A 1,114,861-nucleotide genomic window follows, 5' to 3' on the forward strand; every position below is an offset into this window, starting at 1 on the left:
TAAATGGTACAAAAAAACAAGCAGACAAAGCTCTTCAGGATAACTGGGTCTTGTTCTTCAATAAATTAATGCCACAGAAAAAAAAGGATGGGGTTGGAAGGCTGTTCTATATGAAAGGTTATGTAAGCAGCCTAACAATCAAATGCAATGCATGGTCCTTGACTTAATTCTGGTTTAAACAAAACCACTATAAAGGAAATTATGGGGACAGTTAGGCAAATATGATTATCAACTGGGGATTAGAATTGCTAGTTTGGGTAGGTATGATAATACATATAGTGATTATCTGGGAAAATGTTTTGTTTTTTCAAGAGATGTACACTGAAGTATTTTGGGATAAAAGGTCATGATATCTATACTTTAAAATACTTCAACAAATAAAGTATATATGAAGTAAATATAGCATAATGTTAATATTTGTTGATTCTAGGTAATGGGTATATAGAATTATTGTATTATTCCTTTTACTGTATATTTAAAAAATTTTATAAGTCAAGAAAAGTATGTTATTGATGGGTACTCTTCTTTAAAAAACCTGCAGCAGCTTCCTATCCCACTCAGAGCAAAATTCAATCTTTTTACTATGATCCGACCTTCTCTAACTTTCTGATCCCACCTTCTTACCACTCTCCCCCCTCACTTACTCTGTTACAAGAACAATTGTACTCTGCCAAATACAGTCCTACCTCCTGGCCTTTGCATTTGCTTTTCTAGTTGCCTGGATCACTCTTCTCTCAGATGTCCACATGGCTCACAGTTGCTCTTTATTTAGGTTCCTGTTTTCCTTAATAGTGAAACTTTTCTAGACCATACTTTACAAAATACCCCTTCATTCAGTTCTCCTTGTGCCCTTACCTGGCTTTATTTTTCTTCTTGACACTTAGCACCTGATGTAATATGTTTGTCTGTTTATTATCTGCCTCTCCCCAGCCCACTCCAACACACACCAGAATGTAAGCTGGTATGAGCAAGAGTTTACCTGTTATGTTTCTGTTGCAGTAGTTAGTGAATGGACAGGGATGGAATTGGTATTTGTTGAGTGAAATTATGAGTAGGAAAAGCTGGTCTGGTGGAAAGACTAAGTTGAGTTCAGGACACATTGACTTTCAGAACTTGTGGCATATATAAGTGGAAATGTCTTATTCTGTATTTAGATTGGATAAGTTGTGGTTTCAGATTTTGCAAGGGGAGGGAGGGAAAATAAATAATTTTGCATCTGCTAGATTCTGTTTTTTTCATTAAAGAAAGAGGTAGTGTCATCAACTGAAAATAGCACGCAGATGAACATTAAAATTATGGAAGTTGACGGCCTCTCATTTTATGTACTTTCTTAAGTGAGGAGAAGTAAAGGAAAGAGAATCAAGGTTTAAGTGTTTGAGAAAAGTAATATTAAGGGCCAGACAGGCCAAGAAGAGACGAGGAAAAAAAGACCTCGTCTGTTCAGCGATATGAACACAGATAAGGGAAACAACCAGGAGAATCTGGTGTCAGGTAAACTAAGGGATATATAGGAGTTTGAAAAAGAGATAAAAACCAAATGACCTAGCATTGGCCAGGCAAAGTGAAGATAGATGGTAGCCATTGTAGAGAATTGCCGAATCAATATTTTGTACAACTGAAACTAATATAGCATAGTATGTCAATTAAGCTTGAATAATAAAAAAGGATGGGTAGTATCTATATGAGGACACTGTGAAGGCAAATGGAGAAAGCTTAAGTGGAATGTTGGAGGCTTAATTTCAGGAAAGGAGGAGAGATGGATAAATATCCAAAGTAGGCGTCTCTTACAGAAGATTTGCTGAGAAGGGAGAAAGTAACTTGGGCAGTGAGGCTGGACACAGCACCAACTGAGTGACTTTTCTTTGGGATTAGCAGGCATTTCAACATACTTGTACGCTGAAGGTAAGAAGGTAGTAGAAAGAAATAGAAAATCGAGTACTGAGAGAAAACATACAGAGGAGCCAGATTCAGGAAGAACCAGCAGGTGACATAGATGAAGAGGGAGAGAGACAGCCCTGCTCATACAACACGGAAGATGAATGCATGATACTGAGAGAACATTGCAAGTGGAATCCTGGGAAGATGAAGGATTTCACTCCAGTGGAACCAATATTGATGATACAAGAATCTGGGAGGGAGGGAGTTAGGAATTGGGTAGAAAACTTGAGAGACAACGAATTGGAGAAACAGGGATAAACCCATGATAAGTAAAAGGATTGATATGCGCTATGAAGGACTCCAATAAGGTAAGACATCAGGGGTTTGGAGAGGCATTCATCTGTATCATTTTATGAGGTTTTCTTCACCAACCTTCTGGTTCTAAAAATGGGGAAGGCAGGTTGTGTGCTAAGAATGTGTAGGGCAGATACAGCAGCAGGGGGCAGTATTGTTGTGGTTAAGAGTAAAGGTCTTGGTCACAAGCATGGCTTGGAGTCCTGGCTCAGCTGCTTACCAAAGTGTGTTAGCTTGGACAATCTGTTTATCCTCTCAGAAACTTCAGTTCCTCATCTTTACAATAGGGCAATAATAGTAACTACTTCATTGTGGGTAAAATTGGATGGAAGAATCGATGTAAATTGCTGGACACTTAACCTTCAATAAATCTTAGCTAAACACAAAAGAAAACTAAAATGGGCAGGAGGTTGTTGGGAGGACTGATGAACCAGAAGTTCATGCCATTGACCATGGGCTCCCGGCAGCACCGGAAAGAAAGTGAGACTCTGAGGCCCTGCTAAACTAGAAGCTGATGAAGGAGTCAAGAGAACGAAGTCTTTTAGTGATGGGGAAGAGCAGTAGTAAAGGGAGTAAGAGAGCTGTATAAAAGGTAACTCTGAGACTGGTATTCACATCTGAGATTTAAGAGATGGAATGTTTCTTGGAAAATACAGAGTCCAGGTTGTGGTCTTATACAGTCGATGTTGATGATAATAGGAGTCTTTGAGAGTGAGAGATTTGGGAATTGGAAACTGGGTGGACATTAAGGGATGCTACACCTTTCATGTAGGTCACCAGGGTCTAACGTTTCACTTTGGAGCACTTTTTCCTGGAATGGGAAATGATCATCTTGAAGGAATGCTCTAGCTCATGTTACCTAAAGTTCTCATTAGACTTATTGATAAATCACACAAAATTGATTCATTTAGAATGATAAATAAAAGTTACAAGGAATCTGAAATATCCCTGTTGGCCAAATAAACCCAGTCTCCTTCTGGAAGGGAGATCACATGATCTAAAGGTGGCTTGGTGAGGATGACGTCCTAGTTGAAACAGGATGCCGAAAGGTCATAAACAGTGATGATGAATGAGCGCTCCCTCCACCCCAAGGGCTTCCAAATCAGATGTTAAGCAGTCAAGGTACTATCTCCCTGGACATAGCTAGACACTGACAAGGGCCCGCTCCAGTTACCCTTTTTTAAGATTCTGACATAATTGCTCTCCAAATGGTACTTGTCATTACATCATCCTTCCCATTTTAATAGATTTGTAGAACCTGTTACAACTTCCAAGTTGATAACTTATTTTACACTGATTGCATTTAAGGTTGGCTGCTTCCTAGGAAGACACTTTAATCTTATTAGTAATATGTCATCCTGCTGGATGGGTAACTTTGGGGAAAGTTTCCAATAGCCAGCTGCTTCCACTTGCTGGCAAGTTTCCAGGAGGAAAGGTTCCTTTTCTCATTTTTTCCTGTTCTGTCCTTTTTACTCTTGTCCACTTTGGTTCCACATCTAAGCTATTTTCAGCCTCCTGGAGACTGTTCACAAGCCAATGAAATGTATATAAATGGAACAGATGTTCATGATATGTAGTGCCAATGAAATGTATATAAATGGAACAGATGTTCATGATATGTAGTTTTCCATGAAAGTCATTGTTTGCCTATTCCTTTCATATGCCAAAACAGGAAACATCCAAGTTGTAAAATGTAAAAGAGTTTAAATGTTTAGCTGAATCTTTACCAGTTTTCACTGAGAAAGCCTTTTTTGTGGCTAATATATCAGTTAACACCCAATCATCAAATCATTAGAGATGGCCTCATACAATTTCTACATTCTTTATTAGTGAAACAAATCCATGAAAGTTAGACTCCTTTCCTGAGGTCATACAGCCCGGTCAGCTGCAGTTCAGGACAGACAATAGGGTGCCAATGGCTATTAAATTTATATGTGGGGGAACTTGTAACTTTCATCCTTCCTTCCCTTCAACTCAGGGCCATCTAAGTTCTTCTGGAAAATCATGCCTCAATCAATGTTTTCTACTGAACATCCAGTTATTAGAAAAAAAAAATCAAGCCATCAGTCATGTTGAATATAGTAATTATCAGCACCCTCAACCCATGTCCAAAGGAGCCTAAAGGGAAAGCAGCTGAAAGAGGTAGACATATTAACATGTACGTCACATACCTTTGTGTTGCTTTAAAAACACATGTGTATACAGCTCATCATGTCCAATCCAGACATCAAGAGAATCCTGCACAGATCCAGTATTTAGGAAGAAAGAGTAAAGGTAATCACATTGCTCCAGATGAATAGAGAAAAGCTTCGTTAACATGGATTTTGATTAAGTCAGTCATTCAGGCTGTGCCTGCTACATGCCACAGCTGCTGATCTCACTAAAATGTATGAATCAAGACACATTTAGTTTTCTTTAACTGAAAGGGAGAAAATGTTGCCCTTTTAATCTGGTTATTTTCATCCTGCACACTCTGGCTTCCAGTATTGACTCCAAAAGGAACCAACTGAGCAGCCTTCTCAGTGCCAGCAGAGGGAGCTCAAAGCCAAGTCGCGAAGCGGCAGCAATGCGCAGGAGATTGAGGGCTTTTGGAGGTGGGTGGGAGGGTGCTCAAGAATGTGCATCATTCCGAAGAAAGACAGCAGCAAAAATAATTGCCAAAAAAAGTGCAGAGATGACATAAATGAAGCCAAGTTTGGGAATCTATTAAAAGGGTCATTTTTCAACACCCACATTTACCCCTCCCACTTCCTTCCATCTGCTGATCAAAATGAATTCAACAAGGTAATATTAACATCCTTTTCCAGACAAACAGAAGGAGTAGCTAAGCAATTTGGGGAACTTTCTCCTTGATTCCTTTAACTATTGCTCCAAAACAGATATTAAAATGTTGCTCTACAAGATCCAATTAATTAATTATAGATTAACTTGAGGTTGGTTTTACCGCACAGTGAGTCTCCATCCATCTTTCGATGCTCCTGCACGTATGTTTTAAGAGGCTTTTCTTTTCCTGACCACACATTTGCTCATCAGCTTGACCGAAATAAACTAGGGCTATGTGTATATGGAGTCCTGACCGGAACCATCATTTTGTAAACACCTTGACGTCCCACCTAAATTCGTGTATTAATTTATCCAGCATATATTTATGGAGGACGTATGGTGTGCCAGATACAGTGCTAGGACCGACCCACCAGGAATCTGACAGAGAAAGTTACAATCTATGGGGATTAACAGGCAATAACCAATCAAACAAATGAGAATTTCCGAGAAGTGCCGTGAAGAAACTGAGAGGCTAAAATGAACAGGTAACTGGAGAGGGAGAGAGGGCCTGTCTCTGAGCCGGTGGCGCTTGCACACAGACCCAGATAAGGAGACAGCTGTTGGGTTTGGCAACCTTTTTCTCAAAGAGCTTGTGGGTCACGTGGTGTCGGCTGCAACCAATCAACCCCACCGTTGTATCATAGAAGCAGCCATAGTCGATAGTGAATGAATGGGCATTGCTATGTTACAATAAAACTTCATTTACAAAAACAGACCTATGAAAGGGGAAGACTCTTCTAGGCAAAGGGAACAGCAAAATCCGAAGTCCTAAATTAGGGATGAGTTTGGTGTTTTATAGGAACAAAATGTCCAGTATGAGTATCGTATAAGGAGCAAAAAAGAGGGATACCAGCTTCAGAGAGAAGTAAAGAGTGGTCAGATCACACAGGGCCTAGTGGAGCATGCAAAGGAGGTTAAATTTAGTTCTAAATATGGCTGATACTATTGGAGGATTTTAAGCAGGTGAGTAACATCATCTGATGTGGATCTTAAAAAAATAAAGTCTGCTGCCATGTGAAGGGTGGATTGTAGGGAGGAAGAGTAGAAATAAAAGATTAGCTAGGGGGCGCCTGGGTGGCTCAGTGGGTTAAGCCACTGCCTTCGGCTCAGGTCATGGTCTCAGAGTTCTGGGATCGAGTCCCACATCGGGCTCTCTGCTCTCTGCTCAGCAGGGAGCCTGCTTCCCTCTCTCTTTCTCTCTGCCTGCCTCTCTGCCTACTTGTGATCTCTCTCTCTCACTGTCAAATAAATAAATAAAATCTTAAAAAAAAAATAGCTAGGGGCGCCTGGATGGCTCGGTGGGTTAAAGCCTCTGCCTTCGGCTCAGGCCATGATCCCAGGGTCCTAAGATCGAGCCCCGCATCAGGCTCTCTGCTCAGCTGGGAGGCTGCTTCCTCCTCTCTCTCTCTGCCTGCCTCTCTGCCTACTTGTGATCTCTGTCTCTCAAATAAATAAATAAAATCTTAAAAAAAAAGATTAGCTAGTCCAGAAGAGAGATGACGGCAGCATTGTTACAGTAACAACGGTGGAGATGGACAGCAGTGGATGGATTCAGCATCTGTTATGGAGGTAGAATCAATAGCAATAACAGATAAGAAAGGGAAAGAGAGGAATCCAAAGTTTTTAGCTTGAGCCACTGGGCAGGTGGTGATACTATTCACTGAGTTGGGAGGGATTAGAGAAGTAGAATTTGGGGCAGGATAAAAATCACAAGCTTTGTTAGGGACATAAGAATATTTGTGCTGTCTAGAATGAAATCTTGCCATTTGCAACAACATGGATGGGCCTAGAAGGTATAAACCTAAGTGAAGTAAATGAGAGAAAGACAAATACCATATGATTTTACTCATCTGTGAAACTGAAGAAACAAAATAAATGAGGAAACAAAAAAGAGAAAAACAAAACAAACCCCCCAGACTCTGATACAGAAAACAAACTGGTGATGGCCAGAAGGTGGGGGGCGGGGAGGAGGATGGGAAGAATACACGAAGGGGGTGAAGGGTACACTTCTCTTGCCGAGCCCTGAGAAATGTATAGAATTGGTGACTCACTATATGGTGATACACCTGAAACCAATATAACACTGTATGTTAATTATACTTAAAGTTTGGGCTGTCTAGTCGACATGCAAAGAGGCCATCAGATGTACAAGACTGGAACGTGGAGCAAAGATCAAATCTACAGACATAATCTGTGGAAGTCATTAGTCAACAGACAGTATCAAAGCCATATAATTGGATGAACACACCTAGGGAGGAGGTGTCAGAGAAGACCAGGAGGACTAGTGCCAAACCCTGAGGCCCTCAGTATTTAGAGGTTGAACGGAGGAGGAGATGCAGAAAAGGCCACTTCCTGGAAGTCAAATGAAAAAGTGTTGCAAGGCGAGAGAGTTGCAATAATCGTCAGTGAGTCCTGGTAACCGGTCAAGCATGCAGCAAGCAGGGAGGCTGAAAGCAGAGACAAGCCCTGTTGTGCCTCTGAGGTAGGAAAGATGCATAGGGTTTCTTGAGTACCAAATCCCCGCTCTTTAAGACAAAAAATGAACCAATTTTAACACTATAGAGACTGTGTTGCACATGCAGTCTAATTGTCCTCGCATTTGTCCCCCAGTGACAAGGTGGTGTTCTTAATTAGAGAATGCCCAGTGCTATTTATTTCCCGAAAATCGGCTCCGTCTTAGCCAACTTTCTTCTCAGTTTTCTGTCACCATCTCTAACCTGGAATGAAAGAACACAAAGCTTTATTTCAAAATCTAAGTGCTAGTAGATTTGCTGTTGCGATCGCTTGAATAAATGAGAAGAGGGGATAGGAGACCACAGCAGGCGTCAGGGAAATGCCTGGCAAGAAAGCAGCATTATTCTGGGTGCATGAAGAGACACAAGAACTAAGACAGACCTGTTTTGCTTTGTGTTTTTTCCTGGCATCAGGAGAGATGCTCCTGGCAGAGGTCAAGAGCTGTGGCTGTCTCAGAGAATTCCAGTCTCGGTGTCTCTACTGTTACTGTGACACTCCATAAATTGACATTTGCCTTTGCCTCCATATCAAACGGAGTCACTGTGTCTGAGAAATCAAGCTGTCTGGTGCCCCAAGGAAATAAGAAACTAGAGAAAATAGGCAGACAGATGTTTGTGAAAGTTATGTGCCTAAGCGGGAAGAAATCTAACAGCAATTTTTAGTCTTTTGGACTTTTCCACTGGGAAGTTCTTCAAGGAATCCTGCCTCGAGAGAGAGACTTTGGGCTCATACCTTTTCAAGTAGTACACAGGGTTCTTCATGAGCAAGCACCCCCAAGCCCTAGCTCTCGCCACTTATTCACATGCACCCTTCACCTTGAAACCCTTGAAGTTCCACAAATGTATTATTCTTTATCTCTTGCACTCTTGAGCTTTTGAGCATACACTGTTCTGTTTTGCTGTAATGCTGCCCCTGTCATCTTCCCCCAACCACTATGTGACCACCTTAATTTAGCTAAATCCTCATTTTTTTAAAACCCAATTCATATTATATATCCCCAGAAAGCTTCTGCTGACTGTCAGTAGGCCAGGTGCTGCTTCTCTGAGCTCCCATGTTGCCCATGTGTGATTCTCATAGCACTTATCATGTGATATAGAGAGAGCCTGTTTTCTTGTCTGTTTCTAAACAGTCATGCCCTTGAAAACAGAGACCATATTTTGTCCCTGTCCATAATCCCAGACTCTAAAATAGGCTTGGAACACAAGATGTACTAGATAAGTTTATTTTGAACAGATTGATGAAATCTATTGTTTTGAGTCAGTGCCTTACTTAAATCCCATGACACTTTCTAGCTCATATTGTCCTGGGCTCCTTATTGAATATAATTTGTCTGGGACAAGTTCTCTTTTGTTAAAATCTTAGTTTGTCCTTATGGCCAGGTCCTCTTCTGTGTACTGTGTGTTCGTTTGTTTGTTTTTAACTGTATTATTGAGAGAATATTCACATACTATAATGTTCATCTTTAAAGTGTACAACTCAGTGGTTTTTAGTAAATTATGAATTTGTATATTCACTAGTATGTTCCTTCATTTCAGAATATTTCATCACCCCGAAAAGAAGCCCAGTAACATAGAAGTCATTTTCTATTCCCTTTTTGCCCCATCCCTTGACAACTGCTTTCTGTGTCTATGGGTTTGTCGATTCTGGACATTTCATACACATGGAATCATACAATATGTATGGCTTCTTGCACTTAACATTTTCAAGGTTTTTCCATGCTGTAGCATGTATCAGAACATTCCAGTGCATAGCTATTCCACTGTATGGATATAGCCATTTTGTTTATCCATTCATCAGTTCATAAACATTTTGGTTGTTTCCACTTGGGGGCTATTAAGAATAAGATTGTTGTGACCATTCAGTGTTCAAGTTCTTGTGTGAACCCGTATGTGCAGTTCTCTTGGATATAATACTAGGAGTGAAATTGCTGAGTCATGTGGCAACTCTTGAACTTTTTGCCAATCTGGAAACTGTTTTGCATAGTGGCTCCACCATTTAACATTCCTCCCAGTAATGCATGAGGACTCCAGTTTTTCCACATCCTCGCCAACACTTGTTCTTTTCCATCTTAAAAAAATCCATATTTTTATAGCCATCCTAGTGGTTGTGAAATGGTATCTTCTTGTGGTTTTGTTCACCTTTACCTGATGACTGCTGCACCGATGAAGAACTGAGCACCTCTTCGTGTGCTTACTGGCCATTGCATATTGTCTTCGGAAAAATGCCTAGACTAATCTTTTGCACACCTTTAATGGGGTTGCTTGTCTTTTTACTATTGAGTCCAAAGAATTCTTTATCTATTCTGGATATTAGACCTTTGCCAGATATATTGCAAATATTTTCTCCCATTCCATGGGTTAAATTTTTATTTTCCTGATAGTGTCCTTTGAAGTACTTTTTCATTTTGAATATGGTATAAGGTAGGCATCCAAATACATTCTTTTGCTTAAGGATACCAGTAGTCCCAGCATCATTTGCTGAAATACTATTTTTCTACCATTAAATAGTCTCGGTACCCTTGTCAAAAATGAATTGACCATAGATGAATGAGTTTATTTCTGGATTTGAAGTTCTGTTCCATTGATCTATAGGTCTATCCTTATGCTAGTACCAGATTGCTTTTGAGGGGGGCAGAAGACCAGGGATAGAGAGAATCTTAAGCAGGCTCCATGCCCAGCACATAGCCCAACATAGGGCTCAATCTCATGACCCTGAGATCATGACTGGAGCTGAAATCTAGAGTCAGTCACTTAACCCACTGGGCCACCCAGGCGCCCCTGCCAGTAGCAGATTGTTTTGAGGGTTGTAGCTCTGTAGTAATTTTGAAATCAGAAGTGTGAATCCTCCAACTTTATTCTTTTTCAAGATTATTTTGGTTGTTCAGGATCCGTTGTGTTTCCATAGGAATTTTAAGATCAGCTCATCCATATTTACAAAAAAAACCAAAGAGATGGTTGGAATTTTGACAGATATTGCCTTGAATCTATAGACCAATTTGAGGAATATTGTAATTTTAGCAATACTAAATCTCCCAATCCATCAACAAGAGATAGGCTTACATTTATTTAGGCCTTCTTTAATCTCTTTCAACAGTATTTTGTAGTTTTCAGAATATGCATTTTACACTTTGGTAAAACTTACTCCTAAGTATTTTATTCTCTTTGAAATTTGACAAAAGTTTAGGCTTAATATGGTAAGCACATTATTGTAGGCTCAAATTGGAATATAATGAAAAATGGCATTTCTGGCAGTAGGAAGGTATGCTGCCTGCATCTCCCTTCAAGAATTTGTCATTCAAGTGTGGAGACTCCTGAAGAAATTAAGAATAGAGCTTCCCTATGACCCTGCAATTGCACTGCTGGGTATTTACCCGAAAGATACAGATGTAGTGAAAAGAAGAGCCATCTGTACCCCAATGTTTATTGCAGCAATGGCTACGGTCGCCAAACTGTGGAAAGAACCAAGATGCCCTTCAACGGATGAATGGATAAGGAAGATGTGGTCCATATACACAATGGAGTATTATGCCTCCATCAGAAAGGATGAATACCCAACTTTTGTAGCAACATGGATGGGACTGGAAGGGATTATGCTGAGCGAAATAAGTCAAGCAGAGAGAGTCAAGTATCATATGGTCTCACTTATTTGTGGAGCATAACAAATAACATGGAGGACATGGGGAGATGGAGAGGAGAGGGAGTTGAGGGAAACTGGAAGGCGAGATGAACCATGAGAGACTATGGACTCTGAAAAACAACCAGAGGGTTTTGAAGGGGCGGGCGGGGGGGGGGGGTGGTGGGTGGGAAGTTGAGGAACCAGGTGGTGGGTAATAGGGAGGGCACGTACTGCATGGAGCACTGGGTGTGATGCCAAAACAATGAACACTGTTATGCTGTAAATAAACAAATAAATGAATAAAAAAAAAAGAATTTGTCGTTCAGCTGGAAGGAATGTGTTTATCTGACGGGCTCTGCCTTCAGATTCTGCCATGTTCTTTATGGTCATGCTCCAGTGACTGAGCACGTGTACAGGTATTAGGGCCTGGCCGTGCCTCTCCATCATGAGACTCTTTCAATACAAGTTTTTGTTCGAGAGCTCTGTGTTATGTTGCATGAGGTTTTATGAGATCTGAGCCTCAGTCTGACTCTCTCTTATCTAATCCAACTTCGCATCCCTTTTCCTTTCACAGTAACATCATAGTCTACAGGCTTTCTCTACCCACTACTGCTTACTTCTCCTTTTACCCTTCAGAGGCATTACTTCCAATAAACTTTTGCACTCCTCTGTTTCATCATCTGCTTCCCAGAGAGAGCCTAACTGACATACAGCTTAAGCCACATTTCCATGTTGGCTGAAAAAAAGGAAATAATAAAAAGATTTTTAGAGAAAAGCAACCTCTTTTAAAATTTATTTCTTTAGGGTCTAATAGAGTTTCAGTCAGGACGACACTGTTTATGGATAGTAAAAGTCAATTTAGTTATTCTGTAGTTTGAAGGGTGACAGAATATGAGTATAAACAGGCACTTATCAGTGCCAACTTGCTGCCAGATATGAAATGTAGACCAGATTCCAGTATAAATAAATGGTACAAGTTGTTCTAGGAAATGTATGCAGTCAACCTGTAAACATGGGTTTGAACTATATATCCACTTACATGTGGATTTTTTCCCTGATAAATACTGTACAGTGCTATAAATGTATTTTCTCCTGTGACTTTCTTAATAACCTTATCTTTTCTCTAACTACTTTATTGTAAGAATATAGTATATAATACATATATAAAACATGGGTTAATCAACTATTCATGTTACTGGTAAGGCTTCTGGTCAACAGTAGTCTATATGTAGTTTAAGATTGGGGAAGTAAAAAGTTGTATACAGATTTTCAACTGTGCAAGAGGTCAGCACCCCAATCCCTACATTGTTTATGGATCAACTGTATTCTTTAAGCAAAAAGTTAGCCCTTCATTCAACTGACATTAGCCAGTGTGACTTAGATCCACAAATTCAACATCTTCCTGGCACTCAAACACTCAGATGGTAAGTGAAAAGGTGACATCATAGAGATATTTGGTGTAAAGGAGCCAAACACAAAGTTAATTGCAGAATTGAGAGGACCATCCATTAATTTGAGCCCTGAATGCTATCACCTGAGACATTTAACTGACTTACTGGGCTTCATGAGGTAGAAAGAACCTAGAGATCATCAGTGAGAGTGTCTACTCTCTCTCACTGTACAGAAGCAGAAACTGAGGCCCAATGGGAGCAAAAGACTTGACCAAGGTCACACAGGAAGCTAGTAGTTAAGATTGGAACCAAAATCCTCTTTATTTGATAGAGCTCCCTTCCTCTCATTTTTGTGGTCATCATATTTGAAACCTCACTGATTCTAGCATATTCCTATCATGAGGGAGCTAAATTTAATAAAGTACATACATTCAGTTTTTACCCTTCCCACTGAGCTCACATGCAACCCAAAAGACAATCTTCTCTTTTTATCTGTAGGGATGATCTTTGATACTTGACAGAGTAGAAATCCACTAGAGGTTACACAATTTAGGTTATTTGGCAACAAAGCAAGAGAAGGCCTTAAGCAGCACCATCTGATTATGCAATTTTGCTGTTGCGGAGAATTAATCAAATTCATCCTAGAGGCTCATCTGCTGCGTGACACATTCATTCCTTGATACAGAAACTCCCTAACAAATTTAAACATGAAAAATGCTGTTGACTTCTTTTCCTAATAATTTCTGATTTTATTAGAACCCTAAACTCCAGAAAATGGAAATGTGTTGGTTACTTACCTTCCATTTTCTGAAGTATTTCACAGTCAGGCTTTCTGTCTGTAAGATGTCAATTCTCTGGCAAGGTAGGTCAGCTCCTGGAAGAACAAAAAATTTATTAAGTTATTTTTATAGAAAAAAAAAGATGGCAGGCGCAAAAGAATTGGGTGCAATTGGATCTATTTCTCCCAAAGCACCAAATTTGCTGATAATTATATCTTTTGGTGATTCAGAAGTTTGGCACATTCTCTTAGTCATTATGTAACTTATATCCCAGAAAGATATCGGGGAATACAAGGCTCTATTAAGTACCAAGCTATTGACCAATCCTGGCTACAGAAAATCTTATGACAAATGAAAGGATTTAGCTTGACTCCTCTTTCCTCTCCTTGTCACTCCCTTTTGATTGTTGTCTCTGAGGATGGTCCTGTGGTTTGATATTGGCAATGCCTTGAAATGGAGAAACTCAGGCACCTTGGCTGGATGTGATACGTAGAGGTTGGTAATGGCTACAGCTATTCCGGGCTATAGGAGTCTGTGAAGACCCGAGAGATTTTATTTTTATATCTACTTTGGATGAGTAAATGTTCTACCTGGAGAAGTATATAGTATATGCTCCTCTGTCAGAGTTTCCCATTGCAGAATAAGATTTAAATGAATTTCAAGGGCAATTCCCAAGAGGCAACTGTATGTGTATGTTTGTGTTGTCAACATATTACAGAAACAACATTTGCTTGTGTTTTTTTTTGTGTGTTCTTTCTTTTTTCTTTTTTTTTTTCACTTTTTAAAAATTTCTTTTCAGCGTAACAGTATTCATTGTTTTTGCACCACACCCAGTGCTCCATGCAATACGTGCCCTCCCTATTACCCACCACCTGGTTCCCCAACCTCCCACCCCCCGCCCCTTCAAAACCCTCAGGTTGTTTTTCAGAGTCCATAGTCTCTCATGGTTCATCTCCCCTTCCAATTTCCCTCAACTCCCTTCTCCTCTCCATCTCCCCATGTCCTCCATGTTATTTGCTATGCTCCACAAGTAAGTGAAACCATATGATACTTGACTCTCTCTGCTTGACTTATTTCACTCAGCATAATCTCTTCCAGTCCCGTCCATGTTGCTACAAAAGTTGGGTATTCATCTTTTCTGATGGAGGCATAATACTCCATCGTGTATATGGACCACATCTTCCTTATCCATTCGTCCGTTGAAGGGCATCTTGGTTCTTTCCACAGTTTGGCGACCGTGGCCATTGCTGCTATAAACATTGGGGTACAGATGGCTCTTCTTTTCACTACATCTGTATCTTTCGGGTAAATACCCAGCAGTACAATTGCAGGGTCATAGGGAAGCTCTATTTTTAATTTCTTGAGGAATCTCCACACTGTTCTCCAAAGTGGCTGCACCAACTTGCATTCCCACCAATAGTGTAAGAGGGTTCCCCTTTCTCCACATCCTCTCCAACACATGTTGTTTCCTGTCTTGCTAATTTTGGCCTCTAACTGGTGTCAGGTGATATCTCAATGTGGTTTTAATTTGAATCTCCCTGATGGCTAGTGATGATGAGCATTTTTTCATGTGTCTGATAGCCATTTGTATGTCTTCATTGGAGAAGTGTCTGTTCATATCTTCTGCCCATTTTTTGATATGATTATCTATTTTGTGTGTGTTGAGTTTGAGGAGTTCTTTATAGATCCTGGATATCAACCTTTTGTCTGTACTGTCATTTGCAAATATCTTCTCCCATTCCGTGTGTTGCCTCTTTGTTTTGTTGACTGTTTCCTTTGCTGTGCAGAAGCTTTTGACCTTGATGATGTCTCAAAAGTTCATTTTCGCTTTTGTTTCCTTTGCCTTTGGAGACATATCTTGAAAGAAGTTGCTGTGGCTGATATCGAAGAGGTTACTGCCTATGTTCTCCTCTAGGATTCTGATGGATTCCTATCTCACGTTGAGGTCTTTTATCCATTTCAAGTTTATCTTTGTGTACGGTGTAAGAGAATGGTCGAGTTTCATGATTTTTTTTTAAATTTTCAAATGCTAATTTAATCAGGACTGTAGGGTACCATCATTTCCCCTTCGATTTTGACATTAACTTCTTAACATTCCTCCCTGCTCCCATGCTTTCCCTCCTATGGTTTGAAGCAACCAGAGTGAGTTTTAAAATCTGTCAGATCATATCTCAAAATTCTTTTTTTTCCATTTTATTTATTTTTTTAAGCGTAACAGTATTCATTGTTTTTGCACAACACCCAGTGCTCCATGCCCACCACCTGTTCTCCCAACCTCCCACCCCTGACCCTTCAAAACCCTCAGGTTGTTTTTCAGAGTCCATAGTCTCTTATGGTTCGCCTCATGATTTTTTTTTTTAAGCAATTGATGTGTATCAGATCCTGGGCCAGACAATGGGATTTTAATACTAAATAAGACCGAAAAGGTCTCTGACCCCAGAGAACTTATCACTAATGGGAAATAGAAACAGATAAAGAGGCTATTGTAATCCACTGTACAGTGATGGATCCTATAGTTGTGCCTAGAAAGGGGATCCAATCTAGACTTGGGGAACAATGAGACTTCTTAGAGGAAGTGATGTCTAATTTAAGGCCTAAGGAAGGTGAGAAGTGAGGGACAGTACTATGTACTCAGTAGGGGGATGCCATTCCCCCTATATGCAAAGCAGATTAGGATAGTGTGAAACCATGGAAAAAAGGCTTGCTAGATGAAGGGACTGAAAGAAGTGATGTTCAGATAGAGCATAACATGTGGTGTAAGAATGATAAGGATCTGAGGACTGGTTAATATTCTGAAGAAGATAGTTAGGACCTTAGTATCGTAATGTGCATAGATATGTTTCAAGGACACTTTCTGTGAGTATTTGCCATATTTGGAACTCTGCACTGGGCACTCTGGGAGCTAGAACTTTTAATAGTTATTACAGCAAACATTTATTAAGCACCTAACTCTATGCAATAGGTGCTATAGTTATCCCCATTTTGCAGATAAGAAAAATTTTGAATAACTGAGAGAGAAATACAGACAGTAAGTACCATGGACATTTACAAGAAGAAAATGTCCAGGCACCTGGGTGGCTCAGTTGGTTAAGCAGCCAACTCTTGGTTTCTGCTTAGGTCATGATCTCAGGGTCCTGGGAGGAGCCCCGCATTGGGCTTTTCACTCAGCGGGGAGTCTGCTTCTCTCCTTCTCCTACCCACTGCTCCTCCTGTTCTCTCTCTCTCTTTCTCTCCCCCTCATTCTATCTCAAATAAATGAGTAAGTAAGTAAATAAATAAATCTATTTTAATTAAAAAAAAAAGAAAATGTCATAGGACTTCAGTGCTCAAAAAAGACTAAGACCTGGAGATGAAGATACAGGACTGGATTGTAGGGAGGGAGAGGTCAGCTGGATTTGGGACCATGGTCTCACCTCTCCCAAAGGAGTGAGTGTGGCTAGAAAAAAACAGGGGCTGATGACTGACTCTTCGAAGATGCTCATGGTTTACCAGAGAGTAAAAAAGAGAAACTATCAAATGAGATCAAGAAGGTAATCAGAGAGAAATTAACCTACATTGTCCTGGAGCTTAAAAGTAGGAGGAGTTCCAAGGAATGTGAGAATGGGTGTGTCAGCTAAAACCAAAGAAGGAAGTATGACCTCCAACACAGTTTTACTTTTTCTTCTCATTCCTCCTTCAAATGTACTATGTAATGAAGCAAATGTTGATAGTTTTCTTGCAATATATGAAAACTGAGATGCAGAAACATGATGTGTTGACAGGTATTAAGACAACTCTTTGATGTAGTCAAATTTTAGAGATGTGTCAACATTGCCACAGCCAGAGATTTTTGGGCGCATCACCAGATCATTTCTTTGCAAAAGTATTTGACGTTTCGAAAATTACATTATCGATTTATTTCACAAGAGGAAAGAAGAGTCTGCTCTAACAATCTCTTCTTCCCCTCCAACAACAGCCAGTTGTCCATAATAGAGAAATTCTGGCTCAACAGCATAAGGTTGGGATTCACAAAATACTTTAGTTAAAGCCAAATATGTAACTGCTAGTTATCTTCTGCTGGGATTAGAACCTAGAGATGTGAAATTCTAAATTGTGTACTTTTTCCCCTGGTAGGCCTCTTACTACAAACCAAATTAAGATGAAATTAACCCTAAAATGACAGCTCTTTTGCCTTCATTTTTTTTCTCCAAATGGTTAACATACTATTTGGATTTTTGAGAGGCGATGAAGTTTTAGTGAACACTTCCTGACTTATCATGAAGCATGACTGCTTGGACCAGTGATATTTGATGCCATATACTAAAACAGAGAAAGCAAGATAGAGAATATTACAAATTAAGTTTGCGGCTTGCTTAGTAAGCTATAATCTGTAGCTTGAGAGGCCATACATTAGGGAAAGACACTTCCAAAGTGTGGTATGTCAAAATTTCCCCCATAACTTTAATGGCTGCGCCCCTACACACACACGTATTTAAATCCAGCCAGTACTTGCAAGGGTAAAGGGAATATATATGATTTTCAACTAAACTAATAGAATTTTTGTTTTCATTTCTTTTTTTTTTTAAAGATTTTATCTATTTATTTGACAGAGAGAGAGATCACAACTAGGCAGAGAGGCAGGCAGAGAGAGAGGGGGAAGCAGGCTCCCCGCTGAGCAGACAGCCCGATGTGGGGCTTGATCCCAGGACCCCGAGACCATGACCCGAGCCGAAGGCAGCGGCTTAAACCACTGAGCCAGCCAGGTGCCCCGAATTTTTGTTTTCAGATACTTACTTTGGCTTCATATAGACATGGTCTGATAAACAGAATTTTGGTGCAGAAAAAAGTTAAAAGATGCAGAATAGATGGGAACAAAAGAAGGCTAAAAGAATAAAAAGAAACTTAAAGAAGGTTGAAACATTTTCTTAGTCTGTCTGACTTTCTACTTAGGTACACTGGAAAAGGTCAATTCTCTTTCTCTAGACAAAAATGAATCTGACTTAAATGGTGATATTGGATTTTTCAGATCATTGCAGAATGGCAATCATGCTATTCAAATGATTCATTTCTTTTGTTGACTCCACTTTGTCTTCTAATCTTTATATAACTGAATAGCAAAAGAAAGCTCCTTAAATAATGAAAAGAACTTCAAACACACACAGGGACTATTTGTTTTTCTCTGTCCATCAGCTATAAACTTCACATTAACCCTAGCTGGCCAGCTCTCAAAAATGCTATACCAGCTATAAGGAAGATTTGTGGAGAAAGGAAAGAAGTCTAAGTTTACTTTCTCGGTTCCTCTTTCTAGGGGAATAATGCAGAGGGAACATTGTCTACAGAGGGGGGAGGTGTACACAGGAGGGTTAAGGGCAAGAAGGGGTAATACGTGTTTGGTGTATTCTCAGATTCCCACATCAGGAATGAGGCGCTCATAATCTTAACTAGAGTGTTAGCTACTGAAAGCTTCAAGCTGAGTTTCTCTCTGAGAATCACTGCCATCTAAAGGGAATTTCTGCACCCAAGGGACAGCCCACATTCAGAACCTGGCAACATGGGTCTAGAAAGCCAGGACCCCTTATGTTTATTGAGAAGAACTCAAAGGGTCCTCTCTAGAACTCTAGATGAGCTGGGGCCTCTGTTGCAACTGCATCTCAGCAGAACCTCCCTCCACTAAATCCTGCTTCCTCCACTCCTTTACAGTCCTGTTCAGACAGCACTGCCCAAGAAAACACCTGCACACAGATTTTCATCTCGAAGTCTACTTCCTGGGAAATGTGGCCTAAGCCAGAAGGACAAAGAAGAGATGGTGCCTGCTAGAAACAAGGAAGGTTTTTAAGGAGCTGGGTGTTCCTCATTTCTGCTGGGTTAGTGTTAAAATACCATATTCCTGACCTACTATTTTCAGCCTACGAGTTGCTGAGATTTTACTAGGCAGAGGGGGTTTCTATCTATTTATACTTCACTGAATCTAGTGTGACTCTGTTGGGATGAATGAAATACCTTGTGACATTTTAACTGCATTGATTAGTCAATTCAGTTAAAATGGTGAACCCACTCAACTATGCAGATAAGACTCAAGAATAGTGAATTAAATTGGACTGGGGAATTTAAGAATAACGACTAAAAACTGACATTACTCATAAATTTGAAACTTCTTTCCTCAGTAGAGTGAGTGATTACATCAAGGGCTGATGGACAGAGAAAAGGAATGTATTAGGGGAGGTGCTGAGACAGGCATTATTAATATATAAGCTATTACCCTGGCACTTATAAATGATCCGGGATAACCAATAAGGGACAGTAGTGGTTTGTGCCTCAGTTTGGTTGTTTTTAAAACAAGGGCTTTTGATAAGTTCAGTGAGTTACAACCTTCTTACAACCAAAGATAAAAAAAAAAAATCCCTATTCTCACCCTTGATAATACCATGGACTCCATGATTTGAAATACTAAACCCACTATACAAACTGCTTTTTAGTAAGTAGTAATTGATTTTCTCACATTTAAGTGATTAATTACATAAGGATCTGTCAATAAGAGCTTCTGATGAGTGTAAGGTGACTAGTTAAACCATACTAAGCTCATAAAACTCCAGCCCAAAGCAAAGACACTTGATACTCTAGTTAGCCTGTGTAACTTTATTTTTGAGAAGCTAGGGTTTCCAATCTCAAATAGCTCCATATATCCTGTTACTGGCTTAGAAGGCATACAGGAACCCCATGATAATCAGCTTGGAAACCACTAGACTGGTTTTACCTTGAAAGGCCCTCTCAATTCTAATATTCTATGTTTTATGAAATTTCCAAGAGATGTTTCATTTTAGCAATTCATTTTTACCCATTTTCCAATTATGAAAAGTCACACCTGATTCTGAGCCTCCATAATTCCAAGAAGCAATTTCCTTGTCAATTGATAATTGTCTAATTACAGGTGAGAATCGGAAGTTTGTTATGACAACCTACATGACAACTGGTATCAAGCAAGTCACAATGACCTTCATCTCTCATTCTCTCCCTCTCTCTCTTCCCTTCCTTCTTCCTTTCTTTCTTTTCCTAAGTAGGCTCCATGCCCAATTGTGAGGCTGGAACTCATGGCCCTGAGATCAAGAGTTACATGCCCAACCAACTGAGCCATCCAGGTGCTCTCTTCCACCTCTTATTTTAACTCAGCATGGTAAATCACAGGCACAGAAATCTGGGATCCATTATTCCAGCAATATAACAAATACCTTCCAATGTATGAATCCTGCCCCCCCAAAACAATTATTTGCATATAAAATTAGATCTGTCATCTGAATTCTACCTGTAATTCCACTGGATTTCATGGATTTCTGTGTTTGTAAATGGAAAAGGAATGTCATCATCCATCAGAGACACATACATTTTGTACAGACATGGAAAACATTTGGCCCTGGGCTCACAGGAAAGTGACGGCATAGATTATTTGTGCTTATTGGCAGGGCTGGTGCAATTTACTGGCATGCCTGAGGAGTTTCTAACCAATATGCAAAGTGTCTCCATTTATGGACAAGATGGCTTTATCGTGTAGTAGCAGGGAGGCCTGGCTAGGAGGAATGCCAAAGCCTCCCTTCAAGCTGCCTAGCTCCACACTACAAATCTCAGCCAGAGTATGGAAATTAGAATCTTACTTTATTCTAAATAGCATTCCATTTTGGTGTGGGGAAGGTGGGAATGAACACTTCAACATGTTGAATAATGATGACATATTAATTACTCTCTTTTGAAAAAAATGACTGAAGTTACAGAGGGACTGTAGAAGAACTTTTTGGGTTACCTTATTTTTTTAAGATTTTTTTTTTATTTGAGAGACAGAGCAGTGGGGGAGGGGCAGAGGGAGGGGGAGTGGATCCCAAGCAGGGTTGACAACTAGCACCGAGCCTGATACAGGGCTTGATCCCATGATCCTGAGGTCATAACCTGAGCCAAAACCAAGAGTCAGACACTTAACCAACTGCACCATTGAGGCAACCCTTGGGCTATTTTAAATGCACTTCTACTGTGATAAAACATACTGAAATAGAATGCTTTGGGCTTCCTCTGAGTCTTGTTTGCCTGAATTCACCAAATGCTATAGGCAAGGTCTATTCAGTTTAAAAGGCATTCAAAGTCTATTCAAAGACCAATGCAGTCAGATCACCTATGCAAAGCTCTGCCATTTTGGAGGACACTCAATATTAATGCCTTGATTAATGGTTTTGATACTATGTAGAGGTGGTACAGAATGCTTTCTGTGACTTTATAAGCAGTGCTTCTGTTAAATTGCTTACTGTCTAGACATGTTGGCTTTCTAGGAGACTGTCACTATCATTTAGATTCTATGAATTTAGTAATATGGATTTAGGATGACTTACAATTAATAGAACTGTGATTATATATATATATATATATATATATATATATATATATATATACATATACATATATATATAATGCAATGCAATGCCATGCCTGTACTCATATATAGTTGTATATATTGAATTTCCATGCAATTTTTTCTTTGTAGTCTAGATTCTGCTATTGAAAGACAGTTGAAAGACAATTGAGTATAATAATCTCGAAGATCCTATCTGTCTCCAACATGCCATAAAATATCCAGTCACTGTAAGAAAATACAAAAAAGTAGGCATCTGCTGGGCCCTCTCACTAGGGAGCCTCAATTTCTCACATGAGTTTGAAATAGTCCATGGTGTTCTTTTGCTCTTACTGTAGAGACATACATTCCTGAACTTCTCATGGCGCACAGTATTTTGACTTCCACATAGAAAGCCAGGTTGATTTGGACAGGGTCAGGGTGAAATGCAAATGTGAGTGGCTAGGTAGTCTTACGCCTTTAGACTCAGTTGTCCTAGGCAAAGCAAAGCAAAAGTTCAGGGTGAAATTGGGACTGCCTCCGTTCTCTAAGTCACTTGAGGCAGAGGTGAGCTATTAGGTTTGCCCCACTTAGATGAGGCCTGGATTATCTCCAATTCCCCAGCTAATTAGGCAGCCCCTACTGCCCTGTGGAAGTTTCCAGTACTGCATACTGTCATAAATATGAGTAAAACACCCCATCTTGGCCGTGAAATCACTCCAAGTTACAGTTCAGTTTTATTTTAGCAATCTTTACCATCCATCTCTGTCCAAATTTATTGCTAAGGACAATGTAAAAAGAAAATTGCATGAAAGAATGAGATTTAAAGCCACGCAATCAGCTCTAAAATGTTTTTCTGATCAATAAGGCTTTAAAAAAAAGAATTAGGCAAACAAAACTACCTAACATTATAAGTCAGTTGGTACCAAAGCTAGGAACGTGACCTGGAGCTCTATTAGTGTATTATTTCCCCCAGACAGGCAGTGGATTCTGCCATCAGGAGCATCATTGTCTTTGTGACCCCCAAACCCATCATGGTTCAGGGTTCCCTTGCCTGCTCTCCTTCACACGGCCCTACATGCTGGGTATAGGGGTGAGGATTAAGTCTCCTCATTGGGCTTTAGCAATAATCCTTTGGTATTGGTGTTTTGTAGTCTCTAGGGCAGTAAGATGTGTTTCTTATTTCTCCAACCAGTATCTCTTGAGGAGGAAATCTTCGGAAGCAGTAGATAGCTTCACTGTGTCTTGGTTGTGAATATAGTTTGCAGATATATACATATCAAAACTTGTCAGATTGTAGAATTGAACTATGGGCAGTTTATTGTACATTGATTATACCTCAATAAATCTGTTTAAATGTTTTTTGATGCTTCTCCTGTACCAGACACTGTACTTGATGCCAGGAGTACATTGATAAAGAAGACCTCACAGTTTGCATCCTGTTTGAACCATCAGAAATTGCTGCTTGTGTCTGTGAGATATGAACAAATACTGGCAATGGTCTAACCTAAGTTAATAATTATATGTACTCTACCGTCACCATAAGATAGGTGGGTGGTGTGGGTATTAATCCCATTTTATAGAGGAGAAAATTGGGGCTCACACAGGTAGGAATGCTTGCCAGAGGATATTTCTAGAATTCCCATATCTTTGGCATCCCTTATCCAGGCCGTCTGGCCTATGTATACTGAGAAAGTCAACTCATCCAGGCCTGAACACAGATACCACTGATCGGAGGTATAGAGAGTTAACTCTGGGTAAGAGATTACTATGGCTTCTGTGTTCCAAGTGGTCCTTGGAGGTGCTACTCATGAAGCAGCTGTGGGGAGCCACTGGGCCCCAAGGACCAGTCCTGTTCTCCATGCTGACAGAGGGCTCTTTGCTGAGTTGGTCTCCCGGGCTTGGGATTTGTCTGTGGATCTGAGGTGCTTGCCTCCATTTGTTGCAACCTTGCCTATCTCTTGGTGCTTTGGTTTCTACTCATCACCTGCTTTTCCCCTCTACTTCCAAATGAAATTCCTTGGCCTCTGACTGTCATGTTTCAATGGCTTATAGTTTTCCTGCCCAATAGTGAATCTTATCTTCTAATTAGATACAGTGCCTTCAAGATCAGGGACTAGAAGACCCTGAGGATATCATGGTGTGATCATTTTTTGTTAAATATTTTTTGAGTTCATGAAATGATTCTTGCCGTTGATGGCTATTTATTTATTATCTGTTATTGTTGAGTTACTTTCTATGAAATGGAAATGACGATAGCCCCCTAATTTATGGAGCTGTTATAATCATTAAATGAAATAATCCACGAAGACAACTTAGAACAGTGCCTGTATGTAGTTAGCAGTCAAAAATGTTAGCTATTGTTACTACACACACCACATTACATTAAATGGTCAGTGCATGGGTGGGGGGTGAGGCAGGATTAAGGATAAAGCAGAGCTCGGTAACACAAAGCTACCGCCTACAGAAATCTTGCTATTACCTAATTTTAGTATAAGGGATAATACGATTATTAAAAAATTTTTAAAGGCAAAATATGCTAGAGGAAAGGTGAAATGCTTAGTTTGGGATGGGAGGGGGTTGAGAAAAACTTCACGTGGAGTGTGGCATTTGAAGTGGCCTCTGAAAGACAACTCAGCTTTTGACATGAGACATGGGCAGGAACGGAGTGGAGATAAAGTGCAAAAGGGACCATATGGGCAAAGGCACAGAGATGGGGAAGTGTTCCTGGGCATGTGGAGGAAAGGCAAGTTGGTGTGGTATATACCTATAAGGCCATAGGTATCATAGGAGGTAAAGTTATAAAGGTGGGCAAAGACCACACTTGAGTAGATTTTAGTGTGGAGGCACCGCAAGTACCTGTCAAGGTCACTTTATGCATCCTGAGCCCAGTGTCAAGTGCAGCTGGGTGTTTGTCCCAACTCATGATGAAACTGATTCAGGAGCTCACTCTGACAGTTAACCCTAAAATCTGTTTCTTCTGGAACTCCCTGATAGGACTCAATGAGAAGAACACAGCATCACTCACGTGGTATTGCTACCATAGGTGCACAACCTGAATCTAATAATGAAGAAACATCAGACAGACTCAGATAGAAGGGCATTCTGTAAAGTAGCTAGCTGGAAATACTCAAGTGTCAAGATCTAGAATGTCAAAGAGAGGCTGAGGGACTGTATAGGAAGGAGACTAGAAAGACATATCAACTAAATATAACACATAGTTCTGAACCGGATCCTTTTACTATAAAGGACATGATTGGGACAACATGATTGGTGAAGCTGGGGTGGGATCTAAGGATTAGATTATAGTCATGTGTCAACATTAATCCCCTGATCACATTGCAGTTATGTAGGAGAATGCCCTTACTTACCAGAAATACTGAAGTATAGTAGTGCAATGGGACATTAGGATAGCAACTTGCTCTCAAATGATTCAGGGGGAAAAAAAAGCTCTGTGGACTTTATTGGCCATATTTGAATGTTTTGTGTAAGTTTGGAATTGTTTCAAAAATATGTATAAAATTACTAAAATAGGTTTTCCAGGGGGAAAAGTAAGATTAAAATAAAATTAGCAAGTTATCTTTAAACAAATGCTGTTGACTGGCTGCCATGGTTTCCTGGAGAGGCCCCTTAGATTGCCAGCCATCTGGATGCAGGATATAGTCCAGAGGCCAGCATGGCAGAAGGTGGCAGTGCCTTTTGAGGGACCACACAAAGAGAAGCAGTATCTGGGAATGTTCTTTTGCTTCAGGCCCTTTCATCCTATATTGTGAGCTTTGGTTCCCTCTCCTCGCTGTAAGAAGCAGAGGGCAGAGAGAAATAAAACTGTGGCCCAATAACCTTATGCTAATTCTCACATGGGCTGCTCTTCCTTTGCTTGTAAGAAATATTAACAGGTGTACTTATGCCCTACCTTATACATTTGGATAAGCCCTATGGGAACCTAGAAAATAAATTATCGTGCCTCTTCTCTTTCCCCCAGCTTAATCAGAAACAAGCTCTGTCTCAATCATTGAAACGCATGGAGACCACCAACTTACAGTGAGGCTCTCAGCAGGTTCATCTGTCTTTCAGCATGGTTAGGGACTGTCCATGTTGGCAAAACCTGTCACAGAGGAAATCAAGTTGAAAACATTCAGTCCCCGTCCCACACCCCAGTTACTGCCACAGTCTCAGTCACAACTACAGCCTGCCACCCAAATAGTGACAGCACCTTTCCAGAAAGCCCAAGAGGTATACTACCTTGCCCAGTTGGCTGAACTATCTCCTGATATCCAACCTGTGTAGTTCCAAGGGCCAATGATTAAATCACTCAACCAGCTGCATGTTAAGCACTTCGGATAACTCATGTTAACATTTATTTGTCCTTATCGTATGTCAGGCACCATACCACATGCTTTATATTAGTTGATTTGATTGTCATAAAATCCTATTAGCTGGGTGCTATTTTTAGTCTTAATTTTATGGATGAGGATGCCGAGAGTTGGACAAGGAAAGTTACTTATTCAAGGTCACACATCTCTGAAGTTGCAGACCTTGATCCCAGAACTAACCCTCGACCACTTTGCTATACTGTCTTTCAGGCCATTTGGTCTTATCAACTGTACCATGAGGAATCCTGGATCTTCTGAAACAGTATGCAGATGATGCTGTTCGATCAGTTGGTTTTCCCAGTAGGCAGAGATTACTTTTTGCTCTCAAGATAGGCCTAATAAACTTAGGAGTTCTGCTGTAGTCACCATCTCCAGTAAAAATAGAACTTTGTTTTTCTCTGCAAATCATTTAATGTACCAGTATTATGGAGAAACTACTACCTGTTTCAGCACCGTACTAAGAGTGAGACCATTACAAAAGAAGTGCGAGAGAGGAACCCTGCCTCCAAGGAGCCCAATAGAAAGGACTGGTCTGGGACAAGTAATCAGGAATGCTGGGGAGGACATAATTGAGCACTCAGTGGTAAGGTACTGATTTGAAGAGACTTAAGAGTTCAGCAGACAGAGAAGAGGTGAATTGGAATCAATATTCACATCTAAGCCAATTGATGAGGACAAATGTCACCTAGTCAGTTCCCTGTGCTTCTCAGCAATCTCCTATTCCCTCTCAGGACTGTTTCCTAGCCAGCCACTTTCATTACTTATCCCCCCGCCCTATGTTTTTTTTCTTCATAGCCTTTATCACTATCTGATTTGATCATATGGATTTCCTTGTTTTGTATCTTGTCCATCTCTCCCATTGGATTGTCAGCTCCTTAAAAGCGGGAACTTCGTTTTCTACAGTGCTGAATCCTCAGGCCCTAGAGGAGTACCCAGCTCAATGCATATTCTTTTGGACAAAAGAATGAACCCTTGCTAGATCTGCTCTCTTCAGCTTTCTCCTTTTTTTCTGAGGCCAAGCCTGTCCCCAGTGCCAAAGTTGCTGCAGATAATTATAATAGTTACTGTTTATTGAGCCTTACTATTATGGGTCAGGCTATATAATGGGGCCCACACCAATCATCCCATGAAGCTAAGAATGTTATTCTTCCCAGCCTCCCAGTGCAGCAACTGAGGCCTTAAGACATTAGGTAACTTGTCCAGGTTCCCATATCTAAAAAGTAACTGAGTTCCAATGAGGGATGATGATATACCTCATGCTCTCTGGCTATAGTCTTCTGACAAGCTCTGGGGGTATTGGGGGCACACCCAGAATTGGAGGCAGAGAAGTAGAACCCTGAAGAGGTGGAATGGAGGAAGGGTGGATGAGGGTTGGTGTGTAGGTGTCTGGGGGTGAATTGTGCCACCCATTCATTTGCTGAAGTCCTAGCCCCCGTACTTCAGAATGTGACCTTATGTGTAAATAGAGTCTCTGCAGCTATAATTACTATGATGAGGTCAAACTACAGGAAGCTGGACCGAAATCCAATATGACTGGTATCATTATGAAAGGGGGGACATTTGGAATTAGACACAAGGGGGGAATGTCATGGGATGATGAAGGCAGATTGGAGTGACTGCCACAACCTGCCCCAAACTAGGAGAGAAGCATGGACTAGAGCTGTCCCTCACAGGCCTCAGAAGGTACCAACCTGGCCCATATGTGAATAAATTTCCATAGGTTAAGCCACCCAGTTTGTGGTGTTTTGTTACAGCAGCCCTAGCAAATGAATACAGTAGGAGTAGGCAATGAGAAGGCCAAGGTAGAGCAAAGAACCTTCCAGCTCCTGGTCCGTATCCTGGCTGACACTTCATCCTAGCCTCTCCTGCCTTCAACCACAACCCAATCTAGCATTCTGAAGATGTACATGGAACTTCCTTTTGGCAAGACCCTGTGAAGGCTTTTAGAAAGGAAGCAGTGAATTCCTCGAATGGGAAAGTGAGCTTCCTGATTCTCCTTGTTAACTCAGATGTCCAGGTCCATTAAATGGATCTTCGTGCATGGGAACTGTCACTTAGGGACCCTGACAAAAAAAGTCTGCAGAGACTTCACAGACTGTGGCCTCTTTGAGCCAGATCTTTGTACGCGCATGAACTTCAGAAGATCCCGGAAGCTAGATCCCTCATGCATCATCTCTTGGTGGCCCTGATTGAAAGAACAAGTTGAAAACAGGGCACTCAAGGGGAAGACACATCCCTAATCTCTGCAGTGTCTGGGGAAGGCTATTGATTTCATTGTCCTTTAACCCTCTGGCACTGGGTTGACATTATATTACTGGTAACAAAGAGAATCCTGCCAGGGATTGTTCCGCAGTTGGAAGTCCCTAGAATAGATCTTTCCACAGTAAAATGAGGGCTCAAGACTGATTTCATAAAGAATGGCAAGAAAAAAGACGTTTATGCCCATCACAGGCCCCTATACCCATTCCCACAAATCTGCTCAGGTGTTTTCAGCAATGTGGAGTCTCTTCCAAGCTCCCAGCAATTTCTGTCCTGGACAACTTCCTGATCCTGACAAAAGGAACCTTTCCTCATGAGTAGGGTTAGTGTTTGATATCAAGCATTTTTGTAAAGGGCCAGAGGGTGAATAGTTTAGGCTTCAACAGCCAACTTAGTCGTGCTGTTGTTGTGTGAAAGTGGCCCTTAAAACATCCAGAAATGAATGGCTGTGGCTGGGTGCCAATTAAAGTTACTTAAAAAAAAACAGCTAGTGGCCAGACTTGGCCTTTAGGCCATAGTTTGCCAACCCCTTGTATGTAGCATAAAATGACTAGAATTTTGCTGCCTATGGAATCATGGTCCTGTTTCCAAACTTTTACTATCCAGATCTTTCCTGGGAAGTGTCATCCTAGGGCCCACATTTTTTTGGCATCACTATCATGAACCAGAAGAGAAAAATGAATTAATCTACCTCATTATTCCATTTAGGGCACCGTGCTGCCAACACTGAACTAAAGTGATGCTGACCTGTGACCCTTTAATGGCTTCCCATGGAATATATCAGCTCATAAATTTTGTGAAAAAGAGCAAGGAAAAAACATTACCTCACATAGTGTCTCCATCAGTAGTGAAATGGCATTCATAGAGGAGGACTAGACTGTGTGTCCGAAGTTCCGGCTTTCTGTCCTTATCTCTGCCCCCTGACAAGCCCAGTGACCCCTCACAATCATTTCATCTCTTTGGCATGGCAAGTCCTTCCCTACCTACTCTGCAGGACTGTCAGGGGAATAAACTAAAAAGACCAAAATAAGGATGTGAAAGATTTTTTTTAAAAGCTCCATCATCACATATCTAGTTCTCCAAGGAAGCCAGGATGGTGAGAGGGAGGTTCTTCTGCATAGATGGAAATGTTACACCTGAAATAGAACCCTGAACCCTTGTATTCCATTGTGTATATATACCACATCTTCTTGATCCATTCATCTGTTGATGGACATCTAGGTTCTTTCCATAGTTGGCCATCAAAAGAAATGAAATCTTGCCATTTGCGACGACGTGGATGGAACTAGAGCGTATCATGCTTAGTGAAATAAGTCAATCGGAGAAAGACAACTATCATATGATCTCCCTGATATGAGGACATGGAGAAGCAACATGGGGGGGTAGGGGGATAGGAGAAGAATAAATGAAACAAGATGGGATTGGGAGGGAGACAAACCATAAATGACTCTTAATCTCACAAAACAAACTGGGGGTTGCTGGGGGGAGGTGGGATTGGGAGAGGGGGAGCGGGCTATGGACATTGGGGAGGGGAGGCGAACCATAAGAGACTATGGACTCTGAAAAACAACCTGAGGGTTTTGAAGGGTCAGGGGTGGGAGGTTGGGGGAACAGGTGGTGGGTGATGGGGAGGGCACGTTTTGCATGGAGCACTGGGTGTTGTGCAAAAAGAATGAATACTGTTACGCTGAAAAAATTAATAAAAAGGGAAAAAAATAAAAAAAAAAAAATAAAAAAAAAAAAGAACCCTGAACCCTTGTGATGTAGAGACCAGGACAGGAGAGGACAAAGGGCTGCAGGTGAACCTGGAGTGGCCTCAGTCTTCCTGGAAGATAGGCAGTTATCATGCCACTTATATCTAAATGAATTCCTTTCACTTTTGACTGTTTCCCGGCAAGTTTATTGCAAAGAGTGGGTGCTCGTTATTGAATTTCCTTGCTTATTTTTCTGCAGATCTATTAAATCAGCACCAAACAGAAAAAATTTGCTGACACTTAGAACAAGTGACTAAATTGTCTGTAGTTAACCTAGTGCATCTGGCTTTGATAGGCTTCATTTCTATGTGTTAAAAATACAGAGCCTTTTAAAAGTTGATTTTATTTTGAAAAGAAAAAAAATTAGCTGTATAGGGGAAAGTGGATGGCAATGAAGGGGAGCAGCTCTCTGACAAGTTTAATGTCAATGCTTTTCAAAAAAATGCATCAAAAGAGGGACACCAGGGTGGCTCAGTCAGTTGAGAAACGGACTCTTGATTTCAGCTCAGGCCATGATCTTATGGGTCCTGAGATCCAGCCCTGAGTTGGGTTCTGTGCTCAGCAGGGAATCTTCTTTCATGGGGGATTCTCTCCCCATGTCTCTCCCCACCATGAGCTTACACACTCTCTCTCTCAAATAAATAAATAAATCTTTTTAAAAATGCATCAAAACCTACACAATCTTAACACGGACCAAGAACCTGACTTTCATAAATCTTTATAGCGAACTCTTATTTGGATTGAAGCCTGAGGTGGGAGATTCGATACTGGGGAAAGAACAGTGAGACTCAACGGTGATTTGAGTCCAGGCTTTGCCACTAACTTGCTGTGTGATTTCTACTAAGTTATTCAGTCATTTTTGATCTGTGTCTTCTCACTTATAAAATGAAGAGATTTAATTTGTTGTACTCTAAGACTTTTCCCCACCCACTTCCTATGAATGAAGAAGTCGGTTGCCAAGATGCATAAACCCATAGGGCCTACCATGATTCTCATCCTTTGTTCAAGAAACATTTATTGAGATGCCACTATGCACTAGGCACTGGGAGTACAGTGATAGACAAAGACAGCCTTGGCTCCTTCACCCCTTGGAGCCCATGAAGTAGACATCATCCCTTCTCTCCCTTGAATCAGAAAAGTAGAAGCACTGTGATATGATCATTGCTCAAATACTATTTTAGGCAATGCTTTTCAATAGTACAGATTTTGACCAAGTCTTAATATTTACCTGCCCTGGAAACAGTCTTTGTGGTGGTAGGGAACATACAGTTTGTGCAAGTGGAAGATGTTTTTTGACTTAAAGATTATTGGAGGCTGGAGTTTCCAGTTTGGGCAAGAGTTGCTGAGCTTTTAGACCTTGTCTGTTTAGACCTCGTCTGGTCAACCCTGCAACCTGACCAGAGGCCTTGAGCCCAACTGGCCATACCTGTAGCCTGGGCCACTGGGGACAAGATTGGTAGCAATTTGCCTGGAGAGAAGAGAGCAGCTGGAGAAGGCTCTCCAGAGAAAGAGCCACAGCTCCAGTTCAGAGCATAGGACATGAAGGAATTGGGTATGAGAGCACAAAAATGTCTCAAAGTGCTGTAATGACTAGGAGAAACAGGTCAGAAATGGGCAAGAGGAAAGCTTGGGCAGAGCTATGCTATGGCTACTACACAGTGGTAAAAGTTGAATATTCACCCATGGACATTTACATGCTTAATGCCTAATATGCACCAAGGACCTTGCCAGAGTCTAGATATACAGTGGCAAGTTAGACTTGGTTGATGCTCTCCACAAGCTCATGGCCCATTGAAGGAGGCAAATGAATAAATGGCCAATTAGAATACATGCCTGAACTCGTTGAGGACAATGTTCTAGTCTGCTTCGCTGACTGCCATTTCCCCCAGTTGAGTATGTGACATGGTACAGAAGTTGTTGTAGACCAGATGCTGGTCTACAGAGAAAGAGGGAAGTGGAAAAGTCAGAGATATTAAGGAGAGAGATGACACCACATTTTGTGATGGGCTGGAGGTAAGGGCAGAGGGCAGAATCAAGAACGACCTTCAGCCCTCTGACTCGGGCAGCTATGGGGATGTTGACATCAGTCACTTATAGGGGACTGAGGAGTCTGAGCCAAGTGCAGAGACTGCTGAATCAGGGTTGAGAGCCTGGTAAGGCATGGAGCTGGCCAAAGGAGCTGACTGTGGTACTGATCTTTCTGTTTCTAGCTCTGTTTCTGTCCCTCTCTTGAGAAAGAATCTGGGTCTTTTTGAAGAGGAAGTCGAACCTGAGAGTGGTCTGCAGTCTGACACACAGACAGTGAGGCCAAGTATGTGTACAGTAAGTAGTGTCTGTCTCTGTCTTCAGGAATTCCAATGCTTGAGTAATGTCCTGAGGTTTCTAAGGGGATAAAAGAGAAAATCTACTTGGGGATATTTCACCTAATATCAGTTCGGTAGTTCTGCTCACAGATGTGGGTAGAGGGTTTGCCTTTCATCGACAAAGCCCTACCTCATTTGTGCCTCCTTGAAATGTTGAGATTGTCACTCTCTTAAAGGTTCCTTTTTAGAACCATTATGGCAATTAGGTTCAGGCAGAATGGAGCCACATCCCCAGACATTAGATAAGGTAGCAAGATGAAAAACGAGCACATTACCAGAGAAAAGTGCTTCTGTCTGGAATTTCTTCTTGGTGGCTTCCTTAGGGACATACATTTGGGATTTTGTTAGCTAAAATTGTTTGGTCATAGCACAATATTTGGTATGTATCTGCATATATGTGGGGCAGGGGAGCTTTGCTGGCATGTTTTGGTCTAGAAATTTTAGTAACAGAATTTAAATTGGGAATTTTGTACAAAGGCAACCTTCATGAGGGAGTCAAGTATGGAAAGAACACTGGACTGGGAGTCAGAAGACCTCTGTTCTAGTTTTATCTCTACTGTTAACTAGCTGTATGACCTTAAGCAAGACCCCTCCCTTCAATAGATTTTTCAGTTTCCCCAGCTATACATTAAGAAAATCAGACTTGCTGTCTGTCCCTTTCAACACTGCTGTCCTGGGAAAATGAATGAAAAATAAAGCCACTATGATATAGGTAGTGTGAACTACTATGAAGCAAGCTGAGAGTAAATAACTGCCCTGGTCAACAGCTTTGCTGCGGAGTTCTTGGAGGAGGCGGTAACTGGTAGACGAAAAGATAATTAAACCAGCTTATTATTTTCATTAATCATGTTTCTATCCTAGAAATTAATCTGATGCCTTTCTCCCGAAGGAGCCAAACTCCAGTTCTGAGAGGTAAAAAGCTCTATGTTCTTTTGAAAGAACACCAGTCAGCCTTAGTTTCACCCAAGAGTGCTGGCTTGGAGGCCTCTGCTAATGCAAAAGAGGTTCCCATACTGAAAGCCAGGGGAGAGCTATGGAGCACCCCCCACCACACACACACAGTATCCCTGAGTGTTATCGTCTCTCCCCCTAAATAAAACAGAGTGCCCCCACAATGCACCAGGGATCCGGGGCTGCTTCTCAAAACAGCCAGCACAGCCTTTCCAGTTTCATGAAGAAGCTGAAGCAGCTAACACCTCTGCAGTTTGTCTAGGGCTTACAGGAACTAATCACCTTTAACTCAATCCACTTGAATGGTGATGGGGGTCCACCTCACCTCCGGACACTGAGGCTCTCATTGTCAACCCAGAGCTGACAGGATGAACACAACCAAGTCATGCTCTCTTAAAGGCAAAGAGTCACTGGTCTTCTTTGGAAATGGATTCATTTCCTGGTAGCACTATTCATGGCCTGTGCTGACTACAGCCATGCAGAAGGAAGAACGTGAGTGTTCGTGCCCTGTCCGTGTACCCCACCAGCACCTAAGATTTACAAAGTCAGCTGTGAGGGTCCCAAGAGAGCTTTCTGGCTCCCCAACCCCTCGCTGCCATCGTGTAGTTGAAGAAACAGGGGGACAGAGCCTCAGTGGTTGGACCAGGGAGATCCCTCAGGTAACAGGAAATTCGTGGCAAAACTAAAACTCAAAACCAGAATTCCTTTGATGCATAATCAACTACACCTCCTTGCCCCACCGGTCATCCTCCGCTGGAGGCAGCACTCTCTCCCTGCTACCACCAAGGGACACCTGGAAATGTGCGCAGATATTTGGGGTTGTCAGAATGACTCAGGGTAGGGGAGCTGCTGGCATTCATACTCAGGGGCCTGTGGTGCATTAGACCCCCGCGCTTTACAGCATGCCAACATATCCCTCTGGGAATCACTGCAGGCCTGCCCCAGGCTGTGTCCACTTTGAAGAAGATGGAAGAACACAGAGCCATAGCTTCACCTTGTCTCCTTCTCCTCGGGACAAAGTGTGCAGGGGGTGGTATTGAGACCCTGCTCCTAGTTCTAGTTCCAGTATTACATCATTGTGTGACCTCAGACAAGCCTTCCTCTCTGGACCTCCATTAGCTCCTCTGTAAACTAGCAGTTTTGCTCAGGTGGTCATCAAGAACTTTTCCCAACATTCTGGGCATTCTCCTTTCAGAGGACGGTCCAGGAACCAGCTGGGCAGCAGCCTGTTAAGAACCTGGATTCCCGGACACAGAACCACCTCGCCTCCACAGACCTGCTAAATCAATATTTAGTGGGGGGAGGGGGGTTGTGGGACACCGGGATCTGTGTTCTCCTCTCCGTCACCGTGATGCTGAAGTGAAGAAAGTCTGAGGAGCAGGGTTCTAGTACCAGAAGTGGAGAGATTGTGCTGCCTCAGCTGGCACTTCCAGTGTGAAGAGATCTTTCCCACCTCCACTCAGAGCTACAGCACCACTTAAGTGATTGCGGGCCTGTCCCCAAAGAAGCCCCAAGACTGAGCTCAAGGCCTTTTGCAGGCTCCCTGCCGGATGGTTGAGGCAAATGAGCAGGGGGGATAGTCAGCTCCAGGGGTCGGCACTGCTAGAGGCAAAGGACCTCAGAGCAAGCAGCCTGCCTTTTTAAGACTGTAGGCTTGACAACTCAGACAACCGAGAGGAGACAGCCTGTGCCTGTTACCACTGCCCTGACAGGGCTGCACACTTGGGCCCCATGTTCCGATGGTGGCTAACCACGTAACTGCTTTTCTTAGCCTAGGCCTGTCTCTGCAGCCTGCCTCCTCCCTCAGCTCCAGGGCCGTCTCCTCCATTCCAGCACCATGCAGGGCGCTTGCAACAAACACACTGTGTACAGCACACCCAGAGAAAAATGATGGCTTCTCCCTGTTGGCTTACAGAGTGCTTTTCTCTTCCATCCAACAACCCAAGGTTGAAGGCCTCCGTCAGTGTTCAAAGCCAAAAGGCTAAGATGTAGAATTCACCTTTGACTAATTTGGGAAAAGAGGGGTGGGAAAATGAGCTTGGAAACAGTGTCAAAAAGACTGCTTTTATTCATCGTGAGAAAGAGGCAAGAGGAAGCTCTGAAGAGTTATTACTTGGCATTCTAGATGACCTTCAGGCCGACAGGCCATTGGTAATCACCCTACTAAATAACGCAAAACCCATTGGCCACAGCTTCTTCAGCGAGTCTCAGGGATATCAAGTCCTCTCAAGAAAATGGAAGACAAGAAGTTACTTGCCAAACATAACCTAGTGTCCCAACTTAGGATATACCCCTTCTCCTGTGGAGAGCCATCTTTCTGAGTTTATTTTATCCAAAGTCATGAAATCTAAGTTGGGGGGTTATAAATAAAATTTAAAATATCAAATTTCCAGCATACCTCCTCCTCCTGTGATATTTCATGGAAACTAACAGTTGTTTCCCTTCTGCCCTCCCACCAAGAGAGAGAGAAAAAAAAACAGCATTAAAATAGTGTTTACAGATCCTGAGCCGAGGGCACCCATTTCTGTGCAGAGAAAATGCCAAAGAATGCATGTGTCCATCATTCAGTGGTGGATGTGAAGATTTAATTACAAATAATTTATTGAGAGTAAAAAAATAAGTCAAAACAAAAGCCAAAAGACAATGCATTGTCAGTGAGGTAGGGTCCATTTTACACCTGTTGGAAAGCTTGGTAGTTATTAATCTGCCCTGACAGGAAGAAAGCATTTTTGTACCTGACAGAGTTGATAAATGTGGCAAGCACCGGCCCTACAATTTAAAATCAATATGGAATGTTTTTCAGAGCAAAGCTGGATCAAGCCAGCATACCAAACACAAATGGCTAACAACCAGCATGGAGACTAATTGTTTCAATGAGTTCCAGGGGACAAATAAAAATCACAAGAGGGAAAGATAGAAGGAGACAAGGCTGATAAAAGGAAAATGGGTTCAGCTCAGTTCAAGGAAACTTTTCTCTAATAAAACAGATCTTTGGAATGTGACAGGGACTTGTTATGGCAGAGAGCAGTGAAATGCAGGCAAGTAACGAGCAGGCATTCGGCGAGGGATCGTTACAGCTCGTGTGCATTTGGGGCTAGAGGTATGAACCATGGATCAGAGTCACACGCAACTCCAGGGCAGAAACGCTAACACGACCACAGACTCCCCTGGGTGGGAAAGAGACAGCCACAGCTTATAATTTGCCTGGGTCCACGTGTCTATTCATCATGCGTTTACAGAGAATTTCAGAGAGTCGCTGGTGAGCTGAAGAGCATCCCTGCCCTCAAGGGCTTCACAGTAGAGTAAGTCAGAGATACAGATGGAAACTTTAAGTAGCACGCAGCAAGTGCGGTGCTTGCGAGGGGCCCTGGGGGCTTGTGGGGGCACAGAGCAGGGGAACTGAGTCTGACTCGACAGCAGGAGAATCCGGGAAAACCTTCCTATAGGAGGATCATGTGGTCGGACCAGCCCGAGTTCGCACCCAGGTTCCACCACTTGCTACTTGTGTATGATTTAGAGCAAGTCACTAATTTCTATGGGCCCCTCATATAAAAATGCAAAAGAAGAAGGATCCTCTGCAAAGCAGGAACCTACCTCACCGGGGCGTGGCGGGTTAAATAACAACCCATGGAAAGGGCCTAGCACAGTTTCTGTCACCCAAGAAGTGTTTGGAAAAGAAAAGAGTATTTATTCATTTCCTTCTTTTCAAAGCAGTGGGTACGATAGTAAGAGATATTCTTCTAGTGCAGACGTTCTCTGGTTTCTGCCATCCTATTCCCAATAAGGAGATAAAAAGGGAAGGATCTTTCCAGAAGTCTTTCTTGTACTGAATTTGTTCTACCAGCTCTGGAAAACCAATCCCACAACTACTACTGACATCTGCTGCTCTGTTTCATTAAGGCCAGCAACTCCTCCTGAACCTTAGAGAAAGCTGGGGCTTCAGCTCGTGCCTCATGCACACAACACAGCTGCCCACATCTGCCATGCCCGTGTTGTTTGTTCACACGTTTCCTCTCATTCAGTCCTCACACCGACTCAGAGACAATTGCTGCTCTTGCCCGTTTACTGAGGAAGAATAGGAGTCACTCTTACTACAAAGCCCATGTTTGGGACTGCTGCGCTAGCAGGAGACTGCATTCCCCTTGGAAGCTACGTGTCCCCAGCCACAAATCCCGTAGAGCATTTCTGTATGAAGTACCCAGGGGACACTTGCTGTCCAGGCCTTTCCCTTCTCTGACAGGGTAAGGAGGCACTTGTGCCTGCTTCTGATCCGCCCCGCCCCCCACTTCTCTCTAGGGCTAATGCGCTTTTTAGACACAAGACAAAGTCAGATTTCTTTCAGTTCTAGGTATTAGAAGTCCTCCTGGTGCATGAAAATCTTAATCGTTTGCACATCAAAAACAGGAACACTGGAATCATATGTGTATGCATATATTCCACTTGAAATTTCATTCAAATTGAGCAAAATGGCATTTGGAGCTTAAGTTAGCCATAATTTGCCAAAAATATGTTCTCATTACATAGATAAGCCTTTTGGTTGCTTTTAATCAATGTGCACTATATCATTACCATTAAAAAGCAAAGAAAATATAACTCTTTTGTTGAGCATCTACTATATGCGTGGCTCTCCATGATGATTAGTTTTATATTTCAACTTTTTAAAAATTCAAATAGCCAACATATTGTATATCATTAGTTTCAGATGTAGAGCTCAGTAATTCATCAGTTGCATATCACACCCAATGCTCTTCACATCACGTGCCCTCCTTGATGCCCATCATACAGTTACTCCATCCCCCTACCCACCTCCCCTTCCATAACCCTCTGTTTCCTAGAGTTAAGGTAATTTTATATTTCAACTTGACTGGGCCACAGGGTGCCCAGATATTTGGTCAAATATTCTGGGTGTTTTTGTGAGTGTGTTTTGGATGAAATTTACCTCTAAATTGGTGGACTCTGAGTAAAGCAGGTTTCCCTCCCTAATAGGGGTGGGCCCCGTCCACTTGGCTGAAGTCCCCAATAGAACAAAAAGACCAACGACCCTCCAGTAGGAGAGAATTCTCTAGCTGACAACCTTTGGACTTCATCTGCAGCACTGACATTCCTGGGTCTCCAGCCAGCCAGCCCACACTGCAGATTTGGTCTTGCCAGCCTCCATAATGACACGAGCCAGTTCCTTATGAAAAATCTGTTTCTTCATATATCTCACCCTATTGGTTCTTTTTCTCTGGAGAACTCTGACTAATACAGTCACATATTTTATTTTATTCTTTAAAAAAATTCTTTGAGAGTTAAATATGATTGTGCACGTTAAACAGACAAAATAGGCACAGAGTTAACCCATGCATTTCCCCTTCCCCAGGCTGATTCAAGATCCCTGTGTAAATTCCCCACTTGCACAGAGCAAAATGTGACCAGTGCTTTAGAAATGTTACCAGAGACAAGATTGTTACTAGTGGTTCCAGGTTGTAGTCACATCCAGCCCAAGCCTGAACACCCTTTGAAGGACATGGCACAGCACAGACACACAAATCAGGCTCTCAGATGCAAATAGAACCATCAGGTTGGGACTTCAGTGTTCACAAAAGCTACTTCCTTATCCAATATGCATTTTTCCAATCTGAAATCCTGCTCTGCATAGCAAAGATGGACCTCCGGCAATTTTAATTTTCCTCCAATGATGAAAAGCTCCTTGTTGGGAAAACTCTCATTTCTTGCAAAGGTGCTGGATACCCTCAGTTAAGTTTAGCCCCTTAGGAAACTGCTAAAGAAAAAGGGCGTTTCAGGATGCTGGACAGCAAAGTGGAGTCCAAAAGAACAGGGAGAGAGCAAGTGGTAAACAGGGATAGATTTAATGGAGGAGTGGGCTGGCCTTAGCTTTTCTGGTAAAAGGCTTTTCATCCAACAAATAAGACACTGTCTCTGCCTTCAAGGAGCTCATAATCTAGTATATCTCACAAGATGACAGGAAATTCTTTCATCTGTAGAATAAACACTTATCAATGCCAACCATGTGCCAGGCCCATATGCTAAGTGCTGGGCATAGAATTGTGAGTAAATCCATGTATTACATCTAGAATCCCAGCCCTAATGAGGCTCACAGTCTACTGGGCCATCAAACCTTCCCTCAAAATCAGGAGAGGGAAGAGAACCCTGTAGCCCTCCCAAATTTCCTTGAGTTGTTCTCTTTCACATCACTGTTCTATGTCTCTCTTTGTAGATTCTGAATTCAATCCCTCTCTCAGGAACATAACCCTGTGACTGAGGAAAGATTACTGTATTTTATATTATACAAAGCCTAATGCTTTGGGGAAAAAATAAGACAGACAGACACTATTTTCAGACATGCAATCTCCTCAGCCAGGAAGCAAGGCAGCCAGAGGGAGCAGTGAAGGCCATCCGTCTTCCCTAGCCCAGCCCAAGAACAAACAATCTTCTCTGAATATTAAAGGCCCAGGAACAATTTAGAGAGAAAGTCTGCACTTGCTTTCTCTCCCCTACCATATTCAATGAAATGCAATTCTTATGTTCAGAGAGGCTCCGACTAAGTAGATAATACAGCACATTTTTCAAAGGGCCTGCCATGGCTTTTTATCCTCCATAGCATCTAATACCTGTCAAACATTTTAGATTAGAATGAGTATGAAAAACACAGCCTCACTCAGCATTTCCTTTACTCTGCAGACCAGAGACCGGAATGAAAATCAGCCTTGGGGTTTCAAGCCTATAGCGGGATACCCACCCACACCTGTGTATTAACCATCTGCTATGTTCAGGAATAGTATATTAGAAATAGCATTGGCTTTGGAGATGGGCATGCCACTGACTCGCTTTTGACCTTGGGAAATCACTTTAGCTTTATGACTCTCAGAATCCTCATTTTGAGACCTGGAATAATAAAAGTCTTATCCCCCTCCCCACAAGATTAGGAGAATCAAATGAGATCTCATATGTAAGGAATCTGACACGTGGTATGCACTCAACGATAGTTTTCCATCTCCTTCATGTCCCTTGTCTTGCCAGAAGGACAGCCTGAGAGCATATTTATTCTCAGGGCTTATACCTGTTTTGCCTGGGCTTGCTTTCTGCTTCTTTATTCCCATCATGTAACTAGGAAATTCCAGAATTCCTCCTGACCTTCCTTCAGGTTTTCACTGTTTCATTCTGGTCTCTGTTTTGCTGCCAATTAGGAGGTAAGGTATCTATGCGGTATTTGTACAACCCAATCAAATGAATGTGTTCCATCATCACTGAGAATCTGTATAATTTAACTGATGCAAATCCTCAGATAATGAGAAAGTTTCATGTTCCATATGAAAACAAATCTGCAGTAATTAGCATCTTCTTGTCATCAGTGTGTTCTAGCAGGTTGGCTGAGTGGCCTGGGCCAGGGATTGGCAGTTCTCCAAAGCCTAGGTCTGCTGGGATTTCAGGCCTCTTGATAGGCTGAACAGAGTTCTCTTAGGAAAGAGGGAAAACTCTCAGCACTTCTTGTTTCCTACCATTGGCGTGGCCTAACACTCAGCACCCTCTATGCAGAAAGCCCAGAAACATTTCCTGTCAGTATCTCTCCCCCATTTAACTGTCTTTGGTTCATTTATTAAGTTGGCATGTCTATTACAAATTCAGTATATGACCTGGGAAATTCTCCTTCCTTCTCTTTGTTTCAATCTTCTCTGTTAATTGAGTAATCTAGAGGAGAACCAGGAGGAACTCTGGAATCCACTGGATTGGTATTCTTTTACTGTCTTCATCCCTACCCCCAGCACTACCACCAATAACAAAATCTCTCAATAATTAAAAGGTGTTCTACAACCAATTCCAGTGTAGGGAAGGGGGTTCCCCATATCAGCAAGCAATTTTTGGACACTAGCTGGGTTTCCTACAATTCAACTCAATTCTGACACTATCTACCCAGGGATAGCATCAGATTCCACAGATTAAAGGTTCAGTCCTATAAGACTGCCCCCAACTTCAGGCATCAGTCACAAGCCTAGGTTATCACCATTCTTCTGACTGACTGGCTATCGATCAGAAGTTCCCATGACCCCCACCTTAGGTTGGATTAATGTGCTAGAGTGGCTCACAAAACTCTAAGAAACATGTTACTAGGTCACCAGTTGTTTATAAAAGGATATAACTCAGGAGCAGCCTAATGGAAGAGATGCATAGCTCAAGGTCTGGGGAAAGGGGTCATATGCCCTCTTCTAGAATCTCCACTCTCCCAGCCACCTTCACATGCTCCCCAACTCAGAAGCTCTCTGAACCCATCCTTTAGAGTTTTTATGGAGGTTCCATTACATAGGAATGATTGATTAAGTCACTGGCCATTGGTAATTGATTCAGTCTCCAGGTGGAGATATTTCAGGGGGTGGGACTGAAAGTTCCAATCCTCCATTCGTGGTTGGCTCCCTAACAACCAGCCCCATCCTTAGGTGCTTTCCAAAAGTCACCTCACTAATATAAATCCAGTTTATGGAGCATTATGAATAATAAGACACCTATTTCACCATCATGCCTTTGAAGGGATTTCAGGAACTCAGGGCAAGAGACCAAATATTATGACAAAAGATGCTCCTATTGTTCTTATCGCTCAGGAAAATCCAAGGGTTTGGAGAGCTATGAGTCAGGAACCATGGACAAAGACCAAATACATTTGAGAAATATATTTTGTTCATCTGAGCAAATATATATTTGTTATAAGTCACAGTATCATGGTAACTTTAAGAACAGCAATAAAGGGCTTTATTGGCAGGATATTAGGAAGCTTGCAGGTGCAATGGGAGGTTGGAGACAAGGCTAGTAAAGTGGAAAGAACCAGAGCAGAAACAATTCGAGTTTAGAGTGCTGCTGTTTGCATGGATGAACCCTAGTCATGTACATTCTGTCTTTGCATCACTCTGCTTCACATTGAAAGTGCTTGGGTTTAGAGCCCAGTTGTTTCCATTTAGGTCATGTTCTAGCCTCCTGGATTTGGAACAAGGGTAGGCAGAAGGAATCTCCAGGGACCCTTTCCACTTCCACAATGGAAAGGCAAGCTTCGCTGATCACCTCAGCAACTTCAGATAGTATGATTAACCTATTCCTTTTGTTGATCCATTGGCAGTGAACAAAATCCCTTGGCTTCTTAATTGGTACCCTTCGTCTTATATTTCCCTCACCTTCTTCCTCCAGCTTGTATCAACTTGTTCTTTAATTTTTCCGTTGTCGAGGTTGATAAGGTGTTTGTTTAAGCATGTTTAAGTTTTCCATGCTTTTTCTATAGATTATTTGATTTTTAAAAAATTTTTACAATAAACTTTAGCATTTATTAATTACTTTTATTTATTCTTTTGTTTACACACCAGTCCAGCTGATGTCTCTCTAGTTATCTTGGTTATCCAAAGTTCATTTTCTGGTATATGCTTCAGGAAGGACTCATGGGAGTAACATCTCCTGATTTCTTACATGTTGTAACAACCTGTGGCCCTTCATACTTAGAAGTCATTTTGGGTGATACAGAGTTCTTGGCTCCTACTTTTCTTTCCTAGATGTCTTAAATATATTATTCCATTTTTCTTCTGGCAGAAAGTCTGATGATAATCTAATTTTCTTTCATTTATAAATAAAATGCTCTGTTTTTCTAGATGTCCAAATGATTTTTTCTTTTTCTTTAAAGTCCATTAGTTTTATTAGAATGTGCCTTAGTGTTGTTGGTTTAGGGTCAATATACTAAGATATGCAGTATACACTTTTAATATGTAGTTTCAAAAAATGTTTTTATTCAGGAAGATTTTTTTCAATTGTGGTTTTCACTATTCAGTTCCTTTGACCTTCTTCAGGAGTTCTTATAATTTCTATGTTCTGTATCCTTTGTCTATAATCAACGTTTTCTCTCTCAAACCCATTTTATCTTCATTTCTTTCTGTTACTACAAAGCACCCTTTTATTTTTTATTTTAAAGGGCGCTTCTGTGTTTTTTTCACTCCTTTATTCCTTCTAGTGACCCTTTTTCAAATGATTCTTTTTTATTTATAATTATTTACTAAGTTCTGTCACCTCCTTCTGAGTGTTTTAAATTCTGATAGATGTTGTTCTTTCATTTACTGTATCATTTTCTTAATACATTGTAGTGCATTTGGTTACCTGTTTTGTGGGTAGGTCTTTCTGACATGCTTCCATTGTCTGTGGAATGTTACGACTTTTATTTTCTTTTTTCTTATAATGACTTTGTATGTAATTTGGCCTTAATAAACTTTGGTTGTCCTTTTTTAAAAAACGATATATTTATTTATTTTAGAGAGAGTGTGTGTGCATAGGCCGCGGGTGGGGGGTGTTGGCGGGAGGGAAGGGCAGAGGGAGAGAAAGAACCTTAAGCAGACTGAACAATGAGCTTAGAGCCCAACACGGGGCTTGATCCCATGCCCATGAGATCATGACCTGAGCCCAAATCAAGAGTTGGATGCTTAACTGACTGAGCCACCCAGACACTACTTCCTTGTCCATTTTTTTAAAATTTTTTATTTCTTATTTTTTATAAACATATAATGTATTTTTATCCCCAGGGGTACAGGTCTGTGAATCGCCAGGTTTACACACTTCACAGCATTCCTTATCCATTTTTAAGGGAAATTCAATTTATATTGTTGACTGTATTCTTCACAGACATGGTGGCTGGCTTTCCGAGATTCCTTGACCTTCTCCTCTCCCATACTTTATTCTGGACTTTCTCTTTGCCTTCTCTCTGGTCCTGCTCAATTTTCATTCTGTTGCCACTAACTTATCCTCAGTGTGGGACTCAAAAGAAACCAAAACCAGTCAATCTTGAGAGTCCATAGTGGCTGGACTGCTTAGGAGCTTAGGAGTCCTTTTGAACCTTCAGTCATATGATTTCATCTACGGAGACTTTGTGTGTGTGTGTGTGTGTGTGTGTGTGTGTGTGTGTGTTGGGGGGGTATTCTAGCCACCCACTAACTCAAACTTCAAACTGATCATGTTTCAGACCTATGGTGATATCCTAGTAATTTCTTCTTCTATGATACTCTTCCAGAGTGGATCTAAAATCTTCTTCTATGATTTAGTCTCCTATTTTGCTTGGTTACACCTGAAGGAAGTGCCTTTAAAAAGGGAGTTAGAAGATGAAGTTTCTGGTCCTTTCATGTCTGAGTTTTGATGAATTGTTTCAGTGAGATAAAATTCTAAGTTTTCCTTATAGCTTTGTATATATTTCTTTATTAAATTCTAGTTTCCAATGTTGTTTATGGGAAGTTTGATGGCAGTCTGATTTGTATTCCTTTATAGGTGACCGATTCTGTATCTCTGGGAGTCTTTAGGATTTTCTTCTTATTCTTGCTGTTCTCAAATTTTTCAGAAATGTACGTATGTGCAAGAGAGAAAGCAACTCATTTGTCACTATTTTTTTTTTGAGCACTAGAGAGACCCTTTCCATGTGAAATCTTATGTGCTTCTACTCTGGGAACCTGTCATCTACTTTTGTTCAGGGACAACTTCCTTCCATTTTATCTGCTCTCTTATTCTGGAATTCTTATCAGCCAGCTGTGGGACCTCCTGGTGTGAGTTTTAAAAACCAACTTTATTGCAGTACTGTTCAGTTACAATAATATGCACTTATTTTAAGTGCATATATACCCATGTAATTGTAGGGGCTGAGGGCAGGAGGCCCCAAGATGGGCCACTTTGGCATGAAGATTATTCTAAGCTGAAGGCAATCAAGATCCTATGGGCTCAAGAGAAACTTTTGCCCCTCCTTAAGCAAAGACCCAGTTTTGCGTACCTAGAATTCTGACCTTCGGAACTGTGAGGTAAAATATGAGTTCTGTTGAATTTGTGACAGCAGCAATAGAAGGCTAGCATAGAGCCAGACTGTCTGGATTCAAATCCTAGTCATACCACTTTGTAGCCATGTGACCTGGGGCCTCGCCACATTTCCTTCGCCTCATCTGTAGAATTGGGTGCTGGTAGTGAATATTGTTATGACCCTCTTTGTTGTTTTGCATTCAGCTTTCTTGGAAATTATATCAACTTTATCTTCTAATCCTTCTGTTAAACACAATATTTTTTTAGTAGTTTAATATTTTTTTCAGTGTTCCAAGATTCATTGTTTATGTACTATACCCAGTGCTCCATGCAATATGTGCCCTCCTTAATACCCAATATTTTAACAATCATTTTCTTTTGTGGAGTGCTTTCTCTTTGACCATTTCTTTTCAATACAACACCATAATATTTTGTTTCCTGAATGATCTGTTTACTGGTCTTGTTGTTTTTGATCTACTTATCTTGTTTTTTTCTCATTCATATTGTGTACCAGTGATCTTTGGTTTTCCATTCATAGGAAAGCTGACTGGAAACTCTAGGCATTTGGGATTCATGGCTTATCACCTGGCTGGTTGGCTTTGCCTTTGGGAAGTGAACAGAGAATTGTTATGAGGCAGGGGTCCCCTGGTGTCTTCCAGTTCAGAGCCTTACTGTGGACCCAGCAGGAAGTTCAGTTTCCTCCTAAGCTGCTACTGCCTCTGAACAAATTCCTAGCTGTATTTACCTCTGTCCCACACCTCTTTTCTATCTGTTGTCTATCCTCCAGATATTTGCTGCTATTTTTCATTCAGTGATGGTCCCTCTGCTAGTCCTCTTATTGTTGGACATTCATACCTATTGAATTATCAATAGCTTTATTATAATTTTCAGGGGATTTCCAGATCCCAGACTACCATATTGAACCAAAAACCCCATCCCTGCCTCAGTATGTCTTAACATGTGGCATTGCCTTTTCCTTTAAGCAAATAAAGCCTTTCTGAGACACGATACTCTCACCTTCCTACCCTTACTCTTATATATTTGTATCTGCACCTCTACTCACGTCTTCTCAGAAGATGTTTCTTATTTGTCCAATGGTAGTTCTCTATCTCCATGTCCTTGTTCCTCTGGTTATGAGAAAATTGGGGTACCTGATGACTCTTTTCTTTAGCATATCTTCTCAAAAAACAGGCAAAAGTAAGCTGTAGAAGGGAATGGTACACTCACTAAATAACACAAACTTCTAAGGATCAGTGTAAACATTTCTGAGGGCACCTTTTCTTCCCTCAGAGATTATTCATGTTTCTTGCCTGTGATTTCAAGTCTTTATGCCTGCCAAGTTGAAAGACAGAAGAAGAGAGGGAAAGAAGTCCTTTATAATTTGTTAGAGGTAAAAAAAAAAAAAAGGAAAGAGTTGATTATGTCCATGAATGTCGTGTCCACATATTGCTAAGGTCAGTCAGGCACAAAGCTCACTGCCATATTTCCCAAGGCTACTATTGTAAATATATTAAAAATAAAGATCTTTCTTCTATCCCCATTTAGATCTGCAATTTCTTTAGATGGTTATGTCTCCTCATTACCACTTCGCTTTCTCACTCAACATCTGCACATTCTTTTAGGTAGTCTTGGGAAGAACAGAAGAAATCAAGATACAAAGAAACAGGGGTTTAACGAAGAGCAGGTGATCAATAGCACCAAACTATCCAGAGCTTAAGGAAGAAGGAACTGAGGAAAATGATACTGAATTTGGTGATGTGAGAACATTGAGGATTTCAGTGATTTTGTTTCTAGAAGTTGCTTAGGTCAGAAGTCCATAATGAAGAGGAATGAGGAGTATGTGACACATGGAGAGGCTGAGGAAAGGTACCTAGGTGAAAGGGAAAGGACGTGGAAGGAGGGGTCCAAAACATTGTTACCTCAGAAATGGAGATGCTTGGGGCATGTTTGAGAACAGAGGGTAAAAAGGAGAGCAGAGAGAGGGATAGGGTGTGTGTGGAAGAACTGAAGATCCAGCAGAAGTAAAATAGTCTCTCTGCCCTTAAATTTGATAGTTCCCCACTCATCTGTCTTCAGTCCTCTTGTTTGTACCTACACCCTCTCTCTCAAATATTTTAGTTATTACCACGGTTTTAGTCACCACTTCTCTATTAACAAACTTTACTTCTTCAGCTCCAGGTCAGACCTCACTCATGACCTTCAGCGCAGCACTTTGGATTACTGGCGTATGGGTGTCCTGCCAGCCCTCAAACTCAGTCTCAGAGTCCATTTGCCAGCCCTCTACTCATGCTGTTTGTCTAACATGAAATGCAATTCTTTCACTTATTCTTATCATTTACTAATATTCTTTCCATCTATTGGGGCCCAGTTTGGCTCTCCTTGTTCCATCCACCCTTCTTCCCAGGAATGATTCTGGGAATCCAGTACTGAAGAAGGCTTTTCCATTCATCGCCACTAAAAATGATCTCATCTTATAGAATACTGTAATGTTGACACTGAAAATTCCCTCAAATCTTCTCTGGCCCAACCTTCTCACTGTTTGGGAATGTGAGACCCAGTGAGGAGAAGCATCCTGCAGTGGTGACACAGTGAGTCGATGACTCAAAGGTCAGTCTGGAATCCAGATCTCGGATATCTCAAGGCAACTACCCCAGCTGGTTACCTTACTATGTACCCCGTGTTTCTTATACAATGTGTCTTAGAATATAGATAAGCAGTTGCTTCCCACATCCTTGAGTAATACTAAGTTCCAGGAGGGCAGGTGATATTTCTCCTACTTCTCTGAATTCCTTACAGCATGTAATCCATTGTTTTGGACAGAACAGGCATTAAGCAAATATGTATTGATTGAACAAGAAATGATACATCACAATCTGACATAAACCATCAATTTTCATTGTCACATTAGCATAGTCTATCAATTAAAATTAGTAGTGGCCCTGCGTCCCTGAACAGTTATAGTGACAAAGCATGATATTCCAATATAGTCAGGTAAACTCCAGGCCTTAATGTATATTTCATAAAGTCTATGAAAGGCAAAACTGAAAAGGTCATTTAACATAACAATACCCTTTCCTTCCCCCATTTTATTGATGGGAAAATTGAGATTCACAGAGGAACAAACAGGGCTTGCTGAATGTACACATTAAGTGAATGGCACTATCAGGACCAGAAACTAAGTCTCCAAATGCCTGAGCCGAAGTTTTCCATAACCCAAGAGTGCAGGTTGTACAATATGATGAACAGTTAAGGACATGGGGTTTAGGGTCTGGCTGACCTGGCTCTGCCTCCTGAACAAGTCAGTCAGTCCCAGTGAGCCTCAGTTTCTTCATGTGCAATAATAAGCCTGCTTCAGGGAGTTGTGAGTCCAGCCACGGAGATAGTACTCTTCATAGTCTATGGTGCCTCCCACATTGGAGGAAAAGATCCAACTGTCAGCTTAGGTCCAAGGCTATGCAGGCCCCCAAAGATGCAAAGGGGAGGCCATGACCCAACACACCCACAGATGTGCCCTAGATTTTGCCCATAGGCTTGAGATCAAGCCAAGTTATCCTGTGCCTACCTGGCATAGCCAAAAGCATAAGGACCATTTGGAAGACTAATTACTGTGAGGTGCCAGGGAGTCAGCATTGAAGTAATAGGACAGCACCCTCAGGTGCTTCTCCATGACAAGCCCGTTAAGAAATTGTCAACAATGGCAGCTGAAAGTCCCTGGAGTGGAGGACATCTGGTCCCCAAGGCATTCAGTTGGAGTTGCCTAATGGTGGAACAGCCAAAGGGACTCTGAGGACTCACCAAAGATTTCCAACCAAGAAATGTGGAGAAGAGTCTTTCAAGGATAAGTAGCACCAGCCCCTTTAATAGGTGTAGCTACAGGGACAGAGAAGCAGGGAGAATGCTACGACTTCCAGGTAGAGTTTAGACAGGGCAGGGTTGGGTATGTGGACACCACGAACACTTAACAAAAGTCATTTTGAGATGAGAATTATGGGAGCCAAGAAAAAGAAATCCATGACACAGAATATAGAAGTAATAAGTGTCAAGCATTCAGATATCCGTAAGTGGTAGAAGGAAATGATCATTTATTAAGCACCTATGATGTATAATAGAGTACTACAAACTTAGTTGCTTAAAAACAATACCCTCTTGTTATCTCTCAGTTCTATGGGTTGAATCTCTGTGTTGCATCTCAACCTACAGTCGGTGTCACCAGGGCTGTAGTCTTATCTGAGGCTTGAAGTCCTCTTCCAAGCCTATATGTGGTTGTTGGCAGAATTCATCTCCTTGCAGCTTGCTTGTTTTCAAGGCCAGCAGGAGAGAGACTTCTGTCTCTGATCTCTATACTCTCCTTTAAGAGGCTCCCCTGATTATATCATATCTACCTAGAATAATCTCCTTTTGATTAACTCAAAGTCAAATTGATTAGAGATCCTAATGATATCTGCAAAGCCCCTTCATCTTTACCACACAACATAATGTAATCACAGATGTGAGATGTATCATAGTCACAGATTCTCCCACATGCAGGAGAAGGGATTGTACCAAGGGGATGGGAACATTGGAGGCCATTTTAGAATTTTGCTGACCATAGCCTGCCCTCTGCCCTCCAATGACTCACAACCCTTCTAAGTGTGAAATACATTCACAGTGTTCTCCAGAGTCTCATCCCATTATAGCAATAGCTCAGAGTCCAAAGTCACACCATCTAAATCTAAATCTGATCATCTCATCAGCTCAAATCCAAAAATCTCATTTAAATCTCATCAGCTAAAAGATCCAAATCTCATCATCTAAATTGTCTACATCAGGTACAGGAGAGTACAGGTACTCTCCATCTGTTAAACTGTCTACATGCATTATTATATTTGATTCTGAAGACAACCCTTTGAATAAATTTTCATCATCCCCATTTTATGGATAAGGAAACTGAGGCATTCAGAAGTCAGCTAAACTTGCCTAAGGTCATTTAGAGATTAAGTTCCCCAGTTAAAACTTGAACCCAGGTATGTAGAATTTTGTTATCTACACTAATTTTCTCTAGAGAAGCATGGTCTGAAGCCCTCCAGGCAAGCAGGAGGTTTTATTTTTTTTTAAGATTTTATTTATTTATTTGACAGGCAGAGATCACAAGTAAGCAGAGAAGCAGGCAGAGAGAGAGGAGGAAGCAGGCTCCCTGCCGAGCAGAAAGCCTGACGCGGGGCTCGATCCCAGAACCCTGGGATCATGACCTGAGCCGAAGGCAGAGGCTTAACCCACTGAGCCACCCAGGCGCCCCAAGCAGGAGGTTTTAAATGATCATTCACATCCCCAAGTAGCCACACTCTGGGGGCTATTAGTATTCTCAGACTGGAAAGTTAAATGTCAGATTAACATCACCTATATTTTAGGGATGATATTCCCTGCATATGTCCCCATGGTAGAGGTGAGAATTCGGTTGAGAGAAGTAGGAATTCTTCTACTGAATGAGAGGAATGAAACAAATGTTAGTAACTCCAATTACATGATACAAGAACCAAAAAGTAAATAAATAAAGGGGAGGGGGATATGTGGGTACTAGCTGCAGTCCTACTGTAACTTGATACATGACTGGGCAAATGGTCTTTTACTTCTTTGAGCCTCAGTTTCTTTCTTTGTAAAATGAAGAAGGTATGTTTGAAAGCTACATGATCTCTAGGCCATTTTCAAAGTCCTTCAATTCTAACAAGAGGAGCAAACAACAAATGCAGACAAATGTCATGATTGGGCATTTGGTAGAGAAAAGAGACCTGGTTATTTGAATTTCATGACATTGTTTGTTCTTAAACAGAAAATGCTTAAGCATATGGACATAGCCTTGACCTCAGAACATGTGCTAGAGCCTTACAAAATACTACCAGGGAAAAGCCCAGGACCTTTGGGAAACAAAGATAATATTTAAACCACTGATGACCATTATTCAGGCCACTATATTTCTTTTTTTGTTTAAGATTTTTTATTTGTTTGACAGAGAGAGATCATAAGTAGATAGAGAGGCAGGCAGAGAGAGAGAGAAGCAGGCTCTGCTCAGCAGAGAGCCCGATGCGGGACTCGATCCCAGGACCCCGAGATCATGACCTGAGCCGAAGGCAGCGGCTTAACCCACTGAGCCACTCAGGCGCCCCCAGGCCACTATATTTCTAAAAGCAGGATCCTGAGGAGTGTCAAAGTGAATGAAGCCCCATGAGAAGGGGATACATCTTGGAATGCCCTAGTTGGGGAGGACTGCAGACTCTGAATGCCTGGGCAGAGGAGATGGAGTTGTGTTCACAGGAACACATCTCATCACTTTACCTACCCAGAGTAACCGTTCATGTCCTGCAAATCTCTTCTCCCCACGCATAAAGCCCTGCACTTGTTTTCATTCCTTCCCCAAATACTGACTTTGCCACTACTATGTGCCAGACACTATGAGGGAGCTATAACAATGATATAATGATACAGTCTAGAGCCATTCTACCCCTTCTTTCTTCATAGTATCTCTCCCTTTCTTCTACATGCCTCCTCCATGAAATTTTCTCTGGTGAGTGTTGCTCACTGCCTTTATTCTTCTCATCTCATTTCTTCTTTTCTTATCTCTTCCCTCCCCTCTTCTCCCCTTCCTTTCCCTTCCCTTCCCTTCTCAGTTTGTTCTGTGTTTTCCTCATATCTCATATTGGCCAATATCTATCTTATATTCCAGATACAAGTGTGCAAGTGGGATCCCCCTGGTAGTCTGTGAGGAGCCTAAGAACAGAGTGTGCTTTGTTTATCATACAGTTGGGGCTCAGTGCTGCAAAGTCTTCCTGAGGCTGCCCTTTGTGGCATGATCCAGGATTGTAATTGCTATTATTACTATTCTAGGTACTGTACTGAACACCTAACATTCATCACCTAATTAAATCCTTACAACAGTTCTACAGAGTAAACTGGCTATTAAAATAGTACCGTTCCAAACTTGCAGTTGTGAGATAAGTAAGTACAAGGGATATAGTGTACATCATGATGACTGTAGTTACCACTGCTGTATGAGAGGGAACTCGCTAGGAAAGGAGATCCTGAGTTCTCATCATAAGGAGGCATTTTTTTGTTTTATTTTATCTATAGGAGGTGATAGATGTTAACTGAACCTATTGTGGTCATCATTTCACAACAGATGGAAATCAAATCATCATGATGTACACCTTAAATTTATACAGTGATGTATATCAACTATTTCTCAGTAAAACTGGAAAAAAAATAGTACCGTTCCTAAGAGAACATAGATTTGTCTGATTCTCAACCTGTTAAAACGCCATGTTAATCCACGTCCCAGAGAAGCCAGGAATGCTCTGTCATCTCCCTGTGGCTCCTATACATATCATTTTAGTTAGAAGCTAGCTCTTTTCCGCGTTGTTTACATCAGGTCAATACTGAAGTGAATTTGCATCTGCTAAGCACACATCAGCTGCTGGTTTGGGTATGGAAGACGGGGAGTGATGGAAAATAGGAAGAAAGCAGCCATGAAGCTTACCACGCTAGGGGAAAGGATCCTCTAGGTAATCTCCAATGTCTCTGGGGTATGATGAAAAAGAATCTTCCAGTATGAGACAGAAAGAAAACAGCCAGAGACAAAATTATTACACTTGGCCTGGCCACAGGTTCAGGCTTGCCAAGTGCTTGCTGCGAGATTGTTTTCTGGGAAGAGCAGAAGAGGGATAAGCCCTTAACCAATAAATTCAATTTCTTTGAATTCCAAAGGGAACGTGCGAGGTACCCGGTTCCGAACCCACCCCCACACATCTCTGTTACTTGCAGCCGGAGCCAGCCGAGGCCGGCACTGGCTCCTCAGGTGTCACCTCCGATGACTGCCCTCTGCAGTGGCAGACTGCGCATGATCCTCGAAGGCTTTTATCAGGCCCGTGCCACGTAGATGAATGTTTGACTGAAAATATTAGAAAATGAACCATTACTTGTGAACAAAAAGCACAAAGCAGCTTTTTTTTTTTTTTTAGAATTCCAGTAAATGTACAGTGTAATACTAGTTTCAGGTGTACAATACAGCGATTCGACACTTCCATACATCCTCTGGTGCCCATCACAAGTGTGCTCCTTAGTCCCCATCACCTACTTCACCCAGCCCCCACCCACCTCCCCTCTGGTAATCCTCTGTTTGTTCTCTGTGGTTAATAGTCTGTTTCTTGGTTTATCTCTCTTTTTTCTTTCTTTCTTTGTTTTGTGTCTTAAATTCCACATATGAATGAAATCATATGGTATTTGTCTTTCTCTGACTGACTGACTTCACTTAGCAATATACTCCAGAGATCCATCCATGTTGTTGCAAATGGTAAGATTTCATCTTTTTATGGCTGAATAGTATTCCATTGTGTGTGTGTACACACACACACACACACACACACACACACACACACACACACCCCGCATCTTCTTTATCCATTCATCCATCTGTGGACACTTAGGCTGCTTCCATAATTTGGCTATTGTAAATAATGCTGCAGTAAACACAGAGGTACATATGTCTTTACAAATTAGTGTTTTCATGGGATGCCTGAGTGGCTCAGTCGGTTAAGCATCTGCCTTTGGCTCAGGTCATAATCCCAGGGTCCTGGAATTGAGTCCTGCATTGGGCTCCTTGCCCAGTGGAGAGCTGTTTCTGCCTCCCTCGCCCCCTGCTTGTGCGCTTGCTATCTCTTTCTCTCTGATAAGTAAATAAATAAAATCTTTAAAGAAAAATAGAGATTAACATCATGTCTTCACACTAGTAAAACAAAAAAAAATTAGTATTTTCATATACTTTGGGTAAATGCCCAGTAGTGGAATTACAGGATCATATGGTAATTCTATTTTGAATTTTTTGAGGAACATTCATACTGTTTTCCACAGTGTCTGCACCAGTTTGCATTCTCACCAGCAGTGCAAGAGGGTTCCTTTTTCTCCACATCCTCACCAACATTTGTTGTTTCTTGTGTCTTTGATTTCAGCCATTGTGACAGGGATGAGGTGACATCTCACTGTGGTTTTTGACTTGCATTTCCCTGACGATGGGTGCTATTGAGCATTTTCATGTGTTCATTAGGCATATGTACAACTTCCTTGGAGAAATGTCTGTTCATGTCTTCTGCCCATTTTTTAAATTGAATTATTTGGGTTTTTTGGTGTTGAGTTGTAGGAGCTCTTTATATATTGAATACTAACTCTTTATCAGATAGGTCATTTGCAAATATCTTCTCCCATTACATAGGTTGCCTTTTAGTTTTGTTGTTTGTTTCCTGCGTTGTGCAGAAGCTTTTTATTTGGATGTATTTGCAGATGCCATGATATTATATATAGAAAACCCTAAAGACTCCACCAAAAAAACTACTAGAACAAATAAATGAATCCAGTGAGGTCACAGGATGCAAAATCAATGTTACCGAAATCCACTGCATTTCTATACACTAATAGTGAAGCAGTATAAAGAGAAATTAAAACAATCCCACTTATAATTGCACCAAAAATAAGAAAATATCTAAGAATAAACTTAACCAAAGAAGTAAAAGACCTGTACTCTGAAAATAAAGCAGCTTTTTGAGCAAACATCATGATGACCCTTCAATCTGAGCACTCTTTTCTTTCTTTCTTTCTCTCTCTCTTTTTTTGGCACAAGAAGTTGAATTATTTCTCTGTGTAGTTAAAGCTGCAGTAAACTCCAGGCTTTACAAAATTCATTACATTTTAATGCTGCATATCAGACACAAATAAAGTCCTCTCCCAGTTCTTCTTAATAGTTTATATTCCAATCACTTTTCTTTGCTCATATTTTATATTAACAATTTTTAATTTGTCTCCAGGGCAGTTTTTAATAAATCATTTGGTGGCGCTCAGCTTGCATACTCCAACATTCTCTATTGTCATACACTCAACTAGTTCTGGAGCCACCCAAGGTCATTGTTCCACCCTAGGCACCTGGAAGATGTTAAGGACCTACCTCTTCAAATGCATTTCATCAGCTACAAACAGATATAACCCACCATATAATGCATCGTGCATTGTTAATATGAAGACATGCATGTTCAAAGACTTGTACAAGAATATACATTATACATATATGCATACATGTATATAGAGAAGGGTATACATTATATATACATATGTGCATGTATATATACACATTTGTATATATACATATATATACACACATATTTATATATACATATACACACATTTATATAAATACATATATACATATATTTATATATACATATATGTACACACATATATATATATACACACACATACATACACACACGCATACATACATACACACAAACTCTGGGAGGAAAAGAGTAAGCCTTCGGTTTAAAGCATTGCTTCCATTTGTCAGAGATGTTGAAATATTTCAGGTGCTGACAGAGTTTTGGCTTTACCAAGGCTTTTAGAAGTTGACATTCTCCAGGGTGCAAATTAGAACACCAGTAAGAGGAAGAGGCACCATCCCTTCTGAAAGCGTTCTTTGGCTTCCCAGAGTAAGAGCAAACTGAACTCCCCAGAGGGGCAACAGGAGATGTCATTACAAGGAATGAAGAGATCCAGCTGATACACACACAAACTTCAGTGTTCCGGAAGAAGGCAAACTTCCTGGAGCTGTAGAGAGAGTTACCCTGACCTTGAAGGACAACCTCGAAACCAGATATAGCCACTTCTCTGAAGCTGGAGCAGTAAAGTCTGAATGCATCAAACAAGCTTGAAGTTCAGGGCAGCGGAAGCAAAGGAAAAGTTCCCCTGTGGAGGGACAGACGGGGGTAGAGATCTAGGGAGTAAGGTCAAGGTGTTTGTCAACAGGTTTCAGGTCTGGTGTAAAAGCTGGGTTCTAGAATGGCAGCTGCTTGTGTGATAGAAGCATACAGTCTTCGGAGTCATACAGACCTATAGGGTTAAATACTGGCCTTCACACTTACAGTGTAGCTTTGAGCAAGTTACTTAGCTCTCTGGTTCCCAGTTATATTATCTGCAGAACAGGTGTAATTACAGCATTCACTTTCTAGGTGTGTGGTGAGGATTGAATTTTTTTTAAATTTATTTATTTTTTCAGCGTAACAGTATTCATTGTTTTTGCACCACACCCAGTGCTCCATGCAAAACGTGCCCTCCCTATTACCCACCACCTGTTCCCCCAACCTCCCACCCCTGACCCTTCAAAACCCTCAGGTTGTTTTTCAGAGTCCATAGTCTCTTATGGTTCGCCTCCCCCTCCAATTTTTTTTTTATAAACATATAATGTATTTTTATCCCCAGGGGTACAGGTCTGTGAATCGCCAGGTTTACACACTTCACAGCACTCACCATAGCACATACCCTCCCCAATGTCCATAACCCCCTCCCCCTCTCCCAACCCCACCTCCCCCCAGCAACCCCCAGTTTGTTTGGTGAGATTAAGAGTCATTTATGGTTTGTCTCCCTCCCAATTCCATCTTGTTTCATTTATTCTTCTCCTATCCCCCTAACCCCCCATGTTGCTTCTCCATGTCCTCATATCAGGGAGATCATATGATAGGAGGATTGAATTTTTAATCTAAGGTACTTAGAACAGTGCATAGCCCTGAGTGAGTGCTCAATAAATAGTATCCATTATTAAAATTAGACTTTGGAAGAAGGTCGGGCAAGGATGGACTTGGAGCTGAAGAAACTGGGTAATCAGATAACAGGCAGACCAAGTGTTTGATCACAGAATCTGGATTGGGAAGCAAAGCCATAAGAAAGCTGTTTCTACAATGTATTAGACAATGATTTTATGCTGAGGTCCCTGAAATGTTTAACCATTTAACTAAGACTCCCAAAGTCCCACATACTGTGTAGAAATGATTCTTGGAGTCTTCGTGGGGGTGGAGTCAGTTGGTGTAGCTATAGAGAAAGAAAGGCTGAAGGGACAGAGAGCAGCCAAGATGTTGGCAGGGATGCTCAGAGCCACTCATGATCCTCTGTTCTCAAATCACCCCAACCCAAGCCATCATCAGCTTTTGCCTGGATTATTGTAATAGCTTCCTAACTGGTGTTCCTGCTTCTATCCTTGCTCCCTCTGCCCAAAATCTGTTCTCAAAATGAAGACAAAGTGATCCTGCTAAGCAATGATTCTCAACCACAACGCACATTAGAATCATTTGAGGAACTTTTAAAAATACCCTATTCCAGAAAGTTAAATTTGAACCTCTGATGTAACATTCTATTCCATTGCTCAAACCCTTTAGTGTCCTCTTCTCTCACCTTGAGTAAAGGACAACTTTTTACCATAGTCTATATGATTAGGTGGCTGCCTGTTCTCTAACTTGAGCTCCTGCCACTTTCCTCCTTGTTCACTATGTTCCAAACACATTGTCTTCTTGCTCTTTGTTGAATGTGCCAGGCAAGCTTCTCCTTCAGATACTTTTCACTTACTGTTCCCCTTGCCTGGAGCTCTCTCCCCCAGACACATGCATCGGTCATTCTCTGACTTCCTTCAGGCCCATTTAAATATCATTTAATCAGAAAAACTTTCCATGCCTAGTCTATCTGGAGTACCACTCCAGTCACACTCTATCCCTCTGTCCTGCTTTATCTTTCCTTATTCACCATCACTGTCTGACATATTTTAGAACAATTTGTTTCTATTTCCCCCACTAGAATGTAAGACCTATGAAGACAGGGAATTTTGTCTATCTTGTTCGTATCTGTATCTCCACTCCTAGAGGTGTGTCTGACACATAATAGATACTCCGTAAATGTTTGTTGTTGGTTGACTGATTGAATTAATAAGTGAGTGAATCTCTGTTTGCTCCTTGCTAGGCTCTGAGTATATGACAGCCAGAGGAAGTTCCCAGGCTATGATAGTGCATAATTAGCATATGGCTGGGTAGAAATTGTGCACAAAGTCTAAGCCCGAGATTACATTAATTAATGAAACATCTATTAATAATCATTTTGTCCAGATGTTTTTTGATTCATTTCTCATAGGATGGATTTCTGGCCATCCTCGAAGCCTGTAGGTGGCCCATAACCTGATAGGTATTGCAAGGCCTTATCTAGAGTCTTGGAGTGGAAAGATTTCCGAGCTTAGCTCTGAAAATGTAGCAGATGGCTATGCAAATGTGGTAACTGATAGTAATACCACATTTGCATAAGTACTGTATTTTCAAAGCAATTTATTACTTTACAAAAAGCTGGACTAGAAATGGTACATTATGTGTTTCTCAATAGCCCTTGAATATCGCCCCAGTTCAGTTAATAGGCTGGGTGGCTCTGCATTGCTCAAATTTGCCCAGTAAAGCTTTGTGGAGCCACCATGTGGATCCGGGTAGATCTTAAAGTGGCATAAAGCTTCCCAAAGCTGTCCATGCCCCAATTTTCATCACTGAGGAGTGACAAAATTGGCCCTCATTATTGCTGTTTTGCCTTATTTCTACTCTACACAGCCCAGCCCAGCTGGATTATTCACTGTCACAGGAACAGTCCTGCCTTGAGCATTGCCATTTCTACAGCTGTGCCTCTGGAATTTTCCCTGCCTAGAAAACCCTGTACTATCTTCTCTGCCTGTTTGAATTCTAGCTACCCTCCAGGGCCAGATCAAGTACCTCCTGCCTAGAAAGGTCTTTGACCAGCCCAGCTCACGCTGATGGCCCCTCTGATCTCCAGTAGAAATCACTGTGAGTGTCATCAACTGAGCCCTTCAGTAGCATTATTTCTGGCCATCATATTAGTTGGGAGCACAGGCTCTAGTCAAGGCACACCTAAGCTTTAGCCTTGGCTCAGCATGCCCTTAGGCAAGTGAATTCACCTCCAAAACGATCACACCTTAGTGGCAGAATTAAAATATTCCCAGAATCAAAACTATTCTAAACTCCACTTAACAAAGTTTTTTTTTAAAGCTATAAAATGATCAGGCTGATCTATGAGCAAAATCATTGCCTGTCAAAACAAGTTCCTCACTAAAGGAAGATCATGAAATGTGGACACTCAACAAGGTAACTTTTATAATATCCATCAACCAAAAAAAAAAATTATAGGCCTTCAAAGAATCAGGAAAATGTGGTATATAGCCAGGGGAAAAGTCCAAAAAACTAGACTCAGAAATAGGAGATGCAATGAGCATACGAAGAGTTTAAGATGAGTATTATAAATATGTTAAAGAATGTAAAGGAAAACATACAACGAGAAGAGATCAAATCTCTATAACGGAACTAAATGGAATTTTGAGAGTTGAAAAATATAATAGCTGTAATGAAATATTCACTAGATAATTTTAGGAGCACATGAAGCACTGCAGAAGAAAATCTCAGTGAACTTGAAGAAGTAGCAGTGGAAAATATATAAACTGAAGCATAGAGAAAAATGATTGAAAAGATCAGAACTTGAGTGATCTATGGGATAATATCAAGAGATAAAGAAAATATACAAATGCATTTCCAGAAGGGGAAGGAGAGTACAGAAAAGCATTGAAGAAATGAAGGCCAAATATTTTCCAAACTTGATGAAGAATATACATGTACAGATATAGGAAGTTCTACCTAGCACAGGCAGAAAAAAAAAATGAAGTAAACCACACCAAGACACATCACAACTAGCAATAAAAAGAAAATGTTGAAAACAGTTTAAAAAGTAAACATTACATGTGAAAAATGAAGATAAAAATAAACATTAATTCTCCATCAGAAACAATGTTGAAAGGAAAAAAAAAAAACACCTGTCAATGTAGACTGTTTTTTCCCCCCCAGGCAAACAACAAACTGAGAGAATTGACTACAAGAAGCATTCTTCGGGCTGAACCAACACAACACCTGTGCGAACTCAGATCTACATAAAGAAAGAGAATGTGGGAAATTGTGAAACTTCTCATTATTAAAAAAATACATTAGTGTTTAAAAAAATTAAATAGCAATGTATTGTGATTTAGGTAACTTGTGTAGAAGTAAAATGTATGAAAACAATGGCATAAAGTTAGGGAAGAATCTTGCAAGGTTCCTACATTATACATGAAGTGATATATTAATATTCAAAGTAGACGGTAGCAAGTTAAAGATGCATATTGCAAGCTCCAGAGCAACAATTAAAAAGAGAAAGAAGAAATAAAACTAATAAGCCAACACGGGAGAAAAAACAAGGGAGAAAAAAAAAAACCCTATCCTAAAACAAAACAAAAAAACAGACAAAAACAAAAACAAAACCAAAAAAAAAACCACCCCACAAAATACAAAAACAAAAATTTCAATTCAAAAGAAAGCAGGAAAAGAGGGAAAGAGAGGGCATGAACAGGTAAGGTAAATATTGATATGGTAAATTTAAACCCAACCATACAGATAATTACATCAAATTTAAATAGTCTAAACATAACAATTAAAAAGCAAACTTTGTCAAACTAATAAAAAAAGGCAGACTCAATCATATGTTCTCTATAAGAGACACAGAATGATACATCAACACAGATTAAAAGTAAAAAATAAATGGAAAAAGATATGCCATATAAATATTAATCACTTAAGAAAGCTCAAGTAGCTATTTATCATCCAAAAAAGGAGACTTCAGAACAAGGAACTCTGCCAGTGATAAACAGGAGCATTTTGTAATGATAAAAGGATCAAGTTTTCAGGAAGATGTAACAATCATAAATGTTCATGCATCTAATTACATAGCAAACGTCACAGAACTGAAATGAGAATTAGACAAGAACATAATCTTAGTTGGAGATTTTAACATTGCTCTCTCAATAACTGGCTAAAACAAGTAGAAAGAAATCAATGAGAATATAGAAAACATCAACACCATCAAACAACTTGACCTTACAGAAAGGTGTAGGCTATTATATCCATTAGCAGCAGCATACACATTCCTTCCAAGGCACATGGGACATTCATCAGTAGAACATACTGTAGGTCACGAAAAAGTATAAATAACTTTTAAAATTTGAGGGTGCCTAGGTGGCTCAGTCGTTAAGCATCTGCCTTTGGTTCAGGTCATGATTGAGCTGCATCACACTCCCTGTTGTGTGGGAAGCCTGCCCCCCCCCACTTCCCTGCTTGTATTCCCTCTCTCACTGTCTTCTCTGTCAAATAAATAAATAAATAACTTACTTACTTTTAAAATTTGAAAGAATATAGGGTATGGTTTCTGCCCATAACAATATTAAATTAGAAATCAATAAAAACTTACTGAAGATAACTAATATTCAAATATTTGGAAACAACACACTTCTAAACAACCACGAGTCAAAGAAATCACAAGGGAAATTAAAAAGTGTTTGAATTGAATGAAAATAAAGACACAATATGTCATTATTTGTGGGAACCAATTAAAGCAGTGCCCAGAAGAAACTTACAGCATTGAATGCATACATTAAAAAAACAATAAAGTTTCAAAATCAGTGATCAGCTTCCATCTTAAGAAACTAAAAAAGAAGTTACCAAAGTAAGTAGTAGGAAGGAAATAATAAAGACAAGGGAGAAGGCAATGAAATAGACAAATAATGGAGAAAATTAATGAAACTAGTATGGTAACTAACACAACATAATAAAAAAAGAAAATTAATGAAACCAAAAGTTGTTTCTTTGAAGAGATCAATAAAAGTGACAAGCCTCTAGTCAGACTGATTTATTTTTTAATTCATTTTTTTTAGTCAGACTAATTTAGAAAAAAAGGAGAGGGACCACAAATTCCCATTATCAGGAATGAGCGTAGAGACTCACTAGAAACCCTACACATAATAAAAGGAAAACAAAAGTGTAATAGGGATGAATATACACCAATAATTTAAACTCAAATGAAAAAGATACACATTACAAAATCTGACACAAGAAGGAACAGAAAATCTGAATATCATTATATCCATTAAAGAAATGGAAGTTTTCATTTAAAACCTTCCAACAAAGGAACCATAGCCCACTTGTTTTCATTTATGAATTACATCAAATATCTAAGGAAGATATAATACCAATTGCACAAATTCTTTCAGAAAATATAGGAGAGAACACTTCCCAACTCATTTTATGAGGCCAGAATTACCCTGATAACAAAACCAGATAAAGACATTATAAGAAAAGGAAACTACAGATCAGTATCTCCTTTATGTAGACGGTACCAGCCTTTCTCTTAAGAAGCTTCAATACAGGGGTAGGAGTTAAAAAACGTACCCAAGTGAACATATCATAAGGCAGAGTCTGATTAACAGTGTAGAGCACTCCCTGAGCAAGGTCAAGTTATTTGATCATGTTCAAGTTTTCTATATCCTCACTAACATCAAACAGGCATGGAGAAGGGAGCTAGGAGATCTTCTCAAGGTCTGGATAATTGGGCAGTTATCCCAGAGGAAGGAAAGAAAATGTCTCATTCATCTGTCTACCCAGTGTCCATCATAAGGCTGACACACAGTAGGTACCCTAAATAAATTAATACTTCAAAGTAGGAATCAGTAAACTTTTTCTGTAAAAGGACCAGCTAGTAATTATTTTAGGTAATTAAGTAATTAGTTTAGGTTCTTGCTGACCATATGGCTTCTGTTGTAATTACTCAACTTTGCCACTGCAGAGCAAGAAGCCATAGATGATGCATAAATGAATGAGCCTAGGTGTGCTCCAATAAAATTTTATTTCAGGTCATGATCTCAGGGTCATGAGATTGAGGCCTGTATCAGACCCTGCACTGGAAATGGAGCCTGCTTAAGATGCTCCCTCTCCCTCTCCTGCCCCTCCACCCCCCACCCAATTCACTCTCTCTCTCTCTAAAAAACAAAACTTTGTTTACAAAAACAACTGGGGGGCCAGACTGGGCCTGCAAGCCAAGTTTGCCAACCATTTTACAGAATATGCCCAAGACTGATCGTATGTGGTGAAGCTGGTAGCACAAGTCAGAATAATATCACCCAATTATTGATGTTACTGGTGTTCATCCTATTACAATAGCAAAATATTGACAAAAGCCCATATATACAACAATAGAGAAATAATTGACTAAATTTTCTCATAGACATACAGTAGAAAGCTGTGCCCTCATTAAAGATGGTAAAGATTTGCAGTGTTTGACATGAAAAGGTATTCTATACACATTGGGTAGAAAAGCAGAATATTAAAATCTTGCCTGTATTATTGCTATACAGTACTAACAGGTCTCCTTATTCTAAACCACCATACCTCAACCAGCAGCTAGAGTGATAGTTTAAAAGTGAAAATCCAATTATGTCACCCTCCCTCAAACCCTTACATGGCTTTCTGTCATATTTGCTTACAAAGCTTTATATGATCTGCCCTTCACCTCCCTCTTTGATCTCGTCTCTTACGGCTCTTTCTACTAGCCGCCTATTCTCTAGCTAGCTCCATCAACTTCATTTATGTTACTTGATACCTTTTTCCATCTCAAGAGTTTTGCATTTGCAATTTTTTCTGCCTAGAATATCCTCATTCTCATTCTTCAGATCTCAGTTGAAATGGCACCTTCTTTTTTTTTTTTAAAGATTTTATTTATTTATTTGACAGAGAGAGATCACAAGTAGATAGAGAGGCAGGCAGAGAGAGAGAGAGAGAGAGGGAAGCAGGCTCCCTGGTGAGCAGAGAGCCCGATGTGGGACTTGATCCCAGGACCCCGAGATCATGACCCGAGGAAATGGCACCTTCTTATAGGCATCTTGCCCACCCATTCTTTCCCAAGTTAACATCCCCCAATTACTTGTTCATTTCCTTTTGAGTTTTTTCTAAACTTCTTTATTTTGTTTATTTATTTGTTTATTATCTATCTTCCTAACTAGGATGTAATGTAAACTCCGAGAGAACAGAGGCTGTATCTTAGCATAGTACAGACATATTGTAGCCACTGAGTACATACTTGTTGGATGACTCAAGGAATGAAATACATTCATAGTAGAGAGTAAAGAGGAAAAAGCAGATTTGAGAAGTGTTAGAACATGAAAATACCTCCAGACGTTCTCCCCTTCCTCTCTCCCTTCTTTCCTCTTCCCCTCCCCCATAGTCACATTCACACACACATGTATGTGCACAGTATGTTGTCAGATTACATGTTGGTTAAAGTCTCAGTAAACTTGCACTTAATTTTTCAGTGCTTAAAATTTCTTTATTTCTTAAAGACTTTATTATTTTTTTTTAGTTTTTTTTCCCATTTTATTTATTTTTTCAGCGTAACAGTATTCATTCTTTTTGCACAACACCCAGTGCTCCATGCAAAACGTGCCCTCCCCATTACCCACCACCTGTTCCCCCAACCTCCCACCCTTGACCCTTCAAAACCCTCAGGTTGCCCCAACCTCCCACCCCTGACCCTTCAAAACCCTCAGGTTGTTTTTCAGAGTCCATAGTCTCTTATGGTTCGCCTCCCCTCCCCAATGTCCATAGCCCGCTCCCCCTCTCCCAATCCCACCTCCCCCCAGGAACCCCCAGTTGGAGGGAGACAAACCATAAATGATTCTTAATCTCACAAGACTTTATTTTTAAGTAATCTCTACACCCAATGTAGGGCTGGAACTTACAACCCTGAGATCACTCCAGCCAGATGCCCCTTAATATTTCTTTTTTTTTTTAAAGATTTATTTATTTGACAGATAGAGATTACAAGTAGGCAGAGAGGCAGGCAGAGAGAGAGAGAGGAGGAAGCAGGCTCCCAGCCAAGCAGAGAGCCCGATGCGGGGCTCGATCCCAGGACCCTGGGATCATGACCTGAGCTGAAGGCAGAGGCTTTAACCCGCTGAGCCACCCAGGCGCCCCCCCTTAATATTTCTTTAAATGTTTTATTTAAATGTACTGATTGCACTCAAAAGATACTCAGAATTCCTTAAGAAAGTAGAGAGTGAGCCATCTATTTTCCCCTCCTTTTTATGAAAGTAACCAGTTATTTCCTACTGGGAAACAAGCTTTTCATTAAATTTTCAAAGTTTTTTTTTTTCTTACCCCTGATGAGAACCTCTTTACTGGAAGTATAGCTTGTGGTATTTTGGTTTTGCAATCCGTGTGTGTGTGTGTGTCTGTGTGTGTGTGTGTGTGTGTAAACATATCTCCTTCATGTAGTTAGAAACAGCTCTTAAACCCGAAGGCTTCCTGAAGGCTTCTTTAAAACATATACCTGTATGCCCAAAATTCTGCATGTATTTATTTACCCAATTAAAAAAATTGACTAGATATCTGTCATCAACAGGAAAAAAGTGGTCTCTAAAACATGGTGACATTTTGTCATAAAACACACAAGCTACTCATTAAAAAAATAAAGTGATGAGACAGAGGACTTTATCCATGGCCAGGAAATCTGCTTAGATATAAGAAGTTAAGGCATAGTTAAATAGAGACTACTTTTTATGCAGAGATTTTTCTCATTGTCCTTTTTCACATGGCCAGCTTTTACCTACCCTTAATTTCCCATCACTTTTTTTTTTCATTTTATTTATTTTTTCAGTGTAACAGTATTCATTCTTTTTGCACAACACCCAGTGCTCCATGCAAAACAATTTCCCATCACTTTTTAGGGAAGTCTTCCCTGATATTGCTGGGTTCTCCCCTTATTAAGTCAAACCATATGAAATAGGTCAAGCATTGGCAACATATGTCCAACCTAATACCTCCCCCATCATACCACTTACCATATTGGATTACAAACGACCTGTTTGCTTGTGAATTTCCTGTCTTTGAATATCATCTCTGTGACTTGTCATTGTATATCTAGCTAGTGATCTTTCCTAGGTATTTGTTGAATGAATAAACAAAAGTAGAGTCTCTTTGAGTAAACTCTGGTACAAGTATTTTTATTAAAATATTAATTTGGAGATAAGAGTACCCAGAAAAATGTCTAAGTTTGAAATGATATCAAATCATCTTGGGTAATAAAACTCGAAGTCAAAAGGAAGCACCAGCAGGAAACTCATTTGAGGTTCTTGAATGGGCAATGTTGACTTTAACTGGGTGATAGAGAAGCAAAGAATGTGGATAGAAATCAGTCAGGCTTAGCAAAGGATACCTATAGGATATGTTTACTCTTCAGAAAGGGGGTCTGATAATGATAGTAGTCTGTTTTCTATAAAGTACAGAGGCCATCAAAATACTAGATGTTATCAGTATGAGTTAGGTCCCTATATAGACATTTCCTGGGCTGGACCAGAGCAGGAATTCTTAATTTTTTTAAAGATTTTATTTATTTATTTATTTGACAGACAGAGATCACAAGTAGGCAGAGAGGAAGGCAGAGAGAGAGGGGGAAGCAGCCTCCCTGCTGATCAGAGAGCCTGGTACAGGGCTGAATCCCAGGACCTTGAGATCATGACCTGAGCCAAAGGCAGAGGCTTAACCCACTGAGCCACCCAGGCACCCTAATTTGTTTTCTTTTATTTGCACTTAAGTCTAGATAATTGCTTCTCAAATGTTAATGTGTATATTATCACTATAATCACTTGTGAAAATGTTCATGTTAAAATACAGATTCTGATTTAGTATATCTGTTAAAATTATGTGTACTTAACAAGGTCTCAGACGATCCCCATGGGGCTGGTCCCTGGACCACACTTTGAGTAGCAAAAAGGTAGAGAATACACATTTGGAAGCAGAAGAAGAGTGCTCCTTTGCTCCTATTTCTTAATATCTAAGTTGTTTAGATTCAGGTTTAATAAACTTTCTTGGGCACCTATTAAGGATAGGGCACTGTGCTAAGAACTTTCATTTCCGTATTATACGTAACCAGCACATGTCTGGAATGCTTATTAGTATCATGTTTTCCCTTTGAAAGTGCTATTGTCTAAGTTTCGTATTGTTAAACTTTCCTTTCACTCATTTGCTTGATACATTAATAGTCTTAATATGTTATATGTACTACATCCAACCCTGATTTGAAATTAAATACAGACCCATGGGTTGGTGATGGGTAGACACGGAAACCATGGATGATTTGTAAATATGGATACTGAGCTTGGGCTTTGTAATTTCTCGGTTCATCAAAATTGGGATAGATGGAGTATGCGGTAGGTGGAGTTGGTCAAAATGCCCAGCTACACAAGGAACAAAGTGCAGACTGAGCACAGGGGCATAGCGTGTTGGGAATCAATGGAACTTACATCAGAATTACTTGGTTACATACGTAATGACATACAAAATTGTTGTTGTGCTGAGCGGTAATTAGGCCTTACTGATAAAGCCATTTGCCCTAATGACAACAATGGTCCTCGCTGGGGTCAGTCTAGTTAATGAGTGGTCTGAAGAACACATCTGGTATCCTTTGCCACAAGCAGTGAGCTGATTTCATAGCAATTATTTGGCAAAACCCTTGGCTAATTCTATTTAGCCATTAAAAACCATTCCAGTGAAAAATTTGACACGTGAAAGTTTTCAAAATTAAAAAAACAATGATAATAATAAAACATTTTTGAAGGACATATACCAAAACATTAATAGGGGCTTTCTATGGAAAAAAAATGATTAACTAATTTATTTCTCTCTTCTTTCTGCTTTTCAGTATTTTCTTTTTTAAAAAAATTAATTCTATTTTTTCAGTGTTCCAAGATTCCTTGTTTATGTACCACACCCAGTGCTCCATATTTTCTTGTATTAACAACAGGACTTTGAAATTAGAAATTAGAGGGAAAATGGTCACTAGAAGGGGAGAATATGTGTATCAATATTATTACTGATTCTACTTGGAAGGAAAGGTCTTTAGAACTTCATTATTTCAATCATCATTTGTGAAAATGATTGAAACGTTTTGTGAACCATTCTGAAGTAAAATACGTTTTTAGAATTGAGGTATAATTTCCATAAAATGCAAAGATATTAAGTACACAGTTTCATGAATTTTACAACTGTATACATCCAAGTAACTACTAGCCAATCAAGATATACAACATTCCCTTGCACTCCTTCCAAGACAGTTCTCACCATTCAGAGGTAACCAGCTTTTGATATCCGTCACAGCAGATTAAGTTTATTTTTAAGAGATTCCATAGACATAGAAATCTAAAGTAGTCACTGTTTTGTGTTTGACTTCTTCCACTTTTCATAATGGCTTTCAAATTTGTCCGTGTTGTTGCATATATTAGCAGTTCACCTCTTGTTATTGCTGAGTAGTATTTTATTGGATTCATATAACACAAATTGTTTCCCATCCTCCTGCTGATGGATTTGTCATTCTTTGTATTATTATGAATAAGACTGCTATGAAGGCTCTTGTCCAAGTCTTTGTAGACATGTTTTTTATCTCTTGAGTAAACACCAAAGAGTGGAATTGCTGGCTCAAAGGGAAGATCTATGTCTCACTTCACAAGAAATTGCCAGTTTTTTGGAAGTGGTTCTAAGTCCTTACACCTCTACCATCAGTGTCTGAGCATTCCAGTTATTCTCCGTCCTTCCCAGCATTTGCTGTCTCTCTCACATGAGAGATGGTATCTCACTATGGTTGCCTCTTGATTATTGGCACTGAGCACATTTTCAAGTTCTTATTGGCCATTCATGTATCTTCTTTTGTCAAGACTCTATTCAGGTCTTCCGCCCATTTTTATTGGGTTGTTTCCTTATTACTGTGTTGTAGGAGTTCGTTACACATTCTTCACACATGTCCTTTATCAGATGTACTTACCACAAATATGTTCTCCAACCCCGAGGCTCGTCATTTTCTTCATGGTATCTTTTGGTGGGCAAAAAAGTTTTTGATTTTGAGGAAGTCCATACCATCAACTTTAAAAACTATGTCCAGGTTTTGCATTCAACACTGATATACAGTAGTATCCTCCCCCAACATAGGTGGTTCCCTCAATCAACTAGCAGCCCAACTAGCTTATTCCTAAGAAGGTAGACTGACCCTTGCTACCAGCAGATCATGGAAATATGTTAAAAATGCATAATTTCAAGCTCCACCCCAAACTAACTGGATCAAAATCTACATTTTAATAAGATCCCCTTTGACTGGTAAGCGCATTACAGTTTGAAAAGTACTAATCTATGCAAAAGTCCAGCATCTCACAATCAGCCTCTAATTCCATCATGAGTTTCTTTCCCATTGATGCCATAAAGAGATTCAACCTAATACACAGTATTCAAGTAACTTTTTAACCTCTAACATTTTTAACATTAGAGCAAATGAACTTGTAAGCATGTGGCTGGTAGATTTTCAGATTCGGTATTTAGTTCAACTCCAGATACTCTACTGCAGCCGGAGAGCCTAAATGGAACAGCTGGGTTAGCTTATATATTTCAGAAAACCTGTTTCCTTACCTCTCCTGAGAGACCACTGAGTCAAGCAATGCCTTTTCCCCCACCATCTGGTTAGCTCCTGTACAAATTCATTTTGTCCCTGCTCTGAAAAAGCTCCATTTAAAACTCATAATCTGGTTGGGCAATTGCTTCCCCCACTCTGTGTTCTTGGTTATCTCAAAGAAACTTACCGACAAATGTACACTTTCTTGCCCATTAATTTGCCCAGCTGTCTTAAAGCCACATCAGTGTAGGTGAATAACTAATTTATGCCACAGCATAGTCTGCCTAGAAGAGTATTCTAATGGCACTGTATTAAACTACACCGACATCTGCAATTGAAGACATCAAAAGGATATAGTGCTGTGTGAGGCAACTATTTTACTAGAGTGTTTGTTGATCACTGCATGAGACCTGCACTTGGCATTCATTTGTTCCACAATGAGAGTTGGTAGAGCCTTGAGAAACTCTCCAGATCTTGAACGGGGTTGCCGTATTTTCGGTAGGCAGTGAAATCAATTTCCCTCATATATGAAATGGTGATAAATAAAATGTGAGGATCAAATCTAGTAATGTTAGAGAAACATTTTGACAGTTTGTCTGGCCCATGGTATGTGTTCAAGAAATGCAATGTTCTAGTCATTTCTTTCACAGAGCACAATTAGCCAGGTCTGATGCTCAGAATTCATCTTTTCCAAGCATGGAAGTGAAGGCTGCCTTTCCTATGGCGTGTCTGTATATATGTATGCATGCATGCATGTATTTGTAATCTGGGCCACCAGGGAGAGACTTGAAAAGCCAAAGGTGACCGGTGAGGATTAGAAGAGACAAACAGATGCTCCTTAGTTATTGCACATTCATTATTTTGTTTTCAGTATCTGTGCAGAGACTGCGGGTAGACATGCTCAGGGAAAGCAAAGTCGATTCAAATGCCCCTGCTCTTTAGACCAGCCAAACGACCAAGGATGGATTCAGGACTTGCCATCTCTGCCTCCTAAAAGAAAATGTTACATTTTTTGTTTCTGTTTGGTTTTCTTGAAGTATGGTTGACATGCAATATTACGTTAGCTTCTGGTGTACACCACAGTGATTGCACATTCACAGACATTATGAAATGCGCACCACCTTAAGTCTAGTTACCATATGCCAGGAAACAAAGTCAGTATTACCAACTCTATTCCCTATGCTGTACTTTTCATCCTCCTGAATTACTTATTTTGTAACTGGGAGTTTGTGTCTGTTAATCTCTTTGGGCTATTTCACCCATCCCCCTACCCCCTCACATCATTTTCTGAATGTGCTGTATCAGAAATCCTGGGAGGTCTCTGGACAGGGGCCAGAAAGGTGATAATTAAGCATGTGAAGAATTTTCTCCTTGCTAGGAAAAGATTTTTAAAAAATGAGAGTAGCTGTTGGGTCAGATAATATTCCACATGTAGAACTGATCGGTAAAAACACAGAAAGGGTTTTCATTTTCTGATCCCAGCAATCTGAGCAGGGCTGATTGGTAAGGTTCTTTAAATTTGGCTGGTTCCTAGTGGGGACCGAAAGGTCTGTTGCAGACCGCTTCATATGGAATAATGGGCAAGCACATAAATGCAGAAACACGGAAAAGCAACAGACATTTTGCTGCTGCTTACTGGGACAGTGGAAAGTCAGAGACTGAAGACCTTTGTGGTGTGCTTCCTGAGTTAAGTGGCCGCAGACCCTCCCTACCTATACCTCCCCACCCCCAATTCCCTTGGCACTAGGTTTAGGGTAGGTTGCATGATGTACCTGCCTGTTGGGATTTTATGGGTGCGTAAATTAGTGAGCTTCTATTGCAAAGGTAACAGCTTGATAGGCAATCAGCTTAATAGCTAAAGGTTACTCTTAAATATTACATTGCACATTTATTTTTATGTCCACCTTGCAAAAGTGCTTACCAAGGAGGTGTATGCCAGAAAGCACTATTGATTCATGAGCCCGTTGCTGCATTGTGGCATGCACTCTCGTTAGGCCAGCATCTGCGATGCGACGGGCTCTCTTCCTGCAGCAGGAACTGTGTGAAAATGGCCAGGAAGACAGTCTGCTAATGACATCACACCCTTGCTTCTGCTCTTCCAGTATTGAGTGCAAATTCTCTTGGCCTTCACCTGTGTTGTTCCTGGGAATTTGAAGGCCACCAGGGAGTGAGGGGATGTTTATCAGCCTGACCTCTCCTCACTCTGCTGCCTTCTTTATTCCACCTCTCTCCTACTGCCCACGCTTGTCTCTTGCTCTCCCGGTGGGCACTATAGGACTCTGGATGGAGGTATGTATGCTTCAGCACTTTTAGCTCCCTTTTCTTAAAGGCAGCTGATACAGTGAAAAGAACTATAAAGTGAAACAGACTTGGGTTTCCCTCCTGGACTTGGCAGCTCACTAGCTGTGTGCCCTTGGGCTAGTGACTTCCTGTCTCTGAGCCTCATTTTTCTGATCTACAAAATCAAGCTAATAAGAGCTCACTCATAGTTAACAGGAGAGTCCACTGAAAGAGTATGTCTAATGTTTGGCACAGTGCCTGGTACCTAGTAGTCACTTTGCAAATATTAGTCTTTGCCTGTCATTTCTCTAAGTGGGAAGCAGTCCCCGCCCCCCTCCCCAGGATCCCTCAGATGCCCCAGTCCTCCCTGCTCCCCTGACCCACACGAGGACTGTCGTGTGTACCTGCCATCTGTCTGCTTTCCCTGAGGACTGTCGTGTGTACCTGCCATCTGTCTGCTTTCCCTAACTCCATTTGGGAACTTGCTGCTGAGATTTCCCCTCTCAGTCATGACCCTCTTACTCCTTCTCTATCAGGAACCAGGATTTACAGAAAATAAAAGCTCCTGTTCTCACAGTTGTTGAGGACTCTTGGCCTATAGCATCTAGAGATTAATCTCTTCTTTTACCTGGAGTCCTCTTTAATGGGACTGATACCTTTGGTATCTTGGCAACTGGTTTAGCCCTGGCTTTTTCTGGCACCAGCAGACCCGGGATTCTGGTTGAGTTGGTAAGGGAGGGGGAGGCATATCAGAACTGGTTTCCACCAAATCTCTAACCAAATGCCACAAGGACTGGCCATGGCCAAGACCCAGCTTCAAGGAAGCAGAGAGGCATTGGGCTTTGTTTCGCTTACTCCACAGCTTTATGGGCTTTAACTTGGCTAAGCCATGTCTAGGGTCAATGTTAGCCTCATGGGGCCTCATGGTGGGGAGGACAGCAGAGCTCCTAGGAGCAGCTAGCTGCCAGCTTTCTGATGCCTAAGCTCCTGGGGCCCTATGCTTAGACTGCAGTCTGGGCCCCTTGTGCCTGAACACCCTGAAGGCCTCCAAGCTTCACAGAGCTTCACAGAACTAGGAGTGGGTAATAGCATTCATTTAACTGGACTGAATTCCCTGGCGGTGTCTACATCAACCTAAATCTAGTAATAGAAAGAAAACTCAATCCAGTCAAACGGGCTCTTTGGAAGTCAGTCCAGATGGATTAGATATGGATAGATACGGACTTCCTTAGAGGAGGCCTTGTCAAAGCAACAGGCCAAAATATCACATGGTCTTACAAAGCGAAGCTGTGCTTTGGAAGACACGTGGGTGTGGAACTAACCACCAGATCCTTTGACATGGTGATGAACTGACAAATCCCAAGTCATGTTCTTCTCTTATTTGGGGTACCTGCAGAACCCTTTCCTGGACAGATCTGATTTCTTTTGCCTTTCTCCCTATAGTCTATGTTATCACTTTCAGGAGATGAGGGAAGAAGCTGCTTTACCCTTCTTCTCCCCAGTGGCATACTTGTGGTATCATCTCAGCAGAGAATGGGGCCAACAAGAAAATGTGCTAGCTCTGTGCCCTCCAGCCGGTCCCTTCACCTCCCAGGCTCAGTGTCCTCATCCAACAAGGCATGTTAGCTGAATGGATGGATCCACGAGTGCAAAGGGGTAATAATAACAATGCTCAGTTTACAGCAGTCTCGTGGGGAGCAAATGAGAAGATCCATGCGTTGAGCACTGCTCCTGGCACGCAGAACAGCAAGAGTTTCGGTAAATGTTAGCCCCCCGCCCCCGCTCCCCGGCACACACGGAGCCCTGCTGCCTTCCAGGCAGCCCTGTTCAGACTGCTGCAGCAAACATTTCATTCCGGGCTGTCTTCCCTCAGCACCTCTAGAGACTGCCTCCCACACAGCTGGTGTGCGCATTCAGACATCAGGTGACTCAGGGACAGTGTCAACAGAGTGATGGAAACTGCATCCAGACAAGAGGGTAGTCTGGAGGCAGAAATAACTCTGTGAGCCCAAGTGCCCATTGGATCATTGCTCTCAGCCAGCTGAAAAGGTGCACATGGGGGGGATTGGAGGTCTTACAGACACTGAATTTGTTTGAATAGCTCAAGATTCCAACTCAGTTAGACACTTTGCCAAATCAGAGACATCCCAACAGAAGCAACCCTGATCATTTGTGCACAGTACCAGAGATCACGAGCTAGGTTTCAGATTTTCTTGAGAGCTGATATGTGCTCAGTGATGTACTAGGAAGATGGGGGCTGTGGGACTAGCTGCTGCCACTGCAAACCCTCAAGGCCCACCCTGTGTCCATGATCTTATGCTACTTGTCTTAGTGGCTTCTTCATGACATGCTTCTTTCCAACGCTTTTCTTGCCTTTCTGACCACCCCCCTGCCTCGTAGCTGATACTTCTGTCCTCTTCCTCCCTTTCCCCTTCGTGAACTCACTTCTTTCAGGGTTTTTGATTTTGCCAAACACAGTGCTTATTCTCCCGTGTCCAACGGAACCTCCAATTCGATCTGCCAGATTACTCCAGTCATCTCATCCAATGTCCAAGGTCTGCAGCCAGAAAGGATGTCATTTGAGAAAACAAGACTGCCCAACAATTAAAGCTGTATGAAAAGCAAATGGGCTTCCTCAACAGGGTGTGAGATGCCGCTCACAGAAAGTATATAAGCGGCAGCTCAGCGGCCCACTGATGCAGATGTCGGAGGAAAGGTTTTAATGTCTCCTGGGGTCTCTTAAGGATTCTGAGAGTCTGTAAACTTAAGCAACACCAACCCTCTCGTTTGTCAAATGACAAACTTAAGGCTAGAATTTTACAGAGATGCAGGTCAGTCCATGAACAGGGACAAGAGCCTGGGTATCTTGACTTCTAGTCAGAAATTTTTCTGATCATAGCACACTCGTGCCCTAATCCCACCATCAGTCTCACTCCTTCTGGAAAGCTCTTTGATTAAATGCGTTTTAGCCTAAGTTGTATTCTACCGCAAGTGTAACACCCTCTCTTCCAAAAAATTCCACCACTGCCGTGACTGATCCCTACTCACATGCCCATAAGGGGGTGGCATTAACTTTTGACCAAGAAATGTCTTTGTGCCAAGCTTCTGGATATACCATTGCCAGTGAAAATAATCAAACTTGGAGGGAGGTACCCAGGGAGTTTGGCTAATACTTCTAACCTTTCAGGTACTATCCATGCCTCTCTTCTTGATGACTTATGGTTTCTCAGGCAAAAAGCTTTAACTGAATCTCTGGGCTGGCCCTGCCAAGTCCAAAAACCAAAGAAAGCAGTCAGTTTTGCTTTTGGGGGAGCTGAGGTACTGGTTGGAAAGGTAGCATGGCTGTGAGAAAATGACGTGAGAACAAACTACAGGTAACACAGCAGCAAGTACACAGATGTACGCTGTAAACGGACACTAGGGGTAACAGCTGGGGGTGCACTAAGTGAAAAGGTTAGGGCTACTTTTCCATCAGCTTTTTCCCCCAATAATCACTCCACCATCATCATCATCCACAAACTTTGATGTGCGCCTGTCCTGCTGGATGGAGAAAAGAGGAAGCATCCATGTCAGGACAGAGACCAAGGCCACGCATCAGGCAGCAAGCGCTTAGGGCCAAGAATGTTCAGGTGCATGGGTGTGCAGAGGACGTAGCAAAAGCAGAGATTCCCAAGGGCCTGAGGAGAACGAGGTGGCTTTCCTGCAGAATGCTGGTCCCAGTCTTTTCCTTGCATAACTGGGAGGCTGAGAATTAGAAGGTATGTCAGGTGGGGGAAACAAGAGAGAAAGGAGGTTTGCTTTACTATGACACTGTAGGGGTTAACAGTAGAAAGCCCAACTATGAGAGACTATGGATGACACATCAAATAAGGAGTTTGTGCTTTATCCTGTAGCCACTTGGGTACCACTGAAGGTTTTTGTGGGGTTTTGCTTTGCTTTGCTTTGTTTTCTTTTTTTTTTTAATTATTATGTTCAGTTAGCCAGCATATAGTACATCATCAGTTTTTGATGTAGCATTCAGTGATTCATTAGTTGCATATAACTCCCAGTGCTCATCACAACACATGCCCTCCTTAATCAACATCACCCGGTTATCACATCCCCCCACCCCCTCCCTTCTGTAACCCTCAGTTGGATTCCTGGAGTCCAGAGTCTCTCATGGTTTGTCCCCCTCTCTGATTTCTTCCCGTTCAGTTTTCTCTCCCTTCCCCTATGGTCCTCTGCCCTATTCTTTCTGTTCCAAGTATGAGTGAAACCCTATGATAATTGTCTTTCTCCTACTGACTTATTTCACTTAGCATAATCCCCTCCAGTTCCATCCATGCCATTGTAAATGGTAAGTATTCATACCACTGAGGATTTTTGAAAGAAAAAAAGAGATGGATAAACTCTGCAAAAAGTTTTTGGAAGTATTCATTTGGCTTCCAGGTTTGTTAGTGGTAGGTGGTGGGGGAACTGATGATATAAATATACATATGGGGCCAAATCCTGGAGATGTGGATCTCAAGGAGAAGTGGGTAAAATTGGAGCCCTTGTTTCAGCCTGGATATTTATGGGAAACAACACACTACATTTTAAAGACAAAGATCAAAGACTGTTGTTTACTTAAAATCAATAGGCAATTCTTCAGTGATTTGGGCATAGTTGACCTCTTCTTCTAGTGTCATGTTTTAAAGGAAATATAAGAACAAGAAGAATATTGATTTCTTCTTTTAATTATGCATGAGTGAAAGTGTCTTATATTTCTGTGACTATCTTGCCTTCTTTAAGCCTAAATACAACTAAAACACTGTTTCCTTTTTTTTAAAGAACTATAATCCAGTTGATACAGAGATTTACTATAGGTGTATAAGCTAACAGTTCTTTTTTTTAATTTTATTTATTTATTTGACAGAGAGAGAGATCACAAGTAGGCAGAGAGGCAGCAGAGAGAGAGGGGGTAGCAGGCTCCCCACTGAGCAGAGAGCCCGATGTGGGGCTTGATCCCAGGACCCTGAGCCCAAGGTGAGCCCATGACGTGAGCCTAAGGCAGAGACTTAACCCACTGAGCCACCCAGGCGCCCCTAAAACACTATTTCTTGCTAAATTATCAATTCTACAACATTCAAGTGAATTTTTAAAAAGATTTTATTTATTTACTTGACAGAGAGAGACACAGTGAGAGAGGGAACACAAGCAGGGGGAGTGGGAGAAGGAGAAGCAGGCTACCCACGGAACAGGAAGCCTGATGTGTGGCTCGATCCCAGGACTCTGGGATCATGACCTCAGCCGAAGGCAGACACTTAACAACTGAGCCACGCAGGTGCCCTCAAGTGAATTTTTAATTTTTATTTATTTTGTAGGGGGGTGGTTGGTGCCTGGGTGGCACAGTCAGTTAAGCGTCTGACTCTTGGTTTCAGCTCACGTCATGATCTCAGGGTCACAGAATTGAGCCCCATGTGGGGCTCCACGCTCAGTGGGGAGTGTGCTTGGGAGTCTCTCTCTCCCTCGCCCTCTGCCCCTCCTCCCCCGTGCTTGCTCATGGTCTCTCTCTCCCTCTCAAATAAATAGATAAATTTCAAAAGATAAAGTGAATTTTAAAAAATAAGCTCTTGTCCCTGACAGTAAAACCTTTATTTTCCATCTTCTCCTCAACTTAATCCCTATATATAATTTATTTTACATGATTGTCATTGCCGTTATTTATATAATAACATCATTTCAACCTACATACTAAATAAATGCATTTTCATTGAACTCACACAAATAAACAACAATGTGCAAAATAGCATTTAAAATAAAATGCTATATTGACACAGTTTTGTAATAGTCCCCAGACTCTCTCTAAACTACCCCCAAAGTCACGCAAGCTGTTAGAAGATCCACTCAACATTTCACAAGCCTGAAACTTGACGTGCAAAGAACATACAGCATTGATATTTTTTAGGATCATTACACTCCTCATGAGATAAAATGGGCTTTAAGGGAGGCAGGTGGGGGGCGGGATGAAATGGGGGAGGGGGATGAAGGAGCACACTTGTGATGGGCACAGGCTGATGGGCGGAAGTGTTGAATTCCTGTATTGTACACCTGAAACTACTATTAGTTATGCATGTTAACTCGCTGGAATTTAAATAAAAACTTGGAAAAGTGGGCTTTAAGTTCCCGCCCCGACAGCAGCAACACTCAGTTAAGCCTCCCAAGAATAAGAGCACTTGTGGCTTCCGTACGCTCGCCAAATGCCAAGCACCGTGCTAAGCAATTTGCCTACATTAATGATCTCATGAGTTTCTTACAACATCCTAATGGGATAGGAATTATCCCCCTTTTAGACAGAAGGAAACCAGTGCTAGAAAGAGTAGTGACTTAGCCAAGACCACGAAGTTCTTAAGTAGCAGAGGGGGATTTCAAGTTTAGGTTGGCCTCATTCCTGTGTCTGAACTCTTAACTGACTCTCAAGATACTATTTTCAACTTTAACAGGAAAGGAGCTATTTTTGTTCCTATTTAGTGTCTCGCTCCCAGCTCCCATGTAACTTTGCCTTTCAGTAGCAGCAACCCTACAGAATCCTTGATCAGAGCCTGTCAGTGGCGTGACCAACCCTGTGGCTGACTTCAAATGCATAAATCCCAGGGGCGGCGGCACGGTGAGAACCTGCCCCAGCCAAGCCTTTTGGAGGATGCTACCTAGTAGAAAATTGCTTCTTCCTCCAATGATGCTGACCCCAGGTTCTAAGCTGCCGAGATCACGTACTCGCATAATCCATGTCTCCTCATATTTCCATATTGCAGAAGCTGCTGGGCTGAGGAGGTGAGGGTAGGGACGTGACAAAGCACAGCTTCTATCCTGTTAGTCCTCTGATCAACACTCCTTGAGTACCTCGTCTGTGTCTCGTGTCATATTCGGTTAGCCCTTGTCTCTGTCATTTGTGTCTTCTCACAGATGTCTTGTTTCTTTCATTGGACCTTCAGTTTTTATATTTTTTACATCTTGTTGCTTGCTTCCATCTACTGTATATTTGGAAAAACAGAAACTTCCAGAGCAGTTTCTCTTGGGCACTCGGGGCCAGCCACGTCAGGCACGGTCTGGTCACTTTCCTGATGGGCTAGCGTCGGAGAAGAAGTCTTTTAGACTCACGCTCAGTGCTCTGGGTGGGGACAGGGCCAGCTTCCTGGACAAGCAAAAGCTGTATTGTCCTACGGGGTTGTGCTTCAGAGGGCCCCAGACTTGGTTAAATTCTCTGCTGTTGCGGTCTTGAAATTCTTAATGACTTTTGAATAAGGAGCCTTGCAATTTGCATTTTACATTTGGCCTCATGAATCAGAGATGGCCCCAGATGGGGCCATGGGCCACTGCAGCCAGGGGGAGCTGTGCTCACACAGACTGTCCTTCACAGCCTCACCTCAAGTCCCTCATAGAGGATTGAAAGCCACTGAGAAGATGTATGGCCAATTCACTTCACTCAGTGGAAGTCTGCTCTCCCTCCAGTATCCAGTGATAAACACCTTTGAGTTATCTCATATTTTGCAATTTGATCTGCAGTCAGACACCTTCCGGGTACAGAGCAGTCTAGTCAGAAGGTATGGCTTACATTTTAGCTGTACCCCCTGCTCACAAGATAATCTGAGTAAGTCACTGTATGTCTTGGGGCCACAGTGTTCTATCTGGAAAGTGGAACTAACAGTGTCTGCTCTGCATACCGAAGGGATGTGCGTGAGACTCAAATGAGATTGCATATTTAAATACCACTGAATGCCATTTAAGCTTTTGGGACCAGGATAATTGTTTTTTCCTTCTATGTTTATTCCTTTATGTACAATAGCTTACAAGTCATCCTATTTAATAGAAGAAGCAGTAATGATTATTAAAGAAAACTTTAAGAGTTAGGAAATTCACAAAGAAAAAGATCAAAAGAAATAGGAAAACTTGCAGAGAATGCCTGATGTTTCTTGTGTTTGAAGCTATCAAAGTGACTAACAGTCATGATATTTTCAGGTTCCTGTTTCAGTTCTCATTTTTAAATAACAATTAAGATCTCAGGAGCATCATTTCTCAGCTGTTAAGTCTATTGTGTTTCTGCACATTAGCCTAACACTTCAGAAAGTAGGAATGGAAATATTTGGGAGGAATTTGTGCCTACTTGTCTAATTTCCACATGGCGTGTACTCCCCTTTCTCCTGTCCTTCTGTTTGTTGACAGCTGATATTAAATCCTTGTTGTTGTTGTCTTTAGAGAAAGAAAGAAGTACTTAAAATAGTATTTCTCCTGTATGTCAGAAGCCACTGTCAATCTCCCACATGCCTCCCCTCTGTTTCCAGCCAGGGATGGACAGTTACCTGGTATCACTTTTACTGAAAGTTAAAAAAAAAAAAAAGGCACAGAGGAGCCTGTACCCACCCGAGCTGCCACTCTTCTGTCCTCTTAGCTGGTATGAGGTGAGAAGCCTCACCATTTCTGAAGGTTGTACTCTTAAATAAGCTTCCTTTCATCTTCCATGGCTGTTCTGACAGTTTTCTGGAAAGTTGGCTCATCCCTTGATTTATATAGTGAGTGCATTTTTGGGCTCATTTGCCACATTTCCAGAGTAAAATGCATAATGTGCATTCGTGATTTACATGCTGGGCTTTGTATCTATTTCTTCTAAGTCTAGAATTTGCTTCTTGGTTAAAAACATCATATTTCCAAGTTAGTAGACAACGAGAAGGGCCATATGCTGCTCCAAAAACGTAGGGAGGGGATAGCTCGCCATCACTGCTACGGCTGCTTTATCCCCAGGCAGCTCATTTTGGATGTGGCAGCCTTGCCTAACCTGTGCATAAATCATTCTAGCATCCGAGCAGTCCATACGGTTTGACCATTAAGATGGTCAGAAACACTGATCAACCATTTGTGGTTCTGTTTGGCTTATCCTATACACATGGCTACACAGTGTAAAATTCAAAGTTAAAAAGCAATTTTACAGTGCCTTATACTTCATTTCATTTTGTCATATCACCAAGGGCCATTCATAGACGAATTCTTCATATTCCTATAGCTTAGCCTCCTGTCTTATCACAGATCCTGCCTTAGCACTTTGGCTATTTTTTTTAAAGGCAACAACCCTCCTGGATTAGTGTCCTCTGACGTGTTTCACTAGGTTTGTCAAACTTGCTTTCCCCCTAATACTCCAAGGCTGATATATTATGGTATTTTGAAAGGTGCCTGTGTGTGCAGCTTTAAGCCAAATAGACTCCCATTCTCAACGTTAATGACGTAAGAGAAAAAAAAATGGAATGATTCCATTTGCCTTCAGACTGGCAAAGAGACTAAGTTCCTGACCACCTGTACTCAAGGGCCTGAAGGAAAGGCGGCTCCTGGTAGCTGGGCCAGATCGTGTGTGGTATGTACAGAGTAGATGCCTCTCCCCCAAGAGACTGGCCGCCCGACATCAAGGGAGGAGCAGAGCGCGTGTGAACGACGGGCTCTACCAACGATCACTTGGGCCCAAGGCCAGCTGCCTCTGCTTTCCTTCCATCTTCTCATCTGTAATAGGAGTGGGTTGGGGTGGTCAGAAGAGTGGGCTCTGACAAGGCAGTGATGGATAAGAGACTGTAGAGAAGAGTGGCCAGGAGCAGAGCCTATGTAGTCGGGTTGCCTGCTTTCAAATTCTGGCTCCACCATCTACTGGTTGGGTAGCCATGGCGAACTTACTTCAACGCTCTGGGTTTCTGTTTCCTCGTCCACAGAAACTGGACAGTAATAGTGCCTATGTCCCAGCATTGTAATCAGAATAAAATCAACTCATACCAGAGATTATGCTGAGCGAAATAAGTCAAGCAGAGAGAGTCAAGTATCATATGGTTTCACTTATTTGTGGAGCATAACAAAGAACATGGAGGACATGGGGAGATGGAGAGGAGAAGGGAGAGAAATTGGAAGGGAAGATGAACCATGAGAGACTACGGACTCTGAAAAACAACCTGAGGGTTTTGAAGGGACGGGGGGTGGGAGGTTGGGGAAGCAGGTGGTGGGTAATAGAAAGGGCATGTATTGCATGGAGCACTGGGTGTGGGGCAAAAACAATGAATACTGTTATGCTGAAAATAAACAAATAAAAAAAATTTAAAAAATATTTAAAAATTAAAAAAAAAATCAACTCATACCTGGACAGAGTTTAGCACAGTACCCGGTACGGGGCAAACCCTTGGTAAACTCTACCTATTATTGTTATCGGTGGTCTGCAAGCTAAGAAAGTTCCAGAATTTCTGGACTGGGACTCCAGAGCGCCAGAAACCCCAAATATCAGGTGCCTCAGGGCCCCTCAGCCATCCCACTGCTGGACATGAAGTCACCATCCTTGTCACCTAGCTAAGCCACTGGTAAGTGGAATGCTCCCTTCCCTGCTCCCTTCACCAAACACTCCGCACACACCCTGTAATTCCTACCTCTTCACGGTGCTTCCCCCAAACCACAAAGGACATCCAGAGACACACAATGCACGCAGGCCCACAACCTCACACTTCCACACATCATTCAGAGCACACTCTCGCACATACCTCCCACACCACTCACACATACACTCAGTCTCTTTCTCTTGCCAGTTCCGGGACCATTAATTGCAATAATGACATTTACGACAGGTAGGTTGCTAATAGTGCCCCAGACCCACGTTGTCCCCCAAGAGGCCGCCTCCTCCACAACATTATGTGCCCATCCTCTCTTAATGGAAGCAATGTGCCCTGGCTGGCCTTGCACAGCCCCCGTCCAGCTGGCTGCTGAGCCGAGAAGGCCTCACACATTAACTGAGTGAGTGAGACCTTCATTACCTGAAGTTCAAAGCTCTTCTCTTCCCAACTCTGTATGGGCGCCAAAGAACAGGAGGAGTCCCTCCCTGCATCAAATCGCCGTCATAATTGCTGCCTCAGAGGTCAATGCAAAATTACAGCAGGAAACAGGAGCGATCTGGATTCCCTTTCCTGAGCCTCTCTGTTGCTTCTCTGGCCTGTGAGTTGTTCTAACAAATATACCACATTCTTCCATAGCTCAGGGGTCGGGTACTAGTTACTGGGCCAGAAGAACATAGTGTAGTTGGGGTGCTAACTTATTTGAGTATCTTGAATTCTGCACAATCCTGATTCAGGTCTCAGGCTGGTTAGTGAGAACAGCGGGAAACAGACAAAGCTACTATTTGATGGAAATTCTGTTTAAGAAAATGAGTACTCCCTCTTCCAGCTGTCACCTTATATAATGACTATCCCTTTGGGGTTACTGAGCCTGTACAGGGCAACCTCTAGACTCAAATTTTCTTTCCCTCTTTAAAAACTCTTTCTCCCCACTGCCCTGTCTGTTGATGAACAACGATATTGGTAGCAACTTGGTGCAGGAAATGTACTAGCCTCCAAAGGACCACAGTCCTGCTGTGAAACCTCTCTGGGCCACAGTTTCTCCGCTGACTAGGTTAAAGGGTATAGACCATGTTCCCCAACTTCCTCTTTGGTGAATTGCTCGAGGTTGTACCCACTCTGTAATCACTCTGGAAGAGATTATGTCCTAAATCTGAAAAGTAAAACTGACCTAGAAGCTGACCCTGTACCTAAATAATCATTTCCTGAAACCATCAGGTTCACTGATCAGGGTATCGGGTGAGAGGGTATGGCCTAACAGCCTTTACCATTGCTAGCTGGAAGGCTCCGCTGAAGGAATCAGATCTCAGCTTCGACAAGTGAAGCTACCTGAAGGCCGCAGCCAGAAGTGGACCCCAGGGACAGCATGATGGAGCGGAAGGGGGCTGGCCTGGCAGTTGGAGGACTGGGCTTGTGGTCCCGCTCTGCCACCCATCTGCTGGGGGACCCGTTCATGTCTACTCTGAGGACTCTTGTTTTTCCATTTTTAGAAACAGAGTTAGATGAGATGTTCTCGAGGGTCTCTTCCAGTTTTGATATTTGGGTTTTCTCCCTAAAGCTTTTACACAGAATATAATATAACCCATTCTAGAGTCACACACTCGTCCTCCGTCCTGGGTCTGTGTTTGGTTGCCAGGGGAAACAGGCAAACAGAAGTGTATGACAATCCTTACTGCCCTCCCCCGTTGCCAAGTATATATCTATCCTGCTGTTGGTGTCGGGGGGGTTCACCTTTGTGTCTGGACAACAGCATATTCGTATTACTGCTTGACTTGAATAAGAGCGCCATTGACTACCCGACAGACAAAAAGGCAGCGGCGGGTCTTTCATGATGGCTTGGGTGTTCCCACGGTCAAGGAAACGGACTATCTGATCATGTGAGCTGAGAGATGTGGGGAGGGGGGTTCTGGGTAAAATATAAAGTATGGTAGAAACGAGAGCTGTTATTAAAAGAGTAAAACATTTACCCAGATGGCAGTATGAATGTAGCGCTGCGGTTAGGCCTTGCCATGTTTGCTGAAATAGGGGGCTGATCTTAGCATCCACTGAACCCCAGGAAGATAACCCCACATGCTGTCTTCATAAGCTCTTCCTTACCTGAGTGAGAGAAAAAAAAATTAGTTATCTAGCCTTTATGTTCCTGGGGCGCTTTCAGGCAAGGTTTTAGACCTTCCTTAATAAGAAAATGCCAGCTTTCCTAGCCTGTAATCTGGTTATCTAATACCTTGCTAAAGTGATTAAAATTGATTAACCGAGGAGGGAATGCTCTTTTGAAAAAAGAAAGAAAAAAGAAAATGATTGCATTTCTATGCTTTAGGTTATACTCAGGCACAGATTAAATTAACTTGATCTTGATCGAATAAAGGACACTCTAAACTTATTCCAAGTCTGAACATTGTTTCCTGGAATGCTTCAGCACAAAATGTCACTGTCACTTGCGTTTCATAAGCACAGATATCTTTTAATGCATAGATAATGTACTTTATATTACAGAGGCCCTGAAAGCAACCCCACACACATAGATGTTTATTCACAACTATTTTTGCTAAACCAAAAGAGAAGAGGCTTGGTTGACTTTTAAGCACTGGCATTTTCCAATTTGCACACAGAGAATTATGACTGCAGAACACCTCATTTACATAACCAAGAGGTGGCAGTGTTACATCCGTGATGGATTCACCGCGCCATGTATCATTTGACAATAAAATGTGTAAATAAAGATATGTAACAAATATTTCTGTCCTTCCTAAATGGCCACATCAGTGATAGCCACTAAAAAGCATTCATTAAAGTGTGATGTTTCCTTGTAAACAATAATCACCCCCCACTACCCCCTCCCACCAAAAAACATCAAAGCTGGGAACCACAATTTATTACCACCCGTGAGTTTACTGCAGCTCTGCGAATCCATACAGATCCCCTTCGGTAATCATCTGTTTTCTGGTAAAGCATTCCCCTCCTTCATACATATAGATAAAAGTCAATTAAAAAAACATCATGCGATTCACCAAAGTAAGCACCTCCATTTCTACATAAAAAGCAATTTAGAACAACAACAAAAAAAAAGACAAAGAGTTGACTAGAGGTTAACAGAGCTCCTACAACCTGATTATGAACTACTAAAAGACTATCTGAAATCAAACCCTTTTGGTTACCTTCCAAGATTGTTTTGAGCATCTGCTAAGTTATGACTTGTGACTTGGGTTATGGTCCAATTAAATTCTGACCTAAGCTACCTGAACCCACCCTGTCTTATCTTTGGTTTTCTATTTCTAACCAGTTGCGGAGATCAAAAACCAATAACAGCAGAAGCAAAAACCACTTAAAAACTTGAGTCTTTTGGGTCACCGTTTTCCTATAAAACTACTCTTGGTAAAAATCAATACCATAAATACATTTGAGCACTCAGGAATAGGAATAAGTTCTTAGAAAAATATTTTAAATAGGAATTGAGTACTTTACATTTGACTTTACAGAAAGGTAGATCAAATTTTCTATCACTCATAGGAAAATATGTTATTTTAAACCATGAACTACATCATACAAGATTTCTAAAGGCACGCCAGTCCTAGAACTCAGCCATTTGGACATTTGGAAATATTTTTTAAATTATTTTTTAAAGATTATTTATTTATTTATTTGAGAGAGAGAGAGAGAGATAATGAGAGAGAGAGAGAGAGCGCGCATGAGAGGGGACAGGTCAGAGGGAGAAGCAGACTCCCCGCTGAGCAGGAAGCCTGATGTGGGACTTGATCTCCGGGACTCCAGGATCATGACCTGAGCGGAAGGCAGTTGCTTAACCAACTGAGCCACCCAGGCACTCAGAAATTTTTTGTGATTTGGGTATTTATGCTACTGATCAGAATGAGCACACAGTCTGTCTAGAATGTTTGTTGTACAGCTTCTGTTTTTACTGTTATTGTTGTACAGGTTCTAAAAGTCATCTAAACACAATTAAAGGGCATTTAGAGCATTAGTAAATGACACATACCAAGATGTTATCTGGCTTCCACTTTCTAAGAGTATTCAGTTGATTAGACTTGACTATTTTAGGTCTATCCTTTATATTTCTTCTGTATTTCATTTTAAGTCAGAAATTACAGTTGTGGTCAAGGGTACTGAATTTTTTTTCATATATGGCACAAACAGCAAACACTTTCTCAATGTGTCTAGACTGTTTGGGAAAATTAATCTATGGACAGGATTCAAAGAGTACATGTGAAGACTGTGTAGTAGGATGACAGGGTTGTGCCAGTGGGCACATAAGTAGATCAAATACTCCCAGTAACTTCAAAGCAGACAAGAATTTCAATTCCCAAAAAGGGATGGGGGAGTTAATTTAATTATTGTAACAAGTCTTCCAGTTTTATCACTTTGTGGAATAATTTCTAGTCTTGATTTCATTCTTAATCAAATTTGATGCCTTATCTTGTCATTTCCTACAATGTGAAAATAAAACTGTATTTTAGTGTTTAAATTGAATTTCTATTCTCTTTCTATGTATGAATTATGTGGTTGTGTCATGATATTTGATGCTTCATCAATCCCTCATCTTCCTCTGTATACAGACACCACACACTCAGGTTCTCTTCCCTCGTATCCCTCTATTTTCCCTAATAAGAGATTTCTTATTTCAGAGAAAAGATGCAGGTTTGTCAAGAAGAGCAACAAGGGGGCGCCTGGGTGGCTCAGTCGGTTAGGCATCTGCCTTTGGCTCAGGTCATGATCCCAGGATCCTGGGATCAGGTCCCGCATCAGGATCTTTGCTCGTCAGGGAGTCTGCTTCTCCCTCTCCTTCTGCCACTGTCCCTGCTTGTACTCTCTCCCCCAGCCCCGCCAACAAATAAATACAATATTTTTTTTAAAAAAGAAGAGCAACAAGAATAATATCAACATATATCTGTCTGTTTACAACATACCAGATACTTTGCTAAGAGCTTTCTGTGGATTATTCTATATAACCCTCACAACGACCATTTCAGGTAGGTGCTGTTATTATCCCTATTTGAACAGTGAGGAAATGGAGACCCAGAGATGTGAACTGACCTGCCTGAAGTTCCATAACTGGTAAGTGCCAAAGATACAGCCCAACACCACTTAAGGGAGGCTCCACCACCACCCCCAATAGCTACCATTTACTGAGTTGCATTATGTGTCAGTACTACCCTAAGCATTTCACAAGCATCAGTTCATTTAATCCTCAAAAACCCTATGAGGCAGGAGCTAATATTATCTCCATTTTATAGGTAAGCTAATGGAGACACAAAAATTGCGTAACCTGTCTCCAGGCAAATAGCCAGTAACCTGGGATTTAAACTCAGTTCTCTCTTGACTCCAAAACTCTTAATAGCCCTGTTGCAAAACAGAAGACAAAACTCAAGGTGTGTTCCAAGGATGACTCAGTTTGTGAAAACCTATTCTAATAATCTTATTGTTGACCAAAGATCTAAAATCTGACTTTATGCCTCTGGTTGGTAGCTTCCCTTCCAAAGTCAAGCTCAAGACTCTCTCTACACACAAACTTACATGTTTCCCCTTCTCTCAATATAATGTTTGGCTCTCTCCTGTAAATAGGAGTCAATCCAGGAGGAAACATGCTAATGTCAACCTTCTAACTCCAAAAAATTCTTGACAAGCAAATTTCATCAAATTTCGTCAAATTACATATACCACTTACAGATACAAATGATTCCTTGCCAACACTCATACCATCAAAGCACCATGGATAAAGTAATCCCTTTGGATTTCACAGACCCTTTAAAGCATGATGCTGGTTGAGAAGGGAGGGGACTCTGGCCCTGGATATTTACATTCAAAGGGACAAATAAATGAAGACTGATACCTAAGAGATCCAAAAATGAATCATATGTAAGAGAATTTTATACACATTGAAAGACATTTTATGGACTATGGTGCAGACCTAGGACTGCAGAGCATTCTTTTTCTTAGGTCAAAAAAAAGGTTTTTGGCACTAATGCACCATGAAGCAGAGCTATCTACAAAAAACTGCAATTAAGGAAAACTTTCTTTTACTTTGTACCAAAGGAATGATTTCTATCCTAGTCCCCAAAGATTAAAAAAGCTCATGTGCAAAGATAGAGACATCTATGCATTTAATTATTAAAGTTGTCAGTCCCTATTTTTAAAAAGTCAAATTAATGTGTAGTCCTGGAGGTCTGAGCCTCACTTCCATTTATGGGAGACAGCAGCAAGGATGCTGGCTTTGTCTTTGTCTCTCAGTTTCTTTAATGCACAATCCAAAAAGATGGGTTATTTGTAATTAACCCATCCATTAAAAACAGGACATATCTAAGGAGAAATCCAATCATCATCAGTTGAAGTTTGGGTTCAGTGACAGCTTGTCTTTGGAAAGCTAACTTAAATCTCATCTATTGGTGTGTGCATTAGAAATTTATTGCTAGCTCTTCTGCTGGGCTTTGCTTTGTGCTATGCAGTACACTGCTGGTATTTATAATGAAAGATCTTAGTGCATAGGTAATTTCAAACAGGGTAAATACCATGGAGATATGACTTCAAGATAAAACTCTGTCTCCGTGACCTCAAACAAGATTACTTAACCTCTCATGCCTTAGTGTTCTCTTGTGTGAAATAGGATGTTGGATTTATTCATCCCACAGGTGTTTCTGAGTACCTATTACGTACTTAGCATCAAGGTTGTCATGGTGAACAAGACAAAGCCTGTGGCTTCATGTTGCTTATAGTCTAAGCGGAGAGATAGCCAAAAAATATATAAACAAATAATATAATGTAGTATTTCAGAGGATAGTCTGTTCTATGAAAAAAAATAAAGCAGAATAAGGGAATAGAGAGAGATGGATGGAACAGATGGACTGTCTTTTTGATAGAATGTTCTGTGAAGCCTTCTTTGAGGCAGATACTTCTGAGCAGAGACCTGAACAAAATAAGGAATCCAGCCATGCAAAGATTTGGGGGAAGAGCATTCCATATAGAAACAGACAGCACAAAGACTCTAAGATGAGTATGTCTAATATGTTGGAGGTAATAGGCTGGAACACAGTAAGGAAAACTGAAATCAGTAAGAGACAGTGCAAGGTCATAGATGGCCTTCTAGGCCATGATTTGGGGTTTTATTCTAAGTGTGATGGGAAGCTATTGGGAGTTTAAGCAGGAAGTTATTTGATCTGACTTACAGTTTTAAAAGGATTACTCTGCTTGACTTATTTCACTCAGCATAATCTCCTCCAGTCCCATCCATGTTGATGCAAAAGTTGGGTATTCATCCTTTCTGATGGCTGAGTAATATTCCATTGTGTATATGGACCACATCTTCTTTATCCATTCATCTGTTGAAGGGCATCTTGGCTCTTTCCACACTTTAGCGATTGTGGCCATTGCTGCTGGGAACATTGGGGTGCATGTGGCCCTTCTTTTCACTACATCTGTACCTTTGGGTTAAAAGCAGAGAGAGTCAGTTACCAAATGGTTTCACTTACTTGTGGAACATAAGGAATAGCATGGAAGACATTAGGAGAAGGAAAGGAGAAGTGAATTGGGAAAAATCAGAGGGGGAGATGAACCATGAGAGACTATGGACTCTGAGAAACAAACTGAGGGTTTTAGAGGGGAGGGGCTGGAGTGATGGCTGAGCCTGGTGATGGGTATTAAGGAGGGCACGTATTGCATCGAGCACTGGGTGTTGTACATAAACAATGAATCTTGGAACACTGCATCAAAAACTAATGATGTATTTTATAGTGACTAACGTAATATAATAAAAAAGGAAAAAAAAACAAAAGGATTACTCTGTTATGCAAAGAATGGGTTGTAAGTGGGACAAGAGTGCAAACAGAGAGCAGTTAGGAAGCTACTACAATAATCCAGACAAGAAATGATGTTGGCTTAGATCCTGCTTGTTTTCAGTAGAGAGAGTGAGAATCAGTCAGATTTGGGGCATATTTTGGAGGCAGAGCCAACAAAGGCTCTTTATAGATTAGATATGGTGTGTGAGGGAAAGAGAGGTACCAGGGATGATTCTGAGGTTTTAGGCCTGATTAAGTGAAAGGTTCAGATTGATGTCAACTGATAGGGAAGACTGAGAAGACACAGTTTGGGGGGAAGAATCATAAGTTCCTGTGAACATGTTAAGTTTGACATTCTTATTGGATATTTAAATGAAAATGTCAAGTTATCAGTTCAATATATGTGTCTGGAACTTAGAGCTTAGATATGGAGAGACAGACATTTGCAAATTTCCAGTGTAGTGGTGGTTTGGGAAGCCACGGAAATGGAAAATCACCTCCTAAAAGAGAAAGTGTAGATGAAGAAGGAAAGAGGTTCCCGGATTGAACCTGGGCTATTGCTACATTAGGAAATTAAGCAGATCAGGTGGAACCAACAAAGGAAACTGAGAAGGAAAACCTAGTGCGGTAGGAGAAGTAAGAGACAGTGGTGCTTCAGAAGGAAGCATTTCAAGGCAGGAGGGAAGTGGAAAACCATGTCAAATTTTGCTGAAAGATTAAGCAAAATGAGAACTGAGATTTGAGGTTACTGAGAAATATAATAAAGGGTGGTTGTTGAGGAATCCTTGGTGAAAGCCTGTTGAAGTCAACTGAGGAGACAATAGAAGGTGAAGAAGTGACAATGAGTACAGAGAACTATTTCTAAGAATTTTATTACGAATAGGAGGAGAGAAATGATGTGATGACAATGCTGATCTTACTCGATTATAATGAAGGTGCTTCCAAAACTGTCAAGTTTATACACAAATAATTAGGCTATGATTAGGCAATCACTTCCTAATATCCATAACTAGCAAATTCACTTTACACATTTCTATGCTTTCACACTTTATGAAGGTTTATTTTAATCATTAATATTTTTTGTTGACTACCTTCATCTGTATTTTAAGCACATGACAGTCTTGACTCAGAGTACCCCGATGTGAAATCCAAACCTTTGCCACATGCTTATTGGTATTGTAGATGCCTTTGTTCACTAATAGCCAGAATCTAAGAGGATGTCTATAAATTTTCCCATCAGCCTATATATATCCCTTGATACATATACTACCTAGGGAGATTACACTTTCTCTTTAGTCTTCAATAGATGCACAATATCTGGGAGGAAAATAAAACAGAATGAGTCAAAGTGCTGGAGGGTGGCTTGAGGTCAGTGTCATAGTTATGGAAAGAGGAGCATCAGATTGGAGAGTAAAACATATACTAATGCCTTTTAAAAAAAAAAAAATGAGACATACCAGGATATAAAATCAATGCACAGAAATCAGTTGCATTTCTGTACACCAACAACAAGACAGAAGAAAGAGAAATTAAGGAGTCAATCCCATTTACAATTGTACCCAAAACTGTAAGATACCTAGGAATAAACCTAACCAAGGAGGCTAAGAATCTATCCGCAGAAAATTATAAAGTACTCATGAAAGAAATTGAGGAAGACACAAAGAAATGGAAAAATGTTCCATGCTCCTGGATTGGAAGAATAAATATTGTGAAAATGTCTATGCTACCTAAAGCAATCTACACATTTAATGCAATCCCTATCAAAATACCATTCATTTTTTTCAAAGAAATGGAACAAATAATCCTAAAATTTATATGGAACCAGAAAAGACCTCGAATAGCCAAAGGAATATTGAAAAAGAAAGCCAAAGTTGGTGGCATCACAATTCCGGACTTCAAGCTCTATTACAAAGCTGTCATCATCAAGACAGCATGGTACTAGCACAAAAACAGACACAGAGATCAATGGAACAGAATAGAGAGCCCAGAAATAGACCCTCAACTCTATGGTCAACTAATCTTCAACAAAGCAGGAAAGAATGTCCAATGGAAAAAAGACAGCCTCTTCAATAAATGGTGCTGGGAAAATTGGACAGCCACATGCAGAAAAATGAAATTGGACCACTTCCTTACACCACACACGAAAATAGACTCAAAATGGATGAAGGACCTCAATGTGAGAAAGGAATCCATCAAAATCCTTGAGGAGAACGCAGGCAGCAACCTCTTCGACCTCAGCCGCAGCAACATCTTCCTAGGAACAACAGCAAAGGCAAGGGAAGCAAGGGCAAAAATGAACTATTGGGATTTCATCAAGATCAAAAGCTTTTGCACAGCAAAGGAAACAGTTAACAAAACCAAAAGACAACTGAAAGAATGGTAGAAGATATTTGCAAACGACATATCAGATAAAGGGCTAGTATCCAAAATCTATAAGGAACTTAGCAAACTCAACACCCAAAGAACAAACAGTCCAATCAAGAAATGGGCAGAGGACATGAACAGACATTTCTGCAAAGAAGACATCCAGATGGCCAACAGACATATGAAAAAGTGCTCCACATCACTCGGCATCAGGGAAATACAAATCAAAACCACAATGAGATATCACCTCACACCAGTCAGAATGGCTAAAATTAACAAGTCAGGAAATGACAGATGCTGGCGAGGATGCAGAGAAAGGGGAACCCTCCTACACTGTTGGTGGGAATGCAAGCTGGTGCAACCACTCTGGAAAACATCATGGAGGTTCCTCAAAATGTTGAAAATAGAACTACCCTATGACCCAGCAATTGCACTACTGGGTATTTACCCTAAAGATACAAACATAGTGATCCGAAGGGGCACGTGTACCCGAATGCTTATAGCAGCAATGTCTACAATAGCCAAACTATGGAAAGAACCTAGATGTCCATCAACAGATGAATGGATAAAGAAGATGTGGTATATATACACAATGGAATACTATGCAGCCATCAAAAGAAATGAAATCTTGCCATTTGCGACGACATGGATGGAACTAGAGGGTATCATGCTTAGTGAAATAAGTCAATCGGAGAAAGACAACTATCATATGATCTCCCTGATATGAGGACATGGAGAAGCAACATGGGGGGTTAGGGGGATAGGAGAAGAATAAATGAAACAAGATGGAATTGGGAGGGAGACAAACCATAAATGACTCTTAATCTCACCAAACAAACTGGGGGTTGCTGGGGGGAGGTGGGGTTGGGAGAGGGGGAGGGGGTTATGGACATTGGGGAGGGTATGTGCTATGGTGAGTGCTGTGAAGTGTGTAAACCTGGCAATTCACAGACCTGTACCCCTGGGGATAAAAATACATTATATGTTTATAAAAAAAAATTGGGGAGGCGAACCATAAGAGACTATGGACTCTGAAAAACAACCTGAGGGTTTTGAAGGGTCAGGGGTGGGAGGTTGGGGGAACAGGTGGTGGGTAATAGGGAGGGCACGTTTTGCATGGAGCACTGGGTGTTGTGCAAAAACAATGAATACTGTTACGCTGAAAAAATAAATAAAAAAACAAACAAAAAAAACATAAAAAAATAAAAATGAGACATACATGGAAAGGAAAGGGAAATCAAATTTGTATTGAAATGAAACTCTGAAAAAGTTCTTGAGGGATAGACACATGATTGTCATTTTTTTTCATTCCATGGTATCCAAGGAGTTGTTTAGAACCTGATCCCATTCATTTACAAAATGGAGACAGAGGAGGAGTTTATGTCAGTATGAGGTTGACAGTATGAATTAGTTCTGGAGGTCCTGGCCATCAACAATATTCTCTGTATTCTAAAATGTTACTTAGAGTAAAAAGAGAAACAGAATTTGATCTCAGGCAAAGTCAATATTCACTGCCATCTCAAGGACTTATCTGGCAGGCTTGGTACAAGCTAAGCACCCCCAGTGTGCCAAGGAGAGAAAGGGATCCTGTCTCCAGGTGCAGAGTCCATATCATCACACACAGCCATTTAGGTTAGAAAAGGGAGCTCCCAGCTTGGAAAACAGCCTACCCCCCCCCCCGCACCCCCCTCCCCCCCCCCGCACAACGCAACTTTTGTGCCACCCAATAGTTAAAGACCAACTATGGATAATGTTCTTCATGAGGAGAGCAGTCAGCAGACACATAAACTCTGTTGTTGACATATTTATTCTCAAAGCTGATTGTGTTAATTTCCCAAAACTCTTGCCTTGATGAGAGCTAGTGGGGAGGAAAAAGAAACAAACTCTATGGCATTGTATAATTATACCCACATTTAAAATTTTCTTTTTGTTTCTCATCAAGATGCAAGGCTTACCATATATCACTGTGCACTGACAGCTCTAATAGAAGAAAAAAAGGCAAACAATTAGCCTTGGGGAAAAGATATAAACTAATGCACAATTCATGAATTTGCTACTCATTCATACCTGCTGTGATTCTAACAGAGTTGATGAAATACAACAATAAGTGATTTTGAACAATTTTGATTTAATCTTCTTAAAAAAACACTTGCTGTTGAGATTATTTAAAATATGACTTCTTCTTATGGATTCTATGCAAAATAGTCTCTCTCTGACAGAAACTAAGTTTAATGATGTAATTTGGTTCCACCTTCCTAAACACCCCTGGGACAATGATCAAGGCAGCTTCATTATTGCCACAAAAGCACCCCTTGATGGGACACAGTTTCACAGATGCAGGTTCCATCTGCAGTAGTCAGAACTCTCAGTAGATTCCAACTCAAGCCAGTTTATGCAAAAATGAGAATTTATCGGTTAAGGTTACCAAGTATAAAAGAAGAAGGAGTGCAGCTGGTTGTCAGCAATGACTGGAACCAGGACTTCATCACCCCCGAAATATGCTCTTTTTCTCCGTTGCCAGTCAGTTTCTGCATCAGTTTTATTCTCTCAGATTAGCTTTTTTAAAATATTCGGGAAGAGATCGTATTGCTCCAGCTTGTGTGTGGTTCCCACTCGTATACCACTGAATGATCTTTTGACTGCTACGTCTGGGAAATATAAGATCATCTGTGCCCCCATGAAGCTTACAGAAACCTTAGAAAAGTGGTTCCTGGGTGTATGCCAGTCACAAAGCATTACCTGGACTAAGTCCAGGAGAAGTCATTACTACCTGCCCGGAGTTTGGAGCTATTCATATCTCAAACAAGATTAATGGAAAACCAAATGAAAGAAAGGGAAATAATTTACAACCATATTTATCTCCCCAATAAATCAAATGGGTTTCATTTTGCAAGATTCCCTTCTAGGCCCACAGGCACCTGTATTGGGGTTGGGGGAGCTCATTACTCAGGCATCCCCCCCCCCTTCTTTCTAAAAGCAGTTGGGAAATAAACATAGGGACCACATGAAAATTATGTATTTGTCTATAGTTGGTAAAGGTAGACTGCAAGAAGTAGTCTGGACTGGTTGCCAAAGTGGAGGTTCCATATCACTTCCTCTCGAGTCTCTACCATGGGACTTACATGAGAGTTGGGTGTGTAGACCAAGCATTACCATTACCGAGTTAGCCACATGGAAGGTCATGCATGGCCTGACATATACCCTAGATGAGCAGGAGTCAAAAGACAACCAGAAGGGAGACTTCCAGTCTTGTCTGGAGAAGCTAGTTTCTGAGCCCTGAGCCAGCCATCCTTACCGCACATGGAAGCAGTGTTAGAGGGAAGAACAAGTGTCCCCAAAGAGAGCAAGCAAGAAACATATCTATGCATGTATGCAGTGATCCTCCCCCTAGCTTGTTAATCATATACAGTTTCTCCTTCCTAGAAGAGAAAAAAAGAGCTGAAGAGAATGCCTTAAAATGTCTCTCTGATGCTACTTCCTCCTGGGGAGCAGAGCAAAAGCTCTCTCATGGCAACATGAAGACAGGGGAATAGGGTCCACACCAACAAAACACTTTTCCTAACCATGACTGTATTATAGTTACATTCTTACTTACGCTTTTTTCACTTCTTATGTCATAAACATTTTCTGTGTCATTTATATTATCTTCCAAATCATGTAATTATATAATTATAATCATATAATTATAACTGCATAAATGTCTCATCATTTAGATAATTACTGCTTTACCAGATAATCTACCTTTATTAAATATTTAGGTGATTTCTTATTTTTCTACCCTAGATAATACTTACGTGGACATTTTTATGACTATAGTCTCTTCTCCTTTTGGATTATTTCATGAATTTGAATTCTCAGGAGGATTACTATGCCAAAGGCTATACATATCCAAACCCAAAATGTTTATTCCAATCTACACTGCCGCCCATGCTATAGGCATATGCCAGCTTTATCACATTACAAACATCATGGGTAGTCAATAACATTTTGGTTTTGAATAATTTAATGGCTATAAAAGCACCTCATTAATGTTTTTTTTACTTCTTTGCTAGAAGGTTTCAATATTTTCCAGTAGGTTTGCTTACTAATAGCACTTCCTTTTATAAATTGCTCACCTCCATTGTCCACCTACCTACTGAGTATTTTACTGTTTTTCTTGTTTGAACTTTTTTTTATGATGTCAATTTCTATTTATTTTTTGAAGATTTTTCCAAGTTTTTCCCCTAGTATATTTTCTTTTTTTCATATATATATTTTTTAATTTATTTTTTCAGCGTAACAATATTTATTGTTTTTGCACAACACCCAGTGCTCCATGCAATATGTGCCCTCCCTATTACCCACCACCTGGTTCCCCCAACCTCCCACCCTGAACTTCTTACATTATATAGGTGTTAATCCTTTGTCATATTTACTGATAGCTTTTTATCTGTTATTTGCCTTATTATTTTAACCATTGTTAAGTGTATGTAGAGGTATACTTTTTATGGTATGCACACCATCCATTTCTCCCTTGTAACTTTTTCAGTAGACTCCAAGCTAATAATGTTATTAATCTCCTGTCCTGATATCTTTGGAGGGGATATATAACTCTACCCCCCCCAAAGATATCAGGGCAAGAGATTAAATAAATATAGGGGTGTGTGTGTGTGTGTGTGTGTGTATAATTTTTTTTAAAAAAAGAACAGACATGTCACACTTCCAAAAAGGTTTCATGAGGATCAAAGCAACCTAAAACTCAATCACAGTTTGTAAAAGAATTAGTTAAGCTTCAAGTTGATTTTTCCTTATTCATGCTGAAAAAGACTTTTTCTCTTTAAGCAACCAAATATGGATCACAGCGGGAAGTATTAACTTCTAACACTTTCCGAAGAGCACAAACCTTCTGTTATTCCATTCACATAAAATATCAGTTGACAGATGGTATTTGCCAGAAAATAGGGTAGAAAAGCATTTGAACAGAGACTTAGAAATTGAAAATTCTTTCAAGAAAAGTACCTGTTTGGTTGGTTATTTAAGAGATAACAAGTCTACGGCCAGTGTAGGAAAATGGAAAAGAAGAGGTAAAGGAATTTTGATCCTGAGCCTGGTTCAATTTTTTTAAAAATCTTATTTATTTATTTAACAGAGAGAGAGATTACAAGTAGGCAGAGAGGCAGGCAGAGAGAGAGAGAGAGGAGGAGGAAGCAGGATCCCTGCTGAGCAGAGAGCCCGATGTGGGGCTCGATCCCAGGACCCTGAGTTCACGACCTGAGCCGAAGGCAGAGGCTTTAACCCACTGAGCCACCCAGGAGCCCCAACCTGGTTCGATTTTTAACTAGCTCTGTGACTTTCATTAGCTACCTACCCTCTGGGGGCCTGAGTTTTCTCACAGATTTAATAAGGAAATTCGACCAGATAATTTATTAAATCCCATTCCATGCTAGCATTCTATGATTCTTCATTCATTCATGCATTCAGTACACATTTCTTGAACCCAAAATATGTGCCAAGCATTCTATTTGCTGTAATTAAATATTAAATAAGAAACAACCCTTATCTTCACCAATCTTTAGTGGGGAAGAGAGACATAAATAGAACATTGACATTCCACGCGGTCAGTACTCTCACGGTGGTAGAGAGGTAGAGCTATGCACTGTGGGCTAAGGTAACACAGTGGAGGAACATACCATCTTCATGCCTGCCTTAGCACAAGCTGAGTTGTCAAGGGGAAGATTTCTGGCAGAGGTGACACCAAACTGAACCATAAAGATGAATAGGATTTAGTAAAAGGAGAGAAGAGGTGTGGGCCTATGAGGCAGTCTATGCAGAGGAATTAGTAGGAGCAAAGGCTGAGAAGCATATGATAGTAGGAAGCATGTGGAGAACTACAAATTTTGAATGGAAGCTTGGAATGTGAGGCACAGAAACAAATCTGCAGGATTAGGGCTCAGCTCTTGGAGGACCCTTTGTGTTCAGCCAAAGAATCAGGAATTTATTCTCTGATGGGCCATCATGGGATTTCAGGCAGAAGAATACCATGGTCAGATTTATATTCTGGCAGAAGTGTGTATGGCAAGTTGAGGGGGAGTATAAGCAGAGGCAGGATCAGGTAGTATACTGAAAAGCTATTGTCATAATCTAGGTGTGATCCCATGGGTTTAAATGAGGACAGTAAGGGTGGCCGAATATAGTTGTTCAGGTTGTTTACTGCATAAGGGTGCCTGGCTAAGGGGGCAAATGGGAGCTGAAATCTAGTCTATGCTCTAGTCACCAAATCTGTGCCTTGGTAAGAGGCTTTGCCCCTCTGGAGAAAGAGGCCCTGTGCTCTAATTCATGCAAAGGAGTCATAATAGCTAGCACTGACCCTAAGAGTAGTGGCCATAGACATGGAAATAGATTATACTTAGGATGGATATAGAGAGGACTTTCAAGAAAAGATACAAACGTAGTGATCCGAAGGGGCACGTGCACCCGAATGTTTATAGCAGCAATGTCTACAATAGCCAAACTATGGAAAGAACCTAGATGTCCATCAACAGATGAATGGATAAAGAAGATGTAGTATATATACACAATGGAATACTATGCAGCCATCAAAAGAAATGAACTTTCTTTTTCTTTTTCTTTTTTTTTCTTTTTCTTTTTCTTGCCATTTGCGACGACGTGGATGGAACTAGAGGGTATCATGCTTAGTGAAATAAGTCAATCGGAGAAAGACAACTATCATGTGTTCTCCCTGATATGAGGAAGTGGAGATGCAACATGGGGGATTAGGGGGATAGGAGTAGAATAAATGAAACAAGATGGGATTGGGAGCGAGACAAACCAGAAGTGACTCTTAATCGCACAAAACAAACTGGGAGTTGCTGGGGGGAGGTGGGGTTGGGAGAGGGGGAGTGGGGTTATGGACATTGGGGAGGGTATGTGCTATGGTGAGTGCTGTGAAGTGTGTAAACCTGGCAATTCACAGACCTGTACCCCTGGGGATAAGAATACATTTTATGTTTATAAAAAAATAAAAAAATGTATCATATTAAAAAATAAAATATATTAGGTGGCACTTATCTCTCCCCTCATTAAATCCGTATAAATTCTGAAGTAAATAAAAATAACTTATTTAAGAAAAATTACAGACAGTGCTTCATGGTCTTTTGGTATATTCGCTTTCTTTATTGCTTTTGATTTTCACACAAACCTTCTAAGGAAGGCAGAGATAATGGCCTTATTCCCTTTTTGTAACTGAATAAACCTAGGATCAAAAACGCTAGGAAACTTGGCTGTGGTCATGCATATAGGCTCAGATACAAGAGAGCCCAGATTCCCAGGGTCCAAGGCCAGTGCTAGTCATTCATATCAACTGGCCTCCATGACTACCCTGCCTATTGTAATTTCACTGCTAAATTAGTTTGAGAGATACTAAAGCTGAAAATTCCTATATTAACTTTCAGTAATCATCATGCAGAAATCATATTGTTATGTAATCATTAGTTAAGACAGTTTCTTCAGGAAAAAAACACTTAAGTGTCAGTCCCATTAGATTAATGAAGCTGACTGAATTGGAGGAGGCACCATTTCTCTGGCATTCATTCCAGCATCTGGGCCTTTGGCTCCTGTATTAATTGTTTAGTGTTGCATAAGCAAATTATGCCAAACCTTAGTGACTTGAAACAACAAATGATCATTTAAAATTTATCTCTCATGGTTTCTGTGGGTCAAGAATTTGGACAGGGTACAATGAGAATAACTTATCTCTGCTCCACAATGCCCGGGGCCTCCGCTGGAAGACTGGTGACTAGAATTATCTGAGGCCTTGCTTGCTCACCAGAAGGCTGGTGGTTGATGCTGACTGTAAGTTGATGGCCAAGCTGGCAAGCTCAACCAGGAACACAACCAGGTAGCCTGGGTTTCCTCATAACATGACGGCTGAACTCCAGAGAGATAGCCAGCCAGCCAGCCAGCCAGAGGTAGTGAGATATATATAGGCAGAGGGAGGGATAACAGAGAGAGAAAGAGTAAAAAATTATATTGTTTTTATAATCTCACCCAAGAAGTAACATATCATCACTTCTGCCATAGTCTGTTGGTTGTGGCAGTAACAAATCCCCACCGATATTCAGAAGGAAACCCTCTTAGTGGGAAGAGTGTCAGTCACACTGTAAGAAGATCACGTGGAATGGGGTAAATATCTTGATGCTGGAATATCTTGGAAAATACAATCTGCCACCATCCTTTATGCCATTTTTCCTCCCATCTTTCCTTTCTGTGTACCAAGGATCAAGTAGTAAACATACTAGAGACAGTCTTTAGTGGTCTATCAGCTGGCGTCCTGGGACTATGTCAAGAGATGATTTGGGTCACTGATGTTCAAAAGCTCAGCCCTTGACTCCCAGAATTTGCTGCAACAGTGTCAGTTCTACTAGTAAAGCAGGCTGTGCAAATGCATATGCCTCTTTCAATTTTCCAAAAATCCCAAAGACCATCTCAAAGCCTATGCCATACCAAAGCATTATATGCAAGTTTCATTTTGCTCTGTCCTGAAACAATATGTGAGAATGGCCTTGAGGCCTAAGCAGACTGTATTTATGACTGCATCGGTTGACTTTTACCTGCTTCGTGACCCAGACTGCTTAGCCCTGCCTGGATACCTTAAGCATGGTGAACGATAAGAGGGTCTAAGAAGAGTGGATGATAACTAACATGGTATAACCCTTCCATACCACTCAAAAAACAGCTCTTGTCTTGCTGTCTTAATGTAAGTACACTCCTCCTCATAAAAGCAAGACAAAATTTAACAAGTGCATACAGCTGGATGGCCAAAAGGTTGTAACAGTCTGTGTCACCTTCTAAGTTGAGAGCTCTTTGACACAAGGGTTATAACTCATCCAGATGATGATGGTATTAATACACATGGTCTAATTCATCTTAATCTCCATAGGATCTGGCACAAGCCATGGCATTTAGTAGGTGTATTAGCTAGGACTCTCTAGATAAGTAGAAACAGTGCGAAATTTTATGCATTTTATTATGTATGTATGTATGTATGTATGTATATATAAATACATATGAGATTTATTGTAAATACATATCTATATCTATATCTATCTATATATACATATGTGTATATAAAGAGATTTATTATAAGAAATTGGCTTACACAATTATGGAGGCTGACAAGCCCTAAGATGTGCCGTCAGCAAGATGGAGTCCCAGGAGGGCTGATGATACAGTTCCCATCCAAGACTGAAAGTCCAAGAACCAGGAGGGTTGATGGTGTAAGTTCCAATCCAAAAACCCATGGCTCAATACCCAAGAATAATTAATGTTTCAGTTCAAGTCCAAAGGCAGAAAAAGACTGATGTCCCAGCTCTGCACTCAGGCAAGAGGAGTTCCTTTTTACTCATGAGAGGGTCAGGGATTTTTTTTAAAATATTTTATTTATTTATTTGACAGAGAGAGAGGTCACAAGTAGGCAGAGAGGCAGGCAGAGAGAGGGAGAAACAGGCTCCCCACTGAGCAGAGAGCCCGAAGCAGGGCTCGATCCCAGGACCCTGAGATCATGACCTGAGCCCGAAGGCAGCGGCTTAATCCACTGAGCCACCCAGGGGCCCCGGGTCAGGGATTTTTTGTTCTAATCAGGCTTTCAACTAGTTAAATAAGACCCACCCACATAATGGAGGCCAATCTGCCTTACTCAGTTGACTCATTCAGATGCTAATCTCATCCATAAATACTCTTACAGACACACCCAGAACAATGTTTGACCAAATATCTGGGCATCCCATGCCCCACTCATGGTATCACAATAGGTATACCACAAATAATTACGAAATAGATGAATGGATTCAACAAATAGTCCTCAATATTTACTATGTGCCAAGCTCTATACTAGCTGCTGGGGTACTGTAAGACACAGTTGCTGCCCTTATGGGTCTCACAATTTAGTGGGAAAGCCTATTAGAAAATGGACTACAGTGAGAGTTTTGGTAGGGGTAAGCCCAGAGTGCTCTGGAAGTACAAAGAGTGTGAGCTCCTATCTCAAAATCTGTGGTGAGGGGAGAATAAAGAAGGTTGTCACAGAGGAGGTAACCTATCATAATCCTATAGTAAGCCAATGGGAACAAGGGTAGGGGGTGGAAACAGCATTCCTAGTACTCAGAAAAGGAAGTGCCAAGTAATAAAGTATGTTTGGGTTGCTGTATTAGTGAGGATTGTGAAGATTCTGAGAAAAACAGAATTAATAGTGTGTGTGTGTGTGTGTGTGTGTGTGTGTGTGTGTGTGTGTATACTGGGGCACAGAGAGGGAGAGAGAGAAAGAGATGTTTAGGAACTGGCTCATGCAATTGTAGAGTCTGGGAGGTTCACGTCTTCACCGCACGCCCTCAGGCTGAAGACCCAGGCAAGAGTTGGTGTCACAGTTCAAGTCTGGAGGCAGTCTGCTAGCGCAAAGCTATTAGAAGTGGGTATGAGGTCTAGGCAGGGCCAGGCCACCTCTGTCGCAAAGAAGGCTGACTTCATCCTTCCTCTACTGGTTAACCCTATTCACATCCCACCAGACTGCTGTATCCCAGGAGACCTTTTGTTAAACAATATTTGTTTCTGCTCAGTAACACTCCTTTCAGAGAATGACTGAATCTGCCTGCTTGTCTTCTTTTTCTAGCTCACTGTTCTTCCTTAGCATTGGCTTCTCCTGTTGGAATGGCATGTCTCCAGTTCTGCGTCTAGCTCTGGGTTCTCTGTACTGATTATGTACCTTCAGAAGAAAGGAGACCTGAACTAGTTAGATGAGTAAAAAGTGGTGTCGTAGAGGTAGTCAGGACCATGGAACCTCCAGTTCCTCTTTATTCTCCCTGAGGCCTTGAGCCTTATCTCTTTCCTCCGTACTGCAACAATCATATTTTTGTCCATTTGTACTTCTTCAAACAGAGTAGGATATAAGCTATCCTTCAGGAGCGGTGCCTAAAATCTCCCTGGAATGATGAATGGTTGTCCTGCCTCAGAAGCCACTTGAGGGTTGTAACAGGAGAGGGTACCATCTCTGATTTAGCTCTGTCGCTCAGCATCTCAGGAAGCTATGTCTTATTTTCCCTCTGGAAATAAGTATTCGACTGTCTCGACTTCTAGAGAATATGGTTCTGTTCTTTAGCTGACATTTATGTTCCCTGCCAACAACTCATTAGATATGCTAGGGAAAGAAAAACAGGGGGTGGGGCGGGAGGTAGAGGGCCAAGGGAGTAGGCCACAAAGATGGGATATCCTGGAACATTTCATTTGCTTTAGGCTCTATTCTCATCATGTATCTTTCCCCACTGTATCCCCAACCCCAATATGATCCTTGCAACATCAGTCTAAAAAACACACCATTCTAATTGAGGAGCTTTTTACAATTGTTTGAAGCTATTAGGAGCTGGCTTAACAACTTGGCTATTACATTCAACAGACCCTATTCAAATTATAAATAATGCTTCATTGCTAGCTCTTTCCATTTTAACTTCTCACACATGTACAGTATCTCTGCTTGCCAGAATGACAGCTCGCTATCAGTGAGCAAACACAGGTAGAGGAAGAAAATACCCAGAAGAGAAATTGAAACTAGCCAAGAAGTTCAACATGCATGCCTCCATGCAGTCTCATCTTGGAAGAGAGAACACTTTTAGTTAGAATTGGAAATCTAGGACAATGTGTCTCTAAGAAATGCAAATTCCAATTCCTACAGCTAGTTTGTTTCTCCAAACTAGTTAGCTTATTTATACCTCTACAGATTTCCCAAAGGACTCATTGTACCTAGAGTGTCCTTTCTGGAGTAGCCTTCCTTTTTTCGTCTACCTAGCAAACATCTACTATTCTTTCAAGATTCAAGTCCTACCTCCTCTTGAAAACCTTCCAGTAATACTTAAAGCCTGGTCTTATTTTCACACACCTGTGACATATTAAAGCTTTTTATTTTTTTTAAAGATTTTATTTATTTATTTGACAGAGAGAAAGATCATAAACAGGCAGAGAGACAGAGAGAGAGGGGAAGCAGGCTCCCCGTTGAGCAGAGAGACTGATGCGGGGCTCAATCCCAGGACCTTTAGATCATGACCTGAGCTGAAGGCAGAGGCTTAACCACTGAGCCACCCAGGCACCCCTAAAGCTTTTTATTTTGAAATGCTTTTATATTTACAACAGAGGTGCAAAGATAGTAGTTCCCATAATCCCTTCAGTCAGCTTCCTCTAATGTTAACATCTTATAAAGTCACTGTACATTCACCCAAACTAAGAAATTTATGTTATTACAATACTACAAACTCAACCACAGAGAAATTCAGATTTCACCAGTTTATCCACCCATACCCGTTTTCTGTTCCAAGAACCAGTCTGAGATCCCACATTACATTTAGCTGTCATGTTTGCTTAGCTTCCTCCAATCTATGACACTTCCGTGTTTGTTTGTTTTTTATAACCTTGACACTTGTGAAGAGTACTGGTCAGATATTTTTCAAGATGTCATGTTTCTCCACTGTAAAGTTATTATCTTTCCCTTTCCATATCCTATTCATAAGCAGTGAGTCACTAAGTCCAGTCCACACTCAGGAAGGGAGAAATGAAGTTACTCTTCCTGGAGGTAGGAGCATCAAATAATTTGTGGACATTTGTTAAAAAGGGGGATACTTTGACACTATGCAGATAACCCATTTTACTTATTAACTTTAGCATCCATCATATCTTGCCTGCAGCATGGATCGCTAGAGTGTTCTAATAGCAATCTTCTATCTCTCCCATTCCTCTTACATTTTTTTCCTTTTACATTTTTAATTGGAATTCTTCTGTAAGGAAGATTTGTGATTTCTCCCCATTTATTTATTCAAACATTTATTGTATCCCCGTGGTCTGATGGGTATTTGTTTTGTACTTTGGGTTATAATCCAATACTATTGCAATTTATTTTGTTGCTCAAATGTTCATATGTTAGACATAGGAGCTATTTTAGTTTGGTTGTTGCATTATTTTAACATCATCTGTAACATCTTTATTACATTTGCCTGGGTATGTGTTCATCTCATCCAATTACACCATAAGTCCTTGAAGACAGAAATATTGTCTTATTTATCTTTGTGTCCCTAGTGCTGGATACAGTGTCAGACACTGTAGGTCCTTGATAAAAAGCCTGTTGAGTGCCTTAGAAGAGCAGTGAAATGGGAATGGAAGATATTCTAAGTAATGAAAGAACCTATCATTTCAATCCCACACAAGTCCACATGAAGCCACAGGGAGCTTGGATCCACAATTGTTTGTAGAATTCCTCGTGTTTAACTGGATATCATCTAACACAATCGCTGACCAATTTGTCAATAGAATTGCTGCAAATAACAGATGCGGTTTTGTTGAATGGGTGAGCAGAGATAGAATGTCTGAAATAATAAAAGTGCTCTCACAACCATGGCCTTTCAGGTTTGATATGTGCTTGATGCATCGCACTTGGGAGCAGTCTGTGTAGCTTCCATGAACACAGGGCTCTTGCAAAGCTCCATCTGACTGGACAGTTGTCATTGGCACTCCAGACAGAACCAGGAGAGTGGTATAGATTTTATTTTATTTTTTTTTTTTATTTTTTTTTATTTTTTTTTCCATTTTATTTATTTTTTCAGCGTAACAGTATTCATTCGTTTTGCACAACACCCAGTGCTCCATGCAAAACGTGCCCTCCCCATTACCCACCACCTGTTCCCCCAACCTCCCACCCCTGACCCTTCAAAACCCTCAGGTTGTTTTTCAGAGTCCATAGTCTCTTATGGTTCGGTATAGATTTTAAAGTAAGGCTATTCAGCCAGTCAGAATGTTTGGCCAAGCAACTTAACACTTTGAGGTAATATCCCTTATATCTCAGCATTTCTGACATTTATTTTCATTTTCAGTTTACATTATTCTGGGGGGAAAAGCCATCAGGTCGTAGAATTTTAGAAAACCTCTCATTCTCGTCCATTTTTGTCTTTGGTGAGGACCATTGATCCACGATTTCTGACAGAAAGCTTAAAGCTCTTGAAGGCAAAGCTGTATGAAACTGGGTTGTGGTGTTCTTGATCTCTACCCAGATATTAAAGAGCTAGAAGCTGTACTTGGGCCAACCCACAGCTACTCTAGCCTTTCAGGGTCCAGAAGAGGAAGATAACCAACGATCTTTGGTGCAGTGTGAAAACCTTTCTATAACAGTAGCAGAGTAGATGAGTCAGTCAGAGTGGAGTTGGAATCTTATTAACCCTTTGCTTGCTGGATATAATCTTGAACAAATCACCCAGCTCCCCAAGCCACAGTATCTTCATTTGTAGAATGGTGATGACAGTAATGCCCGTCTGAGCAGTGCTTATAACGAGATCATGGATATAAAGCTCCTAATGGAGTGTTTGACTCATAGTAGGTGCTCAAGGATGACAACTCACATGAATGTGTCCCAGAGGCTCTGCATACATTCCCCAAGTGCTTTCTACTGTGATTTCATATTCTTATCTAGTCCGCAATAAATACCTTGTGCAGCTCTACTCCATCCCAAATGTAGAAATAATTAGCAAACCTTCCTTAACATATTCCTCAAGCTCCCTGGCCTGCAACTTTTCTTTCTAGTCTCTGATCATGCTTATAGCTCTCCTCAAAATGACTCCAAAAAATTTCCAAATTGTTACCGGCAGCCAAAAGCCTCTAAAATCAACCTCCTGCTTGCTTTTATTACCCTCTCTCCAGACCATCCTGTGGCTCTTTTGACAATACACCACATTGTACTAGCTTGTTCTAGTACAATGGAATGAAGTCTCTTGTGTTTAATCCTTAGGTAGCCATGTTGCTTCCTAATCAATTGTTACAAGATCCTTTTTTTTAGTAAAAGAAGAGATGGGGGAAAATGCAGTCCTCATCAGCCAGAATCCCAAGAAGAAAAATCCCCCCCAAAGGAATTTAGCATCACCTGGAAGCCCTGATTCAATGATGAATCTGGATTGTTGCTTGACTTCTGAGTAGTATGCACATAAAATCACAGGGCTCTACATCCAGTTCTCTGCCCAGTCAGGCTGATGGAGAAGAATCTTTGGGAATAAGTCTTTAGTTCAGACTATGGCTAGCACAGCACTGAAGATCCCATAAGCTGACAATAAATAATAAAAACATGTCATAAGCACCTATAAAAGTTATATGGCCTGACCTCAATGCAATGCAAGATATGAGTCCTATAATCAGGACCTAACTGGCCATTTTTAGGACACAAGCTCCCTGCCATCAATCCTGCCTCCACTACTGCGGTTTGATCTGTGCAGCTGAGAAGAAAGTTGGTAAATGACAGGATATTTGTATCTAAATATTGGAGAAGAAACCATAAAAGGAAGAGCTGGAAATTATTCAGTGTGGCCAGTGGGGCAAGAAAGAGATTACAGAGCTTAAATTGTGTTTTTCCAAGCATCAGGCTTGCTGCATCATTAATGAAAACAGCATGTAACAAAAGGTGAAACAGAGGGCATCCTCGAGACTCATCATTAAAATAATTTTACTACCTTGTGTTTGGAAGGCAAGTTAGCCAGGGACAGAACGCTACAAGATGCCTTATAAGATGAGTTCCCAGAATTGGGGGACAAGGTCAGGCAGTGTCACTCTGACTGGGATAATAAGAATTGAAAACGGAATAGATGGGGTTAGCCATCTGTGGAAATCTTTTCAGAAGCAACCAACCCTAAGAGATGACTTGAAAATCTGTTGCTAATGAAATGAAAGCAAGTCCCTAAAATTTCCTCGGGAAGATGCCAATCAAAATGTCACACATTTAGGATCTGCCATGATCTCAGAATTGTTAATGAGACCGGGAGTCAATCTGCACTGGAATCCTACACTTACTGGCTGAGTGACCTTGGGCAAGTTCTGTGACCTCTCTGAGACTCAGTTTTTTTCAACTGCATTATAGTAAAGGCCAATACCTACCTGATAGAACTGAGGCATTATATGAAAACTATCATTTGAAAATGCTTTGTAAATTACAAGTGCCCTAAAATATTAGTTTGATGATGATGATGATCATCATCATCATCATGAAGGAAGTGACAAAATGGTGAATAGGCATGGGCTACAGGCAAAGGAGAACCACAGTATACATTCCTTTTCACCAGTTGTAATTGGGCCTCCCTCCCTGGTTCAGGAATATCTCCGGACACCTCTACCCCCTGACTATCTCCTTTAAACCCTCGCAGCCACAATTACCAGTGACTTATTGTCTAAAGTCCCACTCATTCCAGAGTCATTCTTTCCCCGTAGGAACAAATATCTTCCTTGACTTTGCCAAGGCCTCCCCTCTTCTACTTTTTTTCTCCTCTTTCCTCCTTTTTTTTTGTTCCTACAGTTTTCCTTTTGCTTATTACTACCCTAAAATACATATGAATGCAAAATAAGTCAAGTCAAAAATATGTGCCTTTGATTAGGTCAAGAACTTTATAGCCTTTGCTCTAAAGTCTCCTCATCCCCCAGTGGGGTAGGAATCATGCCAGTTCATTTATTTTGTTCGGGATTTATGGTGCTACAGTCCCAAGAGATTACCAAGTCTCTATATAATGTGATACTTTATCATGTGATTCTGCAATTGATTTCAATTGTAGACATATCTTCTACTCATGCTTATACCCCAACCAGTTCTTTTGTAAGTCCTGCTCTAGAACTGTTGACATGTCAAGACTGTGTTCTCCATTGGCTATGCACTGTCAGTAAACAGAATTCCCTTTGATTGTTTTTGGAAAACTCTTGACATAGAGTCAAAAGAGCATTACACCAAGAAATCAGGGGAACTAGGTTTAAGTTATCAGGATACCATTAACCACCTCTGTGACCTTGGACAGATCCCATTATTTGTTGAACCTGTTTTCTCATCTGTAAAATTGGGATGATCACCGCTTCCCTGCTTGTCTTACAGAACTATTACAAGGATTTTACAGCATCTTTCACTTGTGCCTCTCATGGCATTTGTTGCATTTGTTACAGTGTGCTTCAGTTTCTTTTACTTATCTATGTCCTCCACTGGCATAGCAGTTTCCTGAGGGCAGGACCCACTCACCATATCCCCAGAACATGGCAGAAAGCCATGCATATGGTAGGTTCTCAGTGATATCTGTTGAGAAAATGAGCACATGAATGAATGAGGTAATGACTGTGAAAGTGCTCTGTGAATATAAAAACACATTTGATATTATTTCAAACTATTCTAGTGAGGCAAGTATTACAGACATTTGCATACCCATTTTGCAGATGGAGAGGTATACTCAGAGGGAAAAATCCAAGGTGATACAGTGAGTTCATCAAGGAGAAAGGAAGAACCCCCATCTCTTGACACCTTGTCCAACTCATTTGCCACTGTAGTGCACTGTCTTTAATGTTGCTCTCGGTATTGTTATTCTTATTGGTTGAAGTTTTCAGGTATCTTACTCTGCGTCATGTGGGATGAGGCTGTAGTAGTGCCCAATTTGGCTTGGGCCTTTCAGAGACACTATCAAGTATAAAGAGTAGTTGGTTGTAGGTAAGTCCCATTCTGTAGCTTTCTAAAAAATCAGTTTGATCATAAAGGAATCCATTAGGCCAGGAAAGGTAGTACAAGAGAACACAACTTTTTTTTTTTTAATATTTTATTTATTTGACAGAGAGAAATCACAACTAGGCAGAAAGGCAGACAGAGAGAGAGGAGGGAGCAGGCTCCCTGCAGAGCAGAGAGCCCGATGTGGGGCTCGATCCCAGGACCCTGGGATCATGACCTGAGCCGAAGGCAGAGACTTTACCCCACTGAGCCATCCAGGTGCCCCAAGAGAACACAACTTTTTAGCAGAGTCCAGCTCAGTAAGAACCTGATACCAAATAACTCATGTTAAAAATATTTGCAGGAGTGACTATTTGAAGATAATAAGACAATTGACAGGAAGTCAGGCTCTTCCAAAGCTCCTTAGGAAACCAAGTAACTTGCCTTTTATTAAGAAACTGTTACCCTAGGATTTTTTTTTTTTTTTTTTTTTTGCTCACAGCCAAAATGGATGCTAAAGGAGCAGCAATCACCTTTATGAAACAAGTGTAGGACAGCTTTCAGAAGCCCTGTAATTGCAATGTGGTGTTTCAATCAATTTCATTGAAATAGCAGCAGCTGCAGAGGCGTTGTTACCATAGAAACACAATAAGCATAGCTTATGGAAGTGGACAACAGGACCTAAGCACCCCACGCACTTCTATGTGAAGATGGTTCAGAGCATAATTATGCCAGCTCATGCCACACACAAATACCCATTTTAATACACACAGCACAATCCCTGAAACCACCTGTAAAGTTCCCTTAAGGGACTATGTAATAGCAAATATACTGAGTAACCAAACCTACATGTGCTCCATGAAGACCCTGTGTTGGATTCAGTTCCATAGTTGAACAGGTCAGCTTTTCTGCTACACTTTTGCCCTGAGGAGGCCCTCATCTTTTCTCATCCAGACTCTCACAATAACCCCTTAGGTGGTCCCTCTGATCTATTTTTGAATCACCTAGAACTCTTCCTTTCCACTGATCTTTCTAAATTTCCAGTATTTGACCATGTTACTATCCTAGGAGTACTCTCCAGTGGCTCCCCATAACCTCAGCTGTGGTTCCAAAAATGTGTTCTGGGACTCAAATGCTTCTGGGCATTTGCCATGCATTCTCTTCTATTGAGAGCTCTGAGAAGAGTACTATAGGAAATCTGATTTGTTTAAGCCCAGTGTTTCCATACTTGTTCAACCACAGAACCTTTCTTCATATGACCTTAAGCAACATGTCTGGAGCACTGACAGACCAGTTTATCAGTCTCTTTGGCATCAAAGCCACGTACCACTTTCTAAAAAGTGGCTGGGTTAAGATGTCAGTAACTGATTCCTTTCTTAGACCCATGTTCTTTTTCAATTACAAGTTTCCTAGAAAACCTAAAGTTCTTAAATTTTTTAGCTTGTGTACTTGAATTTTTATTAATTAACTTTATTTTATGGGGAACTTTTAGATTCGCAGCAAAATTAAGTGGTAAAGACAGATAGTTCCCATATACCCTTGCCCCCACGTATGCACAACCTCCCTCCTACATCTCGCTCCAGTGTGGTACAGTACATTTGTTGTAACTGATGAACCTGCATTGACACATCATTATCACCAGAGTCTGTGGCTTACATTAGAGCTCACTCTTGAGTATACCTTAAATTTTCACTATGAATTAAAGTTCCTTGTCAGTTTCCAACCTCTCTTGGGATTCTTCTTTTATTTTAAGAAACAGGTTTTCAAGATTCAATAAAGGTCTTTTATGAAGAATTTTACAGTACCAGGAACTTATCCATACATCATTGTCTTAAGGGATCAGTTGTTTTCATTAGTAACACTTCCCACAGAGCTGAAGACTAATCCTTTCCTACCATCAAGAGCGTGAAACCAAGGTAAAGTACACAAAAAGAAGAGATGCATGCTGAATTTTGAAGAAGGGTGTTAGAAGTTTGCCAATTGAGAAGTGGAGGAATGGCATTTGCTATGAACTGAATTAGGTTCCCCCCAAATTCATATGTTGAAGTGCTAACCCTTCATGGGACTATATTGGAAATAGGGTCTTTAAGGAGGTGATGAAGTTTAAATAAGGTCATAAGGATGGAGCCCTGATCCAGTGGAACTGGTACCCTAATAAGAAGAGGAAGAGTCACCAGCACACTCTCCCACAAGAAGAGATTCCTCACCAGAACCCAACCATGCTGGCACCATGATCTCAAACTTATGGCTTCCAGAAACTGTGGGAAATACATTTCTGTTGTTCAAGCCACCCAGTCTATGATTTTTTATGAGGCCCAAGCACACTATTACAGCATTCAAGCAGAGGGAAGAGCCATTGCAAAGGTAAAGCATCATAAGCGTTTGCAAAGAGGTGGTGAGGCCAGACTATGAGCCCTTTATATCATGCTAAGGGTTTTCAAAAACACTAGGCCTATAGGATTCAGTCTAGTGTGTGTTCTTTTCAGCAGTAGTTATGGAGTTTCAGGAAAAATTTATAAGAAAAAACAGTCAGGAAGTGGGGTTGGAGCCAGTAAAAGTTCCAGGAACTGATTCTCTTTTATTAAGTTTCTTTTTAAAATTCCAGTTAGTTAACATACACTGTTATATAAGTTTTAGGAGTACCATATAGTGACTGAACCCTTCCCTACATCACAAGTGCCCTCCCTAATCCCCATCACCTATTTCCCCCATCCCCCTCCCCGCTCTGGTAATCCTCAGTTGGTTCTCTAGAGTTAAAAGACTATTTCTTGATTTCTTTCTCTATCCCTGTCATTCTCTCTCTCCCCTTTGCTCATTTGTTTTGTTTCCACATATGAATGAAATCATATGGTATTTGTCTTTCTCTGACTCACTTATTTCACTTAGCCTATACCCTCTAGATCCATCCATGTTGTTACAAATGGCAAGATTTCATTCTTTTTTATGGCTGAATACTATTTCATTGTGTATATGTACCACATCCTCCTTATCCATTCATCAATTGGTGGGCACTTGGGCTGCTTCCATATCTTGGCTATTGTAAATAAGGCCATTATAAACATAGAAGTGCATATATCCCTTTGAATGAGTGTTTTTGTATCCTTTGGGTAAACACCCAGGAGTGCAATTGCTAGACCATAGGGTAGTTCTATTTTTATCTTTTTGAGGAAACTCCCTGCTGTTTTCCATGGTGGCTGCACCAGTTTGCTTTCCTACCAACAGTGCACCAGTGCTCCTTTTTCTCCATATCCTCAATAACACTTGTTGTTCAGGAACTGATTCTTTTAAAAAATGCAGGATTGGTAATGAATGACCTGCTTTTTAAGAGTGGAATCACATCATCTCTGAACTGAATTATCAAAAAACTTCTTAACTGTTTTCCCCATATTCAGTCTTGTCCCCTCCCACATCTGACAACCCATTTTGTTCTCTTGCAGCTAGTGGTGTAAATCAATGGTTCTCAAAATTGAGTATGCATCAGAATTGCCTAGAGGGCTTGTTAAAACATTGATTACTGGGCCCACGCCCACAGGCTCCATATCAGCAGGTCTCAGGTTGGGAGAACCTGGGAACCTGCACTTCTAAAAGCTCCCAGGTGATGCTTTTGCTGTCAGACTTTGGATCATACTTTGAAGACCACTGATGGACAGAGCTCATCAGTCACCTGCTAAAAACCCCTCAAAATCTCGTTAGTGCCTTAAATAAAGTCCTTCATCTGGCTACTGAGGTTCTAGATTATCCATCCCTAACTCTTTTCTTCTGCTTCATATCTCATCCCTTCCCTTGATGAACTGCTTGATGGTCTCTATTCTTGCTTTTTGTTTAATGCTTCTATGAGTTCTGTCTGGAATTCTCAATAGAAGCCTTTCTTCATCCAATTACTCCCTGTTTATTTTTTTAAGATTTTATTTATTTATTTATTTGACACAGAGATCACAAGTAGGCAGCGAGGCAGGCAGAGAGAGAGGAGGAAGCAGGCTCCCCACCCAGCAGAGAGCCCGATGCGGGGCTCGATCCCAGGACCCCGAGATCATGACCTGAGCCGAAGGCAGAGGCTTAACCCACTGAGCCACCCAGGTGCACCACTCCCTGTTTATTTTTTAAAAACTTAACGTACCTATAGCCTTCATGAATCCTCCTCTCAACAGCTCATCTGCAAGAGATGCCTTTTATCTATACTGCTAGAGCATTCCATACTAGCACCTGTTGTACTTACCATGCGGTAGTTAGCATATCTATTTGCACGTCTGTTTTCTTCTTTAGAACATGAGCACATTGGGGCACCTGGGTGGCTCAGTCATTAAGAGTCTGCCTTCGGCTCGGGTCATGATCCCAGGGTCTTGGGATCGAGCCCCACATCGGGCTCCCTGCTCTGCGGGAACCCTGCTTCTCCTCCCATTCCCCCTGCTTGTGTTCCCTCTCTCGCTGTGTCTCTCTCTGTCTGTCAAGTAAATAAATAAAATCTTAAAAAAAAAAAAAGAACATGAGCATGTTGAAGGACACGATCTTGTATTTCATTAATTTATCTGTTTCCCTCATGCCTAGCATGGTGCCTCCACATAGGGGGAATTCAGTTAGAGCAGGATAAGCAAGAAAATAAATAAGTACATAGGCTCTGGCTTGGGTAAAGACCACAAGCCACTGCACTGATTTATCTCCTCAACGACCAGTGAGGTAGGTACTAGTAGAATTCCCATTGTACAGATGAGGAAACTGAGTCTCAGAAGTTAAGTAGTCTGCCCAAAGTCACACAGTTAGTGAATGATGAGCCATGACTGGAATCCACATACGTCCGACTCCGAAGTTTGCTCTTTTAACCACTATCCTATACGTAATGTCCAAATGACTACGTAAGAACACAAACATCCTGTGAGCTGCACGTAAATAGGAAGTAGAACATGCTATTCCAGACACACATATGAGATGGCACTACTGCTGTGTGGCCCTTGCAAGGGGTCTGAGAAACGCTCCTTTCTAGTATCCTTTCATGTGATGTTTGGGGAATGTGTGCCCATCCATGAGACACCATAGCAAATAAGGGGGAAGAGACTCTCAGCTTACCTTCTAGGACATCAAAATCCAATAAACACACACACACACACACACACAGTAAAAATCTCTCTCATAGTTTCTCTTGGTCAGAATTAAAGCCTTAACGAGGATTATAGGTAGTTTTTCCCCAGAGGTTTGTATGCTGCATTCAGAGAAACCCAGTTTGTGGATGCCCTGCTGCTTATATTTGTAAACACCAAATATATAAATGTGGGTATGAATTTAATCAATCAATTAATTAGCTAGGCTTGGGGTGGGAAATAAGTTAGATCTCTGGCTCATTGATGCAGTTAAAATATTTCAGCTGTAGCTTTTTATAGCCCCTGGATATGTGCATGTATTTTCAGCAATGCTGAAACAAAACTATTTTATAGGAAATAAATTTTATGGATAGCATTAAGGACTAGCAACACAAACCTAAGACCCCATACCTGAGGAATCCACGAAGTTCTTTTTTCCTTTTGAGCCATTTAATGAGGAGTAGGGAAGTACCTTATCAATTTGCCTCTTATCACCCTCCCACTGCCAGCCAATCAAGTTATGAAGCCAAGTCAGCAATGGAGGTGAAGGTAAGGTGACCAGGGAGACCAAACTCTTGGTCTGCCCACATTGTGTTTTTCAGTATTGCCCCTCACAAGTAAATAGGAACAGCAATTCCAAAACATGCGAGGTAGGAAGCAGGTGGCACTAAAACCCTCATCATAGCAAGTACTGCATCAGTGCGGTTCCAGTTTCCACTCCCTCACCTGGCTCTGGTCTGTGAGAAGGTATTCATCTGGGCAGCAGAAAGAGGTGAGATCTGTACATACATGCACACACATGCACACACACAACCCTTAGGACAGCTCTCCAGAAGCCTACTTTGGGACAGAATTCGTGATGTGTTTTAGGCTTAGCACTCTAGGAAGGAAAGGGGAGGAAGAGGGATTGTGCAGAGGGAAGAGTTGAACAGAAGGTCCAGCAAAGCCTCAGCCAACCCTAGAGGTGGAGCCCTGGAGTGAATGCTGCCTGACAGGGGTACCTCCAGTTGGCCTACAATGGCCAGGCTCTCATACGCTCACTCTGTTCAGTCATCAGGTGTGGGCCCCCAGAGAAAAGCATCATCATGGGTGAGGTGGCTCAGATGAAGCAGGCCCAGGAGGGGCTGGCAGCTGGGGCCTGTCTGTCTACTGCACTCCCAGCAGCTGGGAAGTAAGTCCTTCCTTGAAGGAGGACTTAGGCTGATCATCTCTGTGTCCACTGGAGTTTACCCTTCTGCCACTGGGACCCACTTCACATGAGTGAGGAGGCACTCCCCCAACCATCCGGGGCTTTTTTCTTGAGGAGAAACTTGAAAAAGGAAGTCAGTGGAGCCAACCACAGCACTTGCCACTGCACTTAAGCTCAGAATTGCAACTGATACGCATTTTGTTTTCTCCATTATCCAACCTAGATTCCTCTCATTGCCAGCTACCACACATATTAGTCTTTGTGGTTTCTCTGATGGTGTAAACTTGACCCACATCCTTGAGTGATCTGAGCCCTGCCTTTCTCAAGCTGGGACTGCTGCACTTGTACACTGAGAGCTACGATGGGTATGCGGGGTATCAAGAGATGATCAGGTTGATCACCTGTATTCCATAAGGATTCATCCTGTTGCCACTGTGTAACAATCCTACCTCTTCCTACTGATTGAGTAGGGTCTATGACTTATGCGAAGGTGGTGAATCCTTTTGGCTCTCATGGCCCAAGAACACAAGGAGCCCCATATTCTCTACTGCTAGTTGTAGCTTGTAATTCAGTGTTACCTCTAATGTATCCCCTGGTAAAAGTGTGCTTCCTTTGGTGACAAGGACCTCTACTCTAACTCTGATGAGCCCACAGTTCCCAGGGACAAGAAGCAGGGAGTACCAGTTAGTGGGGACACTCCTACTTTTGTATCTATTATTTCCCAGACCACATTTTCATCCTGTTGGGTCACAGAACCATATACAAGTCTTTGATTTTATTCATATGCCACATCCTAGAAACAGGGGACTCCAAGCTTTCAGAGTATTGTGTTCAAGGTGGCCCTCCATCTGTGTCTTCAGTAGGCCTACCAGCATTCTGTCAGGTTGGTGATTTGTGGGTCATGCAATACGGGAAGCAACGAGTGGAACTCATGGTTTGGGCCCTACTCCCATACTCCTTTCCTAAGTATGCTTTCGGGGTACCATTTTCTGATGATATTTGGGATCCCATTTTAAAGGATCCTTTTATGAGCCTCCAGATAATGGTGTTGGCTGAGGTCCTACAGACCAAAAAAAAAAAAAAAAAAAAAAGCCAAATTTTTACCTATCTAGTTCTGAGAATGAACCACTGGACCTTCCAGGATGAAAGGGGGCCAGTTTGCCATAGCCATGGCCAAATGATATCCTCAAGGAATGGTTCCATGTTGGAAGCTCAGTGTTGGCCTCTATTGCTGGCCAGGTGGACGTTTGACACCAGCAGAACCTAGATAAGTCTTAATGAATGGAAGCCCATGCTGTTAGGTCCATGTATAGCCTCATTTTCTGCTTCTCTGTGTCCACATGCCAGTTTTGGGATGGCTGACATCAAAAGCTAGCTGACCAAAAGCAACTGATAAATTCATTTTATCACTTTGATTGTTCAGTGTCTCTTTCATAATAGATACTTCCTGGTGTATGTTAAAATATGAAACCAAGACCTTCACACATTGTGCCCACTCAAATATGTCTATTCACATGGCTCTGCTCCAGTGTTCTTCTCCCAGACCTTTCCATCTTTTTTGTTTTGGGGTCCCTACCAGCCAGACAAGCCATTTGCCACTGAGTCTATAATATATTGAGTCTATAATATATCATGAGTCTATAATATATTCTAATGTCTGACCACTTCTCCTTCCACAAAAGAGGGACAGTGAGGTGTACTGCTTGAAATTCCACCCATTGGGAGAATTTCCCCTCACTATTGTCTTTCCTGGTCACTCCTGAGATTATAATGCAGCTGCCTTCCATTTTTTGGTTTACACTCGTCTACCAAGCTGACCCATCTTTAAACGAAGCAAGATATTTTTCAAAATTCGAGCACCAGTTGTTCATATGGGCTCCTAATATGGCTATAGGCATGGCTGAGGGAGAAGTGACGGTACAAATGTGGTAGGTGACACTGGGATCTGGGCTACCATCATGCTGCTTGCTGGTACTCTGCTTCTCCTTGCACTTGATCTCAGAAGCAGTGCTTCCCTTTTATGAGAGGTTGTTTCTGGTCTCAGCAGATATTGTGACCAATAGATCTGACAGAAACCAACTCATAATGGAAAATTCCAGATATACGGTCACTTGGTCTCCTACGGTCACATAATCTGTCTTTGTCAGTGTTTTTGCCAGAGTTGTTTTTCAAGAGGTGTTTAACTCTCCATGTATAGCCAGAACTCCACAGGCTCATGTTGTAATTCCCCCCCACTAAGCTTTCCACAAACTCCACATAACATCCCTCCCTCCCAACTGATATCTATAAAACCATGTGATTTGCATAACTTTAAGACTCAAGCATCAGGGCTGCTTGCGCCTTGACCTGCTGCAGAGAAATTTCCTGCTTGTGCCCCATTCAAACCTGATAGCTTTGCTTTTCAGCTGGTATATGGGCTGGAGCAGTATTGCAATATGTGAAATATACTGCCTGAGGAACCCAAGATGGTCTACCAAACACAGGGCTTCCTTCTTCATGATAGACAGAACAAATGCAAAATTGTGTCTTTTCCCTTGAAGACAAGGTCCCAGCATACTCCTGATAGCTGGACCCTTGAAAATTATACCAATCCAGCAGACTCCTGAATAAACGTTTTAGTATTTATCCCATATCCCTTAGAGTGGCCTGCATGTGTCTTGTCAAGGTCTCCATCATGCTAACCATCTCATGCTGCTATGGCCTAATTAGCATGAAGTCATTGATTTAAGGATCAATATGATATTCTGCAGGATGTACAGACTGTCCAGATCTCTTTAGTCTACCTTATATCAAAGAGTCAGAGATGTTACATGACATAAGGGCAAAACTGTAAATGTATGCTGATTTTCACCCTTGAGAATGTGAACTGCTTTTGATCCTCTTTGACTGGGATAGAAAAGAATTTGCCAAAAGTGTGGCCATGTATCATGTACCTGAGACCATATTAATCCATTCTTTTTTTTCATATTAATTCATTCTAACAAGCATATCTGGCACTGTGGTTGTGATTTCACCTACCACTTGCTTCAGTGTATGGCCATCTATGGTCATCATCCAGGATTGATTCTTTCTCCACAAGGATCAGACTGGTGAATTAAATGGGGATGTAATGGTAACTACAACCTCTGCATCCTTCACATCCTTATTGGTGGTACAAATTTCTTCCAGGATATAATAACTGGTTTGAATTTAATCTCTTCATCTGGGGTGGGGGTATGGACAGCTTTTACCCTCTGCATGCCACAGACCTAGTGTGTGGATTGTTTTGGCTTCCAATCCAATTATACATGCCAATCCAATTATACATTTGGGACCAGGGAAAGGACCATTGGGTGGGTTTATGGATCCAGTAGACGCACACAGTAAGCAAATTCTAGCCAGAGCTCTGTCTATTATCTAGTCTCTAAGAAGACTCATGACTTTTAGATTATATTTTGTTTCCCAGAACTGAGTAACATAGCCACTTCTGAATGTAAGAGGCTAAATTGTCAATGCAAACAAAATCTGAGTTCTGTAAGGAAGACGTGGAGAATGGATTTTGAGTACATAACTGAAGAGCTGTGTCTGTGAAAGCAATGCCTATTGCACCTAAGACATATCTTACTTGAGGCTTACAGAGCCAGTCTAGAAGAATGACAACAGTGTTCAGTATTATTCCATTTACGGTACTGTTCACAAAATACTGAGGTCTCAAAAATATAGTGGGTTCATGAAATATGTTAAGGCCATACTGTCAGAATAAGTGCCCACATGACTTTGAACAATATCTGTTTCCACCTTTCCAACTTTCCCGAATTACATTTTTCTCAAATTAATATGAATTGTTAAAAACATTTTGTGCTCTGTGCTATCTAGTCTTGGATTACATCCTTCCTGCTTTTTTGGTAATCAGATTACCTCTTTTGTGATGTGAACCTATAATAGCTGGGCATTAGAGCACAATTAATTTGCTTAATATCCTCATTTGAAAAAATCAGTTTGTCAGATAGATGTAGGATCAGAATTTAACCCTTAAGAGTAAAAAATGGAGAATGATGCAGTCCTTAACCAAAGCGTCTGATTGTCAGATGAGTCCAAAAGAAAATTAAAATGTTCTCTACTTTGACCTTATCTATATATTTTAAATCATTTGTACCTTGTCCACAGAATAAAGACTGTCTTCTCTATATCATTCAACTCATCCCAAGTTTCCTAATGAATGTGAGGTCTTCGCTTTACTCTTTCAGCTTATTAACCATCTGGCCAACCCTTTTCCACCGGAGAGAAACCTCCTCCACCACTCTGTCTCATTTCTCTCATATGTATCTACTTAGACCCACTGATTTTTCCTCTTGCCCTATGAAAAGGGTTGTCAAGCATTCTGATCCTCTGACACTTGACAGATTGCTTGTTATATTAGAAAAAAAAGCTTTACATTATAAGGGATAAAAAGGGGAGGTGTGAAGAAGCTGTTATCTTCTTGCGTGGAGTATCTACAAAACAATCAGATATTTAATATGCCCAAGATCAAACTACTCTTAGCACTTTCACTCTGTACTTGCTTAGCTAAAAGAATTTCTAGTTCTTTCTTAGCATGGAGTTTTAGAACCAGAGAACAACTTTATTCTGGCCTAGATATGCCTTGTGCACCAGTAAGGAAAGCAGGAACAGAGGGGAAAAAAATGCATCCCATCACACTGACATCACACCCTGCCCTGAATTGATTTTTGAAGTTTGATAGGTATAATGAACTCCAGATGTATGATAGTTAAATTATAGTAGACTTGTACCATGTAGTTATAATCATCTCCTACATCTAAGTGCCACTTTAAAGTTATAGAAGTCCTGCTGTTATCCATTACCTCATTTAATTTTCCTTGAACTCCAGTGACGATACCTGAACATGGTAGTCATCGGCACTGGTCGCAAATGGTGAAGCACTCTCTCCTTAGCATGTGGAAAGACTGCAATGCCCTTACCTCTTGAAGTTAGGTGTAGTCATAGAGCTTGTTTGGGCCAATGAGATGCGAGCAGATGTATCATTTACAGGTAGACGTTTTTACAGCCTGTCTGTGCTTTGACACACTCTTTTCCCTCTTTCAGAGCAACCACGCCCTATCTCTGTCTCTGTCTCTAGCTCTCTCAGTCATTCTCTCACTCTTTCTTAGTCACTCACAGACACATGTCACATGTTTCTTTCTACACCTCTCCTTCATTCTTTTCTGCTTACTTAACCATTTCCATATGGGCCAGCATGCCTGCCTCCAGCAAATGGCAGCTTGGGCCCCAAGACTACATGATCAAATTTCCAGAGAAAAGAAACTGATTGTCCAAGCTTGAGACAGGTTTTCATTCCTGGACCATTCAGCTGTGGCCAGGGCACAGGCTCATATGGGAAGTAGGCTGCTTACTTTATGCTATCAGTAAGGCAGATTCTCTAAGAGAAGGGAACAGGCATAGTCCAAACCAAAGATAGTAGGCTTTCAAAACAGGAAATAACTCAGGGGTTCTGACTTATTGTTCAGGTTTTTGTCCACCATGTTACCTGCTGTAGCTTCTAACTTTTGTCTTTGAAAGGAACGACTGGGCCTTAACTCTATTTGAACTCATGCAATAATCATACTTTTTATAACAGGATGCTACTATACTTTGTAAAAATAGGTATATACAGCAACACAAAAACAAACTGGTATATGACAGAATATATTCATTCTTCCTTGGATAACAAATCACAACCTTCTTAGATTTACAGCTGTAGAATATTCATTTTAAGTGCTCCTTTCTCTTGTCTCTTCCCAATGTTTCTGTATTAGAAGATCTGTTTCTGTCCTAAATCCACCTAAAAAAAACTTGCCTTTGATTTCTTCTTCAACTTTCATAGTTTATATGTATTTTCTACCCAGATGGTTTTAGCTCAATTTATATTTTCCTTAAGTTAACATTAACTCTTTAGCAGTTAGTAGTCCCTAAAGTATTTGTAATAGCATTAAGATGAACTTAGTAACTTATTTCCCCCAAATTAATAAATATATTATTTTTACGACTCCTCTGCTATTATTGTTACTACATGTGTAGTGTTTACAAGCTCGATGTGCAAAACTCCATTTCCTCTGAAGGATTTTTATGTAATTTGGGTAAGCTGCTATATACCAAATGAGCAGTGGCAACTTAGTCATGGTTTTGTGAATCGAACTTCCCCTCTTAGGATTAGTTCACCCAAGGGACAGGAGATGATTCTTCTATTCTCTGTAAAGAAGTAAGAGATCCAGCTTCTTCATTCACTCTTTCCCGCCTTACCTATCATATGTATTTCTGTACCTGACTATGGTGTTAAGTATTTTTATCGCATATTCTCCTTAGCAGCCAATAATTGGGCTTTGTTTCCTAAGTCCAGAGCTTAAAGTTATCCAGACATTAAGTTATCCAGATATTAATATCCAGATACTAAGCTGTTGACCTAGAGTTTCTTTTTGAGGCAGCTTGATGTGGTAGAAAGAGCTTACTACAGGAATAAGAAACCTGGATTCTAGTCCAAGCTTTGTTCCTTTATTGATAGTGACCAACCTTCTACAAGCCATTCAGACTCAGAGCTTTTATTTCTTCATTTGGAAAGGATGTGTAATAATGCTATAATAATGGGACAGGCCCACTGAAAGTTCAAAGGAGATGCATGTGGGAATTGTTTTTTGGAAAGTGAGACACAATATACAAATATACCTTTATTATTTTCCATAGGAGTATATCTCTTAAAAAAACCTTCAGAATCAACATTCAAAGAGTAAACTTAAGAATACTCTTAAATAAAAAGATAAGCGATCCCTGACTTAGCAGCCCCTGAGTCATAAATGATTCATATATGCAGTTTACCACTGTTACCCCAACTCTTGTTGTCAATTAAAAACAACTGGAACTTTTAGACAAGCTGTAGGTTTGCAAATGGAAGGGAAGATGCTGTTTAATAAAGCAATCACTCTAAGAAGAGACCCAATGAGAGATTCATAGTCACACCCTGCAGCTGATGACTAGATCCTAAGTTTCACATACCCTCTCGAATCTTTCACTGCAAGAAGTCCTACCAGTTATAGGCTCCATTGCACTAATATGCTTCTTTGATAATGTGAAAACTTCCTCTTAACCCCTGCTTTGTAAGGCTGGAGATTTTGGGTTGAGATGAGGAAGAAGGTAGTTTTGTGTCCTGCAGTACTTTGTGGGAGTATTACCCTGGGTGACTTTCCCTAGCGGAGGACTGGGGCAGCATTGGGCTATATTAGACTCCAAGCACAAGGAACAGGAGGCAACAAATCAAAACCACAATGAGATGCCACCTCACACCTGTCGGAATGGCTAAAATTAACAACGCAAGAAAAACAGGTGTTGGCGAGGAGGCGGAGAATAGGGAACACTTCTGCACTGTTGGTGGGAAAGCAAACTGAAGTGAAGCCACTCTGGAAAACAGCACGGAGGTTCCTCAGAAAGTTAAAAATAGAGTTACCCTACAACCCAGCAATTGCACTACCAAGTATTTACCCAAAGACACAAAAGTGCAGATTCAAAGGGATACATGCACCCTGATGTCTATAGCAGCATTATCAACAATAGCCAAATTATGCAGAGAGCCCAAATGCCCATTGACTGATCAATGGATAAAGACAATGTGGCACGTGCGTGTGCATGCACGTGCACACACACAGAGAGGAATATTACTCAGCCATCAAAAAGAATGAAATCTTGCTAATTGCAATGATGTGGATAGGGCTAGAGAGTATTATGCTAAGTGAAATAAGTCAGTCAGAGAATGACAAATACCATAGGATTTCACTCATATATGGAATTTAAGAAACAAAACAGATGAATATAGGGGAAGAGAAAAAAGAGAGAGGGAAGCAAACCATAACAGACTCTTAACTACAGAGAAGAAACAGGGTTGGTAGAGAGAGGTGGGTGGGCATTAAGGAGCGCACTTTTTATGATGAGCACTAGGTATTATATGTAAGGGACAAAAAACTAAATGTTACTCCTGAAACCAATATTATACTATACGTTAACTAACTAAAACGCAAGTGAAAATTTAAAACAAGCAAAAAAGAACAGGAAGCAAGAGGTGAGAGGATCATAAATATAACTTTCATTTATCAAAGCAAAACACCTAATGATAGCTCTGTCACCCAAAATGGAGGAAACAGTCCTCTCCACTGTCTGCTTTGCTGCTTTTTCTTCCTGATCTTCTTCTTCTTCCTCTTTTTCCTCTTCTTTTTTCCCTTCCCCTTCCCCTTCTCCTTCTTTCAACACACAAGCCCTGTGTTAGGGCTACAGGGAGTACATGGTTCCTAATATCTAGGAGCTTCCTTGCCCCAGCCCTACATTTCAGGAACACAGCTCTCAGAATCCAGAGATCAGACCAGTGGCGTTAGATCTAGAGTTCTGGGGAGATAAAGGTAGACAAAATAGGGGAGGAATATACTGGAGACCTCTAAGGTATTGATGATTCTCGTAGTAGTCTTTAAACTGTACCTATCATTATACAGGCTCTTTGTGTAGATGATAGAGTCCGTCATTATTTAGCAAAAATTTAGTAAATGCCACCCACATGCTAGATGCTGGGAATATGGTAGTGAACAAAAACATAAAAATCCCTGTTCTTTTTGGTGCATGCTTTCTAGTGAAGGAAAATGAATAATACATAAGAATAATCAATACAGTTTTTTTGTATTTTAGAGAGTGATAAGTGCTAAGGATAAAACATAAATCAGGAAAGGAGTTAAGAAATAATGGAGGATGGGTGGCAGGGAAACCCTCACCCAAGGAGGGCGTGGGATCTGAGAAATGATGGTGATTATAGCAAGGCCTCTGGACTTTAAATGGGAGGGGAAGGCATTCTTTGGAGGGTGTTGAGCACAAGAGTGGATATGATCTGGCTTATATTTTAGCAGGATCACTGTTAATTCCACATCATTTGCATAAAAATACAATGGGTGTCATAATTTTCTCCTGCAGTTTAACCATGACGATTAGAAATAAAGTATTAAATACAACAAGGCCAAGGCCTTGCTACAAAGTAACCGGAATTACTTTTGAAAGGTTTTGAGCATAATGGTAACAGAAGAGAAACCCAGTATTTAAGAAGGACATGCTGGTGTGGGGGCTAAAATCAAAGGTACTAGTTTGGCCGCTATGACAACAGTCCATAGGTAAGGTGGTACTGACCCCGTGATCAGTGTCACAAGTAAGGCTTCAGGGCATTCGCCGTTCAAGCCCGTCTTCATGTATGCAACAGGTCTTGCTGTCACCCTGTCTTGTAAAGCTTTCCTTTCACCTCAAAATAATTCCTAAAAGGAATGACTGTCAGGAATCCAGGTAGGAGCTACATACTGTCATGTAGAGATCACAGTTTCTAAAGTGACATTATCTGACAAACCACACAGCCATTCATTACTCAGAGCCTGAGAATTCTTTCTATAGCTGAAATGCTAAAAAAAGAACATACCTGAAATATATGAACCAAACAAAGATGTCCTTACAGAGAAGTTTGAAAAATAAGTGCAAAAATAATGGTAGGGTTGTCTGCCTGTATTTCAGTCAAGGTGCCTTATCGCTCTTGCGGGCCCGTCAAGGAAGTGAGTCCATGAACAGATACTAATGAGATTTATATGGTGAACTATTCAGTTCCATTTTAGAAGATACCAACATCTGTAATTTTGTATGTGAGAAATTTGGGAAAAACAATACATGAAAATATTAAGGCATGAGTTCACACAATATAATAATTCATAGAACAAATGCTTTGCTATGCATAATAGCTGTACGAGTTGACCCTATTTACTTTCCTTAAGGAAGTCTTATAAATTATATCATTAGACATAGACAACACAGTGATTTAGCATTTTCAAAGCCAAGTCTGATTCAGATAAATGCTAAGATGCAATGAAACAATGCATGGGAAATATCAACTATATAGAGGGAAATTTAAGAGTATTTTTCATTGATTTGTTTTCTACAGACCTAAAATCAGTACTGGACTCAGAAAGCATGGGAAAGATACTGATATTAATTTGACACGGAGATGTTAGGGCAAAGTAAATATAAAGGAGATCTCTATTCATGTCACAGGAAATTGCTCCTTATGTAAAAGGACCTTTTGTCTCTGGCCATTGGTTAAAATCAAGCTGGTGGGGAGCCTGGGTGGCTCAGTAGGTTAACGTCTCTGCCTTCGGCTCAGGTCATGATCCCAGGGTCCTGGGATCAAGCCCCGCATCAGGCTCTCTGCTCAGCAGGGAGCCTGCTTCCTCCTCTTTCTCCCTGTCTGCCTCTCTGACTAGTTGCAATCTCTGTCTGTCAAATAAATAAATAAAATCTTTTAAAAAAAAATCAAGCTGCTGCTGGTCAGTGCTATATAGGGTTTGCTAGGACACTGGCCATATGATTTTCTTGTACAAGAATTTGAATGCACCTAATATTCCTTAGAAAACAGGGGCTCCTGGGTGGCTCAGTCAGTTGAGTGTCTGACTCTTGGTTTCAGCTCAGGTCATGATCTCAGAGTGGTGAGGTCGGCCTCTCATTGGGCTCTGCACTCAGTATGGAGTCTGCTGGAGACTATTTTCTTCTCCCTTCCCTTCCCCCTGCTTGTGTGCACATGCACCTGCTTTTTCTAAAATAAATAAATAAAGTCTTTAAAAAGATATATGTCCCTGGAGCTTCGGGGCTCTTGATTTTGGCTCAGATCATGACCTTGGGGTCATGGAATCAAGCCCCACAATGGGCCCAATGTTTGGCACAGAGTCTGCTTGAGTTTCTCTCCCTCTGCCCCTCCCCCTGCTCAAGGAGACATATGCATACTCTCTCTCGCTCACTCACTCTCTAAACTAAAGAGATAAAATCTTCTTTTAAAAAAATGTTCCTTAGAATACATTAGCCAGAATTTATGCTTTGTAGTCTTTGTTACATGGAGGTTTCTATTAGGTATGGGGCGGGGTGTCGAGGGTGATAAAAAATAAAAACTGAGTGTTCTGTTTTTTTCCTTGTGGGTGTTGAACCTGTTTCAGTGTGTCCAACTAGACTGATTTTTTAAAAAAAGAATAATTCACTCAGAAGTGAGTCAGTCAGAAGCACTTTGCGACAGGCCGCCCTTCTGTATATAAAAGTAGCAAAAGAGCCAGGGAAAATGGACTAGTATTGGGTCTGTACAAGGACCAGTCCTTCTCTTTATGGAAGACTGCCGCCAGAGACCTGAAACCATGGCTCTCCTGATGATAGGAAAGTGTCAGGGATGGGAAATTCAGCAAAAGGAGGCTTTTCATAAATGAATGAGCAATGAAATAAAGTAGGCCCGACACAGAACCCTTCTGAGACTTAGAAAGCTTAGATTGACCAAGAATTGGCTGAGGGAGAAGGTCAAGGCCATCTTTTGTCAAGTAAGTTAGAAAAGAAATTACTGTTCTTTTCTCATATTTATTTTGGTTCCTGAGTTGGCTACTTTATAACTTTAAAGACACAGTATAATGCTGAGCATGTTGTTTGTTCATGCCACAAATACTTCTCAAGCAACTATTATGTGGCACATACTGTACTTGGTGCAGGTACAAAGCGATGAGCAAAATAGATATGGTCCCTGTACTCATAGAGTTAACAGGATCACACAGGATAAGCACATGTGAAGCAAATTAGTCTAGAGTGTATGAATGAATACATACATACGCATTGAGATAGGTGCTCTAAAGGGAAGTAGTTGTGTGCACTACGGGAAAATAACAGGGCGGCTTACGGTTGATTGTATGTTGGGAAAGGCTTCTCAGAGGAAGTGACTCATTTCATTTAAAACTCAAAATAACTAAGACACCCTGTTCTCTCATTTTAGATTATTTATTTATTTATTTATTTTGGCTGGAGCATTTTAGGGTTGACATCTTATTATTTCACTGTAAACACTTTGTTGTACATCCCTAAGAAATAAAGATTTAAAAGAAAAAAAAACTCAAAATAACTATAAGTGAAAAGTGTTATTATTCCCATTTTACAAACAGGAAAAAGGGAGTTCTTTTAGAGAGTAGAGAAAGTGTCAGCCACTAACTCAGCTAGTAATTGGAAGACAAAGGATCAAACCAGGTGTGCCGGGTACTGTACCCCATGCTTCGAACTCCTAGCCTGCACTGAGCATGAGGCTGACGAACAGGTGCCTGTGGGTTTCCTTGAGCTGCTTCTTCAGATTTATGCGTGTTCTCAGCAACAGGGCTGTCCATGCCACCTAACCACTGGCACTGATTTACCTTCGGACAGCGAGCAGGAGATATGGTGTGGTCCCCCAAAATAAGAGATGACAAGACCGAACCATAAAGCAGTGGTCACAGATACAGTAGGAAGCACTGTAACAGCATCGGTGGGTGTGAAAGTCACTCCCTATTTTCCATTAAACTTTTTTTTTCTATATAAATCTGTTTTCAAACTGAATTTCAGCTATAGCTACGTAGCTGTGGAAATCTTCCCACCTGTTCCAGAAAATCAGTTCAGGGGGCACCTGGGTGGCTCAGTCGTTAAGCAGCTTCCTTAGGTTCAGGTCATGATCCCAGGGTCATGGGATTGAGCCTCCCATCAGGCTCCCTGCTCATGGGAGGCCTGCTTCTCTCTCTCTAGCTTCCTCTGCTTGTGTTCCCTCTCCCACTGTCTCTCCCTCTCTGTGTCAAATAAACAAATCTTTAAAAAAAGGAAATCAGCTCAATAGTGTCAGGCTAGGCAACTTATAGGACTAGTCTTGTTAATAAGGCACCTAACTGTCCATAGATCAAGTATTTAATACTTGATAATACAAACAACAAGGAGAACAACAGTATAAAACCAAACTGTAGAGAAAAATGAATAGGACAAGAGCAAAAATGATTAAAATAACACACAAATCATGAAGAATATTAACACAAGCAAAAGCTGATTCTTTGAAGGGCGAAAAAAAGAGACAGTTAGCAAGACCTAATGTCAAGTCCTGGAAACATTTCAGGTTTTTTAAGATTTTATTTATTTCTTTGAGAGAGAGAGCGCAAGTGGAGGGGCAGAGGGAGAAGGAGAAAATCTCCAGCAGACTCCCCACTGAGTGCCAAAGCTTAACCTGCTGAGCCACCCAGACACCCTGGAAACATTTCTTTATATTCTTCTTTGTCAAACGTGTGGTTTTAGGCTAATCTTTGTGCGGTCTTGGGCTAATTTCATTTTTCCCACCAGAAGCAAAAGGTAGCAACACTTTTGCTTTTCTGTTTGTATTGAAACAATATATATTTTCTTACCTTTGCAGTTTCTAATATAATTTAGGCAGTCCCAGTTACATCATTGCTCTGGACCCTAACCCTGTGGCTGAGGCTCCATTGTTTCATCTGAATCCACTTACATAACACAATTTCAAGGATAAAATTATTAAGAATTTCAAGACTGCAACCATAGAGCTTCAATCCCCAAGTGTGGGGCCCTTCTGAGCACAGGACCCTGTATGGCTGCACTGATAATATGCTCATGAAGCCAGCCCTGGTGGATCAAATGATTGCTCATTACATTGGGACTTCTGCCAATTACACTTTTATAGCTTTAATAGGCAAACACACTGAGCTAATTCCACTGGATGGTACATTCTTGAGAATATACCAGTAGAATAAGTCTTCCAGCTACAGGCTACTTGTTTCACTTTTAAAAATGGGGGGCGCCTGGGTGGCTCAGTGGGTTAAGCCACTGCCTTCGGCTCAGGTCATGATCCCAGGGTCCTGGGATCGAGTCCCGCATCGGGCTCTCTGCTCGGCAGGGAGCCTGCTTCCCTCTCACACTCTCTGCCTGCCTCTCTGCCTACTTGTGATCTCTGTCTGTCAAATAAATAAATAAAATCTTTAAAAAAAAAAAAAAAAAAAAAAAAAAAATGGGGCCATGGGGACGCCTGGGTGGCTCAGTTGGTTAAGCGGCTGCCTTCGGCTCAGGTCATGATCCCAGCGTCCTGGGATCGAGTCCCACATCGGGCTCCATGCTTGGCAGGGAGCCTGCTTCTCTCTCTGTCTCTGCCTGCCACTCTGTCTGCCTGTGCTCGCTCTTTCTCTCTCTCTCTCTCTCTCTGACAAATAAATAAATAAAAATCTTTTTAAAAAATGGGGCCATGGCACAATCAAATCAATCAACAAATATGGGAGCTACCACTGTGCTTTGGAGGAAATCAATGAAGGTAGAGATAAACAAGCTCCTAGTCCTCCAAGAGCTCACAGTGGAGTTGGAAAGGTAGTAACAAAGGATGATCAATAGATGTGTATCTAACTTACTTTTCTTAATAGCTGCATAATTTCTCATAATGTGCCACTATTTATTCTAGTATTCCCCTATTGACAAGCAATCATATTGTTACCAGTTTTATCAGTTAGCTTTCAAAAATACATATCAGCTAGCTTTTGCTGTGTTACTAACCATTCCCAAATTTAGTAGCTTAAACAGCAGCATTTATTAATTCTTATGATTCTATGGGTTAGCTGGAAAGTTTTTCTCATTTGGGTCAACTCAGCTCATCTCTGCTGGTTTCCCTCTTGTTTCAATGATCTACTGGCAAATTAACAGAAAGCAGGATGTCCAGGATGGCCTCAATCATATCACTGACAGTTGGCAAGCTCTTGGCCATACTGAGAATTGGACATAGCGACAGGACTGACCAGTACATGTCTCTCATCATCTAGCATTCTGGCTAGGTTCATTTACATAGTGGTCTTAAGCTTTCAGAAAAACAAACAATCAAGTTCTAGTGCACAGGCACTTTTGACGCCTTTGGCTCATATTAGCTCATGTCCTATTGGCCAAACAAGTCACATGGTCAACCCAAATCAAAGTGATAGAGAAAAGAGAATGTACTTCTTACTGGAAGGAGAAGAATTTTATCACTTTTACAATGTATCACACCAGCTGGTTTTTTTGACACCAAAGAATATGCTATAATAAATGTATTTATATAAATATGGTGATTTTACTTCTATAAGATAGATTTCCTAAAGGAATAAACAAGCTAAAGGGTATGTGAATTTTTTATTTTAGTAGGTATTACAAACGTATTTCCAGAAAGACTAGTAATTTATATTTGAACAGCAGTTTATCAGAGTGTTCATTTTCCTGCATCCTCACCAGGAAAAGATGTCATCATTATAGTCTTTTGACAATCGAATGGGTGAAAATATCTCATTGTTGCTTTAATTTGTATTGTCTTGACTACTAGTGTATGGTACATTTCAGAATACAGCCATATGATATACTCATTGAGAGATGATGTATTAAGGTGACTGGGGACAAGTGAGGAAGAATACTCAAGTGACTGAGACACAGAACCTACAGATTGTTTAGTTGTTAAGATAAGGCATATATGTAAGTACAACATTTGGACTTGCTGTGAAATACCATAACAGAAGTCCTGATAGAGTACATGTAACAGAAGGACTGAGGGAGTTTTGTCTGACTGTGGAGATCAGGAAGGGTTCCTGAATGAGGTGATACATTGAAGTGTCATTTCTTGAGTCATGGGCTTATTTGATCACATGTTTTACATATCAATCTTACCTTCATATCTCTCTTTTGCTTAGGTTATTGCAACTAGGAATATAATAATATAATATATGCAGGGGGGGCATGGTTGAACAAAGCTATACATAATGAAAATCTCACCAGGAAAAAAGTGCACATAGATGAGAGAGATGACTAGATGGTTCAGTATATAGGAATCAGTCTTTTGGGATTGGTCCTAGAAAAAACAGTTCTGCCATTTCTTATTTTTATACCAAGTACTGAGAGCTTTCTGGTGAAGATGGGGGGGGGGTGATTACTTGTTTATGAGTTTCTTCTCAACCTTATGGTTGAGTTGTTCGTGCTAAGTTCTGTTATAGTCACAGAGCACCAAATTGTCCAAGGACTAGCTCTGTTAAATTCATAATTCTAGATAGTTAATGAAATACTAGAAAGGCCAGAAGCTAAAAATAAAAAAAAATACACTGAAGACAGCCATGTCTGAGTATTAGCATAGATGTTTTCAAAGCTTAAAACTGAGCCACTGACATTTGGAATTTCTTCCTATATATCTTATAAGGGATTAAATTCTTTGGCTACCCAAAATTTTTTCATGATTCACTGATACACCAAAATAAACAAAGAAAGCACACACACACAAACAAACACAAAAAAACTCCACCCACTTCTTAGTTTACACTTTTTCATGTTTAAAAAATATAATAAACCTCTTTATTATAGAATCAACTAAAAATCACTCAGTCTCTGCAGAGATAATTTTCATATGATAAAGGAAATGAAAATGCCAATAGCCTTATCTCCATTCCTTCAGGAAAGGAAACTTAATATAATATTTTAATCTTAAAAAAAGGCACATTGATTAAAAGCTTATAAAGAAGGCAATGATCACTTTGGAATAGTGGTAATTTTAGTGGTAATTTGTTGCCCAAACCAACCAAGAGAACATTCACCAGAATTTGGTCTTCCTCCATTTCTACTAATTGATTTGGCCATAAAATCTTAAGATCACCAGAGTCCTCTGAGTTCTGCGAAACAAGAAGGCTGCTGTTCAATGTTGGAAATGTATAGCTAAAAAAATTAAACAAACCAGTCCACAAATATATCCTGAGCACTTACATTATTGACAGTGAAGGGAGTACAAAGATACATAGCTGTTTTCCCTCATGTTACTCACAATCTAGTTTGGGAGACAAGATATATACGTAGAAGGGGAATCATAATTGACAATATCACATGGCAAATAAGTGGCGAATGTGTAAAATGGACAATATATAATGAAGTGGAAAAAGCTAGAGCCCTAGGTTCTAATCCTTTAATACCCCAAATAGCTCTTTGACATTGAATAAATTACTTCAACTCTCCGGTTGTCAATGTACTAATCTCTAAAAGAAGTTGGATGTCCTCTCTGGTTAAATATCAGAATCATCTGGGAGATATTTTAAAAATCCCAGTGCCTCTGTCTCAGAGATTCTGTTTGATTGTACAGAAGTAGGTCCTGGCTACTGATATTTTGAAATATTACTATTTTGAAATTCTCTCCGAATTTTTCTAATGTATGGCTGATGTTGAGAACCACATAGACCAGATGATCTTTGAGGTCCTTTCTGCTCAAACAGTCCGAACACAGAATTTCTATGAATGTCCAGAAGATGGAGAGGTAATTTCCATCCAAGGGTAATGAGAAAGCCTTAATTTGTGTAACTGTGGTGGGTGATTAGAGTCCTAATAGCTAAAATTGAGACGAAAATGGGGCTGAGTAGCCACGAGGGAAGCAAAGCATAACATGGGTTCACATAATATTGTGTAGATCCTTTTTTTCTTGAATAGTGTAATAATATTTGTAAAAATGAGTTTAAGTTCAATCTAAGGATTTTTCACCTTATCCTGTAGACAATGAGGAGCTGTAGGAAGTGCTTCACCAGGGGAGAGGCATGATCCATTTATTTTTGTTTCTCAAAGGGCTGTATAGCCAGCAGAGCCAGCTACGTAATTTCTGGGCCTCTTGCTCAAAACGAAAGAAAACATGCCGTTAATGGCACATATAAAGATAGCTTCCTTTTTTCTGCAGCCTCTCCACTTGTCATGGTGTTTTCTATTTGCTATTGAGTGTCATTATAAGTAAGGAAAAGTGACTTAACATTTTAAGTCACTGGCATGAATTTGACCGTTCATCTGTATATTGTGCAATGCCAGTATGCATGCAAATACCAGAGCATTTAACGTGTCTGCAAAATGGCTAACACCACACATTAGTACTTTGTGGCTCATCCCTGGAGGGTTCCTAGAGGTGGCCAGAAGAGAAAACCATAAGTCAGACTTGGCAAGGCTGGACGGAGAAAGAGAGAACACCCTGAGGTCTGGAGCTGGCTGAAGGAGCACTCGTGTGCACTGGGATACTAGCAAGTTGAACACATACCCTCACAGGCGCGCAGCGGCCTTGTCTCACAGCATGAAGCACACTCATACTTTCACTCAGGCCTGCATGCTGCCAGACTGCCTCCCCTGCCAGCCACTAGACCTAAGCACTGTAACCTGGATAGGGGAGTAGTCTGGGGAAGTCCACTTAGGCATCTGCCATGCGACCCATGGCAGACAAGTGATTCTCAAAGATCTTTAGACCCCTGCACTGAGCTGTACTTTGTACTTGGACTGGATGTGGATGGGCAAAGGCTTGCCCTCACCGAGATGCAGGCTCAGGCTCACCATCCAGCAGCCATGCCATGGCACTGCTAACCTGGGATAGGGACTGCTGCACTATGCCCCACGCGGAGATGCCAGAGGTAATGCACTCCCCTTTTTGTCACACCCGCGTGCAGGTGCTCTCTTGCTCAGAGAAGAGAGCAGCAGAGCCTAGGGAAAGAGGAGACTAGGCAGGGTCCAGGGTGCCAGAGGGTAAGGGAGCAAACAGCCAGGAACCTTTTCTGAGAGGCTGCAAAAGGTGAAACCTCATGTGAGCCAAGACCCCAAGCCTCTGATCTGTGCTCCGCTGTCCCATTGGACTTAACTTACAAAAACAATTTTACAGACAAAATCATTTTTAAGATTGAAGACAGCAACTGCAGAGCATTTATGAACACAGAGCCCTCTGCAACTGCGCTAATCACGTGGGTGTGAGACTGGTCCTTGTGGCAGGGATGCGGAGAGTAGATGCAAAGGATGGGTGGAGTTACAGCTGTGAGGCTGTTGTAACAGCTGGGGGGAGCTGACCCTTCATGTTCCTACTTCACACTTGTCGCTTAACACCTGCCGCTTCAATCTTCACACTCACAAAGATAATGATCTCACAACAGTTTCATCCCATTTACTCACTTCTTACAATTGCACTATTGGTGGCATATTTATTACTTCTACACACGTTAGAAACTTCATTATATGGTGTATTACTTTTACTCTAATCAATCAGTTGTCTTTCAATTACACATGAGAAGAAAGGTAAAGCCTAGTATTCTATATTTACCTATTTATTTGTAATTCTTGATCTTTTTTATTTTTTTAAAGACTTTATTATTTACTTGAGAGAGTGTGTGTGCATGAGTGGAGGGAGGGGCAGAGGGAGAGGAAGAAGCAGACTCCCTGCTGACCAGGGAGTCCAACATGCCCAATCCCAGGACACTGAAATCAGGACCTGAGCCAAAGGCAGATGCTTAACCGACTCAGCCACCCAGATGCCCTTCTTCTTTCTTTTTTTAGATGCTGTTTTCTATTTGGTATCATTTCCCTTTAGTTTGGTGAGAATCCTTTAGCATTTCTTGTATTACAAGTCAGATGAAAATTGTATCAGTTTCATTTATCTGAAAATGCCTTTTTTACCCTCATTCTTGAAAAATATTTTTGTTGTATAGAGACAGGCTTTATTTTTATCTCCTTAAGTACTTTAAAGATGCTGCTTCACAGTCTTCTGGTCTATAGTTTCTGATGAGAAGCCAGTAGCCACTCATACCATTGTCCCCCATATGTAATGAGAGACCAGTCTGTAGCTACCTTCAAGATGTTTTCTAATTTTTGGCTCAGTAATTTGATTATGATGTGGCCAATTTTGATTTTTTTTATGGCTTTGCTTGTTTTTTTAAAAACTATTTGGATCTGTAAGTCAATATTTTCTTATTTGGGAAATTTTTTTTCTTTTCTTTTTTTTTTAAATTTATTTATTTATTTTCAGCGTAACAGTACTCATTGTTTTTGCACCACACCCAGTGCTCCATGCAATACGTGCCCTCTCTATTACCCTCCACCTTTAATTTTTTTCTGTTCTATTACTGCTCTCTTCTACTTCTGGTATTCCAAATACAAGTAAGGTATATCTTTCAGCATGTATCCTTCAGTCCGTGAGGCTCTTCTCATTTCGTTAATCGTTTCCCTCTATCCTTCAGGTTGGTTAACATCTGTTGTTTTGTCTTCAAGGTCATTCTGCTCTCTCTACTCTGAAATCTGGTATTATTCCTTTCGGTGAGTTATTCCATTCAGTTATGGTGCTTTTCACATCTAGAAATTCTACTTTTATGCTTTCACTTTATCAGCTAAAATTCTTTATCTCTTCATCATTAAGGTCATGCTTTCCTTTAATTCTTTAAACACATCTTCTTTTAGTTCTTTGGACATTTTTCTAATAACTGCTTTAAAGGCTATCTGTTGAATGCAAGTCTGGACCATTAGTGGGCCAGTTTCTATAGATACTTTTTCCTTGACTGAGTCACACTTTCCTGTTTTTTGTGTTTTTGTTTTTTTTTTTTTTTTTTTGCATGTCTACTGATTTTTTTTTTTAAATTCTGTTCTGGATATTGTTGATAACATTCTTTTATTTTCATCTGGAAAGTGTTGATTTCTTTTTAATTACTGACCCATCATCTTAAACTTGTGTTAGTTTAGGCTTACACTTTGGCCAGCAAGATCTATGGAAATTCCACTTTGTTTCCCAAGCTCCTCTTATTTGGTAAAACTCAACTCCCAAACTTTGTATCCCCTGCAAATTTTGTCAGGGTCTGGTTTATAGTCTTTGTTAAAGTAGATCTTGAGTCAACTGTAATGTAGTCTTAATCTTAAGGCATAGCCTTTCTGGTGTTTCAGCTCAGGATGTTACTGAAGTGTTAATTCAAAACTTTATACTCTGGTGAGGTCAGAATTCCAATTTTTCCCAGCACCAACCGACCTCTAGTATCTCTCTCTGTTCTCTCTTTTTTAAAGATTTTATATATTTATTTATTTATTTATTTATTTGAGCAGAGGGGCGGGGGGGTGGAGAGAATCCTAAGCAAGCTCCCTGCTGAGCGCAAAGCCCAATGCAGGGCTTGAGCTCATGATCCTAAGATCATGACCTGAGCTGAAACCAAGCCTTGGATGCTTAACCGACTGTGCCACCCAGGTGCCCCCTCCCTCTCTGTTCTCTTCTCAGTCTCATAGCAGTTGCTCTCTAGTAAGCATCATGTAGTCTCACCAAGCATTTGTGCAGGTCAGTCAAGAACTGATGGAAGTACTCATGACTCAGATTCCTGGGCAAGCTCCTTCTGTATAGCTCCTTTCTCTCCAGTGCCCTGCCCTTGCCTTTTCAGATCCCAACCTTTTCAGCTTCCTTCAACTCCCATTTCTTTCCTTCTCAGTTCAATGGGACTACTATGCTCAGCTTGAATTTCAATCCTCTGCACCATGTTTGAGAAACTGTCCTTGGGCAGAGAGCCATCTGTTGTCTGAAGTCTGAAAAATGTTGCTTTATATATTTTATCCAGTTTTGAGTTTGCTTATGGTAGGAAGGCTAATCCAGTACCAGTTACTCCATCATGGTTGGAAATCAATTATTTTTCATTCAGTGCCTTTCCTACTGGCCAGAGACATGAGGTATAATTCTGGATCTTGAAGTGATCTACTTTCAATATACTTACCATCACTTTATAAAATTACATTTACAAGGCCCGAATTAGCAAGTTGATGGTAAGGAAACAGTGTTAGTTATACGAAATACAGTGCCATGAAGGGTCCATCATCTGTGCTGCTGCTTAATACTTCATCAATTTGCAGGTATTTTTAAGACTGGTTACTTGTTATTCATTATGCCTCCTATTTCCCTTCACATTAATGAGCTTTCTACTTTTTCAAACAACTCATATTTATTGAAACTTTACTATGTAATACACACACACACACACACACACACTACAGTTGACTCTTGAACAACACAGATTTGAACTGGGTGTCCACATACATGTGTTTTTTTTTTCAATTAATACAGTACTGTAGATGTACTTTCTCTGCCTTATGATTTTCATAATAAAGTTTTCTTTTCTCTAGCTTACTTTATTATAAGAATACAGTATATAATACATGTAACATACAAAATATATGTTAGTCAATTGTTTATATTATTGGTAAGGCTTCTGGTCAATGGTAGGCTCTTAGTAGTTATGTTTTCAAAACTTACATGGATTCAAAACTTATATGTAAATTTTGTACTGTGCAGGGGCTCAGTGCCCCTTACCCCTACATTATTCATAGGCCAATTTGTACTGTGTACCGTGAAGACAGAGATTAAATGCAGTCCTTCAAGAAAACTACTATCTAGTGAGGGAGGCAAACAAGCAAGTAGATTATTAACATAATGACCAAGTTGTGGGCATTAGTATAATGCCTGGAAAATGACAAATAGAAGTGCTGTGACCTTTCTCAGTCTGTTATAAATGATCAATTAATTTGATTATTCCTTGACATCTTAGTTTTCCATCAGCTCATGATCAAATTTGTGTGTCATTCAAAAATCCTCCTGGGCATTTATCTGACATCTACAAAGTTAGTTCCCTTAATTCCTGCTGCACTGGGTAACACAATATAATCCTTTTCAGATTTTCATATATAACATTTAGACACAAATATAACTTAAGTTTTAAATAGGTATTTTGATCAAACCTTATATATGTGCAATCACATTAGTAGGAATAATGAAATACAATTTATTGCTCCTTTCCCAGAAAAATAATAAAGCCATTCATTTAATACACAGTACTTTTGATGATTAATCCACAACTGAAGATATTATAGTTGACTTCTCCAAATGTATGGTGAGACAGAAGGCATTGGGAGGAAGCACATAAAACACCTAGTCCCTCTTTACTGAAAGGCTAAGGGTTGGAATAGTTCTATTTGATGGGTTAAGTACTGACCTATAAAAGTGGAGAAAATAGGGCAGGGAAGAAGGGGTAAGCCTGGTGGAAAGAAGTTGAAGTGTGGTTGCTGTATAGTTATAAAACTCCCAGACCTGATCAAAGACAGGAAAGCTAAAGGGGTTCTTTCATGTGCTGGAATAGGAAGTTTCAGAACATTCTTATGAAAAATAAGCAATGATCTTGCTTAACTGCTAACTGGGCTTCCTGGAGACTTTTTCTGTCCTTTTATTCCAACATCAGCAGTTTAATCAGGTTTATGAAGAGAGAGAAGAGCTTGTTAAAAGTCCTGCTTCAACTTTTCTTTTTTCCCTCTTTCCTGTTACTTTCAGATCAACCAACAAATGAAAAATCTCTCAGGTTTTTCTGATGTCTCAGCTCATTAATGTAAAAGGAAATGGGAGGCATATTGAATAACAAGTAACCAATCTTAAAAATAACTGCTAATGATGAAGTGCAAATGATGGGCCTTTCATGGTACTATATTTAGTACAATTCAGATTCATCCATAAAAACTTCATTTTAGAGGAAATGGGAAAATTGAGTTTTAGAGAGCAAAAAGCAGGTTTTCGAAAATGAAGAGGAAATAAATGCAGAATATCCAAACACTTAGGAAGATGATAGGACTACATTCTCAGTGATAACCTATTTGTTTCTATTGTTTCTGTGATTTTTATCTTAGAGCATCCTGGTTCTCAATACTTTCACTGAACATAAAAATAGTATTAGCTCAGTAGCAAATATTTAGTATCAGTGAGAAAAAAAATGACTGATTGTTTTTTGGTCTTTGTGCCATGGGATAATACAAGAAGAAAGAAAATGAATGTCTTTTCTATTCTGATTGCTAAATTTCAATACAAACAATAAGGCTAGTATGTTATGTTTGTAGACAGAAATGCAAATGTTTTTAGAAATACCATGAGTGATTGATTGCTTCATCCAAAGATGAAAATAGACTTTTTAGATACAGGTTTCTGTGTGGTCTTTTAAGACTGATTCTTTGTGGAAGATTTGTGATCTGTGACGCCAAACTACTTGGGTTCATATCACATCTCTCCCATGTATTAATTTAATGTCTCTGTGCCTCAGTTTATGTTTCTTAATGGGTAGTGAATAATACCTTTCTTTTAGTGTTGTTAGGACTTAATGAAGTTATGTGTAAAAAGTGCTTCTGATGAATTCTGGCATACATTAATGTAAGTTATGTCATTCACTAAAATGGAAACTCTTGAGGGTATAAATTGCACATTATTTGTAATTGTACCCCCAGCAGTTTTGTAAGTGCCAGGCACATAATAAACACAATCAATGTTAAATGAATGAATGAAATCCAATCCCTCTTGCATAAAATCATATGGAAACTGGTCACATCAAGGACTGTGTTGGCTCTTGCTAGTGAATTCTCAATGAAAGCAACCAGCGTAGCCAACAGAGTGTGATGAAGGAAAAGGTTGCTGTGGCTCAGCCTGGGCTTGAACTACAATACCCGACCACTAGAGGGCAGAGAGCTGGTGAATGGCTCTCAGACAACATACCAGGTGGAATAAATTGAAAGGCTTGTGGCTTTGGTTTTGACCTTTGGGTATTTCTCTTTCAGTTATTTCATCTTATCAATGATGCATAATAATGTCTCCAAAAGGTAGTACGTTTCTGAAAATGTTCTTCCTGGAGACCATTATTTAATCTATGTTGTTTAAGACTACTGGATACAGCAGAAATATTCACCAAAGGCATTTAATTTTTTCTTTTTCTTTCAGGGAAGTGTTAGTATGTCCATTTGATCCTCATTGATTTGACTAAAAAGTACCCATAAATATGTTGATGCTGCTACTGTCTCTTTCATTTTAAATTTCTTTCTTTGTTGAAACAATTCCTCCTGAAAAATATTAATGTAAGTGAACAATTCAAAATTTATCAGTAGTCAAAGAAACAACAAAACGAAGGGAGAAAGGGCCAGCATATGCTGGTAGTAAATTGTAATTGTGTGAAACTGCAGCAAAAATCTCATAGGAATGAGAGCAGAAATAATCAGCAACCTTCCAACATGTACACATTATACAGGCAAGTGAACTCTGGTCTATAGAATTAAGAGAGTCAGCCTGGTCTCAGCCTTTGAAGATTACCGTGGTGATAACATTTAGATATTATCTGAAATTTATGGCATCCTTACCAGAGTTGTGAAAGGGTTTCCTTTTTCAGTATGCTTTCTAACCCAGTGACACAATAAATATTTTATTCTTTCCATTATATATGGGATAATACCACTTATTAATAAAAATCTGTGGTTAACATTCTGATTATGAAATTAGCTTCACTTAATTGGGAGGCTATATTCTGTAGCAAATAAAAAAGATGGGTGTTGGAGTCAGGAAGATCCAGAATCAAAATCTGTATCTGTTATATGTGACCTTCCTTCAACAAATCCCTTTGTTTTTCTGTACCTCAGTTGGTTCATCAGTAAAATGGGAAGGAATAATACTGAGATAATATAAGTTTAAAGTGATATTTTAACTGTTAGTTCCTCTTTTTTATCCATTCTAAACCCTTATGTAAAATAAGAGTCAGAGAGAAGTGAAGGTTACGGATAATTTTGAGTTTTATATATGTGAATTTTTGGATTCTTTAGCTGGTTGCTTAGTCAGTGTAATTAATTACATTTCACTAATACGTGGCACTTTTCCAAATTAATAGGGAAAGTACTGGACATTATCATTGCATTTCCAGAGAAAAGCAACATACTTACTATAAAAAGTATTTGCCAAAATGATGAAATGTTCTTTTTGAAATATTGCAATATAAGTAATATACTCAAGTAGCTTTCAGTGAGTAAAAAATCTAGCTGTGTCACTTGGTTTAAAGAATTGTAGCTATCTTATTTTAGATTAGAAATGTGGTGGCTAGGACTTTATCCTGTCTTTCCAAACTATGCCATCTATGTGTAAGGGAAATGGGGATGACTAAGCTCATTTAGATAGGCACACAGATGCCTGTCACTCAATGACCCAAGTCATCCCTCAGAACTAGTGCAATTGGAGAAACTGACCTGTTTCATTTTGGGCTGCATCAAGAACCAGAAGCAAACATGAAACTATTAAATGTACAAATAATTTTGGGCCAAAATGATGGGGGCAAAAACTGACAGTTAAAAAAAAAGAACAGACTAGAAAATTACTATTCCCCTTGGAAGCAAAACTAATGCAAATAATTTTTAACAGTTTTATTGAAGCATAATTCACAAATGTAATTAGAGAATTCCTGTATTATATTCACAGTGTTGAACAACTATCATTATTGTTCAATCCTGGAACTTTTTCATCACCCCAAAGAGAAACACTGTACTCATTAAGCTGTCAATCCCCATACTTCCCTCCCTCTCCAAGCCCTAGGAAACCACTAATCTACTTTCTGTCTCTATAATTTTGTCTATTGTGGACATTTCATAAAATGGGATCATACAATATGTGGCCTTTTATGTATCTGGCTTCTTTCATTTAGCATAATGTTTTTAATGTTTATGCTGAAGCGTATATCAGTACATATTCCATTTCACTAATAACATTTAATCATACAGATGTACCGAGTTTTATTTATCATTCATCATGTGATGAGCATTTGGGTTGTTTCTACTTTTAGACTTTTATGAATAATATTGCTATGTACACTCAAGGAAAATTTTGTGTGACCATACGTTTTCATTTCACTTGGCTGTATATACCTAGGAGTAGAATTCCTGGATCACATTATAACCATATGTTTAACCTTTTGAAGAACTATCAGATTGTTTTCCAAAGCAGCTGTACCATTTTCATTCCCGTGAGCAGTGTGCAAGCTTTCCAATTTCTCCACATCCTTGCCAACATTTGCTATTACATCTCTTTTCAATGATAAGTATCCTAATGGGTGTGAAATGGCATCTCATTGTAGTTTTATTTGCATTTCCCTGATGAATAATGATATTGAGCATCTTTTCATGTGTTTATTGGCCATTTGTGTCTCTTCTTTGGAGAAATAGTTATTAAGATGCTTTAACCAATTTTATTTGGGTTATTTGTCATTATATTGTTATCAGAATTCTTTATATATTCTAAAAATAAGTCTCTTATCAGATGTATGATTTACAAATATTTTATCACATTCTATGAGCTATTTTTCATTTTCTTGATGATCTCTTGACACACAACTTAAAAAAATTTTTCTTGGGGGCGCCTGGGTGGCTCAGTGGATTAGGCCGCTGCCTTCGGCTCAGGTCATGATCTCAGGGTCCTGGGATCGAGTCCCGCATCGGGCTCTCTGCTCCGCAGGGAGCCTGCTTCCTCCTCTCTCTCTGCCTGCCTCTCTGCCTACTTGTGATCTCTCTCTCTGTCAAATAAATAAATAAAATCTTTAAAAAAAAAAAAAAAAAAAAATTTTTCTTCCAATTTATCTATTTTTTTTTTTTTGCTTCCTGTGCTTTGGGTGTCATATCGAAGACTACTGCCTGATCCAAGGTCATATGACTTATTCCTATGTTTTCTTAAGAATTGTATAGTTTTAGCTGTTAAGTTTAGATTGCTAGTCCATTTTGAGTTCATTTTTGTAAATGGTGTAAGGTAATTTAGGTGTCCAACCACTTTCTCTTGCATGTAGGTATCCAGTTGTCCCCAGATCATTTGTTGAAGAGACTACTATTTTCCTGTTGAATGATCTTGGCACCATTGTCAAAAATCAATTTCTCATAGATGTATGGGTTAATTTCTAGATTCTCAATTCTATCTCATTGATCTATATGTCTTCCTTTAGGTTAGCACTACACTATCTTGATTACTCTAGCTTTGTGGTAAGATTTCCAGACTGTTTTGACTATACTCTAGCTTTGTGGTAAGTTTTTCCAGACTGTTTTGACTATTCTGGGTTCCTTATGAACCCAGGTCAACTTATTAATCTCTACCAAAAAAGCAGCTGGGATTTTGACAGGGATTATACTGAATCTGTAGATCAATTTGGGTTCTTAACCACATTAAGTCTTCCAATCCATGAATAAAAGGTGTCTTTCTAATTGATTAGCTCCTCTTTCATTTTTTTCAACTTAATAATCTTAAAGAACTTAATTTTGTAGAAGGAAAATTTTTGGAAGGGATAGTCTTTGGCAGTCATCTAGCTCCTATCACACTTCCGATACCTCTTTCTGGCATCCACATCATTCCATGCTTTGGTCTTTTCTCAGAAGATATAATAGACTTCATATTCAAGTGGACCTAGTTTAATACCACTTCTGTCACTTAAGAACTGCAGGATCATGGGACAATTAAGTCATTTTCTATGCCCCAATACCCTCCTCTTGAAAATGGAGAAAATGCCTGCTTTGGAGTACCGTAAAGAATCAATAAGTATTAGGGGCACTTGGGTGGCTCGGGGTCCTGGGATCGAGCCCCGCACTGGGCTGCCTTGATGGGGAGCCTGCTTCCCCGTCTCCCACTCCCCCTGCTTGTATTCCCTCTCTCACGGTCTCTCTCTGTGTCTCTCTGTCTGTCAAATAAATAAATAAAATCATTTTAAAAAAGGAATCAATAAATACTGGAAAGTGTCTGCATGGCTCTGGCACATGGTGTTCCTTAAATCAATGCTACTCTTCCTTTTACCCTTTGCTCACATGGGAATAAATCTTTCCTTAAGGTGAGTGCCAATGACTAATGGGGAAACCAATCACTGATACTGTGCTCCCTTGTAGGTAGCTGATAAAACTTTCTTAAAATGATAGCTATCTCAATAATTATTTGGGTGAGATTTTAGGACATGTGCCTCAAATCACACATTACAGACTACTCCCCCACAACTGTCTTGTTTACTACACACATAATTTTATTAGGAATTACAGATGTGTGTAAAGTACAAATAACTCTTTGCCTAAAGATACTGACATTTGAGGTGGGAAGATAAAGAATACAAAGTAAGTAATTTATAGCTGTTAGTTACTTGCCAATACCTTCTCAAAAGAATTATTCAAAATAAGTGGTGGTATGAGACTTCAGAGGAAACAGAAAAGATCAAATATGGATTGAATTACTCTGTTAAGGCTTTATGTAAATAAAAGTAAACTTAGCCTTCGATAGGAAGAGAAATAAGGAAAGAAAGACATGAGTGAAAAAACCTCTGTGTGATTTTTCAGGCCCAACTCTAGGCAATTACAACAGCTTTACTGGTCCTTGTGGGGAAAAGCTGCCCTCCTGGTAGCAGACTCCGTGTGGTCAGAGTACTGCAGTCTCTGAGGGGAGTTGCACTCAAGGACCCAGATCCCTCTGGCCAGTCCCCACTTCACATATTTGCATTCTTAACCCCTTTGCCTTTATTCCTAGGTCTCTTTATGTGAGGCTTTGGGCAGAGATCACCTTCAAAGGTCTTTGCTGAGGCCCCCTTAACAGGAGAGGAAGGGGAAACCTTACAGACACTTCCCCACTCTAAGTTCCCAGTACTCTTCCACTCCAAGCCCTTCTCTATTGTCCCTCTCCCCTGAACCTCAAGGTCCCTAAAATGTTGGAGCCTTTTGTTCTAGACTTCCTCAACAGCAAACTAACCTTCACATTGGCGCTGATCATCTGACCCCCAACTGATATGAGGTTGTTCAGAGGGAAATGAAACAGGGGAGTCAGCACTTGCTCTAGCTCTAGGCTCTCGCTTATACATTCACAGAGTGATTGAAGGCTTAAATTCTTTCATTTTTGGCTTGTGGCTCTATTTTTTTAAGATTTTATTTATTTATTTATTTGACACAGAGAAAGAGAGATCACAAGTAGGCAGAGAGCCAGGCAGAGAGAGAGAGAGAGAGGAGGAGGAAGCAGGCTCCCTACTGAGCAGAGAGCCTGATGCAGGGCCGGATCCCAGGACCCTGGGATCATGACCTGAGCTGAAGGCAGAGGCCTTAACCCACTGACCCACCCAGGCATCTCTGGCTTGTGGCTTTAATCAGTTACTCCAACACCTGGAAGCTTGACAATCTTTCCAAGCTCAGCTGAGCTCCTGAGAGTAGGTAAGAGCAACTTGTTCTGGCTAAATATACAAAAGGGAACATTTCTGAGAATATGAGATAGCTGAGAAAATCAAAGAAAAGCCAAGGAACCAAACTTCAGTTCTCTATCTCACAGCCACAGGGAGCCATCAGAGATATTTATTAGTGCAGCAACATGATAAAAGTAATCATTTAGTAATATTGCCCCGGTAACATGAGAATGAATAGGGGAAGGAAAAGGGGACACACTAGGGGGTTACTGTAAGAGTATAGGCATGAAGTATTAGCTGTCTGAAGGAGGATAAATAGAAATAAATTGCCAGCTCTTGCAAAGGTAGATTTTGGTAACCGACTGGTTGGATGAAAGTTGGAAGCATAAAAAATGAAGCCTGGCCAAAAGACACATTGGGAAGTGAGGAGGAACACATCATTTTAGGAGAAAAGAGGACCTCAGTTTCTCTGCATGTAAAAGAAAGAGGTTGGACTAGCTGTTGAAGGGGACTTCTAGCTCTCAATGTTTCTCACTCTATGAGTTTTGTTTTAGACACATCTGTATGTATACTAGGCTTGTACATGCACTATTTAAACAAACAGGCCTGTTCTTGGGGGTTAGGGCTAGAGCTGCTATTAAATGTTATCCATTTTATTTTGTATCCCTAGATTATTCTGGGGCAGGAGATGGTTGTGCCGGTTTCGACTATACCACAGAAATAGAGACATAGTTCTTTATATTTGCCTATTCCTCTACAGATAGAATACTCTTCACATCCATAATGTATTACGATTTCACTCTATGAGGTAAACAGTACAGTAATAAATCCAGTTTATTGATGACAAAACTGAGGCTTGATAAGATGAAGTGAGGTGCCCAAAGCCACACAGCTAAGAGGCAGAGTTAGGGTTGGATTCATCTGTTCTGATTTTTAGTCCAGGTCTCTTGTACTATACAGCTATGAAAATGTCACAGCCTTTGAAGAAATTAAGATTGCCTATAAAGAACTTAGCTTAGAGGGTGCTATAGCAGATGAATATATTATAGGGATTTGGGTTCTTGAAAATCAGATCTGCTAGCTTTCTTTCCAAAAGTCAGAATGTGAATTAAACAGAAGGAGATAAGTGTGTTATAGAATGATTTCTGTGAGTTAGTTTCAATAATTTACCTTCTATTTTACTTCTTCCTAACATCACATGATTCAATAAAATTGAGCACCCCTCAACATTGTGCATTGAAAAAGAAGTTTATTAAAAAAAAGAAAAAGAAGTTTATTTGTTGAAAGGACTAATAAAAATGAGAACACAGAAACAAGACCAATCACTTAGTATTACCATCTCTCACTGGCTGCAGTATGGAATACTTCTATGGTTTGGGCATGTTCCACCTTAGGGATGAATGTTGCTTATGGTGGACAATGTGAATGGCTCCTACTGGCCCACTCCCACCCCTCAACTTTACCCCATCTCCAGGAGCACTTGTGGATACCAGAGTTGGTTCTGGTGGCATGGATGTTTGTAAGGCCTTTTACAATTCCTGTTTATCTGAGAACAACCAAATTCCCACTGGTCCTTGTCCCCTAAGCCTGGAACATTAGAAGTGGGGAGAAGCATTTATGACTCATTGATTTATTGCTTCCTAAAATATAGACAAAAGAGAGGAAGGTCCAGCAATATTAGTTTGGCTATATTATCTTCATTAAGGGGAATACTTTTAAAACTCAAAACATTCCTCTGAATGGCTTCCCTATGACCCTGCAATTGCACTGCTGGGTATTTACCCCAAAGATACAGATGTAGTGAAAAGAAGAGCCATCTGTACCCCAATGTTTACTGTAGCAATGACCACGGTCGCCAAACTGTGGAAAGAACCAAGATGCCCTTCAACGGACGAATGGATAAGGAAGATGTGGTACACATACACAATGGAGTATTATGCCTCCATCAGAAAGGATGAATACCCAACTTTTGTAGCAACATGGATGGGACTGGAAGAGATTATGCTGAGCGAAATAAGTCAAGCAGAGAGAGTCAAGTATCATATGGTTTCACTTATTTGTGGAGCATAACAAAGAACGTGGAGGACATGGGGAGATGGAGAGGAGAAGGGAGTTGAGGGAAACTGGAAGGGGAGATGAACCATGAGAGACTATGGACTCTGATAAACAACCAGAGGGTTTTGAAGGGGCGGGAGGTGGGAGGTTGGGGAACCAGGTGGTGGGTAATAGGGAGGGCACGTACTTCATGGAGCACTGGGTGTGGTGCAAAAACAATGAATACTGTTACACTGAAAATTTAAAAAAAATTCCTCTGAATGGGTCACATTGACCAGTACGAAGTCATCTTTTGAAACTTGAGGTATTTTGAGAGCACATTTAAAAAAATACTGGTTCTATACAAATTTTAGGATTGTTTGTTCCAGCACTTTGAAAAATGCCGATCAAAATACCATCGGCATTTTTCGAAGTGCTGGAACAAACAATCCTAAAATTTGTATGGAACAAAAAAAACCCTTGAATCACCAAGGAAATGTTGAAAAAGAAAGACAAAGCTGAGGGCATCACGTTGTCTGATTTCAACTTTTATTACAAAGCTGTGATCACCAAGACAGCAAGACAGTACAGACACATAAACCAGTGGAACAGATTAGAGACCCCAGATATGGACCCTCAACTCTATGGTCAAATGATCTTCAACAAAGCAGGAAAAAATATCCAATGGAAAAAAGACAGTCTCTTCAATAAATAATGCTGGGAAAATTGGACAGCTATATATAGAAGAATGAAACTCAACCATTCTCTTATACCATACAAAGATAAACTCAAAATGGATGAAAGACCTCAATGTGAGGCAGGAATCCATCAAAATCCTAGAAGAGAACATAGGCAATAACCTCTTTGACACTGGCCATAGCAACTTCTTTCAAGACATGTTTCCAAAGGTAAAGGAAACAAAAGCAAAAATGAACTTTTGGGATTTCATCAAGATAAAAAAGCTCCTGCACAGCAAAGGAAATAGTCGTCAAAACAAAGAGGCAATCCACGGAATAGGAGAAGATATTTGGAAATGACAATACATCTAAAGGGCTGATATCCAAGATCTATTAAAAACTTCTCAAACTTGGGACACCTGGGTGGCTCAGTGGGTTAAAGCCTCTGCTTTTGGCTCAGGTCATGATCCCAAGGTCCTGGGATTGAGCCCCGCATCAGGCTCTCTGCTCAGCAGGGAGCCTGTTTCCTCCTCTCTCTGCCTGCCTCTCTGTCTACTTGTGATCTCTGTCTTTCAGATAAATAATTTTTAAAAATCTTAAAAAAAAAACTTCTCAAACTCAACACCCAGAAAACAAAGAATCAAGTCAAAAATGGCAGAAGACATGAACAGATACTTCTCCAATGAAGACATACAAATGGCTAAAAGACACATGAAAAAGTGTTCATTATTAGCCATCAGGGAAATTCAAATCAAAACCACATTGAGATACCACCTTACACCAGTTAGAATGGCAAAAATTAACAAGGCAAGAAACAACAAATGTTGGAGAGGATGTGGTGAAAGGGGAACCCTCTTACACTGTTGGTGGGACTGCAAGTTGGTGCAGCCACTTTTGAAAACAGTGTGGAGGTTCCTCAAAAAATTAAAAATAGAGCTACCCTATGACCCGGCAATTGCAACTCCTGGGTATTTACCCCAAAGATACAGATGTAGTGAAAGGAAGGGCCATATGTACCCTAATGTTCATAGCAGCAATGTCCACAATCGCTAAGAGCTGAGACGCCCTTCATCAGACGAATGGATAAAGATGTGGTCCGTATATACAGTGGAATATTATTCAGCCATCAGAAGGGATGAATACCCAACTTTTGTATCAACATGGATGGGAGTGGAGGAGATTATGCTGAGTGAAATAATTCAAGCAGAGAAAGTCAATTATTATATGGTTTCACTTACTAGAACATAAGGAATAGCATGGAGGACATTAGGAGAAGGAAGAAAAAATGAAGGAGGAGAACTCGGAGTGGGGATGAACCATGAGACACTGTGGACTCTGAGAAACAACCTGAGGGTTTCAGAGGGGAGGGGAGAGGGGATGGGTGAGCCCAGTGGTGGATATTAAGGAGGGCACAGATTGCATGGAACACTAGGTGTTATACGTAAACAATGAATCTTGGAATACTACATCAAAAACTGATGATGTACTGTATGTTGACTAACATAACATAATAAAAAAATAATAGTTAAAATCTAAATATGAGTTTGCCTTTTATTTGGCTTTGTTGCAAAATGGGAAGACTCATGTGCGAAGTCTAAAATCTTCTTCACCATTCTTTAGCCCAACACCTAAGATCAAATAATCGCAAACAGAGCTTCCAGAAATGTTCTCTACTGCCTCCAGTCCACCTATCTCATTGAGACAGAGGTGTAGCAATCAGCTTTTGGAGCCACTGCTTTTACCTTCAAACCTCACAAGTTCAGGCTAAGTAAAAGGCCAATAGAACAAACTAGGTTTCACAGAACACTGATTATACTTGTGTTTATCACTGAGATGTGTGTCTTTGTATGTGTAAGGGGGTGGAATGAAGTCAACAGACAGAATTTTTCCCAGTTTAATTATTTCTTCCCATAAACTTTTTTTTTCCCTTGAACCTCTGGCACTTGCTACAACATGTATGCTACTGAGTACTCATAGATAACAAAAACTAATTAGAAAATGGAAAATAGGTACTGACAGAAAAATGCTAACAAAAATCTTATCCACCCCTCCCTCTCCATCAAGTTAAGGTAGCTTTAAAGTATCGGGTAAAATTTCTCAAGCTCGTTTTTCAAGCAAGTTTTTCTTCAACACTGCATTTATGATAACTCTCAGCTTAGAACCCTTTTGAGGACTTTCATCTAAGTCAGGGTTTTATCTTCTGCAGAAGCTCTACCCTGAAAGAAAGAGTGAGCATCTTTTTTTTTTTAATTTATTTTTATTTGTTTATTTACAGCATAACAGTGTTCATTGTTTTGGCATCACACCCAGTGCTCCATGCAGTACGTGCCCTCCCTATTACCCACCACCTGGTTCCTCAACCTCCCACCCCGCCCCCACCCCCCCCCCCTGCCGCCCCTTCATAACCCTCTGGTTGTTTTTCAGAGTCCATAGTATCTCATGGTGTTCCAAAAAATTGAAGCAGAAGGAAAACTTCCAGACTCTTTTTATGAAGCCAGCATTACCCTGATCCCTAAACCAGGCAAAGACCCTACCAAAAAGGAGAATTTCAGACCAATATCACTGATGAATATGGATGCAAAGATTCTCAACAAGAGCCTAGCAAACAGGATCCAGCAGCACATTAAAAAGATTATCCACCATGACCAGGTGGGATTCATCCCTGGGTTGCAAGGTTGGTTCAACATTCGCAAATCAATCAGTGTGATAGAACAAATCAATAAGAGAAGAGAGAAGAACCACATGGTCCTCTCAATTGATGCAGAAAAAGCATTTGACAAAATCCAGCATCCGTTCCTGATGAAAATGCTTCAAAGTATAGGGATAGAGGGAACATTCCTGAATTTCATAAAATCTATCTATGAAAGACCCACAGCAAATATCATCTTCAATGGGAAAAAGCTCCCAGCCTTCCCGTTGAGATCAGGAACACGACAAGGATGCCCACTCTCACCACTCTTGTTCAACATAGTATTAGAAGTTCTAGCAACGGCAATCAGACAACAAAGAGAAATAAAAGGTATCCAAATTGGCAAGGAAGAAGTCAAACTCTCTCTCTTCGCAGATGACATGATTCTTTATATGGAAAACCCCAAAGACTCCACCCCCAAACTACTAGAACTCATACAGCAATTCAGTAACGTGGCAGGATACAAAGTCAATGTACAGAAATCAGTGGCTTTCTTATACACTAACAATGAAAATACAGAAAGGGAAATTAGAGAATCGATTCCATTTACTATAGCACCAAGAACCATAAGATACCTGGGCATAAACCTAACCAAAGAAGTAAAGGACCTGTACTCGAGGAACTACAGAACACTCATGAAAGAAATTGAAGAAGACACAAAAAGATGGAAGACTGTTCCATGCTCTTGGATTGGAAGAATAAACATTGTTAAAATGTCTATACTGCAATCTATACTTTTAATGCCATTCCGATCAAAATCCCACCGATATTTTTCAAAGAGTGAGCATCTTATCCCAAATATTAGCAATCTGAATCTGATGAACTAATCTGAGTAGGAGAAAGGATATTTCCGTTAAACCAGGCTTCCCCATTTCTTTTTTGTACGTCTACACCTATTCCCCAGAGCTTTAATTCCAGTTAACTGAGCCCACACAAAGGGCCAGTGCTAGTTGATGGAGATAGAAACTCAGATGGGACAACGCCTTTAGTCAAGCCTCTCGGGGACTACTTGGAAATACAAAAATAGAAGCAAATCATTCTCATTCGATACAGAGTGCTACCTGCAATAATAGAGATGTGTTCCAAGCACGAAATGTACCCGAGGAGGAACAAGTCATCTTAGGTGGGAAGAAGGAGGGGCTTTCCCAAGGAGGGGATATTTACTTCAGGTGCTGAAATGTGATTAGGAGCTCTTTGGACAGAGCAAAATGGGTAGGGGCAATGTGAAAGTAAAAACTGATATAAAGTTGAGATGACTGGTACAGCCAAATATATGGGGCAAAATAAAAAATTCAAAGAATCCCATTGGCTTTTCCTATTGATTTACAGCTTAATCATATGAGCACAATGAATATTTAGAGACTGTATGATATAAAAAGAACAATCAGAATAAGCTATTATGTCTTCCTGAATCTCATTTAAAACCTAATTAGATCTGGTAGGAAGCTGGCTGAGTCCCGTCTGGGTGAAAGGAGATAGATTTGTCACTATATAAAAATATATATATATATATATATCGAAAAGTCAGCTTATTTCTCTACGAGCCCAGCATTTATCTTTCACACCACTTTGCAATGCTGGAAGACTGGATACTTGTGTTGGAAGAGACATTGTGGCTTATAAAGTGTCTTTTAGATATGTTTTCATCTGATCTATACCACCACCCTTTGAGGTCTGAAAACATAAATGTATTATTACCCATTTTACTTATATTTCAACTAAGGTCAGAGAAGTAAAGTTACTTGCCCAAAGTCACAGAGCATGTCAGTTTGCAGAGCCAGGACCAAAATCTAGATCTTCTGATACTAAGAAATTCTTTGTTCTCTGCTCTTCCGTACACTCCACTTACCAAAATCTGCAACACATTTACAGAGCAAATTATGCCATGAGACTGTAATTGTACTTAAATGTTCTATAGTAATCTTCAATTATACCAATTAAAATTAAATTGATTTAATTCACTTCTTCACAATAAACCTATTTATAATCATACCCACCTTGAGAGACATGTAGACAATGAGGTAATTTTTCTCCAAAAATGCTTGCAGGGGAAAACTGTGCATTCTTCTACACTTTGCTAATTGCCCTGGGAGGTTGACTTCTGTCCTTATACCAACAAGCTCCCTTGCCTTCAGCATTCTGTTGGGGTTGGCCAGTTGGAAGGCACCAGCAGGTGAGAGAAAAAGGTCAAAGTGTGACCTGGGGTATGTATTCCTCTGCCTCCCTCCAGCTGGCAGTGTCCCTCTTCTAACAGCTACAGCTCCTGTCATGTGAACCTCTCCATAGAACAATCCTAAGTTCCAATTATCAGTGCCTCCTTTGTTGCTTCAAGCCCAGGGTTGGTAAACCCATGTTGTCCATGGGGTATTTAACAATTACCTGTCCTAAAGCCTACCCACACTTTTGTAAATAATCCCTGTATTAATTTCTTCTCAAGTGATAGAAGAAGAGTGTGCCATTGGTGAAGCCCGTAGCTTTTCTTTTGGTTTCCTTTTATCCATTCTACAATCTTCTCATACAAGCTCCTGGTTTTTGAATAATCATCAGATATTCACCACGGTATTCTCAAGCTGCTGTCCCCCAAATCATGTCTCAGAGCTAGCTCTTAACCATTCACATGAATATCTCTGTTGGATGTGTTTAGCGGTTAAGGATATAACTAACCCTTTATTTTTTAAGATTTTATTTATTTATTTGACAGAGAGAGAGAGAGAGAGATCACAAGCATGGGGTGGGCAGAGGGAGAGGGAGAAGCAGGCTCCCGGCTGAGAGGGGAGCCTGATTCGGGGCTCAACTTCAGGACCCTGGGATCATGACCTGAGCCGATGGCAGATGCTTAACCAACTGAGCCACCCTGGCACTCCATAACTAACCCTTTAGTCCTTGAAGAGCTATGGAGTCGGTGCTTAAAATGTAATTGCACTAGTTCAATGGCAAGACTCATGACACACTTCACAAACATGGGATATACATATATCAGCTGGGTCTAGGTTTAAAATCATCAACTGTAAGCAGTTGATGGTGCACTAGAAAAATCCACTGTACTTCTAAATTTTGATAACCGTGAATCCAAAAAAACCTGTTTTTATCATTTGGACACTACCTTTCTCTACACTATTATATTGAAAGAAAGAAAGAAAACTGACACTGAATTCTTATGCAAAGAATATTTGTTCATGGGAAGAGAGCTATTATTTCAAGTACTAATGTTGCCATGTACTCTCAACCTAAATTCGCTTCTTCTTGACTACATTTTCTTCCCCTACATTTAAAAGGGGAGTCTTTTGTAAATGGGTTACTGTGTTATAGGTTGGCACCTACAACTCAGGCAAAAGGACCTCTATAAAAATCAAGAGAGCTACTGGGAGCAATTATCCACATGTCAGAGCAAAGTCTATATATGTACATACCCATCAAATAGCTCAAATGAGCATGGACATTTGAAGAGCAAGAGTTGTGTTGACACTGAGTAGAATTTCTAAAGTTCTCCCTCCGAATACTGTAAGACAGAGAAAGCGTGAGCGCATATGTCAACAAACATGCTTGTTTGGTGTTAGAAAACGGCATCAGTTCTTTTTGATGGATTTACTGATTGGTGCCCTGAAACAAACTCTCAGCTGGTTCAAATAACTCATGTATTTTGCTGTTATTGTCCACGAAATTGACACATCCAACCAAATTATTAGTTGCTGCGGTTTCTGTAGCTGGGGATACATTTCTGACAAACTCTAGTGGATGGATGAAAGCAATGTAGGTAACTTTGTAAGGCACATCCACAAATGATCCCCAGAAACGAAGCATATAGTATGGGATGGCGAAGGTTCATAAACCATCATCACAACCCCATTCATTAAAAATAGCACAACAATGCAACAATTTGGCGATAAACTTCTAAAATTGTACTTCAACTAGGGCAACTTCCATGCACAGAAATAGAGAAAAATTGTTGCCAGGATGCTTCTAGTGTCTGTGGGTTTTAAAAATAAGTTCCAGTTTTACTCCCGATCTGGAACATCTCATTATCATCATCAAAAGGAATATCTGGTTCTGATGTCTTACATATTTACTATCTTTAAAATATAGCCAGGGGATTGCAGTCCTTGACGTTTACATTTATCTAATTTATTGTCCACAGGCTTTGCATTGCTTATTTAATTTAAATTAATGAGCCGTGTTCAAATCAAAGACAGCTAAACTAATTAAGGCAGAATAGTCTAATCTGGCACTTTAAACTCTAAGATTTATTGCAGACATTCAAGATTTGCATTTGATTGCATTTATTGAATCAAGCCAGGAAGCTATTTGCCTCTAATGGTTGGGCTAGGTTAATCTGTAATAAAGTCCAATCTAAGATTAGAGGTGGAATTTCAATTCAGTTCAATATTTGAGCACCGTATGCCATATGGGTGCTGGGTACTGAAGTTGGATGGCTAGGCCTCATACCCTCCCTTCAAGGAGCCTACAGTCCACTGGTAAGAATCAAAGTGGAGAGAGAATATCACAAGGAATGAACCTTCCTATCTCCTTCCAGTTGGAAGTCCATCCTCCAGAAGAGGATAGAATTTCCAAAGATACATTCAGTTCAAAAATCTCTTCCTGGGTACCCACTACTATGTTTCAGAAACCAGTGGTAGTGACTGGGACTACGTAGATGAAGTTTTTGTTTCTGTAAATGAGATGAGATGTACCTAGAGAAGACAGAAAAGAAAGAAATGTTTGCAATAGAGTAGGACTAGGGAGAGAGCAGCACTGTGAAGAGAAGTACAACTTGTTCCAAAGAGTTAAGGACGTAAGATGTTGCTGACTAGTACATTCAACAAACATTTAATCAGTGCGCACTCTGTGCCAGCCCATGGGGGTAGAAAGAGGAATAAGACGTGGTTCCTTCTGTGGAGGAACTCATGATTCAGTGAAGGCAAGCACTGCAAAGTGCTAAAAATATTTGCATCAGATGGGTTCTTATAACAAAAAATTAAAAATATTTGGAATTCTCAACCTTCCGAAAGGCATATCACCTGTTTAAGTTAAAAAAAAGAAAACAGAAAATTCTGCAGACACAATAACAAACAATGTATATTTTAAAGACTCAGAAATGTCAGTTAGATGAAGGTTAGCAAACAATTTTACTGAGTTGTACGATGTATAAAAATAATTTATGAACTGAAGTTCAAAAATGATTCACAATAAAATTATGATTTCTATAAATTAACTTATGCTAAATTGCTTCAAATATTTTCCTTGGATTAAATTCCAATTTTATGTCATTAGACTGTATACACAATGTCAGAAACCACTGGTTGAAAGGGTAAGATTTAGTCAACTAGTTTTCACCTACTTCATGCTGATTTTATTATAACAATATTTTTAATAAATATAGCAATGTTCAAATTCCAATTCACAGACTTGTGGCCCCCATACATTTCTGTGCAACTTGGAGTAGCTGAATCGGTTCGGTATAGAACTTACAGTTACATTGCACAGCTTGTTTTCATTTACACAGGGCATTTTCTTTTCAAGTTCCAAACTTCACAAGGAATAAAAACTGCAAATCATTTCCCCCTAAAACTTCTTAACTTCGATTAAGAATCATTAATTTTTGGATGTTTTTACATACCATAGGTTGGCTTTCTACTGGGGCCCACTTTTCCCCCACATAAATTTTAATCACTTAGAATTACGTGAGGCCTACTAGAGAACCAGCATACCACTGGCAGACAGTGTTTGGCAGCCTATTGGCTTTCCCTGCCACCTAAGTGCACTGCAACATGCTAGCGGTGTGGGGGAAAGACAGATCATCACACCATCACCTGAAGGGTCACTTGAAGTTATTTTAAGCTTTCAATGTAAAAGCGAAGAGTGCTGTACTATAGTATATGTTTAAAAAACTGATATCCTTATATTTTTAACATGCATACCTGGAAATTTCTTTCTTTCAGAACAATACAAGTATCTTTTTTTAAGATTTATTTGGGAGAGTGAGCGAACATGGGCAGCGGGGGGGGGCAAAGGGAAAGGAAGCGAGAGACTCTCCAGCAGACTCCCCACTGAGCAAGGAGCCTGACATGGGGCTCAATTCCAGGACCCCAAGATCATGACCTGAACTGAAAATCAAGAGTCAGACACTTAACTGAGCCACCCTAGCACCCCCATACAAGGATCTTATAAATAACTCCAGTCATCCGTCGCACCTTCCACGTTGTTTTCTAGTATAGTCCCAGCTTTTTTATCACATTACCTCCATATTATTAATATGATTAGTCATTAACATGAAGTTAGTGAACTAGTTTTGTAAAGATGAGATAATAAATATTTTTTGCTTTTGTAGACCCTAACACAATCACTTAATTCTGCTGATGCAGCATGCAAGTGGCCACAGACAATAGGCAAATGAATGCAAATGGCTGTATTCCAATCAAAGTATATGTAGAAAAATAGGCAGCGGCCGGTATCTGGTCCACCAACAACGGGTTGCGGAATCCTGGTTTATAGACTCAGAGTTTGTTCCTCTTCCACTTCAGTCTTCCCCACCCTCCTTCCTGCTTTTTTAACTTTTGCATCCCACTCCTTGTAGGATCCATTTCCTTCTTTCTGAAATGCATCCTCTTATAGGTCTCTCAGAGCATCTCTAAAGCAAAAACACTCTTTGAAGCAAGGAATTCCCGAAGGCCTTTTATCTAGTGTGCCTAACCTCATTTGATGGGTAAGGATCTCAGCTCCATGTAAAAAAACATTCCAAGTTCTGGTTATTTTCTTCAAAAGATCTTACCTTAATACATAACCATATCTACCCTAAAGTTAAAACTCTCTAATCATTATATAAATATGGACAAGAACTGAAAATGAATATAAAATAGTTGATTTGTTAGAATGGTAGGATTGTAGGTGACTTTTTTTCAAGTAAAATTTGCTCAATAAATAAATTTTTTAAAGTTCTTGTTTCAAATGATTCAACTTTCTTTTCCTGAGAGGAAAAATATGCCTAGCTTTCACGTAAACTGGTACAATACCAGTATTTAAGTAGAATGGCATTGGTTCCCCTTTGTAAATTCTCAAAGAATACCTTAGGGAAAGCTCTTGACAACTCTGTGCAGTTATGCTGTCTGGATGACATAAATGCTTTGAACGGTGATTCCCAAAAGTGTACATGGGTCCTTCCCAAGAGGCCTGTGTGCCCACCCCATGTGCCGACAACTGGCCTCCTCTGGTGTAAGAACTGCACTGCAGTCACAGCCACAGCTTCCATCACTGTCATCCGCATCGCTGACTTAATTTCAGATGTATGTTGATCTTAATGCCCTTGGCAATGGGTGTTTGCGGGGGGAAAACGGTTATTACACTACAACTAGAATCACCTTAATCTCAACTCTTGGCCTTTGATGATTACTATCTTCATGTGATATTCTGTATCAGTTATCTATCACTACATAAGAAACTTGCCTCAAAACTTAATGGCTTTACTGAGCAACTATTTCTTATCTCTCAAGATTCCGTGATACTTTTCTGATCTGGGCTGGTTTGATTTAGCTTTTCTGGGCTCACTGATGTGTCTATCATCAGTTGGTGGGTTGAGTGGCACCTGGATGATCTAGGATGGCCTCACTCACATGTCTGGCACTTGGCAGGCTTAACTAGAACATCTAGGTTCACCTCTGTAGTGAGTACTACAGCATGCAACCCAGATCCCCCTCTTCAGGGCCAAGACATTTTCCCCATAGTGTCTAGAAGTGTTGCCTGCTAACAAGTTACTGCTGAGTCTCCACCCCAATCATTGCCAAAAGGAGCTTCCTAACCCAAGATCATAGTCCTTCCTCAAGGGCAGCCGTCATCCAATGACTGTTAAAACACCTGGCCCCTTGGCCTCGACTTTCAAGGGCCATCTCTGCTCTAGAGCTCCCCCAAGGGATCAGTTGAGACCTCTGTCTCAATTGTGTTGTAGCCTAACTGCCCCTATGGCCAATCCCACATTTGTTACTGCCTTACAGTTGTTGCCAACAGCACTCCCCAATAAACTTCCTATTTGAAAGTCTCAATCCCAGAATCTGTCTTCTGATATGATCTAAGACATCCTCCACATGGCCTCTCACCTTCTAGCAGGGTTTCTTGGGCTCACTCACCTGAAAGTGTAGGTTCCCAAGAGCATAAAAATAAACCACTAAGTCTTTTAAGGTCTAGATTCAGAACTTCTACCATTTCTCTTCTGTCACAATATTCTGGTCAAAGTTATCAGTTAGTAAAATAATTCTGAATGGGCTAAATAATCTTAATAACAATGATGATGAGGAAGAGGAGGAGAAGGAGGAGGAGGATGTCCTTTCCATGGTTAATTAGGCACTGTTCTAAGCACTGTATTTTTTATTCCTGTTTTTATTTAAATTCTACTTAGTTAACATGCAGTGCAATATTGGTTTCTGGAGTAAGTGCTATATTTATAATAACCTATTTAATACCACATTCTTATGAGGTAGGTACTCATGTTATCCTTTTTTACAGCTGAAGAAACAGGCTCCTCAAATACTTCCCCAAATGAGCTAAATCTAGCACATGAAATCAATGAAATGCCTCTAATCCTAAAGTGGAAATGGGTGACGCAGCTCTGTGATGTAGAGCAGTCATTCCAATTGGGCTGATTTCACTCTGTGGCTTTAAAATTGTTCAACAATGCTAATGCTAGTGAGAGGCTTCATTGATTTCAGAATATTTATTTATTTATTTGAAAGAGAGAGAGAGAGAGTGCAAGCAAGAGAGAGAACACAGAGAGGGGTAGAGAGAGAGGAAGAAGCAGACTCCCCGCTGAGCAGGGATCCCGACATGGGACTCAATCCCCGGACTCCAGGATCATGACCTGAGCCGAAGGCGGATGCTTAACAAACTGGGATACCGGAGCCCCTGACTTCAGAATCTTATCAAATGACTGAGACTTGGGTGAAGCAGGGATAGTGGGAGTCTTCACTCATTCTGGACTTTTTTGGACTACCAATTTGTGGCCTTCAGTGCTGTGCTCATGGACCTTTACCATATTTTATTCACTAAGGGATTCCTCTGCAGAAGGAATTTCATTGGAAGGATTAGTCTGGTGCAGTCAAATGCCTTGCTGTGCATCAGAGCAGACATCTCAAACATCAAGTCAGCTCATATTTGAATAGAGGTGGATTTAGTTATGATCCCATGTATTTATACTGTCTGCCTTTTGATGACTGCTTTTTTCCACCCCCCCCCGATAATCAGAAACTATTTATTTATAGCTACCCAAATACTACAGAGGCAGCATGGATTTAGCAGAGAGCTTTATACAGCCACGAACTAACTAACCATCTCCTTATCCCTCTAAAACATTTGTAAGGGAATGTGAGAGGTTTGTTGTTGCACCATTGACACCCCACTGATTGGCAGGATGGATGTTTGGTCTGCCTGGCTGGGTGAGTATTCCCTTTCTCCCTCACTTTTTGGCACATTCTTGACAAAGAGGCTGAGTTGGTCATGGGAATGCAAGTTTCTGTCCTCTCATACTACAATTTCCAAACAAGCTTCTAGAGAACAAAAAGGACAGTTTAAATACCTTACAATTACAGCACATGCATTTTTCACTGTTGTGAGATTGTAAGTGGTGTAAGATTCTCCACCGGAAGCTCTCGTTCCCATTACTTGTACCATAGCTACAGATATGATTCATCACTACAGATATGATTCATCATATAAACACATTCAACTTTCCCCCTTAATAAAATAAAATAAAAATTTATCTTGCAAAGTGGGGCACTGTTCAGTTGTATTCTTTATTTCTTTATTTATTTATTTTTTAAGATTTTATTTATTTATCTGACAGACAGAGATCACAAGTAGGCGGGCAGAGAGAGAGAGGAGGAAGCAGGCTCCCTGCTGAGCAGAGAGCCCGATGCGAGGCTCGATCCCAGGACCCTGAGATCATGACCCGAGCCGAAGGCAGAGGCTTAAACCACTGAGCCACCCAGGCGCCCCAGTTGTATTCTTTAAAAACTGGTCTACAGTGTATTATCAGAAAATTTGGGCTGAGAAGGGAAGGTGTGATCTAACTACTTCCTTCAAAATTTAATCATTGACTTAAAACATTTTAACTGTGCTCCTGGGACAGTAAGTAAAATCATTAATGAAAGGTGACTGAGTACCAATTAACTCTGAGAAGTTCCCCAATGAATGGCAGCTAGCCAAATCAGAATGTTAATTTTGATTTTATCGTATTTATCACTTGTTGAGCATATTAAACTAACAGAGCTCAATGTTAGGTTTCTTGAACTCGGTATTACTGTTGATATTACATGCAGAGTAAGATTTTCACCCAGGGAAATTATTTTGATGAATTTCTCAGTGGACTAAGCAAGATTCTCTGTCATTTCTGACTCATAAAGTTGCTATTTCATTCACTTCAGTTGGCAATGAAGAAGATAATTCTCTGAAATTGCCGGGCCACTCATACCCTCCTTTACATTATATTTGGGTTTGTCTACTTCTATAAGTAGGACAAGGCCATCACCTGATGACAGAGTTCTGGGAGTCCCTGCCTACTCCTCTCCAGAGGCTGGGTGTTGTGTGCAGCTGAATCAGGGAAAGCCCCACCTCACTAAATAAGGTCTCAAACTGAGAGAACACCTGTGTTTTTATTCATGGAGGCATGTGCTAAAATGCTTTTAGCAAATGATTTGTTATAACTGAATTAAAAATGTGTAGAAGTCTCTCGTTTTTTAGCTGGATCTCTATTTGTTTTTACCTTATGTGACTGAGATGTCAAAAAAGAGGTAGAGAAATGAGCTTTTTAAAAACTGCCCCAAATAAGAATAAAGGCTTTAAGGCAGTTTGTTTTCTTAAATCTTCCCAAGTCCACTGATAATATCATGTTCCAAGAGAATTAAAATCAAATCATCAGTTAATTGTATCTATATGCACAGATATTTTCTTCAGTGTTCAAATCCCTTTGAAACTGTCTTCCCTTTAGCTGTTAATTTCTTATTAAGTATGTTTTTGGTACAAGCCTGAAATATCATTAAACTGCCACAGATGGTTCTGCCTTGATCACATTTTTTTTTCCTCAGTCAGTTTTCCCCTTGATGTAGCTAGGAGCTAGCTTTCAGCTTTGATTTGCTTCAGATTTTGAAAACAAGAAATGCAAATGTCATTCTACACCATAAACTGGACTAAATTTCTTTTCCTCCTCAGAATTCCTTGCAGGATCTTTGTTTATGTTGATTTAAGTTGTGTGGCTATTTCTAGCCTTGTCACATGAAGATTGTTTCCCTGAAATCTGCTTGAACTGATTTAGTCTCTGTGATCAACTGAAGGCATTTATCAAAATCTTAAAATAAACCCACTTTTCATTCATTTATCTGTCTAGATGTTCTAGACATATGTGTTTTAGGATCAATATTTCAAGCCACTTTCCCCATCTGTCCACTTTTCTATGCCACTGTAAACCCGAATACCAGTAGTCCTAGTGATAGCCATATGTACAATAAAAAGATTTGCAGGTGCTAATGCTGGTATTTTAAAGCAGTTTTTCCAAGTTCATGTACAAAAGTGTGTTTTATGTGCTGAATAGAATCCCTTCCAAATATCTGAAGACAAAGAGCCACCTCTTGATTCAAACTGTGGGTTTTTTAAGGATGGAAACCTAATTAACCTTGATTATGGACCTTCAAGAGCCAGTGTGGTGCTGTGGGCTCAGTAGATTCTTAGTGAATTACAGACTGATTACCTGAAAATCACAGGCTGTGAAGAGACTGTTAATTAGAAATTAAACTGTAGAACTGATTAAGTAATATTTAATACATTCCATGAAATTAAATTTAATCTAAAAGATATACTAGAGACCTTTAAAAATATTCAACACTATAGAAACCATAATTGGAGGTAAACATGAATGCAAATAGTCCAGAAAAAAAAGGAGGCAGCATCAGATTGTGACCAATTAAAAGATTGGACACCCCCCACCACCTAACAAGTGGCCCTACTTCTTTCTCCTTTCCTATTATCTGGAGAAGAGTTAAAGAAAGGAAATCATATGGGAGGTGATGCTGTGCATATCTTTCTTGTTCATTTAATGTGCTTATTATTCTCCTTCACTCCTGGTTTACCTTGTTCTTTCTAAGTTTCTGTATTTATATATATGGGAAGTAGACTGTAGTAAAAACATGTAATTCAGTTGTAGCTTACAACAACATAACTAATCAGTTTTTTCTATTACTGTGACCCTAAACAACTGCAGAAAATAGGTGAGTCTAGTTCAGGTCCAAGTTGATTCTCCCCCTGAATACCCAAGTATTGACAATATTAAAATAACAGAGGTGGCTTACAGAAGTTCACTTTAACTACTTCCATCTCTTTAGCAACCCACATGAAGCAAGAAGTGGTGTTCAACGACAAAGCAGTGTTTTTGTTCCATCCCTCCCTACAAGTCACCTCCAGGTTAGGACTGGCAAAAATTGCCTTTGGTGACTTCCCATTGTCTGGCTCTCCAAACACACATGATCCTTTGCACCCTTCTGCTAAAACCCTGGCAAAATATTTCTTTGATTTTGTAAAAAGATTATACAACATATTCACACTAGACTTCTTCATTCTACAAATGCAGAAACCAGGACCCAGGGAAGTAAAATGACCTCCCTGATATTACAGAGCTAACTGGTTACATTCAATATGATTATGAAATGCACTTAATATGCATACATTCAAATACAATTATGCCATAATCCAGAACCTGGAAAAATATTACTTTGAAATGCAGTTATATTCCTCCACAGGAACTGTGTGAAATGGAGACATTGGTGAAATAAGAATTTTGTTAAGATGAAGAATGGAAGTAAACTCTATGTGGAGTTTATAACGTTCTTCATTTGGTCATGTATATCATAGTCCTGCGTGGAATGACACAGTAAATGTCATGAATACAAAAGGTGCTTAGGTTATAACTTCAGCACTGGGAGACAACAGTAATTATACCACCAATAATTAAACAGTTGACCCTTGAACAACATGGGAGTTAGGGGCACTGACCCCCCCCCACAGTCAGTGACTTACCCATAACTTTTAAATGTCCCCAAAACTTAACTACTAATAGCCTATTGTTGATAGGAAGCCTCACTGACAATATAAACAGTTGATTAACACATTTTTTTTTTAAAGATTTTATTTATTTGACAGACATAGATCACAAGCAGGCAGAGAGGCAGGCAGAGAGAGAGGGGGAAGCAGGCTCCCTGCTGAGCAGAGAGCCCAATGCGGGGCTCGATCCCAGGACCCTGGGATCATGACCTGAGCCGAAGGCAGAGGCTTTAACCCACTGAGCCACCCAGGTGCCCCGATTAACACATATTTTTGTTGATACGCTGTATTCTTACAATTAAGTGAGCTCGAGAAAAGAGAACATTATTAAGAAAATAATAAAGAACAGGGGTGCCTGGGTGGCTCAGTGGGTTAAAGTCTCTGCCTTCGGCTCAGGTCATGATCCCAGGGTCCTGGGATCAAGCCCTGTATCAGGCTCTCTGCTTGGTAGGGAACCTGCTTCCTCCCCCCACCACCTGTCTCTCTGCCTACTTGTGATCTCTGTCTGTCAAATAAATAAATAAAATCTGTAACCAACAAAAGAAAATAATAAAGAACAGAAAATGCATTTACAGTCCTATATGGTAAAAAAAAATCCACATATAACTGGACCTGTGCAATTCAAGCCTTTTTGTTCAAGGGTCAACTGTAATTCCTCTTATTTACTTTTTTGTCCTATTTTGTTGTTATAACCCTTACATACAGTGAATGTACATATTTTAAGTGTAGTATTGGATTAGTTTTGACAGTTACATATACCTGTGTAAATACAACCTAATCAAAAATATAGAATATTTCCATCACCTCAGAAAGTACATCTATTCACCTTCTGAGTCAGTTCCAACCCAAGCCCAATGCAACCATGCTTGGATTTTCATTACCATGGATTTATTTTGCCTGGTTTTGTATGTCATATAAATGGAATCATGAAGTGTTTAGTTTTTATTGTTCTGACTTCTTTACATCAACATATTATGAGATTCATTCAAATTACTGCATATATCAGTGTTTGTTTTTTTTAAAATCCTAGTGTAGTATTTCATTTTATGACTATAATACAATTTGTTTATCCATTCTTTCTTTGATGGACTGTTATGTTGCTTCCAGTTTTAGACTTTTATGGGTAAAGTTCCTATAAGCATCCATTTACAACTCTTAGTATGAAAATGTTTTCATTTCTCTTGAGTAAATACCTAGTAATGGAATCTCTGGGTCAGAGTGTAGGTGTATACTGAACTTTATAAGAAACTACCAGACAGTATTCCAAAATAGTGCATCATTTTACACCTCTACCTGCAAAATTGAGCATTTCAGTTGCTCCATATCCTGACCAACATTTGATGTCAGATATTTCAATTTTATCTATTTGGGTGGGTGTGTAGTGATATCTCACTGTGGTTTTGATTTGCATTCCCCTGCTGCCTAATGATATGGAGCGTGTGTTCATGCAGTTAATGGTTGTATGTAGATCTCTGTTGGTGAAATTTCTGTGTTTTGCACATTTTTATTAGGTTGTATTTTTCGTTTTGATTTCAGGAGTTCATTGTATATTCTGTTTAAGTCCTCTGTCAGTCTCTGGCTTGCCCTTTCTTCCTTCCTTCTTCTTTTCTTTGTTCCCTCCCTCCTTTCTTCTTTCCCTCCCTCCTTTCCTTCCTTTTTTCCTCCCTTTCTTCTCCTCTTCCTTCCCTCCTTCCTTCCTTCTCTCCCTCCCTCCTTATTGCTCACCCCTTTCTTTCTCTCTTTCTTTCTTTCATAGAGTTTTATTTTTAGTACATATTTAGGTTCTGTATTTAGGTTTACAGAAAAATTGAGGGAAAGGTATAGAGATTTCCCATATGACCTGTGCTCCCACACATGCATAGCCTCTCCCATTATCAACATCCCCCCTACCAGACTGGTACATTTGCTACAACTGATGAACCTGCACTGACAGACCATTATTATCCAAAGTCCAGAGTTTACATTAGAGTCACGCCTCATATTGCACATTCTGAGTTTGGACAATGTATAAGGCCATGAATCTACCAGTTTAGTATCATACAGAGTAGTTTCACTGCCTTAAAAATCCTCTGAGCTCTGCGTATTCATCCCCCCTTCCCCCTAACCCTTGGTAACCACTGATCTTTTTAATATTTCCTTAGTTTTGCTTTTTCTAGAATTTCATATAGTTGGAATCAAACAGTATGTAGTCTTTCTGGATTGGCATCTTTTATTTAGTAATATGCATCTAAGGTTCCTCTATGTCTTTTTGTGGCATAATACCTCATTTCTTTTTAGTGCTGAATAATGTTCCATTGTCTGGATGTGTCTGGATGTACCACAGTTTATTCACCCATTCTTTTTTTTTTTTTTAATCATCTCTTTAAAAAGCAGAATATTTAAATTTTAATGCAGGACATTTTTTTTCATTGTCTGGTTAGTGCTTTTTATGTCTGGTTTAATAAATGTTCACCTACTCCTAAGTCTACAAATATGCTTTGCTATGCATTCTTCTAGAAGATGTATAATTTTTAGCCTTTATGTTTTGATCTATGATCAACAATAAATCACTTTTGTAAAATGTGCAGTAGAGAATCAAGTTTCAGTTTTTCTTTGTATGGTTATCTAATTATTCTAGAACTGTATGTTGGGAAATATGTTATTTTCCCATTCAATTCCTTGTGTTTTCCAAAGATTTCTTGTATATGTTTAAGCTAATCACTGTACTCTTTATTGTTTTCCATTGATCTATATGTCTATCCTTACATCAACACCTTCCACTGATCTATATTTCTGTCCTTACATCAATATCACACTGTCTTGACTACCATAGCTCTATAGTAAATACTGAAATGAGATACTGTGAGTTTTCCAACTTTGTTCTTTTTTAACATTGTTTTGTCTGTTATATATATTTTGCATTTCTATACTAATCACATAATCAGTTTATAAATTCTACAAATAAGTTTCTTAAAACAGGATTTTAATTGGGATTGTACTGAATCTCTAGATGAACTGGAGACATTTGATATCTTAACTATAGGGTGTTCCAATTCATTTACTTAGGCCTTCTTTAATTCAGCAATATTTTATAGTTTCCAGTATAGAAGTCTCATATTTTCTCTGTTAAATTCAGTCCTAAGTATTATTGATGCTATTGTAAATGGTAATACTTAAAATTTTAATTTTTTCAGGCGCCTGGGTGGCTCAGTTAGTTAAGCAACTGCCTTCAGCTCAGGTCATGATCTTGGAGTCTGAGATCCAGTCCTGCATCAGGCTCCCTTCTCAGCTGGGAGCCTGCTTCTCCTTCTTTCACTCTCTCTCCCTGCTTGTACACACACACACTCCCCCCCCCACACCGCCTCTGTCAAATAATTAAATAAAATCTTTTAAAAAATAAAAATTTTATTTTTCCATATGTTTTCACTAGTATATAGTGAATGCAATTGATTTTTATATATTGAATCTTGTATTCTCTAATGTTATTGAATTTACTTATGCTTCAGTAGTTTTTTGTAGATTCCTTAGGATTTTTACACGAACAATCATGTTCACAAATGTGTGAACAAAGTAATTTTACTTATTATTTTTCTATTACATCTTTATTATTTTCTATTACATCTTTATTCATTTTTCTTACCTTACGTTATGGGCTAGGTCCTCTTGATCACTGTCAAATAGAACTAGTTAAAGTTTATATTCTTGCTTTGTTCTTGATCTTAGGGAGAAAACATTCTAGACTTCACTGTTATGTGTAATGTTATCTATTACCATTTAATAAACTAACAAAAATTTAGCGGCTAAAAACCACATGGATTTATTACTTCTCACAGATCTGTGGATTGTCTAGGAGCTTACTCTGCTAGTTTCTCCTAGGCTAACCCACGCGGATGCATTCAGCATCACGTATAGCATAATGTACTTTGCTCAACTGGGGTCCTAGGGAGACTAAGGCCTTTCTCCATGAAATTGCAGAACCTTTCTCTCCATATGGTCTCTCATCTCTCAACAGTTTGATGAGGCTTCCTTACATGGCTATAAGAACATTTCAAGCAGGTAACAATAGAAGCTGTAAGGCCTCTAAATCTTAGGCCCAAATGTCAGACAGGATGCTTTGGCCACATTTATTGGTCAGCAGTCCCAGTCTAAATTCAAGGAGAGAGGAAATAGGCCCCACTGTTTTTTGGGAGAAGTGATATGTGTTTGATTGTTGGTGGCTATAGTTGCAGAAAATCTACCACATTAACTGTAGGTTTCTGGTAATTGCCGTATGTTATGGAAACTGCCTTGGATTCATAGTTTGCTGAGAATTTTTTTTTTTATCACAACAGAGTATTGAGTTTTATCAAATGATTTTACTATATCTATTTAAATGATCATATAGTGTCTCTCCTTTGTTCTGTTAATGTTCAAAAAATTGTATTCATTGATTTTCAGATGTTAAAGCAACCTTAATAGCTGCCATTTATTAAGGACCTACTATATGCTAAGAACTTTATATGCATTATTGAGTCTTATTTTTCCTTAAAAGTATGCATTATTTTCCCATCCCATAGATAAGAAAATTATGTTTCAGTTTTGAAGTTATTTGCCCAGGGTCCCTCAGCTAGTAAGTGGCAAATCCCATATTCAAATATAGCTCAGCTGACTCTTAAATCAACATTTTTCTTCTACATCCTGGTAGTGGAATACTTAAAAAGGAGGTGGAAAACCTCCAGCAACAAATTCTTCCAGTTTCATCATTTTTTTTCCAGTTTCATCATTTTGATACTTATTTATATGTAGGTCTAACCTCCGAACTTCTTGAAAGTTCTTTCTTACATATGGATCTGATGTTGCCCGCTTTCACGCTTGATAGTTTACAATTTTTTAAATCAAATACTGAAACTCAAAATACTAAGAAAAATTAGAACTGACTAAGGCTGATAGATTTTAACATCCCTCTCAGATTCAAGTCACATCACAGTGGCTGAGTAAGTACAGAAATGTGTAAACAAAAATTACATTATAGAACATTTGACCTCAAATCCTATTGCTACTGACTTCCAAATATGACTGGATAGGATAAAAACACATGGAACAATGTCTTATATGTCCATCAAACATAACAAATGATCTTAGCTATGACAAAAATGTCAAATTCTGGTGAACCTGTGACTCAAAAATTGCAGCTCTTCCTACGCTACTACTCTACTTAAAAATATATTAGTGAAAATTGTCCTTTGTCATAGAGCACTAGGGAGAATAAGATTCTCTTTTTAGTCATATTAAGTGATTTTAGTCATATTGAGAAGTTAGCTGTAGTTAATCAGAATTTCTCCACTGCAAAAGATATAATACATTTTTGTAAGTCACAATACAATAATCCTTTTTGGTATAATACTTATAAAGCTTTGTCTCTATCATCATGTTACTCTGTATCTGTAAATAACCCCTTATATAAACATAAGTTTTTACCATGAATCATACTTAAAAACAATGCTCGGATACCTAAAACTGAGGTTTATGTCCAGTGGTTTTTCACTGAGCAAAAGTTATCTCTTAGTTAAAATATTTCCATATATGGCATCTCTATAATTTTCCAGATCTATAGCTCCAAAGAAAGAAAGTGGGCCAATATCAAGAAGTGGGCTTCTGTAATACAGACATCATTGGTGGTATCATGTAAGAAAACCTAAGTATGTTCTTCTGCCCAAAATTATTTATGCCCTACCCCTCTCACTGCTTACAATTCACCCATTTTGACTGGCAATCTCTTTTAAAATGTAAACGATCTAAGGGTAAACCCAATGATAAAGCCAAGTAACAGTCTCTAAAACATGCATAGTGTTTTGTATTTTGTAAAGGATAATTATACTTTGGGAATTATACATGCTGGGAATTATTTCTATATCCTTTAACTTATTTGATCTTCATCAGAACCATATGACGTAGGCGGTTATGATAGTAGTAGTGTTGGTAGTAGCCATAGCAGCAGTACTAACTAATGACAGTAATAACAAAACCCTTTCATAAGGGTTTATGTGCCAGACACTATCTTAAGTACTTTACATATATTAATTCGTTTGATCATCATATCAACCTTACACGGTAGCTTCTATTTATATTACCATTTTTTAAAAAATATTTTATTTATTAATTTGACAGGCAGAGATCACAGGTAGGCAGAGAGACAGGCAAACGGAGAGGAAGAGAAGCAGGCTCCCTGCTGAGCAGAGAGCCCGATGCGGGGCTCGATCCCAGGACCCTGGGATCATGACCTGAGCCGAAGGCAGAGGCTTTAACCCACTGAGCCGCCCAGGCACCCCTGTATTACCATTTTTAAAGATGATAAAGCCAAGTCACAGAAAAGTTAAGTGCCTTGCCCAAGGATACAGGACTGGTAACCAATGAGTCAGGATTCAAATCCTGGCAGTTTGGCTTTAAGGGCCTAAGCTCTTAACCACTTCTCCAAGATCATTTATTTATTCATTTATTCAGAAATTATTTTCTGAGTGCATACTATAGATGCTCTTCAAGGCCTGGGAGATACAGCAGTAAACAAACAGATTTGGTCTCTCCTCACAAGGAGCTTTTATTCTAGCAGAAAATAGAAAGGGAAATTTCACTTAGTAATAAGTTATATAAAAACAAAAAGGCTGTGTGAACAACAGTAATGGGGGCAAAGCTGCTTTTGTTTGGGACTTATAAAGGCCATTCTGAGGAGAAGACATTGGAGCTGAGATACGAATAAGAGGAAAGAAGCAGCCATGTATAAAATTTTAGGACAGAGTTCATCAGGAAATAAGAGTAGCAGCAGGGGCGCATGGGTAGCTCAGTGGGTTAAGCCCCTGCCTTCGGCTCAGGCCATGGTCTCAGGGTCCTGGGATTGAGCCCCACGACAGGCTTTCTGCTCACTGGGGAGCCTGCTTCCACCTCTCTCTCTCTCTGCCTGCCTCTCTGCCTACTTGTGATCTCTCTCTCCATTAAATAAATAAAATCTTTTAAAAAAAGTAGCAGTAACTCTAAGGTGGTAACGAATTTGAAAAGAAAGAAATCAGGTGGGGCTAGAATGTAGAGAGTGGGGGATATCAAAACATAAGATGAGAGACATCAAAAGGGCCTTGATTACATAGAAGAATTTGGGATTTTGTTCTGACTAAAATGGAAAGTCATGGAAAGCTTTAAGTAGGGGAGTGCCATGATCTGATTTAAATTTAAAATGGCTATTTCTGGCTGCTTCGTGGAGAAAGAACTTTATAGGGTTAAAAGTGGAAGTAGAAAGACCAGTTAGGAGAATACTGTGGTAGTTCACATGAGAAATGATGAAGCTATTGTGTAGATTGGGGGCAGGGGAGATGGTAAGTGGAGCTGAGGTGTTCAAATTTTGTATTCAAATTTTGTATTTTGTACTCAAAGCTACTAGGGAGGGAACCTGGATGAAAATTCAGGTTGCTTTCACTAAATGTACGCAATTAATGTCTGCCCTTAAGAAGCGAGTTTCAATTCTAGCAGTGAGAAAATGAAGATTTATAGTTATGGAAGAGGAGAGAAATGAGAAAGGAAGGGGAAGGAGGGAGAGAGGGAAGAAGGAAGACTGAGAGATTTGGGGAGCATGGAGCACTGAGAAGTATCCTCCAAGTGGGTTGCCATAGTTAGGGGCTTTAGACAGTAGAAGGTCTCTTGATTTGGGGGACCAGATATTTACTATTCCATAATAGGAGACCAATTTAGTCTAGAAACTCTGCTCATCATAAAGCCAGACAGGGGCACCTGGGTGGCTTAGTGGGTTAAGCCTCTGCCTTCGGCTCAGGTCATGCTCTCAGGGTCCTGGGATCGAGCCCCACATCAGGTTCTCGGCTCCTCAGGGAGCCTGCTTTTCCCTCTCCCTCTCCCTCTGCCTGCCTCTCTGCCTACTTGTGATCTCTCTCTCTCTCTGTCAAATAAATAAATAAAATATTTAAAAAAATAAAGCCAGACAGACATTATGTGGTCTCTAGTTTGAGAGATATTATTAGTGTTTCTGATCATAAACCTGGCCTTCCCCTCTCTCCTCCCAACTGACATACCCCCCCTCAAAATGACAAGCACTGTAGAATTCAGTTAAATGAACTTAATTTTTCTTTTGCTTTTTTAACAGAGAGTGACTTAGCAGAGTACTGCCATTTTCCTTTCAAATAGGGCTGTGTATAAGCAAAGCATATGTCTCCCATGCATCCTAGCCAGTCTAGTATTCTGTGAAAGCCTGATAAATGTTCAATCACTCTAATGACCTAAGACTTCTTCCTGGATATCCTTAGGCTTTTCTCTGGGGTGTAAAGACTACATTATTCTGGGAAGCAGTAACAGTAATGGTTTGCTCAATTAGTGTGAGTATTAGCTGTGACTAGGTCCAAATGATGAAATTGTAGTTTTAAGCATTTTAGATGTAAGGCACAATATATCTAAAACCTCTTCTGTAGATTAAATCAAGTTATAGCCAATAATTAATCAAACTCCATTTAACAAAGCTTGCCAAGACTTGGAGGATCACTCTTTCTCAACCTTGTTTCTCCTTCACTTCCTCTCTTTTCAAACCCTATTCTGAGGAAAAGATTTGAAAGTCACTTACAAAAGTAGAAATGTCTAATAAGGCTTCAGGTATTCGCTCCTCCAGAACAGTCTTATTTTAACAGTAAAACAAGAAATTGTGAGCCACAAGAACACAATCTCAGTTATAAGAATTTGTCCATCAAGGAAATGGGCAGAGCAAATAAATCAAATGGCCGCTTATTAGTCAGGGTTCTCCAGAGAAACAGAACCAATAAGGGGAGTGTGTGTGTGTGTGTGTGTGTGTGCGCATGTGCATCGAGATTTATTTTCAAGAATTTGCTTGCAAGATTACTGAGGCTGGCAAGTCTAAATCTGCAGTGTGGGCCAGTAGTCTGGAGACCCAGGAAAGTCAATGCTGCAGTTCCAGTTTAGAGGCAGTCTGCTGAAGAATCCCCTCTTGCTCAGGCAGGCTGGTCTTTCTGTAGTATTTAAGACCTTCCGATGATTAGCTCATGCCCACATACATTATGGAGGGCAATGTGCTTTTACTCAGAGTTCATGGATTTAAATGTTAATCTCATCCAAAAACATCCTCCCACTTGACACATAAAATTAACCATCACACTTTTGATGAGAACTGTTAAGAATATGGTTCTATTTGTTTACTTCTTATATGGTTCATGTCCTCATTATATTTGATCTTTTGTTTGCAGTTCTGTTCAAACTAAAGATAGTCACATATATGTCATCTACATGTTTGAAATGTTATCTTATCTTCTGTTTGTATAGGACATGATAAAAAACCTATAGGGAAATGTTGATCATGTCCAATTTGACAAATGTATATATTGAGCCCTTATTATAATGGTAGGGATTGCAGGAGAAAATAAAAAATAAGACATGGTCATATTATTGTTACATGACAGATTGTTAATACTCTTATAAAAGAAGTATGAGCACAATGAAGGGAAATTCAGAAAAGGGAGACATCATATCCCATTGAGAGAATATGTCCATTCCTGTCTTCTTTCCTTCTACAAATATTTACGAAGTTCTACTATAGGTCAATTGCTATTTTAGGTTCTGTAAATACAATAATAAAAAAAGAAAAAATAAACACCTTGTCCTCATGGAACTTAGTATTTTATTTTTATGTATTTATTGAGCATGAGTGGGGGGGAGGGGCAAAGGGACAGAGAGAATCTCAAGCAGACTCCCCACTGAGCATGGAGCCTGATGTGTGGCTGGAGCTCAGGATTCTGAGATTATAACCTGAGCAGAAATGAAGAGTCAGATGCTTAACCGACTGAGCTACCCAGGTGCCCTGCCCTCATGGAATTGTTTCACATCAAATATGAAAACAAGTAAGTAGTGTGGTTTTAGGGCCTGATGGTCTTCAGGGAGTGGTAAGTTAAATTCAAAAATAAAATGGAGGCACCCCAGAAATACGCAACTTTCTATGGAGAGTGTTAGTTATATATTAACATGGTTTTATATGTCAGTCAGTCAGTCAGATGAGTTAAAATATATTGTAATATTTTATGTCTTAAGTCTATTTCCTTTCCTTTTTGCACAAGCAATGAGCAAGTAAATACATTATGAAGTATATGTCTGTCAGCCTTCCCTGTCTGAAACCTTGAAAAAGAGCGGTGAGGTGTTCAGGGGGGACTATCCAGAGTACAAAGTACTGGAAAGTCCTCTTTCTTCAAAGACCTTTGCTTTATAATTTCACAATAGGACTAATAGAAAAATAAAAAGCTCTTTTATATGCCTCAGTAGAAAGTTAAGTTTATCTGTCATTCACATCAAAGGAAGAATAATTTTGATCAAGTAATTGGATACTTTCTACGTATGTCAATACAACCTCAAGTGATCAGAAAGAGACTTAAAATTTGTCTCATCTAAGCACCTCCTTGTGCTTTTGTCTCCAAGTGACCGCCCACCTTATAATGGAGCATAACTAACGATCTTCCTGAGGCACTGTGTCCCATCATTGATCAGCTTTAATGAAATCATTATCCCTGTAACACCTATCCATTGGTCTGAGACATATACCTGTATCAGTCCAAGTTTTTAGTTACATTTAACAGATTCCGTTCTAGCTAGCTTAAGCAGAAAGGGAATTTTTACAGGTTGCTAGATAACTTACAGACTGTCCGGGAGTGTGCACGTCCTTTCTTTGGGTATTGCACAGCCAGTAACAGCACAGCTAAGTGGAATGCCCAGCCACACCAGGGGCACTAAACAACACCGCTAACACAGCTTTCACTCAGCACCTATGATTTTGGACAACAAACAGTAGAACCTTTTGCCATAGTTTCCTAGAAGATTCTCTTTATTCACAGCCACCACCTCCCTCTCAAATTTAACAGACAAGTACACTTGATTGGTGAAGCCTAGATCGCCTGCAGGTGCTTCGATGTAAGCAAATCTGGGAAATGCAATTTTGTGATTGCAGGACACTTAGCAGAGGGAAATATGGAAGAAGAGGGTGGAAAGGAGTATTGAGTGAGCCAGTTTGCAATATTTTTCATATTTCCTCTCTGGGCGTTCTTGAGATTAAACATCTCTAGTTCCTTGAAATGTTGGAAGACACTGAGGTTTTGAGTCTGTTCATCATCCTGGTACTTCTCTGGGCACATCCCAGTATAAATACTTCAAAATGTCAACCCAAAAATTGAGTACATTTTTCAGTTATCTTAACCTGTGCAAAATGGAGCAGGCCTATCACCTATTCTAGAAACTGAACATCTATTAATATAGCCACATAACACTGTTGACTCATGGAACCTTCACAGTAAGACAGGAAGTCTTTTTCACATGTCCCTCACTTTTATAAGGCAAGTCACCTAAAAACTGTATTACTGTACTTACAAAGTTTGTTTTATAAACAAAAGCAAAACATCAAAATGTGTCACTATTAAGTTTCACCTTGCTAAAGTCAGAATCCAAAACCTGTATCAACAGGCTCTAGAGATGGGCAAAGTCCATTTTCCAGTGTAAGTCATTATCCCTTCTGATTTTATATCTACTAATGGTTGGATAAGCATGTCAACTATATTCTCACTCAATTCATTAATATAAATAATTAGTATGGCAAGGCATAAGATAGAAATTCATTAGAGATGTGTTAATGTTGATCTATTACTTAGGACAAAGATAATTTAACCCAATATATATCAACACAATCATCTGGTCCCTATTTATCCATCTTACACATAGGATTCTAGGATAGGCTTTGTAAAATGCCACACAGAAATCCAGTTACACTACTTTCACAGAGCACCCTTTATGCATCAGACTGACAAAATTCAACATAGTCCATCTCATCACCTTACCTCCATAAGGATCTGCCTCTTGGTTTCCCTGTTCCTGACCAAGAGGCCCCTTTGCCCTCAGGCTACCCAGGACTGAAAATTAAACCATCTGTGATAATTTTAACTCTTTCTTCCCATTTTTAATTAATCACTAAGCCAACTGTTTGTTTATCATTATAATGTTCTAGAACTCATGTCTCCATTTTCCATTTTCACCACCCTGGATTAGGCCCTTATCACTTCAGACATGGACCACTTCAAAAGCTCAACTGATTTCCCTCATTCTTTTATGTAGTGACAGTGTGAAGAATGGCTTCCTTTTGTTCTTGTGACTCCCATCTAAAATGCACTCACCCCTTTCTCTGTATACATTTATCAGACATTTGGGGGGGGGACTGTTTCTTGTCTCTTCCAGTCCCTTTGTAAGCAACTTGAAGGCAAAGATGATAGTATGAACCCCCATCATAGTTCACACAAAAATTTGTTTAATAGCTGTACAGTACACAAACTCAGTAAATCTGTTAACTAGAATCAAATACCTACTGAATCAATTCACTTTTTAAGGGTAAGTATGAAATTTTTTGTTGAGGTATTTTTGTAGTACCAAATACTTTTCTAGTTATGTGAAGATGAGTATATGTAACTTTTGAGAACCATATTGAATTCATCTGAGTGGTCTTGTGGTAAAGTATTAGTAATTTGTCAACTGAAAATCTTCCAAATGCATAGGATGCTACTCCAAGCAAAAATCTCTTGGCAGACAAAACACCCTGAGTCCAGTGCTTCACTTGTAGTGTGAGGCTGAATCGTATTTGGCAGCAAAATCCATCCAGAGACCTCCAGAGACTCATTAAAACCAGATAACGCTGAAGCATAGCAAAATGGTTTCCATTTGGGCCATGGTGCCATCTTGATAGATGTATGAAAAATAAAATGATTAAGTAGTTTCTTGTAAGGACATTCATCTGACTAGGCAGTTCCTAAAAACAGTCAATATGTGGACACTTATGAGGTCAATGTAGTTGACCTAATTTCTTTGAATCATATGACCTAAACACAAGTAACAGGAGAGATGGCCTGCTACCACACCATGTATGTGCTAGAATAGCACAAATAAATTAATTAACTTTAGAGTTGAAGTATTAGTACATAAATATGCCTCATTTATATGACATAAAAAATAAGAATAGTCACTCTAGGGTATGCAAGCTGGTGTGGGCACTCTGGAAAACAGTATGGAGGTTCCTCAGAAAGTTGAAAATAGAGCTATCCTACAACTGAGCAATTGCATACTGGGTATTTACCCTAAAGATACAAATGTAGTGATCCGAAGGAGTATGTGTGCCCCAATGTTTATAGCAGCAATGACCACAATAGCCAAACGGTGGAAAGAGCCTAGATGTCCATCAACAGAAGAATGGATAAAGAATATGTGGTGTATAGATATAATAGATATACAATGAAATACAATGCAGCCATCAAAAATCTGAAATCTGGCCATTTGCAACGACGTGGATGGAACTAGAGGTTATTATGCTAAGTGAAATAAGTCAATTCAGAGAAGAAAATTATATGATCTCACTGATATGAGGAATTTGAGAAACAAGACAGAGGATCATAGGTGAAAGGAGGGAAAAATGAAACAAGACAAAACCAGAGAGGGAGACAAACCATAAGAGACTCTCAATCTCAGGAAATAAACTGAGGGCTGCTGGAGGGGAGAGGGGGGTAGAAGTGATGGGGTGACTGGGTGATGGACATTGGAGAGGGTATGTGTTATGGTGAGTGCTGTGAATTGTGTAAGACTGATGATTCACAGACTTGTACCCCTGAATCAAATAATACATTATATGTTAATTTAAAAAAAAAGGGAATAGTTACTCTGGGAGAACCATTCTATGAGGCACATAGCTCAATAGTTCCCAATCCTGTATATATGTTTATCTTGTCTCAAAGCAATTAAAACTGTTTTTTCTAGGCACTAGAGTGATTCACTGTCTTTGTAAAGAATCTGGAAAATATATAAACACAAAGGAGGGGCACCTGGGTGGCTCATTTGGGTAAGCATTGGCCTTTGGCCTAGGTCATGATCTCAGGGTCCTAGGATCGAGCCCCATATCAGGCTCTCTACTCAGTGGGGATCCTGCTTCTCCCTCTCCCTCTGTCTGCCTCTCTGCCCACTTGGATTCTCTCACTCTCTGTCAAATAAATAAATAAAATCTTTAAAAAAAACACAAAGGAAAATGAAATTTTCCAACTGGAATCCTACTACTCAGATATTATTCCTACTACCACTTGGTAAAACCATGTAATTTTTTTTTAATTTATTTTTATTTGTTTATTTACAGCATAACAGTGTTCATTGTTTTGGCATCACACCCAGTGCTCCATGCAGTACGTGAAAACCATGTAATTTTAATATATTTTATATAAATAGGGATCTTATTGTGCATATTGTCACAAGAAATATTTTCTTTTTTAAAAAGATTTTATTTATTTATTTATTTATTGAGGGAGGATGAGTGGGGGAGGGGCAGAGGGAGAGGGAGAATTCCAAGCAGACTCCATGCTGAGCAAGGAGCCCAATGTGGGGTTCGGTCCCATGACCCCATGATCACAACCCAAACTGAAATCAAGAGTTGGACACCCAACCAACAGAGCCACCCAGGCATCCAGAAATATTTTCTGCAATAAAAAAACTGTTCTTCATTTTCTTATGTCATTGACACTGCCTGATTAACACCCATACATCTATTCTTACCAACTTTAATCTTTGTGGTGATTTTTATTAGTGCTCTAGCAGGCAAAGTCAAGAGTATATGCAGTGTCAAGTTAACTGTGTTATTTTAGCAATTTTGCCAGCTATTGTGAAGCTCCTTTTTAAAAGGCCTCACTGCAGATATGGTAATCTCCAACAAAATATGAAGCACTTTGGTAGTGGTCAGCAAGTTTCAAGTAGGCCCGCTGCAGGGAAGACTGAGTGTTTTATTTCCTGGAACCCCCATGGTGGGGAATATTGGACAGTGGGAAGACTGGTTATCTAGGAATCAGGAGACCTGAGCTCTGATTTTGGCTCTGCCACTAAATCACTGCAGAGGTCATTTTCTTATCTAGGTATGGAATTAGGAAGGTGTTAGGAGAGGGAGAATATTTGAAATGATTGAAAAACTCATCACAAAGCCTATTCTGATCTAGACAGAAGGTACAGGTGATCAGTGTATTACATATTGAATGCTGAATGACTGAACAGCACATACAGTTCAAAAAGGTTATATCACTAAGCAGTTATAGCTACAGCTTTAAATTTTCTGGAGATGGTGGGAAAGGGAAAAATTGTATTAGCCCTTCTAAAAATTCTTTCCAATGAAAAATACAAATACAGGTTTCCTTTTCAACTACAGATATTTGTAACTCATTATTAGATAACGCTAGGCCATGGATTCACCGAGGCTGGAGTCTTGACTCCCTTTGGGCTCTTCTGATCACAACATTCCTTTCTTCTTAGTCATTCAAATCCCACAGCAATGGATCGACATAGCCCATGATAAATATGGAGAGAAGTCTCAAGCTGGGTAGTTCCTTACATTAAGGTTTTGAATTATAATATCATGTGCCCTACTCACATTCTTATTAAAGTAGTTATAGTTAATGTTTCATGAACAACATCTGCTGTTAATTCCTTATATTTTTTTAAAGATCCCATTTATTTATTTGACAGAGAGAGATGATGAGTAGATAGAGAGGCAGACAGAGAGAGGGGAAAGCAGGCTCTCCACTGAGAAGAGAGCCTGATGCGGGGCTCAATCCCAGGACCCTGAGATCATGACCTGAGCCGAAGAGGCCTAACCCACTGAGCCACCCAGGCGCCCCTGTTAATTCCTTTTAAAATGGACTAGGAGAACAACTATATATGTGTATTAATAAGGTTTACTAATGAGGCATCCTGTTTTTTGTTTTGGGGGCCTCAGTATTAGTGACTCAAGGTTGGAGAATGACATGATATGGCTCTTCAAGACCTCACAGCTAACAGAGTATATTATGAATGATACAAAGGAGCTGAGCTCTGACAATGTCTCACTGGGGCCAGACACAGGCAAAAACCTAAGTAAATCAAATCTCTGTCACAGAAATCTGTTTTCAACACTAATCACAACCACACTTCCAGAATAAGAGAAAGAAGCCCTACTCTCCTAGCCACCTGCTCTTTTTCCCTACACTGCTCCTGTGTTTGCCTTCCTTAAACCTGGCTTCTCTGTCCTTCATTCAAATTGCTCCTTGGTTTGCTTTGACCAATCAGAGCACAAAGTCAACAAGACGTCTTTGAGGGGTAGAGAGAGAGGAGAGAATTCTGGGGGCATCAGAGATGTTGCCTGTGAAGTACACTACCCTGCTATTCCCTGTTATTGGCTACAGGAAGCCAAGAAAAAGAGACTGAGTGTCAGATGAAGGGAGGAGTGAAGGACAGGAAACATCAAGTATATATATATTTTCTTCTCGAGGATCTTTGGGGGCCTTTCTCTAAGTGATGCAGGGAACTATGAGGGGAAGTGACAAAGCACTGTCACATGTAATTTGAACTTTGCAGCAGGAGGACAGACTGAATGACACATAAACCATTCTCACTGACCTTGGATAAACATGCCACAAGTCCCCAACAGCACTTTATTGGGAAAAAAAAACAGGGGACCAAGGACTTTGCATGGGATTAGTGGCCACTTCACAGCATCTCAAGAGAATAAGGGAGTGATAAAGGAGAAAGGCATTTAGAGAAGCAGCCCAAAGCTCCAACTTCTTGTTAAGTGCTCTGCTCATACCCATGAAAGTTTCTCCAAGACAGTTCTTGGCAGAGCCTTGAGCCAAATGAAAATTTAAGTTTCTTCCTAATAATGCAAAGCAAAGGGTTAACTAGATGACTGCTAATGCATGTCTCCCATCTTTCTTGGTCCTACATCCCCATCAGTAAAATAATAAACCCTAACAGGCTAACATTCAGCTAGGACATTCTTATACAGCCCTACCTCTGTCTTTATCTGTTCTAATTGCCCAGTGCCCAATAAGTAGTTTCCTCTCATGATTTTGCTTGAGATATACCACTCATGGATAGGAAGGCCTCTTCCAGACAGTCGCTGGAGAGAGGTCTGTGGTGTTCACATGAGGCAAACTCCTCTATTTGACATTTGACAGCTCAGTGCTGCCAGCTATTTAAGGGCTGACAAAGTTAATAAGCTTGACTTGAGGGAAGACTTGAGGAAGAAGTACATGTAAGTTAAACACCAGATGGTTTAGGAGTCCCCAGCAGGAGCCTGTGGAGCCTCTACTCACCACCTCTGTCTTCCTGCATTGCTGGCTGAAGGGAGTTCTCATGGCTGCTCATCTCCACCAAAGCCAGTGGACCCCAGGAGTTCTACCTACTACTTCAAAACCCATACAGATAAAAGTCTAGAAAACTTCAAGTAACAGCAGGGATGTGCTGGGTGGGTTACCAAGAGCAGATGAAGCAGCTGAGGCAACAGTAGTGCAAAATAGTTAGCAGGGTAAGACCCACATCCTACATGGTTCCTTGAGACATGGAAGCATTTAGTGTCTCTGGTCACATGGCTATAGCCAGTTTCCTGCTGCCTTTTCGGTCCAGCTTGTGGTTATTGGACAAGGAGAAGCACAAAGAACAATGCCAACACCAGCCACTCACCTGTGCAATCTGTGGGCTGAGTGTGAGAGAGGCTGGGAATATGAGAAAAGTAGCATCCAATGCAGACATTCTGATTCTGAAATAGAAGATTAAATTCATTCCTATAAGCCAGTATAGGAGGATCTCAGAAGTTCATGACTCCTGCATGTCATCTCATAGTGTAGGTACAGTCTTTTTTTTTTTTTAAGATTTTATTTATTTATTTGACAGGCAGAGATCACAAGTAGGCAGAGAGGCAGGCAGAGAGAGAGGAAGGGAAGCAGGCTCCCTGCTGAGCAGAGAGTCCGGTGCGGGGCTCGATCCCAGGACCCTGGGATCATGACCCGAGCTGAAGGCATAGGCTTTAACCTAGGCGCCCCATGTAAGTACAGTCTTAACAAAGAGGCACAGAGATGGGCTGTAATTCCCAACTACCTTTTTTAGTTTTATATAATTCTGTCAGAGACATTGTCCAGTCATAAAGACCTGGCTCAAAATGTAAAGGAAACTCAGAGAGACAGGTGTCGTACAAAGTGGGCAGTTATCAATGGTATGATGAAAACTGCGCTGATTTTGAAGCTAAACAAACCAGGGTTTAGATTCCAGATCTGCCACTGAATGTATACTCTATGACTTCAATCAACATGGTCTCAGTTCTCTCATTGGTACTAATGAGAGCCGCTATTTATGAAGGTTTAATTAAGATTAACTCAAATAGGGGTGCCTGGGTGGCTCAGTGGGTTGAGCCTCTGCCTTTGGCTCAGGTCATGGTCTCAGGGTCCTCGGATTGAGCCCCACATTGGGCTCTCTGCTCTGTGGGGAGCCTGCTTCCCCCTCTCTCTCTGCCTGCTGCTCTACTTGTGATCTCTCTCTCTCTGTGTGTGTCAAATAAATAAATAAAATATTTTAAAAAAGATTAAGTCAAATACTGTATATAAAGCCCCTACCACAAAGATCTGGCACATAATGGGTGCTCAGTAAATGGTTATTCACTTCTCCTACACTTTGCCTTCATTTTTTTCTTGGCTTCTGGAATATAAGTGCTTAAGTCACAGACACAGACATGGACCCAGGAAGGCAAAAAAAGTGAAGGGCGACTGATCACAACATTTCTTTTCTCTAAACTAGGGCTAAAGATAAACCATTGCTGCCTTGTGGCTCTCCTTTAACAATCTGGGGTGTATAGAAGGGAAGTTAAACAATTCATTAAATCATAACATTTAATATGCTACTACAAGATGCAGGAGGGAAATTTTAATGACTTCTTAAGGCTCCTTGATCTGCTCTGTGCACCTTTACTCTGAAGACTTGAACCAGATGAGCTTGATAGCATATGGGCTTGTCAGGGTAGGGTATGCAGTGAGAAACTCAGCAGCCCTTCAGCTTTGCCCTACATGCTTTTTAAAGATCCCCACTCATGAAGAACTCATACTGACTGATCAGAGAAGTCTAGGCATTGAAGAGATGAGCTAAAAATCTTCATGCGTAGCCTTTTTTGAGGGGAGAAGAGAAAGACCAAGATAGAAGGATGCAAGCAGCAGTGTTGCCAAGCAGGCTGCCCTATTTACCTTGTCTCGGATCAGCCACAAAGTCTTCCCTCCGACAAGCCAAATGGAGTAGTGGCCCAAAGCTCAGACTTTACATAGAACTTAGTTCAGAAAATAGCTGAAAGTTACAAATGCTTATTAAAGTCAATTTGTTCCCCTAAATAGGCTCTGCAGGTGCTTTAAGAAATGCTGGGGAAAAGCAAACATGTTACAAATGTGGCACAGCTTATATGTAAAATTGGAATTTCCAATGTTGAATTTACTTGAAGATAAATTAGAAACTATTTCTTTACAAAAAGATTCACACCAGGATTTTATTTCAGTAGTACATTTTAGAAAGGCTTTTCTCCATATGCAACTCCTAATGAATGTACCTATTGAGCAAAGGCAGAAAGTTCTGTACAAAAATGGAAAGAAGTGGGGTGCCTGGGTGGCTCAGTCAGTTAAGCATCTGACTCTTGATTTCAGCTCACATCACGATCTCAGGATGGAGAGATCGAGCCTCATGTTGAGCTTCATTCTGGGAGCGGAGCCTGCTTAAGATTCTCTCTCTCCCTCTGCCCTTCTGCGCTTGCTCGCTCTCTTGCTCTCTCTCCAAAAAAAAAAAAAAAAGGAAAGAAATGATGATTTATGAAGAGTCAAGGAAAGCAAGCATGAACCAGACACAACTCTTTTCATTTAACTGCCTTCTCATTGGTCAGCTTGCATTAATAGCCAATCATTGGGAACAACTGAAAAAGTTACCCAAGGGGCTGAACTTTAAAGTGTGGTTCCTGAATTGTGTGTTTGGAATTAAACACTCCACCAAGTTGCTACGTATATCAGGATTTCTTGTAATAAGTCTTATTCTGTAGCTATACATTACTGTTAAACCTATTAAATACTGATTCTAGGGGCCCAGGAAGTCTACATGTGTCAACTATAGCTCTTTTGGTGATAGAGGAGAAAATATAATTTAGAAAGGCGAGAGGGATATAAAATTAGTTTCTATTAAAATTAAAGGAAAGCATTAGCTGACTTCATTAAGACGAGTCAGAGCCATTAGGAAATCAAATTACATGTCTAAAATCATAAAGCCCACAGATGGAGCAATAAGTATGGAGTCTATCTATTTCCCTTCTAAATTTATCCAGTATTACCTCAAAACCCTGCCAGAAACATAATTCATTTTCTCATGCCCCCTTCCTAGATTTAGAGAACTTTACATAAGAGACTGTAATTATCCTATATTGTAAGACACATAAAAGGTTGTTATTCTGTGTTTATTCCTGGAACTGGATCCTAGCCAAAAACAGCCTATGCAATCAAGAGTAATTTCAAAATAAGCCAAGTTTTCATTTGTTTTTTTTTAAATTTCTTTTCAGCGTAACAGAATTCATTGTTTTTGCAGCACACCCGGTGCTCCATGCAATGCGTGCCCTCCATAATACCCACCACCTGGCTCCCCCAACTTCCCACCCCCACCCCTTCAGAACCCTCAGGTTGTTTTTCAGAGTCCACAGTCTCTCATCTGGAAGGGGTTCATCTCCCCTTCCAATTTCCCTCAACTCCCTTCTCCTCTCCATCTCCCCATGTCCTCCATGTTATTTGCTATGCTCCGCAAATAAGCAAAACCATATGATACTTGACTCTCTCTGCTTGACTTATTTCACTCAGCATAATCTCTTCCAGTCCCGTTCATGTTGATACAAAAGTTGCATATTCATCCTTTCTGATGGAGACATAATACTCCATAGTGTATATGGACCACATCTTCCTTATCCATTCATCTGTTGAAGGGCATCTTGATTCTTTCCACAGTTTGGCGACCGTGGCCATTGCTGCTATGAACATTGGGGTACAGATGGCCCTTCTTTTCACTACATCTGTATCTTTGGGGTAAATACCCAGTAGTGCAATTGTGGGGTCATAGGGAAGTTCTATTTTTAATTTCTTAAGGAATCTCCACACGGTTCTCCAAAGTGGCTGCACCAACTTGCATGCCCACCAACAGTGTAAGAGGGTTCCCCTTTCTCCACATCTTCTCCAACACATGTTGTTTTCTGTCTTGCTAATTTTGGCCATTCTAACTGGTGTAAGGTCCTAGAGGAGAACATAGGCAGTAACCTCTTCGATATCAGCCACAGCAACTTCTTTCAAGATATCTTTCCAAAGGCAAAGGAAACAAAAGCGAAAATGAAATTTCGGGACTTCATCAAGATCAAAAGCTTCTGCACAGCAAAGGAAACAGTCAACAAAACAAAGAGGCAACCCATGGAATGGGAGAAGATATTTGCAAATGACAGTACAGACAAAAGGTTGATATCCAGGATCTATAATGAACTTCTCAAACTCAACACACACAAAACAGATAATCATATCAAAAAATGGACAGAAGATATGAACAGACACTTCTCCAATGAAGACATACAAATGGCTATCAGACACAGGAAAAAATGTTCATCATCACTAGCCATCAGGGAGATTCACATCAAAACCAAGTTTTCATTTGTATTTTTTAAACATTGCTGTATCAGTCAGAGTCCCAGCAGGATAATGATGGCACATTCAAAGGGTGTAAGTGAGGAAGGTTTAATATAGAAGTCATTTTTACAAAGGGGTAGGCAGGTTAAGAGAAACCAACAAAGAGGATAAAGTGCCTGGAGACTAAGAACAGAGGGAAGCTGCTAGCATGCTTAGGACTGAGGAGCCAGGGGGTGGGGCGGTGGGGGTGACAGGAAGTGGTATTACTAGAACTCAGTAAGAGCTGTAGCCATGAAAGAATGGGGAAGGAAAACTCTACACCAATTCTCTCTCTCTTCCCATCCATTGATCTTAAGCTAGTCCCTCCCATTAACTGAATCCAATGGAAGCCCCGGCTAGAGAACCAGGAGATACAAAACCTAGAGCCTCCAGGGGTACAAAGCAAAGCAGAGAAGGGTGGAGAATGACTCTGCAAGAACAAGTGGAGAATAACCAGCGTAACTGTGAATCAGGATTCATAAGCTATATCAATGTGTCCTTAAAATGTCCCATTTCTCTTTCATCCATTTCTTCATAAGTCACAACTCTTCTCTTCATAATCACTAAAAGACCTCTCCAGTTCTCTACTCTGTATCTCTTATTAATGTCTTATGTTCCTGTTCTTCCCCTTTACTTTATTTTTAAAGTAAGCTCTGTTCGCAACACGGGGCTTGAATTCAAGACCCCAAGATCAAGAGTTACACGTTCTACTGACCAAGCCAGCAAGGTGCCCCTCCCCACCTTTACTCAATTTATTCTATGCCACAAAACTCCAAGAGTGGATCTGGTAAGACAGAGCTGTCTTTCCAGGGTGCAGGAAAAAAAAAAGAGACTGACAAATACAAAGCTAGAATTCCCTTTAGCAAGTGGGAAGAGGGAAACACCAGAAGACTTGGTTTATTAATCATTTTTATCCCTTTAAAATGAGATTTTCTAAAATTCTAACCTCACTACCCATTCCTTACCATCAGCATCACCACAACTATTATCACCACTCAACTGTCACTTTGTTAAAGCCACACCTGCTAACCCCCAAGGTTTTAAGTCTTGTGTCTTGACTCCTCTGAGAGCCAGTGCCACCATGGTTTCCGCAACCTCTTTCTGCTACCCCCCACCAGGAGTTAAGAGTATTCTGTATGTAAGTCGAGTGGAATTTTTTTTTAATTTTAAAAAATTAAAGCAGCATAGTAATAAGCCTAAAGTTAATGGAGCTTATCATCATCTGTATGTAGTCAGGGAAAGAGATCATTGAAGAGAGCCCTACTAAAACCACTGTCATCCCAGGGTGACTCTGAGCATGTCTGGGCTGTACCTTCTAGGGAACAACATCAGAGGCCTCACCTTGCAGGGGTAAATAGACCTCACTGAGGTAATCCAGCCAGTCACCAAACAAATAAATAGAAAACAACAATAATAAGCCCAAAGGGTGTGAGTGGGGCCAGCCCCCAGACTTGCTATATTATCTACATGCCCAGCTTCCATAAAATTTATGGAACAGGAAGGACTGACACATATAAAAGGGGAAGATCAGACAACAGAAAACAATCTGTAAGATGGAACAGGTGTCCTATTTAACAAAGGCTTCAAGTAGTCATTAAAAGTGTGTTCAAAGAAGTAAAGGGAACCACACTTAATAAAGGTAGTCATGATGAAAATGTCTAGTCAAATAGAGAATACCTATAAAGAAGTAGAAATGATAAAAGAACACCAAATGAAAATTCTGGTACTGAAAAGTACAATACCTGAAGCAAAAATTTCACTTGAGGAGATGTGAACTGACAGAAAAAATAATTTGTGAATTTGTAGATCAATTTAGGTTTTGTCATCTGAAGAACAGAGGGAAGAAAAAAGAAAAAATGAAGAGAGTCTCATAGAAATGTGGGATACCACTATGAGGGCACCAATGTAAGCATAATGGGAGTAACAGAGGAGAAGACAGAAAAGAGAAGAAAAGATGTTTAAAGAAATAATGGTGCAGAGTGCCAGCCTGGGTGGATCAGTTGGTTAAGCAGCCAACTCTTAATTTCGGCTCAGGTCATGATCTCAGAGTCTTGAGATCAAGCCCCATGTCGGGCTCCATGCTCAGTGGGGAGTCTGCTTGAGATTCTCTCTTTCCCTCTTCCTTGACCTCTTCCCCCACTCATGCATGCGTGTGCGCACGCGCGCTCTCTCTCTCTCAAATAAATAAATCTCTAAAAAGAAATAATGGCTCAAAACTTGCTAAATTTCTTGAAAAATATCAACATATCCAAGAATCTCAAGAAACTCCAAATAGTATAAAAGCAGAAACCTCCAAACATACACATAATAGTAAAAGGGCTGAAAGACAAAGAAAAGGAGAAAATCTTGAAAGCAGCAAGAGAAAAATGGCTCATCAGTTAGAAGGGAGCCCCCATGAGATAAATAGCTGACTTCTCATCAGAAACACTGGAGGCCAGAAAGCAGTATGAGAACATATTCAAAATGCTCAAAAAAGAAACACCACCTGTCAACCAAGAATCCTATATCCAGCAAAACTCTATTTAAAAAATGAAGAGGAAATAAAGACATTCCACATTAAAAAAAAAAAAACAACTGAGAGAATTCACTCTAGCAGAACTGCTATACAAGAAATATTAAAGTAAGTTTTTCAGGCTGAAAGTAAGTAATCCCAGACAATAATTTAAGAGCACACACATACACAGGCACACACACATATACCAGTTAAGGTAATTATGTAATTATAAAAGATAGTACAGATGAGTGACATCAGCTAAATGATGGAATAGACACCTCTAAGCTTACATCCACCCCTGCCCCCAAAGAAACATCAAAAAACAAACAGAAACTGTCAGAACCAACTTTGTCAGAATTCTAGAAAACAGTCAAATGTTTAAAGCAACCAAGCAAACACTGAATCAAGAAAAAGGCAATGTAAAAAAGATAGGCAAGTTTCATGGCATTTTACTTGCCCTTGCCCCACCCCACCCCCCACTCTCTGGTAGTGGCCTTGCTCTCTAAGCAGACACCCTGCATTCCCAATGTGGGACTACTGTCCCTGGTTCTGGAGGGAACAGAACAGACTGTGTATGTCTGCTTTAACCTCTTCGAGGCTACCTCAAAGACTGACATAAGGAACTCAACTCTGTTCTGCCTAACTCCAGACTCAGGCTAGAAAAGTGGTACGACTTTGCTCAAAAACATGTTAAGCTGGACTAACAACCCTCAGATACAGGGGGCAAAAATTATAGCTGAAGCATACAATAGACCACCTAAAGCATGGGAACAAAACCTGAAGAGAGTTTCTTTGTGAAACCAAGATATTCAAAAGCAGCTGTGCATCCCTGGCAATTTAGAAAGCCACGTGCAGGGCGCCTGGGTGGCTCAGTGGGTTAAGCTGCTGCCTTCGGCTCAGGTCATGATCTCAGGGTCCTGGGATCGAGCCCCGCATCGGGCTCTCTGCTTGGCAGGGAGCCTGCTTCCCTCTCTCTCTCTCTCTCTCTCTCTCTCTCTCTGCCTGCCTCTCTATCTACTTGTGATCTCTCCCTATCAAATAAATAAATAAAATCTTAAAAAAAAAAAAGAAAAAGAAAGCCACGTGCATGCCCAGGGCAAGAATTACGTTTAGAAAAGACCCAAGAATATGCTCAGATTTCATCTTGGGCTGGTTCCTAGAATCAGCATAAACCTAAATGTTGATGGTATGCCCTACAGAGCTAATCTGTAATGACTGAGAGAGGTATCATTTGTTTATTTGTTTTAGCTCCAGGAAGCCAAGGCAATCTCTGTCAAAATACTAGCTGAACACAAGCTAAAGAACAGAGACTTCGGTGAAGTGAAAAAGAATACATGTCTTTGCAAATTAGTTTGGGTTAGTCATTAAATAGACTACTATAGTCTTCAACAATCACAAAACAGCAAACCCTGGGGGAGAGGGAGAATTTCAGAGAAGCTAATATTGGAGGTGGGTCTGAAGGAATGGGTCTTAAGGAATGCCTTTAACAGTGAGATAGAGAGGAGAGAGAAGAGAGCTTTTTCATAATTTTTAAAATATTTTCTTTATTTGAGAGAGAGAATGAGAGAGAGTGCATGGAGAGGGGCAGAGGGGGAGGGAGAAGGAAAGGGAGAGAATCTTTAGCAGACTCTGCACTGAGCAAGGAGCCCAATGTGAAGGCCCCATCTCATGACCCAGAGATCATGACCTGAGCTGAAAGCAAGAGTCAGACACTTAACCAACTGAGCCACCCAGGTGCTCCAAGAGGAACGTTTTTCACCATGGAGGAAAACAAGGATGTCAGTATGGAAAATAACAATAATATCTAATCTTGGACCTCTGAGATACAAGACTGTGATTGTCCTTTGGGGAAGAAGAGTAAGGAAAAAATTATACCACTCATTATTTCCTGATAATATTTCCTGAAGCTCCAGGAAAATGAGAGTTACTTCCTCCAACTGGAAGGTTATTCTTTCTACTAGTTTGGCAAGGGCCAAAACTATTTCAGTAGCTCTTCTTGAAGTGGACTAATACAAATGTTGGGAGATAAGAAGTTGTTACTACCTGATGGTAAAAATAAGACCTTGGCCCATACTCTAGTTTATAGATGGGGGAAAAAAGGCCAAGGGAGAGAATGTGACTTTATCACCAAATAATTAAGAATCTAGAATTTGAGCTAGGTTTTAAGGAAAGGTTTATGTTTTAGCTTTTCTTTTTTCTTCTTTATACCTTAGCATCTTCATAGACAGAGAGGAAAACAAGTTATATGATACTGAAAATACCACATCAATATGCCCTTTTAGATACCCTCACACACTAAGGATAAAAGATACAGATATCATTATTCGATCTTTTTTGTACATGGATCTATAAATATTAGTACCCTCTTGAAACACAGTATGATTTTTAAAGATTTGCTTGTTTATTTCAGAGAAGGAGAGAGAGAATTCTAGAGTGCACACGTGCATGACGTATTCAAGTGGGGCAGGGTCAAAGGGAGAGAGAGAATCCTGAAGCAGATTCCTTGTTAAGCAGGGAGCCCAGCATGGGGCTCCATCCCAGGACCCTGAGATCATGACCTGAGCCAAAGTCAAGAGTCGGTCACTTAACCAACTGAGCCACCTAGACGTCCTGAGATACAGCATTGTTAATGAAGTAAATAAAGACCAACTTCGATGTAGTGCTTTAGAATTGACAAAGCAGGGGCGCCAGGGTGGCTCAGTGGGTTAAGCCTCTGCCTTCGGCTCAGGTCATGATCTCAGGGTCCTGGGATCGAGCCCCGCATTGGGCTCTCTGATCATCAGGGAGCCTGCTTCCCCTCTCTCTCTGCCTGCCTCTCTGCCTACTTGTGATCTCTCTCTGTCAAATATATAAATAAAATCTTTAAAAAAAAAAAGAATTGACAAAGCATTGTTAGGTATTTGATTTAATCCATACAACAACCTTATGCAGCAGGTATTAATATTCTCAATTTTGTGAATGGTGCATTCAAATAAATCCCCAAATGGCCCAAATCACACAACAAAGAAGCTACTAAAATTCAAATCTAAATTTCCTGCCTTCAAATTAACTCTATCATTTATCCCTGACTGCATCTTCCTGTACCTATCAAATCCTACATATTTTGCCTCCTAAGCAGGCTGCAAATCTGCCCCCTCTTATCCATGCTACTGTCACTGGCCTACCTAATCTCAGCTCTTGTTATGTCTTGCCTGAACTGTTGCAATGATATCATAACTCTTCTCCATCCCCACTCTCACCTCCCTAAAATGTGGTCTTCATGCAATAGCCAAGGTGTTACCTATGCAGATCTGAACACATTTAATATCCAGCAAGTGAAAATGGAAGAACGAGTCAAAACTTGGCACTATTTGAGTTTAAGTGCATTGACACATTGTTATGGGGACTTCAACCATGTAGTGCCATGCAGTGCTTCTTTCTCTGTGGGTCTAGGCATTCAGTGGTTTTACAACCTTTCTGGGAAGACAGAATTAACATTCTCAACACCAAAGAAAGGGAGCCTATAATAAAGTGCTGAACTGCATAGAATTAAAAACCAGAATGTATGACAAAGTATCACAGGCTTTGTTCTCTTAGTTTGAGGAGCTACTTTGAAAAAGAATCATTTTTTAAAGTTAAATAACTAGCATATCTTCCAAGTGGTCATATTCTTTGGTTTTTCTTTTCATCCTTAAAACACACTCATACACCCAAATACACACAATGCTGTACAATTCCATTAAGATCTCAAGCTCATTAATGAGAATAGTACCTCTGATGGAAACTGTGATTGCTTTCCTCTAACACTTTCACACTGAGTGCTACCATCTCTATCCTCAGCCCAAATGGCTTTTCAAGTTGCTGAAGGGAGTTTTTCCTCATCATCGAAGTGAAATGCCAGGCTTATAATAACCACTGCCTGGAGACAGGAGCTAACAATCTATTACACCAAACCCTGAGAATCAATTAAACTACTTTATTGAATCAATGAGTCAAACTTTCATCGAGTATCCACTCTAAAACCCTAAAGCACAGCCATCCTTTCCTTGGATATCATTTATCTTAGGGTTTTTCCCTCCTTCTAAATTCCTCATTTTCTGTTTTGGCAAAAAAATGCTTGGTGTATTTATTTGGTAGGCCAAGAACATGGCTGTTAGCGTAAGACCACTAAATACGATTTTTAGTGAAGAAGAGAACCATATGACAAGGGTGGCAGGAGAAAGAAATAAAATATCTATATCTAAGGACTTGATTATTCTAAATTTATCAAGAAATATTTAAAATACACCAAAATATCACAAAGCTCTTTAAGGAAACAAAATTGTACAAGAATAAATTAAGTCTTATGCCATGTTACTGAATGTGAAGTTTTGATATTACACAAATGTTCATTTTTCCAATTTATTCTATACATTGAACACAATTTTAAGAACAGTAGAATTTGGGGCACCTGGGTGGCTCAGTGGGTTAAGCCTCTGTCTTAGCCTCAGGTCATGATCCCAGGGTCCTGGGATTGAGACCCGCATCGGGCTCTCTGCTCAGTGGGGTGCCTCCTTCCCCCTCTCTCTCGGCCTGCCTCTCTGCCTACTTGTGATCTCTCTGTCTGTCAAGTAGATGAATAAAATCTTAAAAAAAAGAACAGTGGAATTTACTCTAAAACTTAAAATTAATCTTGTGCTCATCAGAAAGAATAAATGCAGAACCCAAATTGCACTGCTAGCAATTTACCCCAAAGATACAAATGTAGTAATCTGAAGGGGCACGTGCATCACAATGTTTATAGCAGCAATGTCCACAGCAGCCAAACTGTAGAAAGAGCTGAGATGTCCATCGACAGATGAATGGATAAAGAAGATGTGGTACATATATACAATGAAATATTACTTAGTCATCAGAAAGGATGAATACTTACCATTTACATGGACATGGATGGAACTGGAGAGGATTATACTGAGCGAAATAAGACAATCAGAGAAAGACAATTACATGGTTTCACTCATATGTGGAACATAAGAAATAGGGCAGAGGACCATAGGGGAAGGGAGGGAAAACTGAATGGGAAGAAATCAAAGAGGGAGACAAACCATGAGAGACTCTGAACTCTGGGAACCAAACTGAAGGTTACAGAAGGGAAGGGGTGGGGTAACCAGATGATGGGTATTGAAGAGGGTACGTGTTGTGACGAGCACTGGTTGTTATATGCAAGTGACGAATTACTGAACTCTACACCTGAAACTAATATGTTGGCTAATTGAATTTTAATAAAAAAAGAATAAATGTGATCCATCAGGAAACTGTGTGAAAGAAAAACATTAAAGGGTACTTGTATTACAAAATAATTTTCAAAACATAATACTACCACAGAAAGAGGTCAATGAAACACAATAGAAACTCTTGACAGATACTGAATATATCTAATATAAATATATGATTAAAATGTCATGTCAATTTAACATGAAAATGAAAGTTGTCATATATGATGTAATAAAAACCAGCAAACCAACAAAACCTTATGTAAGGAAAAATATTATGAAGAATATTGAAGTCAAATGACAAAGCAGGGGGGCAGAACCTACTATGTAAACCACCATTACAAATCAAAACCTTTTCCTCAAATTGGTAACTATATGAATTCAAAAAAGAAAAACAGAAGGCAAACAAACACGAAGACAAGTTAAAACATGAAAAAGTTCAATCTCCCAAATAATAAAGTGATATAAATAGAGACAATTTTCACCTATTAAACTGGCAGAACCATATGAAATTATAACTAGTGGAGGGAATGGAATGAGGAATGGGGACACTGATACGCTGAAACTGGGAAAGTAATCTGGCGAATCTCTGGAGGCATTTTGGTACGTAGAGATTTAGCTACTAGAATGATCATTTCAGTGTTGTGTGTGATACCAAAAATTATTTTGTCTTCTTTTTTATTTCCTTTACCCTAAATTTCTACAATAAAAAGTGACTTTTGTTACAGGAGAAAAATAATGGTGTGCTCATGAACACAGTTAAATAAATAAGAGGGGGGGGCCATTGTGATTTAAAGGAAAGAGCACTGGGCTAGGCACCAGAGATTAGAGATCCCAAAACTAGATGCACCTTAGAATCACCTGAATAACTCTTTTTTTTTTTAAATTATTTTTATTGGAGAATGTGTCAGTTCTGGCTTCTAGTCTCTATTACTCAATTACCCATCATCCTCATGGCTATTAACAAGCCAAACTCTGGGATCACCTCTTCTACCCTGTCATCATTCCTGACACGCAGAAGAGAGCTACCATTTAATTTCTTACTGATGCTAGTGCCCCTCACACTAACTAGCACATTCCTGAGGACCTTGGTGAATGATGAGTCCTTTGGGTTCCCCTGCAGAACATAACTCTCTGGTGGGTTTTGTGGCCTTATGTAATATATCTCACTTTCCTGAGCCTTTTCATTCCTTCCTCTACCCCTTACTAGAGAAACGCTGGGATCCAGTTGCCACAGCATGAGCTCTTTTTCCAGATTTCTAAGAGACACACTAAGTGAATTTGTACCAGGCACAGGGGTCCTTGCTAGGATGTTAAATCTCTTGCCCTAAGAAAATGCCTTGAGTCCATTCATTCTCAATAATCCAATCTTGCATTCCAGGTCCCTTGTAGAAGCACCCTTAAAATCCAATCCCAGGGAATAGTATGGCTTCTACAGGACAAGCTAGCAAATTCTTTCCATCTCCTTCAGTGTGTAATCCTTTCTTCCTTATCAGACCCATCACATCCTGAGTTAGGTTATGCTGGGATTTAACTCTAGTTGTTGGTCTGGCAAACAGGAGAGGAGATGAGGCATCTCTGAGGAGTGAGGGGTACCTGTTGCCTTGCATTGGAGAAGACTTCAGTTTCTTCCCTCATGGGAGACGTGCTAGCTTTTACTCGAGAATGGTGGACCATTTCTGCAAACTCAGAGGGGTTTAGGGGGAATCTACAGAGCCAAAATCTTCAAGAGCATCCTCTCAGATGTCCACATCTCATGTTTCAGGGACCCTTCCAACAATGGATCTGACTTTGGCTGACAATTCGAACATCTCTGGAGCTGCAGGATCTTAACTAGCAGATCCTGAATTTATTCCTCAACTGTGCCTGTTTTCCCACTGCAGGAGGTATAGTCCTCTTTGCAAACTACCAAGGAGACTTGCTGGCTCTCACACATGGCCTTTAGCTATTTGTTTAACCACCCTTAGTTTCTTCTTATCTCTCTGCAGGGTATTAGTGCAGCTGTGTAACAACCAGCAACTCCTACTGGACCCCACCAAAATTTAAAACGTCAGCTCTTCAGAAGGTATTGTTAAGAAAAGTGTACAAGTGACATTCACAAAGACAAAACATATTCTGGGCTAGAAAACAAAGCCCAACAAACTTAAAATGGGTCAAACTATATAAACCATATTCTCTAACTGTAACAGAATTAAACTAGACATCAGAAAAAAGAAGTATTCTAGACTATGCAGCCATCAAAAGAAAGGAAATCTTGCCATTTGTGACGACATGGATGGAACCGGAGGGTATTATGCTTAGCGAAATAAGTCAATCAGAGAATGACAATTATCATATGATCTCCCTGATCATATGATCAGGAAGTGGAGATGCAACGTGGGGGGTTTGGGGGGTAGGAAAAGAATAAATGAAACAAGATGGGATCGGGAGGGAGACAAACCGTGAGAGACTCTTAATCTCGCAGATTAAACTGAGGGTTGCTGGGGGGAGGGGGGTCAGGAGAGGGTGGTGGGGTTATGGACATTGTGGGGGGTGTGCTGTGGTGAGTGCTGTGAAGTGTGTAAATCTGGTGATTCACAGACCTGTACTCCTGGGGCTAAAAATACATTATATGTTTATTAAAAAATTAAAAAATTAATTTAAAAAAAAAGAAAAAGAAAAAGAAGTATTCTAGAAACTCCCCATAGGTCAAAGTGGAAATCACAAAGGAAATGAGAAAATATTCTGAGTTTTAGTATAACAAAAACACAACATAACCAGAATTTGTGGGACATAACTAAAGCAGTACTGAGGGAAAATTTTTAATATTTGAGGCTTATACCATAAAAGAAAGATTTCATATCAATGACCTAAGATTTCACAAAAGAGACTAACTAAAGAAGAGCAAACTTAAGAAAAAGCAAGGAGAAGGAAAAATATAAGATGAGAGCAGTAAAATTGAGAAACAAAAACAGGTGAATCGGTGAAACTAAAAGAAGTTTCTTTTTTTTTTTTAGATTTTATTTTATTTATTTGACAGAGAGAGAGATCACAAGTAGGCAGAGAGACAGGCAGAGAGAGAGAGGAAGCAGGCTCCCTGCGGAGCAAAGAGCCCGACGCGGGGCTCGATCCCAGGACCCTGAGATCATGACCTGAGCCGAAGGCAGCGGCTTAATCCACTGAGCCACCCAGGCGCCCCAGAAGGTTCTTTTAAGAAGTCAGTATAGGGGCACCTGGGTGGCCCAGTCAGTTAGGTGTCTGACTCTTGATTTCAGCTCAGGTTATGATCTCAGAGTCGAGAGATTCAGCCCAGCATTGGGTTCTGCACTGGGTATGGAGCCTGCTTAAGATTCTCTCCCTCTCCCTCTGCCACCCCTGCCCCTGGCTCACACTTGTGCATGCTTTCTCTCTCTCTCAAAAAAAGTTATATTCTAAAAAATCATAATAAATATAGTCAGTATAATTGATAAACTAGCTGACTGTCCAAGAGCAAAAGAAGACATCAAGTACAAATACAAGGAATGAAAGAGGGAAAATCACCATAGACAATATAGATATTAAGGGGACATAAGGAATATTATAGGGGAACCTGGATGCCTCCATTGGTGGAGCATGCAACTCTTGACCTCAGGGTTGGGAGTTTGAGCCCCATTTTGGGTGTAGAGATTACTTTAAAATAAGATCTTTTAAAAAAATAAGGAATACTACAAATAACACTATGGCAATACATTTTACAACTTAGATGAAATGGATAAATTCCTCAAAAGATGTGAACTTCCAGGGTTCACTGAAGGAAACACAGATAACTTGAACAGTGTTATGTTATTCAAAGAAATTGAATGTGTAGTTTAAAAACTTCCAACAAAGAAGAATTCTGGTCCAGATGGCTTCTCTGGCAAATGTTATCACACGTTTAAGAATAATAACAATTCCACACAAATTCCTCCAGAATATATAAAGGAAGGAAACCCTTTCTAACTCAATTTATGAGACCAGCATTACACTGTTAAGGAAGCCAGACAAAAACATTACAATGAAAGAAAATTATACAATATCCCCATAAACATAAATGTAAAAATCCTCAATAGAACATAAAATAGACATGGAGCATAAAAATAGAATCCAACAATACATAAAAAGGATAATGTATCACGACCAAGTGGGGTTTACCTCAGAAATACAAGACAATTTCAACATTCAAATACCAACCAGAAGAATTCACCATACCAACTGACAAAACAAGAAAATCCTATGGTCCTCTCAATAGATGAAAAAAAAGCCTTTAACAAAATTTTACATCCATTCATGCTTAAAAAAAGGAAAAAAAACTAGAAAACTAGTAGTAGAAAAGAACTTCCTCAACCTGATAGACTATCTCCAAAAATTTACATTTCTCCACAGATGATCTATTTTTACTATTTTAGCCACAGAGAAAGTTTATTTTTCAATTTATACTGAACAGTGACTTTAACTCACATCCTAAAAATTCACCCATAAGCTTTTGAAATCTTGGATTAATGAGGAATATTCTAAGCCTATCAGTGATTAAACACCACATGAGGCAGTCTAGAACCTCTTCAGCATGTATAATTTTTCCAGAAAATAAACCTATGTCACTTCATCTATGGAGATGGACATGTGGCCTCATGAGCTGGTACTGGAGACCAGGAAGTCTAACAGCATTTTATTTAGACTTCATCCAGTCCTTATGCTTTCATATCACCTCAAGTTCACCCATGCTTTCTTTTTTTTTTTTTATTTTTTATTTTTTTTATTTTACCCTTTTTATTTATTTATTTTTTTTTTCAGCGTAACAGTATTCATTCTTTTTGCACAACACCCAGTGCTCCATGCAAAACGTGCCCTCCCCATCACCCACCACCTGTTCCCCCAACCTCCCACCCCTGACCCTTCAAAACCCTCAGGTTGTTTTTCAGAGTCCATAGTCTCTTATGGTTCGCCTCCCCTCCCCAATGTCCATAGCCCGCTCCCCCTCTCCCAATCCCACCTCCCCCCAGCAACCCCCAGTTTGTTTTGTGAGATTAAGAGTCATTTATGGTTTGTCACCCATGCTTTCTAAAGTACTTGAGGTCTCCAATCAAAGCTTTGCTTTGACAAAGAAACATTAATTCACTTCTTGTTGTTATTGCCCTCTGCAGCTACTTAGGCTTAAGTACTTAAAATTCTGTTGAGTCATTTTCCAATCTTCCATCCACTGTATATTTTTCAAGTATCTCTTTCTTCTGTGGTTATGGTTTATATGTGTCTTATTTCTTCATTGTTGTTTTAATGGATTTGGGGTGGCAGCATAAATATGGACATGTTTTCATGTGCCACTTCTATAGTTTTATTGTGGTATAATTTCTATAGCATATAATTTACCCTTTCTAAATATGGATGATTTTTAGTTAATTTACAGAGTTGTTCAACTTTTCCTACAGTCTAGTTTAAGAACATTTCCATCACTCCAGCGTTTCCTCATATCCATGCATAATCAATTCCCATTCCCAGAGCCAGTCCCAGGTAGCCAGCTGTTTTCTATTCATCTCTTCTGAAAATTACATATAAATAGAGTCACATAATACATAATATTTTGCATTTGGATTTCTTTCACTGAGCATTGTTTTTGAGGTTCATTCATGTTGCAGGATGTATAAATAGACTGTTTCTTTTTACTAATGAATAGTTTTGCATTGTATGGATAATCCACATTTTAATTTATCCTTTTACCAGTTGATAGATATTTGGACTGATTACAATTTTTAGATGTTATGAAAAAAGTTTCTATAAAACATTCCCTCATAAGTCTTTGTGGGAACATGCTTTCATATCTCATGGTTAGATATCTAGGACTAGAATTGTTGTGTTGTGTGGTTTGTTTAGGATTAACTATCCAGGAAACTGTCAAACTGTTTGTAAAATTGGCTGCAATATTTTACATTCCCACCAGCAATGTATGTCCATTCTAGTGGTTATCATTGTGGTTTTAATTTGCATGTTCATATTGAGTAATGGCATTGAGAATTTTTCATGTATTTATTTACCATCCATATATCATTTTGCTGAAATGTCTATTTGAATATTTGGCCCATTTCTTAATTGGCTGTCTTCTTATTATTGAGTTGCAAGAGTTCTTTAATTTTTCTTGATACTAGCTCTTTAGCAGATATACGACTTGCAAATATTTTTCTCCCAGTTTGTGGGCTGTCTTTTCATTTTCTTTTTTTTTTTCTTTTCTTTTTTTTTTTCTTTTCATTTTCTTAATGTTGTCTATTGAAGCATAAAAACTTTTTACTTATATAAAGTCCAGTTTATCCATATTTTCTTTTATGGATCATGCATTTAGAGTCATATTTAAGAATTTGCTTTGGGGGGCCTAGGTGGCTCAGTGGGTTAAGCCTCTGCCTTCAGCTCCAGTCATGAACTCAGGATTCTGGGATCGAGCCCCACATTGGGCTCTCTGCTAAGCGGGAAGCCAGCTTCCCCCTCTCTCTCTGCCTGCCTCTCTGCCTACTTGTGATCTCTCTTTGTCAAATAAATCAACAAACTCTTTAAAAAAAGAAAAAGAATTTGCCTAGGGGAGCTTGGCTGGTTCAGTCAGCAGAGCAAGCCCCACATTGGGTGTGGAAATTGCTTAAAAATAAAATCTTTAAGAAAAAAAAAGAATTTGCCTAATCTGAGATCACAAAGATTTTCTTCTAAATAGATTATAGCTTTGCAACTTACATTTTGGTATGCTAGAGTTTGAATTGCTTTGTGTGTATTGTGTATTGTGTGAGGTAAATGGTATAAATTCTTTTTTTTTTTTTTTTTTTTGCATGTAGTATCCAATTGCTCCAGGACCATTTGTTGAAAAGACTCCCTTCTCTATCAAACTGACTTTGCAACTTTGTCAAACATAAATTGATCACAAATGTAAGGGTATTTCAAGAATTTCAGTTCTGTTCCATTAATTTATATGCCTATCTCTATACCACTACAACACTGTCTTTATTATAGTAGCTTTATTTTTAAGTTGGGAAGTATGAGCCCTCAAAATTTGTTCTTTCTATCATTTTAGTTATTCTGGATTCCTTGCATTTCTATATGGATTTTGGGAATAGTTAGTCATTTTCTGCCAAAAAGCCAGCTGAGAATTTGACTGCAATGTATCTATAGATCAATCTACCACCTTAACCACATTAAGACTTAGAATGCATGAACTTGAAATGTCTTTCCATTTATTTAAATCTTCTTTAATTTCTTACAATAATGCTTTCAGTTTTCAGTGTATAAGACTTGCACTTATTTTGTCAAATTTTTTCCTAAGCATTTGTTTTCTTTTTGATGTTATTGTGAATGAAGCATTTTTAAGATTTTATTTTCAGATTATTCATTGCCTTATATGAACTAACCTATAATGGTCATTCCCAGCCCTTTCATGTCAAATGCTAGCTGCCTGTAAATATGTGGAAATGTGCACAGATATGGCTTCTAGGACTATGTGCAATAACTCCATGCACTCTCTTCCTCTGAAATCCAAGGCCCAATGCTTAAGAATTATTTTCATATAAATATAAACAACTGGATACATAAAAGTGTGATTTAAAACTAGAGCTTTCTGATTTTAGATTCAGATTTTTCAGAAATCTAGATTGTCTTAGTTGGTTTAATTCCTGACAATCAACTTTTATTAGAGAATATAGTTAGGTTTTAGAGTTATGATAAGTAGACAGGCTGAGAGATGGAAATAAAATCATTCAGGCTGGATAGATCTGTGTAATATTCTATGAAACTGGCCTTCACTCATGATAATAAAGTTCTTGTTATGACATAATATTACAAAACTCTTTACATGTTTGTACACAACTTATCAGTGAGCTATGGCCACAGTAACATTATGTGGCAAACAACCACAAAATCTCAGGTGCATAAATAGTAAGCATTTTTTTAGATGACAGCACTGTGAGTAACTAGTCTAGGCTGGATGCCGTAGGACGGATCCACTAATCACAATTTTGCTGGTGCATTCATCTTAGGATTGGTTTATTACATTGGGCTCAGCTGGGTATCTCTCATCTCAAATGTGCTTGCTTACACATCCAAGGATTGGTTGATCTAATCTGGGATAGACTGGGCAGCTCTGCCAATCTCAGATTTGCTTGCTCACATAGCTGGGAGTTGTCTGATCTAGGCTGAGCTTTGCTATGGTAGCAGCTCTGATCCACTTCTCCTTCATCCTCCTTTGGAGCCCAGTGGGCTGTCCTGAGCTCACTATGTTCTTCTGCAACAGCAGATGTCCAGGAGCAAGCAGAAACATGCAAACCTCTTGAGGCCTAGGTCTGGAACTGGCGCACTTACTTCCATTTTATTCTGTTGTCCAGGGCAAATCACAAATTTGGGCTTGGGAGTACACTGCTGCAACATACACATATGGAAGGATGAGGTTTGAAGCAAATAACACAATCCTCAATAAAACTTTAAAGACTTTTGAGAGTCCCTCAAAATCACTTTCAAGAATGCCAACTCAGTGTCAGAGTCACAGACTACTGAAAATGTCTTTGTTCTACTTTACACAATTTAAGTAAATACATATATTTCTAATACATGGTTATATTGGTGTGCTGATCCACACAGTATGCCTTGAACCGGAGACATTTATTTAAATAATTTGATAAGAAAAACAAATGGCTCTGTGCTTTTGAAACTGTGCTCTAAGCATTTATTATCTATTTGCACATTGTTCCCTCTGATTGTTATCCAGATCTAATGGATGTATGTTTCCACACTCCCTAAGCCTCTTGTGTTGAAGAGACTCTGAAAGGGATGTTCAGCAGTTGGTATATGATTCCTAGTTGGCAAGATTCCAGTAATCACTAAATGGTAGAAAAATATCTCAGTCCATCACAAAAAGAAAAAAAAAAATCTGACATGTTATTAGACTATACTTATTTAGCAAATTACATTGGGAGCAGAGGGAAATTGTGTTTTGAACAAATATATCAAGAAGCTAGTGTTTTACTCTAATTTGTAGCTTGACTATGGTTTTCCAGTCAACTGTGACTAGGAAATTATTTCACTCAGTGAACTCTAAATATAGAAAAAAATGAAAAACAAGAACCAATTATGTAAATTTGAAATTTCCTACAAATCTTTTTCTGTTAGTCAAAAGCCTAACAATATCTCATAATCTGAAACACTTTAAGAAGTCACATGATACCTAGATAATATGTCTACAGAATGCTATGGAACCTAGGAGAACTGTGAGTTTTGGTTATAGTTAGATACATGTTTGGAAAGAAGAGTTGGCTCAGTACAAGTTCTAATGCATTCACAAATCTCTTGATCCACTAGGGAACTGGTCTCATAACTCCTTTTAAATCATTTTAACTGCTTATTGGATCCTCATGATTTATAAAGCCCGTGACAAGTGCTATGGACATCCAGACAGTTTTGGAAGACCCACGCCTAAAAAGGGAGAGAGAAACCTAGAGAAATACTAATGAAACAACTTATAGTTACTGAGTATTTGTTCAATACATATTGAGTGCATTAATATGTGCCAGGAACTGGGTGAAGCATGTTACCAGTATGTCATTTAATACTCAGCACAACCCTATGATGAAGGTATTATAATTATTTCGATTTTACAGATGAGGAAACATAGGTTTAATCTGGTTAATTAACCAGTGCATGCTTTCATAGCTATTAAAAAAAGAGCTTTAATTTGAACACAGTTTTGTTAGACTCCTACTAACCACCATTGTCCAATAGGATTAAGTATTCCCACTAGAAATAAAGTCCAGTAGGCTCAAAAAGAAGTTATATATTAAATACCAAGTAAGGGAACCATAAAGGGGTGGGGTGCAGTGAGCAAGGGAATTTTAGGCAGAGGGATATAGGAGCAAAGCTACTCTACAGAGTAGCTCTACAGAACATATTCAGGCAATGACAAGGAAAAGTCTATTATGGTTCATGCATTCACGGGTGTAACTTATGCATTTACAGTCAATTTATACTCAGAAAGGGTGTCAAAACACATAATGGGTAAACAATTGTCTCTTCAACAAATGGTGCTGGGAAAAAAACTGGATATCTACATGTAAAAGACTGAAACTGAGCCCCTGTCTCACACAGTACATAACAATCAACTCAAATGGATTACGGACTTAAATAGAAAGCTTGAAATCATAAAACTACTGGAAGAAAACAAGGGAAAACCTTCCCTGACATTTGTCTTGGCATTGATTTTTTTTCTATAACTCCAAAAGCACAAGCAACAAAAGTAAAAATAAACAAGTGGGATTATATCAAACTAAAAAGGTTCTGCACAGCAAAGGAAACAGTCAACACCACAAAAAGGCAACCTATAGAATGGAAAAAAAATATTTGCAAACCATATATTTGATAAGGAATTGATATCCAAAAGATATAAGGGACCCATACAACTCAATGCCAAAAATACAAATAACACAATTTAAAAATAGGCAAAGGACCTAAACTGATACTTCTTTAAAAAGAAATTCAGGAGAGGAGCAAGATGGTGGAGGAGTAAGAGACCTAAATACCATCAGGTCCCAGGAGTTCAGCTAAATAGTTATGAAACGATTCTGAACAGCAACAGATTCAACAGAAGATAGAAGAGAAGAGCAGCAATTCTAGGAACAGAACATTGACCACTTTCTGGAAGGTAGGACATGCGGAGACGTGAATCCAAGGCAACATTCAGGAAGATAGACCATGGGGGGAGGGGCTGGCTCCCAGCAAGTGAGAGAGCAGCACAGCACAAAACTGGAACTTTGAGAAGTGTGCTCCACTGAGGGACATCGCTCCAGAGGCTAAGCGGGGGTGGGGCCCTTGTGGGGACAGTGTGGTCTCAGGACCTGCGGGGTCACAGAAAGACCGGGGGTGCCTGAGTATGGCAGAGCTCCCAAGTATGGGAGCAGGGAAGCCAGCTGTAGAGACGGAACCGAGGAGGGGGCTCTCAGATCAGGGTTACCTTAAACTGTGATCCAAGGCACAGTCGGACCACTGCTCTTTGAGCAGGGACGCCACAAGTGGCAGAACCAGTGAGACTCAACTTCCTTCTGTGGAAGGAGCAACGTGGCAGGAATCTGCTGGGTTTGGGACTCCAAATGGGGCCAAACACCAGTGATAGAAACACTCGGTCACAGACCAGGTGGAGTGAGGTCGGAGACCAGGGAGACAGAATGAATTGACTGCTTTTCTCTGAGGGTGCACTGAGGAGTGGGGCCCTGAGCTCTCAGCTTCTCCAGGCTGAATATTGGGAGACCACCATCTTCATTCCCTTCCTCCAAAGCTCTACAGAAAGCATTCAGGGAACAAAAGTTCCTGAGAGTGAACTGGAGATTACTTAGCCTGGTCCCTGGCAAGGGCAGGGCAATTCTACCTTGCACAAAGACATATGAGAATCACAGCAACAGACTTCTCCTGCAGAATATCAGCAATACCATCCAGCCAAGACCAAGCTCACCGATCAAGGAGAACTGTGGCACTTGAGAGCTAGGGGAAAGCCACACAGAATTCATGGCTTTTTCCCCATGATCCTTTAGTCTTCCAAAGTTAATTTATTTTATATTTTTTCTATACTATTTTTTAAAATTTTTCCTCTTTCCTATTTCAACATTTTTAAACTATTTTATCTTATCAACACCTTTTTATTTTCTTACTTCAGATTTTCTTTTATTTTTTTAACATCTTATTTTTTTCAGTGCTCTAAGATTCACTGTTTATGCACCACACCCGGTGCTCCAGGCAATACATGCCCTCTTTAACACCCACCACTAGGCTCACCCATCTCTTCACCCTTCTCCTTTCTAAAACCCTCAGTTTGTTTCTCAGAGTACAGAGTCTCTTATGGTTCATTTCCTCCTTCAATTTCCCCCAATTCACTTTTCCTTTCCTTCTCCTAATGTCCTCCATGTTATTCCTTATGCCCCACAAGAAAGTGAAAACATATAATTGACTTTCTCTGCTTGACTTATCAATACCTTTTTAAAAATCTTTTTAAATTTTCATTGTTATAGTCATATTTTATCCCTTCATTGTATTGAACCTTATTTTTTTGTATACATATAGGCTTTTTTTCCCTTTAAAATCAGGGGATACAATTTCTTCTAATAGATCAAAATATACCGTGAATCTAGTGCATGGTTTTGTTCTAGTCTCCAGCCTGATCACATTCTTTCCTCTTTTTTTTTTTCAACCAGCTTCTCATCAATTCCTTTTTTAGAATCATTTTTAATTTTCATATTTACAGTCATATTCCATCCCTTCATCGTGTTTACCCTCATTTTTGTATATATATAAGTTTTTCTTTCTTTAAAATTTTGGGAGGTAGTTTCTTCTAAGAGACCAAAATACACCCAAAATCAAGTGTGTGGTTCTGATCTAGTTACCAGTCCAATATATCCCCCCCTTTCTTTTCCCCTCATTTTGGGTCTCTTCTGATTGGTTAGTGAATATTTTTCTGGGGTCATTGCTACCCTTTTAGTATTTTGTTCTCTCATTCATATATTCTTATCTGGATAAAAAGATGAGGTGGAAAAAATGACCACAGAAAAATAAACAAGAGACAGTACCAACGGCTAGGGACCTAATCAATATGGACATTAGTAATGTGTCAGAACTAGAGTTCAAAATGACGATTATCAGGGTGCTAGCTGGGCTCAAGAAAAGCATGGAAGATATTAGAGAATCCTTTTCTGGAGGAATAAAATCCCTTTCTGGAGAATAAAGTAACTAAAATATAACCAAGTTGGAATTTTAGAAAAGCTATTAATGAGGTGCGATAAAAAATGGAGGCTCTTACTGCTAGGATAAATGAGGCAGAAGAGAGAATTAGTGATATAGAAGATCAAATGATGGAGAATAAAGAAGCTGAGCAAAAGAGAGACAAACAACTACTAGACCATGAGTGGAGAGTTTGAGAGATAAGTGATATCATAAGATGAAACAATATTAGAATAATTGGGATCCCAGAAGAAGAAGAAAAAGAGACGGGGGCAGAAGGTATATTGGAGCAAATTATAACAGAGAATTTCCCGAATCTGGCAAAGGGAACAAGAAAGAAATTGAGGAAGACACAAAGAAATGGAAAAATATTCCATGCTGAAGGACTGGAAGGAAGAACAAATATTGTGAAAATGTCTATGCTACCTAAAGCAATCTACACATTTAATGCAATCCCTATCAAAATACCATCCATTTTTCTCAAAGAAATGAAACAAATAGTCCTAAAATTTATATGGAACCAGAAAAGACCCTGAATAGCCAGAGGAATGTTGAAAAAGAAAACCAAAGTTGGTGGCATCACAATTCCAGACTTCAAGCTCTATTACAAAGCTGTTATCATCAAGACAGTATGGTACTGGCACAAAAACAGACACATAGATCAATGGAACAGAATAGAGAGCCCAGAAATAGACCCTCAACTCTATGGTCAACTCATCTTCGACAAAGCGGGAAAGAATGTCCAGTGGAAAAAAAGACAGTCTCTTCAACAAATGGTGTTGGGAAAACTGGACAGCCACATGCAGAATAATGAAACTGGACCATTCCCTTACACCACACATGAAAATAGACTCAAAATGGATGAGGGACCTCAATGTGAGAAAGGAATACATCAAAATCCTTGAGGAGAACACATGCAACAACCTCTTCAACCTTAGCCGCAGCAACTTCTTCCTAGAAATATCGCCAAATTCAAGGGAAACAAGGGCAAAAATGAACTACTGGCACTTCATCAAGATCCTTTCCCTTTTGCAAAGCAAAGGAAACTGTCCACAAAACCAAAAGACAACCAACAGAATGGGAGAAGATATTTGCAAATGATATATCAGATAAAGGGCTAGTATCCAAAATCTATAAAGAACTTACCAAACTCAACACCCAAAGAACAAATAATCCAATCAAGAAATGGGCAGAAGACACAAACAGACACTTCTGCAGAGAAGATATCCAAATGGCCAACAGACACATGAAAAAGTGCTCCACATCCTTCAGCATCAGGGAAATAGAAATCAAAACAACAGTGAGATACCACCTCACACCAGTCAGAATGGCTAAAATTAACAAGTCAGGAAATGACAGATATTGGTGAGGATGTGGAGAAAGGGGACCCTCCTCCACTGTTGGTGGGAATACAAGCTGGTGCAGCTACTCTGGAAAACAGGATGGAGGTTCCTCAAAAAGTTGGAAACAGAGCTACCCTATGATTCAGCAATCACACTACTGAGTATTTACCCTGAAGATAGAAACATAGGGATCCGAAGGGGCATGTGCACCTGAATGTTTATAGCAGAAATGTCCACAATAGCTAGACTATGGAAAGAACCTAGCTGTCCATCAACAGATGAATAGACAAAGAAGATGTGGGGTATATATATACAATGTAATACCATGCTGCCATCAAAAAACCCAAAATCTTGCCATTTGCAATGATGTGGATGGAACTAGAGGGTATCATGCCAAGCAAAATATGTCAGTCAGAGTAAGGGAATTATTCTATGATCTCTGATATGAGGAAGTTGAGAGGCAGGATGAGGGGTTGTGGGAGGTAGGTAGGAAGGGAAAAAATGAAACAGGATGGGATCGGAGGGAGACAAACCATAGGAGACTCTTAATATCACAAAACAACCTGAGGGTTGCTTGGGGGTGGAGGGGTAAGGATAGGGTGGCTGGGTTATGGACATGGGGGAGGGTATGTGCTATGGTGAGTCTTATGAATTGTGTAAGCCTGATTATTCTTAGACCTGTACCCCTGGGGCAAATAATACATTACATGTTAATAAAATAAAATAAATTCAAATTCAAATTCAAATTCAGGTATGTGAAAAGGTACTCAACATCTCTAATCATCAGGGAAATGCAAATCAAAACCACAATGAGATATCACCTCTCTCAGAATGACTATAAACACACACACACACACACACACACACACACATATATATATATATATATATATATATATATATATATATATATATATATATATTAGGTTGTCTACTGTAAAAGAGACAGAAGATAGCAAGCACTGATTAGGCTATGGAGAAAAGGGAACCCATTGTTGGCTAGAATGTAAATTTGTATAGTCATTATGGGAAACAGTATGAAAATTCCTCAAAAAATTAAAAATAGATCCAACATCCAACTTCTAGGTATATATCCAATGGAACTGAAAACAGCATTATGAAGAGATATCTGCACCCCCATGTTCTCTGCAGCATTATTCACAATAGCCAAGTAATTGAAACAACCTAAATGTCCTTTGACAGATGAATGAAAAAGGAAATGTGCTGTATACACAATGGGATATTATTCAGCCTTTAAAAAGAAGTAAATCCTGCCATTTGCAACAACATAGGTGAACCTGGAGAACATTATGCTAAGTAAGCCCGATGCAGAAAGACAAGTACAATGTGATCTTCTATGCTGAATCTAAAACAGTCAAACGCATAGAAGCAGAGAGTAGTAGGATAGTGGTTGCCAGGGCTGGGGCAGGGGCAGGGGCAGGGGAAATGGATGATGGTGGTCAAAGCATACTAACTTTCAGTTACACAAGATGGACAAGTTCTGGAGATATAACATACAGCATGGATGACTGTAGTGAATAATACTGTACTGTATACTTGAAATTTGCTAAGAGGTATGTCTTAAATCTTCAACACACACACACACACACAATGGTAACCATGTAAAAGTGATGGATATGTTAACTAGCTGAATCTTGATGATGATGATTTCACAATGTAAGTTTATCAGAACTTCAGGTTGTATACCTTAAATATACAAAATTTTTATATGTCAGTGATAATAAAGCTGTTTAAAATGTTTGCTGAAAGGATGAATGCATAAGTAACTACATGGTTAATACCTCTGGAGAAGCAATTTGCTTGAGAGCCAGCATTTTAATCTTAAGTGCCATAAAATGGGGTAAGATATCTATTTCTTTCTTTTTAATGAATGTTTACTTTTATGTAATGCCTATGTATTTACAAAGGAGAATAAATGTTGAAGTTAAAAATTGGATGAAACTGAAATACTGGAACAGCCCTTACTCTGAGAATGAAATAAAGACATTCAGAGGATACACTAGAAATTACCAACTCCAAACAATGTGAAGTATTATAGTCCCTCATCACATCAAACCCAAGGCAACGGGGTGCCTGGGTGGCTCAGTGGGTTAAGCTGCTGCCTTCGGCTCAGGTCATGATCTCGGGGTCCTGGGATCGAGTCCCGCATCGGGCTCTCTGTTCAGTGGGGAGCCTTCTTCCCTCTCACTCTCTCTGCCTGCCTCTTTGCCTACTTGTGATCTCTCTCCATCAAATAAATAAATAAAATCTTAAAAAAAAAAAACCCAAGGCAAGGTAGACAGCAATTCTGGGCTTTCTGCATTTGTTCTTTAGTTCTTATTTCCTTTACTATTAAATTTTGTTCCCTGCGTTTGGACCAACACATAGGGTTCATTTGTTGCTTTAAGCATCTTGAAAGAAACTTCTGATATGTGTTTGAATTACTGGCTTCATATTCACATCAAAAACACTGTAGGAATATTATGAAGAGCCTCTTGTAAGTACCAGTTGGCACCCAGCTCTTTCTCTGGTTTGATCAATTCTAGCTGCTGAATTTCAGTATTATGAAATTCAAAACAAATCTCATTTTTCTCCATCTCAACTTTATTCTCCTTTCATAGTGTTCATAAAAATAAAAGTAACTTCAATTTATTTTCCTCAACTCTATAAACATATCTAGTAACTGCTGTCCTATTGGCATATGGGCCTACTGTATTACACAAACCATACATGCAATCTAGAACTCTTGAATATGGCATACATTTCTCTTCTGTAACATGCCTTCCTTACATGAAATTTCAGAGTTTTTATTTCTCTTGGAGGAATTTCGGGCTCAAAATTCCTCTTGTTACAGGAGTGAAGCTGTTATCCATAATGATGAGTTTAGGTCATGGTTGAAATATGCAGGTCCTATAGACCAATGCTATGCTGTTAGTCATGCCATGAGCATGCTTAGGCTACCAGCTAAGCCAAGACCATCTTAAAGCCTAGCACCCTGCAGTGTAGAAGCTCTGGGCTAGACCCAGTATGATTCTTTCCTCTACAAACTAGTAATGACTATACATAGTAGCAGCTTAATAAATATTTGTTAAATTAGGAAGTTTATCTGCCTGACCATTATTAAAAGTTCATTTGGTTCTTGCATGCCTAGTGATATCCATTATAAAGTGATTAATTTGATTACTCCTTCTTAAATTGCATTTTCCAAATGTATCATACCTTCATAATTTCATTTCTTTACTTGGAAGCCAGAATTTAGATGTCCAGTCACAGTACATTGAAATCATTGACTCTTATCAGGTCAGCTTTCAATCAACACAGCCCAGAAATTTCATTCAAGCGCATAATTTTAAAGTGTGTACCTACATATTTATCTCCATCCATAACTCCGATTTCATCTATACCTTCCTTAGGGAATAATATTCTAACTAGAATAGCTATCTACAGGCATGCTCAGTGCTATTAGACCTATGCCTTCAGAACTGTGATAAAATCCAAGATGGAACTTTCCAACCTGAACCTCTCACCACAAGACAGCAGAACCAATTTCTGTGTGACAGCCAGATATATATATATATCTTGTTATATACAACAACATGATGAATAAAGAAATTAAAAGTCCTGGGGCACCTGTGTGGCTCAGTCAGTTAGGAGTCCAACTCTTGATTTCAGCTCAGGTCATGATCTCAGGGCCATGAGATCAAGCCCCATGTCCGGCTCTGTGCTGGATGTGGAGCCTGCTTAAGATTCTCTCTCTCCCTCTTCTTCTGTCCCTCCACCCCGGCTCACTTTCTCTCTCTCCCTCTCTCTCAAAGAAAGAAAGAACAAAAGAAATTAAAGGTCCTTTCCCACAGCGAACCATAAGAGAATATGGACTCTGAAAAACAACCTGAGGGTTTTGAAGGGGCGGGGGTGGGAGATTGGGGGAACCAGGTTGTGGGTAGTAGGGAGGGCACGTATTGCATGGAGCACTGGGTGTTGTGCAAAAACAATGAATACTGTTTTGCTGAAAAAATAAATTAATTAATTAAAAAAAAGGTCCTGGGGCGCCTGGGTGGCTCAGTGGATTAAGCCGCTGCCTTCGGCTCAGGTCATGATCTCAGGGTCCTGGGATCGAGCCCCGCATCGGGCTCTCTGCTCTGCAGGGAGACTGCTTCCTCCTCTCTCTCTGCCTGCCTCTCTGCCTACTTGTGATCTCTCTCTCTGTCAAATAAATAAATAAAATCTTTAAAAAAAAAATAAAATAAAAAAATAAAAAAAAAGGTCCTTTCCCACTAACAAAAACACTAAGAAACAAAAGACTACATTTTCGTATGGTATACTGAGTTGATTTACTCTATGTAATATTTTTAAAGTTTCTTGCATTACATAGCCCTTAAGGAAGACATTATCAACAGAGCTTCCGTTCATACTTCATTCTCTTAAAATCTAAGCATTTCTTTTTAAGACATCCTCAAGGATGAACATGGTTTAATTATAAAGAGAGAAGCCAACAGAAATAGTTTTGGCAGAGAAAGTTTGCACTCTGCCAGAGTATAATTTATTCCTGGATTCACATACCTAAGAGTATATTCTCCTTTTGGAGCACATTGTTTACTACAACCCCATAAAGATGAAAGGAGGAAAGGTTAAATAACACATAAGGCCCATGATTTTCACATTCAGCCACAGAAATAGGATGAGCATTCATTCATTTAACTAGCTTTTTGACTACCTACTAAATGCCACAATTGTGGGTTGCCTTCTCTAGGAAGACAGTTCTAGGATGGACTTCAATGTGCAGGATGTTTGCTAAGGATTGCCCTTGAGATAAACATCTATGGAAGGGAGAGGAAGGAGGTAGGATTGGGCAGTGGGAAAAGTTATGGTGCAGTCCAATGATAGCCTTGTCTAACCCAACAATGCTCTCTGAAGCTCTAGCTGCCCTTCAGAACTGCCCTCTCCATGGGTGGATATTACCAGCCCTACATATGTCTAAATCAACTACTCACTGTGTCTGAGCCACCTTGGGAAGGGATGTGACCTTGAGCAAGACAGTTCTGTATAGCTGAGGTGATCCCTGAAGGGGCTAACTGAAAACTGTCTGCTGACAGTTCTCCCAACAGCTGGGGCAGCAAATCTTTCACTAAAGAGGGATCTGGGGGCACTTGGGTGGCTCAGTCATTAAGGGTCTGCCTTCGGCTTGGGTCATGATCCCAGTGTCCTGGGATTGAGAAGCAGAGCAGGGAGCCTGCTTCTCCCTCTCCCACTCCCCGTACTTTTGTTTCTTCTCTCGCTATGTATCTCCCTGTTAAGTAAATTAATAAAATCTTAAAAAAAAAGAGGGATCTGGATGGCACATTATTTTGTACACTATAGCTATGCACCACGCTAGAGCCTGGAAGCAAATATAGGCATAATTCTTACCCTTGTAAAGGTCAAAGTCTGGTAGGGTACATTACCTTGGAAAAACACAAACAAAAATAATAGTGTTATTTGTTTTGTGCCTATGGTATTTAAGGCACTGTTACATACATTATCTCTTTGAATATCCACCAGAAACCAATAGGGTGGTACTATTATTATTTCATTCAAAAGAAAAGGAAAAATAATCAGTGGGAACTGACCTGTCCAACATCCAACGGTAAGTGGCTGATGGATCCAGGAATCAAACCCTTTCAATCTGACTCAAATGTGTTAAGTGATAAAATAGTAAGTACTGTAGAAACCCACAAAAAAAGCATGATCAACTTTGTTTGCAGAATTCTGTCTCAAAGAATAGGATTTTTTCTGAAACACAATGCAGACCATGTAATTTTCTCTTTTAAAGCCTTCAGTGACAACTCATTGCTTTTAGGACAAGGTCAAACTCATCAGCATGGGGTTTTCCAAAGCACTTTATGAGCTAGCCATTCTAATTGTATATGGCTTCTCTCATCCCTCATTCCCTCATTCACCCACATGGTCAGGTTGGAAAACTTGAAGTTTCATTATCCATATAACGTTATATTGCTTTATAGTTTTAAGTCTTGGCTTTGCACACATAGCTCCCTCATCCAGGAATGATTTTATAGGAACTCCTATATGTTTTTGAAGACTTGCCTCAAAGGGTACTCCCTCTCTGGAGCCTTCCTCAAATTTCCCAGGTAGAGTAAATCCCTTCCTCCTCTTCATTCCCCACCAGTAACTTGTACATAATTTTACTTTAGACCTATCATGCTGCCTTATAATTATTCATATGCATGTCTATTTCTTTTACCAGGAAGACAGGGATCGCATCTTACTTATCTTTGGATTTCCAGGTTCTAGCAGTTTCTGGCACAAATTAGGAGATCGATATATTCGGGGAATGAATGGATAAATAAGTCTTTCTAATCTCATACCTCCACTTCATCCCCCACACCCAACCAGTCACCAAGGCTTGCAGCATCTGTCTCTTTAAAAAGATTCTAAATATCCTCTTCATTCCCATAAGCACTGACTAGTTTAATCCTCATCATTTCATCCCTAGACTATGTCAGCAGCCTCCTAAGTGGTTTTTTGGCCTTTAATTGTACTCTGTCCTCTCCCTGCTCAGGCTACCTTCTGCATGACTAGCAGAGTGATTTGTCTGAAATGTAAATGGGATTACACCAATCCCTTAGCTTAATCCTCTCCATGAATCCCAATAACACATAAGATAAATTTCATATTTATGTTGCTTATATGGCCTGCTAGTTATCCGTCCCCTGCTGATCTCTGCAGCCTCATATCTCATTGCTCACCTATATTCAGAGCCAGAATGATAAAAGACAGCACTCTTACGATGGCTAATAACTTGTCACCCAATCAAATCAATATTCTTTTTTAAATAGATTTTATTTATTCATTTGACAGACAGAGATCACAAGTAGGCAGAGAGGCAGGCAGAGAGAAAGATGGGGGGAGCAGGCTCCTGCTGAGCAGAGAAACTGATGCAGGACTTGATCCCAGGACCCCGAGATCATGACCCGAGCTGAAGGCAGAGGCTTAACCCATTGAGCCACCCAGGTGCCCCCAAATCAATATTCTTTAAATACTTCTTCAGCCATTTTTAAAAAGAAGGATGGGAGGAAATGAATTTCCTAATAATAAAATTTTATTCTTCTTTATGTTTAAGGTAAAGGATTTATGGCATTAATTTATTCCATACAATTTCCAAATCCTGACATCTTCTTGGGAGGCACAGTGAATCACGTAAAATGTAGCTACTAGATGAAATTTCTTACTCCAAAAAAAAAAGAAATTTCTTACTCCAAATAAATAGTCCTATACTTTGCTGCTGAATTTAGGTGACTGTCCTATAACTGGTCTTGGGTTTATTTGTGTCACCTATAGTTGGAACCTGCAGCTTGCATGAGTCTGCTGCAAAATCCATTCAACAATGAGAAGTCAGCACCACTAGGAACATTTTTATTTTGACTCGAGGTGCTGTATATTTCAGTTAGAGGGGGTCTGATTTCTATATAATGAATTGTGGACCAAAACTTGAATTAACTGGTGTCATTTACTATTTAACACTTTAATGGTTTAGTGCATGTAATAGACTGACACCATGTGCAGCTGCCTGCCTTCCTCCTGAGTCTGATTCTGTCCCACCTTACCTAGCCATTCCATATATCTGCAAGTCTTCAACATGCCATAGTTTCCTCAATGCATGTATTTTGGGTACACTGTTCTATCTTCTTTCAACACCCTTCACTTTCTTTTTTACCTATTAGGTTTCTTCTCACGGTCATGTCCGTTGCAAAGCTTTCCCTGATGCCTACCCTCAAGACACCAAAGGCAGAGTTAGGGTACTCCCTCTTCTTTGCTTCTGTAGGGTTCTAAATGTAACCCATAGTCTTCAGTCATTGGGCAAGAAGTGAACATACCAGAAGAAGTTATGCAGATGTTTGGGAGAAAAAGAATTCAATTTTGAACATGTTTAATTTGAAGTTTCTTTTAGGATACCCAAGTAGAGATATCCAGCATTCAGTTGAATGTGTATCAGTCTACAGTTCAGATGACAAGTGCTGGGAGAGAGTTTGCTATGGTTTCTCACATTTCTTCATGTCTTGAGAGCAAAGTATTCTTATGTAGAAGTTCTGGATATAGGGGGATTTATATACCATGGAATAAAGATTCCTAAAGTAGGAACAGACCAAGAAAGAAGTCAGTAGTTGAAGAATGATTTAATGCTGAGCACTAAGAGGTGAGAGCAACTATACCCTTGACTTAAAAATAACCTGCCCTTGAGGTGTCTGGGTGGCTCAGTCAGTTGAGCATCCAACTCTTGATGTTGGCTCAGGTCATGATCTCAGGGTGATAAGATTGAATCACACATCGGGCTCCATACTTGGCACAGAGTCTGCTTGAGATTCTCTCCCTTCCTCTCCCTCTGCCCTCCCCTGACCCAGGTGTGCTCTTCCCATCTCAGATAAATAAATAAATAAATAAATAAAATCTTTAAAAAAAATAACCTGCACTTAAGGAAACTCGTCTGCCTAGAAAACTCCTATGCATCTTTTAATTCTCAACCTAAGGGACACCACCTCTATGAAGCCTTCCCAAATTCCCCAGAAGACTTAGGTTTCCCTTTTCTACTACATATATATTTGTATCATTATCTGCTTTAGTCTACCACTAACAATACAGTTTCGTTACTGCTGGTTTACATGTTTGTCATTTCTGCGAAGACCAAAAATATCATAATAAAATATAAAGAACACACTCATTTTTCTTAAGGTGTATTCATTACATGTGGGTTTGATGAAAAAGAAGAAAAGGGATATTTGAAATTGGATATTGGACAGCTATAAGTATTCATTTTAAAAAAGAATCTTAGGGGTGCCTGGGTGGCTCAGTGGGTTAAGCCTCTGCCTTTAGCTCAGGTCATGAGCTCAGGGTCCTGGGATCGAGGCCCGCATTGGGCTCTCTGCTCACCAGGGATCCTGTTTTCCCCTCTCTCTCTGCCTGCCTCTCTCCCTACTTGCGATCTCTCTGTCAAATAAATAAATAAAATCTTAAAAAAATAATCTTATACAGGGCATAAATATGATCAGGCTGTTGGATAGGGTAAAGAGGCTAAAATAATTTAATTATGGAATTCCTTTTTCCACAAACCACACATTGCCATCTCTCGTGATACTAGCAGCAGATTAATTTGAGAAGTGCTATACACTTCTATATAAAAATGTCACCTATATAAAAGTCTCATTTGTGTTTACACAGAAGGTCAATCAAAACAAAACCTGTTGGACTTTCACCCACCCATTATTACACATAAGTTATAAATAAAAAGATCATATAAATACGTGGCTTAGAGCTCCTATAAACTAACCAGATTTTGTATGTAGAAGTCCTGGTTATAAACTCTTTAGGGAAAAATACACTATTCACTATTTTTTTTAATTAACATATAATGTATTAGCCCCAGGGGTACAGGTCTGTGAATCGCCAGGTTTACACACTTCACAGCACTCACCATAGCACATACCCTCCCCAATGTCCATAGCCCAACCACCCTCTCCCTCCCCCCCCATCAACCCTCAGTTTGTTTTGTGAGATTAAGAGTCTCTTATGGCTTGTCTCCCTCCTGATCCCATCTTGTTTCATTTATTCTTTTCCTACCCCCCAAATCCCCCATGTTGCTTCTCGACTTCCTCATATCAGGGAGATCATATGATAGTTGTCTTTCTCTGATTGACTTATTTCGCTAAGCATAATACCCTCTAGTTCCATCCACGTCATCACAATGGCAAGATTTCATTTTTTTGATGGCTGCATAGTATTCCATTGTATATCTATACCACATCTTCTTTATCCATTCATCTGTTGATGGACATCTAGGTTCTTTCCATAGTTTGGCTATTGTGGACATTGCTGCTATAAACATTCAGGTGCACGTGCCCCTTCAGATCACTACATTTGTATCTTTAGGGTAAATACCGAGTTACACTATTCACTCTTACATACACCTAAGCAACCTACTCACTATGCTTTGATCATTGTTCTACTTTAGATGGCCATTTGGTATTTAATTACTCACCTTATTGGAGAATCCCACTCACAAGGTCTGCATGTGAGCATATAGTCAAAGGAAGATAAAGACATTAACTTGCAAAAGGACTCTTTTTATATTTTCATATACATATGACTTAAGATGGTTTCACATTTTCCCACAACTTCAAGATAAACTTAATCTATACTAACTTGTTTTAAACGAGGCAAGTGATATTACAGTTCCATCTACTACTTAAAGTAAATGCACTAGAAGGGGCGACTGGCTGGCTCAGTTGGGAAAGCATGCAACTCTTGATAGTGTTGTAAGTTGGAGCCCCAAGTTGGGTTTAGAGATTACTAAGGAATGAAATCCTTTTTTTAAAAAGTAAATGCATTAGAATACGATTTTAATCCTGCTTGGCAGAGTAGTTAAAAGGATGGACTTTAGAACCACACCATGTGGACGCTGTCCCTTACTAGTCATGTGGCATGGAACAAATAACATATTCTCCAGTCGCCTTCAATTCATCAGCTACAGAATAAAGATAACATTTGTCCCCGCCTCACAGTATTTTAGGTGGATTTATTGCACTAACATATCGAAAGCATGCAGAATAGCACCTGACAAATAGTAATGCTATATAACTGATAGCAAACTGATTCACTGAGCGGCTTCACGATACCTTTAATATGGTTATGGTCATTGTGAATCTACAAGAGTCTCGCTATTAAAAAATGGACTACAATCACATCTATTCAGCACTAAGAGAATTCCTAGCACTGTAAGACAAGAAAAAGAAACAAAAGGTATTGGGTTTGGACTGATATTAATCACAGATAAGTTTATCTACATAGAAAACCAAGAGAACAAACAGAGAAATTTTTTGGAACTAAGGAGTGGGTTCATTTACCTTGTTGAAAGTGATATCAACATACAAAAATCAGTTTAATTTCTGCATACTAGTAATAAAGAGTTAGAAATTACTATTGAAAATTTTTACTATTTTAATATCAGGGTACCCGACTGGCTCAGTCAGCGGAGCATGAAACTCTTAATCTCAGGGTTGTGAATTCGAGCGTGTAGAGATTACTTCAAAATATTGCATGTAGAGATTACTTCAAAAATAAGATCTTTAAAAAAATCTTATTATTATTTATATCAGTCACAAAAATACTAGGTACCTAGAAATAAGTCCAATGAAAGATATGTAAGAACATCACACACAAAATTATAAAATTTTTATTGAAAGTTATTTTTAAAATCTAAGTAAGTGGAGAGCAATGGTCAGGGGAAGTTTCGATAGAGTCAATGTATCAATTCTTGCCTAATTAATGTACAAATTCAACATAATTCCAATTAGGATGGTAAGCTATGGATACAAACTCAAGGGTTCAAATTTCAATGCAATTACTTACTATATGACTTTGGGTAAGTTACTTCACCCTCCTATATTTCAGTTTTGTTGTCAGGTAGAGCTAATGTATTCTTTTCCCTTTTGGGTTTTTGTGGAGAATAAGTAAAATAATAAATATAAAGTATTTCACATATTTCTGGCATGCAGTTAGGTGCTCTAACAATTTTACCTATCATTGTTGGTGTTACATTAACTACAGATCCATAAAGAAAAGAAACAGACAACCCTAATAGAAAACAAGCAAGCAAACAAAAAGGAATGCACAGAATAAGAAATAAAAACTGTCCAATGCATTTAAAACCATCTCTACTAATAATTGTAAAAGGCATATTAAAACTCTCAGATATCATTTCTCCAATCATTGGCAAAGATTAAAATGTGTTGGCAAGAATGTAAGAGAAACAAGTGTTTTTGAACATTGTGAGAGTATCAATTGGCACAACTTTGTGGGAAAATGTGACAGTAACTAACAAATTACAAAATGTGCATACATTTTTGATCAAGCAATACCATTTATGGGAATTTATCCTACAAAAACTGTCACATAAATACACTAAGATAGAAGAATATTTATTGCCATATTATTTGTAATATAAGAAACTGGAAAATTCCTAAAAGTCATATTACTCAGCCATGAAAATAAAGAGATAGACAAATATGTATTAACATGGAAAAATGTCCAAGATCCAATGTTAAGTGTAAGAGCAAGATGCAGAACAGTAAGTCCAAGAAGAATTCTATCATAATTTAAAATTCTTCATATAAATGTTAGTATACATATAAAACTCCTCTGGAAGAATATATAGAAATCATTCACAATGGTAAATTCTGGGGGTGTAAATGGAAAATAAATGCATGTGGCTTTTATTATATACTTTAAACATGTTTCAACTGTCTAAAAATATTATAAGGTGAGTGCATTATTTTTATGATAAAAGAGATATACTTCTGCTAAGCTTTATTTACAATGGTTCCCACTGTTAAGCATATTTCTTAGCTTTATAGATACATATATATGCTAAACTATTTGTCTTAAATTATTTGAAGAAATACTAAAGATTTCCCAAATTCAATAAGATAGGATGTTTAGTTTTTAAACACGAAAGCTGTGGAATGATGATTCGTTATCATTTTAGTTCTACCTTGTCAGGTGCATGCTAAAACCGATTATGTATTTTACCAGAGCCACATGACAAAGGTTTTAGTTCTCTGAATGTCTAAATAATTTTTGTCATTTCCCTATATATATCCCTTCCCAGGACAGTGAAGAACCATACCCTCAGGCTTTGTTTGGTCACCAAGTAATTTCGCTGGCAAGAGTAACTCTTGGGCAGCTTGGACATTGAAAAGCACCACTCCTGATACCTTGGGGAGTTGGGGGTGCAGTGTAAGAGGATCCTGAAAGACAAAATTCTCTAATTGGAGAAAGAGGGCATTTTTAAACAACTCTAAAGAGCCTTCCCCAGATGACCTTCCACCTTTCCTCATCTGATGTTCAATTCTGACTGCCCATATGGCAGAGAGAGGATGTTTCCTCCAAGCCTTTCACCACAGCCATCCCATTCAGTGGTTCATGCTGGCTCTCTCCCACCTTTCAGCAAGCATAACCTACTATTTTGGATGTCTTACCTAAGATGCCTCCAGGGCAATGTGACATTTAATATTTAAGTCTCGGTAAATATGTGAATCATCTCACTTCTTTCCTACAAATTTCCCTTGTGTGCCTTGAAGACCACTCACTTCTTGGCTACTTGTAGGTGACTTTTCCAACGCTCCTCATTTTTTCGATGTTCATGTAGCACTTCTCAGATTCCTATTTCCAGCCTGAAAGCAGTGCCTTCAAGGCTTCAAGGCAATCATTTCTGTCAAGACTTTAGTGAATTAAACTTGCTCTACTATATGTTGGCTAATTGAACATAATGAAACAAATAAATTAAAACACGTAAAATCAAAGTTTAAAGAATTTTTAAAAAATGAACAAACTTGCCCTACTGAGTAGCCTAGTATTGTTTTAAACCCGAGGGTTTTATGTTCGTCTCAGAAAGTGTATTACCCAGACTTAGGTGTTCTTCAGCACAGATGGAGAGGATGCAGATATTCGCATGCTGAACGTTATTCCGAGTACTTGCATTCAAGAAACTACAATCTAATGGCATTGGACAGCAACATGCAGAAGAACGAAACGGACCACTTTCTTACACCATACACAAATATAAATTCAAAATGGATGAAAGACCTAATTGTGAGAGAGGAAACCATCAAAATTCTAGAGGAGAACACAGGCAGCAACCTCTCTGATCTCGGCCATACCTACTTCTTACTAACATGTCACCAGAAGCAAGGGAAAGCAAAGTAAAAATGAACTATTGGGACTTCATTATGAGAAAAGGCTTCTGCACAGGGAAGGAAACAATCAACAAAACTAAAAGGCGGCCTACAGAATGGGAGAAGATATTTGCAAACAACATATCTGATAAAGGGTTAGTATCCAAAGTCTATAAAGAACATATCAAACTCAACATCCAAAAGACAAATAATCCAGTTAGGAAATAGAAGATGTGAATAAACATTTTTCCAAAGAAGATATACAGATGGCTAACAGGCACATGAAAAGATGATCAACCTCACTCATCATCAGGGAAATACAAATCAAAACCCCAATGAGATACTAGCTCACACCTGTGAGAATGGCTAAAATTAACAACACAGGAAACAACAGATGTTGATGAGAATGGGGAAAAAAGGGAACCCTCATACACTGTTGGTGGAAATGCAAACTGTTGCAGCCACAGTATGGAGGTCTCCCAAAAAGTTAAAAATAGAAGTACCCTAAGATTCAGCAATTGCACCACTGGGTATCTACACAAAGGACACAAAAATACAGATTTGAAGGTATACGTGAACCCTGATGCGTATAGTAGCATTATCAACAATAGCCAAATCATGGAGAGAGCCCAAATGTCCATCGACTAATGAACAGATAAGAAGAGGTGGTGTGGGGGCGCCTGGGTGGCTCAGTGGGTTAAGCCGCTGCCTTCGGCTCAGGTCATGATCTCAGGGTCCTGGGATCGAGTCCCGCATCGGGCTCTCTGCTCAGCAGCGAGCCTGCTTCCCTCTCTCTCTCTCTGCCTGCCTCTCTGTCTACTTGTGATCTCTCTCTGTCAAATAAATAAATAAAATCTTTAAAAAAAAGAAGAGGTGGTGTGTATATATACAATGGAATTTTACTCAGCCTTCAAAAAAAATGAAATCTTGGGGCTCCTGGGTGGTTAAGCATCCAACTCTTGGTTTCAGCTCAGGTCATGATCTCCAGGTTGGGAGATCGAGCCTGGCATCAGGCTCCACACTCAGTGGGAAATCTGCTTCTCCCTCTCCCTCTCCCTCTGCCCCCCACCCCCAGCTCATGTGCACATGGGCACTCTTTTTCTCCCTCTCAAATAAATAAATAAATAAATAAACAAATCTTAAAAAGAAAAGTTATTTCCAAATGTAATTAATTAAAGAATACCAAGATCAGATCATCCTGGGTTATCTGGAAAGGCCCTAAATCAAATGACAAATGTCCTTAGAAGAATAGGAAAAGATACAGAATACACAAAGGAGGGACATGGGGAGAAGGTCATAAGAAGATGGGGGCAGATATTTGAATTATGCAGCCCCAAGTCAAGGAATGCCTAGAGCCACCAGAAGATGTAAAAAGCAAGGAGGAATTTTTCCCTAGAGTCTTGGGAAGAAGTGCAGTCCTGTCAACACCTTGATTTTGGACTTCAGGCCTCTAGAACTGTGAAAGAATATATTTCTGCAGGCATCTGGATGGCACAGTTGGTTAAGCATCTGACCCTTGGTTTGAGCAGAGGTTGTGATCTCAGGACTGTGAGACTGAGCCCCGCACTGGGCTCCACACTCAGTGCAGAGTTTGCTTAAGATTCTCTCTCCCTGGGGCGCCTGGGTGGCTCAGTGGGTTAAAGCCTCTGCCTTCGGCTCAGGTCATGATTCCAGGGTCCTGGGATCAAGCCCCGCATCAGGCTCTCTGTTCCACGGGGAGTCTGCTTCCTCCTCTCTCTCTGCCTGCCTCTCTGCCTACTTGTGATTTCTCTCTGTCAAATAAATAAAATATTTAAAAAAAAAGATTCTCTCTCCCTTTCCCTCTGCCCCTCCCCCATAAAATACATAAGTAAATTTATTTATTTTATTATTTTTTTAAATATTTTATTTATTTGACAGAAATCACAACTAGGCAGAGAGGCAGGCAGAAAGAGAGGAGGAAGCAGGCTCCCCGCGGAGCAGAGAGCCCGATGTGGGGCTCGGACTCTGCAACCATGACCTGAGCCAAAGGCAGAGGCTTTAACCCACTGAGCCACCCAGGCACCCCTACATAAATAAATTTAAAACAGAGAATACAAGGATGCCTGGGGGGCTCCATTAGTTAAGTGTCTGCCTTTGGCTCAGATCATGATCCTGGGGTCCTGGATCAGGTCCCGCATCAGGCTCCTTGCTTAGCAGGGAGCCTGCTTCTTCCTCTGCCTGTCACTCCCACTGCTTGTGCTCTCACTCTCCCTTACTGACAAATAAATAAATAAATAAAGTCTCTAATAAATAGACAAATAAATAAAATATATAAATAGATAAAATATTAATATTAATATAAATTAAATAAATAAATAATAAAAAATACTATATTTCTTTTTTTAAGATACCCAGTCTGTGGTAATTTGTTATGGTAACCCTACGAAACTAATACATAGATGTAAGAATTACAATGGACAGTAAAGTTACAGAAAATATGCAGAAAAAAGGTATAGAGTGAAACATTTAAAGTATTGAAAGAAAAAATAATCCACTAACCTAGAATTCCATATCCAGCAAAATTGTTCTTCAAAAATGAAAGGAAAAATAAAGAATTCCTCAGACATAAACTGAGGGTATTCATTGCCTATACATGCACCTTGAAAGAAATGTTAAAAACAAGTTCTTAAGGCAGAAGGCAAAAAACATAGGTCCAAACCTTCAATCTACATAAAGAAAGGTAGAGCATTAGAGAAGGAATAAATGAAGAAGTAAAATGATCTGTTTTTCTTATTCTTAATGATCTAACTGATAACTGCCTAGTAATAATGTATTAGATGATTATAGGATATGCATAAGAAAAATGAATAATAGGAAGGAATTAGGAACACTCTTTAATAAAATACATATAGTTCATGTGAAGCAGTTAAGTGTTATTTCAAGGTAGACTTTTATGAATTATAAATGTAATGGTAAACTAGAGAAATTGCTAAAAAACTTTTAAAAACATGTATTTTGGTGAAATATACCATTGCTTCCTATCAAGATCTCTTTTGTGCAAATGATTTTTTAAAAAATCAGTGGCATATTTCACCAAAATAATAAATGTCAATTGAATTTTTAAAATCACATTTTTCATATATCAGGAGAGCTCACTAAATAAGGAAAATAAAAAATACTTCTAATTAAAGAAATAAAGACATATATTTAATAAGTCAGACAGAGAAAGACAAATACTGTAAGATCTCACTTACATGTAGAATCCAAAAAACCAAACTCACAGAAACAGAGAATAGATTGGTGGTTTCCTGGGTGGAGGTGGGGGGTTGGTGGAAATGAGTGAAGGTAGACAAAGGGTACACACTTCCAGTTATAAGACGAATAAGTTCTAGGAATATAATATATAGCATGATAATTAAAGTTTATACACACACAAAAAATTGTAACTATATGAGTATTGGACATTTTAAACTAATCTTATTGGGGTAATCATTTTGCAATACATGTGTATATCAAATTACTATGTTGCATACCTTAAACTTACACAATGTTATATGTCATTTATATCTCAGTAAGGCTGTAAAAAGTTATCTTTGATATATTAAGTGATAAGAGAGAAGATAAAATGGAATCATATTAAGTACTCGAAATCAAAGAATGTAGGGAAAAAAGGAGAAAAAAGGAAATGTAAAATAAGTGAAACAAATAGAAAAAGTTACAAACATGATAAATATTAATCCAACATATCAACACTTTAAATGTGAATGACCTATATATACTAGTTAAAAGACACGGATAGCCAAAGTGATAGAAAAAAGTATCTAATCATAGTTTGTCTATAAGAAATTGATATTAAATACAAAGATTCAGATAGGCTAAAAGTAAAGGGATGGAAAAAATTATACCATACTAACAATAATTAAAGGAAAGCTACTGTAGCCATATTAATTTCATAGAAGCAGATTTTAGAGCAAGGAGATCATCAAGGATACAGAAGGGCATTACATACTGAAAAAGGAGTCAATTCTCCAAGAAGATATTAAATGCATATGTGACTAAAAACAAAGTGTCAGAACATGTGAAACAAAATCTGATAGAGATGAGAAGAGAAATAGACAAATCCACTACTCTATTTCGAGACTTCAATACTACTCTGTCAGAAGTTGATAGATCAAACAGGCAGAAAATCAGTAGGGATATGGGTGACCTGAACAGTATTATCAATCAACTTGATCTACTTGACACTTACAAAATACTCCATCCAACAACGACAGAGTGCATATTCTCAAGTGACATAAAATATTTATCAAGATAGAAAAAATTCAGAGCCATTAAACACACCTTAACAAATTCAGAAGAACAGAAATCATACAAAGTATGTTCATAAGCTGCAGTGCAATTAAACCAGAAAGCAATAGCAAGAAGCTCAAGTATCCCCCAAATATCTGGAAATTAAATAACACACTTCTAAATAATTCATGGGTCAAAGAAAACAACTCAGATAGATAGATATATATATATATATATATATATATATATATATATATATACCTAAGTGACCATAAAAGTACAACTTAAAGTTTAGAGAAGGCAGAGAAAAAATAGAGCAAAAATCAATGAAATTGAAAACAGGAAAACATTAAAGAAAATCAAAGAAACCCAAGGCTGGTTTTTTGGAAAGATCAATAAAATCGATAAAGTTCTAGTCAGGCTTACCAAGAAAAAAGAAGACAGAATTACCAATATCAGAAATGAAATAGGAATTATCACTACTCATCCCATAGACATTGAAAGGATAATAATGAAATACATGAAGATAAATACTATACTTGGCAAAGCTATCCTTCAGAAATGAAACAATGAAGACTTTCTCAAACAGAAGATGAGAGAGTTCAGCACCACTAGACTAGCCTTAGAAGAAATGCTAAATGGATCATATCATGATCATATAAATAGAAAATTCTCAACAATGGCAAAAAACTATTAGTAATAATAAAGAAATTCAAGAAAGTTTCAGGATACAAAAACTAACACAAAAATCAGTGGTGTTTCTATGCATAAACAATGAACAATTGAAAATGGAAATTAAGAAATCAATCCAATTCACAATAGCAACAAAAAGATTAAAGTATTTAAGAATAATGTAACCAAAGAAGGAAAAGACTTATACACTGAAAATTATAAAACATCAGTGAAGGAAATTAAAGAACACAGAGATAAATGGAAAGACTTCTATGTTCATGGATTGTACGAATTGATATTGGTAAAAAAAAACAAATCCACCTGAAGTGGTCTACAGAGTCAAAACAATCCCTATGAAAATTCCACAGGCATTCTTTACAGAAATAGAAAAAAAAAGCCTTAAAATTTTATATGGAACCACAAGGACCCTGAATAGCCAAAAGCAAACATAACCAAAAAGAACAAAGCTTGCTTTCAAAATACATTAGAAATCTACAGCAATCAAACAGTATGGTGAAAAATATACAGACCAATGAAACAGAATGAAGAGATCAGACATAAGTCCACATATCTATAGTCAAGTGATCTTGGACAAGAGTTCCCAGAGTACACAATGGGGAAAGGATAATCTCTTCAACAAATGATTAAGAAAACAAGATATACACATACAGAAGACTGAAATTGGAACTCTATCTCACACAGCACACAAAAATCAACTCCAAATGGATTAAAGACTTAGATGTAAACCTGAAACTTTAAAACTACTAGGAAAAAAATGGACATTGGTCTTAGCAATGATTTTTTGGTTATGACACCCAAAGCACAGACAGCAAAAGCAAAAATAGAAAAGTGGGATTGCATCAAACTGAAGAGCTTCTGTATAAGCAAAGGAAACAATCAACAGTGTGAAAAGGAAGCCTACTGAACGGAAGAAAATACTTGCAAGTCATCTATCTAATTAGGGTTAATACCCAAAATATGTAAGTAACATGAACAACTCAATAGCAAAAAACAAACTGAATTTAAAATTATGGGCTAAGGACCAGAATAGACATTTCTCCTAAGAAGACATACAAATGGCCCACAGGTATATGAAAAGGTGCTCAGCATCACTAATCATCAGGGAAATCCAAATCAAAACCACAATGAGATACCACCTTTTACCTGTGAGGATGGCTATTTTCAAAAAAGCTAAGAGATAACAAACTTTGGCAAGGATGTGGAGAAAAGGGTATTCTTGTACACTCTCTCAATGGGAATGTAAATTGGTACAACCATGATGGAAGACAGCATGAAGGTTTTTCAACAAATTAAAAATAGGACTCCCATATAATCTAGCAATCCCACTTCTGGGTATGTATCCAAGGGAAAATGAAATCAGTACCTGAAAGGGCTATCTGAGTTCCATGTTCATTGCTGCATTACTTGCAGGAATCCAGATAAGGAAATAACCTAGTGTCAGTTAATTAACAGATGGATAAAAAAATGTGAGATACATACAAAAATGTGATATATATATATATATATACATGGAAATATGATATATATTAATATATTATTATAGATCATTAATTAATCAACATTCTATTCATTGTGTCATTGCAATATTATTAAGCTTTTTTTAAAAAATGGAAATCTTGCTCTTTGTGACAATATTGAAGAACCTGGAGGCCATTAATCTAAGTGTAATAAGTCAGACAGAAAGGGACAAACACTGCATGATCTCAAATATATGCGGAATTTAACAAAGTCGAATTCGTAAAAGCAGAGTGGGATGGTGGTGCGGGAAACGGAGAGATTGCAGTAAAAGGGTGTAAAGATTCAGTTATATGGGACGAATACGTTCCGGAGCTCTAATATACAGCATGGTGACTACAGTTGACCATATTCTACTATACACTTAAAATTTGCTAAGAGAGTTGACCTTAAGTGTTCTCACCACACACACACACACACACATACACACACACACAATGGTAACTATGTGAGGTGATGGATATGTTAATTAGCTCAACTGTCATAATCATTTCACAATATATATCTAAACATTACACCATATACCATATACTTAAATGCATACAATTTTTATTTGTCAAGTACAGTTCAATAAAACTGGAAAAATTAAATTTGATAAAAAACACTACGCTTTCTCTCATTGACACTGCAACCTTTAATTGATTTGTCTCTAGGAAAATGCAAAAAGGTAGGGTAATAAATGCATTATGAATTTTTTTAAAATATCCCATTCACCACAGCATGAAAATCCAAAGATTACCTAAGAAAAAGCTTCACAAAAATGTTCATGACCTTTATGGAGACAACTATAAAATGTTTCTGATCGATTCAGAATACTAGAAATTTGTTAATTGTCCTTAAATTATTTACAGATTTATTGCCTTACCTAAATGTGACAAGATGACAAACTTGGGCTGCTGTGCTCCACTCTTGGTTTAAAGTGGATGGGCTCAGGGTGCCTGGGTGGCTCAGATAGAGTCTTCCTTCAGCTCAGGTCATGATCTCAGGGTCCTAAGATAGAGTTCCACGTCAGGCTCTCAGCTTCGCCCTCTGCCTCCCCCCCACCCCGCCTTCCTGCTCTCTCTCTCCCCCTCTGTCTCTCTCTTTAATTAGTAAATAAAATCTTAAAAAAATTAATGAAGTGGGAGGGCTCAAGTCCATATAGGGAGAAGGCCAACTGCATGCCAGAAGTCAAGGTGATGATCCTTACGGAAAACTAAGAACTGCCACCACAGAAGAGATTGGCCCCCACGCCCATCCTAGCCTCTTAGCCTTGGGAGGCCTTGGAACATAATGACCAGATGAGGCAGACCCTGACTTCCACTGGAGAGGGGGTACATTTTCAGGGAGTTATGGGCTTTGATCTGAGGGGCAGGGCTCAGTTCAGCAGAGGGAGGAATCCTAGGCCCTGCCAGGCATCAAGATGAGGACCCTTATGGAGGGCTGAATTAGCCACCCACCCCAAACGCACACCTGCTTTCAGCCCTGGGAGGTCCCAGGAACAGGTATCAACTGCCACCCAACTATCACCTGCATTTGTGTGGTGGGCATCTCAGGGAGATGGGAACCTTGTGAAGGCAGAGGGTACAGGCCGTATCAGGAAGAAGCCTAAGTACTTACGGAGGACTGAGTGTAAACCCCCAACTCACAATATATGGGGCCACTAAGAAACCTATCCTGACCTTACTGTCAGCTCCTACAGACCCCACACAAGCCGGTCATGCTAAGACCCAGCCTCACTAGTACCTTGGGGAGATAAGGGCCTTATCGTGACGGGTGAGGTCTCAGCTCAACAGAGAGAGGGTGCTCAGCCAGTGCAAGGAGTCAAGGTAAGCACTCAGTTTTCCCATCCTGGGCGATGGGAAGCCACCCCACTCTGCTATCAGTCCTGGGAAACACCAGGCTGAGTACAGGAATGTGTCGTGTCCTGACTTCGGGAATTTGAGGGAGGTGAGGTTTACTCTTAGGGGGCTGGATTCTCGTCAGCAGAGGGAGGAGTCTTAGGCCCCACCAGGCCTCAAAGTAAAGAACTAGGAGGAACAAGGAGACCTCTCACCAGAGAGACGGGGGCCCTCAGTCCCGCCCTGCCTCCCAAGTCATCCCTGGACGGCCTCAGGCAGTTCCCGGAAGTGACATATACTAACTTCCGCCTCAGGAGTCTGAGGGACGTGAGGCTTCACAGTTGGGGTGCAGACTCAGACCTTCGGAGGGACGTGTCTCGGGCGTTAAGGTGAGGACTCAGAGAAAGGACGGAAGGGAACTCTCACCTCGCGGGAGGGTTTGCTCCTCCCCTTCCTCCGCCCCCAGCATCCGGCCCTCACTGCCCAGCATTCTGCCCCGCCCCGCCCCGCCCCTAGCGTCTTCCCAGAATGCTCTGCTCAGGGCCCCGTGCGTGCTTTATCCGGACGCTGATCTTGGGGGTCTGAGGGACGCGAGGCTTTTCCTGAAGGAAGCTGATTCAGGTTGCCGGAGGAAGGAGTCCCAGGCTCTGGCTGGCACTAAGGTGAGGGTTCCGAGAAAGGACTGAGGGGAGCCCCCACCCACCCCTTGCTGTCTGCTCCAAAGGCCCCTCGTAGGGCCCCAGATGCATTTTATCAGGACGTCCATCTTACGAGTCAGGGCCATGAGGCTTTCTCTGCGGGGTACTCGGGGCGTCCCAGGGACCTGGCTCAGGCTCTGGGAGGCAATTAAGGCGAGAAGACGCTGAATAAGGACTGAGGGGTGCAATCATGGCTCATTCCTACCTTGCACATTGTCTGCCTAAAAAGCCGCACGCAGAGCCCCGGATGTGGCGTCTCCGGACCTCCATCTTGGAGAGTCTGAGGAATGAGGCTTTTTTTTTTTTTTAAGATTTTATTTATTTATTTGACAGAGAGGGAGGCAGAGAGAGAGGGGGAAGCAGGCTCCCCGCCAAGCAGAGAGCCCGACGTGGGGCTCGATCCCAGGACCCCGGGATCATGACCCGAGCCGAAGGCAGAGGCTTAATCCCCTGAGCCACCCAAGCGCCCCTGAATGAGGCTTTTTTTTGAGGGGTGTGAACTCAAGCCGTCAGAGGGAGGAGGCCTAGGCTCAGCTGCTCCGTGAGATGAAGACCCTTGTGGAGGGCTTAGGGGGTCTCCCTCCAGACAGAAGGCAGCACACAGATAGCCTTCCTGTTGTCCGCCTTGGGAGGCCCCGGGCAGGACAGTGAGGCAGAGGTGTCTCCCCCAACTGTCTGTGCTGCTTTGGTTTCTGGGAGACGGGTGCCTTGACCTGAGGGTCTCATTCCCCTGTGTGCAGAAGGGAGACAGGGTGCGGGCCTCGTCAGGAATAAACACCAAATCCTTGGGAAGGGTTGTGAGTACGCCCCCCTCCCCGCCCCAAACCTCCACAGAAATGTATCCTGATCCCTTCTGTCAGCCCTGGGGACCCCGAGAGATACAGTCAGGCTGACCTTCCTTCAATTTCCAAATCGGGGGTCTCGGAGAGTGAGGGCCTGGGTCTGAAGGTTCCTGGGTCTGAAGGTCCCGGTATCCAGTGATCATAGGAGTTGCGGGGCCTGGCAGGTGTAAAGGTGAGGACCTGAAGGTAAGGCTGAGAGGATGGAGAGGGCCCGACAGAAACTTGTCCTTTCTCAGTGGTGAGAGGTCCCAGGCAGGGCTGTCAGATACAGATGTCCCCTCTACCCTGCTCACTTCCTTACCTGGTGTGTTTGGGAGATGAAGGCCTTTTTTGTCGTTGCTGACAAAGTTGAGTTTCTTGCATTATTCCTCTCTCCCTCAGGCCTGTTGGTTGCCATCCCCTGCCTGCTGCCCCCAGCACAACTCGTCATGCCTCGCAGTAGGAAGAGACATGGCCGCAAGTCTGGAGCAGGTCTTAAGGCCCAGAAGGGAGCTCAGGGCGCGGTGGGTGCACCGGTTCCTGTAACTGGGAAGGAAGCCACCGCCGCCGCTGCCGCTGCCGCCGCCTCTCTCTCTCCTTCGATCCAGGGCACCCCAGAGGCGGTGCCTGCCGCTGGAAAACCAAGTTTTCGCAAAAGTTCTCAGAAAGCCTGCTCCTCCACCAGGGTCAAAGCCATTCCATCGAGCAAACCAGAGGAGGGCTCCAGCAGCCCAAAACAGGGTCCAAGCACCTCCCAGGCTCCACCGGATCCTGAGTCCTTGCTCGGTGATGTGCTCAACCAGAAGATGGCTGAATTGGTGCAGTTCCTGAGTGCCAAGTATGTAACAAAGCAGCCTATCACAGAGGCAGAAATGCTGGAGAGTGTCATCAAAGAGCACAAGGGCCACTTCCCTGTGATCTTCAAGAAAGCCTGTGAGTGCATGGAGATCGTCTTTGGCCTCGAAGTGAAGGAAGCAGACCCCATCAACCATTCCTATGCGCTTGTCAAAACCCTAGATCTCACCTACGATGGGATGCCGAGTGATGACCTGGGCATGCCCAAGACCGGCCTCCTGATCCTTATCCTGGGTGTGATCTTTGTGGAGGGCAACCGTGCCCCCGAGAAGAGGATCTGGGAGGTGCTGAAGAAGATCGGAGTGCGAGCTGGGAGGAAGGATTTCATCTATGGGGAGCCCAGGAAGCTGATCACCAAAGATTTCGTGCAGGAAAAGTACCTAGAGTACCGCCAGGTGCCCAGCAGCAATCCTCCACGCTACGAGTTCCTGTGGGGTCCCAGGGCCCACAGTGAAACCAGCAAGATGAAAGTCCTGCAGTTTTTTGCCAAGGTCAGTGGCACTGACCCCACTTCCTTCCCATCCTGGTATGAGGAGGCTTTGAGAGATGAAAGAGAGCGAGCCGAGGCCAGAGTTGCAGCCACCGATGATAGCGGGGGCAAGGCCAGTGGAAGTTCCAGTGTGCCACCTGGCAGCTGCTCCTGCCCTGAGTGAAGTCTGAAGAAGATCCTCCGCTCTGTGTTTGAAGAGGGCAGTCAAGGCTCTAAGTAGTGGAGGACTGAATTGCAGATTTTACCTTTTTTCCTTTTCAGTAGTTTTCAAATATTCTGCTTTCTAAAAGGTTTTTTAGCTTCAGAGTCTAAATGATACCAGTCACATGTTTATTGCTGTTTATTAGATTTAAGAATAAGAATTTTGCTTTTCTGGAAAACCTACTGGGAAACTTTGATCTTATTTTCTGATCTGGAAGAAGATAGTATAGCATTGATAGAGGAATTTCCTTAGAAATATGGAAGAGCCCAGCTGTAAAATAGATGAGATCAAGAAATAGAGGGGGAAATGTTAAAGATGGTTCTCTGAGGATTCCTGTATCCCATTTAATCTGTTAGGTAGTAAAATTAAAGGTCTGTACTTGGATTTGTTTGGCTAAAGAATGCATGAGAAATTAAATCTTAATAAATGAAAGCCCTGGCTCACTGGCTCATTTATTCTTATGAGCGTTTCACAGGTAAGAGAAAGTCTAGAATGGAAAACTGCTCTTAGCAGTTCCTTTGGGATCTTGGGTAAACCAGAGAGATATCTCTGTCTGTGGCAGGTATGGAAGGTGCCACCGAGCTCCCTGAGTAACCATGTGTTCTATATGCGTTCTCACAGGATTTCCAGAGAACAGGGGGATATTTCTTTGAGGTGGTACCCAGGGGCTGGCACTTCATCACTGGCCTGGGAAAACCCAGAGCCCACTCCTTTGAAAAGGCATTTTAATTATCTTGAGTGTGATTTGGCTCACTCTAAGCAAGGACTAGACTTTTGGTGGGGGTGAAAGGAGTGAAAACAGTGGTTTGGATGGAAGAGCAGCTGGGAGGGAGGAACAGAATTAATCCTTGACTCAAATTCTAGGAGCTTTCAGTTACATTTAGCCAGGGAAGACTTCCCCATTTCCAAATTAATATATCCACGAACAGGGACATTTTGTAGAGTATCTTTACAAAGCAGCATCTTTGGCTCACTTCATGGTTTGTGTCCTGGATTGCTGCATATTCTCTGAGATGCCATGGAAAACACACACACACACACACACACACACACGAGAGTCCGTCAAGTCTGGTGTCAAAATCATATTAGCAATTACTGCTATTTATTAAAGAGCCAATAAATGCCAGGCACTGTGCCAGGCATTTTACTTTCATTACATATATTCTAGCAGTTCTACGAGACAGGGCTTATCAAACCCACTTCACAGCTGAAGAACCTAAGGCTCATAGCACTTGGCATTTTGCCCAAGATCACATGTCCAGTATGTGGCAGGGCTGGGACTAGATCCCTGGTCGGAATTTGTCTAAGCCCAGGCTGGTTCTCACTCCTCCCAGCCTAAGGCTGACCTTCTGTCTCTTGGCTCATTTCTCTTCTCCATGCTCTGTAAGGTTTTTCGTGCAACAAAAAGATGGGTCCTATGGCCAAAGTAGGCCCAAAGAAGGAAGGGGTCAATGACAAACAGGACTTGGGGACCATCTGGGCTTTATTTCCCTAGGGTCTGCCTGCCTGAGCCCCAGAGCTCCTGGAGAGCTGACTCCTGGAGTGCTGCCGTGTGTGTGTCCAGTCCCAGCACGTTCCTGCATGACCACACCCTTCCCCTGGTCTTCCTCTGTCTGCCTTCCTGTCCAACTCTAGACTCTGGCCTGCTGACCAGCTTATCACTTCCTCTTCCTCTGAAGACCTGCGCTCCCAGTGCAACAGCCCCAGTCGCCTATCTTCCCCTGTCCTGGAGCAACCCCACTTTTTACAGAAGGTTGTCCCCCTGGCAGTCCCTCCCTCCTCCTGGAACCGTTAGCAACAGCCTTCTAGCAGTAAAAGTACACTTTAGAGGATGGTTAGACACCGGAACACCCCCTCCTGGCATTCTGAACACACTCTCAAATTGTTCTTTTTTTTTAAAGATTTTATTTATTTGACAGAGATCACAAGTAGGCAGAGAGGCAGGCAGAGAGAGAGAGAGAGAGAAAGAGAGGGAAGCAGGCTCCCCACTGAGCAGAGAGCCGACGCGGGACTCGATCCCAGGGCCCTGAGATCATGACCTGAGCCGAAAGCAGCGGCTTAACCCACTGAGCCACCCAGGCGCCCTCAAATTGTTTTTCAAATGAGCTGGCAAGTACAGACTGACTTGCACATAACCTACTGGTTCTCAGGATGTAACCTGGATGTTAGAGTGGGTTTTTGAAACCACACTAATATTTTCAGTAAGAGTCTAATAAGATTATTAAGAGTGTATAAGGGAGTAATAAGATGTATTATTTGAAACGGGCCACTGATAACATTAGCAGATGAGCAAGCTCCCCTAGATGCTCAGAAACCAAAACATCTCTCCCAAGTGGTAGATGAGGAAACAGCACAGAAACCACCAGGTAAGCAGATGGCTACAGGGGCTGAATGTAAAACCCTGGAGTCCTAGGAGGTGACCAATGATTCTTTGGTGGACATGTTTCTCTGGTTAAGAAAAAAAAGTTAGCCATCCTTCCACTGCTTCTTACACATCTATCTTGCCCACAGGAACATCCTAGTTTGCAGTCTGCCTAATGGCACCTGTGCAGCTATTTGGGAACGTTCAGTCACCTGGAGAGGAGCAGAGACTCACAAGCTAAGGTTTTGATTATGCTTCGTAAGGATGGAGAACATTCCCGGGCTACTGAGATCATAGAGGTTACTGGAAAGGGCAAGGCAAAACTCCCTGCCGACACTGACAGGGTCATGAAAACTAGATGTGATCCTGTATTGGAGAACACCTGTCACATAGTAGGCACTTGAAAAAGCTGGTGAATTTCAAGGCAAATTTGGTTTTCTTAGGAACTCCTCTAGGAAATGAAAGGAGTTATCATACCAAATTCTTGTCATTGCTTTTTATTGAGTACCTACTAGATGATGGCTTCTGGGGGAGACCACAAGTGCTCATCCACATCTGTCTCTCTCTCCTTCCCGGGTGGCTCAGTTATAGTCAGGCAGGAGCCAGTATCCCATTTCCATGCTTCCTCAGCTGGTCACAGCAAACATGGGGACCCTGTGTTGAGATGGAGAGCTACAACATGGGAACAGCCCCAGATCCCTGAATTACCTGAGAGCAGAAAGTCCCTGCCAACCCACGTCAGAACTGATGTGCATAAGAAATAAACCTTCATTGTATAAAACCGTTCAAATTTCAGGACTTCTCTGTTGCATAAGCTAACACTTATTTTAACTATTTAATGCACAGCACTTATTTCTGTACTTAAGCTTATTTAAATATTTTAATTACAAAGGTGATTGTGCCTTCTTAGAAACGATTTACTCTTGGCATCCAACTCTGAGCTCACACCCGCCGGTACCCAGAAACTTCGGTCCTCTGACTTAGTGTATCTGTTTGAAGCAGCTGGAAACTCTGCAGTGACTAGTTTCTCATCACAAACAGAACAAGGGGCTGGAGGTCCCTGGTAACAGGAGGTGGAGAGTCCCTAATGCATCTTATACCTCAGTGGTGGACAGTGATTGTCAAAATTTAAGACGTGGGACATCACACTCCAAGTGAAGCCTTCAAAAGAAATCCAATCTGTAAACCCGAGGAAGGCAGAGCATTCTCACTGAAGTGAGGACTATAATCCCAGAGTCCTGCCCACTCACTACCCTTCTCTCTTCCTTGGGGACAGTGGCCCTGTCACCCAACCACAGAACTCTAGGTTTCCTCTGAGCACTGCAAGGAAAGCCCTGTGCTAGAAGCCCCTTCCTGGGCCGTGGACTGTCACAACCCCTCACAGTCACGAGTGGACCCCATTTGGCCCAATGCACTGAATCCCAGCTTTGCTGCCTGGCTCTCCAGCATCGTCAACAACTTGTGAGCTCCAATTTCTGTATCTCCAGCCTACCTTAGCACCCCATTTCTTGTTGCTAACTCCTCACTGCACCACCCCTGATGTAGACACACGCTGGCACACGCTGACCTACCCACTCATCCAGTCTCAGTTTTCAGCATGGGACCAGCTGCCTTTCCTGCAACCCACTATCCCTCCTAGGATTCCGTTAGGGTTTTTCACAGGCTCTTCTTTCCTACTGATGCCAGTCCTTGTCTCTTCCTTCTTTCCTAGCCTTGCTTCGAACTCTCTTCTGCAAAGACGCCACAGCTGGTGTCTTTCCCTGGTAGTTTCCCAGCACCAAGTAACATGGAGGGCCTTCCCTGACTTGGCAGCCATGTTTCACCACAAAGGCGAAAAAGAACCCTTCCAAGTACTCTAATGCCGCACAAATGATTAGGATTTCCGCTCTAATGGGAGCAGGAATTATTCCCAGCCCCATGTGAGTTCCAGAGTTCTCTTTCTGTGCAGGAATCTCCTCTTAGTATTCTGTCCTGCAAATTTTAGCCGCCTTGACCTTCCTGGACTCTCAGCTTCACCTCAACTCAAGAGGACTGTGCAGGCTTCTCCCTCTGTGCACTGTGGCATGCATTACCTCCCCAGGCAAAGAAACCAAGGTATCATAGAACTGACTCATTTGTTTTCCATTTCTTAGAGACCGCTATCCTTCGTGACCTGATATCCAATAAATTGAAAATTGTTTTATATGTTTCATCTGCATTTTTAGGTATATCATGCAGGAGTTCAGTTCCTGTTACTTCATTTGGTTAAAAGTCCTATAATCCAAATTTAAAATCTAAATTGTCTAGGCATGATAAATGTCCCAAAATTTTAATCTTATTCGAATTAAAATCAGAACTGGAAGGCTGTGGACACACTTATGTTAATACAGACGGACTAATTTACAACCAGGAAGATAGACAGCAGAGTACCTACAGGGTTTTCCTCTGCTGGTAGAATTATAAAGTAATCCTTCATTTTCTTATGTATGGTTTTAGAAATTTCCGACATTTATGAAACACATGAATTACCTTTATAATTACAAAACGTAAGCAGTTCAAAGTGTGATTTTGACTACAAAAAATGAATACACGTTCTTTAGGTGGTTTGTTTACAATATTGGTCAACCTCTTGCCAGATTCTATCCACCTCGGGCATGCCTACAGCTTGTTTGACTAGAGAGAAAAGAAATGGAATCCATTTAGTTAGCAATGTGTCGTTATGCAACTTTCCTCACACTTTCAAAGACTACGCTTCGCAGGTAAGAATCTATCTTCTTTTTGAAGCCCTCTCTCGGCAGTGCCTGGATGGCTCAGTCAGTTAATCCTGGAGTCCCAGATTCAAGTCCCACATCAGGCTCCTTGCTCAGCAGGGAGTCTGCTTCTCCCTCTCGCACTCTCCCTGCTCTTGTGCTCTCTGTCTCTCTCTCAAATAAATAAATGAAATCTTAAAAATAAATAAATAAAGACCTCTCTCCAGAAAAAGTGTTCATATATTTTAAAAGGGGAAATCATATTTACATCTAAATCATATTCTCCATGATTTGATTGGATCCAATATTTATAGGAAGCATAGTATACAAGCAATTTTAGAAGAAGGAATTCGAATTATTACATTCATTACTGGGAGTGTTGTTTATGTCTCTTGTCAAAACTCACAATAAATGAATCATACTATTTTAAAAATATGTTCTTCAGTCATTACTGCATTAATTCCAAATTGTGCCTGAAATGCACTTTGATTTTCCTGATTGATGCAACATTTTAATAAGAATGTTTATTCTTGGGGTACCTGGGTGGCTCAGTGGGTTAAAGCCTCTGCCTTTGGCTCAGGTCATGATCTCAGGGTCCTGGGATCGAGCCCCGCATCAGGCTCTGCTCAGCGGGAAGCCTACTTCCCGCCTCTCTCTCTGCGTGCCTCTCTGCCTACTTGGGATCTCTGTCTGTCAAATAAATAAATAAAATATTTTTAAAAAAAGAATGTTTATTCTTCTTCCAGAGACTAGCACACAACTATCAACACAGTTTCTTTTTTTTTAAGATTTTATTTATTTATTTGACAGACAGAGATCCCAAGTAGGCAGAGAGGCAGGCAGAGAGAGAGAGGAGGAAGCAGGCTCCCGCTGAGCAGAGAGCCCGATGGGGGGCTCGATCCCAGGACCCCGGGATCATGACCTGAGCCAAAGGCAGAGGATTTAACCCACTGAGCCACCCAGGTGCCCCTCAACACAGTTTCTTAACACATAATTGTATTTCACAATGTAAATACCATGTAAAAAGTGCTGATTCATAATTTGGATAATACTTCTCTACTATATATGTTATATGCTTTGTTTTTAGCTATATCTCACAAGCTCCCATTCTGCATTCAACAATTCCACCATTTTAATGATTTCATTCACACACTGCCCAACCAAAGCCATTAATGGTCATTGATGTCATTCCATATTATTTGGGTCCTAATCCTAAGTGCCTTCAGATCTTCTCATGACTATATTACCTATTCTTTTATTTTAGAACAACTACACAGCCTCTTTCCTCATGTAAGCCTTTTCCTTTATTTTTTCAACCATGGCACTATTCTGAAAACCATGGCACTATAAACTGAAGATCCCATAATTTTACCAAATGACTGGGATCCAAAGGTGTTTCTGTAGGTTTTAAGTCATAAAATATATACACATTAATTCTATGCAAAGGAATAATTTTGTAATACTTCTATTTTTTCTGTTTTAGAATGTATGTTCACCTTCTCCAAAGAAAGATGCAAATGAATTAATAAGCATCAGTATCTGCCAATACCATTTTTTTTACCAACACCATGTAATATTGATCTAGCCTTTTCTCCCTGCAAAATTAAAACTGTTCCTTATCTTCCCACATTACCTTGTTGCCTTTATATGCATTTGCTGAGATCTAAATAATCTGATGACTACAGCCAAAAGTTACAAATTACTACTACATCATTTATGATTGTAGGTGTCCTGTCATTTTTGCCCTTTCTGCAAACTTCTGTAAATCTTTTCCTCTATATGAACAGTTTCATATACTTTAAGCTTTGTCTACAATAGGCTCAGTATTTGTGTCTTCCCCAAATTCATGTATTTGGAGGTGGGGCCTATGGGACATACTTAGTTCATAAAGGTGGAACCCTCATGAATGGGACTGTATCACAAGAGGCCTGAGAACTAGCTAGTTTTCTTCCTGCCATGTTAGATACTGAGAAGTTGGCAATCTAGAATCTGGAAGAGGGCTCTCCCCAGAGCATGACAATGTGGGCACTATGATCTCACAATGCTAGCCTTCAGAACCGTGAGAAATAAAATTCTGTTGTTGGTAAGACCCCTGGTTTATGGGATTCTGTTCCAGGGGCCTAACCTGTCTAAGCTAAGACAATATCCAAAGTTATTGCTTGTAAGTCTTTTTGAAAAAAAAATTCTTGGGGCATTTTGGTTTCTTTTATCTTTTCAAAGAAATGGGTTTTGTTCCATTGATATTATTTACCATTTCTCTAATTCCAATTTCATTGATGTCTGCTCTTATGTATATTGTTACAAGCCTTCTGTTTGCATTGCATTTAATTAACTTCTTCTTTCTATAGTTTAAGGTGGAAGCTGATATTATTGAATAGAGTCCTTTTTCCTAATACAAGCATTTAATGACATAAATTTCCTACTTGGCACTGTTGTAATGAAGTGCCATAAATTCTGATATGTATTTAGATTTTCATTCAGTTCAAACTCTCTTCTAATTTCCTTCAGTTTTTCTTTTAAAGCATGGGTTAGAAATGTATGATTTAATGTCCAAATGTCTAGGGGTCCTGATGACATAAAAAACTAAATAAATGATGAGGCCTAAAATGTTAGACTGAGGAGGTTGCACCTCATGTGTTGAGCAATGGGGAGCCATTGGTGATTTTTGGAAAATATACTGACATGATCAGAGCTATGTTTGATTTAAAAGAAAAAACAATTTTGAAGGATACAATGGATTAGAGGAAGGAATTAGACAGGTGGCTGGGAGTCAGCCACTCCTTCTACCCAACTACGCCATATTGTGCATGTACAACTCTTAAATTTCTGTTTCTGAAAAACCATGTCTCTAAGTAGTCAGGTCACTTTGAACTTAAATCCCAATTTCAATGTACTAGCAAATTCACTAGTTAGTGTCATCTGCAAACCTAATTAGCACACACTTGAACTTTCTACAGGAGTAACTGGTTTAAGCATTAGGACAGCTAAGCCAGTTAAATTGTTCAAATTGGGCTAAAATCATAGTTAGAGGAACAGACATTTACATTTAATATATGAGTTTCAAACTATAAGTAATTGCTACTTAGGTACTTAGAACCTAAAATGTAATTGTCACGAGACAGATTTAGTATGAAATCAGAATCTTATAAATCTCTGGCGAATTATTCTGAATCGTATACCTAGAAGTCTAGTTGCTATATATTTTCACAAGTTTTTATGCTGTTTTAAATCAAAATATTTGTTACAACAAATTTCGTGGAACTTACGAATACTGCAGAAGTAGAACAATCATCAGCCAAAATGTGTGACTTAAAAAGTAAGCAAAACTAAGTTGGGCTGGGTTCATAAAATAACATTACATTCTATTCAGCAAAGATTCTGCAGTTTTAAAGGTTTTTGCTATTTTTTTCAATACAGCAAAGTATGACAACGTCCATAATACATAGGCAGGAAGTTGGAATGGTCTCTTTAATATCTATATAAGGAAATAGGAATAATTACTTGCCATGAATGGGAGACAGGCAGAGCATTTGAAGCCATGCCCTGCACTTAAAAGAATCTGGTAGGGATTTGACTTTCCCTTACTTGGCTCTTCACAGGAAGTAAGCATAAGAGAGACTCTTACTCTTTTTTTTTAAGATTTTATTTATTTATTTGACAGAGAGAGAGAGATCACAAGCAGACAGAGAGGCAGAGCAGAGAGAGAGGGGAAGCAGGCCCCCTGCTGAGCAGAGAGCCCGATGCGGGGCTCGATCCCAGGATCCCGGGATCATGACCTGAGCCGAAGGCAGAGGCTTAACCCACTGAGCCACCCAGGTACCCCGAGACTCTTATTCTTGAGTCATGAATTGATATACAACAGTCATCCTGAAGTCACAAAGCAGCTTTCAAAAAACACTCCAAAACTTTGTCAAGGACACCCTTTTCGCCATTCCCATTAATGTTGTTTTCATTTAAAAGGGGGCTTTCAGTGTTTCAGGGTTATGGAGCCCTTTCAGAATCTGACGAAAGCACGGAAAGTGGAAAATTTTGCCAAGAGAATTCTCTCATCTGTGCACAAAATTCATAATTTTTCTAGAATTTCAAAGTTGATAGATTCCTCCTTGTTATGGGTTGAACTATGTTCCCCAAGAGACATGTCAAAATCTTAACCCCAAGTACCTGTGAATGTGACCTTATTTGGAAATAGAGTTTTTCTAGATCAATCAAGACATGAGGGGTAGGCCATAACCCGATAGGATTGGAGTCCTTACAGAAAGAGGGGGGGGGGGGCGCCTGGGTGGCTCAGTCAGTTAAGCAGCTGCTTCAGCTCAGGTCATGGTCCCAGGGTCCTGCAATTGAACCCCGCATCGGGCTCCCTGCTCAGTGGAAAGCCTGCTTCTCCCTCTCCTTCTGCCTGCCACTCTGCCTACCTGTGCTCTCTCTATCTCTGTCAAATAAATAAATAAAATCTTTAAAAAAATAAAAAAAGAAAGAGGGGAAACAATGTGAAGGGACAGACACACAGGGAGAATGCCATATGAAGACGAAGACAGATTGGTATGATGCTCCCATAGCCCATGGAACACCAAAGTTCAAAGATGTCACCAGAAGCTAAAATATAAGCATGGAACACATTCCCCCTCAGAACACTGCGAAGGAACCAACATCTTGATTTCAGACTTCTGACCCCCAGAACCATGAAACAATAAATTTCTGTCATTCTGTGCTATGCAGTTTGATTTGGCAGCCCTAGCAAACTAATACCCTAACTCTCAAGTTCCATCACTATTATAAATATTTTTAGCAACCTATGAAACCCAGGATCCTTCCATTCTGAGGTATTTGTTCTCAGCCAGATCCAAGATACTTTGAGGAAAGTATAAAGCAAAATTTTCTGCAATTTCTATGACTAAGACTATAAAATATTATACCTTTTAAGAATCACTGCATGGGGGGCGCCTGGGAGGCTCAGTGGGTTAAGCCTCTGCCCTGGGCTTAGGTCATGATCCCAGGGTTCTGGGATCGACCCCCACATCCAGCTTTCAGCTATGCAGGGAGCCTGTTTCCCCCTCTCTCTGCTTGCTTCTCTGCCTACTTGTGATGTCTCCCTCTCTCTCTGGCAAATAAATAAATACAATCTTTTTAAAAAAAAAATCACTGCATGGCTTAATGAATCACTAAAGAGTGTGCTTTGAAAACAGGAGAGGCTGGTAGAAGAAATTTCATCGCAGTGTTCAGACTCTCCTATATGACTAACCTTTGCTTACTCATTGATTAATGTGTTTACCTGTCTTCTCCATGAGCATAGAGTTGAATATCAAATTTGCAGCTGACTCACTTTTTAATGGATATTCAAACACACTCTTTTTCCAGTGCTAAGTAAAAAACTTATTTTTAGTGAAATAAAAGGTAGGTGATAGGCAAATAAACTTGTACCTACCAAACTGTTACTGCGAGTTCCTTCCAGGTTGTTTGCTGGGATTTCTATCAATTTCCCATGCCCACAGGTCTTTGAAGTATGGAAAATATAGAGTTTAAAGATGTGTGGGTGCAGAAATGAAAAATCAAATCATATAAGCTAGTACTTACTGTTTTGAGGTCAAGAAGGTGTTAAAAATTCATGAAACAGAATCAGTCTCATAATGTTCAAAAATAGAGAAAAAACTTGTTGCCACTAAATTTATTTCAATTTTTTAATCTCTAGGGGAAAATACGCTGTCCTATCAGCTTTGAGTTTGGGGCTCTGTCTTAAGAAAGGTTTTCTTCTAATTTTCTTTTGTGTAGTGGTAAATATATTCTTCATGTTGGGTATAAAAAATATAAATATTAATGTCAGGAGAATTATTTATTCATCAAATATTTGCAAAGTGTCTACTACATATATGGCACCCTGCTGGACAATGGCAATACACAGACAAATGGTCTCTGCCCTCAAGGAATCTCACTGATAGGAAAAGACATAAAACCCAACAGTTATAGTAAGTGATGACAGCAATCATTTAATTCATTCAGGATTGGTGGGAAGGACTGTGGAGGATGGGGGCCCTATAAGAGATAGTAATTCAGTTGAATCGTAAAATTGGCAAGTGCATTCCAGGGAGATGTGATAGGAGGAACTAATGCAAAGGTAAGACATAACATGTTACATGAGATATACTAAAACATATATATATTCGTTGTTTATTTGAAATTCAAATTTAACTGGGTATCCTACATTTGTATTTTCTATGTCTGGCAACTCTTTATATAGAGAACCAAACATATTTCAGGGTTGTTGGAATGTCAAGTGCACTTCAGGAATTACGAGAGACAGGGCTGGAAAGGTAGGCAGATGTCAGATCATGAAAAACTATGTTCGCCGAGTCAGGTGTCTTGCACTTCGTTGTGAGGACAAAGGTGAGCCATTGCAAAGTTTTTATTTTATTTTATTTCGTTAAGGTTTTTTATTTATTCATTTGAGAGAGAGAGCATGCATCAGAGCATGAGCAAGAGTGGGAGGATTAGAGGAAGCAGGAGAAGCAGACTCCCCGATGAGCAGGGAACCCAACATGGGGCTCAATCCCAGGACCCGGGGATCATGACCTGAGATGAAGGCAAATGCTTAGCCCAACTGAGCCACCCAGGCACTCTGAAAAGAGGTTTTAACACAAGAGTAATACAATCAGACTTCTCTTTCAGATGGGTTATTCTGAAAACACATGGAGCATGCACTCAAGTCTGCAAGAGTAGATATGGGGGAAATCACTAGGCTAAGGTTAATCCAGGAGAGATGATGTTAGTTGGGAGAGATGGAGATAAGGCCATAGAAGAAACTTGTAGGAGTACAATCCAGAAGTCTGAGTAGTTGACTACATGGGGTGACAAGAGAGAGTGAGCCTGGGCTGACTCCAAATGTCTTATCCTAGTGACTAAACAAATGACACGGGAAATGTAGGAGAGGGGATAAGATTTTTAGGGAAGATGACACATTGTATCTTGGGCATATTTAGCTGGTAGTGCTAATGGACCAGCCAAATGGAAATGACCAGAAGGTATCAGGGGAGACTTTTTTTTTTTTTTAAAGATTTTTTATTTATTTATTTGACAGAGAGAGATCACAAGTAGGCAGAGAGGCAGGCAGAGAGAGAGGGGGAAGCAGGCTCCCTGCTGAGCAGAGAGCCCGATGCGGGACTCGATCCCAGGACCCTGAGATCATATAAGCTAGTACTTATGACCTGAGCCGAAGGCAGCGGCTTAAACCACTGAGTCACCCAGGCGCTCAGGGGAGACTTCTATGTTGACAGCAGAGATTTGGGAATCATCAGGATAGAATTAAAACTAAAAGCCAGGGGCACCTGGATGGCTCAGTCAGTTAAGAGTCTGCCTTCAGCTCAGGTCATGATCCCAGCGTCCTGGGATTGAGCCCCATATCAGGCTCCCTGCTCAGAGGGGAGCCTGCTTCTCCTTCTCCCCCTCCCCCTGCACTCTCTCTCTATCAAATAAATAAATAAAATCCTAAATTAAAAAAAAAACTATAAAAGCCAGAAAACCAATTAAGAGCACTCATTCTTATGGTTGATAGAATTAAAAATCCTCTTGAAGGAAAACTGCCACTCAATGTAGTTTTAAACTTACCTCATCGATATACCAAAAAAAAAAAAAAAAAAAAGACCCAATACAGTGAATACAGTGAATATACAATTATGGCAGGACCCCGTACTTATTGCAAACCATGTGGTGGAGTTGCTATTTATCTTATTTGTGGTATTATCTCATATTTAATTTACCCAAATCTTAGTGAGAGATTACCTCTAGGAAAAGGCCAACTTGTAGAAAAAGCCAATATTTTTGTAGACTACATATATGATTCTTATCACAAGGTATAACCAAACATAAATAAAATGACTTATCCAGGCCAATATGGGCATTTATAAATTGAATTTCTGGTCTTTAATACAGTGTAAATTTTCTACACTGCAACATTGGTTATTACCACAGGTAGCAAAGGAGCTCATTCAATCAAGTGCCAATGTATAGATTAATGTGGGTAAAATGTGGGTGTGTGTGAGTTTCATATGAAAAGCAGTTTAACCTAGAGAAAGAATATTTGTATGTTAAATAAAATGGAGTCTTTCACCACCTATCAAGGCTCTAACATATGTACATCAATTAAAAGTGTGTAGGTGAATTACTGAGAGCCTGATACGCCATGCACAGAACTGAACAACTGACATGCTATCTCATATAATTTCCATAAAATCCTATGAGCTAAGTATATGGTCACTCTCATTTTATCATTCAGGAAATTGAAACTCAAAGAAATTGCTTAACATTTACAGAGACACAATCATTTCTAAAGTCTACACTTGAGGGTTTCATATATATATGAACATATATATTATATATATCTATAAACACATACACATATACGAAAATATATAGCCTAGTTATTTTTTAATCACAGTCAGACTAACCATTTCTAATTTCACTGGTTGATTCACAATTCACATCATAGAGTTCTTCAAAGGGAATAGTATATAACATGGATTCCTCCCTCTCTGAATAGCTATGAAATTAAATACCCAACATGTTGCTTTGCCATATGTCTATTCACCTTCCGAGATTTGAGCCATAGAATCTCAGTGTTGAAAGCTATTTTAAAGTTTATCAAGTCCAACTTCCCTTTCTGTATAGGATTCCCTCTTTGACATCCTTGACACAGAGTTTTTTAGTCAAATATTCACAGTGACTAGGACAAAAAGTCACAAATCGCATTGTTGGGCAGCTGCGGTGGGTCGTAAATCTGTCTTCTAAGATTTACAGGTCCTTCTGTGTTGTTTTAAATGACAGAGTTTATTCTTTTCTATGGTTAAGTAATATTCCAGTGTGTGTGTCTGTGTGTCTGTGTGCGTGTGTGCGCGCACACCATAATTTTTCATCCAGTGGACACTTAAGTCATGTCTGTTTTCCACAGTGACTGCACAAATCTATATTATCACCAACAGTGTACAAGGGTCCCCTTTACGCCACATCCTCACCAACACTTTTATCTTCTTGATTCTAGCCACTCTAACAGGAGTGAGGTGATATCTCTTTGGGTTTGGGTTTGCATTTCCCCCACAATTAGTGATGTTAAGCATCTTTTCATGTACTTGTTAGTCACCTGTATGTCTTCTTTGGGAAAATGTCTACTCAGATCATTTTTTTAAAATATTTTGTCTTCTGACTCCTTCATAGTACTTGATAACTTTTGTTTGACTCCACTTTGTGCTTCACATTTATTTTAGGGAATTAAGAGTATTTTATTTCTTAAGACCTTAAGACTTCAGAGAGTACCATAAGGATAAAAAACCACTTTCCTTAATAATGTTTGTTTTTTACTAATGCCTCAAGAAGAATGCTTTATTGTTAATAGTGGAGATGGAGGGCAAAGACACATTATAAAGATCTGTGCTGGTTTCAATCCTAATATAGTTTATCTTTTAAATTAATCTGAGTATGAGGCAGACCTAACTTTCACATAGGAAAATCACAAGAGGGGAAAAAAAAAAAACCTCAAAGATCTGAAGGCAAAAGTAAATCAACCCATCTTTGTAGACAGTATCTTTTACATGGAAAATCCTAAAGAATACACAGACACACGCATGCACACACACACACACACACACACAATATTAATGCTATTGAAAGAAATTCAGCAAAAGTGCAGGGTATGAGATCAACACACAAAATTCAGTTGTAATTCTATATAACAGCAATGCCCAATCTGAAAAGTAAATTGAGAAAATTCCGTTTATGATAGCATCCAAAAGAATAAAATACCTATATATAAATTTAAACCAAAGGTTAAAGGTGGAAGTTTTATACACTGAAACTTATAAAGTATTGCTGAAACAAATGAAAGAGGACTTAAATAAATGGAAATAAATGCCATGTTTATGGATTGGAAGATATAATATTGCTAAGATAATATTCAGGGGCACCTGGGTGGCTCAGTCAGTTGGACATCTGGCTCTTGATATTGGCTCCAGTCGTGATCTCAGGGTCCTGGGACTGGGCGCTGAGTCTTGCTCCATGCTCAGCCCAGAGTCTGCTTGGGATTCTCCCTCTCCCTCTGTCCTTCCCTCTGCTCTCACCCCTCTCTTTCTCTAGGGTGAATAAACAAAATCTTTTTTTTTAAAAGGTGATATTCAAACACTACCACAATCAATCTATAGATTGTGATCCTATCGAAATTCAATATCTTTTTTTGCAGGTATGAAAAAGCTGACACTGAAATTGGCATACAATTGCCAGGGACCACAAATGGCCAATACAATTTTGGAAAAAAGAACAAAGTTGAACTTACACTTTCCAGTTTCAAACTTACAACAGATCTACCATGATCAAAACAGTGTGGTGCTATGTAAGGATAGATACATGGGCCAGTGGACTAGAATTAGGAGTACAGAAGTAAATTCAAACATCCATAGCCAACTGATTTTCAACAGGGGTGCCAAGACCAATCAATGAGGTTCAAAATCATCTCTTCAACTGAGAGTGTTCAGACAACTCTATATCCCAATGCAAAAACATAAATTTGGACCCCTGTCTCATACCATACAAAAATCAACACAAAATGGATCAGTACCCTAAATGAAAGAGCTAAAAGTATAACTCTTAGAAGAAAACATAGGTATAAATCTTTATGACCCTGGATTTGGTAATGGATTCATCAAAAACACAAGCAACAAAAGAAAAAAATATGTAAACTGGGCTTCATCAAAATTTAAAAACTTGTGTACAAAGGATATTACCACGACAGGGAAAAGACAACCCACAGGATAAGAGAAATTATATGTAAATGACATAACTGACTAGGATCTCCTGTCCAGAACATAGAAAAACCTTTACAACTCAACAGCAATAATAAAAAGTCCCAAACAACCCAATTAAAAACAACGGATAAAGGACTTGAATAGCCGGTTATCCTAAAGATATCCAAATGACAAGCACTTGAAAATATGCGCAACATCATTAGTCATTAGGGAAATGCAAATCAAGCCCACAATGACATATCACTTCACACCCACCAGGATGTCTATATAATAATAAAAAATACCAAATAACAGGTGTTGGCAAGGATGGTGAAAAATTGTTGGTGGGAAGGTAAAATGGTACAGCTACTGTGGAAAACATTTTGGTGGTTCCTCAATTAAACACAGAATTACCACATGACACAGAAATTCTACTTCTGGGAATGACTATACCCAAGAGATTTGAAAACATTCAAACAAAAACTTATACACAAATGTTCTTAGCAGCCCTACTCATAATAACCAGAATGTGGAAACAACAGAAATGTCCATCACTGGGTGAATGAAGAAAAAAATGTACTATGTCCATACAATAGGATATTATTAAGCCATAAAAAGGAATGAAGTATTGATACATGCTACAATTTGGATAAACCTTGAAAATATCCTGAGTGAAAGAAGCCAGACACAAAAGGTTGTATGTTCCATGATTCCATTTATATGAAATATGCAGACTTGGTAAATCTATTGAGACAAAAAGCAAATAGGTTTTGCCAGGGGCTGGGAGGAGGATTGAATGGGGAGTGACCACCTAATGGGTACAGAGTTTCCATGTGAGGTGATGAAAATGATTTGTGGTGGCTGTACAACATTATCGATGCCCGAAATGCCACTGAAATGTACACTTCAAAATGGTTAATCTTATGTTATGTGAATTTCACCTCAACAAAAAAATGAAAGCTATCTAAATGCAATCATACAGCACGTAACCTTTTGAGATGAGTTGTTTTCATTCAGCACAATTCCCTTGAGATCCATCCAAGCCATCTGCCTTCTGTGTCTTCAGAGAAACCGATAAAAGGGCCAAAGCCAAGCACAAAGCCAGCTAGCATGTCAGCGGCATTCTCTACCCATGTTAACATTGCTCCATTCATACTAAGTAGATTTCCACCAGGTGTGATGCCACTTACCTACCTACCTACCTATCCTATCATCTAGGCCATATTTCTCCCTCTTGTTCCTAAGGCTACAGTGACATTCGTCGCTGAATTTAATGAGCATCTGTATTAGTTAAGCTACTATTGCTGCTATAGTGAACTGTTAAAAACTTAGTGGCTCAAAACAATACAAATTTATTTTGTTACAATTCTGAAGGCCAGAAGTCTAAAGTGGACTTGACTTGGTTAGAATCAGAGTATTGGCAGGGCTGCATTCAATTCCTTGGGAGACTCGAGGGGAGAATACACCTCCTTGTCCTTTCTAGGTTTCAAAGAATGCCATCACTCCTTGCCACCCCAGCCCCTTCAACCATCTCCAAAGCATCATTCCAACCTCTGCTTCTGTTATCACAGTCCCCCTCTTTCTGGCCCCAGTTCTGCTTCCTGTTATAAGACTGATTACACTGGGCCACCTGAGTATTTCATGTTATCTCCCCATCTCAGGTCCCTAATTTAATCACACCTGCAACATCCTTTTTGCTGTGTAAATTAACAGACTCACAGACACTAAGGTTCTGAATGTGAACGTATCTGATGGGCCATTATTCAGCCTATTATAGCATTTCTTGCCGAATTCTAGGTATCTTGGTTCAACAGCATTCCCCTGATTTACCAGCCTGGTTAGCCTTTCAAGGATCACCAGCAGAACCCATTAATTTAACTGCAGTGCACTGAATGAACTGAGTGGACAGTACCACAATAAACCAGGCATGCCAGTTATCCAGCACCAAAGTCTGGACAGAAACGAAATGGCTTCCCTAGAGTTATAACTTTATTAAAGTCCAAGCCTTGCTTACTGCCATTCACACTCTGCCTGTCTGGGAGCAATGCCTGGAATATTATGCAGACTCAATATGCTTTGGTTCATGATTCTTTCTGCATCTTTTCGGCAAGATGTTATTTTGACGGCATGTATTATAGACTTACATTTTCCCACAGTAAAGTCACAAATGGAGTGCCTGGGTGGTTCAGTCGGTTAAGCGTCTGACTCTTGATTTTGCCTCAGGTCATGATCTCAGGGTTGTGAGATCGAGCCCCACACTGGGCTCCCCACTGGTCATGGTGCTTGACTAAGATTCTCTCTTTCCCCTACCCCTCCATCCCCTCCCTCCCTTTCAAAATAAAATAAAATAAAATAAAGTCACAATTAGGGGTGCCTGGGTGGGTCAGATGGTTAAGCATCGAGCCCCGTATTGGGCTCCCTGCCCAGTGGGGAGTCTGCTTCTCCCTCTTCCCCTGCCTGTCCCACTGCTTGTGCTCTCTCTGTCTGCCTCTCTCTCAAATGAGTAAATAAATAAATAAATAAAACCTTTTTAAAAACTCACAAATAATTTGTATTGGTAAATAGAACAAACTGATGTTTAAATATTCATTTGTGCTATGCTGTGACCAGTACTTTCAGAGGCACAAGATAACAGACAATATAATCTCACAAAAGCTAAATAATTCTTCTAAATATACATAAAATACAAAGATTATATATCTAATTTTTATATGCCATTTATGTATTCCTACATATAGAACTCTCGACATTAAGGGGCACCTGAGTGGCTCAGTGGGTTAAGCCTCTGCCTTCAGCTCAGGTCAATATCTCAGGATCCTGGGATCGAGCCCCACATCAGACTCTCTGCTTAGCAGGGAGCCTGCTTCCCCCTCTCTCTGCCTGCTTCTCTGCCTACTTGTTAACTCTCTCTCTGTCAAAGAAATAAATAAATAAATAAAAAAGAACTCTCGACATTAAAATGTGAAGGCATGTCCACTCGGCAGCACTTTTCCCCTAATCTCGACCATAGCACACTAGGTCTTCAAAAGGAAGTTTCTCACTATCAAACAAAAGTTGGTCCTCAGTATGTAAGAGTAAATCACTTTTTCCTGAGTTCAGATTCGAAGTTCCATTATTCCCCGTGACTATTAGTAGTTGTAAATGTAAAAAATATAGAAGATCCTACCAGATCTTCTGGGCCAGTGGACAGGGATGAGAGTGCTGGGACATTTACTCCCTCGGTTTGAAATTCCAAGCATACCTCTGTGTAGTCACTGAATATGCTGACTTAATAGGGCCACAGAGACTAAAACAGGAAGTCCTCTTTAGAACATACTTAGAAGATAGGACTTCGAGGGGTCCCTGGGTGGCTCAGTCATTGAGCGTCTGCCTTCGGCTCAGGTCATGAACCCAGGGTACTGGGATCAAACCCCTCATCGGGCTCCCTGCTCAGTGGGGAGCCTGCTTCTCCCTCTCCCGCTCCCCCTGCTTGTGCTCCCTCTCTCGCTGTGTCTCTCTGTCAAGTGAATAAATAAAATTAAAAAAAAGAAGAAGATAGGCCTTCGAACTTTCTTTGGACACTTCCTAAGACCCCCGTGGGGTTTTCTAAGATACCTCTACCTGCCCTCTTTTTTCCCCACGCTAGCTTACTTTTCTGCTCCAGTTCTAAGCTTGTGCTTACCTATGCATCTGGTTAGACTGTTTTGATAAGAGGGAATTACTCAGAATCTCTCGTTAGGCTTTGGTTTTATTCTGTGTCACTAAGTCCAAGGGACAGAAATGTCTTTTTAGTGACCGTGGCCTCCGTTGTGTTTCCACAGTACCTTTCCTGCAGTCCGTAGCAACTGGTGATTTGCATGACCTTAACCATTTCCCCATACATCAAGACACATAGTGACTTTTTAATGAAATGGTATATATTGCTATTTCATTGTTTCTGTGTTTTTCTTTGTTTCCACTTGTCTTTCTAAGCTGTGAGCGGAGAGTTTGAGAGCCAGACTTTGAAATGACTCAGCTGTGTAGAGCCCAGACACTGAAAGAGGTTTCCGTGGCAACAGGAGATGTGTGGGAAAGCCTTATGCACACTGTGGCTTAGGAAGCAGGATTTACTGGCTGAGGAGCAAAGCTTCCCCTCCATCCTAGGGTTATTTTCTTAGTACGGGGATATTTGGTTTGTGCTATTTTAGCTAACATTCAAACGCGGTAAAATTTCTTCTCAAGGTAAACTTGGCATTTTGTGGAAATAAATTAAATGCTGATCTGGAATACCTACTGTTTCAAAAATAACCATAGAATCAAGAAAGCACTATTAAGTAAAAGAGCCAAGCTTTAGTCAAAGGTAAAGAGAAAAAGTCTCTTATCGCTCACATCACGAACACAATTCACGGCGACAAGGAATTCATTCTGCCAAATGTCTTGCCTGCATCTGTGTCTATAGAGTGGTCCCTCGATATTTAGACAATGTCTGACACCCAGCAGGTTTTGTGGAAGAGATTTCATCTTTCAGACAACCAACCCTTATGTGATCCATGGCTGGCTGACTTGATGGGTTAAAAATTGTACTAAGCAAGTCGAATCTTCTGGTCAGCTTCAACATTCCACTCAACCCTGGGCGGTTGCACTGTGATGCGGCCACTGGGCAGAAATGAGAGAACCAGTGCATTTCCACATCCGCTACTGCAGGAGTACCCCCCAAGGGCACTCTGAGAACGTCGTCTTTCTCTCATACAGAGGCCGCATATTGCGTGGAGTTTTGAAAACCGGTAACGAAAGGACTTGTGATCTAGGAAATATTGCAGTTGGATCACAAGGATAGTGCAAACAAATTATGTGATATGGAGAGTTTTCCACAAGACTGCCATCTCAGCCTAGGGTTAAATAAATATGGTCATTTGCGAGGCTGGGGTTCTCCTCCCAGAATCTTTGGGGCTATGGTGAGAACCTGGTTTATGAAAACCCATTCTTCCTTCTTTATTTCTGTTCATGCCCTCTACACCCTCTGTCCTCTATTCTTGTCACCATTCTGCTGAAAGTAAGCTTTCTGTCCCCTTACGGAATCATCGTGTTGATTTCTAAAATGACCTCATTTCTGGCTTAAAAGTGCCTCAGATTTGTGGCCATAATTAAAATATTGAATGGTCCTTTCAAAGTGGCTATCGTTAGAAGCTATGTGGGAGTGCTTACAAACTAGCAGCAATGTTTTGTAGCTTCAAGATATCCCACGATTCTAGGCTTGGCTCCCTATTTATAGAAAGCCAGAGCAAATACTCCGCCCTCCTATTCTTCTGGGTGGTAAAGGCTTTATTACCCTCCTGTCAATAGAGGAGCTTTGGAGATGATTTAATTTGAAACAGGTTTCTCAGTTCTCTGCTAATATATATTTTAATGTCAAATCACATTTAGCTAACGTGCCTATTTTTCTTCAAAAGATCTTGTGTATCTGTAAGGTGTTTAATGGAACTTGAAATAAAACAATCTGCTACATCTACGTTCTGTAACTTTCATTATGCAACTAAAATGGTCTTCCCTCTCTGTTGATGAAAGAGGAAAATGCTGAAAATGTCTAATATCACCCAGATGACTAGGTAATGTTCACAATCACAAAGTGTATAAGTGACATGCTGACTCTTATTTCTCCGTTAATATAACGATATTAAAGTCATAGCTATAGTCTTAACAGGCTACTTCATTGTATCCGCTACTTTTATTAAGTAGGCTCTGAATAGAATGTCTGTAAAACAACTTCTCAGATATGGGTACCGATTTTACTACCATGCCTGCCTTCCATCTTGGTAGTGCTGAGATAATAAAATTGACCCAAATCACGATGACCAGTTTGCTGAGTAATTAATATCTTTGAGTACATACATGACACATAATTTATGCTTAGTAAATGTTTGTTGAATGAATGAATGAATGAACATCCCCAGTTGTTTTTTACCAGTTTCTCTCACGGATTTCTCATCCTCTATCCCATCTTCCCAAGTGAGGAGTATTAACCAATGCATCACACTATGACTTCACATATCATTTACATTTCCAGTTTTTTCTTTTCATTTGTGTCCCACTGCTAATAGCTCTGCATGGATAGTAGTCATTTTCTTGAATTGTGACCTCTTTCCACCCAAACAAATTATAGCCATAAGTGAACCTCCCTTTCCATCGCTACCTCCTCCAATCAAATTCTGTTCCATTTCAAATAACTTTGTCCCTGATAATAACATTTTTATTCTCTTAACCTAGTCAGGCTTAAAACTTTGAATCATCCTTGGCAATTTCCACTGACATAGCTCTCATTCCAATTAGTCACAGACCCTATCTATCCATTTTCTTTCAAAATGACCATCATTTACATCCATATTATCTCCCTCCTCCATGCCCATTTCCAAATATTTATCTCCTCACCCTTGGCTAACTGCCACAGTCTCCTAGTCAAGCCCCCCCCCCCAGCTTCCAAGTTCTCCCTCACCCCAAATTACCTTCCACAGAAAATCTCAAGCAATTGTGCCTTATGCTTGCAACACTATGTTAACCAGAAGAGATTTTGATATGTTTTAGTAACATATAGCCCCCAAATCACGGAGACTTAAGACACAAAAATTTCTCAGTTATGCAAAGTGAACTGGGGGTCATGAGGGAGGTGGGGTTTCCTTTCCTCCATTTTATGACTCAGAGACTGATGCTCCTTCTATTTTACAATGCCCCCATCTCAACATAGCGTATCCATGGTTACTAAAGAAGAGGAACAGAGAGCTTGGAGATGGCACACGAACTCTTAATGCTTTGACTTAGCAGTGACACGTGTCACACCTACTCACAGCTCATTAGCCAGAGTATTCACATGGTCCTAACATAACTCAGAAGATCCTGAGATCTGTAGGGGAGCATATGGAAAATGTAAGAGCGCAAGTGTCTTCCACAAACACCTCTATGTTACCCAAGCAATTTTATATCAAGTTTTCACTTGATTCCCGCAACTCTCCTGTGATGTCTCTGGGCCAGATAGCAGCTCCCTTGTAAAGATGTAGCAACCAAGACTCAGAGGGCAAAAGTGACTCTTCTAAGATTACAGATTTAATGAGCAACGGAGGTGGAATTGAAACAAGGATGCCTCTTTTCACTCTGGAGTTCTTTGTGCTTTAAAACAGTTGTACTGAAATGAAAAAAACTCAAAGGCCAAGAGCAAGCCCAGATGAACTCCATACTGTCCATATGGTCAACTCCATACTCGGCCACTTTTAGTCCCTTACTGATATTGTGATGATACCTAATCTCTGACTCTGAATGAGCTCGAGACCCATCACTCACTGTCTACAGGACCTCAAAGTGAACTGGGGGTCATGAGGGAGGTGGGGTTTCCCACCTGAAGTGGGACACTTCAGTGGTCCTGAAGCATGACACAATTCCAGTTGACCCAATTTTCTTCTTCACCATCCCCAAACTCCTACTGTTCCTATGTTCCTAGCTTTTTGAATGGCACCATTATCTAACCAGTGAATGAAGCCAGACATTTGGGAGTGATTTCTCTTCCTCCCTACCCACTATCCACCATGATCAATCAATCACCAAATCCTGAACTCTCTGTTTCCTTAAATCTCTCTCAAACCCATAAAATTTCTCTCCATCTCCACTTCCACTATATATCAAAAAACTATCACCTCCCAGAATTCCAGTACTGGAATATGCCAACCTTTCCTCTTCTACCCCATTTTTCATGTGTCAAAGAGAATGATCTTGCTAAAATACCAGAATGATCTTATCACTACCATACAGAGAAGTAATCAATTATCTGTTACAACTAGGGGTTCTCAGTATATACAAAGATGAAAAAATATGTGATTCTTATCTTTTTTAAAGATTTTATTTATTTGAGAGAGTGAGCATGAGTAGGAGGAGTGGCAGAGGCAGAGGGAGAAGCAGACTCCCTGCTGACCTGGGAGCCCAATATGGGGCTCGATCCCAGGACCTGGAGATCATGACCTGAGCTGAAGACAGTGACAACCATGAACTGACTGAGCCACCCAGGCGTCCCAGTGATTCTTATTTTTAAAGAGTTTCAAATCTAGATGAGGGTGGTGTTATGGACTGAATGTTTATGTTCCCTCAAAATAAACGCTAATCCCAGTGTGATGGCATTAGAAGGTGGGGCCTTTCAGAGGTCATAAGGTCATGAGCATGGAGCCCTCATGAATAGGATTACCGCCCTTAAAAGGAGGCCAGAGAGCTAGCTAGCTCTTTCCACTATGGGACAGTAGGGCAAGAAGTCAGCCATCTACAACCTGGAGGAGAGTTCTTATCAGAAATCAAATATGCTGCCATCCTCATGTCAAACTTCCAGGCTCCAGAACCATGAGAAATACATTTCCGTTGTGTATACAGGCCACCCAGTCTACGATCTTGGTTACAGAAGCCTGAATAGACCAAGTCATCCAAAGATGGAAAGACAAAATAGTCGAGGATCAGTTAAGATTTGGGGATACAAATAATAGAAACAAACCCTGGCTAACGGAAGGGAAACGTTCGTTGCTTGAAAGTACACTGGTTGGTTCACAGAACCAGCAGGAAGTCTGGCAAGTAGGTTCAGAAATAGTCAAGAACCAAAGGTTACTGGGAAGCAAGAAATACAGGCAGTGTCACTCCACAACAATAGTTGGTGTTGGCACCCCTGCCACTGGCCATCTGACTCTCCCGCCACGATTAATCTCTGGCTTTTCCTGTTTCCTTGCATCAGTCCCTCAGAATTCAAAGCCCCAGGAGGGAGCATAACCTAGGCTTTGGTGGAAGCTGAGGTTATGTCCCCATGACTAGGCACCCGAGAGGAAGAGGTCGAAGCACCTGGCCACATCACAATCCACGACGACGATGGAACACCAATCCCCATCACCACCCCAGACTTACGCAGCGGCCAGTTCTCCCAGAACGGAATGACTATTGAGATGTTAGACAGCCAAAAAAAAAAAAAAAGAAAAGAAAAGAAAAAAGAAAAAAACAAAGAAAGAAAATTGTGCATAAATATAATCAAGTTTACGATCCCTATCTAAAGACCTTAGAAACAGATTATTTCATGATTCATAAATTTTCAGTCTTGGAACAGTAATAAGATCCATATACTGCATATTAAATAACACACCAAGTGGCATCTGGGGCTGTAGCCCGTGATCAAACACATTTATATTTCTGAACTGAAACATACAACTTTTTTTTGAAGATTTTATTCACTTATTTGAGAGAGTGAGAGAGAACACCAGCAACAGCATGAGCAAGGGGAGGGGCAGAGGGAGAGGGAGAAGCAGGCTCCCCGCTGAGCAGGGAGCCCGATGTAGGGCTTGATCCCAGGACCCCGGAATCATGACCTGACTCGAAGGCAGATGCTTAATTAACTAGGCCACCCGGGTGCTCTGAAATACATGACTATTAACAGGAAAGTAAGATAAATAAAGACTAAAGAGAGCCTCACATTACTTCAAGTACAATTTTACTACCAAATAAGTTCAGGTCCGTTCTGACTCTCCAACGAACTATGATACATTTTCTATTTTCATAGCTTTGGGGATTTGAGAATTGCAGGAGATGGTTGGCCTGTGTCAGCACCAGAAAAACTCTTCCAAGTTTCTGCAGAAAGGAGAATGTGATTACTCTGAAGGGATCAACCACAACTTAATGAAAAAGGTAACATTTGAACTGAGTTCAACATAAAGGATGGATTGGCTAGGAATGGACCTGAATGTTAAAAAAAAAAAAAAGTCATATACCTTATTTACTTATTTATTTACTTACTACTTATTTATTTGACAGAGAGACACAGCAGGAGAAGGAACACAAGTAGAGGGAGTGGGAGAGGGAGAAGCAGGTTTCCCACTGAGCAGGGAGCCCGATGTGGGACTCGATCCCAAGAACCCCAGGACCCTGGGATCATGACCTGAGCCGAAGGCAGACGTTAAATGACTGAGCCACCCAGGTGCTCCCAGGTCATATACTTTAGAAGGCACAGCGTAAGGAAAAACAAGGGAACATGCAAAGAACAGCTTAGGTCAAGTTTTAGGGTCTGTGAAGCGGAAGAGCTGGATATAACCTTGAAAGGCAGAAGCATCACAGAGCCAGATTAAGGGATTAATTTTATTCCCCAGCCAAGGGGGAGCCATTAAAGCTTTCTGCATAGGGAATTATTAGATCAGAGCTATGCTTTGAAAGTTTAATCTGGCTGCATCATGTCAGTTTCAAATAATCTTTATAGGTAAGTTTTATCTGATGTCACAGGAGGTGTTTAATTTATACAATTGAAATCCATTTTCTCTTGTCCTTGTCTCAGGAAAGATAAACAGCTGCTCAGCACCACCAGGTCAATATTCCTACACTTGCAGAACATTCCTACTCAACTGCCTACTAAGAAGTATTGGAGAATTGTCAGGCTTGGGAGGAACTAGGTTACTGGTGTAAGATAAACCACACACACACACACACAATGTGATGCCAAATACTGGGCTCGAGTGTGACTATGTAAATGCTTCTTCGATTGTTGTTTCACTTAATGATCTGATATCAGTATGCCAGATACTGATCGGAATCACGAGTCACTTGTAATTATTCCTTGTGAGAGAAACAGTTAAAGAGATCAGCTGCAACAAACATGTGTGAAGCATTCGGTGGGAGCCAGACGTTCTCCTAGACAATTTCTGTAGATGATCCTCCTGTCGGGAGGGAACTACTTCTTGGCCACGCCATCGGGAAACCAATCTGTCTCCCTTCGCCCCTTCACCCCACCTGCCACCCTCCTTTCATGCATATGAACCAAAACGTCCAACTTTGGCACCACTTTGGCCTTAGGAATGGAAGCTGGTCGTTTCCTTCGTTTCAAAATATCTCCAGTCACGGCTCCTACGTAGGACAGAGTGACTGTGTAGCAAAGACCATAGGCTGCCCCAGCTGATCAGCAGCCAGGAGCACAAAAGAAATGCATTCTCGCGGCGCCTTGGTGGCTCAGGTCATGGTCCCAGAGTCCTGGGATCGAGCCCCGCATCGGGCTCTCTGCTCAGCAGGGAGCATGCTTCCTCCCCTCTCTCTCGGCCTGCTTCTCTGCCTGCTTGTGATCTCTGTCAGATAAATGAATAAAATCTTTAAAAAAAAGAAAAGAAATGCATTCTCAGCATTTCTTATGATACTAGCCATTACTTCCCACTAAAGTGTGAACTATACAAGCCACTTCACTGCCTCCGCCCTCACTCCTGCTGTTGGCTCCGTAGCACTGTCCTCCCAACAAGCTGTTACCTGCGGGACTCTGCCATGACATAGCCTGGCCCAGTTATGGTTCAGATGAAACTGCAGAATACTGATGTTCTGTGGGCTAGAACATTCCCAGGAATGAAGGGACTCGGTTACTTAAAAACAGTTTCCTTTTCAAGCATTTCACCAATGTCATTTAAAATACTATATAGCCCATCCCTTTAAATCCCATAGTCCCTCCCACCACCAACTCATTCGCCAAAATTACTCCTTTTTAGCTTGCAAAAACAGTTTCGTCTTAGTAGTCTTAAATTTTCCTGGCTGTAGTTAAAAAGAAATCTTTTTTAAAGACTTCGTATTTATCTGGCTACTGTAAATGGAAAGACAGCATGACTCAAGGCAACAATTCTCAACTTGATTTTCCCATGGTGCATGGAACTGAAAGCGTGAATATGCTTACCCCACTCCTCTGAGAAAGCCCCAGGGCACCAGTCATACTTGCATCCCTGTTCTTTTCATTCAATAAAGCAATTCAGAATGTAAGACACTGAGAGTGACCACATATTCTCCTGGTTTACCTCCCATCCCACTCGGTGTCCTTGGGTTGGCCCTTGCTCCACAACCTGACTTGAAAATGATGGAGCACTTAGGTATTCAGTCATAGGGGGATCTCTTCTCATTCTTTATTTTTTTTTCCTAAGAGACTTCCCTCGGAAGGCATCCAAAGATCCATTTCATATCTATATGCTGATGACTCCAAAAATTTCAACTTCTGAGCCAGACCTCTCCTCCGACCCACAGAAACACATCTCTTCCTTTGTCTACTTGATATTCAATTTTTTCAAAGGCATTTTAAATGCAATTTTCCCTTATAATCTTCCTCCACCAGCCAGGTCCTCTTTTAAGATGACATGACTCAGTGAGTAGTTCCACTTTCCACTGAGTTTGGTAAGTCAGAAACCTAAGAGTCAGCTATAACGTCTCCTCCCTCAACGTCGGCTGGCTTATCCATCCTTGAGTCCTGGCGATATGCCAAGCTAAGTATTTCTGCCTTTGCACAGCTTTTCCTTTGGTCTAATCCATGACCCTATTGCACCTGGACTACTGTAATTTACTTTCCACAAAGTACACATCGAGTATGATGCTAACACGGCCCACAGGAGTTGCTATAATCAGCAATGGTCAAGCCACTGGAGAGGAGTAAAATCAGGTGATCAGGAGTAAAATCAGTCAGTTCCCGGAATCGGAGAGAAGATGCTCATCTTTAAGCAAATTATTGTGAAAGACACACTGCCCTCTGCAGAACAGTCTAAGGTCACAGTTGGTAGGGAAATATTAAGAGAGACCCTAGGAGGGTGGATTTAGGAGCTGAGAGGCCTGGATTCCTTTCCTGGAGAAAAGTTAGCTTGCGCCCATGACTCATGACCATCGTGAACCTGCCTTTGAGGAGACAAGTTGGCCATCTTTTTCTTTTCAATTAATTAATTATTTATTTGAGAGACAGAGATCGCAAGTAGGCAGAGAGACAGGCAGAAAGAGAGGGGGAATCAGGCTCCCCATGGAGCAGAGAGCCCGATGTAGGGCTCGATCCTGAGACCCCAGGATCATGACCTGAGCTGAAGGCAGAGGCTTTAACCCACTGAGCCACCCAGGTGCCTCTCGGCCATCTTAAAAATAGTACTCAGGTGCGCCTGGGTGGCTCAGTGGTTTGAGCCGCTGCTTCGGCTCAGGTCATGATCGCGGGGTCCTGGGATCGAGTCCCGCATCGGGCTCTCTGCTCGGCGGGGAGCCTGCTTCCCTCTCACTCTCTCTGCCTGCCTCTCTGCCTACTTGTATCTCTCTCTGTCAAATAAATAAATAAAATCTTTAAAAAAAAATAGTACTCAGAACTGGCATTTGTCCTCCACAACTGTCTACTCTAGCTCCTGGATTTATTCGACTACATCTGCTAAATTCAGCTCGCTCACAGACGGAAAAGGATAAACAGAGATGTGGACAAAGACAGGATAAAGGGAACAGAGGTTCAATACTGGCAGAGGGACACATAAGATGATCTGAAACCATGAGAACATGGTTCACCCATAGCTACATCTTCCTCTTGCAAAATCACAAAATCAGTCCCATGACACATTTCTAATGAGACACGAACCTACGGTAATGAAAGTTTCCCTCATCTCCTACCACTCCCCCCTCCCTTGTGTCCCTCCAGCCATACTGTCTCTCTGCTGTTCCTGGAATATACTGGGCTTGCCCCAGGCTTACAGAGACACCTGCTGTTGCCTCTGCCCGGACCCAACTTCTCCTTTACTTCCCTCACGTCTCTGCTCACATGGTATTTTATCCGAGATTTCTCTGCCCATCCTCACCCCCACTTCCCACCCCACCCCCCATCGATACACCCAGTGAGACAGTTAGCCTCGGCACAGGAAGCTCTTCTTTCAATCTTTCTCTCTCTCACCCACCCCCATGCTATCTACAGCATTTCTGAAAACTGAGGTGTAACTGCCACATAACATTAGCTTCAGGTGTAAGACATAATGATTTTTGTATCTGTATGCCTTGTGAAATAATCACAGGAAGTCCAGTGAACGTGCATCACCAAAAATACAGAATTTTTTCTCGCCATGAGAACTTTTAAGATCTACCCTCTTAGCAGCTCGCAAACACACAATACAGCTAGAGTCCCCAGCCAGTACTTATCTTACAGCTGGAAGTCTGTACTTCTTAACTCCCTTCACCCATTTTTGCCACATCCCTACCCCCTACCCCTAGCAACGAGCAATCTCTTCTCTGTACCCTAAGCGTTTGGTTTTTTTGTTTTTTGGGTTTTTTTTTTTTAAGATTCCATACGTAAGTGAGATCATGCAGTATTTGTCTTTCTCATGACAGCATTTTAGAACACTGCTAGACTTTTAGTAGGCACTCAATAAATATCTGCTATATGAAAAAAATGAATAAATAATCCCATGCCACCAAATAATGAAATGAATGCCCCAGTGAAAATCCTTCCTATTAATTACTAACACACGCTGACAAAGAAAGTCTTGCATACTTAAGCAGCATCAATCCGGTTGGATAAAGTCCAAGAACTATGACAATCTCTGCCAACACCCACTCAGAACCCCCTTTACCCTATCCATCTGCTAAATGTTTCTATTCATGTATTTGCCTTGTGGCTTTGTTTTTAGTCCCACCTAAACTTTTTCTTGTCCAAAGCAAGAAGCATAATCTCTGTGTCTGGTACATATTTAGCCTTTTCCTGTCCAAGACTTGCTGTTATTTCTTATCCTGGGCACTCGGAACCCCAGCCTCCTCTCCTCAGGGGCACTCACGCATCCGGGCCACCGGCCCTGCTCACTGCCAGGCTGACGTGACCCCAGTTCAGATCTCATACGGACTGTGTTAAGTACCTTGCCTCACACTGGGGCTGTAGGGACGGGCTGAGCTGTGTGTGGACAGCACGACTGTGGGAGGTAGTCCTCCAGCTGCTTTCAGGAGCTGTTTGAGTAGCCATGCTTAGGACAGTAAGGAGCAAAAGACGGTATTCATGCCCATTAAACTCCAGAAAAGAAGTACTAAGAACTGAGCTTTTCAGAATTTAAAAATAGAAATGTATACATATTTATACCGAACCAAAATAAAGCACTAATTATTCTACTGAGATTATATTGAGCCTGTGTGTGTGTGTGTGTGTGTGTGTGTGTGTGTGTGTGTGAAGGTTTTTGGCATGGAGAATTTTCCAAACGTAGCTAAGGCAGCCCAGCAGAGAATTATAGCAAATGCAGCTCTCGTGCTGTGAAAGGTCCACAAAGGGTAGACTTAAATCCTGCTCAGAGCCCCCACGTCTTAACCTCTTCAGGGTGATTTTTCCAACACATGGTATTAATTTAGGACACGAGAAATAAAAATATCTCCTAGTTTTACATTTTGGTTATAGTTGAAGTATTTTCATGACCAATCTCACAGCACAATACAGTTAAGAGAGTTAAAATAGGAGCTAGGGTTTAGTCACAGTTCTGTGAAAAAAAAAAATTGGTGTTCAATTCTAAGCGAGTGACCTACCCTCTCTGAATCTCAGTTTCTCCACCTGGACAATGTGATTTCGTAACAATGATTCTTAACTGAGGGCCGTTCAATACCCCCAATTGGAACTGGGGAAATCTGTGGTGGCATTTTTGACATTTAGGAGGCAGGTGCCAGCGATATGGAAAGTCCGACCGTGTGCGTGACAGTTCTGCACAATCAAGAATCATCTCCCTCAGGGGCGCCTGGGTGGCTCAGTGGGTTAAAGCCTCTGCCTTTGGCTCAGGTCATGGTCTCAGGGTCCTGGGATTGAGTCCCGCATCGGGCTCTCTGCTCAGCGGGGAGCCTGCTTCCCCCTCTCTCTCTGCCTGCCTCCCTGCCTACTTGTGATCTCTGTCTGTCAAATAAATAAACAAAATCTAAAAAAAAAAAAAGAAAAAGAATCATCTCCCTCAAAGTGCCGGTAGTGTCCCTCTGGGGAAACACCGGACTGGGTGATTTTTAAGATCTTTCCCAGGTCTGACATTCTGTGATCCTGTGACCCTGCCTCTGTTAGAGTCGCTACGTTAATATGTAAACTACAAACACCTGGAATCAATAAAATCACCACCCTGCCGTCAGGACCTGAGTGGAAATCAAGAGTCTGACACTTAACCCACTGAGCCACCCAGGTGCCCCTAGGCAGACTGTTGAAAAGTCAAGGAAGTATAGTGTAATCTTTTGAGTGAATACTAAAATAAAAATAAGAAAGAGATACAGCTACAAAGCCAAAAGATAAAATAAAATGGATTTCTAAAAAAATATATTCAATTAATCCAATGGGGGTAGGAAAGGAGGATTAGTAGAATAAACAAGAAAGAAGACATCACAAAATAAATAGTAAAATGGTAAGCCTAAATTCGATTGTATCAAATTGTACAGTAAATGTTGATGATAAACAAACACTGCAATCACAATGCCGAAGTTGTCAGAATGGATAAAAACCAAGACCCAAGTATGTGCTATCAGCGGAAGATACACTTTAAAGGTACAGAAAGAAATTGATTTTAAAAATACTGAGGGGCGGGGCGCCTGGGTGGCTCAGTGGATTAAGCCGCTGCCTTCGGCTCAGGTCATGATCTCAGGATCCTGGGATCGAGCCCCGCATCGGGCTCTCTGCTCCGCAGGGAGCCTGCTTCCTCCTCTTTTTCTGCCTGCCTCTCTGCTCACTTGTGATCTCTCTCTCTGTCAAATAAATAAATAAAATCTTTAAAAAAAAAAAAAAATACTGAGGGGCAGCTGGGTGGCTCAGTCGGTTAAGCGTCTGCCTTTGGCTCAGGTCATGATTCCAGGCTTTAGGGATCAAGCCCTGCATTGGGCTCCCTGCTCAGGGGGGAGTCTGCTTCTCCCTCTCCCTCTGCCCCTCCTCCTGTTCATGCTCACACACTCTCTCTCTCCTTCAAATAAATAAATAAGATCTTTAAAAAGTATATTGATGGGAAAAGAAGATATAGGATATTAAAGTATGCCTAGGACGTCATGGGTTACTATGCTAATATCAGATAAGAAAGACTTCAATAAAAGAGTATTACCAGAGATAAAGGAGGGTATTTCATAATTAAAAACGGGGGGGGGGGGTCAATTCATCAGGAAGATTTAACAATAATAAATGTTTATGTACCTTATAACAGAGCTTCAAAATAATGAACAAATTTGACAGAGTACAAAGGAAAGCCTGACACTTCCACACTCATAGCTGGAGATTTTAACAACCCTCTTTCAGTAACTATAGAAGACGGCAAAAACTAGTAAAGAGATAGAAGACGTGAACAACCTTTATCAAGCACTTTGAGTTGGTTTGTCCTTACTGTGGAATACACATTCCCATCTGAGTATAGAGAGACCACTGTTTGGGCCAAAAGATAAAGTTCATTGTATTTAATCAGACTGAAATCATACAAAATAGGTTTTCTGATCACAGGGAATTAATTTATAAACCCATAACAATAACATGTATCTAGAAAAGGAAATAAAGGGCGCCTGGGTGGCTCAGTGTGTTAAAGCCTCTGCCTTTGGCTCAGGTCATGATCCCAGGGTCCTGGGATCGAGCCCCGCATCGGGCTCTCTGCTCAGCAGCGAGCCTGCTCCCCCCCCATCTCTGCCTGCCTCTCTGCCTACTTGTGATCTCTGTCTGTCAAATAAATAAATAAAATCTTTTAAAAAAAGAAAAAAGAAAAGGAAATAAATATCTGGGAACTAAAACAACTTGCTACTAAATGATCAGGAGACAAAATAATAAATCACAAGGGGCATTAGAAAATATTTTGAACTGAATAATAATAACAATAGTAATAAAATGTATAAATATAAATAAATAAAAATATGACATATATAAATTGTGGAATGTAGTACGTAAAGCAGTGCTTGGGAAAACTCTGTAGTTATAAGTACTTACAAGAGAAAAAGTTCCATTCCTAAAAGCTAGAAAAAGAAACGCAAAGATAACTTTTAATTCTAAATTAAGCAGAAGAAAATAAATAATGAAGAGCAGAAACCCACGCAACAGAAAACAGAACAATCCTCAGAGGACACAAACAAAGCCAAAATTGGATTCTCTGAAAAGTCCGACAGAAGTGATTAGTCCTTTATTTAGACTGCTTAAGGACAAAAGAGGAAGAACACAAATTAGCAAGATAAGTGATGAAAGAGTAGTTATCCTACAAATCTTACAGATATTAAAGTATAATAAAGAAATATGGATCATTTCAGAACAAAAGAGACAACTGGGGGCGTCTGGGTGGCTCAGTGGGTTAAGCCTCTGCCTTCGGCTCAGGTCATGATCTCAGGGTCCTGGGATCGAGCCCCACATCGGGCTCTCTGCTCGGCAGGGAGCCTGCTTTCTCCTCTCTCTCTCTGCCTGCCTCTCTGCCTACTTGTGGTCTCTGTCTGTCAAATAAATAAATAAAATCTTAAAAAAAATACATTTATTTATTTATTTATTTATTTGTGAGTGAGTAGGATAGCCTTCGGCTTAGGTCATGATCACAGGGTCGTGGGATCGAACCCCATATCAGGCTCTCTGCTCTGCAGGGAGCCTGCTTTCCCCTCCCTCTGCCTGCCTCTCTGCCTACTTGTGATCTCTGTTTGTCAAATAAATAAATTAATTAATTTAAAAAAACAGACAACTGTGCAAATTTATTGAAATATACAACTTCCCAAAACTGACCAAAAAACGAAACAGAAAATCTAAATTACACAATAAATCTTCAAGAAATTGATTTTGTTATTTTTTTAACTGTCCAAAAAGAAAACTTCTGGCTCTTATGGTTTCACTGGTGAATTGTATCAAATATTTAAGAAGAAAATAACATGAATCTTAAATTCTTTTAGATAACAGAGGAAGAAGGATCAATTCACAACTTACTTTATGAGACAAAGCATAAACATAATCTGAAAATGTGAGGAACTCATTAACAAAAGAAAATGCAAAAAAGAGGGGTACCTGGCTTGATCTCAGGGCTGTGAGTTCGAGCCCCATGTTGGATATAGAGATGACTTAAAAATAAATAAATCAAAGTTAAAAAAAAACACTAAGAGACCAGTACCCCTCATGAGTACAGGCACAAAACACTTCACACAATTTAAGCAAATAAAACTCAAAAATACAGAAGGATGTATGCTAACCATGCAACGTTTATCACAGGAACATAGGATTGGTAAAATTGAAAAAATTAAACAACATATTTGCCATATTTATTGAATAAAGGAAAAACCACATATGGCAGAATTCAACACCCACTCATAAGAACCATCAGCAAACTAGGTATAGAAGGAAACTTCTCTATTTAGATAAAAGGCATTTACCAAGAAATCCTAGAGTCAACACCACGTTTAACAGTGAAACATTGAAGGTTTGTCCCCTCAGAACAAGAGAAGGACCACTTCCACCTTATCCATTCAGCACCTTACTGGAAGCAATTAACATGGAAATAAATGAAGACACTGCTACGTTCACGAATTGGAGGACTTAACATTTTTTTTAAAGATTTTATTTATTTATTTGACAGACAGAGATCACAAGTAGGCAGGGAGGCAGGCAGAGAGATAGGGGGAAGCAGGCTCCCTGCTGAGCAGCCTGATGCAGGACTCAATCCCAGGACCCTGAGATCATGACCTGAGCCAAAGGCAGAGGCTTAACCCACTGAGCCACCCAGGCGCCCCAAGGACTTAACATTTCTAAGACGGCAGTTCTCAATCCCCAAACTGATCTATAGATTCAATGCAATCTCAAACATAATCCCTCCATGATTTTTGGAGAAAATGACAACCCACTTCCCTAAATGTTTACAGCATTAAAAGGATCTACAACAGTAAAAGCAGTTAGAAAAAGAACAAATTTGGAGAAGCCCACTACCCTTTTTCAAGGATCCCTCTCAAGCTACGTTACTAAGACAGTATAGTACTGGCATAAATAAATAATGCGACAGAGTCCAGAAAAAGACCCACACTTACAACAGTTATGTAAGTGTTTGAAAAAGTCACTAAAGCAATCCAATGTTGAAAGGAATATCTTTTCAACGAATGGCAGTGGAAAGACTGGCTATCCATATGGAAGGGTAATAAAGTTCAACCTCTGCCTCCCACCATAAACAAAAATTAACTTGAGATGGATCATTGATATAAATGTAAAATACGTATTGCATATTTATACAATGGAATAGTTTCGTAATAAAAAGGAACAAATTATTGATACAACAATATGAACGAATCTCAAATGTATTATATCAAATAAAAGCTTTACTACACAAGAGCGTAAACACTGTCTGATTCCACTTACAGGAAGTTCTACAACAGAAAAAACTAATGTGAAAAAAATCAGAACATGGCCTCTGGTGAGGGTGGAGGTAGGGTGTGACAGGGAATGAGGCATCAGGGACATTTCTGGAGTGACGGTAATGTTCTACACAGTTTGAGTTTGGGGCTACACGGTATAGTCCTTTATTGACACTCACTGAATGTTACATGTACGATTTCTACATTTCATTTTGTGGAAATTTTACCTTAAGAACTGGACACAAACATTTAACTCTGGTTGCCGATAGGCGTTCTGTGGTGTTTCCTGCTGAAGTGAAGTGACGCCTGCCCTTTATTTTGAAATGCATTGCCGAAAATAAGATGAATTGATCGGTGGAGAGAGAGGTGATAAAACAGATATGGTAGACTGCTAATTCGAAAATCTACATAATGTGTATATTCGTACGAACTGTCTCATTCTTTTAATTATTTGTGTGCGCTTCAAAGATTTCATTGTTAAGATGCTGGTAAATTCAAACCGACAGGAGTAGATGTATTGGTTTATAGTGAAAAATAATTATCTCTAGGGCCACCTGGGTGCCTGCCCTCAGCTCAGGTCATGATCCCAGGGTCCTCGGATTGAGGCCCACATCGGGCTCCCTGCTCTGCTTCTCCCTCTTCCTCTGTCCCTCCCCACCACTTGTGCTCTCTCAATCTTGCTCTCAAATACATAAATAAAAATCTTTTTTTAAAAATAATTGTCTCTACGTGGATGGAACTAGAGGGTATTATGCTGAGCAAAATAAGTCAATCGGAGAAAGACAACGATCATATGATCTCCCTGATATGAGGATATGGAGATGCAACGTGGGGGGTTAGGGGGATAGGAGAAGAATAAATGGAACAAGATGGGATTGGGAGGGAGACAAACCATAAGTGACTCTTAGTCTCACAAAACAAACTGGGGGTTGCTGGGGGGAGGTGGGTTTGGGAGAGGGTGATGGGGTTATGGACACTGGGGAGGGTAGGTGCTATGGTGAGTGCTGTGAAGTGTGTAAACCTGGTGATTCACAGACCTGTACCCCTGGGGATAAAAATACATTATACATTAATAAAAAAAAATAAAGTAATTGTCTCTAAAATATATCATTAAGTGAAAAAAGTGAAGGCACAGATGCTTCCATTTTGTGTAATATATATGTATATATATATGTATATATATTTTATATTATAGGTATGTTTGTGTGTGTGTGCATATCGTTTCTTATGTTTTATGCATAAAATATTTTGGAAGGACAGACAAGAGACCATCAATGGTGGTTGCATTGTGCCTGCCTCAGGTACATCTCACTGTATACCCTCCTAAACTGTATGGAATTTATTACGATAATGTATTACTTTCTCAAAAAAGGCCTCTGTAAAACCTAAAAAGAAAGAATATAAAAATGAATCCACATATCTCCTCCTCATCTGTATTTAATGAACTAGCAATGGGAAAAGCTTATTAGGAAAGACTAGAACTTGGGAAGCCAATGAGGTCTTGTATCTCGGCAGCCAAGTAAACCATTTCTGGAAGATCGCTTTACATATAGTCTTACACCAGGGTGGACTTTAGGTGAATCACTTAAATTTTCTGAGCCTTTGTTGCTAAGATAATGATAAAAGGCTGAGACTTTCAATTAAATGGCATGGGTGGTGCAAGGTCTACTAAAGGTATTAGCCCCCCGATAATAAACCCCCCAAACAGAGCGGTAAACCGTGGACTGGAGATCATTTGAGCTACTGGATTCAATAAAACAAGGTACGTTTCTTCAAAAGAGCCACCATAGGAGCCCAAATACTCGGGAAAGCATTGATGAACTGCCAAAATCAATTTATTAACTTGAGGGATTGCTGCATTCTACACAGGATGATAATGGGGCTTCAGCTCCTCCTTAATGAACCCCTGATATCTGAATGCCTGGAAATCTTTGCTCAGCTGATCCCAAGTCATATGACAAGTTCCCAGCCCTTTAATACATTTAAAAGGCCAGGACGCCTGGGTGGCTCAGTTGGTTAAACGGTTAAGCGTTGGACTCTAGATTTAGGCTCAGGTCTTGATCTCAGGGTCATGAGATCGAGCCCTGAATTGGGCTCTGCCCCCAGCACTGAGTCAGCTTGAGTTTCTCTCCCTCTGCACCTTCCCCTGCTTGCTCACGCTCTCTCTCTCCCTCTTTCAAATAAATAAGAAACATCTTTTAAAAAAATTAGCTTCATTAAGGCCAAGAAGTGCTCTTTTAGTGTTCTGAGAATCAATTTCCAATGTGTGTGTTGGGGAAGGGGTTCCCAACTTGATTTTAACACGATCTACCAGGAGACAGGTCAGACTCCAGAGTCCATCTCACAAGACGGCCCCCCACGCCGACTTCGGACATCCATACCAAGCCTCGACCGTTACCTGTACTTCAGACCAACTGGCTCTAAAGCAGAGGTTGCCATGACGCCCTCCTCAGGCTCATTATTATTTTAAAAGGATGTAACTCAGGAACAGGCATAAGGAACAGATGCACAGGGCGAGGTCTGGAGAAAGGACGCACAGCCTCCCTGCCCTCTCCAGGCTGCCATGCTCTCCAAACCTCTACATGTTTACCAACCTAGAAGCTCTTAGAAACTGGCCTCTTTTTTGGGTTTTTACGTAGGCTTCACCACAGAGGCGTGACCGATTAAATAATCGGCCACTAATGATTGAACTCAATTTCCAGCCCCTCTCCCCTTCCCCTAAGGTTGGGGGGGTGGGGTGTTGACTTCTAGTTTCAACCCTCTAATCACAAGGTTGGCTGCAGAAGCAACCAGCCCCCCATACTGAAGTGCTTGCCAAAAGTAACTCAAATTAACATAACAAAAGACACCTTTAAGCACTCATCTTGTAGGAAACCCCCCCAGGTGTTGAGAGCTTTGAGGTAGGAACCATGGACAAAGACCAAATACAAATGAGGAATATATTTTGGTCATTCAGATATATTTTTTTAATAAATCATAGTACTGCAAGTACATAAAACAGGATAGAAAGAATCTCATGAAACCGAAGGGTTACTCTTCATCTATCCAGAAAAAAATAGTTTATCCAAACAACTACTTCTCCAAAGGTTTTCGAGGGTTTTTTCAACTAAAGTAGAGCTGATACACAAAGACCCAAAATGGTGGGGCGCCTGGGTGGCTCAGAAGGTTCAGCCTCTGCCTTTGGCTCAGGTCATGATCTCAGGGTTCTGGGATCTACCCCGCATTGGGCTCTCTGCTCAGCAGGGAGCCTGCTTCTCCCTCCCTCTGCTTACTTGTGATTTCTGTCAAATAAATAAATAAAATCTTTAAAAAAACACAAAGTGACAGATTCAGAATGCTTATACCTATCTGGTTCAGATTGTGAAAAAACAAAACTCAGCTGAGTACAATAAAAAGACCTTATTGTTCCTGGGAAGCTGGGTGTTTCTGTTAGATCAGTGTTTGCTTAATTCAGCAAATATTTATTGAGAACCTACCTATTACATGCCAGACATGCTCGTAGGCACAGCGAAGGCAGCTATGAAAGAAAGATCAGGTCTCACTTTTGCGGAGTTTGCATTCTCATTGGGGAAGATAGACAATGTGTGAATAAATATATGCACGATAAGATCACCGACCATGATGTGAACTAGGGCGAAGAAAATGAAAGACGGTGATGTGACCGTGACTTGGAGTGGGGGGCAGAGCACCATGTCTAGAGAGGCCCTGGAAAGCCTTCAGGAGGGGGTGACATAGGATCTGACCCCAGAAGGATGAGAAAAAGCGGTATGTGGACTTGGCGCAAGGCACTTCCCGTGGTAGAAACAACAACAACAACAAGCAACAAGGACTGGTTCTTAGATATTCATGTATGTTCAAATCTCCCGAAGTACTGATTTAAATGACAATTTCTGGGCTCCAGCTCCACTATTCTGGTTCAGTAAATCTGATTTTAAAGGTTTTTTGTTTTTTTTTTTAAATCTTCTTTTTTTTTTTATTTATTTATTTGACAGAGAGAGAGAGATCACAAGTAGGCAGAGAGGCAGGCAGAGAGAGAGGAGGAAACAGGCTCCCTGTGGAGCAGAGAGCCCGATGCGGGGCTCGATCCCAGGACCCTGAGATCATGACCTGAGCCGAAGGCAGCGGCTTAATCCACTGAGCCACCCAGGCGCCCCAGTAAATCTGATTTTAGCAAGCTTCCTGCCCACCCCAAGGCATTCCTGACTCTGGTGGTCAATCATATTTTGAGAAACAACAGATCTAGGGCCTGGATCTTGGTGTGTGGGATGGATCTGCATACTGAAACCCAAAATGGGCTGGGAAATCCAGAACTTTCAGCCTAGAGAAAGGACCCACGGAATCTCCTAAACCTGAAGGCAGGGGTGACAATGGAATGGGCGGGCCAAGTGGAACTGCGGAGGTTTGTGAATCGAGGTTGGAGGTGGGGATGAAGGTAGGGTGGTGTAGACTGGAGGTGGGGATGAAGGTAGGGTGGTGTAGACTACAGGTCTACTCAGACACTGTTTCAAACAGCAGAAATCAGGAAATCAGTGAGATCTGCAAGAGCTGAAGCCTGTTCCTACCACAGGCTGCTGGCCACCTACCTCTATGCCCCCTGCTGTGTTGGGGTGGCCTTGAACCTGAAGGTGTTGATTGGAAGGCAAGGATTTCAGAAGCTTCCAGGTATATTGTCTTTAAGGGAGAAAAGGTTGAAATGCTACATTTTACTTCCTGAACTGCTTTCTCTCACCGGTAGAAATACCTAAATGTTCTTGACTGAGAGAAACTTGAATAGAGAGGAGATGCAATCCACTTTTTATTTCCAACCCAGATGACGATAATGAGCTTCACCACATTCTAATTACTGATTTCTGCCTGGAGGAACATCTTGGCTTTTCCAATTAACAATAATTTAATATGTTATTGCTTATCCTTTGTTCTTTTTCTTTGAGCTCATCCAATTACTGCACACTGCTTTTGTTTTCTTAGTCCTAAACACTAGTTTTATTATTTTTTCTTACGAGATTTTTCTTAGATCTTGTCCTAATTATAAAGTATTTCCAGTTGTATTTAAAATCATGGTTAAATGCCTCGCATTTTGGCATGTATTAAAAGAGTGGATAAAATATCATCTCTTTGTTACTTGGGGTATTATGAGAGTTACAGAATATTGTTTGGATTTCTTTTTTTAACAAACCATTTTTCTCTCTTTAAACATTACCACTCCAAGGTAGATGCAATTTAAACACAATTGCAACTTTTTTTGCAAATCAATGGCTTCAGAAGCCCTTTGTTGATTGCATAATCAGTCCAAGAGCCCTTTTGTCCTTTCTGGCCTTTCACAGTGTGGGGCTCAAACCATCTGAGAAACATGGTGGTTTCACCATATTTCTCAAATGTTTTACGAAGAAGCCAACCACTGGCATAAAATTTCTCAAGATGCCACCCCTCCTATTTTTATTGAGTAACAACTATCTCCCAGGCATTGTAATTAGTTTCTTCCCAACACTTTTGCAGCGGATATCTCAAAAGTTACTGTGTTGCAATGTTTTACGGTTCCCAAATGTAACTGTAAACTTCCTGAAGGAAGAGAACCTACATCATGCCTTTGTTTGCTCCCATAAGATCAAGTGAAACATTAGGGTCAGAATGGGTCTTCAAATGTGAAGTGATCAATATGTTTCAGCACCATTTCTCCTTCAACGCCCTGGCTACTGGCCTTGGAGAGCCATATAGGCTCTGGGTCTAACAGGAAAGTTTATCTTTTTAACCCAACTGGCCACCTACAACTGCACTGAGATCATGGGTTGCCCCCTCTGTGGGCTCACAGACAGGCTTACCAATCTGCCAAAGGACAATTTTCATAGCCACTCTATTAAAAAACCTCCTCAGCTTTATTTCTTTAATTTCATTTATAGAATTTCAGTCTAATAGAAGAAATGTAACCTCTGAACCACTTATTACTGGAAGACTACACTTTTAATCAGGCTGCGTACTTTTTAAAAGGTTATTCATATTAGAATATCCCAATTACTTCCAACCCACCCTTCCCAAGGGATTGGGCAATTCACTCCACTGCAATAAATCATTGCCTTGTACAAATACATTATCAGCAATGTGTCTGTGAGCACTCTCTTTCTATTCAAATTTGCTGAAAGGCTTTTCAGTTGATTCATGTTTATGTATGTTCAACTGCTGGTCTAACTTCAGCTGTGAAAATGTGGAATAATATGCAGATGTTTGCAGAATAAATTTTGAACTTGCACCTGGAAGAACTGGTTCTAGACCTGACCCCATCACTTATTAGTCAGGTCACCTTGGGCAAGTCATCATATCTTTCTAAGTCTCTGACTTGTTATCTGTAAAATGGGGGTTAATGCTGCCTGTCCTCTTACCTCTCGGGTCTATGAGTAGGCAAGAGAGCACAATACACATTGAAGGGATAGCCATATCATAACCAAACAAATTCCCCTACCTTGAGCTTTTCTTCATGGACTGAGCATAAATTTGGCCCAGGGAAATTCTAGTTTCTCAGTGACTAAAACTTAGAGACTTACGGGCTAAACTTGTCTCTTGCATGGAAACATGTTCTCTCTAGAAACATGCCTGTCCCCTCTCTCTGAGTTAGCTACTTACTTACAACTACTGCTCTCTCCATGTAATTTTTCCCCATTCTTTTGGGCCCATGTAAAGTCTAGCTCCTCAATGACGTAGCCACACCACGTTGATTTCTTCCCGCACTGATGTCCCAGAGATTTTATGACGGTCTAGACCATTTGATGAATGCTAGCTCTTCTAGCAATCATTCCCTGACCACCCTGACCAAGTCTAGTTTAGGGGCCCCTCTTCTGTGCTCTCAGAGGCCCCTGGGCATATCTCCTTTCTAGAACCTGTCACACTTCCTGTTTGAAAGAGTATTATAAAATATATCTAATGTAAAATTGAATAAAATAATATCTGATCACTTATTTACCCATCACCAAGTTAAAAAGGGATGAATCATCAGTATATTGAAGCCTCCGAGGCAGCCCTTCCATAACTCTCAGAGGTGGCGACTATTCTGAACTGATGTCCATCATTCCATGTAATTCTATATCATTTAGCTACACACAGATGTAGAACTATACACCATATAGTATGATTTGGCATGTTCTTAGAAGAGATTATGCTGAGTGAAATAAGTCGAGCAGAGAGAGTCAATTTTATATGGTTTCGCTTATTTGTGGAGCATAAGAAATAACACGGAGGACATGGGGAGATGGAGAGGAGAAGGGAGTTGAGGGAAATTGGAAGGGGAGACGAACCATGAGAGACTATGGACTCTGAGAAACAATCTGAGGGTTTTGGAGGGGTGGGGGGTGGGAGGTCGGGGGAACCAGGTGGTGGGTATTATGGAGGGCACGGATTGCATGGAGCACTGGGTGTGGTGCATAAACAATGAATTCTGGAACACTGGAAAGAAATCTAAGAAATAAATAAACCATTTTTAAAAACCCTTATATGGACTTATACTGAACGTATTCTTATATGACGTGCACTTTTACTCGATGCTCCGTGTGAGACTCTCCTGTGTGGTCTCCCTGATTATACAACATATTCAGGATTGAGTCTACTATAAGGCAGTCATGAATTCTTCTAATCGATGAATTGTTTTTCAAAACATGTTTTAAGATAATTATGCCATGAACTTTCTCATATGTCTCTTTACTGTACTAGTGTATATCTTTCTGTAGAACATATAGATAGAAGTACAATTGTTGGATCATTAAGTATGTATGAGAGGCACCTGGGTGGCTCAGTTGGTTGGGCATCTGCCTTCAGCTCAGGTCATGATCTCAGGGTCCTGGGATTGAGTCCTAAGTCAGGCTCTGACCTCAGTGTGGCATCTGCTTGTCCCTCTCCCTCAGCCCCTCCCCATACTCAGTGCACATGCTCTCTGTCTTTCTCTTATAAAGGAGTAAAATCTTTAAAAAGAATGAAGTATGTATGAGCTAAGCTTTAGCAAATATTGCCAAATTGCTCTCCAAAGGTGTTGCAGGAATTTACACTCCGATCATAATTGTATGGGATTTGCCCTTGGTCTCTAAACTCTCCAACACTTAGAATGGTTAGACTTAAAATCTGATGGGTCTTGTGCCACTTCTATTTGGTTTCCTGTGGGGAGCATTGAAGGAAATGGAATGGAAGACAGCATTTTCATTCCTTCAGTCCCTTCTCTATGGAGCCACCACAGCATGAGCTAGATTCATACCTTCATTGTCATTGGAGTGACTTTTCCTTACTGATTTGTGGGAGTTCCTTAGATATTCTGGATGCTAATTTCTTTTTTTTTTTTCTTTTGGCTATGTGCATGGCAAATATTTTCTCCCAAAGTACAGTGCGTTTATCACTGAAAAACCTATTATTTTGTATTCAAATGTTTAAAAATCATAGTGGTTCTATTTATCAGGTTGTTCCTTTTACAGTGTATGTTTTCTTTGTCTTCTTAAGGAACTATTTTTCTACTCTAAATCCTTAAGGATATTTCCCTGTATTTTCTTCTAGAAGATTGATAAGTTTTGCTTTTCACATTAGACTTTCAGGCCACCCAGAACTGAGTTTTGCATGTAGTGTGGAGTAGAAATCCACATGTACTTAATTTTCATATGGGTAGCCTATTTTTCTAGAACCAATTATTAAACTGTTCTCCTCTTCCTACTAGGAAACACTTTGGGGTTCTGCTTCAGGCCACTCTTCTCTTTATGACTCCGGGTTTAGTATATGCAGTGATAAAGTAGGCACCCGCACTTCACTTTATTATCTGGTTATGTCTCTCCCTGTAATCATTTTCTATTGTAGCTGTAATATATTGCCACAAACTGAAAGGCTGAGAACAACACAGATGTGTTCTCTGAACTCTAAGTTCTAAAGGCCAGAGGTCGACAATTAGTCTCAGTGAGCTGAAACGAAGGTGTTGGGAGGGCCAAGCTCGGCCACATACCAGCTGACAACGCTGGGCAAGTTCTTAATTTCTAGGGGCTTCTATTCCTCATGCATAAAATAGGATAACATCTTTCTTGCCAACTTCTTAGGGCTGTTGTGAGAATGAAACAAGATCACGGAAGCGAAAATGCTTTTCAAGCAAAGGAAATCTATCCTTATTGGAACAGTAAGGACAAATAAGTAACCTTTTGAAAGGAATGAAGCCTTTGACACTTTACAAAGTGGCTGGGAAAATAATAATCTAAAATATAAAGGTAGTGCACCAAATCCCAGTTTCCTGTGGCTCCTGGGGCCTCCCAGCAAAGTTAATTATTCATGCTAACTGGCTGTTGCCATATTTTACTTACAATCTCTCCCATTACACCATCACTCTGATTTTTTACATACCGAAATGGCTGCCTTTATATTTCATGTCAGTATCGAGACTAATACAGCACAGTGACATGAATAATAGCCAATCTACCACAGCATATGCCTCATAACATGATTCATCGACACAGTTTTGGGAGAGCAATGTTCCTTGATTTGAAGTTCTGGAGGTCTACGATTTCCCTTTATATTAACTTTGAACATGCCCTGTCAGTATTCTAAAGCATAGTGGCTTTGGCCTGAACAGATGCTCTATTTTGAGGGTCAAGGACTCTAACACTTAATATAGAACTCCAGTTTGTAGACTAATTCAATCCTCCTTTAGGTTTCACGCCCTTGTTCACCTAAGAAATAACTGTCCCAGCACAATTTACATAATTAGTGGTTCCGCAAAGTATTCCGTTTCTTTTCCTAATTTTCCTCTTTAAAGAGCAAGGCTGAGTCAGAAGAGCTACCACCAAAAGACTTTTCATTGAATGAGCAGCAGATAAAGTAATCAATGGTCATGCTGAGGGCAATCGCTCCTCTGCTTTCTTGTAGCTTTAAACCCCCCCCCCACTCCACCCCCGCCGCACTTTCTGGGAGATTCTTTCTTCAAGTCTGTGAGATATTCTCTTTGTTCTAGGACATCAACCATTTTCATATCCCTACACCTCTAAAGTCATGGATCTAACAGAAAAGCCACTTCTCTATTTTTAGCTGGTGCTAATGGCCGATTTTCACACAATGGAGCAACTTGGCCGGCTGCGACCTGAAACAGCATGTTAAGACAGGTGACATGCAGACTCACCGTTAAAATCCCCAATCCTGGCAGTTAAAAGCTCTGTGTGGTTAACGGTTAAATCCGGGGCCGGGTAAACACGGTACCCCGGCACAACTTCGGGAGGGCTATTTCCAGCTCAGGTTCAGATAGATGCTGAATTCGTGTTCAGTGTGAGCCCTTTAATGGGCTGAGGCTGACATTTCCACTGACTGATAGTTATTTCTTGAGCCCTCGCCATGTGTCCATGGCTGTCAAAGTGACCGAATTGTTTGACTGAGTTAGAAGGCGAAAGGGGAGTTTGGAAGCATGGATCAAATCTGTGAAGTGAAAAGCTAAAATGAAAATGCCTGGGCGAACAAGGCAGAGATACCTTAAAAGTTCCTCCAAAAGAAAAAAAAAAAAAAAGTTCCTCCAAAAGGTGTGTCCACTGAGCAGGCACTGGGAAAAGCCAGAAGCAAGGGCCAGCAAGAGCCATGGTGCACATGGTCTTAGAAAGGAATGGGGAGGGGAGGGTGGAGGGCCGGGCATCTGTGTACACCCTCCTCTGAGTACTCTAAGAGGGAGGTCCAAAGAGATGTGCCACACGGACTCCCGACTCCAGACTCTAGTTGCTTGTAGTCTAGTTAGGGAGTGAAGATATCTATGCATGATAGTCCTGCCCTAAAAGCTTGTGCCATGGGCCGAATGAGAGGTACGGCTTGTAAAGGTTAGGTCGGTCCATGATTCTCCATCTGTTTGGACCAATTTCTACCTTCTTCCCCCGACCCCACAAGCTAGGGCAAGCTACTTCAGTGCAGGCTCTCCTAAAAAACCTCCGCTTTCCTTGCTAGTCCTTTTTTGGAGTCCTTAACTCGCCGTGATTGTTTTCTTTGCAGTCATCTTCACTGTAGAACCTGTCATCAACGTGAAAAAGACCAAAGGCATTTTTCTGCTGGCCACTGTATCCCCAGCATCTAGGAGAATACATTGTTTCCCTTTTGCATACTCCAGTTAGTATACTTTCTAATATTTCTTTTTAATTAACTTTAGATAGGATTTACATAAAATAAACTGAATTCATTGAAAATGTACAAGTTTTGGGGCACCTGGGTGACTCTGTCGGTTAAGCCTCTGCCTTTGGCTCAGGTCATGATCCCAGGGTCCTGAAATCGAGCCCTGCATTGGGCTCCCCAGTCAGCAAGGAGCCTGCTTCTCCATCTTCTTCTGCCTGCTGCTCCCCATACTTGTGCTCTCTGTCAAATAAATAAGTAAAATCTCAAAAAAATAAATAAGAAATAAAAAACATATTGAAAGGAATAAAAGGTACCAAGTCCTCTTCCTGTCTTCAACTTTCAACCCAACTTCTTAGCCCAAGACTGCCTCCAGTTTCGTGTGCATCCTTCCAGATTGTTTCTGTGTATCCAACATTTTTGTGTATTCCTATGCTTGTCTATTTGCATAAGTGTGATTAACTGTTCTCGCTGTTCTGAACATTGCTTTTTCACTTAACAACATACCTTACACATCTTTGCACACACACATGTATATGGAGAATGACCCAATTCCTTTCCAGTGCTGAGCATTCGATTACCCGGATAGGCCTTAATTTTTAACCAGTCCTCTTTTTTTCTATTATGATCCTTATTAGAAGTACTGTAGTGGGAGCACCTGGGTGGCTCAGTCATTAAGTGTCTGCCTTCAGCTCAGGTTGCGATCCCAGAGTCATGGGATCGAGCCCCATGTGGGGCTCTCTGCTCAGCGGGGAGCCTGCTTCCCCCTCTCTCTCTGCCTGCCTCTCTGCCTACTTGTGATCTCTCTCTGTCAATTAAATAAATAAAATCTTCAAAAAAAGTTTAAAAAAAGAAGTACGGTAGTGGTCATATGTGTACATCTGTCTTGCATAGGGTTATTTTTAGGAGCCAAATTTGCTAGATAAAAGCCCATACCAGTTTGTACTTTTGCATAACAAATTGCTCTATAAAACAACAGCCATTTATTTTTTATGATTTTGTGGGTTGGCAATCTGGGCAGGGCTCAGGTGGCACGGCTCATCCCTGCTCCACATTCTGCCAGGGGCAGAGATGCATTTTCAGTCTGGTGGTGGGTTGGCTGGGGAACTGGTTGTTCCTTGATGTCCTCTCTAGCCCATCAGGGCTCCAGCTCTAAGCGTTGCTACAGCTGGGAAGGCTGGACCTCTAATGATGTCTCTCTGGTGCCTCATCCTCAAGGAGGTTATAGCCCAGACTTGTTTATAAGTTCATAGTGATCACATACTTTCCAGAATGTTCATCCTCTCTACGGATAGCAGCATTTAGATATGCTCCCATTTGTCAGTCTCTCGCAAAATACAGTGTCCAGAACAGAACACAGAAACACAAGGATGGTCCGACCAGTATATGGCAAAGCAGAACCATTACCTGTTTTCCTTGGACATTCCATTTTGGTTAATAGAACCAAGGCTACACTAGCTTTTTTGGAAGATGCATTTTATACTCTATGTATATCTACTTTCAGCAAATGAAAAACCTATGTGATTTATTCTTTTTCCCAGTATGCTCTTGTAGTACTGTGCCAGGACACATGAAAAATCCTGTTCTTCCAAGCCAGGAGGATACGGTCAATTTCCATGTGACCATCCTTTATTTTTATTTTTTAAAAGATTTTATTTATTCATTTGAGAGAGAGCACAAGCGAGAGAAAGAGCACAAGCTGGGGAGGTAGTGGAGAGAGGGAGAAGAAGACTCCTCACTAAGCAGGAAGCCCGAAGTGGGGCTCGATCCCAGGACCCTGGGATCATGACCTGAGCTAAAGGCAGACCCTCAACAGACTGAGGGACCCAGGTGCTCTGTGACAATTCTTTATTTACAAAAAAGGAAATGGGCTTAATATACTCTCATTCGGATTCCTAGAGAGTGGTATTACCAGCACTTGGCCATCCTATTTGCAAAGGATAATTTAGGCATCACATGCGTTACCAAGGAAGGGAACAAAACATGCGATGCTTTGCAAAAATGTTCGATCTTCTTTTCTGTCCTGAGACAATATGTAAGTCGGTTACTTTGTAATTTAAGTACAGAGGAAGCCCACTCTCGCATCCCCAGTGAAGAAGGAAAACTGGTAATCAGAGAAGACTACCATTTTCCTTATAGGGGTCAGGTGTACTCCCCCCAAAATGCAATAAACAAGGTTCAAGGAGCTTGGTCTCCCGACAAGGTGGAGAGGGGTGGGGTTTACACCTTCCAGACTCTTTTGAAAAAGAAAAAAAAAAGGTTATCAGCCTCGGGTTGAAAAACCATTACATGTCAAATGGAATTGTTCTTTAATACTAATAAAAAATAAGTCAATAAATAAATATTATCTTTATTAACCTTTGCTGAAAAACTTTGAACTTTCTTTTTGAGTCCAAAAGCTTTTACTTGCCACCTTATGAAAATGATCAATCCATTAATTGAGGGCCTGGAAAGAAGTGTCTTCAGATCTTTCACTAAGAACTCCCCTGAAATAAGAACCGGGCTCTTTGTTCAGCATAAATATCAAACTTTATGTTTACATCAACCAAGTTTCATCTTCTAGATTCAGATGAAGAGTCTGACCTAGAGAGATCTTTCAGGTGCATGATGATGTCCTAACAGTCCATTCAGTGTCCCTACCAAATTCTTGCGATAAGCAGATTTTATATATATGTTATGAATGTCCTCCTCCAAGTCATTAAAAAATTGTTGAACAAGACAAGCCCAAATTTCCAGCTCTGCAGTATGACACTAGAAAGTTCCCTCCAGGATTGCAGTGAGCTATGATCAGCACCTTTTGGCTACAGTAAATTGACCAGGGCTGAATCCACCAAGCTCTACTGGGCATCTAGCCCATGCTTCTGCAGCTCATCCAAAAGGACATCGTAAAAAACACTAGTATCTGCTTTCCAGATGCCCTCTTTTTTCTTCCTCTCTGAATTCCTACTTTTAACCTCAGCCAATCTAAAGTTGTCCGGCAGACTGGTGTTTATTTAACCTTTGTAAGGAAACAGATTTCTAATGCAGAGATATTTTTTTTAAGTGTCCGTAAAGTTCTTTAATTAAAAAACACCAAATTCATCTATACACCAAATAAATTGAAATAGCCCAATGCACGCTATTCTTAGCTCAATCTGCCAGAGCACATTTGCATAATATCACAATGTACTGATTTCAGCTGTTTGTAATATCAGGACCAGACGGAGCAAGGCCAGGAAACAGAGTGGAAGTAGAAACGAACACTACAGTACTGCTTTTCATTAATGAGAAGCTTAAAGAATGGCCTCTAAAAAAATAACACTTGTCAGGGTCTTAAATGGGTACTGTCTAAGGAGTATTGATTGATCTCGACTAGCCAGGAAATTAGAAAGAGGAGAGTCATAGTGGAACAATTCATCTTTGTCAATAAAAGAAATCTGTTTCTATTGGAAACCATCTCTCTCCTGGTTCAGAGGATGTAGTCTTCCAGAACTGTATGTTCGGTAGCAATTCTCATATGTTATCTTGGAAAGTCCTCCGGTTGCAAGAATTCAGTTATGTGTCACTTCAAAGCACCTTCACCTACCCACGCAAAGTGCCACAAGAGTGAAATGGTGACCCGACGCACCCAGGCGTTGCTTAGTATGGCAACGTTTAAAATGGGGGATGGTTGTCATGACGTCAGCAAAAACTAAAAATTATATTGTTCTGCTGTCTACATGGTAATTTTTTCCTCGGAGTGTAAGCGCCATGGAAAGAGGGATATTACTTTGCTCAATGCCATGTCTCTAGCACCTACGGGAGTGCCTGGCATGTAGCACATACCCAGTAATACTCGTGGGATGAACACATGTGTCGATGGAAAACGACTTCAACACAGACCTACCGAATTTCTACTGTGGGCAAGGCTCCGGGTAACCTGCTGTTGGGAAGAGTCTTTCATTTATTCAACAAATACTGAGTGCCTACTATGTCTGAGACACTGGGCTAGGTCCAAAGGGTCTAACTACGGAGGATTTAGTGTGCCCTCTTAGAGCTTATGGCTAGCTCAATCACAAGTAGCCGGAAGTAAAAGATAGATTCCCTCCTTTTGGGAGCTAGTTATTTTAAAATCAAGTTGAGCAGGCAAGACACAAATGCAAGAGAGTTAAATAACTCTCACATATATCATACAAAGGCGGGCATCCCCTTTTTAGGTAGAGCTCTAAAGCTTACCGATTCTGCCTGCAGTTAAGTTCATGTCCAGTTCGATGCTCTTCCCTCAAACACTTAAGCCTACCCTTTCCTTTCTCCTTCACTCTATGTTATTTTCACTTATCATTCTGACTCTCCTGCATCCTTGTAAACCCCCGGTGAAACAGGAAACAAAATAAAGTGTGATGCATCTTTACTTTGAAACGCCCCAACCTTTCGGCCTACACCACCGAAAGCACTCAAACTTCAGTTGGTTGGCTGTATCATCTCAACACTTTTAATTTAGATGTAGTTACATTTGCATAACAGTTTAGCTGTGAATTTGGCAGGAAATTTCTGAAGAGTTATTTTGGTTCTACAGAGAGCGTGCCCAATGTCTAATAAGCAGATCTCTTGTGTGGTACTGCATTTTTATCTATACAAAAAAAAGGACCCCTGGAGACTCATACCTTGGCAAAAGTATTTTTTTGCTAACAAATAATATGATCGGCAGCATTGCTTTTAGTAAGAGTGATAATGTGGTGAAGCCTGTTGAATTTTTGAAACCATAGTAACAATATAGGAGAAACCCAATGAGAAATGATATTTTAAATATGGTTTACTTTTCTGATTAGAAAAGAAATGTATATTCATAATCATTCATTTGGAAGATGCAGCAAAATATAGATGGGGTAGAAAACCCTCATAATCCTATCACCTGAAGCTAAGTACTTTAATATACCAGAGTAAGTTGTTCTCGTTATTTTTTGTTCTGTGTGCGCGCACACGCGCGCGCATGTGTGTGTGTGTGTGTGTTGAATGAAGTCAGGAGTGTACGCTTCAGGCCAAGATGGAAAATAAGTGTTCTCTCACGTGCTCTTCTAGTTATTAGAGACGACGGACTAAAGAGGATTCTTAGACAAGGATAGTATGATGGATTACTAACGTCTGCCTATATCTTTCATTTTTTCATCCTTTGTTTCTTTTTCATATCTTTCTATTATAAAAAAGTCAAACATAAAAGCAGCAAAATGATATGATGAAACACCATGTACTCATCGCCTAGCTTCAACAAGTACCAACATTCTGCCACTCCTGCTTCGTCTGTATCTGCCCCCACCACTTCCCTGCTGGGTTCTTACACTCATACACTTCTCTATCTTTAAAGATTTTATTTATTCATTTGAGAGCGAGAGAGCAGGGGAGTGGGGGCCGAGGGAGAGGGAGCAGGGAGCCTGACACAGGGCTCAATCCCAACACTCTGAGATCATGACCTGAGCCGAAAGCAGACCCTTAAACCGAATGAGCCACCTGGGCACCCCCATACACTTCTTTTGTGAGTAAAAATGGCATATGTCAAAATGTATACATTTCAATGCACAATCTTGAAAAATGGATCTATCCATGCAATGCACACCTATATCCACAAAGTTCCCTTCATACCAGCCCTGCCCCTCCTCCACCTTGGAGGCAACCAGAATTCTGACTCTTCTAGAACTCCATAGACACATACATATGCAACATACATGCTTGCGTCTGGCTCCTTTACTCAGCACAGTACCTGGGAGACACACCCTTGCTACCGTGTACATCAGCAGTTCCTTTGTTTACTGTCAAATGTATGAATAGACCATGGTTTTTCTTTTTTCGATTGATAAACACCCGAGCTATTTCCAGTGTTGGCTATTCTGAACATTCTGGTGCGTAGTGTGTCTGGGGCGGGGGGGCAAGATTTTTACATTTCTTGAAGACCCAGGAGAAAATAGCTACATCACACAGTACATGCGTTTAGTTTTATAAGAAACTGCCATACTTTTTCCAGTGGTGGCGGTAACCTTCCCCCACACTGCTAACCACGTATGAGAGAGTTCTAGTTGTTCTGCCTCAGCCATGTAAGGTGTCACCAGCCATGCCGGTGGGTATATTGGTGTCACGTTCTGGTCTAGTCATTAGGATGACCCCCGAGGGCCCAGCACACACATTTCTAGGCTAAGGCCTGATCAGGGCCCAGTGGATGCCAATGACACAGCAACGTCTATGACGTCACAAAGGCGGCTCCCTGACCAATGAGGGGCTGCAGCGCAGGGACACAGTGGGCGTGAGTGAGCACTGGTGACTGGTGTGTTGAGAGGCTCAGGCCAGCTGGGCAGTCAAGATAGGCCGATCAGAGCACAACACCATGTCTGGGAAAAGAAGCGGTCAGACCTCCTACAGGCTGGGGAAGCAGACATCGTCCTGCTCCACAAAAACCAAGCTGCAGGTCCCCGTGAGCCATGTAGAGCCCGTCCTGCAGGAGCACCAGCCTGTCCAGAACCTGAGCTTCTCCAGCCAGGTCTGCCTGTCGGCCATCCTCAAGTACGTGGCCACCAACATTCTGGAGCTGGTGGGCAACGAGGCCCAGCACAACTGCAGGGTTCGGAGGGCCGTGAACAACAACATGCAGAACGGCCACCTCTTTGAGGATGACACCACTTCTCAGGTCTCTGAAATGTTCTAACCCAGCAAGAACCACTGGTGCCCGGATCCCAGGGCCTAGAAGGAGTCCACACCACCTCACCCAGTGCCGAAACCTCTCACAGAAGGAGCCCTGTGCTACTAACACCTGCACACGCCAATAAAGAAGCAAATTCCGTTGGCTTGTTTCTGGCTCCTCTCAATTATAGTCATACTGGGTGGAAGTCGTGCGGGAGTTACCCAGGAGAAGAAGTTCAGTGGAGAGTGGGAGGGACAGAGGATGTGGTCAGTGGGGGCCACTTCAATCAGTGGTTTCGGAGGGGCGGTTTCCACTGGTACCAGTGTGGGGGTGGCCCTGGCAGGAGTGCCTGGCGGAGGTAGTGGGGGTAAGAAGGCTTCCCCACCGGCTCTGAGGAAGTAAGACCGTGGCGAGGCCAGAAATTTGGGGGGGACAGGGTGTGGGAGGGGGCCTCCTAGCCTTGTTGAATTCCCAGAACAGTGGTGGTAATTGGGGTGGAGAGGAGATGAGGAGGTTCACGCTAGGGAATGGCAGCTGGTCAGAAGGTGACAGCAGCGGGGATGCTGGGGGGAGGGTAACGTAACAACTGGCATGAACTTAACGGCACGGCAGCTTTAACATGAAGACGGAGGAGTGATGAAGGAAATGGTAAACAAGAGTACAGAGAAATAATGGGCATGTTGGTTTCATGTATTAATTATTTATAACCTGTCTCGTTCCAGAACAGGACTTGAAGCAGGGATTATTAGATAGTACTGTGATTCTTCCGGTAGAAAAGATCCTTCCAACCTCTCTTGTGGACAAGTAAATAGGCATATTACCTATAAGCTACTCTCTGGTCTAAGACATGCCAAATAAGCAGTTCTCAATGGTTATTAGATATTAATGAATGGATTTGTTTATGGATTCCGTTGTAAATACAATTATCAATCTCATTCTCCTATGAAACACCAATGATGATCACACACGGGATAGAACATCAGAGTTAAATGTGGTTGAATAAGTGCTTTAAAAGATGTACATATAGGGGCGCCTGGGTGGCTCAGTGGGTTAAGCCGCTGCCTTCAGCTCAGGTCATGGTCTCGGGGTCCTGGGATCGAGTCCCACATCGGGCTCTCTGCTCAGCGGAGAGCCTGCTTCCCTTCCTCTCTCTCTGCCTGCCTCTCTTGTGATTTCTCTCTGTCAAATAAATAAATCTTTAAAAAAAAAAAGATGTACATATATTCTATGTAAATTCTGTCTCAAGTGAGAAAAGAAAATATAATTCTTAAACAATGAATTTTGGAACACTGAAAAAAAATTAAATTTTAAGAAAACCACTTTAATGCATTGTATGAAACTAAAAAACAGATACCACATTACATGTAAAACTCAGAGATTCATTTTTATGTACCATAACCATTCACCCTCCACCATGCCGTTACTTGTTCATTGGACACACGAAGGCCGCTCTCTGGGGCCCCTTTGGCCTTTTCACAGAGGGCTGGTAAGAGGCTGGCCAGAAAACCTGAGCCGCAGAGCTAGACGGACTGGGTTCAAAACAGCAGCTCACCACTTCCTGGCCATGTGATCTTGGGAATTCACTTATTCCCTCTGAACGTCACCTTCCTCATCTGTAAAATGGGAAAAACAAGTTCTTCCATCTTTGGGTTTACACAAGAATTAAGCAAATTTATGCCTGCAAACCACAGTTCGGCACAGAGTATCCTTAATGATCAGCTACATCTACGTTCTTCCACATATGGTAAGATGTTTAGGCCTGGTTCTTTTTTTTTTTTTTAAAGATTTTACTTACTTATTTGAGAGAGAGACAGAGAAATAGCACAAGCGTGGGGAGCAGCAGGCAGCGGAAGGAGAAGCAGGCTCCCCACTGAGCAGGGAGCCCAACGCCTGGGTTGATCCCAGGACCGAGGGATCATGACCGGGGAGGAAAGCAGACGCTTAACCGACGGAGCCACCCAGGTGCCCCTAGGCCTGATTCTCATGTGATTGCTGGATGTTAGGGCCACTGGCTCTGAAAGCCACCAAGACCTTGTGGAGAGACAAAAGGGTGCTCTGAGCATAAGAGGTCAGAGCTCAAACAGAGAACTAGATGGTCTACACACTGGGTTCCTCTCGGCTCCCTACTGCCTGGCGACCTATCCCATCTCAGCTTTCCACCATCTGTCAAGGCCAAAGGACCGACCGGGCATGGCTGCTGCCCGCTACACAGGAGCGCTCTGAGGGTGAAAGTAATAGAACTGGTTGGGGGCCTGTGGCTCTCTGGAACACACGATTCTGTAAGTAAGTCCAAGAGATCCTTCTTGCTACATAATGCTCATTAAATATATTTACGGGGCGCCTGGGTGGCTCAGTGGGTTAAAGCCTCAGCCTTCAGCTCGGGTTGCGATCTCAGGGTCCTGGGATCGAGCCACGCATTGGGCTCCCCACTCAGCAGGGAGCCTGATTCCCTTCCTCTCTCTCTGCCTGCCTCTCTGCCTACTTGTGATCTCTGTGTGTCAAATAAATAAATAAAATCTTTAAAAATATATATATATATACATTTTTTTTACAGATAACTCACTGTCTAATGTTCACCCTCAATAATTGTGATTTGTGAGAGAGCCAAAAAGCCCTCTTAGCCTTAGCCCAGTCCAGACCTTACTCTTCTATTTGCTGGAATGGACAAGCAGGCCTCCCCACACAATGAACTATTTGTATTATTTTTAATTTTTATGAAATATAATTCTTCAACGTTTACTCTTATTTTCTGTCAAAATGGTGGCTTATGTATTTTAATTTATTACATCGCTAGGATAACTCCATCCAGCCCTATGTATTTTCTTATCTTTTTTTTTTAAGATTTTCTTTATTTACTTGAGAGAAAGAGAGAGAGTACATGTGTGCGCACACGAGCAGGGGGAAGGGGAGGCGGAGAAGCAGGCTCCCCACTGAGCAGGAAGTCTGATACGGGACTTGATCCCAGGACCCTGGGATCATGACCTGAACCCAAAGGAGATGCCTAACTGACTGAGCCAGCCGGGCACCCCTAATATAATTTCACTTTAATCAAGAACATGTCCGTAAGATTTCAAACTTTGAAATTTATTGAAATTTGACTCATGTCCCTGAATATGGTCTATCTTGGTATACATTCCACATACATTTAAAGAGAACATATATTTAGCAGTTTTTGTGTTTAATTCTATAAATGCCAATTAGGTTAAGGTGTTAACAGTGTTCTTCAGATCTTTTATATACTTATTTTCTATCTAGTTGTATCAGTTATTCAGAAAAGAGGTTTTAAAATCTCTGATTATGTTTGTGGGTTTATCTTTTTCTCTCTTTAACACAGTCAAATTTGTTTCATTTCTCCTTTTTTGGCTGTGTTTTAGGCACACGCAGAATTGGCATTTTCCATTCTCCGGAGGGTTGTTTATTATCATTAAGACATGCCTTTCCTTCCCTCTAATAAAATAAAACTACTGGCCTTGAACTATGCTTTCTATAGTCACTCCAGATTTCTTACAGTATTGTTTATATGTTATTCTCCATCTTTTAGCTTTCAACTTATTTGTGAATGTTCATTTACAATATGTTCATCCTTTGTAGAGAGCAATATAGGTATCTTGTCTTACCTGTTTTTTACATTTTCCCTCAGCTTTATTGAGATATTGACATATAACATATGTAAGTTTAAGGTTTAAGATATTAAAAAAAACACGATTCAATACATGTATGTATTACAAAATGATCATCACAATAAGATAACACCTCCACCCCCTCACGCAATTCCCATTTTTTTGTGGTGACAACATTTAAGATCTACTCTCTTAACTTTAAGTATATAATACAGTATTGTTAATCATAGTCACCGTGCTGCATGTCAGACCCCCAGAACTTATTCATATTTTAGCTGGGAGTCTGTACCCTTTGACTAGTATCCCCTCATTTCTCCAAAGGCCCAGCCTCTAGGAACTAGCATTCTACTCTCTATTTCTATGACTTCAGCTTAAGTCATAGATAAATATATAAATGAGAGCATATATAAATATATATATATATATAAATATATATATTTATATATAATATAAATATATTTATATATATTTGTATCATATAATATATAAATATAATATTTATATTAAATATATATTTAATATTTAAATATAATATATAATAAATATTATATATTTAATATTTAATATTTAAATATTTATTTTTATATATGCTCTTTAATATATATTAAATATATATACTTATATATATGCTCTCATTTAGATATATATAAATTTTATATATATCATTTATATATATGAGAGCATATATTTTATATATATATAAATGAGAGCATATATAAATGAGAGCATACAGTATTTGTCTCTTTTTTAAAGATTTTATTTTTAAGTAATCTCTACACCCAATGTGGTGCTCGAACTCATGACTCTGAGATCAGAACTCATGACCCTGAGGTCAAGAATCACATACTCTATGGACTGAGCCAGATGCCCCCAGTATTTGTCTTTCTTTGTCTGACTTACGTCACTTAGCATACTGCCCTCAAGCTAGATCTGCCCAAATTACTGCAAAAGGCAGGATTTCCTGCTCTTTGTTGGCTAAATAATATTTCATTGTGAGATACCTGTATATTTAGAGACATATATATATATATATATATATGGTATATGTGTGTGTGTGTATATTGTGTATAGATAGATGATAGATAATGGATATATGTATCTCACATTCTCTTTATCCATTCATCCAGCTATGGGCACTTAGGTTGTTTCGATGTCTCGGCTACTGTGAATAATGCTGCAATGAACATGGGGGGTGTTTTTATCCCCTTTGGATATATACACAGAAGTGGGATTGCTGGACCTGATGATAGTTCTATTTTTAATTTTTTAAGGAACCTCCATACTGTTTTCCATAGTGTCTACACCACCTTACATGCCCACCAACAGTGCATAAGGGTTCCCTTTTCTCCACAACCTTGCCAAAACTTGTTTTATCTTTATTGATGATCGCCATTCTAACATGTATGAGGTGAGATCTCACTGTGATTTTGACATGCATTTTCCTAATAATTAGTGATGGAGAGCATATTCTCATGTCCCTGTTGGCCCTCTATCTTCTTTTGAAAAATATCTATTCAAGTCCTTTGCCTATTTTTTAAATCTGATAACATTTTTGTTATTGAGTTGTATGAGTTCCTTACCTATTTTAGATATTAACCTCTTCTCAGACAGATGGTTTGCAAATATTTCCCCTCATCCCATAGGTTGCCTTTTCACTTTGTTGATTATGTCTTTTGTTGTACAGAAGCTTTTTAGTTTGATGTAGTCCCACTTGCTTATTTTTTGTCTCTGTTGCCTGCACTTTCGTTGTTGTGTCCAAAAAATCTTTGCTAAGACCAACGCTTTGGGGCTTTTGAGCCTTCTTGCAGTATTCTTTACTCAAAATCTAATATATCTCCTCTACCATGGGGCTATCCTTCTGACTACTCTAACCTAAGCACAGCGTGTTATGACGTTTTTCCACTCTGGCTGGTGGGAACACAAAATATTCTCAGCCCTATGGGACCTGCGGAAATTGTTCAGCCTGGTGCTTTACAGTGATTCTATTTCCCGTGTCTGGCAGTTTCCTCTCATGCATGCACGGGAGTAATAAGCCAAAGACTCACGGGAACACCTCTGCAGATCTCTGGAGTTTTCTGCCCGCAGTTTTCTCCTCTGTAGTGCTCTGCTCACATGATCACCAGTGGCACTGGCCTCCCTACATTTTGATCTTTGACTTTTCAGTCCGGTTCCCCCTCCCTCTGCACAGTAGCTTGGAAGAACCTCCCGGCAATAGGTTGAGGGAATCAGAGGGGTCACGTCATTTTTTTCTCTCCTCTTCGGGGTAATAGTCCTGTGCTGCTGCTGTCCAGTCTGAAAGCAATTGATTCATGTATTTTATCAAGTTTTCTAGTTGTGTAACTCAGGGAAGTAAATCCAATCCTTCATATTCTACCACAGACGACTGTAGAAATCTGATAAATTTCATGGGTTCTTGTTTCCCGCTGATCTTTTAAAGCTTTTCTTTCATTTCTTTAAGCACCTGTAAACACATCTGTTTTATAGTTGATGGCAGATAGTTCCCATTACTCAGGTGTTTGTCGATGATTATTTTTCTATTATTACATAACAGATCACTACAAACTTAGTCACTTAAATCAACAACCAATTATTAGCGCACAGTCTGTCAGAAATTCAGGCACGATTCTATATTTGGGGTTTCCAGGCTAAAATCAAGGTTTGGGTTCAGGCTGCATTCTCATCTGCAGCCCAAAGTCTTCTTCCAAGTTGTCATTATCGTGGCAGAATTTTTAAAAAATTGTTTGCAGTTGTGGCTTTGAGTCCATGGTTTCATTGTCAACTGCCAGCGGGCAGGTGCTCTCAGTCCCAATGTAGTCTGCACTCCTTCCCACCGGGGGTCTTGCCTAGACCACCCAAGACCATCGGTGGTCTGCTTTACCCTGAGGATATAACTGGTACCCAGTTTAGAGTGGGTGGTAATCTGGGCAATCTTCCCGCCCTGGGAAGACGCTGTGATTTCACCATTTAACCCAATCTTTAGCTCTTCTTCTCTTCTTGCGGGCCGACTAAGCTGCTCTGTCTCATGAGGGAGAGCATCGATGGGGTACTGAGAATTTTTTTTTCAGTGCTCAATCGGTCTGGTAATAAATAGAAATTCTTTCTAGAATCTGAAGTCCTTTTAAAACTGAATGTACAAGAAAAATTATTTCTGTGAAACTACAATTTTGCTGTCATATGTATGATGGTATCTTACATAAGCACGTTTTCTTTCATAAGAGGACTTCAGAGACCAGTAATTCCTCCCACTTCCTGGTCACTCTAGGAAACTGGGCAAAGATTCCTGACCTTTTGGGGAAAATGTTTTTTTTTTTTTTTAATTTCTCCTGGATCTTTTAAACAGGACACGGAAGCTACCCCCAGCTGCAGAAGGAAGGAATGTGACAGGCAGGGACTGGGTACTGGGCGCAGCAAGCTCTATCATATCGGAAAGCAGAAGTTACTTTGGCCCTGGTTTTCCAGATTGTGACTCTGAGGTCTTTTTTGGAAAGGGACTGTTACTAAGAGCTCAAAGAGATGGTCCTGGAATCATTTCTACTCTCTCAGTCTGCAGGAATTTCAGACACCTTGTAGATGTTAATGCGCTTGGGTAAAATCACCCTGAAAGTTTGATTACACCTGTACAGATATTTAGGTCAGTGCAAGAAAAAACAACTATACAGAGATGCCATTTCTAACATCTCATGTGTTGGTAAAACCAGTCGTTAAATTTTTCTGCTAAAGTGGTATTAAAATGGATGGACTGAGGGGCACCTGGCTGGCTCAGTGGATAAGCCTCTGTCTTCGGCTTAGGTTATGATCTCAGGGTCCTGACATCGAGCCCTGCATCAGGCTCTCTGCTCAGCAGGGAGCCTGCTTCCCCCCCCCCCCCCCCCCCCCGCCTGCCTCTCTGCCTATTTGTGATCTCTGTCAAATAAATAAATAAAATCTTTAAAAAAATGGATGGACTGATACATCTAGTTACATGTAGCTTTTCTAGTTTAGGAAGTGAGGCTCTTTTAGAAGTTCACTGCAATTTTCTTTTTATATTTATTTATTTATTTTTAAAATTTTTACTTTTTTTTTTTCAGCGTAACAGTATTCGTTGTTTTTGCACCACACCCAGCGCTCCATGCAATACGTGCCCTCCCTATTACCCACCACCTGGTTCCCCCAACCTCCCACCCCCCCCGCCCCTTCAAAACCCTCAGGTTGTTTTTCAGAGTCCATAGTCTCTTATGGTTCGCCTCCCCTTCCAGTTTCCCTCAACTTCCTTCTCCTCTCCATCTCCCAATATAATTTGCTTTGACACCTCAAAACTTCTTTTGAATTGCATATTTGCTTTTAATTTTGGTACCTTATATTTGTTACCCTGCATACGTATCATTAAGTTATAGTTTTAAAAATGGAACAAATTTGAAAATGTGAAAATTACCTTTCAAAAATAATCATGTACTTCTAGAGATAGGTTGTGATTCAGTTTTGTGTGTCTCTGAATTATTCTCACCCAATTAACAAACCTGAATCAGATTTTTTTTTTAGCTTGAAACTAGCTTGGCGATCATCTATACCTAAATTTCTTTATTTTAAGATTTTTTTTAATTTTTATTTTTAAGTAATCTCTATACCCAACATGGGACTCGAACACACAAACCCAAGATCAAGAGTTGCATGCTCTACCAAGCAAGCCAGCCAAGTGCCTCACTAATTTCTTATTTTATGGAATACAGAGATTCAATAAAATTATATATGAAACCCGGGATCATACAGCAGAGCCTTACAGTCACTCTTTCTAGCGCTTTTGTGAGATAATGAAATGTACCATACACAGCCTGCAGAGGACACCATTGTGGCTGACCTATGATAACAAAATCCTGTACTCATTTGTGGGGCAAATATTTTCTTTCCGTGAAGCGAGAGGAAATCAGAGCAGTGACTACTTTTGCTACCCCTTAGCTATAAATTTAGCTCAGGCCTTTTTTTTTTCTTTTTGCAAAAGTCATTTGGTAATTGCACAAAATCACAACCATTAGGGATGAGTCACTCTACACCCAGGCAAATTTGTATTGAGATTAATGTATGTTAATCAAGGATAATGGGCTGACCATGAGCAATGACAACAGCTAATGTAAATACATGATCAAGTTATATGAGTGGTGGTACTTTTCCTAATAAGCCAGTGTGTAATGAGACAGACTCCCTCAACCCCTGTGTTACCATCATAGATCTGTCAATCCTTCAAACTCCCTAAGGCGTATGCTTCCTAGGCTTTGACAGTATCTAGCAGAAACTAAAAATGATCTCGTAATTCTTTCACAAAAATCTTCTGGCATTTAGTGTCGTTAGGCACCTAAGCAGCAGATAAATCTCGGCTTCAGAAAACCTGACTGGCTCTGCTTCTAATGGAGATGAAACCAAAGAAAAAGACCACTGATTTCTGACACCATCATGATTTCCTGCAAAATCTTGTGAATATATTATTGTCATTCTGATGTAGACCCCTCCACCTTTTTCTTTGTGGACTTTTGGAGAATAGTGACTGATAGACTTCCCTGGGAATGCAATGGTTGTCTAATGATGACTCATTTGTCCATACAATTTCTGCTTTCCAGAATGTGTTTATTGCTCCCAATTCTACAAGCACTGCCACCCCCCATTTCCTCCCTTATCTCTCAACTTCAAAGTGCAACATGGACTTCAAACCAACATTCAGTTCATTTGACTTCATCTTGAATACATGTGGCTCTTTTCAATCTACCTTCCGGGACATTTTATGCACATACAACAAGTATCCCCAGTGACGTATAATTTTGGTGTTACATTTATACAAATGATATCGGGCTATACGTCTTACTCTTTTCAGTTCTTTTTCTTTCCACTCAACATTATGTTGTTGAAATATACACGAATCAATTTCAGTTTTTACTACCATATCATATTCCACCCTTTGCACATACCTTACTTTATGCATTTCTCTACTTGAAAACATTTAGATGGCATCTAATGCTTCTCTGTTACTAACACTGCTGTGATGCACGTACTCCTACATGTGTGTGTTTGTCTGTAGAGTGATTTCTCCAGGCTCAATACTCAGGAGTGGAAGTCCTGGATCCTGAGAAATTCACATTTCTGTTTTCACTAGGAACTTCTAAATGTCTTTTCATAATAGCTGCATCAGTTTGTACTTCTAATAAGCATAGCTGAGGATTCCTGATTATGTATAGCCTTTCTAGCACTGTGTGGTATCCATTTTTAAAAGTTTGGGCTGTGAGCGTAAAGTAATATAATGTTGCTGTCTCATCTTGTGTATTTCTAATTACTAATGAAATTGATCATCCCTTCATACATTTATTACTCATTCATGCTCCCTTTCTGTGAACTACCTTTCCATGATCTTTACCTAGTTTTCTGTTCTGCAGAGTCTATTTGTCTTGCTGACCTGCATGAGTTTCTTATATATCTTGACCAACTATTCTCAATGGAGACAGCATTCCTCCCAAGTGGACATTTTGGAAATTTGTGGGGGCAAGTTTAGTTGTCCCAATAGTCAGAGGGTATTACTGGGCTTTAGTGAATGAGGGCCAGGAATGTTAGACATCCTACACACACACACCATTCTTTTTTTTTTTTTAAAGATTTATTTTTTTGACAGATAGAGATTACAAGTAGGCAGAGAGGCAGGCAGAGAGAGAAAGAGGAGGAAGCAGGCTCCCAGCCAAGCAGAGAGCCCGATGTGGGGCTCGATCCCAGGACCCTGGGATCATGACCTGAGCCGAATGCAGAGGCTTTAACCCGCTGAGCCACCCAGGCGCCCCTCACACACCATTCTTTTATCCCTCCTAACTTTCAAACGTATTGTCAGATACTCGAGGAGATGACAAAGCTCTTTGTGTATGAAACATATTGGGTTCTGAATTCAGATCATTTAAAGCACAAAGTAGTCCTGAATTTTGTTCAGGAATGCTACTCCCTTTTGTTCATATGATTACCTATGCTTGCTTATCATTTTGGAAAGGCAGGTAACCAATGGCAACAATGCTCAAGAATTTGTGACTACAATAAAACATACCTAGCGTACACTTATAGCTGTCCCATTCCTAGTGATTCTGTGTCGATAAGCAACATCTCTCTACTTCCTGTGTCTTCTAATGTATTTGGCCCTTTCACTTACATTTTGAAACACATAACTATTATCCTTTTATTTCTTCTGAGATGACAATGAGGACATTGTAATAATTATTTTTAATTATGTGTGTTGGTAGATAATATTATCTACTAGTTTGATTTCAGGGTAATATAAGGTGGTTACAAAACAATTTTTTAAGAGAACATTAGATCTGATAGGACTGAGATCCACTGTTCCAGATATTAATCTGCTTGTGTTTGTGACATTGCAAAAGATTCTCCCCTAATATGTCCCTCATCATTCTTTGTCTGTAGTGTCTTCTAATGAGTTGAGCCTTGACTTTTGATGGGGTTAAATGGAACTCCTCCCATTACATTTTGTGTTTGCTGCAAGTTTCTTAAGGAATCCTCTTGAAACCCAATGATAAATGGATCTGCTATATTTTCTTCTAATGAAGTTACAACTTCGCCTTCCATTGGGGCTTTTGTACATGGTGACAGGTACAGGTTTCATTTCATTTTCTCAGTATGGTAAGTGAGTTTTTCCAATACCACTTATTAAATAATTTGTCCTTGGTTTGGTACAACTTTGTAATGTGTTTTAAAATTTGGTAAGGCAAGACCCTTCTTTGGTCTTCTTCTTTAGAATTATCTTGGCTATTTGTGGACATTTACTTTTTCCTGTACATGTTAGAGTCTGTATGCCCAATTACTCTCAGAATACAGCTGGACTTTTATTATAACTGCATCAAAGCTGTAGATCATTTTGGGTAGAAATCAGACAAAAAGATATTATATATTTGTTCAGGTAGACTTCAAGGTCCTTTGTAAACATTTAGATTTTCCTCATTAGATTTTGTGCTTTTGTAATTAGATTTAGTTTCAGGCACTTTATAGTGGTGCCTACTATTATAAATTATATCTTATTTTTATTGTATTTTCTAATTGTTTATTATTGATCTAGAGAAATGTTATGGATTTTTGTGTCAACTTGTGTTAAGCAACCTTTTTGAACTCTTCGGTTAGTTCTAGTGGCTTGGGTACTCTCTTCTACTTTCAGTGTAAATTAGAGGCTAGACTGGGAAGTGTCAGCCACCTCCTATCATTTCTGGAAGGAGAATCAGAAATATTTTGGTGAATAGCTATAATGACTACCATACTTGGTGATGAATATGACATAACATATGTATCTTCAAGGTGCTCTATGTTCATTACTTACGTCCACAGATAACTACAAAATGGGCAGAACATAATAAATGCCAAAGAGATGAGATAAAGTACTATGGGACTTGAATGGAGGAAGAGATCTCTTTGGCCATGGTGCTCTAAGAGCATACCATTTCTTTCTATAAAGGCACTCCCTTTACTTCCAATTTGTGGGACCAAACTAATCTTTATGGGGATCATGCCCATTATCTAGATAGGAACTTCAGATACCTTATACTATAGATAAGCACAAAGATCTCCAGTTATACTGCGTAGACGAGGTAAAGATAAATGTGAGATGAGGTTAGAAGATTCATCAGCCATTGGACTCAGTCTATGACTTAGCTTAGAAGAGGGAATACATTTTTTGGTTCATAGAGTCAAGTCAGTTCAACTGCTATTACTGTGATTATTCTGGCGTCTCCATCTATTTCAAATTGGCTTCCAAATATGTGGACTCATATCTGAAATGTTTCCCACCAACACTGGCAAAGTGAAAGTGACTCTCACTGTAAACTTTTCAGGGACAGTAGTTAGACCTTAGACATCAGAACTGATTACACTTTGAAGCTTTCTATTTGCAGTACGGGTTCACCGAATTACTGCTCAGTTCCTATTAATCATGCTCTGAGAACTTCTCAGTGGATTGGAATTATGGCATGTTTTATTTATCCATTTGCCAATGATAGGACTATTAGGATGTCAATTCCAAGCCTCATTATATGTGGAGCTTCTTAGCTGGTTTTGCTTTTGTATTTGTGGATTTCTAATTCTTTCATTAGTTTGTAACCCTTGATAATCCTTAGCCGAGCTCCCAGCCAACTTCTCTCCAGTTCTGACTGAGACCAGTTTACTTAGTCCAAATCACCCTGACCAGACTCGAGTGTACCTAGATTTCAGAGCTCACGGATTTCCAATCCTAGTCCCAGCGTTTGCCTCAATTATGTGAGGTCTAAGTGCCCAAGTCCACTTTTGATACCCTCAAATGCATACTCTTCTCAGTACTACTTGTGCATATGGTCCTCATAGAGAGATGCTCCAAAGAAGGCTTCCCAGGAATTTCTACAGCCATTGTATTTAGCTGTGGGAAAGCTTCTATTTATTAGATCTTTATGTAATTTAGGGAAAGGGATGGGAGATTTAAAAGCTTAAAGGAGCATTCTGAGGACAGCTGAGAGAAATCATAGTTACTTTGTGCACGAACAGCTTTGTTGTTCTCAAATCCTATGAACTGTCTTTATACCATAGGTTAATCTTTACAAAAAAGTACTTATCACTAGTTTAGTTTCATTTTCTCTGCTCATTCTTAGGTGGTGACCTCCCTTCTTTTATTGAGAAAATCGAAGTAGTCAGAAGAGAATTTCCACATCCTTCTACCATCAAATCTACTAACCCAATTACATTGTACACACACTGCCTCGTCCTTTTTTCCTATCTAACAGCAACCTTTCCACCCTGGTCCTGGATCCCTGAGCAAGGATTACAATTAGCATTCCTCTCTACTATGTCAACTATATGCAGACGAGAGTGATCTGTGACAGGCAGAAAAAACAGACATGCTATAAAATCTCCCCATTAAAAAAGAAACCCTGCTTAGACCATACAACCACCCTCCACACTCCTCCACCCCTGTGTTAGTGATCTGTGGCTGTGTAACAAATTCCCCAAAACTTAACAGCTGGAAGTGTCATAGATCATCTCACAGTTCACCTGGATCGGGAAGTTGGGAACAACTTCGTGGGTGGCTTAGCCCAGGCTCTCTCATGAGGCTGGGATCGAGCTGCCAGCCAGGGCTGCAGTCCCATCACCAACGGAGCTGAAGGATTCATTTCCAAGTTCACTCACCAAGTTGTTGCTAGGCCTTGGTTTCTCGTGGGCTATTGGACCTCAGTCCTTAGTTCCTCGCCACACCACTTGATCCTTTCCAGAGCTGGAATGGCAGCTTGCTTCTCCCAGCACCATGCTCAGAGAGACAGAGACAGAGAAAGAGAAAAGCCAAGAAAGAAGCTACAGTCTTTATGTAAATTAATCTTCCAGAAGTGACACCCTATCACTTCTGCCGCATTCTATTCTTAGGAGTGAGTCACTACATCCAGCCGGAACTCAAGGGGAGAGGCTTACACCGGGGTGTGAACACCGGGAGTCAGGCAATCAGGGGAGAGTACTTCAGACACTGACTGCCACACTCCCCTCAAAGGTGTAGTGTAGACTTACTATCTTCATTTTCTCACTTCCCACACCTAGAAGGTTTTTGCCTCCTCCGCTCTGTTGGAACAACTTTCACCTTGCCAAATCTAACGATCGGTTCTCAGTCCTTCCATTAAGGATATATCAACATTTGACAGTTAATCACAGCCTCCTTCCTGAAACCCTTTCTTCACGTGGCCTTTAGGACTCCACAGTTCTTGGTTCTCCTGATACCCCACTGGCTTTTTCCTTTTCAGTCTCCTTTGTTGGCTTTTAACCTACTCTTTTTATCTAATCTCTAAATAGTGGAGCCTATGGGGGATTTACTCTGAGGCTTTCTTATCAAGGTTCTACCATCCAGACTCACATCTAATAAACACCTAAATCTTAAAAGGTCGCAAACAAAATCCTGGATTTCTACCCACCAGATTGATTTCCCCAGTGTTCCCCATCTTCTTGAACAGCACCACCATAAGCCATATTACTTAGGTAAAGATCCTCAGTGTCTTCATGTTTTAGCTCCTGCTTCATATCCAGATTCAGTGTTTCAGCAAATTTACTGTACTCCACCTTTAAATATATCCCAAACTCCACCCCTACTCACCAATCGCACCGCTGGCATCTTGGTGCAACAGAACAAAACTTACAAAACTAAAGCAGTGCTTAGAATGAAATTTAGAGCTGTAAATACCTAATTTCTCTTTACTGATATTCGCTATTTGGTGATACATGGGCCTCCTGGTTTCCTTTTGTTGTTTGTCCACACTTCTTTTAGATCTTGAGTATATAAAAGACAGGTGATTTGAAGTCTACTGAAGTACAAATCTGTGCTTCTTTAGGGACAGTTTCCATGGACGACTTTCTGCCTGCTTGCGGGCCATATTCTCTTGTTTCTTTTGCATATCTCACAACTTTTTGTTGAAATCTGGGCATTTTATATAAAATAATGTGTCAACTCCAGAAGTCGGATTCTTCCTCCTCCCTGGGGTTTGTGATTTTTCCTGTCTATTGTTTGCTTGTTCAGTTATTCTCCCAAACTAATTCTCTGAAGTTGTGTGTGTGGTATAAGCAAATTGTTTGTTGTGTGTGGCCACTGAAGTCTCTGCTTAGTTAGATTACTGGTCAACTAATGACTACACAGGTATTTCCTAAATGCTGGAACTAAAAGTCTCCCAGTGTTAGCCTGGGGTCTCCGCCCTCATGTTCATGAGTTCGAGAGTGTTCTCACCACTCCTTTAGTCTTTACTTCCTGCTTGTGAAGAGCCTTGAATTCGATATAAGGTGACAGCTTAGGATGCTCTTGGGTGCATTCTGAGCACTCACAAAATCATAGGAATGGACCCTTCACATAGAAGGCTATGTGTATATCCTTCTAGATTTTCCAGAATATGTTAACTCTTCAAAGCCCCCTCTGGACATCTTATTCCCAAGTTTTCCTTCCTTCTGTCCTTCCTTCCTCCCTTATTTATTTATTTACTTATTTATGTATTTATGTATTCATTCATTCATTCATTTATGAGATACAGAGAGAGAGACAGGACATGAAAGGGGTGGGGTAGAGGAAGAGGGAAAAACAGACTCTCCACTGAGCAGGGAGCCCAGCATGGAGCCCAATCCCAAGACCCCAAGATCATGACTTGAGCCGAAGGCAGGCACTTAACTGACTGACCCACCCAGGTGCCCCTCAACTTTAATTTTTTTTTATTAATTTTATTTATTTATTTATTTTTATTTGTTTATTTACAGCATAACAGTGTTCATTGTTTTGGCATCCCACCCAGTGCTCCATGCAGTACGTGCCCTCCCTATTACCCACCACCAGGTTCCTCAACCTCCCACCCCACCCCACCCGCCGCCCCTTCATAACCCTCTGGTTGTTTTTCAGAGTCCATAGTCTCTCATGGTTCATCTCCCCTTCCAGTTTCCCTCAACTCCCTCTCCTCTCCATCTCCCCATGTCCTTCATGTTATTTGTTATGCTCCACAAATAAGTGAGACCATATGATACTTGACTCTCTCTGCTTGACTTATTTCGCTCAGCATAATCTCTTCCAGTCCCGTCCATGTTGCTACAAAAGTTGGGTATTCGTCCTTTCTGATGGAGGCATAATACTCCATTGTGTATATGGACCACATCTTCCTTATCCATTCATCCGTTGAAGGGCATCTTGGTTCTTTCCACAGTTTGGCGACCGTAGCCATTGCTGCAATAAACATTGGGGTAAAAATGGCCCTTCTTTTCACTACATCTGTATCTTTGGGGTAAATACCCAGCAGTGCAATTGCAGGGTCATAGGGAAGCTCTATTCTTAATTTCTTCAGGAATCTCCACACTGTTCTCCAAAGTCGCTGCACTAACTTGCATTCCCACCAACAGTGTAAGAGGGTTCCCCTTTCTCCACATCCTCTCCAACACACGTTGTTTCCTGTCTTGCTAATTTTGGCCATTCTAACTGGTGTTAGGTGGTATCTCAATGTTGTTTTAATTTGAATCTCCCTGATGGCTAGTGATGATGAACATTTTTTCATGTGTCTGATAGCCATTTGTATGTCTTCATTGGAGAAGTGTCTGTTCATATCTTCTGCCCATTTTTTGATATGATTATCTGTTTTGTGTGTGTTGAGTTTGAGAAGTTCTTTATAGATCCTGGATATCAACCTTTTGTCTGTACTGTCATTTGCAAATATCTTCTCCCATTCCGTGGGTTGCCTCTTTGTTTTGTTGACTGTTTCCTTTGCTGTGCAGAAGCTTTTGATCTTAATGAAGTCCCAAAAGTTCATTTTTGCTTTTGTTTCCTTGGCCTTTGGAGACATATCTTGAAAGAAGTTGCTGTGGCTGATATCGAAGAGGTTACTGCCTATGTTCTCCTCTAAGATTCTGATAGATTCCTGTCTCACATTGAGGTCTTTTATCCATTTCAAGTTTATCTTTGTGTACGGTGTAAGAGAATGGTCGAGTTTCATTCTTCTACATATCGCTGTCCAGTTTTCCCAGCACCATTTATTGAAGAGACTGTCTTTTTTCCATTGAATATTTTTTTCCTGTTTTGTCGAATATTATTTGACCATAGAGTTGAGGGTCCATATCTGGGCTCTCCACTCTGTTCCACTGGTCTATGTGTCTGTTTTTATGCCAGTACCACGCTGTCTTGGTGATCACAGCTTTGTAGTAAAGCTTGAAATCGGGGTAACGTGATGCCGCCAGTTTTGTTTTTGTTTTTCAACATTTCCTTAGCAATTCGGGGTCTCTTCTGACTCCATACAAATTTTAGGATTATTTGCTCCAGCTCTTTGAAAAATACCGGTGGAATTTTGATCGGAATGGCATTAAAAGTATAGATTGCTCTAGGCAGTATAGACATTTTAACAATGTTTATTCTTCCAATCCAAGAGCATGGAACAGTCTTCCATCTTTTTGTGTCTTCTTCAATTTCTTTCATGAGTGTTCTGTAGTTCCTCGAGTACAGGTCCTTTACTTCTTTGGTTAGGTTTATGCCCAGGTATCTTATGGCTCTTGGTGCTATAGTAAATGGAATCGATTCTCTAATTTCCCTTTCTGTATTTTCATTGTTAGTGTATAAGAAAGCCACTGATTTCTGTACATTGACTTTGTATCCTGCCACGTTACTGAATTGCTGTATGAGTTCTAGTAGTTTGGGGGTGGAGTCTTTGGGGTTTTCCATATAAAGAATCATGTCATCTGCGAAGAGAGAGAGTTTGACTTCTTCCTTGCCAATTTGGATGCCTTTTATTTCTCTTTGTTGTCTGATTGCCATTGCTAGAACTTCTAATACTATGTTGAACAAGAGTGGTGAGAGTGGGCATCCTTGTCGTGTTCCTGATCTCAACGGGAAGGCTGCAAGCTTTTTCCCATTGAGGATGATATTTGCTGTGGGTCTTTCATAGATAGATTTTATGAAGTTCAGGAATGTTCCCTCTATCCCTATACTTTGAAGCGTTTTCATCAGGAACGGATGCTGGATTTTGTCAAATGCTTTTTCTGCATCAATTGAGAGGACCATGTGGTTCTTCTCTCTTCTCTTATTGATGTGTTCTATCACATTGATTGATTTGCGAATGTTGAACCAACCTTGCAACCCAGGGATGAATCCCACCTGGTCATGGTGGATAATCTTTTGAATGTGCTGCTGGATCCTGTTTGCTAGGATCTTGTTGAGAATCTTTGCATCCATATTCATCAGTGATATTGGTCTGAAATTCTCCTTTTTGGTAGGGTCTTTGCCTGGTTTGGGGATCAGGGTAATGCTGGCTTCATAAAAAGAGTCTGGAAGTTTTCCTTCTGCTTCAATTTTTTGGAACAGCTTCAGGAGAATTGGTGTTATTTCTTCTTTGAAAGTTTGGTAGAATTCCCCAGGGAATCCGTCAGGTCCTGGGCTCTTGTTTTTTGGGAGGTTTTTGATCACTGCTTCAATCTCATTACTAGATATCGGTCTATTCAGGTTGTCCATTTCTTCCTGGTTCAATTTCCCTCAACTTTAATTTTAAGCTTTTGGCTGGCCTATTGTTTGCCCTCAAACAGCTATAATTTTAAACAACTGTTCAATTGTTTTCAACAAATACCTTTAAGATAGCATTGGGTGAGTTTTGGGTTAGGTTAAATAAAGAAAAGCCTCAGGAATGGAGTCTTCTGGGTGTTTTATGCTGGTATCAGCCTATCATTAGTAATGCTATGGGCTAGAAGTCCCTGGAAGCCCTTCCATAGACACCTCTTCCCCAACCAGTGTTAGGACTGACCCTCGAGGTTCTTATTATTGAAAGATTCCCTTCAGCAACAACCCTCAGAGAGCAGAGAGAAAGAGAGTGAGCAAGCAAATGGGATGGGGTTCTTTTATTGGGGTCAAAGGTGGAGCATACATAGGGTTTCATGGGCTCATTCCTATTGGTGAACTTAAAACATAAGGCCAGGAATTTAAAGAGTGGGGTTAAAGAAAAGTGGCCTAAATGCTCAGTTACTTAAATCAATCACGATCCCTAAAACAAAGGAGCCTTAATGCAGGGAGGTCGCCTGGCTCTTTGTCTAGTCACATGGCTGACAACGTGTTAAATCCAGACAGCCCAATAGCCATCTTTGAAGTGGATCCTTGGCAATCAAAGTTTAAGTCAGGCCCTTGCCTTAACAAAACAGAAAAAAAAAAAAAAAAACACCACAGCTGTCAGGGCTTATAGTATCCGGAGAACCCCCGATTAAACACTGATGGGAATGGGACTGTCCTCTCCGGTGGCTGCTGGACTAGGGCCCTTCACGTTGGCTGCAGTTTGTTGGCTCTTTAGGCTGTGGAGCAGGGAAGAGGGGCTGAGAAATATGGCAGATTGAAATGCCACACAGCTCCCCATCCTTACCAAGATTCAGCTATTTTTCTTGAATAAATGTTCCCAGATTGCCCAAAACCTTTGGTTAATTTCCAGAGTTCTGAAACATTGATTCTGACAATTTTTGCTAGTGTTTTTATTGCTTTTGGGGAGGAAAGGGGTTTCAAAGTTCCTTACTCCTCTATTCCCACTGATGTCACCTAACTGCTGTTGTTTTGACTAGAATGTTCCTTCTGTGAATCTTCAAATAGTTGGCTACCTCACTTCAGTAAGATCTTTGCTGACATCGTAACTCCTCAGAGTGACCTTTCTCATCTACTCCTTCTAAAATACCCCCATCACCCTACCTTGCTCTATTGTCCTCATAGCCCCTGGCATTGTGCTACATACTTAATCACTGTCTTTCCCTCTAGAGTAGAGTCATTCAGTAAGGATAAGGACTTTGTAAATTTTGCTTACAGTTTTCACTTCATATAACATTCTTTGGTACATAGTATAAGCTCAATAATTATTTGTGGAATGAATAAATAACTTATACTATTTAATTTATTCTCCAAAATAAAGTATCTGGCTCCACCAAATCATTTTTCATAAAATAATATTCATCATTTTGTATGAATATTAATGTAGTAAATACTAATTAAAATATGGAAACTCTAAAAACATAGAAATAGAGAAAGAAAATAATAATTACCAACAGATATTCTTGTGAACATTTTATTATATATATCAAGTTGTTTTACAGAATAAGATTGTTTTAGTACCTGAATACATCTCTATGGTGAGTGAAACATAATTTCTTTAACCATTTCCTTATTGATGGACATTTTAAGTTGCCTCTAATTTTCTTTAAGCTGTGATGAACATCTTTGTAGAAAATTTGTTTTTCATTTTTATGGCTATTTCCTAAGATTAAATATTACAATTAAATGTTCAGGTCATGGAGGGGCACCTGGCTGGCTCCGTTAGTACAGCATGCAACTCCTGATCTCAGGGTCATGAGTTTGAGCCCCACATTGAGCGTAAAGCTTACTTTACTTACTTACTTAATTTTATGGTCATAGAACATACAAAATGTCAAATTATTTTTATAAACATTACTAAATTTCCCTCAAGAGATGATTTTATTAATTTATACCCTGATCAACAGTGTTGGCTGGACCTTTCCCATTACCTCAATGCATTCTTTTTTTTTAAAGATTTTTTTTATTTGATTATCCTCCGTGTCCAACATGGGGCTCAAACTTATACCCCAAGATCAAGAGTTGCATATTCTACCAACTGAGCCAGCCAGGTGCCCCTCCCTCAAAGTTTTCTAGCTTTGAATACTTTCATATTTCAAAGCAATGTTTTATCTTAATGTCCATTTCTTTAAATACTAATAAAGCTGTGCAGTCTTTGTATGTTTGCTGAAAATGTTCATTTTGATTTTATGATTATTCACCCCTTGATGTTTAAAATTTTATGGTTTAAAATTTTATTTTTTTGTCAATTTTCCCTTATTGATAAGGGAGTACTCTATTAAGAAGATAACCCTTTATTGAACATGTAAGCTCTTTCTTGGTTCCTCCTTTCTATTTTAGGTTTTATTTCTATGCTGCCAAATGTCACAATTTTACTTATATAAACATTAAACATTACTTGTGCTTAGTTATCAATATATCTTTCACTACTGTGAATAGGATTTTTGTACCTTATATATTTTTTTAAGATTTTATTTATTTGACAGAGAGAGATCACAGGTAGGCAGAGAGGCAGCCAGAGCGAGAGGAAGGGAAGCAGGCTCCCCGCTGAGCAGAGAGCCAGAGGTGGGGCTCGATCCCAGGACCCTCATGACCTGAGCCGAAAGCAGAGGCTTTAACCCACTGAGCCACCCAGGTGCCCCTGTACTTTATATTTTTGAAATAGTAATAATATTGGTATATAAAAAGGCTTTGATATTTAATTTTAGTTAAGCCTACTTCTTTATTCTATATAGCATTATTTCTGTTGTCTAGGAAAAGCTAAGAAAATATAAAAATACTTATTCATATCAAAAAGTAAGCAGCAGAACCTATCCCACTATTTATGGATCTATTTCCTAGGCAGATCCTCAAACTAATACTCAGGATCAAAATGAGCATGTGGTTAAATGAAATACAGAGAGTATCTGCCCAACTGCCCATGTGATTTTCTGAAGACTGCAAGTTCTGGCTTCAAAATTTAATAGAACCGCCTGCAATGGCCCTGGATTGAAAATACTCCCCCTCCTCAAAATCTGTATCTAGCCCATCCCTGGCCAAGAAAAAAAAAGAAGCTCACATTCTTTTTTTTTTTAATATTTTATTTATTTATTTGACAGAGAGAGAGATCACAAGTAGGCAGAGAGGAAGGCAGAGGGCGGGGGGGGGGTGGGGGGGAAGCAGGCTCCCTGCCAAGCAGAGACCCCGATGTGGGGCTCGATCCCAGGACCCTGAGATCATGACCTGAGCCGAAGGCAGAGGCTTTAACCCACTGAGCCACCCAGGCGCCCCTCACATTCTTATCTTACAAAAATACAATCACTATATATGCTCACTAATGATTTGCCCAATGTAGTTCCTTTCCTTTCTAATATTCTATCACAATCACTGTTCTATTTTCTGCCTCGCTCCTCTTCATTTTTCCATTAACTGTCACTCATTTCAAGTTCTCCCTCACTTTTGCTCCGTCACTCTTGTAATAAATCCACTTTTATTTTTCTTCACTATTTATTAGTTTATTCTCTTTTATTTCCGTATTGATTACAATGCCACTTGACTATAACAATTCATTTATTCCTTCATTCGACACACATTTCAGTACCTAATCTATTCCAGACATTGTCCCTCCCACTGGGGATATGTCCCCAGCCACAGAACGAGACAGACGATAACTCTACCCTCACAGCAGAAAAGAGATAATGATCCAACAAAAACCTTCTACAATATATCAGGTGGTGATAAGTGTTATGAAGAAAAATCAAGCAGGGAGAAAGGATATTGAGTGATGATGGCAGAGGGAGGTTGCAATTTTAAGTAGGGTGGAAGGATGCTCTGACAAAGCAGCCCTTAAGAGACTTGAAGGAAGTTCGGGGCTAAAAGCCATGACAAGATCTTCATCTGGGTAAACAATGTTCCAGATGGTGAGAACAGCAAATGAAAAGTGCTGCCTTACCTCAGAAATGAGTGACATTTTAAAGGAAAAAGGAAGAAGGCCGGTGTACCTGGTGTGGAGGGAGCAAGAGGGAGAATTAGGAGGGGAGGTCATAGAAGTAGTGAGGGTTGAAGAATGTGTATGGTCTTGTAAATTTTTCACTTTTACTTTGGGCCAGATGGCAAACCACGAAATAATCTTAATGAAAGAGGTGACATGATCCAACTTAAATTTTATAGTGATTACTCTGGCTACTACGTAAAGAACAGGCTGATAGGGCAGGATGGAGACCTGGAAAGTAGTAGAGAAAAGGCTATAGTCCAGACAAGACAGGATGGTGTTGGCTATGAGTAGGGTGGTTTTGGCAGAAGTGTCCAGGCTGGGGGTACATTCTGACGATAGAACTGATCATAATTACTCAGGGGCAGGATTTAAATTATGAGAGAAAGGGGATCAAGAGGAGGGTGAAGTACTTCTCTGGTTTTGGCCTGAACAACTGGGTTAATGCCTTATCTATTAAACAGATGAGGAAGTCTGGGTAAAGACAGGATTGGGGTAGAAGAAGAATGGAGAGTCCTGCCCTGTACACAGTGAGTTTGAGTTGCCAAGTAAACATCCAAGTGGAGACACATGTAGCCAGTTAAAAATACAAAGAATAAGTTCAGGGGCATGACGGGGCTGCAGACGAAGTTGGGGATTCATCTATTTGTAGAGATGGAACTTAAAGCCATTGGATTGAATGAGATCTCCATAGAATTTTGCATATAAAGACAGGATCTCAAAGGCTGAGTCCTGGGGCACTCCAAGGTTCTATCAGGAAAACAAGGAGACCCAGGAATGGACACAGAAAGGAAGGGGCCATGAGGTAGACGACAACCAAGTGGTGTCACAGGAGCCCCCCCAAAAAAAGAGAATTTCAAGGAGGGATTGGTTTCTATGTTCTAAAATTTCTCTCTCATTTATTTATTATTACACTGTCTAGAAATTCCAATAGTGATAATATTAACGGTTAAAATCCATTAAGTACTTAGTATGAATTAGACATGTTTTAAGCACTTTATAGGCATCATCCAATTGAGTTCTCATATTAATCTTAGGAGTAAGCAAAAATTATCATCCTCATTTTCAGATGCAAATCTGAGGGCCAGATAAATTATACTGCCTCCTTAAAATTTCACAGTTTGTAAGCCTTGGATTTGTATGCAAACCCAGGAAGTCAGAAGTCAAAATCTGTGTTCTTAAACATTATGCCATTTTACCAAAGTAGTATTAATTATTAGTGATGTTCATAGTAGTCATTAGTGGCTTCGAAATACCTTTTACATGAGTATGATGCTGGCTGTTGGCACCTATACAAGATGATAGAGAGACAGACGGATAGACATAATCATGCTATGAAAATATAAAAAAAATTACCTACTTCTAATTTACTACGAATTTTTATTAGGAATAAATGCTGAAAAGGTTTTAAAAACCAATTTGGGGCAAGATCATTTTAAAATGTATATGGAAATCCAGGGGCGCCTGGGTGGCTCAGTTGTTAAGTGTCTGCCTTTGGCTTAGATCTTGATCCCAGGGTCCTGGGATTGAACCCTGCATCAGGCTCCCTGCTCCATGGGAAGCCTGCTTCTCCCTCTCCTACTCCCCTGCTTGTGTTCCCTCTCTCGCTGTGTCTCTCTCTGTCAAATAAATAAAATCTTTTTTAAAAGTTTAAAAAAAGGTATATGGAAATCCAAAGGATCTAGAATAACTAAAACAAATTTCAAAAAGAATGAAGTTAAGAGAGTTTACTTCGTCTGATTTCAAGACTTAAGATAAAGTGACAGTAATCAAGACATTGTGGAACTGGCATAAGGATACAGACATGTAGACCAATGGAAGGAAGCAGAGTCCAGAAATGGACCTATGCATGTACGACCAGCTGATTTTTGACAAAGGTGCAAAGACAATTCAGAGAAAGGATAGTCTATTAAACAAATTGTCTAGAAACAGTTGGATGCAAGACAACCTGGTCCTTTTCTTGGACCATACATAAAAATTAAGTTGAACTGCACCATAGACCTAAATCTAAGTTCTAAACCTATAAAACTTACAGAATAAAGAAAAAATCATTCTGACTTGAAGTTAAGCAAAGGTTTTTTAAAAAATATATTTTGTTTATTTGAGAGAGAGACACAGAAGGAGAGCATGAGCAGAGTAAGGGGCAGAGGGGGAGGGAAAAGGAGACTCCCCACTGAGCAGGGAGTCTGCCAGGGAGCTCCATCCCAGGATCCTGAGATCATGACCTGAGCTAAAAGCAGCCGCTTAACCAACTGTGCCATCCAGGTGCCCCAAGGCAAAGATTTCTTAAAGGGGACACAAAGTGCACAAAAAGAAAACTTGGAAAATCGGACTTCAAAATTAAAAAAATACTGCTGCTCCTCAAAATACATGGTTAATGAAATGAGCATGCAGGTCTCAGATTTGGGGAAATAGTTTTGTAAAGCATGCTGATAAAAATGTTACATAATCTACATAATCTACAAAGAACTCTACAACTTACAGCTCTATAAGACAGCTTGGGGTGTGGCTGGGTGATGGACATTGGGGAGGGTATGTATGTGCTATGAATGCTATGAGTGCTATGAATTGTGTAAGACTGATGAATCACAGACCTCTACCCCTGAAACAAATAATACATTATATGTTAATAATAAAAAAAAAAAGACAGCTCTACAGTAAGGTACACAACCAAATGAAAATTAGTAAAAGATGTGATCAGACACTTCGTAAAAGGAGGTATATGAATGGTCATTAAGTACAGGAAAAGAACCTCAGCATCATTATTCATCAAGAAAATGCCAATTATGGGTGCATGGATGGCTCAGTGGGTTAAAGCCTCTGCCTTCGGCTCGGGTCATGATCCCGGAGTCCTGGGCTCTTTGCTCTCCCGCACTGGGCTCTTTGCTCGGTGGGGAGCCTGCTTCCTCCTCTCTCTCTGCCTGCCTCTCTGCCTACTTGCGATCTCTGTCTGTCAGATAAATAAATAAAATCTTTAAAAAAAAAAGAAAATGCCAGTTAAAACCACAAGGAGATACTACTGCATACCATTACACTGGCTAAAATTTACAAAAGGATGGTAAATGACAACTGGAACAGTCACACATTTTTGGTGTGAATATAAAATAGCATAATCACTTTGGAAAACAATTTAGAAATTTCTTATTATGTTAAACATACACTTATCATGTCTCAGCAATCCCACACCTACATTTTTATGCAAGGGAAATAAAACCATATGTCTGCACATAGACTTGTACATGAATGTTTGTAGCAGCTTTGTTGGTAACAGCTAAAAACTATATAAGCAATCCAAATATTCATCAACTCATCAATGCAATGGAATACTATTAACAACAAAAAAGGAGTATGAGCTACTGATACAGGATACATCGACGCAGCTCAAAAAAATTAGGCTGAGCAAAAGAAGCCAGACACAGAGAGTACATAGTGCATTATTCCATTTATATCAAACTAGAGAAAAGACAGCATAATCTATGGTGACAGAAAACAGATCAGAAGTTACCTGGAGCTAGTGCTAGATGTGTGGGTTAGGGGAGGACTGACAGTGATGGGGTCATAATGGGCCTTTGATGGCACAAAAGACCTTTTGGGATAATAGAAAAGTTCTATATCTCAATTATGGTAGTGCTTGTAGGAGTATATCAATTTGTCAAATCTCAATAAATTGCACACTTAAAGTTGTATTTTATTGTAGCTGAATAACACTCTGACAGACTTAAAAAAAAGACAATGTGCTTTGCCATCCATGGCGGTAAACTTATGGTTTTTCTTCTCAATTATTAATGCAAGAAATATATTAGTAAGTTACCCAATATTTAATTCCTTGCATTTATGAAGTAAAGCACATTTTTATTGATATAGTATTCATTTACTATCTGCTAGATTTTAGTTTTAAGGTAGCATTCAAGGTATTTGCATCTATTTTCATAAAGTTGGTCCGTGATTTTGGTTTCCTATCATATTTATTGGATTTAAGGTCATGGTCATGATAACATTGTAAATAAATTTGGAAGCATTTTTAAAACAGCTGAATACCAGGGATATGCATTTACTGGTTTACATAACTGTAAAGTGCAGTGATTGTAGTTTGGGGCAATACTGTAGTCAGAGACACAAATGATGTCATCAATTTTCTGCTGCTCTTATTTTTTAAGATTTTATTTATTTGAGAAAGAGAGAGCACAAGCGAGGGGGGCAAGGCAGGGAGAGAGGGACAAGCAGGGAGCCCAACATAGGGCTCAATCCCAGGACCCTCAGGGATCATGACCTGAGCCAAAGGCAGACACTTAACTGACTGAGCCACCCAGGCGCCCCTCTGTTGCTCTTAGCTCTACCTCTCTTTTGGTTGGTTTCACTTCAGGCTGATTCATTTGGTAACAAAGATGGCCCCCAGAACTTTTAGACACACATCTTCATGGCTACTGATCCCAGAGAATAAGAGCGCCTATTGCCATATCACTTCAGGAAAAGTCCCTTGGAAGACTGTGATCGCCTTAGCCCATGCCATGTGTGCATCGCTGAACCAATTATAATGGACCAGAAAATGGTACGCCATGTCCAGGCCTGAGCCATATGCTCACTCACGTAGTGGTCCGAGGAAAGCTCAATCCGGAAAGAAGCACAAAAATAGGCTCCTCAAAGGAACAAGTGGTTCCGTTACCGGAAAAGCAGGAGATGGATAATGTGCTAACAACTCAAACACCGTATACATTACATTCCTACAAGTTCCCTTGCACTTCTCCCCTCTCTTTCCCTTCTACTCCCTAAGTTTTTTTTATAGTCCGGTATCTGAGATCAAGTTGGTTACTATTGAGTTAGATGTTTTTCTTGTGCATCTTTTCCGAGAATCATTTATGACATTTAAATTATATTTTATAAATTTACTGAACCTGTTCATTGAATGACCTGGCCTCAGTAGGAACTGGAGGAAGCTCTTTGACAGTTCCTCAGCACCTCCTGTTAGACTTGTTCTATCAATGTATTGCTCCCTGTCCTTAGAGAAAATCCTGGGTATGTTCTGTACCTCTTCTGGCCATCCTCAGGCAACAGAGAAATCGTCCAGTGGCATTCAGGTAATGAAGAGTCCGGTTCAGTGTAATATCAATGTCACATACCAAGTTCTCCAAATGGTTCTCTTGAAGTGGTCCTGACTGGGCTTCACGTGGGAAGAAAGTTTCCTCTCCACCCTCGTGAGTCCCCATGAGGGACCAGATATGTCACGCCAAAAGTCTAAATGTGTCACACTCTTCAACTTCTCAAAGAATTCTTGGCCTCTGTTTACATTACTTAGAGATGAATGATGGACACATGGTGGTAGACCTCAGTTTGGGCACAAGGCTTTGCAAGTCCTAATACGTGACTTAGCTCCTCACTTTAGGATGGAGAGGTTTCAGGACGCCTATGTATCTCAGCCTTTGGAGTGCAGGGAAGGTCTCATTAAACAATTAGCTGCATGAGACTCAAGATATTTAACTGTATTTAACTGGTCTCAGAAGGCACACTTTCCATTTTTGGGTTATTCATTTTCATATATATGACTTTTTGCTGATGAATATCATTGAAGATAGATAGATAACAGAAAGGATATTTTAGTCATTCTCTCAGTTATGCAAAGGCTCAGAACATATATCTATAATACTTCACCTGAGCAGATAATATTTAGCTTAAAACATTTCCCTCAAAACTATTTCCCAAAACACAGTTTGTGAATGTAGAATGCCAATTATTATTACATGAAAAGAGGGGGTTGGGGCGCGTGGGTGGCTCAGTGGGTTAAAGCCTCTGCCTTGGGCTCAGGTCATGATCCCGGGGTCCTGGGATCGAGCCCCACATTGGGCTCTCTGCTCAGCAGAGAGCCTGCTTCCTCCTCTCTCTCTGCCTACTTATGATCTTTGTCAAATAAATAAATAAAATATTTTTTAAAAGTGGGGGTTATGGTCAAATTAAATTTTTCTCTCACACACAAATGTGCATGGCTTTTCCTTTTATACATTTACAATCTATCAGTTTGCTATTCAAGAGAATGGGTAGATACATACATTCAGTGTAACGGTTAGTGATGGCACACAGCATGGAGAGGAGGCTGGTGCTTTGGGAAGTTCCAGAAAGATTTTCATCTCTCTCTGATCACTTCCTTCTGTTTGGAAAAGCCACTGCGCTGTGGGATAGCTTCTTGTATTTAGATGTCTTTTAGCTTTGCCTCCATTCCAGCTCTTTGATGGTTCTGTCTGGCCTTGTTCCCGGGGCTGTTGTCAGAAGTGAGGCCATCTGTAGAGCTGGCTTTCTGCTTCTGGTAGCTCTGTGCATCCTGGAGCCTTCCAGGATAGCTGCTTGTGGATACTGTGGCTCATTATTGGCAAAGGGGCTGGAGGAGGCTTGTTTCACATCTGCCCCAAGGCTCAGCCTTGCTTTCCAAATGAGGTGGTAATGGTTAGCTTTTCCCACCATGGCCTCTACATGTCGCCAAATTCTGTTATGGCTTTTCAGAAGAGAGAGACTGGGATTTGGACCTTTCTTCAGTCTGCTGACATGTTCATAATATTTAGAAGAAATTTCTTGAAATTTCTAGTGTGTGAATAGCATTCGTACCTGCCTTCCAGAGATGAAACAGGTCCCCTGCCATCCTTTTAATTTCTGTGCTTATTCCACAGGTAGATATTTGGGAAGAGGTAGACACTTCTGTTCATGTGCCACCTTATGTAGAGTTCCTGAAGTTCACTTTTTATTTATTTATTTATTATTTTAGAGAGAGAGAAGAGACCACGGGGGGAGGGGCAGAGCAAGAGAGAAACTTCAGCAGACTCTGCTCTAAGTGCAGAGCCTGATGCAGGGCTTGATCTCACAATCCTGACATCACAACACTGAGGTCACGACCTGAGCCCAAACCAAGAGTTGCTTAACGATGCTTACGTGATGCTTAACCAACCAAGCCACCTGGGCACCCCTTCTGAAGTTCACTTTAAACATGAAGACACATAAACATTCAGAAGCAAATTAAATATCTCAAATCCAAATGTAAACGTCCTGCTAAATGGCACTGGACATTGAATCAAATGCATCTCAGTCCAATCAATGAGGTAATGCCCTGGTCTGGGACCTAGAAAGATGCTCAGTTATGAAGTTTGGGACCAAGGACAAGGGAATTAAAATTTCAATTTCTCCATTTCCTGGTCTGTAAAAATAGATGTTTAGAGGAGAATATAGTTCTCAACCAAAACTATACTGAAGAAGAGTAAACTATCCAATATTTGTACCATGAACTTCAGGAATAAATGAACAGAAGAAAAGGACAGAAGAGGGCATGTTTTCAAAGCATGAAATAAGAGACAATAAACCAAGATTCTTTCCAGCTTTGATATTCTACCACATTGCCTGTTTCAGTGTGTGACAAAACGTTTCTTGAAATTACTACTCTCATAAAAAATGGGCTTCCACATTCCCAAGAAATATATACATACAACTTACATACAACTTTACATATATATGTGTGTGTATGTATATGTATATATGTGCACACACATACATAATGGCTATTTTTAATTTGGTAATTTTTATATTTGAAATATATTTTATATTCTACATATTTCAAAATTTTCTACAGAGCCACTCTTTTGGGGTTGCCAGGGCCAATCCAACGTGGGGGGATTTCCACCGCACCTCAGCTCTGACACCCAGAGCTAGTCCACATGTTAAGGGTTCCGTCCCACAACCCCTAGCCTCCCCCAGACGAAGCCTCAGGCTCTTACCTGTGCTTCAGACCAACAAGCTACCGGGCGGAAGTTCCAACAACCTTCTCCTCAGGTTCTTCGAGTTTGCTAGAGCGGCTCACAGAACTCAGGGAAACTCTTAAGAGTTGCCAGTCAAGGACAGGATAATGGATACCAATCCACAGCCAGATGAAGAGGGCATAGGGTGAGGGACTGGGGAAAGGCGCCGGGACTCCAGGCTCCTCCAGGTGCATCGCTGACGCCAACCCTATGCATTCAACAACTAGGAAGCTCTCTGCTTGGCTGCCTTCTGGATTTTTATGGAGCCTTCATTGCATATTCATGAGGAAGTCATTAGCCATTGGCTGATTCAACTTCCCGCCCCTTACCCCGCCCAGAAGTTGGGCGTGGAGATGGAGTAGGTCCTCCTAGCAACCAGCCCCGCCCCTGGGTGGGGTCCAAAAGTCACTCTATTAACATAACAAAAGACACCTTTATCACCCTTATCTTAGGAAATTCCCCTTGTTTTAGGAGCTGTGAGTCAGGAACATGGACAAAAACACGGGCAGTTTCCTATTTCCTATAAATCACAGCCAACATATTACATATGTAATAATAAAAAAGAAAAATGATCATTTTTTCTCCATAATGACTACTCATTTGGATAGGGGGTAGGCTAAGAAAGACCAATGGGTTACACAACATGCCCCTGTTAGTTTCCAAAAGGGATAATGCAGCAGCGGCAGCAGCAGCAATAAAGATAGAAAACACTAAGCTCTTATTTGAGCCCTGTTTTGTTTTATACCTGTATTTTTGTGTTATATAATAGAGCAAACATTTCTTATTGGCCAGGTGCCAGTGCCAGTTCTAAGCTCTTGGCTTTAATATCCGTAAGAAAACTCTAAGAAAGGTACAATGATTATCCCTACTGAATGTCTTTAAAAAAACAAAACAAAACAAAACAAAACAGACCCTGGGGCTGTGGAGTTCTATATCATCAGAATGACACACCAGCCTATGAAATAGCAGAGGGGGACCTTATCAGCCCAAAGAACACCAGTTCTCAGGTGACAGAGCTTTAGGAAACACTTTTCTCTTTCTTCCCCAGAGCTGGGCGTCTCAGTTGTGTTAACGGGATATGGAAGTTGTGAAAGATGGCAGACATGGTTAGTTACCAATGCCAGTTCAAAGACCAAAGTAAGCGAATTGTGTACTTTTTATAAAGTTTTGCAATTTTTGAAGTATACATTGCACAGGTTTATTTATTTATTTATTTGAGGATCGTGGACAGGCCATGTTACATTAGCTTTAGGTGTGCAACTTAGTGATTTGGCAAGTTTATACATTACGCTATGCTCACAAGTGTAGCTTCCCTCTGTCTGTCCTACTGCATCCCTATTACAGTACCATTGACTGCATACCTTATGCGGTGCCTTTTATTCCCATGACTTACTTGTTCCATAACTGGAAGCCTGTATCTCCCATTCCCCTTCACCTGTTTCACCCGTCCCTTCCCCTCTGGCAACCATTAGTTTGTTTCCTTTTTCATTATATTTGCAACACTGTACAAACAACAGTAATTCAAGAACATTTTATCATTCCAAAAGGAAATATCCATAAAAAGTCACTCCCCCAGGGGCACCTGGGTGGCTCAATGGTTAAGCACCTGCCTTCGGCTCTGGTCATGATCCCAGGGTCCTGGGATTGAGTCCCACAACGGGTTCCTTGCTCAGTGGAGAGCCGGCTTCACCTGCTGCTTGTGTGTGTGTGTGTGTGTGTGTGTGTGTATGCATATTCTCTCTGACAAATAAACAAGTAAAATCTTCTAAAAAATAAAAAATAAATAAAAATCACTCCCCAGGGGCGCCTGGGTGGCTCAGTGGGTTAAAGCCTCTGCCTTCAGCTCAGGTCATGATCCCAGGATCCTGGGATCGAGCCCCACGTTGGGCTCTCTGCTCCGCGGGGAGCCTGCTTCCTCCTTTCTCTCTGCCTGCCTCTCTGCCTAGTTGTGATTTCTCTCTGTCAAATAAAATATTTAAAAAAAAATCACTCCCCAACCTCACCTTTCTCCACCCATGGCAACTATTAATCTACTTTCTGTCTCTCTGTTTTGGACATTTCATATAAGAATCACATATCACGTGGCCTTTTGTATCTGGCTTCTCTCAGCATGCTTTCACGGTTCGTGCACATACTAGCTATACTGGTACCTCACATGCATATTTTCCAGTCTATAGACATACCACATTTTGTTTATCAGTTCATCAGTTGGTAGACCTTTGGGTTGTTTGTACTTTTTAGTTACTGTGACTAATGCTGCTGTGAACATTCCTGTACAAGGTTTTTTAAGGACAGATATTTTCATTTCCTTTTAGCCTATACCTAGGAATGGCATGGTTGTGTCATATGCTAACTTCATCTCAGTCTTTCAGGAATGGCCTGACTTTTTTTTGTTGTTGTTCCAAAGTGGCTGTACCGCTTTACATTCCCACCGTCAGTTGTGTGAGGGATCCAACTTCTTCACATCCTCACCAATATGTTATCTTTTGTTGGTTTGTTTTAGCCTTAGGCGGCTGTATTTATTATAACTTCATCGTGGTTGTGACTTGCATTATCCAAATGACTGACAATATTGAGCATTTTTTCATGTACTTATTGGCAATTTTTATGGAGTCTTTAGAGAAATGTCTATTGAAATCGTGTGACCATTTTTACATGGGTTATTGTCTTTTTACTGTTAAGTTGTAAGAATTATATATGCATTCTAGTTAGTTTCCAGAGTTCTTAAAAAGTTGCTTCAGAATTTCTGCCAGTGTTCTCATTGCTTTTATGGAGGAGAATATTTTCATGAGTCCTTACCCCACCATCCTCAAGGGTCTCCCCTAAGTACATACTTTGAGTAATCAATCACTGGAAGTAAACTCACAAACCATACATCTGCCAAAGGATTCATACCTAGAATATAAAACAACCTTTTAAAACTCCATGGCAATTTTTTAAAAAACCCTATAGAAAATAGACAAAAGCCATGAGCATATATTTCACAAAATAGGATGTATTGATGGAAAATGAAAACAGGAAAAATGTGGAGCATCATTTGGACTAGGGAAATGCAATTAAAACCACAATCATATATCACATGGACCTATCAGAATGGTTAAAACAAAAAATAGTGACAACACCAAAAGCTGGTGAGGATGCAGAGAAATTGGATTACTATGCCTTGATGGTGGAACTTAAAGTAATGGCAGCCATGTGGAAAAAGTTTGTCCATCTCTTACAAAACTAAATGTGATTATTACATGCTTGGCAATTGCATTGTTGTGCATTTATCCCAGAGAAATGAAAATGAATGCCCACATAAATCTTGTACATGAACGTTCATAGCAACTTTATGGGTAGGCAAAACCTAGAAATGACGTAAGTGTTCAGCAGGTAGGCAATTAAACAAACTGTGACACATCTATGCCAGGGAGTACTATGCACCAATAAAAAGGAATGCACTTGAAACACACAAAAACTTGGATGGATTATTCATTGATTTCCATGATTATTGATCGATTTCAGTGACTATTATTATTATTATTATTAATACATGCCACAACTTGGATGGATCTCAAGGGAATTTGGCTGACTGAGAAAAGCCAGTGTCAAAGTGTGGCATACCCTATGATGTCATTTATATAACATTCTTGAAATAACAAAATCACAGAGATGGAGAACAGATGAGTGGTTTTTATGGATGGGGCAGGTGAGAGAGAAAAAAGTGTGGCTATAAAGGAACAGTACAAGGTATCTTAGTGGTAACAAAACAGTTCCATAGCATGATCATTTTGGTAGTTGCACGAACCTACACAGGTTATAAAATCACATGAAACCACACAGACCCATGAACACATTGTACAATGGATGAAATCAGAATATGGTTGGTGGATTCTACCCATGTCATTTTCCTTGTTTTAATATTGTGCTCTAGTTATGTCAATGTTTTCATATTGTACTATAATTATGTAATTTGTTACCATTGAGGGAACTAGGTAAAGAGCACAAACGACTCTTTGCATCGTCTCTGAATCTATAATTATTTCTAGATAAACATACAAAGTGATCAGGGTAGACTTGTGTTTACTCTTACAGTCATAGTGTTGACACAACTGCATTCCTATAGCTTTCTTCAGAGAGAAGAGGTGGGAAGGGGTCAGGGTTAGTCATCAGGAAACTGAAAAGAACCACAATACATCCATTGGAGTGACTATCATGGCAGAAAGAAAGGTTCTGAAGCACCATCTTTTGGTACCACTGTCTTTTAGTAAAGAAAAAGGATAATGTAATAATAGAATTGAAAGAGTATAGGTTTGCTTATTCGTGTGTGTTTGTTATTAAAATTTTACCCTGTAAATGTCTAATAGTGATTTCAAAATGACAGTCTTTCAACCTCACTAAGGGTAGTTTTAGATCTAGGACATTCTCCCACTATGTTTCTATTTTATTCTGCGTGAACAATTCTGGTTCCGAGAAAATGTAAAATCTTTGATGTGTTCTTGTGCTAGCAAGGACAGGAAAGTAGGGGCAGATGAGTTTTCCCGAAAAAGCCCTACAGGCCAAGGGACTGAGCTGACTCAGTTTCCGTAATTGGTGGCAGAAACCCTACTGTTTGCTATGATGTTGCTGACTTATCAGAGTGTGGTCCTGTAACACACTGTAAATATTATATTACATTCTAGTCAGTACGGTAATTTATTTGTAGACATCCTGTCTTTCTCATTAGACTGTATTATTTTCCGGGCCGAAGACCATATTAATTTCATCCCTATATTCTGAGTGTCTAGATGAGACCTGGACCTTAGCAAGAACCCAGTAAATGATAAACGAGTGACTGAGTGTGGCAGATGAACTCATCAGTCTTGGAAGACGATTATTCTTTGGTCCCCAGTCTTGATGATATGAGTAACATATTTCATCCCTTTTAGCATTTTAAGTTTCGTTTTCAAAATGTGAGGTCCAAATATGGTCCAGTAGTGGAAGAGTTCTAGATTTCGGGCCACTTAATGTATAAATAGACTGGGAATTGCCCAAGTGTGGTGTTTTGAGGGAAGGACTTCATTCAAACACCTTTCTCCTAACAGATACCTAAAAGGCCTTTGTCTTAATCCATTTGGGCTGTTGTAACAAAATACTATAGATTGAATAGCTCATAAACAACACATTTATTTCTCACAGCTCTAGAGGCCAAAAGCCTGAGATCAGGATACCAGCACTATACAGTGAGGGCCCTCCTCTGGGGTGCAGACTTCCCAGTTTTGTCCTCATGTGGAGGAAGAAACGATGGGTCTCTGTAGGGTCTCTTTTATAAACACTGATCGGATTCATGAAAGCTACATCCTCATGACCTAAGCCTGTCCCAAAAGCCCCGTCTTCTAACACCATCACATTGGCAGTTATGATTCCAACTATGAATCGGTGGGGAGGGGACAGACACACACATTCCAACCATAGAAGCCCTCAGTATAATTCTAGACTTGGATAACCGGTGCGTCCTTAAACACCATTGATTCAAAATCTCTTATTTTACAAATGAAACAACTGAGAGAGGAGAAGGGTCTTATTCTAGGCCATCAAGCGAATGAGTGAGAGGGGTGCATATATTCCAAATTCTAATAAAATTAAAATCACACTAAGCTTCTTTCTACAAGGATAAGAATTTCTTCATGAAACAAAGAGCCTGGATGAAGGGATGCAGTCAGAAATTTGTCATGTATAAAATACAAAAAGGAAACGTGTCAGTTTACTGATGCCTATTTCGATAATAACTTTCTTGTTGGAGTCACAGTAACAGAACAAAAGAACACCTAAAATCTGCTGCCCACAGAAGTGTCAAGGAATAATACCAAGAGAAAATTCTTATCAGCATCATTGTTCAGGTCGTGGAGGAACCAAAGGTCTGACAAACTACTTGCTCAATGCTGAAGAGTCACAGAATAACAAAGGGAATCAAAGTGGATCTGGGAGCTTGACCAATCAACAGACCCAAGAATACTTTTGAAAAGATTGAACCTATCGGTTAAATCATCATAATGTGAGCCGAGATGGTTATTGAAGGATGAGAAATTTTAATGTATGTAGCTATTAAGTAATAGGAATGGGTTTTACTTATGATCTGAGGAAACTCTTTATAGTTATGCCTTGTAGTATCTGGAAAAGCTGATTTTTTTGTGATCAAAATGACATTGTTGAAAGGCTCAAATAGCTACCACATCACACATTTATTTATAAAGATGCCTAGGAGGTGAAGTGGGAAAGTTGGAGAAAGATGATACATAGACAGGCCTCCAAGACCAAATCCAGAGGCTGATCATATATTATTCATCATATATTATTAAATAAGGGAATAAGACAGCTTAGAGGATTGTTGGAAAGATTTTCTAGCCAGGATATGAAAGGAAGATAGTGTGAGATGATACCATTAATCTAGGTGGAATAATAGATGATACCATTAATCTAGGTAGAATCTAGGTAGAATAATCTAGGTAGAAGGTAGCAGTAAGAATGGCCAAAAAAATGTGGAAAAGAGAGAGCAAATAAATACTTGGCAACTCTCAATGATTGGCTGAGTATGGGAGACAAAGAGGCAATTGGAAGACTTTGTTGTCTGAACTTGAAGCTGGTAAGGATGACCTTATTCCTGATTTGGACCAGCTTGGAAGAAAGCCTAACGAGTTCAATCCTTTATTGATATGGAGAAATGTCCAAGTTTTAGGGAATGTATACTAGGGTTTGGGCCTGAATTGGACTTCGCAGGAGATTGAAATTTGGAGATTCATTAATCAGCAATGACTAGTGTATATATGCGATGATGTGAGCAACTTTGAGGGCATGGAAAAGTAGAAGGGAAGAAGACTAAAGAGTGAGGGACAACTTCAGTTACCAGCAAAGGACCTAGAATTTTCCAAAGCTACTTGGGAAAGAAGAACAAACTAAGCTGAGGGAATTATTACCCAACTTCGAGACCTACTTCAAAGTTATGATAATTTAGATGGGATAGTACTGGCGTAAGGATCAACAAATACACCAATAAGACAGAACAGAAGAGTCTAGAAATAGATTCACACATACTTGGTTGCTTGATTTCTGACAAAGACCCCAAAGCAACCTAATGTGAAGAGAGAATTGTTTTCCACCGGTGGGGCTGGGGATACTGGATATCCATGTATAAAAAAAAACCATAACCTTAACTAGTACCTTACATCACACACAAAAATTAATTTGAGCTGGATCATAGATGTAAACATAAAAGCTAAGGACAAGACAGAAAAATCAAGTCATAAAACAAAAGAATTTATAAATTAGACTTTATTAAAATGAAAATTTCTGCTCACTAGGAGTCACCATTAAGAAAATTGATACAAACCAATAAACTGGGAGAAAATATTCACAAATCATATATCTGACAAAGAAATGGTATCTAGACTATATAAAGAAATCCCTAGAATCAATAATAGAAAATGACATATAAATGCGCAAATCAGGGGAGCAGACACCTCACAAGACAGATACATGACTGGCCAATAAGCACATGAAAATGCCCTCGCCATTATTAATTATCAGGGAAATGGATATTAAAGCCAAGTGTGACACCATGACACGTATACCAGAGTAACTAAAATTAAAAGGACTGGATACACCAAATGTTGACAAGGATTTGGAACAACTGGAACTTTCATACACGCTAGTGGGAGTGTAAAAATAGTATTACTACTTTGGGAGAAGTTTTAACACTAGCTTATTATTTTTTTTTTTAAGAGAGAGAGAGAGCATGTGCGTGTAGGAGGTGGGGAGGGGCAAAGGGAGAGGAAGAGAGAATCTTTTTTTTTAAGATTTTATTTATTTGACACAGAGAGAAAGATCACAAGTAGTCAGAGAGGCAGGCAGAGGGGGAGGGGGAAGCAGGCTCCCCACTGAGCAGAGAGCCTGATGAGGGGCTCAATCCCAGGACCCTGAGGTCATGACCTGAGCTGAAGGCAGAGGCTCAACCCACTGAGCCACCCAGGCGCCCCAGGAAGAGAGAATCTTAAGCAGGCGCCACCCCCAGTGCAAAGTCTGAGACACAGGGCTTGATCTCAAGACCCTGAAATCATGACCTGAGCTGAAATCAAGAGTCAGACACTCAACCAACTGAGCCATCCAGGTGCTCCAACATTGGTTTTAAATGAACCAAACACCTACCCTAGGACACAGAAAATCTACTCCTCAGTATTTACCTCAGATAAATGTGAATACATGTCTACAAAACCCTTGTGTAAGACTGTTTCTAGCCGCTCTATTCAAAACAGCTCAATTCTGGAAACACCGCGGGTGTTGTCAACTAGAAAATGGATAAACGAGCCATGTGATAATCCCTGTTGAGGAACACTGCTCAGCACCACAAAGGGACGGAATTCATGACAACAGGGATGGATTTCGAAAACATTTTCCTGAGTCAAAGAAGACTTACACAAAGAGCACACAAGGTATGATAATACTTGGAGTACGTTGTAAAACAGAAACATGTAATCTAAGGTGAAAAAAATTAGACCGCTGGATGCCTGCGGGTGAGCGTTGATGGGGAAAGGGCATAAAGAAATTTTCTGTGGTGATGGGGAAATATTTCGTATGGTGGCGGGGGGTTGAGTTCCATTGTGTATGCATTTGTCCAAACAAATTAATTGATTCACTTAAAAGGATTTTACATGGCATTATTTGAAAATTGTAGCCCCCCTGACAAGAGGTATACAAACACCGTGTGTGCGTATTTGCATATATAAGCATGTGTGTGTGTGACAGAGACAGAGGGAGGGAGGGAGAGAGAGCGTGAGAAAGAGCGAGAGAGGCTATTTTAAACCATTTTGGAATCTGAACGTTCCAAATAAACTTTATTCAATGGAATAAAAATCATTAAACTGTACATGTGGGATAGAAAGAATTTGAGGGAAGTTGGCCTTTCATCATCTTGCTGCCTTTTTTCCCCCTCTTTTTCCATATGATTGTAGTGGCCAAATGATCCATATTGCTTGGCAAATTCTTTTCAGAGCAGATAGAGAACACACCACTATTAGTCCACTCCAGTCTAATAAGCCAGGCTGTGAATCATAGACTATTTCTTTCGGTTTCTGTCTACCAAAGAGACTAATTTACTCATTGGGCTTCTGCATAATAGGGAGCAACTGTTCCGGAGACATTCCAAGAATCCAGACCTAGGTGGCTCACAGTCTCCTTCAGGCGATGAGACAGCAACAGGATGAATCATTGTGGGGTGTCCATTCTTTTCCCAAGCATCCCTTGCATACCGGGGGCCATACTTCCCATTGTCCAGTTACCCTATGGGCTAATTAATGTTTTCTGGACACCTGGTGCTATTTCATGACTCTGTGCCTTTCCCTGGAATGGTCTTTGGCTTAGAGTTGTCTCCACTATCTTTCTAGCTGTTGAATTCCCACTCTACTTTTAAGACTCAACTAGAAAATTAACTCCTCTTGGAAACTTTTAGTTTCCCTAATCAGCTTTTCCCTCTCCATTGTGTTCTCCTGGGAACTGGATCGTATTTTATAGCATTTAGCAAGAGCTGATAACATTTGGTATCTATCCAGTATGCTAGACTGAGAGTTGATAGGAAGTAGAACCCGTGTATTTGGTTTCTAGCACAGTTTTATCACATGATATTATACTTAATGCATGTGACTCTAAGGAATTTTGAAGATCTCTTTACTGAAAACTCCCTGAAAGTAGGTAGCAAGACTAGTGTCCTGCCCCACAACACACACACATGCAGACATACACACATGCACATGCACACACATACACACTATAAGGCCATGCTTTGTGTGTATCTGGCATTCAGTGTGTTGGTTAATGTAATGATGATGTAATCTGAAATGTCCCTAAAGCCCATGAAACTCATTGTTCCAACTGTTTTGTTCAGCTGTTTTACATTAAGGGCAAACTAGTTTAGCCAGCCTTTGAGAATGAATTCTTTCTGGTTTTGCAATTTTTAAAGAAGAAGAAAAAAACACTTGGGGAGTAATCGCCCAGTGTGTACAAGGGTATTAGTGACAGAGAGGTTTACATATGTAGGGAATGTAGAAATGAACAGTTATTTCCAACTGGAGTTCCACTTTATTAATTCTAATAAGGAAATAAAATTCCCCTGTTGCTAAACCCCAGAATATCTCTTTTCCTGCAAGACTGACTCGGTCTCAATCCATTTGTCCTTGCATGAATGCTTTATCCGGGCCTCAGTCACTTGCTGTGCAGTATTGACAGCTTAGAAGGTAATAAAGATCCGCTGAGCCATCAGGCTGAGCAATTGACTTAAAGGAGCTAAGCTTTTACTCATTCGTCACCCTTATAAATTTCACTTACTCTAATTGTTAACTTTACAGAATGGCAAACGATTTATTGCAAGAGCACGCATGAATATTCCAGGTACAAAATGCAGACACGTGTGAGCTTGTCTAGGGACAACCCTGGGCAATCCTCCCAGTGTACGTGTCAGGACAGCTTCTGAAGCCAGGGAGCCCTGGCTTTTTAACTTGGCTGTCTCAGGCTCCCTCCTGAATAGACCCATGTTCGTCCTCCCAAAGGACAGAGCATCTCTGAGACCTTTGACTGTGACAATGTGTGTGTGCGTGTGTGTGTGTGTGTGTGTATGAGAGAGAGAGAAGCAGAGTATTTGAAACACAAATTAATAGAAAAGGAGAAATTAGGTTGATATTTGGTTAGTTTCGAATCCAATACTGAAAACCATATATGCTGAGTGTTCTAGAAAGACTTCCCGCACAATGACAGAGTTACAGCTGTTACAAATCTCTTTAAGAATGCCCACATAGAAATTGGAACATCTCCAAAATGATGTCATGTACTTTTCTCTATTTTTTATTAGAGTAAATGTGATGAAGAAAATATCAGACCCTTGTACTCATGTGATATTAACAAAAAGCCTGTTTAATTTGGCAAAGATTATTGTTCTCTGTGCAAAAAATTCAAACGAACATTTATTTTTTAAATTTTTTTAGAAGAATTATTTAGTTATTTATTTGACAGACAGAGGTCACAAGTCGGCAGAGAAGCAGGCAGAGAGAGATGGGGAAGCAGGCTCCCCACCAAGCAGAGAGCCCGACACGGGGCTCAATCCCAGGACCCCGAGACCACGACCCGAACTGAAGGCAGAGGCTTTACCCACTGAGCCACCCAGGCGCCCCAAACTAACATTGAAAAAGCAACATAACACTTAGGAGATTAAAAAGGTCCAGGATAGGGCTGCCTGACTGGCCCAGTCAGAAGAGCAGCAGACTCTTGATCGCGGGGTCATGAGTTCAAGCCCCATGTTGGGTGTAGAGATTACTTAAATTAAATTAATAAAACTTAAAAAAAAAAAAAGGTCCAGAACGGTCTATGAAAGAATAATACACAAATACTGTTTCTCTAAGTTTGGATTTTGCTCTTTTCTTTCTCATTTAGCGTGACAAAGCAGCCCTGCGTTAGAGACATCCTGTTGTGCGTACTACAGCTCAATAGCGTCCCTGGCACAACCCAAGACAACAGAATGAGCTCTCGTGGCAACCTGGTGCTTTCATTCCAGGGTAACTAATTGCATCAAGCCAAACCATGGGACCCCCTGTTTGCATACAGAGCGATGAAAAAGTATGAAATGTCATCATTGTAAATGCGGTTCATAATTTGGGGTGCTAGCTACAGTGCCCCACTGTTTGTTTTTTTAAGTAGGCTCCACCCCCAAGGTGGGGCTTGAACTCACCACCCTGCGATCAGAAGTTGCATGCTCTACTGACTGAGCCAGCCCAGGGCCCTCCCACTGGTTTTTGTGATTGGAAAAGGCCATCCACCATACCACTGCCAGATCCCAGGACAGGTTTGGGGACTGGCAAGTGGCTGCCGCTGTAATCACTACCTAAAATGTGGGCGTGGCTCTGGGCAGGGGTTGGAAGAATTTTGAGGAGCATGAGAGGAAAAACCGGGACTGCCATATTTCGTTGGTAGAAATAATGGACGTGCGCTAGTGTCCGCTGATTCATGGCTAACTTAGCATAATAAAAACCAAAATTACAATTAATGAGAAAGAAGAAATATGGACGTGCTGGTGAGGGCGCATTTCAGTTTAAGCTGGGGATGGCACGCTTCGGCTAGAGGAGGCTTCTAAAGCGCATTCGAGTGACACTGATTCAAATTGGCTTTCAGCTCCGCTTTTTGCCACCCCTTAGCTGCAGACCGGTTCCAATCAGCTGGTTTGGATGGAGAGGTCATCCCACTACATACTCGCTCCCCCCATGTGTTCACTTGGACGACGGATGCTTGGAACATTTGGAAACAAGTCGCTGGGGGTCTGTAACAAATTCTTCTGTGAACTTGACCTGCTTACGACCGAAATCCAGGGCATTCCACAGAGCAGTGGTCCTCAGACTGGGGCGGGCAGCAGGCTCGGCGGATTCCCAGGCTTAGCCGAAAACCATGGCAGCAGACCAAGAGCACAGGTGACTCAGGAGGCCTGTGACAGGCGTGGGGACCCCCACTCTGCCACGGAGTCGGTATGTGCCCTGTGATCCTGCAGCTGCATGGCCAGATACGTTTCTTTATCCCAGTATTTTTCGACGTCAAGCTGGCTTCCAGAACACGGGGCTTTTTAGAACTCAGGGTGCTAACACGCAGTCTGAATCTCAAAGAAGGGAAGGGTGCATGTCAGTGGTTCCTGGGGAGTGGGTTCCCTGGAACCGGCAACCTCAGCACTACCTGTGAATTTGTTAGCAATCTGAAGTCTGGAGCCCACCCCAGACCCACTCAGTCGGAGACTCTGGAGGTGGGTCAGCATTCTAAGTCTTACAGGCCCACTAGGTGTTTCCGGTGTGTACCAAGGCCTGAGAGCACGGGCTTGTCAGTGTTTTCCAAAACCTTTCTTTCATCAAGCATGTAGCAGGGCTAATATTTTCTACCATCAAAGTGTGTGTGTGTGTGTGTGTGTGTGTGTGTGTGTGTGTGTGTAGATGTATGAAAGTCTCACCACTTGGTGGGAGGTTGTTTTGCTGGCTCCTGAATTATTGATGTATTTAGGCACTGCTTTCTGTTAAAAATGACTTGAAATGGCTCAAAGAGAATGCTGGGCATAACAGGCTCTTGTGGGGTATTGGGACCCCTTTTCACTTCTGCCAGGCTTCCTTGCGACTCCGGGGTTCTTGAGTTGTTTATTGTCAGTAGACCTGAGCTATTTCTGAAGGATGAGAAAGCAAAAGCAGCGACCCAAATAGTCAATAACCAAACCTTGAAGTCCTTGAGCAAGAGGGAGACAGTGTATCACTTTTCTCTACCAACCGAAAACTCGTGGGACTTAGTAAGGGGGGACGGTTGAGGGATTCCGCTCAGGGTCCACAAGTATTTAATCCTATGCCTTCCCTCCTCCGAGAGAAGTGAGCGCCGGAGAGGGGAACGGACCGTGTGAATGGCAGAGAGGATACCAGAACATGCGTGTCATCTGTACAATTCCATCACTGAATGGGAATGAGAATTCTCTGTTCCAGTCGGAGGTCCGAGTCCAAGATCTAGCACAACAGACACATTTTCAAGAACGTTCATGTGACTACGAATCCCTACACTGTAGACCGAGGGCAGTGACCTTACATACGTAATTCAGTGTTTAGGTCCAGTTCCTATGACAGTTAATGGCACGGGACAAACAATAAATACACGCTGAAGGATTTTTCTTTGAATGAATATAAAGAGTTTATTCGGTGCGTATTTGGGTATACAACAACAAATATTAAACAACTTTTTTTTTAAATTTTTTTTTGTGCACAGGACAGAAAACTGCCTGTACATGCTATGTCCACTTTTGGAACACAGATTTTAACAATTATTAATGCACGAAATCTTACGTGTCATGCAACTCTATGCCAAGATTCCAACTTTCTTCCATGCAACAGATATGAAGATCTAAATGGAAACCTAGCTAAGTCTTAAACACTTTTCCAGAAGCAAGTATAAGTATATGTTGTTTAGGCGTAACCAGTCTTAACATTTCCTTGTACACGATATTCACATGCCAAATACAACGACGGGAGGACTCGTACATATACAGATAAGACGTTTCTTATTTTAACAACACAAAAGATGATGTCACAGCTCCACAGTTTCTGTCTTTATACAAGAAGCCACAACAATAGTTGAACAAGATAACACAAATGGAATTAAGAGAAATCTACACTTGAGGATAATCTTTTTTCTTGTAAGTAATCTTTACTGACTGGGGTTGACAATACACCTCAATTTCTATGCACGGAATACAGCACAAGAACTTGACCAGAATACACTACAGTTCTTAAAAAAAAAAAAAAAAGGTAGAATCACAAGAACACTGTTACCTTGAGCCTGAGATGCCAATTCTGATTCAACCCTGAATTTGGTTGATTTGGATTAAGTGACTCAGAGTCAACAGAACCACTGAATTTCAGAAATCACGAAGTTGCACTATTACCAAAGTAAAGAATCAAGCGTAGATAGAAAACATTAAGCCAAGAAAACAACACAGGTCACATAATTTTGTTTGCCCCTACCAAACATTTAGGCAGTTAGTTTTGTTTGGTTTTGATTTGATTTTTTTTCTTTGTTTTTGTTTTTGAAGAGCAATTGTGGTCTTTTAACTTTTCTTGGTTGGAGAGCAAATTTTGATCAGCATTAGTGCTGTGAAATGTTTTTGGCTTGTCATCCCCAAAGCACAGGTGAGATCATGGGAAAATTGGGCAGTCCTTCTCCAGGATTTAGTTCACTGACAAAGCTTGGCATTCTTTTGCACAAGCTCAATAGAAATTATGGGGCGTTAGTATGGATAAGAAGGTGTCACGGCAGAGAGACTAGTGAACGCTGCCTGTCTGTTTGGTGAGCGTCATTGACGATTGTGAACTTTGGGGGGAAGGACTGCTAGAATTCAACAGCACCCGGAGGTAAGGTTCTGTTACAGAGCCCTTGTTTTGCCCTCACTGGCTACGTTGATTCGTTGTGGCTCATGGACTTGCCTCCGTTCAGAACGCCGGAGACACTTCTACTCTTGGTTGGGGTCCCGCTTCCAGACCGGGAGAACTCCGTGAGGTCGTGCAGTGACGGCTCCTTGTACATGGCCACTGGAAAGCAGAGAAACACTGGGTCAGAGGCCTTTGAGCGTGCACCCTGCATGGGCCCTCAGCTTGTCTTCTGGCCACTCGGCTTCCCTGCTCTAGGCTGAACACGGAGAATGCTGCTTCCGAGGACTCTGCCGAGAAGCGATGGGCTCGGCTTTAGCGAAACCTAGTCTTTGGTGCAGTAGCGTGCAAAGAATTCTAATGCCTCGTTCCCACCACTTATGGTTCTATACATGAGGGTATTAATGAAAAATGCATTTTAGTAACGCTCTTGGAAGTTTAAATATAATCTACAGCATTCTGTGCAAGCCAAATATTCAAATGTAAAACATTTGAAAACACTAGTTTCTATCGTGCTCGAAAGGCTACTCTCCAAGAGCATAAATATTTAGCACAAGTCGTAATGCAATACGTGGTCCGTGGTCATGTTGTGCTGCGAGTGACACCACGAGCTGACACGGCACCCACAACAAGCTCGACACTGTGCTCAGTGCTTCAGGCGCATTACCTCGTTTAATCCCCCAAGAATCCTATGACTTGGGTGCTCTAACCATATTTTACAGGTGAGCAACACAGGTCAGTAATCCAGCCACGCCCACCCAGTGAGGACAGAGGGGAGTTGGGATTCGAATCCGGGTAGTCTGGCCGCAGAACACTGGCCTCTGAGCTGTGCCATGTGGATTCGATTGGACCAATGTTGCTACTCTCGCCTCGGTTCTGACTCCAAGCCAATGACCTCTTGGAGGTCTTGCTCTGCTTTGGCCACATCCTCGAGCCCATCTCTACCACGTCTCAGCTACTTGTAACACCCTTATCTTCTGCACCCCACTGCTCTCCCCTACCCTTGCCAACTGGCTACTGATCTGCCAATAATGACCGTAGGCCAAACTGGGAAAACGTTGGGACAATATCGCTGGGTCCTTCCAGAGGGCCCAAGGAGCTTTGTGGTTAAGTGTTAAGCGTGCATACATTTGAGCATCTGTGCTTCTGTCCAGGAACCGTTTTGGCAAGATTTGAGGTTCTTGGTTGTCCTGGGTTAGCATTCAAGCTGCCCCCACAAGGGCGAGGTGTTACTATTATACATGTACTACGGGAAAATCAAAATCAGAAGATTGGATGCTATTGTCAATACTTCACGTTTTAAGTGTTATAAAACGTTACTAAATTTCCATATAATTGCCTTTATTGGGGAAGAATTACACTTCCCTTAAGCAAAGCAAGATGGTAAGGATTGCATTAAGTAAGGGTACTCGTCCAATCCGCAGTTGCTAGCGCATGAAGTTTACCTTTGAGTGGTTTGGGCAGAAAGTGAGCTGCAGGCTTGTTCTTCTTCACGTGGTTTCCTTTCATGATCTCCCCTTCTTTGTTCAGACCCAGATACCACCCTCGGCCGGACTGCTGCTGGCGGTATATCATCGAGGAATATGTCACGTAATAATTTTCAAATACCGATTCTTTGAATTTGCACTCAGGTGTAAAATGTTCCTGGCAAGACAAGTAAATAAACCAAAGCTCAGTATTTATAGCTCTGAACTTCATGGAGAACCGTGTGCTACTGAACTTTAGGAGCTCAGGACAGACTTTGTTCAAGCCCGTATGATCAGTGCTCTATTTTAATGGCATAAACTATTACCAGTGGAAACCAAGCCTATATATAACTATATATAATTCACGTGATGCCTTGGAAAAAGCCCCAAGTGCAACTGCCCCCGATCAATGATTAGCTCCCTTTGTAATAAGAGAATGGAAAAATTACAACGAGCTTCATAACTGTAATATATTGGATAAATGCAAGAGCTAAAGATGGGAAAGATCAGTATAAAGCTGTCACATGGCACTTTGTTCCCTTCGGAATTAAATATGAGAAAATAAACATTTGGTCCTTCTAATTAATGTTCATAGGTTCTCCAGTTACCATGAGCTATAACTGTCAACTGCCTGAGGCTGAAATCTGTGTTTCCCTGTGACGTTAGTGGCTGCCTCCATTTCTAGAGGGATGCTACAAAGAAAAGCGACCTTTGGCTTTTAGGTAAACCAAATCGATTTGTTTTTTAATCACTGGACCTTGACTTAAAAAAGAAAAAAAAATTCTCCCCTCATCTCATCCTTGTCTTACAGTAATGTTTACAAGCAAATCGATAGAGAAGCAAGGAATTTACAGTAATTCCACAAGCAGACATGAGAGAGCAGCCCAGGGGACCCTGAACCCTGGAATGGGATTTCTGCCATGTGCTTGGCCATGTTTTCTCTGGATCTGCCCATAAAACGAAGGGGTCCTGATCCAACAGACTATTACAGAAAAAAACAAAATAAAACAACAAAAAAACCCAAAGCCTTCTTTCAAGTGTTGTGGATTTGTGTGTATGAAATAAAGAGCCATTAAAAGTGGCCATTTGTAAGGCAAATGAAATGAGCAGCAGATTCTCATCTCTAAGGAGCCCATGGAACAGGGGAGGGTCCATCCGCAGTGGGAGACGAGGAGAAAAATGCCGCCACGTGACAGCGGCACCAAGGGAGCCATTTTAGATATTTGCTAATTTGCTGAGATGCTCCTCAGGAAGAATCGCTCATAAAACCCTAGAAAGAAAACCACCTTGTAAAATACCATCCGCTTTCTGGACACCAGCCCTTTCTGAACCTTGCCTTCGTGGTCCTACCGTCCTCTGTTTTTACATCAGATGTCAGTCTAAGTGATGCACACTATCCGCACAAGAGACTCTGAAGCTCTCTCACAATCTCGAGTCACTTCAGCAAAGACAGACTGGTTCCTCATATGGGGCAGCCTTTCTCTGAAAGTTAAGCCACATTTTCTTTTCTTTTGGGAATCCACAAAACCTGTTTCGCTCCATAAGCTCACCAAGTCTCCCCATCTGGCCTCCGCGGCACTGACTGGAGTCATCTCTGGGGGTTATTTCAGCCTAGGGGCATACTCGGTAAGTCCTTCAAAGAGTCACACAAGTTCGACCTGCGTGAGAAGAAATGTGTTTCCAAGGCAACGATCCCATGTAGGAAGCGGTGTTCCATTTACAGGCTGCGAAGACTCCCTTGTGTGGGATTCTCAACAGGAAAATCCAGTGTATGCCTATAAAAAAATGTGACTAGAAGTCTCCACATTTCTTCTAGCGATGAGCACAGTTGGTAGAACGTTGCTGAAATTCTTTGGGAGTAAAATCACCATTTGTGGGGGGGCGCCTGGGTGGTTCAGTTAGTTCAAGCGTCTGCCTTCAGCACAGGTCTCAGGGTCGAGATCCAGCCCCACAAGGGGCCCCACGCTCAGTGGGGAGTCTGCTTCTCCCACTCCCCCTGCTTGCACTTTCTCAAATAAATAAACAAATAAATAAATAAAATCTTAAAAAAAAAACCAGAAATCACCATTTGGGGGGAAAAATCTCATCCTTAGGGGGTGAGTTTTACTTTTATAAAGAGTCAGAAAACATTCAAAAATAAATATGGTGGGGGCACCTGGGTGGCTCAGTCATTAAGCATCTGCCTTCGGCTCAGGTCATGATTCTGGGGTCCTGGGATCGAGCCCCACATCAGGCTCCCTGCTCAGTGGGGAGCCTGCTTCTCCCTCTCGTGCTCCCCCTGCTTGTGTTCCTTCTCACTGTGTGTCTCTCTGTCAAATAAATGAAATCTTTATAAATAAATAAATGAATACGGTGAACAGCATGTGTGCTGGGGGTGAGTGATTCTGTGTAGGTGCATAAATACTGTATGGCGGACTCCCAGAGGGTGGGGTGGGATGGCTGCTGAGGCAGGTCCCCAAAAAGGGCTGCAGTTAATGTCTCGTGTGATGGCAGCCTTCACGGATTCATTTATAACACGGGGTTTCCACCGATCCTCCGCACTGTGTGCTAAAAGCTTCCGAAACCTTCGCAGGTACTCGCAGCAGTCGGCCACATACCCAGATGATTTGGACACGAGGTGTGCTGCCACTAAGGGGACGCAAAGGAGGTGTTTCATGAGAACGGAGGAAGCCGGGTTTCACTCTGACTGGGGCACTGCGGAGGGGCGGGCTTCACGGAGAGGGTGTTATTTTAGGTGAGCTTAGAAGGGTGGGTAGGAATTCAAAACAGAAAGAGGGGAAGGATACTATTTGAAGGAGCCACAGTCGCTCGAACCCCCACTTCCGTGTCTCCCCTGTCTCAGTCATTATCGCCCACCATCCTACCCTGGTAGCTGCTCCCGCTTCAAACGTCCGGGGACCGTGAAATTCACCATCCACAAACCCCTCCAGCCCGTGATCTGTACCTTCCGTTTCCACTGCTACTGTTCCAGCTGGTGCCCTCCGCCCTCTCTGCTGGCCAGCTCGGCTGTAATTGACCTCCTCTCCCGTCTCTCCCTTTCTGCTAGCACCTTTCCCTGCTAAAGCAACATCCCCTTCAGGAACTTCCGATGGTTTTGCCTGGTTTTACGGTTAAAAAACTCCTTGATGCGGCATCTAAAATTCTCTATGATTCAGTCACTACCCTGACGGGTCATGTGCACCTTTGTGCCTTTCCAGAGGCCACCCGTTTCCTTTGCTTGTTAGAATGTCAGTCTTCTGCCTGCCTGCCTGCCTGCTGGCTTTCCTCGTGTCCCTCAGGGGCCAAGCTCGGATGGAGGATCTCCCTCCGTGGGGACCGATTCTATGCGGATTTATGCTCCCTTAAGCCCCAAAGACACCTCTAGCTCGCCCCGGGGCTCAGGCCTTGCAGGGGCGGCTCCAGATGGCAGGGAACTTGTCTTGTTTTCTGAACCCGCCTTCTCCTCTGGCAAAGGACTGGTCATGCTGCCTAGCGCGCGGCGGACCACTCCGCTCTTGTTTACAGGGTTTGGATTTCAGAGATCCAGATTTAAGCCTGAGAGACTCCGGGATTCAAAGTACCAACCAGTAAAAAGTCTGCAGGGAACTTCCTTAATACCATATGGAGTCGGCTGTCTGCAGAAGGAGGCTGTCGGTGCACGGACAGAGCCTGTATGAGCGATCGTGTATCTGTTAAGAATAACAGACACTACGCAGATACTGGCACCTACAACATTAGGAGGAAAAACTTGGCGATTGTTACAACTATTGAAAAATGGCAAGGAAGGGACTCAATGAACTGAATGCTCTGTCACATCCTGGCAATTTCTTAGTCATCAACACTAAATTTGGACTCAGAAACTCAGTAGAGAGGAAAACGAGGCCAAAAAAAGAATGTTGAAGCAACCAGAGGAGTGTTCTGTTCTGTGTGTGACACTGTCATTTTATCCTGTGTTGGAATGAGTAGGCAGAAGAGGCTTCATTTTTATCCAGTGTGGAAGAATGTGAACATCCCACCCAACACAGGAAGGACTAGCGAAGGGAAGAGGGGTACGGGTGCGACTCTGTGCCTCAGCAGTGAGTCACACAAAATAACAGGTACTGACTGGGTTGACCCTCCTGGGGAAGCCCTATCCAGAGGATGCCGGGCAGACGTGTGGTGAGGAATCGGCCTCCTCTGACGGACGCGAAGATGAGCGGGAGCGCTCTTGAGAAAGGTACCATCGTGGCCTTGACACGCGGCAGACGCGAAACAGAAGCGGCATCACCCTTCTGGATCTCACATGCAGTAGATAAAAATCTGCTATCATGAGAAATGAACGAGAGGTTTCAAAAGATGCCAAGCATTCCCTGCGTGGCTTCTAAGAAGTTCCCTGGCATGAGAACCAAAGCGAAGGGGCTTTGCATCTTATAACTTTTTATGCATTGATTTCTCCTAAAAGTTGTTTCTCGCACATCTCGGTATTTTTTTTTTTTCCAGAGGAATGACATCTTTTTAGTTCATGAAATAATCAATCTGTCTTTAAATCTCCTCTGTATCATCATCTCTGTTCTCCTTGAAGTTCAAGGTTAGTTCTTTTCTCAGTGGATATTGAACCCTTTTATCTAAGGAATCCATACTGGTTAGTTATCATGATTGTATCTTGGGGAAGGAAGAAGGACCTATGCTGAATAAGCAGATCCAGGAGCAAAATCTAACACTTCTTTTTACCAATGTACTCACTTTATTAAGGGCAAAATTGTTTTTTGGAGGTTGAATTATCGTTGATGAGAAGAAAACATGTGAAACCCTCCCCATCACACTCACAGAACGTATAGGAGATTACTTGCAGCCACAAATGGTCACGGTTCGCCACCGCTAACTGGGGCTTATGACCTCTAGGCAGACTCCAAGAGGCAATGGCGAAGGGATCCACGCCACCCCGCGGTAACGGGGGCTATACACCAATAATGCCCAGATCCAACGGTGGGCTGCAAGGCAGCTTTGCCCCAGGAACAAATGGCTTTGGGCTTGTGTAAATTGCCCTTTTCTCTTAGGGTCAGAAGGAGCAACTGCGCCCTGGGCTGCCCGACACTGAGAGCCAAGGACGGAGAGGGTGCCGCAGGCTAGGCAGCAGCGGGGGCTGGGACGGCGGTCTGGCCGAGGGGGGCCACGCGGGGGACGTGTCCCTCAGTGGGTGCTGAGGCTCTGAGGATCGCCATGTATCCTGAAAGTGCTTCCTTTTAACGCATTTCTCTTGGGAGGAGTATTTTTTAAGTGGGCCGCATGAGTTCCCTTGGATCTAAGGAGAGTAATGGTCTGCTGAGGTCACCCATACCTCAGATGGCAACACGAAGCCCTTGGACTTGAACACAGCTGGTGACAGCAGCGTCGCACATGCAGGGTAGCCTTTCACATATGGACGGGCTAAGTGCACGTGTCCTGCTCTAGAGGAGAATTTCCCAATACATTCTGTCTTATTCACACATACCGCTTTGTAAATCAGGCGCCAGAGAACACGGAAACCAACACAGTTTATAGATACATGAGTGGGCTCTTCAAGACACTTAAAAAAATGAATGTAGTAAAACGACTTCTTCCTTTCAGCGGGTTCTATAAACATATTGTAACTACTCATCTCTCCCTTTAGTCCTCTCGCTTGGTCCTGTCTTCCGGCCACATTTTCAGTAGCCTGACAATCCAATTAATTTAACAATTACCGCCACGAGCATGGGCCACTCTTTGAATTCTGAGCCATGTTCGGACGACAATTAATTTCCTAGATTTAAAGTTAGCAGTTACTTCGGCACGTCTGACTCATGCCCGTCAATTATTCTCCAGACTGATGAAAATAATATGCAAATTAAAATTAGATTTTTGACTCTGTTAAAAGATTTAAAAAAATAGATTCTTAAAATACAAGTCGGACCCATGGGGGTGATGCTGTAACTACCTATATTCTCTCTATAGGTCTCCCCCCGATCAGTGATTTCAAAATCCAGGATTAATTATTATATTCAGGACTATGATGTTCTCTCCCACGGTACATTCGATGTGAATGAACTTCATTATTATTAAGATCGAAGAACGGGAAGGGAGAGTTTCGGGGAGAGGGAATTGATACTCACCTGGTGCACTGTAGCTAAGTAAAATTATTAATTCATGAAAAACAGACAGGGGTTTGTTCATTCAAACAAGCTCTGGACTGTGAGATCCTTGAGGGCAGCTCCTAGCATAAGGCCTGGCTTACGGTCCATGATCAATACACGTAGGATGAGATAAATAAATGAAAGATCAGAATAACATATGAAGGGAGCTTGGAAGCTCCTGAGTATGGATCCCGAAAAGGGCAAAGTGGGGCACGCTCAGCATAGAGGACTGGTTTAGAGTAGACGCTGACAAGTCAGAGCCTGCCTGCGAGGCCAGGGAGAGCAGGTGCTAAAGGGAGGAAGGGCACCTACAGATACATTCACCTTGAAAAACTGGAGAGGGAGGAGAGGAAGAGAGAGGAGGGGGGGTGGGAGGAAAGGAAGGAAGAGGGAGGGAGGGAGGGAGGGAAAGGAAAGACAAGTGGGAATAATGAAGACATAACAGTGCTTAAGCAGCAAGGTAAGAGGTTTCCTGCTAATAACCAAGATAGGGGCCTTGAACTTCTACTCTTGCCCTCTGGGTCTGCAAATAGCCAAACATTTCCAGTAAGTTCTATCAGCTTGAGTTTTGTTAACATTTGTTCGGGGGAGGGACTACCAGTCCTGCTGACCTGCCTGGATCGTTGCACGAGGACCCAGCGAGATGAGGTGTGTAAAAACAGCTCTCTAAACGTGAAATGTGGGATGATTTCTCAAAATACATGGCCAGAAAACCAGGGCTAAATAAATACATTCTCGGTTCTTTCCAAGGTTTTTTTTTTCTTCACTCTGGAATCCATTTATAAAGGGTCTGCTTATATGTGTTTTATTAACATGGGAGAAAATAAATTCTGCCCCCAAATTAGGACTGCCCATGAATTACACTGTGTGTTTAGTGCTTTCCTCCGAGCCTGCTTCCCAGAAAACTGTTTCGCCTCCTTTCATTTTTCATCTCTGTCTGCGGCAGGCTGCAAAGGCTGCGGAGCTTCCAGCCACGGCGCGGAAGAAACGAAGTGCTTACAAATGGGCCTCGTGAAATACCATGCAACCAAATGACTTCCAAGTACGCATGCCATTTAGCAACCCTTTGTAAAGAAATGCAAATCATAATTAAGAAAATGGATATGGGATGATTTTCCCTTATATGGCTACAGTGGAATTTCTTGGTAGCACTTTCATACTCCAAGATAGTTCATAGACACACACACACACACACACACACATGGCCTTGTCAATCAAGGTCCTCTTTAAAACAGAATCGGGACACAGATCTCACCATATTTTAGGCCTGGAGTTCATTTAGTCCAATACAATTGGCCTCTTCTGGATTTCCATACATTTCTGTAAAGCAGTCTCACACCAGGGACTACCCAGACTGCCAAATTTTACAAAGCGATTTGTGTTATTTATTTATTGAAGATTGTATTTATTTATTTGAGAAAGGTAGAGAGATTGAGAGAATGAGTGGGAGGAGGGCTAGAGGGAGAAGTAGACTCCCCACAGAGCAGAAAGCCCCTTGTGGGACTCGTTCCCAGGACCCCAGGATCATGACTTGAGCCAAAGGCAGACGCTTCACCGACTGAGCCACCCGGGCACTTGTGATTTGTTTTATTTTTATAAACACTGAAATAAGCTAGAAAAAAGCAGGAGACAAAACAAAAACAATGCATCCCTTACAGAGCCCAAGAGGGGCTGTTGTTTTTGTCAAGATACTAAAAAATGATGTGATCCAAAGGCCTCATTCAGTTCCAAACATGGTCAGCAAACAGGTTTTGCAATGGAAGTAACTTGCTACGATTTGTAAGTAAGATGGATGGGCCACATGTCTCCAAGGCTGCGTAACTGGTTTAAGACAGTGTTAGTGTGGCCCACCCCCTTGCAGAAAAATACAGATTTTTTAGGCCTTGTGATCAGGGAACGGAAGACATCCTTCATTTTCTGTAAGACAAACTGTAGAGAGACTGTGTGACCAGCATATTAATTTTCAAATCTTACTGTTTCACAAAAGTCTGTGGTAAAGTAACCTTTTCCCCCCCAGGGGAAGGACACTTCTCTTAGCTGAATAACTCCCTAACAGTCTTTTCTTGTCTATGATGTGCATTAACTCTGGATGTGGGTTTTTCCTATAGAATGGCTGACCTATGTGTTTTGAGAGGGGAATCAGATATCAGATATGCTTTCTAAAAATAAACTTGCAGGTCTTCCGGCTGCTTTCTAGAATTAATTTGTGCCCACTGGGCAAATATTCTCTGTTACTATGGCACTTTCTCATTTGTGGCCGTGCTCTTCCGTGTAATAACTTCGGAGCGGGATCTAAATCCATCTCCAAGAGGACGACCTGGGAGCTATCTGTAGTCAGCAGGAGCAGAAGCTTAGTAGGTTGTTATCTTTTTAAAGGGCTGTTGCAAGCTCCTGTCTGAAAATTCAAAGACTGGGGACGCTGGAAACTTTCCCCAGAGATCCAGTGACTTGTCATGCAAAGGAGAAAGGCTCTTCCCTCATAGATCAAATAAAAAACTGTGGCAAGGGAAGGGGCCTATTAAAGATGAAATCACACCAAGACGGGTGCAGAAGATGTTCTAGCACTTCCGGCACTTTGGAGGCTCATCGTTTTGATTTGTGTTGGAGAGCGGTTGTGTTCAATGTGATCGGGTCTGCCTGTGTAGAAGAGGGTCCCGTGCAATACCCAGGAGTTTGCTTCTTCAAAGACTTTCAGAGAAGGCTTCTTTTTTTTTTTAATATTTTATTTATTTATCAGACAGAGATCACAAGCAGGCAGAGAGGCAGGCAGAGAGAGAGGAAGCAGGCTTCCTGCTGAGCAGAGAGCCCGATGCGGGGCTCGATCCCAGGACCCTGGGATCATGACCTGAGCCGAAGGCAGAGACTTTAACCCACTGAGCCACCCAGGCGCCCCCAGAGAAGGTTTCTTATCGTTTCTCTTGCACAGGTCGGAAAGCGACGCTGGATGACACTCACTGCTCAAATGCAGGTCACTCACGCGTGCTTGCCGCCGCACACCAGAAAACCTGGAACTGCGGGGCAAGGTGCAGAGGCCTCATCTATGAACCGAGGATGAGAAAGGTGGCACGGAGGGGTAGTGGGCCACCACATCACACCGCGCCCGCGAATTACTTCCGGGGATAGGAAGTTACCAGGAGAGTCATCTTTCTATGAAGAATTCTTCCTCCTCCTCGTGGGCCCTGCCTCTGGGATCCCTGAAGAGCTCTGTTCAATCCTGCCTCTCCCGCTTCCTAGATTCCCAGCTTTGGGCCATCTACCTGCGCTCCGCACCTGCACCCACGAGAGGCGCCCGGCATCCCGGGCCGCACAGCAGGCGGTGGGGGGGGGGGGGCGGGGGGCGGGGAAGGTGGCGAGCACAGGTGCACGTGCTCACGGCTATGGGGGCCCTTCCCTCGCCTTCACGTGCAGTTTGTGTGATAGAGAAGAGATGTGGCATCCTCGCCACCCCAACTTGAAGCTGGCATGAAAACTAGCGGTTGTGGGGTGCTTGGCTGGCTCAGTCGGTTGGGTGTCCGACTCTTGATTTTGACTCAGGTCGTGATCTCAGGGTCCTCGGGTTGAGCCCTGTGTTGGGCCCTGTGCTTGCAGTGGAGTCGGCTTGAGATTCTTTCTCTCTCCCGCTGCCCCTCCCCCCTGCTCGCACACACACACTCTCTCTAAAATAAGTAAAATTTTAAAAAGAAAAAAGAAAACTAGCAGCTGTCGGTGAAAACAAATGAGCGGAGAAGCACCTTTGCACTTCTGGGAGGGGCTCACATTACACACTAAGCGTACGTGTGAGAATTCCTTTCCGTAGGGGTTCCTTTTCAAGGCTAACAATACATGAGCTTTGAAATTGGGGCTTAAAATATCCTAAGATTCTAAAATTTGCATTTCTCTAACGTGTATCAGTGGAACCCACATGATATTTAAGAGAATAATCCGGTATTAATGGGCCAAATGACATTTGCATGTCTCATTTTAATTACTATGCCACGGAAAGTACAACATTATTATCTCGCTTCTTTTGTTCTAAACTATTGTTTTGCCGGTTCTACTTTCACAGTGTAGGTTACTAATAACAACAATAATGAAAAATCTAACAGTACCTTATGTTTAAGCAGTGTCTACTTTTTAAAGTTTTTGACAACTGCTTCAGCAGTTATGGCATTCAAGTGACAGATAAGGGACAGTTGAATAATGATGATGATAACAAAGGTAATGATTATAATAGATTTTGGTCGACGTTTTTCTTCTCTCTCACGAACTCTTTTTACGGTTGAGGAAATGGAACCAGAGATGCTAACACACTGGTTTTCCCACGTTCTTCTGGAGAGCTCCAGAGCAGGGAAGCAGTTCCTTCTAGAGGAAACTGGAATGTGTTTCCGGTTGCTGGTGTTGACTTGGGAGCAGTCCTTATCTTCAGGCAACCTGAGCTCTCAGGATGCTTCCCGGGCTGCAAAGAGCCTTAGGAATGGCAGCCCTAACTGGTCCTGGGAAGGAAGAGCCTTACCACCCAGCTCAGGCTAAGCCTGTCAGCCTATCTCAGCCCACTGCTTTCTCCAGCTCACCAGATAGCTTTCCACTAATGTGTCAATTTAAATTCTCCCAGATTATGCCATGGAAAGTTCATTCTACTGTAAAATGTTCATGACTGAATTTCAGCACACTTGCTTTTTGTTTTGTTTTGTTTTCTTTCCAGTGACCTCTCTACCCTAGGAGGTTGTCGGGGATGACCCCAGAGCACGTTTGCTGAAACTAGGCTTTTGCCTCTTCAGGTGCGGATGTGGGTGATGGGAAGGAGACACAGAGATCGATCTCATAAGGCGTGTGTATGTGTGCGCACGCGTGCGTGCACGCCTGTGTGTGTTGGAGAGACAGAGAGAAAGAGAAAGAGAGAGAGAGAGAGATAGCAGACGTGCTGGGAAGAGAGAGACACAGAGAGAGAAAGCTGGGATGGGGGACAGAGAAAGACAATAAAAAGTGAAAGTCACTGCGATGATTTGTTTTTCCTAATTTTATAATCCTGTGACCTTCGAGAAATGTCTACCATCCCTGCACTCCCCACCAAGGTTTAATGGGGAAGGTGGAAAATTGAATTATCTTTCCTCTTTGGGGAAAAAAAATCTATTTCCTGTCCAAACTCCCAGTTGTGCTCAGAGCTCAGGGTAAAATCTGAAAGGCCACCCAGGGCCAGGTCTGTTCTCCTGTGAAGTGAGCATCTATACTGAGGAGCCAGACAGAAGAGTAAACCTATTTCTTCCTGGGGATTTTCCTACGTGTAATACACATACCTCTGAAAAAGACAATGACAACAAAGAGATCCAGGTCTCTTGAGAAACTGAGGATTACTGCGGAGAAGTCCTGGGCAAGTTCATTAAAATAAGACACTTTGAATGAATGCCGCCATCATAAAGCGGATTATATTTTCATTAAGAGCAATGTAACGCTCAGCTGTGTATCGATGTGGCAGTCAACACGACAACGGTTCCCGTCTTGGGACCAAAGTGCCGTCGCCAGTGATGCCAGGCACTCTCACCGTCATGTGAGAAACCACCGCAGTGAAGCCTGGATTCTAAAAATGTGCTTTTCAGGAGTGCTGACACCACGTACTCAGCCGTGATTCAAAAATAAGCTTTGGGTAGCTTAGCTTAAATTCAATTTGGTTTGTTCTGTCCTGAGATACAGTAACATTTTTATATTACATTTTTAAAAAGGCTTTTGATGACATTAAATTATGAAAAGAGGCAAATTATGGTTCCTTATCACAATACGTAATTTAAATTTTCAAATATTTGTTCCCTAAGTGTTACTGTAGTTGAAAAACACAATGCAGGAATATAATCTAAACTATGAGAATCTATAAAAATGATTAATACTTCATAAGCTTTGCACAACCATGACCTACTCGGAATAATTTTTGGCTTTCATTTTGCGCAGTGTAGACTGTTAAAGCATTTGCATGAGAATGCAAAATGCATAAATTATCCCTGCAGGGAACACTTAAAACTTCAGGTAATTATATAGCATAGAAGTGGTTTCAAAGAACTCAAACAAAATAACAAATAATTCTACAGTCACCCTTTAAGATGATGATTATTCTGTGCTTCCTGTGATCTTGATCATGAAAATCCCTCTCTTTACAATTACATTCCCGTTATCAATTCTTACTTTGTTCTTTTACCTTCACGCTCTTACAGCTGGCCCTGAAAATTTGCATGCTGTAAAAGCTGAACTAGACAGCTAGTAGAGATGAATTCTCCGGTTATATTCATGCTGTGAACAGAACCATAACACTCCCTTAATATATCTTATCATTGCACTTTTATACTAAACATGCATCCAAATCAAGTCCTATTTTTTACATTCCTCCTGTTCAAAATCTTTTAATGGCTCCCTGCTGCCTACAGGATAAACTCCAAACTCCCTGGTCTGGTGTTCAAGGTCTTCCACAATCTCGCACGTGTTCCCCTACAATTCTAGCAGTAACATTCCTCCACTTAAGCCAGACTAGAGAAATGAGGCCAGGACCGAAAGTAGCAGGGATCTGTCTTATGAATGGGCAAGTGTCTCCTCCAACCCGATGGCTGTGCTTTGGAGTCTGGGATGGTCACCGCAGTGAGAGAGAACCGCTGGGTCACAGGGGATATGTAACTGATCCCCACCCCGTCCAAGTTTCTTATGTTCTGCACCATTATGATTCTTTTCATTCAAAAAAAAAAAAAAAAAAGCTGAACTTTTCGAGACTCCAATCTGCCTCACATCATGGTTCCGTGTACCATGCATGCAATTCTTTTGGGGGCCACTTGCTAATAATCCGCCCCTCTTTTTCCCCCATAGCACACAGAAGAAAAAGAGCCAAACGTCAGTGTTGTCAGAAACCTCCAGGCTCGGTGCTGGCTGGAACGCAAAAGCACTTTATAACTGACTATTTCGGAAGAGTTTCCCCAGCATCAAGAAAGGGGGTAATGAGATTATATCTGAACAGAAGAAGGCTCAGTTAGTTCTCTCGTGCTAATTTTTACCAGGTGGCTGGGGATGAAAAATCAACAATGGGCAAATGAGTGGTACAAATGACTTAAAAAGTAATCGAGGGGGCTAAAACCACAAACGTTCATGATGTGTTTGTACCTAGTCTTACGGTTCATAATGGCTCCATATGAAGGTGCTGTTCAATGCACGTGACTGATGTGTGAGAAACCGTATCACCAAGGCATCGCGTCTCCAGGACTCACAGCAGCAGTGGGACGGCATCTCCTTTTATTTTTTTTAATGTTTTTTTATTTAATTACTCAACAGAGCGAGATCACAAGCAGGCAGAGAGGCAGGCAGAGAGAGAGAGAGAGAGGAGGAAGCAGGCTTCCTGCCAAGCAGAGAGCCCGACGTGGGACTCGATCCCAGGACCTTGAGATCATGATCTGAGCTGAAGGCAGAGGCTTAACCCACTGAGCCACCCAGGGGCCCCTCCTCTTTTTAACATCTCCAATTAAACTGGGGATGATGCCACAGGACCATGCCTCCTCCGTTCCTCAGCACTAGGAGGGTGCAAACGACAGACACGTCTTCCGCAAGAGAAAGAGAAGGCTGTGGCCCTTTGGGGAGATCACAGTCCTCAGAATGAAACTGCCACACTTAGCTCCAGACACAACTGGCGAGATGCAGAAGTCCATCTAAAATATAGTTGACGGCAAGGTGACAGCTGTCAGGGAGACAGGGCGGACCAGAGGCACAGAACTCTACCTGAGTTATTTCTCTGGGGAAGCGGAGCAGGTGGTGGGGTGCGACATCCAATTCTCCCCTCTCCCTCTCCGCCACAGGTCCATATTCTCTGCGCTCTGGAACCCACCGCTGGAGAAAGGAGATGCCGCCCAGTTCTGTACTTGACGCTCAAGTCCCAACGGTTCAGGGGAGGAGAGAAGACAGTCAGTCCCCAGTGCTGGTTCGCAGCAAACAAAGCGTTTTTGGAGGAGCCTCGCTACTCTGCCCTGTTCTCCCAGTAAAGCAGGTAAAAGCTCGGGCCCCAGAAAAGAGTTGATTTGTGTACAGAATCCCCGTGCGGGATTTGCCTGGTGAGTCACAGCTTCTCCGGACAACGTCTTTATATAACGGCTATTGTTTTGCCAGATGTGCGGTATCATCTCTGGCTGACTGACGAAGACTGAGTATCTGAGATACTACTTTATGGGGACGATACTCATTAAAGTCAACAAGGATTTCTTGAGGGTCTGTCAAGTACTTTGTCCTTCCTTTGGGAATAGTAGTCACCTTCCCCAGTCCGTTGTCTAGAGAGAACTCCCCGAGCTGCCTCCAGAAGTCAGGCAAAGCCCCAAGCTGTGTCCTCATAGTCAAAGACAACAGACCCAAACTGACTCCTGTGGTCTACACTGGCCCAGCAAGATGGAGACCTACTGTAACAGCTTCCTATGAGGATAACACAACAGGGCATTTCTTCCCATCGAAAATGACGCATTTGTTAATTTCATCGGTTCTAGTTACGTGTTCTGGTGTCATCAACAGCGGCAGCTAAGCATCTGTCACTTGGAAAAAGTGTGGCTCTCCTGGGTCGAGAGAGATTAGAATAGCAAGAGCTAATGTCGGAACCTAAAAACAGATCCTTCGGGATCACACAAGAGTGATCGAAGTTGCCAGGATGACAGTGTCTGAAAGAACATGGAAGTCGCCTATCCTCTGACCAGCCGGACTCGCGCCAGTGTAATCGCAGGAACCACGAGTGATTGCGGGCAGGCTATGAGCATAGATGAGAATAAGGCCCCATTTGGAAATCACCGTCCTGCACGGTGAGATTACTAGAGTGCCAGTCACCAGAAACGACACGCTTTAAACACTGTGATGCCCCTGAAGTTGCGATCTAGTGAGAGAATGTTCGCAGAAGCTGAGTATTTGCTGAAACTCATAGGGGGCAAGAATGAACAGGGAGGCCAGAAGCTAAGTGACCCGAATGAAGGGCAATACAAATATTCTGAGTAAACACTAAGAGAGTTTCCGACCTCCTAGCTCTGGGGGTGGCTGTGGCAGCAAGGCCCAGCTGTCAGGGACTTCGCTGATTTTCCAGCGTTAGAAAGGAACAGGAAGGCCAACCAGGTGCGAAGCCATTAGAACGGCAGTCTTTAATCTTGCACAAACACATCAGATGACATGTGCAAATAGGAGAGCGAAGGGATGGGTGTGCAAACAGCAACCGCCGGAGGGCGGACACGCACACGAAGCCGGCGTGAGAGTGGCTGCGGATGACAGATGTGTCTTCTTGGCAGCATGAACTCGCTGTCCTTCTAAATAGGCTCACTGTTCATCCACAGTTGCTTACCGTATTTTGAGGAAGCAATAATAGGTTCAATTTTCCCTGAGCCTGAGTCACAGTGTAGTAAATTAGGTGCTCGGGAAGGTGTGTTATTTCCTTGAGGCTACTAAGCCGTCATTTAAGACGTAATATGCTTGCTTTGGTTTATGAAGATGCTACTGACTCACTTCAGCGGGAGTTGTTTTTCCTGCATTGCTGATGGCTGAGTTAAAGGAATGCACTCGTTTTTTTCCTCCTTGCAGTGGGGATGGGATGGCCTGAACTAATTAAACGTTCTTGCCAATTCCACGGTGACCCACGGAGCGAATGCTCCTCCACGCGCCACCTTCCAGTGGCTTCCCGTCTCACGTAGAGTCGGAGCCAAAGTCCTCACCTTGGGCGGTAAGACCACACACGCTATCCCATCCGGACTGCTTCCTGGTTCTCCTCTGTCACTTGCTCTCTTTTGCGTTTTATGTCGGTCACACTGGCTTCCTAGCTTGTCCCTTGAACATGCCACGCATGTTCTACCCTCAGGGCCTTTGAATTTGATGATTCCACCTGTCGGGAATGTTCTGAAGCCCTCCCTCTTGTCTATCAAACGCCCGCCACCTTCGCAAAGAGCCTTCCCCTGACCACCCTAAGCAGAAGTTGTCTCTACCTCTCAGCATGCCCTCTCCCCATAATCCTGCTTGTTTATTCACCAAAGCAAATTACGCATTACTTTATTTATCCACCATCTGTCCACCAACTCTAGAACATCAGCTCTACAAGGGCAGGGACTATGTTTCGCACACGGCTGTATTCCAGTATGTGGAACAGTGCCTTATGCTTTGTAGCTGTGCCATAAAAATCCACACAATGAATAGATGGGTGACTCCTGGTGGCCTGATAGATTAAACGGACAAGTTAGTCCAGATTATTAAGGCCTTTGCGTAAGTATTAAAGAATTAGAGCCATCCCCAAATTATATTCAGGCTCCCCTTGTTACTGGGGCTTTCGTTTTCACTGTGGTTATGATCTGCGTTATAATTATAAACTAGCATCTCTGCCCAAAGAAACAAAATAAACCTTTACTCAAACTCTCTGGAGCTATACATGAAAGGTTACTCACAAAAAAGGGTGGGTTAAGATGAAAGGAAATAGCTAAAAAGGATACCTTTGAGGTAATTAATCACTGAAAGTGGCAAATCCTGATGGCTAGTAAATTTCAAGGGCTTATCTCGGTAATATATGAAAGTGCAATCTTCTTCTCAACATATGAGAAATGTCAGTTCATTGTACTGAACAAAAGGAAGAAATGAAGAATACGTATTCCCAAAGAGAATTCTATTGTTTTTGACGATTTCGTTAAAATCCATTAAAGAAAGATTAAAACACAAAAAAATCAAGAGAAGGTTAGCCAGGGACCTCATGTTTAACTCCAGTGCGTTTTTCGTGGGGGCTCAGAACCCGATATGGTCTGTGCAGAACTAGGCTGTCTCCAGCTACACACGTCCCTCTATCTGGAATGGTTTTTCAGAGTGTAAAATAAGTCATAATCACATTTCTTTGCCGTGGACCCCATTTTGTCTTCAACTCACCAAAACGAAGATGGAGATTTTTAAAGAAGAAATAAATGCCACAACTTGCTAATTAAGTACAGTGGGCTAGAAGACTCACTTCAGTGCTCCACTTCAGATAGTCTTTAGAGAAAAGAATAATTTGAAAGGAAGCACAGTGGAGGAGACAGAGAAGAGAATGGTTTAAATTGTGAATCGCATTTGATATAAATAAACTTACTGGATTCTAGCAATAGCAATAAATGTGACACGTACCCCTATTCCACTCACCGGTGACAGGGCCACCGGAGGCATGTGGATAGGTACTCCAGCACTCCACGGCTATGCTCACGGGTACACCCGTAAGTAACGAACCAAATGCCTGGGGTGGGTTAGCCCATAGCAGAAGGTCAGGAAGAGGTTTGCAAGACAGTCTCTTTGGGATCTAAGCTACTGAACTCGATCGTGGACCTTCGTGAGACAGTGAGGCAACAAGCATATCAGGCCATAGTTGTTCTTTTCGTGGAAACTGATTTTTCAGATCTGTTCACTTCAGTCAAACGTCTTGGTTTGTTGATTTCCGTACAGTGGTGAAAGGAAAAGTGGATAAATGATCCTAACTAAGGCTAGTAGCAAAAGGCTGCCCATTAAGGTGACTTGTATACTGGCTGAGAGAACAGCCTTTCAAGCCAGAAAGCGGCAGAGTCATGATTAGAACTCAGGTCTCCGCGGGTAACGTTGGGCGCAGACCGGAACTTCCATGCTTAGTTTTCTCATCTTTAAAATGAGAAAAAGAGTACTTTCTTCATCGGGTTGCTGGGAGGGACCGATAAAGAGGTGAAGATTTGTAAAGGGCTGCCTTGCTCATCATCAGAGAAATTTTAAGCAGGTGTTTCAAACTCAGGACCAAATGGCAGTAATGTAGGGCATTTGCAGTGCTATAAAGCACAACTAAGGCATGCCTGGGTGCAATCCCAGCACGGAGCCCGCCGCCAACAGCCCCACGTCCCTTCCATGTAGAACCAGGCAGGACCGACAATCCATTTGCGCCTGCGATCGGTAGCAGCTCTGCTTCTCCGTGGCTGATCTAGGCATCTGGTTCGTAAATGGGGTGGTGGCAGGTGAATTCGTTTTTGGAGTCAGTTCTGTTTGTCTCTGTCCTGAATCAGTCACCCTTGGAGCACAGGTCAGGAGCCTCCACCTTCTGGAATTTTTTTTAAACAATAGTTTGTAAACATCTGGCCACGAAATCCCTGGGGGATTTCTCTGGGGCTGCTCTTCCCCTCCTCTGCTCTTTCTCAGCTTTTGAGGAGTGAAGCCGCCTTCCTGTTGCCAGGCAATGAATTGCAAGAGCTTCACTTTGGATAGTGACTACTAAAAATGTGTCTCATTCTAGCACACCTCCTTCTTGTCTGCGCCCTCATTCCGAGGCCTTTCGTGTGGTTTCGTTCATCCCCACGGCTACGAACACCGTGACGACGCCACTCTGCCACCGTCATCTGGCTGCAGAGGGGATCCTGGGTAGACGCTCGGTTGTAATCAGCAGTTCAAAGTCTGTTTCCTCCACTCGATTACAAGCTCAGAGAAGGCAGGAGCTGTGCTGGCCAAGTATCGGGCAATCAGCAGATTACTGCTTGGATGGATGTGCGGAAACACACTCACTCACACACACACACACATATTTATTCAGGATCTTACTAACTAGTAAACCCAGGGAAGCTGAGATTAGGTGTGTAATTTGGTAAGAGCAGGGAAAGGGCCCATGCCTCTTAGGGGCTGCTGCCCCAAGCAGCTTTTAGCCAGGCAGTCGGGATAATGCATAACGATCGTGAAAGGATAATTATTTACTGTCCAATCGAAAGGGTTTGCAATTAATAGCTAAGTGTGATTATTATGGGACTCTGTTTTTTTTTTTAAGATTTTATTTATTTATTTGATAGAGAGAGATCACAAGTAGGCAGAGAGGCAGGCAGAGAAAGAGAGAGGAGGAAGCAGGCTCCCTGCCAAGCAGAGAGCCCGATGCGGGACTCGATCCCAGGACCCTGAGATCATGACCTGAGCCGAAGGCAGAGGCTTAAACCACTGAGCCACCCAGGCGCCCCTAAGTGTGATTATTATGTGGCATCCAACCCCAGGCTAACATGTGGAACATGACTGGGAATATTAATGCTTGCATGTATTCATTCGTAGCACCTACACTGATTGTGCTAACCCTATGTTTTGAGCATGGAACTAGAGAACACACACCTTCTTTGGGGAGCACTCGCTCTGTGGGAGTCATTCAGTCCCTGTGATGCTTCATTCGTCCATTCAGCAAACACTTACTGAACACCTACTATATGCATGAAAATTTCAGCTGCGATGCTAAGCACTAGGGATAGAGCAGCGAACGGCATGTAGCAATTTTCTTCATCATCGTTCACAGCCTGGTTAAAGGAACATGACATGGTGCCAGGATAATGCTGTTTGGCAAGGTGAGTGCTGGAGGTGAAAAATGAAAAAAAAAATGGTGGTGGTGGTGGTGGGGGAAACACAACCAACCTCTTTTTCCATCCTCTGTGCAGGTACTACTAAACCGTAAGATGAAAGATGGACAGACACTCTTCTGAAGGTTGCAAAATCGGCACGACGTCTAGGCAAACAGAGACGGCTGGGCAGTCTTGGCTGTCACAGAAACATCCCTGCACGCTCAGAGCTCGATCCCCAATTATCGGTAAAATGACTTCTTTATATTGTCCTTCTTGAACAAAGCCTCGTACTTTAGAAATTATAGGAAATCAATCTTAGCATAAACAAAGCTAATTAATTGGCATATGCTAATTGGCCACCTACGGGCAGGGTACTACTGTACTAGATTTTTAGGAACAAAGGAAAGATGTAGTTGAATCTTTAGTTTTAATTTTGCTACCCGAGGGTCTCGTTTATCACGAATAAATATGACCCATTAAAGCCACTAACTTATGGATTAAGTGTCTACGTGACTGCGTCTACTATCAAAATAACATTAATCCCTCCACGTTCTTCAATGATCTTACTAGAACCAGACACAGATAGATCTCTAGCAATCACTGACTTAATCCCAGCACGATCATTTAAAGATGGACACTCGCTTTTCCCCCTAAAAAGCCAATATTAGAAGCTTTTCCCTCAAATCGCAGGTACACATAATCTATTGGAAAATATTATTTTAAAATGCTGACTCAGTGTTATATAACCATACTGCATGAGATGCTGGGAACTCCACTAATTTTTTTAAAAAAGATTTATTTACTTATTTGAGAGACACACAGAGAGCAAGTGAGCATGGGGGAGGCAGGGAGAGGCAGAGGAAAAGGGAGATAGAGTCTTAAGCAGACCCCTTGCTGAGTGTGGAGCCCAACGTGGGGCTTGATCCCACGAATCTGAGATCATGGCCTGAGCTGCAACTAAGAATCTAACAACCTAACCCACTGTGCCAGTCAGGTACCCCTGCCTACTTTTTATTATCTCAATTTTGAATTTTACAGCTGTGGCTAGATGCTCAAAGAAACCCAGTCTTTTACTGATAGCTGGGTTTTAGGAAGGCTTATTCTAGTAATCCACAAGGGAAATTGTTTATTTCTCAGCACTTTGCCTGCTGGAAGAAACAACCAACCCCACTGTGGTTACTGCTCTGATGCCATGAATCACAGCCTGAGATATTTAATTAATACAGGTCTTCGATGATTCTGTTTCTTTTGCAATTACTATATAAGACAGCAGAAGATTCTAATGAAGACCTTGACTTACTGACTTGTTTTGGATTTTTAAAGTGACCATGTACAAGTCGGCAGTAAAATATTTATCAGGCCTAACAGGTTATTTTTTTCTTGAGGATGAGTCATGAAAACGGAAACTGTGAAATAAGCCCCCATTTCTGAAACCCCACGAGACAAAGCCAACTAGTGAAGTCAAGCACTTAGATTTTACCAGGACTAAAATATTAGTGCTCAGGAGGGAGGGATTTTTTTTTCTTCTAAGAGAGAAGGAAAAATAAATTTCTGCACTCAAGAAATGTTCCCAAGTAATTTTCAGAATGAGCAGAAAAAATGTGAGCTTGTCAAAACAGACAAGTTACCTTTGAAAGAAAGGTACAAGCAAATACAAGCAACAGTTACTAACGGAAATTGCCCTCACTACAATTGCTATCAGTTAGGCTGCGCAGCCCATGCAAGAAACCAATCCTTAAAACCTTGTTTCCTTTTGTACGGATGATTAAATGAAAGCAGCCAGCTAATACAATTATTCCAATTGTACTTTTTAAGTTACATTTTTTGATTAATTTTGGCTAGGGAGATAATTCAAAAGTTACGATGATGACAAATTTGAATTCAATGTACTGATACAGAGGAAGAATCATTCTTATGAAGCACTACGGGAAATAACTTTTCAGTTTATCTGAAAAATGTCTGCACATTCCAGTGTCTGGAGAAGTTCTGTAAGTCCAGTTAATTCTGTTTGATCAAGGAATTGTAGTGGGGAAGGACCTTTGGTTCTGTCACCAGACTTTAGGGGACATGAAATTTACCTCGATTTCCAATTTGATCTATAAAAGGAAACCACTCTCAGAGCCCACTCCTTTCAACATGAAATGCTGTAGCCTTCCTTGAAAATCTTCTGGGCTGTGAATGAGTAACAGAAGCCTTATCTTTCTTTAACCTGCCTGTATATTTTGTTTAAGTGATTTACACTACCCAATGATTTGGAGTGCCCCTCCTAGAAGTACACTAGGACATACATTTTATTTGAATGTTGCTCTGTGTAAGAGATTTTCACTGTTAGAACCAAGTGATTCGAAATTTATCCTATCTGGCGGAGTTACGCAGGGAACACACATTCCCTTTAGTATCCGCTAAAGAAAACTTAAACAGGAAGAATTTCTGCCTCGAAAACCATCTTCTATAGTTCAAAGTTCCAATAAAAATACATCTGAGGAATTCTGCTCCTTTAGATAATATACACTGTGTTATTTTTCTAGAAGTCTACTCCTGCTACTCATTTGCTAGAAGAATTAGGACCTATACGTGCGTGGTGATACTTAGCTAGTGAATGCCCATGTCACTTTCCCTCCTTGTCCCAATCTTTATCATGGCCGTCTTACTCAGCCTTCTCCTTTGGCTGGTCACTGAATAAATTAGAGTTTATTAGAAGCAGTATGACCCTCCAATCTCACCTTCTCAGATGCTTGGTGCTCTTCTACGATTTGCATTTGTGGACACGGAATAATGATGAGTTTCGTGCTTCTTACATAAATCCGAACCGTGATCTCTTTCTTTACCAAGGGACCTCCAACTTAGGAAGGCAGCAGTTTTCCAAGCTCTGACACTGAGTCTACTTGGTGCTTTGGAGCTCCAGTGGGGATGAGTGAAAATACTTAACCGTGAACTCTGATGACGTTACTGCTGTTGCATTACTTGACTGTATTAGATACTTCCCACACTAGGGAGTCCGGGAGGCACCACAATTCTGTTTGGAGGCTTTCCGTGCTTCTCGCAGAGTCTCCAGATGCCACCAAGAGTATAAGACAGTAATTTAATTTATCTGCCTTGGAATACTTTGGTAAAAAAGTGAGAGAGGGAAAGGATTGCTGATAAGGTATAGGAGTAGCTGAATTGTTCACTGTCACAGGTAGCTCGCCACTGCCGTGTGTTTCATTCTATAGGAAGGGTTTGACTTGATTCAGTCCCTAATGGGGTATCATGAGAAACGCAATCAAGCTGTGAAAATGTTCATGACAAAATCTCACTCACTGAGTACTATTTCGTTAAATGTGATGCAGATTTCATCAGGTGTTTCTAACCTTTATCACCTTAGTTGTTGGGAAAAATAAAGCACAGTCCTAGTAGAAATTCTAACTTGCATATTAATCAAGTTTTGCTTCTCTTTGGAGGAGGAAGAATAACCAAGAGTGAACAAAGCCTCAGTATAAGAAATGAGGGGGTTTTTATTTACACAGAGCATCACCCTAGTCTATATAAGAAATATAAGGAATTCTACATCATTAAAATTGAAATTCGTAAGGTCCTAATGATGTTCCCCTAACTTCCATTGGTTTGGCACTTGAACGATTCTCTTCCTGAGCATTGACAAAATCAGATCCACTGTTTCTTTAATTTTGTTGTTTTTCCCTATGAAACAGTTCCTTTTTACACAAGAGTACAGTGATAGGTAATGACAAGTACAATAAAATCGAAAATGTTCTCGGTTTAAACAATGGAGGATTAAATGGCTAGGTAGCCCTCAATACGGCTCCATATTCTTGCTATGCGAGTTAAAGGACGCCTTTGGAATATGCTTTAACCATCATTTTAATACGCATGTTGTTCAGCATGGGAAAATTAGCTCATTAAATAATGTTTTCAAAAAGCATCTGAAAATAAATGCAGCAGTCGGCAATACATATACTGAATCCACGTCTGGAAAATTCCCATTTTCAGGTGGTGGAAAGCATGTATCCATGGCAGAGGAATAAAATGTAATTCAGATAAAATGGCACATCTCACTCTGAAAAGAGCATCTTGCCTCCATTCAAAAGTTGCTTCTAAACACTAAAAGCAGCAAGGGCCTCTTCAGTTTTCCATTTGCTAATTGTTTCTAATCTATTCTGCAATTAAAAAAAAAAACATGCCGTACTAATGGATAATCATTAAGAAGGAGGGAATGGCTTTCGGCTGGCTCCCATTCTCTCGAGGTCCAGGGAGTACATCGACTGGGGGTCACAGGCTCTGCTGCCCTATTGAGTAGCTGCTGGGGGCTGTCACCAGCCAGCTGACAGATGGGGTAGCTGGAGTGTCCCTCTGCTCCAGAAGCTCTCAGCGGACACGTTTCCTTTCCTCCTATCTGGTCTGAAGCTTTACTCAGGGTTTCTAGACTACCTGTGCTCTGTAAGGAGCTCCAGCTTGGACAAGACGAGCCCCTTCCTCGCTCCTAAGAGCTAGATCCTGGACTAATGGAAAGAAAACAGAATCAGTTATCCGAGAGAACAGATGACCTGAAACGTGTTTCTCTTAGAGTTCTCTATTGTGCAATGTAGGATTCAGGGCAGAAGTTTTTTTTTTTTTTTTTTTTCCAATCTTCCTAATTATATTTTGCTTAGGTGGATATTAAAATGGTTGTGTGTCTTCTGAGCCTTCTTAGATAAGGGGGAAGAATTGGGAAGTGAACTAAGGCTGAAATGGCCTGTATTTAACAATCTGTACAAAGTCAAATCATCATTTCCACATCCTAATCATCTCTCATCAATTCTGAGCCTTGGTTATTTGCATACGGAGAGCTGAAAGTTGACTAACAAGTCTTAAAAAACGAAGTCTACCAAGCTCTGATGCCTTTCATGAAAAAGTACACGTTAAATCCACCCCAGAACCCAGGATGGCCATTTCTCAACTGGGACCTCGTGTACAGACATCTATTAAAGTCCTGTGAATGACAATGTTTGCGCTCTATGTGCGCGCTGTGTCCAGTCTTAAATAAGCCATCCCTTATTTGTCAACGCTAAAGCATCCAGTACGTGAATGGACATACGGTCGTGGGTAACCTTAGCCACCGACATTCAGGCACAAGTTTCATTTATTAGAGAGCAAACTGACCGACTATCTGAAGTTCAATTTTATATCAGAAATCAGAAGGCTGCTCTGTGTGTGTGTGTGTGTACACACACAAGGGAAGAGAGAGAAAGACACTCTGGTTTATATTTTCAGTGCTTTATACTTCACTCGGCATCATTCTAGCTGAAACTTTAGTTATTGCCAGTCATGTCCAGGAAGCACTCCAGAAAGTCCCACAGCACCATCTTCTGTGATTCACCTGTCTCTTTGGTATCCTTTGTCATCTGATCGGCTACTACCCTCATTTAGGACTCCGTTAGCTCACCCCCATGGCTGCTCTTACAAACAGGCAACTGTCACAAGAACGACTTCTGAAACGGCTCCATAAATGAGGAAGTAAAGGGAATGGCTACTCCAGTGGCCTGTTTTGGCTCCATGGTACAAACCCCCAGCTGGCAAATTCCCCAGGAAGTAACCACTAGAAGAACAATCTGTTTGATTGATGCAGTGAAGGCTGAAAATTAGGACGGCATGAAGCTCCCTATCCACATTGGGAGCAGACTTTGACTAACATCATCTGTTCGGGATAATAATGTGAAAGCCTATCTTACTTTCTTGGGGGGGGGGGGCGCCTGAGTGCCAAATTATTCCAAAATTTTGAATCTGTTCTGAGATGTTATATTCAATACCTGCACAGGCTCTGAAAGACAGATCAAGCCTCTGTTTCAGTGAAATTACCTCATTTAAGATATTTTAGGAGAAAATACTCAGAAAAGTAAGCAATAAAGTTCAGCTGAGAAAAAGGAACTTGTTAGGAGAGAGATCAGTTGCTCATTAATCCTCGAACACTAATCTGAGGCTGTGTGTGTGTTAGAGAAAAGGAAAATAAATTAATACAAAATGAAATTAAAGAAAAAAAAAAACTCCTTCCACAGATGTGGAAGGTTATAGAACACTTGGCAGTTAGAAAATACCAAGAGGGTTTCCCACGTAGGGCCAAGAAAAATTATTTTACCTCTGTTTAAAAGAAGCACTGGTGGAAAGACCAAGAAATGGGGAAAGAAACAAAGAAGTGATAAAACAGAAGCAAATATCCAACAGTAGTCTGGTTCCGAGAAGTCAGGCAACACAGAGTAACTGGTTCGGCACTGAGAAGTCCAAAGAGTCCACATACCCTCCTCACCACCGCTCCACTCACTTTTATCCCCATGCTGTTTTAAACTTGGTTGTGCATCAACCTCAGCACTCAAGGATACGCTGAACGTGATGAGCTCCCCGAAAGTGAGGGAAGACAGCCAAGGTCTCTATAGGAGAGGGCTGCTCGGTGATTTGGGGTCCTCTCCTTTAGTTCTTTCACAGGCCTCTAGCCCTGGCGAGGATTCTTTAGCTCAGTTTCCAGAGATCATCTCAAGGCAAGATCCAGGCCCTACTTAAGCCTCAAATGCCTTCATTCATAATGAATTTGAAGGGACAGAGCCAGGCCACCTGCCCTTCTTTGGTCAGGTGAGGCCTGGCAACCCGTCAAGTCAATTCCCCTTCAAATTTCATGTTGATTCTGGGGTATGGTTCAAGCTGAGATTCTTATGGTTCCAAATTATTTTTTTTAAGATTTTATTTATTTATTTGACGGAGAGAAATCACAAGAGAGGCAGGCAGAGAGAGAGGAAGGGAAGCAGGCTCCCTGCTGAGCAGAGAGCCCGATGTGGGGCTCGATCCCAGGACCCTGAGATGACCTGAGCCGAAGGCAGCAGCTTAACCCACTGAGCCACCCAGGCGCCCCCCAAATTATTTTTTTAAGAGAGAGAGACAGGGAGTGGGGAGAGGCAAAGGGAGAGGGAGAGAGAGAATCTTAAGCGGACTCCATGCTCGGCACGGAGCCTGTTGCAGGGCTCGATCCCACAACCCTGAGATGATGGCTTGAGCCAAAATCAGAAATCGGATGCTTAACTGACGGAGCCACCCAGGTGCCCCATGTTCTTGATCTGACTGTGTAATCAGACTGTTCCATCCCTGTGTACTGAACAGCCTTGGTACTTCCTGCAATTGCTCCTGGTTGGTTTGAGGGGATGGCTGGTGAGCCGCGACTTGTGACTTTCAGGGAAAACTATTTTGAAAGATTTCATAAGCCCTTAGGATCCGTGGATCTCCAAGGTGCCTTTCTGGCTGGGCCTTTGGAAATGAAACATCGGCACCTAACGAACTGTACCTAATGGCCCAAACGTTAATTCGGAGCAAAGGGATACTATTAAAAGCACTTCATTCCTGCTTACAAAGAACATGCAGACTGTCTCGCAGCAGACAGTTTCAGCATCCTGTAAGTGCTCATCAGATACAGGCAATTTGGCGGAGATGTAATGGCTTCCTTCTTGAAAGAAGAGCAAAGGTCTTTACCCTCACACAGAACAGGTGGCAAAAGTGTGTGCCTGACCACTCTTGAAACATGCACCAGGATGAAATAGGGCATCAAAAGGTGTTACTTTTTAACTTAAAAGAATAGCAGGGGGATTTGGGTGGCATGGTTGGTTGACCGGCAACTTTTTTTTTTTTTTCACACTGTCAAATACTTTTTTAAAATTTAAATTCAATGAATTAACATATAATGTATTGTTTCAGAGACTGTAAACTCTTGATTTCAGCTCAGGTCATGATCTCGGGGTCATGGGATCAGCTCCCGCGTAGGGCTCCGCACTCGGCACGGAGTCAGTCTTCCTCTGCCCCTCCCCCTGCTCTAAGATAAATAAAATCTTTAAAAATTATTAAAAAGACCAATCTGCTGTGAAAAGAAAAAAAAGGGCAGGGGCAATAATGCCATCCACTAAATGCAGGCTCATACAGGACTGGGAGGGATATGGTCATCAGTTTCCCAGGAAATCAGGGGAGGAGGGACCCTACTCTGGGCATAGGCACATGTAGTCTCTCTCATTCTCTCTCTCTCTCTCTCACACACACACACAGACAGACACACATACAGACACACACACACACGTGCACCCACACCCGCCCCCACACACTTCTCACTCCTGCTCCACAAGGGTCCGGGAATGTAACTGAGAAGAACGCTAGATGATCTACAACAGCTTAAAGGCTGGCTATGGGGCTAGCCAGTGTCTTTTTATTTGACTCTGTAGCATCTCTCTAAGAAGTTTTGATAAGGAGTTTTTGCCCTGTGCTTTCATGTCCTGGCATCTCTGCTAGATTTCTTAACCTGACTGTCCACAGTTTGAAATCAGGATGCTCAAACTCCGAACGACCACTGTCCCCTCCTGTCTCCCTAAGCTATCAGAAAAAATAATGGCTTTTCGTCTTCCTGAGAAAAGCCTGAGTTGCTAGATAAGGTACCTCAGAAACACCAGCAGTAAGAATCCTGCATCGAAGAGCTCTTTGTAGGTATAAGACACAGCCTATCTGCATTTCGGAAAGGACGAATGTGTTTGTATTGTTAGAATGTACCCATATTCCGTTTCCTGCAAATGAAGAAAATGGTGACAGAGCTCTCATTCTTCTGAGTTATGACCAAAAACTGTGTAAGAGAAACAGGTGACCAAGAGTTGTCAGTAAGAAGCACTTCAGTAGGGGCACTGGGACGGGGGAAACGTACGATAGAGAGGACTGGTTTCGAGTCCGAAGACCCGAGTGCAGATGCCAGTTCTGCCACATACTCATTCAGCCCGTGGCCTTCGGCAAGTTACTTCATCTCCCTGAACATCAGCTTCCTCATCTACAAAGACACAGTGAGAACCCTTGCCCTGTCGATCTCACAAGGTGGCTGCAGGGATCAAACAAAGAAACGAATGTGAAAACATGATACGTTTTGCAGTGTTATTTGCCCGTGTGTCAATTTCTATTGCTATGGACGAGCAGGATACAGAACACTATCGAATCTGGAAGGAAGAGATCATGATTTTTTTAAGTTTTTTTTTTTTTTAAGATTTTATTTATTTGTCAGAGAGAGGAGCGAGAGTGAGCACAAGCAGACAGAGTGGCAGGCAGAGGCAGAGGGAGAAGCAGGCTCCCCGCCGAGCAAGGAGCCTGATGTGGGACTCGATCCCAGGACGCTGGGATCATGACCTGAGCCGAAGGCAGCTGCTTAACCAACTGAGCCACCCAGGTGTCCCGGAAGAGATCATGATTAACTCTTCGACTTCCTCACATTTTTCCAAGGATTCAAGTGCCCTGATCTAGACATGGCGGTTTCACACATTTCAAAGTTTCGCAAAAACAAAACCAAAGAATCACAGAACAACTCATATCGACTATTACTATTCAGCCATTAAAAATGATGATGTGGAGCAATATTTTTATGTATGAGGGAATATTCATGATAATGACAAAACATTTCAAACATGTGTGTGTATATATATACATGACCCCTCAATATATATGTTGTGATATATGTGTGTATACACACACAAATATATACAGAGAGAGAGAGAAAGAGAGACCTATATATGTAGCTGACCCTCAAACACAGGTTTGAACTGCGTGGGCCCACTTATATGTGGACTTTTAAAAATAAATACAGTACTGTACATGTATTTTGTCTTCTTTATGATTTCCCTAGTAGCATTTTCTTTTCTCTAGCTTACTTTGAAAATATAGTATAAAATACATGTAAACATACAAAATATGTGGTCATTGACTGTGTATGTGATCAGTAAGGCTTCTGCTCAACAGGAAGTTATAAGTAGTTACATTTCTGGAGAATTGAAAGTTATACCCAAATTTTCAACTACGTGGGGGTTGTTGCCCCATACCCCCATGTTGTTCAAGGGTCAACGGGATGTGTGTGTGTGCGTGCGTGCGTGCATGCGTGTGTGTGTGTGTGTATAGAGAGAGCGAGCACCACTGCAAGGATCTATAATGAATGTTAATACTGTTTCTGGTTGGGGGATTTTTTTATGCATACATTTTTGTATTTTCAATTTTTTCTATAAAGAACATACATTACATTGATAAACATAAAAGAAACATGTACAAAATCAGTGTTCCCATAGAGATAGGAGGCGAAGGGGGGTAGGATTCCATTAGAAAGTTAGAATTCTTGTTCAATCGAAGACTGGAAGAGAGTTACAAGGACATTTCGTGACTACTGAGGAGACTTCTCACGGTTGAAGTTTCTTCTTAGGAGCAGAGCAGCTGGATTTTCATGCAGCACTGGACTGGTGGGGTCGATCCCAGCAGAAATGCCGGTGGAAGCCTGTGCCCCCTGTATGGGAAACCCTGCCCTGCGCTCCCTTCAGTAAGCATACAGATAGAGTGCAGACCAGGGTCTCCCAACAGCAGCGGATTCAATGTTGCGCTTCTGATTCTTCCTCTTCAGTTCTGACTGTATGTAAGAAATGGATGGCTCGGTGAGTCCCCTTTTCCTTTTGAATGATCCCATTGCCGCGATGAGGACTGCCGGATGAAGGCGGACTGTGTGTCCTTGTGGATCAATTTTGGTTCCCTGTGAATGACTGCACTTTCGGACTTTATGGAAATCTTATTAATTCAGTCTTAGAAAGAAAAAACAAACTAGGACAAGTGAATAGATAAGCTCTTCATAGTCTTCCAAGAATTACAGGCTGCTACTATTGGCCCGAAGTCAGCATGTCACTACCTGGACTGTAACAGCAGATAAGATCAACGCTTATTAACTCTCTGTGCTTGACACGTAAAATGCTGTGCATTTAATCCTCTTCAGGACCCTATGGGGTCTATTCTATTGCCCCCCCACTTATAAATGACAGAAGGATTACCTCCTTTACACAAAATTGCGAACCTTCGAAAGGAGCAGTTGAGATGGCTTCATAGCCATGCAGCCTCGCAGAGCCCTCTCTCTCAACCACTGCAAGCATCTAAAAGGAAATACTAAATACCTTGTATTAATGATCCAGGGGCTGCTTGAACCTAGGACATCCCAGAGTAAGAAGCAGGGTATTCTGTTCTACTCTGGGGATCTGGGGACAGAGGCAATGACCCACTGTTGGCTACTGTGAAGCACCATCAGTGACAGACAAGTGGAGAGGTGCCACAGCCGGCTGGGATGCACACGTCTGTCTGCCTCTCAAGAGGGCAGCTGTTGGCACGTGGATGGTGACTGGAGCCAGAGAAGTTGTTTAGTCAGCTGGGGAAGAGAAGACAACCACTGAGGCTGGAACCTGGGGGCAGGGAAGACATCGACGTTAAGAAGAGGTGAAAGAAAGGGAGGAGTCAAAAGAAAAAGAGCGGAAACCTGAAGAGAAGGGTTAGTTTCAAGGAGGAGGAAGTGACAACACGGCCCTATGGTGCAGAAAGGAGAAATGAGGTGAGGACGGAAGGAACAATGGATTTTATTTGGCAGTCACGGGTGGCCCCTGCAACAGGAATTCAAGGATGAGGATGAGAGCAGAGATAGAATGGAAAGGGCTGAGGTAATGCAGGTAAGAAAAAAAAAAGAAAGCAAAGACAAATTGAGCGGGCCCCTGGCTATCAAGGGAAATAGGCAAACACAGTTTGAGGGAGAAAGAGAGTCTCAGGAGGGCGGTCCTGGAACAATCTGTGTGCCAACGGGAAAAAGCCAGTGGTCAAGGAGGTAGTGAAAGCATGGGGAAAAAGATAATGGATGGATCTAGATCTAGTGGTTTGGGGAAAGGATATGATCAAGGGAAAGATTAGAGGGCTCAATCCTGAAAAGGAAGAGGAAGCCGTCTTTTGGGAGAAGGAGGTTGAACTGAATGACCTGTAAGACCTTTCGTTACTATTCTTTGATGAAGGATGAAAAAATCTTTTTTTAAGGATTTTATTATTTATTTGAGAGAGAGAGAGAGAGAGAGAGCATGAGAGGAGAGAGGTCAGTGGGAGAAGCAGACTCCCTGATGAGCAGGGAGCCTGATGTGGGACTCGATCCCAGGACTCCAGGATCATGACCTGAGCTGAAGGTAGTCGCTTAACCGACTGAGCCACCAGGTGCCCCCAAGGATGAAAAAATCTTAATAGCTACTGTAGTGAATTTTGGATAGCGAGGAAGGAAATGTGCTCCTACGGACTTGGGCTGGCTCTATCCAGCACAGAACAAGGTAAGGTTATAAGGATCCAGTCTACTTCAGCCAAAAAAATACCAATAAACCCCTTCCCCAGACCCTACACCTAGACTGTTTCCAACAAAGGTCTCTCTCTTTCCTGTCTTACCCATTTTCTTCTAGAAGCCAAGAATGAAGTGCAATACCTTTGCTTTAAAGTGACACGCAATCTCCATTGAACTTGACAAGAATATGTCGGAAATAAGTCACTTCAATAATGTGGATTGGGGTTCCCTCCCTCACTTCTGGCTCCAAGCAGGCCTTCTTGCTACCCCTCAAAATACCTTTAAGACCTCTCCTGTGTGCATAACAAATAACTACACTTCAGCCCTTCTTCAAAGAGGTCTCCAGGTGCCAGATAGAAGCAGTGGGAGATCTTGTGTTTTTTCCTTTAGATCTAAATAGTCTGAGTCTCAGTATTGCTCATGGGAACTGTTTCAAAGGCTGAAGCGTCAGAATCAGAAAGGAAAGAAATGTGTGGGTGGGAAGTTGCTACATGCAAACCTGTCATATTCTCCTTTCATTTTCAGACCTGAATATGCATGGATGCAGAAATTATAGCTTATTCCCAAGTTTTTATTGTCAGCATCAAACATAACACAAAATGTCAAGAAGATAAGATTGGTATATTTAAGTGAAAATGTTCAACAGACTTGATCTTTAACTCAAACAGCGCTATCCGTTAATGAGCCCTTTCATTCCCTTTGAATACACATTAATAGAGGGCTTTGGGACAAAGTACAGAGTAAAATCTCATTTATTCAAATTTCACTACTTTCAGACTCACAGTAATTAAAGAAGAGCATAGGGGAGAAACTTACTTTTGTTTAACAATCCATTTATAGAGCATACAAAATAACGACACTGAAGAAGAAACTTGAAAAATACTTGTAAATCAAATTGACAACATGCATGCCTAAGGATGTTCACCACAAGTTGTTTTCTAACAACAATAAAAAAGGAAGCGATCTAAACATTCATCAACAGAGGATTGGGTAGGCAAATTCTGGTACATACATAATAGGATATTATCTACTTTTTTAAAATGTCCATGTGTACTTCCTCACATAGATATATGTGTACGAGATGTATGTGAAGTGATAAAAGTTACAGAACAGCATATAGAAAATTACCACATTTATGTACCATCAAGTACATATATGCGTCTATATACATAAAGAGGCACGTCAATGACAGACACAAGAATCTCTGAGTGCTGACTTTGGCATAATGTTTCACTTCTTTGCACTTCCATGTCACGTAAAAATCAGAAGTAAAAAGGTATCCGTAAGCAAACTTTTCTGGAGTCCTCAAATAACCTAAATTCACATGTCAATAACGGAGGCATTCACTATACATCGTTGCATTAAAACAGGTCATCTCAGGACCCTTACTAAATAAAAGAATTAGATAGTTTGGTTAATCTAGGGAATAGGTATGATTGCATGTCTTTAAAAATACTTTGTAAGACTGACCCACTTTGTAATTCTTTTTTAGTAGTGAGTGGGTTGTGTGTGTGTGTGTGAATTGGAATGCAAGCCTCAAAGTTGTTCTTTGGTTGTGGCGTGCATGCACGCACACACACGTGCACGCACACGCACACACACACACACACACCCCCACCATCATCGTTCCCATTATTTCTCATTATAATCTACACCAGCATAAAGAATATTAAAAAGATATTAAAACGGATTACATAATTCTTAGTGGAAATAAGCATATACCGAAAATACTCACAGTGCTTTCTAGCAACAAATCTAAACAAGTGAGGAAAAAAAACAATGGTTGGACTATAGAGGTTCAGTATAAATTCCGCTGAATGATATCTCTGCATCATAGGGTGAAACACTCTTGGCAAGAAAAAACTTTGCTTTTTAAATTTATATTTAGCAATTTTTAAAAATAAGTCAGCATTTCCATATCATGGAGCCAGATAAAATTATGAATCTTAAAACGACAGTCAACAGTTATCATTACATTTTCTTCATACAGCCCCTGGATGTTTACCCGCCACACTGATTTCATTGATTTCAGTTTGCCCATTACTCTTGGAAGTTGTTGAAACAAGCTGAATCAATTTGAAAGCCTAAACAAATTAGCCAGTTAGTTGACTATTTCAATACACATGTAACTAAGCCAGGCACTGTTCCAGGCACCGGGGCTAGAATACTGAACAAAATAGAGACCCTGCCCTCAAGGAGCTGACATTCTAGTAGAGCGAGACAATAAACATGTGCATATTCATTCATTCAACAGAAACAGTGAACACGAAATTCCCCTCCGCAAGTAACTTACATTCTAGGACATCAATAACGAACCATACAAATAAAATATACAAATCAACATTTTAGTCAACCGATATACATTCGACATATTTGTCATGACTTGACCTATTCATAAGTGCTACAGAAATAATAGATGACAGGAGACAGAGAACGAGGGGGGCTACGTGCTATTTTTAGTTAGTCAGGGAAGCCTCTTTGATAAAGTGGTATTCTAAAAGAGACCTGAAGGTACTGAGAGCGAGCAATGGGACTATGTGTAGAAGAGGAATCCAGAGAGAGGCAATGGCCAGTTACGAAGGCTCTAGAGCAGGGGAGGGCTGGTCGTGATGGGATGAAGGAAGAGCATGAAAGCCAACAGGACTTTGAGCATAGTGAGTGGTGAGCGAGAAGCTAGGTAGCGTTGAGAGGGTGCAGTCAGACAGAAAGCTGGGGGACCGTGTCACAGAGCAGTTATTCTATGATCTGACTTACATGTGAAAAGGATGACTTTATGGAGGACAGAGTGGGGAGGCACAGAACATAAGAGCGGATACTAAGAGGCTGTTGCCATAATCCAGGTATGAGAGGGTGGACCTAAGAGGTAGAAACGAAGGGGATGAAAAGTGGCTTGTTTTTCAAGTACACATACTGTGAAGGAAAAGCCACTTGCTGCCGCCCCGGGTGTGTAAGGTTAGAGAAAGAAAAGAAGCAGGGCCATTCCAAATATGTTGACCTAAGCAACTGGAAGGCTGGTTCTGCCACTGGTTGAAACGGAGAAAACCGCAGGAAGAGCAAATCTGGGGAAGGGATATGAAGACTCCTGTTTGCGACAATTTTTTTTTTTTTAAAGATTTTATTTACTTATTTGACAGAGAGAGATCACAAGTAGGCAGAGAGGCAGGCAGAGAGAGAGGAGGAAGCAGGCTTCCCGCAGAGCAGAGAGCCCGATGCGGGACTCGATCCCAGGACCCTGAGATCATGACCTGAGCCGAAAGCAGCGGCTTAAACCACTGAGCCACCCAGGCGCCCCTGTTTGCGACAATTTAACTGACAGATGCCAATTAGGCACCCAAATGCAGAGGTCAAGGAAATAGTTGCAGATAGGATTCTGGATTTTAGATAAGAGTGTCAGGCTGGAGAATTTGGAGAGCCACCCATATACCGACCGTGTTTTAAAGTCATGAGAATGGCACATCAAGAGAGAGACTATAGATAAAGAACAGGTCCAAGATCTCCCTGGGACCTACCCAAGGTAGGACCTACCCAAAGACTTTAGATGGAAGTCTAAAGGTGAGGAAGAGGAGAAAAGAACTGGCAAGGAGACTCAAGGATGGGCCAGTAAGGTTGGGGGGCTGGGAGCCAAGAGAGTGGAGTGTCCTGGAAGCCAAGTGAAGAAAGTGTTTTCAGGAGGAAGGAGTGGTAAATGACATCAAATCCTACTGTTAGGTCAAATAAGAGGAAGATTGAGCACTGGGGACGAGATTTGGAAGTACAGAGGTTTTTGGTGACTTTGTAAAGAGTAACTGGGTGGGGGTGCCTGGGTGGCTCAGTGGGTTAAGCCGCTGCCTTCAGCTCGGGTCATGATCTCAGGGTCCTGGGATCGAGTCCCGCATCGGGCTCTCTGCTCAGCGGAGAGCCTGCTTCCCTTCCTCTCTCTCTGCCTGCCTCTCTTGTGATTTCTCTCTGTCAAATAAATAAAATAAAATCTTTAAAAAAAAAAAAAGAAAGTTCCCATCAGAATCAAGAATAAATTAAGAAAATTCTAAAAAAAAAAAAAAAAAAAAAAAAAAAGAGTAACTGGGTGGAATAATGGGGTTGGGGGTGGTAAAAGACCGGCTGGAAGAGGCTTAAGAGGGAAGGCGAGCAGATGAGGTGAAGACAGGTCTACACTTCTTTGAGGGGTTTTGTTCTAATAGAAAACTAATAAATGGAATGGGAGCTGGTGAGGGATATAAAATAAAGGGAGATTTTTCTTATTTAAATGGGAAAAGTAAGAGTATGGTTATGTGCTGATGGGGATTATACACAAGAGAGGGAAATCTGATATACACAGGACGGGGGGGGGGCAATTTTTGGAGGGATGATCTCGAATAAGAGTACGGGGTTGAATCCAGGGCAAAATTGTAAGGGTTGGCCCTATGTGGGAGCAAGGAGAAGGGATCCATAATAACAGGGAGAAAAAGCAGACTATGTGGGTACACATATCAGTGGGTAAGTAGATACGGAGGTGGAAGGACAAGGCAATTTTATTCTTTCTATTTTCTCTGTGACACAAGAATCCTAGCCAGAGGAGGGGGGTGAGACACTTGGGATTTCAGGAGAAAGGAGTTATGAAATAATCAACTAGGTCGGTATAAAAGTAATTCAACTAGAGAAATTCAAATAACACTAATACTAATAAGGAGAAGGAGGTAAAGAAAGAGGAGAGGGGGGTAAGAGGAGGAGAAAGAAGCACTTAGTATGTCCCAGGCACTGTTCTAGGGGCTTTAGGGATGAGACCACATTTAAATCTCTCAATTCTAGGACACAGTTTTCCATGACTATCCCCACATTACAGATGATAAAACAAAAGTCAGCGACTGATCTGTGTAGGAGGCTTACTGGGCAGCACGGATGGCCCATCAGTGGTCATCAATATAAAAAGCAGAATGAGTCAGCAGAATCGCTTTCCTCCAGGAGCTCTAGTGAGACCAATGAACTTATACAGATGTAAATTTAACTGGGGTTGGGGAGCTGCCAGTCACTTAAAATGGGGGGAGAGAAAGAAAGTTGCATTAAATTGGTGATGTACGAAAGGGCAATTATCATGACGGACTGTGTCGCGTAAGCTGAGGAAGGAGATGAGTGAGGGGCAGGGGGTGTTGAGAAATTGTGAGAACGTTTTTGAGTAAACACACAGCTCTCCTGCTGGGAATAAGAAACTGTTAGAGCTGGGACTCGAAGGGGGGGAGTGTAAAGGTAGAAAGGGACAATCAAGGGTGGGATGGTTGAAATGGAGGTGGGGGTGGGTTAGAGGTTACTTTCAAGTTTTCCGTAAGAGTGATGGCTGAGATAAGATGGACAAGATCACTACAGAAAAAACTCAAGGAACTGAGAAGTTAGAGCACTTGAGAATAATCTACATGAATAATGAAATCATCAAGATTTATACCAAGAGTAAGGTTGTAGGGTGTGGCAATGATCTAGGAGCTACAACTGTCGAAGGGCTGTGGCGGGGTGGGGGGGGGGGGGGCTGGGTGGCTCAGTCGGTTAAGTGTCAAGACTTCAGCTCAAGTCATGATCTCATGGTTCCTGAGACCAGCCGAAGGGCTCTACGCTTAGTGGGGAATCTGCTTAAGGTTCTCTCCGTCTGCCCCGCGCCCCCGCCCCCGCCCCTGCCACTCACACGCATGCGCACACACTCTCTAATAGAAACAAATGAAGGAATGAATCTTTAAAAAAGTTGTCCCCTTCAGAGGAGGTGCGAGCAGGAAGATCAAGGAGTGGTACGCAGCATGGTTATGATTCTGAAGAGCACCCGAGACTCTGGCCACTTTCCCAAGTAATCAGATCACCATTCCCATCAATTTGCTACTTGCAAACTTCTGCTGCTCAGAGCTTGTTAATTCTATGAATACTCTTTCATGCCCTTTTTTTTATTCCAATGAAGCAAGCTAGGCTCTGTAGGATGTGAAAGCCTAGCTCAAGTGTGAAGAGCTCCCAACAGAAATGTTGGTTGGATATACATACTTTTTTAAAAAGTCCTCGTCACCCAGCCCAAGAAATAGGACTTCCTGAATAAGTGCCAAGGCAAAGGAGAAATGAAATTTAAATACTCCTTAAACTTTGAACTATTTGGGTGATTTTGCTAAGAAAAGCCTAAGAAATCATAATGGTCATCTGCTATGTTTTGAACTCTATGTAACAGTAATTCCACAAAAGGAAAATTCTCGTGACTTTTATGTCTATTTTAGTATTTATTTTTTGCCCTTTTTTCATACTAAGGCAATTCTGATCATCTACTACACATCTTAGTGACAATGTTGCATATTAAATCAACACTACAAACAAAGGGGAGTGGAAAATTGAGGGAAATTAGACATAGTCTAAAGAGCCCACTGTTTGGCTTTTTTTTTTTAAATCTTTTATAAAGGTAATACAATAAAACTAATTTTAGAAACTCCGATAAAGGCATAAAATTCTTAATATGATTCTCCCATGTGGTAACCATTTTGAATGTTTTGAGTTATGTGCCTCCTGTATATGGAGTGAGAGCCGAGAGATGGGGCCCAAGGCCTCTAAGAGGCATTTCTGTTGTACCTTCTCAATCTCTGCATTTTATAGTAATTCGAGCTTGTTACATTACGGGGAACATACATGCTAGTTGCTAAGGCATCATTACTAATCACAAAAGCTTTTGTCATAGACGAGAAATGTTTGCTTTAAAGGAATAGAAACACCTTCTGTGTATTATCGAATGGTTTGGTACAGACATACGGGGGTGACCGAAGCCGAAAAATGCACCCTCCGGTGAACCTGCAGCTTCCAGGTCCCGGACAATGTCTACCAGTCCAGGAGCTTGAGGGAACAGGGTGAGCTGGAACTAGGTACAGGATAAGTTCGTGGGGCCATTCTGGGTTCAAAGGTATGTTTAAACATGGATGGGATTAACGTGCCCGGAAAACCCAGCTCCATGTCTAGTAATGGCTTATTTCCATGAATACATGTTTTCTTCCCCACTATGTATCACTGGATTCAGAGAGCCTTAACTGGATCCTCAGTCTCCCGATCTGTAAAACAGGTGGGCTACGAATGGAAAATGGTCTATTATTGGAATTCCAGTGGATTCTCTTTATGGAGGCTGTCACGATTGCCTTGCAAGGCATTCACCACACTATGAACTCCTAACCCATAAATCAGCCAATAAGGAATTTCAAAGCTTGGGAACATGATTAACATCTCAAACCAGCTCTTCCTTCCGATTTGGTTGGTCCTCTCCCAGAGAGCTTTTCATTTTAGGTTCTGCCCGTTACAGTCATGCACTGCTAGGACACCTCTGCAAAACACAATGGCGGGGACGGGGATGGACTATGGGATGGATGCTATCTTGGGGAATAAAGTAGTGTTCCAAATAAATTATCCCTTGCAATGAATAACTAAAGCTGTTAGATTTGGTCATGTCATTTTATTTTTTTAGTAGCTTTTCTGTGATCTCTGCTCCTTTCTAATACAGGGCATATACGATTCAAACCGAACTTGGGTCCACAACAAAGCTAGAAAGAAGAAAGCGATCCATGACTGTGAGCTGTCACAACCCATCTGCGCACACTTAGGAGGGGACCTTATGTTTTCATGACAGAGAGGTGAGCCAGGGAAATTCTTGGCTCTGAAATGATCCCAGACTTATGTAACCGAAACTCTCAGGAGTGTCGTGTTTTTTTTTTTTTCTTTTCTCACCGATATTCCTTAGTTCGTTGAACTTAGAAGAGCTGCTAGCCTATAACAAACAAAATCCACTCAACCGAGAGAACCAGGGTAACAAAGCAGCCACCAGAGATGTCTTTTACAAACATGTTTCACCAAAAAAAAAAAAAAAAACTCTAAAAAATGGATTGCCTTTTCCATAAGCTACACTTCTTAGCTAAAATTAAATCTTAGACTCTACAATTGCATGAACCTCAAGGAATGTTTCCGAAACTTCTGTTACACAGAAGCCTGCCTTCGTTCAATGTTCATTCACCCAATGGGACAGGAGTGCAAACATTTACTGAGCCACCCGTATGCCAGACAATTCACGTAAGTAATCTCACTGAACCCCAGGAATATGTAATACCTGATTTCTAAGATGAGGAGCCTGAAAATCAGAAACGTAAGATAACCTGCTCAAGGCTACGTGGCCGGCAAGCCATAGTCCAGGATGTATATGTCTGTGATGCCCATGTTGGGTTTCAGAGGTGTTCCCCTATTTTCTGGGACCTTCTGAACATGGAAAATAAGGCCATCCATGGTTACCACTGTAATTCCTTCTGCTACATCTCCATAAATATGAGAGAAAATTTTTTGCATTAGCCATGCCTAAGGACCATTTATACCATCCCTAAAGTGGTGCCGCTGAGGTGGGCTGTCTCCCTAAGACAGAAAAATAACTCATCAACACTGGAAAGCTACCCCACGAATCCTCAGCATTATCCTACCGGTTAAATGTACTCAGAGTCCTCACAGTTCCTGACAGAGTCATACGCAACTCCATCTTCAAACATATTTTCAGAGGAGGAACCTGGGAACGTGTATCTCACTATGTTTCTCTAAAACGAAATAATTTGTGCACAGACAGGAATTTTATGACAGATTTGATGTCCTCTAAAAGTTGTCTTTAATTTCACTGCCATTTGGAGATCGATGAGAGGAAACGATACTGTGAAACAGCTTTTCCTGGCTCATTTATAAGGGAATTATAAGGACAGGACTCCTTGGGTTTAATTTTTGGAAATCTCAAATATCAGCATTTTTGATTCTCAGTGAAATTAAATATAAAGGAAGAGATCAGCAAAAGTAAGTCAAATCAGGTACATTAGCCCTTCCTCTCTTTTCAGACCACCAAAACTTGGATAGTTTATCTGCTAACAATTCCTCCAAAGAAATTTCAAGCATGTTTTCCTGCCAGCAAAAGCAATATAATTTCTGGGGAATCATGACTTGATAAATTCATAGAAGACAGAAGATTGCCATGAATATTTTGGAAGCTTGCTAATATTTTGTAGTAACACTAGTAAAACCTGTTAACATGGTATATAACTAGGTTAACTCTGGGGGCAAATTTGTTTTAATTTAATTTAAATGTGACCTGTGAGTATATATTTGTTAAATCTTACACACTGAGTTACACTCAGAGATCCCTTCCAATTAACATCTACTTTTCTAACACTGTTTTGCTGGGTTTGGAATGAAACTACATAATGGATAATTACCATCCAAGAGAGTAAAGTGTCTAACTACCACAATTATCCACATTAATTCAAATTGCATGAAAAAAGAAATAACAAATGTTTGGAAGACTGTGCTATGGGGGAAAACTAAACAAGCCAGCACAAAGGAAAACCTGATATTAACAGAGGAAGGGAAATCATGTATTTTCTCCCATTGTGTGGGGTAATGACCATGGAGCTTTAAGTTCACTTAATTCACTTCCTCGGCCATTACCAGTGGGGCACAGATACAGAGTAAGCAAATGAGCCCTCATTAGGGGATGTGATAACTAAGGATACGCCAAAAGCGTATTTTTAAGTCCCAGGGAGATATTTTTCAGTTTCAAAATATCTAGCTATGTACCTTACCATTTTCAAAAGCTGTCTACCTCACTGCACATACAGCAAATTGCTGTATTTTGACTCCGTTCACACATTCATTTATTATCTGAGTCATAGACCATGGAAATGTGACATTTTCCGCAGTTCAATGGGATGAAGAGGAGGACTATTAAGTGGAGGCAATTAGAAGACACGAACTGTCATCCTTTATTGGTCAAGCCTGGTTACGTTCCCAGTAGAATCCCAACGTTACTTTCATAGAAGTAAGCCAGACAATCGAAGGCGGCGAAAAAGAAAATAACATTACCGGGAAAGATTCATTAGAAGGCCATGTCTGCTATTTTGATCATGAGCACAAAAATAACTGTCCCCTTCCCCAGGTAGAACCCCTCGATTTCAAAGATGAGCCCCTGGCCCAGCAGTAGTAAGGAGTACTCATGGGGTCTGTGCTCTCCTCAAGCCCATCACTGTGGACTTTCTTAAAAATGTAATGATGGATGCAAAGCTGAGGTTATTTATGACTTGCAAGAGGGATTCTACAGACCATGGGAATCAAATTCAAAACCCTCACTTAATATGTGAGATGACAAAGCGAGGGTCTGAGATGCCTGCTTGGGCTCTTATGAGGCTGTAACATTACCAGGGAAACAGTCTGATACAATCAGATACTTCTGAAATCTCTCTGTTTACGATTAACTCAATGAAGCCCAAACAGAGTATGGCCTTAAAGGATGTGTAATCTAGCCTCTATCGAGGGGCTTGAGTTAAATAAAAATGTAGAGGCAGTGAGACCTTCCAGGAGCGATTCGGGAGAGAGAAAAATGACCGCACACAAAACAAACAATAACCGCACAAAAAATTCCTCTCATTTGAAATCAGAATGTCACAACGGAAGGGAAAAATGAACTATTACTACTATTTTCTTATAAAAGAAAATTTCAGTTAAAAGCAGGACTTGAAACTCAGTTGGTCAGAAAGCTTCTTTTAGCACCCATGAGGAAATACAACAAAATAGTCTAGAGCAACAATTTTCCCTTGACTAACATGGGATGACCACTTATGATACATAATTGCCTTGGGAAGGACTGTTGCCATCCCAGCAAGAAAATCTCTGAAAACTCTAGGAGTCTGCCACAAGATTATATCAGAGGCAGGGGTTCTGGAATTCTGTGGAAGACTGAGACTCACGAAACAGTTAAAGAAAAGTTCATGTATCTTGTAGGAAAGCCACTTAATGTTTCCTGGCCAGCAATACCTAATATATAAAGATTACATACACACTGAGAACTTCTAGAAGGACAAAGAACGCTATTAGTGTAACCTGGGCCACAGTGATAAAAGGAAAAAAATTAAATAGACAGAATGATGAATTTCAGGCTACTGGGCTTTTTGTTTGTTTATTTGTTGTTAAAAAAAATACCTATTTTTGACTTTGCATTTCATTCAGCAGTACAAAACAGTAATCCAAATTCGACAGTTTTTCTTGACCACTTGTCAAGTACACATACTGTGATGTAAGGTGATAAGTCAGCAGGGCTCCGAATGAATGCATCACCATACTTAACATTATTATTTTAATATTATGATTATGCTGGGCTGCCTCAGCAAAATTCATAAGAGTCCTAGAATGGAAATTCTTTTTAGAGCAAAATTTCTCTGGCATGATACTAAACCCTTTCAAATGGGACCTTCCTATACAGAGAGAGTATATTTATATCCCAGGTCCCCCTTGGACTGTGGACCCCTCATGGATTGTGGCATAACAGCTCTGTATGTATTTTCCTGAAAGATCAATGTTCTCAATATATTGAATAAAACACTGGTTCGTGATGAAATGGCAATAGGTTGGGTGGCAAAAGTAAGAGCAAACAGAGGTTTAATAAAACTGAATAAAAAAGAAATTTTTTCTATTACTGTAATACTTAAACTCTCCATGAAAAAGAATATATATGTATTTTTTAACGTCTTGCTGCTAACTTTTAAGAACAAAGCTGAGGGGCACCTGGGTGGCTCAGTGGATTAAAGCCTCTGCCTTCAGCTCAGGTCATGATCCCAGGGTCCTGGGATCGAGCCCCACATCGGGCTCTCTGCTCAGCAGGGAGCCTGCTTCCTCCTCTCTCTCTGCCTGCCTCTCTGCCTACTTGTGATCTCTGTCTCTCAAATAAATAAGTAAAAATCTTAAAAAAAAAAACAGAACAAAGCTTAATCTGTACAAGTATTACGAGCTGACTTAGACTTTTCCCTATGTTCCAAAGAAAGTTTGAAAATGTAGTGTAGCCACTGGGTTGGGTGAATCCATATGCTAATTTATAACCTATGAAAGAGTCACCGATTCATTAAGAAATTAAATGTAGGGAACATTTAGGAAGTGTTAATGTGCTTATAAAAGAGAAATGGGAACGCGATGAACAATTTGTGAAGTAATTAACTAATGTGCCAGAAATGAGCAACTTGCTGAAGGTTATTTGCCAGGTTTTTTTCACAGTGGGCCCTATTTTCATTTCCCCTGACTCGAACACACCATGGGCGGTTTGAGATCTCTCGCGCTGAGGTGTGCAGAACCATAAAAAGGTGGGATTTATCTACTAATAAATGCTATTGATTCAGGGTATCAGTGGGGGTTAGTATCTCATACTCTGACGACACACTTTACGTAGATCTTATTATGACATTGATGTCTTGGTAGAATTTCTTGGGTTATTGAATTTTGGACTTGATGAAGTCTACGTAATGTCAGCCAAGAAAATTATGCCATTAAAGGAGGGATTCCAACAAATTGTGTAAATGACACCTATACTTAAGGATTAGTTAGACATGGAAAGAGGCTGGATTGTATGTTTGTAAGGCCTCTCAAAGGTTGACTTAGGTCACCATTCAGGGATGTGTAACCATAATGTATAATAATAATAAAAAATTAGAAAAACACCTAATTAAGTGTTGGTGGTTAAAGCAAAGTAAAAGCCCAAACCAGCTAATTGCCCATCTTCTTTCAGCATGCTTTTTTTAAAGATTTTTATTTATTTGACAGAGACAGAGATCACAAGTAGGCAGAGAGGCAGGCAGAGAGTGAGGGGGAAGCAGGCTCCCTGCTGAGCAGAGAGCCCGATGTGGGGCTCGAACCCAGGACCCTGAGATCATGACCTGAGCCGAAGGCAGAGGCTTAACCCACTGAGCCACCCAGGCTCCCATCAGCATGCTTTTTTTTTATGTGAGCTGTAACCAACACAAGAACCTGCCATTGCACCAACCAAATCTCACTATGGTTCCATTTTTAAATGAAGGCAGTTCACAGTTATTCTGACAAAAATGGCAAATCCTTCCCTCTCCCAAGTGGGAGACTGACCACCTACAAAGGCTATTGTACACATGCTTCCATATTTACCATAAAAAACCCTTTGTCAAATATTCGGACAGAAAATGCTAAATAAAACAATAGGAAAGCCTGACCTTGAAAGGAGGTAATCAAACCATTTAAAACCTGTTTGCATAGCTCCTTGTTGGAATATTAGCACAAATGAGGGGAAAAGGGCAATGATGGTAAACCTTTCTGAAACCATGTGCCATCCGATAATCTTGTCTGCTGATTCACTGAATGTCTGCAATCTGACGTGCCTGGGTCACTTGCTCCCACACTGTTGAACCTTGAGGGTAGAACCTAGCACTTAGAGGCTAGTCGGAACCTCAGAGAAGAAAATGCATTTCATTTTCATTTTGGCTCCCTAACACTGCCAAGGCAGAGGTGTCCCAACCGCCAAAAAAAAAAAAAAAAAAAAAAAAAAAGTCTGACTCAAATCTAATCAGGATTGTTTCAAACACACATGGAATCCTTCCATTTCTTTACTATTAGGACTCCTCACCTGTCCAATTCTTCTTTTGCATGTTTTGATGGACCACAACACCAAAGCAACACTAGCACCCAGCGGCTTATAAAATGATGGTCTCTGTGTGTCCACACCCGGGGTGAGCCCCCAGAGACGGAGGCGCCCTCACCCCTCCAAAAGCAAGAACCATGCAAATTGATGAACATCACCAGAATGTGTTAGAGATATTGGAAAACAAACAAACAAAAACCACCCTTGAGGTCGAAACTCTGCTAGTCTCGCTAAGCTTTTGGAGGTTCAAGACAGATCCTGTCAGTGACGGGTGGTGAGTAAAATGATGAGCTGAGGCGGGGAAAAGAGATTCCACAGCACAGAAACTAAAATGCTGCTCCGCAAGGCCTCTGTGTGAACGGAAATCACAGCAAGGTCCGGGGCGAAGAAACGTACTGAGCAAAATCACTCATCATGGTTCTGTTGAGCTCTGCCCTCAAGGCTAATTATCAGTTGAAATAAAGTCTCACGCCTAGATCAGAGACACTAGCTGTTCCAGTGTTTCCTGAACCTCTTCCGTGAAATTTAAGAATTGCCAGATTCAAATATCCTTGTGGCATACAAATGCTTTGATTTATTGACAGGGCTACTGGGAGCGGAACTGTGTTCGAGCAAACACTTTTATTTGGGAATAGAGGAGTACAAAGAAACAATGTGTTGGCTGGGTGGCGTCTCTTGTTGGAGGGATATGAGGAACGCAAATGTAATAAACAGCTTTCCTAAATGGGTTTTTGATCCACCTAATGTATCTAGCGCTAACCACCCATGTAACCGTCCATCTGATCAGAGAGAAGTTACACGAGTAACAGGGATCTCAGAGCAAAAGGAGATGGTAGCGTCAAAACCTGACTCCGTTTCTTCAGCAATCACGAAAGTCGCTGGTAGGAAATGATCATTCCCTTCTGGAGAAATACGTACTTTTTATTCCTCAAAATAGCAGGTGTGACTAGAGCCTGCATATTATAGCTCCAAGAAGTTGTATCTGGGTCTACGGGTCGGCATCATTTCTCATAGTTCCGCCTACTACTCCAGGATGAAACTGTAGAAAACCGGAGGGAAAGATTCCCCAGTGGTATTGCCCAAACATGGGAGGGGGGCTCGGGCATACCTCGAGGCTTTCGCTGGATGAACCCCCTGTAACCCACTCGTGTTATGCAAGTGGAGGCACACGCTTACAAGACTTTTAAAGCACTCCAACTTGCAGCATTTCTTGTTATGAACGACAACGATTTTCCCATCGTATTCAACGTTACTGTCCCATGACATAGAAACACAGTCTTAATGTGATCTGCTAAAGACTGTGGTGCCAAATATCCAATATACATTATTTAATACAACTGGTAAATTTCCATCAGGAGGCACCCTCAACCCACCCCCATCCCCAAGGACATTCAAATTATTTCCTTAGATGGCATTTTCTTACAGTGAGATCGGGACTAAAAATAGCATTGCCAAGCTGCAGAAGTTGGGGAGGAAGAGTTTATGCCAATCCTTCCGGCAGTAGATCAACTACTAACAATCAGGACTCTGAATGTAGGACAAATGACTGTAAACTCCAGCCACTGTACGGAGCAATGTGATCACTGTTTGTGGCCAGATTCTAGCCTCGTACCTTACGGAGGTTCCCCGGATAGCTGGTAATTGATTGGCTGACAAATCTCCTAGACCATCTCATGCCTCCGGTTCTCTGGGAGTTGAGACGTGCGAAGGGGCTTTCTGAGACCAGAGGTGTCTTTTGGGGGGGGGGGGCGCAGCTTTCAGATCTCTACCTTAAACACTGTGATACAGTAAAGAATCTCTCAGCTCCCAGGTCTCCTGGAGGCTCGACTTCAATGTTCTTTGGGGCAAACAGCCTGCAGAGAGGCTCTTGCGTGAGCACTCATATTACAGGGAATCATCACATCATGGACAGGAACCAGGGAATACTTTACACAACATTTTGGAGAATTCTTTAGCCAAACAACCAAAACACTGCTGTTGTTGTAGCCTTGCTGATTTTGTGGCCGGATGAGAACAATGGATTTGTTATGCACAGGCTTTTTTGTTACAGTGTTTGCTATATATAATGGAGTTTTACCAGTTGGAATCCCTTTTCTGAAAGCTATCACTGTCACTTTTTGGTGTCTCATCGTCAATTATGAAAGTATTGTGGGACGATTCATACCCTCCCCTTGTTAAGCTTTTTCCAGCCTATGTCTTATTGTTGTCTAAGTTGTTAATGCCTTAGGGTTATTTACATTTGACATTTCCAAATATCTATAAGAATTTTGTTCTTGGGTAAAAATGGACATGACCTCTAATTCTGGCTACACCTGCTCTACACTGAGCCAGAATTTCTATCCACATCTGGGGCCCTGATGGAAAGGGGTGTTTTATATTACGGCTACTGGCTATATGCAAAATCTACCCAAGAAATCAATTGAGGCTTTCCCAGCAGTTCAACTTCCAGACTGTCAAAAGCAGTTAGCATCAGAGTATCTGATGAATAACTTAATCAGAATTTTAGCACAGATGTGTTATCTACTCACACATTCAGCCCAGGCAAAACATATTAAATGTATTAGTCAGGGGCCTGCCAGTTATTAACCTTGCTTAAAGCTATTATAATGATCAGAGAAATGCTTTCATTTAAAGTTTCCCTGTTCGGAAGTCACAATTCCCTTTAAGTGGGGTAACCACTGAAACCAGTACTGCTGCCTTCAAGTTTTTTTGGGTACCGGTAACACACTTTTTTTTTTTTTTTTAAGTAGGCTCCACACCCAGCACAGAACCCAAAACAGATCTTGAACTCACGATCCTGAGATCACGACCTGAGTTGAGATCACGAGTTGGACGCTTAACTGACCGAGCCACCTAGGGGCCCCTGAGTAATTCACTTCCTTAGGGAATCTGAAAACGTTAACAATCAAGAGGACACATAAAGGTTGTAATTGGGACCTTTCACTTATTTCACACATTCAAAAGGCCTGACACAAATAGTATGATTTGTTTTTATTTTTTTTTACATACGTCTTTATTAATTAGTTGAATATTTACTAAAAAGGTAATTTTTGCTACACATTGTTGTATGACTAAGGGGGTGGTGAAGAAAAATCAGTTACTACTTACGGAGTATAAGATTAGTAGGTAAACTATTTGAAGACACAACTTTCATGGAAAGGATGATAAGAAAAAAGGGGCTGACAGACCGTTTGTTTCTGCCACATTAAGGACTAAAATTATACAAATAAGAAGGGAGGGACTAAAAGCACTGTCAGCTCCAAGACATGAGACTCACTGGATAATTACACGAAATGTCGCTTTATAAAAGGTCTTATTTGCTCGGTTCTATAAAGCTAGTAAGCATTACCAAATATGTTGCTAGAGCAATCTCCAAAGGTATTATATGTTCAGCGTAGGATATATATTAAAAAACAGATTTATTTTGGGAATTCCAAAATAACTAGTCCCATAATAGCAACAGAGCAATGAACATAAGACTGGCTTCTTCCATTTGCCTTTGTGTATGTGTGTTGTGTGTGTGCGTAAGTACGTGCGCATGCATGCGCACGCTTGAATTACCCCCCTACATCTGGCTTTACTTGCTAAAATTCTTCTTCCTCATTCCTGCCAATTACTTTATTCTTTAGCTCCAAGAGACTGGCTTTTTTCCTACAAATATGAATTTAGCTTCTGAGTTAAAGCCGAGAGATCCTCTTTTAAATACGTGCCCCATGACCTCTCATTTGGATTATTTTTTCAACTTGGCCTCAAAAACAGAATATGGAGCCAATCTCGCTCTATTTAGCTACAACTATTATTGTCTCCTTGATTTCTGAGAAAGCACCATCCTCAGTTATTTTTCTACCTAAAAAACTATACCTTCATCCTGAATAATTTACCAATCTGGGCTATGTTTTTACGGAGACCATAAAGAGAAGGCACTTGACTGTGAAGGTACAAACAATCAGATTTATCTAATTTCATACTCAAATCCTGCCAAGCCAGATTTTCTTCCACATTTGAATGAAACTTCCATGAAATGGAGAGAGAACTGAACATGTGAAATAATCTGTGACTTGGGAAATGTATTTTGGGTTTGAAAATTATGCTGGTTCACTGGTATTCTGAAGAAATATCGAAGATGAATACAGCTATATACAGTCTATTTTTCAGTACAGAAAATATAATAACCTCGACCTCAACAGCACCAACACAATAACTGAAAGCCTCTTTAAAACGATGGGTATTAAGGAGGGCACTGGGTGTTATATGTAACTAATGAATCACTGAACACTACATCAAATCCTAATGATGTACTATACAGTGGCTAAGTGAACATAATAAATAAATAAATAAAATGTAAAATTTAGCTCCTTGAGCTAGCACAGCCGTTCATTAACAAATAAAATGTGTTAATTTTCTCTCCTTTTCCTTCTGTAAAACAATTTCATTTTCTTTATATTCCATTTTTAGTGATACCGCTCCAAAGTATGTGTGTGTGCATTTAATTACCCTTACCATTCCCTTAACGTGAAACGAAAATGCCCATCAAAAATGTTTACTTTCGGGGTACCTGGGTGGCTCAGTGGGTTAAGCCTCTGCCTTCGGCTCCGGTCATGATTTCAGGGTCCTGGGATCGAGCCCCGCATCAGGCTCTCTGCTCAGCGGGGAGTCTACTCATACAGCCCCCCTCCACCGCCTCTCTACTTGTGATCTCTGTCTGTCAAATAAATAAATAAAATCTTTTTTTTTAAAATGTTTAATTCCATGGCCACTGAAAACAAAAAAGCCGTTAGATATGGGAACCAAAATTGGGAATCTAAGTTTGTGCAGTCAACCCTTTTCTAACTTTATATAAATAAAACAAATCAAATTCAATACTTTGTGAATTAACTGAAGTACACAAAGAAGCTAAAGTTTTAATTAGATGTTAGAATTCATGTCTACTAGTTTTGTAGGGGTGTTATGTATGATGGCTACTGGTTATATGCAAAATCCATCCAAGAAATCAATTTTGATTTAATAATCATCACGTTCTTCCATACTGGATATTAATAGTGTTTGTGGTTATTTTAAACCTATTTCCTTTTATAATGGGGTCCATCCCCCTTCCCTAAACAGTTTTAATGTTTAAAACCAGGGCCCTCCTTTTGATTCTAATTAACTTTATAAGCCTCTATGACAATAACCCTAGAAGTTAAATTATATGAACTTTCTGATCTATAGATTTGACAGAACTCGAACATTGTCCACATTATAAATGTTGGCTAGGAGGATATTCGTCACACTGAGTTGATCGAGGAGTTCATCTAAACTTTAACATCCTTCCTATATTAGAACATGGGCTAGAGCTGTGAAGTCGTGTCACTGAAAATTAGACCTAAAATCGTCACATGCTAAAATCTGAGAAAGAGAACAAACGTGTACAAGAGTACACTTGCACCTGACTGCTAAGTGTCGGGAGCTTCTGAGGCCTTTCAACATAAACCAATCCCCCACCCACAGTCTGAAGTTAAAACATTTATCAGAACTGACTTTAATTCACTCAAACGATGTAAACTAACCTTCCATTAAACCACGGTCTATTTAAGCCCGGTGCCTAGAATGCTAAACCCAGAAAATCCTCTGCTGCCAAAAGATCCTACTTTTTACGATGCTTCCTTGCTTTGCGAAAAACATGTTCATTTTTCTCAACCTCAGTTTAACTGTTGGTAAACGTTATATGGCTTACCTAAAAATCATTAGTCAGTTCTCAAATTTTTGACTAATTGTCTTATTTTTCTAAAGAGGTTTTGTGACTAACATACATAATTAAAAAAAATTAAAATAATGAGGTTTGGGATTCCTAAAAATATAACATTAAAAACTGGGCTTTTAGGAGCACGGTATTTACTCAAAGCATTTCCTGGTGGATTGTTTACTAGTTGCAAAAGAAAAAAAAAGAGCAAGAACTATATGGTGGAAAATCAGACAACATCTTGATTGGATCATCAAGATTAACATGTGTTATAGGAGAAGAAACTTGGTAACTTTGAGGTATGTGTAAATAATCCAATAGAGAAGTCAAAATCAGCCCCTGCTTTTCAGATTTCAAGACAGACTGGGCCCCTGGGATCAGTAAGACACGCTGCCTTATTCCCATGGCATCAAGCTGACTCTCAGAGAGACCTGCTTTCTGATCATGCATCTAATTTGCTATGGTCGTCCCAAGACCATAAAACAAGGCAGTAAAATCACTCCTGTAAGTCCTCTCTAGAAGCAGGTGACTGGAAAAGCTTTATTTGTCAAAGGATTTCTACTTGTCTTCATGTTAATGCCCCCAACCCAGACACAACTCAAGCAACACCATGCACTCTGGAAACAGAAAAGTAGTGTTGATGAAAGGTGAAGTAATTAGGCAGGTAAAAAGACTGCCACTGAGTTCTGGAACATTCCAAAATCAAAGCAAAATGCTTTTGGTTTAGCTTTGAGTTTATTCTGTTTCTAGTATCTGCTATTACTCCTTTATTAAAACAGGTACTAGGATGTTATTAATATTTTCACATTTAAGAGCCTTGATTTTCTGCAGTTAATGTTTATTTATTTCAACCGGTTCTGAAATATGTATTAGGAACAGCTTTATGCTATTAAATATTTATACTAAGAAGTTTTGAGGAACTCTCAAAAGCTTATGTGTAACTCATTATTGGTAAAGAAAAGCCCAAGGTATGAACAAAGTTCTCGATGCATAATGAATAATAATTTCCTTACAGTTCCAGAAAGCCTTAGTTCTATCATCGACAAAAGTAAATATGTTATGAAATAATGGCTAATTATGATTCTCTGTGCCACAGATGGTTTCTCACTGCCACTTGAGCCTACATCAAGTCTGTCCCCCGTGGCAACAAGAAAAAAAGGGGGGGGGAGGGTGCAGTGCAGGAATTCAGAGATTAATTATGGAAAATAAATTACTATCTCTACGGCAATCACGACGTGGAGGTAATATTTCGTTATGCAATGAAGAGGGGGAAGAAATGGTAAAAAATGAAAAACTGAATTTCAAAGAAATGGAAGGATGTACAGGCAGAAATTCCAAAGTATACAAAGAAATACAAGGAAATAAAATAAGAGAGCTTCCCCGAGAGTCAGCATTTTCCTTCCTCACAAGAAACAGTCCTTCAGAAATATAAAGTCAATTTGTTTGCAAGAGCAGAATAAGATGATCAGCATCAGATATTTCAGATAAAGGACAAAGTGCATATGAGTTCATGGTTTCTGACTTCATGGTAGGGGCGGAGGTGGTTCTCAGTGCTATTCAGCAATCATTTTTCTTGGCCCTAGATCAGTGGTTTTCAACCCGAGCTACCCATTAGCATCAGCTGCAGAGTTTTAGAAAATATTCATGCACAGACCCCCCCCCCTTTAGATATTTTGATATAATTGGTTTGAGTGTAGCACAGAGACTGGAATTTTTTTAAAGGTCCCCAGGTGATTCTAACAGGTGGCCAAGTTGAGACTGGCTATCTGACTAGCAGTCAGCCAACTTTTTTTGGTAAAGGGTTAAGATAGTAAATAGTTTTGCCTTTGTGGGCCCTCAGGGGTCTGTTTCAACTATTCTGCTCTGCTGTTGTAGCATAAAAGCAGTCCGAGACCATAAGTAAATGAATGCGTGTGACCGTGTTCCAATAAAACTTTATTTACAAAGACAGGTTATAGCCTGGATTGGGCTCATGTGCTGTGGTTTACACAGCGCTGGTCATTAGACCGTTTCCACGCCCCCTTTCCCAAAACAGCTGTTTCAAATCTTCACCCATGCCACCCGGGGGCCTCTGTTTTTCAGCCGGTGACCTCTCAGTCCGCTTCAATAGGAATACAAAGGGCATTTGGCTGGAAATCCCTCAACTTTCTTCTCCATCACCAGCCGGCTTCGTACATCTATGTCTCTCTGCATCTGTCCTCATCTCTTTGGCTCCTATTGTAGAAGTGGGCTCCCTCTTACCAAAGTCAATCTAATCCTTTCACTTACACTCAATTCCGTCAGTCTCTTCCACTCCTTCTGGACCCCATTTCCCATGTTTTTAATTCCTTCCTCTCGACTGGCTCTTTTCCTTCCCCTAACAAGTAGATTCAAGAGTCTTAACCAAATCACCCCCAAAGCGTTCAGCCCTCAATCCTGTGTCCTTCTCTAAATACTCACGTTGTCTCCTGTTAGAAATGCCATACCTGCCGCCTCTACTTCCCCTTCCCATTCACCCTCCTCAAGTCACCCACCACAGTCTGGGTTCTGTCTCCATGACTCCACTGCAAGTGCTCTTGTCCAGATCACAGAAGACCTTCCTATGATAGAGTCCTAGTTCTTGTTTGACTTATTTTCTCTGAAGTATCTGACATTGCGGGCTCTTCTGAAAACTCTGTCTCGTGCTATCTGCCTCCTTTAGTTCTGCTGCTGCTGCCGGCACTTCCACGATGGTATTCCCTAATATTATTTGACAAACACTCGTCTCTTCCTGTGCGACATATCCTCTCGACTATTTCCACGCCAGCAACCGCCACCTACATGCAGGAGCTCCCACACTGTATCCCTAGCTCACATCTTTCTCCAACTCCACGTTCATATTTTCAAAGATCTCTAGCAAGCTCCACTTGGGTACCTTCCTTCTCGGGTCTGCTTTCTCCTTTACTCTCCGTCATGGTCAACAGCTTCACCATCAGACCAGTTGCCAGAGGTAAGGTTCTCCCCCTCCCCTCCAAGCCCCCACATAACCCGCCATTGTGCACATTTTAAAAAGCGTCTGTACTGCAGCTCCTTCGCTGCCGTCTGTGTGTAGTGAGTGGTGAGCCTACATGTTGGACCACCCACGGGGGGACTGCGTTCTCTCCAAATCCAATCCGCCACCAAATCCTGATGACCCTACCTCTGAAAGAGCTCACGAGTCCCTTTGGCCAATGCCACTGCCGATGCCCTAAGGCAGCCCTTAGTTCACTTCCTTATTTTTGCTTCCTCCTTAGGTCACCGACCAAACCCCTTTTCTCTTTGCTACGTGGCACTTAACTGAACTGCCTACAATGTTTCAGCGGTAGAAGTGCCATGGTTTCACGTAAGAGCAGTGCAATCCTCACTCTTTCGATGAGGCATAATATTTCCTGTCACTTTTTGGTCACAACGACACAAGATGCGGACGTTACTAAGACAGATTCTATCCTGATGCCATCTGGGTACCACACTTGAAATGATAACGAAATGGGTGACCAGCATGGTGAAGGGACTCCAAACCATGACCCAGGAGGAGCAATGAGAAGTGGAAAATTTATCCTGGAGAAAATTCAGATTCTTTGCTGGATCTTTTTCCCTATGTGAACTCCAGGGTTCAATGAGGTCAATCAGACATTTTTCCTCCTTAATGAAAACACCGTTTCTTTTCCTTAATAGGAAATGCTCACTTAAGGTTCCTTTTCCTTTAATGGGAAATGCTCACTTAAGGTTCCTTTACCTTAATGGGAAAAGCATACAAAGTGTCCCAAGTTTCGCTCTCAGCTTGCCCGTCATAGAGAGAAAGAAAGCCCATCGATCTACAATGCTGATTCCTCCTGGGAAGTCTTCTTTAGAAATGAGCTCATGTTGGCATTTACCTACTTGCTAAAATGATGGTCAGTTCGAACGGTAGGCTATGAATTTTTGACATCGGTTCCTTAAATGTAATACCAATTGCCCTCATTTTCTTGAGTGGCGACACCTGACGTATTACTTAACATGACTTTTTCCTCACTCTAACTTAAAGGTTATTGCCAAAATTAAAATTATTGTTGCAAGATTTTTAAAAAAATTCAACCTTCTGGAATCTTGACCAGTAATTATTTCCTAGTGATAAGCTTCTGTCCCGTCTGGTATTCACCTTCCCAAAAGTATGCTTCGTATATTCCATTCCCTCCCATGCCTGCACAGTGGTTTCAGAAAACAAGCATTTCTTTCATTAAATACCTACCTTTGTATCTGGCCCTGTTGAGGCAGTCTGTGGATCTAAATGAGGTTAATTAAAATCCTACATTATTACATTCTCTTACCTTAACTCACAGATCTGAAAAACAAATCCTCTTTCCTATCCTTTATAATAATAGCAATGTATTAATGAGTGACAGATTTCACGAATATAGTGATAAATCCAAATTTTGCCCTTGTAAAAATCATAAAGCCCCCGTATTTATTCAACAAGACCACTGCCATGGCCTGATAAGAATCGGACAGTGACCAGGGTTGGAGGGTTCTGCTAGTGACTGATCGTCTATGGTAACGTGAAACGGACTACCCGGTTTGCCAAATGAATGGGCCCTTTGTGGTCTTCGTCTTCTCCCACCTCTTTCCCAGTCTGGCCTCTGGAAACCGGGGCTATGACACGTCTGTCAACAGTCTCTCTACACACCTGGCTTTGTAATAAATTCAGGGAACAGGCGAGAGCACAAGTATTTATAGATTAACCACTCAGGCCGACTGGGGACCAGGTTTCTCCAGCCTTGGTAATAGCCTCCTTGAAGGCTATCCAGTAGGAAGTCTGACAAGCGGTTCTCTCCATTTTAAACATCCTAGCCTCTTCTGAAAATACGTGCAACTCGAAATGAAGATTACAAAGTATTGCTAGATTAAGTGGTCTCCTGTCATCTGTAACTAGGTCTACTGGTAAGAATGAAATCCTCACTCTGAGAACTGTACTGTTTCTGCCTGTATTTAAATGTGAAACATATTTTTAAAAAGCTTTCTAGTTTGGCCTTGCGTTCCTAACTGAATTGTTGCCTACACTGTTTACATATTTCCTGGGAAAAGCAGGAATTTGCACACAGGGAGAGGTTGAAATGTGCCTGAAGGAAAAAGGGTAGAGATAGCAAATGTAACCTAGTGGAACAGAAGATAAGGAACAGAGATAGTTCCAGAACTGTCTTTCATGTCCTAGAGTTCATTTGAGGAAGAGGTCTCCTTCATTTCTTTAGGAGGAAACATGGATACATATATATTGAATTGCCAAGCAGGACAACAAGACAGAGCATTCTATGATATGCCATGTAAACTAATAACCCAAATGTCATCATATGCGCAAAAAAAAAGTTTAGCGGATCTTTGATTTTATACCAAAAATGTTAGCCTCAAGTGATTAACTAGCAATAGACAGAACTTTCCCTGGAAGTTGATTTGTCCTTTCAAATGAGATCTTTCCATCAAAAACATTCTTCCTCATCACAGAAATCTGCATTAACACATACGCAACATGTTTTATTTCACATCGGATGAAACCCGATGCTCAAAGCATGAGCACCGTGAAAGGCTTACCGAGGTGTACAGGTATCCCTCGCTGTTCATTGCCAAATACAGCTTGGTTTGAACTCCTTGGATAGCCACCACTCGAAGACCCACAGGGATGAGGTTAAACAGAGCTGAAATCAAAAAGAACGAGAAAGCGATGTTATCATTCTGAATTCCATAGCTTTACAATGTTACCAGCAGGTGTGGCCCTCCAAAAGTAATGTGTGCTGGGTAAAACGATGTCTGTGTATTTACACATAGATAGATAGGGACTCTTCTCCCTTTTAGTGTGCTCGGTGTCTGGCTACAGTCACATGAGTGGGGAAATGGGAGACAAGCCCGTGGTTTGTGTAGTGTCGGAAGTAGGGAATCCCGATGCTTTTGGAGAGCTACAGTTTCAGGAACTGGTCTATATATTAAATGGCTTTATCCTCAACGAACTATTTTAAACCGCTCCCCTAGATGACAGCTAAAATTCACAGACATGGTTATGATCTACCAGTTGGGGAGAGATTCCTAGAATCTTAGAAAAGATACTAGTCTAACTCCCTCATCTAAATTATCTGTATTATTTCCAATGCAACAACCCAAAAATAAATCCGGGCCTTGAAAAAAAAAAAAGTCATTTTGTAGTCTTATGTTCCCAGAGTAGTATTTCAGTATTTCTTAAAGAACCAACATTTTCTAAGATAGGGTTGGGGGGATGGGCAGTGCCTAGGTTTTCGCATCTAGTGGCAAAGGTAAAAAGAATACCAATAATGAACTTAAGAGGTTTGTTTGTTTATTTAGCAAAATAGTTGTAAGTAGGCAGCCAGCTGGTACCAAAGAGGCCTTCATTTCTCCATTTGAAGGTTTGATTGCGTGAAACTTACACCCAGCCTCTCCTCACAATCACACACCACTCACTGGAGAAAACCAGTGGGCGTCCTCCCCCTACCAGCTGTCTACTCCCTCCTACACTGTGAATAAAAATAAAACAGTACATTTTTAAAACGTAGTGCTTGCCACACACATCTTTTGAAGCTAGCCTGTGCACCTTTCAAGAGTCATAGACCAATGTTGATGATTGTTGCCTTGGTGCGTAAGTTTACTGAAGAGGATACATTGGTCTGCTATCATTTCTGTGAACAAGAATGTAAAAGAGTCACCAAGTGGGTAAGAACAGCTTTTCTGAGATCTCTTACCTTGATGCATATCTATCCCGCTGCAGTACGTGGGGCAACATGGGTGAAAAATATTAGTGAGGAACTGAATACTTCTTGGAGGAGGCTACAATGTATATTTCCCTTAAAACCAGGGTGTTACCAGAGAGGAGCGAGGACATATTGTACAGTTCAAAATACAAGTGTTCCCACCACATGCCACTGATGGCACCTCGTTCAATGCTCATCGTATTAAAAGCTGTGCCCTTCTGTTATGTGAGGTAAAGGAAAGTGATCGCACAGATTGCAAGCCAGGATCGCATGCTATATTTGACAATGCAATGCACAGGAAAGGAGTCTGTCTCTTTGCTTATGTATATATCTCTTTCTGTTGATGATGCCTTGCTCGCAGAGGTGCTCAACACACATCTGCGGACTGACAGCAATCGGAATGGTGACAACATGACAATAGGATACTTTGGGAATGCGACAGTTCACAATCCCATTACATAAAAGTTCTTGTTTAAAAAAAAAATCTGAGATCTAAAAAACCAACCAAAACTTCCATATGGGTTTGGTGTAAAAGCCATTACCACAGTGTGCCACCAGACAACTAGAAAACCAGCCTGTGTCTGAATCCTAGTTTAGTTATAGTCATAGAGGACAGGGAGTGATAAATAAAATTCAGAACTGTGTCTAGAACCTCGTTTATCACAACACTCAGAGCCTCCTTAGTTCTCTCAATGCAGCTTGTAACAAGCCAAAAAAAAAAAAAAAAGGTAAGAGAGAGAAAAAGATTTGATCATCACCACGTGCCTCAACATCTCTGGTGTGGGTTTTAATGAGCAAAAAATGCTTGAATTTCAAACATCAGAAAGCAGGAGGTAGAAGAGAAGCAAAATCCATCAGTAATTCATGCCCAGGATTATCTATTCCTGATTAATGGTGTTAACTATAGAGGAGAACATGAATTTTTCACTATGCACCACAAATTTCTGTGACACCCCATTCAAAAGCAAAAATCAGCACTCGAAAACAAAACAAAACAAAAACTAAAGAAGGCAGCAAAAGTAGACAGCAGCTAGTCATCCTAGTTTAGTCTTTTCTTTAGATATTCAAGATAGATCATAAACTGGGTTGGTTGAAAGTGTAAAGGGTCAGACTTTCCAGATAAAAACGCGAAGAAATTACATCAGGGGTAAACTTGGGCAGAATCGATATTTTCCTATGTGCCTGTGTCTCTCTAAATCTGGAGTACTTCCTCCTGGACACAAGATATCATTTCAATTAGGATGAAACTATTCTACATATGAGAAGAAAACAGTTGATTTCATTTGTGTATCTAAAACACGTTCATTAAATACCAAAAATCTCTTCTTCCCTCTCTGTCAAAGTTTCGCATCAGCTTTTAATAAACAAAAGGGCTTTTGTTTCTTGTTTATTCTACCGTGTCTACATAAAACCAATTTAACTCCATCTACTACCTTAAAGGGACCATTTTCTCAGAGACATGCATAAGTTGACACTTAAGGTTTACTGGATACACATTGGATACACACTGGATACACACATCCTTCTTCATTAGCTGGGCTAAGGTCAATTTTTCAAAGGGAGCAATTAGTATTGTAAGAAGTATAGTATACTAGTATAGTAAGAAGTGTATCTTACTGCAGACTGGGGAGACCCGACACACTGAACTAGTAACACTGTCGGAGATTTGCAGGGAAAGTTGCCTATTCTTTTAAAATAGCCCTCATTGCACCCAAGGCAGATAATAATAAAACTGCTGCCACGAAATGTCTATCATCTTTTCCTTTTTAGGGGGAAATACATAATTTACAATGGCTGGTTTGCTCATGATGGGATTTTATTGAACTGACATCTACCCTTGTAATAAATTTATCAAAGGTCAGCTTAAATGCATAATATCAAACATATGTTTTTAGGAATAAACCTAGTTGGCAAATGTGAACGAATGTGTCTCATCGTGATTATGCTTATCACCACAGAATGAAAACATCATCAAACCATTTTGAACTAAATGAGAAAAAAAATGACAAAAGGTACTAAAAAGTATTAAAAACAAAACAAAACAAAATAAACACAGTATCAGGAATATGTGTTAAGGAAACACTATATAAACAGAGTTACCGTTGAAGAAAAAACAACTTGTATTCTTGTTCTACTCATTTAAAATAATTAATGAATGTCAAGGAAATTGCCCGGCTTTCGAGAAAAAAAAGAATCAATTTACATGGCTTGACCTCCATTGTAATGATGATCATGTGAATAATCATTTTTATCATGAAACAAGACTGTTTCCTGATGACTTATGCCCTACAATATCCTCACTGGGGAAGATTAGCTAGTCCCCTGGCCTCTGGTGGCGTTAGGCTTCTGGGGAAGGGTCAAGTCCCACAGACCTGCTATTTCTTTTGAGGTACTTTTCACTTGAATGCTTCATGTTCTGGTAATACCACCGTCGCTTTCCCCCTTATTATTTCATTCTGCCTAAAAACACTGATTCTGATAATCAGGCGAACACTCGTTCAAGGTCTTAGAGTATCTTTAGTACACAGAAATGCCACTCATATCAGTCAGAGGTATAAGGCAAGCAAAGGCAGAAGCTATGAATGCACAGGAACTGAAGAGTAAAACCTACTACGTGATTTAAAGCTCCACTGTAGGGAACAGAGCGTTGATTTACGTACATATATGTGTGTGTCCCTGTGTGTGTATATATGTGTAAGTGTGTGTTTATCCTAAAAGGACTGCCTAGCGTGTGATCTTGATATATTTGGCACACTGCTGTTCACAAAACACAACCAATGCACTGATTTTAAATTTTTCCTTTTAAAGAAACGCATGTGAACACTAGAACCAAGATATTTTTTTCTCTGATTTTAATGTAGGGAAAATGTTACAAATAGATGGAGGGGGGAACTTGACTGGGTGGGGGGGAGCTCATGGGCAGCTAATCAGTAATGCCCAATGGACCCATTTTGCTGAAGCACTTATGAAAACAGACCGGCTCACAACCCCCCTCCCCCCAATTCCTTCCCTAGATACTGATCTGTACCTAAAATTTATCGGAATGTTTTCTAGCTGATCATTATGTACTAATGTCTGTTACACGATTACAGTAAAACCCTCTATTCACATTTGACTAATTTTTTAAACAGAAGAGTATGCACAAAACAACATCTAAGATACTCACTGCAGAACTTCAACATCGCAAGAGTAACACAGCATTTTGCAAATACAGTGAAGAACCATTCTATGGATGTTTCTCATCTGTGGTACCACTAGGGCTTTCTTCAAGGGTAATTAAAGGTGACTTCCTCTTGGGGTCATAGCTTGGCCATCAGTCCAGGAAGCATTATTAAAAGGTGAGAAACTCTTTTGACACCTAACACTGGGACCCCCGTCTTTGGCTTTGCTGTCTGCAGCCGACCATCTCTCAAAATGCTGCAGAGGACTCCTTAGCCTTCTCACTGGCTTTCCTTGGCTGTCTTCTTAGCCGATAGAGGGGATGTTTCTAGGAAATTATCAAAGTCTGAAGGAAGTGCAATATAAATTAGGGAAAACAGAGAATGAATTGTGAGAACCAGGTGTTTCGGCCTCATGGAACAGTTAATGGGTCTGCAGAAATCTTCCAATGGCAAGAAAACACCAATTATTAGGGAAGAGAGAGCTTCACTGTTTGTGAGTTTGTTTTTATGACTTCCGATAAATAAAAGCATATGTGATAAAAAAGTTATGTAACATCTTACAATTGCATTATTTCAATAATTAGAAATAAAACTGACTTTATTTTTGATGTGTTTCCTTTATTAGGTTCACCATGATGGTCGCAACTTGGTCTTTACTCAAACCACGGTTTAAAAAAAAATTAATAAAGCACTAAGAGAAATCCCTTCACCCACCAGTGGACGTATCTCAATTGTTAAAATCCCAATTAGTCTCAGAGTTATCAGTGTGTGTGGAGGGGCAGGGGGAGCAGAAGTGAAAGCTTGTAATGATGGATTCTCATGACACGAAACCACTCCTCCCTCTTGGGATGAGACCGGTTCTTAAGAGTAGAGATAACGTGCTATTTCAGGATCGGTGTGTGGGTGAGTAAATTTTCTGTGGGAAAAAAGTAATAAAATCCAAAGGACAGCCATAAATCTATCCAGATTACCATGGAGATGACATTTGGATGGTTCTTCAGATGGTGTCAGCATTATTTGCTATAGTTCACTATTTTACATATTTTCACATTCAACTTCCCTTAGGTTAACCTGCACCAACAAGTGTGGAAGTGTTGACTGTATTTTTGCCTTCGGGTGAGAAATTCACAAGGGCTGTCAATTTCAAAATAGTAATAATCACAAAGAAAACACACAATGTCAACAGCACGCTCGGAGATCCTATTTATTTCGCGGTCACTTACTGTAAGTGCTGTCCTCGTCTTTTGTGCCATCGATGGTTCCATCCGCCTGCAGCTGCAAGTGGTAACCTTGGCGGCTGTAGAGTTTGGTAACTATGCCCTTAAGCTGAGGCTCTGCGAAGAGAAGGAGGATTTGGATCAGTCGGAAAGTTGTGCTTATGTAGTTGAAAAGACGCAGAAGTCAAAATTCTGATTTCATTTACAAACTTTAGCGGAAAAGGTCACACCACAACTTTAAAGAGTCCTCTGAAAGGAAACAGGCAAACAAACTCCCAAGTTTCGGAGGGAATCTCCAAGCTGAAGAAAGCTTTGATTTCTACCTCATCACCTTGGTAAAGCCCTAAAGCTTCTGAGGGCAGCTTGTTTCTGAGAGAGTGTCCCCTGGCTTACAGAGTGGGACTCTAGCTCACTGAGCGTTCGGAACAGGTTGGCAAATGGCATATTCTGCCTTTTAACGATGTGCCACTTCTCATGAGGAAGGAGAAGGAGAAATACAAAGACAATTTCCAGTTTGACAACGAGGGACCAAAAACACACTCACAAAGACTTCTCTCGGCATTATCACTCTGCTCTTCGAATAACTAGTCCCCTCCATTCTGAGAGCTTTGAAAATGCATAAATAATCTGAAAGCCCGTCAGAAAGGACTTACATTTGGAAATTGGAGCTGTGATACAAAGAAAAGGGGAGAGGAGGGGAAAAAAATCCATTATCATACCCTGTCCTGTTAATTATCCTTAGGGAAAAGAGGGGGCAAAAAGAGCAGGGTGTTTGTTGGTGGGGAGGAAAAGGAAATTAGTTTATACAGCAATATGAGTATCTAAATATGGGTTCTCAGTTACAATGATTTTCAATTATGAATCACCACAGATTTAATAAAGTACCTAATTTACCAGTAAGAACCATGTTATCCAAAATTTGCTTTTAACTGAATGCAGATACCTGCACCAAAATCATATGTATGTGATCATTCACGCCACATAATCATGCTCTGCAACTGCTTCAGCCTTTTTAAAACAAGCCCAATTAACAGCGAATGCCTTGCAAACTTCGTGCAAACAGAAAATGGATGTCTGCCTTTCCAGTCCATAGTGTGTAGAACACATACAGAGAGAACAAATTGATGAGTACGTCTGAAATTCAGTATTATTTAGCTCGGTAAAAGTAAGAAAACGGCGTAAAGGATGCATTTGGGGAAGAAGGGCTAAATAAGCTGTATGTTCGCCTTGAAGCTCTACCTTGACGCAACCTAACACCTAGAGCTGTGTGAAATTTCCCCTGGCACGGGGATACCGCGCTACTCTTCTCACGGAATAGGTTCCAAAGGACCTACAATCTGGCTGTGAGTTTGAATTCTCTCTTCAATCCAGCATTTTAGTAGCAAGTAACCAGTTTCACGAGTCTAACCAGATCACTAAGCTCTTGGCCACAAGGTTCTAGGAATCCACTCCCCCCTCTCCAGCAAATGTTTCAACGGTGCACTACAAGTCAAGTCTGTCCCGATAAGCTCAGAAGTGATCGAAGAAACAGAATGCCTAGAGAGCCGAAGCCCATGGCGGTTTTTTTTTTGGGGGGGGGGGGGGGAAGCTGGATCAAGGGAAGGGTCAGAGCTGCAGGGGTAAAGGCAAAGGAGGGTTTCCCCCGGGTTCGCTAGGGCGGGCAGTGGTGTCTGCCCAGCTCGGCGCCTGCAGTTTCCACGCCACACACACAGACATACACGGCGGACACGTCTGGGTCACGCGTGCCAGAGCCCCCGGGCGTGCACACATGGGGCACGTCTGAAGCTGAGGGCGTGCCCCCCCCCCCCCCCGTCGGCTCTGGCCCCGGGCTCTGCGCCTGTCCCACGGCAGTTGCAATGCAGCAAGCCCGTTACGGCTACGAACGCGGCGAGAAAGCCATCGCTTCCCACGCACGCACACCGGCTAGGTGGCCGCATCCGCACCAGATGGGCCCCCGACAAACTCACCTACGCTTACATACACGCCCTCCAGCCCCCTCCACACTCGTAAAGTATTGGGGGGGACCCCAACCCACCCCAGCCCAAGCCGGCCAAGCGCCCCTTCCAACCTGGTCTCCTTCTGCGCCTCTTCTTGGAGCCGAAGAGTTTGACCCGGGAAAAGACGTTTAACTTGTTTTTGTCGCAGCTGGTCTTGCCTTTGCTGGGGCTGCTGACACACTTGCAGGCGTTGGATTTCTCGCGCTCGCGGGCTTGTCTCTTCTGACGGATCAGCGAGCTGGCGATAGCCGCCGCCATGGCCACGACGCCCACCACCACCACTTCTTTGGCGGCCCCTCTCCGGCTTCGCCTTCGCCTCCGCCTCCCGCTCCTCCGCGGCGCGTCCGCTCGGTCTCGCGCCGCGGCCGCCCTCGTCTCCCCGGCCGGCGCTCGCCCGGGCTTCTCGGCGCTCGGCCCGTCAGCCGAGGAGGGGGCTCAGCATGCCGTCCGGGCTCCTGCGGCGGGGGTCCGGCTCCCGCGCGGGCGGGCGGACGGCCTGGGTCCGAGCCGACGCCACAGCCCCGGGCCGGGATCGCGGCGAGACTGGCGGCGGAGGCAGCGCGGCGCGGCTGCGTGCGCTCGGCCCCTGCGCCCCGAGGACACTGTGCGAGTCCAAGTGGCTCGGGTCGGAGTTTGGCGGCACCCCCCCGCCCTGTGCCGCGCGGAGGGGGCCGGAGCGGGGAGGCGGGCGGAGGGAGCGGCGCGGGCGGGAGAGAGGCCGCGAGCGCGGGCGGCGGGAGGGAGGGGGGAGGAGGAGGCAGCGCGCGGGGGAGCGCGCCCTCGCCCTGGCCCCTCCGAGCCTCCGACTAGTCCTTGCAACTTCGGGGCCTGACGATCGGGAAAAGTTGGCCCGCGCCGGCTGGCCGACGGGGATCAAACAGGTAACGGCCTCGCATCTCGGCGGCGGCGGCGGCGGTGGTGGCGGCGGCGGCGGCGGCGGCTGCTGCTCTGGGCGCGGCACAGGCTCTGCATAGCAATCCGGTCGCCGCAGGCACCCTCCGGAAGCGCGCCGCGGCCTCCCCGAGGCCCCCCTCCCCCGGCGGCCCCTCCCTCCCGGAGCCCAGCCCGCGGGCTCCCCGCCGCCCCGCCCCCCAAGGCCCCGGCGGGCCGAGCCGCCGAACACCTGTAGGGGCTCCGGCGCTGCCCCACCGCCCGCGGGTTCCTGCCCTCCTCCTCCAGAGCGGAGCTGCTGGGGGAGGCCGGGATGCAGGGGGCCCCGGGAGGAGGTCGTGGGGCCGGGAAAGCCGGGGGTTGCCTGGAGGTGGGGGGCGGTAGGGGGGGCGGCTGTTTCGTTAGTGTTGGACTCTTAGGGGGCCACACTGCCCTGAGCTGGCGCCCCTGGGAAGTTCGCCAGACCCCCGCGCCCCCGCCCTGGTCTGCGACTCACAACAGCCACCTCCCCCGAACACACACACACCCGCCGAGGCATTACGCGCGGCGACACTTGCAGCCCTCCGGGAGAGAGGCCAGGGCTCGAAGACGGGTTCAGCCCTCGCGGCGGCGGCGGCGGGCACTGCAGAGCTGCGCCCGCACACCACGCTGCCACCCAGCGGTTTTCGCTCACTTTCCATTACAGGCCAAGATGTGCGGTCCGAACCCCGCTTTTCCTCCCACCCCAAATCATTGCTTTGAAAGCTTGGGTGGTGTACAGAAAGCGGTGTTGGGGAAACGCGGCGCCGAACCTCGTTATTGAAGTCCTGGCCCCATCTCCAATCTCCTAACTTCTTTCTTTCTTTTTTCCCTGCTCCTCCAGATCTAGCAGCCTCTCTCCCTCCAATTCAGGAATCAAGTCTGGCTTTTTGCTTGCCTCTCTCTATTCACAGGTTCTGTCCTTTCCCTGTTCTATATTTTAACCTGGAGAAGAAAGAGGAGTTTCGAGGTCAAAAATGCAACAAAGAGAAGGATCCATCCACAACCCCATCTTCAAAGGGGCACTACTCTTTTACTCTTTTACTTGATTTCTAACACCAGAAAGGAAGCTGCCAAGAGTAGGGCTGCTCTGTCTGGGGGCTGCCACTACACTCCTTTCTGGACCTCTCCCTCCCCCCTCTTCCCAGATCTTTTCCAAATTGATACAGACGCAAACAGAACCAAATGCCCAGACCCCCGTCCTTCTTTTCTCGCCTGAGCTCCCAACTAGGAGACCCGTTCAGCCTTCTTAGCCCATCAGAGCTGTATCACCTGACCCTTCTGGAGATTTCCCTGCTCCAGAGGGGAAACTGCTGCCACCTCCCCCTCCCACTTGTCCCCAGTCTTGAAATGTCTGCAGCCCTATGGGAAGCTCTGATAGCGGTCTGCAAAGACTGGCTGGAGTGAAGGTTGCAGGACCGAGGTGGAGGGTTGCAGGAGAGTCGTCATTCTAAAGGTCTGCAATTGTCTGCAGGTTAGTCGACTCCTCTGTGTTTTGGGCTTTCCCAAAGGCTCACGGAGGACGGGGTGCAAGAGCGTTTCAGCACCTCAAGCCAATTCAAGCAGCCACTTGAGACACTGATTCATAAGGGAAAAACCCTGGTTGGCTCCCATTGCACTTCGAACGCCTTGAGAATCTGAACTGGGTCTTGGTCAGCACTACATTCCCATCTGCTGGCACAGCTCCTGTCATATAGTTTATGTTCAATAAACAGTTTGTTGAAAATAATTGACAAGTGACTGATTTACATTGCTTCTTAAGAGGAGCAGGATGTTTCCTGGCTCGGAATGAATGGGATTCAAATTCCAGTTACCATGAAGGGAAATAATCTCACCAAAAGAGGCCTCAGAAGACGATGTGACCAGGGCCAAATATTTGGGGTGTGGAATGGACCTTAAGAGGTTTCTACTCCCTCTCAGCATGCTGTTACCTTCCACTGAGCCCCTGGGCCTCTAACGCTCTGGGACTTGTCTGCCCATAGACCGCAAGAATTTTCCTGTCTCCTCGCTTAAGAGAACTCACAGAGGCCTGTGGCTGGAGGGGGATTCATCCCGGGGGAAGGCGAAGGAAAACCATTTGACTTCGGGTCCATACTATGCAATTATCCTATCCAATCGGCTTAGCCATTAGTTACGCAGAGATTTCTCATCCTTTCCTAACTCCCATATGTATTTCACAGGTGCCTCTCAACTCAGAGAAGAATGAATGTAAGTCTCAAATTCTCCAAGGAGAACTGTGCCCAAACCCCATTCACCTTAGGAAGGCAGAATGAAAGAAAGAACCACAGGCCACCCTAGAGAAGGATATTTTGCCTTTCCTTTCTGTCTTACTGCCACTTCACCAGCAGGATGGCATCTGAGCGGGAGAGTGAAGACCTTTCTTTCCACACTTATTTCCACAGTGTCTTTTTCTCCTGTCTTGCTTTGTTCCTACCAGTTCACACTGTATCCTGCTGAATCCCAGGGCACCCATTTGCTCCGCGCTGGTGGGTCCACTCCCCTTTGCTCCTCCCGGACCTCCACTTCCCACTGCACTGCCCACCAAGCTCTCTCCTTAATCATGTTCAGGAAGAAAGCACCCTTAGCTGCTTTCTTCGGCCCCATTCACAGAGAGTTCTAGCCTGGGTGACAGGAGGCATGCGTTTTTAATCCTGTCTCTGCTAATCGGCTATGTGACCTTGGGTGTGTCGTTTCTTCTGCTGGGGCTACAGTTTTCCCATCCTTAACATCATCCTTCAGACAAGCTTAATGGCTTTCAAATTGTATTCTGCAGAGCCCTGAGAGTGGGTGGAGAGGCTGTACGTTCCCTCACCTGTGTTTCAACGAGAGCACCTCTGCTTTCCTCTATTTTATATACCTGGGCTCACTGTATGATTTCTTTCTTTTTTTTTCAAGACCTATTCATTTATTTGAGAGAGTGCATAAGCTGGGGGGGCAGGGCAGAGGGAGAGGAAAAGAATCTCAAGCAGACTCCCCACTAGGCGCGGATGGAACCCAAGGACTCGGGGCTCCATCCCAGGACCCTGAGATCGTGACCTGAGCCGAAACCAAGAGTCGGATGCCCAACCCACAGAGCCACCCAGGCACCCTTTTATGATTTCTCATTTAGAAAAACAGCAAGAATGATTCCACTGCTAAAACAAAAACGTTTGAAAATCTCTGGATGAGATCTTCCTTAAAGTTTTTCTGCCTCTGAAGCCAATGATTTCTTGGTATACGCCCCTGTCCCTGCTCCCTCTTATTTTTCCCCTCCTCATCCTCCCCACCCCTCCCCTTCCCCCTCTCACCCCACCAGAACATAAACCCTAAATTGGACTCCGGAGAGAACTACCACAAGTCTTTTTGGCTCCATTCCTCACGGGTTCACTGGAGAACCAGGTTTTCACATTCTTTTCAGGGGGAGTTATTTGAGTTATCAGATGATAGAATGCTGATCGTTCTCTGCCAATCTCTTTTGGCAAGCCTCTGTAAAGAAGCTGGGAGGATCTGCTCTCAAGAGGCATCTCCAGGAGAGAGACAGAAACCCAAACAGATGTGACTGCGATGAGTAAAAATGAGAGAACTCAGACAGCCTAATCAGGAGCAGCCTTAGTACCTTCTGAGCAGGAAGGAGTTGGCTGTCTTTCTGAAACTCTGCAAATGAGAGATTTCAAACAACCATCGTTCGTGAAGATAAACATAATTGGAGCCACTTGCCAGTTAGCTCTCCGTCTTCACTTCAGCGGTCCCGCAGAACCCCTCAGTGACCAGTTACCAGGGCAAGGACTGATGATGAGCTCAAAGGGAGGAAAGGGAGACAGGTTCTAGTGCACCAAGGTCGAGCAACACGGGGATCTCACCATTCACCAGGTAGGGCAGCAGAGGCGGCATTTAAGAGACTGGGCAGCAAGTGCCAAACCTTCGTGTCCACCTAATTACGTACAAAAGCCCAGAGAAACGACTGGATAGAAATACAAATGAGGAGATTAGAGAAAAGCCATTAGCCAAGGCTCTTGCCACTTAACTCCAAACAGGAAGAAAAACACAATTTAAAGAAATCCTGTCAATGTCCCACTGGAATTCCAGGGACAGAAAGAGTGACTACTGTACCTGACACATTAATCAGCTGGCAAAGAGTCTCTCCTAGTCAGATCATTTGGGGGAATTATGCCTCAGAAATAAAGGTCTCCAGAACCAATTTTCTAGAAATGGATCAGCTCTCCTGATTTGCATTGCACCAGGATGGTGGCTTGGTCCCCACTGTGTCCTCTGTCTGGGATCATTCTCTAAATACTTCAGTTACAGAGTTTCCTGAAGCCACCTCTGCTATATACTTAAAAGCAAATAAACAGGGCACCTGGGTGGCTCAGCTGTTTGAGCGTCTGCCTTCAGCCCTGGTCGTGATCCTAGGGTCCTGGGATCGAGTCCCCTCTTGGATTCCCTGCTCAGAGGGGAGTCTGCTTCTCCCTCTGCCTCTACTCACGTGCTTGTCCTCTCGCTCCCTCTGTCTCTCAAATAAATAAAATCTTAAAAAAAATAAAAGCAAATAAACAAATAAAATCAATGGGGGACACACTCATTAATTCTGATCCTTAAGAAAAATCCTATAACCCATATGAAAATTTTATTGTTCAGTCATAATTTATGAACATTAAAACCATAGAGCACCCTGATGGTGTTAATCATATCTATGAATTCAGCTGTTTGCCATTTAATTAGCCATAGCAGCTGCAGCATCAAGCGTTCAAGGCCTCTGATTACCTGCTTGGTCATTTAATCAAGAAAACCTGGAGAGAGGTCTAGGATTGCTGAGGTGGAGGTTTCTCCCTTGATCATAAAAAGAGAACACAAGGAAATGAGCTTAAGCTTCGGTATGTGGGGATTTAAGTTTTGTACAGGTAAAACATCTTTTCAGTAAGGGCTACTGAAAACCATAATTGAGGGAACCCTGGGTGGCTCAGTCGGTTGAACGTCTGGCTCTTGGTTTCCGCTCCGGTTGTGATCTCAAGGTCCTGGGGTTGAGGCTGGAATAGGGCTCCGTGCTCAGCGTGGAGTCTGCTTCTCTCTCCCCCCACTCTGCTCCCCTACTCCAGCTCGAGTATGCATTCTATCTCTCTATCTCTCTCTCTCAAATAAATAAATAGATACAAACTTTAAAAAAACATTATTGAGTGCTGATTCTCCTGTGGAAGTTTTATCAGTACAACAGAAATGTTCTCTGTCTCGGTGAGTATGTGAGTTGATTCCCGTCTCGGCTCTCATTCTGTCATTCGGACTGCACGACGATTAATACACCCATGGGCTACAACCAAGAAGTGGTCCCTGGAAAGGGGGCACCAACAACGATTACTGAGAAAGTTCAAGGTGCTGAACTCAAGGGCATGAGATAGTACCTTTGTCTTTGGAAGATCATACTGAGTGAACTTGGATCGTGTGAGTCCAGGCAGTCACAATCATTTCGTAAAGTTTGTCATCCAAGGGGTAGGAAATACTTTGCAGATAATGGTAAATTTATTCTTAACCAAACGAGTTGCGTTACTGCTAACAGAGCCTCCAGAGCCAACAAAAGCCCCAGCTTCTCTGAGTTCTATTCATTTTTCTTCACTAATATTCAAAGATTTTGAAGGAACGATTGCTATTTTGCAAACTGACTGGTGGCTAACAGACATAAATGAAGTGTTTCTATGATGAAACATTTATGGCAGACTAGAAATGTGCAAGACTCAGAGGCAAAATATCTATAACACTGGGTTCATTTCTTGCCCAGTGAACCAAATAATCTAAATGAAAAGCTAGGGGGGGAAAATGACGCGAGGATTTGAGGCAAAAGCAGGCAATCGGTAATTTTTCTGGATCTAAGCTATTTCAGGAAATAGGATTTCTGGAGGAAGGTGACCTAAACTCAAGATCTGAAGAAGGGAATGCAGTGTTTGCAAATGATCTAATGTTCAGTATTACGTAGCATACGGGGGCGGGATTCGCGACCAGCATAAGGAACTCTGGACTGATTTCCTATTTGCCAATGGCGCTTTTTCCAACAGTTTCCTACCGAGATTTGCCATTTTTTAAAGAAGCAGAGAGGTAATGGGAAACTATTTCAGGGCTCTCTCAGGATTAGCAGGCCTACCACACTTCTTTTCAGACACTGGCCAGGATATGGGCTGGGGACCGGCTGAATTTGGAAGGAAAGGTATCCTCTAGATTCGAAGGAGGGGATGAAGGACAGGTCCACAATTCATCTGAGAACTCTGCAGAAGTCCTAGGTGGTCTCAAACTCCACACTCTGCTTTCTTTTTTCTTTTCTTCTTCTTTCTTTCAGGGGGAGGGGGGCGCGGCAAAACTGGGGTTTCAAATGGAGAGAACAGTCAACAAATGCTGTGGTTGTAATTGCACAAGGCATTTCAGTGCTGTTTTCTTTCATCCTTCTAACAACCTATAAGGTGGGCATTGCCATTTTACAGATGAGGAAAGTGAAGTCTAGAGAAACAAAGAGATAGATCCATCAATGATGATCTCCTGCCATGTCCGTCGGAGGCAGTGCCAGGATAACTAAAGATCCTCCGTCAACACAGTCTATGCATACAAGTCAAGCCCTTTACATATGACTTTTTCTTCCTTGGCACTGGGTCTGGAATTTGGCTTCCTGATCAGTGACGCCTGGATATGGCTATCTCTTGGCTTGGGCACTGGGAGAAGATGGAATCTAGCATGACTTTCAACTCAGTTATGTGTTTTCCATTTTAAAAAACAAAAGTGAATTTTGAAGCAAACAACAGATATGATCTCTACATAGCTTGGTCTGTGCGCTTTGAACAATAACTTCTTAGAGTGACATTTTAAGAAAACATTGCCCCCTTTCTCACTAAAATTAAATGACTATAAATCACTGCTTTATATCTTTCTGGGTTTCTCAGCCCAGGGAGTCCTTTAACACCAGGACCCGGTCCAAGTCATATAATCTGGGGTGACCCCAAGCACACTTGGGACTTTATCTTCATCACTCCTTAGCAGAAGCAGGAAGTTTAAGCACTCCAGTTTGCTTGGTTCTTTTCATACCCGGAAAACTGGCTCTCCACACCATAAGATTTTTCATGCCATCTGCTTTCAGCTATGGGAAGCCTGAGTTCAGCCAAAGAGTGAAAAATATTGCACACAGTGTATTCAGTTCCATGGTCTGAAGCCCAGGACTATGGTTTTGAGCTCGAGGATTTCTCTGGTATCCATTCAGACTGATTTGCTCTGGCTTGTCCTTTCTGACAAGCAGCTGTAAGTATAATCAACAGATTGAAATTGTTTAATAACTTCTCCTGCCACCACCGAAGACCTCGAGCAATTTGAGAACCTGATTTCATAACAGGGACCTTGATGCTCAATTAACAATCTCATTTTAGCAAAGAGACGTGAGGCAAGAGAAGTAAATGAGTTTTTCTAAGGCTACGCTGTTCATTCGTTCATTAAAATTTACTGAGAACTCTCTGCCGTGCACTGAGTTAAAACCTAAAGGATGCAAAGGTACATATGAGCTATAATTTATTTATTGAGCGCTACCTCTGTCCCCAGCAGTAAGTACTTTATCCTGCTTTACTCACTTAATACTTACAACTTATCCCCATTTTACAGATGAAGAATCTGAGGCAAAAGAGAGGTTAATGAGTTCATGCAAGTAGTAAGACATAGAGCTAAGGGGACTCAAATCCATGCATTCTGACTTCATATCCCATGTTGCTGAAACTGCTCTCCTGCCCCCCTCCTTCACTGCCCCTGAGTGCAAGTGGAGGATAAAGAGAAGGAAATAAAATAACTAAACCACAAGTGTGATTGAGCAGTGTAAGATGGCGCCAAACGTCCAAAGTGGGCGGGCACTAAAAAAAAAAAAAAAAGGCACAGCTAACTCTGTGGGTAGAGGGGACAGGAACTGGGAACCACTTCAGAAAGAACCACCACCACCACCACCGCCACCAAATCGTCTCACCGAACATGAATTTTGGAGGACGAGAAAGAGCTAGAAAGTTGGAGAACAAAATTGGGTAAAGCCAGACTTCCAACCTGGCTAAAAATTACTCTTGATGCTAAATTCTTAGCAGGCCTTATGACTTTCCCTCAGCTGAGAACTTATAAAACCTTGCATTTTTATGCCCCTCCACTTTAAATCACTTGGCAACAAGTGGATCTCTTATCTCAACCGTTCTCCAGGAAACTATTTTTCTGGGAAATATTGATTACTGGTGTGGCCCTGAAGCATTTTGGGGATTGGGAGAGATAAGATGTACTATGTGGATATTCTGATGGACATTCATGAGTTGTTTATTTCACGCTTGTAAACCAATTGTCTTTCCTTTCCCACTGATTGTGTTCAGTATGTATTGTGACTGGTGATGTTCAATGTACAGTAGTTTACTGATTTACAACCACCATGGGCAAAGGATTTAGTAGAAGTAATCCCTTTGGAAAGACGCCAAACAAAATGAAAATTCAATTGGCATGTATGCCACAGGGAGGCAAGCTATCTCCTGCAATGACTGGGGTGAACTTAGGGACCAGATATTTGCATGTGGGCAGTTATTAAATAATTTCATTATGATGGTGATAAAATTTGAACCTAACAAATGAATTAAAGATGATAGAAAAATGACTGTCCAAGCCAGAAAATCCTAGTAGTTCCGATTGGAGAGGGACAACTAGGATTTGGTTGGTATTTGAATATACTAAAATCATATTTGAAGAATCTTCCTACTTAACTACATTCCTCTTCCGGCCACTAAAAAACCCACACCTGCTTGCTCTGTCCGAATCTTAGTATCCTTTGGTCTGAAAAAATATATACTTTAAAGAATTGTTTAGGGAAACAACAGTGCCTTATTTCACTGTAAGAAGAACCAAGCCAAAACAAATAATCCAATTAAAAGGTGGGCAGAAGACCTGAATAGACATTTTCCCAAAGAAGATATACAGATGGCCAACAGATAAGCGAAAAGATGCTCAGCATCACTCATCATCAGGGAAATGCAAATCCAAACCACATTGAGATATCATTACCTCACTCCTGTCACAATGGCCAGTATCAAAAAGATAAGAAATAACAAGCGTTGGCAAGGATGTGGAGAAAAGGGAAAACTTGTGCACTATTGGTGGGAATGTAGGCTGGCGCAGAAGAAAACAGTATGGATGTTCCCCAAAAAGTTTTAAACAGAAATACCATACAATAAAGAAATTCCACTTCTGGGTATTTACCAATGAAAATAGGAACACTAATTTGAAAGGATATATTTGCCACTATGTTCACTGCAGCACCACATTCAATGGCCAAGACATGGAAGCAACCCAAGTATCCATCAATGGATGAATGGGTAAAGAAGATGGTACACACACACACACACACACACACACACACTGGATTATTACTAAGCCATAAAAAGAATGAAATAGCGCCATTTGAGACAACATGGATGGACCTAGATGGTATTATCCTGAGTGAAATGAGTCAGAGGAGACAAGTACCAAATGATTTCACTCATACGTGAAATCTAAAACAAACAAACAAACAAACAGAAACAGACTCATAAATACAGAGAACAAATTGGTAGTTGCCAGAGGGGAGGGGGTTGGGGAATGGGTGTAAAAGGAAAAGGGAATTAAGAGATACAAACTTGCAATTATAAAATAAATAGGTCACAGGGATGAAAAGTACAGAATAGGAAATCTAGTCAATTATACTATAATAACTTTATGTGGTGACTGATGCTAATTACCCTTATCATGGTGAGCATTTTATAATGTAAGTAACTGTTGAATCACTATGTCATTTACCTGAAACTAATATAATATTTATATCACCTACATTTAAAAAAAATAACCAAACTAACACACTGTGTGCACACTTGTGTGTGTGTGTGTGTGTGTGTGTGTGTGTGTGTACACACACACTCCGGGCAGGCCCCTGGCAATGCTGTAAAGCCAGTGCCTCAGCCCAGATGCCCACCGTCCTAATTCTTCTTCATTAAAATTGTCCTTTCCTATATCCCATTCCTGGGTCACTGCTTTCCAAGATGACAGACAGTTGATCGGATACTCTCATCAGAGCTGGGATAAGTTCCAGTATCTCTGCACGACCCCTCCCCTTTACCCCCAATGGGTTCATTCTGATGGGGATTTTATGGAGGCACAATTATACTAACCAAAGGGTGCCTCTAAGGGTGACATTTTAAATGGCAGAAAAGGCTGTGGGAGTAGCTTTGAGGAAGGAAGAGCTTTGGAGAACACCTCAGTTTAAAATATGGACTCCGAGAGACACACCGAGGGTTTCAGAGGGGATGGGATGGCCCAGTGATGGGTATTAAGGAGGGCGGGGATCGCACAGAGCACTGGGTGTTATACACAAACAATGAATCATGGAGCACGACATCAAAAACTAATGATGTACTGTATGGTTACGAATGTAATGTAATAAAAAATAAATAAATAAAAATAAAAGTTCCCTGCCGTTTCATAGCACTGGTTCTATGAACGTGTGTGCCTATGAGTGTCACACGACAGAAATTAACAAGTCAGACACGCTCATTTAGCTCCGGTTCAATTTTTCCTTCTCTTCACACTCAAGATTCTTGAAAGTCTTTACCAACAACCCATTTCCTTACTTCCATTTGCCACTCACTCTGATTTTATCATAATTATATGTATGTGTGTGTATGTATATATATATTCTTAGTAATTCCTCTACATAGACTTCAATATCCCTTTTAGAGATGGACAGCTAGTATTTGCTTGGTATTTAAATATACTTAAAACATGAAAAATATTCCTACTCATCATATGCCTCTTCAGTTGTGCGCCTTCCATTGTTCAATTACTTTTCTTCCATTCTAGAAGTTTACCGCCAATGCTTCATCTACTGCCTGTCCTTAAAGGTCTCTCTATTCTTCTTCTGAAACTTCTGTTAGATAGATGTGAGACTTCATTCTCTCCTCATGGATCCTTCCTTCTCTTCCCCAGTTCCTTCTCGTCATCTCTCTGTGTAGAATCTGGGTGCTTCGCTTATCCCCACTCTGAGCTTAGTCTATTGTTTGATTTTGTTTGATTTCATTGACAGAAACACATATGCAATATGACTAATTATATTGAAGCAGTCATCAAAATCTCCCAACAAACAAGACCCAGGGCCAGACGGCTTCCCAGGGGAAATCTACCAAACATTTAAAGAAGAATTAATAACTATTCTCCCGAAACTGTTCCAAAAAATAGAAATGGAAGGAAAACTTCCAAACTCCTTTTATGAGGCCAACATTACCTTGATCCTAAAACCAGACAAAGACCCCATTAAGGAGAATTACAGACCAATATCCTTGAAGAACACAGATGCAGAAATTCTCACCAAGATACTAGCCAATAGGATCCAACAGTACATTAAAAGGATTATTCACCACGACCAAGTGGCATTGATTCCTGGGCTGCAAGGTTCATTCAACATCCACAAATCAATCAATGTGACATAATACATTAATATATTACTGATTATATGATAATATATATGACATGTTAGAAATTATATACATACATGCAACCATGTGCATATATATACATACTTAATTTTTACAATGGCTTTTTTATCTTTTCTCATATGTCTGCTATTCTTTTCATGACATGTTGTTCATACCTTATGGATTCTAGACCTTCCTTTATTTTACTGAACATTTTGAAGGTACTTAAGCTAAAGTCTCTTTTACACTGCCTTATTATACAACTTTTCTGGAACCTGGATTACTCTGCTTATTGTTGCTGCTGACCCTCCCGGCAGTGGTTGATTTCTCTTCTTGCTCTGTCCACTTGACTGTGGCCTCACCTTTAGCATGAGAGCTGTTTTCTGTAGAAGTCCTACGTGAGCCCTGGATAGCAGAGTTATCTACTTCTACCGGTCCGTGTTCTTTCTCTGCCAGCACGCTATGGATTCCACTGGATGAAGGTGAGTTTTTAATTTCCCAGCTTTTTAATACCAATTAAGATGTGGGATTCCAATTTCTTGTCCTCTAGCCCCAGAATGAACACTCTGCTTATATCCTGTGACCCTAGGCTTTGAGTCCTAATGTATCACCAACTGGACAGGATGTCCTGGCTCCTCGCTTTATAGAGGAAGCTAAGGGCTCAGTGTCAGGGCTGTAACTTCACCTTAAGCCCCAGGGCTTACATCCATTTCTGATATTCTTGATGGCCATTCAGTTCCAGCTGTGACACTTTGCTTTGGCTTTAAACTGCCACCTTGTCTCTATGACCAGGAAAATTTCCCTTTTTTGTTTTTTATTTTTTGTGTGTGTATTGTCAGACTTAAGATAGTATTTTATCCACTATTTCTCTGTCTTTATGGAAGGTTAGGGGTTCCTGCCATACCTTAATTCAATGCATTGACTAGATGTCCCTATTCGACCTACGTCCACCATGACACTAAAATTGCTTTTACTAAGATGATCAAAAGCCTTATTGTCACAACTGATGATGGCTTCTCAATCATTGCCTCCCACAACCTTTCAGCCATATTGCATACCATTGGCCATTACGTTTTGGACACTTTTCCATAGACTTCTCCCAGACTACATTCTCCTGATTTTCCTCCTGCCTGTCTTTGTACCTTCTCGGTTTTCTTTTCCTCTTACTGACAATTTGAGTTCCTTAGGATTCTGGCCTATGTCCTCTAATTTTCTTCCTTATTCTTCTCTTTCTAAGTATTTATTCTTCATTCATCCATTCAACAAATGTTCTTTGAACATTTGTTCTGTGCCAGGCTGAGTTACAGGCATTTAGCAGTGAACAAGGAAGGTCTCTAGAAGGGGATGATATTTGTTGACTTTTGAAATATGATAATGACTTAGCCTCACGAATAGTGCAGGAAATCATTACTTTTTCTACAATAACAACTCTAAAAATCTCCAGTGCTCGTGACAGGGTTCAGACCATGCTACCCCAAAATATGGCACTTTGGCATATTGAATATTTAAGGCTAAAGGAGTTTGAGAAAACAGCAGAAGCAGAAAGGTCACTGTGATCTTCCCTCCTCCCTTCTCCCCTGATACAGGCCATAAACCCCTCATGTGAAAAGTGACCTCTTTGTACCTGCAGGAGAAAAGCGTCATATCTCCAAAGACAAGCGACGTCAAGAAGAATGCCAACAGGCTTTGCTAAGTTTCCCCTGGTTTACTACATTTACTTCATACTCTTTGGCATATCGTAGTTCTACCTGACTGCCCAGTCTTCATCAAACCTAGTATAAAAATACTCAGGTCTAATTGTTCAGGTCTTCATTTCCTTTTGAAGACTCCTATGTCATGTGAAACTTGTATGAGATTATTTTGTTTTTCTCTTGTTAGTTTGTCTAATTTTCAGATTCAGGCAAGGACTCTAAGAGGGCATAGGAAACTTTTTCCTCCCCTACTCTTTCATTGGCTCACACAGCTCCTCTGAAGTCTATATATGGATGCTTCTCCCCAAATGGCACTCAAGACCTCGAACTCAACAAATCTAAAGTTGAACTCAGCTCCCCAAATTGATTCCTCTTATCTTATTTCGTATGGCTACTAAGTTTTTTTCTTCTATCATGCTCCTTTCTGGATTCATTCACCATCTCACCCAAGATAGAGATTTGAACATTATCCTGAAGTCTTCCTTCCACAACGTCACATCCAAGGAATAACTGAGTAGTGCATGTTCTACTTTCTTAATATTGTTTCTAAATTCCTATTGTTAAAATTTGCACCTATGCCTATTTCATTTCTTGCCTGAATTTCACCATAGCCTCCTCTGTGGCCTGTGATCAGACTACTTTGCTCACTGCTACAATTCTAATTGGCAAATCTGATCATGTTGTTAAGTCTCAGTGGCTCTCCACGTACAAGCCCTCCACAATCTGGCCCCAGACTTCCTGCCTCAGACATACTGTATTTCAGACATAGCAAAGTCTTACCTTCCCCAAAACAAAGCAACCCCCTCCAGCCCACTAGCCACTCCAACTGCTGTATCTTTGAAACCTCCACTCCCTCCTCTTCGGCAAACCCTTCAGGATTTATCTCTGGCATCATCTCCTCTGGGAAACCTTCCCTAACAATCCCCATGTAAAGAGAGTTTCTTCTTCTCTGCTCTGTAGGATCCTATGCACATAGTTATTATGGCATTTATACTATTTATTTCTGTCGACTTGTCTGTCACGCCCACCAAACAGAGAACTCCCTGAGACAGGGACTGGGACTTCATCTCTGGATCCCCACATCTAGACTCCATAAATGATAGTTTCAAGGCTAAATGAATTTGCTAACTCTTCCTTCTCCATTTAGAATGCAGAGAGTAGGCACCTAGAGCAATGAAATGAAATACAGGTCTATTTTGAAAAAGTAGGTTCTTGCGCAACTCATGGTGGAGGGTGGCCGTGTTTTAATTATAAATAGAACTATGTCATTCAGTCATTGAACTAGGAACAGGGAGCTACTGGATCCTTGTGAAAGGGAAAGTTAAACAGGTTAGTAATGAGATTGGGCCCTATTTGGGTCAATAAAATAATTCTTTAGAAGTCTACAACAATTTAAGGCTTGACAGAGTACTTTTACAACAGCCATTGTCTTATTTGATCTGCATGGGAACCTGTGAGGTAGCCAGAATGGGTTTCAACTAGACACATTTTACAGACAAGAAAATCATTTCTCACTGAGAGGTCATGGTTTGCCTTACATCACAAAACTAATTTATTTATTGATCAGTTTAGCCCCTACCTCATTCCAAAGAGGGATTGCGGTTGCCTACAAAAAGATGTACAGGAAAATAAGACCGGGAAGCGAAGAAAAGGTTATGAGCATGAAGAAAGACGAGTCAGACGCTAGAGACAGCCAGCAGGGTTTCAAACCCAAGGTCCCATTAGGCTGTCTCCAGAAGCTTTTGAACCACTGGGTGGTGATCCACAGGAGTTTTGTGTGCATTTAAAAAACAAAAAAACCAAGCAGCTACGATTTTGACATCACAAAGCAAGTAGCCTGGTATCTATTAGAATATTCTCCCATCAAATGTAAACACTAAAAATTAAAGCCAAACTTGAGTCACTGCAATTATCCTGCTTGGACTAGAAAGCTATTTAAGCAACAGACAGAGACAAGGTGAAATGAGCTGAGACCACAAAGAAAATTGGTCCATGATAGGGCAGGGGCTGGGGCTCGTTCTGCAGAGCTACATAAATATTAAAAAATCAACTAGATCAAGAGGTGACTCGGTTTGGGAGGTAAACCTATTCAGTTTTGATCACATCGTGTTTTATAGACATCCAGCTGCTCCCAGATTTTGATGAGAGTTTAAATAATCCTGTGGCTTTACTTGCCTCCTATGCCTCAACCAGACTCACCGTTACCATTTTCCTCAGTGTTTTACTGAAATTGAGAATGATAATACCTATAAAGCCTCTCCCCAGCTGACATTTCCAAGTCTCTTCCCCAGCACAAACAAAATTAGAAAATGGAAAATATAACCTTTCTTGTCCTGTAGTTTCTTTACAGGATATAAAATGGAAAGATAGTCTCTATTCAAGAATCATGACCAACTAGCAGGAATAATAATCATGATAATCACAGCAGCCAACACTGAGCATTTACTCTGGGCCAGGCACTGTTTTAAACAGTTTACATACATTTACTTATTTAATTTTCACCACAATCTCACGAGGTAGGAACTATTATTATTTCCAAGTTATAGATGAGGACAATGAAGTATACTGAGGTTAAAAGTTTGCCTAAGGTCATACAGCTAGTGAGTGGCGCCCCTGGGCTACCAAGCCAGATAAACCCGCCACATGCAGACATGCAAATATTCCTAATTCGTAGTTGTTCAGTCAAATAGATGGATTATATATTTTGCTTTCTGTTGTTTACATCATTGCCAATTAACATTCCAGTAGTGCAAGCTCAGGGAAAGTAAAGACAGTACTAAACTTCTAGAAAGTTCCTTCCATGAATTTCATCAAAAAGTGGGAACACTTCTCAGTCTTTTTCCCCTCAATGCTCATTGCAGTGATTTCTATCATGCTCTATAGCATTCAAATCACTTCTTCACATGTATATAGCTAACCCTGGTGTTGCCATGGAGATTTAAATCAATGCCACGAGCTGGGGCCTAATTTGCATATTCTGCTGATTAGCAGGGGCACTTGGTAATCCCTCCCATCTGCTTGCATGACTAATCGCACGTGTTGGCAATGTATGGGATTCAAGAATGTTAGGAACTGATCCTCTCAGGTTATTTAACACTTCAGTTCTGTTCAGTAACAGCTTAATTAAACCTTGAGGGGGGAAAAAAAGGTCAACAGACAAATAAAATTAAATCTTTTAGGAAATTAGCTAATGAGAAGGGGAAGTTAGAATTCACTGCTGCAAGGAAGAGCAAAGAATATTATAATATAAAACAACAAAAATGGAACGTTTCATCCTGGGTATTCAGGAGTTGAACATCCCAACCAACCATCATTTACGAAGTCTTCTCCATGCCTGGCAGTGTGTTATGTGCTTTCACAGGTGTCGTTTTATTTTGTTTTCACAGTAATCCTACAAGGCCAGGAGAAGAGAGGTCGAGTCATATGTTCAGATTCAGAAACATCGAGAAATACTATCTGAACAAAACTGGACCACCCAAATGTGTCTGACTCCTTCCACACCACTGGAGTGGGACTTGGAGATGGAGTTCACTTTCTATCCAATATCTCAATTCTCTAGAGGACAGAAACAGGGCCAAGGAAGACAAGCTCCAGGGAAACAGATTAGGGCTCACTCTGACAAAGCCGTATCTAATAATGGGGATTGTCCCAAAATGGATAGAATACATTATTTTGGGAGGTGATCAGGGCCCTGTCATTGGAAGTGTCCACATAGAGAACTGGGGTTCACAAAGCCCTGGTAAAGACCTAATCAGATGTTACAGAAGAGATTCTTGCATTAAGTGAATGATCTGAATCATTATGGACCCTCTGTCAAAACCCCAACACAAAGACCACTGGAGAAATCTGTTGGTCAGAAAAAGCTGACCATGTGAACCATGCTAAGTAAGAGAAAGTACCCCCCGATGGAGTCTCAATAGCAACTCAAAAGTTGGCCAAGAGTACTTACAGGGTTTTAGGGGCCGGGGTTGGTCCTAATGTGTTAAGGCAGAACTTTTAAGTATGGTCCTTACAAATTCAGACCAGAATTTATAAACTAGATGAGTTGCTAGAATAGTTAATGGTCTTCTCTTTAGGACACATGAGTTATGTGGAATTACTGTCAAAACAGTCTGAGCTAAAACACAAAACAGCAAGAGACTGTCCCAGAGCAGAGGAGAATACGATGTGACAATCACACATGTTATGAGACCCTGGATGGGACCCTGCAAGGGAACAAGAACATTAGTGGAAAAATTAGTGAAATTCAAATTAAGTCTGGGCTTGGACAATAATATGCCGATGTCGGTTTCATAGTTTTGACAAGTGTACCTTTGTGATTTAAGATGTTGACGCTGGGCACAGCCAGATGAAGCGTATATGGGAACTTTCTGTACTATCTTTGCAACTTTTCTGTAAATCTAAATTATTTCCCCAATTTTAAAATTTGATCAAAAAACAGCTTGAGTTTCATTCATCTTACACATCATGGCTGGCTTTGGTTTATCTATCTTGTGAGTAATAGTTCAATATGTTTTGCAACTTGAGGTTTGGTTTGTTTCTCGCTTTGATTTAGAAAACATCTCAGAGGTCCCTGAGTCAGAAAAGAGTTTCTATTTAACCCAAACTATGGGGAAATAAGGAACAGAATTTGATGGGTTTAGAAAAGATGTGTCAAAAATGAGACCTCTTTTCATGCATTTTTTTTCTGATTTTATAATTTCCTGAGCTAAGGGGACCCTCTTGAACCCACAAATGTTGCTGTACCAACAGGGCAGTGAAAAGATTACTGCTGAGTCTGGAGGGGGAGGCACACACACCCTCTGTCACCGCTATCAGCAAAGCAACAAATAATGACTAGCAAAGCCTGTGATATGGTTATTCACCAGGAGATAGAGCTCCTGGAATCCAACTACCGGAGCACAAGAGGTTAACACAGGTCAGGGATAGCTCCTTGAGGTCTTACTGAATCAGAAACTGTACCTTAGACACTCTGGAAAACAGTATGGCGGCCCCTCAAAAAATTGAAAATAGAGCGACCCTATGACCCAACAATTGCATTAGTGGATATTTACCCTAAGGATACAAATGCAGTGATGCTAAGGGGCACTTGCACCCCAATGTTTACAGCAGCAATGTCCACAATAGCCAAACTATGGAAACAGCCTAGATGTCCATCAACAGATGAATGGATAAAGAAGATGTGGTATATATACACAATGGAATACTATGCAGCCATCAAAAGAAAAGAAATCTTGTCATTTGCAATGACGTGGATGGAACTAGAGGGTATTATGCTGAGTGAAATAAGTCAATCAGAGAAAGACAATTATCATACGATCTCCCCGATATGAGGAATTTGAGAGGCAAAGTGGGGGCGTCATGGGGAGAAGAGAGGGAAAAAAATGAAACAAGATGGAACCGGGGAGGGAGACAAAGCATAAGAGACTCTTAATCTCAGGAAACAAACTGAGAGTTGCTGGGGGTTGGCGGGGAGGGAGAAGGTGACTGGGTGGTGGACATTGGGGAGGGTATGTGCTATGGTGAGTGCTGTGAATTGTGTAAGACTGATGATTCACAGACCTGTACCCCTGAAATAAATAATACATTATATATTAATAAAAAATGAAATAAATGCTTGGATAAAGAATCACCTGGGCAGAAAAGAAAGAAAGAAAGAAAGAGACTGCACTCTTGTTCTTCCTAAGCTGTACCGTGAAATTTCTTAGCGTGAAGACTGCCAGCTCCAGGCATCATGAATTTCAAGTCTCTACCTCTTTAGAGGAGGTGGTGCAGATGGTGTTTGCGATTGCAGCAAAGGAGATGCCATTTAGGGCAGAGAATATTGATGCTATAATGGCTTCTTCCCTAACTAAGGGTATTTTGGCACACATTTCCACTGAGACTTGTTTGACGTGCCCAGGAAGCTTGAGGCTCCTTTTCTCCTCCCTGCAAAAATACCGATATTATTAGCAATGGACAAAGCCTGACTTTGCATTTGCAGAAGTAAGGACTCGGCACTGTGGTAAGGTAACTTTTGTTATGGATTCCCACATGGTAACTAGAAATGGTATTTAGTTGTGTCCAAGGTAATCTATCATTTCCACTTTTCAAACCATAGTTTTGAGGGGTGCCTGGCTGCCTCAGTCGGTGGAGCACACCACTCTTGGTCTTGGAGTCATGATTTTGAGTTCCATGTTGGGAATAGAGTTTACTTAAAACAAACACACACACACACACACACCCCAGAATGATGGAAACAAGAATCCTGGGTTCGAGTCTCAGTTCTCCTACTAATCAACTTTGGGACTTTAGGAAAACTCTGTCTATACTTCAGGCTTCTATTCCCTCATCTATAAAATAAGAGACCTGTGCATAAAAAACCTCTATGAATTTCATTAATCCACAAGTAACCCGAAAACAAAGGTTGCAGGAATTTATCACACAGCCACAGAATTTTTGCCTACCATATTCAGTTGTTCTGTCAAATTGCAAAAGTCAGGAAGAAAAGGGCAGGCCCTCCACTTAATGCAGAAGACAGTGGGCCGAGTGGCCGAATGGCGAGCGGCATGGGCTCTGCAACCAGAAATTGATTGATTCCATAGCACATAAGATGTGTGACCTTAGAAAGCCAAGCACCTCTCTGTTCCACAGCTTCCTCAACTGAAAGATGAAAATAACTATGGTACCTAGCTCCTAGGGTAATGGTGAGAACGAAACGAGTTCATTTTATAAAGAGCTCAGCATGAACTTGGCATACGGTACACGCACAGTAAGTGGCTGTTGCAATTTCCCGTCTTCATCTTGTGGCTGTATGTTATTAAAGCCAGCTTTATCTGCACACCTATCTTGGCAAAATCAGCCAGAACCTCCCACATCTGCGGTAGACCAACAGAAGTGACTGCTAGTAGTTGACACCTCCCACGGTTTCCCATCTCCTGAGCCCGCCCTGGTCTGGGCTGTCAGGAATGGAAGAGAATCATAGCAAATATGTACATTGCACTTACTGTATGAACCGAACACTGGCCCTTTAGCACGTATTAATTAATTTAATCCTACTGATGAGGTGGGTGCTATAATTATCTCTCATTTTTGGATGATAAAATTGAGGGCTAGAGAGGTTGAGCAACCTGCCTAAGTGGTGACTAGTACATATCAGAGGCAGGATTTGGACTTGACCAGTCTGGTTCCAGAATCCCTATTTTTAACACTATACCTTGTTGCCCTAATAATAACTCGAGCTTGCTAAGTGCCTACTAAGTGCCATATGATTACAAACCTTATCTCTAATTCTCATGATAACCGTGCAAGGAAGGCATTATGCTTACCTCCATTTTTACAAAGGTAGAAAGGGATACTCAGAAAGTCTAAGTACTTTGTCCAACATCATAGAGCCAAGGAGCGCTAACGTCTGTTTCTGTAATCTGTGTTTGGTCCACTCCTCTGTGTTCTGTCCACTCCTCTTAGCAAGAATGAGATTCATGCTTTGTTTTGTTTTGTTTTTTAACTCAGAGGCTTTCCAGTGGGAGATGAAGGCAAGTTTTACTCAGTGTCAAATTTCTGGAAGAAGGGGATAACTGCAACACCAACGTTCTCTCTGGGAAATATGCAGAGCGCTCTCATTAATGAGGCCCAGGAAGCAGTAGCCTTCAGTGGGGCCCTCTGGTGCTGTTCCAGGTCCCACGGCTGCCGGGGAGATCTGGAGATTTCTCCAACAAGAAGATTTTCTCTTACATAAAGGGAAAGAGTTACTGAAGCACATAAAGAAAGCTTTCATATGAAATTCAAATTTGTTCAATCTTCCCGAGAATGAATCTTAAGTGAACAAAATAACATTCTGACTAAAGCCCATAATCACATCACTTTTTACATGATGAAATACAATGAGATGCATGGAAGAAATAACTGTGGAACAAATTCACCCTCTTAAATTCTATGGGAGAACAATTCCCCCTTGATTACCCTAAAAATGCATAGGATATCAGTGAAACCAATACATTTTTTGGTGATGTACTAAGAAAATGTACCTAGGAAAATGTGTAATGAAGCTAATGATGACTATTTCCTTCTCTTTAGATGTTTGGAAGCATAGCCCACAAAGAATGCTCCAGAAGGCGTCATAGTGAACAACAAGGAATTGGAAAAATATGTAAGTTCTGTGGTGTTTATGCTATTGTCATTGGATGTTACTCGCATATAACTTCTTATTTTCATTTTGTGTAAAAAGGAAAGTCTCTCAGCTTCAACAAGGTCATAAGACTAAGTAGGAAGAGAATACAGATGGGAAAACTTACATTTTAACCATGACTGTAACTTTTACTCACCCACTATTTTAATATTCTATTATCCTTTCCAAAGCTGCAGTTAGTAAAAACTGAAGAAAAATGTGTGAATTCATTCTCCATTGAGGAACTTTATATTTAATGAAATATGGACACATGCATATGAAATAGAAGCCTTTTATGAATAATAACCCATCATGCAATGGCTTATTGCTTAACACTCCACTCTAAGATGATATAATTTTTGTAGTGTTCCTGTTTTGGCACTCCGAGTTATAATTCCAGGTTCTCCAAAATTTCAGAGAGGAGTCAATCTCTCATTTAGTATTTAAGTGTGGGTAGACACAGACCATGTTTTCCCCTTCACGTATTCCCAAATACTCTGTCTCTTGAGCCGTGGTCCCGTGACTCTTCAAAGACCTTTCACTGAAAATTTACCACAAAAAAACTCTGACCTCCGAAGTGGAGAGTGCTGAAGTAGGCTGTATGTGTCGTTATTGCTTTAGTCCAGCGTGCACAGAATTCTAGAGTGTTGTGTGGATGTTGGATATTTTACTAACATTATATTGAGCTCTATTACTTCGACAATAATGGCACTCAAGCACGAATCTAGGACAGGACGGTCAACAAAGCTTAGAAAGTATGAATTCGAGCGCCTTTCACACTCCAGGCTTCACAATGAGTAGGAGTGGTCATCTGCCATTGGAGGAGGGGCAGGAAAGGCCTCAAGCTGAGGTGCGTAGGGCAGCGAGGGCAGAGAAACCACTGAGAGAAACCCCACAGGTGTTGAGTCCATGGAGAACACCAAGTACCACCCAGTGTCTTCTACTGCTGTGGTGGGCAGGAGACTAAAAAGAGAACACCCCTTCCTGCAGGGGTCCAGGGTACAGAACCTGTCAAAGTATGGGGTTAAGGAAGGAGAACAGACACCAACTATCCCTAGGTACTCAAAGTGAAAGCCCTCCTGAGGAGAAGGTTCTGTTCCTGTTCTTTTTTTTTTTTTTAAAGATTTTATTTATTTATTTGACAGAGAGAGATCACAAGTAGACAGGCAGGCAGAGAGAGAGAGAGAGAGGGAAGCAGGCTCGCTGCTGAGCAGAGAGCCCGATGCGGGACTCGATCCCAGGACCCTGAGATCATGACCTGAGCCGAAGGCAGCGGCTTAACCCACTGAGCCACCCAGGCGCCCCATCTGTTCCTGTTCTTAAATAAAGTGAAGCTCGCCATGGGTTAAATAGAGCTAAAATGACAATGAAGCACAGATCCAGATCTAATGGTAGATTAATCTCAAACCAAGTGCTCATGGCCTCCTGGAAGAAAAGGTGTTCCCATTTTGGACACTTAGAATTTACCTCAGTTTCTGTTCTTTAATGCACAGTGGCTTGCATTCCAACAGAAATTATATGAACAAAAGACTTAAAAAAAGGAAGAAAGTAGAAAACACTCTTAAGAGATAAAGAGTCAATAGAATCAATTCCAGCGATGGCTCGGATGAAGGAATTATCTGTCAAACAAGGACTTCAAAAGAACTTCAAAATCGTCCAAAATATTTTAAAAGATCTAGTGGAAAAAGTAAATAACATGCACGAATGGACGCAGAACTTCAGCATTGAGATGGAAGTTCTAAATAGAGAAAAAAAACGGAAGAGCCAGGAATGAAATGGTGATGAATTTGTTTGCATGGCGTATCAGGTGACTGGATATAACAGAGAACAGAATTTGTGACTTGGATACATTTGGATATAAAGTATCTAAAAGAGGGGCATCTAGGTGGCTCAGTCCATTAAGTGCCCAACTCTTGGTTTTGGTTATGATCTCAGGGTCCTGGGATAGAATCCCATGTCAGGGGCCTTGCATTTGGCAAGGCATCTGCTTGAGATTCTCTGCCTCTCCTGTGCCCCACTTGTATGCTCTCTCTCTAAAATAAATAAGTAAGTAAAACCTTAAAAAGAAGAGAAAGGATCTAAAAAGAAACAGAATGAAATAAAGCAACAACAACAACAAAAAACTAGAACAGAGTGAGATCTATGGGACAACAGCAAACCATCTGATGTGAGTAATTAGGGTCCCTAGAGAAGAAGAACAAGAGAAATGAGCAGAAGAAATGCGTGAGATAATAATGGCCAACAGGTTTTCAAAATTTATGAAAGTCAATCTTAAATATCTAAGAAGCTCAGAGAATACCAAGCAAGATTGATAAAAAAAAAACAAAACGCAGCTAGGCATCATAGTCAAACTATAAAAAAACAGAGATGAAGAGACAATCTTGAAAGCATCCAGAGAAAACAGAAATACTACATACAATGGAACAACGGTAAGAACCATATATAACTTCTCATCAGAAACAATGAGGGACAGAAGACAATAGACTATCATCTCATCTGCTGAAAGCAAATAGACTCTGTCAAAGCTGAATTACATACCCAGCCAAAAAATACTCTTCAAGGAGGAAGATGAAATAAAGAAATTTTTAGGGGAAAAAAAGCTGAAAGAATTTTTATCCAGCAGATATGCACTGCAAGAAATGGTAAAAAAAAAAAAAAAAAAAAAAAAAAGCTATTACTGAAGTAAAATTATACCGCACAGAAATCTAATTCTGCAGGAAGAAATTAAAAAAAAAACAAAAAAAAAAAAAACAGCAGAAGGAGTAAATATATTGGTAAGTATAAAGGATCATTATTTTAAAAAATAGCATTGTGTGTTTATGTGTGCATGCATATAGAAATCACATCATAGACAATTTACTGTTCATAATAAAATGAAAAATAAGGTAACACGAGGGACAACACACACAGAATAAAATATACGAGAAAATGACGATAAAGGTTGTGAATGGGATAATTGGAAGAACAATGCTGGGGAATTTCTGACCTTGCTTGTGAATAGAATATATATTCAATGTAGCAAAGGTCAAGATGCACAATGTAATCTTGTGAAACAGCTAAAAACAATACAAAGAATGTAATATGAAAAAAATATTTGGGGCGCCTGGGTGGCTCAGTGGGTTAAAGCCGCTGCCTTCGGCTCAGGTCATGATCTCAGGGTCCTGGGATCGAGCCCCGCATCGGGCTCTCTGCTCGGCAGGGAGCCAGCTTCCTCCTCTCTCTCTGGCTGCCTCTCTGCCCACTTGTGATCTCTGCCTGTCAAATAAATAAATAAAATCTTAAAAAAATATATTTGATTCACCCCAAACATGCTGGAAAAGAGGAATAGAGGTCACAGAGAATACTGGACACATCGAAACCAAGGACTAAGATGAAAGACTTAAATTTAAACACATCAGTAATTATGATTTAAACATGAATGGTGTGAAAACCTTAAATGAAAGGCAGAATTTGGGGACTGGAAGGAAAGACTCAATTATATAGACACTAGAAACACACTTTAAACAGACACAAAGAGGAAGAATGTCAAAAGACGGAAATATACATATTGCAAACACTAAGCCTAACAAAGCCGGTGTGGCTCTGCTAATATCAGATAAGGTAGACTTAGAGATGGTGAATACCGCCGGAGGTAAAGAAGAATACTTCACAATTATAATAGTCAACTTCTCAAAAATATAAATTCCTGTATGTTTGCACTTACTAACAAATGGACTACATACTCGAAGCAAAAAATTGATACTAATAAAAGAAGATTGAGATAAATGCATGATCATGGTTGGCGATTTCAATACTTATCTCTAAGGCATTGACAGAATATGGAGACAAAAATGTCAGAATATAGACTTGAACAACACTATCAATCCATTTGACCTGCTATAAATATGCAGAACACTGCACTAACCAACAGCAGAAAACACATTCTCCTCCAGGGTATCTAGACAATTCACCACGCAGACTATAAGCTCAGCCATAACCTAAGTTTAAATCAATTTCTGAGGATCAAAATCAAACTGAATATGTTATCAGGCTGCAAAAATACCAAGTTTGAAATCAACATCAAGAATATAAATAGAACATCTCCCAAAATTTGGAAATCAAATAGCACACATTTAAATAAGTCATGGGTAAAAGATAATATCCACAAAAGAAGTTAGAAAATATTTTGAATTGAATGATAATTAAAGTATGGTATATAAAAAAATTGAAATGAATCTAAAGACATCTTATAGGGAATTATATAGCCTTTAATGCCTTTATTTAAAAATAAGAACATCACAAAATAAATGACATATTTCCACCTTAAAAAACTAGAAAGGGGAGAAGTAACTAAATCTTGAATAAGTAGGAGGAAGGATGTAATAAAAATGAAAAAGAGAATCAATGATGGACAACAGGTAGAGATAATCACCAAAGCCAAAAGTTGATTCTTTGGGAAAAAAAATAAAATTTTCGAAACCACTAGCAATTCAGATCAAGAAAAAGGGAGAAAAATATAAACTATTGATATAATAACTGGAAATGAGGACATCACTAGAGATGCTACAGATATTAAAAGGACAATGAGACACTACTGTGACCAACTCAGTAAGACAAAGAACTCAGTGGAAATAGGCAAAATGCTTGAACAGATACTTCAATAAAGATCTACAAACAGCCACATGAAAAAGGACTGAAGATCATTAGTCATCAGGCAGATGTAAATTAAAACCAAAATTAATATCACTGTATAACACGACAAGAATGGGTAGAAATAAAAACGACTGACAATCCCAAATGTTGGTGATTATGTGGAACATTCAGGATTCTCAGTGGTGGGAGTGCAAAATGATGGGGACTGGTTTAGCAGTGGCTTAAAAAATTAAACTTACATCAGACTTAGGACCCAACAATTTCACAAGTAGGGGTTTCTCCAAAAGAAATTACGGGGCACCTGTGTAGCTCAGTCGGTTAAGCGTCTGACTCTTGATTTCGGTTCAGGTCATGATCTCAGGGTCATGAGATCAAGCCCCACCTCAGGCTCCACACCGGCAGGAAGTCTGCTTGAGATTCTCTCTCCTCCCTCTGCCTCTCCCCGATCGTGTTCTCTATGTTTCTAAAACAAATAAATCTTTTCAAAAAAAGAAATGAAAACATATGTCTGCGGAAATATTTGTAAAAATTCTTTACAGAAAATTTACACAGTGTAGCTAAAATCTGGAAACAGTCCAGATGTCAATCAATGAGAAAACAGGTAAACAAACTGGCATATTCATGCAATGGAATGCTACTCAGCGGTGCAGTGTAATGACTTACTGATACAGACGCATGGGTGAATTTCAAAACATTATTCTGGGTGAAAGAAGCCAGATACACACAAGCAAAACATATACTATAATTATCCATTTATATGAAGTTCTAAAATAGGGAAAATGAACCTATGATGATAGAAATAAGGTCAATGGTTGCTTCTGGCAGCAGAGGGGTGCTGACTAGGAAGGGGTTTAAGGGAACTTTCTGGGGTAATGGAAATGTTCTATATTTTAAATGTAGATTACACGAGTGTGTGTATTTCCCCAATCTGATCAAACAGTCTACTTAAGATCTGAGCATTTAACTGTATGCAAATTATACCTAAATGGCAGAAAGCTTTGAAAGTGATACACACTCAACCTGTTGCATGTGGTTGAGGGAGGCTGCTAAGGGAAGTCAACAATGAAGATTGGGAAGACAGTAATCAGTGGAGAAGAATACTTCTAGGAGGATTTCTGATGTGATATATGAGTGGTTTTCCTGTTCCAGAATCTCACGGAGTACTTGTTAAAATGTAGACTCTTGGGTTCCAACCAAATTAGCTAGGAATCTCCAATTTGAACCAGTTTCACAGAGAAAGCTGATAGCACACACTAAAGTTTGGGAACAGCTGGGTTACAGAATTTTCAGTCCAGAATACAGAATTTTACCATATAGAAATAGTGCAGTTAGACAACACTGAAGCTAATGCTTGAAATGTGATTTTGGATATTTTCACGAGTTATGAGTGTTATGAGTCAGCCTTCATATGTCTACAAAATCTGATTATTTTATTTTATTGGGAAGAGTTGACATCATAATTTTTACTTGGATGCTTGAAACTTTAAGCATCTGACAGAAACCATAACTTTACCTGAGATTCTAAATTTCCCTGTTAGTTGGATGAATTATCAATATGGAGTCACATAAAAATGTTTAAGGCAAGTGAGTTACATTGTCTCAAAACAATAATTCTGCTTCTATTAAGCATAAAACATTGGTAGATTTGCTATCAGGACATAAAGATACCTGCTTGGGATCGAGAGTGACCTAAGACTACTGACTTCTTCTATTGGAATTTTTTTAAGATTTATTTATTTATTTGACAGAGATCACAAGTAAGCAGAGAGGCAGGCAGAGAGAGAGAGGGAAGCAGGCTCCCCGCTGAGCACAGAGCCCGATGCGGGGCTCGATCCCAGGACCCGGAGATCATGATCTGAGCCGAAGGCAGAGGCTTAACCCACTGAACCACCCAGGTGCCCCTGGAATTTTAAATATATAAAGATACTGCGATCAGAGCAGTAACAATCAACTAATCGGCAAACCAATATTTGCTCAAAATCTATCATATCTGGGATAGTATGGCATTATATGGGCCCATTTTAAAGATTGGCTCCAATGTTCATTAACTGGGGAACTGTCTCATTGTTGAACCTCTCTGAGCCTCAGCTCTCAGCTCCCTCAGTAGTAAAATGAGGGACTATTCCCCTACCTTGCAGGGTTGTTGTTAGGAATTAGAGTTACACCGGTACTGTATTTAAGCTGGGGACCAGCCCATAGCTGATGTTTCACAAACAGCAGTCGTTTTTACTTAGTCACACAGTCTTAACAGTTTGGGTAATTATTTAAGCTTCTTTTTCTTAATGAGGAGGAACAAAAAAACTGTCGACCAAGAACAAGGATCTTATATTTAGAGACTAAATATAGTCTCTAACATATATATTAGATATATAATATATTTAGAGACTAAAATATTATGGAGAGGAAATTTTATGAAAGAAATACTATGGGTTCACCTTTCCTTGTTTGGGGAGCGTTAAGATCTCCAGGATAGGGTATGATGCGATGTAGGGGAAAGGGACCAGAAAGGCTGCTTGAGTTGCTTCTAGACTGCCTACCTTGCTTTATTTGGCACTGTACATCTAGAAGCCTGCACAGTGCATGCAATATAGGAGGTTCTCGGGACATATTTGTTGACTGAATGAAAAGGGGGCAAAAAAGAATCTTCACAATCTGTACCCACTCCCGTCGAGCTCAGCAATAGTGAACTTGACTAGTTTTGCTCCCGATCGTGGCATGCTACTGTGTAGCAGTGCTTACCCAAGAGGTCAAGGAAGTCCCAGGAGCCAACCAAAAGAATCTTTTTCCCACATGAATAACATTGTTTAGTTACTTCTGTTATTAGCCCTGTGCTCTTGATTAGGGATACAAAAAGAAGTGTTGAATACAAGCCTTGCCTCTTAGGAATTGATCATGTAGTGGGGGAAATGAGCATAAAGTTTAATGTAGTATGAAGGAGTTGAGAATGAGGGTCATGGCTGGTGTAGCCAGAATACTATGAGGGTTCTAGGGGTGAAGAGATCTTCTTTGGCTGGGGGAATGGGATAAGAAAAACATCTCAGAGGATATGAACCAAAGTCTCACACACATTTATGTCTCTAGATAAATTACACCTCCACAATGAGGCTGTCCCAGATCCTGCCAGGAGAAGGCATCTCCCTAGTCCTCATCCCCTGTGGCTTTTTGTATTTCTATTAGAGCCCTCATCACAGTGTTTGTGATATTAGCTAGCTGGGCAACTGGACTGTCCTTCCTGGAAGGCAGAGTCTATGGCTTTTTCATCTTGACACCTTCCTCGGTGCGTAACACGTCGTAGAGAGGGCACTAAACGGGGCACACACTAACGAATTGGACAAATTTCTCTAGGTGTAATGGAGGCAATTGGAGTGACTGAGCAGTTCTTTTAGGGAAGGAAGGGGATAGGACTGGAAAGGTATGTTGAGTCGGACTGCTGTGAAATTGGCTTACAGAATAAAGCCAGTCACCTCCTGCACCCAGCTGGTTGACATTCACAATGAAGCCAGTACTGGCTTTTAGATAGGGAAGGAACAGGATGAATGTGGCATTTGGAGACTTCATCATGTCCTATTATAATAGCTGGAAAAATACCTTTTTCTTACTCAACTATGCAGTTAGGCCTAAGAAGAACGATGAATGTTACAAAGAACGTAGGCATACTGGGTGGTCTGGAGCCTTCGTATATGCCTAAATAACAGCCATCTTGTCTAAGAAAGGCTCCCGGCTCATAATTCTTCATCCTCTAAAAACAGAATCAAGGATGGAATCCGCCGCGCAGGAGTCAATATTCGGACATCACAGCTCCATGTTGAACTAGACAGAGGGAATTGGCATGGGCAATGAGTTAAGAGTTTCGGGTCCAGGAGGCATGTGGACACCCTCTTTAAGTATGTAAATGATCATGCCTGTTACTTACAACTCCCTTTGAGTAAGGTTCTTTAAAAAGTTCTGTTTTATAAGGCAACACTATCGTGTCATAGCCAATAATAGGCGCTAACTTGTAAGAAACACTAATGAGTTATTTAGAAACTTACAATGGAAGTAGACTTAATTGTGACCATTTTCACGTTCTTTTTTTTCCATTTTCATATTCTTTTTTTTTATTTGACAGAGAGAGAGAGATCACAAGTAGGCAGAGGGTCAGGTGGAATTGAGGGGAAACAGGCTCCCTGCTGAGCAGAGAGCCCAACGCGGGGCTTGATCCCAGGACCCTGAGATCATGACCTGAGCCAAAGGCAGACACTTAACCCACTGAGCCACCCAGAGGCCCCCCATTTTCACATTCTTACAAATGAAGCATTGTTATAGTAAAGCATACTTTAGCAAGCCCTAGTCAAAGAATGCCTTCTGCAGAACGTAGATATCATGTTTTCATTCCGGTATAAATAAATTCAGGCTTTCAAATGGATAGGTTAAAGAGTAATCTTTTAAATCTATCTCTTATAAGAGAAGTCTTCACTCTACAAAAACATTCACCAAAATGTTCCTTTCCGTATAACATACTCCATGCAGAATTCAAATGGGGCCTGATTTATATATAATTTTCTGGAAACAATTTAATTGTATCAGGCAGGATATACTTGTCCTGTTGACTGAGATAGGCTTAAAGCCCAGCGGCACTGCTCGACTGCAAATGTAAGTTATGGCATATTCCTCTTTCTCCCACGGAACTGGTATCCCAAGGAGGAACGGACAGAATGTAGATATCATGTTTTCATTCCGGTATAAATAAATTCACTTCCTGTGGATACTCTCCTCTATTCACAAGAGCTTAGCTGCCGGGATGAACTGTCCTACCATCCGAGACCTCTTCCCTTATAGTAGTATTCACGACTCCGGAGCCTCCAAGTTTCTGAAGCAAATGGCGCAAGGCAAATACAGATTTCCACCATCCACTCTATAAGACACAATTTGAAGATAGTCTTTCTGGTCAGTTTCATAAGATCGGCTTAGGTTGTGTAATCATTTGTCCAAAGCAAATGTACTGAAATATTTCTGAGTGTTCCATGCAACCACTGTGGCTATATTCATCCCTCAACAAAAGCTCAATACCTACTAAGCACTGGGCCTGGGGCCAGGCAGTCAGAGCTGCATGATATGGGAAGGCAAGTTGACGAACCACCCAGGGGGTCAGGACCGCAGTGCTCCGAAAGAACAGTCTGTGAAACAGTCGAAGTGCACACCTGTATCCCCTGATAAATGGACTAAGCAATTACCTATAAGAAAACAATTAATCAATAGATCATTTCCTAAGTGCCTATCAATAAGAAAACAATTAACAATATATTGTTTCCCCCAGTTCCCAAAGAGAGGGACAACTGTCTTCATGTGTTCTAAATTTTGGAAGCTCTGAGTCAGTATGAGCTGTGGACTATTGGGCAGGTGTAGGCATGGGCACAGAACAGAAGGCCCATAACCCGCCGGAAGCAAGAAAGAACATGAAGGGACCTTGAACAGCTGGAGAAGTAGTCATGGACGAGCAGGAGGCAGCAGAGCAAGGGCATGAATGCTTAGAGAAAGAAATGGCTGAGCTAAAGCAGGGTTTAGACACAAGACTAAAAGCATAGGCTAAAGAAATTCAGATTCCTTAACCGCAATGAGCATGATCACGAGGGCTCCTTGCTGTAAAGGGTTACACAGAGCACAGCGACTGCCTGTTCGTTAACTTCCCTGGGGACCAAATGAGGTGCACCAGACTTAACCAGAGAATGGAGGAGTTAGGGTGAAGGTTCTTGCCTTGAGAGCTGCTGAGACAAGTCCTTCGGAGGGCTGGTGGGTGCTGTGGCTGGGATGGTCTCTTCTGTATACAAGGGGCAAAGTGTTTCCTATCAAAAGGCAAAGGGACAAACTATCCGACCTTTCTTGGGACTCGCCATTCTTTGGGAGCACAACCCTCTCTTTCGGCCTCATTTGCACGGTGCCACACTGGGCTCGGCGCTGCCCCTCCAACACCCCAGATATGTTTCACATTCCTTTCAAAGAGAGGATTCTCTTTGAATCCAAAGAGCATTCCCAGTCACTGACAATCTGTCCCCCGTCACTGGCTTTTGTTTCTGCAAGGGGGCTCAGTGTGCCAGGAACATACAACTATTTAAAACAGACGCGTCTATTTATAACATTTCATCGATCAATCTAGAAGTCTTTCGTAAGCATAAAGTTGGTTTGTGCTCAAATCTAACCAAACAGGTTAGACGGCCGTCTGGTTGTTTGCAGTGAATACGTGCATCGATCAGGCAACAACTGGTAACTATTACCTGTGTCAGAGACCTTACTTAGCGAAGAATTAACGTGTGCATGCCACCCCAATACCTTATGGAAGTAGAGCGAGGAGCTTCAGTGTTTCTGCCATAGGTACCATATCCTGCGCTAAGGGACATAGAGTCTGTAGTCCCATCCTTAAAGTATGGTTATAAGCTGTCTCCCATCAGACAAGAGGAAACTTTGGTAGGTTAATAGAGGCATGGGTTGTGAAAATAATAATTTAAAAAATGAACTTCTGGACCCAGCTCACAAATTCTATGATTTTCATCACCAATATTGCCCTTGATGCCTCAACCGTTCAAATGAGCTTCCCCGCGCCCCCACCGCTTCCATGAGGAAATCAATGGAAACTAACCAAACAAACAACGCCCATGCAGTTTGACAGATTAACCTGAACCTTCATCTGGGGGTGCTCCGAGACCACCCCACGTAGTTTAGAAGATCCTGCAAAGCACTCAGAAGGGAAAGCCTATGGATCCCAGTTAATTCCACAAACAAACTCCAGCTACTCGGCAGTTTCAGCAAAGGTAGAGGGATTTTGAAGAGACAAAAATCAGAAAGAGTCAGTCATCACTCATCTGGATGAAATGTGCTAGTGAAATAAAGCGTTTAGAGGGGTTAGCATTCTCTGGGGTCCTCTGGAGTTCAGTGATCAAGAAAGTACAAGGGTTTCAACGGAAGCATTGGCTTGATGAAGCTACTTCATTCAGATAATACAAAAACCGGCAGAAAGTTTTCCAAGAAAAGATGCCATTTTCCATTTAGTTCCACGCTAAAATTGCCCATCAGAAAGTAGCCAGTGGAGGGATTCCAACCATCCAAAAGAATCCCTGTCTTGCTATTTTCAGAGGCTTGAAGCTGGCCACTCCTGCAACCTTCTCTCATCTTGTTTTTCTCCGTGAGCCAGAGGCTCCTGGGCGTTGGTCCCATTAGCTATCTGCCGCATCTCCCTTGCCGCCATGGAGGGACAGATACTCTGCTGGTTTCGCTTAGACATTACGAAGTGCCCATCTTCTGTGATTTCCCTGAAGATACACCTAATATGATTCTCAGAATTAAAGTGCTTGTGTCTTCCTTTCCTTAGCTCTATGTTGCCTTCTCCTTCTTTCCTTTCCTAAGCTAAAAGCAAAATATATTTAAAGCTGATGACAATTCTTTATTCTTCTTTCTTCATTTAGAAATTCAAATTAATGTCCTGTGCTGTCTGCAGAGTTAATGCAAATCCGGAGGTAGGAAACCCCTCTGGGATCAGCTGGTGTCACACTTCTCTAAATACCAATAGCACTTTACCTAGAAAAATACATTCACTCTTCTCTAACAATTAATATCTACAATTTCTCTGAGAAAAGAAAAACAAAGGAAGCATTTTTCAAAGACTCGAAACATCATGGAGTACAGGGAAACTCAAGAGCCCGTGTCCCATCCGGAAAGAAAAGATCTCAACAGAAAGATCCCCGGCATAATTTTGTTAATTTCTATAAAGGTGTTAATGTCCAGGATAAGCTTTCAAGTCTCTGTCCTTCAAAAACATTGCTTAAATAAATCTTACCTGAATACGACTTCCTTAACAAAGCCATGCTTCTTTATAAGCTGGTCCTACCCAGACAATTGCTGTCTACATTTGGAGCAGACACAGAGAAAGGAGATCAGAGAAAGTTTAAGGCATATCTAAAGTATTCTCCAAGGTACTGGCCAGAAACATCAAGCCCATACTCGCGGTATAGAGAGATCATTAATGGGACAGACCATTATGACTCTCACAGATCATTAATGATTCATCATGTTGCCGTATTGTTCTGGCAAAATCAGACCATTGCTTGGACTCAGATATAAGCTTCGCCTGTACTGTTTGCTTAAACTTATTAGTTCCAAGCATAAAATTTTATTTTGCCTTCTAGAATTACGAAAAATGGTCTGTAACAGGATCTCTCTGCACATCAGAGGGGTTTTTGGAGCTGGCTGCCTTCTTTGGTCGGCGCTTCTCCCCACTCTCAGGAATCTTGTCGTCTGAAAGGCTCCCCAATAGCTTTGGGGATGTAGAAAATGTGTCTTTTATTCTGAGACTGAATAATTAATGAAGAGAAAATGCTACAAGCAAGATAGACATTTATAAGAATTACACTTGCTCAGTCCTCCGTAACAATGACTTGTAAAATGATGAAATTCTACCTGACTTTTGAGTTCCGTGCCAAAAAATACATTTTCATATTGGAGTCCTTTGTTAAAAATTCAGAGACTCTACTAGCAGCCTATGACGAGACTTTCGGCTAATTACAACAAAAAGCAAGAAACACAGACTATTTTAAATTATACCATACATGCTACAGAAGCACTCAACGGTGTTAATATAGGAATCAAAATTTTAAGGAAACGTGAAGCCCCACACCAAATTGCCATTCTTTTTAGTTTTGCCTTATGGAAGATCCACTATTTTGGTTGAAAATTGAAATGAAAATGGAAATTTAGTTATTCCGGGAGCAAATGAGTCTTTCCTATCGAACAGATTGGATTCTCCTTCTGTGTGGCTCTGGGAAAACTTCCCTTGAGTCAGAGAGAAAGGAAATCTGTTTCAAGGTCTGAATATCGTCACTATCAATGAATATTGAAGAATTACCGACACCCACCAAGAGCTATATTTGAGCCCCATCACCCATACTCAGCGCTGTATGGAAAGGAAGATTATGTAGGTCCCAAAGCATTCCATAAACTTACATAATTTTTTCCCCCTTAAGCTTCTTTGCATAATCAGAATTGCCTTGTGTTCTCTGCCTCCACTAAGAGTGTAACAGACAACAGCGGCAAACGTAAGCCCCTCCCACAGGGATCCAGCCTCCAGCAAAACGGGCTTGGCTGTAAGGACAGGATTTCAGCCGTAGGCAGAGGATGGAGAAAATCTGTTCTGCCCTGAAACCAACCCCCCTCCCCAGCCCCCATCAGACGCCCACAGCGCTGGGGCCTGAACATCAGGAGGCCTGAGAACCCAAATGGGCCAAGGAGTTCTCAGCAGGCTTCCTAGAAGTGTGTTCTGGGCGATCGCACAGGACCTGGCTCTGAGAAAGACCCATTTCATGCTTTCCTGTCACCGGTTTTGAACTGTCAACGGGTTTTCAATAAAGGGCGACATTTTTGAACATCCTCCTCTTGTACTGGACTCCACAAACTACGTAGCCAGTCCTGTCCCGTAAGCAACCATTTGTTCAGCTGTCGGTCAGACTCGGGCAGACCAGCAGCTTTAGAGCGTGGCCGTGGGAGCTTCCCCACTGCCCTTGGACGAGGCCACCGGGCACACGGTCGCTGACGGGCTGATCCCTCTTTGCAAACCAAAATGACTAATGGAAGAATTTAGGCTTTGGTAAACTCCTTATACAGGAGAAATGCCAACTTCCTCCGAACAAAAATAGAAAGCCCTAATATAGGGGCGGTGTCTCTTGGCCAATATAAGAGCTTGTTAAAAAAAGTCTTTCCCAAGGGACAGAATTAAGTCATCTCCATAGGTGTGGTCTTATCAAGGTCTAAACAAGAGACTCAGTCTTCTCGCTGGCCCAGAGCTTCTTACGGCCCTGCAGGGGCCGCACCGGGCAGGGCAACGGGGAAGAGGGGGTCCCCTGGGATGATAGCAACTCAATCTTTGGATGTCTAGACTGCACAGAAATAAACAAAGCGAGGGCTGACCGAGAGCCAAATTGCCAGGCAGGTGAAATTGATTTCTGCCGTCCTTTCTGTCACATGAACGCTCAGCCGCTCAGGGCCTTCGTGCTGCTTTCTCAGGCCCGCATCTGCACCACAGGGGTACCCCCCCCCCCGCTAGGCTTGGCAGGGGGTCCCCTCAGTACCCTCGCTTCTACTTTTTCTCGCGTTCCACAGCTACCACCTAGTCCTCAGCGTGTCTGATCTTGGCCAGGTGTCCTGGAGGAAAGCCATCTGATTCAACTCCTATGCATGGATCTGGGAACGGATGATAGAAAGGCATCGGGGGTCGTGGGGCTCGCGTGTTCTACTTAGCCTCACTTGGTGATATACTTCAGTGACTCTGTCACTTCTTTTTGGATATCAGTTTCTAAACCTTAGGGCTACGGTCCTCCCACCCCTTCAAAGGTAGCAGGAGGGGGAGGGGTATAGGTTTGGGCTGATGTGGCCATTTGGCACAGGGCATCCCTCCCAACCTCACACACCAGACAAATTGAGTTGTCTGGACCGTGCTTTTTTGCATCTTTGCAGGTCTGTTCCAGATCTTTCCCCACCTCGGGGTGTCCTTCTCCTTTCCTCTACCTACTTATCTTTCAAGCAGGATATCTACTAGGAAGGCTCTTGAGTCGACCATGGTCTCCTTGGTCCCTTGACTGTATCCAAGACAAACTTCTATCACTTGACTATCAGACTTGACGGTACTCAGCTATTGACATGATCTACACCCCCTCCCCCATTTACTGGACATAAGTGGCTAGAGGGCAAGGGCCCAGGTGATCTGACAAGCACCTGTGAATAAAGGGCATCGCTGGACAGTGGTGTATCCTTAGGTGTGGGGGCGGAGGGCGCAGGTCTGCATGAGTTGACTTAGGCAGGGGCTGCACGGGTGGCCTTCGATTCCTTCACAACGGGTTTCATCCAGATGGAAATCAATACTGGGGTCAGCGCTCAGCGCCGGGTCACACACCCTCTTCTAATAGATGCCATCAGCAACTAACTCTCTCTGCCCGTCCACCAGGCGTGCCCCTCCGAAGGCATGATCTGTCCTCTGGCCCTACAGGCAGAAGGCATCTCAACAGAACCTGACAAACTGAGTTAACTCTTCCGTGAGTGACCTTTAATCCCAGCCCATGAACGTACAGGTCTCCAAGCTGTCACTGCGATGTGCTCAAGGGACCCAAGCGAGCTTCTGCTTTCCTGGGGGCCCCGATCAATACCTCGCCCTCCTCATCGGGCCCAGACACATCAAAAGCAATCATGCCTGATATTTAATCATTTCCCATTAAAATGCAAAGCTCTGTCTCCAGGTCCCCTTGACAGTTTAATTGTTTTAAAATGTCTGGAGAAGCCGATATAAACAGATTTGTAGTACATTGTTTATTTGCTGTGCCAGCACAGCCTCTGGGCTAATTAATAAGAGCAATTTGCTGCGTCTTGGCTGCCCTGATCCCTCACGTTGGGAAGAAGTTATGTGGGTAAGAATTTGTGTGGGTAAGGAAAGATAGTTTTTTATTAAGAAGTACCTATAAGTCGAAATTTTGTCCACACAAAAACCAGCACTCAGATGTTAATAGCAGCTTTATTCATGATTGCCAAAACTTGGAAGCAACCAAGATGTCCTTCAGGAGGTCAGGGGATAAGTAAACTGTGGCACATTTAGTCATTGGATTATTATTCAATGATAAGAAGAAGTGAGTGATCGGGTCACGGGAAGACATGGAGGAACCTTCAATGTTTGTTCCAGGCGAAAGAAGCCACTCTGAGAAGCTGTATACTGTGTGAGTCCAACTGTATGACATTCCGGGAAGGATAAACAGTCGAGACAATGAAGTGGTTGCTGGGGTTTGGGGGGTCAGAGGGAGGAGCTGGTGGAATGCAAGAGTTATAAGGCAGTGAAAGCACTCGGTAGGATACCATCACAATGGATATAGGTCCTTATACGTAACTGTCCAGGCCGACTGAATGTCCAACACCAAAGGTGTACCCTGACATAAACTAGACTTTGGGTGCCGATGGAGGTACAGGCAGAAGGCAACGCGACAGAAATTGACAAACCGAGTTAACTCTCTGGTGAGTGACCAGGCGCCCATATCAAATGTACTACTCTGGAGGGGCACATTGATCCTAGGCGAGGCTGTGTGTGCGAGACGGGGGGCGGCGGGAACAGGGGCAGATGGGGCATCTCCATTCCTTCCTGCCAATTTTGCTATAAATCTAAAACTGCTCTAAAAATAAAAAGAAGAAGAGGCACCTGGATGGCTCGGTCGTTAAGCGTGTGCCTTCAGCTCAGGTTATGATCCTGGGGTTCTGGGATCAAGTCCCGCATCGGGTTCCCTGCTCAGTGGGGAGCCTGCTTCTCCCTTTCCCACTCCCCTGCTTGTGCTCCCTCTCTCGCTATCTCTCTCTCTGTCAAATAAATAAAATCTTAAAAAAAATTAAAAATACAAAAAAAGAAATATTGGGTACTTAATACGTTCCAAGAGTACATTTTTTTTCTCATCAAATTCTCATGACAACCTTGTATGGTTCTCTTTGTTACTTGGTGATTAAAGAGGACACCCTTCACGGTTTTTCCCAAAACAGAGTTGTCTGGAATGTCCCTCCTACATAAAGCCGAATAGGCAACAAGGGAGACCCATGCAGCCCCCTACTCAAAGGAACACAGGAGTCAGTTTCAGCAACAGCCCACTGACTCTTCTGCCCACAGCCCAAACCCAATCAGTGCCCCCTCGGTTCTTAGGTACGAAAGGCTTGGGGGGAAACCTTGGCCACTCCTAGGAATGCTGCCTAGTTGAGGATTTTAGTGTATAGCCACAATTGCTTGAGAAGATAGGTGGTTGGAGTCAGCTGAGAATCATTTCTTCACTGGGCTAGTACAGGAAAGAACAGAGAAATTCACATAAAGTGCTCAGGGCGGTGCCCGGCACAGTGTCAGCCGTCAATGGGAATTCATCCTCTTCTCTTCCCCCAAGTCCCTTCTGGGCCATTTGCTTGTATCCCCTGTAATCTCATTGTTATCGTTCCTGATGTTTTTGGCAGCATTTTTATGGAAACTGATCAATAAACAAGCAATCTATGAACACTGAGTCCTTATAGCCTACCTTGTATTATGTACCTTTCCCATATGCAGAAGCCACAGACACACACATACAGAGCTCAGAGTCTAAAAGGAAGGTAAACTTGAAGGGATATGCTGAAGGCGGTAACTGGAGCTATGACATTGAAAACAAGATTTGATTTGCCTAAGTCACTGGTTATACAAACTACAAATTCCCCAATACTGACCGTGTTGTGTGTGTTCTGCCACTACGGCCTCCAAAAAATCAAAACTGAACTAGCATACACCAGCTGGGGCTGCTGTGTCCGTGCACTCTTAGTAAGGAGAGCTGACTGATAGCCAGTTTCTGACACTTGGATGGGTCTTCTCTACCAGTCTGTTCATTGTCAGGGTTAAAAGCAGCACGGCACATTTTATCCTGCTTGATTCTGCATCTGACAGCATAGTAAATAACACCTTCATCTGCCAATAAACACATTTCAGATATATAATGAATCACACATCTTCAAACTTGATGCCTGGATCTTTCAAAGGAGCTAGGGGCGCACACGCTCGCACGCGTGTGTAGACATAGACATGTGTTTCTTATTAGCAGGAAGCTTTGTTCCAGGCACCCGTGATTTTCAAGCATGATGGGAGAGTCATTCATTTCTTGCAAAACTGTACGCAATGCAGGGAAAATAAAAAAGTTATTTGGTTTCTGCAGCTTCTCTGGGAGGGAAGAACAAATGAATGGAGAATGGTTTCTCTTTGTGTTCATAGCACCCCCTGGTGGAAAACTAGCATATTTCAGTTGCTTGCTAATCCTCCCATCCGGTGATTTTTATTTTCCTCTCAAAAGCTTTATGGAGGGAGAAATGAAATATTTCGATTTTTTTCCAGATTCATATCTCATGACCATAGGAACAAAGAATCCAATTACAGCCACTTTGGTTCACTTATTCTGAAGATTCTCTTGGCTGATTAAAAAATGAATGTCAAATACTTGACTCTTTTAGGGAAACATCTCTGTCATTCTTTCATTCAGCAAACATTTCCTGGGTGCCTATTATATGCTAGGTCTTTTCTGGGTGCTTGAGACACAGGAATAAATAAGCCTTGTCCAAGGCTGAGAGGTAACCCTGAAAAGCCATCTTCAAAAGGGCAAGTCCGAGAGGCTGTACCGGGCCTAGTAAGTTCAAAGGAGAGTGGAAACCAGCCAGGTTGCATAGAGCCGCTGAAGCGTGGACCTAAGCATTAAAAGCTGAACTCGGGTTCCCAAGGCAGATGAGGCTGGGGAGGGAGAGAAATTATTCCAGGTGGAAAAAGCTTGGGCTTTACACCAGAAAGGGTAAGACTGTTCTCAGACAGAAGACTTGGGCTGCCGCCTGGAGGCTGGAAAGGGAAGGAGTCAGCCTGGAGTCCCGGAGCTCCGTTAAGGGATACAGCTGAGAGATGATGATCTAAACCGTACTTTCCTGAGAGGGTGGAAAGGGTAGTTCCAGGTTCCCTCTGAAGCCCCCACCGAAGCCTGGATCATTGTCTATAAAGAACCAAGTTCGGGGAGCCTGGATGGCGCAGTCTGATTTCGGCTCCTGATTTCGGCTCAGGTCACGATCTCACGGTGGGGACAGGGAGCCCTGGGCCCCATGCCAGGCTCTGTGCTGATAGCGGGAGTCTGCTCCGGATTCTCTCTCCCTCTCCCTTCCCCTCTGCCTTCCCCCCCTGCTCACACGCCTGCGAGCTCTCGCTCTCTCTCAAATAAACAAAACTTTTTAAAAACTTAGTTTTTACTGACTATAAACAACCTGACTTTGGGGTTGGGAAAAGGGGCAGGCAGTGATGACCTCCTCCTCTGTCAAATGGATATAATAATTGTATCTATCTTTTCCGGGGGTTGTAGGAACTCAGGTAATGTATGCCCTGCAGGGCCCAGCGCACAGGAAACGGTGAGAAGGGCTAGTTTATTTCATCTTTCTCTTCCTTGTTCAGTCGGACCAGGCGAATTGGTCTTTTATAAGATGGTGGGTCTCTAAGTCCCACAGGCTTCTAGCTTGGGCTGTAAGGAAAGCTTCTTCTTCTTCTTTTTTTTTTTTTTTTAAAGATTTTGTTTATTTATTTGACAGACAGATCACAAGTAGGCAGAGAGGCAGGCGTGGGGGGGGGGGGGAAGCAGGCTCCCCGCCGAGCAGAGAGCCCCATGCGGGGCTTGATCCCAGGACCCTGAGATCATGACCTGAGCTGAAGACAGAGGTTTTAACCCACTGAGCCACCCAGGCACCCCTGTAAGGAAAGCTTCTATCTGGAAGGCGATTCTGGCAGTTTGTTTCCCTCCTAACCCGAACAGAGTGTAAAGCCCACAGAGGGAGCTGAGAACCAGCCAGGCTCTCATGGCCCAGAGGGCCTGCTCTGCACGGCTGCCAATTCTCACCGGAAAGCACGGAGCCGGGAAACAAGGCCGGCGGCCGAATCCTGTGGGGTTTCTAAGTTCACTGAGACAGAGACAGGTGAGACAGAGACAGAGGCCCAGCCATGATGGGAGGCCAAGTGGACTTGGCACCCGTGAGAACAGCTGGGTAGCTGGTGCTGGGAGGGGAGACGGGAGGGCCAGGTCCGGAGGACTCCTTGAGTCAAGGTGCACCTCACGCAATGGCTTTTTACGTGGTTCTCCCGGAGTTAGCATTTGTAAAAGTGGGTCCTGAGAACACTGGTCCAACTGAGATTCTCAGACTGAAAAGATCCTGTGATCGGTCAGTTTGGGAAAGGCTCTTCAGCCCGTTCTCTCATGGAGGTTTGAATTATACACTGGGCTTGCTGAAGGTTCTAATAAAGCCTACAGTAAAGAGACCCATTAACTGTGAGAAACTTTGGGTTAAACATACTGATTTGGCCCCAGAAAACTTTAGTCCTTATAAAAACTACTACTATTCCCTCCTACTAATCGTTCGTGAAGAAGAGTCTGGGTGCTTTCCAGGCTCGTGTCTCCTGGGCACCAGCGACTTTCTCCAGGGCTGATGGAAGAATCACGGCGAGAGGCCCCTGTCAGTGGCCCCCCAAGGGCCCAAATCCCAGGCTGGTGTTGTATTCTCAACCCATGTAATGAGACGGTGATAGGGATGGGGTCAGAAAGTTGTCCCTCCGTTGCTTTTTGTATTTCTTGTTTCCAAGCTAGGGCTCCCTTAGGGAGGTTTCCAATCCCTGGTACCTAGAAAATGGTAAAACCAAAGCCCTCGAAGAAGGCTGCCCACTTGACCTAGACGGAACAGAGCTGCTGGGTGTGCCACGGCAATTCTAGGCTTTGGAGATAATGCAGGATGGAAAGGGAAAGAATTCAAATATCATTTCTCCAGCCCAAGGGTTCCCTGGGGTTTCCCCTCATCCCCGCACTGCTGCGGCAGCATCCGCTCCCTCCTCCGACACGTGAGGTGATGGGAACCCAGGAAAAGCTCAGGGAGGGCACAGTGGGAGGGTAGCCAGGAAGAGGCTTTACCAGGAGCCACACCTTGATCTTAGACTTCTAGCATCTAGAATTGGAGGAAAGAAATTTCTGTGGTATAAGCAACCCAGTTTCTGGTATTTTGTTATGGCAGCCCTAGCTGACGAATGCAGCACTATTTCTTCTTCTCCTTTTTTTTTTTTAAGATTTTATTTATTTATTTATGTGACAGACAGAGATCACAAGTAGGCAGAGAGGCAGGCAGAGAGAGAGGAGAAGCAGGCTCCCTGCCGAGCAGAGAGCCCGATGCGGGGCTCGATCCCAGGACCCCGAGATCATGATCTGAGCCAAAGACAGAGGCTTTAACCCATTGAGCCAACCAGGCGCCCCTCTCCTTCTTTTTTAAAAGAAGATTTATTTATTTATTTTAGAGAGAGACAGTGTAGTAAGGGGCAGAGGAAGACGGAGAGGGAGAGAATCTCTGGCACATTCCCCACTGAGCAGAGACTCCGCTGCTGAGCTTAATGCGGGGCTGGATCTCAGGACTCTGAAATCACCACCTGAACAGAAACCAAGAATCGGATTCAGCTTAACCAACTGAGCCACCCAGGTGCTCCCAGTACTATTTGTTGTAAAGCACACAGAACTTTGCCATTTCTTTTCCAAACAACCCCACCTAGAGGACAAAATAGCAGTTCAAACTTGTAAAAGTGTATCACGCTTGGAGAAGCTGATACAACCTGGAGTGGTCTGAAAACAGAAATGCAATCTAAATGAAGCAGAAATGAGGCAAAATTGCAACCTCCGAATGATAAATGAAACCAGCAAATATCTAATGAGTGTCCGATTTATAGCTGGCTCGGTGCTTGGCCACAGGGGGCTGGGCTGGAGTTCCATGAAATCTAGGTCCTTCCTTCAAGGAATTCAGTGTTTAGCGGCTGAGAGAGACAAATAAGCAAGCACCGAGAAAGCAAAGGAGAAGGTCTGTGTTACAGAAGGACACTGGGGTTTGGGAGGTGGGGGGTCAGGGAAGGCATCCCAGGGGAGGTGAAATGAAGCCAAGACTTGAAGGAAAACAGGACACGACAGGGTGAAGGAAGTAATTGCTCTGGAAACGGGCAGACCCCAGAGGAATAGGAAGAGCCCTAAATGAGCCCCTAGCTTTCAGGAGAGAGACCGACGCACACATAATCACCTTAGGAGGGGCTAAATGTAATGACAGAGACCGGGCACAAGCCATTATGAACGCGTGGAAACGGGGACACACCTCGGGGGTGGTCAGGGGAGCCTTCCTCAGAGCAGGTGGCGGCAGCTGGGTTCTGGAGGCCCGTGGTCATTGGTCAAGTCAGTTGGGAATGGGTAAGACCATGCGAAGGGCAAAGGGAATGCCAGGGACGGACCTGATGCGATCAGCATTTTAGAGACATCTCAGTGGCTGTGGTGTGGAGACTAGTGTCGTGGCTCTGATACAAGACAAAAGCCAGGGAGACCTTGGAAGAGGATGGCGATGGTCCAGTGAGCCATGTTGCTAGTCTAAATTAAGGCAGCCACACCGTGAAGAGGGAAAAAGGCAAGAGACTTCAGAGCCCCTGTGGCTGCAGAACTGATAGAAGCTGGTTACAGACGGGAGATGGATGGGAAGGTGTCACAGAGTACTCTAGGGTTTCTGACTTGGGCAACTGGGTAGTTGGGGTGTTGGCATTCACCAAGATCAGGCGTCTTGGAGTTCATTTCCTCAATTTTCCGTTTTTACAAGTGAGGAAACTAAACTTAACCAACATCATACAAAAAGTGAGTGACCGTTGGCACTACAAGCTGATGTCTTTGGATTCTTTGCCAATTAATTGTTTTGTGCGCACAGGCACAGATTTGGTTTTGGCTGTGCCTGTAGGGCACAGCTGTAGAGACAATCTAGAATGAGTAGGACTGGAAGAGGGAGCTAGACTAGGGCTAACAACCGTGCAGCAAAGAGCAAAGCCATGGTAGTTGCGGTCACGGGAGGTAGGGCAGATGACATGCCCGAGGAGGGACAAGCAGAGCGAGATGAGATGGAAGATACTAACAGACAAGACCTCACTAGCCCTGACAGAAGTCCCACATAGATCTGTCTGTCCCCTGAGCCCATGCTCTTAGGCCTCTCTATTTCTTACCACTCGGACTCACATAAATCCTTTGTATTGTTTGGCCCAAAGCGCAGACCATGGCTTTAATTTAAAATACAGTTTTGTGAACAATTTGTTTTCGAGACGTTTATCTTCTGAGGCTATTTCTCATCGTCAGAAAAAAATCAGAGGCATCTATGTTTGAATAGGCACCTTCCACTACTCATTTTTTTAAAAGATTTTATTTATTTATTTGATAGACAGAGATTGCAACTAGTCAGAGAGGCAGGCAGGGAGAGAGGAGGAAGCAGGCTCCCTGCTGAGCAGAGAGCCCGATGTGGGGTTTGATCCCAGGACCCTGGGATCATGACCTGAGCTGAAGGCAGAGGCTTTAACCCACTGAGCCACCGAGGCGCCCCCACTACTCATTTTTATTGATGATTTTTTGTTACAGTTGAAACATGAAAAGAATTTTAAAATTTGAAATGTGCACCCAGAGAACCAACCATATTCCAGGCTAGCTTTAACTGTCACACATTCCCTAAGAACTCTTTTACCTTTATGCATTTAATCTACCCATTCATTCGCTCACCCATTCATCACATACTTAATTGAAGGCATTTGGGGTTCCAGGCACTGTTCTAGGCCCTAAGGAATTCAAGCAGTCACTCGACTCCTATGTCAGCGTATCTCAGATGTTTGTCTCTTCCAGATCTATGCGGTGGGGAAAGATTTACTTATCTGGAGTCTTGTTTTGCCCTTGCCCTGAGTTTCTTGGCCACCTACAGCAAAAAGGGAGGCTCTGTCAGCTGTCCACTTTAAATCATTAGCTAAGACTATAGGAAATAATGCAGACATTTATTTTATTGGTCGAAATGAAGCCACAGCTCCAGAAATGGTTTGTTTCTCTTTTCATGGTTATGAGCTACACTTGGAATTTAAGAGCGCAACGACCAGGCTGTGTCTGAATTACCAAGCGTCTATCCTATCAGTATGTTACAATTTCAAGAGAGCCTAATTCAGCTGAAAATAAACAATGCCAAACTAGAAGATTCCTGGAAACTTTGAGAGGTGTATAGGAATCCTATAACCATCCTGATCTTTCTCATTGTGTGACCAAATCTGGGCAATATTTGAGTCTAAGACTTAACTCGTGGAAGTAAATTTCTCTTTCGTGAAATGTCTCAAGTTAAGGGCCACGATCAGTAATAGAATACGGAAAGAGGACTGAGATGTGTCCTAGCTGATTATACTGATACTTAATGAGAATGGTTTAGCCGGCTAAGTGATGGTATTCTTGATGACTCCATCAAAATTGATCAGATACTAGATCAATTGTCTTCTTGTTTGAATAAAGCTGATTCTGGACTACTATCTTACCGCTCACTTGCTATCACCGCTGCTACTACCGCATAACAAAAACCTCCTGCCAATGTAGAAATGGATTCAGATGATGAGACCTGCAACCGAAATAATGCCAAAGTGTCTGATCACGGCAGCGGCAAAAGGCTTCCACGTAAACTGTCAGCATCGGTATGTACCTGCCAGAGGTTATAACACGTACGCTGAGCTGGAGTTTTGGATAGAAGGTGAAATCTTGTGTTTCCTCTAATTAGGGAACATGACACAAATACATTTAAATGTTGATGTTCTGCTGAAAACTGGAGAGAACTACTAGTAAAACAGATGTAGTATAATTCTGCATATGTGTATAAAATGCACTAAAATGGAGGCTCTGTGAGGACGGGGGCATTTATCTGGTTCCCTGGCATGTCCTCAGTGCCCCACATAATATTTGGCACATGACAGACCATCAATAAACATTTTTTGCATAGACGAGTACATACAAGTGTCACGAAGACTGTCTACTTGATTAACCTGATTCCCTCTCCTCTCTCCTCAGGCAGATCAAATTTCTGTTTCGTGAACAAGCCAAGCTCCTCTTCCCACTGGGGTTTTGCGTCTTTTCTTGCTGCTATCTGGAATGCTCACTTCCAGAAAATTGGGCCCTTGACTCACCATACATTATCCCACTAAGTTAACCACCCTGACACTGTTGTTCTTAGAAAGGCCTGCTTACACACGGCTCGGGTCGTCATCTGGAATTGTGATAGGTCCCAGCCAGATGGTGCCCACTTGATCAGCCCTCCATAGACTCTGTGCACTGGGCCTCCAATGAGCTTCCCTGGTAGACATTTCACACGTGTAGGCAACGCCTCTTGCTGGGGGAAAGAACGCTGTCTTATGTGACTCCAATGAGAAAGGGCTCTTGGGAGCTTACACCTGGTTTCCTCCAGATTTCTCCCCCTGCACCTTACCCCTGCTGACTTTGCCCCATATTCTTTTGTTATAATGAACCTTAGCCATGAGCATGACTACCTTCTGAATCCCGTAAGTCCTTCTAGTGAATCGCCAAATCTGGGGAAGGGCTCGGCAACTCCTGACATATCTTCCATCGTGCACTCATCACATTTCACGAAATAATCCACCCGGCCTCAGGTCCACGCTAGCTGTGAGCTCTGCGAGGCTTCACTCACCGCGGCACCCTCGGCGCCTAGCACCGTGCCTGGCAAACCAGGGATATTTCAACTATGCAGAATGTACAAACGAATGAAAGAACAGAGAACTAAGCATGAGGAATGAAAACTAAGATGATGTTTACAAACTCATTGTTAAAGGTAAAAGAATGGTTGAACTTAATACTGGTTCTGGGGATGGGTGGGTGGCTCCATCGGTTAAACGTCCAGCTCTTAGTTTGGGCTCAGATCATGAACTCAGGGTCACGAGACTGAGCCCTGTGACAGGCTCCGCCACTCAGCAGGGAGTCCTCTAGTCCCTCGCCCTCTGCTCTCCCCCCTTTCTCACGCATGTTCTCTCTCTATCAAATAAATCAATAAATCTTTAAAACAATATTGGTTGATTTTTACACCTCAGGGTTCAACGATTTCTGATGGAATACATGTCTCTAAGCATAATACGAGCTAATTGGAAAAGATGATCTAATTACATTCAGCTTTTTTCCTCTTGCACTTAGTACCTGGCATATAGAAGGCACTAAAATAAGGTTATTTAATAAACAAATTAATGAAGATATACATCAAGTTCAAACTCTATAATGAAATTGCTACATTAGTTTGTTCTCGGAATAAGAAATCAGTCTGGACTGTGAAAATCCATTTGTTAGCAAGTCATCACAGATTTGCAATTCTTTTCTGAAAAACTTGTATGTATTTCATAGAAGCACTGATTTTTTTTTTTTTGGACAAGATTTCTACAATTCTAGCTCTAATCCATTTATTGTAATAATGAGGAAATAAAGGTCCACAGAGGGAAGGAGCTTATCCAAAGTCCCAAGGAATCGGGGTACACTCTTCAATGTATGAAGGGTATTAGGGACTAAGTTGTGTCTCCCCCAAATTCATATGTTGAAGTCCCACCCCGCTCCCCACACTTCAGAACATGACTGTATTTGGTGACAGGGCCTTTAAAGGTGTCCAGATAAGAAGAGGAAATTTGGGGGTGCCCGAGTGGCTCAGTCAGTTAGGTATCTGCCTTCAGCTCAGGTCACCGTCCCAGGATCCTGAGATCGAGCCCTGCATGGGGCTCCCTGCTCAGTGGGTAGCCTGCTTCTCTGTCTCCCTATGCCCCTTACCCCCTCCTCGTGTTTTTTCTCTCTCTCTAAAATAAATAAAATCTTAAAAGAAAAGAAGAGGAAATCTGGATACACAAAGAGAAGCAGGGATGTCGCACACAAGAGGAGAGTCCGTGTGAGGACACAGAGAAAGGGTGGCCATGCGCAAGCCAAGAAGTAAGACCTCCAAAGACATCGAACCTGTTGACACCTTGATCTTGGACTTCTAGGCGCTAGAACTGTGAGAAAATCGGTGTCTGTTGCTTGAGTCACCTGGTCTGTGGCATTCTGTTACAGCAGCCCCAGCAACCTAATACAAGGGGTTTCTTCTCCAGGTGGCCACCTTCGCGATGCATCCTCAATGGATCCGAGAGAAGAGGAGGCGGCTGGCAGGCCACGATTCTAGAAGCCCTGGGCAGCTCATGCCTCCCTCCAGCTGCCCTGCCAAATTTCAGGCTAGAGAGGCCAAGCTAGCCAGCGGGGGCTGCAGTGGGGGCTGGGGAGGAGCCTGCCTGGGCAGATAGCGCGCAGCCTGCTGTGCGCTTGTTATTAGCAGGCCGGTTCCTGGAGATGGCAGCATTAGCTAATGATTACTCCTCCAGGCAGTCTAGCTGCCTCTTTGCTTTTTTCCTAACACTCTGCAGCAAGGGGAAGATAAGTAATGAGCCCAAAGAAAGCAAGGACCCTTGCTAGAACCATATGTTTCTACCCGGGCTGGGGAGCCCTAGTAGAGCTTATAGAAAGAATCTCTTTCTCTTGGCTAACTTCTATCCCCACTACCCCGTACCGGGCCCTTCAGCAGAGCACAGCATCCAAGAAAGCCAGGCTGCCTGGGGGACAATGATGCCACTGTATCACTCAGTGTAGGTTGCAAACCCTCCGTTGCAGTGATCCTGGTGAACTCGCAGGCCTGCCCTCCCCTCCCCACCCCTCCCTACCCCCGCACCCCATGGCAACAGACTGTGCGTGGTTCTGGCTCTGGGATTGCATTCCCACCGTTGCCACCGTACACTCCATCTGCAAGGCCCACCTTCTATCGTCTAATTCCCATCCCTCAGCTACTTCCAGGCTGAACTAAGTCCCTGCCCTCCCATGTGTTTTATGTATGTTAATAACGCTCCTGGCGTGCCTGGGTGGCTCAGTTGGTTGAGCGACTGCCAGGAACCTGGGATCATGCCCTGCATTGGGCTCCCTGCTTCTCCCTCTGCCTGCCTGCCTGCCGCTCCCCCTGCTTGTGTCCTCCCCTGCTCTCTCTCTGTCAAATGAAAAAAATCTTAAAAAAAAAATTCTGGCTCCGTCAAGGCTCCCCCCACCAACACGACCCCTCTCCTCACGCTCCCACCATTGTTTGTGCTTCGCCTCTGGCGTGGGTCCCTGGGTATAGTCCCAAGTCACCTGCACTTCTCTGAACTTAGCAGGTGTCGAACAGACATGGAGAAGTGAATTTAAAGCCAGCATGGCATCTCAGTGAGTTTCTGAGAAAACCTAAAAATAACCACCTTGTGATTATTTTCCGTCACCATTGAAATGCCAGTCGAGGGCCCGAAGGACGAGCTAGCTGCTTTCTGTGAACCGTTCTGTGACAGCGAGGCGTGGAGGCCCGCGGGGAGTTGGCAGTGGGCCAGCAGGTGGCCAAGGAGCAGGGGCTGGCGGACAGCCGGACGTGGCCCCACAGGGTCCCTGCCCTGCAAATGCAGGGAGCACTGGAGGAAGACAGCATGCCTGGTGCTGCCAGGAGGGCTGGGCAGGGGGAGGCGGACGCAGTGAGAAGGCAGCCCGGGCCTGGAGGGCAAGGCGTGTCGACCGAGCCCCCAGGGGTTCCCTGTCGGTGGCTTTGCAAGGGTCACCTGCTCCAATCCCTTCCAGGGCCCTGCGCAGTGGGTACCGCTACCACACCCATTTCTAAACAAAAAGACAAGACCCATTTCTAGACAAAAAGCAAGGCCGACTGACTTGCCCGAAACCCCATGCCAGAAAAAGCAGTCAGGGCGGGATTCGAACCTGAGACTGCGAGACACCAACGGGCCACACTGCTCCCCTTTGTGTGGAAGCGGCATTTAAGGTATGGAACAGCAAGCTCACCCGATGCTTCGGCTCTGATTTCCTGCGGCGTCTGCCGCTGAGTGAGGGGAGAGCTGACGAGCCAATGTAGGAGAAGCCAAAGCGGTCCCCAAGTGTCATGATCACAGTCCTTCCTCCTCCCACTAGAGCTGCGGGGGGGGGGGGGGGCGGGGGGCTGTGACCCAGTCCTCCCCACTCGAGGTAGAAATTGCAGGAATGCACCCTCGGGCGGGGAAGGTGGCGGCTTGGGGCTCCCACAGCCTTCTCTAAGCAAGAGCTGGACCTTTCTAGGCCCAGTAACTGGGCTACTGAACAGGTCCACGGAGACACAGAAGTCTCCTGGGTCCCAATGGCCAGCAGCCAAGTCCTCAACTCCTTCCTGTTCAGGCTCTCAGACCCTCTCTTCCCTCCGGCCACCCAGAAAACCCGAGCCCTTCTTGGAGCGGCCCCTCCCGCTGCCCCCCCTGAAGCATTCTGGGCCCGCGGTTCCTTCTGCTTTGCAGCAAGTTTTGATTACAAAACCTCTCAGAAGTAAAATCATTTATCCTTGTTAAAGGACGCAGCCAAAATCGATATATGCATTCTATCTTATATAACAGTCATTTCATTCCTGCTAATTAAATAATAGACCCACGATCAATTATTTGGCTATTTACTAATGGAAAATAATGAAAGTGGCTCGTGTGCATAAATTCACACCCTCCCCCCCTACCTTTTTTAATCATCTCGGGATGGCCTGCACAGACTTTAATACAAATGTATTCACACTTCAGGGCTGCGCGCATGGCGTTAACTCTTTCAGGCCCACTGGCAGCACAGAGCAGATCGCAGACCCTGCGCAAAGGGCGTGAAGATGCCCGCCCTCCGGTTCCAAAGCAGGTGAGTCCAAGTCACCGTTGGCCTTTGGTTCATGATAAACTCACTTTGGGTTAATTGTAGATTCCCCAGACCAAGGGCTTGGGATAACCTCTTGAATCTGATAAGACCACTTTTGCTTCGAGATCACTACTCCTAACCTCCTGCAACAGACTAGGAAGGCCGCATGGGCCAAGCGAAGCCCCGTGTTCTGACATCTCCTTAGGGCTCATTTCAGACTGGTCACTTCTCTATAAAATGCCATTGATGGCACCTGGCAGAACAGGAGCTATTTACGGTAAGGAAAGCGGGACACTGCTCCTGTCCATACCTCAAGCAGGCTTCCTCATCATCTGTCTCTCTGGACAAGCGAACGAGCAAACAATGAAGTCCTAACACAGCTGAGGAAAAAGAAAATGTGTGCAGCAGCCACGAAGGCCGGGTTGGCTGATCCCAGGCCGTGGGGCACAAGAGGAATGGGATGAACTTGAACCCTGCTCAGTGCAGTCCTGCCTGCCTCACTGTGTGGCTTAATCCTGGGTTCTTCATCACGTCCTCTGTCCTCCTTCTTGAGCGTGATGTGTAGGAGTGGGAAGGGTAGGGACTCCAGAGCCAGAGACCCGGGTCGATGGTGCCACTTGGGAGCTGGGTGACTCTGGGCACTTACGTCACCTCCCTGAACTTCAGTTCCTCATCTGTAAACTGGGGGCTCTGCAGGTTGGTCGTGAGGCTCCGAGGAGATGATTCAAGAAAAGCGGCTGACGCATGATAGGCAACAGATGGCACTTGATTGGCACACTTACTTCGTGAGTCAAAGTAGCCTCTGCTAAGTCCTTGCTCTCTGCCAGGGACAGTGCTGGACACTATGTGTGCCTTATTGGGCCACACGAGGGTGCATACGGGTTAAGTGGGCGGAGGAGGGACTACGGTATTATCATTAAAGGAACAAGCTGACTCTTGAATTTCTGCCGACCTCAGGGCCGTTAGGAATCTCGGAAATATTCGTGTCAGAGTCCCGAAGCAAGGCACAGTGAATCCAGATGCAAGTTATCTACACGGTAGTTCACCTAACACCTAATCTGTCCTCCTTCAGAAGTCCTCGTGCTCACCCTCGGCAGAACAGGCAGAAAGGCACTGCTGTGTGCTTTGGGTGAGTGTGTGTGCGTGCACACTCATGCAGAAGGGAAAGGCGAGGAGGAAGAAAGCCCTTTGCAAGCGTCTGCAACGTGGTGGGCTCCCATTACTGTAAAGAAATGAAAAGCTCCTTCCTTTGGGTTCCAGAATTGATTCCTGGGAATCAAGGACCAGGCAGCCCCCTTAAAGAACTGAGATTCCAGAACCCCCCAGTGTGGGGGAGGTAGAGTGCTGGGGGATGTGGCCCAAACAAAAGAAGAAGCAAGCGGCACATTCACTGCGGATTGGAAGACTGAGGGCTGGTGGGCTTGCCTTTGCCCACACCATCCCACCTCCTCCTGGATTCCACTTGAACCCAAAGCCAAGGCTTCCAGTTCTACGCCTGTACACAATACACCACGGGGACGTTATCAACAGGTCCCCGAGTCAACGGCTATAAGCAAAAGAAAACCTGGAACAATAGAACACGGACAGGTCAAAGCAAAAGCTAAACTTTCTTCCAGCCTCTAGGAACGTGTGTCTGGTCACACACGGAGTTGTCGCAGGCCCTGGATCAGAATCTTGGACAGGCAGATTTATGTTCCTCTCGGGCTCTGATCTCAGCAGAATCACCATGCTAAGTGTGCCCCAAAGAACCCCACAGGGTTAATTTAAGTCAACGAGGGGGCCCTTACCAACGCTTTTTATGGCTCTCGAGACTTAACATCCTCCCTGATGCTGCCTGTTCCTCCCTCCCTCGCCATTCCGTTCTTATTAATGCAGACTTGTGAGTTTGACGAAGGTCGCAGAGACAGCTTTTTCACTCTCATTACCCAACTCAGTCTTCACCTTTGAATCGCCCGGGGGCCCTGGGACTGCTGTGAAAATGTGCAGGGTCAGAGGCTTTGAAAAGGCAACCGAGGCCGCAGGCTAATCAGGAGCTGTGCTGCCCTCCACACTGTTGAAGCCAGTGGTAACTCAGACCCTCGAAAAGCAAATCAACAGCACACTTCTGTGTGATGTCTGCCCCAGGGCAGCTGCTGGGCCTGGGGCCCTCCACTGTCCAGCACGATGTCTGTCGTGAAAGCGTTCTCACCGGGGCACCTGGGGGGCTCGCTCAGTTGATCGTCTGACTCTTGATATTGGCAGTTGGTCATGATCTCAGGGTCCTGGGATTGAACCCTGCCCTGGGCTCCACGTTCAGTGGGGAGTCTGCTCCAGATTCTCTCTCTCCCTCGCTCTCCATCCCTCCCTCTACATTCTCTCTCTCTCTCTCTCTCTCTCTCTCAAAGAAATAAGTAAATCTTGGGGGGGAAGAGGGGGAAAAAAAGCAGTTCCATCATCAATTCCCACCAAGGTGGCACCAAATATTTTCTTATTGATCAAATCCAGAGGAGATTTCTTTCTTTAAAGATTTTATTTATTCATTTGAGAGAGAGGAAACGAGAGAGAGAGAGAGAGAGGGGGAGAGGGAATAGGCTTGATTCCCAACACCCTGGGATCATGACCTGAGCCAAAGGCAGACGCTTAACCGACTGAGACACCCAGGCGCCCCCTGAGAAGACTTCTCAACTTTTAACTTCCAAAGACCTGTTGTGAGCCGGCATTTGACAATGAGAACCAGGCCTTGCTCTTCGATATTCCCACTCTCGGCTTTCCTGAGGTCACACCCTCCTCTCCACGTCTTCCCAACTTCTCTACCTCCTCCTCTGTCTTCTTCGCTGCCCCATTTTCTACTTCCTAACTCTTAATTGTAGGGGGTAGCCAAGGTTCTGTCAACATCGCTCTTCAGCTCTTCTTCCTTTCTTTCTCTCAAGATCAGTGCTGTCTGGGGCACCTGGGTAGCTCAGTGGGTTAAAGCCTCTGCCTTCGGCTCAGGTCATGATCCCAGGGGCCTGGGATCGAGCCCCGCATCGGGCTCTCTGCTCAGCGGGGAGCCTGCTTCCCTTCCTCTCTCTCTCTGCCTGCCTCTCTGCCTGCTTGTGATCTCTGCCTGTCAAATAAAAGGTCAGTGCTCTCTAACAGAACTTTCCGCCATGATGGAACTACACCTCCGCTTCTGTACCTTTGCTGTCCAATATGGTAGCCACAAGTTACATGCAGCGACCGAGCAATTAAGTGTGATTAGTGCTACCGATTTTTAAGTTTCATTTAATTGACCATTGATTGAAACTTAATTAGCCACATGTGGCTGCTGCCTCTCTTGCTGGATCGTGCAGCTCCAGACTCTCACATGTGGCAGCCTGACCCCTTCGCATGGCTTTGGGACTTCCATGTGTATGACTCCTCAGTGTCCTTTGACTTGATAACCAACTGTAATGATAACCAACTGTTAAGTGCAAGAATTGCACGGATCCTACCTCCAGTAAAATCTCTGCTGATAGGCCCAGCACATACAATACATACTTGTTAAATGACAGGATGCCTAAAGACAGTGAGCAAATTTTAATTTCATCCACTCTTATGAGAGCTAGATCTTCGGACTGAGAGCAAGATTGTTCAGACAAAGAGCAAATCAAAATCAGTTCGTTGGCCATAAAAGACAGAACCTATGCTCTTCTCCAGATTTACAGCATTCCATCGCTACGTGCAGGACATGAAGGCCTTCGATTCTGTCCTTTGGTGGGGGAAGACCCTGACACATGCAGTCGGAACGTCTGGGTTCGAATCCTGGCTCTCCCACTTAGGCGATGTAAACATGGGTGAGTTTCTTGATTGTAAAATGGGGAAAATAATTGTCCTTACTGCATAGACCAATTGTGAGGATTAGGTGAGTTCACGAGTCAGATTGTACCTGGTGCAGCGTCTGGCATATGGTAAGGGTGAGAGTAAGAGCTAACACACACCTGGAGCACAAGCCTCCTGAGTTCACTAAATCTGCCTTAGACAGGTCATCCATTAGCCCGTGGGACTTCAAGATATTCTGGATTTATAAAAAGATAATTCCCCAAATGGCTGAGCTACCCCATCATACTTCATTGTAAGAGACACTTGGAGCCCCTTGCTTAGCTCACAACAAGCTTGGGAAAAATATGTATATGTTCACATAATATATAAATATGTATTTTATTGCATATGTATTTTATATAAACATGTACATATATATGTATATATATATATATACCTATATATATACCTACTCTTTTGCAAGCTTGCTATGAGCCAAGCAGAGGGCTCCATTATCTCAAAGTCTATCTATCTATCTAGACATGTAAGTCTACATTATACGTATTATATGAGATATATTATATGAGACACATATCCTAAACAATGGAGGAGTTTTCCCAATTTGAGTGATTCGTTAATACCTACACCTCTAGTTGGGAAACCTGGGTGTCTTTCTTGGTTTGGGGACAGACACATGGCTCACTCCACAAGCATTTTCCGTCCCTCTATGTCACACCTACTCTATATGCCTGTGCACAAAATTGTGGCTGTTGTGCCCACAGACACTGTGTGTCTTGTACAGCAAGTAAGATAATTGGATGCTAAGACCTTAAAGTCAACATTCATTCTTGGCTTGAATGTTCGGGTACCGGTTAATTAGCATCTTCATGCATCGTATTATCCTCTCTCCTCCATCAGGATGCATAACTTGGGGGCTGCTTCAGCGGGTACTAGAAAGTTGGCACCCCTCCCCTGATGCACCACGTCCTCCCTGCAGTCAAGTCACCAGCTATAAAACTGGGCCTTCCATTCTTTTCCCACTTGGTGAGTTGCAGTTACGTGCTACACCCAGTGCTAAGAATACATCCTCAGCAACGGACAGCATTGTCACTCTCGGATTTACTGGATGGAGAGAACACAGAGCTGAGGAAGTGGCTGAATCAGGAGAGCATAAGTACAATAAGTGCTCACACTGTCAACTGCTTGCTCTTTAGAAAGAAGCAAGTGGTTATCAGCCAGATACCTTGCTTCCCACCCCATGCCTAAGGTCCAGTAGGAAGGAAGACACAGTCAAGTCTATGGATCCAGTCTTTCCAAGCCAGCCTCCTTCCACCCCTGCATGAGTAGCATTTTTGGCTCATATCCTGAGCTGAGAGGCCCTTTCCTTTGCCCAGGAGGCCTCAGATCTGGAGCCCCATGAGAACAGTCCAGCAGCACAGAAACAAACTATGATCAGGCATAGTGTCAACCCTGAACCTGGGCCAATGGAGTCTTGGCAGCTTTTCCAGATGAAAGCATGTGGAATTAACCCTTATTGTTCTGCCTGAAATAAAATCTAGGTATAGAGCAAACCTCTCACTCCTGCCGATGCAAACACCCAACCTTTTACAGACAGTCCAACAGTTACTAGGCATGTACCCTTAGGTACGCTGCCCAACCTCTTAGTGCGGAGGTTGGCAAGCTACGGCTCAAAAGGTCAAAACCAGCATGCTGCCGTCTGTTTTTGCACGGCCACAAGGTAAAAATGGTTTTTATATTTTTTAATGGTTGAAAAAAATCAAAAGGAGAGTACTAGTTCATGATAGACAAAAATTATAGGAAATATAAACTTCATGGTCCAGAAGCAAAGTTTTATTGGAACAGAGCAAAACCCATTTGTTTCGGTATTGCCTGTGGTTGCTTTCAAACAGTTGCTGGAGCAGAGATGGCAAAGCCGAAAATATCTACTGTCTGGCCCTCTATGGAAAAAGTCTGCCAACCCCTTTTTAGTGTTCCAATAGCCTTTCACGATAATGGCAATGATCTATTCAACGCAATAAACACGTACTAAACCTCCCAACGGCAAAGGAAAATGGAGAAGTCAAGAGTTGGAGGGATCTTACTTTGGATATCAGCTCTAGCACATGCTTAATAGGTCACTCAGAGAAGACCTGTGACTTTGAGGATCCTTTTTCCTGATCTGTGACTGTAACGTGGGTTAATAATATGTCACTCCATTTAGCGTTCATGGCAGTCCAGAGCCTTACTTAGCTATGTCAAAGTGCTTCTTAAATGCGAAAGTCAAATCCCTTCCATGCCAGTGGTATTATTATTCTATGTGCTGCCTCTCCCTTACTCGCTTGCTTAGTAACCCCTTCGAAACTGCCAGATCTCTGAGGCAAGGCTTCCCCTTATGGAAAGTAATTATACGTGCTCCCGTTCTTCACACAGGATTCTGTGGTAGCATTCCCCCCAGTATACACTCCACCAGCTTGTTGGACGTGGAAAGCCAGACTCCTTCATCTCACTGGTACCCTCCCAGGCACTGGTACACCTGCCCCGGTCCCTGTGCGTCACATAGCAGAAAGCACCGAAGACATATTTAAAACAAATCAAAGCATAGACTCTGAATTAGAGATGGCCGGGAGATTTCTGAAAAAAATGTAGCCAGGGGCGCCTGGGTGGCTCAGTGGATTAAGCCGCTGCCTTCGGCTCAGGTCATGATCCCAGGGTCCTGGGTTCGAGCCCCGCATCAGGCTCTCTGCTCCGCAGGGAGCCTGCTTCCTCCTCTCTCTCTGCCTGCCTCTCTGCCTACTTGTGATCTCTCTCTGTCAAACAAATAAATAAAATCTTTAAAAAAAAAATGTAGCCACGTGAAAATGGACCAGTGCTATGGTGTCATGGCAAAGAGCGCTGACTGAGCAGTCAGATGGGCTTGGGTTCGAAGCTCCACTCTGCCCCTTACAGCTGAGAGGCCTGGAACCAGTCCTAATCTCTTTGAGCCCCTTAAGGATGCTCTAAGGTCTCCCCCTTGTCCCAGAAATAACATCATCATCCTTTCCATGACGGTCAAGGCCCTGCAGGATCGGGCCATCTGCAACTCTTCCTCTCTCTCTTCTCTTCAGCCTTACTGGACTTGGGAAGCAAGGACAAGATGGTAAGTAAGGACCTGGGCAGGTCCTTGAATGCTCCATGCTCTTTCCCACGAAAGGCTCTCTGCAGCTGCTCCTTCCTCTACTGGGAACGAAACCCCCCACTCCCAAACTACTCTTGCCCCCTTCACCTCCTTAGCAGCTTGGTAACACCCATTCTCATTTCAGACCTCCTTAGTGTGAATGTCATTCCTCCTAGTAAGTTCTCCCATGTCCACACAACTAGTTTGATTCCTCCTCGTGAACCCCTCACTGCACCCTGTGCCTCTGGGTACTAGCATTTGACATCAAGATCGCCGTATTTAAAAGAGCACATTGGATATGATTTGTTGCATGTCTGTTTCAGCTGAGAGAGGAAAGGCTGGGTCTGTTCACTGTTTTCTCTCTGACCGTAGGTTTGTGCTTGCTACCTGTGTAGGTGATCGATAAATACTTATCGGATACGTGAATGAATGACTCTGTGACGTGCTTTCTCTTAAGAGGCCATTAACTTTACCATCTCAGAGAGACAGAAGATCCAGAAAGCTAACGTCTGCCGAGTGGTTAGCTCACTGATGGCAAAAGGACTTGGAGAACAGGAAGCAGTTCCAACCTCCCTGTGGACATCATTTCAGTGCAAACCTATTTCTCTTCACTGTTGCTAGTCAAAATGCTGTTAGAGCTGTATAATGCAGCCCATATTGGTGGAGCTCAAGTATCTTTTTGACATTGCACGGGATTTATACAAAGGTACAGCCAAGATGGCTGATGTTGCCCACACTGCATCAAATGAAGGGGTCTGCTTTCCCCAGCAGGTACGTGAGTACTGTAAATCCATTAGTGTTAATGGCGGCACATGCCTACAAAGAGAATGAAGTGAATGAGGGAGGTTGTTCCTATTATCATCTGTTCACAACTTCCCATTGCCTCAGCGAGAGGGAGGCAGTTTCTTTTTCTGCTTCTTGAAATGAGGCGATCAATCATGTCCCTCCTCTCTTCCATGTCTCTTACCAAAGACAGACAGAAGCTCCGCCTAAGTCCATTCTCAGCAGGGTACACTGAACTTCGTTCTCTGGTATTCAACTTGGCTTTTTAAACTTTAATGTGCCTACGAATCCCCTGGCAATCTTGTTAAAATGCAACCCCCCACTCAGGAGGTCCCAGGTGGGCCTGAGAGCCGACATTTCCACGGGCCACGCTGGGAGAAGTGTGGTCCTATGGATACTTCAGTCCTTCTCTGGCATCACCGGCAGTGACTGATGGGATCCGTGACCATCAGGAGAGCCATGCAAATTCCTGCTTTTCTTTTTTTTTTTATTTGAGAGAGCAAGTGAGAAAAAGAGAAAGAGAGAGTGCCCAAGTGAGTGGGGAGGGGTGTGGAAAGGGGCAGAAGGAGAGACTCTCCAGCAGGTTCTATGCCCGGTGCAGAGGCTGACTGGGGCTCGATCCCACAACCCCAAGATCTGACCTGAGCCAAAACCAAGAGCTGGATGCTTAAACTACCGGAGCCACCCAGGCACCCGTGCAAATTCCTTCTGAACCATCCCCTGAAGAACGGAAATTCGGGACACCAGTCTGAAATTCTGGAGGTCATGGTCAGGCATTCTCTAATAGAGCAGCTCTCTGGGAAGTAAGAGTTATTTCCGGCTTGGTGTATGAAGACGACAGGCAGAGGTGACCATCAAAACAGACATGGGCATGTTGGCCCAGCCATTCCCTAGCTGTGTGGCCCCGGCCAGGGCATGTAACCTTTCTGAACCTCAGTTTTCTCATCTGTGAGAAGGGAGAACAATGGCAGGTGGGAGCTTAGAGGATCTGAGACCTGTGATTGTGTCAGCCCAGCTAAGGGTCATCTTGGTCCCGGAAAACCTGGCTGCATTTAAGACCCACACTAGCTGGCCGGCGAAGCTTCCTGATTGGCACTTTCCTCTGGGGATACCGGCTCAGAGACGAGCCCTCTAAAGGTAATTCAAAGCTTCTACGGTTTAGGACTTGCTCTTAGTCACTGCCGTCGGCCCTGCCAGGGATGGCATCATCCCAGACTCCCCTCTCTGCTGTCATGCTCACTCTTGTGGGCCTGGCTATTTAAGCACCTTTCCTTTTGCCTTGAGACACCATCAGATGCTGTTAAAAAATCTAGAAACATTCTTCTATGGGATTCAGAAAGTTCTTTAGTTTTAAGCACACATTATCTTAATTATTGTCACACCTCTTTTTTTTTTAAGATTTTATTTGACAGAGACAGAGAGAGAAGTAGTGAGAGAGAATATGATCAGGGGCAGGGGAAAGGGAGAAGGAGTCTCCGTGATGAGCAGGGAGCCCGCCACAGGGCTCGATCCCAGGACCCCAGGACCATGCCTGAGCTGAAAGCACTTAACTGACTGAGCCACCCAGGCGCCCCATCGTCGCACGTCTTTAGCTTGTGTGCTGTTAAAAGTCATGATGGAGGTCACCCTTGGGGATTGGTAACCAGAGTGGTTCTTCTCAGGGTGCTAGTGATAATTCTGCTTCTTCATCTGGGTGCCCTTTATTTAGGTGTGTTCAATTCGTTAACATGGGTCACTAATAACCCTATGTGTACTCTTCTCTATGTATGTTATACTTCACTATGAGTTTTAATTTTAAAGATCTATTTATTTATTTTAGAGGGGACAGGTAGGGGCAGAGGGAGAAAACCAAGCAGACTCCACACTGAGTGCAGAGCCCAATGTGGGACTCGATCTCCTGACCCTGAGATCACAGCCCGAGCTGAAACCAAGAGTTGGATGCCTAATGGACTGTGCCACCCAGGCGCCCCTACTTTACCATGAATCTTAAAACACGTACTTCATATTAACTCATCTACAAAGACTATGCAATGATGTAAATAAACGCTTTTATGTTCAAAAAAGCAGCAGCAGTAGGGTTAAAAAAGCCCTCAAATGTGGCCAATGTCTGTGCCAACAGCCTAGGTGACTCAGCCGACTGCTCTAATCCAGTAACACCAGTGACAAGCTTGATCTACCCCGTATCTAGCGATGATACGCACTGGGTCCAAGACTACCTGGCAAGTCGTCCTAAATGGATCCTATCGCACAGCAAGCACTGGGGTTAGGACTGTTTTCTTGAAGATCCATTTGTGCAAACACAGGGAGGCATGACATTCAACTCGCATTTGGTTAGATACAACAAAGGGTTTATGGGAGAGCTCACGACAGTACGGCAGGGTGGTTAAACTTGTGGCCTTTGGTGTCAGATCCAGGTTCAAGTCCTTGCTCTGTGCCACTTACTAGCCATGTCGCCTTGCATGTGTTACTTCAACCTTGCCTCTGTCTCTAAGTAATTATTATTACAACATCATCATGCCCCTAACTGTCTTGGAACACCAGTGAGATGGAAGGGGGAAAATTCCTGCTGTAAAGTTAGGGCTTGAGAAATGTTGTTATTATCTCGAGACCACTGTTGGCAGAGATTAGCATTGGCGCGTGCGCATTTGGCCCGCAGGGCCGTGGAATATTTTCCTGACCAGCGGGGCTATCATCTGGACTTGTGAAGGAAGGAGAGGGAAAAGTGACTATAGATTATTTTCCCTGAAAAGGTCTTGAAGAGCCCCCTGGGGTGGGGCCCGGCTAACCACGCTTCCTACCTGCAATCCATCACCCGGTTCCACGGAGAATCTACACTGGAAAGCGGAGCATTTGACCCAAGTGTAATCCCCGAAACCTCAGCCTGGATTGCCCTCATTTTAAATTCATTCATACAGTTTTTCATTTGCATCTCTCCCTGAGAACAGGACTTCCCCAAATGTGTTCCAAAAAACAACGGTCTCTATTACTCAGTGGAAGAAAACAGTCTTGTGGTCAGACGAGGTGCGATTCTGCAAACGATACGCCTCTTGAGATCTGTAACTTACATCGGCCTATTAGAGGCTCTGACAAGGGGCACCTGAGTGGCTCAGTGGGTTAAAGCCTCTGCCTTTGGCTCAGGTCATGATCCCAGGGTCCTGGGATCGAGCCCCGCATCAGGCTGTCTGCTCCTCGGGGAGCCTGCTTCTTCCATTCTCTCTGCCTGCCTCTCTGCCTACTTGTGATCTCTGTCTGTCAAATAAATAAATAAATAAAATCTTAAAAAAAAATAGAGGCTCTGACAAAACCCTGCCATTCATTCAATCACCTATTCATTTGTTCCTTTAATAAAATATGCATTGAGTGCTTACTCTTTGCCAGTCACTATTCTAGACACCGGGAGGCACAGCACAGGGAATAAAACCACCCCACAGGGCACCGTCTCACCCAGTGTTCTCCTTCACGATTTGACATCTCCTGATGGCCCTACTCTCACTACAGCTGAGATGAGCACCTAGAAGAATGCGCTTGTGGCACTCGATCTTCTGCCTGGAATGCCTCCGCTCCCTTCAGCCCCCTCCTGCCCCACTAACCCCACTCTTCCATCTACATTCTGTTCAAGTTCCAACTTCTCTGAGAGCCGCTCCTAGTTCACCCACCAGACGGCAAGCGCTTCCCCTCCTCTGTGCTCTCCTTGTGTCCTGTGAGCACCCTATACCACGGCACATATCCTAAGATTTTTTTTTTTTCTTTTACTTGTCTATCCCCTGCCAGACTCTGCATGAAGGAAGGAGCCTGGAAGGAAGGGACCACGCCCAATCCATCCCTGTATTCCTAGAACTTTAACACAGTTCCTGGCTCTCAGCAGTGACTCTGCAAATAAGTGTTACATGTCTGTGTGAACCAGGGCCAACAGTCTAGTACCATTATGCAAATTATTGTTTGAAAAGGCACTTGCTCAAGGTGCGTGGGTGCCACGGTCGGTTAAGGGTCTGACTCTTGGCTTCAGCTCGGGTCATGATCTCAGGGTCGTGAGATTGAGCCCTGCATCAGGCTCTGTGCTCAGCGTGGAGCCTGCTTGGGATTCTCTCTCTCCCTCTCCCTCTGCCCCCTCCCTATCCATGTGCCTGCACACTCTCTCAAGTAGATAAGTAAATCTTTAAAAAAAACAAAGGGCACCTGCTCTTGGCAGGCTCAGACTGGGAGTGCATGATTTGGAAGTGAATGTGTGGGTGGGTGGGAGGGAGGTCCCCCTTCCTCTAGGTGCAAAATATGGGAAGCAGAATATGGGTTGGGCTTCAGCTCCAACGGATGTCTTTGGCATGGAAGCTTTTTGCTGGCAACCCTGGAATGAAAGAACAGGGCTTTGGGCCGGGATGGGGGATTTTGGAGGGAATATTACACAGACTGACCTCCACTGCCCTTTCAGACCTGAAAGGTCTGTAAGTTTAAAAAGAAGTAAACGAGAGACATTTCTATGCAAGCCTGAATGTAATTAGCATGTTTCCTTTCTCTTGCTTAAATTATCATAGAAGTTGGTTGTACTCAGCGGATGGCCCATTAACCAAATCGGGCATCTGCTCATTTGTCTCTAAGGAAAGAGCTCATTCTGTAGGATTTCCACTATAACGAAAAAGTTAAAAGTGGCCTTACTGCTGTACTTCATTTACGTAATTTTGAAAATAAAAATAGCACTCAGGATTGCCAGGAAAAAAAAAATGTAAAAAAAGTAGGATGTCTAGTTGAATTTTAGTATAAGTATGTCCCATGCACGGTTTGGGGTATACTTGTACTAAAAAGTTTTGTGGTTGCTGCTGTTTATCTGGAATTCAAATTCAACTGGGCATTCTCTATTTTTATTTGCTAAATCTGGCAACCACACATGATGCCCTTGTGTAGCAACAGCTAGAACAGAAAAGTCAGATTTTCCTGGTACTGAACCTTTGGAAAAAGGCACAGGGTATTTGGGGCACCAATTAATGGATACACATGAGAACACCCTTTGAACACCTTCCCTGACATACTGCCATGATACTTAAAGAGAAAGAAGCTTTTCTCCCAGAAAGGAAGGGAACAAACTCAGTTTGGAAGGATTTAGAACATCAAGGATTGGTCGCTAAATCCTGGGGAGGCTGTGATAACAGGACACATTGAAAGTTAAAAGCAGAGCGTGCCTCCATTTTTGGGGCTGGTTTGTTAAGTCTTGTCCTCTCCGCTTTTAGACAAAATATAAATGTATTTTTTTCTTTAAAATGAAGTTTTTAGACTATTCCAACGAAGAGAATAAAAATACCTGGGTCTTAAGGCTTTAGCAAGAACTTAATGTGGTAACACGGTTTAAGCTCCACAAAAGAGTAAATGTTCCAGAAACTGGAGATGCAAATATTATTATCTTTATCATCGGTATTATCTCTAAATCTGGAACAATCTAGACGAGCTGCCTTTCTTCTAGTACACTGAAGGAAGGATCACAGCCAAAGCCTAACTATCAGGGCAAGGAGAGAGAAGGGGCCTTCCATACCTTCCGTTTCACGCTCAAGGCTGGATTTATGACCTCAAATCATGGCACCCACAACAACAACAGCAAATAGTCTACCCAGACTTAATTTTGGTGCCATTCGGTTTCGATTATTACTTATTCTGTGTGCCAGTCCTCTGCTTCCGTGCTGTTTCCAAGCACGTTTAACACTGGCACGGGGCAAACCACTAGTTTTGTTAGTGAGTTGTGGACAGGGAAAGATGACTGGAGGTTGGGTCTCCTTTTCTATTCGGAAGCCTGTTCTGCTAGCCAGGTTGTAAATTAGAAAGTCAGCCACCTTTCCTTTCACCTCTGTGACCTATTTCACTCGCCATTAGCTTTGAAAACTTTTAAAGCCCACGAAGTACTCTAACTACAAATAAATACATCTCATATTATTAGTTCCTAATAGGAATCTGGACAGAGTGTTATTGAGTCTTGCTGGCAGAGCTCGTTATGAGCGTACATAGTGGCCTCAAATCACAGCATCAGAGGACTATTTCTGCACCATTGACTGAGCTCACTGCTGTGTCATTTTAAGTTCAAGCTGATGGCTGGCCTATATTTAGTAAAAAAAAAAAAATGGTCTCGCTGGAAAATGACAGAGGTGATCAATTAAGCCTCAGTACAAACAAATGATAGTTGCCACATAAAACTGAAAGAAGACTGGTAATCTAAGAGGCAAGTAAATTCAAAGAGAACCATGAAATCAGTCAGTCCACACACACGGCCTGGGCTACCCACGGTGTGTGCCCTGGGCACTGGTCCCCAAGCACAATGCTGTTCCTGCCCCTGGAGTCACGTGCAGGCCTTCCAGAAAAACCCTGATCACACTGGGCCTCTAGAGAATAAAGAATCCAAGGGGGACTCAGCAGTGGATGAAGCTGATGGGCTCCCAATATTTCAGTGACCCAGTTGGAGGGGGTAGTCCAAATACATCACTTTTCCCAGCCGGACATTTAATCAAATATTACATGCCTACGGTAAGTGCCCACTAGCCTAAGAACTTTGAAATACTGAACAATCAAAGGCACACGATTCACTTTTTGTAAAACCACACTGCATTATATTGTTAGGTGGCTAAGCCGTTACGACCCTGGTACGAATTTGACCGCCCACACTCCACGGCAGCTACCTTTTATCACCTTACTTCTCAGCTCTCGATACTTTTCTTATGGCACAAGAATTAATTTAGGATTAAGCAATTTCATGGAAAATATATTTCATGGAAGGATGATTCCACAGCTTAGGAACACAGAGCATTCAGCACTCATCTACTGTCTACAGAGACACTTAAAGGACCATATGCCAGCAATGGGATACATCCTTAAGCTTTATTTTTTTATATTTTTTTCAAAGTAAGCTCTATGCCCAACATGGGGTTTGAACTCATGACCCTGAGATCAAGAGTCACCTGCTCTACCGACTAAGCCGGCCAGGCGCCTCTGAACTTTTATTTTGATAAGCTTTTGTCCAACTATTCCCAACAAGTAAATTCCTGTTAAGTACAAAGATAGAAGAATGAATAGTGAAATTTGACTCACCCTACAAAGCACACCTGAAATGCTTCCTTGGTAGGAATAGAGCTGATGATGACGTTGGCACCGCTTACTCTGAGCTAGGAGCTATCCTAAGCACTTTGCACATACGAAGTCCCTTAGTCCCCACTTTAGTCGTAGGAAGCAGGCACTGCTACTCAGTCTGCTTGAGATTCTCTCTCTCCCCTTCCCTCCGCCCCTCCTGCTCATGCTGCCTCTCTTTCTCTCGAAAATAAATAAATATGTAGTTATGGAACAGTACCTCAAAAATTAATGGTGTACTATATGTTGGCTAATTGAACATAACAATAAAAAAAACTTTCAAAAAAGGAAAGGAAACCGATTTGAAGCATTGGGCCAAGCCATATGAAATCGACATGTTACAGGTCCAAAGAGCTGGCTGTCAATTTCATTTGGTTCAGCCTGCTAGGATACAGACAACACCTACCAGCTCTGAAGCTAGCCATATTCTTATGCCCTTTAAATGCTTTATTAATTTGTAGCACGTTGATGCTTATAGGAAGACAAGAGTACCATCGGGTGGTCTACTCACCTACCCCTGGCAAGGCCAGAACGTGGCAAAGCTGGCAACCCTTGATTTCCTCACGCAAATATTTTACTCTTCATTTTCCTCTATGGCAGCCGCATAATTACGCCTTGAGGTATTTCCAACCTTATTTTTAAAGGCCTCCAAACCAACAATGGTCAGCACATCAGACATTTTATCGACCTGACATCCAGCTTAACTTTCCAAAGCAAGTCTCCATTCCAACCGTGTTCCCTTCTCTCACTCATTCGCTTATTCAGCACATAATTCTCAAATATTTCTTTCAGACTGGGCCTCGGGGGTACAAAGAAAACAAATTCAGCTCCCATTGGTGGCTTTTTGTGACTCCTAAGTGGTAAAGACAGATCAGGCCACAAGATGGCACTCCTCATTCTTCTTTGTATTCCTTTTCCATCATGCATTTGAAAGACCCTGATTTCTCCACAGCGGGAGAACGAAAGAAGCATGACTTGGTTCTGACCGCTCACAGGAATGTATTTTAAACCTTTGAAAACAATGGCTTTCTCAGAGACTTTCAAATGTTACTTTGGGAGAGGATATATGTTGCAGCTTGGAGGGTGCGTTGCGATGTGAAGAGGTTGGAATCTTCTGTTATTGCTGGTCCCTACCCTGGACGAACACTCAGGCTTAAGGAAAAGGAGGGCACAGAGGTGTCTCTAACACTGCAGGCAGAAGGGCCCGCCAGAAGAACGTGCTCGCCCAAAGCTTCCCGGGGAAGTAAATGTTCCAGCTGAATCTTGGGGTTCAATTGTCCCCCACCCCCGATGGTTCCTACCCAGACCTGTTCCTTCTACCTATGCCTGCCCTTGTCTGGTCCCTCTCCACCAAAAGCAGGGGACTGAGCTGAGTTTGGCAAATTTCAGCCAGTGATTTTACTTCAAGGAAACGGCCTCAGGCTGAAAAGAATAAGTCTGAAAACTATAGTAACATTTATTGACTGCCCTGCTTGGCAAACTTATCCCATTTAATACTTACGAGAACCCTGTATGTTTATGTCACAAAACACTTATGTAACGCCTGATTCTAAGCACTTTGCAGCTATTCATTCATTTCAATTAATCATCATAATATTCCTATGAGGATATGTGCTATTATTATCTCCCTTTTACAGGAGACAGAAGCAACAGGGGGATTCCATGAACTGCCATAGGTCTCACAGCTGGTAGGAAGCACAACTGGGGTTCATAGCCAAGGGTGTCATCTGGGCTCTTAGGCTGCCTCCCTGTTTCACAGAAAAACAACTAGGTCCATCGGATAAGAATTCCTCAAATTCCTGGCACCAAACTTTTTTTTTTTTTTTAACGATTTTATTTATTTATTTGACAGAGATCACAAAAAGGCAGAGAGGCACGCGGGGGTGGGGGGGCAGGCTCCCCGTTGAGCAGAGAGCCTGATGCGGGGCTCAATCCCAGGACCCTGGGGTCATGACCTGAGCCGAAGGCAGAGGCTTAACCTACTGAGCGACCCAGGTGGCCCCCTGGCACCAGGCGCTCCCCCGGCACCAAACTTATAATCTTACCTGAGTCTGCACTTTCCTTCCTCCCGACCTCTAGCTAATGCTGATATTGTCGCCTGCGCTCTGATCCTTTTCTCTTAGCTTTCTGTGGGGCCTCACGCTGTTGACTGTCCTCTCTCCATCTGCTTTAGCTTACTGGCATTTAAACGTAATCAGACTTCTGGATCCAAACGGGATCGTGTAGATGCATCTTCCCCCGCCCCTCTGGGAATAATGCAGGAGGCAAACAGAGGGGAACTCTGAAAAGTGACAAAAAGAAGGCTAATAGGACTAGGACTCCAACACCGCAGGGAGAGCACAGCGCAGGTGGCGGGTGGGGCGGGAGGTCACAGGATCCCTCTTACCCAACAGAAAATGATGCAGACCCAGCATTTCCTGATCCTGGGCTGAATCCCCCCCAGATTAAAGGGCAATCCTTCTGACAACATCAGGTGAGCCCGGTGGGACCAGCAGGAGAAGAATTCTCCTTCCCCCTGGCCTAAGGCTCTCCTCCCTTACTGAGAAACACGAGACAGACAGACAGCACTGGCCAGGGGCTTCTTGCCATGAAAGGCAGGTCCAGTCCAGAAAGATTCTTTGTCCCTGAAGACCTGACCTTCTCTCTCTCTTTGAGAGAGATCAGGTTGTAAGGCAACACCCATCTAGGTGGACACTACCTCAACAAGCACCCTGTGCCATCAGCACTGTTGTGACCATAAAGGGGACAGAGGAACCTGAGACCCCTTCTCCTGCCAAGGAGTGTTGGAGCAGGTGGGTGAAACCGGCAGGAGGTACCGGGGTACTACAAGCAGACTTCCAGGAAGTTTCTTCAACCCTGTGGGCCTGGAAAAACCTCTGTCCCCTTAGGCAACACCAGCAGGAACCAGTGGGAACCTGCATGTACGGACAAACTAAGCCAAACAAAGTAACACTGCGAAGGCTCTAAAAATTAAACAAAAAGTAGGCCAGAACCCGTGCGCCAAGCCTAAACAGAATAACTGCCTACTAAAAAAAAAAAAAAAAGATTTAAGTAAGACCCAGAGTCTCCTAACATATTAGCCAAAATGTCCAGGACATAATGAAAAAAAAAAAATCATCTGTCACAGCAGAACCAGGAAAATCGCAACTAAAAGGAAAAGATAATCAACTAATGTCAATACTGAGATGACTTAGTTGTTGGAATGATCTAACAAGGATTTTAAAGATTTTATTTATTTATTCTAGAGAATGAGAGAAAGAGTCCAAGCATGTAGAGGAGCAGAGGGTGGGTGGGGGGAAGGGATTTCGACCAGATTCCCCGCTGAACATGGAGCCCAAAGAGGGGCTTGATCTCAGGACCCTGAGATCCTGATCTGAGCCCAAAACCAAGAGTCAGATGTTTAATCAACTGAGCCACCCAGACACCCCGATCGGACAGAGATTTTAAAACAGCCATCACAAAAGTGCTGAAACAGGATGAATACTTATCATTTGCATCGACATGAATGGAACTAGAGGGAATTATGCTGAGTGAAATTAAGTCAATCAGAGAAAGACAATTCTTGTATGTGGAATATAAGAAACAGCATAGAGGATCACAGGGGCAAGGAGAGAAAATGAAATGTTCAGTCATCAGAGAGGGAGACAAACCATGAGACTCTTAACTGTAGGAAACAAACGGAGGATTGCTGGAGGGGAGGGGAGTGGGGGGATAGGGTAACTGGGCGATGGGCATTGAAGAGGTCACATGATGTGATGAGCACTGGGTGTTATACACAACTGATGAATCGGTAAACACTACAACTATATGTTGATTAACTGAATTTAAATTAAAAAATAAACATAAAAATGCTTAAACTGCAGATAAAAATTCTCTTGAAAGAAATGAAAAAATATAGAAAATCCCAGAAAAGAAATAGAAACGATAAAAAAGAACCAAATGGAAACTATAGAAATGAAAAATACAATAATATAAGTTAAAAAAAAAAACTTGTTGGGTGGAATCAATAGTAGACTGAAGATGACAGACGACAGAACCCATGAACTTGAGAATGGATCAACAGGATTCACACAATATGAACAGGGATTAAATAGACTGGAAAAAAACATGAACAGAACCTCAGAGACTTGCGGAGCAACAAGAAAAGATTCAACATTTGTATCATGGGAATGCCAGAGGAAAAGGGAAAAGAGTAGAACCGAAAAAAATATGTAAAGAAATAAGGGCTAAAAACGTCCCAAGTTCGGTGAAAGATACAGACTGACAGATTTAAGAAGCTGAGCAAACTACAAATAGGACATACCCAAAGAAACCCAAGCCAAGACACATCACCATTACATTTCTCACAAATAAAGACAAAGAAGAAATCCTAAAAGCAGTGCAAAAGAAACAACACATTACCCACAGAGAAACACCAATTTGAATACTGGCAGATTTCTCATCTGAAACCGCGGAGAAGAGCAGAATGTAGCACAATATTTTTCAAGTATAAAAAGAACATTCATTTCTCTGAGAAAGGCGATATGAAGAGAATGAAAAGACAAGGTACAGTCCGGGAGAAAATATTTGCAAACCACTTATCTGACAAAAATGATCGAGGATACCTAGAATACACAGAAAACTATCAAAACTCAACAGTAAAAATTGAATAATCCAGTGGAAAAAAGGACAAAAGCCATGAACAGACATTCCACCAAGGAGGAAAAGATACAAGCACATGAAAAGATACTCAAAATCATGAGCTATCAGGGAAATGAAAATTAAAACCGCAGTAAGACACCACCACAAACCTATCAGAATGGCTCAAAATGAATAATAGCAACACAAAATTCTGGCGATGAAATCAAGAAACTGGATCGCACATGTATTGCTGGTAGGAATGTAAAATGGTGCCATCACTCCTGGAAAATGGTTTGGCAGTGTCTTAGAAAGTTAAACGTGCAACTACCGTATGATCCAGTCATTGTACTCCTGGGCATTCATCCCAGAGAAATGAAAACCTGTCCTCACATAATACCCACACGTGAATGTCTGCAGCAGCTCTATTTGTAAGAGTTAAAAACTGGTAACACCTCAGATGTCCTTTAACGGGTGAGTGGTTAAGCAAACTGTGGTATATCCATATCATGGAACTCAGCAACAAAAAGGAGTAAACTAAGGGCACTTAGTGGCCAGGTGAGTGGCTCAGTTGTTAAGTGTCTGCCTTCAGCTCAGGTCATGATCCCAGAGTCCTGGGATCGAGCCCTGTGTTGGGTTCACTGCTCAGCAGGGAGTCTGCTTCTTCCTCTGCCTCTGCCTGTTGTTCCCCTCCTTGTACCCTCTTTCTGTGAAATAAATAAATAAAATATTAAAAAAAAAAAAAGAAAAGGAGTGAACTATTAATACCCACAATACATGAACGAATCTCCAGGAAGCAGGGCGAATGAGAAAAGACAACTCCAAAAGGTTACATATCGTGAATTCCATTTATAAAGCATTAATGATAAAATGACAGAAATAAAGAACGGATTAGTAGTTACAGGTAGTTAGGGACTGAGTGGTGGTGGTGAGAAGGATGCAGGAGGGTGACAGGTATGGTTGGTTATAAAAGGTGGACAAGAGGGATTCCTGCGGTGTTGGGAGTCTTGACATAGCGACACATAATGTACACAAGTGATACAACTCTATGGAATTAAATAGATATATATATACACACATAGATAAATGCAAGTGGTGCTGGGGGAAACTGGGGAGGATTGGTGTTGTCTACCAGTGAAAGCGCCCTGTTTGGATACTGTTACTACAGGATGTTACCACTGGGGGAAGCTGGGCGGGTTGTGCAAACAACAACAACAACAAACAACTCCATTTCTTACAACTGTGAATGTGAATCTACAGTTTTCTCAATGGCAATTTCAAATAAAAAAAAAACATAATCAAGGGGCTCCTGGGTGGCTCCATCGGTTAAGCATCTGACTCTGGATTTCAGCTCAGGTGGTGATCTCAGGGTTGTGAGATGGAGCCCGGTTAGTCTCTGCAATGGGCGTGGAGCCTGCTTAAGATTCTCTCTCTCCTTCTACCTCTGACACTTTCCCCACTTTCTCTCTTAAAAAAAAAAAAGAAAAAAGAAAAAGAAAAAAGGAAACAAGTTCTGTTCAATTTTTAAAAGTCTTCACTTAAGACTCCATACTCCTTTCTAACTACCACCCTATTTGTTTTTTTTTTTTTTTTTTTTTTTTTTTAGTTTCCCTTCACAGTCAAACATTTTAAAAAGGTCCTCTGACTTCGGTGTCAGCTTCCTTATTGCTCAATCAATTCTCAATCCACCACAATGGATCCTACCATCTCACTGAAATGGTTCTTATCAAGGTTAACAAACACTCTACTCAGTGTTCACCTTTCTGTCCCTATCTTACCTGAAGGCTCCATGCTCCAATCTGTTGACTGCTCCTTCCTTCTAGAAACACTCTTTCCCCTCCTGCTTCACTGGTTACTCCTATTCTTACTTTGGGTTCCTCTTTCTCTACCTTCTAGTTCACCTTCCACAGCACAGCGGACCCCTGAACAAGATGCGTTTAAACTGCTCAGGTTCACTTATATACATAATTTTTTAAAGATAAATACAGCACAGTTCTGTGAATGCGTTTTCCTTGGGATTTTTCTTTTTTATTAAGATTTTATTTATTTGCCAGAGAGAGAAAGAGAGAGAGAGAGAACACAAGCAGGGGGAGCAGCAGGCAGAGGGACAAGCAGACTCCATGCCCAGCATGGAGCCCGATGCAGGTCTTGATCCCAGGACCCTGAGATCACGACCCAAGGCAGATGCTTAACTGACTGAGCCACCCAGGCTTATGATATTCTTAATAACATTTTCTTTTCCTTAGCTGACTTTGCTGTAAGAATACAGTATACGGTACTCATAGCATACGAAGTATGTGTTAATGGACTGCCTATCGTATCGGTAAGGCTTCCGGTCAACAGTAGGCTGTTAGTAAAGTTTTGGGGGAGTCAAAGGTTATATGTGGATTTTCAACTGCATGGGGAGGGTTGGCACCCCTAACCTGTATTTTATTTTATTTATTTATCTTTTTAAGCAGACTGCACACCCGGCATTCAGCCCAACACGGGGCTTGAACTCATGACCCTGAGATCAAGACCTGAGCTGATATAAAGAGTTGGATGCCTAACCAACTGAGCCATCCAGGCACTCCCTTCATCCTGTATTTTAGCAGCTGAATACTGCCTGAAAAAACACACAGCTGTGTTGACAGGTTTCATTTTAAAGTTATGGGCATAAATTCCAAATGAGCCCTCTATGTTGCCTGAACATCCTCCCACACTTGCTTTACTGTTCACATTCCCACTCTCCAAAACAACTCCTTGACAGCCACAAACGTATGAGCACATCCGACATCCCACCTGGCACTCACAGAGGATGTCCTTGCCGCCCTTAATGCACAGAGCAGGCGCACTAGAGTGCAATGTCCCTGCCTCTCCCAGTTGGCGGACTCCTCCACCTGGGCTCAGGGTCCATCCTGAGCCTTCTCTGGCCTTCTCAGGGGTCTCCCTCCTCTGATTTAGTCCCTCTCTTTCTTGCATCTTAACTTTCTCCCTCTCTACCTGATCGTTGTCATCAGCAAACAGGCATGTTGTAGTTACCACCTACTGTTACCAAAAATTCCTTTTACCCCACATTTCTCCATCCCCCTTCACAACCAACTCCCTTTTAGAAGTAGAATACGGTTACCATTTGCACTCTTTGCCTCTTGTTTTCTCCTCCATTCACTCTAATCCAGTTTCTGCTTCTGCCACTCTAGAAACGTTGCTTTTGCCAAAGGTATCAATGACCTTCATGTAATCAAAGTCAGTGTTCTCTGCTCTTAATTTACTTGACTCCAAGCAGGACTTGACACAGCTGCCTTAAAACCTGTTCTTCCCTGGGCTTCCAGGACACTGCACTCTCCTGGTTCTATTTCTATCTCCCTGGCCTTTCCTCAATCTGTTTTGTAGCCTCTTTTCCTTCTCACCCTAAGTGACCTCATTCAGTCCTATAGCTTTAAATACGATCTATGTGCTGTTGCTGTTGCTTCCCAAGCTGCCATTTCTACTCATATGTCTCCGTGCCTCCTGGCCATCTCCACCTGGATGTCTGACAGACACCTGAAAACTAATGTGGTCAGACCCAATCTCATGATTTTTTCTGCAAAATTCTTGTCCCTGAGACATTCCCACTAGCTCAGAAAACAACTCCAGTACAGATCACATTCTTTCTCTCACCTTGTGTTCGATTCTTCCACAAATCCTTCTTATCCTACCTCCAAAAATATATCCTGATTCTGTCTACTTCTATCCATCACTAATATTCCCATCCTGATCTGATCCACCATACCCATCTGGCCTAAAGCAATTGCCTCTGATGTTTTTGTCTTAGCTTTTGGAACTTCCTGCCATCCATTCTCCGCTCAGCACCAGAGTAATCTTTTAAAAAAAAATAAATCAAATCACTCACTTCTTTTCTTAAAATCTTCCGGGAACTAGCCAGCAGACTTAGAATAAAATCCAAACTCCTTTCCTACCTCTTTCCAAAAAGTGAGTCCTTTGGGAAAAGCCAGGGAGGCATGTCAGTCTCCACTTTCCAGAAAAACAAACAAACAAACAAACAAAGCAAGCTATCTGGGGAAAAGGTAATGGAACTAACGTATAAACACTCACTCAGTGTCTGTACCTGAGGAGCCAGAGACTGCTTTACTTGAAGAAAATAAAAAGCCTTTGGCAGTTTATTCCCAAGCATAGATCAATCCGTTCCAGCAGTCTGGGCCTGCCCTGGGGGACTGCTTTCCGGAGACCATCCAGCCTCCAAGAGTTTGTTAGAATCACCACCCCCCCGCCCCATCCTTACCTCATTTCCTGCTGTCTTTCTCACAACCTTGCCAAATGCAAGCATCATTCACTATCAAGGCCAGAGGGCAACACTGATCAGAGAAAAGGCAAGGAAAAGTTTGACCTTCTGTCTTCTGGTCCAGCTCGACCGGCCACTAACCAGCTGTGTGACTCTGGGCAGGTCACATAACCTCTCTGAGCCTTAATGTTGCTATGATTCCAGAATCGACTGCTGGTTTTCAGGTCACAACACATCACCAGTTCTACTCGCACCAGGTCAAAGACAGGAAACAACAGGTAGTTTTGAAAAAAATAAATAAATAAAGGTCATCCATTTCCCCTTTTCTCTTGGAAAACCTTCTGATTCACCAATGATTTGACCTTTCTTTCATGAGACAGGAATCTCAAGTTCCTGAATCAAACAGCCAATATCTGCTCACTTACCGGCTTGCAATTCGCCAGTTTGGGACTAATTTCTTTAACGTGGTGGGCCTTGCTTCTCTTTTCAAAGGAGAAGATTTTTCCTCATTATCTGCACTATGAAAAATGTTTTAAAAGAAATTAAACAAGGAACGATTAATTGATATTTGAATAAGCCCTTTATCAGCCAGATGGGGCTGTGGGAGCTTCGGGAGCACTGGCTCTGAGGGTCCAGATTTTTTTTCACAAAGTACACTGGGGCAAATCCAAACTGGGCCTCCATGGTCTTGGGGGGGCCCGAAGCATCACAGCCTTCCTGCCTCCACACCCTCCCAGTGCTCTCCCTATATCCTATTCAACACCTAGTCCCAGCGGATCAGCCTCAAAAAACCATTTCCTGGATAGGTCAAGACCCAAAGATCCAACCTTTTCATCCAGCACCTTGAATTGCCTGATGCTTTTTTTGTACTTCCACATCTCTGTGCCTTGGTCCTCTGCCTTTAGTAAAATCTCTGCCTCTCATGCCCGTTCTTAGGTCCCAGCCATCCTTTCAAATGTACCTTCCCACCCTGAGTCTGCAAGGCACAGGCACGCTTTCCTCTCCCGCACGCCGCACGGTCTGCCCACACCCTTCCTGACAAGCACAGCCGTGCCATCAAGAAAACGTGTAGCATTTACCTGTCAAGGTGGAGTCTTCCTTGGCTCTGTATTGCCAGCACCTGGCATAAGGCTGGTACATTTTCAAAGTACTCAGCCACTGCCTATTGAATAAAAGAGCCAAAGAATGGATCCTCCTATCCTAGATTTGCCCATTCAGGAAACCAAAGTGGTACTTCCTGGACCCGGCGCTTAGGATGATGGCCAGACCTGCCTTTAATACGTCAAGCTCTTAATTGGCTCTTTTATTTAGGGACGTCCTTTTCCTCTACCATTGGTGGTGTGATCGCATTTGAACTGATGTTGGAAGATTTAGCAGCTGTTGTGTATTTAACTGCAATCAAAGGGGGAAGGCTAATGTGGGCTTCTAGATTGTTGTCCTGGAAGCCTCCCTCGGTGGTCTGCACGGTAATATCCTGACGTCTGCAGCAGCACTTTAATTTCTGTACGAAGAGAGATATTTATGAACAGTCAAGCTGGTTTTGTCACTCTAATGACCCTAATTGGAATCTGCCAGTAAAACAAGAAGAATTCCCTGCGCATTCGGCTAGAAAAGTGAAATGCAATTAAAAAGGGTTCATTTGTTAGTCATCTACATCTCTCAACTTATCCCCAGGACATATTTAAAATCTATGAATTTTGACAGGAAAGACATTAGCTTTGATCTATGGTCTTGATATCCAAATGTTCACCATAGTTAAAATGTTGGCTCGTTAAAACGTAATTCACCCCAGCTTCTTCCTTCTTTTCTGGACTCCACAAATGTATGCCATTTCACCCAAGGGTGAAGACGACTTAGCTGCATCCCAAGGATGGGATCCATCAAGGAACTGATTTTCAGGGGGCACAGGTTGAGTGGTGTTTCTCGGTTTTCACAGTCATACCACCTTTCTGGTTCTAAGTCAACCACCACAGGAAGACCAAAGTACACCAACTCGATTTTCTGCATATTTTATCTTTAGATCCTAACATCTCTGTGGGTCAAGAATCATTGCCCCTCTTCCGTGGATGAGGAAACCGAGAGGTTTAGAGAATTTCAGTGTCTTGCCCCAGACTACATGGTTAGTTCGTGGCAGTGTCATGTCTCTCTGTCTCCAAAGCCAAGTTTTTTTTTTCCTCTTACAGGAACCTCTGATCAAAACGGATTTCATCTCATTTCTGTTTCACAAGTGAGTAAACTGAGCTTGAGAGAAGCTAAAGCAACCAGATTCCTGCCCGATTCCTAATTTCATACAGTCTCTTAAACGACCCTGTTCTGTGACAAATGGACATAGGTTGACCTGAGACTGATCCCATGGGGTGTCAGGAAAGTGTGGGGACTGGAAGGTGCAAAGCATGAGGGGTGGTATTTAGGAAGGTGGGAGGAGATGATGGCTACAATCCTATCCTCATGATCCTAGTGACTCAATTTGGTCCTCAACAGCCTGATTCCCGATGGTTCAGGACACTGCTGGGGGATGTTGCATCCTCTGCGGTGAGTTGAATTGTTATCCCCAGAAGTATATGTCTACATCCTAATCCCGGAACCTGTGAATGTTACCACATTTGGGAAAAGGGCCTTTGCAGTTGTAATTACATTAAGGATCTTTAGGTCATCCTGCATTATCTGGATGGGCACTAAATCCAATTACAAATGTCCATATAAAGGAAAGGCAGAGGGGCGATGCCTGGGTGGCTCAGTCGGTTAAGCACCTGCCTTCAAGCTCAGGTCATGATCTCAGGATCCTGGGATCAAGTCCCACATCGTGAGCAGGGAGCCTGCTTCTCCCTTTGCCTACCTCTCTCCCTGCTTGTACTCTCTCTCTCTCTCTCTCTGACAAATAAATAAGTAAAATCTTAAAAAAAAAAGGAAAGGCAGCAGGATGTTTGAGACAGAAGAAGAGAACACACAGAGAGGAGGAGAAGGTGATATGAAGACAGAGGCAGAGACTGAAGTGATGACAGTTACGAGGAACAGATTCTCCCCCAGAGCCTCTGGAGGGGGTGTATCCTTGCCAACAACATGATTGGGGATCACTGGCCTCTGGAAACACAAGAGAATAAAATTTGTTGCTTGAAGCCATCGAGTTTGTGGGAATTTGTTCTGGCTGCCCGGGAAAACTGTTCCATACCCTGAGCATGGATTGAAGTGCCTCCATCTGCAGACAGACAAAAGGAGAGCTCTGTCTGCCTCTAGGGCTGAGTAGTTTGATCGTGGCAAATCCCTAGTCAGAGAATCCAGGCTGCTCAGAAGGCAGGGTGCAGGCCAAATTTCTTCGACTATAAGGCTCAGAGAGTAAGTGGGTGTCAGTCAGGGCTTACCAAAGTCCCTGTGATTGGAAACAGCTGGGCTTATATGTGTGACAGGAGAATCCTGATAGCTGTGAAGCTGAGGACCCTAACGGACTAACGATCAATGCCACCCAGGACGCGGTAACTGATAAACATGTGGCTTCTTCGAGGCTTCAGTTAAGGCAACTGACCCTGCCTTTACACTTCGCCTGAAGCCCTACAATGAGGAGAAATGAGCATGGACTTTGGTCTAACAACCTTGGGTTTGAATGCTGGCCCTGCCCAAGGTCACAGTCATCGAGCTGACGTAACTACAAAGTTTCTCAGTTTCCTTATTGGCAAAACTGGGACAATGACAGGGATTATCTCAAGGGGATGCCGTCAGGATTAAATGAAATATTCCAAGTTTACATGTAGTAGCACCGACAACTTAGTGCTTGCTGTAAATGCCAGTGGCTCCATTTGGTCATGAGACCTTAGACTGCAGCTCTGCTGCGACAATCTTGGCCTTGAGCTGGTTCTGGAGTCAAGGGTGGGCTTCTTCTCGTGCACAATGCGGTAAACGAACTGGAAGATGGCTCAGAGCAACAGCCTCCTCTCGATCCCAGACCCAATTCCCAAAGTGGGGGAAATGGTGAAATCCAACGTATTTCAATGCTTGGAAAAGACAGGAGGGCTCTTTTGTAACTCAGGAGAAAATGTAGTCACATTTACGCTAAGAATGATTCATAGGGATGACACGTTTTAAAATGAAGTTCACAAAACAATACAGACCGCCATCCCAGCTAATGGGCTAGATTCTGCCGCGCTTTCCAGGGGCGACATCCATTTGAGTGGCTGGGAAGACTGGATGACACAAGGGACGTGGCATTTGGATTGAGTACTTTCTAGGAAGTCACACTTCATTTGCATTGTGACATCAAACGACTCAATTCATTTTCGTCTGTTCCACTCAGTTCACAGGCCTTACCTGCAGTCTAATCTGTCAGATCCTTTTAGAGGTGTTACAAGGAAGATCTGTTGGCATGACAAGTGGGCTTTTTTTTATTCCTATAGTGTTCCTGTGTTCTGGGCTTCTGACAACTGAGAAAACTCCTGTAACTTCTTATTTAATCATGGGGAACCTCCGAGGTGAAGAAACTGACCTATCGTCCCAAAGGCAGTAATTTTGTTTTAAAATATTCTCCAGGGAAAGGAGAGGTCAGGATGGAGTGAGCGAAATTCAGGGTACTTTTAATAGATCTCTATTACTGTTACCAAGTCACAGGTTATCTCCTGCTTTAGAATGTCAGTCATTTCAAAGGACAAAAACTCTAGAATCACAAATAACTCCAGCCAGGAATAATAGCTTGCGTATGTTTGTCCAACCCAAAGAGGTATTTTGACATTTTGTGCTGTGCCTGACGTCTCAGGATTTCTCCGAACTCAGACAATCCAAGAAAGGTTTTTAATCATTCTGTAGGAAGTTCTCTTTACAAATACAAACACCGAGTATAAGAAGGGTCAAGTTATTCCCTCAAGAAGCTAAACTGTAGGTGGAAAGGAGCCAAATTAATTAACTCCTACATAGGTTTAAGTCATTTCTAAATCTGAGAAATAAGCACAGCCTGGATTCCCAAGGGCCTCTAGCTAACCCACTTAACTCCTCACTGTCCAGCTTAAAATATCCTAATCTGCACTTCTACACGAGAAATTTTGGGGGTAGCCAAGTCAGTTCTGCTATCCTCACTTATTCTTCACACTATACGATTTGGCAAAGATGTCTACAGTCCTAAAATAAACACAACAAATCTAGGCTAGTTTGTACCATGAGTTATTCCTGCGAGTAAGTGACAGACCGACTCTGAAGCATCAAGATCGATCCAGACTAAATGGCGGTCGTGGATTCTTGGCAGATAACATGTGCGTAGTAGGTCTGGAGCAGGTGAGCCTCAGGAACACACACGGTCTCTGTTGTGAGACATACTTTTGGGAACACATGACTCACACTGCAAAGACAATAATGATGGTTATGATTCACAGATAACTTGGTGCACGTGGGGGTCGCTCTCCAGTTGAGTTCAGAAGCCCTTGCTCAGGCAAAAAGAATTATAGGAGTGGACTAGGCCATAGGAGTCTGGAGGAGTGGACCATAGGCAATAAATATGACTTAGTGTCCAGATCAGGATGTTGCTGAGGATGAAATAAGGAGCTATTAATATCAAGACCTGCTAGAAGGCTGGGGGAGGGTACTGCTAACATTATAACTCATGTTGGCATCAGAGAGCTAACATTTTGCACAGTGCCTGGCATGTAGTCAAGTTCAATAAAGGCTTGTTGAGTGAATAAGTGGATAAAGTAAAATTGTATCACTTCTCCAAAGTCTTTCAGTCACTGACCACTAAGGTTAGTAGATCATTAATTAAGGATTTGCTCACGGTGATGGCCTTGATGCATCGATGTTATAATAAAGGGAGAGAAGGGGGTTCTAACCACCAAACCCAAGGCTTTGTCTCAGCTCACGCATTCCTTGACCTTTTGAAATATCTAATAGTACTGGCCAACCTCTCTCTTACCTTGGTTTCCATTGCACTGTCCTATCCTGCTTCTGTTTTTGACTTTTCTGACCACTGTTCCCCACCCCCCCTCATTAGTCCTTCTTTGCCTTTTTCCTTCTTCTGCACTAAAAGCAGGTATTCCTAGATCCATAGCCAACTCCTTGTCCTCTCTATGTTCCTTCAGTTGTCTCATCCACTCTGCACTACTCGCACAATTCTCAAATTTTGGCCTCCCTCCAAAGCATCAGTTCTGCAATGCAAAGTTCCATTTGCGCCCCGGGCTCATAATAATTGAAACAGAATTTAACATCTTAAGTCAATTCTTCCTTCTGATGCCTTTCTGGGAGGGGTATCTCCATTTGTCAAGGCACCAAGCCTTGCAACCCCAGGCTCATCATTTTGTTTTCCCTCTTTCTAAGCCACACATCCAGCACAATACCAAGTTCTCCTGGACCTTTTTTTTTTACCCAATTACTGCTACATCTTTCCAAGTCTAATGACAATTGCCTTGGTTCCAGCCCATCATCTTGTTCTTGCTATAGTCTATGTGCCTTTTAATTAGCCTATCTGCCTTGATTTCTAGCTTCCCAATTAAAATCATTAGGATTTGAAATTTCCTCTATTTAGATGTCAAAGCATGACCCATCTTAGCTGCATAATTGCTGTTACTAAAAGCAAGTGTGTGCTTGTGTATGTGTGTGTGTGTGCGGGGGGGGGGGGGATGCAGAGGTGATCCAAACACACAGATAAAGAACTTGAGTAGAAATGTCTGTGATCCCCTCATACAGCTAGCAGCAGGTAGGAGACAGGGGTCTGGACAATGAGTCAGGCTGAGTGCCCGGGCTGTTGGGAGTAGGAGTCCTTTGTATTTATTTGGGCCCATTTTGTGTCACTCATCTCTGCTTGGGCTGGTCTCTTACATACACTTATTGTCCTGGGCCGGGGCGGGATGGGGGTGGTCTTGGCAATTCAGACTGAACCTTCAGGATTTCCAGCCCCAGAGTCTGCTGAGTGAGACCCAAATGCACGCTACCTGTCGAATGCAGTGGGGAGGACGAGCTGATGCTTGGCACTTGAGCTGCAGAACACGATTTCTGGGTGCAGTGTGTCTGAAACCGGTAAGACGGTACCTCAGTTGTCTGAAGTTGTCCCTGTCGGAGCTCCCGCCACCTCTTTGCCTTTATGTGCACATCCTTCTGCGGCTGAGGAGGCGGCGGTGCAGCCTTCCGCTCATCCTCACAACTCCCCTGTGCTCCAGAAAACTGGCACAGCCCTGCAGCTACGTGTGCATCCTGGACAACCGAGCTGGTTGTCTGATTTGAGGCCAGACGGGGTGGCAGCGCCGAGTCCGTCTTGGGACTTGCGAGAAACCCCAGCGGCCAATCGGCATCTGCAAAGCAGTGCCCACCTGGGTGCCGTCACTGCGATTGTGGGGGCCCAGATTCCAGAAAGGGGCCAGTTCTCTAGGTGACCCCTCTGAGGAGAAGCAGACACGGCCACAGTCAGACATCTTCGGCTTTCTAAAACCTGACACAATTTGCTCCCACAGAGTTTAAGTTTTCCTCTTCATTCACTTAAAATACCCTCAAGTTCCCTAACAAGGAAAAAAGTGCGGAAGCTAACCGGCAAGCACTCTGCTGAGAATTTGTCTTCGTAAAGCCTTCTCCTCAACCTATGAGTACCATTCACGTTCCTCTCGAGGACAGCTAGATTCTGCAAATGCGGCATTACATTTTCTCATGAAATGCTATCTGTCTCACAGTCACAGCTCCTCCTACCACCATCATGACCTGTCATATGTCACACCGTGGGCCTGAGAGCATCCCTCGGAAGCCCAGACTCTCATTTTCAATATGTACCTACATGCACCCAGGGCAGGCGAACACTATCACTCATTGGAGCCACTGATGTCTTCTACCATAATTCTTCATGACCTGTTAGTCCCATATCCTCTGCACATCTGTGGGTTGTGGGTACACACACACACACACACACACACACACGCACACACCCCTGAAGCCACATATAAAACCGAGATCTTCACTGTTCATAAAAGAAGAATCATTCCCGCAATCTATCACTCTATCTCTACGCTTCGTGTGCATTTCTGCTTTGTCAATGTGACTTAAGCTCTCTTTGCGTACACACACCCTATTTTTAAAAGGCTTCTTTGCAATTCAAATCTACGTTGCATCCGTGTATCAGAAGAAACAGTCCGATTCAGTTTTGCTTTATATTGTGCTAGTTTTGAAACAGATGAATATTCAATTTTTGAGACTGTCTTTCCCACTGAACTACATTCAAATAATTTTAACCCTGAAAACAGATTCTCTAAAAAGTCTTACTAGCTCGTTTCAGACTGTGGGTATGAAAGGCCCCACATTACTTTTGAAAGAAATATTGAAATATCAACTTAATCACCAGATAGTAGGCCAAAAGTTAATAATATGATCTCATACTACCTTATGTATGACTAATGACTACCTAATCAAGAATCAATTGAGATTAATGAGAAAGACTCATAACAATGATTTGTTGATACCAATCAAATGAAAACACAGCCATTTCAAGTAGGTGCAAAGCTAATGTCATATGTCAAACTGATAGGAGTTTGTATGTATTATAGAAATATAAATTAGTATACATATAACCTACGCATTCAACTTTAAATAAATACACTTGGATATGGAGGACAAAAACGATCTATATATGGTGACTTCAGGGAAATAAGTGTACTAGGTAATACCAGATGCCAAATTATGTTCAGATATCGGGGTCTGAGGAAATCTTCTTATCTTCTGTCCATAAGGTCTTTCAAAATTCTTTGCTATATTTTTAGGTACTTGATATTTTATACCAAAAAGGAGATGAATTGTGATAAATATAAGTGCACACATACACTGAGGGAAGGAATCTAAATATAAAAGTGGCCGATGCTCTTATTAAATCAACTACATGGACTGTATTTTTTAAAAGTGCTATTTGATCTGACTTGTGCTCCAGCAACCTAAAGTAGGGGGAGTAGGGGTGGAGGAATCTGTCAGGCTCTACCATCTAATTAATCCTCTTCTAAGTGGCTTGAATGAAAACAGATTGAAATTTCATGATTCAAAAATGGATAGGGCTGGTTGAGTTCCGTAAATGTTAGGGCCTACCTGTTTAAAAAAAAAATATATATATATATATAATTTATTTATTTGAGGTAGGGGAGAGAGCGAGCAGAGGGAGAGGGACAAGCAGACTCCCCGCTGAGTGTGGAGTCTGACGTGGGGCTCGTTCCCAGGACCCTGAGATCATGACCTGAGCTGAAGGCAGATGCTTAAGCAATGGAGCCCCCCAGGTGCCCCAGAACCCAGCTGCTTTTAAGCACAGAGGCAAAGAGGGAATGCTGGGGGCATTATTAACAATCTGGGGGGCTGATTTGAATCTAGTTAAATTCAGAGTTTGAACCTACTCCTCATACTTTTTAGAAGAGTAAATTTCAACTCCATGTTCATGAAACCATATGTAGAACTCAAAATACAAAGCAATGAAAAAACAGAGCTCTCTCCTAGCATCCTACAGCTCAGAATCCCTAGGGTTCCCCAAAGCAGAGTTTGAAAACGAGTGCTCTAGGCCCATCTGCAGCGAGGAGAGAGAAGGAAAGCAGAGTTCTATCTCAGGGTGGGAATGGGAGGACATGACTTTGGAGCTGGACAACACGGACTGCCTTGAAAGAATGTATCACAAGGTAAAATGAGCAGGAGCTACAGTCAGATTATGGTGGCTTCCTAGAATAGCACAGCCTGTGCTCCTGCTGGTGGCAGCTGCCCTAGCAGAAACACACAACCTGCTGTCTATATTCAGAGTGCATGGGTGCAGCCCTTGTCAACACTTCCAAGTGTGGGAAGTGCTTTTCTCCCCATGTGCTCTCCCACCCACACATCTGTATTTCCTTGCATAGCTTCCTCTACCTGAGAACCTGCACTGATACTACTTTGAGGAAACCACTCAGTACTGTGGTCCCATCAGAGGGTGCAACCCTAGGAGGAGATGATTATCTCTGGGGCTAGAGATAGGCCATACAGGGCATAAATATTTGAGATTCTTTGAAAGTCATGTGCCCTGCCACACTCTGCTGTCCATGTCCCTTAACCATGAGCAAACACTATAGCAAGCTTGGGACATTTCTCCCGCAAAGCAAAATGGAGCACAGCACCAAGAGCATGCTTAGGCAATGTCAAAGTCATCAAGTCAAGATATCTCGAAGCACATTCTCACTAAGAACTAAGGTCACGCTCTATTTTAGCAGAATGTGGAATGCTTACACCCTTGCTCTCTCCCTGGGTATAGCCTTCAAGGCCAAGAACAAATGCTGCCTCCTGCAGGAAGCCCTCATCTACTATAGTCTTTGATAATCTCTCTCTTCTCAGACTTTCATTCGCACTTACCATTTCTACCACACTTCTTTCTAATTGCTCACTTTAGCTTCCTGAGTTGTTCTAAGATGGCTTTCTGCCTCTTAAGCCAGACTGGAGGCTCTTTTAGGATAAGCACTGTATAATATATAGTAATGAACCACTTAGCTCAAGGTCAAGCTTCTAAAAATCAACCATATAGGACGAAGCTGGGAACAAATGATGGTTTCAGCACTGATTTATCCCTTTACTTCCATGTTCATAAAGCCAACTGCATACCAAATATCTTTGCTTTGGTGTTTAGTGCACATTTCAAAATTGACATGATCATAAAAGGGTTCTGGATTTCCAACCCCACCACGACTCCATCCTGACCTGCTCCATTATAGTACATTCACTCTTATTCTCTCTATGGCACATTCATTCTTATTCTCTCTCCCTACCCCATTTCTCCACCTCTTCCCCTCTCTCACAAACCCTGTAGTCAACTGAAACTCTGCTAGGAAATCCATGTTGAACCAGGAGCTGCCCCCATGTTTCACTTTCTAGTTCTTGTCTCTAGAACAATGCTGAGTTCCGGACACCCAATTATCAAAGGTAGGTAAGAGCTCCAAGTTCTTTCTTCTTTTTCTCCAAGATCCCCAGCTCTTCCAACTATTCCCAAGAAAAGATGCTTTTTTGACACCTTAAATCTCTGGGTGCTCTCCTCAAGATTCTCTCTAGTTGTCCATGTTTCCCTTAATGTATGATTCTTCTTCTTGAGTGAAGAGAGAGTCACCTACAGCTTGATCCAACCAAAGCAGAGCACTACTTGCTTCTATCTGGTCACCACACCTGTTTCAAAGAAGCCTGGATGAATGTGTTATTTTAACAGCTGCTAAGTAGAAAATATTGACTCCTATTAAGTTTATGGATCAACCTAGACACCTCCTCCAGATATGAAAAGTATTGCAGCTAAAGCAGATTTTTTTTCTTGAATTTTACATATGTGATTCTACTGTTGAAGCTCGGTAGGTTTTTCTCTACTTGTTGAGTTTGGGCTGATCATTCCAGACTGTCAAAATATTTTTGAATCTTCATTATTATCAGTCATGACTATTGTCCTTTATAACTATTCTCTTGGGTTTGGTAAGTTGTTCTTTGGCTTCAGTGGAGTAACTGATGGGAATGAATGAAGGAATGAGTAAATGCTTGACACTTCATCTTGGAATACAACTGGAATAGGCTTGGAGCAGATTTGTTCTTCCCTTTTCTACTTGTTATAAATATAAACGGCATTATCATTAAGTAAATTTCTCATGTTCTGAATAACTTCAACAGTTGAAAGAAAAATCTGATCTTTAAGTTTTGTTACTTATAAGAAAACACAAAAATAGTCTTAGAGAAATGGAAGGACATTCCTTGTTTTTTGATGGAACAACTCAACAGTATAAAGATGTCACTTAATTTATCAGCTTAATTTATAAATTTAATGTAATCCCAGTAAAAATACCAACAGCTTTTTTTATAGAGTTAGACAAGTTGTCAGGAACCTCATGTGAAAAAATCAAAAATAATCATGGAAAAACAAAGATGAAAAACTATGAGCACACAGTAATCCTACCAGACAATAAAACATATTATGAAGCCTCTATAATTGATAGGTGTGGTACCAGCACATCAAGAGAGATCATTAAAAAAGAACAGAAAGTTCAGAAGTAGACCCAAGTAAATATTGAACTTTAGTATGTAATAAAAGTCGTATCTTGAATAACTGAAGCAAAGACAGGCTTCTTTGATAGATGGTGCTGGGACAAATGTTGGTCATTTGGAAAAAGATAAATTAGATCCATACCTCAGAGCATACATAAGAATAGCTTTTTTGGAGAAGGGGTAGCAGCAGAAGGAGAGGGAGAGACAATCTTAAGCAGGCCCTAAGCCCAGTGCAGAGCCCGACGTGGGGCTCAATCTCACAACTCTGAGATCATAATCCAAGATCAAATCAAGAGTTAGACACTTAACCAACACAGCCATCCAGGCACCCCAAGAACAAATGTCAAATGGATCAGGAATCTAACACAAAGTGAGACCATATAAGCATGAGAAGAATATATGGGTGAATTCCTCTTTAAGCGTGGTGTAGTCAGAAGTCTACTAACTAGAACTCCACATGCAAAAGATACGGTTGTTAAACCTCACTACATAACATTACTTTAAAAAATCTAATGAATGTCAGTAAATACCATAAAAAAAATGAAAAGATAACTGACAAACCCAGAGAAACACTGCAATCTGTATGACAGATAAGTGACCACTGTATCTACTATCTAAATAAATCTTAAATTTTGAAGGGAAAAAAACACCCAAATTCCAGATATAAAAATGTTCAAACATATGGGTAATTCACACACAAAATAAATATTAAAATGGCCTTTATGCTTATGAAAAACATTCACCCTCACTCAAGTCATATGCACGTTAAGGATATGCAAGTTAATACGACATTAAGAATCCATTTCTCATCTACCATATTGGCAAGATTAAAAAGTATAACACACATTGCAGGTGAGGCTGTGGAGAAACAGGCACTCCCACATTTTGCTGGTGGGATTGCAAACTGGTACAACTCTCCTGAAGGGAATCTGGCAATATTTAACCAAATTATATATGTACTTACATTTGGACTCAGCAATCCCACTGGTCGGGATTTTTCCTGAACATATATCTCCAACAATATGAAAACAGAGAAGCACAAAGTTACTTACTACAGCACAGTAATTGCAAAAATATGGGAAATGGTGGTGTACCATAGCGAACTATTCTTGTAATTTTTTGGAGTCTGATTTTTTTTCCCCTCAAATAGACCCTCCTAAATTTACCAAGACTTTTCAAGACTCCCACTGTCAAAGTATCCATCTCACGTTGCATTTTAAAAATAGAGTATCAGGAGGGAGACAAACCATAGGAGACTCTTAATCTCACAAAACAAACTGAGGGTCGGTGGTGAGTGAGGGGGTCGGGAGAGGGTGGTTGGGTTATGGACATTGGGGAGGGTATGTGCTATGGTGAGTGCTGTGAAGTGTGTAAGCCTGACGATTCACAGACCTGTACCCCTGGGGCAAATAATATATTATATGTTAATGAAAATAATTTAAAAAATAAAATAAAGATAGAGCATCAAGGCTTTGACATAGAAGTGAGCAAGATATTTAACAAATCATTAATCTCACTGTTGTAGTCCTCTTCAGACTGATAATAAATTGTAGAAGAAGTCAGTCAATCAATCCACACCACTTATCTTGAGAATTCCCACTGTGAGGAGAGTATTCCAGGAGGTCCTATATGACATTAGGGCAAAAGCAATGGACATGGTGCTAGTGGTTCTCCCACATCTCCCTGTGACACGTTCCTGAGTACCTCTGAGTCCAGTTTTGCGGGACTTTGCTATAATGCCAGGGCGAAAAAAACATGGCTGCAGCAGCTGAGCTCTCGTCCTTGTGTATGGGAAGGAGGACAGGCCCCAAGCCCTTGTGCCCTCAAATTTCCTGCAGGTTGATGACATCAGCCTAGTTCACCTACGGAGCCTGAACTTGGCTTCATCTGAAATTCAGACAGTCACGGGAACACTGGGGTTCTGCTTCGCTTTTAGAATGCAGAGGCCACCTATGAATCTCTCTGACTTCTGCACAGATTGGCAGGCTAACTTTGGTCAAATGTTACCACTCCTCTGGAGGGAGCATGTACATTTTCCTGCTGAAAGAAATTCAGTCTATCAGGGATGCTGGGGAGGCGATATCTAGAGGAATGGGTGAAAAGTTAGGACAGCTGGAACCGCTAAGGTCTCTTCCCACTCAAAGACATCATGATTATACGCTTTAATTCCTCTGAAAATTTTCTGATGCCTCTTCAAGAAGTAATTATACGTGCTGCCTTTGTGCCTCCTCCAGTTCTGCACGTAGGCCACAAGACTGAACTTCAAGACGTACACGTGCATCTACGTCAAGGCTTGGCAAGCTTCTGCTATAAAGAATCGAATAGCAAATATGTCAGGCTTTCGGGCCCCCATGACCCCTGGGGCAACTACTCAGTAGCGCGAAAGTAGCTGTCAACAAACTGAAAGTAAACGGGGGTGGCTGTGTTCCAATAACGTTCTACTTAGAAAAAAAGATGGTGGGCAGGATTTGGCCTGAGGGTCCTAATGCTTTGATCCCTAGTCTATGACATTCAAGGCCAGGTCCTGATAACCTCAGCTCTAGCACTGGGTACTCAAAAAATTTGTTGAATGACTATGCACATGACCACATGTCAGACGGTGTGGCTATGCCTGAAAATACCAATGTATTTAATTTCTCACAGACTGTTAAGTATAGAAATCACCTTAAGTATAACGGCCATCCCCTCATCGATATAACGTCTGAATAACTTCTGTAACACTCCCACCGAGTTGCAGTCCATTTCTGCTTGAATATGGAAATTCCCCATCTCTTAAGGTACCGCAATTCATTTTAGGAAAGCTGTGCCCTTTGGAAGGACTTTCTTACCCTGAGCCAAACTATGTCGCCTTTAATTGGTCCTGGAACCTCCTAATCACTCTCCTGAAATCATCAACGGTGGGCCAGAAAGGACCTTAGATTTCCCCTAGTTCAGAATCTTCATTTTACAGATAAGAAAGGAAAGCTCAAAGAGACCCAGAGTTACTCACAGTAGCCCAGACTGTCAGCAGCAAAACTCTTAAGGAGGTAATTTGATGTGTGCTGGCATCCCTTGCTGGATTCCCTGCAGATTTGGTAAAAATAAATCATCTTTCATTTACTTCTGGAGTACTGTTTTTTTCTCCTCTTCTTTTAGCAGAAATACTTTTCTTAAAACGAATCTTAAAATAAAATGAAATGAGTGTACACTTGTTTATATCCAGCCAGAAATGTGAATTGGGACGTAGTACAGGAAACCCTGGGCTAGGAGGCAGGAGATTATGGTTTTCATCACTAAGTCAGCTGAGGTGATGTGGCCAAGTGGGTCAAGCTCTTTGGATTCAATTAGGCGATTTCTCTGGCCCCCTCTAGTTCCAGGCCTCAGTCCTTCAAGTGAAAAAAGTAGAATATTTCAAAGCACAGAATGGGCACCTCCCCTGACCAAAGCCTAATTTTTTTTTCACTTCAGAAAATACTTCAGCTTCCGTAGTGGTTAAACCCATGGCTCCCGAGACTTGAGTTCGAATCCCAGATCTGCCACTTGCTTTGTGACCTGGGTGCAGGGCATTCCTTCTCTTTGAGGTTCAGTATCCTTATCTGTAAATTGAAGAGAACAGTACCTACCTCACAGGGTTTATTGTGAGGACAAGAGATGCATTACATAAACAAGATACATAAATAGTACACAGTAGTGTTCAATTAAGTGGAATCTGTCACTAACCTAAGAATTCTGGGAAAACTGCGAGGCAGAAACATACACTGTAAGACTTGGTGTGTCTGTGGGTGTGGATAACAAATACCTCTAGCCGCTACAAGATGGAAAGTCCTGCTAGAAATGAAACTTCCCAGTGACAGCCCCTCTGTCTTTTGCCCTTGTGTCATCAAGCTTCCAGACCTTTCTATGTGATCTGTGGCCTCTCATCCTTTAAGGTCTTCTTTCATAAAGGTATGGCTCAAGCATGGAAGCCATCTCCAACACCTGCTTTCAGATTCCTAGTTTTAAAGTGCAACATGAGAAGCAATGGCCAAGGGGTCTTTTGGTATTAGTACCCCATGATGATAGGATTACTGATGGCCAGTAATTTCCTCCCCCAAACAGATACCCTGAATAATGGAGGCTGGCTATAAGCGATGTTTAAAATTGGTGCACCTTTTGCTTATTTTCCCATCCTCTGTGGAAGAAGAGTCACTTCTTTTACTTTAGGAAAATCTGTTATGTTAATAATACTCATTACAAAACTGCATATTGGACTTACACACACTACAAGAAATAACTTGAAGGTGGGATGTTGTAATTTATGCTAAAGAATCAGAAAATATCCATTCATCTGTAAGGGCATCTCAGCTCCTTCCACAGTTTGGCTATTGTGGACATTGCTGCTATGTACTTGGGGGGTGCACGTGCCCCTTCTTTTCACTACACCTGTATCTTTGTGGTAAATTCTCAGTAGTGCAATTGGACCCCAAGAAAAAACCTGGGGCTTTCAGAGGGGAGGAGGGGGGAAGGGGGTAACAGGGTGATGGGTATTGAGGAGGGCACATGTGGGGATGAGCACTGGGTGTTATACTCAACCAATGAATCACTGAACACTACATCAAAAAGTCATGATGTACTGTACAGTGGCTAACTGAACATAAAACAAAAAGAATCAGAAAATAACACTAACAAGGTAGGTCAAGTGTCTTTTCCAAAGTAACCAATTAGGCCGAAGATCAAGCCAAAACCTGCATTCACAACTTCTACCACTTCTCTGTGTTGGAGGCACTCCAATTCTCAGGACTTAATCAATTTGTGTCCATGGGAAACAAGTGAAATCAAATAGAAATCCCAGTGCAAGTGGTAGGTCATACATAGCATTAAAAAAAAAAGAATGAAGGTGGTAAGACAAAACTTCTTTTGTTTAAGCAAACAGTTACAAAGTGGAAAGAGGGTAGAGATCATAAAGAATTCTAAAGAGGTAGCCAAAAGGATCTGCTATTCTCAAAAATCCTATCAATTACAAGACAAAGCAACGACTGTGATTCAAGTCACCAATGCCACTGTTCCATTCCACAAACATTTACTGAGAACCTGCCACATGCCTAGTGCAGTGCAAGGCACCGAAGGTGGACAAGACAGAAGTCCCACCCTCTGGGACACAGGTAGGCAAACTTTCCCTGTAAGAGGCCAAATACTACAAGTTTTTGCCTTTGTGGGTCATTCGGTCTCTGTTCAGCTCTGCCACAGAGCATAAATACAGCAACAGACATTTTGTACCTGGGAGCACATATTTAGGAAAGCATACAATTTGGCTGGTGCTCTGTAGTGTGTGACCCCTGCTCTGAGTTCGGAGACTAGTTCATGAGCCAGATCAACTCACCTCTAAAGATACCACAACGGGAAAAGCATTTTAGTTGAGATGTGAATAGGGGCATTGGTGTCGCCTGGCAGAGGGCTAGTGGAAGGCTTCTTATAGAAAATAGCATTTAGTCTGGGCCCTGAATGAAGAGTAGGGTTTGGGAGAACCTAGTACAAGGGAACTTGGAGAGAGTTGTTTGTACATGGTGCTCTTAGAGAATGGGGAAGAGTCCACTGTGTTTGAAGCACGGGAGGACCAGCAGAAGAGGCTGGAGAAGTTGACAGGGACCAAGTGAGAGAGGCCCAAGCCGCCCATATTGAGGAAATTGGGCTTTCTCCTGCAGTCAAGAGTGGGCACTGAAGAATTGTTAAGTGGTGAAATGATGTGATCAGATAGATGTTTTACCAAAATTCTTGAGGAACCAGTGAGGCCGATGGGCTCAGGTGAAGTGGGTGAAGATGAATGACAAAGAGGTCGGATAGGACAACGTGGTAATTGTTCAAACAACCAATCTAAGCTTTCATCTAAAGCTTTATTTCTTACGTGACAAGAGGAAATGCACTCTGGAGATCATTTAGACCTGCGTGGTCCAATATGGTAGCCACTAGCACCTGAAATGAGGTAATAAAAGTTAGGGAACTGAAAATTGAATTTGTTTAAAATTAAATTAATATTTAAATGCAAAAACCGGTATTCAGTATTGCAATTCAATATGCAAATATTCAAGTATGTTTGGAGCAACTTGGGTAATACGGATCTGCTTTTTCAACAGTCAATTTGATGAACTCAAAATACAGCGTCGTATTTCCAATGAATATTTGGTATCTGCAGGGAGATGTGCTGTATGTGGGAAACACACAGATTTTAAGGACCCAGTATTGAGAACATCCACTTACTAAAATTGTTTGTAATGATTAAATGTGAAATGATAATATTTACACTATTTTGGACTAAATAAACCATATTATTAAATGTACATTCATCTAGAAGAAAATTAAGCTTCTTTTAACTTTTTCAGTTGTGGCTGCTAGAAAATATAAAATTACACATGTGGCTCATATTACATTGCTATTAGACAGCACTGCTTTACAAGGAGGATTTCTATGATTTAGTGACTACATGGGACAGAGTAGGGGTATTGAGAGTGATCAGATTGAACAATATGAGGAAGAGTATAAAAGAAAGATGATTTCAATGCTTTCAAAAAGAAAAAAAAATCAAATGATCTTCCCATAGTCTACATGCCCAGGCAAGTTTCTTCAATCTGGGAAGGAGAACCAAGGTTCATATACTCTGCACCCCTACACCGAGTACCTAGTACAGGTCCTCATATATGGAGGGCGCATGATATCTGTTGGCTATTACTGATGGTGATGATCACATGATCATGAATACCACTTCAAACCTCAAGGTCATATCAAGTCAAGAAACGTGATAGTTCTCTGTCTTGGATATCTGTGCTTGCATTGAACACACTAAAGCAAATAGAAAGCCGCCTTTATATCTCCCTGCATAAATAAGGGCAGATGTGACCACCATGTTCTTATTAGAGTCAAATTAATTCCTTACTTTCACTTTGTTACACATAGCAATGCTAAGGTTTGTTAACAACTTTCCAGGACCCGAGTTACAGGTAGTGGGATGGGAAATTTACAAGACACTACAGGTAGTGGGATGGGAAATTTACAAGACACTTCCAAGGCAGTCGATGTCCTGATGGAAACAAGTTACTAAAACTGACCTGGGTTCACCGAAAAAGAAGGGTCATCTTGTATAAGCAGCTTTCTAGAAGGAAACCAATGGCACATTCAAGGGAGTAACTAAAGACTGTCTAATAAAGGGACCATTTACAGAAGTAAGGCCAGCATTCAGAAGATCTTTATGAAATAGTGAAGCTCCCAGAGATTAAGAAGAGTAGAGAGTCATTATCTCACTTATGCCTGGAATGACATGGGGAGAGTTATTACTGGAAGCCAGAGAGAGCTGTAGCCTTGGAAGAAGGGCCACCTGGAAAAAAAAAAAAAAAAAAAAAAGCTGTGGCCAAAGATAGAGGAATCCCAGTCTTTCTCTCCTCCTGTCCTTCCGTCTCTTGTTAGCGCTCCATAATGGCCTCTTCTAAGTGAACCATCTTGAAGCCTGAAGGCACAGGTTTCTGGATGATTCACTTAGCCCACACCTATAGTCAGAGAAGGTCCTAAAAAAAAAGTAGAGAATATATCTAGAGGGGCATGGGGAATATTTGCCTTCCAAATTCATTCTTCGGACCAGATGTATAATCTATAAATCTAGTAGAAATTAAAACACTAAAACACAGGCATAACCTATGTCTAGATGACGAGGAGCCTAATGAAAAATCAATGAAAAAGGATAAAAATGAAAAGAGAAATCAATGAAAAAGGATAAAAATGAAAACACACAGTTCCTTACACTAGATAAACACTACAAAAATATCTGAAAATTAAGTGACATTGACTTACATTATTCTTTGGAACAATCCGCCTAGCCCATCATTCCCTTCTTCTTCTTTTTTTTTTTCCTTTCTAAAATAGAGAATTCTTCCCATGTTCTGGCATGGAGGCTTCAAAATGGACAAAATGTGTTAAATCAGTGGTTCTCAACTGGTGGTGTTTTTGAGACCCCACTCCACCCCTAACATACATGGTAATCTAGAAACATCTTCGGTTCTCAACTTGAGGGCAGGGGGGTATGCTGCTTGTGTGTCAAGGGTAAACCTCCTGTGACAGAAAGGACAGTCACCTACAACAAAGCTCTCTGGCCCCAGATGTCAATAATGTTGAGAGACCACGTTTTAAAAGCAAGTATTGTGGTTGATTTAAGAAAGTGAGAACCTTTATGGACATTGGGGAAGGTATGTGCTGTGGAGTGTATAAACCTTGAGATTCACAGACCTGTACCCCTGGGGCTAATAATACATTATATGCTAATAAAAATTTCTTTTTAAAGATTTTATTTATTTATTTGACAGAGAGAGATCACAAGTAGGCAGAGAGGCAAGCAGAGAGAGTGAGAAGGAAGCAGGCTCCCTGCCGAGCAGAGAGCCCGATGCGGGACTCGATCCCAGGACCCTGAGATCATGACCCGAGCCGAAGGCAGTGGCCTAAACCACTGAGCCACCCAGGCGCCCCGCTAATAAAAAATTTTTAAAAAATCATAAAAAAAGAAAGTGAGAACCTGAAAAAAGAGGGCAAAAAAAGAATCAGAGATTCGGTATACTGAACCAAAAGAACTTAAAAACAAAACAAAACAAACAAACAAACTGGTGTTTTAACTTCCTAACAGAAAATACATTTACTCTGAGGTAGCCTGTTTCTGCAACATGAAATCAAAATCAGCCCTGAAATTAGAGAGAGTGGTAATGGTCACCAGATACAATTTCTTCACAGAGACTCTTGAGGACATTAGTAAAGGTTTTTTTCCACATCTGAAGGCAACCGAGCTGCTTTTGCTAAGTCTTACAGGAGCGGGTGGGTGTAGAAGGAAAAACTCAATCCTTAATGACGAAAGTCAATTTTCCCTTTGTCTTCTGCCACAGACTATTTCAACAATCTTAACAGTTAGGTACTAATATTCTGACAATTTTACATATGTGGAAACTCAGGCTCAGAGAGGTTAAATGCCCAGACCAGAGGTCAAATATCTGCCCAGAGGCTAGGCTGGGGATCTTAACCACTATGTTCATGACAGAGGTATGGACAGTATGACATGCTTCTAAGCAAGAAGAAAAGAGGACATTTGGAGAAATTGATCTTTTTGGTCATTTCTACACCTGCAGGTGCCAACAAGTGAGGAACTGAGTAGAATATCCACTTTGGGAAGAAAGGGCTTGTTGTCCCTGCAGGAAAAACAAAGCAAGGTTTTTGGGGTGTCTAGCTAGTGACTAAGATGTAAATAAACTATTAGTTACTGCAAGGTCGCCAAGCTCAAAAGTAAGCAACAGTCCAGCCCCTTGTCTAAGGGAGCCCGACATACTTCCTCCTCAATCAATTTCTCGCCTACGGACATCATACCCCCGACCCTGCCAACAGGATTGAGTCTGAACCAATCGGATTCTCTTCTTGTCTGCAACTGTTCATTAAATGCTGAAGCCATGCTTTGCGTCTTGGATGAAAGAGTAAGTTGATGATAATTGCCGCCTCTAAGTTTGCTAAGTGGCCTCATACACATTGAACAGGGAAGATGGCAGACATGTCTTTCAAATTGATGAGAAATCACTAAAATCATTCATGCCCTCAAGAGAGATGAGAGAAAAGTGGCTGAGAAGGGATCCTGCTCATTGGAGTCAATTATTTTTAAGAGGCTACCTCCCCCTTATAATTAAGAAGCTGAAAGGTTCGATTTCTTAGCATCAGTTGGAATAGAAAGGAGGGAACCGAACATTGTATTAACTTCCCATCTTCAGAATGTCCACGAGAGGAACATTGTTATTTAATGGCTTTAAAAGGAAAAGAAGAAGAATCTCCAGTCACGTGACTAAAAATTCAGTTAAAGTGAACACCGAGTTCTTCAACTGGTGGCTGTGTCACGAGGCCCTATTAGTTGTCCATTACCATGACTGTTAGGTTTTTAATGAGTATCCAGTCATTGGAGATGCCAAGTTTAACTTCTCTGAGTTCTCCAGGAGTTCCAGGTGCAGCAGATGGAAAAGCAGGTCAACAATGAACGTACAATGTGGGACAGTACATTATGAAGTCTATGGGATCACCGATTCTGCCCAGAGGACAGTGATGAGAAAAACATCACTGATCAAGGTGCACCATTCTAGGTCTTGTAAAGAAGGGAGAAAAGCAGGATAAACAGAGGAAGCAGCATGAACATGGTCATGAGGCACAAAACTCCACAGCATAAGTGGGGAATGCTAAGTGGTCCAGCGTGCCTGGAACAAGGGTGTCTTTGAGAGGAAATGAAACTGGGAGAGTTTGGATTCAGTTACAAGGTACTGAATACTGAGAAAAGGATTGCACAGGACATTATAAGATCCAAACTTGTATGTGGAGTGGTAAAGGGGACCTTGAAGGTATTTCAGTTCAGTGCTCCCCCCACCAAAATTCCTAAGACTACTATAAGTACTATAAACAATACCATGACCACAGCCATCGTTGTTTTGGAGCACTTACTAGGTTCTACTTTCTATGTCTGATGATACATCTTTGTTCATTGATAGGTATTATTTCATTGGGTCCTCAAAAGAACCATATCATGTCCATATCACCACACCCATTTAAGAGATCAGAACATTTTGCTAATGGATTATTTTTATACAGGGAACAGAGCATGGGAGTGAACTGAAACTCATTTTCTTATATTCTCTACCTCTGCTAATTAGCATCAAAAAGTGTCCAGTCTCCAGAGTTCCTTTACCCAAGCATATTTTTATTCCAAAAGACAGTACAGCCCATGGGGAGGGAAATGATAGAATTGTAAGGGAGAGAAGACTGATTGAGAACAAGGCCAACAAAGAGGCAGGAAAAATGGTCCGCGGCCCATATAGGATGGGGGAATTGCCTCTGAACTGGAAGAGATACATCGCCTGTGACAAGAGGGTGATTACAAGTGCTGGTGAGTCAGAAGGTGCAGAAGGGGTAAGCTGTGGGAGTTCACCCGGACTTTTTTCTGCAACATTGTGAATACATCCACTGAAAAGTTGTGATGGTTAATTTTATGTGGTAACATGACTGGGCTGAGGGATTCCCTAATAGCTGGTGAAACATTATTTCTGAGTGTGTCTGTGAGGGTGCTTCCAGAAGATGTGAGTACTTGAATCAATAGATTGAGCACAGGTCACCCTCCACATTGTCGGTGGGCATCTTCCAATCCATTGAAGGCGTGAATAGAGCAAAAAGATGGAGGAAGGGTGATTTGGACTCAGACTAGAATTTCTAACATTGGCTCCACTGGTTCTTACACCTTTGAACTTGGAATGAATTACACCATCAGCTCTCCTGGTTCTCCAGCTTGTAGGTGGTAGAGTGGGGGACTTCTTGGCCTCCATAATCACATGAACCAATTCTTATAATTGAAATCTCTCTTTCTGCCTCCCTTCCTATTGGTTCTGTTTCTCTGGACAATCCTGAGTAATATGGTGGGCATCACAGAGGGCAGAGGCTTGAGCCAAATGGCAGAGGCTTAGGATATCTGCCGGAGAAGATGAAATATGGAGACAATAGGACACACGACTGACCTGATAACTTCAGTGTCAAGGCTATCTGTCCTGGATACATTTTGCCTGCTCACTTTCCAATGTAAAGGGACAAAACGTGAAATTCTTCTGTTACTATGTTCCAGATTATAAATAATCTAGAAAGTTATAACATGATGAACTACTAAGCTTTTTGTAAAAACTGACCTCATGGAGGTCAAAAGTTAAGGGATAACTGAGATTGTATAATAATAACTTCTCACTGTTAGTGATAAAAAAAAAACCCACATCTTAAAAGTAGAGCTGTGTCAAAGACCTTGGCTACAAATATAAGCCAAGTTTCACAGAATTCTGTCTGTATTCTCTCTAAGCATATTCAGAGAGCCCATATGATAACACTTGGCCTTTAAACAGAAGGAATCAGGAGTGGTTAAGACTTTCTATATGAAAAACTCTCTAATAAGATCTAAACTCACATCCCTTCCTTCACTTACCCTATAGCTTCACAACCCCAGGAAAAGGAACACTGTCTTTCTGCTTCAGTGGGCAGGCTATTCCATCTTGCTGCAAAGGAATTATACACCCTACTTGATTTGTGCTTAAGAATGGTATTTATGCTCAAACGTCTCCTTTGGGCATTTCCTCCACCACACAGGTAGCACCCAATCCATGTTTTATGAAGACAGGACCACTAGCCCAAGGAGTTGAGTAAAGTATTCCTTTAAAGAAGATGATTCTTGGCCCACTAAAAAAGGTCATAGGAAAGTTGCATAGTCAGTCTCACTCATCTTCTCTTCTCCTACTCATTAACTGTAGCACCTCATTGTAAGTGATAAACATGGTGGTCAAAATGACTGTTTTGATGGTCTTAGGAGTTACTCACTGGGGATATATATATATATATATATATATATATATATATAGCGAGAGAGAGAGAGAGAGAGATAAGTTAAAGACTATGGTCTATGGAGTCATGCAGATCTGGGTTCAAGTCCAAGCTTCCCAATTTACTAGCTAGTTGGTCTTGGGTGAGCAAATTCAAATTTATGCTCCAAGTCCGCATTTTCTTATCTCAAAACTGGGGACAAATAATAAGATCAACCTCACATGATTGTTGGGGAAATATAAAATGTAATGCATATAAAGCCTTAGCTGGGTACCTGACCCACAGCGCTGCTCCATAAAACACAGCTAAGTGCATCACAATTCCGGACTTCAAGCTCTATTACAAAGCTGTCATCATCAAGACAGCATGGTACTGGCACAAAAACAGACACACAGATCAGTGGAACAGAATAGAGAGCCCAGAAATCGACCCTCAACTCTATGGTCAACTAATCTTCGACAAAGCAGGAAAGAATGTCCAATGGAAAAAAGACAGCCTCTTCAATAAATGGTGCTGGGAAAATTGGACAGCCACATGCAGAAAAATGAAATTGGACCACTTCCTTACACCACACACGAAAATAGACTCCAAATGGATGAAGGACCTCAATGTGAGAAAGGAATCCATCAAAATCCTTGAGGAGAATGCAGGCAGCAACCTCTTCGACCTCAGCCGTAGCAACATCTTCCTAGGAACAACGGCAAAGGCAAGGGAAGCAAGGGCAAAAATGAACTATTGGGATTTCATCAAGATGAAAAGGTTTTGCACAGCAAAGGAAACAGTTAACAAAACCAAAAGACAACTGACAGAATGGGAGAAGATATTTGCAAACGACATATCAGATAAAGGGCTAGTATCCAAAATCTATAAGGAACTTAGCAAACTCAACACCCAAAGAACAAACAATCCAATCAAGAAATGGGCAGAGGACATGAACAGACATTTCTGCAAAGAAGACATCCAGATGGCCAACAGACACATGAAAAAGTGCTCCACGTCACTCGGCATCAGGGAAATACAAATCAAAACCACAATGAGATATCACCTCACACCAGTCAGGATGGCTAAAATTAACAAGTCAGGAAATGACAGATGCTGGAGAGGATGCGGAGAAAGGGGAACCCTCCTCCACTGTTGGTGGGAATGCAAGCTGGTGCAGCCACTCTGGAAAACAGCATGGAGGTTCCTCAAAAGGTTGAAAATAGAACTACCCTATGACCCAGCAATTGCACTACTGGGTATTTACCCTAAAGATACAAACATAGTGATCTGAAGGGGCACGTGTACCCGAATGTTTATAGCAGCAATGTCTACAATAGCCAGACTATGGAAAGAACCTAGATGTCCATCAACAGATGAATGGATAAAGAAGATGTGGTATATATACACAATGGAATACTATGCAGCCATCAAAAGAAATGAAATCTTGCCATTTGCGACGACGTGGATGGAACTAGAGCGTATCATGCTTAGTGAAATAAGTCAATCGGAGAAAGACAACTATCATATGATCTCCCTGATATGAGGACATGGAGAAGCAACATGGGGGGGTAGGGGGATAGGAGAAGAATCAATGAAACAAGATGGGATTGGGAGGGAGACAAACCATAAATGACTCTTAATCTCACAAAACAAACTGGGGGTTGCTGGGGGGAGGTGGGATTGGGAGAAGGGGAGCAGGCTATGGACATTGGGGAGGGGAGGCGAACCATAAGAGACTATGGACTCTGAAAAACAACCTGAGGGTTTTGAAGGGTCAGGGGTGGGAGGTTGGGGCAACCTGAGGGTTTTGAAGGGTCAGGGGTGGGAGGTTGGGGGAACAGGTGGTGGGTAATGGGGAGGGCACGTTTTGCATGGAGCACTGGGTGTTGTGCAAAAAGAATGAATACTGTTACGCTGAAAAAATAAATAAAATGGAAAAAAAAAAAAAACACAGCTAAGTGAAAAACCATTCAGAGCTTCCTCTTGCCTGTGTTTCAGAAGAAAAGTAACTTGTCCTTGACTACTTCGGACCCTCATTGATAAACACACAAACCCTTTCAAAATGGACGGCTGCGATTAAGAACTTGACCTCTGGACGCTACTGCCCAAGTTTGAGTTCCTGTTCTGCTACTTACAAGCTACCTTTCTACGCTCCAGATTTCTCACCGTACATGAAGTCATGTATGTCAAGTCCAGTGATTGGTATGTGGTTATACTAAAAATGTAGGCAATTGATATTTTACCGGGTAGGCTGACTCTTCGCTCATGGACCAAAGATGGCATTTTCCAGAGGCAGGCTTCCAAATTCTAGGTCTCTCAACAAGGGTCCAGAGCCCCGCACTATACTCAGCTCCCTGCTGGCAGCCAAATGCACATCAGGATGGTTAATTTTTTGGCTTCTTAGACAGGGAGTTTCTGACTCCTTGGGGAATGAAGAAGTTGTTTGGCGGTGCTGAACCAACCTGTGAGGGCTTCTAGAAACCGTGACCGCCCTCCCCCCGTGGTGGTTCTCATGGGCAGGTGAGAGCATTTATAGAAGTAGTACCTAAATGAAAAGTTTTGCCTGATTGAAAAGCAATCCATCCTCTCAGCCCCTGTCAGTTCAGCTTTCTAATTAATAAAGTTCCTTTCTAGAAGATCACGGTGTCTGTCCTTTCTTAAATATGTAGCTGTGCTATTTCCCACAGGACCTTAGTACTCTAATTCTACAGAGTTTCAGGATGATTCACCAGATGCATTAGGTGCTTTTGGGAATGAGTTTGCTATTTCTGAAAATCTCTTATCTCTTTGAGGCTAAATGAATACCATTAGACAACGTATGTCTATAATGTACCAACAGCACTCACGTGGTCTAAAAGTTGGCACAGCCCTTATATGCCTAATTCATTTCCCTACAAGTCATTTATAGTGTTCCAATAAAATCCATGTCAAATGAAACCCAAGAATGGTGCCTTTTCACAGAATACAAAACCCAAGGACACAGGTCTACAGCACAAATTTCTTAAGTAGTAAAAGGAGAGGTATATTTCTTGTGAATGGTAATATTTCACAAAATATTCTAGTCATGAAAGCCTCTTCATGATATGCCAACTATGCAGATACAAGAAAATCAGATGCAAAGAATGCTGCGAAGGGAAGGAATCAAACCACATAGCCCAAGGCAGTTACTCCTTACTTTATCTATGGTTTGATCTTGGAAAGTTGTGTAGAATTCAATGCTTACTTAAATACATTTTGCAAAGGCCCTACAAATCAATCTTGCAGTGTATGAATTAGTAAAATGAATAATTACCCCCATTTACCTCCTCTATAAATTCCAATGCTCAAATAGTATACTTAAAGTGGGATTGACTTATGACCCAGGAGACCCTGGCCCGATAGCTCTACACCATAAGCAACTTCTATTTCAAGATGGGCATTATGACCCTAAGCTGGTATATTGGTACATTAGTGCACAGTAAACTGTGAGACAAGACATAAGCTTGTGACACATGGAATCATAGCATGGGGGGGGGTGCATGTGATGTACAGCCTGCTCTAGGTGAGAATGTACTTCCTGTTTAATTGGCTCCACTTTCAAGTTCAGCTGCTATCAGAGGAAGTCTGCCGGCTACCAGAGCATGTTGTGATAGTAGAAGAACTCGTGTACACGCTAGAAAATAACATTAAATGCCAACCGCCTGGAAGGTTCCAGGGAACAGACTGACAGGTTCTATGGCCCTGGTGGCCTGACAGCAGTGATTGCAACTTCATCGCACCTGGCTACTGAAGGACTCCCTTGAAGTGAAAGATGGTGGAAGAACGGTAAGGGCTGGCATATAAAAGTGAAGATGGCAGGGGTGCCTGGGTGGCTCAGTGGGTTAAAGCCTCTGTCTTCGGCTCAGGTCATGATCCCAGGGTCCTGGGATCGAGCCCCGCATCGGGCTCTCTGCTCGGCGGGGAGCCTGCTTCCTCCTCTCTCTGCCTGCCTCTCTGCCTCCTTGTGATCTCTGTCTGTCAAATAAATAAATAAAAATCTTTTAAAAAAAGTGAAGATGGCAAAGAAAAAAATGAAGATGGCAGAACAAAAGTGTTTTCATTGCACGGAGGTACTTTGTAATTGCAAAAAAACAATTTCATATGCATGAAATAAGAATGGTGTATAGGACTATGCAAAAATCCGTTATAAAACCTAGTAACATATTGATTCTCATTTTACATAGCTGAGATATTTAAAACAAGAAGAGAAATCAGTACATATTCAATCTATTTTTGTTTTTCATTTTGCAGAAAAAGATATGAAAGGCCACGGAACGGAATGGATCTTGTCCAAAGTTACATAACCCACCGGGGGCACTTTACTATGATAACGGAATAAAAGCAAAGCCAAAAAGCAGGAACCAGATAAACCACAACTGCTTCTGAAAAAATAAATTCGCTGAGAGGTAAATTTAATTCTGTTCTTTGATTGTCCTTTAGAATATTAATTTTTCTGAACTTTGATGCATTTAATTTCTATGTATCCCATAAAATATTATGCAAGGCTTAACAACATTCTTTTTTTCTTGATCTCATGTTTGCTGCTATAAGGGAACCATGAGGATAAAGGGAAAGGCTGATAGTACATTTTTGGGGTTGTTTTAAGGATCCCAAGGGAAGCGACTAGCCCAATGCAGTCAATGTTGGTTGAGTCTTACTGCTTAGATTTAACGTTCAAAATTTCTGAATTTTCAACTAGATATGAAAACATGTAAAGGAAAATATTTAGGGATACTTTCACCTCTGCTCATCATCAGCTCTGCTGAAGAGATGGACTGAATAGAAGCTTTCTAAGAGGACCACAATGAAAAGAATTTCCTGAAGTGGGTTGCAGCTGAGCCTCGAACCTTGACACAACTTGATTTACATGACTTTTTATATATGACTGTAAGTTCACAGAAGGCAGGAGCTCTGTCATACTGCTCCAGATCTCCTAGAGGAGACACAAGGAAAAACCAAGTGGATACTCATTAAATGACCTTGGAAGGATTAATTTATCCAGAGGCCTGGCCCAAGTGTTCTCAGCCCAAATAACTGCATTGAATTTTACTGGAAAGTCTTGTAAATACTTTAGATAACTTGAAAAGCTTTTGGAGACACGGAGGAAAGAGTGGGAGGGGTAAGGCAGAATTTGGATTAAGTTGTCCAAGGAAGGAGAACACGGGTGACAATTAAACAAAGCCTTTGGACTGGCTCTTAAAAAAGGAGTAATTGGTAGGCCACATCTTTCTTATTTGCATAGTTGGTATATACCCACGTGGTTCTTCCTGGGGGGGATTTCTCTCCTCGTGGAATATCTGGCAATGTCAACAGACAGTTTTTGTCACGACTCTGGGGGATGTTACTAGCATCCAGTGTGTAGAGCCCAGAATAGCCCCTGAAGGCAAAGAATTATCTGGTCCAAAGATCAAGAGTGCCAAGGTTGAAAATCCCTCTTCTAGCTCAACACAGGGCCTAAGGTGACATGACTGAATAAAAAAGATAGTTATGTCAACTACTTCTTATAGCAGGAACGAAGCATTAATAAATATACCCACTGGGTTAAAGTTCTCACTTGGTTTCCCATGATAATTTGGTATCATTTTTCATCCAATGTTATTAGTTGCCAAGTATTGGATGTGTTGGCTGATTTGTTTAGATCTTCCATGTGGAAAAAATTGGGCACCGGTGCACAAGGATCATAAATGCTACTGCTTGGAGGACTCCAGGGGTACAGGCCCATTTCTGATTTTCCCAGTGTTCCCTCCTCTGCAGCCAGCAGGAATGGAACTAAACAAGAGAGAAGACAAAGTTCACATTGCATGTTAAATTGAACCTTCATCCCCCTCTGTGCACAGACATAGCTCTTTCCTCTTCAAGGCCCTTTCTCGGGGCCAGCAGACAAGTGAGAAAAGGATGACAGGTACCAAATGTTCTGACAAGCCATAGGAATATAGTCTCCTTGGTTAGCCTCCTTGTTCCACTACTGGGACACACCTACATTTTATAGTACAGGTTGTTGTCTCGGCACAGATTAAACTGAGACATAGTCAGGAAGGAAAGTAGTGCTGAACAGGCTAAGGATAAAATTGAATGTTGTTGGGGTAGGAGTGTGAATGCAGTATTTTCTACATGACATTTTCCTGTATTGGTAAAAGAGGGAACTGAACAAAAGGGGTCTAGCAGCTTTAATCTCTGACCTTAGTTTAGAAATGGGTAGCAGCCTAATGCAGACTTAATTAAGGGGTGATCCAAGTGCAAGGCTTCCTTCAAAATGAAAAAAAATTTTCCCCCAAACCCTCTGGACCAGCTTGCACTGCGAAAAGTTAGTTAATTTTTTAATTTTCTCATCCTGATAGTACAAAGCTTCTCTTGACTCTTTAGAGACCATGAAAGAAGACATATCTGACCTTGGACAAGGGGACACCTATATAGAAAACTGTCATCCAGTTATGCATGGGAAGTCAACATTTCCTTGGGATCCGAATTCGCAAATCCGAGGTGAGAACACAGCTCAATTATATAGGCTCGATATCATATTGTCTACTCAACAATTCTTCATCACAAAACTATGTATTTGTTCTTTCTAAACACTAGCTCTTTGATTCAGCAAGAAACACTCAATGCCAGAGAAGGAATCGATTTCTACAGTCTAGCAAAAGTGCACGCTTGTAAAGTTGGCAGAAAACTTGCTTTATTGGAAACTCACGTAATGTCATCCTTGATTGCAGCATATTAATACAACTCCAAAGTATACCTGTTTTTAAATACTGAACTCAAGAGGCAATTTACTTTTAATTTGAATTCCCAGCAGTCCAATATTTTTAGGCTGTTAAAAATATTGAGCAAACTTAACTATGTTAAAAAGGACAAACAACAAAAGAATAAATCAGTCTTGGCAAAGACTTAGACCTTTGGATGCACTATGGAGAAGAAAAATCAATGACCTCTTTACAAAGACCTACTGCTAAAGGAGTAACGGGTACTATGAGATTCCTCATCACTCCACCCTATCAGGACACATTCTAAACCAAGTGCACATCAGTGACAGGAGTGGAGAGACACCTGTTTTATATTGAAATGAATTGGGCCACCAAGTCTAGATGTTAAAAGGGATATATGAGAGGCTTGGGGCACCTAGGTGGCTCAGTTGGTTAAACGTCCAACTCTTGGTTTCCGCTCAGGTCATGACTACAGGTGGGAAGATCTAGCCTTGTGTCCATCCTAGAACAGTCATAACCATCTTGACTCGGCAGCTGACTGCAAATATATGAGCCAACTCAGTCCAAAGCAGCAGAACCTATACATGGTCTTTAGCAGACCTAGCCAACTGATAGACGAGGAGAAAGAAGAAATTGTTCCTGTTTTATGCCCCTGTGCTTTAGGGTAACTTAAAATGCAAAGAGATAACTGATAGACTAATTCAACATTTGCCTTCCCTTCCACTCTTTCGTCCTTGAGTGTGGAAAGAGTGCCCCTATTCAATGCTATGCCTAATAACCAGTAAAATTCCTGGCTTGTATAAGATAATAAGTTTCTATTGGCGAATATATCAATTCTGCTGATGGTAACTGGAAGTGCTGTCAGTCATTTGCCGCCTAGAATTAGGGCAAATGGCCAGTTGAAGTCAGAATATCAAAATTGGTTATTTGAAGACGTACCTAATGGTAAATGTTATTGAGTATTTATTGTTGACAGACAGTACTATGCCCATGGCGTCTGCTTAATAAAGCTTTATTCTGCAGGGATGACATAAAGGATGTATGTTAAATGGAGTCCTAATTGGGAAGGGAGATAGACTTCTTTTAAAATACCAGTAACTGCTCCCAGAGAAAAAGCTGCACTAGAATAAAAGGTTCCCCAACTATCCTGATTTGCTTTGGGGGCTTTTTTTTTTTCCTCCCTCAGTAAATATTCTGGATATATTTAGCCAATTATCCACTAAGTGAAGAGCCAACCATGCATGCCAATTAGAAGTTTACTGAATCAGTTCATGAACCTTCTAACATGAATCCAAAATGCTATCTTTTCAGAGAAAAATCAAGTGATTATAGAAGAAATTGGCAGAAGAGGGAATAAAAGAGAAAAGTCATTGGCTGGCAGCGTCTATTACCCCTACTTTTTGAAATGCCCTTTATTCCTTCCTTGTGGCATGAAAAGAAGGAGATTTTGTTCACAGCCCGAGGCAGCCTGCTAGACAAATGGCCTTGCTGTGTGCATGGCCTGCTTGAGTCCACATTATTCCACAGAGGTCTGTGATTAGGCTGCACATTGCTGGGAGGGACCATGTGAGCTCTACTGCTTGTCTGTGTTTTTCTCAATAAGCTGTTTTAACTCAAGATGTGCATACGTGTGTGCGCGCATGCACTCACACCTTCTTTGAATGACAACTAGCAACCACAAGGGGCACATCTCACTTGTCCCAGTGTGTTGTGTTTCTGGAAGGGACAAAGTCAACAGTGCTACCATAGGGACAATGGCAAATTTCTGATAGAGGTGAACCAAGACAGCTCTGGTTCCATTAAGATCCTCAGTCAAGGCTCTGCTCCTGATCCAGGGTCAGTTCCCTGCGCTCACAACAAGAAAGAGGGACAGACGGAGCAAATAATCCCATTACAGACATGTCTGTCCCTACAATCTCCCTGCACTTACAAACTACCCTAAAAATGGGGCCACCTTTGGTGCACCTGACTGCTCTATTCCAAGGTGATTACAAAAATCCAGTGTCTGAATGGAATGTCTGAGTTCTCACTGGGAGTGTTCAAAGATGGATGACCTCAAAACAGGCTTTATCCGTGTGCACCCCACCTCAGAAACACGGCACTCCCAGAACTGTACATCACCCCCTTCTTTTTTCTTGGGGAGGCAGCTCATGACAGAACTAGTTATGGCCGCTTAAAGGTCCAGTGGCTCCATGAGGAAAACTATGGCTTTGAAGCATTATTTCATTTAAGGAAGTACTATAGGAAAAATGACCTACAGTTGGTAGATGTTGATATAGGGAAAAAAGGGCAAGAACGTGTGATAAGTCCAATGGTACTGTTCCGGCATTGTATGGTAACTGATGGGAGTTACAGTTGTGATGAGTACAACATAATGTAGAGAGTTGTCCAATCACTATGTTGTACGCCTGCACTGTAACATTTTGTGTCAATCATACTTCAACAAAACTAATTAAGTAAAGAAGTCATGGTGATAAAAAGTATAGCATAGGAACACAGTAATATAGTAATAACACACAGTGGCAGATGGTGACTGCCCTTACTGTAGTAAGCACTGACTAACATACAGAACTGTTGATGCCCCATGTTGTACACCTGAAATTAATATAACATTGCCTGTCAACTATACTTCAATTAAAAAAATAAGTTCCAGAAGGAAAGAACAGAGTGCATGAGAAATAAAGATATAAAGGCAGCGAAATTTCCAAAAACAAAACAGAAAATGATAAACAAACATGTGACAAATGTTAAGGAGATTTGCTTTTTTTAAACCCTTGGCCTATTGTTTAGACCAACATTCAAGCCAGGATGTGGAGAAACACACGCGATGTCCGCCAATGGATGCAGGGGTAGGATGGTGCTGAGCTCTTTTCTCATGGCTCACACCCGAAAGGTATAGAACAAGCAGAGGCAGCACAACGAAGAGACCAACCAAACTTGGGAACAAAACCGACTTGGCTTCAAATTCCAATTAAGGCACTTAATAGTTGTATGACTTTGAGCCAGTTTCCCCTGTTACGTCCTTCAAGATGGATGACCCCTGCCTCGTGGGTTGGGAAGATGAACGATAATAAACCTCATGTGCCTGGCACATAAAAGATGCTAAAAATGGATAGCTAAGCATCTAACCAAAGCCCAGTATAGAATGTCCTGCACAGAATACATCATGCAAATCCCTGTGACCTCCCCTCTTCATGCTTCTGGAGGGAAATGGACCATAGCACGCGATCTCACTCCTTATGAAAGTCACACAGAACAGTATCTTGACATTGACCGAACCCAGTTTGGCAGGACTTTTTCTTCACTTGCCTGAAGTCAGTTCTCACTTTGTAATGCAGGTTTTATCATCCACGGACTTAGGTCAACAGATATTTTGTGAGATGATGTTCTGAGGTGGGAGGTCAGTTGGCCCGAGGGGATTAAGATCTGGCCTGAGGTTAAATAAATAAATGACAGCACAGTGAATCAATCCGAATTCTGATACTGCACAGGGTGAAGCGTTTTGACCAAGTCACATTTGAAGAGAATTTGCCCTATAAGCACGTTAAAGTTAAATCTGGCTGTCTCTCTTTTCTCTGAAGAACCAGGCACTTTTAAATCTATTGTTTCTCTGACAGCAGGCCCAAGGTCCCCCTGCTTACAGAGTATACTCAGCAATTTGTCTCCATAAGTGGATACGAGTAACCCGGGAACAAAATGGAAGATATGTCTAGGGTCAGCTTTGTTATGGGATGTAGTCTCTTGTCATTGAGACACCACTGTCTTCGGAGTGAGAGGCTACGTTTGAGTATTGGCTCTACCACTGCCAGTCAGGTGACACTGGACAAGTTAGCTCACTTCTCTGACTCTTGGTTTCCTCATCCATAATATGGAGAGAATAAAAAAAATACCTACCTACCTCCAAGGACTGTTGTAAGAACTAAGATAGTGTTAGGTAAAATGCTTGGCACATAGTAAATTCTGGATAATTGTCAATTAATGTTTTTATTATCAGTTACCTTGGGCTAGAGAGTAGGGTTCCAACAAGTGATGAAAGAGAGTTCATTGCTAACATCCAGACCTCAAGGTAACACCTACTATTATGGAACTGGGGGGAATACTCAGAGCAGATCTTAATAACATTTCTGTCAATGGTGGCAACTTTATTGAGCTGAGAAAAAAAATTAAGCAATAGAATCACTTGTTTAATCCTTGGAAATGACCTTTCCTCATTTCTACCATTATAGGTGAAGAGCATCTCCCAGTTTAAAGAAAGGAGAGTAGGCAAGTAACCTGTTCATGTGTCCTTTTTTAAAAGATTTTATTTAATTATTTGAGAGAGAATGAGTGAGAGAGAGCATGAGAAAGGAGAAGGTCAGAGGGAGAAGCAGACTCCCCAAGGAGCTGGGAGCCTAATGCAGGACTCGATCCGGAAGTCCGGGATCATGACTTGAGCCGAAGGCAGCCGCCCAACCAACTGAGCCACCCAGGTGCCCCATGTGTGTGTGTGTGTTTTTTTTTTTTTTAATCTAAGGACATTTTTATCGCATTCAAACTGAATTTAGCTCTTCACTAATTACTCTACTCTTTTTTGTGTGCCCTAGATGAAGTCATCACCCCCTTGAAGGAAAGGGACATTTCGCCTACTTCTTTGGAGTGCCACCCTACATCCAACTCTAGGCCCACAGAATTCACAAATACCTCCTGAGTCCCTTCCACTTAAGGCAACTCCTTTTCATAGCAGAGCTTGAGAATGGGGTGCGGACAGCCTTCCAGTCCTTTAAAACTAACATATCTCTTCTGCATTGCCATCAGACAATAAACTCACATGTAAGGCAAGACAGTGAACACTGAGCATATGGAGAAGCCATGGAGGGAAAAGGCCATGGGGTTCAGAGGCCAGAAAAACCAGGTTCAAATCAAGTCCTGTCATGTATTAGGGAAGCCACTGTATGGAGAAGCAGCTAAGGGGAGCTATGCTCTTTCCCTTCCTCTGTGGGGATCTGGTCTTCCAGCCAACATACACTTGTCACTTCCAAAGCTGGATGGGCTTGAAGGATGACTTGGAGCTGTTCCAAGAATATATATCTTAAAATAGCTGGGGCTGGTAAGGAGAAATATGCCAGCACATGAGTGCAAGTGGACATGTGATTGTGATGTGTTGGAGTGAGTGTGGATATCAGCTGTGAAGCAAGACAAGGGTAAGTGTTGATAAAATGCAGGATGTTATACCTCTTGTTCCGCACGTTCCCATGGGCATTATTCAAGCTGCGGATTCTGGAGCACACTAAGACATGCTGTAGAGTATAACAGATGCATATGAATCAGTGTAGTACACAGTGCTAGGGAGGATTTAGAAACATGGATAGCAACTAAAGTCTCCCGTTCACGTCGAAGTCGGTTTCACATACATGGTGCTGTTGTAATTTTATGCTGTAGGAGCTGGTGATGTCTACCTGATAAGAGGACAATGTCTCACTGACGACAGCCTCTGGTGCAATTTAGGGACAGACACCCAGGTCATGAGCACCGTGAGCCAACTTTTGCAATTTCACCAAGAACGGGGGCAATCAAGCAAAGAAGTAATGGTACTTGTCTGGCTTACTGATATACTCTTCTCCTTCTCCGTCTTCTCTTCTTCAGGTACACTCACGGATACTTGATCCCAAGAAACTCTTCCACCCACATTTGCAAGCTGAATCATAGTTTGAGAAGACACGTGTTGAAACAATTGCTTGTAAGAAAGGATGTTGGTCACAAGGTGGCAGATTACCACGCTCTTATGGAGAAGCCTGATTATAGTTCTAAAAAGCACAGAGCGGCAAAGAAGCAAGGGAACTTCAGAAAGGGGTGTGTGCCAATAATGAAGCAGCAGAAAGAGAAATCAAGGAATCAATCCCAATTGTAATTGCACCAAAAGCCATCAGATACCTAGGAATAAACCCAACCAAAGAGGTGTAAGATCTGTACTCTGAAAACTGTAAGACACTGATGAAAGCAATTGAAGGTGACACAAGAAATGGAAAAATATTCCATGCTTATGGACTAGAAGAACAAATATTGTTAAAATGCTTATACTACCCAAAGCAATCTATATATTTACAGCAATCCTTATCAAAATATTACCAGCATTTCTCACAGAGCTGGAATAAGGAATCCTAAAATTTGTATGTAAGCACAAAAGAGCTCGAGTTGCCAGACGAATGTTGAAAAAGAAAAGCAAAGCTGGAGGCATCACAATTCTAGACTTAAAGATACATTACAAAGCTATAGTCATAGAGACAGATGGTACTGGCATAAAGACAGACACATAGATCAGTGGAACAGAATAGAGAACCCAGAAACGGACTGTCAACTCCATGGTCAATGAATCTTCAACAAAGCAGGAAAGAATATCCAATGGGAAAAAGACAGTCTCTTCAACAAGTGGTGTTGGGAAAACCGGACAGCAACATGGAGAAGAATGAAACTGGACCACTTTCTTACACCAGATACAAAAATAAACCCAAAATGGATGAAAGACCTCAACATGAGACAGGAAATCATCGAAATCCTAGAGGAGAACACAGGCAGCAACTTCTTTGGCCGCGGCCACAGCACCTTCTTACTAGACATGTCTCCCGAGGCAAAGGAAACAAAGGCAAAAATAAACTACCGGGACCTCATCAAAATAAAAAGCTTCTCACACCAGAGGGAACAATTAACAGAAAGGGGTGCATGCGAGTGTGCACCCATGTGTGTGTTGAGAACGATGGATACCTTCCGTGGCCACAAGTTCTAAAGGTCACGTAAGTGCTGCCTGTCCAGCAGTGCCCTCTCATCACAGGCCACCTCCTAAAGAGGCCCACACAATCAGCATGATAAGAATTTTGAATTGACAGTTGACATCACACACCAGACCTTATGCCAAGGTGATTTTTTCCTAAGGCAGCGATCCCAACCCTGTTCGCACATTAGAATCACCTGGGTAGTTCTATTTTTTTTAACTACCTCTGCCACGAGAGATTTTGCAGCGTTTTTGTTTGGACAAGTTATTGGTTGGATGGTTGTTTTTGGTCTGATGCGGGACTCAGGCATCACTCTTCCTCCAAAGGGCCTCAGGCGATTTCAGTGTGTGGCCAAGGTTGAGGATCAGCTAAGTAATCTAAAGCAGTGTCACTCAAAGTATTGTCCACAGACTTAGGGCTGATCTGCGAACTATGTCACTAAGCACATTTTTTATCTCATTCAGCTGACGTTATTTCTCACAGCAAGACAGCAATACTTTCCTGATGAAGAGAGTCATGCATTGATTTACATTCTAGGACAAGCTCCTTATCTCATCATTGACTCCTAACAAACAATTTCAGACCCAGCCCTGATCCATGGATCCATACTCTGAGGACCATTTCCCTTAAGATAGTGAGGAGGGGGGTCAGAGAGATAGGGAACAACATCCATTTCCAAAGTGTATTACTTGTCAAAGCCCAGCTGTGATGGGGGATATGCCGATGCCCAGGGGAGCCAGCATGGCGTTTCCCAGAGTGTATTTGTATGACACTAATAGGTGTGATGAACAAAAAGGGTTTGGTAGGGCGCCTGGGTGGCTCAGTGGGTTAAGCCTCTGCCTTCAGCTCAGGCCATGGTCTCAGGATCCTGGGATCAAGTCCCACATCGGGCTCTCTGCTCAGCAGGGAGCCTGCTTCCCCTCCTCTGCCTGCTTCTCTGCCTACTTGTGATCTCTCTTTCTCTCTGTCAAATAAATAAATAAAATCTTTCTTAAAAAAAGGGTTTGGGGGGCACCTGGGTGGCTCAGTGGGTTAAAGCCTCTGCCATCTGCTCGGGTCATGGTCCCAGGGTCCTGGGATCGAGCCCCTCATCAGGCTCTCTGCTCCGCGGGGAGCCTGCTTCCTCTCTCTCTCTCTCGGCCTGCCTCTCTGACTACTTGTGATCTCTGTCTGTCAAATAAATGGGTAAAATCTTAAAAAAAAATAAAAAAAAAAGGTTTGGTAGCTGGAAGATGTTTACCACCAAATTGCCCAAAGTCAGATTCCTGATCTATAAGACTCCACAAAACTTTCAATATACTCTTACGAATTGAGACTCTCTCAGAGTGCTGTGGAATTTGGGAAACATGCATTTGACCACAGATTCTGTCTTTTCACATAGCTATATGATCAGTGTTTCATGAAACATAATTTGGAAAATACCGATCTGCTAATCACTGAAGAACATGTGAACGAGAGTAGAGTTAGTCCCCACATGCTCTCCAACCAGGCGAGCAAGATATCATTTAAAACCAAAGCAGAGGTGACAGCAGATTCCTCTGTATCTCCTGAACCCAGGGAGACCCCCATCTATTCAGGTTCGGCTTGATTTGGGGAAATAGCCAAAAGTCAATCAGGCTATGTCTTTTTGGAAAAGGGACATAGCCTACCTGGGTCCTATCATAAGGGGACAGAATGGCATCTTTTCTTAAATGGTTTATCAACTGGCCATAAAGAGAAACAAACAAGAGGAGTCACTGTGCTATCTTACTATACTACTACTACTCAGAAGTAATAGCTTTTAAGGGGGCAGTTCCCATATGGATGGATGGGGTTTTCAAGTATTGGCACTTAGATATTCACTTTTTTTTTTTTTAAGTCAAAATCATCACCATACACTGTCATTAATCCAATGGACCTTTCAGAGCATCTTCCCAGAGCAGTGTTATTTTAAACAAAAGAAAACTTGAAATGGGTCATCAGCATTGGCTGATGGGAGAAGAAGCAGCAGGAGAAATACCTGCCTTTGATATTAACCAAGAGAAACCTCAGGAAAACATCACTGCCAGCTCGAAGGAAACACCAAGGCTTAAGAAAAAAGGAAGGCCTGTTGCTTTAAGAAGCAAATCAGATTTGCTAGGAATGAATGGTTGTTCGTTTCTACTGTAAAGGCCAGCCTGGAGATTGAGTCGAGAGAATAATAAATGCCCATCCTGGCCTGACATTGAATTACTGGTTGTTAAATATACTTCCTTGATCAAATTAAGGGTTTTCCAGAGAGTAGAGACTCTCCCCAAAATATGATTTAATTTTGTTTGCTGCCATAGGTGGGAAATAGGACATAAGAGAGAATGTGCCATTACTGGTCTCCTCATGTTTAAGGACGTAAGTCAACTATTAAGAAACAGCCAACATGGAACCGAGAGAAACACATTTGAATACTTTCAGGCGAGAGGATAGTGTTTACTCGTTGCTAATCACCAAGGCCTTCAGATTTCCGGCTTTAATTTGTTTTCACTTTGGACGAATTTTAAAATCTTGCTTGTGACTCCGTAATCAAGCCGCCATTTGCTTCAATGAGCAAAGAAAACTCTCTGGTGTCGTTTTGCCATCATTCAGGTAATACATCAAAGGCAAGGTGACCCCTAAGCCATAGTTACTTTGAAATTAAAAGATTAAGAGTAAAGTCTTTTATCGCTTCAGAGCCACCCAAACATATGGCTCCGTGTTTTCCTAATATAGTAGGAATAACCCTCCAGTTCTCACCCTCAAGGGGACAGATATGGAACCCAGTCACATCCTTTCTGAAAGTCAAGACATTTTCCAGGTGTCAAGCATCAGAGGTTGCTTCATTTTTCTCAAATGACTAATTCAAATAATATTAGACCCATTTTTCCTCCAAAGGCTCATTATTATTCAAATGAGGAAGACATACAACAGGAGACAACAAAGCTGAAGAAAAATTAAGGACGAAAATAAAGACACTTCCCTTCACGTGTTCCTCAATATTCTTCTACTTTCTTCCTCTCCTACCATTTAGGCAAGACTGGTGCTGTTCACGGGGATGTGTTCTCTCCAGGGTGCAAAGAAAGCAAGGCAACATCAGAGGAAGAGTCGTCGGCACTAGTTACAAATACGCCCTCGCCCCCCAATAACATTGAGTACATAATTTTTGCTTTCTTTTGGTCAGTAAAAGCCGCCATATTTCCTCACCACTCTGGAGCCCAGGTTCTCTTCTCCTCCAACCAAAGTCACTATGGTTGGATGCCTCTCTGAATTAAAAGGTTAGAGATGTCCTGAGGCAGATGGAATAAATCACATGAAAACAGGGCTGTAAGAAAAAAGCCAAATACTTGATCGAAAGACAGTGGTTGACCAACCCCCGAGCTCCGCAGTATTCTATATTGTGTTAACTCCTTCAAATTTACTACTGTAATCAGGATTTTTAATCCTAAAGGTGAATGCTGGAAATCCATTTCTTTTTCTCAGTAGATTTTCAACAGTATCAACCTGCAATCATATATATCTCGGTGTGATGCTTTTGAACAATCTTCAGACATCAGTAAAAGCCCGATGAGTGGCTTTCAGAAGTTACTCGAAATCAGTGATTTCATTTTGGCACACCCGACAATGAAAGAAAAGAATCAAGCTACAAGGATCATATTTTCTCTTTTCAAAAGCCTCCTGGAACAGTAAGAAGGAAGGTTTTGGTAACAACCTCCACTCTCCACGTGGCTTTCTTTTAACAAAGAGCGTTGCTGGTCCTGGGCCACATTTGACTCTCAGATACTTGTATGTGTGTCTTCAGCCAAATGCCGGTACTCATATAAGATTACATCATAAGTGGTTTTTATGTAAATTATCATATCACTGAAAATCACAAGCATTTGGAACAGATTAAAGAACTTATTTTGGAATTGGCCGCTCAGAAATAGAAACGTGCTTCTGGCAAAGTGTAACATGGCTTTAGTGTATCCTGAAAAGCCAGTGGGATGGTTCCATCCTCCAATGTATTGTTTCACATGGCTTCTGAGGGCCCTAGACATGATCCAAAAATACCTTTTAAAAGATAGGTAACTTTGAACTGTAAATAAATGATCTGTAGCAAATCTCAGGCGGTCATAAACTATGGGGATAATCTGACCCGCACCAAGACACCACCGATCAAATGGAACACCAAGACTTTGTCTGTAATAATATAAAAATAGTTGGTCAATTTTTATCAGTTCAGTAAGAAGAAAATTAATTGCAGATTTATCATAATGCACACGGAAGCTCTTTGATCTAATTTCATCACTTCTAAAACTTACCCAATTCAAACTTTAATTTTCCTCCCAAATTTCAACGAAGTTTTCACTTTTCACTTGAGGGTTACATCAAAACCACCTCATTAGAAGAGGTCATCCTGTCCATCGCCTTCACATGTGGTGGAACTGGTGGGCATCCACGGCAAGTTCAGTTAAGGTCTCATGCTTTGGCCCAGAAACCATGAAAGGAACTCTCTTCCAAAATGCTTCACACAAGAATAAAATGTTTCCAAGTGTGGATATAGTTCAGAATGAAGATTCTATTTGTAATCAAGAGGCCTTTTATTTCTACTAACTGCAATAACATGTTACAGCAGCTATAAGAGAAAACTAAAGACTGGACTCTACAGCATTTAAAAGCCAGTCTTGCCAACATCTTCCAGGTTGCCAGAATGACCACTGAACCCTTCCAAACCTGTGGCTACTTCACTGCCTGGAAATGACGAGCCTTGGTATCCTACATGAAGTAAGCATGTTAATTTCTCGATACAGTTTCCTTATTTATCCTAGATCTCTTCCACAGCATCACTGTTTTCACCCGGTCTAGGATCTTCTGGACCCTGTTAATTGGTACAGAGATCAAAGTGTTTTCATTTCAAGGTCTGGTTTTCCCATTAACTTCTGGGACCTTTTACGAAGCAGGGTATAGCAAAATTGTAAGCTGTGGTATTCAAATGGCATTCCAGAAAGCCTGTAATGAGTCTAACACTGTTTACAAATAATCCATAGGAGCAAGGAAGGAAATATTAGCTTCACTATTCCAGAGGACCTGGAAGGAGAGCGAGATAAGGAAAATCTTCAGTCTGAAAGAAGACAATGCCCATCATCAAAGCGTACAGGTAAAACGATGATGGTGACATTAAGCATGATGACAGCCACTCAACATGTAGATGGAATGACAGATTAAAAACAATCCAAATCTTATATGAGGAGTTTTACTGCTATCCAGTCTCTAAAGAATTCTTCCTATCTGAAATACACGGTGCTACATACACGTATACACGGTACGCTCCAAGGGATATTTTGAAAGTTCACAGATCTTGATAAAATTGTATATAATAAGAAAAGGCGTGGGGGTTTAAATTTAGGTTATTCAACTCTATTTTTCTTAAATCTGAGTACTGTTAAAATGATTTGAAGTAACTTTCTAAACTGATTGCTTGACTAATTGAATCAGGTGCTTCTTAAACTGCTTCCTTTTCTTCCTCTAACCAAATTTTGTTTTCTAGGCTTATGTGCAAGTAGAAAAACAGTATAGTATCTGTAACATATATGTTCAATTATGTTATATATGCTTAATATATATGACTATATCATCAACGGTATAGATCTATAACATAAACATCGGTTTTATATGTGTGTGTGTTTATTTGCAAGTATATGTAATTTGAGAGAAAAGAAAGCAGAAAATATTGAAATGCATTATAAAGAGTAAAGTAACTGTCACTGGTTGGAAGTTTTTTTTCAATGAAGCATGAGCTCAAGTTGGTATCCTCTCTACCATACCACCAAAAGATTCATTTTACTCACTGTGAAGGGTCACCATCTACATCTCCAGATGAGTTCACTGTTGACATCAGAACTCACCCCCAAATCAGACAGCTTGAATACCAAAGCATGCATAGAAATGCAAATATTCTATTCTATGGCTGAAATACACACGAACACGGAAAAATGTACACGTCTCCTTTCCTGCCAACGAACATTTAAAACTCTATGTGGAAGCGAGGAAGCTGAAATGGACACAAATGACAAAGAGCTGACCACATTTTGTCCCTATTTGATATATGCAAAAAAGTGGGGGGAAATGTCTGAATATTCTCTCCAGACAGACGAGTTGCTTTAGAGAGAGGTTTGTAGCATGAATTACGATGCACATGCTGTTGACCTCAGTTTAAGTAGCGGCAAGTAGAATTTTCCAAACCTGGACTTGAGCTGCAAAGGAAAACAAACTACTCAAGAATGTCCTTGAGGCATGCATTTCACTGTGGCCAAGTACAACTGGGCGTGCATTACATGGGACGTCAGGGCCTGCTTCAGCGGACTAAGTAGACCACGAGCATTCTTCAAGCACTATGCGGAAGCTTTATGGAGTGGAGGAGAGTCAGAGAATTTGGAACCATCTTCTCATTATGTCCCTTTAGAAGTGTCATTCCTCAGCCAACTGCTGTTTCAGGAATGCAAGTGATGGGAACAGACTTGGCCAGATGTTGGCCACAGGAGCAAGCAACTTTAGCAGCCAAAACGGCGCAATGGAAGGACAGCAGCTGAGACCAGTTCCGCTGTGAGAAGCAGGAGGCCGTGCGCGCTGGGCCCGAGATGACTGTATTATACAGTGTTCCTTCTGAGCCTGCATAACACATTCACCGGCGAGCCAGGGGCCTCCTAACTCTGTCAGGGGCCGAACGACACACAGCACACCAGAGGGCAATGCACAGTCAAAAAGAAAGAGAAAGAAAGAAGAATAAGAGAAAACAAGCAATAACACGCGTCCGTTGGGCACAAACCTTCGGGCTCTGTGTTTTCTTTGTGGTGTACTTGCTTCAGCGGGCAGCAGAAGATTTCGTGACACTTAGCACGAAAGGGGGACTCTTTTTTCTTTAATTCCGCAGATTGGATGGAATCTTGCCGTAACATAATGTACTCCTGTGTGCCAGGGGGGGCGTCATCCAGAACTGTGGTCACCACACAACAAAATGAACTCAAGTTAGAGCTTCAAGAAAGCAGCAAACGTCTTAAATCCCATCTACTCCCGGGGAAGACTAAAGAAACAACATTCCTAAGAAAAGTTTCAAAGGAAAACGTTTACTAGCTTGCTGACGCTTGCTGACGTTAGTTTTAGGGGCTGACTTTAAAATAATAAAGCCCTGGGAATAGCTTACTCGACTCTACAGACCTCTGTTCCTAGTACAAGGAAAAGGTAAGGGTGTGAAACTGTGCCAGAAGTACCATAAAACACTTTAACACCAATAACCGTATTGTACCTAAATAAACACCAAGTAGCCCTCACACATTGCAATTGCAGCTATAGTAGAAATAAGGGCTGAACTGGCTGAGGTCCGCCAATTACCAATGTATTCACTGTTGCCTCTTTCTGTGGTCTCCGCCCCGGGAGAACTTGACTTTAGTGACTTTAACCCAACATACACCCAATCAGACAGAAGATTCAAGGGTGCTGCTCTTGAATCTTTGCTTTTCAGAGAGAACTGGGGCTGTCGCTGATAGATTTCAGATATTCAAGGACCCCTTAATGAGGACAAGAAATTGTTGTGAGCCTCACAACCAACAGCAGATCTAGATCAAAGACCTACCTTGTTGAAGGGTGGGAGAGAGGGACCTGGTTCGCCAAATTTGGCCTTAGATAGATGCCCAGCCCCTCTCAGCTTGCCTTTTCTTTCCAGACCCTTTCTGCATGTCCTAAGCAAGACTGTGAATGTCTAAGCGCTTTCTCCCTGTAAAAACACGGGGTCTGATTTGAAAGGGTCCCCACCGCAACACTCGTCAGCCGAAAAATCACCCACCAAGAGGGGTTGGGCAGTGCAAATTCGATCTGCATTTGCAGAAACAGGGAAGTGACCCCAGAATGGATTTTTTTTTTTTGTCTTTCACACCCTTCCCAATGAGGCCATTCCATTTTGCCAGGAGTGAGTCAGTGCCTTCTAAAGCTGTGATTAATGGCATGCTGACTCATCCTACACCCCCAAATGCATACACTTAGCATGCATTTAGAAGGACTGATAGCACCAGCAACTTTCCCATCAGCAGAAGAATGCTGTGGTGTTTGTAAAATATAAATAGCTTATGGTAGAAATTCGGTGGGACCTGAAGCTTCTGTGTTTGGCAAAACATTCCCAGCTCATTGGCTGGGATTTTAACAACCTTTTAAGAACTTTCTTTCGTGTTGGGGTAAAAAAAAAAATGGTAGAAAACCCAACAAAACTTTGAAATTAGCATTATGAGTTCAGAACAAGTTCTTGATAGATGGCTTGTATGTGGAACTGCTGTCTTCCTTTATAAGTCATTAAATTATGCAAGAAGGTGATGAATATTTTAGCCAGCTCTTTATTTTCCTCTAGCCTTCAGCAGCAGTAATCAAAAATATTATATAGGCACACCATCACAGTTTTTCCTGGCAGAGAGTCCCCTTCATCTACTAGGAATGTGACTAGAACTCCATAGAATCTCATTGTGAAATAGCAACAGCTGCTATTCAAAACATTTGCAACCATTTCCTGCTATGAGCAGAGAGTTAGGATAATACAGACACTTATCAAATTCCAGCATCACAGCTGAAGACCAATTCTGGTTTTACCATCCAAAATATTTAAAGAAAACCTCCCAAACTTGGAACTCTTTAAAAAAAGAAACTCCCATGATCATCCAGAAACTAAGAAATTTCATTTTCACGCACTATGTATAAGAAACATATTTTAAGAGGAAAGGACAATTGGCGGATTAAGAAGAAAAGAATAACTTTTTGATAATACATGGGGAACCTATCATTCGGAAGCTCACAATAAACATCAGGAAATTGTCTTCCACTCTCATTTTTCAATAGCAACAATGACGTCACAAATGGGCATTGTTGGAGATTAATGGCCAACTGAAGCTAATAGCCTTCTGCTGACTCTCTAGCCATCAGATCTTTCCAGCTGGTCATTAATTCCCAGAAAATGCGTTGCACCGCCATCATTATTGTTTAATTAGATACAACTGGTAATCTGTAACACACAACAAAATTCTAATAAAAGCGACATGCTGACCGATACAAGAACCAGCCCTTAAATTCATCATGGTGGGGAAAGCATGAAGGTCACAAAAGTGCAGGATAATTGCTTTCCACAAAATTCTCTCTCCTGTTCTTAAAATTGAATTCAGCGAGTGCAAAAGGTGCCAAGATGAGAGCATTCAAGGAGCCATGTGAGTAATAACCACAGGCATAGAACATTTCCTTAGAAATTGTGAACATCTGGGAGTTAATGGCTTAGCTTTGGGTCCCAGGCTGTCTCTACTCAACCCTAAACATCAGTCAGTTCAGGCAAAAGAGCAAAAAATCCAATCTGTCAATGGCTTGGTGTCACATTGACACAAGAGCTAGAAACACTGTGGACTGTTTAACCAGAAGTGACATTGCATAGGCAACACCTCACTGGGGTCTATAAAATTTCTGAACTTGGGGATATTCTACATGAAAAATTAGAACTATTATATCAAATCCATTTACTCCCAGGGCTCCCTCAGCTAGGACATTGGCTCTTGTGCAATGGCAGCAACAGGACTGTCAGGACACTCCCAACAGGACCCCACCACTAGGGCAGGTGGGCACCTGAATTCTACTTCTCTAAAAAAGGCATGAGGACGCAAAGCTTTCAAGGAATATTAGTTCTATAAAAGGGAGATGAGGCTTGTAAAGTAGCCAGATCATCAAAACAGAAAAAAAGAATGCAATTCTTCTTTCCTTGGCTTAGTCCAATGTTTTCTGCCATTTTTCTCCTTCTAGTGCATTGCCTTCTTGCACGTGACCTCTATCCTCTGAAAATCACTCCTCCTTCTGTTCATTCAAGCCATTTGTCCACATTTATGCAATGGTTCCTGCTGCCCTCCCCAACAATAGATTTATCCAATCTCGTAGGGAGACAAACGACTCCAGTGATTAGGGAGACAATGGATTTTCACAAAGCCTCCTCCAGTTTCAGAGGCTCAACTTGACTCTTCCAGTCAAATAAGACTGTAACAGTGGCTCATGGTTGATTTCTGGACCATGAGGCCCCATGTTTTGAGGAAGGTTGCTGAGCCCCATGACAACGGCTACTGGAAGGTAGGCCTCTTCTGGGAAGTTGCACCCACATAGTCAGTGCCTTTGGCCTTGATCTCCCAGCCCACCTCCTAGGGATTGCAAAGTCCCACAGGAATGGCCAAGAGTTGGGAGAAGACAAGTGCACACATGCAAATCCACACATCCAGACACGCAGACACTGTCAGGTGGCATACTCAGACATGGAAGTGACAAGAATAAGTGACTTTAGGGGAGAGGGTTGATTGTTATGAGCAGAATTTATGAAAGAACTGGGGCCTGTTATAAAAGGTGTTCTATTGACTAACCATTTGGGTAGGCAAGTCTGCATCAAGAATTGGGTTTCCCAACGGCATCACTGGATTGGCACTAAACCAGCCCCACTCTCCTCTAGGTCTCTCAGCAATCACCAAGATCAAGGACAGGGGTAAGAGGGGGGCAGTTATGGCAAGGGAAGGGGTTTTAAGTCTAAGCCTGATGACCTAAATCTAAGCTACTCATGTTCACAGAGATATGTATTCACATTTACAACTGAACATAGGGAAAGCAATTATCTCTAGTAAAACTGAATCACTGATTAAAAAAAAAAAATAATCCCAATGCGGGGCGCCTGGGTGGCTTAGTGTGTTAAAGCCTCTGCCTTCAGCTCAGGTCATGATCCCAGGGTCCTGGGATCCAGCTCTCTGCTTGGTAGGGAGCCTGCTTCCCCCTCTCTCTCTGCCTGCCTCTCTGCCTACTTGTGATCTCTGTCTGTCAAATAAACAAATAAAATCTTTTTAAAAAATCCCAATGTAATGTACCTATAATCCCAATGTAATGTACCTACCTTTATCCCTATTTTTTAAAAAAATCCAGTTGTTTTACTTTATAAATTTTACCAGTAAATACAAATATTTAGTAGTATCACAAACACCCCCAACATCATCCTCCATGTCATTCCAAACAAAATTTCTTGAGAGATTACTAAGTGCAACCTCTTTGCCTTAGAGCATAAGGAAATAAAGCTCAGGAAGGGGACATATCTTGTCATGTCACAGAGTTATTGGAAAAGCCCAGCCTGGAAGCCAGGATTCCAGTGTGTTTACCAGAAAATCTAAAGTAAGACCACTCTGCACCAACACTGTGTGTTAAAAAACTCTTCAACATGACTTAGCTTAAAAGATCACCCCTGCCTCCAACAAAGTTCTGTCATTCAAAGACGGAAAAGCAACCAGACACAGCGTAGGAGACCATTTAGATAATGCCACGTATGCACCTGCTCCCTCACCAGGCCCCTGGGATTCGCGAGGTTTGCTGGCTTCAAGCTGGAAACAGTTAACAAGCCCCCAATTATTCGATGATGCTGTTTTTTGCTTTAAAATGAACTCTTCAAGAGATGACTCAGCATAATTAATGATACATGATTTTAAATCACAGCAAACCTGAGATCACCAGAGCGATGGAAATGAAATGATTGGAGCTACCAATCAAAGTTATTAGACATATATAAGTGGCTCCAAGAAACAAATACATAAAACACCTGTGAATCAGAAAATGTGGCAAAGTACACACGTTATCAAAAGTCCTTGCATAACGAGAAAATAGTAAGAAGAAAATCGAGTAATTGGAACAAATTACTCTGCCATGTCACTGAGCACCTGTCATGCTGAAAAGTACATTCAGCCACAGGATATTACCTCAAGACCTCCATTTTTGCCTTCTGACTGTCTATTACTTATCTGTATATGATATTTCAGCTTTACTGCTATAGCAGATACGATCAAGATGGCAGGTGTAAATGTAAATGAGTAACTTAAGTAATTCTCTTAACAGAATCCAATACTAATAACCAACATAAAAACAACTTTAAAATCCTTCTAGAAATTTCAGTTCCCTTCTTCTTGGCAACCTCCCCCATCTCCATCCAGCATTCTCAACCACGATTAGGACTTCCTCCCATTTTTGTTTGTTCCGGCTGTTTTGTTCTTTTCCCGGTAGAATGAAATGGGGACTCTCTATCACGGTAGCTTCCCTTTTCCTTAATTCCATCAAAGCCTCTCTTCTTCTTACTCACACTAGATTCTTCCACTAGTGTCTACAATATGGCAGCTTTTTCCTGCCTGAAGGCTTTACACTTGTTGTTCACCATGACTCCCACTCTATGTCCTTCCAGGTCCTACTTAAATCTCACCTCCTCAGACATGTCTTGTCAACTACATGCATGTGTCTCATCTCACTCTCCCCACAAGAACACAAGCTCTCTCGGGCAGGAACATTACTTGTCTCGTTTATCACCCTACAGCTTTTTGGTTATCATTATAGGCTTTTACTGAAACCTTAGGTTGATAATTATTTTCATATATATGTCTTTCCTTCACAACTTGAATGTAAGCTCCCAGAGGGCGAGAACCACGTCTTTTGGCATCATCTTTGCTTTCCCTAATGACCCACAATGCTTTGCACACATAAGATCACTCCCTTCTGGGGCTAATCATGCCTCCACTGAAAGCGTGTGCTAAGAAGGTGGCTTCGTAATGGAAGGGGTTCCCACATCGTCTGGCCGCTGGCAGGCATACAGCAGTAGCAGCCATGGAAGAAAGGCTGTATGGGACAGAGACGACACCATTGAACATGGCACTGTGGCAGTTAGTAAACCAGAACCCTCCCACCCCCACCAGCTCTGTCTCACAATGGACCATCTGGGTGATCTCTGGAATGCCACTTCACCTCTGAGCCTCAAACTTAAACTTGCCATTTCAAAAATAAGTGATGGGTCCTAGGCCAGTTTCTTTGGGGCTAGATAATTCTTTGTTTTGAGAGGCTGCTCTGTGCACCAAAGGATGTTTTTTGTTTGTTTGTTTGTTTAAGATTTTATTTATTTATTTGACAGAGAGAGATCACAAGTAGGCAGAGAGGCAGGCAGAGGAAGAGAGGGAGAAGCAGGCTCCCTGCTGAGCAGAGAGCCCAACACGCGGCTCGATCCCAGGACCCTGAGATCATGACCTGAGCCGAAAGCAGAGGCTTAACCCACTGAGCCACCCAGGTGCCTCCCAAAGGATGTTTAGCAGCATTCCTGGCCTCTACCCCACTGGTGTCAGGGGCACCCTCCCCCACCCTGCCCCAGCCAAGTTGTGATCACCCAAACCATCTCCAGATATTGCCAAATGCCTCGCCCTAGCAGGACGAAGGCAAAATCACCTTAGCTGAGAATCGCTGGACTTGAGGATGGGTAAAGTCCCTCTGGTTTAGAAAACTCTTTGTAAAGAATAAGCATCCATCCTGGAAGTCCCACTGTGACCCGTGGAGATGCTCAGCGGCCTGCAGGGACCCAGCTGTTCCATTTGGGGAAGGAATACTACCCCACTCAGGCCAGATCAGAAAGAGGAAAATGAACTGGGGAGCATGCCAATCACCTAGGCAACGGAAAGTCTTTGGCGAGATCTAAAGCATAACTGCTACACATCGGTGGGGTCATTACTCAGCCTAAGGCAAAGGCTTTGTCCCATGAATGATGACACGGGGCAGCATCAATGGCAAGCATCCTCAGGACCTGTTGGGAAAAACAGGTGGGGTCCGGCCAACCAAAGACCTGGCTCAGGTGGGAGTGAGAGGTAAGAAGACAGGCTGGGAAACCCTCTCTGACCTTATTCAGGGAGCTTTCTTGAAGCCTGGCCTTTCCATCTTCTAAAGGCCCACGTCACCAGGGAGGATGCGTCCTCCGACTGAAGACAGAAACGAGTCCATTAACAAGAAAAGTGGCAGCTTCCACCAGCAGAGCAGAGTGTGCTTTCGGAGGTCCTGTGCCCCTGCATGAACGACCTTTGGTTTATCCCTGCTGCTGTTCTGAGCAAACGAGGAACAGCGAGACCACAGAGAAATACACTCCACCTGAGCTTACTGGCCTTGCTGCCCATCTCAATGGCACAATTCAAGGAACTGACACCAGCCTGTTCCTTGCACATTGTCCAGCTTTATGTCCTTGCATCCCCCTGCCATGCACCCTGCTCAAGTCCGAGCCAAACTGAAACGGCTGTCATACTCCTCTAGAAAGCTCGTGGAGACACAGGCGGCTGGTCCCCCTCCCTCTGAGTTTCTCATTGAGGTGGTCAGGGCTGGAGCATGAGTGCTGGCATCTCTAACAAGTCCCTAAGGGCTGTGACTGCTGGGCAAGGACCACACGTGGAGAACGACAGCCCCAGTTGTTGGTTTGCCTCTCCCAGCCAACTGCATTGTCCTCAGCCCAGTGCAAACACAGTCTGAACCAGCGGTTCTCAGCTGTGGTGCAGCAGGAGCGGGACCGGGGGAGCTTTGACAAAGTTAGAGATACTCATGGTGCCAGAGCAGATCAATTAAACCAGAATCTGCAGGCTGGGCCGGAGCCCTGGTAGGTTTCCAAGCTCCTCAGCTGAATCAAGGGCACAGCTAGGGTTGCGAGCCTTTCTGCACTATCCCTGGTGAAAAGTGCTCTTTTCTCCTTGAAGAGCAGGCTCTGGCCCCTAGTCATCTTACTATTTCCATTTCTTTCCATATCTCAGCCCAGCATTGCCACATACAAAATTGTACAGCTGTCCACATCCCCACGTAGCAGCCCCGTTCCAGCGTGAGCTTGTTCTACGGTGGTTTGTCCACAACTCTACCATAGCATTAATCCACCCCTGCCCTCTGTTCATATGATTTTTTCAATATGACTCTCTCACCAGCCAGTTTTGTTGAACTGAGTCAAACCAAGCTCTATTCTTGTTAATGCCCCTCAAGGTCCATGTCTTGGGCTAGTGAGAACATGTGTCTTTGCCTGAAGCCAACCCATGATGCTTCATCTCGCTACCCTAATCCTTCCTCCTCAGCTCCTCATCCTCAGGGTCCACACAGTTATTTCTTTTTTTTTTTTTTTAAGATTTTATTTATTTATTTGACAGAGAGAGATCACAAGTAGGCAGAGAGAGTGAGAGGGAAGCAGGCTCCCTTCAGAGTGGAGAGCCAGACGTGGGACTCGATCCCAGGACCCTGAGATCATGACCTGAGCCGAAGGCAGCAGCTTAACCCACTGAGCCACCCAGGCACCCCCACACAGTTATTTCAAAGTCTACATATGCTATAGTCTCAACCGTGGTACAGTCTAAGCTCACAGTCACAAAACAAAATGGAGCCAAGAAATCATTGGGAACTTTGTTGGTGATTGGTTAAATATGCTGGCCCTTATTTCATGACAACACACGATAAGGAGTTCGGGCTACATTTCCCAGAAATTGCTTCCTTGAACCCTGTAATTCAGGGGTTCCCCAGTCTAGCTGCAGAATCAGAATCATCTGAGAAGCTTTTATAAAATTCTCACCTCTAGAGATTCTCATTCAATTGGTCTCATAGTGGGGTATGGGTCTTGGTAGGCCTTAAAAAGCTTCTCAGGTGTTTCTAAGGTTCAGCTGGATGGCAAACCAATGTGTCTAATTGAGGGAGTAAGAGAAAAATTAAAGCCACGAGTGTAAGCACGATTGACTATGAAGATGTTTTCCTGAGCATAGAAGGAATAGCTCTAAAGAAAGGAGAAATTTCAAGTGTTAGGCCCCTTAATTAAGTAAGGAATACAAATGGATCGCTCAAGGAGGACGTTTCAAAAGCCTTAGGGAATGTGGCAGGGTGTACTGGCAAAGGCCTTACAATCAATCCGTCCTGGTTTCAGATCCTGTTCTTAAAGGAGGGCCCCGAACCAGCAGCACACATTATCACGTAGGAGCTTATTAGAAATGCAGGCTCTTAGCCTTGCCAAGTTCACACCAACAGAATCAGAGTCTGTCTTTACAGAACATTCTGAGGTGACCACTGGCCACCTTGAAGGCGAGACCCGCCTAGAACAGTGGCTGGTGCACAGTGGGGACTCTGTCTGGGTTCGTTTCCTTCTCTCCCGAAGCCAAACAACAATTTGGCGGAATCAGTGTACGATCATGGCAACCCTGCCATGGGACAGAGGAAAGAGCTTGAGACTCGGGAAACCCCTGCCACCTCTGCCATGACCTTGAGCTGATCCATTTCCATCTTTTACAGGCGACCAAACCGAATCACAGTGGTCAACAGGGCTGTTGTAAGAATTAAAAGAGATGATGTGTGTGGAAGAATCCAGCACAACGCCTAGCCCTCGATAGGGACTTTGTATGCACAAAGTCCTCCCTGAGTATCAGCTGAGGCAGAATTCAAGTTACCGAGGAAGGGTCTTTCCCAAGCAAAACACGTCAACCACCTACATTCTTGCTAGTCTCCACAAGGCTTCACACAACGTTCATTTTAGTTTTCTAACCAAAGTAGGGGAATTGGCCCACAGGAGAAAAAAAAAAAAAAGATGGCTCTACCCCTCACAGAGCAGTAAACTGACAAATGGTATTTCTTCCAGAATGACAATGGCATTTCTCAAAAATGTTTAGTTGAGGCTGGCTTCACTGGAACATTTTCTTTGGTCTCACTCATCTCGTTTTTAAAGCAGAGTGCTTCTGGCCACAGTGTCTTAAAGACTGAAACCCTAGGGGCACCTGGGTACCTCAGTCTGTTGAGCGTCCAAGTCCTGGTATCAGCTCAGTTCATGATCTCCCAGGTGTGGGACCGAGCCCCACGCTGGACTCTGTGCTCAGCGTGGAGTCTGCTTCAGATTCTCTTTCCCACTCCCTCTCTCTCAAATAAACACAATCTTAAGAAAAAAAAAAAAAGAGGGGCACCTGGGTGCCTCAGTGGGTTAAAGCCTCTGCCTTCAGCTCTGGTCATGATCCCAGGGTCCTGGGATCGAGCCCCACATCGGGCTCTCTGCTCAGCAGGGAGCCTGCTTCCCTTCCTCTCTCTGCCTGCCTCTCTGCCTACTTCTGATCTCTGTTTGTCAAATAAATAAATAAAATCTTTAAAAGAGAGAGAAAAAGAGAGACTGAATCTCTAGGCAGCCTGTAAAGATGGCTGCACCGCAGGTGCCAGACGTTGCTTTTGCATCAAATTCTGCCTCTCTCTCCATGCCTAAATAGCGAGACAAAGGCATCATTCAATAAGTGGCCTTTCCCTTCAGACACAATAAGCTAAGGGGACAGTTCCCATGTAACTCATGGCCTGATGCATGTTTGTTCCAGCCAGCCTTGCCCTGTGTGTGTGTGTGTGTGTGTGTGTGTGTGTGTGTGTCTATCTGTCAGAGGCTTTGATTTTAATGTCTCTGCTTTTAATAAACGTTAGTCCAGGAGCTTCACTTAGGCTCACAAAATGATGTTATGGCCACTCATAGCAACAGCCTGAAATCTTCTCAGCTTTTGATCTTAAGACCTTTTTGGGCAACAGCACAGGCTAAATGGCTATAGAAAGCCTATTTTCACCTATCAGTCTTTCCCATTTTTAGAGCATTAACTCTCAGATGACTGGGGTTTCCTCACCAATATACAAGAGAACACACTCTCAAGCACAGCACCCACGTCCTCTAAGAAATGTGCTCAGCGACACCATACTTCTTCCCATGGCATGCCTCAAGAGTCCTGCCCTACTTATTGTCACTATCTCCCTCACGTTCTTATTTCATGTTTTCAAAGCCAATCTCTGATAAGAATCTCATGGTGGCTCCAAGTCTCTGCGGATGTCCTTAGAGTTCAGGAAACCCCACTTTCCAGGCTCTCTTGACAGCCAGGAATTCCTTGGTCCTAGTGATCATGACTGAAAAGCACTATTGTAATGCAGCTTGAAAATTACGACTGGGAGGGGGATGAATGCCATCAAATGCACCTCTACCTCTCCCTATATCCCCCCAAAAGATATCCAAGTAGCAAACTCATTGTACTTTCTTAGTCAGGGAATAGTACCCTTATTTTCACGCAAAGAGGGCTCCCGTATTTCCCCTTCATGCTAGTGTTCTGTGGTCATACTTGCCTCTATCACCTATTGGCGCTCCTTCCACCAAGAGGACATGGATGGAAGTTCACTCAAGTTCATTAGCAGCCTGACCTGCCTAACCCTTTGGCAGGAACCAAACAGCAAATACCAACAACTGGGCTGATCTAGAAAAACCACTTCTCGGAAACAATAAAAAACGAGTATGTCATCGTGGCTGGGCGCTACCTGGCATTCTACGGAGTGTGGCTGTGCCTGTGATTTGAAAAACAGTAAAGGAGAAAAGGCCCAGGAACAAAAGGAGGAAAAATCTCCTCCAGTTGATCAAGACGTGGGTCCTGGCAGGTCTTGTTTCATTTTTAAAATATGCACTGGTTACCTCTTTCTCTCCCTAGTTAGTCACAAACTGTAGTCATGCTCATGAAAAGGCAGTCAGTTCAGTCCAGCTGCAATGTCATGTTCATTAGCCTGCAAGTTCAAAGGGTCCTTGACAATTCCAGGAAATGCTGTAGAAGAATTCTTACCCCTTAGGTGGTTATAAGAGGCGCATTTTTTTTAAACTTTAAAAAGACTTTATTTGAGAGACAGAGAATGAGAGAGAGAGAGAGCATGAGAAGGGGGAGGGTCAGAGGGAGAAGCAGACTCCCGGCTGAGCAGGGAACCTGATGTGGACTTCATCCCGGAACTCCAGGATCATGACCTGAGCTGAAGACAGTTGCTTAATCGACTGAGCCACCCAGGGGCACCTAAGAGGCACATTTTTAGCTAATGGAAAGCATTAAAACAAAGTTCCCAATGACAATAGCCGAGATCCAGGAAATAATTCTAAAAAAGCGACATTCCTATTCAATGAGTGCTTTTCTTTACACTCATGCCTGCCACAGTCTCTGACTCCCCATTCAGTAAATAGAGCTGGTGTTTCTTCTCAGGAGGGCTGTCCCTGTAGGAATTACAGATGGGAGAAGATATCGTGCCAGGTTAGAACCCACTCTCAATTTGTTTGAGAGGAATTTTGAAGCACATGGTATTTGAGTTTGTTTACTCTTGGCAGCATTTCTGTTTAAGAAAAAGGCATTACAATTATTTTAAAAGCCTCAAGCCATCAAATGCCTTAAAATAGCATTTAATGGTTTAGGTGTAAATGAATCATAAACACTTAGATTAAACTTCCTCCTCCTTCGCTATAAACTCAGCTGGTTAAGCAAGGTTTTAACAAAAGAGCACTCAGTGTGCTCCACCCTTTTCAAAGTAAGGTCATGGGACGGGGCTGAAGCTGGGTCTGGTGCTCACATTTAAAACATTACGAGTACGCACAGTATATTTTTTAAAGGAGTAAAATAGAGTGCCTGGTGTCTACTACACACTTTCCCATACATTTCTTTTTTTTAAAGATTTTATTTATTTGACAGAGAGAGATCACAAGTAGGCACAGAGGCAGGCAGAGAGAGAGGAGGAAGCAGGCTCCCCGCTGAGCAGAGAGCCTGACGCAGGGCTCGATCCCAGGACCCTGGGATCATGACCAGAGCGGAAGGCAGAGGCTTTAACCCACTCAGCCACCCAGGCGCCCCTCACATACATTTCTAACATCCACAACAACCCCACGAGACAAGTATCCTTATGGTCCCCACCTGCCACAGAGGAAACTCAATGTCAGAGAGGTTAAGGAACATGTCCAGGATAACCCAGCTATGAAGATGCAGAGTGGGATTCAAACCCAGGTCTTCATGTCTCCATAGCCTATATTCTTACTCACAATACCTTATCTGATAATCATTCGTACACCAAGTAGGCAGGATAACGGCCCCTCCAAGATGTCCACATCCTAATCCCTGGAATCTGTGACCACGTCACAGGCAGCAGATGAAATTAAGGTTGCTAAGCAGTTGAAGTGTACATGGAGAGAAGCCTAGATTATCCAGGTGGTTCCAGGGGAATCAAAGGAGCTCTTATGATCAAAAGAAGGATGCAGAAGAGTGGGGCAGGGAAATGAAAAAGAAGAGGCAGGACAGACTAGAAGTATGAGAGGACCCAACCTACTGTTGCTGGCTTTCAATACTGAGGAAGGAGGCCATGAGCTAAGGAATCCACGAAGCCTGTAGAAGCCTGTAGAACCCACGTAGCAAGGCAACTGGGATCTCCGTGCTACCAGGAACTGAACCCTGCTAAGAACCCAAAAGAGCAAGGGGACAGATCCTCCTTTAGAACCTCCAGAAAGGCATGCAGCCAGGCCAAGGCCCAGAGATGTGCGTCTCCCTTCTGACCTACAGAATTACATGATACAAACCTTACATTGCTTAAGCCGCTAAGTCTGTGATAATTTGTCATGGCAGAAATAGAAAACTAATATGATATCCAAAGGTTAATGCCGAAAACCTAACTCAAGTTTACAGCTCATAAGCCCTTCTACAGTTATTTTAATAACAGTAATCAAATACTATGTATGGAACTGATGTATCTTTATCTTCAGCCCGAGAAGAAAACACATGCACAAAGATGCTTCCTATGGCCTTTTCACTTTCTATTCCCCCCATAATATTACCTTTCAATATTCTTTCAACAAATACTTATTGGGACCCTACTCTAGGCCAGGCATCACTAGTCAATGCATACAGTATATATAGCAGGTAGGAAAAAAATGGTGACCCAAACCCTTGCCCTCATGCAGTTTACACATTGGGATGGGAGGTAAACCGTAAGCAAATCAGAATGATGAGTCGCCCAAGGGTCCCTGAGTCACTCATGGGAAGAGAGCTGCTTTGAATTGCTGCTAGACCCACATACGTGAGAAATAATCTTTTACAGGGTAAGCATCAGCCCTGTCAGCTTCCTGTCCCTGGAGTATAACCCAGCCTCACTGAGAATGTGACGTTGGAGCAAAGTCCCCAAAGAAGTGTGGGACACAGTGAGCCATGGAGATATCTAGGAGGAGAGCATTCTCAGTAGAGGGATCCAAAATGCAAAGACCCTGAGGGAGGAGCATGAGTTGCTGTTTTTGTAGAAAATGAAGGCCAATGTGGCTGAATTGAGAGAAGGAGGGGAGGAGTGATAGGAGGTCAGAAAAGGAGCAGGAAGCCTGCTCATGAAGGCCACCGTAATAACTGGCTTTAATTCCAAGGGGCAGGGAGCCATGGCCTGGTCTCAGGCAGAAGAGTGATGTGATCTGGCTTGGGTATTCAAGAGATCACTCTTGCTGCCATGTACAGAAGGGATTTCAGGGGAGAAGAAGCAGAGAGACTGCTTAGGAGGCCACTACTCTGATCTAGGTAAGAGATGATCATAGTACTTAGTGGTGTAGGCGGAAAGGATTCTGGGTACATATTCTAGGAACACAGACTCTTACGAACAGAAGTTCTATCTAGAATAAAGAAGAAGTGATTATATATATACATATCATACATATATATTATATATATATGTAATGTAATATTACTCAACCATAAAAGAGAATAAGATCTTGCCATTTGCAATGACGTAGATGGACCTAGAAAGGATCATGTGAAGTGAAATCCGGCAGTCAGAGAAAAACAAACAGCATATGATTTCACTTATGGGTGGAAGCTAAAAAACAAAACAAATAAACAAACAAAAAATGGACCCAAATACAGAGCAACTGGTAATTGCCAGAGGGGAGGTGGGTAGGGGGATAGGCAAAGTAGAGGGAGGGGATTAAGAGGTATGAACTTCCAGTTATAAACAAAGTCAAGAAGGGGCGCCTGGGTGGCTCAGTGGGTTAAAGCCTCTGCCTTCAGCTCAGGTCATGGTCCCAGGGTCCTGGGATCGAGCCCCGCATCGGGCTCTCTGCTTGGCAGGGAGCCTGCTTCCTCCTCTCTCTCTGCCTGCCTCTCTGCCTAGTTGTGATTTCTCTCTGTCAAAGAAATAAAAAAAAAAAAAATTAAAAATAAATAAATAAATAAAAATTAAAAAAAAAATAAAAAAAAGTCAAGAAGATGGAAAATATAGCACAGGGAATGCAGTCAATCATATTCTAGTAACCCCGCGCGGTGACAAAGGGTGACTACCCTTATCCCAGCGAGCACTACCCTTATCACAGAACTGTTGAATCACTGCGTTGTACACCTGACACTAATATAACACTGTGTGTCGCTTACACTTCAATAAAAAATGAATTAAAAAAAAGAAGTTATATCTAACAGTATGCAACATCTAACAACATTATTAATACAGATCCTTTTCGCTAATGGTAATTCCATGGACTCTACAGCTGCCAGAGGGAACATATTGACCATGGACTAGCTAATTCTGCTCTTCAGACCTTGGAGGGACACCATCTCACCCTGAGCTCTCCCCTGCAGTATCTCATTGGACTAAATGCATCTCTACAGAATATGGTCAAGTACATACCCAGCAAACTTTGACATTGCAGGACAGTATTCGTGGCAGTGATGGAGATGGTGATGCGCAGCTTGCAAATCAACATTCTGGAGAAATCAAGTCCCTTGATCCTTCACGCCATTCTTGTTTCTCTTCTATAAACCTATTTTCCTTCTGTCATCATGTGAAAGATTCCACCAAACAAGTCTAACACTTCTGGTGCTACTGGAGGAGAGGACTGGTGGGCAAACAACCTTAGAACTCAGGTGCCTGGACTCCTAGCCCAGCCTAGGAGCCTCTTCTTGCTATCTAAGACCCATCTGTGTGGGTCTAGATTTCCTCAAATGGAATGGACCAGAGGATCTCTAAGGTCTTTTCACTGCTTTAGGTCAGGGTGGGAGTGGAGAGGTTCTTGGGTCTTCTTGGTATTTTCTTCAATAGGAAGCTCACTACCATAACCCTGATGGCTTCTCTCTGCCCCGTCATTCATTCTTTCCTGGACCGGGTACTGGTGAGGTTTTAAAAGACAAACTAGCAGCCCTAGTCTAGCCCTTTCCTTTTTCCTTTCTCCTGGGGAGACAGCTCAACACAGACAGCATGCATTCTGTTCTGCTCCTGTGTGTCTTCAGTTCCGCAGGTAGAGGTCCATGCCAGGTGAAGGACTGAAGAGTAAGACGGGACTCTGTTACGGTCCAGAGCTGCCCGCAGCTGAGTACATTCATCTAATCATGGGGTTCATTACTAGAATGTCCACCTCTTCACAGAGAAAAACCTCATCTCCCGGGGTCCGATTTATTTAGAATAAAGATGATATTTTGTTCCTCATATGCCTCTCTCTTTTGACTTGTTTCTTAATTGGTTCCCAACCTGGACAGAGGGAGAAAAAGTGTCCCCCACTCCCTGAAAATGCCATCAATATTTGTGAATACTTAGAGTCACGGCTTCTAGAGTATCGGACAAGTCCTGAAACCTTTACAAGAAAGTCAAAGTCTATTGTCCAATTTGGCTCATGATGGTTACCACTGTTAGAAAGGATGGGAAACATGATTGCTGGCTTGCCCCTCCACAGATGGAAGGAGCAGGGCACCATGTTAATTTAAAAACCTTCTGCTGGGACACTGGGGTGGCTCAGTTGGTTAAATGTCCACCTTCAGCTCAGATCATGATCTCAGGGTCCTGGGATCGAGCCCAACATGGGGCTCCCTGCTCAGTGGGAAGCCTGCTTCTCCCCCTCCCTCTGCCTCTCCACCCTGATACTTCTCTCTCTCTCTCTCAAATAAATAAATAAAATCTTAGAAAAAAAACCCTTCTGTTAACAGACCCATGAACACAGGGAACAAATTAATGATTGCCAAAAGGGAGGCAGCAGGGGGATGGGCAAAATGGGCAATGGGGAGTGCAAGGTACTGTCTTCCAGTTAGGGAATATGTTAGTCACAGGGATGAAAGGTAGGGCATAGGGAATATGGACAATGGTATTGTAGTAGTGTTGTATGGGGACAGATGGTAGCTATGCTTGTGGTGAGCCCAGGGTAACATATAGACTTGATGAACCACTATGTTGTACACCCGAAACCAATAAAGCATTGTGTGTTAACTATGCTTCAATAAAAAAAAAACTGTGAAAAACTTTATAAAGTAATAAATCTGCTGCTGTCACAGAAATCTCTGTCTGTTGATGAGGTTCTCATAATCCCAGAGGAAGCTCCGTTGAAAGTCCCATTTCAAAGCAGCAAGAAAGGGATGGAGAGGGATAAATACAGGTCATATGGGGCGGGGGGGGGGGTGCGGGGGGCCGGGGGGACAGGAACATTAATTCAAGGCATAAATGCAGCTGTGGATCCATCATGGGAGGCAGCACAAGCTTCCCAAACCTGCCCTCCCTGTCTTTTCTGATGGTCTGTCTACCACTTCGTCCCCTCCGAAATGCCTCTAATATCTGCATTACTTAGACTCACGCCAGGAACCCTGGTCACTTGAGGAGTGCCTGTTGGTATCACTAAGAAATTAAAACAGGCCACCCTTGACGAGCTTGAAAAATGTCAGCTGGGGAGTGGAACCATTTCCCGGTGATCATTCTGAAGATGGCCCTCTGCTTTCTCAAAATTGTGGAGTTAAGGAGAGCTCAAGATTGCACACAACAAAGCCAGGGCAAAACATTCCACATAAAAACTCTCCCAGCCAATGAGGCATCTAACGACTGGCTGGTGGAAGAGGCACCTTTAGAGGTCCTACGAGATGCAGAAGAATCACAATCAGCAATGTTTAAAAGTTGTCTACAGAGCAGTTCTTTCCTCTCTTGTCTCCCAAAGTCTTTGCGTAACACTTGCTTAAGGGATACCTTCCAAATATCAGCTTAATGCATGGGAGATAGTCTCAGAGGCTTTGAGACAATACCCTTGAGTCAGTTCCCAGTTGGCAAAGAGATCCGTAGGTCAAGCCATGGCAACCTAGACAAAACGTTTGGGCTGAGGGCAGAGTACATCACACTCAGATTTAGGAAGTAGGGAAAATCGTGGGCTGACCCACATGCTACTTTGGGGTGCCAACTTTTTTCGGTAGGCTATTTCCTTATACTTCCCTCTGTTCCACAGGGCACTTTGGGAGTCCCTTACCAGATTTCTGGTGAGCAAAAAAGGAACATGATTTTCTTTCTGATATCCATATTTAAGGTGGTTGCAATGATTGGAGAAAGTGGCAAAAGCAAGTTGAAGAGGCATTAGACATGCCTCACTGGAAATCCCCAGGAAAGGAAGGCCTCCTGCCTGTGTTCCTGGCTTCAACTTTGTCTCTTTGCTTCTGAGCAAGTGCCACTCGCTTCTCTTCTGTCAAAAGCTCCCTGGAGGCATGCAGACTAAAATACATTAACCAGACTTGTAATGTGTGCCAGCAACGGCTGCTGGGGACAAACTGAGGAAAGCCCCTCAGCCTCAACTCAGGTTTCTGGAAAAATCTGGAACTGGATGTGTCCTATTGCCATGATAATTAGACCAATCCCACTTGTCTGGGAAAATGGTATGCGATGGATCATTGAAGAATACTGCAATGGTTAATTTTATGTGTCAACTTGATTGGGCCGCAGGGTGCCCAGATATTTGGCCAAACATTATTGTATTTCTGTGAAGACGTTTTTGAAATGGGATGAACATTTGAACTGGTAGACTGAGTAAATATTACACTCCCAAATGTGGGTGGGCCTTAGTCAGCTGAAGGCCTGAACAGAACAGAAAGGCTGACCTTCCCACAGTGTAGGAGAACTCCTTCCGCCTGATGACTGCCAAAGTGAGTCATCTGCTTCATTCCTGCCTCCAGACTCAAAATGAAACACTGACTCTTCCTTGGTCTCACGTCCACAGGCCTTTGGACATGTGCTACACCATCGGTTTTCCCGGTTCTCAGGCTTTAGGACACAGACTGGAACTGATCCATTATTTCTCTTGGGTGTCCAGCCTCCTGACTCACCCTGTAGACCTTATGACCTGCCAGCCTCCATCATTGTGAGAGCTAATTCCTTATAATTAACAAATAAATCCTATTGTTTCTGTTTCTCTGGAGAACCCTGACTCATGCAAACACACACCACGGAAAGCTGGAAGATGTAAAAGTACCACTTGCCCACTTCTCTAACCAAACTTGGACTTGGCCACATTGGTGTTTCACTGAAAGAAAAATCCTTCTTCTTGCCACTTACTACTAATGCTGGGTGACAACTCCATGTGGCACTAGTGTGACCACCAATGAGTTACACTTTTGTTTAATCCTCTCCCTTAAAATGCGAGTGAAACCTGTGATGTGCTTCCAGCCAACAGAAGATGCCAAAGTTAAAAAAAATTTTTTTTTAAAGATTTCACCTATTTATTTGAGAGAGAGAGACAGTGAGAGAGAGCATGAGAGGGGAGAAGGTCAGAGGGAGAAGCAGACTCCCCATGGAGCTGGGAGCCTGATGCGGGACTCGATCCCAGAACTCCAGGACCGTGACCTGAACCAAAGGCAGTTGCTTAACCAACTGAGCCACCCAGGCGCACAAAACAAATTTTTTTAAAGATATAAATCAGGTCCCAGATCAGTTGATTATGTTAATCAAAAGGGATTAATCTTGAGGGGGATGACTTAATCAAGTGAAAGCATTAAAAGTGAGAGATTCACTTGCTGGTCTTGAAAACATAAGCTGCTGGGATGCCCGGGTGGCTCAGTTGGTTAAGCATCTGCCTTCGGCTCAGGTCACAGTCCCCGGGTTCTGGGATCGAGTCCCACATTGGCCTCCTTGCTCAGTGGGAAGCCTGCTTCTCCCTCTGCCTGCTGCTCCCCCTGCTTGTGCTCTCTCTCTCTCTCTGACAAATAAATAAAATCTTGAAGAAAATAAGCTGCCATGTGAACAGCTTTAGGAGGGGGCCTCATGGCAAGGAGCTCTGGGCCATCCCTAAGGTCTGAGAATGGCCCCCAGATGATAACCAGTAAGAAAATGGGGACTTCAGTCCTGTAGCCACAAACAATTGAAATCTGCCAACAGTCTCATGAGGTTTGGAAGAGGGGCTGACCTCCAGAGAGAAATGTAGCCCAGCCAACACCCTGATTATGGCCTTGTGAGGTCCTGATTAGAGAAGCCCAGCAATGCCAGGGCCTGTGAGGTTTTGATTGTTAAGACTGAGGAAACGGTGCCTGGCAATGGACCAGAGTAATCAGGATGGATTTCAACGTGGTCTACAAAGATTACCACGATAAAGAAAAACAATTATCTCAATATTTAGCATTTGTCACCTCAGAAGTGTTACAACAAAAGAGAATTTTCTAAATAGAGTAGGACTTGACTGAAGTGTCAGTAATATTTCTTCCACTTGAAGCGAAGTCATTCAAAGTATGAAATATGAAAGCCTCTTTTTTATGAGAAATTTTCTATTCTTAGAAGTTCATTTTTGGTTAGCTTTCTTCTTTGAGGGAAAAAGATGTTTGAAAACACGGTCACCTCACTTTAAATAATGTAACCATTTTGGAGTAACTTTATTTTTAATTAGGAAAGATTTCCTTTCTTTATTTCTTTTATCGTGGTAAAATATATGGAACACAATACCTGCCACATTCATCACTTTTAAGTGTACAATTCAGGGCACTAATTACCTTCACAGTGCTGGGAAATGAACACCACTATCTAGTTCAAAAAATTTTTCATCACCACAAACAGAAACTCTGTGACCCTTCAGCCATAATTCCCCATTCTCCTCCTCCCCATCCCCCATTTCTGTCTCTGCGAATGTGCCTAAGTGGAATGACACAATATTTATTCTTTAGTGTTGGGCTTGTTTCACGTCACATGATGGTTTCAAGGTTAACCCATGTTGTGGCATGAATCAGAACTTCCACTCCATGGATACACCACATTTTGTTTATCTGTTCATCTGTTGATGGACACTTGGGTGGTTTCCAATGTTTGGCTATTGGGAATAATGCTGAAATAAACCCTGGCATGCAAGTATCTGTTTGTGTTCCTCTTTTCAGTGTTTTGGGGTATATACCTAGGAGTGTAATCGCTGGGTCATAAGGTAAGTCTCTACTTAACATTCGGAGGAACTGCCGAGCTGCTGCCCACAGTGGCTGCACCATGTTATATTCCCACCAGCATTGCATGAGGGCTCCAATTTCTCCACATCCTCACAAACACTTGTTATTTTCCTTTAAGAAAATTATAGCCTTCCTAATGGGTATGAAGTGGTAGCTCATTGTGGTTTTGATTTGCATTAATCTAATGGCTAATGATGTTCAACACTTTATCATGTGTTTATTAGATGTTATGTACCTTCCCTGGAGAAATGTCTCTTCAAGTCCTATGCCCATTTTTTTTTTTTCTCGTTTTGTTGCTGAGTTTTAAGAGTTCTTATATAGGCGTGCCTGGGTGGCTCAGTTGGTTAAGCATCCAAGTCTTTGATTTTTGGCTCAGGTTGTGCTCGCTTCGGCAGCACATATACTAAAATTGATTTTTGGCTCAGGTCATGATCTTAGAGTCCTGGGATTGAGCGTGAAGCTCCTTGCTCAGTGGGGAGTCTGCTTGTCTCCAGCTGCCCCTCCTCCTGCTTGCACTCTCTCTTTCTCACTCTAAAATCAATCGATCTTTTTAAAAGTTCTTTATATAAAACACGTATCAGATATAAATATTTTCTCCCATTATGTAGGTTGTCTTTTTGCTTTTTGATACTGTCCTTTGCACAGAAGTTTTCATTTTGATGAAGTCCCATTTATCTAATTTTTCTTCTCTTGCTCATGCTTTTGGCAACATATCTAAAAATCTGTTGCCAAACTCAAGTACATAAGTAACTACCCTTATGCTTTCTTCTAAGAATTTTACAGTTTTAGCTCTTATATTTAGTTTGTTAATCCATTTGAATTAATTATTGTGTATAGGCGACGTAGGGGTTCAATGTGATTCTTTTGCATGGGAATTCCAGCACCATCCATTGAAGAAAATTGGTTTTGCATTGAATGGACTTGACACCCTTGCCAAAAAGTCAACTGGACATAGATGTCACATTTATTTCTGGACTCTTGATTCTGTTCCCTTGGTTTATATGTCTATCCCATTCCACTACTACACTGTTTGGATTACTGTAGCTTTGTGGTAAGTTTTGACATCAGGAAGCATGAGTCCTTGAACTTCGTTCTACATTTTCACAATAGTTTTGTCTATATTGGGGCCCTTAGTCATTCTATATGAATTTGAGGATTAGCTTTTCCATTCCTGCCAAAAAAAAAAAAAAGCTGTTGGATTTTGATACAAATTACATTGACTCTGTGGATCACTTTGGGTAGTATTGACATCTTAATAATATTGTCTTTCTATCCATGAACACAAGATGCCTTTTGATTCGGATTTAAGTCTTCCTTAATTTCTCTTGGCAGTATTTTATAGTTTTCACTATATAAGTCTTTCACTTTCTTGGTTAAATTTATTCCTGAATATTTTGTTTTTCCAGGTGTTATTATAAATGGAATTTCTGTCTTACTTTCCTTTATGGATTGTTCATTGTTGGTGTAAAGAAACACAACCAATTTTCCATGTTGATCAGGATCCTACAACTTTTCTCAACTAATTTATTAGCACTAGTAGCTTCCTTATGGATTCTTTGGGATTTCCTATATATAGTACCATGTCACCTGTGAAGAGACAGTTTTATTTTCTCCTTTCTAATTTGGATACCTTTCATTTCTTTTTCTTGCCTGACTGCTCTGGCTAGAACTTCCAATACCATATGGAAGAGCAGTAGTGAAAGTGGGCATCTTTGTCTTGTTCCTGACCTTAGCGGGAAAGCTTTCAGTTTTTCACCATTTAGTACGATGTTAGCTGTGGGGTTTTCAGAAATGCCCGCTATCGTGTTGAGGAGGTTCCCTTCTATTCCTAAGTTTTTCTGAGAGATTTTATCATGAAAGGTGGTAGATTTTATAAAATGTCTTTTTTGTATTTGTTGGGATAATCATGTATTTTTTCCTCCTTCATTCTATTAATACGATGTGTTGCATTGAAGAGCCCGATGCGGGGCTCGATCCCAGGACCCTGAGATCATGACCTGAGCCGAAGGCAGAGGCTTTAACCCACTGAGCTACCCAGGCGCCCGCATTGATTGATATTCTTATGTTGAGCCACCTTTACATTACTGGGATAGATACAAGTTGGTCATGATGTGTATTCATTTTCATATGCTGCTGGGTATGGTTTGCTGATATTTTATTAAGGATTTCTGCATTTGTATTCGTAAGGGATATGGGTCTATAATTTCTTTTCTTATGCTATCTTCGTCTGTCTTTGGTATTAGGGTAATGCTGGCCTTATAAAATGAACTAGGAACTGTTTTTTCCTATTTTATGGAAGAGTTTGTGAAATACTATTAATTCTTAAAATGTTTGGTAGAATTCACCAGTGGAGCCATGGGGTCTTTCACTTTTATTTGCTGAGAAGTTTTTAACTGCTGATTCAGTGTCCTTACTCACTGTAGGCCTATTCAGATTTTGTATCTCTTCATTACTTAGTCTTGAATGGTTGTATGTTTCTAGGAATTGGTCTGTTTCATCTAGGTTATCCAATTTGTTGGTATGCCATTGTTCATAGTACTTTTTATTCTGTAAGCTCCTCTTTTAGTCCTTTTTAGTTCAGTAATAACGTCTCCATTTTCATTTTTGTTTACTTGAATCTTCTTTTTCATTTGCTTTGCTAGGCTAGCTAAAGGTTTGCCAGTTTTGTTTTCAATAGTTGTTTTCATACAAGCAACTTCTGGTTTCATTGATTCTCTCTATTGTTTATCTAGTCTGTATTTTGTAAATCTCTGCCCTAATCTTTTTTTTCCCTTCCTTCTCTAGCTTTGGGTTTAGTTTGTTCTTCTTTCTCTATTTCCTCAAGGTGTGAAGTTGGTTTACTGATTTGAGGTCTTTCTTTCTTCTTTTTTAATATAGGCATTTACATTTATAAATTTCCATTTAAACAATACCTTTGCTGCATCCCATGAGTTTTGACACTTTGTGTTTCCATTTTCTTTACTAAGTATTTTCTAATTTCCCTTGTGAATTCTTATTTGACCATTGTTTGTTAAGAATGGGTTGCTCAGGGGCACCTGGGTGGCTCAGTGGATTAAGCCTCTGCCTTCAGCTCGAGTCATGATCTCAGGGTCCTGGGATCGAGCCCTGCATCAGGCTCTCTGCTCAGCGGGGAGCCTGCTTCCCCCTCTATCTCTGCCTGTCTCTCTGCCTACTTGTGATCTCTCTCTCTCTCTCTCTCTGTCAAATAAATAAATAAAATCTTTTTTAAAATAAAAGAAAAAAAGAATGGGTTGCTTATTCTACACAGCAAAGGAAACAATCAACAAAACTAAAAGACAACCTACTGAATGGGAGAAGATACTTGCAAATAACATTTCCAATAAATGGTTAGTATCCAAAATACATAAAGAACTTATACAACTCAATGCCCCCAAAACAAATAATAATTAAAAAGGGCAGAAGACATGAACAGATACTTATTCAAAGAAGACCTACAGATGGCGAACAGAGCCATGAAAAGATGCTCAACATCAATCATCATTAAGAAAATAAATGAAAACCACAATGAGTTATCACCTCACACCTGTAAAAACGACCAAAATCAAAAACAAAAGAAACGAGTGTTAGCAAGGATGTGGAGAAAAAGGAACCTTTGTGCTGTGTTGGTAGGAATGCAAACTGGTGCAGTCACTGTGGAAAAGAGAATGGAGTTTCCTCAAAAAGAAGGGGCACCTGGATGGCTCAGTCAGTTAAGTGTCTGACTCCTTGTTTTAGGTCAGGTCATGATCTCATGGGTCATGAGATGGAACCCCATGTTGGGCTCTGTGCTCAGCGAAGAGTTTGCTTGAGATTCTCTCCCTCTGTCCCTCCTTCCACCCCCTCTACTGTAGGCACATGCACACACACTCTCTCAAGTAAATAATCTTTAAAAAAATTAAAAATATAATGCACCATATGCTCCAGCAATTCTATTACTGGGTATTTACCGAAACAATACAAAAACACTAATTCTAAAAGTTTTCTGCTCCTCTGTATTTACTGCAGCATTATTTACAATAGCCAAATTATGGAGGTAGCCCAAGTGTCCATCTGTAGATGAACAGATAAACAAGACATGGCATAGATACATACAATGGAATATCACTTAGCCATAAGAAAGGATGAAATCTTGCCATTTGCAACATGCGTGGATCTAGAGAGTAAGTAAAATAAGTCTGTTAAAGAAAGACAAATACTGTATGATTTCACTCATGTATTGAGAACAAACTGATGCTTACCAGAAGGGAAGTGGGTGAGGGTTGGGTGAAATAGGTGATGGGGATTAAAGAGTATATTTATCTTGATAAGCACTGAGTAATATATAGAAGCGTTGAATCACTATATTGTATACTTGAAACCAATATAACACTGTATGTTAACTATAATATACTAATAATGGAATTTTTTTTAAAAAAGAATGGGTTGCTAAATTTACACATCATTGTGAATTTTCAAGCTTTCCTTCTATTATTGGCTTTGATTTTTACTCCGCTGTGGTCAGAAAAGACATTTTGGGTTATCCCAATCATTACAAAATGGTTGAGACTTGTTTTACAAGCAAATGTATGGTCTATCTGGAGAATATTTCAGGTGCACTTGAGAAAAAGTGTGTATTCTGTTGTTGGGTGAAGTGTTCTGTATATATGTTTGTTAGTTCTAGCTGGTGTGCAGTGTTACTCTATACAATAACCCTTTTAAGAGGAGAAGTTTGGAATCAAATGACTTTCGTGTTGGAACCACTTGACTTTCTAAAATACTATCTCTCTTTCTTTCTTTCTCACCCATCCTCAGAGGAGCTCCAAATTCTTCATAGATAACCAGAAAAGCTTTAGCTCCTCACTAAGTGTTCCATCAATGAAAGTGTGGTATCATTTTGTAGCTCAGAAAACTCAAGCCATGCAAAAACAACTGGCGGTTAGCTTCCGCTCTCATTTTGTAGGACACATGAATGGGGCTGCTCTCAGAACAGAGATCATCTGATACCTAGGCCTGAAGTTAATATACTGGATCAGTGTTTTTTCAAACTTTCAAGAGTTTCAAACAAACTCTTGCATGAAACCCAATACGTGAACTGGTTTTAGGAGAGGGTACGGAGGTAGCCCTGCTGGCTTTGAGGCTGGGAGAAAGGATGGGAAAGCCTGCTCCCAGAAAACATTTGGATTCTCTAGGACAGTGGCAGCCACCACTTGTAACTGGGAATTCCAAGTCCAGCCCAAAGCAGATGTGATATGGAGAAGAAACATAGACACATGGCACCATCAAGACACAGTCTGGGCAAGTTGCAGTGCTGCCATCTTTAGCATCAGCTGTCCAAGGCTGGCCCTGATTTCAACAAAGAGACCCTCTACAGTGGTATCAGCACACATCTCACTACCTCTCTTCTGTAAACCAAGCAAATAAACCCAGCCCAGTGCAAACACTTTCTCTAACACAAAATTCCTAGAGACCACAGAAGTAAGCCCTTTCTGGTTGGGAGGTAAAGCCCAATTCCATGTCCATCAGCTACAATTCACATCTAGCCATATCCTCAGCCAAGGTCCAGGAGTCAGGCATATGGCGGCAGAGGACGTCACGAGATGAGAGGGCCCACCTCCTTACAGATAGCTTTCATCCACGCCCATAAGGGAAGCTCACCTCCAAACTGAGAAACCACAGCCTACACTTGGGAGGGTAATCCCACTTAAGAGAGGGAAGATCAGCCTCTTCAAGGGAACTGAAGACATACCACAGAGAATCTGGGGTCACAAATCACTGTCACCAAAAGGCTAATTAAACAGGAGACTGAGCTCAGTTACTTCAGCTGTGGGAAATGGGAAATCAGAAACCATCCATTCATTCTGCATGTTTTACTGAGCAGCCTCTATGAGCCAGGCACTGTTCTGGAGCAGAAATGCCCAGCTCAATCAGAGGAATATAGGGTTAAGAGAAACACAAGATTCAGAGAAGTGTGTGATGTTAAGACTCATAACCCATGAGGCTGCAAAATTCCCATGTCTCCAGTGGTGATGGAAGAGCCAGAGCAGACAGCCAATGACACGTGCAAAGTCGCATAAAGCAATAAACTCCAAGTTCTGGTCCTGCCTCTACCCCCCGCTTGCTACAGGACCTAGAGCACATTAGTTCCTCTTTGGGTCCCAGTTTCCTTCTCTGGGAAATGGTCAGTTGGGAGATGAGGCGCTCCTCTCACCGTCTATGGGAGTATAGCCTGAAAAGCAAACACCGAATTGGGTGAGTGTCCCAAAGTGTAGACTATATCAACTTCAATGTCTCTCACATTATGATGATGATAAAGATAAATAGTAATAATGATAATAATGAAATCTCCATGATGATAGCAGCTACTGTTTACTGAATGCTGAACAGGTCACAGGCACTCTTCCCATGTGATCAGTTTTATGAATTTTCCCAAGTGGCTTGCCAGAATGTTAGATGTGGAAAAGCCCGTAGATGTTTTAACAACAGGAAGATCAAGGGCACACCTATTCAAATGCTGTAGGACATGAGCCTCCCATCTTCATCTCTCAGCACTCATTCCTCCCAATACTCCACTATTTTACTTCCTCTCTTCAGATTTGAGACCGATCCATCCCAATCATAAATATAGTAAGTGTGGGTTTCAGGACGTTAGGCATCCCACTGTGAGAGTCCCACATGCTCTGGGTCTGCAGAATCAGAATCTTCCCTCCAACTCCTTCAGTGTCATGGCAGAGTGAATTTCTCTTTGATGGGAAAATATTTTGTACTTCCTTCCATTTTTTATATCCATGTGTCTATACACATGGGAAAAAGTTAAAGTCAACACTTCAACATAATTCTGTGTTCTCCTGAGGTAATTATCATGATTAAAATTTGTCAACAATCAGCATCATTTCTATTGGATGCTATCAAAATGTTTTGATGCAGTGAGTGAAAAACACTGTTATCATAATGATACAGCAGAGACCCAAACCCAATGCCACATGTGACCAGTAGAATAGTAACCAATTCAATGTGTTTATTATCACTTCTGTTTAAGAAATATTTTCCCTTTTAGTTCCTCATTTTGATTTAATTTTGATCTTCCTAATGAGTCTGTGTAATAAACAAGGCAAGTATTATCCTGATTGTTACAGCGAGGGAAACTAAGGCCCCAGGAGTTATTTGGCTAAGGTTACCCGGAAGATCCATGCCAGAATTAGGAACAGAATCAGGTCTCCGATCCTAAATCCAGCATCCACAACCTGAAGATCTTTGGAGCTAGGCAGATTCAGAGCCAGTAGCGAATTTAGAAGTAACCCTGGTAAAGAAAACACCACTAGAGGGGCGCCTGGGTGGCTCCGTTGTTAAAGGTGTCTGCCTTCAGCTCAGGTCATGATCCCAAGATCCTGGGATCGAGCCCCGCATTGGGCTCGTTTCTCAGTGGGGAGCCTGCTTTCTCCCTCTGCCTTCCCCCCCACAAACCCCACGGGCTTGTGCTCTCTCTCGCTCACTCTCACTCTCTCTCAAATAAATAAATAAAATCTTAAAAAAAAAAAGAAAAGACAACACCATTAGATAGGGATTATTCAATTAAGCTCTGTCAGCATTGCCTCTCGAGAGAAAATTACTCCAGACAACTCTTTATCCTTTCACGTTTTGAATTTAAACACAGCAGCAATAACAAAAAGAATCCAAGTGGGGGGTTCCCAAAAACCAGGCTGAGGAACTGTACTTCCAGAGGGAAATGCAAAGATTTAATCAGTACCTCTACATCCTTGGCTGCTGAAGGAGATGGTAGTGTTTTTCCTCATTGATTAAAAGGTAACAAACCCCTAATTTTTCCATGTTTTGGCAAGAAAATTGTAAGTAGCTGTGCCCCCTGGGATTGGCATGAATGAAAATACAGTCGGCCGTACATAACCCCAATGTGTGAATGCGGTCGTTCAGGGGTACGTGCGTTACTTGGCATCTGGTATATACGTTACTTAGGAGGCCTTCAGGAGCCTTCCGCAGCCTCGTGCCCATCAAAAGCCGCCCAAGCCCAGGTGCCTGCTTTGCAAAGCAGTGGTGCCCAGCCCGGGTTTACTCTCACCCGCTGGAAGGGGCCGAGCGCTGACCTAGCAGCTGCCCCAGAATCTCTGCCGATGTGTCGGAGGCTGCTCTCTCATAACCAGTGTCCCCGCAGGGTCTGTCGTGAGTCACCTTGGCCATGTCATACACAGAACAGACAAGTTGGAGGGCAGAGTCCCAGTGTGTGCCCTGCGCCCTGGCCGGCACTTCCCTGATGCTTACCCCTGGGCATAAGGAGAACAAAGTACAAGAGTGGCGATGACGGAGCCACGGAGGTCAGGCCGTGTCTGCGAAAGTCTGGCAATGAATTACGCAGGGAAGCAGATTCCAGGCAGCCGTCCTATCTTAGGGGTGACCCGCCCGCTAAGATAGCCCATTAAGGTCCTGTAGGTCAATGTCCCTAGGAAGTTCTCCTAGAGACTCAGTGGACATTTGTCATTGGCTCAGATAGTGAAGCCTCTGCCTTCGGCTCAGGTTGTGATCCCAGAGTCCTAGGATCAAGCCCCGCGTTGGGCTCTCTGCTCAGTGGGGAGCCTGCTTCTCCCTCTCCCTCTCTCCTCCACTTGTGCTCTCTCTCTGTCTCTCAAATGAATAAATAAAATCTTTGAAAAAAATTTGTCATTGAATTGCTTCCCTTTGGCCACATTTAAAGTAATGGCAAGAGAGGGCACCTGGGTGGCTCAGTGGGTTAAGCCGCTGCCTTCGGCTTGGGTCATGATCTCAGGGTCCTGGGATCGAGTCCCGCATCAGGCTCTCTGCTCGGCGGGGAGCCTGCTTCCCTCTCTCTCTCTCTCTCTGCCTGCCTCTCTGCCTACTTGTGATCTCTCTCTCTGTCAAATAAATAAATAAAATCTTTTAAAAAACAAAAAAAAGTAATGGCAAGAGAGATCCCTGCCATCTTGGGTGCTCTCAATCACCGAGACAGGTCTACTTCCCTCTGTAAGGGGAAAAATAATAAAAGGTGCGACCAACAATTCCTCCAGCAGGCACCAAGGACTTGCTCGCCCATGACCTACCCTCCACATCTCACCACCAGTCCCCTGCTCTCTGCGACTTTAACCTTCCGAGTGAAGGGGAAGTAAGCTGATCCGAAAATCCCGAGGCAGGTGGTAAGTTTGTTTGACTCTTTGCTGTTTGCTTTGGGCAAATCCTGGGGGAGTGAGTGGGAGCTTCCGTGTACAGGCATAGGCATCCCTGAGACCTGTTCTCAGGAGTCCAGGTTGGCATCTTACATTAAGTCTGGCATGAACGGGTCACATTTCTCAATACTGATCAACTAAGAGCCAAGGTAATAAGCTGGAGGGGCAGCTAGAGATGGACAAGGACACAGGAAGCCGTGTCACTGAGGAAAAGGAATGCAAAGTAAAGCACAGGCATGGCCCCGCCAGGATCCTGTGGTCCCAGGCTTGCAGAACCCGTGCCAGGGGAAGCTAGGCTTGCACAAGGACAATGCTACCTAGGCCAATAACTTGGAGAGAACGAAGATGTGGCTTGAATAAACAGAGGTACACTGGCATGCCCCACCCCAGGAGGAAGCAGAATGGCCGCATCAACAAGCAGAATGCTCAAAATAAGCCGTCACATTTCCATTTTTCTCAGCAAGGGCACAACAGTTCTAAGACCTGGGGTCGGGGTGCCTGGCTGGCTTGGTCAGTAGAGCGTGGGACTGTGGATCTTGGGGTTGTGAGTTCAGGCCTTACTTTGGTAGGGAGGCTACTTTAAAAAAAAAAACTAAAACATTAAAAAAATGAATAAATAAAGACCAGAGGTCTGACTCTGCCACTTACTAGCTTTGTGATCTTAGGTGAGTCATTTAAGTCTCTGGATCTTTATTGTTTTCATTTGCAACAATGGCGCCTCTTCCGCCTGCCTCACGGGGTAGTACTGACTGAGGTGTGAGGTAGGGTAACTCCCACCACGTGGGCTCTAGAGGACTGTGCTGGGGCAAGAGAAAACAGGGCGAAGGGCTTGAAGACAGGGGGTCAGCTTAAAACTAGACTCCAGCTGAGACCACAACCATGCTGGGTCAGCTCTGTTCCAACATTCCCCTAACCCCCCGCTGCTGCTCACTCTGGTTCCCCTGCAGAGAATCTTCTAGAGAACCACACCTAAGACAACCAACCTTCAACAACACAATTTTAGAAAACTAATATACTCTATTTTCTCCTCAAAGATTGAGCTTGGTTTTTTAAAAATTAATTTATTTATTTGACAGAGATCACAAGTAGGCAGAGAGGCAGTTTGCCCACATGAGTGAAAAGTGGGGGAAAGACAAATTCATCACTTGGTTGTTTTTGAAATGTGTTCAGATTTTCCAGTCACAGATTGTTTCCTCTTCCTGAAGTGAAGAACGGGAATGAGAGGCTGTAGTTAGACAAAGGGTGTGTAGAACACTGGCGCTTCTCAGGAAAGGGCAGATAGCGTATTCACGCACACAAAAATGCAAGGCCACAGGGCGGAAGTCAATATGTATTGACTAGGATTTCAAATAACTAAAATGAATCATTTGAAGGGATCCTCCTGTGGGTTGGCTTACCCTTGTAAAAACAAATCAATCCCTGTAACACAATCCCATCAAGACCCTAGTTAAAGTGCCCTCCTCTACTGAGAATTAAAAAGACCATCACAGGCATCAAAAATGGCTCTCCTCCAAGTACCATCTGGCTCACACACATCTTCCCTGGCTTCTTAGATGGAAGGTAGTGGAGACTGGCAGGAAGGATCTGGCCCAGGATTTGTGGTGACTGATTCAACAAAATATAACCCGAAGTCAACATTTGAGGAGAAAAGTGGAGCATGTTAGCTTTCTAAAATCATGGTGCTGGAAGGTGGTTTCTTTGGTTAGGTTCCCTAGAAGCAGTTCCTGAGCTAAGGGATTCTTTGGGGAGACGGGAAGGAGCAGGAGAGGGTGCGGGAAGGGAGCTGACCCAGCAAGGCTCTGGTCTCAGCTGGAGTCTAGCTTTCACCTGCCCCTTGAGGAGCTCTGGCAGCAGCTGGTTGGACCCACCTTGAGGCAAAAGAGTTGAACCAGTCATTGGCTGTGGGGTGCCCCCAGGGATGAGGAAGTAGTACTTCTCAGGCAAGAGGCCTCCTGTTCCCGAGAAGGGGGCAACTGTGAGCCTTAGGAAACAATGCCCCCAGTTGCTGAGGGGCAGGTACACACGACTGATTAAGGGAATATGGGCAGAGCACCAACAGTGTCCATTCCACTGGCTGAATGTCAACCAGATACCTTGAAAACAAAACTTATTGCCATGGGCGGGTGAGCTTCCCGGCCACCACTCCAACCCCATCTCCTCTTCTTCTCTCCCTTTACTCCATTCCAACAACATTGGTCTCCTTGCGGTCCTTGAACATGCTCTCATCTTAAGGTCTTTGCATTTGCTGTTCTCTCTACCTAGGGCTCTTCTGCATTACTCCTCCCTTACCTCCTTCAGGCCATTATCCAGAGGTCATCTTTACTTAGCCTTCTCTAGCCCCAATCTACACGTGCATGCGCTCTCCAGCAACTCCAACTCTCTCCCTTGGTTTATTTTTCTCCACAGCACTTATCTGACATAAAGTGTGTTTTATTTATGCGTATTGTCCTTCTTCCCCTCTTGAATGTCAGCTTCAGCAAGGCAGGTATTTTTGTCTTATTTTTTTCATTCACTGCTCTATCTTCAGGACCTAGAACAATGGCCAGTTCATTAAATATTTTTTGAATAAGTGAATGAAATACAATTATCCCATGGTTTCACTTCTTTGTGGAACAGAAGAAATAGCATGGAGGACATTAGGAGAAGGAAGGGGAAAATGAAGAGATTGGGAAGTCAGAGGAGGGGGGTACAACCCATGAGAGGCTATGGACTCCAAGAAAAAAACTGAGGGTTTTGGAGGGGTTGGGGGTGGATAGGTGAGCCTGATGATGGGTATTAAGGAGGGCATGGATTTCATGGAGCACTTGGTATTCCATGCAAACAGCGAATCACTGAACACTACATCAAAAACTAATGAAGTACTCTTTGGTGACTGACATAACATCGTAAAGTAAAAATAAATAAATAAGTAAATAAAACGAATGATCTACTACATGTTGGCTAATTGAATTTAAATAATTTTTTAACAAAGAAAAAAATGGTATAAGACCAGGACGACCAGGGCAACTCACACTGTATAAGGTACTTTGGGGTTCCTTGGGATCACTGCAGTCTTTAGCATCAAGATCCAAGGGAAAACATCCTTGGTCACAACGTCAACAGGGCATCTCTGGTGCTCCCTAGCTCACAAATACCGTTCCTGGCTCTTCAAGACAATGGAAGGTAGTGAAGACTGGAGTGAAAGATCTTCCTCTCCATCTGAGTTGCCTGGTTCCGTGAAATATAAACCAAACTCGGGGCACCTGGGTGGCTCAGTGGATTGAGCCTCTGCCTTTGGCTCAGGTCGTGGTCTCGGGGTCCTGGGATCGAGCCCCATATTGGGCTCTCTGCTCAGCGGGGAGCCTGCTTCCCCCCTCTCTGCCTTGGTTTATTTTTCTCCACAGCACTTATCTGATATAAAGTGTGTTTTATTTATGCGTATTGTCCTTCTTCCCCTCTTGAATGTCAGCTTCAGCAAGGCAGGCATTTTTGTCTTATTTTTTTCATTCACTGCTCTATCTCCAGGACCTAGAACAATGGCCAGTTCATTAAATATTTTTTGAATAAGTGAATGAATATCCCCTTAATTTTGATGCCCTCTCTGCTAAGCTTGAGCTAACTGGGATATATTTCCAATGTTTACATTTTTCCCCTCTATTTCATCTACACCATTTCCAGTGCATTAGGCTCGCTTTAAAAGAAACGTTTACAGTAATGGTCTTGTTTATTCCCACTTCATATTTTCAAATGTTGCCCAAATCAACTACAGTCATCATACCCACATGGGTTATGAGTCATGTTTGTTTTGAAAGTTAAAATGTTTAAAGCAACTAATCCTGCCAGTCATGAGGGATAAGATACTGCAGGAAAGAATCCACTGACACTAAGTAGACAAATAAAATCCAAATGGAGGGAAGGTATGCAGTAGATCCTGAAAGGGACAAAAGCCCTCTCCTCACCCAAATATGCTGTATCTGAATAGAAATCCCTGTACTTTCTATCCACTAAAGCTGTCCAGATACACTACTTATTTTAGAAAACCTAGAAAATAATACACAGTACTTTTTGTATTACTTCTATAATATATAAGACAGTGTTTATGAACACAATCAATACTTACTGAATGAGTTTTGTGAATCTGGAATAGAAAATAAATCTTAGTAAATCACTATACACCTACATACACAGTACATATTTTGAAAAGTCAAATGTTTTTCTAACTGTTTCATTCCAATGGGGGCACAAAAACAGAATTGCCAAGTTGAGATAAGCTTCCCAAAGAATGAACATGCTTTCACCCATTTCCAACAGCAAAGGTGCCCAACCATGACTCTAAGACACTTATTGGCTGCATGACCTTGGACTTTCTCAGCCTTACATTTCCTCAACTATAAAATAGGAAGAACATCACTGCAGTTGTGAGGATCCCATGAGATCATGAATGTGAAGGGACTTCATAAAGCAAGATACACACATGAGGTTTGAGGTGACTCTGTCCTTTCAGCAAGCTTCTAAAATTCAGTTTGGATAATAGTCACGTTTTGTAGCTTTAATTACTTAGAAAAAAAATACACACTAGGATGAGAGAAAGGCCTTATAAATTATGACCACAGTGGACAAGATAGTAGGAAACCAAAAGTCAATAATAGTCATTTGACGTTTAAAATGAGCAAATGTGGTCAATCTGCTCTTCTATACCCAATCTCATGTTTTTCCATCTATGAAACAACTAAAGGAATCCTTCCAGAAAGAGCCATCTGTCGCCTTTGTCCCAGACTGCCCCTTTGTCTCTGAGTTAGTGTCATCTATTCCTTCTAGTCTGGTAGATAGAGACAGCATAGCATGGTGGTTAAGAGCACGGGCTATAGCGCCTACATGGGTGGGCCTTCTACATCCCTGAATTACTAAGTGAGCAAGCTCACCAATGCATCATAACCTCACCGAACCTCAGCATCCACAGTTGTAGGACAGGTGAATGAGTAGGAGTATGTACCTCCCTCACAGGGTTGCTATTAGGATTGTCTCCATGATGTGTGCAAAATGTCTAGTCCACAGAAATAATTCAAGAAGGGAAAGCCATGGTTGTCACAACGTTGAGCTGTGTTGCCCAAATTCTGTTTTTGTTTCAACTTTACTTTTTATAGTCCCAGGTTCCTGATGGGTTCAATGAACTAACATTTAAGAAACCCTTACCAGCTGCCAGAACAAAGGCTGAGCTGTCTCATCTGGCCAAGCCTTCATGGATATGACTAACAAGACCTCTTCTTGGTTGAGCCATAATGTGACAACATGGAAAGAACATTGGACTTGGAGTCAGAAGACTTCAAGTTTCAGCCTTACTCGTTTCCCAGGTCTGTGACCTCGGCTAATGCATTTACTTCCCTACCAGAAAGTAAAAGCTCCTGGAGAGCAGGAACCCTATGTCAACATGTCCATACAGGGGCACCCGGGTGGCTCAGTAGGTTAAGCATCTGCTTTCAGCTCAGGTGATGATCTTAGAGTCCAGAGATCGAGCCCCACATGGGGTTCCCTGCTCAGTGGGGAGCCTGCATCTCCCTCTCCCCCTGCTTGTGTACTGTGTGTGTGTGTGTGTGTCAAATAAATAAATACATAAAATCTTTATAAACAAACAAACATGTTCATACAGCTCCGGCACAGTGATTTAAACCTAATAGGGGCTTGATAAGGACTCATGAAAGGACTTAAAGACATTCACATGCCAGAGTCTCAATTTCCTTATGCATTCAAAGGGATAATAATTGTTGTCCTGCCTGGCTCTCAAGGTTGTTCAGAGACTAGGTAGTGATTCTCGCAGTACCTTCTCCTTCCCCTCCACTCTCAGGATTATTTGGAGACTAGGCAGTGGCTCTTGTAGTACCCACTCCTTCCCTTCTCCTAGCATTTATCTCACTCAATTGTGATTGCCTTTTGATGTTGGTTCTCTCTTCATAGAAGAAAGTCTCTTATGATTCCCCTCCTCCTTCTACCCACTTCTTAGTTAATGTTTATTCATCCATCAATTCTCAGCTCAAAAGGCCTTTTCTCTGGCTCTTAATAGCTCTTCCTGCTATTATAGCTCTTCCCATATGTCCTCCGTGGAACTGAAATTACGTTACATTTGTATGGTGATTTCATCCTTCCTGTTGGATTGTAAATATCACCAGGGCAGGCGCTCATGTTTATCTTGATCACCAGTATATTTCCTGTTCCTTGGCCAATTGTTAACCTACTAGAACAGCTTATTAAATATTTGTTGCATGGATGAGTGAATGGAAAAGTAAATGAATGAATGAGAAGCGGATGAAATGAAAATGATCCTCCTCTCTACCTTGCCCTTTTACAGATCTCTCTGGTTGCTAGTTTAGATGACTGCCATTCTGCAGTATCATTCCATTCTAAAGCTCTTAAGAGTATCACTTTGCAAGCCCTATTTCTTAATAGGAAAAATAACTAGAATAGATATAGAAAAAAAAAACTAGAACATATTCTCCGATACTGAAACTGAGAAAGCCAGCACTCAACCTTGGTGTTTGTGGACACCCATCTACCTCATTATGATGACAAGGGAACTTTGTTGTCTTTGGACCCTCACTATCTACCTCTAGTATTTGAGCTCCGAGGTTCCCATTCCTCCAGCTTACCTGGAATCTGGCTTAGTACTCTACTGTACTGAGCCTTCTAAGACCCACACTCAGCAGGTCCTCATCTGGGGTGGTGCTTCCCAGACTCCCTGAGGCTGATCACTAGCATTTACCACTCCTTTTGGCTTAGCAAGGATGATGGGGAGGGGAAAGAAGTGGGGTGAAGAAAGAGAGGTCATCTTTGCTTGCTTCCCAACTTACAGCTGTTTTTGCTTCTTCCCCATCCTTCTGCCTGCTCATAGAACGGAAGGTGAGGGGAAAAGCAAAATTCTGCCCGCTACTATAAAAGTCATGAATTAGTTCCCTTTAAAGGATCTTCCCATCAAAGCCCTACTACCTTCCTGGAAATTCACTATTATTATTCCTATGTTACAAATAAAGAAACGCAATGACCAACCCTTTCCCCTAGTAGATGTCCCGTGAATTCCACCGTTCTTCTGATAACTTTGTCCACAAGAAGCCCTTTGTGTGACATAAATATTATGTGTGTCACTGTAATTATTTTTGCTGTATACCATAGGCATTAAAATCATTTAACCAACTAATTTTTTTAGCATGAACCACTGACTCAGCACTGGGAATGCAGTGAACACAGAACTATAGGAGTGAGAATAGAGGCAGAAATATAGACATTATTGTGCAGCAAGTGTTGTAGTGGTGGAAATTAAGGATGTGTGGTGGTACAGAAGTGAACTAGATAATTCAGAATGAGGGTGCATGTGGAGAAAAAAGCCTTTCTTTGCTGCAGGACAGATGAGAATAGCCTAAACTAAATAGGACAACATAAAGTATTTCCAGACCTCAGCTTGCAAAATATTCACTTAATCAACAGATATCTATCAAGTAACTGCTCTATGCTATGCACTGAGGATGGAAAGGAAAACAAGGCAAACATGGTCCATGCTTCAGATAGATATTTCAACCAGATGGTCTCAAAGGTGCCTCCCAGCAAGAACAGTTGATTGTGTTCCGTCCCAAAACAAAAGTCTTTTGATTTGATGCCACCATGACACACCTCAAGGGTAACAACAGGCAGTCTTTCCAAGATTAGAAGTGCATCTCCTTAGAATCCTACAAAAAGAAAACCCATAAAATCTCCCTGGTGTCTTAGAGAAGACAATGCATGTGGCTTTCATGACACATCCCACAGCCCAGCTCTCTTCAACAGGCCCATAAAAGAAAAGACAAATAACTCAAAGCAGCAGGCATGGAGAGTTCCAAGAAAAATCATTCCCATTCGTATGCCAGAGAGTTATTACTGTGGCATCCTTGCTTATAACTGTTCATCAAGGCTAGAAGAGAGAAATATCTGTCATGAAAGAGGGGCACTGCCATAGTGCTGAGCCAGAATTGGGCTTTCGGGGCTCAGAACAGAAAGACCGGATGTTAGTACACATTGGAAACACACTCATTTTTAAAACGAGGGAAAGATATCCAACCCCTACCTTTTGAACTTTTTCTACAAAGGTATTTCATCACTTTGAGGGTTTGAGATCATTTCACAACTCATTCATTCTACAAATATTTTTGTAGTGCCTGTCACGTGTTAAGCATTGTGCCAAGTTTCATATGAAACCATGCTAGGTTGTCTTTCCCTAAGACATATGGAGCCCTGGTGTCATTATCAAAACCATCCCTTTCCAGTTTGTATAAAGTTGTACACACAAACAACAATACCAATGGAAACCAATAGGACTTTCTCTTTGCCAGGTACTGTTCTAAGTACTGTGCATATACTAATTCATTTATTTGGCACCGTGACCCTATGGGGGAGGTACTATTATTATTCCGATCTTACAGATGAATCAAGTAAGAGCACAGAGAGGTTAAGTAACTTGACCAAGTTGTAGTATTTTTTTGGCATAATTACACAATCTGGTATTGAAATACATCATCCCAGAAATGTTTCAGAACACTTTCCATGTTCCAAACTAAGATAGGCCATGCTGACCCTTAAAGAGGTTTAGTAAGCAATCAAGCAACATACAAATATTGGCCACCCAAGAGGTTGCTGGCTCTGTTTCAATATGCTAAGGAAAGTGACTTAGCCTGCTCAGGTTGCCATAACAAAATAGCAGAGTGGACAGCTTAAGAAATAGAAATGTTCTGAAAGCTAGAAGTCTGAGATAGGGTAATTTTTGAGGGAACTCCATACTGTTTTCTGTAATGACTAGACCAACTGACATTCCCACCATAAGGGTTTCCTTTTCTCTACACCTTCAAAAATACTTGTAGTTTTTTGACTTTTTGAAAATAGCCATCCTCATAGGTGTCAGGTGACATCTCATTGTGGTTTTGATTTGTATTTCCATAATTAGTGATGTTAAGCATCTTTTCATTACCTGTTGGCTATTTGTAGGTCTTCTTTGGAAAAATCTCTATTCGGGTCCCTTGTTCATTTTTTTAATTGGGCTACATATCTTTTTTTTTTTTTTGCTATTGATTGAAAGTATTGTTTATTCACATTGTATATTATCCCCTTACTGGATATATGGCTTGTAAATATCTTCTCCCATTCCATAAGTCACCTTTTCATTTTATTGTCTCATTTGCTGTGCAGAAACTATTTGGTTTGATGTAGTCCAGTAGTTTATTGCTTCTTTAGTTGCCTATGCTTCTGGTGTAAGATCCAAAAAATCATTGCCAAGATCATTGTCAAGGAGCTTTCCCCCTATGTTTTCTTCTAGGACTTTAACAGTTTTGGGTTTTATATTTATGTCTTTAATCTACCTTGAATTGATTTTTTGAGTATGATATAAGGTAAGGGCCCAGTTTCATTCTTTTTCAAGTGGATATCCAGTTTTACCAGCACCATTTATCAAAGAGATTATCCTTTCCTTATTATGTTTTCCTGACCACCCTTTGCCAAAAATTAGTTGACTATACATTCATGGGTGTATTTCTGGGCTACTATTCTATTCCATTGGTTTATGTGCCTATTTTGAATGCCAATACCATACTGTTTTGATTACTAGAGCTTTGTAATACACAGTTTGAAATCTGGAAGTATGATGCCTCCAGTTTTGCTCTTCTTGCTCAAGATTACTTCAGGTGTTAGGTGTCTTTTGTAGCTCCATATGAATTTCAGAATTGTTTAACCTATTTCTGTGAAAAATGCCATTGGACTCTTCATAATGATTGCATTGAATCTGGAGGTTGCTTTGGGTAGTATGGACATTCTAACAACATTATTTCTTCCAATCCACGAACATGGGGTATCTTCCCATTTATTTGTGTCTTCTTCAATTTATTCATTAATGTTTTTAGTATACCAATCTTTCACATCCTTGGTTATATTTATTCTTAAATGTTTTATTCTTTTTTATACTATTATAGTAGATGGAATTGTTTTCCTAAATTATTTTTTGGATAGTTGGTTGTTAGTGTATAAAAAAGCAATTGGTTTTTATATATTGATTTTTTATCCTGAAAATTTGCTGAATTTGTTTATTAGTTTGAACTGTTTTCTGGTGGAGTCTTTAGGATTTTCTATATATAAGATCATGTCATCTGCAAACAAAGACACGTTTATGCCGTTCTTTTTTATTTGAATACCTTTTGCCTTTTATTTATTTTTCTTGCTTAATTGCTCTGCCTAGGACTTTGAGCACATGTTGAATAGAAGTGGTAAGGCGGGGTATCCTTGTCTTCTTCCTGATGTTGGAAGAAAAGCTTTCAGCTTCTCACCATTGGGTATGATGTTAGCTGTGAGGCTGTCATATAGGGCCTTTATTATTCTGAGGTACATTCCTTCATCACCTAAATTGTTGACAGTTTTTATCATGAAAGGATGTTAAATTTTGTCAAATGCTTTTTCTATATCTTTTGAGACAATCAAGTGATTTATTCCTCCATTTTGTTAGTGTGTAACACATTAATTGACTTGCATATATGAAACCCTCCTTGGAACCCAGGGATAACTCTCAATTTGGGATTAAATTTATTTCGTTAGTATTTTGTTGAGGACTTTTGCATCTATGCTCACCAGAGATACTGGCCTCTAGTTTTCTTTTCTCATAGTGCTCTGCCCAGCTTTATTATTATAGGTATTATGGGCCTCCTAAAATGAGTTTAGTAATGTTCCTTACAATTCAATTTTTTGGAAAAGTTTGAGATGGATCAGTATTACTTCTTCTTTAAATGTTTGTTACATTCACCAGTGAATCCCTCTGGTCCTGGGATTCTCTTTCTTGGGAGATTGTTAATTACTGATTTAATTTCCTTACTTGTGATAGATCTGGTCAGATTTTCTATTTCTTCATGATTCAGTCTTAGTAGGTGTATGATTTTTGGAATTTATGTATTTCTTCTGGTTTCCTCCTATGTTATCCAATTTGTTGAAATAAAATTGTTCATAGTAGTCTCTTAGGATCCTTTGTATTTCTCTGGCATCAGCTATACTGTCTCCTCTTTCACTTTTAATTTTATTTCTTTGAGTCTTCTTTTTTTTTTTTTTAATTAGTCCTGCTAATGACCTTTGTCTTGTTACAGTTTTTGACTTAAAGTCTATTTTCTCTCTTGCCGGCAGCATATAGGTGGGTCTTTTTTTCTTTTTTTTTAATCCATTCTACCATTCTGTGTCTTTTGATTGGAGAATTTAGTCCATTTACATTTAAAATGGCTACTGATAGACAAGGTTTTGTATTGCCATCTCATTAGTTGTTTTCCAGGTGTTTTGTAAATCCTTTGTTCCTCTCTTCCTCTCTTGCTGTCTTCCTGTGTGATTGGATGACTGTCTCTAGTAGTATACTTTGATTTCTTTCTCTTTGTATTTTTTTTACTATATGTTTTTGTTTTGTAGTTACAATGAAACTTACACAAAACATACTGTAGTTCTAAAAGTCTACTGTAAGCTGACAACAACTTAACTATAACTATAATTATCTGATAATGGGTGCACAGTATAAAAAGGTGTAAATTGTGACATCAAACACAAAATGTGGAAGGGGCATTAAAAGTGTAGAGCTTTTGTATGTGATTGAAGTTATTTTAATCATTTTTTTCTTTTGCTTTACTCTTATGAAGGCATTAGTTCTATCCTGGGGACCCTATCATCATGAACTCATCTAAATGTAATTACCTCCCAAAGGCCTCACTTTCTAATACCATCACATTGGGACTTAGGGCTTCAGCATATAAATTTTGGGGGAATGCAAACATTCAGTCTTTAACAATGATTACATGATGTCAAACTCTTCTCTCCCAGTTATAGCGTAAGCTCTTTTATGGCATAGATTAATACCAAACAATGTAGTAGTTAAGTGTAGGTTCTGAATTCATATGAAAATGGAGTTCAAATCCCAATTTCATCAGTAATGAACTATGTAGCCATGGAGAGGCTACCTAACCTCTCTGAACCTTATTAAATGGGCAAAATGACAATTCTAAGCAGTAGGGATTAAGTGATACCATCAATATAAAATAGTAAATACAGCACCTGACCAAAAGCAAACAATGTATGGTAGTGATATATATATGCATATCACATAAAGTGGAGAATAATTAAGTAGGGAATCAGTGCTACTGAAAAGAAGTGTTGCAGGAGGTCGGCATACTGAAAATCAGTATAAACAGCAGGTGTAAGAGAAGGCTTCATGGAAGAGGTAGTGCTGGAGGATGATTGAGAATAAACAAAGAAGAGGAAGGAAGGCATTTCAAAACAGGGAACAAACTGAAGCCCACAACAGGTGACCAGGGTAGTCAGGGTGCTTCTGTTTCACAATATTTATTACCATTCTCACTCCAAGATAGTTCTGCGTTCCAAAATGCAGATTGGGAACTTGTACTACCTTCCCTGTTTATCTTCCACAATTCTTCTAAGGAGATAATTTAAGTCAGTATAAATATTCCAGGAGTTAATAAGAAAAAGAGCTCTGTGAAAATCAAAATGATTATCATACAAATAAGAACTGTAGCTATGGCTGGACTAATACTGTAACAGCAACAATCTAAGTAGTGGCAATGACTGTCAAATCATTGGAAAAGAAGACTATCAGATCAATCCACCAGGAAGGCTGGTAAGCCACTGATACTGTGATAAAGACTCAGTCAGTTTGGCCTGAACCGTGTATTTCATTTCATCATGCAAGGGCTCCACTGGCTATTGTATGTGTCATTCCCACCAAATCAGGAGATAGAGGTATATCTAAAGTTGACTCCCCTGTGGTCTCCTTAGCCTCTAAATTCTATTTCCTGTGGCATAGAAGCATCTTAGTAGTTTTACATATTTGATTTGAAAGACTCATCTTCTAGGTCTCTGACTAGTCCCTAGACTCAATATTTCATTAAAAAAAAAAAAAGAGGAAAACACCATCTGAGCTATAATACCCTATTTATCAGCCCCATGTTCATAGGACGAAGTTGAAGAGTCAAAGTCGAAGTATCTCATTATAAAGACCATGTTATTTTTACTAATAATGCAGTGGGAGTTCTACAAATAACCAGACTCTAACTCCCTTTATCAAAAGAAGTGAACAAAGTACATGTTGTGACATATCATCTATAGCCCATTTACTTTGCTAAATGTCTAGTCGGTCATTTCCTGTTATTTTCGTAACTCATTCTAATTTTCCGGGAACCTGTAAAATCATCCAGCATACATGCACAATCAATGTCTTTTAAATGTAGTCTGTAATAATGATTCACGTTTTCAGGCTTAATCTCCAAATGGAATTAGTATGGTCTTGGTGATTTCACATTTAATGAATACTTTTAGTTGTATTTTATTTATTGAAAAATCAAGGTCTTCCTGCCAAAATGACCCCATAAGTATATCATTGCATCTGTACTGTATTCATAAATAGCACTAGAGAGATTTAATTTAGCAATTCTATGAGCACTACAAACAATAAATAGCTCAAGGGAATAGAATGTAAATGGCATACTCAGAAAAAATTAAACAAAAGGTGACATTCATTTGCAAAGGTTCCTGATGGCTTACTGAAACTTACTGGTCAATCTAATTTATTTGATATTCATGAAATGTAAATTAAAATAAATAAAGCCCAACTTTCCTCTACCATCCAAGTAGCTAGTCCATTCCAACCACCTTTACCACTGCGAATCCCAGGAGTTAGAGCAATATGAGACCAGTAATAGAATGTACCCAAAAGGGGAAAGCAAGTACTAACATATTTCCTTTTGAGATAATGCTATATTAATATGAGCTGGGGGGGGGGGGGCACAGAACTGATTGCATTATGTCCAATGAAATCTAGGATCCCCATCCCACCTCAAATTACTGAAATGTAATTAAAGAACTTTGCATCTTTCTCTGCCTCTAGTCTGTGTCACAGATATATTTAAACTAACTTATTTCTGCTTACTAAAGTTGCACATGCCCATTGTGGAAAATTTGGAAATTGGGAAAGGCAGAATGAAGCTAAGAGCTACACATCAGCCCACCAACTAGAGATAATCCTCTGTTGATACTTTCACTTATTTTTTCCTTCCAGTTCTTTTTTTCTACATATTGTTAATTTTTCTCCCATACAATTACAGCCAAATGTTCATATCTCAATCTTTTCACTAACATGCTATAATAGGCATTACCCATTTTTCCAAATTTATTCAAAATTTATCATACACTTAAATTTTAAATGGCCCCATAATATGGTATCAATCCTCTAATGTTGAAACATTTATGTTGCTTCCATTTTTTATTATAATAAATAAGACAGCAATGAGCATCTAAGTCATATCTGCAGACAAACGACAATGAAATTTCTTAGTTTTGTTCTAGGTGTATAATTACAAGATCAAATGATATATGCATTTTAAGGTTTTAGACACATCTGGTCAATGTGATTTTCAGAAAGATTGTTTAAATGTACATTTACAATAGCAGTTTATTTGAATACCAGTCTTAATACTCTTCAACAATGTGTATTAACAGCAAAATACAAAACAAATGAACTCATTTTTTGTCAATATGATAAATATATTTACCTATTGAAAATATATTTATTTAAGAAATAGATGATTTATTAATTTTACTTTCCTTGATTACTAGAAAAGGAAGTTAAACATTTTCTCATTGGTTTATTGGCTCTTTGTAGATTGTATTTTGTAATTGATTCTCTTAAGCCTTTTGAGACTGGCGCCATGTTTAAATCAACGAGATTCTAAATATTTTCAAGGAAGAAAAAATCAGGATTCCTTCTATCTCTCTAAATTTATCCTAAATACTTTCTGTTGTCCAAGCCTACTTCCCTCAATGGGGATAGCTGGATTTCTCTATGACTTTACAGATAGAGATCAATTAGTTTGACCTTCAGCCTCCTCTTTTTTAAAATTAAGATCCTTTTGTCCAATGTTTTTCAAGCTTTAGTGCACATAAAAATCATTTGGTGTGCTGGTTAAAATGCAGACTCTTTGGTCCTTCTCCTAGAGATTCTGATGCAGCTTCTCTTGATTGGGATCCAGAAAGTGTATTTGAACAGGCACTCCAAGCAATTTTGCTATAGGTGATCTAGAAACCACACTTTGAGAGGCAGCTTTAACCACTTGTCATAGATCTTTGTGAATACAAGAAATCCCATAGGAACTCCCTTATGCCCTCCTCACCAGTTTTGTCTTCAGGGCATCCCTGTGCCAAGAGCTGCCTTCAATCAGTGTGACAACTCCAAAACACTCCCCCAATTGACCAAACACCCTGCAGAAGAGCCATACTGCCCCTGGGTATGCAACACTGCCAGAGTCCCTTTGGTTCAAATTTTTAGAGTATATCTGACCACTGCTGAGATTCCTGAGAGACACTTAATCTGTCTGTGTGTGTGTGCGCATGCATGCGCGTGTTTAGTCCAATATCATATTTGTTTCTTTTCAACAACCTCAGATCTACTTGTTACTGATACCCGTCAGAGAAAAAGAAGACACTCTGTACACATACAAGATGGCAGAAGTAGAATAGAAAAGGGTACAAGCAAAAGACAGCATATGACTGTCTCTCTTTGGGAATCTATGCGTCAGTATCCTTTCTGAGTGTAATGGAAAAACAACGAGGACTTAGAAAGCTCAACGATGACTTACATTAAACGATGACTGCTCACATGCCTCTCAGATCATCAAGGCCCCTCTATTCTCTTTGCCAAAGCTGTCATCCTATGTCCAGGATTTTAGGCAGACGCGTAGCTGCTGGCATTGGAGGTTAAGGTGTATGTGTAGTATGTTCCCTTAGAATGCCCACCACACTAGGGCAAAAATGGGTAGGGTGACACAGTGCGTATACATTGGGCAGTGCTTGGCAGGCAGAGGGCAATTTGTGTGGAAGTATACTAATATCCTCATCACTGTAAGTTGCAGTGACCCCAGGGCCTTTTTTCCTCTTCCTTCCTGGCAGTGAAGCTGCAGTAAGGAAGGAGGGCTCTCCATAAGAAGAGTTGCATTCGTAGCTGGTAAGCTGTTAGAAAAGTTGAAAGAATTTCTTTCTCTCTCAGTCTATGGAATGTCATGGTCCATCGAGCATGACTGTCAGCTCCTTTGATACATCTTTTGTGTCATTATTTTTTGTACACTATTTTTTTGTCCTAAGTGGGTGGAAGGAGACAGGCTGAAGAAGGGATTCTTCTATAGATACCTTTTGGCTAAGGACATTATGAGAATCCAAGAGCAGGCACTACTCAAAACATAAAGTAAAAAACTTGCAGTGGAGCCAAGAATGAACACGCAGGGCCACCTTGTACAGGTGGCTGGGGGGAAGTGGGCATCGATGCTGCCCCTACTGCTCCAGCGACCGCTAGGGGGAAGAGCGTATCTGTCCTCTCTGATGGATGGCCAAAGTAAGAGGACATACTGTCTAAGAAATGACCATTTCTAAGAGCTCCGAAGACAAGATCAGACCCCACAGTAATAGTGACTCGGTGATTCTCTTAATCAGAGTGTTCATACATGCCTACTGGTAACAAGGACAATTTAAGAGGCTCTCTCTCCAGTACATTTTTATCAGTACATTTACTGGCCATACGACCTCTCGTCAGCATAAAACACTAATAATAATTGCTCCCATTGCTCCCTCTTCTAACTCCTCCTCACTCAGCCCTCAAGTCTGAACTTTGTCTTGCCCTTTAAATGGCCCCACTATGTCCACACTTGTGCATTCAGACTGGGGATACAGAATACTGCATTTGGCTCTCTATGTGTGCTCGGTACTTCTCTTGGGCCCCCTTACTTATTAGCAACTCATTCTGGAAGTGCATTAGTGGTTCTATTATGGCAATTTCTTTTAGAAATTGGCATTCATATCACTGCCCAGAACTATTTGGGAAGAAGCTGAGGTCCCCACTCCAGCCAAGACATCCGATCCATTGGGCCTGTACCCTACCCAGATGTCCAACCACAGGAAGGGATGAGGATCTACTTTCCAGGTTCTCCGGGTATGGTTTTGGGTCCTCTCTTTACACTACGCTAGGAGCCTGGCCTTGTGTAAGACACATCCTTTATTAGCTCCTCTTTCTCCTCTAGTCTGCTGAATACAAATATCAGCCCAGGAGGCTTTGGATCTGTGATTATCATACTCTACATTCTTTGTCTTGAAAAGATTCTCTGGGTATCAACTCTTGCCCGCATACTGATGGCTGCTGAATTTCTACCCCTAGCCCGACTTTTCATCTAAGCCCCATTTCTGTATCATCAGCTGGCCATCGCATCTGTACTAGACTGGCCTGCTACTGAAATCAAACCCAAATCTTCAAAGTCACAGATCAGTAAGTCAAAAGGGACCTTGGAGAGCACATTCTCTTTCTTTAAGTCCCAGCTTCAGCCTTCAGCCCCGAAGAACCCCCAGACCCTCAAATATAATGCTTATAATTACAGGCTTTGGAGTCAATCAAACCCGGATTCAAATGCTGGCTCAGTTTTTTCTTGGTATTGTGGCCAAACATTCTACCCTTTCTTTTTTCCCCAATTTTATTGAGATATAGTAGACAACACTGTGTATATTTAAGATGTACATACAAATGATGATTTCAAACCCATATGTACTGTGAAATGATGACCACAATAAGGTTAGTTAACACCTCCATTATCTCACAAAGTTACCTTTTTTTTTTTTTTTTGCATGTGTGGTGAAAACATTTGAGATCTACTGTGCTAGCAACTTTCAAGTCTATAATACAGTATTGTCAGCTACAGTCACAATGCTCCATTCGACTCCTTCTGAAAGAGAATTCCCTTGGCTTTAAATTAGGGATGATAGGGCACCTGGGTGGCTCAGTGGGTTAAACCTCTGCCTTCCGCTCAGGGTATGATCTCAGGGTCCTGGGATCGAGTCCCACATCAGGCTCTCTGCTCCACAGGAGCCTGCTTTCCCTTCCTCTCTCTCTGCCTGCCTCTCTGCCTATTTGTGCTCTGTCTCTCTGTTAAATAAATAAATATATATTTTAAAAAAAAATTAGGGATGATAACAGGATCAACTTTCTTTCCACAATGCCTGTGAAGACGAATTAAGAAAATGCCATTAAAGCACTTGCTAAGCTCAAAACAGGTACTCATGAAATGGTCACTACTATCATCCTTACTCTAATGTTTTTAAATGTTTATCGACTTTACCTCAGCCAAACCATTTCAAATCTTCTCTTACCATCTTTCATATGCATTAATTTCCTCAACCAATGTGTATTTATTGTATATTTACTACGTGCCTGAAACTGTGTGGGCACCAAGGACAAACCTGCGAATAAGAGACACACGGTCCATGTCCTCATCCAGCTTAAAGCCCAGTGAGCAAAGACCTGCTTTTAAAAAATACAACTCTGGGGGCACCTGGGTGGCTCAGTGGGTTAAGCATCTGCCTTTGGCTCGGGTCATGATCCCAGGGTCCTGGGATCGAGTCACGCGTCGGGCTCCTTGCTCAGTGGGGAGCCTGCTTCTCCCTCTGCCTGCTTTCCCTGCTGCTTCCCCAGCCTGCGCTCTCTAACAAATAAACAAGTAAGATCTTTAAAAAAAATACAAGTTGGATCAATATTATGATGGGGAAAGTACATATCAGTAGCTTAGCACACAGTAATGAGCCTTAAATCGTTTATGACTAGCCTCTTGCTTGGCTAAACCAGCCTGCACATGCCTACCAAACTTGTCTTCCTAAAACATTGCTTTCTTCATGTAAATCTCCTCTCTAACCTTTCAATGGCTGCCCACTTCTTGGGAGATATGGCCTCCACCTGGCCTTCAGCCTGGCCTTCATGAGGTGCCATATGCGAAAATACAACAGGCTTTGGAGTTAGACACATGTGGATTGAAATCTGGGCTCTGTTTCTTTCTTTTTTTTTTTTTTAATTTATTTGACAGAGAGAAATCACAAGTAGGCAGAGAGGCTGGCAGAGAGAGAGGAGGAAGCAGGCTCCCCGCGGAGCAGAGAGCCCGATGTGGGGCTCGATCCCAGGACCCTGGGATCATGACCTGAGCTGAAGACAGAGGCTTAACCCACTGAGCCACCCAGGCGCCCCTGGGCTCTGTTTCTCACTAGGTATGTAAACTTCAGCTCTTCTAAACCTCGGTGACCTTACTTGGGAAATTAGGAAACAACTGCTCTTCCACATCTGAAAGTTTTACATGGACTCCCCCCCGGAATGCCTTTCTCCATCCTTCCTCTGCCATCTCTGTCTGAATGGCTCCCACGCAGCCTTCAACCAGGGCTTCGGGAGCAGCGACAGATCACACAGAAGAATAAAGATATAATGTCAATGGGGGCAGATGACGGTTCGGGTCTAAATCCCTGATCCTGTGAAGAGTTCAGGGGAAGGAGGGGTGCTTAATTCTGCTCTGCTTTGCTAAGCAAATATGGATCCTGGGCTTGGAATGGTTCGCACTCCACGGATCACTAACTACTATCAACAGTTATGGGAGGGGGCCCTAAGGCCACAGGACATTTGTTCGAAATGACATCAGGCACAGTTGTTTGAAATCTAAAAGGCAAAAAAAAAAAAAAAAAGGCAAATACATCAGTGAGGCGGCAGAGAAGCGTGGCAAGCCACAGCAGATGCTAAACAACGCCACACCTCTGCCTGCTAGACCAGCACTCTCTCCGCTCGGCGGGTGTGAGGTGTGATTTGCAGGAGGCCCCTTGAGGCTGGGCATACTTGATTAGTCTGGACACGTGCCCAAAGAACTTGTCCCACCAAACCTCTATGGGGCTGATGGATCCCTGGCCTCACACCGCATCTAGGGCCCGCATGGCCAGCTTTTGAGGTCTGGCTCATGAATGCACACACCAGGGCACCAGTACAGACTCACATCTGAACCAGGACTATTCCCTCTGTGGTAAAGGAACCCCAAAACCCATGCTTCTGTGTTTGCTCGATGAGGCCAAGCATTCACAAGACTCTCTCAAACACCTGCTGGGTCAGGGGACTCCCCCCCAGGCTTTCGGGCGCACTGCCGACAAATGGTTCCACATTCACGAAGCCTAGCCCTAATGTCAGCGGCCTCTGATGTTAAATCCCACCTGCCTAAATACACGCCATGAGAACTTTCTCCAGCTACAAGAGGCAGATTCACTCTTCTGTTTAAAAATGCTCGTTCTAACATTAACAATAAAAACACAAATGAAGATTTCCCAACGGAACCTGAAACAAGGCAAAGGGGAGGGAGGAAGGGCCCTACTCTGGTCCACTGCGGATCTTTCCACTCCCTGAAATCTGTCCGTTGTCTGAGGGCAGGTACGACCCGTGTTATTCACCTGTGTCATCAGCGACTAGCACAGGGTCAAAGCTAAAAGCAGATGGTCTGTACAGAGTTTTTGAATATCCACTAGGAGCCGGGTCAGGCACCCTACCAGGCGCTAAGCAGGTGCTCAGTCTATGTGTGGTGAACCAAATTGGTAGTTTTCACGCTCCCTTCCACCCAGTCACGGAAGTAGACCCTGGGGAGCCCCGCACCCACTTTATGCCTCAGCTCTCTGAGGGAGAAACACGGGGATTGGTTTGCCTTTAAGTCAACACACCAAGATCCCCTTTTCCTTAATGCCCTCTTATTATTTTGAAGCATTCATGCTTTTTTTTTTTTTTTTAAATAGACGTTTCCAAGAACACTTAGAGATGATTAAATGCCCTGGGTTTGTTGGGGAGGAGGAGATTCATAAGCAGGAGAGAATCAAAGGAGAATCATTTCTTTGAACATCTTCATAAAACAACAGAGCGATGTTACAGACGGAATGGAGAGCATCCGCGTCACCTGCCTTCCGCATTCAATTGGCAGCTGGCCAGTGAAATGATCGAGTGAGGCTGTTGGTGATTTATTGTCACCCTCTCTTCACTCTTATTGTCTCTCTGAGGCCCATAGCAAGCGCTCAGGAAGAGACTGTCCCACTGAAACTATAGGAACATTTCCTCTCGGGGATGGAAGATCTTTCCGCCATTTGCCTTCACGCTGGTGGGTCCTCCCTGCTCCTTCACCGGTCAGGTCCACCGAGTCAAAACCCAGATTGAGCACTCTCTCTTGTTTTCCCTCAGATCCCCTACCCTTTATGTAGCTTTTTATTCAGGGCTAAAGTGCTTGTGGCTGTGGCTTACATATGGGAATGGCTTAGATGCAGAAAAAGAAAAAGCTTATGTGCGCACGCACACGTGTGTGTGTGTGTGCGTGTGTGTGTAGAGGTGGGGACTTATCAGAAAGTGAAGAAGCTGAACACTTGCTGGTGGTGGGCTGAGGTTGTATGTGTGAGTAGGAGAAACACAGGGAAATGGAAGCCTATATTTAAATACAATATTCAATGTAATGATTGCTGACCCGGTTACAATTCCCCTAGCCACGTGAGGCAAAGCACACTGACCAGGCTGTCCACAGTCCTCACATCCCACAGAGCAGCCTTCCTGGCTGGGCAATGTCAGCCTTTCAGCCTCTTCCTTAGTGCAAAAATGCAGTCACATTGGCATTGTTCTCTCCATTTCTGGAACAATGCTGCCAAAGTTGCCATTCTAGGAAAGCGTGGTGCAGTTTCACAAGAAACTGATGTTTTGGGCCCAAAAGACACATGCCCAGAGAAGCCTACTATATCTCTAAGCAGAAAGCAGCCAGAGGTAGAAAGATGATTATCTATGTGGCAGGCCATGGCAAAAAAAAAAAAAGACTTTGATTTCTCCAGAGAAGAAACTTCCACACAGCGTGCTTACCCCCACAACAGCCATTTTTAGCCTTTCCTGAGGTTACTAATAAATGAGCAACTAACTCACTTCCCCAGGAGACTGACCACAGTTAGAGGCATGAAGCAGAGAGCCAGGGCAGCTCCCCAAGTGCGGCTGCTCACTCTCAGTTAGAAAACTGGAAATGACACAATTAGGTGTGCGTGTGTGTGTGTGTGTGTGTGTGAGATGTGCCCATGTCCCCATGACCTCATGCATGTGAGAATATGTGCACGTGCCCTGGGTTTATCATCACAGAAGGAGCTGAGTTTGAGAGAGAGAAAATGGGAGAAGAGGAAAAAGAACAAAAACTTAATTTATAGAGGATCGTAGGTCCCAAGGGCCTAAGAAGTCAGCAAGGTTCTTGTGGTTCATCTGCATCAAAATCATTTTTGCTATACACCTGCCACCCCTTCAGGGCTCCAGCTGGATGCCCAGCCTCGCTCTAACTGCCACAGGCTTGAAGGCATTACTCACCAGTGCGCAAACCTCCACTCACTCACAGTTCCACACAGAATCACCTCCTAATTCCTTCGCCCCGGGTCCATCCGCAGGATCTGACCACCGTGGCCCTCGATCCCCTGCAGTGTAGAAGCTGGAACTCCTGATCCCCAAACCCTCACCATCTGGCAACGCAGCGCAGAACCTGGGCTCCTCTGTGCTGCTCTCTGAATTCCAATCCCCGGGCAGGTTCCCTCACCCACGGGGCCCGAAGGCCACACGCTCACCTGCCTCACACCACCTGCGCTCGGCTGGGCTCCTCCACCGGCTTCCTGATTTCTCTCCGCACAGGCATCTTGGCGCTTCTCGACTTATTCACACAATCTCCAGAGCAGCCTTTAAAACCCCAAATCTGGGTGTGTTACGTCTCCACTGAAAACTGTCCCATGGCACCTCACGCTGCTTAGAAGGAAATCCAAGCTCCTTACTGAGACCTTAGATGCCACGGGCCCTGCCCACCCTCCTGGCTTCATCTCCTCTGACTCTCCCCCTCGTCTCGCTGCTCTTCTTGGGCCTTCACACATTAAAGCCACTTCTTCCTGCCTTGGAGGCATTTTGCACTTCCTCTGCTCTCGGCCTGGGCCACTCTTTCTTCACGAGGTCTCACTCGTCATACCACCTCAGACCTGCCTGGCAGAAACCTCCCCCGACTACTCTCCACACCCTTTCCCCCTGCTGTCGTGTCTTCAGAACATTCCTGATGCCATGATTATCGGCGCCACAGTGAGTCACAGGTGTGTTACGTGTCTCCTCGCTCTGGCATGGCATCTGCGCTGGGCTAGGGGACATGGTCTGTCCCTTGCACAGCCCTATCCGCAGCAGACAGTCCGGCACAGAATCAGTGAGTATGTGCCGCAAGTCATGTTAGATCTGTTTCTTAGTTTTGTGGGGTTTTTTGTTTTTTTTTTTTTGAAGTCGGTAATTTCCCTTTTCTCCCCAGTTTCAGTATTTAGCATCTGGAACGATGTAGTTGATTCAATTATGACACACAGGGTGGGGCTGCTTGCTGGAATCTTCCCCAGGCCTGGTGGCTCTGCCAGAGGCCGTAAGCCCCGTGGCCATCGTGCACTTCTCTCCATCATCTATCACCAGGAAAGCTGCATAGGAGGGTGGAGAGCTTAGCATGCTGGGGGCAGGGGGCTATAAGCTCCCCCCCTTTTTGCACTTTTTCCATGTTCCCGTTACGGCCACAGCAGTCCCCTTGTCAGGAGCCCACTTCCGGGAGTCCTGGACTCTTGGGAATCTCTGAGCTTTCGAATACGCACGGCTTCCTTTCTGTCTTCCATGCTTTATCCCTGGGCCAAACTCCTAGAGATCCTTCAAAATCACTATAAACATTGCTGCCTCTGCAAGTATTTCCCTTACTCCCATTCTTTCCACTGGCTCCCACTCGATATCATACAAGTAAATCAACAATTACAAAGCAATGTTCAGATGACTTCCCTTCTAAAGTGTAAGCTCTGTGAGGTCAGGGACTGGGTTTTCCCATTTACAGAGAGGGATGGCTTCATTGATTCATTTGTCGATTCAATCAGGCATTAGACATTTCTTGAGCACTCACTATCAGGAAAAAAATCCGAAACCAGTGCTCCTTCCACCACGACACACAACACAGTTACTGATAGTGACTCCAGCTGAATTTCCAGTTACTTTAAAGGTATCAGAAATCATGAAAATCAGGTGGTGGGTAATAGGGAGGGCACGTACTGCATGGTGCACTGGGTGTGATGCCAAAACAATGAACACTGTTATGCTGTAAATAAGCAAATCAAAATAAATAAATAAATTAAAAAAAAAAAAAGAAATCATGAAAATCAAATAGCGACTCCCTTGTTGTTCTGAATCCATGCAGATCTGAAGAATCAATAAACCAGAAGCTTCCTGAGAAAAGAAACCCAGACTGTAGTACAGAGAGATAAACAGATGGAAATAATGAAGACCAGGTTAAGACATGATAAGGCAAAATGAAGAATGCCAACCGACATCCAACAGGACTTCTAGAAGGAGGTAACAGGGAGAAGGGGGAAGAGAAAACCTTTTAAGGTATAATGGCAATATTTCCCAGAACTGAAGAAAAGGACATGAATCTTTAGACTTAAAAAACATACTAAGTTCCAGGAAAGGATACACAACACCAAATTTGTACCTTTGTCATGAAATCTGGACATCGTAGTGAAATTATAGAACCTTGAAGAAAACAAAAAAAAAATATTTAAAGCGAAGAAAAACAAAAAACATGCCTACAGAAGATGGATAATGGGGTTGAAAAAAGATTTCTCATCGACAACAAATGGAGTAGTGTTTTTAAAGTGAAAGTAAAATTTCAACATCTTCAGACAAAGGAAGACTTAATTTACTGCTTAGAGAACTTCATTACAAGGATATACCATGGTTCAAAGGGAAGGCCACTGAATGCAAATGAAAGGAGTAGAATGGAAGAAAAAAAAAAAGATGCCAGGCAAAGAAGTAGCTAGGGAAGCTAGCAACACTACCTATAAACACTATAAACACTAACTAGCAATAAAACACTGATTGGGAGATCAAGGAAAAAACATTCTAAGTTCCTTACAACGCTTGGAAGGAACGTGGAGAACCAGAACAGCTTTAGATTTATTTGTAAGGCTAATCCTACGTCTTAACATTTAAAGACAAACCAGCAAAATAACAGAAACAGATACCTAAGGGAAGTTTGTTTTTGGTTGGGAGGCGTGATTCTGAGCTCTGCTTTCCCGAATGTCTTGATACTATCCAGAGCTCTGAGCCTGCTGACTTGCAGAAATAATGACGTCAGACCCTTCTGTTAGACGGTAGGACAGGGCGCTCCAGAGTTGTTGTTTTGATGGTTATACCAAAGGGTAAAAGCGGAATTGTTGTGTGTCACCCATACAAATGCTCCGAGTGTTACGGATCAGCTGACAAACTGAGGGAATGTTTCACGTACCATAGTAATTCAATCTTATCGTCATCTCACCTGTCTGTTGTTCTCTGGAGGATACCATCCTTCCTTTTCTTCTTCTTTTGTTTTTGTTTTTGTTTTTTGAGAGACAGTGAGCAAACCAGTGAGGGTTGGGGAGGGAGTGGGGTAAGCGGACTCAGCACTTAGCATGGAGCCCAATGTGGGGCTCAATCTCACAACCCCAAGATCATGACTTGAGCCGAAACAGAGTACGGAAGCTCAACCGACTGAGTCGCCCAGGCGTCCCCATCATTCCTTTTCCCACAGGATTCGTCCACTCCTGCCACTTCTCTTTCCACAGATACTCTCACAATCTCATGCCCACTAATCCTTTTCACCTTCTGTCCATCAACTTTTTACCTGTTTTTACGGAAGGGAAAAAAGTCTAAATTAAATTGGAAATCTACTTATTCCCCACCTTTCTGTCAGTGCAATAACAAATAGGAAGAAAGAAGAGGAAGAACTGAAAAATCATGGTGATTAAAACCCTGCATAAGAAACGTCTTGGTAGGGGCACCTGGGTGGCTCAGTGGGTTAAAGCCTCTGCCTTTGGCTCAGGTGATGATCCTAGGACCCTGGGCTCTCTGCTCCGCGGGGAGCCTGCTTCCCCCCCTCCCCTCTCTGCCTGCCTCTCTGCCTACTTGTGATCTCTGTCTGTCAAATAAATAAATAAAATCTTAAAAAAAAAAGAAACGCCTTGGTACAAATTCTTAAATATCATAATTACATTTTTTCAGGCAATGGCTTTTGGAAATCTGTGAAGGAATCCTAGATGTACTGACTCCTGGTTTCTGTAGTTAAAGCAAAACACAAATGGTATCCGGCAGCACCTAAATGCTTATACAAAACCACAAAATCACTTAAAGGTGCCTCTGAGAGGCCCATCACTACATTTTGCTAAATACTCCTAGTTTAAAGAAAAGCATTTAATTAAATATCAAAAGAATCAACAGGAAAAAAATGTTATGTCTTATGTGGAATATAGTAGCACCCAATGATTAATATTTGAATCCAGAGACCTGGATTAGACATAGAGTCAACTTTTCATTATCTGTGACAGTAAGAAGAGTTTAAATGAAGATCAATTTCAGAGAAGCTGAGATTCACTGTTTCTGGGAATGGTGGAAAGAAAAAGAAGGGGGGCCTGGCTGGCTCAGCTGTTAGAGCGAGGGACTCTTGATCTCAGGGTCCTGAGTTCAAGCCCCACATTGGGTGTAGAGATTATTTTTCAAGAAAGAAAGAGAGGGGCACCTGGGTGGCTCAGTGGGTTAAAGCCTCTGCCTTTTGCTCAGGTCATGATCCCAGGGTCCTGGGATCGAGCCCCGCATCGGGCTCTCTGCTGGGCAGGGAGCCTGCTTCCTCCTCTCTCTCTCTCTCTCTCTCTCTGCCTGCCTCTCTCCCTACTTGTGATCTCTATCTGTCAAATAAATAATAAATAAAATCTTTAAAAAAAAAAAGAAAGAAAGAGAGGGAGGGAGGAAGAAAGAGAAAGAAAAGGAAAAAAAATGATCTGGTCCCTAGTGAAACATTTGCCAATCTCTACCAGTTTAAAAGAAGCTTAACAATTAAAACCAGGGGGAAAATGCTAGTTACCAAGCATCGGTGACTGTCCCTTGCATACAAGCTTCTAGGACATCCATTAAAAGTGGCTCTCCAAATTCCCGTTACTGGATATGCCAACAGTTACAGCTTAAGGTTGATATACTGCTGGAAAATGTTATTGTAGAACAGAAGACAAGAAAACTGACAAGTCTGTAAAAAATTAAAATGGCAACATGAGCAGGGACTAATAAAACTACACCCTGCCAGCCAAAAAGCAATCACCTAGTCTAGGGAAGCTGTTTCTCCTGCTCCAGAGAGGTCCGCAACAGGGCATCACCCAGCACCCCAAGGAGTCTGTGTTCAGAGGCTCCCCAAGTATCTTGCCCACACTGCAGGTCAGGTGGAGAACTATCCTCAAGTAGTTAAAGCATCTGCCTTCACATGGTTTGTATCATGCTTTCATGAAACAGGAAGGTGTGGTCAGGCTGCATCATGATTACATCTCCTTCCAAACAAGAAGCCCCAGACTGCGAATGAGCAGATCGAAAGGACACCGACCTCTGTCAGGAGATTTTAAGTGTGGTGATACAGAAGCCGTGCAACCAAGCTTCAAAGAAGCACCGTGCAATTTCCAGGAAGACCCTGGTTTAGGAATTGCATTGGTGCAATAACCATGGGAGGGGGTGGGCTTGGAGGGTGGGCGGGACTGTGGTTGGGTTCAAAATGAAACATGGTCAGAACAGCACCAGTATGTCTGACAATGACACACGGGGACGGGTGCAGACTGAGTTATTGAGAACATCTGTTATCCTTTGCATATCTGTGTTAAATACCTGGCAGGTTCTAGGCTCTTTGCTAGGCACTGGGGAAAGAGAAGCATTCAGAGGACCTGCCGGTGAGCTACTTCCATTCTAGCACGGTGGTTCACAACAGCATTAACAGCACAATAAAATTCTCAATTCAGTGGTTCTTGATCTTAGACATACATAAAAACTCCCTCAGCCTCGGGGGTGCCTGGGTGGCTCAGTTGGTTAAGTGGCCAACACTTGATTTCAGCTCAGGTCATGATCTCAGGGTCCTGGGATGGAGCCCCCGTGCCGGGCTCCATACTCTGTGAGGAGTTTGCTTCTCCCTCTCCCTCTGCCTCTCCTCTCCTCTCTCTCTCTCCCTCCCTGCTCTCTAAAATAAATAAATAAGCAAGTCTTTAAGAATAAAACAAAATTCCCTCAGCCTTACCCCCCAGACATTCTGGCTTACATGGCCTGTGGTCGAGCCAGCACTCTGGTAATTTTTAGAAGCCCTTCCGGGTGATTCTCATGTACAGCCAGGGTGAGAATTCCCAAGCTAGTGGGAGAAGAGACATGGGCATCCCAAGAGAACAAACCACATGATCTACTTTTCTTCCTTGACGATTTAGGACTTGATCTGATGGGATACATTGAAAACTAAGAATTGGTTTAAAAAAAGAATTTTCTCTAATGTGACAGGAATCCAAGTCTCAGTAGTCTGTACTCCTTCTTTTAGGGATTTCCTGCCTGGGTGGCTCGGTGGGTTGAGCCTCTGCCTTCGGCTCAGGTCATGATCTCAGGGTCTTGGGATGGAGTCCCACATCGGGCTCTCTGCTCAGCGGGGAGCCTGCTTCCCCCTCTCTCTGTCTGCCTCTCTGCCTACTTGTGATCTCTTTCTGTCAAATAAATAAATAAAATCTTTAAAAAAAAATATGAAATATAGAAGAGTACTTTGAAATCTCAGTGATTTCACGATAGACAGAAATACAATTACAACCCAACCATGAAGAAAAGAAAGAATGGCTCAGGAAATCGTAGTGGTTTGAATGCTGAGAAGGGACCTAGGTCCAGACATGGCTAGTTAGCACAGAATTTCCCTAAAATCTGGGATTTTGGGGTCAGGGCCCAGAAGGCATGGAAGGAACGGTGCTGAAACTTGCTTTTGGTAACGAGGCAGTGACCCCTCGAGTCTTCCATGGAAACGGAGTGTCTCTCATTCATATGTAGGTCGCCTCTTTAATTGGCTAATTAGAATACAAACACATGATAGAGACTTTAATTTCCATAAACACACGCTAATGATGCGATGCTTCTGACAACGGATCTTACCAGGTGCTGCTCACGGATCAGCTCTGCCCAGGATGCAAATGAGCGAGGCTCCGTGCACTCCCTCAGCCACCTGCTCAAAGAACCTCGGACCCCGCCCTCCACCAAGGAAATGAGCCTCCTAGGGGGCCTCAGGGACTTTCAAATGCACAGATAAATTACCCCCTGCCCTTGGGGAGCTCAGCCCGCTGCTTCTACCTGGTGTAATATTTTGGTTTGATGCCTTTTCGTTGCATTTTATTTTGGGGTGGGGGAGTAGAGGCGCACTGCACTTTCATGAATATAAGGGACTAAGAAATTGCTGCAGAGTCCCTAACATGCTCTGGCTTTGTAAAATATTTTGTCAGTAAACAAAGCTGTCTAGGCTCTAGGCCATGTCTCCAGCAGGACAAAGTCAACATCACAGCATGTCAGGATGGGCATTAATCTTTATTCCTAAATCTTTAAGGAAAGGAAGTCTCATTATCTATCTGGTAGTATGGCTTTGCCATTGAACCGCGAGAGCTTTATAGAATTGGGGAAGAATCGGGAAAAAAATTCCAAAGAGTCAAAATATTATCAGGTGAACAGGACCTCCGTCTGGTATGTCAGAAACGACTTACCCCCAGGCCGGCGATCACATCCTGGCTCTGCCCTTGACTCCCACTGTGACCTCAAAGTCACAGAGGATAGTCAGTTAAGCCCTACATCTAATTTTTCTTAACTGTAAAAATGAGGATAAGGACAGCACGGTTGTTGAAAGGATAGGAAGTTCATGTGCAGCATTCAAACAATATTGTTGCCCTTGGTGTACTTGGTTTCAGCGCTCCTAGTGTCCGGGCCACTGATTTTTGTCTCTGTTTAATCACTCAGGCAACCGGGGCAGGAGGCCCACCAGGCCTGCAATTCTGTGTCTGGTTTCCCCAGCATTCACGCTCCAGTTGCCCAGGGGGGTGCGATTTTACAGACAGCACCACACCGAGGCAGGCAAAAAAAAAAAAAAAAAAAAGCAAAAGAAAAAGTCTCATTTGCAGCCCAGCTCTAAAAAAAAAATGAATTTTAGAGTTGGGCAGATTGTTATCCCACCTGTCAATCCCTAAAGAGTAAGCTGCTATGTTTTTTTTGGTTTTTTTTTTTTCTGTTCTAAAAATAGATGGCTGCTTCAGTAAGGTGCTGTGTAACAAAGAGGCTGTGTGTTTCTCCAGCCCATTGATTTCTGATTATTCAAGTCTTCTGGGACGGTCAGACTGGCTCCTGTCTCCCCCCAGGACTTGCGGCCCTGTGGTGAGACAGTGAGGCACACAGGACAGGGATGGCTGTTAGGAAGATCCTCCGGGGGCTTTCTTGGTGCGGCAGAACTAAACAGCAGGATGGTGCAGCATCACCTCTATTAAGGCAGAACCAACCGGAAGGACGTTCTGCCTTGTCTCAGTCCCCCTCAGTCACAACCCCACTCCCCTAACAGATTGGTAACAAGACCGTGGGCTGCGAAGAGACAGGAGTTAAATCGCACAAGGCATCCGGAGTCCCAGTAACTCACCCACGTTGGGACAAAGAATGGAAGCCGAGTCAAAATGCCCTAGGGCCTAGGCACTCCGTTCCCAGCATCAATGGGACCACACGAAGCATCCCCTGTGGCCTTTTCATGTGCTGCTCTGGTTTCCAGCTGGCATGAGGGCCCACGCAGAGGCCTAGCTTCAGAGGGTAGCCCCTGCCGCGGAGCATGCTCCCTGACGTGAGGGCTGGGAGGAGCTCCGGGGGACTTCCCTGAGGGTCTAGCACCTTCTTGGCTTTCTGTTCTGGGTCATCCTAGTGGCCTAATTTGGTCCTGATCTCATCATTACGCCTGTTTTCTTAATGAGCCATATGGTGGGGGTGAAGGGCAGGGGGGTGGGAGGTCACTGGCCCCTTTGCTTGGTTTTGAGAATTAAAAACCTAACTACTGCTTATCAAAGATCCAATAAGGTTGCTGATTAGAAAGGCAGCCTGGGGGCACCTGGCTGGCTCAGCTGGTAGAGCCTGGGACTCTCGATCTAGAGGTCGTGAGTTTGAGCTCCACACTGGGTATAGAGCTTACTTTAAAACATAGATAAATAGGGGCGCCTGGGTGGCTCAGTGGGTTAAAGCCTCTGCCTTCGGCTCAGGTCATGATCCCAGGGTCCTGGGATTGAGCCCCGTGTCAGGCTTTCTGCTCAGCGGGGAGCCTGCTTCCCTTCCTTCCTCTCTGGCTGCCTCTCTGCCTACCTGTGATCTCTGTCTGTCAAATAAATAAATAAAATCTTAAAAAAAAACCATAGATAAATAAAAATAAAAAATTATAAAACAAAGGCAGCCTGACATGGTCGAGAAAAGCATTCCATGTGAGGTCAGAAGACCTGGGTTTTACTATGTCTCCAAGTAGGTGCAAGAAAATGCATCGGGAGAAGACAAAAAGGAAGGAAATATGCCAAAATGATAATAGTGGATTTATCTGTGGAGTGGGATTACAAGTGGTTTTCTCTGCTTTATCATTTTCCATATCTTTCCAATTTTATCTAATAAGCATGTTAAATCAGAATACTGACATCATATAAAAGACTGGGGTTACTCGACCATTCTCTTACACCGTACACAAAGATAAACTCGAAATGGATAAAAGACCTCAACGTGAGACAGGAATCTATCAGAATCCTAGAGGAGAACATAGGCAGTAACCTCTTCGATATCAGCCACAGCAACTTCTTTCAAGATATGTCTCCAAAGGCCAAGGAAACAAAAGCAAAAATGAACTTTTGGGACTTCATCAAGATCAAAAGCTTCTGCACAGCAAAGGAAACAGTCAACAAAACAAAGAGGCAACCCACGGAATGGGAGAAGATATTTGCAAATGACAGTACAGACAAAAGGTTGATATCCAGGATCTATAAAGAACTTCTCAAACTCAACACACACAAAACAGATAATCATATCAAAAAATGGGCAGAAGATATGAACAGACACTTCTCCAATGAAGACATACAAATGGCTGTCAGACACATGAAAAAATGTTCATCATCACTAGCCATCAGGGAGATTCAAATTAAAACAACATTGAGATACCACCTAACACCAGTTAGAATGGCCAAAATTAGCAAGACAGGAAACAACGTGTGTTGGAGAGGATGTGGAGAAAGGGGAACCCTCTTACACTGTTGGTGGGAATGCAAGTTAGTGCAGCCACTTTGGAGAACAGTGTGGAGATTCCTGAAGAAATTAAAAAGAGATCTTCCCTATGACCCTGCAATTGCACTGCTGGGTATTTACCCCAAAGATACAGATGTAGTGAAAAGAAGGGCCATTTGTACCCCAATGTTTATTGCAGCAATGGCTACGGTCGCCAAACTGTGGAAAGAACCAAGATGCCCTTCAACGGATGAATGGATAAGGAAGATGTGGTCCATATACACAATGGAGTATTATGCCTCCATCAGAAAGGACGAATACCCAACTTTTGTAGCAACATGGACGGGACTGGAAGAAATTATGCTGAGCGAAATAAGTCAAGCAGAGAGAGTCAAGTATCATATGGTCTCACTTATTTGTGGAGCATAACAAATAACATGGAGGACATGGGGAGATGGAGAGGAGAGGGAGTTGAGGGAAACTGGAAGGGGAGATGAACACTGAGAGACTATGGACTCTGAAAAACAACCAGAGGGTTATGAAGGGGCGGCAGGGGGGTGGGGGGGGTGGGAGGTTGAGGAACCAGGTGGTGGGTAATAGGGAGGGCACGTACTGCATGGAGCACTGGGTGTGATGCCAAAACAATGAACACTGTTATGCTGTAAATAAACAAATAAAAATAAATATTAAAAAAAAAAAAAGACTGGGGTTAGAATCTCGTTTTAGGGGCACCTGGGTGGAGCAGTCAGTTAAGCATCAGACTTCTTGGTTTCAGCTCAGGTTGTGATTTCAGGGTCATGAGATCGAGCCATATGTCAGGCTCTAGCTCAGCTGAGTGTCTGCTTGGGTTTCTCTCTCCTTCTCCCTCTGCTCCTCCCTCCTGCTCTTTCTCTCTCTAAATAAACAAATATTTATTTAAAGAATCTCATTTTAATAATTTCTTATTTGTGTCACTTTGAAGCCGAGTACAGTCCCCTTCTTTGAGTCCTTAGTTTTCCCATTTGGAAAAAGGAGAGGCAGGAACTGGAGGAGACTTCAGTTCTAACACTCTGTGTTGCTAACACATTTTGGGGGGGAGGGATATTAGTAGAAGTAGGCAACTTAAAGAGCTGGGACTTTACCACTATTTCAGGTCACTCTTACAGACTCGCCGTGTGCTCTAGGAGCTAATCCGTTCCGCGGGGTTCTGAGTCACAGTCAGCCTGATCTTGGGTCTTGAAGTGTGGGATTAAAAACAAACTATTCAGAACATCTGCCTTCAGCTGAAGCAATTTGTTTATTTCAAATCCTGCCTCGGAGTGTTCATCAGAAACACACATAACAAAGTATGTCAGTTAACTCATTTAATCCTTACAATAACACTATTAAACAGGAATATGTATTATTACCCCCTTTTTATGAATGATGAAACAGGCTCAGTGAAGCACACAGCTAGGAACCAGCATTTGAACCCACATCTGCTCAGACATGCTACCTTACAACTGTCTGTGGCTGAAACAAAACTGGGCAGCTGAGCTTGCTGGGGTGGGGGGCTGGTCACAGAGCTTCTAGCTGTCTCTGTCTGGTATTCCTCCGTGACTCAGGAAGCTCAAATCCTCACTTGGAAGAAGGATTTGTTGTTGTCATGCCTTTTCCTTAGTCCCTGGGGCATGAGGATAATGATAAGCACTGCAAAGGCCTCTCCGGCTGCTCCCATCCAGAGGCAGAGGCCTGCGAGGCTTGGGGGGGCGGTGTGGAAGATGCTGAGAAGCCCCAGTGAGAGCAGGTGGTGATGATGCCCTGATCTGGGCATAATCTCCTCCCATTTGAGAATTCTTCTAAACCCAGACAGAGGGAGCAATGAGATGTCCATGACAGACTCTTGGGTGTAAGACCGGATGACATGGGGCGCCTGGGTGGTTCAGTGGGTTAAAGCCTCTGCCTGTGGCTCAGGTCATGATCTCAGGGTCCTGGGATCGAGCCCCGCATTGGGCTCTCCGCTCAGCGGGGAGCCTGCTTCCCTTCCTCTCTCTCTCTCTGCCTGCCTCTCTGCCTACTTGTGATCTCTCTGTCAAATAAACAAAATCTTAAAAAAAAAAAAAAAAGACTGGATGATATGCCAGGAAGAAGCTCCCCAACTTTGTTTTATGGTCCAAGTTCGATTCAGCCTCAAAGTAGAGCCCATCGATGTTTTAAGATTCAGGGCATTAAATTAACACTGGATTCTAACGAACATGGGCAGCCTATGGAAGGGTACCGCTTCCTAACTCTGTGATAACAAGACACTTCTATCATAAGGGCCAATAACAGCAAGGCTGATGCATGCAGAGACAGTGAATGTGGTCAAAGCAGAGCAGCATTTCCAGGTGGTGGGAGTGACTCTGTAACTTGCTCATTAATGGACACTGGACGAGCCCTATATTCTCTTTGAACTCCACTCTCTGCATCAATAAAATGAAGATAATAAATCTATCTTGCAGCAGGTTTATGAAGATTAAATGAGGATGTTTTCCCAAAGCCTGGAGAAACTAATTTCTAGGTATATTAATGGGTAGTTGGTGGCTACGGATGTGAATCAGGGTGTACATGAGCAGGAAGATGACCACGATCTAATGATTTTTGGAAACAATGAAGTTAAGATACTGTATTTGCAGTCTCACACCACCAACTTCCCAGTCTATCATGAGGTCTAGAATCTGCTCAGAAGTGCCATGGACAGCTCAAGGCTGGCCAAGTGTGCTAGCCTGATCCGAGGGAGCCATTCTGGACCACCAACTTCTTGAGAGTGTACAGACCAAGTGTATAGATCAAGTTATGGCCCACAGGCCCTCCTTCCTTTGCCTAAGGGACATCATTTGTCAGGAGTTTCCAGGGCTGGGGAGTCCAGCTCAAGGTCAATAAGCAAACAGGCTGGTTCCAAGCCAGCACCCAAGCCCCCCAGCCATGACCAGGTAGGTCACCTTTGACTACCATCAGTAAGACCAGCTGGCAATATCTGCCACACACAAAGACCAGCATACATTTAAGAAGGCATTAAGGCAGCTGAGCCCAGAAGAAACGCTGGTACTTTGGGAGGATTGTGGTCAGGCTCCCATGCAGAGAGGGCAAAACCAGAAAAGTTGTAAAGTTCAAGGAGGGGCCAGAATGAGAAAGCACAGCAAAATGGGAGGGAGCATCAGCTGAAAGCATCCCAAAGTGAGAAAGCCACTGCCAGCTCAGAAGGGGTGGTCTCTCTTTCTGTGTTATCAGGAAGACTTAACTGGGCACCCTCATCCTGCCTAAAGCCAAGCAAAGAGCTGAGATGTGAAGGAGACATCATATGTTGTAAACCAGCAAGAGAAACAGATGTGGTCCTATGGAAACCCAAGCGAGCATCTATCATCCTCCCCTGAAACCCGGCTTCTACAAACGTGACTTGGGCAGTTAATTTTGTGGAGACTTACAAGGTACCAGTTACACTAGCTACACCATGTACATTATATTGAATTATTAAATCATTTGCCTAGGATAACCCTGGTGACGTTAAGTGGCAGAACCAGGATGGAAACCTGGGGCTGATCTGATTCCAAAGCCCAGGTTTTTTTCACTTAACGCTGGGAGAGAGGCAAGTTGCTTGGCTTTCCTAAACCTCTTGACCTCTTGTGGTAACTTGCCCCAGTGCTGGATCCCAGCCAGGATCCTACAGCTGGCCTCTCTGTTCTTCCCACAATTCACAAGCCCTGACATCCCAGGCCCTTTTTTATGCAAGAGAGGTGTTGGGATGCCTAAGAGGTCCTTGAATGACTAAGTAGTAAAAAGAAGCCCCAACTTAGGCCAAGTAAGGGAAAATTACCTCCTTTTCTAGGACAATCTGAAAATCTTTCAGTAGATCTTGGAGACAGTTTCAAATATACTTTGCCTGTGCCCGCTGCCAGGCCATTGCCTACATTTAGTCAAATCCTGTGTGTTTTTTCAGAGTCCATCTTGATTTTTTTTTCCAAGATTTTATTTAAATTCCAGAGTCCATCATAAATCAGGTCTCCCACCATGAAATATTTGTTCATTCTCCCAACACGTTGGGACCCCTCACTGCACTCAATCTCCCAGGCATACACTGTCCCGTATCATACACAACTAATAATTTACATTTACCCCAAACTGCCATGAGCCTGACAAAGCAGAGATGGCATATTCCTCACATCTGTAAGTCCTGACACACTTAGAATAATAAACACCCAGGAAAATACCCCTGTCCCCAGAAGGTACTCAGCAGAAAAAATTCCACTTAAATGAATACATAAATGCCCAACAGGGATCCTGAAAGAACAGCTCCTTCCCCTTCCCAGGAAAGGGGATACTAAGGAGTAACTCCCCCTCCCAGGTCCCTGAGCAAGCGAGTTCCTGCTCTCTTAGAGACTGGTCTTTGCCTATATCCCAGAAGCAGCACAGTACATTTTATTAAAAAAATGTTTGGCGTTGGTATAAAGAATAAAAACCCAGGGCTCTGGGTCTGAGTGGCTCAGTAGTTAAGCGTCTGCCTTCGGCTCACATCATGATCCCGGGGTCCTGGGATCGATCCCTCCATTGGGCTCCCTGCTCAGCTGGAAGCCTGCTTCTCTCTCTCCCACTCCCCTTGCTTGTGTTTTCCTCCCTCGCTGTTATCTCTCTCTGTCAAATAAACAAATAAAATCTTTTTAAAAAATTTTTAAAAAATAATAATAACCCAGGCAAACCTGGCCCCCAGATCTGTAATTCCTCTTAAATCACTTTATGTAACGTGACAAGGAGAGATGGATTAATCCATCATTGGCGACTGGACAGTTTCATCCCTGTGATCGGTCTTCCCCTTCATCTGCACAGTGTACATGTTTTACTGACACTATGATGTTTCCATGGCGGTTTACATTTTGAAATTTTCACAGTCGTTTTCCTCTTGCATTCAGCATGCTGAACAAGAGTGGTCAAACCCACACGGAAGACAGGGAAAGATTCAACCACGGAGATGTGAAAGGTCATCCTTCAAATCAAAGACAGATCTGAGAACAGAACACTGACATCAGAAACTTGAGCCCTGAAGGCATATTAATCAACAAGCCAGCTGTCCATGTGAAGGAAAGGAAGAAACACGTAACTGAATTAGAGTTAAAACCATCTTCCTTCAACATACTATTATTTAATTGACTCGAGGAAGGGACAGACACAAACTGACCAAAACTGGGCAAGCCAAAGAGCAGATGAAAGAACAAAGACTACTCAATCCCACCCAGCACCCACAAAATCCTAGAAACATTGTCCGGGAATCTGCATTTTAATAGGCTCTCAGGTGATTCTGTTGAGAAACTATGTTTCAGCCCATGCATTTATGTCACCAAAAAGGTGTCAGATTTGAAGTCCCATCCAGGTTCTGTTCTGCCTAGCCCTGAAGTTCCTGATCAAAATGGTGGTGGGGCATCGAAGAAGGTGGGGACTGTCCTCGGGCTGCTTCCAGGGAAGAACTCCTTACAAGAGCCCCATACAAGTCTCCCAAAGAGAGTATCCTGACCCTTCCTCTGGTCTCACCTGGTATTTGGCCCTGACATTTCCTTAGGATATGCTTTCCACCCTGACGTTATCCTGGTATGAAGAGAAAATGAGCTACTAGCAAAGATAACTCATTCAAACCAGGCTATGATTCCACAACAAAAAAACCACAAACACTCTTTTCATTACACCATCTCCAAACCTATTTGTAATCAGACAGCATCGTTCCCCTTTTAGGGACAGGACCTTGTTATGATTTTCTTCTCTCGCACCTGAGCAGAAAAAGCCTCTGTCCTTTAGAAACCCCAATTATAGTTGGGTTACTGTTGGACTTGTGAAAATACAATGGATGAAATTACCCAGAGTTACAATGATAAACAGAGTAGGAAGGAAAAACCCACTGAGCAAGGAAGAAAGGAAACGAACAGAAAAACAACGACCACATTTTCAAATCATCCTTTTTTTAAAAACGACATGATTTGACCAGTTTTGTGAATCCTTAATGACTGGAAAAACTCAATAGCTTGTTTTTTGGATTTGGGTGCAAAGATAAGACTCCAGGATGAAATAACTGAATGAAGCAACATGCCTCCAACCCAGGATTAAATCCAGACCAACCCTGAGGGAAGGCTCGCCCCGCCATCCTGTTGTATCATTTGTTCTGTGCTTGACCCAGGTGAGCTGATGCCTCGTTAATGGGAGCGAGGCTACCACTGAGATAATTTCTCTCCTTCCAGGCTTACAAATAAAGAAAGCACAGAAAGCTGTGGAAAGGTTACATGTGCCTTTGACAAACTTCCTTCACTATTTACAGATCAATCATCAGTTCTCTAAGAGATCTCAGTCTTAGGGCTCCTCCTGAGAGAGCTCCCCACCTTCACCTTCTACCTAACGGCCAAGAAAGTGTTAAGATTCAGGCAAAGGGGCACTGGACCAGATGGTTTGACCTACTCCTGCCCCATGAGCAGCTCCTGCCTTTCTTTCTTTTCAAAAGATTTATTTGTGAGAGAAAGAGCACATGAGAGAGAGCCAGAGAGCGCAAGTTGGGGGGGGGGCTGCAGAGGCAGAGGGAGAAGCAGGCTTCCTGCTGAGCAGAGAGCCCAAGAAGGGACTCGATCCCAGGACCCCAGGATCATGACCTGAACTGAAGGCAGATGCTTAACTGACGCACCCAGCAGCCCCCAGCTACTGCCTTTCACACAAACACTCCACCAGTCCTTTCCTTGAATCTTCCTCCTGCCATTATTTTGCAGGTACCCCACACTGAGACGCAGGCTACCTTCCTGGCCTCTGCCTGTTCCTTGTCCCATGCGCAAAGAATAAAGCCTAGCACCGCATGCTACACATTCATGCTCGGCCTCCCTGGACAGTAGGGTGGGGGTGTCAATGGCTCAGGATACATTTATCTCTGCCCTTTTTCTTTAAAACCCACCTGCCTGACAGCATGTTGACAGCTTCCAAACCCACTAATGGTTTCCAATGCTCTTGTAAAGCCAAGACCTTGCTACTGTTTCTGAGCCTCTCTTGGACCTGTCTTGACTTACAAACAGAAAAATAAAAGAAAGAGGGAAAAAATTGGCTTTCTAATTTGGAACTCTCCACCACCCGCTGCCACACACACCACCAAACCTCATGCTCATGTTGGGACAGTCCTGGTGAGAGCCCCTTGCAGAGGAAAGGAAGTGGTGGGAAACCTGTCCCAAAAAAAGGCTTGGTTAATCCCCTTAGAAAATCCTGCTTCACAGGTCCATCCGGTCTCATAGCAAATGCTGTGCTGTGTATACCCTGCCCATATCCCCTTGGCTCCCCTGTTCCCGTGCACATGGACAGCTTTCTACTCCACACAGGTGCAATTCCTGCCAGCCAGAGGCCAGAGTGCACTCTCTGACCACAGGAACTTGCTCAGCCCGGGCTCGGAGTAGGCTAGAGAATCAGTGATTGCCAGAGAGTCAACGTTTCCAGGAGGCACCCTTAACACACAGGAATTGGTGAATAAACAGTTTCTCAAACCTTGAGGCGTGTTCTGCACAGCTCCTATGAACCCCAGATAATGTACTCTGTATTGGTTTACATTTCCTTGCTTCCCCATCTTAAACCCCCCTACTCCAATAATGGGGCTTCCTGGAATCTGTTCTGAGCTCAAGTCCTGTGTCAGGGTCTACTTCAGGGAGAAGCTGACTTAAGACCCTTACTGTTATCATCCCCAGGCCCCTGACTGCCTCTCCCCAACCCCCGCCACCATCGCTACATGACCGTGTCTGCTATAAAGCCAGTAGGTCTGGGAACAGTGCTGTGGACAGCAGCCTTCTTGCCATGGGCAAATGCCAGCTCTCTTTCCAAGGACTGTTCCTATGTGGAGTTTACATACACAAGAACGGTGGTTATGAGGCTTTGCTAGGCCTGTCTCTGCCCTCGGCTGCCGGTAGGGGTAGAGCACTGCTGAGGCAGCAGTAGGATTCTACTGTCTATGATGAGGAGAGCCCCTTGGTGAACTGGCTGGAGACGCTCACCAAAGGAGGTCGTATTAAAGCTGCTACTCAGGGCAAGTTATCAGGAATTATAGGCTAAGATTTCTTGCTCAGTCCACCCAAATGGAACCCTAGAAGATTCTCAAAGTAAAGATTGTACGTCTTGGTTCTGGTCTGGATAACTGGGCCTCCCTGGGCCTGAGCCAATGCCATTTAGCCATTCAACTGTGCACTCTGTATCTATTAGGGAAAATGTCTTCCGCCACCGTCATGGAAGGATTGCTTGTTGTCTAACACTCTCAGCCTTTTTCTACTAGCTCACTCACCCCTCCCCGGGGTTGGAGTAACCAGTCTATTTTATAAGTTTGGAAGAAGGAACTGGGTGAACTCAGCTCAGCTCCTTCCTTTCTCTTGGAATCTGCTTGCTTGAAGCAACACATATTCTGGTCTGTTTGCCAGGGACCTAAGCCATGATCTCTAAATAGCTTTATCAAAAATCAAGGTGATAGGTTTATATCCATCAGCCTCCCTACTGTTCCTCATTTTGTTCAGAACTGGGTAGAGAGTGAAGGGGTATTACTTATTGATCCACTAAAGCCTCAACAGAAGCTTGTGTCTTAGCATCTCTTGCACTGTCAGAAAGGATCTCCAGGTAAGGAATTCCAAATCCTCAAGGATTCAAGGTGATGAGTTTGTGGGCTCCTCTTCATCACTGTCATCCATTTCTACACACTCTAATCATTACTTGCTGTGTGAACTTTGGGAAGCTACTTAAAGCTTCTGTACCTCCGTCATAGGCATGTCACGAGGATTAGCTATAATGTAAAATGCCTTTCCAAATGCCTAGCCTAGAGCATGCATAGAAAAAATGATGGCTACCTTTACATGGTGAACTGCTTTGGTTTCTTCAATTTCTTTCTGGACCAAGCACCCTCGTGGATCGTACTTCCTTGTTATCCATTTCACAGCAAATATGTCTACAAATTCGTTTTTTTGTCCTGGGTCCAAGAAGCTGCAAAGTTTGAACAGCAAGTAGCTCTACGACATCTGGGCAATTTTCCTCAATTGGTCCTGCTGGTGTTGCACAAAGGTGCCTCCAGGGCTCTGGGAGGCCCATTGATCGTTCAGCAACATCTGCTCCATCATCTCCAGCAAGTGGATCGCTAGACACCAAGAGACGACTTGAAAATCTCATGCCAGGTCTGGGATGGCCAATTGCTAACAGATCAGCCCCGCTGACAATTCTAAGTCCACAGTGACCAAACGGTCATCACAATGCTTCTGAATATAGACTCCTGGCCATCTTTCTCCAACTGACCGTAGCTGGCAAGTGAAGGAAACCCCTTTGAAATTTCTGATGTGTGTCGACTAGATCACACACACACAAAACTAACAGGTTTCATAATGCAAGGAAGTTTGCAGGGGGCTGTGTTAAGACTACACTGCTAAGCAAGGGTCCACATTCTAATAGACCACCATCAGAAGGGGGCAGCAATGAGTCAAGGAAGGGCTAGCCAGCAGGGTGTTCCATTGATTATAAATTCCCAGTTCTGATGTGGACAGAGATATCACTAATAGAAATATTAATATGCAGCAGGCAGAACACATTAACTCATTTTTTACAAACTGACTGCTTTAAAAAGGCGGTTTCAGTGAGGAGGAGGATATTACTGCTTGTTCGGGCACCACATCAATACCCCAACTGGGCAGTGATCATATTTAAATGAGACCAATATCAGCAGAAGCAACTTCAGAGATCAAGTTATCCAATCCTCTCTTTGTATACATGGGAATACTGATTACTACGTAGGAGAAGAGGTTTTCCCAAGTTCACAGAGTGAGTTAGGGGCAGTGATAGGACTACAGACAACATGTCTGAGCTTCTGAACGAAAGCTCTTTTACTAAACCACATAGTTCTAAATTACAAAAAAGGGGGGGAGGGGGGGACAAGAGCTAAGAAGAGAAAGAAACAGCAGAAGAGAAAGACAGTACAAAATACTAAAGTTTTTCTGAAGCCGAATCTGACAATAGGTGTGTAGTGGCTTCAAAGGGCATTGCTAATTGTGCAGGAATAAAGTGAAATAAAAGCGGGGCGGGGAAGAGCAGCATCATACCAAATAACTAAGCAGTCTGAAATAAAGGAGTGTCTAGCCACGAGCCTTCCCCACCTTCCCTTTACTTCCTGAGCGGCATGTCCTGTTCCAGGGAATTTACTTTTCCTGTAACTTACCACAAACGCTAAATGACAGTTCAGTTCTAGACAACCGCTTCCAGCTCAGAATGATTATCAAATTGTGTTCATCATGTCTCACACTTCCTTGAATTTCGCTCTTTATTTTCCTGTTTTTACTTTTAAGTTGCATCATTCCGGGCGTATTTTGCTCGCGGCAGCTCCCGGGAGGTGTTTCGTGTGCAACAGGTTGCCGTGACGTAAGATCCGGTTTCCGGCTCTCTAATTAGGAGGAGTCTTCTCACCTCACTTCACGATGGCAGTAGGAGCCCCAGAGCAGGAGGAGTGACCGAAAAAGAGGCCCTATTTTCTCCTTGCTTGCCAGCGGAATGATTTTCATGAGTTACAGTGAGTCTGGAAGGCAAGTATGTGATCACTTCATCTGAAATAAGGAGCTGCTGGGAGTTCGAAGGTCTGACCCATCTCCCTTGGAAAGAACACGTGTCTGTGTCTCCGCGTCTGTATCCGATGGGGGCGGGGAACCATACCACCAGATAGTTTCAGCATCTCCAAGCAAAATCTTTCCAAAACAACGGACACACTTCTCTGTCTCCTTAAGCAGAGCACAAAAATGGAATGTAGGAGTCCCTGTCTACTTGCGCTTCACTATTATTTTCATGTAGCTCTAGCTCTTGGCACTGAAGCTTGTTGCTCATACCTGTTCTCTCTGGTTTTCCTTCTGCTGTTTAACTTAACCAGCCCCTTCCATTACCAAGCCCATCCCCAACTGCCATGAGCATGAAACCCCCCACATTACAGCCTACAACCCCCAGACCCTGTTGTCTACCCTAAGCCTCTCAGCCCACACTGCTCTGGCCAGACTGCTTCTTCCAGGAGAAGAGGAGTCCTGGATCACAAACAAATGCTCCTGTATGAAGGGCACTAAGCCATTACGCTTTGTGGGGTCTGATGTTTGCTTATTTTAAATTGATCTCTCTGATTCCCTCATTCAGTAACTGATTAGTTACTGATCAGTAAGTGATCAATAATTGATAAGTAAGTGATCAGTAATTGATCACTTACCTGGGATCAGACACTGTACTTAGGGGTGCGTCTCTCATACAGGCACAATCTCTTCTCTCATGGACCCAAAGCCATGTGGGGGGATATAGGCACGTCAATGTACATTTACACGGCAGTGTGAGAAACGCTATGATAAGGATAGCATGGGATGACATGGGAATGTAACGGAAGAGCTCAGAACCAGACTAGAGAGGTGTCAAGGGAGTCTTCCCAGAGAAGTAGGTATTTAACTTAAGTCCAGAAGGATGGATAAAAGTGAACAACTGGCTGGCAGATAGTACAATTAATTGAGATGGGTTGAAAAATCTTTATTTGCTGTCATCAGAGTACATGTCTATAGAATTTCCCTACCCCTTCCAATGCACTGTTCCTAATGTGTGAGGTGCTTCAAAATTGGTCCAGCAGGAGGGTTAGTACTCTGTATAAATTAAGAGTCAAAAGACTGTCCGAGACTCTAAAGGGTGTACCTGTGAATGAAATGCAAAGGGGTTTCTTATTCAAGACCACAAAAACCACAAACCATAAAGGTAAAGAATGATAAATATGAATACATTAAAATGTATAATTTGTACATAAAAAAAGACACCATGAACAAATTAACTCAACACGTCACAGATTAGAAAGAATTTGTAACAGTTAACCAAAAAAGGGTTACTATTAACAATAAATAAAGAACTACAACAAGTCAGTAAGAAATGGACCAACAAGGTCATCAGAAAAAAGTGGACAGGTAACATGAATTTCAAGGAAAAGAAAGCCCTAGTGGCCAGCAACATATAAAAAGATTTTCTTCTTCCAATATAATCTTGAAAGTGCAAATTAACAGGAGGGAGAAGGTTTAGCCACTCCAGAGGACAGTTTGGCAGTGGCTTTCAAAACTGAAAATGAATGGACTAGACCATACAACTCAGCAGTCGCACTCTCAGGCATTTATCCCAGAGAGATGAAGACTGATTTTCAAAAACCATAATTCATCCACATGTCCTTCCAATGGATAACTGGTTAAACTGTGTTATACCATACTACAGCATGCTCTGTGCAACAACTTGGACAAATCTCAAGAAAATTGCACTGAGGGGCGCCTGCATGGTTCAGTCAGTTAAGTGTCTGCCTTTGGTCCAGGTCATGATCCCAGAGTCTTATTATCAAGCCCTGAATTGGGCTCCCTGCTCAGCAGGGAGTCTGCTTCTCCCTCTGTCCCCACTGCACTTGTGCTCTCTCTCTCTCTCTCTCTCAAATAAATAAATAATCTTAAAAACAAAAAAGAAAACTATGCTGAGTGAAAGAAGCCAATCTCAGAAGGTTACATGCTGTATGATTCCTTTTATGTAACATTTGTGAAATTACATAATTATAGATACAGAGAAGAGGTTATTTGCCAGAGATGAAGGAGGAGGAGAGGGGATGGGTATGTCTACAAAGGAGTAACACTGGAAAGTCTTGTGCAGACTGGAGTATGATAACTATGGTGGTGGTTACACAAGGCTACACAGAAGATGAAATGACATGTAGCTACATACACACGGGGGCACCTGGATGGCTTAGTCGGTTGAGAATCTGACTCTTGATCTCGGTTCGGGTCTTGATCTCAGGGTTGTGAGTTCAAGCCCCACGCTGGGCTTAAAAAATAAAAAGGACTACACCCCCCCCCCCCCACACACACACGTGCAGGTAAAACTGGTGAAATCCGAATAAGCTCTGAAGATTGTAACAATGATTTTGATACTGCCCTACGGTTGTGTAAGACGTTAACACTGGAAGGAGCTAGGGAAGGGCATACAGGACTTCCCTGTACACATCTTTACAAGACCTTATGAATCTATAATTATTTAAAAATAAAACATTTTAAAATAATTTTAAAAGTTGGGGAGGGTAGGTCAGAGGCAAAGGAGACAACAGGTTAACTTTGTTTTATCTTTTGGGTAGGCAAGTAAGAGCAGATGACATTATTTTCTGCACTGATACTCTATGTTTGAATTGTTTTGTGATCATAATAAATAATAATGGTAACAGAAAAAGCACAAGTGAAAGAGAGAATAGGTTTGTTGCCAGAGATTAGGGAGAAGGGGGAAAAGTGCAGGTGGGGTTACAAAGGATAACCCAAGGAGGTCTTGTGTACAGTGACTAAAGCATATCTAATTTCAAATCACAGATCTGTCACTGACTAGCTGTGTGACCATGACAACATTACGTAATCTCTCAGAATATCAGTTTCCTCTTTTATCAAGTCAACCTAATAATCCCTGCCTTAAAGAGATTTCTTTTTGTAAGATTAATTAAAATAATGGATGGAACATGCCTGGCATAGAGCACGAATGTGATTAATGGCTGGTAGTTCATATATTCTGTAAGCAGTAAGCTCAGTTCTTTTTCTAGAAAAAGATTTTATTTTCAAGTCCCAATGTGGGACTTGAACCCACAACCCCAAGATTAAGTGCTGCATGCTCCACCAACCAAGCCAGCCAGGTGCCCCCGGCCTAGCTCTGAAGAGCATGGATCTTAGATTTAGACCTGGATACAAGAACTGGTTCCGCCACTTACTTCGCGCATGCCCTCAGACAAATTACTGTACCCTTCTGAGCCTCAGCTTTCTTATCTATAAACATACAAATGATAAGACCTACTTCATAGGGTTATTTTAAGGGCTCAATGAAGTAATCGACATGGAACACAGCATAGAGGCAGGTATACAGAAAACGTTGAAGAATTAGCTAATGTCAATCTGTCCAACCATTAAGTATGAGTTATATCAAAAGCCAACGCTACTGACCACAGTATCATGTCTCAGAAGTTCCTACAGGGAATATACAGGTCATAAGTAGTCAACTGTTTAGAACACTGACCCACTCATCTTTGCAAGCCCACAGAACCTGTGTAATCTGAACTCCAGAGTACAGAAAGGCTTCATTTTACTGTGCGAACTCATAGTGTTACTGTGGTAACACTATGCCTATTTACCAAGTTCTTTGCAAATTTATTAGTTCATTTTATGGTATCATTTCTAACTCCAAAGCGGCCCTGTCTCCTTTGTGACTATGTTGAAGGGATACATGTTATAGGAAATGCTATTACCAAGTTCCTTAGGGTAAGTCTTACAATGATTCTTCCCCATCTCTATTACTGCTAATTCCCCTGGTATTTTGGACTGCTAGCTCTAACAAAGGCTTGAAGCTATGGTTTCTACACATGACTGTTCTTTTTTTCCCCTCAGTCTAAGAAATGTATCTTGTGATTTATAAGAAGAAAGCCATTATGTATGGGACAGCTTGACGGCTATACCACACACAGGCATGTGAACAGATCTGATGGTGTTTCAAAGACTTTCCATCCACCCTTATAATTCCACCTGTTGGGATGGTTTTTCCCACAAGAGGTATGTGAATGTTGCTTCTCTAGTCCCGTAGTGTGCTAGGACCTATGGGGAGATCCCACAATTATGAGGTAGAAGCCAGGCTTCAAAAGAACTGAAAATTCATCAGGGAGATAACATTTACATACATAAAATAACCAGAGAAATTGGCCGATCAAGTCTTTCTCATGGAATTAAAAAAAGATACAGGGGCGCCTGGGTGGCTCAGTGGGTTAAAGCCTCTGCCTTTCGCTCAGGTCATGATCCCAGGGTCCTGGGATCGAGCCCGGCATCGGGCTCTCTGCTTGGCAGGGAGCCTGCTTCCTCCTCTCTCTCTCTCTGCCTGCCTCTCTCCCTACTTGTGATCTCTATCTGTCAAATAAATAAATAAAATCTTTTAAAAAAAAAAAGATACAAAATCCCTGCACTATTGTTCCTCATATTGGTCTAGAGTTCGGGGTGTCAACAGCTGATTTTGCTGCTGGCTATGGCTCCAAATGAGCCTCTCCAAGAAATCACTTCCCATTTCTGAAAATACTTAATGTTACTTCAATGTTATATTAGGGATTTCTAACTGTATCTTCGGTGGAAGTGATGTTTATACTCAGTGTTGAAGGTCCACCACTCGGGCATCAAACAGGTTTCCAGTGGCAAAATGTGAACGTTCCCAGAAATTTTCCTCTCCTATAGTATAAGGCTTGAATCCCAAATCAAGATGGTGTTCATGGGGAAGTCATGGAGGGTGGCCTGCCCAGAGCTCTGCCAGCTTCAATCCATAGGAATTCTCTCTCTTCATTTCCCTGGGGGATGAGCCCATTCCTTCCCATGGCTTTAGCAACCATCTTTCAGGGGGGTAATCTCCAAGGCTGCATCTTCAAGACTTAACCTGATGCTCTGCTCGAGACCTGCCTTCCAGGTGTCCACTACGCAGCATCTTCCCAAACTAGATTTCCTCAATGCTCCCAAGTCTACCTAAGTACCATCATTTTTTCTGGTCTGTTGACTCCACAGACATACATTTGACTCCCATCACTCCCTACTATCCCCATCTAATCTGTCACCAAGCCCTGATAGGTTAGCCCCCAAGTATCTCTATCTGTTCACTTACCATCTCCACTGTCGCTGTTGCAGCTCATGCAAATTTTTCTCTTCTCAAGAGCACTGGAAGGGTTTTTAATAAGTCTGCCTGATTCATTTCTTGCCCCCTGCTCCACCATCCAATCATTCTCCATAATGGGAAGAGTCTTCTGTCCGGAATGCAAATCCATATCAAACACTTCATATATGTTCATTGAATTGAGGTGAACTAAGTTGCACCAAAACTTCTTAAATGGCAGCCTCCTTATTCAGAACATGTGCACGTTAAAGATCTAGGGATGCTTTCAGTTCCAGTGAATAAATATGATTTCAAGGTATTTTGCATCATAATGTCCCAGGACTTAAAAAGAAAAATACGCTTCTATTATATTCACATTCTATTAAATCACCAGCATGTTTGAAGTATGATGAGCTTCATGATACCAATTTATTCATGTTATGAGTTTGCATTTTATGGTACTACCCTTTGGAAGCCAAGCAAAATTCTGGAAGTAAGGTGCTCACACTGAGATCAGGTGTACTATTGGCTCATCTAGGGCAACGAGGGGGCAATCACTAAATTAAGCCCTAGTGAATGTGAGAGGTTAATTTATTTCTCAAACCTGAGTCATTTATTCCCAGCTCTGCTAACTTACTAAAGGATCAAACAGAATATATTTAACTATATGATCAAAACAGAAGGATGATTCACTGACTTTTTTAGGTTGGTAGTACAGCAATTGACTTGCTCCTACAACCTTGCAGAAACCATCTTGCACAGCTACACCGAACGACACAGTACCAGCCAGGCGAGCCACCGGGTGATGTTATCGAATGAACGTGGGCCGAACTTACAGTCTTTGTTGTTGCCAATTTTTACTCCTGTCTCATATGAGATGGGGTAGATGCCCGGGCTACTCAGCATTTGCCAAATCATGCCTTCTCCTGAAAGATGCACGTGACCCTTGGCTCTCTCTCCATTCCCATCCATCTCCCCTTTCACAAAGCTCTAGCCACATGGAACTTCTGTAGAGTTCTCAAACCAACACCGAGCTCTCTCTTGTCTCTGGGCTTTTGCACTTGCTGCCTCCTCTGCTTGGAATGTGCTTCCTCTAGATAAGCACGTCTGGCTGCCTCTTGTCATTCAGATGTCAGCTCAAATATCACTTTTTTTTTTAACCTAAAATAACAAACTTCCCCTCTACCTCAGGTTCTTCTTAGCCCATTACCAAGACATCCTGTCTCCAGCGGCATCACTATCTCTTCATTCCTGAGTTGATCAAGGCAGAAAAAGATAACGATGGAGAGACTTCAACACCGGTACTTACAACCTTTTGCTGATGAAAAGTTCCTTTTGATTTTTTCCAAAGCTCTATGAGAGGACAGAGGATGTATTAGTCAGTCCTCTTTTGATGGCCAACGGCAGGGACATCACTCAAATTAGCTTTCATAACAATGGGAATATATTGGCTCACAAATGGGGCATCTAAGTGGGGTATTCAAGTTGGCTTCAGCCATGACAGGATCTGAGGGTTTAAGCAGTGTCCACAGTTCTCTTTCTCTCTTCTCTGTATCTCAGCTTTTCTTTGTGTTGACTTCATTTTCAGGAAGGATTTTCTCACATTCAGAAAAGATGATCCCTGGAGACTCTCTGCTGGGGGCACAGCAATGAATAGTAACAAAGACGTGGTGCCTGTTCTCTTGGAGGCATGACTGGGGGAATGATGAGCTCTACAGGCATCTTTTCCTGTCTGCTGTGCCACAGGAGGAAAACAGGCAACAATGCAGGCAGCAAGCAGAGATAGATAGATAGACAGACAGGCAGACAGATAGATAGATATAAAGAAATAAATGCGATAATTTCTGATGGTGATATTTAACACATCCTTGGGACACATTGGTCACAGCCTCCCCTATATATAAATTCTAGCCAGTCATTACAGAGTACCAACTCTGTGAGACCCTGGGTCAAAAGGTTGGGGAGCAGAATGTAACCATCGAGTCTCTGTCCTTGAAGGACACATAGTACTATACTATTCCCAAATAACTCAAATACATACCCAGCAAGCAGAATAGGATGGAAACCCTAAGGGACATCCTAACCATGGGCTCTGCACCATGCTAGTAGGTAAATTTCCAAGTGGTGCAGGGGAGGAAGTCAAGAAAAACTACTGGTAAACCACTGTATGAAGGGATGAGAGGCAGAACTCGAGTTCTGACAGCGGTGCTAGAAAGGAAACGATGAACCATCATGGCATCGGAGAGGATGGTGCTGGCCCAGAGCTGCAGGGCACTCAAGGAGTCGCGGTTCTCAAGGAGAAAGTAGGGCGAGAAGTGAGGAACGTGGTTTGGGACGTGTTTGTTTGAAAGATAGACGGAAAGCAGTTATCATTTCTGTTCCCATTTGTTTAGGGCCCATCTGTGCCAAGAAGTATGCTTCATATACATTTTTTCCACTTAATTACACAGCCAGTGCCTCTCAGCTTTTTTACTTATGAGACGCATGAATATCAAGGAAGTTAGAGAATTCAAGTAAGGGCACACAGCCAGTTAGTGACCAAGCCAGCACTGGACCCTCTATCTGGCCCCATCCACCTTACCCCTCTGCCTTATCGCAATCTGTATTTTCCAAAGCTGACAACCACAAAAAATCTCACAGGCCTGCCTTCCCATTAAAATCATTTGCTCTTGAAGAAAGAAGCAAGGGGGATGGCTAAAGCCCATGTTGATTTATTTGGGAAGACTCTTCACAAGACTCTTTAAGGAGCTCTCTGACAGTGCTAATTTTAACCAAGTCATTGTAAAGCAACCTTGGATTCCTCCATGCAAGGCGAAGTACAAATACAAGTGTATGACTCAGCACAAACCAGCTGTGGCTCTCTCTGCATCCCATTACCCACACCCCAAAAAGGATGAGTAACAGCCCCGAGATTCACTAAAAATTCAAAACTTGCTCAGGAAGCCCCACGCATTCCCTCCACTAAGGCTTGTGCACCACTTCCCAAAGAGTCTACCCCTCGTCTATCATTTTCTTATAATCATCCGGCACCCTGGTGGCAAAGGCAGGGCAAAGTTGGGCAATGGGACATGTCATGCAGATGCTAAGTGGCAGAGAGCATCTGTTTACTGAGACCACTGGTCAGAGGGCGAAGTGGTCAAGCAAAGGTTCAGATCGTAGGAAAAGCAGCAACAGCAGCCATGGACATCTGGTCTCCGCATTGGGATGAGGCCCTTCACGTCAAGACCTGCCAGGTTCTCGCCTGTATGGCAAAGCTGCCCAGAACACTGGTACCCCAGATTCTCCCCGGTTTTCTTATCTACCTGCTGATCTTACCACTACCCCAAGAAATAGGGGAGGGTGTTCCATCAGACTTTGATCTGGAGTCCAAGCCCACAGTCCAGGGATGGAGGATTTTCTCCCCTGCTCTTCCAAATTCCTCTTCAATGTCACCTGCCAATCACATGATCATGATTCATCCCACAAATATCTCATGATCCCATGCTGTGTGTGAGACATGGCTTGGACTCCAGAGGTACATCCTGACCCAAACTGACAAAGATCCTTGCTTTCAGGAAGAAGTGGGGAGAAACAGACAATAGGCAATCAGCATAATAAAAAAGTAAATTATACAGTATAATAAATAATATAATTTGATGGAAAAAAGCAAAATGCGAACGGAATAAGGGGGCATCAGGAACAGCAGAGCTGAGGGTTTTAAATAGATTGTGCTTTTCAACAGAGCAGTCAGTGCAGGCCTCAGGGATGTTGTCAGAGATGAGCAAAGACCTGAGTGGGATGAAGACTTTGATCCACTGGGTGGATTTTAACCAAGTCATTGGGTAAAGTCATTAAAGTTAAAGTCATTTCAGACTTTTTTCTGAGAAAAGTCCATTCCGCACCGACGGAACAAAGGCTCAGATCCAACGTTCTCAGGAAGGAACACACCCAGCACTTGTCAAGAGCAACAAGGAGGCCTCTGTGGCCAGAGAAGAGTGAATGAGTCTTGTCCAGTCAGGCTCTTGGAAAGTCAAGATGATTCCTTTAGGCCCAGAGCGCCAACCTCGTACAAGCTTCCTCACCTAATGCATTTTAACAAACCACCAGAACGCGACAGTCCCAATGCCATGTTCAAAGAAGGCACCCCCACTGTGAAAAGGCAACTGATTCCAAAAATATTTATTAAATGGATGACCGAATCCAGGAATAAATATAAAAATCTGACTTTCATTACTACAGCCTGATCTCTCTGGAGCCTCTCCAGTCTCACTTTGTCCTAGGCCTCGGCAACCCTCAGCCCTATCCAACTGGGGTCTACGGTTCCATCTACTGATTTTTACACTGAAACAATTCACGATCTACTGGGCAGTCACCTGGGGCCTGCTGCATGGGGTAGAGCACCTGTATCTTTAAGAAGTTTCTCTCCCTGCCCCTATTTGCTCATATTAACTTCTAATGCACCTGCTACATCATTGCCCACTAGCCCTTCTGTCAGTCCCGTCCTCAATCACATCCCTCCACTGCTTCTTCCTGCACTGGCTTAAAGGAATTGCCCCTTGACTTCCCCATACACCTGGAGCAAATCTCACGTCATCCTAACAGATCTGACCGCCTTCCCCCTTTGACGGGGGTTTATTCAACACACATGCACACCGGGCCTGATTCGTGTTCAGCACCGTTGAGGAAGTGACTGTCACGGTCCCTACTCTGGAGAAGCTTTCCAGCTACCCATCAGATACAGATCACAAGCCACGCTACTCCACAGCACCAGAAAGAACCGGGCAGCTCAGCCTTTCCCATGAGCTGCTGGTGGAAGTACAAGCTGGTAAACTCTTTCTAGCAAGCAATTTGGAATTATGCAATAAGACCTGAACATTTCACTTCCTTTCCCCTACTAAACTCAATCCTTGAAAGTGGGACCAAGGAAACCGAGATGTGGTCACAGGTTTCCACACAAAGATACACATTGGCTTTGGTGTCTAAGAGAGGGGAAGCTGACAATTACATTCTTCCAAATAAGTAAATATTTCAATATATTTCTGGACCACTCTATAACCACCAGGAGTATGTGCTGACGTGGGGAAATGCTCATTATGTGCTACAGGAAATAGGGGATAAAAAACTGTACGTACTACATTGTTGTCATTTTATTTTAAATAAAACACAGCATGTATGAAATAATGGTAAGAAATATAACAAAATGCCACCTTGATCTTCTTTTGGTGTTTAGAGGTCGAACACTTTCTGTACTTTCCTGAATTTCCCATAATGAGCAAACATGCTAATTTCTATATTAAATTTCTATATTAAAATTGTATGCATGCATAATTTATAAATGTTTAAATTAAATAAATAATTGAAAGAGTCTAAGATGAACAAGAAGCATAAAATTAAAAACAAAAACTGGCCCGAGTTTGGGAAAGAGAGGGCATCTCCAAGAAAAATGGCTTGTATGTATTGCATAGGTGTACTGCGTTATGTCTAGACCTGGGGGCGGGGCACAGGAGAGTTTTGAATCGCTTCCATTTCTGCCTTTGAGGGACACAGCCCTTCACAATGGGAAGGGGTTGGCACAGGGCTCTAGAAAGGTGGCAAGGCCAAACCCAGGGATGTTCGCACCTCCTCGGAGTCTCCTGATCCCCAGGGGACACCACACTTCCTGTGGGGAGAGAAACATCACCAAAATTTCTCTCAGAGAGGAGTCTGCAGGAGCCTCAAATCCAAGACCCATATGCCGGGAAGCCATCTGAGAATGCTTACTCCAGGCCCACAACTCCCCAGCCAGGGTGGGATTTTTCTCCATATGGTTTCTCTGTGCATCAGGCAGTCGGAATGTGCTTTAATAGCAATGAGACATGAAGACCTCCCTCTTCTGCTTGAAAATAATCTCTTAACACACGGGCCCACTCTACTCTCTTTCCGGTGTCCATTCTCACAACCTCTCACTACTTCCCACCAAGGCGACCCTGGTTTCCAGTGACAGAAGTCACCCCACTGTTTGTCCAACATACATGTTCTGGTCTGACAGTAGGCCTTTGCTTGGGCTTCAGCTCTTTCCCCCAGCAGTGACTGTCTGTACCTGAAAAGCCATCATTCATTTCTCTTGCTCTCTCCTCAAGATCATAGGACTTTCTCCACCAGGCATAGCTGACTGGGACAGCTGATCGAAGCAAAGCTACTTTGACATTGGAACACAGGACTTCTGGCCCATCCCATATCCTTGAACTAGGAAGTGGATTTTAAGTAGTGGCTGATGTGGCCTAAGTATATGAAAGCAGAAAAAACAAAAACCGAAACAAAACTCATGTGTGTGTGTTTAGTGTGGGGAAGGGGGGAGAAGAGACAAACGTAAAGTACCGCTAGAAGCAGGGATGAATGTCTGTGTGACCTGAGATGATGGAACAAGGGCTCTTGGTCCTTGACCTTCCAGTTCGTGGATCAAACCACAGGATCTGGGGAAGGCTACACTCACAGACCCCTCCAGTCTGATCACATCTTTTGCTGAAGCAGTTTATCAATGGATTTTCAATGTATTTACAGCACTTTGCACATTGGTAATACCTCAGCCAGGAAAATATGATTAAAATAGTCATTTTCACCCTGAAGGTGAAGCCCCTCATAGCCCAGACGATGCTTGGCTTATTCTTCACTCTGCCCCTAGCATTTGGCAAGTAAGAGGCCATCGATGACTACTTGCCTTCGTTGGGCAACATCATGACTCCCTCGGCTGTGTGTGTATAATATTCTCCCAGTCCTCCTTAGCCCAATTCAAGCTCCATTTTTCCAGAGCTCCTTCCCTGGCTTCGTGACCACAGGGATGACCTCCTTTCCCTAAACTATTCTACAGCAGCTGTGTGGTCTACACCATTCATGCTGGTCCTCTGGCATATGCGGTCACGAATTATTATTTCCCTGCCTCGGCTGTGTGTGTGCACACATGCGTGCACGCACGCGTGTGTTCCATCTCCTCAACAGCCTGAATGCTCTTGAAGGCAAGGGGCTACCCTTGTTTTCCACCTCTCTGTATATTTCCAGTCCTTAGCACTATCTTTGGCTTGAACAGGCGCTAAATAAATACTTGCCTAAAAAATGCAGCGTGGAGTCTAAATTTGCCTTTTTCAGTCCTGGAGCAAATCTTTGGCAGGAAACGGATAGTTTTCGAAGCCATGGACTCAAGCCAGCAGGGTACTGGGTGCCTAGCAGCAAGTGGCCTGAAAGAGTTAACACGCTTCAGCGAGTCGGAAAGAATATAGCTTGTTTACTTTGAGGCCAACATATTTGTCAAGCTCCCAATGAAACATGTGCTGTGCTAGGGCGTCCGATTTTTTTTTCTGCTGTGTTTATGCCATAATAGAATAACATTTCTATCCGAAAGCTGCTTGAATCGACTAATAATGACTGTGTTCACTTATTTAGTAAAAGCAAAATTTAGGTTACGGAATTCTGTTTATTTGAATATTCACGGAAACAAAGCAGAGGGCTAGTAAAATGCCTATAGGATGAAAGACAGGATCTCCTACTGTCTGGACGGGGCAAATTTCCCCCACCAAAAGGACTCCTCTGAATCCAGAGAAAAGGTCGAAAAAAAGGGATAGAAGCAAAACATTCTACTGCGATTTGGGAGGACAGATGTGAAAGTCCTTTAGTCTTTTCTTTTTCTTTAAAGTCATAAACAGTCATTTGCTAATTTCCCTTCACGAACCCAAGAACCCATACTTGAAAACTCAGCTTGCTTTCACTCACAGAATCCCCTCCCCATGGAGGACCCTGGGCTGCTTAGGAGCCATGGTCACAAACCAGCTGCGACCACACACAGGGTAAACCACAACTAGACCCAATGGATTTCTAATTGAGGTTGAAAAGTCAAGGACTATGGAGATACCCCACACCTCCCCCAGCAGCACCGGGCTGAAGCACTTGATGTGTCCCTAGCAACACAGGTCACCGAGGTACACACATCGTCCCCATTTAATAACCAGCTGTCTGCAGGAAGCAGAAAATGAAAAGAAAGGACTGTAGAAATGTGGGGGGGGGGGGGGGGAGGACCACTCAAATTGATTCTTCTGGAGTAAATTCTTATGGATTATAAATTGAAAAAGATTTTCTATGATCAGAATTCTCATCATGTCTTGCTCCTTCAAGGCCAATCTTTAGGGCTATTTACTCCCTCGGTACCCACAATGCTCTGCGAGCGTGAGGATGTGCTGGAGGAGGGACTCAGAGAAATACCTGAGCGCTGGACGCGGCCCATTTGCCAGTAGCAGACTTGGCTCTTGGTTGAGAGGCAAGAATCCTCTTTTTTCCTAACTGCCGATTTCTCCTGAGCCAGCGGTGAGGGCCACAGGCCCATCTCTAGCTGGGGAGTAGAGACCGACGGGGACGCTTCTGGCTACAGATGTTTCTGGGAAATCTTCTAGGGAACACCGTTGAGGACAGGATGAATCCCCCTCGCTTCAGCGCAGATGTTTTTGTGAAAACTCCAACCCACCAGGGAGCTCAGAGTGTGAGAAGAATCCTTTTGTCAAGAACCAAAATGATGAACCAACACCTCTAAGCTGAAACAGGAAAACACGCTCATTAAAAATAGAACATGTCACATTATCTCGTTTGGGGGCTGAGTTTCCTTCTAAGCCGAAAAACAACTCTCCATGGCCAAATTGCTCCAGGCTTCCAACATACTTAACGTAGCTCTACGTGAAGAGAGTCATCGGCTTCTGAAAACTGATACATGAAACCCTGTGTATTTCTCATCTTACCCAAGGCTAAAGAGATGGGAGAATTTACTGTTTCCAAAAACCTGTGTGTATCCTCCTCAGCTATACCCTCAACACGCGAGCCTAGGGAGAAGAGTCTGAGAAAGGGCAAGCTGCAGCATTCGAAACTAGGTTTCTGTGCTCAAATCACAACAATCCAATATATAAATAGGAAAGAATGACCGCAGCGCACTGACGCTGTGGCTAGGGTTTTCCCATGCGCGTGCCCCAGTGAATGAAAAGGTCACTCCTCTGGCATTTGGGGTAGGTCCCCCCTCGCAAATGCTGGCTTTAGCCAATGAGGTGCCCTCTCTAAATGAGCTCACGGCCATTGGCAGTTCCTGAGATTAGTTCCAGTGGCGTACTTTTCCCTCCCAACAGGGCCTTTTGAAACCTGAGCATCTCCACGAAGATAAGAGGGACCTGGTGTAGAGTCAGAAGAGTTGAGGGCCTTTGGCGACAAAACAGCCTGCTAATCCCATCCTTCCATACCAGATCGCCGTTCACTGAGCCATTGAAACCTCACTCTTTCCCTGAAATAAACTGAAAAATTAGCCCAGCAGAAAATGGAAGGGGGAAAAAGCTTGCCAGGAGCCTAATGTCTTTGTCAGTTTGTCATGTTTTGAGTTTCTTTGCTTCTTGGCTGTTTTCAGATCGCTGCTCTGTGTCTGCAGGAATCAACAGGAATCCAGAGAGTCTGGGCTTTACTGCTGGTCTCCCAGCAACATTGGCCTCGGCATGCAGAGGCTCAGCCATTTTCTCCAGCCTGTAAGCAACTTACATTTCCAGGCTGGCCTGTGGTAGAAGCAGCCAGAAACTAAATTTGAGGCCCACCGCTGTCATTTACTCACGGTATGAGACCTCGGGCAAGTATGTTCTCTCCAGGGCTCCGTCCCTCATCTACAAAGGAGAGGACTTGATGTCTTTTCTAGCTTGAAATGTGTCTTTGGTTCTTTGCTTTCCTGACCAGGGGTATCCGAATTTTTAAGAAAATCTCAGTTTCTTGGAGGATAACAGTGACAGGCCTGGGAAGATTCTCTGAGACATTTCTTAACATGGACACCCACTGGCTGACTTGCAGGCTAAAGATATGTCCCTTAGGACTTGAGTTCTACAGTGTGGCCTGGAAGACCAGCCAAACAGAGAGAGAGAGAGAGAGAGAGAGAGAGCGCACTGCCTGCCGCCCTTACACTGAGGGGCTCTCCAAGCTCCTTCTTGCTCAGTAAACTTGAAGGGGGCAAGGCTACCTCAAAGTCTTCCTCTTGGGAGTCCGTAGGGTGAGTAATTTGGGAAGGGGTGGCTCTGGGTGAATGGCATTGTCTTTATCTTAAGGCCAAATAGTAAAATGCATGGCCTCTTAGCAATGGCTTCCTAACTCGTCTCTAGGCTTCAGGCCTCATTTTCTTCACACAATTCTGCAAACTGCTGTCACACAAATACTCCTTAAGTATTTTGATCTCGTCAGTGTCCTGCTCGGAACTTGTCCTGGCTCCCCACTGCCAGCAGGACTGAGCTCGTGTGTCTGCCATTCTCTCCAGTCTGTGAGGTTCCCGTGCGCCCCAAGCATGCCCCAGTCCTCTGTGGGGTCACTTCAACACAGTAGCAGCCTCATGAAGCTGGATGAATTAATGCACTTTTTCCCCCTAAGCAGTAGAGTACTAATGATTTTAATGACCTTGGGCTGGCTAACCACTATTTCTAAACTTTCTGTAATCAACAGATTCAGTTTTATTTATCTAAATAATAAAAAAAATAGGTTGCTTTCTTAGACTTCCGTGTAACTCCTTTTGCTTTTAACTTTCTACTCAAGAGCTCAATCCCAAACACCGGCAATGCACAAGGCACAGTTTCCAGTGCTCCGAGCAGGACCTGGCCGCCCTAGAGGAGCTTCTGGCAAGTAGAAGGGCAATGATGCCATAAGGCAAAAGGCAGAGTGGTCCTGGTGCCACGTTGCAGGAGTTCAGAGGAGGGAGTAGGCCTGTAGCCAAGAAGCAAGAGATGAGGCCTTCTCGAGACACTGATAGGGATAAAGAAGCAGGAATGTTCTCGTCCCACATGACCACACCTCAAAAATGCCTGGTTCGAACATGGACAAAGCACAAAAGAATTGCCATCACGATTTAAAAAAAAAAAAAAGAAAACAGAAAAGCCTGCTTTTAATGTCACCTAATTATTCTGCAGAGAGCAGTGACAACTCGGCATCTTGTCTAATGTGTCAGAATACCTTGACGGGAACTAGTACTTTAATTTCAAAAGTGTTTTTCTCATGGAGTGTGGCTCTCTGCTCACGGCTTTGAAAATAAACTGGATGAAACGTGCTAAAGGTTACAAAAATGCCTCTGGAATTTGATTGCCAAGGAGGCTGGAAATCTAAATACATGATCTCACAGGAAGAAATGGTAGGTATCCAAGCTAGCCCATCGTACATCTTATTTGACGCAGATATGGCCATTTTCTCCTCAGACATGGCCAGCCCTTTGCTACTTGCTCCTAAGTGTTTCTGTGAGTTGAACAAGTCAAATATTGTTATTCACGTGTCCCAGATGAAGAGAGAATCAAAGAAGTTGAAGTGCCTTGACAAAGTCCCCCAGCCAGTAAGGGGAGAAGTGTGCACAAATACCGTGCATATTACTAAAGCTAGTCTAGACAGAATATGACTGTGACCAAGCTTTTCCTCTCTTGTCCCCCTGCTCTGGATGTTAGCAGCCCCCGACACTTCAGGAGGAAGACCAAGAAGGAGAGGGGAAAGGACAACTCCCCAGTTTGGCAGCTGTGAGTGGTCCTTCCACCCTGTGGCATCAGACCTAAAGCTTCCAGAAGGGTTAGTCTTTGCAGAAAACTTGGTGGACCAGGTCCACCTGCTCTGTGCTGCAAATACAAACAACTGAGGCCGTGACAAATACTGGGAAGGGGAGCCCTTAAAGACTGTGGGCTGTCGCATGGGCAAGACACTCTTTGACCCAGCTTCACACGACTTCCCCGGAGCACGCAATGTTCATCACGCATCAACCTTATCACCCACGTGGCCATTCACAAGTAAGGACTCTGGTAGCTGACCAAGAGAGATGGCACACGGAAGGATAAAGGAGTTCCTCGTGACTTGAAAAGAATCAGGTGCCAAGTTTAGGCAAACTTCATCTTTATTATCCTCCTTCCAGCCCTGCTGCATCCACAAAGGCTTAGAGGACCCACGCTCTCATACAGGACGTAAGAAGTAAAAAATAAAATCTATGTAGGTATGCTTGGTTCCTCTGAGAATTTTGATTTTCAAAATTAACATGCAGTTCTAAGAGTTTGAACATGTGTACGGGTGTTGGCTACCACCACATCGCTCCCTCCCAACCCCTCTCTTGCACCAACATGTTCTCGGACACACCTGCCCGCTTCTCCCAATGCCCACCAATCGCTTTGCTCTGGGTCACTCTGGTGTTTTATTTGTTTGCTTGTTTTAAGAATGTGACAAGAGGCAACCTGGGTGGCTCAGTCGGTGAAGCATCTGCCTTCGGCTTAGGTCATGATCCCAGAGTTCCAGGATCAAGCCCTGCATTGAGCTCTCTGCTCAATGGGGAGTCGACTTCTCCCACTGCCCCTCACACTCCTCGTGTTCTCTCTCTCTCTCTCTCACTCTCTTTAATAAATATAATCTTTAAAAAAATGTTACCCAACTGAGAAGGCCTGGTGCTTCCAAGTGTGAGGAATTAAGCGTACAGCCCGGCTGGGCTGAGGGTTCGAGAAATACGTGTGAAGACTGAACCTCTCGGATCGCCTCTCCTGGCTCCCTTCTCTTTCCCGACAGCCGCAGACAAGGGTGGGCATTCTGGGTGACCCCAAGGCCCCAAAGTTGGCCTGAGCAAAGACTCTCAGTAAGGCTCGGTCACATTTGGGAGAGAAGGCCCCAGAGTCTTCACAGCGTGTGTTACCATGGAGCCCTGAGCCTACTCTGTTCCGCCGCCTCTCGCTGAAACTCCATCCCCGGGCTGCCTCCTCTGCACGCACAGAAAGCTCTCGCCGTGCATGCCAAAACTCCCCGAAGCTTCCACCCAGACCCACAGGAGATGTCAACAGCCCTGAAGAGCCCAAGTTTTGGAGTCCATCCTCCTGTTCTGAATCCTGGCTTTGTCACCTTCTTAAAAACAAAAAATTACCTTCCTTGTGACTGATTCTTCATCTAAAGAGCGAGGGCTAACAAAGCATGTCACACCGAGTTATTGTAAGGATGAAAGGAGACAATTCATATGAAGCCTTACCTGGACACAGTAAGGGCTCCATAAGCATTAACTGCTATTATAACAATGATAACCCCAAGTGGCATCTCCGTGTTAATGATCCAATCTCTCAAATTCAACCGAGACCTGAGCTCCTTGAGGCCAAGGACCTGGTGCCATTCATCTCTACTTCCCTATTGTTCAGCAGAATAGCCATCCAGAATAGATTCCGGTTAACTCCTGCTCACACTATAATATGGTCATTTATTCAACAAATATTAATTGAGCACCTCTTACGGGCTTCTTCCTACGAAAGCACACCTTCTACGGGAAAATTCCCATAAATACCCACATACACTGATTTCCATGAGGACTTTGTTCCGATGGCCCACCACTTTCCTTCCCCCACCTGTCCTAAGACCCCAGGCACTGATCCTAACAAAGTACAGGGCCATGGGTGGGGGGATGGGTCACAATGCTATAGGATAGAGCTGACACTTTGGTGAGGAAAAGGGTTGAAGGTCTGTGTCTCAGTGAGGTGGGGTAAGAATGAGGGTGGCTATGGCTTTTGTTATCTCTGCCTGAGAGAACACCTCCCTGTGACACCGGGTCATCTCTCACTACCTGGCCAGTATGAGAGCAGCAGGCCCAAGACCCCCTGTGCTTGGGTAGAGGTGCCCTCCCCACCCTCCAGCCCATCTCTGATCCCCTCCTACAGAGAGCTTAGCAGAAATCAAGACAGACTGAGTTTGGACAAAATGAGCCCTTCTGGTCTTGGAAGCCCAGCTTAGCTCACCAGGACTGGCATGACACAATGGCGTTGTAGAACCAAAGCCCCAGAAAGTGTTCCTTTGTGTATATTATGGGGCAAATACCAATATTTCCAACACAACTTATAAACACACACACACACAAATACATGTGGGCTGAATCTGAGACCCTCACCTATGTTTGTCTCTATACCCAAATCATCTCTGTGGGACACTTAACATTGCCTTATTGTTTTTTAAAGGTTTTATTTATTTGAGAGAGAGAGAGTGAGCCTAAGTAGGCAGGGCGGCAGGAAGAGGGACAGGGAGAAGCAGACGCCCTGCCGAGCAGGGAGCCTGATGTGGGGCTAGATCCCAGGACCCTGGGATCACAACCTGAGCCGAAGACAGACGCTTCACCGACTGAGCCACCAGGCGCCCCTTAACATTGCCTTATGATCGCCTTCTGACTCCCCGACTAAACTGTAGGCTGCATATGAGCAGGAAGTGTGCCCTGGTCTGCACAGTATCCCTAGTGTGCCACACAGCATCTGCTGCATTTTGGCTTTCCAGTTCCTATCTGCTGAATGAGTATTGTATGAATGACTGCGTGAAGAAACATACCCTCCTCTGCCATCCCATGAAATCACATATCCCTGTACACTGTTACTGTCCATCCCCTACCCACAATCTCCACAGCGGCTAGAACTGTGTCTGACATAGTACAAATTACCTGTTAATGTTTGTTGAAAGAATACCTGGAGGAGAATGACCGAGAAATGGGAAATCAAAGGCCATGGAGAAAAAGAGAAAGCCATTAAGCAATCAGTGTTCTTCACAGTTAGACGTCTTCACAGCTCCTGAGTACTCTGTTTCAGAGAAAATACTTGGCACGACACACTGGGGGAAAGGATTAGGACTGGAGAAAGAAATATGGCGGCCAACTGCATAAAACATTAAAGGACTGAGAGCAGATGAGATCAGTGGGGCAGGGTTCACATGGGAAGAAGAAAGCAAGCACTCAGAGACTGGCCAGAGGGGCCAAGCCGGTAAGGGAGATGGCAAAGGAGTGTCCAGTGAGGAAGGAGAACCAGGAGAACTTTGTGAAATCAAGTAAACCAAAAAAAAAGATAGCAGTCAACTGCTGGGTGGTACTAGGAGATCAAAGGAGATTTGGGAGAGAGAGGACCGTTCTACTGGGTAACACAGGAGGTCCCTGGTGACCTTGACACGAGTCAGTTTCCATGGAGGGATGGCTAGAATGGGATGAGAGAATGGGAGAAGGGGAAAAACAGGCTGTTAGTACAGACACAAAAAGTAAGTCCTTCTTCCAACCTTCGGGGAAATTTAATCTGCTTGCCAAATACCTTTTTAGTAGTTCATTTCCTGCCCACTACTTAAAAAGACATTTCTCTCCTGGCCCACTTAGAGCAGTTCTAGGATGCAAATAACAGGCATCCAGGAAGGGGAGGCAGGGTGGCAAGCTCTTGGCCCAAGAGTCACTAGATCCTGCAGCCCCAAAGAGCCATAAATTATCAGCCTGTGCTGCCCTCTGTTTGCTGCTTCGCCCCTGGCACATTCTCACCCTCCCCATTCCATCTATTATTAATGACATCATTGTAATCAAAAAAGAGTTAGGGAGAATTTGGAATGCATCAAGTGGGAGTTACAACAAAATACTTTGTTATTCAATGATGAATTTTTAAATGAAACGTCTAAATACAGATTCAACCTCAAGAGATGTTCTGATTTGAGGCTGAGCTTGATGTACTGCCAAGAAACTGTCTAATTACAAACTGGGCCCTAAACCTAGATGCTTAGGTAAGTTTCTCATGCAGAACACAATGTAGCCTTTTCTACCCTGTTCTTCGTGTGGGCTGGAGTGCAGAATAACACAGGGGCCAGATAAGCTCCGATGAGAAGCTCGCCCATTAAGTTTCAAGAGGCATTTGGTGTCGCTTCCCCGGCTTGGTTGGGTTTAAGTGCAATTTTAATTTTATTTTGCTCTTAAAGTGCTTGGGGAAGAGAGGCTGGCATTTAAGGCCATTTCCTAAAGCAAAACAAAAAAAAAAATGCCATTTATCTGAAGATGTTCATGCTTGGTTTAGACACTGCCAGGAAATAATGCATCTGGGCCTCGCCTGGCATCTGTTGACATTGCCAATAGTGCTAGTGAAAAGTTATTTATGGAAACCAAGCCACAGGTCAAGTGGCCCAGGACAGGACTTAGGTCAAATGATCTTGCCTTTATTCATCTGCTAAAAATGAGAAACTTCAGATGCTCTTTCATATTTCACAAATTGCAAATCCTTTCTTGTACGGTGTCCTCAAGCCTCACACAGTAGCATTCAAGTAGGCAGTCCCCAATCCTGCAGCTGGAGACCAGATGGGGTCGTGGCCATGGCCTCTCATTTCTTTGAAAATGTTATCTTCAGGGGCCTGATGCTGCCTCTTCACTACTGGGTCTACACTCAATTTTACCTGGAATCCTTTGAAACCAAGTCCTCCTGGACAGAGTTTAAGCCTGCGGTCAGCAGATGTGCGTCAGAATTCTTCCCTGAGTGAGACCTACTGGCCCCAAAGATGAGGTCTTCTCATTAGTGTCATGTTCAAAGAAATGGTCTATAAGCCCAGACAGTCCTTATCCGACAAAATGCTGTAACTACTTACGGTAAGCCTGGAATGCTCAGAAGGATTTTTCCATGGACCATCTCATTGGAGCCACAAAACATATATTGGTATTCTTATTCTCCTCCCTTCTTACGTGAGCAAACTGAGTCTAAGAGAGAGTAAACTCTCCAGTCTAGGAGCTTAGACCCCGGAGCCCATGATCCCGCTCCTGCATGCTCCCTTCTGGGACGAAATGCCTGCCGGAGTCAATGAGCACAATGCCATCTCCATCCCAGAGAACGCCCCCAACAGCCAAAGCTGGCATGTGTTTTTAATACAGGCGCACTTCTACGTAACAATCTGGGAAAGACAGGGACATCGTGGAGGTGGCCTATGCGCCTCGACCTAGGTCAGCTGTGACTCAGCCACGCTCCAGCTTCAATAAACCCAGTCACTTGAGCAACGAGATAATGCCCTCCTTCGTGCTGCAATCCTCCGCCGGCTTGCTCAGAAAAGCCAGTAAGAAGAAGTGCGCCCTTTTCTTTCTTTGCCAGAGTGCTAATACATCCTGCGTGTAGAAAGGACTCTTCTCAGAATTCCACCTCACACACCAAATCTCTGGACGGTTAACTAAGAATCCATTCTTAACTAGACTCAAAGGTACTTTCTGTCTCCTTAGTTCACAAGGAGAGAAAAAAAAAACCCTCAATTTTACAAGAAAAAACAAAATGGGAAATTCTCATTATATTGGCACATTGTATGTTGTGTTCTTCAAGTATTTTGTTGATTTGTTTTGCCATGCAACAGGTAACTTTTCATCTTCAGGACAGCTCTAGGCCCTTTACAAGACTGAAAATTTTTATTTGAGCCTGACGGTTTCTGCAAGCATTAGCCTAGCCAAGATTCTACTCTGTCCTGAAATTTATATCGAGTCTACTTAAAATTCTGGGGAGGAAGGGAACCTCACCTATTCTCTTGACCCTAAATCCTCCATAAGAATCCCACTGCGTATTTTCTTTTGCACAGTGGGGGGCATGAGAGAGCCTGTTGCTTCAGGACCGTGCATGAAAACGTGGTTGGCTCACTTCCATAGCCCATGGCAAGGGAGGAGGGCCTGCACAGACCCCCTGCAGGCTCCGATGTGGAATGTGTCAGGGGGCTTGGCCATCTAGTCTCACGTGCTTTGCTGATGTGAACAGCGCCCTACACGTAGGAGGGTACAAAGCCCTACAACGAAGCCTGTGTCCCAACATTTCACGAAGCAAAGAGAGCATGAGCTCACCAGGGCTCCCAATATGGATTCCGATGAAAATCACATAAAGTATGCATCACTGAAACTTTACTGCCTGACCTACTAGCAAGTAGGAACATCTGTCTGCCTGTCAAGAACGTCATTAACTAAGAGTGACCGATGCATGCGTCCCATATGGGGAACTACAGGGCATCTAAACAGTAAGAGAGCCATTTGGCTAAGAGAAGGAAAAAACAGATTGTGAGGTAGTTCTGGACTAGGACCCTATCTAGAAGGACTGGGAATGAGCCCATTCCGAGGGGACCTTCTCAACAGCAACAACACCCGACGTAGTCTACAGGGAGATGCCCAAAACAATTCACAGAAAGGAGGCTGGGTACAAGTGCAGGGCTCAGAGTTGGCTATTAGTATTATTTTACAGGTTATTTAATGACTTCACGGTGGCTGTTAATTTTTGTATCTCCTGAGTGTTAGACACCTTATGGGAACTCCACAACACTTCCATCAGCTCCCTCAATCCACACACGACCCCATGAGATTAAGCCTCACAGTCCCTATTCTACTGACTCATCAAATATCTATGCAACGCCTCTATGGACCAGACAAAATGACACTGTCACCCCAGCTTCCTTGGTGCCTTCTGTTCTCTGAAAGGTCTATACCCGACACTGCCATCCTCGAAGTTCTCCAGATACAATTTGCCAGTTTTCTTGTTCCCATCTCCTCATGAAAAAGCCCTCGAGACCAAAGAGGAAAAGGCAATATTAGTGAAGCTCTTAGACTTAAAGCACATGAAAATTGAGGATGTGGACAAAGTGGACGGGGGCCCAGGAGACATGAGTTCTGGTCTTCCTTGCCGTTAAAGCACTGTGTGACCTTGGGCCAATCACTTTAGTGATTAAATCTTAGTCTCTTCATCTGCCTACTGTTATAGGAGGAGGAGATGAATGGCTCCCCACAAGGATTACCAGAAGGTCATGATGGGAGCTCTCTGAGCTATTTTTAACATTTCAATAAACCTAAGAGAGATGGATTGATTGTAAAGATCCCAGAGGTCTGGCAGACCCCAGGCTAACTCAGCCATTGAGTGCCTTGGCTTTGGGAAGGCATTCTATCAGCTTATTGTGGTCAGATCGATTATTTCATGCTGACCAGATGCTCTCATGGAGCGTTATCAATGGCTCTAAGCAATAAGCAATGGGGAAATAATTTATGATGTGATAAATGTAATTGACTTAGGAGGTCTGATATTTAAAAACATGGAATACAGGGTGAAATTAATTAAAGGTGCCCTTGGTGATGAAAACTTTTGGAACCACTAGACTGGATCATCTCCAAGGGCCCTTCCAGCTCGAAAATCCTCTGAAGTACTTCCTGAGCAGCCAGTAGATCATAGGCTACATGGGAGCCAGGCAGGCTAATTTCAGGATGAAAGATTAAAAAGCAGCTACTGTGTTACTACTCCTCAGACATGCTTAGATATTACATTTTTTAGTAGCTGAACAGCAGTGGCAATTTTCTCGCTACTATTATTCTAGTCGGGAAAGAGGCACTCTAGAATTTTAAGAATAAATACTCCCACCATCCCACCACCCACCAAAGGATTAATAAAGCCATTTTAATTTTAAAAATCTTGCATCTGTCCTTCCTTCCTTCCCTGTGGTCCCATGTACTGAAATGGCTACTATTTATCCCACACGTCGTTTTCTTTCTCCTCTTTTGACCTCCCACAAAAGCGGTTGGTCACCATTGCTCTCAGGCCCGTGTTGGTGGTGGGTAGGCTGGGCGGAGGTTCTGAGTATACAAGGGGCAGTCCGCCCTGAGAAGTCCAAGTGGGCCTGCAAGGAACAGCCTAGGAAAAGGCAGCTGCTATGGTTGGAAATGCAGTCCCATGTTGGACCTGTTGTGTAATAGAGGGCTTGGATTGTCATTTCCTACATATTTATATCTCCCAAGTGGTGTACTTTCACTGTTGCATCAGGAGGAGTTCGTGGATATGCACTAGTCCTCTTCCCAGGCAGTAGTTTAAGTCCTAATGGCATGTAACGTCATCAAGATGACTTAGGTAGGGATTCCTCCTCCACTTCTCCAGCCCAGATGTTGACCCCTACCCTTGCACATCATGATGGTAAATCACAGGTAGCAACGAAAAAGGGAGTCTGATGTCTACAGGTCATTCAGGCAATGGAGTCCAAAGGAATGCAGTTTAGTTCAGTACTCCTGCCTACTCTGTGAACAGGGAAGACTATTCCTGGGGGAAAGGATCTACCTGCCCAGTGCTCTATGGACCCACGGTTCTTTATTATGATGCTTATTAACACCACTTGCCAGCAAACAGCAGGGATTAACCCCTCAGCAGGAAAGCATCTGGGAAGTGAGACTCCTATTGGTCAGTAGGTTTTCCATTAAGTGATTGACATGAACCAGAAGTAATATGCATATGGAAAAATATGCAGTGGGTGAGAGAAACAGAAATAGTTTGGGACCAGGAATAAGCAACACAGGCATCCGAGCACTCCCAGTGACTGTGGGTTACCTCCAGGGAAGCTTGGCTTACACCAGAAGCTCTCCATCCACCTGTAGAAGCCTACTAACTAATCAGATGATGTAGATAAGTTGACCGTTTCACTTCCCAGGTCCATATTCCATGTACTTTTCCCAGAGTGTATTTATGTTTGCCAATCTGTTTCATTAGGACTGGACTCCTTTGGGTCTAGGAAGTATAGTGATTAAGAGCAACAAAGTGAAGGCAGACGGGGTGAGTTCAAGTTCCGGCTTTGCCACTCACTCTCTCATAACCTTGAGAAAGTGACTAAGAGCCCCAAGCTTCAGTGTCCCCATTTGTCAGGTAGGTATGCTAATACTGTCACCAGCGAGACCCAAAGAACTGACCTTTACTGCTCACCTGCTTGCACCCACCAAACTTTTTTCCATAATTTTCCTTAAGCTCTTTATCTCTTAACTCAGGCAAAAGCCTCGAGGGGCACAGCACCCTGTGATGGAAACTGAAACTATCCCACGAGCACTACTGACTGTCTGGATAAAGGGCTCCGGTGGCCCAGACCACCCAGACCAGCTTGAACTCCACCCCCAACTCGTGCCTGCACAGGTGGACCATGGAGTGACCGGCAGTTCCTTCAACTCATTATAATACTAAGATCTCAGCCCAGGGGTGAGCACAGCCTCATTTACATAACATACAATGTATGTCTAGGCACGTTTCCTTAAGGCTCATGCGCCACCTTATGCCCACCTCTGCATAGGGTGACAAGGCTCCCCTATCTCCATATTCATCCTAAGCCTAAATAAAGGGAACCCATTCACCCTTGTTCAGGGAGTCACGGCTATGGAAGTTATTCAAACCACCCCTTCGCTGCTGCCCCCAATCTCCCTACATGCTGCAAATAAAGCTTCCTTTGTGCAACAACTTCCTATACCAAGTGTAGTCTCTCCCTGTAACTCACAAAGGAGCAAAGTCACATTCGTTTCGTTACAATACCTCTCCTTCAGACTTCTTGTGAGAATTAGAAGTAATGCAAAGACAGCACTGAACACATGGCTAATGTTCAATAAATGGTGGCTATTTGTTATGAATTATTAAGCAGCAAGAGGAAAGCACTGGAAGGAAGAATGGAATATGGATGGAATTCACTAAATGTTCCGCTTCGCACAGCCTCGGAAGAAAAGAGGCCTGTGTCTTGATTGGCACGCACTGGGCAGTTGAAACTGTTAAGTGATATTCATGGCCCCAATTCACTTATGAATTGGGAAATAGGAAATGCTCCTGAAAATGCTCCACAGGTGAAAATGAATGAAACTGTTGTGTTGGACTCAGAAAGAATAATTTAGCAACGGAGCCGGGGTGATCAAAAGACTTGGGAGTTTGCTTGACCTTCATTTAACCTCCTTGAACCTCAATTTCCACATTTGGAAAGTAGCTAGAACAATCCTGGACTGATTACTTCACTATGGTTTTTTGTGAAAATCAAATGAGACACAGAAGGTCCCTGTAAACTGTAAAGGATTCAACACTAGGAAGCATTGCTATTATCATGGCCATCATCATACTTAAGAGGCCCTCCAATCTCTGTCACTTGAACTGCCATCACCCCGCTCCTTGGCAAAAAACTCTCATCCTTAGGAAGCAGACCATTCGCTGGGTAGAAATACTATCACAAAATGTATCACAATCATAGAAAATGTCCAGAGAACTGGGATGCTCCTGACTTTTCCTGTATCATCTCTGACCACTTTCAGAGTTTGGGAACAAAACCATGTCAGGAACAATGCACAGAAACAGACCATTTGGGGTACTGCAAGCCACGTGTTGTGACAAAGTGGGCAGGAGCTTCATTGCAGAGGCCATAGGACAAATCTGAATCATTTCATTCCACCCACATGGCCAAGAAGGCTCTCTGAACTACCCCGCCCCCGCCAATTCTCTTTTCAATTTTTAAAACGTCCTACTTGGCTGTCACTATTTCCTGCTTCTTCAGGTATGCAACTGACATGACAAGCTTCAAAACGGAGGCACCGAGAGAGGTGATACTATGCAGAAGGCATGGTCAAGTATGGGTCTAGGATAAATGGAAGTATGAATAAATAATGACTATACACATTTAGAAACTCTTTCATAAAAGCATTTCTCCCATTTTAATGCAACAGCTTGAAACGAGAAAAAAAACTTGTTTTTCAATTTCAGATAAGGAATGCATGTAGAAAGGGTATGGCTTTACAATCAGACAGATTTACCGTCAAATCCCAACTCCAGTACTTACTAGTTTTGTGCCTTTGAGCAAATCACTTTAGTCTCTCTGAATCTTAATTCCCACATCTGAAAGCGGAGGGTATAAATATCCGTTTTGCTGAGTGATGGTGAGGAACAAAGAAAAAAATCCCATCACAATGCTTGGCACATTATTCAACAAGTCTTCTCTTCTGTGATTCGTCTGCCTCTCCTGATGAGGAAAACCCATGAATTGTGCTTGAGTAATATTTATGTACGTGCCACGAGCCTGGTCTCAGGCCTCACAAGACGGGATCTCTAGAGAACCAAGATGAAACAATCAGTTCATCCCAAAGTGAACCCAAAGCCTTTGGATCCTGATCTTAAAACAACTGCAGGCCTGTCAAGGGCTGAATCATCTCTTCCCCAAATTCTTATGTTGGCATCCGACAGCCCAGTTACAGAATGTAACTGTGTTTGGAAAGAAGACCTTTAAAGAGGTAATTAAAGTAAAATGAGATCATTAGGGTAAAACCCTAATCCAATACGGCTGGTGTCCTTCTAAGAGGAGGAAATGGAGACACAGATACGTGCTCACACTAAAGAAGGACCACGAGAAGACAGAGGGAGAAGATGCCATCTACAAGCCAAGGAGAGAACTGACAATGAACTCAACCCTGCTGGCACCTTGATCTCAGACTTCCCAGCCACTAGAACTGTGAGAAATCAGTCTCTTGTTCAAGCCACCCAGGCTGTGCTCTTCTGCTATGGCAGCTTAGCAAATTAATGCAAGGGCTTCCCCCCAGACAGAGTGTTGGCAGGTGTCTTATGCCTACTCATTCTGCCACGCTAACCAGAGCACAAATTAATGTTTATGTGCACTTTGGTGTGATTTCACAAAAAGGCTCTCAAGTCATTCTGATTATATACCTGGAAAAGGAGATGATGGGCTAAAAAGTTGTGAAGGATTGCTGCTGCTCTTGACCTTTCAGAAGAGACTGGTAAGGGTGCGGCATGAGGAGTCCGGACAGTCAAAGAGACTTGGGCCTGGCCGTGAAGGCCCCAGGAGTAAAAAGAACAGAAATCCTTAAGGGATGAGGCCTTTGGGGAAGGTGTTCTGGAGGAAGACAGATCAGCACACCAAGTGGAGAGCCTCTGGCTTTAGCACATACAGCCAAGTCTAAGGACATTCTAGCACCACAGACTGGAGCTGTGCCATTAGGACAGGGCTCTAACATTCCCAAAGTTCTCGCCCTGCATTTAGCCCCTGAGACAGAAGTCACCCCAGATTTTATGACTCTGGAGCTCTGAGACTAAAAATCAGACTTTCCCATTTCTTTTATAACTCAATTTAGGAATTTTTAGCTGGAAATCCCAGTATAGAAAATTGGGCTCACTGGTTCCCTCATTTTGGAAATGTTGCGTTCGTGAACACCTGACTCCGTGAACACAAGTGTTCAGAATACGTTAAGACATCATTCTGTCTTAGAGTAGACAAAATTGCTTGCATGCCCATCCATGTTCCCCCTAGCACCTGAAATAGTAGTAACAGACCTGCTCTTATTACAAAACTATTACCATATGAGGCAGGCGGTGTGAATCCATCAAGTAAGTTGGGGGAGGGCATGGTTATGGACATAACAACACTATAAGGTAGGTATCATGACTCCCATTGCACAGATGAAGAAACCCAGTCAGCAGCTGGGCTAGGATTAAATTCAAGATTTCTCTGGCACCAAAGTCTGTGATCTTTCTATGATGGTATTGCTACAGAGGTCAAGAAGAGTAAGAAATTACATCTAGTTGAGGAGACCTAGAAAGATGTCTTATTTGAGCTTGACCATGAAACATGGCGCCTAAGTTCCCTGTGGCTGCCGTAACAAATGACCACAAACGGGGTTGCTTAAAACAATAGACATTTATCCTCCCACAGCTGTGGAAGGGAGACGTCGGAAATCAAGGTGTTGGCAGGGTCGTTATCCTTCTCAGGGCTCTAGGGGAGAATCCTTCTAGCTTTTGGTGGTTGCCAACAATCCTCGATATGCCTTGGCTTGTGCCTGCACCACTCCAGTCTCTATCTCTGTCTTCACATGACCTTGTCTGCATGTCTGTGATTCTTTGTTGTCAGGGACTTCTTGTAAGGACACCAGTCACTAGATTAAGGTTCCACCCTAATCCAGTATACCTCATCTGAACTAATGACCCCTGCAAAGAACTTGTTTCCAAATGAGGTCACGTTCTGAGGTCCTGGGTGCATGTGACTTTCAGGGGAACACTATTCAATTCAGTACAGCCATCTGGGTTTTCAGCAGCCTCATACGAGAAGAGAGGCTCCTCAAGTCCAGGGGAAGGAACCGCACGAGCAAAGCTGCAGAACCAGTAAAACAAGGGAATTATTTGGTTAATGGTTTTACCCTGGTAAGAAAAGAGGTAAGGCTATGAAGATAGGTTGAGACCAGAGCATGAAGGGCCCAGAGTGATTCCCATGGAGAGAACACCAGCAAGTGCACCTCCCAAAGGCCTGATTGAAGTCTTTGTTGCCTTCAACAGGCAGACAGAAGGCTCAGCCAATAGCCTTCTATGCTCTCGCTGTGTGGGCACTGCATTCTGAACTCAATGGTGGTGGTATAGCAGAAAGGCACTTACACGCACTATCCTCCCTTTGCCCTCCCCACCACAATGGGAAGATGTTAAAAGGGAAGGTGTTAAAGGGGGAAATGTACGGAGCAAACACCACATTCTTCACCACTACGCAGAATCATTGCAATGTGTGTTTCCATCACTCGGCCATGACAAATAGCCAGAGATCCCCCGCTCTGATTCAGGAATGCGTGGAATCAGTGAGGGATCTGCAAACGGCTTCCCATACCAAACAAATATTTTGTGAATATATTCCCAAGCACAGAGAAGAAATCCATCAGAAAATGTTATTTTCCTCTGAGGATGTCACTCATTTGAAATTCGATCTCACTTTTGTTTGCTGTTATGTATAAAAGTAATAATACAAGCCCCTAAAAATATGAGACTAACCAATAAATACCATTTTCAGGGTCTACAAGGTGCCAAACTGTGCACCCCTACTCACTGGAACACTCACCAAATACTCACCAGTACTTCCTTCAACTCTAATTTAGAGACAGACGAGAGGCTCACAAAAATCAAGTATTGCGTCCAAGAATTCAAGTTCCATGTTTGTTTCATCCTTAAATCTCTGCTGTTTTCACTCTACAACAATGACTTAAAAACCTTCTAAACATCTGCACGTAACCACATGTAACCATCACACTGCATTTCTGCAAAAGCATTATATGTGTTTTTTTCCCTATAATTTCAGTTTTCAAAAAAAAATGTCCTCTATGCCAGGGAGTTGTATAATTATATCTGTGCTGGGAGACTCTGATATCAGTACTAATCAAAAGTATAAAAATTGGGGGTTCCTGGGTGGCTCAGTCAGTTAAGCATGTGACTCCTGATTTCTGCTCAGGTCAGGATCTCAGGGAGGTGAGAGGGAGCCCCGTGTTGGGCTCTGTGCTCTGCAGGGAGTTCTGCTTGGGATTTTCTTTCTCCCTCTTCCTCTGCCCCTCCCCACCCTGCTTGTGTGTTCCCTCTCTCTCAAAAAAATAAAATAAAATTAATTCTTCAAAAAAAACACCAAAATATAAAGATGTGATTTTAGACTTATCTATAAAGGACTTTGTCTATAACCCGAGCCTGTCTCTTCAGGGTGGGTCATCTCTATGTTCAATAATTCTGTTTCAAGTCTCATAAGGGCATAAAAGGCAACTCTCCTTTATTTGCCTCTAGCATGAACAGCTCTTGGTGAGAATCGTAGAATGTGAATGGAAATGATTATATCTATAGCAGGAGCCGTTTGTGGAGGGCTTACTATGTGTTATGCCCTGTGCTAAGAAGTGATCAGACAACCTCTCCTTTAATACTCGTAATTACCCTGGGAGTTGAGCAGCTGCTGTCATCCCCTTTACACAGACAAAAGACCAGACACACAGGAAGATGAATTTGCCATGGTCGCTGCGCCAGTAAGGATCTGCAGGCAGGTCTGTTGAACTTCAAAGCCGTCCTTTGAATTCAGCAGAACCCCGCCTCCCATTCGCTCATTCTGATAAAAATTATCTGATGAATGAACATATCCAGTATAAAAAATAAGGCCAAAGGGAGGGCGCATGTGGCCGTTGTTCAAATGCGGACTGTAGAAGACACTGGAAGAGAGTGTCTTCGTGGTTTGGCGGCTGGCAAATATTTCTTAGGACACAGAAAGTGTGAGCCACCAACAAATTGATACATGAGCCATAGTCAAAATGAAAAGATCCTGTACACTGAAAGAGAAGGAAAATGATCAGCCAGCCATAGTTGGGGGGAAAACAGTCAAGAACAAAGTTTCTAAGAAAGAACCTATATCCAGAATATGAACAAACTAGTAAAAAAATAGCGAAGGGCTTTAACGGACACTTCACAAGGAAGGCAGATGAATGGCCAAAGACACGGAACTGTGCTCGCCAGGGACACAGCAGGGAAATACACATTAAAACCATAATGATACCACGACATACCCACTAGGAGGCTAAGATTAAAGAGGCCATGAATATGAAACTGCTGGCAAGGATGTGCGGCAACCGTGACTCCTAGACATTGCTGTTTGCAGTCAATTTGGAAGTAATACTCTTATCCATATCACCAAGGAAATCCACCTCTAGATAAATACTGAAGAGAAATGAAAATGTCTGTCTACAAAAAGACCTGAACACCAATGCTCATGGCAACTTTTTCTGCAATAGCCCCAAACTGAAAACAATCCAAATGACCACCAATGGGCGAATGATAAACTGTGATATATTCATATATTGGGATGCTACTTAACCAATAAAAAAGAACTACGGATAACCACCAACAATGGGGACAGGTCTCAGAACCAGTAATGCTGGCTGAAAAATGACAGCTACAAGGGGTTTCACAATGTATGATTCTATTTGTATGAAATTCTAGAAAACACAATACTTACACAGGATGCAAATAAAAACAGTTTTTGCCCCCAGTGTGCGTGAAGCTGACTGAGAAGCAACAAAAAGGAACCCTTTAGGGTGATGGAAAGGTTTGAGACTTTGATAGAGTTGTGAGTTACACGGGATTAAGGATTTGTCAAAGCTCAGAAAATTGTACATTTTATGTAAATTTAGTTTTGGCACATATGGCACCTAAATTTAGCCTAAGTCAAAGATGTGTGTGTGTGTGTGTGTGTGTGTGTGTGCGTGTGTGTGTAAGAATTACTGAAACAGTGAGCTTTGAAGTCAGACTTGGGCTGAATCCCGGCACCTTCACATAACTCCTTTCATGACTACTTATTTATTAAGCCTGTGTTCTCTGTCAAGCACTATTGTCATTGCTGGGGATATAGCAGTAACCAAAACAGGTAAAAATCACTGCCCTCATAAAGTCATTTGGATATTTTCCTGAGGGTAAATTATAAGCCACTGAAAGATGTTTTTTAAAGAGTTTATTTATTTATCTGAGAGACAGAGAGTGTGAGTGGAGTTGGGGTAGGGGGGCAGAGGGATAAGCAGGAGCCCTGAAATGGCCAGATCTCAGGACCCCAAGATCATGACCTGAGCCAAAGGCAGACACTTTATTGACTGAGCCACCCAGGCATCCCATAAGTCACTGAAAGATTTTAAGAAAGGGAGTAAAGTGGGGTGCCTGGGTGGTTCAATGGGTTAAAGCCTCTGCCTTCGGCTCAGGTCATGATCCCAGGGTCCTGGGATCGAGCCCTGCATTGGGCTCTCTGCTCAGCGGGGAGCCTGCTTTCTCTTCTCTCTCTGCCTGCCTCTCTGCCTACTTGTGATTTCTGTCTGTCAAATAAGTAAATAAATAAATAAAAATTTTTTAAAAAGGGAGTAAAGTGATCCAATTTGCATTTTCAAAAGATCATTCTCTACTTTTCCTGATGTGATGATCACTTACAAGCTTTGTGGCCTTAGATAAGTCACTTTACCTCATTGAGCTTTATCTTTGTTTTTAAAATTGGGAAAAATATTAATGCACATCTCAAGCATTGTCATAAGGATTAAGGAAATACAGGTAGCAACGGACATTTAGAAGATGTTTAACAGCTGTTGTTTAACAGCTGTTATGATCTACTCTGAAATGCTTCTAACTCCATTCCATTTACTATTAAATTTCATTACTTCAGTGGCAGTTACAAAACAGAGAAAACGCAGTTTTAAAATGATGTGAGTTATCCCCCAGGGAAGCCACCAGAAAGCAGGTCCCTTAAAGTTCACTGTGTTCTGGTATTAATATCCCCTGAAATCTGATACCAAGCCACTAAAGCAAGAACAAAAGGAACTCTCTAGGGCCCCTGGGTGGCTCAGTCCATTAAGTCCCTGCCTTCAGCTCAGGTCAGGATCTCAAGGCCCTGGGATCCAGCCCTCAGTCAGGATCTCTGCTCAGCAGTGAGTTTGCTTCTCTGTCTCCCTCTGCCCCTCCTTACCACTCCTGTGCTCTCTCGCTCTCAAATAAATACATAAATAAATATCTTTAAAAAGGAAAAAACAAAAAAACAAAAGGAGCTCTCCTTGGGGAAGCATCTCATCTTTGAGGTCCTCCAGAAAAAAATGTATATACTCTCTGTGTCCAATACTTTGTGAGAAAACCACCACATTTGAGTGGTGTCCCTGATTAATGGAGAGAGAATTTTGTGAGAGTAAGAAGTTCTAAGACCAAGGGAAGTCAGGGAAGGGAGGATCTAGAGACTCTTACAAATCAGTGGTTCCCACGCCTAACGACCCATCAGAATAATCCGAGGACTTGAAAGAGCTAGAGATCTATTATCACACTCTGGATCCCCTCAGACTGTCCAGTGGGCATCTGTACTTGAAAAAAGGAAAAAAAATCCCCTAAGATAATATTGATATACTCAAGTCCTATGGCCCAGGTACGGAACACCCTTCAGGTACAAACCCCTCCTCCCCTAAAGGGGAAACTGAGCCCAGCAGAGGAGAGGGAACTAAATCACGGCTCGCACAATATCAGTGGCCACTGTTTCCATGTTCCCCTCCTGTAAGAGACACAGATGATCGGTGGTAAATGCAACATTCAGAATACAAAGTCTATCTCGGGGTTCTGATGGAACATTCAGAATACAAAGTCTATCTCGGGGTTCTGATGGAGCTAGAAAGGAGAGCAAAAGTTTAGTGTCTGGTCCTTCCTTTACTCCTCCAGACACTCTTCTACTGTGAACACAGTAGAACACATTTTGTCCTTTTTTAAATTATTTTTATCAACATATAATGTATTATTTGGCCCAGGGGTACAGGTCTGTGAATCATCAGGCTTACACAAATCACAGCACTCACCATAGCACATACCCTCCCCAATGTCCATCACCCAACCACCCTCCCCCCTCAATTTTGTCAATTTTGATGGATAAAGGAACAGAGGCCTAACAAAGATAAGTTAACTTGGCCAAGTTATCACATACAGTAAGTGGCAGAACCATGACTCAAACTCATATGACTGGGTCCAAAGTGTGTGCTCGGTAAACTAGGCCACTGTCCTGGTTTAGAAATCAGGCCTGGGAGCCTGGGTGGCTCAGTGCGTTAAGCCACTGCCTTCGCTCAGGTCATGATCTCAGGGTCCTGGGATCGAGTCCCGCATCGGGCTCTCTGCTGAGCAGGGAGCCTGCTTCTCTCTCTCTCTCTCTCTCTCTGCCTGATTGTGATCTCTCTCTGTTGCATAATTAAATAAAAAAAAAAAAAAAAAAAGAAATCAGGCCTGACAACCTTTCACTAGCTTTTCAGACCTCTGGATTGGCCAAAGCTATGATCAGTCAATCTCTGGCCTGGCAAATGACTTCCCTTTGTTTCCGATGCAGCACAGAGAAATTCCACTGCAAGAAATCGTGATCTTCAGCTCAGGACGTCTAGGGACCAGCTCACCCCCAACCCCAACAAAGGTGTCTGTGAACTGTCTTCTTGCTTTCTCAAGTTCATCTGTTTGTTTCCCTCTCTCCACTCTGGTACCTGGAAGTAGTTGTCCTCATCTTGGACCAACCAACAGCAAAGGAGACCAAGACAGAGTTGGCTTGGCTTGCCCATCATCAGGTCCAAAATGAGTCTGGAGACCATAGCTGGGGCTCAGTCAGGTTTCTTGACAGTGACAAAGGAGGTTGGGGGTGGAGACCAGCCCAGTAATAGCCTGGGTTGTCTAGCTGGGCTGGCCTACAGTCAAGCAGGTGCCATGCCAGGGCCATGGCCGGCTGCCACTTCCTTATGAATTATGGCAGAGAGACGTAAACAGACACTTCTCCAAAGAAGACATATGAAAGGCTAACAGACACATGAAAAAATGCTCATTATTAGCCATCAGGAAAATTCAAATCAAAACCACACTGAGATACCACCTTACACCAGTCAGAATGGCAAAAAAAATCGACAAGACAGGAGATAAAAAGTGTTGGAGAGGTTGTGGAGAAAGGGGAACCCTCTTACACTGTGGTGGGAATGCAAGCTGGTGCAGTCACTTTGGAAAACAGTGTGGAGGTTCCTCATAAAGTTAAAAATAGAGCTCCCCTATGACCCAGCAATCGCACTACCGGCTATTTACCCCAAAGACACAGATGTAGTGAAAAGAACGGCCATATGCACCCCAATGTTCATAGTAGCAATGGCCACAAAGTCAAACTGTGGAAAAGAGCCCAGATGCCTTTCAACAGACGAATGGATAAAGATGTGGTCCATATATACAATGGGATATTACTCAGCCAGCAGAAAGGATGAATACCCAACTTTTGTGTCAACATGGATGGGACTGGAGGAGATTATGCTGAGTGAAATAAGTCAAGTGGAGAAAATCAATTATCATAAGATTTCACTTACTTGTGGAACATAAGGAACAACATGGAGGACTTTGGGGGAAGGAAGGGAAAAATGAAGGGGGGGGGAACCAAAGGGGGAGATGAATCATGAGAGACTATGGACTTCAGGAAACAAACTGAAGGTTTTGAAGGAGAGGGGGGTAGGGGTTGGGTGAGCTGGTAATGGGTATTAAGGAGGGCATGGATTGCATGGAGCACTGGGTATTATACGCAAACAATGAATCTTGGAACACTGCATCAAAAACTATTGACGTATTGTATGGTGACTAACGTAACATAATAAAAAAATGAAAAAATTTAAAAAAAAAAGACTTATAGCGGAGTGTTTGTGGAAAGCCAACGAGCTGGGACTTGGTTAAGGACACAGGGGATGCTTCTGACCGTGGTGGGTATTCTAGTAAAGTCCATGCTGTCAGACGGATGTAGGTCACTGAGAAAAGAGAACCAGCAGAAATGAGACAGGATGAAGATGGCCTTTGATCAAACAACAGCACATACATTGGCTTTAGTTCCATTTCCTGCTGCTGAGGCAGGGGTGACTATAGATTATTGTGGATTTAAACCGTGTTGTGTCCAGGTTCTTTGTGGAGCTAACGCGGTATGGGGTGTAGGAGGTCTACAATGCGAAGAGAAATGAGGGATGCTTGGGGCTCTTCCCCGGAAATCAGGGGCATGGGTTCCAGTCTCAGCTGTGCCTCTGACTGAACGCATGACCTTGTGTTGGTCATTTCGGCCCTCTCTGGATCAATATTCTCATGTGAAGGCATGAAGGGACTGGACTAGATCACTGGGTTTCCTCAGAGCCTCCTAAGGAGGCCCTTTGGGGGAGGGGTGGCGTGAGCCCTTCCCAGACTCTTCCTCCCTTTTACTGCCTTTGACGATAGGACTCTGTGGGTGAAATAATTCTGAGATCCAGCGAACTCAGCAATCTCTAGGATTGATCCAGCATGCAAAAATCTGTGGTCCTCCTGTGCTGAGGGGAAGCACCCATGGGTAGGTTAAATCCTTGAGATTCTTGTATGTTGAATTATAGGCATATATGCAAAATTATACTTTTCTGGGAAAGGGTTAATAGCTTTCATCAGATACTCAAGACATATCTATGATCCCTGCTAGAAGGGATATGGGATGTTCAACAGGCCCCCTACCATAGAGATCCATTTTGCTGTAAATCTAGATTGGGTATAAATTAGGATATTGGAATATGTCTACAAACAAAGAAGAAAAGAAAGGAAAAGAAAAGGATAGCAAGGGAAAGATCAGGCCCATCCTTTAACCTCCCACATCAGAATGAAAGGAATCATGGCAAGCCACACCGAGTCTCTTCAAAGAGGAGACTGGGAGCATTGTCCAAGCTAATTAGAACGCATTGTAGTGAGGAGAAACAATTAATACTTCCATTACCCAGTATCAAAATGCATAAATGATTTCATGGCATTCAGAAAGGCTTGGCACAGCTGCCGGGTACTATTTAGTGGAGAGGTGGATGAAGAATGAGCAAGCACAGAAATAGATTTACTTTTCACCTCCAAATCTGATTTATATTCAACTCAAGATGAACACGGGTGGGAGTGAAAAGTTCGGCCACCAGAAATAGAATCCCCATTTTACTTTCTTGGCACACAGTAGGCACTCAATAAACATGGGTTTTAAGAGAATCTCCCAAATCACTCACCGGTAGAAACATTAAACCCTTTCAGACCCCAGCATCCTCTTTTTGTGAGCATGAAATCTCTACTCTAACTTTGTGGCCATCCACTGGAAACTACCTCCCTCCCAGCAAGGCGCTCTGACCACTCTCATGGCTCTCCGGGCTCCTACAGCTACAGACGGTGGCGTGGCACTCTGGGGAACAAGTTACCTGGGAAAGAGTACAGGCATTTCCCAGCACATCTGCCTTAGAACTCCTTATTTCCTTTGCACTGGCTGGCAAGTCCCCATGTAAGGGTCTCTCTGGAGTGGTACAGCCTAGGCGAAGCCCGTGACTTAGGTCAGTGCCTGCGTCTGACCTTTTCAGTCCCCCCACTTGAGCACAGAAGCCCACACCTACACAAACCCTCCTGGTACTCGCTGCCTATTGCCATGGACTGTGGGACTTCTTTTCGACACAGTTCTCTGACATATCTTATTATTCTGCATGCTCCACAGGAACAAGGAGAAAACAAATCAAATAGAGTCTTCATAGTTGGTGTTTAGCTTGAAGAAATCCCATTTAACTTGTGCTCTTTGTCTCATTTCCAAAAACACCCTCTGAATGATCACGGTGTTTTCAAAAGGGGTGTGGTCAACTGGAAAGCTATGTCTATTTCACCACCTAACAGCTCCTTGACTCTGATCAAGATCAGTAGCTATGCTTCACCTTCATCACCTGTAATGTGGGGATAGTGGTCCCCCACTCGCTCATATCTACTTTCAACAAATACTTGTTGAACGGCTATTCTCAGGCAGGCAATGGGCCAGGAGCATGGGTTGAACGGTGAAGAGAGAAGACAGCTAGGGACTCAGCTTCCATTCAGCTTCCAGTGCACAAGCAGAGTTAAACATTAAACAAATAGTGTCCCTAAAATATGACGGGTGACTCCATAGGGAAGTCACGAGGATGCTACGGAGACATACAGCAGGAGTGAAGGAAGTTCTAGCCTGATCTAGAGAGCAAGAAGTCTTCATCGAGAGTGAGGACAGACCTACAACAGAAGGGAGGTGGAGGGAGACTTTTCTTGGCAAATGCAAATCAAGGATCTGGGGTCTTTACTCTAGATCAGAAATCAGCCAACGATGGCCCATAGACCAATTCTGGGCCACCACCTGTTTTTCTATGGCCTGCAAGTCAAGCATGGAGCCTGGCTCCTCAAGGGCTCATATAAATTTTAGTAGAATCTGAGTCTACTTGAAATCTGGGTCTTTCTAAATATTCAGATGGGTGCTCAAGTGCAGTAGAGATACAGGACACGGTGGATATTTCCACTTTCTTCAGCCACAGAATATACCAGACAGCAAACAATATGGCCCAGCCCATCCAAGGATGCGAGCACAGTGGCACGGAGCTCAGAGTGGGGTCACCCTCTCGAGAAGAGGTCAGCCAGCTGTTCCCACCACATGGGAGCATGCTGTTTTCTTGACCCCTCTGCCCTTCCCAGGCTGTGCTTCTCGACTCTCCCTCTGTTCTTCCTTCAGGCCATCACTTGGATGTCATCTCCCTTTGGAAGCTTTCCTTAAATTCTTTCAAGCTATGTTAGGGCCCCCTGCTCAGTGCTCCTGCTGCCATCCACACTTATCTCCGCATGGTACTATGACCTATTCCCTCAGATCTATCCCACTTTCACAGTGTGAATACCACGTAGCACACGACAGAGCTTGGCACCAAGAGTAGAATCGGAAAATGTGTGTTAAATTAATGAAGGCACAAACGAATGAATGCCAGCATATATGGCATACTGCCAAGGTGTGGAACATGTGGGTTTCCTCTCAATCCTCCCTTTGAAGTCCAAACGTACTGAGCAGGTGTTTTGCTCATTCTTTCGCCAAGCATCACACCTGTGGGCCTGTATCACTGGGAGCAGGGAGATTCTAGAATGATTCAAGAGACTCGGGACTGGGTATCTAATTTGTAGAGCCCAGCCCCAAATGAAAGAGTGGGGTGTCCCTTGTTCAAAAAGAATTTCAAGATGGTGACAGAAACGCATTAAAGCAAGCACAGATCACACATCCATGAAGCCGGCCCTGAAGGTGCTCTTGAAGACAAGAAGTCTCTTTATTTATTTTTTTAAAGATATATTTATTTATTTATTTGACAGACAGAGATCACAAGTAGGCAGAGAGAGAGGAAGGGAAGCAAAGCAGGCTCCCCGCTAAGCAGAGATCCCGACGCAGGGCTCGATCCCGGGACCCTGAGACCATGACCTGAGCCGAAGGCAGAGGCTCTAACCCACTGAGCCACCCAGGCGCCCCAATAAGTCTCTTTAATGTCAAGAGCCCATGAAAGGGAGTGTTGGAGAAAAGCTGTTTTTATTTTTGGCATTATGATGCAGATGCATGGAGGTTTTGTTGTTTTTTTTTTTTTAATTTTTGATATGTCAAGTGTATCAATCATTTTCTTTGTGATTTCTGTTTTTCTAACTTCTTGCCAACTCTGATAATTATTACATAGAAAGAGGATGTGAAGGCAAAGATTAATTCACCTGTGTGTGAGAAAGATTTCATTTAATTTCCTAGTTGAATATCAAGTTGATGAGACACTGACTTATAAACCAGATAATGGGAGACTATTCATTCCTTCCATATATTTTAAGAGATATCATTGGTTTGGGGGTGCCTGGGTGACTCAGTGGGTTAAGCCTCTGCCTGCGGCTCAGATCATGATCTCAGGGTCCTGGGATGGAGCCCCGCATCAGGCTCTCTGCTCAGCAGGGAGCCTGCCTCTCCCTCTCTCTCTGCCTGCTTCTCTGCCTACTTGTGACCTCTCTCTCTGTCAAATAAATAAATAAAATCTTTTTTTAAAAAAAAGAGAGATCATCGGTTTTAAAATCCAGTGGCATTTTCTTGATGATGCAAATCTATTGGGTCATAATTAAAAACTACTTAAACTTCTTTTAAGCTAAGAAGAAATGGGAAACAATTTGCCCTCTTCCTTCCCTCCTTCCTTCTTTTCATTCTTTCATGGACTGAAACACATTTTCTGAGTCCTGATGAAGTGCTGGCACAAGGCTGGATATCATGAAGATAAAGTGAAAAAAAATATTGTCCCATTAAATGGAGAACATCACCAGGGCTGGGTAAGACACACCCACAACGATAAACAAGAGCAAAGCAGATGCTCTACTGAAAGGATGGTCTGGAGAGAAGAGGAAAGAATGTTCCAGTCAACCTTAGGTGTCATGCTGAAAAGCTGGTTCCTGAAAGGGGAGTAGGCGATATCTAGACAGACAGAGGGCAAGAAATTTTCTTCAGGCAGAAGAAAGGGTAGATGAAAAGATAAGTTGTAGAAATAATGTATGTGCTTGCTTGCTTCCCCACTAGAATGTAAGCTCCATGTCGAAAGGAACTTTCTGTCTGCTTTGTTCACCACAGCATACTCAGTGTCCAGACAGAAAAATCTGTTAAAAGAATGTAGTAGAAGTATTTGGGTATGACTGGGAAACAAAGAGGGATGATGAGAGTTGAAGCTGGAAAGAGTTGGCAACAAGGGGCAGAGCTGTGAGAAAGGAGGAGGAGGAGAATTGACTGGAGTCAAGAGGCCTTGTACATCATTGTTTCGTGGATGACTGAGGTGACCAGAGCCTGGACGGTGGTGGTGGCAGTGCGGATGGAGAGGAGAGTCATTTAAGAAGCAAACTCAAGAGAACGTTGGGATGGAACGGATTTGGGGGGCGGGGAGGGGACAGAGAACAAAATGTCCAGGCTGACTTCCAGGTCTCTGACTTGTACGGTGGCACACCTCACAGAGATTTGAAATCCACCGGGCAGAGCTTTGTGGAAGAACACAGTCCATCAGCCACATACGACGGCAACACAGCAATGTAACTTACATAATGCCTACACAATCAAATGAGTTGGTGGAAATTTGTCACAGGAGAGCATGGTGCATTTTTCATTACTAGTGTCACTTTCTTACAAGAGCACTGGTTTCTGAACCCCAAATGCAACGTGTCAGGGAGACCTTTTAATTAGCACAGCACTACAACAACTGGCATAGCTGAGAGCTTGTCATTCATTGCCTCCCAGGCACAACCAGCAGCAGGGAACCAAAGCTGAAATTCTAACGCCAATGGAAATCCTGAAAGCCACCGGACTCAAGGACTCTATCCATTCTTTGTTGGCAGGAAGTCACTCGAGCAAATCAATCAAGCCTGTTTTTGACTGGCTGATTCACCTGCAGTGAGCGCTGAGCATGCGAATGGCAACAATCTTGGACTAAGACAGACGCAAGACACAGACATCTGAGCATGCGCACATGCGTGCCTGCATCGGGCTCGCCTAATGCTATGATGCCCAAATAAAGAGAAGACAAGCAAAAAGACAGGAAGGTAGGTACAGTCTGTTAAATTTTTCCGTGTCACGAGGGTGAGGAAAGTGTCTGTTTTATTTGCCACGACAGCCATCCTGCCTAGCACAGTGCCTGGCCCATTTTTTTTTAAATAACTGAATGGGGAGAGACAAGGAGGGTGGGCATCAAGCCCCATTTTCCAGCGACTCAGGCCATCAGTAAGGGGCATAGCTGGGATCAATAGGCTCTTGGCCCCTATAGCCTGTGCTATGTCTCCTCTGCCACATTGTTCCCTCAGTGAGATGGGGCAGGGACTGGTATGCTATAGGATCAGTGCCAATTCAGATACCCCACAAACAGCCTTCCGTGGAAGCCTTTGATCCTTTTAGTTCAAGAGTCTTTCCATTTATGCCAAATATAATTTTGGGAGAAATGTCTGTTCCTACAAAGCACCAAGGAGGTCTATGACATCTGCTAGTGACTAACACACAAGTCTCCATGGTGACGGGCAGAATAACTTCTGAACCAACCTTTGTCTACTTGACTTTTCATCCGGCCTTTCAGATTCTTTAAGTTCCTATCTACTATGCAGACTTTTTGCTACAATCATATCCCATTTTCAAGTGTGGCAAGGAATAAAGCACTTTTAGGTACTATAGTGGAGACAGGCCAGATAAATATTACATTTAGATGCTTAAGTATTGGCCCCATGACAATACCACTAATTCCTTTATTCTTTTAGCAGACTCACTGACAACCCAATGAAGAGTAAAATTCAAAAACCTGGCCTCAGCTGTTAACATTCAGTGCGTTCATGATGTACTTGTTTACCTAGACTCCAGAAAGTGAGCATTACTTGGAAAAATGGTGAGACACAGCATAAGCAAATTGGGACCGAACTGACCACAGGGGCCCAGCGTGCCAGTGTCCCCTGGTGAAAGGTAAGACTGGGTGTTGCGAGGGCCCTAACATCAAACAGAGATACACTGAGTTCCTGGTTGTAGTGTCTGTTAACTGTGCAGCTTTTGGCAAGTTGCTTACCCTCTCAAGACTTAAGCTTCCTCGGGGCACCTGGGTGGCTCAGTGGGTTAAAGCCTCTGCCTTCGGCTCAGGTCATGATCCCAGGGTCCTGGGATTGAGCCCCGCATCGGGCTCTCTGCTCCTCGGAGAGCCTGCTTCCTCCTCTCTCTGTCTGCCTCCCTGCCTACCTGTGATCTGTCTCTCTCTCTGTCAAATAAATAAATAAAATCTTTAAAAAAAAAAAAGACTTCAGCTTCCTCATCTGGTTAACGCACCACAGTACCTACCCCATAGGGATGTTGTTAGCATTAAATAAAATGTTCCATGTAAAGCACTTAATTCAGAGCCCACTTCAAAGAGGATGAATAAAGCCTAGGTGCTTTTAATATTCTCTTCAGTACATTAATAGAACCATAGGAATCAGTTGGGTTTTTTTTTTTTAACTTCAAGAAGGTCTTTCCTTCAAAGGGTTTATATTTTGACTACACAGATAAGACAAACATGTGTGACATACAGGATTATACCACCTGAACAGTAAGTGTTCATTTGGTGTCTGTGAGTAACTAAATGAATGGAAGTTCGATGTAGAAAGTGGAAGAAACCATCGGAGTTAAGGCGCAGAGGTTATTACCATGAAGCTCATTCAGAAAGCAATTCCTGGTCTCAGGCTAGCATGGTGGGCCAAAGCTACCCTCATGAGATCTAAACATCAACCAAAGGCAGAGAGGATAAGACAAACAGATCATTCATTGCCTCTACGATAGAGAGCCCCCAAATGGTCACCAGATCCAGGGGGTGCGAATTTCCTCACAACAGCTGCCTTGGCCTCAGTTCGGGCCAAAAGAGCTTGTTATGTTGGCCAATGCTCGAGTGGAGTGCTGGAACACCTGAATTGGACTGAGCAAGAGGAAAGCTTAAAGGTTGAGCCTACAATTTCTTCCTGAGTATCAAAGTCACATCAGTAGGGGAGTTTGGGGCTGGAAAGTGGAATAAGGAAAAGAGGCCAGCAGCTGGGTGAATACAGAATTGGAGAAGGTAGGATAGGGCGAAAACTGGGAAGAAAATAGGAAGCAGAAGAGTCTATGGTTTAATAGAACTGGGCTGCCAGTTGGTTTTTTTTTTAAGAGGGTAGAAGGGATGGGGCAGAAGGGGAGGGAGAGGGAGAGAGAGAATCTCAAGCAGGCTCCATAGCCAGCACAGAGCCCCATGCAGGGCTCGATCTCACAAACCCTGAGTTCATGACCTGAGTTGAAATCAAGAGTCAGATGCTCAACCAACTGAGCCACCCAGGCGCACCACCTTAACTCTTTACTGTTGGTTGCTGGAGACATGAGGAGTTGGTTAAAAGAGAATGAGTGGGATGGAGAGTGGATCTCCCTGGCTGGTGCTATTTGGTTCATTTTATAATACAGGCTGCTTAGGAGCACCTGACCCTGAGAACAAGAGCTCCCACAAGACTGCCACCCTGCAGAAGCCTGTCTCTAAGACCTCACTGGCTCAACTCCCTTTTCACTGAGTCATTATCTCCTCTCGATTTTGAAGCCTTCAACTCTTGAATATTTAATGAAGGTCAAGAAAACCCCTCAACTCTGGAAGACAACGAAGGAAAGAGACAATGCCTAGCATTACATCGGACTGGCAAACTATGGGTTTTGGAATCTAACAGCTAGGGTTTCAGTTAGATGCATGACACCAGGAGTTTCTGGCATTCGTCACAGCCCGCTAAAGGAGACCATGAGAGCACACACGTTGTATGGATCAGCATCAGCAGTGCTGAGCAGCGTAGAAGACACAGGGCTAAATCAGAAGCCATCCCTGTCCTCACGCAACTCACCAGTGAAAGCACGAGCTGTAACTACAGCCACCCCGATTTTCAAACCCTAAATCAGAACATGTAGTATGACTAACCATGTCCAGGCCTGTCTGGTGCTGGAGGCCAGCTAGAAAGTAGAGTCTGGAGGCTGAAAACACCAGTTCCTGGAACAGTTGGATAATCATGCCAAGGGATTGTGTGTCAAACTTGTTCTCTCTGAACCTTTCAAAATGATTGTTTCATAGCAGTGTTGGTTGCTTTTTTCAAGACAGGAACAATAATAAGAGGAACAACATGCCCCAAGTTCATGGCATTTCATTGCGTACCAAGAACATGCATGCACACTCCATCCTTTGAAGTGCTCAGCAAGTCTGGGATGCGTGCAGGGAAGACAGTATTAACCCCATGCTCCATATGAAGGCACAGGCTCAGTAAGTGAGCTTCAATGTCTTGTCCACGATCATACACCTAGCATACGGTGGAGCTGGGATTTAAACCCAGGATTGCCAATTTCAAGCTCTTCCATGACACCATAATGTGAAAATACCAAAGATCTTTAGAGAAAAAGCCCTTCCGTGTGTTTGGAAACTCTAGGAAGTTTCCTTGGAGGAGAAAGGACATGAGCTAGGATGAGGAGAATGGATAGTTCTTTAGCCAAACAGAATCCAAAGGAGAAAAAGGACCCTGGAGGAAGAATGCTATGAGCGAGAGGGGATGGCACAAAAGCATAGGGACTGGCAAGAGAACCAAAAGCGGTTCCCTGGGGCTGTAGGGCAGCAGAACGTGAGAAAGGCCGAGAATGAGGCTAAGAGCACAACTGTGAAGAATCTGGACTTCTAGTCTGGAAAAGACTGCATCTGGTAGACATTCAGGTGGCACAGAGGTCTGAGAATAGAAAAGGGCAAGTACGCTATGCAACGCTTTAGGGAGCTTAAGCTTGCAGTAGGACAGAGAATATACTAGAAATGCTGCCGTTTGACCTACATAGAAAAATGGGATTTGAGAAAATTGTGTGGGACCTGCCATATTAAATTTTGAGCCACTGTTCATTGGATACTTCTCACAGTCTCTCAATTGGAAAAAAAAAATTATTTTAAAGCCTGGGGTTGCATTCACGGCCATTCACTGGCAACTGCTGTTTTCACTCTGGCCTTCCAGCACTGTAGAGACAGGACTCAGAAAAGGTTTTGAACCCTGGGAGGCCACCCCAAAATAAGGACCACTCTCTCATGACTTTCCAAGTGAATTACAGTTTTAATAAATACATTTTTTCTACGAACATGTGTGAGAAGTTACAACAATTACCACTGTTTTAAAGAAAATAAAAAGTGTTTGTGAGAATTTCCCAAAATAAAAGAGGCCATTGAAAATGCATTAAGGTGGGTTATTAGCAGACAAATGAAATGGCATTTTGTATAGAGAAAAAGGGCACAATAATGCATTTGGGATTTGATTGTCAGAATTATGGCCCTCTTCTCCATGGTCAGATGGAATAAAATCAGAGTCACCATTTTTCCCACAGAAAGCTGCTATAAAGTTGTAATTTTAATATGGATGGGTTCCACAGATAAAAGCAGTTTTATGGTGCCCTACAAAATAGCCTCTTTTACAATAGCAAATGTTGAAGCCATTTAAGATATTATGACTCAGTGCACATTTAAGATATTCAAAATACTAACAATGAACTATTTTAACCTGGGTATTAGAAATGCACAAAGGGGTTGCTTCTGAAGGTCTGTAACTTTTTTCACATGGCAAACACTGGTCCCAAGCACTGCTCAGATGACAATATGCATGAGTCTGAGTTCATGTGGTCTGGATAGCCCTTCTTCATCTTCCAAATGCAATAAGTGCGATTCATTTTCCTAACTTACATTCAATGCTCTTCTTTCCCTTGAGGGACTAGTTAAACTGTCAAGATATACTATGTTGTGAGATGAGGAAGGCTTTGAAATATCATCTGTATCTAGTTCTGGTAAACAGCAATAGCTTTCGCAAACAGTCCACAAAATCTTTTTTTAAAGATTTTATTTATTTTTTTAAAGATTTTATTTATTTCTTTGACAGAGAGAGAGATCACAAGTAGGCAGAGAGGCAGAGCAGAGAGAGGGGAAGCAGGCTCCCCACAGACCAGAGAGCCCTACGCGGGGCTCGATCCCAGGACCCCGAGACCATGACCTGAGCCAAAGTCAGAGGCTCAACCCACTGAGCCACCCAGGCACCCCTTATTTATTTTATTTGAGAGAGAGAGAGAGAGGGAGACCACATGAGCAGGAGAAGGGGCAAAAGGAGAAGGAGAGAGAGAATCTTAAGCAGACTCCATGCTAAGCAGGAGCCCAACACAGGGATCGATCTCGCAATCCTGAGATTATGACCTGAACTGAAACCAAGAGTTGGACGCTCAACCAACTGAGCCACCCCGGCGCCCCAACAGTCTACAAAATCTTAAATGATCTTGCCTGTGATCTATTTAATGGATCCACTACTTAATAGTAGATTGACAGAAGATATTTTATTTGAAAATAGTATGGGAAAGGTGTCTTTTTGCTACAGCTTGCAACTTCCTTGCAATCAGCTTCCATTCCTAAGGAACTGGCCATTGTAGCACAGGTTCTTAATATACTTTCTTGATCTTAATTAGTTGGGACTTAATTAGTAAGGACGTATAGGTCTCAAAATATTTGGCTGAGAAGCCTGACCACAGGGAAACTAGGAGGAAGGACGGAGGAGAATACGGAGAAAAGGTGAGAAAGGAAGCAGTCTAGAGGGAGAGGAAGGAGGTAACAAAAGGAGGGACAGAACCAGAAGGGAGACATATGGCATACAACTTGGAAATGGCCCTAAATTCCACATGGCACTTGCAATCCTCAAGTCTGTTTTACCTTCACTGCTCTCATGGTCCGTTTAAGCTATCTTACTGCTCAAAGATTTAAGGTAACAGACAATAACAAAGCTGAAGTCTTGAACCTGTTACTAGCCAAAATGGTAGCCAATAGCCAGAGGGGGCTATTTAAATGTAACTATATATTAATATTAACTACAATGAAAAGTTCCATTTCTCATTAGGATTAGCCACATTTCAAGTGCTCAACAGCCACATGTGACTAGGGGCTGTCATAGCAGACAATGTTGGTATAGAAAATTTCTATTCTATTAAAAAGTTCTGGGCGCCTGGGTGGCTCAGTGGGTTAAGCCTGTACCTTTGGCTCAGGTCATGATCTCAGGGTCCTGGGATTGAATCCCGCATCGGGCTCTCTGCTCAGCAGGGAGCCTGCATCCCCCCCCCTCCTTCTCTCTCTCTACCTGCCTCTCTGCCTACTTGTGATCTTTCTCTGTCAAATGAATAAATAAAATCTTTTTTTAAAAAAGTTCTATTGGTCAGCATTGTCTCAAACCATTCTTTCATACATGGCTTGATGAACCTTCCATAAAACTGTCCAGACCCTTTCTGCAGACCCTTTCTGCAGGCCTGCTCTCTCTCCCTCAGAGCTTGCCTCTGTGTGAATTTAATGTACTTTCTGACCTGCTTAGCCTTCGTGGGCTAGCTCCCCTCATGCTCTTAAGATTAGATTACTTGTTGGTTTCATTTAACAATAATGACAAAATAACTAGTGTAATTACACTTCTGGACACTTGATTTATACCTTATACTCAATCCTTACTACCCATTTTACAGAAGGGGAAACAGAGGTATTGCAAGGTTAATATTTTGTCCCAAAGCCCTACTGTTGGCAGGCAGCAGAACCAATATTGCAATCTAAGCACTTTGACTCCAGAAACATTTATGCACCATGTTATGGAGTGTTTTAGAGGATGATGAAGTAAAGAAATAAGACCTAGTTTATGTACTTGGAAACCTTACAACTTAAGCCAGGAGACTAACAAATGAGGTCAACAGTAAACTACTAAAAAAACTTGATAACCACCAAGAGGATTTGGTCCCATGTTAAAGCACCACTTCCACTAATAAGGAACAGACCTGTTAAGTCACAGGCATGTGAATGAAGGCTTGCTACATGGTAACCCTACCCGCTCAGCCTACAAGTAATGGTAGAGCAGATACAAACAAATAACTACCACCGCCCAGTTCTCTGTGTACACACCTCCCTGTGAAGAAATGTCAAGGTCAGACACTGAAATGTAGGGCAGATTAATGAGACATCACAGGGTAGGAAGTGCTCACCAGCTGGGAAATCAAAATACCTATTTTCTAGGACCAGCTCCGCCATCAGTTAACAAGCACTGCCACTTTGAATCAGTCCTTGCTTCTTTCTAGGGCTTAGTTGAGCCATCAGGAAAAGGAGAGAAGAGCACACAAGATCAGAAATTTTCAAATGTGGGTATCTGACTTTCCAGAAAGTGAGTAGGCTGGGATAGCCACCCATCATTTATAGACTCTCCTTCCCCACCTCTACTTCCACAGTGTCCAATTTGTCATTTGACAAAAGGCAGACAGATCCCTTGACCATCCTGAATTTTACTATGGAGCACTACCAGACGGAGTAAAATCCTTTGGAGTACCAAACAACAAAGGACTCAAGAACAGAGAGGTTCCCGGAGGAGAGAGCCTGTAGAGCAAAGGGAAATGTTTAGGTAAGAAGTACTGATGAGGAAGTGACTTCATGTCATCCAGTGGACAAGCCATGGCAAGTGTCATGGCTTACTTACCTATCTTCACATCAGAATTGGGTAGTGTGACATTTGTCACAGGAGAATATGATAAAATCCATGATAAAATCCGATTCAGATCGAAAGTCAATCCAAGTGGACTGACTGGTTTGACAATGAGGACTGGTCTCACTACTGAGGTTATATGGTGGACATTTTCCCTAAACTGAAGGAGTTGATTAACTGAGCCCTTTCCAAGGTTGTAACAAAAATAGACTTAATGCCTTTAAGAAATACACAATATGCTGAAAATTGTGTCCTTGGCAACCATCTATTTTTCTCAAAGTTTATTTATTTGAATAACCTCTACACCCAACAGGGGGCTTGAACTCATGACCCCAAGTTCAAGAGTCACATGTTCTTCCCACAGAGCCAGTGTGGCGTCCCCTTTTGCACTCACTTAAACTCACGGTTTATAGACATAAAAATAATGACATGAGCAGTTATGTAGTTTTTCAAGATACTTTCATCATTTTAGATGGAATATGAGCCAAAAAAAAAACAAAAAACAAAAAACGAGGATCACTGAACTAGATGTTAAAAGCCTTTCCAGCTCTATTAGCCTGGGTATCTGAAATGCTCGGAAAGCACTTCTTACCCATTCCTTTTAATCCCTGAGCCAAATCTTACCTCATTCTAAATCTCCAGCATTTGTATCATTGGATTCTGCAAATTTCCTTGAAACATGTGACATCTTACCTTTCAGCTTCTTCAGTAGGAATGAAAAACAATTTACTCCATCTCTGCCTGGGTCATGAGTGCAGATCAGTAATAATTTCATGTCGTCTTTTATCACGAGGACTTGATTAGGGAGAGAACATTTTCTTTTAAAAAACAAATTTCGCATCGGTAGACACTTTGTTCCTGCAATTAGCTAAAAAATGCAAAACAATTGCTAAATCTCTTCCCATGAAACAGCTGGTTGATACATGCTAATAATCTCTAGGGATCAGGGATGATAGTCAGCACTAGGGATGCTTCCAGACGTACTTTTTGGCACTAATAGAGGGAAAGCACAGAGGAAATTCATGTTTGGAGAGATACAGGTATCTTTTGTTTCCTAGATGATAAAAACAAATAGGGTTCGCTTATCAATGCCCATTAATTTTGGTGCCTTCATGATCTATGCATTCCTTTTGCAGACGAAAACAATAGAAGATGTGAACAAAGGGGTCAAATGGACCAGACAAGATAAGTAGGAAGGTTTACTTTCACATCTTTAGGAAAAAGATGGTGAAAGCCTAATGTGTGCCAGGCCTTGGGTTAGGCACTAGGGATAGAAAGAGATGAATGAGATGCAGCCTCTGCCCTCCATGAGCTCACAGTTCAATGTGGGATGAGATCGGAAACAAACCTGTTAAGTTGTGTTTGTTTCATTCTTATGACAATGATGCCCTAAGAGTGGAATGTTATGAGGACACAGAAAAGGAGCTTCTTGGGGAGCTGTAGGGTCATCAGGAAAAGGCTTTTGGACAAAGTAATGCTTATTCTGAGACCAGAAGTTTGAACCAGAGTTGGAGCAAAAGGCGATTCTAGCCAAAGAAAGAGCAGGTGCAAAGGCAAGGGAATGTGTTTGTGTGTTCGTCTGTGTGTGTGTGTGAGTGAGTGTGTGTGTGTGTGTGTGTGTGTGTGTGTGTGTGTGAACATCAGGCAGGAGGCTTATATGAAATGAGGTGGGCCAGAATCATGGCTCCATATGCCATGCTAACAAATTTGAGAATTCTCCTGGGTCACCAATCCTCTCTTGAACAAATACTACATACCAGGTAAATACCAGTACACTAGGAGTGAGGGGGAAGACAGGAAGAGGGGTAGGACATACACCATGAAGGGCCACAGACCGATTCTACAAGATCCACACCATCTACTCTTTACACCAATTCGATACTAGGGTTTACCCACACGGGGTCCCACAGAATTTTCAATCAGCCCTTCCTTTCAGGTTTAGGTGGTAATGTCCACCTGAATAAAATAAATAAAATGTCCAATAGTCCACTTGGCCCTTAGTCCACAGGGTTTTGGAAATTGGGAAGTGGCCTACATCATTTATTTCACTCATCCTCAATCTCCATCTAAAAGCCCACGGCATTAATTTTAGGTTCAGGAGCCACATCATGAAACTCCTCTCATAATCAGCCTCCCCACCTTTTTCTTCACCTCTTTTTTCTCTCTCCTTCACACAAAACCTCTTGATTCATTTAATTCCTTTGCTCCCACCCCTGCTTTCGAAATGGCTTCCAGAATCAGTCCCTCGTAGGTAGTCAGGATCAGGGATCAGAATGGGCATCTGTCAGGGCTGAGTAGTTTGGCAAGCCATGGAAGGAGAGTCAGATGAGTACGTTCAGTACTATTGGGGTGCGGACAATTTGAGGGGCACAAGGGTGGAGATATCGTCAACAGTTAAGGATTTGACTAATGGGGTAGAATGGTCTCAGTGGAAGTGGTTCTTTCAGATTGCAGGATTGAATCAGGGTTGAGGGAAGGTCCCTAAAGTCAGGAATGCAGGTGGGACCAGAAATAGGGTATGGACAGGTCTGGGGGAAATCATTTGAGTTGTTGGGTGCTGTCAAGATTCATGAATCATTTCAAGTTAAGAGGAGTAGTTACACATGGAATAATTATACATCCTTTTTATGTTTTTCTTTTTTCTTTTTTCTTTTTAAAGATTTTATTTACTTGACAGAAAGAGATCACAAGTAGGCAGAGAGGCAGGCAGAGAGAGAGAGAGGGAAGCAGGCCCCCTGTTGAGCAGAGAGCCCAATGCGGGACTCGATCCCAGGACCCTGAGATCATGACCTGAGCCGAAGGCAGCGGCTTAACCCACTGAGCCACCCAGGCGCCCCTTATGTTTTTCTTATCCCATGCCTATTTTCTCTACTTTGCCAATATCTCTAACCCTTCTCCTACACAAGCCTCATCCAGCCCATCCGTATACTCACAGCACATCCATGCCAGGGGAAACCAAAGAAGATAAAATCCAAACTCAGAATGTGTATTTTTCAACAAAGAAGTGGGGGGAATGGATTCTGCATTTCAGGACCTGATTTCTGCATGGAACTCGGGAAGGCATTGGAAAGGAGCATCAAATGCACGCCCTCACAGACTGAGAGAAGAGAAATCTTCACATACATGATCCAGCAGCAGAGCAAACATGAGCACAAACTGGAGTGGGAAAAACACCACTTGGGAATCAGAAGACTCAAGTCCTCATCCCAGCTCTGCCACCGGCCTTGCTACTAGTCTTTGGGAAAAGTATATTCCCCTCGGACCCCCAGCTTCTCTGGATATAAAATGAGGAGCTTTGAAGAGTTGGTGGATGTGAAGACCAGAGTTGGAAGGGGCCTCAGCATTTGATTTGCTTGTATTTTCTTTTTTTAAACCAGAAGGAAGGTAAAAGTGCGGTACACTAAGCTTCTGAGTCAGTTCACTGTGCGGGGGTTTTTATTTGGTCTGTTTTTTCCCCTTTAAGAGCTATGAAGCAACACTGTCATCAGTTCTCGTGAAGAGAAAAGCACGACTGGAGATGTTTCCCCAGCCATGAAAATCACCTGCAGCACTAACAGGATAAAGGCAGTTTGGGGAAAATATTAATGGCGTTGCCGGATTCATACTAATGCCTCTTGGTTATATAGTAGCTTCCTCCCAAAGAGCTCAAATGGCCTCTTGTCCTCATGATGCCACCGTGAAGGCAGGAAGGAGAACATGAGCGTCGTCCATTAGGACTACGTGGAAGACCCAAGTGAGGCCAAGTCTAGATCCCAGTAAACATGTGGCAAGGAACTAAACGCTTCATGGACTCTTAAGAGGAACTGATGTTCTAGTTTTTTAGGTAATATTATTTTTTGGCTCTGTGTGTGTGTGTGTGTGTGTGTGTGTGTGTGTGTGTGTGTTAACCTGGTCAAGCTAACAAGGCTCCTACAATCAGCCTTTTATCCAGATACCTAAAGAGAAGGGAACAGCGAATAGTGGCAGGGATGGAACAGGACCCAGGTCAGCGGACTCTCAGCCAGTGGTTTTCCCACAGAATGTATCTGGTATAAAGGACGGAGTTGACCGCAACAATACCTCCCTAGCAATTCTGGCTCTATTACACTGATTAAAAATAAAAGTGACCCTTAAGCAAAATCCCTTACTATCCTTTTTTCCCCCTGGGGAAATTCAGAAGATGAGAAATGGTGCTGGCCAAACAGGTTAAAAGAGTTTGAAAGTGCCTCAAGGCTTTGCCCAAGGTCAGTCTGGACAAGGGGGGACTCTGAGCAGAACCTGCACTGAGCTCTGCACCAACCCAAGTGTGGGTGGAAGTGTGGGCTTCCAGTTGACAGTCTATAGGAAGAAAAAACAATCAAAAGGACCTTGACTCTTCCCAAGCCCTAGGAAAATAGCTGTCTACAAATATGAGTGATTACTGAATGCTGTTGCTGATTTACCAAACACTGGTCTTAAAGGAATGAAATAATTATCACTCAATCATTGTTGTTTGAAAATAAAGAAGTAGTAAATTAGAATACCATTTCCTCAATAAAGTGATTAGCATTAGAATAATCTTATAAGGAGAAAAACTATTATCTTGCTGATGAGTAAAAGCCCTCTGGTCCTAAAATTAAGCATTTCTTCCTACAAGGTGTCTTCAGAGATAAAAAGACTGCTGCATCATGTGATCTATACAGATACCATATAGCTTGACTACATGAAAAAAATTAAGCACTTTGTTTGTAATGGACTCTCCAATCTGCATGCTCTACATACATTAGCTTATTTTATCCTTAAAATAACCAGATAACTAGGTGCTATTATTATGCCCATTTGACAGATGAGAGAACTAAGGCATAGGGAGGTTGAGGAGCTCAACCCAAGATGATGTAGCTTATAAGTGATAGAAATAAGATTCAGACCTAAGCAGGCGAGCTCCAAAGCCCATGCCTTTAACCAATATGGATTTCTACACGTGTGAATGGAAACTTCCCCATGGGGGGATCATTCCTTTCTATGTTTTTGCTCCTGAAGAGCAATAAAACCCAGGCCCATCACTGAGCATGGTAATTACAACCAAAGCAGCACTTCGAATTCATCTACCATAATTTCTCTAATTTTACTCATAGGGAAACTGCAGCCCAAGCTAAGTTCAAGATCAAACAACAGGGACGCCTGGGTGGCTCAGGGGGTTGAGCCTCTGCCTTCGGCTCGGGTCATGATCTCCTCGGGGTCATGGGATCAAGCCCCGCACTGGGCTCTCTGCTCAGCAGGGAGTCTGCTTCCTCCTCTCTCTCTGCCTGCCTCTCTGCCTACTTGTGATCTCTGTCTGTCAAATAAACAAATAAAATCTTTAAAAAAAATCAAACAACAAGTGAATGGCACAGACATGCCAAGACCCCACTTCATCCCAGCCTGACTTTCTTCCACTACACCATGTACTTGAAGCTGCCCACGCCCTCCACTAGGTTAGCAGGTCCAGCAGGCAACATCACCTGGAGTACATCTTGCCACACAGAGGAAGGGAGAAGGGCACGTTTTCCCACATAAAGGAACTATTTTTAAAGAGAAGCTTGGCATACCAATTAAATAGGCTCTAGAGCTAATTTCTGTAAAACAATCCAATTTTCCCATTGAAACCATTTTAAAAATAGGAGTACGTTATATTCAATTTTCTTGTTACATGATATTCTGAAAAGTATATCAAAATAAAGAGTCACAGGAAGGAAACATGGAAAACTAACAGGAATAGAATGAACATTTTTTTTAAATCACCTATTATCCTGCCATCTCTTCATGCCAAATATTTAATACTATTGTAATGTTGCTAGCGTAACAAATATTCCAAATGAACAAAACCTCAAAACACTTCCAAAGAAAGAAGAGAAAGCACAGCATGTGTCCCTCTGGAGGCAAGTACTGAATTAAATGGCCCCGTCACACTCCAGGAAATATGACCACTACATACCAAGGAACTGGCTAGAGACAACTTACAAAAGACAGAGCTCGTTACGATGTCCAGAATGTAGAGGAGTAATGTTGTGATACGGCCACAAAGGCAGCAGCCCTTTCAGTAGGAGGGAAAGCAAGCAACCTCTGCTTTTCTAGGGATCTCATTATTTTAAATGATCAGATCTGGGGGAGGGTGGGGGGGTGTAACTGGGGGATGGGCATAAGGAGGGCCCGTGATAGAATGAGCACTAGGTGTGATATGCAACTGATGAACCACTGAACTCTACCCCACTATATGTTACCTAAATTGAATTTAAATAAAAAAATTTTTTTAAGTATGTATTCAGATCTCCCCAGGGTCAGTGTATGCTCTGCCCCATCCTTCCTCTTCCCCTAGAGTACTAGTGCCTAGACTTTCTTCCTAATCTACTTACAACCCCCTGCGTTCTTCTGAACACCTGCCAGGACTGCTGGAACCAGCATCAGCAGCAAAACGCAAGGTGCCAATCCTGCAGCTCGCTCCACATGGGCAGCTCCACAGAGGCAAGCCGTGACTTAAATTCATTTACTCAAATCTGGAAATTTCAAAATTGGATCCTCTTCAGCTAAAGCCAAGACTTGGCTGGTGTTCTCACAGTTGAATAATCTCAACAGTGACCCCAGTGCTTTCTTATTGGCTTGGATTGTGGGCAGACTTCTGGTCCAAAGGATGAACCAAAAAAAAAAAAATGTTAACATTAGCGAATTAGCGGATGGTCATTGTAACTCAGACACAGCAGTGGGGAGAATGAGTTCATGAACTCACACTGGAAATGTCTCAGGGATGGTGGGGGAGGTTAATGTTTGTTTTCCTAATAGCTATTATTTAGATTAGGGCTATAAAATACATGTACAACTTCTGATGATAAACCAAGTATATCTAAAACACATGCTCTTCCTGTCTGAGTTCACTTCTAATGTGGATGAGGCGCCAAAAACACCATCTATGTGATTTCCTTAGTAACTTGTAACACATTTAAAGATAGGAAAGAATCTCCTTGTTCTAATGAAGATACCCCCGTTTTATTGTTACAGATCAAAATAATAGTTTGATTGACAAAGCTCGGTCACTACTCACTCTCTGGTTCTCGGTGGTTCCCTAAGTTCGCAAAAATAAGCAGGATCATTTTCACCGAATTCACCGTGCGTTCTTTCGGTGGGCTCTTTTTGACTTCTACACCTCTGCTTTAAAGCTCCCTCATTAAACGCTTTCCCTTCTCCCTCTATTCTCTGTCTTGCTGTGAATGTCATCGGGTCTCTGGCTTCAACTATCCATAGACTACCGACCCTCGAATGGCCTTATTTTCTATAGTAGGACTAATGAGGCAATTAAGGCACCAAATCAGACTCCTAATTCTCACCACAGGTGAACAGGCACATACCAGGTCCTGCATAAGTATCTGTTGAATGAACGAATGGATAAGTGAACGGATCTGTCTTATATAATGATGCGCTACTACCGTAGGCCCCTCAGCTGGGATCTCCCAATCACGTTGCATGAGTGTGGAGGAAAGCACGCAGACTGGAGATGTCCCCAAATTTGCTCCTATTTTCCGAAAAGGCTCCAGTTTCTGAATGTAAACACTGTCATTCTAAATAGCTCTGCTCTGTCGTTAGCAGGCAAAGGAGTATGCTGGAGGGAGTATGCGAGCGTTGGTAGACAGGACCTGGTATGTCGTGCACCTTCCACAGGAAGTCCAGGCTTCCTCTACTTCTGCAACCAAGAACCGCAAGAAAGTAAGTTCTGGGGGCGCCTGGGTGGCTCAGTGGGTTAAGCCGCTGCCTTCGGCTCAGGTCATGATCTCAGGGTCCTGGGATCGAGCCCCGCATCGGGCTCTCTGCTCCGCGGGGAGCCTGCTTCCTCCTGCCTCTCTGCCTACTTGTGATCTCTCTCTGTCAAATAAATAAACAGAATCTTTAAAAAAAAAAAAAAGTAAGTTCTGGAGATCTGCTGTACCATATGGCTCCTGTAGTCAATAATATGGTATTGTACGCTTCAAAATAACCTACTGAAAGAGTAGGTCTCATGTGAAGTGTTCCTGCCACAATTAAGAAAAAAACTTTGGTGAGTGGGGCAGCCAGTCTGTCCAGCTGCATCATTTAAAAATACGATCGCAGGGAGGGGCACCTTGGTGGCTCTGCCAGCTAAGTGTCTGCCTTGATCCCGGAGTCCTGGATTGAGCCCGGTGTCAGCCCCCCTGCTCAGCAAGAGGCCAGCTTCTCCCTCTGCCTGTCGCTCCCCCTGCTAGTGCTCATTTTCTCTGTCTCTCTCTCTCAAATAAATAAAATATATTTTTAAAAATACAATCACAGGGGCGCCTGGGCGGCTCAGTGGGTTAAGCCACTGCCTTCGGCTCAGGTCATGATCTCAGGGTCCTGGGATCGAGTCCCGCATCCGGCTCTCTGCTCGGCGGCGAGCCTGCTTCTCTCTCTCTCTCTCTGCCTGCCTCTCTGTCTACTTGTGGTCTCTCTCTGTCAAATAAATAAATTAAAAAAATCTTTAAAAAAAATACAATCACAAAAAGGAGCTAGAAGTAGCATGAACAGGGTTTTGAGGTTTAAAGAAGGGGTAAAGGAGGAAACTGTATACTGACAGCCTCATTCTATGATTTTATTCGTCGGAGAGAAAGAGAGAGAGCGAGCACCATCAGGGAGAGAGGCAGAGGGAGGGGCAGACTCCACGCCGAGCAGGGAACCCGATGTGGGACTCCATCCCAGGACTCTGGGAGCATGACCTGGGCTGAAGGCAGATGCTTAACCAACTGAGCCACCCACGTCCCCCCCCCCCCCACCTCCCACAGCCTCATTCTGAGCATGCCTGGAGACGCCTTCTCTGTGATAGCTGCTGTCTCCGTGAATTTCTGTACTTCATTTTCTTTTTTTTTTTAATTTTTTTTCTTACTTATTTATTTGACAGACAGAGATCCCAAGTAGACAAAGAGGCAGGCAGAGAGAGAGGGGGAAACAGGCTCCCCATGGAGCAGAGAGCCCGATGCGGGACTCGATCCCAGTACCCTGAGATCATGACCTGAACCGATGGCAGAGGCTTTAACCCATTGAGCCACCCAGGCGCCCCTCTGTACTTCATTTTCTGGCCACTCCAAAGAAGTCTATACAAATATCCCCGAAGACTGTGGAGGAGATCAAAAATTAAGAATGACTAAGTAACAGTTATAGGAACAAGACGAGGACTAGGGTTTTTACATTTTCCCTTTAACTTGTATCCTTGCGAGATAGATTTCTTCCTTTATGCGAATGATACGTTTTTTAACATCTCCAACCAGGAACAATGCCAAGAAGAACTAAGAGAGAAATGGTACTTATATTTAAGGATCAGGAAGGACTTATTATGAATTGTATCCAAATGAAAACTCCGGGGGCACCTGGGTGGCTCAGACAGTTGTGTCCAACTCTTAATTTCGGCTTAGGTCATGATCTCGGAGTCATGAGATCGAGCCCCACATCAGGCTCTGCACTGAGCATGAAGCCTGTTTAAGATTCTCTCTCTCCAGGGCGCCTGGGTGGCTCAGTGTTGGTTAAAGCCTCTGCCTTCAGCTCGGGTCATGATCCCGGGGTCCGGAATCAAGCCCCGTGTCGGGCTCTCTGCTTAGTGGGGAGCCTGCTTCCTCCTCCTCTCTCTCTCTACCTGCTTCTCCACCTACTCGTGATCTCTCTCTCTGTCAAATAAATAAATAAAACCTTTAAAAAACAAAAAAGATTCTCTCTCTCCCTCTCCCTCTGCCTCTCCCCATTTCCACCAGCTCATGAGCTCTTCTCTCTTCAAATAAATAAATAAATAAATAAATAAACAGTGTTTTTTTGTTTTTTTTTTTTAAATTAAAACTCTGTCCCCTGGAAGCCAATTTGTCCATAGGGATGAATTCCATTTAGCAAGTCAACTGGTTTGGTTTCCTGGGATTTTATTTTAGTGCCAAGTCATCCTGGCCAGGACCCCAGAGACTACACTGACCAGAGCCACACTTCGCATAAGAGCCTCAGTGGGTGTTTCTCTGAAAATTTCCTAACCTGCCGTATTTCCTTAGAAAGGACTTGGCACACGGTAATATTCAATAAACTATCTATTGATTTTTCATATTTAGAAGTTTCCAAGCTAAAGAACGCTTGAGTTATTGTCATACATATCTGGAGTGGGAAGACGCCATCTAAGAATAACATTCAAAATTAGGGGGTCTCACGGAGCTGGAGCTACAGATGAAATCATCATAGATTTGGGAAACAGCACTGACATCTAACCATAACAGGAAACAGATTAAATTTGGTACTTTAGTCACACAGTGAATATCATGCGGACATAAAAATGATGATGTAGGGGCGCCTGGGTGGCTCAGTGGATTAAGCTGCTGCCTTCGGCTCAGGTCATGATCTCAGGGTCCTGGGATCGAGCCCCGCATCGGGCTCTCTGCTCCACAGGGACCCTGCTTCCTCCTCTCTCTCTCTGCCTGCCTCTCTGCCTACTTGTGATCTCTCTGTGTCAAATAAATAAGTAAAATCTTAAAAAAAAAAAATGATGATGTAAAACAATAATGACATAGGGAAATACTCATGATTCACTGTTAAATGGGAAAAAAGCAATTTACATATCTCAGTGGGCTTAAAGGTCTTGCCTAGAGTCATATAACTACCATGGGGAATGCCAGGATAAGAACAAAGACTCATCTAACCCCAAACCGTGTTCATATCTCCAGGTCATGTTAAAACCCCCAAATTCGGGGCACCTGGATGTTTCAGTCGGTTGAACATTCCACTGTTGATTTTGGCTCAGGTCATGATCTCAGGGTCATGGGATCAAGCCCCGTATCAGGCTCTGTGCTAGACACAGAGTTTGCTTATCCCTCTCCCTCTGCTCCTCGCCCCCCCCACCAGTCACATTCTCAAAAAACAAAAAAATTAAAAAAACAAATTCAAGGCTGGAGTCCCCAAATAAGCTACAACATCAACCAGACTTGAACTAAATGAAGCACAGATGTCTAAGCAGAGCTTATAAAAGACTTTGGAAAAATAAAGCTGAGAGGTTATTTTGGCATCTTAAAAGAATCTGCCTGGGCAGGATGTGGCCAGACCTGGAGACCTCCTAATTTGAGAAATTAAAGATTTCCTTTTTTGTCCCCAGAAACGCACTGTATGAGACTTTTAGATGGAACAAACAGTCCTGGACGATCAGTCCTGAACTCTAGGCTTGGATCTGTCCTATGTGACCATGTGCAGTCTCTTAAGTGCTGGGAGCCTACACTCTTGCCTATCTCTAAGTGGTAAGGTTTGGATTAGATATTCTCTCAGCTCTCTTTTGGCTACAACCCTGCAGTCACACCTAGACTGAGCCTATGGGAGAACAGGGGCCCTTAGGAGGCAGTTCTGAGTTAGGGCTCATGGTTTAGTTAGCAGAGCATAGGCTGGATTCTAGCCCCATCAACTCCCTTCCCAGGCATCTTTGGGCACCAACTGCAAGCCTTCAAAATGAAGATTCCAGGCCCACTGCAGGCCCACAGATACTGAAATTTGGAGGTAAACCATCCAACGCCAAAGATAATGGGACTGGCCCAGAATTTAGTAGTGGATATACACTCACCTATCGGGGCCTTTCCATGATGTTATGGGTGTAATTGCTAATGAACTGTCACTATGTAAGAATTCTAGGAAGATTCCTGATGGTTGTAAAAATATAGTGTGTATGCTTCCCCTCAAATTTGGTAGTCAGGGGGCGCCTGGGTGGCTCAGTGGGTTAAAGCCTCTGCCTTCCGCTCAGGTCATGATCTCAGGGTCCTGGGATCGAGTCCCACATCAGGCCTTCTGCTCAGCAGGGAGCCTGCTTCCCCCCCTCTCTCTGCCTGCCTCTCTGCCTACTTGTGATCTCTGTCTGTCAAATAAATAAATAAAATCTTTAAAAAAATTTGGTAGTCAGAAGACAAGTTCTTCTTGTGGAACAGAACTGAATAGAATATTATTGCTCCTCTAGATTGTGTGCTTGCTTTGTGTCTGGTATTTTACAGTACCTTGCAAGAGATTATGGAGTATTCTGCTCAGGACCCTTTACTGTTCTTGCAGGCTTGACTCACTGTGTGACCCTAGGCGAGTGGCTGACACTCTCTGGGCCTCACTTCCTCCTCTAAATCATTCAGGAATGAGCTAGATCATCTCCAAGGGTCCTAGCAGCTCTGACCTTTATGACTCTATAGCTCCATTTACATTTTATAGAGACTTCAGATTCCAGCATTGGGGGGAGGGGAGGACAGAGGAGCAAAATCAACAATGATGGCTTCCCAATCATGAATGTGTTTCCTTAATGATTAAGAAACGGGGGATGGGGAATACTTGGAAAAGTATTCCAAGTACCTGTAAATGCCTGTTGGACAATCTTCCGTCATACAACTTACATGACCACTGACCTTCAAGAACATTGTAAAGCAGCCTTCTCCAAACTTCATTAGAAAAGAAACACAGTTCTGCTTTCAACTTCTGTATAACTTCTGCACGAGGTGGTTTAAAAAGTCCTGTCCTGTACCACTTTGCATTCCCATCAGCAATGTATGGGAGCACCTGCTTGCCACAGCCTCGCCAATGGAATACACTGTCACACTTGACAGCTGTCACCATTCTGATAGGTGGGACATGGCATCTTGGCATTGCTTTCCTTTGCGTTTCTCTAATTATGAGTAAGCCTGAACATGTTTTCTATGTTTGAGGGCCATCTTCAATTTTTTTTATTTTTATTTTTTTAAAAGAATTTTTATTTAAATTTCAGCTAATGAGCGTAAAGTGCAATACTGGTTTCTGGAGTGGGATTCAGGGACTCATCACTTACATACAACACCCTGTGCTCGTCATAAGGCCCCTCCTTGATCCCCATCCCCCATCTAGCCCATCCCCCACCCACATCCTCCATCATCCCTCAGTTTTTTCTCTATCGTTAGGAGTTTCTTGTGGTTTCTCTCTCTCTCTCTCTCTCTCTCCTTCTCTCTCTTTCTCTTTCCCCTTCCCATATGTTCATCTGCTTTGTTTCTTAAACTGAGGGCCACCTTTAGATCTTTTTTGTCTGTTCATGTCTTATTCCCATTATTCTATAAGGCTGACTTTAAAGATATTTTATTCTTTCCTATACATATGATGAGTATATTTGGAATATGTATTATAGTTCTCACTACCCGTCTTCTAGCATATGACATAGTTGACTTTACCATTATTCTTATAAACAATGTTATAATGTGCTGAAAGATGCATGAACGAGGATCTCCACCTTCAGGAATATTTCCCTGTTCAATAAATATTCTTTCACATTACACGTTTTCACAATTGCATTATATTTCATCATGCGTTCCAAATTTTCGCAACTAACTTCCTATTATTGGACAAAAAAATTGTATCTAAGATTTTGCTGTGAGAAATGACCCTGCCCCAAACTTCCTTGAAAAGAATGGCTTAATGTACATCTTTCATCCTTTATTTCAGATGAATTCCAAGAAGTGATGTTACTGGATCAAAGGCTTGGGCACCTGGGTGGCTCAGTCGGTTAGGCGCCCAACTCTGAATTGGGTTAGCGCCCAATTCAGCTCAGGTCATGATCCCGGTGTCAAGGGCTCGGGTGGCACATCAGGCTCTGTGCTCAACAGGGAGCCTGCCTGGGATTTTCTCTCTCTCCCCCTTGCCTTCTGCCCCTCCCCCCATCATGTGCTTGCTCTCTCTCTCTCTCTTTCTCAAAAACAAAAAAAAACAAACAAACAAAAAAGGCTTCACATCTTAAGGTTTTGACATGGACAGCCAAGTTGTCCTCAGAAAGGGCGTTATTTTTAGCCTCTCTAGACTATAAGGTCTTACATCCTTCTACCTTTACCAACATGTGTCATCTTTAAAAGAAAAAAAATCTCCATTTTTTTAATATGTAGAAAATATTTCAGTTGTGTTAACTTTTTTCTTTTAGTTGAGCTAGACCTTTCAGTCTCTTTTTAAATGTGAATTACTTGATCTTGTGAAAGGGTTTTTAAAAAACATCATCTAAAGTCGGGGCGCCTGGGTGGCTGAGTGGGTTAAGCCGCTGCCTTCGGCTCGGGTCATGATCTCAGGGTCCTGGGATCGAGTCCCGCATCGGGCTCTCTGCTCGGCGGCGAGCCTGCTTCCCTCTCTCTCTCTCTGCCTGCCTCTCTGTCTACTTGTGATCTCTCTCTGTCAAATAAATAAATAAAATCTTTAAAAAAATGTCATCTAAAGTGACAGTAAGTAATTTTAGTGCTTTATATTTTGATAACGATATGTGAAAAAGGTAGGTAAGTTATTATTATCCTTATCTCTATTTTCATAAATAAGAAAGTTAAAGTTCAGAGAGTCCAAGCTGTGTGCCCAAGGTCAGTGAAAAATCAGGACTTCTGGCATCTTCCTTGTTCCCTCCCATCCTGAAGTCGCTAAGTAAACATGGAGCTGGTAGGCAACCCAAGTTTTCCCAAATGCAAATAAAAATGTAACATATATAACTCAGTGATGGAGTCAGCCCAGCCCTCTCCTCTCCTTTTGCCTTTCCCTTCTAGCATTATCTTGGCAAAAGAAAGCAAAGGGAGGAGGAAAGTAAGGCAGCCGGGCCTGGGAGGTCTCCCAAGCATAACTAGAACATATTTTATTCGCTTCAGCATTTGGCTCTGCGATAGTTCTTGAGATGACAGCGTGTGAGGTGCCTCAGGGCCAATCACATGGCCTCCCCACCGATGCCCTATCTAGGTTGCTCCAGCCTCCCTGGTCCCAGCAGGACTCCGGTTTGCCTTTTGCATGGAGATCCAAAAAGAAATGGGCCACTCAAGGGACAGTTGCTTTCTCCTACACCATACAAATATGCTCATTCCTTAATTTGTATTTCTGTGTTATTGAGGAAGATGGAGATACACTGATTTCTTTCAGTCAAAGCACATTTTATTTTATGTTTTTCCAAAACATTTGTTTTCTTCCCTAGTACCAAATGCTCAAAACGGACCTCTGTGGTCAGTTACTCAGCATTCTTTCAAATGACTTAATCTGAAATAGCTACTCTTTTTACCCTAGAAGATAGATTATGTCAATATGTATAAAGCTACACACACATAAACACACAGTGGTCATTTGATTGTAAGAATGAAGGTGTTAATATGGGTTCAGATGTAGGGATGAAGGAACTGGCATTCTTTCAGAGACTACTATGGGCTAGGGACTATGATACCATTGTATCTCACTTCACCTTCGAAGTAATCCTATAAATGGGACATCATGATGTGGGTTGGTTTCTCAGACCTACTGGATATTTTCACATGTTAGCTTCCTTTCAATCATAAGGAATGTCTTCAGGAAATCTGTGTCAGGTGACTTCACTTTGTGCTGTGTTGATACAGGATGGTTTCAAGGAGAGAAAAATAGATTGTGAACTCCTTACAAAATCAAGGCCCAAGTTGTGTCATTTCTTTCCAGCCCCCTGGTCCTGTTTTTCTGTGGAGACCAAACAATGTAACCCCTTACAAATGGAGGCCCAAGGTGGTGTCCCCAACTCTTAAATCTCCCAGATTGTGTCAAACATCTCCAGTAAAGCTGTACTGAAAGAACTCTACTTTGGAGGATCTTAGAGGAGATAAGCAAATCGAACTCCTTACAAGGTATGCCCTCAGTTCTATCAAATGTCAACAACTCTATCACACGTCTCAAGTAATTCTGCATTGCAATTACCAGCACTGTGAGGCCAGGGAAGTTGGCAGTGAAGACAAGATCAAATCCCTTAGAAAACTGAGGCCTGAGGTGTCTCTCAACTTTTCAGATGTGGACCGTGGGAGGCCACTTGCTCCCATCTGCTATGAAGCCCCGGGTGACAAATTATTTTTGCACTGTGCTTACCTTAGGACCCTGTGAAAAGCAACTACTAAAATCCATAAAGGGGTATAAATTTCCCAGAAGTAGTTCCTAAAGGCAGACAACCCTTCTACCATAGTCACCGTAATGGAGCCAAGGAGACTTTGTTCAGGCCCAGGACCGTGTACCTTTGAGGCTTTTTTTTGAATCAAAGACCCAGATGGCCAAACTCAAGTAGGCAAAAAAGCTGGACAGGGTTTTGGCAGCCCAAGGGGCTCTACTGTCTCCTCAGAAACTTTCCTTTATTTACTTTTTTTTTTTTTTTTACTTTTTAAACAGCTTTGTTACAATATACTTCATAAACCATATAACTCACGCTTTAAAGTGAACAATTCAGTGGTTTTTAGTATATTTACAGAATTATCCAACCATCACTATAACCACTTTCAGAATACTTTTCATCAAACTCCAAAGAAATCCCAGACCCCCCCTAAAAAAAGAAATCCCAGACCCTTTAGCAGTTAACCCCACTCCCCATTTCCACGCCCACAACAGCCTCCCATCTCTAGCTATCACTAATACACTTTCTGTCTCTATGGATTTGCCGATTCTGGACATTTCATACACATGGAATTATATAACTTTTAAAGAAAATTCTGAAATGCGGCTATTTTAACTTCTTATAAAGAAGTAAGTGGGAGCTCAGAAAAATAATTTGCCCATGGTCTCACAGGCAGAGAGTAGCAAAGTCAGGAAACAAATCAGGTTATCTTTCCATCCTATACGTTCCAGAAGACCTGGATTCCAGCCTTGTCTTAGCCAGTATTTTGCTTTGTGAAATGAAATAATTCAACACACACTTTGGATGTTTGATAGAAAAGACTGTGATGAATTATCTGTAGGTATTCAGAGGCAGAGCATTCCTGGCTTGAGCAACTGGATGGATGAAAGTTCCATTTACTGAAATGGGTAAAAGTAGAGGCAAGGTAGGTCAAGAGAGACACATTAAGTAGAGAGGCAAATTAATACCACAGATAATTAAAGCAAATAGTCACATTCCTCTGGAATGTAATAGTCAAAGACTAAAACAGGGCAAAGAAGAGATAAAGTATAATAGATACGCATCATAGGCATTCCTAAGAAAGAATCCAGAATAACTGAAGACATGTGATGGTTAAAAATGTAACTGAAGATAACTTTCCTGAGCTGGAGAAAAACCTGAGCATATTAATAAAATGGGTTCCTCGAGTTCCAGGCAAACCCAGTGAAAAGGGAGGCATACCCAGATAAATACGGAGTGTGTCCAAGTGCGTGTGCCTATAAAACCCTACAAGAATCCAGTCTAGAAAAAGAGGTCAATTTTAAAACAACAGTCAGCGTGGGCTTCTCTGGGGATGTTTATGGGTTTTTTTCCTCCCAATATTTAGAACTGCAGACTTTTTCTAGGAAAAACTAACACCTTAAGGGCCTGAAAGTTGTGGAATAAAAAGACTAGCAACCAGTGTTACCAACATTAAAAAGGATCATATTTGGCCTGGAGCAGTGCAGAGTGATGGAAAAACCATCAAACTAGGTGCCCTAAGATCTGACTAATGGTATGGCCATAGAGAATCACTCAATCAACCTCCTTAAACGTTGGTTACTTCCTATTTAATACCGGAATAATTACAATACTTTTCAAAGCTTTGTAAGAAGGATAAAATGTGCTGGTTTTTACTTAATTAGAATTACAAATTCACCAGTAGAATCAACTTAATGGTTTTTACTTCCCTTTCTTAAAGTGGTTCTGCTCTGTCCTTCCCTTCTCAGCAGAGATTTGTAGTTAGGATAGCATGACCAATAGAGCCATAAAACTTCCTTTTCCTCTTCTTAATGTGGCAACCGCACAGCCAAAAGCATCTGTCTTTTGCACAGAGTAGCAACTGTCCTGACAATGTAGGTCCTCCAGAATTTTGTGCCATCCTTATTAGTAGATTATATCTTCTCCTTTCTCTAGAGTGAAGCTCATGGGTTTTCCTTTACCTTTCTGATGCCTGCTCCACCTTCCATCACCCATTCTGCATTACAAGGCCTGCTTCATGTCTGCTGTCACACCTTCATTAAATGGAGGTGACTTGGGACACCTGGGTGGCTCAGTGGGTTAAGCCTCTGCCTTGGCTCAGGTCATGATCTCAAGGTCCTAGGATTGAGCCCCGCATCAGGCTCTTTGCTTGGCGGGGAGCCTGCTTCCCCCTCTCTGCCTACTTGTGATCTCTCTCTCTCTGTGTCAAGTAAATAAATAAAATCTTTTAAAAAATGGAGGTGACTTAGCGTCGAGGGAGAGAATGACGTTAAGCTTAAATTCTACGTTTGCAATGAAGTTTTCCTCAAAGACTACAACCATCATTCAAGCTCTAGAATTCAAATTTCCAAACTGTGGTATCTAAATATGATGAATGTTCAAGTCATAGTCTTTCATTTCTGTACTTCACCATTGGGTTCTGTTCTATTCACTATTTTAGGTATATTCGATTGTATCCTAAAGTCCATTTTAAAGCCCTTGGCGGTTAAATATATGGAAATAAGATGTCCAAAAAGAGGCTGTAATAACTTGAGAAAACATTTATGGTAAAGTGACATTTAAATAAATCAAGATATATTACATTTTATATATGAAATCAACTAGAAAAAAATGTACAGAGAAAAGAATGGAAGACTGTATGGTGCAATCTTGACAGTGATTATGACTGGGTGATGGGGTGGTAATTAAAATATATGCACTGATAAAAGAAGTCAATAATAATTCTAATTCCCACAATGACCAGGGATTGCTTTTTTTTTTTTTTTAGGGATTGCTTTTATAAGTTAAAAAAAAACTAAACTGTATGAAGTAAAGATTATGTCTCCATCCCTTACATAGTGTAATATTTCTAAAAGTAAGTGTTTAAGATTGTATTTTTTATTAGTTTCATTAGAAATGAAGAGGTTGATTATATAATGATAACGTATAAAATATATCAATGTAATCTAAAAATAAATGACACAAAAATTGCATACTTACAAGGAAAAAAATCAATCCACAATTATAGTGGAAGAGTTTTATCAAATGTCTCCCAGAAAGTGACAAATCAATCAGGCAAAATATTAATATAGTCATAGAAGATTGAACTACATAATTAACAAGCTTGATCTAACTGAACCATAAAGAACCCTGCACCCAATGATTAGAGAATACACATTCTTTTCCAGCACATGTAGGACATCGAGGAAATCTGATCACATCCTGGCCATAAAGACGTTCTCAAAAAGTCCAAAGAAATCGTTTTAAAAAGAACACAAGCCTTTTCCAAAATCCCAAGATCAAATGACAAGTGGCCACAAAGGACTGGGAGGGAGAGAAGGAAGGAGGCAAGAGAGACCTACTAGGCTGTGTGTTTGGAAATGGAAATAGCAAACTAAATAATTCATAGATCAAAGAAGACATTGTAATGGGATTTAAAGTATTTTGAATAAGGTAAGCATGGCATATACTTAAAAGGTGTTACGTGAAAAAAAGAGCTGCCTTATCAACTTTGCATTCCATCCATCTGGAAGACTGAGAATTCACTGTGTTAGGAGACCTCAGTGACCAGCCTCTTACATTCATACTCAATTTCCTGCCCTGTGGTCCTCTAAATACTAGAGAGGACCCAGTGATGCAGTTTCTGTAGAAAATATCACTAGGAATGTTTGAAGATTAAGGGATAATCAGTGACAAAGATGGAAGATTTACTAGGCAGGGATGACACAGGAGCAAGAGGAAAAAGGGGAAAAGCAGGACCAATGGATGAATCTTGGTAGGAAAGGATGGAGTGATTTCTTCTAAAATGGGAGACAAGGATAAAACAATGGGTGTGGGAAGAAGCACAGAAAGGACTTCAGTTTCATTAAAAGGACACCACCACCAACCTTTGGGTGAAATGATTTCTAGCAATGCACTAAAAGTCTATTATTTTCTGTATATTTTCTCCTGTTTTCTTTTTTGGGCACACAATACACAGCCATCCTTACAATGATTCTCCTAAATCCAGTGAAAGTTTAAAAAAAAACCTCATCACACTCCAAATTTTCCCTTCTCTCTGCTTCCCTCTACTCTGCCAAGCCCCTCTTCTCCTTTAAAGCCCCTCTTCTCCTTCTTTATATACTCCTTATCCAACCCAATTCTTATCATTTCCCTCAATGTCCTTATTTTCTATCAATTGCTGATCACATAAACATTTGTAATCCACGTGCTGCTGATGGTGACTTCGTAGCAGAAGTGAAGCATACTCAACCTCATTCAATCACCAGGAGCACCCAAGGTACCTCCACCAAAGGCAGCAATCCAAAGATGCTCCTTGATCAAGGTGAACATTTCCCAGCCCAACCACATAAGCGAGCATCAGCAATGGTCCTAGAAGTTAAATATGTGTCTGCCATACATCGATGAGGTTCACCAAAATAAGCAAGCTTGGACTTCCCTCCTTTGAAGTAAACGGCACACCCTACTAGTGAACAATTTCCGAGCAGCCACAAACTCTCCAGTGACAGCGCTTATCAGTTCTAAGCTGGGCACCATTCTAAGCAAAGAGTTTTAATACTTAGAACTCATTCACTCGTCACAAAAACCATCTGAGATGGTCATTATTATCCTCATTCTACAGATGAAGAAATACAGAAACAGGTTGACAATATAAGGTAGAGAGCAGCATAAAAGGAAATTATTCTAGAGTCAAATGCACAGCACCATAATCCCAAGGATAAATTTGATTTCAAGTGTAAATTTTAAGAGAAAAAGAAAGAAAGGTCAACAGGAAGGCAGGAAGAAAAAGAGAGAAAGACACTTTGATCGTGCCATTATATTTCTAAGAATTTTTTAAGTGATCATGAATGTGTGCAAGATTAATTTCTTCTCAGGGATGTTCATACCAGCATGATTTGTAATTCTAAAAAGATGGGGGAAAACCCCAGAAAATAGCATGAGAAGGCTAGTTAAGTAAATACAGCAAATCGATGGAATATGATATTGAATATCATATTGTGGAAGGGTATTAATGACATTTGATCATGTTCAAAAAATAACCAGGAAAGGGGCGCCTGGGTGGCTCAGCGGGTTAAAGCCTCTGCCTTCAGCTCAGGTCATGATCCCAGGGTCCTGGGATCGAGCCCCGCATCGGGCTCTCTGCTTGGCTGGGAGCCTGCTTCCTCCTCTCTCTCTCTCTCTGCCTGCCTCTCTGCCTACTTGTGATCTCTATCTGTCAAATAAATAAATCTTTAAAAAAAAAATAATAACCAGGAAAAAGTAAGAATTGTGTTGCCATGTTCACATTTTTGCTAAAAGGCAAAGGGACATAAAGATGATTGAATACTATGTATCAAAATGTTAACAATGGATGGTTGCAGCTGATACGATTAAAAGTGATTTTTCAGGCGCCTGGATGGCTCAGTGGGTTAAGCCGCTGCCTTCAGCTCAGGTCATGATCTCAGGGTCCTGGGATCGAGTCCCACATAGGGCTCTCTGCTCAGCGGAAAGCCTGCTTCCCTTCCTCTCTCTCTGCCTGCCTCTCTTGTGATTTCTCTCTGTCAAATAAATAAATAAAATCTTTAAAAAAAAATAAAAGTGATTTTTCTTTTTTGCTTTTCTGTATTCTTTGCTTTTAAATATTTACAATGAATATGTCTCATTTTTCATCATCAGAAGTGAAAACTTCTGAAGACTTTCTAAACGCTTCTCTTGCTTTTAAAGATTTTTGGCTTAGATCCATGGGGGGAAAAAAAAACCACATTTTTTCCCTTGATGGTCTGGGCTCTTATGTCCATGGTGACATCAGTGAACCCACAGAAGACCATCCGGTACACACAGCTCCGCCACTAAGCAGTAGGAAAGCAGTAATCAATGAGCTCTACACATAGTTCCCTAAACATCATCTTCAATAAGTTTTCCCTGGAAGACAGTTTTAAATGACTGTTGAAAAGTAAATAATTTGGATATTACATTCTCCTTATAATCTTATGGGGTGTTTCCAGGCTACAGAATATCCATTAACTGGGTAGGAAGAAGGCCAGTTCAACCCTCTCGAAAGCTCTCCCAAATTAACTCATGATACATCCCCAGTCAAATCCCTTAGCGCTTCATACCAGGGACCGCACACTACTAAATACCTACCTTAAATCTTCCTTGAAATAAGGCAGGGGCACAAATAAATATCAAAAGCTACCAGAAGATAAAGTAATAATGAATAAATAATGTCCTCAAGATATCGCTAGTCAAAGAGGAAGCTGTAACCAAGCACACCGTCAGCCTGCTAAGAAATATGGACAAGTACCCTATCCTGAAGTTCAGGGTCCTTATCCAAACTCAATCTTTAGACCCCAAGAGCTCTCACCCATGACTCACCTCTCTACAACTTAGAAGGTTGTAAAGAAACTCCATGAACTTCCCCCACTGGCCTGATGCACCAACCTCAGGCCAGCAAATCTCAGTGAGTCCTCCATTCCATACCAGTCAACTTCGGTCATGACCTTTCCTCACATCTAGTCTCATCTCACACCGCTGAGCTGCTCCTCTCTGCCTCAAGCTTCCGCTGCTGCCTCTGTCCATAAACTTTCTCGGTTTGTGCTCCGGATCTTTTAAACAATGGTAGACGAATTCACCTGTTTCTTGAACCTTGACCGAATGCTCCTTCAACTCATACCATTACTGCAACGTAACTATCTTCTGAGGGCACTGCTCTCCCTGAAGGCTCTCAGGTGAAGAATGGTTATTCTTCTAACTCCTCTTCATGTCTCAATATTGGAATACAGGGCATCTGGCCCTGTTGTTTACTGACCCAGTGTCCTGATCGTTACTCCCGAAATCCTTACAGAAAAGCCTCTGGTCTCCTGAAATGCTTGCCTTCAAGCTCTATCCCTTTCTGTGTCTTCTAATTACTCCCTCACAGTTAACGATCTATTCAGGATGATTTTCGAGTGTGGTTTTCCACCACCTTTTCTACCTCGAGTCCTGACTTCCTCCTCTGAGAGTCTTGCAGTCTACCAGACTTCTGTCTTCCTTCCCTAAGCTGCTTGGGTCTGACGGTTACAAATCCAATCTACTGGCCCTCCAGCCCTCTCCGCCTCTTTCCACCACTTCCTTCTGCCACAATCCCAAATTGCAAGCCCTGGTCTAATATTACAATCTACTTTTCTGATCTCCCCAACAAGAGAAAGTCGTACATACCACGTAGTTAGCATCGTTACAAATTCACGATCTCCAACCTTTGCTGGAGTCTCAGCAACATCTCTGTGCACTTCTCATCAGTCCATACTCTATTCTCCCCCACTGACCTTGTGAAGCCTTCATTGTCGCATTCACAAGTCCCTTACTCAACTCTACTCCTCCCCATTTCAATATCTGTCTCACCACCCCCATTTCCTCCCCCCCCCCCCCATTTCATTAACACAGTTGGAACTTTTGGGTATGATTTCCTTAATTTTCCACATCTCCAGCATAAACATTCACAAATCACATCTTTCATCATTTTCTTCCCTCAAGAATAAGGTTTGGGAGTTCCCTCATCCAGGTCAAAAGCAACTTTCCCTTGTATGCCCTGGCCCATGTCCCCTCCTATCACCTCTTGGAAACTGAATCTCAAGTTCACTCCCATATCTCAGACCATTCTCTCCATACGAACCCTTTCCTTTCCAACTATAGTTATGCTAGAGTCTTTGTTGCTTTACAGTTTCACAAAATGCACCTCCCTTAAGGACATGTCCTCTAGAAACCACATTCTTTCCTCTCTCAGTCACAGCAAAAACAATTGGAAGTATCCAACTATTCACCAACAGTCTTCTCTTCCTTCATTTCCTACTCACGCTTCAGTCTATAATATCTGCTTCTTGCCCTCTTCACTTCATAGAAAAGGCTCTTGGTAAGGTCAGCACTGGTCTCCAAAATGCCAAGTCCTGTGGCCCTTCTCAGACCTTATCACTCTGGACCTCTCTTCTAGGCACACCTTGTTGAACCCTTGCCCCATCTTGAAGTTTCCTCTTTTTTTGGCATCCATGACAAAGCATGCTCCTGGTTCTATCGCCCATCTGATTCACGTCTGCCACAATATTCAGGATGGGCCTTGACATGTGTAAGCTCAGTGTTACTCATCATATCCCAATGCCCACCACCCCAACTTCTCCGCCTTCACACCTCTTCACCACCGAAATGTGTCCTTGTTAAAATTGTTGATGCCTAATTAAGCTTTTTTTTAGCAATACTAAGTATCTTTTAAAAGATTACAGCTTTATCATTTTTATCTCACATGACATATTTATTTTTAAGATTTTATTTATTTATTTGACAGGCAGAGATCACACGCAGGCAGAGAGGAAGGCAGAGAGAGAGAGGAGGAAGCAGGCTCCCTGCCGAGCAGAGAGCCCGATGCGGGGCTCGATCCCAGGACCCTGGGACCATGACTGGAGCTGAAGGCAGAGGCTTTAACCCACTGCGCCGCCCAGATGCCTCTCACATGACATAATTTTTAATAAAGGTGTTAATATCTCCCACAAAGTTAATAGTCATTATTAATTAATACTCTCCCTAATATTAATTCCCCCTAAAGTAAGGAGAGCCACAGCATGGATTCGTAGAAAAGGCCTTGGTTTAATCATTTAAAAACAGGAATAGTAACATTACCCCCAACATATTATGAGAATCCAATGAGATAAAAGTGCCACAGTGACCGAAACAACGCCTGGCAGAAAGCACGTCGCCTGACAAAGGTTTGTTGAATCTAAGTCTCAAGTCGCTGAGACTCCCCGGCCATGAAACAATACATCAGTTGAAGAAAACACCATGTTAGTCAAGGCAAGCAAAGCTCATCAGTCCAACAGATTGCCTGGCATACTAAGATCAAGGTCAGAGGTTAGCCTCTGCTGGCATGTGTACCAAAGCATGCAAACGATGACACGGCCGTCCGCTGCCTCTGGTGGCAGGCCCAATGGCGGCCTCTGTTCCTCTCTCCCCCATTCCTGCTGGCAGCGTGGTGAGAACCAGTAGCAGCAAAGATCTGGAAGGGCTGGAGTCTGGGTTCCCGGGGCTGGCAGGCACAGCAGGCACGGGCTACTCCATCCAGCGTCCCGTCCACATTTCCCCCGCCCCCAAATGTGAGCCCGCACACCTTGGCACACCACTCTATAAAGTTGCCAAACACCAGCATAAAGAAAACCAGTGGCAGATGGACTGGATTTTGCTTTCTGCAAGCAGTCATTCTGGCGTTACGCAGCCAAGCTTTGAGTGCTTCTCCTCCCCAAGATTAATGAGGTCACCACGGGAGTTTGTGAATAGGACAGGAGGTGAAACTGCCACATTTCTTTAGCTCCTCTTTGTTGGCTGTCAAGTGAAATTACCCGGGGTGGCTTTAGTAGTGCCCAAGGCAATCACGAATTTAGCACACGTTACACATATCCCTTGCATCTCTTCTAGCGTGCCCCTTATTCAAAGTGGCATTTGATTGTATTGGGAAAATATCTGTTCTTATGTAAGCTTCCTTAGACCTTATAAAAATGTGCTGTCACTTATAATCTCACTGATACAAAGATGTTTACATAATGCGACACTGATCTTTTTGAATTTGAGATTGGCATTAATATAGAACACTCTGCCATAATGGGATTTTTTTTTAATGTTTTCCTAAAAATTTTAATGTTTAAAAACCTACCTCCAGAGTCAAGACACGTTAGGATGCAGGGAACTTTGAGTCCGAAGCAGTACAGCATGCCACGTGTTATCTTTCATGAGACTTTAAGTCTTTCAACTTCTTGAGCCATTTATCTGCCTGAATAAAATCTCATGCGTATTCTGCATTACACATGGATTCCGTTTACATCTAAAGGAACACACTGATGGCAACATTTAAAACCTACAACGCCAATTAACATCTGTGCTTCTTCTGTTTGAGAGACAAACAGATTTACTGCAAGTCAAGATAGATCTTTAAACATGCCTAGAAGATCCTGAGCTTTTTGTACCCTTTCTATAACATCACTGTACATAAAGAGGAACACAAATGCAGACAGACAGGGAAGGAAAGGACAGTGGGACACTCAGGAAGAATTCAAGAACCACGTCTGGATTCTTCCAGGCCAGCCATTTCTTCCCAAATATTTGAAATGGCATCAGAAAGTATCACAGTACAGTACATACGGATACATGTATTTGGCAAATTGATCATTCTATAGCTTTCAAGAGAAGGGACAATACACAAAGGTCTAAGGCAGACAGTAACAATCACACAGAACCCCTCTGCCCAGGGATGACCACCAACATCTCAGCACAGGTCTTTCCAATTTTATTTGTCTAGGACTGAGTGGGTTCATACACACCCCACCCAAATCCATCATGAAAGCTGAGATCATCATGTATTCAGATTTCTTGTAGTTTTATCAGCATTACATCGTATTTTCTGATAGTACTAAATATCATTATAAACATGATTGTTAATATTTATGTATATAGCTCTATCATACAGATGTGCTAAAATGAAAATAAGATAAAAAATACCAAACGATACCATCCAGATTACTTTGGATTTGAATAGGGAACTCTGAAGTTTGGAAGTGGTTAAAGGAGTCACAGAAACAGAAATAGTAGTCCTTGAACTTTTTTTTTTTTTTTAGTAATTTTGACAATATTATGGAATGCCTTAAAAGTCACTAGTATTGAGGAAAAAGAGCAATCAGATACCTGTGCTATGGAAAAACAAAGACCAAGTAATGAAGGCCCAAGCCTCATGTCCTTCCATCTTTTGTTATAGGTCCTGAGAAGATCCACACTATGTTCAAGTAGTTCAGGCTGAAGTTGGGGTGGGGGACCACAGGGGAGGGGACAGCACATACATGCGCGCATGCACGTTGCAAGAAGGAAGGGTATAATTACGGAGTACTTTGATCAGAAAATTTCTTCTTTAATCTGTTTTACATATATGGGGTTCATGGATTGCATTTTTTGCGTAAAAGAGGTTCTGCTGCCAAACACTTAATTGCATTCACACAAACATACATACATACACGTACGTACAAAAAATAACATAAAAGTTTGAAAAGCACTGGCGCAGGAGAGAGAATCTAGGACCCCAAGCCTGTGGATTAGGTTCCCATCATAGCTCAGGGATGTTATTAGCAGCTAAGTGACCCTGACGAGACCATTTTTTTTCTCTCAAAGTCTCAAATTTCCTTATCTACAAAGTGAAGACAAAGTACTCACTTCGCAGAATGACTACACGCAGTAATGGAATAATATAAGACACATACCCAGACAGTAGGTAGCTAGTGCACAGTAGGTCTTCAATATATGTTGGCTGAAGCTGAATTTACTTGCTTAGTGGTTCCAAGAAAAGATGAGGCCAGAAACACTTCATCATAAAGTCTAATTCTCAGATCCAGTCTAATACTATACACAGTCTAAAACGTCACCAACCAGTTGGTCTTGGTGAACTTTTCTGTAAAGGTCAAATAGTAAATATTTTTGGCTTTGCACAACGAACCATCTGTCACAACTACTCAAGTCTGCCAGTGCAGTGGGAAACCAGCAACAGTCAAACTATTTACTAAAAATAGTAAAACTGTATTCAACAAAATAGGTGGTCTGCTCGCAGACTCCACTATGCCAGCTCTCGTTTGAACAGTTGTGTGAGATCACCCTGGTAAGTAACTTGGAAAAACCATAGCACAAAAGTTTCGAGAGAACTTGTCTTAAGAGTAAGAAAGAAGGTATTGTAAACTTGGATGCCAAGAAGTCTATTGGGAAAGAAAGAAGCTCCATTCTTGCCACTCTGTAGTCTTAATCCAATTTCAAGTGATTTTCTTGATTGGAGGGTTAAGGCTCAACAGCCAGAGTCAATGGAAACCAACATGGCCCCCTCACTAGGAAGGCATAGGCCCTCCCGCAAACCCCGCCACATACTCCGCGGGCAACTGCATACACTTCACCAGTGTCTGTGTCTGTCCACACATACGTGACTTGCACATCCTTTTCAGTGACCTATGGTTGTAGGAAAAGACAGCCCAAACTAGTGGCTCCAAACAACAATTTACTATATTGTCTCACAGTTCTGTGGATTAACTGGGCTACGTGAAGTTTTCTTACTCCGGGTCTCTCCTGCACTTGCAGTCAGATGGCAGCTGGAGTCCTGCAAAGACTTTTTCACTCACGCCTGGCACCTCAGCTGGGATGGCTGGTGCAGTGGGGATCTGTTTGGCCATGTCTTCCTCCATGTGGCCTTTCCATATTTGAGCTTCCTCAAGCACAATGGAACTGGGGTAGTCAGACTTCCTACCTGGTATCCAGCTCCTCCCAGCATTAGTATGCCAAGAGACACAGACTGAAGTCGCAAGGCTTCTGAATATGATCTAGCCTAGAAAGCCATGTGGTGTCGCTTCCAGCACACTCTATTGGCCAAAAGCCAGCCCAGGTTCAAAGGGAGCGCCCAAGGACAAGGAAGCATGGTTCATTTAGATGCCATCTTTGGATACGAGCTACCACAAGACTGTCAAAAGGTATCCATTCCCGGGGTGCCTGGGTGGCTCAGTGGGTTAAGCCGCTGCCTTCGGCTCAGGTCATGATCTCAGGGTCCTGGGATCGAGTCCTGCATCGGGCTCTCTGCTCAGCAGGGAGCCTGCTTCCCTTCCTCTCTCTGCCTGCCTCTCTGCCTACTTGTGATCTCTCTCTCTCTGTCAAATAAATGAATAAAATCTTTTTTTTAAAAAAAGGTATCCATTCTGAAGATCAAGTGTTTGGAACTGTACTTGGTTGAATTATTTATAAGTGTGATGCCAAATCAGATCGCAAACTCTAAGCTTACACTATCTACTCATAAATGTGTGTTTCCCTAGACTATTCGGCTACAGAGCGCAACATGTCAGAAGTTTCAGTTAAAGTCTCCCTACCCTCCTAAGGGGAGTGCAGAGCCACTTTCAAATAAAGATATAAAATCTCTTCAAAGAAGCTGAGGATATTTTTAAGACTTTTTTTTTTAAAAAGCTGACCTTTGAGGCGAAAAGCAAACATTGCCCAAGATTCTCATCACAAAACCTGTTTGAAAGTAAATTTGAGGCAAGAAAGTAACAGTTCCTGGATTATTCAACCAAACAGCAGAAAAGAGGGGATCTCCGAATCACAAGGGATCCGAGAGAGTCTCCATTTCAATTTCCCACACAGTGCACATGCCCTTTCTGCAGGAAGTTGTAGGGAACTGACATTTTGATGGAGTACACTATTCCACAATAAATGATTTGCATGCATTATCTCATTAAGTCCTCACAACAACCCTCTGAGGTCATTATAAAATAGGCAATATCATTATTCTCATTTTACAGATAAGGAAACTAAGGCTCAGATGAGTTAAGTGATTTGTCTAAGGAAACATACGTGGGAATTGGCAGCAGTAGGACCTGGAGCCCATTCTAGCTTATGCCAAATCCAGTGTTTTTTCCCACTATGCCATCCTGTCGCTCTAGCCAAACATCTGTACATATAAAGAAATCAGGCATTCATTTTCTCATGAAGTAGTTCATTCCAATACTGGGCAGTTCTAATGATCAGGGGGGAAAAACGTGCTTCCTTAGTGTACATTTACCCCAGTAGTTTGTGTGGTCAATCAAGAAGACTTTTCTGCAGGGATTCTTAATTTCTGACTGTGTGGCTGGGTTCCTGTGGCATCAAAATTCCTGGAAAGAATATGAAATCATACTATGTACCAGTGTTTTTTCATAGCAGCTGGTCTACAACTTTGATCAGATTTTCCAAAAAGATGACTCAAAAAAGGTTAAGAGCAATTCATCTATAAAGAACACGGAGCTGTGCTCAGTGAGAGATGAATTTATACATATATATATATAGAGAGAGAGAGAGACAGACAGACAGACAGACAGACAGACACTTTGGTCTTCACAAGCTCACATTCCATTCGAAGAGATAGAAAGTGAATCTGTGCAACCAGAACAGGTACAAAATAATATAATTCACAATGAACAGATCCCTATCCTTCTATAGATAGGAAACAGAACTGAGCAAATGCTCTCCCATCTAATTGTTTTGGCCATAGAATTGTTTCTTTAAATCTTGAAATCTTATGCTGGTGTCAAAGGTTAGATGCAAACAAAAACGGAACATCTCTAGTCAAAGCAATGATAGATTGCCCACAGCTTTCCTGTTCAGCCTTTCTCTGACACCCATCTCCCACCAACTTCCTCTCTATAAAGTTCTTGATACTCCTCCAGACTACACCTATGGGGACCTTGAACCAGAGTTTGAAAACCACCCACACAGCTGTTAGGATGCTCCCTGAGAGCCCACTTACTTCCATATTTCTCTGTAGCTCTATGTCTCTGTATTGTACCAAAATCCCAAATGAGCCTGTGATGTGTTTCCAGCTAGGTTCCGCAAGAAGTTGTTAGGTATTGAGCGGGGCACCTGGGTGGCTCAGTCGGTTAGACATCTGACTCTTGATTTCAGCTCAGGTCATGGTCTCAAGTTTGTGAGACTGTGCCCCACATCAGGCTCCACGCTCGGTGGGGAGTCTGCTTGAAGTTCTCTCCCTCCCGCTCCCTCTGGGGCTCCCCTACCCTGCTTGGGCGCATGCTCTCTCTCACTCTCTCCAATAAATCAGTCAATCCTTAAAAAAAAGAAAAAAAGCATTGTTAGGTACTGAGAGAGCAAATGTCTAAAAGACATTCCAAGAAGGAAAGGGCAGAGCCCTCAGAGCCACTGACAAACGAGGACGTGGCTCAGGCACTGGGAAGCCCCGGTAGGAGGGAAGGCATCAGCCAAGCCGCTGGGGAGCCTAAGGAGCGTTGCTCCATCAGCAGCAGCAAGTGGGAGTTCGTGTTTGCACTTCACAGCTCAGTGCTTCCTGCTCTGCCACGCTCTCAAGGCCGGACGAGCCATGACAAGAGAGATGGATGGGTGTTTCTCTACTCATTTCTCTACCACCTTCCCGCTTGAAGTTCACAACCTTGCCATCTCAGGAGACAGATCGAACGCTTTTCAAAAGAGCAGAGGAGGACTTCAATGGGCTTTCTGTTCTTTGAATTCTGTGGTGCCAAGGCAAGGAAGAATTGAGCTTATTTGTCAGCTCTCTGTCCCTGGCCTGGTAAAATAATTAGAAGACTGGAGGCAGAGTAGCTGATTATACTCAAAAAAGGAATGCAGTTGCTATTCAGGGGCTAATTTGGAAAGATTTACAGGCCTTCTCTTCCCTCTCAGCTCTGTAGGGAGATTCCCAGTTTGCATTTGTATCAAAGCAGAGCAAAAGGAGAGTTTCTGGCAGCTATTGCTTTATTAAACAAATAAATTGTATTTGAAAAGGTAAGTTACATGACATTTTTTTGTTTTGTTTTGTTGGGATTTTCTTGCAGAAGGGTACTGTGTAAATAAGTAATGTTAATAGTAACAGTAAAAATCTTTAAATTCACCCACAAACTTGGAGAAAGAAAAAATCCAGAAAGTTCATACTTAACTCATTCCAATGGCGTAGATCTTTTTTGACATTTGAATTTAACAAGCCTTTATCCATCACTTGTTTAGGTACCTGATAAACATTCCCCAGATGGCCATAGGCTTAAGTTACTGTCTGCTTGTCAGAGATGAGGAAATAAAGGCCCAGACTGATAACTAACTTGCCCGAAGTAACATTATTAGGAAGTAGAAAGGCAACAAATTCGAGTTCAGGTTCAAAACTCTTTCCAGTGTATAGAACCATGTTCTTACAGGGAAAGAGACAAAATCTTATTGGCCCCCCAAAAAAGCCATGTACATGCACGTGGCATTTCATTTCATGACAGTCACCACTGCACTTGTACCCCCAACTGTCACATTTCAGGTACCATCCACTTCATGACCAAATTACTGAAGCACAGGGCAAAGCTCTAGGAGCTCCTTCGAGTTGTGGAAACAGGCAATCAGCTTGGAAGCATTCAAGCTCTCAACTAATACGACCTTTCCTTGCACAGAGCAAGTGTTAACCAAAAGTGAAAATTGGTTTGGAATGAGTGGATTTCTCTCCATTGCTGCATGTCCTATTAGCCCTAACAGAGTATCTAAAGAGCCAGGAAAGGTAATGCCTAGCTCCAGTCTTCTCTCACTGGACGACTAGGGATGTCCTTCTCCAGAAGCGACTCGTATCAGGCATTACCGACATTTAGCGAGTGCCTTCCAAACACAGGGACAGACACTTTATCATCACAACAGCCAATTTCATTTATTGAGTCCTTCACTCTGTGCTAGCCACTGTGGTCACTGCTGGCAATTTGGTGACAGACAAAGTTAGCGTCCCAGAGGCCTACAGTCTAGAAGGGGAGACAGACATGAACCGGGCAGTCACTCCTCAGTGACAGAAGGAGCCCAGTTGGAAAATAGCTACAGCAGAGAGACAAGTCTGGAAACTCCAGGAGAAGCTCCAGTTAGAAGCGACCTCTAAGGGGCACCTAGTGGCTCAGTGGGTTAAGTCTCTGCCTTCAGCTCAGGTCATATCTCGGGGTCCTGGGATTGAGTCCCGCATCGGGCTCTCTGCTCAGCGGAGAGCCTGCTTCCCCCTCTCTCTCTGCATGCCTGTCTACTTGTGATTTCTCTCTCTGTGTGTCAAATAAATAAATAAAATATTTTTTTAAAAAGAAGAAGAGACCCCTAAGCTAAAACATGGAAATAATTCAGGGGGAGTTAGCTAGGGGAACGCGGACAGGAGGGAGAGAGTAAGATGCTGACAGAGGGAACAGCATTTGTGAAGACCCAGAGGCAAGAAAGAGCATGTTCTAGGGGTGCCTGGGTGGTTCAGTGGGTTGGGGCCTCTGCCTTCAGCTCGAGTCACGATCTCAGGGTCCTGGGATCGAGCCCCACATCGGGGTCTCTGCTTAGCAGGGAGCCTGCTTCCCCCTCTCTCTCTGCCTGCCCCTCTGCCTACTTGTGATCTCTCTCTCTGTCAAATAAATAAATAAAATCTTTAAAAAAAGAAAAAAGAAAGAGCATGTTCTAGAAACTGAAATAAGTACATTATAAGTTAAGTGAGGATGAGGGGTTAGTAGTGAATGGTTTGAGAGGTGAAGAGGTCAACAGGGGTCCGTTCTTAGAGGGGTTTCTATACCGTGGTGCCTGGACCACAGTGGGAAGCCACTAAAACAAATGGCCTATCGTTCAGTCTCCACGATTCACAGGTGGAAAACGTGGCTCGTGATCATCTTGAATACTGGGCTGATTTTTTCTTAAATACCTGCTTTGTTGAATTTTCTACTCCTATTTATTTTGTTGAAAGAAAAGCCCTCTGATGACAAATTGGTGTTCTGGAAAAAAAAAAAAACAAAACATAAATGTTTTCATTATGTTGGGCAGGGGTAGAATTAGGAGTGATGTTTTAAATTAACTTTTTTTTTTCAGTTTTTAAAAGATGGCTAACATTTCTCCCTTCAATTAAAAAGTAAAAGGATGATAGGAATGCTTTTATGATAGCATCACGGAGGACAAAGTAATCCATTATCCCTGTAGCAGGACTGGATGGTACAGTGTCTTTTGCAGCATCTAATGTGTGGAAATATCCCAGGGCAGGGAACAGACCCTGTAAACACCTGTTGGGCCCCGACCTTCCTACTGTTGCTCCACCCACCAATCCCTCTGCTGCCTCCTATCAAAGATCATTTACAAAGAGCCCCAATAAATATATAATGACAGTGTGATAGACAAAAAGTAGGTAAAGAAATTAGGATGAAGGATAAATCCAAACATGTCACCAAGATCAATTCCAGATCAGAAATGCACTCAGAACTGTACACCACGAAGGCCTAGCTAGCTGTTAGAAAACGCCCCGAACTTGATTTTGAGCTTTCCAGTGGCCAAAGCAAAGCAAGCCAAACAGTAGTAACAGTGATTCTCGGCCCTGGTTGTTCATTAGAATCACCAGAGGGAAGGAGGAGGGTTTTTGTTTTTGTTTTTGTTTTTTAAGAAATGATCCTCACTCTGGAAAAATCAGCTTCTCAAGAGTGGAACCATGCACTCACACTTCTAATAAACAGCTATGGTTCTGTTACTTGGTAGATCTGATCGCTGAATAACAAAATTCCAAATGCCCACCTGTTAGGAAATACATCAGGTGCTCATGAGAAACAGAGCTTTCCCGGCAGTGAGAACACAGAAAATTCCTCCCTCCCATGGTTTCTTCTAAAATGTATGGAATGGAATACCACAGACAACCCAATCCCATCCCTACCCCTGACACAAGGGCTGATACTGAGCTGCATGAGGGCCCAGCAACTAGGGCTCAAGTCCAGTTCAGCGGGGACAAAGCTCTCTGACATGCTCACTTCACTGAGAAACAGCATTTTGAGAGAAGCAGACAGCAAAATAGAGTTTCTTCACCCACCAGCCCCCAAAGAGAAGCCCTCTGAATCTCAAGCACAGTTCTCAGCGCCAGGCAAAGCAAACGGCTCAATGTGCAATCATTCCAGATGATGCAGTTAAGGTATTAGAGATATGAAATGTCCTTCATTTGCCAAGGGACCGGTAAGTAAACCTTAGAGTCATTTTTATGTCAAGCAAATACTTAAGGATCACAGAGAAACTCACTAGCGATCTATGGAATAACAGCACACCTGACCTATAAAATGGGCAAAGATTGGAGAATTCTATTGATTCTGACCTTTACCAATGCAACAGAAACGCCCCGGCGTCACAAATGTGTTGAAGCCTCGTGGGTGACAGAGCTCCAATTTTTATAATTCACTTGAAACCTCAAATAACAGCCCAGATGCTGTCATATGCATGACATTCTGCTGCTTCTCATAGCCATCCTCTGCTTGGAAGCTGGAAGGCCTGGCATCGTGGGGGGGGGGGGGGGACTCCAATAAGTCTGTTCTTCCCTTTTTGATTAGCTATCGCCGCCGAGCGTCTGTCGCTTCTTATCTTCTACGGTAACCAATCGCGGAGCGCCCACCAAAATTTTCAAGCTTCTGTATAGCCCCAAGATCTTGTTGGGTTTTAGGGAATTCTGACCTAGAAGTCAATTATTAAAAAAAATAGATACAGAGCTTCTCTGGTTGAAGAAACCCCATCATCTCTTCCAAAATGCCCTAAGTCTCTGGGATGCTCGGCTTGACGCCCTAAAATGGAAGCAGGTGGGCTCAGATCGAGGGGCAGAGTCCGGGAGGACCAGTAAAGACAGCTCTCCTATCTTCTCTTTCCTCGTCCACCACCTACTTGTCCGTTAACTCTTCGCAACCTGGCATCTTTCGGCCACTTCTCCACAGTGGTTCAATCAGTATGGTGTCCAGTGAAAGAACACTGACCTTGGCATCAAGACAGCTGGGTTCCATCTCCAGCTGCCTCCTTTCCTGGCTCCGGGCAAGGTTTTTCACAGCTCTGACCCTCACTCTCCCCCTCCATACACTGAAAAAAAGAATTCCTTCCTCAAAGAGTTGCCATGAGCAAGAAAAGGCAGTGATGTTCGTGAATCTGCTTGCTCAACTGAAAAATGCCATGGAAATAAGAGCTTCTTGTATTTGCTTCCCTCCTGCTGCAAAAACGGACCGTAAACGTAGTGTCTACGACAACACAAATTTATTTTCTCCTTGCTCCAAAATAGGGCTCACTGGGCAAAAATCAGGGTGTCAGCAGGGCTGTGTTCCTTCTGAAAGTTCTAAGGGAGAATCCCTGAGAGAAAAATGTCATTAAAAATGCCCAGCTCGCTCTGACCTCTGCCCCTCTCATTCCCTTATAAAGACCATTCTGATGACATGGGGCCCATGTGGATAATAATCCAGAATAATCTTCCCATCTCGAAATCCTTAGCTTAATCACATCTGCAAAGTCCCTTTTGCCACATACACACATATAGTCATACATTCCAGGGTTAGGCAGTGCACATCTGGGGGGGGGGCAGTCTTCAGCCTACAGAGTACTATATTAGGTGCTGTGTGATAGCCTCCTTGGCCCAGATCTACAGTCCTCCCCTCTCCACCTCACCCTATGCTCCGGAAGGTTGATCTACATCAACCCAGCTCCCTGCCCCTCTGGCTTCCAGGGAAGTTTGGCCAAAAAGAGGCACCAGCAAGAGGGTGCACGAAGCATCAGGTAGGTGTCCTCACCACCAGATTCCTTGGTGCTGGGCTGCAGGTTGGTGACACCTGTGCTCCTCCATCAACGGCCACAGCTCTGTCCACGCAGCTGCTGCTCTCTCAGTCGCCACCCCTCCCTCAGCCTCATCAGAAGAGGGAGCGATCGTAAGTCCCTGCTGTTGCTGGCCCTGGATTGCTTTCCCTTCCCCTCCTGGTGTCCTTTAACCGTTAGCCCGAAACCCAGACCAGAGCTCTGTAAATCATCCCTTCATTAAATTAGCGTCGCGTTACTCTTCTAGGTGGACCAGTTGTTTCCTGCTGGGAACCCGATCAAAATACTGAAATTCCTTTTGGGACGTTTACCGTGACCTCCACCTTACCTGCCCTCACTCCCTTCACCTCTCTAGAATACCTGGTGATGGCAACAGCTCTTCCTTCGTTTTCTAAATAAAGGGTAGGTGTATTCTTTAAACATGATCAGGACACGGATGGCCGGGTGGCTCAGCCAGGTAAGCATCCGCTTTTGGCTCAGGTCACGATCTCCAGGTCCTGGGATCCAGCCCCCTGCTCGGTGGGGAGTCTGTTTCTTCCTCTGCATTCCCTCACCCCCTCATGCTTACTCTCTTGCACTCTCTCACTCTCAAAATAAGTAAGTTAAAGTCTTCAAAAAACGTAATCAGGACATCAGGCTTCTTTTAACTCTTTGAACACGCCAAGCTCTTCCCATGTCAGGACCTTTGTACACGCTGTTCCCTCTAGCTGAATGCTTTTCCCATCGCTAGTACCTTCTTATCCCGTAGATCTCAGTTTAGATGTCCTCTCTTAAAAGAAGTCCTCCCTGCTCCTTTGACTCAAACAACTACTATTCTCTCTAATAACTTCTGCTTCTTTTCTCCATAGCACTTGACCATCTGTGCTTATTTAATTAATTAATTTGTCTCCAGGAGAGCAAGGGATCGTGTCCGTCTTGTTCTCCACTGCCCCTCCAGGGCTGAGCATAAGATGTTAAAATACGTTTGTGAGTGAACGGCGGATGGAAGAGGGGAAGACCATGTTCTGCAGTGTCATTAACAATTTTATCTCATTTAATCCTTGGAACAACCATGTGGATAAGTAGATATTAAATTTCATTTTTACAGAAAAGGAAGCCAATCCTCTGTGAAAGTAAGTAATTTGCTAAATGTTAATCAGCTACTAAGCTTGGAATGGAGGATTGAAACCAGGCATCCTTTTACACTCTGCAGCTCTTGCTAATAATAGCTAACGTTTACTGCACACTTATTTTGTGCCAGGCCCGTACTAAGTGCTTAGCAGACACTCTCTCATTTTAATGCTCACAACAACCCTACAAAGCAGTGATCGTTATCCTTCATTAACAAGGAGGAAAATTGGCTCAGAGAGGCAAAATGACACGCTGGAGAGATCACGCAGCTAGGAAGGAATAAAGATTTGAGTCCAGCTGGGTCTGATTCCAAAGCCATGTCCTTGGCACCAGGAAGTCCAAGAGCCCTTAGTACAGAGTCAGAAACACCGACCCCAAGAATAAAATAAGGGTTACCTAGAAACAACTTATTCTGTTATTTCCTAGATAGGAAGAAAAACAAAATGCCAGGCTTGTTCTTGGGAATAACAGCATGTTGTACCCAGACGAAAGAGAAAGAGATTTTTCAACCTCTACTTTGCTTCTATATTCTCTATCAAAGGGAATGAGTCGACAGTTGGAAAACGCAGCACCAAGGTAGTTTATAAGAGAATAATGGTTAGGATGGGACAAAGATTGGTGAGGAGACTGGGATAGAAGTTTGCTGAAGGCAGGGATGTCATTTTATTCACTCTATCCCTAGAACAGCAACTGTCCCATACTAGACACTCTGTCACTATCTTACAAACGAATTAATCAAGTCACCTGCCCATTTAGGTCACGTTGTGAGCAAAGACAGCATGTGCAGATTAGATTTCGGAGTGGCCCTTTGTGAGGGAAGAGGAAAAATGTGAGACATGTTGGGAGGACTAGGGATGGGCAAACAATCTTCAAAAAGGTCGAATATTTACATTCTCAAACAAATTAGATGAGATCGATGGGTTATGTCCCCAGAGCAATTTGTTTAACAACGGGGGGGGGGGATATTTCCATGAGGAACCCTAGAGTTTGCCATTATCTTTTGTGGTGTTAACTGAGCATTTACTGTGTACAGGGACTGTATCAGGTATTTCAACTGTGTTATCCCATTTAAAGCTCACAATAGCCCCATAAAGTACTAGCATTATTTTCTTTTTACCGTTGAGGAAAGTGAGGCACAGGGAGGTTGAGCACCTTGTCCTAGTCCAGAACATGGACACCCAACAGCCCCATATCATCCCTGTAGTAACGAAACCTGTCAAAGGAGTTGGAGACACTTGCCAGGCATACAGGTCAACTAAAAGACTGGCAAGTAAGGAATTTGGTTTCACTAAAACATGATTTGTGTGAGGGGAGGGGAGCTTAAAGATGGAGGGCAAGAGAGATGCTCAGCAGCTGGGAATAGAATGTAGATTATATTGGCAGCATCGAGGGACATTTAAGAATCAAAATCTTTGGGGGGTATGAGGGGGAGATCAAGAGTTGCCTAAGAAGACCCAAACTCACACAACCTTCCATAGACCAATATATATGCTGACATGACAAAGGTTTTTTTAAAAATATCCTATTATGAGGAATAGAATACGTTTTCTATTATAACACATTTAAATGAATGGGATAGCACTCTTGAGAGGATTAGCTAGGATTATAACCTGCATATAAAAGCACTAAGGCCATACATGGTGAGCTTGTTGGAACAAGAATTTCAATCTGAGTCTCTTCCGCAGGATTGACGTTTCCAACTGACACCTAAAATTATATTCCGGATTACTCTCTCTTATTTTTTTTGTTAATTATATGTATTCATCCATTTATTTATTTTAAAAGATTTTATTTATTTGCTATATAGAGAGAGATCACAAGTAGACAGAGAGGCAAGCAGAGCGGGGTAGGGGGGAGCAGGCTCCCCACTGAGCAGAGAGCCCGATGTGGGGCTCGATCCCAGGACCCTGAGATCATGACCTGAGCCAAAGGCAGAGGTTTAACCCACTGAGCCACCCAGGCGCCCCTGTATTCATCCATTTAAATGGCATCTACTAAGCTCTTCCACGTAAACCCAGGTGCTTTAATAGAACTCAGCTGCTCGTTCCTAACTTTTTTCAGGTAACCCCAATGGGTATTTTTGAATTACATTAACCACATCACCTTGGATTTTGATTTAATTGTAAAAGCAGACATTTGAACAATACGTCATGACAAGCATGGCGAGTGGAAGAACAACACGGAAAATGGCCTCGTAGGATTCGTCCAGAGGTTCGATACCAGACTGCAAAATGATCTATCTACTCTCTAAAAAGAAAATGATGATCATTCTTCTGTCAAAGACATTCAAAAAATTATTTATGGTGTTTTGTAGCTTGTCATGAAGAGAAAATAGCCTGAACAATCAATCACATCAGTAAAACTGCTGACCTGTCAGAATATTGCATCACAGTATCTGACACAACTGAGCATTTAGCCATTAACTAGAAGAATGGGTATATCTACATCACCTAAGATTTTAGATGAAATTTACACAGAGCAATAAAGGAGGCACTGTTACCTGCATCTATTTCCATCGCAAAAGCCAAAGCTATGCCCCATCTATAGAACAGTGCTGTTATTTTGAGCCACAGATGGATGTTCTATGCGGTCCACACGAACGTAGTACCCAATCATGTGGAACATGGGTTTGGGGTATGTGGAGGCAGATCCACAAAAAATGAGTCATTTGGACCAGGAGGCATTCTGAGAATGGCGTGCTGTGCTAGTATAATATCCCAGGCAGTGCCTGATGATGGTCTAGCTGTGTACGGGAAGATATAATCAGCTGATAGGCAGTACCCACACAGGAATTTAGAGACAGATTCACATATTACATGATGATAGTAAATTCTCTCAGCTAACAAATATAAAGTAATTACTGCAGTGTATATTGCCTACCTATTAACATCCATTTATGGAAAAAAATTGATTTTAATAATAGAGTACAGCTAATGATCCCATTTGGTTTCTTAATTTAAATATTATTTTTAAAAGACAGATGATCCACTGGAATTTATTCAATTTTGTGCAGTGCTCATCTCAACTGAATTATATGTAATTTCTTTGGACATGGCCCTTTAAATATTTTATGAATGGACATAATGTGAGAGCAAGTTCACTTATCACTGAAAGACATCACCATATAATGTTAAATTTGTATTTGAGAGAATTGATTTTTAAATGTATCAAGGATTCTGATTATTGCATTATTATTTCATTTTTTAAAAATCTGTGCTCAGCTTTTAGACTAACAAACCTATAGGAAAGAGAAAAACGTTCCTTATGTCGGTATCCACAATGCTTACTTCCACAATGCTCATCACATATTATGGGTCCTCAGTAAGTTTGTTTAACACATGGATGCCAGGCCCAGCTGTGTGTCATCTCCTGGAGGGTGCTCCCCTTCCCTGTCCTCTGTGCACACATGAATGAACTTTAGCTGTAGTAATAGCTTTGGGGTTTTACCCACCGGTGACTTATCCTACCACTAAGAGGAAGAGTAAGTTGTCTAATTGTGAGGCACATCCACTGGGCGGCACTTCTCGATTAGGGAGAGGAAATCTATATTAAAAGACCACAAGTGTGGAAAACATTTTGGTGGTTTCTCAGTAAGTTCAATATAAAATTAAATTCCAGAGATTCCTCTCGTAGATATATACCCAAAAGAACTGAAAGTAGATATTCAAATACTTGAATATGATAGTTCATAGCAGCATGCACTATTCACAATAGCCAAAAAGTAGGACCATCCAAATATCCATCGACAAATAAATGAATAAATGAAATGTGGTATATTCACATAATGGAAATATTATTCAGCCACAGAAAGGAATGAAGTACTAGTACATGCTACAACATGGGTGAACCCTTGAAAACACTATTCTAAGTGAAAGAAACAAGACACAGAAAGCTATGTAATATGATTCTGTGCACATGAAATTGCCAGAACAAACAAATTCATAGAAAGGAAATAGATTAGGAGAGACTGCTTAGTGCGTATAAGATTCCTTTGGGAACTTCCTTTTGGGGTGATGAAAATATTCTGGAATCAGACAGAAGTAGTAGCTGCATGACATTATGAATGTTCTAAATGCTGCTGAAACGTACACTTCAAAATGGTTAAAATGGTAAATTTTATGTATTTGGCCACATTTAAAAAAAACTCTATATTTTCCTTTTTCTGTATCTACTGGTAATATGACCTATCTGCTTCATATCGATCACAGTGATAGATTTCTAATTGTTGAACCAGCCTTGCATTCTTGGAATAAACCCAACTTGATAGAGCATTTCTGTCACTCATCCCCTCTCCCTCTTCTCTGCCCACTTGCCAGCCTGAGTCCATGGAAATGAATGAGTTAGTGGGAAGCTATTTGTTAAGAGTGTCAAAAAAAACTGGCTTTTGTACTGCTCCTGCCCTTTCTGGTCTCCACTCTGGGTAGGGTGCCTCTGCTCTGTAGTTGTTGACTTTTTGAGGCTGGGAACTTGCCATGAGTCCCAGTGACAGCTGGACTTCAGAGGGAAAGTGGTCTGAGTTTGTTGTCTGCCTCTGCAGATGTTATTTCTATCTTGCTGACTGAATGAATTTTCATAGTTCAGCCATACATGGCACAGATGGCAATTAAGTTTCGGAATCCCATGACATTCCTTCTGATTTCTGGGATTGGTGCTTTTGTGGAATAGGCAGTCAGGAGAACAATTGGGACTACCTTTGGGATAAGACTTGGTATGAACACTTGGAAGGGATCTAAATCTTTACCTGAACTACCTCATGGAGTTCACAGTTCAAACAATTAAAATTTTCCTCATCCTTGAGATCAGTAAAAATTTCAAACAATGCACAGCAATGCATCTTCACCACATTTTCCTTTTCTGTAAAAGTCCCTCCCAAGTTATAGCTCAGGTCTCTTTTTCTCATTCATTGAATATGATGGGCATAGCCAACTCTACAGACAGCGTGCTAGGTTCTGGGAGTCCCACGTGAGTGAAACCACCCTCCCCCGCCCCCCCAAAAACAAACCCTGCTGTCAAGGCAGTCTACCAAATCAATGTTATACTGTATGATGTGATAAGAGAAGGTAGTACAGAACACACGTCCTTCAAATCTTCCCCATCAGCCTCCATTCTGGATGCAATAACTGATTTTCTTTCACTAGTCTTAAATAAGAACCTCACCTAGAGTGCTATCCTCCAAAACACTCCTGTGATAACATACAAAGGAAAGCAGTTCGTCATTCTCTCTATATCCCTGCAGTACCTAACACACAACACACCCTTGCTCCATATGGTCAGGCAACCATCCTGACTGTTCTGGATTGCACGACCGCATGAATGCAGTCAACTCTCAAAAGCATCAGAACGTATAGAGGAAGATGGTAAAGCAAAAAATGAAGGAATGAATAGGGAAAAAGACATGGAGGCTGGAAACAAATGGGGAAATGCACACACACACACACACATACACACACACACACACAATCGCTAGTGCCACAAAATTCTCTCCCCATGTAAAATGACATTAAGAGCACTATTGTGGCTCACCGGGAAACCACTATGTTTGAAAATGGAATGTGCAAATAGGCCTCCAGCTGATTTTCCTGGAGATGCTGGGAGTATCCGAACAGAATCTATATTTCTCCTTTTGTGCCTGTGTTTTTTAGTCACTTGGAAATGTAATAGCTCAGAGGAACCATTTTCAGTCATAGTTAATTCAGATTGTCTGAAATAACTCCATGCCTCAAATAAATCAGCCTTTACTATATGTCTATAAAAATCGACCAACACTCAATACACACGCCTCTTCTCTGGCTCTTCATTATGACATCCTCTGCACAAGTGTGAGAAGCACTGCCCCAAATTCAAACTGTTCACTGCCTGATTCCATAAACTTTCTGCTGCCAGGCATAGGTGGGGGGTGGCACGTATGGATTAATTGAACATTCTACTTATTGAAGACCCATCAAATATACTTAGAGCTCCATTAAATACTCTAAACACAGAAATGTGCAACAGTCAAATTACATGGTCAAATCTGATATTTCTTTGATGATACAGACACTGTGCTGAATCCAATAATCCAGGTGTGAGGTGTACTTAGGCAGGAGAGAAGGTGTATCTACTTACCATTGCTATTCCAGCCCTAAGGCTGGTTAAGATCTTAGTAATTGAAACACGTCACAGGCACCCACTGGTTCTTTAGATATCACAGAACCTCAAAACCTAAATAACCTCGAAGCTCTCTTAGCCTACGGGCTTTCAATCTTAGGCCCCAGAACCCTTCACTCAAATGTAACCCTGAGAAGAACCCATATGTATAAACCAGTGTAAAATGGAAGCCCTTGGGTTGGGTGCAGGGCCCTAGGTCTCAGAGTGCCTCCTTTGGTGATCTGCAGCCTGGAGATTACAGTTAAAGGGTTTGGGCTAGATCAGTGGGTTTCAGATTAGGAAACTAAAGCCCACAATATCAAAGTGATTTGCTCAGGGTCACACTATAAAGCAGTGACCCATCTGGAGCCACACTATAAAGCCAGGTCTCCACCCCTAGCAGTCTTCCTTGCAAATTCTCTTGCCTGGTATTTGCTCTGGAAAATAGGAGTCAGCACTGGTTTCTTTGAGTTGCTTGTTAAGTATATGAATGATTTCAGCCATGTTCTTAAATTCTTCTTGGCAAAAACAAAAAACAAAAAAACAAAACAAAACCAAAAACCTACATTTTTTGACTTGTTTTAGGCCATCGATCCAACAATGGGGTATCCCAGATCCAGGAGTCAGTATAAATTACAAGTCTCTACAGCTTTGTTTCTAACATTTACTTAGATAGGAGGAGTTACTTCAGCTCATCTGTCTACGATATGTGATATATTGGATTTTCTTTTGTTTGTTTGTTTGTTGGGGGATTTGTCTTTGTTTTTTGTTTTTATTAAACTTTTGTTTTAATGGGTCTAAAAATTCTGTAACAGATTTTTGGTCAAGTTGTTTCCATTAAAAGTACTGATTTTAAAAACTAGTAACTTAAAACTGCCACACACACACACACACACACACACATACACACACACACACAAGTGCTCCACAAAACATTCTCCTTCCCTTCTGAAGGTCTTATGATGCATTGTTATCATTAACCAGTCTTTTACTATTAAAGTTAAATGGCCAACTGACACAAACAGTTCTGAGACCATTCTTCCACCATTGGATTTTCTACTGAGTCGTCCTTTGCAATACTGTTAGCCCTGTATTAGCATGCTAGACCTGAGCACTGGTAATAATGGTTATTTCTAAAAATCATAAACTAAAAATAATTCTGAAAATAGAATGTGACATGCTTGAGGGTGGAAACTGTTTTCACACCACAATCCCCACCCCACACTTACAGGATTAGAAAGCAATCGATCTATTCTCAATAAACAAATGAATGAGTGGACAAGCTTGAGATATTTGGGAGGTGTGGGGAATCAGCAAAGCCATCTTCTTCTAGTCCATAATAGCCTTCTCCAGCAGAGAGTCTAACAGTAGCTACCAGCCAAGGAGATCTACCACAGAATAGGTACTTTATATACCTTCTGTGGAAATGGGGATATGTGATCATCACGCATCACAGCCTAAGAATGAAGGATCAGATAATTACTTAAGAACAAAGGTTCTTCCATTTGACATAAATTCACAGTGAACCAAGGGGTCAAATCTTGAAAGCTGGCCAGCCAGTCAGAGTGTTACCATCTCTGAGGAGCAGGTGTAACAAGACTGGGCTGGGGCAGTCATTTCATGACAAGGATTAAGAATTTCCTGTTTACAGCATTTCCCTAATCTCCTTTGAAGAAATACAAACTCTACGAAGTTATAGAACATTGCTGTTATTACAGGGGATTTTGAAAACTGCTGAATGTATTTTCAACTCAAAAGATTGTGCTGGGAATCATTTTAATTCAAATTCTCATTTGGTATGAAAGCAATAAGCATCTTTTAAAAAGATTTCTTTCTTTGCTCTAAGTGGTTATGAGTAATAATGTGGGTGTAAATCTTCTTAATTCTTCCTGAGCTATTTGAAATTCTTAATCATGACCAGAGTATAAAACAGTACAAGATATTATATGTGTATCATTAAACACTGTATTTGCTGAAAAGCCACTTTAAGTTTCCTTTCCCTGGCCTAAACGATAGTACTTCTCACTGCAGGGGCACGCAAACTTTCTACAAGAGAAGAGCTGCTTCTTGGACTTTGAATTTAATCCCTGGAAACATACATTTTTGTTTGTTGCTTTTTTCTGTGTGTGTTGTTCCATTGCCAAAGATTAATTTCATTCTCTGCAAATTAGCAGCACAGGGGAAGCAAAGAAGAATAGTAGAAGCTGTCTGGAAGAGCCGTCCGGAGAGCTTTCCACTAAGCTCAAGTTGTCTGGCTACCCTGTTCTCACACTGAATTCCCACTTTCTCATCAGCAAAATGATGGGATTGGAGAGATGACCTGAAGGCCCTCCCAGAACTTGCATACCAATATTCCTTGCTATAACAGCGTGTAGAATAAGACTCTACCAGTAAAATATGGTCACTCAGCAAAGGTACATTTGGGCACCCACTTTGTGCCAAGCATGTGCCAAAAGATACATAAGAGAAATGGGTCTTCAGGGAGAAGCCTGGTAAAGATGAGGCAGGGAAGGCCTTCTAGTCGAAGTGGCAACTAAGCTAAATCTTGAAGGGTCTCTTGGCATCTTTTAGAAAGATGGGGAAATACTGGTTGCTCCAATTAGGGCCCTGGATTGGAAATGCCCTAAGAAGAGTTAATTTATAAAAGTTAGCTTTGGAGTTATTTTCTGAGTAAATAAAAAAGACATAAAAAACCATAGAGATGAAACTATAGATTTCCTATCAGAATGGCTAAGATTTCAAATGCTGACCACACCAAGTGTCAGCAAGGATGTGAGCAACCAGAACTCTTATAAGCAACTAATAAGAATGTAAAGTGGTGTAGCTGGTTTGGAAAACAACTGGGCAGCTGATCAGAGAGGTAAGCATAGAGTTACCATATGGCCCAGCACTTTGACCAGGTATAAATGCCAAATTGTTGAAATCATATGTCCACACAAAAACTTCTACATAATTGTTCATAGCAACCTGATTCACCATAACCAAAGAAGAAGAAAAAAATCTATTGGTGTTTAAAACTCCAGTTAGTACCCTCGTGGTGTGGAGTAAGTTCTGGACAAGGGCAGGAGAAGAATTTCTAAGGGTACCGATAAAGTAGACTTCTTGAACAGGAAGCTAGTCACAATGGGTTGCTCAACTTGGAAATCTATAATGAGTTGTACACTTTGGGTGTGTGCAATTTGCTGTATGAATGCCATTCTCCTAAAGCAGTTTACTGAAAAACTTTAAAAGGCCATTTATAATTCAGCTGTTTCTATCTTCTCGGGGAATGTTAACTCTATACAGTCAAATACCTGCAGCATATCGAATGTTATGTTTGAACTCAAAAGCAGAAAATGAGAGGCATAGTTTTCATGTGGTTTTCTTCCCTTAGTCCCTGGAATGGGCTTCAAATATTTTCAGATCAGAAATGGCAAGTATCCTGTGGCCAGCACCCTGGGTGTCCAAAGATGTTTTAAATATAAAAGGCAATGTTCCTGCAAAGTGAATACCCTTTTCATGAAAGCTCTTTCCAATTTTTTTTTTTTTGAGAGAGAGCGAGAGCGCGTGCGCTTGGGGTGGGAAGAAGGGCAACAGGAGAGGGAGAGAATCTTGAGCAGGCTCCATGTTCACTGCAGAGCCCAAGGCAGGGCCTGATCCCACAGCTCTGAGATCATCACCTGGGCCGAAATCAAGTTAGATGCTTAACCGACTGAGCCACCCAAAAGCCCTTTTTCAAACCAAATTTGTCCTGCTCTCTTTCCTTCCTCTCTCCGTTTCTTCCATCCATCCGTCCATCCACTGTATGTCCATCTGTCCATATACCAATTCACTGAGAAGACACTGAGGTCCTACCATGTGCCTGGTACTATGCTAGGACCTCCCACAGTGAGCAAGATAGCCAAAGCCCATGACCTCATGGGGTGTACCAAAAATTACCACCCTAAGGATCGACTGAGAATTCTAAAATTGCATCTAAACTCAACTGTCTCCTTCAGGCTTTTGGGACTTTTAAACCTTGCAAAACAGCCGTAGATCTAGTCACTGAATGACTAAAATATCTTTTCTTAGACAGTGGACTGGGTCCAATTTCCTACATTGCTTGCTGATTTGATCACATTCAGTTCTATTAAAACAGTGTCCATACACACCAGTTCCCCAAACAATGTGGTGAGAAACACGATTTGAAAAAAGGCCCATACATCAATAATGATATCACAATAGTTTCTCTAACGAGCACAAAGCAGCCCATCAACAAGCGTGTATCATAACTGCAGGGTCCAAGAATGAACAGGAAAAGTCCTGAATGAATAAACAATCCACCATTCTCTTTCATGGGTGCAGGGAGGGCTTCAGATTCGTACACCAGGACCCAGAAACCCTACCCCCTAAAGTGTGAGGACAGTAGCCTGTGTAGCCACATGGGAAGAGGTTTGGATTTGGTTTGTGCTCCCCTTCTTCTCTCTTTGAAAGTAACACTGAGTTCAAGGAGATTAATCAACCAAAAAGTTAACTTCTCAGAACTGCCTTCATCTTCCATGTTCTAAGACTGAAAAAAAAAAAAAAGGAGATGGGAGGAGGGTGTGGGGGAAAAACTTTGAGCATCACTGTCGTTATTAATATGGCCCAAAGCCTGAAAATTCAGAATTTTTGAGAAATGACTTCCTTTTTTTTTCATTTTTTTGAAGATTTTATTTATTTATTTGACAGAAAGAGATCACAAGCAGGCAGAGAGGCAGGCAGAGAGAGAGGAGGAAGCAGGCTCCCTGCTGAGCAGAGAGACCAATGTAGGGCTCCATCCCAGGACCCTGGGATCATGACCTGAGCTGAAGGCAGAGGCTTAACCCACTGAGCCACCCAGGCACCCCGAGAAATGACTTTCTAATCTTCAAAAACCAACCAAAAGTTAAGTGATTAAAAAAAAAAATAACCACTGGGTTATTTCTTGTCTTTCAAAATGTTTTCTGTGATACCTAAGGAGAAGGAAAAAAAAAACCCTCACAATTTAAGTTCTACTGTGGCAGTTTGTGAACTCAGTCTTTTAATCTAGAATCCTGAGTCATCTGACCCCTCAGCTCCGCAGCAGAGAGCCACCAAACTGCATAACTGAGTCACTGCCATGGTCATAGCTGCTCCCACACCAGGCTTTTCATCAAGGGGAAAGAGAAGAATATTCTTTAAGTAAAAATGTCCAGGAGGGTCCTTCCCTGCTTCCCTACTTCGGGTTTCTCAGGCAACAGGAGATAAGATTAAACTTTTCCAACTGTCTGCTCAGGGACCCTTACTGTGTAGCTCACTACACAAAGGCCCTAAGAGACCCTCTAGGCATGACCAACTCTATTTTCCTGTCTTTTTGCACAAAAGTGCCATATGATCCTTTTCCAGTTTTTTTTCCACTCACATGCCCAACCCTAGTTTCCAGATTCATCTTTACTGATACACATGGGTCTAGCTCATTTATTTAAACTGCCCTATAGCCTTTTAGTCTTTAAATATGCTGCCATTTATGGCATTAATCCATTCCCAGTATTGTTGGATACTAATTTCTTATATGACAGTGAAGTCTTGTTTATGTCTTCCTACCTGTGCAAGGATTTCTCCATGGTAAAGGTCTAGAAGATAGACTTCAGGGTCACAATAAGGTTCACACATCTTCAACTTTGCTAGATATTGCCACTTTCTTTCTCCAAAGCAGGTGTTCACATTGATGCTCCCACCAGATCTTCCAGTTGTTTCCATCTTCCCTTCTGATGGCCACTTGGGATTATCCCGCTAATTTTTAATGTCTGCCAATATGATGGTTGTGAAGGATCGTCTTCTTCTGAATTTAATTCACATTTCCCTCATTACAAGTAAGGCTTACGTATGTTTCTTCTCATGTTTATAGGTGAATCAGGTTTTCCCTTCTATAAATCGGCTGGTCATATCCTTTGCCCATTTTTTCTCATGAATTGTCTTTTTCACAATGATTTTTAGAATACTTTATAGCTTCTGGATATTAACCCTGCCTTGTTTATAAGAGTCAAAATTACCTTCTACAAGCCTGTGGCTCATTATTTTAAACTTTCTTGTGGCATCCTTCATCAACTGTAGCTGTATTTGCAATGAAGTCAAACTAACCAATGTTTTTTTGCATGGCTTCCATTCTGTGGTTTAAAAAAAAAAAAAGATCATGGGGCGCCTGGGTGGCTCAGTGGGTTAAAGCCTCTGCCTTCGGCTCAGGTCATGATCCTAGGGTCCTGGAATCGAGCCCCACATCAGGCTCTCTTGTCAGCGGGGAGCCTGCTTCCTCCTCTCTCTCTCTGCCTGCCTCTCTGCCTACTTGTGATCTCTATCTGTCAAATAAATAAATAAAATCTTAAAAAAAAAAAAAAGATCCTGGGCAACTGGGTGGCCCAGTTGGTTAAGCAACTGCCTTCAGCTCAGGTCATGTTCCCGGAGTCCCTGGATCGAGTCCCACATCGGGCTCCCAGCTCCGCGGGGAGTCTGTTTCTCCCTCTGACCTTCTCCCCTCTCATGCTCTCTCTCTCACTCTCTCTCTCTCAAATAAATCAATACAATCTTTAAAAAAAAAAAAAAAAGATCCTCTCCCACCTTGAGATCATTAAGATCTTCTCCAGAACTTTCAGAAGCCAATAATTTTTGCGTTTAACATTTAGGTCTTTAATCTACCTTGAATTTACATTTCTGTATGGTATAGGGCAAAGACTTTTCCTTCTCTTCCACCTAAATAGCTAATTCTTCCAGGACTAGTTTACAGCAATTTATCCTGTTTCTACTGATTTTTCACATCCCCTGTCATAAACTGGGTTCTCATATAGGTGTGAGCCTGCTTCTGGAATTTCAGTTTTGTTCTACTTGCCTACCCCTGTACCAATTTCATGCTTTTATTAATATGGTTTAATTACCCTTTTTGATATCTGATAAAGCTAGTCTCTTCATCTCACTTCTCCTCTTCAAGAGAATCTTGGCCCATCTTTGCCTTTTCTCTTTCTATAAGAATTTTAGGATAAGACTTTCAAATCCTATAAAACAAACCTATAAGGTTTGATTAGAACTGCACTGATCTAGAAGTTAATTTGTGGAGAACTGACTTTATGATATTGGGTCTTCCAAACCATTAAATTTGTACATATCGCCCATTATCTATATTTAGGTCACTGTTTAGGCTCATCAATAAAATTTCACAATATTTCCTTAAAAGACATGTATTTTGTTAGGTGTATCTCTTGATCTGTTATTGATTTTGCTGCTATTGCAAATGGATTTATCTTCCTTTCCAGTTTAGCAATTTATCTTGCAAATAAACTCTAATTCTGGTATATATTCATGAATTACATAAATAGCTAAAAAAATAGAGCTTATGTGCTTGAAAGTAGCTGACATCCTGAGCTCACCAAATTAGAGTCACTTTTTATCCTTTCATTAAAGTAGAACAATTCCCATTGTGTTCGGAGACTGCTTTCTTAGTTAATATGACATTGTTTCTATATTTCAGAAAGATTTTTTCCTGTGAAAGTTTCCACTTTCCTTACATAGGACTCACTCAATTGTGGTAGTTCTAGAAACAAAGTTTTTCTCTTCTTATTCTTTAGAATATGTGTTGGTCTTTTATTTCCTTAAATATATATGCTTGTTCAAAGACATGTTTTTTCTCCTTAGAAGGGTTTAGAGGACATATTATGTATACACACACTTGCATACGCATGCAAATACACTTTATCTGGTTTTTTTTTAGTATATAAAGTGTTTCTTCCTGATACTGTTTTCCTTGTTCCATATCTATATTCCTCTCTAATTGTTCTCCATTTGTAATCATTCTGTCCTTATTTTAACCATTAATTTTTTTCATCTTTTTTTTTTCTTGAGAGGGGAAGGTTTATTGGGATTGATGCATTTTTTAAATTCTCTCTTCTTTGAAGTTCTCTTCTTTGTAGACAAAACAGCTTCTTCACCAATTTCCTCTTCTTTTAGATATAGGCTCATATTCAGTAATTAGGTACTTACTACCTAAGAACTATCTTCTAGCAATTTGATATCACATTCATCTGCATACTAGAGATAACATGTATCCTCTGTAATGGATTCTCCAATGGGAGAAACTAATCCACCAACATCTAAATATTCATTTTTATAATTATCAAGATCTCTTTTTACTAAATGTTCAACAATCTTCATTAAGTTTCAAAGATGCCTCCAGGTAATATACTTCAGTTTTTCAATATAGTTCTAAAATCCTCTTGCCATGATTTGCCCAAAGGCTATTTTTTTTTTTTTTTTTTTTCAAATGAAATGGCTTCCCTCCATTCTATGAATCTACTCACAGGAACCCAGAATTTTAAATAGTTTCTTATTTATTTGTGAAAGTCTTAAAGTATTTATATTTACTTTTGGTCTTCCTTTTCTTTTTTGTACACATTTTTTTCCATGAACTTTTCCAAAAACAGCTTTTAAAAGTCAAAGGGGTCAGTTTGAAAGGAAAGTAACTTTGGTGAACTTCTTGCTTGAATACACTCAACTGAGGGAACACATTCTCTTAATGGGTTTTCAATTTTCACAGCAGTGGCTAAATCGAAGTCACTACAAACTGAAGAATTATTGCAAAGGGCTGTTCTTGAAGTTCTTTCCAATGACCACACTCCCTCTTCATCGGTTCTTTGCTTTAAATTAGTTAATTTCTTTTTGGAGGGCCAGGCTGAAAGGAAGAACAAACTTCTATGGCCCAAGCTCAGTAGGGGGAAAGCAAAGAAAATCCTGCAAAAAACCCTTAAGACCTAAAAGAAAGAGATGGGAGAAAAGATACCAATGTACAATTTGGGGTACCATGTTGATTATTAACATTTGTGTTTCATAATGTGTTCTCCTGCATTCTTACCATTGTAGAAGGACACTAATGGTTTTATACACTGATCCTATATCTAGAAAACTTGTTGAACTCCGTATTAATTCTATTAGTGTCTATATGTACTCTTGCATTATCTGCACGGGCAGATAATGTAATGCCATGTAATGTAATGCCATCTCTGAAAATAACAATATACTTTCAAACCTTATATTCTTCTTTTCCCAATGAGCTGGTTAGGATTCCATTTATAATACTGAATAGAAATGGTGACTAAGGGTTTTCTTGGAGCACCTGGCTGACAGTCGGTAGAGCCTGCGGTTGTGAGTTTGAGCCCACACTGTGCATTCAGATTACTTAAAAATTAAAATATATGCATATATATTTAAATTTTTTAACAAAAAGGGTTTTATTTTCTTTCCTTTTTTTAAAAGATTTTATTTATTTATTTATTTGACAGAGACAGAGATCACAAGTAGGCAGAGAGGCAAGCAAAGAGAGAGAGAGGAGGAGGAAGCAGGCTCCTTGCTGAGCAGAGAGCCCGGTGCGGGGCTCGATCCCAGGACCCTGAGATCATGACCTGAGCCGAAGGCAGAGCCTTAACCCACTGAGCCACCCAGGTGCCCTACAAAAAGGGTTTTCTTGTCTGTCTTATTCCTGACTTCAAAGAGACATATGGACATGTAATATTTTGCCATTAAGTATAATATTTGCTGTAGAGTTTTAGCAGATAGGCTTCATCAGGGGATCTCTTTCTAGTTTGTTAACTGGCTTTGTTGTTTGTTATTAACCATACATGTTTATTCACATTTACTGAATGATTTCTGTACCTACTGAGAGGACAGAGGACAATAGGGCTTTTCTCTCCTTTAATCTTATTTTAAAGCCGTGGATATCACACAGTATTACATTTTTGTCAGATAACCTGGTCTGTATGCTACCAAACTGGAGATTTCCTTTGAGGCTTAATATAAGGTCAATCTTTGTACATGTGCCCTATTTGTTAGAAAATAATTTCTGTTCTCTATAATCATTTCATTCTCTCATCTGTAGATATCCTTTGGATCAGTTTAACCATTCAGTTATTCAAATCTTCTCTATTCTAAGCAGTATTTATTTGCTTCCTAAATCCCATTATTGCCCTCCCAGAAGATGCCTAGCCCAAGGCACTGCCAGAAAACGTTCACCAGCCACCACAAATAGCAATCAAATGGAACTGAACCATTTGAAAAGCTTAGGCATCTAGCTTCAGTGTTTTCCTACCCTCACCAAGAACACTGTTTGACTCCCTACAGTCAAAATCTTCACTCACAGGGCCATTTTTTTCCTTTTTGGACATTGAGCAAACTTATCACAAAGCTTAGTGCGAGAAGCTGGCAAGAATTGCAGGCCAAACTACAGAAGTTTGCAAGAAGATTCTATAACCGTGAAAGGCACTTTCTTTCCAATTTTGGTTGGAAGTGTTCGTAACTGTAAGAACAAAAGGTAGTCTTGGACTGTTTCTTCTCAGATAGCTGGTAAACTTCTATTTACTGTTATCAGTTTCCTAAATGAGTGTGGTTGTATTTAATTACTGTGCAACGCGGGGGAGACTTCTGTTGGCTCTTTTGTTTAGCACTTAAGAGTGAAAGGAGTTAGACTTGTGTGTTCTGTCAATGTTCCTTTCTTCATTTCAAAGCCATTTTTTATCACAAAAATGTAGAACTCATCCAGACCACCACCCTCACTGAATTGCAATAAATAGAACTCTAGAAGCTTCCAGGCTACCTCTGTTTTTCCCTCATATCAAGTGTGGACATATGTTTTTGTTGAATAGTTGGCATCTAAAGAGAGGTTATAGATAGCAGAGGATCTGAGCAGCAAAGCCCACTCTTAAATCACTAGATATGATAGGCTACACCTGAAAAACATGAGCCTAATTAACCTGGCTTCCTACTGCCCTTAGGAATGTTCACTTTTCCAGGGACAGGTAGGCCTGGAAGGCTCAGCTCACTTCCTATCTCTTCAGCCTCAGCTTTTACCACATTCTCCCTCATCTGCTGTGGTCCAGAAATGCTGGCCTTCCCGTCATGCATTAGAACATTCTCTTAGGCCTGTTCTTCCATCTTTGGGGAGTGTTCCTTTTACACAGCCTGGCCTAATGACTCTTCACTTCACCTCAAGTTTCACTTCTTAGGTTCGTGCAATTCCGTCAGTGAAGTTCACTGACGCCCCAAGACAAGGTCAGGTTTCTTCACAGCACCTACCTTATTTGTAACATAGGAAATTCAATACCTATTGAATTCAATACCTATCTGGTGAATGTATGAATCATTTGATTGTCTCTCTTCTTGACGAGATGGTAAGCCCTGAGAGGACCACTGGTGCCATTTTTTTAAATGGGCAAATAAGTAATAGACCCAGGATTTGAACCAAGGACTCACCCTCTCCCTACTTCCCTCCTATCCCCCAGATTCTACCTCTCCCACTCTGTCCTTCTCCACTCCTCTGTTCCTCAATCCCTTACCTGTCATCCCAGTGGCCTCCTCCTAAGACGCATTGCCTAATTCCATTGGTGGCTCAAGGAGTTATTCAACTTGAATAGTTCAACTGGCTATTCCCAGTTCCACCTAGATGCCCCCTGGCAACTGCTCCTCATCTAGGGACAGGTTTTGTCATGGGAAGAAGAAGCCCTTACCTGCTAATATCTAAAATGTCACCATCAGGATATTGTCTCTTCCCAATGAGGATGGCTGTCTCCATGCAGCTCTCTTTCAAAATGCCCATTAGCCTACTCCAGGGAGGGGAACACTTGACTTATCCATCCCTCAACGTCAGCACGTTTGAGTTTATACACTTCACCTGGCTCAGAGTCAGCTGAGGTATCAACTAATTAAATGGCAGAAAAAAACTGAAAGTGGAAGGAATGGAGGAGAAAGAAAAGACTCGCAGTGTGGCTAAATCTGTCTTTCCATTCTGGTCTATTTTCCCATGAGTTTGGAACAGATACTTTAATGTTAAATCCGTATATACCTGTATATTAAATAACCCATTTTAAACTCACGGCAAATACAATGTGTATGTGTATTTCTCCAATTACCTTCATTTATATAGTTTGAATCCCTAACAATCAGACATTATACTCCTAAGAAAAAGTGTTCTCCAGTGATTATCCTGGGGCCCTTCTCTGACCATTTACAGCCTCTACGTATGGAGACAGCCTTCCCTACATTTAAACCTCCCCATTAGCAAGAACATCATACAAATGGCTTCTCTGGTCACCCAACACCAAAGCACTCTGCAGGCCATTAGTGCATCCTGGATTGGAAAACCCAAAAAGTATAAAACAGGGATTTGTGATCTGAATGTGGCCTAATTAGCCCATGGTCAAATACAATTAGTGCAATCACCAGAATAAATGCACTGGTATGGAAGCGTACTTCGAACTCATTCATAAACTTAACAATTAACTTGAAGCACTGTCATGTTGTGAAAAAGAAAAGGGAAGGGAAGAACCACAGCATCTTGGGCATGTACGGAGATTAATTCTCTTCAAAGCAACCAACCTCATGGGTAGTAACTTTTTCTCTTAATGATTTGATGTGTTCTCTCCATCATCTCTTTGACCAGTGAAATAAGAGCATTAAGTATTAGTACGAGTAAACTGCAGCTCTACGCAGTTTCCATGTTTCTGGTAAGCTATGATCACAGAGAAATCCAAACACCGCAGAGGTGAACAGAATCACTTAACTGAGATGGGAGGAATCAGATTCTTACCCAGGAACTAGGGAGAAGAAAAAGTCCCATGTTTTCCTCGGCACCCTCCTGTGATCCTTTGACAGCTCTGAGAACTTCTCAGTGCCTTGAGTCTGCCTCCGAGGTCTGCCCTGAAGACCCAGAGGAGGTATTCCCACCCACCTCCCACGACCGCCCGTGGGGAGAGCAGTGCCTAGCACAGGTGTGTTTATTTGATGACAAGGGTGGGGGGAGAAAGAATGTTCTCCCTGAAACGTTCAGATTTGGAGAGTTGTGGGTTTTGTGGAAGCGCTGGGTGGCACTGTTTTCTAGCGGGCTCCGGCTGCCTACTCACGAGACCCCTTGGCAGTCCGTACTTAAAGAGCAGGAGACATCTCTGCAACTTTAATACGCACCTTAATCAAACACTTCGGGACCCCATGTAAAACACATTGTTTTACTGGGGCGGGTTTTGTTTTTAGCATTCGGTTCAGCTGCCTATGACTTCTGGGAGCAATCTCACACATAGTTCAAGTCAAGGTCATGGAGATGACTTTGTTGAGCTGGGAGATGTACAAACCCGTGGTACGGAGGACCAATAATTAAGCTCAACCGTGAAAAAAGTTGATCCACTCCGTGGAAAAAGAACTAGAGAGAACACATAGCCCGTTCTCGACAGTAAAAGGGATCTCTGACCCCAACACAGTTCATCTTTCTCAAGCATTTCCGTGCATTCATCACATTCAACTACTTAGCCGTCTTTACGAGGATCAGCCAAGATGCTCGTTCACCTTGGCTCAGTAATTAGCACCCATCATTAACTCCCACGTGCATGGGGGAGGAGCGGACAGGAAATGTGGCTCGGAGTCAAGCGGGTTGGGACTCAAAACCTTGACTTTGCCACTTCCTGGCTCTGTGACCTTGACCAAATTACTAAACTTCTCAGAGGCCTCAGTTCCTCAGAAGTTGTCATGAGGACAACTCCACAGACTGTCATGAGAACAGAATGAGAGACCATCAGTAGAAATTAGGCCTGGCATTTGGTAGGAGTCAATAAACGGCAGTTGAGCCTCAATAAAACACACCTCCATTTAAAAAGCTACTGAACTCGACCTACTTAAACACCACCACTAGGGCTTAAGCTTGCGCATTTCTTTTCTTCTACTTTAGTTCCCATGGTGGTCCTGACTCATATGCCTAGTTAAGAGTGAGCGAGAGAATGATGAAAAACATGCGAGCTAGGGAGGAAGCAAGCAGCTGGGGTCATTAGCACAGTTCTCCACAGCTGAATAAAGCTATGCCGACTAACCCATCCCTGGGAGTCAAGCAGAAGAAACAGGACCCTCACGCGGCTGCAAACCGCGTTTGCAAGCGTTCTAACGCCTTCTGCAACACTTCTGCCGCTCATGGCTTCCCCTGAACAACCTGACACCGCAGAGCGAGGCTGGCCCGGCTGTTTGCATGGGACCGGAAGGACAGTGACATCATCGGTAAGGTATCCTAACTTCGTACCAAAGAGAAGATGCTATTAGCCATTCACGCTGTCTATTCTTCTCCCGTGTGTATTTTTAAAGACTTTGGAAAACGGTCTAAACCTCAATGTGTTTGCAGAACCAAGAAGGAACTACTACCCTAGTTCCATAATGCACGCAGATCAAATGCATTTCAGTTGGAAAAGTCAATTTAATTTGCAGGTTTCTGTCTACACGTGCTGCTTCTATTTTCTTTGATCAGATTAGTGGAACAAAGTTCAGAGGACTTTTAGTTCAAACGTTTTCCCATAATGGCAAATCAATCTGCTCAGGAAAACAAAACATCAAAACTCGAACAATACAAAGCTATCATTGGGAGTTGATCCGATTTGCACATAAATACACCCACTAAAATTTAAAGGAAACTTTATAGAGGAACAAACTTAGCTAAAGGATTTTTTTGAGTCTTTTAAAGCAGCCACTACAAGAATAACTGCAAAAGGAAGTATGCACAAATTGTGCCAACTCTAATCAATCTTGTGTATTTCTTCCGCACTGTTAGAAAATACACTTCATAGAAGGGTACAGCAAGCTCACAGCAGGCAAAATGTGGTAGCTGAAGTCAAGCATAGCTAATCGGCTGCTTAGGACAGATGGGATCTACAGAATTCACCGATCCATCCCGATCCGATCTGGTACGGAGGACCGATTCCCAGCATGCGCTGCTTCTATGGGTTTTATGTTGATGACATCGGTTTCCTGGATCTAGATGGATACAGGAGATGGAAGCAGTATGTAAACAGAAGGCATATTCTATTCTACATGCCAGCGTTAAGAATGATAAGAAGGCGGGGCCCCTGGGTGGCTCAGTCGGTTAAGCGGCTGCCTTCAGCTCAGGTCATGATCGCCGGGTCCTGGGATCCAGCCCCACATCAGGCTCCCTGCTCAGCGGGGGAGCCTGCTTCTCCTTCTCCCTCTGCCTACTGCTCTGCCTACTTGTGTTCTCTCTCCATCTCTCTAATAAATAAATAAATAAATAATCTTAAAAAAAAAAAAAAAAAGAACGATAAGAAGGCAACTTGTCATGCCAAGCCTAGCAAAGTGGAAGCCAGACACAGGTCTCAGACTGTCCTAGAAGAGTTGAGAGCTCAGAGAGGGGGTAGGGGGTAGGATGACAGCACAAAGAAAAGTAAGACAGAAGCTGAGTATCCACAGAACTGGCAAAACTAGGAGATATAAAGGTCTCAGAGACAAAGAAGGCAGAGAGGCACAGTCCCACAGGCTTAGTCATCAGGATATATACCAAGAGCCTTAAACTCGAGTTTCCAGAGCAGCTTCCGGGGACAAAGACAACTCCCCCTCTGGCTTCTTTTAGAACCTCTAAATGAGCACAGGAGGGATGAAGGATTGGTGGCTGAGCCCCACCCACACCCTCTCCCCACCCAGCAACTGACACAGTGACTTAGCCCAGAGTGAGAATAGGGAGAGTTCTACTGGACGGACAGACAGATGGATGAGTGTATCAACTTGAACACGCAAAATGTTGGGGGCTGAAGGGCAGCGCAGGAGTGGCTAAGAATGTGGGCTATGTACTCATTGAGTTCTCGGTTCCAAACTTTGCCCTGAAGCTGGTGAGCTGTGTCCTACTGGATAAGCTACCTTACCTCATCTCAAAAAGGGGGTAACAGTACTTAACTCCTATGACTACTAGAGGATTAAATGAGTTTAGGCATTTAAAGCACTTGGTGAAGTGCCTTCCTTATGGTAAGCGTTCAGGAAATGTCAGTAGCTGCTATGATGATGATGATGATTATTAACAACAACAACTATTATTATTATTATTATTATTATTAATGATTATTAACAACAACAAACGACCAGGAAGCTTTTATACTGACCAAACTGGAGACACTGCTACCTCAGAAGATCATCCAAAGCAGAATCATAGAGAGTTTCCCCCAAAATACCTGCCACGAAGTTCCTCAAATTAAATATTCTACCAGCTCAGTGCCAGTCTCTCTTGCTTTCACACACATGCTTCTTCTGGAGCTCCACCATTCTCCCGCCCTCTCCGCCATATCTGTTTGTACCTTGGGAGGACGTATTGGATACCTGTGTAGGAGAGTTACCTGCCACATTATAAAACGAGAGAGGACACAAAAGGGTAACGAGGAGACATTAAGGAGGCCAAGGGAGACTAAAAGCCGAAAAGAGGCTGGCACACAGCCTCAGTGCCTTTTGTCATGAGCTCAGGCAAAATCCAACTCTTTGTAATGACTCCAAGCCTGCTCCCAAGCAAGGCTAGCATGGCTGGAGAAACACACAACCACACTGTTGTCCCTGAAGACAATAATTATACTTAGATGTTGAGTGTGAGCCCTAGGCGCTGTCTGAAGTCCTACTCTGGAGACTATTTCATACTGTCTCCTCTCAGCTCACACCTCTAATTCTCCTTTCTTCCTCCTCGCTCCCAGCTGATGACCTGACTTCCGATTCTGGTGAGAAAAAAAGAAGCGACTGGGAGAAATGCCACCTCTAGCAACTATCCCATCCAGTAGCGGTACCCTTCATGAACTTGGACGGCTCTTCATTGACTGGATGAAGTGTCCTTGCTCCCAAGGAAAACCTTCCACCAATACTAAGAATCTATTACACCTGCTTTCATTTTCTTCATAGTATGATATTATAGACATGAATGGATAAAGTAGTGTAGGTCTATTTGTTTATCTGTTTACTGTCTTCCGCACCCCATTAGAATATAAACCCGTTGAGGATAATGTTGTATTCTGTAGCCAAGAGTGGTTTCAGCCAAGATCAACAATGATCTGTGGAATGAACAAAGTAGTGAGTGAAGGAAAGAATACATGGACTTCTCACTGTGAGTGAAAATAGTTTTTGCATGCTTACAGGTCTCTCTCTCTCTCTTCTCTCTCTCTCTGTTCCCCAAACCCCATGGCCCTTCCTCTCCCCCAACCCCCTCACCTTCTGGATAGAAATCAAATGTCCCAGGAGGCTAGGCTATGACGGAGTAATGCTCTTCAGGGAGGCATCCTCAGGCATCCAAGTGAGTGCTGAGGTCTGCGTGGAATTTGCTCTTGGCTAAAGAGTGCCAGTGAGTGGGGCCCACACACGGGGCCAGCGGGTAATATGGGAAGTATGCTTGCCAAGCAAAGGTCTATTTAGGATCTGGCTCCAATGACAGGAAAGCTTCTTAACTTCCTTCCTTCCTTCCTTGCCACCAAGCCTGGGGCTGTGCCATGGAAAGTCCAACCCTCAGATGTCTACAAAAAGTGTCCCGGGGAGGAAGCCCATGGCTCGTACACACCACCTGCACTAGGCTCAGGAAGCCAGCCAGCCTGGATGGGGAGGGGGCCTGTGGCTTGCACTTTTTGTCTATGCATAAGATGTTCCATTTCTGAGCACTGTGGCCAAGACAGATGAAGGATCAAATGACATAATTGATATTAAAGTGGCTTGTTCATTAGATAGCATATGGGTGATTCACACCAGAGAGGTTGTTAAGTATGTGAGAATGGAGAAGATGAACGTGAAGGAGGTGGGGGAAGTAGAGAAAGGGAAAATGGGGGGAGGGAAGAGGAGTGGAGAAGGTAGAAGACGTGGAAGAGGGAGAAAAAGAAAAGGAAGAAAAGTGATTTAGTTCGCAGCACATCAGCGATGAATACAAATTTAACTGAAGATCAAAAACATGACTCCTGAGCTCTGACACTGGGAGTCACTGGCGTGGACACCTTGAGAAACTCCCTTTCCTTGTCTGCCCCTGGTTTCTTCACCAGTCAACGCAGGAAGCGTGTATCTGAAGATGATCGACAGTGACCCTCACAGCTTTGACCTCTGTGAGTCCATAATCTTTGCAGTCATGAGCCTGGCTGCATGATCTGGGTCAGTGAAGCCACCAGGCACCAAGGCCAACCAGAACACAGTCTGGAGCTTTAGCAGATGCCCTGGAAAATAGGCAGAGACTCCCAGTGCCAACATTATTTTGGTTCCTGAAAGGTGCCTTAGCTGCCTTCCCATAGCCCCCGACTTTCCAGGAAGCCATTCTCCCTGAGCCTACTGATACGTATGTCTCGCATTACAGCTTCTTTTTCCTATGAAAGAAACAGCACAAACTATCATTTGTTCTTCAGCACGAATGAAACTATCCAGTGAATTCAGCCAATTTGTCTTTCAATACCTTTTGTTGACCCTTTCATGACAAATTCATTGGAGCCCTTGACCCCAGAACCTAATTCACAGTGACTCTTAACGTAAATGAGACCTCTGCTCCCATCCCCCAAAAGTCTCTGCTCCTGGCCCCTTTCAAACTTCCATACATCATCCCTGATGGCCTCAGGCACGGCCGCTCTAGTCTTAACTGTGGGGAAGGGCAGGCACCACGCTTTCAAGTTTGTGTGGACCACAGGGTGAAATCAACCATAGGCAGGCATCCTCCGAGGAAGCGGGCCTGGACTGGGAAGGCCGGGCACATAGTCTACGAACACCATGTTGTTTCCTTCTTTGTGAGTCTTTCCAAGTTAACTGGTGGGGAACTGAACTCACTTGCCCCTACATAAGCCTTGGGATATTTTGTCATTCAAAGAGGCTTTTGTGGTATACTGGGAAGAATATTGGATCTAGAATCCAAAAGAGAGAAGTAAATTTGGGGGGACTCCTGGGTGGTTCAGTCAGTCAAGCATCCAATGCTTAATCTCAGTTCAGGTCTTGAACTCAGGGTCATGAGTTCCAGCCCCACACTGGGCTCCAGGCCTGCGGAGTCAACTTAAAAAAAAAAAAAAGGAAAATTCGGGCTCTACCACTACCATATGTTGGGCAATTTAGAGGCTGTCTCCTAGCCTCCTGACTCTTCCCATCTCTAGAACAGACGTAATAATAGTACATAAAGAAGAAAGGTTGAATAAGATCCCTATGCCTAAAGCACACAGAATAATGCCCAGTACATATGTGCATAATAAGTATTAGTGAGTAGCCCCTGCTAGTATTAAATGAAATAATGGGTATGGCCATGCTTCGCAAAATAAAAAGAGCCACCGGAATTGTGTTTGTGCAATAGCGGACTCGAACGTGACTTTCTGCTTTGGCTTCATTATGCTACATTCTCATCAGCAGCCCCGGCAGCAAAAAGCATGTATTCACATTTGTGCCAAAGAACTAATACCTAGATATGGGCACAAATTTCGGCACCAGCCACAACATCGCTATGGCAGCTGGATGACTAGAAATGACCTAAGTGTCCGAAAAAGAAGCCAGGTTTGAGGACGTCGTAACATAAACACATACTGCATAGGGCGGCAACTGAAATAATGCTCTAAAAGCATATTGACAAAAAAAATAGGTCCCAGATACACTGCTGAATGGAAAAAGGGGGAGTTAGGAGCCGCAGATGTTCTATTTTACACTTTGTAAGCCTATGTTGTATGAATTTTCACAAACATATTTGACCTTGGCAATGAAGTTTTAAAAAGTGTGTGCCATCTGACTTCACTTTTGCAAATACATAGGATATAAGTTAAAATGTATGGAAAATTTCTCAAAGACTTTACACTACATGCTGGTTCTCTGGATATTAGGAATTTGGGTGATTTTTTTGTTTTTCTTTGGACTGATCTGAGCTTTTCTGTTGGTTTTTTTTTTAATGATTTTTTTTTTTAAAGAATGAACTTGTATTTTGTTCAACACCATGACAGAGAGGGTCGCTAACCCTAAGTCTCTAAGTCTGTCAAGTAGCCAAAACTTGGTTTCAGAGGCTTGCCATACCGGTTTCAAGGGAGCCCTGGGCCTCCCAGGAAGTATGGACAGGCGCTGACTTTCTGTCCCCCAAATTTGCTCTGACAGAGAAATAAAGGCAGGGATATTTGTTCCTTTCCCTGCTGCGGCTTCCTAAGCAACCAGTTCCCCTTTGAATTCACTTTGAAGGTACATTTTTTAAAGTGATGCCATTCTGGAGAGAGAGGAGAATGGAGAGTGACAGCTTAGAGCGTATCATGCTTAGTGAAATAAGTCAATCGGAGAAAGACAACTATCATATGATCTCCCTGATATGAGGACATGGAGAAGCAACATGGGGGGGTAGGGGGATAGGAGAAGAGTAAATGAAACAAGATGGGATTGGGAGGGAGACAAACCATAAATGACTCTTAATCTCACAAAACAAACTGGGGGTTGCTGGGGGGAGGTGGGATTGGGAGAGGGGGAGCGGGCTATGGACATTGGGGAGGGGAGGCGAACCATAAGAGACTATGGACTCTGAAAAACAACCTGAGGGTTTTGAAGGGTCAGGGGTGGGAGGTTGGGGCAACCTGAGGGTTTTGAAGGGTCAGGGGTGGGAGGTTGGGGGAACAGGTGGTGGGTAATGGGGAGGGCACGTTTTGCATGGAGCACTGGGTGTTGTGCAAAAAGAATGAATACTGTTACACTGAAAAAATAAATAAAATGGAAAAAAAATTAAGCTATGAACACTGAGTGCAGGACAGGTAACTTCGTTAGGGATGTGGGCAATGCGCCTCTTTAGTTTGTGTGTGTCCAATGTGTAAAATCTCCGCACACCTAGACCAAAATTTTAAAGATGCCTTTTCACTTTGTTTCAGGGGGATGTGTGTTACTTACTGATATGCAGTTCTTTTCTTTTAAGATTTTATTTATTTGAGAGAGAGAGAGTGAGAGAGAACATGAGAGGGGAGAAGGTCAGAGAGAGAAGCAGATTCCCCATGGAGCTGGGAACCTGAATGCGGGACTCGATCCCAGGACTCTAGGATCATGACCTGAGCTGAAGGCAGTCGCCTAACCAACAGAGCCACCCAGATGCCCTGATAGGCAGTTCTTATCATGTCATCACTGTCATCAGGCGTTAGAACTGAAAGACAGTTTGGCCACTTCCTTTTATAGATTCAGTAACTGAGGTTAGAGAAAATGTGAAGACGCAAGTAGTTTACAAAACCGGATTTAGAATCCAAGTGTGTCTGTACAATGTCCCTTCCATAGTCACCCACTACTTTTATTTTATTTATTTTCTGAGCCCCTTTAAACTTATTTTTAAAAAACTATCTATTGTTGGATCAAATTCTCTGCCTCATGCCCTGTCCCCGAATTTGCTTTGTGCACCCCAAGTCTTTTTATATGCCGTGCATTGGCCGTGGCATTTGATGGCTGTATTGAGAAAACCCATCCTTGTTGAGTAGTTATTTCAGTTGCAAGAAGCAGGTGACGGCTGTGGATTAACTCAGTAATGCTCCGTACCTTCTTGGCCCTACCACTTTATCCCTGGGAAAGCTAAAGATCTGGGTTATACCTGAGTCATACCTGAGTCTCAAAACATTGTCATTAACACAGCAGTTTCTGTGTCTGCACCTCTTGCCCTCCATAGCCCAGTGAAACTGTTTATTTGTAGGACAAAAAATGCTTTCCATTCACAGCCAAGAAAATTATACCTTACTTGTACTTGGTATGGATTAATTTTTCTCAAAAATGTCTCGATCCATAGTAGAACTGCCAGGTGGCCAGCGATCTCCTATTTGGAATCAAAGGAGCATCGACGCGACAGAGGCAGCAAAGATTTTCTGATCACTTTGCTAATTTACATGTCACCGATTTGCAGTTCCTGATGTCTCTCCCCCCGCCCCACCTCATTCAACCATTTGGAGTCTGAGCTAAAGTGTGCTGGTTCCTACAAATGGCAGGTTTTAGGAAACATCTGGGCCGCTCAGATCATTCTGCCAAGTTTGGATACATCTGGAAGGAATGATCTGAATTGAATCTGGATCCCAGGCTCCGGGGGTTGTCCCACTGCAAACCACCCATGCGACACCCTATATGCTGATTCAACAGCCCTATAGGCTGATTCAACATCACTCCCTAGACTTCTGAACAAGACAAAAGAGCTCAATTTGTTTCCTGCTTATCAGAGAGCCAATGAGGAGGCATTAAGTGGCAACTTCAGCGGGAAGGAGAGGGGTGGGGAGTCCTAGTGGGTTTACACATCCCCATCAGTGCACGTAATCGATTTAGAGGCAAGGCCAATTTTACAGTGGGGTTTTTGACATGAGGGCAACAAGCTACAGAGCTTTCCCAAGCAGATTCAACAAAGCCAACTACAGTTGGATTCCCTCCTCATTACTCGAAAGAAAAATCCCAAAGATCCAAATAACACCCAACATTAAACTTGACCACTATTCCTAGGTAGATGTGGGCCAGACTTCAAAAGGAGTGTTAATGATACAGCTCCACTCAGAGTCTCCAATCCAGGGCTCACTCTCTCTCTCGTTTTCTTTTTTAAGAATGAGAGGAGGTTAGGAGCAGAGGGAGAGAGAGAACCCTAAGCAGTCTCCATGACCCTAGTGCAAAGCCCAACATGGAGCCCGATCCTATAACCCTGAGTTCATGACCTGAGCTGAAATCAAGAGTCAGACACTTAACCAACTGAGCCACACAGGCGCCCCCGGGGATCTCATTCAATCTCTCTTTCACAGCAGAGAAAGTACTCAATAAATATTAGTGACAGATAACAGTAACATCATCTTTGTCACTGTTACTATGAAGGTGCTTTTCATAGCTCCCAGAATATAGCAGGCACTTAAAATTGGCTTTTGGATTAATTTATGAAACTACTATAATGTGCAGCGTAATCATGATCACCATAACCATAACTACATTTTTGAGCTCTGATGTGTCAAGCACCATGACCATGCTAGGCAGTTTCATATGAAGTAGCTTACTTCTTACCAACAATGGATCTGCAGCGTAAGTTCCCAGTCGAGTTCCTCTAGAGCACGAAAGTTATATTACTAGTCACATCACCAGGAAGTGACAACCAGGATCTGAACTCAGGCCTTCCTTGTTGGAAAGAGACTATGAATCATGATAAGGAAAAGAGCAAAACTTGACTGAGTGCTTACCAGACACTGTGCCGAATGTTCGACCTGCCTTACAACTACATTAAGCAGATTGTGCACCACTGTAAAACACTGCCTTGGTTTCCAGGGTCACAAATCAGAAAGGCGCTAGAAATACTGGGAGAACTGCGGTACCAGAAAACAAAAGAACAGAGGCTGTCCCTTGGTTTCTGTCCTTATACAAGGATAGCAGAAGGTAGCAAGAGCCCATGCTGTGAAGGAACAACTTGGGCTCTGAGTAGAAAACGCAGTCACATAAACGCTTCTTGTAAAGTTGGCTCATGGAACATTGGAGATGGCCATGGCCTTGGCAAACAAACTTTACAAACCACCCGCCCCCCAACCCCAATTGGTAGACCAGAAATCTGATGTCCTGAGAAGGGGAGCAATGTGTTTTCATGGACTCCCAAAGAAGCTCAGGGTTTTTGAAAGCTTTTCAGAGTGGCAGGTGGGGCCACACCAACATTTACCAACGGCTCTGTTAGTGCCCCCAAGATGGAATGTGACAATGAATCCAACACAGGCCCTGGCCCTCAAGGAGCTCACTGTCCAACAAGGGAGACAGCAAGTCACAAACAACAGGAATTTGAGCCAAGACGGAAGTTTAATGGCACTGGACAGGGTGAGTTCAGAGGAAGAAGAATCCTTTCCAGTGGGGGGCGGGGTGCCAAGGCAAGCTTAGTGAAGGAGTTGATATCAGCAAACGACAGGTAAAATTATGAGACGAAGAAACACATTTAGGTAAACAGCTACGGTAGAGGGAGAAAATTTTCAGGTGTGTTCAGGAAGCAGGTGGGTTTCCAATTTGGCTGGACGTGAGTAGAAGTGAGGGAGAACCAAGGAACCAAAGACTGTTCCGTTGGTTTGGAAGCCCATGGACAGGAGGTGGAAGAGAGCGGACTGCCCCTTAGGTGCTGGAGTCTGAGCATGAGAGCGAAGCAATTACAACCAGCCTCAGAAAGATGCATCTTGCCACTGCTTTCTGGTAAATATCTGAGTTCAGGAAGAGGCCCAGGAGAAGAGAGGCAGGAAGTGGGAGAACAGTCAGGAAGCTGTTTGTCGCAACAGTACAGACAGGAGGGAATGAGAGTCGCCTCAAGCGGGGCGGGGGCCCGGGAAGTGTAGAGGAGGGGGGATGCTTGGCAGACTTTTCCTTCTCTTCCACTAGGTCTGTGCTTAATTGCTGAGCGGCCCCTCGGTGATCTGAAGCAGTACGTGGTCCCAGCTCATGCACCCCGGACCCCCCAGGGGCTCTTGCTCCCTGAAGGGGTGTGACTGTCTGGCTTCTGAATACTCATCCCTCTACTCTGGGCTATGTTTGGTACCTGCTAAACTTTATAAACTCATCAACACATTTCTACTGCTCGCTTTTTTTTGTTTTGTTTTTTCAGGGAGGAGTCTGGGGATGGGATGTGCAGGCAGAAGCCAGCCCCTTCCAGGCAACAGACCTTTCACCGTGGGTCAAATGGACAATTGCCTGCCATTGTCTGCAGCCACTGCTTTTCTGGGTCTTGGCTCTAGCTGGAGCTTCTTGAGGCACCAATCCTCAACAAAAGGCACCTGCCCCCCAGGGTCAAAGCGAACAAAAAAAGGTATTTGGCAATTAGATATGTCCATTCAGAAGGATTTACCAACTGAAACTCCGCAAAACGTAGTCGGGAGGCACAGTGCAGAGGGAGATCCGCCTAAGCTCCTAGACACTGCGAGAAAGCCAAAAGCCCCACTAGGGAGACCAGTCCTCAGCACTCTGTCTTTCCGTTCGACCTTCTCAGAGCAATTTGCACAACCTTCCCATGTTCATTGAAGATAGCTGCTGACAATGAACTAGGTGCCTTTGGTTTCCTCTCCTAAGAGGAGTTACAGATCTTTAGAGAAGGAGAACACATCTCAAATCTACAACAAAATCTTATAACAAAATCTGCTTCACAACTCTTAGCAAGACTAGACTAAAAATGGAACACCCACAAACAAGCAGAGGAGATTGGAGAGATCAGCAGCAACAGAAATAATAAAGTCTTCCAGAGATGAGCATGGGAGCATGCTGCAAACACCTAGGAACGGTGATGTAAAATTCATGGGCCAAGTCAGCCTTTTGCATCACAGCAGGCAGGTGGTATGGCTCCGGCGGGCTGGGGATAGCTGTCATCACAATTACAGCCCAGCGCACACATCCCTGGGATTTCTTGTCTTCAGAGTTGTCCCTTAGTAATTCCTACTTACCGCCCTGCGTGTGCACACAACTTTCGGACAGTTCCACCTGGCAGCTGCCTTCAGAGAGGCTCATGTGTACTTCAAACCATCTGCTCTGGTGAGGGGAGCCTGGGGACAGTGTAGAAACAAGCTCCCACCTCCGCCAGGGAGCAGGGCGGCTCTCGAAGATACCGAAGGGGGCTCTGGACTTAGCACGGTCCTTGGGAAGCTATAGCATGGATGTCAAAGGAAGGTGTGGTCCCAGAATCCACACTGCGGGGCTGAAGTTACCCTTCTGACCCACTCTTCTGGGCCAGGATAACTAGTGTCCTCAGTGGCCCGAGCCTGCTGGGTTTCCGTGGAGCCAAGATGCACATGCTGGGTGTCACTCGGGACTCCGGGCTTAGGGGATGCATACAGGACCACAACGATGGCTTCTGCTCTGATAGGAATCCTTTGCAACTAAATTTTATTATATTCTGAGTTTTCCAATCATGAGGAATCACACTGCTACTGGCCAGAGAACTAACTACATACATCACATCTGAGTGCCTCGACACAAATTACCCCATTGGATCTTCCCAACATTTTTATCTCTACCAATGGATGAAGAGACTGAGGCTGGGAAAGACGAAATGACTTGACCAAAGTCACTCTGCTTGGTAGAGGATGCGAGGGGTAGCACCTCAGGCTCATATAAAAATACAGAGGGAGAAAAAAAGGAGCAAATCTGAGCTCCCATCCAAAAATAAGGCTGTCTTTCATACAGGCCCTCTATAATATCTGTTTATTTCTTTGCTTATAGTTACAAATAATATCCCTGGGTGCCTGGGTGGCTCAGTCGGTTAAGGCTCTTGGTTTTGGCTCAGGTCATGATCTGAGGCTTGTGAGATTGAGCCCCGTGTTGGGCTCCACACTCAGCGGGGAGTCTGCCCGTAGATTCTCTCTCTCTCTCTCTCTGCTTCTGCCCCTCCCCCCACTAGTGTGCACTCTTTAGAGTCCTCTCTCCAATAACTAACTAACTAACCAAGTCTTTTTGCTATTTTTTAAAGCATCTGACTTTCAATTTCAGCTCACTTCATCATCTCAGGCTCATGAGATCGAGCCCCACGTCAGGCTCCACACTCAGTGCGGTCTGCTTGAGATTCTCTCCCTCCCCCTCTGCCCCCCCCCCACCCCCGCTCATGCTCCTTCGTGCTCTCTCTCTTTCTCTCAAATAAATAAATGAATAAAATCTTTTTCTTAAAAAAAAAGAATAACATCCCAAGGAGCGTTCTTTTCTTAAATTAGCAGGACCCAGAAAACCAAGATTCCTAACGAAATTATTCTGCATCTCACGGACATGGTGGACATAATTATATGTATTACCTACCAGTGGTATGTGAAGAATCACTATATAGATCTAAAGTGGAAAAAAAAAAAACCCCACCATACACGGTGTGTAGGCAACGAAGGACCATTTTTAACAAATCTGCATGAATTAGAAACAAAATATGGAGCGGACTTCAAGAAACTGGAGCTAAGTGGGGGCTGGATGTGGAAGTGCTGAGGGCCCCCTCCCTGCTGCGAGAAGATCCATACATGGCAGAGGACTACACCTGCCAAGGGCAATGCCATACAGAGAGGCCAGGAGTCCTGTAAGAATAAGGGTCAGGAGAGGAGAAGGCCGACTCAGTCAAGCCCCCAGTTCCCCACTGAGGGCCGACTAGGTGCGAGTCATGGTAGGGAGTCCAAAATCAATTAGAAAATGTGCTTTCTGTCTTCCAGGCACTTACAGCCTGACTGAAAATAAAAGGCCTGTTCATTGCAAAGATACCTGATAAGAAAGGGTAGTCTGCGCTGAGGGCCAAGAAAGTTTCCCAACCTGAGACATTCCATCAAAAGCCCCGAGGGTTGGGGCGCCTGGGTGGCTCAGTGGTTTAAGCCGCTGCCTTCGGCTCAGGTCATGATCTCAGGGTCGTGGGATCGAGTCCCACATCGGGCTCTCTGCTCAGCAGGGAGCCTGCTTCCCTTCCTCTCTCTGCCTGCCTCTCTGCCTACTTGTGATCTCTCTCTGCCAAATAAATAAAATCTTTAAAAAAAAAAAAAAAAAAAAAAAAGCCCCGAGGGCTCATTCAGACGTGAATCCCACCCTGTGTGACTCTGGGTGAGACGCACTGTGCGTTTGTGTCCCTCTGGCCCCTCGGCTGCACAGGGATGGGTCTGGGCCAGATCCCCTGTACTACTAGACAGGTGGGGTGAGGGGAGGAAAAAGTGCTCTTTCAGCTAGCAGACAAATACCCAGAAATAGCCCCAAACTGCCACCAAATCTACAAAGTACTCAAATCTTCCTGGTCTCTGCTTGGCCCTCTGAGCTATCTCCCAGTCTACTTGGAAACAGCTGTCTCCCTCCCCTTTAACCAAGGAAGCTGCTGCTTCCCAAATCCAGATGTTATATGCTGAGATTTCTGGAACAGCCTGTAGATGAGGCGGGAGTGACATGACAAAGCAGAGACGTTTGTTTCTAAGGAAGACCCAGACCCTTCTGAAACCCAGAAGCTCCGAGTCAGGGAATGTTGAAAGATGCTGTCGGGACAGGAAGCAGCCCAAGCAGCCACACGTATTCTTACCTCATTCCAGCAGCTTCCAAGATCAGTCAGCAGACAGGAGGTCACATGTGGCCACTAACATACCTGAAAAGCTGACCAGAGCATAGTGGGAGCCAGGCAGAGGCTACCCCCCTAACAGGTGACCAATCCATCACTGAGGTTGTGCGAGGACATCATAAAGAGCAGACAGAGTGGGGAGTCGAAGAAGAGAGTCAGACCCTGCTTCAAATCTCAGCTCTGCCACTTCCAGTGACCTTGGCCAGATTGCCTCCACTCTCTGAACTTCAGTTTCTCTGTAAAACTGGAGATGGTAACAGTACCCCCGTCTCTGAGTTGGTATGAAGATTACATACGACCTGGCGTAATACTTGGAACTTAGTAGATATCAAGTAAAGCACAACAACTATAGGTAGACCAGCCATCCTTTTCTGCGTCCTCGTTCCCTCTAAGAGAAGTTCCTTGTCCATGTGTCCTCAATATCGTGAGATGTGTGGTGTCCGTGCCTAAGGCCTCCTCTGCTTCCTCAGACCAGGGAGAAGAGGGAAAAGGGAGCGTTCAGAGGTAAGGACAGTTTCATGTTAGCCAGGATTGCACCATGTGGCCTACACGTCAATGTTTCACCTTTACATTTTGCCAAAGGATGAATACCTGTTCAATTACCCCCAGTTTGATTCAGTACAGTCAAATATAACAGACTCCCGAGCTGTTCTCTGCTAGGATCTTACAGCTCAGGCGTGGGTATGACAGGGAGTCACTTTCCAGAGGCTCACGACCTGCAGGAGTTTGCACACACGTGAGCCACTCATTCAGAATAACACAGAACATGAGACTTGCTGTGGAGAAGTTGGTGGGGGGATGTGCGATTCACCCAGGAGGAGGAGATGTCTAGCCTGTTTGATGGAAAATAGGAGAAACCTTCATAAAACAAGTGGAATTTGAGATGGGCCTTGAGAAATGAGTAGTTTAAAGGATGAAGACAGAGTGAAGAGTGATCAAAATGGTGGGAAGGCCATACGTGAAGGCACTGCTTCAGGAGATTATGAATCCATCAAGAGAAAGACAGCAATCCAGTGTGGCTGGAACGCATGGTAATAGATAAGAAAATAGATTTCTTTTTTTTAATAGAGAGCAAGACTATTGTGGACTTCAAAATAAGAAGGAATCATACTAAAAGCAAGGAGCAAATAAACATACTAAAAATTAAAAGGGGTATAAGCTGTAGATGCGACAGAGGAAAAAAGATCAAATAATGTTATGAGCAACTTGATGCCCATAAATTCAGCAATTTCAACAAAATATGCAAATTACTAGAAAACCATAATTTTTTTAATTGACCCAAGAATGGCCCTATAAGCATTTAAAAAATTTAAAGCATCATATTAAACAAATACCAGACCCCAGAGGGTTTTTTTTTTTTACAAGCAAGAGCTACTAAACATTCGAGAAACAGGTAATTCCAATCTCATAAACACTTCCAGAGAACAGAAGAAAGGAATATTTCCCAACTCATTTTATGAGGCTACTTTCGCCTTGGCACCAAAATAGACAAGAATAATAGAGAAAGAAAAAAAAAATCATACTAACCTAACTTGCAAAAAAAAAAAAAAATGTAAAAATGCCCAACAAATCACCAGCAAATGAAATCTAGCAATGTCTAAAAAAGAAAATCAATCGTGACCAAGCTGGGTTAATTCCAAGAACTCAAGTTTGTTTTCACATTAAAAATTCTAGGAGTGTAAAGCACTGCATTGCTTCAAAGGATTAAAAAAGAAAGAAAAAAAAAACAAAAAACAAAAAAACGACACTATATGAACATCTCAAGAGGTACAGAAAATGCATTTGATAAAAATCAACATCTATGCATAATAAAATCTATTAGCCACCTGATAAAAGCTATCCATACAAAATACTTGGGAGGCATGATAACTCCACGGTAAAATATTCTAAGAATTCCATTTAAAATCAGGAACAAAACAGGAATGTCCGGGATATACTCTTGGGCTGGTGGTCCTCCTGCAGGTCTGAGCCGGTACAGTGAGGCAAGACAACAGAAAACATTGCAGAAGGACTGGAGAGGAAGAAATAAAATGTTCACAATTTGCTAATGCTTTCATTCATTATAGAGAATAAAAGAATCTTATAAATTATTAGAATTTTATTCAATTTAGTAGGCTTCTAAAAGCCAGGCAGTCTTATTCAACTGCCCAGGCTACAGGGTAGAGCCGTGGGGGTTCGTTTTATTTTTTAATTCTAATTATTTTTCATCTTTATGAATATGGTACAGGCAGCCTTCCATATGTACATTTCGTCATAAACATGAAACAAACAAACAAAAACTTGGAGGCAGAAAGATGAGTGCTGTGCTGTCCTGGTAGGTTGGGTGAGGGCCAGGAGGGCCTGGGACAGTGCAGGGACAGTGAGGCCAGCCGGTGAGGGGCTGTGGTGGGAAGCCCACTACAACACCGCAAGGGGCAGAGGAAAAGGCGAGAGAAAGAGGAGTCTGAACAGAGCACGGAGCGCCCCCCCACCCTGCCAGCTCCCCGTCCATGAGGCTACCCCTCTGCGAGCAAACTTTTCCCCAGAGCCCCTTTACTGACAGCCCCACTCTCTCTGTACCAGCTCGTAGTGGATGGTGGAACAGCTCTCTTCGGGCCCCCCGTGGCTACAACGGGTGGTCTCATCTTGGCCCCCTGCCTGGCTACATCTGGCAACTCCGTGCCTGCAAGCACAGCCTGTCCTAGCCTTGGCATTAGAGAAACAGAGCCAAATGTATCAAGTAAATACTCATTTACTGGGTCTCACTGACCTAGCCTCTCTTTTTACAATCAACACAGGAAATAACATCCTTGTAAAAGAACAAATCTTACTGAAATAATGTCTAACAAAGGCATGTAACCTGTCCATTTGCTGTCCGGGGCTGGGTCTGTCTGGGCCTTTGGCGGTGGGAGATGGTAGGGGAGAGGGTCTTTTCTGTCTCAGAAAGAACAATAATTCTACATCCTGCGCCTCAAGACCGGCCACACAGCCGTCAGAATACTGATACGGATGTAGAATCAAGGGTTCCCTTTTTGGTTTGTTCGGGACCAATGACTGGGCTCCTAGTGACATGACACGTTGACCTTTTGCCCTTGAGCTTTTCTGTACCATGCCCCCCGCCCCGGCCCCCGCGCTCTCTGGATCTCACCTATGAATTGAAAGGGAAGCGGACCAGCCCAGGGAAATTTCAAACTCTGCTCCCAAGACCCATAGCACTCTTCCATGGAATCCCTCAGTGGGCCGCTGGGGTCCGGGAGGAGGAAGACAAGCACTGAATTTCCCACCCACACCCCAAACACAGCAGCCCCAGGGTGACCTGTTGGGCATACTGGACTCGGCATAAGATTTTTCAGTGAGGATTCAAAAAAAGAAAGAAAGAAAGAAAAATCCTCTTAAAAAGAATACAGAGCAAAAGACCAAAAATGCGTGAAAACTGCTGTATTAGAAGACCTCTGGTCATGAAAATAAGAGCTTACCCCTAGATGAGTAAGTCTAATGAGCCCAGAACCGTAACCAAAGAACCAGCAGCAGCTGACAAGCAGACCTGAGGGTGCCGTGGGCCCAAGCGTGTTCCCAGAATAATGCAAGAGCCATGGGGGTCATCCTGCCCCTTACTGGGGAAAGCAAGTACACACGTGCGTGTGTGCACACATGTGCACGCGCACACACACATGTAGGCAGCACCAAGTCAAAACAACTTGTTTGGGGCTGGAAGCGCTCACAGTGTGTGCACTGTGACGCACGAAGACTGGGTATCAGCTGGGGCTACGGAGCGGACAGCCCCAACTTCGATCACAACTTCGCCACGTTCCACAGACCACGTGCTAAGGACACTCCAGCAGAAGACAAAGGTGGTAAGGAAAGGCTACCAAATTGGGTCCTCAGTAAGGACATCTTAGCACCCAGAGGTGACAGAAATGGAGGGACAGAAGACGGGGGAGAGAGGGAGTGACCAAAGACAGGAAGGAGAGGAGAAGGAAAGGAAAGAAGGAAGAAGTGGGAACGGGGGGGGGGGATGACAAGCCAGTTCAAAAGAGTGGGAGGCTCTGAGGGGTACCGACAGGAAACAACATTGGGAATGTGATCAGTAAACCAAAACCCAAATGGTGGAAGGGAAGATACTTTTTTTTTTCCCTTTGAAAATTATGAGCACCTGCAAACAATAAGATCCATCCACTAGCCAAGAAAGCTCACCAGCTTCACAATTCCCTCTTTTTTTAAAGATTTTGTTTATCTGGATATCAACCTTTTGTCTGTACTGTCATTTGCAAATATCTTCTCCCATTCCGGGGGTTGCCTTTTTGTTCTGTTGACTGTTTCCTTTGCTGTGCAGAAGCTTCTGATCTTGATGAAGTCCCAAAAGTTCATTTTCGCTTTTGTTTCCTTGGCCTTTGGAGACATAGCTTGAAAGAAGTTGCTGTGGCTGATATCGAAGAGGTTACTGCCTACTCCTCAAACTCAACACACACAAAACAGATAATCATATCAAAAAATGGGCAGAAGATATGAACAGACACTTCTCCAACGAAGACAAACAAATGGCTATCAGACACACGAAAAAATGCTCATCATCACTAGCCATCAGGGAGATTCAAATTAAAACCACTTTGAGATACCACCTGACACCAGTTAGAATGGCCAAAATTAGCAATACAGGAAACAACATGTGTTGGAGAGGATGTGGGGAAAGGGGAACCCTCTTACACTGTTGGTGGGAATGCAAGTTGGTGCAGCCGCTTTGGAGAACAGTGTGGAGATTCCTCAAGAAATTAAAAATAGAGCTTCCCTATGACCCTGCAATTGCACTGCTGGGTATTTACCCCAAAGATACAGATGTAGTGAAAAGAAGGGCCATCTGTACCCCAATGTTTATAGCAGCAATGGCCACGGTCGCCAAACTGTGGAAAGAACCAAGATGCCCTTCAACGGACGAATGGATAAGGAAGATGTGGTCCATATACACGATGGAGTATTATGCCTCCATCAGAAAGGATGAATACCCAACTTTTGTAGCAACGTGGACGGGACTGGAAGAGATTATGCTGAGCGAAATAAGTCAAGCAGAGAGAGTCAAGTATCATATGGTTTCACTTATTTGTGGAGCATAACAAATGACATGGAGGATATTGGGAGATGGAGAGGAGAAGGAAGTTGAGGGAAATTGGAGGGGGATGTGAACCATGAGAGACTATGGACTCTGAAAAAGAACCTGAGGGTTTTGAAGGGGTGGGGGGTGGGAGGTTGGGGAACCAGGTGGTGGGTAATAGGGAGGGCACGTATTGCATGGAGCACTGGGTGTTGTGCAAAAACAATAAATACTGTTACGCTGAAAAAATTAATAAATAAATAAAAGATTTTGTTTATCTGACAGACAGAGATCACAGGTAGGCAGAGAGGCAGGCAGAGAGCGAGAGGAGGAAGCAGGCTCCCCACTGAGCAGAGAGCCCGATGTGGGGCTCGATCCCAGAACCCTGGGATCATGACCTGAGCCGAAGGCAGAGGCTTTATCCCACTGAGCCACCCAGGCACCCCATAATTCCCTCTTTTTGAAGAGTAAAAGCTCAGGGGGGCGCCTAGGTGGCTCAGTCAGTAAAGTGTCCAACTCTTGATTTCAGCTCAGGTCATGATCTCAGGGTTGTGAGATCGAGCCCCTTGTCTAAGATTCTCTTTCCCCTTCTGACCCTTCCCCACTCTCTCTCTGAAAAAAAGAAAAAAGAAAAGAAATCAAAGGAAATAGCTCAGAGGTAAAGGGATGTGGTCTCTCATATGCCAAAGGGAAAACTTTGTACGTGAGCCACTTTCCCTGACCCAAGTGGAAGAAACTGTCCCCACAATACCACGAGCCAAGAAAGGTAGCTGCTATGGCTTAGCATCTCAGTAAGACGGAGATGCTCTGAGTCTGTCCAGTCCCCAAACATGACTCACGTCCCTTCAAAAGGAACAGGTTCACCACGACTGGGGAAACTTTGCTGCTAACCCATAAGTGCAATGAACTCAGAGACCGGACTCTGACCTCTGCTGAGAAGAACAAAAGGCCGCATTCTCCTCAAAGCCATTCTGACAAGAAGCCAACAGTCCACTACGCTGCCAGAGATGATTAACATAGCAGTTTTGTTAGAAATCAATAAATGCACTTTTTAATCATCCTTGAAACCAAAAGCTATTGTATAGTTGGCTGCAAAATCCTACAAACAGGTGCAAGTTATTTTACTGTTACTCCAACCGCAGCATGTGTCTCGAACACGTGCTATTATTTGTGGGTCTTAATCTGACACCGTGTCATAGTTTTATGTGAGAAACAGGTTTGCAGTTTTGAAAAATATTCAATGGGGTATTATTTCGCCTTTCAAGAGAACTGAGTGAGCTATTATACTTGAATAAAAAATAGAATTTGAGGAAGTACAAAATCTTCAGAATAAATATAAAATGCTTCTGCAATGGGAAAAAAAATGCATTATGCCCCAATCTCTTCCCTTTAAAACTGCCGTGAATGAAGTTAATTGTAGATCTTTAAAATCGGTTTACAGCTAAGCGGGCCGCCAGATATGTCCCTGAACAACTCAGTGATGCTGTTAGTACAGAGCGGTTCCAGAAGATGAGGAGAAAACAGGACTCTGGAATATAAGCTAAGTACCTAGACAAGGACAGACTCTTCAAAATCAAGTAGATTTTACAAGTGGATTGTTCTGAGAACAGAGAAAGACTTTTCAGAGAAATGCCAAACAGAGCCCAGAGCAATGATATCACTGGATATCAATGGAGGCCCAGGCCTCTGTCATGGCTGCTTTCCTTCCTGTGGTCTCCCGGGGAGGCGCCCGGAAGCAGGTCTCCAAGGCAGTCTACACAGCTATCTACGCTTCCTTATGGCGCTGGCCTGCTCTAAACTCGGCTGGAGCCAGTAGCTCAGGCTTGTGCGGTCTGCTTCCAAATTTCACAGCGCAGAACCAGAACGAGAAAAGAGGAGAGCCCACACAGGCCATGCCCTCTGCTTAGGGCCGCTGCCCTTAGTGGGAGCGCTGCCTTGTTACAACCACGAGCCTCGATAGAACTATGTCTGTGCGAGACTCACACTTTGATGCTTCGATGGCTGCTTGCATGAACTCTGGAAACGGTGTTGATATGTTCACCGCAACAAACTCATTTAAAATAGAACTTCAAGTAATTCTGACAGACGTCATCCAAATGTATAATGTCCTTGGCCTGTCCCTTTGAGAAACAGAAGCATATCACAGAGCCACCAATTTCCATCATTACGCAGATGTTTCTTTCCTAAAAGCTGGCCCAGTGCTGGGGAGACCAGTGCCCAGAGTGTTAGAGAACTGGGGTGCATGGGGAGGACTGGTCTGGGAGAATGGCCTCCGAGGCAGATGTCAATCTTTTCCCCCCTCCCCCTCTCTGTCTCACTAAACTCACATCCAATATCAGCGTTCCCTCACCCACAAAGCTTCATAACTTTTCTGCATTTTCTACGGCATTTATAATCCTCACCACAATATAGTATCTTATAGTTCCCCTACTTGTTTATGTATGTGCCTCTTCTCCTCCCCACTGTTTTATAACATGATAATTATCACCATCAAACAGCTTTGCTGAAGCTCCAACACACACTGATGCCACCGTACAGTCGGGGAGAGTGGAAATGTGCTTGGAGACAGAAGTTCTAATTTTAAAGTCCCTGCTTCAGTGCTTCCTGAGAACGTAACAGTAGAGAGCACACCCAACTTGCCTGGACCTTGATGTCCTCATCTGCAAAATGGGAGTGATGGGGGCGCCTGGGTGGCTCAGTGGGTTAAGCCTCTGCCTTCAGCTCAGATCATGGTCTTAGGGTCCTGGGATCGAGCCCCACATGGACTCTCTGCTCAGCGGGGAGCCTGTTCCCCCCCACCCCCGTTCTCTGTCTGCCTCTCTGCCTACTTCTGATCTCTCTCTCTGTCAAATAAATAAATAAAGTTTAAAAAAAATGGGAGTGATGCATGCTGACGGAGGGGGGTTGGAAAAATCTAAGGAGGGGGATGCAGGGGTCGGGGAAGAGGAGCAAGAGCAGGAAGAGAAAAAGACATCCTTGACAGCTCGGCATTGTGAACAACAAATTTGGAGTCCGATGGACGGGAGTGCTCTCATTGACCTACCCAGTCATCAAATACAAGTTACTTACATTCTCTCTGGGAGCCTGTTTCCTCATCTATGTAATTGGAATAATAGTAGGGACCCTGAGGACCTCCCAGGCTAGTTAACCTATCAAAGGACCAGTATTCTTACTACACTTGCAATCAGGATTATCATTTACACTTGATTCCTGACCTCAAGCGGTTCCCAGTCCAGCTCACCAAATGAGATCCAGAGGGAAGCCTCTCCCTCCCAGTGTCCCAGCCCCACGAGCTGAGGACCAAATGGGCAGGAACAGAGGCGAAAGCTTTGGCTGACGCAAAAGGGAGGGGAGCTCTCAGAGGCCACACCATCGTGGGAAGGCTCCATGCCCAGGAAAGCGCCTCTCCCTTGCCATCCCTCTCCCAGCATAAGAACCCACTGCCTGCCACACCTTCCCACAACAAAATCCAAACTCACAGGAGCTTAAACAATGTCCAAGAGGGCATTGGAAATCAGCGATGACTTTCAATCAGAGGCCGACATGATTGAGAGCTGCACCTTAGGAAAATTAGCCCGAGAATACTATGCAGAATACATTTAAGAGGTCAATTAGCTCATGACATACCAAAGGTGGACATAACCCAAATGTCTATCAGTGGGATGAAGGGATAAACAAATATGGTCGATCCGTACAATGGACTATTACTCAGCCATTAAAAAAAAAAAAGGATGGCATACTGATATATACTACAACAGGAATGAACCTCGGAAACATCAGGAAACTCAACATCATTAGGCTGAGTGAAAGAGAAGCCAGCCACGAAAGTCCACATATTCTAGGATCCCATTTATATGAAAGTCCAGAACAGGTCAACCTGTAGAGACAGGAGATTAGTGATGGCTTAGGGCTGCATGATGGGTTTGGGCTTCTTTTCAAGGTGATAAAAATGTTCTGAAATAGACCAGAGGCAACCTGCGTAAAATGTGAGATATATCTCAAGAGTGCTGAGGCCAGCTGGGAGCTACTGTGGCAGTCCAAGTGGGAAGAGTCAAGGACATGGGACAGGAAGAAGTGAGAAACGATTCTCCAACCCCGATTCAGAAGAAGATGGAGATGACACCCTCGAGAACCAGACACGGAGATAGAAGTGTGGTGTGGTGGTAAATAGTACAGACTTTATCATCACCCGGGCTGGGCTTTCAATCTGCTTTAGCCACTTACTTGCTGCATGACCTTGGTCAAGTCACTACACCTCTTTGAGCCTGTGTCCCAGCAAAGAAAAAAAAAAAAAGGAAGAAATTTAGAAATGATAGTATCTGCCTCGCAGGCTTGTGGCAAGAATTCAACGATGAAAATGTATTAATATCAAGAGTTTTTGAGAACCTCCCTTGAGGTCTATCATCGAACAAAGTGTGCTAGACACAGGACCAATGGGTACAGGGGCTTACGAAGGAGGAAGAAGAGGTACTGAGAACAAACTTCACAGCTCAAGATCTGACCAAGGGCCCATGTTCCCAAAGGCAGGCTCTTGAGACATAAATGAATAAATGAGAGCTTCTGGGGGAAAACGCATTAATGTCAGGTAAATTGCCTGACACATAGAAGTTCCTCAATAAATACCAACCACCATGATCAACTTCATGATCACCACGAAGACATGCCTTTGACTAAACAGGAAGAACAAGGTGGGGGGCAAGGGGTTAAGTTCAGAGGAGCAGTTTATAGGGCCTGGAACGTGGTGAGGCCAAGGCTGGGGCTTCTTGTCATTACTTTTGAGATACATATTAGCAGCTGTGACTTCACTGCTCAAAATACTTCTTAAGCTGGGTTTCCAAAAAGAACAGTGAAACTTAATAGGCAGGCTATCAGTAAGGAATACCCTCTGAGAAATGTGGCCTTTGGCACACCCAAGGGTAACCAGGGACATTGGGCAACACTGGACTGCTCAACCCTAAATTGAGCTTGGCCATTTCTTGCATGCCTGTGAAACCAGGACTGTTTAACTCAGAAGCCAGCAAATTACAGCTCATTAACCAAATTCAGCCTGCCACCTGTTTTGTGAATAAAGTTTTATTGTAACACAGACATGGCTATGTGTTTCTGTATGATCTCTGGCTTGTTTCATACTACAATGGCAGAGTTAAGCAGCTGAAACAGAGACCGGATGGTCCACAAAGCCTCAAACATATTACATGGTCTTTTGCAGAAGAAGTTTGCCCAAGCCTGGTTTAATTATGTTGAGTTGCGCTACTGTGTCCTGTATGATTTTCAATTTTTTTCAACTTTTTCCCATTTAAAATTCTCTGATTCTTTAACTCATTTTGCCAAGACCATTATTAATATCAACATTGTTCTTCCTTAGGATTCCATACGGGCCACACTAAACAAGTCTCAGGTACAAAGGCCCTGGACCCAGGGTTCCTGGACACTTTCTTTTAAACATTTATTTATTTTAGAGGAGGGGAGGAGCAGAGGGAGAGAGAGGCAAAGAAGCAGATTCCCTGCTAAGCACAGAGCCTGTTGGGGGTCTCTATCTTGGGACCCTCAGTTCATGAGCTGATACGAAACCGAGAGTCAGAGGCTTAACCCACTGAGCCACCCAGGCGCCCCAGGCTCCTTTGTTTAAAAAAGAAAACCTGTTGATGATCCATTCAGTCTTTTTTTTTTATATATATTTTTTTAATTTATTTGACAGAGAGAAATCACAACTAGGCAGAGAGGCAGGCAGAGAGAGAGGAAAGGAAGCAGGCTCCCTGCGGAGCAGAGAACCCGATGTGGGGCTCGATCCCAGGACCCTGAGATCACGACCTGAGCCGAAGGCAGAGGCTTAACCCACTGAGCCACCCAGGCGCCCCAGGCTCCTTTGTTTAAAAAAGAAAACCTGTTGATGATCCATTCATTCTTCAACCTGCAACTATCTGGCATGTATAGATCATGAGGTGTTGTGTGCAGTAGGGATGGGGTCGTGCAGGGAACAGGCACTGCGTGGGGAACTGTGGAGCCTGAGTTCTAATCCCCGCCTTTCTACTAATTTGCTGAGTGACTCCCAGCCCCATGACTCGTTCCAAACTCTATACAAGACAAACAACTCTAGTTCACCATCATGACACCTATCAAATAGCAATTTGAGCCAATAAGATTGAGCATGAACATAAACAAGAGCAACTTCTACCACAGTAACTAAATATTTGCTTTTTATTTACTGAATATTTAAACCACATCATCATCTTTGTAGACTATATGAGAACACATGATTTTACATTCTAATACTTTGGAATACATTAGAGGCTGGCATGACTACAAAAAATATATATAAAAGAATCTAAATTTATAGAAGAGATAGAAGACAATTATTTCCATTACAAAAGGACATTTTCCTCTATCGAGTCATTCAGCAGGTTTCACTTCGAGTTTCCTGCAAAGAGTGAACTTCCTTTAAGTAAATATGAGTTGCCGTACAACTATGTGATTTTCATTTGATTCTTCAAAATCACTTCCATTGTGTTAAAAAAAAAAAAAAAAAGATGGCATGCTTCGTATGCACCTGAGGGTAAACACTCAGTTGGTTTCTGTTGGCAACAGCAGGATTCCAGAAGTGATGTGAGTGACAGGGCATGGGAAGGCCAATCCTGTACGTTTGTCAAGCTAAAGCAAATCTATGCCTCTAATGTAAGATCTGTGACTGAGGAGCCATCCCAAGACAAATCCTTGCCCTGTGTGCGACAGCGCCCTCCAGCGGGCAGGGCACATTCCAGACCCAAAGCCCTCTTAGAGTGGCCCTGGGAACTCCACAGAGGCACTCAAGACTGGTTACCCTTCATTTGTCAGAAGACTCTACCAAGCCATACAGAAGTCTGGTGACCCCCTTCCCAGGGCCATCCAGCTTGCCCACCACAGTGGCGGTGTTTAAAATCCATGCCTACCACTGACAATACCTCCGACATGAATTTGTTGCACACTAGTGCCGTAAAGCTCTAAAGGAAACGTTAGGCTTTGCTTGTAGGAGCCCAGGTTTTGTAATTTCCTGCTGACTAGGGTCTTATGGCCCTCGCACTTACAAACTCTTAGGGCTGGATGGAGGACCAGTTTTCACAAATGGAATGGGAGCACGAGATCATCGATTTGGGCCTCCGAGATATTTATCCTCATTATGGTTTCTGGTAGCTGATTTCAATATTTTAATGAATCATTTTATTGGGCTGGGCTCAGAGAATAGGTTGAACAAAGACACAACTTCTAAGATCTAGTTAGGACTCCGAATGTACCAAGGAAAATTTGTGAAAGAGGCTATCCAGAGTTCAAATGGGCCTTCAGTTTACAAACAGATTTTAAAAATTCTTCATTGCCAAGTGTGAAGGAGGCCGGACGCACCACTGCAAGGACTGCTCTGAAGGACAGGAAAGAGACCACGGAGACTAAGGGGAAGCTACTGTGTAAAATGACTATTGTACCCGCTGAACAGATGCAGAATTCAAGCCTTGGGATATTTCCAGAAGGCTTCAGAAGCTTATAAATTCTCCTTTGTACACAGGCCACGTTATTTTCTCATTGTGATTTTACTTTTAAGATGTATCACACCCTGGGGATAGGAAAGTGACTAAGACGCAGTCCTACCCCCAAGGAATACACGGTAGAGCGAGGAGGAGGGGTGTGGACAAGTCTATTGACAAATATAACACAGAATGATCTAGAGAGACACATCCTAGGCACTAGCACCAGGGGCACTGAACTCCTTATAGTAGTTATAGATGATATTTTGTAATACCTAAAATGATGGTTGTGGGGGGAGAAGCATAGTGGTAACTTGCTCTTCTAAGAGGAGTTTCATTGAAACAAAAGCAACTGGTTATTTGTCATGAATACATTACGTACAAGCAACCTCATAAAAAGCCAAGGCAACAAAATAAACTAGGCCCCGCAGATGGAAAGTAATCAGAAAGCCTTAGGCCATCGATAAAATATGCTGATCTTGAAATATTTATCCTTCACTGCAGAAAAGAGAAGGATCAGGTTATGAAAGCTGCCCTCTCAGGCCATCTGCCAGGGCTAAGTCTGAAACTCCAGTGAATCTTGGGAAGGGGAGTTCAAAATAAACATTTATAGAATTAACTAACGAATGAAAGAACCATGGAGAGAGGAAGGAAAGAGGGAGGAGAGAGAGGGAAGGAAATACGAGAAGGATGATTTTGTGTCTTTGATGTCACCCCTCCTCTTCTGGGGGTTCTAGCCCATAGGAATGATGAAGGCTCGCTTGGGAACAGGTATTCATTATCTCAAAATATATAATATATAAATGCCCATAAAGATATTTAATAGAAGAAGAAAGAGGAGGAGGAAAGGAGGAAGAGAAAGACAAGGACAACGGTAATGAAAAGGAAGAGGAGGAGAGGCAGTCATATTTTATTGAATATCTAGTATCATCTCATTTAACCAATGAAAACCTATACGAAGTGATAAGAGCAGAGAAGTGTGGATTCACGTTTTGGCTTTTCCACTTCCTAGCTGGTCACTCTGGACCTGAGTTTTCGCATCCATAAAATTAAGTAACAATCCCTGTCCTAACCCATCTAGAAGACTGAAGACCAAATGAGATGATGGAAGTGAATTAGGCCATAGAAATTCTGAAGTCCAGGACACCTGGTTCAGTTGGTTAAGCACCTGCCTTTGGGTCAGGCTCAGGTCATGATCCCAGGGTCCTGGAATGGAGTCCCACATGGGGAATCTTTGCTCAGCAGAGAGCCTGCTTCTCCCTCTTCCCCTCCCCTTGCTCATGCTCTCTCTCCTTCCTTTTCTCTCTCTCTCTCTCTCTGATAAATAAATAAACAAAATCTTAATTTAAAAAAAAAGAAACTCTAAAATCTTGCCCAAATGTTAGTTATCACCTGTAATACTTTTATTCCTGATGGGGACAGTGTTTAACTGTGACATAAATTGATGTACCTTCTCAAGGTCCTTTTGAGTTACAGATATGAGAAAGGCCCAGTTTTGTTGTTTCCACATCAAATAAGGCACATGAAACCATATAAAAAATATATTCTGGAGGTCAATAGTCATAAGCCTACAGAGTTCTGGTCACTGGAAGTTTTCTGCTTTGGACAGCCTGGCAAATGTTCTAGTCAGGCTTCTGATGGGGCACTCAAGCCCCATGACCCTGCTCCACCTGGACGGCTGACGCCGAAGAGTGTCATATCTGACGGGCTCAGAGACCAGGCACAGATAAAAGACATGGGATGGATTCAGCTTTAAAAACATGCCGATACAGACCATAGTCAACATTTCAGGGTTTGGTTTTTTTTTTAAGATTTTATTTACTTATTTGAGAGACAGAGAGTGAGGGAGCAAGCGAGAGAGAGCACAAGCAGGGAGAGCAGCAGGCAGAGGGAGAGGAAGAAGCAGATTCCCTGCTGAGCAGGGAGCCCAACTCGGGGCTCGATCCCAGAACCCTGGGATCATGACCTGCGTCAACGGCAGATGCTTAACGGACTGAGCCACCGAGGCGCCCCAATATTTCATCATTCTTCTGTTCTTACAGAAGTCACCCAGACTCATGATAGAAAAAAAATGAGAATATACATGTAAGAAAATAGAATCAACTAAAGTCATCATTGCACTACCTACATGTAACCACGGGCAATACCTCTGAATATGTATGTTCACATCTCCTTCCGCGCACAGAAACATGGATCTTTAAGACAATGATACATGGTGATCTTTCTTTACAAGGAAGGCTATTTTATTACAAAAATAAATGGGTTTTATAAAAAGAAGACTATTAGATAATAAACACAAGGGGAAAATGGAATAATACGGTGTGGAAACCACAATGTTTTCTAGTTTTTATTCTCTTGACAGCTGTGAGGACGAGGTCCTGTGGTGTCTGTCCCCGCTCTGGGAGATGGGGCCAGCTCATTAGTGTTTATTAACAACCAACCCAGCAAGGAAACGGCTCCCAGCTGTCAACACATGTCAGATGCATTCAATACGAACAAAAGTATTCTTCCCTTCAATACCAAGAAAAGGGTGAGAATCATCAGATATAAAGCAGGGCACCTGCAGTGTTTGGGGACGATGATGACGAACGTAAAGAGTGAAGATGAAACAAGAGTATATGGGAAGGGAGGAGGAGACAAAAACCATGTCCCAGATGTCATTCTCTTTGAGAAGACACTCTCTACGTGATTAAGAACACAGGCTCTGAGGTCAGACAGACATGATCTGGCATTTGAGTTGAGCCACCCACCAGTGTGGTGACCAGGGAACGGTCACTTCCCCTTTCTGAGCACACATTTCTTCACATACGAAACAGGAATGCATAACAACAACAACCATAGCGAGTTTCAAATGAAACTAGGCACGCTAAGTGCTTAGAACAGAGTCCGGAGCGCAGGGAGAGAATGACAATGGGAGCTCAACTTGCAGGTGCTCTCGCAGCTCAGCCAAGGGGTCCTTGGGTGCCTATGCTGGAAACAATGCGGAAATCACTGAGTCTAAGCCCTTCGTTTCTCAGGGGAGAACTCTAAGGCCCAAGGAGGGGAAGATCGTTTAGCAAAGACACACAGCTATATGCAACTCATTCAGGAAACATCTATCGAACATTTGGGCAAAACACTATTCTAGGACTGTGGGGAGGTGCAGTCATGAAATAAGTCTCGTAGGTGAAAATGCTTACAATCTGTGTGAGTTACTTTAATCTCTTTGTGCCTCAGTTTCCTCACCTGAAAGGCGAGGGTGATAATTATACCTACTTCAGAGGGTGAACAGAGTAAACACACGTGAGGAACTAAAAGTCTACAACACTGCCTGGAGAACATAATAAGCTACATACATTTTTATATAAATAAATGGGGTGCACTGATTTTTAATCTATTACTATATTTTAAATTTGGAATATGTATGTACATGTATTTGTGGGGGCACATATGTATACACGTACCTTAATTCATTGATTTATATATTATACTTAGGTTTGGAAGACTCAAGTGAGGTCAAGGCCATCCCTACATTGACAGTGGTTCTGTTTTTTTCATCCTTGGCAAGGAGAGCGCTCCCCAGCCATGTTCCAGGGTCCGGGTGTTTGCTGTGTGGCCGCTGAGAGACAAGGGCCGTGGCTACGGTGGCGGTGCTCACGAGCTTCCACACTACTGGTGTGCCCGGGAGCTCCGTGCTCCAGCAGAAGCTTCCTGATTCCCCACCTCCCTGGAGGCGAAAGCAGTAGAGGCTCCCTTTGCCTGGCCAGTTCAGGAGCGGTAAACCGCTAAATGTTTGCATTCTGGGGACTGAGACAACAAAATGAACCCCATGATCGTGTTGTCAGTCATCAGAGGGGGCTGGGAGCAACCGTACACCACCCCTGTGAGGCAAGGCTGGGTGACTGTCAGTGCAATCAGCACCCAGAGAGCCCCCTTTAAACCCCCCCCCCCAAAAAAAGATTTCACAGACACATAATAGAATCGTGGTTGCCAGGGGCCAGAGGAGGGATGGCAAAAAAGGGTGGTGCAGGTCGAAGGATAGAAACCTTCAGGGATGAGAAGAATGAGTTCTGAAGGTAGAACACACAGCACGGTGACTATAGTTAACGATTCAGTCTGATGCACCTGGAGGTTGCTAACAGTGGATCAGCAGCATTTTCAACACACACACACACACACACACATACCCACACACACACAGTTACCTGTGTTAACTATGGGAGGTGACCGATGTGCTAATTATCTTTTTTTTTAAAGATTTTATTTATTTATTTGACAGAGAGAGATCACAAGTAGGCAGAGAGGCAGGCAGAGAGAGAGGGAAGCAGGCTCCCTGCTGAGCAGAGAGCCCGATGCGGGACTCGATCCCACGACCCTGAGATCATGACCTGAGCCGAAGGCAGCGGCTTAACCCACTGAGCCACCCAGGCGCCCCCTATTTATCTTGATCTAGGTAATCACTGTTCACTTTTATTATATAAAATTGTGTTTGTCAGTTATTCTTTAATAAAGTTAAAAAAAAAAAAGAGTTCTCTATTACTACCAGGGAAGGAAAATCTGGAGATAGATAGTTACGGTGTCATACTCCAATGATTAAAGATGTTTTTAGCAGGAGGGAAAAGGAGAGAACTAAGGCTGCCTAACAATGAGCAATTTTATTGCTTCTAAACAGAAATTTTTGATTAAAGCATATCAATATTAACTCGATTTTATAGGATTCCAGTATTTCTTGCCAAGACGGTGTGTCGCAGTGCCACAGAAAATCTCCCCAATGAAACTGTTTCAGTTTATGAATGCTATCTATTTCTAGGAAAAAAAATCTGCTCTGTGTCATAAATGGGGAAAGTTTACATAAAAGAAACAAAACAGAACACCCAAAATGAGCAGTACATTTAAAATAAAAAGCTTCAGTACTATCAAAAGTGAGCACAACAAATAGCTAATACATTTCCCTATTCTAAATTCCTCAGACAGGAAGCATTTGTCAATCTTTAGCTTATACCTGACATATTAAATTTTAATCATTAAACTGCCGGGTGATAATACCCGACCCATGCCAGCTTCTCCTACATGAACAACTAATACATGTGAGTGGTAATGTGGCAGAAACATTGTGAAGTTTCTGGCCATGACCTTTTAGCAGTAGAAATGACTATAAATTCTAAGGCCAATAAAAACTGAAGCCATATTTCTGTGATACCAAAAAGAAAACCAATCTCTATCTTGTTTTAGGGAGACAGAAAAAGCCCAAGCTTTAGAGTCAAATAATGATGGAGTTGAGTTCTGGTTCCAACGCCTATTAGGTACGTGATCTCAGGCAAGTGTCTCAGTTTACTTGAGCCTCAATCTTCTCATCTGTAAAGTGGGGATTACGGTAGGCCTACTTCACAGGGCTGTTACGACATTTAATAAAATAATATTTATAAAACTCTTAGCATCATGCACAACATAGAGTAAGCTCTCAATTAGAATTAGCTACCAAGTTAACCTGCCTTTTTAGAATAACAGCTTTGAAATAACGATATACATACCATACAATTCACCCATTTAATGTATGCAATGTAACTATCTTTTGTATTAACTCACAGAGTTGGACAACTATCTCCATAGTCTAATTTTTAAATATTTTTGTCACCCCAAAAAGAGACCTTTTACCCACCGGCAGTCAGTACACTGCCTCTTTAATCCCCATCAAAGATTGCTAAGGACTTGGGCCATGGATCCAGTTACAACGGAGTTGAAGTCCAAGCTCTACCACCTGCTCACCGTGTGATCCTCGGTGAGGTGGTAAGCCTTACTGGGCCTCAGGTTCCTCACCGTAAAAGGCACGCGACAATGGCACCTACCCTATAGGCCCGCTGTGAGGATCTGGGGAGTCAATGCGTATACAGGACCAGCCAATGGCTGGCCCATAAGTGAGCACCTTTTCATTCATTCTGCTTCTTTTCCTCTTCCCCTTCTTCATCTGTTTTTCCTCATCATTCCATTAAAACGCATCCCCGGGGCCTAGAATACTGCTTTGCACAGTAAGCACATTAAGTACTTCCTGAACCAATCACTTAATCACACAGTGGTTGTGTACATGTATACGCATGCGTGGAAGTATACACGTTTCTTTCCATTTAAACAAGATCCTGTCCCAGGAAAAAAAAAAGTGAGTGAATATCTTGAATATTACTAAAATATTATGAAAGCAAAAAGAAATGGTCACATCTAAGGCCAAGTAGAGGCAAGCACATCCAAGGGCTGTGTCTATCAACACGGCTCCAAATGATTATAATCACTGTCTAAATCTGACCACAGTGACCAAGAAGAATTAACTCATACTCTAGAGATCCAGACCAAGTCGTCATCTCCCTCGCCATAAGCCCTTCTCACATCTCTCAAGCGTACGAACCTACACCTGCCATATTCTCCAACAGCTTCGAGAAGGTTCTTAGCAAAGGCAGAGTATGTTATGAAGTTATGGTGCAATGCCAGGCCACCTGACTCCAAAGTCTATGCTCTCTTGGCTGCTTCCCACTGCTTCCTCATTAGAACCATTCATGTTTTTTCAGGAATCAAAACAGAAAAGTCTAGTTGCCTTTGTCCTGTGTTCTACAATGGTGGCAGGTAACGCAAATGCTATTTCAAACCAGGCTGGAGGTTGACGATACTTGGCTTACTATATTTGAAATACCTGGTTAAACTGTGACAAATCACCTCTTTATTCCTGAGTAAGAGTCCATTCACAATTCCGTGTACAGGGTGAGAATCCCTTTCAATGAGCTGCATGAGTGTCAGCATGACCCAGTAGAAAGAGTGCTGGAGTGGGAGTCAGATGGCAGGGCCAAGCTGACTAGCAGCTTGCCTTGGCCAAGTGCCTTTGCTGTCCTGAATCTCCATTTCCTCTTCCTGGGAAGTGAGGGGGACTGAACCAGGGATGACTAAGGGTCCTTCCGGCTCTAATATTCTCCAATTCACTGATGTCTCCAGGCAAGGCAAAACTGACATCAGATTCTCTTAACATCCACTTAATTTAAATAATTAATAGCTTTATAGCCTTTGATGGAAAGTCACCAAGTGACTTAATCATGAACTCCTCAGAGAAGAGCAGAGAGTTGAGGTCTCCATCCCAGGCCTCAGGGCACGGTTAACTGGAAGCTGGCTCACGAAACAGAATGAGAGGAAATACTTGGGCACAGAGAGAATGCCCTCTGTGCAGAATGATTTGCCTTGGAGAGTCCAACTTATTTTACCCTGAAGCAAGCAAACTACATTAAGCCAAAAAAAAAAAAAAAAAAAAAGGAAAGGAAAAAGAAACTGGGACTGCTTTAGAAAACACAATTACACAATTATCAGGGAGCCTGGCGGGCTCAGTCAGTGGAGCATGAGACTCTTGATCTAGGGGTCGTAAGTTCAAGCCCCACGTTGGGTGTAGAGATGACTTAAAAATAAAATCTTTAAAGAAAACACAATTATCTAAAATCTAGATGTACAGGAATATTTCATTAATAATCCAGGGCAGTCTGAAAAAATAGATAAGTAAAATCTAGATGTACAAGATAGATGTAGCAGGGCAATTGCTCACACTATAGAACCTGGGTTTGTCGTCCAACAAACTTGGATGGAATCAAATCCCGGCTCTGACAATTAAATGCGAGGTATGGGAGTTTGAGCCAATTCTGTTCAACAAAGGGACATTTATTGGGTGTTGACTAAATGCCAGGTCCTGGGTTAGGGGGTCCAGGGATTAAACTCATTTCTAATCAAGGATCTCATCGTCTCATGGGTGAGACAGACACTTAAACAGGAAGCCTTCCTGGAGGAGGTGACACCTGAGCCAAGCTCTGAACTTGCTTACCCACATTCTCAGCGTGTTTCCTCATCTGTTCGAGGGAGGAGTGAAGTCCGCCTCACACGACTGATGTGAGCGGTCAATGACTCAATCAGTGGAGAAACTGAACACAATAAAAATTCATAACCATAGTACCCATGTTTTCTCAATCTTATGTAAAGGATGACATACACAATTTGCTTATTTTTACAGTGTTTCTTGTCTGTCTTGCCCCGCTAGTCTACCCTACATGAGAATGGGGATCTTTGTTTTGTTCTTAATATGTACCACCAGTACTTAGAATAATGCTTTACTTATAGTAAGTGCTCATCAGATAGTTCTGGGAGGGAGGAAGGAAGGGAGGGAAGGAGGGGAAGTTAGTTCAGAAAACTTCACTATTTTTAGCAAATTCCATAAAAAAACACCGAAGTGAAAAAGTGTGTGCATTTTACATCACAAGTTTACATCTTCGAGTGAAATCTCTAAGCAATCCCTTCCAACCGTTAAGTCCTTTTATGAATTCCTGGAGGGGCCACAAGAAGTAAGTAGTCACATATGTCAACCTGGAGCTCAGAGTTATGTCAACCTGAAAACTGCCACAGACCGCACAGCCATCTCAAACGTAATGAGTCCCAAGCTGGACTCTTGCCTTTCTCCCAGACCTGCTCCTCCCAGCCTTCACTGTCTAAGTACACTTAATCTTCACATGGCGACCTCCTTCTCATCCTCCCAGTCTCCTGCACGATCTCCTAGCTGACTGTTTAAAATCTAGTATCTCTTTCTTACTAACAAAACCCTCTTTCTATTCAGGCCACATGTCCGGCTGAAAGACAGCATGTCCCAGACTCCTTTGTGACTGGCGCGCCAACGACAGTTGGCGGTTGAGTTTTCCAGGATTGCTCTTCAAAGGGCTGACTTAGGTGGGAAGCGGGCCCTTTTGCCTCCTCTACTCTTTCCACTTCCGTCCTGACTAGAAGAAAGACTAAGACATGACTTAGTATGGAAGTCCCATTTTACATCTGGAGGACCTAGAAAAGCAGAAAGCGAAAAGGTGTCTGTGTCCTCAAAACATCATGGAACCAATCTATGTACCCTGGAAGGCTCACCACCAGATTTTTTCCATGTGAGAAAAACACGTTTAAGCTATCACTTTGAGAAGTTTCTCTTGTCTGGTGTTGAATGACTTTTCTGACGTAAGTTCTCAGCTCAAATATTTCCTTGTCCCCTTCATAACATTTCTTTTTTTTCCCTAGAAACTTTTATTCATTTATTTATTTTATATATATATATATATATATATATATATATATATATATATATAGTGTTATGTTAGTCACTGTATCATTGGTTTTTGATGCAGTCTTCCAAGATTCATTGTTCATGCACCATACCCAGTGCTCCATGCAGTATGTGCCTCCACAATACCCACCACCAGGCTCAGCCATCCCCACACCCCACTCCCCTCCAAAACCCTCAGTTTGTTTCTCAGAGTCCACAGTCTCTCATGGTCCATCTCCCTCTCTGATTTCCCCCAATTCACTTTTCCTTTCCTTCTCCTAATGTCCTCCATGTTATTCCTTATGTTCCACAAGTAAGTGAAACCATATGATAATGGACGCTCTCTGCTTGACTTATTTCACTCAGCATAATCTCCTCCAGTCCCATCTATGTTGATACAAAAGTTGGATGTTCATCCTTTCTGATGGAGGCATAATACATAGCATATTTGGACCCTATCTTCTTTATCCATTCGTCCGTTGAAGGGCATGTTGGTTCTTTCCACAGTTTGGCCACTGTGGCCATTGCTTCAATGAACATTGAGATACACTTGACCCTTCTTTTCACCACAGCTGTATCTTTGGGGTAAATCTCCAGTAGGGCAATTGCTGGGTCACAGGGAAACTCTATTTTTAATTTTTTGAGAATCTCCACACTGTTTTCCAAAGTGGCTGCACCAACTTGCATTCCCACTGACAGTGCAAGTGGGTTCCCCTTTCTCCACATCCTTTCCAACATTTGTTGTTTCCTGCCTTGTTAATTTTGGCCGTTCTAACTGGTGTAAGTTGGAATCTCAATGTGGTTTTGATTTGAATTTCCCTGATGGTTAATGATGATAAACATTTTTTCAAGTGTCTGCTACCCATTTGTATGTCTTCATTGGAAAAGTGTCTGTTCATGTCTTCTGCTCATTTTTTGATGTGATTATCTGTTTTTTGAGTGTTGAGTTTGAAGAGGTCTTTATAGACCTTGGATATCAGCCCTTTGTCTGTAGTGTCATTTGCGAGTATCTTCTCCCATTCTGTGGGTTGTCTCTTTGTTTTGTTAACAGTTTCTATTGCTGTGCAGAAGCTTTTGATCTTGATGAAGCCACAAAAGTTCATTTTTTCTTTTGTTTCCTTTGCCTTTGGAGATGTATCTTGAAAGAAATTGCTGTGGCTGATGTCAAAGACGTTACTGCCTATGCTGTCCTCTAGGATTTTGATGGATTCCTGTCTCACATTGAGGTTTTCATCCATTAGAGTTTCTCTTTGTGCATGGTGAAAGAGAACGGTTGACACAAGAAGATTTCAAGACCTCAAATAATCCTAAAGCTTTTTATATATTTATTTATTTATTTAGAGATTTTTGTGTGTCTGTATATTTATTTATTTATTTTATTAATTTTTAAATTTTTTAATAAACATATAATGTATTTTTACCCCCAGGGGTACAGGTCTGTGAATCGCCAGGTTTACACATTTCACAGCACTCACCATAGCACATACACTCCCCAATGTCCATAACCCCACCACCCTCTCCCGACCCCCCTCCCCCAGCAACCCTCAGTCTGTTTTTTGAGATTGGGTCTTTTATGGTTTGTCTCCCTCCCGATCCCATCTTCTTTCATTTTTTTCTTTTCCTATCCCCCAACCCCCCCCCCATGTTGCATCTCCACTTCCTCATCAGGGAGATAATATGATAGTTGTCTTTCTCCGACTGACTTATTTCACTAAGCATAATACACTCTAGTTCCATCCACATCGTCACAAATGGCAAGATTTCATTTCTTTTGATGGCTGCATAGTATTCCATTGTGTATATATACCACATCTTCTTTATCCATTCATCTGTTGATGGACATCGAGGTTCTTTCCATAGTTCGGCTATTGTGGACATTGCTGCTATAAACATTCGGGTGCACGTGCCCCTTCGGAGCACCACGTTTGTATCTTTAGGGTATATAACCAGTAGTGCAATCACTGGGTCATAGGGTATCTCTATTTTCAGTTTTTTGAGGAACCTCCACACTATTTTCCAGAGTGGTTGCACCAGCTTGCATTCCCACCAACAGTGTAGGAGGGTTACCTTTCTCCGCATCCTCGCCAGCATCTGTCATTTCCTGACTTGTTAATTTTAGCCATTCTGACTAGTGTGAGGTGATATCTCATTGTGGTTTTGATTTGTATTTCCCTGATGCCGAGTGACATGGAATATTTTTTCATGTGTCTGTTGCCCATCTGGATGTCTTCTTTGCAGAAATGTCTGTTCATGTCTTCTGCCCATTTCTTGGTTGGGTTATTTGTTCTTTGGGTGTTGAGTTTGTTAAGCTCTTTATAGATTTTGGATACTAGCCCTTTATCTGATATGTCGTTTGCAAATATCTTCTCCCATTCTGTCAGTTGTCTTTTGGTTTTGTTAACTGTTTCCTTTGCTGTGCAAAAGCTTTTGATCTTGATGAAATCTCAATAGTTCATTTTTGCCCTTGCTTCCCTTGCCTTTGGTGAAGTTCCTAGAAGAAGCTGCTGTGGCTGAGGTCGAAGAAGTTGCTGCCTGTGTTCTCCTCAAGGATTTTGATGGATTCCTTTCTCATGCTGAGGTCCTTCATCCATTTTGAGTCTATTTTCATGTGTGGTTTGAGGAAATGGTCCAATTTCATTTTTCTGCATGTGGCTGTCCAATTTTCGCAGCACCATTTGTTGAAGAGGCTGTCTTTTTCCCATTGGACATTCCTTCCTGCTTTGTCAAAGATTAGTTGACCATAGAGTTGAGGGTCTATTTCTGGGCTCTCTATTCTGTTCCATTGATCTATGTGTCTCTTTTTGTGCCAGTACCATACTGTCTTGATGATGACAGCTTTGTAATAGAGCTTGAAGTCTGGAATTGTGATGCCACCAACTTTGGCTTTCTTTTTCAATATTCCTTTGGGTATTCGAGATCTTTTCTGATTCCATATAAATTGTAGGATTATGTGTTCTATTTCTTTGAAAAAACTGGATGGGATTTTGATAGGGATTGCATTAAATGTATAGATTGCTTTAGGTAGCATGGACGTTTTCACAATATTTGTTCTTCTAATCCAGGAGCATGGAACATTTTCCATTTCTTTGTGTCTTCCTCAATTTCTTTCATGAGTACTTTATAGTTTTCTGAGTATAGATTCTTTGCCTCTTTGGTTCGGTTTATTCCTAGGTATCTTATGGTTTTGAGTGCAGTTGTAAATGGGATTGACTCCTTAATTTCTCTTTCTTCTGTCTTGTTGTTGGCGTAAAGAAATGCAACTGATTTCTGTGCATTGACTTTATATCCTGACACTTTACTGAATTCCTGTACAAGTTCTAGCAGTTTTGGAGTGGAGTCTTTTGGGTTTTCCACATATAGTATCATATCATCTGCAAAGAGTGATAGTTTGACTTCTTCTTTGCCGATTTGGATGCCTTTAATTTCTTTTTGTTGTCTGATTGCCAAGGCTAGGACTTCTAGTACTATGTTGAATAGCAGTGGTGATAACGGATATCCCTGCCATGTTCCTGACCTTAGCGGAAAAGCTTTCAGTTTTTCTCCAGTGAGAATGATACTTGCAGTGGGCTTTTCATAGATGCTTTGATAATGTTGAGGTATGTGCCCTCTATCCCTACACTTCGAAGAGTTTTAATCAGGAAGGGATGATGCACTTTGTCAAATGCTTTTTCAGCATCTATTGAGAGTATCATATGGTTCTTGTTCTTTCTTTTATTAATGTATTGTATCACATTGATTGATTTGCGGATGTTGAACCAACCTTGCAGCCCTGAAATAAATCCCACTTGGTCGTGGTGAATAATCCTTCTAATGTACTGTTGGATCCTATTGGCTAGTATTTTGGTGAGAATTTTTGCATCTGTGTTCATCAAGCGTATGGGTGTGTAATTCTCTTTTTTGATGGGATCCTTGTCTGGTTTTGGGATCAAGGTGATGCTGGCCTCATAAAATGAGTTTGGAAGTTTTCCTTCCATTTCTATTTTTTGGAACAGTTTCAGGAGAATAGGAATTAATTCTTCTTTAAATGTTTGGTAGAATTCCCCTGGGAAGCCGTCTGGCCCCGGGCTTTTGTTTGTTTGGAGATTTTTGATGACTGTTTCAATCTCCTTACTGGTTATGGGTCTGTTCGGGTTTTTTATTTCTTCCTGGTCCAGTTGTGGTAGTTTATATGTCTCTAGGAATGCATCCATTTCTTCCAGATTGTCAAATTTGTTGGCATAGAGATGCTCATATATGTTCTTATAATTGTCTGTATTTCTTTGGTGTTAGTTGTGATCTCTCCTCTTTCATTCATGATTTTATTAATTTGGGTCCTTTCTCTTTTCTTTTTGATAAGTCTGTCCAGGGGGTTATCAATCTTATTAATTCTTTCAAAGAACGGGCTCCTAGTTGCGTTGATTTGTTCTATTGTTTTTTTGTCTTCTATTTCATTGATTTCTGCTCTGATCTTTATGATTTCTCTTCTCCTGCTGGGTTTAGGCTTTCTTTCTTGTTCTTTCTACAGGTCCTTTAGGTGTAGGGTTAGGTTGTGTACTTGAGACCTTTCTTGTTTCTTGAGGAAGGCTTGCACTGCTTTATATTTTCCTCTCTGAACTGCCTTTGTGTCCCACAGATTTTGAACCACTGTGTTTTCATTATCATTTGTTTCCATGAATTTTTTTCAATTCTTCTTTAATTTCCTGGTTGACCCATTCATTCTTTAGAAGGATGCTGTTTAGTCTCCATGTATTTGGGTTCTTTCCAAATTTCCTCTTGTGATTACGTTCTAGCTTCAGAGCATTGTGGTCTGAAAATATGCAGGGAATGATTCCAATCTTTTGATACCGGTTGAGACCTGATTTGTGACCCAGGATGTAGTCTATTCTGGAGAAGGTTCCATGTGCACTAGAGAAGAATGTGTATTCTGTTATTTTGGGATGGAATGTTCTGAATATATCTGTGATGTCCATTTGGTCCAGTGTGTCATTTAAGGCCTTTATTTCCTTGTTGATCTTTTGCTTGGATGATCTGTCCATTTCAGTGAGGGGACTTCATAACATTTCTTAACATTTTTATTGAACTGTTTATTTCTTTATGGTTTCGTTATTGCTGCTTATCTGTCTTCCCAACTACAGTGTCAGCTCGATGACTACAGAAACTGTGTCTTTTTGGCTTACTATCTCCTAGTGTGTGCCTAGCATAAAGGGGACTTAATAAATATTTTTCAAATAAACAATTCAGTAGATTAAATATGGTATGACCTACAGTGCATACACCAGGTCCCCTCCCATTTTGAAGCATCATGAGGGTGCCTTTAACTCAATCAGTAAAGGCACAGATTGTCAGGATCACTTCTGATAATACAATTCGACAAAAGTTCATCGAGCACTCACTGGGTATGGGGTCCTACGCCAAGGACCAAAGAGAGGAATGCCCAAATATTCACTTCATAGAACTTCCCGCAAAAACTCTCTACCTCAACTGCAAGTTAGCAAAAGCAGTCAGACTCTGATCATGAGCTACTCTGAAATCTGAACAAGGAAGATATGATGAGTAATTATTGCTCATTTTCATTAAAAATGTACAAGTTCCAAACTAGTAGGATGCTCACACTATGGCATTAAGATTAATATCCTTAATTTATTTCGCTCATTTCTAACATACTTTTTTCCATAGGCATTTTTCCTCCTAGATCAAAAAAATACAGAAACGAATATTTCTCATTTATCCCAAAAGACCAACTTGTTTTGGGTAATTAATATACGACAGACTATAATAATTCCATTGTGGATTTGTCTATTATGGTAGTTGAATTCTTCCTGTGAATATTGCTTTGGCATTTTCGTGAATCTTAAAAAAACATGACTATTAATATAAAAATAACAAATGCCCCTTCTCCTCGTAAACCTAGAAGCTGATTTTAATGGGTTTTCAGGGCCAGCAACCTAAAGTAACAGTGGAAATTATCATGAAATTTGAATCCTGTTGCTTCCAGTCAGTAAAGAAAGGAAAATGGGGGGAGTGGGGGAAAGTTCCATTTTGCACTGTGTCTAGTTAACCAGGAAGACAGAAAAGAGCACGAGTAGGCATGTTTGTGAGGACAGGAAAGGCCAAATTGAAGAACATACAGCAGGAGGGAGAACAGTACAGCGTGACCATGTTCCCTCTCCACCATGGCAACCACCTGATTACTGATGGCAAGACTTCCCTGGAGACCACTAATGAGAAAGCAAAGTGGACCATTTTCCTTCCCAGGATGAGATATGCTACCAAATTGGACATTAGAAATATCAGCTACAGTAGGAGATGAGGACCGGCCAAGTTCTAAGGCCTACTAAGTGGGAGCACAGACGTAACAATAGCCACCATTCATGGAGGATGTGAGATAGGCCTGGCACTGTGCTAATAAGGTCCTTGTAGGTGTAATCACTTAGAATGTTTAAAAGAGAGAGAGAGACATCAGAGACCATTTGGCTCAGTGGTTCTCAACTGGGAATGGTTTGGGCCCCCTGGGGACATTTGGCAGTGTCTGAAGACATTTCTAGTTGTTATAACTGGGGATGGGGTATGAGATGCTACTGGCATCTCAGAGGGTAGAGGCCAGGGATGCCACTGAATGTCCTACAGTGCACAGGACAGGCCTGCAGAGCAAAGGATTATCCAATCCAAAATATCAATGTTTAAGAAATCCAGATTGAGCTCTACCATTCAAGGTCCTTATCAAGGTCCAGAAGGAAAGTATGTGTCTTGTCCATAGTCATTCTCTCTCTCTTTTTTTAAGATTTTTTTTTTGGGAGAAGGAGAGAGAGCTGAGTAGGGAGATAAACTCAAGCAGACTCCATGCTGAGGGCTGAAACCAATGCGGGGCTCGATCCCACGACCCTGAGCAGAAACCAAGAGTTGGATGCTTTACCGACTGAGCCACCCAGGCTCCCCTGTCCACAGTCATTTTTTTTTTTTTTTAGATAAACACAGGTTTTATTTTTTCTACAGAATTTACTGCAGGTCACCATGTAATGAAGACAAAAGTAGATCACTCTTCATGTGTTAAACTTGTTTACTAATTTAAATAAAAACATATGACTCCCATTACACAGATAATTCTAAATCTAGTTTGCAAATCAAATCAATAAAGAAGTATGTCAGGAAACTATGTACCTACCTATCTTACTACACCAAAAGTAAGGCTGCCCTCTTCCCAGAATATATGGATAATGAGCAATCAACCATCAACACAGTGGATGTACTAATATTTGGGGAAATACTGGAAAACTATTTGTTAAAAAACAAATTTCTCTAGACATTATCTTGCCCTTGCAAGAGACTTGCAGACCCAGGTGAGAGAAGTTTAGAAAAGGGGTCTTATTTAGTCCAGAAAATCTTCAGTTCTGAGCTAACCAGATACTAAAGAACCTTCATAAGAACAAGTAGGCTTGGAAACCACACATCCCCATTTTGAATTAACGTGCTTTAGTCAAAGGTGTGGAATTAATGATTAAGTACCAGGCATTTCTGTAATGTACCCAATGCCAAATGACTATTGACATTCTACTTCCTACTATGATGACTTCTTGACTCAAGGCAGGTGGGAGGCGTAAAGAATATTGTGAGTTGTAAAATAAATTGTATTCCAATGACCACATCTCTAAAGATAAATCTTGTTTTTTAACACGAGAAACTCATTGAATCCAACAAATGCTGATTAGAGCAAAGGTAGTGTGAGTAAAACTGGGGCAGGAACCCTCTAACTACATTAGTAAGACATGAAAGAATTAGTCATTCTAAGAGAAGAATCATTTTCCCACTAGTTCCACTGTTATGGATGATATTTTTGTGAGCCTGGGCCACCTTCTCCAGCAAATACTGAGAACCTATTACAGGTTTCAACCAACCAATTTCCATTCCAGCTTGAAGGGCCGCTGCAAATTGCCTAAACTCCTCCTTAGTTGATGAATACAGATCAACTCCAATTATACTAGATTCCTTTGCCTTGGTGTCCTGTGGGTTTATTTCAATAGGATCTCTGCTGCCAACAACTAGTACTCATCCTCCATATAACAGAAGATTCAAATCATTACTAAGATTTACATTAGCTAACATTTCAATGATCACATTAATTCCTTTTTCACCAACAGATTTCTTAATTTTATCAATATAATTAGGTTCTCTGTGATTGAACACTTCATGGGCTCCATTTTGCAAAACAATGTTTTGTCCTTCCTCAGTACCAGCTGTGCCCAAAACCTTTAAGCCGTAAGCTCTGGCGATTTGGCGTGCTGCTAGTCCAACTCCTCCACTAGCCCCATGAACTAGAACAGTTTCTCCAGCTTTCACAGGGGCACTGTGGAGCAGGGCTCAATAAGCAGTAAAATACAGAATACCAATGGCAGCTCCTTGCTTCAAGTCCAGTTTTTCTGGCAGCATGTAAACGGTGTGATCGGCTGCGAGAGCATACTCCGCATAGCCCCCTGAGATGATGCTAGTAGTGAAAACCCTGTCACCTTTCTTGAAAGTGGATACATTATCTCCAACAGCTTTTACTATGCCAGCCACATCGGAACCAGGAGTGTAGGGTAAGAGTGGTTTTCTACTGTAAGTACCAGAACGAATGTATGTTTCCACTGGGTTTATACCACATGTGTGGACTTTGATTAGAATCTGATGGTCTTTTGGAATTGGTACTGCAATATCCGACTGGAGTTTCAGCACTTCTGGTCCACCAAATTCAAAAACTCGAATCGCTCTCATCAACTTCTGTCCAGTCGCCATGGTGATCCGGTTCTAGAGTGGGGAAGCAAAACCTGCGAAGGCTAGCTCAGATTCCACAAAAACTCCGCAGTCATCCTTATCTATCATCTATATATCTATCTTTCTATCCATCCATCTACTGGTCATAGTTTAAAATTCCACTTGAATAAAGGGCCCTGCTCCTTTGACAAGTGTGAAAAACACTGCTCTAATCTCCAGGTATTTTCAGAGAAACAGAAGCAGGTGCTTCTGTTTTCCAAGAAGCCCTTTACTATCCAGAAAAACACATGATCTTCCAAGTTAAGTCCTCTTAATATGATTTTCTAGATAAGAAGCTCAGCCATAATCAGAGCAGAGAGAGCCACTCCCCTGTCCCCCAACACATATCCCACATCCCACGGATGCCTGAGGTCATACCTTCCTGCTTCTCAGGACCCAGACACTGAGATCCCTGCCCTCCCTCCATCACTGCCCACTTGGTTGCTCAATGAAGCATCTCCTTTCCTCCTTTCTCATGTATCTAATCCTCTTCATATCATCTCCTCGGTGCAAGGCACTAAGCTGGGGCTAATAGCAGAGGATTGAGGAAATATAGAGAAAAACAAGGCACAATCCAGGTCCTCTAAGGGCTCCCTATGTTCTCAGGGGATGAGGAAGGCAACGGACAATTTTCTATCCAGCAAACTGGATAAGAGTCTCCGGAAGCTACATAGTGTTGTGAGAGGCCATGGGAGGAAAGGAGTACATTTGGCATCTGGGAGAATCAGAGAAGGCTTCCTGGAGGAGGTATCCTGCATGGCCAGAAGAAAGCAGCAGACTGTTTCTCTACAGAAGTGTATGTACTGGAAAACTGGGAGAATTCACAAAGGAGGAGACAGCAAAGGAGCCTGGGACCCACTCTAGTTTTAGAGCTTTGGATATTCAAGCAAAACAAAAGAATCTTCTGGAGCTCCCCAACATACCCCCTATTCAATGATTTACAGCTTCTACTGCCAGCAAACTAAAAACCAAATTCTTTACCTTTGCATCCAATGCCCTTCACTGCCTCGCTTAAGCCCCATGTCCCACTACAGGAAGCTGCTAAGGGGATCCAAACTGGTCTTCTGCTCACCACTAGAACTCCCCGGGGAGCTTCTCTCCCCCCAGCCTTTGCTGGTACTCAAAGCCCTCCTGCCCGAGCACCCATGTTCTCACCTACCATCACAGCGGCAGCTGCAACTCCACCTGCTAAGAAGGAATTGGCCCTCACACTCACTGCAACCATGAAAATGAGTAGTAATCAGTGAGCAACATCTTCATTTACTCGGTGCTAACCACGTGCCAGGACCTTTACGTGTATGACTTTACTTAAGCCATCTGAGGGTATGCTCTTATCATCCCCATCTTGCAGCTGGAGAAACCGAGACATGAAGGGGCGATGAAAGGCACCCAAGGTCACTCAGCAAACGAGTGGCTGAACAGGGAGGCAAGCCCAGCCGCCCGATTGCCCTCCAGCAACCTAGGCAGTGCCTACCTGCTCTGATGCCTAGCCCCCAGTGTCTAAGCTCCCCTGTTCCTTTGAACTCTGAAGCACACTGGGTCTGCAACTCTTGTTGTCCATGCCGCCTCTGTCATGGGCAGAAATTACTACTACTACTACTACTACTAATAATAATAATAGCAGACATTGAAATCATCCTTCCATGTGGCAACAACCCTTTGAATGGCTTGACAAAAGCTGCTTATTTATTCCTGCCAACAACCCTATTATCATCGCATCCCCAATTGACAGATGAGGCAAGTAGAGCACAGAGAAGTGAAGATGCTTGCCAAGGTCCCGCAACTAGTTAAGTGGTCAAGTGAGGGTCTGAACTGAGGCAGACTAGGTCCCAGATGGTCTCCCTGATGGCTGTATTTACCTCTTGTATACTAACTCCTCTAATCTACACAGCAGCCCTATGAGGTAGGGACCATCATCACTATGTTTATAGATCAGGACACTGAGGTTCAGAGATGTTAAGTAACTCACCTGAGGTCACACAGCCAGTAAGAAGAGGATCTCAGAAAAACAGTGAGTACTGTTACGCTGAAAATAAATAAATAATTTTTTTAAAAAAAACATAAAAAAAAGAAAAAAAAAGAAGATCTCAGATCAGAATCTGTAGCCCTAATCCTAATGAGCCCTAATGAGTTCTCCTGGGTCTTCCCAGCTCTATCCCCTATTAAAACATCCCCAAACACAGCAGGTTCTAGCCAAAGAAAGAGTATTTACGGTTTTTGAGCTACTGTGGCTCTAGGAGGTTCCTCACCAGGCGATCCACTGCGGTGCTGACCTCAGTTACCTCTGAATATGCCCCAAGGACAGCTGCAGAGCCCAGGCCTCCCAGCCCTCCAGGCCCTAGTGGTCTGTGAGACAGCAGGAGGCCCAAAGTCCCTACCTCCCCAGCCCCAGACTGAAGTCAGGCCCAAGCTGACAGCCAGGTTCACTACTGAAGTACAGATGACTAATGAAGGCAGAGGAGGCAGGAAAAACGGCAAGCGTATTATTCATTTTTAAACCACAAACGTACAATTATAACCTTACTCACTAATAATTTCAGGTGGCGCTCCGCTGACAAGTAAGGATGACTCCGTAGGCAATAATACCATCTCATAGTAGCGAGTGGTATGGGGAGAAGCATATAATCATTTATTGTTGTTTTTATTTTCCCTAAGGGCTTCCGATGCTACAATTCTTACATCACTGTAACTTAGTACATTTCCTTCCATTCCTCATCCATACGGCCTGTCACAGAAGGAGTTACCGATGCTCATCTTCCAGGAAAAGACTGGACGGGATTTTAAATGTTTCGGGGTGTTTTCTTGAGACCAACAGCTGTGCGATGTTTGTGAAATGAGAAAGAGCACTTGTCTGTATTTGGGGAGATCTGGATTCCAGAAATGAACTCTGGCATTACCTGTGTGCTCGTAAGCAAGGCAGTTTCCGCTCTAGGGCGGCTTTGACGCTCCCTGGGATCTGTTTCTTTTCTTTTTTTTTTTTTTTTAATTTTTTATTTATTTACTTGACAGCGAGAGAGAGAGAGAGAGAGAGAGAGATCACAAGTAGGCAGAGAGGCAGGCAGAGAGAGAGAGAGAGGGAAGCAGGCTCCCTGCCAAGCAGAGAGCCCGATGCGGGACTCGATCCCAGGACCCTGAGATCATGACCTGAGCCGAAGGCAGCGGCTTAACCCACTGAGCCACCCAGGTGCCCCTGGGATCTGTTTCAAGCAAGCGTGATATGACGCGCAGGCACGGAAGTGATTGCCACAAAGGCAGAAGTTTAGTCTAGGACTCACACTCCCTTAGAAGCATGCCGCACGCCATGCCTGCAGGGCCACACGGGGAAGCCCTGGGGCCAGCCAGGAGGCAGAGACAATGAGAAGAAAATGTGAGCGAGACCCCGTGCTGTGCTTTTCTGGAGAAGGAACAGGTGACATGAGGTAAGCAGACTTAAGATGGGCTACTTTTAGTCACTGCAGTGGGCCCTGGAGCAGCAAGGCTCCCGCGGATGTCTGGTACCTGGTACCAAGGATGTCTGGTACCTGGCCCTGGAGTCCTCAGGACAGGTGAATCGTCTCCAGAGCGCATGAGCCCCATATGGGAGGCGGCTGGGGGCATGAGCTCGGGATTGACTGGTTTGCCTGCGAAAGGCACACCGGAAGGCAACATGCTTACCATCCCAAGGAAGGGGAGACCCCAGGAACAACGGTCCCTCCCTCCAAGGTCAGCAAGGCCCCAAGATGTTAAAGCACCAGGATACAAGGAATAAAAGGCATGGTTAATGCAAGGCTTCAGTCCCCTTCTCTGTAACACAGGAAAGCAACGGTTGTGTGGAGCTGGTGGGAGGAGTCCATATCCTAATAGGCATGTGCGAGCTTCTCCATGACCTCCCAAAGCCACGTGAAAGTTAAGCTGCTGAGGAGAAGTCAGAAGGCCGATTTTGATTCAAGAACCTGTTCCAAGCATGTTTTCATCTCTACCACTCCACGGGCACCATGTCTGTCATGATGGTCAATGATGTCCACGGAGCCAAATCCAATAGGCAATTCTCAGGGACACCGGACACGCTGGGGAACGGGGCTACCATGACCAGTACTCTCCAGATTCCCGTTCTTCCTCTCTGGAGACCCCTCCTCGGGCTCCTCTGAAGCATGTTTAGATAAATAATAGCCTTCTCCATATGAATACGTTCCCATTAGAATTCTTTGGGACTCCCACCCAAACTTTCTTGCCCTGGATGAAAACCACTGCCCTAAACCAATCACCTCTCACCACCTCTCCCAAAATCCAAGCCCCTTTCCGCTTTCCCCTGGAACAGGGCAACATCCTACTCCCACGCCTGCCTTCCCAGGGTTCACTCTCAAAAGATCAGACGCGGATCCTTTCAAAAGAAGTCAAATCATGTTACCTCCTTGTTCAAGACCCTCTTAAGGCTTGAGATCGCATTGCTGTTTTTAAAAATGCTGGTGCCCTTATCACGGCTTACAAGGCCCTACATGATCAGGCCCCAGCCCACCTCTCCTGCTACTGTCCCCCCTCCTCCCAGCACGACGGCCCCCTTTGCTGGTCCTCGAGCAAAACAAGCAGACCCCGAGAACACACCCTTGAGTCCCAGCCTTGTCTTGGCTCTTCCACGGTTGTTCAGATGCTCACTTAGTACATGTAGGTCTGAGCTTAAATGTCACCTCCTTGGGAGGCCTTTCCCAGCAAAAACAGCACCCTAGTCACGATCCCCTTCTCTTCTTTTGTCTTCAAGGCATTTATTACCACCCAGCATTAGATCCTGGTCTTATGTGTGAATAGTAAGTTTCACTTCCCTGCCAGCATATGGAATCACTCAAGCAAGCCAGTCACATCTTCCCAGAAAGTCAGGGCATCCCTCCACTCTCTTGATACTGCAAAGCCCATGTCCCACAGTCCCTCCTACCTGCTCACTTTGTGTGGCACTGCATGGAGGGTGGTTCCCCCACCCCGCCCCACTCTGGGCTCTGAGTACATGTGACTAATAAACCACTGTCCGTCTCATCTGTCTGGGGGCAGATGTTGTGCTGGGCCACCCCCATAACCCTAGGGTGCAAGCGTCTGCCTCACCAATGGGGCAAATTAAGAGACAATTCAAACACTGTACAAAAGGACATTGAAATCTTTTCACTGTGGGGCACCTGGGTGGCTCAGTCAGTTAAGCATCTGACTCTCGGTTTTGACTCAGGTCATGATCTCAGGATCATGGGATGGAGACCCGTGTTGGGTTCCCCACTCAGCAGGGGGTCGGCTTCCCCCCCCTTCTGCCCCTCCCCCACTCGTGCACACACACCCTCTCTCTTTCTCTAACATAAATAGATAAATATTTAAAGCAAAATAAAAAATTAAAATTAAAAAAAGAAATCTTTTCATGTTAAAGCCCATCCGATGGGAACCAAGCTATTACTTTCCTCTGAGTTTCCTCTTTCCCAGGATAAACATCACTCAGTGCCTCCAATACCCACAAAGGCCTTGACTTTGAGACTGTCCACCCTCACACGCCACTCGAGAGGTCTAGATCATATGTGCCTTGCAGTGCAGAGCCTACAACGAAGCACCGACACATCCTGCCACAAGTGGGCTGGCCACCGAAATGAAAACATCACTGCTCCAAGGCTGCCAAAATTTCTGGAGTCCAATCAGAACCCTGCGGCTTCAATTCACCCTGGCCAGTTCCCCTCCTCTCTTGGAGTCTCAGTTTGCTCATCTGGAAAGTGGGAATGACAGCAAGACTCTCACAAGGTTTTTCTGAGGCCCGGTCAAAAGCACGTCTACGTCTGTATGGTGTCTGGCCCAGACTTGCTGCTCGTTAAACACTTGGTGTTTTGCTGTCATTGCCACGATCAAGTAGGACAAGAAAAATGGGTACATGGGGTGAACAGGGCCTAGGGGCAGAGGACGGGCAAGAGTGAATCGAGGATGAACACAGGCAGCCCGGGGAGAGGGTGCTACTGTTGAGTCCCGCTCCCGCTGCATGGACAGGGAACCGTCTTCAGGCTCCAAAACAGGAGTTCAATGACCAAAACCACATAATCTGTTTCATGCTTCTATACCTGAGACAGGGGGTAAAAATCCTTTTAGTTTTTTGGGTTTTTTTCCAAAATCATGAAGGCAAAACGGTCATGACATGGCACAAGGATCCAACCAATTGAAATCCATGATGGGAGCGAGGTGGGGGAAGTCACAGAAATAGAAACTGCCACACATCTGACTTCAGGGGTATTTTTAAGTCTCCTTAGAAACAGACTCCCTGTGGGAATAGTCATATTTAAGACTGATTATTTCATAAATGTCTTCAATCTGATCCAGAAAAAAAAACTGTTGTCACTAACACCAGTAAATTTTTTTTGGCAAGAAAACGATGTTCGATTCTATTTCCAGCTTGCAAAATTATGGATTTTGTCGTGTTCAACCTGCCATTCATTTAAAAAATAATTAGTTAAGAATGAAAACTATTTTTTCCCTTTGGGGAAACTCCAGTATAATCTGGAAGAGATCCTACGTTTATGATGTAGTTCCACAGAGCTGAATATCTTAGCTTTTATGAGCAATAAGCTGCATCAATTGAAACAAATGGAAAGAGCAAAAGAGTTTGGTTCCAGTTATATTACAAACAGCACTTCAAAGGACCCATAGCCCCTCCCTGAATCCTAAGTAAATCAATGGAGCAAAAGGGGGCTGGGCACTCGCTTGGCACCAGGTCCTACATTCAGGGAGGGAGGCTGAATGAAGCTGTGGGCTTGATGGGCAGAGCTACAGCCTTGGAAAGGGGAAGTCCAGTAGGTGGGAAGGACAAGGGTAGAGAGTAACAGCAGGTCCAAGTGCCAGGACCAGGTCCGGCTGCTGTGGCCCCGTCCATGTCCGCCTCTTCCAACTCACCCACCTGCTAATCTTGTATGTCCCTCTGGCCCCTGCTGCTAGTGCCTGGGATCACTCATCTGCTCAGAGGAGGTGCTCAACACACAAGCGACTGGCTGGCCTTGAGCAAGTCACTGCACCCCTTTGAGCCTCCATTTGCTCACAGGTCAGCTGGCGACACTAAGCGCACCTATACCTTATATGGCTGGAACACAGCCCAAGTTCATTCACTTACCTACCATCTGTGGCAGTTTTTGCACTACAAGGCAGAGTTGAATAGTTGGGACAGACTCTTTATGGCCCAAAAAGCCTAAAATATTTACTCTTGGGCCCCTTACAGAAAAAGTGTACAGATCCTTGCCATAGAATGCCCTCCCCTTCCTCCTACTTCAATAAATCCTATTCATCTTTTAAAATTCAGCTCAAGAGGGGCACCTGGGTGGCTCAGTGGGTTAAGGCCTCTGCCTACGGCTCAGGTCATGATCTGATCCCAGAGTCCTGGGATTGAGCCCCGCATCTGGCTCTCTGCTCAGCGGGGAGTCTGCTTCTCTCTCTCTCTCTCTCTCTCTCTCTCTCTCTGCCTGCCTCTCTGCCTACTTGTGATCGCTCTCTCTGTCCAATAAATAAATAAAATCTTTTTTTAAAATTTCAGCTCAAGAGTCCTCTTCTCCAGGAAACTTTTCTAGACCTCCCACCCCACCATCCTTACGAGGAAATATGAGCCTTCGTCTTAAATGTAGCCCACCACCATTCTGCACCCAGTTCATGCCCCTGTGAGGCACTAATCATACTGGGTTGGAATTATCCAAGACAGTGACCTCCTTAAGAGTGGGGACTGTGGCTCATTCCTGTCTGGATCTTGAACTCCCAGCACACAGGGCTCGACCCAGAAATGGTACTAAGTAAATCCTGGTGGGATGAACAGACTTGACTGCGTTGTATCTGTAATGTCATACCACCCTCCACCACCTACTAGTCAACAATCCATGGCACTTGTTGAAGTCAAGGTCATGGCCCATCAGTGGCCGCAATAATCATCTGAAGCTACTCTCCAACAACAAGGGTGGCTGAAGAGACATCAGCAAGAGTCCAAGTTGCCCCTGGCTTGCAGAGAAGGTTCGTCCACCAGGCCTACCATCCCTAAAAGCTCTTTGCAGCCCTGAGCACATCTCGCCTAGAGGTCTGTTGGCTGAGCCACATCACAGGCTGTGGGGTTCTCTTGCCTGTCAAAGGGCTTACCTCCTTCACGCCAGCTCACCACACCTTGCCTTGGCCAACCACCCGCGAGTTGTGCTACAGCCCCGATGTCTTCAGTAGTGCCTCCTAGAGTTATGCTAGCAAGTCTGCGGGCCTCATATTTGACCTTGACATTTTGTTCTCTTAATAGGGATAGGGAACAGTGCCGCAGGAAAAAAAAGCACTGGACTTGGAGTCAGAAGACCCGGGTGTTACTACTGGCTCCCCTACTTTCTAACTGAGACCACTGGGCAGCTCAGGCCTCAGCTTCCTTATCTATGATTTGGAGACAGAAATGCTACCAGATCAGAGGAACTGAGGGGACCGTAGGACTGAAAATGCTCTTCACGCTGGGAAGCAGTAATTCTCAAATGGTAGAACATGGCCCCTCTCCCGGGAAGACATGTCAGAGTCATCTGGGGGGGGGGGGGCTTTTTCAAACCATACCCAGCTCTGGAGAGATCTGGAAGGCGGCCTTCCTCTCTTGAGATGCAGATGTGGTGAAGCACGCTGGCCCCACCGGAGGAGTGTTGTTGCTCAAGGGTCTGGGCACGGTGAAGTGCGAGCGGCAGCCCTCTGGTGCGGCACAGACGGACGCGGGCGCGACTGTCAGAGCTGAAGAAGAGCCCAAGAAGGAATGGGGCTCCAGTGACGTTTCCCCAACAGTTTGTGCTGTGGCATCTACACAGAATGCCAGCCTTCCATGGCGTGCTGGAGCAAACAGCCGAGGCAACCCAAGCCCACACCCCTGGCCTTTATGAGGGCTGAGGAGAACACCGTGTCCAACACACGTTAACTCATTTCTTCAGCGCATCCTTAGGAAGCTACACTCGAGCGAAAGCTGGTAACTGGAGGATACAGGACCACTTTTCAGGGGCAAATAAGCCAACAGCAGCCACCTTCCCCAGGACCAGCATTAAGCTTGTACCTTAGTCATTTCCCCACGGATCCCCCAGCACATCAGAAGGAGTCAAAACCGTGTCCCACCATTTGCCAGACCTGCCATTGCTTTTCACTTTGGTCTGGGACTAGAGGTCACCTTAGGAGCACTCCCTGCGCTGAAGGTGCTTCTTGGCCCTCTGGCCCGAGGTCACTTCTCTCTCCACCTCGGAAGAGTTCCTCAGCCTGGACTCACGGGCACTCTGCCTTCACCTGGGTCCCCGCCTCTCCTCAGTCAGAACAGCCAGCTCTGCCTCCGCTCCAGCGCCTCCCTTAGGACTTCTCACTGCTGGACTTACGCCTTGCTCCTTACTGGGAGACCCTGCCTCATCCCCCAGATCCAGTCACGTGTTTCTTGTCTTGCTCCCCTGCATCCAAGGCCAGCAGCGTGCCCGGTTCCTCCGGGTCTGGGCTCCTGTCGTATTCTTTCCCCATCTCTGAGGGCCTGGGGTACAGATTCTCAGTCCTGAGTAGGATTCCCAGTCACCATATGCCGCCCCAACTTCCAGTCACCAAGCCCATGGCGGTATCTCCCGGTACCATACTGTAAATTTTCTCCAAGTCCTTGCTGCTCGTTTTTCTCCCCAGCGCTTGTGCCGTATCATGCCTGGGGCCCGGGTCATCTGCATCCATGTCCTTCCTGGCCTGGCTGCTGCCTAGTCTGTGGGCGGGAAAGGCTCCTTCTGCTGTGTGGTGTTACTTGGAAGGGACTGGGCTTTGGAATGGCAAAGACATGAGGCAGAACTGCAGCTCCTCTGTTCACAAACCATATGACCATGAACACATCAGCCTCCTTTTTTGCAATTTCATTTGTGAAAAGAGAAGGAGCGTATCTATCCTAAAGGGTCATTGTGGGAATTAATTAAAAAAAAAATACATTCGGGGCACCTGGGTGGCTCAGTGGGTTAAAGCCTCTGCCTTCAGCTCAGGTCATAATCCCAGGGTCCTGGGATCGAGCCCCGCATCGGGCTCTCTGCTCAGCGGGGAGCCTGCTTCCTGCTCTCTTTCTGCCTGCCTCTCTATCTACTTGGGATCTCTCTCTCTGTCAAATAAATAAATAAAATGTTTTTTTTAAGTAAATTGGGAATTGAGTAAACCAGCACCACTTTGACTTGAAAAACAATTTAGATAACACAGGATTTTTTCATACTCGTAGAGAGTACATATAGTATAGGGAAACATTAGAAGCTTTTTAGCCAGATAGATCTCAGTTCAAATCCTAGCTCTACCACTTATATGCTGTATGACTCAGGCAAGTCATCTAACTTTTCAAAGCCTAGTACATGAGCTGTAAACTGGTGTTACTAATAGCCCCCATATATAATCACTGTATGGATCAGAACCTATAGATGAGTGTTTGTAAAATGATCTAGTCCCTAGTAGGCAGTCAAAATGTACCATGGCTTTCAAAACTTGGGATCTTTCTATTCATGTATTTGACCCAAATACCCATGGTTTGTGTGAACTTCACTGTAAGACTTTAGTAACTCCTTGTTTCTTTCTCTGTAATTGCTCTGGTCATGTTTTCCGGTTAATCTTGCATGAGCTTTTATATTTTGTAATTTTGTGAGGCGTCATTCATCCCCAGTCTGATTTATCTGATACATTAGCATACAGTAAAGAGTACTGTTTATCTGCAGATTTCTAAATCTTTGACATTTGCTGTCAGATCTCCTGCCTCATTTCTAATTTAATGAATTTGTGATGAAACCACTGTTCATTTTTTCAAAAACCAGCTATAGGGTTTATCAGCTTTTTCTGCAATCTATTTCTACTTTTAGGTTTATTACTTCTGCCTACTCTTTCTGGTTTCTGACATTGCTCCTATTCAAAAACATCTAGATGCAAACTTAATTTATTATGCTTTGCCTTTCCTTTCTTAGCAACATAAACACCTAGAATGATGGATCTCCCTCTAAGCACCACTCTGGCAACATTCCACAGTATTTTGATTTGTTCATACTTATGTTTGTTTTGCTTAGTAAAAAGGCTGGGTTATTGAGTTCTGCACTTCCCTCAGAAGGTGTTATTTAAGAGAGTATGTTCTTAATTTCCCTGATTTATTTCTCATTTCATTATGGCTTCATAACGGGTTTTTTAGTATTTTTGTCTTTTTTTATTTTCAAAATATGTACCTAAATCTAAGCATATCATTAATTTTTATGAATGATTCGCATGCATTTGCAAAGAAATCTTATCACTACCCTAAGAATAAGTGTGATTAGTTTGAAATTTATGCTGTCATTTTTAATTAAACTAAGAGCAAGAGGACCCTGAAAAATGTGCATTTTCTTCTTTAGATTCTAATCTTAGTTATGGGAACTCTTCCAAAGGCAAATGAAATGCTGTTAGTTAATTTCCTAATGTTGCCACTTAACATAAGAATGACAGTCTAAACAAAATATTTTAATGTGTTAATTCTAACTAAATGCAGTAAGTCATGGTATTTAAACTTGGGAACAGTGATATCTCATTTTAGTAGTATCAAATTACAGCAGCGTTGCAATATATTCCTCTTCTAGATAAACAGCCATTGATGGGGGGGCGGGGAATCCACATGATTCTTTTCTGACAGCTGACCAGTACTTTCTGATGTATATCCAAAGGCTATTAATGGTGGGGGGGGCAGGGGAAGGCTTCTGTGTCAAATACACTGGGAAATGCTAGTTTACACTAAGGTTTCCTTACTGCAAAATTTCATAGGGTTTTTACATACTAACGGACATTATGAATTTTTTTAAAAAGGGATACAGGTCCCCCAATATTTGGTCATAGAACCTGTCATCACTAACCCTGCTGAAACACTAGTGTTTTCGTGGAATACACTTTGAGAAACAGTACTGCTGAATAACAAAAGCAGTTTTCCAAAGTTCCCCAAGGGAGCACAAATGCCCCAGCAGGAGGCCCAGGGACGTCAAGCAGGGGATAGTTCTGGCAGAACCCTAAGAAAAATTGATTCTCACCAGGAAGCTGGGGCAAAACAAACACCGAGGCTATGGGGGCAGGTAGTGACTGTTCTACACACTCCCAAGGGTGTCCATCTCTTGGGACCAAAAGCAGAGACCGTCCCAGGTCAAGCTGAGCTTTAGAGAGCAGAGGAAGAAGAGCAACCTCATACTCTAAGAAACGTGTCCCTTCTCCTCTCCTTCACAACCATGTAGTTATAGTGCCCTCTCCCGCTCATCACTGTCAGCCCCGACCTCGCGAGCGCTCCCTCACATTCGCTGGGGGCCCCCAGGCTCCCACTCCACTCTAAGTGCCACTTGCACTCCAAACGACTTCAGTGTCCCTGTGGATAACACGTCTGACCACTGGCCTCTCAGTTTCTTGCTCTCCTCATTTCCAGAGGTCACTTTCATCTATCCATGTTGACCTCTAGAATTGTCCTTACCTGGAACAGTTCAACTCTGAAAGCTTCAGTTCAAAGAGCCCATTTTTCTGGTCACCAGTTTTCTCAACCTGTGACTCATACTTCAGCCCTTAGAAAGTAGAGAAGTCGGAAACGAAGGCTCCATGATGTCTCTTAGGCCACTCTTGCTTCCATCTTAGATACCGGAGACCCTGGCTTCACGCTTTTGGCAACATCCTTAACTTCTGGGCTTCCTTTCCTTCCATTTCTCCCACCTGGCAAACCCCCAACTCCAGATCCACGGGGCAGAACATACATCATGGAACCATATAGAATGGTGCTACGACGTACTCATACTGTCCAACCTTACTTATGTCTTCACCTTGGCCAACGACTCTTCCATAAGTCCTGCTCCAGTTTCTCTCTCATTCCTCAATACGGCTCACTTCATCTTTTTCACCTGTTTCTTCACATTTGACCTTACTACCTGTCAAATACAGCTCCTGCCTACCACCCCTTCACCTGCCCCTCTCCAGATTACACTGAACCACTTACTCTTCTCAGAAGACATCATGGTCTCTCTTGCCACTGGGACTTTGCATATGCTGCTTCCTCTTCCTGGATTGCCTTTCTCTTGTCTCAGTTGAAACTCACCTCTCCTTCCATCTGGACACTGCCTCTCACAGACTGTTTTACCTGACTCCCTACACCCAGGCTAGTTTGGGCATTCTCATCATTGTGTGTATCACCTTGCATCGTGATTTCCTCAAAACCCACCATTTCGACCCATAAACTACCAGAGACCTGCCTTGAAAAGCAGAGGCCATTCTTGTTCACTCTTGGAGCCCTAACATGCAGTGGTCTAAGACAGTCCTCAGCCCAGGTTTGTTGAATGAGGGAGCCTAGTACCATTAAATACCATTACAGAAAGGAGTGAGTCAAATCTAAAATAATTTAGAAGAGCACGTTAGACTTTACAGGTGTATAATGCCTTTTCCCCCCACTTCACATAACTAACTTCTAATTGCCCTTCAAGATTCAAGTCAAATTGTTAGCTCTGCCACAAAGCTGTCCAGCACCCTGGGGCCACAGGCAATGTCCCTTCTCAGGGCTCCCAGAGTCCCCTGCACTAACCTCACTCACTATATTATAATTAAATACTTACATGATGGTCTTTCTATCTAAAAGTGTGAGTTTTCTGAGGGCACAGAATGGGCCTTACATTTATATCTATGGCCATGTGCCAGAGGTCCCCGAGACCGTCCCCAGTTGCAACGATCCACTAGAAGCATTCACGGGACTGCACACGTCGTTTTCCTCATGGCTGTCATTTATTGCAACAAAAGGATACAAAGCAAAATTGGCAAAGGGTGAAAAAGCACATGGGGTGAAGTCCAGGGACAAAACCAGACGCAAGCTTCCAAGAGGCCGCTACCAGGGAAGTCACACTAAACATCATTTCCTGCAGTCACAAGCTGTGACTAGTCAAATGAAACCTGGTCTACCAGGGAAGTTCACTGAACTAAACGTCCAAAGTTTTTCTTTGGGGTTGGTGATGTACACACTCTCACAAGCACCTATTAAAATTTCAGACTCCCCAAATTCAGCATAAACCAGATTGTTTGTACAGTTTAGGCACAGTGAGCCATCTTATCATTTAGGGACTGGTGGGAACCCTCCTGATATCCAAATTCCCAGGGGCCAGCCAAGGACCCACTTTGGAAGCAGGGTTTTAAAAGACAGCCGTCAGGCCTGCTACGCTCACTCCTCTCAGCAGAATCTGTAACACTTCATGCTGAGCCTGGCCCACAGGAGGCATCAATAAGTATAGGAAGGATGAATAAATGCCAGACATTTAAGTAGTCAATTTACCTTGGTAACCCCATGACTTTTCACAATCACTCCACAGTGTCTGCGTTACTGTTCTGCCGACAAGAAACTGGCTGAGAGGTTAAACAATATGTCCAGTAAAATGGCAAGACTAGTATTTGAACTTCTGGCTGCCTGATCCAGACCTCATGCCTTCTGCGCTTTCCCACAACGGCCCACCCAGTGGGGCCTACACAAGCAGCTCACGAGTGGAGTAAGGCGGCAGAAACCGTCTGGCTAGACAAACATGCACACCCACAGAAGCTACTCAACTTGCAGGACACGCGCCAAAGAAACTTCCAAAAGTTTTCAAGAGGCATTCATGTGGTGCCTGATGTGGAAGTTGCTGGGTCCTCTTCTGGTTTGCAGCCACCCTCCCGGGGCTGCCACTTAGCAGGGCGATGGCTAAATTACACCTCGCACCACCACATGGAACTCGGGCACACGCCGCATGCACAACTGGGGCTGCCAGGCTAAGCAGACACAAGCCCACCGAAGGGGTCCACTTGGGACATGGCCCAGGGATGGGGAGCTGGAAATAACTGAAGCACCCGGGTCCTGAGGCCCTACTTCGGGAACATTTGTTCCCCTTTGCCAGTTTCCTCACAAAAACATTCTGATTGTGTCGACCCTCATACCCAATGATGGAGCTGACTTTGAGCCCACGCACTGACTCATCTAATGAGCTGGGTGTCATGGATGTTCAGGGAAAAGCTTTCAAACCACTGTGAAGCAACCTTTATGTATCCAGTTCAAGTTCAAGTTCTCCGTCCTCTATTCAGGGCCTGACCTGGCCAGCGTACGACCCTGGGCCCTGGGAATACAGAGACGAACAAGTTCTAGTCACCGTCCTTGAAGAAAGACTGTGTCATAGAATGAAGTGTAAGGGTTCAACAGCGGATGTTCCCTCATTCTCCTCTCCCAAGACTGACTCTAGGGACTGTCCTTTCCCGATGCAAAGTTGAAAGGACCCACTGAAATCAACATCGCCAACAGTAACAACGACAACCACTGTTTATTAAGCACTCAATGGGTACACCAGGCACTGTGGTAAGCACATTACGTGCATCATTTCTTTTATCCCTCATAGCCCCGTGAGGTAGGGAGTCGCATTAGCTCCACGTTGCAGAGGAGCAAACAGGCTTGGAGGGGTTAAGTAGCTTTCTCAAGCCCAGACACCCAGTAAGTCATGAAGCTGGGATTCACACCCAGTTCTACTCGACTACAAAACCCAAGTCACTTCCCACCTCACTCACTGCCTTAGAGAAGCCAGTGTGGAAGCAGGGAAAGCCAGCCGAAGAAGCAGGATTTAGCCAATCTGTCTGCCACCCCCCCATCTCTGACAACCCAGGGGCCATTTCTGCACTAAAGACAAAAATAATGCAGTCAGGGGGTGCCTGGGTGGCTCAGTGGGTTAAGCCGCTGCCTTCGGCTCAGGTCATGATCTCGGGGTCCTGGGATCAAGTCCCGCATCGGGCTCTCTGCTCAGCAGGGAGCCTGCTTCCCTCTCTCTCTCTCTCTGTCTGCCTCTCTATCTACTTGTAATCTCTCTCTCTCTCTCTCTGTCAAATAAATAAATAAAATATTTTTAAAAAAATGCAGTCAGGGTGGGTCCACACTGGGCCCAAAGAGAAGGTCTGTGTCCCATAGCCCATCAGCCTTTTCCGCAAGAACAGCTCCCCTCATCAGACCTAAATGCACAGGGAATTGAAGCAGTGACCAAAATTCCATACTATCACATCTTAGACACTCTCCTGCGGGGGAAACAAAGGGACAACTTGGGTAAGGGTCCTGTCTCCCCAAGCCTCAGAATGCTCTGGATGGGGCTTCAGTAATGGGCATCCCTTCCATGTGGGGACCAAGTTCCAGGTTACAAAGCATTTTTTGCCTGCACGACCTCATCTGATCCTCCTGGCAACCTCCTAGGTGAGGCGTGAGTCCCTCGCTTCTGATTAGAGGAAAGTGAGGTTCAAGGGTGTCAGGCGACTTGCCCAGATCACAGTTGGTATGAGGCAGAGTGTGGACTCTGACCCAGGTCTTCTGATTCCAACCCTTGAGCTTGTTCATATGAAATCACTTTTGTTATTAATAGGGTCACCTATTAGGTGTCACTAATAGGATGGGTCACCGTCCTACCCTGCAAGTCAGGCAAAGATTTACTGAGCACCTCTATGTCTACAAAGAACTGTAAGAAACACCCGGGAAGCCACAGAAATAGGCATGAGCTATGTGCCGCCGTTTGTATCCAGAAACACTTGAGAATGGTCAGATCACTCAAAATATAACAGAATGTTGCCATATTGTGTAAAAGAGCTACTACACAAAGTGTCAAATTCCTTACAGTGTTGAAAACTAGACTACACAAAGGAGGGTAGCCAATTAAAGGTACTAAGAATGGTCAGGCTTCCAAATTGTACAATGGTGACTGAAAGGGGGGAAAAGTGTTTGTTCTGCTTGTCTTAAAATTATTAGAATGTACCTTAAAGGGGCGCCTGGGTGGCTCAGTGGGTTAAAGCCTCTGCCTTCGGCTCAGGTCATGATCTCAGGGTCCTGGGATCGAGCCCCGCGTCGGGCTTTCTGCTCGGCAGAGAGCCTGCTTCCTCCTTTCTCCCTCTCTGCCTGCCTCTCTGCCTACTTGTAATCTCTGTCTGTCAAAATAAATAAATAAATCTTTAAAAAAAAAAAAAAAAGAATGTACCTTAAAGAAAAAGATAATTTAAAGGTAGGAAGACCTGTCACCTGTCATCATTGTGGGTCCATTACAGGTTCATTAATCCATTTTTCTCAACAAGCACTGAAGTAGAACTACACGTCAGGCACTATATTAGCTGCTAGGCACAAAAGGTAAAAGGAGGCACAATGTGGGAGAAATAGGCAGAGCCGGGTGAGAAGGAAAGCCCAGGGACTAACAACAGTGTGTACAAAGGCCCTAAAGAACAGAGTAAGGCAACTGCCCTTCTTGGAACACTAGGCTTCCGCGAAGGACATCATTCTGATTTTCCTTCCTCTCCCTTGGATATTTCATTTCTATTTGTCTTACTGATTTTACTCTTGCCAACTTTAAAAGGGTGTTCCTCAACTTGGGTCATGCCCTTTTCTCCACACGCTCTACTCTTGCGCACGCTCACCCATAAGCCACGGCTTAACTTGGTCTTCACACCTTCATTGTCAACCTCCAAATCTACATTTCCAGCAGGCGCCATGCGTCTGAAATCCAGGCTTGTCCATCCGATGAGCTACTCCTTTTTGCCTCTTTCAGGTTTCACAGGTATCTCAGCTTCACCCCAGTTCAAAGTGGAATCAGTCACACACCTTCCTGACTGCTCTATCTAATGTTTCCAGCAAATACCATCATCCAGTTGTCCCATCAGAAACCTGGGAGTCTTACCCTTGCTCCTCCTATTCCACCCATCAGCGAGTCCTGTGAGTCATCTGCGTGCGCTAAGTCTCTCTCAGACCTGCCCACACCACTCCATCCCCAGGGCCTCCGCTCATGCCGCAGCCTGCTCACAAGTCTCCCGGCTTCTCTCTCCCTCCCCTTCTACAAATCCATTCTGTACAAAGTCATTCTGACCTCGCCTCCTACACACAAAGCCCTGGACCAAGTTGTCATCTCCTTCTGTCCACAAAAGGGCAGTCAGGGGATACAAGGTGTGAGCGGCAACCAGACTGACCTTGTCAAACCATCATGCAGCTGACATCAGTCCTCCCATGGCTCCCCTCTCCCCGAGCGGGAATGTTGAAATCCTTACCGCAGCCAACAAGACTTTCCGTGACCTGGGTCCCCTATGATCTCAGGGATTTTAGCTACCACCATTCTCCCTTGATCATTCCATTCCAATGGCCTTGAACTTGTCCCTGGGCCTTGAACATCCTCATTTTCTTTCCTCCTGAGATCCTCTGCTCCTTGCTCTCCTCTGCCTGGTACACTTTTTCCTCGTGCTTCCTTCTCACTTCCTTCAGGCCTTTGCCATCTCGGCTCTACATAAACAGGAACCCTTTCCCCCAGGGCACCCTCCTGGACCTCTGCTGCTTTTCTACAGGTTCCTATTGCTTTCCTTACTCTCTCTCCCCCACTACCCACAAACACACGCGCGCGCACCTAAGTCCCGTGAGGGCAGGGACTTTTTCAGTCTGTTTTATTCCCTGACTTATGCCCAGCACCCAGGACAAATACTGGGGCATAGTAAATGCTTGTTCGTTATTTGTGGGATGAATAGTAACCACAGTGACCTTTACAAAATGTAAATGCACATCGGATCATGTTACTCCAGGCCTAAACTCCCTTAAGGACTTCCCATTGCCACAGAAAAAGGCGCAAAACCAGCATCACAGCGGGCCGCCCTCCGCTCACTCTCCTGCTCTAGCCGGCTGGACTTGAAGTTCTCTAGCATCCTGCTCTTTCCTTCACCGATGGGCCCTCTCATCTGTGGATCCCTCCACCGGCAATGCTCTTCTCCCTTCTCATCAGAGACTAACCCCGCCATAGCTTTCCCATTCCAGCTGAAAAGTCACTTTCTTGGGGAAGCCCTCTCTGAATCCCTAGACTAGGGCAGCCCCCGCCCCAGTCTTGTTCAAGTTCTCTGCAGCCTTTCTCCACTTCTTTTTTTTTTTTTTAAAGATTTTATTTATTTATTTGACAGAGAGAGATCATAAGTAGGCAGAGAGAGTGAGAGGGAAGCAGGCTCCCTGCCGAGCAGAGAGCCCGATGTGGGACTCGATCCCAGGACCCTGAGATCATGACCTGAGCCGAAGGCAGCGGCTTAAACCACTGAGCCACCCAGGCGCCCTTTCTCCACTTCTCTTATGAACATATTTCTGTTGAGCCCTCCCATGTTCTATCTCCCCTAATACACCATGAAGATGGAGACCCTGTCTATCTGATTCAGTACTCCGGCGCTAACTGGCACATAGTAGGTACTCAGTCAAGACTTGTTCACTGGCTCCTGAAAGCATGAACCTGATGACGTATCTCAAGCCATATTCACGTCTCTGAATGTAAGGTCATGGGTCTAGTGCACCCCGGGACCGACACATGGATTCTGAACGAAGATATTGCAGGGCTCAAGCGCTCGAGATACAGGCTCTGCGGAGGAGCCCACAGGCTAAAGGAGACCACCACCTTCCTTCCATGAGATCTACATCGGTGCTGTAAACACCCCTTCTTCCCAAGGGCATCTGTCACCTGAATGGAAGACAGATAGTACCCCAAACGGAGTTATGATGAATGTGTTTTACCACATTTTTTCCTAAGCTGCGCGCAATGATGGAGATATTTATTGTCAATATTTTAGTTGTCATGTGAGAAAATGGCACAGATAATCAGCTATAGGTTCTCTAGATAAAAATGACAGCTCGCAGAAAGGGAAAGATAAAACCGCGACCACATACAAACCTCACAAATGGAACTGTACACAATAAAAACAGACAAGGTGCACACTTCCAGAGAGTGACAAAGTACTCTCCAAGAAAACTTCTATTAAGTACATGGTTCCTCCAAACCCGCCACTAAATAGTAGACCTCTCTAACTCTTAACTGTTTGGGGGAAGAAGTGATTTGTGGCTTGCAGGTATAGTGCAGTGGCTGAGAAAGGGGACTTGGTACTGGTCTGCCAGGGTTCAATGCCAGGCGGGGCCACTTTCAAGCCACGGGACCTTGGGTAAGGGGTGGTACCACTCTGAGCCTTGGGTTCCTCCTCATATGGACAATGGAATGAAAAGAATACCTCCCTCATAGGTTTTATGAGGATTAAATGCAATAACATAGGAAAAGAATAGGAGAAGCACTCATCAAAATGTTGTTTCCATGGCGGTTGTGTTAGTGGTTGTCATCCCTGCAGAACATGAGCTAAAGCTAAAGAGATACTGGCAAGTAGAGGGATTTCTTTAATGGGAGGAAGAATAAGCATTTGGAGAGGGATCTAAGACACAGGCCAAGCGAGGGCTCAGCAGTGCGAGCACGACATCCCCTCTAATGACCAGGACGAGGAACCCATGAGATTAAAAGGCCACTGGGAGACTCCTGGCCTCTGAGAATCGTGTTATGCAGATTGTGAGGACAGAGCCAGGGACACTAAGCACGTTTATGTTTGGATATTTATTTGGTCTTCTGGGCTGCTGAGTCTACATGACTCGTGCCCAAGTAATAAGCCCCCTACTTTGGAAAAGCTGCCACAGTCTAGCCAAAATCCCTGGAAATAAGAAGCTACTTCCTTCTTAGCCACTGCCTGAGACCCTCCCCTTTCTGGGAGGCCAGTTCACAACCACATCCTCTGAGAACAACGTCCTGGGACTATACCTTCTGTCCTGACTACCCCTCAAGGCAGAGCACTTCCCGCCAAGACCGCATGGCCAGGCCCCTTGGGCTGGTGCTCCTTCTCCCATGCTTAGACTCTCGTGGTCTTCCCCCATCTCTACGCTGCCAGAGGCCTCCTTCTCAAGCCAAGACAGAGCCCCATCACTCCTCTAGGAAAGTTCTTCAATACGTCCCACCACTTAGGTTAAAAAAAAAAAAAAAATCCACGAACCTTGGCATAGCATTCAAAGCCCTCTATAGCAACAATCTTCAAGTGTTGTGATCTCAGATTCTTAAAAATAGTTGAGAGGTGGCGGGGAGGGGGGGGAGGACAATTTCTTAAAAGAAACGATAAATGAGAAGCCCTTTTATTTATATGGGTTATCTCTGCCAATACTTATCACACTAGAAATTAAAAGTGAGGGGCGCCTGGCTGGCTCAGTAGGAAGAAGATAGGACTCTTGATCTTGGGATGGTGAGTTCAAGCTCCATGTTGGGTGTAGAGATGACTTAAATGAATGAATAACTGAAAAAAAAGAAATTTAAACTGAATGTTTGTGAAATATTCAGGTATTAATGCCTTTCAAGTTAGCCCTTATAAACCTAATTACTACATGTTAATATAAATAGTTATGTGGTTGCCTAAATACCAATTTTTATTTAAAAGAACCACATTTTACTGAGAACAACCATATTTTTTTAAGCAACCAAAAACACAGGCAAGGGTACCAATGGTTTGTGTTTTTGCAAATCTCTTCAGTGTCTGGTTTAATAGAGGACAACAGGATTTTCACACTTGCTTCCGCATTCAATTTGCTGGGATAGGTTATTACAGCTGAGGCGAGTGCGCGTGAAGAAACTTCAGTCTTAAACAGATACGGAATTAGAAAAGGTAGGACTTCACAGACTCCCTCACTATCTTGACTGCGGTGATGTTTTCACGGTGTACACATACAGTGAAACTTATCAAACTACACATTTGAATTATATGCTGTTTGTTTTATGTCAATTATACTTTAATAAAGAAGCTGCTAAAAACAGGAAAAAAAACTGCTCATCATGGCCTCGACCTCCCCTTCCTCCTCATCTCCCTCTACTCCCCACAAAGCTCACAATGGCCACCCCTATTGTGAGTTGCTAGGCACACAGCCCCAGCCCAGCCAGCCCAGTACCCTTCCCTCCCCACCCCTTCCTCGGCCTGAAATGCCTTCCCCACCGCGGATGCCTCCACGCTCTGCCTCCCTCCCTTCTCCCACTCAAGAAATTCCTCAAAATCCGCATCAAAGGTCACGAGCCTGACAAACCTTCCTAGATCCCAACACCCCCTCAAAGGAAAACTGAGCTCTGGTCCCTTCAGCTTTTGTGGGTGAGAAAAGACTCAAGTGAGAACAGCTGAGGGAGGGGCACATCTCCTTCTGGATCTCCTCAGACTGGCCTCTCTCCTGTTAATCTTCTTTGAATCAAGAAGATACACCAAAACCAAACCAAAAAAGTGATCAAAGAGGCCTATAAAACCAATGAAAGCAGCCCAGGACCAACAGCCTAGTGCTACAGGGCCTCTGAGGAAAATCCAACTCCATTTACAGCCCCCATCCCTGCAATACAGAGGAAGTGATCACGACTCTACATACACATTTGGAGAGTTTTCTGGGGGCCAGGGTCACGCTTAGCCACCTCTAACCCTCCAAGTACCTGGCCCATCGCAGGTGCTCTCGAAATACCTGTGTCACCGGTGAGGCAGAACACTCAGCTTCTCGGTCAGTCTACAAATGGCGCGTGAGAGGATCCCCCTACCCTGGCTGTCCTCAGCCCTTATTCACAGGATGTACCGGTTTCCTAGGGCCGCTGTAACAAGATACCACAAGCTAAGAGACATGTATCCTCTCACCGTCCTGGAGGCCAGAAGTCCAAGATCAAGGCGTCTACAGGGCGTGCTTTCTCCAGAAGCTTCTGTGAGCTTCTGGTGACTACCAGCAATCTGTAGGGTTCCTTGGCTTGCAGCTTCATCAACTCCAACCTCTGCGCCCGTCTTCACAGGACTCTGAAGGTGTCTACCTCGAAATCTCGCTTTCCTTATACAGATACCTGTTATTGGCTGGAGGGCCCGCCCTCCTTCCCTAACTTGATTACAACTGCAAGGATTCTATTTCCAAATAAAGCCCCGTTCTGAGGTTCTGATTGGACCAGTTTCAGAGAGAGAAGGCAGAGCGCATGTGCGGAAGTGTCTGGCACACAGTAGGTACCCAGCTCAGGGGAACACCCTCGTCTCCTTCTGCAGGCTCCAATGCGTAGCCAAGGACTCCCTCACAGAAGCCTCTCTACTTACACGCTTACTTGCCAAATGTGAGAGGCTGGAGGAAATGAGAGACAGAAGTGGGTGATAACCGCCTTTCTTCTCAGCTCCCGCCTTCCTCCCACAACTGCTCAGCCCCTTGTTTCCTTGTTCACCCCACCCCCATATTCAGCCCCATCCAGAACCCACACCTGCCTATTCAAATGCTATCCAGGAATCGCCTCCTTATACTCCGGGACTATAATTTGATGCTGAAATTTCTCAGCAAGAAGGACAGAATTTCCCAGTGAGAGGATATGTTTGGTGTATGCAGCCTACACAAGAAATCCTAAAGGCCAGCTTTTTTCGAATGAATAAAAGGGAAAAAATGACTCTGAATGTAATTACCCTAAAAATGCCTTCCCAAGTCAGCTCTGATCCAGCACCCTTCGATGTAAATGGGCTCTCTACTGTCAGTGGTCAGGGGTTACAACAAACCATGAAATATTATGGTACAGTAACACAAAGTCTGTTGAAAAACTGAAACAAATAAATATGGCATGTCCGTCTTGAACACTGAGAGGCCAGGAAGGTTCCGCAACACCCACACTGGGGGACCTGCAATTGAGCCGCTGGCATTAATGAGTGAGTCCCTTATGTCAGTCTTGCCCTCAACACACAACAGGCCTTGCCAGTCCCCAGAGGCTTGGATGCCTAGAGAGTAATTTGACATTCCTGGGGACAGACCCAGTAGGGTCCTGACTCCCCCCTGCCCAGAACACAAGAATCTGTCAATGAGGTAGCAGGCCTCAGTCCTGCTGTGGTTCCCTTTTGTCCCCAACACCAAATGTTTAGTACAATTCTGAGTTAGTCAAGACAGCATTACTTCTCAAAGGCAAACTGGACTTCAGCTCCTACAATGTTAAAATGGCCTTGACCTTTTCTGCTGTCAGTCTTGGTGATTTGGCAATGTACTTGCAAAGCCCTATTATTCCCCTTGAGGATTCTTGGTCTCTCGCCGCTTTTCTTCCTTGCTTTCCTCTTCCTCCATTCTTTCAGATGTGTTCACTGCCCTCGTCAAACTGTGATCCTTAATACATCATTAATTTGCACCATTTCAAAGGTTTTCCATTTCGAGGCCTATCTATGTAATATATACTACTGTGATACGTAACATTAAAGGTTTAAAAATTAAACTAAAAACACGGACTTGACATCGAGAGGCCCACGTACTGTGTTACACTGAGAATACTTTGTTAAACAGACCCAGGGTCAATACACAAGGACTTGATCTTGACAAATGCTGAAAAGTTAAAGCACTCACACTTCTAAGGGCTACTAACATTATATCTGGTTAGTACGTTAAGTGAAAGAAAAGTGTGTTTAAGTGTAAAAATGGCCTAAGAATAGCAGCTAAGTATCTGGGTCAAAATTCCCATTTAAGTAATTACATTTTCCCAACCAAATGTTAATTAACACTTCTTAAAAACACCAATGGATAATGTTACTTGAGAAGATTACTTGAGCAGGCAGGTACACGCGACAAGGTACAAAGCAACCTAGTTCTCCCATGGGTTATTTTTTTTATGAATTGGACATCTGTAGCTCCTGATTCAAGGCTGAAGCCCTTCAAAAGAAGTCTTGGGGTGCCTGGGTGGCTCAGTGGATTGGGCCTCTGCCTTCAGCTCAGGTCATGACCTCAGGGTCCTGGGATTGAGCCCCTCATCGGGCTCTCTGCTCAGCGGGGAGCCTGCTTCCCCCCTCCCACCACCCCGCCTGCCTCTCTGCCCACTTGTGATCTCTGTCTGCCAAAGAGATTAAAAAAATAAGTATTTTTTAAAAAAGCCGTCTTGAGAGGCCCATTGGGATAAACCTATTTGTATATACACTTTCTATAAACTCTTCTGAGAAGACAGTACACCGGTCACTTGCTTATCCAGCACAAAACTTACTTGTACATTTCACCAATGCAGAGCTCAGGTGATAACAGGAGAGGAGCAGAACATGAGCACACGTGCATGCGCGTGCATGCATGCGCGCGCGCACACACACACACTTGTACAACATTCTATCCACAGGACAGCTCCTCAGTGAGAGCTTCCTTGCTCCTACTTTATACAAAATTTTTACAAGGTTGGCTACTGATCTCCATCTGAACATCTGAGAACCATCAAATGACAGAGAACGCGTACGACCAGTAAGCCACGAACAACAACTCAAAGAGACAGTTACTGGCCTTCCAGGAAAGGAGACAAAAACAAAAACAAAACTCAGAAACATCAGCCCAAGAACCCAGAGTGGTCTCACACAATTTGGTAGACAAAGTGTGCCTCAGAACTCAAGAACCGATTCTTCTTAGGAATATTTGAAGCCACCAATTAAAAGATAAATTATATTCAGCCAGGATTTACTTCAGGTGGTGATTAGGATATTTGAGAAAGATACCAGCTCAAGCTTTTCACATTCAAACTACTTTGGTATCTAAAGGGCAAACAGTCACTCAGCTATGCACAGGGACTTCCGCCCTGGGGCTTTGTCTAGAGGTGGTGGCTTGGGGTTCTTATCAAATAGTCTGTCTTCCATTTTTCTATTGGAAACAGCTCTCATCTCCCCCCTGAAATAGGCTGAGTGCCCTTGTTTCCTGACCCTACTTGGCCTGTTTTCCCAGGGCAATGGTTCATGCCCTGAGTCTTTTCTGATCTTCTGCCCTATATCTTTTTAATACCCAGCCTTCCTGGATCTTATATATTAGGGAATTAAGACTCCTAAGAAGATATAATCCCATAAACCATGCAGTCTCCTGGAGGGAACACAGACTCCAAGAGGGTAGAAGGTGTTTTTTAGGGAGGGAAGCAAAAAAAAAAAAATTCGATATTACCAAGGCTTGTGGTCCTCTGAACTTCACCCTACCTAACAAAATCTTCCTGCTTGGAATTCAATTTCTCCCTTTGGGTTTTCTTGGCTATCAGATGAGCAGCACTGACAATTAATCCATAGATGGTACAAAAAACATACGCAAGGGGCGCCTGGGTGGCTCAGTGGGTTAAAGCCTCTGCCTTCAGCTCAGGTCATGGTCCCAGGGTCCTGGGATCGAGCCCCACGTGGGGCCCTCTGCTCTGCAGGGAGCCTGCCTCCTCCTCTCTCTCTCTGCCTGCCTCTCTGCCTACTTGTGATCTCTGTCAAATAAATAAAATCTTAAAAAAAAAAAACATACGCAAGATCAGTACTACACAACTATGATCTATACAAAGTTGTGATTGGAAGGCTTTCTTTGGATTGACTGTTCATCCTAGAAATCATATAGCAGGACGAGGCAGGTGTGTGCCTATTAGCTGCGATCAGCTGCCATGGGAATATGAGTAATATTTGGTCCTCGACTTATATTTTATTACACCATTTAATTCTAAAAAGATCATTCAACCATCATTAGTTATGTCAAATGCAAAGAAACTGTAGGCAAGATCTGAATAAATAGCCAGCAGCTAATTAAATTAGAAGTTATTTTCCCAGACCAAGCAAGAGTTAAAAGTTGACTGAAAGATTTTTTAAGAAGTGAATTTATTTTTTCCCCTTTATTTACTTTTCCTAGAAAAACAACAATTAAGATTGATCTTTAAAAATCTGACCACATTGCTACTAAAGTCACTCTGTAAATACAAATAAGTAACACTTACTGTTAGTAACTTTTTCATTTTTCATTTCATTTTTATCTTTAAAATGTCATTCTTAATCCTGCACATTATAAAAATGTAAGTTAAATGTAGGTTAAGCCTTGTTTTTTTTTTTAATATATGAAGCACAGATATACATATAATATATAAAGAGAAACACAGCCTGTCTCTGGTATTAAAATTTTCATAGTGGGGTTTTAAGGAAAAAAAGGCTAAAAGGGGCTCATTAGGGGAGCGATAGTTGTTTAAAAAGGTGATGAACCGATCTCCCCTGCCTAAGAGGCTCTACTGCAGCACCGTGAACAACTGGAAGCCAGAAGATACTCCGTGTACTAGAATTTGAGGGATTCCCCAGAGATAGAAAGCACAGAGGCTCAGATCAACAGGCAAAGAGGAAACCATAGCTCAGATCCTGCTCAGGAAGGTAAAAGGAGATCCAGAGAAGCTCTAAGCTCAGAGTGAACTATCGCAGAAAGATGGAAGAGGCCTGGGGCAATTACCAAGGCTAGTAAGCTAAAAAACAAGGCCAATGTGTACTAGGCCTTAAGTGTCCCTGTGTGGGCCCACAGAACGGTGCGCGCATGCGCACACACACACGCACACACATGCACACAGGACCACAGACTACAACCTGTGCAATCCACTCTCAAGGGAACTCTCCAGCTTTGGGGCCTGAGGCAGATGCTGCAGCTAACTGTGAACCCACATAGATGGAGAGGAAATCAAATCAAATCAAATCCCTGAAATAAGGTTTGCGAAGCTGTTCGTGGCGCCCCCCCCCCCCATACACCATGCTTCTCCCCAACTGAATTCCATTCAGTTCTTCCAACACGTGCTGTTCTTGCTCACCTCCGAGCCCTCATGCACCCCTTCCCTTTGTCGGGAACACTTCCGTACCCCCAGCCCTCCTCTCCTCTTCCTTCCGGTTCCGGGTAACTCCTAATCTTTTGAGCTGGGCGCTCCTGTCAGGCCCTTCTCCTGTCGCAGCTCTCAGATAAATGAGCAGGCGGTTGAGTCTGGCACTGTTTTCAGCCCTCACTTGACTGTGAGTTCCGTGAGGGCAGGGACAGGATCCACTCTTCTCATCAGCGAATCCTCAGGGCCTCGTTTGGGTTAATAGCTCAGTAAAAACGCGGATGCACTGAGCTGAAGTGGGCAGAAGACAGAGTTGGGTGCCTCGCAGGGCTTTTGGCTGTCAATTCCCCCCTCCCCAGTAGACAGCCAAGAACTCCAACTGTTGGCAGGACCAACCCTGGCTCCCACTTTCCCTGCTATTTCTGGTTTTGCAGGAATTTGCCTCAAAGCGCTGTTGCCACATGAACATTTTCACCTACAACCATCAACATCATTACCAAGAAGTAATACAAAAAAATAAAAAAAACAAAAACCCGACCTGGGAGTTGGGAAACCTAAGGAGACTGATGACTCCTTCTACCCCTCACCAGGATTTTGGACCTTAACCGAATACTCTCCTCCCACTAGGCCTCTGTTGGTAAAATAAAACCAATGGACTGTACCTTCTAGAGTTTCCTCTTCCTGCTCTAGCAGTCTATGACTTTTCATCTTAATTTACGAGTCAAGTTATTCCTGTACCATTCGCTTGTTGGGGTTTAGAGGAGCATTTAAAAAAAAAAAAAACTAGAATAGGGAAAATAAGAAAGAGGAATATACCTACTGTTGTAGGTCAAACTGTGTCCCCATAAAACATGTGTTCCTAACCCCCATGTATGTTGTCTCCCCTTTGGGAGGTAATTAGGATTGGATGAGGTCACTGGAGGGGAGTCCCCATGATGGGACTGGTGTCTCTCCAAGGGAAGAGACCTGAGTTCACTCTCTCTACACCATGTGAGGAGACAGAGAGAGGATGGCTGTCTGAAAACCAGAAACAGGACCCTTATCAAGAACCTGACCATGATGGCACCCTGATCTGGGACTTCCGGCCTCCAGAACTATGAGAAATGAATGTTATTGAAGCCCCCCTCCCCCGACTATGGTAATCTGTTATAGCCGCCCGAACTAAGACATCTCAGTAGCTGTGAATCTGATCTTATTTGGAAACAGAATCTTTGCAGCCGTAATCAAGGTAAGAGGAAGTCATCGTGGATTAAGATGGACCCGAATCCAATGACTAGTGTCCTTCTAAGAAGAGGGAAGCTTGGTCACAGGGAAAAAGGGGACACACATCCAGGGGAGAAGGCCATGGGAAGATGGGAGCCAAGATTGGAATGCTAAGGATAGCCAACAAGGGCAGAGGCTGGAAGAGGCAAAGAAGGATTCCCCCTTCCAGTCTCAGAGCAAGCACAGCCCCACTGACACCTTGAATTCTAGATGTTTAGCCTCCAGAACTGTGAGACAATGAATTTCTGTTGTTTTCAGCCACCATATTTGTGGTCATTTGCTAGCATCCAAGGAAACTAACCCAGGTGCCATCTTCAGGGAAAAAAAATACAGAAAAACTCTTCTCATTTTACCTGGGACCTAACACCCCTTGACTAACCCTGGTTGGTATGTCCTTGGGCCCTGGTCGGTGTGTCCTTGGGCCCTGGTCAGGGTTCTGGCTAGACAGAAAGCAAGCACGTGTGCAGGAGCGGACGACGGGGCTCAAAATTGCCCGACTCAGAGTTACCAGAAGGTTTTCGGCTCAGAACATCTTGTGCTGCTCACAAAGCATACAGGAACTCACCGTGTAACGAAGAGATCTATTTATCAACCCCAAATCAGCAGCAGCGAGATCCCCAGGACAACATGTCCATTGCTTCAGGAGAGGGGCGGGTGAATGGGTAACGTTACTGTGGAGAGGAACAATTCGGAACAAGGGCTCTTCTGCACGTCCTACCCGAGAGCAGGGCGCCCAGTCAATCCCTGCTAGTCCATTCGAGAGGCCCCCCCATCTCAATAGGTGCTTCCTAAACTACATTAAGATAAGCCCGAACGACAACAACAAAGAGCTCCATTTCTTTTCATTAAGCAAAGGCTTTAAGAGACTAAAACTTGGGACCGCAATAGCACAACGACAGGGCAACGAGTCAGGCACCCTGGGCCCACTCCAGCCCTGCATTTATTTAAGGACATGATAACTGCTGCACTTTTCGTGTCCTTTGACTGAGAAACCACCAACCAGAAACAGCCAGAAGGCACTGAGCAGTTCTTTTCATGTGCACATTAGTCATGACAAAGGTTAACCCACAACAGCACACACTTTGTACCAGGCGCTGTTCTAAGAACCTCCTCAGAAAATCTAACTGAAGCCTGATGACAGCCTTCTGAGGTTCGTGTTATCATTGTGCCCATTTTCCAGATGACAAAGCTGAGACTCAGAAAAGTCAAGGAGTTTGTCCAGCATCATCACACATCACACATCACACAGCTCGTGTGTTCTAGATGGAGAATTTCTGCCAGGTCAGTGCCAGTTCAAGCACCTACTAGAAGAAAAGCCCCTCCACTCCCCCGCTTAGGCAAAGCCATCCCCCAGCACTCAGATGGCAGGAGGTAGGGGGGTGTGACTTACTTGACTTGCTACGTTGTCCTCCATGAGGTATCTTCAGGAGACTAAAGCAAAATGTGGACTCCCATCCTGGGCTAAGAGCCTGTATGGTCCTGGGTAGGGAAAGAGATGCAGAAACATTCCAAGGTTCTTGCTGGCTACAGCACACGAGCCTAGACCCAGAGGCGCAACGGCCCTGGAGAGGCAGAACCCTAGTGGAAAATGGATGTGTAGAGACAAGCATGGCAAACGCTTGCCTGAGACCTTCTATTTTCTCCCCTTTGCTTAGCATGTGCTCCCAAAGAATGCTGGACCAGACACAAACATAGTCCTCTGGAACGTGTCCTCTCTTCTCTTCAGAAAGTGCATGGGCTAATGATTTAGGGATTGCCCCCTGCTAATGACCACCTCCTGGTAACAGCTGCTGGGCCAAGGCATTGCGAGGGGCTAGGGACTGTTTGACACGGCGAGCTCTGGGCAGCCAAGACTTCTCCAACAAGAGCAAAGAACTCATCAGACGCTGGGCGCCGGGGACCTGCTATGCTTAGTGGCAATGGACAGCTTTCCCATTCCTGCGTTGGGCTACCCGGACGCTAGGTGGACACCGACTGACCTTTCTGCTAAGCTCCAGACCCAAGAAGCTAACTGCCTACCTGACATCTCCGGCCAGCGGGGGCAGATCTACGTTTTGTGAGGCCTAAAGCTTTTACAATTCAAGACCCGTTTTAGAAGTAGAACGCAAAATTAGGGCCATAAAATTAGCCCTATGGCCTTGTAAAGGGCCAAGCAAGTACAGGGCCTTGAAGCTGAAACCTCTTCCAATGCATGAGAAATCCACCTCTGTCCACTAGCACCTTCAAGGTCACACGTGAAAAACCGGACTCACTAACTCACCACTCCTCTCATGCTCTGTGGGGGCCTGACTCTAAGGTGGTCCCCAGGAGTCCAGCCTCCTGGTGTCCTACCCTCATACAATTCCCCCTGCCCCATGAGTGTGGGGGACACCTATGACTTGCTTCCAACCAACAGGACATCGCTAAGGTGACGGGACCTACATGATCGTATGTACACAATTACAGCACGCCAGAACGTACATCCCTCCTGCTAAGAGACTCCCTTGCTGGCTCTGAGGAAGCAAGCAGCCATGTTGGGAAGGCCCATGTGACAAGTTGCTGAGGGTGGCCTCTGGCCACCAGCCAACCAAAAAACTGAGGCCTTCAATTCAACAACCCATAGGCCTAAGTGAGTGGTTCTCATCAGAAATCAGGGCCTACCCACAGAGGGTCTTACTCAGCAATGCTAGTGGGGGACAGGAGACTCAGAATCAACTTTTCACAGAATGGTGATTCATGCTTTGCCAAACAATGGATCTTAATTCCTGGTCAGTTTCCTGCCTGGAGTCCTTCTCGTCTACCACCTCTTCCCCCTTCTCACTGCCAGCTGCGTGCTGTGTCTCTCATCTTACCTGTACTAATGGGATAGTCTCCCGTCTACTCTTTCACCCCGTTTCAGATCTCTCCATCTCTTTAATCTATTTTTCATAGTACCTCCAGAAAGATCGTCCGTAAACTGAAATGGGAACATGTCCACGCCTCTCTTCAAAATCCTTCACTGACAACACAAAGATTAACCAAGTCATTCATCACAGCCATCATGTACAGAATTATACACTTCTGAAACAGCCAAACAATAAAAGAACGATTAAATAAAATGCAATACACCCATATGATTGAACGGTGCGCAGTCATGACAAATGATGTGTTAAGGATGTTTGAATCACATCAAAGAATGTTCACAATATGACAGGTGAAAAGATGTAAGAACTATAGCTGCAAACACGTATGATCCCCACTGAATAAAGTCAACACTGAAAAGAAATTCACCAAAAACTGGAGTGGTTTCTCCCTAGGGTAAATTATGCTGTCTTCTTTGGATGTTTTGTATATTTTCCAGGTTTCTTATAATGAGCGTATACTAAAACAAACACACACACAATAAATGATCGGTAAATAATGTCTAGGACCCCCTCAACGCCAAATATATGTTGCCAAATCCATCAGTTACGGCCCTCCTGGACCCTTGGTCCTTTCTTCAGCCTCGTCCACTAACACATCAAGTGAAACCCCTTCCTTTGCCACCTCTCCTCCTTCAGCTGTCTTACTCCATTTCAAGAGTCACATCAAAAGCCACCTCTTCCAGGATGTGCTTGTCCGATCCCTTCCTGATGAATGTCCCCCTCCTTTGCTTTCCTACGTCAAGTCCTTGGCTAGCTTATTTGCTCACTCGTCTATCACTCATTCAATTCTACTTTCAATCACACAGCAGCAGTCTATATGCCTCTCGTCACCACGGAAAGCAAGTTTGGGGAAGGCACAGGACATGCATGAATCAAGGCTCACTGTATCACTGGACCCAGAGACTTGGATGTCGCCGACACTCAGTAAAAGGAATGCTGAAATGAAATGAAACTTACGGGGTATTTACAGCAAGTAACTCATCACATCTTTTGGAAGCTGGTAAGTATCATTTGAATCCAACGGGGCATCAACTCCTAATTAAATTCAGCGTTTTAGAGGACAAAGAGTGCCATCAAACAAATTTCCTGCCTGCAGGTATTACCATGCCTCGCCGCAAGGAACATACTTGAAATCTAAGGGCAGACGGGATACAGCGCCGTCCATAAGCCAATACCTTTGAGTTTCACAGGCCACAATCGGTGAAGATGAGGAAAAAGTAACAGGTCCTTCAGCTGCTGTTTACGTCAAGCTGAAGTGAAGAGTCAAAAGCTAAGTGAAATAAAGTAAAACCCAGAAAGCCATCTGAGGAGAACAAGACCCAGACAGACGCTGCTGGGAAAATATCAGAGCAAAATAGACTATTCTAGGCATCATTTGAAGGGTAGGAATGCAGACGTGAGACTAGGAAAGGAAGTGGCATTTCCTGAGCAGCCACCAGGCGTGAGGCCTGACATTATCTAGTCCTCACAACAGCTCTGCGAGGGACAAACTGTCATTCCCACCTCCCTGAGGGCCAAGTGAAGCTCAGAGAAGTTGTATCATTTGTCTGAGGTCACACAGCCAATGGTGGAACAGGGACCCAAAAGGAGGTCTGTCTGACTTAGCCCCAGGCTCTTTGCATTAGACCAGAGCATAATGACAGCCTACCTCCCACCACCATCTCAGACATACTTGCCCCAAGTCGCCACCAGAGTTCTTCCTACAACCCAATCTGAACTTTCCGCTTTGCCATTAAAAACTCTCCACCACGGGACACCTGGGTGGCTCAGTGGGTTAAAGCCTCTGCCTTCGGCTCAGGTCATGATCCCAGGGTCCTGGGATCCGCCCCGCATCAGGCTCCAGGGAGCCTGTTTCCTCCTCTCTCTCTCTGCCTGCCTCTCTGCCTACTTGTGATCTCTGCCTGTCAAATAAATAAATAAAATCTTAAAAAAAAAACAAAACTCTCCACCAATTCTCCACTACCTAAGAGATAAGGTCCAAGCTCCTGATCATGATACAAGGATCCTTTCAGACCTGGCCCAGGCCTGGATCTCCAGTCTGCCTCCTATCCACATGCTTCCCCAACTCACCCTCCTCGCATGATTCTCTGCCTTCGCACGTAGTATTCTCTTTGCATTTCAATTTGGCAAATTTCTACTCATCCAACAAGACCCATGCCAAACATCACCTCCTCTGAGAAGCCTCCCTTGAGCATGTATCTTCTATAAATTAATGTCCTCTCCCTTTTGTGTTCCTGTAATACACTGCACATAACTGAAATAAAGAACGTGCCGAAGTTCGCTGTCTGTCTCCCTTCCTGGATCGTGAGCTCTTCAAGGGTGAAATAATCTCTATATACCTTGTACTTGGCATAGTGGCTGACATACAGTAAAATGTTTATGGGAAAATGGCAGGTCTAATCTAAACTTCGAGACAAAATATATTCTAATTACAGAGAAGAAGATAAGCAAAAGTCAATTCAGCAATTACATTCCTGCACGCATCCATGCATACACACACATCAAGCCAATACGTCAACATTGCATTAATTAGAGCAAAGTAGAAGCTCAGTCAATGTCAATCATCTCGACTCCCACTAGGCAACTTTCTGTTACCAATATCCGTGATGTGAATGGTGATGACACCTCAAGAATGAGGACATCTCACTCGGGATGGTGGTATTAACAGCTTCCCAGATGAGTTCCATCCCCACAGTTCATGGCCAGATGTCAAAACCTCCGGCGGCCCCCATCACTCGTGTGATATGTAATGAAGAACGCTCTGATCGCCAATGTCTCTGGAGCCCCAGCCGGCAATCGCAGAGCCCACATGTGATCTCAGCACTGATCAGCCACACATTTGCCCCCGAAGATAAATACGGCATCCTTTAGCAGCCCACAAAGCCAGAAGAATGCCACACAGCAAAAATGAGTGTTGATGGCAGTTCCTGCCCATGCCAGAGAATGCTTTTAAAAAATAACAATGCCTGGGGCGCCTGGGTGGCTCAGTGGGTTAAAGCCTCTGCCTTCAGCTCAGGTCATGATCCCAGAGTCCTGGGATCAAGCCCAGCATCATCAGGGGCTCTCTGCTCAGCAGGGAGCTTGCTTCCCCCCCCCCCCCCCGCCTGCCTCTCTGCCTACTTGTGATCTCTCTATCAAATAAATACATAAAATCTTTAAAAAAAATTACAACGCCTAGGTCTCCCCTCAAACGCCAATTGCAAATGATGTGGAGTAATAATTTGCCAACTTGATGAGAATATAAACTACAAATGTCTAGCTTTTCAAAAACTCTACAATCACACTCAACGAGAAGACATCATCCTTCACAAATATAAGACATTGGGATTCAAAATGAAAACAAGGGTATGATTTCACGCTCAAATAACTGAACGGGTGAGAGGGCGGTTTCCAGGTGAGTATTGTGTAAACAAAATTCTGGAAGTTTCATCACCAAAGCCATCTAATCAAGGTGATTGGCCTATAGGTATAGCAGATAAAATTCCAAAGTCTGAATTTCTTGCCGCCTAGAACACACAGAAAGTCAATTCCCACTAGCCTTCCTATTTAAAAAATATGAACGCTTTCTATTTTACAATAAAAAGGCAGCAGTCTTCTCCATAATAAATAACAAAGGCTCTCCTTCCCTCCCTCATGTACTGCAACAACTATAGAGTAATGTCTACAGTAATTTCTACATAAAGTAAAAATAAGATTATTCTTCACACCATTTTTATATCTGAAGTGTTTCCTAATAATTTTTTAAAAACCAGGGCTGGAGTTAATTCCTGGAATTCCCCTTATGGGACATAAGTAAAAATAAATGATGCACACGCCGTTGAACCAAGAGGCGTTCTTTCTCCGTAAAGAGAAATTTATCGAGATAAGGAAGTCTGAAGCCACTGATGTTCGGTGAGTCAACAGTCTTCTGATTACAAGGAAGAAGATGCAGAGCCGAAATGTATCCGAACTTCCTATGCGGCGGGCCCTGTGTGAAGCACTTTATACAAATTCTCTTCTTTCATCTTCATCAAATCCCGCACAAGGAGATACTAGTACTATTTATGTTTGCTTGAGAAAGAAGTTGATGCCCTAAGAGCTAAGGAAAGCTATACAAGGGCACATACCTAGGAAGGGGTGGGGCGGGGATCTGAACCCAATTCCACTCCTAAATTCTCTCCTGCCTTTTTTTTTTAAGATTGTATTTATTTATTTGACAGAGAGAGATCACAAGTAGGCAGAGAGGCAGGCAGAGACAGAGAGAGGAGGAAGCAGGCTCCCCGCTGAGCAGAGAGCCCGATGCGGGGCTCGATCCCAGGATTCTGGGATCATGACCTGAGCCGAAGGCAGAGGCTTTAACCCACTGAGCCACCCAGGCGCCCCTCTCTCCTGCTTTTCACCCCCTCTTCCTACTGTCTTCCCAGATACCCAGTTCCAGAGCATAATGTAACCTGGTGAATTAGAAAACGGCATCCCCCTGGAAGAGCCCAGACCCTCGCCAGGCATTCACCCCAAGGACCAGGAGCCCTGCTTGTGGCGGTGACCCTGCCACCTGCTCCTCGTGCTGACCTCTGGCCTAGGTACCACTCTTGCCGGGCTTTCTTCCTAGAGCCCCGAAAACCATTGCATAAATTCAGCCTGATTGGAGTAAACAACTGTTCAGAATGCCTTGGGATCTAAGAGGACCTAGGTATCAAAGAAGAGCCGCAGGTAACTCACCGGAGAGCCACCAGGGACAGAGAGAGCATCTAAAAGAAACCACGCTGACTGTTCCCAGCTAAGCCTGCATTTGCAGTGCCCAAACCATCCAAAGCGTTTGTATAAGATCTGCTTTGAACAAAGAGTCCTATTGCTAAAACTGTAGTATTAACAAAAGATACAGAAACCATTCCCCTAAACCCTTTCAGTCCATCCACCCCATGTGTCCCAGACTCTAAGCCCCAGACACCGTTTCCACGTTTTGGTCCCCCTCCTTAATCCATCCCTCTCGAATCCAGCAAGACAAACTTTCCTCCTTTGTGCTAACATGACCCCCTCCCCTCAGCTAGAATGCTATTTCTTAAGCACACATCTGATCAGGCCTCTTTTCTGCATGTGGCCCTTCAAGTTCAAGTTGCTTAGGCAGGCCTGCCTGTCAGTCTATCGTGATGGGGTCCCTGCCCTCTTCCTTAGTCTTATCTATTGCTCCCTGCTTCCCAGCCTACAGCCTACACTGTCTCTACCAAATGAACCATCATTCCCCAGTATGATGTCTCTCACAGGCCTCTGGGCCTTTGCAGGTCCTACTCCTTCTGCCTGGAAGACCAGTCCCCACTCCACCCCCCCCGGAGAGTTCATCTCCGTCCTTCAAGTTCATCTCCGTCCTTCAAGACTCAGCTAAGTGTCACCACCTCCGTGAAGCCTTTCTTGAGTGTGGCGGGCCTTCCACACCTTGGCAGCTGAGTGGCTCCCTCCTCCGTCCTTTCAACCATTTTGCACTTGTTTCTATTATGCTTTTTGCCACACTATGTTGTAAATATCCATTTGTAAGGCTGGCTAGTTAATCCTCTGGCTGTGTCTTAGCACCGCCTCTGAATAAAGTCCAAAAGACATTGTTGGCCTGACATTCGAGGTTGTCTTTTCCATCTAGCTTCAACTTACATTCCTTTTTTTTTCAAGATTTTATTTATTTGACAGAGAGAGAGATCACAAGTAGGCAGCGAGGCAGGCAGAGAGAGGGGAAAGCAGGCTCCTCACTGAGCAGAGAGCCCGCTGTGGGGCTTGATCCCAGGACCCTGAAATCACCATCTGAGCCGAAGGCAGAGGTTTAACTGTCATAGCCACCCAGGCGCCCCTCACCTGCCTTTCTATCCATTTCTTTTCCCAAGCCCTATTCCCCGAGAAAAATCGACTTCTTGCTGTTAGCCACCAGGCCCCACGCCTTGGGCACCCTGTGACTGCTCTCCCTGCCTTCCCCCTCCTTTGCGTATCCAGATCCAACCCATCTGTAGAGCACCAGTTCCCCTGCCCTCCTCCACGAGCCCCCCAGGCAGGAATCAATGTCCTCCTCCCCTGAATTCCCATAGGTCCTCCGTGGTGTCTTTTTGTTTGTCTCATCCCCTGGGGCCTACTAGATTGTGAGCTCCTGGCAAACAGGGTGTGTCCCATTCATTGCTGCTGTCCCCAGAGCGGACAGTGGGTGGCCAATACAAGCCTGATGAAAGAATAAGGATCCCTTCTCAGGGCTATTTTTAAAAGAAGAATCCTTATTAGGAACGTGTGAAATGCAAAGTTTAGATTGTGCTCCTTTTTCCTCCTTAAGAAAACTATTATTAGATGCCTAATTTCTCGTAGGTTGTACAACAGAGTACCCAAAGAATATTGGAAAATCTTGTTAAAAAAACAAGTGCAAGGGAGTAGGGGGAGGGAATGCCTATGAATACCTTCCGATCTGAGGTTCTAATCCAACCCGTTACTGAAAGCTTTTCGACTATGATCTTCTCTCTGCAGAAATTGGGGGGGGGTGCGGGGCGTGTAGACCCTACACCCCAATCGCGCTCTGCCTTACTGGCTTGTTTGTCTATCTACTTGTCTCCGTAGGACCACTGGTAATGACTTGTATTTTGCAAAACGGAAAACATTCAGGGTCATAGCTAAATCAGCGGCTTTTTTCTATAACAAGTCAGCGTGCCCCTTACTCGACAGCTTCCCCAGTAAGGAGGACTTATCACAGTCACGTGAAAGAGCTGCGCTAATTGTTTTCTTTTCAATGTGTGATTTCCAAATGAATGAATATGTTAGAATGTTAACGACTCTATACAAGAAAACAATGGATTATCTTCTCCACATTGTGATTATGATATTGCTTTGACATGCAGTTGATTCATAAACTTTTCAAGAGTAAAGAATAGGCATTGTTCTATTATTTTCCTTCATAAGCATTCAAGTCACTTCAACAGGACTGCTTCTGTCTCTTCCCTGAAAAAAATAAAAAAATAAAAACAAACAAACCAAAAAGCATACACAGAATGTGTTTGGCCTCCAGTGGGCCCTCCATAAATACAATTGTTTAAAATTAGCCTCATCAAGATAATGATTCCGACATAAAAATTCAGACACTACTCCATTTTTCTCTTTCATTTCTATTACATTCCCTACTGGTCCACAAAAATCCCATATACTTTCAGAAACATTTTGAAGTGGTTATTTTTTTATTCCTTAATATCAGGACCCAAATCCAATTCGAATAGAAAGTTGTATGTGATGAATTGGATCGTTCTTGGGTTAGTGCTGCAGCAAGCCGGAAGGCCAACCTTAGGAAGGAAGGCTTATTAACTCCTTCTAGCCAGCCAGTCACGTGGGGAGATGACAGTCCCCTAGGCCCACTGGGCCTTGTTTCCTGATTCCAACATAGGCTTTCACCAGCCTCCTGATCACATCACTTACACCTTCCGTTTCTTCCTTCCTCTCTCTCTCTCTCTCTCTCTCTCTCCATTTTCCACCCTCACCTAATCTGGCTTCTACTTTCTTGGCCCTTAGCAGAAACCAGGTATTTGATCCATCCTCGGTTTCCAAGGTCCTGGTTTGAGGAGAAAATCACCCAGTGAACCAGTGCACAAGACTCTGAAAACAAATTTTTCTTTCTTCTTTTTTTTGAAAACAGAAATTTTTAAAGGAGAAACAAGATCAATGTGTTCACCTCTGGCAGATACCAGAATGTTCTGAGGATAATTGAGATAGTATTCCTTCCACAAGCCCTTTGCCAGAACTCTGCAACCAAAAATTAGTCTCCATACTCATGTTCCAACAGTCAGAATCTGCTGGCAGACACAGATTTTCTCAAATGAAGATACAAATTTTAAATAACACCTGATTAGGCTAAGAGACTTGCAAATTCTATTACCCATGATTGTTTTGTTTTTGTTTTGTTTTTTTATCTTGAGCCAAGAACCAAAAGACACTTTAATTTCCAGATTTGTAATAGACATATCCCCAGCTCCCAGCTGAATTCAACAAAAATTCATCAAGGATATATTATGTGGCTGGTACCATGGGGATTCACATGCTGTACAAAACCTGCCCATCTCCAATCTTCAGAGAGATTACAATATGGTGGGTGCGGTGGTGTGAGGCTTGTATTCCCCTAAAACACATGTGTTGAAAATGGAATGCCAAAGGTGCCAGATTTATGGGGGGCCTTTGGGAGGTGACCTAATCAGGTCATGAAGGTGGAAGAGTACCCTTAGAAAAGCTGCCACAGAGGGGCGCCTGGGTGGTGCAGATGGTTAAGCATCCCACTCTTGGCTTTGGCTGGGGTCCTGATCTCACAGACATGAGATGGAGCCCCATGATGGCCTCTGCGCTCAGCAGGGAATCTGCTCGGGATTCTCTCCCTCTCCCTCTGCCCCTCCCACTCATGCTCCCTCTCTGAAATAAATGCAGGGGAGAGGAGGGGAGAGGAGGGAAGGGGAGGAGAGGAGAGCTCTCCTAGCCCCTTCTGCCATCTGAGGGCAAAGAGAGACATCCACAATGTAGAAAAGGGCCCTCGCGCAGCCATGCTGGTACCCCAATCTTGGCTTCCCAGCCTGTGGCGTTGAGTTATAGCAGCTGGGATGCACTAAGACAGTCAGAGAAACAAAATATCGACCAACTGATAAAGTTAATTACAATCTAAGTCAATTTACAAGCACCAATGAATACTAGCATCAAAAAATGTTGTAGGAGGTACTCTGACAAACTCAACACGACAGAAACGTCCGCTCTGAAAGAAAAGGGTTCGGACGCACTAAGGCATCCCACCAGAACTCAGGAGAGCTGGGCTGTCGTCCCGGCTGTGCCACTGGCTATCACTTGGGGCCTGAACAAGCAAGCTGACTTCTCTGCCTCTCACGTGTCTCATCCGCACAATGGAATTAAAACTACCTGTCCTCACTTAGCTCATCGACTTGTTTTAAAGATCAAGTGATATGATCAATGGAAAGCACTTCCAGAAGCTGTGTTTTGCTATAGAGAAACATGTTGGGTCCATCCTTGACCCTCTCCAGGCCTCAGTTCCTTCCACTGTTAGAACGCTGGATGAGCTCTGAGGTCGCTGAGTTTAAGGTGATGACAGAGGAAACGGAAAGGTTGTGAGAGACGGCGCTGATGCCATATTTATTGCCAGAGGAGACGTCTAATGAAACCAATCGATATTTCTATCTGTTCAGCTCTAATAGCCCCGGAGAGAATGCTGCCACATATATGGTATTTTCATGCTAACACCCCAACAATCCCACCTCCAACTTAGAGCCACGGGCTCCCACTCCACACCACCATGTCACATATGGAAATTTTTGCACTCCCACAAAGTTGGACACTCTCCATGAAAATCTCAAGGGGGGCAGGCCCGCCGGTGGTTACCAGAGACAGAATTTCTCAACAGTCAGCTCTGTGTCTAAGGGCGGTAAAGAAAGGCCAAGTGAACGATGCCTAGAAAAACATGACACCATGTGTTTCGTGTGGTCTCAATCTGCATAATTTGGGTGTCAGGTCTATAATCATAATTTTGGTGTGAGGTCTGTAATCACAGTCAATTTCTTCCTTTCATTCTTTTCACAAGCCCATTCCAGTTATCTCCCTACTTTATCCTCTGATTGCAGGAAAGAATAAGGGATTCAACTGCACATCAGTGTTCTAGACCCTTTTTATATCTCTTTCCTTATCTGAAAATGACTGACTCAGCCTAGGAAAGAAGAAAGGAAGGGAGGGAGGGAGAAAAGAAGGAAAAGGAGAGAAAAAGAGCTCTATCACCCAGACTACCTAACAAAATCTTTCTTTTAAAAAATTATTTATAGGGGCACCTGGGTGGCTCAGTGGGTTAAAGCCTCTGCCTTCAGCGTAGGTCATGATTTCAGAGTCCTGGGATCGAACCCCGCATCAGGCTCTCTGCTCAGCGGGGAGCCTGCTTCCCTGCCTACTTGTGATCTCTGTCTGTCAAAGAAATAAATAAAATCTTTTAAAAATAATAATAAAAAATAAAAATAAAAAATTATTTATAAATTGCAAGCCAGCCAAGATCAAAAACTGACACCTGTAAGATGATAAAATGCCACAAGTGACTTTTTTTTTAATTTTACTTATTTATTTGACAGAGAGAAATCACAAGAGAGGCAGGCAGAGAGAGAGGAAGGGAAGCAGGCTCTCCGCCGAGCAGAGAGCCCGATGCGGGACTCGATCCCAGGACCCCGAGATCATGACCTGAGCCGAAGGCAGCGGCTTAACCCACTGAGCCACCCAGGTGCCCCACAAGTGACTTTTTTTTTTACCAAGAGTTTTACTTGATGGGCGGGCCATTTAACTGTATGGTCAATATTCCATGACACCAATCGACTCAATCTGTCAGCAGCCTACCACTGGTTATTCCGGGAAAGGAAAGATTACAACCATCCCAAGAGTGGAGTAAAGGGGAAGAGGTTTCTTCAAAACCATGGAAATGGCTCCTGTCTGGTAAGTTCTCAGTTTTTAGCCATAGTCCTCAGGAGTCAGTCTGGAAGGCTTTCACAATTGCATCCAAGATCCTAGGCAAGAAAGAACAGCACAGAATGTACCACAAATCATGGTAAATCCAAGGCGAGTATCTCACCGTGGACGAGGGTAGCAGTGTACCCCCAGATGTGGGCCCTTCCTATTTTTAGGACTTTCGTTACCCTCCCATGACCTGTCTTCAAACTTTCCATAACGTTCCCTGAGTTGACAGCCAATTTTCCCATTCAGAGAAATCCGACTTTCATCTCTTTAGGAAAAGATGCACCTCTTACCACAATCAGTTTCAAGCTTTATTTCTGCTCATACAATTCTGAGTTGGGGAGCCTTGTGATTCCAGGACGGAAGAAAAAAACACACAGAAGAACTGGGTTCGTGTTCTAGCTCGGCTGCTTCTTAACAGCACGATCACAGGCAAAGGGTTCACTGCTCTGGGCCTTAGTTTTCTAACCTGCCAGATGGGTACGATAATGGAAACAACCTCGGGGGATTGCTACAAAGACTGGACCTGCCCCTTCTGTGAAAAAGCACTTTGCAGAGAGCCACTGACTCTCTTGAATATATGCATCTACCTAGAATATGGATCTGATTTATTTCTGTATGCCCGATATCCGGCATCGATATCAGGCATACAGAAACGACATATTTATTAGATGTCTGAGAAAGGCACGGATGAGGGATAAGCAAAGGAATGCAGACCCTATGTGTCCCCACGGCACCAAGAGCAGGGACCGTGTCCTATGCATCTCTGTTCCCTAGTATCCCACACAGGAAACAGCTCATTCAAAGTCGTTGGTCAAATAAATTTCCCCTGATGAATGAATGAATGATCCTGTCAGTCCAGGCCCATCACTAATGCGCATGATCATTTTACTGCCAGTCCTGTGTCCCCACTGCCCCCACCTGGAGGGCAGCTGCCATCCAAGGGTTCCCCCCCTTCAGAGGGCCTTCCCTGGTACATCCCTCCCACAGCTCGCTCCCCCAAACACCTCACACATGCACAAAACACGCAGTTTAGCTTCACACTTCATAGCCTTCCAAGTGACTGACTGCCCTTTCTGCTAGCACCGGCTCCTGAGATCAATGCAAATTCTTCGGGGACAAAGACCAGACCTTATCAACCTGTGAAACCCGCACCATGCTGGGCACTCAGCTATATGGTGGTCTTCTAGAACTGATGTCCCCCAGGGGTATTCCACGCATAAATCCTCCTCAGCTTGGATGGCCACCACAAAATTTCTGTTAAAATCCTCGAATTTTGAGTTTTCTGAAATCCTGGGGGATTCATGTTCTGTCTTCGTTTCCTTGAGCGGGATGAAAAGAACTGGAGGAAAGAACTCGTTCTCACAGATGTCATATACTTCCTTCACTTCTCAAGTGGAGGATCTCAGACGTGCTTTGGCCACCTTAGGGTCCCCACTTTGCGGAAGGTTGGGAGGAACAGAAAGCACGGCTGATGAACAAGTCATCAGAGAGGCTTCTCCGCGTATCTGGGCAGATCGCGGGAGTCACAGCAGAAAGAGAAACCAGTTCCCTTATCCATTTACTCATTTACCAACCATTTACCCCAGGCTGGTCGACGGGCTAGCGAGGGGCGGACAGGCTGACAAAGCACGGTTTCGGCATTATTATCGCTTCACGATGCAGGAACATCACTTCTCTCGCGGAGGCGTTCCCGTTGCAACGAGATGTACTGTCCTGTGACTGCCTCTTCTTTTTCTTTCTTCTTCTCTCTGCCCCAGCACTTGCCGCCGCCCACCTTGGTTGTGACGACCACCTGGCCCCGCGGTCCACCCGCCCAGCGCACAGAGCGCACGCCTCTGGCCCGGCAGGGACTCGAGCCTACTTGGGGCTGCCTCTGATCTACTCTTGTGGGGAAGGCAGTGACCACCAGGAAGGGCAGCACCGAAAGAGCAACTTCCTGCCTGGCCATATTCAGTTATCCCACAAGCACTAATTGAGTACCCACTGTGTACCAGGGCACTGTGCTCGAGGAGTCCCCACCCTCAAGGAGCCCACAGGTTCATGAGGGAGACAGAACCATAAACAAATATAGTGTAGTACAGTAAGTGAGATAATCCAGGAACTTACCAGAGAAAGTGTTCATATTATAGTAAGAATTATCCACTAGGTTTCGGGAGAAGTGTGGGGAATAAGGTAGGGAACGCAGGTGTTTGAACTGGGCCTTGAAGAGGTTTGAAGGCTTTTGCCGGGTGGATGAAGTAGAAAAGAACATTTGTGGCAGATCCTATTGGTTTTTTACAGAACAGAATTCCTTCATCACCCTCTTTACCCTCCCTAACAGAACCCAGACTGCGGCGTTGACCGACACCCTCTAGGCTAATAATCTTGGTAATCAGGCCTTAAGTACTAACTCTAGTAGCAAACACTTATATAATGCTTACCATGTATCTGACACTCTTCTAAGTATAATACACATTAACTGATTTAATGTACAGAACCACTCATTGGGGTAGGCACTGTTGTTATGCCCATTTCACAGATAGGAAAACCAAGGCACAAACTGTGTGCTTAACCATTACACCAGGCTGTCTCTTTATTATGAGATGCTGAAGCTCCACACAGCGAAAGTGACATCAGTGAGCAGTCTCACGGGTCCCTTCACTTAAATATCAAATGGTAAATCCCAAAAGGGGACAATGAAAGGCACATCCTAAATATTTTAAATTGAAAATATCAAACTGAAAACCTCCCAATCTTTGAACTTCAGTGGGACCATTAGTCTTTCATGTTAAATAAACTGAAATAACATAAGGTTTCTTTTTTTTTTCTTACATATAATGTATTATTTGCTTCAGGGGTACAGGTCTGTGAATCATCAGTCTTACACAATTCACAGCGCTCACCGTAGCACAAACCGTCCCCAATGTCCATCCCCCAGCCACCCCATCCCTCCTACCCCCCTCCCCTCCAGCAGCTCTCAGTTTGTTTCCTGAGATTAAGAGTCTTATGGTTTGTCTCCCTCTCTGGTTTCGTCTTGTTTCTTTTTTTTATTTTTTTAAGGTTTCCTCTTCAAAATTGCATACTGTTCTAGTATATATAGTATTAAACGTTCTGTAATATTTCACCCCGAATGACAGCGAGCCAACAGAAATGCAAGCTCTCCTGGTGATTTGGGTCTGTCATTTTCACAGTGTTTTATCTTTATTTATCACTAGTAAATTGTCCCACTTGCTCCCTTGGGGCAGGGTGGGACAAGTATCAGAACGAAATTATCTAGGTGATGAAATCTTAGGAACTGGACATATAACGTCCCACGTGAAGAATGCTAATTTGGGAGGATTTCCTGATAAAAGGCCTCTATCATCTGTAACAATCTTCCATCAGGAAAGGCCTTCTGAAAAGCAAGCCTGTTCCTTTGTAAAGTCCCTTATGTGTCAAGTGCTATCACGTGCCATAGCTCATTTTACTCTCCAACAAGCTTGGCAGGTGCTTAAAGACATTCCTCTCATTGTACAGGTTCATGAAACTGAGACCATTGAGACAAAGAGGGCTCACCCAAGGGCACCCAGTTCCTGTCCTCTTTCCACAGATACACGCAATTCCCTCCTCCTCCTCCCCCATCCCATTCCAATCCTTCTATAACAAACGAGCATTTCACTGAAGATAAGAGGGGAAGGTCTCTCTGCAGTCCCTTCCCAATTACAAGAGCCACTATTCTAGCACCCACCCACTTGCACGATCCTGGTGTTTGCACATAAGAAGCACGTGGCCTGTACCAAAGATAAGGCATCCCATGCCCAGATCTTGTCCGGGAGAGGCCAAGATTTCTCACTTTGGGTCTGTGGTCTCCCCAGTGCAGAATCGACTCTTTCCTTCCATACCTATTGGGCCTTCTCACCTCATCCACCAGCAAGTGGCAAGGGTTAAGCACAGCACTGTTGAGAGAGAAAAAGAATACGCATCTACTGATTCTAGCCTTAACCCACAGCAAATACGGATCAAGAACCCCCATTCCCCGCCCCAGCCATGACTTTGAGTCAGTCCCCACTCAGCACAAGTGCTTCAACACTACATTCATTCACCTGCACCCTTCCGGTCCTCGGGGACAGCTCGACTACCCATCTGATGCTCCCTCCTCCTCTCAGAAGTCAAATGGTCCAAAGTAGCTCAAACGGAATCTCCCACACCAGGGAGATGCTCCTTCTTCCAAGATGTCAGAGTGGTTCACGCTTTCTTTTGCATAAAGGAAAACTGGGCATGCTTGCATTTGCAAAACGGCAGGTAGTTTTCAACACTGAAGCAGGTGTATACACAGGTATGGACCAACTGAGTACGTGCAAAATTCTGGGTATGCATATGCACAGATTTCAGAAAATGCAACAAAAAACCCTGTGCATTTTTTAAGTTTCATGTAACTGTAGACCGCACTTGAAATTCTGCCTTGCACAATTTATACAGGAATGCAGAAAGGACGACTTCTCTTCTGTTCAGTTAAAAAAAAAAAAAAAAAAAACAGCCCTGACTGCCTGACTTCTGGGTGATACATTTTTTTATTCTCAGACTCTTTTTTTTTTCCCCAGGCAACGTGCAAAAGCTGGCAATCTTCTTCCCCCAGATATCCGCACGGCTGTCTCTCAGGTTTTCACTCAAATGCCATCTTAGTGAGTCCATCTCTGACCACAGACACAAAACTGTGTCCAATTACCACTACAACCACCACACTTTCTTACATCTAGTTTTCTCCATAACACTTGTTGGCAGATAACATCTCTTTTTTTAACATTTTATTTGTATTTATTTATTTGAGAGAGAGAGAGAGAATGCAAGTGGGGGACAGGGCAAAGGGAGAGAATATCCAAGCAGACTCCTGCTGAGCGTGGAGCCCGACGCAGGGCTCAAGTTCATGACCTGTGAGGTCACGATCTGAGCCGAAAGCAAGAATTGGATGCCCTACCGACTGAGCCACCAGGTGCCCCAACATATTTTTTTACCTACATATTTTACCCATTATATGCCTCCCCCCCCACACACACAGGAACATAAGCCCAGAAGCCTGGGGATCTTTGTTTTACTCCCTGCTATATCATGTATATCTAGAATAGTACCTGGCACATAGCAGATATTCAATAAATATGTGTTTAATGAATGTTGCACAAAAGAAACCCTTGTGTTCAACACTGAAATAGAATTTTCTCATACAGACTTCTTATTTCAGAATGAACAACTTTTTTCGGTTCTTCACACGTTTACTAATGCATTTCTGTCTTAATGTGACTGCCTTCTTCAGAGAAAACACGCAAATGCATACTCCAGAACATACTGCCGGGACAACTTTCAGGTTTTAGCCTCAAATACAAACCATTTAGTTCTAGCTCACGCACAGATGAAGCCAGCCCTGGGCAGTACCTATATTAACTTTGTTTTGCACCCGAGTGAAACTCATTAAAAGAGACTCAATGTTAACAGAATTTACAAATCCCACAGGGGCCAACCTTGAGCTATGCAGAAAGAGTATGCTGAGTACATCGCAACCCTGGGCCAACCACTCTAGCAATAACTACTTCCTAAAAACATAAGAAATTTTTTTTTAAAAAAATGTATTTATTCATTATGGCAAAATCACAAAATCCACAACTCTAAAACTTTGCTAGCTAGAAGCTCGTGCTGCCTTGTCTGCTCATGCATAATGAAGTCTTCCTTTCACCCCACCGTATAATGCCCGCTCTCCTTTCTACTGCTCAGAAAACACCAATCCCCTAATGCAATGATTCCAAAACAATGGAACTGCACGGTGCAGTACCTTTCCCCTTAAATGGGATTGGGTTCTTACCAGTTGCAGTTTCCGTTTTGACATTTGGTGTTTCTGACACAGGAGAAGACTAGGAGGCACAGGACCAGGACAGGACAGAGCAGGGCCCCTCTGCACACCACCCCCCTGCAAGGGAGCAGAGGGACCCCCTGGGTGGCTGCTGCTGCTGCTCTGTGAGTCCAACCCCGCCTCCACGGCAACAAGTAGACCATACGGTCAGGACACAGGCTCTCTGGAAAAGCGTCTCAGGGGCTTCTATTCTCGGCCTTAGCCCATCCCCAATGACAACCACCCTTAAGTTCTTAAAGAATGGTCTATTACAGGAGAATGGTCTATTATAAACACTAAACGTTAAATGCTATTATCTTGTTAATAATAGCACCCCTTAAAACTTGAGTCGGAATCTGGCATTATCCTCTACATTTCACAGACATGAATATTGAAATCAACCTCTTAAGTGATTTTTCTCTTGCATTAAATAAAGGCAAGATAACAGCAAAGCAGGACAAAAACTTGAGCTCTCCATTCCCACTGCAGTATGTGGACCATTATAAGACACTCAGCTCAAGTTTGATTTCCACTTTTACCAGGTTAGTCCTCAATTGAAAATAATATTCCCAAGCGGTAAGCTGTAGATAAGAGAAGAATACATAGGCTAGTAGGTATCTAACCAAGAAATGTCACTGCATAAAATATGAGTGGTAACAGGCTAATGTTATTTCATTTGACCAGCGTTTACTGAGGATCTGCTATATACCGTAGAAGTAAACAACATCAGAGTCATTATCAGTCACCGGTGAAAATGGGTCTGCAGCCACACTGGGGAGACTTGCAAGATGAACAGAAGGAGATGCAGAGGGGCGCCTGGGTGGCTCAGTGGGTTAAAGCCTCTGCCTTCGGCTCAGGTCATGATCCCAGGGTCCTGGGATCGAGCCCCGCATCGGGCTCTCTGCTCAGCGGGGAGCCTGCTTCCTCCTCTCTCTCTGCCTCTCCACCTACTTGTGATCTCTGTCTGTCAAATAAATAAATAAAATCTTAAAAAAAAGTAGGAGATGCAGAGAGGAGAGGTGACACTGCCCAATTACACAGTTTATAAGGGCTAGAGGTGGAGCTGGGTTCTAGAAACATCCGAGTCATTACTCCTGACTCCTCTCTCCCCCTTAATTGAGATATAAATGGACCACTTTTGTGATTATTAGCATTAAACCCGATCTCCTCCAACCCCTGAACAGTACTCTCAAATCTAAAGACTCTGTCCATCTTCATTCCTACCCTGCCGATTCTAAGCTTGGACCACTGTTGTCCCAGGCAGACAGAACTTCTAAAAATGTACATCAGGATCGCCTTGGTGGCTCAGTTGTTAAGCGTCTGCCTTATGGCTCAGGTCATGATCCCAGAGTCCCGGGCTCCAGCCCCGCATGGGGAATCCCTGCTCAGTGGGAAGCCTGCTTCTCCCTCTCCCAGTCCCCCTGCTTGTGTTCCCTCTCTCCCTGTGTCTCTATCAAATAAATAAATTAAATCTTTAAATAAATAAATAAAATGTATGTCAGATTGTAGGGCGCCCTACCACACAACCCTCCGAAGGCTTCCCAGTGCATTTAAAATGCAGCGCAAACCCCTCACCCTGCCAAAGCCCTCAGTGCCATCGCGCTGGCCCCTGCCTACGCCTCCAGCTTGCAACCTCATGCCTCTCTAGCCACAGTGAGTGTAATTCAATTATTCCCATTTATACTTATATTTGCAATCTCTCTCCCTCTCCCTTGCTCTCTCTTTTCCTTCCCTCTATTCCTCGCCTTTCTTCGTCTTCAAGTGTGATGCTCCCCACTCCGCTTGAATTCTCTTCCCCCTCCTCTTTGCCCACCCAGCTCTTAACTCACTTTTCTTTTTTTTTTTTTAAGATTTTATTTATTTATTTGACAGAGAGATCATAAGTAGGCAGAGAGGCAGGCAGAGAGAGAGGAAGGGAAGCAGGCTCCCTGCTGAGCAGAGAGCCGGATGCGGGGCTCGATCCCAGGACCCTGGGATCATGACCTGAGCCGAAGGTAGTGGCTTAACCCACTGAGCCACCCAGGTGCCCCAATTCACTTTCCTGATCTCAGTTAAACGTCCTTTCCTCTGGAAGCCTCCCCCAACACTATAGAGCTGAGTCCACTGCCCTCCTCCGGGCTTGCACAGTGTCCTAAGTTTCCATGACACCATCACTCACGCTGCCTATCCCAAGGGACTACTTCCTTGTCTGTCTTGCCCACCCAACTGTGAGCCCCATGAGAGCAGGGACCGGCTACAGCTTGCTTGTCTTTGTATCGCTGGCACCGAGAATCAAGCCTGATGTGGAACTGGTTCCAAATACATGTTTGGTAGATGAACAGATGGATATGAATGGAAGCTTCCTTAAGTCCTACGTGGCAACGTCTGGCAACTTAACTTCTGTGCCACTGCTAAAGTCAAAGCTGAGAGCCAACAGATGCAACTCAGAGTCAGAAATGAGTTGTGTCCTGCCTGACTACACCCCCAGCTCTCAAGAATGATATTATCTGTAAATATCAGTGGTCTTTTTGATTTAATAAATATTCATTATCTACTAATACTGGCCTTATAACTACATACCTTTGTATGAATAAAGTTGATTAAGCTGCCTTCTGCACCGGGAAGGTCTGACAGCTAAACAATCCGTATTCTGGATAGCTAAACTGTTACCTCTCACTCTTGTTATCAACTAAAAAAAAGTCACACTGCAAACAAAGATACGGATTCTGATCATGGAGCCTACGACTGACAGGACTCTGAGGCCTCCGACCCTTGCAGCAAAAAAGAAACATTAACAAGAAACAGGATTCCACTTAAAAGCTAATGAGTTTTTTCATTGAAAAAAGATAGTATCCTGGGGCGCCTGGGTGGCTCAGTGGGTTAAGCCACTGCCTTCGGCTCAGGTCATGATCTCAGGGTCCTGGGATCGAGTCCCGCATCGGGCTCTCTGCTCAGCGGGGAGCCTGCTTCCCTCTCTCTCTCTCTGCCTGCCTCTCTGCCTACTTGTGATCTCTCTCTGTCAAATAAATAAATAAAATCTTTAAAAAAGAAAAGAAAAAAGATAGTATCCCACGGTTTTGTTCACGGTTGGCATTTAAATGTGTACATTATTAAGTTATCACTGAGCCTGCTGGAATTCTGAGTCGCTGGCCTCTTTATCTATCTCGTCCAATCAGGGCACCTCCCTGTTAATGCACGGAGAAACGGTAGTTATGATATACTGGAATCAGTGGGAAGTCCACTGGGCTGAGAGCGGCAGAATTCAGCACATGCGAGGGCTGTCCATGGACGGGGTGACTCGTTGCTCTCTAATACTCGACCTCCTTCGGCTGGGGAGGTAAGCTGCCCGCCCTGCGCGTACAGCTCCCACTGTCCAGGACACACGTCTGCCACCTCGTCCACTGGCAGACCCTCAGCCATCTTCGGGGGCGGGCTTCAGGTTCCCACGACTCCCACCACCCAGCTAGGTCAGCTCCCTTTGCTGTGAGCTGCCGCCGGGTCTCCTTCTCCCACCATCAGCTCCCAGTGAGCAGAGCAGGGACGTTCTCCCTCCTCAGTTTCCCTGGGGCCTGGCACTGAGCCTGCCATATGGCTGGTGCTCTCCGAAGGAAAGAAAGGTGTCCAGATGCCAAGGCGTGTGTTTCTACAGTGTTGTCTCTCACCTGAAGCAAACGCACCTGCGCGCTCCCCGCCCACCGGTGGGAAACAGAACACGTTCAACACTGTGAAGGGCTTTGTTAGAAACTGGAGCCCACTTTGGGAGAGTTCTATTTCTGGAAGCATACAAAGGTGTTAGGGAGGGTTCAGAAGATGGCAGGGGGACGTGAAAAACAAGGCTGAGGGGCCAGGCCATGGCAGGAATTCTGGACCCTGATACGGACACGGCATTCATGGCCCCGTCCCCCTGACACAAAGGCCCACACCCCACCTGCACACACCATCTTTGGAGGCAGCTGAGAGGGGACGGCGCGGTGACAAAGACCAGAGGGGCCTACATGAATCTACACAAATCAAAACTGAAGTCTAGGTTTGACCATTCCCCCTCTTTGATGCCAAGAACTCAGTGAATGTTTCTCCCATTCCCCACACGAGATTGAGAAAGAAAACTAATTGCCACATATTTAAACCTAATTTGTGCTCCTGAACATAAGCCATGTCTCACACATAAAAGCAGCAGAGAAAACAAATAAAAATGTCAAATTGTTCCAAGACTAACTAGGAAGCTTAAATTTTCCAAACGACAGAATGAGTCGAATTTCTACTCCAGCCAGCAAGTATTGCGTTTGCTGTGCGGGCTAGCTTCTGCCCTAGGGGGTGGGAATCTAGAACTGAATGACAGCATCAGGAAGTTTACAGGAGACTGGGAGAGACATACAAAGCAAAAGGGAAAGGGAAATAAATTGCAGCAGCACAGGAAGGCACGATCCACTCCAAAGGCAGGGATGAGAGGAAGTAGATTATTTTCTACAGGAAAAAATCACCAGACAAGAAACAATAACTAGATCTAAGAGCACCAAGAAAAGCCCTATTCACTCTTCTCTCACGGTGCTCCAACTTGCAAGTCATTGGATTAAGACCTCAAGTCTCCGGGTCCGCGAGGGTTTGGGCTCTTCCTTCACTATATTGACCATGTTACTCTGGTGACCCGGGACTAAAGATCGAGGAGACAAACGGAGTGTGTTAAAACAACTTCTCGCATCCATTGAAAAAATAACCAACACCCATGTTCAACAGCAGCATCATTCACAAAACCAAAAGCTTGAAAGGACCCAGATGCCCATCAACAGAAGAATGGATAAAGAAAACGTGGTGTACACATATGTGACAGTCACTTTTGTGTATCACCTCTACTGGGCTTAGAGATGCCCAGAAAGCTGGTACAACATTATTTCTGGGTGTGTCTATGAGGGTGTTTCTGGAAGAGTTTAGCATTTGAGTCCATAGACTGAGTAAAGAAGATGGCCCTCACCAATGCGGGCGGGCATCATCCACTCCACTGAGCACCCCCATAGAACAAAAAGGTCTGGGGAGGCCAAATTCCATCTCTTCTCGAGCTGGAATGTCGTCCTCTCCTGCCCTCAGACACCAGAGCTCCAGGTTCCCCGGCCTTGGACCTCCGGGACTCGCACCGGCTCCCTCCTTCACACTCAGCCCAGACTGGGAGTTACACCATCAGCCCCCCACTGGTTCTCACACCCTCCTGTTTGCACTGAGGGACAGCATCAGAGCGTGGGACCTCTCAGCCTCAGTAACCTTGTGAGCCAATTATTATAATATATATCCTCTTGTGGGTCTATATCAATATTGATATCAATAGGTATGTTCTGTTTCTCTGAAGAACCCTCACACAACATGCAAGGAAGTATTCAGCCTTCCAAAGGAAGGAAATTCTGACACAGGCTACAACATGGATGGACTTGGAGGTCATTATGCCAAGTGAAATAAGCCCGTTGCGAAAAGACAAATACCGTATGATTCCACTCATAGGAGGCATCCAGTCAAACTCTCAGAACCACAAAGTGGAATGAATGGTGGCTGCCAGGGGCTGGGGGGAACTGGGGGGGGGGGGTAGTGTTGTTTAATGGGTATAGAGTTTCAGTTTTGCAAGATGAAAAAGTTCCAGAAAGATTTCACAACAATGGGAATACACTTAATGTCACTGAACCAAATGCTTAAAAATGGCCCCTGAGTGGCTCAGTGGCTTAAAGCCTCTGCTTTTGGCTCAGGTCATGATCCCAGGGTTTTGGGATCAAGCCCCGCATCGGGCTCTCTGCTTAGCGGGGAGCCTGCTTCCTCCATTCTCTCTCTCTGCCTGCCTCTCTGCCTACTTGTGATCTCTGTCTGTCAAATAAATAAATAAAATCTTAATAAATAAATAAGTAAAACTTAAAAAAAATTTAAAAAATGGTTGTTCAGATGGTAATTTACACTATGTGTGTTTTATCCCAGTAGAAATAAAAACTTTAAAAAGGGACATGCTATAATGTTACATGGTACCGTGTCATGAACTTGTACACTTAAGAAAAACTGGTTATGGTATACAAAGTCCCCAGATATTTAACTCATGTGGAAATACTCCTTCTAATGAAAGTTTCTCCATTTAATGCATAGATAGGAAAAAATGCAACGCTTCAGTTCTTTCAGTCATGGGTAAGCACAATGAAAGGAGAAGAACACACTATTTAAAAATGTTCTTGCCTTTGTGGGGGAAAAACAATACAAGCAATCTTATTTAGGTCACAGCAGTTACTGTAAACATCCCAAGGAAAGCTTATTAATAACAGCCACCTACAAAGGGCCTGGTTTCAACTATGGAATGCCATGGAGTTGCTGCAACAGAGAATTTGGAGAGAATTTACCCAGGTTTTAAACATTAGAATGTTAGCATCTTTTGGAAGTTCAATTTGGATTTAGAAAGAGCAAATAGAGCCACTATTTTAAATTAGGAATCTGGACTAGATGGTGTCTGAAGGGCCTTCTGGCTCTAAATCGTAACGACTGATTGCTTACTTGATTAAAAAAGTCAGGGAAGCATCCTAAATATGCCAATCTTTGATTCTGTTACCTGTAAGGTAAAGGAGACCACCTGCCTTGGGTTATTAGTGTGGGTACGAGGAAAAGCACTAAGCCAAGCCCCTGCCACTAACCCGCTCTAGGACCCTGGGCAGGTCACTGCCTCTCCTGTGGCCCTGATTCCCTCTTCTCCACAATGGGAAACTTGGATCAAATGGTTTTCCTGGTCCCTCCCAACCGCTATCATCTCTGATTAAGAACCTGTGAAGCATAGCGGTGAAGGTTGTAGAACGATGTCAGTGTGCACAATGTCACCGAACCACATGCCTGCGGATCATGAAAATGGTATATTTTATGTTGTCTCTTTTACCACAATAAAAATATTAAAAATAAATACATTTGGTGGGGGGGGTGTGCCTGGGTGATATAGTTGGTTGAGCATCCAACTCTTGGTTTTGGCTCAGTTCCAAGATATCATGGGTCATGGGATCGAGCCCCACGTTGGGCTCTGTGCTCAGCCTGGAGTCTGCTTAAGATGCTCTCTCCCCCTCTCCCTTTCTCTTCCCGTCTAAAAGAAATAAGTAAATCTTTCGAAAAACAAAATAAACAAAAATTTTCAAGAACAACCTGGGAAGCATAAACAGCCACTCTGAGCAGTAACTTGGAATTGTAGGAAGGCCCAAATGCTTCCCCAAGAGGCCTCTAGGCTGGCCGTTCTTTCTTTATTTTTACTCAAGTAATTGTCGATCCCGAAAGAAACATTCAGATACACCAGAGACGATGCTATTAAAGAATTTTCATAAAACAATGACTCCGTTCTTACTGGAACCACCTCCCATTCACTATCTGAGTCCGAACTGCATAGGCAAAGCTTGTACGAACCAAGCCTCACTAATGTTCTCATATGGTCAAGAGCCAGGCACCCTCGCCAGAATCTCATTCAGCAGGACACCTACTCTCAGTGCCTCCAGCCATGAGAACTCAGCAACTCAACTCGTGGCTCAAAGGCAGGGGAACAAGTTTATTATCTTCTGCCAGGGTTTTCAGATCCTAGGGAGATATCCTCTGCGCTAAAAATCAATACAAGATTTTCCAAGCTATTCCGATTTGTCACTTGTCTGGAGACAATGGCCTCAGAAAAGAGGATGGACTATCTTACTTCCTTTCCTCCCTTTCTGCGCATGCTGCCCTTTAAAGACATGCTCTTTGTTCTGTAAACTCAAAGGTTGCTTTTATGTCCAGTGGGGTGGAGGGAGAGAGCTGTGTGTTTTTTCAATGGTGAAAACTGTCAAAGTCCCAAAGGCCCTTGTGATACAAACCAGGTCATTCTATATAGCCTGAACCCCTGATTCCATCGGGGAAAGAAAAAACCATTTATAACTCAAAGTAACTAGCAGTAGTAGGTCAATGCCCTTGATTGGTTGTAAACAAATCAGGGGGACACTGCTTAGGGCCTAGAGGACAAGAAGAGCTTGGGGCGTACCTAGGCCTGACCTAACCCCTCACACTCCTACCCACCCGCTCCTCCTGCCAGATATAGGCAGGAAAGTGGCACCCAACGAGGGAAGTTCCCTTGCCCACCTGCCCCAGACCAGCAGGAGGAGATCTGAGAAGTCCCACTCTCACCCCCCTGGAGCCCAGCACATAAAGATTCACTGAGGTTCAAACCACCAGAATGGTCGTCAAACTATTTGGGCCAATCTGAGAGCACCGCTCCCCCCCCACCCCCGCCGCACCCCGCCCAAGTTCCCAGCCAGTCCTGTCCTCTCTGGAGGGGTCCCGGGTGAGAAACTGTCTTCCTTCCTTAGTTTCTCCTACAGAGGAGGCAGTGAGAAGAACTGCACACAGGAGAAAGGAGGCTCCCATCAAAACATCTGCATAGGGGCACCTGGGTGGCTCAGTGGGTTAAAGCCTCTGCTTTCGGCTCAGGTCATGATCCCAGAGTCCTGGGATGGAGCCCCACGTCGGGCTCTCTGCTCCGTGGAGAGCCTGCTTCCTCCTCTCTCTCTGCCTGCCTCTCTGCCTAGTTGTGATCTCTGTCTGTCAAATAAATAAATAAAATCTTAAAAAAAATTAAAAAAACAAAACAAAACAAAACATCTGCATATGTGGGGCGCCTGAGTGGGTCAGTGAGTTAAACCCTCTGCCTTCAGCTCAGGTCATGATCCCGGGGTCCTGGGATGGAGCTCCACCTCGGGCTCTCTGCTCAGCGGGGAGCCTGCTTCCCCCCTCTCTCTCTCTCTCTGCCTGCCTCTCTGCTTACTTGTGATCTCTGTCTGTCAAATAAATGAATAAAATCTTAAAAAAAATCTGCATATGTAAGGTTAACCAATTCGACCCATGAGAAAACTGGGGACCCACAGCCCACAGCTCAGTAATGATGCTGGGCAGAGACCTCTGGGCTCTAACTCGCTTAACACTGGAGGAGAGACACTGAGCTCTCTGAGGTGTCGAAAGCTATAGACCGACCCGGCTGACCAGAAAAAAAATGCTCATTTACACCTCATTTCCAGGGATCCTGTGTTGTCTCCAGGACAATGTTACCCCAACTCGCCTGGGGTTAGAATCCCCTAGACGCTTGTTGACAATTTACATTATTGACAATTGACATTAGGAAGCTCTCCTCCTGAAGGCAGGATTCCTGGCCAGGAAGGAGAGGGTGGGCTACTGTTTTCCTAGCAAACCCCAGTGGCCCTTGTTCAGGCGAGCTTGAGAAACACCACCCAGAAGCAGTAAGTCCGGAAACTGCCTGTGCCTTAGACTCCACTGAGGCGAGTTACAAAAAATATGGATTCCTGAGCCTCTGCTGAACCAAACTATCATGGCACCAGGGGTGGGAGGGGCTGTTTGTGGTAGGAAGTGATGCTGAGGCCCAGGCATGTTCAGGGAGCTCTACCAAGTGGATACTGGACTGAAAATGATTAACCCATTAATCATGATTAACTCTCTGCAGTCACCCCCTCTTGGTAGTTTGGCCCACTCAGGGCCCCAGGGGCTCCAGGTCATTCACTGACATACGACTGACACGGAGCAGATGCTTGGTGCGATGACAGTTCAGTTCTTCAAAGTAAACTTGCAAAATATCAGCTCCATGAAGGCCCAGATATATCGCATCCTCGGTCTCTACAGCAGTGTGCACAGCACATAGAAAGTCTGATAAGTACTAAGCAAATTAATGGGTGAATTAGTAGAACGAAAATCCACTAAAATCGGACTATGACTGTCAAATATATGACTCTATAGATCTGTTTCTACTGCCAACAAGCCTGCTAAAAGGAACCTTCTAACTCAAATAATCAATGTGAAAAACACTACGGTTTAACTGTGTATTAATTGATATCACCATGGACCAAACCCTCTGAGAGGGTACCTCTAATGAGATACATTATCTCATTCCACCTTTAAACCAGTCACGTGGGGGCGCATGAGTGGCTCAGTGGGTTAAAGCCGCTACCTTTGGCTCAGGTCATGATCCCAGGGTCCTGGGATCGAGCCCCGAATCAGGCTCCCTGCTCAGCGGGGACCCTGCTTCCCTTCCTCTCTCTCAGCCTGTCTCTCTGCCTACTTGTGATCTCTCTCTGTCAAATAAATAAATAAAATCTTAAAAAAATAAAACAGGCATGTGAGAAAAACTTAACTGTCTCCCATTCTGGAGAGGCTTAGAAAAACTATTTGCCCGAGACCACAGAGCTAATAAGTACAAGAACTTAGATGTGAACCCGCGCCTCTAAAATCCACGCCTTTAACCACAACCATGTAGCCACTTTTACATGGAAGATGGCCTACTGTAAAGTTGGATTATACCTCAAATTAAATTAGCAATATTAAACCCAGATTGGATATATTCTAAGGGCTTTTGGTATGGTTTGGAGTTTGAAAGTACAGAAACATTTAAAGAAACCAAAGAAGGATGCTGACCACTGCGGTTAAGTAACACATTTGCTGAGCATGTGTTTTGTGAAAAGGGCCCGTGAGGAGATTACAATCTAGTTGGGGAGCTCAATCATAAGCAGGTGAAAAGTTCTTCATTGAGTTATCCCCAGTAGTCCATGGGGACTGCTAGAAGCCCAGTGCCAGGAGTAAGCAGTTGGTGCGGGAAGGGTGAGAGAGAGGGTTGCTTCCTGGAGGAAGAAGAGGAGAATCATAAAATGTACAAAGAGTGGGTCGAACATTCCAGATCAAGAAATGCTGTGAGCTGGAGCAGAAAAGACAGTTTGAAGACAATTCGTGAGCAGTATTTTGTTTACATTATTTTTTATTACATGATTAATATCATTATACATGTCCACTGTAGAGAAAATAGAAGATGCAAATTTTTTTAAAAACTATAAATATTCTATAAGGCAACAACCCAAAGATTCTTTTGATGTCTTTTCTTTGAGGATTTTTTTCTAAGTATACTGTGTGTCTATTTATGTAGACATAAGCATGTTTGTTTATATGCGTTTCATTTTATATCTACACATCTATCCATGCATATATATCTTTGTATATACATATTCATATGCACATTTATAAAAGACTGATACTGTTTGTGGAGTCACAGGCACAAAATCACCATCTCTCCTTTGTCACCCCCCAGTCCACACCCAGGGTGCACATATTGAAAAGGACGGTGTGGAAAATTTTTAATAACATAGAAAAATATTCTAATATGTTGTTGAGCGAAAAGAGCAGGTTATAGTATCTACCGTGTGATCCCAAACATACTCAAAGATAATTCGCCATGTATATGCCTGTATTCTAAAACTCAGAGAAAAAAGGCTGGAAAGAAAATCTCAACAAATCAACCTAGGAGTGGAGCCCTTGGGTGGTATTTTCTTAACTATGCTTGTAAGATTTTCCAAATTGTCCCTGCTCAGCATGCATTATTTTGTAATCTTGAAAAAAAGAAAATCGATGCGATGAAAGGTAAGCCAGGTAAAAGCGCCCCAGTGAATTCAAATCGGCCCTGAATGTTCAGCTCAAGAATCATCGTGGGTTTCGGAAGAGCTAAAACCGGATTAGCATTGACCATTAGACAGAGAAAGCAAGGCTCCCCCACTTCAAGGGTTTGATTGAAATCTGCCTCCCGCTTCTGCCCGGGAGGCGTCGGGCGGGTGGGTCAGGTGTAGCGCGAGCTCGGACCGGCTGGAGGGGACCCCACGCGGCGCTCCCTCGGGCACTGCCCAGCTGCCACCATCTTAACGCCGCCGCCCCCCCCCCCCCCCCCGGCCGGCTGCAAAGCGCCCGGGGCCGAATCGCGAGGCGGAGGACTGCGCAAAGCCAGCTCCGAAGCCTTCCCCCTCCACACCGCTCTGCGGCCGCCCGCGCGGCGGCTCGCTCGGCAGCATCCCTGCACCGGCGGGCCGGGCCGGGCCTTGGGCACCCGCGCGAGTGGGCAAAGCCGCCCGCTGCCCGCCGCCGCCGGGAAGGAGCTTTGTCATGCCCGGCGCCCAGCAGCGCTTCGCCAAGTTTCACCTTCGGTGACACAACTTTTCCGTGTTTCTTTTTTAGGCAGCCGCCGCATCACGAGGCTAATGAGCACACTGAGGTTTGTAATAAACCCGCCTGCCAGATCCACGGCGACTGAGGGACGCTGGTAACCAGAACGTTCAGCGCTCCCCGTCCGGTTCCCAGCTAGGCGCCAAACAAACCCTCCCCGGACTGCCGGCGGCGAGGAGGAGCCTCCGGCCCTGTTTCCAGAAGGGCTCACCTCGTCCTCGGAGCTCTGCAGACCACGCGCAAATCCAAGCTCTTGGAAGTCTTAATGTTCAAAAAACATCCCCAGGGGGAGAGGCAGGCAGACACACAGAGAATCAAAGTCAAAGGCAAAATAAGCAGGTCAATTCATAATACTTTCAAAGTCATGTTTGGAAAAAGATTCTGAAAATATCTCTAGGCATATTCAAAAACGGCACTCAGCCTGCCTGCCTTAGGTGGTTTTCCTCTACTTTTAACAGCAAGAGAAATATTTTAAGGACTTGATCTGTTTACTAACCCCCAGTTCAAGAGCTGTAGAAATGCTACCTCCATAATTTGGAGGGATTTTTGAGAACTGGGTTTCCTGTTTGTTGTTAAACTTACCTATAACCATGCACTACAGCCGGCCCTGTTAATTACGGCTGTTAAACATAGGTTCCGCAGCACAGAGAACTACATGATCCCTAACTTCGAGAACTATAATTTATATGCTCGTTCAAGGCTGTGTCTCCATTAACAAGATATATTTTTGGAAATATTATCTAACGGAAGGCAGCATAAATAGAAAAATAAATAAATAAAGCTCCCACTTTTTTATTTTGCCATTTAAAATGAGTTATATAAGAAGTAGTGAAAAGCCTCTTCCCGAGGATCTACACTTTAAAGGGTGGATTTCTTCACTCAAGTTAATATAGCTATCAAGGGAGAAAATGCAGAAATGAGAATCCTCCCCTGAGCCCAGTATACCCTAAGGAACCCCATTCAGCTAATGAAACCACTGACATCTGTTGACAAGAGAAGGAGGGGGAGAGAAAAGGAGAGAGGGAGCTCTAGAGAGGGAGGGAGAGAGAATGGGGTAGGGTTGAGAAAGAGAAGGAAATGAGACAGATGATTCTGATGAGAGGCAGACTGAAAGCATATGCCATGTAACAGGGGAAAAAAATAAACAACTGGAAGCTTCGCCCAGCAGCGAATTAAGAGGAAGTGTAATCTTTAGAACACAGGTCAAACAAATTCCCAGACACAGTTCTGGAGAAAAGCACCATTATTTTCAAACTGACAGATGCTTAAATCCTACAAGTCGTAGTCATGGCCAACTGAGGGAGGATACACTGTGGAAAGTAAAACGTCAGAACGTCCAAGGCCAAAGGGAAAAGGCCACCATAAGGTAGGACTGAGTTCCTTTCATCTCCGCGCACACAGGCTGGGAAGAGCCGCTCAAACAGGTGTTTGGAGATTCTCTCAGCTGTCCGGGGACCATAGCCCTGGAGCTGCCATGCACGTGAGCCGAGGCACACTCTTCTCCACCACGTCCACACTGGCAAACCGGAAATAATATTGTCTTTGTGCAAACCGAGATTAGATAAAGAATCCCCGGTGTTGCTTAAGGAGGCACTATGCACTGTGGTTAAAAGGCGGGTTTGAGGGGCACCTGGGTGGCTCAGTTGACTTGATTTGATTTGATGTCATGATCCCAGGCTCTTCGCTGGGCATGGAGCCTGCTTAAGAGTCTCTCTCTCTCCCTCTGCACCCCCCCCCCCAAAAAAAGAGAGGTGGATTTGAAGTCAGTCCAGCTTGGCTCAAAACCTCACTCCACCATCTTGCTAGCTGAGTGACCACAAACTGGCCTTAGTCTCTGGGCCTGTTTCTTCATCTGTCGAACGGGAATATTAATAATATGTATATCTATCCTTGACAGAATGTTAGGAAGATTTCAGGAGCTATTTCATGTCAAATCCCTTAGTACTTAGAAAAACTATTAACACCCTAACCAAAATTACTTCTTCAACAGACCTAGAGGCCAGAAAGTCAACCGGACATTAATTCCTTTGAGTTAAAGCCCTGCCTCTGGCAATTCTTAGTTAAAATGTAAATATCTCCAGGCATCTATCAGATTAAACCAAAGCGAAACAGTGACAGAGCCATTCTGTAACACACAGCTTTCTGATATGACGACAAACTGGAAATGAACATAGCACAGGACCAATGAGTTTTGCTACATGCATTCCACAATCATTCACTAATCAGTACAATGCCAATCACTGTGCTAGGTACAACCCACTAGCTACATGACCTCATAACGCTACAATAGATCTGTAAGCTTCAATTTTCTCATCTCTAAAGCCCATAAACACTAATCGCTACTTTCTTCAGCTGTCAGGAGGATTAAATGAGATATATGTAAAAATAATATATGCTTACTAAATAAGTACTCAATAATGTAGAAGCTACTATAGTAATGAGAACTATGATAATTATTGTCATCGTTATCAAATGAAGATCCCAGGGCACCTGGGTGCCTCAGTTATTAAGTGACTGTCTTTGGCTCAGGTAATGATCCCAGGGTCATGAAATAGAGCCCCCACATCAGGCTCCCTGCTCAGCAGGAAGCCTGCTTCTCCCTCTCCATCTGCCCCACTCCCCCTACTTGTATTCCTTCTCTCACTCTCTCTCTCTGTGTCAAATAAATAAAATCTTTAAAAAATTAAAAATTAAAAAAAAATTTTTAAATGATGATCCGACATACCCCTGCTTAAAAGAATTCCTTACCTTTCTGGGAACATTCAACAAATACTCCTTATGGGCCTGCCAAGTACAAGACCCTGTTGAGTGCCCGTGTGTGTGTGTGTGTGTGTGTGTGTGTGTGTGAGTGTGTGTGTGTGTGTAAGGGAGAAAGGAAGCTTCCTGAAAGGAGAGGTGATAGGTGTCAGAAACAGGGAGTACATACTGCATGATTTCATTGATATTAAATTCAGTAACAGGCAAAACTGAAGTATGATGACAAAACTCAAAAGAGAAACTGCCTCTGAAGAGGGAATGACAAGAAAGGAAAATGAGAGCACTCCCTGGGGTGATGAAAATATTCTATAACTTGATTTTGATGCTTGATTACGGGGGTGTAAACATTTGTCAAAATTAATCAAGAGGCATGCTTAAGATTTGTGTAAGTTACTGTGTATAATCTGCAATTACACAGAAGGAAATTGGGTTTCTGCTATTTTTTAATTAACTATTTTTGGGGTGCCTGGGTGACTTCATCAGTTGTGTCTGCCTTCGGCTCAGGTCATGATCCCGGGGTCCTGGGATCAAGCCCTGCATGGGGCTCCCTGCAAAGCGGGGAGACTGCTTCTCCCTCTGGCTATCTCACTCACTCACTCACAAATAAATAAATAAATAATTTTTTTTTAAGATTTTATTTATTTATTTGACAGACAGAGACCACAAGTAGGCAGAGAGGCAGGCAGAGAGAGAGGAGAAAGCAGGCTCCCTGCAGAGCAGAGAGCCTGATGTGGGGTTCGATCCCACGACCCTGGGATCATGACCTGAGCAAAAGGCAGAGGCTTTAACCCACTGAGCCATCCAAGCTCCCCTAAATAAAATCTTTTTTTTTAAATTAACTATTTTCTTTCTTTTTTTTTTAAAGATCTTTTTTATTTACTTGACAGAGATCACAAGCAGGCAAGAGAGGCCGCAGAGAGAGAGAGAGAGAGAGAAGCAGGCTCCCTGCTGAGCAGAGAGCCCGATGTGGGGCTCAATCCCAGGACCCTGGGACCATGACCTCAGCCGAAGACAGAGGCTTTAACCCACTGAGCCACCCAGGCGCCCCAAAATTAACTATTTTCTTATTTGACCTCTGATCGGCCCTGCCTTTCACCTGAAGATTTCTTTTTTCTTTCTTCCCAGGCCCTCCTGACAGAATCCAGAAAGAACGGACATGTACACCTGAGAATTCCTTTAGGTCAAATAGTGACTGTTCGAACCGTATCTGACTGAGGTCTCTGCAGAAGGGTGAGAGCAGGCAGGCCAAGCAAGCAACCCAGGTCATCCCAGCCCTACTGCACCTTCTAGAATGTCAACCCTAACCTTACACCAACAGAAGCCAAGGGTGCTGCCAGAGTTTAAAAGAATCAACAAGGACGCCTACTACTGGCTGCCCCTTGCCTCAGGAGAAGGTCCTCAGCCAGTGAGGCTAAGACCATTTCCATTTGAAAGTCGATGTCAAAAGTAATTGAAAGGGGCAAAGGCACAAGGAGTAGGGCATAAGGACTGCCTTGGTTTACAATAATCTCAACACACAGTAACTGTAATTTGGGCTTCTTGTCTCTTACAAACCCTGATTCTTAATACACTAGCCCCCATTCCCATCGTGCCCCAAGAACCAAGAATATATCTCTTTTCTAACCTGAAACTCCCATTTTCAGTGTTAATACCTTGGAAAACACTGCTTTAGAGAAAAAAGAAATGGCCTCCACCCCAAGGAGAAAATGAGACCTGCAGGCTGGAGAGGTCATCATAATGATCACTATACACTATTTCACCTTCTCTAGGAAATTAATACATTTACCCAGAAAGCCACATCCCTAATGAATGTCTCATCAAGATAGGGCATTCGCCAAAGTGACAAAAATGCCACAGTGAAAAAAATGTCAGATATCTGATTCAATGGAGTTTGTAGAACCAGTATGTCACAAACAGATAAGCGGCATTTCAAGTTGGTGAGGACTAAGTTGAATCACGTTTCTCAGTACAGTGAACCTGTAGTCCACTCCTCAGCCCACGCTAAGAAATCCTGGGGCTAATGTATCTTCTGGAGAGCCAAAAAGAAACTGGTGACTGTGGACAATGATTTATGCGGACCTCTGTCTTCTCTGCTAAATGCAAAAACCATAGTACGTACCTAATCTTGACATTTCATGGAGCGTAGTAAACCTGGCAAAGTGACAGACGTGTGGGACCCCCTCCACCCGCAATACTTTAATTCATGGGGATTTTTCTCTTTGAACTGTTTAATCGTGGCAATTATTTTCTATTCCTTTCAAATTTCTCAACTCCAAAAAATATAAGCCATAATGAAGCAGACACTAGAAAGCCTTTTTATTGGATATATTTGAAGAGCTGCAACACATTCTGGTGGTTCTATGTTGATTGTAATTCCCAGAATGAGGAGTTGATTTAAACATAAAACAGCACAGCTGCAAAGAGACCTGGGATGTTAACAGTTTCATCTCCCTACTCATTGCCTCACGACTCAGCCCTCCAGCTTACCACCCAAACCCTGATCCCCACGCCATCCCCTGTTCCAGTCCTGTTCTTGGGGCCACCATACGTTTTCCCCTGCCCTAGGCATGGACCTCAGCCCTTTCTCCTTGGCCCCACAGCTCACTTTCTGCTACTCACCCGGGCCCCAACCCCAAGTCCATTCCCACTCCATTGTCACCCACATCTCCACCCTGAGGACACACACCCTAGTCCCTTTAATGATTTGAACTGTACCAGAAAGATACACAGAAGAAGGAACACTCAGTAAGAAGATACAGCGACCCTAACCCATGTCCCAATGTGTTCCTCCTTCTCCCTTCAGCCTCTGCCAATAACAAAGTGGCACGCCACTAGAAATCATAATGAAGAAGACTTGGTGGGTGGGGGGGGGGCGCCGTGCACTCCTCTTCTGCACCTATCCCCAAGAACTGACTGACATTTCTGATTCGACTGATATTTCTGATTCGAGATCTTGGCCACACACCCTCACCAAGGTGGTGATCACTAGCCCCAGCACAGAGGAAAACGCGGGGCTTAGGACACTCCATAAAACCACTGGCCCATAATGATTTAACCACAAGGCGAAAAAACAAGTCCTATTACATGAGTAATAGGTAGATTATGACGGTCAGTAAGACGTCACCAGCGTCATGATTTCTTGTGGGTAAAATACCTCTGAACACCTGCTTTGCCTGGCCCAAACCCGAGAAAGGCACTTGATGGAAGCTATTACAGTAATCCCCCGAGACCGAGGTGATCTTTTGGAATGGTATTTGGGGTTCAATACTTGATATGTTGGCTGCCGGACCGCAGGGCCCTGTCCTTAGGTGTGGTTAGAGAGGTTATTGGAAAACGGCCGGGAAGGAAGCAGAAACTGATCCGTGCCCATAAATGCACGCGGGCACCACAGTCCATTACAGGAACAGCTGTGCGAGGTGCTGGTTTCTTGGACTATGCGTGGAATTGTCCTCCATCACCCACAGCCAGCAAAAGCCTGGCCTGACGCTATCACGGACCGTCTTCCCAAGAGAACCCACAGCCCACATCACAGGGCCTTGAAATTTGCCTGGTTGAGCTGGCTGTCCACAAGCACAGGGGAAAAAGGTGCTGAAAACACAGACCCAACTCCAAACAGGTAGCTGTAAGCCAAATGGCAATTTTGAAATCAGGAACTGGCTAGCATTTGTACTCAATCCAGGGATGATTTGGTTTTATCTGGAGCAGGCTACACGTTTTCTGAATGCCATGTAACACAGATGCAGGGAAGCAGACACAGCCTTAACTGAGGGCTTTTCCAACAGAGAACTGCCGAGAGAAGATTTTACGTGACAAGGTAGAGAAGAGCGAGTCAAAGCTGAGTGAATATCACTTTGAACAAACAAATGTTATACTTTCTTCTTCTAAGAAATGGAAATAGGCCCTCCAGGAAGCTCAGGAAGCACTGAGTGCTGCTAACTATATACACATCGGCCAAATTAAAAGTTTATGTAAAGCCTAAAGAAAGGCACAAAAGGTGATTTGCTACACAAGAGGCCATTTTTACAGTTTCAAATAAAATCAAGATTCCCACCCTCCCAGGAAGAAGACAGACGATCTCATCTGGCTCGTTATTAAAAGATTATCAAAAAGATTATTGCCCATCACTGAGACTGGTCTTAACCTCAATGAGTCCAAGAAAACGTCATTTAAAGACAATTGGCAATTTGTGTGTCTGAATGAAATATGGGGGAAAGCCATATTTCATTCAGCAGCACGACATAACTTACTGATTACCTACTATTTGTGCTTTAAAAACTCTAGAAACACTATATTATAGTCTTCTAGGCTGTGGGCATGAACCCCAGATGATGGGGTGCGAGGCTGAATTTAAATGAACAGTAGCTCCGAAAACAGATTATGAAGTTCATTCATATAATTGACTTGACCCAATCATTGTCACACTGTTGCTCAAAATCGGATGTGTGGATATTCAAAGCATCCATTAAATGTTCAATCCTGTATCTTGCTATGTTGCAAAGAGTGCGCTCATGAGTCCCTTAAACTTCAAAAAAAAATCAAAAATGACCCATACATAGGAAATTTGTTAAAAAAAAAAAACCTCTTCATGAATATGGTCAGAAAACTTTATTGGTTAAAATAGAAATAAACCTGGTATCTTTCATCTCTAACATAAAAAGTAGTCTTTAAAATTTGGCCACATAAGGCTTTTAACATACCTGAAAGGAGAAAAAGCTAACTATTACGCATTGACTATTTTCAAAACGCTCTAAATTCAACCAACAGAGGCAGAAATGGAACTCCCGCTCTCAGCAGCCATAAGATTCCCATCTCCTGGGGAAAGTAAAATCCTTTCTTAAAAGTTGTCTTATAAAATCACTTTAATTTCTCCTAATTACAACCATAATTCCAAATGCTAATTATATAATTCCTACAGAGAGGTATTCGGTTTCAAATGTGGTGAGTCAACAGGAGAAAATGTTATGCCATATGCCTAGTAAAAAATTTCATGATTGAGTTACAGAGACCTGTCCTAATGTTTCCAGACTTGTTACTCCATCCTGGACAATTGCAAATGATATTCCTAAGACAGCAACTCACTTTCCATGAATGAATTTGGATTCAGGGCCCTCCCAGAGGCAGCCTGAAATAAACCTTAGGTAACCACCTGCTGGAAATCAGGAACTGAAGCTCCAGAAACAAACCTGAAGTACTCCCAGATTCAGAAGGGGAATCATTGGCCTAGATCAATTTGGGGCTACACAGCCCTCCTCAGCAGTTACCTCTCTGGGCCCTCAGGGCAAAACAAAACCTTTTAAGGAATCTGAAGTCATTTTCTCTTAAACATATGAATGCCTGTCTAAGACAAGCTGCGATGAGGAAAGCTCTGGAAATGCACACCCAGAGTTCTACTTTCTAAGTGTTTCAGTTCATCTGCGCCCTTCAAACAGCCAGCACCTATGAGTGGGTCGGAAGGGGCTGAACTCCATCCTGCAGTCAGGCCAGGGACAACACCGTCCCTTAGGACAACAGATCTATACCCACCACAAACTTGCTGGCCTTTCCTCCACGCTTTGCCTAATTGGAAGAGATTCACTCCATTTGAAAACAAGGATAAAGACCCTGAGCTGAAGACTTTGACAACTTTCATCAGGGGCGAGGGCTGGTGCTGCCCTAGCATGGGGGGGTGGGGGTGGGAAGCTCTGAGATGGGGAGAGGCCAGAAGGAGGAGATGATAAAAAGGAATAGGGACAGAGTGCGAGGGAAGGGGGGCACAGGGTTCCAGGGAAGACTTAGGGGCCCGTGAATGAAAGCTGGGGCTCCCTCCCTACAGCCCCACCTCTGTGGCGGGGACTGGGATCAGAGCGCCTGGGGCCCTCAGAACCAGTCCAGCCCACTCCCGGCATCTGCTTCGGAGCCATTCCGGACACTTGCATCTAAAGAACCTGCCCTTTCCCGACTGCTCTTACCACACCCCTCTCTGCGCCTCTCCCTGAACCCGGGTCTCCCAGGATGCTGGTCTCCAGCTGACATTCCGGAGCTACGCCGGGCCGGGTCGTTAGCCAGGCGAAGGCTAGTGCTGGCGGAGGTCAGGAGGAACCCCCCCTTCCCTCTTCCGAGTTCTCCCGGGTGGGAGCCCTGCTCTGCTGCGCCTCCCCAACCCGCCAGTGGGAGGCCCCAGGCCGAGAGGCACACTCCGGGGAACAGGCGGCCGGGCGCCCTGGACCAGGTGGCTGAACCCCAGATAGCAGAGAGAGGGGACTGTCCTCTCCCGCGGAGGCCCGCTCCCGCTGGGCACTAGTGGCAAGGGGACAGCAGCCTTTGTTCTCCAGGGGCTTGGCGAGGCTGCGCTGCCGAGGCGCAGCGCGGGCGGCGCCGGGGCACCGGGATTGCTCACTTTTGCACGCGGCGTGTGGAAGGCTGCAAGCTCCTGCCTTCTGGGGAGGGGGTAGAGAGTTGGGGGGGCTGGGGGTGTGAGAGGGAAAGGAGCGTGGGGGGAGGGGTTTTGCGTCTCGGCCAGGCTCTTTGTTTGCATTGGGGGCGGGGAGAGGGGGTTGAAGGTGGATTCGAGCTTGGGTTTCTGAGAGGGGGCAGATTCCTGAGTATGTCACCATGTTGCACCCGCGCAGCACACATATGCACACTCGCGCACACGCACACACATGCACTCGCACGGAGAGGCGGCCGGCCGGTAGCCGACAGCGCTGTTCCCGGCGCTCCGGGCTGCAGCAGCTCCGGTCGCCCGCAGCGCCACCACAGTGCGTCCAGAGGGGGAGTGGAAGAGGCTGGAGGCACTCGCGGGGCGACAATTCCACGAGGAAGGAGGGAAAGTGGTGACACCCCAGGCCCCCCAGCGGCCCACCCCCCCACACCCCGTTTCTCGCCCGGGGTCGCAGAGGTCACGGGCAGCTTAGGCTCTGGCAGGGGAAGCAGGGAGCTGCCGAAGGGCGGCGCGCACGCGAGGGGACGAGGGAAACCAAGGGAAGGGAAGCCGGCGGACTGGGCGGGCGGGCTTACCCTTAGAAGCATCTTTCTCCTCTTTGGGCTTGGTCACCTTCCCACTCATAGATCCCAGCTTGCTTGACAAGGGTCGCCCAGGAGACGGAAGTCCTCACCGAGCGGGCCGGACTTCGGAGAGCGCTTAGGGCGGCAAGTCGCAACCGCGAGCTCCCCTCGGTGTGGCTCGGGGCGGGATCCGCTTTTCCCCAGCGCTGCCGCCGCCGCCGCTGCCTGCAAGAGAGTGGGGAGGAAAGCAGAGGGGTGAAGGAGGAGCCGCCGCCGCCGCCGCCGCGAGCCCGAGCGCCCGGCCGCGGGAGGAGCCGCTCGTCTTGCTCCAGAAGTGAAGAGACAAAGCGGCGCGGCGCTCCCTCCGCGCCCCGCGCCCGCCGCACTCGCCGCTCCCGTCCGCCCGCCCGGGGCCGCCGAGAGGTGCGGCCGGGGCTCCCGGCTACGCCGTCGGCCTCCCCGGGCTCCGTGCGGGCCGCTCTCCGGGCCGGCGCTGGCCGCGCGGGTAATTGCCTGGGTGGGCTGCCCGCGCGCCGGCTGGAGGCTCCCCCACCCACCCCCCGCCTCTCTCAATCCGCTGCGGGCCGCCAACTCAATCGAAATAAAAACCCGAGGAAGGTTGGGGGAAAAAAATCAAAACAAAGACGAAAATATTCACTTAAAAATAACGAGCCTCCCCGAAAGGGAAATGTTTGAACATGTGATGAGCAACGTGTGAGCCTGTTACACCGCAGAGCCGCGCCGCTCCTCGCCCGCGGAGAATCGAGAGGGGAGGGTCGCCCCTTTCTTTCCGTGATTTTCAGGTTGCTATTCTTTTGCCAAAGGGGGGGCCCGAGGGGCTCGCGGGCGGAGGAGCGGGAACCGATGGCCCTTACCTGCTCTCTCCCTACACCCACACCCCCTCGGAGCTCGCCTGCTCCCTCGCTCGCGCTCTTCTTCCCGAGAACTCTCCGGTCCCAGAGAGCCGCGAATTCAGCCCGCGGCACATTCTATATAAACGGCAAGGTGTGGGCACGCGGGGGCGGGGGCCGGCGAGGGCGGGGCGCACCGAGCCGCCTGCCTGCTGTAGTAAGAGGAGAGCTCGGCAGGGGCGCGCCGACGTCAGCCGCTGGCTGGCAGAACCCCGGCGAGCCCAACGGGGAGCGGGCAAGCTCGGCGGCCGGGCGTCCCCCCCCCCACTCCCCGGCCCCTCCTGGGCAGGCCGGGCCCGCGGGCGCCGCCGGAGCGGGCTCGCACCGTCTGCCGCCGAGACCGAAGCCCGTCGCGCGCCGCTGCCCACCCCCACCCAGTCCCGGCGAGCCCCCTCGGCTCCCAGCACCTGCCGGTCCCCCCGGCGCCGCCCGGACCCGCGCTCGTCGTCACCTACACTTTGGGGACTCCGCTGCTGGCAACTGCCTGCACGGAGAGGTGGAATCTCAGTCCGGGAAGTCGGCGACTCCTCGCCTCTGGCCAGCTGCCCAAGTTGAGACAGCCGGGCTCTCCGGGCAGGAGGAAGGGCGCGCTGGGATCTGAGTGTCACTGGGGCAGAGAGTGAAACTGACCGCGGCGGCTGCCGCCTCCCACCGCCACCCCCTCACGCAGGCCCCTCCTCCTAGGGCTGATCGCTCTGGTTGGCAAACTGGGCGCGAAGAGTGCCCACCATCCGGGAGAGCCAACCCCAAGCAAACGGAGTGAGGTGGCACTGGGGGCGAGGGCTGGAGAGGGGTAAGTGGGATCGGCATGTCGCCTGGGGCACGCTAGTGACAAAACACAGGGAAGGTCCCCGAAGATTTGAACTAGAAGAAAAAGTGCTTGAAGATTGTACAAGGGTGGGGGTGGGGGCGATCGCGGAGGGAGAAAGGGCCAAGGGAAGGAGGGGACAGCTAGTCAGAATCAACCCCGGGGCGATCTGGGAAACCTTTCGCGATGCCCCTTTTTGGGCGCGCGGATACTCGGAAGCTCGGCGCACGGTTGAGGGGCTCGGTGGCCTGGCCGCTAGCATGACCTGGTCCTCAGAGGCGTCCATTAATCAGACCAGAGGCTCCAGCCAGGCGGTGGAGACTCGGCAGTGACTCCCACGCAGAAAATCCGTTTCCCTCCGTCCCACCCAGCTCCACCCGCTCCTTAATTCGGTTTCGTTAATGGCATTAAACCAGGCAAAGAAATTATATAGATGGATTAGTCCCACTGAATCCCAGGCGGTAACTCAATTACAAGAGCCTGCTGTGGCTTTCAAGACCAGGAGAGCGGGCTGCCTCCCAAGCCAGCCCGGGTCTAAAGGTCAGCAACCTTCTAAACTCAATTTGCAGCCTCGGTCCTCGGGCTAGAAGGAACTTCAGGTCTGTTTTTCCTGTGAATTATATCTAATAATCGGGAGGCTGATGACACAATGTGATTACCCAACCCAAGGTTAGACCATTAATTAATACCAGTACTTTGGGAAAGAAGGAATTTCTCTTCAAAGGACGGGAAATCAAAGTGGGTGGGGCTTAGGTGAGTTTAAAGGAAAGGTCCAGGGGAAGATGGCAGAGCCCTCAGATAGTGTCCACCGCATAGTCGGTTACCTTGAATTTAGTTCCTACCTTCCGCCAAGCAGCACACTAAAATCTTTACATCATTATCCTATTTCATCTTTACAGCAGCCCTAGGTAGTGCTGGTACCAATATTTCCATTTTACAAGTGAGAAAATAGAGGCTCGGAGAGGTTAAGTAAGTTGCCCGGAGGTCATACAGCTGATAAGTGATGAAGCCTGAACAAAAAAACTCAGAGAGCCGGATAGGAAAAGAGGTGAGTCCTTCATTTTAGACAGTGCTCTTCTATTAGACGACATGGTCTCTCAACACTCCCATCAGCCTCTTGAAAGGTGGGGGGGGCACATTTTTATTGGATCTATCTGCCAGTCCTAAACCCCTAAAACTTTTCAAACTCCCTTAACTGGGCACATTCAAACACACATGTATGTGTACACACACACACCCCCCTCTTGTGTACACAGAACATTTTCTTGGTCCACCTACCCCCAATAAACGACAAGACCTTCTTTTGGGAAAAGGGTCAGTCTCTGTCTTGGGAAATAATATGCATGTTACCTATGTCTATCCCGAGTATCTCAGCTTTCCAGCCACATTAACATTTCCAGATTTCCAGGAAAGTTCTCAGCACAGATAAGACTGTCCCCTTCCCCTCCAAACCCTCTTACCAATGGCACCTCCAGCAAAAGTAACTTTCCTGGCAGCCAGACATCACCCTGTTCCTGAAGAACACTAGTTCATTAACATGTGAGTAAACCTGGGTTAGTTAATACGATTCACATGAATTGAGATGTCCGTTTGGGAGTATTAGTTGAATCCGTCTATCCATGAACACAAATAGGTAAAGTGTATTTCTTTCACCATAAACCACCCTACCAAAGAAATGATCAGAAGATAAAGAAAACAGACACCGCAAGCAACAACAATACAGTGACGTGTGTCCATACGGGGGCAAATCAGTGACATCCTAAGTGCGTGCATTTGGGCCAGAGACCAAGGATTATGAGGTGTCGGGATAAGCATCTCACCTAAACAAAGCTGAAGACCTTACTAGGGAGGTCATGGGCAGCCTCTTTTGTAGAAAGCCTGGGGCTTTCCCCTTTTCAAACCTCTGTGTTTAATATGAACAGAATGTTGTTGGTACTGGCTCAGAAACAGGCATGCACCAGTGCTCCCAAGCTACTTGGTAACGGGATGGTCGGCAGGAAGAGGATCTGCCATCTGTGTGAGGGCATTCCGGAGGTAGTGTTTTCCCCCCAACCAAATGGAATCGTCTTGAAGCAGCTTAGCGAAGCCCTGGCTTAGTCTGGGCACTCCCTCTTCCCCACCCAGATCCTCCTGGCCCTTCCCACCGGGGTAGAAATGCCTTCCTTTTCAGCCTAGCAATTGACACTACCAGATCCCTACCAGATCCCTTCACTTCTCACTGCCTTGTCACTATGGTAACCTGGTCTCATCCACCCCGTCTCTCTGCCCATCCTACAAAGAGAGAGCAAGCTCCATATATCTGAGAAAACCTGGGGCATGGGGCTTATCCAGTGGAGTTGAGTGGCTTGGCCCTGGTATTAAGGCAATAGAGCTAAGGGGAAATGCTGCATGGCCACACCACTACAGAGGCCTGGGAGTTTTCCAGAATAAAGGGCAGAGGCTTGAAGTCTTTGGAAGGAAAGTGGGAAAAATCCCGAGAGTTTCGTTCCCTTGGCCCTATCATCTTTCTGGTATCTGTTTCATGCCAGTCCCCCGATGCCTCAAGACACCAGCCTCTGGATTCCAGGTCTGTTCATCCTCCGGCAGCTCTGAGCAATGTTTCTGGGCAGGATGCCACACGCTTCCATTGTCTGTGCTGGAGGGTAAGGCTGGGGTGAGTTGGGGCACAGAGGACAGACACACTTAGGGCTCTTTCCTGGCAGCTTTGGACTGGCCGAGTGTAAAGCCATTGTCATCGGGGACCACCAAATTAGATGCTTGTGACAAGACTGCTCCTCGAGGGACCAAATGTGTTTTTCATTTGCAAAAACACTTCAGAGCAGAAAGCTGGTTCTAACGGAGGCGGCCTTGCAAGAGCAACACTTGAGATAAAGAAAGGCCCACTGGGCCAAGGTCTAGAAGTCGGAAGTCACTTTCAGTTTTTAAGCTCGAATCTTAGCGATTTGAACTTTCAGATCCAAATGCTACAGCTCTGAAAGGCCTTCCTTTCTGATTCAAACCCTACTGTCCATCTCCATCCCCACTCAAGATTGCTATCGATCAGAATCTTGAGTTGTGGATTTCTTTGACCAAAGAGTTAGGTAAGATCATCTCCAAAGATGGTCACTGTGGCAGTTTTAAAACATGGCCACTGGGCACTCTGTCCCCTCCTCCTTGATCCTGGGTAGGTTTGTCACTGCGTCCATTGATAGAGGATGGCAGCAGTGATGGTCCATTACTCTTAGGCTAGGTTGGAAAAGGCCATGGAGCTTCCGCCTGGCCCTCTTGGGATGGCTACTCTGGGGAAAGCCAACCAGCCGCATGCATGAAATCCGCCTACTCTGCAATAGCCATGCTGGAGAAGTTCACCTCCAGGCTCTCTGGCTGACACTGTTACCTGGGCTCCCAACCGACAGCCAGCATTGATTGCCGACCTGGCAAGAGACCCGTCTTGGGTGTCCAGCCCCAAACCAGCCCCAGTTGACATCTGACTGCAGCCTGGTGAGAGACCTCTTCGCAGAGAACTGTTCAGGGGAGCCCTTCTCAAATCCCTAGCCCATAAAATTCTGAGCCAAATTAAATAGATGTTTTCAGCTGCAAAGGTTTTTTTTTTTTAAAGATTTTATTTATTTATTTGACAGAGAAAGATCACAAGCAGGCAGAGAGGCAGGCAGAGAGAGAGGAGGAAGCCGGCTCCTTGCCGAGCAGAGAGCCCGATGCGGGACTCGATCCCAGGACCCTGAGATCATGACCTGAGCCGAAGGCAGCGGCTTTAACCCACTGAGCCACCCAGGCGCCCTCAGCTGCTAAGTTTGAGGGCAATAAGCTATGCGGAAATGGTAAGTAGAAGAATGACCAACAATTTCTCCTAATCCTATAGGCCTGTGCCACTCCACCATCTAGAGGTAAAGTCTCCTTGAATCCAGGCTGGCCTCATGACTTGTTTTTACCAATAGAATGTGGCCAAAGTGATGCCGTGCCAGTTCAAGGCCTAGCCTCTAAGGGATTTGGCCCTTCCCCCCCTCTTTGTCCCTGGGGGGAGCCAGGTACCATAAAAGAAGGCAGACGCCCTGAGGTGTATGCTGTAAGGAAGCCCAAGCTGGCTGGGTGGAGAGGCCATGTGAAGGACACCTGAGAAACTGAGCTGATGGCAAGAACCAAAACTCCAGACCTAGGACCCCAGTCAGGCTATCCCAGCCAGCTTCCAGATTTTTGAGGTTCGAGGCCCCAGACTTCATGGAGTGAAGAGCCTGTCTTGCCACACCCTGTCCAAATTCCTGACCCACAGATTTATGTGCAAAATGGTGGTTTTAAGCCAGTCCGGTTGGGGGTAAATTGTTACACACAGCAAGAGATGACTGAAAGGCGAGTCCTAGAACCATTTTGAGACCCAGTTATCTCCATTCCTTGGCCTTCTTACAGACCAGAATGGGTTTTTAGAGTGTGTGCCAATAATAAGACAGAGAGATGTCAGTGATTTGTTCCAAAACAGCTTAATACAAAGACCTTTCCAATCAACATAAATGGGATTTTCTGCCTCTCTTGAAATTGAGCATTTGGAACATTATAACATGATGTTGGGATGCCAGTCAAGAATGGACATCTTTAGGGACACCTGGTTGTCTCCGTCAGAAGAGCACGCAACTCTCCATCTCAGGGTTGTAAGTTCGAGCCCCACACTGGATGTAGAGACTGCTAAAAAAAAAAATTAAAAAAGTAAACAAACTTGAAAAGAGAGAGGGAGAATGAGCATCTTTTTAAAAAAAATTTTTTTTAACGATTTATTTATTTATTTATTTGACAGACAGAGATCACAAGTAGGCAGAGAGGCAGGTAGAGAGAGAGAGGAGGAAGCAGGCTCCCCACTGAGCAGAGAGCCCGATGTGGGGCTCGATCCCAGGACCCTGGGATCATGACCTGAGCCGAAGGCAGAGGCTTCAACCCACTGAGCCACCCAGGCGCCCCGAGAATGAACATCTTTAAATGTTTTATCAGTTTCTCATCCAGCGAAGAAGAAAACAATGAGCTACAGCTTGTTCAAGGATTCAGTCTGCTCCCAAACAAGGAACATCCCTGGGCAGCACTGGTTTCCCACCCAGAGTCCTTATCATTCCACAGCATTCAAGAATCTCCTGTGTCAAGAGGCATAGATCATCAAACGTGGCCTTTTCCCCACAGCAAGCTCCTGTTTTCCTCTACATTAGAAACAGAGGACCTGGCCATCATCCCGCCCAGTAAATAACCCACAAAAGACTTTGGCCCAAGTCAGTTTCCAGAAGAGTTTCAAATCCTACTCTTGCCTCCCTTCTGGTGGCTATTGTGATGATGCCAGTGGAAAAGATTTCAGATAGAACAATTGTATTTGTTGAAAACCTCTTGGATATGGTAGTAAATGCTTAGAACACTTGGATTTGCCCAAATCTAGAATCCTTGAGATTGTATGCTCCGGGATGACAAGGACTGGGCTAAACTCTGCTCACACTGACTGTCCCCCTTGCCCACCCCATGGTTACATAGCACAGGTCACATCACAGGCATGGCAAATAGCCCCATCATCATAACCTCATTTATTCAATATACTGGGTTTCTCACTCCATAGTAATATTTATCCAGATTATGCAACCTTATATATGCAAGGCAACTCTGAATTAGTGACTGTGATTATCTCCATTTTCTAGATGAGGAAACAGGCTCAGAGAGGTAAAGATTGCAGGGAAAAGGTACGTGCAGGATTGAGACTCAAGTAGCACCTTCTGCTTCCAAAGTCCCCCCTCTTTCCACTATATGACACTGCATATTTTGTAAATGTTATGGAATAATTAGCACCTCTAACATTTCTGCAAAGATAAAGCCAAGCCTTAGAGCAGGAGCAAGCGATCTCACGCAGGGCTTTATTGGGCTTTCATTCACTTTCTATCAACACATGCCGCTCCGTGCAGTAGACACGGAGGTGAGCCGTGCAACTTGCCGCCCAGCTGTGGGCAGTGTGGTCGGTGAGCGGCCCCTAGATGCCAGCTCCTTCAGAATCCACCTCAGCGGCAGAATCCTGAGCTCCCTTGAGCTCACGCCCTCCCTGGGGCAGGCCACACCCAATGACTGAGAGAGGCCTGGCCGTTGGAGATCAGCACAAGTACTCCTCCAGACAGTACTCACTCCAGAGCTCCCCGTGTGCCTGGCCAAGGCTTTGTTGAGTTCAGCTTTACCCTCTACCCAATCCTGCCTCCTCCTCCCTCTTCCTTTCACAGTCACGGATCCCTAATGAATAGTCTCCATCCCAAATGTCATCTCCTTTCAGAGATCCCAGCCTGTGACTTGCCTCTTTGTCTCTCCAACCCTGTCTTTTGGGTCAGGCTTTTGGCAAAGAGAGATTCTGAGCACCTTCCTCTTCCTCAGCCATTTGAAGTGAGATCACTGTGTTGCTGGTGCTTTCGCCTCTGACTCCCCTGTCTTCTGGGGAGGCTACCTGGAGCCTTCTTTGGAGCTCCAGGGCCCGGGGCTTGGCTTTCTACCTCCTCAGAGAGCACTGGTCCCCAGCGGGTACTGTAAATAGCTGTTACGTTTTAGAGCAAAAAGGAGCAACTTGCAGATGGTTAACGAATGCCAAGCTGAGGTTCTTATGATGAGACACTTGTACCTGCACTGTCCTTCCCTTGAAAGTATGTATAACGCGGTTGGTGTGATTTGACTCGGCACCGCATGGACACGTTCTTCTCCAAGGGACTCCCCTACTCAGTTTCCCACTTCTGGAATTCTTTCTGCTTCCCCATTCCATTCTACCAGCACAGTCTCCCGTGTCATTTCCCTTGTCCTGTTCTCATCCCCTCTCCCGCTGCCAGGGTCTAGCGCGACTGTTCCCTGTTGCTTTTCCCCCATATTTATTCCACTTTGTGGCATGAAGCATCCCTCCTCCCTGCATCACCCAGTCTGCGAGCATTTGCTACTGGGCGCTTCCGGAGCGAGCATCTCAGATCCGTGAGGGGAGATCTGCCCCACTGCCACCAGGCCAGGGAAAGAGGAGCCCCTTTGAGGGTTCCCGTACCAGATGAATGACCAAAAACAGAGGAGGGAACTAATGGACAGTGATATATATATATATATATATATATATATATCACACTGTATATATATATGCATATATATGTATATTTCATCATTGTCCCTTTCTCCAAAGCTAGATCTTTTTTTTTTTTTTTTTTGACAGAGAGAGAGATCACAAGTAGGCAGAGAGGTAGGCAGAGAGGGGAGGAAGCAGGCTCCCTGCGGAGCAGAGAGCCCGACGCGGGGCTCGATCCCAGGACCCTGAGATCATTACCTGAGCCGAAGGCAGCGGCTTAATCCACTGAGCCACCCAGGCGCCCCTCCAAAGCTAGATCTTGGCACCCTTTATTTACAAATCATGAAGAGAACTGAGATGAAGCCCCAATAGTTCATTTTTTCTCTTGCTGCCCTTGCCTTTGGAGACGTGTCTAGCATGGGCACTAAGAAGGGCACATTAAAAAAAAAAAAAAAAAAACAAAAGGAGGGCACATGATGGGATGAGCACTGGGTGTTATACGCAACTGATAAATTATTGAACACCACATCTGAAACTAATAATGTACTATAGGTTGGCTAATCAAATTTAAATTAAAAAAAAAAACAACAGAAAAAATTCCTGAGAAAGAGCAATTTACCTGTTCAGGTTCCCACAGCTAGTGAATCGCACAGGCACCATGTGAACCCAGGTCTTTGTGTCACAAAAGCCCACGTACTTTGCACTACCAGGGGCTGATATGGTCAAGAAGGCTCGGGTCCCTGTCTCGGCACTGGTTGGCACGGGCCACAGGATTCTGAAAGAATCTGCGACCAGTGAGTGAGTCACGCTGTAGCTTTGAAGTTAGCGGACATCTCCGAGAGCCAGAACGCAGCATGCCAGCCGAGAGAGGTATGGCTCTGAGACTGAGGGGAGAGAAGTCCTCTCCAGAGGCCTCTTTAGCCACATCCGCACCCCTCCCTTGCTCTTGTTTGGTCTCGGTCTGGGCTACTGTCCTACGTTGTCAGTTTTTAGCTCTGCTACCACTGCCTCTGCTGACCAAGGCCAGGACCAGGCTACCCAGAGGCTTCTTCCCTGGGCGGCTCCAGGGTAACGTTTGCCCCTGAGAGAAACTCACTGGACACTTGGAAGGTGGGAAGGAAGTAGAAGACGCTGTTCTCAAGAGTCTGTGGCAGTCACGCAGCATGGCTTCACAGATCAGCCTGTGAGCTCCTACTTCTGGTGCTTTCTCTGAATTCCAGTGAATTCTGGCCTCCTCACTTCTTCTAGGGCTTCTAGATAAATTCATTACAGGCATTTGTCTGCTCCTCTGGCATGAACCTTCTGAACCTCCAATCTCCTAAGCTCCTCCCACTGCCACAGTGCATGTGTGTGTCTGTGTGTGTGTCTGTGTGTGTGTGTCTGTGTGTTTATCTATTTATCTGTCTCCGTATTTGCTCAACCCCTTATTGCAATATTTTAGTAGCTTTGTTTTCACCCAGACATGGATACAGGTTTCACCCTGAACTTCACCACTGGCCCAGGTCCTGTCATATTTATTTATTTATTTATTTATTTTTAATATTTTATTTATTTGACAGAGAGAAATCACAACTAGGCAGAGAGGCAGGCAGAGAGAGAGAGAGGAGGAAGCAGGCCCCCCGCAGAGCAGAGAGCCCGACGCGGGGCTCGATCCCAGGACCCTGGGATCACGACCCGAGCCGAAGGCAGAGGCTTTAACCCACTGAGCCACCCAGGCACCCCGGTCCTGTCATATTTAAAGGCCTCCTTTCTTTTTTGTAAGAAACCACAGCAGATTCTGGAAAGATGGTGACCTAAGCATGGGTTCCTTCCCATTTCCAACTCCAAGCTGCCTGCTTCTCCTCAGCCAAATGGCTATTGAGGTCTCTGGGCAAGAGCTAGATGTGAAGACCCCGACATTGTGAAAATCTTTCACAAGGAAGTGTTGTCCGGGTTTCTTCCATGAGGGCTGAGCAAAGCTCGGATCCACTGCCAGAAAGGCCCAGCGCGAGGAAGCCAGGAGACTGGGAAAATAATATCAGACCTGTGTCCCCGGTCTCCTAGGCCTCCGAGGGGCCAAGAAAGAATAAAGTAGAACAACAGATCAGGTCAGTGTAGAGAGGGACCACGTGAAGAGGCCTGGCTTCCCACCCCTTGAGGGCCTACTAGCACTTGGGAAACTCTGGAGATCCCCTCCAGCATCCGCTGACCCCTACGGGCTGACGGGAAAATACTTCATAACCATCTCCGTGGGTCCAGCAACCAACCAGCTCCCAGAAAAAGGTTGACTAAGCAACACATGCCTAAAGAGACAGAAGGCAGGAAGAGACACAAATGGTCACTTCAACAACAAGAATAACAAAATAGGAACATATAGAGACTCAAGTGCGGCATAAAAACAGACTTTCTGGAACTACACAACATGATTTCTAAATAGACAGTTCCGTAGGGAACAGAAGGAGAGGATGATCACTGCCGAGACCTGGAAGACACAGTAGAAGAATCACAGAGCACAAAACCAAAAATACCATGAGAAGGAAATCATGAAGGAAAATGGAAGAGATGTGGAGGTCCTGAAGAATCTTCCAGAAAGAGTAGAGGGAAGAGACAGAGGAAAGGTGGTACTTGTTTTAAAAAGATAATAAAAAAGAGCTTTTCTGAGCATAACATATAATAAATTTAAATATACATTTTTATATTTAAATGTTAAATACTTAAAATATAAAATAAATAGGAAATAGGAACAAACAATTTTTAGAATGCAGAAACTTCTTGCGTGGGAACTAAGAAATACACTCCTAGAAGACTTTTTGAGCAAAACAATATTACACACTATCTCAAAAGCAATTAAAAACACTTTCTGGGGTGGCTCTGTCTGTCGAACATCTTGCTCTTGGTCTCGCCTCAGATCATGATCTCAGGATGGTGGGATCGAGCCCCATGATGGGCTCTGTGCTCAGCAGAGTCGGCTTGAGATTCTCTTCCTCTCCCTCTGCCCCTCCCCCTACTTGCTCACTCTTTCTCTCTCAAATAAAATCTTTTTTAAAATAAAAAATAAAAGTCATCATAATGTGGTTCATCTGTTTTAATTCAACTTATTTTTTAAAACAACAGTTTCAGGGATGCCTGGGTGGCTCTGTTGGTTAAGCATCTGCCTTCGGCTTGGGTCATGATCCTAGGGTCCTGGGATCGAGTCCCGCATCGGGCTCCCTGCTCAGCGGGGAGTCTGCTTCTCTCTCTGCCTCTGCCTGCCACTCTGCCTGCTTGTGCACGCTCTTTCTCTCTGACAAATAAACAAGTAAAATCTTTTAAAAAAATAAAATAAAACAATATTTTCAATATCATTTAAACTATTCCAGGCCATAAAAAAGGAAGAAAAGCTCCTCAATTCCTCTTTTTCCAGCTTTAGTAGGATTTAATTGGCACATAATACAGTGTCCATTTAAGGTGTACAATGAGATGATTTTGAATGTTTCATAATGAAATGTTCACCAAACTAAGGTTAATTAACCCATTCTTCACCTCACATAATTACCTTTTTGTTGTTGTAATAATGAGAACGTGAAGGATCTGCTCTTACTGCAATTTTAAAATATATAAAACAGTATTGTTAATTAGTCATCATGGTGTACATTAAATTCCTCAAACATATTCATCTTAAAACTGAACTCTTTGACCAACACCTAATTGTTCCTTACACCCCTCAGCCAGTTGTAACAACCTTTCTTCTCTCTGTTCCCATGAGTTCAATATTTTTACATTCCATATACAAGTGTGATCACACAGTATTGGTCTATGTCTGACTGACTTCACTTAGTATAATGCTGTCAATAGGGAATTTATCCCTGTTGCCACAAAATGCAGGATTCCCTTCCTTTTATGGCTCAATAATATTTCATTGTATATATTTATACCGTATCTCCTTTTTCTGTTCATTCATCGATGGATACCTAGGTTGCTTCCATGTCTTGCCTATGGTGAATAATGCTGCAACGAATATGGGAATGTAGGTACAGCTTCAAGATAGTGATTTCATCTCCTTTAGGTAAATACCCAGAAGTGGGATTGGTTTGATCATAGGGTATTTTTATTTTTACCTTTTAAAGGAATCTTTGTACTGTTTTCCACAATGCATACGTTCCCGCCAACAGTGCATGCACGCTCCCTTTTCTTCCCATCCTCATCAGCACTTGTTACTTTTTTTTTTAAAGATTTTATTTATTTACTTCACAGACAGAGATCACAATTAGGCAGAGAGGCAGGCAGAGAGAGAGGGGGAAGCAGGCTCCCCACCTAGCAGAGAGCCCAGTGCGGGGCTCGATCCCAGGACCCTGAGATCATGAACTGAGCCGAAGGCAGAGGCTTAACCCACTGAGCCACCCAGGCACCCCAGGACTTGTTACTTCTTGTCTTTTTGATAAGAGCCACTCTAACAGGTGTGAGGTGATATCTCATTGTGGTTTTAACTTGTATTTCCATGATTATTATTGATGTTAAGCACGTTTTTACATACCTCTTGGCCATATTTGTTTATTGTCATTTCTTCAATAATTTTATTTCATTTTTTAAGTCATCTCTACACCCAGGGTGGGGCTAGAACTCCAGAACCAGAGATCCAGTCGCAGGCTCTACCTACTGAGCCGGCCAGGCGCCCACTCTTGGCCACATATGTATGTCTTCTTTCAAAAAATGTCCTTTTGGGTGCTTTACCCATTTTTAAATTGGATTTTTAATTTTTTTTGCTGTTGGGGTATATGAGTTTTTTTTTTTAGACATTAACCCCTTATCAGATATATGGTTTGGAAGTATTTTCTCCCATTCTTTAGGTTGCCTTTTCATTTTGCTGATTGTTACTTTTGCTGTGCAGAAGTGTTTAACGTTGGCCCTACTTGTTCATTTTCACCTCTTTTGTCTGTGCTTTAGTGTCATAGCCAAAAAAATCCATTGCCAAGACAGATGTCTTTTCAAGTTTTATCGTTTCAAGCCTTACTTAACCCATTTCAAGTTAATTTTTGTGAATGGTGTAAGATAGGGCTTCAACTGCATTTTTTTTTTTTTTGCATGTGGGTATCCAGATTTCCCAATACCATTTATTGAAAAGACTATCTTTTCTTCATTAACTATTCTTGCCTACTTTGAGGTATCTTGATTTTGTTCCATTGTTCTATGTGTCTGTTCTTATGCCTTACCGTTTTGACCGCTATAGATCTGTAATATAATTTGAAATAAGGGAGTGTGAGGCCTCCAGCTTTCTTCTTTCTTAAGATTTCTTTGGCTACTTACTTAAGATTTCTTTTGTGGCTCCATATGAATTTTAAGATTGTTTTTCTATTTCTATGAAAAATGCCATCAGAATTATTTGACAGATAAATTACTGAATTTATAGATAGCTTTGGATAGTATATACATTTTAATAATGGGAACTCCTCTGGTCCATCAACATAGGGTATATTTCTATTCCTTAGTGTCATTTTCAATTTCTTTCCTCAATGTCTTATAGTTGCCAGTGTATACATTTTTCATTTCCTGGATTAAATTTAGTCCTAAGTATTTTATTCTTTTGTAAAATATCTTTATTCTTTCCTTTATTTCTTTTTCACAAAGTTCATCGCTGTTGTATAGAAATACAAGTGATTTTTAAATGTTGATTTTGTATCCTGAAAATTTACTGAATTCATTTATTAGTTCTAAGAGATTTTGGTGGGGTCATTAGGATTTTCTAAATATAAGATCATGTCATCAGCAAACAGAAACAATTATATTTCTTCTTTTCTAGTCTGGATGCCCTTTATTTCTGTTTTCTTGCTTAATTGCTCTGGACAGGACTTCCAGTACTAACTTGAATAGAAGTAGTAGGAGTGGGCACACTTGGCATATTCTTGATCTTAGAGAAAAAAAATTTCAACCTTTCACCTTTGAGTATGATGTTAGCAGTAGGTGTGTCATATGTGGCCTTTATTATGTTGAAGTATACTGCTTTTCTTTTAAGATTTTATTTATTTATTTGTCAGAGAGAGAGAGCAGAAGCACGGAGAGCTGCCTGCAGAACAGGCAGAGGCAGAGGCAGAAGCAGACCCCCTGCCGAGCAAGGAGTCTGATGTGGGACTGGATCCCAGGATCCCGGGATCATGACCTGAGCCAAACCAGATGCTCAACTGACTGAGACACCCAAGAATCCAGAGGTATATTGCTTCTATACACAAACTTTTGAGAGACTTTTTTTTTTTAATCATGGAAAGATGCTGAATTTTGTCAAATGCTTTTTCTGCGTCCATTGAGATAATCATATGATTCTTGTCCTTCGTTCTGTTAATTGATTTGAGTGTGTTGAGCCATTCTTGTATCCCAAAGATAAATCCCACTTGTCCATCATATATGATCCTTTTAAGGTCCTGTGGAATTCAGTTTGCTAGTATTTCATTGAGAAATTTTGTATCTATATTCAATCAAGGATGTTGGGCTGCAGTTTTCTTTTCTTGTAGTACCCTTATCTGGCTTTGGTATCAGGGTAATTCTGGTCTCATAAAATGAGTTTGGGAGTATTCCCTCCTCTTCTATTTTTTGGAAGAGTTTGAAATGAATTGCTATTGATTCTTCTTTAAATGTTTGATAGAATTCACCTGCAAGGCTATGTTGTGCAGAGCTTTTCTGTGTTGGGGGGTTTTTGATTACTGATTCAATCTCCTTACTTGTTATTGGTCTGGTTAGATTTTCTAATTCTTCATGATTCAGACTTGATAGTTTGTATGTTGCTAGGAATTTATCCATTTCTTACAGGTTGTCCAATTTGTTGCCAAAAAATTGTTCATAGTAGTCACTCATGATCCTTTGTATTTCTGTCGTATTTGTTGTAATGCCTCCTTTTTTATTTACAACTTTATTTACTTGAGTCTTCTCTCTTTTTTTCTTGGTAAGTCAGCTAAAAGTTTGTCCTTTTTTTTTTTACCTTTTTGAAAAACAACTCTTAGTTTCATTGATAGTTTTAATTGTTTTTTTATTCTCTATTTCATTTATTTCTGTTTAGATCTTTGTTACTGCCTTCCTTCTGCTAACTTTGAGCTTAGTTTGTTCTTGTTTTTGTAGTTTTTTGAGGTATAAATTTCCTTGAGGTATCAAGTTAAGTTGTTTGGAATCTTTCTTTTTTCTTAATTATTTATCACTATCTACTTCCCCCTTAGCACAGCTTTTGCCACATCTCATACCATATTTGCATTTTCACATTTGTTTCCAGATATTTTTTTTATTTCCCTTTTGATTTCACCCTTGGCCCTACTGGTTGTTCAAGAGTATGTTGTTGAATTTCTGCTTCTCTGTGTATTTTCCAATTTTCCTCTTATCATTGATTTCTCGTCTTATGCCATTGTGGTTGGAAATGATACTTGGTATGATTTCAGACTTTTTAAATTTGCCAAGACTTGTTTGTTGGCATAACACATGATCTATCCTGAATAATATTCCTTGTGCACTTGGTAAAAATGTGTATTCTGTTGCTGTCGGATAAAATGTTCTGTATGTGTCTTTTAGATCCATTTGGTATAAAGTATAGTTCAAGTCCAATAATGTTTCCTTATTGATTTTCTGTCTGGATGATCTATTCTCTGCTGAAAGTGGGGAACTGAAGTCCGCTACTATTGTATTGTCGTCTATAACACCCTTCAGATCTGTTAGAATTTGCTTAATCAATTTAGGTACTCTAATGTTGGGTGCATATATATTTAAAATTGTTATATCCTCTAAATGAATTGACCCCTATATCATCAAATCATGACCTTCTTTGTCTCCTGTTACAGTTTTTTTTAAGATTTTATTTATTTATTTGACAGACAGAGATCACAAGTAAGCAGAGACGCAGGCAGAGAGAGAGAGGGAGGAGCAGGCTTCCTGCTGAGCAGAGAGCCCAATGTGGGGCTCGATCCCAGAACCCTGAGATCGTGAACTGAGCCGAAGGCAGAGGCTTAACCCAATGAGCCACCCAGGTGCCCCTCCTGTTACAGTTTTTAACTTAAAGTCTATTTTGTCTGATGTCAGTATAGTTACCCATTCTCTCTCTTGGAATGTCCTTTTCCATCCCTTCACTTTGAGCTTGTGAGTATCCCAAAACTCAAGTGCGTTACTTGTAGGCAACATATATGTGGATCTTGATTTTGTGTCCATTCATCCATTCTGTGCCTTTTGATTAGAGAATTGAATTCATTTAAATTTCACGTAGTAACTGATAGGTAAGGACTTCCTATGGCACTCGTTAATTGTTTTCTGGCTCTCGCATAGTTCCCTTGTTCCTTTCTTCCTCTCTTGCTATCTTCCTTTGCGAACTGATGCTTTTCTATAGTGGTATCTTTTGATTTCCTTCTCTTGTGTGTATCTACTATAGGTTTTTGTTTTGTGGTTACCCTGAGGTTTACTTAAAATATCTTATTGATATAAGTGATTTTGGAGTTCCTGCCATCAATATGGTATACATTTCACTGCCCCTTAACTTTAGAATAAGCCAAATGACTTTGGACAAATAAAATGAGGTAGAAGTGTGCCATTACCTAGCCTATGCCTTAAGAGGATTCATGCATTTCTGCCTGCCTGCCTTCTTGTGCTCCTGCAATCACTCTGAGACTAGCCTGGCTAGCCTATTCACCCTGGCAGGAGGATAAGAGGTACCCGGGCCAGAGATGCTTCAGACACAACAATATGAAGCAAAGCAGCCTCAGAACACCAACAGACCTATAATGACAAGCAGAGCCACTAAGACAAGCCCAGACTAGATCAGCCAGACCCCAACTAACCTGAAGAAAACATAAGCAAAAACAAATGATTGTTGTTTTTGAAGCCACTGAGGCCTTGGCTGGTTTGTTTACAGAAATCACTAACTGACGTATAGGACCACATTTGCAAAGGAGGTTCAGTACCAGCAGATCTATCAGCATAATTCATTACATCAATAAATTAGAGGAAAATCATATGAATAATGATATCAAGAAAGACTTAAAAGTCAATTGACAAATTCAGCTGCATTCCTAATACATTTTAAAAATAAACAGGATTAGAAGATTTCTTAAACTAATACAGACTGTTTACCAAAAACAGATACAAAATACTATTTCAAATGGCAAAACACTCACCTGTTCAAATAAAATGCCGAAGTAGACTAGAATTCCCCCATCCCTATTATTATTCTACATTGTCTTGGAGAGTCTAGCTTATTAAAAAAACAAAACAAAGGGGCGCCTGGGTGGCTCAGTGGGTTAAGCCGCTGCCTTCGGCTCAGGTCGTGATCTCAGGGTCCTGGGATCGAGTCCCGCATCGGGCTCTCTGCTCGGCAGGGAGACTGCTTCCCTCTCTCTGTCTCTGCCTGCCTTTCTATCTACTTGTGATCTTTCTATGTCAAATAAATAAATAAATCTTTAAAAAAAAAAAAAAAAAAAACAAAACAAAACCCGACCGTCCCCTCACAAAAAGAAACAACTAATATAAACATCAGAAAAGACCAAGAAATACAAGGTTACTATAAAAAATAGTGTTTCTATATTCAAGGATCAACACCACAAAATGAAAATAGGAAAAATGACATTCAGAATAATGAAAGAAAGCCTACATTCTACACAGGACTAAATCTAACAAGCGTCAGACCACTGTGAAGAAAATAGCAATAGCTTACTGAAGGACATAAAGCAAAATCTGAAAAAAAAAATATAAATGAAATAATCATGGGACTTTATATCAAAAAATTTTAATTTTCTCCAAATCAATATCTTTAATCCAATTAAAATTCCCCACGTTTTTCAAGAGAAAAAGAGGGCATTTATTTATAGACATAATACTTAAACAGAAGAACAAAATCCTTAGAATAGCTATGAGAAACAAGGATAATGAGAGAGACACATCTCAGGCCAGATATCAGAATATACTCTAAAGTCACCATAATCGAGTCAAACCTTAAGTAGTGGCACAGGAATAATAGGCAATTAGATCCGAGAATAAAATAGAGAATGTGGAATTGAATCCCATACATAAGCATTTACTACGTGGCCAAAGTGGTATTTCATTTGAGGGGGGAAAAGATGGATTGTTAATGAACAGTATGGATGCAACTGGCTATTAATTTGAAAGAATATGTAATTGAACCTATGTTTTATGCCAAAAATCAATACAGTTTCTAGATAAAGACATATTTACATATGGAAAAAGTGAAAGTCCTGCAAGAAAATCTGGGAAACTACATGCACCACACCCCTGTTAACCAATCCTTAAAACCCAGAAGTTAGAAACAAAATCTGACTACATAGAATTTTTCTAAATTTTGGCACAAGGCACAATAGTTAAAATAAAACAAGAAATTGGAAACATAGCTGCATGCACAGAACAGATGAGGGGCTTATAGCTATAATGTACTAGGAGTTCTTACAAATTGACAAGGAAAAACAACCCATTTTAAAAATAGGCAGAGCACATGAAAAACCACTTCACAGATGAAGCAAATCCAAATGGTCAACAGTTTCTTTGTTTTATTTTTGGATTTGGGGGTTTTGTTTTTGTTTGTTTTTCCCCCCCAAAATGCTTCACATTCATGAGTAGCCAGAGAAACTCAACTTTCAAGTAACAATAAGATGACACTTGAAACTCACAGGTCTATGAAAATTCAAAAAGAGTAATAAAATCAACTGCTGGTGGAATCGCAGGAAAAGCTATGCACCCATACATTACTGGTGGATTTGTGCATTTGTTACGTGCTTTTTAAAAAGCAGTATTGCGGGGCGCCTGGGTGGTTTAGTGGATTAAAGCCTCAGCCTGCAGCTCAGATCATGATCTCAGGGTCCTGGGATTGAGCCCCGCATCAGGCTCTCTGCTCGGCAGGGAGCCTGCTTCCTCCTCTCTCTGCCTGCCTCTCTGCCTACTTGTGATCTCTGTCAAGTAAATAAATAAAATCTTTAAAAAAAAAAAAGCAGTATTGCAGTATTTAGTGAAATTTAAGACAAAATATACATACTCCCCAACCTAGCTATTCCATTCCCAGAAATCTTTCCCAGCGTAAGAAAAACAAGTGCAGGTGAGGATATATATACAAAGGTGTGCATTGCAATGTTGCTCTTTAGTGTCCAAAAAAATGGAAACAAACTGAATGTCTGCTTAAAGTCAAATGGTTGTATCAGTTGGTCTCCATCAATATCACAAAATCCTGTGCCGCCGTTAAATACAATGAAATCAAGCAAGCACAGCCGATGTGTAGGTTTTGTTGAATGTGAATGGCCGTAACGATGAGACAGCAAACACTCACACAGAGCACTGTCTTAAGTGTTCTATGTATTTTGACTCACTGAATCTTCACAGCAACCTGTGAGATAGGTAGACTTACCATCTTCATTTTCTAGATGTGGAAACTGAAGCCCTAAGGTCACACAGCTCAGAAATGGAAGAAGTATAAAATACAGAAAAGTGTAACATGATATAATTTCCAAAAAATAATCTATAATTTAAAAGACATATGCATGGGCGCCTGGGTGGCTCAGTGGATTAAGTCTCTGCCTTTGGCTCAGGTCATGATCTCAGGGTCCTGGGATCGAGGCCCCCATCAGACTCTCTGCTCGGTGGGGGAGCCTGCTTCCCCCCACCTCTCTCTGCCTGTCTCTCTGCCTACTTGTGATCTCTGTCTGTCAAATAAATAAATAAAATCTTAAAAAAAAGAGAAATATGCATGTATATATGTGCACATATGCGTGCTTCTCATAATTACATGAGAATAAAAACATTGGAAGGATACATACTAGGTTAGTAAAAATGGGTTATTACACATGCTTTATATAATTATGTGTTATAATTATATAAATTATATAAATTTACTATATAAGTAAATTAAAATCATGAAAGAACTATAGAATTTCAGTAACAGACAATTCCAGAGGAGCTACAGGGAGGCATGAGATGAAGCAATGAAGGGAAGCATGTCCCAAGTAAAGACCTTACAGATGCCCATCACCCAATGTCTCCTGGCCCCCCTCTGCCCCCACCTTGGCACTATGTTCATCCCTCCCTTATTACGGAACTACTGTATTTAGAAATGCCAGGTGTTTTCCCATCCTACCTAGGCCAAGAGACTCCCTGGAATCCAGTCATCATTGTGTTCTGAGACTGTCCAACCCCAGAAGCCTTCTCAGATCCCACTCTTATTTTTTTTTCAGATCCCACTCTTATGCATATCTCAGATTGGGGACATGGAGACAGAAAAGATCTGCCTCTCATCCACATCTCTTAGCTTGAAATAAAGCTTCATCTTCGGACAGGTGATTTCCTTGTCTTATTTACCCCAGAGTGACTGAAGCTTTGCCATGCCCCACACTCCACACTCGTGCCCAAGGTGTTTCCCAAGATCAACGGACAGAGATCTTGTCTCCTAAGCAGCTTGGACTCTTGAAGGAAAGAGAGACCTTTTACGTTAGGTACTCATTGAATGTTTGTGGTGTGAGGGAAAAGATAATGTATAGAGATACTTCAAATAAAAAAAGAGTGAAGTTTTAAATTACAGAGCTCTAAACAAAATGCTATGGGAGCTGGCATGAGGAAGCAGGAATGCTTCAAGAGATGGTTTTATAAAGAGATGACATTGGAGGGATGCCTGGCTGGTTCTGTCCATGTAGCCTGTGACTCTTGATCTGGGGGAGTTCAAGCCCCACACTAGGCATGGAGCCTACTTAAAAAGAGAGAGAGAGAGATGACATTTGAGCTAGATGCATTGTTTCTCAAAGCATGGTCAGCATTCTAATGCATCAGGTCTGGAGCACCTCACGTTCTCTGAGGTGCTCCAGACCTGATGCATTAGAATCCCCACAAGTGAGTCCCAGGAGCAATATCTAAAAGAAACCCTCCAAGTCCTTTCTGTGCACACTAAGGTATAGACCCACAAAAATGGGGCAGATTGGGGTGTGCAGAAAAGTGAGGAAGGACACAGCAGTCAAAGCCAATAGCATTAGTAAAGTGCATAGGCCTGAGAGCAAAATGGGTATATGTTCAATTCCAACTTGACGGAGGCAGGGGTTGGTGGAGAGGAATGATTAGAAATAAGATTCAAAAGCTGGGTAAGGGCTGGATCATGGAGGGCCTGGGGAATGCCGGGTGAAAAAAGTGTGAACTTTATTCTAAGGGCAAAAGGAAACCATTGAGAGATTTGAGGCAGACATACAGACAAAAAACAGCAGGACTTCGACTCCTACAGTGCTTCCCGAATCTGGCCATGCATCAGAATGACCAGGATTGCTTGCTACAAGTCCTGTTACCAAGGCTCCACTCCCAGACCCTTTCAGTCTGCATTTCCAGGGATGTGGCCCAGAAATTATATTCTTAAACGATCTTTCCAGGTGATTCCTGGGCACCCAGCCTGGCACTCGTTCATGAAACAGAGCTTGGGAATCACTGCTTTACTGACAAATGCATTCCTGAAAAGCTGTTGTTCATGGAGATCTTATCAGTAGAATCACTTGTTCAGGGTGTTAGGCTAGTGTGCTACTTGGAGGCAACCTTCAGCAACTCACTTTCTCTAGGATGTTTCAATAAAACACATCCCCAATTTGAATGCAAAACCCCTGATGACCTTCAATAAGATGTGACAACATGTTTGGGTGGTAAGACCAGCACATGGCATCCATGATGCCATATGGCTGCACCAGTGGAAAATGGGGAAAATAATTCCAAACGTTTCATCTTGCTTTGCAGCAACATGAATGAACCTTAAAATTGTAATATTGGAAAGGAGAAAGTGCCAGTAAGATGTGATGCTGATAGAGCCATGGCTTCAAAATGGAAATATCCAGCACGTATCCATTTGGAAGTCACAGTGAAAGTTGAGGCAACAATCTAAGGATGAAAGCAGAGAGTCACTCATCCCAACTTAGGCTCCAACAAGAATTACACACCATGTGACTTCCAAGATGTTTCTTCTGGGCTCAAGAGTTTAACTTTATGCTCTTTGGACACTCATCTACCTTGAAGACGGATGAAAGAAAACCAAGTGGGGAGGGGAGAGAATTCTCAAGTATCAGTTGGTATACTCCATTCTTCTACAAAATGCACAGAGACCCATGATCCTGCATTGGAAGATTTGTTTCTTCCAGCTGTGTTAAATTTTAAGAGTATGGCTTTCATTTGAAGTGAGCATATCTGTTACTGGAGTGCCTCTTCACTTACATGAAAACACCTTAGTTTGGCAAGCTGGGAAGTTGGCATAAGAGTTTTCTTAGCACAGTGCTCTCAAGTCAACTTTAAGTAAGAAATTGCTAGTGTTCAACCTGCCAGCAACTAAGGCAGCTTCTTTTGCTGTCCGAAGGCTCCTAACCTTACCCCAGAAGTCTCCAGCTCCCCCTTCAATTCCAAGCCCTCTTCCAAGCCCCACAGCTATAAACAGGCTATAAATCAGAGATGAGTCAGGACAGCAGTATTTCAGGAAGGAAATGGAATCCAAGCAAATCTTTTATGTACCTGGACTGGATTCCCTCTTTCATAGGGACTGCCTGAATGATAGGAATCCCTGCTCTATGCAGGTCTCTATTATTCTCTGCTGTGGTGTAGCGGAAGAGGCTAACGCAGATAACCAAGGCCCTGAGCCAGATTTACATTCTGAGAGTTACCAGCAGGACGGGAAGGACAAGGCATCTACAATAAAGCAGCTCTAGGTAGAGAAGTTGAGAAAGGATTAATTTTAACATTTGAGGTGCTTTTCTGCTAGGTACACCCTTGGTTTTTGGTAGGAGGGTGCAAGAAAGGGAAATCATCCCCAAACATGACCGTGGCTTGATCGAGGAAAGAAATTACTTCCCAAACATTACTGTGGCTTGATACATGTGTTGGGAGCATGGAGTTAGACTTTTATTTAAAAGCTATGTCCTGCCCTGACATTTGCGCCTCCCCGCCCCACCCCGCCCCGCTTTCAGCCAAGGAAACCCAGGCAGCGATTACCCAAGAGGATCACAATTCCAGTCGCATTTCCCCAGTTAGTTTGCTTTCACCTACCTTAGAAATGGAGATGCAATGGGCCTGGCAGTGACGAGCAAAACGAGATCCCACCATAAACTAAGATCTTAAAGGGGCCTGTTGTTATTAGTGCCAAGACTCAGGCGCTCCCAGCGGGAGGAGGCTTCTTGGTCATACCATCATCGTGCGTTTCTGAGATTTGCAAAAGTCGGCATCTGAGCCAAAGCAACCTCAACTCCCTAAGCCCCTCCTGGTTTCGAGGGCTCTGCGCAGGGCAAGAAAACAGTCCCAAGGAATTGCAGGGGTCAGTGGACCCTGTGCAGTTCACATCAGACTGTTCTGAGGAGTGGCAAGTCACAGGGTCTATAATGCAGCTATTTTTAGTGAAACCAAATTCCTTCCCCAAGTTCTCTTGCTTCCAAATTGTTCCAAGTGTAGGAGACCAGCTGTGGTCAGATCATCTTACGGGACCAAGGCTCTGTCAAGGCGAAGGGACCAAAGTGGGGAGGCGGAGCAAAGAGCTGGCCACGCTCAGTGTTTGGGCTCTTTTCCACTGGGTCAGACGCCTGCAGAGAAGGAGGATCCTTTTGGAAAGTGTTACCACCCAGGGGAGTGGGCGTTCCCCTCCAATCTGGCAGAAACTTGATAGGTAGATATTAGAGAGAGAAAATGAGAATTTTGGCAGCCCTTTCCCTGTTTTCCCCAATTCCTAACTCTCTCTCTCTCTCTCTCTCTTTCCCTCTCCCCCCTCTCTCATAGGCATGCCTACTCACATGCACTTGCACATCTGTGCCAGACTCGGCAGCTAAACCTGGATGCTGGCCTGACTTGCTAGAAGGGTCTTGAAAAGAATGTCCTCAACCAGGATCCAGAACAGTGGTGGAAGTCTGAGGAGGCCTGATGTCTAATCACTTGGCAGCTGCCATTCATTGTCCCAACAGGTAGTCTGAATGGGGAAGAAAATTCAGGGAACATTGACTTTGGCTCCAAACCTTGGCCAGAGGTGATCATTCAGAAGAAAATAGCTCCCGGGGATCCAGAGAGAGCTAAGTGCCTTCCCCAGGTTCATCTAGGGAAGTGTTCAACAGCCAGTGGGCCGTGACCCGTTAGGCAGTAGTGAAATCTAGATAGTGGGTCGTATCAACATTTAAAGATCAACGGAAATAAAATAAGTACAGTAGACTAGAACAGAATTGAATACGATAAAGCAGCCTAGAGTAGAAGAGCAGGCTTTGCACAAAGTAAGGGTAAGTATTGTTCTGGGAAACTTTTGTTTCTTATGTGTTAATGTATACTCAGTTGTCACCTAAAACATATTTCTTATTGCTGGTCACCAGAAAATTTCTACTTTTTTGAAAAACACTGATCTAGATGACTTGGTAGAAAAGCACATGAAGACAAGCCCTCGAGCCGTCCCCAATTTTTTAACTACCATGGCTACGAGGACTTCTATAACCACTATTTTCGGGTTTCATAATGCATCGTGTGCCATTCTAAGTGTTTCATGGTTGTCATCTCATTTAATACTTACCAAAGCCCGAGATATCTTCCTCCAGGTTCTACCGAAGAAGCAGTAGGCTCAGTATCAAGTTCCAGCAGCTGGAAAGAGGGATAAGGGTAAGAGCTGGGCTATGAACCTAGGTGTACCTGTCTCCACGGTTTGTGTTCTTAACAGCTCTGGAACACCTCCCTCTCTAATTGGTCAATACATAGTTAAATTCATTCATTAAACACATACAGATCATCTTGGTTCCACCGGTAGCTTTATATAAAAATGAGAATGTTTAGCAAAATAATTTCAGACTCCAGGAAACTTCCAGTAACCTTCAAGGAAAAAGAGGATTTTATTTTGAATGAGTTGCCTATTTGACTCAGAACCCCAGGACCTGAACCTACCCCTAATACCTCTGATGGGCATCTGGAAAAATCAGCTGGGAGAAGAAGATTGCCAGGCACCACGTCTCTATGCTCTCACCCCTCTAGTTGCTTCCACTCTAATTCCACACAGAAATCTTGTACCAGAGCGCATTTGGTTTTGTCTTTTTATAGTTCGAGCTAAATTGGTTCAACCACTTTTGAGTTGATGAGGAAAAAAAAAATCATACTTCTTCCACTTCCAAAATAAGCTCCTCTTTTGGGCACACAGAAAGCTCAGAAAAGGCTGAAACTTTGAAACTTCCCACTTCACATATGGGTACATTTAGGTCCTCATTACTTTTAAATTTACTTTTTACATTCCTAGTGATTTGCTCCTTTTGCAAAGCCCCGTGTCCTGTTGTCATTTCTGTTATCCCCATAGCGCACACCATGCAGGCACGCCCAGTATGTTCTAGACCATACGGATCACCTCAGCAAGTGCCACCTAGTGGAAAGTGGGGGGGGGGGGGGATGAGGAGAGGGGGCAGTGGGGGGGATAATGCCAAGTGCGGCCTCCCACTGAAGTGTAGTTTAGGTCAAAGATGCCCAAGAGACGAGGCCCTCCTTTGTTTCTCTCCTGGCTGCTGGCAGGGAATCCTCTGCGGACCAGGGAAGGCTGAAACTTGACCTAACTGGCTCTTCGCTTCTCTGTAGCAGCTCTTGGCCACTCATCAGAGCTTCTCTGACCTCTTTGTTTGGAACAAAAACTAACGGACTCACAAACATGTGCAGAATTTCCAGGGAAGAAGTTCTCCATTGTCACCAGGGACACGACCAGACCCCGGGGCCACAGGTGCTTTCAGGAGCCCGGCCCAAATCTCGGCTCTCCAGCCTGGCCGGGGGCACGACTTCCTGGCTGGGCTTTGCTCTTCGGGGCAGACCTTCACCCCCCACCTGTAGCTACATCCTTCCGACGCTTTTCAAAACAGGAACAGTTGTCCCCGTCCTCACATTCTCCTGGCTATTCTATTTTTGCCAGCATGCAATAGGATATTGCAGGCCTGCCCAAGCCGGAGCAGCGCTGACTGGACTGCCCACCTCTGTGCCGTGCGCCTAGCCCTGCCTGTTCTAGGCACCACACTCCTAAAAGCACCAGAAAGGAAAAGAAAAGGGCTTCTACTTCTCAACCTTACCACTCCGCCTGAAGCTTCTATGAACAAAGGACATTTAATAATAGAATTCCTCCTCTGGTATTTATAGCACCAATTGCTCAAAGCTGTTTTAGGTTTTATTTTTAAAATCCCAGCCTTTGTCACAACCTCCTGGGAGCTGGAGGAGAAGGCAGGGATCAGCAGGTCCACTCTGCAGACCAGGAAACTGAGGCTGGATGAAGAGAGACTAGTCCAAGGGTGGAGAGCAGGCAAAGGCAGCTGAGAAGTGGAAAGCCCATCCCAGCAAGGCACCAGGCTGATGAGGCTGTGGGCCTTTACTTCCCTGTGAATTCATTCTCCCAACGTCAATTAAGTGCTGATTCTTTTTCTGGCGCCACACGAGGCACCAGGGAAACAGAGAAGAGCGAGATTAAGGTCTCCTGTTTCTTTCAATGAATACATTTCAAGGAGACAAAAAAGAAGGGGGGAACTTCCCGATTGAAAGATATTTGAGAGACGATGTTTGGACTTTGTTTGGCCCCTGAGTCAAGCATACCAAATGTAAGAACACATTTGTGAAACACCAGGGGGAATTTTAACCTGGACTGGATATTTGGTAGCAGAGGAATTCTTAGATTTTAGATGTGATATAGTGTTAAAATTACCTTACTACTTAGGGACGTGTATTGAAGCATTTATTGATGAAATGATCTGATGTTTGAGAATGGCTTCAAACAGCAGGTGATTAATGGGAGAAAACAGGCAGGGATATCGTTGAAACAAGAATGCCCTTGAGTCGGGGCACCTGCGTGGCTCAGTCAGTTAAGTGTCTGACTCTTGGTTTCAGCTCAGGTCATGATCTCAGGGTCTTGAGATCGAGCCTGATGTCATCATCGGGCTCCCCGCTCAGTGGGGAGTCTGCTTCTCTTCCTCTGCCCCTCCCCCACTGCTCATGCTCTTTCTCTCTCAAATAAATAAATCTTAAAAAAAAAAAAAAGAAAGAATGCCCTTGAGTTTATGATTGTTGCAGTTGGGTAACTGCTAAGGGTAGCTTGTTGTATTTTTCCCCTTAAGTTTCTCGCCTGCTTGACATTTTCCATAGTACAGGAAACAAAATAATTTTTTTAAAAAAAGTCATGGTACCTGTTCTCAAGGAACTCCAAGAGTATGAATCACCTAGAGAGTCTTCCTGACAGCCACCTGGGCTAAGCACAACCTACCGGGTGCCGTAGCAGCGGGAACATGGGGCTCCAACGTGGGGGCCACAGGTCCAGAAACAAGTTGGTGGTACCGCTGGCAAGGCAGGACGAGGGCAGCCCTGACTGACGTGGACCCTGATTTCGTTCTTCTCATGATGTTCCACCAGCAGTTCACCAGGCTGTTTGACCTGGACAGACCCTAAGGTCCTCAAGTGGGGAAATGAAGCCTGAGAGGCTGGAAATGCTTCCCAATGCTGCATGGCGAACAAGTGGCGAAACCGGGTATCTGAACTCTGGGACCACTGACTCCCACAGCAGCACCATAGTCTTTAAACACCTGCAGGATGCTTGCTGGGTTCCAGGAGCCACGCTAGGTACTATTCCACTGCCATTCCACTCTCAGAGCCAAAAGGGCAGGGAAATACATATATCTTTCATCGTACTGCCCTTACTCTGGCATCTCCCATACAGTAAGCACTGGACTAGACTGGGAATTAATGAAGGTTCGCGTCCTGAAGAGCAATTTTTCTTTGTCTTGGTTTGGGGGTAAGTTGTAGATTGTATGATGTCCCTCATAACATTTGCATCTTGAGTCCTAACCAGGGAACCTTAGAATGAGACTATACTTAGCGGCCCCTGGATGGTGTAGTCGGTTAAGCATCTGACTCATGGTTTAGGCTCGGGTCATGACCTCAGGGTTGTGAGATCAGCCCCGTGTCAGGCTTCAAGCTCAGCATGTTTTCTGCTTAAGACTCTCTCTTCATCTTCATCTGCTCCCCCCCCCCCACCGTGCTCGCGCTCCCTCTCTTTCTCTCTCTCTCAAATTAATGAATAAAACTTTAAAAATATGTGACCATATTTGGAGATGGGGTCATTGCAGATATAATTAGTTAACAGATAAGGTCATTAGGGTGATGGGCCTTAAACCAATAAGACTGATCTCCTTCTGAAAAGGGGGAATTCGGACACAGAGATGGCACCCATAGAGGGAAGACCGTGTAGAAGAGACATAAGGAGATGACAGGCAACCAGCAGCCAAGGAGAGAGGTCTGGAACAGATCCTTCTCTCAGCCCTCAGAAGGAACCAATCCTGCCAACACCTTGACTTTGGACTTCAAGACTCTGAAACAGAGAGACAATACATTTCTGCTCTTTAAGCCCCCAGTGTTGGGACGGCAGCTGTAGGAAACGAATACAGCACAGCTGGGTAAATAGGGCAGCAAGAGGCTGAAGGAGGGTTAATGGAGAAGAATTCATTCCACAACCATGTATTGTGGTGCTCCGATGTGGCAGGCGCTGTGCCAGATACCAAGGGAGATAGAAAGGTGACCTTCTGCTCCCTGTGCCCAGCTAAGTGGTAGTCAGAGTTGATCTTGTTCACTCACAGCCCTACTACAGGGCAGAAAGTCATCAAAACCATGAAGGAAGTGCTGATAAAATACCACTGGAGTTCAGAAGAGGAGAAGAACATCTTTCAGCTAAAAGGAGAGAATAAGAGAAAATGAAATTCAAAGGGTATCAATTAAAGTATGTCCTAAAGAATGGGTACAATTTGGACAGGCTGAAGTATCAGGCAAGAACATTCCCAGTGGAAACAAACAGCACGAGCACAGCATGGCAGTGACGTAAAAAAGGAACTCCAACCAGGTGGTGGGTAATAGGGAGGGCACGTACTGCATGGAGCACTGGGTGTGATGCCAAAACAATGAACACTGTTACGCTGTAAATAAACAAAACAAAACAACAAAAAAAGGAACTCCACTGGCAACAGTTAGCATTTCTGATATTGGAGTCTAAGGTGAGTGACAAAGAGCCTGTGGAGGTGAGACAGATGACCGTGGCCTTGAGAAGGATAGAGACAGAGCAAAAGGGTGCAAGACAGAGAATGTAGTTCAAAACGGACTTATGAATGGTTTTCCCTCAGGTCCAGGGCTACAGCAAGTAGAAAGATGGCAAGTCATCTGGTTTAGGAAACTGACCGACCTTGGAGGAGGCTGAGTGCCCCCACTCTGTGCCCTGCTAGACCCAGTGGGGAGCAATGTTAGGAGACAGCATGCTGGGTCTTGGGGAAAGATACAAAATGTTATCGTTCCTCTTAAACACAAGAACCAGCAGTATCTTCCTAAAGCTGTCTAGACGCTATTGGAAGTTCCTATCTAAAGCTATCTGGACACCCTTCCCAGAAATACAAAATAGGTAACGGGGGGAGGGTACCGCTTTTTATTTGCTGTCATTTCTTATACATCTAAAACATTTCAAAATGTCAAGTAAAGCAAATGGTAGAACCTAGCTTTCCAGAAGCCATACGATCCATCATTATGAAGAATTTAATCAAGGAAATTGCCTTCAATAGGCAAAGAGACTGTCATCTGGGAAAATGAAATTTGCAAGGGAAGCAGCAGGCCTTCATCCCAGGAGCCTGGGGTCAGAAATGTCTTACGAGGCTGGCAACAGAACGGGCAAGTGCTGGAGATAGGGAGGCTAGGTTAAAGGAGTTTGGGTGAAAGAGGAAAACAGTTTCCTTGGGCTACAGCGTGCAAAAGATTAAGACAATCTGACCAAGAGACCAGTGGATTTCTGGCTTGACAGCTGAGGGAGACAGGCAGAAGGGGGTCTCCCTGAATGTTTCAGTTAGGTCTTTTCATTGCAAATGACTGAAACAGGGCTAATCCCCTCCTCTATCAGGTTAATCCGTCTTCGATAACCTCCAAGATATAGGCTTAGGGAAGAGACCTCTTTTCCATTAGCACATATTTTGTATGCTCTATGTAGGATATACTGTATTATTACAATAAAGTTAGCTAGAGAAAAGAAAATGTTATTATGAATATCATAAAGAAATTACATTTGCACTACTGTGCTCTATTTGTTGGAAAAAATTCATGTGGACCTGCACAGTTCAAACCCGTGTTGTTCAAAGGTTGACTGTATGACTGTATGTGTTAATCGAATGTTTATGTTACCAGTAGGCTTCTGGTCAACAGTAAGTTATCAGTAGTTAAGTTGGGGGGGGTGTCAAAAGTTATACACAGATTTTTGACTGCATGGGGTGGGGGATCTGTGCACCTCACCCCAGCATTGTTTAAGGGTCAAACACCATTGAGGGGAATAAGCCCAGGCAGGAGATAAGGAAACGAACACTGGATGGCGATGAGGGAGGGATGTCAGTGGAGAGAAGGGTGCTTCTTGAAACTCTTGGGAGGGCCTTCAGAGATTTTTGCCTTGTGCTTGGGGCAGTGAGAGAATTCTTCATGGGACTGACAAAAAAATGACCTTCTACTGGTCTGATTGAACAAGGAGGGCCTCAACCTGGTCATGTGTTGGGGAACAGCAAAACACATGTACTTGGGCCAAGCAAATGTTTTCTTTTCTATCTTTTTTTTTTTTGTTTTGTTTTGGTTGGGTGTTTCCTTGGTTCTTCTGTCAAATCCCTCTGGTCCAACCCCCTCCCCATATCCCAGCTGTTATAAAGGCTAACATGATTAATACCGGCCACAGTCGGGCTCCTCCGATTACCAGGGAAGTAGGAGAGAGAGTGGAAACAAGAAGCTGAAAATCTATCAGCCTGAGGAGGGCACTCCGTCTTTGAGCTTTAGTTTCCTTATCTGGAAAACACAGGGGCACCTGGGTGGCTCAGTCGGTTAAGCATCCCACTCTTAATCTTGGCTCAGGTCATGATCTCAGGGTCATGGGATCAAGCTCTGTGTCGGGCTCTGTGCTAGGTGTGGAGCCTGCTTAAGATTCTCTCTTTCCCTCTCCCCCTCCACCACTTTTTCTCTACCTCTCTAAAAAATGCAGAAAATAATGTATTTGGAAATACCTAGCATCCTGCTTGGTTCATGGTAGACACTCAAAAATGGCTATTTCTTCTTTTGTTCTACCCCTCTATGCTCCAAGATAATTCCAGCCAACATATTTTCCTAAAAGCATCTGTTAACTAGTCAACTGAACCATAGTCTGAAATACATAGTCTGAAAACAGTACCAAGCTGTCTTATCCCTCTGGTCCTCCTCAACCCCTTGAAGTCACTTCTTGATGGCCTGTTCCCTCTTATTTTGTAAGAGAGTAGAAATGGCCATATCTTGCCTTACCCAAGAATCTAAAGATATTATTAGTCAGCCCCTTCTGTCCATTCTACTCTACCAGTGGACTGAGAGTTTGACAATGTTTCCAAAACTCAGGTGAGCCTTAGAAGTCATCTGGTCCAATTCTCTCCCGCATTTTACAGATAAGGAGACTGAGATCCAGAGGGAGTAAGAAAGTGACTCAAGGTCACATAGTATCTTAGGGACAGAGTCAGGAATAGGCATTAGGACTGAAAGGCCAATGCTTTCTGTTGTCCACAGCTGATTATAAGCTTCTTCTTCATTTTCATGAAGTATAACATGCTTTATAAGCCAAGCTAACATCTTTCAACATGGATCTACAGGAAGGGTTTTCAGAGATGAAACAAAGGTATTAAATGAGGACTGCTCCTCAAAGAAGAAATTACCCCTATGATTCATGCAACCAAGGCAGATTATTTAGAATGGGGGTGTGAGAGAAGGAAGCCCCTAAAAGCCACATATTCACAGAAGTTCTCAAAGTTCAACTTTTGACCTCATCTTTAAATGATAACAACAGCAGTGAACACACAGTACTCGCGGCATGTGCCAGGCCCTATTCTGAGCCCTTTGTAGGTAATAACTCATTTAATACAAATAAAGTTATACTACAGTGATATTTTAAGCCCATGTCAAAATCGTTAATACATTAATAATACTGTAATCATAACACAAGTGTTGAAACCCCATTTTGGTATTATTTCTTTTCTTCAAACAATGAAAGAGGCCTGTGAATTGACCATGAAAAGACCATGAAAAGGATGGACCCATCCATCCATCCATCCATCCATCCACACACCCGGACACTCACCCTTCCATCCATCCAACATAATGCCAAGTTATCCCATACACCAAGCCCTATGTTTTGTGCCAGTGATAGAGACGAAGAGAATATACTACCTATGCTTGGGTTGCTCACAGTGTGGAAGAAAGCAGAAAGCATGGCGGAACAGTTGTATAAAGGCACGCAGCAGTGGGGGGGGGGTACTTGCGGATTCTATTCACTTCATTATATTCCGACGGTAGTACCAAGGAAGACTTGCTCAAGAAAGTAACACCTCAGGGGCGCCTGGGTGGCTCAGTGGGTTAAAGCCTCTGCCTTCAGCTTGGGTCATGATCTCAGGGTCCTGGGATCGAGCCCCACATCGGGCTCTCTGCTCCGCAGGGAGCCTGCTTCTTCTTCTCTCTCTGCCTGCCTCTCTGCCTGGTTGTGATTTCTCTCTGTCAAATAAATAAAATATTTAAAAAAAAAAAAAGAAGAAAGAAACACCTCAGAGGACCCCAAGAAAATAACAGTAGGATTCCCCAGCAAGAAGAGTTCCTCAGCTTCTGGGGTCATAATATCCTTGGAAAATATGATGAAAATGTATCTTTCTAGATAAGGGCACGCACGCATGCACATACACACACACACGTACACACATTTCCCCTTTTCACAAGTGAGTTTAAAATTCAGCTCTGTCACTCACTAGTCACGACACTTTGGGCCTCAGTTACCTCACTGATTAAATGAGAGTAACAGTGGTCTTCCTCTCAGGCTAGCTGTGACAATCAAATGCAAAATTGTGTGTAAAGCGCTTGCAGAGACTTGGCAATCAATAAGTCGTAGTTCCCTTTCCTTTCCCTAAGTGGAATTTAATTTTCAAAAGCAATGAGATGACAACGTAGCCAGGAGGGTACATTGATCTTTTCTTGATTCCTGTGGCGTCTCTCTCTCTCTTTCTCTCTTTTTTACCTCTTCTATCACACAGGTTAGTCTGCCTGGCCTCATTTCCCAACTGGGTTTTTAGGTTTTTATAGCCAACCCCTTAGATTATTTGGGACTCCTTAGGGTAGCGCACCATAGAGAAGCGATCCTTGCTTAGGGCAAAAATTGCCCTTGGGGAGTCTTCTTTTCTCCCTGAGAGGACTTGAACGAGGGCTGGAGGTGCCGTGTCAGGCCTGTGGGAAAACACCCCATCCCAGCTCATCTCTTAGCTTAACTTCTAGGGTCTGTATCATCTTCCCAGGGCTGCTGTAGGGAAGTACCACAGAGTGGGGGGCCTACGACAACAGAAATGTCTTCTCTCACAGTTCTGTAAACCAGAAGGGATGGTTCCTTCTGCAGGTTCTGAGGAAGAATCCATTCACTGCCTCTCTCTCTCCTAGCTTCTGGAAGTTGCCTGCAACCCTTGTCATTCATTGGCTGCTATAGCAGCACCCCAATCTCTGCTGTCATCTGTGTGTCTCTGTGTCAAACCTCTCTCTCCTTTTTTTTGAAAAAAGATTTTATTTATTTATTTGTTAGACAGAGATCACAAGTAGGCAAAGAGGCAGGCAGAGAGAGAGGGGGAAGCAGGCTCCCTGCAGAGCAGAGAGCCCGATGTGGGGCTCGATCCCAGGACCCTGAGATCATGACCTGAGCCAAAGGCAGAGGCTTTAACCCACTGAGCCACCCAGGTGCCCCCTCTCTCCTTTCTTGAGAACACTTCTCATTGAATTGAGGGCCCAACCAGACAATCCAGGACGATCTCGTCTCAAGATCCTCCATAATAATTACACCTGCTAAGACCCTTTTTCTAAACAAGATCACATTCCCAGCTTCTTGGAAGGAAGACATGGACATTATTCTGGGGGGTCTGCCCTTCAGTCCACCACTACGGGTCTTATTTCTTTGAACTCAGTCCAGCTTTAATGGAGCCTGGTGATATGGATTTGTTTTTCTTATTTTTATAACGCCACTACCGTTGAGTCAGGGGAACAATATATCAGTTACAAATTGGTGCCAGACACAGTGCTGGGGGTTGTATACGCATTAACTCACTTGATCTTCACAGGCCTTTGTGGGAGGCAGATGATATAATCATCTTTATTTTGCAAATGAGGCTGAGAGTACTTTAGTAATTAGCCGCAGGTCTAACAGCTAGTATGCAGTGAAGTTGCATTCAGATTCTTCTCTACCTGATTCTGAAACCCACTTTATGGAGTGCTGACCCTGAGCAGGACACCCTTCTCTCTGTGCTTTGCAGGTCAACACACATCTAACAATCACAAGGACCTTACAAGTTGAACACATTGTCAGTAGCCCTTCCCCTCTCTGTGGAGGAGGAACCCAAGGCACAGAGAACTTTCGTACCCAGTGCAAGGTAATAGAGTAATAGAGCAAATGACCATGACCCTGGATGTCCTCCATCTGTAAGATGAGGAATGGAGATTCACTGAATGCCCACTACGCCGGGCACTATGTGTTTTTTTCACATGGAGTCTTCATGGAAACGGGTGATACAGACCTTTTTCTGTTTTACAGAAGGCAAACCGAGGCTCAAAGGGGTGAAACGACCTGCCCATGAAGGATGGAAGTTTGATATAAACCAGGTCTTTGCAAGTGGCCAGGTGTGTTCCTTCCACTAGCCCTCACTGCCTCCCAGAGTCATCGTGAGGCTCTAGGAAGATGATGGGTGTGACGGGGACTCACTCTGGAAAGAAGACAAGTCTTATGAAGACAATTATCCATATCCTGATAGGACTCCTCCTCTTTAAACTCATCCTAACCGCTGCTGCCATCACTATCAAAGTTCTATCACACTTGCTTAGCCTGAAAAGTCCAAGGCCAGGTTCACCAATGCCCAGGGGGGCGCTACTGGCTTGCACAGCCCTGATCTGACCCTAACACTTTGGAGAAAAAATTACATAACCTGGGGGAAGAAGGATGAGTTGGCATGAAGCACACAGTTCGGTCACATTGTAGTCACGCTTGGAGTGTCTAATTAACCGTCAAGTGTATGCCTTCTGGCAATGGCTAAAAAGAGGGTCAGGACAGAGCGACTCAACCCCCACATACACGAGAACTGAGAAGGTAGAATAGGGAAGCTCAACAGAGCCACGCGTCCCCAAGGGCCAAGGGCTTCTCAAGGCGGGCCCAGGTATGAACAAGGCTGAGCAGCGCTGGGAATTGAAAGGAGGATGGGATTGAATGCAGTTTTCTTATGTACGCTGGAGGTCAAGGGACAGCGGGGATGCAACCACACAGGGAACATTCCCCAACACACCAGCTCTATCTCCTGAATTCCCAATGTTTCATTTTGAAGGATACCATCAGGCCTGAACTGTTAGCCCGCCTTCACTCCTTCTTCACCCTCAACTCCTGTGGGTCCTGCATTATGGTAGTTGCCCAGGTCCCATTAGTCTCCTCAGCTACTCTGCCTGGGGTCTCCATCTCTCTCTCTCTCTCTCTTTTTAAAAAAGATTTATGTATTTGACAGAGAGAGTGTGTGTGTGTGTGCGTGCACGCGTGTGCACGTGCATGGGCAGGGGGAGGAGGAGAAGGGAAAGGAGAGAAGCAGACTCCCCACTGAAAGCAGAGCCCCACGGGGCTCGATCCCTTGACCCTGAGATCATGACCTGAGCCGAAATCAAGAGTCAGATGCTCAAGCGACTGAGCCATGTAGGCACCCCGCCCCACCTCTCTTTTGAGAAAGTATCACTTCGTGCTGTGACACCGTGAATCTAGGAACTGCCCTACCTCACATCGCCACTGAGGCTGTAGACAGAGGTCAAACTGTGCTCATGAAGACATAAGCCTGGCCAATCTACATCCTTCTCTGTCATTTTTCAGTTGGAGCTGGAGATAAGGACATTCTTCGTTCTTAGGTCAGCGGTCTGGAACGACATGAGCTTGAGATTGCCCCTCCGTCAGGTTTCTCGCCGCATGGAGAATGCCAGCCTCCTCCAGCAGGAACGAATGAAGCTGACACACAAAGAGAGGAGAGGGGGGGAGGAACAAAGGCCTAAAAACATTCTCCTTCCTGATTGCCAGCTGTCACCAAGGCCAGCTTCCCTGGCTTGAGCACAGGAACCAACACACTCCTCTGTCTCCCTCAGAAGATTTTATTTCCAAGTAATCTCCACACCCAATGTGGGGCTCAAACTCACAACCCAGAGATCAAGAGTCACGTGCTCCCCTGACTAAGCCAGCTGGGTGCCCCTGCGCTCCTCTCTTTTTCGCTTTAAGCTTAACTGACTCGGGTTTCTTTTACTTTCAGTGAAACCGTTCTTATACCCTCCACATGCCAACAGGAGTCACAATTATCCTGCGATGTCCATGTCATTGGGGCCTCATGGTGTTTCTCTGACGCAGCCAGTCCCATTCTACAGATGAGGAAGCTGAGCCGCTGAAGCCTTCCTTGCCCTGAGTCCCACACCAGTTGGCAGGAAAGCCTGGATCTGTGCTCTTCCCTAACCCTTACTATGAAAAATTATGAACTTCATCTCAGCTCAATACGTCACAGCCGTCCTTTCTTCTGTCCCCTCTGCCATCTGCCTCCTGCAAAGGTCTCTTTACACCTTGCCTTGTATAGTGTGATAACACTAACTAGTTTCCCCGCTTCTCCCCGTCTCCAATCCATGCTTCCCAGTCAGTACTCCTAAAGCATACTGGTTATGCCATTTACTCAGCTAGAAAATCTTAGAAGGCTTCCCATTGCCCGATCAATGAACTTCTTAGCTTGGCATTCAAGGCCGTTCACAACCTGGGCCTAATCAATGTCTATGTTTCTCTCCCTTCCTCTTGTTACTCGCTGCTGAGGTTCCCACTATACCAGGCATGCATCACGCATCCCTTCTCTCAAGCAGATCCTCCATCTGAACTGCCCCTGGGCCCACTATGGAAATCCATCTGGTTCCTTAAGGCCCATCTCAGACACTGTTGCTTTTGTTCTCCCTTTTTAGGCCACTTTTCACATTCTTCTGGATATTATAGCAATTCTGAGATTTTTCGCAAAATCTTTACCGAGCCAAGAGTGTCAGGAAAACAAGGTCTGTGCCTTCTTTCCTGATTTCATTCAACATACATTATTCAGCACCTTCTGCATGACTGGCCCTCTGCTATGTGCTAGAGATAGTAAATTATATTAGATAACATGACAGGCACTATTCTAAGAATTTTACGCATGACAGCTCACTTAGGTCTTACAATAACTCCACAAAGTAGGTCTTGTCACGCCCATTTTATAGATGAAGAAACAGAGGCCCAGAAAAGCTCAGTAACTTGCCAAGGTCACACAGCTAGTGAACGGCAGAGCTGGGATACAAAGCCAGGCCGTGCTCTTAGAGCAGTATGCCAGGCCGCCTTTGCAAGTCCTCTGCTCTCTCCTGACTCTTCCTCCGTGAGCCTACCTACCTATTCTTGCCTCTTCATTTCTTTAGTCTTGCATTCAGTCATTTCACACAGTTCCACTAAGTGCCTACTGTGAGCCGGCATCCATGGGGATTCAGCAGTGCAGTGGGCTGAAGGATGGTCCCAAAGGTATATCCTCATTCTAATCCCAGAACCGTTGAATATCGCCTTGGATGGAAAGAGCGGTGGTTCAGCTAAGGCTCTTGAGAGGAAGGTAGCCTGAATCGTCCAGGTGAGGTCGCTGTCCTCACAAGGGTCCTTACGGGAGGAAGGCAGGGGGATCTGAGTCAGAGAGATGGGATGACAGAAGCAGATTTAGACTGATACAGCCACAAGCCAAGGAAATCTGGAAGCCACTAGAAACTTCTTTTTTCTTTTAAGATTTTATTTATTTATTTATTTCGAGAGAAGGAACAGGGGAGAAGCAGACTCCCAACTGAGCAGGGAGCCCCACATGGATCTCAAACCCAGAACCCTGGGATCATGACCTGAGCTAAAGGCAGCTGCTCAACTAACTACTGACTGAGCCACCCCGGCTCCCTATGGAAGCCACTAGAAGCTTAAAGAGGTAACAAACAGATTCTCTCCTACAGCCTGTAGAGGGAGTATGGCCCTGCAGACACCTTGATTCTGGCCCAGTGGTACTGATTTCAGACTTCTGCCCTCTGAACACGTGGCAGAATACATTTCTGTTGTTTCAAGGCATCCAACCTGTGATAATTGGTTATGGCAGCCCTAGGAAATTCATATGAATGATGTGCAAAGTAAGTGTGATTTCTGTGCTCACGGAACAGATGGGACAGGTAGTAATTTTTAAAACGTCGAGAAGGTCATGGAGTATCACAAATGGGTAGTGAGTTTCTATACCAGCAAGCCCACGGCCACGGCTCTCCTGCCCTGTCATACACGTGAAGCAGCCACAGGGATGAGATGACGGGGCAAGGCTAGAATCAAGTTAGTGTCCGGAACAAGCATGGCAGGAGCCACTGAAAACATGAATTTATCCTGGTATTCCTTTGTGGCACTGAAAATTAGAGGATCTAATCCTCATCCTTATGGCTGTTAGCAAGCATCTTCATAAATGGTACACAGAGGTTCTTTTAGACCCCATCCAGAAGACTGCCTCTCTCCTTTGTTAAGATGTGCACACGTGTCACAATGGAGGCGGTCCTGCAGCCACTTACATTGGCCTGACAAGTCGGTCACCTCCATTACAGTGGGTGATAGTGACTGGTGAGAGAAATGTTGTTGTTGCTTTTTTTGTTTTTGGTTTTTTTTTTAAGAGAGAGAGTGCGTGCATGCGCACATCTGAGGGCGTGGTTGGGGGAGGGACAGAGGAAGATGGGGCAGAGCCAAATGCGGGGTTCTATCTCATGACCCTGAGATCATGACCTGAGCCAAATCAAGAGTGGGACACTCAACAAACTGAGCCACCGAGGTGCCCCTAGAGAGCGCCCCTAGACAAGAGACTCTGAGGCCATGGCCATGTTCAGTCTGACCCAGGGGCATGACTGATTAGCAACGCCTGCCCTGAGCAGCACCTAGTGGCATGGGAACACACAGAGCACACATCCCTGACTATCCTACAGAGCGTTGTTCTCCAACTTCGAACTCCCATCAGAAGCACCCGGAGGGGGGCTTGTTAAAACACAGAGTGCTGGGCACCACCCCAAGAGTTTCCCATACATTAGATTTGGGGTGAAGCCTAGGAATTCACATTACTCACAAGTTCTCAGGTGCTGTTGGTGCCGCCGGTCCAGGCACCGCACTTGGCCAACCACTGCTCTTAGAGTGCTTCTCAAACTTCAACATGAGTATGAATCGATCACCTGCCGTCTTCGTTAAAAGGTGGATTCTGAGGCAGCAGGCCTGGGGTGATGCCCAAGATTCTGTATTTCTTTCTTTTTTTTTAAGATTTTATTTATTTATTCGAGAGATAGTCAGTGAGAGACAGCATGAGCGAGGAGAAGGTGAGAGGGAGAACCAGACTCCCCGTGGAGTTAGGAGCCCGAGGCGGGACTCGATCCCAGGACTCCGGGATCATGACCTGAACTGAAGGCAGTCGCTTAACTGACTGAGCCACCCAGGCGCCCAAGATTCTGTATTTCTTTTTTTTTTTTTTTAATATTTTATTTATTTGACAGAGAGAAATCACAACTAGGCAGAGAGGCAGGCAGGGAGAGAGGAGGAAGCAGGCTCCCGATGCGGGGCTTGATCCCAGGACCCTGGGATCATGACCTGAGCCGAAGGCAGAGGCTTTAACCCACTGAGCCACCCAGGCGCCCCAAGATTCTGTATTTCTTGTAAGCAGCCTTGCCATGCCCATGTTGCACCATGGCCCACACACCTTGAGTGGAAAAGAACCAGAAAGGCAGTTCATGATTGTGGTGGCATGGCACCCAAGTGTGAGGGGTCACAAGTCATTTAGAACTAATTACTTTCTCAAAAAACAACTTAGGGATGATTCCTTACTTCCTCCATTTAAATTGTCTTTGAGTACTTGTGTAGTGCGGAAGAAAGATGCAATTATAGCAAATTGGCTAGGAATTGAGTATAGACTCAGAGACCTTATCATCTCTCTGTTTTATCCATTAAAATCTCATTTATTTATACAGCTATACAGTTACAGGAAACCAAGAGGACCAACTTGACCCTCCATGCCCCAGAGAAGGGGAAGAGAATGCCATCTCTCCACACGGGTGACCGTGTTAGGACTGGAAAGGGGCTGTCCTTGGAGGAGTGTTGGGGGAGGTAGGGGCAGGTGCCTCTCCCGAAGGCATCACCTGTTCCCCAGGGAGTTACTGGCCCTGGAGGCATTGAGTGGTGTCTGGACAGCTATGTTAAGGGTACTGGAGGGGGGATAGACTGGGTGTGCTTTTGGAGTAGGCCAGGCACAGCACTCCCACCAAGCATAGCCTGGGGTCTAGCTGGCTTCATGACCCACCGAGAACAGGGTCATCTGGGTTACTTCGAGCATGGTTCCCACCCAGGTCCGGGAAGATGGAGAAGAGAAGTTGGGGCTTCAGAGAAAGAACATGGCAACTTCTGGCATCTTAGAAAAGCTGATCCCTAAGGACACTCAGCCCTGGTTGTGCTGCCCTTGAGCACAGTGTAGTCGCCTGTAGTGCACGTCACGCTTCTGAAGGTCATCTATCACGTGTAGAGCACAGAAAGGCTATGATCACAGGGCTAGAGTGTTAGGATGCCATCCTTTGGAAAGGACACCCCATTTCTTCCCCCTAAGCTGAATTACGAGGACAACATGAATGGTGAGAAAAGAGATAATAAGCTCTGTAAACAGAAGGGCAAGAGGGAATGCGGTAGGGTGACTGATTGTCCCAGATTGCCCAGGCTGAGGGCTTGATCAGGATACAGAAATTTCAGTGTAAAAATCTGGACAGTCCCAGGCAAACAGGGTTGGCTGGTTACCCAAGCATCCAGCCTCTTTCTTCTGCCTCCCTCACATTTCATGATCAGGCACTCCATAATTCCCCACCCCTGACCACACATACCATATTCTCAGGAATATTCATGTTCTGGGTGTGGTTCTGGAACATTCTCATTGCTTACAGAAAGTTGACCATTATCACTGCAACTGTGGGCACTTTTAGAGACATAACTTCCAGCTCCCCCACCTTTTGACATCTCCCAAAAGGATGAGGAAAGGCGTGGAAGAGGAGAGGGATGGGGGAGATTTAGAGGAGCTCTGATGTGGCAGGAAACAAGTAAGTGAGTAGGAAGCTATGTTTTCAGAGGGGAAAAAAGGATACCACGCATTTCCTTTTCCTCCCTGGGGGTTCCGTTCTGGCTAGGTTTGTAGACTTTTCTTTCCCCCTTCGCTCCATGCCTTGCTTGGTATGATGGACCTATGAAGTGAGCCTGAGGCTGCCTGATCGTCATATAAATAAGCTCTGATCTCTGTGGTTAAGCACGGTTGGACAGACAAGAGAAAAATCACTCACCCAGTAATCTGCTGACCTGGGGTCATCAATGGGAGTTCAAAGCCCACACATCCACAAAAGATAATCGATCACACTTGAATATTTCAGGAACCCTAGGGTTGGCTTTTTCTTACACTAGTTCATCAATGAAGGGAAATAGCAGAAGAGGGTCCCCTCTTTTGGGCGGTTTTAATCTTTTTCTTGAGCTGCAGAGGAGAAGATGTAAAACTAAATTCAAATGTAACACTCATGCTTAGGATCCAGATGCTTGAAAAGCTCAAGGTAGTGTCATGGTCTGCAACTTTTCCCAGGAACCAAAGAAAAATCTTTGGATGGTAGTTAGATGGATAGCAGTGTGTGTGGAGAGAGACGGAAACTCTCAGTCTTGTGTGGTAGATGTGAATTTCAGAAAAAAAAAATACATATGTGTAAATAGTAAATTTAGCTCTAGACCTCCTATTTCTACTGAAGACAGAAAACCTTACCAGTTCAATGTGAACTCAGTCATTTCTGGGTGATTTCTCTTTTTTTTTTTTTTTCAGTCTCTTTTAAGTAAATAGTTAGAAAATGCAGGATATCTTCTCTCCCCTGTTTTATTTCCTTCTTCATGCCAGGTAGGCAGAGGGACATTTCACAGGGTCCAGGTTTCTGTGACCTGCTCCTTATCTTTGATCCGTCTTAGTTCTAAACAGGCACATACTGGCCATGCAATTTGGCCTGCTTCTTCTTTGTAGTCCTTTGGCAAAAGACATCCCACTTCTTCCCCCTAAGCTGAATTACAAGTACAATGTGAAGTGAGGAAAGAGACAGTAAGCTCCGTAAATAAAAGGGTGAGAGGGACTACAGTAGGGTACCTGATCATCTCAGCCCGTCCAGGCTGAGTGGACGTTGCTACATCCACGTCCCCTCTCTGATATTTTATTGCCCTGGACCCTGCAGATTGTTCTGTATCCTCCTTGCTCTGACTGTGCAGGCCCTCACATTCACTGGTCTGTTGTTAAGCACAATCCCAAAGCAACAAGAGCTAGGAGAGTATGTCTAATCCTTCCATACTGCCCTTGATGTCAGTAAGGTGTGGTAGGGTGGAGGTATATTTCCCTACTGGCTCCAGAATATGTCTTGATCAGAGGACGTGGGATGCCTCTGCCCTCAGAGGGCAAAGAAAGAACCAGAGTGGCTCTAAGAAAAAAGAAGAAAAGGAGAAGTTTGTTAGCCAGCTTTTGGTCTGGCCAAAAGGAGTCAGAGCCATCCAGACCAGCTCACCAGAGGAGGACCAGTCACAGAGGGATCTGAGGCCAGAGCCCTAGCGACAAGATGATTTCAACAACTTCCAGAATATAGAGCAGTAAGAGGAAATGGCTTCAACGTTAGTAGATTTGGATATCTAGCCCAACTGTAACATCCAGGGACCAGCCGAGTTATTTCTGTTATTTTCTCCTATTCTTCCAGTTATGTTTTGAGGCATTAGCTCATCTCAGTTATGTTGGCATTTCAAAGAAACCTATTGTCCTTCCCGTTAGCTTAGAACTATATACCTGCCTTACAAAGATATCTTTACATAGTTCAAAAGACAAAGCTTTTTTCCCGTTTTTTCTTTTTTAAAAAGATTTATTTATTTATGAGACAGAGTGTATGACAGCAAGTCAGGGGAGGGGCAAAGGGAGAGAATCCCCAAGTAGACCCGTTGCTGAACATGGAGCCTAATGCAGCTGGATCCCACAACCCATGACATCATGACCTGAGCCAAAACCAAGAGTTGGACACTTAACTGACTGAGCCACCCAGGTGCCCCCAAGACAAAGGTTTTTAATTAAATACATACACATCTTATTAAATGGATAGCTTTTTTGATGTGGAAATTATAATGCTGGACTATTATAGCAGTAGCTAAAGGAAGCATGTGTTCAAAATTCTCCCAACAGCAATTTAGCCATATGTACAAAGAAGGCTTAAAAAATGTGTTGATGCATATCCTTTGTTTCAATTGCACTTCTAGGAATTTATAGTAAAAAATAATTCAAGATATATGCACAAGACTATACTTCCACTCAGAATGTCGCAAGGTGCAAGAGAATGTCACTTCCTCTCTAACAATGAGAAAACACTGGGTAATTTATAAAAACAGAACATATCTTGAGCCCAACAGAAATCTGAAGTCACAAGGAAAGCAAGTAAAATGAGTTCCAGGGTGACTAAACCCTCTTAGAAATGAGACATATGATCTATTTCATGTGTGGCCAGCAGGGAGAAAAAATGAGGCTGCCACACAAGCGGTATCAACTAACATTTTAACAATTTTTTTTTAAGTAGGCTCTACACCCAATGTGGGGCTTGAACTCATGACCCAGAGATCAATAGTTGCATGCTCTAGTGACTAAGTCAGCCAGGCGTTCCCATTTTAATGAATTCTTAAAGACCGAGTATGGGTTAACATATTTGGAATAACTACGTTTGGAGTGGTTAAGAACCATAGACATTAGGAGAGCCACATCCACAGACCTCCACTGGGTGTTCACTAGAAAGACTGACAGGAAGGCAGGAGACTTGAAAGAACTCCCTTTTGTAACACAGGCATACAGGAGGTAAGTAGCCTCCTTGTAGGGAACAAGATAAAGTCTCATCTGATTCCCTGATTTATGAAGCAAAAGTGTTAAGTCACTGGGGGAATGACAGCAAATCCTTTTGCTCATGTTCCAACCAGAAATCTGTTGTTTTAGGACAAGAGATAGAAGCAAGAATCTTCTGTCCCTACAGGAGGGGCAGGAGGGGCAGGATTCCATCCTGGGCTCAAGATCCTGCAAAGATACCAGGCGATGATCCATATAATCAAGGAGAAGGGAGAGGAACTCTTGTACTAGATCAACCACAAAGAAGGGGCAAAGTTTGGCTGCTACAGGAAAGAAGGGAAAGTACATGGAGGAAGCCCTACCCTTTGAGACCCAAGTAAACAGAACTTGCCTAAGAAAGAAGCTGAGCCAAAACAAAAGAAAAACCTTCGATCCCTTACCATGAGTGCAGCACTGAGTAACAAGCAATAGCAGTTTAGCAAGAATGTAGAGAGTCAACCTCCACAGGGCATGTGTATAAGAACTAGTAATTAAAAAAAAAAAAAGAACTAGTAATTTACCAAGGGGGATAATAGAAACATTGAGGAAAACCCATCACCACACCAATCCCATTATAAGAACAAGGTAACAGCACCAAATGTCTGTAGGAACTTGAAGATGGTAGCATATTTAAAGTAAAGGTAGTAACAACAAAACACAAACCCCTACAAAATGACTGACTAGACTGACTCAACCCCTAAGACTAATGGCCTGACATAAGAGCTGTACTCATTGTTAAATCCTCTTCACCCCATCCTCAATGTTCTTCTACCCATAATGCCCAGACATTAATAAAACAATTATAAGAAACACACACAAAAATACCAAATTAAACACACACACATGCACACACACACACACATGCACACACACACACACACACACACACACACACACACACACACAGTCAAGAGATGACATAATCAACACAACCAGAGGCAGAGATGACCCATTTGTTGGAATTTTTAAACAGGGCCAGGGATTTGAGGGAAATTGGAAGGGGAGGTGAACCATGAGAGACTATGGACAATGAAAAACAACTTGAGGGTTTTGAACGGGCGGGGGGTGGGAGGTTGGGGGAACCAGGTGGTGGATATTGGGGAGGGCATTTATTGCATGGAGCATTGGGTGTGGTGCAAAAACAATAAATACTGTTACTCTGAAAAGAAATTAAAAAAAAAACAAAACAGGGCCATTATTTTTTTAAATAGGGACTTTAAAATAAATATTAATATGTTAAGGACAGAAGGAGTACAACATTAGATGGAAATTTTGATTTTTGTAAGAGTGGAAGAAATGGTAAAAATTAAAGTAAACATAAAATATATTATTTTCACATTTTAATTTTTTTAAAAGATTTCATTTATTTATTTGACAGAGAGTGCAAGTAGGCAGAGAAGCAGAGAGAGAGAGAGAGAGAGGGAAGCAGGATCACCACTGAGCAGAGAGCCCAATGTGGGGCTTGATCCCAGGACCCTGGGATCATGACCCAAGTTGAAGGTAGAGGCTTTAACCCACTGAGCCACCCAAGTGCCCGTACATTTTAGTTATTTAAAAGACAATTGATAAATTCAAATTCTGAGTTACTTGAAGAGAGCACAGTTCATGCTCTTTCCCACTGAGATCAGTTTTAAAATCTCGACAGAATATATGAGTTTCAATTTGAAGACTGTGAAAAGTAAATAGCAGGTAGACCAAAGCAATAGATCATAATTCAAAATATTACCAAGACTGCAGTGAGTTTACCATTTTCTACACCCTTCGGCCATCTTCCAGCCTAGACTTAATGCAGCCTAAAACCTGGAAGTGGGAATTGGGATAGACAGGGAGAGCTTCAGGAGATACCTTATAGTTATTGCTCATTGAGTAGGAAAGTAACTTCGTAATGCACGAAGTGGAAGGAATCCACATTTAAATTTTTTTCTCCATTCTCTCACACGCCAGCCTTCAAGAAATCCTATATCAGAGGAAGTAGCAATAACGAAAGCAGCAACAGGGTCCAGTAAGAACCAAAAACTTTGAAGGAGAAGAACCAGTTTCTCCAATCAAAGGAACTTAAATCCAAAATGGGTAGGCTGAATCTGCATTGCTTTTTTCCTCCTCTCTGCTCTCCCACGAATTGTGCCACATGTGTATATGGGAAGTACATAGCAACATGGGGTAAATACAGCCCCAGCTATTGAACCAAAACAAGGAGGCCTAAGGATCCAAAAGTAAGTACCATGAGATTACAGAGAGAGAATAGATGGGAATATCAAACCCATGAAGATGTTTATGAAATCATGTGCACATATGAATCTGACCCTAAACAGCATAATATAGACTCTGAGAATCGAAAGAAAGGATAGGCCATCACTCAGATCCCAGACTAGCCACTAGCTGATGCGGATGCTGAAATCACCACAAAGGCTTTGAAAGTGGGACACCGAAACCACAACCCACAGAAAGCTGGTTGGAAACTGTGCCCTGAACAAGACAGTGTTGATTGCCAGAAAAAGCTAAAATACCGACATTCTCCATTTGATTTAAACAAGACCCAGAATCTCATAACATATTTAAAACACCCAATAAAAATCCAAAATTATTGGGGTGCCTGGGTGGCTCAGTGGGTTAAAGCCTCTGCCTTCGGCTCAGGTCGTGATCCCAGGGTCCTGGGATCGAGCCCCGCATCGGGCTCTCTGCTCTGCGAGAAGCCTGTTTCCTCCTCTCTCTCTGCCTGCCTCTCTGCCTGCTTGTGATCTCTGTCTGTCCAGTGAATAAATAAAATCTTTAAAAAAAATCCAAAATTATTAAACAAATAAAGAACCAAGCAAATGGAAATTTGCGTGGAAAAAAATCAACAGACAGCAATACCAAGATGACACAGTTGCTAGAATTATCTGACAAAGCAGCTATTTACAATTACCTGTTTAAAGAAGCTGTTATAAAAATGCCACAACAAGGGTGTATAACTAGAAAGATAGAATGTCTTGGGAAAAAATAAAACCTATACACACACATGTAAATTTTAGAACTGAAAAACACAAAGCAGACTGGATGGGCTCACTAGCAGAATGGGGAGAACAGAGAACAGATCAGTGAAATTGAAGATAACTCAATAGAAATGATCTAATCTGAAAAACAAAGAGCAAAAAAATAAATTCAAAAACAGAGCCTCAGGCATGCAGAAACAAAACCAAAGGTCTAACATTTATGTCACTGAAATCTCAGGAGGAAGAGAGACAAAGTACAGGGCTGAAACAAATATTTAAAGAAATTATGACTAAAAACTTCCCAAATTTGATGCCATTTTCTTCTTGCCTCCATGGACTCTAATGAGGAATCTCTGGCTGCAGTTGTTTTCTCCATATAATCAGGGTGTCAGTTTTCTCTTACTGCTTTAAAATTTCTTTTCATTGTCTTTATTTTGCAAAAGTTTGATCATAATGTGTCTTGGCATGGATTTCTTTGGGATTATCCTTTTGCAATTTGTTCAGATTCTTGAATCTATTTTGTCTTTGCTACATTTGGGGAGTTTCGGCCATTATTCTTAAAGTACTTCTTTCAGCTCTGTTCTCTCTCTCTCTCTCTCTCTCTTTTAAATCTACTCCAGGACCCTTGTTGTACTAATGTTAGATATTTTGTTATAGCTCCACAAGTTTCTGAAGCTCTACTCAAAAAAAAATTTTTTAGTATATTTTCTTTTTTTTGTTATTGTTCCAGTTGACTGATTCTTTCCTTTGACACCCCTTGCCACCATTTTGTTGTTAAACCCATGCAGAGCTTTCTATTTCAGTTGTGTTTTCAGTTGTAAAAGTTACAGTTTGTTCTTCTTTGCATCCTCTACACATTTGTTAAGACTTTCTATTACTTTGCTGTAGCTTTTCTCTTTTCACTTTTCTCAAGTGCATTCAGGGACAATTGTCCATTCATAGAACTTTTATGATGGTTGCCATTAAATCTTTGTCAGATAATTCTCACATCTATGTCATCTTGGTGTTGGCATCTCTTGATTATCTTTTTTCTTTTTTCATTCAGTTTAAGATCTTCCTGATCTTTTTTAATTTTCTATTGAAACATGGAGAATTTTATATTATGTTCTGAAACTCTGAATCTAATTTATTTAAAGCTTTGTTATCTTTCTCTGACACTACTATGGCAGGGGGAGGGTGAAATATACTCACTGCTGACAAGTGGGGTTAGACATGCGAATTTCCCACTTGGCCTCCACTGACAGTCAAGAGGAGGCACCTCATTACTGCTAAGTGCTGAGTAGGAGTTCTGGTTTCAATTTAACTTCAATTACTACATCCCTGGCTTGAAGGGGTAGGACTTCCTTGTTATTGCACCCAAAAGACCTTCACAGACACCATGAGGTAGTGGGCTCATTTCTAGCTTCCAGGAATGAAGCTAGAAGTCCCTACTTGGACTTCTCTGACACCGACTTGGTGGCAGTACTGGGTTACCTTGTCATAATCTGCAAGGATAGAACTCTAGGCTCCCCATTCTGTCTTTACTGGCATGAGCAGGGGCAGGGCCATAGTTTTTTCTATGGCGTTTAGATGAAGTATAACAGTACTACATTAAAGATTCTGTCCTGGTAGGCTGTCTCTTTCCTAGTCCTTTGGCTAGAGAGAATGTACTTTCATTAGGGCTGCTTCTTATTCTTTTTTTTGGGGGGGGGGCAGTGTATGTGCCCATTGCTGCTTCCATGTTCCTGACTTCTCCAACTCTAGTCTGGGACATATGAGGAAAAAGAAAACCCAGGGAACTTAGCTTCTGAGATCCATAGATGATTTTCATTCTTCTCCATGTTTCAAAGTCTTCATATATTTGTGGTATATATAACTTCCATGGATTTTAGTTGTACTTAGGAGTAAAGATAAGATAAAGTATGTCTATTTCATCTTCTTTGAGGTGGAAGTCCTTCAAAAATATTTAAAGAATTAAAATCATACAAAGTATGTTTTCTGCATAAAAAAGAATTAAACTACAAATCAATAACAGAAAGATATCTGGGATACCCCCAAATATTTGGAAATTAAGAGATACACTCCGAAATAATTTAGGAAACAATAGAGAAGTCACAAGAAGAAGTAGGAAAAAAACTGAGTTGAGGGACACCTGGGTGGCTCAGTGGGTTAAGCGTCTGCCTCCGGCTCAGGTCATAATCCCAGGGTCCTGGAATCGAGTCCCGCATCGGGCTCTCTGCTCAGCAGGGAGCCTGCTTCTCCCTCTGCCTGCCGCTCCTCCTGCTTGTGTGTGCACGTGCTCTCTTCCTCTCTCTAATAAGTAAAGAAAATCTTTTTAAAAAAAGTCTTTTGAGTTGAATAAAAATAAAAACATACTTTAGTCAAACTCTGTTGTGTTTGGCTAAACCAGTGTAGACAGGGGAATTTCACAGCAGTCAATGCATAAATTAGAAAAAAGGGTACGTCTTGCATCAATAGTCTAAGCTGCCACCTCAAAAACTAGAGAGAGTACAGGAAATTAAACCCAAAACAAACAAAATGAAGGAAATAATCAAGAGAAGATTAAAAAAAAACCAGAAATACCAAAATAAATCAATGAAACTAAAGTCTTTTTTTAAGATTTTATTTATTTATTTGAGAGAGAGAGAGAATGAGAGAGAGAGATCATGAGAGGAGAGAGGTCAGTGGGAGAAGCAGACTCCCTGCTTAGCAGGGAGCCTGATGTGGGACTCCATCCCAGGACTCCAGGGTCATGACCTGAGCTGAAGGAAGTTGCTTAACCAACTGAGCCATCCAGGTGCCCCTGAAACTAAATTCTGTTTCTTTGAAAAGATCAGTAAAATTGATACATCCCTAGCAAATCTGCTCAAGAAAAAAGAGAAGACACAAATTACCAACATTCCAAATGAGACTAGTATTATAACTGTAGCTTTAAAAGATATTAAGGCCATATTATGAACAACTTTGTGCCAATAAATTTGGTAAACTGATGGAGCTGAGTCATTCACTGAGAAACAAAACCACTCAAGTTATTCAGGAAAAGGAGATTACCTGAATATCCTTATGGCTATTAAAGATACGGAATTTGTAGTCAAAATACTCCCACAGACAAAGCCCCAGTCCCAGGTTAAAAACCTCCCCAAGGAAAACTATTGAGCCAGCAGAGGAACAAATAGTTAACAACAACTCAGTTTATGAGGCCATCTTTATCCTGATATCAAACCAAAGACATTTCAAGAAAAAAAAAAAAAAAACCTAGGGAAAAATATCCCTCCTGAATATAGATATGAGAAAACCTTACCAAGACATTAGTATATTTAATCTAACAGTATATAAAAATACTAATATAACATGGCCAAGTAGAGTTTAACCCAAGAGTGTAAGGTTGGTTTAAAACTCAAAAAATCAATAGTGTAATTCATTATAACAACAAACTTAAAATTTTTTTATTTTAATTTAATTTTAATTTTTTTTATTTTTTAAAACATTTTATTTATTTATTTGACAGACAGAGATCACAAGTAGGCAGAGAGGCAGGCAGAGAGAGAGGAGAAAGCAGGCTCCCTGCCGAGCAGAGAGCCCGATGCGGGGCTCAATCCCAAGACCCTGGGATCATGACCTGAGATGAAGGCAGAGGTTTTAACCCACTGAGCCACCCAGGCGCCCCAAACTTAAAATTTTTAAAAAATCAACTCATTCCATGTCACAAAAATATTTGACAAGATTCAACACCCACTCATGTTAAAAACTTTCCAGAAACAAGAATAAAAGAGAAATGTTTAATGCTGATAAAAAGCATCTACAAAAAACTACAGCCAGCAGATATTCTCTAAAAGCAATTGCTCTATCATATTCAAATGGTAAAAGCTAATGTTTTCTCCCTATGATCAGGAATAACACAGTGACATCCACTCTTATCTCTCTTCTTCAACATTGTACCAGAGGACCTAGCTACAAATAAAATAGAAGCAAATGCATTTTCCGACTCTCAAATCAAGAGAGATTTGAAAGGAAGAAATAACACCATCTTCATTCTTAGAAGACATGATCGTTTCTGTGAACAATGTCAAACAATCTACTCTAAAGCTTCTAGAACAAATGAGTTCATCCAAGTCATAAGGATATAAGGTCTATGTATAAAAATCAATTGTATTTCTATATCTTGGCAATGAACAATTGGAATTGAAATTTAAAGTGAAACGCTACCTTTTACAACACCACCAGAAACATTAAATAATTATGTATAATCTAACAAAGTACATGCAAGATCTGTATCTTGAAAATATATCTTCACGGTAATGCTGTTTTTAATAGATATAAGCCACCAACTAGATAAAATGCCAATAACAGAGGACTGGTTGAATAACGTAGGGTTCTTTCAAACAAAGGAACACTATTCAATCACTTAAAAAGACACTGTAGATTACTGTTTATCAAAATATGTTTTAAAGATTTGTTTTTTAAAAGTTGAAAATGGTATCTGCGATAATATATTCTTTGAAACTAGACACATGTGTGCATAAATATGAGCTGCGATAAACATCAAGATTTAAATAACAAATACCTCTGAGTGACGGGTTGAATGTTTAAAGTTTTACAACTACTTATCTGCTTTTCCTCATTTGCATACATGAACGTGCATAGCTAATGTAATAATAATAATAAATATTTTTATACATCATTAAATCTGGTCTGTCAGCACTCTTGTGTGGTTAAGAAGGAATGTTACAGAGTGATATACATGTATCCTCTTTGTGAATTTCTCTTTGTCTTCCCCATCTCCATCAGAGTAGCTCTGATGAAGTTCAATGAGGCCCTGACCTTATCATGTAACTGTACCAAGATCTGGATCCTTCAATTCAACCTTCGTATTTTTCAACAGTCTAGAATCTTAATCTTAATTATATTTTCTGTTCCCTTAAACTACTTTGAGATGCAGTGATATTTTGACATTCATATACAATTTGTCATTTTCGAATTTCCTTTATTTTACCCCTACTGCATTTGGTGTGATAATATGGTACATCACTAATTCCAAGATTAGTTTTAATCAAACAATAGTTTAAATGATCACATTCCTATTTGCATTTAAAAATATCACTTAAGTATTCACATCATGTGTATATTTAATTCAGATACTGTGGAGGAATCTAATTTCTGTTTTACTTGTACTGTCTGCATTGAAAAAAAAATCACTAATTTACATCTTAAATTATTATTATGTTAAAATGTTCCTCAGCAGAAATCAGATCCTGAATTGTCAACAAAGTCTTTTGGCTGATTTTTTTTTTCTTTTGCAAGTCACCTATTCCACACTCTCTATTAAAGGATTATGGAAATGAGTACACACTGGTCATTCATTGAATTTGAAAGGGAACTCAGGGCCGTGATATGAACTCCAGCATATAATTATGGAATTGAGTAAAAATCATGGTAACTGAGTTAACCATCATGCATGTGTGGCATTTAGGCGAACAGAGTGCTTGGGTTCCAAATCCTGGCTTACGGGCCGGAGCTCTTGGGGAAGTTACTTTATCTCTCTCGGCCTCTAGTTGCTCCTTCGTAAAATCATGGTAAGGCCAGTACCTTCCTCAGTGATGATATGAAGATTCATGATGTCACTACAGGTGAAGTGCCTAGAATAGGGCCTGGCACTCAATAAATATTATCTATTTTTATGGAATAAACTGGTGGTTTGGGGTAGGGTAGGTTCAGGATCTAGATGAAATGAACATTGGATTAAAAGACCCTAATTGATCCAATGACAGTTACAAAACTGGCAAAACATACCGACATTTACCTGCTGAATTTCATATACCTGTGCTAATGGCTGTAACGTTACCTGCATTAGTGTAATCTTCCAATAATCAAATGGAATAAGTATTAGCATCTCCATTTCATAAGCAGCACAGCACAGTGGTAAGAGTTCAGATCAAGAATCGGATTTCCAGGGGCGCCTGGGTGGCTCAGTGGGTTACGCCTCTGCCTTCAGCTCAGGTCATGATCTCAGGGTCCTGGGATCAAGCCCCGCATTGGGCTCTCTGCTCAGCAGGGTGCCTGCTTTCCCCCCTCTCTCTGCTCTGCCTCTCTGCCTACTTGTGATCTCTCTCTCTCTGTCAAATAAATAAATACAATCTTTAAAAAAAAAAAAAGAATCAGATTTCCAGGGTTTTAATCATGGCTTTACTACTTACTAGCTACATGATCTGGGGCAGATCATTTAAGCATTCAAAGCTTGCATTTCCCCATCTCTAAAGGAGGGAGCACTTTAAGCACAAAAGGCCTACATCATGGAATTACTGTGAAGATTAAATGAGCAACTGCATATTAAGGTCTTAGTGTAAGCAGAAAGAGTTAGGGGTCCCCAGAAAAAGAAAGATGAGACATAGTTATCTTGGGCCTCTGGCTATTGTCCCTGATCTGTGCCTCACTGGCTCTATTTGCCCAAGCACACTCAGGCCAGGAAATAGCCTAACCATACTGGAGACAGCAAGTTAAAGGTAAAACTCCCAGTGCTTTTTCAAAAGTAAAGATTGACCCAATGCACATTCTTGAGTTGCTTTTGCAGGATTGAAACTGTGCCCTATAAGGGTTTGATGAGGTTAAAACTGTCACCAGCAAGACCTTCCATTGACCCCCTTCTTCACAGGAATACTAACCTTGTTTTAGAAGCAAACAACAGAAGGAGCTCCGCTGGCCTAGACCCATTTGTGCCGGACCAGCTACTCACGTCTCTATCTCATTATAAAGTCAAATCCGTCCCCCAACAGGAGAAGCATAAAACTCGTTCACATAACATACAACCTTAAGAGGCTCGTGGGACCTTATGCCTACCTCTCCATGTGGTGACAAAACTCCCCTTTCTGAATATTCATCCTAACCCTAAGTAAAAGGAACCCACACCCCCTTGCTCAAAGAGCCACCGTTCGAAAACTATTCTCTGTGATGCCCTTATTGCCGCAAATAAAGTTTGCCTTTGTGTGACAACTCCACAGTCTCTGCCTGTAACTCACTAAGGAATGAACTCACCTCAGTTCGATTACAATGGCACATAAAAAAAGATCAAGAATTCTTAGCAGTTATTACTACTACTAGAACAGATGATCATAAATACATTGTCCCACGTCACAAAGCTGCCTAATTCTCCATTTTATGGTCTTTGTATGGTTCTGTGTGGTTTGTGATCGCAATTCAATTCTCCATTCTTGGTTTCAGTGAAGATCCTCATCTTTAAAATAAGTGTTATGAAAGGAGAGTGCCTGGGTGGCTCAGGGGGTTAAGCCTCTGCCTTCAGCTCAGGTCATGCTCTCAGGGTCCTGGGATCGAGCCCCGCATTGGGCTCTCTGCTCGGCAGGGAGCCAGCTTCCCCCTCTCTCTCTGCCTGCCTCTCTGTCTACTTGTGATCTCTATCTGTCAAATAAATAAATAAAATCTTTATTTATTATAAAATAAGTGTTGTGATCTCTTGCTGTACTGTACAGCTCTCCTGCTCTAAAAAGTGATTCCTGGATGTACTGAGATAGTGTAAAGGAAAATTTTAGAATTTTAAGTACATATTTAGGGAATGGAAAAGACTGAAATTAATGAGACATAAGTTCCAAACAAGCGGTAAGAAAAACATAACAATAAACACAAAGCAAAAAGAAGGACATGATAGAAATAAAACTCAAAAAGAAATATTAATAAAAACAATAGAACTGATCAACATCAGAAGTTCATCATCTGATGAGACAAATATTGGAAATGAAGAAGAGGGTCTTAGTAAGATACTATAGAAATGTAAAGATAATAAAGTGCTACTATGAAGAATAGGTGCCCGTAAACTTGAAAATCAGATTAATCATGTTTTTAAGAATTTGCTTAAACTGATTAAGAATATATGGACTAAAAGTACCAGAGAGACTGAATTAGTAGTCAAACAAATCTAAGCTCAAAATAAGCAGATCGCATGTTGATTTCTTTCCCTCCTGATTGATTTGAGATTGTTCCTGAGAGAAGGCAGTGAAGTTTTCAGTGGTCTTCAAGGGTTTTTAGTCTCAATCCCCAAAAGAATTTCTAAGAAAAATGTGCCTCTTTGCTGCTTCCAAAATGAGCAGAAATGAACAACCAAAAAAAAAAAAAAATGCCTGTTTTTGTCATATCCGTAAGTTGGTCTAAGGAATAAAATCTCCCACATACTGTGAATAAGACTATTAAATCATTGGGGCGCCTGGGTGGCTCAGTGGGTTAAATCCTCTGCTTTCTGCTCAGGTCATGATCCCAGGGTCCTGGGATCGAGCCCTGCTTTGGGCTCTCTGCTCAGCGGGGAGACTGCTTCCTCCCCTCTCTCTCTGCCTGAACCCTCTGCTTACTTGTGATCTCTGTCTGTCAAATAAATAAATAAAATCTTTTTTTTTTTCAAAGATTTTATTTATTTGAGAGAGACAGAGAGAGAGATCACAAGTAGGCAGAGAGGCCGGCAGAGAGAGGAGGAAGCAGGCTCCCCGCGGAGCAGAGAGCCTGATGCGGGGCTCGATCCCAGGACCCTGAGATCATGACCCGAGCCGAAGGCAGCAGCCCAATCCACTGAGCCACCCAGGCGCCCCAATAAATAAAATCTTTAAAAAAAATGACTACTGGGGCACCGGGGTAGCTCAGCAGGTTAAGCCTCTGCCTTTGGCTCAGGTCATGATCTCAGGGTCCTGGGATCGAGCCCCACATCAGGCTCTCTGCTCAGCAGGGAACCTGCTTCCCCTTCTCTCCCTCTGCCTGCCTCTCTGCCCACTTGTGATTTCTGTGAAATTAATTAAAGAAAAAAAAGACTATTAAATCATTATTTACTACTCACCATTATCTACTTTAAATATACATAGTTCTTGTTCTTCCTTGACATCATACATCCATCCATTGCCAAGATTTTTATAACATATTTTTATACTCAAGTATCTATAATTAAGTCACAGAAAAACATACATAAATTAAAATTAATTTTTAAAAATTTCTTATGAACACAATGTTCTATGTGTTTTTTTTCTTCTGGATAGATTTGTAATTACACTTATCCTCATTATATAATTGTTAAAGCAATATTAATATTAAATGTTTTGATAAAAATTATTAAACCTAAAAATGAAATTTATTTCAAATTCATCTCTGGATATATCAGATGAGGATAGGCTCTTGATTAATTGATGTATCTCTGAACTAATACCACTTTTTGGCAGAATGAGATAGAGTACACCACCAATTCTATCCCTCTTTTACATTTTTGGATAAGTTAGGGCCAAGAAACTTTGCTCCCTTAAACAACGACTAGAAGGAGTTTAGTATAGCAAAGTCACTCAATTCCCTAAGCCCTTTCTGAATTATATGCCCAAATCACTTAGCCATATTTCATCAAAAACTATATTTAATGACCTATCAGTGGGCAAGCCTATTAAGTCCACCTGACATCTCTTCTCAGGCTGATCAATTTCAGGAGAGAATACATATAGAGAGCAAATGGAAATGCTACAGATTGCCTATGTATTCCCAGGGGCCTAATTCACTCAAACTCAAAAATCACTGCTTTATTGTACCATCTTAAAAGTAGAAGTTGGCCTAACATAATTTTTTATTAAAAAAAATTAGAAAAACCTAAAGCAAAAATGTTAACATTTGTTAACTTGGGATGTGAGGATATAGGTGTATTTCTCCTAGTATTCTCTTTAGTTTTCTGCGAATTTTAAATAATTCCACTTAACATAATTCATTCCAATTTGACAATGGTTAAAAACACCTAATGGGAACATTTTGTTCAAGTCATGGTACGAGCCCCGCCCGATGTGAAGCACACCTGCTTTCATTTCTCAGATTTCACTGAGAAGTTCAAGATGTACTTTTTGGAATAACCATTTAAAATCCACTGAAGAGCACGTAGAGAGCATGAAGGTTTATCCTCTATGTTTGAAAAGCCCCAGATCATGGCTCTGCGTGACCACTCACCACACCCACGTTCACATATTCTGAAAATGTCCTTTGCAGACGGATCCTTGAGAACAGAATTATAGCCAAGGTTTGACAACCAGGATATCTAGCCTATGAACTGATGGGGTTTGGACAGGGAATGGGTATGACTCTGCAACTACTTAGCCTAAAGGTGACCTAGAGAGTAAATACTAAGCTTGAGCACACACGTTAGATGGCCAAAGTCGAGTAGTTTTCATTGGGTAGTACAACACCAAGGCTCTAGAAGGATCATTGAGAAAGCAGCCTGTTAGGGGAGAAAAACTACAGACTGAGGAGTCAGATGACGTGAGTTCCAATTCTGGTTCTCCTGCCATGTGCCAGCTTAGTGCTCTTAAACATATCGCATAATTGATGCCTTAGTTTCGCTGTATATAAACTGGGGGTTACAACACCTATCTGAAAAGACTGTTGTGAGGTTTAAATGAAATGAGAGGCTTTTACAAAATAGGTCCTGGTGAAGCCTAGCCTGGAGGATGTATTCAATCGAAACATGTTTCTTTCATTTTGTCATTTTGTAAAAGACATTCTCACGCCATTTTAGGGATTGGGAATAGAGAAGATTAAACGGATGGTACCTGGATCTGGGCAGTGGAGAGTTCTGGGTGGACAGTCATATGCAGGCTTGAGAGCTAGTTAAAGAGCTCTGGTATCCGTCTGGGTACAATTCCTGCCCCTGCCACTTTCTAGATGTAAAACATAGACACATCACTTTAACTCTCTGTGCCGAGTCCCTCAACTGTAATGCTGCTGCTATAGACGGAATGTTTATGTCCTAAAATTCGTATGTTGAAACCTAATCCCTAATGTGATGGTATTAGGGAGTTGATTAGGCCTAAGAGTGGAACCTTCTTCATTAGGATTGGTGCCCTTATAAAGGAGACCCCAGAGAGCTTCCTAGCCCCTTCCACCACGTGAGGACACAACAAGAAGCCAGCTGTCCATGAACAAGGACGTGCATCTCCACCAGACACCGAGTCTGCCAGTACCTTGATCTTGGACTTCCCAGACTCTAGAACTGTGATGAATAAATTTCCACTGTTTTTAAGCCATCACAGGACTCACAGGAGTGTTATAAGGATTAAAAAAAGGGATAATCTGTGTAAGACTCTGGCATTTTTCTTGGCACACAGGAAACACTCGGTGTTAGTTATTCTACCCAAGTACACACCCAGTTTTATTCAAGACCTTATTGCCTGCAAACCATGCCTACATGAGTTTCCATTACAGCTGTGTCCTCAAAAAACTGCTGAATGCTTTAGCTGACAACCAAGGTGGATAATCGTTCCTTTATAGCCTTGCTTCTCAAAGTGTGTTCTGCAGAGACCGGCAACACCAGTGTTATCTGGGAACTTGGTAAAAATGCATAATCTCAAGCCCCACCCCAGACCTACCGCATCAGAATTTGCATTTTTACAAGATGCCCAGCTGATTCTTCGGCATGTCATAGACTGAGAAGTGTGGATTTACACCTCCACCTACAGTCTTGTCCCCACTGAAATATCTCACAGTCTGGCAGCAGGCAGAACTCCCTCTGGTACCTTCAAGAAAGACTCCACTGCGACCTTGATCTCTTTTAGAAGTTCTCCGTGTCCTCTCTGGTCTGGCCAGCCCTTCTAGGACAGGGACAGTTAGATCTGTTTCTGCTTCCCCTCCATTGGGCAGGGGGAACGCCCCAGCACTGAGCACAGCGTTGCTTATCTTGGTCCCTCCTACTAGATGGTAAATTCCCTGAAGGCAAGGGCCATGCTTTTTGCTTCTTCTGTGTCCTACCCCTTCCCTTAGCTCTTCAGTGTAAAGTAAGCACAGCAGCCCTCCTTGGTGTCTCGATTATGTTGAAATAATTCAACAGAACTTTTCTGAAGGGAGAGATTTTCTAACTGCCATGGCTCAGGGTAGCAGTTCGAAAGGGAGCATAAGAAAGAATGGCCAAAACCTGTCCCTTGTCCTCCTGATTTCATTCCAGAAAGCTGCTTTCCGAACTGAGAAATGGCCCTGACAAGGCTGAGTCTATCCGGGGATGGCTTAGCTACTAGCCATACTGTCTGCCTACCCATCAAGCCACCTGCCCTGAAGACCCAGAAACCCTCAGAATAATAACCTTGGAAGCAGCCTTTTCTCTTTATCTTTCCAGGCACTGCTAAAGAAAGTAAGAGAAGGGGGAATAAGTTTGAACTTGGCTGGGCACCATACAAACCACTTTGTGCAGATTATTTACATTAGTTGTTTCTTTTTATATGCTAACTCACAAAAATTTGTAAGAGCAGTGCAAGGAATTTCTGTATTCCTTTACCTACCTAGAATTGCCAGTTGTTTACATTTTTATTTGTTTCATCATTTTATCATTCATTCTCATTCTCTTGCTCTCTCTCCATACATATACTATGTATACATTTCTTCCCCTCCAGGGGAATTCTACCGAATAGTTATTTTTATTTTTATTATGTCCAGTTAGCCACGGTACAGTACATCATTAGGTTTTAATGTAGTGTTCAATGATTCATTAGTTGCATATAACACCCAGTGCTCATCACCACACGTGCCCTCCTTTTAATACCCATCACCCAGCTACCCCATCCCTCCATCCCATTCCCCTCTGAAACCCTCAGATTGTTTCCCGGCATCCAGAGTCTCTCATCGTTCGTCTCCTTCTCTGATTTCTCCCCCTTCAGTTTTCCCTCCCTATACTATGTATACATTTGACCCTTGAACAATGCATGAGTTTAAGGCACCCACCCCCATGCAGTCAAAAATCTGCATATAACTTTTGACTCCCCCCAAACTTAACTACTAATAAATAGCCCATTATTCACCAGAAGCTTTACCAATAACACAACAGTTGATTAACACATATTTTGCATGGTATATATGTTCTATACTGCATTCTTATAATAAAGTAAGCCAGGGAAAAGAAAATGTTATTAAGAAAATCATAAGGAAGAGAAAATACCTTTACAAAATTACTGTGCTATATTTATTGGAAAAAATCCGTGTATAAGTGGACCTGAGCAATTCAAACCCATGTTGTTCATGGGTCAACTATATATTTGTGTGTATACACACACACACACACACACACACACACACCTAATTTCCTTTTCTGAACCACCATAAGATAGAAACATTGTACCACACAACTCTTAAATATTACAATGTGTATTTCTTAAGAACAACGCCATTTTTTTTATTGTGGTAAAATACGTAGAACATGAAGTTTACCATCTGAATTGTACAATTCAGTAGAATTAAATATGTTCACACTGTTGTGGAACCATCACCACTACCCACCTCCAGAACTTTCTCATCATTCCCAAACCACAACTCTGTACTCATTAAACAACTCCCGATTTCCCAGTCCCTCCAGCCTCCGATAACTACCATCTGGTTTCAGTCTCTTATGAATTTGCCTACTCTAGGAACCTTGTAAGCTACGTGGACTCATAGGGTATTGTCCTTTTGGAACTGGCTTATTCCACTTAGCATAATGTTTTCAATGTTGTAGCATGTGTCAGAATTGCCTTCCTTTTTGAATAGCATTTCATTGTATGAGTGGACATTTGTTTATGCCTTCTTCCATTAAGGATACTTGGAGTAACTCCACCTTCTGGCTATTGTGAATAAAACCACTATAAACATGTGTGTACAAATATCTATTCAAGGGCCTGCTTTCAATTTATTTGGCCATATGCCCAGAAGTGGAATTGCTATATCATATGATAATTGCACCCGAATTTTTTTCAGAAACCATCAAACTGTTTTCCGTATGTTTTGCACCATTTTACATTCCCACCAGGAGCGCACAAGGGTTCCAATTTCTCCACAACCTCATAACACTTACTATTTTAACAATAGCTAACCTAATCGGTATGAAGTGTTATCTTATTGTGGTTTTATTATCATTATTCTAATAATAGTGACATCGAGCATCTTTTATATGCTTGTTGCCCATTTTTATATTTTCTTTGGAGAACTCTCTATTCAAGTCCTTTGCCAATTTTTAATTGCTTTGTTACTGTAGAGTTGTAGGGTTTTTAAAAAATATATTTGGATATTAATCCCTTATTAAATATATAATTTGCAAATACTTTTCCCAATTTGTGGGTTACATTTTTACTCTATTCATCGTATTTCTTTGTTGCACAAAAGTTTTTTATTTTGATGAAGTCTAATTTTTTTTCTTTTGTTGCTTGTGCTTTTGGTGTCATATGTAAGAAATCATTGCCAAATCCATTTTCATGAAGATTTTCCCCTGTTTTATTCTGAGAGTCTTAAACTTTAGCTATTATATATAGGTCTTTAATTCCCTCTGAGTCAATTTTTTATATGATATAAGGTAAAGGCCCAAATTCATTCTTTTTTTTTTTTTTTTTTTAAGTAGGCTCCGCACCCAGCATGGAGCCCAGCACGGGGCTTGAACTCACAACCATGAGATCAAGACCTGAGCTGAAATCAAGGGTCGGACGCATAACTGACCCAGCCATCGAGGTGCCCCCCCAACTCCAACTTCATTCTTTTACATGTGAATATCAAGTTTTCCCAGGACCACTTTTTAAAAGTCTACCCTTTCCCCATTGCCCATTCTCCTGGTGGTGCCTTGATCTTGGACTTGCTGCCTCCCTAACTGTGAGAAAATAAATTGGTTTGTTTAGGCCACCCAATCTGTGGTATTCTACTATGGCAGCCCAAGCAGAATTAACAAATTTGGCTGCTTTTTTAAAAACATCGAGTCCCTTGTATTCCTTAGATAAATCTCAGTTGGTCATGGCTTATAATCCTTTTAATATACTGCTAGATTTTATTTGCTAGTATTTTGTTTTGAGAATTTTTACATCTATATTCATGATGGATATTGATCTGTGGTTGCTTTGTCTGGCTCTGATAGGGTAATGCTGGATTCAAAGAATGAGTTATGAAGTATTCAGTCCTCTCATGTTTTGGAAGAGTTCGAGAAGAATTGGTGTGAATTCTTCCGTACATGTTTGATAAAATTGATCAGTGAGGCCATCTAGTACTGGGCTTTTCTTTGATGTGAGGTTTTTAATTACCAGTTCAACCTCAGTTATGGATTTACTTAGATTTTTCTATTTGTTCTTGACTCAGGTTTGCTAGTTTGAATGTTTCTAGAAATTTGTCTGTTTCATCTAGGAGATCTAATTTGCTGGCATGTGGTTGTTTGTAGTATGGTTTTACAATACTTTTGATTTCTATAAGTCAGTAGTAACATCCTCAACCTCATTTCTGATTTTAGTAATTTGAATTTTCTCTATGGCTAGAGGTTTACCACCTTTGTTGATGCCTTTGAAGAGCCAATTTTTTTGGTTCTGTTAATTCTACGGTTTTTCTCTTCTTTGATCTATGCTTTAATTTCTTTCTTTTTAAAGATCTTATTTTTAAGCAATCTCTACACCCAGCATGGGGCTTAAACCCACAACCATCAGAAATTCACAGGCTCTTCTGACTGAGACAGTCAGGCACCCCAAATTCTATTCTTTAATTTCTGCTCTAAACTATTATTTCCTTTCTTTCCTTCCTCTGTAGGGATAAGTTTGCCCTTATTTTTCTAGTTCTTTAACGCATAAACAGTTATTGATTTATAATCTTTCTTCTTTTTAAAAAAAAATATTTTTTCAGTGTTCCAAGATCCACTGTTTATGTGGTGTACAATTTTTCTTCTTAATAAATCTTTTTTTTTTAAAGATTTTATTCATTTACTTGACAGAGAGAGAGATCACAAGTAGGCAGAGAGGCAGGCAGAGAGAGAGGAGGAAGCAGGCTCCCCGTGGAGCAGAGAGCCCGATGCGGGGCTCCATCCCAGGACCCCGAGATCATGACCTGAGCCGAAGGCAGCGGCCCAATCCACTGAGCCACCCAGGCGCCCCTTAATAAATCTTTTTAAAAAGTATTTTTTAAAAGGAGGGGTCTGGGAAGGCTTGGTCGGTTGAGTGTCTGGCTCTTGCTTTTGGCTCTCATGGTCTCATGGGTCATGGGATACAACCCCAGGACAGGCTCTGTGCTCAGTGGAGAGTCTGCTTGAGGATTCTCTTCCTCTGTCCCATCCCTCACTCACTCACGTGTTCTCTACTAGGTAAATAAATCTTTTTTAAAAAGTATAAAATCTTTATTTTTCTTTATAGGAGTTTATAGGTATAGGTGTCCCTCTGAGCACTGGTTTCACCGTGTCTATTAAGTTTTGGTATAATGTCTATTCGTTTTAATCCACTTCAAAGTCTTTTCTAATTATCCTTGTGATCTTTTTCATCATTTTAATGTCTATAGGATCTATAGTTACGGCTCATCTTTCATTTCTGATATTAGTAATTTGCGTCTCCTGTTTTTCTTATTTAGTCTGCCTAGATTTTACTGATCTTTTCAAAGACCCAGCTTTTGGTTTAATTGATTTTCTGTATGAATTTCCTGTCTTAAACTCACTTCTGTTCTAAGTCTCATTACTTCTTTTGTTCTGAGTCCTTTGGATTTAATTTACTCATTTTTCCCCTAATTTCCTAAAGTGGAAACTTAAATAATTGATTTTAGATCTTTCTTCTTTTCTAGCACATACATTCATTGCTATCAGTTTTGTTGTAAGCACTGATCTTGCTGCATTCCATAAATTTTGAATAGTTGTTTTCCATTTCATTTAGTTCAGAATATTTTTAAAAGATTTTATTTATTTGTTTTTCAGAAACAGAGAATGCACAAACAGGGGGAATGGCAGTCAGAGGAAAAAGCAGGCTCCTCAATGAGCAAGGAGCCTGATGCGGGGCTCGATCCCAAGACCCTGGAATCATGACCTGAGCTGAAGGCAGATGCTTAATTGACTGAGCCACTCAGGCATCCCTGGTTCAGAATATTTTTAAGTTTCTTTTGAGATTTCTTCTCCAATCCATGTATTATTTAAAGTATGTTTTCTAGGGATGCCTAGAGGAGCCTACTTCTCTATCTGCCTGCTGTTCCCCCTGCTTGTGCTTGCTTTCTCTTTCTTTGTCAAATAAATAGATAAAATCTAAAAAAAAATTAAAAATAAAATATGTTGTCTAATCTCCATGTATCTTGGGATTTTTCCAGTTATCTGTTAGTGATTTCCAGTTTAATTCCATTGTTGTGTGTGAACAGACACTGTGTGATTTGTATGCTTATACATTTGTGAAGATGTGTTTTATAGCCCAGAATGTGGTCTATCTTAGTGAATGTTCCATGTAAGTTTGAGAATAATGTGTATTCTGCTATTATTGGATGTCAATTGTGCCCAGTTGATTGACAGTATTAAGTTCAACTCTGTCCTTACTGATTTTATGCCTGTTGGATCTATCCTTTTCTGATAGAGGGATGCTGAGGTCTCCAAGTATGACAGTAGATTCATTTCCTTCTCTTTGCATTTCTATTGTTTGTGCCTTACAGAGTTTGATGCTCTGTTGTTCTCTTTCCAGTAGCTACTAGGCTATTGCTTTTCAAGGCTGCCATTGAGTTGGGAAGAGGAGGATGTGAATACAGAAAGTTAATACACAAGAGAGGCCTCTGTTGTTGTCAAGATACAGTTTTTTTTCTTGAATAAAATGCTCCATGGATTTTTGCAAGTCTTCAGTTAATTACCAGAGTTGTAGAAAAGTTTATTTTGACAACTTGCCACGGTTTTCCTTGCTTTCATGGAAGAGTATAATTTTGGAAGTCCTCACTCCTCCGTTCTGCAAGTGTTTGTTCCCTTTTAATGCTTTTTGGTTCTAGTCCCTTATTGTCTCTAGGACTTTGGCTTACTCTCATCACTTCTCTGGGCTCTCTTCTTCTGTATAATACAGAAAGGTCCATGGGTATGGAAGCTGGATATTCTCAGGATCATTTTTCTCACAGTCAATGAAGTTCAACTTTTCATCATGAAATACATTAATACTCTGTTTCACTGATTCTAAGGCATACTTATTTTTTCAATTTTAACATCACTGATATTGGAAAGCATAATTGATGTGTAAGACAGCGTTGTTTCATAGTTTAATTTTCAGCATTTAAAAAAAAATTCTTAATGGTACCTAAGAGAACATCTTTTAAAAATGGCATTTTAGATTTTATATAAAGTACATTAAGTTAGTCCATTTCAGAAGACTTTAAGGCACATTAAATTCATAGTGAGCTGATTTAATCTTTTTGGTAAGAGTGACAAGATAACATCCCATTCCTTCTCTGCATGCCCTGGACCAAGGGTCTATTGTTAGAGTTCCTCAAATGGCCACCTTCTCTATAAACCTCATAGTCTAGGAAAAAAAGGAGTAAACTTCCATCTATTGATCTTTAATCCTAGGTCATTAAAACTGGCAGGAATCCTAGAGAGTAATGCCCAACCCTCTCTTTATGCACAATGGGACACTGAGTCCCAACCTGGCAAAAGTACTTCTCAAGGTCACAGAGATTTAGTGGCAAAGTGAGAGTTAGGACCATGGTCTCTACTAGACCAGGTTGCTCCTCCTTTATCCCTTCAGTCTCAGTTTCACATTTACCTGTGTATCATTTTTCAGATCATCCTAAAGGCATTCTCCCCACCTCAATGGACAGTGAGAATGGAAACAGCTACACATTTTTTTAAGATTTATTTATTTGACAGACAGAGATCACAAGTAGGCAGAGAGGCAGGCAGAGGGAGAGAGAGGAGGAAGCAGGCTCCCTGCTAAGCAGAGAGCCCGATGCGGGGCTCGATCCCAGGACCCTGAGATCATGACCTGAGCCGAAGGCAGAGGCTTTAAGCCGCTGAGCCACCCAGGCGCCCCAACAGCTACACATTTTTAAAATCAATACATCATGTTTGTATTTCTAGTAATGTGGTTTCCATTGGGACAAAAGTAAAAATGCTAAGACAAGCCAGAGCCCTGTTACAAACCACTAGGTTCTCCTCCTCCAGGCACCAGCCAGATCACTGTTGGTGAGAAGGAATGCGCTGACAGCAGCCTTTGTTCAACCTCAGTGGCAACCCGAATGTTATAAGTCAGCTGGGTCAGGAGATGCAGATTTTAGCTTCAGCCCTGACAACCATGACCTGGCTGTGTGAACCGAGGTCTTGGTTGGTGGGACAACATTTGGTCTGAGGTTTCTGCAGCCAAAAATGGAGCAATCTGAGAGGCAATGTTTTTAGGAGAACGATTAAATGCCAAACAGATAGGGACTGAGAACCTTGAAAGAGTATATAACCCTTGATGTAGAAATTCAGTTTCTAGGAATTTATAAGATTATTATTATATATTATTATATATGTTTTAAAATATATTGTATATAAGACATAAATTACATAAATATTTTTCTTATTTATTACGTGTTATTATAAGATTAAACATACAAAAATATATGTATATGAATACAGAAATACTTGTGCATTATAGTGAAGAAGTGGAAATAATCTAATGTTTAACAACATGATTAAATAGATGATCACCCCCTTTTACAGTGAAACGTTACACGGTCACTAAAAATTAAAATTAAAATTAAAATGAAGAATGTATTTATGGTCATGGAAAACTTTTCACAATTGATCAAAAGGTGGGTTATAAAACAGTGTGTGAAATATAATTCCATGTGTATAAATTAAAAATGTATGTATCTCTATGCATAGGAAAAAAGACTGGAAGTATGTTCACTAAATGTCATCAGTGGCTTCCTGTGGTTGGTGGAGTTAGAACTTTTTTCCCCATTTGCTTGTCTATGTGTTGTGTATCTTATACCAAGATTATGTATTTTTTGAAAGTTTAAAAAGTTCAATGCTAAATAAAAAGCAAGGGAGACCATTTAAAGCAGAAGAGGCTCAGGAGTGGGGAAAACAGTAAGAATGAATTCAAGAACCTGAAAAGATGGATCCTGGACAAAGGAGTGCTGGTCAGGGGAAGGCAGAGCTTTGCTGTATGGTCAAAGCTGCTTTGGCTTTCTGGAAGGCTCCTGTAGAGGAATACAGGGGATGGGTCCCATGAGCTTAAGGGCCTGTACCCCCAGAGCAAGGCACTGTCTCCGGCCCACGTATCTACATACTCCTCCAAGCAACACCTAGCACAGTTCCCCAGTAAGTAGTCTCTAAATGTTTAATGACTGAATAATTATAGCTAGATCTACAGCTATTAGTCACTCATTAAGAAACAAATTTTTACATAATACAGCCGAGGCGAAAACTGCATGATTTCAGGCAAATCTCCAAATTAATATTTCAGAAAGAAGCACTTCATTTACAACATTCTGATATTTTCAAATAAATATATACACAAAGAGATTACTCACTCAGCTCTATTTCTACAACTTCCCCTGAGTTTGGGGGAAGATATGCCTCCAAGCCTTGCACACTGTAAAAGATTTATTAAATTAAAATTACTTCTCATCTCTATGAAGTGATTAAACCCAAGTTTGCTTTGAAAGGACCTAGAGCAGTTAACATTAATCTACTCTTAATCTCACTCTGGCACTGACCAGCCATAGAATAATGAACAGGTCATGTCCACCAACCCAAGGTTTCCCAGTTTCCATCTTAGTCTATCATAACCTCCTCTGAATCTAAGGATAATGACTCCACAGGTGGATGATGGCTACAGTAAGCCTTTGTGTCACCTGTGAAAAATATAGACTTTTGGATTCCTGCCCGAAGCCCTGTTTCCATTAGTGTTTCTGGTATTGAACACGCAGAACTCCCTTCACCCAGTGGAATGATTTTGCTTGTGTTGACTCTCAAGGTCAGAGTCACTGCTAAAGGACTGGGAGGACAGGTTGATCTACAGAAAGTCTCATTAGGACTGGTATTGATGAGACAGGAAGACCCCTGTCTCATCAGTAGTGACTTCTACACATAAGATTCTTCCTCAAAAATATCTCCCCCATATTCCACCAATTTGAGAGACATTGGGGTTGATCAATGAGTTTGCATATACATAGAAGTTATTTACCCATTAGTGTCTCCTGCTTTTAAAATTTTTTTTTAATTTTTTATCAACATATAATGTATTCTTAGCCCCAGGGGTTCAGGTCTGTGAATCACCAAATTTACACACTTCACAGCACTCACCATAGCACATACCCTGGTGTCTCCTGCTTTTAATCAGCTATACATAGGGAGGAAATGGTCTCATTCAAAGTTCTACTGATTCTTGGGGCACCTGGGTGGCTCAGTCTGTTAAGTGTCTGACTCTAGATTTTGGCTCAGGTTATGATCTCAGGGTCATGGGATGGAGCCCTGCATTGGGTTCTGTGCTGAGCGTGGAGCCTGCTTGGGATTGTCTCTCTTCCTCTGCTCCTCCCCACCCCCACTTGCGTGCATGGTTCTACCGATTCCTCTGGAGGACAGAGAAGAGAGAAATAAAAGGAAGGATACATGAAAATGGAGAAAGAAGGTTATTCACTTACTGTCTGTCAGATTTCTCTGCTTTGGGGATTCTATTTCCCTTGGCTTGTTTTATTTCCATCTTTTCCATCTATATTATGGATACCTAGAAATTACTGTTGCCTTCTGTATTAGTGAAGGTACAAAAAGCTAACCTTTATAACTCAAACTTTGGTGGCTTAACAAAAATGAGGTTGTTTCTCATCTCACAATCCAATGTAAGTCTTCTTGGTTGAGCAGCAACCTCACTGTCATCTTGGACCTAGGCTCCTTGACTCTTCAGAGTCCTCCCCGTCAGTCTGATATATGAAAAAAGGGAGTGAGGATCACACAGAGTTGTTAAGGGCTAAGTCTGGACAAAGTTCACTTCGTTTCCACTTATATTTTATGTAGAATAGTCACACGGCCACACCTTATTGCAGGGGAGCCTGGGAATAGAGTGAGCTGTGTGCCTAGAAAGAGCAGAACACGAATACTGGTGAGTGCTAAGGGTCTCACCATGTCCTCCAAGGTCAGGTCCTCCATTATTTGATTTTCAGATAGAAATGTGAATCACTAAGACTTTGGAAGGCAGTGGGTTTAACAGAAATAGAGCAGATACTGGAGGTAGACACTGGTTTTAAACCCTGGCTCTGCTATTAACCAAATCTGTGGTCTTGGTAAAAGAACTTGGCCTATGCCTTGGTTTTCTCATCATTAAAATGGGTATAATCATTAAAATGGTATAGTTTTCTCACAGAGCTTCTAGGAAGGGTGGTTTATGTAAAAATGATCGGCATGGAGGTGCCCGGGTGGCTCAGACAGTTAAGCATCTAACTCTCGGTTTCAGCTCAGGTCCTGGCTCAGGTCCTGATCTCAGGGTGGTGAGAGAGAGCCCCGTGTTGGGCCCCGAGCCAGGCACAGAGCCTGCTTGTCTCTCTTCCTCTCCTCCTCCCTGTGTTCTCCTTCTGTCTCATGAATAAATAATCTTTCCAAAAAATGACTGGTATGAAACTTAGCATAGAGAAGATACCCAACAGAGGGTCTCCTTTTTAAAATACTGGCAGGATTGGGGAGCTTAGGTGGCTCAGTAGGTTAAGCCTCTGCCTTCAGCTTGGGTCGTGACCTCAGGGTCCTGGGACTGAGCCCTGCATCAGGGCTTTCTGCTCACTGGGGGGCCTGCTTCCCCCTTCCCCTCTGCTCTCCCCTTCTGCCCTCCCCCTCTGCCTGCCTCTCCGTCCCTTGTGATCTCGCTCTCTGTCAAATAAATAAATAAATAAATAAAATCTTAAAAAAAAAAATAAAATAAAATACCGGCAGGATAATTTCTAAACATGAGGCCTGCTGCTCCAGCCTGTCTCTCGGATATCCAACCAGGCAAGGGGGAGATAAGAAGCAATGAGTTCAGAGAACTAACGGGACTGGCAGCACATCGCAAAGGCTTCAACCGTTATTCTGAGTGACTGGAGGAACCTCTGGTAAGGTGAATATTAGGACTTACCTGCCAGGGTTATTTGGAGGGTTCAATAAAATCATATCCCCATGCCGAGCCCAGTGCCTGCCACACAGCCCTCGGCATTACTGTAAACACTCACACTCATACTCAGGCTGAGGAAAAAGGGAAAGAAATCATGGCATCCCTTCAGCTGGCCTCAGTTTTCTCAGTGGTGTGGAGAAGGAGACTGGGATGCGATGGAGGTCTTACAGCGAGTCCCAAAAGCCTGGCCACGCAGCCACAATGACTGCTGTCTTACCCAGGCCAGCCTCACAAGGCGATGTCTGAAGACAGATGGAGATCATGCCTGGAAAGTTCTTTGTGCTCCAGAGGAAAAAGATGTCCTGCTCACTGACGTCACTATTATTTTGAAAGCCCAACACGAGGCTTTGAAATGCAGGCAGCCTCTCTTCGGTATCTCGTTATGTTTCCACAGCCCATGAAGATAAAAAGCCAACTGTTTATACACAGTAGTATTTCTGGTAACTGAACTTATTAGTTTAAAAGGCAATATTTACAGAGCTCACAAAATGGCATGCTTTCTGTCCATGGAGACCTGTTTTAATTAAAGCTCTATCTTTAAAATTCATTAATCAGTTCTAAGAGATTAGGAGCTCGCATATTGGATTTCAACACGTGAGCTCCACACAGACCCTTCTGCAGGTGCAGGAGGCGAGGATTTCAACAACTGCGAGCATTTCTTCTTTCACTGGATTTCAGTGTTCTTTAAAGGCACGGGCTGCCTAGCCCCAGGAATGTCACTTTTGTCTGAGGCCTGAGCAACTCCGCGGCCTCTTAGGTAGACACCTCATTATTACCGTCACCTGGGCAGAGCGGGACTCAGAAGCCAACTTTCCCAAGGAAGAGGGGATGGAAAAGGGAAGTTGACTATCAAGAGACAAATGTCACCTTGCTCTCCTGCCACAATGAGGCTTTGCTCTTATCCCCCAGAGCCCAGGCTGTGTGGACGGAGGGATGGCTGGGGGAGCTCACAGGGGAGATGGTACCAAGACAGTAATTCAGCTAGGTACACACGTTATGTGTTTTGAGCCTCACAGCAGCCCTAGGAGCGAGATGCTATTATCATCTTCATTTCACAGATGAGGGGAACCGAGGCTCAGAGAGGTTAGGACACTTGCTGAAGGCCACGCAGAGAGTGACAGGAAAGCTGTGGGGTTGGAAAAGGATTGGCCTTTTAATTCCATCAATGGCCACTGTCCAGTTGTGAGCTCCTCCGTGTCATTTCCCCGAGCTTTGGTTTGCTCGCATACAAGATGGGCATGACTCTGTCTACCTCAGTGTTGTGGCAAGGATCACGAGCCACAGCACGAGCACAGAGCAGCTTATGGAGAGGTTGGCGCAGCCGCCAGGCCCATGCAGGGAAGCAAGTCAAACCGTGAGCCTGGGAAACAGGAAACTGGGCATCCGATCACCAGAAAGCCTGCCTCCTTGTGCCTCAACTACCTCCCTTGCAACCCCGAGTGGGAGACCAGAGACAGAGGCAGGAAAGGCGCCCTGTGGAACAGCCCAGAGCACGAGGGGCTGCGGTAGCAGAGAACTAATGAAGAGGAACAGAGGCTTCATAGAAGGCACTGGGGCGGGTCTTCTGGGTCCAGGATGACAGCACAGAACAAGGAGATTGGGAGGCAAGAGCTGGGCTCTGCACAGGGCTTCGGCCACATCTTCTAGGGAAATAAGCTGTCGCCGCCAGGTGAAAACATGAAGAAAGGCCCTTGAGAGCAATCTTGTCCAAGCTCTGCGGTTTTCACATGGGGATACCAAGGCCTTGTGACTGTAAGTCTGTTTTATTATATGTCCAGAGAGAAAGCCTCTTTGCTGACAAAACCACCTAATCACTTGATGCCTCAATTTCCTCATCGATAAATAAGCACCTACTTCATAGAGTTGTTCAAGGGTTAAATGAGAGAACACCTGCTCAAACCCCTAGCATAGTGCCTGGTACCCCCTGCGAAGCATTCACTACAGAGAAGCCCCTACTTAGCTTTCCCAAATTCTTTGGAACTTGACTCCCTGCCGTAATTACCTTCACTGTCCTTCAACCCTGCTGCCCTTGAGCCATCCTTCAAAGCTTGCCTTGTTGCCTAGTGTTCACACCCATTACCTCTGACATTTAGGCCCTCACTATTAATGCTCACAAGGGTGAAGTGTCTACTTCCATGGGACTCTGGAAAATGGAGGGCCTATTTCAGTGTTCCTACTCTGAAAGCCCCTTTGGGACAGCTGATCCCCAGAAGGATTAACACCAAGACTCCCCCTCTGGGCAAGTCTTCCTTACCAGCCGTGGCTTCTCCTGCTAAGAATACCGAGAGGGCCTCCCACAGGCTTGGCATTCAGTAGCAGGCTCCAATGGCCACCTCCTTCGGTAACCCTGAGCTAAGGCTGGTGCTTACCTCGAACCAGATCTACCCCCTTGCCAGGCGCTAACACTACACTGTTAAGTGAGAGGGATGCAGTCTCTCAAGCTCAATTACAAAGCTGTCATCATCAAGACAATGTGGTACTGGCGCAAAAACAGACACACAGATCCACGGAACAGAATAGAGAACCCAGAAACGGACTCTCAACTTTATGGCCAACTAATCTTCAACAAAGCAGGAAAGAATGTCCAGTGGAAAAAAGACAGCCTCTTCAACAAATGGTGTTGGGAATATTGGACAGCCACATGTAGAAAAATGAAATTGGACCACTTCCTTAGACCACACACGAAAATAGACTCAAAATGGATGAAAGACCTCAATGTGAGACAGGAATCCATCAAAATCCTTGAGGAGAACACAGGCAGCAACCTCTTCGACCTCAGCCGCAGCAACTTCTTCCTAGAAACATCGCCAAAGGCAGGGGAAGCAAGGGCAGAAATTAACTATTGGGACTTCATCAAGATCAAAAGCTTTCGCACAGCAAAAGAAACAGTCCACAAAACCAAAAGACAACTGATAGAATGGGAGAAGATATTTGCAAATGATATATCAGATAAAAGGCTAGTATCCAAAATGTATGAAGAACTTATCAAACTCAACACCCAAAGAACAAGGAATCCAATCAAGAGATGGGCAGAAGACATGAACAGACATTTCTGCAAAGAAGACATCCAGATGGCCAACAGACACATGAAAAAATGCTCAACATGCCTCGGCATCAGGGAAATAGGAATCAAAACCACAGTGAGATACCACCTCACACCAGTCAGAATGGCTAAAATTAACAAGTCAGGAAACCACAGATGTTGGCAAGGATGCAGAGAAAGGGGAACCCTCCTACACTGTTGGTGGGAATGCAAGCTGGTGCAGCCACTCTGGAAAACAGCATGGAGGTTCCTCAAAAAGTTGAAAACACAGCTACCCTATGACATAGCAATTGCACTACTGGGTATTTACCCTAAAGATACAAATACAGGGATCCGCAGGGGCATGTGCACTTGAATGTTTATAGCAACAGTGTCCACAATAGCCAAACTATGGAAAGAACCTAGATGTCCATCAACAGATGGATGGATAAAGAAGATGTGGTATACACACACACACACGCACACACACACACACAAACACACATATACACACATACACAAAGGAATACTATGCAGCCATCAAAAAACCTGCAATCTTGGGGCGCCTGGGTGACTCAGTGGGTTAAAGCCTCATCCTTCAGCTCAGGTCATGATCACAGGGTCCTGGGATCAAGCCCCGCATTGGGCTCTCTGCTCAGCGGGGAGCCTGCTTCCCTTTCTCTCTCTGCCTGCCTATCTGCCCACTTGTGGCCTCTATCTGTCAAATAAATAAATAAAATATTTTTTAAAAAACTGAAATCTCGCCATTTGTAATGATGCGGATGGAACTAGAGGGTACTATGCTAAGTGAAATAAGTCAGTCAGAGAAAGACAATTATCATACGATCTCTCCGGTATGAGGAATTTGAGAGGCAGGGCGGGGGGTTTTGGGGGGTGGGGAGGGAAAAATGAAATAAAATGGGACCGGGGAAGGAGACAAACCATAAGAGACTCTAAATCTCAGGAAACAAACTGAGGTTGCTGGGGGGAGGGGGGTAGGGAGAGGGTGGCTGGGTTATGGACACTGGGGAGGGTATGTGCTGTGGTGAGTGCTGTGAATTGTGTAAGACTGATGATTCGCAGACCTGTACCCCTGAAGCAAATAATACATTATATGTTTTATTTTTAATTTTTATTTATTTTTTAAATTTCTTTCCAGTGTTCCAGAATTCATTGTTTATGCACCACACCCAGTGCTCCATGCAATACATGCCCTCCATAATACCCACCACCAGGCTCCCCTGACCTCCCACCCCCCGCCCCTCCAAAACCCTCAGTTTGTTTCTCAGAGTCCACAGTCTCTCGTGGTTCGTCTCTCCCTCCAATTTCCCTCAATTCACTTCTCCTCTCCATCTCCCCATGTCCTCTGTGTTATTCCTTATATGTTAATTAAACAAAAAAAAAGGGACACAGTCTCAGCCCTTAGCAATCAGAAACGACACTCGATTGTGCAAGGGATAACAATAAAAAGTGATTAGAGCTCTTCACTGACTTATTTAACGGTCACAAATTCAGCACTTTTTAAAAAGACATTTCAGGGCAAGTCTGATAGCTAGATTTTTATGTGAAATCTCCCAGTTTTGAAATATTAGATCAAAACCAAAACTGTCTGAACACTGGTCGAATCAGATAAATTGCACACAGCAAATCTAGTCCAGGCCTTCCTAGTGGCAGCCACTCTATGGCATCAAGTACAGGACTTGACAATCGAGCCATTATTCAGTCAACAACCCACAAGTTGGAGCTGCTCACTCTCACCAGACACAGAGCTAGAGTAGAGGCTCGACAGGTGATTGTTCCCATATTCCACTTTCTTCTGGTACTTTAAGGATTTCATTGAAATCTTTGATTCGTGTGGGATTTCTCTTGGTTTAATATGTGAAGATCTAAATTAATTTCTTTTACAGATGGGTAGCCAATTGATCCATACCAAATATGGATAAAAATCCTGTTTCTAAAATTCCAACTTGATCACATAGTAACTTCCTATGTGTATTGGATGGCTTCCTATAATCTCTACATTGTATACCTATTAATGTACCATAGTTTTAATTATTTTAGCTGTATAATAGACTTAGGATACATGTAAGTATCTGATAGGGCTGTCTCTGCTCTTTACAGTTTTTTCCCCAAATTTTCCCAGATCATCGTTTTGAGTACATATTTCGCATCAAGTCCTGTGCTCAGTGTTAGAAATATATTGGTGATTCAAAAGCAGACACCATCCCTGGCCATATGGTGCTTATAAACTACTGGAGGGGACTGTATAATTGCAATTATATACTTCTTCTTGTAATTACTTGCTTGCTGTCTAGGTGATGGAAAGAAAGAGAACAGGTTGCTAATAGAGCAGATAATGGGGGCCTGACCCAGCTTGGATGATCACAGAAGTTTCCCTGAGGAAGTAGCATTTGGTCTGAGCTTTGAAGGATGCAGTTATTTAGGCAAAGGCAGTAGGAGACAAGGTGGTGGGTGGGAGAAACCATTGGAAGCAGAGGAAACATTAGGGAAGGCCCCAAGAAAGGCGAGTGCATGCCAAGTCTGAGGAGTGGAGACCCTGTCAACTCTAGGGTGGGTCTGGGGATCATCACCAAAGGGAAGGAAGGAGCACCATGCAGTGAGGAGTTTCACAGACACAGGTCACACAAGGGCTTTGGTCCATGGTAAGAACTTCAGACTCTCTTTCAGGGGCAGAGGGGGCCTGGGGAGGGGAGCTGTTCATGGATTTCCAATTAGAAAGTGGCATGATCTGAATTACGTTTTCGAAAGATCTAGCGACTGTGAGGAGAATGGACTGTGGGAAGGCAGAGCAGAAGGATGTCCAGTGACAGACTATGGTAGCTTAGAAGAGGACAGTGGTAAGAGGGAATGAGAAAAGTGCATTGATTTGAGAGAGGCCAGAGTTACACCGAAAGACCCAATGAACTGGATGTAGAGTGTGAGGGAGAGGGAGGGGTGGGGAAGGACTCCTCATTTCCAGGCTTGCTCACTGAGGGCGGAAAGGGAGGGAGTGGGAGCTGCTCGCATATGTGGGAAACACAGCGGAAAGAGCAGGTGTGCAGCAGGTAGAAAGGACAGTGAGTCCATTTTGAGAAGTGCTGAACAGCAGTGCCCTGGGCCATGGTGGTGGGCACTTGTCCATAGGAGTCTGGAGTTCAGAGGAAAAGAGATTGAAATCTGAATCCTGTCAGCTCAGTCCAGAGGTGGTAACTAAAGCCAAGAGGTGAATGAGTCCACCTAGGAGCTGTGACAAGTGAGCCCAAAGGACGACTGAAGACAAGTCCAGTGAGCTCCAAGAGTTACAGGTCAGCTAGAGGGGAAAGAAAGGAGCCTGAGAAGAACCAGCCAGAATGGTAGCCAGGAAAACGAGCACTTCAAGGAGAGTGTGATCAACAGTAGCTGCCGAAACAGACATCAGGTAAGAGGAGGACAGAAAATGTCCATCAGACTTAGCAACAGGGAGGTATCTGGACAGGATGAAGAACAAACCCCACTCCTCCCATTCTCCCTTTTGGCGGAGAGGTATTCTTTAAGTGACTGGTATTACGTTGCAGAAGGCACCCTCAATTTTTCATGTGACTCTTTGCACTTTGGCCAGGCTCACCCATGTGCTCAGGAGAACTCCGGTGACCGAGCAGGAATCCCCTCAGTGTGGCTCCTTGGGTCCCTTCAGGTCTCTGGGTAACTCTAGGCCAACAGGTGTTCTGGGCATCATTTACGTAACTGCTACTTCTGCCGAGTTTGGTCCTCATGCTGGCTTCATGTCATTTGCCTTTTATTGAGGGCTAATAGTTAGGCATTAGCTATAATTTATTCTGACAATTACTTTTGAAGGGCTCAGCAATGATAGTACTTTTCAATCCTATACTATAAAATGTGGTTTTTTGAGGCTGTAATTACATAATTATATAAATAAGTGAATGAGCAAATTATCCAAAGCAAAATGCTATTAGCCTCCAAGAAGCCCATCTTAATCTTTAATACTCCAGATACCTTCCTTTCCAGGAAAGGTTCAGCTACCTTCCTTACCCCTCTATGAATACATAAAAATTAAAGCACAGGGTGGGATGACTGCAGGGGCAAACAAAAATTTTCAGGTCCATCTTAGGTTGGAAAATTTGATGCTGCAGATGTCCCTGAGAAATGGGCTGTTATTTAAGACCACATAAATTCATAATTAAATAAACCAAATGCAGGATCACAATTCAATTTGTTTCAAAATTAGGTGTTTTCTTATATAGGAAAGCAGAGCATAATTGCTGGTGAATTTACTTCATGCTGAACAAATTCATCCATTATCATCTCCTTTGAGGATTCGTAGCAAGTTTAGTTTCAAAGATGGCATTAGTGACTACCTAACATTTAGATAAAATGGTTTCCTCTTATTCTCTAGTTGTGTTTGAATTTATTAGGAATATAACTGAGTATTATCTACCCAGTTTGGCATCTCAAAAATACCATATAATTATGGGTAAGGAGATAAGGCAAAATGTGATATGTGCACACTCCTTATTGTTCACCTGGAGCACTGGAGTCTGGAGGATCCTTCCAGAGAATTTTGCCCATTGTTCGGGGCTAGAGGCCCCACCTCCAAACATGGGGCGTATACCTACCCTCTCTGTTAGCTGGGCACTCTATCCAGAGCGAATCACAGGAGGACAACAGGCAGATTAGTCAACTAAGAAACAAATAAGTTGCGACACCCATCAGAGGTTTGAAATCCAAAAGAAGAAGAAGAAGAAAAGAAGAAGAAGAAGACGACGACGAAGACGATGAAGAAAGAAAGAGAGAGAGAGAGAGAGAGAAAGAGAGAGAGGGAGGGAGGGAGGGAAAGGAAAGAAAAGAAGGCAAAACTTGCTGGTTTTGACTGCTTGCTTACTTATTTTGTAAAGATTCCAGTGCCCTAACTTCAGTTTAAGAACAGAAAAAGGGAAAATTCTCTTTGCTACAATTTCAAAGACACAGGGCCACCTACTTCATCTTATAAGGAAAAACAAAAGCAAAAGCAAAAACAAACCCTTAGTGTCAATATCCTGATATTTGATATCTCGCTTCTGTTTTAAGATCTGCTTGATTTTTGTTTTGTTTTGAAAATCTCCTGTGCCGTTTCCAAAGCTAGAGGTTCCAAGGTGAAGTGGCTCTAAGAGTCAGTATTTTGCAAGACTCATTAACGGTACAGAGCCACAATGGATGTGACTTTCTTGGTGGGCTGTGTTGTAAAATGAGGAGCTTATAAATAAACAATGTATTTGTGATTTAGGACATTACTAATACATCCTCTTTAAGAAAATCCTACACACAAACGCAGAAACAATAATGGATAGATAAGAGGAGCTTATTTGCATTATAAAAGGTCTCTTCGGTTTACAAAAGGATTCACCAACAAGACTTCTTTAATGAGAGCGCATTTGTACAAGATTTCTGGTTACAAAAATAAAAACACTAATTTGTACCAGAGTTACAGGAACTCTCCAGTGGGTAATACGAGATCCACCTCCAATTAGATGATGTATCTTGGGTCAGCTGGGATGGAAGGCCACACTCCACCAGGACCCCGGAATCCACTGAGTAATTCTAAAGCTCGTATTCCCCAGATGCCCCATTCTCTTTATCTGTTTCCTGAATGTACATGTGCGGAAGAGTATCCTAAGAAAAGAATCTTCTGGGACGTTTCAATTCAGAGACTGAAGAATCATAACATCCCTATTCTCCCACAATCTCCCCCGCCCCCGCTTTTTGAAGTTTGATTATTTTTAAACAATTCCTACACCCAACATGGGACTCAAACTCACAACCCTGACACGAAGAGTCACGTGTTCTTCCTCCCCCTGTCTTCTGACCTCTAAGATAAGATTGGGATGGACAAGTTTGGTGGTCAGGCCTGGCCAGACCCATGTGGCTTGACCTTAAGGCTTATCTGGGGAGACGAGCCTCTCTAGCCCCGCGCACCTGGAGGCTTGGACGAAACGGCTTTAAGTCTCCATTTAAAAACTTTGTTGATGATTAGGTTAAAAGAGCTACAAAGGTTCTGTTGTAGTACGAAGCTTCACCTTGTGACTGGAAGCTCTGCCAAACAAGGCCATTTGTTAGTTCCAGCCCTTACTGAAGGAAACTCTCAAATGTATTTTAATGTCATGCTTCTTCATACATGGTAGTTTCCAGAAGAAGAAGTAGATGACATGTAAAGAGGACTGTTTTGTTCTTCCCCAAAGAGGAAATCGGTAAGCAACTTTTACCATTAAGGATCCCGTCCTGTTGTGATGGGGGCAGCTTCTCTTTCTGTTTCAATTGGGGGAACAAACAAAGTAAACATCACATGAACAGGACTGGTTCCCCGGATCTGGAGATGAGCTAGAAAGGCAGTTGGAAGCAGGTGAGCATATTATTAGAAACAGCCTATGGAGCTTGGCAGCGCAACAGACCTGGGTGTGAATCCACCATTTATTCTCTGTGGAATTTCGGCAAGTGAATTCATCTCTTTAACGAGACGATGCCTCATCTGGGAAATTGAGAGAACACCATAAATCTCACAGAGTTGTTGTGAGTGTTAAATGAGATAGTGTTCGCAAAGGGCTTAAGGAGCACAGAGGAGGCACTGGATAAATGTTGAAATAATGACCACCTATAAATATCAAAATGAATTTAATTCTTTTGAAAGCTTAAATAGGATCGAGAAAAGACAGACGGTTGTGACTTAAAGAAAACTAGACAGGTCATTAGGCCTTTGAGGCAATCCTAGACCCAGGAAGGATTTGATTCTCTGGTAGCATTTAGAGTATGTTAACAAGGATGGTCTAGGCAAAGTCTGTTAGCAAAACCAGACTTAAATTAAATGTGGATGATTACCGTTAATGGATGGCAAGTTTGTCAGCTCTGCTCTGCCACAGTTAAGCCCAGTATGTTAGATCACACACCAGGGCATACGGCGATAGTGTGATTTCTGAAAGTGTGATTTACCTGAAAGGAAAAATAGTGCCAGTGCAGAACTTGCTAGTCTTATTACGTCAAAAGTGTAGTACCCAGGGACACCTGGTGGCTCAGTCAGTTAAGCGTCTGCGTTCAGCTCAGATCATGATCCCAGGGTCCTGCAATTAAGCCCAACATTGCGCTCTCTGCTTAGCGGGGAGTCTGAATTCGCTCTCCCTTTGCCTGCCTCTCTGCCTACTTGTTCTCTCTTTCTCTTTGTCAAATAAATAAATAAATACATATATACATACATACATAAAATCTCCGGGGTAAAGAAGAAGCATATCTAGAAATAGAGTGACATTAACAGGTGTTCTATGAAGTACTACAAAGCAGGAAACTTGCTGAATCTCTTTTTCTTCATCCAGTTCGGTATCAGAGAAAATATAAACTGGTATTTCTTATTCGAGCTACATCAGTAATCCTCTGCCCTGACCCCCAGCTGAATTCACCTGACATCGAGGTTAAAGATGTTTGTAGCAACATGGACGGGACTGGAAGAGATTATGCTGAGCGAAATAAGTCAAGCAGAGAGAGTCAAGTATCATATGGTCTCACTTATTTGTGGAGCATAACAAATAACATGGAGGACATGGGGAGATGGAGAGGAGAGGAAGTTGAGGGAAATTGGAAGGGGAGATGAACCATGAGAGACTATGGACTCTGAAAAACAACCAGAGGGTTTTGAAGGGGCGGAGGGGTGGGAGGTTGAGGAACCAGGTGGTGGGTAATAGGGAGGGCACGTACTGCATGGAGTACTGGGTGTGGTGCCAAAACAATGAACACTGTTACGCTGAAAATAAACAAATCAAAAAAATAATAATAATAAATAAATAAATAAATAAATAAAATCTAAAAAAAACAAACAAAACAAAAATAAACAAACAAGGGTGCCTGGGTGGCTCAGTGGTTTAAGCTGCTGCCTTTGGCTCAGGTCATGATCTCAGGGTCCTGGGATCGAGTCCCACATCGGGCTCTCTGCTCAGCAGGGAGCCTGCTTCCCTCTCTGTGCTCTCTCTGTCTGCCTCTCTGCCTACTTACGATCTCTCTCTGCCAAATAAATAAATAAAATCTTTAAAATAAAAAAGCAAGAGGCTCAGTCCTTTAAAAAAAATAAATAAATAAAAATAAACAAACAAAACAAAACAAAAAAAGATGTTTTCTCGTTTCCTTCCCCAGAAGTTCTTTATCTCCCCTTATTTACATGTGAGAGGATCTGAAGTCTGGTGCTATGGGCTTGTTACCCAAGAACCCCAATTGGGTTGATCCTGGTTGTATTCAAGCGAACACGAATGCCAGTCTTTGGGCTACACTAATGACCCCATGTGGTGTTTCTGACCTTTTACAGTTCAAGTTCACTTTCCACCTTCCACAGGTACCGTCTGTGCATGGCTTTACCGACTATTTATTGAGCACCACAAGCAAGGGAACACTAACTTGATCGGTAAATTTGAGTAGGTTACTGGACATGCTCAATTCAGTTCAGCCCTCTTTTCTATTGGGAGCAATTGTACTCATGGGAGCAGATGTTCTACTGGTAGGCAGCCTGCCCCAGTCCCATGCAGCTTCTATTTAAGTGGGCAAGTCTGCCTTATTTTTACAATTCATTTAACAGACACACTTTTCTTGCTCATTAAACTAGGTGTTCTAGCCTGGTCTCCATCAGCAATACAGCAAAGTGAAGTTTCCTGTTTTGGGTATGTCTCAACTTGGTCAGAATCTGGATGATGAAATGGAACATTCTTTTCAGGCCCGTGGAAGCCTCCACTAAGAGCCAACTGTGTGCCAGGCACATAGTTCAAGCCACAGGGATCGAACAGTGTCATAAAAAGTGTTCTTGTCTTCATGGAGCTTATATATCGAAGTCTTCCAGGTGACATTTTCGGAGTGAACTTCCTTTTTCTCAGTATCACTTGGGAAGCACGCTATCTCCATAGAGTAGGCAAACAGTGCAGTCGCCCCACCATAAGATGTCAGTGACAGACAGATGCATGAAAAAGCGCTTCACATCACTCAGCATGGGGGAAACACAAACCAAAACCACAGTGAGATACTACCTCACACCAGTCAGAACGGCTAAAATTAACAAGTCAGGAAATGACAGATGCTGGCGAGGATGTGGAGAAAGGGGAACCCTCCTCCACTGTTGGTGGGAATGCAAGCTGGTGCGGCCACTCTGGAAAACAGCATGGAGGTTCCTCAAAAAGTTGAAAATAGAGCTACTCTATGACCCAGCAATTGCACTACTGGGTATTTACCCTAAAGATACAAATGTAGTGATCCGAAGGGGTATATGCACCCCAATGTTTATGGCACCAATGTCCACAATAGCCAAACTATGGAAAGAGCCTAGATGTCCATCAACGGATGAATGGATAAAGAAGATGTGGTGTATGTATATATATGCAATGGAATACTACACAGCCATCAAAACCCCCAAAATCTTGCCATTTGCAACAATGTGGATGGAACTAGAGGGTATTATCCTAAGCAAAATAATCAAAGAGAAAAATCAAAACAATCAGAGAAAGACAACTATCATATGATCTCTCTGATATGAGGAATTCAAGAGGCAGGGCGGGGGAGTCCTGGGAGGATGGAGGGAAAAAATGAAACAAGATGGGACTGGGAAGGGAGATAAACCATAAGAGACTCTTGATCTCAGGAAACAAACTGAGGGTTGCTGGAGGGGAGGTGGGGTGAGAGGGATGGGGTGTCTGGATGATGGATAGTGGGGAGGGTATGTGCTATGGGGAGCTCTGTGAATTGTGTAAGACTGATGAATCACAGACCTATACCCCTGAAACAAATAATACATTACACGTTAATAAAAAATAAAAAGACGTCGGTGGCAGAGCCAGGTAAATGTTGTGTCCTGTTTTCTGGGCCATGCCTTAACTTGTGTTCCTCAGATTCTTATTGAATTAGAGAAGGAATTCTGCCCATTATATTTAATGTCAAAACTTGGCACTTCTTTTTTCTTTTCACATACCGTTCTCTTCTCGTTTGTAGATCACATCAATGCCCTGTGGCAGAGTCAAAGCTTTTGAAGGCTCACTGTTTAGGAGACAGAATTACTTCAAAGCCCAGGAAACTTTAAACCTTGACCAAATATCAGATATAATTTTCCAAATAAAACCAGAGTTCCCAAAGATACTCTATGTGGTGCATCACACTTAGAGTTTTGAGGCTGTTTCAATGTTTGTCGGTATGCAAGTCTAGAACCACAACTTGGAACCAATTATATTTCTACAGAGCAGACTTGGTATCACCACCTATAAGTCATTCCAATGAATATGTTTGACTGGATGTCAAAGATGTAAGAAGTGTGGTAAATATCAACCCCTGCTTGCCCCGGCTCTGCAAACTATTAAAATATATCCAAAATAGGATACCAAAAGACCAACGTCAATCAGGGGTATGGTTAGTCTCAGTCCTACTACCTGGAACTGTTCTTTGGCATATCTAAGAGGAGACTCTGGGGACTCATATCCCAACCAAAATACAGCCTCCCCTCCAAACTTCATTTTATGTGTCCAACAATAGTTTCTAATTATCATTTTCACTTCCCCCATTGGACTGAAGCTCTGTTCAGCTCTCACTATTACCATTTTTCTCATGCTCAAGAATTCATATGATAAATAGCTTTACAGTCATCTTTTGCATATGCTGTAAGGTTAGACCACCCAAGTCACAGTTAGATGTGATGTAAGACTAATTTCAATTAGAGTCAGATCCAACGATGGATGGCAAAGGAGTTGATGAGGAAAGATCTGGGTGAGAAGTTACTGATGACTGGTTTGGAGGAAAGAGGAGATATAGTCTGCTTTATCATCTCTTCAGCACTGACTGAAACATGGGTTAACTGTGGTGATCATTTTCTGAACCATCAGTCTTTAAGACATATGGTCTGTCAAACAAATGTTTATACCCCTTACAGGGTAAAAGACAGTTGGAAATAGAGTTTGTAACCCCAAACATTGACAGGTCTTGTACATTTTCATTGTTTATGTCAGGGGCTAAAACTCAAATGTCTACAAGTCAAATATATGTGAGTGAAACAGGGTAAATGTAAGATAAGAGGGAGTGGTGGGATATTGGTGAGCTGGAGCATGCCTACACTACTTAACGAAATACCAAGTCAATTAAAAAAAACTGGGACAAATTAAACAGGTCTGTATGTTGTATTTGTCCTAAAGCCACCAGATTGCCAAATTTAGGTCTACTGAGATAAGAGATTATTGTACCATCCTTAAAACTTCAGTTTTTTTTTTTTTTTATCTCTATGGCAAACTTCTTCTTGATAGAATTGTTTACCTTTGCACAGCTGTGGAACAATAGAAAGAACACTATTCAGCAGAAGAACACCTGGGTTCTAGTTTAGTTCTTCCAATTTTTTTTGAGTTTTTTTGTTTATTTATTTGACAGACAGAGATCACAAGCAGGCAGAGAGAGGCAGGCAAAGAAAGGGGGAAGCAGGCTCCCTGCTGAGCAGAGAGCCCAATGTGGGGCTCGATCCCAGGACCCTGAGAACACAACCTGAGCCGAAAGCAGAGGCTTAACCCACTGAGCCACCCAGGTGCCCCAAGTCACCTCCATTTAACCTTGGTGTATGTAGACAGATGTTTTCCCAGAGCAGTGCTCCTTCATGATTCCAGGGTCCCTATAATACTGGCACTGTTAAAATTCTAGGTGTGAGCTACTCAATTGGCCCAATTTTGAAACGTTTCCACGCCCATCAGGTACCCTAGGCCAGAAGCTGATTGTCCTTGTTTTAGGTAGCACTCAGAAACCTCCACTTTGCCCCTCTATAACAGCACTGACTCACTTCTGTGAGCCATTGCTAGTTAACGATCTGAAAAGGGTATGTGAATTCTTATTCTTCTCCATCCTATTTTCTAACCTGGCTGGATTAGAGCTAATCAGAAATTAATGCTCTGAGTAGGCACTTCTTCTGACTCAACAGGGAACAAGTCAGCACAAACTTCAAGTGACCATTTTATTGCCCGCCTCCACTCCAACAGGGTTAACAACTATGAGGCAGGGAACTTAGGCATCATCATTTCCCATTGGGATTTTGGCTGTTCTTTCAGTTCCTGAACTTAAAACAAAACAGGAAACAAAGTGTGCATGGTAAAAACTTGTTATATAGTAAGGTCAAGGGAGGTTTTCTTCCATGCTTCTTTCCTTTTAGATCAGCAAGGCAGAGGAGAGGAAGGCTCAATAGCCTGAATATCAGGCAATGTGGTTTTAGTCCCAGTTCTGCTACAAACTTGCTGTGGGAGTTTGAGTTCCTCAATGGACTTATCTGTAAAGCTGAGATTGGGACTTAATTTCAACTAAAGTTTTCATCTTTAGCAGTCTGAATCAATGGTCCCCAGACCTCTTGATTTCATGGACCAACAACACTTCCCATGAATACTCTGGGCACAAATTTACAAAGTTTGATCACCAGTTGAGGGCATTTTAAAAATCTGCCCTGACAGGGGCACCTGGATGGCTAAGTCCATTAAGCATCTGACCCTTGATCTCAGCTCTGGTCTTGATCTCAGGGTCCTGAATTTAAGCCCTGTGTTGGGCTCCATGCTGGGCATGGGTCCTACTTTAAAAAGAAAAAACTACCCTGATAATTTCAAAAAAGGAAAGACATTTTATCACCAAAAGAGTTGGAAGGCCAAAAATCTCAAAACAGAGGACATGTCATTATATTTATTCCTTTAAAAAAGCTACATGAAAAATACACTACCTTGCCTATTTTTCGCATTTAGATACAGGCATGAGAAGCACTGTCAAAGATGGGCAAATTCCCTCAGACCCACTCTGGGGATTCAATGCTCTAAAGCACCCAAACTTTCTTCTATACCCCAAGTCACCCCTAAGTGGGTGATCCCTTCTTCTAGGTTTGCTCACTGCTACTCCAGTCAGAAATGCATCAACGATGATGCAATTAGGCCTTCTCTCCAAGAGAAGAACAGCCATATCTAAAAGCCTCAGCAGAGAACAAGGAGAATAAGGTGGCAAAGGCAGCTGTGTTTGATGGGTTGGAAAAAAGAAATCACACAAATCAAGAGGACATGTGTGCTCATGCATGCACACACATGCGTGCTCTCACACACACACGCGTGCTCTCACACACACACACACACACTCTAAAAGAAGAATCCAGGAAATTTAAAATTTGGCCTTAGGTATCTGAAGCTGAGTCTCATTCATGTGACTCTGGTTTGCAGAGAAAAATACCATACCCCAGATCGTTCCACACATCAGAGCCTCTCTAAGCCTCTCTAAGCATTTTAGCAAATGCCACAAAAATAAGCCCAGCTCAGAAATGTAGGGGCTACTTATTGATTTAGAGGATGGATCACAGGTCGCAATTGCCATACTGTGCTAACTTTTTCTCTCAAAGACTCAGAGAAGTTGGGCAACTTACCCAGTCCCATGTTGTTCAGTAGGAAAGCTGAGATCCCACTGATGACTGTCAAAATATAATGCCTACATTCTTAACCTTGGTTACATATATCCTTCCACATAGTCCAGTCTAACATAGCATAGGATATATGATGATTCGGGTTCCCATTCAAGAAGATTTTTTGATCCAAACAATACAATAAGAATGAGTGTGGTAAAATCTAAGTGAAGGGTAAATGTGAATTCTTTGTAAATATTTCTATAAGTGTGAAATTATTTCAAAATGAAATATTATTAAAACAGTAAAAGGTGGCCCAAAAAAATCTAAATTTGGGGGATTTCTTGAAAATGATACAAAAGTCAGAGTGCATTCAGTACTTATTATGTACCACACATTGTAGAAAACACTTCACATGGATCTTTCCATATAATTCTCACGACAACATTTTAAGTACTACAAGTATCCATAATTCTTTTTTTTTAAAGATTTTATTTATTTATTTGACAGATAGAGATCACAAGTAGGGAGAGAGGCAGGCAGAGAGAGAGAGAGAGGAGGAAGCAGGCTCCCTGCCAAGCAGAGGGCCCGATGCGGGACTCGATCCCAGGACCCTGAGATCATGACCTGAGCCGAAGGCAGCAGCTTAAACCACTGAGCCACCCAGGCGCCCCTATCCATAATTCTTAAGTCAAGAAACTGAGATACTAAGAAATTCAGTCATCTGGCAGAGGTCACACACCTAGTAAGCAGTTGACCCTGGATTTCAACCATGATCTAGACTGATCCTTTTCAAGCATATAGATGTGAATTGATGATATTAACAAATATCCATTTACTTACACTCTGCATATTATCACATCTTAATTTTAGCTCATATTTGTTTCAAACCTTATTTTTTTAAGAAATAAAAACTATTTCATGATACCAGAACCAAACAAGGATACCACAAGAAAAGAAAATTATAGGCCAACATTCCTGATGAGCATAGATATAACAATACATTAAAATGATCATACACCACAATCTAGTGGGATTTATTCCAGGGTTGCAAGGATGGTCCAACATCTGTAAGTCAACATTATATACCACAGTCCTAAAACAAAGGATAAGAATCATATGATCTTTCAATAGATGCAGAAAAAAAGCATTTGACAAAATTCAACATCCATTTATGATAACTATTCTCAATAAAATGAATATAGACAGAACATAAGTCAACATAATAAAGGTTATATATGAAAAACCCACAGCTAATATACTAAAAGCTTTTCCACTAACATTAGGACCAAGACATGGATGCCCACTCTTTTTTTTTTTTAATTTATTTTCAGCGTAACAGTATTCATTGTTTGTGCACCACACCCAGTGCTCCATGCAATGCATGCCCTCCCTAATACCCACTACCTTGTTCCCCCAACCTCCCACCCCCTGCCCCTTCTAAACCCTCAGGTTGTTTTTCAGAGTCCATAGTCTCTCATGGTTCACCTCCCCTTCCAGTTTCCCTCAACTCCCTTCTCCTCTCCATCTCCCCATGTCCTCCATGTTCTTTGTTATGCTCCACAAATAAGTGAAACCATATGATAATGGATGCCCACTCTTGCCACTTTTATTCAGCATAGTACTGGAACCTTAGCCAGAGCAATTAGGCAATAGAAAGATGTAAAAGGCATCCAAATTGGAAAGGAAGAAGTAAAACTATCACTATTTGCAGAAGATATCACACATAGAAAACCCTAAAGACACCATGAAAAAACTGTTAGAATAAATGAACTCAGTAAAGTTGTAGAATACAAAATCAATATACAAAAATCTACCACATTCCTATCCACTAATAACAAACTATCAGAGAAATTATGAAAATAATCCCATTTATAACAGCATCAAAAAGAATAAAATACTAAGGAATAAATTTAATCATGCAGGTAAAAGATCTATACCCTGAAAACTATAAGATCCTGATGAAAGAAATTGAAGAAGACAAAATAAATGTAAAGATATTGTATGATCATAGACTGAAAATGTCCATACTACCCAAAGCAATCTACAACTTCAATGCAATCCCTTTCAAAATTCCAATGGCATCGCTTCTCAGCCTTTTGGCTAAGATCAAGTGCAAAATTCCAATGGCAGTTTTTTTCACAGAAGTAGAAAAAAAATCCTAAAATTTATTTTTTTTAAAGATTTTTTATTTATTTATTTGACAGAGAGATCACAAGAAGGCAGAGAGGCAGGCAGAGAGAGAGGAGGAAGCAGGCTCCCTGCAGAGCAGAGAGCCCGATGCGGGGCTCGATCCCAGGACCCTGAGATCATGACCTGAGCCGAAGGCAGCAGCTTAATCCACTGAGCCACCCAGGCGCCCCCAAAATCCTAAAATTTATATGGAACCACAAAAGACCCCACATATCCAAAGCAACCTTGAGAAAGAAGAGCAAAGCTAGATGCCTCACACTTTCTGATTTCAAACTATACTGCAAAGCTACAGTAATCAAAAGAGTATAGTATTGGCATAAAAACAGACTTATAAATCAGGGGTACCTGTGTAGCTCAGTAGGTTAAGCAATGGCCTCTTCATTTCAGATCAGGTCATGATCTCAGGTTCAGGAGATCAAGGCCCAAGTCAGGCTCTGTGCTCAGTGGGGAGTCTGCTTGAGCTTCTCTCTCTCCCTCTCCCTCTGCCCCTTCCCTGCTTCCAGTCTCTCTAAAATAAATAAATCTTTAAAAAAAACCAGACTCATAGATCAATAGAACAGAATAGAGAGCCCAGAAATAAACCCACACATATGGTCAATTTATCTATGACAAAGGAGCCTAGAACATACAATGCAGGAAAGGACATTCTTTTCAATAAATGGTGCTGGGAAAGCTGGACTACAACATGTCAAAGAATGAAATTTGATTACTATTTTCTACCATGTACAAAAATTAACTTGAAATGTATCAAGAGTTGAATCTAAGACTGAAACTGTAAAATTCCTAGAAGAAAAAGAGGCAGTAAGCTTCTTGACCTCAGTCTTGGCAATGATTTTTAGTATTTGACAAGAAAAGCAAAAGGCAACAAAACCAAGATAAACAAATGGGAATAAATTGAATTTAAAAATTTCTGTATAGCACAGGAAATCATCAACAAGATGAAAAGGCAAGTCACTGAATGGGAAAGATATTTTCAAATCATATATCTGACAAGGGATAAATATCCAAAATATATAAAGAACTCATAAATGCATTATCAAAGAAAATATAACTTAAAAATGGGCAGAGGATCTGAATAGACATTCTTCAAGAAGACAAACACATGTCTGATGTCTGAACTATTGCATTATTCTTTTTCTTTACATTTTTAAAATTACATTACAATTACATTAAAATTATAATAAAATAAAAAAAAATTTTTTTAAAGGCCCAGGGGTGGGCTTCTCTGGCTGGCTAACTCAGCAGCCCTGGAGGATTCGTGTGTGGAAGGATAATGGACCTGCAGTGAGCAGTGTGTGCGTGGGGTGTAGAAGTGTGTAGCGTCTCACTGACTCTTTGGCTCCGCCCTTCAGCGTGTGTTTCCGGGAGCTTGATAAAGTACTGCTGATGAAATCATGACCAGGTGGGCCCGAGTTACTACCACTGGTAACAAGAGACCTTTGGCTGCAACATCATGGGAGGACATGAAGAAGGGGTCCTTTGAGGGAGAAAGCCAAAATCTACCAAAGAGTAAACAATGTGAAGCCAAAAGGCTCTCCATTAAAAATGATGCTCCCAAGCAAAACACAAAAAGAACAAAAAGAAAAAGGAGTACTTAAATGAAGATGTAAATGGATTCATGGAATACCTAAGACAAAAGTCACAGATGGAGAGATGATAGCAACAGACAGTGAGGAGGTAAGGGAAGAAATTGCAGTTGCTTTAAAGAAGGATAGTCGACGGGAAGGAAGAAGACTAAAAAGACAAGCAGCAAAGAAAAATGCAATGGTATGTTTCCATTGTAGAAAACCTGGCCATGGGATTGCAGATTGCCCAGCTGCCCTTGAGAATCAAGATATGGGAACTGGAATATGTTATCGGTGTGGGTCCACAGAGCATGAAATAACCAAGTGCAAAGCCAAAGGAGATCCAGCTCTTGGTGAATTTCCTTTTGCAAAATGTTTTGTTTGTGGGGAAATGGGGCATCTATCCAGATCTTGTCCTGATAATCCCAAAGGACTCTATGCTGATGGTGGTTGCTGCAGACTCTGTCACTCTGTGGACCATTTTAAGAAAGACTGCCCTAGAGTCAGAATTCAGAGCGAATGGTCACAGTTGTTCGCTTGGCAAAGGGAATGAGCACTGACTATGAAGAAATTTTGGATGTACCTAAACCACAAAAACCCAAGACAAAGATACCTAAAGTTGTTAATTTCTGATAATGATTAGTACTGTCATTAGTTACCACCTCATTGTTAAACATTCTGAACTGGGCCTACTTTGCAAATTGGAGCTGGGCTCCCTTGGAGACCTGTGTTGTAGATACCAGTATGACCAGGGAATGGTCGCATAGTTTCCTGAGTGCTGTCCATTAAAGAGTGCTTTTATCACTGGAGAAAATCACTGAAGAAGTAGAAGACGTTAGAATTGGATTCTCTAAAAGAACATTTTTAACAGAACTTAGGTATAACTAAGTGGTTATATGCTTGATTGTAACAATCATCTTTTTCTTAAAAACTATGTATTAATGTGAACCACCCCTACATAAAGTTTTACTGCTTGGCATTTGGAATTGAATTTTTAGTTAGATTGTTTTCTTTGTTCAAAATACCACATTTTTATGAATTTATTAATTGCCACAAAATGCACTATATTTTTAAAATAATAAAAATTCATTTGCTATTTAAAAAAAAAAAAGAAGACAAACACATGGCCAACAGGCACATGAAAATGTACTCCACATCACTAGTCATCAGGGAAATGCAAATAAAAACCATGTGAGATATCATCCCACACTTGTTAGAATGGCTATCATCCAAAAGACAAGAGACAATAAGTTTTGGAAAAGATGTGGAGAAAAGGGAACAATCACATGCTGTTGGTGGGAATGTAAATCAGTGCAACCACTATGGAAAACAGTATACACATTGCTCAAAAAATTAAAACTAGAACTACAAGATGATCCACAATTCTACTTCTGGGCATTTATCCTACAGAAGTGAAAACACTAACTTGAAAAGATCCATATAACCGCTCCCCCACGTTCATTGCAGCATTATGTACAATAGCCAAATCAAAGAAGCAACCAAAGTGTCCATCAATGTCCATCAAATAAATGTGGGGTACACACACACACACACACACAAACACACACTGGAATATTATTCATCATAAAATGAAGGAAATCTTGCCATTTGTGGTAACACAGATGTGTCAGACAAAGACAAATATTGTATGATCTCATATGTGGAAAAAAAAACTACAACTCATAGAACAGACTGGTGGTTGCCAGAGCAAAGGGGTTGGGGTGAGTAAGATGCATGAAGATAGTCAAAATGTACAAATTTATAGTTATAAAAAATTAGTCAGGGGATATGATGTCCACACTGTGACAACAGTTAATAATACTGTACTGTATATCTTAAAAGTAAAAAAAAATTTTCACAAGAAAAAAATCTGTAACTATGTGTGGTATTGGGTGTTAACTAGACTTATTGTGGTGATCATTTCTCTCTCTATATATATACAAATATCAAACCATTGTGTTGTATACCTGAAACTAATATATTTCAATCATATCTCAATAAAAGAGAAAACATTTCAGATAGAGTTGAGAACCCTACTGTATTCTCCCCAGTCCTACTCCCCACTTTACTTTTAGGAATTCAGTATTAAAGTTCACATACACTGGAGTGCCTAATGGCTCAGTCAGTTAAGTGTCTGCTTTGGCTCAGGTCTTGATCCCAGGGTCCTGGGATCAAGCCCTGCATCAGATTCCCTGCTTAGTGGGGAGTCTGTTTCTTCCTCCCCCACTCCTCCTGCTTGTGTTCTCTCTCCCTCTCTCTGTCAAATAAATAAATAAACACTTAAAAAAAAGTTCCCATAGGGAGGAGTCAAGATGGTTGAGAAGTAGCAGGCTGAGACTACATCAGGTAGCAGGAGATCAGCTCGATAGCTTATCTAAACATTGCAAACACCTACAAATCCAACGGGAGATCAAAGAGAAGAAGAACAGCAACTCTAGAAACAGAAAATCAACCACTTTCTGAAAGGTAGGACTGGCGGAGAAGTGAATCTGAAACGACGGGAAGATAGACCGTGCGGGGAGGGGCCGGCTCCCGGCAAGCAGCGGAGCAACGGAGCACAAAATCAGGACTTTTAAAAGTCTGCTCCACTGAGGGACATTGCCCCAGAGGCTAAACCGGGGTGAAGCCCACGCGGGGTCAGCGTGGCCCCAGGTCCTGCAGGGTCACAGAAGGATCGGGGGTGTCGGAGTGTCGGAGAGCTCGCAGGTATTAGAACAGAGAAGCCGGCTGCAGAGACAGAGCCGAGGACTGAACTCTCAGCTCGGGGTTACCTTGAACTGGTCGCGGGCTGGGTGAGCTCGGAGCGCGGCTAGAGGCTGGGGATACGGGAGTGATTGGGTGCTGTCCTCTGGGGGTGCACTGAGGAGTGGGGCCCCAGGCTCTCGGCTCCTCCGGGCCGGAGACTAGGAGGCCGCCATTTTCATTCCCGTCCTCCGGAACTCTACGGAAAGCGTTCAGGGAACAGAAGCTCCCAAAAGCGAACCCGAGCCGATTACTTAGACCGGCCGCCGGTAAGGGCAGTGCAATCCCGCCTCAGCCAAAACACTTCAGAGTCACTACAACAGGCCCCTCCCCCAGAAGATCAACAAAATATCCAGCCAGGACGAAGTTCATCTATCAAGGAGAAAGCAGGTTCAATTCCTAAGACAGCAGAGCAATTCCAGAGGAGGAGAAAGCAAAGCACGGAACTCATGGCTTTCTCCCCATGATTCTTTAGTCTTGTGGTTAATTTAATTTTTTTTCAATTTTTTTTCTTTCTTTTTTCTTCTTCTGCTAAATTTTTTAAAACTTTTACCCTTTTCTTTTTTAACGTTTTTAACTAGTTTATCTTATATATATATTTTCTTTCTTTTTTATATTTTTTCTTTATTTGTTTTCTTTTTTAAATTTTTTTCTTTTTTTCCCTGAACCTCTTTTTATCCCCTTTCTCCCCTCCACGATTTGGGGTCTCTTCTGATTTGGTTACAGCGCATTTTTTGGGGTCTCTTCCACCCTTTTAGTATTTTATTTGCTCCTTCATATCCTCTTATCTGGACAAAATGACAAGGCAGAAAAATTCACCACAAAAAAAGAACAAGAGGCAGTACCGAAGGCTAGGGACCTAATCAATACAGACATTGGTAATATGTCAGATCTAGAGATCAGAATGACAATTCTGAAGGTTCTAGCCGGGCTCGAGAAAGGCATGGAAGATATTAGAGAAACCCTCTCTGGAGATATAAAAGCCCTTTCTGGAGAAATAAAAGAACTAAAATCTAATCAAGTTGAAATCAAAAAAGCTATTAATGAGGTGCAATCAAAAATGGAGGCTCTCACTGCTAGGATAAATGAGGCAGAAGACAGAATTAGTGATATAGAAGACCAAATGACAGAGAATAAAGAAGCTGAGCAAAAGAGGGACAAACAGCTACTGGATCACGAGGGGAGAATTTGAGAGATATGTGACACCATCAGATGTAACAACATTAGAATAATTGGGATTCCAGAAGAAGAAGAAAGAGAGAGGGGAGCAGAAGGTCTATTGGAGAGAATTATTGGAGAGAATTTCCCTAATATGGCAAAGGAAACAAGCATCAAAATCCAGGAGGTGCAGAGAACCCCCCTCAAAATCAACGAGAATAGGTCCACACCCCATCACCTAATAGTAAAATTGACAAGTCTTAGTGACAAAGAGAAAATCCTGAAAGCAGCCCAGGAAAAGAAATCTGTAACATACAATGGTCAAAATATTAGATTGGCAGCAGACTTATCCACAGAGACCTGGCAGGCCAGAAAGAGCTGGCATGATATATTCAGAGCACTAAATGAGAAAAAGACGCAGCCAAGAATACTATAGCCAGCTAGGTTATAATTGAAAATAGAAGGAGAGATAAAAAGCTTCCAGGACAAACAAAAACTGAAAGAATTTGCAAACACCAAACCAGCTCTACAGGAAATATTGAAAGGGGTCCTCTAAGCAAAGAGAGACCCTAAAAGTAGTAGATCAGAAAGGTACAGAGACAATATGGATGCAGAGAAAGGGGAACCCTCCTACACTGTTGGTGGGAATGCAAGCTGGTGCAACCACTCTGGAAAACAGCATGGAGGTTCCTCAAAATGTTGAAAATAGATCTACCCTATGACCCAGCAATTGCACTACTGGGTATTTACCCTAAAGATCCAAACGTAGTGATCCAAAGGGGCACGTGTACCCGAATGTTTATAGCAGCAATGTCTACAATAGCCAGACTATGGAAAGAACCTAGATGTCCATCAACAGATGAATGGATAAAGAAGAGGTGGTATATATACACAATGGAATACTATGCAGCCATCAAAAGAAATGAAATCTTGCCATTTGCGACAACGTGGATGGAACTAGAGGGTATCATGCTTAGTGAAATAAGTCAATCGGAGAAAGACAACTATCATATGATCTTTTTGATATGAGGACGTGGAGATGCAACATGGGGGATTGGGGGATAGGAGAAGAATAAATGAAACAAGATGGGATTGGGAGGGAGATAAACCATGAGTGACTCTTAATCTCACAAAACAAACTGAGGATTGCTGGGGGGAGAGGGGGTTGGGAGGTGGGGAGTGGGGTTATGGACATTGGGGAGGGTATGTGCTATGGAGAGTGCTGTGAAGTGTGTAAACCTAGCGATTCACAGACCTGTACCCCTGGGGATAAAAATACATTTATGTTTATAAAAAATTAAGAAATAAATAAAAAAAATTTTTAAAAAGTTCCCATACATTTAAAAAAAATTTTAATAATATACATATATATCCATGAACAATGTATATCATTAGTGTGTTTTTCAACATTTAATAAATGGAATACTGTATAATAAGGCAAATCAGTTTTTTCATTCAACATTACACTTTCAGGATAGTCAGTGATGTCTCTGTAGAATTTCTTTTATTACAGAATCAAACTTATTAGTTGTTCTCTTTATAATTTATTTTTTTTATTTCTTTTCAGCATAACAGTGTTCATTGTTTTTGCACCACATCCAGTGCTCCATGCAATAGGTGCCCTCACTAATACCCACCACCTTGTTCCCCCAACCTCCCACCCCCCGCCCCTTCTAGACTCTCAGGTTGTTTTTCAGAGTCCATAGTCTCTCATGGTTCACCTCCCCTTCCAATTTCCCTCAACTCCATTCTCCTCTCCATCTCCCCATGTCCTCCATGTTATTTGTTATGCTCCACAAATAAGTGAAACCATATGATAATAGACTCTCTCTGCTTGACTTATTTCACTCAGCATAATCTCTTCCAGTCCCATCCATGTTGCTACAAAAGTTGGGTATTCATCTTTTCTGATGGAGGCATAATACCCCATAGCGTATATGGACCACATCTTCCTTATCCATTTGTCCGTTGAAGGGCGAACTTTTCCTGCCCTATAATCCTAAAGATTGTCTCCTGTGTTTGGTTTCATATTATGATTAACAGATATTTAATTTTTTAAAGTTTCCTTCATTTATTTTTTAAAAAGATTTTATTTATTTTGAGAGAAAGAGTGTGTGGAGAGTGCTTGTATGTGGGGGGAGGGTAAGCAGAGGGGGAAGGAGAGGGACAAGCAGTCTCCACACTAAGCATGGAGCCCAACCCTGAGATCATGACCCCAGCTGAAATCAAGAGCCTTGTTCTCAACAAACTGAAGCACCCAGGTGCCCTGAGGTTTAATTTTATTTGGTCCCATGTTATCCCCAATTTTAGTAGAACCATATACTGAATGATACTTCTTTCCCCAGACTGACTTGATATGCCCCATCTCACATATACCCAGGTTCCACGCACACAGGAGTATATTACTGGGCTCTCTATTCTAGTTCATCGGTGTTTTCACCTCTCCCTACACAATGACACAGTGTCTTAATTACTATAATTTCATAGAAAGTTTTAATATCAGGTAGAGCAGGGGTCTCTGTTTAATTCTTCCAAAATCTTAGATATTTCTCCCATTTTTATTCTATTCTCTGTAACAGTTTTAAAAGCATAATTATCTGACCCTGAGAAAGATCTGGTTATTTTTCTGTAAAACTGCCTGAGCCTAATGTCTTTGAGGGTAGAAAAAATTTTTTTAAAGATTTATTTATTTATTTATTTATTTGACAGAGAGAGAGAGAGAACACAAGTAGGCAGAGAGAAAGGCACAGAGAGAGGTGGGGGGGAAGCAGGCTCCCTGCTGAGCAGAGAGCTCGATGCGGGGCTCAATCCCAGAACCCTGACATCATGACCTGAGCTGAAGGCAGAGACTTAACCCACTGAGCCACCCAGGTGCCCTGAGTGTAGAAAATTTTTGAGTATCAATTCAGTTTATTGATCTATAGAAGTTTGTGTTTTCCTTGAGTCACTTTTGATACCTTTTCTAAGAAAATATCCTTTTATGTTTTCAAGTTTATGGGCACAAAGTTGATTATATCTTATGATCATTGAAAACTTTAATTTACCTGTACAATTGTTCTATGTCTTTTTTCCCCTAGTATTGTCTTTTTTTTTTACAGTTGTTGATATTTTCTCATTATACTCACTCTTTTTTCCCCAAAGAACCAATTTTCTATTCTATCAATCCTCTCATTTTCTTTGCCTTCTATCAAACTCATTAATTTTTGCTCTTTACAATGTCCATCTTTCTAGTTTATTTTCTCTTTTTTCTATTTTCTTAAGTTGAGTACTTAATTCATTTATTTTTAGTTTTCCTATTAACTGTAGTAAATACTGTAAAATTACCTTTAACTATTTTTTTAAGATTTTATTTATTTATTTGACAGACAAAGATCACAGGTTGGCAGAGAGGCAGGCAGAGAGAGAGGAGGAAGCAGGCTTCCCGCAGAGCAGACAGCCCGATGCGGGGCTCGATCCCAGAACCCTGGGATCATGACCTGAGCCGAAGGCAGAGGCCTTAACCCACTGAGCCACCCAGGCTCCCCACCTTTAACTATTAACACTAGTCTTGGTCGTATAGTATTTTGACTGTCAATGTAGATTTTTGTTTCATTTTCAAATAATTTAAGCCTGACAGAAAAACTATAAAAACGGTAAAAAAAATTCTTGTTCTATACCCTAAATTCCTCAAATGTTAATGTCTTGTATACATATACACATAAACACACATAATTGTATCTATTACATTTTTCTAAACTGCTTTGTTTGAAAGTTGCTGACATAAAGCCTCTACATCCCTCATAGTCCAGTGTATATTTTCTAGAAACAAGGTCATTCTTTTACACAATTATGGTATAATAATCAAATATCAGGAAATTAGCATGGATACAGTTTTATAATCTACAGAGCTCATTTCTACTTCACCAATTGTCTCACTAATGTGCTTTATAACAGGAGGACCTAATCCAGGATTGTGCGTTGCATTTAGCTGTCATGTTTCTTTAGTGTCCTTTAATATGTAACAGTCCCTCAGCATTTCTTTGTCTTTCATGAGCTTGACAATTTTGAAGAGTACAGGTCATTTATTTTGTAGAATGTACATCAATTAGGGTTTGATTTTTTCTTCATGACTAAATTCGGGTTATATAATTTTGGCAGAAGTAGTTCAAAAATGACGTGCCCTTCTCATAGCATCTGACTAAGATACACACAATATCTATGTGTCTCATTACTTGAGGAGGCTAATTTTGATCACTTACTTACGGTGGTGTCTTCTACGTTTCTCAACTGTACAGTTACTATTTGCCACTTCATTGTTAAGAAGTACCTTGGAAAGGAGACCCTTTCAAAACATGTAAATGTGCCATTACTCATGAAACATAACCCAATAATTTTATCATCCATTGACATTACCAAATGGTGATTTTTCTATTATTCTTTCTACCTGTACTAACATTTTTTGTAAGAAAACACTCTTACTAATTTAATTTTCTGTGGTTTATTTATATTTGTATGGACTCACAGATTCTCAGCAGGGCCTAGTGAAGGAGAATTAGGCAGCTGGTGCACAAAAATGAAGGAGGCATTTATTCTCAGTATTATGCAAGTGCCTTCTTAGAAGTGACTTGCCTAGGGGCATCTGGGCAGTTCACCTGGTTAAGTGTCTGACTCCTGAATTCTTTGTCTCTGCTCAGGTCATGATCTCAGGGTCCTGGGATTGAGCCCTGCCTCAGGCTCCACATGGAGCACAGAGTCTGCTGGAGATTCTGCCCCTCCCCCTCTGTCCCTCCACCCTTCCCCCTCTCCCCCTCCAGCTGGCACTCTCGGTCTCTCTTTCAATAAATGAATAAATAAAATCTTAAAAAAAAAAAAAGCGACTCGCCCAGGGCTTGTTTCTTCTATCTCTTTCTACTTTCATCCCTTCCCATCTAGATTTTTATACTGGTCTCCACCCAGCCCTATAATCAGTCCCAATTTCAGAACCAGGTCTTTCAGTGTCATTTTGGAATTTCTGTCCAGTGGTAATACTGGGGACCTGAGAGATCCTTTTACTGAACAAATGGACAACTTGTGGGGTTATGGACATTGGGCAGGGTATATGATATGGTGAGTGCTGTGAAGTGTGTAAACCTGGTGATTCACAGACCTGTACCCCTGGGGCCAATAATACATTATATGTTAATAAAAAATAGAACTATACAGACAAACAAAAAATGGACAACTTGATTCATTCCAGTGTCATGAGGCTGTATCTGTGTCCTCCTATTTCCTAAGGCCTATATCTTGCCAGGGGTATGTTCTCAAGTAACCCTTTTGTAGCTTCCTTTCATGAGACAAGGTAAAATGTTTGGCTCCTTATTTCCAGTTCTTGATTTTAAGCACTGAGTTAGTCCTAATACTCCTTCACATGTGAAGCATGTTAGCTACCTTATTCAAAAGGACCTAAATTCTTGGCTATCATTGCCTATTAGGAGAGCAGGAGCCCAACAACACTCAACCCTACTCATACTCGGGCTTTTCCTTTCCATGTCAGAGCCATGCAGAAGCCTGTCTTCTATCTAAGCTCAGCTGTGCATTTTTATCTTTTCTATATTTTATCCATCCATACTATTGTCTAAAGCAATGATCAAAGTATGTGCCATCTCAACACGTGCCATTTTTCTTATTTTTCATTCAGAGATATTTAGGCTATAAATGTAAAGATACATTATAAATAATTGACCTATTAATTATGATTTTTAAATCCTCCTAATGAAATGTACATGCTCTCTCTTTATTTTATCTGGGTGCTTGAAATCTAATTAACAAAATATTCCAGTGTTAAACACAAGCTTTAGATTTCAAGTAAGAGAAGCTGGAGAACTAAATGAAGTAAATCTATTTACTAAATGGAGATAGGAGAGCTCCATAAGAAAACATGATTATCATTGTAAGGGAAAGGGAAAAAAGTAAAGTGAATTACTCCTACTAGATAGTACCAACTGAACTCTTGGCTTCTATAACAAATACCTAAGAGAGAAGGAGGAGCCATTTTTGTCTTATGTATGCATTTGAATTTTGTTTTCATTAGTGGTTATGATAATGGATCTGCTCTCAGAAAAGAAGCTAATTGTCCATTTATCTAGGCTTCAGCCAACTTACTATAAAATTAATATACAGTATGTTTAATGACCAGCTAATAAACTCATTTTTAAGAAAGGACTGGAGGTTGACGCTCTAGGATTTTTTTATCGTGAGCTGAATACTGAAATCAGAGGTATGTCTGACATTTTGAATTCCTAAACTCATTCTCTCCAGGACCTGAATTATGTATCAAATAGCTGACATGGGTTTGTGGTAGAAACATTCAGCTCTAGACACCTATGACAAGTGACTAATAGCCCTGGACAGCAATAGCAGGAACAGACAACCTCCCTCTAATTAAATATCAGACTCAATATCTAAAACATTAATGCCAGTTCAGAAAACATAATGGAAATGATGCAAATGCAAGTCTTTCTGAATCACAGAATAAAAGGTGTAAACATGAAACTCATTCTTCCATTTTCAGACTCATTTTCATATATTCTCCAGTCCCTTGCTTTATCTTAAAACCTTTCATTTCCATAGTTGCAAAATGGAAAGTCTTCAGGAGATAGGAAATCAACACGCCGAATGCTTAAAGCATGAGAGATACAGATATTACAAAACTGGAGCCATTGTCTTACAGTCTAAGAAAAACCCAATGAATACTATACTGCACACGAGAGATAATTTTCATTTTCAAATCCATTTTGCATTTCACAGCAGAATATTCTGGCTAAAGTAAGATTTTATTTTCCTCAACAACCCACCCGTGCCAGGAGGAGTTGCTGTCTTACACTTAACATCATTATTTCTTCTCTTCCCACCCTCTCTTTCCACCACCTCAGACAGGGCCCTCATCACCTCATGCATGTGTTACAATAACAGCCTTGAAGCTTTCAAGCTGGCCTCAGTGTTTTTCATTAGGAAAAAAAAAAAAAAAAAAAGGAGCTCTCGCTTAGCCCATGATTATGATGGGTCAAGCCCTGCGCACAGCGTTTCAAATATTTTGTCTTGTTTACTCCTCACAGCATCCCTGTGAGACAGGTACATTCTATTATCATCTTCATCTATAGCTGAGACAACGTCATCTATAGCTGAGGGTCCAGAAAGACAAAATGCCTTATTTGAGAACAGACAGCCAATCAAGGACAAAGCTTCACTTCAGGCTCAGCCCTCTGGAACCTGAACATATTACCCTAAGCTCAGAGCATAGAAGTAGTGTCGTTACCCACTCTAGTTAGTACCATTCAATTAATTTTTGCACACGAATGCCTGAGAATCTTCCTAAAACCCAGCTCTCATTATTTCCCTTCTGCCTTCACAAGCAATGTGACTAACTCTCCATTGTCAATAGGAGAGAGGTCCAGAACTTGTGTCCTCTGGACCCAGTGGACCTTTCTTATACTACTGTGAATTCTCTGTTCCAATGACACCTTTATTCATGGTACCTGGGTCAGGACTTTGTTCATGCCAGTCACCCACATCTGGCGATATCTTTTTGATTAGCCTGTTTCCTCCTCTATAAACTGGAAAAAACGACACTGTTCTTGTGAGACCCAGTCTTTTTTTTTAAGATTTTATTTATTTATTTGACAGAGAGAGATTACAAGTAGACAGAGAGGCAGGCAGAGAGAGAGAGAGAGGGAAGCAGGCTCTCTGCTGAGCAGAGAGCCCGATGCGGGACCCGATCCCAGGACCCTGAGATCATGACCTGAACCGAAGGCAGCGGCCTAACCCACTGAGCCACCCAGGCGCCTGTGAGACCCAGTCTTAATGGATTAAGTTTCTTGTCCAATGTTCAGCATCTAACATGTTCTAAATAAAAGGAGGCTTTGCCTATTCAAGTCTCATCCATCCCTCAAGCATGCATGTAATACCTCCTCTTCCATGGAGCCTTCCTCAACAAACATGAGATCTCCCTCTTCTACCACATTACTTCTTCTCTACCTCCTTCCACTTCCCTCCACTTCTCTCCCCTCTCCCCTCCTTCTTTTTCTTCATTTTCATTACTTGTATGGAACTTACCCTGGACTTTGCATGACAGTGATTCAGGTCCAAAGTCCTTCCCACTTGTTAGAACATACATTCCTAATGGGGAAGGGCCCTGTTTTTTTGGTTTGTTTGTATTTATTTATTTATTTGTTTGTTTGTTTATTTATTTGACAGACAGAGATCACAAGCAGGCAGAGAGAGAGGAGGAAGCAGGCCTCCTGCTGAGCAGAGAACCCAACGTGGGGCTCGATCCCAGGACCCTGGGATCATGACCTGAGCCAAGGCAGAGGCTTTAACCCACTGAGCCACCCAGGCGCCCCAGGAAGGGCCCTGTTTTATTCTTCTTTGTAGCCTCCTTGTAGGCTGATGGTTTTGAGTCAGAAAAAACTAGAGTTTGAGTCTCAGGTCTGTACAAGTAGATGACCTTGGGGAAGTTAATATATGCCTTACTTTCCTCATCTGTATGTGGAGATGATAATCGTACTCAAAATTTAAGGCTGCTGTGAGGTTACTTTTTATGAAGTGCTCCACACAGAACTGGAGAGAAGTATTCCAATGATTACACTGTAAAATTTCTGTATTGGCCTGGTATCCACAGCAGTGCGCCTGTTTTTCAGGAACAGGCTTAGTGGTTTAGAACACAGGCTCCGGAATGAAACTACTTAGGTTGAACCTCAGCTTTGCCTCTTACAGGCTGTCCTTGGAAAATTATTTTCGAGGAGCCTTGGTTTCCTTATCTTTAAAATGGGTATGCCAGTAATATAGTATCTATCCTACATGATTGTTTTGAGGTTTGGCAATACTGTTAGTAAGACATGTTAATAAGACATGTACATATTCTTTCACATAGTTGATGCTCAGTAAGAATAGTCTCTTCCATTAGTTTAACAATTTATTTTGGTAGTGGGAATGGGCTTTATCATATTTGCCACAGCTCTCCTGCCTGCTCTCATGGTAATGGCTGGCATGGGCATGTCAATATCCAACACTGAGTGGTTTGAGGAAGGCTAATGATACAAACCCACTTTCTTCACGATGCCTTTTTGAGAGCCATCACTTGCTCTGTTTTCCATTTCCCAGCAAAAAGACAAATCTAAGGCACATGGCAGTGAAGAGCTCCCTAGTATAATTACAGCCAGAACTCCAACCGAGGGACATGTTGAACTCTAGCCTCACTAGACTATATGGCTTTGATACCAGGGGACTAGAGCCTCTCACAGTTTGCATTCACGTCTCATAGGAAAACTCAAGCTAGAATCTACATGGCATATATTTTAGTGGTAAAGAGAATACCATAGCAGAAAACGATTCCTTTCTCTTGGCCAAGATGACCTCTTCCTTCAAAGCAGGGGCGCAGTAATTCTCCTTTGAAAATTAAAGTTCTGTTCCTAGACTGTCTCTGCATCTGGAAGGAAAATTGCCCATTCATACAGTAGGCAAGGATGAATAAAACATGCTGGTGGTGAAATACACTAGGTATGAGGTCCCATTTAATTCCATTCCACCACGTCAGCACATTCTATAGAGGTAAGTTTCCTAGACTGCTGCAGGATTTTGCTATTCAGTACTTAAACTAGCAGGGACTGGGAGCTGGTTGCTTCCTGTCATGCTGAGGCAGACTCGTGTCCAAGTACGGTGTGAAAAAGTAGAAGTGCTCCTGCTTATCAAAGATATGTGTGAGGTTGACACATTGAATGTAATGCCTCTGCTTAGAAGCCTCTGGAGTTTGGGTACAAATCTGAGGGTCTTAGGGTTAGCCAACTTCTCCGAGCTTATCAGCAACTCCCTGAGAGGCATTCTTGATACAAAGTAGAATCAATATAGTCAAATCTCTCAGGTAGTGTTCAGTCCAGTAAGACAATGAATGCCTCCAACGGTCCTTAGTTGAGGACAGGATTAATGAAGCAGAAGAACTCATTACTCTATCATATTAACAGGATAACTGCTATCACCATCACTGTTTTTAATATTTGCTATTTTTCACTAAATGCTTACTTTGTGACAAGCACTTTCCAATCCACACAGAATGCTCTCAACAACTCTGAGAGATGGCTGTTACTATCTCTGCTTTCATTACCAGCTATGTGACCTTGGACACATTATTTGACCTCTCAGTTCCTCTACCTACTAATTGGCAAATAGTGCCTGCGAGAACTTTCAGGTCCCCATGGGGAAGAACAAACACAGGGCATACAGAGATGTCAAGGAACAAAACCAATGATTTGTCACCATGCTTCTGTGAGCGAAGTTGGTCTGGACATGAGAGATTCTTAACAGTGTTGGGCACCTCCAATGAGGGCTGATGTTGCCAACCACAACCAAATGGTCACAGTGGAGCCTTGGTATTAGAGGAAAGGTCACTGAACACACGGACCTGGACATGGGTTCCAGTTCATCCGCTTAGTCTCTGGGAGACTTTAAATGTGGACCTTAATCTCTCTGAGATTTCTCTAGAGACAGACTAAGTATGTTTGAATCCCAGTTCTGTCACTTGCTAAATTAGTGACTTTAAATGTTATTTTAAAGATTTTATTTTTATTTATTTGAGAGAGAGACAATGAAAGAGAGCATGAGAGAGGAGAAGCAGACTCCCCGTGGAGCTGGGAGCCCGATGCAGGACTTGCTCCTGGTTGGTACTCCAGGATCATGACCCAAGCCGAAGGCAGTCGCTTAACCAACTGAGCCACCCAGGTGCCCCAAATGTTATTTTAAATTATTGTATCTCACTGTCCTTATCCATGAAATACAGTATCTATTTCATAGGGTTCTTTTGTACATTAAGAAGCATAATACATGCCAAGTATGAGCACAGTGCCTGTCCTGTAATATGGGCTGGATCAATTTCCACTGTTACTGCCATTATCTTCTGTAAAGTGAAGATAATCGTACTTAATCTGTATGCCTTGTAGGGCAGTTACAAGGGCATTACATAGGGAAAGTCATGACAGCTTCAAATGGGTAGTATTTTTAATTCAGTCTCTAAACTGGAAGAGACTCTAAGTGCTGTTATTTTTACCTCTCTTCCATAGTCAATGCCAATCTCACAAACGGAATGTAGCACCGAATGTGATGTCCACGTACAACCCTTACACCAGGCAGAATGCCTTCAGTCTTGTTCTGCAGGTCCTCCCAAGTAGTATCCAGGTATATCTGTAGATGCCATCCCACCCCACCTCAAGTACCCGGAGGCCCTCAAGCCCTTCCTGAGCCAATGGGGTAGAAACCCAATCCTGCCTTGATTCTTAAGATATAGATCTTTAGAAAAGGAAAAAGATACGGCTTAAAAATAATCCAAATCTTTTTTAAAAAATTCCAGATCTATTTTGTATTTAATGGCCATATAAAAAAGATGCCTCTAGTATTGGTTAGAATCAAATATGAAGTATATTAAGGTCAATTATGACTGATTGACACAGATACTATTGAGAATCTGTTATATTTGACAACATGTGTCAAGGGCCTTAAACATATGCATTACAACAAGAAAATAATCAAAATATAGTCAAATGGATTCATGGTATAATTATCTATAATTGGTTTTCTAAAAGCAAAAACTGAAAGCAGAAAAATGTCCAGTAATAAGGGACTGGTTAAATGAATTATGGTACAGTCGAATGGCATGCAACCATGAAAAGACTTTCAACAAAATTTAATGACTTGAAAATATACTCACAATAAGAGGTTAAATGTTAAAGCAAAGTACAAAACCATGAATAAAACCTGTTCATTAAAAAAATCTATTAATTTATCCATCAGGGTAAAGACTTGGAAAATATGTACCAAATACAATAGATATCTCTAAGTTAAGGTATTATGGTAATAGACATTCTTACTGTTTTCTTCATGACATTGTACCTCTTTCAAATTTGTTGTCATAGTCCTGTAGAGAAGCAGGATTTGGTGGCAGTAAGGTGGACAGACACCAGTCAGAAAAGCCAAGTTCTAATTCTAGCGACACCACCTCCCAGCTGTGTGAACCTCAACAAGATTCTGGGTGACGTTGGACCTGAGTTTCCTTCTAAATTAAATGGAAATCATATTTAGCTCAGAAAGTTGCTGTGAAGATTAGTCAATGCATGCAAAACACTGCGCCCAGTACTGAGCTCTCAGTATGTACTCAAAACCATAAGTCATGGTTATGCATTGCATTTATAATCATAAAGACAACATTACTTTAAAAATAGCTCTGGAGGGGCGCCTGGGTGGCTCAGCGGGTTAAAGCCTCTGCCTTCGGCTCAGGTCATGATCCCGGGGTGCTGGGATCGAGCCCCGCATCGGGCTCTTTGCTTAGCTGGGAGCCTGCTTCCTCCTCTCTCTCTGCCTGCCTCTCTGCCTACTTGGAATCTCTATCTGTCAAATAAATAAATCTTTAAAAAAAAAATAGCTCTGGACTTCAATACCAAGGTTGGTCTTAGGCCTCAGGCATTTCACTTGCTTAGCAGCTTGTTGGAGAGCAAAACATGAGCAGAGCACAGAAACTGCTTAAATAAAGACCCCATTTACAACACATCACAGAAAAAAAAAAAAAAAACACACCACAGAAAACTTGTCCGGGGTGAAGTTAGGAGTTACACGCTCAAACCCCTATGGGATAGAAACAGTTTCTTTCTGTGTGAGCAGAGATGGTGAAATAGGACCCTGGATTCTTATGATATTTATTGAGGGTTTATTCTTTATGGACACACGGAATATTTTCAATATATCACGCATTTTGATAATTTGAGAGATGGTCATCGTGTCAGTTGTCCATCAATGATCCTTTCCAGATAAACCATGCCGGGCTGTACTGCACACATCCATCAGCCTCCTTGCACAAACTCAGAGTACCAAAGGTCATGGGGCAGGTAGGTGACTCCATGAACTGAACTGTAAGCAGTTCATCAACCACTCACTAGAAACCAGGGCAAGAAAACTTATTCCCTCCATCTACAGGAACTAATGAGCCCTAGGTAAGATGACATGGCCTCCTTTTGAGATGTCAGCCTCACAACCCAGTGTCAGGTCAGGAAGCAGGAGATGAACTGAGTTCAGGCAAGAAAGGAAATGTAGACCATTCACCACATGACCATACACAGAAAAAGCAGCACCCAGCATAGACAAAGGCTAGATACTGAGTTAAATGAAGATACTCAACCAGAGCAGATGAGAAGTGGGGAATCAGAGTCTGGAAATTTGACTTGAAATTGGAGATAGGTCAATTCTGGACAAAGGTAACAAGAAACCAAGAAATCTGCATGGGAATCCTGGGGAGGGGGTGGGCAGAGCACATCTCTGCTTACTCAACTCTTCTGGGTATGCTCAACAACTTTGAGAAAGCTCCCTAGGAAGAACACTCCCAAACCCAAATAACTTCCCTGGGAAATGACGCAAACCTGCTAGCGTACAAGTGTAAGTACTCACTAGACTAACTAAAATCTGTGAGTGCTCACCAAGACCCATGTTCTCTTCTTCCTGGGCACACAGGTAGATTACACTTCCTAGTGACACTTTCAGTTAACTATGGCCTTATGACTAAGTGCTAGACAATGGAAAGTGAGTGGAAGTGACCCTATCTGTTTGGGTCTGGCCCCCTAAATCCTACTATATGTAAGAGCTGTTGCCTGTGGACCCCAGTCCCTGTAGACCTGCATGAGCCTAAAAAAGAAATAAGTTCTTATTGTTTCCAGCTGCTGAATCTTTGTTGTTAATTTATTATACTCGTTAGTCTACCCTGATTACACAGTTGAACACGTTGTTCCGTTCCTCCCTAGAGGAGCATTACAATTCTATTCCAAAGTTACTTTTCTTAACTATGTTGTCAACACTTTTTGAAAAATATGTCTTTCCTTCCTGACATAAGAATAATACACGCTTACTATAAGAAATAGGGGAAACATAAAACAAGACAAAGAAGACAACAAAGATCATTTGAAATCATCATCCACCGTTCAGAGATAATCAAGATTGACATTCTGGCTTGGGGCGTCTGGGTGGCTCAGTGGGTTAAAGCCTCTGCCTTCAGCTCAGGTCATGATCTCAGGGTCCTGGGATCGAGCCCCACATCGGCCTCTCTGCTCCGCAGGAAGCCTGCTTCCTCCTCTCTCTCTGCCTGCCTCTCTGCCTAGTTGTGATTTCTCTCTGTCAAATAAATAAAATATTTAAAAAAAAGATTGACATTCTGGCTCATGTCCTATCAATATATTTTCTACGAGGTTTTATATATGTCTATATTTCAAAACTGGAACCAGAGTGGGGGTGCCTGGGTGGCTCAGTAGGTTAAGCCTCTACCTTCGGCTCAGGTCATGATCCCAGGGTTCTGGGATAGAGCACTGCATCGGGCTCTCTGCTCAGCAGGGAGCCTGCTTCCCTTCTCCTCTCTCTCTCTCTCTCTCTCTCTCTGCCTACTTGTGATCTCTGTCTGTCAAATAAATAAAAATAAAAAAATCTTAAAAAAAAACTGGAACCAGAGTGTACATGTACACTCAACACATATGCTTCCCCATCACACTTTTTATAACTGCATAGGAAATTCTTAAATAAAAATAACATTAATTTTTCTATATATGACAAATAATCAGTTAGAAAATGTAATCAAACAAGCAAATTGGGGGAAATCAGAGGGGGAGATGCAGCATGAGAGACTGTGGACTCTGAGAAACAAACTGAGGGTTTTGGAAGGGAAGGGGGTGGGGAATTGGGTGAGCGTGGTGGTGGGTATTAAAGAGAGCACAGATTGCATGGACCACTGGGTGTGGTGCATAAACAATGAATCTTGTAACACCGAGAAAATAAAATTAAATTAAAAAAAATTTAAAAAGCCATTTAAAGTAACAACAGAAATGATTCTTACCAAAAAAATCCTCTTGTGAATGTTTATCAATTTCAACAATCTCAGTAAAATACAAATTCTATTTTGGTGTATGCATCATACTTAAAAACATTTCTGAGAATATAGAGTCAATTTTCTTCCTTTCTTTTTTTTACTTGAGTGATATTATTGTGAAGAAAACACTAATGTTTTCATCCATCTGGTGTTTATTTCAGTGTAAAAAATGAGGCAGGTATCCAACTTCAATACTATTTATTGAATACTATTATTGGCCCAATACTATTTATTGAAAATTGTCCCAATACTACACACAACTAAAACAAATGTAATAATCATCTTCCATAGGATTGAAAAGGATACAAAACCATATTGTGTTCTGGGATGTGAAGAAACAGCCTTGATCACGGTTGGTGGTAATTAACCCAAGCCATCCTGTTTGGAGGACAAATTGGTAATATTTATCAGGACTGTAAATGGATATACACTTTGATCTAGGAATTCTATTAACAGCCATTTTTCTTATGACTCAATGTGCACATGAGCCGTGATGTGTGCTGGAAGCTAATGCCTTCAAAATTATTCATAATAGTGGGGCGCCTGGGTGGCTCAGTGGATTAAGCCGCTGCCTTCGGCTCAGGTCATGATCTCAGGGTCCTGGGATCGAGCCCCGCATCGGGCTCTCTGCTCTGCAGGGAGCCTGCTTCCTCCTCTCTCTCTGCCTGCCTCTCTGCCTACTTGTGACCTCTCTCTCTGAAATCTTTAAAATTTAAATAAATTTAAAAAAATAAAAATAAATAAATAAAATTATTCATAATAGCAAAAGACCATAAACAACTTTGGGGCTGTTTACATAAATTATAGGATATCCACATATTTGAATACCATGCAGCCATTAAAAATAATGAGGGAAATCTATTCATACCTAAATGGAAAGAATGCCAAGACACATTGTTAAATAATAAAAACAAGGCTCAAAACATTGTGTAGAATATGAGATCATGTTTGTGGAAAAAAAAGGAGATAAAATATACAAATATGCTTGTTATGTGAACAGAGTCTTGAGAGACACACAAAATAATTGCAGTGGTTACTTCTAGAAAGAATGACTGGGGGATTGAGGGTGGCGGGGAAGAATGATTTATCCTTCAGTGTATAACCTTCACAAGCTTTTACTTTCCCCCTGTGTGTATGCATTATTAAAAATATAAAGGAAAAAATGTCAAGTTATGGAATCCTTCAAGATGCACATTCTTTGGGAGGTTGGTATCTTCATGTAAACAACCAGAGCACAGAATTCTTGGATTTTACGGGGGGGGGGGGGAATCAAGTACAGAACTGCTCCAGCTTAATTTTCCTGATTTATCTAAATTTGAATGTAAAAAAATATATATTTTTTTCATGTGAAAAAGCACTGAACTGAATTTCATCCATGACTACTTACTGCAAAGGCAAAATAGAATCCTGCAAGCTATCCACAGAAAGGCAAGATAAGTAATTACAGGAAATGGAAGGGTAATAAACAGTTAGATGCTGGGCTAGATAGTCCGCATGCACTTTCTCATTTAATCTTTCCAGAAAGTGTTGTGAGATAGGAGTTATCTCTACTGTACAGATGAAGACACAAACTCCTAGAGAGGAATGGATTTGGCCAGGATGACATGGCCGTTGACTCTGAGGGAGCAAAGAGATAACATTCTATTGCCTGTGTTATTACTCAGAGGTTCACTGTTTAAAAAGAACAGCAGGTTTTGTGTTCATTTCTTGGCTCAGGAAGTATCTAATGAAATCCATTAGTGACCAGCTCTTGTACTCCCCCAAAGTATTATCATGCTTACTATTCTTCTCCATCTTGAAAGATGGAAAGTTTACAGTTAAGAGTTGGGACCTAATCTCTTGAACCCCTTGAAGATTCCTTACCCATAAAATGAGAAGGTTGTCATTTATCAGGGTTGTCATGAAGATCAAAATAAGATTTCTAAAGTGCCTGGCACATCATGGATGCTCAATACATGGTGGTCCCTAAGACAGTTATCATGATCAACTGAAACTGAAAGATGCACAGGTACTGGTGGAATCCTGATCCCAGATTATAGAAATTTCTGGAAGTAGAACAGTGAAAGATGTAACGATGTGAGTGCTGTCTGATTTATATAGTATAATTCCTTCAAGGTCCATCCATGGTGTCACAAATGGTAGGATTTCCTTCTTTCTCATGGCTGAATGATAGTCCATTTGTATATATATGGAAAATATATAAAAGAAGTAAATGTATAAAATAAGATAGATTATATATATAAGTAAATAAAAGATAATATTATATATATATATATTTTAATAAAAGAGTTTATGCGAGAGAGAAAGCATGAGCAGGGGGAGGGGCATAGGGAGATGGACAAGCAGACTCCCTGCTGATTGCAGAGCCCAACATCCCAGGCTCCATCCCAGGAACCTGAGATCATGACCTGAGCTGACAGCAGATGCTCAACCAACTGAGACATCCAGGCACCCCTAAAATATCTTCCTAATTCATTCAATTGTTGATGGACACTTAGCTTGTTTCCATATCTTGGCTATTGTAATTAATTGTGTAATGCACTTGGAAGTGCTGTATGGTCTCCCTTATATGTGGAATCTAAAAAAGCCAAACTTAAAGAAAGAGACAGAAGAGTAATTACCAAGGGCCAGGGAGGGTGGGTAGTAGATTGAGATGTTGGTCAAAGCAAACAAACTTGCAGTAAAATGATGAATGAGTTTTAGACCTCTAATGCACAGCATTGTGATCACAGTCAACAATACTACATTATATAATTCAAAGTTACTAAGAGACTTGACATGAAGTGTTCTTACCACAGAAAAGAAATGAAAAACCGGTGATGTGATAGAGGTGTTAGCTAAAGTCATGATGGTAATCATATTGCAACATCTACATGTCTCCAATCAATGTGTTATACACCTTAAAGCTACGTGTTGTATGTGAATGTTATCTCAATTTCAAAAATAATAATTTGAGTTCTGAAGTCAAAATGATCTCTACACTTGACTCCATCAAGATTGGGTGTGACTTTGAACAAGTCATTTAATCCCATGTAACATTTATTTCCTCTCCTATAGAAAGCGGATGACAGTTTGTTGACATTATCACATGGGTTTGTAAACATCCAATGAGATGATGAACATGACATTTTTGGCATAGTTTCTGGTGTGTCAATAAATGGTATCTCCAGATTTTTATCATGTTCTTTTCTGAACTTTGATGTAAATCCTCAAGCTTGTTTTTAATCAGGACTCATGGATCCTAGCTATGGATATCCAAGTACAAAGATATTCATAACAAAAGAAAAGGAAAAACATCAATAATCACAACTCATGCTGCCAAAACTTCTATTTAACGCTTCTCAAACTCAACTGCCTCCATTGACTGTCTTCCCTTATCCAACCCCATGGAAACCCTAATTGCTCCTTATTCAGGATTCACGTAATACTCTGGTTTTACTTCCAAAACAGCATATTGGAGGAACTTACATAGTTTAGTTAAACTGACCATGTAATTTATGGTTCAAATCAAGACATTTTTGAGAGTAAAAAGGGTGTTATTAATCATTTCCCTGGAATAAGAATAAACCAGAACTGTCCCAAGGAAACCAAGATATATGTAACTTTATGCTTAATGCCATGAGAATGAGCTTTAGCTCAAATGAAGTCCCTGCACATGCTAGGAATTTAGTAAATGATACCATCATTTTTTGTACTTGTATTTCCTAATAAATAATGAGCCTCATAGAGCGAAGAGATCAGGTTTTAATTACTTTTAAACCTCGGTAAAACTTCACTTCCATGATACCTGGAGACTGAACCTGACAGTTCAACCACCATGCAAGTGACATCTGTCACCACCTATAGAGAAGGAGTCCCACTGTATGGAATATAGAGGACAGGATAAAAACGCCTGCCACTTGCAATAACAACCCACTCTATCAACCATCGTTCAAGGTCACCAAGAAAGATATGAGTTGCACGGGCACTGGATAGACCAACACCTAGATCACACAGAGAAGAGACAGAATCAGATCAGCTTCAGTAGTGGGCATCAGTCCCCCATGGCCAGGAGGTCTTGGCACACAGGGAGAAGGTCTGCACTCACCACTCTCCTGCTCCAAACAAAGAACCCCTTCCCTCCCCACTGGGGACAGAGCAGTGGCATTGGTCAGGTGCCATATGATGCACGTGCCTAAGTGGACAAAGGGGTACACATGAAGTCTAAAACAGGGAAAGATCCCCATACAAGGAGATAAGCCCAGCCCAGGCTATGAGGACTCTATTGGCTGGCAAGGAAATGTTCCAGGCTGAAGACCCAAAAGACCAACATTTTCCCAATATTGCTTAATGAATATAGTCATTGACTGAGTCAATGGAGTAACTACCACATTCTCTTTTCTGAAGCCTACTTTCCTAACTAGGCTTTTCAAAGCTGTTTGAGAGGGAGAAGCAGGTGTCGCCATTTGGCACTTGGAACAGGAATGTCAGACAGCACTAAGGGAGTTCATGGGAATCTATTGATTGATAGACTAAATATTCAAACTTTGATCAAGTACTATGTGCTAGCTACTAGACACATGACGAATAAGACTCAGTCCCTGTTCTCGAGGGGCAGTATACAAGCAGAAGTAGATTTCAGACAGAAGTAGACTCAGTAGGTATCCTCCATCCAGACCTAGAGAGCAAGATCTGAATTCTAGAATTGTAGAATTGGTAGAATTATAGAGTCAGGAAGGACCTCAGAGAAGAATGGTTTAATTAGTCACAATAATAAAACTGACCATCATTTGTTGAGCCTGGGGCCAGAAGCCCCCCAAGTCCCCCAGGCCCACGCCATCCAGTTACTGTGCTCATACTGAGGAATAAAACTGTATCCTACAGTCTCTCCTCTTACTCTTCAGGACAAACCTCAACTGAACCCCTAAGGATGGGATCTGTCTTCACTGGTCTTCCCTCCATCCAGAGAGCCCAGTCATATGTAGCCCAGATGCCCTGAGGTCTGCCAGAGGAAAGAGAGTGCAGTCAGAGGCACAGGTATAACCACTCTTTCATCCCTGAAGGCTTCCTTTCCCAGGTGGGGAGTCAGAAATTTGGACATATTTCTAAAGGTTGGCGTGGGTTTGGGAGAACTCAGGGACCACTCTGCATGGCTCCCTGAGAATTTAGTAGGCTCTCTGAGGCAATTCTCATAAAGAGTCCACACCTTTGATAATAGTTCCAGAAAAATGTTGGAGCCCTGGGCCTCAGAAGAACCAGCCTGCCTGACTCTTAATCCCTCTTGCTATCTTAGACTCTGTCTCATTCTGCCACATCTTTTAGTTGATGTTGTATCTGTGATGGGGAAGAAAGAAAACAAGGCAAATCACAGAGAGGAATTAGAATCCTGCTCTTCTACCCACTGGTGGGGTGGCATCCCTTGATCCAGTCTGGACCTCAGTTTTTTTCATCTGTTAAATTGGGGCTAATGAGGGGCACCTGGGTGGCTGAGTGGATTAAGCCTCTGCCTTTGGCTCAGGTCATGATCTCAGGGTCCTGGGATCGAGTCCCGCATTAGGCTCTCTGCTTGGCGGGGAGACTGCTTCCTCCTCTCTCTTTCTCTCTCTGCCTGCCTCTCTGCCTACTTGTGATCTCTCTCTGTCAAATAAATAAAATCTTTTTTTTTTAAATTGGGGCTAATGATGCAGACTTTGATGGGCACCCTAGGAGGACATGCACCTGAAATGTAAAATCAAGTAGCAGCTTAGTGCATGGCACACAGAAAGTGTCCAAGAAATGTACAGTTGCTATGAAACGTAAGCTAGAGAGTTCTCCAGTGATAGGTAACTGGAATGCTGAACAGTGCCACAAGAGCCCAGATGAATCCTCTTCTCAACGGCAGCTTAGTGGTTTTCTCCTCACACCACACAGCATGTTATTATCCCTTCTAACTTTGATTGTTGAAATCATGACTGAGGCTAACCAATCTGTAACAAGTGTCTCTAGTGGTAATCTTCAGTTTGTCTAACCCAATGTTTTATTATTAAGTATATATTGGACTGAAATAGAATTTCTCAAATTTATTCGGAGTAAACACAGCTTTGCAAATTACCCACTTCGCCCCTTCCAGATGGTAGTTAGAAATGCTGGCCAAATGCAAGCATTTATCGGGTGCATTTATTTAGGTGCCAATTTGAGTTCAAAACCCTGCCCTCTTTACTTGTGTGCAAATAAATGGAAATTGATTTTGAGAATTTGGAAGCAAAATTTTCACACTGGCTGATATGTAAACAATCAATAGCCAAATTCTTCTCAGGGATCACTATCTTTGCTGGCATTTTGGTATATAAGACAAGGTCGATAAGTTTCATTTGCTAGTCCCAAGGTCAATGCTTCCTGCACCAAGACAGTATGCAGTTTGTTTAAGTACTTCCATCTGGAAGATGCAAAACTTGGATATCCTCACTAATATGTAAAAACAGCTCTGAAACCATGACAAAGTACTGGGGTTTGCCATACTCCAGACCAAAAGATTTATCTTAGGACCATTCCAATTTAGTTGTTAGCTAAGCATAGGAATAACTCAAGGAACAATACAAGCCTAAAAGACTGGTTCAGTATCCTGGTGACTAACATCAGATTTCACTTTCTGATGCAGAGGCATCGTATAAAGACATCTCGAGTTGTCAACAATAGGGAATACAAAGCAGATCCACCCTAAGCTGTGAGAGGTACACAGTTACAGCCTCACACACAAAGGCAAGTTGACTCTTCGGATGATGTCAACCCTCACCCAGTGAATAAATGTACAGACACAGCCCCTACTAAATGAATGAACAACTACTATTTATTTATTCAGCAAATATTTCCTAAGTGCCTACTGCGCACACTGAGCTAGAAACTGGTAAAGAATCCTGCTTTCATGGGGATTTCATTGACTAACATAAGCAGTTCGGAAAATGTGAAAGCTTTCCCCTCTAAGTTCCAGTTCAAGGCAAGGGTGCCCACACTTGTCACTTCTATTTAACATGGAATAGTACCACTGGAAGCCTTAGCCAGAACAATTAGACAAGAAGAAAAAATAAAGGCATCCAGAAAGAAAGGTAAGAAGTAAAATGATCTCTGTTTGCAAATGACATGATCATAAATGAAGAACATACTAAATGCTCAACAACAACAACAAAAATCTATTAGAAGGACGCCTGGGTGGCTCAGTTGATTGGGCATCCAACTCTTGATTTGGTTCAGGTCATGACCTTAGGGTCATGAGAACAAGCCCTGCATCAGGCTCCACCTCAATGAGGAATCTGCTTGAGATGCTTTTCTTCTCACTATCCCTCTGCTCCTCCCCTAATTTGTGCACACACATTCTCTCTAAAATAAATAAATCTTTTTTAAAAAATCTATTAGAACTAAGACAAATTCAGTAAAGTTGTGGGATACAAAATGAACATACAAAAATCAGTGGCATTTCTACATTCAATAAACTATCTAAGAAGGAATCTAACAATCCCATTCATAATAATAACAAAAGGAGTAAAACACTGAGAAATAATCTTAACCAAGGGGATGGAAGACCTATATATCAAAAATTACAAAACATCAATAAAGAAAATTAAAGAACACATACATAAATGAAAGACAGATCATGTTCATGGATTGGAAGAATACTATTAAAATGTCCATATTTACCAACATGGTCTATAGAGTCAATGCAAACCCTATCAAAATTCCAATGGCATTTTCCACAGAAATTGAAATAAAATCCTAAAATTTATATGAAACCACAAAAGACCCAGAATAACCAAACCAATCTTGAGCAAGAAGAATAAAGCTAGGGGGGCCTGGGTGGCTCAGTCAGTTCAGTGTCTGACTCTTGATCTCAGGGTTGTGAGTTCAAGCCCCATGTTGGGCTCCAGCATGAAGCCTACTTAAAAAAAGTAAGTGATTTTGGGAAAACTGGATATCTGCTTGCAGAATAATGAAACTGGACTCATATCTCATATCATATGCAAAAGTCACTTATAAAGAACTAATGACTAAAATATAAGACTACAAGAAGAAAACAAAGAAGAAGCTTCTTCACATTGATCCAGGCAATGACTGATTTAGATATGACTTCAATATAGAAACAACAAAAGCAAAAAATAGATAACTGGGACTGTATCAGACTAAATGGCTGCTGCATGGCAAGAGAAACATTCAGGGGCACCTGGGTGGCTCAGTGGGTTAATGCCTCTGCCTTCAGCTCAGGTCATGATCCCTGCTCAGCAGGGAGCCTCCTTCCCTTCCTCTCTCTCTGCCTACCTCTCACCTACTTGTGATCTCTGTCAAATAAATAAATAAAATCTAAAAAAAGAAAGAGAAAATTCAGCGGAGCCAAGAGACGACCTACAGAATGGGAGAAAATACTTGAAAACCATACATCAAGCAGAAAGGGGGTTAATATTCAAAATATGTAAGTAGCTCATACAATTCAACAGCAAAAGCACTAACAAAAATGTCCAAATAACCTAATTTAAAAATGGGCAAGGAACTTGAATACACATTTTTCAAAAGAAGACACTGAGAAGGGCACCAGGTATATAAGAAGCTGCTCAACAGGATTCATCATCAGGGAAATGTGAATGGAGAAATCACCTCACACCTGCTACGCTCTCATCAAAAAGGCAAAAGGTACCAAGTATTGGTGAAGATGGGGAGAAAAGGGAAGCTTGGTGCACTGCTGGTGACAATCTAACTGGGTACAGCCATTAGAAAACAGTACAGACATACCTTGTTTTATTACATTTCACGTTATTGCACTTCACATATACTGTGTTCTTTACAAATTGAAGGTTTGTGGCAACCCTGTGTCGAGCAAGTATATTGGTGCAATTTCTTTAATAGCATTTGCTTGCTTCATGTCTCTGTGTCACATTTTGGTAATTCTTGCAATATTTCAAGCTTTTTGATTATTATCATATTTGTTATGCTGATCTATGATCAGTGATTATGACTTGCTGAAAGCACAGATGATGTTTTGAATTTTTTAGCAATAAAGTACTTTTTAATTAAAGTATGTAATTGTTTTTTCAGACATACTATTATACAATAGACTACAGTATGGTACAAACATAGCTTTCATATGCACTAGGACAAAAAAACCATTTAACTTGTTTTATTGCAATATTCACTTTATTATACTGGTCTGGAAATGAATATGCAATATAGAGTTTCCTCAAAAAATTAAAAATAAAAATAAATGAAAATTAGAAGTACCATATGATCCAGAAATTCCACTTCTGGATATATATCCAAAGGAATTAAAGTCTATATCTCAGAGAGATATCTGCATTCCATGTTCATTGCTGAATTATGCAAAATAGCCAAGATATGTAAACAACCTAAGTACCCATCAACAAATCAATGGATGAAGAAAATTGATATATATATACAACAGAATATCATTTACCCTGGAGATTCCTTAAGAAATTAAAAATAGAGTTACCCTATGACCCTGCAATTGTACTATTGGATATTTACCCCAAAAATACAGATGTAGTGAAAAGAAGGGCCATCTGTACCCCAGTGTTCATAGCAGCAATGGCCACAATCGCCAAACTATGGAAAGAGCCAAGATGTTATTCAACAGATGAAAGGATAAAGAAGATATGATCCATATATACAATGGAATATTACGCCTCCATCAGAAAGGATGAATACCTAACTTTTGTATCAACATGGACAGGATTGGAGGAGGTTATGCTGAGTGAAATAAGTCAAGCAGAGAAGTCAATTATCATATGGTTTCACTTACTTGTGGAGCATAAGGAATAACACGGAGAACATTGGGAGCTGGAGAGAAGTGAGTTGGGGGAAATCGGAGGGGGAGTTGAACCATGAGAGACTGTGGACTCTGAGAAACAAACTGAGGGTTTTGGAGGGAAGGAGGGTGGGTGGTTGGGTGAGCCTGGTGGTGGGTATTAAGGAGGGCACGTATTGCATGGAGCACTGGGTGTGGTGCATAAACAATGGATCTTGGAACACAGAAGAATAAATGAAACAAGATGGGATTGGGAGGGAGACAAACCATAAATGACTCTTAATCTCACAAAACAAACTGGGGGTTCCTGGGGGGAGGTGGGATTGGGAGAGGGGGAGCGGGCTATGGACATTGGGGAGGGGAGGCGAACCATAAGAGACTATGGACTCTGAAAAACAACCTGAGGGTTTTGAAGGGTCAGGGGTGGGAGGTTGGGGGAACAGGTGGTGGGTGATGGGGAGGGCACGCTTTGCATGGAGCACTGGGTGTTGTGCAAAAAGAATGAATACTGTTACGCTGAAAAAATAAATAAAAAGGGAAAAAAAAAATAAAATTAGAGTAAAAAAAAAATCATTCAACCTTAAAAAAAAAAAAAGAAAAATCTGCCATTTAAGACAACATGAATGAACTTGGAGGACATTAAGCTAAGTGAAATAAGCCAGCCACGTAAAAACAAATATTAAATGATCTCACTTATTTTTTTTAGAGAGGGGGACAGAGTGGGGAGGGGCAGGGAGAGGGAGAAAGAGAATCTCAAGTAGACTCCACACCCAGTGCAGAGCCTGAGATCATGATCCAAGCCAAGACCAAGAGTTGAAGCTTAACCAACTGAGCCACCCCTGCATGATCTCCCTTATATATGGAATCTAAAACAGCCAAACTCACAGAAGCACAGAGTCAAATTGTGGTTGCCAGAGGCTGGTGGTGGGTTTGCTAGGGAGAGATAGTCAACAAGTACATAGTCTCGGTTTTGCAAGAAGAATAAATTATGGAGATCTAATGTGCAGCAATATAAATATAGTCCAAAATACTGTATTGTATACTTGAAATTTGCTAAGAGGGAAGATCTTCAGTATTCTCACCAAAAAAAAGAGGAAAAAAGAAACAGCATGTGAGGTAAATGCATATATTAATTATCTTGATTTTGGCTATTCAAAATGTACATTTGTATCAAAAAATCAAGACTTAAACTTTAAACATAGCTAATTTTTATTTATCAGTTATATGCCAATAACAAAAGGGGAAGGAAATTTAGGTTATTCTAAGTACTTTGAAGTTCTATGTAAATTTTATAAGCTCCTTCTCAATTTTTACAAAAGAATCTTCCAGTATTTTTATTTTATTGCATGAATCTAGCAGTTAATTTGAGGAGAATGAACATCTTAATAATACCAAGTCTTAAAAAATATATCAAGTCTTAACCAGCCATTTTTGTGCTTTTTAATGTGGAGATCTCATGTATGTCTGTTATTTTTTCCCTAAATCATGTAATGCTTTTGAGGCAATTGTGAACAGAATTGTTTGCTCAAATTTTTTCCAACTGTTTGTGTCACTATAAATATATATTATTTTTTGATTGTTTAATTTTTAAAAATATTTTATTATTATCATTTTTTAAATTTGAGGATAGCTGACACATAATGTTACATTAGTTTCAGGTGTACGACTTGGTGATTTGACAAGTTTATACATTAGTCTATGTTCATCACAAGTATAGCTCCCATCTGTTCCACCACATTGCTATTACAGGATCATTGACTGTGGGGCTCCTGAATGACTCAGTTGGTTTAGTGCCAATCTCATGATTTCTGCTCAGGTCATGAGCTCAGGGTCATAAGCTCACACCCCACATCCGGCTCCATGCTCAGCGCAGAGTCTGCTTGAGATTCCCTTTGCCTGTCCCCTTGCTCGTGCACTCTATCTCTTAAATAAAATCTTCTTTTAAAAAATCAGGATCTTGGTGCACTGGGTGGCTCAATGGGTTGAGGCCTCTGCCTTCGGCTCAGGTCGTGATCCCAGGGTCCTGGGATCGAGCCCCACATCGGGCTCTCTGCTCTGCGGGGAGCCTGCTTCCTCCTCTCTCTCTGCCTGCCTCTCTGCCTACTTGTGATCTCTCTCTGTCAAATAAATAAATAAAATCTTTTAAAAAATCAGGATCTTTAAAGAAAATATCATTAACTATACTCCTTACACTCTGCTTTTTATTCCTGTGACTTATTCTATAACTGGAGGCCTGTATCCTCTGGCAACCATCAGTTATCTGTGTTTATAGATTCTGCTTTTTTTTTTTTTTTAAAGATTTTATTTATTTATTTGACAGAGAGAGATCACAAGCAGGCAGAGAGGCAGGCAGAGAGAGAGCGGGAAGCAGGCTCCCAGCCAAGCAGAGAGCCCAACGTGGGGCTCGATCCCAGGACCCCGGGACCATGACCTGAGCCGAAGGCAGAGGTTTTAACCCGCTGACCCATCCAGGCACCCCTAGATTCTGCTTTTTTAATTCATTTTTTAGATTCCATTTATGAGTGGAATCATATGTTATTTGTGTTTCTCAGTCTAACTTATTTCACTTAGCTTAATACTCTCTGGTCAATCCATGTTGTCTAAAATAGCACAATCTCATCCTTTTTAATGGTCATATACTATTTGTGTGTGTGTGTGTGTGTGTGTGTGTGTGTGTGTACATACACACCACATTCCTTTTCCATTCATCTATTGATAGACACTTAGGTGGCTTCCATGTCCTGGCTATTGTAAATAATGCTATAATAACCACAGGGGTGTATATATCTTTTCAAGTTAGTGTTTCATTTTCCTTTGATAAATACCCAATCGTGAAGCTATTAGATTATGGTATTGTATTTCTATTTTTAATTTTTTGAGGATCCTCCATACCATTTTCCACAGTAGCTGTACCAATTCACAGTCCCACCAAGAGTAGACAAGGGTTCCTTTTTCTCCACATATTTGCCAACATTTGTTGTTTCTTTTAACCATTTTAACCATTCTAACAGGCATGAGGTGATATCTCATCATGGTTTTGATTTGCATCTCCCTGATGATGAGTGATGTTGAGCTTCTTTTCATGAGTCTGTTGGCCATCAGGATGTCTTCTTTGGAAAAATGTCTATTTAGGTCCTCAGCTCATTTCTTAAATCAGATTGGGGTTTTTTTTGGTATTGAGTTGTATGAATTCTTTATATATTTCAGATATCAATCTCTTATTGGATATGTCATTTGTAAATGTCTTCTCCCATTCAGTAGATTGTCTTTTTCTTTTCCTGACAGTTTACTTCACTGTGCAAAAGCTTTTTACTTTGATGGAGTCCAATAGTTTATTTTTGCTTTTGTTTCCTTTTTCTCAGGAGACATCAGGAGACAAACGCTGCTATGGCTCATGTCAGAGAAATTACTGCCTGTGCTCTCTTCTAGGATTCCTATTGTTTCAGGTCTCATGCATAGGTCTTTAATCCATTTTGAGTTTATTTTTGTGTATGGTGTTAGAAAGTAATCCAGTTTCATCCTTTCACATGTAGCTGTCCAATTTTCCTAGTACCATTTATTGAAAAGACTGTCTTTTCCCCATTGTATATTCTTGCTTCATCTGTCATCAACTAATTGACCACATAAAGATGGGTTTATTTCTGGGTCTGTATCCTGATCCATTGTTCTATGTGTCTGTTTTTGTGCCAGTACCATACTGTTTTAATTATTATAGCTTTGTAGTATATCTTGAAATCTGGAATTGTGATACCTCCAGTTTTGGACTTATTTCTTGGGACTGCATTGGCTATTCAGGGCCTTCTGTTGTTCCATACAAATTTTACTGTTATTTCTTCTAGTTTTGTGAAAAATGCTATTAGCATTTGGATAGGGATTGCACTGAATCTGTATATTGCTTTAGATATTATGGAAATATTGACAATATTAATTCTTCCAAACCATCAGCATAGACTATCTTTCTTTTTTTTAAAATACTTTTATTTATTTATTTGATGGGCAGAGAGGCAGGCAGAGAGAGAGGAGGAAGCAGGCTCTCCGCTGAGCAGAGAGCCCGATGTGGAGATTGATCCCAAGACCCTGAGACCATGACCTGAGCTGAAGGCAGAGGCTTCAACCCACTGAGCCACCCAGGTGCCCCTAGACTATCTTTCTATTTGCTTTTGTCATCTTCAATATCTTTTATCAGCATTTTATAGTTTTCAGAGTACAGGTCTTTCATCTCTTTGGTTAAGTTTATTCCTATGTATTTTTTTTGGATAATTATAAATGTTATTTTTTAAAATTTCTCTTCCTGTGACTTTGTTTTTAGTGTATAGAAGTGCTACCAATTTCTGAGTATTAATTTTGTATTCTGCCACTTTACTGAATTCACTTATTACTTCTAGTAGTTTTTTGGTGGAGTCTTCAGGATTTTCTATGTACAGTATCATGTTGTGTGCAAACAGTGGCAGTTATCTTCTTTACCAATATGGATACCTCTGATTTTTTTTTTCTTATCTGGTTGCTGGGGCTATGACTTCAAGTACTATATTCAGTAAAAGTGGTAAGAGTGGACATCCTTGTCTTGTTCTTGACCTGAGAGAGAAAGCTCTCAGTTTTCACCACTGAGGATGGTGTTAGCTGTGGGTTTTTCATGTGGCCTTTATTATGCTGAGGTATGTCCCTCCTAACCCTATTTTGTTGAGAGTTTTTACCATGAATGGATGTTATACTTTGTCAAATGCTTTTTCTACATCTTTTGAGATGATCATATGATTTTTTATCCTTTGTTTTGTTGATGTGGTATATAATGTTGATTGATTTGCAAATACTGAACCATCCTTGCATCCTGGGAATAAATCCCACCTGATCATGGTGAATGATCTTTTTAATGTATCATTGTATGCAGCTAGCAAATATATTGTTGAGGATTTTTGCATCTATGTTTATGAGGGATACTGGCTTTTCCCAGAAATATTGCTTATCTCTGTTTCATTTAGTTCTTTTTCTGAGTATTTTTTTCTCATTTTTTATTTTGGAACATACTCTTGCCTCCCCATTTTGCTTGACTTTTTCTGTTTGTTTCTATGAATTAGGTGGAATGGCTACTTCTCCTAAATTGAAGGAGAGGTCTATGGATTAGGCAGAAGGGCTACTCTTAAAGTCGAATGAGTGGTCTTGTGTATGGTGTCCCCTATGCAGACTATGTGTGCTTAGTGACTTGCTGGTTGGCTGGAGCTGCAGCTGTATATGCTAGCACTCTTTTAAACCATAGTTTGTGTCTGTCTCTTTGCTGTTCTCTTGCCATCTTTGTTCAGTAGCTGTTGAGTCAATCCTCAGTTCTTGTTCAGGAGGAACTCTTCTAATAATAAGTGTAATTTGGGTTATGTTCTATGTGGGAGGTGACTTTAGAGGCTTCCTACATCATTATATTGGATTGAAATTTTATCACTATTTTTTTATATTAAGTCACATCACCTTGGTTGATTCACTTAGTAGTTTGACTAATTGTTTTGTAGAGTCCCTATAATTTTCTACATAAACCATCATGTTGTATATGACTAGAGGTGCTTAAGTTTTCTTTTCCAATATTTATGCCTTTGATTTATCTTACTTATTGAACTTCCTCGGATCTCTAGAATAATGTTCAATAGAAGTGGTGAGATGGGGTATCCTTGTCTAATTCTGAGTTTAGGGGAAAGTATTTGTATTTGATCAATAAATATCATGAGACCTGTGGGTTACCATATGGAGGAAGTTTCCTTCCACTTCTAGTCGCTGAGGTTTTGTTTTGTATCATGAACAGGTGTTGGATTTTTGTCAAAATCTTCTTACAGGGGCGCCTGGGTGGCTCAGTGGTTTAAGCCTCTGCCTTCGGCTCAGGTCATGATCTCAGGGTCCTGGGATCGAGCCCCACATCAGGCTCTCTGCTCAGTGGGGAGTCTGTTTCTCCCTCTCTCTCTGCCTGCCTCTCTGCCTACTTGTGACCTCCCTCTCTGTCAAATAAATAAATAAAATATTAAAAAAAATCTTCTTACATCTGTTGGAATAATCATCTTTTTTCCTTTTATTCTTTTTATACATTGCTGGTTTCAACTTAATATTTTGTAAAGGACTTTTGCATCTGTGTACACAAAGTATACTGGTTTCTAGTTCTTTCTCTGCAACATTTTGCAAGACTTTGGTATCAAGATTTTGCTGCTTTGCAGAAAAATGTATAAAATGAACCTCCTTTTCCATTTTCTGAACAAGTTTGTATATGATTAGTGACATTTCTTCCTTAAATATTTTATTCAATTCACCAGTAAAAATTCACCAGCATTATCATCCAGCTGGTTGTTCAACCTCTTAAGTCATCTGAGATCCTTCGTTGTCGACTCTGTCTTACATATAATCAATCACCCACACTGGTCGATTTACCACCTGGATCCATGAGAATTCTAGTCAGGAAAGAGAAACCACTCCAGAAATTTCAAACATGGGGCTTTTAAAGAAGAGAACTGGTTGAATAGGTAAATAAATTGCTGGGAAGCCAAACAGCAATCATAAGGTAACCCAGAGATTAGCTACTACCTACCCACCAAGGATTAAAGAACAGTAAGTGTAGTTAGTGTTATCACAGACCAGAATTTGTAGCCTTCCAGTGGGAGCTAGAATAATGGTGGGAACTACTGGTAGGAGCTGAGATCATGCAGACAAGGGCTATGAGGAAACACAGGAGCACAGCCACTGCTGAACATGGAGTCCAAAGTAGAACAAAAAGAGAGAGAGAGAGAGAGAGATAAATACCTTGGATTTCCCCCTTCAGTGTTTACCATTCGTTCTCTATACTGCTGTCAAATTTCTATTTCTAACATGTACATAATGGCATTACTCTGCTTAGACTCTTTTCATATTTCTCACTGAAATGTGCACAAAATCGAAATTCTTTTGCATGAAATATGTGCTAGCTTTCTGTTGTCAAACAACAAATTACCTCAAACTTAGCACTTTAAAACAACACAAATTTATGATCTCACAGTTTCCAGGCATAGGTTAACTGGGTCCTCTGCTCAGGGTCTCACCACCCTGAAACTGAGGTGTGGGCTAGGGCTACAATTTTCATATAAGGCTTGGGGTTCTTTTTCAAGATCATTCAGGTTGTCAGCAGTATTCACTTCCTTGTATTTGTAGGAATGATGGCCCCATTTTATTGCTAGCTGTTTGCCAGAGACCCATTCTCAGCTGCCAGAGACCTCCTGCAATTCCTTGTCACATACTCCCCATAGGCAGTTTCACAACAATTTTTCTTCCTTCCTGGCAAGCACAGGTTCATGTCTCTGACTTTTTAATCCCTACTTAAACAGTCCATTTGATTGAGTCAGACCCATATGATATAATCTCCCTTTTTGATCGACTCAAACTCAGTGAACTAGTACTCTACACACTGGAGTGATGGCCCATCATATTCATAGGTCCTGCCTCCTACATTCAAGAGGTAAGGGAGTTTGAACAGGAACACCATACCAGTTAACACTGGGAATCTTGGGGACCATCTTAGACTTCTGCCTATTACAGTATACAAATCCCGAGTCCTTGCCTACCTGTCTAGCTGCAACTCTGACAACTCTCTGCCATCCCCTTATAATTTCACTCTAGAATTAAAGAACTAGGTATAGAAGATATACTAGGTATAGAATATATATTCCTTTACTTCTGTACATGCTACAGCTCTCTACCAGGAATGTTCCTCCTCTCATCTGTCTACCAGGTAATCTTCTATTGATCATTTAAGTCTCAGCTGTTACTTCCTCTATGAGGACTCCCTTGACTCCCTGGCTGGGTTAGGTGCTTCTTCTACTCTGCTTTCATTGTGTTTTGTACCTGCCCCCTTAAAATGAACCTCCATTAGCCCGAGTTTCTTGAGAGAATGTACCTTATCTTTTTGGCTATATCTGCACATCTAGTACAGTGCAAGCAAAGACTTTGTCAGTGATGGTGGGGTGAATGAGTGAATTAATGGATAGCCAAGCAGTTACAAGAAGTCTGGTATAGGGAGAAAGTGCTGAAGATCTGTAGTAGATTTGTGGATTTGTAGAGGGCTTTGTATGCCATACCAAGGGAATGGGACTTATCTTGAAAGCAACAGGGAGCCATTGGAAAGTTTAAAAGCAGAGAATGAAATTATGAGATTCATGTTTTAGTAAGCTCACTCTAAAACTGTGGACCAGTGTTTCTCAAAGTGTACTCCTTGGACCATCTGCATCAGAATCAGTGGTGTTAGTAGACATGCAGATTGACAAACTCCAGACCTGTAGCAGAAGATTACCAAAAACTGGAGGTTTGGAATCTGAATTTAGCATAATCCTCCCCCTTCATGATTTTTATATTCACTAAAGCATGAGAACCGGGGCACTTACTGGATATGTGTAAACCTGGACAAGTATCTCCACTGCTCTCTCCCTCAGCTTCCTCCATCTGTAATATGGCAATGATAAGAGCACTTATCTTACAGAATTGTGAGAATTAAGGTAATGAATATGAAGCTCTTAGAAAATACCCAGTATACAATAAGAACTCTATATGCATTCTGTATAGGTATATATTATTTACTGGAAGAATAAGAATGGAAAAAGAAGAATCTGTTAAATTCATCTGGGTGGGTAATGCTGTGGGCCTGACTTAAAGCACTGATAGTGGGAATAGAAAAGAAGGGCAGAGTTGATGGGCATTTGGAGAGATTATTAACAGGACTTGTTCACTGACTGGACAGAGATTATCAACAGGACTTGTTCACTGATTGGACTGGAGAATAAGAAGTTAGAGTTGAAACCAGAGGAGGTAAGGGATGAAACAACTTCTGGAAGGGAAGTTCTGAGTTCATTTTGAAATATGATAAGTCTGAGATGCCTCCAAGTCTTCCAAGTCAAGTTGTCCTGATAGACTGGCTAACACACCGCAGTGAAAATAGCATCAAACACATGGTTGCCCAGAATTGTTCAGTCCAAAATTATCTGTAATCCCAAGTCATTCACCCAGACCCATTAGGAGTTCCTCTGCAAGCCAGACATCAGAACAGGGAATGGGGTGGCAATTCTACCTTAACCTCTGGGGCCAACCTAGAGACTAGTTTCAATTACGATCCAACTCATTAGACACATTTTTCTCAAGCCAAATGTTGCATGGCTCAATTGAACCACAACCAAGAATTTTCATCTCCATTTGCAAAGGTCTCTCAAATGATAGTAGGCAGAGCACAATGGCCACTGAGGATTAAACATAAGTGTGATCACTTAACAAAACCAAGGCAGGGGAAGGAATGTTGCAAAGTGATGCCTTCCAACCCTTAAGATATGTGAAAGAGGGGGGCGCCTGGGTGGCTCAGTGGGTTAAGCCACTGCCTTCGGCTCAGGTCATGATCTCAGGGTCCTGGGATCGAGTCCCGCGTCGGGCTCTCTGCTTGGCGGGGAGCCTGCTTCCTCCTCTCTCTCTGCCTGCCTCTCTGCCTACTTGTGATCTCTCTATGTCGAATAAATAAATAAAATCTTTAAAAAAAAAAAGATATGTGAAAGAGGGAGCCAAAAGCCCACGGTATTTGCTTTTAAAGCTGTTTCAGCTGCTTTAATCAGCTGCTTGTCAATTCCTTCCTAAAATAGGACACAGGATATAAAAATAAAATAAGGGACAAACAGGTTTCATGATGAAAATGTTGCTGTGGAGCAGTGATTTATCAGACATCTTTCATCACTGTCAAAAAACATTTTCAAAATCACTTCAACCCATTTTCAAAATCAGTTTGGCCCAAGGTAACGTAAGTGTGACCCAACACCTTTGCTGTTTACATAGACTCCTTTGTTTGTGCAGTCTTGCCTCTGCATACGGCTAAGGCTTACATTTAGCTCCAAAGGTCTCAGAGATTTTATACATCAATTAATTGTACTGCAGACCTGTTCCCTAGCTGTTCCTCATTTAATCATAACGGATCAGCCTTTTCAGGAGTTCTGATGCACCCAGAATGAGGCCCAGCTGATTTATATAATCTGCACGTCAGTTGTCTCTTCCCTGCTGGTAGGTTGTAGGAAAGACTGGCTGCCAACTGCTGTCAATATTGTTGATTTTTACGCCTGAGCATTAGGAGGATATAAGCTTTATAAATTATCTATGACTGTTTTTACGAACAGATCTGAAATGTGATCAGTGGGACAGTATAAATGACAAAACACTAGCACAAAGAATTCATTTCTTCCATACAGTCTGACATCAAAATACAAGGCCCTCAGAAACCCCCGTTTTTTAAACTACCATGAAGCTGATATCACAACTCATCACACTCCCTTGTGATAGCTTCCTCTGTGACTGGCTCTGGCCTAGGGTCTCGGGGTTAGGGCTTATCAGAGCAACGGGAATCATTTTTCAATGAAAGCTTCCTTCTCCAACGAAATTAGCAAATTTGTTTGCCCCCTACAAGACCTCTATAGATTCTTCTACTTCTTGTAATAATTATGATAGCACTGAATATAAAAAATCATATTTTAAAACACTGAGGTTTATATTTTGCCGAGTTCCTATGTATTTTTTAGTATAAATTAACACAAGCAATATATGCATGTGGTTTAAAAAAATCAAGTACCATAGAAGGGCATATTTTGAAAAGTGAGTCTCCCCTGCCCCCATGCTACACTTCCCAGAGGCCATTATTGCAACAGTTTCCTACATCTCCTTTCAGTAATTTTCAACATTGATATACAAATATGTATATATACATCCTTTTAAATCATAAATGGGAATATACTGCACAAACTATCCTGTACCTTATTTCTTTTCATTTACTGATTCGCTTAGAAGACCTCCATTATCACCCTAACCCAATTTCGTCATCTCTTCCCTATACTTCTGCAGTAACACATCTGATTGAAATTCTTATTGAGATAATTGAAAATTCCTATGCTAATTTAAGATAATAATACAGAAAGATCACTTACTTGCTTTGCCCAGTTTACCCACATGGCAACATTTTGCAAACTATAGTATAATATCACAACTAGGATACTGAGATTGATATAATCAGCTGATCTTATTAAAAGTATCCCAGTTTTACTGATCCTCATTTGTGTGTGTGTGTGTGTGTGCGTGTGTGTGTGAGTGTGTGTGTGTGTGTGTGTGTGTGTGTGTGTGTGTGCATGGTCTATATTTACTTCAATACATTTTTCCCTTTGGCATAGGTTCATGTATCCATCACAAAACATACTCAACAGTTCCAACAACATAATGATCCCTCCTGTTTTCCTTTATAATCATACTCACCTCCTCCCTCCTGCTACCCCTCCCTCAACCCTAATCACTGACAACCACTAATTAGCCGTCCATTTTAAAATTTTTGTCATTTAAAAAATGTTATACAAATGGAATCATGCTTTTTAAACTTTTTGGGATTCGCTTTTTTTTTTCACTCAGCATAATTTCCTGGGGATTCGTCCAAGTTGTTACATGTATCAATAGTTGATGCCTTTTTATTGCTGAGAAGCAGTCCTCCATGGTATGGATATACCATAGTTTTTTTTTAACCATTCACTTTTTGAAGAGCATCTGCAGTGCTTCTAGTTTCTGTCTACTAAGACTAAAGCTGTGGTGGGCCAGTTGTGCAATAGAGTAATACATCTGATTATAGAAGAATAAAGCAGCTATGAACATTTGTGTACAGGTTGTGTAAATAAAAATTTTCCAGGGCACCTGGGTGGCTCAGTCAGTTAAGCATCTGCCTTTGGCTCAGGTCATGATCTCAGGGTCCTGGGATCAAGCCCTGTGTTGGGCTCTCTGCTCAGTGGGGAGTCTGCTTCTCCCTCTCACTTTCCCTCCATTCTTTCTCTCTCTCTCAAATAAGTAAATAATACCTTTTTTAAAAAACAAAAGTTTTCCATTTCTCTGGGATAAAGGCCTAAAAGTGCCTTTGTTGGGTCATATGATAATTGCATTAAGACTGCAAAACTAGTTTCCAGAGTGGCTGTAACATTTTATATTTTCTCAGAGATGTATGAGTAATCTAGTTTCTCTGAATCCTCACCAACATTTGGTACTGTAACTATTTTTTATTTTAGCCATTCGGATAGATGTATAGTCCTACTTCATTTTGGCTCCAATTTGCATTTCCTTGATGGCGAATGATGTTGAACATGTTTTCATGGACTTATTTGCCATCTGTGCATATCCAGTTTGGTGAAATGTCTCTTCATGAGGTCTCCTGATCATTTTATAATTTGTTCTGTTACCGCTGAGTTTTGAGATCTATTTATATATTCTTAGTACTAGTCATTTGTCAGATACATTGTTTGCAAATATCTTCTCCCAGCCCATAATTTATCTTTCATCCTCTTCACATAGACTCTCACAGAACAAAAGTTTTCATTTTGATGAGGTGAAATTTTTCTAGTCTTCCTTTTAGGAATCATGCTTTGATATCAAGTCTAAGAACTCTTTGACTAGCCTTAGTTCCCAAAGATTATCCCCTATGATTTTCCTAAAAGTTTTATAGTTTTTATGTTTTACATTTAAGTCTATGACACATTTTGAGTTAATTTTTGTATTAGAGTCTGAGATTTAGGAGGAAGTTTGTTTTGTTTAGTTTTTGCCTATGGATGTTTAATTGCTCCAGCACTCTGTTGAAGACTATCCTTCTGTTGATTACGTTCATACAATTAAGAACAATTGAGCATATTTTCGTGAGGGTCCATTTCTAGATTCTTTATGTCATTTCACTGTGTGTCTACCTCTTCATACAATCTTGATTACTGTAGCTATATGGTAAGCCTTATTATCAGGTAAAGCAATTCCTCCCACATTATTCTTCTTTACAAAGATTTTTTTTATCTGTCCCACGGCCTGTGCTTTTCCATACAAATGAGAATAAGTTTGTCTGTATCTGTGCCCTCTTCCAAAAAAACCAGTTGGTGGTGTTTACATTGATCAGTTTGAGGAGAGGTAACATCTTTAGTATGTTGAGCCATCCATTCCGTAAACTTGGTACATTTTTCCATTTGTTTTTAATTTCTTTCACCAGCATTTTGTAATTTCAATCCTATAGCTCCTATACCTGTTTTGCTCCACATACTCCTAAGGATTTTTCTTTATTTGGAGCAACTGTAAATGATACTGTTTTTTTTTTTGTTTCCATAATGCACTGTTAGTATAAGAATGTGATTGGTTTTTGTGTTTTGCTCTTATAACCTACAACCTTGCTGAAATTCACTTATTATTTCTAAAAGTTTCTTATAGATTACCTTTTTTTTTTACATATATAATCATGTCACCTCAAAACAGGAAGAGATTTTTCATTTCTAATTTGTATGTCTTTTATTTTTCTTGTCGGGATATAGAGGTTACAACTTACAGTACTATGGTGAATAACAGTGGCAAGAGAAGATATCTTTGATTTGTCCCTGATGCAAGGGTAAACAATTCTTGGGGCACCTGGGTGGCTCAGTCGGTTAATCATCCAACTCTTGATATTGGCTCAGGTCATCATCTCAGGGTTGTGAGACTGAGCCCCATTTTGGCTCCATGCTGAGCATGCAGCCTGCTTAAAATTCTCTCTCTGCCCCTCCACACCACCTTTCCCTTTCCCTCCCACTCTAAAAATAATTAATAAATAAATAAATAAATAAATAAATAAGAGTAACCTATTCTCTCTTTCACCATTGAGTAGGCTAGCTGTAAGTTTATTGGTAAAGCTCTTTATAAACTTGAGAAAATTCTTCTCCATTTCTAACTTCCTGAGACTTTTTATCATTGATGAGTATTGGATTTTGACAAATGCTTTTTATGTATAAGTTGATATGATCACATTATTATCTTTCTTTAGCTTCTTGCTATAGCAGATTACATTGATTGTTCCTCAAATGCCCATCATGCCTTGCAACTTGGAATAAATGCCATTTGGCCACAGTGTAAAACTCTTTTTATACATTGCTGAATTCAGTTTGCTAATATTTTGTTGGTATTTTTGGCATATAAATTCATGAGATATATTGGTCTATCATTTTCTTTCTTCTTTTTTTTTCTTCTTTTTGTACTGTCTTTATCTGGTTTTGGAATCAGGATAATATTGTCCTCATAAAATGTGCTGAAAAGCTCTGCCATCATCACTAGGCATTCCTCAACAGGTGCCCAACAATTATATGGAGAGGAGTGAAATCACTGAATAGTTTTCAAATAAACATGAGTTTTTGGTAGATTCCTTGTTCTGTTGCCATGAAAACTTGTTAACAGAGGTTATGAACTGAATGTTTGCATTTCCCTTCCCTCCCTAAATCCATATGTTGAACTCCTAACCTCTAATGTAATATTTGGAAGTATGGGCATTGGGTGCTGGTTAGATATAGAGAAGGTCATGGGGATGGGACTACCAATCATTACTAGTGCCCTTGTAAGAAGAGAAAGAGGCCATAGCTCACTCACTCTCACTCTCTACCATGTGAAGATAATCAAGAAGGCAGCCATCTGCAAGTTAGAAAGTTAACCCTTCCCAAAAAACAAATCTTGATCTTGTACATCTAGACTTGAGAACTATGAAAAATAAATGTCTGTTTTTTAAAAAAATATATACTGGGTAGTAATTCCTCCCTTTCTTTACTGGGTAGGGGATTACATAAAATTGTTAGTAATTCTTTAAGTCTTTAGTAGAATTCCCAGTGAAACCTAGAAATTATTTCCTCAAGAGTTTCTAAATTATGAACTCAATTTCTGTAATGGTTATAGGCCCATTCAGATTACCTATTTCACCTTAGGTCTCTGGACTTTTGATTTTCAGGGATTGGTCCATTTCTATGTTTTCAAATTAATTGACATAAAGTTGTTCCTAGTATTCCCTTATTATCTTTTTGGTGGTTGTAGGATCTATAATGATATCCCCTACTTTATCCATGATGTTAATGATTTGTCTTTAATTTCATCAGTCTTGCTAGAGATCAATTTTCAATTGATCAATTTATCAACTTTATTGATTTGTTTAGAATCAGCTGTTTGCTTCACTCATATTCTCTGTTTCCATATTGTCCATTTCATGGATTTCTGATCTTATAATTTCCTTCTTCTTCTTCCTTTGGTTATATTTTGCTCTTCACTTCAAGTTTCTTGAGATAGGGGCTTAGGTTATTGGTTTGAGACATGTCTTCATTAGTAATTCAAGCATTTGACTCTATACATTTCCTTCTCAGCACTATTTTAGCTATTAGGAATAAACCTAATTAAAGACACAAAAGATCTGGACTCTAGAAACTACAGAACACTTATGAAATAAATTGAGGTAGACATAAAGATGGAAAAATTTTCCATGCTCATGGACTGGAAGAATAAACATTGTTAAAATGTTTATCCTCTCCAGAGCAATTTACACTTTTAGGGCCATTCCTATTAAAATAGCAGTGGCATTTTTCAAAGAGCTAGAACAAAAAATCCTAAAATTTGTATGGAACCAGGAAAGACCCTGAATTGCCAAGGGAATGATGAAAAAGAAAACCAAAGCTGGGAGCATCACATTGCATGACTTCAAGCTGTATTACAAAGCTGTGATCACCAAGAGAGCATGGTAATTCCTTATTTAAATTCAATGTAGCTAACACATGCTGTATAGTTTCAGGGATAGAATTTAGTGGTTCATCACTTGCATGTACTTTATTGATCATTATATCAAGTGCTCATTACATCAAGAGCCCTCCTTAATGTCCATCACCAAATTACCCCATCCCCCCCCACCCATCTCCCCTCCAGCAACTCTGTTTGTCTCTTAGAATTCACTCTTATGGTTTGCCTCCCTCTCCATTTTCATCTCATTTTATTTTTCATTCCCTCCACCTACATTCATCTGTTTTATTTCTTAAATTCCAAATTTGAGTGAAATAAGGTGTTTGTCTTTCTCTGACTGACTTATTTCGCTTGGCATTATACCCTCTATACCATCCATGTTGTTGCAAATGGCAAGGTTTCATTCTTTCTGATGGCTTAGTAATATTCCTCTGTGTGTGTGTGTGTGTGTGTGTGTGTGTGTATCACGTCTTCTTTATCCATTTATCTGTTGATGGACTTCTCAGGTCTTTCCACAGTTGGCTATTGTGGACATTGCTGCTATAAGGGGTTCAGGTGCCCCCTTTGGATCACTACATTTGTATCTTTGGGGTAAATACCTAGAAGTGCAATTCCTGGGTCCTAGGGTAGCTCTATTCTTAACATTTTGAGGAACCTCCATACTGTTTTCCAGAGTGGCTGCACCAGTTTTCATTCCCACCAACAGTGCAAGACAGTTTCCCTATCTTGCATTCTGGCCAACATCTGTCATTTCCTGAATTGTTAATTTTAGCCATTCTGACCGGTGTTAGGTGGTATCTCATTGTGGTTTTGGCCTGCATTACCCTGATGCTGAGTGATGTGGAACATTTTTTTATGTATCTGTTGGCCATTTGTATGTCTTCCTTGGAGAAATGTCTGTTCATATCTTCTGACTGGATTACTTGGTTTTTGAATATTGATTTGGATAAGTTCTTAATTGGATGCTAGCCCTTTATCTGATAAGACATTTGCAAATATCTTCTCCCATTCCACAGGTTGCCTTTTAGTGTTGTTGATGGTTTCCTTTGCTGGGCAAAAGCTTTTTACTTAATGAAGTCTCGACAGTTCATTTTTGCTTTTGTTTCTCTTGCCTCTGGAGAGTGGTGTCTTTCTTCATCTTCAACCCTACTGTCCAGGAATAAATCCCACTTGGTTGTGGTGAATAATCCTTTTAATGTACTGGTCAATCCTATTGGATAGTATGTTGGTGAGGATCTTTGCATCCTTGCTCATCAGGGACATTGGTCTGTATTTCTTTTTTCTTATTTTTTTAATAAACATATAATGTATTATTAGCCCCAGGGGTACAGGTCTGTGAGTCACCAGGTTCACACACTTCACAGCACTCACCATAGCACATACATATTTCTCCTTTTTCATGGGGTCTTTGGTTTGGGGATCAAGGTAATGCTGGCCTCATATAATGAATTTGGAAGTTTTCCTTTCATTTCTATTTTTTGAAATAGTTTCAGAAGAATAGGTATTAATTCTTCTTTAAATGTTTGGAAGAATTCTGCTGGGAGGCCATCTGGCCCTGAACTCTTGTTTGTTGGGACATTTTTTATTACTGATTCAATTTCTATGCTAGTTATGGGTCTGTTCAGGTTTTCTATTTCTTCCTGTTTCAGTTTTGGTAGTTTATATGTTTCTAGGAATGCATCTATTTCTTCCAGATTGCCTAAATTGTTGGCATATAATTGCTCATAATATTCTCTTGTAATTCTTTGTATTTCTTCAGTGTTGGTTGTGGTCTCTCCTCTTTCATTCATGATTTTATTTATTTGGGTCCATTCTATTTTCTTTTTTATGTATTTTTTTAATTTCTTTTCAGCATTAACAGTATTCATTGTTTTGGCATCACACCCAGTGCTCCATGCAGTACGTGCCCTCCCTATTACCCACCACCTGCTTCTCCAACCTCCCACCCCCCGCCCCTTCAAAACCCTCAGGTTCTTTTTCAGAGTCCATAGTCTCTCATGGTTCACCTCCCCTTCCAATTTCCCTCAACTCCCTTCTCCTCTCCATCTCCCCATGTCCTCCATGTTATTTGTTATGCTCCACAAATAAGTGAAACCATATGATAATAGACTCTCTCTGCTTGACTTATTTCACTCAGCATAATTTCTTCCAGTCCTGTCCATGTTGCTACAAAAGTTGGGTATTCATCCTTTCTGATGGAGGCATAATACTCCATTGTGTATATGGACCATATCTTCCTTATCCATTCATCCATTGAAGGGCACCGTGGTTCTTTCCACAGTTTGGCAACCATGGCCAATGCTGCTATAAACACTGGGGTACAGATGGCCCTTCTTTTCACTACATCTGTATCTTTGGGGTAAATGCCCAGTAGTGCAATTGCAGAGTCATAGGGAAGCTCTATTTTTAATTTCTTAAGGAATCTCCACACTGTTCTCCAAAGTGGCTGCACCAACTTGCATTCCCACCAACAGTGGGGTTTATCAATCTTATTAGTTCTTTCAAAGAACCAGCTCCTAGTTTCATTGATCTGTTCTACTGTTTTTTTCCTATCTCTAGATCATTGATTTCTGCTCTAATCTTTATTTTATCTCTTCTCCTGATGGATTTAGCCTCTATCCACTGTTCTTTTTCCAGCTCCTTTAGGTGTAAGTTAAGGTTGTATATTTGAGACTTTTCTCGTTTCTTGAGGAAGGTCTGTATTGTTATATACTTCTCTCTTAGTACTGCCTTTGCTGCATCCCAAAGGTTTTGAATTTTTGTGTTTTCATTTTATTTGTTTCCATGCGTTTTTTAATTCTTCTTTAATTTTCTGGTTCACCCATTCATTCTTTAGTAGGATGCTCTATAACCTCCATTTGCAGTCCTTCTAAATTTTTTCTTGTGGTTGACTTCAAGTTTTAATGCACTGTGGTCTGAAAATATGCATGGTATGATCTCAATCTTTTTGTACTAGTTGAGACCTGATTTGTGACCCAGTATGTGATCTATTCTGGACAATGTTCCATGTGCACTCAAGAAGAATGTGTATTTTGCTGCTTTAGGCTGATATACTCTGGATATATATCCGTTAAGTCCATCTGGGCCTGTGTGTCATTCAAAGTCCTTGTCTCCTTGTTGATCTTCTGCTTAGATGATCTGTCCATTGCTGTGAGTGGAGTGTTAAAATACCTTATTATTGTATTATTATCAATGAGCTTCTTTAATTTTGTTATTAATTGGCTTATATATTTGGCTGTTCCCATGTTATCAGCATAAAAATTTATAATTGTTAGATCTTCTTATTGGATTTAAGTATGACATAGTATCCTTCCTCATCTCTTATTATACGCTTTGGTTTAAAATCTAATTTGTCTGATATAAGGATTGCCACCCCAGCTTTCTTTTGATGTCCATTAGCATGGTAAATAATTTTCCACCCCCTCACTTTAAATCTGGAGGTATCTTTGGGTCTAAAATGAGTCTCTTGTAAATAGCATATCAATAGGTCTATTTTTTTTTATCCATTCTGACACCCTATTGTCTTTTGATTGGAGCATTTAGTCCACTTACATTCAGAATAATTATTGAAAGATGTGAATTTATTGTTGTTGTATTACCTGTAAAGTCACTGTTCCTACAGATTATCTCTGTTCCTTTCTGGTTTATTTTTGGCTCTCTCTGCTCTCAAAGGATCCCCTTTAGTATTTCCTGCAGGGCTAGTTCAGTGTTCACAAACACCTTTCATTTTTGTTGTCCTGGACACTCTTTATCTCTCCTTCTATTCTGAATGAAAGCTTTGCTGGATAAAGTAGTCTTGGCTGCATATTTTTCCCATTTAGTACATTGAATATACCATGCCAGTCCTTTCTGATCTGCCAGGTCTCTGTGGACAGGTCTGCTTCCAGCCTTATATTTATACCCTTGTAAGTTAAAGACCTCTTGTCCCCAGGTACTTTCAGGATTTTCTCTTTATCTTTGAAGTTGGAAGTTTCATTATTATATGTCACAGTGTTGACTTATCTAATGATTTTCAGGTGGGTTCTCTGTGCCTCCTGGACTTGAGTGTCTGTTTCCTTCCTCAGATTAGGGAAGTTCTCAGCTATAATTTTTTCAGATAGATCTTCTGCCCTTCTCTCCCACTCTTCATCTTCTAGAACTTCTAGTATCCAAATATTTCATTTTATGGAATGGCTGTGTTCTCTAAGTCTCCTTTTGTGGTCCAGTAGTTTTCCTTCTCTCTTCGTTTTAGTTTCCTTATTTTCCATCATTTTATCTTCTATATCCCTGACTCTCTCTTCTGCCTCATTCATCCTCATTTTTATAGCCTCTATTTGGGACTGTATCTTAGAGACAGTATTTTTAATTTTGGCCTGACTGATTTTAGTTCTTTCATTTCAACATTGAGGATTCTCTAATGTCTTTTAGGGTTTTTTTTTCAAGACCAGTTAGTATCTTTATAATCATTGTTTTAAATTCTAATTCAGACATCTTACTTATATCCATATTGATTAAATCCCTGGCAATGAGTACTATCTCCTGTTCTTTCTCTTGTGGTAAGTTTCTTTGTCTCATCATTTTGTCCAGGAAAGAAAGAAAGGGGGGAAGAAAAGAAAACAACAACAACAAAAAACTTCAGGAAATGTTTCTGGTGTATGCTGTGTACACTCTGCTATTGTGTTTTGGCTGTTCTTTCCCACTGGTCCTTCCTCTACAGAGTTCCTCCTTACTTGTAGTGGGGAGTGTGTGGAAATTTAAGTAGGTGTGCTTTGATTTGTTTATATAAGCTGCAGGGAGCATGAAATTGGATAGAGTTGGGCAAGGCTGTTGAGAAGACTTCATCCATCCACAAGAGAAATGCATCACAGGTGCTTGAGTATGTTGATAAAGTCATGACAGTACTTTTTCAAGAACATTAACCCATTTTTCAGTGTTAGAGGTAATTGAATTTGACCCTTACTCCTAGTAGTTCTGGCTGTGGTGACTATGGTGGTGGAAGTTCCAGTGGTGTCTACCTTAAATATATGCTTTAAAATGGTTTACTGGAATCAGTTTTCTACCATTTCAAGTGTGGAAACTTCAGTTCTATTTAGGCCGATTTACCTTCCCCACTTTTAAATATCATTGTTTTGAGTATTCGTGTTATAGTATTTGTTTTCATCTACAAATATGGTTTATAAAACTCATGAGAAAATGGATAGTCTATTGTAAGTACCCGTATTTCTGCTCTTTTCATTGTTCCTTCTTCCTAATTCTTCAAAATTTCTTTTATCATTTTCTTTCTGTAGGAAGAATTTCTTTTAGTTAATATTTAATGGTAAGTCTGCTAGTGAAAAATTCTTAGTTTTCCTTTGCCTGAAAATGTTATTATTTTCTCTTCATTCCTGAAGGACAGTTTCAATGGATACAGAATTTATTGACAGTTATTTCCCTTCAGCGCTTGAAAAATGTTGTGTTACTTCTTTCTGGCCTTTATGTTTACAGATCAGAAATATACTCTTGAAATGGCATCCTCTTTTAGGTAATATGTCATTTCACTGAGGCTGCTTTCAAGATTTTTTGTTTTTATTTTGCAAAAGTTTAATTAGTATGTATCTTATCATTTTTCTTTAGTTTTCCTATTTATGGTTCACTCAGCTTCTGGGGTCTGTAGGTTTGTGTCTTTTGCTAAATTAGAACTTTTCAGGCATCATTTCTTCAAATTCAAATACTCTTTCAGCCTCACTGTCTCTTATCCTTCTGAGACACTGATTATACAAATGTTGGAATATTTTATTTTCTCATAGGCCCCTGAGGCTCTGCCTCCTTTAAGTCTATTTTCTCTCTGTTCTTCAAAATGGGTGGCTTCTATTAGTCGCTCCTCAAGTTTATGTCCTCTGTCATCTCCAATGTACTATTAAGCTTATTCAGTATGCTATTTATTTCAGTTGTTGAAATTTTCAGTACTCTAACTTCTATTTGGTTCTTTATATGACTTTTTTTTTGCTGAGATTTTCTTTTTTTCTTTTTTTTTCATTTGTTTCAAGAGAATTTGCAATTGATTGCAGAAGCATTTTTATGGTAGCTGCTTTGAAATCCTTGTCAGATAATTCCAACATTTGATTCATCTCGGTGTTGGCATCAGTGCATTGTTTTTTCTCATTCAAGTTGTGATTTTCTGGTTGTTATGATGGGTGGTTTTCAAGTTCATCTTCAACATTTTGTTCATTATGTTAGGACACTCTGAGAACTATTTAATTCTTTTATTTCGGCAGGCAGTCATCCTGTTTGAGTTTAACATGCTGGTCTTGGCCTAATTTTGTGGGCTGTGTTTCCAATGGCAATTTGTTTTCAGAGACTTTGTGGTATTATTTCGGGCCACCTCATTTATCTGGTGCCACTGGGGCTCCCTGTGTTTCCTTCTAGTGCTGACTGATGAAGAGGTGAACAGAAGGGTTACCATAAGGCCAGGCTGTGAGGTGTTCTCAGTGGGAGAATGGAAGGGTATGCTGGGATGCCCTTACTGATGCCTCCAACTCCTCTGGTGCCTGTGGTTGGGAAAGGTAAAGAATTTTTTTTTTACCTATGAGGATAAAGAGGTTTCCAAGATCTAGATATTTGCTGTTGACTAAGTTCCTTTTTCCAGGTTTTCCTATCTGTTCTACTGCCTCATCAGGGGAAGGGAGTCTCCAGGCTCTTTGGGACAAATGTGCTTCCCAGGCTGGGCTTCTGTCAGCCTTTATAAAAGTGATTATTTTAGTTTTAATACATGCATTAAGGTATAATTTAGGTAACACAAAATTCATCTATTGTACGCATTTAAAAATGACTTTTGTAAGCTTATAGAGGTTCTTTTAAGACTTATTTATTTATTTGACAGAGAATGAGAGAAAGCACAAGCAAGGAGAGTGGCAGGCAGACAGAGAAGGAGAAGCAGGCTCCTGGCTGAGCAGGGAAAATGACGCGGAGCTCGATCCCAGGACCCCAGGATCATGACCTGAGCCAATAGCAGATGCTTAACCAACTAAGCCACCCAGATGCTCCTGTAAGGTTATAGTGTTTTATAACCAGAATCACAATCCAGTTTTAGAACCTTTACATCACCTCAAACAGTTTGCTTATAACCTTTTACAATTAATCCAACCCCCTAGGCAACCACTGATTTGTTTCAGGTCTCTACAAATATGCCTTCTAATGGCATTTCAATAAGGGGAAACCATACACAATGACACAATTTTTTGTACCTAAATTCTTTCACTTATCACAATTTTTTCAAGTTCAGTTATGTCATTTCATGTGCCCATATTTCACTCCTTTTAATTGAAAAACAATACTCTATCATATAAATATGCCCCATTTTATTTTTTATTACATATGAATTAATAGTTGCTTGGGTTACTTTCAGTTTTAAGACATTATGAATAAAGTGGCATAGGCATTTGAATGCACGTGTTTGTATGCAACATGTTTTCAACTTATCTCTGGCAGATTTCTAGGAGTGGAAGTGCTGAGTCCTATGTTAAGAAATTAATGAACTGATTCAAAAATGATTATACAATTTTCACATCCTCACCACCAATGAATGAAGATTCAGTTTCTCTGTTTGAGGAGGTTATTGGCTCTGTCTAGACTCCCCATCTCTGCACCATTTACTGTTAATTCCTATTCATCCTTCATATGTTAATTCAACATCAGGCAAGCCTTCCTTGAAATCCTCTACTAAATCAGACCTGTTATAGGTTCTGAAAATAATCTGTAATTTTCATTTCTCTCACTAATCATGGCTTGGACTTACACATTGCTTTGTGTGATTATTTGTTTAATGTCTATCTCTCTCAGTTGGCCCTGTCTGTTTTCCTCAATACTGTATCCCTAACAGCTAGGGCACAGAAGGCCCTCGATAAATACTTTCTGAATGGATGAATGAATGAATACATGTCATCTGGGAGGATTAAAAGTCAACCTCATTATTCAAAGTTCTCCCTGCTAGGCTCTTTAGAGAAGAACAGACAGACTGGTATGGACCACCCATTCATTTCCCAAATGCCCAGCCTGGAGGCAGTGTTCCACTGCAATATTCTTTACAGGCTGAGGGTTGATGGATGTCTCCCTGGTGATCCATTTTGTATTATCAAGCTGTATGCTGTATGTGAAGCTGACCTCAAGACCTGGAAGGGAATTAAGATTCCCTTCCCACATCCTATATGCCAAGTCCTTTATATAAAGGTAAAAAAGACCTCACTTAAATGTCTGCTTCTCTAAGCAAGGACTCTCCCTGCTGATGTAAACCAATAAGGATGGCAATGTGGAATAAAGGCAGAAGCCCCTACTTCAACCCTTTTGCTGTTTCCCAACTTATAAAGGATTGGCTTGGAGTATTTTGTTGATCCCACACGGAAGACCTCAGACCAGTTTGCAAAATGACAGTTGTAATTCACATAAGAAAGAATTTATCAGAATTGTTCTAAGATTGAATGAGTGGCACAGAGAAGCAATGAGCTCTCTGTCACTAAAGGTATTCAAGAGGAGACTGGATAAGCCCTTGACAAAATTAGAGCACATCAGATGGGGAAGAAAAAGAAGAGCTCTGAGGTTCTCTCCAACACTGACATTGAGAAAGTACGAAATGGGTGCTCTTCATCTCTCTAGTCACAGGGGATGGGGTTTACAGAGTCATCTCCTCTCTTTCCTGGATTCTCTTGACCCCAAGGGTCTCTTGGCTGGGGTTGGGGTACAGTCTGTGGCTAGAGAACATAACTGAGTTAATACTTTTACAAAGACTGAACTTGTGACCTTGTCCTCATTAGATGTGTCCTCTAACCCCCTCCCAAGTTCACAGATACATTTCTGATATGCAGCAGTGAAATTCATTCTAGAGAGACAGAGTTTCACACCATGTGAAGTGACATAATCCAACGACATCTATTTCAGCATGATAACATTGTGCTCCATTTAAAAATGAAATTTTCAGGGGTGACAAAAATTTAAATGATGGTTTTGAAGTATTTTGAGTGAGAAATTTTCTATCAAAGCAAGAGGAAATGTTATGCAAAAGGATTTGAAGCTTCAACCATGCAGAGACATAAATATCACATATTAATAGATTTGACCTAGTTGCAATCATAGTCAGCTTCATTCTCATCTTGTCTCCCTCACATGTTTATTCTGCATTTGGGTAGCTTGCTCTAAAAGGCCATGGGATATCTGTGGATGTGCACACACATACACACACACACACACACACACAAACGTAGGCAGTTAGCGTGATAATAAAGAACACTGAAAATAAAGTGGGTTTAAAGAAATCTTTTAATATTACTAACTTGACTTAAAATTACTAACTTGACTTAAAACTATTGGGGCTTGCAAATTACTGGCTCTTATTACTTTAAATCATACATTAGATTATCTCATTGCACAGATTTTCATTTTGCTTGACTATGGTACATATGATACAGCCTTCACTGGGCCACCTGTTGGATTTCCTATCAACCAAGGAAGAGCTGTAATTAATCTGCTTAGCAAATCTCTTTGAACTTTAGAGTTACACAGGAACTGAGAAAGCATTTAAATCAGAAATTCTTAATTTTCTAGGGTTTATATGATCATCTGAAACTAATGGAAACCACATACTTTTTCCTCAGAACACTGCACATATGTATTCACATACAATTTTGCACAGTCTTTCCTGGGTCTTAGAGACCCCTCATGCAGCCCAAATCCATGAAGTTCAGACTAAGATCCTATATTCTAATGTAACTTTTTCCTTTTAAAGACAATGAAGCTAACAGTAAGGGCCTATCTAAATTGATTTTTCCAATGATCTTTTTCCAATTGCAATCTGATTAAAAAATAGAAAACTTAAAAAAGAAATTGAAGACAAGGTTTAAGATATGTTACCTGATTAATAAAAAACACTATGGATAAACTTTGAGAATCAGGAGTACATTATATTTTCTAGATGGAATATTACTTTTAAGTGATAGGTCTAGAGAGAAATGAAAACCATTCCATTTAGTAAATTATACATTATTTTATTTCATGATGTGTACTTTAAGAATTAGGTCCACACTTGCCTTCCTATTACTTTCTTTGGAAATTGTACATCAAAGTTTAATTACATTTTCTTCCCAAGGTACCTTGATAGCTCAGTTAGTTAACTGTCCAACTCTTGATTTCAGCTCAGGTGATGATCTCAGGGTTGTGAGATTGAGCCCCGCATCAGACTGGACATGAAGCCTGCTTAAGACTCTCTCTCTGCCCATCCCCCTTTCTAAAAAAATAAATTAAATAATTATATTTTCTTTCCATTCAAAGGAAGGCCTCCAAAGGTATTATTTATATGGTTGTCTGTCTATTTGCTTGAGGAAATAAATTTAGTGTGGACCCACTGACATAGGAAAAGTTTCTCTTGAGCCTTGCAGTTATGTTTATTGAAGAGCAAAATTAAGATTTAAACATTGTTCAACCCATGTTTTTTCCATATTCTCTGCATTGGAATGATTTCCTGGGGTACCCTTTGGTTAGGATCAGTCTAGGAATGTTACCTGTAATGGTTGCTTCAAAACACTGTAGCTAGAGGCCAAGCATTTACCATAAATATATCATCGTAATTCCATGGCCCAGAGCCATGTGAATGCGAGCACTAAACACTGATACCAGGAATCAAATACAGAATTACCTGTTGGCTTTCACAAATCTTCTCTTTCCTTGAGTGTAGTGGAATCCTTTGACCTATGATATGTCCTATAAACTTCAAAGCAAATGTTGCCATCGTAAAGGCTAAGTAGAGATCTTGGCAAGAATATTGGTGCTAACAGATTGGCTGTCATGGAAACTGAGACAGACCTAATTTAAACAGAAACCATTGCTAGCCATCTAGCTCCTTATTTATGTATTTATTACTTATTGATTTATTTTTTCAAGATTGATTTATTTTAGAAAGAGACAGCATAAGCAGGGGGATGGGCAGAGGGAGAGAGAGAGAGAGAGAGAACCTCAAGTAGACACCAGGCTGAGCATGGAGTCTAACACAGGGCTCCACCTCACGACCCTGAGATCATGACCTGAGCCAAAACCAAGAGTTGGTTGTTCAGCAACCCAGGTACCCCTATTGATTTATTTTTGATCAGCCTTCTAAACCTAGAGTAAGAGGCTGGAGAATTCTAAAAATGTTTGTAATATTGAAAACCACTTGTGTTTTTCTGAATGTAGAGCAACAAATATCAAATTTTCCTTGACACTTGCTCATCCTTTGCAGTGAAACTGTGAGGTTCAGGACTATGAAATTCTTGAGGCTGGGCTTCAGTTTTCTTTTCTTTCTTTTTTTTTTTTCACAATTGGCAGAAATTACAAAAATGCCTGGAACTCCCTATATTCACTGGCAGAATCATATATTTTGTAGCTGAAAATTATCATGGAACTGGTCCAATTCACTACAATTACCAGTCCAATTGTCCAGTTGGGAGTCCAAACTATGACTATAGTCTAATTGACTAATAAACTACTGATAAACATGCTGGCTCACTTTTCTCCAGGGAGAAGACCTAACAAGGTGAGTGTTAGTTTTATCTTCACTCATTTCAACAAAAGGCTGATTTGGTCCATTAAAGAGTTGGCAAGAACAGAATCAAGTAGGAAAAAGGGTTCAATTTGCAGTTCTACAGAAGAAAGGTGATAAATCCAGAGTTTTTACTTCCTGGATGTTGATCTTTCTTGCTCTTGCTAGCCCTGACATCAGAGTATCCCACTGAACTCTTTTATCAGTGGCCGGGCAAGTACTGAGACTGAGTTACAGTCATAGCACAGACAGCCTGTTCTCAAAAGATAGGCAGATCCCTACTTTGGCCAATTTTTCTCTCTTGGAGACAGGATGGTGTGATGGCCATGTGCACACACTCTGGAGACACCACCTGGATTTACAAGGCTGGCTTCTCTACTTCCCAGGTATGTGATCTTGACGGAGCTACATTACCTCTCTATGCCTCAGTTTCTAAAGCTGTAAAACGGTGGTGATGATAATAAAAGTATGCCAACCTCCTAAGGTCGTTGTGAGGATTAAGTGAATTAATGAATATATAAAAGCACTTAAATCAGCATCTGACATATAAGTGTCATATAAATATTAGCTATTTTCACTGGATTCTGCCCAGTTCTCCAAGTACCAGGACACATGGCTTGATTCAAGAACATACTCAGAGGACACAAATTGATTTCTCGCTTCTATCCTTCACTACATGGTTAAAGACAGAAGTAGGTAAGACCAAGTGGTACTAAAGGGAATCACAGCTTGACTCCGGTGAGAACTCCCTCCATGCTTCTTGTCCTCTCCCACCATTGCACCCCAGGCACACTGCAACTTTCTCTCTCTGGAATACAGTGTAATTACAAATAAACTCTTTCTCTTTCAAAATGCAATAATTCCTCAGAAACCAATTCTATAAACTTTGTAGTACATTATCATGAAGGACTTTATGGTGTAGGTCACTTGTAGAGCAACTTCAGCGGGCCAACTGGCAGTGGGTCACCTGGGGGGACGATGAGCTACCAGGGGCAGCGGGCTGTGAAAGCCAAACTCCTCCTGCTGCAAAGTGTCCAAGTTGGGGCCTGGTCACCAGCCAAGACATGGCTCTGAGATGCTACTACAGATCCTTCCAAAGCAAACAGGCAAAGAGCTCTCAGACTAGTGAAAGCAAATATACACATACTTCTGGGAGCATCTGAGTATCTCATATGGTGGCCACATAGTCCCCTCACTTTGGAACAATGTTCAACATGGAGACTGTGAAGCCAGACGGAGCTAGGTGTGAATCCTGGCTCTGCAACTACCGGCGATGTGACCTTTGGCAACTTATTTAATTTATCTTTGCCTCAGTTCACCCATCTGTAAAATAATAAAACCAACCTTGGAAGATTTCTGTGAGATGACAAAATGAGATACTCTAGTTGTGACAGTTAACCCTTAGTTGCCTCAAAAACTGAGAACACAAGCACACAGCACAACCGCTGAGCTAGAGTAGGGGATTTGATGTTTGTATCTATTATTCAACTTTTTGCACTGGCTCCCACTTTTGCTTACCAGCCCAGAACACTCATTAAATCATGTGACCTTCTGAACAGTAGACAGAACCCTACCAAGTATACTAATTAGGAGGCCAACCCCACAGAGCACCCGTATTTTGTCTGGGACAATGTGGCTCGTTGGTGTAACAGCCCTGACTTAGGGACATAGGTCAAACCTCAATGCCAGTTTTACCCACTGTCACTTGCAGGAATACATCCCTGCAGCAGGTCAGCCTCCCACAGACCTCACATCCTCACATTTATTTTTTTTTAAGATTTATTTATTTGTTTGGGGGGGCAGAGAGAGAGAGAGAGAGAACGAGCATGTCCATGTGCATGGGGGGAGGAGCAGAGGGAGAGAATCTTCAAGTAGATCCCCCTTCACTGAGCAAAGTGCCCAACACAGGGCTGGATCTCCCGACCCGTGAGATCATGACGTGAGCCAAAAACAAGAGTCAGACACTTAGCCGACTGAGCCACCCAGGTGCCCCTTACCTCCTTGCTTTTAAAATAAAGGAATTAGGGTAGAAAGTCATGTCTGATTCTCTAAGTTCTCGTGATTTTATATCTAGAGATATAAACACGTAGAAACACCATGTTCTTAAGATTTTTAAAGAAGTGACAGAGATAGAGGGATGAGGGAGTGACTCAATAGTGGGGTTAGTGGACGTAGCAAGGAGTTGAACACTCAAGAGTAAAAAGTAATAAAGAGTCACAAAATTTCCACAGGAACTTCTAAGTATATGAGAATCAACAAACCCAACCTCAATAGGTCTCTGTGATGGCAAGAGAGAGCTGCAGGGGGTGGGCTACTTGCCTCTCTGCACCCCTCTCAACCAAAAACGTGACAGACTCTTTACGATTCAGAGCCATGGTCCATTTCTGTCCTGCTGAACACTCGCTGATGGGGACTGTGGCCTAGCAAGATCTTGCCAAGGCCAAGGGTTTGTTGCAGAAGAAACAACACTCCATGCACCAAGGCCAATTTGAATGCAAGTTTACACACTGTAGTTCTTGGCATGAAGCAAGAAACAGATTTGTTTGAACAGAGCAGTATTTCTATTTGCAATCATACCACTGTGTGCTGTGATCCTATTAATTCTCACAAGCAAAGCAGCTATGTGGGGCAGACTGCCTCCCTCCCTTTGCACACATGCAACCTCCAAAGCACACTCAAAATGGTATCATGGAGGCAGTAGGGGGCAGTAATCTACTTTTTAATTCAGGAAGAGTTTGGGGATTGGAGGCTGTCCTCTGCTCAAATCAAAACTATGATCCTGAATACTCCTTGAAAAACCACTACCTCCTTTAGGGTTGAGAGAAGGAATCAGATCTGCTTCCTACTAAGAGTAGAGCAGGAGAAACAGTTTATCCATTAGTGGAGGCAATCTGCTCTGGTGGATGAAAGCATGAGCTCTGGAACCAGATTGCCTGGGGTTTTCCTCCCCACTCCACCACTTACTAGCTGTGTGACTTTGGGTAAATTATTTAATCTCTCTGCACCTCAGTTCTTCACATGTAAAGCAGAGACATTAATAGAGTCTAGCTCACAGAAATGTTGAGAAAATTGAACGAGTTAATATGTATAAAGGGTGTTCACAGTGCCTGTCAGAGTGTTTTTTAAGTTATTTATTAAACAAAATAAATAAATTTTATATGTTTGGCACCAAGTAAAGTATCTGAAGGTTAACAGTAATTTAGTTACTCGTCTCCTTTATTAAAAATCTTTAACCTACTTGCCTCACATTACTTTGAATCCATGACTGTCATAGACAGAGAAGTCCCCTCAAAATTTTGTATGTTGAAACCCACTTCCAATGTGATGGTATTAGGAAGTGAGGCCTTTGAGATATAATTAGGCCATGAGGGTGGAGGCAGCATAATGGGAACGCCAGAGAGCTCTCTCTCCTTCCACCATGTGAGGACACTGTGAGAAAGCAGCCTTCTATGAACCAGGAAGTGGGCCCTCACCAGACATGGAATCTGCCAGCACTTTGATCTTGGACTTCCCAGCCTCCAGAACTATGAGAAATAAAATTGTTTTTTTTAAAGGCCCCCAGTCTATGGTATTTTTATTACAGCAGCCACGATGGACTAAACAATGACCAAACTCAAGGAATATTCTGATATAAATTACAAATCCAGAACAATACATCTCACATAAAATATTTGAATTAATTAAAGTAGGGTAACTGTTAGAAGAAACAGACTTGAATATGTGATAGGCTCAAACACAATGGAACTTCACTTCTTTCTCATTTAAAACCCCAAATGGGTGTTGCTATGCAGGTAGCTCTCTTCTAAACAGCGAGGCAGGAACCCAGGCTCCTTCTACCTTGTGGCTCCTTTATCATTAACCCATGGCTTCCTGGATCACCATGCTCCTCTGCATCAGGCCAGTGAAAAGGGGAAAAGGGATGCAAAAAACAAACACAAATGGCCTAGAAGTGACACACATCTCTTCACTCTAAGGCTACTGGTGAGAACTAGTCACACGACCCCATCAAACTGTAAGACTGGGAAATGAAGTCCCTGGGTGGGCAACAACTTTCCAGCAACCAGTCCATATGGTGGAAGGAAACATGGGCTTAGTTGGACAGATAGCCATCTCTCCCATCTCTCGCTATGCTCAAGGGTAACAAGCTTGGAATGGGCAGAGTAAGGGTGGGGTAACACTCTAAGCTCTTAGAGATCAGAGGCTGTCTTCTGTTCTTTTGGTATCTTCTGACTCAGCACAGGGATGATACCTTTGTGGGGAGACAAAGAAGTCAAGTTGGTAATGTGCCAGGAGAATCTTAACAACTTCTTTCTTGTGACCTATCTCTACTGTGTCTCTATACCCAGTACTCTCCATCCTCAAACTTTATATTTATGTCTCCTTCACCCTTCATATATGGATCACCCCTAGAGCTTCCCAAAACTTTTCCATCACCACAGAAGAGGGACCCAAGGATTCTTGGCTTTCAGAGACCTGCAACATTTCCCCTTCTTCCTACTTAATGAAGATGGGGAGCTTCTCCTCCATATATTTTTTTTAGACTTTGAAAGTACAGTTCAGTACTTCTCTAGCCACTTACTTTAAAATTCCTTTATGTTGCATAAATATAAAAGGTCTTTGAATTCGGGGTTTCTCTGTTTGTCTGTTTTTGTGATATGTGTTGTTCATGCAACTTCCCTTTCTCCTTGAATTCTAGTTAGGGATCAGCTATTCTGGAATTAGTCAGTTGAAAGAATTCCCAGCAGCATGGAGTCAAGTTTTGTTGATACAACCTAAGTCCAAACATCTCCCAGAAGCTAAAGGATCTGAACAGGAATGACTGATGTCACCGGGGTTTTTTTGTTTTGTTTTGTTTTCAAGCTTTTTAATCTAAGTAATCTCTACACCCAACATGGGGTTCAAACTCATGACCTAAAGATCAAGAGTCACATGTTCTTCTAGTGAGCCAGCCAGGCATCCTGTCACCAGCATTTTCTGAGTGGTAACTGGCCAAACTCAGGAACTCCACCAAGTGTCCTTCTTTGGCCGAAGAGGTAGTTACTGAGGCCTTTCATTTCTCCTTTTAAAGATTCAAAGGCAAACCTGTAAATGAATTCCAGTCAAAGCTACTTTTAAAACTTTGCTTTGGTAGGTAATGTAATTGGTTTAAAAGTAGTCATGAAATCTACAAAGAATTATTTTAAAATGCTTCTGGTGTGATCAGATACTTTTCTCCATTGGTACCGAGTGTGCTAGGGCCTGAAGACTGATCTAGTCTGAACATGGGTCAGAGGCAAAGGCATATTGGAAATCTAGAACCTGGTCCTCAGGCCAATAAAACAGTGCTCCGTGTGTGTGTATATGTGTATTGTGTAGGTATGTGTGAGTGTGCTTGTATCTGTACATGTGGTATGAATACATATGTATTCCTTTGTGTGTGCAGCAGCATGTGTGTGAACATCTATCTGTGTGTGTATGCTATGTTTGTGTGTGTCCACGGTGTGTGTTCATTCGTATGCTTATATGTAAGCATGTATGTGTATGTGCATGTGCATGTTAATGCATACATATGTGTTGTATGTTTATATGTTTATATGTAGGATTATGTTTATTTGAGCATGGTTATATGTATCCACATATCCCATGTTTGTATATACATATGGATACTGTATGGATATGTATCTGTATATACGTGTCTGTATATATGTGTCTGTGTCTATATGTGTTTAATGTCTATAAATATGTGTGCCACTATGTATGTACATGTGAATATGTGTTTTTAGGTTTGTGTTTGTATGTGTGTCTACTTACACATATAATTACATACACATTTTCATGTATGCTCGCATATCTGTGTTTGCAATTCAGGTATCCATGTGTTGTGTTACACGTGCACACACACTAATAAATGAAACAAGTTTCATGAAACAATATTTGTAACATTCAAGTCCCTCATATTTTTCACCCAATGCTACTTTACTGAGGGACTATCCAAATCATGACTGTCTAAATGATTTTTCTCACCTGTTAATGGATTGAAACCACAGTGTGAAAAATACTGGTAGGAGTTAACAATAAGAGCAAATATTTGTTAAGCACTAGCTAAGTACCAAGCACTGTACACACAACGTTTCATTTAACTTTCATAACAATCCAATGAGGTAGGTGATGTTAATAGTTCCATTTTCCAGATGAGAAAACAGTCATATAGGAGGTAATTAACATATCCCATGCCAATGCCCGAATTTGTAAGTTAATCACAATTGGAAGCCAGCCACTGTGATTGAAGTGCCCCAATTCATAGGCAATAGCCTATACTCCCTGGCCAGCTATCTGTAAAAAGACTTCCCTGATCCCCTTGCCCATGGTTCTTAAAAGCGTATCCCTCTCCTCCTCACTCCATTTCCCGACCGCCAGCCTCTCTGACGCTGGCTCTGATTCCTCAAGCGACCCTGGTTCTGCTGACTGAGGCGATGGACACAGAGGCCTGAGATCGGATGCAGGTGTAAGCGGTAGTCCTTACTCTCCAGAAAGTTTCATCATCAAGCTTTTTCCTGCAATAACATCCCCATGTCTTTGGGCCCCCTCAAGTGCAGGAATTAGGAGGTAAGACCCAGCCAAATTTCCAGGACTTCGGGAAACATCCTGTCATGCGTGCTATAATGTCTGCCTTATCTCCTTTCATCCGGCATGGCTGAGGCAATGAGAAAGAGGGAGAGTGAGATGAACTTTAAGAGGTCAGACAGGCCTTGTGGGACCCCGCAAGAAGTCTGGGTACGATTCCAAATATAATCGCAAGTGGTCAGAGGCTTCTGCCCAGGAGAGTGATGTGATGTCATTTACATTACTCCAGAATCATTCACCTTGCTGCTGGAGCATGGGCGATCACTTAGGATGACCAGAGAGACCAGTGAGGAGGCTGTGGCTGTGCTCTAGGCTGGAGATCACATATAAAATACCGAATGCATAATCACATTCTGGATATTGTCTCAAGGTGTAGCAACTGGATTTGCCGGTGAATGCCATACACACACACACATGCATGCACGCACACACGCACGCACACAAGCACACACACATGCATACACACATGCATGCACACACACACACACGCACACACATATTTTCTCTTTTGTAGAGTCAGAACACAAGAGGCATATGCAAGACTGAAAGAACGTAGTTATTGCTGCATTTGAAGTGACTGTTGATGGGGGTGCCTGGGTGGCTCAGTGGGTTAAAGCCTCTGCCTTCGGCTCAGGTCATGGTCACAGGGTCCTAGGATCAAGCCCCACATCGGGCTCTCTGCTCAGCAGGGAGCCTGCTTCCTCCTCCTCTCTCTCTGCCTGCCTCTCTGCCTACTTGTGATCTGTCTGTCAAATAAATAAATAAAATCTTTAAAAAAAAAGTGAATGTTGATGGCGGCTGTCAGAGCGCTTTAGACAAGGGCTCCTGAAGAAAACAGGCTTGGGGGGGGCGGGGAATACTCACGCAAGGGTAGGTTCGTGTTCTATAATACTGATGACAGTAACGGATATCATTGGTAGCGAGTGAGGTACTGATCTGACAGTGGCTGGCTGGAAAAAGTTCCCGCCCGTGTGAGAAAATGCAGCATAAAGGGTGAGAGCATAGCAGTTCTCATTATTTCTTAAATATGGAGCCACAGAGCTGGTGAGTCTTCTTACCATGTACGAAAGCTAAAATTAGCAGAAAACGCTTGTTCTTAAAGCTGCTTATACTTTCCTAGCATGTATTCTATCAAAGTGCTGCTGGTTCAAGGATTTTAATACTTAGCTATTGCCTTTAGATATGAAAGGTTCATTCATCAGTCAAGGTTTAATCTCAGCTGCGAGCCAACACCGACACGAGTATTATATAACATACTTTACCCACATTCCAAAGCACACGAGATCCTGGTCTCAAGATTAGATTTGAGGGCCCTGAGCAAGGCTAATTACGGCCCAGTTTCACCTGGCCAGAAAGAACATGTCGCCGTATTCAGGATCCTAAGGACATGGGAGAGGAAGGACAAAGAACCCCAAAACGACTCTTGGGGTGTCTTGAAATCAGTGTTTTTTTAGGTTTTGAACGGACCTGAGCGTGGTAGATGGAGTGTACTGGTGCTGGGGGGCCATTCCCTTTGGAAGGGCCACACTCAAGTCTCCCAGCATTCCATTCACTGAGCTACCCGCAAACACTGGCACAAGGCTAAGGGGGAGTGGAAGAAAAACTTGTAGCAGCAGAAAGAGTGTGCTTTTTAGAATGTGGAAAGCATGCCGTGTAATAGTCATGCTGTACAATTAGTCAACAGGCAGCGTCAAACACACAGCCCAGATCGGCTTCAGGGCAGGACTGGCCGCCCACCTGCGGGACGTGGGCTCACCCATGGCCTCCTGCTGTCTACTCCTCCAGGGCCGGCCTCAGATGCAGAGAGCGGCCTCGCCTGAGGTAATGCCTGCAGAGAGCCAAGGGACCTGAGGTAACGCCTTTTCCCAAGGCTGCAGTCAGCTGGCAACAGTCTAGCAGATGAAGGGTTGGAGGTAAAAAGGTCTGGCCATTTCAGCCTGTCACAGGGCAACTGAGAAGGGTAACACTTGCCCCAGAGCTCCTTGCCAGATTGGCCAAGGCTTTGTCGGGCCTCCATTACCCTTGGACTCCTTCCTCTACTCAAGTGTGCTTCCTTTCACAGGTGCCAGTCCCTAAAAAAATATCCTGTACTCTGAATCGCATCTTAGTGTCTGCTTCCAAGAGACCCAGGGTGAGGAAGCTGGGGCCAGGCGTGGTCCAAGACATTATCAAGCTTTTATGGAGGAGACAGTAGTTAGTTCTGAACCTTGTGAGCCTACAGAAGTGGTCCATCTAGTAAGTTCTCTGTATCATTGCTGGGAGATAACTCAAAAGTCTCTAACCAAAAGGCAACAGGTTCTTCCCTTAGTAACTCCCTCTCCCACTCCTGACAAGTAGACCTATAACTAGGCCTAAGTTACAGTATAACCTAGCTGGGATGGCAGGGTACCTTATGGCAGAAGAAAGGGACTATCCCCCCACAGAAGGTACAAGAACTAGCCAGCATGCACCACAGGAGCTCGGGAATCACATGTGGGACTGGCTTCTGAGTTTGCCTGATGGGGGGTGGATCATAAAATTAGATACGAAGAGTCCATTGACTTGTGAGTACTCTCCAGAGACGCAGGATTTAACACCCTGGTGAGGACCCCAGGAGATGGCATGAACCCCCTAAGGGGCTGACCCCTACAAGCATGGACAAGCAAGTGATGGCCCATACTGGGTGAAGGGGAAATGCTAGAACCGTTAAGGCAGGTGATGAATTTGTGTGGAGACGTGAACCAACATGACACAATGGGTAGACTGTGATGGATATGGGCATGTGCTAACCCTCTCCAAGGAAGGACTCACAGCCCAGTTGAGAGTAGTGCAGTCGGCAGACAGGCTCACTTGTGACATTTCCCATATATGGAGGCTGAGGGACATGGGGCATCACTCCTAGCCATTTTGGCCTGCCACTGGGCCACTCTGACAGGAAATGCCCTCTCCAGAGCTCCCTGCCTGGTTAGCTGAGACTCCAATGAGCATGAATTGTAGGTCCACTTCTTCCCTGCAATCAGATTTTTGCTCGAGCCTTTCGAAAGCATCAATCCATGATAAAGCGCGTGCACTCTGAAGTCCATTTCGATGTCTACCTCCACAGAACCGAATCTGTGACAGTGTGGGGAAGCTATGTCCTCTGAGGAATAACTCAAACATCAGGGGATGTTATGAAAAGAGCTCATTTCAGAATGACAGGATCATTCTTTTTAAATATGTATCAAGGCTTGTCAGAAGGCATCCGATACAGCAGAATCTATTAAACTGATTCTGGGAGGCTCCATGAGACCAAACTTGGTAGGTCTAATGGATGGCCATCATAGGCAGACAGATTTGGGGCTCAAAATGGAAAGATAACCTACTAGCATTTCGAACTGCATGAAAAATGAAGTGGCCTGGACATGAAATCCTTGCCTAAAGAATGTGCAGCAAAAAGTGAGTGCATCCTCTCAGGGTGATGGTAACAAAGTTTCTGGCACTTGGAGGGGGCACAGGCTGGATGACCTCTAACCTTGTTTCCTACTTGGAGATTCTCTAGGGTCTTGAGCTGGAGGTCAGCTTCTTTGGGGTCTGTTTTTTGGGGGTACTTTCAAAAATTACAAAGGTAAGTTGTACCATTTATACATTTAAGTCCATACAGCAGTAAAATGTGAAAGCTTTCCAACTCCTCCACCCTCCTAGTCACCCTGGTCAGACATGACCATTGAAGATGTCTGGTGTGTCACGTGCCAGATAGCCACCTGTGAGGCAGGGACTAGCATCCCTGTTTTGCAGATGAAGAAACTGAGGCTCACAAAATGGTACAAGATTATGACATGTGATGCCAATGGGGCCAGGAGTCAAAACTACTTCTGTCTGACTCGAACCATGGGCCCCTACCCATGACATTATGCTGCCACAGATGAAATGGAGAAAGGACAGCAGAGATAAGCAAATACAACCACAACAATTACTTCTTTATGAAGGATCAGTGAGTGTTGCTGAAAATTTTCAAGGTGTCAGCGGCCATGCACCACTCACTATGAATTTAAAGATTTAAATTCTAGTGGTACCTCAGCTTCTAGGAAGTCACCCGGAATTTCTGCTGCTCTGACCCTTGGGGATCCATTTCCACAACAGCAGCCTCTGGGGATCTCTGCTGGAAACAGTATAACATCTCCCTCTCTCCAGAACAGGGCAGGTTCTTCCTATCAAACATGTACTCATTCTTTAAGAATCCACACATAACTCTTTTTTCATCCCTGTTTCTCCATTCTTCCATTCATTCAGTCAGCCAGCACACACGCAGTAGGTCTATATGGTATTCGGGTGCTAGGGACCCAAAGACAAAGCAGCTTGCTGTCGAATGGGCGGAACTGAACTACAAATGCCGGTAGATACGCAGTGTGGTTAGTGGTATGACAGGTAATCACAGGGTCCTACGGAAGGTGAATCATCCCAAACTGCCTGGATACGAGGAGACTGGTGGCCTGGAAGTCTCAGAAATGAAGTGACACCAACGGAGTCCTGAAGCACCATAAGGAATATTCCAGCATCCAGTGTATAGCACGGTTAACAATACCATATTTTATAAGTGAATGCATAAAAGGAGGGGCACCTGGGTGGCTCAGTCAGTTAAGCATATGTCTTTGGCTCGAGTTATGGTCCTGGGGTCCTGATATCGAGGGCCAAGTTGGGAATCCCTGCTCAGCGGGGAGTCTGCTTCTTCCTCTCCCTCTGCCCTCCCCCCCACTTATGCTCTTTCTTGCTCTCGCTCTCTCAAATAAATAAATAAAATCTTATTAAAAAAAAAAAGAAATTATATGAGAAGAGCAGATCCTAAAAGTTCTAATACCCTGGAAAAAATGGTAACTATGGGAACAAAGGATTGTAACACATATGTATATAAAATTATCACACTACACAATATCATATGTAAATGACATTTTAATAAATCTGGGGTGGGGGAGATAAAGAAATATTCCAAAGGCACAGCAAGTTTTCCCACATTTTCCTCACCTAACTTTGGTGGTTCCTTCACATAAGCTCACCATGCCTTAGCCCACTGCTCTCTCGCTACTCTACTCAGTCTGCCTGGAGAGCCATCTCCTACTGAGGCCCTGTGTATGTCCCTCCAAACACCTTCGCTACTCTGGGGTTTGTCTCCCATCTCCTGGTTCCACTGTCTTCCTAATATGCTCCTTCTACTGTGACCTAGAGTTCTGAATCCTCATGCCCCTGTTTACCTACTGGAAAAGGCTCTGACCGACCCTCAGTCAGGCTGGACACCAAGCCACAGTCTTACTTATGAGCACACTGCCTTCCAACTGGGAAGGTAATGGGAGAGCTAGACTCTAGAAGCACAAAAATGTAACTTTCTATTCTATCTAAAGCTAAATGGTCTATTTGGGATTAAATCTACGCTCTTGGCCTCATCAGGGCTGGGCTCTAGCCAACTGAGAGCTGAAAGGCCCAGTGTGGGTGTGCTGTAAGTAATATCCTCAAGGCACTTCTAAATTAGAGATGAGACAGTCCTTTGTAAAATGCATGGTGTCAAGAACCCATTGGTAGCCATACTGTGTCTAATAAACAAGGAGCCTGTGCATTTACCTCTCTAGAGCCACTTGAAATGTGCCAGAAGAGAACATTTTAGAAACTGTTCCACGGGCCCTGTTCAAGAGCAGTATGATCAGGCAGAGTAGAGGCCCTGAACACCTCAGGATTCCAGAGGGCTATTTCCTGCTCATTTAATCTCTGGCTCTTTAGTAGAAAGAATGTCTTATAATCAACGCGATGATTTGCAACTTGAAAACATCTTCGTTTTCCAATTTCAGGGAACTAAAGCTATTTCAGGAAGGAGTGATTTTTAAGTTTTCCTAGACTTGAACCAAGTAAAAATAACCAGTGAAAATAAACACAAACTCAAAATGTGTTTTTTGAAATGTGGTTTCCCATCCGTTGCCACACAGCTGGGCCCAGTACGGCCACACAGTACGGCAGCTCACCTGGAAAGCCATTCAGCAAGCAAGTACAATGGGAAATGTCTGCTTGTGTGATGGCAGAAATGCCCTGCCCCCTGCCCCTAAGTAACCCCCAATTACCATAACATTTTGCCTCTTTCTAGCTTCATTATTCTGTGTCCCATAAAGCATTTCAGCCTTCTAGAGCCCTCTAAGAAATAAACCACGAAAACGCTAGAAGGTATCAAACCATGAACCCTTAACAGTTCTCATGTACCAAGGAGGGAGTAAATGAGGCTCGTAGAGATTTTCTGGCACTGTATTCTGAGGGGGAGGTACTGAGAGGAGAGGCAGGACACTGCCAAAGATATGGCTGTTTGTCTGGCGTTGGTGTGGCGAAGCCAGAAATAAGACTACACAAAGGTCTTCATCGATCCTACTGCTGTGTTTGCCGTTTCCGGAGGGTACCCCTTTTCTTAAGCAGCTCTGGAATCCAAATTTGGAGGCTGGGTAATGACAAGTTTAAATATTAAATGGAAAGTTTCAGCCCCATGCCTAATCCGTGGATCTCCAGGTCAGTTGGCTTTTTTCAGATCCTCTGTGTGGTTCTTCTGTGCCTGATGCCAACAGCCCCTTCTTCTGGGCTGGGTTGTAAGGTCACAACTGTGAGTCCACATGGATTCTGCCAAGTTCTGCCCTGATTCCAAGAAGGAAACACACATCCAGTAAGGATGTGAGCAGCAGGATTTCGCACACAAAATCAGGATCTATTTCTTCATGCTTGAAATCCCAAGCTTTTTTCTCCTTATTCGGCAAAAATAGTAAGTGAGTCAAATATAGAAAACTCACCACCTCTCCCTTTTATTTACTTCTCCATCTGTGTACACGCTTCACCAATGATGACAGTGGGAACTGGGTTGGCTTTGGAGCTCTGGTTTGTTAGCTATTTGATGTGAGGAAGCAGCTGGGAGAACACACACACACACACACACACACACACACACACACACACCCCATTCCTGGGCTCTGCTCCAGAGGGGCCTGCCGTTGGGCTTTCCCCCATTTGCCAAGTGAGAGGCTGCTCTGGGAACTGGTGACAAGACCCTTCGAAGAGTTGCCTTTCTTAGTTCACTTATTTTTTTTTTAAAGTCATACACAAGAAGTATTTTAATAATACCTATTTTATATTTTTTCTAAATATAAAAGTAATAAATGCCTACTGTACCCTTGAAAAACAGAAAAAATACAAAATCATCATTATCCAACTACTGTATATTAACTATAACAATTACTTTCATTTATGTGTTTTTTTTCCCCTGTGCATACCTGTGAAAATACCTAAAATTAATGGTTATTTACAATGTCTCCTACTCTTTCCAGGATTTTCTAAGCAAAGTGGATGCTAAGGAAAAATCAGTGAGTCACCCCTCAAATCCCCTGAACTCAACAAAGAAATGTTGACGATCCAAAGGAAACCTAGCTTGTTCTGCCTAAGAAGGGATCAGAGCTGTGTTGCCCAAGATGATAGGGACTAGTCACATATGGGTAATTTAATTTAAATTCTCTACAATTAAATAAAATTAAAAATAAGTTTCCTCAGTTTCACTAACCATATTTCAAATATCTAATAGCTACATGTGCTTAATTTAACTTACATTAAAATGAAACAAAATTTGTGGGGCGCCTGGGTAGCTCAGTTGGTTAAACATCCAACTCTCGGTTTCAGCTCAGGTCATGATCTCAGGGTCATGGGATGGAGCCCCAGATGAGGCTCAGCCCTCAGTGGGGAATCTGCTTGTAGCTTCTCTTCCCTTTCCCGTCCCTTCACTCACACGTGCATGCTCTTTTGGTCTCAAAAATAAAGAAATCTTTTTTTTTTAAGATTTTATTTATTTATTTGACAGAGAGAGATCACAAGTAGACAGAGAGGCAGGCAGAGAGAGAGAGAGAGGGAAGCAGGCTCCCTGCTGAGCAGAGAGCCTGATGTGGGGCTCGATCCCAGGACCCTGAGATCATGACCTGAGCCGAAGGCAGCAGCTTAACCCACTGAGCCACCCAGGCGCCCCAGAAATCTTTTTAAAAAATAAAATTTAATAAAATTTAAAACATGTTCTCAATGGCAAGAGTCACACGTCAAATGTTCTATGCCCACATGTAGCTATCAACTGCCGTACTGGACAGAGAAATTTACAAAACATCTTATTCATTGCAGAAAGTTCTGTTGGATAATGCTCGATGAGAGAACCAAAGAACGTGGCACAGTGGTAGCGGAGGAGGAAGAAAAGGAAGCGATTCCGGTAATAGAAAGGGGGAGAATCTCCGAAGGGGTCTGAGAGAAAAGAAAAGGAGAAAAGGAGCTGCAAAAGGACATCAAACAACGACAAGAGAGGAAGGTTGAAAGGAAAGTGATTTGCAGTTTTTGCTGTCTGATATATGAAATAACTCTATCTTCTCATGAAATCCCTAAAACCCACATCATTTATCTATTCTTAGACTTAGATTTGGGGATTATTTTGATGTGATCTATGTTACTGACCTCAAGGTAGACACTGGGTAGAAACAGGACAGGTCTACATTGGGGTTATGAATGATATACACAGGCATATAGTATATATAAAGTGATATTTTTACAGAACAATTGTCTTATCCCTTGATTTTTAAAACTTGGCGCTCTAACATTTCTTGTATTCATCCTTTACACACACACACATGAATATGTATCCATTCTTTAGATATATTTCTAGAAGTCAAATATACTGGGTAACAAGATACATGCATTTTTAAAGCCCCCAGCACCTACTGCAAAATTGTTCATAATTGCCAGCAATAATAGATGCATCTTTCCATTTCCTTGCACCCTCCCCAAGCCTACCTGTTTTTATTTATTTACTGACATTTTCTGAAGCTAAAAGATAGTATTTATTTTCATTAGAAGTACTTATAAAGTTTCCCTAAACAAGGGGAGATAGAACAATGCCAATGCTAATACTTTAACATAATCTTTAGCTTCTTGAAGCATCATGAAAATTCTCTCCAGGAAACCCAGAACGGGTACCTCCAACCAACAATTCAATTTGAGCAAATCTCTTCTGACTGTAATCTCCAAACTACTTGATGCATCTATGTAAATGCTTAGCAATCTGCTTGGACTTGCCACCTGGACACACATCTCCATTTACCTCCACTGGATCAGGATTACGGTTGGTTCCCCTATAAAACGTCTCCAGGATGTAGCATAATGTCTCATAAACAAAGAAAGTGAATGATGTATATATTGAGTTGAACTGAATAAGCTTCTGTACTTCTTTGAAACCGTGAGTTCATGGTGGGAAAAATACAGAAACCTGATTGTGACTGAACATACCAGAACTGGGATTGGGTGTTGGCTCTGCTGTGTACAACTTCTCTTTGAGCCTCAGCTCGAAAGGGAAGGAGGTGGCCTAGATGACGTTTCTATTCCAAGGCCCTGAGTGTATGTCAGGATTGGGGTGGAATGGGATGGGAGAGGTGTGTGTCTTCATATACGCATGTGCCCACAAGTGAGTGTGCGGGGAGGGGGAAGGCGTGATTAATGGATGCTCTCTCCTCTTGGCTGAGAGCCCTTAGAGATAAGGAAAAAGGAGAAGAGACAGCAACAGGTTTGAGCACAAATTAGATAAGGCTTCAAGATACATGAGCCCATTCTAATAGATTGTTTTGGGATCCCTGCTCTGCACCGTTGGGAAAAAAGTTCCCATGATGCTTTGTGAAGCTGAAGGTCGTATTAAAGTAGCAACGTTTGTACTGTTCTTTCCCTACTGAAGTAGCAACTTTAAAAAAGTCTCTGTAGCTTCCTTCTTGATTAAAAGCAGTCGAGAGAATTTCCAACATGAGTTAGTAGCCCCCTGAGGCTGACAATGAATGGTTCTACTATTAAGAGCCTCTGTTCTAATTATCACTTTGAACAAGCTTTATGCCACAGACAGAGCACTTCATTGGCGGAATGTCTTGATGCCGTGGCCTCATGAATAAATGACTGCTGAGTTGTAGTTGAAGATTCTGGGAGGTAATAAGGGTTTGCAGAAGGGCATGTCTTTATCCTGATCAGAGGACAGTTATTTAATAGGGCACCACAAGCATCCAACATTCTGGACACAGAGAAGACAATTTTTTTTTTAAGCACAAAGACGAAGCCAAAATCATACTGTGTTGTGTCAGACTGAGGGAATCTGCTCCTCTGCCTTGTTTTGTCACGGGAGTTGATTCAAATCGGGGAGACTTTCTGTAGATTCATTGTGAAGTGCCACACTTACCAATACAAGCTGCAGAACTTGAGAACACAAGGAACACTGAAAATCCTTTTCTGCATAGGTTAACTGATGTCCTAAGAACAGAAAGGATTTTTTCCTGAGGTCACAGAAGAGGTAGAGTGGCAGAACTGGGACAAAAAGCCAGGTGTCCTACTCAGTTTCGTCGTCAATACTGAGGAACAGCCCTGCCCCTGTTTCATTTATGCGACCACTACCAGGCACAGTGCTGGGTGCCAGGCGTACATCTATGAACAAGGCAGATCCGTCTTCCTGGAAGCTTTCTAGGATGGCTGCTTCTTGACTGCCTATAAATTACTTGCCTGAGCTCTAAACCCACAGCTGAGGTCCATTTGCACCAGGACCAAAAATATCAGTGTTGTCTTACTGCCAAGATTCCAAAGAACCTCAGTTCCGTGACTGAGTAACTTCCAGGTTTCCCTTTATTTGCCACATCCTCTCAACACTTTACAAAGGACTAGGGGCCACTTACATTCTCCTTCAGTGAGAAATGTTTTAAAAATATTCTCTCTTTGGGCGCCTGGGTGGCTCAGTGGTTTAAGCCGCTGCCTTCGGCTCGGGTCATGATCTCAGGGTCCTGGGATCGAGTCCCGCATCAAGCTCTCTGCTCGACAGGGAGCCTGCTTCCCTCTCACTCTCTTCTGCCTGCCTCTCTGCCTACTTGTGATCTCTCTCTGTCAAATAAATAAATAAAATCTTTAAAAAAAATATTGTCTCTTTTCCATCAATTGCATTACGGAGACATTAAAATAGAAGAAGCATTCTGTCAAGGGAATCAGCATCAATCGTGGGTTGTACCAAATTTACAGTGACTCTGAGGCACATTTTCATTAGTTAAGAAATGTTTAATAACTGTTTCAGAAGGAAGGAGATAAACCAAAAAGAGTTCCATCAAGTAAAGGAGCAATAAGGGATTGAATCGGGACCAGAACCCCAGGGCTCCTTGAGTCCACAGAGATCAAATGAGAAATACTTTTCATTATTTCTGGAACTTGGGCAATGGCTATGGGAAGACAATGAATAGATATTTCCAAGACAAAATCATCAGGACTAATGGGTCTGTTCTAACTCAATAGCCATGCTTGCCACAGATATTTATTGAACACTTGTTATGTACCAAGTTTGAGCAAGAAGATGAACATGGAGTGATGAACTAGATAGTCAGTCTGGGATCGCAGAACTTAAAACAACTAGCAGTTAATCTTAGGAACTTCACAAGGCTCGCACTCTATGCCTCTGCCCTCCTGTGTGTCATCTTGCTTGCTATTTGTCAGAAGTGTTGATTACAATAAATCACTATTCTGTTCTATCCTTTGAGCTGATTCTGAAAGACGTGCATATGCCCTGGATTACGGATTTCCTCATCTCTGCATACATTACTCAGTGTTCTCAGAAAGCTAAGGAGAAAAGGTAAGACACATACAGCTTCCTGCAATCTTAAAACCTGTTCTGTGTATGACCCCCCAAATTTATTCCCAGCCCCAACCACTTTCCAGAGTTCTAAGTTTCCATCTCCCTGCCTCCCATTGTCACCCATTTTCTTTTTTTTTTTAAGATTTTATTTATCTATTTGACAGACAGAGATCACAAGTAGGCAGAGAGGCAGGCAGAGAGAGAGGAGGAAGCAGGCTGTCCGCAGAGCAGAGAGCCCGACGTGGGGCTCGATCCCAGAACCCTGAGATCATGACCTGAGCTGAAGGCAGAGGTTTAACCCACTGAGCCACCCAGGTGACCCTGTCACCCATTTTCTCATCTTGTACACCTTGGACCTATGAATGGCATCAAGTCGTCCATGCCCAAAGACTTAGCATCTTTGATTCCTGACTCCTCTCATTCCCCACTTCTAACTGTCATGTCTTCTCTATTCTACCTTTAGGGTATCTTTCCCATTTGTTGCCTCTTCTCCATCTCCAACATCTGAAGGTACTATGATGGCTAATTTTCTCTGTCAGTCAACTGGATTAGGGGATGCCCAGATAAATGGCAAATGTTCTTTCTGGGTGTGTCTATGAAGGTATTTCTGAGTGAGATTAGCATTTGAATCAGTAGACTGCATAACAATGATTGCTCTCACCAATGCAGGTGGGCATCATCAGATCTGTTGAGGGCCTGAATAGAACAAAAAGGCTGAGGACATACAAATTCACTCTCTTGATCTGGGACATCTACCTTCTCCTGCCCTCAGACATCTGTGCTCCTGGTTGTCACACCTTTGGTACAAAATTACACCATCAGCTCCCCCAACCGGCCCAGTTCTCAGGCCTTCAGAACAAGGACTGAAATATACCATTGGCTTTCCCAGCTCTCCAGCTTACAGACAGCAGACTGTGGGACTTCTCAGCCTCCACATCACGTCAGCTAATTCCTATAATAGATCACCATATTTCTCTGCAGAACCCTGACTAGTACAGGGAGTAAGGCTCGGGCAGGACAAGTGACCTGTCCAAGTTCATGTACTTCATAAACAGCAGAGCTGATGCTCTAGCCCATGTATGTTTGACATCAAAATGCATATGCATGCACTGTGACAGATAAGTCCCTTTATTAAATCTCACTTGTCCAACTCCAATGCCTTATTAGACCTTATTTACTGTCTCTTTTCAGTCTTTACCACAAAATGTTTTCAGATTAATCTTGCTAAAGCACAGCTTTTACTAGTAGCTTTTATCATTGCTCTCTAAATCTTATCAGATTCTGCTTGGCGTATTCTAGGAACTAAAACAAGATCAATGTGGCTTAACCACAGTAGGTGCAAGGATCTATTTGCATCATCTTGGTATATTTCTTCTCATTCCTGGAATAGCATTAACTCATAAAAGGCATTGCAATATTTACTTCGGTAGCACCCTTTAATTCATGATCTGTCTCTAGGTTCATAGATGTGCCTTATCTCAACTAGAATGCAAACTCTTTGAGGTCAGGTGTCATGGGTTTATGTCTTTGTATCTACCTCACAGTGTCTATGGATAAAAAGAAATTCTGAAATACTAGAGAGACAGGGGTCAAGTAATGCCCAAAAGAGCTACTTTTTTCTTCCAGCTGTTCTGAAGGACTCTTGAGTACAGAACACACCAATGTTGCCTAGAAATTTCAAGTTGCAAAATTTGCTAGTGCTTATTTCCACGTTTAGCCTACACTTAGCATTCTGTTTCTTCCCACTCATCCCAACCTTATCCTTATCCACTGCCTTGTATATTATGGATATTAAAATAAGTTGCATATTGTTAGTTCCTTGAAGGCAAGGACTAGGTCTCATTCATCTCAGTGTTTACCCTCCCTCCAGCACGCAGGGCATTACTTTTCACATAATAGGTGAATAATAAATATAGTTTAAATAAAGTATAACAACAGTGACAGGTTAATAGCAGACATACCACAGACCATGTACTTTGAGTTTGTGCTCATCTGTCATTTTTCCAAATGGATCGTATCCCAAATGGAATTCTTCATTTCCCAACACAAGCCTGTCATCTCCCTTACTCTGCTGTCTTTGGCATCAGTGGCACAGAGAATCTTTCAGTGTCCAAGCTACATACTTTAGAGGTGTCTTTGATGAAAGTAAAATGGACATGGCAATGTATCAAGGCTGAAGCGTTCAACAGACATTTGGAAACTAAGGTGGAGGCGGAAGGACCATTTTTTAGAGAGGAGGACATTGCCCCTGTTCTTCCTGTGAGAATGGAAAGAAGAAGGATAAATGTGTATAGAGGCAGAGATGAGTTGTGTTGATGAGTTGGGGTAAGGACACACAAGGGACTGAATCTCCACAAAGTAGAAGAGGTCATCTGCTAACACTGGGGGTGGACTGATGCTTGAGGAGAGAAGGGGAGATCTGAAATAATTGGTGGGAGGAACTCCCTTGGGTTTGGACAAGCTTGAAATTCTACATCAAGGATCCTGAATCAACATGACATTCCTAAATAAAGGTCCCATTGTTTGTAGTTTTTGAAAAATGACTGTAGAGGCTGACTAAATTAAAAATGCCTCCTGGACAATTCATGGGTATAAGATGGATGTTCTTTGTGTCGAGTGGCCCACTTATACAGGCCCCATTCATAACATAGTAGGACACAGTTCCTTTTATCCAAAAAGTCATTCGAGATATAGTGTGAGGTGATTCTCCTTTGTAATTGCTCCACTGTAATAATTAGGATGTGATAGAAGGTAGATTCCTAATAATTAGTCTTATTAATAATTTTACTTGAAGACATATGCCCATAACCCATATTTTTGTTCTTCTAACCTCATCCAACCTTTAGCTTTATGTGGGTCTTTACCTTGTTTTTTACATTTTTTTCAGAATGTATTTATTCGAGAGAGAAAGAGAGTAAGAAGTGGGGCAGAGCGGGAGGGAGAGAGAGAAGCAGACTCCTCCCTGAGTGTAGAGCCTGACTCAGGGTTGAATCCCACAACCTTGAGATCATGACCTGAGCCAAAATCAAGAATCAGATTCTTAACTGACTGATCCATGCAGGCACCCCTCTTCTTGTTCTCAAACAGGCATAGAAAACCACATAAAACAAAAGTAGAGCTCAGTGAATTATTATGTGAACAGTAGCCTTGTAACAACCATCCTAAGGAAAAAAAAAAAGGCCACCCCAGAAACTCCTCCAAATGCCCATCTCAAATACAGCCCCCCTTCCCCTCCAAATATAACCACTACCCTGAATTTTAGAGTCATTAAGTCATTGTATTCTTTATGGTTGCCTTACCCAATGGTGAATGACTAGGCACTACAGAATAATCTTGCCCAATTTTTAAAAACATGAGGTATCTCTTAAGCCTCTATTAATCTATAAGTTCTCTCCATCCATTTCTTCTTCCATACAATTTAAGTGGCAAAGAACTCATGCTGTTTAGCAGAGCTCCCCGTAGCCTGCCTATTGCTGACTGCACACCCATGGTGCCATTCACCATGTTCTTCTGTATATCCTGGTGGGGTCCCGTCTGGATCAGTCTCATGGGTTCACTGGTCAGCAGCCACTGTTGCTCAGTTTCAAAATGTTCACATTCTACAATTTTATTTTCACTCTGACTGGAACAAGGTTTTCTGAGCTGTAATTCCCATATCATAAAATTAACCATCTTAAAGTGTATAATTTAGTGGTTCTCAGTATTTTCACAATCATCACCACAGTGTGTTGCCATTGCTATGTGTTTGGTTAGAGTGTTTCCTACACCAGTTACGGAATGTTAGCGTTCTTTGTGGTGTGTGGTCACTGAAGTCTCTGCTTGGCTAGTTTTGTGCTCCGTTAATGAGCATACAGATGTCCTCAAATGCCTGGGACCGTGAGTCTCCCAGCCATCACCCCAAGGTTCTGTGTGCAGGTTGGGGCAGTTTTCAACCATGCCTCGGTCTTCACTTCCTCCTTGTGCAGAGAACGAATGTCAATCTGCAATGAGTTTAGGGTCCTATTGTGCTCTTACCGAGCACGAACCAGACTTACAAATGAGTGTGTCCATTAAATTCCCAGGAATATATTGGAGATTTTCAAAGTCTCTATTGACCTCTCATTCCCCAGCCAGTTTTGTTTTGTTTTGTTTTTTGTTTGTTTGTTTTAAGATTTTGGATTGGCCAATGTTTGCCTCATTTGCTTTTCTTCGCCTATTGTTTGTACCATTTAACTTGCTCAGACAGAACTGAAGTTAAACAATTGTCCCTGAATAATTTTAACAAAAACCCCCAGGGAAAAGTCTTTTTGCAATAGCTGAACTCTGCGTCAAATTTTTTTCACTCTCCAACAATCATTTTTTTTTTTTGCCCCCATTTGGAGCAATATTAGCCCTGCTGAGAATACCTGAAAGAATATTCCACACTTGTGTATCACACACAGAAACACCTGCATAACAAAACTATCACTGCCTCTACCAACAGCATCATTGACTAATTTAAACATTTGCCATTTTTTTCACTTCCTTTCTATTTCTTTTCAGTGTAACAGGATTCACCGCTCTTGCACCACACCCAGTGCTCCATGCAACACGTGCCCTCCCCACTACCCACCACCCGGCTCCAACCTCCCATCCCCAGCCCCTTCAAAACCCCCAAGTGGTTTTTCAGGGTCCATAGTCTCTCATGGTTCATCTCCCCTTCCAATTTCCCACAACTCCCTTCTCCTCTCCATCTCCCCATGTCCTCCATGTTCTTTGTTATGCTCCACAAATAAGTGAAACCATATGATACTTGACTCTCTCTGCTTGACTTATTTCACTCAGCATAATCTCTTCCAGTCCCGTCCATGTTGATACAAAAGTTGCATATTCATCCTTTCTGATGGAGGCTTAATACTCCATCGTGTATATGGACCACATCTTCCTTATCCATTCGTCTGTTGAAGACCATCTTGGTTTTTTCCACAGTTTGGCAACCGTGGCCATTGCTGCTATAAACACTGGGGTACAGATGGCCCTTCTTTTCACTACATCTATATCTTTGGGGTAAATACCCAGCAGTGCAATTGCAGGGTCATAGGGAAGCTCTATTTTTAATTTCTTGAGGAATCTCCACACTGTTCTCCAAAGTGACTGCACCAACTTGCATTCCCACCAAAAGTGTAAGAGGGTTCCCCTTTCTCCACATTCTCTCCAACACACGTTGTTTCCTGTCTTGCTAATTTTGGCCATTCTAACTGGTGTAAGGTGGTATCTCAATGTAGTTTTAATTTGAATCTCCCTGATGGCTAGTGATGATGAACATTTTTTCATGTGTCTGATAGCCATTTGTATGTCTTCATTGGAGAAGTGTCTGTTCATATCTTCTGCCCATTTTTTGATATTTGCAAATGACAGTACAGACAAAAGGTTGATATCCAGGATCTATAAAGAACTCCTCAAACTCAACACACACAAAACAGATAATCATATCAAAAAATGGGCAGAAGATATGAACAAACATTTGCCATTTGCTAGCCTTTTTCTTCTCCCATTTGTTTTATGGTTACACTACATATACAATGCCTCATCATTTGCCATAGTATCTCCCTTTTAACTCTCATGTCAACTTACTTATAGAATATATTTAATATTAACCAGTAACCCTTATATTGACATACCTCTAGAAATATATAGAGATCTTTTGGTTACCTAAAGTTCATTCTCGGGACATCTACCTGGCTCAGTCAGTAGAGCATGCAACTCTTGTTCTCTTGATCTTGGGGTTGTAAATTCAAGCTGCACATTGGATATAGAGACTACCTAAAAATAAAATCTCTTAAAATAAAGTTCATTTCCCCTTATTTTCCTCAGGAAGGGCTTATATCAATAGCCTTTTTAAAAATTTTTTTATTTGTTTATTTTCAGCGTAACAGTATTCATTGTTTGTGCACTACACCCAGTGCTCCATGCAATACGTGCCCTTTCTATTACCCACCACCTGGTTCCCCAACCTCCCAACCCCTGCCCCTTCAAAACCCCCAAGTTGTTTTTCAGAGTCCATAGTCTCTCATGGTTCATCTCCCCTACCAATTTCCCACAACTCCCTTCTCCTCTCCATCTCCCCATGTCCTCCATGTTCTTTGTTATGCTCCACAAATAAGTGAAACCATATGATACTTGACTCTCTCTGCTTGACTTATTTCACTCAGCATAATCTCTTCCAGTCCCTTCCATGTTGCTACAAAAGTTGGGTATTCATCCTTTCTGATGGAGGCATAATACTCCATCGTGTATATGGACCACATCTTCCTTACCCATTCGTCTGTTGAAGGGCATCTTGGTTCTTTCCACAGTTTGGCGACCGTGGCCATTGCTGCTATAAACATTGGGGTACAGATGGCTCTTCTTTTCACTACATCTGTATCTTTGGGGTAAATACCCAGCAGTGCAATTGCAGGGTCATAGGGAAGCTCTATTTTTAATTTCTTGAGGAATCTCCACACTGTTCTCCAAAGTGGCTGCATCAACTTGCATTCCCACCAACAGTGTAAGAGGGTTCCCCTTTCTCTACAGTCTTTTATTTTTTTCCTAACTGACTTTGATTTAGTAAGTGAATAACTTGAATGCCACAACATTTTGTAATTCACATAAAAGCAAAATTCTAGTAAGGATTGAGCAGATAAAATTAAAGTATGTCTTCAGAAAAGAAGCTTAAAAAAACATAAAATGTGTCCTCAGGTACAAACAGAATTCAATGGCAATGATGTTTTAGCATGTGAAATTAAGTTAATATTTAACCATATTAACACATCCCTATTGATTATCCTCTATAGGTTATCAATAAACATTTGGGTTATGAATATATATGCTTCTTTTTCATACATTATTTCAAGGGTTTTATACTAATCCTAAAGAAATTATAAGAGAGGGGTGTCTGGGTGGCTTGTTGGTTAAGTATCTGCCTTCAACTCAGGTCATGATCCCAGGGTCCAGGGACTGAGTCCTGCATCAGGCTCCCTGCTGAGCAGGGAGTCTGCTTCTCCCTCTACCTCTGCCCCTTCTCCTTCTTCATGCTCTCCCACCCCCCAAAATAAATAAAATATTTTTTAAAATAATGAGAAATAATTACATAGTCAATATTCTTTTAGTTCCTACATGTTGTGAACAATTTGTGCCCACGATACTGGAAAGGCAGTTTTCCTGGATATAAAATTATTGCCTCACCTTTGCTTTCCTTGAATATCTTAAAATATTACTCATTTCCCCTGTGGCATAAAACATTCTTGTTAAAGTCTATGATCTGATTTTAATTTTCCTTGTAAGCCTCATTCTCTATCCAGGATGCCTAAAGAATTTTTCTTTTTCTTTAAAGGCCAGTTAATTTTACTAGAACATATTCCTGGTTTTTGTCATTCTGGGTCAATATGCTCAGTACACAGTATTTTATATGTGTGTGTGTGTGTGTGTGTGTGTGTGTGTATAGATAGATAGATAGATAGTGTGTATTTATTTCATTCTCTTGCCTACTTTCCTTCTTCAGGGACTCTGTATGTTGGACCTTCTTTTCTTGCCTTCTATATGTGTTATTTCTGCTCAGGTTATCTCAGGTCTTCATTTATTTTTTTTTATTTTAAAAATCTTCCTCAAAAATTTGCTATGAAGGTACACCTTATTTAAAGTGTTCTTACCACAAAAAATAATAATAAATAAAGGGGGTGGCGGGGAACTTTAAGAGGTAAAAATAAAATAAAATTTTCTTCCTCTTAATCTTCTGTTTCTCTAAAAGCATTATTTGTTGTGTTTATTTGCTCTTGTATTTCTTCTAGTTTATTATTCATTTCTACATTGAACTTACCCCATTATCCTAGTTATTTTTCAAGTTTGGAACCTTAATTTATGAGTGTCTAATTCTGATTTATATTATTTATATTATTTATATTACTCTTTCATAGTTGGTATCATTTTTATATATCTTGAGTTTAAAATAATATGTGGCAATATTGATCTATTTTTAAATCATGCTTTTCTGTTATGTTTCCATATTCTGAAGGAATATTATATTGCTCCTTATTCCTTTTTCTTATGGTAACTTTATATGAGATTTTTAACATGAGACATTTCTTTTGCTAATTTTGATGTCAATTTATTTTGACTCAACCTTTAGAAAGAGGAAGAATTCATAAAGATTTTCTAATTTTACAGGGTCCCATCTTCTGCTGTCTTGGTTAAACAATATGGCCTCTTGCTTTCTAAGATTTCTTGTATCTGTTTCCCTCCCCATCTTTTATTTGGACATTCTCCTTTCCTCTTCTCTACTATTCCTCACATGTTCAAATTTTATTCAACTTCTAAGATTTTCCCCTAAATATGAGGCTCCATCATGGATGCGGAGTCCTAGTAGGTCAATTTTAATGAATCATAGAGAAATATACAGCTCCAGCCTCTTCAGACCGTAACATCTTATAATTTGTTATTATTTCATTTTTATTTAGTATTCTGTATATAATTTTCTGTGTCTCAGAAATTTATCATTTTATCAAAATATTTATCATTTTCATTGGTTGCATGCAAGTCTATTAGGTTAAAATACAAAAATCTTAAAAATCTTATAGCCATTTCTCTATTAATGGCTATTTGGGATATATCCAGTTTTCCATGATAATAAATGACACATAATGCTTTCCTTCTTCTGAATTATATTTTTAAAACAAATACCCTAGAGTGAGATTATTCAGTAAAAAGATATGAACATTTTTATGACTCTTGCTAAAAACTGCCAGATTGTTCATCAAATTGACGGAAATAATTTAGCATGTCACTAAGAATGTATAAATGTTTCAATTTCCCCAAAAGCTGTCTCACTAGTTTTAATAATATCCCTTTATTGTTGCTAATTTTAGAGTTATAAAGTGACAGTTCATCATTGTTTTAATTTGCACTTCGTTAATTGTTGGCAAGACTATACACTGTTTCCTATGTTAATTTACTAATGGTGTTTCATCTTATGTAATGATTCTTCATATACTTTGACCACCATCTCCAGTGAACTTAATTCAAATTCATCAAAACTCAGTATATTTTGAAATGTCATCATATGTATTAAATATTTTCTATTTCATCACTTAACTTTTCTCTTGGTTTCATTGTATTTTAGTTATATTCATTTTCTGTTTAACCACGCTGCTTATCTTTTCCTTTTAATTTTTCTCCTTTAATCAAACATTCTCTCCCTCCATAGACTGAATAATTGCTCTATTTTCTCTTTTCCCTGTAATTAAATTTTCCTAAACATTTGATACTTTATTTTTTATATTTTTATATAATTTATATAATTATATTTCTATTTGATACTTTAATTTTTATGTTGTTGATCATGATATATTACAGGAGATATAGTTAATTTCTCCCTATGGTAATCTTTTTTTTTTTTTTTTTTTCCCCCTTTTATTAATTTTTTCAGCGTAACAGTATTCATTCTTTTTGCACAACACCCAGTGCTCCATGCAAAACGTGCCCTCCCCATCACCCACCACCTGTTCCCCCAACCTCCCACCCCTGACCCTTCAAAACCCTCAGGTTGTTTTTCAGAGTCCATAGTCTCTTATGGTTCGCCTCCCCTCCCCAATGTCCATAGCCCGCTCCCCCTCTCCCAATCCCACCTCCCCCCAGCAACCCCCAGTTTGTTTTGTGAGATTAAGAGTCATTTATGGTTTGTCTCCCTCCCAATCCCATCCTGTTTCATTTATTCTTCTCCTATCCCCCTCCCCCCCCATGTTGCTTCTCCATGTCCTCATATCAGGGAGATCATATGATAGTTGTCTTTCTCCGATTGACTTATTTCACTAAGCATGATACGCTCTAGTTCCATCCACGTCGTCGCAAATGGCAAGATTTCATTTCTTTTGATGGCTGCATAGTATTCCATTGTGTATATATACCACATCTTCTTGATCCATTCATCTGTTGATGGACATCTAGGTTCTTTCCATAGTCTGGCTATTGTAGACATTGCTGCTATAAACATTCGGGTACACGTGCCCCTTCGGATCACTATGTTTGTATCTTTAGGGTAAATACCCAGTAGTGCAATTGCTGGGTCATAGGGTAGTTCTATTTTCAACATTTTGAGGAACCTCCATGCTGTTTTCCAGAGTGGTTGCACCAGCTTGCATTCCCACCAACAGTGGAGGAGGGTTCCCCTTTCTCCACATCCTCTCCAGCATCTGTCATTTCCTGACTTGTTCATTTTAGCCATTCTGACTGGTGTGAGGTGATATCTCATTGTGGTTTTGATTTGTATTTCCCTGATGCCGAGTGACGTGGAGCACTTTTTCATGTGTCTGTTGGCCATCTGGATGTCTTCTTTGCAGAAATGTCTGTTCATGTCCTCTGCCCATTTCTTGATTGGATTGTTTGTTCTTTGGATGTTGAGTTTGCTAAGTTCCTTATAGATTTTGGATACTAGCCCTTTATCTGATATGTCGTTTGCAAATATCTTCTCCCATTCTGTCAGCTGTCTTTTGGTTTTGTTAACTGTTTCCTTTGCTGTGCAAAAGCTTTTGATCTTGATGAAATCCCAATAGTTCATTTTTGCCCTTGCTTCCCTTGCCTTTGCCGTTGTTCCTAGGAAGATGTTGCTGCGGCTGAGGTCGAAGAGGTTGCTGCCTGCGTTCTCCTCAAGGATTTTGATGGATTCCTTTCTCACATTGAGGTCCTTCATCCATTTGGAGTCTATTTTCGTGTGTGGTGTAAGGAAGTGGTCCAATTTCATTTTTCTGCATGTGGCTGTCCAATTTTCCCAGCACCATTTATTGAAGAGGCTGTCTTTTTTCCATTGGACATTCTTTCCTGCTTTGTCGAAGATTAGTTGACCATAGAGTTGAGGGTCGATTTCTGGGCTCTCTATTCTGTTCCACTGGTCTATGTGTCTGTTTTTGTGCCAGTACCATGCTGTCTTGATGATGACAGCTTTGTAATAGAGCTTGAAGTCCGGAATTGTGATGCCACCAACTTTGGCTTTGTTCTTCAATATTCCTTTGGCTATTCGAGGTCTTTTCTGGTTCCATATAAATTTGAGGATTATTTGTTCCATTTCTTTGAAAAAAATGGATGGTATTTTGATAGGGATTGCATTAAATGTGTAGATTGCTTTAGGTAGCATAGACATTTTCACAATATTTATTCTTCCAATCCAGGAGCATGGAACATTTTTCCATTTTTTTGTGTCTTCCTCAATTTCTTTCATGAGTACTTTATAATTTTCTGTGTATAGATTCTTAGTCTCTTTGGTTAGGTTTATTCCTAGGTATCTTATAGTTTTGGGTACAATTGTGAATGGGATTGACTCCTTAATTTCTCTTTCTTCAGTCTTGTTGTTGGTGTACAGAAATGCAACTGATTTCTGTGCATTGATTTTATATCCTGACACTTTACTGAATTCCTGTACAAGTTCTAGCAGTTTTGGAGTGGAGTCTTTTGGGTTTTCCACATATAGTATCATATCATCTGCGAAGAGTGATAGTTTGACTTCTTCTTTACCAATTTGGATGCCTTTAATTTCTTTTTGTTGTCTGATTGCTGAGGCTAGGACTTCTAATACTATGTTGAATAGCAGTGGTGATAATGGACATCCCTGCCGTGTTCCTGACCTTAATGGAAAAGCTTTCAGTTTTTCTCCATTGAGAATGATATTTGCAGTGGGTTTTTCATAGATGGCTTTGATAATATTGAGGTATGTGCCCTCTATCCCTACACTTTGAAGAGTTTTGATCAGGAAGGGATGCTGTACTTTGTCAAATGCTTTTTCAGCATCTATTGAGAGTATCATATGGTTCTTGTTCTTTCTTTTATTAATGTGTTCTATCACATTGATTGATTTGCGGATGTTGAACCAACCCTGCAGCCCTGGAATAAATCCCACTTGATCGTGGTGAATAATCCTTTTAATGTACTGTTGAATCCTATTGGCTAGTATTTTGGCGAGAATTTTTGCGTCTGTGTTCATCAAGGATATTGGTCTGTAGTTCTCTTTTTTGGTGGGATCCTTGTCTGGTTTTGGGATCAAGGTGATGCTGGCCTCATAGAATGAGTTTGGAAGTTTTCCTTCCATTTCTATTTTTTGGAACAGTTTCAGGAGAATAGGAATGAGTTCTTCTTTAAATGTTTGGTAGAATTCCCCTGGGAAGCCGTCTGGCCCTGGGCTTTTGTTTGTTTGGAGGTTTTTGATGACTGTTTCAATCTCCTTACTGGTTATGGGCCTGTTCAGGTTTTCTATTTCTTCCTGGTTCAGTTGTGGTAGTTTATATGTCTCTAGGAATGCATCCATTTCTTCCAGATTGGCCAATTTGTTGGCGTAGAGTTGCTCATAGTATGTTCTTATAATTGTCTGTATTTCTTTGGTGTTAGTTGTGATCTCTCCTCTTTCATTCATGATTTTATTGATTTGGGTCCTTTCTCTTTTCTTTTTGATGAGTCTGGCCAGGGGTTTATCAATCCTATTGATTCTTTCAAAGAACCAGCTCCTAGTTTCATTGATTTTTTCTATTGTTTTTTTGGTTTCTATTTCATTGATTTCTGCTCTGATCTTTATGATTTCTCTTCTCCTGCTGGGTTTAGGGTTTCTTTCTTGTTCTTTCTCCAGCTCCTTTACGCGTAGGGTTAGGTTGTGTACTTGAGACCTTTCTTGTTTCTTGAGAAAGGCTTGTACCGCTATATATTTTCCTCTCAGGACTGCCTTTGCTGTGTCCCACAGATTTTGAACTGTTGTGTTTTCATTATCATTTGTTTCCATGAATTTTTTCAATTCTTCTTTAATTTCCTGGTTGACCCATTCATTCTTTAGAAGGATGCTGTTTAGTCTCCATGTATTTGGGTTCTTTCCAGCTTTTGTCTTGTGATTGAGTTCTAGCTTCAGAGCATTGTGGTCTGAAAATATGCAGGGAATAATCCTAATCTTTTGATACCGGTTGAGACCTGATTTGTGACCCAGGATGTGATCTATTCTGGAGAAGGTTCCATGTGCACTAGAGAAGAATGTGTATTCTGTTGCTTTGGGATGAAATGTTCTGAATATATCTGTGATGTCCATCTGGTCCAGTGTGTCATTTAAGGCCTTTATTTCCTTGTTGATCTTTTGCTTGGATGATCTGTCCATTTCAGTGAGGGGAGTGTTCAAGTCCCCTACTATTATTGTATTATTATTGATGTGTTTCTTTGATTTTGTTATTAATTGGTTGATATAGTTGGCTGCTCCCACGTTAGGGGCATAGATATTTAAAATTGTTAGATCTTCTTGTTGGACAGACCCTTTGAGTAGGATATAGTGTCCTTCCTCATCTCTTATTATAGTCTTTGGCTTAAAATCTAATTGATCTGATATAAGGATTGCCACCCCAGCTTTCTTCTGATGCCCATTAGCATGGTAAATTGTTTTCCACCCCCTCACTTTAAATCTGGAGGTGTCTTCGCGTCTAAAATGAGTTTCTTGTAGGCAACATACTGATGGGTTTTGTTTTTTTATCCATTCTGATACCCTGTGTCTTTTGATTGGGGCATTTAGCCCATTAACATTCAGGGTAACTATTGAGAGATATGAATTTAGTGCCATTAGTAGCCTGTAAGGTGACTGTTACTGTATATTGTCTCTGTACCTTTCTGATCTACTACTTTTAGGCTCTCTCTTTGCTTAGAGGACCCCTTTCAATATTTCCTGGAGACCTGGTTTGGTGTTTGCAAATTCTTTCAGTTTTTGTTTGTCCTGGAAGATTTTGATCTCTCCTTCTATTTTCAATGATAGCCTAGCTGGATAGAGTATTCTTGGCTGCATGTTTTTCTCGTTGAGTGCTCTGAATATATCATGCCAGCTCTTCCTGGCCTGCCAGGTCTCTGTGGATAAGTCTGCCGCCAATCTAATATTTTTACCATTGTATGTTACTGATTTCTTTTCTCGGGCTGCTTTCAGGATTTTCTCTTTGTCACTAAGACTTGTAAATTTTACTATTAGGTGACGGGGTGTGGACCTATTCTTGTTGACTTTGAGGGGGGTTCTCTGCATCTCCTGGATTTTAATGCTTGTTCCCTTTGCCATATTAGGGAAATTCTCTCCAATGATTCTCTCCAATAGACCCTCTGCTCCCCTCTCTGTTTCTTCTTCTTCTGGAATCCCAATTATTCTAATGTTGTTTCGTCTTATGGTGTCACTTATCTCTCGAATTCTCCCCTCATGGTCCAGTAGCTGTTTGTCCCTCTTTTGCTCGGCTTCCTTATTCTCTGTCATTTGGTCTTCTATATCACTAATTCTTTCTTCTGCCTCATTTATCCTAGCAGTGAGAGCCTCCATTTTTGATTGCACCTCATTAATAGCTTTTTTGATTTCAACTTGGTTAGACTTTAGTTCTTTAATTTCTCCAGAAAGGGCTTTAATATCTCCAGAGAGGGTTTCTCTAATATCATCCATGCCTTTTTCGAGCCCGGCTAGAATGTTCAGAATCGTCATTCTGAACTCTTGATCTGACATAGTACCAATGTCTGTGTTGATTAGGTCCCTAGCCTTCGGTACTGTCTCTTGTTCTTTTGTTTGTGGTGATTTTTTCCGCCTTGTCATTTTGTCCAGATAAGAGGATATGAAGGAGCAAATAAACTACTAATAGGGTGGCAAAGACCCCAGAAAAATGCGCTGTAACCAAATCAGAAGAGACCCCAAATTGGGGGGGGGGGGGGAAGGGGATAAAAAACAGGTTCTGAAAAAAAAAAGAAAAAAAAAAAAATTTAAAAAATAAAACAAATAAAAAAATATAAAAAAGAAAGAAAAAATATATTTATTTAGATGAACTAGTCAAAAAACGTTAAAAAAGAAAAGGGTAAAAGTTTTTAAAAAAATTTAGCAGAAGAAGAAAAAAGAAAAAAGAAAAAAAAATTGAAAAAAGAAAAAAAAATAAAAAATTGAAAAAAGAAAAAAAAAATTGAAGTAGCCGCAAGACTAAAGAATCATGGGGAGAAAGCCATGAGTTCCATGCTTTGCTTTCTCCTCCTCTGGAATTGCTCTGCTGTCTTAGGAATTGAATCTGCTTTCTCCTTGATAGATGAACTTCGTCCTGGCTGGATATTTTGTTGATCTTCTGGGGGAGGGGCCTGTTGTAGTGACTCTCAAGTGTCTTTGCCCGAGGCGGGATTGCACCGCCCTTACCGGCGGCCGGACTAAGTAATCCGCTCGGGTTCGCTTTTGGGAGCTTCTGTTCCCTGAACGCTTTCCGTAGAGTTCCGGAGGACGGGAATGAAAATGGCGGCCTCCCAGTCTCCGGCCCGGAGGAGCCGAGAGCCTGGGGCCCCACTCCTCAGTGCGCCCCCAGAGGACAGCACCCAATCACTCCCGTATCCCCAGCCTCTAGCCGCGCTCCGAGCTCACCCAGCCCGCGACCAGTTCAAGGTAACCCCGAGCTGAGAGTTCAGTCCTCGGCTCTGTCTTGGCAGCCGGCTTCTCCGTTCTAATAGCTGCGAGCTCTCCAACACTCCGACACCCCCGATCCTTCTGTGACCCTGCGGGGCCTGGGGCCACGCTGGCCCCGCGTGGGCTTCACCCCGGTTTAGCCCCTGGAGCAATGTCCCTCAGTGGAACAGACTTTTAAAAGTCCTGATTTTGTGCTCCGTTCCTCCGCCGCTTGCCGGGAGCCGGCCCCTCCCCCCGCGGTCTATCTTCCCGTCGTTTTAGATTCACTTCTCCGCCAGTCCTACCTTTCAGAAAGTGGTTGATTTTCTGTTTCTAGAGTTGCTGTTCTTCTTCTCTTCGCTCTCCCGTTGGATTTGTAGGTGTTTGCTATGTTTAGATAAGCTATCGAGCTGATCTCCTGTTACCTGATGTAGTCTCAGCCTGCTACTTCTCCGCCATCTTGACTCCTCCCTCCCTATGGTAATCTAAGTTAATTTCTCCCTATGGTAATGTCAAGTTATTTCAATAGCATTTATAAAAATGAACCCCTTCCCTGTTGCTTTGTGAAATTTAGCTGGACATGTATTGAACTCATACATATTGATTAACAGCTATCCTTACATGTGCCAGAGGGCACCTAACTAGATTTAAACAGGTTATGTTATTTATGCTGCTTTTTGAGAAACAGTCATATCCTCAAATGTTACAGTGGCAGGTGTTCACAAGTAGCCCTTTATCCTTCCCTCACTCCCTTCTTTTCCTTCTTTCTGTGGAGAGCTCCATTCATCTCTTGTCTGTATTCCCACCACAAACATGCGTTGCCGGCAGACCGACACGGAGCGGTAGGCAGACAGACACGGAGGGGGCCTATCTGCATAGAGATGTGCGTCTCCTATTGGGTCTGCGTCTCCGGTTAACCGCGGACAGCGCGGTAATTGGGTCTGCGCCTCCGGTTAACCGCGGACAGCGCGGTAATGTGTTCCGTACGGCGCTGCCAGGCCTGCTCTGCCAGCACTTGTGCTTTTGTCCCAGTCTGACGTTCCTTTGGGTGTCACCCTGAACGTCACCTCCTTGTGAAAGCATAACAGCCTTCCATGCCTTGTGGATGGACAGTGGGTGGGGGGTGAAAAGATCCAACACATGTATCCAAAATCCTTTCATGGAAAACTACTTCCTTGCTCTCCAGCACCCAAGTCTTCTCTGACAGAAGTGAAAATAATGCTGACTGGAAGAAGGAATGCTTTGGAGAGCTCCACACTTCCACGCCCTCCTTACATTAGGCAGTAGATATGTTTTCAGAGTGTGAGATGACTCATCATAAATGTAGCTGTATTTCCTCAATGACAGGAGTTACAATATGTACCTTCCCTGTGGCATCATTGATAAGTAATTTTGGAAGCCAAAACTTTGGTAAGGAAAATACACTAGGATTGTTACAGAGTCTCCTGCAATTTTTTGAATTTTTAAGCTGCTCATGCTGCTCCCTGAGGAGCTATGGGCCTTAATGCCAGAATACTCACGGAGATAGTAAAAGAGGAGAAGAGGAATAGGGGAATGTGTGTCATTTTACAAAGCACTACAGGATAGTCTTATACCTGCCTGCTAAACACACACACACACACACACACACACACACACTGAAAACCCCTGAAGCAAGGTACACTGATTATGTTCTATAGGTTCATATTTTTTGTCTTATTAGGTTTTCTTAAAGTGAAGCCCATCTGTGGAGCATACGGCCATCCAAACCCTCTGAGATGCCAAAGAATGTAAACAGACATAAAGAGGACCATCAATAATTTTTAAATTAAATTGAGTCTTCAAAAATATATATTTCCAAAAGAAAGGTTTTTACATTTGGCAATCCTTGCTCTGTAGCTTAACTAAGCTGGCACACTTTTGAGTTTAGGCAGCAATAAAAATGAATGATCAAAAAACTGCTTCAGAGGCAACTTTTAAGCTTTGGATATTCAGGCTAGGACTCATGAGACATCATTTCCTACTAGGCATTGGGCCTGCGATGAAGGCAAACAGCAGCTGTGTGAACACAATATCATTTCTTAAGGATCAAGTATCCAGAGATAACTTTGGACATGGAAATCTCTATTTACTGAGCTCCCGTGATGACTCTGACACTATGCTACAGGTTTTAAAACATTCTAATTTTCACAGAAACCTTGGGAAGTATGGAATATGTTGGTAGAATTACAAAACTGGGGCTTGGAGTTCAGAAAGCATCCAAGTTCTTATAGTAGTACGTGGTAAAGATTTGGAATCCAAGTCTTTCTGATCATAAACTGCTGCCTTGAACCACCAAATTTCAACATAGCAGGAACAATCTAGCAGCATTCTCAGCTAGACAGAGAGCAGAGGAATAGCAGCAAATGGCACCAGGGATGGTTGTAGGAATGGTGACACGAAAGCTTCTTACTGCTTTCTATGTATCAGTGGCTATGGAACGATAGTACTGGTGGCAGGTCAAGAATGGAGGCAGTAATGTAGAAAGCAATCACAACCCACAGTGTGGTTGTCCTCATGCCTACAATGACCTGAAGAAACAAGGAGGCCGCTCAGTCAGTGTTAAAACTGATGAAGGCCATTTCTCTTGAGAGAAAGGAGAGGAGTAAAATAAAAATTAACCAAATCAGCCTTCTTGACACCATTTCTTATCATATGCCATTTGCCTTAAGAAGGGTGGCCCAGTTGGTTAAGTGTCTGCCTTTAGCTCAGGTCATGGTCTCAGGGTCCTGGAGTGGAGCCCCATGTCAGGTTCCCTGCTAAGCAGGGAACCTGCTTCTCCCTCTCTCTCTCTACCCCTACACTCCTATCCTCACCTGCACTCATGCTCTCTCTCTCTCTCTCTCTCAAATAAATAAAGTCTTCACAAAAAAAGAGAATTAAGCCCATCTCTTCCATGCTCCAATTCAGCATTGATAAAAGTATTTTAGTCATTTTGGTCTTCTTTTGACACTCTCAAGGCAATCTGAGTTTTAATCTTCCTGATTTAATCTCCCTTTCTAGAGTCTTGGGCCATAGATTCATACTTGACTTTTTTTGAGCTTTCTGAAATCACAGTCTATGATGGGCTTTTGTGCACAGCTTCCCCTTTCTTTGTTTTTTAAAAAAGATTTTATTTTTAATCTCTGCACCCAACATGGGGCTCAAACCCACAACCCCCAGATCAAGAGTTGTGAGTTCCATTGACCAAGCCAGCTAGGCACCTCACGCCCTTTCTTCGCTTTTATAAATACTATGGGACTCCCTATCTTTCACAGTTACCATTACTTCTATTAATTTTAGTATAGTCTACCCAAACTGGGGATCTTTGAATCTGTGTATCAGTCCACTGTCACTACTGTACTAAAGAACCTAACATTAAAGTCAAATATCTACTGGTCACACTTAGATGGAACACTGTCCCAAATTTGTGCGTGGGCTCTCTTATCTGATTAGCAGGGTGAAGCTTTAAGAATTCCTTTGGCTCAGGGGCACCTGGGTCATTCAGTTAAGTGTTTGACTTCAGCTCAGGTCATAATCTTGGGGTCCCAGGATCAAGCTCTGTGCCAGGATCCACACTCATCTACTTGAGGATTCTCTCTCTCCCTCCCCACCTTCTTTCTCTCTTACACTCTTAACTGAATGCATTTAAATTAAAAAAAAAAAAAAAGAATTCCTTTTGCTCAGATATGGAAAAGGCCATGCAGCCTAAGTGTATGCCCTTCTCTTGAACAACCCACTTTCCCACCCACCAAACCCTGGCCCTCTGAATTAATCTTCCATGGGCAGTACAGAAAAACCAACCCTGAGAATTAGAGCACCTCTCCCTAGCCCCTTCCTTGTCCTGCCAGACCATTCTAATGTGTAGAGATAAATTTGAGGATGCACAGGGAAGAAATTCTAATAAAGGGGCCTTCTCTAAGAAAGCATGTGGCCTAAGTTCCTATTACTGATTGATAAGCATGAGGAAAAAGAGAATACAAAGTGAACACACTATCACAAAGAGAGGGGGTCCACACTATCACAAAGAGAGGGGGTCCACCACCTGCAAAAAAGATGTTACTGGAAATCATGAGACAAATTCTAGAAATTAATTCTTATTTATCTTGACCAATACTTGCCTATTTTAGAGGTAATAAGTTTGGTTATTTATGGGATGCCTTTCTCAACCTCAAGCACAAAAGCCCTCTTTTTAAGAGTTAAAGCTGCCAGCAAGGTTGAGTAAAGAATCTTCTGGATGCTATTCAATGGAAGGAGAACTCTAGCCATTATAAGTATAGTTGAAATGTGCCATAGCTGCTCTATCTTCCTTTTATTTTTTACAGACACCATGTAAGCATCATCCAAAACATCCATCTATCCGTTCAAGAAGTCCATAGTATTCTCCCAGAAACATAACTACCCACTTGATTTTTATCATATTTCATCATGTTTCTCCCTGTGTCTTTGGATTTAGATCTTGCAAATCTTAACCCCTATCAGTTGAGTTTTTTCAGATAAAGTACACACATCTATTACAGTATTCTAATCATGAATTCTACTCACATTTCTCAGCAAAACCTAGGAGGTAATATTAACTCCATTTATGAAATCTTTAAGGTCACTTTGGTCATGACCCATTCTATCTACAGTGGATATTAATATCTGAAGCCAGAGAAAGTATCTTCATATATTTACCTTGTGAATTACTGGGTACCTTTTTCCATTTTCATTCTTCTACAGCAAGTTCTTTAAATTTTTTAAAGTCGCAATTCTTCCTCAATGAATTTTTAAGCAGAAGCTTAAAAGGCAAATGGATAAAAATTATCATTGTTCTGGGTAAGCAGTTGGAGGAGGTCAGAAGCCTCACCTATACCAATCCCCTCTCATTCCTTCTCTACCATCTGTGTCAGTCCCAGAGGCATTTCCTCATACTCAAGAAGCTTCATGCGGCACAACTTGGCTTTATCTGTTTTCCTCCATAGAACCTAATTTGTTGCATTTTTCCCATGTTTTTAATTTCAGTCCATAACATTCTCAATCTAATCAGTGGAACTGAATATCTCCTGCATCTTGGTGACTTAAGTATCCATATGACTTGGCAGGTGTAAATATCCCTACAGTGTAAGAGGGTAATTTATCTGGTCACAACAGCTGGTTGAATACACACATTAGGATTATCCAAATCCATTTGCTGTGACTTTGGTTTAATCACACAGCCTTCTGCTCTTACAAACTTTCCCAAGTAAAATGTAATCTCTGTTGAACAATTTCTATTTAAATTACTTGAAAAATTAATGAAATACTTTATTCCATCTGTAAAATATATTGTCCAATGGCCATTGTATGCTGAATCCTCAAGGATAAAAAGTTGTTGTTCTGGTATATGCACCCACACTGCATCTACCATCAGGCTCTGTGCATACTAAATATGTTTCATTTTATTCCCAAGTCTGTTTATTCAAATTTTACCTGTTACTATAATTATCAGATTTAATTAAAATATAAATTAAATCAAATAAATAGAAGTTTAATAAAAATGTGAGTTGTTCTTTGGATAAAAGTTAAATTCAATAGTTAGGCAAAAGACAGTATCAACAAAATGAGAAAAGCCACAGATTGGAAAACAAATGTTCAGAGTACACAAAATATACAAAGATCTTAAACCTCAACAAGAACACAAACAGCCCAATTACAAAATGGACCAAAGACAGATACCTCACCAAAGAAGACATACAGATGGCAAATAAACATATGAAAAGATGTTCCCTACCACATGTCATTCCACGAGTGCAAATTAAGACAATGAGACATCACTAACACCTACGAGAATGGCAAAAATCTAATGCTGACAACACCAAATGCTGATGAGGATATGGAGCAATGGGAATTCTCTTTCATTGTTGGTAAGAATGCAAAATGGCAGGGCCACTTTGGAAGCGAGTCTGGCAGTTTCTTATAAAACTAAACAGACTCTTACAATACAATCTAGTGATCATGCTCCATGGGGCTTACCCAAAAGAGTTGAAAACTTACGTCCATGCCAAAACCTGCACATAGACGTTTATGGCAGCTTTATTCATAATTGCCAAAACTTGGAAGCAACCAAAACGCTCTTCAGGGAATGAACAGATAAACTAACTGTGATAAATCCAGACAATGGAATATTATTCACCACTAAAATGAAATGAGTTACCAAGCCATGAAAAGACATGCAGGAACCTTACTTAGTGCATACCACTAAGTAAAAGAAGGCACTCCGAAAAGGCCATATACTTTATGATTCCAACAACAAGACATTTTGGAAAAGGCAAAGCTATGGAGACTATAAAAATATTAGTGGTTGCCAAGGGTTGGAAGAGGGAGGAAGAGATGAATGGGCACCACAGAGAAGATTGTTGGGAATGTGATAATACTCTACAAGCTGCTATAATGATGGATATATATAATTTTACATTTGTCTAAACTCATAAAATGCACAACACTAAGAGTGAACCATAATGTAAAATATGGACTTTGGGTGATTATAGATTTGTTACAATTGATGAACCTCCATGGACACATGTTCCACTCTTACGGGGAATACTGATAATGGGGAAGAGGATGCATTGGGCGGGGGTAGGTGGTACATGGGAAATCTCTGTTCCTTCCCCTCAATTTTTTAACAAACCTAAAACTGCTCTAAAAATTGTCTTAATTCTAAACAAGTTAAATTGAATACTTCAAAAAGACTTTATAAATGTAAGTCACTGTAAAATTATATGGGCAAGGCATTTGCGAACTAACGAAGAGAACAGTAAAAGCCTGGAAGGATTTTGTACTCGGTTGCACTGTAGTGTCATGAAATTCATTACCTAGTTTAAAGAAATACAAATTGTAAATGTTAAAGGAGGTACAGTTAATGCAAAGGAAAGAACAGCCTGATGTTAAATACTGATCAAAAATGTACCTTTTTTTTTTATTTTCATTTTATTTATTTTTTTCAGTGTAACAGTATTCATTCTTTTTGCACAACACCCAGTGCTCCATGCAAAACGTGCCCTCCCCATTACCCACCACCTGTTCCCCCAACCTCCCACCCCTGACCCTTCAAAACCCTCAGGTTGCCCCAACCTCCCACCCCTGACCCTTCAAAACCCTCAGGTTGTTTTTCAGAGTCCATAGTCTCTTATGGTTCGCCTCCCCTCCCCAATGTCCATAGCCCGCTCCCCCTCTCCCAATCCCAACTCCCCCCAGCAACCCCCAGTTTGTTTTGTGAGATTAAGAGTCATTTATGGTTTGTCTCCCTCCCAATCCCATCTTGAAAAATGTACCTTTTTTGGGGGCACCTGGGTGGTTCAGTGGGTTAAGCCTCTGCCTTCAGCTCAGGCCATGATCTCAGGGTCCTGGCGTCAAGTCCCACATCGGGTTCTCTGCCTAGTTGTGATCTCTCTCTCTCTGTGTCACATAAATAAATAAATAATCATTTAAAAATGTACCTTTTTTGTTTTAAATTAAAATGTTAGTATTTTTTAAATAAATTTATTTATTTATTTTCAGCATAACAGTACTCATTGATGTGGTCCATATACACGATGGAGTATTATGCCTCCATCAGAAAGGATGAATACCCAACTTTTGTAGCAACATGGACGGGACTGGAAGAGATTATGCTGAGTGAAATAAGTCAAGCAGAGAGAGTCAAGTATCATATGGTTTCACTTATTTGTGGAGCATAACAAAGAACATGGAGGACATGGGGAAATGGAGAGGAAAAGGGAGTTGTGGGAAATTGGAAGGGGCGATGAACCATGAGAGACTATGGACTCTGAAAATGTTAGTATTTTTTTTCCATTAAATGTTAGTATTTTTATATAAACACTCTCATTAATCCCTACAACTCTCACTGAAAAATTAACTAGTCAAACCACACTTGAATCAATCACAGTCAAAGTGAAAAGACAGACAATCTTAAAAACAGAAAGAGATAAATGACACAATAGATAAGAGAACATTAACACAAATGATACCTGGATCACCAAAAGAAAAAAAACAGAGGCCAGAAGACAAAGAAGTAACATGTTTAAGGTACTGAAAAAATTTAAAACTTTTCACTCAAAATTCTACATTTGAAGGATACAAAAGTATCCTTCAAAAATGAAGGCAAATAGGGGCGCCTGGGTGGCTCAGTGGGTTAAGCCGCTGCCTTCGGCTCAGGTCATGATCTCGGGGTCCTGGGATCGAGTCCCACAACGGGCTCTCTCCTCAGCAGGGAGCCTGCTTCCCTCTCTCTCTCTCTGCCTGACTCTCTCTACTTGTGATCTCTCTGTGTCGAATAAATAAATAAAATCTTTAAAAAAAAATGAAGGCAAAAAGGCATTTTCATATTTAAAGAAAAAAAGAAGCTGAAAATATATGTCACGACCATACCTAGGAAAATTCTTCAGGATGAAGAGAAAGGACACCAAGACGTAACTCATATCTCCAGGATGCAATTAACAGCACTTGAATTAGTAAATATGTAGGTAAATATAAATATATCTTTCTTTTCCTAGGTTTTAAATTATTTTGTATTTACAACATACATAGATGTGATATATATGAGAACTATAGGACAAAAGATGAGGTTACAAATTGTGCTGTTACAAATTTCTTCTATTTTATGTGAAATAATGCAGTATTAATTCTATGTAGACCACCAAAATTAAAGATTCATGTTGCAATCTGTAGAGCAATCACTGGAAAATAGCAAAGAGGTAAAATTTCACAGTCAATAGGGAAATTAAAATGGAATACCAAAAATATTCAATTAAGCTCCCCCTCAAAAGGAAAAGTGAAATACATGGGAAAAGGATAGGAGACAAATAGAAAACAAAAAAGCAAAATGTTAAAATGAATAATTACTAAGTTAAAATGAATAATTACACTAAACCAACTATCTTCAAAAAACATATACAAATGGTTTACACCTGCCAACTAATAATCAGAGGTGGACAAATTGTGCCAAAAAGCAGATTCTACTATATGCTATCTAAACCGCTTTGAATATAAAGACACAATAGAGTTAAAAGTAAAATGATGGAACAAAATATATCATGCAAACACTAATCAAAAGAAAGATGGAATATCCACATCAATTATCAGACAAAGTAGGTTCGAGAACAAGGAATATTATCACCAGGAGTAAAACAGGAGATCACATAAAATAAAAGGGGCTAATTCATTGGAAATACAAAGCAATCCTAAATATGTATGCCACCAATACCAGAGTTTCAAAGAACATCAGGAAAGACTGATACAACTGAAAGAAATAAATGCCTACAATTATATATGGACATTTTAACACCAAACTCTCAATTGTTATGAACTAATTATACAGAAAATCAGTAAAAATATGAAATACTTGGACAATACTATCAATTAACTTAACACTTAACAGAATGCACCACCCAGAAATAACAAAATAAATATTCTTTTCAAGAGCGGCTGGAATACTTACCAATACATACTATGTAATGGGCCAAAAAGTAAGTCTAAATAAATTTTAAATAACTGAACTGATACAAAGAATATTATCTAACCACAACAAATATTTAATTAGAAATCAGTACCAGGAAAATATTGGAAGATCTCCAAATACATGATAATTAAACAAACTTTTCTAAATATGGTTCCATATGATTCCATGGATCAAAGATCGAGGGAAAATATTTTAAAATATCCTGAACTACTATAACCAAATACATAAAACATCCAAACTTGGGGGATGCACCTAAAGCCGTACTTAGAAAGAAATTTTCATACATTGAATGCTTCTGTTGGGGTGGGGGCGGTGAATAATCTCATATCAATGCTCTAAAATCCTATCTTGAAAAAACTGAAAAAAAGAGCAAATTTAAGCCAAAGTAAGAAAAAAGATAGAATAAAGCAAAAATCAATCAATTACATAGAAAAAAGAAAACCAATAGAGAAAAATCAATAAAACTAAAAGCTGGGGTTTTTTTAAAGGTAAGAAAAAAGTAGACAAACACACACACACACACACACACACACAAAATACCAATACCAGAAATAAGAGAGGGAACATCTGTATAGACCCTACAGTCAATAAAAGGATAGAAAGATTTTTAACAACAATTTTATATTCCACAATTTAGCAACTCTGAATTAACAAAGTTCTTGAAATGCAAAAGTACAAAAGCTTAACCAAGAAGCAATGTATTATTACAGTGATTATTACAGATATTACAGTGAATATCATCACTGTATCTATTAACAAGTTGAGTTGAACTTCTCCACATAGAAAATTTTAGTCCCTGATGGCTTCACTAGTGAATTAGAACAAACAATTAAGAAAGAAAAAAATATCATTGCTAATCACTCCCTTTTCAAAAATATAAGAGGTGGTAACCTTCTCAATTCAATGAGGTTAGTGTCACCCTGATACAAAACCAGCTAAAACATCACAGGGAAAGAAAGCTACATTTTAATATCCTTCATAAAAACAAAGGAAATTTTGTAACGAACTATTATCAAAGATAATTCAGTTGAGACATAAAAGGGATAATACATCAGGACCATAAGGAGCTTGTCCCATGAACGCAAAGTTGGATTACCATTATAAATCAATGTCAGGGCACCTGGCTGGCTCAGTTGGTAGAGCATGTGACTCTTGATCTCAGGATTGTGAGTTTGAGCCACAAATTCAGTGTAGAGATGACTTAAAAAGAAAATAAAATAAATATGAACCAGGGGCACCTGCATGGCTCAGTCTGTTAAGCATCTGCCTTTGGCTCAGGTCAGGATCCCAAGACACTGGGATCTAGCACGGCCTCTGGCTCCCTGCTCAGCATGGAGCCTGCTTCTCCCTTTGCCCCCACCCCTGAACCTCCCTCATGTGCACATGCATGTTGTCTCTTACATAAAATCTTTAAATCTTTAAATAAATAAAAACCAATCAATGTTAGCCAACCTGAACTGACTAAAAATATGAAATATATCTCAATGCAGAAAGTATCTTGATGAAATTAAACACCCTTTCATAATAACAACACCAGCAAAGTAGGAATAGAAGGGCATTTCCTGGATCTTACAAAGTTTATCTTCAAAAACTTATACCTTGTCTTCATAATAAGGCCAGGGTATCCAAAGTCTTGCCATTTTTATTATAGTAGGTGACCTTATATAGCAAGGAAAAAAGATATAAAGATTGGAAAAGAAGAAATTAATCTCTATTTGCCATTTGTAGTTGCCATTATTGTTTATAGAGAAAATTAGAAGAATTTCCAAAAAATTACTAGAATAAGTATGAATACATATCAATATACAAAAATCAATTATATTTTTATATACTAAAAGGAAACACTTGAAAGTGGAATTTAAAAAGACAACCCCATTTGGCGCCTGGGTGGCTCAGTGGATTAAGCAACTGCCTTCGGCTCGGGTCATGATCTCAGGGTCCTGGGATTGAGCCCCACGTCGGGCTCTCTGCTCCGCAGGGAGCCTGCTTCCTCCTCTCTCTCTGCCTGCCTCTCTGCCTAGTTGTGATTTCTCTCTCTCAAATAAATAAAATATTAAAAAAAAGACAACCCCATTTATAGTAGCATCAAAATGATATGATAAAGAGAAAGACATAATATCGCTTTTGTGGTATTTTTGCCAAAAATATGTAACTTGAATCTAATCGTGAAGAAACGTGAGACAAAATCATATTGAGGGACAATCTATAAAATAACTGCCATATACTCTTCAATAATGTCAAGATCAAAGAAGAAAAGAGAGGCTGAGGAACTATTCCAGATTAAAAGAGATCAAATTCCATCAGGGAAATGCAAATCAAGCCCACAATGAGATACCATAAGAGTTGGTGAGGATGTGGAGAAAAGTGAACCCTTGTGCACTGTTGGTAGGAATGTAAATTGGTGTACCCAATATGTAAAACAGTACGGGGTTCCTCAAAAACGTAAAAGCATAACTACCACATAATCCACCAATTCCACTTCCAGGTGTTTATGCAAAGAAAACTAAAATACTAATTCAAAAAGATATGTGCACACCCATGTGCGCTGCAGGATTATTTATAATAGCCTAGACATGAAAATAACCTAAGTGTCTCTCAATGGATGAATGGAGAAAAAGTGAGATATAGATATAGATATAGATATGGATATAGATATATAGATATATACCTACATACAACAGAATACTATTCAGCCATTAAAAAAATGATATATTGCCATTTGTGACAACATGGATGGACCTAGAGGGCAATATGCTACGTGAACTTAAGAGAAGGAGAAATCCTATACGATCTCACTTATATGTGGACACCAACTGAGCTCATAGATATAGAGAACAGACTGCTGGTTGCCAGAGGCAAGGAATGAGTGAAATGGGTAAAGGGAATCAAAAGGCACAAACTTCCAGTTATAAAATAAGTAAGCCATGGGGATGTGCAACACGGTGACCAGAGTTAATGATAATGTATTGCATATCTGGAAATTGCTGAGAGTAGATCTTAGAAGTTCTCATCACATGAAAAACAGATTCTAAAACTATGTGTGATGTATAATGGTAACTAGACTTACTGAGCTGACCATTTCATAACATACATAGTTATCAAATCATGCTGTGTATGTGAAATTAATGTTATACATCAACTATCCCTCAACTAAAAAATAATAAAGGAGAGTTGATTCACATAGCAATGCATGATCCTGAACTGTATCCTCTAACGGGCTATATATAACCTAGCTATATAGGACGTTATTAAAATAAGTGGCTAGGGGCGCCTGGGTGGCTCAGTGGGTTAAAGCCTCCGCCTTTGGCTCAGGTCATGATCTCACGGTCCTGGGATGGAGCCCCGCATTGGGCTCTCTGCTCGGCAGGGAACCTACTTCCTCCTCTCTCTCTGCCTGCCTCTCTGTCTACTTGCGATCTATCTCTCTCTGTCAGGTATATAAACAAAATATTTAAAAAAATAAGTGGCTAAATTTGAAAATGGACTATGAATGAGATAACAGGTTTGGATTCTATCAATGTCAAATTTCCTGATTTGGGTAATCGTGTTGTATTTATCCTTGTTCTTAGGAAGTACATACTGAAGTATATGTGGGGCACCATGTCTGTAACTTACTAACAAAAGATTTATGAAAAAAATATACATGTCTGCTATATGTAGAAGAATGAAACTCAACCATTCTCTTACACCGTACACAAAGATAAACTCGAAATGGATAAAAGACCTCAACGTGAGACAGGAATCCATCAGAATCCTAGAGGAGAACATAGGCAGTAACCTGTTCAATATAAGCCACAGCAACTTCTTTCAAGATATGTCTCCAAAGGCAAAGGAAACAAAAGCAAAAATGAACTTTTGGGACTTCATCAAGATCAAAGCTTCTGCACAGCAAAGGAAACAGTCAACAAAACAAAAAGGCAACCCACGGAATGGGAGAAGATATTTGCAAATGACAGTACAGACAAAAGGTTGATATCCAGGATCTATAAAGAACTCCTCAAACTCAGCACACACAAAACAGATAATTATATCAAAAAATGGGCAGAAGATATGAACAGACACTTCTCCAATGAAGACATACAAATGGCTATCAGACACATGAAAAAATGCTCATCATCACTAGCCATCAGGGAGATTCAAATTAAAACTACATTGAGATACCACCTGACACCAGTTAGAATGGCCAAAATTAGCAAGACAGGAAACAACGTGTGTTGGAGAGCATGTGGAGAAAGGGTAACCCTCTTACACTGTTGGTGGGAATGCAAGTTAGTGCAGCCACTTTGGAGAACAGTGTGGAGATTCCTCAAGAAATTAAGAATAGAGCTTCCCTATGACCCTGCAATTGCACTGCTGGGTATTTACCCCAAAGATACAGAAGTAGTGAAAAGAAGAGCCATCTGTACCCCAATGTTTATTGCAGCAATGGCTACGGTCGCCAAACTGTGGAAAGAACCAAGATGCCCTTCAAGGGATGAATGGATAAGGAAGATGCGGTCCATATACACAATGGAGTATTATGCCTCCATCAGAAAGGATGAATACCCAACTTTTGTAGCAACATGGACGGGACTGGAAGAGATTATGCTGAGTGAAATAAGTCAAGCAAAGAGAGTCAAGTATCATATGGTCTCACTTATTTGTGGAGCATAACAATGAACATGGAGGACATGGGGAGATGGAGAGGAGAGGGAGTTGAGGGAAACTGGAAGGGGAGATGAACCATGAGAGACTATGGACTCTGAAAAACAACCAAAGGGTTTTGAAGGGGCGGAGGGGTGGGAGGTTGAGGAACCAGGTGGTGGGTAATAGGGAGGGGGCGTACTGCATGGAGCACTGGGTGTGGTGCAAAAACAATGAACACTGTTACGCTGAAAATAAACAAATTAAAAAAATGAAAAAAAATACACATGTCTGTGTGTGTGTGTGCGTGTATGTGTGTATCTTGTGTACAGATAAAATCTAGAGAAAAAGAGAGTATCTGTGGGTCAAAATGTAAACAGCTGAAGGATCTGAATAAAGGATACATGGTACATGGTAGGTCCTTACAATAATTTTGTTATTTTTAAGATTTTGTTAAAATAAAAAAAAAACTCAAATGAAATAACCCACCAACAGCACACCCCCAGTGAAGTAGAGAAGGGTACTCCTGCTATGGCTGTCTCTCCCAGGAAGGCAAAGCATTAACATGAGTCATCATTTGACAGTGATATTTTCACTGTCAATTAATAGATTAATTTTTCTAATTCAGTCTGAGCTTTGGTGCCATAACCAGCTCTCATAGAGCTGAACTGTTAAAGAATGAGCTGCTCAAGGAGACTGGGGATCTTCTTCTTTACTCCGGTATTTCCTGAGCACATCCTCTGTGCTACTTTTGTTCCAAAGCCAAATAAATCAGCCAGGAAGCTGGGCCTGCATGGCTTTGGTATGACACAATGCATCAGTCTCAACCATACTCACGAGAGACAATCCACCTCCTCACTCCATTTTTTGGCACAAGGCAAAGTGAGATCATGTGATTTAGGTTTCTCACTTCTTCAGCTGGTTGCAAAAACAGGCTTTCCCAATTGGCAATTCTACAGTATCAAGTGCCAAAACATTTTGTTGCCACAAGCTGTTGTGTTACAGAACGCTGCTGCGACTTTGTTTACTCATTGGGTGACTTCTCCCATTACCATTTAGAAAACACAGAATTCTTTTTCAGATCACAAAATTCTTGGGGGAGTATCAGTTTATCAACCCTGAATTTCCTCCTGTGCACTTGGTAACCCTGAAACTGTGTGCACGTGCGTGCGCACACACGCACACACACACACACACACACACACACACACACAAGTTTTCCTCACCTCGCACTCAAAGAGGATTGGGTGTGGGTGGCTTTGATATTCCACATGTTTTGACTCTTTTTAATTTTTCAGCTGCTCAGAGGTGGGCCCCTCAATTCCCACATTCCCTACCTAAAACAGTCCTGTTACTTATCATCCACTTTTCTCTACCTTCTTAACCTGCTTTATTTTTCTTCTTAATTGCTGATGAGATCATAAATACTTGTTTATTGTTTTGCTCCTAGCCAGCGGAAATAGAAGCTCCCTGATAGGAAGTTTTTGTTCTCACTGATGCACCTCAGAATGTAGAAGGGTCTCCAATATATATTCAGTCATCAAGAAATGTTCGTTAAGCGAGTGAATGACTAGAGTGGTAGAGCAACACCTTGTTATCAACGCATACTACAAGTCAAAAGCACATCTCCATCCAATACCTTGTTTGACCCTTATAATAATCTTGTGATAAAGGGTGACATGACCCTCATTTTATGAATTAGGAAGCTGAATTCATATGGCACATAATACCAGATGCACTAAGGATATGCCCAAGTTCACAGAGTAAGTCACAGAGTTGAAATATATGTTTCCTAAGCTTTGAGGCCAAGTACTTTCCACCCACCTACTAGGACTTACATAAACCTCTCTAGTCTCAGGATAAACCTAGAGGATGAATGGTGATGGAGAAACCCACAAGCCCTAGGCTAATTCTTCCTTCAAGTAACTAGATGATGGTATCCTCTTCCACCTGGGACCAAACACTTCCCTCCAAAGTGAGATGATGAAGTGATAGCTGAGAGGGTCATCGTTTTTTGCCTCAAATCCAAGCCATGGTGCTTTATCTACTTAGACGGGCCTGAGCTTCCTCAGAAGAGCTCAGAAGCTTAGTTATGGTTTGTTTTTTAAAGATTTTATTTCTTTACTTCAGAAAGAGAGAGAGTACAAGACTGGGGGTCGGGGTGGGCCACAGGAAGAGAGGCAAGCAGACTCCACACTGCGTGTGTAGCACAACGCGGGGTTCAATCTCATGACTGGAGATCATGACCTGAGCCAAAACCAAGAGTTGGATGCTTAACCGACTGAGCCACCCAGGTGCCCCCAGGAGCTTAGCTTTTATGAGTAGCAGGTTTGGGTGCACCTACCATCCCATAGCAAATATGCCAGCAGAAATTATTCCTAGGAGAATGTCTGCATATGATGACAGACCCTTTTTTGTCATTAATATAAAAAAGGTAAATTTAGAATATTTTATAACTATTTATAGTAACATCTTAATTAACCAACAGTACCTAAAAATGACATATTTTACACAGGTAAGTTTTCCATATAAGCAAATGTGAACGCTTTAAATCCCAACCTTACCTATTCAACCAAAGTTTGACAGAAATCATTCCAACATCCACTGTATATTTTCAGACACTTTTAAATTAATATAATTCAGGATTTATTAAAGAGCTGAGGCACCTAGATGTCTCAGTTAAGTGTCCAACTCTTGGTTTCAGTACAGGTCATGCTCTCAGGGTTGCGAGATCGAGCCCTGCATCCAGCTCCCCTCTCTCCCTCTGTCCCTCCCCTCCACCCATGCACTCTCTAAAATAAATAAATCTAGAAAACACAGCTACAGTCATTATTATGTACTACATATTTTGATACTGCTGTAATTACATTCATGTACTATCACTAGTAACGATAGCAACAGTAGTGGCAGCAACGTATTTGTTGAATGCCATATGATATGCGGGTGCTATTCAAAGTACTTTATGTGCATTAACTCATTTGGTTTTCAGGGTAACTACATGTATTACATGCCATATTAGCCCAGCTTTATAGATGAGAAAACTGAAACACAGAAATGTTAAGCAGCTTACCCAAGATTACAATGGAAGCACTCCTGATTTAAATCCAGGTATAATAACAAAAGGCAGGGTGCTTGGGTATCTCAGTTGGTTAAGTGTCCCACTCATGATTTTACTTCAGGCCATGATCTCATGGGTCATGGGACTGAGCCCCATGTGGGGCTCTGCAATGGGCATGGAGTCTGCTTGAGACTCTCTCCCTCTTCCTCTACCCTTCCCCCTACTCGCAATGCAATCCCTCTCTCTCTTTCTCTAAACTAAAGGCATAAATCTTTTTTAAAAAAGAACATGTAAATACATGGCCATAAAGTACAATGTCACAACAAAGTCCAGAAATTCATATTTAAAAAGGATACTGACTATTCACCAAACACACACACACACTCTCTCTCTCTCTCTTTCTCTCTCTCTCTCTGAGTTCACCTGTCCTGTTTCAGATACCCTTTGCTTCTGGCGTCATGCATTTTTACCAAGTCAGGTTCCCCACTAGCACTGAGTGAGTCCACTCTCCTGTGAGAATGTTTACTGTTCCTCTTCCAGGTTAGTGCTTTTCATCTCTGCTGTTGCCACTAAACCCTCTAACTCCAGAAGGTAGAGCTTAAAGTCTACTATTCTAGTGTCCCTTTTTCAATCTTTTTAAAGATTTTATTTTTAAGCAATCTCTACACCCAACATGGGGCTCGAACTTAGAACCCTGAGATCAAGAGTCACAAGATCTACAGATTGAGCTGTCCAGGTGCCCCACCCTTTTTCAATTTGTATCTCTTTTTGGTTGTTTCCGCCACATTTCTTAGGCTTTACACTGAATAACTTTGGGTAAATAGTGCCAACCAGCAGGGTCACTAATAGGGTGAGCAAAAAAGGCACCCAGAGCACAAATTCTAGGTACCTTGCTTGCTTCACCCAAGCCCTGGCCCAGTCACCCAATAAGAATGTGCTTTTTGTTGCTGTTAGGAAATGGCATGATCTCAGATTCTAATTTCTCATGTTCATTTCATGATGAATCATCTCTATGTTCTCTCATTCAGGTTCAGGCCCACACGATTCCTGATCTAATCATATTGTAGAACCTTTCAGAAGGCTATAAATCTGTAAAAGTTACAAGAGGACAGTTGAAATGATTAATCTGATATATTCTGGAAACTCCTTCATTGGCTTGCATTGAAGGGGCTGAAGTAAAACAGATACTACCACTGGGTATGGTACAGAATTTATCTGGGATCACAGCAATGAGCCCTGGGTATCCCCATTTCTATTGAGCTATAATATTCTCTTCATTCTCACACTATATATTTAGTCATCTTTGACGGTTCCCACTTAACCTGCCAGTTTCTCTCTGCTGGGACTAGAACCTTGTCCAGAGAGTCAACCCACTTGCTTAACATCTACCAAAGTTCTTGACAACCTCTTCTCCTTTGTTACTCCAGCTTTGTTACTCTGTTAATCCAGCGTGTTACTCTCTAGCATTCTCTTACAAACAGCCAGATCACCTAGAATTATAATGCCGGTTGCAGCCTCACATTAACTACTCCACTTCTTGAGATACCAGATGTCATGGCCATTGCTCTTCACAGAAGCCTGACCTCACAAAGACCTTAGAACAATACACACTGCACCTCTGGTTACTACCTTCCTCACTGCCTCTGCCCCAAGTTCCCTCAGTCTCAGCTTCCTATCATTCACTGAAATCCTAACATGCCTCCTAGCTGAGCTCATGCAAGATATAGCTGTAAGCATCCTACAAACACATCTGAGCACAGTGTGGAGCCACAGAAGGGCAATGTTGTAAAAGGAGAAAGTTTTGTTCAATCACAAGATCATTAAGTAAAGAAGCAATGTACTCTAAACAAGCCAAGGTCTCTTAGATTTTTATAGCGAGTTACTACTTATATTAGCATCCTTCGGAGAAAAAGACTATATTTTAGATTAAGAGATTTATAGAAATTATTGACTCACATGATTATGGAGGCTGAGAAGTCCCACAGTCTATAGTTTGCAAACTGGAGACACAGGAAAGTAAATAGTAGTTTTATTCCAAGTCTGAAGGCCTGAGAACCACCAGACTCAGCGGTTTAAGTTCCAGTCTGACTCCACAGGCAGGAGATCAGTATTCCAGATGGAAGATAGGCAGAGATAATGAATTCTCACTTCCTGAGCCTTTTAATTCTGTTAAGGACTTCAAAGGATTGGATAAGGCCTGGGATTGGGGAGAGAGTCTACCAATTCAAACGTTAATCTCATCCAGAAACACCCTCACAAACTCACTCAGAAAGTTTAACCAAATATCTGTGGCCTACAAAGGCTGACACATAAAATTAACCAGAGGAGAAATAAGAGGAGAAATAACAACCAACATCACAGAAATACAAAGGATTTTAAGAGAATATTATGAAAAATTACATGCCAATGAACTGCATAGGTAAACAAAAACAAAAACAAAACAATGGAAAAAAAAACTGGATAAAATTCTAGAAACATATAACCTCTCAAAACTGAATCAGGAAGAAATAGAAAATTTGAACAGATCAATTACCAGCAATGAAATGGAATCAGTAACCAAAATACACCCAACAAACAAAGTCCAGGACCAGATGGTTTCACAGGTGAATTTTACCAAACATTTAAAGAAAAGTTAATACCATTCTTCCCAAACTATTCCAAAAAAGAGAAGAGAGAGGAAAGCTCCCAAATTCATTCTAGGAAGCACTACCCTGATACCAAAACCAGGTAAAGATACCAGATAAAGCCAATATCTGTAATGAACACTGATGGAAAAATCCTCAGCAAAATATTACCAAACCAAATCCATAATATATTTAAAAAGTTATCCACCAAGATCAAGTGCAATTTATTCCCAGGATGCAAAAATGGTTCAGTATTTGCAAATCATTCAATGTAATGTATCATGTCAATTAGAGAAAGAATAAAAACTATAAGATCATTTCTTTTTTTTCAGAGTACCAAAGCATAGCTTTATTATTTTTTATTATGTTATTTAGGCACCATACAGTACATCATTAGTTTTTGATGTAGTGTTTTATGATTCATTGTTTGTGTGTAATGCCCAGTGCTCCATGTAATCCATGCCCTCCTTAATACCCATCACCAGGCTCACCCATCCCCTCACCCTCCCCCTTCTAAAACCCTCAGTAGATGCAGAAAAACCATTTGACAACAGGATAAGATATTTGGAAATGACAGTACAGACAAAGGGCTGATATCCAAGATCTATAAAGAACTCCTCAAACTCAACACACACAAAACAGATAATCATGTCAAAAAATGGGCAGAAGACATGAACGGACACTTCTCCAAAGAAGACATACAAATGGCTATCAGACACATGAAAAAATGTTCATCATCATTAGCCAACAGGGAGATTCAAATCAAAACCACATTGAGATACCACCTTACACCTGTTAGAATGGCCAAAATTAACAAGACAGGAAACAACATGCGTTGGAGAGGATGTGGAGAAAGGGGAACCCTCTTACACTGTTGGTGGGAATGCAAGTTGGTGCAGTCACTTTGGAGAACAGTGTGGAGATTCCTTAAGAAATTAAAAAATAGAGCTTCCCTATGACCCTGCAATTGCACTGCTGGGTATTTACCCCCAAAGATACAGATGTAGTGAAAAGAAGGGCCATCTGTACCCAATGTTCATAGCAGCGATGGCCACGGTCGCCAAACTGTGGAAAGAACCAAGATGCCCTTCAACAGATGAATGGATAAAGAAGATATGGCTCATACATACTATGGAGTATAATGCCTCCATCAGAAAGGATGAATACCCAACTTTTGTAGCAACATGGACGGGACTGGAAGAGATTATGCTGAGTGAAATAAGTCAAGCAGAGAGAGTCAAGTATCATATGGTCTCACTTTCTTGTGAAGCATAAGGAATAACACGGAGGACATTGGGAGTTGGAGAGAAGTGAGTTGGGGGAAATCGGAGGGGAGATGAACTATGAGAGACTGTGGACTCTGAGAAACAAACTGAGGGTTTTGGAGGGAAGGAGGGTGGGGTTAGGGTGAGCCTGGTGGTAGGTATTAAGGAGGGCCCATATTGCACAGAGCACTGGGTGTGGTATATAAACAATGAATATTGGAACACTGAAAAAAATTTTATTAATTTTTTTAAAGATTTTATTTATTTGATAGACAGAGATTGCAACTAGTCAGAGAGGCAGGCAGGGAGAGAGAGGAAGAAGCAGGCTCCCCGCTGAGCAGAGAGCCTGATGTGGGGCTCGATGCCAGGACCCTGGGACCATGACCTGAGCTGAAGGCAGAGGCTTTAACCCACTGAGCCACCCAGGTGCCCCCAAAAATTTTATTAAATTTAAAAAAAGAAAGAAAAAGCTTATTTCTAAGCACAGCCTTCAAAATAAACTGTTTTAAAGGCTTAAAAATAGCTAAACTCAAAAACATGAGAAACAACAAGTGTTGGCAAGGATATGGAGAAAATGGAACTCTTGCACACTTGGTGGGAATGCAAATTGATGTAGCTACTGTAGAAAACAGTATGGAGTGCCCTCAAAAAATAAAAATAGGATTACCATATGATCCAGTAATTCCACTACTGTGTATTTACCCAGTAAATACAAAAACACTAATTCAAAAAGATAAATGCACCCTTGTGCTTACCGTAGCATTACTTGCAATAGCCAAATTATAGAACCAACCCGAGTGTCCCTTGGTGGATGAATGGACAAAGGAGAGGTGGCATATATATACAATGGAATATAACTCAGCCAAAAAAGAAGTCTTTCCATTTGCAATAACATGGATGGTATGGAGGTTGTAATACTACATGAAATAAGTCAGTCAGAGAAAGAAAAATATGATTTCACTCATACCTGCAATTTAAGAAACAAAACAAAAAAAGGGGGGGAGACAAACCAAAAAACAGACTCTTAAATGAAAAGAATAAACTTATAGTTATCAAAAAGGAGATGGATGGGGTTGCTGCCTGCATTCTCCTCAAGGATTTTGATGGATTCCTTTCTCACATTGAGGTCCTTCATCCATTTGGAGTCTATTTTCGTGTGTGGTGTAAGGAAGTGGTCCAATTTCATTTTTCTGCATGTGGCTGTCCAATTTTCCCAGCACCATTTATTGAAGAGGCTGTCATTTTTCCATTGGACATTCTTTCCTGCTTTGTCGAAGATTAGTTGACCATAGAGTTGAGGGTCGATTTCTGGGCTCTCTATTCTGTTCCACTGATCTATGTGTCTGTTTTTGTGCCAGTACCATGCTGTCTTGATGATGACAGCTTTGTAATAGAGCTTGAAGTCCGGAATTGTGATGCCACCAACTTTGGCTTTGTTCTTCAATATTCCTTTGGCTATTCGAGGTCTTTTCTGGTTCCATATAAATTTTAGGATTATTTGTTCCATTTCTGACCTCAGCCGTAGCAACATCTTCCTAGGAACAACGGCAAAGGCAAGGGAAGCAAGGGCAAAAATGAACTATTGGGATTTCATCAAGATCAAAAGCTTTTGCACAGCAAAGGAAACAGTTAACAAAACCAAAAGACAACTGACAGAATGGGAGAAGATATTTGCAAACGACATATCAGATAAAGGTCTAGTATCCAAAATCTATAAGGAACTTAGCAAACTCAACACCCAAAGAACAAACAATCCAATCAAGAAATGGGCAGAGGACATGAACAGACATTTCTGCAAAGAAGACATCCAGATGGCCAACAGACACATGAAAAAGTGCTCCACGTCACTCGGCATCAGGGAAATACAAATCAAAACCACAATGAGATATCACCTCACACCAGTCAGAATGGCTAAAATGAACAAGTCAGGAAATGACAGATGCTGGCGAGGATGTGGAGAAAGGGGAACCCTCCTCCACTGTTGGTGGGAATGCAAGCTGGTGCAACCACTCTGGAAAACAGCATGGAGGTTCCTCAAAATGTTGAAAATAGAACTACCCTATGACCCAGCAATTGCACTACTGGGTATTTACCCTAAAGATACAAACATAGTGATCCGAAGGGGCACGTGTACCCGAATGTTTATAGCAGCAATGTCTACAATAGCCAGACTATGGAAAGAACCTAGATGTCCATCAACAGATGAATGGATAAAGAAGATGTGGTATATATACACAATGGAATACTATGCAGCCATCAAAAGAAATGAAATCATGCCATTTGCGATGACGTGGATGGAACTAGAGCGTATCATGCTTAGTGAAATAAGTCAATCAGAGAAAGACAACTATCATATGATCTCCCTGATATGAGGACATGGAGAAGCAACATGGGGGGGTAGGGGGATAGGAGAAGAGTAAATGAAACAAGATGGGATTGGGAGGGAGACAAACCATAAATGACTCTTAATCTCACAAAACAAACTGGGGGTTGCTGGGGGGAGGTGGGATTGGGAGAGGGGGAGCGGGCTATGGACATTGGGGAGGGGAGGCGAACCATAAGAGACTATGTACTCTGAAAAACAACCTGAGGGTTTTGAAGGGTCAGGGGTGGGAGGTTGGGGCAACCTGAGGGTTTTGAAGGGTCAGGGGTGGGAGGTTGGGGGAACAGGTGGTGGGTAATGGGGAGGGCACGTTTTGCATGGAGCACTGGGTGTTGTGCAAAAAGAATGAATACTGTTACACTGAAAAAAATAAATAAAATGAAAAAAAAAAAAGGAGATGGATGGGAGGATGGGCGAAATAGGTGAAGAGTACATATCATGATGAGCACTGAGAAATGTACAGAACTATTGAATGAGTATACTGTACACCTGAAACTAATATAACAGTATCTTAACTATGCTGGAATTATTTTTTTTTAGATTTTATTTATTTATTACTTGTGAGAGAGTGAGAGAAAGCTTAAACAGGGGGGAGGGAGAGGGACAAGCAGACTCCCCACTGAGCAGGGAGCCCGATGCGGGGTTCGATCCCAGGACCCTGGGATCATGACCGGAGCTGAAGGCAGTCACTTAAACCACTGAGCCACCTAGATTCCCCTGGAATTAAAATTTTAAATACACACACACACAGAAACACACACACACACACACACACACACACACACAAAAGAGACTGGGGGAGGGGGCAAAAGAAACATTTAAAGAAACAACAACTGCACATTTTTTAAATTTGTTGGAAACCATAAACCAACATATCCAAAAATCTCAAAAAATCCCTAACTCCAGAAACACAGCAAAAAGAACATCAAGGCATATTCCAAATTCCTGAAAGGCAGAAAAAGTCTTAAAAGCAGCCAGAGTTTTTTTTTAAAGACACATTACTTGGGGGGGGATAAAGATAACTGCAAATTTATCACTGTAAACAATGTAAGGTAAAAGACAGTGAAGTAACATTTTTAAGGTTCTGAAAGTAAAAACTAACTAACTGTTTATTTATTTAAAGTAATCTCCACACCCAACATGGGACTTGAACTTACAACCTCAAGATCAAGAGTCACATGTTGCTCTGACTGAGCCAGGCAGGTGTCCCCTGAAAGTAAAAACCCTTAACCTAGAATTCTACCCAGCAAATTTATCTTTCACAAATGAAGGTAATATAAAATTTTGTCAGATGTATAAAAAATTAAAGAATTCATTACCCACAGGTCCACACTATAAGAAATATTAAAGAGAGCCCTTCACACAGAAGGGAAATGATATCAGATGAAAATCTCAACTTACACACATAAATGAAAAGTACTGGTAATAGTAACTGTATAGATAAATAGAAAATTATATAGATAAATAGAAAATAGTAATTATCTAAATCTCCTTTAAAAGTAATTGGCTACATAGGATCCAACAGTACATTAAAAGGATTATTCACCAAGACCAAGTGAGATTTATTTTTGGGCTGTAAGGTTGGTTCAACTTCCACAAATCAATCAATGTGATAAAATATATTAATAAAAGAAAGAACAAGAACCATATGATATTTTCAACAGATGAAAAAAAGCATTTGACAAAGTACAGTATCCTTTCCTGCTCAAACTCTTCAAAGTGTAGGGATAGAGGTTACATACCTCAATATCATCAAAGCCATCTATGAAAAACCCACAGCGAATGTCATTCTCAATGGAGAAAAACTGAAAGCTTTTCCACTAAGGCCAGGAACACAGCAGGGATGTCCATTATCACCACTGCTATTCAACGTAGTACTAGAAGTCCTAGCCTCAGCAATCAGACAACATAAAGAAATTAAAGGCATCCAAATTGGCAATGAAGAAGTAGAAGAAGTCAAACTCTCACTCTTTGCAGGTGATATGATATTTTATGTGAAAAACCCAGACAATTCCACGCCAAAACTGCTAGAACTCACACAGGAATTGAGTAAACTGTCAGGATATAAAATCAATGCACAGAAATCAGTTGCATTTCTATACACCAACAACGAGAGAGAAGAAAGAGAAATTAAGGAGTCAATCCCATTTACAATTGCACCCAAAACCATAAAATACCTAGGAATAAACCTAACCAAAGAGGCAAAGAATCCATACTGAGAAAACTATAGAATACAAATGAAAGAAATTGAGGAAGACACAAAGAAATGGGAAAACATTCCATGCTCATGGAAGAACAAATATTGTGAAAATGTCTATGCTACCTAGAGCAGTCTACACATTTAAAGCAATCCCTATCAAAATACCATCAACTTTTTTCAAATAAATGAAACAAATAATCCTAAAATTTATATGGAACCAGAAAAGCCAGAGGAATAGCCAGAGGAATGTTGAAAAAGAAAACCAAAGTTGGCAGCATCACAATTCCAGACTTCAAGCTTTATTACAAAGCTGTCATCATCAAGACAGTCTGGTATTGGCACAGAAACAGACACATAGATCAGTGGAACAGAACAGAGAGCCCAGAAATGGACCAACTAACATTTGACAAAGCAGGAAAGAATGTCCAGTGGGAAAAAGACAGTCTCTTCAACAAATGGTGTTAGGAAAATTGGGCAGCCACATGCAGAAGGGAGAAACTGCACAATTTCCTTACACCACACACTAAAATAGACTCAAAATGGATGAAAGACCTCAATGTAAGACAGGAATCCATCAAAATCCTTGAGGAGAGCACAGGCAGCAACCTCTTTGACCTCTGCTGCAGCAACTTCTTCCTAGGAACATCACCAAAGGCAAGGGAAGCAAGAGCAAAAATGAATTATTGGGACTTCATCAAATTCAAAATCTTTTGCACAGCAAAGACAAGAGTCCACAAAACCAAAAGACAACTGACAGAATGGGAGAAGATATTTGCATATGACATAGCAGATAAAGGGCTAATAATCAAAATGTATAAAGAACTTATCAAACTCAACACCCAAAGAACAAAGATTCCAATCCAGAAATGAGCAGAAGACATGGACATTTCTGCAAAGAAGACATCCAGATGGCCAACAGACACATGAAAAAGTGCTCAACATCACTCAGCATCAGGGAAATACAAATCAGTACCACAGTGAGATACCACCTCACACCTGTCAGAATGGCTAAAATCAAATAGTTAGGAAACAACAGATGTTGGCGAGGATGTGGAGAAAGGGAAACCGTCTTCCACTGTTGGTGGGAATGCAAGCTGCTTCAGCCACTCTGGAAAACAGAATGGATGTTCCTCAAAAAGAAATAAATAGAAGAATAAATAAATTGACAAACATAAATAAAGAATAAGTAAATTGAAAATAGAGCTACCCTATGACCCAGCAATTGCACTACTGGGTATTTATCCCAATGATACAAATGTAGCGATTCGAAGGGGCATGTGCACCCCAATGTTTATAGCAACAATGTCCACAATAGCCGAACTATGCAAAGAGCACAGATGTTCATCAACAGATGAATGGATAAAGAAGATATGTTATATAAATATACATATATACCATACACACACACACATATACACACAATGGAATACTATGGAGCCATCAAAGAAACCCCCAAATCTTGCCATTTGCAATGACGTGGATGGAACTAGAGGCTGTTATGCTAAGCGAAATAAGTCAATCAGGGAAAGACAATTATCATATGATCTCACTGATATGAGGCATTTGAGAAACAAGACAGAGAATCACAGGCAAGGGGAGGGAAAAATGAAACAAGAAGAAACCAGAGAGGGAAACAAATCATAAGAGAATCTTAATCTCAGGAAACAAACTGAGGGTTGCTGGACAGAAGGGCAGTGGGAGGGATGGGGTGGCCGGGTGATGGATACTGGGGAGAGTGTGTGCTACGATGAGTGCTGTGAATTGTGTAAGATTAATAATTCACAGGCCAGTATCTGTGAAACAAATAATATATGTTAAGAAAAAATACCACACAAAGCGTACATATTCAGAAATCATTGTTGACTTAAGTTTGTCTACAGGACAAATTCTTCGAAGTGGAATTGTGAGATCAAAAAGTTCATGCTCTTTAAATTTTGACAGACACTGCCAAGTTGACCTTCTAAAGCTTTCTGTCAATTTATACTATCACAAACAATATATGAGAGTTTCCTTCCCCCCATCCTCAGCAGCAATTAATATCAGATTTTTCATTTGACAACCCAGGGATGAAACATTATTCCTAATTATTGTTTTAATTTGTTTTTGTTTAGTCCTGGTCACACGTACTTCTTTTCTGTGACTAATCTCTTCATTATTCATGACATTCACCCATTTTACTCTAGGGTTCTCTTCTTGATTTATGATGGTTCTTTATATTAAGGGTGTTATGCCTTTTCGTAAATGGCACAAAGGCAGAACTTTTTATTTCTCTAATAACCTTTATAAAGCTTTTAAAGTTTAAAAAATAACAATATGTATTTTAGTTTTTTTTAATTAGATTAAATTTAATTTGTGTGTGTGTGTTCCAAAATTCAGTTTATGTACCATACCCAGTGCTCCATGCAATACGTGCCCTCCTTAATACCCACCACCAGGCTCACCCAACCCTCCACTCTCCTCCCCTCCAAAACCCTCAGTTTCTCAGAGTCCACACTCTCATGGTTTTTCTCCGCCTCCAATTTCCCCCAACTCACTTCTCCATCTCCCAATGTCCTCTGTGTTATTCCTTATGTATTTTAGGTTTTATAACATATGTAGAAGTAAAAACTATGGGCAATATGCTGGCAACAACAGCCAGGAAGGGAAAAATTGTAGCATACTGTTGTCAGACTTTTATACTATGTACCAAGTGATACACTCTCACTTGAAAGTAAGACTGTGAGGGGCACCTGGGTGGCTCAGTGGGTTAAAGCCTCTGCCTTCGGCTCTGGTCATGATCCCAGGGTCCTTGGATCGAGCCCCGCATCAGGCTCTCTGCTCAGCAGGGAGCCTGCTTCTCTCTCTCTCTCTCTCTCTCTCTCTCTCTCTCTCTCTCTTTGCCTGCCTCTCTTCCTACTTGTGATCTCTGTCTGTCAAGTAAATAAATAAAATCTCTAAAAAAAAAAAAGAAAATAGACTGTGACAAATTAAAGATGTATACTACAAACTAACTCAGCCACTTAAATAACAAAACAAAAAATTGTAGCTAATAAATTGACAAAGGAGATAAAATAGAATCATTAAAAATACTCAGTTCAAAGAAACACAGACCAAAAGGATACAAGAAAAAAAAAAACAGTGAGACAAAGAGAAATCAAATAGCAAGATAGATTTAAACCCTACCTTATTACTAATCACCTTATTATATATGGTCTAAATCTCTCCCCTCTAATAAAGAGCTTGTCAGACTGGATAATAAAGCAAGACCCAATTATGCCTAAAATAAGTCATTTTAAATATAAAGACATACATAAAGTTAAAATAATGGAAACATAATATATCATGCTAACAATCATCAAACCAAATGAGGAATAACTATATTATTAGCTGACAATGCAGATATCAGAGCAAAGAATATCACCAAAGACAAGATAACTTCATAATGAAACGGGGTCCATTTATCAAGGACATAATCCCATTTGTTTATGTACCTAAGAACAGAGTTTCAAATTATATGAAGCAAAAATAGATAAAATTGCCAGGAAAAATAGAGAAATCTACATTGTACTCAGAGATTTTAACCCCCTTCTCCCCATAATTTACGGCACAAGTAGAGAGAAAATCAGTAAGAACATGGAAGAATTGAACAACACTAATAACCAACCTAACCCAATCAACATTTCTAGAAATTTACTAAATAACTGCAAATTACACATTCTTTTCAAGCATACATGAAACATTTATCACACACTGCGTTGGTCCAGACCTTCATTTTCTTAACACTTGGGTTTTTAAGATAGACTTCTACCTGGTCGTCCTAAACCCAGGCTTTCATTCCCTTCCCTTCCATTCAATTTTCCGTATTACCAACAAAATTATGTTTTTAAAGCACTCACTTATTTTATGCTACTTCTCTGCACTGATATCTCTGATGGCTCCCTAGTGCTTACAGGACTCAGTATAAATATTTTTAAAGAAATAGTATAGGGCACCTGGGTGGCTCAGTTGGTTAAGCAACTGCCTTCGGCTCAGGATGATCCTGGGCTTCCAGGATCAAGTCCCACATCGGGCTCCCTGCTCGGCAGGGAGTCTGCCTCTCCTGCTGACCTCTCATCCTCTCTCTCTCTAATAAATAAATAAATCTTTTTTTAATTAAAAAATTTTTTATAAACATATAATGTATTTTTATCCCCAGGGGTACAGGTCTATGAATCGCCAGGTTTACACACTTCACAGCACTCACCATAGCACCTACCCTCCCCAATGTCCATAACCCCACCACCCTCTCCCAATTCCCCTGCCCCCAGCAACCCTCAGTTTGTTTTGTGAGATTAAGAGTCACTTATGGGGGGCACCTGGGTGGCTCAGTGGATTAAGCTGCTGCCTTCGGCTCAGGTCGTGATCTCAGGGTCCTGGGATCGAGCCCCGCGTCGGGCTCTCTGCTCCGCAGGGAGCCTGCTTCCTCCTCTCTCTCTGCCTGCCTCTCTGCCTACTTGTGATCTCTCTCTCTGTCAAATAAATAAACTAATGAAATCTTTAAAAAAAAAAAGAGTCACTTATGGTTTGTCTCCCTCCCGATCCCATCTTGTTTCATTTATTCTTCTCCTACCCCCCTAACCCCCCATGTTGTATCTCCACTTCCTCATATCAGGGAGATCATATGATAGTTGTCTTTCTCCGATTGACTTATTTCACTAAGCATGACACCCTCTAGTTCCATCCACATCATCGCAAATGGCAAGATTTCATTTCTTTTGATGGCTGCATAGGATTCCATTGTATATATATATACCACATCTTTATCCATTCATCTGTTGATGGACATCTAGGTTCTTTCCATAGTTTGGCTATTGTGGACATTGCTGCTATAAACATTTGGGTGCACGTGCCCCTTCAGATCCCTGTTTGTATCTTTAGGGTAAATACCCAGCAGTGCAATTGCTGGGTCGTAGGGCAGTTCTATTTTCAACTAAATAAATAAAATCTTTAAAAAAAAAAGAAATGGTATATAACAGTGGAATAAGCACAGTCTTTGGAATCAGACCTTGTTTAAACTCTCAGTTCACCATTTACTATCTCCATAACCTTATCAATAACTCCATTTCTTCATTATAAAATGTACACAATACCTGATTTACATGGTTGATAAAAAGCTTACTGACAATGTATTTAAAATAATTATTGGGGGGCGCCTGGGTGGCTCAGTGGGTTAAGAGACTGCCTTAGACTCAGGTCATGATCCCAGGGGCCTGGGATTGATCCCTGCATTGGGCTCACTGCTCAGTGGGACGTCTGCCCTCTCCCTCTCCATATGCCTCTCCCCTTGCTCATGCTCTCTCTCTCTCACACACTCTCTCTCTCAAATAAATAAAATCTTTAAAACTAAACTAAGCTAAACTAAAATATTTATCAGAGGGTGTAGAGGCCCCATAAATAGCCAATCTTGTTACCATTATCATTTTCATTAATACTACTGATACTATTTACATAGCTTCAAAGGGTGTTCACAATCTTGCCCTAAGTTCCTACCACATATATCTACACTCCAGCCACATCAAGTTACTTGCTATCACCTAAACATATACACATTCACAGTTTTATGCCTTTCCCTGAATTCTTTTTTTTAAATATTTTATTTACTTGACAGACAGAGATCACCAGTAGGCAGAGAGGGAGGCAGAGAGAGGAGGAAGCAGGCTCCATGCTAAGCAGAGAGCCTGATGTGTGGCTCGATCCCAGGACCCTGGGATCATGACCTGAGCCAAAGGCAGAGGCTTTAACCCACTGAGCCACCCAAGCGCCCCCCTTTCCCTGAATTCTTAACTCCTATGCCTATACTACAGCGCTCTATTCTTGTGAGACAATACCATCCTTCTGTGAGTGCTTCCCACAACATTCCTAAAAACATTGTTACTCTAGCCCTGAGACCCCTATAGCACTTTGCGCTCCAATCTATGGGAAGACTTCTTAACCTGGGTAGTAGGGCAGTTCTGGATACATGGATCGGCACATGAATTTTATCGTGTATATGTTTGGAATGAGCACATTCTAGACAATAGCTTTCCTTGGATTCCCAACGGTATCTATCACACTATGAAGATATGAGCCAATAATTACTAACTAAAGCACTGGGCACAGCAGATTTTAATTATTGTCAAGTTTGTGTGTGAGCTCCTCAGTGCTGAGAACCATTCCCTATTATCTTTTTGTCCTTAAAACTTAGCATGTTACTTGACACACTATCAGAGCTTATTAATTGTTGCCTAAAAAATAAAAACAAACATTCTTAAGTAGGTGTAAAAGGTAACTTAAAGTCTGAAGAATCTTTGCTTACTTCCTTTCCCATGTTCCTTCTTCCCATTCCCAAATCCAGTAAGTCAACTCTCCAAAATCTGCCCTAATGATAGCAGTTACATCAATCAACTCCTTTTAGTTCCAAGTGCCTTAGTCCAGATCTTCAAAGTATCACTAAATTTTCTACTTTGTTCCCCTTAGTCACACCTCTGAAAACATTGCTTTGCAAATATCCTCATGCTCAGCAGTTTCCTATAGGGAAGGTCAAAAACCCAAGTCAGACATTCAAGATCTTCCACAATCTAGTCTCCATTTACTCCCCTTTAGGAACTTTCTAATCCAATCAAATAAATCTAGCTGTGGTCTCCTAAACAAACCTCATGCATTGCCTTGTCCGGGGTTTTGTTCATTATGCTCCTTTCATCTAGAAGATGAACTCTCCCATCTTTTCCTCTTAAATAAGCTGTATATCACCCATGGTTCAAGCTCAAGTCCCACCTCCATGAAACCTTTGCTAACCCTACAATTCACTGCAAACTTCTCTCTTCTACCAACGGCCAGCATACTTACCCCAAGTTTCATTCAGGGCAGCTGGGTGGCTCAGTTGGTTAAGCACCTGCCTTTGGCTCAGGTCATGGTACTTCCTCTCATTATCTTTCTCTCTCTCAAATAAATAAATAAAAATCTTTTGTAAAAGTTTCTTTCAGGGGCGCCTGGGTGGCTCCGTGGGTTAAAGCCTCTGCCTTCGGCTCAGATCATGATCCCACGGTCCTGAGATCGAGCCCCGCATTGGGCTCTCTACTCGGGAGGGAGCCTGCTTCCTCCTCTCTCTCTGCCTGCCTCTCTGCCTACTTGTGATCTCTGTCTGTCAGATAAATAAATAAAATCTTTTTTTAAAAAAGTTTCTTTTGGGGCGCCTGGGTGGCTCAGTGGGTTAAGCCGCTGCCTTCGGCTCAGGTCATGATCTCAGGGTCCTGGGATTGAGTCCCGCATCAGGCTCTCTGCTCAGCAGGGAGCCTGCTTCCCTCTCTCTCTCTCTGCCTGCCTCTCTATCTACTTGTGATCTCTCTCTGTCAAATAAATAAATAAAATATTTTTTTAAAAAGTTTCTTTCATTTATGGGCGCCTGGGTGGCTCAGTGGGTTAAGCCTCTGCCTTCGGCTCAGGTCATGATCTCAGGGTTCTGGGATCAAGTCCCTCATCAGGCTCTCTGCTCGCCAGGGAGCCTGCTTTCTCCTCTCTCTCTCTCTCTCTCTCTCTCTCTCTCTCTGCCTGCCTGCCTGCCTCTCTGCCTACTTGTGATCTCTCTCTGTCAAATAAATAAATAAAATATATTTTTTAAAAAGTTTCTTTCATTTAAATCTTAACATGCCACACTGCTACTTCATTTCTATGTTCTGGCTTTCCAACTAGATTGTCAGCCCTTGAGAGCCAGTATATAATGCCTTAAGCTTCTTTGTATTCCCAAGACATTAGTTACTTCACACAGTATATCCTAAAGAAACCACTGTTGATGATGATCATGATAATGATGGTGATGTTATTTAGGATCTTTTCTTCTTTGTGTCTGCCAACCTTGAAAACAAAACAGTTGGTTTTTTGCTTGTATGTGACAATGTAGGAAAACCATTCACGTAGTTTCTCCTGCAAAGACAACCTAATGCTAAACAGAAAGGGGAACATTAATGCCAAAGAGATCAGCTAGGTTTTATAAAGGGAGAGTCTGGATGAATATGCTACATACAGGCTGAGAGAGACCTAGGAACATGATTTTGTTTTTATTTTTCATCTTGTTTAGGCAGGGAGTTTGAAAGGGGTCCCTGATGTCAGTCCATATTGTAAAGATTCAGCATATGACGGCACAACTTTTATAACCACTCCCCTACAGCAGACAACCCTGCAGTACAAGATACCTAGGGATGGTTAACCTGTCTGATTTTCTGTGCTCACAACTAAAGGTTACATTTTTCATGATAGGAGATCCTGAAATTTCGGTATCCAAGTTTTAATTATGTTGTCTCTGTACCATCACGGAGATCTTGGAGTGGATTGAACGGCATTGTCTCATTGACACAGATGCTGTCATCATTGCTATGGTGCTGATTCGATTAGGGGACTTAGGGACTGAGAACAAGATGCCCAACATTAGAAACTGACATTGTTATGGGAAACCAAGTCTTCTCATTCACCGTCAAATTCACTGAGGTCCCTTTCATATCTGCTCGCAATTCTTTGCTTGTTTCTAAACAAGTTGGGAAGCATCAAAACAAAAACAGTTGCCTCCTACGTCGGAAACATGCAGAGTTCCATAATTAGATTTATCAGGCAACATACCTAATTGTTCATCAAATTATGCCTCCACGTAGGCAGTTTTAATGCGTTTTAGAGAGTTATGTCCTGCCCTGCCTGTTTTTCAGTAACTGTATCTGAAATCAAGATGTTGGCAGGCTCATCTGAAGCTTCTAATGGAGGCCCCTTCCTTGGTTGGCTCTTCTGCATTTTGGTACCCCCAGTCATTCTTTGGTTTGTAGCAGCATAGTTCCAATCTCTACCCCTGTCTTTGCATGGCCATCTTCTACGTGTGTCAGGGTCCCATTATAAGGAAAGCAGTCATACCAGAAAAAGGCCCATCATACTCCAGTAGGACTTCCTCTTAACTTGATTACATATGAAAAGGCCTTACTTTCCAAATAATGTCATAGTCACAGGTACTGTGGGTTAGGATTTGAACATATCTTTTTTTTTAATATATTTTTGAGGGACACAGTTTACCCCACAACCATAATCAAAATACATATATATCTATATATCTATATATCTCCTCACCGCTCTTTGCTGAGAAAAGTACCTCATGGTTCTAGAACCTGATTCTTATGTAACATGACCACAGCATTTTTCTTCAGACCTCTGAGATATACTTTTGTATATATGAAACAATTTGGAGTCTTCAGATGTGTTTTATAAATGTAATCAAGTGTCACATAACTGCAGAGAAATACAGTCTCAGGACCTTTCCAGTTTACTAAGAAAACACTTCTCAGGTACAGGTTTGCACATGGAAAGATGGTAAACAACCCAGAAAATAAGAACACTTCATCAGTTGCTCAGTTTTCAAAGTCCCAGTGCTTGGTTCCCAAATAAATTCTAATAATATGTGTTCTTTGAGAATAAATTATTTGCCCCCAGCATAACACTTTTTACAGGTTCATCAAATAAGATAAAAAATCAAAAGGCAAAAAAAGTGGTGATTGCACCAATAAAAATGTTTGCAGAATGAATTTTTTATGGAAGCTGTAATGTCCACAGCAATATCTTTGATTTCCAAGTAGTACCAAGAGCCATTTGACGAGAAGTTACTTTCTCTTAGACATGATGAATATGAGCAGTGTCCTTAAAAACCCATTTTCTATAAGGCCAAGGTATAGGAAATCCTGACAAATTTATCCTCCTTATTCTTTATCCTTTGTCTCTCCACTTACACCCACAATATACATCTGGAAGAGATTCTAAAGAGTAGAGACACATTGCAGTCATGCCAACTGCTGTTCCAAATCTTCCTTACCAATGAATACAATTTCCCCATCACATTAATGCCATTTAAGTCTTAAAACTAAACATCTACTGCCCTTCACTGCAATTTTAAGTGGTAGCGAATGGTAATATTTGTCAGTAAGCTCTGAAAGTCAGATCTGACATCAGAAAATTCTAGAGGCTTGTAACAGAGTAACCCTGTAGGCACATACATGTTAAATCAAGAAACGTCAATTGAGAAAAAAGTTAAGAGTGAGTTTAATTAGTTGGAAACAATGTTGTTAACTGTAAACACACAAGTAGGTCTCACCAGGAATTAAGTCAGTATTCGCCTACAAGTGCATGTGAAATTAAACACAGTACAAATACATGTGTGGCAGACCAAAGGCAATGGCTTTACCCAGCAGGATGACGGAAACTACAATCTGAACATTGTTTCTCCAAACTAAAGCAATGTTTTTCCTTGAGTAGTAGTGTTCTAACTGGTGGATTAGAAGTTCCAGGAAGAATATTCAAATAGAAAACTGACTGAATGTGCCCTTGGACCACTCACTTGTTGCTCTGCTAACTGGAAAGCAAGAAGATAGTCATATTTCCCACATGCCCGAGAATGCTCAAGTCAGCAGGACAAAACCCTTGGTGTTTGTGCAGAACAGACTGAAAGGGTGATTTCTCACATATGAGGAAAGGACCTGCGCTTGACTCTAAAGGAGCAAATATTCTATCACCTCCCTTGCTGAACACATGAAAGAAGAGTCAAGGGAAAGAATGAAGCCAAAATACAAAGAATAAAGAGGGGGTGCCTGGGTGGCTCAATCAGTTAAGTGTCTGCCTTTGGCTCAAGTTATGTTCCCAGGGTCCTGGGATCAAGAAGCCCTACATCAGGCTCCTTGCTTGGTGGGGAGCCTGCTTCTCCCTGCCTGCCACTCCACTTGCTTGTGTATGCTTGCACTCTCTGTCAAATACATAAATAAAATCTTTTAAAAATAAAAAAATTAAAAAGAATAAGGAGATTATTTGGATCTGCTGGGTGCTCTTATAACTCCTACATTCAGGAGATCTATTGCTTAATTTGTGAACTCAGTGAATTCAGCTCCATACATTTGAGTGTCCACGAGTGCCAGATACTGCTAACATGGATCAGAGAAGTCCAGGTAGAGGGCAACTGCAAGCACAAAGGTCACGGGTAAGAGTGTGTCTGTCATGTTTGAGAAATAGTGAGAAGGCTAAGGAAGCTGGCATAGAATGATCAAGAAAAAGAAAAGCAAATCATGAGGTTAAGAGAGACAAGGAACCAGATAATGTACAGCCTGTGGGCTACTATACACCACTGTTGAGTTCTGAGTAAAGAAATGCACTAGTAAAGCAATCACTCTAAGACTCTAGAGGGCAGCATGGAAGAAAGGAGAAGGGGTGGGGGGAGGAACCTAATGCAATAAATGCAGATAAAAGATGATGGTGGCTTGGTCTAGGATGATAGTGATGGGAGGGAGAAAAAGTTGTCAGATTCCAGAATGAAATGAAAAAAAAAGGAGGGAAGGAAGGAGAGGAGAAAAATAAAAATATAAATGAGAGTAAAGTCAACAGAATTCTCTGCTGGATGTAGAGTTTAAGAGTATATGAGGCAGAGAAGAATCAAGGTGAACTCCAAGGTTTGGGGCCTGATCTAATAAAAAGGAAAGATGGAGTTGGTATTAAATTATATACAAAAGTCTGTTAGTGGAGCAGGTATGAGGAATGGGTGGCGATCAGGAGTCCTATTTGCACCATAATAGTTTTGAGGTGGTTATTAGATATTCAAGTATGTCAAGTAAGAAGTTGGATATACAAGCATGGAGTTTAATGAAGAGATTCAGGCAAGAGATATACATTTGATAGATAAAAGCACATGTAAGGTATTTATATCTATGAGACTGGATAAGACTATCAAGGGAGTAAGTATAAATAAAGAAAAAAGACCCAAGGACAAAGGTTTAGTCACACCAAATTCAAGAAGTCAGAGGATAATACAGAACAAGCAAAGGAGACTAAGAAAGAATGGCCAGTAATGTAGGAAGAAAACAAAGAAGGTAGACTCTATTGTTCTAGAAGCTAAGTGAATAAAGTATTGACAAAAAGAGGAGGTGATCAATTTGTGGCAAATGCTGCTAACAGATCAAGTGAAAGGAAGACTAAGAATAGAGCACTGAATTTGAAAGAAGGGAGTCATAAGCATCTTGTGAAGGGCAGTTTAGAGAACTGGTAGGGGTAAAAGCCTTCCTTGAGTGGGTTTAAAAGAGAATGGCAAGAAATGAATGGGAGGCAACTAGTGTAGACAACTGTATGAATTCTTATATAAATGGGAGGTGGAAAATGGGATGGAAAGTGAGGTCAACAGAAGACTATTTTTTTAAAAATGTTCTTTTTAAAGTAATTTCTATACCCAATGTGGGACTAGAACTTGCAGCCCAGAGATCAAAAGTTGCATGTCCTACCAACTGAGCCACCCAGGGGCCCCAGACTATTCTTTTAAAGTAAGCTCTATGCCCAACATGGGGCTTAAACTCATGACCCCGGGGTGCCCCCAGAAGACTATTTTAAACTCAGAGGACTAATAGTATGTCTTTATGTTGCTGAAACTGATCCAGTAGGAAAGGAAAAATACATGAGGGAGAAGGTAGAATTGCTGGAGTGAGGTCCTTGAGTAGGTAAGAGGGCTGACAGAGTCTAATGCAGAGATGAAATGGTTGGCTTTCAAGGCAATGGGAATTCATCTTTAGTAACTAGAAGGCAGAAAATCTGAGTACACATGAAAGTATGTGGGTAGATGTTTTGGTAGAAATCTGCAGAAGTTTCCTTCTGATCGCTTCAATTTTCTCAGTGGAGCAGGAAACATAAACACTATCTGGGGGAGAACTTGAGGGAGGAGGTGTTGGGTGTTTGAGGAGAGAGGAGAATGTGTGAACAGTCATCTGGGAGAGTGGGCACACAAATGGACTAGAGAAAAATAGTGAGATTGTTAAGTGGCACTAAGGGCCCATTTGAGGTTCATGAAACCAGTCAGCAAGGCTATGGTTTTGCCACATGAGAGATGAAGGCAAATGATAAGAGGGTATCTACGAGAACCAAGAGAATGATTTAGCATATAATTTAGCTGGGAAAGGTAGGAGGAGAAGATATGAGATAGGTAAGGAATAGGGAACCTTAGTAGAGCCTCCCTCGCTAGGCTCCTAACCCCAATCCCGCACCTAGAAACAGAACTGAGAAAAGGGAAGATGAGTCCACTAAATCATGAGAGTTTTATTAATGACCTTCAACTCACAGAGAAGTAGAATGAAGCAGCACACTGGCCCCCACAGGACCTCAGCAATGGCAGCAAAACCATCAGGATTCATCACCTTTTCCAAAGCAGTGTGTTGAGAGGAGGAAATAGGTCAAAGCCCATACTAGTAATACACCCCTGACTGGGTGGAGAGACCCTGACATGTCTAACAAGATCATAGGAGAGAGTCCTCCCTACAGGTTTTTCTGCAAATACTCATGCTATACCAGCCAAGCTCTCCACCAATAACACCACTTCACCTAAAAGAACTTTCCTCTGGCAGTGAGACTACAGAAACCAATATCCAGAGCTGTACCTTAGCATGGTGCTGGAGTTTAAAAGATGGACCTAGGTAAAGCAGGAAGGGCATCAAAGACCATCATCACATACTACTGCAGAGTAAATAAAATGTTTGGACAAAGCTGCCAATAATAAGTAGGAACAAGACATCAAATTACACAGCAGCTATGCAAGAAAACTCCTGCAGAAAAGGAGGAAAGGAAGGGAAAGAAGAGGACTGGAATGGAAGGAAAAAAAAAAAACTCAACAAATCTGGAGAAAAACAAAACTTAAGAAACCAAAGCGGTCGTTTCAATTTTTTCTGGAAGTACTTCATGCTAATAAAAAAAGGGGGCGGGAATAATACAAGAATGAAAATATGAAATCAGAGGAGATAGATGGAAGAAGAAAATAAAATGAAAACTAAAATGGTCCTAATACAGATTATAAAAAATAAATAGGAAATGACAAGAAAATAGAATCAATTGCCTGAAAGAAAGATTTGAGGTTAACGAAAGTAGGTAACCATCCAGATCCCAATTCCAATTCATGGGCGGGAGGGGGTTTCCTAACCACCACAAAGTAATTCTCCTGACACCAAATGAGCTTCCTGCAATTCAACTCAATTCTGACACTGTCTCCCCAAAGAGAGCGTCAGATTCTGCAGGTAAAAGGCTCCATCCTACAAGACTGCCCTCACTCCCACTACTTCAGAGGCCAATTGCCAGTCCAGGTTGTTACCTATACTTCTGACCAAATGACTATAAATCCGAGGTTCCCACAACTCTCTCCTTCAGGTAGATTAATTTGCTAGAGCATCTCACAGAACTCAGAAACATTTTACTTACCAGATCACTGATTTATTACAAAGGCATACAGCTCAGGAATGGCCAGATGGGAAAACTATATGGGAAAGGACATGGAGCTTCCAATCCCTCTGGGAGCAAATTCTCTCCAAATCCACACGTTCACCAATGCAGAAGCTTTCTGAACCTGGTTCTTTTGGAGTTTTAAGCAAGCTTCATAACGCAGGCATAACCAATTAAATCATTAATTAGCAACTGATTCAACCTCCAGCCCCTCTCCAGGCCCCAAGGTCATCAGGGTTGGGGCTGAAAGTTCCAACCCTCTAATCACCAGGTTGGTTCCTCTGGTGGTCAGCCCCCATTCTTAGGTAATGTAGGGGATTCCAAAAGTCACTATTAACATAAACAAAACACACCCTTAAAACTCTCTTCGCTTAAGAAATTACAAGAGTTTTAGGAGCTTTGTACTTGAAACTGGACAAAGATCAAATATAAATATATGTGTGTGCGTGTGTGTATTTCCTATTATTGTTAAAAGAAAACCATAGCTCCAAAATGGAGTCATTTGCTCCTGGGACAGCAAACCAAGACTTAATTGCAGTTTCAAAGACTCCAGGAATAAAATTCTAAGTTAGTCAATCTGGAATTTTCTGGTCAACACCAATGAGATCATCTGTCACATGGGCCCTCCCCATTCCCCAAAGATGAAGTACCGACATGATAACACACACCCCCCCCCCCAGTGATTCCCCTTAAGGTAAGATGACCTTGCCTGGTACAATCCTTTCTGTTTTTTTGCTAATAACTGCTTGCCCCAGCCTCTTTCCTAATAAAACCTTCCATGTGGGAGACTCCTGGGTGCCTCATTCGTTTAAGCATCTGACTTTGACTCAGGTCATGATCCCGGGGTCCTGGGATCGAGTCCACGTCGGGCTCCCTGCTCGGCAGGGAACCTACTTCTCCTTCACCCTCTGCCTGCCGCTCTCCCTGCTTGTGCTCATGCTCTCTCCCACCCCTCTCTCTGACAAATAAATAAATAAAATCTTTAAAAATAAGTAAATAAAACAAAGCCTTCCATTCTGCACAACTCAGAGCATCACTATACTTGCTAGGTGGAAAGCTGCCTAATTTATCAATCACTTAATAAAGCCAATTAGATTTTCAAATTTACTTGGTTGAATTTTGTTTTTTAACATTAGAAATCATGATATCACAGTGTGTGTATAAGAAAAAGACATTAAACAACTAGAGAAAAGATAACAGATAATGAAGGACAAATAAAGAGGACCCAACAATTGGGTCTCTGAGATAAGACACATTTCTAAGAAGGAAAAACTGGATCTTCCTGTCAAAAGGGCACACCATATACCAAGAAACACTGACACAATGCAACCACCATCAAAATATATTCTGGGTGAGGTATTAAAACTCAGCCATGAAAGGGGCACCTGGCTGACTCAGTCGGTGAAGCATATAACTCTTGATCTTGGGGTTGTTAAGTTTGAGTCCCATGCTGGGTGTAGAGATTACTTAAAAATAAAATCTTTAGGGGCGCCTGGGTGGCTCAGTGGGTTAAGCCTCTGCCTTCGGCTCAGGTCATGATCCCAGGGTCCTGGGATCGAGCCCCGCATCGGGCTCTCTACTCCGCGGGGAGCCTGCTTCCTCCTCTCTCTCTGCCTGCCTCTCTGCCTAGTTGTGATTTCTCTCTCTCAAATTAATAAAATGTTAAAAAAAAATAAAATAAAATCTTTTTAAAAAAAACAACCCTGAACTATGAAGAAAAACTATTTAGGTATCCAGACAGAAAAAAAAAAAAAAAGAAAGATTTATCTACAAGGGTGGGGTTGGGGTTGGGGTTGGGGTTGGGGTTGGGGCGGGGCGGGGGGGGGGGGCAGCAATCACTGGGAGGAGTGGGATTCTTTCTGGTCTCAGACTCTTTCCTGGGAACTTCCAGTGTTAGTAGAACCAAATTCTAAAGAAAAGTACATATGACTCCAAAATACTTTACCCAGACAAATTGTTCAAGTATAGAAACAACAGGCAGATATTCTCAAATATGAATAAATTAAACACTTAGGAAATGTAGCTCTAATGACTCCTCTCAAAAGAAATACTATTTGGTAATGAAATTCAGTCCACCAAGGGGGGAACCTAATGAAGATCATATGACCAGATAAGGTAAAGGGACAGTAAGTACTGAGTCCAATTAAACATAGAATTTAAACAACTGAAGGATTTGTGATTTCAAAAGGACATGTAAACATTTGTAAGCCTTGATGACATAAACCAACACAAGCAGCAAATACTGAGATGTGGAGGTAAGGAAGTAAGACAAGTGGTAAGAGATCTAAGCTGATTCATACTGTTAAAATCAAAATATGGGGTCCTAATATAAATAATTGCTTCAGTCTCCTAACGATCTTCAGGATCTGTTTTATTAATCGTAAAGGGATTTTTTGGAACCAAGATCTCTTATGGCAAAGAAAGTTTTATCTCACATTCAGTCATTTCTTCAGCTCGATCTTATTTTTCTGCTGTTAAATTCAGGAAAAATAAAACCTAACACTTTTTATTATTAAAATAATAACATGCTTCTATATGATCCAATTCTTTTCAATTTGTGTCAATCTGCAGACCTACACATCCATTCATACTTCTATAGCTATCTATAATAATGGCCACAAAGTATGATAATATCATTCATTTCTGAGCACTGATATTTCAGATTTTTAAAAAATACATCCTTTGTCCTTTTTTGTACTGCATGAATTTTTACAGCTAGCCCATGTCATTTTTGTGTTTTATTCCTTCCTATTAAAATGAATTACAGGGTCAATCTGTGATAAAGAGGAAAGGGAAAAAGACAGCCCAAGTATTTACTTTTGACCCTAAAATGAGGCTTTCACTGCAAGTCTCCCATGTCAGAACAACTTTACAGGCTCATCATTTAGGGCAATTTCCAATTGATTTAAGTTATTGAACATGTGCTGCCTGTACTGTTCCAACATGTAATTCTTTCTCCTCCTGCTTGTGGTGAAACAAACTCTGGCCAAGAGAACACTTGGCAGGAGACATAAACTATCTGGTGAGTAAAAGAAGTAACCAAGGCTTTTATTGTCTACAGCAGGGGTTCAGGAGCTATACAGAGATAGAAAATTCTTTTTTTTTTAAGATTTTATTTATTTATTTGACAGACAGAGATCACAAGTAGGTGGAGAGGCAGGCAGAGAGAGAGAGGAAGGGAAGCAGGTTCCCTGCTGAGCAGAGAGCCCGATGCGGGACTCAATCCCAGGACCATGGGATCATGACCTGAGCCGAAGGCAGAGGCTTTAACCCACTGAGCCACCCAGGCACTGAGCCACCCAGGCGCCCCCAGAGAGAGAAAGCAAAAGGCTGATGGTAGCAATGGCTCTGCAACACTCTGGCTGGCTGCTAGAGACCATGGTACTCTGCCCAAAGCAGAGCCTGAGAGAGACAACACCTTTTTAGAAGCAGGCAGAAACAGCATCATTCTGGGATTCTTGGTCAAATGATACAAGATCACGTTTATTTATAAACTTAAAAATCTGGAAAAGACTAACCCACTGAAGATAATAGCTGATAAGTGTGTGCATCCTATGGAAATACTCATTAGACTCAGAATCAAGTTCCTTCCCTTGAAAACCAGGCAAGTCTTGTCCTTGGGATGGGACCAGAGATCTTTACAAAGGAATTTTCCCAGCAGAAAAACTGCCAAAACAATAGAGAGTTCACATCTACCCATTATCTAGCTTCCCCTAATGTTAGCATCTTACATAACCATAGTATAATCATAGAAACCAGGAAATGAACATTAATGAGATAGTATTAACTACATGCCTTACTCAAGTTGCACCACTTTTTCCACTAATGTCCCTTTTTCTATTCCAGGATCCCATCTTGCATTCAATTGTCATTTCTCTTCATTCCTCACCAACCTGCAACAATTCTTCCGTCTTCATTTGTCTTTCATGACCTGGACACCTTTAAAGACAAATGAGCAATTATTTTGCCGAATGTGCCTCCATTTGGGTTTGTCTGACTTTCCTCACGGCCAGGTTGAGGTTGTGTAGTGTTGGCATGAATGCCACAGAAGTCGTGTTGTGTCTTTCTTAGTGCGCATATCATGTACGTCCTGCCCATGTGTCTTCTTAGTTAACATTCATCCTGACTACGTGGTGTAGGGTGGCTTTTGATTGGTTTCTCCATTGTCAAGATATATTTCCCTTTGCAATTGGTAAACATCTTTGGGTTATTTTGAGACTCGACCAATATCTTGTCTCTCTTCAAACGTTCACCTACTGATTTATTTGAATCCATCAGTGGATCTTATAATAAATAATTATCACTACGATGCTTGCTTAATGGTGACTTTGTATTTTGCTCACTCACTCTACATGAATTAATTGGAACTCTTCTATAAGGGAGAACTACCCATTCTCTTCTCTTAGGCACTGATTGCTTGTGTCACTGTAAAATTCATGTACTGAAACCTATCCTCCAATGTGATGATATTAAGAGGTGAAGCCTTAGGGAAGTAATTACGATTAGATGAGTCATAATGAATTAGTGCCCTTAAGAGTCAAGAGAGAGCTTCTTGCTCTCTTTCTGCCATTTGAGGAGACAAGTTAGGAGTCTGCAACCCAAAAGAGGGTCCTTACCAGAACCTGACGATGTTGGCACCCTGACTTTGAGCTTCTATCCTCCAGAAGGGTAAGAAATCACCTCAAACAGACTAAGATGCCTTCCATTTATTCATTCAATCATTTATCTGTATCAGTATGGACAAATGGATATTTTGATATTTGGGACCAAAACCAGCCCACAACAGGCAGGGAGCCATTGCGGACAACGGGACTGAAGGAAAACATGGCTCAACCACAATAGGGCACACGCAACACACATAGGAAATGCCCCCAAAGTGCCAGTTTCTGGTGACAGGGGACGTTGCACTGCAGGGCACTACAGGACCTCCTCTTCATAAGGCCACTACTTTCAAGAGTGGGAGATGTGGCTAATCTTCCTAACACAAAGAAACAGACATGCAGAAATAGACAAAAATGAGGAGACAGAGGAATATGTCCCAAATGAAAGAACAGGACAAAATCACAGCGAGAAACTAAATGAAACAGAGGTAAGTCATATGTTTGAGAGAGAATTTAAAGTAATGGTCATAAAGATACTCACTGGCATTAAGAAAAGAGTGAAGGACCTCAGTAAGACCCTCAACAAGGAGACACAAAACAGAAAAAAAAGGAACCAATCAGAGGATGAAGAACTCAATAACTGAAATTAAAAATACACTAGATGGGGGCACCTGGGTGGCTCAGTCACTTAAGCATCTGACTCTTGATTTCAGCTCAGGTCACCATTTCAGGGTCCTGGGATTGAGTCCTATGTCAAGCTCCATACTCGGTGGGGAGTCTGCTTGAGAGTTTCTCTCTCCCCCTCCCTCCGCCTCTCACTACCTGACTCTTTCTCGCTCTATTGGAAAAAAAAAAAAAAAAGAGTAAGCGAGGAAGAAAGGGTGCCTAAGACTGATATCCCTGTCTTTTTGTACTCTAATTTCAAAAGTGACATCCCCTCACCTCTGCCACTTCTTTTCATCAGAAGCAATCACTACATCTAGCCCATCCCAAGAAGAGATTAGACAGGGGGGCACCAGGCTGGCTCAGTTGGAGGAGCATGTGACTCTTGATCTTGGGGTCATGAGTTTGATCCCTACACTGGACAGAGTTTTCTTAAAGGAAAAAATAAAAAAGGAAGGGATTACACAAGGGATGTAAAGCAGGAGGCAGGGATCACTAGGGGGGCATCTTAGAATCTACCTACCACAGTAACTGAGGTCAGTTCTTTTCTCACCATTCCCCTCAGTGTGGTTATATTATTCATTTTTTTTTTTTTTGTGGTTGTGGTTAGGCACATATTTTTTTTTTTGAGTGTTCTTTCATTTTATTTATTTTTTTCAGCGTAACAGTATTCATTGTTTTTGCACAACACCCAGTGCTCCATGCAATACATGCCCTCCCTATTACCCACCACCTGGTTCCCCCAACCTCCCACCCCTGACCCTTCAAAACCCTCAGGTTGTTTTTCAGAGTCCATAGTCTCTCATGGTTCATCTCCCCTCCCCAATGTCCATAGCCCCCTCCCCCTCTCCCAGTCCCATCTCCCCCCAGCAACCCCCAGTTTGTTTTGTGAGATTAAGAGTCATTTATGGTTTGTCTCCCTCCCAATCCCATCTTGTTTCATTTATTCTTCTCCTATCCCCCTAACCCCCCATGTTGCTTCTCATTTAAAATATGGTTAGGCTCATTTGTTACTACTTGTATTCCAGCTGGTTCTCCCTCCCACCAATCTTAGTTGATTTTAATTATCATTCATTTTTGGCTGGGTATGTGGAACATTACCACCATTCTAAGAATCAGAGCCTTACAAAAAGACACACTCGAAGAAATGTCACTGCCTCCTCATCCTCACTGCCTCATTTCCATTCTTCTCTTCATTCCATTCTTTTTTCATTTAGACCCTATTGATATTCAGTCTCTTCAGTTATTGATCTATCCTTCCCGTATCCGTTGTACAAATGAACAGATCTCTATACATTTTTGCATATCCCTTTCTTCCTTACATGAAAGATAGCATAGTATAGATAGATTTCTGTGCTTTGTTTTTTCACTTAAGGATACCCTTGGGGCCCCTGGGTGGCTCAGCTGGTTGGGCTCCTGACTCTTGATTTTGGCTCAGGTTACAATCTCAGGGTTGTGTGATCAAGCCCAGCATCAGGATCGGGCTTGGTACTGAGCATAGAGCCTGCTTGGGATTCTCTCTCTCCCTCTGCCACTCCCCTACCCCCACCCTGCTTCTGTGAGAGCTCTCTCTCTCTTTCTCAGGAAAAAAAAAAAGAGTATATCATTGAAATTATTCCAAATCAGTTCATTACAAATCTCCTTCACTAGGGAGGGGGGTGGAGGGATGGGGTAACTGGGTGACCTGGGTGATGGGTATTAAGGAGGGGGCACGTGTTGTGATGGGCACTGGGTGTTACATGCAACTAATGAATCATTGACCACGACATCAAACACTAATGATGTACTGTATGTTGGCTAACTGAACATAGTAATAATAAAAAAATCTCCTTCTTTTTCTTTTACAGCACCATTGTATGGATGTGCCACAGTTCATTCAACCACTTTGGGGAGAAGAATTTTTCACTATCTGTTTTTGGCCAAGAAACATTCTGCAAATATTTGAGGATACTTATTAAGTAATGGCTAGGGAACAGACTAGCTTACTCCAGGCTTCTTTGCAGATCAGAAAAGCAAAGTTTTAATTCTCAGTGCCTGATAAGGCTCAAATGCACCTAGAATCTCCACACTCTGCTGATGGCCTCGTGAACAGAAACACCATTTTAAAAGCAGGTTAGCAATATGTAAGAGCCATCTTCTTTGACTCACTAATTCAGCTTATGAGAATTTACTCTAAAAAAAAAGATTTTTCAGGTTTATACTGAAACCAAAGAATGTTCACAGAAAATGTACAATTCTCAAAACCAGAAAAATAGATGTCCATTAAGAAATGGCCTCAAATTATGATTTAGCAACAGAATAGAATAGCACTAAAAATGATCATGCCCAACTATGCAAATAGGAAAGGTTTTAGAATATTAAGTGAAAAAGTAAGGTGAACAGTAATTGTAATTGCAGTGATGCCAAATTGAATACAGTAGCTGTGGGCAGCCGCACCAAAGTGAGTTGATGCTGGGAAGTGGCTGCCCTGTCAGTACATTTCCCAGTTCCTCTTGTATCCCTCTAGAGCCATGTGGTTGAGTTCTGGCCAACTGACGTGCGTAGAATTTATGTCAGCAGCCTCCCTGCCTGGTCCACACACATCTCCCATGTGCTTTCTTTCCTTGGCGGCCTGCTAGATGTCAGTAACAAGAAATCATGCATTGAAGATGGCAGATTCTGTTGGTCTGAGGCCCTGAGACTGAGACAGAGCCTCACCCCACCACTGCCAACTGGGCTTTAATAATCAAGGAATAAATATCCACTGTAATAAGCCAGTGAGATACCAGAGTGTCTCTGATTTGAAATTTTCTTTAAGGCTAATATTTTACCATCTTTTATTTAAAAAAAAATAACACTCCGATCTGTAGGGAAAAACTTAAAAAAAAAGAAAGTGATCAGTATTCCTTCCTATAGTACTTCACCAGGAAGATGGTCACCAGAAGCCAAACGTTCACTGTGCAGCAGATTATACTAAGCAGAACCTCAGAACACTCTTGGATATGGGCTAGAAAGTGCATTTATGTTCCTTTGACTCTCAAAATGCTGCACTCACAGGGCTGCCACAGCCAGCAGGAACACAATCATCTAAGGAAGCCAAGAATGTCAGAGATTCGGACCTATAAAAGATGACTAGCAATATATCAAAACATCACCTTGATCCAATTGTTCAAGCAAAGATGTATTAGACAGAACAGCTGCCTTGGGCCTGCCGGAGATCAGCTGACGCAGACCTCCAGACCCTGACAAAAGAAGGCCATGGGACTGTATATCATCAACCTGAATATTTGCAAACGACATCTAAGAAGAGCTTCGCTTCTCCTGTTAGAAGCCGCTACCGGTTTGCCTCCTGTACCTTTGTGCTCACAGAGCCGGTGGCTTACGACACATTCAGAAGTCAGAATGTGGATAAGCCAAAGAAGTGTCTTTTTAAATATTTGAAATTTTCTATATATTATGGTGTTTTGACATCCTAAAAAATCTTTTCTTGCTGGAGAAAGTCTGCCCCTCTCGGTCTAGCCAAGTCTTCTGGAGAAGTCTACCCAGAGACAACAAAGGGCCCAGCCAGAAGCCTGCCTTTGATATGCAAACCAACCGACTCAGAGCTCTAGCCCTTCTGGCTGGTGTCCACACCCCAGGAAGCTATATTCCTGTGCCTTAATCATCCTTACTGCCCAAAGCCCATGGAAAGGATCCAAATGAGCCAGTCCTAAACTGCCCACCCTCCCTTGCTTTTCCCTCCAAAACCCCAATAAAGATCTCACCTAAAACTTCCCTCGTGGCCCTATGTGGTAAGTGGTGACGCCTGTCTCTAGCACACATGAGCATCATAAACTTCATTTCCCTGAGCCTCTCCTCTGCCTCCCCTTGTGACATACCTGACTGACCATTTCATCAAAGAATACAAACAAGGCAGCTAACATCATTCAAAAGCCCAGATGAAAGCCCACTCCCTCTAGAATGCCACCCCCACGTCTAACCCACAACTATATAGCAAGGGGAAAAAAAAATAACACTGACACCTATAAGCTCAGTGTGTATTATGCTTATAGTGACGTAAGTATCCATCTCGTAGCCCTCTTGCTACGATTGTGTGGAGATTCCTGAAGAAATTAAAAATAGAGCTTCCCTATGACCCTGCAATTGCACTGCTGGGTATTTACCCCAAAGATACAGATGTAGTGAAAAGAAGGGCCATTTGTACCCCAATGTTCATAGCAGCAATGGCCACGGTCGCCAAACTGTGGAAAGAACCAAGATGCCCTTCAACGGACGAATGGATAAGGAAGATGTGGTCCATATACACGATGGAGTATTGTGCCTCCATCAGAAAGGACGAATACCCAACTTTTGTAGCAACATGGACGGGAAGTAAGTATCCATCTCGTAGCCCTCTTGCAAGTGTCTTTGGAGCAGGGCCCATGCAGGTCTTACTCATCACTCCCTCCTCCACCTTTCCATAGCACTAGTCCTCTGTGCTTACTGCATTGGACATTGATTTGCAATTACTCAAATGGCTGATACATTTCAACTAGAGAGCGCGGTCACTCTAGTAAGCCGCGAATCTAAAGACGCCGGTGTGTTTGTAAACCCAATAAATAATTTGCTTGCTTTAAATTATGGAAATTTTCCACACAAATATCTCTCCTGATTAAACTGACTATATTTGTCAATTCTAGACTAATCAGAAGTATTTAATAACATACTTCTTTTGTATTTAATATCAAATGCCTGATTTGCCTGTTTTTTTCCCATTGAGGTAATCAACTGTGCACATAAATAGCTGTTTAGCCTTTCCCCCGTCATATATGTATATACATGTATGTATGTGTGTATATACATGTATGTATGTATGTATATACATGTATGTATGTATGCATATACATGTATGTATGTATATATGTATATATATACACACACATATATATATATAAAATATAAGAAAATCTCTCCTTTATTGTCTCTATTACAGCGTTGGTAACCTGTAAAGTGTTGCTAAACTCTCAACCCTTAGTTGTAGAAGAGCAAATTTTGCCACCCTAAAGATATGCCTTTGGGGCATATTATTTTAAGCGGGTAATTTATTTTTTATCTTTTTAATTTCTTTGCAATGTTGCAGAATTCATTGTTTATGCACCACACCACTGCTCCATACAATATGTGCCTTCCATAATACCTACCACCAGGCTTATCCCACCCTCCACCCCCAACCTCTCCAAAACCCTCAGATTGTTTTTCAGAGTCCGCAGTCTCTCATGATTCATCTCCCCCTCCAATCTCCCCCAACTCCCTTCTCCTCTCCATCTCCCCATGTCCTCCGTGTTATTTTTTATGCTTCACAAGTAACTGAAACCCTCTGATAACTGACTCTCTCTGCTTGACTTATTTCGCTCAGCATAATCTCTCCCAGTCCCGTCCACGTTGCTACAAAAGTTGGGTATTCGTCCTTTCTGATGGAGGCATAATACTCCATCGTGTATATGGACCACATCTTCCTTATCCATTCGTCCGTTGAAGGGCATCTTGGTTCTTTCCACAGTTTGGCTGTTGTGGCCATCGCTGATATGAACATTGGGGTACAGATGGCCCTTCTTTTCACTACATCTGTATCTTTGGGGTAAATACCCAGCAGTGCAATTGCAGGGTCATAGGGAAGCTCTGTTTTTGGTTTCTTGAGGAATCTCCACACTGTTCTCCAAAGCGGCTGCACCAACTTGCATTCCCACCAACAGTGGAAGAGGGTTCCCCTTTCTCCACATCCTCTCCAGCACATGTTGTTTCCTGTCTTATAATAAGCGGGTAATTTTTAAGAAATAGCAGACACAGCACAAATCCTGAAGACTGAGTAGAAGTTACCCCTTATATAGGGGACACTTACATGTATAAAGGAAATCTCCATATGTAAGGCTATATACTAGGAAGAGGGGAATGACCCAATTTCTAGAAACGACTTAAATCTGCATAACAGCCTACTCTTATTTACTGTGCTTTTTCTGGTCACCTCCCAGAACTGACTCCCCACCCCAACAACTTCTTTTGTCTTTACCTGGAGATGGTATTAAGGTGATGGCTTCAGCCATTTCAAGGAGTTACTCTGTTTTCTTGGGTCCCATCCATGTGTACAGGGCATATACAAGTCATTAAGCTTCTGTTCACTTTTCTCCTATTAATCTGTCTCATGTCAATTTCATTCCTATACTAGCCATAAGAATCTTGAAGGGTAAAGAAAAATTTTTCCTCTCCAAGACAGTCTTCCCTAAAACTCAGATAAGGATATTATGTCCATTTTACAGGTAGAAAAACTCAGGCTCAAAGAAGTTAACTATTCCATGTGGTAAGTAAATGACAGTATCAAGATCTGAACTCAATTTCACCCAGTTCCAAAATCCACTAGGCCAAGACTTCTACAGGAAGAAAACCAACCATACCTGTACCTGAGTGGTTTCTTTGTATGGAACAGGTCCTCTCCTTTAACAGTAGCAGCTGGAATAGCAGAGAACAGAGTCCAGCAGGCTGGAATTAACATGGGGCACTAAGTCTGATAAAGTGAGTAGATAGGGAAGGGACGTGAGCAGTCTCTAGGGAAAGCTAAAACGGTGAAAACTGGGAGACTTCCGGTTGTGGTGAACTGAACCACACATCGTTCCTTCCCAAACACCATAAAATTAGAATAAAAGACTAGATATAGAACACATGTACAAGACATGAAGAAAAGGAACATTCGCAAAACAAAATACACTCCTGTGGATTAAATATTAATAGGATAATGTTTTAAAGACCACAGAAATGTTGGAAGCTAAAGTTGCAACAATCTGATCTCCTTAACTACAGACTGGCTGACAAGGTAGGCCAAGGAGGAGGCTTGAAATTGTTCACCTTTAAATACAACAAAAGCACTGGGGGCGGGGGGGGGGGCGCCTGGGTTGCTCATTCGGTTAAGCGTCTGCCTTCAGCTCAGGTCATGCCCTCAGGGTCCTGGCATCAAGCCCTGCACTGGGCTCCCTGCTGCTGAGCAGGGAGTCTGCTTTTCCCTCTCCCTCTGATCCTCCTCCCTGCTTGTGCTCTTTGTGTCTCAAATATATAGATAAAATCTTCAAGAAATAAAAATTAAAAAAAAAAACAGCAGAAGCACTCAAGTAGTTGTCAAAACAAATATAGATAAAAGATGATCTCTCTTCTCCTGCTGCCTCCAACAGCTGGCTTTACCTTGACCAGCTCAGTCCAACCACTGTCTGAATGACTTAATCTTCATGAAGAACTTTGCAAGGCACAGAGCAGCAACCTCTGGCATCACTCGTTGTGTAGCCCAGGTAAAATACAAACCCATGCTCCTACAAACCTGTCCCTACAAAAAGGACACCCAAAATCTCAATATAATGCTAATTGAAGGAGAACATTGATATCGGTTTCAGTACAGCGTTGTTCTATCTGGAGTGCATGCTTTGGCCAGCAATACAACTGAACCTATGTTACAAAAAGATTGGGGGTCACAGAATTTGTCTTAGTCTGCAAAGGTTGCTATAACAGAAAACCATAGACTGAACAGCTTAGCAACAAACATTATTTCTCACAATTCTGGAGGCTGGGAAGTCCAAGATCCAGGTGCTGGCATGTTTGCTTCTTGGTGAGGTCTCCTTTTGTACCTTAAAGACAGTCACCTTCTTTTCTCACTGCATCTACACATGGCAGAGATAGAAAGTTCCCATATTTCTTCCTTAACTTGTAAGAGCACTAATCCTATCATTTGATCACCACCCTTATGACCTCAGCTTATTATAATTACAACCCAAAGGCCTAGCCTCCCAATATTGGGGAGCGGGGGCTTAAATACATGAATTTTGTGGAGACAGGAACTTGAAGTCCATAAGAGGGATCTCCTTCATTTACTCTATGCAGAGGCAAAGAAATCTCATCCTTTATTCTCCTTCTAGGATTGAGAACAGAAGAGGAATTTTTTTTACATTTATTTATTTATTTACTTAGTAATCTCTACAACCAAGGTGGGGCTTGAACTCATGGCCCCGAGATCAAGAGTCATATCCTCCTCTGACTAAGCCAGACAGGTACCTGGAAAACAGAAGACAAATTTATAGTCAAGACACTTTAATTTTAAGAGCTTGGGTTAGACTAAAATTATTTTTGGAGACTCTTCTATACTATATCTCATATGGATTATCTAATTCAAGAAAGATTTATTTCTCTCCCTTCTTAATGCAATTATAGCCAAGCTCTCAAATTAAAATGGATAAGAATATGGATAATGGTTCAAGAACTTAATGCTCTAGTGAGATTGTCTTCATTGATCTTGCTTTGCAATGTAATAATGGGAACAGACAACATACATAAGTGACCATACAGAAAGTTCGCACTGAGTCACGGGGTTCATACCAGTCTCTGGCTTCTCTCCTAAAATCCCAACCAGAGAGTAGATAGTCAGGAAGAGATGGTGGAAGTTATTTGTTGTTATTGTTGTTGTTGTTTGCTTATGGTAAGATACATTTTATATCTCTTAGAAAAATGAAAGTGAAAAGAAAAACTTCCACTTGGTGTCAACGCTGCCTTCCCTCTCTGTAAAGATGCTTCCCAAGGACCACAGCGGCTGCATTCAATCCTGGCCTGAACAGAGCCATCTGAGGGAAGAACTTACAGAATGAAAAGAGGAATAATAAAGATTTTATCTACCAACTTACATTTGCTGGAAATCCACTTTTCAAGGCTTCAGTATTCAAACACAGTTGGCCCTTATGGTACTGTCTTCCTCTAGAACATAGGAAATAAATGACTCCCTTTCATTTTTATTTGATTAGAATCAGATGTAATATTCAGAATATTTAACAATCAGTGTCCTACAAACATTGGACAATCCGAAAAGAGGCAGGCCCGAGGGCTGGACCTAGGTGGTAATGGATGTCCCTTGCTTTACTAGAACTTAATTCCTTAATTGCCAGATGGGAGAGAGGGGAGCAGTGAATGAGGAGGCTTGTCCTGCCCCTGGAAAGTGGCTGAATATAGCCCTAACTAAAAGTGAAAGTTAGACTACTTAAACTGACCTGGCTGACTTCAGCACAGCTAGACCATCCAGAACCACCATTACTACTGGTGGAGGGGAAGGCCATAGTGATAGCAGAAGTAGTAGTAATAACTGTAGTAGTAAAAAAGCAGCAACAGCAGCAATTCAGCTGCTAAAGCAATTAAGCAAGTAAGCCAGGCTTATCTTTATTATCAGGCTTATCTTTATTATATCTAATCATCAAAATAACTTGCCAGACAGGTATTATCTGTAGTCTGGAGATAAGGACACGGTGTCTCAGATACTTTAAGTAACTTGCTCCAACTCACACAGCTAATACATAACAAAGCCAAGACTGGGGCCTGGGACTCTCAAGCCCATGTTAGGTCTTTTATGCCATACTGGCAGTTCCTGCTATGAAAAAAAAAGAAATTAAAGGCTGATGTTAGCCTCCTGGAGGTTCACATTTCACAACAATTCTGACACGTGTTTATGCAACTTATAATTCTATAGTAAGCTTCTGCAGTGAAAAAGCAAAACGGTCGTTCACAGGAAAAGGTTTATCTACAAGGTCTAGTGCCTTTCACCAGTAGAATTTTAGAGAGCGGAAGTGTGATAAAACCATTGTTTTGGATGCTATGTCACTCTACTTTCTTTCACCCAAAGATGCAGGGTTCAACCACTTTAAGATGGCCAGAGTTCCTCTTTTGACTAACCTCTAGTAATTTTCACAAGAATGGTTAGATGGTGGACTTGGTTGACAGATATTTTGACCAAGTTTTTTCTCATAAATAATTCATGTCCATTGTGAAACTTTGGAAAACACAGAAAAATATAAAGACTGAGAATCACCCACAACCCCACTGCCCAAGGATAACCACAGTTGTCATTTTGATATGTTTTTTTCCAATATTTTTTGCTATGTACATATATAGAGACACACACAAATTGAGATCACTTATATATATATTTAAAAACTATTATATTATGAGCATTTTCTTATGCTCATTAAAAATTCTGAGAAACAAAATTTAAAGCTTTCTTAATACTCCAACATACAGATGAAGCATAATTTATTTAACCATTACCCTATCTTTGGAGAACAGCAGGCCTTGTCAGGAAATAAATGGTTATGTATATAACAGGACCCAAAATAAGTGCAGAAGATTAAGAACCCCATGTAATTCCTTGGTCTCTGCAAGCTAATAGAATCCAGGGAGGACAATCAAATGCAGTATTTTCAGCCCTTAGAAGGATCCATTCATATATGTAAATACATTTAGACTTTTTGCTGATGTGTTATGCTGAAAGGTGACCCCAGAGCAAAGTGTTTAGAACAGAGGCTTCTTACCAAAATGCGAGTCACTCTTGTTTATACAAGTGTCAGAAACCACTACCAGAGAATACAACTCATCAAACTCAACTGAGCCCATCAATAGCCAGCTTCTGTCTAAGAAAAGTAGATCAAGGTTTTATTCCCCAAATTCATTATATTAAACAAATATTAAAACGAGCTGAAATTATTGTCAGTTATTGCATTTGGTTATTTTTGTCCTCTAAAAGCAGGTCTTTCTGGCTCCAGAATGCATAAATGGTATGATGTTGCAGCTATGTACATAAAGAGGCACCCATTCTTCTCCAGATACATTATTTAAATTCAAAGAAAGGACTGCATTTCTTACCAGTGGCTTTGACTTTGGAGGATTTTGTGCTTACACATAGATCGGCTGGAATAGAAACAGACCAGCTCACTTAGGAAGCCGAAGAGAGCTGAGGGACTCTCCTTGAACAATGTTTTCAAAGGATGGTGAAAGAGAAACAGCCAGCAGCACACCAAAGTGTACTGTTGCCACTGGAAAGGAAATGCCCAGCCAAGGGCTACAGTTCCCAGTCCTTCTTGCATCTATGTTGGGCCATGTGACAAGTTCTGGCCAAAGCAATAAAAGCAGAAGTGAAATATGTACCACTTCTGGACTAAAGGTCAAGTATTCCATCCTTTCACCTTCTTTCCCTAATCCAGTAACCATAGGGACTCATAGTGAAGATGACAGCATCACAAGGTGGAAGGAAACTGAAGAGCTGCCCATGACAATGGACTTGCTGGGAAGACCAACACTAGATTTTGCATAAACAAGAAATAAATATTTATTGTGTTAAGCCATTGCCATTTGAAGATTGTTTGTTAATGACCTGATTTGGCAGAGACAGAGTATGGAAAAAAGTAAGTGTCGAGTACTTCTTCAAGATACAGAACATTCAGCCATAGTAATTTATTGCTAGGCACGTCTCCAAAGACAAGGGTAACTAAAGCAAAAATGAACAATTGAAACTTCATCAAGAAAAAAAAGCTTCTGCACAGCAAAAGAAATAGTCAACAATACTAAAAGGTAACCTACAGAATGGAAGTAGCCACTTATAAATGACATATCAGATAAGGGGCTAGTATCCACAGTCTATAAAGAACTTATCAGACTTAACACCCAAACACCAAAGAATCCAGTCAAGAAATGGACAGAATACGTGAACAGACATTTCTCTAAAGAAGACATCCAAGGGGCACCTGAGTGGCTCAGTGGGTTAAGCCTCTGCCTTCGGCTCAGGTCATGATCCCAGGGTCCTGGGATCAAGCCCCATGTCAGACTCTCTGCTCAGCGGGGAGCCTGCTTCCCTTCCTCTCTCTCTCTGCCTGCCTCTCTGCCTACTTGTGATCTCTGTCAAATATATAAAATCTTTAAAAAAAAAAAAAGAAGACATCCAAATGGCCAACAGACACATGAAAAAGTGTTCCACATAACTCAGCATCAGGGAAATGCAAATCAAAACCGCAATGAGATACCACCTCACACCAGTCAGATGGCTAAAATTAACAAGTCAGCAAATGACAGGTGTTGGCGAGGATGCAGAGAAAGGGGAAACCTCCTACATTGTTGGTGGGAATGCAAGCTGGTGCAGCCACTCTTTGAAACAGTACAGAGGGGGCACCTGAGTGGCTCAATGTGTTACACCTCTGCCTTCGGCTCAGGTCATGATCCCAGGGTCCTGGGATTAAGCCCAGCATCGGGCTCTCTGCTCAGAGGGAAGCCTGCTTCCCCCCTCCCCTCTCTCTGCCTGCCTCTCTGCCTACTTGTGATCTCTGTCTGTCAAATAAATAAATAAAAAGAAAAGAAAACAGTACGGAGCTACCCTACAACATAGCAATTGCACAACTAGGTATTTACCCCAACAACACAAATGTAGTGATCCAAAGGGGTACCTGCACCCCAATGTTTATAGCAGCAATGTCCACAATAGCCCAACTGTGGAAAGAGTCAAGACGTCCATTGACAGATGAATGGATAAAGAAGATGTGGTCCATAAATACAATGGAATATTACTCAGCCATCAGAAAGGATGAATATTTAACCATTTACATTGACATGGATGGAACTGGAGGGTATTATGCTGAGTGAAATAGGTCAATTAGAGAAAAACAAATACCATAGGATTTCACTCATATGTGGAATTTAAGAAACTAAACAGATGAACATGGAGGAAGGGAAGGGAAAATAAAATAAAATAGGAACAGAGAAGGAAGCAAACTAGAAGAGGATCTTAACTCTAGAAAACAAACTGAGGGTTGCTCAGGGGGAGACGGGTGGGAAGATGGGGTAATTGGGTGATGGGCATTAAAGAGGCCACGTAATGTGATGAGCACTCACTGGGTGTTATATGCAACTAATGAATTACTGAACTCTACATTTGAAACTAAAAACGTACTATATGCTGGCTAATAGAATTTGGAAGAAAGAAAGAGAGGAATAAAAAAGAGGAAAAAGAAAAAAAGATGGAGAACATTATTTCTCAATAAAATTTAGGGGGAAATATGGGGAACACTATGAATGGGGGATAAGGCAAGGAGTCAACAAAGTACCAAGGTTCAGAGAGTAAGTTGAAGTTCCAGAAAATCAAGGTGGTAGAAATCTAAAATCAAATTTCTTTTTTTTTTTAAGATTTTATTTATTTATTTGACAGAGAGAGAGATCACAAGTAGGCAGAGAGGCAGGCAGAGAGAGAGGAGGAAGCTCCGCGGAGCAGAGAGCCTGATGCGGGCCTCGATCCCAGGACCCTGAGATCATGACCTGAGCCGAAGGCAGTGGCTTAATCCACTGAGCCACCCAGGAACCCCTCAAATTTCTTTTTGATATGACACAGATTCTTGATTTGTTCTGTGGCCTACATGACTGGTGGAACAATAGTTACAAACATATATTTCTGTCAACAAACTGATTCTTTGGTATTCAAATCATTTCTGTTTCCCAAATAATCTTCCTTTTTGACTGATGACTCTTTGCTCTTGATTTTAGGTCACATTCCAATTTATTGGGTTCTCTTGAGATTTTGGTTACTGATGAAATAAAGGCATAAAAAGTAGTTTGAGATTTCATTACACAGATTAAAGATGTTAATGAAAACTTTTTGATCCTAAGCAAGATTACTCAAGGATTTTTAGTCAGCTATAGATTTTTCATAGCTCTGAAAACATTCACAGTGACAGAAAGCTGCACCAGTCTGTCAGTCTGTTTACTGATATCTTACGTGTTAAAGGCTCCTTGCATGGCTCTCCAATGGTGAAAAGGTGTTTAATTGCTATAAACTGTTAAGCCTTTGCCTTCTGCAACCCCACTCTGCTGGAATTGCTGAGCTTCATTTCTGTCCATGTATGTATCTATCCACTTATTAATCTACCCATCTACTTATAAATTTTAAGCTACCCAATTATCTATAAGATTTTTTCATTAATTAATTAATTCGACAGAGAGAGAGAAAGAGCACAAGCAGGGGAAGCAGCAGGCAGAGGGAGAGGGAGCAGGGAGCCTGACATGGGGCTTGATCCCAGAACTATGGGATCAGGACCTGAGCTGATGGCAGACACTCAAATGACTGAGCCACCCGGGTGCCCCATCTATAAATTTTTATCTCTCTATAAGTTCTAAGTGTGATCATGTATTAGGCAGGGAATATGCTAAACATTAAAACCAATCCTGACTAGGGTTCAGAGACTTCTAGGAGCTCTAGCTACGCCAAGAGATGGGAACAAGACTGTGTCTGGCTGCCCTCATATGATCCTAGGTGAGCCTGGTACATACTCTATTCACTGGTCTCTCAGTTCCTTATAATCTATGAGTATTATATCCTCAAAGCCTGGCTCAGAATCCAGCACACTGTAAAATACTTGACAAATGTGCACTGAGTAGAACAGTCAGTTCTGAAATACTTCGTCATAATTTTCTTAGAATTCTTTCTGAATTGGTAGCCTTTCTGCCTGGGCTTCTGTCCAGTTTCCCACCAGGACTCAATCTCACCTTTGGAAACCAGGTGTACCCCCCACTCTAGAACTGATCAGGCCTCTCCAACAGGACTTTAAACCCTGTTCTTAGTTGATCCATCTATTGCTTGAGGACCCTCTCCAAAAGAAACCAAAAGATATTATCTACTTGATTTAAAAGCATCACCCCATCCTGCCACATGTCCCCCTCCAAACCACATGTGCACATACGGGCTGGGATTCTGAAGATTTCCATATAACCTTTGGTCAAAGAAGAGTTCGCCCTACTCTAAGAGATGCTGCACTTGCCATTGTTAGATAGGCATGCCTTAGGAACATAGCCTATAACTCTGTCCTGTCTCTTAACTTCTACTATTTCCAATGATTCTCTCTCAATACCTGCTCACTACAGAGGCTCTAGAAAGTCCCTCAATATAGTCCCTTCATTCCCCTAAACCCAAGATATTGCCTAAAGCTAGCTGAATAAACCTTTCAAATGATTTCTGCTACTTATCAGAACTGAGGTTTGTTACATACAATTAACTAAAAACATAATTATAAACCATACATATAATTAGAAACTATCAAAAACAGAAATAGGAAAATACCATTTATATCAAAAAGAATAAAATACTCAGGAATAAATTTAACAAAGGAGGTGAAAAGACCTATATACTGAAAACTATAAGACACTGAGAAAGTAAAAACAGAAAAATAGTGGCAAGATATCTCATGCTCCTGAATTGGAAAATATTGTTAAAATGTTCATGTTATCCAAAGCAATCTACAGATTCAATGCAATCCCTATCAAAATTACAATGGCATATTTCACAGAACTAGAACAAATAATGTTAAAATTTGTACAGAACCTACATAAAAGATCTTGAATAGCCAAAGTGATCCTGAGAAACAAGAACAAAGCTCAATATATCACACCCCCGATTTCAAACTATACTACAAAGCTACAGTAATCAAAACACTATGGTACTGGCATAGAAACAGATACACAGATCAACGAACATTAAATGAGAGCCCAGAAATGAACCTACATGTACAAAGACAATTTATAACAAAGGAGCCCAGAACATATAATGGAAAAGGAACAGTCTTTGCAATAAATGGCATTAGGAAAACTGGTCAGCCACATGCAAAAGAAAGAAACTAGACTACCATCTCATAACAAACACACAAATTAATACAAAATAGATTAAATATTTGAATGTAAGATCAAAACCATAAAATTCCTAAAAGAAAACATAGGCAATAAGCTCCTTGGCATTGGTCTTAGCAAAGTTTTTGTGGTTCAGACTCCGAAGGCAAAGGAAAGAAAAGCAAAAATAAAAAAATGAGACCATATCAAACTAAAAATCTTCTGTACAGTGAAGGAAATGATCATCAAAACAAAAAGGCAACCTACTGAACAGGGGAAAATATTTGCAAATCACAGATGTGATAAGGGGTTAATGACCAAAACATATAAAGAACTCCTAAAACTCAACAACAAAAAATAACTCAAAAAATAGGCAGAAGATCTGAATAGACATTTTTCCAAAGATGACGTACAGATGGCCAACAGGCACATAGAAAGATTTTCAACATCACTAATTATTAGGGAAATGCAAATCAAAACCACAATGAGATCCTACCTCACCTGTAAGATGGCTATTATCAAAAAGACAAGAAATAACAAATGTTGGAAAGGATGTAAAGAAAAGAGAATCCTTTTATACTATTCACAGGATTGTAAATTGGTGCAACCACTATGGGAAACAGTATGGATATTCCTCAAAAAATTAAGAATAGAATTCCCAGTGTCCCTGGGTGGCTCAGTGGGTAAAGCATCAGACTCTTGGTTTCCACTTAGGTCATGATCTCAGGGTTGTGAGTTAGAGCCCCACGTAGGGCTCTATGCTCAGTGCAGAGTCTGCTTGAGTTCTTTCTCTCTCAATCTGCCCCTCCCCTGTTCACTGCTCTCACTCTTTCTAAATAAATAAATGGAATCTTTGGAGCACCTGAGTGGCTCAGTTGGTTAAGCACCTGACTTTGGATCAAGTCATGATCTCAAGGTCCTGGGATGGACCCCCATGTCAGGCTCTGTGCTCAGCACAGAGTCTGCTTGTCCCTCTCCCTCTTCCTTTGTCCTACCCCCACTCATGCTCGCTCTCAAATAATACATAAAACCTTTAAAAAAAATACAACTCCCATATTATCCAGCTATTCCACTACTGGCTAATTATCTGAAGAACATAAAAACACCAATTTGAAAAGATAAGTGCATCCCTATGTCCACTGCAGCATTATTTACAATATCCAAGATAGGCAAGCAACCTGAATGTCCATCAGTGGAAGAATGGATAAAGAAGATGTGGTGTATCTACACTATTCAGCCATAAAAAAAAATCTTGCCATGTGTAACAACATGCATGGACCTTGAGGGCTTTATGCTATGTGAATTGAATTAAGTCAAAAGGAGAAGGACAAATACTGTATGATATTACTTAGATATGGAATTTTTTTTTAAGATTTTATTTATTTATTTATTTGACAGAGAGAGGGATCACAAGTAGGCAGAGCAGCAGGCAGAGAGAAAGGGGGAAGCAGGCTCCCTGCTGAGCAGAGAGCCCGACGCGGGCCTCGATCCCAGGACCCTGAGATCATGACCTGAACCGAAGGCAGCGGCTTAACCCACTGAGCCACCCAGGCGCCCCTAGATGTGGAATTTTTAAAAAAACAAACAAACATACAAACAAAAGAAAAACTCACAGATAAAGAGAACAGGTCAGTGATTACCAGAAGGGAAAGGTGCTGAGAGAGTGGGCAAAAGGGGTAAAGGAGGTCAATTTGTAGGGTGATGGGTGGTAATGACACTTTGGAGGATGATCACTTTGTCGCATGCACAAGTGTCAAATTATAATGTCTACCTGAAACTCATGATTTGTTAAATCTCTTGTATACACATGCAGAGAGGCAAACTTTAGCTGAAAGTAACTGAACTGATTTGCTGATAAGGAAAATTTCAATAAGACACAAATTAAGTAATTCTTAGTAAGGAAAATGAAAAGCAAATAGAATATCTATATCTATATCTATATATAGATATAGATATAGATATAGATATCAGAACTTTCTAGAACTCACCAGGACATGAACCATTGAACATCTGACAATAATACAACCAAAACCCCCCTAGAGCAAAACATTTTATTATTTCCATTTCCACACGTGCATGTCACAGTGAGATCTAGAGGTGTAAAAGAATAGTCTTTCCTTGCTACCACATTCCATTTAGAAGTCTATTGTATAATTGTATTGTATAATTAGCATTTGTATTTATATTTATAGCATTTGTATTGTATAATTAGCATTTGTATAATTGTATTATATAATTAGCAAAAATGAATCTCTCATTCTCTGTTATAAATCATATGAGATAGTCTGTGATTAAAAACTGAGATGTGGGGGCGCCTGAGTGGCTCAGTGGGTTAAAGCCTCTGCCTTCGGCTCAGGTCATGATCTCAGGGTCCTGGGATCAAGCCCCGCATCGGGCTGTCTGCTCCACGGGGAGCCTGCTTCCTCCTCTCTCTGCCTGCCTCTCTGCCTAGTTGTGATTTCTCTCTGCCAAATAAATAAAATATTTAAAAAAAAACTGAGATGTGCGATGACCAGAAAAGTAGCATTAGGCTGCACCCTGAAAGTGAACGAAATAAATCCATAGCATTGATTCTGAACTCTTCTTGACAATTGAACATACATCAAATTATTAATTATATGATTGCTGATATGTTGCAGTCCCCTGGGTAATGATGCTAAGTTATACTCCTCAGATGTGCACCCACCAGGAAATAGTCATAATGACTTTTAGTACAGCCCTGAGCTATCATTAGTGATAATCATAATGATTGCATTCAATGTTATTGACTACATGAATGATACTATTATTATCAAATTAGATTGAAGGTCTAATTGGAAGAAGTAAAATCCTTTCAGTGAGAGGCTCAGAGCTATTTACAGGTTGTCAGTACTGTCTCCTATGAATTCTAACGGTGTGAGGTGGATAATCAAAAAGGTGATAAGTGTCTAATTTAACAGACACTCAGGCCCCTGTTCTGAGTGAGAATGAAGAATATCCTAGTACTTCCCATATGCGTTGATTAGCCAAGGCTTCCAGCTTCCTGGAGAGAGACCCAGAGAGCTGGCCCTGGAGGTACCCAATAAATTGAGAAGGATCCAAGTCTTCAAGTCAATGCTACCAGAATAGAGATATTGCCAGAAATTCCAAGTCACAGGCTAAGTCAGAACAGCAAGAACTTGTGTTCATGCAATGGAAATCAGCCATCAAAGTCAGGGTGGGGCCAGGTTGAGAAGACATACTCAGCTTTACCAGGACACAGTCAAGATCAAGCTCATGCCCATTTTCCCTTTTTTCCCTTTTGCAACTCCAAACCCAAAGCCTTCACTTATATTTTTTTATCTTGTACTGTTTCATCGTATCACCTCAAAACCCTTTGTTGGATAAAGTACAAATGAAAGGATAAAAAATAATGGTTAATAATTCACTGGCCTTGCTCGCTAGCAGTTCTTGCTGCTTTTAAAGTCCTCCATCAGCCTTCCTTCATGGTGACACCTTGGCTATCAAAAAGCAGCTTAAGTGAGTCACCATTAATCAATCATTGATTTGCACATGTACATTTCTGGAGAACTGTCCTGATGGGAACACAAGCCACCTGATTCCAGCTAGCAGTGGTCTCTGAAGAAAGAGATGTCCTGCTCAGAGAACTACCACTGTGCTCCTAGTTCCCAAAGACAGTTTCAGATTATAAGAGCTGGACTGGACCAAACAATATCCCTATCATTAAACACCTATTACGTACTTTTATCTTTTTAAGTAATTTGAACTAGAATCATTTAATTATTTGAACTCTACCTATTCCACATTCAACACCTGTGAGTAATTGCAGATAAAAGTGGATGGGGGGGGGGGGTGCCTGGGTGGCTCAGTGGGTTAAGCCGCTGCCTTCAGCTCAGGTCATGATCTCAGGGTCCTGGGATCGAGTCCCGCATCGGGCTCTCTGCTCAGCGGAGAGCCTGCTTCCCTTCCTCTCTCTCTGCCTGCCTCTCTTGTGATTTCTCTCTGTCAAATAAATAAAATAAACAAAATCTTTAAAAAAAAAAGTGGATGGGGGTGGGGAGACGGTTAGTCGTTTTTGGAATCTTCTCTTAAAACCCTGTCAACATATGCAGAAAGGTAAAGAAACTTCAGCTGAAAATGACTGAATTAATTTAATGAGAATGAAAAAGAAGATTCTTCCACACTCTTAACCACGTCATGCGTGCTTCTACACAGCCTCAATCCAACTTCTTTTGCAACCATACCCTATGCCAACAGAGAATGTTCACAAATCTGTAGACATAATTTTCGTTTTCTAACTCCATGCTTCTGCAACGTTTGTCACTCCTTCAGATCCGCAAATTTTTGAACACTGTGTCATACCAATCTGTCCAGGACTGGTATCATCAACCCCATTTTATACATGAGGAACTGAGCCTTTGAGAAGTTTAGTGACTTGCCCAAGGACACCTTCTAATGAGTGGTGGAGCTTGAATTTGAACTCGAATCTTGATTCAAAGTCCTGTATTCTTCCCACTACACCATATAGCCTTCCTTGGATACAAAGTGCCTTCAACTGCACCCCCAGCATGGAGCCCAATAAGGACCTGAACTCACAACACTGAGATCAAGACCTGAGTTGAGATCAAGAATCAGACACCTAACTGACTGAGCCAAGCAGGTGACCTGAAAATATCTTCTTTAGATGTGTTTCAAATATTATCTCCTCCACAAAGTCCTCAATGATCACCCAATCCAAAAATGCACTCCCCTTGTTCTGACTTCTTTAGTATGTTTTCTGTGAACTGAGTCATTCAGTAGACAACTGAGCATCTACTGTGTGCTAGTTTCTATGGTGGATGATAAAGAAATCACACTGATCACACAGAAAGGATATAAATCTCATGGGTCATACATTTTATGGTATCTATCATAAAATCATTGAATAATTTAAATTTCATGTCATCTAAAGCCCTTATCTTACAGGGGTGCCTGGCTGACTCAGTTGGAAGAGCATGTAACTCTTGATCTTGGGGTTGTGCGTTCAAGCCCCATATATGGCACAGAGTTTATTTAAAAAAATTTTTTCATTAAAAAGAAAGTCCTTGTTTTACAGGTAAGTAAACTCATACACATGGAGCTCAGTGTGATGCCTTTATAAGCAGAGCCCGGACCACAGTTGTCCATCCATGCTTCTCATCAACACTGCGTACATAGCTTATCTGTCTTAATAGGCTACCAATAACTTGGCAGTACTGTGTCTTAATCATCGCTACACATACTTCAGCATTAGCATGGGCAATCCAATAATGGGTGGAATGTGCGATAATGGTAACAAATAAGAAAAATGGATTATCTACACTCTTAGATTTCAAATGGACAAAAGGGCTAGCTATTTAACATTGATAAAGTATGATACAATTTGAAGTATTCCCCCACATCATTTCTCAGCACAGGAGCTTTCAAAAATGACAGATGTACACTGCAGAGCTAAGCTTGTGGAAATGATCACATATTTTTAGAAAATGTTGTTTTCTATTATAATAACCTATAATTTTTTTCATTGTTTCCCCTCTCAACTTAATCCCCAGAATTACAAATAGTATACTAATATCTAACTCATCTAAAAGCTATATACTGGGGCTCCTGGGTGGCTCAGTGGGTTAAAGCCTCTGCCTCCAGCTCAGGTCATGATCCCAGGGTCCTGGGATCCAGCCCCACATCAGGCTCTCTGCTCAGTGGGGAGCCTGCTTTCTCCTCTCTCTCTCTGCCTGCCTCTCTGTCTACCTGTGTTCTCTCTGTGTCAAACAAATAAATAAAAATCTTAAAAAAAAAAAAAAAAGGCTACATACCAATCATCTCCAACCGTGAAGAAGTTACCTGAAATAAAAAAGGAAGCAAAAATTCCTCTGGGCAGCCCACATAAATTTGACAAAGTATAGACACTAGAGAGATAGACCTTATTAATTCTATAATGTTGGTTCATTCCATAGTTACGGAGCATTCGTGCCTTCTCTGTGCCAGGAACTCACTCTGGGACCCTTCTTTCTTGAGCTTGGGCAACGTTCGAACAGGCACAAACATCTAATTTTCATACGCCATAGGCAGTGAAAACCAGCCCACAGAAGGTGGAAAAGGTCAGCCAGAAGTAGGTGCTGGGGCTGCTTTTAGGCCCTAGGCTTGAGCAATGGAAACTTGCACCAGGCAAAAGGGCCCACAGTGAGCACTGAGTGAATGCAAACAGGCTCATTAAGTGTCCCACCTTGAAACAGCCCTTGGCCCTAACTGACCAGTTACAACCAGGCACAGCTGCTAAGATTACCAAGAAAGGGAAAATTCCATTTATCCCCATATTTCCTCACTCCACCCCATTACTGTGGCACCTCACCCTCTCCTCGCGGGGGACAGTCTCTCCTTCGCTGTCTTGCCCACTGCTCCCTTGTGGTGTATTTGATAAACTTCTAGCTCTAGCTCTTTCGTTCTGCCTTGGGTGAATTCTTTCACCACCAGCACCCCTGGGGCCTTCCCGCCCAATCAGGTCACCCCACCGTAGGCTATCGCATCCCATCTCATGGCCCATTTGAATTCCAACAGCCAAAGGCATGTGTCATAATTGCCAAAGAACACAGAATCAACTTATAGATTATGGTGCTTCGTGACATTTATGAAATGTGTCATACATAAGCAGACTGTGCAAGAGAATCCGGGCTTCTCCTTAGCAGCAGCCAGGTAATGATCAGGTGATGGATGGTGGAAGAAATATTCATTTATCTTTCTGTATTTAAAAGGCAAAAGCATTACCTTTGTGTAAGTGAAGGCATTTCGTTAGCATGACATTCAAATTACCTGCCCTTAAATTTTCAGCTTCAGAACAGAATTATGTGGGCTGTTTTTCACCAGCAGGGGGAGGTTGAGACCAAGAAGACCTAAAAATGCCCAAGTCTTCACCAAAGGGGCTGAGTCTTTTTGCAGGGTGACTGATTGGCTCTCTTTAGCACCATGGTCTAATTTAGGAAGGTCAGGAAGTAATGTTTTACATTTACGAACTTGGGAAAAACAAAAGTGACAAGAAGGAAGCGCTCTCAGCTGGACTGGCCCTTGCATAATGGCTTCAAGGTGAAGAGCTGAAGGACAGACTTAGCAATTTCTGTACTACTGCACACTACCAAGACATATTTGGTGGTGGGGGGGGCGACCTGGCTCGCTCACTTGGTGGAATGTGTGACTCTTGATCCGAGGGTTGTGAGTTCAAGTCCTATGATGGTTTTTTTATTTTTTATTTTATTTTATTTTTTAAGCTTACTTAAAAATATATATATATATTTTATATTTATATTTATATTATATCATATATACTATGATATATAATATATTTATGTATTTACATATTTATATATATATTATATATATATATATGTATTTTGCCATGAAATCATGTTGAGCATATTCTTGCAATGAGAGGACATCTACACCTGAACTCAGAGCTGAGTGCTTACTCTTCATCACACTGAAAGTGATGATGTAAAGGCATCTGTTTTTGTTTTTACTTGGAAATCATTATGGATAAATCCGACTCCTTGGCAGGACCAGGAGGATAAGCAGAGGGCAGCCAGCCCCCCCAGGGCACTTAACACTGAGGTCCAGCAAAGATGGGCACAGGGGCTTGGGAAGGAACCTACCACTGAGATTTTCCCAGGGAGGCTGAGTAACCAACTGAGAAGCTTCCCTTCCCCCTAGCACGGCACGGAAGGACCACCAGACACAATCACAATCAAGGGGCGAGAGGGTACTTCTTGGAGAAAAGCAAATTCTGCCAAATCATCTGCATCTCTTCAAAGACAAGAAAAGGCACTGCGAACTCCAGGGAAGTCCACGCTCTAACGCGAACTGCGGTGACCCTGAACCAGTCACATCCACCCGCCCTCTCTGCTTCTGTTCCTCTCTCCACAAATTGAGGAAGGTGTATGGACTAAAGAATCTCTAAAATAATCTCAGTGTGAACATCCTGAGCGCAATGATTCAATTGCCAGAATGAAAATACATGAGTGGCATTAACGTCCCCAATTAAGTTATCATGTTGGTTTATCCATCATAAGAAAGATGGGCCAAAAATTATCACAATAATGGGTCAACCCTCCCTTCATGAACTCTGCTCCTTGATGTCTGGTTACACAACTGCACTGAAGAACAGGAACACTTTTAACTCGGAGCTGGCTGCAGTGTGTCTCTTTTCATTTGAGACAAAAAACATGGTTGATTATGACCATGAGCTCCTAGGTAGAGCCAGAATGTTCTGGGCTGAGACCAGCCTAACAGCTAAGCTGTTCTCCACAAGAAACTTAACAAAATTGGGGTGGTTAGAAGAAAAGGCCCCAGAGAGGAAGAAAGTGGCAGAGGCCGTACAGCACAATGGACAGCTGAATCACAAATACAAGGGAGGTCTGAAGACTGTCTCCCAGAGGCATGGGTTGCAGGTCAAATTTAACTGGACCTTCTATTTTCATTTCAGGTGAACAAGAAATAATTTTTAGAATAAATCTGTCCCAAATGTTGTTTGGTACATATACATACTTAAAAAAAAACAAAAAACCATTGTTTATCTGAAGTTCAAATTTAACTGGGTGCTCTGTATTTTTAGGTGCTAAATTTGGCAATCCGACCCAGAGCAGAAATGATAAATATTTTAAGAATGTCTGCCTGAGGTTGTTTAGCTGTACTAAGGGTGTTAATCCTTTTCAGGATTTTCAGGGTCCTCACTAATCCATACCAAATATTTGGGCTAACTAGAAAAAGGTACCACACCCTCCCTAGGACCCAGTTAAGGACACTGGGGCTTGGTGAGTGGCTCATGGGCGGAGTTTCAGTCCCCACTTGCCCCTCAATCCTACCCCCTTTCCAGGTCTTCAAACCTTTAGCAAAGCATACTGCACAGCCCTATGTCAAAGGTTTAGGGGGTGTGGGCAGTGAAGACCTCCCCCCAACCCAATACAGAATTTTTTGAGAGAAATACCAGAAAAGAGAAGTAGGTTTACTTCAAGAGCAAGGATCAAGGGTTCAGTGGCCACCAGAGAACAGGATTCAGAGGCACCTTAGTAAGACAGTCCACAGCCCTCACCAAGAATCCCCAGAGACGGCGGAGGTACCCTAGGCTGTCCACTTCGTACTGGGTGGGATTAGAGTCCACTATAAAGGACAGGGTGAAACCTGAAGATAGGAAGATTCGGGCATATGAATGTGGTTATGCAAAGAGGGAAGTAGAGTTCATGAACATTGAAAGATCACAGCCAGAGACCCCAATTCCGACTTTAAGACTGAAGTGAGTTGGGGCACCTGGGGGGCTTAGTCAGTCAAGCATCTACCTTTGGCTCAGGTCATGATCCTGGGGTCCCAGGGGCTCCTTACTCAGTGGGGAGTCTGCTTCTCCCTCTGCCTGTCACTCCCACTGCTTGTGTGTTGTCTCACTCTTTGTCTCTCTGATAAATAAATAAATAAAATCTTCAAAAAGAAAGAAAAAGGACTGAGGTCCACTGTTAGCAGCTCTGTGAAGCTTTTCCTGATGGCTCCAGGCAGAATTCAATCTTTCTTTGTGCTCCAGGGTTCCTGCACCTACCACTGTTAAACCACAGGGGAAAAAACCTTCAGAATATAATGTGTGACTTTCTCCAACTAGATTATGAATTTGAAGAGGAACAGGATGGGTCACCCCAAAAGATGTTTCTTTGGTAGTAGGGATTATCTGGAACTCATTCTTTTAAGAAACAGCAGCCACTGGAGAAGCTATGAAAACCTGTAGAAGTTACCCTCTTGTGAGAGAAATCTACTTTTATTTTATTTATTTTTTTATTAACATATAATGTATTATTAGCCCCAGGGGTACAGGTCTGTGAATCGCCAGGTTTACACACTTCACAGCACTCATCATAGCACATACCCTCCCCAATGTCCATAACCCCACCACCCTCTCCCTACCTCCTTCCCCCCAGCAACCCTCAGTTTGTTTTGTGAGATTAAGAGTCTCTTATGGTTTGTCTCCCTCCCGATCCCATCTTGTTTCATTTAAAGAAATCTACTTTTATAAAGGAAATCTCTATTTGTAAGATGTCTCCCTCTCAGCCCCAGGAAGAGGAAGAGGACTAAATCTCTAGAAACTCTTACCAAAACGGAGACGCGTTACAACAATGCCCTCCTTTACTGTGTTTGCCTGAAACTCTCCTGTATCTGGCTCCCCTCCCCATCGCCATTTTTGTCTTTAGTTGGTATTTAAAGTGATTGTTAGGGGGCACCTGTGCAGCTCAGTGGGTTAAGCCTCTGCCTTCGGCTCAGGTCATGATCTCAGGGTCCTGGGATCGAGTCCTGCATCGGGCTCTCTGCTCAGCAGGGAGCCTGCTTCCCCCTCTCTCTCTGCCTGCCTCTCTGTCTACTTGTGATCTCTCTGTCAAATAAATAAATAAAATTTTTAAAAAATAAAAATAAAGTGATTGATAGGGCTATTTGGGGGAATTAGTTTTCCTGGGACTCTCCCATATAGACAGTGTGGTGTCAAAATGGGGGTGTCTGTCCGATCGGTTGGGGGCCCCCAAAGGGAGGCTACGATCTGGTGGAAGCCAATGGTGCTAAGGTTGAAAGGATTCAGCTGAGGCAGAACAAAGAAGGGACAAGTTTATTGAATACACTGCAAGGGAGCAGCAGGAGGAGAGCAGAGGAGAGGCTGCCTGCAATGAGGGAAAAGGGGGAGGTATGGCAACTTTGGTAACTGGGCCTTGTTGTGAGAAGCCCAGTGGCCAGTTGGGGCCTATGGATATTTTGAGGTGGGTCCCCTGATGGCCCTTTTCTACATTCCATTGCTCAAGCCTGTTTGCCTGAAAAGGGCTTGTACCTGCAAGAGGTGTAGATGTTGTTCAACTTTTTCTCCAGGGGTGGGGGTTCAGGGTCTCGGCCAAGACCCTAGAGGTGCACAGGGAAAATTATTTTTCCTCCCTTACAATTTCTGTGAAAGCAGACTGATTTATTATTCATTTTATAGCCCCAGTAACGGGCACATATTAGCCACCTGATACCTATGTGGTAAAGAGAAAAGATATTCCGAGTTTGAAATTAAGACTGTAAGACAAAATAATAATGGTCTCCGCGTATGTAAAGGCTGGTACGGCTGTTCTCCAGGTCCACAGAGGGCAAGATGAGTGAACCAGGCTAGCACAAACGTGGTAGAGAAGCAACTCGATAATCGGCTGCTGATTTGGGTTTTAAAAATAGAAAAAAATTGTTTTTCATTTACTTTAGTTGGTTTAGTATGGTCCCGCCTTACCATCCCTTGCAGATGTGGACGCCTGTTGCACTTCCCTTTAAATTGTCAGTGCAGTGAAAACAACAGCATCACCATTGCCCTAACCATTAGGGTTATTCACTATTCAGACTGTAACAATGGCTAATGGCCGGAAGGGCTGACACTCTGGAAACCGGAAGCCCCCCCATCCCACCTACCCCCACTCCCCTCCTGCCCCCATCAGAAAATGTAAACCAAGGAGGAAAACATCCAACTGCCACTCCGTGGGCAACCCTCACGTATATGCTCTGATTCAACCCTGAACTTCACCTTTAAGATGAGGGAGATGCAGTTGACTCTTGCCATGCCCTGCTAATTTAGTCCTGTTGACTAGTCGTCTTGGGTTAATTTTGGAAGTGCTGGAACTGTCTGAACTCTCATATGAAAGAATTGTGAATAGAAATCTGGAAAGGAGAAAGGAAGGACAGGTCAAGTCTCAGAATAATATTGCTAATGGTGAGGACGAGAATTTGTGTGCCCTCCAAAATCTCGCAGACTTCATTCTCCCTCTTTCGTTCACATTTGGCTCTAAAGAAGAAACACAGCCCTCCTCTCTGAGGCTAAGCCCACCCTAAGTGGGGCTTCTGTGCCCATCCCTCTCCCAGGACTTTACCCAACTCATTTTTGCTTTTTCTCACCATCCTCCTTTCCCCTTTCAAAGTCCTCCTCCTCCGGCACCTTCTCTTAGCCTACACACGAAGGGAACTTAGCCTAGTTCCCTCCCAGCCTAAACCACTCTAAGGCTTCTCTGCATCTTCCCACCAAAGCTGACACACCCTTGCCAATATCCATTTCTCCTCTTCTCCCAGATGTACAAAGTCTGCACTTCCAACTCCCTCACGGCTAGATAAGCTCCTGTGGCTAGTTCTGGCCAATGAATTGTGAGAGAAAGCAACAGGTTGTTCTGGGGCAGAAGCTTAGAAGAGCAGTGTGAAACGCTCATGCACTTGTTCCTTGAAGCAGCAACTAAAGAGAAATCACGTTCCATCAGGGAGACGAGGCGGGTTGAAGCCTCTGTGGGCCTGAGTCAAATACAGACCTCTCCCCTGGCTTATGATGGTCACACAGTATGAGGGAGAAATCTGCATTTCTCACTGAGAAATGGGTTAAAAAAGAACACTGAAACTTAGTGCAGTGTTACCCCACTATCCTGTTGAATACATATAGCATGTCTGTCTCTGTGTCCAAATTTCCCCTTTTTATAAGGACACCAGGCATATTGGATGAGGGCCCCTCCTAGTGACCTCATTTTAACTTAATTACCTCTGTAAAAACTCTGTCTCCAAATGAGGTCACACTCTGAGGCACTGGAAGTTAAGGCTTCAACACATGAATTTGGGGAAGACAGTTCAACCAAGAATACTTCTACAGGGATTGCGTCTACTGGCTGGCTTGAATGATCACTTTCGTGAATGTGACCCATCAGGCTTGGCCTTGACCTCTCTCCCAATAATGAGTTCCACGATTTAAAACAAACAAGCAAACAAATAGTATCAGGAACCTATGATTTCTCAGTTCCACACTGAACAAGCAGAGTCCTCTCCACTCAAAGGTGACAGAAACTCAGGACGCAAATAGGTACGAGGGAAGGCGACGAGTGTAGAGGTAGAGAGAGTACAGAGACCGATGGGAACCTATGGCAATGGGATCTACGCTAGTCTTGTTCTACATTTCTAACTGCTGTTTGGGGATCTCTTTTAAATGTTCAACCAGAACTGCAAACCCAACCTGCTCAAACCCAGGCAAATCTCCTTTCTTCAAATCAATGACTGCAGCTGATTTCTCTGTTTCTGTGAGTGACCAGACTCATCTAAGTCATCCAGGCCTGCAAACGTACTGTCGTCTTTGTTTCTTCTCTGCCTTCTTTCCAACGGTCACAAGTCAAAGCCCGTTTAGCTCTCCAGCAGGTCTATCAGTCCTGTCTCTAGTCTGCGGCAACCGCCACCAGAGTACGTCAGTCCTGCTTCCTCTCTGCTTAGACTACGGTAGGAGCCAGCTGCCTTCTACACTTCCAAGTTATTCTACACAGGACCAGCCAGCTAGCATTCTAGGGAATAGCTAATCTGGCTAGCCATGGGGTTTACCCCGACATATCTTTCTGGCCTCATGCCCTATCACACCCCTCTTTTCCTGGCAGTCTACCTGGAACATGACCAACATTTTCTAATCTCTTTCCCTGCTTTCATCATCTGAGACACTGTATTTGCTGAGAACATGGAATGAATACCCATTTCCATACTTTCCTTACTCTAATTAGAGGGTCTTGCACTCAGTAAATACAGCTCAGTCACTACTCAATACATAGAACATCAAAAAGGATATCATATCTTTAATCCTCAAATTAACCCTTCAACATAAATACCGTATTTGGCAAGGGGTCTCCTAACCCCACCCACCCCGAAACAGACACTTGTTCATGTCTGTCAGCCCTGGGCTAACCTAGCTGGGCCAGGAAAGGAGGAAAGACAGTGCTTCTAGAGCTTGAGGAGCGTGCGCCTTGCCAGCGGAGCACACCAGGCCGCGCAGAGGAAGGCTGTGCTCATGGAATGATGCTGACACCTGTCTCAGCCCCCTGCAGTTTGCTCCCTTATGCCTCTCTGGCTTCTAGCTACCAATGCCCTTCCAGTGTGGCGACCTGTTTGGTCAATCTGTGGCTCTTGATTCTCCTGTTTTGAGACTCAATTACAAGATACCATTTGGCTTGGGCCCAGGACCTTTGAACTAAGAGTCATAGTTCTATCCCATTCCAGGAAGTCTCATACAACTGTGTGCTTAGGTCTGAGCTGTAACTGAAAAACACCTCCTGTCTTGTTTTAGCACGAATAGTACAGCTTGAAAATGCCTGGGTACACCATCAGTCATTCCTGAAATACTGAGTCCTGTTGTGGAGGGACGTCAGGACGAGAGTTGATTAGTCTCTCAGCAACATTTCCATGTTTATCGACCACAGAGGGACTATGGATTGATTCCCCTACTGTGTGCGGTGTTCCTACCACATTCCCAGCATACAGCGCTTTGCTGGTACTTTTTGTAGAATGCAAAGGAAAAGCATAATCTACTTTTCCCCATTCTCACCAGCTCAGAATCCTGTCACACTTTCATGTTCCTCAGATGGGTGACAGGAAGGTCTTGTCTAAAGGGCTTCAGGACACTAATCCGGACAAATGGCAGATCTGGTATCAAGTTGTTTGCTCTGCTTCTCTCCTCATGGTTCCTGAACACAAGGCACAGGGCTATGAGGAAAATATTTCCTCTTTTATTCCGCAAATATCTAAGGAGTGCCAGTTCTGCACTAAGTGCCGGGATTCGAGAAGTTGCCTCGCTCAAGTAGCTCACAGTACGGTAGAGGAGAGCCAAACAGAGCCTTTTTTATTATGATCATTGAAAGCAAGCGATTTCTCACATTTCGGAAAAGCCTTTGCTCAACTTTTGTCATCAGCCGCTACCTTTTTTTTTTTTCCTTACAAGAAAAAAAAATGAGAGTTTTCCTGAGGGAATTTTGCATATAGATCCAGTGGGCAGAAGACAAAAGATTTTTATGGTTGTGGCTTATTATAGCCTTTACTTTGCAAAGATTATTCAGCCATAAACAATATCTCATTCATAGAAAAATTTGCTTAATTTTCTCTTTCTTCTCTCTTGTGGAAACCCTATCATCGGTCACATGAACTTGAAAATGTCCTACTTCCACAGAGAGATCACTTCCACACACTTCACTTAGAGCAGAAATAGAGGTGAGGTCATGTTCCAGAAGAAGCACAAAAGGCCAGGCCTGGGGTGCCTGGGTGGCTCAGTGGATTAAGCCGCTGCCTTCGGCTCAAGTCATGATCTCAGGGTCCTGGGATCGAGCCCCGCATCAGGCTCTCTGCTCCGCAGGGAGGCTGCTTCCTCCTCTCTCTCTGCCTGCCTCTCTGCCTGCTTGTGATCTCTCTCTCTCTGTCAAATAAATAAATAAAATCTAAAAAAAAAAAAAAAAAAGGCCAGGCCTGGTACCTGGCCCAGGCAGAGAAGTTGAAGTCACAAAAGACTTCTCAGAACTGAAGCTTGAGCCAAAACTGAATGATTAGGAGAAAGGGAGGCAAGTGAGTTGTACTAAGAGGATCTTGGTGGAAGAGGGCCTCATTTCAGAAGAGCAGAATAGGAACAGTGACATGGGGACCAGGAACACAGCATCTACAGATTACTGTCAAAGAGATGGGAGGTAAAGCTGGTATGGTAGACTGAGTCCAGTCACCAATGAGCTATCTTCACTTCCTTGGCAAACAGGAACAACAACATATCTCTAAATTATCTACCTCTGGTGTTTGGGGAAACTTCTTCAGGGACATTGGGAAATATTTTTTCTTCATTTGTTATAAAGAATTTTTCTTTCTCCCCTAACAGAGTAATATATCCCAAGTGTCCTGGGTGCCAGTATCATTTGGGAGCCTCTTGAAGCGGATACTTTAAAGGGTGGTGAAAGTCAGAGGGTCTCCTTTGAAAATACAGAGGCCCTGGGCAGCCATTAAAACCCTTACAGATAAAAAATTAGTAAAACAAAACAAAACCCTTACAAATCAAAATCGTGATGAGCTACCACCTCACACTGGTCAGAGTGGGTCAAGTTAACAACACAAGAAACAGCATGTATTGGCGAGGATGTGGAGAAAGGGGAACCTCTGGCACTGTTGGTGGGAATGCAAACTGGTGCAGCCACTCTGGAAAACCATACGGAGGTTTCCCCAAAAAGTTAAAAATGGAACCACCCTACAATGCAGCAATTGTACTATGAGGTATTTACCCAAAGGATACAAAACTACAGATTTGAAGGGGTATATGTGCCCCAAAGTTTATAGCAGCATTCTCAACAATAGCCATAACCATGGAGAGAACCCCAGCGTTCACTGGCTGATGAATGGACAAAGAAGAGGTAGTATGTGTGTACAGACAGAAAGACAGACAGACAGACACACACACTGGAATATTCCTCTGCTATCAAAAAGAATGAAATCTTGCCAATTGCAACACCGTGGATGGAATAGAGTCTATCATGCTAAGCAAAGTCAGTAAGAGAGAGACAAATACCATATGATTTCGCTCACATGTGGAATTCAAGAAACAGAAAAGATGAACATATGGGGAGGGGGAATAAAAGAAGAGAAGGAAACAAACCATAAAAGACTCTTAACTATAGAGAACAAACTGAGGGTTGATGGAGGGAGGAAGGTGGGGGATGGGCTAGACAAGGAGGACACTTGTGATGAGCTCTGGGTGTTGTATTTAAGTAGTGAATCACTGAATTCTTCCCCTGAAACCAATGCTGCACTTTATGCTAGCTAACGAGAATTTAAATAAAAATTTTAAAAAAACTAAAACCCTTTTGAGAATATATAGTAACAAACGTCCACTTGCCAAGAAAAGAGGACAAGCTCTCAGCCTGCACCAAAAAAGAGATGCAGTGTATAGGTATCAAGAGGAAGGTCTCGCAAAGAAGAGGAAAACGAAGAGGGACATGAAGGAGCCACACCAATTTGAAATGGACAATGAGGTGGCTACCGAGCTCATTATGGCTCTTCGAAGATGGTGAACCCAAAGATCCAGGCCAGAGGAGGACAAGAGAGAGGATCCCACCCTCCACGCAAAAGGACTAGCCACTGGGCTGCAGGGTCCCTTACAGCTTCTTGCGGCTACTGTGGCAAATGACCACAAACTTCAACAGAAATTTATTTTCTCACAGCTCTCGAGGCCAGAATTTCAAAATCAAGGTGCCAGCCAGCAGAGTCGTCCTCCCTCCGGAGGCTCTAGGGGTGAACACTTCCTTGCCCCTTCTGGTGGCTTCGCTAGTCCTTAGCTCGTGGCCACATCATGAACTCTGCCTTGTCTTCACACAGCTTTCTCCTCTGTGTCTATGCCTTCTCCCCTTCCATCTCTTATAAAGACAGGTGTCATTGGATTTAGGGCCTACCTAGATAATCCAGAATGATCTCATCTCCAGATCCTAATTTAGTTATATCTATAAAGATATTTTTCCCAATAAGGTCACGTTCGTGGGCTCTAGGAGTTGGGGCATAGACATATATTTTGGGAGTCCACCATTCAACTCCACTATAATAGTGTTTATAGGAAATGGTACCCTCTCTTTTTCTTTTCCTGATTATAAAGTTAATACCTGTTCATTACCAAAAGTATAGAAAATATTTTAAAAGGCACAAAAATAAAACCCATCTTTATTTCCACAACCCAGAGATAGCCAGTGTTAATAATCTAAGAAGTTATATTCCAGACTTCTATGAATGTATGTACCTGTCTTTACTAGGCTCCTACCATACTTGTGATTGCATGATTTGCTTTTTTCCTGATTACTGACATATTGTGAACATCACCCCATGCCACTAAATTCTCCTTTTTTTAAAGATTTTATTTATTTATTTGACAGAGATCACAAGTAGGCAGAGAGGCAGGCAGAGAGAGAGAGAGAGAGAAAAGCAGGCTCCCTGCTGAGCAGAGAGGCCGATGTGGGACTTGATCCCAGGACCCTGGGATCATGACCTGAGCCAAAGGCAGAGGCCTTAACCCACTGAGCCACGCAGGCGCCGCCTAAATCTCTTTTTACAACAAATTTTTATCAGCCGCAGAACATGCCATCATGTGACTACATCATAGTTTAACCAGTTTTGTACTGTTTGACCTCCGGGCTGTTCCTAAATTTTCAGTGTTATAAGTAACACTAAGATGGGAACATGCATGCCAGGGTATTTATAAGAAGACTTGAATTTTAAGATACAAAAGGATACTGATTACGTGTACTGTACACTGAATTTTTGAGTAAAGCGAGCACTGGACTGTGCTCAGTCAAATCAGAATTGGGCCAAGGATTTGGCCTGGAGCTGGGAAGCAATCTACTCCTCTTTCTCAAAAAAATTGACTCATTGTTCAGCGTCATCTCCAGCTTCACTCCCTACCTTATGGGTTTGTTTGTTTTTTTTTAATTTAAATGGTTAGTTAACATACTAAGCAATATTGGTTTCTGGAGTAGAATTCAGTGATTCATCACTTACTTACAACACCGAGTGATCATCACAAGTGCCCTCCTTAACCCCATCCCCCATCTACCCATCCCCCTACCCACCTCCCTCCACCAACCCTCCATTTGTTCTCTATCTTAAGAGTCACTTAGGGCTGATGTGAAAGGGAACCCTTATGTCTGAATTATAACAAAGTCAATGCAAACCTATCTCAGAGTCTCACGTAATAAGGAATACAAGAGGCCTCCAGACTGCTCATTAAGGAAAATTAGTATTTGCTGAGGAAGTCCATTCTTGTGCACAGTCAGCTTAGTTTTTGAAGTGACTTAGGAACTACTAAGTTCCAATCTACTCATATTTATGATTTCTAGGATTACTGCCATAGAATTTTGGCCCATACATTGAGTGCTCTTTCTGGTTTGGCACTCTGCATTTTTCTTTAACGATTTTATTGGCACTCTGCATTTTTTTTAATCTTTTTTTTTTAAAGATTTTATTTATTTATTTGACAGAGAGAGATCACAAGTAGACAGAGAAGCAGGCAGAGAGAGAGAGAGAGGGAAGCAGGCTCGCCGCCGAGCAGAGAGCCCGACGCGGGACTCGATCCCAGGACCCCGAGATCATGACCTGAGCCGAAGGCAGCGGCCCAACTACTTAAAAAAAAAGCAAAAGGTCAGTCTGGATGTTATCTCTGCATCTGAGTGGCACAAGTGGACAAATCAGAGGACACAATCTCAGAAGTAACAGTGATACACTAGCATACACAATTTCAAAAACTATGTTGAAAGTGCATTTTCATCATTCGCTCAGATTGACCAGAGTAACGATTTGCCAAAAATAACTTTTTAAAAAAATTTAGTCCTAGCTAAGGGAGCTGCTAAGAACTTCAGAAAAACACATTTTAGTCCAAACAATCAGTCAACTCATTAACAGCAGCTTCCACGATTTGCAGAGTCCTATAGCTCACTGCCTTCCACACCGAGTGCGGACACAACAGCATGAGCACTCAGTCCTTGGACTGGCCAGGAATGCTCTGTTAGATCTGTTCCATTCAGTTCTTTCTTCATTCATCAAATATTTACCATGTCCATGACCCATGACCTCCAAATCTAATAGGAGAGGAAACGCACAAATGCAAGTATTCAGCCCGCTAAGCACAGTGAGAATGGCAGGAGTATGGAAGAAGAGCCAACGCCAACCCCAGCTAAAGCACCAAGAATCTCGCTCCCAGGGTCCTACTGTGTGACTTGCCATCTCAGCTAACCGCTCATTGTCTATGTCTTTCCCAACTTGACTACAGAGCTAACATTTAGTTTTTATTTATATTGTGCTTATGGGAGAACATGTATTTTTCATGCATTAGCTCATGTAATTCTCACATCCACCATCGGAGGTAGATACAAATTCCATTTAATAGGCGTAGAGAAGATGAATTAAATTACCCAAGAATTTGCACCCAGGTTGGCCTAACTCCAGAGCTCTCATTTATGCCACGTCACCATGCGGACTCTCAAATGTTAAAAGGGAGGTGGCTAATAGGGTTAACATGTACAGGAGGGTTGACCAGAGTAAGAAAAAGCCTTTGGATTTAATCATTATGAAACCATAGCTGTGCCTATTGTACTAGCATGTGAGGGCTGCCAAAACAAAGTAAAACCCTGGACGACTTAAACAACAGAAATGTATTGTCTCATGGTTCTGGAGGCTAGAAGGCCAAAAGCATGGTGTTGGCAGGGATGGTTCTTTCTGAGGACTGTGAGGAAAACTCTGCTCCTTCTAATAGGCTCCAGTGTTTCTTGGCTTGTAGATGATCTTTCCTCTGTACATGTCTGCCTATGCCCAAATTTCCCCTTTTTATGTGGACAGCAATCACATTAGATTAGGGCCCACCTTAAAGATATCATTTTAGGGATGCCCGGGTGGCTCAATCAGTTAAGCGTGTGCCTTCGGCTCAGGTCATGATCCCAGGGTCCTGGGATCAAGTCCCACACCAGGCTCCCTGCTCAGTGGGAAGCCTGCTTCTCCCTCTGCCTGCTCTGCCTGCTGCTCACCCTGCTTATGCTCTCTCTCTCTCTCTCTCTGACAAATAAATAAGTAAAATCTTAATATACGTGTGTATATGTATGTATTTTTTTAATGTCATTTTAACTGGATTGCCTCTATAAAGACTATTTCTAAATAAGGTCACAATCTGAGGTGCTGGGGGCTAAGACTTCAACATACCTATTTTGGGGGAACACAATTCAACCCACAACAACAAGTGAAGGAGCACTTTCAGCTCAGTAGCAAGTACAGAAAGCAGACAAAAAGCAGATAAGCGCTGTGGTATGCTAAGGTCACAGACATTGGCTGGGGGCTAGTGGAAGCTGGAGAACGTTTTCCAGGTAAGAGAAAGGCCCCAGAAGAAAGAAAGAACTTTAAGAACCATAAAGAGAGGGTACGTGATGGAACAGAGTCTGAAAGCAAATGGGAGGAGGCAGGAATGATCACAAAGAAGGGAGGAGGCCACTTCTGAAACAAAGAAGGGGAGATAAGATTTAAACAACTCATAGTTACGTGCATTTCTGAAGACATCTTCGTCACCTATGCCCAAGTCTTATCCCAGATTCTCCAGAAGCCTACCTATTTCTTCAGCAACTTGGAGTTGTAACTATAACTTTTTAATGGTTGTATCTGCCACGTGGTAATTCTCAGGTACTACTTACCCCTTGATACAAAGTATCACAGGATGTTTCCTATAGTTATTTCTAGAAAAAAAAAAATGCTTGAGTGATTGAGTGAATACATGAACAGATGAACCTAAAAAGAAGGAGACGAAATAATCAGGTCTTGCCTCTACTTAAATCTGAACTTCACACACTGCTCCTCATGGCTGAGATTCCACAGTGAGGCAAAGGCCTGTGTGGGCGGACAAGGAGAGAACAGGAGTGAGGGTGTCAACAAAGCCAGCACCCAAGGCGAAGACATGTGACAAAGACGAGCCCTCCACACGCAGCTGTACGTGCTCCAGAGAGAAATGCCAAGCCCCTCCTCCTCATTTCCTGCGAGGCTGAGCAGGAGGAAAGTGTGCGACCGGAAGGCTGTATCAGATAAGGAAAAATGACAATGAAAAGGGTGTCTTGTTGCCTCGAACTGCAGCATTTTAACCTAGTTGTCAAAATCTGAGGCTTCTAGATAAGGTGCAAATCCTGCGGATTGGCACAATGGACGTTTTTGAAAATGGATGTTTTCGACATGATGGTGACTGACCAGTGTGTTGGAGAAACTTGAAACACTTTCCCCAGGATCTTTCTAGCAAGGCTGTGCAAGGAAGGGCACAGAATGTGACCCAAACCCCCCAGGGTGCCACGCTTGCCTTGCCTTGTAACCGTGAACAACAGTAGCCTCGAGAATACAACACATAAACCCTCTCAGTGCTTCTCTCTCCCATCACAGTTTCTCTTGGATTCATACATGTAGTTATCTATTTATGGAAAAAGTTGATATATGGCTTACCTGCCTTGGAACATGAGTCATTCCATATAAAATGTGACATCTTCTAACTGAGCACATACTCTCTACTCTTTCTTCTCTCACAAATTTGCTGGTTCTCTTTTGAAATGAGCAGCTCTCCTCAACCAGGACCTTTTGTTTGTGTGCGTAATAACCAAGAGACTACTTCAATATTGAAATCAAAAAGAGCCCAAATTCCCAAAGCCTAGCCCAAAAACAAAAGGAAGGTTTCAGAAAACCTGACAGGTTCAAATCAAATTGGATTCACAGAAACAGATTTTGGACGTTTTACATCAAATTATAAAAGTTACATAGTCCAATTGCTATACTACCTGTTTGTAATTCAAGTATTTTCCTTTCAAAGTCGGGTTCACATGAAGAAACAGGCCCAAGGAACAATGGCCGCAGACGACTTTAGTCAGACCAGTCACTGCTTTGCTTTCTTTTTTCCCTCTCCTCTTCTTTTGGGAGCTAAGAGGCAATTAGTGCTGTCTCGATACGCTCCGGTTAACCACGAAAGAACTCAATTCAGAAAGTCCAACTGTTGCTTGCTCACGCCAATTAAAGGGCTCGGTGCTTAAATATGCTCCAGGCCATCTTTTAGAAATGAGTCTTTCTGACCAAGACTCTCAGATGGGGAAAGGCACTGAAAATTAATTAGTACTATTCCTAGGTACCAGCAAGGCTGCTGTAGTCCCACAGTGCTTTAGGCAAGCTCGCCTGGGACTCGAAGGGATTCTCAGATTTTGCACCTGCTCACTGATTTTCTAAATTGATTCTTAGAAATGACAGATACTGGCAGGCAAGTTGATGGAAGGTAAAATTCAAAGAGCAAAGAACCCAAAGTGGGGCTGAGTGTTCAATTCACAATACAAATGGCCTTGACCTTCTGCTTCAGAAGGCATTTGTATATCAAGGATAGCTCTTCAAACAAACAGGGATATGGAATCAGCTTCCAAGCTATCGCTGGTGACATGACATTTAGTGGTGGTAGACGCACCCTCTTCTGTGTAACCTGCTGTTGAATGTCAAAATAAACGATGTCAAATGTCCAAATGGTTAGTCTGTCTTGCTTCAAGCTGACCTTTACATTCCTATCTTCCCTCAGCCTATCCCCAAATTGAAAAAAGAAAGAAAGAAAGAAAGAAAGAAATTGGCTAAGTACTAAATTGACCTGTCATGATGATGGAACGCAACAATGTCTTAATTAAAATACATCGCATTTACTAGAACAAAAAGTGGTTCCATTACAATAGTTGTTTTGACATATTTGTCGCTGCCTGCTCTCTTTGCCATCTTATAACCAATTATTGGGGGATTATTTCTCCCCAAATTTTAAAAATAAGTGAGAGTCCCTTTACACATAGTCTACTCTCAAGTCCCTCCACCGAAGGCTGAATAGAGTGATGGACTCTTGAAAACAAATTTTCTTCTGCATTTTCTCTGTCAGACACCCACTTGGGGTCTCTAAGATCACCTCTCTGCCATCTCTATTTTAGTCACCTTTGCAAGCTCTTCCCCATCTCCCTGACCTTTGAATGTTAGAGGCCCCAGGGCCATCTTTAGACATTTCTCCTTCTCTATACTTACTCTCTTGATCTCATCTGTCCCATGTCTTTAAATTCCATCTATATGCAGACAACTCCCAAACGTACATATATATTTCTTCTGAAGCCCAGATGCGTGTATCCAGCTGCCTTTTCAAGAGTCCCACCTGAATATTGAACAGGCATCTCAAATTTAGCATGTCAAAAACCAAAACCCACCCTTTCCCCTAAAACCTGCTCCTCCCCAATTTTTCCTAAGTCAACAACAATCCCATCCTTCTTGTTGTTCAGGAAAAATCCCTTAGAGTCATCCTGACTCCTCTCATTTTCTCCCACCCATACCTCACGTGCAAGAAAATCCTACTGGCAATACCTTCAGAGTACATTTAGAACCCCATCATTTCTCACTCCCCACCTCCCCGCCACAGTTACCACCCTGGTCGGACCACCATCATCTCTGGCCTCCATTCCTGCAACAGCCTCCTTATGGAACTGTGCCAGCCCATGCTTCTTTAAGTCTGTCTTCAACACTGCAGGCAGAGTAAGCCAGATCATATCCCTTCTCTGTGCCAACTCTGACACTGGCCCCCAACTTCTTCCAGACTCTGGGTTCAAATCCTTGCACTGGGTTGCAAATCCTTCCATGATCTGGGCCTCCATGCGATCGATGACTTTTGTCTGCCACCATGCTCCACGTCCCTCATTCAGCTCCCGTCACCTGGCACTTCACATAACCGCTTTACGTAGGCCCAACTCAGGGTCTCTGCACTTGCTATGCTGCTGCTGTCTAGAATATTCTTTCTCCCAGGGGTCTGCATGCATCATTCCCTCAATTCCTGTGAATCTTTATTCAAAGGGCACCTTATCAGTGAGGCCTCTATTTGTTACCCAATTCCAAATGGCGCCTTCTCCCATATGCCACAGGTACACTCCCTGTCCCTCTAAGTTCCTTTTTTTTTTTTTTACTCCATGGCGCTTTTCACCAACATACTGTATATTTTATTTACTATTGGATTCTGTCTCCCCTGACACTTGAATGTATATTCTGTGAGGTCAAAGAGTTATTCCTATCTTATTTTTTGCTTTGTCTCTAGGGCCTAGAACAGTACCTAACACATAATGAGTGCTCAATAAACACTATATGAATAAATGAATTTAAATCCCAAGGCAAGAGTAAATTCAGAATAAAAATAAGGCTATCAAAGTAGCTATACACTGAATAAAGTTTCACTCAGCCATTTATTTGGGGACTACACACACACACACAGACACACACACACACACACACACACACAGAACCTATACCAGTCAGCAATAAAGCAACAGAGACAAAAAGGGGCATGAGGTGGCTAAGCAGAGGTGTTTCCAGCCCCTGGGTCACCACTAGGGCAAAGGCCAATTTTGTAGACCTAATGCTTTATAAAAAGAACTTGCAAAGCTTCTGATGAAGTACTACTGACAATTCAATTAACCAAACAAAAAGGCACATTCAGAGCCGCCTGGGTGGCTCCATTGGTTAAGTGTCTGACTATTGATTTCCACTCTGTTCATGATCTCAGAGTCATGAGGTTGAGCTCCTCATTGGGCTCTGTGCTGGACATGGAGCCTGCTCCCTATGTCCTTCCCCCACATCTCTCTCTTAAAAAAAAGAAGGCAGATTCATCTAACCTCTGTTTGAAATTTTTTCATTTTGTTGCATCAAATGGATATAATCAGTTACCAACTCTGATTATTTTTTACCTAATGGCTCATCATCAACAGAAAAACAGATGATATTCAATAAAAGAAAAATTATCAATGCTACAGGAGGAGAATGTGGTCTACTCATGAATTAGTAATCATGTTTGCCCTTTCTACTGTAAAGCCCTGCCTTTCTTACCACTTATTCCTGTCATTTGAGTGGGAAAGCTATTGTTGCAAGAATTTTTCTTTAAATCAAGCACTTCATCTCAAGCTGCATTTTTTTTCTTTTTTACCTTTTGATATTTTTCTTCTCAGACCTATTTTACTGTGATAGGACCTCTCAGATGAAAGCAGAGTTCAAGGTCGGTTACTATACACAAGTCTAATTAAATATTTAAGAAAAAAGGTCTTTTGATCCAGCAAGAATTAAAAAATGTATTTATTTAAAAAATGTATTTATTCACTTCCTATCTAATATTGGGTTAAGCCGCTGCCTTCGGCTCGGGTCGTGATCTCGGGGTCCTGGGATCGAGTCCCGCGTCGGGCTCTCTGCTCGGCGGGGAGCCTGCTTCCCTCTCTCTCTCTCTCTCTGCCTGCCTCTCTGCCTGCTTGTGATCTCTCTCTCTCTCTCTCACTGTCAAATAAATAAATAAAATCTTTAAAAAAAATATTTTGAAATTGAAATATGAGGGTTTAAAATGGCTGAACAAATAATAACTAACCTAGTCCACATAAGCCCAGCTTCGCAGATGGCAGAGGAGAATAAATGCAAGAACCGGAGCTAGAGCTCAGTCCTGGTTTTCGTACCTGTAAGACAGAGAGTTACTCTTCTCCTTGCCTGTCTCAAAGGATTACTATGAGACCCAAACGAAAATGAATGGGAGTGAGCTCTGTAAATTTAACTACGCTGTCCATATATAAGCCAAACTACTGGGAGAGCTAGGAGGAACTTATTTTAACTTGATTCTCAAGATGGGAGAGCAAATGGAATTGTTAAAATGTAGAAACTTTTGGCTCCCCCCAAAAATAAAGTGCTTTAAAAAGCAAAAGAACATCATTGTGTTGAATCACTCAGAAATTCCTTTTATCTTTCATCTGCTATGATGTATTATCTTTGGAAGCAATATGATGCTTCTCTTCTAAAATTGTCACAACTTTGAGGATAATAATTTGAGAAATTCAGAAAAGAATTTGTCTCTTAGAACGTCCTTTCTGGAAAATGACCTTTACCCTCAATTTGTGTCATAACAATCGATAACTAGAGCAGATCACTGACTTATAATTGGCTATATCCTGCCAATATGGCTCTTGATTCTAGAAGGCAGGGAGGCAGCAGCTACTTTTACAAGGACCTGAGATACATATTGTAAGCCAGCTACTTATACAGCACTATTTTCTTACACGTCAAAGCCTTATGATCTTAGATAAAATGGGGTCCTCTCTGCTCCTTTTATCCAAGCATTCACATTATGCACTTCACTTCCCCAGGCTCCTTTGCTCATTTGCAGATTCTTACAAAGAGAGGATGTTAAGTGATTATCATTGCATCCTCCAGTTTGAATTCATAAATAGATTAAGTACAACTTAACAGATTACTGCAGCGGAAATAGGAGAGTGGTTACTTCACAAATGAACCACCACTGCAACCCAGATCTCAAAACCATAAAGTGAAAAAGGTCTAATCCTCATGTTCTTGGTTCCTGAACTCCAGCAAACCTGCATGAAAGGTCGGTTAGTTGCACCTCAACATCCCAGCCCTGTAGCTTGATGTTCTTACTTGCTCTAATCAAATAGAATATTCTATTATTAATATCTACTAATAAATATTCCTACTCCATTCTCTTTGCCCTCTATTCAAAGGCAGGAAAAAATAACTGACAATAAGTGCAAATTTTAGCCCCCACCTCAGTATGACATAGAGTGGACAGGAAATAAGGAGTTAGGGTAGAGAACCATTTATCAAGAACCAACTATCTGGCCAGCAGTTTACAGATATTACCTCACCCATTCATTAATTTATTCACAAATAACTTATAAATGTTAGACGACCCAAAATAAGCACATCAGACAACATTCCTACCTCCATGCAAGATATAATCAAGTTCAAGAAACAGACATTTAGGGGTACCTGGCTGGCTCAGTTGGTAAAGCATATGACTCTTGATCTTGAGGTTGTGAGTTTACACCCCACGTAGGGCATAGAGCTTACTTTTAAAGAAAGTGTTCTTAGGTGACAGGCTGGCTCAGTTAGTGGAGCACATGACTCTTGATCTCAGGGTCACAAGCTCAAGCCCCACACTGAGTGTGGAACCTACTTTAAAAAAAAAAAAAAAGGAAACAGATGTTGTAAAATAATCTCACAACTTCTGCTTCTAGGTAGAATACAATAAATCACAGTAAATAAAGATGTTTGCTGTAATAACTAATTAATCATGGATATATTACAAAATTCATATTTAAATGCCTGGTTTTAGTGCTTTAAATCATATTTTAAAAGAGCTTTAGGTACGATTGGACTAGATAATCCTAAAAACATATTTAAAGTATATACAACCATTTCAAGCCCTACACTGAATAAATAAGGGGGGTCCTTGACACAGAAGAAAAGGATCCCAGAAGGAAATGTGGAAATGCAGGAAGGAATAAAGAACACAAGAATGAACAAATATGTGGGTAAATATAAATAAGTATTGACTTCACAAAGTAATAATAATAGTGCCTTGTAGAATTCACATTGACTATCATTAAGAATATTAACAACAGAATGACAACAATAACAGAAGTAAATAGAATTTATAGGTTCTAAGGCGCTAAGGTTATAGGGATTACACAAAATAACAATTTGTATTCCAGTGAAATAATTCATAAATACATTAAATCTTTAGACTAACCACTAAAAGAATAGCAAAAAAAAAAAGATATAACAAATTATAAGGAAAAAAAGCAAATTTTTAAAAATATTTTTACTTATTTATTTAACAGAGAGATACACAGCGAGAGAAGAAACACAAGCAGGGGAATGGGAGAGGGAGAAGCAGGCTTCCTGCTGGGCAGGGAGCCTGATGTGGGACTCAATGCCAGAGCCCTGGGATTATGACCTGAGCCAAAGGCAGACGCTTAATGACTGAGCCACCCAGGTGCCCCAATGCAATATATTTTTATATTAACCCAAAAGAAAGTAAGGGTACTATAAAGAATATAAAATGGATGGGTCAAGAAGGAAATGAATGATAATATGATATATATAAACCCAATCATATCAGTAATTACAATAAATGTAAAGGGGCTAACTGTTCCAAGTAAAAGATTAAGTTTATAAAACTGTAACATCTTACAAAAACTACTTTCTAACAAATATAAGGACACAGAGAAGTCTAAAGTAAAAGGATAAAAAAATATGTCATTCAAACATTAGCTAAAAGAAGGTTGACATAACTATACTAATATCAGGAAAGTAAATATTAAGGCAATAAACATTATTAGAGATAAAGAGCAACATTTTGTAGTGTCAATAGCTCTTCAATATCATTATGATGATAAAGAGGTTGAAATCATCAATAAGAAAATATCACTATCCTAAAATTGTATACACATAATAATACAGCTTCTAAGTATTATACAAAGTGAAAAAACTGAGGAAATAAGAGAAATAGACTACAATCATAAAAGAATACTAACCCATCTATTTTAATAGCTGATAGAATAGGCAGACAAAAACATCAGTATACATACAAAAGTTCCAAAAAGCACAATTTACAAACTTGATACAATATTCATTTATAGAGCTCTACATTAAAAAAAGACAGAATTTACATTTCCTCAAGGGCACATGGAACAGTTATTAAAATCTACTATATGCTGAGCCTTTTTTTAAATTCAATTAGCCAACTTTACAGTACATCATTAGTTTCAGATGAAGTGTTCAATAATTTATCAGCTGAGGATAACACCCAGTGCTTAACACATCATGTGCCCTCCTTAATGCTCATCACCCAATTACCCCACCCCCTTACCTGCCCTCCCTCCAGCAACCCTCAGTTTGTTTCCTGTAGATAACAGTCTCTCATGGTCTGTCTCCCTCTCTGATGACTTCCCATTCAGTTTTCCCTCCCTTCCCCTATGATCTTCTGTCCTATTTCTTATATACCACATATGAGTGAAACCATATGATGTCTTTCTCGGACCAAGTTATTTCGCTTAGCATAATAACCTCTAGTTACATCCACATCGATATAAATGGTATGCTGAGCCTTGAGGAAAACCTAAACACATTTTAAAATACTGAAATCATTCAGAATATGTTTTCTAATCAGAAGAGAGTGAAAACAGAAAGTAATAACAGAAAAGGAACTTTAAAAAACTTCAACTGAATAAAAAATTATACAATACAAACAAAATATAACCATGATCCATGGGAAATTGTGGTTTAAATATCAGATCGAGTCTTTAAGCTTTTACCTTGCTCCTTTGAGTCTATTCTGTACATATGTGGCTCACAGGTCAGCCTAAGACTTCCACGATATTCATACACATGTTAGGTGACCCCTCGCTCCGGCTCTCTCCTCTCTGGGAATTATCCCTCACTCCGTAGTCAAGGGTGTCTGGGTTTATTTCCCTGGTTCTCCTAACCAGAAAATCAGCACCTTTACTGAGCTGAAGCTGCCTTTGCTGCTCTGTCTCACTGAACAACTGATGCCTGCCCTTGGGGCAAGGCCACAAAAACAAAAAGCACAAAACTCACATCCATGCCCGTTGCTTCTCCAAGTTTCGGCCCTCCTCCACAGTTTTGGCAGTCTACATTTCTTCATCGACTCCTCAGGTGGCTATTTTTGTATTCTGTCAAGTGAAGTTACCAGCAGGAGACTGGTTTATTGCGGTTAAACCACCATATCAGAAGCTATAGATCCCACACAGTGATTTGAATCTGCATTTACCTGATGACAGTGATATGGGATGACCATAGATTTTTTTCATCAGAAAATATGAAGACTGTAAGATAGTGCTATAGCATATTGAAAGTGATGAAAGAAAAACAGCCACCCAGAATTCTATGTTCAATGAAAATATCCCTCAGGAATAAAGGTAAAATACATTTTCAGCAACAAGAAAATGAAGAAAACACATTGTGGTGTTTTTTATATTTTTAAAAAGATATTACTTATTTATTTGAAAGAGACAGAATGCGAGTGAGCGCGAGCAGGGTGAAGGGCAGATGGATAGGGACAAACAGACTCCCTGCTGAGCACAGAGCCTGCCAAGGGGTTCAATGTGGGGCTTGGTGCAGGGCTCCATCCCAGGACTCCAAGATCATGACCTGAGCCCAAGTCAGACACTCAAATGAGTGAGCCACCCAGGTGCCCAATTGTGATTTTTTGTTTTTGTTTTTGTTTTTTTAGATCAAAGGGAAATAGTCCTAGAGAGAAGCTTGAATCTTCAAGAAAAAAATGAAAAGCATTAGAAATGCTTTACTTCTTAAATTCTTTATGATACATAAAATTGTTCAAAGAAAAAGAGTAACATTTTCTTGTCTGATTTTCAATGTAGGTAGATCTAATACACAGGGCAGTTATAAAGGATGAGAGTGTGGATTAAAGGGAAATTATATCACTAAAAACTTTCTACATTTTACATTAGATGGTACAATATTAATTCTAAATATACTAGTAAAGTTTAGGAATATATATTTTAATTGCTGGTGCAACCACAAAAAACTAACACAAGCCATTACAGCTAAAAAGTCAACAGATTAAACAGAATACCAAAATATACTCAAATAATCAAAATGAGGGAGAAAACAGGACCAACAACAGGATCAACAACAACAACAACAAAAACCCAGAAGAGACAAACAGGAAACAATAAAATGGTAAACCTAAATCCAACCATATGAATAATTTGATTAAACTAATGGTATAAGCACTTCAATTAAATGAAACAGATGATCAGAGTAGATAAAAAAGCAAAATTGGGCCATATGCTGCCAACAAGAGACAAACTATGAAAACACTGAAAGGTCAAAAGTAAATGACTAAAAAAAGACATACCCTGTAAACTATAAGCACAAGATGGCTGGAGCGACAGAGATATGGTAACCACATGTATACTGTTTCCTTGGGACACTCCTAACTCAGTCTTGTTATCCCCAGCTTACTACTTAATATCCCCTCCTTCCTCTTTAAAGAGAGTCCTAACTGAGAGAATAAATTATATAGTCACCACAGCCAGAGTAATGATACAAATTCTATGATTCTAAAGGTCCAGGGAATTTCAAGCAGGATAAAGGAAAAGAAGTCCCTGCCTAGATACATTATAATGAAACTGAGCAGAGAGAGAGTTGAGTGGGAGGAGAGGGGAGGTTGTGTGTGTATGTGAGAGAGAACCAATCAATCTTAAAAGTAGCCCAGTGCATCAAAAACTAATGACATACTGTATGGTGACTAACATAACATTGTAAAAAATAATAAATTTTTTTAAAGGAGTAGCCCAGAGGGATGCCTGGCTTGCTTAGTTGGTAGAGCATGCAACTCTTGATCTTGGGGTTGTAAATTCAAGCCACACGTTGGGCATAGAGCCTACTTTAAAAAAAAGTAGCCCACCACACAAAAAAGGATTACCTTTAGAGGAATGACCAATAAGTAGCTGAGCTCTCACTACTAACAACAGGAAGACAGTAGACCATTTCAGAGTGCTGAACAAAAGTAACTGTTAGCCTAGAATTCTATACCCTACAAAAATACTTTTCAAGAACTCATGCAAAATAGAGATAATTACAGGCAATGTAATAATAACAACATGATGACTAGTCTATACTTTTACTTCAAAAGTGTATTTACTTAAGGCCAAAAGAAAATATACCAGATGGAATATCTGAGGTGTAAAAAGGAAGGAAGAATAAAGAAAGGGGTAAAAATCTGGGCAAATATACGTGAATATTGACAATAAAAACAATAATAATAATGTCTATTGGAATTAAAAAGAGAAGTAAATCATGATAGATTTTAAATACCAGGCCAGGCAATAAAATATTTCAGCTTAGGGTGGGGAATATGTTCCAAAAATTCTTATAGTACTTAGGAGTACGATAAAAGCTTTGACTCACTTTAGACTTTGAAAAGTTATTTATGTATTTCATAATGTACAGACAAATAGCTAAATGAATAGAAAGAGTATATAACTTTCTAACTGGTAAAGGGAAAATAACAAAAAGATTAAAAATAATTAACTGGGGTGGGAATGCAAGTTAGTGCAGCCACTTTGGAGAACAGTGTGGAGATTCCTGAAGAAATTAAGAATAGAGCTTCCCTATGACCCTGCAATTGCACTGCTGGGTATTTACCCCAAAGATACAGATGTAGTGAAAAGAAGGGCCACCTGTACCCCAATGTTTATTGCAGCAATGGCTACGGTCGCCAAACTGTGGAAAGAATCAAGATGCCCTTCAACGGATGAATGGATAAGGAAGATGTGGTCCATATACACAATGGAGTATTATGCCTCCATCAGAAGGGACGAATACCCAACTTTTGTAGCAACATGGACGGGACTGGAAGAGATTATGCTGAGCGAAATAAGTCAAGCAGAGAGAGTCAAGTATCATATGGTCTCACGTATTTGTGGAGCATAACAAATAACATGGAGGACATGGGGAGATGGAGAGGAGAGGGAGTTGAGGGAAACTGGAAGGGGAGATGAACCATGAGAGACTATGGACTCTGAAAAACAACCAGAGGGTTTTGAAGGGGCGGCGGGTGGGAGGTTGAGGTACCAGGTGGTGGGTAATAGGGAGGGCACGTACTGCATGGAGCACTGGGTGTGATGCCAAAACAATGAACGCTGTTATGCTGTAAATAAACAAATAAAAAAAAATTTGAAGAAAATTAAAAAAAATAATAATTAACTGGGGGTGCCTGGGTGGCTCAGTGGGTTAAAGCCTCTGCCTTCGGCCCAGGTCATGATCTCAGGGTCCTGGGATCGAGTCCCGCGTCGGGCTCTCTGCTTGGCAGGGAGCCTGCTTCCTCCTCTCTCTCTGCCTGCCTCTCTGCCTACTTGTAATTTCTCTCTGTCAAATAAATAAATTAATCTTTAAAAAAATAATTAACTGAACGACAAAGGAGAAAAGGTCCCAAGAACACTACACATTAAAATGAAAAATTTAATCCCAAGTATATTCGTAAACACTTTAAGTATAAGTGGGCTAACTGTTCCAGTTAATAGACAAAGATGATCAGATCGGATTTTTTTAAAAACCAATAGTAAATAAATAAATAAATAAAATCTTAAAAAAAAAAAAAACCAATAGTGTGGGGATAGCATTATTTTGATGAAACTAAGATTCAAAGAGATTGCTTAATTTGCCCAAGTTCACCTAGCCATTAAATAGCTAGGCTGAGATTTGAACCCAGGTTATCTAACTGTAAAGCCCATGCCCTTTTCACTATACATACTGCCACCTTTGGCTGCCATCAAATTCATCATCTTTGATTTTCTAGCCACCAAGTCACAAGCCTATACCTCTTGCTAAGACAGGAAACTCCACTATTTATCTTATAAGTGCCAGTCAGTTGGTGGGCAGACTTTTTGGTCACTAGACATGCTGATACCCTGATGTATTTCTTCACACATGAGAAACAGTTTATAAAGTTCCATTCACTCACAAGGTTCTCTTCTACAGGATAAAGAGCAATTCACAAAACATCTTCACATCCAATCTTTCATTAATCTTCTTGCCACTATCATGAGGTGTGTGTGTGTGTGTGTGTGTGTATATATATATATATATATATATATATATATATATATATATATATAATCACCATCATTTTTATAGATGAGGAAACTAGGATCCGGTAGAGTGATGAATCTTTCCCAAGGTCCTACACAATAACAGAGTTGCAAATTGAACCCATGTCTGTTGTCCCAACTGTCTGCCTTGAGTTCATGAACACATCCGAACCTATGAGACCTGTCAGTGAATGGTATGTAAGAGAAGCTGGTCCAGCTCACAAAAAGGTCTTTGAAGAAAAAGACAGTTGCTAGCTATAATTAGAAAAAGGACTCTTTTCCTGTTATTTCCATGATACTAGAATGCCTTCCTCATATCACACAGATGCTCAAGTATCCATCCATGCACAATGATCTAAAAGCAGTACAAGTTCAGACAGGAGCCACACAGGACCTCTACAGTGAGCTGGAGGAGTGGAGAATAAATCTGTGAACAGGCAAAGGTCTGGTCTCTGAATAAAGTGGCCAATAGTCCACTATATGTAGCCCAAGGCTCATGGGGAACTAGGACTCTCAAGAGGAGCCAGCTTCCATAGGCCAAGGCGAATGGCAGTGCCCATCAGTACTGCATAACTGGAAACTGAGCAGCTGAGATTACACTTGATTTTAGCTAAAAGACTGAGAGGCAATGAGCAGGTGAGATTATAAGAGCCAGTTCCAGGCTCCAGGGAAAGAATGAGTGAAGGAGAATATAGCCTGATGGAAGGTTTACAAGAGAGTGGAGAACTGGTAGGCAAAAAGGTGGAGAAAAATTAGACAACAGACCAGTCATATGGCCTGGTTGGGGGAGGAGGGTTTCACCTCAGGGCATAGTGAAAATAAGCCTGGTAGCAGAAGTAGTTGTGGGCCTTACCTGATCATAGGGATGGGACTTCTTAACATCCTTTTTGTTTCAGGCCTTGTTGGGGCTGGGTCCATAGGTTAGAGTATGGAGAAGGCAGAGGATGAAACCCAGAGCTGTCTCTGAGCAGAGAGAATACTCAGTAGTTTATTGACTAGAAGAAAATAATATGGTTTCCCTGCAGAACTTGATATGTGGAAATGAAACAATTCTACAACCTATCGTTATGACTTGTAACATAAGATCATCTCTAAAAATCAGTGCAATGATTTCTAGGACATACTTCCATTGTTTCTTATGGCTGTTTCTCTTGGAGAAATGCAGAAGAGTGTTTTAGGGGACACCAAATGAGACATAATGCTGGAGGCTTTCTCTCCCTGAGCTTGGCAAGACCTAGAGAGAATTGAAAAGGATGACATGAAATTATAACAGCAAAGCCCCTGGAGATCATCATTCTTGGCATGAGATTCTCTTGCCCAGCTCTGCAAAAGCGGGCTCTCTGGGCTTTTATCTCCAGAGTATGCTAGCTTGTCTTGCTAACTAAGAGGTCATTTGACAGCAATAATTATTTCCTAGATATACCGCAGCATGAGGGTTATTTATCTTGTGGATGGCTAAGCAAATCTGGGAGAAGTCTAACACCATCTCTTCCTAATAACTCAGTTGTTCCAATACCATTTTCAGTAATTGCTTTTTCAACCTCCAAAATACACAGTACTTTGTTAATTTTAGTATTATTTGTATAGTTAATCACCATTCTCATTCCATAGGCTTTGGTGAAGAAAACTAAACTGTTTCTACCCAAAAGCTCTTCTTTATGAATTGATTAGAACTGCTTCCCTTTCACAGGCCTCACTATTCAAGACTCTGAGTTATCTTGACCATGAAAGTGTGATGTGGAAATTTCTCAAGAACACCCTTTGATGTATCCCTTTGAACCCTAAGCATGCTCTGAGAACTGGGTCTACATTAAATTCTGAACCAGCCTCTGATCACATTTTGCAGCCACAGAGATCAAAACTGGTGACTGACAGGACTTTAATCAGAGCATTTAACACTCCCAGATTTCTTCCAACTGATTATGTCACATTATAGAAAAACCGAACCAATCAGTTTCTATAGAAGTTATTATAATCCTTGGAAATTTGTGATCACCACCAAACTTTCTTTAGTGGGATCTTTGAATAAATCCACATAAATCATGGCCTAGTGAGTGGAGGGTATTATTTCTACAGGACAATATGTGGGTGAGGTACAGAAATAACCTCAGTAATTTGGTCTTAACAATCACGGAGAGGCACCAAAAGCATAGATTTGGGAATTAGACAAACCTGGAGCCAAGTTCGGATTCTGCCATTTCTTAGGTATAACTTTAAGCAAGTTACCTCATCTCTCTCAGGCTCAGTCTCCCTTCTGTAGAGAGAGCAAAACTACCAACTTTACAACGTTGTCAGGATGAAAAGAAAGTAAGAATGTGAGAAAACACTCTGGTATATGGCTCACGTTCAGTGCTCATTGCTGATACATGAAATATATCTTAATGATTCAGACTCTGTAGTGAATTATTCACAGCCTGTATTCCAGCCAGTCTCAACTACTTGGAAAGCAGAATAGTGGTGGTGGTATTTATAGCAGTTGCCCTTTATTGAGCTATTTGTGTAATTTATGTATATTACTCTGCTAAGTACCTTAATACTGTCTTACTTAATCCTGACAACTTGAAGAGGTAGGTGTCAAATGGAGTAGCTAACCACAAGGGTTCTGAAATGAGAAAGTTCAGGATTTGATTTGTGGCTCCTCCAATTAACATATGTGTGACTGGGGATGAACTTAGACCCTGTCTAACTACAGACTGTCAATTTCCCCCATCTGTAACAAAGAGATCATTCCTACATCACAGGGCTGTTGTTACATGTTAGGGTTAATGTATATAAAGATCCTGGTACCTAACAGGTATTCAATGTTAGGCTTCCTTCTTACCTTATAATTTAATAAGGGACGGGCAAAAGGGTACTACCTTCTCACTCCTTAGATTTAAAAACTAAATCAAGATTTGTTGAAAGCAATACAGTGGACAGGAAAAAAAAGAATGAACAATCAAGCCATCTTGGAAGAAGTCAGGGGGAATGGAAAGAAATCTGAGTTTTAGCTTACCTTTTTTAGCTGGAAAAAAGCGCTATTTTTATTGGAACGTGGTATTATTTGTCAATTTTATTCACTTGACAACAACAACTGCTTCAACAGTTCTTCTCTGGGGTCATGGTTGCTAGAAGAAAGCATAGAGTGCCATTTGAATAGATGATTTTTTAGAGGTTCCATTTTCGCCAGAAAGAGACAATGCAGATGTCAGGCAAGTAGAGTGAGGCATTAACTTAATGGCTAACTCCATCTTAATGGTAACATGTCACAACCGTCAATTCCCAGAAATTCTTAACTGGCCTTTTCCCAGGAAGAAATAGGGCACGGCCCTTTATGGTGGTTTAACAAGCTGCCCCTGCCACCATCTGCCACATTCCCAGTGTGCACAAATTCGTTTCCTCATGCGCCCATTCTCACTCACTCCATACGTTTTTCTTCACGCTACTTTCTTTCATCCACTGGTCCCTGACCTTTCCAACTTTAAATCACCCCCTCAGCTAGACAGATAATCTCATCCATCCAAACTTTAAGCTTCGGCTTCCCTCCTGGCCAAATGTTTCTATCCTCTCCCCTTCTGGCACAGGCTGATAACTTGCAGGGTGGCTCCATAGAAAATTCTGCCCGTACACTGCCCCTGTGCACAGCTTCTCAAACCCCATTCTACCAGATCTTGTTTACAGCCCTGGACTGACAGGGATGATTAAGAAAGGGGGACCAGCAAACCAAGAATCATCCCGGCAAAATGTAGGAACTTGAGGGCAAATAAGATTCTCAAGGAATAAACCTTCCTCTTAGGGTCCGTCCATCTTTCTGTTTTCACCCCTCCTCCTTGCACTGTGCCAGTTCTAGTTTCTTTTAAGATCAGTCCTCACTACCACTCTGACTTGACGTCCCCTAACTTTTCAGCACCTAGCCATGTGGGTTGGTATTCCCTTTAGCCAAGGCAAGTGACTGCCACAAATGAATGATCTTTCTAACTCACTACTGAACATACCAGTAGCTTTTGTGGGTTCAAATCGTTCAGTACAATGTCTACCTTTCCATTTAACAAAAATGTTTGACTTCTATGGGAACAGCTACAATGTTCATTTTGGGACTCCTACAGCATTCAGACAAATTGTTTAAACTCCTTGTTAAGGATTTAAGTTAGCTTACTATATGCATAGTATGGTATACTTTATTTCATGATAAAATAATAAGATAAAGGGTCAGGAAATCAGGGCCAGATTTTTTTTTATTTTATTTATTTATTTAACAGACAGATCACAGGTAGGCAGAGAGGCAGGCAAGAGAGAGGAAGTGAAGCAGTCTCCCCGCTGAGCAGAGATTCTGATGTGGGGCTCGATCCCAGGACCCTGAAATCACGACCTGAGCTGAAGGCAGAGGCTTTAACCCACTGAGCCACCCAGGTGCCCCAGGGCCAGATTTTTTAAAAAGGTAGAAAGCTAAAAAACAAGGCCAGGAGTAAAGGTTCATACACAAAATGCCTACTGAAAGTCTGAAAGACTTGCTAACAGCAAATCCACAAAACTGGCCAGTGTGGGGACGCCTGGGTGGCTCAGTTGGTTAAGCCGCTGCCTTCGGCTCAGGTCATGATCCCAGGGTCCTGGGATTGAGTCCCACATCGGGCTCCTTGCTAGGCAGGGATCCTGCTTCTCTCGCTGCCTCTGCCTGCCACTCTGTCTGCTTGTGTGTACACTCTCTCTGACAAATAAATAAATAAAATCTTTAAAAAAACTGGCCAGTGTGAAGGAAGAAAAGCAGTTACATGACTTATAGTGCCTTCAGAAAATAAGTCAAACAAGAGAAGACAAGTGTTCTTGGTACTGAGACCAGACATTGCATTGCGCCATCTGCAGCAACACATTTCATAGGGCTGTTTCCTACAGGAACCCTCACTATAGGCTGATGATTTCAAGCCAAAGCATGATCCTGCCAAAATACGTCTACAGGGAGGCAGAGTGACTAGACTCAGGTAAGCAGATCTACAAAGGTCTGGCTTAGACAAAAGGTTGTAGACTTTCTGTAGAATGGGTAGATGACATAATTTGTAGGCAGTTCTCCATAAATATGGTTCCTACAACTGAGCTTTGGTTTTGGGCATCAGCAAGTCCTAGGAAATGTTCCCTGACAAGTCACTGAAATGGAGTTCTTTAAAACACAGAATCATGTGCCTTAGCAGTGAGTCTAGCTATAGTAAATCAAATACTCGTGTCAGTTATTTAGAATGAATATATATATATATATATATATACACATACATACATATACATATAAAGTACATACATATAAAGTATCTAGCCTAGGAGAGCACAGATTCCTGGTATATACTTTAAATCACAAAGTGTGATCCCCATGATGCCCTTCTCTGTATCCACCTTCTTGTATAATACCTTCTCTCAGAGTGTGGGTGGGACCTGTGACTTGTTTCTAAAAGATACAAATGGCCAAAATGATGGGATGTCACTCCTGTGATTAGGTTACATTGTACAGACTTCATTGTGTTAGTGGCCTGGCTTTAAAGACTCCCTGCTGACTTGATGAAGTAGGTGGCCATATTGGGAAAACCCACATAGCAAGGGACTGTGGGTAGCCTCTAGGAATGGTGGATGGCCTCTAGGACGTGAGAGCAGCTGCCAGTCAACATAAAGCCAGGGGGCCACCTGTCTTCAAAACCCAAAAGGAATGAAATCTGACCATCACCTGAGTGAACATGGAAGCAGACTCTCCCCCAGTTAAGTCTCCATGTGACTGCATAGCCTGGTTGGGATCTTGACTATCACCTCGTAAGACCCAGCTAAGGTACACCTAGACTTCTGACTCCAAAAACTTTGAAATCATAAATGTGTGTTGTTTTAAGCCATTAAGTTTGTGGTAATCTGTCATACAAAAATCAGTACCTAACATAAGAAAATAGACTTATTCTAAAATGTATGTCAAAACAGCAGTTCATTTGTTAATTATGAGGCCGTTAGATGGTGAGGACTACCTGCCAAAAATAAAAACTTTAGTTTTGGAATAAAATACAGAAGATCTTTCTGGCTACAAATATAGAGCCAGGCTAGTTGATTAAAGTGTCTCATGATTTCTGCCAATATAACCATTTCATTTTCGATTGGCTGTGTGCTGGCTGGATGCAAAGCACCATTACTGGGTTCTAGGAGAGCAAGAACAGGAATAAAAGCCAAGATACCATGCCCTTGAAAAACTCACAAGATGCTCAGGGACACCAACCATAAAAAATGAAACAACTTAGAAACAAATGCCAAACGATACATCACTGTACTGATACAAATTAACAAAGATGTGCGGAATTTAATCAGAAAAATAATAGGCATTTTAAAATTCATTTCCATTCAGCTTTAGGTGTTTGGGTGGCTTACATTTGATTGTGGATATGCCTGCTATTCTGAGAGTTCACCTCAAATAAACAAGAACACTACACCGTGCCCATTATCCCCCAATTCTTCCAATGCACTCTAGGAATGAAGCTGGCTCATTTTATCATATCAATGATGCAGTTTGTCTTCCCTCACACTTGCTCCAGAGCGGAGGCAATGGGGGAAAAGCTGGGGTTTTATGGACTCTTCTACGTCCCAAGTACAATTATGTCTGAGTACTTAAGCTTCGGAAGTTCTATTCTTAAGAAAAATACATGCTCATTACAAAAAATTAAACTATAAATAAGGAAAAGGGGAAAATAAAAAGTTATAACCCAGCTCAAAGAAAACACACTTTGAAAACTTTGGAGTAATCCACTTCCAGTGAAGATGGTTGACTAGGAGGATCCTAAGTTCACCTTGTCCCAAAAAGACACATAGACAAACCCACATCGGTGTACATAACCCAGAAAACAACATAAAGACCAACAGAACAGGCTCTTCACAACTAAATGTGGAGAAGCAGCCACACTGAAAAGGGTAGAAAGGGCAGAAACGTGGTTGGAAGCTAAATGAACCCACGGGACTGTCCATGGGAGGGAGGGACATGGCAGGTGCAGAAAGGGGAAAGAAACAGACCCTCACACCAGGCACCCCAGGTGTGGGGAACCCACACCAGGAAGACGAATCCCCATAACATCTGGCTTTGAAAACCAGAGGGGCATGATTTCACAAGTTCTTACAATCAGCAGGACTTAACACCTTGAACTTTGAAAATCAGTTGGCTCTGCTCTGGGAGAACGAGGAGGGTAAGAGGATACAGAGTCCCTACCCTTAAAGAAACAGGACAACAAACAGCCCCACTAAGATACAGCATAGAAGCAGCAGTTTGAAAAACACATGGGGTATATCAGAAGAAAATTTATTTACTAATCTCAGAGTATGAGCTGGAGGGGGCAAGGATCTTTAGGAGACTTGTGCAAGAACGAAGGAGCTGGCAGGTGCCATTTCCCTCCCCATCCCCCCAGCCTGGACACATGGACACCTGCGGGAACCAGTGCAGCACCAACACTCTCCATCTACCTTGTTAACAGCACACCCTGTCCCCATGCTCTCCTGTGGACCTGCCCTCTCCAATATGCTCTTGGCCAAAGGCCATCCAAAGTGGTGCCACAAGCCTGCCAGTATGCAAGCAGCCCCAGAAGGGACCAGCACCACTCCAAAGTGACTCCTGCTCCAGGGAAAGGGCAAAATAACCACACACACCATCCAGCTGCAGCCCCAGCAGTGGGCTGGGTGCAGAGATGAGGTCAGACTGCAGGCCCCACTCACCAATGAAAGATCTGGAGGGGATAACACAGAGAAAACACCCTGCCATTCAGTGCTACTGCATCTCTGGCAAATTCCTTGTCAGACTCAACTCAAGTCCAAGGCAGCCCCAGACTGGCCCACTAACAATAGAGGGACCAGACCCAGCCCACAACAGGCAGAGAGCCATTGCAGACAACTGGACTGAAGGAAAACATGGCTCAACCACAATAGGTCACACGCAACACACATAGGAAACACCCCCAGAGTGCCAAGTTCTGGTGACAGGGGACGTTGCACTGCAGGGCACTACAGGACCTCCTCTTCATAAGGCCACTACTTTCAAGAGTGGGAGATGTGGCTAATCTTCCTAACACAAAGAAACAGACATGCAGAAACAGACAAAAATGAGGAGACAGAGGAATATGTCCCAAATGAAAGAACAGGACAAAATCACAGCGAGAAGCTAAATGAAACAGAGATAAGTCATATGTTTGAGAGAGAATTTAAAGTAATGGTCATAAAGATATTCACTGGTGTTAAGAAAAGAGTGAAGGACTCAGTGAGACCCTCAACAAGGAGACACAAAACAGAAAAAAAAGGAACTAATCAGAGGATGAAGAACTCAATAAATGAAATTAAAAATACACTAGATGGGGACACCTGGGTGGCTCAATCGGTTAATTGTCTGACTCTCGATTTCAGCTCAGGTCATGATCTCAGGGTCATGACACTGAGCCCTGTGTCAGGCACCACACTCAGTGGGAAGTCAGCTTGAGTCTCTCTCTCTCTCCCTCTACTTATCCCCCTGCTCACTCTGTCTCTGTCTAAATAAATATTTTTAAATAAACACTAGATGGAATAAATAGTAGATTCGAGGAAGCAGAAAAAGGGATCAACAAACTGGAGGACAGAGTAATGGAAAACAACCAAGCTAAACAGGTGAGGAAAAAAAAACAAAAATGAAAATAGACTTAGGGAACTCAGTGACAACATCAAGCATAATAATATTTGCATTATAAGGCTCCCAGAAGGAGAAATGAGAGAAAAGGGGGCAGAAATTTTACTTGAAGAAATAATAGTTGAAATCTTCTCAAGTCTGGGGAAGGAAACAGAAATCCAGATCCAGGAGGCTTAGAGAGCCCCCAACAAAATCAACTAAAGAAGGTCCACACCAAGGCACATAATAATTAAAGTGGCAAAAATTAGTGACAAAGAATTTATTTTAAAAAAAAATTTTTAAAGATTTTATTTTTAAGTTATCTCCACACCCATCATGGGACTTGAGCTCACAACCCTGAGGTCAAGAGTCACATGCTCCTCTGAATGAGCCAGCAAGGGGCCTCTAAAGAGAGAATTTTAAAAGCAGCAAGAGAAAATAGTTGTCTATAAGGGAAACTCCATAAGGCCATCAGCTGATTTTTCAGCAAAATTCTGTAGGCTAGAAGGGAGTGGCATGATAAATTCAAAGTGCTGAAAGAAAAAAACCTACTTATCCCTCTTCCTTTGCCCCTCTCCTATGCTCTTGCGCACGCGTAGGCACACGCATGCGCGCTCTCTCTCTCTCTTTCACAGAAATAAAATCTTTTTTAAAGAGGAAAAAAAATGTTTTCCACACCAGCAGTACCATATTACATCGCCGAGGGCAATGTATAAAGGTTCCAATTTCTCCACATCTTCCCCCAAAACTTGTCTTCCATTTTGTTGATTATAGCCATCCTAGTGGGTTTAAAGTAGTCGCTAATTTTGGTTTTGATTTGCGTTTCCCTAATGATGAACGAAGTTGTGTGTCTTCTCATGTGCTTATTAGTCACCTGTATATATCTTCTTTGGAGAAATGTCTGCTCACATCTTTTGCCAATTTTAAATTGGGCTGTGTTTTTATTGCTGAGTTATAAAAATTATGTATATGTTCTGTTTAAAAAGTTTCTTATCAGTGGTGCCTGGGTGGCTCAGTTGGGTAGGTGTCTGTTGATTTCAGCTTGGGTCTTGATCTCAGGGTCATGAGTTCAAGACCCATGTTGGGCTCTATGCTGGGTGTGGAGCTTACTTAACATTTTTTAAAAAGTCCCTTAGGGTGCCTGGGTGGCTCGGTCAGTTGAGCATCCCACCCTTGGTTTAGGCTCAGGTTGTGATCTCAGGGTCGTGAGATCAAGCCCCACATTGGGCTCTGGGCTCAGCATGGATTCTGCTTAAGATTCTCTCCCTACCTCTCCCTCTGCCTCACCACCCCCGACATGAGCACCCTCTCTTACTCTCAAGTAAATAAATAAATCTTCAAAAAATTATCAAATACAGGGGCGCCTAGGTGGCTCAGTGGGTTAAAGCCTGTGCCTTTAGCTCAGGTCATGATCCCAGGGTCCTGGGATCAAGCCCTGCATCAGGCTCTCTGCTTGGCTGGGAGCCTGCTTCCCTTCCTCTCTCTCTGCCTGTCTCTCTGCCTACTTGTGATCTCTGTCTGTCAAATAAATAAATAAATAATTTTTAAAAAATTATCAAATACATAATTGGCAAATTTTTCTCCTATTCTATGGGTTGTACTTTCATCTCTAATAGTGCCTTCCGATGCATAAAGTTTTAAATTTTAATGAGATTCACTTTGCTTATTTTTTTGTTTGTGTGTGTGTGCGCTTTAGGTGTCATATCTAAGAAACTGCTTAATCCAAGGTCATGAAGATTTATGCCTAAGTTTTCTTCTAAGAGTTTTATAGTTTTCATTCTTACATTTAGTTCTATAATCCATCCATTTTTAGTTAATTTTTATATATAATGTGAAGTAGGAATTCAACTTTATTCTTTTGCATGTGGATATCGAACTGTCCCAGCACTATTTGTTGTAAAGACTCTTCTTTGCCCCACTGAATTATCTTGATAATCCTGTCAAAAATCAATGACCATAAATTTGAGGATTTATGGACTCTCAGTTCTAATCCATTGTTCTGTATGATAGGCTGAGTGTGCCCCAATATATGTCCATATTCTAATCCCCAGAAATTATGAATATGTTGCCTTACGTAGAAAAAGGGACTTTGCAGAGGTAATTAAGATCTTGAGATGGGAAGATTTTTCAGGATCATCTAGTGGGCGTAATATAATTACAAGGATCCTTATAAGAGAAAGACAATAGGATCATAGTTAGTAGCGGACATGATGATGGAAACAAGAGGCTGAAGTTAACACAAGGAAGGGGCTATGAGCCAGAAAAGCAAGCATGCTCTAGAAGTTGAAAATGTCAAGGAATTAAATTGTCTTCTCTGAGTTTCCAGAAATAACCAGCCCTAATACTTTGACTTTTACCCAGTGAGACTGATTTTGAACTTCTGACCTCCAGAAGAATAAGTTAATAAATTTTTTACAGACACTAAGTTTGTGGCAATTTGTTACAGCAGTAATAGGAAGATAATACAACCTGTTTTTCCTTATGCCAATGCTATATTTTCGTGATTACTATAGCTTTGTTTTTAAAACAGGAAGCATAGGGGTGCCTGAGTGGCTCAGGTGGTTAAAGCCTCTGCCTTCAGCTCAGGTCATGATCTCAGGGTCCTGGGATCGAGTCCGGCATCGGGCTCTCTGCTCGGCAGGGAGCCTGCTTCCTCCTCTCTCTCTCTGCCTGCCTCTCTGCCTACTTGTGATCTCTGTCAAATAAATAAATAAAATCTTTAAAATATAATAATAATAAATAAAATAAAATAAAACAGGAAGCATAAATCTTACAACCTTGCTCTTCTTATTTATTCAATTACAGGCATAACAATATACAGTGAACTCTAAGACTTATTCTTCAGGCAGAACTAAAACGTCATACCCATTGAACGGCAACTCTCCATTGTTCTGCCTATTCTGGCAAACTCTACCATGTTAATAGCTCAACAGTCAATTGTTTATCAATACCATAATTCTCATATTTGGTTTTTTTCAGCATTTATGACCATAAAATAACTGCAAAATATTTCCTTTGAGGCAAATATTTTTTGTACATTTATAATTATCTCCTTAATTACTATGTCAAAAATGCTTTTGATAAGACCTAAGTAACCTCCAGAATTCTATACTCCCACAAACAGTATATGTGAGTATGCTTTCCTCACACTCTCATCAATCCTGTTCTCAAATTTTAGATTTAGATTTTAGATTAGAAGTTTAGGTGTAAAAGATAAAGCTATAAAGTTAGTACAAAAATGTAAAAGAATATTTTTATAACCTAGGGGCTAGGAAGTACTTCTCAAAACTTAAAAAAAACAGATTTATAAAACAAAACTGATGCAATTAATAAACTCAAATTGAGCACTTCTATTCAACAAAGCATAAGAAAATCACAAAGTTAGTTGATATATGACAGAATGGAAAACATTCTTTGCAATGTGTAAAACTGACAATGGAAAAATATCTAGAACATTCAAGAAAAGCCTTCAATTTTACAAATCCAGTGCAAAAATGGGCAATGATTATAAGCAAGCAATTTACCAAAGAGGAAATCCAAAGGTCTGAAAAGCATAAAGAGATATGCTCTAATTCAGAGTAATAAGGCAAACATTAATTAAAACAGAAAAGTAGCACTTTCTCTTTTAAACTATCAAAAATTATAAAGGGTGATAATGCCAAGAATTGGCATGACTGTGCAGTATAGAAATCTACATGCACTCCTGGTGGGACTGTAGACTGGCACAGCCAATCTGAAAAAAATCTGGCAGCATTTAGACAGATCAGGAATACGAATATCCTAAGAACCACACATTATGCTCCCGAATATACATTCCAACTAAATTATCACATGATTCCAGAGGGGTACTCATAAGAAGGTACCCATTGTGGCAGTATCTGGAAGCAAGGTGTTTTAAGCAATCTAGACGTCAATAACTGGTAGCGTTGTTAGGGAGAAATATGGTATATGCACAGCAGGCAGCAGTTAGAAGCATTAGACTAGCTAAGTGCGTGGCAATAAAAATGAATCTTAATATGAGGACACTGAATCCAAAAACTTAAGAAACACAATGAGATATGTCATGCACACCCATCCAAATAAATTCAAATATATGCAAACAGAATAGAGAGTTCAGTAATAAACTCATATGTACAGAGTCCATTGATTTTGGACAAAGATAGCAAGGTAACATGAGGGGGGAGATCATCTTATCAATCAACAGTACTGGAAAAAAAAACATATTTGTAAAGAACAAAAAAAAACCTTAAATATTAACTTCACTTCATATACAAAATTTATTCAAGGTGTATCATAGGGGCACCTGGCTGGTTCAGTCAGTACAGCCTGTGACTCTTGATCTGGGGGTTGTGAGTTCAAGCCCCATGTAGGGTGTGCAGATTACTTAAAAATAAAAACTTCAGGGAAAAAAAGATATGAACTTCATCAAGATAAAAAGCTTCTGCACAGCAAAGGAAACAGTCAACAAAACAAAGAGACAACCCACAGAATGGGAGAAGATGTTTGCAAATGGCACTACAGATAAACAGCTGGTATCCAAGATCTATAAAGAACTTCTCAAACTCAACACCCCCCCAAAAAAATAATCAAGTCAAAAAATGGGCAGAAGACACGAACAGACACTTCTCCAAAGAAGACATATGAATGGCTAACAGACACATGAAAAAATGTCCAACATCATCAGCCATCAGGAAAACTCAAATCAAAAACACATTGAGATACCACCTTACACCAGTTAGAATGGCAAAAATTGACAAGGCAAGAAACAACAAATGTTGGAGAGGTTGTGGAGAAAGGGGAACCCTCTTACGCTATTGGTGGGAATGTAAGCTGGTGCAGCCACTTTGGAAAACAGTGTGGAGATTCCTCAAAAAGTTAAAAACAGAGATACCCTATGACCCACCAATTGCACTCCTGGGTATTTAGGTCAAAGATACAGATGCAGTGAAAAGAAGGGCCATATGCACCCCAAAGTTCATAGCAGCAGCAATGTCCACAATAGCCAAACTGTGGAAGGAGCCAAGATGCCCTTCAACAGACAAATGGATAAAGAAGATGTGGTCCATATATACAATGGAATATTATTCAGCCACTGGAAGGGATGAATACCCAACCGTGCATCAGCATGGATGGGACTGGAGGAGATTATGCTGAGTGAAATAAGTCAAACAGAGAAAGACAATTATCATATGGTTTCACTTATATGTGGAACATAAGGAATAGCATGAAAGACATTAGGAGAAGGAAGGGGAAAATGAAGGGGGGGTACACAGAAGAGGAGATGAACCATGAAAGACTATGGACTCCAGTAATCAAACTGAGGGTTTTGGTGGGGGGTGGGGATGGGTGAGCCTGGTGATGTTTATTAAGGAGGGCATGTATTTCATGGAGTACTGTGTATTATACAAAAATAATGACTCATGGAACCGTACATCAAAAACCAATGATGTACTGTATGGTGACTAATATAATAAAAAAATTATCAAAAAAGAAGAAGAAGATGTATCATAGACTAAAAAATAAGCTAAAACTATAAGGCTTTTATAAACTCAAATTAATGTTCTTAAAATGGAACATTTACCCTCCCAGGGGTACCAGCATTTCAAATAGAACTTCAGGAGAAATAATGTTTATCACAAATGAAGCACCAATAACGGAGTGTTAGATTTCTATCATCACAAAACAAGCTGCCATAAACTTAGTGGCTTAAAATAATATCTCTTTATTATATCACAGTTCAGTAAACAGAGGTGCAAGCCATCTCAAGTCTCACATGGCCAGAGTCAAGGTGTCAGCCAACCAGGTTCCTATCTGGAGACTCTAGGGAATAATCCATTCTCAAACTCAATAAGTTTGTTGACAGAATTAAATTTCATTTGGCTATTGGACTGAAATCCCTGATTTCTTGCTGGCTCTCAGCCAGAAATGGCTCTCAGCTCCTAGAGAACATTCTTTGGTCTTTCCACATGCCCTCCCCACCTAACCCCAAATCTTCAAAGCTACCAATGCTTCACTGAATCTGTCATGTACTTTGAATCTGACTTCTCCTTTTGCTAGCAAATGGAGAAAACTCTGCTTTTAAAGGACATACCTGATTGGGCCAGGCCCACCCAGATAATCTCCATTTCATAGCATCAACTGACTTGAAATTTTAATTACCAAAATACTACTACAAAGGATTTGAAAGCTAAATTGCCATTGGAATCACAGCCCAGAAAAATTAACCAGAACATGTGTGCTAGGCCTAACATGAGAGATAAAAAAGTCCAGGAAACAACTGAAAACCATTCATTACACAGAGAACCAGGAAAATCATAACGTGAATAAGAAAAGACAATAAAGTGACACCAACACTGAAATGAATCAAATGCTGAAATTGCTGCCATCATAAAAGCATTTCAACAATTACAGATTAGCTAAAAAAAATTTTGAAAAAGTAGAAAATCTCAGCAAAAGTATACAGGTTATATAAAAAAAGAAGAAAACAGAAATTATAAAGCTGCGGGAAAAAAACAATAAACTTAAAAAAAATCCACCTCTCTAGATGGGTTCAAAAGCAGAGTGGAGATGACTGAGGATAGACTCAGTGAACTTAAAGAAAATGCAAGAGAACTCACCAGCAAACAGAATTACCTGATAAGAGAGAAAATACAGACTAGTGAGAAGAGACTCAGAAACCTGCATGACAATAAACTAGATGGAACATTCACGTCATCAGAATCCCAGATGCAGAGGACAAAGAAAGTGGCACCAAAGATATAATAGCTAAAAATTTCAATTTTAGCAAAAGAAACTTACAGAATCAAAATGTCGAATGAACCCCAAACAATATAAAGCCAAAGGAATCCATGGCAAAATACATCATAACTAAATTTCCAAAAACTAAAGACAAAGGAAAATATCTTGATAGCTGCCAGATATATTTGATACATTACTTATAGAAGAGAGCAATGTTTCTGAATGACAATAGACTTCTCATCTGAAACCATGGAGGCCAGAAGAAAATGGCACATTCTTGAAGTCTTAGGAAAAAAGTCAACCACAAATTCTGTATCTATATCTACCGTCTGTATTCTATGTAGTGAAACTATCGTTTAGGAAAGGAGAAATAAAGGCATTTTCAGAAAAAGGAGAATGGAAAGACTTTGCTCTCAGGAGAACTATCCTTACACTACATACACTATATTATTTGTTTCAGGGACAGAGTTCTGTGATTCATCAGTCTTACAAAATTCACAGCTCTCACCAAGGCACATACTCTCCCCAATGTCCATCACCCAGCCACCCCATCATGCCCACCCCCCCTCTACTCCAGCAACCCTCAGTTTGTGTCCTGAGATTAAGAGTCCCTTATGGTTTGTCTCCATCTCTGGTTTTATCTTGTTTCATTTTTCCCTCCCTTACCCTATGATCCTCTACCTTGTTTTTCAAACTCTTCATATCAATGAGATCAGATGAAAATTGTCTTTCTCCAACTGACTTGTTTTGCTTAGCGTTGATACCCTCTAGTTCCATCCAGATCATTGCAAATGGCAAAATTTCAATTTTTTGATAGCTGTGTAATAGTCCATTGTGTATATATACCACATCTTCTTTATCCATTCATCTGTTGATGGGTATTTGTGCTCTTTGCATAGTTTGACTATTGTGGACATTGTTGCTATAAACATTGGGGTGCACAAGCCCCTTCAAATCACCACATTTGTATCTCTTGGATAAATACCCAGTAGTTCAATTGCTGGGTCATAGGATAGCTGTATTTTCAACTTTTTGAGGAACCTCCATCCTGTTTTCCAGAGTGGCTGAATGGGTGTACATTCCCACCAACAGTGGAAGACGGTTCCCCTTTCTCTACATCCTCACCAACATCTGTTGTTTCCTAACTGTTTAATTTTAGCCATTCTGACTGGTGTGAGGTGGTATCTCACTGTGGTTCTGATTTGTGTTTCCCTGATGCTGAGTGATATTGAGCACTTTTTCATGTGTCTGTTGGCCATCTGGATGTCTTCTTTGCAGAGATGTCCATGTCTTCTGCCCTTTTCTGGATTGGATTCTTTGTTCTTTGGGTGTTGAGTTTGATAAGTTCTTACTACAGTTTGGATACTAGCCCTTTAACTGCTATGTCATATGCAAATACCTTCTTCCATTCTGTCCGTTGTCTTTTGGTTTTGTGGACTGTTTCCTTCGCTGTGCAAAAGCTTTTGATCTTGAAGTTTCAATAGTTCATTTTTACCCTTGCCTTTGGTGATGTTTCTAGGAAGAGGTTGCTGTGGCTGAGGTCGGAGAACATGCTGCCTGTGTTTTTGTGATTTTGATGGATTCCTGTCTCACATTGGTCTTTCATCCATTTTGAGTCTCTTTTTGTGTGTGGTGTAAGGAAATGGTCCAGTTTCACTCTTCTGCATGTGGCTGCCCAATTTTCCCAACACCATTTGTTGAAGAGACTGTCTTTTTTCCATTGGACATTCTTTCCTGCTTTGTCAAAGGTTAGTTGACCATAGAGATGAGGGTTCGTTTCTGGGCTCTCTATTCTGTTCCACTAATCTACGTGTCTGTTTTTGTGCCAGTACCATACTGTCTTGATGATTACAGCTTTGTAATACAGTTTGAAGTCCAAAATTGTGATGTCGCCAACTTTGGTTTTCTTTTTCAACATTTCTATTGCTATTCGGGGTCTTTTCTGGTTCCATAAAAATTTTAGGATCACTTTTCCAATTTCTTTGAAAAAAGTTGATTGTATTTTGATAGGTATTGCATTAAATGTGTAGACTGCTCTAGGTAGCATAGATATTTTCACAATATTTGTTCTTCTAGTCCATGAGGATGGACGGTTTTCCATTTCTTTGTGTCTTCCTCAATTTCTTTCTTGAGTATTCTATAGTTTTCTGAGTATAGAGTCTTTGCCTCTTTGGTTAGGTTTATTCCTAGGTATCTTATGGTTTGGGGCGCAATTGTAAATGGGACTGACTCCTTAATTTCTCTTTCTTCTCTCTCATTGTTGGTGTATAGAAATGTGTGCTGATTCTGATCAGTAGCATAAATACCCAAATCACAAAAAATATTTCTGAGTGCCTGGGTGGCTCCGTTGGTTAAGCATCTGCCTTCGGCTTGGGTCATGATCCTAGGGTCCTGGGATCGAGTACCCCATCAGGCTCCTTACTCAGCAGGGAGCCTGCTTCTCTCTCTGCCTCTCCCTGCCACTCTGCCTGCTTGTGTACTCTCACACTCTCTCTCTCTGACAAATAAATAAATAACATCTTTAAAAAACATAAAATAAAAAAATTGTTGTATTTCATTGGTGTTGGTTGTGATCGCTCCTCTTTTATTCATGATTTTTAAAATATCAGTTCTCTTTTCTTTTTGATAAGTCTGGCCAGGGGGTTATCAATCTTATTAATTCTTTTAAAGAATTAAAAGCTCCTAGTTTTGTTTCTTTGTTCTACTGTTCTTCTGGTTTCTATTTCATTGATTTCTGCTCTGATCTTTATTGTATCTCTTCTCCTGGAGGGTTTAGGCTTTATTTGCTATTCTTTCTCCAGCTCCTTTAGGTGTAGGGTTAGGTTGTATATTTGAGACCATTCTTGCGTCTTGAGAAAGGCTTGAATTGCTATATATTTTCTTCTTAGGACTGCCTTTGCTGCATCCCAAAGATTTTGAACAGTTTTGTTTTCATTTTCATTTGTTTCCATGAAATTTTTCAATTCTTCTTTAATTTCCTGGTTGACCCATTCATTCTTTAGAAGGATGCTGTTTAGTCTCCATGTATTTGAGTTCTTTCCAACTTTCCTCTTGTGACTGAGTTCTACTTTCAAAGCACTGTGGTCTGAAAAGAGGCAAGGAATGATACCAATCTTTCAGTGCTAGTTGAGACCTAATTTGTTACCCAGAATGTTATCTATTCCAGAGAATGTTCCATGTGCACTAGAGAAGAATGTGTATTCTGTTGTTTTGGGATGGAATGTTCTGAATATAACTGTGATGTCCATCTGGTCCAGTGTGTCATTTAATACTTTGTTTCCTTGTTGATCTTTTGCTTAGATGATCTGTCCATTTCAGCAAGGGGGGCATTAAAGCCCCCTACTATTATTGTATTATTGTCAACGTGTTTCTTTGATTTTGTTATTAACTGACTTATATAATTGGCTTCTCTCATGTTAGGGGCATAGGTATTTAAAATTGTTAGATCCTCCTATTAGACAGACCCTTTAACTATGATGTAATGCCTTTCCTCATCTATTATGGTCTTTAGATTAAAATCTATTTTGTCTGATAGAAGGATTGCCACCCCAGCTTTCTTTTGATGTCCATTAGCATGGTAAATTGCTTTCCACCCCCTCACTTTAAATCTGGAGGCGTCTCTTGGTCTAAAATGAGTCTCTTGCAGACAGCATATCAATAGGTCTTGTTTTTTAATCCATTCTGATAGCCTGTGTCTTTTGATTGGGGCATCTATCTCATTTACATTCAAGGTAACTATTGAAAGATATGAATTCAGGGTCATTGTACGGCCGGTAAGGTGACTATTACTGTATATTGTCTCTGTTCCTTTCTGGTCTATGTTACTTTTAGGCTCTCTCTTTGCTTAGAGGACCCCTTTCAATATTTCCTGTAGGACTCATTGGTTTGCAAATTCTTTTAGTTTTTGTTTGTCCTGGAAGCTTTCTATCTCTCCTTCTATTTTTAATGACAGCCTAGCTGGATATAGTATTCTTGGCTGCATATTTTTCTCATTTAGTGCTCTTAATACATCATGCCAGTACTTTCTGGCCTGCCAGGTCTCTGTGGATAGGTCTTCTGACAATCTAATATTTCTACCATCGTAGGTTACACACCTCTTGTCTTGAGCTGCTTCCAGGATTTTCTCTTTGTCTCTGAGACTTGTAAGTTTTACTATTAGATGATGGGGTACTGACCAATTTTTATTGATTTTGATGGGGGTTCTCTGTGCCTCCTGGATTCTGATGCCTGTTTCCTTCCCCAAATTAGGGAAGTTCTCCACTATAATTTGCTCCAATATACCTTCTGCCCCTCCCTTTCTTCTTCTTCTGGGATCCCAATTATTCCAGTATTGTTTTGTCTTATGGTATCACTTATCTCTCGAATTCTCACCTCATGATCCAGTAGTTGTTTTTCTCTCTTTTTCTCAGATTCTTTTTTCTCCCTTATTTGGTCTTTTATATCACTAATTCTCTCCTCTGCCTCATTTATCCTAGCAGGAAGAGCCTCCATTTTTTTATTTTGCCTCATTAATAGCCTATTTTATTTTAACTTGGTTAGATTTTAGTTCTTTTATTTCTCCAAAAAGGGATTCTCTAGTATCTTCTATGCTTTTTTAAATCTCAGCTAGTATCTTTATAATCGTCATTTTGAACTCAGTTCTGACACCTTACTAATGTCCGTATTGATAAGGTCCCTGGCAATCAGTACTGCTTCTCATTCTTTTTTTTTTTTAGGTGCATTTTTCCATTTTGTCCAGAGAAGAGTGGTGAATGAGAGAACAAAATGCTAAAAGGGTACAAACAATCCCAGAAAAATATACACTAAACAAATCAGAAGAGACCCAAAACTGGGGGGGGAAAGAAAGGGAAAAAATATGATCAGGTAGGTGAATAGAACAGAGCCACACACTAGATTTTGGGTGTATTTTGATCTGTTAGAAGAAACTGCTTCCCAAAATTTTAGAGAAAGAAAAACATATATATACAAAAATAAGGGTAAATATGAGCAAGGAAAGGAATGGAATATGGCTGTAAAGATGAAAATTTTTAAAAGATTTTTAAAAAGGAATTGATAAGAAATTGATTGAAAAAAGAACGAAAAAAATTTTAAAAAAAGGAGAGAATGTGATCAGGTAGGAGACTAGAACAAAGCCATACACTAGATTTAGGGTATATTTTGGTCTGTTAGAAGAAACTGTATCCCAAAACTTTCAAGGAAGAAAAACATATATATACAAAAAATAAGGTTAAATACAATGAAGGGTTAGAATATGACTATAACAATGAAAATTAATAAATATTTTTAAAAAGGAATTGATAAGATAAGATGGTTAAAATAGGAAAGAAGAAAATTTCAAAAAAATAAAGAAAATTTTTAAAAATTAACTTTGGAAGACTAAAGAATCATGGAGGGAAAGCCATGAATTCTCCCTGCCGTATTCTGCTAGCTCTGGAGTTCTACAGGTATTGATCAGTGAACTTGGTCTTGGCTGGATTTCTTGCTGATCTTCTGGGGGAGGGGCCTGTCACAATGATTCTCAAATGTCTTTGCCCAAGACGGAATTACACCATCCTTGCCAGGGGCCAGGCTAAGTAATCTGCTTGGGTTCACTGGGTAGCTTTTGTTCCCTGAACACTTTCTGTAAAGCTCTGGAGGCCAGGAATGAAGATGGCGGCCTCCCAGTCTCTGGCCTGGAGGAGCTGAGAGCTCGGAACCCCACTCCACAGTGTGCCCCCAGAGAAAAGCAGTCAATCCCTCCTGTCTCCCTGGTCTCTGGCTACACTCTGCGCTCACTCAGCCTATGACCAAGCATCTCTGTCTCTGGCACAAGGCCCCATTTGGAGTCTCTAAACCCAGCAGATTCCTGCAGTGCGTTCCTGCGTCACTCCTCCTGGGGGAGGAAGGAGGAGGTCTCCCCAGATCTGCTGCTTGTGGGGTTCCTGCTCAAAGAGCAGCGGCCCAACCGTGCCTCTCTGATCAGTTTAAGGTAACCCCAAGCTGAGAGCCCACTCCTTGGCTCTGTCTCTGTAGCTGGCTTCCCCACTCTAATCCCAAGAGCTCTGCCACACTTGGACATGCCGTCTTTCTGTGACCCTGCAGATCCCGAGACCACACTATCCCCATGAGGGCTCCACCTGTTCCTTAGCCTCTGGAGCAACATCCCTCACCAGAGCAAACTTCTAAAAATCCCAATTTTGTCCCCCGCTGCTCTCTCCCTTGCTGGGACCCAGCCCACAGAGGCTTCCTCCCTCCATGGTCTATCTGCCCAAATATCGCCTTGGATTCACTTCTCCACATATCCTACCTTCCAGAAAGTGGTTGCTTTTCCATTCATAGAATTGTTGCTATTCTCTTTGATCTCCTGTTGCATATGTAGGTGTTCAGAATGGTCTGATATCTAGTCGAACTCATGGGACCACACAAACTTTAAGTTTCCTACTCCTCTGCGGCCTTGCTCCCCCTACTTAAAGGAAGTTTTCATTGTTTTTAAAGATTTTATTTTTACTTATTTGACACACAGAGATCACAAGTAGGCAGAGAGGCAGGCAAAGAGAGGAGAAAGCAGGCTCCCCACTGAGCAGAGAGCCCAAAATGGGGCTTCCCAGGACCCAGGGATCATGACCTGAGCCAAAGGCAGAGGCTTTAACCCACTGAGCCTCCCAGGCACCCCTTAAAGGAAGTTTTTAAAAGAGATGTAAATGATAAAAGAAAAGAACTGGATAGGAAGAAATAAATGGATGAAGCAATGGAAAATATATATATATATATATATATTCATGAGTTTCATAAATCATATTCGATAATTAAAACCAAAAAACCCACCATCTGATTATCAAGACAATGACATTTAAAAGTGAGGAAGGTTAAGGAACCAAAATCAAGGTAAGGCTCCATACTTCACTTGAAGTATTAAAACACTGATGCCAATAGACTGTGATAAGTCACATATGCATATCGTAAAAACCCAGACCAAGAGCTACAAAAATGACACAAGGTACACTTAAAAATTATAAATAAATCAAGACAGAATTCTAAAAATGTTTCAAGTAACCCAAAAAAGGCATGTAAAGAGAATTAAAGAATGTCAACAGGGGCAGAGAGAATACAAATAACAAAATGACAGACTTAAGCACTAACATATCAATAATAATATTTAGTATAAATGGCCTAAATACACCAAAAGACATAAATTGGCAGAGTGGTTAAAAAAAAAAAAAAAAACATAACCCGGCCAGGTGGGAGGCCCAGTGCCGCAGCGCCTCCGCCCACATTCCTCAGTGCGGGTTGCCAAGGCCGGCAGAAGCTGCGGGCCCTGATGACTTGGAGGGGACCCTGTCTGCAGACGGAGTAGAAGACGCCAGTGGCAGGTAAAGGGAGTGGGAGCGTTGGACTGATATCGAAGATAAACAAAAGGGGGAGGGAGCCATCAGAGGCGACTGATTGGAAAGTAATACCCCAATATGAGAGTGCCCTGTGTCTGGGGACCACCATTAGCTTGAAGTCTGGTTGAAAGCACTCAAAAAAGAGCAAAGGATCATGGGGCGAAATTGTGGGAATCGGGGCGGTTAGGGACAGGACAGCCTCCCCTAGTGCTGAGCCAGAGAGAGTGCGGCGGAGAAAGCAGGTCTTGGTCCCTGGGCCGCCAGCGGGCCGAGAACGCGTGGGGTCCGGCTCCCGTGAGGGGCTGGGAGCCTGGCCAGACGGCGTTCCTGAGACATGCGCACCCCACACCCTTCCTGAGAGAGGTGCTCATAGGCGTTAGCCGGGATCTCTGGCACCTGGAAAAACCAGGCACTCCCAGCCCGGGACAGCGGGAAAATCTCAGTGTGCGATCGCTGCTTGGAGCCTCTCTGGCGGTCTGGAGCTGCCCAGACAGCTGCCGCTGCCCTGGTATTGGGTACAACGAGGAGCTCCTGCATACCCAGGGACCGTGACTCGGAACCGACTCTGCCAGCAGCTCTGCAGAGCATTCTGAGGCTTCCCTCTGAGAGGGAGGTCGGGGTGCAGTTTGCTTTCCTCTAAACCTCCAAAAACCATCAAAAGCTGTCAAGACGAGAGAAAACAGATGAACAAACATAAAAACCTCCAGAGAACAAAAGCCTGAAAAAAACGGTTTCCTCAGAGCCCACCCCCTTGAGGGGGGCGGGAAGACCTAACTCAGGGAACATCATTGACTGAAAACCCACGTGACAGGCCCCTCCCCCAGAAAACCAACCAGGAAGGAAGAAAAAAAAAAAGACGACAAGAGAACAACCACCACTACTTCATAAATACAACTTTTATTTTTAACTAGATATCGGTCTATTCAGGTTGTCAATTTCTTCCTGGTTCAATTTTGGGAGTTTATAGTTTTCCAGGAATGCATCCATTTCATCTAGGTTGCTTAGCTTATTGGCATAAAACTGTTGGTAATAATTTCTGATGATTGTTTCTATTTCCTTGGTGTTAGTTGTGATTTCTTCCTTTTCATTCATAATTTTATTAATTTGGGCTTCTCTCTTTTCTTTTGGATTAGTGTGGCCAATGGTTTATTGATCTTACTGATTCTTTCAAAAAACCAGCTTCTAGTTTCATTGATACATTCTACTGTATCTCTGGTTTCTATCTCATTGATCTCTGCTTTAATTTTGATTATTTCCCTTCTTGTGTGTGGAGTTGGTTTGATTTGTTGTTGATTCTCCAGTTCCTTAAGGTGTAGAGACAGCTGGTATAATCTGGATTTTTCCTTTTTTTTTTTTTTTTTTTTTTTGAGAATCAGAAGAGACCCCGAATTGCTAAGGAAATGTTGAAAAACAAAAACAAAACTGGCAGCATCACGTTACCTGATTTCAAGCTTTACTACAAAGCTGTGATCACCAAGACAGCGTGGTACTGGCATAAAAACAGATACATAGACCAGTGAAACAGAGTAGAGAGACCAAATATGGACCCTCAACTCTATGATCAAATAATCTTCGACAAAACAGGAAAAAATATACAGTGGAAAAAAGACAGTCTCTTCAATAAATGGTGCTGGGAAAACTGGACAGCGATATGTAGAAGAATGAAACACGACCATCCTCTTACACCGTACACAAAGATAAACTCGAAATGGATAAAAGACCTCAACGTGAGACAGGAATCCATCAGAATCCGAGAGGAGAACATAGGCAGTAACCTCTTCGATATCAGCCACAGCAGCTTCTTTCAAGATATGTCTCCAAAGGCAAAGGAAACAAAAGCGAAAATGAACTTTGGGACTTCATCAAGATCAAAAGATTCGGCACAGCAAAGCAAACAGTCAACAAAACAAAAAGGCAACCCACGGAATGGGAGAAGATATTTGCAAATGACAGTACAGACAAAAGGTTGATATAAAGAACAGGATCTATAAAGAACTTCTCAAACTCAAAACACACAAAACAGATAATCATATCAAAAAATGGGCAGAAGATATGAACAGACACTTCTCCAATGAAGACATACAAATGGCTATCAGACACATGAAAAAATGCTCATCATCACTAGCCATCAGGGAGATTCAAATTAAAACCACATTGAGATACCAACTTACACCAGTTAGAATGGCCAAAACTAGCAAGACAGGAAACAACGTGTGTTGGAGAGGATGTGGAGAAAGGGGAACCCTCTTCCACTGTTGGTGGGAATGCAAGTTGGTGCAGCCACTTTGGAGAACAGTGTGGAGATTCCTGAAGAAATTAAGAATAGAGCTTCCCTATGACCCTGCAATTGCACTGCTGGGTATTTACCCCAAAGATACAGATGTAGTGAAAAGAAGAGCCATCTGTACCCCAATGTTTATTGCAGCAATGGCCACGGTCGCCAAAATGTGGAAAGAACCAAGATGCCCTTCAACGGACGAATGGGTAAGAAAGATGTGGTCCATATACACGATGGAGTATTATGCCTCCATCAGAAAGGATGAATATGCAACTTTTGTATCAACATGGACGGGACTGGAAGAGATTATGCTGAGCGAAATAAGTCAAGCAGAGAGAGTCAAGTATCATATGGTTTCACTTATTTGTGGAGCATAACAAATAACATGGAGGACATAGGGAGATGGAGAGGAGAAGGGAGTTGAGGGAAATTGGAAGGGGAGATGAACCATGAGAGACTATGGACTCTGTAAAACAACCTGAGGATTTTGAAGGGGTGGGGGGGTGGGGGGTTGGGGAACCAGGTGGTGGGTAATAGGGAGGGCATGTATTGCATGGAGCACTGGGTATGGTGCAAAAACAATGAATACTGTTACGCTGAAAAGAAATTTTTTAAAAAAGTGAAAAAAAAAGTAAGCATATATGAAGACACTCAATTTTCCAACAACCAAAAAAAAAAAGAAAAAACCCATAACCCAACTAGATGCTATTTATAAGACACTTCAAATTCAACAACATGAGTAAGATGAAAGTAAAAGGATAGGAGAAACATACTTTGTGCAATTGTTAATAGTAAAAATAAGAAAGAGTGGCTACAATACTATCAAAGTAAACACCAGGGGCACCTAGCTGGCTCAGTTGGTACAGCATGTGACCCTTGATCTCAGGGTTATGAGTTCAAGCCTCACAATGGGGGCAGAGTTTACTTTCAGAGTAAAGAATAAAACTGATGATGAAGAGTGACATAGAATGCTAAAAAGATTAACCCACCAGGAAATCTTAAAGATTCCAACTGTGGAGCGCCTGGGTGGCTCAGTGGGTTAAAGCCTCTGCCTTTGGCTCAGGTCATGATCTCAGGGTCCTGGGATCGAGCCCCACATCAGGCTCTCTGCTCAGCAGGGAGCCTGCTTTCCCCTCTCTGCCTGCCTCTCTGCCTACTTATGATCTCTGTCTGTCAAATAAACAGGTGAAATCTTAAAAAAAAAAAAAAGATTCTCACTGTGTATGCCAAAAAGCAGAACCTCAAAACACATGCTAAAACTGATCAAACTGGAAAGATTAATAGGTAAATCTCAAATTATAGTTGAGGACTTCAACAGCCCTCTCTCAGCAACTGACAGAAGTGCTAGACAAAAAATTGGCAACACACATCATGTGAACAACACAATCAACACTCCACCCAACAGCAGAATATCATCTTTTTTCAAGAGCCATGGAATATTTATAAATATAGACCATATTCTGGGTCATAAGACAAATTTAAAAAATTTAAATTATACAGTGTATTATCTGACAGTAATGGAATCAAACTAGAAGCCAATAATAGAAAGACAACAGGAAAATATCTAAACATGAAAATCAAACAAGTACCTTTTAAATAAGCCATGTGTCAAAGAGGAAGTCTCGAGGGAAATCCAAAAATACATCAAACTGAATAAAAATATAACACATCAATTTTTAGGGATGCGGCTGAAGCAGTGCCAAGAAAGAAATTTATAGCAATAATGATTACATTAGAATGAAAAAATATTTCAAATAAACAATCTACATTCTTAACTCAAGAAAACACAAGGAAAAAAAACAAGCAGGAGGAAGAAAATACTAAATATAAGAGCAGAAATCAATGAAATTAATAACAAAACAATAGAGAAAAACAAATAAAAATGTGGTTCTTTTGGAAAAAATCAATAAAATTGATAAACCTCTGGCAACACTGACAAGAAAAAAAAGAAGAAACAAACCACCAATATCAGGAATAAAATACAGACTATTACTATAGAACCCGCAACCATCAAAATGTAATAAGGGAATACAAAACTACAAATAACTTTATGCTCATAAATTCAACAACTTAGAAGAAATAGACAAATTCCTTGAAGACAACAAACCAGCAAATCTCAAAAAAAGATGACTAAGTTGAATAGCCCTACAACCATGAAAGAAGCTGAATTTGAAATTTAAAAATTCTCCAAAAAGAAATCTCTAGAACTACATTATTTCACTGAAGAATTCTACCAAACATACAAAGAATTAACTTCAACTTTACATAAACTGTTCCAGAACACATAAATGAGGGAGAATTTCCCAACTCATTTTAGGAGACCATTATTACCATATACAAAACCAGACAAAGTACAAAAAAGAAAAAAATATCAGTATCACTAATGAAATTACATGCAAAAATCCTCAACAACAGGCAACTAAATCTGACAATATACAAATATATATACCATGATCAAGTGGGATTTTCTAGGTATGCAAGGCTGTTTCAGCATTTGGTCGTCAACCACTATATTCCACATTATCAAGAAGCTAAAAAGGGAAAATCCTATGACCCTATCAATTGACAGAGAAAAAGCATAACAAAATCCAGTATCCATTCATGATTTAAAAAAAAAAATCTTGGCTCAGGAAAGAGGAATATTACCCTCAACGCAATAAAGAACATCTACGAAGAGCCTACATCTAACATTGTATGTATTGTAGAAAGACTGAATACTTTCCCCACTAAGATCAGGAACAAGTCAAGGAATTTTTATTAAGTTTTTCATTTTAATTCCAATAGCGTTAACACAGAGTGTTATATTAGATTCAGGTGTACAATATAGTGATTCAAGAATTCTATACATTACTCAGTGCTTATCATGATAAGTGTACTTTGTAATCCCCATCACCTAGTCCACCCATTCCCCCATCCTCATCCCCTCTGGTATCCATCGGTTTGTTTTCTGTAGTTAAGAATGTTTCTTGGTTTAAGACAAGGATTTTTTGTTTCACCACTGTGATCCAACATAGTACTGAGAGTTCTAACAATTACAGTTAGATATATATACATATGTGTGTATATGTGTATATTATATACATATTATATATATAAAAGCATATAGATTGAAAATGAAGAAATAAAACTATACCTATTTGCAAATAATATGAAATTACAGATTTCATCATAGAAAGCCTCAAGCAATCTACAAAAAGAAAAATAAACTTCTAGAACTAGGAGTGTTTTCATCAAGGTCAGAAGATACAAAGTCAATGTGCAAAAATCAACTGCATTCCAATGTGTATGGGAAAACAAATTAAAAACACAGTAGTATTTAAAATTAGCCCCAAAGAAAATGAAATACGTAGATATACACCCACCAAAACATGTACAGTTGACCCCTGACAACATAGGGCTTAGGGATGCCAAACCCCACATAGTTGAAAATCCCTGTATACCTTTTCAGACCCCCAAAACTTAACAACCAATAGCCTACTGTTGACTGAAGCATTACCAACAACATAAACAGTTGATTAACATGTATTTTATAGGTTATATGTATTTTATACTGTATTCTTATAATAAAATAAGCTAAAGAAAATATTAATAAGAAAATCATAAGAAAAATACATTTACAGGACTGTAAGGAATCCATGTATATAATAACAAAGTAGCAGAAAGAGAAAGTAACAACAACATTTACAATTGGACCAAAAAGAATAAAACACTTAGGAGTAAACTTAACCAAAGAAGTGAAAGACCTATACTCTGAAACTATAAAGCAGTGATGAAAGAAACTGAAGATGACACAAACAAGTGGAAGGATATTCCATCATGGATTGGAAGAATACTGTTAATTGTTAAAATGTCCACATTACCCAAACCAGTCTACAGTCAGTGCAATCACTATCAAAATATCAACAGTATTTTTCACAAACCTAGAACAAACAATACCAAAATTTATATGGAACCAAAAAAGACCTTAAATAGCCAAAGCAATCTTGTGAAAGACGAACAAGGCTGGAGGTATCACAATCCCAGACTTCAAGACATACTACAAAGCCATAGTAATCAAAACAGCATGGTACTGGCAAAAAAATAGACACAAAGATCAGTGGAAAAGAATAAAGAGCCCAAAAATAAGCCCACAATTATATGGTCAATTAATCTATGACAGAAGAGGCAAGAATATACAATGGGGAAAAGACATTCTCTTCACTACATGGTGCTGGGAGAACCGGACAGCAACATGTAAAAGAATGAAACTGGACCACTTTCCCACACCATATACAAAAATAAACTCAAAATGGATTAAAGCCTAAATGTGAGATCTTAAACAGTAAGAATCCCACAAGAGAACAGAAAGCAATTTCTCTGACACTGGCCATAGCAACATTTTTCTAGACGTGCCTCCTGAGGCAAGGAGAACAAAAGCAAAAAGTAATTTTGGGGCCTACTTCAAAATAAAAAGCTTCTGCATAGCAAAGGAAACCATCAAGAAAACAAAAATACAACCTATCCATTGGGAGAGGATATTTGCAAATGATATATCTGACAAGGGGTTAATATCTATAATATATAATGAACTTATACAACTCAATACCAAAAAACCAATCTGATTTAAAAATGGGCAGGATAATGAACAGACATTTTCCTAAGACAATGACATCCAGATGGCCAAGAGACATGTGAAAAGATGCTCAACATTACTCATCATCAGGGAAATGCAAATCAAAGCCACAATGAGATATCACTTTACACCTCACAGAATGGCTGAAATCAGAAAAACAAGAAACAAATGTTGGCAAGAGTGTGAAGAAAAGGGAACTGTTGATGGCAATGTAAATTAATACAGTCACTGTGAAAAAAATGTATGGAGTCCTCAAAAAATTATAAACAAATACTATATGAACCAATAGTTCTTCTATTAGGTATTTACCCAAAGAAGATGAAAACACTAATTTGAAAAGATATATGTACTCCTATGTTTACTGAAGCATTATTTACAATATTGAAGTGTCCTTCAGTAAACAAATGGGTAAGAAAGATGTGGGGTGTGGGGAAGGAAACAAATGGGTAAGGAAGATGTAGGGCACACACACATATATATATATATATGTGATGGAATATTATGCAACCATAAAAAATGATGAGGTAGTGCCATTTGAAACAACATGGATGGACCTAGAGGGTATCATGCTAAGCAAAATAAGTCAGACTGAGAAAGACAAATACCATAGGATTTTCACTCATTAGAAGAATCTAAAAAAAAAAAAAGGGATAAACAGAAAGCAAAACCGACCTATAAATACAGAGAACAAACTGATGGTTGCCAGAGAGGAAGACGGTTGGGCTTGGGCAAAATGGGTAAAGGAGAGTGGGAGATACAGGCTATCAGTTACAGAATAAGTAAGTCATGGGAATAAAAGTCACAGCATAAGGAATACAGTCCATGATACTGTAATAGTGATATATCAGGACAGATGACAGCTTCACTTGCAATGAATATAGCATAATGTATAAATTTGTCAAATCGCTATGCTGTACACAGGGAACTAATGTAACACTATGTGTCAACTATACTCAAAAAGAAAGAAAGAAAGTCCGTCCGTCCCCAGGGGCGCATGGGTGGCTCAGTTATTTAAGCTTCTGACTACATCTCAGGTTATGATCTCAGGATCCTGGGATTAAGTCCTGGGTTGGCTCCCTGCTCAGCAGGAATCTGGTTGTCCCTCTCCCTCCCATTCTGCTCCTTCCCCACTCATGCTCATGCTCTGTCTCAAATAAA

At 42.1% G+C, this 1,114,861-nt stretch overlaps 3 protein-coding genes and 2 pseudogenes across 5 annotated transcripts; 3 read left to right on the forward strand and 2 right to left on the reverse strand.

The window, feature by feature from the left end:
* The first annotated feature begins 231,242 nt into the window (after positions 1 to 231,242).
* Positions 231,243 to 232,301, forward strand: LOC123935377 (putative MAGE domain-containing protein MAGEA13P). Its single transcript, XM_045996127.1, has one exon. It carries the CDS (start codon positions 231,243 to 231,245, stop codon positions 232,299 to 232,301), a length of 1,059 nt encoding a protein of 352 aa, XP_045852083.1.
* Positions 232,302 to 285,635: 53,334 nt separating this feature from the next.
* Positions 285,636 to 285,953, forward strand: LOC123934762 (histone H2A-like). Its single transcript, XM_045994834.1, has one exon. The coding sequence runs from the start codon at positions 285,636 to 285,638 to the stop codon at positions 285,951 to 285,953; it is 318 nt and encodes a 105-aa protein (XP_045850790.1).
* Positions 285,954 to 330,031: 44,078 nt separating this feature from the next.
* On the reverse strand, positions 330,032 to 811,361 carry FGF13 (fibroblast growth factor 13). 3 transcript variants are annotated; one of them, XM_045996541.1, is made up of 7 exons: positions 811,227 to 811,361; positions 809,873 to 810,085; positions 516,669 to 516,836; positions 394,535 to 394,645; positions 388,985 to 389,088; positions 332,734 to 332,932; positions 330,032 to 331,450 (listed from the first exon to the last, which is right to left on the reverse strand). In XM_045996541.1, the coding sequence occupies exons 2-7, from the start codon at positions 809,919 to 809,921 to the stop codon at positions 331,314 to 331,316; spliced, it is 768 nt and encodes a 255-aa protein (XP_045852497.1). In that variant the 5' UTR covers positions 809,922 to 810,085; positions 811,227 to 811,361; the 3' UTR covers positions 330,032 to 331,313. The 3 variants fall into 3 exon arrangements, with proteins under 3 accessions (XP_045852497.1, XP_045852496.1, XP_045852498.1); XM_045996540.1 differs by lacking the exon at positions 811,227 to 811,361 and adding an exon at positions 810,736 to 810,836; XM_045996542.1 differs by lacking the exons at positions 516,669 to 516,836; positions 809,873 to 810,085; positions 811,227 to 811,361 and adding an exon at positions 396,597 to 397,509.
* Positions 739,173 to 740,382, reverse strand: LOC123935591 (annotated as a pseudogene).
* An 88,861-nt stretch (positions 811,362 to 900,222) lies between the features above and the next one.
* On the forward strand, positions 900,223 to 901,472 carry LOC123935184 (annotated as a pseudogene).
* Positions 901,473 to 1,114,861: the final 213,389 nt, after the last annotated feature.

This window comes from Meles meles, chromosome X (assembly GCF_922984935.1).
Source record: "Meles meles chromosome X, mMelMel3.1 paternal haplotype, whole genome shotgun sequence".
NCBI classification, from domain to species: Eukaryota; Metazoa; Chordata; class Mammalia; order Carnivora; family Mustelidae; genus Meles; species Meles meles.

What these genes read in the sequence shown, in the direction of transcription:
- LOC123935377 (XM_045996127.1), top strand. Translation starts at nt 231,243, where the DNA reads ATGCCTCGCAGTAGGAAGAGACATGGCCGCAAGTCTGGAGCAGGTCTT.
- LOC123934762 (XM_045994834.1), top strand. Translation starts at nt 285,636, where the DNA reads ATGTCTGGGAAAAGAAGCGGTCAGACCTCCTACAGGCTGGGGAAGCAG.
- FGF13 (XM_045996541.1), bottom strand. Translation starts at nt 809,921, where the DNA reads ATGAGTGGGAAGGTGACCAAGCCCAAAGAGGAGAAAGATGCTTCTAAG. An exon ending in AGAAAACACAGAGCCCGAAG is followed by an intron (nt 394,646 to 516,668) that starts GTTTGTGCCCAA and finishes TTCTCTTCGCAG; the next exon opens with AGCCTCAGCTTAAGGGCATA. An exon ending in AGACGAGGACAGCACTTACA is followed by an intron (nt 389,089 to 394,534) that starts GTAAGTGACCGC and finishes TTTTGATTTCAG; the next exon opens with CTCTGTTTAACCTCATCCCT.